This window comes from Mastigoproctus giganteus, chromosome 8, assembly GCF_048544385.1.
Source record: "Mastigoproctus giganteus isolate SK-2022 chromosome 8, ASM4854438v1, whole genome shotgun sequence".
Classification (NCBI taxonomy): domain Eukaryota; kingdom Metazoa; phylum Arthropoda; class Arachnida; order Uropygi; family Thelyphonidae; genus Mastigoproctus; species Mastigoproctus giganteus.
Genome location: NC_143582.1, coordinates 192,455,163 through 193,509,934, shown reverse-complemented (window position 1 = coordinate 193,509,934; position 1,054,772 = coordinate 192,455,163). Strand labels below are relative to the sequence as shown.

The following is a 1,054,772-nucleotide window of genomic DNA, read 5'->3' as shown; positions in this document are numbered from 1 at the left end:
CTGGACCTTGCCTAGATGCTCAAGCAATTAACCTCTCATAATTCTACTAAATAAAATAAAAAGGAAAACTGAAGATACTGTATGACCATTTAAAAAATATTAGTGGGATAAGGTACATGCAGAGATTTTACTCTATTCTTCAAAAAATTAAATCAAATCACCAAGTAATGTCTCTCAGATGCCAAGTGACAGTCTGAGTGTTAAAACATATTGCACGTGGGGCTGACTCTAGTCTATTGCAGGACAGAATGCAAGTTAACTGTGTGAGCTAAAGTGTAAAATAACTGTTCAGGAGTGGTAATTAATAATTAGGTAAGTAATTCAGAATTTTTGATGTGTGCTTTTGTTTATGTTATATTTTATCTATTATATTTTTATTCAATAAAATAATAAAAATACATAACTATAATATGTAGTCACTTTGTTTTAAATTAATTATATAAATTTAGGGCTTCACAATTAAAAATAACTGCTATTCAGTTGTATTGAAATTATATGGAGTTGGGAAGACTAACTTGCATTTGTGTATATTTTTGAAGCTGTCAGGATTTAAACTGCCTAGTTAATGTGATGGTCTTATTGTGCTGGGGAACTGACTGCCTTCAAAATGCAGTGCCCTGGTAATTGTACTACTTTCAAAGAAATGGCATCATTAAATTGATCATTCATTTAAAAGATGAGACACTTCTATGAGAGTATTTCAGGACTTGCTGCTCTGTATAATTAAATTATTTCTTTTAAATAAATGGCAGATTAATCTTTGGTGACACCATATGTTTGAAAGTAGTGCAATACCATGGCAACTCAGGAAGGCAAAGTTTGCTATGCTGATAAGACCATGTTGCATTAACGAGGTTAACCCTAGACTGGTTGTGTTATTTCGTGTTGCATTATTGGTAGCATAAGATAATTTTTACTCCCGTGTGTAAAATCCTAAGAAAATCTTAGTTTTATTTACAGGTTTTAATTTCAAACTGGTTAGTAAAGTAAAGAACTTTATTTGTTAATAACAAAATTAAATTCACTTAGAACTTAAATGATTAAAATATTTTACACTTTTTTTCTTTGATTGGCTGTCATGCTATTCTTGCAATGTTGGTATGAGTCAAATATGAATAAAGTTCTTCTTGAAAATTTTAGTGTTCCTGAATTTTGGTTTTGTATTTCAAACGAATCTGTTTTCCCCACTAAATGTTCTACATTCGCCTTTAGCACCAAGTTTGTAGAATGGAACATTGCAGGTGATAATGAGGAAGTTGAAGGCACAGAAATAGGTGAAGGCCTGTTAGAGGCTGAAGATACATTGCTTTTCTTTTCTTTTTTGAAGGTTCACATTCAATAGCTCTTGTTTGCTCAACAAGTCTGTTCTGTGATTTAAGTTGTTGTCTTCTTCAAATAAAGGGATATAATCCAGATTATCAGATCTGGTATCATCTGATGAAGCTGCTTCTACATCCTTAAAATCAGACTCAAGTTCAGCTATGAGCCAATGAACCTCTAGGTTCTAAATATCTAAATAGGTCTAAATATCTTTCCAGTAGGCTTTTATGAAAGAAAAGTAAAAAATAATAATATAAATGGGGAATAGTTTAGTTATAAATGAGACTTTACATACTTTGCTAGCAATATAAAAAATTACGTACCCTCTGTGTCATGCCCAGGTAGCAATATGTAAAATTTACTTCCTACCCTTTCACTTTATATTAACAAATTAATGCTCATTGAACCCTGTTACATTTCATGACTGACTAACCATAGAAGGAACAAACTGGGGGAAGGGGTAAAATTACGTAAAGGAAAGAGGCGAGGGTAGTTTCTAAGAACCATGTGAGTAAGATTTATACATGCTACCAATCTAATGTTGAGTGCTGCTGGCTACATGAAAGGACAAGACAATCCTCTCAACTTCATATAATTGGCTGATCATTCCTTTATTAATGTTATTTGAGCACAGCAATCTACTGTGAAAGATGTATAAGTTTGTGTTTTCAGGAATGCATTGTCAGCTAAGAACCAGAGAGAGACAATGAAACTTGTTTGAGTTTGTCATTGCTTCATATCAATGAGTCTGTGATCTTCAATCATTGTGAATAGCAAGCGAATCTCATTACCTTCTTGCAAACTTGTGCAATGCCATAAAAGTAATTGCATATGGTATGCATTATAGGCACTCTCTATTCACTTTATAGAAAAGTATTGCAAGAATTTTCATGGCTGTGTATGAAATTTGCACCCCATCAGGTGAAGCATTTAAGGAGAGGGGACAAAAAATGACAACCCATTGTCTTTTCCATAATATTCTTATAGTATTGTATACAAAATTACCATCTCTGACACTATCTGCCGTGTGCTTAAATTTAAGAGCATGAGGTGTATACCTCCTGTATTTAGCATTAGCATAGGCATATGATGCAAGAAAGCAAGCTTATTCAGCATCAGCCAAAAAAAAACCACTCACATTTCACCCCTCCGTTCGTTCGAAATACCTGTCCAGTTGAGCTTTAAATTTGTTTAGGCTATCAACTTCAACAACAAGTGATGGAAGTCGGTTCCACCTACCAACCACCTGCTGGCCAAAGGCAAATTTCCGCACATCTATCCGACATCCGTCCTTCCTCAATTTGAATTTATGCCCTCTGAGGTGATTATTCTGAGCAAGATGAAGAATCCCATTGGCATTGAGCATGCTCAAACCATTCAAAGCCTTATACACCTCTATCAGATCACCTCGCCGGTGCCTAGTCTCCAGACGCTGTAATTTGCAAAACTTAAGCCTTTCTTCGTAAGAGCAACCCTTTGTTCCTTTCACTAATCTTGTTGCCCTTCTCTGTACCCGTTCTAGCAGCTCTACATCCTTCTTGAAATGAGGCCTCCAGACCTGTATACAGTACTCAAGATGTGGCCTAACCATTGCCTTATACAAGGGAATAATCACCTCCTTATCCCTGCTAGAAAAATTCCTGTATATCATTGACAAGACACTATGAGCTACTCTTGCAGCTCGTCTGCACTGCTCAGAGAACTTTATATCTGCCTGCACAATTACCCCCAGGTCCTTTTCATTCTCCACCACTGTCAGTGTAGTACCGCAGAGTTGATACGTTGCTCTGGGGTTACTGTTTCCCATATGTAGTACTTTACATTTGTCAATGTTAAACTTCATTTGCCACCTCTCAGCCCATCTGTTCAACCTTTCCAGATCCTGTTGCAGCAGCATAGCGTCAGTAGTGTCCTTAACAACCCTGCCAACCTTTGTATCATCTGCAAACTTGGACATTAAACTTGATATCCCATCATCAATATCATTCATAAACACCGAAAACAACAACGGACCCAACACTGAACCCTGAGGAACTCCACTAATAACATTAGTCCACGTTGAGCAGTGTCCATTGATTACCACTCTCTGTCTTCTGCCACTCAACCATCCCCTTATCCATAGCAGCAATTTGCCTCCAATGCCACACTGTTCCAATTTGTGCAGCAGTCTTCCATGTGCAACAGTATCAAAAGCCTTTCTAAGATCCAAATATATATATCAAAGTTATTCCCTGCATCCAGTTCTTTTGTGACTACATCATAGTATCCAATCAAATTGGTCAGGCAAGACCTGCCCTTAACAAAACCGTGCTGCGTCTGAGCTATAACTGAATTCTTGTCTAGACGATCCTGCAGTGCTTCTTTAACCAGTGCCTCCATTAATTTACCTGGAACAGAAGTTAAACTAACAGGTCTATAATTACTTGTGTCAGCCTTTGATCCTCCTTTGTGAATTGGGGTTACATTTGCACATCTCCAGTCTATGGGTACCTCCTCTGAGTCCAAAGAAGCTCTCATAATTATGGCTAGGGGTTTGCTTACTTCCTTTGCTGCCTCCTTTAATATAACTGGATAGATCCCATCCACCCCAGGTGCCTTTTTTATGTTTATCCTCAACAATCTCTCCTCCACTTTCCTCTCAGTTATTACAAAATCATCTAGCTCACTGCCAATGTTTACTTTACCTACATCATTCTCCTTCCTGAATAACTCCTCATGCGTGAATGTAGATGCAAAATACTCGTTTAGATTGTTAGCCACCTGAGCAGGATCCTCAACTGTTGAACCATCAATATCCAGTGGACCAATCTGATTCATCCCTTTCCTTCTCGAGTTTAAATACGTAAAGAACTCTTTTCTGTTTTTCTTTGCATCCTTTGCCAAGGATTTTTCGTAGTCTGCCTTTGCCTGCCTAATCTCCTTTGTGACTTGGTTACAGACCAACTTATATCTACCATAGGCTTCCATGTCACCCATTAATTTGTATGTATCCCATGCATTTTTCTTCTCTGCCACATGTCTCATTAGTTCATCTGACAACCATTTAGGCCTAAACCTTGAACAATATTTCTTAGTTGGTATGTAAAGCCTGGTAGCCTCCAGGATTAGTTCCTTGAATGCTTCCCATTTTGAGTTTGCTGTTGGTAACATCATCAGTTGGTCCCACTGTATAGAATTTAAATACTGTCTCAGACCATCATAGTCGCCTTTACGAAAACAAAAACCCTTCCCTTTACCTCTGATGGTAGTTACCTCCTTGAGTAAATCCCACTTCAACACACTGTGATCACTGCCACCTAGTGGTTCATTTATCTGCAGATTCTTAATGCATGAAGAATCACTACTGATAATCAGATCAAGAGTATTGCTCCCTCTTGTTGCCTCACGAACATGCTGATGTAGAAAACAATCATCCAATAAATTCACAAAAGCCTTGCTAGTGTGCGAGTGACCAACCCACAAATTCCAGTCATATCTGGGAAATTAAAATCCCCCATTATAAGACTCTCTGATTTACTGGCCCACTCTATTCCCTGTACAATATCTTATTATACTCATCAGAGTCATTAGGCCTATAGCACACTCCTACTCAATTTTGATTTCCCTATGCTTATGTGACACCAAACTGACTCGACACTGCCCTGTCCATCGATGTCGACTGGCTTCACTTCCTTGGACTTTGCTATTTCTTAATTAATAGCATAACCCCTCCTCCCTCCTGTCCTTTATTATCGGTCTCAAATATATTCCTTAAAAAATTATTTTAAGGAAACCACTAGGAAGGTAGGCACACCTCCTGCCTACCTTCCTAGCTCTGTTTTGATAATGAAATGCACTTAAACTTTAATTTAGATAATTTATATAATTAATAACTACATTATAATATTCCACCTACAATATTAATTAAATTGCGCTCACAAATGCAGTGTAGTGTGTTTCATTATCAGATTAGCAATTATTATTATTAGCCATATGGTGCAAGGAAGCCTGAGGCTTATGGTGCACCAGCCAAAAAAAATTTCTGAGTTACCGAGAGAGAGAGAGAGAGAGAGAGAGAGAGAGAGAGAGAGAGAGAGAGAGAGAGAGAGAGAGAGAGAGAGAGAGAGAGAGAGAGAGAGAGAGAGAGAGAGAGAGAGAGAGAGAGAGAGAGAGAGAGAGAGAGAGAGAGAGAGAGAGAGAGAGAGAGAGAGAGAGAGAGAGAGAGAGAGAGAGAGAGAGAGAGAGAGAGAGAGAGAGAGAGAGAGAGAGATTTGCTATCACAACTCATCAATGCTTGCTTCTGAGATGGCGAATTTAGCAAAATAGCCATGGGCATTGGAAATGGGCAGTGCACACTTTCTTTCTCATCTGAGTAGACATCATTACACTGTTTTAAGTAAATGTTAAATTTTGCTATCATCATTAATAAATTATAACTTTTGAAAGGAACTGTTCTTAGGTGTATAGAAATTATCATTTTCTTGTCAGTATTTTATCTGTATGTAAATTATTGCTAATGCCTTTGTACTTAGTAAACTAAAGAGCTCATTGTTAAAAAGCTTAAAAGGTCATTTTGATCAGATAAAATTAAAATACCTGAAGTGGATCCAAATTTTTATTTCCAATAAAATGAAAGATATATTTTCTGTTTTGAATGGTTATAAAATAATTTTTGTTCAAGAAATTAAATAAAAAAAATAAACTAAGGGCAAGAGTCAGTTGATGGTTGTTACATTGTATTTTAATTTATGCTACCAAAATTTATTTCAGTTGTTCAGCATGCAGTACAACTTTATTTTACTGTATATGCAAGCAATAGTGGAATATGCACTGCAGTTAATTGCATATTTAATCAGTTTGAGTGAAGGGTTTGTTTCTCAGAGCTCTGTGAGTTATGTTAATTCTGATGACTGAATTGTCATGTAGGAATATATGCAAGTCATCATATTGGTTTCTGACAGTGGTGACTAATTATTGTTATTCAGTGAAATTAGATTTATCAAACCTATATCTTATTAATATTTTTGTGAAATTTGCATTTTAAGGATGCAAGTAAAAAAATGCAATCTCTTTATAATTGAAAGTTATTTCCAAAGGGTAACTGTCTCAAATTTTCCATGTCATTTTTAAATTTTTCATTTAGTATCCACGTTTTGAAAAAGAAATGTGCCTAGGAAAGTTTGCAGTGGGGGGAGGGGAATTCCAAATTAGCCCAGAAGTGAATGAGAAGAAAGTGGTGAGCTGTTTCTCTATCACATATTGTTAATATGCCTGGTATCATATGATGGACATTATACTAGTAGATTTTTTTTTTTTTTTTTGTGTGTTAAGTATTATATAGATATTTTATGGTTACCATAATGTAATTTTTACATTATAAATTTGCTTGCAGTTTTATTTTTTTTAAATTACTTCATATATTTTTATCTTCCCCCATCACAAAAACATGCTTTATCTTCCCCCAGAGAAATTTCTGGCACTGCCCATGGAAATAGCTGTGAGATTAGTGGTGCCTTATTTTGGAGGCAATAATATTTCACAGTATGGAAGTACTCTTTATTTGGTATAGTGCCACACCAAAGCAGTTTATTATTATTATTATCTATATGGTGCAAGAAAGCCTGAGGCTTATGCTGCACCAGCCAAAAAAAAAAAAAAAAAATTCTGAAACAGACAGACAGAGTAGAAGGGAATCGCCAAGAAAGAGAAGAATGATGAAATCCAGCTCAGGACACTGGGTGTGCCAATCCCATTCTTGCCAGATGTGAGCCCCTGGGGTTGTTATAGTGGTGGATTACTGATACTTATGAGAGACCAGTTCTGTCATAGAAGTTTTTTTTTCTAACCAATTTTAGTTCATAAGTCTGGTATAGCAAAAGGATGTATGTCTTGCTATCAATTATTTTATGCTTTACTTACATGTAAAACTGCCAGGTGGGAAGGAGCAGCAGTGCGTAGCATACACTTCTTGATTAGACCGGGGTTCAAGCCCATCACCACCAAATACGGAGGATGTGGAAAGGTCAGGGAATGACCACCGCATATTCCCGGAGCAGTATGGCCTTAGTTGCTAATGCTCCTAAAAACCAAATAACAGCAACATGTAAAACTTTATTTTTGTATTTTATGTGAAATATAAAAATTAAAAAAAAAAAAAAAAGTATATTCATAGTGCAGTTTGCGTTGCAGTGACTCTGCATTTGAAATATCAGTACAGTATTATGACAGAAAATCAGTTTTTCCTAGCACACTTCAGTTTTGTAATTAGTCTAATACAGTGGTTCTCAAACTTTTTTATCAGCTGATCAATATCAATATACATTGCACAACATACATAGGAATTTTGCTAGCAGGGACAGGGAGGTGATTATCCTGTTATATAAGGCAATGGTCAGGCCACACCTAGAGTACTGTGTACAGGTTTGGAGACCTCATTTTAGGAAGGATGTAGAGTTGCTAGAATGAGTACAAAGAAGGGCAACAAGATTGGTGAGGGGAACAAAGGGGTGCTCTTACCAAGAAAGGCTTAAGTTCTGCAAATTACAGCACCTGGAGAGTAGGCACCTGCAATGTGATCTGATTGAGGTGTATAAGGCCTTGAATGGGTTGAGCAAGCTGAATGCTGATGGGGTGAAATGGGAGGTTTTTTTTTTTTTTTTTGGCTGATGCTGCATAAGCTTGCTTTCTTGCGTCGTATGCCTCTACTAATGCTAATACTTTGGTATATATTGCACAACAGACATTAGAAAACAACAGTTCTCAATAAATTTAGATTTGAAAATAGCTGCATAAAAAGAGCTTGTGGGCCGTAGATGGTTCATGAGCTGCACTTTGTGAACCCCTGGTCTAATATAAAAGAAGTTTTGTTTTTTCTTTTATTCATGCTACTTAAATACATCATAGTAATTCATACTTTTTATGCCACTTGTATATACTATAAAGAACTCTTAAAAAGCAGCGACAGCTTACGGTCAACCATAGATGTCATCAGAGCGATGCAGGTTGGTTGGATTGCAGAAACTTTGCGACTCGTTAGCTCAGTGAATGCATTGTTAGATTTGTCACATTTTTGTTGTACATTTCATGAATTAAACAAGAGCAGCATGAATCTTTATCAGCCTTTCTTCAGAGCTTAATAAATTTTCTTTATATTTTATTATATTTTCTTTAGGAAGAATTACCAGTTTATTTGTGTGTATTTGTTTTCTTGCTGTTGGTTATTGTTGGGTGTTAATCACTTAATCTACTCATTTATTAAACCAATATAATTTGATTTCAGCAGTAGTATCAGTATTTTGCCTTTTTTTAATAAGTTTTTCACATTCTTGATAATCAAAACTAAGTCAACTAATCTGAAAACAAAACATACCTATCGTTAATTTTCATCTTTTGTTTCTGATAAATTCTAAATTTGTATCATAAACTAAGTAATCTTTATAATTAGACATTTCTTAAACCTCATTTTCCTCAATAGGGAAAGTTTTACTGTGCTTGACTCTGTGTTACTGTAAACCAGTAGTAGCTTTAGGTTTAATTTTGGTGTAATCAAGATGGAATTTTAGAGCTACGTCTGATAATAGACAAACTGATTATAGAATATATGCAGTTTATAGACACAATACACAGATACTTTATGGCCTTAGTTTCTCTGATACAAAAAAAAAAAGAGAAAAAAAGTAATAATAAATAACTGGACAACCTACTGTTAAAAGTGCCTTACCAAGTTTTAAAAATTTCAGATGTTGGAATTTAATTGTGTGTTACAACTTACTCTAATGTAATTGCTGAGGGACATTTGGATGGTTACCATAGTTAAGCATTAATAAAGTTTCTATTTCTGTGTGCTTTAGTCATTAAAAAAGTTATAATTACCCTAGGCATGGCCTGTTATTTTAGATATGCTTTTGGCCCTGGGTACTCACGTGCTTGTGGTACCAGTGTGCATTGTGCCCTTATTACACCCCTTGAATTGGCTCCAAGGATTCAAACTAGCTAATTAAGTATCAGTTCTGTAGTCAGGATCATTTTAGAATAGTTTGTGAGAAAGTAATAAGATAAGCCAAGAATGCTGTGTGAGGAAGAATTTTATCAATCAGTATGATATATAGCCAATGCTTAATATTTTTTGCAAAAAAAATTTCCATTTTTTTTTTTTTTTTTTTTTCTAAAATTTTTTCCACGACTGTAATCTTCGATCTGAACAAAGTTTCAAAAACAACTGCTATTTCTCTTGTGGCCATAAGTGATTAAGTGGCCATAAGTCTAAAAGAACATTTGAATGTGAATATTGATGCAAAAAAAAAATTAGTTCATTAACTGCCTGTTTAGGGTGATCAGTGTTTTACTCCCTAGGTGACTTTATTACAGATTAATTTATACTTGTCATAGTATTCAACATCTCTTGACAATTTTAATTCATCCCATTAAACTCTTTTCTGTTATTAACTTCATCCTTTCAGTGATCATTCAGTGATGCTTAAAAGGTATAGAAAGATGAGTACTTCCTAAAATACTTTTAAAAATATTTGGCATTTGTACTTGTTAGTTTCACCAACCTTTCATTGAATAAAATTCAGATAATGCCCAAGGTTGTTATAATTTCCCTTTCAAAAATTAAAACCTTGTTTTTATGCTTAACTGTTGTTGTTAAGGGTAAAGGGCATGGTTAAGGGTTTTGATACTTTCTTTGAATGAAGTGGCAGCCATCAACATGAAAATCACAAACCTCTTCTCCCATAGCAAGAAGTTTGGCTAGGACAGATCCAAGGGGATGTTCATGTTGGAAGTGTTGTTTGTATTCAAAGGAATTAATTTCCTACATTTCATTCTGGACCATGCAACTATCAATGAGGAATGATACTTGCAAATTTTGAATTTCAATCTGCAAAAAACTTCATGAATGGTGGGCTGCCCAAAATTGGATATTGTTACGTTATAATGTGACAGTGCACTGCTCTTGTCATAAATGTATCGTACTTATGAGAAGAGCAGTGCACTGTTCCTCTCATAAGTACAATAAAAAATGTTCTTGTTTATACTCTGCCATGATCACCAGGTCAGTGGAGTTGACAATTAATTAATCTTTTTTTTTAAATTTTTTTTTTGTTTTTTTTTTTGGCTGATGCTGCATAAGCTTGCTTTCTTGCATCAAATGCCTCTACTAATGCTAAAAAAAAACAAAAAAAACAATACAAATGTTAATTGTATTTAGCAGTCACGGGCTTGAACCCCCGTCCACTCAAAGAACATGTGCTACTGCACTCACACTCCTGACCACTCGGCTATGTATGTGGCGCATTATAGCCTTAGTTGCTAATGCGTCAATAAAATCCAAACCAATCAACCAACTCAGCTATGTCAATACAGTTGCTTTGCAGCATCCACCATGCCCTGCAGCTTTTGTATTCCCATAAATGAAATAATGATTCAGGCCAGCACTTTAATGATGAAGGCAAAGTGACTATATCAGCTGCCACCAAACCAAAATTGTATTCCATAAATGTAGAAGGATTCAGGACTGCTTTCAAAAATTATATCATAGGTGGCAGAAGTATGAAACACTTGAATTTTGAGAGAGATTGTGTGTAATGTAGATAGTATTTTGCTCCAATAAAGATATTTTTGATTATTTTGAAACTTCAACTGATCACATAAAATGAGAGTGAGTGCTTATCACTAGGAATAGTTTAAACTATTTTCTGTTAAATGAATGAATTCACCACTGAATATATATATTTTTTAACTAAATGAATAAATGAACTTTTAACAAAATTTAAATGAACATTTTTAAATAAATAATTGTAAATTATTTATGCAAAAATGTTAAATAAGTTTGTTTTAAATATTGCTTCATCTTCAGCTGAACACTTGGGAATTTGTGATCTTGTATACTACACTGTGAGGTTGTATATTTAGTAAAACACTATTGACTATACATAATACAGTGAAGCACTTTTTTTAAGATGTAGGATATTGTATATGTAAGATATGTTAAGATATTGTTTTAACTGCTGAATTGTGAAACTAATTGGAAGCTAGATTTCTGGTACTAGAACTTTTGAATTACTTCCCTAATTTAACAGTTCAAAGCAGAGCCATGCCGAGGTTGATGTGAACGTGGCTCTTGCCTCAGGTTAAAAGCTGGAAGGGGTGCCAAAAGAAAGATTAAATAATTTTTGAAATGAATGACACAAATAAATCTGTTATATATTTATATTAAATACTGCTTATGAGAATAAAAATCACTTTAAACAGATTTTATTTTATTTTTATTTAAATGTGTACCAGAAGTGTATTTTAAATAAGTCATATTTTTGTTTTTTAAGTAATCTTTTTTTTTAATATTTTAGGGGAGGGTGCAATTTTTCATTCTTGCTTCAGGTACTAAAATGGCTTGGCACGGTCCTGGTTCAAAGTATAACTGATAGACCCACATAGTAACCAGTTACTTTCTTTTGATGGTAACCAAGGTATTCTGCTGTAATCAGATCTGGGTAAATTCAGTTGGTCTGTAAAATAACAATATCAGTAAATGAAAGGTTTGGCATTTGGGTAATAGTAATTCCTGGATTATCTTAAAGTATGTAATTGAAGGGTATGAAATACATAGGAATTATGGGTCTACTCAATTTACACTACACTGAATGGAAATTGAAATAAATGATTGTAGAAGCACTTATGAAAGAACACCATTGCTTGCTAAGATAATCTTGTCACAGTAAGATATGATGTTCTTTCTCAAGTACTTCTAAAATCATTTCTTTAAATGTCAGTGTAGTGTAGGGTAAATTGAGTAGACTAGATTAAATTACTTGGGAAGTGACAAATTAAAAAAAGTTCTGTTTATGTATAGTCTTGCATGACCACCAAGTCAGAGGAGTCCACAACTGATCACTTTGAATAAAATAACATTTTGAATTGTATATATAGCAGCCTTTTGGGCTCAAATCATGATCAAATCAAATACATGTGTGCTTACTCTAACCACTTGGCTGTGTCTTAGGAGTAATTGTGCAATATATATTTTTGCCAATTTAGTGATTGTCCAATTTTCAATACCTGTTACATAAACAACCTAAAGAAACATGAAGAGATGCGAGGTTTTCTCAACAGTGTTCTCACAACATGTGTTTTACACATGATGTCTGAATATTTCTCTTAAGACAATTGCATTATCATATTCCTTTGAAGGCATAGTGTGGTTCACTCTTCCATTTTTGGAGTGAAGATTTTTTCCCCCCCTCTTTCCTCTGTTTGGTTGTTATATCAGCTATTATTTATAATACCTGTAAATAGTTGCTTCTCAGCGATTTTCATTATACACTATATACTACTGTGTTCTCCCCAGAAAATTTTGTCAGCCAGGTGGCATTATGAAGTAGCTGGGTGGGGAAGTGTAATACTTTGCAATATTATAAAATTTTCTGTTATTTATAAATGTGACTTAAGCGATCCAGAGCAAAAATTAATTGCATAATTTAACATTATATGCTCCTGTCACATTGACCTCAATCATATATTATGTTTGAATTAATATTTATCGAGATCGGTGAGCAGTACGGTACGGTACTGCGAGAATTGCTTAAATTTTAGCTGAGCAGTCAGTTAAATTCACCGGGCAGTGCACCCATTCGATTGGTCCTGGGAAGATATACACTAAATCAGGAATGTATACTATGTACCTAATTAGAAATAGAAATAACCAAATTCAAATGTTTGGTTTCTGTACAGTCCCAGTTCTAGGTGGGTGCAAGAGGTACACTGCATATGGTGTAACACTAGAGCAGTCCTGTGCAGGTGAATAAATACAGTAAACCCCCGCTATTCGCGGGGGTTACGTTCCTGAGAAATGTTGCGAATACTGAGTTATGGTTCCCATAGTAATAAAGGGGTTCCGTTCCAAAGTATGAAATATATAAGGAAAACTAGTCTAAAATTTTGTCTATGTATGTATTATATGTACCTTCATAATTTGACTGTACATAGACAGTACATAGTGAAATGCAAGCATATGGCATCGAAATGAAAATAAGAAACAATTTAATATTAAATGTAATATTTATTAGAAATTTCAAACAAATCTTTCAAACTAGCGCCTTTGCTAGCAAAAAAACTTATCCCGCCAGTGCTATCACCAGTTTCGCTAAAGTGTTAATAAAGGAGTTTTGCCTTTTCACGAATGATGAGTGAACTTAACGGAATTTGAGTTCGGTCTTTTATCCACAGATTTAAAGCCTTTTCCGTTTTTTCTAATTAAACATCACAAGTTACAGAGCAAATTTTTGAAGCAATTAGCGCATTTTCACGGACACTACGGCGGATTTTTTCTTCTGATTTTTTGATTGATTGTACCATTGACTCATTGATTTTATAATGTTTTGCCACTGAGGAGACACTTTCACCATTAGAAATTTTGTCTAATAATTCAATTTTATTCGCTAATGTCATCACCTTCTTTGATATTTTCACGTTTCCCTTGTTATTCGTAGCCATATTTTTGTACAGGTAAAAAAGAACTTGTCCACAATAAAGTCACTTTCTTCCGTTAACACATTCGAAAAAGTCTGTTTTACACTGCAAAACGGTAGATTTATCACTTTTGTAAGCATATCAATTTATAAATTGATAAATTTATTCAATTTATAAGCATATAAATTAAAAGCAAACGACGAAACCTTCCATGACAAGCGCATAACACATACTGAACAAGGATTAGCGAGAAACATCCACGCTCCCGATTTTGTCACTCCTCTCCCCCCCACCCACTGAACGCTGTTTTGACCGGGAAAGATAATTTTAGCCACACCCATGTTTTTTTATGGCGGAGAATATTCACGGCGCTTTAAAATTCACATTTTTTTAGGTTTCATTTTATATTAAATCAGCAATTGTGAAACCGCGAATACAGATACCACGAATAGCAGGGGTTTACTGTATTTTAAGAAGTGGGAGTTTTGCCTGGCTGCCTTTTAGTGGATGGCTAGAGGCAAATTTTACTATAAACTGGGCGTGCTACCTCTGTGCATGGGGTTTTGCCCCTGGCCTTGAACTCTAGCTCTGGTTCTGTTTCCATGTAACATGGAAAGAGTCGCTATATCTAGATGTTATTCATAATGATACAGCTTGTTTTGGTATACTGGTAAAACTGTTTATTAACATATGTGGTACATGATTTAAAGGAGATGAAATGGTACAAATTACTATAAATGTATGGAGTCACTGAAACATAATGCATTAGGAAGGTTTTGAGTGAAACTTGTACCCTTTGTCAGCCTAGAAATAATAGACCTTTACAGCTGGCTAGAGAAACTTGAATGCAGATAAGCAATTGCATGGTGGCTTTAATTTTCAAATTTATATCTCTCGTGATTGTAGGATATTTCCTAGTTAACAAAGCAGATGTGATTGTAAAGTAATGATTTATTTTAAATAAATGTGTGAACTTGAATGTGTAGATGAGCAGTTCCTCTTTCAAAGTAGTCATCTTGAAGTACTGTACTTTTATTTCATTGATGTGTCTATTTATTTATTTATTTTTTTCATTGCTTTCATTAATAGTATAGTGAATTTACTTTCTTTACTACTTAATACTTGTTTGGAAGGATGTGGATTTTAATTCTATTGGAAACTCAAATTCCTAACTCCTTTTTTAGTTGGGGGCTGTTATTAGCCAATCTCAAATGGAGGGAGTATGACATTTTCTAAGTCATCAACAATCACGTAACTGCTCAAAACATTTTCAAACTTCAGAATCTCCATCACATTTTTGTAAAATATTCTTAGTGGTGGTAAATTGAGGGCAGATTTGATTTTTGAAATTGCTGAAAACTATTACCATATTTAAATATGGTAATAGTTTTCAGTCAAAACTGTTCCATAGAAAGTGTACTGTGAGGCGGAGCAATTGTCATCATGAAGCCCATTGTTTTTCCACAGTTCACCCCTTGTGCATTGTATAGTCCTTCACATCGCTTCAGAATTTAATTTTAAGGTGGTAAACCTTATTTGATGCTTAACTTTATGGAAGGAATTCTGCATGGTATTATTTATTTTTTTTAACATGCAGGCTTTCTTGGGCTTTTGGAGATATGGGTGTTGGATTTTTTTATTATTTTTATTTTTTTAAACCTGTGGATTATACTGGAAGACCAAATTTCCTCAATTGCCATTTTCTTCAAAAATGCATTTTGTCCAGTTTCCCTTGAGAGATCAGAACAAATGTAGTCCTTTTCTGTTTACTCCAAATGTATAACACAATCTGGAAGGAAACATTCTTCTTTTTCAAGATTTTCTTTCAGAATGAGTTTCTTTATATAAATTTAAATGTGTGGCCATCACTCCCTCCAGAATGTAATATCACTGTAATGAGACAATCTGCACACTCCTGATCTAGACCAATGAACTTCAACAAAACTGCTACACGCATTTTATCAATGTTGCTGTCGATCTGCATAATAGTGAACACTGGACATTAGATTTCCTTGTCAAATGAACCAGAGAAAACCTTATGCACTGAGCAAGTATGTGTTTAATATGATTTTAGCAGTTGATTTATTTTATCCTTTAATTCTGCATATTTTTTAGATATAATGGCAACAGTGATTTGTACAGCTTGGTTGGACATTATTTTAATAAATAAAATATCAGTAATACAAGGGGTGGGTGAGGGGGATGTTTATATCATTTATAATACAAAGAATTAAGGTAGAAGGCAATTTAGATATTAGTCTGACAATGCTTCAGGTGTAACTTGGGTTTTGAAGCCTTATAGTACTGCTTGAAGGTCTCACTAGGAAAATCCAGTGAAACTTTGTAGTAGTAGTAGTAGAAACAGAAAATTTTATATTCAAGATGGGCAAATATATTTGTTCCCATAAACATGTCATGCTAATGCTAATGTAGATTCATTTTCTGATTAAACTGATATACTGTATTTGAGAGTTGTTGTATTTTGCTTATTGATTGATAAATTAGTAGAGTGTATATCTTTCTCAGATGAAATTTTGGAAAGCAAAGTTTTGTTAATAGCTTAAATAACAAATGTGAGAAATAGAAAGCTGTATTTTTATTGATGTTTGCTATTGCTAATACAGTATTAAAAATAATGGGATAAATACTGGGTGAACTTTGCATTTTCTACATTTTGTTCTTATTTACCTCTGTTTCATAACTGCCTGATTGATGCTCATGAGTAATGTCAGGCTACTTGGCTGTTTGTGTTACTTTAGTCCCAATCCTTTTACTTCAGCGGCCAGTGATTTTCTGTTTTCATGATAATTAAAAATGCCAAAAGAATTCTTCTTTATCCAAGCTGAATAATTTAGTTAAACAGTTTGGTGGTGATGTGTTATCTACAAATGGCAGTGTTGTTTTTGTAGTTGCATGTGCGTGCAAAAGCAGAAAATTTCGGCAAGGAAGGCTTTGTTTCTCAAGACTTACAAACTCAAAAAAGCTGCAATTTGGAAGACTAGTGAGTAGCATGACCCTCAGACGATGGTCATACTGTGTTTTCTACTAACCAAGACTTAGAGGAAATAAAGAACATTGTCAAAATTATTGAAGTGCACTTTTGTTGAAACTGATGTGATTTCTGTAAATAACTTATTTTAAGTATGATCCAGTCACCTCAGTTTAAAAGTAGAAAGCACATTTTCTTTCTCTCTCTCTCTCTCATGAAACATGTTTTATCTGATAGGAGGCCACAGTTTTTGATGTTTCAAGAAAATTTTTGTTATGTGTAAAAAATGATAACAGTTATCTTCATTTATTCTTTAAGTTGCTGCAGGGGTATTTTGTTTATATAAGATTATTTTAATTTATTGACGTTTTGCTCAAAGTAAAGTCATAAATGCCTTTTCCCGAGTTTGGGCCAATTTTTTTATTCTTATTTTGCCTATTTTCCTGCTTTTTAATGGCCTTTTTAGCGACTGAACATCTAGGTTTTAGTTTTAACTGTCAGTGTAGAAGTATGTAAAATGTAACATTTTACAACTTCATTTTCACTTGAGAACATTTAATTTGTTTTTGCATAACCTTGAGGTATTTCCTATTAATATTTCAGGAATATGATTAAAACTGAAGAAAAGTGAAATTGAGATTTAAAAATTTATCATGGCAACTTACTCAGAAGGCCAGCAGAAAACTTACACAGAAGCTGATTTCCAGGAGCTGAAAAATAGATTAAAGGTACTGAATTCATTTGGCACTAAGTGAAAATTTCAGAACATGTCAGTGATTTATAATTAGATATTTTAGATGTTAAGATAAATTGCCCCCCCCCCCCCCCCATTTATTTTATCATTTGTGCAGGATCCAGAGTTAAAACAACTATAACAATAAGTGGATTGACCTTGAAGGGAAGAGTTGAGTTTGTGCACTTCCACCTGTGGGAAATTAGTGAGAATGACATTATTATTAAACATCAGATTATATACATTTTGTATGTGCATATTCAAGTGCACATTATGGCTGTTTTAATCATTAATCAGTAAATGAATATTGCCAGGAGCACTGAATATTTCATAATATTTTATAATTTTTTCGACATTAAACTTAGAAACATGAATTGAGTCATTAAAGACATTACAATAACATTAGTATGAGAAAAGGATTTATTTGGTATTGGCTGATATGTTAATGGTTTGCTTTAATTCTCCTGCCATCAGTGACTTATGAAAATACATTCTTTGAATGTATAATATAACAGTTCAGTTTTGCTTTAAAAACTTTACAGAATAAGTAGTTAGCACTTTCATTTAAAATGCCAAAAATCAAATCTGCTTCTAAATTTAGGGAATTGTGGATTGCCAATCATGGAAAACATTTCAATGTGGATGGCAGTTTTATCTTTTGTGTCTTTGTGAAAAGAATGTTTAATGCAGAAAAAAAGATTTCAGATCAATCAATTTGTGAAAAACAACATTGCACACTGTGTGGCCAAAAAAAGAAAATTTACTGGATCAGTGCTTTTAGTAGTAGTAGTAGTGGCATGTGATGCAAGAAAGCAAGCGTATGAGCTTATGAAGCATCAGCCAAAAAAAAATTACAAAACAATCCCCTCTAAATATTTGTCTAGTTCCTCCTTAAATTTATTTAACTTACCAACTTCCACAATGACAGATGGAAGTTTATTCCAGCAATTAACCACCCGCTGGCTAAAGGCAAATTTCTGCACATCTATTCTACATCTATCTTTTCTTAATTTGAATTTATGCCCCCTTAGGTTCGTAATCTGAACAAGTGGAAGGATCCCATCAGAATTCAGCATGCTCAATCCATTCAAGGCCTTATACACCTCAATCAGATCACCGTGCAGGTGCCTAGTCTCCAGCTGCTGCAATTTGCAGAATTTAAGTCTCTCTTGGTAAGAGGATCCTTTCATTCCCCTCACCAAGCTTGTTGCCCTTCTCTGTACACGCTCAAGCAAATCTACATCCTTCCTAAGATGAGGCCTCCAGACCTGTATGCAGTACTCAAGGTGTGGCCTGACCATTGCCTTATACAGAGGGACAATCACCTCCTTTTCCCTGCTAGCAAAATTCCTATATATCATTGACAAAACCCCATGACCTGCCCTGGCAGCCTGTCTGCATTGCTCAGAAAACTTCATATTTGACTGCACAATTACTCCCAGGTCTTTTTCATTTTCTACCTCCTTAAGTGTAGTACCACACAGTTGGTACGTTTCTCTGGGGTTACTTCTACCCATATACAGTACTTTGCATTTTTCAATGTTAAACTTCAGTTGCCACTTCTCAGCCCATCTGCTCAAATTTTCTAGATCCTGTTGCAGTAACACACTGCCATTACTGTCATTAACAACCCTGCCAATCTTTGTATCATCTGCAAACTTCGATACTAAGCCTGATTACCTTCATCAATATCATTGATAAATATACAAAACAACAGTGGACCCAACACCGAACCCTGTGGGACTCCGCTAATAACATTAGTCCACGAAGAGCAGCACCCATTGATAACCACCCTCTGTCTTCTCCCACTCAATCATCCTTTTATCCATTGTAGTAACCTACCCTTAATACCATTCTGCTCCAATTTGTACAGTAGTCTTCCATGTGCAGCAGTGTCAAAAGCTTTCCTGAAATCCAAGTATATAATATCAAAATTATTTTTTGCATGTAGTTCCTTTGTAACCACATCATAGTATCCAATCAAATTTGTCAGACAAGACGTTCCCTTAAAAAACCTATGCTGTGTCCGAATTATTGCCGCAGTCTTGTCTAGATGATCCTGCAATGCATCTTTAACCAGTGACTCCATTATTTTACCCGGAACAGAAGTTAAACTAACTGGTCTGTAATTACTCGTGTCACCATTCGGTCCCCCTTTGTGAATTGGGGACACATTTGCACATTTCCAGTATGTGGGGACCTCCCCTGAGTCCAAGGATGCTGTCATAATAATGCTAAGGGTTTGCTTACTTCCTTTGCCGCCTTCTTTAATATAACTGGATAGATCCCATCCACCCCAGGTGCCTTTCTTATGTTTAACTTCAACAATTTCTCCTCCACTTTGTTCTCAGTTATTACAAAATCATTAAGCATCCTGTTACAATTTGATAATCTTGTGGCATTTTCAAACTTTAATAACTCCTCATGTGTGAATGTAGATGCTAAATACTCATTCAGTTTGTTTGCTATCTGAGCAGGATCATCAACAGTCGAACCATCAATATCAAGTGGCCCAATCAGATTCACCCCCTTCCTTTTAGAGTTTATATAAGTTAAGAAATCCTTGCTGTTTTTCTTAGCATTCTTTGCCAAAGATTTCTCGTAATCTGCCTTCGCCTGCCTAACCCCCTTTGTGACTTGATTACAGACTAGCTTATATATATCATAGGCTTCTGTGTCGCCTGATAATTTATATGCATCCCATGCATTTTTCTTCTCTGCCACGCGTCTCATTAGTTCATTTGACAACCATTTAGGCCTAAACTTTGAACAATATTTCTTAATAGGTATGAAACATTTAGTAGCTTTCACTATTAATTCCTTGAATGCTTCCCACTTAGAATTTGCTGTTGGTAACATCATTAGTTGGTCCCACTGTACAGAATTTAAAAACTGTCTGAGACCACTATAGTCACCTTTATGGAATCAAAAACCCCTTCCTTTACCCCTGATGGTAATTATATCTTTGAGTAAATCCCACATCAGTACACTGTGATCACTGCCGCCACCTAATGGTTCCTTTATCTGCAAATTCTTAATACACGAATGATCACTGCTGATAACCAGATCAAGTGTATTACCCTCTCTGGTTGCCTCTCGAACATGCTGCTGCAGAAAACAATCATCCAATAAATCCACAAAAGTCTTACTAGTGTTGCGAGTGACCAACCCATAAGTTCCAGTGGCCTTACTCCAATATATGGTGCCCCCTTATAATTGGCTGTCAGAACGGGGGAAAGTAGTGATTGACAGGTTGTGATGTGACCCCGCCTACTGACTGCATCCCCTCTTCGTTTAACTCGGATGTCACTGGAGCGCTAATCACGAAATTTGTTGTGTATTCTTTCTTTTGAATGCTGGCTTCTACTGTGTACGGTGCTCAGCTGCTACTTGTTGCTTTGCTGCTAATTGCCTCGTAGTCCTGAGTTTGTGTCGTTATCCCGTTCCACTGATGAGGCGAGTTTAGTTTGATTTGTATTTCTGGTTTATTTTCACGTATCATTAACCTAGTATTGTGTCCGTTGCATTCTTTTCAAAAAAAAAAAAATTCTATGTTGCTGTTTTGTACTTATGCAAAAAGCAGTTTTATTTTTCGTTGCACGTGTTAATTGACTTTTGTTTCTGTTTAGCAAAAAAAAAGGTTAGGTTTTTACACGACTTCGGGAAGGATTCAAGCAAAAACCAGTCATTGGATGAAAAAAAAAAAAAAATAATGGGAGTTACGTTTTTAATTGTCTTTCATTTGTGTTTAGTGAAAACTGGTTAGGTTTTTACACGACTTCAGGAAGGATTCAAGCAAAAACCAGTCGTTGGACGAAAAAAAAATATATAATGGGAGTTACATTTTTAATTGTCTTTCATTTGTGTTTAATGAAAAATGGTTAGGTTTTTAGGTTACCTTTTTACGCGACTTCGGGAGTTATTTGCCGAAAATTGGTCGTTTACTGAATCTCGTTTTTTTTTTCATTTTGAAAAAGAAATTAGTGTGTTATTTTTACGTATGATTATTTTGGTTGCTGCTCTGAAAAAATTGCTGTATTTTCAGCTCCGCCATACTGTTATGTTGCGTGACATTCGCCACGTGCAGTTGTTGAGAAGAAGAGGGGGAATGCAGTAAGTGGGCGGAGTTACGAACCGCACGTAACTGCTTTCCCCCCCTTCTTCTCGACATGATTTTCAAAGGGGCACAGTGTTCTGGAGTTTTACCATTCCAGTCTATATATGGGAAGTTAAAATCAAGTTGTGTACCTTGAGAGATTAGAAAAGTGACTTTTGAAAGGATCCATATAATGTTTTGATAAGGAACAATATTCATTTCAATAAGTTAAACAGTTTAGTTTTCAAACAAAAAAAATTGTATGAATCAAAAAACTTTTCAAATCTATGTTTGGGAAAAATTATTTTAATGTTATTTATGATGGTGACGTTTGTAAAATTCATCTGGACGTTGTAGAAAAGTTCATCTGGATGTGTGCCATTCAAATTGCAGATTCTTGTAGCAATTATATTACATGTTTGGGAAATTGTATGGAGAACCTTCTCATCCACATTTATTTGTTTATCAGTCAAGGTTACTGGAAATGTAAATTACTCCACAATTGCAAGATTTGTGCAATGATTGTTTTCAGCTATTATGACCCTGTACTTTTCATTCAGTTAGTTCATTCTTTCACCTAGATTATACAAGTTAATGTAAGATTGCAAAGCATACCCATCCATGCTTTGCTGTTATATCAGGTCAGTGATAAAAATTCAGTCTTCTGGAATGTACATTGGCTGGTATCTCCCAATGACATTTTCATTGTATCATTCCCTTTGTGTTATTTGTTTTCTTTAAATTCCATTTCCATGGTGAGCCAGCCTATCTATTTTCAGATTATATTTGTTTTTTCTTTAGAATATAGCTGCTTTAGCAACCTATTCATTAAACATTCATATATTTATCTGCATATCTGGAAGTTGATATGCAGATAAATATATCTGCATATCCAGCTGCGCCTAAATAAATTTAAGGCGCAGTGGACAGGTATTTCGAACGAACAGAGGGGTGAAGTGAAAGGTGGTTTTTTTTTTTTTTTGGCTGATGCTGCATAGGCTTGCTTTCTTGCATCATATGCCTATGCTAATATTCTTTAAATATAGGTTATAGTGATTACCTCAAGTTATGGCAGCCTTTAGTCTTCCTAGGTATGACTTTATTCATTAATGTTTCATGCAATCATTGGATATTCATTCAACATGTATTAGTATAAACATTTTTTTTTAAATTATAATATTTTTATTTACAGTTTTCCTTTCATTTACTAAGGTAAAAATAAACTTTGATATTGTATTCCTTCATGTTTTCCCTTTTTTATAAATTGTTTATAAATTCTCAGATGGCTCTAATTTAATCATGATTTCCCTCTCTTTACAAGTTCTTCATAAAATTTCTCACTAAAAGTAATTAATTTAAATAACACTCTGTGACTGTGTTCTCATCATAACATTGCAACCTTGATAAATCTCACAAAACAAACATAATTAAAGAGTATAATGTATTTAAAACTGAGTAGAGTATACAAAAAGCAGATTTAAAGTCAGTAAAATTAAAATTCCATTTTATAACCTGGCAAACTATTTTATAGTGCAAAGATAATTCTTTATATCCCTCAGGTATTTGTTTATTAATAATTTGCATTTCTTATGTAGTTTACTACCATTTTTGACTTAATCAAGTTTCTTTAGTGAGTTACATGCATAAAATTCAAAAACTATTATCCAGTTGCATCCAAAAGTTTTCATACATTAGAATTTTTCCAATTATTGTTAAACATGAAATAAAATCTGTATTTCTATTATAAGTTTTCTTGTTTATAACGTTGTCGTGGCGCATTATAACCTAGTCATTTTTGTGCCGTAAAAAAACAAAATTAATCAATCACTGGTTTTTAACAAGTAATTTTCACAAGTATTATAACAATACTTCACCATTTTCAACCTGTTGTGGCATTAAAATAACCATTAACTCACCCCACTAGCTGGTGTATCCCTAAAAGTTGCATGTCTGAGTCTTCCATGTTACCATGGAAATGTTTGGAATAAAAGCAATAAATGATTTAAAATTGGGGTACTTCTTAATTATTCATTATCTTGAGAGTATAGTGGATATAAGAAGAAATAATATGATTTTTAATTATTTTGATTTTTCTATTTTTTTTATAAATTAACATTAAACCAGTATTAAAAATCATCACACTGGTTAGTAGATATTTTCATAAGTATATAAATGCACTAAGATATCTTATGAATAAAACTTGACAATAAGTCATAAGTTTTTCAGTATATTCCTGGTTAAAAAAAAATTTAAAAATTAAAGAATTTGAAAGCCAGATTTGCTTCTGTCACTTTCTCTAGCTTGATTGAATTTCTGTAATAAAGCACATAACATATGTGAATTGGACCCCAAATAAAACTTGCACTAAGATATCTTATGACAATAAATCTGCAAATGAAATTGATAACATTGTATGCTGATGTAATTATAAAAGTTTAGTATTTTGGACAGTAATGATGGCCAAATTCAGAATTGAAGTGCCAATGCCTTCAAAAATTTCGTGTCTTATCAGTGGCCCATTAGTGACGTCTGTATTTGGCATTCTAAGCTGTGCTAGATAGCTGAACACTGTCTTTAAAAGATTGGCAAGAAGACTTGCTAAAATAAAAATTCCACTTACACAATCAGATGTGCAGAATATAAAGTTCATTAACAACAGTCAGACCAAAAACTTGTAATATGAATTGTGTTATACACCAGAAAATTATAATCTGACCAACACACTTCAAATCAGAATAGTGACATGTAAGATATGTAATCAAAACCAAAAATAAATTTTTCTTAAGTAATTTTTCTGATCCACGATTGTCATTTTTATTAAACTCATGGTATTCTCAACAAATGCTTAAGCCTATTGCTATGGAAACATGTAGGCTTAAGTAGAATGCTTAATACTCAGATATATTTTTTTTATGGACATACTTCTCAAATTAGAACAAAATCAGGAATACAGATTAAAAGTCAGTATACTAAGACTAAGGAATATTAAAATTCATATTGACATTACTCTGATAGCCATTTTAATTTTAAAGCTTTTTTTTTATTTAATGCATGCCATGTTCTGTTGATAGGTTCACTTCTAAACAGACTAGGTCAGTATATTGACCTTTTATTTGTAGAAAAAAATTTAATAGCTGCTCATCAACATTAGCACTGTTGTACAACGTAATAGGTATTTGTATTTAAGCTCGGTTGGTATCTGTTTGCATTGCAATAACCGCATGAGCGTAACATGTATTATTTTAGAATCATGCACAGACTTAATGAGGATATTTTACTGTTTGCTTTGCTCTCAAAACTTGAGCAGTACTATGCCATTGGTTATGATGCATACATTTTAGATTATTACATGAGGCAGGTAGGAGACTAGGTAAGAATACCAGACATTCTTTAAGGAGTATATGTACTATTACTACTATTTTACATGGTTGCTACTTTTGTACTCTGCACTTTTTTTTAAAGTTATGTTGGGTATTATGCTCTTTTCCATCTTTAAGTTAAAATTGATATCTCCCCTGAAAACAAACTTTCCAGTGAATGGCAGATCTTGTGCCACTTTGGTGGAGGGGGGGGGAGGAGTAATATAAAAACTGGTTATAATATGAAGCTGTTTGTTTCCTATTTACATTTAGCAAATACAGTTACTGTATGTTACAATGTTTCAGGACCTTTTGTACTGTACATTTTTTTTTTTTTTTTTTTTTTTTTTAAAACTGTGTCAGGTATTGTGGTCTTTTTCATCTTTAAGTTAAAGTTGCCTAAATCCTCTGAAAAACTTTCCACTTTCCATTCAGTGGCAGATCATGTGCCACTTTGGTATGGGGATAATATAAAACTGATTATAATATGAAGCTGTTTTTTCCTTACTTACATTTATGTAAATGCAATTATTGTAGTATAATGTTCAGGGCTCCCCTGTGCTCTCTCTAAATCTACTGTTGTTTCCAATATGTCTGACTTTTCTTGGGATTTTATTTTTGTTTTATTGAAACAGATATGTTACTTTGTTTTAATAGATGATATGTAGAATGTTTGTGGTAGACTTAAAAACAAAATCTGACAAATCATTTTCATACATTTTTTTTGCTATCCACAGATCTGGTATCCCTAAGGTTATATATTGTTCAGTGGTTGTATACTTAAATTTTTATATATTTTTATCAAAATTTTGAAAATTTGGCATCAGTTTTTAATTTTTTGAAACTTTAAACCATTATACAACTTCATAAAAACTTATAAATACATTTCAAGTAGTTAAATTGTTTGCATTTTTCTCATATCCCATTAATTAGTTGAATTTCTCTGTGTTTATAAGTTTCTATTGTTATCTAAATATAATATAGAAAACGATTGCATGCTGTTTGTAAAAATATAAATGCACACCTAAGATAGTAAAATAAATGTGTTCTCTTAACATATACTTTTTGAACTTTATATTTATAGTTATGAAAATGCCACAGTTTTAATATCCAGTTTATTTTTGGAACTACAGCAGGGACTCTGACCCTTCAAGGTCAGTGTACTTTGCCAGCCCTCATGGTCAACTGAGATTGTTTGCACAAAATCAGTAACACACAGAAGAAAAATTTTAAACAGCAGAAAATGAAATTTTGTTTGTAGAAATCCATAGAAATAAAATATTGCTATAGGAAAGAGATTTTAAATTCTCTGGGAAGCTAAATAATTATTTTCCTCCCTGATTTTAGAATAGTGTGATGCTTCACCTCCTCCAATAAAAACTTAATAAAAAAGTAAAATATTAAATATACAGGAAAAAAGATAAGTGAAAGACAGTAGTTAATGTTTTATTTATCTTTTTTATGGGCTACTTTGTATATTTAAAAAAACACAGGAATTTGAGTGGTGGGAAAAGTCTCAAAAAATGAATAAAATAAGTAGCTATCCTTCTCTTGTCCTTGATTGTCATATGTAATTGGTTGGATATTCATTTTCTGCAGAATTCTGGTGATATACCAATAGGGTAGTCAGCCAAGTGTCATCCTGTGCAATTTCTTTTAGAGGGAGCATCCATAAAAAAAAAAGTACCTGCCTGCTAAACCTGCTAATTTGTATAAACTGCAATAGATCCTCTCGATTTGTGGGGGGAAATGGCAAATTCTTGAAGTTGTATGTGGACAGGCAGATTAAGGGCCTGTGAGAAAGGTGAGTTAGCTTCTCAGTTTTCAACATATTAATATGTGTATTTTATATGTATTGAGTGGTCATTGATTCTGCCTAGTAGAAATTTAGAAATTATCCAGTTGTAGAGGTTGCAGTACAGTATGATTAACTTTATGCACTTTGAAAACTCCAGTGAGAAAAGAAATTTTGTATCCTGTATTTGCTTGGTTGGGAAAGTTAGGCATTATTACAAATTTTGACAATAGTGTCCTATATGAGGAGGGGGGGTACCACCTTGGGCTCAAGGTAGTACCCCCATGTAATTAAGGATGAAAGTTAAATACATAAAGAAATACAAAACCTGGACAATTCTCATAACTTTGCTAGCTGTGGATCTGCACTGTCTGTTATTGGAAATATTATATGTATACAGCTGTAGCTGGCTGCAGATTCTGATTTTAGACATAAAAGAAAAATAATTACATTGGCAGACAACAGTTTGTTTTGGTAATTTACATGTAATCAGTGACATTATTTAATCGAATTCCTCTTCATCAAATCTAATTCCAGATTTTCTAACAGCAAATAATATTGTTTTTGGTCTTTATTGTCTGGAGACGCTTGTTCTTCCAGTGACAGTGAGAGATTAGATTCTTGCATTCTTTAGAAACAACTGTGTTTATCTAACAAGTTTACCTAAAGTTACTAATATCAGTTTTTTATCAAAATAAGATCATCAAAAACTTTTGTTTGTAATAAATTTTCCAAGAAGGGGAATTTACTAAAAACTCTAAATAACTGTTGTGACTGGTATTGGAACTATTGGTTCAGTCATCAGAATATATGTAGCCTCCATTAAAGACTATTTTGAGCAGTGAGTAAATATCAGAGTAAATACTGACATAAGTATTTTTTAATTTATGGATCACAGCATTGACCATAAAGAAAAATGGGTTAGAAACATTCAAAATTGCCCTCTTCATACGCATTTTGAAATATGGTTTTACCATCCACACTCTCTTGTTTGATTCAGAATTTCATGTCCACACTGGAGAATTAAAAAAATATACCAAATGTAGCAACATTTGTTGAAATATGATGTTTGCAAATTAAAATGGCAATAAATAACATTTGAGAGAGAGAGAGAGAGAGAGAGAGAGAGAGAGATAGATAGTTGTTTTATTTACATTAAAATATTTTAAACATGATGGAAATAATCACATATTTACATCTGCAGAGTGGCTCTAGTCATTTGAATGATGGAAATATTCTGAAGCTGTCATAATACATAAATCTAATATATATATGTATACTGAAAGCAAGGAATAAAAATGGTAATAACATGAAAACAGAACAATGCAGTAAACTGTGGAACCATAAAATTTAAAAAAACATATAAAAAGGCTTCAGCTGTTCCAAAAAATTATTATACAATCTAAATGGAATAAATTTAAGGCCATTGAAATGAAATATCACAAAATCTGGAGGTAAATTTGGCTACTTAGTATTATTAGAATCCATGGGAAATAATACAGCAAAGAAAAAGAAAGTAGAAAAGTCCATTTTTTTTGTATCATTACTAATGCAGTATTTATTTTTTGTATTTTTTTGCTAATAATAGCAAAAAATACAAAAAAAAAAGTTGGTAATGAAGAGTTAGCAATGGACACAGAATGTAGGTATAACCATGGATATTGAAATTTTGAAATTTAAAATGAATAATATGTAAAATGTAGCTGAAGATAAAAATGTCAGTTAAATAGAAATTTAGCTGGCTGCTGATGATATCAATCATAACTTGAACTGTGAAATATCACTGAAAATGAAAAATAACCCAACAGTATAAACCATATAAGTAATCCAAAATAAAACAAATTATTAAAAAAAAAAAAAACAGAGGGGAAGAAATAAAGTTTGTCTAATGACATAGTATACCAAAAATCAGACAACTAAGCACTCTCATAATTGTAGGGTGCAAGATAGACCTATAGATAAATATTTCTGTACATAATATAATCATAGGTTTTCAACATTTGTAGATTATAATAAAAGGGTTTTGCAAAGTAGTTCAATTAAAGCAAATTATACGAAAATGATTTATAAATTTCTTTTCTCATTTTTGAATTATCCAAGGTTTTTTTGGCACTAAAACTTTTTGTAGGCCTTTTGAGAGCATCATAAGCCTTGGACACTGCTGATTGTGCCAATGGATAATCTGGAACAGTAGGCACAAAGAACGTGATCCCTGATTATCTGAGTGGGGAAGCAACAAATGTAATACAGTTGACAATGAGTAAAGACTTGAATTTTTGTGTAACAGACAGTTCTTAACAATGTAGAGTGTAAACTACTAGAATAGCACATGATGTTTTATCTGCAATGTTTGGAAAGTTTGCTAATAAGAACAAAGAGGTAATTATTCCATTGTAATAATTATAATGGAATTATAATCCACGTCTTGAGTAAAAAAGTTCGTTATTAATATAAAGAAAGGCTTTAGTTTTGTGAGTTGTAAAGTATGGAGACCAGATATTTGTATGGTAACATGATTGATATGTTTGAGGCTTTGAAAGGCATTAGGAAGTCAAGTAATGGGGATATCTGTAGCATAGAATAAGAGGACATGCACTTAAATTAAAGAAGGATAGTTGTAGACTGATATGAAAATTCTCTTTTAGCCAAAATGTTAACTGTTGGAATAAATTAGAGGAAAATTTGAATGATACCTGGATGGAACTTTGTGTTAAGGCTGATACTGAATGAGTCTGGATTCCTTAGTGATTTTTCCTTTATTAATCTTAATGCTAATCAGCCAAACTCATGTTTGTAATATTATTCAGTTTCATTGATTTAATAATGCCATATTTAATACCATACCTAGAAATTTTTGAGAAGAGTGTAATTACTAGAATTTTTATACATACCGTAGGCCCTCAAATTAACGGACAAAAATTTCTGTCCTAAAGGAAAAATTTAGAACTTTTTTTTTATTCGTGAATAGAGCACACTAAAAGGTTGTCTGATTTAATCGAGTTAACTCGTAGTTGGCTGTCGTGAAGAATTTTCTATTACATACGCCAACTACGAGATAATTCACGATGCTTTTTTTACAACAATAAGTTTTTTTACGAGTTTTGGTGATGAATATATATTATAATTTGGGTTTTGAATAATTTAACATGCCTAACTCAAATTGGCGTCAGAGAGCAGTTTACCCAAATAAGCCTTTACAGTCAACGTGTTAATGACCTTCCATTGACTGGAAATCCTATCCATTGTTTTGCCGATGATAGCACATTGCATTCCACTTTCCATTTTGAAAAACCTTGCCCTGCTCAATCAGCTTCAACTTCTCGAATATCTGCTACCAATTCCTTAAATGCCAATCTCCAAGTAATTCTACAGTGGAGCAAAGACAACTTAGTTGATTTCATTCCTGTCGTATATCTCGCAAAAAGGATTCTTCTGCTCCTATGCTTATCTTTGGTGTCACTCTGATTTCTAAGCAAGATGATATATCTCTTTTGGGGATTACCCTGACTTCTAATCCCTCTTGGCACAAGCACATTACAAATATTGCTTCCTCTGCATCTAAAAAACTTGGTTTTCTCTTTCGCTCTCAGCGTTACTTTTCTTCCAATCAGTTGTTCACTCTGTACAAATCGCAAATTTGCCCTACCATGACCATGGAATATTGTTCCCACATCTGGGGCGGTGCCCCCAAAACCTCTCTCAGGCTTCTAGATTCCATTCAGAAGAGAGCAGTTAGGTTAATTAATGACTCATCTCTAACAGTCTTTCCACTTGCTGTCTCATAGACGTACTGTTTCTGCTGCATGCCTTTTTTACAGATACTTCCATGGGCACTGTTCTTCTGAATTGGCTTCTATAATTCCCGCTCTCTCTCTTTTAAAACAGTCCGAACATGTGCCGCCACCAGCCAATATCCATTTACTGTCCAACTTCAAACTCACAGAACCAACTTTTCATGGCCCCGGTGCCAAGCGAATCTTGAGGCCAAGCGATCTTCCCTGCGAATTCTACTGCGATTATATTAGAGAGATAAGCTTTTCACTTTGAGTTCACACGTTTTTCCTTCCGTTATTCAAATATATAATAAGAACTCTCTTTCTTAAAGCATAAGGAAGAAGTTTCAGAAAGGAAAATAACCCTTCTAAATTTTCTGTGTACTAACCTTCTATTTTACTTGCTTGGTCACTTGGTGGCACTACTCCTGCCTCCCTGTGGCGGGGCCAGATCTGGGTGAAAAGACATCACCCAGGATTAAAAGGAGTTGAAAATGGACCAAAAAACTAACAACACAAGATTGGAGAAAGTTAACTCCAATAAATGTGATGACTTACAGCTGAACATGTCTCAGGCTAAGAGAATGAAAATAAACAGCTCTCAGCCTACTGTCCCTTATTTTTTGGTGATACATTCGTTATCATCACAACCCGTTGGGAAATTATCCCCTTTCTTAGTTCAGAAGACTATAGAGTCCATGGTTGGATCACCAAAAATGATAAAACGATTACAATCAGGTGTCTCTTAGTAGAAACCTCATTAAGTCATCAATCGGAAAAATTGCTACAAATGAAAACTTTTGCAGGACTACCAGTTGAAATTACCCCACATAATTCCCTGAATACACCGAAAGGTGTTATTACCGAATGGGACCTTTTGACTGTTTCAGAGGAAGAACTACTGAGCGAACTAACAGAACAACAAGTGATTCATGTTAGGAGGATAATGATGAAGAAAGACAGAATTCTGATTCCAACCCGATCAGTAATTCTCACCTTTAACAATCCTTCTCTTCCCCATTCAGTTAAAGCAGGATATTTAAATTGCAAAATCCGACCAATATACCAAATCCAATAAGGTGTTACAACTGTCAGCGATACGGACACTCTCAGGCGACATGTCGCACTGATCTCATCTGTCCACTCTGTGGATCAAAAGACCACAATCAAGCAAACTGCACATCCGCTACACCACTCTGTCCCAATTGTCACGAAAATCATCCTGCTTTTTCAAAGACATGCAAAATGTGGGTATTGGGAAAGCAAATTCAAAAATACAAAGTAGAAAATAAAGTGTCTTATCCGGAAGCAAGAAAACAGATACTTGCAACCAAACCTTCACGTTCCTATGCTTCAGCAGTGAAACAACAGAAAACTATAGCCACTCAAACGGAGGTAGCAATACCTCTAAATCAAATTATAGACTGGAGTAAAGTAATATTGATGACAAAAACAGTTTCACAAGAAACATCCAGTACTAAAGAGCAGGATACTTCCTTGCCTAGAAAGTAGAAATCAGAAGTAACATCTTCAAAAACAAAACAAACATAGACCAAATGGATACTGATGAACAGAGAGAGAACGTACTAGAACTACACCCTGCAGAAGATATTGATACACCTCGTCCTAATTTTCTGAAGAAAGATAGATCCAAATATGATAAACGGAAAAACTCAAAAGCGCAGTCAGATTCAGCAAATCGTCCCGAGACCTAAATAATGCAACATATTATTATACAATGGAACTGTCGTGGTTTACGTGGAAAATTGGATGAAATAAAAGATATTATTCAGGAGTATAAACCGGCCTGCATTTGCCTTCAGGAGACCCATCTAACACCTCAATCTTCACCCACATTTCAAAATTATACCCTTTTCCGGAGAGACAGGAATGATAACAGAACTGCCAAAGGAGGAGTGGCAATTTTGGTGAATACTCATATACCAGCTAAGCAAACAACATTAAGAACCAACTTAGTAGCAGTAAGAATAGCCATCGGAATTTCTATCACAATCTCGTCCATTTATCTTCCACCAAATACCCCTCTCTCCAGATCGGAATTAAATGATCTTACTATGCAGCTCCAGCCTCCCTACTGCCTTATGGGAGATATGAATGCCCATCATCATTTGTTGGGGATCTATTCACACAGACAGTAGAGGTAACATAATCGAAACTTTCATAGATGATCAACAACTGAATTTACTGAATACCGGATCTCACACTTATATCAGTTTGGGTACAGGTATCACCTCTGCAATAGACTTAACAATATGTTCTCCATCAGTTTATCCTAGTATAGAATGGTTCATGTTGAATGATCCTTACAACAGTGATCATTTTCTGATAGTATGTTCCATACAGACAATCAACTCTTACAGAAGGAACCAGAACAGTATGGAATTTTAAAAAAGCTAATTAGAGTAAATATATGCAATTAATCAAACTGGATAAGCAATTAATAGAAACCCTGCCAATAGATGATGCTGTCTTATATATCAACGATCAACTGCTAGAAGCTTCCAAAGCTACAATACCTCAAATAAGTAAGGCAAGGCAGGCACGGTACAACTCTTGGTGGAATGCAGAATGTGCAACAGCAAAAACAAAACAAAATCGTGCATGGAATAGATTCCGTCAATATCCAACTACCGCCAATTTAATTGCATATAAAAAAGCCAAAGCTGAAGCGAGGAGAATTCAGAAAAAAGCAAAGAAAAAGTCTTGGATCGTGTTCGCTTCCTCACTTACTAGGAACTCGAATCCTGGTTTGGTGTGGAAAAAAATTCGGATTTTAAGTGGAAGATATCCAATCACACAATCTCCAATCTTCCATTGGAAAGGGCAGGATGTTTTTCAAACAAACCAGATATCAGAAATTTTGGCTGACTCTTTCGCTTCCATATCAGCAGTTACAAGCTACAGCACTGACTTTCAAAAATATAAAGAGCAAGCTGAACGGAGTAAATTGAATTTCTCTACCAAGATATCTCATTCCTATAATCTACCATTTCTAAAAGAGGAATTACTTACAACCATTACAAAATTACGTAATAGCGCACCAGGTCCCGATGGCATTTATTATACTATGATACAACACCTAAACTCTGATTGTCTGGAAATCCTACTAGCTCTATATAATAGAATTTTTCTGAACAACCTGTATCCATCCATATGGCGACATGCAATTGTCCTTGCATTTCCCAAACCTTGAAAAGATCCTTCCTATACATATAATTATCACCCAATTTCACTGACCAGCTGCTTAGGAAAAATCTTGAATGAATGGTGCATAATAGACTTATGTGGTTGCTGGAAAAAGAGAATGTTTTATCACCCCACAAATTTGGATTTAGGAAAAATAGATCAACACTTGACCTACATGTCAAAGTGGAAACAAATATTAGAAACTCATTTATAAGAAAGCAGCATATGGTGATGGTTAATCTAGATCTTGAAAAAGTCTTTGACACAACATGGAGATTCGGAATTCTACGAGATCTATTTCAATTAGGATACAGAGGACAACTTCCACAATTTATAGAAAAATTTCTTGCCGGCAGAACTTTTCAGGTATGATATAAAGGCTGTTTATCTACAATCTGTATACAACAGGAAGGGGTTCCCCAGGGCTCAGTATTAAGTGCAACCCTGTTTGCACTGCTGGTGAACAATATCACAAAGGTTATACCCCCACCATTGGAAATATATATGTATGCAGATGATTTTTCCATTTCATTTCAATCACAAAGCATGGACACAATTGAACGACAGCTGCAATTATCCATAAACAAAATAGAAGTATGGCCTCAAAATAATGGATATAGAATATCTGAGAAAAAATCAGTTGTTATACACTTCTGTAAAATGCGTGGTCTTCATCCTGAACCGGTCTTATACTTAAATAAAATTGCTCTACCTGTTGTTCAAAATTTCTCCTTTTTGGGCTTAACAATAGATAGAAAACTAAACTTTCATGAACATATACTAAGACTTCGAACTAGTTGCCTCTTAAAACTTAACATCTTGCGCACAGTATCTTCAATGGCCTGGGGAGCCGGCAGATCCACATTATTACTATTATATAAAACTTTGATTAGATCTCGTTTAGATTATGGATCTCCTGTATATGCTCTCCGCATAGCTCTAGGAGCATTTAGAACTTCACCAATCTACAGCTTGTATGCAGATGCTTCGGAACCCCCGCTGCATCTTCAACGAGATTATCTACTGTGCATGTATGCGGCAAAAATATACGGTTAACCATCACATCCAAATTGGTCCCTTATTCACAATCCACCATGGACGAGTAATTATGATTGCAAGCCAAATGAAAATAAACCAGTAGGACTGCGCCTCAGACACTTAGCTCAAGTTTGGGAAATACATTTCCAGCACATTTCTGCAGTAGATATAAACTCAGAACCTCCTTGGATTCCGACTGTTCCTTTATCCATATCACATCTTACAAACAGGAATAAAAAAGAGATCTCTCCAATCGTTATACAGAAGCTTCATGCACTGCACAGTTTTGAAAATAGAAACAGTTATCAGATTTACACGGATGGTTCAAAATCAAACAACTCAGTAGGTGCCGCAGTAGTTTTACCAGAATATATTATATCTGTCTCCTTGCCTCATGTTTGCAGTATTTTCACAGCAGAATTATATGCTATTAAACTAGCACTGGATGATATTACCCAGCATCAACTTCTACCTGCTCTAATCTATACTTGACTCCCTTAGTGCAGTAGCAGCTTTACAGAACAGCAAACATTCCTCAAATTCCTTGATTAAGCATATCAAAAAACAACTCAGAGTTTTGCATAAAGCAAGAAAACAAGTGTCTATCTGTTGGATTCCCAGCCATGCTGGAATTCTAGGAAATAATCATGCAGACCAAGCCGCAAAAAATCCAGATCTTAATATACAAGATAACTTTCAGTTTGTACCATTTACAGATTATAGGGATGTATTTCGTACCAAATATACTTCCATCTGGAAACAACTTTGGAGGGACCAATCGTGCAATAAACTTCGCAGAATAAAAAAGATCTATGTTTGTAGCGACTAGCTCACGTACAGATAGACAGGAGGAAGTTATATTAACAAGACTGCGCATTGGACATACCTTCCTCACTCACAAACATTTACTTTTAAGAGAAATCCACCACTCTGCTCTGTCTGTCAGATACAACTTACAGTAAGGCACATCCTGATTGATTGTCCATCCTATTCAGCCGTTCGAGCCACATCCTTCCAATCATTAGCAAACTTGCAAGCTCCTCTAACCCTCTCTCATGTACTTGGTGACAAAGCAAACCTAAGTGAACTCTTTATATATATTAAACATCTAGGAATAATAAATACACTCTGATATATCCATCCTAAATCATTAAAATGAACGTAATGACGCTGACAGACACATATTGGCCACAGTTGCCCTTGTGTCGTGAAACTTTCATACCAACAACAACCAACTTTTCATCTTCCTCGTTTATTCATTCAACTGCCGTTTTCTGGAACAACCTTCCTTCATGTGTATCTCCTGAAAATTACAGTCTACAGAAGTTCAAGTCTAATGTCAACAAATATCTTCTTTCGTCTTCTCAACCTTTAACCCGTGCACGGTACTATAGGTTCTAATACCTCTCGTGTTTGGGGTTTTCATTAAAAAAAATGTTCATCTGTCATTCTGTTTCTTTTTAAATATTTTTTTAATTTTAAGAGTGAAAAAAAAGTCTGCTTGCAAACATATGTTGATCCGAACAAAGTAGCCATTTTCATTGCATTTTCTTTTATTAGCGGAAAATCTTCAGTTGGGAAAGCCTTGTAGAATTCAAATAGTTTATTTTTGCAGTCTATATACTTATTTTTGAATCATATTTTGGCTTGGAGATCAATAATTTCAAGTTGCAATCTGGGATTGCAGTTTTCAGCCATAGAAGTAAATAGGTTCTCAAACAAAAACTAATGTTTTTTTCCATGGGATTTTATATCAGAAAATCGACTTTCAAACTTGTCAAAAAGTAATTGTAATAACGAAAGGCAATGATTCTTTGGAAATGAGTTTCTCCTTTAGCTCAGTACAACATTCATAGTGAACTAAATTGTCATGCTCAACTGGAATTTAAATAATAACAATTTATTCTGAAATGATTTGATGTCACCAAACAAATCAGACCAATTTTCCTTTCCCTTTAAATTAAGAGCATTTAAATGACTAGAAATGTATGTATGAATTGAAGCATTCCTAGAGGCAGAGACCTCTAGGAATGCTTCTGCAAGTGGAAATATGCTGGAATGTAGCTCATGACTACTACCCTCATTTGTTATTTACAGCCTTAACTCACAATCACACCTCATATTATAGGCATAATGTTGACATACTTTTGTATTTGTATCTACCATAGCAAAATTTTTGTCTAGCCTCATCAGTAGAATAATGTACCTTAATTTCCCCTCCCCAGTTTGATTAGTTGCTAATTATAAAGTGAATTTGCTGCTTATTTCTGTTATTATTTATTTCAGTTAATATATGAAGCTGATCCTGAACAGGTAAGATTAATAAGATAAATTATTCAATTTATAATAGTTTGTGCATGAGTAAGTTTGCTTTCATTAATTGTTAAATCAGTTATTAAATTTCACTCTTTAATATTTTTCTCTGATCTCTCCCACTTAAATCATTTTTACTGTTATATTACTAAGAATAACTAATACATTTGTAAAAGAAAACTTTATTTGAAAATTTCAAAAGTTATATTTTTTTATTTTTTAGCAAATAGTTAACATACTTTTGGAAGGTTAATTAACAATTTTCCTGACGGTCTTGTATCTGATAGGTATGGACTTTGGTACCAAGGGTCCTGAGCTGGATATTGTTATTTTTTCCTTTCTTAATGGTTCCTCTCCTCTTGTTCTTACTCCTTTATTTATTCCCCCCCCCCACACACACTGAAAATCTGTATCATAACTAGGGGTAGGTGTAACACCACTGACCCCCTAGTTACCATACCAGGCACAGGGAGCAGGGCCAGATAGCAGTGATCAAGTTTTCTGGTTGGCCAAACCCTATCTTCCCTGGATGTTGAGGGGAGTTAAAATCATAGTGTCAGAGTGCTCTCTGTGAGAGTGAAGGTTGCTATCAGTCTGTTGGTATAATGTAATCCCACAGTGGCTAAACCAGTTGAAGTGAATGTCAGCAAATCCCATGCCATGCAACCCATTGGGGTGAGCATGGGGTCAGCACAGGCAGTGGGGGAACAAACAGTTGGGTGCATCCCCTCCAACCACAGTCACATTTGGGGGACCCATCAGCCAGATAAGTACACAACACACTTGATTCATACATCTGTCATTAGATGAGTACACAGGCCTTTTTTTTTTTTTTTTCTATGTCTGATTCAGGGCTGCAACAAAGAGCATGTGTTCACTCTCACGTTTGCTCTGTTTCATACAACTACCTTGTTTATTAACTGGATCACAGCACTGTAAATGTGAACAGCACCTGCAATATATTTTTTTTCTCCCAGAGCACAAGCAGTCATTTGGCTATTGCACACAACAACCCCAACTATTTTATCCATAGTTATTACATTTCAAGAGGTATGAGATCTGGCAGTGGGAACTTGGCAGCAAGCTAAGATATCAGACCTGGCAGGGAGTTCATTAGTTCTCCTAGGTTGTTAACCATCAAAACCTAGTAAGCAGATGTAAAGGGAAGATAAGTGAGAAAAGGATAAGAAAGGTAGCTGGAATGTTAGGACAATGAATAAGGTGGGCAGATCTAGAGAACTTGAAACAGGAAATGGAATGAGGTAAAATAGATATTATGAGGTTGCATGAGACGAGATGGAAATAGAAAGTGTGGGCTTCTTTAGAAGTGATGGGGTAAAGATTATATATTCTGGAGGTAATGAGGGTAAAAAATGGAGTGGTTTTGATTAAGTAGGTATGTGACTCTTAGAGAACAGCAACTTATTCTCTAAGAGTTAAGCCCTTCCATTTTTGTGATATCACCGGGTAAAAAATAAAATGTTTAAAGCACGTTTTCTTGTGTATTCAGTGGTCTTGATTCAACAAAGTGCAACTGATTGATTCCCACATATGCAGCTGCTTTAAACACAAGGAATGATCTTGTTACAACATATGCTTGCATAACATGGGAACATAGATACATTGTATGTATTATGTTGTATTTATGTCAGTTTGGGAAACACCTTCAAGAACCAACAAACTGAAAAACTATTAGTTAATGTAGAATTAGAAATGTAGATGAATTAAAATCATTATCGACTGTACGAAAACAATTATCCAGTGTGTTTGTAAAAGTAAACGTGCATAGACTGGATAACATAGCATGAATATCGTTTTGAATGTAATTGCTGTGCATAAATAAATGAGAGTTTATATATGCTCAATTTTTCCTATGTTTTATTAATATTTTATGAATAAACAAGGAGTTACCTTTTATTCAGTCAGTAGGATTTCTTCTTAACCAACTCCTTATACAAATAAATTATAAAAAGATTCATTAAAATAATTAAAAATTTTAAAGTTTAAAATCTAAAATCTTAAAATTTAAAATCCATCACTAAAGGTTACACAGGGGTTTGATATTTCTGGGGTCGGGTTGGGGTACACCATTGTGATCCTGGGATGTTGGACTACCCATGTGTTGATAGTGAGGAATACATTGAGTTTTAAATTTTTTAATTATTTAAATATTATTTTAACAAATCATTTTGTAATTTATTTTTATAAAGAGAGTTGGTTAAGAATAAATCCTATTGACTGAATAAAAGGCAATTCCTTTTTTATTCCTAAAAGGGGAAAAATAAAGAAAAATATATTTTTTGAAAAAAACTATTTAATTAACTGTTACAAAATGTGAAATTCGACTCAGCTTGGGTATGCAAAACAGCATTATGGAGTTAACCAAACAAATTTTTAATAGGAACAGTCAGATTTTTATTTTTTATGCAAAAAGTTTTTATGCATTATATGCAGTTAAATGTTACAGTTTGTATTTGGGTAAAGGTGAATGAAGCAATAAACAGCTGACAAATTAGAATAGCAATGGGTAAAATACCTTTTAGGAGGTGAAGAAGATTTTAAGATTTTTATTATGTGGGAATAAAGAATCAGTTTAAGGAAAATGTTAGTAAAATGTCTGGTATGGAGTGTGGTACTTTATGGAGCAGGGAGATGGACACTGAGAATGGAAGATATTAAAAGATTGGAAAGCTTTGAGATGTGGGTATGAAAAAGATAACATAGATTGATAAAGTGAGAAATGAGGAGGCTAAGAAGGGTGGGTTAGAAGAGATGTTTGAAATAATCAGAAGGCAGAAGAGAAATTGGATTGTACCTGCATTGGAAGGTAAAGGGTTGGTGACAGTTATGATGGAGGAAAGAGGCCCAGAAATAGAGATTGTGAAAAACTATGATAGATGAATTAATAGGGGATGGTGAATATTGGGAAATGAAGATAGGAGATATGGAAAAGCACCTGAACCTTCCGTTGGCAGAACACTGATGATGAATTAGCTGTTATAATATAGAAAAAGACAAAAAAAAAAAATGGTAGTTTTTAATATAATGAAGTAGGCATAATCAAATGATTATTAATTGATTATTTCAGTAAACAAAAAATAATTTATTATTGTGATCATGAAATTGAAAAGAAAAAAGTTAAAGAAAAAAAAAGACTAAAGCTTAATTCTTGTGCGTGTGCGCGCACACACACACACCCATCCCTCTTATGGGCCTTTCATATGGTAGCACTACAAAGGTTCTGCTTCATTTACTGGTCATACATTTCATCATTCTTGACCACTTCAACTTTTTTATTTTGAACCCCAGAAGTGCCTGTTTGTCCATTGCTACTTTGTGTCCACTATGACAGTTTTGAAGTAGCACACAGAATTGAATCTATACCTGTACTTCTATAAAATTATTGGTTTGTGTGTTAAAATTAACTACACCTAGAATTACTGTGCAAACATGTAAATGTATTTTTATGTTTTTTGTATCTCACATAGTTGCCTACAGTTTTCTCAGGAATTTTGGGTAGTTGATTAATCTTTGCAATCTCCGACAACTACAGTAGACTCCTGATTAACCAGGGTGGTTGGGAAATTAATTTCCTCAGATAATCTGCAAAATAAGCAAAAAATCAGGATTATGAACAATGTGCATAAAAAAAAAAAATTGTATACATACATATGAGGAGTGATCATTTAATTCGCAGACTGGTGCAAGATTTTATTTTTACCGTGCAGACTTTCCATAACTGCTGTGAGAGGCACTCTTCCTGATTGGTACTGAGCAGACTCTGTCTGCACATGCCAGTATTTGCCAAGCTAATGTTATGTGAAGAGAATTTTTTAGTTGCTTGTCACTGACAATCGTTTTGAAGCAAGTATCATGTCAGACCTACAGATTGAACAGTGATATGTGATTTGTTATTGTGTCAGATGGGCCTTAAATGCATTAGAAACAGTTAAAGAGATGAATGAAGTGTATGGTATTGAGTTTCTTGGTAGGATGGCCGTATTTAAGTGTCATGAGCGATTCAATGAAGGCTGTGAATGTCCATTTCATACGGTAATGCTCACAGTATCGTGAAAGATCACCTGAAAATGTTGTAAGTCTGTGCCTGCTGGATTACACACAATTTGACTCCAGAACAAAAACGGCAAAGAGTAGACTTGTGCAAAGAAATGCTTGATCATTTTGAAACATAGGGTCAAAACGTCGTAAATCGAATTGTGACTTGTGATGAAACTTGGATTTTTTTGCTATGATCCAGAGACAAAACAATAGTCGTGAGGGGAAGCATTCTGATTCACCAAGACCTAAGCAATTTTGGGCTTCTCGTTTGGCTGTCGAACAAATGGTTCTTGTGTTTTTTGACATAAAAGGTATTCTTGTTGCATATAAAGTTCTTCTATTTTGTGCCTTGTGGAACAACTACGAATAAGGAAGTATACTCTGAAGTTCTCAGAGTCAAACTTCACACGCCATTTGTGAAAAATGTCAAGAACTTTCCGGTGTGATGTGTTTTCTCCCTCAAAACAATGCCAGGTCCCATACAGCTAGTATTGTGCAGTCAGTGATCACTGCCATAGGTGCCGAGGTTCTGCCACATTCCTCTTATTTACTGGACTTAGCCCCATGTGATTTCTTCCTGTTTCCACATATGAAGAAAGCTCTGAAAGACAAATGTTTCGTGTCTGACAATGATACTTGCATAGCCACAATGGAAGCATTTTGCAGCCATTTTGAAAAATGGCTTGCAAGAAGCATGTAATGCATGGGTACGACAATGGTGAAAGTGTACAAAGTTCAAGGGAGAGTATTTTGAGAAGGAGAAACCCACAGAAGATTCAGATGAGGACAATTAAGATAAGATCTTGCACCAGTCTGCGAATTAAATGATCACCCCATGTATATTCATATGTTCCATTATTTATTGAAAAAGGAAAGTAAAGAAGGTTGTTTCTTTGAATCACTGACCTTCCACGAATGGAAGGTCAGTGATTCGAAGAATGTAAATTATGCAACATCAGCAAGAACAATAAAATCTTGCTCTGTGTAGTCAAGCAGAGCCTCCACATGAGACAAAGCTGTACTATGTGAGATTTTATTTGTTGGCAGTAGATTTTCTTTAGTTTCCTCTGAGGCTTCATCTCTGTTTGGTTCTTCATTCATGACCTATATACTATTTCATCGTCACATAACATTTCTTGCCGACCGGGCTAGCCGGGTGGGTAAAGTGCCTGTCTGGCAACCCCCAAAGGTTGCGGGTTTGAATCCCGCCTCGGGCTTGGATCAGAGTAAATGCAAAAACTTTGGGAGGTGCATTATGGCCAAAGAAGCCGATGCACCAACAACTAACAAAAAAAAAAAAAAAAAAAAAAAAACCATTTCTTGGCAGATTAAATTTTATCTGAATTAAACCACTCAACAACTGCTCCTTCATCTAAAATTTGAAAACCTTCGGTCTGTCTTAAATCATATAATACAGTCGGAACTCTATATAACGAAGTTGATCGTTCCCTTGAAAAAAAATTCGTTATATAGAAATTTCGTTATAAAGAAATATGACCTTTGAACAATGAAAAATACTGTAAATTCAGAAATATAGTAAAAGATGGGATGAATTGGGAATGAATAAATTTTCTAATATTTTAAAACAATTTTTATTAATACATACATATTAAGGAATGACTATTTACATGATGCCCACAATTTATTAGTACACTTTTAAGAATTATGTCGTAAAATATTTGGTTATTTTTTTGTTGTACACTGGATTCTACTGTACACAGTTCATAAATATTTTGCATTTTTTTAAACGTTAAACACTCAGATATATTTTCTGGGGGGGGGGGCTGGTTCGGCCACCCAAGAACTGTGAGGACCCCTGCAGCTATCAAGGCAGTGGAGAACAGAATTCGTAGGAATCCCCTACAAAAACAGAAAATCATGTCCAGAGAAATGGGAATATCACCAAGATCGATGTCACACATAATCAGAAGTGATCTAGGGACAAGTATCTACCAAAGGAGAACAGGACAGTTCCTAACTCCAGCTCTGGAATGGAGGTGCAAAAGATCAGAGGCACTGCAGCATTGGTATGCGAATGGTAAGCATCGAAAGATACTCTTCACAGATGAAAAGATTTTTACTATTGAGAGAGTTACGACCATCAAAATGACAAGGTGTATGCCTATAGCTCTGCAGAGGCATGTCAGGCCGTTAAAAGGGTTGAAAGGAATCATCATCCAGCATTAGTGATGGTTTGGTGGGGAGTCTCCTATGAAGGTGTAACAAAGATGAATTTTTGTATTCAGGGGGTGAAAACCAGTGCAAGGGTATACCTGAATGATATTCTGGAGCCACATGTGAGACCTCTCAACAGACTCTTCAATGGTCAGCACTGGATCTTCCAACAGGACTCAGCACACAAGGCAAAGATCACCCAAACATGGTTGACAGAGAATGTGCCCGAGTTCATCAAGCATGATGAATGGCCTCCTGCCAGCTCAGATCTTAATCCACTTGATTACTGTTTATGGACTATTTTGTGGAAGGGGTGGTCTGTGGTAAAAGACATGCGTGACAGTATTTATGGTAGTACTGTGTATAATCAATTTTTTTTAAGACATTTAAATCAAATTTTTTTTCATTCCTGGTTAAGCCACAACCTAGTTGAACAACCCCTGGATAATCGAGAGTCTACTGTATTGAATAATTCCAAGTGGCACAAGAATTGAATCTTCCTATATGTTTATAAAAATTATTGGTTTGCATGTCCCTTCAGGCGACTTGTTCATTGGAACATATACCACAATTTTGTTGGAGCTACCACCAAATATTTGGCAAATGACTGTCATGTAATTTACATGCAGGATGTTAAACTAATAACTTATCCACCATACTGTAATGTATGCAGGTAAAATAACTTTAAATAAGTTTTAAAAATCATTACGTTGAATTTCAATTAATGTAAGGCAATAAACACACTATACTTTGTGGATGTAGGCAATTGAATAATTTTTTCGAAAATGTAGTAAGTGCAAGGAAGCCTATGGCTTATGCTGCACCAGCCAAAAAAAATGATAATAAAATAACAAAAAATACATAAAATAAAAAGAATAAAAACAAATTAATAATAATAAGAATAAAATTAAAAAAATAATAAATAATAAAAATAAGAGGAAATGGACAACCTATGCATTTCCTCCTCTCTTAGGTAATTATCCAGCTGACCTTTCAATTTCCCCAGACTGTCAGCCTTCTACCACCTATGTAGGTAACTTATTCCAGTAATTTATAACTCACTGGCTAAAATAAAACTTCCTGCAATCCAGTACAAACAACTCCCCCCCCCCATAACTTGAAATTATGGCCCCTAGTTCTAGAATCATTTATAACCGTAAATTTGACAACATCTAATTTGACAAGAACTTGACAAAATCTAAGTAAAATAGTACATTAAATCCATGTAATTCTCTGTATTTTTAATAATATTTTACTTATTTGATTTCAGCTGTTTATAGTAAGTGTTTCATAGGCCTACTTTTTGCTCTGTAATGTCTGAATAATTACTATTAATTGGTGGATTAGTTTATATTTTAAGATTCTTGAAACAGAATAATTTCACAGATTATGAAACTGCTAATCTTCTAGTAAAATATGGTTACTTTAAATTCTGAATATATGTGTTGATTGATATTTAATTAATTTTGTAGTATCAAAATGAATATTCTTTGAGGAGGTTCCTGAAAGCTTTCCAGACAGTTGACAATGCTTTTCAAGCAATTCTGAAGTGCAATAAATGGAGGAGAGAATATGGTGTGAACATTCTGTCAGCAGATGATCCAGCAGTCAAAAAGCATTTAGAAACCAAGAAAGCCTTAGTTCTCAGACACAGAGATTTCCAAGGAAGGTAATTTTCTGGATTATTTTTTTAAATTTCTAAATTCAAAATGTGTAAGTAAATTTCCTGTTTCAGTAGTGAGCTCTTCTAACTTTAAAAGTGTGAAGTTATACGCTAGAAAAAAAAAATGAATTGAAAAGTACAGTTGAAACCCATTATAATATGATGCTCAGTGTCAAAGAATCACATTACAATATAAGCGGGATTGCTTTAGAAAATTTTAGCCGCTTTTCGGCATTCAAACTTCATACATACTATCAAATTTTGCTTTTTTCCCCATGATAATCGCAATACTAAATCTAAGAAAAATCAGATCACACAAAGAATAATAATGGAAATAATATGCAATTGCATTGTTTCAATCTTTTATTTATGCACTGTACAATAACATGTTTCAAAAAAACAATATTCATGTTAAATATACATAAACATGATAAACACCTTTTGTCACAAAAACAAATCAATACTCACAAAACTGACTTTTTCACGTGGTTGTATTGACTGCTATGTTTGTGTTTTGAAATTAACAAATGGTCAAAAATTCGGGAGAAAAAGGAAAACAATGTATTTCGTGTTCTTTCAACTATTAAGTAGACATTTAGCGAACAAACTTTTGCACATTTTAGTTATTATTTTCAAATCCTTCATATTTAAAAAAAAAACTGTATCAAGGGTTGACTGCATCTCTTTGTTTCTTTTTAACAATTTCAATAAGGCATTTTAACTGTAAAATTAAAAGGATCTACCTTTTCTGTATCAAGAAATTTTAAGTCCAGTTTACAAACCAGCGAGTGCCTCCGCAATACAAGTCAAGTAAAGTTACAAGATGTTTATTATTGTTCTTACGGAAATCAAAGCAGCAAGTACCTCCATGATACAAGTCAGCATTAGTAGAGGCATAAGATGCAAGAAAGCAAGCTTATGCAGCATCAACCAAGAAAAAACCCCTCCCATTTAACCCCTCCGTTCGTTCCAAATGCCTGTCCAGCTCAGCCTTAAAATAAAGTAAAGCTATAAGATGTTTATTATTGTTCTTACGGAAATCAAAAGATAATGTGTATCACAGATTTGCATTAAACTGAAAATATCACCACATGTTCACAAGGAATCCAAAATGTTAATCTTCAGTTACTTAAAATGCTTTTCAACTGACAAAAATGGGAGCCATGGTTAGATTGCATTATGTGGAATTGCATTTTAACAGGTTTCAGATGTATTTTGCCATTATAGCAAAATACAGCCATACCAAAATACAAATACGAGTGTACTTTGTTTTACTTTGACGTTGCATTTTTTTTTTTCTGTATTCTGAAAATACTAGTTTATGTAGTATTGTGTGTGTGAACTTCATACTGTGTTAATGATATAAAATGGTAAAGAAGTATATAGAATAATTACCTTTATGGGAGAAGGGGGGAAGAGTGTGTATTAAATAATACTACTAGTATTATTTTGCATTGTGATTTGATTTTTTTTTGTGTGTATTATGCATTACATCTGTGCTGCATTTGTGTATATTAGAATACTCATTTTACCTAAAAATGAAAAGGATCAGAGGTGGGGATTCTGGAAAAGAATTTCATAATTCTGAAGAGATGACATAATAAAAATGGTCATATTTAGGACAAGAACTACCTTATCTGCCCATGTATTTTATATCCATAAACTGCATGTGTTCTCTGGTCATTTTGCCATTTGTGTTCTGGTCATTTTGCATGAAAAACCAGAGTTTCTAGGAAAATCCTTGCTATTTGCATCTGAGGCCAACTAATTCGTCCACAGTATGAAAAAAGCCCATAAATGTTTCTTGCATGATTGATGGAATTCGAACCAGGTCTTTTCCATCCAGTGTGTGGAGAACAGTAATTATAACCACTGTGTGCTATCTGTGTAGATGAAGATGACATATTGGATTTTTGTAGTAAAATGGAATGTGAGGAGTGATATAGAAACAGACAAGAAAAGTGGTTTCTGATTCTTTTTGCAGATTTTCTAGCAGTTATGGAAGAGTTAAGATGACAAAATGGGGACCACTCTTTTCAAATTATATTGTCAGACCTCATTATTGGAGTCCAAGCAAAGAGTGCTAAATCACTACAAGATTGTTTTCCTTCATTTTTTGATGCCCTACTCTTAAAAAACATACTGGTAAATGATATTTATGTAAAGACTCTAGAGGCTCAAAATATGGAAGAAACCATAAATCATTTTTCATTCAAATGATTGAATAAGAAATAGTATTAGTATTGGCCATATAGTATAAAAAAGCTCCCTCTTTTTTTTCTGCAGCCCCCTCCCAAAAAATGCTGCTTGCGTGTTGCATCTTTCCATAGATACTCATCCAGCAAGCCTTTGAATTTCTCTAAACCTTTGGCTTCAAAGTACCTATGGAAGGCAGCATATTTCAATGATTAGCATTAGTAGAGGCATATGATGCAAGAAAGCAAGCTTATACAGCATCAGCCAAAAAAAAAAAAAAAATTCCCATTTCACTTATCCATTCACTCCATGTTTGTCTAGTTCTGCTTTAAATTTTTTTAAGCTGTCAACTTCTACAACAGATGGAAGTTTGTTCCAGCAATCAACCACCTGCTGGCTAAAGGCAAATTTCTGTACATCTATTCTACAACTGTCATTCCTCAATTTGGATTGATGTTTTTCTCTCAGACAATTAATCTGGGCAAGAGGAAGAATCTCATCATCATTGAGCTTGCTCAAACCATTGAAGGCCTTATATACCTCAATCAGGTCACCTCACAGGTGCCTATCCTCCAGATGCTGCAATTTGCACAACTTAAGCTTTTCTTTGTAAGAGCTTTACATTACATTACAGGCCTCCAGACCTGTATACAGTATTCAAGGTGTGGCTTGACCATTGCCTTATACAAGAGGATAATCACCTCCTTATCCCTGCATATCATTGACAAGACACCATGAGCTACTCTCGCAGACTGTCTTCACTGCTCAGAAAACTTCATATCTGACTGCACATTACCTTCATGTCTTTTTCATTCTCCACTATGCTGAGTGTAGTTCCACCCAGTCGATATGTTACTCTGGGGTTGCTGTTACCCACATGTAGTACTTTATATTTGTCAATGTTAAACTTCAGTTGCCACCTCTCAGTCCATCTGCTCAATTTCTGTAGATCCTGTTGCAGTAGTGTACTGTCATTAACAACCCCGCCATTAACAACTGCTGGCTAAAGGAAAATTTCCTATAATCCAGTTTGTAACCCTTGCTGGCTTAAAATACTTTGAATTTTAACCTGCTCCCCTCTCAGTCCCCAGTTCTAGCCTCGCTTCTTGGCCTTTTGGCTAAGACCAAAGTGTAAGTTATGGAAGTTAATAACTTGAAATGTTACCATCATTAATTTTACTATCTGCTTATAAATTTCGATCTGATTCCATTTAAGGTACTTTGTTACCAAACTGTAGCCCACATATAGAAAGTTTCCTATGTATGCATCCTTGAGCCAATCTCATCAAGCACACTGCATGTCTTTGGACCTTTTTAAGAGCTTGAACTTTATTTTAGGTGCAGCCGCCATACCTGGATAGAGTATTTCAATTGTGGTCTCACAATTGCTTTATACAGTGGAATTAAGACATCCCTGCTTTTGAGATGAATCCTGTCCTGCTCTTTGAGCAGGACAGCATGGAGGCTTCCTTTCCACCTGTCTGCACTGCACAGAGAAATTTGTGTCTGTCTGGATTGTAATCTTTTCCTAAGTCCTTTTCTTTCACTTTTTATAATTCAGCATCCCCAAATGTATAAATTTGGGGTTATTTTCCATATGTAAAAACTTGCAGCATTAAAATGTGTTGCCACATATGACCATCCTTAAAGCCTGTCCAAGTTGTCCTGAAGGAATGTTTCTTGTTAATGGTCATTATCCATTCTCCTTCTTGTCATGTAGCTGTCCTGTAATCCATTTAAATATCTTACCCATGATCCCAATTTTTTCCAGATTATATCGCAATCTCTAATGGGTACTGGCATTAAGTGGCAAATGATGCATCAGCAAAAAAAAAAAAAAAAATCTTCGACATCACCTCTCCATCCCTTCCAGTAATTTGTGTAGTTCTTCCTTGAATTTATTCAAACTACCCACTTCCACAACAACAGATGGAAGTTTGTTCCAACAATCAACCACTTCCTGGCTGAAGCTTCTGCACATCTGTCCTGCAACCATCCTTCCTCAATTTGAATTAAGTTCCCCTCATGTATGGTTATATTTTATCAAACAAGATTTTCCCCCTCTACAAAGCCCTGCTGTTCCTTTGAGAAAGCTGTTTCTGTTAAGGTGACCCTATATTGCATTCTTTGTTGTTTCTTCCATGAGTTTTCTCTACTAGAAGCCAGGCTGACATTTGTATTAGTTAATAAGAGAAGAAAAATTCTAAAGCTTATTCAGATATTAGTATTGGCCATACAGTGCAAAGAAGCTAGGGGGGCAGTACAGCAGGCTTGTGAATTTCCAGAGCTGGCCCCAAAATTTGTGGGGACCTGTTCAAGAATTACTTGCCGGGTCCTATGCCAAACTCGTACAGGGTGTTTTTGTAATAGTGAATTTTTAATTTTTCAAATTTTACAGTAACTAAGAAATAATTAAATAATTTTATATTATACTGTGCAAAATTTTAAATACGAATAATATTTAATACATTAATCAACAATATTGTTTTCATCATTTGATCAAAACAATATTGTTGATTAATGTATTTGGTCCTGTTCAACAGAACCGGTTGAACATGCTTGTGGCCAGCACTGTGAATTTACTTAAACCACTGGCCTTGACTACCCATGGAGGCAACTTTCTTCCAGTGATTAACAACTCACAGGTCCAAAGGATATCTATCCAGTCTATAATAATACTCTTCCCCCCAGTTTGAATTTATGCCTCCTGTTCTTACATCATTTAATACAGTGATTATATTTATTTCTAAATCTCACAGTGCATACAATAAAACAATTATATGTAGTTTTATTTCTTATAAGTTATTTTCCCTTGTTTTTAGACCCGTGATCTATATTCCTGCAAGAAATCATAATGTCAATGAACGAAATCTGGATGAGCTTACCCGGTTTATTGTATTTATATTGGTAAGTTTCCCCTCCCCCCCTCATGCTGTTCATTTTGACACGTCAAAATCTTTTCTTTTAAGGGTAAGTGTATAGTAAGAATAGTAGAATCAGCTAAAGCTTTTATAAATATGTACAAAACTTTCCTCCTTTTCTTACCACAAGGGCTGATGTGTTTGAAAAGAATAAAATTAAAACAGAGTGGAACTAAAAGCATAAATTAAATGAATACAATTTAATAGAAATTTTGAATTCCCTGAAAAAGCACTTTTGTTTTTTTTTGGAAGGTTTCTTGTTGAAAAATTAAAGAATGTAAAGAATCAAGTTGACTTTTATGAGCATCATTTAGTCCAATGTTAGAAATGTCATTTTCTTTTGGACAAACTGATGCTGTTCATGAAAGTTACTGTTAGGATTCTTGGCTCTTTACATGCTTCATATGTTTTATTTTTCACTTTTCAGCAATGGTGCCTTTGTCAGGTGAAATAATTCGCTGATAACAGTATATTTAGTAAGATTGTTATATCAGAAATATCTAATTTTGTTCTGTTTTTAAGTGTGGGATCATTACGTAACATGTCTTGAGTGGCCTTCACAGCTTTTTGAGGGTGAACGTTTGTGTATAGTGATTTTATATTGAAGGAATATAATTTGTCATCGGGTTCTAATTTTATATTTTTGATTGACGAAAAGTATATTATAAAGACGTATAGTTGATTCTCCTATTAACAGAATTTCTTGAAGTTTAAAAGCATTTGCTATAAACTAGTTTAATTAAGGGTAAGTGTATATGGCATATAGATTAATTAGATGGTTATGGATATTCTTCAAGAGGTGATATCACAAAAAATTTTATCTCTCTTTTTCAGCAATGATGAACCTTCTAAAAAAATATTTCACTTTTTTTTAGTTCACTTTCCTGGAAGGAAAATTTCATTTAATTTTCATGGTTTTAGATCCACTGTCTTTTAATTTCACCTTTTCCAAATGCATCAAGCTTTACACTTAGAGGAAGAGGTAAGTTGCAAGCTGTAGTTGATTCTCCTATTAACAGAATTTCTTGAAACTTAAAAGCATTTGCTATAAATTAGTTTAATTAAGGGAATATCCATAACCATCTAATTAATCTATATGACATATAGGTTAATTAGATGGTTATGGATATTCTTCAAGAGATGATGTCACAAAAAATTTTATATCTATTAGTCCAGACTAAGAAGTGTAAAATATCAATATTCAGGTCACTTCATGAGGTCTTTGTGCAGAATTTGCCAAAGTATAGTTAGTGTTTCAACCAGTTCCTTTACTACCAAAGTTTTAAATCTTTATGCTCGTAGGCCTGTTAAGTGTATTCTCCAAGATGTGAACCTACCTTTCCACAGAGGAAGGTTTAGCTTTTCCTCTGTGGAAATGTTGTCTTTTTAGCATTAACAAAGGCACATGATGCAAGAAAGCAAGCTTATGTAGCATCAGCCAAAAAACCCCCCCTTATTTCATCCCTCCACTCGCTGCAAATGTTTGTCAAGTTTTGCCTTGAATCTATTTAAGCTATCAACTTCTACGACAGATGGAAGTTTGTTCCAGCAATCAACCATCTGGTGGCTAAAGGCAAACTTCCGCACATCTATCCTACAACTGTCTTTCCTCAATTTGAATTTATGCCCACTCAGGCGATTATTCTGAGCCAGAGGAAGAATCCCATCAGCATTGAGCATGCTCAAACCATTCAAGGCTTTATACACTGCAATCAGATCACCTCGCAGGTGCCTAGTCTCCAAATGTTTTCTGACAGCAGAACTGAGTAGAAGTTATTTTGTTTATGGGCCTGATAGAAATTTGCCAGCTTACTAAGAATCAGAGTTGAGAAAATCAATAAGGTTTATTTGAAGAGTTACATTCTTTACACAATTATAGCTTTACACAATTATAGATTATGAAAACCAGAAATATGATATTAGCATTCTACAGGGATATGATGCAAGAAAGCAAGCTTATACAGCATCAGCCAAAAAAAAAAAAAAAAAAAACTCTTCCCATTTCACCCATCCATTCACTCCAAATGTTTGTCTAGTTTTGCCTTGAATTTATTTAAGCTATCAAAACCCGCTGGCTAAAGGAAAATTTTGGCACATCTATTCTACAATTCTTTCCTCAGTTTGAGTTTATGTTCCCTCAGGCGATTAATCTGGGCAAGAGGAAGAATCTCATCAGCATTGTGTTGCTCAAACCATTCAAGGACTTATACATCTCAATCAGATCACCTTGCAAGTGCCTAGTCTCAGTGGTGAGCTGTGAATATTTTGACAATGGGCTTGCACTTTTGCTGACTTTTTGATGTGAAACATCCTTTTGGTGGGGGGGGGGTTCTTACCCAGTAAATCTGATTGGTCATGGAAGTGACGTCACCTGTGGTATCTGCCAGAGGTGCTTCCCGCGCTAAGACCACTAGTCTGTGTGGGAAACTCACTAGTAGTATGATTAGATTAGAGCATGTGATGCATTTTTTGTGACCAGTACGATATCTCGAGTTCCAACTTTTTGGAATTTTTTAATAGTATGACGTCAGAACCATGTGACTTCATATAGTGACGCGAAGTGTTTCACATAAAACCATCTACCGCACGTGCTTGGCAGACGTGCAACTTTTTTATTCCTTTTTTTTTTACAACTAGGAAAATATAATGGATAAATTTTTTTTTTTTCACGATAAAATTTTAATATTGCGAATAAAAAATAACAAAAATATTTCCCATATTACAAATAACGAATTATCACAAACATTCTAGAATATAAAAACAAATATTACATAAAAATCAAACTGTTCTAGAAAAGGTACACAAAAATCACAGATTACATGAAAAAAATATTGCACAAATATTCAAGAAAATTTTCTTCTAAAAATTGGCATATGAAATTTACTTCTTTATTAATATTGACATAACGATCTGGATAAAATTGAAGCAATGGCTTTCCATTTAGATGTATGGTCATCATAATCTGCAACGTGTTTAATTTTCAACATTATTCGTTCATTTATTCATTCATTCACACGATATTATTCATTACACTGAAAGCTCGCTCAGTTTCAGCACTGCTAATCGCAATGGTTTCAAAGATATTTCTGGCTTTCTTAATTGTAAAGCAATTTCACTTGATTTTAAAAATAAACTGTCTTCGACAAAATCTCTAAAATCATTAATTTTTTCAGAAAACAAATTTCATATTTTATCAGAAAACAAATTTCATATTTTATCAGAAAACAAATTTCATATTTTATCAGAAAACAAATTTCTTATTTGGTTTTCAGTCTTGCTACTGAGACGAAAGTTCTTTTAAATTCCACGATTTCCGGTAGTATATGTTTAAAAATTTTTTCAATGGTATGATTATTTTCTTTATTTAATTTAAAATCACCCTGTTGCATTAATAACTTATCCTTTAAAGATAAAACAATACATTTAATAACTTGTCATGAGGTAATTTTGCTGTTCTTACTTTCGATTTTGATTCCTTCAAATTCTTTCCACTTCAACATGCTCTCAATTTTAGCTTCATATTTTCCTTCAGAATTTTTTCAAATTAGCAATAGCATGGATAGTTCAAATACAGGCATACCTCGAATAACGAATAGGATGCGTTCCACGAAATTACTTCGTTAAGCGAAACTTCGTTTTCAGAGGTAAAAATACTATGGCCAGAATAGGGATACGTTCTTACGTAAAGAAAATGAAAAGCTTTTTTTTCGAACAAAGAAAAGTTTTATTAAATAAACATTCAACTTACATTCAAAGTGAAATCACATTTTAAAATATGAGTCTAAAGTTGATTGCTTATGCTTTTTTTCTCTTTCATTTAACAATTGCCTATACGGAGTTATTGCATTTAACACTGATCGCTTAACAATAAAACTTCTTCCTAAATCAGGATCATTTTCACTAAAAAAATTTAAACGTTTTCAATGTCATTTAAGCAGCTTTTTAAATCTTTGTTTGTTAACACTTTTTCGGCAGGAACTTCTTTAACTTCGTCTTCATTATCTTTGTCTTCGTTGCTAACAAGGTTTTCTAAATCTTCCACTGAAAAACCATCATCTTCTGCATTCAATAAATTTCTAACATCCTCTTCATCGACATTTTCGAAACCTATTGATTGAGCCATCTGGATAACTTCATTTCTAATTTCTTGGATGCTATTTTCTTCTTCTAGTACAACTTCTGACCATATTTTGCGCCAAACTCCATTTAAGCATTTCTTAGTGACTTCTTTCCAAGAACTGTCAATGTTTTCAATTGCCTTTTTAATGGTGTAGTTTTTCCAAAACGTTTTAACTCTCATTTCCTCTTTATCCTCTAGTTCAGTTAAATTGCTTAATGTTCGACGCAGATAATAAGCTTTAAATGATGCTATCACTCCCTGATCCAATGGTTGAATCAGAGAAGTTGTGTTTGCTGGAAGAAACACAACTTTGACAGGAATGCATGTGTCCAACGTGTTAAGATCAGTAGGATGTCCCGGAGCATTGGCTAACAACAAAAGAGCTTTTTCTTCAAAGTTGTTTTTTTGACAATACCGTTTTACTTCAGGACAAAAGTGGTTAACAAACCAATCAGTAAATAACTCCTTGGTAACCCACGCTTTTCTATTTGCTTTCCATATTACAGGTAAATTCATTTTTATGTTACCTTTTAACGCCCTCGGATTTTCTGAATGGTAAACTAATAACAATTTTAATTTATAATCGCCAGAGGCATTTGATCGAAAGAGTAACATTAAACGGTCTTTAGCTGCTTTGAACCCAGCAGCTGGTTTTTCTTCAATAGAAATGAAACTTTTTGTTGGTAGCCGTTTCCAGAACAAACCGCTTTCGTCAACACTGAACACCAAATTTGGTGGAAAATTTTCACGTTCAATTATTTCATTTAGTGTTTCTGAAAACTTATTTGCGGCTTCTCCTGTTAATTTTACACCATGAACCCTGGCCCGTTTTTTAAATTTCTCGAACCAACCACGAGAAGCCCAAAAGGTTTCCGTAATTTCGTCAGTTTGTTTAGATTTCAGGTGATTAAACTGGAATTTTTTTTATGTTAAATGAGGCTTGAAATTGCGGACTTCGTTATATCGAAGCTTCGTTATCAGAGGTAACGTTAACCAAGGTATGCCTGTAATTAATTTATCTGCTTTTGCCATAGTGAATCTGTAAAGCTTCTGAAATGTAAGAGAGCTCCTGCAGGATGTCGATTATTGGTGCCAAATGGTTAAGAAATTCCAGATTTAAAAGTCACTTTAATAATCCCGAATATTTAACTTCTGATTCAAAATGTTTGCACAATGCAAAATAATTCCCTTAACCTGCAATTACCATTGGCAAGCTACAAGCTGCTCTTCGTAGTCGAATATACGACCGATCTTTGTAGTTTCCACATCCAAGTTCTTTAGCAATCATCCTTAATTCGCGCTAGTTTTTTGGAGATTGGTAAGTTTTTTTTTTTTTTTTTTTAATTATTGCCTGTATGCCATTATATTTTAGAAAATTTTCTACACAGTGAAAGGCTCGACAAAGTTTTAAAATCTTCCAACATTTCATCTTCGTAAAGTTTATATAATATCTTAGTTGCCTCAATTCCCCCCCCTACGTTGTTACTGTCACTAGTTCTTTAAATACTGTGCAAAATATCGGAATCGCTCAGATATTCAGCTACTGTGACCATGTAAACATAGACAGGAGAAATTTACTGGAAGGTGTGGATCACTCACTTCTCTGAAAAACATATGCCTGTTTGTCAGAGTAAAGGGGAACCAGAGGCTATTATCCATGTCGGGAATTTTCTTAATCCTCTGACTGGCTATGGAAAGCATATTGACTAGCGCGACTTCTCGGAATGTGGCTGCATAAGTTTTACGGGCAGCACTACGTTGTGGAACGGTAATCGCTTTCACCTTTAATTCGCGCTTTCTGATTACCTAAAGCCCAGAGGTTAGAACAATGCATACAAAGTTGTCTCTCCTAATCTGTTTCGTTACATGAAAATTATTTTCGTTCTACGGAAACTACTGTATTTTAATTGTAATTACCAAGGGAATTTTAAAAAAATTGGATTGGTATAAAAAAGTTGGTTAAACAGAGGTCCGACTGTAATTAAATCAAAAATTAAGCAATTTTAAAATACATAACCGATCGATTGCACCATTAAAATGCTGGGAAGGGGGCCCCGCTTGCCCCACTGTAGTTTCGGCTTTGGATACTCAATAATTGCATTCAGGATTTCATTTGTAAAATAAATGATCGTCTCAACAATTTGCAAATTTTCAAAAAAAAAAAATAACAATGGGCTCTCGCGAGCCCACTATGGCTCACCACTGACTAGTCTCCAGACACAACTTAAGCTTTTCTTCATAAGAGCAACCCTTTGTTCCATTCACCAATCTTGTCCCTTCTCTGTACTCATTCCAGCAGCTCTACATCCTTCCTAAAATGGGGCCTCCAGACCTGTATACAGTACTCAAGGTGTGACCTGACCATTGCCTAGGGGATAATGACCTCCTTATCCCTGCTAGAAAAATTCCTGTATATCATTGATAAGATGCCACGTGCTACTCTTGCAGACTGTCTGTATTGCTCAGAAAACTTTGTATCTGACTGCACAGTTACCCTGGCGCCTCGGTGGGCAGGAGCAGCAGTGCGTAGCACACGCTTCTTGATTAGACCGGGGTTCGAGCCTGTGATCACCAAATACGGAGGATGCGGAAAGGTCAGGGAATGACCACCGCATATCCTCGGAGCAATATGGCCTTAGTTGCTAATGCTCCTAAAAACCAAATTAACAAACAACAACAAGCACAGTTACCACAGGTCTTCTTTATTCTCTACCATCTTGAGTGTAGTACCACACAGTTGATATGTTACTCTGGGGTTACTGCTACCCATATGCCGTACTTTATATTTGTCAACGTTAAACTTCAGCTGCCACCTCTCGGCCCATCTGCTCAACTTTTCTAGATCCTGTTGCAGTAGCTTAGTGTCATTAACAACCATTTTGTTGGCCATTGTAGAAGCTGTTACAAAGGCCAAATGAGAAGGTCCTGGAAATTGGGATAAAAGAGTCAAATAGATATATTCTCTAGACGATTTGGCATGACCAAGGTGCCCAAGCATGGATGTGATCACGAACTCAATTTGAATGGTATGGAAGTGAATGTTCAAGATTCAGATGTAAGCAACAAAAAATAGGAATTAAAAGATGGTTATTTTTTCTGATGATTATAATATTGCAATATTATAATAATCAGTAATAGCTTAAGATGAGTTATATAACAGCAGTTCGTTATTTTATTTTGAATTACAATTAAGAATTTAACATGCCCCAACAGGATGAATTATCTTTATATACAAAGGGTACTAGGAAAGTTTTGCAATACAGCTTTGTTTATTTAATTTTTTCAAAGTAATTTCCTCTACATTCAATACACCTCTCCATCCTCCAAAACCAATCTTTAAACCAGTTCTGCCAAGTTTCACTAGGGAGTAAAGCACACTCGTTGTCCCAAGCCTGTAGAAGGTCCTCATCACTGGAAAACCGCCTCCCTTTTAGCTTCATTTTCACATGCGGGAACAGTGCAAAGTCGCAGGGAGCAAGGTCTGGACTGTAGGGAGGGTGCTCGAGAAGTTTCAGTCCTGTCGTGGTCAAATATTCGGTGCAGGCTTTGGCGCGGTGAGCTGGAGCATTATCGTGATGGAGGTACCAGGTGTCCATTCTTGACGTTGGCCGCAGGTTCTTCATAGATCCAATGACTTTAGGCAGGCGTTCCACAATTCCACTTGATTTGAAAAATACAGCTATCATTTTCTTCTTTACAGATCGGGATTTTCTGACAATTACGGGTGTGTTGTCATCATCAAAGACCCAAACTTTGTTTTGAGCCTTGGTCGGCAGATCGTAATAGTACAGCCAAATCTCGTCACCTGTCACGGTGTTGTTCACATACCGAGATTGTCCCTTATCAAACTTTTTTAACATCTCCCGGCACCAAGTCACACGTCGTGTCATCTGCTCTTCAGTCAGTTGATGCGGCACCCAGAGAGAACAAAGTTTCTTCACGTGCAAATGATCTTGCAGAATCGAACGAATTGCTGGTGCATTTAGGCCCAAAGTATCCTCTATCTGTTGGTAGGTCACTCGCCTGTTTTCGTCAAGCATTTTCCTCACAGCAGTAACGTTTTCCTCCGTAACTGACGTTCGTGGCCTTCCCGGCCTCTCAGAATCCTCCAGAGTGAAATTTCCCCTTTGGAATTCTCTATACCACCTGAATATTGTTGTACGATGTGGACAATCATCATCTAGTGCAAGAGTCATTTCTTCTAAGCACTGGTCTATGGTTAAACCATGCACGAAATTTTACCGCAAAACTGTCCTTATTTCATTTCGTGACCACGATGCCATCGCAAGCACTTTACACTCTCACTACTAATGAATAACTGAGCCCATCGACTTGGCGCGGCAGCTACTATGCACGTATGAACATGTCTCAACATGCTGCATCCTGTGATTCATTGTTGCGTCATATTGCAAAACTTTCCTAGAACCCTTTGTATTTGTTATTGTAGGAAATGCTATACCAAATATAGCATTTCATAGTTTCTTAAAGAGCAGTGGTGAAAGCCGTGCTGTAATTTGTTTGTAGCTTGCACAGATGATTTCTAATCTGATGTATCCTTGTTGATAAAAAATTAGTCTTGCTTTTGGAATAAAATTTCAAATACATGAAGGATATCGTATATATACTCCTGGTAGTGGGAAAAAAAATTGTCTTTTTCCACAATTGCATTATAAAATGTGCATTTCTTCGTGATTCTAAAGCTTACTTTAACAATTAACAATTTGCAGTATCGATAAATCAACTGCAATAAAATAAAATAAAGTTGAATTTATTTTTAATTGTTTTCCTGTCCTTCATTTGTATTGTTTATATAATTACATACATTATGTAGTTTTTTACCTCTAAAAATTACAGTTCATGAAATGATTTCTGAGAAGCACATTTGCTTCTTAGAAATTACTAATTGTAGTTTTAATATATTGTTATATAATTCGAATTATTTCTATCACAGGAAGAGGCTTGTAAAAAGTGTTTTGAAGAGGTGATTGACAACCTTTGTATTATATTTGACTTAAAAGACTTTGGTTTAAGTTGCATGGACTATCAGCTAGTCAAGAACCTAATATGGCTTCTTAGTAAACATTATCCTGAGAGATTGGGGATTTGCCTTATTATCAACTCTCCAGCAATTTTTTGTGGGTGCTGGGCTATAATTAGACAATGGTAAGTATATTTTAATTTAATGAAACTGTTTCCGAATAATGTCTTATACGGGGTACTTTGTCTTTACTCAAAGGGAAATTATATTACAGTGTTAAATATCTGTTTTGTTAAAGTATTGATAATTTAAAAATTGTGTCTGAAACTTGTGTAGTTTTTTTTTTTTTTTTTTTTTTTAATGTGACGTGTAACAAAAAATAAGTTAATTAAATATATTCACTATTTTGAGGAAGTTTTTGCATGGATTTGTCACGAATTAAAATAAATGAACACTGAATGAATAAAATTAAATGAACTTTCGACAGATATCTTCAGCCAGTTAATTACCTGTAAGAGTTTCAGGAAGCAATAGAGTTGGTATGATTCACAATCAAAATTAATCAAGTGGATTGTTGGGAAATGAGGGCAGTGATTATAATTTAAAATTCTAGATGGATAAAAACTTGTAGGTAAGCTTAACATTAAGAAGTATAGTACTAGAAAAATTTTTTGTTCATACCAGATGATAACCAAAGATCCTAGTGCAAGAATATTAAAGTGTGTTTCTGATGTGAGATTTCAGTTTGCCATGTGCTGCTAAAGCTCAATTCATAATGAAAGGCTCTAGTGACTGGTGCCATAGTGTTGCCAAATCTAGATTGAGGTGCTACCAGCATAAAATGCATTTATAATCATTAGAAGAAATTTTATATTTTTATTGTAATAATATCAACCTGTATATTTTGTGTGTGTATGTTTTAATTATTAAACATAGAATCCAGTTTATTATATGAAAAGACTATATGGGAGTAGTAGTATTTTGATAGTAGGAGGGGGAAGTCAGTAAGTATACACTTACCTAGAAATATTTGAGTTAGGAATTTGATACTATGTGTATACAGCAAACCCTTGGTAATCCGGTTGCAGTTAATCCGGATCGAAATATGAAAAATTCTGTTCACAGTTGAGTACTTTGAAAGACAGGATTTAGGAAGACTGCACTCTGACTGTGGAGAGAGAGAGAGAGAGAGAGAGAGAGAGAGAGAGAGAGATGGAAGGAAGGAAGGAAGGAACATACATTACATTGTCTTGCTTTTTATTCAGTATTGTTGTTGACTCTGACGGATGTTATTGCTTCATATGCGTACTTTTTATACGTATATATGTACTTAAGTTAGCATATTTTATATAATTATGGGTTTTAGAGAATTGAAAAGTGGAATTAAAAGAAAGCACATTGCTTTAACTGTCATTAACAAGCTCAAAGTGATAGAACAACTTTAAAATGGTGTTCCTGGAAAAAAAATTGCAGAAGAATTTGGTGTTGGCCAACAGATTGTGTCAGATATTGAAAAAACAAAAAAGAATCTATAAAGGCATTTGCTTTAAAATTCTATGTGGAGAGTGATAAAAGGAGTGTTTCAAATAGACAGATCTTTAAAAAAAGCCAAAAGAAGTGTTGCTGGAATATGTGGAAGTGGTATTCATAGCAACGATTAATTGGTGTTGGCGTGCGACGCAAAGGCCACCTGATAAATGTATAAAAAGACAATACATTTATTCATCTATTTGATGGATAAGTGTGTTGTCTTTTTATAGTTTTTAAATAAAGGCTCTACAGTGATTTTTTTTTTTTTTTTTTTTTTTTTTAATTTATTTTCATCAGCACTTCCATTTTATAATTAATTATATTTTATTTATTAATGAGTATACAGATTAAAAGACAAAGCATTAAATGTTATATCATTCCTTTAAATTCTACTAAAATGGAATGCTGTTATGGACTTACATTTTATGCATCTGTTTTGAAATAATTGTGTAATTTAGTTTGCTGGAACTTATGACAGCATTTTTTCAGTAAATAATTCTTGATAGTGGTCAGGTGCAATAAATGAAGATGTTCACTATCACACCATGAATTGTTAAACTAACAGAGTAAGCTTATCTGCAAAAAGATCTAAACCTCCCAAACGCTTCCTAGTTCATTTCACACAAATATACATGGTCTCAATTCTAATCTCAACGATGTCTATTTCCACTTGCAGTCTGCCAAACCCCATGTAATTTTTCTGACAAAATCTCAGTTATCGGTTGATTCAAATACTGCTCATCTCAGTTGCCCAAATTATTCGCTGTATGATTCCTTTCGCCTCAAAGGTAGTACTTGTGCATATGTCTGTTCCAATATTCCCTGTCAGATAATTGGTAATTTGGAATCTCCTCTCTTTGATCTTCTATGGCTTAAAATCTCTCTACCTCATTGTGTCAAATTCATCTGCTGGTCTCTACTGTCTCCCAACTCCACTAATCGCTTGGAGCTCTTTGACTTCCTCTCTTTGCAACTTGACTTTCTCCAGTCCAACTTTCCTAAGTGAGGCGATTTTTCCCTGGCGATTTTAATGTTCACAACTTGCTGGCTTCCGTTTTCTAGTCACAACGACCCAGCTGGTCGAGATGCTGAGGCTTTTGCAATTTCTAACGACCTTGCACAGATTGTACATTTACCTACAAGAATACTGGACAATCCTAACCATACAGCCAACACGCTTGATCTTTTTCTCACAAACAACCCTTCTAAATACATGGTCGAAGTGAGTTGTCCTTTAGGTACCTCAGATCACAACTTGGTGATTGTCTCTTCTCCAATGGAGCCTTTATCTCATGGCCATTCCCAGCCTCGTATTGTTTGGCATTACAAGAATGCAAAATGGGATGACCTGCGAGATTTCTTTTCTTCATTTCCTTGGTCGGACTACTGTTTCAAAACTTCTGATGTCATTTGCTCCGATCGTGTCAGTGAAATTATTCTTGTAGGAATGGAATCCTTTATTCCAATTCCCACTTTAAAATCTCGTCCTTTATCTAAATCTTGGTTTTTCCAATAAATGTGCTAAGGCTGTTCAAAAGAAGAATGTTGCATATTGTAATTGGCTTGTTTTCAATTCTTCTGTTTCATTTTCTGCCTACATCAAAGCTCGCAACAATTGTAAAGCAGTCATTAATCAGTCCAAACTAGATTTTGAACAGGCTAACAGTAGAAAACTTGCTTCTTGCTGTAATGGTAGCCGAGCATTCTGATCTCTTGCCAATGCTATTGGCTGCAACTTTTGCCCATCTCTGCTCCCACCTCTGTCAAAACCAGATGGTTCTGTTGTCATTTCAGCCAAGGATAAATCTGACCTGCTAGCATCCCATTTTTCCCAACACACTCCATTCAATGCCTCCTGTGATCTTCTGTCAAAAGGATGTCAGAAGGATTTTGACGAATCTCAATGCTAAGAAAGCTCCAGGTCCTGATGGTATTTCTCCACTTGTTCTCAAAACCTGTGCTCTGAACATACTCCTGTTCTTTGCCACCTTTTCACTTTCTTATTCCAAAGGTGTTTTTCCTTCTGCTTAGAAATTTGCTCATATCCAGCCAGTTCCTAAAAAGGGTGACAATCCCTCCCATTGCAGTTACTTCTACCCTTTCTAAAGTAATGGAGAAAGCAATTAACCGTCAACTCTTAAACTACCTAGAAAACTGTCTGATCAACGATCGCCAGTATGGATTCCATCAGGGTTGATCCACTGGTGATATTCTGACTTATGTTACCCATTTATGGACAAATTCATTGGAAAAATTTGAAACACAAGCAGTTGCTCTTGACATCTCAAAGGCTTTCCATTGTGTTTGGCATAAAGGTCTTCTAAACAAGCTTCGATCTTATGGTTTGCCAACTGTTTTTTGTAATTGGTTATCCAGTTTTCTCTCTGATCGCTCACTGAGGGTGATGGTAGATGGCTCTGTCTTCTAACTTCTCCACCAATGCTTGTATCTCCCAAGGTTCAGTTCTTTCCCCCACTCTTTTCCTCTTGTATATTAATGACCTTCTTCCATTGACTGGAAATCCTATCCATAGTTTTGCTGATGATAGCACATTGCATTCCACTTTCCATTTTGAAAAACCTTGCCCTGCTCAATCAGCTTCAACTTCTTGAATATATGCTTCCAATTCCTTAAATGCTGATCTTCAGTGGGGCAAAGACAACTTAGTTGATTTCAATCCTTCTAATACTCAGTCTTGTGTTATCTCTTGCAAAAAGGATTCTTCTGCTCCTATGCTTATCTTTGGTGGCACTCCAATTTCTAGGCAAAATGATATCTCTTTTGGGGATTATCCTGACTTTTAATCTCTCTTGGCACAAGCACATTACAAATATTGTTTCCTCTGCATCTAAAAAACTTGGTTTTCTCTTTCACTCTTGGCATTACTTTTTTTCCAAACATCTTTTCACTCTACAAATCTCAAATCCACTCTACCCTGGAATATTGTTCCAACATCTGGGGCGGTGCCTCCGAAACCTCTCTCAAGCTTCTAGATTCCATTCAGAAGAGGGCAGTTAGGTTAATTAATGGCTCTTCTCTCCACTCTGTCTCATAGACGTACTGTTTCTGCTGCGTGCCTTTTGTACAGATACTTCCGTGGGCCATGTTCTTCTGAATTGGCTTTTATAATTCACACTCTTTCTTTCAAAACAGTCCAAACACGTGCCGCCAACATCAGTTTACTGTCCAACTTCAAACTCACAGAACCAACTTTCCATCTTCCTCGTTTATTCATTCAACTGCCGTTTGTGGAACAACCTTCCTTCATACGTATTTCCTGAAAATTACAGTCTATAAAAGTTCAAGTCTAATGTCAACAGATATCTTCTTTCGTCTTCTCAAACTCCAACCCAAGCATGGTACTAAATATTATAGGTTCTAATACCGCTTGTGTTTGGGGTTTATATAAAAAAACAAAAGACTCTGACTGTGCCATCACTTCATTAATGTTTTGAAGAACCTTGTTAATTTCTGGTGTTTTTTCCTTACATGAGTCATCCACATTATCTTCTGAGTCACTGGCCTTCTGTTTGTTGATTGACTTCCTACAGAGACTACGATTTCCTCCTTGCCCACGTAATGTGCATCCAGAGCTTCTGCAACCACTTCACTCCCAGCAGCCAGTTCATTTGCTCCAAGACTGCCACCAAGTACAGTAGGCCCCCGTTATAACGCGGTTCGCTTTACGCTGATTCGCTATAATGCTGTTCTTATATTATAACCCGTATCTGACTATAACGCTGTCACAGATCACTATAACGCTCTTTTACAGATTACATTTTTGACATATTAACGAAATCGTTTCATTTGATGGAGTCGATAGCTTGAAAATGAATATCAAAACAGCATTAAAACGTTTCCCACGCCGACTTGAGAAATTTTCCCACGCTCAGTGAAATTTTCTCGCACGCTAATTTAGTTTCAGTACAGTGACTTGTTACGTACTTCCGAGATCAACATTTTAAAAAATGATCAAGTATATTGCTTGTAATATTTGCGTTATATGCATTTATCCGAAGTTTAGACATCGTGCGTAACGGAAAGTTTACTTGAACATTGTATCGTAATTAATTCAACCAACGCAGTTACATTTTCGAAGAGCTAATAATGACTGAAAGGAATGAAAAAGCAACAACGTCTGGGCGCAGTACGAAGACTATAAATGTAAGAAAAAGACTGAATTTGAAAATTAAATTAGACGTTTTGAAGCGAATCGATTCCGGTCAACGACAAACGGATGTGTGCCATAATTTAGGACTTGCAACTTTAACTGTAAGAACAATTATAAAAAAATAAAGAATTAATTTTTGCAGCGGGAAAGATAGATAGCTGTTCCACTGCAAGCAACTAGGGCTAGGCCGGCTATTAGGATTGAAATGGAAAGACTTTAATTTTATTGAAGATAATATTCCAATGCAGAATTCAGTTAAGTTAAATATTAAAAAAAAAGTGAGAGAGAGAAAGAGATTAGCCAATATGATGATCTGAAGAAAACTCGCCTAAAAAAAAAAAAATGTGGAACCATTTAAAACTGGTAAGGGCTGGTTGATTAGATTTAAAATCCAGGGAGAATCCGCAAGTGCAGATCAAGGAGCCGAAACTTTCAAAAAAGAACTTGTTAAAATTATTGAAGAGGGGTATTATGTGTTATCCTTCTCAACAAGTTTTTAACATAGATGAAGCAGGACTTTTGTGGAAAAGTCCTGCTTCATCTATGTTAAAAAGAAGTTTCATATTGAAAGAAGAAAAAAACATGCCAGGTTTCAAAGCGGCGAAGGATCGGTTGACTTTATTGTTGGTTGTAACGCTGCAGGTGATTTAAAATTAATACCCCTTTTAGTTTATTTGGAAGAGGGCCAAAGTTCAACTCAAAATTTACACATTTTTCATGATTAAATTCATTATTTTAATTGGAATTTTAAATTTACTTTTGATATGCAAGTAGTTACCACATAATTATACGTATGCAATGCAGAATATTTTATATATGCAAATATTTGAATATTAAATATTTTGACCGACATTTGTGCATCTTTTCATTACTGTTTATTATTCATTAGGAAATATCCTATGGCACCGACCGCAGCTCATAAATACATATGTTACCTTATGGGAAAGCGGCGCTCGCTTAGCGCAGATTCACTTAGCGCTCTGTTTTTCCGGAACGAATGATCAGCGTTAAGCGGGGGTCACCTGTACATTACAAGCAGCTTTTGTTTCTTGTTCTAAAAATGCTGCTAATTCAAGATTAGTGATCACAACTTTTCCAATACATTTTTTCCAACAGTTTTCAGTTGCTGTTGAGCTTACTTACCCCCACACTAATTCGATGTATATAATACCTTTTGGTTTTAATGTTTCAGAAATTATAGAACTGGAATTGCTGAGTTCACAACACCAGCAAGTAGCTCGCCGACCGGGCTAGCCATGTGGGTAAAGTGCCTGCCTGGCAACCCAAAGGTCGCGGGTTCGATTCCCGCCTCGGGCTTGGATCAAAGTACTGCAAAAACCTTGGGAGGTGCACTATGGCCACAGAAGCCGATGCGCCAACAACTACCAAACCAAAAAAAAAAAGCAAGTAGCTCATCACATAGGCTGTGAAGGCCTACGTTGTGAGCTACGAATAAAACACTGGTGGCTGAATTAGTGCAGTTGTGTTCTTTGGCAAAAACACAACTGTCTTTCAATTTCAGGACATCAGCCAAAGGATGAGCTGGGCAGTAGTCCAACAGTAACAAGTCTTTTTCTTCAAGTTTTTTTGAAAGGCAAGTGGAATCTGACCAATGGAGCAAAATATCACTCGTTATCCAAGTGTTGGAGCTATTTTTATAAATCACAGGTAGACATTACATGTTGACGTGCTTAAAACACTGGGGACTTCAACTTTTACCGATGCACAATGGCTTTAGCTTGTGATTTCCAGTCTTGTTTGCACATAGTAATTCTCTCTGTTAGTTTCATGCCCACTTTGTTGGGTGCCTTTTTAATAACCAGTGACTGGTCGAGGTAAAATTAATACTACAGCATTATTTTATCACAGTCGTACAACTCTTCATCTGTGAATTCCCCATCTTGAATAACATCATGCAGAAATTCAGGAAATGCTTCTGCTGCTGCTGTAATGTCACCAATGCAGATTTGCCTACAAGATTAACCTGCAATATCCCATGACAAACCTATTTCCAAGGAAGCTTTAAATGTGTCCTCTCTCTATCAAGTAACTTATGAATTCCAGTGTCTGTGCTTTAAAAATTATCCCACTTATTGATACTCCTTCACTATGCTGCTGTAGAAACCACTTGTATAAGCATTGGTGCTCATCACTGTTTTCACAAAGTCTAGCTTTCTTTCTTTGGAGGCCTACCTCATCTTTAAGGGATCTATGGGTGAATGCGACTTTTCTTTCTCTTTCATCCAAGTGCAGATCATTCCTTCTGGAATTCCACACTTGCAAAATGTACTTCATTTTGTTTTGCCACTCTTAACTCTTTTGATAATCTTTTAACTTTTCTGCAACTGTATAATTTTTTTATTTTGGTGGCTATTACTTCATATTGCATGGGTTTACTTCTGGTTAAGACCCAAGCCTGAGTGTCCACAAGGTTAAGGGAAGTTTCAGCGAAAATTAATATTGGTGAAAAAGTATCCATTTTTAAGTTATAATGGTAGTGCTACTTGTGTAATGTACAATTACATAGTATAAAATTAAAGCTTGTTATGGAGACATCTATAACTAATGTCTCTCCAAAAATCAACTTAATTTTGCAGCTAGGAAGTTGGAAAATAGTGGAAATCATAGGTTAGGATATATATATAATGGCTAAAAACTCATATTTTGTAAGACAAAAAAAAGCACATGGTATTTAGCAAATAGTTTAAGATCTTTCAGTTAGTTGTGACTCCAATATGAATTGATTTGATCTTTTTTTTTTATATTTTCTCCCTTTTTATTTCAGGTTAAATGAAGTTACTGCTAGTAAAGTTGTGTTTGTGAACAGCGAAAAAGAACTGACAACACACATACATCCAGATATCTTGCCAGATAATGTTTAAAAAAACTCAGTTTTATGCAGCTTTTATGATGTTTCACAGTTCTACACCTGTGAAAATTTCCCTCTAAGCATGGACAATGTGTGTAATGCATGTATGTGATATATATATATTGTGGAAAGAAATTAGTTTCATACAGTGAAAGATATATTGTGTATGGGAATACTGTGAAGTTGCATTGCATGTTATTGTAAATTTTGTTGCAGTTTTAGAATTTGAAATTTTAGAGTACTTTAGAATAAGTCAATTTTTTTAAATTATTTTTTTCTGTGTCATCCTTAGATAGCAAGTACATTTTCAGAGGATACTGTAAAATCTGGTCTTGTCTGAAGATGTATTTACTTGAACATAAGTGCCATTAGTATAAACAATGGATATACTGAAGAAGAAAAAATTTCTTTAGGGTTATCCATTCAAACAATTAGGAAGTTTATTTTTAAATCCAGATTGTAGTACTGCACTGCTAAATTCAAAATTTGAACTCAGTTGCTCCATTGCTTATTATATTAATATTCATTTTCTATAATGCAACAGTGAAAATGCAAAATTTTTCAAATATTTTTGTGATGTTTTATTTTTGTGATATAACTTTATCTTTGGTATTTCCTAAATATGTTCAAAGAATTACAGCACAGTTGCAATGCACAGTATTCAAATGGAAGTTTTAATAATCTAATGGTGATCCAAAGGAAATTGAAATGCATTTATAAACTATAAATGTAGTGTATAGTGGTTGATGTTTAAAATTTTGTTTTATTTTTCTCTTTTATATGATAATGCAATCATGTTTATTGGTAAACTTTTTGTCATAAAAACTAACTGCTGGTTCTTTTTCTTATCTAAAAGAATCTGAGATAGTTGGCAAGGTTTTATTTTAGGTGCTCATTATAATGGAACAACTATGGTTTCAGATTAGTCACTCTGAAATGTTTGTGCTATATTGCAAAAATGTGGATCATCCTAGAAATGAAAATACCTTAATGTTATTTCATGTTTTTCTTACTCAGAAATATCTGGATTTATTGTACCAGGTATTAGCCTTTGTAAAGGAATTCATGATATGTGTCAATATACATATGCTTTTTTTGGCTTCTTCCAAGTAGTTCTCTTGGGCAGCTCTGCTCAAAGTTATTATCATCTGTTGTAGTTGAGAGCATTTCTGGAACTCTTACTAGTATCAACTTTAGTGTCTGCGTACTGACCTTCTTTCACAGATCCAAAATGCATCCCTTTCAGCAAAGTTCTTATATGTGGGAATAGAAATTGGATGGGCAAAATCAGGGGAGTAGGTAGGGTATTCTGTGTGAAGGAAATATTTTTCCAGCAGAAATTGTCTTGGCAATTTCTAAAAGAAAAACGGATCCTGCAGATAGACCATTCTCCCCTGATTCTTTTTGTTCAAGTATCAAAACTTTTTTGAAAGGGGAAATTTTGGCTCTGTGGAGAAGGTTCAGATATTTTAACTGAACTTGGCAGTTGTTTGGCAGATTCAATTTTAGCTTATAAGTTATTCCTAGAATTTTCTAGCCTGTATATGGATAATTTCAATAAAGGCAATTTGTAGTGGAAAATGTGGTTCTGTCCTCCCCTCTGAATTCTTGATGTTTAATGAAATAGTCAAATTGTAGGTTTTGTATTGAAGGAAAGACTTGCTCTTTCATTATGGAATTAAAACAATGATAACAGAATACAGCACACACATTTGCTTCATTGTAATCCTGTGTCACAGTATACAGACATGAAAGGATATACAAATTTAAATCTCACTGGAGAAGGAATTAGTAATCTTGTTATTTTAATTACATAGGGCAAGAATCATTCTTTTTATATGTTATCTTTCCCCATATAATTCCTTTATTGGCAAATCCTGAAAAAGCTTTCCTATATCTACTTATGCTCTAAGTCTCAGATAAATTGGATGATATTTTCTTTTCAGAATGATTCTGCATATTTCAGTCACTTTTTGTTTTATCTGCTTGCATATAAGAGACATTGTTACTGTCAATTCTGTCTGTGTAGCATTAAGGCGTTTTCCCTGAGTTTCCAAATTTTTTTTTTTTCCTTCCAGAGTTATTAAAGAATTTTAGATCAGAGAAAGTGTATACCTGTGCATTGCTAGGTAAACATTGTGGTTTAATTATTTTTTAGTAGGATGGGCAGTTTCTTTTGTAACAATGCATTTCATGATAAGTTGAAAATAATTCACAAATTCTGTAAATTGTTTCCCTTCCAAAGTTTTAATTTATACTTTGTTGGCTAATAATTCTAGGGTGGATGATCCACATTTTTAATTCAGAAAAGATATTTAGAAATTTGTTTTCTATCTCTGTAGAAAAGGTTATCTGTGGTTGTGAATCATGGCAGAAAAGGATTCACGTCTTTGAAGTAACTAAGAATTATAAAACTAAAACCATAAAGCTGTTGGGATATACCCTGCCCTTCCATTAATATCGGGGCACCTATATATCTACAAGTAGTCTTTATTTACAGGGAAACTAATAACATGCTGAAACCTTTAGCCTTTATGATAGCTTCTAGTTTCCGTTCTAGTTCCCTTGACCAGTTTTCTTTCTTTTTTTTTGTAAATGTCCAATATTTTTTCTTTCAGCATTCAAAGTGATGAGCAGTTTGGCTCAGTTCTTGGGTGGACTCTTGTCTCTCCTGTGTGCATGAGCACGCGTGCGCACACACACACACATACACAATGATGCAGTTCATCCCAGAGGTTCTCTATAGGATTGAGGTTAGGGTTCTGGGCCTTTCAATGTTCATGTCCTCAAACCAATCTGCCACAATGCAAGCGTATGATGTAGAGATTTGTCCTGCTGATATGGGTATGCCTCTGCCACTCCTAGGCATGACTGCAACTTGTCACTTCAAAACAGCTTTCCATTGGTTTACAGTCAAAGAATGGCAGGCCTTACACCAAGCTAGACAGTCTGGCATTGTTCAGAAAGATTAGTAGCTTATGGATGGCTACACAACCATGGTAACCCATATCATGCAGTATCCTGCATTGGTGCTGTTATGTGTCCCAGTTGTCTCACTGAGGGCATGTGTGTGTGTTGTTACATCAACCTGCATTCCAAGTCGATGATTGTAAGGCTCTCCTGTCACATTCGTTAGGTTTTCTGGGTTTGTGTTGGTTACAGCAGCAGAGCAGTCTGCTTCCATTTGCAGATCTTATCAATTATTGACCTAGGCATCTTCGGTGTTGATGAAATGTTATGTACAGGCTTCTTGCTTAAGTGGCACCCTATTATCATTTTACAGAGGAAGTCTTAACTCCATCAACCACAGTATCTTGCATCCTCGAAGACCTACGAGCATATTTATAGTTTTGTCTGTGTGCTTCTTGGGTAAGATGTCCTCAATTATCAACAGAGGAATGTATGGATATCAATGATAGGGCAATGTATATCTTGTTCAGTGAATGTTAATCTATGTTGCTGAAAAAAAAAATAATAATTTCACAAAATCTGTATGATTATAATTCTCAGTTGTTTTTTGATTTGGTGCATTATGGCCTAAGTTGACATTGTACCATTAAAAATAAAATCAATCAATCAGCTGGTGTTACTCCCAAACCTTGAATCCCTTTTTTCATCATTAATGCAATTTACTTATTAGACATTTGTCTCAGTGTATCAAAAATTAGTTTCTATTCACTGTTTGGAGTTGGTGTTTTAATAAATTATTTTAGAGCTTATGTCCATCTTTTGATATATGAAAAGAAAAATATTTGTACATATCATAAAACCATGACTGTATTTAAGGATGAGAGTAACCCATTATTGCATAAGAGTGTAAAATGTCATATTAATATATTCTTACTTTAGTAAAAGCTGCGTAGAATTCTGAATGCTAGAACAATGGAACAGTAATTATCTGTGTGTATATACATATATGGAAACAAAGCTGTTTCTAATGGAGGACCTGGACTGGCCATTAAATTGGAAGACTATGATAAATTGGCAAGTATATACAGTGTATTGAGATAATTGGCAATTATTGCAACGTTAAGAAATGGGGTGTAAACTTGGCCAAATACAGCCAGAGTTCACTTCTATGGGCCAGCCATTTTCTTAAACAGTAAAATTTATTATCTCTAAAACTACTTACCCCCCCCCCCCAGTTATGTGTATTGGTCTTCCACTGCCATTTTGTAAATAAGATTTATAAATCTCTGTAAGGTGGTAAAACTTTTTATATTTAGCAAATTGTCTAATCAGATATCTAACATTAGGTTATAAAACTCATAACTTGTCCTAAGTGTTGCAGATTTGGTAAATTTTTATTCTTAAGATAAATAATAATGTTCCATTGCCATCCAAGATTGTGTTTTTACTTTACATTGTTTTTGCTGCTTGAAGCACATTCATTTTGTGCTGGTTTGAGCTTCATAATACATATCATGACAGTGTTGTAATGTTCAATTTGTCACGAATTACAGTATTAAAGACTAATTCTGAGTCCATTTAATGTGTGGCCAGACAGTTTTTGAAAGAGAGGAAAAAAAAAAAAAAAAAAAAAAATATATATATATATAAAAATTAAATCTTTTATTAAATATTTACTGATTTGTACTCACTTTGCATATGTAGGCAAACTTTTGTATGTTGAACCTTTTTATAGCCACATAGTCTATTACAAGTTTGTTTCACTAATCCAACATAGTGCAAAAGATTTAACTCAGTAGTTGGTGGTGACCCAAATCATAACACATATGTATGGCACCTGACAGGCCCACCATTTTTTTTTTTTAATTTCTAAAAAGTATTTTTTAAAATTTTGTTTGTAGTATACTGCCTTATGTGAAAAAAATCATTAAAATTTTTATTAACTTAAAAAAAAAAAATGAAAACATGAAAATTCAAACTAATGTATACACATATATTACTGTGTTTTCCCAATTTCACTTACAGAACAACTAAGTAAAACTTTGTATTGACAACCCTTCAATATAAAAAGATATTTTAAAATCCATTGATGCTGCATGGTGTGAAGTTCCACATAACTGTATTCAAAGTTTGTGGCATAAGTTATGTCCAGATCTTAGCAAATCCTTAAAACGCTCTGATACTAGTGAAGATTATGCACAAACTAAAGAGAAATGCATGAAACTCACTAAAAAGATAGGGTTTGCTGAAGTGGAGGCAACTGATGTCAATTGTTTAATTGATTTGCATCATAAAGAATGGTCCATTGAAGATCTGTTTGCACTGGAGCAGCAATGAGCAAAAGCCTAGAGGTTAAAGAAGAACGGAGCCTGACAGTGAAAGGAATACTGAAAGCATTAAATGTTATAGATTAAGGCCTAAATCTGTTAGATTACCCTAATCTTGGACAAAGCTCTAAGGTGCAACATGCAAAGCAACTAACTCTGGATGCCTTTTTCAAGCATCCAAGGGAGCTGTTGTTATTTAAAAGCTATTGGCACAAGAGCAGCTTAGCCTATAATGCATCTAACCTAGGTAGGAGAGTTTCGTATATCAAAATTTTTTCACTTTCCTTCTTATTGTTTAGGACAGAACCAAGATTCTGCTTTATATTTGTGTAGCTTCTCTATAAATAGTATACTATTAATTTTGTTTTGAAAGTATCCAGTTAACTTAAGGAAGAAGAAAACTTCTGTAATATTTGGCTAGTCATCTAAAATTGTTTTAAGCATTAAGTTGTTTTGTGCATCATTATTGTTTGAAAGGCTCTTTGACATTCTGTGAAATTTTGGACAGTTCACCATGAAGTGAGGTATAGTCAGCGGAACTTGACCGTTTTGGCTTTTATGGGGGGGGATAAAGTGAACCCTCCACCTTCTAGGTTATCATAACACCCCCACCTATCTTGTTAACAAGGTTGTCCCAATCATGTTGTGGCACAGTTTTATATTTTGGTCAGTAGATGTAATTGTATTATCAATAAAAGGCAGAAGAAGCCAGACTATTTTGAATTAGCCCCCCCCAAACCTGATTTCATTAAATTGTTAGATTACCTTAAATTTATGATTTCACAAAATTAGGTGGAAAGATGCCCCAACAGTTAATAACCATTTGGTTAAAAGAAAATTTTCTTATATCCAGTCTACAGTTATTCCATAATTTAAGTTAGCTCATACTAATAGCTTGAGGGAAAACAAAGGTATGCCTGTTATTTGTCTGAGCCTTTAAATACCTCAAGCCCCATGCCAGAAGTGAAACAAAAAATTTGTCCCCTCCTAATGCAGCTGTCTCCTCTCAAGGCTTTGCTATCCACAAAAAGTGATATCTCTCTGCAGGAATACTTCTTTATATCGTATACCGCTTCCAACAAATCAACATATTGAAATGGTTCTTCAAATTTGTATTTGGGCAAAGCACCCTGTTGAGAAAATGTTGGATTGTGCAGTTACACTCAAGGATTTTCAGTACTGACGACCATGTGTTTGCTTCTCAAGTATGAAGATAATAAGGAATTACTATTACCCAAAGGTTCATTTCTTTTTAGACCAGCTGAATAATTTATCTAAGTCTTGTTGAAGTAGCATGCCTTGATTATTTTACTAGCCCCCTGAATTTTTGTTTAATTAGAAAACCTGACATCATTCTCTGATAATGTTGCTAACAAAAAGGACTCAGTTTTGGGTGATTCCATGTCAAGTGGCCTAATTCTGAAGATGGTCCCTGCTTGACCATCTTTAATTTTGTTTAAACAGGTTTCCAAAGAAGCTGTGCAAAAATTCAGTTCAAAATATTGTATGCTTGAGGCAACAGCACCTTTTTTTGTGGAGGTCACTTGCATTATGTGGAGCAAATCACAAAAAAATTTCAAAAGTTTTAAGTGTTGCACAACATTGAGAGGTAGTGCTCTGAAACTTAGTATACCTAGTTAACTTTTGGCAGAGAATGCAAAACATTTGGTGTCCAGGCTCAAAAACCTTCATTTTTTACAATGCGGTCTAAAACTGGCACAAAAAATGTCATGACAAATTTAAGCAAGACTTTTGAAAGTCATAACTTTGAAATAAAAACCTTTGGTACCTTCTTCTTTGGACATTCCATTTAACATCTGAATGAATTCAGCCTAACAGTGGGACACCTTCAATTCTCTTGTTTTTGCCATCATTGGAAAGAGCTGGTTTTAAGCAACAAGAATCATGGTTTTTCAGTTTTGTGTCTTGCCTAAAAAATGGCCTTAAACACGTTATATTTTCCACATAATATTTGCATACTTATTTGATGTTGAGTTTCACATCTCAATTTCACTATTGCATTTACCAGAGTGAAATTTTCTGCACTCTCTGCCCTTAAGTTTAAGAAGAAAGGATATATCACCAATGCGCAAAAAGATCTGTATTTTTTACAATGGGGGTGCAATGGCAAGAAAAGAAATTGCATGGGTTTCTTTAGTGCAAGTTCCCAACCCTGAAAAGTGGTCTTTATTCAGGATTCCAAGCATGAAGATGATGCTCTATTGGTTTCTAAGCTTGAAAGCAGTTATAACTGCAACAAAATTTATTTAAAACAATACAATTTGAAATAAGCAAATGAGTGTGAAGATATTGAATCACTGCTTTGTAACGGACTGGAATTTTTCATCGATGGTTGATATTACTACTTCAAGTTAGCTATATTGTCATCCCATTGTTGTTGTTTTTGGAGCTGGAACATTGGCAATAATTTGTTCAGGAATCTAGTAGACATCTTGTCTAGCAGGCCAGTGAAATGAGTGAGCTGCTCCATGAGGATGCATGAAATTTCACAAATATTTCCAATCCACCAATTATTGTCATAAATATAGGTAAGGTATTGGCCAGGTTGTAAATTAACAATTGGCACATATTGAATATTGGTTTCACTAGTCTGATCTACATGAGCTACAAGTGTGTCATTTGATACTCTACAAACACGAATGTCTTGCATCAATAGGAACAAAGTGATGATTTTCTCTTGTTCCAGCAATAGTATGACTGTCTATGAATCTTTTCTCTTGAAATGGCCTTACTTGCTCAATTTCCTCTTTAGAAACAAAACAGAATTTTATTCCAGTCACATGCTTGTCACAAAATTCAAACATGTTTTTTGGTGTCAGGATTTGGTTTTCAGTTGGACGTTGGAGACTTGCACGTGCTGCCAGTCGTTTTATTGTTCCACCAATTCCATCACATGGTGACTTGCCATGGCTAGTGCCAAAGAAATTCCATTCAGCACTGATATCAAAATCATTCTGATGACACAAATTAATAAAATTATTGAAATTCTTGTATTAAGCTGCAGCACCATCACTGAAGTAGTAAATGTGCCTGATTTCTGTCATGAAACTTTTCAAATATTCAATTAAGTTGGTTAGAAACACATGCACTGCACTTGTCATGTCAAAGGTAGTCACTGATTATGCAGAAACTTATATTCTGAAGTTCAACATCCTTGTAATAAATGACAAATGGATGCAATGTAGCCTGGTTATTCTCCCAGTGGAACCCTTGAAAAGCATCTTGCACAATAAATGAATAATTTTCTGCAAAATCCATCAAGATGACACGCAAGGTTAAATATCTTTGTACTTAACTCTTCAATAAAATCTTTTGTTGTTAATTGCTTTGTGTCCAGTGTAGCTCTGTCTGTGTGTATCCATTGCTTGAATTCAATATCTTCTGGTTCATTGTTTTCAAAAATATTCTCTAAAAGCTTTTTTAATTCATCTATTCCTGGACATTTTTCACACTGATGAAGCATACAATATTTTTACTCCAAAAGAGTTTTACCAATGAGAACGTATTCACATTCAACAGGACTCTTGCTGCTAGCATTAACTTGACATTTTGATGGATTGTGCATACACATACCGAATGTGTTACTGGTGCACAAACTTTTACAAACCACTTGGGTTGAAGTTCACAAAATTTAGAAAATCCAATGTCAGATCCATTTCTATCGTGATAAGTTATAAACATTTCCTTCAAGTTGCTGAGTAGTAGTCGCATTTGTATTTTTATTCCATCTGCATTTCTGGAAATGTAATCTTTCTTTCCAGGGCATATCTGACTAAATTCATCATCTTCAAAAAATTCCATCCCCTTTTGCTTTACTTGCTCAGAAAGCTTTTTTCTAGGTATGGCCATGATTCCTTCCTTCTGCTTTAAGTTTTCTTGACCATTCTTTCTGAGACACTAAACTCATCCATTGTTTTCTTTATGGACCAACTAACTGGAGCTATTTTTAATATTTGAAGTCTTTCTGAATGACTTGATACCATCAACTTTTCTTTCAATTCTTTCAGCAGCTCATTTAGATCCAAGCCACCAATAGATGCAATTTTACTGGCAATTACATCTTGTACTTGACTTGCCTTCCTTTTGGCATAGCCTTGTGAGTCTCTTAGCCATTCGCTGAAATTTCAGAGCAGAAATACCAATAGGCATCGAACTTGTGTTCAAGCTTTCAGTCACATGCATTTTGTCATCATGGTCTGATTCAGATGAAGTTGATGTTCCTGCTTTTTGGCTGTTAGACTTTTTTTCAGCATGATGGGCACAGCTTCTGGCCTGGTTTTATGTCTACCTTTGTTAGGTCTTTCAGGTAGTCTGCCATTGACAAATCAATTGGTTACAAACTTTTTTTCACTATATGATTTTTCTTCTGGAAAGGATTGCAATATGAATGCTGAAAAAATTTGAATTTTGTTAAAAGTAAAGCTTCATGATGTATATAAATTGTCTTCTTCACCCAGTTTTAATCCACAATGTCAACCTATCAGCTATTGTTCTTCAGATTCAAATTCTTTAAATAATTTTAACCCAGTTTTGTGTATATAGGATAGCACATGACATTTAGAATTATTCATATGACTGATGGTGCACGAGTCCAGCTTATCTGCAGCAAAAAAAACTTTAACTTTATTACAGTCAAACAATAAAAAACAGAGTAACAAAATAAACCAACTGTTCATCATGAAGATAAAACACATTAATAACAGCATGGTTCAAATATCAGCTATTTATGCTTTTTTTATGATTCTAAAATATTCCAGAGTTCTAGAATGTTCACCAGTGTTTTTTTTTTTTTTTTTTTTGGAATTCAAGAATATACTCTATTTCTAAATTATTCTAATTAGGCAGTATTAAGGAAGTGTTCCGCAACAAAAAAGATCTCACAAAAAATAACAATATGGCACATAAAACTACTTGATGTTTAGGCTTAATTTTAAGGCCTTAAGTGCAAAGACACAAAACAGATAAATTATGATCCTTGCAGTTGAAACTCTGCTCTTTCCAGTGGTTGTAAAAACAAGAGAATTGAAGGTGTCCCACATTAAGATATTTGTCCCTTCAGATAGGTCAAATTTTGAAGGAAAATATCCCAGCCAGAAAACAAGTATAAGAGTTGATATTTAGTTAGGCTGAATTAATGATTGAGGTGTATAAAGCCTTGAATGGAGCATGCTCAATGCTGAACAGATTCTTCCTCTTGCTCAGAATAATTGCCTGAGAGGGCATAAATTCAAATTGAGGAAAGACAGTTGTAGGATAGATGTGCGGAAATTTGCCTTTAGCCAGCGGGTGGTTGACTTCTGGAACAAACTTCCATCTGTCATAGAAGTTAATAGCTTAAACAGATTCAAGGCAGAACTAGACAAACATTTGGAGCGTATGGATGGGTGAAATGAGGAGGCGTGTTTCTTTTTTTTTTTTTGGCTGATGCTATATAAGCTTGCTTTCTTGCATCATGTGCCCTTGCTAATTACTAATGCAGTTGGTAAGTGGAATGTCCAAAGAAGAAGGTACCAAAGATTTTTATTTCAAAGTTATGACTTTCAAAATTCTTGCTTAAATTTGTTGTGACAAATTTTTGGTGCCAGTTTTAGACCGCATTGTAAAAAATGTGGTTTTTGAGACTGGACACCAAAATTTTTGCATTCTCTGCCAAAAGTTAACTAGGTATGCCAAATTTCAGAGTACTACCTTTCACCATTGTGCAACAGTAACACTTAAAACTTCGAGAATTTTTGTGATTTATTCTGCATAACATAAGTGACCTCTGCAAAAAATGTGCTGGTGCTTCAAGCAATACTATATTTCGAACTGAAATTTTGCACAGCTTCATTTGAAACCTGTTTAAACATCCACACCAAGTTTCAACAAAATTGAAGATGGTTGAGCAGGGACCCCTAGGCCTCTTGACATGGAATGACCCTTTTGAATCCTATGGAATTAGTCATGATCCTGGTCCACTCAGGACAATAAGCATTTAGATACCCACTCTTTTTTTTCATTGAAGTAACATGGCACAACCAGCATACTATTCCATTTTATACAAATAGCATTTGTGTGGGATTATCAAATTTCAAGTATACCTTCAAGGAACTAGTCCTTGAAGGTGATTCAGGATTTCTAGCATTCCACATGAAGGCCATTAGAAACTTGTTTCTAATTTTCTGTGAGGAAATTGCCATTGTGGTGATATACCGGAACTATTTCTGTCTTGCCAACAAAGGGCTAGATATGAAACAGCAGCAATGGGCAAATTATGACAATTCTATGTTAAAGAGGCAATGTGATGCAAGAAAGCAAGCGTATGAGCCATCAGCCAAAGAAAAAAAAATTTCACACCACCATTCCCTCTAAAAGTTTGTCCAGTTCCTCCCTGAATTTATTTAAGCTATCAACTTCCACAACTACAGATGGAAATTTGTTCCAGCAATTAAGGAAGTTTGTTCCATCCACTGGCTAAAGGCAAATTTCCACATCTGTATTCTCCAACTGTCTTTCCTTCATTTGAATTTATGCCCCCTTAGGTTCATAATCTGAGCAAGTGGAAGAATCCCATCAGAATTCAGTGTGCTCAACCCATTCAAGGCCTTATACACCTCAGTCAGATCACCTCTCAGGTGCCTAGTCACCAGCTGCTGCAATTTGCAAAAATTAAGCCTCTCTCTTGGTAAGAGAATCCCTTCATTCCCCTCACCAAACTGGTTTGCCCTTCTCTGTACATGCTCAAGCAAATCTACATCCTTACTAAAATGAGGCCTCCAGACCTGTACGTAGTACTCAAGATGTGGCCTGACCATTGCCTTATACAAAGGGATAATCACCTCCTTTTCCCTGCTAGCAAAATTCCTGTATATCACTGACAAAACCCCATAACCTGCTCTTGCAGCCTGTCTGCATTGCTCATAAAACTTCATATCTGACTGCACAATTACTCCCAGGTCTTTTTCATTTTTTACCACCCTAAGTGTAGTACCACACATTTGGTACGTTCCTCTGGGGTTAGTTCTACCCATATGCAGTACTTTGCATTTGTCAATGTTAAACTTCAGTTGCCACTTCTCAGCCCATCTGCTTAAATTTTCTAGATCCTGCTGCAGTAGCACACTTCCGTTACTGTCATTAACAACCCTATTCTTTGTGTCATCTGCAAACTTCGACACTAAGCCTGATATACCTTCATCAATATCACTGATAAATATACAAAACAACAGGGGGCCCAACAACGAACCCTCCCACTCAATCACCCTTTTATCCATTGTAGCAACTTACCCTTAATACCATTCTGCTCCAATTTGTACAATAGTATTCCATGTGCAGCAGTGTCAAAAGCTTTCCTGAAATCAAAGTATACGATATCAAAATTAATTTTTGCATCTAGTTCCTTTGTAACCACATCATAGTATCCAATTAAATTTGTCAGACAAGACTCCCTTAACAAACCCATGCTGTGTCTGAATTACTGATGCAGTCATGTCTGATGCACCTGAAAGAAACCCCATGACAGAGAGGGTAATGATTAGTTCATGATGGTATGAATCTCTTTTCTGAAAATTATGCATATTTTGGACAGCACAACTACTGGAAAAATAAATGTTCTCAATGCAGTGCCAGATCTAGGTATTCCGTGCAGTGGGAAGATATTTTTTATTTTTTCCCTCCCGCTTATTAAGGACATATATATATAATTTTTTTTGCATCATTGTTCTGTTGTTTTTGGTGTCCCTTAAAGAATGCTGCCCAGGACAAGGGCCCTGCTAGCCTGTATCTTAATCTGGCACTGCCCCAATACAATCAATCCCCCTTTTTAGAAAGAAATGTTCTGGGAGAACTGGGGACAATGCAAGCAAACTGTGATGCTTTTTTCAAGGAAGCCAGCATGTCATAGGATGATGATCAACCCAGTGGCCCATCTCCTCACTGCCAAGTTTGGGTTGCATCATGATGACTGTTAGCCTATTTATATATTTTTTTTGTCTTGGAGCATTTATGTTACAGTAATAAAATTGTTAATCTGTATTACTGTTGGAGTAACTGAATGAACCTCTATTAAAAGGTGTGGCTAGGAAGTTTTTTTCAGTTTCAGCAGTATTTTGATAGCTGGAAATAGAAAGGTCTGATTAAACTAAATCGGATGAGAAGGGAGAATGTTACTCTAAAGCAACTGCTCCCAACCTACTGAGATCTGCAGACTCCTACACATATATAAATACGTATTACTTGATACCCCTCTGAAAGTTTTGCAGACCCCAGTTTGGGAAACACTGCTCTAAAGTATATGTAAGAAACTACCTCACCAATCCTAAACATCAGAGGCAATGCATTCTTGGTGAGGCAATTCTGTCAGTTAAACAAATTCTTCAGATTCTCCTTAATCTGTTTCTGCCTTTCTTTTCCAAGGAATATTTTGGATCTTTGAATGAGTTCTAGTACACATAGGGCAGTAAATGAGTTAAAGAGAATGGCATGGAGCATTATTGGGTTAAGTAGCACTGTAATCTTAACTTCCAGATGAACAATGAAGCACTGGATGTAGCTCCTGATGCATGCCATCTCTCATGATTAGAGGCCCTCCATATAGCCATTGCAGGTTAATTGCTATGTTCATTGCATTAAGTTATATTCCATATAGCTATTAATCTTAATTCTAGGACCCACATATATCCTATTATGGCCATTGTACTGCATAGCGATGAGAGATGGTGGATAGATAACTGAATAAGTAGTTGGTGTGTACTGCATTGAGAGACTGATGGTTGAAGAATGTTGCCCTACATTAGCCTGCTTCTTCCTGCATCTGCCAGGCACAATGCACATGTTTTTTGTTTGTTTGTTATTTGGTTTTTAGGAGCATTAGCAACTAAGGCCATATTGCTCTGGGGATATGCAGTGGTCATTTCCTGACCTTTCCACATCCTCTGCATTTGGTGGTCACGGGCTCGAACCCCGGTCTAATCAAGAAGCGTGTGCTAAGCACTGCTGCTCCTACCCACCTGGCTACAGAGGCGCCTGCATGTTGTTGTATATCTGGTTGTAACTTCTGGGATATAAGAATAGTTGCTTCAGTTTCAGTTGAAAAATGCCTGTACATCTCAAAAGCTCCTTGTATGTCATTTATTTATTTTTTTTGCTGTTTTGAGTATATTTATTCTTATCACTTAATTTCTGTACTGCTTATTTTATTTGTTGTATTTTTAAATTAAATTATTTAATGTTAAAGTCAGCGACTGCAATATTTTTATCAATATGAATACATCTGATGCCTGCTCTCCTGTTATATTGCCTTCTTTTATCATTTTTTTAAAAAAAAAATTATTCTTATTGGCACACGTTGTATGAATAGTACGTTGCTAATTTCATTCTCTATTAATCACAGCTGATGTAAATTTGTACAAAAACCTTTCATTTCACCCCCCCACCCGCTAATTCTACTGACTTGGTTGTCATGCCGGAGTATCAACAGAATATTTATTTATTTTAAAGAGAGAAAATATCAATAATTTCTTATTTCTTGGTATAATGAATATTATAGAAATTATTCAAGGGGGCAAAAAAAAAGCAACAAAAAACCCAACTGAATTAGATTTAATTAACCAATATGATTTAGATCCTTTTTTAACCACACCCTTTTTCAAAATCAACTAAATGTGACAGTTTGAAATCTGAATATATATTTTCATTAATATAAGGTTCCACTGATAATTAATACTGCATGTAAGTGAAGATAGACAATTTCTTACTAACATGTAATTAGAAATAAAAGTAAATATTAAATAAAAATTAAAGTAAATACTTATTAAATGATATGTGGCCAATCTGATGAACATTTATAATTTAAGAAAAGTTCATTTATAGATCTGTATGGCTATTTTTTCATTTACTTTAGGTTTGGAAGCTTATATATGTTTAGTCTTTGACTAACCATCTGCAGTGTCAATATTTAATACAATGTATTTTTTTGAGATATACAATTAAATGGTTTATTTATTTTTTTATTATCACACTACAAATTACAAACCAGAAGCTAAAATTAAGAAAACTAATTCCAAGTAAATGAAGTCTACAACTGAATACACCAATTACATCACTCATTCAGCAGAATCGCTTTTTCACCACTTTGCTTATTGGAGGCTTGAAGTGGTGAAACCCATGTTTAGTCTCTAGAGCAAAGTTTCCGGCATCCCCCACCCCCCATACTTCTCCTTTAACCCATGCACGGTACTAAGTACTATAGGTTTTGATACCTTTCGTGTTTGGGGTTTTCATAAAAAAAAAAAAGTAATATTTATTTTAGTGAATTTAAAGGCTGAAATAAATCAAACAATGCAGCTTTACAGAGCACAGTTATTACTTTTTTAATTCAGAAAAGAATGGCATTTTATACTTTTAAATTTAAAATTTTAATACATTTAATATGAGGTTGGAGTACAATCTTGTTCCAAAACTGATGTACAGGCAATTGTTATGAAGATACGCTATAGATAAAGAATAACAATAATTTTTGCTTTCATCATCTAACATTTCTGATGGATTTTTTTTTTCTCCCAATTCTCTGTTACTCAAGTATGAACTTTTTGCTGATAAATATAATCCATGCGTGTGTGTTTATGTATGCATGTATATATACACACTGATGAAAGATGAGTTCCTACAACTAACAAAAAACAGTTATCAACTGTTATTAACAATGTTATTTTTACATAGCACCTATTTAACAGATATGTTTAAATTCTCTCATTGCAATCAACAAATTTAAGGAAGGGGAGATTGTAAGGATGCTCCACGAATTTGGAATATATCATTCAAAAATGGAACTGGGAAGCATATAACACAAAAGCCAACAAAAAATATTTACATGCCTCTATGGTAGAAATGATAACATTACAATTTTATGTTTTGTTTTCTTTTAATCATGCTGAATATATGTTTAAGCAGTACCAAAATTTTCACAATTACAGACAGAAACTCAGTAAATATTACTGATTTGCATCAAGAACAACTTTCCTAAAAGGATCAGTACCTTAACAATGTGCAAGGTATACTGGTAAAAATTTTATTTAGAGAAGGAAAAAGAAATCATAATAACATTGTTCATCAAGGTTTTAATATTACAGAACACATTTTGTAACAAGATTCCTATCTCCAACCAAACTGTACAATGAATGCAATTAACACTAAAATCAACTATCAGTAAGGAAAGTACTGTATTTGTTGGCTTATAAGATGTACTTTATTTCCTTAATATTATTTTCCTTATTACTTTATTACCTTAAAAAATTGCCGTGTTTTAGAAGCCAAAATTGGCAATACAGCACATGCACAAAACCGTGAGAGTTAATGATAGAAACGGGTTAAGTTTATGCACAAGAACTAGAATAGCTATCCCAGAGAATACCTGCTGGGTACGAACGGAAAATATTAGATTTCCATACATTTGTCCTTAACGCTAGAAAAAGAAGCAACTATGAACTTAGCCAAATCGGGAATATGGATGAAATTTCATTGTCATCCAAAAAAACCATAAATCTGAGAGAGCAAAAAAATCTATAACTATTAAAACCACCGGACATGAAAAGACACACTACACTGCAGTTTTAACTTGTAGTGATGGGACCAAACTTCTGCCAATGTTTATTTTTAAAAGAAAAACTTTATGGAAAGATAAACTGCCAAATGGTATACACGTACTTGTACAACTGAAGGGGTGGATAGATGAAGAATGTATCAAGGATTAGTTTGTAAAAGTTTGGTCCAAGCATCCTGGTGGATTACTGTGTAAAAATGTACTACTAGTATGGGATCAGTTTAGAGCACATAGGACTGAAAACATCAGACAACTGGCTGAAATGATGAACACAGCATTGACGGTAATTTCACCAACTCTGTATGTATACTGGGAAGCAATGGCTGTAACTTCCCAGATACATCTTTAGATGTCACCAGTAATAAGCCATTCAAAAATAACATGCAGGAGCAATGGAATAAATGGATGATAGAAGTGAACCATCCATCAATAGCACAAGTGTGTGAATGGGTGCTGCAGTCATGGCATGATGTAAGACTAAAATTGTGGTCAAGTCCTTTAAAAAATGTTGTATAAGTAATGCAATGGATGGCACTGAAGATCATTTATTGTATGAGAGTAACACTAGTGAAGAGGATAATGATCAAGTCAGTAATGAATCTGAAGTTGAACAATACTAAGAGTAATAATACTATACCTTTCTTTTTTGGGTTTTATTTTTACTGAATTTTAAATTTCCATTGTATTAACAATAATTTTTTTTTCAAAAGTTTTTTTCTTAAATTTACTGTCCCAAAATTATGGTGTGTCATCCATGCCACAGAATCTTATAAGCCAACAAATATGGTAATCGTATACCAATACAGCAGGTATCAACAACAACAAAAAAAAAAAACACTAACCAAATAAGTGTAAATTAATCTAAAATGTCTGAAAATCAAAAATTGTTCATACCAATACCAAAAAAAACACAAACTAACTTTATTAGTAACTTTTTTTTTTCACTTTTGAATGCTACTTTCCTTACTATTATTATAGTTTCTGAGGAGGAACAATTTTCTTTTCTGATATATCCCAGCTTCCAAGATAACTCTGTAGCTGCTGACATTATAAAGAAATCAAGTTGGGTAATTTGTTCTTATAAAATCCATCTTGTGGCACATTAAAAATTTATTTAATTTACATCAAGAAGTGACATCAAAATGTGGCTATAAAAAGAAAATATCCATTTTAAATCCATGTGCAATCATATTCAAAATCAATAACAACTACAATAAAAAAAAAAAAAAAAAAAAAAAAAGCAGTACATTCAAAACATTAACAGAATGATATACAGCAGGGGTGGCCAACAAGTTGATCACGGCTTTAATTTCTGTCGATCATATCACGACGAATTTTAAATATATATAAAAAATAGATTAGTCAAAATCTAAATATTATTATTATGCGCCCCAATGCATACGCTTCTTACAAATCTGGTGAACCACATGACTACTCTTGTCCCTGCACAGCTGCTAGGCTTGTCTAGTGAAAATTCACGCAGTTACGTTGTGGAGAGCAGTGTATGTGTCAAATTCTTATTTAGCTTACTTAATATTAATAACTGGACAGTACTTATACGTTAATTTAATACCCTTTGATTTAAAATGAATACTACGAAAAAGAGTAAAAGAATAATTTTCATCAAGAGTGGGAACTAGAATACTTTTTTTTAATGATAAAAGAAAAATGTCTAATTTGCAATGCTTAAAAGTGCTCTTCAAGATCAATTATCTCGAAATATTGCGAAAAAATTAGTAAAAATGTAAGCGAACAATTGCGTGCTCAATTGGCTAATTGTGTTTGTCCTATTCTTTACAACTAGATGAATCTACAGATGTCAGTGATACAGCTCAATTGCTCGTTTTTATCCGTATGGTTTTCGATGATTCTGTCACTAGACACGAATTGCTGGATATGGTTTTGTTAAAAGAATGAACTAGAGGTCTTGATATATTTAATGCATTCAAAAATTTTATTGAAAAAATTAAATTAACATTATTTAAGCTCGTGTCAATAACAACAGATGGAGCTAAAGCAATGACAGGGTATCTTAACGGATTCATCGCATTGTGCCAAAAGGATGACAAATTCCCAAATTTTTTTAGTTACCACTGTATCATCTACCAACAAGTGTTAGCCAGCAAAAGATTAAATACTAAAAGTATTATGGACATAGCTTTCAAAATCGTCAATTTCATCAGAGGACAATCTCTTCAAAGGAGACATTTCAAAATGCACCAGATTTGATATTACACACACATATGAGGTGGCTGAGTCGGAATAAGTTTCTACAAAGATTTCGAAATTTGCTGAATGAAATTTAAAAAAAAAAATTGCTGATCAAAGGGGAGATGATTATCAGCAGCTACAAGATATGGAGTGGTTGTGTGATCTGAATTTGTAAAAAATAAAAATGTGGGTGACATGATTAGTAGTGTTTCTGCATTGTTTCTGCATATAAATTTTTTTGGCAATGGCTAAGGATCTCAAAGAAAAAAAATTCTAACATTTTGCAAGTATGCAAGATAATTTGCAAAAATATTATTTATTACTATTATTAATATTATCCGTATGGTGCAAGGAAGCCTGAGGTTTATGCCAAAAAACCTCAGGTAGCTCAGGACCCTGGGTGTGCCAAGCAAATACTTACCAGATGTGAAATCCTGTTTATGAATTTAATAGTGAGAAATATGTTTCTGAAATTCAGAAAGTTGTGGATGATTTTGAAACCAGATTCAGTGATTTTAAAACAATTGAAGACATCGTTCAATACATTTTTATCCATTTAATAATGTCGACTTAGATATGAAAATATTGCTTGAAAATGAAATTATTACATTGCAAAACGATATCTTCCTAAAAGCCAGATCATCAGAAAATGACTTAGAAATATGTTTGCCGAGAGAAGTAACCAAATGTAAAAAAACGCAGTGAACTTTTAAATTCCTGTTTTGGTTCCACATATCTTTGTGAATCAGCTTTTTCGTATTTGAAACAAACGAAAAATCGCTCTAATCTTACAGACTTGCATACAGAAGATTCTTTATTGTCGGCCTTATAACAGTATATCCCCGATTTTGAAAGCTTGGCAGATGACACGAAGAAAGACACAAACTTCACATAAATTAAAAATTTAAATATATGTTAATTTAAAATAAGAATTCTGAATTGTATTTAATTTTAAAATGTATAAACAACAAATTTCAATATGTGTTGATTAACTCTTTTAACCACGTGCAATGAAATTCTTGAGATGGTAGATCGCGGCACATTTTGAATAAAAAAAAGTAGATGTACAGTAAATGTTGGTAAATGTGATATACAGTAAATGTTGGTTAATGTTATCACCAGTTATATTATAAAGCAGTGCTTCCCAAACTGTGCTCTGCAGATCCCAAGGGATCCACAAACATTTCCCAGAGGCTCTGTGGATAATTTCTATAATGGCTACTTTGAATTTTACTTATTTTTTAAGATAAAACCTAAGTATTGCTACAGACTGGATGTTGCACTCAATATGAGAATTCATATTGAGTGCATATTGATATGCACTATGAGATACGATTGATTGTATACTCAAATAGTGAGTTTATTATTCAGTTGTTTTTTGTTGGTCTGAAAAAGGTAGATTGTAAACATATAATAAATCAGTTCTGAGATATAAATTTTTAATTTTGGATACCTATTGTCCAGATACCCCATACTTAAGTGAGCTAGAATGTGAGGATATGCGGTTATTTTTGAGGCCAAAAGGGGTCTGCGAGCAAAAAAGTTTGGGAAACACTGTTGCTTTGTAACATATGTAAATTCTGTTGCTTTGTATGATCATACTGCAGTTTATTGTTATCACTTTTCATTTCGATTAGGAGAAATGTCTTCCAGAACACCTAAAATTGTGTATGTAAGAAATTTGTCAATTATTTACAACCCTGATCATGTCAAATAATGTTTATGACTTTGTCTCCCTTGGTGTGTGAAAGCGGTACCTTTTAACCCCTGCCATAGGTCTTTGGGGGGAGTGCAGGGAGGGGCAGCGAGGCTGGTAAAGGGAGCAGAACCTAAGCCTCTTGCCAAGAGAGACTCGGCACCCACGAGGTGATCTGAGTGAGGTGTATAAGGCCTTGAATGGTTTGAGCAGGCTCAATGCTGATGAGATACTTCCGCTTGCTCAGATTAAGAACCAGAGGGGCATAGATTCAAATTGAGGAAAGACAGTTGTAGAATAGATGTGCGGAAGTTTGCCTTTAGCCAGCGGGTAGTTGATTGCTGGAACAGACTTCCACCCATTGTGGAAGTTGATAGCTTAAATAAATTTTTTAAGGCTGAACTAGAAAAACATTTGGAGTGATGAAATTGGAAGATATATATATTTTTTTTTCTTTTTGGCTGATGCTGTATAAGCTTGCTTTCTTGCATCATATGCCTCAACTGCTAATGTCTGTAGCTTTCAAGAAAATTATGCTTTTGCTTTCAGGCTATACAGTTGGTTAGGTATTGGTATTAATTGCTGTCCAAATATGATTTCCCACAGTGCATATGTGCAGAACTGTAAGCACTTCCTGCCTACCATGAATAGACTTGTGCTCAGTTTGCAAAAGACATCCATCATGAATTGAACCATGATTTATTTTTTCTTAGAATAGAAATGTCGTGGAAATAGAGTATTAGAATTGGCATATGCTGCAAGAAAGCAAGTTTATATAGCATCAGCCAAAAAAACCCCTTCCCATTTCATCCATTCATTCACTCTAAAAGTTTGTCTAGTTCACCCTTGAATTTATTTAAGCTGCCAACTTCCACGACAGATGGAAGTTTATTCCAGCAATCAACCACCTGCTGGCTAAAGGCAAATTTCTGCACATCATTCTACAACTGTCTTTCTTTAATTTGAATTTATGTCCCCCCAGGTGTGGAACCTGAGCAAGAGGAAGAATCCCATCAGCACTGAGCTTGCTGAAACCATCCAAGGCCTTATACACCACAATCAGATCACCTCACAAGTGCCTAGTTTCCAGGTGCTGCAATTTGCAGAACTTAAGCCTATCTTGGTAACAGCAACTCTTTGTTCTACTCACTAATCTCGTTGCCCTTCTCTGTACTCGTTCTAGTAGCTCAACATCTTTCCTAAAATAAGGCCTCCAAAACTGTATGCAGTATTCAAGGTGTGGCCTGACCACACGTTGAATACTTCATAATCATCTCCTTATTCCTGATAGCAAAATTCCTACATATCATTGACAAGACCCCATCAGCTACTCTTGCCGCCTGTCTGTACTGCTCAGAAAACTTCATATCCGACTGCACAATTACCCCCAGGTCTTTTTCATTCTCCACTATCTTGATCGTTGTACCGCACAGTTGGTATGTTACTCTGGGTTTACTGCTATCCATATGCAGTACTTTGCATTTGTCAATGTTAAACTTCAGTTGCCATAGCACATCTGCTCAACTTTTCTAGATCCTGTTGCAGCAGTGTACTATTTTTATTGTCATTAACAACCCTACCAAACTTCGTATTGCCTGCAAACTTCGATATTAAGCCTGATATATACCTTCATCAATGTCACTGATAAATACAGAAAAACAATAGGCCCGACATGGACCCCTAGGGAACTCTAATAAAATTAGTCCACAAAGAGCAGTAGTCACTGATTACCACTCTGTCTTCTCCCACTCAACCATATTTGCCCTTAATGCCATACTGCTCCAACTGGTACAAAAATTTAAGTTTCAGTGAAAAGAAAAATTCAAAGTGCGCATTAGCATTAGCAGAGGCACATGATGCAAGAAAGCAAGCTTATGCAGCATAGCCAAAAAAAACACACCCCACTCCTATTTTACCCCTCCGTTCGTTCGAAATACCCATCCAGCTGAGGCTTAAATTTATTTAGGCTATCAACTTCCACAACAAGGGATGGAAGTCTGATCCACCAATCAACTACCCGCTGGCTAAAGGCAAAAGGTGCAGTCAGGGAGAAGCTGCATTAAAAATCAGTGTTTCACTGACTGTTTTGTGTAAACTTTTAATAATATAAAATCCCACCAATTAGGAGCGAATGAGAAGGATAATCTGAACAGGAAAAGAAAAAGATGTAGAAAGAATGAACTTGTGGAAGAAATTCTTCTGAGATGATTCACAAATGAACCATCTCAGAAGGATTAAAAACATGTTTCTATCACTGTAAGCATCTTATACAAAACGGTGAAAAAAATTGGAAATGAACTAGGTGTAAATGATTTTAAGCCTACATATGGCTGGCTAAGCAGGTGGAAGGAGAGATAACAATGTGTACAAAAAAAACTTCATGGAGAAAAACCAGACTGGGATACAGGTTCAGCACAAAAATGGGTGGGGAATGTTTTACCTAATTTATTGGAACAATTTAGTCCTGAATGTATTTTCAACACTGATGAAACTAGTGTTTATTTTAGAGCAATGGCAAGCATACATTATTATTCAGAAATGACATTCAACACCTGGAAAAAAGCAGAGTGACTACTCACACGCAATATGACAGGCACAATAAAAAAAAAAAAAAAAAAAGAAGCTTTTCTTAACTGGGAAAAGTAAACATCCACGTCTTCAGAGGGATAAAAAAACCTAATAGTTGAATTTTTTTTAACCTCGCGCCTATACTGATGGCACAACATAAGCGAATACAATATCCATAGTGCAACCTTCGGATCAAGGAATCAAAGGTATTTATAAACACCAGGATTGCAATGCAACTAAAAATCATTGCAGAAATTGAAGAAAGTGATGATGCCCAAGCTAAGGATACAGCAAAAAGAATTAACTTATTAAGTGCAGTGCATATGATGGCTAGTGCTTTGGATTTAATTTCTGAACAAAAACTTTTCATAAAGTAGGATTTATTCAGCCACGTGTCGTAATAAATATTGAAGAAAGTAATGCAGTGCCAAAAAGTATACTAGCAACTCATTTAATACTGCACAAAATTACGACAAGTGGGTAAAAATTGAAAACTACAAATTATTGCACAGGTTACAAGAACATATTGAAAATTTAACTGCTAAGGATTAAAAACAAAGATTGGAGAAATTTTTTAAACAGGTTAGTATTAGGCCTGACATAGCCAAGTGGTCAGGAGCGAGAGTGCATAGCATGCATTCCTTGAGTGGACCAGGGTTCAAGCCCCTGACTACTAAAATACGATAAATATTTGTATTGACGATTTATTGTAAACTCTACTGACTTGGTTTTTTATGTTTATAACGTTTTTATATTCTATTTTTTTGATTTCAACATTGAAATCACTGAAATCAGTTAGTATGTGTTTATATTGTAGTTATGTATGTAGAGTACTATATATACTGTACCGAATAAATAAAGATTTGTGATAAACAACTTTTTATATTTCACCAAAAAACAACAACAACAAAAAAAAAAAAAAAAAACCTCCGTTTAATGTTATCAAATTTAGAAAACCAAATGTGATCACAATAAATAATAAGCAGTACCCATTTCAGCATGTATGTATATTTTATTAGGTACACCCCTGCTGTGCACACAAATGGTTTTTCCCACAATGTTGCAAGTCACATGACCACAGTTGTGGATATAAATGCAGCAGAACAACCTTTCTAGTCAGTTGAGCATGCAAGAATGGGGAAAAGGAGTGATTTAACCGACTTCGAACGTGGCATGGTAGGTGCAAGACGTGCTGGACAAAGCATCTCTGAAACAGCAGTTCTCCTGAACTTTTCATGCACCACAGTTTCAAGGGTGTATCGAGAATGGTGCAACAAACAGAAAACATCCTCTCAACGGCACTCCTGTAGAAGAAAATCGCTTGTTGAGAGAGGTCAGAGGAGGAGGATGGCTAGAATTGTGCAAGCAAACAGATGGGCCACAATGTCACACATCACGTCAGAATACAACCCTGGTGCACAGAACAAAATATTACAACAGACAACTAGTTGCACTTTGTTGCGAATAGGCTACAACAGCTGACGGCCACATCGCGTACCTTTGTTATCAATGAAGAACAAGAGAGCACACCTCCTGTGGGCACAGCAACACCAGCACTGGATTATCAAGGATTGGAAAGTAGTTGCTTGGTTTGACGAGTCGAAGTTCCTGGTGCATGGAAGGCTCAGAATTTGGCGAAAACAACACGAATCCATGGACCCATCATGTCTGACAACTACTGTGCAAGGTGGTGGGGGCAGTGTTATGGTGTGGGGAATGTTTTCTTGGAACATGTTGGGTCCACTGATACCCATAGATTCATGTCTGATTCCACATCGTACCTAAACATCGTTGCTGACCAAGTGCATCCGTTCATGTTGACAATTTATCCTCAGTCATATTGGTTACTTCTAGCAGGATAATGCGGCAGTGCACAAAGACTGAATCACTATGGAATGGTTCCAGGAACATGACGATGACTTTTCTTTCTTGCAGCGGCCCGCTCAGTCTGTGGATCTCAATCCTATTGAACATCTTTGGGATGAGCTGGAAAGGGCTGTTCACTGCAGGCCTGCACCTCCATTGAATCTCAAGGAACTGCGTGACACCCCATGTCTGCATGGTACTCCATTCCATACTGACTATTGCTCATTAACTGTTCTGACTCAATGATCCACACAAGTCTACAGTGGACAATTTTTTATATGATTTTGCTGAGGCAGCTTGAGAGGAATATTGGTCTATAGCTATGGGGATTGGTTGGATATTTTCCAGGTTTTAGGAATGCCAAAACAGTAGAATGATGCCAAGAAGCTGGATAAACATTTTCTAGAAAAATACGGTTGTAAAAGACCAGGAGACGCAAAGCTTTGTCATCGAGATGTTGCAGCACGACGTAATAGATTCCATCTGGTCTGGCAGCGCCATTGTGGGATGTCTCAATGGCTTTCAAGAGTTCTGAATATTGGAGAGGTTTGTTATATGGCAGAAGGAGGGCAGTTTGGAAGTTAATAGAGTGCTGTTCTGCAGTGTTTCTAATTCTCTGGAAAGATGGAGTATAAGCTGCTGCCACTGAGATTTCAGCAAATGTGTTGCCCAAAGCATTTGCGATATCTAAAGGGCTAGATAGATCTCGCCCATTATAATGGGCGAGATCTATCTTCTCCAATCCTGTCCTACAGGACAGGATTGGAGAAGGTATGGTAGAAAACTTACCAGAAAGCGGTCTAATTTTTTTCCATATTTTGATGTCAGTGTTTTTGTTAATGCTTGATGCAAAATGGATCCAGGATTCTTTCTTGGCTTGCCTTTGACTTCTTATAATTTATTAGATTGGCTGTTGTTGGATTTTGCCAAAACAAATTCCAGGATTTATTTTTTGCTTTTATGCATTCCTCATTCCACCAATAATTATAATGCTTACAACTTGGGGGATTTGATAGTGGTATTGTGTCTTTAGCCACATTTAGGAGATGTGACGTGATGTATTCTGTGATGCCCATTGAAGTCCCCCTAACATACAGAGAGGCAGAGGTATCTGTATAAGGAGGTCTTCAAGATCTTTTAAACTGTAAGTATGGTTTGGCTGTAAGTAGATTGATACTAGTGTTATTGCAATATGGAGAGTTATATGTACAGCAACAACTTCTATTTCAGTTTGAAATGGAACATGTTTAGTTGGGATCTTTGAATTTATCAGGATTGCTACACCACCATGAGCAGCATTTGTTGTATTACGATCCCTTCGATAAAAGCAATATTTCTTTATTGAAGGAGAAATTTGCAATGTTAAGTAAATTTCCTGAAGACAAATGGCAACTGGAGAAAATCAATTAATTAGATCTTGGATATTGTCTGAATTGCAACGAAAGCCTCTGAAGTTACATTGTAAAATACAAGGCATTATTTGTGTTTAGTTGATGGAGCCGATTCTAACTGCTTTTTGAAGGTGACTGGTTTATGACATTCCAATTTTGTTATATTTTTTTTTTTTTGGAAAACTGGCCGACCAGTGTCCATTTCTTCTTCTTCGGCATGGATTTCTAAAATAGGATCTTCCTGTATAGATCTGCCATCTGTGTCCATGGTTGTGTCCTGAATATTTTTCATCGCATTTGAGTTTGTAATACAAGATGTGGTAGCGATCACTCGTGGAGGAGATACCGCTGGTATTGTATTATTTTCTTGGTCTGTGGTCTTGGATTGTTGCTTGCATATAGTTGGTTGTATCTCAGAGGACATTTCTAGCCCAAACAGAAATTGATTTATTAGTAGGGACTGTGACATCAGTTTGAACGGAGACTGCTTGATATTTTTTACAGCAGTTGCATAGGTAATATTTTGGTTTATAGTTGGTGCAACTAGTTTTCTTGCTTCATGGTAACTAACTTTGTTCTCAACCTTGTATTTTACTATTTTTTTCTCGGTTTTCTACTTTTCACATGTCTTGGAATATGCAGGATGGTAGCCTTTGCAATTTGGGCATGTCGTTTTTATAGCTGTACAGTCATTTTGTATATGGTCTGAGGACCCACAATTGGGGCAGACAGGAATTCCTCTACATACAGTTTGAGAATGCCCATACTTTTGGCATTTATAGCATCTTAAAGGGTTGGGAATGTATGGGCGAATGCGACAAAATAAATAACCTGCTTTTACAGAGGAAGGTAAGTTTGGCGTATTGAAGGTAAGAATAATATTTCTGGCAAGTGTCAGTTGATTATCTTTTTTAATCATTATTCTTTTCGCTTAAATTACATTCTGTCCCTGCAGTTCTTGGGTTATTTCTTTCTCGATGACATTTAATAAATCCCAACTCGATATGACACCCTTAGGTGAATTTAGGGTTGCGTGAGGAGATATTTTTACAGAAATTACAGCAAAGCCTGTTAGTTGTAGAAGCTTTTCAGAATGTCTTTGATTCATGGTTTCTGTAAGTAAGTCTCCTGATTGCAGTCTCTTCACCGTCTTGGGAGATCCTGCAATACCCTCCAGATGTTCTGTATAACAAAGGGAGACAATTTACTCATAAGCTGGTTACTGAGAGAGTAGAAGATTAAGAAAGATGGGCAGGGTTGCTCAATCCGATCAGTCTTCAATCTCTTTGGGTTGTCATTATTCATGTCAATATGGTCTGTATTTGCCATGTTTGCTCCTTTTTGTCATTGGCAAGAGGACTTTTCTGCCAAGGTTTCAGGCACTGCTCCTGTCTCCGCCACGGGCAGACAGGAGCAGTGCCGCAAGGAGGCCAAGCGGTTAGAAAGGTTAGTTGTTAGTAAAGAATGTAATATATATATAACAAAAAAGAAAGGTGAATTTCCTTTCTCTGTTCTTACAAGTGTAGAATTGATTTATGATAAATGAACTGCTGATAGAAAACAATATAACTTAAAAAGAACTTTTATCTCTGAGAAAGATCACTGTTTGATTCGCACTAGATACGCTTGACCTTGAATTCGCTTGGCACTTAGGGTCATATGAGGTTCTCTGAGAAGTTCAGACAGGTTGCCGTGACAGCGCATGAAGTTTTGTCAATGATATACAGGAAATTTGGCAGCAGGGATAAGGAGATAATTATCTCATTGTATAAGGCAATGGTTAGGCTACATCTTGAGTTCTGCATACAGGTTCACCCGAGAACAAGTAGAAAGTGCCTCACCAAGACTATCGACCAATAATCCAGGAAAAATGCATGTGCCAATGGCAGTTATCATGGGAAAATCAACCTAATAATAAACTTCGAAGTATCAAGCCAAACCTTGAGCGATGGCCTTCCAGCTTTAGTTCAATCCGACATCAGGAGGTAACATTGGCTCGTCTGCGAATAGGTCACACAAATATCACTCATGGTTATCTTTTAAGAGGAGAAATACCCCCTCAATGTCATCACTGCAATATAATGCTCTCAGTGAAACCCATTCTGGTTGAATGCACAAAATATACAAGAGAATGCCAGAATCTTTGCACTTCAGCCACAACAAAAGATCCTACACTTACTTCACTTTTAAACAATGAAACAAATGTCTCAAGCATATATAACTTTCTCAAGATGATTAAAGTATATCACGTCCTTTAGTTAGCTAAAAAAAAAAAAAAAAAAAAAAAAAAAAAAATTACTATCTGGTTCCTTTTTCCATTTTCTCTATTTGAGAAGAAATGGCACACTATGGTCATAGTTGCCGATGCACCCAATAAATCCCGAAACAAACAGCATACAGTCCTCACTTTAGGAAGTGATGTTGCAATGGGTGCAGAGAAGAGCAATGAGATTAGTGAAAGAACCAACGGGTACCATTACCAGGAATAGCTTAGGTACCTGCAAGGAGGTCTGATCAAGGTGTTTTAAGGTTTGGAACAGATTGAGTAAGCTCAATGCCAATGAAATCCTTCCTCTTGTTCAGACTGCACGAGAAAGCATAAATTCAAATTGAGGGAGGATAGTTGCAGGACAGACATATGTAAATATGATTTTAGCCAGTGGGTGTTGATTGTCAGAAAACAATTCCCATCTGGTGTCATAGAGGTGAGTAGTCTGAATAAATTCAAAGAACTAGACAAACTGTTAGAAGAGATGGACAGGTGATATGGAAAATGCTTTTTTTTTTTTTTTTTGTTGATGCTGTATAAGCTTGGTACCTTCTATGCCATCTTATTTTCTGTTATACAGTAAACCCCCGCTATTCGCGGTATCTGTATTCGCGGTTTCGCGTATTTGCGATCGCCGATTTAATATAAAATGAAACCTAAAAAAATGTGAACTTTAAAGCGCCGTGAATATTTTCCGCCATAAAAAACATGGGCGTGGCTAAAATTATCTTTCCCGGTCAAAACAGCGCTCAGTAGGTGGGGGGAGAGGGGAAACAAAAACGCGAGCGTGGATGTTTCTCGCTAATCCTTGTTCAGTATGTGTTATGCGTTTGTCATGGAAGGTTTCGTCGTTTGCTTTTAATTTATATGTTTATAAATTGAATAAATTTATCAATTTATAAATTGATATGCTTACAAAAATGATAAATCTACCGTTTTGCAGTGTAAAACAGACTTTTTCGAGTGTATTAACGGAAGAAAGTGACTTTATTGTGGACAAGTTCTTTCTAACCCCTACAAAAATATGGCTGCGAATAAAAAGAGAAATGTGAAAATATCAAAGGTGATGACATTAGCGAATAAAATTGAGTTATTAGACAAAATTTCTAATGGTGAAATTGTCTCCTCAGTGGCAAAACATAAAATCAATGAGTCAACGGTACGATCAATCAAGAAATTGGAAGAAAAAATCCGCCGTAGTGTCCGTGAAAACGCGCTAATTGCTTCAAAAATTTGCTCTGTAACTCGTGATGTTAAATTAGAAAAAATAGAAAAAGCTTTAAATCTATGGATAGAAGACCGAACTCAAAATAAAATTCCGTTAAGTTCACTCATCATTCGCGAAAAGGCAAAACTCCCTTATCAACACTTTAGCGAAACTAGTGATAGCACTGGCGTGATGGTTTTTTTTTTTTTTTGCTAGCAAGCAAAGGCGCTGGTTTGAAAGATTTGTTTGAAATTTCTAATAAATATTACATTTAATATTAAATTGTTTCTTATTTTCATTTCGATGTCATATGCTTGCATTTCACTATGTACTGTCTATGTACAGTCATATTATGAAGGTACATATAATACATACATAGACAAAATTTTAGACTAGTTTTTCTTATATATTTCATACTTTGGAACGGAACCCCTTTATTACTATGGGAGCCATAACTCAGTATTCGCGATTTCGGTATTCGCGACATTTCTCAGGAACGTAACCCCCGCTATTCGCGGGGGTTTACTGTATTTTTACTATTGGTAGTGGCAAATGATGCAAGAAATCAAACTGAGTGCTGAAGGATTAACAAATGGAACTTTCTCCATAATGTTCCAAACATACATTGGATATAACAGATTTTGATGATGATACATACAATACCAATGAATTTATCTAACTGACTATATATTTCTCAGAGATCCATTTTCTTTCATACTATATAATGAAATAAAAACTATATGTAATCAACAAGTTATGTACACTTCCTAATTTGTAAAGTTATACTCACAAGATGATTCCAGTGTACTATTTTCCACGATTTCAGTATCACCTGTAGTATCTGACACCTGAGAGTTTGAAGAGGTGTCTTCATTACTTTCCCTCTGTAAAGTGTCCTGTAATAGTAATAAAATTATTTGTACTAAAAAGAAAGCATTAGTTTCAATGGGAGACCGCAAAAATAGTTGGGATGTAGTTTAACATGTAGTCAGAGGACCTTTTGATCTGAAGACAGGATTCTGTAAGAATACTGAAACACCTGTGAACAATCTAGTGTAGTTATTGAGCTTTTAATTCAGTATGTTTCAATAAATCATATTTTGTTTTCCATTTTATGTGGTAAAAAAAAAAAAAAAAAAAAAAAAAAGTGTCCTTAAGTTTATATAATTTATCTCAGACTTCAGATTTTATAACATCAATTATATTTTATCATAAAAAAGGAGGGGGGCATTACAAAAACTAATTCAATAAAGAGTGTATTACCACAAAACAGTAATCATACCAAAGAAATTAGGAATAGAAATGAAACAATTCATCCCATTTGACACTGATGTGATATCAAATGACACGAGGTTGAGAATGTTCATGGGACAGAGGCAGCATTGGAGAAGCGGCCCTAACAAATTATTTGATGTGCCTGCAGGACAACTAACATTACTATGTACTCTGAAGGGTTGCTGATGAGAAAAAGAGATCAAGAATGTTACTTTGTGGTTATAATTGTTTAATACTGAAGTAAACAAATGAACAAATTATGAAAGTTTTGCAATACTATTACAGCTGAATGGTCGATCAGTAAGAAATAAAAAAACATGGCACGAGTAAATCTGTCTGTACAGTATAACTTATACGTGTTCAATTCCATATGCTACCACAAAATATGGTTACATTCTTGTACTCTTTATCTCAAACTCTTCTGAACTTATTTGACCGTTTCAGAGTATACACAGAAACTTAGCAGTGGTAGCATCTCCATTCACAGCAGAAGTTGACAGCTTGCTAACTTGCTTTCTTTATTTCTGGAAAATAAAAAATCTCAATGCTTTTTTTTTAGACGATGTCTTCATAATTTGACACAGTATTCCAAGTGCAATCTTGCCTCATACAGTGGATTAAGACCCAACTGCTGCAGATTATTTTTACACTGCTCAGAGAACTTCGTATCTGCTTGTACCATAACTCCCACATCCTTTTCTTCCTGTACTGCTTTTAATTCAACCCCACCAAGTGTATATAAATTATTTTGGGATTGCTAGTGTAAGATCTTGCATTCTGCTGCATTAAAATGCAACTGCCACTTTTCTGACGATCACCGAAGCTTGTCCAAGTCATCCTGAAGAAGCAACACTTGACACCAATTATCAAAGACTCGCCCAATCTTCACATCATGACCTCTACCTGCTTGTCAATGTTGTTTATGAAAATCAGAAACCAACAGTGGTCCAAGAACTGACCTTTGGGGAATTTCACTTCTGATGTTACACCAATCTGAAGAATATCCATTAATCACAAACCCTCTGCTTCCTGCCCTACTCTCCCTTGTGATCCCTTTTAGAATCTTACCCATGATTCCAACAGGTTTCAACTTATGCAGTAACCTCTTATAAGGGACTGACTCAAATGCCTTGCTAAAATCCAAATAAATTATGTCAAAATTATCTAGCTCATGAGTAACTGTGTCAAAATAGCTGAACATGTTAGTTAAACATGGTCTTCTCTTAACAGAACCATGTTGTGTGTCTCTCTGAATGCCATTTATATCTAAATGTCCCTGGACTGCACTTTTAATCATTACTTCTAAGATTTTCCATACCATGGAAGTCAGACAAACTGGTCGGACTTCAGTGGTAGCTGCCTTTATGTGTGTGATATGTTAGCACTTGTCCAGTATAAAGGAATCGCTCCCAAGTCCAATAATTCCCTCAAAATTAACCCAAATGGTTCCACTCTCTAGCTGCCTTCCACTTCAACTCCAAGAGCCTTCCTTGCCTTTAGGCTCGAAAGTTTTTCTAAAACCAATCAGCTATAATTTCAAAATCGCTAATTTCATATGTCTAAGCCTCGCTCGCACAGCCTCTCCTCACCATGTCTTCTGTCAATCAAGATCAACGTAAAGTACCTATTTAATTCATTAGCTGGGTAATCTAAGTCTTTCCTACACCCACTACCCACAGGTCTCATCTGATTATTCATTTTCTTCTTTGTATTCACATACATGTAAAACTCCTTGTTCTCAAAAGCTAAGTATGTGAAAGCACTGGCTAGGACAGATTTTAGAAAACAGGCTTTAGAAAATTGCCAGCGCTCATGGCTTGAAGCACTGCACATAGCCACCAATAACAGTACTTCACCCTATTATAGAATGTACTGTATTGCAGTGCGATAAGCACTGGCGATCATCATGTGTACGTAATTCTGCTTTACCAACACCAAACTCATGACACATGATCATGCCCAGTTGATTTGTGCTATTGCAACCATCAATATATACTGAAGTACACCATTCACAGACTAGCTGATGAAGAGGCACTTCGCTTCGAAAGCTACTATGTATTTTAACGTTTTTACCTTATTTTATTTCTGTTTTATCTTATGTATATATTATTTTCATTTTTATTTTAATAAATTTATTTTAACCAGTTAGTCGGTCATCGCAAGAAACTTTGATGATGATTTAATTTACATGTTAGCCACTGTAGAAAGTTGCAACTGATTGAAAGATACAGAGGAGAAATAAATACAAACATAATTTGCATAAGATAATAAATTATCTTATGCAAATTACATAACATAACAAAGAAAGGCAAGAGAATAATTGAAAATAGAAAGATAGATAGCAGAATACTTTGTGGAATACTTGTACTAGAGACACGGATTAAAGACAGATCTATTGGAGAAATACAATTCTCTGTTTATAAGCAGAAAAGACAGTAAAACAAATAAATTACTTTAAACATAAAAATATTGAAATGCACTTAAAAATGAAGAGATAATAACTGACTCAAAGGCAAATGAAACAATAAAAATATAACATGCATGGACAACTTTTCATTCCAATTTTTGTAGATTAAAGAAGTCAAATGAAAAAGACATGAAATGGTTGAATGCAAGGGTAATCCATAATGTAAATAATAAGGTTTAGAGGACACACAATGAGGTACTAAGGCCTGTAGCAAAATTTTATTCAAGAAAGGTGATGCAATAGAGATTGACTTAAAAATCAGTTATAGAAGTAGGAGAGGCACACTTGGAAAATGAAAAGAGGGAACAGGTCAAACTTTTTTACAACATAATTTGAAATCCAATCTAATCCAAAAAGCAGAATTATTCCCTTAAGGAATTAATTACCTGCTTAAACTTTTCTTTCGAGTCATCTGCAGAAGTAATGGGACACAATAGAGTTCATATAATTATTAAAATTACAATCAGACAATAATGAAGCAGATTTCACAATTTTATTCGCTTGTTCAGTTAAATCAAAGTTAAAGACAGCATCAGAACTGTTATCAGAAAATACCTTGTTCTCTTTCACACTCTTTCAGCCACCTAAATGTGAAAGAACTTGTTCAATGTGCTGCAATTTTTGGAATGTTGAAAAAAATCACCATCCCAGCATTCCAAAAAATTCATACATAATGGTTGAAAATTAAAAGTGGAATTCACTGCTAAAAGCAAACACTTTTGTGCTGACATGTAAATCAGAACAAATCTTAAAATTTTATAAAACGTTTATTCACGTACATAAACTCAACACAATCAAAAACAAACAAAACTGTGTGCCAAGTCTATAAATAAATGGCAGGCATTACTACAAAGCACTCAATCAATGTGCCAATACTGAGTAGTTATTAATTTCATGTGCTTTTACATTTACAGCACTCACTGGTTGGCCATCTAAGAATGACCACTTTTATGCATTATGGCACAACATTTCTAGTGCTGTTTCATGCATATACGTGTGTTGGGGGCAGCAAACATGTTAACAGCCTCACTAACAACATGTTCTCGGCGTGCACACTTCTTTGCAGTATTAAAATTAGCATAAGCCTAAGGAAATATGCAGTTTTTGTTCCTCTGACTAACCCTTCTGAAAATGTTCACTGTTTAATTACAATTAAGGTACAGGGTTTTATTTCAACAAGGTTTACTTTGTGATGAAGAAACACATAACTTTGAAGTTGTAACAAGAGAAATAAAAGAAAACCACTTTAAAACCCAGAACCAGGAATCTGATATTCAAATCACGAAAGAAATATCCCAGGGGAAAAAAAATCAAAACGTCACAGAGCCAAGGAAGTACTGATATATTTATCCAATGATAATATTGATATATTGTGAGTAAGCATGAATATGCTCATTCACAACATATTTCCTTAATAAACATAAGTGGACCTGGAAAAGAAACCTGAGTAAAAACCATACACACATATCCAGTGCAGAATTGGATATATGAGGTAACCAGAGAAGGTAATACTCTTGATCTAGTTATTAGCAGTGATCATTCGTGTATTAAGAATTTGCAGATAAAGGAACCACTAGGTGGCAGTGATCATAATATACTGATGTGGGATTTACTTAAAGATATAATTACCATTAGGGGTAAAGGAAAGGGTTTTTGCTTCCGTAAAGGTGACTACAGTGGTCTCAGACAGTTTTTAAATTCTGTACATTGGGACCAACTGATCTTGTTACAAACAGCAAATTCTAAGTGGGAAGCATTCAAGGAATTCCTCGTGGAAGCTACTAGATGTTTCATATCTATTAAGAAATATTGTTCAAGGTTTAGGCCTAAATGGTTGTCAAATGAATTAATGAGACCCGTTGCAGAGAAGAAAAATGCATAGGATGCATATAAATTATCAGGTGACACAGAAGCCAATGGCAGATATAAGCTAGTCTGTAATCACGTCAAAAGGAGATTAGGCAAGCGAAGGCAGATTACGAGAAATCTTTGGCAAAGTATGCTAAAAAAAACAGCAAGGATTTCTTTACTTATATAAACTCTAAAAGGAAGGGATGAATCAGATTGGTCCACTTGATATCGATGGTTCGACTGTTGATGATCCTGCTCAGATAGCAAACAAACTGAATGAGTATTTTGCATCTACATTCACACGAGGAATTATTAAGGAAGGAAAATGCCAGAAGGTTATCAAATTGTAGCAGGGTGCTTAATGATTTTGTAACAGCTGAGAGCAAAGTGGAGGAGAAATTGTTGAAGTTAAACAAAAGAAAGGCACCTGGGGTGGATGGGATCTATCCAGTTATATTACAGGAGGTGGCAAAGGAACTAAGCAAACCCTTAGTCATAATTATGAGAGCATCCTTGGATTCCGAGGAGGACCCCCACAGACTGAAGCTGTGCAAATGTATCCACCATTCACAAAAGGGAATCGAAGGGTGACACAAGTAATTACAGACCAGTTAGTTTAACTTCTGTTCCCGGTAAAATAATGGAGTCACTGGTTAAAGATGCATTGCAGGATCATCTAGACAAGACTGCAGCAATAATTCAGACACAGCATGGGTTTTTTTAAGGGAATCTTGTCTGACAAATTTGATTGGATACTATGATGTGGTTACAAAGGAACTGTATGCAAAAAATAATTTTGATATCATATACTTGGATTTCAGGAAAGCTTTTGACACTGCTGCACATGGACGACTACTGTACAAATTGGAGCAGAATGGTATTATGGGTAGGTTGCTACAATGGATAAAAGGATGGTTGAGTGGGAGAAGACAGGGGTGGTAATCAATGGAAGCTGCTCTGTGTGGACTAATGTTATTAGTGGAGTTCCACAGGGTTTGTTGTTGGGTCCTCTGTTGTTTTGTATATTTATCAATGATATTGATGAAGGTATATCAGGCTTAGTGTTGAAGTGTGCAGATGATACAAAGGTTGGCAGGGTTGTTAATGACAGTAATGGAAGTGTGCTACAGCAACAGGATCTAAAAAATTTCGGTAGATGGGCTGAGAAGTGGCAACTGAAGTTTAACATTGACAAATGCAAAGTACTGTATATGGGTAGAAAATGAAAAAGACCTGGGAGTAATTGTGCAGTCCAATACGAAGTTTTCTGAACAGTGCAGACAGGCTGCCAGAGTAGGTCATGGGGTCTTGTCAATGATATACAGGAATTTTGCGAGCAGGGATAAGGAGGTGATTATCCCTTTGTATAATGCAATGGTCAGGCCACGCCTTGAGTACTGCGTACAGGTCTGGAGGCCTCATTTTAGGAAGGATGTAGATTTGCTTGAGCATGTACAGAGAAGGGCAACAAGATTGATGAGGGGAATGAAGGGATGCTCTTACCAAGAGAGGCTTAAGTTCTGCAAATTGCAGCAGCTGGAGACTAGGCACCTGTGAAGTGATCTAATTGAGGTGTATAAGGCCTTAAATCGGTTGAGCACACTGAATTATGATGGAATTCTTTTACTTACTCAGATTACAAACCTAAGTCAACATAAATTCAAATTTAGAAAAGATAGTTGTAGAATAGATGTGCAGAAATTTGCCTTTAGCCAGCAGGTAGTTAATTGCTGGAACAAACTTTCATCTGTCATTGTGGAAGTTGATAGCTTAAATAAATTCAAGGAGGAACTGGACAAACATTTAGTGGGAATGGTTGTGTGATTTTTTTTTTTTTTTTTGGCTGATGCTACATAAGCTCATATGCTTGCTTTCTTGCATCACATGCCTCTATAACTAGTACAAAATGAGCTGACTGAAAGAATTTAACCTGATTTAATTCCATCACAACCTGCACTATATTTGTAAAAACATGTTCCAATCTAGTCAGTCTAGTGGGGGAAGGGGGATGGAATTTCCCCAAAGTCCTCAACTGCTCAGTCAAAGCAACAAGAAAGCTTTCAGAGGAATTAATACCTATATTAAAATAGCCATAGTTTTATTCATCAAACCACCAATAAAATCTCATCTTCAACACAGTACTGTGGAAATCCATCACACTAATTCATCAAATAATGCTATATTTACATGGGATGGCCAATAAACTACAATTATCAACAAAGTATCAATCAAATACCAGCTGCTTCAAAAAACAAAGAATTAGAGTAATAATGATTAAAACATTAAAATGTTAAATATTTATTTAAAGCAGTTAAAACTCCACCACCCACTCAATCTGATAAGGCTATATTTACCTCTGAAAATGCACTCAGTTTAGTAGGAATTTCATCCACTGACCTTTCATGAGAAGGCAAACTGCAAGCACCAGAAACCTAAAAGTGGTGGAAAACAAGAAAAAACACAATTAACCCAACAGCATACCATATTTTTATAAGAATATAATAAATACAGTGATGTAATTAAATCTGATAAACTTGCCAAGCTACAAACTGAATAACACTTTATGTTCTTGCAATTTTAGTGTTCATTGTATTTTTATTTTAAACTTTTTTTCTCTATGTATATACAGTTTCTTGAAAGAGAGATAACATAATTTTTGAATGTTACAAATCAAGAAAACATGTCAGAAACATTCTGCATGTTTCTGTGAGCCCTACTGACAGCATTAATTGTCCTACCCAGGAATTGAAACTCACACATTTTATTGACAACACTCTTGAAATTTCTCTATACACCACACAATTCATGGATAAAATTACTTCATTTTGAACCAGTGCATTTGGGACCTGATGATCTTTTTTTTTTTTTTTTTTTTTTAGGGTCAGGAAAATGACTTGTTCTGCAAAGTGCCATGTGTTGTACACCTGACTGATCTGTTGAGCCTGCCACTTCTGGTTGTATATAAGCTTATTGTTAACTATTAATATTTTGCTATTGCATATAGTGGTTCTACAATAAGCTTCCAGTTTTTACCATATCAAAAAAAGCACTCCTTATTATTGAATATAAAAAGTTGATTAACTACATCATCGATATCAATAATATAATGGCTAACTGATATTCTACAGCTGCTAGGCTTGTACATAATGTACAGTCTATACTCCTAGCCTCTTTTTTGGTGTCTTACAAACGTAGAAAACTTGTACCCACCAATTGGCTAACCAAGGAGTATATTATTATTTTATTTTTATTATTTTTTTAACTTTTTTATCTTTTTATTATTTTTATATACCACACAACTGGCTTAAACACTGGAGTATGCTCACAGAACTATGCTCAGGGTCCTACTATAGGAATGGGAATAGCAACCCCAAAATGCCCAAGCAAGATCTATTTGTGTCATCTTCCGTATTCTTTCCTACCTTTCTATATATTTTTATTTCTCTTGAGCCATTAGTGCAGAAAAGGAGCATCTCAGTTTATATCTGAGATGCTCCTTTTCTGCTATAAACAAAGTTTAGTGACTATTTAACACTACTTTGCAAGCTTTTAACTCCTTTCTATCCTGGGACCCATTACTTCACGTGTTTAATACCTATCCCCAATATATATTTGAAATTTAATTTAATTTAATCTAATTTAGTTTCTAACTGATGACATGCGGGGTAGTCAGTGTAATTTATTTTATTATATTTTTGATTATTTCCTTAACTTTCCAATTTCTTACACACAGAGGTCGCTATCTTATACCATAAATACTTCAGAACAGATTTACGCTATTCTTTTTATCACCCTCCACTGCAGTACAGACCTTCTCTATGATTATATACCTACTCAACCTCAGTAACTATCCTACTTCTTAATCTTTGCATTCTGCCCGTCGGGTCAGCCATGAAATATACGTACGCGATACGACTTATATTTAAATTTTAATCCTGATCTTCAATACTGAACCCCCACGTGTACCATGTGCTGTGTATATTTCATGTCAGAAACAGAAGCTGTACTTCTTGCCATGTTTTCCTTTGATTTCGGTGGCTGATTCCAGATGAAGGTGCTGAAATCATAGGACACATGGCATTAAGTATTTCTAATTACTTATTATTATCATCTTTCTCGTCTTTGTTCTCCGTAATTACAATTTCAGTTATGTTAGCACATTGACATTATCTACCTACCTTTATACTCTCCGCCTATATATATATATATAAACATATATGAAATTTGAGTAATAGAAATAGAAAAAGAGTATCAGAACAGAGAAATAGTAAAATTAAAATGATGGTGTAGCAAATTATTAATTACTGGATACATTGAATGGAACGTTAACTAGGGTTAGCTCCACTCAATATATCCTATCAATAATTGGCTGAGGCTATCTGTTTCTGTTGGCCATTTTGTCTAGGTTCAAATATACTGAGAATATAATTTCAATATAGTTTCAATGTTCTAATATATTACTGTGACATATGTTAAATTTAGCAGCAAACTGCCAGAATACCTGCTAGCCCAATAGATAGCAGTGAAAATTAATAATAAAAATAAAGGAAGTGAATCAAGAATAATAAAAGCGAGTACCAACTATTAATTAGTACAATTTATGTATGTAGTGAAAAGGAAAGGCTTATGCTAAAATTAAGGCGAATAGGGGGAGGAATAAGTAGTAGTGGCATGTGATGCAAGAAAGCAAGTGTATGAGCTTATGCAGCATCAGCCAAAAAAAAAAAAAAAAAAATCACACCATTCCCTCCAAATGCATGTCCAGTTCCTCCTTAAATTTATTTAACCTATCAACTTCCACAACAACAGATGGAAGTTTGTTCCAGCAATTAACCACCCACTGGCTAAAGGCAAATTTCCGCACATCTATTCTACATCTGTCTTTTCTTAATTTGAATTTATGCTCCCTTAGGTTCGTAATCTGAACAAGTGGAAGGATCCCATCAGAATTCAGTGTGCTCAATCCATTCAAGGCCTTATACACCTCAATCAGATCACCACGCAGGTGCCTAGTCTCCAGCTGCTGCAATTTGCAGAACTTAAGCCTCTCTTGGTAAGAGGATCCTTTCATTCCCCTCACCAATCTTGTTGCCCTTCTCTGTACATGCTCAAGCAAATCTACATCCTTCCTAAGATGAGGCCTCCAGACCTGTATGCAGTACTCAAGGTGTGGCCTGACCATTGCCTTATACAGAGAGACAATCACCTCCTTTTCCCTGCTAGCAAAATTCCTATATATCATTGACAAAACCCCATGACCTGCCCTAGCAGCCTGTCTGCATTGCTCAGAAAACTTCATATTTGACTGCCCAATTACTCCCAGGTCTTTTTCATTTTCTACCACCTAAGTGCAGTGCTACACAATTGGTACATTCCTCTGGGGTTACTTCTACCCATATACAGTACTTTGCATTTGTCAATGTTAAACTTCAGTTGCCACTTCTCAGCCCATCTGCCGAACTTTTCTAGATCCTGTTGCTGTAGCACACTTCCATTACTGTCATTAACAACCCTGCCAACCTTTGTATCATCTGCAGACTTCAACACTAAGCCTGACATACCTTCATCAATATCACTGATAAATATACAAAACAACAGAGGACCCAACACCGAACCTTGTGGGACTCCACTAATAACATTAGTCCACGAAGAGCAGCACCCATTAATTACCACCCTCTGTCTTCTCCCACTCAACCATCCTTTTATCCATTGTAGCAACTTACCCTTAATACCATTCTGCTCCAATTTGTACAATAGTCTTCCATGCTCAGACGTGTCAAAAGCTTTCCTGAAATCCAAATATATGATATCAAAATTATTTTTTGCATCCAGTTCCTTTGTAACCACATCATAATATCCTATCAAATTTGTCAGACAAGACTTTCCCTTAACAAACCCATGCTGTGTCTGAATTATTGCTGCACTCTTGGCCTAGATGATCCTGCAATGCATCTTTAACCAGTGACTCCATTATTTTACCCGGAACAGAAGCTAAACTAACCGGTCTGTAATTACTCGTGTCATCCTTCGATCCCCCTTTGTGAACTGGGGATATATTTGCACATATCCAGTCAGTGGGGACCTCCCTTGAGTCCAAGGATACTCTCATAATTATTGGCTAAGGGTTTGCTTAGTTGCTTTGCCGCCTCCTTTAATATAACTGGATAGATCCCATCCACCCCAGGTGCCTTTCTTATGTTTAACTTCAACAATTTCTCCTCCACTTTGCTCTCAGTTATTACAAAATCATTAAGCACCTTGCTACAATTTGATAACCTTCTGCCATTTTCAAACCTTAATAACTCCTCATGTGTGAATGTAGATGCAAAATACTCATTCAGTTTGTTTGCTATCTGAGCAGGATCATCAACAGTCGAACCATTGATATCACGTGGACCAATTTGATTCATCCCTTCCTTTCAGAGTTTATATAAGTAAAGAAATCCTTGCTGTTTTTCTTAGCATCTTTTGCCAAAGATTTCTTGTAATCTGCCTTCGCCTGCCTAACCTCCTTTGTGACCTTATTACAGACTAGCTTATATCTGCCATAGGCTTCTGAGTCGCTTGATAATTTATATGCATCCCATGCATTTTTCTTCTCTGTCATGAGTCTCATTAGTTCATTTGATAACCATTTAGGCCTAAACCTTGAACAATATTTCTTAATGGGTATGAAAGTTTTAGTAGCATCCACGATTAATTCCTTGAATGCTGCCCACTTAGAATTTACTGTTGGTAACATTGTCAGTTGATCCCACTGTACAGAATTTAAAAACTGTCTGAGACCACTGTACTCACCTTTACGGAAGCATAAACCCTTTCCTTTACCCCTGATGGTAATTATATCTTTAAGTAAATAGCATAGCAATAGACCTCAATTTCCATCGAATTGCTCCAATAAATTTTTAGGTATAAAAATTTAGAGTAAGAAAGCTGAAAGCAAAAGCATAAAAACAGCATATTATATAAATACTTCGAATTTACCAGGAACGTAACTGTACTTTTAGTAAGGATCTTGGTATTACAGTATGTTGTGAGTGATATTTGAAGTAAATTAGAAGTAATTTTAGAATAACTAGTGTACCATATTTCATAAATCCTATAATGAATAGAAATTACCTGATATAATAGAAGGTTTATGAATAAGATAAAATAATATATTAAATACCTGATAAAATAGAAGTTTTGTGAATAAGATAAAAATAATATTGAGTGGTATAACTGTCCCATCACATACAGAGGAAATTCTGTATGTGAAGCCTGTCTAGAGGCTATAAGCTGGCAGCCCCACCACTAGACTTACCCCGCGAAAGGCTGGTAACCTAACCGGGTGACATTCTAAATACTGGAAATAAGCTCAAGGTAAAAAAACTGGAAGGATCTCAAAATTTAAATGACCTAGGCAATGGATATAGGACTATGATTAAGGAACTTAAAGTAGCAACTTGGAATGTTAGGGGAATAAATCACAAATTAGATGAATTGATCATGGAACTAGAAAATAGAAATATTGACATAGCAGTCATTACTGAAACAAAAAAGAAGAACAAAGGATCCAAAGAAATAGGTAACTTCATAATGATACTCCGGCGCACCAAGTGAAATGTGGGCATCATCGGGAGTTGCTGTTATAATAAAGAAAGAATGAGAAAAAAAAATATTAGACTACTCTTGGATATCACCCAGAATATTGAAATTAAGACTAAAAATTCTATCTTATACAATAACAATCATTGGCATCTATGCATCAGTAGAAGGCAACATTGATGAAACCGCAGAATTTTATGACGAATTACAACAGATCATAGACCAAACTAACAAAAACGAGTATCTCATACTAGCAGGAGATTTTAATGCAAGGGTTGATGCTCAATCAGTAACAAATGTATAGGATCAGAAGGCAAACCCGTGGTCAACAATAATGGAAGATGCCTGATAGACTTCTGCATTTTTAATAAACTTAAAATTACAAATACTTTTTTCAGACACAAGAATATCCATAAATTCACATGGGAAGCTAGAAACACAAAGTCTATAATAGATTATATTATCATTAATGAAAATTTAAATGACAAAATTAGAGACACTAGAGTATTCAGAGGCAGTGAAACTGACAGTGATCACTACCTAGTAGAAAGCACTTTCAAAATAAAAAGAAATTATCTTAATAAAAAGAAGAAAATACCAACAAAAACTACTAAGAAATTAAAAATACATTTGTTGGAAGATGAAAGCACTAAATTCCTGTATGAAAGTCGATTGAAAAATAAACTCAAATCAGATGAAAGTGATAATGTTGAGGAAATCTGATCAAACATGAAAAAATCAATTCAGGGAGCTGCTGAAGAAAGTCTTGGATATAAACCTATAAAAAATAAAAGCTGGCTAAGAACTTGGAATGAAGAATTGAAACAAACAATCAATGAAAAAAAAAAAAAGACCTCTAAACTGTTCCTACAAACTAAAGACCTACATCTACACATAAAATATAAAAAGCTTAGAGCAGAAGTCAGAAAACTAACCAGAAGAATCCGATGAGGTGACTGGGATAAATTTGTTAAATCTTTAGAACGTGATATCACGGGCCCACAGAGAAGAGGTTTTAAAATTTTTAAGAAATTATAACTAGACAAATGATCAAATAAAAACCAACTCCATCTCCTAAGCAGAATGGAAGCAACACTATGGTATAACCCAGGCACGAGGCAATTGGAAGATGAATCTGTGGTAACCAAAGATGAAGAAAATATAACAATGGAAAAACTAGAGTTAATATTATAAAAATAAAAAAACCAAAAAAGCCCAGGCATAGACAATTTGAATGTAGAACTATTTAAATATGGGGACACCTTATTAAAAAACGCACTAATAAAATTATTTAATATCATAATAAAAAGATACCCAAAGATTGGGAAACAGGAATAGTCATCAATTTACACAAAAAAGGCTCCAGAAATAACCCTAACAACTACAGAGGGATAACACTGCTGTCAACTGCTGCAAAGCTATACTCTAATATACTTAAGAATAAACTTAATAAATACAGTGAACAATTCTTAGAAGAAGAACAATGTGGGTTCAGAAAAGGGAGAAGCACAATAGATATCATTTTCTCACTACAACAAATTTTGGAGAAAAGAAGAGAATTCAATCTACCAACATTTCGGCTGTTTACTGATTATGAAAAAGCATATGACAATATAAACCGGGAAAAACTTTGGCAGATTCTACGTGAAGAAAATATCCCAACCCAACTCCGGAAAATGACCCAAAGCTTATATAAAAACTCAAAAGTTTGTATAAAATATTCTAATGGCCAATTATCAGACCCAATTAACACCAATAAAGGAGTGAAACAAGGATGTGGATTATCACCAAATTTATTTAATATCTACATCAATAAAATTCTTAAAGAATGTAAACAAACAATTAATAACGGAATACAGTTGAACAACAGGAATAAAATCCGAACTATATTATATGCTGATGATCAAGTAATAATTGCAAAATCTGAAGATGAACTACAGATAGCAGCAAATGAACTTAATAAAATAGGTAAAAAGTACGAGATGAAAATCTCCACCTCAGAAACAAAATCAATGGGATTATGTGGAAAAAACATAGAAAGAGTCAAAATTGTTATTGACGATAAAATAATAGAACAAATATCTGACTTCACCTATTTGGGAAATTTAATATCAAATGAAGTGAAAGACATCCACATTAAACTACAAAAATATAATAAAATGAATGGAATGATTAAACGCCACTTCGGAAAACAAATGATAACTGAAACAAAATTACGACTGCACAACATTTCAAAACCAGCCCTCTTCTACAGCTGTGAGACTTGGGTCATAAATAAGAAAGATGCACACAAACTAGAAGCAGCACAAATGAGATTTTTAATACCATTATTAGGCTTTACAAGACTAGACCACCAAAGAAATTTAGATATCTGCGAGAAATTAAAAGTAGATAACATAGTAAATGACATAAAACGGTATCAGGAAAAATGGATCAGCCACATAGAAAGAATGAACCCAGACCGGATCCCAAAATTAGCCTTTAACTACAAACCTACAGGCAAGAGAGATGTTGGTCGACCAAGACAACGATGGCGAGATCAAGACCACCTCCAAGATCTACAACGAACAGGTCTTAAAAGACCTAGGCCGGACCAAGTTCATGACGATGATGATGAACATTAGTTTTTGGAAATAAGAATAAATCAGTACTTACTGAAATAGCAGATAAAATAGAAAATCAAATTAGTTTTCTGTCAAATGAATAATACCATCTTGCTGTGAACAACATAGCTAAAAGGATTTATAACTCAGTTTACTGCTTATATATGATGAAGAAAGACTGCAGCGCCCTCTCACTTTTGGTAATTATGGGACCAATTATATATTTAATTAACTTAACTGAAAATGTGGAAAAATGAACTAATTAAAACGAAATAATTAATTAAATTACCTATGATGTTAGAAAAAGGCTGAAAAAAGTAGAACTTGATATTAAAAACTGAAAAACTAAATAACTGACCATAACATATAATATTAGAAATTGTGCAAAATAAGAAAATGCAGTAAGATAAGACCAGGAAAGACAGCAGCGCCTGCTTATTATTGGTTACTTTAAGACCAAATTAAACAAATAAACAATTGTTTCCTTGGAAGATAATGATAGAAAATTGCTGGAATTGGTATAAAATGAAGATAGTTATAAACTGTGTAAAAACCAAGTAATAGTTATAAAATGTGTAAAAATTTTCCAACAACTGAAAGTGTTGGAAAATTACTGAGAATAAGTAGATAAACAGTACTGAACTAATAGCAGAAAATAACAGACAATATTATATAATAGTTATGGAAAGCAGAATTACAGAAAACAGCTGTTATTTTTTAACTCACTTTAAAATAAATTAGTGAATAATGCTAATAATTCAAAAAATTAATTACTGCCAGTAGAACAAATATAGGTACAACCTTTCTACAGTGTAAGCTATATGTAATATGCTCAAAGGCAAGTGCCTAATATATACATATGAACAGGCTCTCAGAATGACCTTGGCAAGAACAGAGAGAATAAATGACTGTCATATTTTATTTTTTTATGTACTTCTGATATAACTAATTTAGGGTTAATATTTCCGTGCCATTTATTAATTTCGATAATTATAGCCCTGTTAAGATATTTTGCTATGAACTTTTCTGGGAATTCATTCCTAATCAGTTTGGCTTTTAATTCTATTAGTGACTCTATAATACTTTTGATGTTATTACTTATTTTTTATTAATCCAAAACTCTGTGAAATAATAATGTTACTATGAATCCTTTTTTGCGATATTGGAATGCCAATGCGTTAAACTAATACCTTCAAAGTTAAAAGTTTTTACGTTTATCATGTACTCTGGTATACCATTTATTATCAATTTTATCTATATCTATATCTAGATATGTTGCAGCTGTAGTGCTATCTTTATTAGTACAGGCAGTTCCTGCTTTATGAGTTTTCACTTTACAGGTTCCCAGGTTTACGAGTTTTTTTTTCAAGTATCAACAAAATCGGAAAAAAAAAATAAAATAAAATAAAAAATAATATTAAACTTTCATAAATATCGCATTTCAAACCACACTTGTAGCTATACAATACAGTGTACCCCGCTTTACGATATTAATCCGTTCCAGAGACACCATTGCATTGTGAACCCAATAACACGTTTTTTGGTAATTCGTTCCAAGACCTTGGAAGTTGAAATTTTCGCTATATAACTCTCTAAAAGGTTGTTTTTAAAGTGTAAATTGTATTAGTTACCAATTGAAATCATTAAAATGCATTACACTTTTATTGTTATCATATGTTCTGTTATAAGAACCAATTTTGAATGGCTTTGCGATATTTTTCTAAAGCACATTCCTGGAGGTCACGATCATAAAACAATAAAAACAATTTGCACTTTCAGGTTTATTGGGCTTTTTTGTTAGTGCAATAAATTAAACCAGACTCAAACCAGAGCAGCAAAGCAAAGGGCTCAAGCTAATGGGAATGCTGTGGCCCAGGGGAGAACTGAGGGGGGCAGTTGTCCTCTGAATCACAGCCTTGTAAGATGCACTATTTGCTTGATGTTTGCGGAGCAGTCAAGTATGGGACATGATACTGCCATGGGGGATGTCTTTGTGTGTGTGCGATGCAAGGAGTGTAAGGAGATAAGGCGACAACTCAGCGTTGTTATGGGCCTATATGAGAGCTTGAAGGATAGGGTGGATGCCCTCGAAGGATTACAAGTGAGGGGCCCATCAAGCTCTCAGCTGCCCACACCAATGCCAGAGCTTGCACTTGGTCATCGCGGAACACAGCGGCAACCCCCAAAGCAGAATGCGCTGGTCCCAAAGGAACTAGTAGTTGTTGGTGACTCTATTGTCAGGGAAACGTGAAACATGCTTTGTAAAAAGGATAGGTGGAATAGGACCAGGGTATGTCTGCCAGGGGCAAAAGTTGATGACGTTGTAGAGCGGATATCATCTTTTAAGGGCACAAAAGGTGATATAGTTGTACACGTTGGCACTAATGACATTAAGAGTAGGAGACCGGCGGAATTACTTGACAAGTACAGGTCACTGATGAAAAAAAGCCGTGAATTAGGGTTGAAATTGAAAGTGTCTGCAATTCTGCCCAGACACGATAGGAGGGAGTATATGATGAGAGCCCTGTCAATCAATTTGGCCCTGGAAAGATTGTGCAGGGCTCAAGGGGTAGAATTTTTTTCAGCCTGGTCTGTACTTGTTAACAGGAGAGACTGCTTCTACAGGGATGGGATACACTTAAATAGAAAGGGTGCAAGAATGTTTGCTGATGCTATCGAGGCAATGTTAGGTGGGTCGGAAAACTGCTAGATTGGGGGGATACAAGGACTAATAGATTAACAGTAGCCACTGGCAGAGGTGAAAGTGATTCTTGCACTGCTTCTATTGGAATGAGCCGCAGCCTGGAAAATAAGATGCAGGATATTTCAGAGACTGCTGGGAATCATTGGGGTACAAGTAAACACATGGGTTGTGTTAGGGTAGCTAAGAAAAAGAACAGGTGCATGTATACTTGTGTGTACACCAATGCTAGGAGTTTAGTAAATAAATTTGATGAATTTGAGGTATTGCTCAAAACATCAAAGGCAGATATTGTGGGGATTTCAGAGACGTGGTGTCACACAGATATAAGAAATGCAGAACTGGAATTTGGGGGGTACAATGTCTACAGAAAGGATAGACAGGATAGGAAGGGAGGAGGGGTTATGCTATTAGTTAAAAAACACATAAAATCCAAGGAAGTGAAGCCAGTCGACATCGCTGGACAGTGCAGTGTCGAGTCAGTTTGGTGTGACATAAGCATTGGGAGATCAAAATTGAGAGTAGGAGTGTGCTATAGGCCTAATGACTCTGATGAGTATAATAAGAAACTGTTCGGAGAAATAGAGTGGGCCAGTAAATCAGAGTCTTATAATGGGGGATTTTAATTTCCCAGATATTGACTGGAATTTGGGGGCTGGTCACTCACACAGTAGCAAGGCTTTTGTGGATTTATTGGATGATTGTTTTCTACATCAGCATGTTCGGGAGGCAACTAGAGGGAGTAATACTCTTGATTTGATTATCAGTAGTGATTCTTCATGCATTAAGAATCTGCAGATAAATGAACCACTTGGTGGCAGTGATCACAGTGTGCTGAAGTGGGAGTTACTCAAAGAGGTAACTACCATTAGGGGTAAAGGGAAGGGGTATTGCTTTCGTAAAGGTGACTACAATGGACTGAGACAGTATTTAAATTCTATACAGTGGGATCAACTGATGATATTGCCAACAGCAAATTCAAAATGGGAAGCATTCAAAGAACTTATCGTGGAAGCTACTAGGCTTTACATACCAACTAAGAAATATTGTTCAAGGTTTAGGCCTAAATGGTTGTCAGATGAACTAATGAGGCATATGGCAGAGAAGAAAAATGCATGGGATACATACAAATTAACACGTGACACGGACGCCTATGATAGATACAAGTTGATCTGTAACCAAGTTACAAAGGAGGTTAGGCAGGCGAAGGCAGATTACGAGAGATCCTTGGCAAGGGATGCGAAGAAAAACAGCAAAGAGTTCTTTACTTATGTAAACTCTAGAAGGAAGGGGATGAATCAGATTGGTCCACTTGAGATCGATGGGTCAACTGTTGATGACCCTGCTCGGGTAGCTAACAAACTAAATGAATATTTTGCATCGACATTCACACATGAGGAGTTATTCAGCGAGGGGAATGCCAGAGGTGTATTCAATTCTAGCAGTAAGCTAGAGAATCTTGTAATAACTGAGAGCAAAGTGGAGGAGAAATTGTTGAAGATAAACACAAGAAAGGCACCTGGGGTGGATGGGATCTATCCAGTTATATTAAAGGAGGCAGCAAAGGAGGTAAGCAAACCCTTAGCCATAATTATGAGAGCTTCCTTGGACTTAGGGGAGGTACCCATTGACTGGAGATGTGCAAATGTGACCCCAATTCACAAAGGGGGATCAAAGGCTGACACAAGTAATTATAGACCTGTGAGTTTAACTTCTGTTCCCGGAAAATTAATGGAGGCACTGGTGAAAGAAGCACTGCAGGATCATCTAGACAAGACTTCAGTTATAGCTAGGACACAGCATGGTTTTGTTAAGGGGAAGTCTTGCCTGACCAATTTGATTGGATACTATGATGCAGTCACAAAAGAACTGGATGCAGGGAATAACTTTGATATTATATACTTGGATCTTAGAAAGGCTTTTGATACTGTTGCACATGGAAGACTGCTGCACAAATTGGAGCAGTGTGGCATTGGAGGCAAGTTGCTGCTATGGATAAAGGGGTGGTTGAGGGGGAGAAGACAGAGAGTGGTAATCAATGGACACTGCTCATCGTGGACTAATGTTATTAGTGGAGTCCCTCAGGGTTCAGTATTGGGGCCTTTATTGTTTTCTGTATTTATAAATGATATTGATGATGGTATATCAGGCTTAATGTCCAAGTTTGCAGACGATACGAAGGTTGGCAGGGTTGTCAAGGACACTACTGACACTATGCTGCTGCAACAGGATTTGGAAAGGTTGAGCAGATGGGCTTCGAGGTGGCAAATGAAGTTTAACATTGACAAATGTAAAGTACTACATATGGGAAACAGCAACCCCAGAGCAGCGTATCAACTCTGTGGTACTACACTGACAGTGGTAGAGAATGAAAGGGACCTGGGGGTGGTGGTGCAGGCAGATATGAAGTTCTCTGAGCAGTGCAGACGAGCTGCAAGAGTAGCTCATGGTGTATTGTCAATGATATATAGGAATTTTTCTAGCAGGGATAAGGAGGTGATTATTCCCTTGTATAAGGCAATGGTCAGGCCACACCTAGAGTACTGTATACAGGCCTGGAGGCCTCATTTCAGGAAGGATGTAGAGCTGCTGGAACGAGTACAGAGAAGGGCAACTAGATTGGTGAATGGGACAAAGGGGTTCTCTTACGAAGAAAGGCTTAAGTTTTGCAAATTACAGTGTCTGGAAACTAGGCACCAGCGGGGTGATCTGATAGAGGTGTACAAAGCCTTGAATGGTTTGAGCATGCTCAATGCTGATGGGACTCTTCCTCTAGCTCAGAAAAATCACCTGAGAGGGCATAAATTCAAATTGAGGAAAGACAGATGTAGGATAGATGTGCGGAAATTTGCCTTTAGCCAGCGGGTGGTTGGTGGGTGGAACAGACTTCCATCCCTTGTCGTGGAAGTTGATAGCCTAAATAAGTTTAAGGCTCAGCTGGACAGGTATTTCGAACGAACAGAGGGGTGAAGTGGAAGTGGTTATTTTTATTTATTTATGTTACTTTTTTTTTTTTTTTTTTTGGCTGATGCTGCATAAGCTTGCTTTCTTGCATCAAATGCCTCTACTAATGCTAATTATAAATGGGTTGTAAACTTAATGTTAGTGCATTTGCGAAAATACTGATAGCCGGAATTGTGTAGTTTTTTATGTTATTATGGTGAAATGTGTTTTCCCTTTACTGAAATCTTTAATCGTATAAAAAACATAAGTAAATTTTCAGAATCTTCTCTTCATTTTTTTTTAAGCTTCGTAAACTTGTTACTCCATGCAAATAGTGTTAGTTGCAATTTGTGCGTTCTGTTAAAAAATGCTTATGCATGCTATTGAAATTTATAAAGAAAAGAGAAGATTATCTTGGAAACAAACATCTCTTGAAGCATTTCTGAAGACGATGACTCTATATGCAACAAACCAACGAGTGCCGAGCCAATAATGAGTGATCAATGAGTGTGCATTTAGTCGATGATGATGGTGAAGAATAAACATTCTTTAACATTTGTAAGTCATAAATAATTTCTTTATTATTATAATTTGCTTGATTTTACAGGTTATGTTTTCATTTCTTTGGATAAATCAATCATTATTTAAACAAACGAAAGCTAACTAATTTCATTGTTGATAACATAACCCCTATTTTTAACAGTATGTCTATGGGAAATAAATTCCCGCTTTATGAGCTCGTGCTAGAAACGAATTAACTCGTAAAGTCGGGAACTATATGTACTTTCCAGTTGTAACTCCTGAGGATACTGCAGTGCGATATCTTTCTGAAAGTGGTGTTCATTTATTACAATAAGATCATCAATGTAGTGATATAGTATTAGAAACCTGTAGAAACAGTCTTGCTAACAGGCAAGACTGTTTCTACAGGGATGAGATACATTTAAATAGAAAAGGTGCAAGAATATTTGCTGATGCTATCAAGGCAGTGTTAGGTAGGTCGGAAAACTGCTTGCTAGAGGGGGGAGGGGGAATTTCCAGACTAAAAGATTAACAGTAGCCATCGCCAGAGGCAAAAGTGATTCTTGCACTGCTTGGACTGTAATGAGCAGCAGCCTAGAGAGCAAGTTGCTGGGGATTTCAAGAGCTGCGGGGAATCATCATGGAACAAGTAAATACATAGGCTGTGTTATGGTAACTAAGAGTAAGAACAGGTGCATGCATACTTGCATGTACGCCAGTGTTAGAAGTATAGTAAATAAATTTGATGAATTTGAAGTGCTGATCAAGACATTAAAGCAGATATTGTTGGGATATCAGAGACATGGTGTCAAACAGATATAAGCAGTGCAGAATTGGAATTTGGGAAGTACAATGTATAGAGTAAGGATAGACAGGATGGGAGGAGTGGGTTATGCTGTTAGTTAAGAAACACAAAATCTAAGGAAGTGCATCCAGTTGACATGGGTGGACAGCACAATGATGAGTCAGTTTGGTGTGACAAACACTCAGAAAGGGAAAATGAGAGTAGGAGTGTGTTATAGGACTAATGACTCTGATGACTACAACAAACAATTGTGCAGAGAAATAGAGTGGACCAGTAACTCAAAATATCATGTAATGGGGAATTTTAACTTTTGGATTGGTCACTCTCACGCTAGCACGACTTTTGTGGATTAATTGGCGGATTGTTTTCTACAGCAACATGTTCGAGGGGCAACCAGAGAAGGTAATACTCTTGATTTGATTATCAGATCAAGAGTATTACCCTGATGTGGGATTTACTTAAAGATGTAACTACCATAAAGGGTAAAGGGAAGGGTTTTTGTTTTTGTAAAGGTGACTACAGTGGTCTCAGGCGATTTTTAAATTCTAGACAGTGGGATCAACTGGTGATGTTAAAAACAGTGAATTCTAAATGGGAAGCCTTCAAGGAATTAATCTTGGAAGCTACTAGGCTTTTCATACCAACTAAGAGATGCTGTTCAAGATTTAGGCCTAAATAGATGTTCGGATGAACTAATGAGGCTTGTGGCAGAGAAGAAAAATGCGTGGGATGGCATATAAATTATCAGGTGACAGAGAAGCCTATGGCGGATATAAGCTAGTCTGCAATCAAGTCAGAAAGAAGGTTAGGCAAGCGAAGGCCATTACAAGAAATCCTTGGCAAAGGATGCAAAGAAAAACAACAGACTTCTTTAATTATGTAAACTTTAGAATGAAGGAAATGGATCAGATTGGTCCACTTGATGTTAGAAGTAAGCAAACCCTTAGCTATAATTATGAGAGCATCCTTAGATTCAGTGGAGGTTCCCATGGACTGGAGATGTGCAATTGTATCCTCAATTCACAAAGGGGGTTCAAAGAGTGACGTAAATAATTATAGACTTGTTAGTTTAACTTTGGTTCCGGGTAAAATAATGGAGTCACTGGTTAAAGAAGTGATGCAGGATCACCTAAACAAGACTGCAGTAATAGTTTAGACACAGCATGGATTTGTTAAGGGGGAAGTCTTGTCTGACAAATTTGATTGGATACTACGACGTGATCACAAAGGAACTGGATGCAAAAAATTATTTTGATATCATATACTTGGTTTTCAGTAAAGCTAAAAGTAAAGCTTTCAATACTGTAGCACATGGAAGACTGCTGTACAAATTGGAGCAGTATAGCATTAAGGGCAAGTTGCTGCAATGGATAAAGGGATGGTTGAGTGGGAGATGGCAGAGTGGTAATCAATGGACACCGCTCTTTGTGGACAAATATTATTAGTGGAGTTTCCCAGGGTTCAGTGTTGGGCCCATTGTTGTTTTCGGTATTTATTAATGATACTGATGAAGGAATATCAGGCATAATGTCCAAGTTTGCAGATGATGCAAAAGTTGGCAGGGTTGTTAATAGTAAAGACAGTATGCTACTGAAACAGGATCTAGAAAAGTTAGGTATGTGGGCTGAGAAGTGGCAGCTGAGTTTAATATTTTGACCAATGCAAAATACTGCATATGGGTAGCGTAACCCAAGAGAAATGTACCAACTGTGTGGTACTACACTCATGGAGGTGGAGAATGAAAAAGACCTGGGGTTCTGTGAGTTTGAAGATGTAAAGCAAAAGGACACTGTCTGCTTGTGGCATGTGTTTGGAGTGGTGTCGAAGGGAGAGAGCAGGAATTTCAGAAGCCAATTCAGAAGAAAGCGCCCATGGAAGTTTCTACAGAAAAGGTATGCAACAGAAAAAGAACACCTACGAGACAGAGAGTGGATAGCATTTTTAGCATTAGCATTAGTAGAGGCATTTGATGCAAGAAAGCAAGCTTATGCAGCATCAGCCAAAAAAAAAAAAAAAAAACCCATTTCCACTTCACCCCTCTGTTCGTTCAAAATACCTGTCCAGCTGAGCCTTAAACTTATTTAGGCTATCAACTTCCACGACAAGGGATGGAAGTCTGTTCCACCAACCAACCACTCGCTGGCTAAAGGCAAATTTCCGCACGTCTATTCTACATCTGTCTTTCCTCAATTTGAATTTATGCCCTCTCAGGTGATTATTCTGAGCGAGAGGAAGAATCCCATCAGCATTGAGCATGCTCAAACCATTCAAGACTTTATACACCTCTATCAGATCACCTCGCTGGTGCCTAGTCTCCAGACACTCTAATTTGCAAAACTTAAGCCTTTCTTCGTAAGAGCACCCCTTTGTTCCATTCACTAATCTTGTTGCCCTTCTCTGTACTCGTTCCAGCAGCTCTACATCCTTCTTGAAATGAGGCCTCCAGACCTGTATACAGTACTCTAGGTGTGGCCTGACCATTGCCTTATACAAGGGAATAATCACCTCCTTATCCCTGCTAGAAAAATTCCTATATATCATTGACAATACACCATGAGCTACTCTTGCAGCACGTCTGCACTGCTCAGAGAACTTCATATCTGCCTGCACAACCACCCCCAGGTCCCTTTCATTCTCTACCACTGTTAGTGTAGTACCACAGAGTTGATACGTTGCTCTGGGATTGCTGTTTCCCATGTGTAGTACTTTACATTTGTCAATGTTAAACTTCATTTGCCACCTCTCAGCCCATCTGCTCAACCTTTCCAGATCCTGTTGCAGCAGCATAGTGTCAGTAGTGTCCTTGACAACCCTGCCTACCTTTGTATCATCTGCAAACTTCGACATTAAGCTTGATATACCATCATCAATATCATTTATGAATACAGAAAACAATAATGGACCCAACACTGAGCCCTGAGGGACTCCACTAATAACATTAGTCTACGACGAGCAGTGTCCATTGATTACCACTCTCTGTCTTCTCCCCCTCAGCCACCCCTTTATCCACAGCAGCAATTTGCCTCCAATGTCACACTGCTCCAATTTGTGCAGCAGTCTTCCATGTGCAACAGTATCAAAAGCCTTTCTAAGATCCAAGTATATAATATCAAAGTTATTCCCTGCATCCAGTTCCTTTGTGACTGCATCATAGTATCCAATCAAATTGGTCAGGCAAGACTTCCCCTTAACAAAACCATGCTGTGTCTGAGCTATAACTGAAGTCTTGTCTAAATGATCCTGCAGTGCTTCTTTAACTAGTCCTCCATTAATTTTCCTGGAACAGAAGTTAAACTCACAGGTCTATAATTACTTGTGTCAGCCTTTGATCCTCCTTTGTGAATTGGGGTCACATTTGCACATCTCCAGTCTGTGGGTACTTCCCCTGAGTCCAAGGAAGCTCTCATAATTATGGCTAAGGGTTTGCTTACTTCCTTTGCTGCCTCCTTTAATATAACTGGATAGATCCCATCCACCCCAGGTGCCTTCCTTGTATTTATCTTCAACAATTTCTCCTCCACTTTACTCTCATTTATTACAAGATTCTCTAGCTTACTGCTAGAGTTGAATACACCTCTGGCTTTCCCTTCGCTAAATAACTCCTCATGTGTGAATGTGGATGCAAAATATTCATTTAGTTTGTTAGCTACCTGAGCAGGATCATCAACAGTTGACCCATCGATATCAAGTGGACCAATCTGATTCTTCCCCTTCCTTCTAGAGTTTACATAAGTAAAGAACTCTTTGCTGTTTTTCTTTGCATCCCTTGCCAAAGATTTCTCGTAATCTGCCTTCGCCTGCCTAACCTCCTTTGTAACTTGGTTACAGATCAACTTGTATCTATCATAGGCTTCTGTGTCGTGTTAATTTGTATGTATCCCATGCATGTTTCTTCTCTGCCATATGCCTCATCAGTTCATCTGACATCCATTTAGGCCTAAACCTTGAACAATATTTCTTAGTTGGTATGTAAAGCCTAGTAGCTTCCAAGATAAGTTCTTTGAATGCTTCCCATTTTGCATTTGCTGTTGGTAACATCATCAGTTGGTCCCACTGAATAGAATTTAAATACTGTCTCAGTCCATCATAGTTGCCTTTACGAAAGCAATAACCCTTCCCTTTACCCCTAATGGTAGTTACCTCTTTGAGTAAATCCCACTTCCGCACACTGTGATCACTGCCACCTAGTGGTTCATTTATCTGCAGATTCTTAATGCATGAAGAATCACTGCTGATAATCAAATCAAGAGTATCCCTCCCTCTAGTTGCCTCCCGCACATGCTGATGTAGAAAACAATCATCCAATAAATCCACAAAAGCCTTGCTAGTGTGTGAGTGACCAATTCACAAATTCCAGTCAATATCTGGGAAATTAAAATCTCCCATTATAAGACTCTCTGATTTACTGGCCCACTCTATTTTCCTGTACAGTTTCTTATTATACTCATCAGAGTCATTAGGCCTATAGCACACTCCTACTCTCAATTTTGATCTCCCAATGCTTATGTCACACCAAACTGACTCGACACTGCACTGTCCAGCAATGTCGACTGGCTTCACTTCCTTGGATTTTATGTATTTCTTAACTAATAGCATAACCCCTCCTCCCTTCCTATCCAGTCTATCCTTTCTGTAGACGTTGTACTCCCCAAATTCCAGTTCTGCATTCCTTATATCTGTGTGACACCACGTCTCTGATATCCCAACAATATCTGCCTTTGATGTTTTGAGCAATACCTCAAATTCATCAAATTTATTTACTAAACTCCTAGCATTGGTGTACACGCAAGTATACATGCACCTATTTCTATTCTTAGCTACTCTTACACAACCCATGTGTTTACTTGTATCGCAATGACTCCTGGCAGTCTCTGAAATATCCTGCATCTTGTTTTTCAGGCTTCTGCTCATTCCAATAGAAGCAGTGCAAGACATAGACTTTGTTATATATAGTCATTAATTAACCACCGACCGGGCTAGCTTGGTGGGTAAAGTGCTTGCCTGGCAACTCAAAGGTTGTGGGTTCGAATCCCACCTAAGGCTTGGATATTACGATGGAGCCATACTCTCCAGCTGAACCTCATGGCCAAAATACACGAAGGAAGCAGGAAAAAAACTGGTTCCTTCATGTATTGCTCACATCATACGATAAAAAAAAAAATAAATAAATAAAAATAACCTAACTGTCCTCTTGAATAGAGTCTAGCAGCTTGGGAGGGGTTTTGGGAGCACCACCCCAGGCATTAACATTAGCATTAGTTGAAGCAGATGATGCAAGAAATCAAGCTTATAGAGCATCAGCCAAAAAAAAAAAAAAAAACCCTTTCCTATTTCTCTCATCCAGTAACTCCAAATGTCTGTCTAGTTCAGCCTTAAATTTATTTGAGCTATCAACTTCTTTACTATAGTTCTCACTGGCGTACATGCAAGTATGCATGCACCTGTTCTTACTATTAGTTACTCTAACGCCGCCCATGTATTTACTTATTCTGTGATGAATCCCAGCAGCTCTTGAAATCCCCAGCAACTTGCTCTCCAGGCTGCAGCTTATTACAATATAAGCAGTGCAAGAATCACTTTCGCCTATGCTTGCGGCTACTGTTAATATTGTTGTGAATTCCCCCAAGCTAGCAGTTTTCCAACCCTGCCTTGAAAGCATCAGCAGCTATTCTTGCACCCTTTCTATTTAAGTGTATTCCATCCCTGTAGAAGCAGTCTCTCCTGTTAGCAAGCACAGAGCATGCTGAAAAAAATTCTACTCTATGAGCTTTGCACAATCTCTCCAGGGTCGAATTTATTGACAAGGATCTCATAATGTACTCCCTCCTATAGTGCCTGAGCAGAATTGCAGACACTTTTAAATTCAACCCTAGCCTGCGACGTTTTTTCAATGTTGATCTGTACTTTTTAAGAAAATCTGCAGATCTCTTACTCTTAAGGTCATTAGTGCCAATGTGTACAATAATGTCACCTTTTGTGCCCTTAAAAGATGATATTTGCTCTACAACATCATCAACGTTTGCCCCTGGCAGACATACCCTGGTCTTGTTCCACTTATCCTTTTTGCTTAATATATTCCCCATCTCCCTGACAATAGAGTCACCAACAATAATTAGTTCCCGGTGGACCAGCGCATTCTGCCTTGGTTGTTGTTGTTGTTGTTTGGTTTTTAGGAGCATTAGCAACTAAGGCCATATTGCTCCAGGATATGCGGTGGTCATTCCTTAACCTTTCCGCATCCTCCGTATTTGGTGGTGACGGGCTATTCTGCCTTGGAGATTGCCGCTGTGTTGTCTGACTGATGCACAAGAGTGAGCTCTGGCGTTGAGTTTGGCAGCTGAGAGCTTGATCGGATCCTCATATTAATTTTAAAATTAAAATTAAATTTTCTGTTTATACTCTGCGACGACCAAACGGTCAGAGGAGTTCACAAGATAGACAGAATACAAGAAACAGCACCATATTCAATAGTCACGGGCTTGAACATGAGTCACTCAAGGCACATGTACTTATGCACCTGCGAGCCTGACCACTAGGCTACAGTTGCCCTTTAATAAATTTTCTGTTTATACTCCGGGACGACCACATGGTCAGAGGAGTTCCCAAGGTAGAGAGAATACAAGAAACATCACCGCATTCAGCAGTCATGAGCTTGAACCCGGGTTACTCAAGTCATGTGTACTTATGCACCCATGCGCCTGAGGGTATCTACCCTATACCTCAAACTCTAATAGATGCACATCAGAACACAGTTGGTGCCTAATTTCACGGCAGTCTCTGCACCTAGCACACACAAAGACATCCTTCTTGGCTAGATCATGTCCTGTTCTAGACACAGTCAGCAAACATTTCACATTTTGTGCATTTTTCTAGACTGTGATGCATTGGTGAATCGCTCCCTTCGGTTCTCCCCCCAAGCCACAGCACTCTGTCTAATCTGTTATCGTTGCTCTAGTGCTGTAGTCTGGATCATGATTCTGTTTAAGTACAATTTAATTAACGATGAAATTTAATAAGATTAATAAATTTTACTGATTAACTGATAATACTATACAATACTATACTAAGCTAACAGATTTCTAATACAGTGCTATGTGTTTCACTATCTAGTTTTACGTTAAATCTTACGCTATCTAGTTCGGGATATGTTACGCTATTCCGTATCATATAACAATGGCGGAAATTTGTGAACAGTAAAAATCTACAGACACCAAGTACAGTAAACCCTCGCTATTCGCGGGGGTTACGTTCCTGAGAAATGTCGCGAATACCGAAAACGCGAATACTGAGTTATGGCTCCCATAGTAATAAAGGGGTTCCGTTCCAAAGTATGAAATATATAAGAAAAACTAGTCTAAAATTTTGTCTATGTATATATTATATGTACCTTCATAATATGACTGTACATGCCAGTACATAGTGAAATGCAAGCATATGGCATCGAAATGAAAATAAGAAACAATTTAATATTAAATGTAATATTTATTAGAAATTTCGAACAAATCTTTCAAATCAGCGCCTTTGCTAGCAAAAAAAAAAAACATCCCGCCAGTGCTATCACCAGTTTCGCTAAAGTGTTGATAAAGAAGTTTTGCCTTTTCACGAATGATGAGTGAACTTAACGGAATTTTATTTTGAATTCGGTCTTTTATCCACAGATTTAAAGCTTTTCCATTTTTTTAAATTTAACATCACGAGGTACAGAGCAAATTTTTGAAGCAATTAGCGCGGTTTCACGGACACTACGGCAGATTTTTTCTTCCGATTTCTTGATTGATCGTACTGTTGACTCATTGATTTTATAATGTTTTGCCACTGAGGAGACACTTTCACCATTAGAAATTTCGTCTAATAACTCAATTTTATTCGCTAATGTCATCACCTTTGATATTTTCACATTTCTCTTTTTATTCGCAGCCATATTTTTGTAGGGGTTAGAAAGAACTTGTCCACAATAAAGTCACTTTCTTCCGTTAATACACTCGAAAAAGTCTGTTTTACACTGCAAAACGGTAGAGTTATCATTTTTGTAAGCATATCAATTTATAAATTGATAAATTTATTCAATTTATAAACATATAAATTAAAATCAAACGACGAAACCTTCCATGACTAACACATACTGAACAAGGATTAGCGAGAAACATCCACGCTCCCGATTTTTTCACCCCTATCACCCACCCACTGAGCGCTGTTTTGACCGGGAAAGATAATTTTAGCCACGCCCATGTTTTTTATGGCGGAAAATATTCACGGCGTTTTAAAATTCACATTTTTTTAGGTTTCATTTTATATTAAATCGGCGATCGCGAATACGCGAAACCGCGAATACAGATACCGCGAATAGCGGGGGTTTACTGTATTAACTTTGAAAAATCGCTATCTAAATTCAAAATAAACCAAGGAGTTTGACTAGGACTATAAGCTACTTATAGAAAATAATTTAATATAACAATTAAGTCAATAAAATGGCTAAATATAATTAAAAACTTAGCGTTCGCCAGAGCTGCAAAATTTTGTCCAGCATGTGGATCAATATGGGAATAATATTCCGAGTACAATGGATATGAGATTTGTAAAGAGTGAACAGTTGTTTGGAAGAAAAGTAACACTGAGAGCAAAAGAGAAAACACAGTTTTTTAGATGTAGAGGAAGCAATATTTGTGATGTGCTTATGCCAAGAGAGAGATTAGAAGTCAGGGTAATCCCTAATAGTGATATGTGATCTGGTCTAGGAATCTGGGTGTCAATGAAGATAAGCATAGCAGCTTATTTTCATTGACACTTTTGCAAGATATAAGCAAGATATAACACAGACTGAGTTAGGACTGAAATCAAATACATTATCTCTGCCCTACTGGAGATTAGCATTTAGAGGAATCGGTGGCAGATATTCAAGGAGTTGGAACTGTTTATGCAGGGCAAGGTTTCTCAAACTGGAAGGTGAAATGCAATGTGCAATCAGCAAAACTATGGACTAGAATTTCCAGTCAATGGAAGAAGATTATTAACATACAAGAGGAAAAGTGGGATAAAGGGCTGAATCTTGAGTAACACCAGCATTAGTGAAGTTAGAAGACAGAGAGCCATCTACCGCCACCTGCAGTGAGCGGTTCAAGAGAAAACTGGATATCCAATTACTAAAAACAGTTGGCAAACCATAAGATGGAAGCTTATTTAGAAGATCTTTATGCCAATACACGATCAAAAATCCTTTGAAATGTCAAGAGCAACTGAGCAAATTCAATGGAAAAGTTTCACCAAACTTTTCCACTGATTTTGTTCATAGATGGATAATATAAGACAGTATATCACCAGTGGATCAACACTGATGGAATTCATACCGGCAATCATTGATCAGATGGAAGACAGTTTAGGAGTTGGCAGTTAATGGATTTCTCCATTAATTCAGAAAGAGTAGAAGTGCAATGGGATGGTAAGTGAAAAGGAAAGATTTGTCACCCTTTTTTTTAGGAATGCTGGATATGAGCGAACTTCCGAGCAGAACGAAAAAATCTATGCAAATCTGTAGTGTGTTTTCTGTAGCCTTAAAAAGGCTACAGAGAACAGGACTAAGCTCAACAGCACAGCTTTAAGGGAAAAGAGAAATACCATCAGGACTTAGTGCTTTCGTGGTATCAAAAGTGTTCAAAGTTCTTCTGACTTCCTTTTGATGGAAGACCACAGGAGGCATTGAATGGAGTGTACTGGGAATGGTAGGAGGTGGTTTACCAAGATCTTCAATACAAGAGCTAGAAGAAAAGCAGGCTGCTAGCAGGTCAGCTTTATCTTTCGCTGAAGTGATAATAGAACCATCCAGTTTTGAGAGAAGTGGGAGTAGAGATGGGCGAAAGTTGGAGCCAATAGCTTTGGCAATAGATATGAATGCTCGGCTACCATTTGGGCAAGAAGCAAGTTTTCTCCTCTTAGGGCTATACTAGATGGGCTCTTAAAGCACTGGAGCCTTTTACATATTGATTTGATTGTGAGCAGAAAGAGAAAATGACGATGGTGGATTCATCCAGCAAATTCAGATAGGTTAAAAACAGGACAGTTCTATATTATGTTTGAAATACATAGGGAATTTCCCAAGAAGTTTTTTTATTTTTTATTTTTATTTTACAGAAAGTAGATACAGAGTTTTGGTGAACTTCTAATGTTAATTAGTGAAAAACTTGCAAAATTTGATACTGTGATGCAGAAATCAATACAAACTACTGTTTCACAACAATAGACTTTGGTGCTTCCGGATGCGATGGTGATTCGAACATTCTTAAAAATTAAAATTTTGGAAGTTTGCTAATGAAACAATTTAATTTGCTGTTAAATAGAGCTCTTCCTGGTACAAATGAGCTGGCAATGCCATTTGTTTTTGTAAGGGCCGAAGTATTTGAACTGAATAAAAATTTAATATGACCATAACTGGTCAAAAAATTTGAGCAGTGAGCGAAGAATTGTCAATTATAGATTAACTCAAGCAAGGTGATTTGTAGAATGCATGTTTGGAATACTAAATCCCCATTCTGCTATCAACGTAATAAAAAATTATTGCCTATTGCATAATTCTGCGAGAAGGGATGGATATGTTTTTGAAGACACATTAACTTGGTGAGATGGAAGAGGGAATGGAAACGACATCAGTTGCAGGGCAGTCTTCAGGAGTGTCAATAAGGAATTCTTTTTCTATATATTTCAATAGTGTTGGCAACCTTTCATGGCAAAATACTAAAATATAATTACAATAAAATTTATCCTTTTTTTAAAAATAAGTATTAGTATTTAGTAGAAAATTAAATTCTGAAAAATAAGAAACTATGTACAATGAATTTGAATTAAGTGTATGTGGCAATGAAAAGATTTTTAAAATTATTTAATACTTTCCCTCATATATAATAAATTTCATTAAACCCTTTGTTAGTCCTCTGGGGTAATCCTTTAATGCCGTGTTGTACAAGGCAGGTCTCCTTTCCACCTCACAAATAAATTTCTTGGTGTCAAACCATCATCTTCTCCAAATAATAACAATCAAACGAATGAAGGATGAAGCCTAACCACCCCATGCACGGGAAGAATTTCTCCTCAGGCAATATAAACAGCAAGTCTCTGGCACTTTCAATGCCTTTGATGTCAATAGGTGTTGAAAGCTGTCATCGTCCAGTGTGGCATTGGAAGTGCCGTCTAGTTTGCATGCCTTTCCCCCTCTGCTTCCTGTAAAACCTGGGGTTTGAAGGCATTTCCAATGCCGTGCGTTAAGTGGCCATCTAGCATAGCCCTTAGCCTGTTTGAAATCTAGTTTGGACTGATTAATAACTACTGTACAATTGATGCAAGCTTTGGTGTAGGCAGAAAATGAACCCGGAGGTTTGGATAAAGCCAATTGCAATATGCAACATTCTTATCTTGATTAGCTTTAGTGCATTTATTGGAAAACCAAGATTTAGTTAAAGGACGAAATTTTAAGGTGGAGTGCAGAATAAAGGATTCCATCTCTACAAGAATAATTTCACTGACATGATCCCAGCAAATGTTGACAATCAGATTTCGAAACAGTAATCCAACAAGGAAAAGAAGAGAAGAAATCTTGCAGATCATCCCATTTTGCATTATTGTAATGCCAAACAACAAGAGGTAGAGAATGGCCATGAGAGAAAGGCTCCATTGGAGAATAGACCGTTACCAAGTTGTGATCTGAGGTGCCTACAGGGCCACTCATTTTGACTGTATACTTGGAAGTGATCAAGTGTGTGTTGGATGTGTGGTTAGGATTCTCTGGTATTCTGGTGGGTAAATGGACAATCTGTGCAAGGTCTTTAGTAATTGCAAAAGCCTCAGAGGTAATTTATTAGAATACAAAAAACGAATGGGTAATTGGCAGTATTTCCTTTATGGTGAGGCCTCTCCATAGCCAGGTGAGCAGTAGCAGCAGTGCGCAGCACACGTTTCTTGATTAGACCGGGGTTCGAGCCCGTGACCACCAAATACAGAAAGGTCAGAGAATGACCACCGCATATCCCTGGAGCAATATGGCCTTAGTTGCTAATGCTCCTAAAAAAAAAAAAAAAATGGTGGAAGGTATTATGCACTCTGGTTAAATCATTACAGTTCACAAGGCCAGATGCTGAGGCTTTTTTTACTAGAAAACGGAACACAGCTGGAGTTGTGGATGTTACAATCACAAAGGAAAATTACCTTGCTGTTAGAAAAGTGAGTGGCCTTATAAAAACAATAGTATTAATAGTTCTTCGAAACTTGACTTTCTCAGAGAGTCAAGTTTCAAAGAGAGGAAGTCAGAGTTCCAAGTGATTAGTGGAGTTAGTAGAATGATAGAGGCAACAGATGAATTTAACAAAATGGGGTAGAGAGATTTTAAGCGAAAAAAAATCAAAAAGATGAGCTTCCAAATTACTATATATCTCTGACAGGGAACATCAGAGCAGACATATACATAAGTACCACCTCTGAAGTGAAAGGAATTGTACAGTGAATCAACCGATAACTGGGATTCTGTCAGAAAAAGTATGTGGATCTTAGCAGACTGTAAGTGGAACTGAACATCAATGAGATTGGAAATGAGACCACGTATATTTGTGAAATAAACAAGGTAGTGTTTGGGCAGTTTAAGTCTTTTTGCAGCTAAGTTTGTTCTATTAGTTTGACTATTCAGGATGTATTCAATAATAAGGTGAGGACATGTATGAAGTAATGAAATTTTTTGATATAGCATACACACAGTAAGAATATACCCAACTCCTTGACATAACATGGCCTCGCCAAAGCCTCCTGCATACACACTATTCGGACTCCCTATAGTCACTATCTGGCAGAGTTGAGGTAGCAAGATTATATTCTGGTGATCCAGTAGCTCCTAAAGTTACCAATAGGTCAGTCCAGTTCAGCAGCCAGCCTGTGACTCCATTTTAGAGTTGTACCCTTGAAATGTAAGGAAGATTGGATCTCGCCATGATGCCCATCATAACCTCAAAAGACAGTCATATTGCATTATGGAAGAGACAGAAGAGAAAAGAATCTAGAGATGTTAGACACCAGTGAGAAAGGTAAACCAACTAAAAATAAAAAACATTTCTTCTGTTGTAAACACACAGTCAGTCCTCAAATAAAACGGTAGTTGTGTTTCTAGAAACACTCGTGCAATATAAATAACAGGCCGTATGGGAAAAATAGGGTTAGGTGCTGACCACCCAAGATTGAACATGCATTTGTAACCAAAACATTACCAAAGACAATAAATAACTGTAATAAAATATGTAAGTATTTTATTACGATTATTATATAATAAAATATTGCAAATGCTTTTGTGTTCTATCATAAGCAAATTTGTTCCTGATCTCTTCTTTGTTTGATCTTCTATCCGAACAGACAACAGACGTTCCATCTTTTCCACTTCTTTGTTCCTGCTATGAAAGTTGCTTTTCTTTTCCCTGAATTCTTTCTAATTATTCTCATTATTGCTTCATTTAAGTCTGTAGCATGCGCAATATCACATGTTCTTTCATTTCGTTCAAAGCATTTCACAATTTTGTATTTTTCCTCTATCAATATTGCTTTTCTTTTTCTCTCTGAACCTGTAGTATACCAGGATGCTTCCTTTTCACACTTTTTTCAAGTATTTTACTCACTTTTAGGGAATAAAGCACAAATACAATATAAAAAGAACAAAAATGAGGAGGCACGCTTGATACTCAAACAAAGCAGCATGCATGTAACAACTGAATAAACAATGCAGTAAAAGCATAAACACACTATCACCTCACACTAGCTCACATTTTGCTAAAGCACATTTCTGGAGGCCACTATCATAAAACAATAAAAATAATTTGCAGTTTCCGGTTTAGTGGACATTCCTGCTAGTGGAATCTGTTATAAATGGTAGTAAACTCGATCTAATTGCATTTGTGATAATACAAATAGCTGGAATTCCGTGGGTTTTTACATTATTATGAAATGTGTTTCTCCTTCTATGAAATCTTCAATCATATAAAAAAACATAAATAAATTTTCAGAATCCTCTCTTCATTCCTATTGTGTTGTGTTCAGTTGGAGTGATTCCCACATTCAACTGCCATTTCTTGTAAATACAAAGGAGAATAGTGCATAAGCAAATTCTGTTTGTGTTGTATACAACATCATTCCCCTATTTATAAATCATGTGTGATTGAATTTGTGTAGTGTAAACACGTGTTATACAAGGACTGACTGTACTTGTAAGTGGTAGAGATGTTGATTTTTAAAACTAGATATTTGTATTGTGATTTGATGTGTTGATCTTTTATAAAACGAGCTTCTGAGGGTACAACCCATTGAAATCTTGAATAAAATTTGAAAAATGAGAACAAACTTTATTGAAAAAAGAGAAGAATAAGTTTCTTTTGGAAAGATCTTTTCGGATGCCACAGGCATCCGAAAAGATCTTTCCAAAAGAAATTTTTATTCAATTTACAGGTGTATTATTGTGTTCCAATAAGTTACACTGCATTTCATTATCTGCATATGTTTCATTATATAGCTTATTAAGGACTAATTTAAGGTCTTACCACCACCATATTTGTAAAAAGACTGATTGTCAGTCTTTTTACAAGTATGGTGGTGGTAGTGGTAAGACCTTAAAGACCTGTGCAAATGTTGGCATAAAAACTGTGCTATGATAAATTTATATTAGTATTATTAATATGCATTACAAGCATTTAGGCTATCAAAATTTTACCAGTAATGCAATAAAATTATATTAAATTAAACACAAATGAATATTATACATGAGCAGATAACATTTAATTGCAAAAACATTAGTGCTACAAATTAGGCCATTTTGGTATTTCATTATCAGTGTTAGAAATAACACTAATAGAAATAAAATAATATATACATGTGTATGTAAAATATCTATGAGCATAAGTGAAATGAAACAGTTTTTTTTTTTTTAAATCGATAACTGGCCCTTTATTTTACAAAAAATCCATCGGTTTAGGTACTTACCGCACCTGTGCATTAGTTTTTATTTTTTTTATATACTTGCTCATGGGGGGTTACACCACCATTTGACAGTTCCTTCAATCTGTTGTTCATGTGGACCCAATGTCCTACCAGATCATTTTTACACCTTCCAAAACCATGATGGTGTATGTAGACAAGTGTCATACAGAAATCCATCTTGATGACATTGTCAATCAAGATAACAGATAGTCCTGAGTGAAGGTTAAACTCAGTTTTTCTTTGTTAATGATCTGCCTATTTGCATGAGTGTGGACATGACATATAGGTGTTAATATCTATCTTTTTCATAATCTGGGGAAGTTCTGCTGGAGAAAAGTACCTCTGCTGTAATAAACTGAATAGTAATCATGCTAACTTGGATGTATCCATCACTTTGAACACCATCCTGCTTGTACTACTGCTCCATCACTCTGCCTCCTGTCCAACAGAAGCATTGCTACCAAATCCCTAAATTTACACTCACCACAGTGCATGATTTAAATTTAGACAATTAAAATCTCATTTTCATTTGACATGCTCTTTGTGTGTGTGTGTGTGTGTGTGTGTGTGTGTGTGTGTGTGTGTGTGTGTGTGTGTGTGTGTGCGCGCACGCACGTTCATGCATGCATGGAAATACCTGTGCTTTTCCTTCAGACAATTCTTGTCCTAGTTCTTCAGCTCCATCATCAACATGGGCTGAATTGCTGCTACTTATGTTATTTTGTGCTGTACTACACCCTCCCACTATTCCATTTGCATTAGAAACTAGGCGATCCACAGTAGTTCCTACTTGACTTGATGTTTGATCTGCTTCTGCCAGATCTGTTTCTGTTTCAGCCTCCACCTCTGGTTCTGTTTCTCCTTCTGGATCACATTCATAGCTCATATCTTCTTCAGCTGTTTGAGCTCCACTTTGTAGAGGTCTAGAAAGAGGATAGAAGACATATGTATCGTCTCCTTCACATCCTACTGTTCCTCGTAAATTTTCTGGCCTTTGAAAAATAAAAATATATGAAGTTATATTAAGAAAATCACAGTTGAAATATAAAAAAATTTAATGTGTGGAAAGTAAAACAAATTCTGTTTCGTTTATTTCAAGAAACAAATTCTATATGACCAACAAAATGTAATACATTAATGGGCCATATCCAGCTCATGCATTTTATAGTTTATAGGATTTCTACTGCAATGAATAAATGCTGTAGTTTTAATACTTGAGATAAAATAAACTTCTTTCACCAAACGTTAGTCTGAGAAGCACCAATTTTAAACAAATAACATTACTGAAAGGCTATTCTGTTATTTGTTAAAAATATTGGCACAAGTTACAGGTCATATTAAATCACTGTAATGATGGAGCACTAGTTACATATTAGATTAAGGGATTATAGTAATCTTTTTAGCGCCTCTGTAGCCAGGTGGGCAGAAGCAGTAGTGTATAGCACACACTTCTTGATTAGAACGGGGTTCGAGCCTGTGACCACCAAATACAGAGGATGCGGAAGGTCAGGGAATGACCACCGCATATCCCCAGCCCGAATAAAGGGTGAGGGTTAGCTTCAGGAAGGGCATCCGGCCATAAAAATTGCATGCCAAAACAATAAAAATGCTGACCCCATATAATAATAGGAAAAGGCGAGGACAAAAAAAAAAAAAAAAAAAAAAGTAATATAGATTTGATTGGGTCATGACCCAATCAAAATACTCACATTACAGGAAACTCGAGCTAACCTGATAAAAGAATTTTTTAAAAAGTTAATTTTGTTTACATTTATGTTTCTTACGGGAAAAAATATAACAATTTACCTATAGCTTATTCCAAGGACTTCTTTCCATTCAGAATTTTTATTCAAACCAATCATTTATGATAAAATTAGAATTTAAAACCTACTATTAGCATTTGTAAGGCATATGCCAAGGGAAAAAAATTAAAAAAGTGGAAGAAATTATTTCTGAACTAACTTAATGTGAATTTCATTACTTTTGCAAAATTTCTGAACTTAATTAAGTTACCAAAATAACTTCCAACTAAAATTTTAAATTTGTAACTAGTCTACAGGGATGGGATACATTTAAAGAGAAGGGGAGCAAGGATATTTGTTATGCTATTGAAGCAGTATCAGGTGGGTCAGTAAACTGCTAGCTTGGGGGCACACACACCAATAAATTAACTACAGTGAGGAAAGTGATTCTTTCACTGCTTCTATTAGAAATTGCATCAGCCTAGAAAGAAAGGCATTGGGAATTTAAAGATCCCCTGTGGATCCTCATGGAATAAGTAAATCCATGGGCCATGTTAGGATAAATTTGATGAAATTGCAGTACTGAATTAGGTCATCAAATGCACATTAACATTAGTAGAGGCATTTGATGCAAGAAAGCAAGCTTATGCAGCATCAGCCAAAAAAAAAAAAAAAAAAAAAAACCACTTCCACTTCACCCCTCTGTTCGTTCAAAATACCTGTCCAGCTGAGCCTTAAACTTATTTAGGCTATCAACCTCCACCACAAGGGATGGAAGTCTGTTCCACCAACCAACCACCCGCTGGCTAAAGGCAAATTTCCGCACGTCTATCCTACATCTGTCTTTCCTCAATTTGAATTTATGCCCTCTCAGGTGATTTTTCTGAGCTAGAGGAAGAATCCCATCAGCATTGAGCATGCTTAAACCATTCAAGGCTTTATACACCTCTATCAGATCACCTCGCTGGTGCCTAGTCTCCAGACACTGTAATTTGCAAAACTTAAGCCTTTCTTCGTAAGAGCACCCCTTTGTTCCATTCACTAATCTTGTTGCCCTTCTCTGTACTCGTTCCAGCAGCTCTACATCCTTCTTGAAATGAGGCCTCCAGACCTGTATACAGAATTCTAGGTGTGGCCTGACCATCGCCTTATACAATGGAATAATCACCTCCTTATCCCTGCTGGAAAAATTCCTGTATATCATTGACAATACTCCATGAGCTACTCTTGCAGCACATCTGCACTGCTCAGAGAACTTCATATCTGCCTGCACAACCAATCCCAAGTCCCTTTCATTCTCTACCACTGTCAGTGTCGTACCACAGAGTTGATACGTTGCTCTGGGGTTGCTGTTTCCCATGTGTAGTACTTTACATTTGTCAATGTTAAACTTCATATGCCACCTCTCAGCCCATCTGCTCAACCTTTCCAGATCCTGTTGCAGCAGCATAGTGTCAGTAGTGTCCTTGACAACCCTGCCAACCTTTGTTATCGTCTGCAAACTTGGACATCAAGCCCGATATACCATCATCAATATCATTTATAAATACAGAAAACAATAATGGACCCAACACTGAGCCCTGAGGGACTCCACTAATAACATCAGTCCACGATGAGCAGTGTCCATTGATTACCACTCTCTGTCTTCTCCCCCTCAACCACCCCTTTATCCATAGCAGCAATTTGCCTCCAATGTCACACTGCTCCAATTTGTGTAGCAGTCTTCCATGTGCAACAGTATCAAAAGCCTTTCTAAGATCCAAGTATATAATATCAAAGTTATTCCCTGCATCCAGTTCTTTTGTGACTGCATCATAGTATCCAATCAAGTTGGTCAGGCAAGACTTCCCCTTAACAAAACCATGCTGTGTCTGAGCTATAACTGAAGTCTTGTCTAGATGATCCTGCAGTGCTTCTTTAACCAGGGCCTCCATTAATTTTCCAGGAACAGGTTAAACTAACAGGTCTATAATTACTTGTGTCGCCCTTTGACCCTCCTTTGTGAATTGGGGTCACTTTTGCACATCTCCAGTCCATGGGTACTTCCCCTGAGTCCAAGAAGCTCTCATAATTATGGCTAAGGGTTTGCTTACTTCCTTTGCTGCCTCCTTTAATATAACTGGATAGATCCCATCCACCCCAGGTGCCTTTCTTGTATTTATCTTCAACAATTTCTCCTCCACTTTACTCTCAGTTATTACAAGATTCTCTAGCTTACTGCCAGAGTTGAATACACCTCTGGCATTCCCCTCGCTGAATAACTCCTCATGTGTGAATGTCGATGTAAAATATTCATTCAGTTTGTTAGCTACCTGAGCAGGATCATCAACAGTTGACCCATTGATATCAAGTGGACCAATCTGATTCTTCCCCTTCCTTCTAGAGTTTACATAAGTAAAGAACTCTTTGCTGTTTTTCTTTGCATCCCTTGCCAAAGATTTCTCGTACTCTGCCTTCGCCTTCCTAACCTCCTTTGTAACTTGGTTACAGATCAACTTGTATCTATCATAGGCTTCTGTGTCACGTGTTAATTTGTATGTATCCCATGCATTTTTCTTCTCTGCTATATGTCTCATTAGTTCATCTGACATCCATTTAGGCCTAAACCTTGAACAATATTTCTTAGTTGGTATGTAAAGCCTAGTAGCTTCCAAGATAAGTTCTTTGAATGCTTCCCATTTTGAATTTGCTGTTGGTAACATCATCAGTTGGTCCCACTGTATAGAATTTAAATACTGTCTCAGTCCATCGTAGTCGCCTTTAAGAAAGCAATAACCCTTCCCTTTACCCCTAATGGTAGTTACCTCTTTGAGTAAATCCCACTTCAGCACACTGTGATCACTGCCACCTAGTGGTTCATTTACCTGCAGATTCTTAATGCATGAAGAATCACTACTGATAATCAGATCAAGAGTATTACTCCCTCTAGTTGCCTCCCGAACATGCTGATGTAGAAAACAATCATCCAATAAATCCACAAAAGCCTTGCTAGTGTGTGAGTGACCAGCTCCCAAATTCCAGTCAATATCTGGGATATTAAAATCTCCCATTATAAGACTCTCTGATTTACTGGCCCACTCTATTTCCCCATACAGTTTCTTATTATACTCATCAGAGTCATTAGGCCTATAGCACACTCCTACTCTCAATTTTGATCTCCCAATGCTTATGTCACACCAAACTGACTCGACACTGCACTGTCCAGCAATGTCGACTGGCTTCACTTCCTTGGATTTTATGTATTTCTTAACTAATAGTATAACCCCTCCTCCCTTCCTATCCTGTCTATCCTTTCTGTAGACATTGTACTCCCCAAATTCCAGTTCTGCATTTCTTATATCTGTGTGACACCACGTCTCTGAAATCCCCACAATATCTGCCTTTGATGTTTTGAGCAATACCTCAAATTCATCAAATTTATTTACTAAACTCCTAGCATTGGTGTACACGCAAGTATACATGCACCTGTTCTTTATCCCACATATATTGTAGAGATATCAGACATGCAGAGTCATAAGGAATGCAGTGTTTCAATATGGGGAGTGCAATATGCACAGAAAGGAGAAACGAGATGGATGGTTGGGGGATGTTATACTCTTCGTGAAGCATTTAAATCTAAGGCAGTGCATCCAGATGACATGAGTGGTAAATGCAATGTTGATTCAGTTCACTGTGACCTAAGCACTGGGAAAACAAAAATGAGAGTAGGAGTGTTATAAGCCTAATGATATTGATGAGCAAAACAAATAATACAGAGAAATTCGACAGAACAGTAAACCAAAATGTCTTTTAATGGCAGATTTTAACTTTCAAATATTGATTGGAATTTGTTGGTAACTCACACACCAAGACTTGTGGATTTATTGGCCAACTGTTTTCTACAACAGCATGTTACAGAAGGAACAACAGAAAGTAGTACTCTTGATCTGGTTACCAACAGCAATTCATACATTAAGAATCTGCGGGTAAAGGACCCACTGGGTGGCAGAGATTACAGAGTAGTGACATGAAATTTACATAAAGCCATAATTACCGTCAAAAATAAAATCTTTTGCTTTTATAAGGGTGACTGCTGTGGTCTTGAATAGTTTTTAAATTCTGTGCAGTGGGACAAACTGATCATGTTATCAAAGGCAAATTCTAAGTGGGAAGCATTCAAGGAAGTAATCATAAAAGCTACTACTTTTCATACCCACTAAGAAATACTGTTCAAGGCTTAGACCTAAATGCATGTTAGATGAACTGATGAGACTTGTTGCAGAGAAGAAAAATGCATGGGATGCATATAAATTATCAGGTGAAGCAGAGGCCTGTGGTACATAGAAATTAGTCTGTAATCCAGTCACAAAGAATGTTAGGTGGGCTAAGGCAGATTATGAGAAATCTCTGTTAAAGAAAGCAAAGACATCTATGCTTACATTAACAGTAGAAGGGAGGAACTGAAACACACTGGGCCACTTGATGTGAGTGGCATATCTGTTGATGACACCCTGCTCAGGTTGCTGACACTGATTAGGTATTTTGAATTCACACATGAAGAATTCTTTAGGGTAGGGGATACCAGAAGCTTATCAAACTCTAATGGAGAGCTAAATGAATTTGCTATAACTGAAAGGAAAGTGGAAGAGAAATTGTTCAAGGCTAGCAAAACAGGCATTCGGGTGGATGGAATCTATCCAATTATATTAAGGGAGACAGCAAATGAGGTAAGCAAACCCTTAGCCATAATTATGAGAGCATCCTTGGATTCAGGGGACTGTGGGCTGGAGGTGTACAAATGTATCCCAAATTAACAAAGAGGGATCAAAAAGTTAACATGAGTAATTACAGACTTGTAGCTTAATGTCAGTTCCAGAGAAAACAATGGAGTCACTGGTTAAAGAAGTAATGCAGGACCATCTAGACAGAAATGCAATTATACTGCAGTCAAAGCATGGATTTGTCAAGAGCAATCTTGTCTGACCAATCTGATTGGATACTATGATACAGTAAGAAAGGAACTGGATGCAAAAAATAATTTTGATATCATATTCTTGAATTTCAGGAAGGCTTTTGATACTGTTTCACATAAAAAAAAAAAAAAAACTGCTGTATGCACTGCAACAAAGTGGCATTAGGAATACATTACTACTATGGATAAAGGGATGGCCGGGTGGAAGAACACAGAGAGTCCTCAGGGTTCAGTGCTGGACCCATTGATTTATTTTGAATATTTATTAATAATATTGATGAGAGTATATTAGGGTGGTTAATCACAGTATTCAAGGTGAGCTACTGCAACAAGATTTAGAAAAATTAAGCCAGTGGGCTAAGAAATGGCAGTTGAAGTTTAACATTGACAAATGAAAGGTACTGCATATTGGGTACCAGTAATACTCAGATTAATGAACTGTGTAGTACTACACTCAGAGTAGTAAAAAATGAAAAATATCTGGGGATAATTGTGCAGTTGGATATGAAGTTAATGAGCACAGCAGACAGGCTGTCAGGACAGCTCATGGGGTTTGGTCAATGATATAGCAATTTTACAGTAATTATTGGAATAAGTTACCTACATGGGTGGTAGAGGCTGATAGTTTGGGGAAATTCAAAGATTGTCTATTTCCTTTTCTCTTATTAATTATTTATTTATTTGTATTTTATTATTATTATTATTTTTTTGGCTGGCGCAGCATAAGCCACAGGCTTCCTTGTACCATGTGGCCATTGCTAATAGTAATATACAGTAACTTTGCTAGCAAAGATAAGGAGGTGATTAATCTTTTGTACCAGGCCATGGTTAGGATGACAATACTTGAGTATGGAACATAGGTCTGGAGGCCTCACTTTAAGAAGGATGTAGATCTGCTGGAATGGATGCAGAGAACGGCAACGAGATTGGTGAAGGGAACAAAAGTGTGCTCTTACCAAGAAAGGCTTCAGTTATGTAAATTAATTTGATTGAAGTGTTTAAGGCTTTGAAAGTTTGGGCAGGCTGAATGCTGATGGCATTCTTCCTCTTGCTCAGACTACACACACAGATTGAGGAAAGATGGTTGCAGGAAAGATGTGTGGAAGTGGGAATAAATTCAAGAAAGAATTAGATAAATTATTGGAGGGGATGGACAGGTGATGTGGGAAGTTTTTTTTTTTTTTTTGGCTAATGCTCTATAATCTTGCTTTCTTCCATAATTTATCAACTACATTTAACTAATTAGTTTAATGAACTTTAAAAATTATATCAAGCTGGTATCTCTTTGGGACCTGTTTTCAAACTATATAACTAACAGAAAATGGGAAGGAAAAAAAGTAAATACAAATGGTTCATTCAAATTCTAATATCTATCATGTTTACAGTAAGCTGTAATTAAAAAGTTACACATTTTACCTTTATTAGAACTAAAAAAAAAAAAAAAAAAAAAAAAAAAAAAAAACACTTCTGCATTAAGGACAAAACTAGGAACTTAGTATCAGTATTGTTAGTTGCAAATGATACAAGGAAGCTTATAAAGTATCAGCTTTTGATCCACAAACTTCACCCATCCATACTCTCCAATAAATTGTTTTCATTCGATAGAAGTTTATTTCAACAATCAATCACCTGCTGGCTGAAGAAAAACTTCTGCACATCTTCCTTGCTCAATTTGAATTTATACGCCCTCACGTGTGTAGTCACAACAAGAGGGAGAATGCCATCACCATTTAGCTTACTCAATGCAACCAAGGCCTTAAACACCTCAATCAGATCTCCCCACAGGTGTTTAAGGCTTTTGAAAGTTTGGGCAAGCTGAATGCTGATGGCATTCTTCCTCTTATTCAGACTACACACACAGAATCTTGACACGTTGCAATTTGCATAAATTGCAGTGGTACCAAAGGAAAAACAAACCGAAAAAGGCAAATTTAAAAACAAATGAAGGCCCATAAAGAACTTTAAGAGCAAATGATGATATAAAATTGACCTCCAAAGAACAAACTGCCCCACTGTCACATGAGTCATAAGGAATATCACAGACTATTGGGAGGCAAGATATTAAGGAAAAGAGTAAAACTGAATTGGTGATCAATTTAAATAAGTTCCAAGTTCTCAAACTCCTTACAAACTCATTACTTCATGTAAGTTTTGTTGGTTTTCAGAAGCAGAAATGGACTAACCCATCTTACATGAAGGGTGAAAAGGGAGTTATGGAAGAATTTACAAGTGGGTTCATTGATTTTGAGATTAGTCTGGGTGATTTAGCAATTATCTCAGAGCTGATATTGGCATATAGACTTCTAATATATATAGAATTCTGTGGCCTGCAGGTAGATTCATTACTGGGTATAGTGGCTGAAATTGGAACTTCAATCCAGTCTTGTCTGACCAGTCTCTTCCAAAGAATAATTAGTTCCAAGTTTAGTCTTAAGTTAAGTTCAGAAATTTGTGAAAGTCAATGAAAATTACCACAGTTCAAAAAAAGATTCTTTTATCAGCTGCACTAACACAAGTTAGCACTTGTCCAGTCCAAGTAGATGAGAACATCTCTCTCTCTCTCTCTCTCTCTCTCTCTATATATATATATTATGTGAGGTAAAAGTTAGGCAGAAGTAATAATAATAAATAAATATGAATATGCAGCTATCATTAGAGGCAGCAAATGCACATCCTCCACATGAAGCTTAATTATATCTGATAATTAAAATAAATATGATATTTAAAATAAAAACATCAGCCAGTAGTACGGCAAAAATGCAGAGCGAAACGAAATGCAAAATAATATAAAATAAACAAACAAATAAGGGAAAGTAGAGATAATAGAACCAAAAGGTAGTCGATAATCCCCTGTATAATTTAGTCATTAAACCCAATTAATAAAAAGATGTAAATTTAAGATAATGCCAATTATATATAATTTAGCGGTACCCCCCTGAAGGTACCAGTTCCAAAAGACGTGAAATATCACCAAAAAGGGGTTAAAGAAACTACAAAAACTAAATTATCAAAAAGATAGACTGACCATTATGCCCCATATCGACAGAGGACCACGAGGCCAATAATGGTCATGGAATCGCTGCATTTCAATCGTCATACAAATCATCGCAAAGGCGGAAATATTGAAGAACCAAACCACCCTTCCATTCTCCGATAGATCAGCCAATGCAGAGGATTTGCATGGCAGTGGTCCTTATGCAGCGAAAAATAATCTATAGAACAGCCAACACTCTTGATCAGAGCCACACCACTGACATAATGCAAGCTTAACCAGCTTATATAATAGAAAGGAAAAGAATAGATGGCGGCACAGGCGCTGCTTATTTAGCATATCAACCCACTACTACCACTAATTTATATTATGGGAGGTAAAAGTTAGGCAAAAGTAATAATAATAAATAAATATGAATATGTAGCTATCATTAGAGGCAGCAAATGCACATCCTACACATGAAGCTTAATTATATCTGATAATTAAAATAAATATGATATTTAAAATAAAAACATCAGCCAGTAGTAGGGCAAAAATGCAGAGCGAAATGAAACGCAAAATAATATAAAATAAACAAATAAGGGAAAGTAGAGATAGTAGAACCAAAAGGTAGTTGATAATCCCCTGTATAATTTAGTCATTAAACCCAATTAATAAAAAGATGTAAATTTAAGATAATGCCAATTATATATAATTTAGCGGTACCCCCCTGAAGGTACCAGTTCCAAAAGACGTGAAATATCACCAAAAAGGGGTTAAAGAAACTACAAAAACTAAATTATCAAAAAGATAGACTGACCATTATGCCCCATATCGACAGAGGACCACAAGGCCAATAATGGTCATGGAATCGCTGCATTTCAATCATCATACAAATCATCGCAAAGGCGGAAATATCGAAGAACCAAACCACCCTTCCATTCTCCGATAGATCAGCCAATGCAGAGGATTTGCATGGCGGTGGTCCTTATGCAGCGAAAAATAATCTATAGAACAGCCAACACTCTTGATCAGAGCCACACCACTGACATAATGCAAGCTTAACCAGCTTATCTATCTTTTTGATAATTTAGTTTTTGTAGTTTCTTTAACCCCTTTTTGGTGATATTTCACGTCTTTTGGAACTGGTACCTTCAGGGGGGTACCGCTAAATTATATATAATTGGCATTATCTTAAATTTACATCTTTTTATTAATTGGGTTTAATGACTAAATTATACAGGGGATTATCGACTACCTTTTGGTTCTATTATCTCTACTTTCCCTTATTTGTTTGTTTATTTTATATTATTTTGCATTTCGTTTCGCTCTGCATTTTTGCCATACTACTGGCTGATGTTTTTATTTTAAATATCATATTTATTTTAATTATCAGATATATATATATATATATGAATTAATAGGTCTGTTAAAAAATGAAGATGGAAGCATAAATTACACAAAATGTTATAACTAACAGGAGAAGGATAGCAGAAAAGAAGCAGAAACACCCCCCCCCCAAAAGTATTGTAGGCATGAAAAAGAGAAAGAATGTGAAAATTCTATTTGTTATAATGAATTAAGCAAATTATAGGCCAAATTGAAAAGCCAATTAGAGAGAATGTAAAGCAAAAAATTATTAATTTTTTTTTTCATTTAAGGAGTGATATCCAGCATCAGATATGGGTGGGTAATTTTGGTTACAGGTAATAAAAAAAAAAGTAAAGCAAATATAAAATTCAAATCTATGTTAGTTAAAAGTAAAAATTAATACATGATCAGGTACTTCATCAGGGGACTACACCCAATCATGTATTAAGGACTGTGTTTCTATACTTGTCCATATCTGTGGAGGATAAGAAAATTAAAGAATAAAACTGAGTGAGATCAAAAGGGGGGGGGGTAAAGCAGTACAGTCAGTCCTATAGCACAATAGTTGTGTTCCTAGAAACCCTAGTGCAATGCAAAATCGTGCAATATAAACAACAGACCCTGTGGGAAAAATAGGGTTAGGTGCCGACCACCCAAGACTGAACACACATTTGTAACCAAAACATTACCAAACAATAAATAATCATAATAAAATATGTAAGTATTTTATTATGACTATTACGTAATAAAATATTGCTACTGCTTTTGCTTCTATCGTAAGCAAACTTGTTTTTTCTTTGATTTTCTATCCAAACAGATGACAGCCGTTCCATCTCTTCCAATTCTTTGTGTCTTAATCTAATGGATTTTAATTACACTTTGAGTTGTTCCTGCTATGAAAGATATTTTTATTTTCTCTGCATTCTTTGTAATTCATGGCGTTGCTTCATTCAGGTCTGTAGCACGTGCAATGTCACTTGGTTTTTCATTTTGCTCAAAGCGTTTCACAATTTCATATTTTTTTCTCTATCCCAGAGGCGGACTGGCCATAATCACACTGGCCTCCGGCCCACCGGGGTGTGATTTTGGTCATAAACCATAGTTTGAGGCCACTATAAATTTTTCCGGGTAAGAATTTTTACCCAGTCCGCCTCTGTTTATTGATATTGCTTTTCTTTTTCTCTCTGAATCTGCAGTGTCTTCACCAGGACGCTTCCTTTTTACACCTTTTAAGTATTTTACTAATTTTTAGGAAATAAAGCACAATTACAAAACGAGGAGGCACGCTCGATACACATAAACAAAGCTGGGGGCATGTAGCAACTGAATAAACAACACCGTAAAGGCAGAGATACACTATTAACACCTCACATTTCTAGGGGTTACTACCATAAAACAATAAAAATCCAGTTGCGTTTCTGCTAGTGGAATCTGTTATAAACTGGTAGTAAACTCGATCTAATTGCATTTGCGATAATACCGATAGCTGGAATTGTGATGGTTTTTACGTTATTATGGTGATGTGTGTTTTCCCCTTTACTGATATAAAAAACATAAATACATTTTCGGAATCTTCTCTTCATTCCTATTGTGTTGTGTTCGGTTGGGGTGATTCTGCGTTCGAATGCCATTTCTTGTAAACACAAAGGTGAATCGTGCATAAGCGGATTCGGTTCGTGTTATATAAGATATCGTTCCCCTATTTATAAATCGTGTATGATCGAATTCGTGTAGTATAAACACGTGTTATACGAGGACTGACTGTATTACTCTCACAAAATATGGACAAAGCAGTCCCACTATTAACAAAGCAGATACACTATTAACACCTCACATTTCTAGGGGTTACTACCATAAAACAATAAAAATCCAGTTGCGTTTCTGCTAGTGGAATCTGTTATAAACTGGTAGTAAACTCGATCTAATTGCATTTGCGATAATACCGATAGCTGGAATTGTGATGGTTTTTACGTTATTATGGTGATGTGTGTTTTCCCCTTTACTGATATAAAAAACATAAATACATTTTCGGAATCTTCTCTTCATTCCTATTGTGTTGTGTTCGGTTGGGGTGATTCTGCGTTCGAATGCCATTTCTTGTAAACACAAAGGTGAATCGTGCATAAGCGGATTCGGTTCGTGTTATATAAGATATCGTTCCCCTATTTATAAATCGTGTATGATCGAATTCGTGTAGTATAAACACGTGTTATACGAGGACTGACTGTATTACTCTCACAAAATATGGACAAAGCAGTCCCACTATTAACAAAGCAGATACACTATTAACACCTCACATTTCTAGGGGTTACTACCATAAAACAATAAAAATCCAGTTGCGTTTCTGCTAGTGGAATCTGTTATAAACTGGTAGTAAACTCGATCTAATTGCATTTGCGATAATACCGATAGCTGGAATTGTGATGGTTTTTACGTTATTATGGTGATGTGTGTTTTCCCCTTTACTGATATAAAAAACATAAATACATTTTCGGAATCTTCTCTTCATTCCTATTGTGTTGTGTTCGGTTGGGGTGATTCTGCGTTCGAATACCATTTCTTGTAAACACAAAGGTGAATCGTGCATAAGCGGATTCGGTTCGTGTTATATAAGATATCGTTCCCCTATTTATAAATCGTGTATGATCGAATTCGTGTAGTATAAACACGTGTTATACGAGGACTGACTGTATTACTCTCACAAAATATGGACAAAGCAGTCCCACTATTAACAAAGCAGATACACTATTAACACCTCACATTTCTAGGGGTTACTACCATAAAACAATAAAAATCCAGTTGCGTTTCTGCTAGTGGAATCTGTTATAAACTGGTAGTAAACTCGATCTAATTGCATTTGCGATAATACCGATAGCTGGAATTGTGATGGTTTTTACGTTATTATGGTGATGTGTGTTTTCCCCTTTACTGATATAAAAAACATAAATACATTTTCGGAATCTTCTCTTCATTCCTATTGTGTTGTGTTCGGTTGGGGTGATTCTGCGTTCGAATGCCATTTCTTGTAAACACAAAGGTGAATCGTGCATAAGCGGATTCGGTTCGTGTTATATAAGATATCGTTCCCCTATTTATAAATCGTGTATGATCGAATTCGTGTAGTATAAACACGTGTTATACGAGGACTGACTGTATTACTCTCACAAAATATGGACAAAGCAGTCCCACTATTAACAAAGCAGATACACTATTAACACCTCACATTTCTAGGGGTTACTACCATAAAACAATAAAAATCCAGTTGCGTTTCTGCTAGTGGAATCTGTTATAAACTGGTAGTAAACTCGATCTAATTGCATTTGCGATAATACCGATAGCTGGAATTGTGATGGTTTTTACGTTATTATGGTGATGTGTGTTTTCCCCTTTACTGATATAAAAAACATAAATACATTTTCGGAATCTTCTCTTCATTCCTATTGTGTTGTGTTCAGTTGGGGTGATTCTGCGTTCGAATGCCATTTCTTGTAAACACAAAGGTGAATCGTGCATAAGCGGATTCGGTTCGTGTTATATAAGATATCGTTCCCCTATTTATAAATCGTGTATGATCGAATTCGTGTAGTATAAACACGTGTTATACGAGGACTGACTGTATTACTCTCACAAAATATGGACAAAGCAGTCCCAACATCCATTATGTTACCTTTAATTTTATTTAAGTAAAAAAAAAAAAAAAAAAAAAAAAGAGGTTTACTGAAAATGTTATACTGTGGGTTAACGGTTTGTCAATTATTATAAATTAAGTTATTAATAAAAAGAAAAAACCACAGAGTGGTAGCAAGGACTCGCCATACCGCACATTGTAACATAACATAGCATGGTAAGCCCATGCTACGGCTCTGTTTTTTTTTTTTTTTTTTTTTTATAAAAACTATTAATTAACTTTTAATTTATAATTGGTAAACCATTACCCTACAGTATAACATTTTCAATAAACCTCAAGTGGTTTTTTTTTTCTTTTTTACTAATATAAATTTAAAGGAGACATAACATAGATGCCACAGTTACCTGTACATATATAAAAAACCCATAAAAATTCATTTAGATCATAATTAAATTAATCGGCCACACTACAAGGGTATATGTACAGAAATAATAATAAATATTATATTAATAAATTATATTAATATATGTTAAGTGGAAGATTAATTACAAGATTATGATATATTTGGATACACACAGCTACTTATGGATACACTGATCTACCATGTCCGGGGCCGTTACTAGCACGGATGGGAAATCGCACTCCCAGATAACCCGAGCACCAACTTTATATTCTTCAGTCATATACTGTTCACTTTCCCACAACTAAAATTCTCCACACGCTGGGCTATTAGTGTAATATGAAGGTAGGTGTGTCTATTTTTATCCTAATCACTTACCTAATTTCACCTCCTGTTAGCTAAACAGCTATACAATTGCCTATAACCATAAAACACAATGTGTATATAAAATACATTAGCATTAGTAGAGGCATACGTTGCAAAAAAGCAAACTTATGTAGCATCAGCCAAAAAAAAAAAAAAAAAATCCCTCCCATTTGTTCCAAATGCCTGTCTAGCTCAGCCTTAAATTTATTTTGCCTATTAGCTTTCACAACAAAAGATGGAAGCCTGTTCCACCAATCAACTACCCGCTGGCTAAAGGCAAATTTCTGCACATCTATTCTACAATTATCTTTCCTCAATTTGAAACTGTGCCGCCTCAAGTTCTTAGTCCGAGCAAGAGGAAGAATCCCATCAGTATTCAGCTTGCTCAACCAATTCAAGGCCTTATACACCTCAATCAGATCACCTCGCAGGTGCCTATTCTCCAGGAGCTGCAATTTGCAGAGCTTAAGTCTTTCTTGGTAAGAGCACCCCTTTGTCCCCCTCACAAATCTTGTTGCCCTTCTTTGTACTCATTCTAGCAACTCTACATCTTTCCTAAAATGAGGCCTCCAGACCAGTACACAGTACTCTAGGTGTGGCCTGACCACTGCCTTGTATAATGGGATAATCATCTCCCCATCCCTGCTAGTAAAATATACAGGCAACTCCTGTATAACACTATATACAGGCAACTCCCATATAACGGTACTAGATAAGTCGGTACTTCTACAACATGGTTTTGCTCTAACACATTTGATAAATTGTGGCAATCCTCGCACAACATGGTACTTATATAGCACAGTTTCACTCTAACACGGTTAGAGAATTTCAGCAAACCTTGCTATTACATTGGATGTAATTTTTCAACATTTTCATTCTTTTTTGTGAATCTCTGCAGTTCACTGGCTAATTATTATGCAAAAAAAAAAAAAAAAAAAAAAAATCAATGGGAAATCCCAATATTTTATTTTTTTGGGAAATCTCCATGTTAGATTCTGTGCTATTAAACCTGTGCTTATTTGAGACCATAAAAAATTGTGACTTTGAAGCATGCAGTTCATGACAAAGTTTTTGTAAGGTTATTTTGGTTTTTATTTGATCATTTATAAATTTTTTCAGGTATGTATTGCTAAACTTTGTTCTTAAGAACCGTATTGGAATAATTTCTTTGTTGTGAATTAAATTCCAAATTATGCCTAAGGAACTTAGGCATAATTTGGGTAGCCACCAATTTATTTCAAGAATGGTTTCTAAATTGTTTTGTGGCAGCTATTTAAAGCGGAAAAAATCTAGATTTAAAAGTTTTATTACTACTGGACAATGTACCAGGCCATCCAAAATGTAGAAGTAATGTTCCTACCAGCTAATACAACTTCTTTAATTCAGCAATTAGATCAAGGCATTATGTCTACCTTTAAAACTCATTACATCAGAAAATCTTTACAATAGATTTTTGAAAAAAATTTATTCCAAATCTATGGAAGTGATGGAGGCATGGAAACATTTCTCAGTTGTGGACTGTATCAGAATCATAGATTTATCGCTGAAAGAAGTAAAACTGTCAACACATGTGTGTTGGAAAAATGTATGGCCAGAGTCAGTTCATTCAGGAAATATGGTCAAACCGGCAGAAAATGGAATCAGTGCTAAGTCAGTACTTATCTGATATGGTAAAATGGAAACTTGATAAGTCGGTAGCAGGGGAAGGTTATACACAAGTTCAGTACGTTGTTCCACTGGAACAACATACTGAACTTGTGTATCTCCAACAATTTTATACATGACGGTAATACAGTGTATCAACAAACCAATGGAACACCCATGGGCAGCCCAGCCTCATGCATAGCTTCACTGCCCACGTCATTTCATTGTATTTCAAAAAACACACACCAAAATTTGTCTGCCGCTAGCATACCCATGCATAAATACACTGGTAACCCACTGACACAGTCTTTTCTGTCAGTCCGGCCTGTAGTGGTAAGTTCTTGTCATTTGGATTTTCCTTGCCTTTGTCTTTGCTTTTTCTACTTTCATAGCGTTCCACTTACTTCTGTAAGGTCATCTATGTTCTGTATGCAATACCTTATTAACACATTATGTAATTGCAAACTTGGTATAATTTTATTCAAATTTTATTAAAAATTTAAAATTGATATTACCACGTGGACTTTCGCCTGTGTACTTTGACATAGAGAGCATGTCGGAAACAGAAGTAAGAGCATTGCTGTCTTTTTCATGATTTTGGTGGATGACCTCTGGTCGTTTCTTCAAAAATTCATTTGGTTTACTTTTCAATTGTTACAATTATTTTTTCCGGTTCCTTTCTTCCCCCCTTCGTTCACAACGTATATCGCTCACAGGGTACACCGTATTTTCATTAGTTTATTTCTATGCATAAACATCCACTTACTGTATTTTATACTAATAATATTTTATATATATATATTTAGACAAATGTTATTATCAGTGTATTAGGTGAGGGTGTTGAACTGTCAAGTGTAATTACCATGGAAGAATTGAGAGCACATGTATGCCAAAAAACAGATTACCTGAAATAAAATGAAATTAACATAAGCATAATTAATGTAAGTACCTAAAGCTGTGGGTCCTGGGACTTGAACTACTTCTTTAAAAGTATTTTGTGTGATTATGCTTTGAATATCTTGAGTTGGGAAAGACTCCCAATGGTCATGCCACAATTACATTTGCATGCACAGTATTCCCTTTTAATGTGTTTATAACAGAATTCTATGATCACAAATAAGAGTAATTATAAATATAAAATTCTTAACTTACTCATTTTGACTTGAAAGTGAAAATGCATTCTGGTGATCAGTACCTTTTCTTTCTTCTCTGTAAGAATCATCTTTTTCCTACCATGAAAAAAAGTCTTAAAAACTAATTGAAAATGACAGCTTCTAAACCACAAAAATAATACTAATATTCTACAACTGACACACATTTTGACACAATACATTTTTTTTTTTTAAATCAAAATTCATATGCTTTACCTGTGTACACTTTTGACCATAAACTTTCTGCTCGAGCTGAAGATTGCATTGGGTATTTAATGCTGTATTAAGTATTAAAAGTAGTGATGGAAAATGATGAAAAAAGCAAGCCTATATAGCATCAGCTTGAACTCCTCTAATTTGTCTAGTTGCCCAAATTTATTCAAACTACTCACTTCTGAAACACAAGAAGGAAATTTTTATTAGTAGTGACTTTTTTTCTTGCAAATTATGCAAGAAAACAAGTTATAAAGCATCAGCCAAAAAAAAAAAAAAAAAAAACCCATACACTTCACCCCTCCTTGCCCTCTAAGAAGTTGTCTAGTTCTTCCTTGAATTAACTCATTCCATTCATTTCCACAATAACAGATAGATTTGTTTCAACAATCAACCATCCACACAATGATGGCAAATGTCCACACATCTATCATACAACCATCCTTCCTTAACTTGAATTTATGTCCTCTCATGTGCGCAATCTCAGAAAGGGGAAGAATGCCATCAACATTTAGTTTCCTCAATCCACTAAACACCTTAATCAAGGCCTTAAACACCTAAATCAGATCTCCCCACAGGTGCCTAGTCCCCACAACTGCAATCTGCAGAGCTGAAGCCTTTCTTGGTAAGAGCTGCCTTTTGTTCCCTTCACCAATCTCATTCTGTTCTCTGCATCCATTCCAACAGATCTACATCCTTCCTAAAGTGAGGCCTCTGGCCCTGTATACAGTACTCAAAATCACTGACAGAGTTCTTATCAATGGGTGCTGCTCGTAGTATTGGCATTAGCATTAGTAGAGGCATATGATGCAAGAAAGCAAGCATATGCACATCAGCCAAAAAAAAAAACACGCTCCCATTTCACCCCTCCGTTTGTTCCAAGTACCTGTCCAGCTCAGCCTTAAATTTAGTTAGACTATCAACTTCCACAACAAAGGATGGAAGTCTGTTCCACCAACCAACCACCCGCTAGCTAAAGGCAAACTTCCGCACATCTATCCTAGATCTGTCTTTCCTCAATTTGAATTTATGCCCTCTCAAATGATTATTCTGAGCAAGAGGAAGAACTCCATCAGCATTGAGCATGCTAAAACCATTCAAGGCTTTATAAACCTCAATCAGATCACCTTGCAGGTGCTTAGTCTCCAGACACTGTAATTTGCAAAATTTAAGCCTTTCTTCGTAAGAGCAACCCTTTGTTCCATTCACTAATCTTGTTGCTCTTCTCTGTACTCGTTCCAGCAGCTCTACATCCTTCTTAAAATGAGGCCTCCAGACCTGTCCACTACGGTATACAGTACTCAAGATGTGGCCTGACCATTTCCTTATATAAGGGGATAATCACCTCCTTATCATTGCTAGAAAAATTCTGTATATCACTGACAAGACACTATGAGCTACTCTTGCAGACCATCTGCACTGCTCAGAAAACTTCATATCTGCCTGCACAATTACCCCCAGGGTCCTTTTCATTCTCTACCACCCACTGTCAGTGTAGTACCACAGAGTTGATACGTCACTCTGGGATTGCTGCTTCCCATATGTAGTACTTTACATTTGTCAATGTTAAACTTTATTTGCCACCTCTTAGCCCATCTGCTCACTTTTCTAGATCCTGTTGCAGCAGTGTACTGTCATTAGTGTCCTTAACAACCCTGCCAACCTTTGTATCGTCTGCAAACTTGGAAATTAAGATTGATATACCATCATCAATATCATTTATAAATACAGAAAACAACAATGTACCCAATACTGAACCCTGAAGGACTCCACTAATAACATTAGTCCACGATGAGCAGTGTCCATTGATTACCACTCTGTCTTCCCTCACTCAATCATCCCTTTATCCATAGCAGCAATTTGCCTCCAATGCCACACTGCTCCAATTTGTGCAGCAGTCTTCCATGTGCAACAGTATCAAAAGCCTTTCTATGATCCAAATATATGATATCAAAGTTATTCCCCAGCATCCAGCTCCTTTGTGACACATCATAGTATCCAATCAAATTGGTCAGAGAAGACTTTCCCTTAACAAAACCATGCTGTGTCCGAGCTATAACTGAAGTCTTGTCTAGATGATCCTGCAGTGTTGCTTTAACCAGTGCCTCCATTAATTTTTCTGGAACAGAAGTTAAACTAACAGGTCTATAATTACTTGTGTTGCCCTTTGATCTTCCTTTGTGAATTGGGGTCACATTTGCACATCTCCAGTCCATGGGTACCTTCCCTGAGTCCAAAGAAGCTCTCATAATTATGGCTAAGGGTTTGCATACTTCCTTTGCTGCCTCCTTTAATATAACTGGATGGATCCCGTCCACCCTGAGTGCCTTTTTTATGTTTATCTTCAACAATTTCTCCTATCCACTTTCCTCTCAGTTATTACAAAATCATCCAGCTCACTTCCAGAGTTTAACTCACCTCTGGCATTGCCCTCCCTGAATAATTCCTCATGGGTGAATGTAGATGCAAAATACTCATTTAGTTTGTTAGCCACCTGAGCAGGATCCTCAACTGTTGAACCATCAATATCCAGTGGACCAATCTGATTCATCCCCTTCCTTCTAGAGTTTACATAGGTAAAGAACTCTTTGTTTTTCTTTGCATCCTTTGCCAAGGATTTCTCATAATCTGCCTTTGCCTGTCTAATCTCCTTTGTGACTTGGTTACAGACCGGCTTATATCTATCATAGGCTTCCATGTCACCCCTTAATTTATATGTATCCCATGCATTTTTCTTCTCTGCCACATGTCTCATTAATTCATCTGACAACCTTTTAGGCCTAAACCTTGAACAATATTTCTTAGTTGATATGTAAAGCCTAGTAGCTTCCAAGATAAATTCTTTGAATGCTTCCCATTTTGAATTTGCTGTTGGTAACATCATCAGTTGGTCCCACTGCATAGAATTTAAATACTGTCTCAGACCACCACAGTCACCTTTACGAAAGCAAAAACCCTTCCCTTTACCCCTGACGGTAGTTACCTCTTTGAGTAAATCCCACTTATGCACACTGTGATCACTACTACCTAGTGGTTCCTTTATCTGCAGATTCTTAATGCATGAAGAATCACTACTGATAATCAGATCAAGAGTATTACTTCCTCTAGTTGCCTCCCTAACATGCCGATGTAGAAAACAATCATCTAATAAATCCACAAAAGCCTTTCTAGTGTGTGAGTGACCAACCCACAAATTCCAGTCAATATCTGGGAAATTAAAATCCCCCATTATAAGACTCTCTGATTTACTGGCCCACTCTATTTCCCTGTACAGTTCCTTGTTATACTCATCAGAGTCATTAAGCCTATAACACACTCGTACTCTCAATTTTGATCTCCCAATGCTTATGTCACACCAAATTGACTTGACACTGCACTGTCCAGCGATGTTGACTGGTTTCACTTCCTTGGATTTTGTGTGTTTCTTAACTAATAGTATAACTCCTCCTCCCTTCCTATCTTGTCTATCCTTCCTGTATACATTGTACTTCTCAAATTCAAGTTCTGCATTCCTATATCTGTGTGACATCATGTCTCTGATATCGCAACAATATCTGCCTTTGATGTTCTGAGCAATACCTCAAATTCATCAAATTTATTTACCAAACTCCTAGCACTGGTGTACATGCACCTGTTCTTCCTATTCTCAGCTACCCTAACGCAACCCATGCGTTTACTTGTACCCCAATGACTTCCAGCAGGCTCTGAAATATCCTGCATCTTGTTTTCCAGGCTGCTGCTCATTCCAATAGAAGAAGTGCAAGAATCGCTTTCACCTCTGCCAGTGGCTACTGTTAATCTATTAGTCCTTATATCCCCCCAATCTAGCAGTTTTCCAACCCAGTTAGTATTAGTAATGGCCACACGGTGTAAGAAATCGTATGGCTTATGTTGCACCAGCCAAAAAAATAAAATAAAATAAATAATAATAAAATAAAAAAACAAAAAATAAATAAAATAATAAATAAAAAATAATAAGAGAAAAAGGAAACTGACAACCTATGCATTTCCCTCCTCCCATAGGTAATTCAAAGGTCAGCTAGATAATTATCTAGCTGACCTTTGAATTTCCCCAAATTGTCAGCCTCTACCACCCATGTAGGTAACTTATTCCAGTAATTTATAACTCGCTGGCTAAAATAAAACTTCCATCAATCCAGTCTAAACATCTCCCCCCTACCACCCGTATCTGGAAATTATGGCCCTTTGTTCTAGAATCATTTACAACAATGAAAATTTTGTCCTTATTCATTTTGCTTATGCCTCTCAGAGCCTTAAACACCTCAATCATGTCTCCTCTAAAGGTGCCTAGTTTCCAAGCTCTGCAACCTACATATTCAACCCTTATATAATGGGATTATGACATCCTTAACTCTACTTGCAATTGTTCGATAAATCATCGATAGGACACTGAGTCTTCCTTGTAACCAGTCTATAATTCTCGAAGAACTTCATGTCTGACTGTATCATAATACCCAAGTCCCTTTCCTCCACTACTGGCTTTAGTTCAACTCTGCCAAGTGTATAAGTTATTTTGGGGTTACTGTTCCCCAGGTGCAATGCCTTACACTTTACTGGATTAAAGCATAGCTGCATTTTTCTGACTATTCCTGAAGTCTATCTAGGTCACTCTGAAGAAGTGCTGCTTGGCAGTGATCATTAACTACTCTACCAATCTTTACATAATCTGCAAATTTAGACATTGCCCTCTATCCCTTCATTGATGTCATTTACGAAAATCAAAAACAACTTTGTGGACTAATGTTATTAATGGAGTCCCTCAAGGTTCAGTACTGAGCCCATTGTTTTCGATATTTATTAATGATACTGATGAAGGTATATCAGGCTTAATGTCTGTTTGCAGATGATACAAAGGTTGATACAGGGTGGTTAATGACAGTAATCAGGGTGAGCTACTGAAACAAGATCCAGGAAAATTAGGTCAATGGGCTGAGAAATGGCTGTTGAAGTTTAATATTGTCAAATGCAAGGTACTACATATGGGTAGCAATAACCCAAGGGTAACTTATCAACTTATGGTACTACTCAGGGAAGTGGTAAATGAAAAAGACCTGGGGGTAATTGTGCAGTCAGATATGAAATTCTGTGAATAGTGCAGACAGACTGCCAGGGCAGCTCATGGGGTTTTGTCAGTGATATACAGAAACTTTGCTAGCAGGGATAAGGAGGTGATTATCCCCTTGTACAAGGCCCTTAATCTAGGTATTACTGCTACCCATATGTGGTACCTTTCATTTGTTAATGTTAAACTTCAACTGCCATTTCTTAGCTAATTGGCTTAATTTTTCTAAATCTCGTTGCAGTAGCTCACCTTGGATACTGTGATTAACCATCCTGATATACTGTCATCAATATCATTAATAAATATTGAAAACAACAATGGACCCAGCACTGAACCCTGGGGTAATCCACTAATAACATTAGTCCACAAAGAGCAGTGCTCACTAATAAGCACTCTTGTCTTCTCCCACTCAACCATCCTTTTATCCGTAGCAGTAACTTGCCTTAATGCCACATTTTTCCAGTTTATACAAGTCTTTTATGTGGAACAGTATCAAAATCCTTTCTGAAATCTGAGTATATATCAAAATTATTTTTTTGCATCCAGTTTCTTGGTCACTGCACCATAGCAACCAATCAGCTTGGTAAGACAAGACCACCCCTTTAACAAATCCATGCTGTGACTGCAGTATAATTACATTTCTGTCTAGATGATTGTGCATTACTCTGTAACTACTGACTCCATTGTTTTTCTCTTTACAAAAGTTAAGCTAACGGGGATCTGTACTTACTCATGTCACCTTTTTGATCTCCCTTTGTTAATTGGGGATATTTTTGTACATCTCCAGTCCATAACTCCCTGAATCCAAGGATGCCCTCATTATTATGGCTAAAGGTTTGCTTGCCTCCTTTGCTGCCTCCCTTAATATAATTGGATAGATTCCAAAACCTATTTTGTTAGCTTGAACAATTTCTCTACCACTTTCCTTTCAGTTATTGCAAATTAATATAGATCCCCATTACAGTTTGATAATCTTCTGGCACCCCCTTCCCTAACAAATACCTCGTGTGAATGTAGATCCAAAATACCTATTCAATTTGTCAGCAACCTGAGCAGGGTAATCAACAGTTACCTCTCTGGCATCAAGTGGCCTAATGTGTTTCAATCACTCCCTTCTGCTGTTAATATAAGCACAGAAATCTTTGCTACTGTTCTTTGCATTCTTTATCAGAGATTTCTTATAATCTGATTAGCCTGACTAACCTGCTTTGTGACTGGATTACAGACTAATTTATATACATCCCATGCATTTTTCTTCTCTGCAACAAGTCTCATCAGTTCATCTGACATCCATTTAGGCCTAACAGTACTGCATTTCTTAGTGTGTATGTAAAAGTCTAGTAGTTTCTATGATTACTTCCCTCAATGCTTTTCATTTAGAATTTGCCTGTAACGTCATCATCAGTTGGTCCCACTGTAGTCACCCTTACAAAAGCAAAAGCCTTTACCCTTGACAACAGTTGTCTTTAATTAAATTCCACATTAGTACACTATGATCATTGCTATCCAGTGGGTCTTTAACTATAAATTCTTAATGCCAGTGGATAACCAGATCAAGAGTATTGCTTCCTCTTGTTGCCTCTCTAACATGCTGCTGTAGAAAATAGTCATCCAATAAATCTACAAAAGTGTTGTTACTCTATGAGTGACCAACACACAAATTCCAGTCAACATCTGGAAAGTTAAAATCCCCCATTATAAGAAATTCTGATTTACCGGTCCACTGTATTTCCCTGTATAGCTATTTGGTATACTCATCACAGTCATTAGGCCTATAGCACACTCCTACTCTTATTTTTGTTTTCCTAGCACTTATATCACATCAACTTGGCTCAACATTGAACTGGTCACCCATGGCAACTGGATGCACTGCCCTAGATTTAATATGCTTTTTAACCAGGAGCTCAATCCCCCACCCCTCCTGTACGAACTGTCCTTGTACTCCCCACATTCAAATTCAGCATTGAGTATGTCCGAGTGGCACCACATATCTGTTATCTATAATATCTGCATTTGATGACTTAATTAGTATTTCAAATTCATCAAATTTATTTACAATATCCTAGCATTAGTGCACATGCATGTTCTTACTCTTAGTTACCCTGACACAGTTCAAGTATTTACTTGTTTCATGATGACCTACAGCAGGGCTTGAAATCCCCGAGACCTTGCTTTACAGGCTGGCTGCTGCATGTTCCAATAATTTTTGTTCCAACAATCAACTACCCGCTGGCTAAAAGTAAATTTCTGCACATCTGTCTGCATGTATGTTATCTGAACAAGAGGAAGGATGCCATCAGCATTTGGCTTATGCAGTGCCTATAGAATTGTGCAGCTTTTTTTTTTTTTTTGGAGTATAAGTGTGGTTTAAAGAGTTGATATGTTTATAAAATATTATTGCAGGTATTGAAGAGACATACAAGATATTGGTGTTTGAAAATTTTGTCTTTGAACACTAATCGTGACACACATACAGCTTATAGCCTCATAGGCTTAGCATAGAGGATTTTCCTTTGTGAAAATTCCCAGTCTTTACATTGTCCCGTTGAGATAACATTACACAAAACGGAAACTTGATATCTCATTGCCTTGGAGATTTACTGATTTTGGGGTGGCCCTCTTTAGAGAGGAAACCTTTAAATATTTATGTGTCATCAAAAACTGTGGATATATCAGTATTTTATTACTTAGAACTCATATTTAAATTTTGTCCCATAGGTTAACATAGGTTAAAAGTCCCATAGGTTAACATGGGGCTATTTTTATAGAAACTTAAAGTGGCTGTAACCCTCTTAAATTTGTAGCTGAGGATCTTATTTTTAAAAATAAGAATCTGCTTGATATTACTTATTTTGTAAATATTTTTGTGGCATCCCCTGTCAAATAGGGGCTGAGATCTGAAAACCTACCTTGGTGAAATCTCCAACTCTTATCCGAATTTCATCCCGGGTGGGCTGAAGTGTCTATATAGACATATACTGATAAAACTGGAATTAAATGGTTGTTGTGGTCTCATTTGTTTTTCAACTCAACATAATGTGTGAAGAAGAATGAGATATTGCCTGGTCTCAGGAATTTGAAGCATATTCTTCCTCTGTTGACTTTGCAAAAAAAAAACAGGTGTCTCCTGAAACAGAAATTTTCCAGACACCAGTAAGGAAAAAAGGTAAGGAGGTCAAAGACCCATAAAACTGTTACAAAACAGGGAAAAGACAAACCCAAACTTAACAAAACAAAAATGGATACTTAAAACGATGAAGAAGACATGAATCACCCGTCTCTTGTTTATGGAAATCAAGCTGGCACAGCCGAGAATGGTGAGGGTTATGGAGTTCTTGATTCCACAGGTGGTGTAGGGGATAAAATAGTTAATGTTTGTAGTAGGGAGAATCAAAGGTTTTCTTTTATAGATGGTTTGAATCTCGGAGGATCATTAAATGCCTCGGAGGTGTATGTGACACTGGCTAAGATAAGAAGGGCTTTAGGAGAAATAATGAGTACAGTCAAGTAAAATAAAAAAATCTGCATCTAATAGAATTTATGGTCTCTGGGCTGACTTGTAGGCTGTGACCACAGTTTTGGTTGTGGACAATGAGTGTCTCAAGGTTTGAGCCAGGGATCTGGAGGACAGTGCTTGTCAGATAAATCAAATGTTAGATTGTCAGATCAAACTTCAGTCTTATGCAGAGGTAGTGCAGCAGGATCTCAAGTTGGTTGATCCTTCTGTCATCCAGGATAAACCAAGATTTAGACAGAGGACTGGCAGTACAAGTTTAGAATTTGATTATTCTAAGGCCGATTGAGGACTCTTCCTTGAGTATTAATCAGGATATAAAGCAGAAAGTGACTCAGGTTATGTGTCCACAAGGAGAAAATAAAAGGTATTCGTCTCCTTAGGAATAAGGGGATCCTTGTGGAGACCACCAATTCGGCAGATGCTAATTGGATCTCTTCTGCTGCAGCCTTGAAAGAGATAGGTCTTACAATAGAGAAACTTCAGCTATCTGATCCAACAGTGTTAATATATGGTGTTCCTCGTGAATATATAGGGTTTAATGTCAGGGTTTGCAGATGATGCAAGGGTGGGCAGGGTTGTTAACTACAGTATGCTACTCCAACTGGATCTAGATCTAGATGAGTTGGGAAAATGGGCTGAGAAGTGGCAACTGAAGTTTAACATTGACAAATGCAAAGTACTGCATATGGGTAGCAATAACCAAAGAGAAACGTACCAACTGTGTGGTACTACACTCAGGGAAGTGGAAAGTGAAAAAGACCTGGGGGTAACTGTGCAGTCAAATATGAAGTTTGCTGAGCAGTGCAGACGAGTTGCCAGGGCAGGTCATGGAGTCTTGTCAATGATACATAGGAATTTTGCTAGCAGAGACAGGGATGTGATTATCCTCTGTTATACAAGGCAATGGTCAGGCCACACCTAGTCTGGAGGCCTCAATTTAGGAAGGATGTAGAGTTGTTGCTAGAAAGACTACAAAAAAAGGGCAACAAGACTGGCGAGGGGAACAAAGGGGTGCTCTTACCAAGAAAGGCTTAAGTTCTGCAAAATGCAGCACCTGGAGAGTAGGCACCTGTGAGGAGATCTAATTGAGGTTATTGTTATTTGGTTTTTTTAGGAGCATTAGCAAATAAGGCCATATTGCTCCGGGGATATACGGTGGTCATGGGTTCGAACCCTGGTCTAATCAAGAAGCGTGTGCTACGCACTGCTGCTCCTGCCTACGGAGGTGCCCTGATTGAGGTGTATAAGGCCTTGAATGGGTTGAGCAAGCTGAATGCTGATGGGATTCTTCCTCTTGCTCAAACTAAGAACCTGAGGGGGCACAGTTTCAAATTGAGAAAAGATAGTTGTAGAATAGATGTGAGGAAATTTGCCTTTAGCCAGCGAGTAGTTGATTGGTGGAACAGGCTTCCATCTTTTGTTGTGGAAGCTAATAGACTAAATAAATTTAAGGCTGAGCTGGACAGGCATTTGGAACAAATGGAGGGGTGAAATGGAAGGTTTTTTTTTTTTTTTTTTGGCTGATGCTGCATAAGCTTGCTTTCTTGCATTATATGCCTCTACTAATGCTAATATGTTAAGGAGAATATACTTGCTCTGTTCATTAAAAACTTAAAAGATTTTGGATTCTCGCACGATGAAGTTAAAGACAAAGTGACTTTTAGATTTAGTTCTGGATCGGGTACAAAAGTGGTTAATTGGGTAGTCAGATTTAGTCCTCTTATGATGAGGTATATTCTGGAAAGTGATATAATCTATCTTGGATTCACATTACACAGGTTCCGTAAGCTTATGGCTGTAATAAGCAAATGTTTCAGTCGTTTGGAGTTTGGCCACTCGGCCCAATTCTGCTCCCACAAGGTAGTTTCTTGTGGACACTGTGCAGAGGGTGGTCATGTCTATGGAGATTGTCCACATAAAGAAGATTCTCCAAAATGTATCAACTGCATGGTAAAGATTATAATCATTCCATAAGGGATGCCAAGTGTCTTGAATATTTGAAAGTGGTAAAACTTATGGACAGCTGAACCAAACATGAGTGACAATGGTTCAAATTCGGCGACAGAGTTGGCCAGAAGGATTCAATTTTACGTAAAATTATATATGAGGGTATAAAAGTTCTTCAGATAAATGGTCAGAGCTAAACAGTGGCAATGAATGAGATTAGAATAACAGCATTAGAAAATAATTTTGATATTATTTGCATACAGGAACCTTTTCATTCTTTGCAGATAGGGGGTGGAGTGGGGCCCATAAAGTAATGGGATTTCCCACCTCAGCAAGAATTATTCATTCGCTTGACAAACTTCCAAAAAGTGCTATAGTTGTTTTAAATAATGATCTGGTTGTTATAAACATTACAGGTTTGTGCACGGACACTCTGACCTGTTAAATGATTTCAACACCTTTCACAAGTTTTTATATTGTGTCTGTCTGTCTGCCAACTGAAGACATACAATTGACTCTCCATCATTTGGACAATATATGTACTAATTTTGCTTCTAAAAATCTTATAATAACAGCGGATCTAAACGGTTTTACTGACCCTAGAGGACTGACACTTGAGGATTTAATTTTATCCTACAACTTAAATGTGCAAAACTTGCTCGACAAGACGTTCACTTTCTCTACCATGAATGGCGAATCCAACATAGACGTCACTGTTACCATGGTTAAAATAGATGAAATTCAACTGACTGGGATGTTATTCCAAGCCTAATAAATAGCGACCACCACGCTATTGTATTTGGTTTGAAGCGACAACAGCAATATAATGATTCACAGCCAGAAGATCTTAGTCGTTTTTCAATGACTTGCATTAAATGGAATAAATTCAAAGATTACCATCTCGGCATTTTCACTGCAGATGTTGTAGACAGTTTAAACGTTATGACGGCAATGAAGTTTAGAAATTTCGTCCAGACCCACCTGTATTTGGCAATGGAGCACTCAGCAAAAAGAAAGCAGACCAGACGAACTTCTGTTCCTTGGTGGTCTTCAGACTTAAGTAACCTGCAAAAGTAACCTGGAAAAACTATCAGAAGGCAATTGCCAACTCCAAAGAAAGGTGTTGGCAAAATTTTGTTAAGGATATTGGAAACAGAGCCGTGGGGTCTGGTTTACTGGATATCAAGGAACAAAATGGCTTGTGGGGATGTTTATAACACAATTAAAGATGGTCAAGAGACTCCAGACTGGATGTCTACGGTGGATTCCATAATTAACAAACTATTTCCCTGAACAAATGCAAATATGTCAAGATAATGAAATTTATGAAGGACCATCGGACACTGAACCCTTTACACTCCTGGAATTGGCTATTGCAGTGGCAAAGCTCAATGGCAAGTAATGCCCAAGTATTGACCTGATTGAGAATACAGTTTGTAAAAGTTTTGAAGTTTTCCCACACATTCTTTTAAATTTGATGAATAAGTGTTTACTAGAAGGAATATTTCCACATCAATGGAAAATAGCTCTATTCAAAATACTGCACAAGCTTGGGTTGGTTGGTTTGGTTTTTAATGGCGCATTGGCCACAAGCTTGGGAGATCAATGTTGGATCTGCAGGCCTACAGACCTATTTCACTTTTAGCCAACCTGGGGAAGTTATTTGAGCGAATGTTAGCCCAAAGAATCTTACAAATGCTATAAGAACGTCATTTATGCTCAGAAGCACAATATGGCTTCAAGAGAGGGCAGTGTTTGTGGACTTCAAGGGCGAGTTTGAACTTTATGGTGGGGAAGTGCCCTCAGGAGCTTGAGATCTGCAGACTGTGATGTGTATATCTACAGTGTTCTGCGATTGTACTTTAGTGATAGATATAAAGGTTGTGGCTAAACATCTTACAATTGGGCTCAGGTTTCCAGAGGATGCCCCCTCTGGAGGAGGTAAGACGTAGTGGTAACCAACATTTGATTTTTTTGGAGGAAGGCATTCCCAATAACCCAACGTTTAGATTTTTTAGAATTGGCATTTTCCAACAGGGACCAGAGGAAACTAAAGGTAAGTATTTATGCCTGCAGTTGAAGAATCACAGGTAAGTGTTTTTCTTGTTATAATGTTATCATATTTATACATTTCTGACCTGTTTGCGTTGCTTCGCGATCACCATATCGCTAGCAATTGTGGAGTAACCACCTACTATTTTGTCAAGGCTCAGAACTGTGGAAATAATAGAAATATTACTGAACTGTGGAAATAATAGAAATATTACTATTAGAAATGGTGAAATAGAGCTTATCTATCATAGAGAGAGAGAGTACATTAATATACTTTATTTGGGGATTTTACATGAAATTAAAATAATTTTCTTTGCTACAGAACTAGAAATTCCAGAAACTTCCATCCCCCACACAACTTTAAATGCCAATATCTCCAGTTATTTGGTGAATTTTAGCATAGCTTTAGTATCGCTAGATAGCTCGCAATGTCTTCTAACATCTTATAAGCTATTCAAGATGCATAAACTCCAAACAAACGCAAAAAAAGGCGCAAAAGTAAGCAAGACGCCGATTTAGAAACCGGAACTAAAAATGCACTAGAAACAGAAATCAATCGTGAAACACGGGGAAAACACCCCTGCAGGTGAAACTAATGATGAAATAGAAAACTGCCCACCTGGGCCTCTTAGTGCTAAGGGAAATAGTTATTTGTTATGTAATTTGGTTTTTAGGAGCATTAGCAACTAAGGCCATATTGCTCCGGGATATGCGGTGGTCATTCCCTGACCTTACCACATCCTCCATATTTGGTGGTGACGGGCTTGAACCCCGGTCTAATCAAGAAGCATGTGCTACGCACTGCTGCTCCTTCCCATACTAAGGGAAATAGAAAGCCAAAAACTCAAGAAGCAATTGAATGCATGAAATCCAGGGCAAAGAATTTGTAGAAAAGCTGGCCTCTATTGCAAACATAAAGGACCCAGTAAACCAAACAGTTGCTACCAAACTACATTTGGAAGACCTCATGGCTGCTAGCAGTACACTTACAAATAGTCCAATACTGGACGATATTGGAGAGCACAGTGAACAAACTGAATGTGGAAAACAAAGTGTTAAAAGCCAGACTCGAGGCTTTAAACTGGGAAAAGGAAGCATATAAAAGCATAAATGTACAAACTTATGTACAAGCTGATGGAGCTGTGCATAAGTTTACTGCTCTAATAAGGACTAAAAAGAAGGAATGTTGGCAGGCCTTGGTGGGGACATCCAGTAATGCCACAAACAAAGATCAGACTCAACCTAAAGAGATAATAGCAAGGACAAAAAAGACCAAACCCCCAAAAAGATGCAAATATAATAGTATTAGAGAAATCCTCTTTAAAAAGTAGTGAAGAAGTCAAAGAAACAGTATTAACTAAATTGAAACCTCACCTGAAGGAAGTGAAAGTTAATAGCTTTAGGAAAACCAGAAACAATGGTGTTCTGATTGAAGCAGCCACTAAAGAGGATATAGAAACTATACAGGGACATCCCGAAATCCAAAAACTAGGATTATAAGCTGAAAAGCCAAAGGGTAGAAACCCAAATATCATTATCTTTGACATGCCTAAGCCCACCCCCATGAGAGAGAGGTCATGATGGACTTTTATTATAAAAATTTCAGTGAGCAATTAACCTTAGATGAAATGGCTAAGGAATTCCAAATCAAACATGGAACAACAAATAAAACAATTGGCCAATTAAATGCCATTGTGGAACTTTCTCCAAAGGAATGGACAATCCTAAAAAATCAGCAGAGAATCCATGCTGGCTGGACCAGCCATAGATTCATGGAATATTTTCCAGTTACAAAATGTTACCACTGCCACAGATTTGGTCATACAGCCAGGCAATGCCAGCAAAAAGACCTGATCTGTGGCCACTGCAGTCACTCGCCATGACTATAAAAACTGTAACAGTAGAACCACACAACTTAAGTGTGCTACATATAAGTTGGCCAAAATAGACTTTCACCATAGTCTTAGGGACAATAATTTTCCCAGCTATCAAATAATGGTAAAACAGCTTAAATTGAGAACCAATTATGGGCCATAATTTAAATCAGACTTGTGACAGGGCTCTAAAGTTCATCCAATTAAATGCTCACAGAGCACATACAGTTGTGGATCAAATTAAGCTTAAAGCTCATCAGGGTAGGGTTCATAACAGAATCTTCACATGAAACCTCACTAACAGCAATAGTAATTAGAAATCCTTCTCTTACAGTTACAAAGGTTAACTGTATGTCCCATTAGCAGTTTGTGCACAAATAATTAGTCAAACAGGATCCTTTCATGTTGTATCCCTCTACTGTAGGCCAGGAGAGGATATAAATCCCAGCATTCATTATCTACAAAATGTACTGACAGTTCTTCCAAATTCTAAGATAGTCTCCATGGATGCCAACTGTCGGTCAAGCCTTTGGCACAGCCGTACAGTTGACAGACCAGGAACACATAATTAGCATTAGCATTAGTAGAGGCATATGATGCAAGAAAGCAAGCTTATGCAGCATCAGCCAAAACAAAAAAAAAAACCAAAACAAAAAAAACACTCCCATTTCACCCCTCCATTCATTCGAAATACCTGTCCAGCTGAGCCTTAAATTTATTTATGCTATCAACTTCCACAACAAGGGATGGAAGTCTGTTCCACCAACCAACTACCCAAATGGCCAACTCCTAACAGACTACCCTAGCCACTTCTATCCTACAGATAATAAATAGACTCCACAACATACTTACCTACAGTAGTACACTGTGGAAAAGTGATATAGATATATATCTTTGGCCACTGCTTCATATCTACCAAAATTACAGACTGGATGGTCCAAGAAGCTTGGACCACCTCAGATCACAGGGCTATAACTTTTACTTTTACCTTAAAGATACAATAAATAGACAGCCAGATACAGCTGCCTCAAGATATAATCAGATACAACTTAAAGAAAGCCAACTGGCAGACCTTCACAGATGAAATCCAAAACCAAATAGAACAGCAGCAGACTCAGATCCATAACAACTATAGACCAGATGAACACGACCTAAATGTCAAAATTATGCTTCAAAAAGCATCCAATCTAGCAATATCCAAAAGAAAAATGCTGTTTCCTGAACTTGATATACTCCAGCAAAGGGTGCACCAGGCCAGAAAACACTTCCAGAGAGCAAGGGCAACTTGGCCCCAGAATGAAGTTGATGCCCTGAGAGATTCTTTTGGGACTCTCAAACTCATATACTGCTCTAATAAGAAGGAATGTTGGCAGGCCTTAGTGGGGACATCCAGTAAAACCAACCCTTGGGGGTGTGGTCTGCAGGACTGTTACCAACAAACTGCCAAGAGGTCACATGGTGAACTCTACAATTAAGCAGATGGAACTGCAACTCACACTTGGGTGGACTCCCTAAATAACATATTAGATCATTTATTCTAGCCTGAGAAGCAGGGGTTAACCCAGGCTCAGAGTGACATAATGGCCAGTAACGTAAATTATGGCAATATGTCAATAGAACCACCCTTCACCATGGAAGAACTTCAAGCAGCACTCTTAAAAACCAAAAACAATAAGTGCCCCAGACCTGACTTAACTGAAATAGAAACCATTAAAAAGTTAGCAGAAATTTCTCCTGATACTCTACTGAACTGATTTAATCACTGCTTAGCTGAGGGTTTATTCCCACAAGCATGGAAGCTGGTTATAATCAGATTAATCTTAAAGAATCCAGGAAAAAATCATACTGAACCTAAATCGTAATAGACCTATAGCTTTTATTTCCTGTTCTAGGAAAAATAATGGAACACCTACTCCTCTATAGACTAAATTTATATTATACTGAAGCCAACCTAAATTCGAAACAGTAATTTGGTTTCAAGCAAGGATCCTCAACCAAGGATGCCATGCACTATATTCTAACAACAGTAAATAATAGTGATCAAAAGTTTTTTTTTTTTTTTTTTTTTGGTAGTTGTTGGCGCATCGGCTTCTGTGGCCATAATGCACCTCCCAAGGTTTTTTTTGCAGTACTTTGATCCAAGCCCGAGGCGGGATTCGAACCCGCGACCTTTGGATTGCCAGGCAGGCACTTTACCCACCCGGCTAGCCCGGTCGGCGTGATCAAAAGTACATGCTGGCAATATCTATTGACTTTGTTGGTGCATTTGACACCCTCTGGTGGCAAAGTATCCCCAGAAGACTCTACCAGACAAATGTACCAAAAAATCGATATCAATATATAAACACGTATCTTGGTAACAGATGTGTAGTAGTGCGCAAACAGTTCCAAGAAATAAAACTCCCAGTTACAAAAGGCTGCCCATAGGGTTTAGTACTAGGTCCATTCTTTTGGACCTGTGTGCTGGATGAATTCCTGACGACCTAGTCTTATGAAGGGTGGTGGAAGAAAGAGCAAATGTGGCACTCAAACAACTGCAGGAATGGGCATTTGCCCACATGCTCAAAATCTCGGCAGAAAAAACTAAGTGTATCCCACTGAAAGGAAATCTAAATATAAGACTACCACCAGTGATAAAAATGGGTGATACCTCAATTCATATGGTCCAAGAATTGAAATACTTAGGCATAATTCTAGACTCCAAATTAACATTCTATCCACACCTGTCATATTTGGGCAAAAAAGTTCAAAATTATGCCGGAATGATTGCCAGAATCAGCCAAGCCAATTGGAGTTTCAAGCACAGAACCCTGGCACTCATTTACAGAGCAGTGTTTTTACCTGTAATCTCCTATGGTGCTGGTGTATGGTTCCATCGTACAGCCATAGTCAGAAACAGAGCAAAATTAAATAGCATTCAAAGAACAATCTTATTAACAATAACTAGAGCATGTTGTACAGTTAGTATCCCGGCCCTGCAAGTTTTGACTGGTACCCTACAACTGCACCTTGAAATTGCAAAAAAAGGGCTATATTATAGACTTAAAAAAGGAATCCCCATGGGTTTCCTAGGCATAATCCCAAACCTTGCCAATGACATCAAGGCAGAGAAATGACAAATTGCCACATGACTACATCAGATATGGCAAACTGAATGGGAGCAACAGACCAAAGGTGCTACTACCAAAACATTTTTTCCACAAGTGGCTATGGTTAGCACAAAACCACTTAAGTGGTAGGCTCCAGGACTTTATACCACATTTCTATTGACAGGTCATGGGTCCCTTAAAGCTAAATTGCACTCTTTGGGACTGGCTGATGACCCCCCCACTGTACCTGTGGTGAAAGTGAGGACTGGGCACGTTCTATGACTGTGTAATCTATGAAAATCAACGCAGACAGTTACTCACAGAAACTGAACCCCTTCCTAGGGGCCAAGAACACCAATTCATCATGGAGGTCTTTTAAGTATGCTCAAAACATTTTTGAAATCTGCCGATACTTGCAGAGACAAGCTCTTCAACCAGTCCCTGTAGCAAATCAGTAGACCAAATATATAACCAGCCCATTTCCCTCCACATGCCCAGTGAATGACAAAATCTCTACATGTCTGAACATACCTTAATTGACTCAGAAATTACCGGATTTGACACCCTGCCTCTGGAAACTCCTTTGGCTCACTACCAGGGGACCACAGAGGTAGGAAAATAACCTAATGTGACTGATGGGAATAAAGGCAGGCTGGTCACAGCATACATCCAACCAAAATAGACTGAGTTCCCAAACTTGACAACACTCATGAAAAGGACTTTAAAGAGACTGGTACAGACATGCAGCTGGGGTTACCTGTGAGTTGGAAAAAAAACTAGTAAGCTGCAGTTTCTGAAGCATGCTAGTATGAATGTATAGCGAGTATGAATGAATGAGAACTGGAATGAATGTAAAGGTGAGAGTATGAAAGGTAATATTAGGAAGGGTGAGTGAACGATAATTTATGCCTCTGGGGATGAATTTGTGAGAAAGGGTGAGTGCTGAAAGATTAAACGTGGAAATTGAGTAAAATTAGCAAATGACTGTGGAGTCTCGAGTGAAATGGACTCTGTGAATGTAAGGGTGAAAATGTGTGCGCCTGGATGAGTGAATGAATATGAGAAATAGAGTGTGCACTGAATGTATAAATGTCGAAGGCAGAATGTAAAAGTGACAGGAAGTTTGTTTAAAAAAAAAAATTTTTTTTTTGTATTAGTATAATTGTTGTATAAATGCGTGTTTTTGTATTTTTGTTAAATTAGATATGTAGATAAATATTCTCCTAAATTTGATTATTTGTATGTCATTTAAACTGTGGGGGCTTTCTTTAAATTGTTTTTGTTTTGTCTTTAAAGCAATGGTGTTGAATTATTTTAAAAGCAATAATTAAACAAGCAGGAATGACAGCTTGGTGTCAATGAGAATGATGGATGAATAGGAAAAAAAAAGTGTAAAATGTAAAAACTATAAAATGTTGCCTTGAAATGTAGGGGGAAGGGGAAACTATAAAATATAAAATGTAAAAAAAAAAAAAAAAAAAAAAAAGGTGTGTGAGTGAATGATATAAATTGCATGTTCTATTCCAGTCTGTCCACCAGATGGCCATGGGAACCTTACGGACCCAAGGACATCTCATAAAAAAAAAAAAAAAAAAGTACCAATTAGATTACAGACTGATGTAATGTTGAATCTACAATTGATGGCGTTAACCCCTAGGGGCTACCTTGTATTTTAGGAACTATCTTGTCCATACTTTGCGAGAGCTATATTGCTTTCCCCTTTCAATCCCACAAATATGAGTACAGCCTGCAGGTGGTGATGAATCGACATGAAAAAATATAGGGCAAGCACATGCCATTTTAACAAAGAGTTTATTTTTTGCTTCACCCCCTTTCAACTTTCCATAGAGTAACTAGTAGGTCACTAAAAACATGTCAGTTTCTAATTTTTAATTTCACCCCCCTTCAAACTTTGAGGGTGTGGATGAAGCTATGGCATCTTGTGAAGAAGAAAAAGCATCCTGACTTTTGATACTCAAGCTGAGAGACAAAGAGAGAGAGAGAGTCAGAAGTAGAAAGGAATCACCAAGAAAGAGAAGAATGATGATATCCAGCTCAGGATCGTGGATATGCCAAGCCTCTACTCACCAGATGTGCCCCCTGGTGTTAAAGCGATATACCACAAATATTAGTTAACTTATTCCCTTTTTGTTTGTTTTACCTAATAGCAGAAAAGTCCTTGCAGTAACCCTTTGGTCATAATCGCCCTCCTCCATACACTGTGTGGAAAAGTTTGGGTTCAAATCCCATCACTGATGTCAGGAGCTCTCGTGGGCTTTATTGACACAATTGCTGAGTTAGTCAGTCTCAGACGAGGTTAGCAAGGTGGTTCCCCCATTTTCCCGGTATTTTTGAGCATCATCCAGCAAAACAGAAAAAACGTATCAGAGAACACATGCATTCACAGACATAATACAAATGGGTATATGAGTTTGTTCATTCAAATAAGCCTAATATGAAATATTTAATTATTTATCTGTTAATAGCGATTAGCCCCTCCCTCAGTACAGCCATTATTCTTCATAGCATGGACTCTACGAGGTGTCAATAGCACGCAATACAGAAATACTGGTCCAAGTTAATGTAACTGAGGTATAACCTTCATGCGTAAGCACACTGTGGGTGACCAACCAGGTGTTAACCAACATAAGCAGGGGTTGAGGTGTGGCACCCACACCACATGGAGGAATGCTGCCCTCTGTGTTACTAGGCAATACATGCTGTTGGCTGTTCCTAGCCAGCATGCTGTGGAATGCTGTCCCAGGTGTGACACAACCACCAGCATAGCACAGGTTAAATTGTTTGAGCCCTACACCCAAAAACTTAATAACATCAAACTGCATAACTAGTACACCTTTTTTGGCTGACCCCTATCTATAGAGAGTTTTTTTTTTTGGTTCTAGCCACTGAAATCTCAGGAAATTAGGTGGAGTAAATAACTATAATACTGGTGTATCTGGTCTACATCCATGGGGTGGAGTGTGGGCAACATTGGGTCCCATTAGGGACCCAGCAGCCAAATGATCAGAGGAACAACAGTACACAACACTACACACATACAAGATCCATTTGCCATTGAGTGTTCTGCTTCACACCTACAATGTATACTACATGGAAATGGAGGGAAACCCCTGGTGCCATTTGCCACTAAACACGCTCTACACACTGATGTATGCAGTTTGAAGTGTTGTCTCCCAGTCACAAACCAATTCAGATATTCTTAACTGGCCAAGCTGGTTGAGACAAAACGTTTGTGATTCGCTTCTTGATAGAAATATACAACTGTTTCAGCAATACAGATGGGTATTGTAATGCCTATATTACATGCGTTTCAACTGGTAAGGCTGTTGTTGAAAAGATGTTGCTCGGGAGGAAGCCGATAACTTCTGCCCAAGCGGTATATGACTCTACTTCCGAAATAGTTCTGTCAAAGAGTACAACTGTACGATCCTGAGTGCCAGAGCAGAGAGTGGAATTAGTTGCGCACGACATCTTTGTGGGTTGCATGAACATAGAGTAAGAAGCACACATTTGCCAGAAACTACAAAAACAGTTTCACAGTACAATCTGTATCATGTATTTACTGGTGTAATGGAATGGCTCAAGTCAACTTTATGTGCATTGTTATGATGAGCAATACACTGAATTAAATTTAATAAATCAAATATTTACTGAACAGACCTTCATTTCTTCAATAATTTTCTTCAATAATACATGCTAATTCCTTTGTTCATGCAATACCAATTTTAAGTATGGCAATTCAAGAATTTGGTTTCAGGTCCTGTTATCCAAAGTGCAGTAAGAATCCTACTACACTGCTGAGTTAAAACAGTAATGTGCTAATTAAAGCCCTCAGCCTGTTAGTAAAAATACTAGCTATAACATGACTTGTGGTTTTATTCTAGAGAACAGGCAGAAAAAAAAAAAACAGTCTTGTGTAGAGGCACTGATCTCTCAAATTGTGAGACTATCAAGGAGAGCACCCCTATTTTGCACTACTAATAAGTAACACTTTAAGGAGAGTAACACATATTACTTATTAGTAATGTGGCATCACCCCTCCACTCCCATAGTTGTTTTAATACTTATTGGTGCCTTGTTAGTGGGAGACTAGGCACTTCATCAGTGCAGCCTCTGACAATCCAGTGATGATTAACTCCTCTGACCATGTGGTTGTCCTGGAGTATAAACAGAAAATTTATTTAATTTTTATTTATTTAATTCTAAGATGAGTTGCAAAGGATCAATACTTCTAGATGCAGTCTTTCTTCAGCCTGTAAAAACATACTATAAAACATGGATGCAAGTCGTATGATAAACGTAGTTATGATAACAGTTATACACCGATGAGCCAAAACATCATGACCACCTACCTAATATGATGTTGGTCCTCCATGTGCAGAACAGCTTATACCTGGCGAGGCATGGATGCTACAAGATTTCTAAATGTGTCTTGTGGTATCTGGTACCAACAAGTAACCAGCAGATCCTTTAACTCCTGTAAGGACTGTGGTTGAGACACCACAGATCGGAGTTGCTGTTCCAACAAACCACAGATGCTCGATGGGATTGATGTCTGGGTAATTTGGAGGCCAGGACAATACCTGGAAGGCTTGGTCATGTTCTGCGAACCAGTCTCGAACAATCTGGGCGGTGTGGCACGGCACATTATCCTGCTGAAAGACGGCACCGCCAGAGGGGAAGACCATTGCCAGGAAAGGGTGTACCTGGTCAGCAATGATGTTTAGGTAGGTGGTAGATGTCAGAGTGCCTGGCACATGGATAACTGGACAAAGGGTATCCCTGCAGAACATCGCCGCCAACCAGCTTGTTTTCGTCCCACAGTGCATACAGGTGCCTTCACTTCCCCAGGTAAACAACACACATGCGTACCTGGCTGTCCACATGGTGCAACAGGAAATGTGATTCATTGGACCAGATGACCTTCTTTCAATCCCTCAAGGTCCAGGTTCTATGCTCACGTGCCCATTGTAGGCACTGTTGCTGGTGAACCGTGGTTAGCATGGGCACTTGGAGTGGCCTGCAGCTATGCAGCCCCATTTTCAGCAGGGTTCGATGTATTGTGTGTGTTGTGACACATTACTCCCATCACCAGCGAGTTGCACCACAGTCACCCTTCTGTTGCCACTTGCCATCCGGGACAGCCTTCGCTCACCTTGAGCATCGATGAGCCGTGTTCATCCAACACCCTGCTGGTGGTTCATGGGTTTCCCCTCCTCAGACCACTTTCGGTAGGTACTAACAACGACTGACCGTGAGCACCCCACCAGCCATGCGGTTTCGGATATGCTCTGACCCAGTCGTCTGGCCGTTACAATTTGGCAAACTCACTTAAGTCTGCTGCCTTTCCCATCTGAAAAACAAGAGTAACACTGATTAATGGAGCTCAGTTTCAGGTGTTTTCCATACCGTGTCCCGACACGCGTACACGCTGAAGTTCACCTGCAGTTGCTTAGATTTACATAATGAATCGCTGGTCGTAGTGTTTTGGCTCATTGCTGTATATATTATTAAGATAGACAATTCCACAATTGTACAGCACGTCAACCATGATTAATGATTCTTGTTTAACAACTGAAGGACATAACATCATGTGCCACCTTTTACATAAAAAACTGCAAAGGCAGGAAATGTTATTTAATTTCTAAAATTATTAGATATTTTTACCTCCTTACACAAAGTACAATTCAGATAATAGAATTCAACCTTAGTTGTGATATATGCTTCCTTGTGATACTTTAAGCATAGATCTTGTAAAAAGGCATGGCACAGGTATAAAACTAACTTCAGAGTAATAAAAATATAACTCCACACAATAAACTAATGAAATTATAGTTTACTGGTTCTTAAGTGTAGTACAATCTTACAAAATAAGTTCCAAATAGTCAGATAATCTTGCTCTAAATCTGATGTTTTGAAACCTCTTTTGGCTCCATTATAAAACTTAAGTATTAGTATTAGTAATGGCCACATGGTGCAAGAAAGCCTCTGGCTTATGCTGCACCAGCCAAAAAAAAAAAAAAAAAAAACCCCGAATAAAACAATGATAAAAAAAAATTAATAATTTATAAAAGAAAAGTAATTAAACCTATCATCCTATGCGTTTCCCTCACCCGAAAGTACTAACCAGATGACCTTTGAATTTCCCCAAACCAGCCTCTATCACCCATGTAGGCAACTTATTCCAGTAATTTATAACTTGCTGGCTAAAATAAAACTTCCTACAGTCCAATCTAAACATCTCCCCCCGTAACTTGAATTTATGTCCCCTAGTTCTAGCATCATTTATAATCTTGAAATTTTTGATGATTTTCACAGTCAACTATCCTATTTCAAGAAAGGAAAAAATAATTGGTTTCTGTGATGTGAAAAATTATTTTAAGAAGTTTATGTCACTGAAAATTAAATAATGGAATGAAATCATAATAATATAAAAAAAAAAAAAAAAAAAACGAGTTAATTTTCAAATAGGATTTATCTAAAATACTACACGGAATAATAAAAAAAAAAAGATAATACAGTTATCTTTGTTTCAACTGTGGTCCCAGATTGTTTAACTATTGTACTCTTTTACTTTCAGAAGTACTTTAACCTTAAAGATATTTATTGGCCAAATGCCTAAGAGTAGGAAGGAGTTTGTTTATGCATGGGTAATGCACACATCATTTCTACTACCAAGGTAATTTTGATGCATCATTTACTTAATCTTGGTGGATACCACCACCCAGATGGCACCGTTTTAAGGCTTTTCGGCTTCTCTTCAGTGGGTGGGTAGGTACCCATCGATGCAACAGTGTCACAATACAGTTATGAAGTATAACTCCACAATATGAGGGATGCCTGATGGTGTGTATGGTTTAATCTAAAAGATATTTCTTGATGCCTCTCAGAGCCTGAAACACCTCAATCAAATCTTCTCTAAGGTGTCTAGTTTCCAAACTCTGCAACCCACATATTCGAAGTCTTTCTTCACAAGGACGCCCTTTTGCTAATCTCACCAGGCGAGTTACCCACCTTTGCACCCTTTCAAGAAACTCAATGCCTTTCTTTAGGTGCGGTCTAACAAAAGCCTTATATAATGGGATTATCACGTCCCTATCTCTACTTGCAAAAGTTCGATAGATCATCTATAGGACACCATGGGCCTTCCTTGAAACCTGTTTACAATGCTCAGAGAATTTAATGTCTGACCTTATTCGTAACACCCAAATCCCTTTCCTCCAGTACTGGGTTTAGTTGAACTCCACCAAGTGAATAAGTTATTTTGGGATTACTGTTTCCCAGGTGTAATACCTTACACTTTGTTGGATTAAAGCATAGCTGCCATTTTTCTGATCATTCCTGAAGTCTATCTAGGTCTTTCTGAAGAAGCTCAGCTTGACAGTGATCATTAACTACTCTATCAATTTTAACATCATCTGCAAATTTAGACATCATGCCCTCTATCCCTTCATCGATGTCGTTTATGAAAATTAAAAATAACAGTGGTCCTAATACTGATCCTTGGGGAACCCCACTTCTTACATCAATCCAATCTGAGGAATAGCCATTTATCACAACCCTCTGCCTCCTGCCCTGAAGCTATCCTGATATCCATCTAAGGATTTTCCCAGTGATTCCGACCTGTTCCAGCTTATAAAGCAACCACTCATGTGGGACTGAGTCAAAAGCTTTGCTGAAATCTAAATAAACACTTTGCTGAAATCTAAATAAACAATGTTGAAATTATTCCCTAAATCCAGCTCATGAGTGACCCTTTCAAAATAGCAAACCAGATTTGTTAAACATGATTTTCCCTTTACAAAACCATGCTGAGTATCCTTGAGAATTTCAATTCTATCCAATTGATCCTGAATTCCACCCTTGAACATTGCTCCCATGATTTTCCCTACCACTGAAGTCAGACTGACAGGTCGATAATTTCCCACTTCACTCTTAGAACCACCCTTATGTATGAGAGGTACATTGGCACTTTTCCAATCCAACGGAATCTCCCCAGAGTCTAGTGATGCTCGCACAATTAGCTTCAATGGTTCAAGGCACTCACTTGCCGCCTCCCTTAAGATTATAGGGTATATTCCATCAACTCTAGGAGCCTTACTGGCCTGTAGGCTCGAAAGTGTTTTCATTAAATAATCTTGCGAAATTTCAATATCATTAATTACATATTTTTCAACTTCACTTCCACAATTTCCCATTGTCACAAAAGGTTTTTCTTCTGTAAATATCAATGCAAAATAATTGTTGAGTTCATCTGCAATGGCAGCTGGTGTATTTAATACTATCTCCTTTCCCTTACGTAAAGGTCTGATCTGTTTGTCCTCCTCTTCTTAGCATTTATATATGTGAAGAATTCCTTATCTCTCCTCTTTGCTCTGTTTGCTAGCAATTTCTCATAAACTGCCTTTGCCTGTCGAACCTTTTCAGTGGCTCTATTACAGATCATCTTGTAGCTGTTGTAGGCTTCAGTACTTTTTATTGCTCTAACTTTTCCATTCCACCTTTTTCTGCTCAAGTAATGTGGCAACTTCACTATTCATCCAACTTGGAACCCTCCTCTTGGAGTATTTTTTTAATGGTAAATGCGCATTCAAGGTGTCTGTGATTAATGTTTTAAAAGCATACCACAGTTCAATTGTATTCGTTCTCTGTGCAATATCTACCCAATTAATAGAGGCCATGTAACACCTTAAGGCATCGTAATTTCCTTTTCTGAAATTATAACCCATTCCTTTGCCTTTTACTACTGCTACCTCTCTCTTCATCATCCACCGTAGAACTCCGTGATCACTTCCTGCTACTGGTTCCCCTACTGTCAGCCCTGTTATTTCATCTGATTCATTGGTGATGATGAGGTCTAGGATATTCTTTTCTCTAGTACTTTCCCTGACATTTTGATACAAATAACATGTCATCTAGTGATTTAAAAATTTTGTTCCCCATGTTGAGTTTCCTGCCCATTTTCTCCAATCAATTACACGCAAATTGAAATCACCTATAATAAGACATTGACGCTTACTTGCCCATTCCATTTGTATGTAGAGGCTTTCGTCATAATCTTCACAATCACCTGGTCTGTAGATTACTCCTACTCGCATTATACCTTTGTTTCCAACTATCTCACACCATACAGATTCTATACATGTGAAACGTCTGAATCCGGGAAAGCTATCGTCGCACACAGGTTGCTTCTGATAAGAAGCATTACTTCACCACCCCTTCTATCTACCCTATCCTTCCTAAATGCATTATACAAGCCGTACTGAAACTCATCATGCCCTATTTCCGGGTGGCACCACGTTTCCGTAAGCCCTATTATGTCCGCGTTACTTGTTTTAACCAGCAGTTCGAATTCGCTCATTTTATTGACGACACTTCTAACATTACTATATAAACAATTAAGACTTACTGTTCTTGTATATTTAACAACCCTAACACAACCCTTGAAGTTTTTTAGGCTCTCTTCCCTGGCATTAGCTACCCGCTCACTTGAAACGTTTCTGCCCCCAGAACATCTAGATAATATGTTCTGGGGGCATAAAAATAACAACTTTCAAGAATTGATAACAACTCTTGAGGTATGTGCAAGAGTTACTTTGACCAATATTATCCCTAACTAGCAGTTTCCCTGAACCTCTTCCCTGGCATTAGCTACCCGCTCACTTGAAACGTTTCTGTCCCCAGAACATCTAGATAATATGTTCTGGGGGCATAAAAATAACAACTTTCAAGAATTGATAACAACTCTTGAGGTATGTGCAAGAGTTACTTTGACCAATATTATCCACACCCCTCCTAACTAGCAGTTTCCTGAACCTTTAAGGTATTCTCAATAATACTGGCAAAAACTTTTGCACCACCTTTGTTTAAGTGTATCCCGTCTCTACAAAACAAATTCCTTCTACCTACAAGTGTGGGCCAAGCTGATAGAAATTTCCCCCCAAAAGTCTTACAGAGTCCTTCAAGTCTTGAGTTAATCCACAAGGCTTTTAACATATAATCCCTCCTATCATGGCTGGGCAGAATTGCAGACACACAGACATTGTGGCCTAGCTTGTGGCATTTCCTCAGCATGGTTCTGTATTTTTCCAACAAATCGCCAGATCGTGAGGAGAGTAAAAGGAAAAGAAAGAAGGGATAATATAAATTTTAAAACAAGTTAGTAAAATACTTTAATCAAACATTTTAAACCTAGCAAAATTAGAGAAACTAAAATTATAAAATACAATTGAGTATTTTTAATAAAATAGTTGCAAATGATTTACTAATGTTAATAATAAATCAACATGAGAGAACCACAGCAAACTTCGGGGAACTTACTGGACAAACTCGTCTCCCATTACTGCAGTTTCTCCCTGCATTCTCAGTAAACAGATGGTGTGTGTTATCGGTAGTGGCAGTAGATTTCGATAACGATGTATTGATTAGTTTTTTCTCATTATTAAAAGCAGATTATTGGAGTTATTGTGGGTAATTCCTTCACAGCTGAAATTTACTTACAGGTACACCCTCCAAATTGCCCCAGTTTTAGGGTGTTTGTCCCCCCCTTCCTGCTGTTTTAAATTAGGAAAACGACTTCTACAGGCAGTGCATGTTATTGGTAGTGGCAGTAGAAGTCATTTTCCTATTTTAAAATAGTGAGGAGGAGGAAGATAAACACCCTAAGACTGAGGCAATCTGGGAGGTGTACCTGTAAGTAAATTTCAGCCCACTCACGAACTCCAATAATCTGCTTTGAATGAGAAAAAAACTAATCAATACATTATTATCAACTTCTACTGCACCAATAACATGTACCATCTGTTTACTGAGAATGCAGGGAGAAACTACAGTAGTGGGAAACGATTTTGTACGGTAAGTTTCCCAAAGTTTGCCGTGGTTCTTGTGTTGGGCTTTCTTTACCTTAGCCCCTTTTCCTTCTAATTATTAACAAAAATATGTCAAAGCTTGCTGAGATGATCTTGTCTTGTCTGCAACTGGTGCTTTCAAAGTTGCTGGATTTGTGAACTACAATGTGTGAAAGGATAAAAAAAATAGAATACAATTAAACATAACAGAATCATAACATATCTTGGCAGATGGAATTCTTTATTCTGTTTATTCTTCTTGTTTCTATTATACACAGATCAGACAAGATCATTTTGGCAAGGTTTGATGCAATAAACCAAAGTTTCCTTCAATCTCAATGCAGTGTATTGTAAATTAAGTAATATTATTACAATAATATCAGATATTTTACACACTTGAGCTACAGAGCAATCCTTTTTTCCTTTAAAAGGCACTGATATACATTCACAATTAGATGTCAGGTTCTCTTCTTTCTCATTTTTAAGTAACTGCTTTCCTGTAGCTAGCGTTACTTCACAGGACTGCATAAAGATAAACAAAAAGGAAAAGAGTAAGCAAAAAATTTAACATTTTAAAAGAAACACTACAACTACAGTATAGTTTTAGCAGAGATGTGTGAAAAAAACTTATTCATAATTGTGAACAAATTATTATTAATTCATAATAATGGTTGAGTGGGAGAAGAGAGAGTGGTTATCAATGAGCACTGCTCTTCTTGGACTAATATTATTACTGTAGTTCCCCAAAGTTCAGAGCTGTGCTCACCGTTGTTTTCAATAGTTATTAATAATACTCATTATGAAGGCATATTAGGCTTAATATCACAGTTTGCAGATACTATAAAGGTTGGCAGGATTAATGACAGTAATCAAGGTATGCTACTGCTACTGCAACTAGATTTTGAAAAATTAGATGGGCTGAAAAGTGGCAACTAAAGCTTAACACTGACAAATGAAAGGTATTGCATACGGGTAGCAGCAATCTCAGAATAACATACCAACCATGTGGTACCATACTCAAGGTAGTGAGAACAAAAAAGGGGGTAATTGTACAATCAGACATGAAGTTGTCTGAGCAGTGCAAATGGGCTGATAGGGCAGCTCACAGGTTTTGTCAAAGATATGCAGGCATAGGAAGATAATTATCCCGTTGTATAAGGCGATGGTTAGGCCACATCTGAAGTACTACATACAGGTCCAGAAGACTCATTTTAAGAAGGATGTTGATCTGTTGGAATGGTGTCGTAATTCTCACATGGGAAGAGGGGGGGAGAATGGATAAGGGTTCATTAGCCTCAAGCAGAAAAGAATGTGTAAGATTACTAAGTCCTATGTATTGCTGAGTATTAAAAACATGAGCTGCAAACAGCTAATTATTCAGGATTTTTGGATCTTTTCCTGGCTTCGTGAAGGCAAGGTAGATAGCCATATGCCAAGAGTCTGCAAACTGCTTTTCAAGACAGCGTCTCTTGTAGAAGGAATAGGTGATCCATAGATTTTATGAAAGATATTTAATCATATCATAATGGATGTCATCTCGCCTGAGAATACTTCTTGCCTGAAGGAGCAAAAACTCTAGGGAGGACTTTTTGCTGATATTTTAGCAAATTTTTCTCTTAGAGATTGGCAATTGCAGTCATTCTATGATTGATGGAAGGGCAACATATACTTTTGCAAATACTTTACATGATATACTTCACAGCATCAATGACTGAATCTTTGATGGGTGATATGGCTTCCCACTACATTGGGTGAATATCACAGGGAAGAGAGAGAGAGAGAGAGAGAACAATGACAATAAATGTATGGGCAGGTAAAAAGATTAGAGCCCAAATTTAGAAAGGCAAGATCTTTTTGAACATACTTTCTATAATTCGATCCCCACTGATGCTGTACTACTACATTTTATTACGTCCACCCAAATTTCCAAATACTACAGGGTAATTCAAAATCTGAACAACCCAAAATGAAAGACCTAATTTCTCTTTTTGGCAATTGCAGTCATTCTATGATTGATGGAAGGGCAACATATACTTTTGCAAATACTTTACATGATATACTTCACAGCATCAATGACTGAATCTTTGATGGGTGATATGGCTTCCCACTACATTGGGTGAATATCACAGGGAAGAGAGAGAGAGAGAGAGAGAACAATGACAATAAATGTATGGGCAGGTAAAAAGATTAGAGCCCAAATTTAGAAAGGCAAGATCTTTTTGAACATACTTTCTATAATTCGATCCCCACTGATGCTGTACTACTACATTTTATTACGTCCACCCAAATTTCCAAATACTACAGGGTAATTCAAAATCTGAACAACCCAAAATGAAAGACCTAATTTCTCTTTTTGGTAGCCATACACAATTCTTACAAAAGCACAAGTGGTGGCAACACTGTTTACCTCCAAGTGTAGAACAGTGGCTGTTAGGTTACATTCACCGAAACTCATCCATACTACTTTGTGATGAAGTCATCATGACATTCTCTTTAGGTGTTTAAAATCAAACAATACTCTCAATCAAAATTGTATGTGAATGTCAAAGCCAAATTTTGCCAGGTAGTGTTTTTAATATATAAAGAACTGGATTCTTTATATATTAAAATTCATTGTTAAGCAAAGAAAAACTTGAATTTATTGCTGTTGACCAAAAAATCACTGAGGGACTTGCATTGCAAACAGGTACATCCTATTCAAGTACACAAAATGCTGTTAAAAAGTTAGGTCTCCATCCCCATCATATCACCCTAGAGGCTCACACCTGTGAATATGGCTTGGCACACCCAGGGTTCTGAGCTGGATATCATCGTTCTTCTTTTTCTTGGTGTTTCCCTTCTACTTCTGACTCTTGTTTTCTCTCTCAGGGTAATTCAGAATTTTATTTTTGGTTGGTGCAGCAAAAGCTTCAGACTTCCTTGCACCATATGGCTAATAATAATAATAATAAAATACATCAACTTAAAGAGCATCATAAAGGAAAAACTGCATTATTATTATTGGTTTTGCACCTTTTATTTATTTGAATGGAATTCATATTGTGTCATCAACATTTTGGCTGTTGATGGCATTTTGCCATCAATAGTCAAAATGTTGATGACAATGTGAATTCCATTCAAATCAATAAAGGTGCAAAACCAATAATAATAATAATGCAGTTTTTTTTCTTTGAACTGTGCATACCATTCAAATACACTTTGTATAACTTAATTTCACCACCATAAACATTTTTTATTATTTCGTATGTGTCTGTTGCACATTTTCCAAGTTTATAGCAAAAAATTTGATATTCATTTATTGCTCCATTGCAAAATTGTGACATAGAACTTTAATGCTACCAAACTAAACTGGTTCTTACTTGCAATCTTTCAGCCTACTGAACAATCTTTGTACCACCATAATAATAATAATGTGTGTGTGCACGTGCGCACGCATACATGAATAAATTTTTTCCAGCCCCTTACAATATACAAGTTGCATGAGAACAATTTACACATTATAAATTTTGAAACACTTAAGTTCTGAATTTGCGTACAGTTGTTAAGAAATCAATATAGGTTTGTTTTAATGTACGAAGACACTCATATCTCTTAAATGTTAAGTATGTACAACACTATATAATTTCAATGGGATATAACACCATAGAAGTTAAAATAAAAAATCCATATGCTTCACTGCATTCACTTTTTGTGTGCATCATCATCATTCTGCTCTAAATGCAGAAAGGCTGAGTACTTGCTGATAATGTCAATAAAATAAGGACTCTAAACAGCATATGTTTTATGATTTTTTAAAAACTGGAGATTAGGTATTTGTAGGCAGGAAGTGTTTTTTTTTTTGGCCAAAACAGGCAAAAAACAGGTTTTTCAGAAAAAAAAACTTTTTTTTTTTTTGTAAAGTCCATACTACACTAAAAGTTCAATTTCACTGAAAAAATATGCATTTTATAAAGAAAAATATGCAAGTCTGCAAGTCAATAAAAATAAATTATACCTAATACCATTACAGTTTGCTTTTAAATATTAGCTTACCCAACATTTTTCTATCTGTGACTTTCTGTCTGATATCAAACTAATTACGAGTGTTCCAAGAAAGATACTGTAGCAGACTGCACCTCTTCAGAAATGTTGGGTCCAAGGTTTCTTTGTAGCAATGGCACTGCTTTTCAAACTTGACTGTTAAGAGCATTTTCAAAGCTGAACCAAAATGAGATCTGAATTCAATTTTTTCTCCGCCTGGTTGAATATTCACTGACACTCAGCACTGCTATGGGGAACTGTTAACATTCCGAGAATGATTTGGGATAATTTGTAAGTGTGATTGACAAGGAAGGTGGCCTTCACTAATTTAGTGACAGGGGTGATGTTTTGGTTCATATTTCTAGACTATTGGCAAGTGAGTTAGAAAAATAAGAAAAAATTCACAGAAGTTTATAAAAATTCTGATTTTAATGCAGTTCTTTTGTTTTCTCTACAAAAAATAGTAAAAGACAGAGAATCTCTATGGTACCACTATATTACAATGGTGAGATAGAGAAGGGATAAAACTGATTTAAAAAGACAGATCCTCCATCATAAATCCAAGACAGTTGGGAGCTGTGTAATCCATGCAAAAAGGTGACATTTCTCTTTGAGAGCTGTTGTTTATTTAGTAAATTTCATAACGTAATGTGAACTGCTCTTGTAAATTACAGCTACGTAAATTACAGCTAGGTGGTCCTAAACAGCTGATTTCTAAATTCCAGCTATGAACTATTAGCATATCCTGCCTGTAAACTGTACATCTGTTCTGTGAATCTGCAGAAGGGAAAAACCTGCAAAATATTTTAAAGATCCTTTCATCATCATCCATGGTATTTGAATTTAGACTTTTCCAAATAAACTGTGAGTAACAATTCATTATCCACTGAGGTCCAGACAATTCAGTGGGATGATATTTTTTCAAGTATCAGAAATGCAATTTTTACCAGTTCGTGTGTACTTGTTTCTCAACTCCCCAACCCACCCACCCACTCACACAAACATATACAAAGTGAGAATTATACATATGAAAATCAATGTAAATAAGTTTCTAAAGTTCTTACTTGATGATTAGTTTCTTTACTAACTTCAGTAGAAACATCACTTTTACAACACTTTTGTGATTTTTTGTATAAAGCAACCTCTTTAAAAAGAATATCTGTAATTTGTCCCAGTATTTCTTTTTCGCAGTCAACTATCCTATTTCAAGAAAGGAAAAAATAATTGGCTTCTGTGATGTGAAAAATTATTTTAAGAAGTTTATGTCACTGAAAATTAAATAATGGAATGAAATCATAATAATATTAAAAAAAAAAAAAAACAAAACAAAAAACAAACAAACTGAGTTAATTTTCAGATAGGATTTATCTAAAATACTACACAGAATAATAATAAAAAAGATAATACAGTTATCTTTATGTTTCAACTGTGGTCCCAGATTGTTTAACTATTGCACTCTTTTACTTTCAGAAGTACTTTAACCTTAAAGATATTTACTGGCCAAATGCCTAAGAGTATGAAGGAGTTTGTTTATGCATGGGTAATGCACACATCATTTCTACTACCAAGGTAATTTTAATGCATCATTTACTTATTCTTGGTGGATACCACCACCCAGATGGCACCATTTCAAGGCTTTTCGGCTTCTCTTCAGTGGGTGGGTGAGTAGGTACCCATCGATGCAATAGTGTCACAATACAGTTATGAAGTATAACTCTACAATATGAGGGATGCCTGATGGTGTGCATGGTTTAATCTAAAAGATATTTCTTGGCTAAATGCCTAAGAGTGTGAAGGAGTTTAATTATGCATGGGTAATGCACACACATCATTTCTACTACCTATGCATAAACAAATGTCTTTATACTCTAATTGTATCTCATATTGTGAATACAATATGAGATATAATTAAATGATGCATTAAAACTACCTTAGTAGTAGAAATGATGTGTGTGCATTACCCACGCATAAACAAGCTCCTTCATACTTTAACCTTTTCCAGAATAAATATATAAAACTTTGTTTTTGTGTGTGGGATCTGGGGAGTACATAGGTATAATTATATTTTTCAGTCATTTCACATAATGTCTGGTAAAGTGCAAATTGCCTTGAAATTTTATTTGTCTCCAACTAATAGATGATGGCAGCATAAAAACATCTTTGGAAGTCAAAATAAGAATCGCACCTGTCACTCACCGCTGTCTGTCCCCCCCCCCCAACAATTTTTTTAAAAATTTTAATTTGATTTTTTGTAATAAATTCACTTTAATGTTCAGCAATCAGGTCAAAACAAAACAGTTAACATTTAAAAGCATTTATGTACTACAAAGTTTTAATTTTTATAATTAAGAAATTCCAACTCTGTGGAATAATCCACAGAGCTGGCCAGTAGTGGAAAACTCACTACTGTGAGCCCACATTCATTTGGCAAATGAAAGGATTAAATGGCCGAGGGAATATTTTAATAAATTATGCATAGAAAAAATCATCACCATCTCCTCCTTACCTTTGTACAGGACCTTGCTTATTATTATAAGTAACATAAAAAAAAAATTTTTAAAGTCAATTCCTACTTAGGTCAACAAAGAAAAATTTTATTTTAGTTACTTTTTATTAAATAATTACAATTAATATAAATATGTATATACATATGACACAATCACGATATTAAGTGGCAAAATAGAAAGTGAATTTCCTTGCAATTTTCCATTTTCCTTTCTATATATGGTGTTGGACTGTTATTTTTATTCACATGTTTCATTTTCCATTTTGTTCCCTCCTTGACTCAGACTAGAACCCAGAATGAAAAAAGAATCTGAAAAAGAAATTTTTTTCCAGCAATCTACACGCTTTGCCACTGACGGTATTTATTCCTAAATTTATATCCTGCTAAATATCTTATATAAGAGAAATTTTTTTCTCCCATATAAAACTAAAATTAATTAATTAAATTTAATTAATGAATTAATATTTGAAAAAACTGTATTAACATCAAGTGTCATCCACTACAAGTTTAAAAAAATTTATTTGAACTTGAGTGGATGAATAAAAAGTATTTTATTAACGATTGAAAATTTGAACAAGATATATAAATACAAAGGGTACTAGGAAAGTTTTGCAATATGACGCAACAATGAATCACAGGAAGCTGCTTGTTGCTGCATGTTGAGACATGTTCATACGTGCATAGTAGCTGCCGCGCCAAGTCGATGGGCTCAGTTATTCATTAGTAGTGAGAGTGTAAAGTGCTTGTGATGGCATCGTGGTCACGAAATGAGATAAGGACAGTTTTCCGTATAATTTCGTGCGTGGTTTAACCATAGACCAGTGCTTAGAAGAAATGACTCTTGCACTAGATGATGATTGTCCACATCGTACAACGATATTCAGGTGGTATAGAGAATTCCAAAGGGGAAATTTCACTCTGGAGGATTCTGAGAGGCCGGGAAGGCCACGAACGTCAGTTACGGAGGGAAACGTTACTGCTGTGAGGAAAATGCTTGACGAAAACAGGCGAGTGACCTACCAACAGATAGAGGATACTTTGGGCCTAAATGCACCAGCAATTCGTTCGATTCTGCAAGATCATTTGCACGTGAAGAAACTTTGTTCTCTCTGGGTGCCGCATCAACTGACTGAAGAGCAGATGACACGACGTGTGACTTGGTGCCGGGAGATGTTAAAAAAGTTTGATAAGGGACAATCTCGGTATGTGAACAACATCGTGACAGGTGACGAGACTTGGCTGTACTATTACGATCTGCCGACCAAGGCTCAAAACAAAGTTTGGGTCTTTGATGATGACGACACACCCGTAATTGTCAGAAAATCCCGATCTGTAAAGAAGAAAATGATAGCTGTATTTTTCAAATCGAGTGGAATTGTGGAACGTGTCGTTTTGGACACGCAGAAGACAGTCACAGCTAAGTGGTATACTGAACAATGCCTGCCTAAAGTCATTGATCTATGAAGAACCTGCGGCCAAAGTCAAGAATGGACACCTGGTACCTCCATCACGAAAATGCTCCAGCTCACCGCGCCAAAGCCTGCACCGAATATTTGACCACGACAGACAGGATGAAACTTCTTGAGCACCCGCCCTACAGTCCAAACCTTGCTCCCTGCGACTTTGCACTGTTCCCGCATGTGAAAATGAAGCTAAAAGGGAGGCGGTTTTCCAGTGATGAGGACCTTCTACGGGCTTGGGACAACGAGTGTGCTTTACTCCCTAGTGAAACTTGGCAGAACTGGTTTAAAGATTGGTTTCGGAGGATGGAGAGGTGTATTGAATGTAGAGGAAATTACTTCGAAAAAATTAAATAAACAAAGCTGTATTGCAAAACTTTCCTAGTACCCTTTGTATATATAGGGAGAGTGTGAACTAATAGTAGGAATTGAATAAGATATAAAATTAGTAAAAAAAAAAAAAAAAAGAACCATAATGTTAAAGAAGCAAGCACTTGTGCAAAATGGAGATACATATATCTTTTTCAGGTAGAATTGTGATTTCAGTAACATCATAAATAGCATTTGGTTGGGTATTCTTTTGTTAATTAATAAATCAAGGGCATAGTGTCAGACAACGTTAACTACAAAATTGCATTTTTGTTTCGAGTAAACTCTAGTTTAACTCTATACAAATAACAATGCATATTATGTTATAGAAATGTATTTCTCTAGTAGTTTACAAGTTAGCTAAGATAGCCTCTGTAGCTGATCGGTTAGATGCAGGAGTGCAGTAGCACACGCTCTTTGAGTAGACCGGAGTTCAAATCTGTGACTGCTGAATACATTCAATCTGCCAACCTGCACCGGACCAGTGTGGCAGATTATGGTCCATTTCCCTTAAACATGAATTATTGAGGAGGCTTCCATCCTGCAGTGGATTGATATTGGCTGCAGTTTTTTTTATAAGCACATTTCCAGTAAACCAAGAAAATGTTGAGTGACTTTTTCTTGGTTAATTACAAAAACGTTTACTACAAAATGATTTTGTAGTTAACGTCTGAGACTAACCCTCGAAATTTAGGAACATCTCTGAAGATAGCTTATCTGTTTATTCTGCTTGTATTTAAATTTTCATGTGGTGCATTTTTAAATTAAAAGAAAGAAGACAAAAGTAAAAAAAATTAATTAAAATAAAATAAATAAAATTCTATCTTCCTGAAGTGCACTTCATTGAAATCACACAGTATGTGATGTCATGGCTTGTCTGTGTTTCCAACTAATAGCTCACAGTTTTTAATATATGGAAGCACAAAAATAACTTTGAAAATTGGATGAATATTTTGTACCTGTTAGTCTCAATTTTTGTAAACCCAAAAGACTGATTTGGGTTTAAAAAACAGAAATTCTCTGCAATCCACATTCGAAAATTGATAAAATCCAATTAAGTGATACATAAATAGTAATGGCAGTTATGTTTTAATGCAGCAAAATGCAAGGTCTCATAGTTGGGAAATAGTAATACCAAGATAACTTATACACTTCGTGCAATTGAATTCAAATCAGCAGAGGAAGAAAGGATTCAGGACTTATGATATGATTCGACATGAAGTTCTCCGAGCAGTGTACATAGGTAGTAAGGAAGGCACATAGTGTCTATTAATGATTTATTGAACATTTTCTTGTAGAGGAAGGGATATCATAATCCCACTGTGACTATGTGAATTCTTAAAACAGAGAGCAGAAATAATTGAATTAAAAAGTATAAGACCAGAGGTGGGCAATGTGCCTGATGAGATCAGAAACATGGACAATAGGCCAGGTGAGATGACCAAACGAGGAAAGACTTCAAATACGTAGGCTACAGAGCTTTAGAACAAACCTAGCTGAGGTGTATAAAGCTCTGACAGGAGAAAGTAAAATTAATGAGGGCAAAATTTTCATTAAGGTAATACCTTAGTAGATCAGATTTTTGTCAATAAACTCGATTTGATTTTTGTCATATCATTCTGGCATGGAAAATTGACTCTCATAGTTGACATGTTGATGAACTTTTTTATTTTATTTATTATTATTTTTTAATTAAATCCCCAAATATGAAAGGTATCAAAACCTTTTTCAAAAGTTAACAAAAGGTTTGTTTGTTTGTTTGGTTTTTAGGAGCATTAGCAACTAAGGCCATACTGCTCCGGGGATATGCGGTGGTCATTTCCTGACCTTTCAGCATCCTCCGTATTTGGTGGTCACGGGGTCGAATGCTGGTCTAATCAAGAAGCGTGTGCTACGCACTGCTGCTCCTGCCACATGGCTACGGAGGCGGCCTTATCAAAAGGTATCATGGTACTTAGTACCATGCATGAGTTGAAGGAGATAGGGGAGGGATGTCGGGAACTGCTCTGGAGAGTAAATGTGGGTTTCACCGCTTAAAGCCTCCAATAAGCAAAAGCAACATGATGGTATTACACTAGTTGATGAGAGTCATCTAACACCTAGTATTAGTTACAAAAAAGAAGTAAATTCTTAATTACAGCTGCTGCAAAAAACAGCTACTTCCATAGTCAGATGCACCAGTATTAAACTGACTACCAATACTGTGAAATCCCTTCTTGCAATTTGATCACATCTCTGTCAGCTACTCATAATGTCTCCCAAGAAAAGCCAGACAATTTGGTTTCTCAATTACAATTTTAATAATGGTGAAAATAAACTATGATGTTACGGTAGAGTTACACTGCCCAAACAGCAAAGTAACCTTTGACATAAATGTGTCATGCTGTCTAATGCCTTAAAAAAAAAAAAAAAAAGACAAATTGTGTACAAATATATACAAAAATATAAATTCACAAACACAATGAGTCATTTTAATATTTAAAAGGGAAACAAGACAATAAACACAACACAATGTAACAAAAGAAAAAAAAACCCCTTAACTTCACACAAAATAATAATCCTTTAATGGAAAAATGTCACACTTTAGAATCACTTTAAGATTTCGTCGACATCAAGAAAATCATAACATTCGTCTTCAATCAAAACCTACAATTAATACCTTATGAGGAACACCCTTTTGGTGTATAACTTCCTTCAAGTACTTTGCCATATTAGAAATTATTATTATTATTTTTTTTTTTCATATAGTCAGAGACAATACATCTCCACTCCTCCTGCAGCCTACTTTTCAGTTATTCTATTGAGCTGATATATCCTTATCTGACAATCAAGCTCTTTCCACAAATTTTCTATAAGATTCAAGTTGTGTGATTGAGGTAGTGTTTCCATTACTGAGGGACAGTTATAGAGTAGCTATTCATGAATAAAATAAGCCTTATGTTTATGAGGATCATAATTATAAAGCTTGTAGGATCGTTACCCCAGTAGAATTTAAATGTTTGTAATAGCCCAATTCTTCAATTTTTGCTCATGAAGTCAAACACCATAGTCAAAGGGTATAAAATCAAATATTAAGGTAACACCATAGAGATACATTCTAAGATTAATGGAGTTTTGTTTCATATGCAGTTCTATTCAGTGATTTTTGTTTGCACTGTATATTATGAATAAATATTTACATATCTATTATATTAACAAAATAACTTTTTTCCCCCTTTAAATATTACTATTAGGCATTAAAACTAGAAAATTTAATTTTGCTTAAATATTAAGACTTAAGATCATTACTAAATATAATACCACTTTTATACCGTGTGAAATTAATAATATAGCTTAAGTTATTCGCCTAAACTACTGTACATAAAGGAATGTTTCAAGTGTCTTACCGATACCCATCATCAGACCATGCTGTTGGGGAAGAAAATAGAAAGAGTTACAAATTTGAATACAAGTGCCAATATTACAATTACAATTTTCAAATAAACAATTCTAAATATGGATTATTGTTAGAATCGGATATTAAATTAGGTAAATACAAAGAGATTAAATTCTTTCCTCTGACAGACTCTTCTTGCCGATGCTCTCAAAAACCTGATGTGCATACAGGCAAGAGGCCTGCCAGCAGTTAATTTAAAGGTGAGGGATTAATTCCAATAGCCAATAGAATTGTGACAGGAATTTTATCCTCGATCCAGGGTTCTTGTGTAGTGGACTCCTGAGGTCACCTTTGCTTTCCTACTCTGGATATCAGGGTTGGTTTGCAGGCTGGTTCTGGTGGGGTGGTCTGGAGGGGGTTGTATGTGGGTTACTCCTCCGGACAGGTGGCTTATTTTGCTGAGTCTGTCAGCAGGTAAGAATTTAATCTGTTTGTATTTACCTAATTTAATATATGATTGTAACAATAATCCAAACTTAGAATTGTTTGTTTGCAAATCGTAATTGTAATATTGGTAATTGTATTCAAATTTGTAACCCTTTCTATTTTTGTTTCAACAACAGTACGGTCTGATGATGGGTACTGGTAAGATACCTGAAACGTTACCTTAATGTACAGTAGTTTAGGTGAATAGCTTAATAAACTATATTATTAATTTAACATGGTATAATATTTAGTAATAATCTTAATGGAAAACAATCACATAATGTCCTTCCCTAATGATATAAGATGACTTTATTATATTAATTTTAATTATTATATATATACAATTAAAACAAATTTTGAACAGTTCAAGATATAAAATTAAAATATATAAATGAAAAATGGTACTGTGTAAAGTAAATTTAACAGAACTGATTAATATCATTCAACAATTTCTTTTAGTTAGCAAGTCATTGATTACTGGAACAAGTTGTCTCTGTAGGTAGTTGATGCTGACAGTTTGAAGAAATTTAAAGGTCAACTGGATAGTTACCTACAGGAGGAGGGAAGTAAGTTCATATTTTGTATTTTCTTATTTTTATTTTATTTTTTGGCCAGCACAGCAAAAGCCTGTGGCTTCTTTGCACTATATATGGTATACCAATACTAACAAACAAACATCATATCAGATTGTGATATAAGAAAACATGGATAACTATATATATATACTACCATTAAATATTGACAAAGGTTAAATTATAATAAAATAAATGAATAAATAATTAATTAATTAAGCATTCATTAGAGGCAGCGACTCGCAATTCCTCCATATGAAGCCGAAATATATTTTAAATTAAATAAAATAAAACATAAGCCAGTAGTATGGCAAAAACTGTAGAGCGAAAATTAACATAAAAATAACCAAATAAACGAACGAACGGAAAAGAAGAATAAAAGTTAGACATAAATAATAGCCCAGAAACCCCTATATAATTTCGAACTTTAAATCCAATTAACTTAACGTATATAAAATTTAGAATAATGCCAATTACATGTTAATTTAGCAGTACCCCCCAGAGGTACCAGTTTCAAAAGACGTGAAATATCACCAAAAAGGGGTTGAAGGAACTACTAAAAGATAACAAAATCAGAATAAATTAAACTAAAATAAAATAGAATAGACTGACCATTATGCCCCATATCGACAGAGGACCACGAGGCCAATAATGGTCATGGAATCGCTGCATTTCAATCGCTATACAAATCGTCGCAATGGTGAAAAGATCGAAGTACCAAATCACCCTTCCTCGTCCGATTGATCCTCCAATGCAGAGGATTTGCATGGCGGTGGTCCTTATGCAGCAAAAAATAAAGGGTTTCTGGGCTATTATTTATGTCTAACTTTTATTCTTCTTTTCCGTTCGCTCGGTTATTTTTATGTTAATTTTCGCTCTACAGTTTTTGCCATACTACTGGCTTATGTTTTATTTAATTTAATTTAATATATATATATATATATATATATATATATCCAAGTATGTAAAGAGCAAATAGGATAGTTAATTTATATCTAATTTATAATATTATTATATTAGGTCCTTGAGGTTGTCACAGACATTCTCTCAGATATGCCAGACAAGCTGTTCTTGCTACCTGGGAGTCTAAAACGCTGATGGAACAGATATTCGGGTGACACTTAAGCCAAGTGGACCCAATTTCGGCGAAGTCCGGACGGTCTATGACAGCCAAATCCTCTGCTTGCACCTTCACGATGGTGGGACTGTTAGTAATCCTGGGTATAACCTCCATGCACAAGTACATGGTGGGTGACCACCCAGGTGTGAACTAACGTAAGCAGGGGTCGAGGTGTGGCGCCCACACCACATGGAGGAACGCCGCCCCTCTATGTTACCAGGCAGTACTAGGTGGTAGATGACTCTCATCAACCGGTGAAATACCACCACTTTGCTTATTGGAGGCTTGAAGTGGTGGAACCCATGTTTAGTCTCTAGAGCTAAGTTCCGGCCAACCCTTCCCTATCTCTTCCATCATGCAGTATGAATGATGATTTTTGAGGTTATGATGAATGTCGTGGCGAGATCCAATATTCCTTACATTTCGAGGGTACAGCTCTAAAACGGTGTTCGCAGGCCGGCCGCTAGATAGTACACCGGACCAAACCTATTGGTAACTCTCTAGGAGGCTTCTGGATCAGCTAGTGTATAATCTTGCTACCTCTACTCTGCCAGATAGTGACTGGAGGGGGTCCGAGTAGTGTGTATGCGGGGAGCATTGTCGAGGCCACGTTATGTCAAGGATCTGGGTATATTCTTACCACATGTATGCCATATCCAAAAATTTCATTACTTCATACAGCATGTCCCACCCACTTTTTCTTACTATTGAATACACCATGAATTGTCAAAATAATAGAGCAAGCTTATCTGCGAAAAGATCTAAACCTCCCAAGGACTTCCTAATTCATTTCACAAATATACGTGGTCTCAATTCCAATCTCAACGATGTCCATTTCCACTTGCAGTCTTCCAAACCCCATGTACTTTTTCGGACTGAATCTCAGTTATCAGTTGATTCAACTACTGCTCATCTCAGATGTCCAAATTATTTGCTGTATGATTCCTTTCGCCTCAAAGGTGGTACTTGTGCATATGTCCGTTCTGATATTCCCTGTCAGAGACTTGGCAATTTGGAATCTCCTCTCTTTGATCTTCTCTGGCTTAAAACCTCTCTACCTCATTGTGTCAAATTCATCTGTTGTGTCTACCATTCTCCCAACTCCACTAATCACTTGGAGCTCTTTGACTTCCTCTCTTTGCAACTTGACTTTCTCCAGTCCAACTTTCCTAACAGTGAGGTAATTTTCCTTGGTGATTTTAACGTTCACAACTCCAGCTGGCTTCCGTTTTCTAGTTACACTGACCCAGCAGGTCGAGATGCTGAGGCTTTTGCAATTACTAATGACCTAGCACAGATTGTTCATTTACCTACAAGAATACCGGACAATCCTAATCATACAGCCAATACGCTTGATCTTTTTCTCACAAACAACCCTTCTAAGTACAAGGTCGAAGTGAGAGGTCCTTTAGGCACTTCAGATCACAACTTGGTGATTGTCTCTTCTCCAATGGAACCTTTATCTCATGGCTATTCCCAACCTCAAGAGCAACTACTTGAAACACAAGTAGTTGCTCTTGACATCTCAAAGGTTTTTGATTGTGTTTGGCATAAAGGTCTTCTAAACAAGCTTCCATCTTATGGTTTGCCAACTGTTTTTAGTAATTGGTTATCCAGTTTTCTCTCTGATTGCTCACTGAGGGTGATGGTAGATGGCTCTCTGTCTTCTAACTTCTCCACTAATGCCCTGTGTCCCCCAAGGTTCAGTTCTTCCCCCACTCTTTTCCTTTTGTATATCAATGACCTTCTTCCATTGACTGGAAATCCTATCCATAGTTTTGCCGATGATAGCACATTGCATTCAACTTTCCATTTTGAGAAACCTTGTCCTGCTCAATCAGCTTCAAGTTCTCGAAAATCTGCTGCCAATTCCTTAAATGCCGATCTTCAGGTAATTCTCCAGTGGGGCAAAGACAACTTAGTTGATTTCAACCCTTCTAAAACTCAGTCTTGTCTTATATCTCGCAAAAAGGATTCTTCTGCTCCTATGCTTATCTTTAGTGACACTCCGATTTCTAGGCAAAATGATATATCTCTTTTGGGGATTACCCTGACTTCTAATCTCTCTTGGCACAAGCATATTACAAATATTGCTTCCTCTGCATCTAAAAAACTTGGTTTTCTCTTTCGCTCTCGGCGTTACTTTTCTTACAAACAGCTGCTCACTCTGTATAAATCGCAAATCCGCCCTGCCATGGAATATTGCCCCCAAAACCTCTCTCAGGCTTCTTGATTCCATTCAGAAGAGGGCAGTTAGGTTAATTAATGATTCATCTCTAACAGAATCTCTCCACTTGCTTTCTCATAGACGTACTGTTCCTGCTGCATGCCTCTTCTACAGGTACTTCCATGGGCACTGTTCTTCTGAATTGGCTTCTATGATTCCGCTCTGTCTTTCAAAACAGTCCGAACACGTGCCGCCACCAGCCAACATCCATTTACTGTCCAGCTTCAAACCCACAGAACCAACTTTTCATCTTCCTCATTTATTCATTCAACTGCCGTTTTCTGGAACAACCTTCCCTCATACGTATTTCCTGAAAATTACAATCTACAGAAGTTCAAGTCCAATGCCAACAAATATCTTCTTTCGTCTTTTCAACCTCCAACCCAAGCACGGTACTAAGTACTATAGGTTCCAATACCTCTCGTGTTTGGGGTTCTCTTAAAAAAAAAAAATAATAAATAAATAAATCGTCACAGATCCGATTAATGCCATCAAAAACGATTAAACATTACATCCGTCTGTATATTATTAGAGTTAAGTCAATGGTGGTAAGTTATAATGTATAAAATGATATGAAAGCTAGTAAGATAGCTTCTCAAGAAAAACCTATGTGGGTGCCTAATGTAATTTTCATTTCATATCATTTTATACATTATAACTTACCACCATTGACTTAACTCTAATATATATATATATATAAATAATAAAAAAAGCATTAAAAACAAAACTGACGTGCCAATACGTGAAAAAGTTGCTTTTACTGTATCATATTTCTGAATGAGTGATATTTCTTATAAATAAAATATACTTGAAAAAGTATGCCATTTGAACAGAATGTTTTTACTTTTGTAGAATACATAATTCTTCACTTTATTTATTCACTGATTTTAAATCAATATTTAAGTAAAATAAAGCAGCAGAAATTATTCATATTTATTACTAATTATATATATTAGAAAAATTTGTAGAATTTATTTATAAAAATGATTCTTTTGAAAAACTTTTGCAATATACGTTACAATGAAATGATTTGTGCACCACCAAGAAGTTTATTGCAACAGGATTTTACTATACTTGCATTTATTTGGCAATTCCATCTATGTGAAGAAGCTCTCTTCATAATCTTCTTAGTCTTCCAGTCTGTGGCATAACCCCCAACTTTCATTATTTTGTTTCTTACTATCATATACCACATAGACTCAATCCTAACATGCATTAGTTCTGAATCATTGATTGCTTGTTATGTACAGGCTATTTTTAACAGGTAAAATGCCCACCCCTCTCTCCACTTTAATCATTACTGTTAGCAATTTCTGAGTGACACCAAGTTTTCATTAGCCCTATCATGTCGGCGCCTCCGTAGCCAGGTGGGCAGGAGTGGCAGTGCGCAGCACACGCTTCTTGATTAGACCGGGGTTTGAGTCCGTGACCACCAAATACGGAGGATGCGGAAAGGTCAGGGAATGACCACCACATATCCCTGGAGCAATATGGCCTTAGCTGCTAATGCTCCTAAAAACCAAATAACAAACAACAAACCTATCATGTCAACATTGTTTTTTCTAATCAGAAGTTAAAATGCATTAATTTTATGGATAAAACTCGTGATATTGCTATAGGCAGTTCAAACTAAGTTTGTTGCCACTAACTTCCTGTTCATTTAATAAATTGTCACTCTTTACTCATCTTTCCAATATTAGTACTCTTTGGCTTTAGTGATCTCATACAATTAACCTCTCCCCCCAACTCCACCTAACAGTTTTCCTGAATATGTAAGGCTTTGTCAATAACCCTTTCAACACCACTGTTCAAATTAATTCAAACCTATATAAAACAGATTCCTTCCACACACTAGGGGGTGAACGAAGCTGATAAAAATCCCCCCCCCCGAACTGCAGACAAATATATTCAGACCTAACTTGTGGCATTTTTTTCTTATCCAACAGGTTGACAGTTTGTGTGCAATTAATATTGTTAGTTCCCACCTGAATAACATCCCCTGAAAACTGACAACCTGTTGGTAACATTGCTAATTCCTTTGGAAGCGAGTAGTCTGCATTTGACTGCTTCTCTCTCGAGATCTGAATCAAATGAACATCACCTGGCAGATCATTAGATACCCAAGTCCACAATGAGTTCCTTGTTTTATTTTCTCTAAGGCAAGTTTCTTCACACTAACTTAATTTCATAAAGTAATGCACCAATATTCATGTTAATTTACCATCAGTATAACACTTACATCTAGGATACAGAATTATGAGTTGAACTAGGGTTCTATAAGAGCGATGTTGGAATATATACACGACGCAAAGCTATAAAAGTAAGGAACTCAATTTTTCCTGCATCCATTCTTGTCTGGGTCATACAAACTAGTGTTGCAGCATTTTGATTCTATTTTGTATTAAACATTATTAAAATAAATATCATAAAAATATTGCAACATCTAATACAATATTAATCATAATATGAATGATGTACTTTTTAAAATAGCCTACACTACACTTTATAATACAGAACTACATACTAAAAAATTTAAAAAAAAAACTTGCCTATTTTAAGTGCAAGTTTATTTTATAACAGTCATAACTCCTATAGAACTAAAGAACTCAGGGGATTATTATTATTATTAGCTATATGGTGCAAGGAAGCCTGAGGCTTAGGCTGCACCAGCCAAAAAAAAAAAAAAAAAAAATTCCCGAGTTACCCTGAGAGAGAGAGAGAGAGAGAGAGAGAGAGAGAGAGAGAGAGAGAGAGAGAGAGAGAGAGAGAGAGAGAGAGAGAGAGAGAGTTATGTTGGCATCCTTCAGAAGCCAAGACAAGAATAGCTCCACTCACTGAGAATTCCACCCAAAGTGCACCTATGCACCTATATCTGATTTACCTACCATAGAGATTGGTAAATATGTCTGCTTGTTTCACCTAAGGCATAAAAATATAATTGATAAAACAGATATCTGACTAACCTTTTACTTGTAAATGCTCCAAGGCTTTGAAGAACTTGAATAATCTGAATACGGAACAAACGGGCTAGAGATGGCTGAGAAACAGTCTGAAGAGACTCTACAAATTTATTACATAGTTGTGCCTGAAATTCAGGGGTGCATTCTTCCTGCATGTGGTTATGAAGAAAAGGAACTAAACTAAGTATTATATGTTCTACCTGGTCCTCTGGAGATTCTGGCAAGTATTTTGTCATCATAGTACCATCCCGTTGAGCCAACTATCCATGCAATAAAAGAAAAACAGATTATTTTCATATATTTAAATTTCATTAGTATTAAACAATTTATTTTTGATACTACTGTATGTGTGATTTGCTTAATGTTCCCATCAATTAAATCTCTTGGTAGTCATGATGCAATTTTAATGATAAATTGAGTAATCAAACTATTCTTTCTGAAACTTAAGGTGTTGTCTATTATGCACCTTAAGTTTTAGGCATTTTGCAGCCCCCGCCGCCCAAAAAAGAAGAAAGAAAGAAAGAAAAATAAATAAATAAATAAAATAATAATAAAAAAAAAATAAAGGGCTGCATTGTAAATTAACTTCTTGGAAGGTTATTCATTTATTTTTAATTAAAATATCCCAAACATGAATGGTATTAGAACCTACAGTACTTAGTCCCATGCATGGGTGAAAGGCTGAGAAGACATAAGACACCTGTTGATTTTAGACAAGAATTTCTGTAAATTGTAATTTTAAAAAAATATATGAGAAGAAAGTTGTTAAAAAAACCAAAAAAAAAAAACCCCCCCAGAAATAGGAATGTTAACTTGGATAAGTTCACTGCTGATTGAATCCATCCTCTTGCTCAGAGTGCACACACAATGGGGAATAAATTCAAACTGAGGAAGAATGTTTGCAGTAGAGATGTGTGGAAATTTGCCTTCAGGCGATTGATTGTTGGAACAAACTCCCATCTGATGTTGTGGAGGTGGGTAGTTTGAATGAATTCAAGAACTAAACAAAGGGATGGACAGGTGATATGGGAAGTGTTGGCTTTTGATGTTAAAAATGTCTTTACCGGCATTATTTGGAAAAAAAGCGTTACATTATCTAGAAATTGTTATATAAAATTGTCATGAAACCCAATGTGCATGCATTGTACTTGATGTTAAAAATGTCTTTTCTTGGGTGCATGCATTGTACTTGTTGCGAGCAGTGACACAACAAGTACAATGCAAGTGATCACAGTGTGCTGAAGTGGGATTTACTCAAGGAGGTAACTACCATCAGAGGTAAAGGGAAGGGTTTTTGCTTTCGTAAAGGCGACTATGATAGTCTGAGACAGTATTTAAATTCTATACAGTGGGACCAACTGATGATGTTACCAACAGCAAATTCAAAATGGGAAGCATACAAGGAACTAATCTTGGAAGCTACCAGGCTTTACATACCAACCAAGAAATATTGTTCAAGGTTCAGGCCTAAATGGTTGTCAGATGAACTAATGAGACATATGGCAGAGAAGAAAAATGCATGGGATACATACAAATTAATGGGTGACATGGAAGCCTATGATAGATATAAGTTGGTCTATAACCAAGTCACAAAGGAGATTAGGCAGGCAAAGGCAGATTATGAGAAATCCTTGGCAAAGGACGCAAAGAAAAACAGAAAAGAGTTCTTTACCTATTTAAACTCAAGAAGGAAAGGGATGAATCAGATTGGTCCACTGGATGTTGATGGTTCAACAGTTGAGGATCCAGCTCAGGTGGCTAACAATCTAAACGAGTATTTTGCATCTACATTCACACATGAGGAGTTATTCAGGAAGGGGAATGTCGTAGGTGAAGTAAACATTGGCAGTGAGCTAGATTATTTTCTAATAACTGAGAGGAAAGTGGAGGAGAAATTGTTGAGGATAAACATAAAAAAGGCACCCGGGGTGGATGGGATCTATCCAGTTATATTAAAGGAGGCAGCAAAGGAAGTAAGCAAACCCCTAGCCATAATTATGAGAGCTTCTTTGGACTCAGGGGAGGTACCCATGGACTGGAGATGTGCAAATGTAACCCCAATTCAGAAAGGAGGATCAAAGGCTGACACAAGTAATTATAGACCTGTTAGTTTAACTTCGGTTCCAGGAAAATTAATGGAGGCACTGGTTAAAGAAGCACTGCAGGATCATCTGGACAAGAATTCAGTTATAGCTCAGACACAGCATGGTTTTGTTAAGGGCAGGTCTTGTCTGACCAATTTGATTGAATACTATGATGTAGTCACAAAAGAACTGGATGCAGGGAATAACTTTGATATTATATATTTGGATCTTAGAAAGGCTTTTGATACTGTTGCGCATGGAAGACTGCTGCACAAATTGGAGAAGTGTGGCATTGGAGGCAAATTGCTGCTATGGATAAAGGGATGGTTGAGTGGCAGAAGACAGAGAGTGGTAATCAATGGACACTGCTCAACGTGGACTAATGTTATTAGTGGAGTTCCTCAGGGTTCAGTGTTGGGTCCATTGTTGTTTTCTGTATTTATAAATATTGATGATGGTGTATCAGGCTTAATGTCCAAGTTTGCAGACGATACCAAGGTTGGCAGGGTTGTTAAGGACACTACTGATACTATGCTGCTGCAACAGGATCTGAAAAGGTTGAGCAGATCGGCCGAGAGGTGGCAAATGAAGTTTAACATTGACAAATGTAAAGTACTACATATGGGAAACAGTAACCCCAGATCAACGTATCAACTCTGTGGTACTACGCTGACAGTGGTAGAGAATGAAAAGGACCTGGGGGTAATTGTGCAGGCAGATATGAAGTTCTCTGAGCAGTGCAGACGAGCTGCAAGAGTAGCTCATGGTGTCTTGTCAATGATATACAGGAATTTTTCTAGCAGGGACAGGGATGTGATTATTCCCTTGTATAAGGCAATGGTTAGGCCACATCTTGAGTACTGTATACAGGTCTGGAGGCCTCATTTCAAGAAGGATGTAGAGCTGCTGGAATGAGTACAGAGAAGGGCAACAAGATTAGTGAATGGAACAAAGGGTTGCTCTTACGAAGAAAGGCTTAAGTTTTGCAAATTACAGAGCCTGGAGACTAGGCATCGGCGAGGTGATCTGATAGAGGTGTATAAGGCTTTGAATGGCTTGAGCATGCTCAATGCCGATGGGATTCTTCCTCTTGCTCAGAATAATCACCTGAGAGGGCATAAATTCAAACTGAGGAAGGACGGATGTGCGGAAATTTGTGCGGAAAAAGATGTGCAGAAATTTGCTTTTAGCCAGCAGGCAGTTGGTTTGTGGAATAGACTCCCATCGCTTGTTGTTGAAGTTGATAGCCTAAACAAATTTAAGGCTCAGCTGGACAGGTATTTCGAATGAACAGAGGGGTGAAGTGGGAGTAGTGGTTTTTTTTTTTTTTTTTTTTTTTTGGCTGATGCTGAATAAGCTTGCTTTCTTGCATTATATGCCTCTACTAATGCTAATGCTAATGTTATTATGTTATTAGATGTGCCAAAATCTACAGTCCAGTGTTCGAAGGAATATCACGAAAGAACCAAAAAAAAAAAAAAAACAAAAAAACTCAAGCTGAAATAATGAAGGAATATCATGAATGGAAGAATGGAAGAAAAGGAAATTAGAAATTCAAACTATTCCGAATCATAAAGAAATTCAACCACAGAGTTCTACTATGCCTGATACTTATCAGGAATCTAAAACTCTAGCAGAACGAATGAAGGAATATCATGCACGAAAAAAAGTGAAATTATAAATGGCTAATAATGAGATTCCTGATTACATCCCTATAGTGTCTACATGAGCTGACAGTGAGTTTGAAAAACTACAGTACAAAAACCCATTTGGATTTAGTTGTAATGTTTGTGATCGTTTATGATTTCAATTAGATTTGAAACCATTTCCAACAACTTCATATGAATTACTTCAAAATGAATTTCCTTTACAAGTGAGTACTTTCATGACGTGTAATACATGTCATACTTCATTAAAAGAGGGACGGATACAAACTATGGCCACGTCAAATGGATTTATATATCCAAAATATCCTACTGATTTGCCTCCACTGGATGTTGTAATTGAGCGTTTGATCTCACCACGATTACCCTTTATGTAAATTTGTTGTTTACATTATGAACACGGACAATACGGGATCATTGGACAAGTAATAAATGTACCAGTTAACGTAAATATGATGGTTCATCAATTACTTAGAGATGACGATTATGCCATTATGTGTGCAGAAGAAAATAGTGAAAATATGGTTATGGTATTTGATAAATTCTACAGCATAAAAGTGAGTGATAATTTCTTCGGGACGAATGATGATATTGAACAGGAATATTCAGATGAAATTGTAGAACCTGTCACCAACGATGATGAACTATTGTTAATTCAACAACAAATATTATTATGGTCTAAAGATAAATATTTATGTTTAGCACCGGTCAGAAATCATCTCCAACAAGTTTCATGTTTGATATACATGCAGAAGAACTTTCTTTTCCAGCTATATATTTGGGACATGCACGAAAATTTAAAAATGGATTGAAAATTACTCCCTTTTGATGGCATCGAGTGAAATTTGTAGATTTGATCATGGAGTAACTCCCCAACGTTTGTTGTATATGGCATTGAAAATTTTGCAAATGCGACTGCAGAAAATTTGCAAATTGCATTTAATCAGTAGAAATAACAGCTTATGTTACTCGTTCTATATTAGAATCGAATTTATAAAAAAGTCATTAGAGTCAACGTAAACGAGATGTGTTTGCCATGATTCGTCAATTAGGAAAACCTACAATGTTCTTGATGTTGAGTGTGTGTGAACAACATGGCCCGTATTACTATGTATGTTATACAAATTCAGATATAAACGAGAAATTACAACTAATGAAGTTATGGCTCTACCTTACATGGAAAGAGCCTACATTAATAAATGAAGACCCCATAACATGTGCCATATACTTTAATAAAATTGAGAGATTACTCAAAATTTTAAAATCGAAAACCTATAGTCCTTTTGGGAAATATTATGGTGTGAATTTCTTTAAATGCACTGAATTTCAACATCAAGGAAGTCCACATGCACATATACTATTATGGATGTACAATGGACCCTCTTCCCCATTAGAAGAAAAAGAAGGTAGGATGGAAGATGCACTCGAAATGATAGATGCATTATGTTCTATAGAGAAAACTTCAGATTATTCAAATTTACAGCAATATAAACATACTTTTTACCTGTTATAAAAATAATGCAAATTGATGTGAATGTATATTGATACCGATGGCCACAGATGACAATCGAAGGTCAGCTTATCCCAAAAAATATCGTAAAATGCATGACTCATTAGAATTGGATAATCATGTTAATTTCAAAGAATTCCTTAAATCAATTCAATTGAGGGCTGGTATCAAATGACCACGTATTTCTTAAATGCAAGATAGAAGAGAAATTTATGAATAATTACAATTCTTGGATTTTAGGAGTGCTCAAGTCTAATTTGGATTTACAATTTATCATAGAAGAATTTCAGGTGCAGCATATGTAGTTGAATATGTGAATAAAATTAACAGAGAAATAAGCAACCTGCAATGGAAAATTACAGAGCTACAAGAAGATATCCTGATATGGATATAACTGATCTAATACTAGCATTAAGTGTAGATGTATTGAATTCTGTGCAGATGGGTTCACAAGAGGCAGCTTGGTATTTATTATGATACCCAATGTCCGTGTCTTCAAGAGCGATTGAATATGTGCCAATGGCATGGCCACACAAGCGTCAGAAATTACGTAAATCAAAAGCTGAATTGGAGGAACAACAAGTTGATAGTGAGTCTTTGGATATACGAAAAGATAGTATTTTTGATAAATATAAAAAACGGGATGAAACCTTAAAAGATACAACTCTTGCACAATTTACTGCTCATTATCAAAAGGAAATGGGTGAAAAGACAATTTTATAAAATAATTCGGTATCAGAATTATAATGTCTTTATGAACATATATGCGAAATGGTAACTTTACACATACCATTTATCAATGAAATTTTGAATGAAAATAAATATTTTGAACATTATGAAACCAACAAAGAGATAATTACCTTGAGAGAGTTTGAATTTCATACTGATATTGAAAAGACGCAATTTGTAGGCAACTTTGTATCAAACGTGATGAAAACAGACTGGCAGTGGAAAAAAATGAATAATTTCTTAAATTAAAAGAAATTAATGATGATTTCTTTACTGACAAGAAAACTATTGATGAGAAGATGAGGATGGTGATGATGCATAATTATCATCTGTTTTCAGGAAGAGAGAGAATGTCTTATCATCTAAAGAATACTGTCGTTTGATGAGTAATACTAATAAAGAACAATGCACATTATTACTTGAAGCTATCTATCATTAAATTGATAATGATACATGAACTGATACAAGTATTTCTCACTGGACCTGCTGACTGTAGAAAGACATTTACTCTTAAATTATTGATGGAAAAGTATAATTGCTTTTGTAATATATCACATATCACAATGCATACGTTACTTGTGCCTCAACAGGCAACACCGCTGTGGCAATTCATGGTAGAACATTCTGCTTTTCGTATATGTCTATCAAATAATCTTCAACTTAGTAATGAAATTCTTCAAAAATTGAATTCAACATATATGCATTATTATAATCGATGAAGTTAGTATGATTAGTGCAGAACTATTATTGATTATAGATATGTGTTTAAAGCAGATAACTGGTGTTAATGAAATACCATTTGGAGGTATGAATAGATACTTCATTATAGATTTACGGCAATTGCCTTCAGTGCGTGCTATACCTATATATAGAACTCATTGATTGTTCTAGAATTATGGCATTCACTTCAATTTCATTAATTAGTAGAAGTTGTTCGACAGTCCGATAGTACATTTTCAAAAATTCTTACAAAAATAGGAAACGGAGAAGCATTATTACCAGATGACCTTAAAATTATAGAATTGAGATTTGTTACCAAAGAAGATGCTACTAATTTATGTTCGCAAGGGATTCGGCTATTTTTAAGAAATAGTGATGTAAATGCCTAGAATACAAATGCTTTAGTTGCAGATTAAACCCATGAAGTGGTTGCACAAGATTTATACCAAGGATATCATTCTGAAGAACGATTAGCAATTATGAGAAATAAAATTCATAAAATGCCAGTGACTGAAACTACAGGACTTCCATACATTAGCATTTTAGCATTAGCATTAGTAGAGGCATATGATGCAAGAAAGCAAGCTTATTCAGCATCAGCTAAAAAAAAAAAACACCACTACTCCCATTTCACCCCTCCTTTCGTTCGAAATACCTGTCCAGCTGAGCCTTAAATTTGTTTAGGCTATCAACTTCAACAACAAGCGATGGGAGTCTATTCCACAAACCAACTGCCCGCTGGCTAGAGGCAAATTTCCGCACATCTACCCGACATCCGTCCTTCCTCAATTTGAATTTATGCCCTCTCAGGTGATTATTCTGAGCAAGAGGAAGAATCCCATCGGCATTGAGCATGCTCAAGCCATTCAAAGTCTTATACACCTCTATCAGATCACCTCGCCGATGCCTAATCTCCAGGCTCTGTAATTTACAAAACTTAAGCCTTTCTTCGTAAGAGCCAACCCTTTGTTCCATTCACTAATCTTGTTGCCCTTCTCTGTACTCGTTCCAGCAGCTCTACATCCTTCTTGAAATGAGGCCTCCAGACCTGTATACAGTACTCAAGGTGTGGCCTGACCAATGCCTTATACAAGGGAATAATCACATCCCTGTCCCTGCTAGAAAAATTCCTGTATATCATTGACAAGACACCATGAGCTACTCTTGCAGCTTGTCTGCACTGTTCAGAAAACTTCATATCTGCCTGCACAACCACCCCCAGGTCCTTTTCATTCTCTACCACTGTCAGCGTAGTACCACAGAGTTGATACGTTGATCTGGGGTTACTGTTTCCCATATGTAGTACTTTACATTTGTCAATGTTAAACTTCATTTTCCACCTCTCAGCCCATCTGCTCAACCTTTCCAGATCCTGTTGCAGCAGCATAGTATCAGTAGTGTCCTTAACAACCCTGCCAACCTTGGTATCGTCTGCAAACTTGGACATTAAGCCTGATACACCATCATCAATATTTATAAATACAGAAAACAACAATGGACCCAACACTGAACCCTGAGGAACTCCACTAATAACATTAGTCCACGTTGAGCAGTGTCCATTGATTACCACTCTCTGTCTTCTGCCACTCAACCATCCCTTTATCCATAGCAGCAATTTGCCTCCAATGCCACACTTCTCCAATTTGTGCAGCAGTCTTCCATGCGCAACAGTATCAAAAGCCTTTCTAAGATCCAAATATATAATATCAAAGTTATTCCCTGCATCCAGTTCTTTTGTGACTACATCATAGTATTCAATCAAATTGGTCAGACAAGACCTGCCCTTAACAAAACCATGCTGTGTCTGAGGCTATAACTGAATTCTTGTCCAGATGATCCTGCAGTGCTTCTTTAACCAGTGCCTCCATTAATTTTCCTGGAACCGAAGTTAAACTAACAGGTCTATAATTACTTGTGTCAGCCTTTGATCCTCCTTTCTGAATTGGGGTTACATTTGCACATCTCCAGTCCATGGGTACCTTCCCTGAGTCCAAAGAAGCTCTCATAATTATGGCTAGGGGTTTGCTTACTTCCTTTGCTGCCTCCTTTAATATAACTGGATAGATCCCATCCACCCCGGGTGCCTTTTTTATGTTTATCCTCAACAATTTCTCCTCCACTTTCCTCTCAGTTATTAGAAAATAATCTAGCTCACTGCCAATGTTTACTTCACCTACGACATTCCCCTTCCTGAATAACTCCTCATGTGTGAATGTAGATGCAAAAATACTCGTTTAGATTGTTAGCCACCTGAGCTGGATCCTCAACTGTTGAACCATCAACATCCAGTGGACCAATCTGATTCATCCCTTTTCTTCTTGAGTTTAAATAGGTAAAGAACTCTTTTCTGTTTTTCTTTGCGTCCTTTGCCAAGGATTTCTCATAATCTGCCTTTGCCTGCCTAATCTCCTTTGTGACTTGGTTACAGACCAACTTATATCTATCATAGGCTTCCATGTCACCCATTAATTTGTATGTATCCCATGCATTTTTTTTCTCTGCCATATGTCTCATTAGTTCATCTGACAACCATTTAGGCCTGAACCTTGAACAATATTTCTTGGTTGGTATGTAAAGCCTGGTAGCTTCCAAGATTAGTTCCTTGAATGCTTCCCATTTTGAATTTGCTGTTGGTAACATCATCAGTTGGTCCCACTGTATAGAATTTAAATACTGTCTCAGACTATCATAGTCGCCTTTACGAAAGCAAAAACCCTTCCCTTTACCTCTGATGGTAGTTACCTCCTTGAGTAAATCCCACTTCAGCACACTGTGATCACTGCCACCCAGTGGTTCCTTTATCTGCAGATTCCTAATGCATGAAGAATCACTACTGATAATCAGATCAAGAGTATTACTCCCTCTAGTTGCTTCCCGAACATGCTGGTGTAGAAAACAATCATCCAATAAATCCACAAAAGCCTTGCTAGTGTGTGAGTGACCAACCCACAAATTCCAGTCAATATCTGGGAAATTAAAATCTCCCATTATAAGACTCTCTGATTTACTGGCCCATTCTATTTCCCTGTACAGTATCTTATTATACTCATCAGAGTCATTAGGCCTATAGCCCACTCCTACTCTCAATTTTGATTTACCTATGCTTATGTCACACCAGACTGACTCGACACTGCCCTGTCCATCAATGTCGACTGGCTTCACTTCCTTGGATTTTATGTGTTTTTTAACTAATAGCATAACCCCTCCTCCCCTCCTGTCCTGTCTATCCTTTCTATACACATTGTACTCCCCAAATTCCAGTTCTGCATTCCTTATATCTGTGTGACACCACGTCTTTGATATCCCAACAATATCTGCCTTTGATGTTTTGAGCAATACCTCAAATTCATCAAATTTATTTACTAAAACTCCTAGCATTGGTGTTCACGCAAGTATACATGCACCTGTTTCTATTCTTAGCTACCCTAACACAACCCATGTGTTTACTTGTACCGCAATGACTTCCAGCAGTCTCTGAAATATCCTACATCTTGTTTTTCAGGCTTCTGCTCATTCCAATAGAAGCAGTGCAAGAATCTCTTTCACCTCTGCCAGTGGCTACTGTTAATCCATTAGTCTTTGTCTCCCCCCAAGTTTTCCGACCCACCTAACACTGCCTCGATAGCATCAGCAAATATTCTTGCACCCTTTCTATTTAAGTGTATCCCATCCCTGTAGAAGCAATCTCTCCTGTTAACAAGTACATTCCAGGCTGAAAAAAATTTTACCTCTTGAGCCTTGCACAATCTTTCCAGGGCCGAATTGATCGACAAGGCTCTCATCATATACTCCCTCCTATCGTGTCTGGGCAGAATTGCAGACACTTTCAAATTCAACCCTACTTCACAGCTTTTTTTCAACAGTGACCTGTACTTGTTAAGGTAAGGTCACTTACGTTAAGTACAGGTCACTTACAGTGACCTGTACTTACATTCTACCATTATTGAAAGGAAAACTGTACACGATTACTACAAACATAGATGTGGTCGATGGATTGGTAAACAGTGCAAATGGTACTTTAGTATATTTTGAATTTAAGGACGATGAAACAGCTAAACGAGTATGGATGAAATTTCCTGAGTCAGAAATAGGACATAGCCTTCAATCTCATCATAAACAATGCGTAGACATACACAATTTCTTTTAGTATCTGTTTGTGCTTTGACTATACATAAATCTCAATGAGGGACCTTCGACAAAGTTGTATATAATTATAATAAAGATCATCAACAGCAACTTGTATACTTGGCGTTATCTCGAGTAACCTCATTGCAAGGTTTATATATTACAAATCCCCACCATGATTTCACATTTCACCATGGCAAAGCTACTAGTAATATAGAACTTCATGCTGAACTAGATCACTTGAAAAATAATAAGCTACTGTCTCTACAGGATGAACTGCAAGATTTCGTACAAAGTGGTATATCGTCAATGAACGTACAAGGTTTATGGGCCAATGTTCGAGATATCAAAACAGACACAATCGTGCAGCAATCCAAAATATTGATATTAAGTGAAACGTGGTTGGAAAATGAACATATATTACTTAAACCATTTCAATGTGTGGCTCAATTTAAAAGGTCAGATGTTCATTGTGGTGGTGTTGCAATATATCAATGTGAAGGCAGTAACCATTATATACCTGGTACATAATGGTTACTGCCTTCCATCTTTTATTATTTTTTCTTTTTATTTTTTTTGGCAGATGCTGTATAATCTTGCTTTCTTGCATCATTTCACTTGCTACAATTAATACTAATATTAAATCAGGAAGAGGAAAAGTTGGTCCTGTTTGACAATGAATGGGTGCTGACTGTTTGCAATGTGTGTTTAGACTAGTATGGAAGAGAATGGGGGAATAATTTAGAAAAACAGAGTTCATGGAAGTATCTATAGAAAAGGCATGCAGCAGAAACTGAGTGTACAAGACAGAGTGGAGAGACTTTGTTAACAGAGATGGCTCATTCATTAGCCTGACTGTCCTCTTTTGAATGGAATCAAGAAGATTGAGAGGTTTTGGGAGTGCATCACAAATGTGGGAACAGCATTTCATGGCAGATTTAAATCAGATTTTAGATTTGTAGAGAATGAGTAGTTGTTTAGAAGAAAAGTTACATTGAAAGCAAAAGAGAAAACTCAATTTTTTTAATGCAGAGGAAGCAATATTTATGATGTGCTTATGTCAAGAAAGATTAAAATCAGGATAATCCTAATAGAGAATGTGATCTTCTCTAGAAATCTGAATGTCATCAGGTACAAGCAGTGGACTCTTGAATATCCATACTTTTTAATCATTTTGCAAGTATGTATTTGCTCAGTGAAGTATGTATACAATTTTCTTAGCTGCTGTGCCAGCTGGCTATGGTGCTGCTTTCACATCAAAGGATCACCAAAGAGGTGTTGAAATCTGAAGTAATCACTAGTAGCCCCAAGGTTTATCAGTAATCAACATTTTGCTTACTGTCATCAGGTACAAGCAGTGGACTCTTGAATATCCATACTTTTTAATCATTTTGCAAGTATGTATTTGCTCAGTGAAGTATGTATACAATTTTCTTAGCTGCTGTGCCAGCTGGCTATGGTGCTGCTTTCACATCAAAGGATCACCAAAGAGGTGTTGAAATCTGAAGTAATCACTAGTAGCCCCAAGGTTTATCAGTAATCAACATTTTGCTTGTACCCACTGCTGACATCTGTGATGCTTCCAACTGGATTATATTTTGCCAACTACATATTTTGACCTCTCACCCTGTAGCATTTCAATCTCTACTCCAACTAACTAACCTTCAGTACAGAATACTAATGCACCTTTCCTGAACAGTTTTTCGTTTAATTAGTTGTCACCTCTAGCAACTAACTAGAGGTGACAACTAACGTGAATTGATGCCAGTCAACATCTGGCTGTGCACAACTGCCAACTCTCTGGAAAGAGCATTCAACTCAGACCACAATCCCATTGTGGTCTGTGCTCATTTACTACCTCCCAAACTTCACTATAAAGGAGGGTGCTGTGGTCGCAGAGGTGAACAGTTGCATTCGCACGATGCTCCACATGATGTACACAGCGGATGGTGATCGCAGGATGACTCAGCTGGATTGTGTATTTTCCTCAAGCATTTAACATGGATTGTCCCTTGATTCTTAAGGTAACCATAGATAGGGTGTCCATACGTCCATACGTTTTCCGGAATTCGTCCCAGTTTATGTGAAATTGTCCCGGCATCCTGAAATTTTTTTCTGGGATGCTTAAATGTCCTGGTTTCTTATCACGAACAATTTTGCACAAATTTATTTGTGCACAATAAAAAATTAGTAGGAGAGTTTGGAGCATTGTCTTCAATTGCATCGTCAGTCACAGCCTGTATGTCGCTTGTTCACCACCAGTTTGTGGCCACCTCACTATAAACTTTATAATAGTCAAAAAACTTAATACATATAATCGAGGAGGTGGTGTCTAGCATCGATTGGCAGGCCTTCATTTCTTGTGCATGCACGTGCGATGTTACGTGTTCAGTTTCATTTCACGTGACTTTTAGTTTAAGTTCAGTGATTTGGACATTCGGACGTGTGTTTTCTTCCTTTATTTTCTGTGCGTGGCTTGATCAGTTTATAGATAAAGATAAGCGAGTTTTTGTGTAAGTTTTTTAAATTAGTTTAAGCTGCATAATGAAAAAAAAAATAAAAATGCCTAAATGTAAATGTGTTTTCAAAGAGGACTTCCAGAAGAATGGAGTTTTATAAAAAAGGGAAGACACGAAAATGAGGCTGAATGCAGAATGTACTCATGTTTTATCAACATAAGTCAAGGTGCGAGATGTGATATCAAAGATCACGTTAATTTGAAAAAACACGCAATGAAATTTCAAGCAACTGCATCATCATCTAAATTGGAATACTTCTTTATCAAAGAAAATTCAAATGAACATGACAAGGTTGCCAACGCTGAACTTACGATGGCGTATCATTAATTAAACCTCATCAGTCGTTTAGAAGTGCTGATTGCTCCTCAAGCCTTTTTGGTCAACTTTTTGATGACGCAAAAATCGCACAAAATTTTTCTAGTGCATGAATGAAAACAATTGCACTAATAAAGAATATACTGGCTCCTTATTCACTTAACAAAGTTTTAAAAGATGTCAGTAGTACTGAATTCTTTGGCATTTCTGTCGATGCAAGCAACCATAAATCGGAGAAAGTATTTCCACTGTTATTGCATTATTTCAACGAGAAAAATGGTATGCGAGTTAAGCTTCTTAAAATGAATTGTTTATCTGATGAGACATCAGAAACTATCGCCAACTACACCCTTACTTCTCTGAAGGAAAATAATATCCCCAAAGAAAAGTGTTTGGAGCTGACAATACGAATGTTAATTTTGGAGGCATCAACAGAAGAGGCCAATGCAACGTATTTTCTCGACTCCAAAATTTAGTTAATTCCAATATCAAAGATGTCGGATGTATAGCGCACATATTTCATAATTCTGCTCAATCAGGAGCAGGAAGACTAGCAGTTAACGTGGAATTGATAGTTATAAAAATATTTTCTTACTTTCACACTTATACTGTTAAAACGGAATGTTTAAAGGAATTTTGTGCTACGGGTGATATAGAGTATAAAAAATTACTCTCTCACTCTAAAACTCGCTAGTTGTCATTATTTCCTGCCATTAAACGCATTTTTAAAATTTTCAAAGTTTTAAAATCTTTTTTTTTTTTATCTGAGGAAAAGCCTCCCATTTTTATTCAGAAATTTTTTAATCATCCATTGGGAGAAGCATATTTGTGGACTGCCCACAGCTTTCTCAGTTTCTTCAATAACAAGATACTAAAAATTGAAAAAGCAAACATAACTATTTTAGAGGTTAAAATTATTGTTGAAGAAACGATTGAGACGTTAGATAATAGAATATCTGATCAATTTCTGCCATTTGAGGCTAGAAAAATTATTCAGTGTGATACAAAAAACCAAAAAGTTCATTACAGGCATACCTCGGTTAACGTTACCTTTGATAACGAAGTCCGCAATTTCAAGCCCCATTTAACATAAAAAAATATTCCAATTTAAGGCCAACGCCCGACAGTCATGCGATTGGTGACTGACGGCGACTCGTTACGTATTCCCGAGTGCTCCCGAGCTGCGGGCATGTCTGTTATAACAGTTTTGCGCGTCAATCGCGTAATTTAGTTGTTGTTTACATGATTGACGTTGTTTCAGTGTGGCGCATTGCAATAATCGACGTAGGTTCTTTATAGCATTACATAACGTAGATTTTGTAAATTTTAATAGAAATATTTTTGTTTTAGTTAATTAAAATGTCAGAATCAAAGAAAAGAAAAGCAATTTCTTTGGAAACTAAACTAAATATCGTACGACGTGTTAAAAGCGGCGAAAGAAAATCCGATGTGGCACATTCTTTAGGATTAGCGCAATCAACTTTAACAACCATACTAAGTCAATCAGAAAAAATAAAACAGTCTGCTCAGAATTGTACAGATGTTACAGCGGCAAAATTAACTCGCTTAAGGAATCCAATTTTAGAAAAAATGGAGAAAATGTTAAGTTTGTGGATAGATGATATGTCACAACGTCATATGCCTTTAAGTCAAATGGTGATTCAAGAAAAAGCATTATTTTTGTTTAATCACCTGAAATCTAAACAAACTGAAGAAATTACGGAAAACTTTGGGGCTTCTCGTGGTTGGTTCGAGAAATTTAAAAAACGGGCCAGGATTCATAGTGTAAAATTAACAGGAGAAGCTGCAAGTGCAGATGTTGAAGCTGCAAATAAGTTTCCAGAAAAACTAAAGGAAATAATTGAACGTGAAAATTTTCCACCAAATTTGGTGTTCAATGTTGACGAAAGCGGTTTGTTCTGGAAACGGCTACCAACAAAAAGCTTCATTTCTATTGAAGAAAAATCAGCGGCTGGGTTTAAAGCAGCCAAAGACCGTTTAACGTTACTCTTTGGATCAAATGCCTCTGGTGATTATAAATTAAAATTGCTATTAGTTTACCATTCAGAAAATCCGAGGGCGTTAAAAGGTAACATAAAAATGAATTTACCTGTAATATGGAAAGCAAATAGAAAAGCGTGGGTTACCAAGGAGTTATTTACTGATTGGTTTGTTAACCACTTTTGTCCTGGAGTAAAACGGTATTGTCAAAAAAACAACTTTGAAGAAAAAGCTCTTTTGTTGTTAGACAATGCTCCGGGACATCCTACTGATCTTAACACGTTGGACACATGCATTCCTGTCAAAGTTGTGTTTCTTCCAGCAAACACAACTTCCCTGATTCAACCATTGGATCAGGGAGTAATAGCATCATTTAAAGCTTATTATCTCCGTCGAACTTTAAGCAATTTAACTGAACTAGAGGATAAAGTGGAAATGACAGTTAAAACTTTTTGGAAAAACTACACCATTAAAAACGCAATTGAAAACATTGATAGTTCTTGGAAAGAAGTCACTAAGAAATGCTTAAATGGAGTTTGGCGCAAAATATGGCCAGAAGTTGTACTAGAAGAAGAAAATAACATCCAAGAAATTAGAAATGAAGTTATCCAGATGGCTCAATCAATAGGTTTCGAAAATGTCGATGAAGAGGATGTTAGAAATTTATTGAATGCAGAAGATGATGGTTTTTCAGTGGAAGATTTAGAAAACCTTGTTAGCAACGAAGACAAAGATAATGAAGGCGAAGTTAAAGAAGTTCCTGCCGAAAAAGTTTTAACAACCAAAGATTTAAAAAGGTGCTTAAATGACATTGAAAACGTTTTAAATTTTTTTAGTGAAAATGATCCTGATTTAGGAAGAAGTGTTATAGTTAAGCGATGAGTGTTAAATGCAATAACTCCGTATAGGCAATTGTTAAATGAAAGAGAAAAAAAGCATAAACAATTAACTTTAACCTCATATTTTAAAATGTGATTTCACTTTGTATGTAAGTTGACTGTTTATTTAATAAAACTTTTCTTTGTTCGAAAAAAAGCTTTTCATTTTCTTTACGTAGGAACGTATCCCTATTCTGGCCATAGTATTTTTACCTCTGAAAACGAAGTTTCGCTTAACGAAGTAATTTCGTGGAACGCATCCTATTCGTTAATCGAGGTATGCCTGTAGTTTAAAAATGAAATCATAGATTTTTATTCAACGGCTAAAAATTATTTAGAAAATTGGTCGAAACCCCTAGAACAATTCCAGTTCTTAAACTGGATGCTAATGAAAAACATTCCGAAATGGGAGGATATAGCAAATTCTCTGGAATCATTTGAAAAAATTGAAATTAAGTTTGATGAAAATTTATTATATGATCAGTTTGGAGTTTTAAAAAAAATTGCCATAAACGAAATCGAAAATAATAAGGAATGGAATACATTGAGTTGTGTTGAAAAATGGACAACAATACTTAAAAAAAAAAAATACCCTGAACAAAAGAGAGAGTTTATTAGATTATGTTCATATTTATTTGCAATTCCAGGTCACAATGCCAGCTGCAAGTGAATATTTTCTTTAAATACAATGGACTGTTGAGTGTAATAGGTTAAAGATAAGCACAGTTAATGTAATTATTACCTGTGATTTTAATTTGAATGTAAGTACAAGCTCCAGAGCCCACTACATAGGGATACTATAATTTTAACAACCCTGTATATATATATATAGGCTCTAGTCACTGAATATATATATATACAGGGTGTCTCAAAAATACACGGCATAACTTCAGGAATGAGTTCCTCATATGTAGACAATAAAAATATTTTATATCAACATAGTTCCGGAAATGCTTGGTTCCCGAGTTATTAACCGGAATGCTTGGTTCCCGAGTTATTAACCGGAATGTCGTATCTCCCACAGGTGATTTCCTTCATCACAAGGTAATGACAGAATCTGGTGGTTTTCCATTCCGACCATGTACTCAAATCAGGAGCAAGCGGATATGCACTTTATGTACGGTTTGGCGCACGGCAATGCACTGGAGGCTCGTCGTTTGTACCACGACAGGTTCCCAGAACAAAGATGTCCAGACAGGAAAATATTTGAAGGTATCCATCGCCACCTTTGTGAACATGGGACCTTTACACCTTGTGCTGCCGACAAAGGACGACCAAGATCTGCGACTCCTGAAGTAGAGGGGTGGACCAATTTCCTGGCCTCAATGCTCACTTGATTTCTTTTTGTGGGGCCATTTAAAGTCATTGGTGTATTCGACTCCAGTAGCTGATGTGGAAACTCTTCACAATCGAATTGTGGCAGGTTGTGAGACAATACGAAACATGGCAGGAAATTGGCATTGTCTTCACGAGTCATCGATGTAAGGCTTGTATTCAGGCAGAAGGTGGACATTTTGAACAATTACTATAAGGTGATGTGAACAGTTAAGTGTCATAAACAGACCTTCAAAACTCGGAAACTAAGCATTTCCCAGACTATGTTGATATAAAATATTTTTATTGTCTACATATGAGGAACTCATTCCTGAAGTTATGCCGTGTATTTTTGAGACACCCTGTACATATATAAAAAAAAAATTTAGTGCTGGAAACTAGGTTAAGGCTGAATTGGAGTTTAAGTTAGGGTAGAGTTAAATTTAGACACTAAGATAGATAAGTTTAATATTTAGATTAAGAGCAAACACGATGATAGGGTAAGTTAGAGTAGGGAAGAAGACTGAAGGTTGGGTGAAACAGAAGTATGGGAACAATAGGGAAGGCAGCCCCAGAAATATTGGGGGGGGGGGGATAAGCCCCGACAGGGGAGGGGGAGCAAGGAATCTGTCTCCCCTCACCAGGGGAAAGGAAGTAAAGGGGGCACAACAGATTGCCAGATGGTGCTGGCAGCAGAGCTGCATGTTGTCGGGTGCAGAAGACACACATTTACTTCATTCATAATCTGCATTCTCACTCTACTTGCATTTTATAGTTTTTTTTCACTCACTCACTCATCTTTTTTTTTCGCACATGCTGGGGAGGGGGATGCAATGGTGAGTAATGTAAATTTAATACTAATGCAAAATAATTAAGCTAAGTAAGAATACAGAAGATTAAAACTAGGGTTAGTGTACTTAACTGTAGCACTTATGGTTTGTGTTCTTGCTCTCGCACATTCTTCTAGCTTTCATTTCATTTGTTCGACTCTTGCTTTCTGCATTGCACAGAAGAATAACAGTTGGAAGAACTGTTATTCTTCTGTGGTGCAGGCCTAATCGCAAGTTTTTTGCAGGCCAGGAGAGAATGCGGTGATAGTTTGTGTTGTTAGTATATATAAAGTAATGTGCGTTATTATTAACTTTGTATTCTTTCGGCCAATTACATTTGCTCTTTCACTGATTCCCATTCACCATAACACTCATTCACTCTCTCTCTCCCCCTCCCTCAATGCTCAGTCACACTCTCTCTCTCTTTCACTAAAACTGACATTTATTCATTTTTACCATAAATCTTAATTCACTCTTTCACTCAGTGCCCAGCACTTTCATATTCTGTCTTTAATTCTTCTCTCATTCTACATTGCATCTCCTTGCTACAAGCTTAATATTTTTCAGCTAATCTGCTTTCCAGGCTGCCTGTACATCTCCCTCCCATTCATGGTTATTTGGTATGGGTCCCCAGGTTCCTACACATGACAGGGCAGTCCTGGAGATTACCCATGTCAATCTGGTTTTGTTTGATTTTTTTTTTTTTTTTTTGATTTGGTAGTTGTTGGCGCATCGGCTTCTGTGGCCATATTGCACCTCCCAAGGTTTTTTGCAGTACTTTGATCCAAGCCCGAGGCGGGAATCGAACCCGCGACCTTTGGGTTGCCGGGCAGGTACTTTACCCACTCGGCTAGCCCGGTCGGCTCTGGTTTTGTCATGTCAGGTTTCTGTCAGGGTGCAGAATACTGCTATCCTGACAGTTTTTAAGTCATCGTCTGGGCATGGTGGGAGATGTAGGCAATTTTAACTATTGATTATTGTTTAATTACTGGGGGATTGAATTTCCCTTCTTTGGATAGCTCTGCGCATTTCGAATACTTTCTGTGTGAAGGCTGTAAAGGCTTTATAATTTTCCTTTTCTATGATGAATAGATGTTCTTCTCCCCTGGGAAGGGGGCCAATTTGTGGTATTAGCTGGGGATGTCATAAATTATACATTCATATAGAATGTGTGCCCAGTCTTCATTCTCACCACAAGCGCAGTTTGGGTCATCAGTTAGCCCCAAGAAGGTTAGTTTTGCCTTTAGGGAGCCATGATCTGTCATTATAAATGTTGTAAAAAGTCCAGGGACATATCACTTAGGTGGCTTAGGGCTAACCATTGCCGCCCATGGCGGAAACCTTTTGGAACCAGACCTCTGGTTTCCTGCTCTCAATTTGTTTGCCATAGCTTACGGAGTTTTGTGGCTATTCTTTTTCTTTCAGCCTTTATGGTGTTGGCTGTGTCAAGGGCTATCCCAAAAATCTGTGGGTGTGTCGTTTTTAAGTCTATAATATAAGTCTCTGAGCTATTTCCAGGTAAAAGTGGGAGAGCTCTGGCCAGCGCCTATAACTCAGGTGTGCAATATGCTCTGGTAATAGTGAGGAGTATTGTCCTTTGTATTTATTCTAATTTATTCCTGTTCTTTAATATGGCCGAGCGGGTGAACTATACACCGGCTCCATAGGTGATAACAGGTAGGAACATTGCATGGTATATGATTGCTAGGATCTTTCTTTTGAGCCCCAAGTCTGTTCGACTGATCCTGGGTTTATCACACCTGCATTATTTCTCACTTTCTTCTTCAAGTAGGTCAAATGGGGGGAAACAGTTAATTTTGAATTGAAGATTGCTCCAACATATTTTAGTTCTATTACCATTTTTATAGTAGTTCTGTTAATTTTGATTTGTGGATGTCTTGTTATGTCCCGAAATATGTCCAAATTTCCTTTTAGAAGTATTTGTATGGTTTTGTCAGGCGATATTTTAAGAATGTGTATTTGTGCCCACTCCTGTAGCTGCAAAATGGCAGCATTTGAGCTTTCCTCTATAACACTCGCTTGTTACCTTTTATAAGGAAATCATGTCATCTGCAAAGGCCAGACTTTCTGCTGAGCCAAGATCAAAGGCCAGGAATTCATCCAGATTAATGTTCCGGAAGAAAGTGCCAAGGATCAAACCCTGCGGCCAGCCTTTATTCACAGGGCGTGTCAATTCCTGGCACCTTGTGCATACTGAGACACTTCTGTCTGTGTGTTTTTTGTTTTTTTTTTGTTAGTTGTTGGTGCATCGGCTTCTGTGGCCATAATGCACCTCCCAAAGTTTTTGCATTTTACTCTGATCCAAGCCCGAGGTAGGATTCGAACCCGCGACCTTTGGGTTGCCAGGCAGGCATTTTACCCACCTGGCTAGCTCGGTCGGCACTTCTGTCTGTAAGGTAGCTGTTTATTACCTTATAGAGGTTTTGTGGGGCATTTGCCTGGTGGAGTCACCTAAGGACTCCTCTCACTAGGCCACCAGAGTGAGCGAAATGCCCCAGCTAAGTCAATAGAGACTGCCAGCACATATTTCTCCTCTGAGTTTTTAACTGTTGTCAGTAGGTGGTGCATGGCATCCTCTATGGAGTTGCCCTGCTTAAAACCATACCGATTGTTGGAATGCAAACCTGCTTCTGCGTAGTATTGAGCTAACCTGCTATATATTAGTCTTTCATGTATTTTCCCTAGTACAGGGAGTAGGGTTATTGGTCTATATGATTTGCAATCAGTAAGGGGTTTTTCTCAGGGTTTCTGAGAATTAATCTTAACAGTTTTTTTCCATATCTTCTCTCACAGTTATTATATATTGCTATTAATTTGTCTGGTGCTATTTTCGCTAATTTTTTGATAATCTCAACCTCTAATAGGTCAAAACCTGGACATTTATTGCTTTTGGTTTTAGATAGCATTAGCATTAATAGAGGCATATGATGCAAGAAAGCAAGCTTATGCAGCAATAGCCAAAAAAAAAAAAAAAAACCCCTCCCATTTCATCCCTCCATTTGTTCCAAATGCTTGTCCAGCTGAGCCTTAAATTTATTTAGGCTATCAACTTCCACAACAAAAGATGGAAGTCTGTTCCACCAATCAACTACCTACTGGCTAAAGGCAAATTCCCATCAGCATTCAGCTTGCTCAACCCAGTCAAGGCCTTATACACCTCGATCAGATCACCTCACAGGTGCCTACTCTCCAAGTGCTGCAATTTGCAGAAATTAAGCTTTCTTGTTAAGAGCACCCCTTTGTTCCCCTCACCAATCTTGTTGCCCTTCTCTGTACTTGTTCTAGCAGCTCTACATCCTTCCTAAAATGAGGCCTCCAGAACTGTACACAGTATTCTAGGTGTGGCCTGACCTTTGCCTTGTATAACGGGATAATCACTTCCTGTCCCTGCTAGCAAAATTCCTATATATCATTGACAATTCTCCATGACCTGCCCTGGCAGCTCGTCTGCACTGTTCAGTGAACTTCATATCTGACTGCACAATTACCCCCCCCAGGTCTTTTTCATTTTCCACTTCCCTGAGTGTAGTACCACACAGTTGGTATGTTTCTCTTTGGTTATTGCTACACATATGCAGTACTTTGCATTTGTCAATGTTAAACTTCAGTTGTCACTTCCCAGCCCATTTGCCCAACTTATCTAGATCCAGTTGGAGTAGCATACTGTCGTTAGCAATCCTGCCAACCTTTGTATCATCTGCAAATTTGGACATTAAATCTGATATACCTTCATCAATATCATTGATAAATATACAAAACAACAATGGGCCCAACACCGAACCCTGGGGAACTCCGCTAATAACATTTGTTCCACGAACAGCAGTGTCCATTGAGTACCATTCTCTGTTGTCTCCCACTCAACAATCCCTTTATCCATTGTAAAAACGTAATGCCATACCTCTCCAATTTGTACAGCAGTCTTCCATGTGCAACAGTATCAAAAGCCTTCCTGAAATCCAAGTATAAGATATCAAAATTATTTTTGGCATTCAGTTCCTTTGTGACCACATCATAGTATTCAATCAAATTGGTCAGAGAAGACCTCCCATAAACAAACCCATGCTGTGTTTTAACTATTACTGCAGTCTCGTCTAGATCCTGCAATGCTTCTCTAACCAGTGATTCCATTATTTTCCAAGGAACACAAGTTAAATTAACAGGTCTATAGTTACTTGTGTCACCCTTTGAACCCCCTTTGTGAATTGGTTATAGATTTTCACACCTCCAGTCCATGAGGAACTCCCCTGAGTCCAAGGAAGCTCTCAAAATTATGTTTAGGATTTGCTTACTTCCTTTGCTGCCTCTTTTAATATAACTGGATAGATCCTGTCCACCCCAGGTGCCTTTTTTATGTTTAACTTCAACAATTTTGCTTCCATTTTGCTCTCAGTTATTACAAAATTACTTAGCTGCCTGTTAGAGTTTGATAAACGTCTGGCACTCCCCTCATTGAATAATTCCTCATGAATGAATGTAGGTGCAAAATACTCATTCAATTTATCAGATACCTTAGCATGATCATCAATAGTCAACCCATCTATGTTGAGTGGTCCAATCTGATTCATCCCTTTCCTTCTAGAGTTTACATAAGTAAAGAACTCTTTGCTGTTTTTCTTTGCATTCTTTGCCAAGGATTTCTCAGAATGTGCCTTCGCCTGCCTAACCTCCTTTGTGACTTGATTACAGACTAGTTTATATCTGTCATAGGCTTCTGTGTCACCTGATACTTTACATGCATCCCATACATTTTTCTTCTCTGCCACGATCCTCATTAGTTCATCTGACATCCCTTTAAGCCTAAACCTTGAACAGTATTTCTTAGTTGGAATGAAAAGCCTAGTAGTCTCCAAAATTAGGTCCCTGAAGACTTCCCATTTAGAATTCAACATTGGTAATATCATCAGTTGATCCCACTGTACAGAATTTAAAAACTGTCTCAGACCCCTGTAGTCACCTTTACAAAAGCAAAAGCCCTTCCCTTTAGCCTTGATGGTAGTTACATCTTTAAGTAATTCCCACATCAGTGCAGTGTGTGTTGACATTTTTTTTTTCCCCGACGTGTGACACGCCTCTGATATCCCAACAATATCTGCCTTTGATATCTTGACTAGCACTTCAATCTCATCAAATTTATTAACTACACTCCTAGCATTGGTGTATATGTAAGTATACATTCACCTGTTTCTAATCTTAGTTACCCTAACACAGCCCATGTATTTATTTGTTCCACTATAACTCCCAGCAGTTCTGGAAATCTCTATTCATTGCCTTGATTTCCAGGCTGCTGCTCATTCTAATAGAAGAGCAAGAATCACTTTTGCCTCTGCCTGCAGCCACTGTTAACCTTTTAGTCTGTGTATCCCCCCCCGCAAAGCTAGCAGTTTTCCGACCCACCTAACATTGCCTCGATAGCATCAGCAAATATTCTTGCACCCTTTCTATTTAAGCGTACCCCATCCCTGTAGAAGCAGTCTCTCCTGTGAACAAGCACAGACCAGACTGAAAAAAATTCTACCCCTTGAGCCTTGCACAATCTCTCCAGGGCTGAATTGATCGACAAGGCTCTCATCATATACTCCCTCCTATCGTGTCTAGGCAGAATTGCACACTTTCACATTCAACCCTAACTTGCGACTTTTTTTTTCAACATTGACCTGTACTTGTTGAGTAAATCTGCAGATCTCTTACTCTTAATGTCATTACTTCCAACATGTACAATATCACCTTTTGTGCCCTTAAAAAAAGATATCTGCTCAAAGTCATCAACTTTTGTCCCATGGCAGACATACCCCGGTCCTGTTCCATCTATCCTTTTTACACAATATATTCCCCGTCTCCCTGACAGTAGAGTCACCAACAATAACTAGTTCCTTTGCGATCAGTACACTCTGCCTTGGCAATTGCCTTTGTGTTGCCTGATGCACTGGAGTGAGCTCCGCCGTTGAGGTGGGCAGCTGAGAGCTTGATGGGCCCCTCATATTAATTTCTTCGAGGGCATTAACCCTACATCTCAAGCTCTCATAAATGCCCATCAGAATGCTGAGTTGGCCCCTAATTTCTTGACACTCTAGACACCTAGCACACACACACAAAGGCATCCTCCTTGGCTAGCTCATGACCTGTTTTAGAAATTTCAGCAAACATTTCACATTGTGCACATTTTCTGAGACAGTGATGAGTAGGAGAATCGCACTCTTCATTTCTCCCGAGTCACAGCACTCTCACTAGTCTGTGATCTGTGCTTTGCGGCTCTAGTCTGGGTCATGATTTCCGTTTAAATACGAAATACAATTTAATTAACTATGAAATTTAATAAGATTAATAATATTTTTGATTAATAAATAAAACAATAATAAGCTAACAGATTCCTATTACGCTATCTAGTTTTATTTTATATCTTATGCTATCAGTTCGAGATGTATATACGTTACGCTATTTCTTATCGACTACAATATGGCGGCTAGTTCAACGATATTGGCACCAACACCAGGAGTCGTGACTTCCAAAAATCACTAGTTAAATTCAAAATAAGAAGCTAATGAATGCTATTAAACATATTTAATATCTCTGTAAAACACAATGTAGTATGTTAATTAATGAGGAATACGGTAAAAATTAAAAATACTTATTCCTTTACAGCAGCCAAAAATCCATTGACAAAGCTTATACAGCATCAGCCAAAAAAAAAAAAAAAAAAGAGGTTCAATAATGGGTGAGGGAATGGTCCCTTGTTCCAGTCTGAATACTGTCTGTCTAGGATGTTATTTACAGAATCTGCCCAACACAGGGTTGGGGTTCCATTTGGTTTGACAGTAGTTTCTAAGACATCTTCCTCTAGGCAGCTTGTTGGTCATTATTCTGTGGACAACTCCCCAGGGGTTATTGTTTCCACCAAGTGCCTCCACAATTCTTTTTTCTTCTCTTATGAGGTCTGTATACTGATTCCTGAGAGTTCTATAAGAATCTCTCAGTGCATTCACCTCGTTTTGTGGGTAAGATGTTCTGGCTCACTGAAAATTTCTCCTCATCTGGTGCACTCTTCTCCTGAGTATAGTCAGTTCAGGGTACTGCCAGGGGATTGCCCGCTTCCTTGGTTTTTTCTGCAAGATAGACAGGTTTGCTGTTTGTTAAAATGTTTGTCATAGTCAGTGCTTGCTTGTCCAGGCTAGAGCTGCCTGATCTAGACCACTCATTTTCCTGTTTTTGCAGCTCAGCCACTGTATATTCTGCAAAAATCTGCCAATTTGCCTTTTTAAGGTGATGGCTCTATGATCTGATGTGGTCCAGACTGGCTGGAAACATCAGTCTGTAATTTTATAAGCTACTGAATTGGTGACAAGAGTAACATCAGTGTCACTCTCCCACATGGTACTGCTAAAAGTTGGGAGATTATTTGGTTGGTTTATCGCTTGAAAGGGTGAAGTAGCTATATAGTCTGAAAGTATCTAGCCATTGTATGTGCCTGCTCTGTCTTCTGTATGACTATGCCATAAGGCTGACTGGCAGATGACATCAGCACACACACTATGATATTTTCAGGAAGTAGCAAGCCTACGGCTGCTTGTAGGTATTCAATAGTTGGATTTATATCTTCACCTGGTCTGGAATATAGTGAAATAATGTAAAACTGTCCTACAGCATTGGTGATATGGGCACACACTGCCACTGGGGAGCAGATGCAACCCACCTTTGTGACTGTAAGGTCAGTATTTTTAACTACTATTGCTGTAGAAGGGACATCTAAAGTATATTCTATTATTTCATAGCCTCTTGGATATCATTGAACCCTAGCCATGTGTGTGTGTAGGATTCTTGGGAATACCAAGATATCTATGTCATTTTCTTCTACTTTGATCTGACCTACAAGAGCTTTTGCTCTTTGAGCCTTCAATTGGATGAGGTTTAGAGCTCTAGTCACAGTTATGTTTTCGATCTGGCCCATAGTTTGTCCTAGATTGTACAAGTTTTACCATCTTATTTTAACAGAGGCATTTGTTATCTCTGATGCTATGTGCATAGCCAGTCTGCAGTGGCACCTTATAGGTAGCACATTTTAGCTGCTTATTTTTTAATTTGGCAGTTCTTGTAATTATGGCAAGTGATTGCATTGTGGCTACAGACAGGAGATTTCTGAGTGCAGTCTCTGGCAGTATGGTCATATTTATGACAGTTAAAGCACTTCTGTATGGGAAAGAATTCCCCAAATTTATGTCTGGTCCAGCCAGCATAGACTCATTGTTTTCCTTGTAGAATTTTTCCAAATTCTGGGTGACACTTCCATAATGATATGAATTGCCCATTTCTTTTGTTTTTTGTCCATCTTTTTTCGAAGAAATTCTTTGGCAAACTTGTTCAGTTCCATTATATTAATAAATTTTTTGTTGTAGAAAACCAACATAAGATGTCTTTCTAAAGTTGTCTCAGGGATATCAAATATAATGATGTTGAGGTTCCAGCCCCTTGGCTTTTCTATTTGCAGTCCCAATTTTACTACCTCTGGGTTGGTTTCAATCTTTTTAACATCCTCTTTATTTGTTACTTCAATTAAAACTCCACTATCTTTTATTTTTCTCATGTTATTCACTTTTATTTCTTTCAAATGAGGTTTTAGTTTTGTCATCATGACATATCTCTGACTGCCTTGCTGGATTTGTATGTAGTCAGGCTTAGCCATTATAATGATTTATAATGATTATGTTTGTTTCTTTTACCTTTGATATTTCCTTAGTCATACTGTTGGTTTGTTTACTTTGTAATGAATCTGCTTTTCTGGTCCTTGCTACTTGGGCATAAGTCAAAATATTTATTTCTTTATCATTATTCATCTCTTCAGTCACTGTTTCTACTTTTGCTTTCAATACCTTGTTTTCTGTTTTAAGTTCAACCCTCTCTATGTCCCAAAACAGCCCAGCAGTTCACTATCTGCAGTCTTGTTGCATATGTAATCCTACTGGTCTGTTTATGAAGGAACTCTCTTTCATTTCTTTTATGGGATCCTCTATTTGATTTTGAATTTTCCTCTCTGTTTTTGTTACCCCTGGCTCTAAATTATCATACTCCTTTTGATTTGTATTTTCTATCTGGTTTTTACCTTTTCAAGCTCTTTTTTTTTTTTTTTTTTTTTTTTTTACACTAAGGTGGCCAAGGGGGGCAAGCTTCTAAGTTGTCATTTGTAGTTCTTCATTGTTTGGGGTTCTTTCTGTAAGCACCTCTATCTCACAATCAGGCAGGTCCTTCAAGTCAGGACTGCAATCAATATTTTTTGATTTTTCAGTTTTTTCCCTTGAGTTTTGGTCTTTGCCAGTCATTTTGCTATTATTATAATGTTCTTTATACCCAGGGGTGTAATTTAAGGTGTTTTCTACAGTTGTAGACCTATTAAAAACCAAGATGCAATGTTTTCCCGGTCGCACACAAAGAAAAGTACTCTTGTACACAAATATATGTTTAACCTAAGCTGAAATTCAAATTTCCCCTCACAATTAACATGTAGCCAGCTATTTTAATCAAAAAATTTATCTCAATTTTTGGAATTTTTAGGTGTTGCAACATTGCAATCTGCAACAGTAGGAATGCTACCACTGATGCTGTAACAATGTACTGCATGTAAATGCATTCAAAAAACCAGCCGTGGTTTTTTTGTTTTCATCTGTACACAACTTGAAGAATTCAAGACCAAGATCCGTGGTTTTTGAAGCTGGAAAATCCAAGACATCCACACAGCCGTCGTTTACATCAAGCAAAGCTTCGTGCTCATGCGCCCGTTCAACATCGCGACTGCAGCGCCCTCTTTGAAGTTGAAAAATAAAAGGATGCTGACTGGTTGCACTGCATGTTCAGATCGATTTGGAAAACAGAGAGAAGGGATATAGAAGCCACTTCGAATAACAGCATCCATGGAAGTATCTATAGAAAAGGCATGCAGCAGAAACAGTGACCGAGGCAGAGAGACGGTTAGAAAACAGTCTTCAATTAACCTAACTTCCTCTGAATGGAATCTAAAAGCTTGAGGGAGTTTTGGTGGCACCGCCCCAAATGTGGGAACACCACTCCATGGTAGGGCAGATTTGTGATTTGTACAGGTGAACAGCTATATGGAAGAAAAATAATGCCAAAAAGAGAGAACCCAGTTTTTTAGATGCAGAGGAAACAATATTTGTGATGCGCTTATGTCAAGAGATTAAAAGTCAGCGTAATCTCCAATAGAGATATATGATGCTATTTATTGATTGATTGGGAGAAGACAGAGATTGGTAATCAATGGACACTGCTCTTCATGGACTAATGTTACTAGTGGAGTTCCCCAGGGACCTGTGTTGGGCCCATTGTTGTTTTCTGTATTTATCAATGATATTGCTAAAGGTATATCAGGTTTAATGTCCAAGTTTGCAGATGACACAAAGGTTGGTAGGGTTGTTAATGATGGTATGGATGGAACACTACTGCAACAGGATCTAGAAAAGTTGACAGATAGGCTGAGAGGTGGCAAATGAAGTTTAACATTGACAAATGCAAAGTATTGTATATGGGTAACAGTAACCCCAGAGTAACATACCAACTGCAGTACTAAACTCAGGGTAGTGGAGAACGAAAAAGACCAAGGGGTAATTGTGCAGTCAGATATGAAGTTTTCTGAGCAGTGCAGGCAGGCTGCAAGAGTAGCTCATTGGGTCTTCTCAGTATATAGGAATTTTGCTAGCAGGGATAAGGAGGTGATTATCCCCTTGTATAAGGCAATGGTCAGGCCACACCTTGAGTACTGCATACAGGTCTGGAGGCCTCATTTTGCTGAGCTACTAGAACAAGTACAGAGAAGGGCAACAAGATTAGTGAGTGGAACAAATGGTTGCTGTTACCAAGATAGGCTTAAATTCTGCAAATTGCAGCATCTGGAGACTAGGCACCTGTGAGGTGATCTGATTGAGGTGTATAAGGCTTGAACAGTTTGAGCAAGCTCAATGGTGATGGGATTCTTCCTCTTGCTCAGATTCTGCACCTGAGGGGACATAAATTAAAACTGAGGAAAGGCAGTTGTAGATAGATGTGTGGAAATTTGTCTTTAGACAGCAGGTGGTTGATTGCTAGAACAAACTTTCATCTATCGTGGAAGTTGAGAGCTTAAATAAATTCAAGGCTGAACTAGACAAACTTTTGGAGTGAATGGATGAAATGGGAAGTTTTTTTTTTTGGCTGATGCTATATAAGTTTGCTTTATTGCATCATGTGCTTCTACAAATGCTAATGAGCTTGCCTAAAAATCCGAGTGTCATTGAAGATAGAAGCAGAAGAATTTTTCTGCAAAATATAAGACAGGACTGAGTTTTAGAAGGATTGAAATCAACTAAAATATCTTTGCTCCACTAGAGAATTACTTGGAGATCAGCATTTAAGAAATTAGTAGTGGATATTCAAGAAATATAAGTTGTTTGTGCATGGCAAGGTTTTTCAAACTGGAAGGTGGAATGCAATGTGCTATCATCAGCAAAACTATGGGTAGGATTTCTCTTCAATGGAAGGTCACTAATATACAAGATGAAAAGAGTGGGAGAAAGAACTGAACCATGGGGAACAGCAGCATTAGTGGATAAGTTAGAAGACAGAAAGCCATCTATCATCACCCGCAGTGAGCAGTCAGAGAGAAAACTGGATACCCAATTAGGAAAAACAGTTGGCAAACCATAAGATGGAAGCTTATTTAGAAGACCTTTATGCCAAACACAATCAAAAGCCTTTGAAGTGTCAAGAGCAAATGCTTGAGTTTCACCAAACATTTCCATTGAATTTATCCATAGATGGATAACATAAGCCAGTATATTACCAGTGGATCGACATTGAAAGAATCAATACTGACAATCATTGATCAGATGGAACGTTTTTAGATAGTTTAGGAAGTGATGGTTAATAGATTTCTCCATTATTTTAGGAAGAGTAGAAGTAAGTGCTATGGGACGATTATTGGATGAAAGTGATGTCACCCTTTTAGGAATTGGGCAGATTTCACAGCAGAAAAGAAAACACCAGTGAAATAAAAAAGGTGATATAGAATAGGAGTAAGTTCAGGAGCACAGGTTTTGAGAACAAGTGGAGAAACACCATTGGGACACTGGCGCCTCCGTAGCCAGGTGGGAAGGAGCAGCAGCGCGCAGCACACGCTTCTTGATTAGACCGGAGTTCGAGCCCGTCACCACCAAATACGGAGGATGCAGAAAGGTCGGGGAATGACCACCGCATATCCCGGAGCAATGTGGCCTTAGTTGCAAATGCTCCAAAAAAGCAAATAACTAACTAACCATAGGGACATGGAGCTTTCTTGGCATCAAGGCTGTTCAAAATTCTTTTCGCATCCTTTTGACAGAAGACCAGTGTAGGCATTGAATGGAGTGTACTGGAAATGGTGTGTGTGTGGGGGGGGGGGGTAAGAGGTCTCAATACATGAATTAGGAGAAAAGTAGGATACTAGCAGGTCAGCTTTATCTTTAGCTGGGGTCGCGATAGAACCATCTGGTTTTGACAGATGTGGGAATAGAGATGGACAAAAGTTGCAGCCAATAGCTTTGGCAAGAGACAGAATGCTCGACTACCACTTGGACAAGAAACAAGTTTTCTACTCTTAGCCTATTCAAAATCTAGTTCGGTCTCATTAATAACTGCTTTGTTTGCAATTGTTGCATGCTTTCATGTAGGTAGAAAATGAATCTGGGGATTTGGATGCAAGCCAATTGCAATATGCAACATTCTTACCTTAAACAGCTTAGTACATTTATTGGAAAACCAAGGTTTAGATAAAGGATGATATTTTAAAAACCCAACCTGATGTAGTGAAGGTGATCACATTCTTTAAGAAAGCAGCTGATTGCAGTCACTGGATCCACATTTCTATCTGCCACATAGGGAATGACAGTATTCCTTGGTTTATAACCAAATGTCTGAATCTGTAAACACACATTGGATCCACTTATGGTAATTTTAACACAATTATCCACCAACTTCATTCCCCCATAGTGGAACAGCTATCTTGTGAGGTTTTGTTTGTTATTTGGATTTTAGGAGCATTAGCAACTAAGGCCATATTGCTCCGGGATATGCGGCGGTCATTCCCTGACCTTTCCGCATCCTCCGTATTTGGTGGTGATGGGCTCGAACCCCGGTCTAATCAAGAAGCATGTGCTACGCACTGCTGCTCCTTTCCACCAGGCTACGGAGGCGCCATCTTGTGAGGTAGCCAATAAATATGTTTTTTGACTGCATTTTATTTAACAATTTGTTAATTGACATGAAACAACATCTGTGTCACTTTTTAAGCATTAAGCTGTGTGACACAAAATTTATGTCACATTTAATAACATTGCTGTTTGAGCAGTGTGACTCTTTGTAGCACCATAGACAGCACATATTTTTTAATGGAAAACAAATGTATATCATCTGGCAGATGCAAATACAATTTTGGTTTGAATTTTGTTTTTGGTATATTTGTTACAGTGTATAATAACATTAAAAAAATAATAAAATAAAAAAATGATACCCATATGATTCTATTTTTTTTTACGTACAACAAGCAATTGACATGTTAGCAGTGTCCATCTCCCACATTGGGTAACACTACTAGTCTTATCTCAAATGCATATGTGCATTTGAGATGTGCTAAAACTGTTAAAAAAAGATGGTCCTTCTTCAAATTCCACCAATCTTCTCTTGCACCATCCTTCTGGGCTTCATTACTCACTTTCCCAAACTTATGCTTATTAATTTGCTTGCCATCACTAATTCAATCCTCTTTACTTTTGAAGAAAATACTGAGCTCACCATTAGACACTTCAATCTAGCTGATGTTTTTGATTCTGTTAAAATAGCTGCATCGGAAAAATTACTAGAATACCATTACCACATTAGAGAAGATTTGGTGTCCACAGGGGTATCATTTTAGTTGGACTTGTTTCATGATACTCATGTTACCTTTTGTTAATTTGAAACAATATACAGTCAGTCCTCGTATAGCACGATAGTTGTGTTCCTAGAAACCCTCGTGCAATATAAAACAACGGGCCCTATGGGAAAAATAGGGTTAAGTGACGGCCACCCAAGATTGAACACACATTTGTAACCAAAACATTACAAAACACAATAAATAATCGTAATAAAATACTTACGTATTTTATTACGACTATTATGTAATAAAATATTGCTAATGCTTTTGCTTCTATCGTAAGCAAACTTGTTTTTTGTTTGATTTTCTATCCAAACAGATGGCAGCGGTTCGATCTCTTCCAATTTTTTGTGTCTTAATCTAATGAATTTAAATTACACTTTGAGTTGTTCCTGCTATAAAAGTTGTTTTTATTTTCTCTGCATTCTTTGTAATTCTTGGCATTGCCTCATTTAGGTTTGTAGCACGTGCAATATCACACGGTCTTTCATTTCGCTCAAAGCGTTTCACAATTTCATATTTTTTTCTCTATCGACAGAGGCGGACTGGCCATAAGCCTTACCGGGGAAACCCCGGTGGGCCAGAGGCCGGTGTGATTTTGGCCATAAACCATAGTATGAGGCCACCGTAAATTTTCCCGGGTAAGAATTTTTGACCCAGTCCGCCTCTGTTTATCGATATTGCTTTTCTTTTTCTCTCTGAATCTGCAGTGTCTTCACCAGGACGCTTCCTTTTCACACCTTTTAATTAAGTATTTTACTCATTTTTAGGGAATAAAGCACAATTACAAAACGAGGAGGCACGCTTGATACACATAAACAAAGCTGCGCGTGTGTAGCAACTGAATAAACAACACCGTAAAGGCTGAGATACACTATTAACACTTCACATTTTACTAAAGCACATTTCTAGGGGTTACTACCATAAAACAATAAAAACAATTTCCATTTGCGTTTCTGCTAGTAGAATCTGTTATAAACTGGTAGTAAACTCGATCTAATTGCATTTGCGATTATACCGATAGCTGGAATTGTGTTGGTTTTTACGTTATTATGGTGAAATGTGTTTCCCCTTCACTGATATAAAACACATAAATACATTTTCAGAATCTTCTCTTCATTCCTATCGTGTTGCCTTCGGTTGGGGCGATTCCGCGTTCGACTGCCATTTCTTGTAAACACAAAGGCGAATCGTGTATAAGCGAATTCGGTTCGTGTTATATTAGATATCGTTCCCCTATTTGTAAATCGTGTATGATCGAATTCGTGTAGTGTAAACACGTTTTATACGAGGACTGACTGTACTAAGGAATTATAGCAATGTTTCTTTATTTGTATGCATCTCTTTAACCCTTTGATGGGTATGTGTACAGATGTTTTCAAGGTCATTTCATGTGTCCATATATGTGAACTGTTTAAAAATCATCAAATAGGGGTTATGATATCTGTATTTCCAAGAAATTGTAGGTGCAATTTATAATAGATGGCAGTAAGAAAACAGCTTTGAAAATCAGAAGGAAAAAACTTGTACTTGTTAGTCACAAGTGTCCAATTTGGATATACTGATGTCAAAACTGAATAAATTCTGATCTATAAGTTGATGAAACTGAATCATGTGATGTATAAATAGATGTAGGGATAGTGCTGCATTGAAAATGAAAAAGAATAAGTTATTTTTTCAAGATCTCATGCCTCAAGCTCTTTTTTTTTTAATTCTGATTTGATTTTTGAAAATAATTTCACTCTAACGTTGGACAATCAAGTCAACTAAGAACACATTAGTATTTAAAAAGTTATGTATAAATTGTTCACTTCAGAATTCTACAACGAAACTCACTTGTGAAAGAGTTAATACCAGCTGAGTTTAAATGAAATGCATGAAAACAAAAAACAAACAAAAATAAATACATAAATATAGGTAGAATATCACCTATAAAATTGAGAAAAATTCACAGTAAAACAATGGTGTTGAGCTCACTATGCTTTTTGGTATAACTCACTTTCAAATACTTTAAATACAAGTGCAAAGAACAGCAACACATGTGAATGAGGGCTTAACTCTGGTTGAGGGAAAATGATCTGCCTTAATCTCTCAGGCTTCTATACCCCATTCAAAACAGGACAATTAGTTCAATTAATGACCCACTTCTACTCTGTCTCATAGACATTCTGTTTCTGCTGCACGCCTTTTCGCACTGCACGCACTGCCACCATTCTTCCCAATTGGCTTCTACAATTCCTCCTCTCTCTCTTCTGAACCAGTCCAAACACATGCCACAACCAGTCGGCAATCCTTTCACTGTCCATCTTCAAACTCAGAGAACCAACTTTTCTTGTTCTTCATTTTTCCATTCGATTTCCATTTTATGGAACAACCTTCCTTCATATGTATTTTCTGAATATTACAATCTACAGAAATTCAAATCTAATATCAACAAGTGTAATCTTTCATCTTCTTAACCTTCAGCCCATACACGGTACTAAGTACAATAGGCTCTAATACCTTCTTGTGTTTGGAGTTTTTATTAAATTTTCCTAAGTCTATTATCACTCCTAATCACCAGTCACTCAAAATTACTATAAGTCTGCTGGCTGATAGGTTGTGGTGGTTACACAGACCAGTATACAATATATTTTTATCATTAGATAAAAATCATTTATTTTTTTAACTGTTTCTTGGTAAAATTAAAATAATTTAAAACATTTTAAAACAAATTTAAAACCAGGCTATCTTATTTTTATTATGAAATGATCTTAAACTTCTGCAAAATAATAAAAAGAAATCAAACAACATACTTACATCTGAATTTGCAACTACAGGAAATGATGACAGTGCTGCCTTAGCTGGGGCTTTTTTTTTCACTGCTCCAGTTGAAGCACCAGGTTTTTGTTGAAGACCAGACAACTGTGAATTACATGTACAACTTAATTTATAAAAACCACTGTAACGATAATGTTATCGAAAAATTCAGAGCTAATGTGCTTAAGAACAATTATGATTATATCCATATAATCATACAGGACATAAAAACATAGATGAATCCTTAATGCTATATTACTATATAATATCAGATATTTTTTGTGAAAGAAAGCAAATAAATCTCATACTTTGAGTGAAAGACTGAACAATACCTCTTAAAAAAGGAGATATATAATGCTGTTATTTGTAATTTCTGCCATTATTCAAATGGCTGCTTTATGTATTATGTTCTTGCAACTGATAGAAGTTAATTAATGTTTGCAGCACCTTATATTTCAGACACTTTAGATTTTTATTTCTTAAATTAATTGAAAACTGTATCCATGATTCTTTTTTGGCTTTTCTTCTAATTTGTCGTGCTTTTGCCTTAAGCCTTTTAAACTGAATTAGATTGTCGGTGGTTGGAAACTTACGGAACAGATTCCAGGCTTTATTTTTTTCCTTTTTCGCTATGGTACAAGCGTCATTCCAACAGTGTTTAAGGTTTCTGTGTTTGAAAGCAGAAGACCGTGGTATTGCTTTGGAAGCTACTGCTAGTATTTGTTTAGTAATGTGCTCAGTGACATAATCAATGGACCCTAGTCGTCTGCATTGTTTGAATTCTGCATATAAAGGGGAAATGATCACTGTTGTGCAGCTCATTTGAAACCGTTCAATCTATAATAGGAAGTAACTCAGGGGAACAAATAGATAAGTCAATTGCTGACATAGATCCCGTGGAGAGATGAGTGTAGGTGTTATGACCAGTGTTCAGCAATGTTAGGTTCAGTTGTCTATGAGCTTTTCTAGCAAGTGCCCTCTATTATCCATGTGAGCAGATCCTCATAGTGGATGATGTGCATTTAAGTCACCAAGAAGACAAATAGGAGATGGTATTTGTTTTACAAGATCTTCTAATTCTTTCAACGTGTAGATATTGTTAGGTGGAAGGTATAATGAGACTAGAGTTATTGTTTGTCCCATTGCTACACGAACTGCAACGGCTTCTAAGTGGTTTGAAGCGGAATGTTTCTTGCTGGAAATTTACTACAATCCACTAGAATTGCAACTCCTATGTGTGCTTGGCTTGAAGAAATTCTAGCTTTTCTATAGACTGTATAATGTTTAATTGAATAAGTTACCTGGGGATTTAAGTAAGTCTCTTGCAAGCAAATGGCTAAAGGATTATTTTGTGAGATCAAATCGTATATATCATCGGTATTACTGCATAAACCTCTGCAATTCCATTGTACAATGTGCTTCATTATTTGGTTTTAGAGAGGGAAGATGATTCTGTCTGTTTCTTGTAAGAAGCAGCAGTTTGTTTTGACGATCATGTAGTCTTATCCTTTCTTGGAAAATAAGGGCATTCTGTACTCCCTTCTACATCATCGGTTCCAGCACACGAACATCCAGTCTCTGTGTCATCTTCTCTATGAAGATCAAGGACTGTTTTTTCTTGTGCATTTACAGCTTTGCTGTCCATGCTGCTTGAATTTGGTTGTTGCAATTCAGTGGCACGTTGCCTTTGTGGCTTCCCTTGTACTTTATCGATTGATGTAATTTTAGATGGAACCGAGAGTGGGGTATTGTTTTTTTTTGTCAATTGAAACCAGTTTGTTGGCAGGCTGATTTGTTAATAGCAGATCGTGCCCATTCTGCAATGGATGTATTAGGTGGGATTGACACCTCTGTTTGGGTTGCAAAAGCTTGACAGTTTTGGGTAGCAGTAGCATAGCTGCGTTTTGGCATAGTTACCTTGACTTGCCTTCTTGCTTCTTGATATGATACTTTGTTTTCAATCTTAAATTTCTGTATCTTTTTTTTCCATTTTCCACAGATCACATGATTTTGAATAAGCTGAGTGATCTCTCTTACAATTTGGGCACTCTGGAGATTTTGCAGTACAATCTGTTTGAGAATGATTTTTCGAACCACAATTAGGACATGTAATTTCACCTCTGCATGTTGTTTGAGAATGACCGAATTTTTGGCATTTGAAACATCTTAAGAGATTTGAAATGTATGCATGGACTTGGCCGTGCAGATAGCCTGCTTTCACTGAGTTTGGTAAATTTGGTGTACTGAAAGTCAGTATGATATTTCGTGTAGGAACTAGTTTATTGTCCTTCCGGATCATGATTCGCCTTGCTTGTGTTACTTTTTGTTCTTGTAATTCCATAACCATCTCCTCTTCAGTGATGTTTAATAAATCCCACTCACTTATTACTCCTTTTGAGGAGTTCAGTGCATTATGTGGTGTGACTTTGATTGGGATTCCGCTTATAGTTGACAGTTTCAATAACAGTTCAGAGTGTCTTGCCTGCGTGGTTTCAATTAATAGATCTCCTGACTGGAGTCGTTTTACCATTTTTGGTGTTCCTGCTGAATTTTCAAGACATCTTTGAATGACAAAGGGAGACAATTTTCTTACTGGTTGAGTCAATAATGAATGCATTATCAGAAAATGCTGGGGGTTCTGATTTGCTAAAATCTGTTCTTATTCCTTTCGAGAGACTTAAGATCATGTTCCCTTCTACGGGTGTCAGTATGTTGAGAGCCTGTTGGCTCTAGTGGTGGATATTTGTTGCAATCCATTGTTGCTCCTTTTAGTCCCGGGAGAGGCTTCCTTCTCCCAGATTACCAACCCTGCCAAGTGGAGGCAGGAGTGGTGCCAACCAGTGACCAAGCGATCAGAACAGTATGTTGCTAGCGAAAGCGGCAAATTTGCAAGCGGATTTAGCAGTAACTTTGCAAGCGGTAGAGGGTTTAAGAAAGCACTAGTACTCGCAATAGGAAAAACGCTAGATAATCGCACTAGAAAGACTGCTTGGCACTTGGGGGCCGCATTCCCATAAGGTAACATATGTATTTGTGAGTTGCGGTCGGTGCCATAGGATATTTCCTAATCAATAATATAATAATATTTGTACATATAAAATATTCTGCATTACATATGTATATAATTATGTAGTAACTACTTATGTATCAAAATTAAACTTAAAATTCCAATTAACACCCCAAATTTAATTGACGAATTTAATCATGAAAAATGTATCAATTTTGGGTTGTACTTTTGTCCTCTTCCTGGTAAGTAAACTAAAAGGGGTTTTAATTTTAAAGCCCCCGCAACGTTACCACTCAACAATAAAGTCAACAGATCCTTCGCTGCTTTGAAACTGGCATGTTTTTTTCTTCTTTCAATATGGAACTTCTTTTAGGCATTCGTTTCCAAAGAGGTTCTGCTTCATCTATAATAAAAACTTGTTGAGAAGTATAACACATAATACCCCTCTTCAATAATTTTAACAAGTTCTTTTTTTGAAAGTTTCGGCTCTTTGATCTGCATTTGCGGCTTCTTCCTGGATTTTAAATCTATTCAACCAGCCTCTACTAGTTTTAAATGGTTCCACATTATTTTTTTTTTTAGGTGAATTTTCTTCAGATCATCATATAAGCTAATTCTCTCTCTCTCTCTCTCTTTTTTTTTATAATATTTAACTTAACTGAATTCTGCATTGGATTTTATCTTCAATAAAATTAGTTAAAGTCTCACCATTTCAATCCTACTAGCCGGCCTAGCCCTAGTTGCTTGCAGTGGAACAGCTGTCTTTCCCGCTGCTAAAATTAATTCTTTATTTTTTATAATTGTTCTTACAGTTATAACTTTCCAGTCCTAAATTATGGCACACATCTGCTCGTCATTGACCGGAATCGATTCGCTTCAAAACGTCTAATTTAATTTTCAAATTCAGTCTTTTTCTTACATTCGTAGTCTTCATACTGCATCCAGACGTTGTTGCTTTTTCACTCTTATCCACCATTATTAACTCTTTGAAAATGTAACTGCATTGGTTGCATTAATTATGATACAATGTTCAAGTAAACTGTCCGTTACGCACGATGTCTAATATTGTACTGAGTGATGACTAGACTTCGGATAAATGCATATAACGTAAATGTTATATGCAATATACTTGATCATTTTTTAAAATGCTGATCTTGGAACTATGTAACAAGTCACTGTACAGCAATTAAATTAGCATGCAGGGAAAATTTCACTGAGTGTGGGAAAATTTCTCAAGTCAGCGTGGGAAACGTTTTAATGCTGTTTTGCATTAAAACATTTTCAAGCTGTCGACTCCATCAAATGAAACGATTTCATTAAATATGTCAAAAATGCAATCTGTAAAAGAGCATTATAGTGATTTGTGACAGCGTTATAGCGAATCAGCATAAAGCGAACTGCATTATAATGAGGGCCTGCTGTATATGGATAGCCTATGTGATATGTATGAATAAAAGAAATAACTGCAGATATCTATTGGCTTGATTCTAATGAAATTTGGGATCGCTTGAGAAAACTTTCTGAAAGAGCAAAATATAAAATTTCATGAATATGCATCCGTTAGGAATCAAGTTATTACATGTGGACTGATGGAGAGACATGATGAAGACAATATGCACTTTGTGCATACAAGGTGTGACTATTAAATAACATGACTGCATGCACAGCCACTGCACATCAAGTGCCACCTGTGAAACAAAGGCACAGCAGTTTAACTTGAACCTTTCCCCTAGTTGTCTGCTAAGTCACATCCCAACACACTCATTCACTTTACAATGAGACAGGTTTACATTACTTTGTGTTTTTGCAGTTTTCTGGAAAAATGACAGACAAAAGAATCGAAAAACGAACCAACCTCAAATTTTTAACAAAACTAAAGAAAACAACAGAAAGTTATGAGTTGTTATACATCAAGTTTATGGGGAAGATACTATGTCAAGAGCTTGTGTGTTTAAATAGCACAGATTTTCAGAAGGGAGGGATAATGTGAAAGATGATGAATGACAAGGGTGTCTGGTATCCACGAAAACTGATGAAATGTGGGCAGGGCAAGGACGTTGATCAGAAGTGACTGTTGTTTAAGCATTAGAATGGTTACATCAGAACTCAAAACGGGGAAAAAAAAAAAAAAGTTAGACAACTTTTTAACTGAAAATGTAGGCATTTGTGACTTTTTTTCTCTCTCTTCCTTAAACTGATAAGAGTCTTAAGGGAACTCATTTTCAGTCCACTGAAGACAGAAAAAAAATGACTTAAGTATTAAAAGGACTTACAGAAATGTTTCTGTGCTTGGAAGAAATGTATGGAACAGTGTGTGCAAGCACAAGGCAATTATTCTGTAGGGGATAACTTGTAAGAAATTTGAAATAAATATTTCAATATATTTATTTTATTGCAACAGTCATTACTTAAAAGCCACACCTCATACATACTAATGCACATATATATATATATGAATAAGATATTGTCTCATAATTCCTTAGGTCCTGGTACAAACAAAACTTCAATTTTTCGTGACGTGATAAATCAAAGTGCAAGATTTCAATTACGTGAACATCAAGTGATTGTCGTGAAACTAATTCTCATTTAGAAAAGAGGAAAAGTAAGGAGAGAAAATAGCCAACGAAGAAACTGAAATGACACACTAAGAATAATATAATGAAACATTTACAAAGCACCAAACATATTCTTTCTAATTATTCTAATATTTTAATACAACTTTAAAATAACTTTTGGGGTAATAAACAAACTGTCAGTTTCTTCTTGTCATAAATTGGAAATGCTTTGTGGCATTTCCAATTTATTAGGCAACTACTACTAATACTACTACTACTTCTACCATTTTCTCATTAATTACAGTATCATTTAAATCAAAGAACATCCCTTTGAAACCAAGCACCACGAATAGCCATTGCCTAGAAAACTGAACTGAAGAGCAATTTTTTTTTTTTTTTTTTTTTTTTTGGCAGGGTGCCCCTCAGGCACCAACACTCCTGCTAATGGCAACTTCTCCCAAGGCATTTGGGGTGAAAATATATTCTGGGGGAACAGAGAGCAACTCTGGGGAAGAGTATCAAAGAAATACAAAGTGCTATAGCAAATAAACACTGAGTGAATTGTGCTATAATGGGAGGACAATTGTACAATGCCATTACAATAACTGACAAGGAATTTGGACATTGAACATCAATTAGCAATGCCATTTGGTTTACCTGTAAGGATTTTCAAATTTGGTTTTGATGTGTTTTGCAAAGACACAAATTTGGTTTAATTTTGATTTTAATGGTGCATCAGTTTCTGTGGGTACAGTGTGTCAATATTCATGGTGTTTACTCTTAGTAAGGAGCAAAGTACTGTAACTACAACATACATGTTTCTTTGCAGTTTATTGTGTAGTGTTAAAAAAAATGCATAACATAAAGTTAACTTCAAAACAACAGAAGTAATTAATTTAAAATGTAAAGATATGACTACTAAAATACTGTAGTAAAATTTAGTGTGAACTGAATTCAAATCCAAGTATGGTTTTTAAAGAACACTCTGCTTAAAAATGTTAAGAACTACCCAAGAAAAAAAAATACAGATCAACAGACAATGAAAGAATTAAAGAACTGTGCTGCAAATAGACTGTATATATCTGGCAACTTTCTTCCAGCTGACTGTTGATTTTGGCATGTCTTTTTTTTACCCGGACTAGTGGCACTGTTTAGTTGTTACATACTTTACAACACCTAGCTCAAGAAATTCCTATTGTTTGTGCTGCTCTTTCATAAATGGAAATAATGTTTAGTACAGGTTCTTAGATTTCTTTTTCCTCCTCAAAATAGGCTACTATATTCTCAACTTAATTTGAGTTGCTGACTGCCAGCTTTTTCCTCTCAACGAAACACAACCACTTCACATTTGGCATCTTAACTTTTACTTTTTGAGGAAGCAGGGTGGAGCTTAACTTAGTAATTCAATCAGGATATTTTTTGTAATAATTTTATTTTAAAATAAAATATAGATGAGTTAATCAACCATCTTTTCTGCAAAACAATGTAGTGTATTTCACATACAAGCATGCAAAATACACTAAGTTCAGACTTATCTTTTGCACATCAGTTGTCCACAATTCCCATTGCAGTGCGAAACTGCATTCTGCGGAAGGAAAACAATAAGTTAATCAAAATGAACTTTAGAGAATAAACTGAAATTTATTTATTTTTTACAATTTTCATGTGAGAAACGCCATTAAATCAGAGCCTTTTCAATTTCAACTTGGGAAACACAAAAAAGTCTGCTGGAGGGTGTCTAGGTACTACAACTTGCTTGTGAGCAAACACCTGTATGTTGATTACTGTGTGAGAAAGGGCACTGTCCTGCAACAGCTGCCAATCAGACTGTTCTAAATCTGGCCAATGCACTTGATTCCCACCAACAAACATTTCAATACCTCTAAGATGTAATCGCTGATAACAGTCCTTCCTTCAATCTGGAATAAATTCCACATGTATTATTCACCCCTACCCCCTGCCTTTTTTTTTTTAACAAAAACTATCAAATACATTAGCACCTATAGTTAGTTGGTAACATGCATGAGTTGAAGGTTGAGAAGATGAAAGAAGACACTTGTTCACATCAGAACGGGAAGGGATATTGTTCCAGAAAATGGAAGGTGAAGGGATAAATGAAAGAAGAAAAGTGGTTTATGTGAGTTTGAAATTGGACAGTAAATGCATGTTGACAGGTTGCAGCATGTGTGGTTTGGGGGGGGGGAGAGAGAAGAGAGAGAGAGAAGAGAGAGAGAGAGAGTGAATTATAGAATCCTATTCAGAACAGTGCCCATGGAAGGCATGACAAATTTGAGATTTGTAAGTAATAGTTGTTTAGAGTTTTTGTTTGTTTGTTTTAGAGTTTTATGGTTGCATTAGTGTTTAAAAGAAAAGCAACACCGAGAGTAAAATACAAAATCCATTTTTTTTAGATGCAAGAGTAAGCAATATTTGTGATATGCTTAATTCCAAGAGAGATTAGAAGCCAGGGAAATTCCCTAAAACAAGAGATTATGTACCTGAGTTCCATCGAAGATGAAACTCAGGTTTGTAGACAAGATAGGCACAGAAGAATTCTTTGTGAGATTTTTTTTTTTTTTTATGAAAACCCCTAACACAAGAGGTATTAGAACCTATAGTACTTAGTACTGTGCATGGGTTGGACATTGACAGGATGAAAGAAGTTATCTGTTGCCATTAGACTTGAACTTCTGTAGATTGTAATTATCAGGAAATACATATGAGGGAAGGTTGTTCCATAAAACAGAAGTTGAATGAATAAATGAGGAAGAAGAAAAGTTGGTTCTGTGAGTTTGAAGTTGGACATTAAAAGGATGTTGAATGGTAACGGCCTGTGTTTGAACTGCTTTGAAAAAGAGAGTAGGAATTATTTCTATAATTCAGAAGAACAGTGTCTATGGAAGTATCTATAGAAAAGGCATGCAGCAGAAACAGTACGTCTAGGAGACAGAGAGTGGAGAGACTCTGTTAGAGATGAGTCATTAATTAACCTAACTACCTTCCCCTCTTTTGAATGGAATCTAGAAGCCTGAGAGAGATTTCGGGAGAACTGCCCAAGAAGTGGGAACAATATTCCATGGTAGAATGGATTTGCAATTTGTACAGAGTACATAGCTGTTGGAAGAAAAGTAACGGTGAGAGTGAAAGAGAAAACCGTTTTTTAAATGCAGAGGAAGCAATATTTGTAATGTCCTTAAGCCAAGAGAGATTAGAAGGCAGGGTAATTCTCAATAGAGATATATCGAGTTGCCTAGAAATTGGAGTGTCATCGAATATAAGCATAGCAGCAGAAGAATCCTTTTTGGGAGATATAAGAAATGACCGAGTTTTAGATGGATTGAAATCAACTAAGTTATCTTTGCCCCACTGGAGAATTACCTGGAGATCGGCATTTAAGGAATTGGTAATGGATATTCGAGAAGTTGAAGCTGTTTGAGCAGGGAAAGGTTTCTGAAACTGGAAGGTGAAATGCAATGTGATATCATCAGCAAAACTATGGATAGGATTTCCAGACAATGGAAGAAGGTCATTAACATACAAGAGGAAAAGAGTGGGAGAAAGAACTGAACCTTAGAGGGAACACACTAGGGTTATTTGAGAAGTTAGAAGACAAGAGAGCCATCTACCATCACTTACAGTCAGTGGTCAGAGAGAAAACTGGATACCAAATTACAAAAAACAGTTGGCAATCCATATGGTGGAAGATTATTTAGAAGACCTTTATGCCAAACATAATTAAAAGCCTCTGAAGTGTCAAGAGCGACTGCTTGATTGTTCAAAATCCTTCTAATATCCTTATGACGGAAGACAACAGGAGGAATTGAATGGAGCATGATCATTAATACAAGAGTTGGAAGAAAAACAGGATGCTAAGCAGGTCAGCTTTATCTTTGGCTGAAGTGGCAATAGAACAATCTGGTTTTGACAGAGGTAGGAACAGAGATGGGCAAAAGTTGTGGCCAATAGTTGCAAGAGACCAGAATGCTCGGCTACCATTTGGACAAGAAGCAAGTTTTCTACTCTTAGCCTGTTCAAAATCTAGTTTGGACTGAAAGCTTTGTTGTAGGCAGAAAATGAAACTGAAGATTTGGAAACACACCAATTATGATATGTAACATTTTTCTTTTGAATGGCCTTAGCACATTTATTGGAAAACCAAGGTATAGATAAAGGACAAGATTTTAAGTTGGAGTGTGGAATAAAGAATTCCATCCCTACAAAAATAATTTCACTGACAAGATCTGAGCAAACGTTGACATCAGAAGTTTTGAAACAGTAATCTGACCAAGGAAAAGAAATCACACAGATCATCCCATTGTGCATTCTTGTAATGCCAAACAACACAAGGTTGGGAATAGTAGTGAGAAAAAGGCTCTATTGGAGAAGAGACCGTTACCAAGTTGTGATCTGAGGCACCTAGAGGACCACTCATCTCGACTGTTTTCTTTGACGGGCTGTTTGTGAGAAAAGATCATGCGTTTTCGTTGTGTGGTTAGGATTGTCTGGTATTCTGGTAGGAAAATGAACAATCTGTGTGAGGTAATTAGTAATTGCAAAAGCCTCAGCATCTTGACCATCAGGGTCCATGTGGTTAGAGAACAGAAGCCAGCTGCAGTTGTGAATATTAAAATTACCTCACTATTAGGAAAGTTAGACTGAAGGAAGTCGAATTTTAAAGAGAGGATGTCAGAGTTTTAAGTGATTAGTGGAGTTAGGAGAACAATAGAGACAACAGATGAATTTGACAGAATGTGGTAGGGAGATTTTAAGTCAGAGAAGATCAAAAAGAGGAGATTTCAAATTACCAAGTCTCTGACAGGGAATGTTGGAATGGACATAGGCACAATTACCACCTTTGAGGTGAAAGGAATCATACAGCAAATAATTGGGCAAATGAGATGAGCAGTGGTTGAATCAACCAATAACTGAGATTCTGTCAGAAAAAGTGCATGGGATTTGGCAGACTGTAAGTGGAAATGGACATTATTTAGATTAGAACTGAGACTGCATACATTTGTGAAATGAACAAGGAAGTGTTTGGGAGATTTCGATCTTTTCGCAGATAAGTTTTCTCTATTAGTTTGACAATTCATGATGTTTTCAGTAGTAAGAAAAAGTGGGGGATGGGCATTCTCTATGAAGTAATGAAATTTTTGGATATGGCATACATATGGTAAGAATATACCCAGATCCTTGACATAACATGGCCTCGACAATGCCCCCCCCCAACACACACACTATTTGGACTCCCTCCAGTCACTATCTAGCAGAGTAGAGAGCAAGATTATACACTAACTGATCTGGAAGCTTCCTAGGAGTTACCAATACGTTCAGTCCTTGTACCAACTAGTGGCCAGCATGTGAACACTGTTTTAGAGCTGTAACCTACAAATGTACGGAAGACGAGAGAATAAAGAGATGGGGAGGGTTTACCAGAGCTTTGCTCTGGAGACTAAACACGGGTTCCGCCACTTCAAGCCTCCAATAAGGAAAGTGGTGGTATTGCACTGGTTGATGAGAGTCATCTACCATCTAGTACTGCCTGGTAACACAGAGGGGGTGACATTCCTCCATGTGGTACGGGTGCCATGACCCCTGCTTATGCTGGTTTGCATATTTCAGGACTTGCACATTGGGGTTATACCCAGTGTTACTAACAGTCCCACCATCGTGAAGGTGAAGCAGAGGATTTGGCTGTCACAGCATTTTAGACTCTCAGATAGCAAGCACAGCAAGCAGAGAGATATAAGACAGGACAGGGTTTCAGAAGGATTGAACTTAACTAAGTTATCTTTGCTCAAATGCAGAAATACCAAGAGATCAGCATTTAAGGAATCGGTAGTGGATATTCGAGAAATTGAAGCTGTTTGTGCAGAGCAGGGTTTCTCAAACTTGAAGGCAAAATGCAAAGTGCCATCAACCGCAAAACTATGGATAGGATATTCAGTCAATGGAAGATCATTAATATACAAGACGAAAATATTGGGAGAAAGAAATGATGGGGAATAATAGCATTAATGGAGAAATTAGAAGACAGCCAGCTACTATCACCCATAATGAGTGGTCAGAAAGGCAACACAGGACAGAAGTAAACTTAGCAGCACAGATTTTGACAGGAGAAATGCCATGAGAAGCTTCCTTGGCATCAAGTTTCTTCAAAATTCTGCTGACGTCCTTTAATGGAAAAGCAAAGGAATCATTAAGTGGAGTTTATTTGGAATGGTAGGAGGTGCTTTACCAAACTGTCAATACAAGAGTTGGAAGAAAAGTAGGATGCTAGTAAACTGGCTTTATCTTTAGCCTCTTGCCAAAGCTATTTCCAACAGCTTTGGCAAGAGACCAAAATGTTCAACTACCATTTGGACAAGAATCAAGTTTTCTATTTTTAGCCTGTTCAGTCTAGTTTGACTTACTAACAGACTGCTTTACAATTATTGTGAGCTTTGGTGCAGGCAGAAAATGAACCTCCAGATATATATACAAGCCAATTGCGATATGCAATGTTCTTATCTTGAACAGCCTTGGTACACTTATTGGAAAACCAAGGTTTACATAAAGGGCAAGATTTAAAGGAGGAGTGTGGAATAATAGATTTCAAGAACAATTTTACTGAAATGAATTGAGAAAACACTGACATCAGAAGATTAAGAGATTTTACACCAGAGAAGCTAGAAAAGAGGAGATTCCAAATTACTAAAGTCTCTGATAGGGATTACCAGAGCAGACATATGCAGAAGCACCACCTTTGAAGCAAAAGGTATTGTACAGCAAATAATTAGGACAACTGAGATGTCAGAAAAAAAGTAATGGGGCCTTTTAGACTGTAATTGGAAATGGGCATAACTGAGATTAGAAATGATACATTATATTTGGGAAATGAACAAGGAAGTGTTTAGGAGTTTAGATCTTTATGCAGGCAAATCTGTTCTATTACTTTTATTAGTTCTGCTAGTTTGTAGTATTCATAATATATTCAGTAATTACGAAAAGGTGGGGTGACATGTATGAAGTAATGAAATTTTTGGATATGGCATACACTTGGCACCTCGATATAACGTGGCCTTAATAATGCATCCCACATACATGCTACTTGGGATCCCTCCAGTCACTATCTTGCAGAATAGAAACAGCCAGATTATACACAAGCTCATTCAGATGACTCCTAGACAGTTGCCAAAAGGTTTAGTATGGTGGACTATCTAGTGGCTGGCCTGTGAATACAGTTTTAGAGCTGTATCCTTGAAATGTAAGGAAGATTTATTTTGCCATGTTGCCCATCATAACTTCAAGCAACATTAATTTTACTGCATGATGGGATTTCTGGAGAAACTTTGCTCTGGAGACTAAACATAGGTTACACCACTTGAAACCTCCAATAAGCAGAGTGGGGGTATTGCACTGGATAAGAGTCATCTACTGCCTAGTACTGACAGGGTAGCACTGCTCTGTGTGGAATGGAAGACACACCTCGATTCCTGCTTACTTTGGTTGCCACTGGGTTGTTGCCTCTAGTATAATGCAGTATTTTGGGATCTTCATGGGGTTATAACTTGGGTTACAAACAATCCTATTATTGTGAAGGTGCAAGCAGAGGATTTGGTTGTAGGAGAATGAATGGACTTCACTGAAATCTGGCCCACTTTACTCAAGTGTCACCTGAATGTCAGTTCCATCAGCATTTTAGACTTCTATGTAGCAAGCCCTAGATTGTTATACCTGAAAGAATATCTGTGAAAAGCCTCAAGGACCAAGGAATGTGTTCAGCATGTTTTTGATATGCAATAATGAACCCTTTTTTGGTCTTGATAAGTTTTGTGATAGCTATTTTGCACTTTGTCTTTTGGTCTCAGGGTCATACTGATGCCAGTAATAATGCTGTTTAGGAAACCAGGTTTACTGTGAGTTGTTTGAACAAAATTTATGCACCCATAATGAAAATGGTGTGGAACAAACTTTGTGCAAATTTTTCTTTTCCCCAAGTCTGTGATAATTATGGACTTTGATTCCTTATTTGCATTTAACTCACTTGCTAGTAAACTGCACACTTTTTCCACCAATTCAGAGCTGTAGGTTGTTTTCAGTCATCCACTTCAAGGATTCTTTGCTACATCCTCTCTGCTCTTTAAAATACTTAAACCATCAAAATGTATGTGCTTAGGACAGAGCCTCAGTCTTATAAGGTGTTCATAACACTGTGTTTCAGTATGAATTTTCCCCCCACCTTTACACAAAACTTGATATTGAGCTACTGTTCCATTCTTTGGAACAGCAGATCAACATCAGGATCTTGCAATGATTAGTTTCTGATGGTTTTGTCAGACATGATGCACAAAGAACATCTGTACAAAAAAAAAAGCAACTTAAGGACAACTAGTTTGGATTGGTGGGCTGCTAAGATCACACTTCTATGCTCCTCTAAGACACTTTTCCCAGAGCAATATCTGCATTAAATTTTTTTTTTTTTTTTTAATTTAGTCTCATTAATTTTTTTACACACTGTCTATAACTGGTCCATTAATCCAAGGAAGGGCTTTGAAATTTACTAAAAATTTAAAAATGAATATTAAGCGTCCAATGAATGATTTCTGTGATTTTTAAAATGATATAACATTGTTTTTTTGTTTTTGGTAGACAGTGGTGAAAGTGACAAAGTCAATCTGGCAATTGCTCATAGATGAAAAACAAAATCTGTGCTGGGTATCAGTTTAAAGATATTTATATTTTACATTAAATAGGTTCCGTTTTACATCTGTCTCTAAGAAAGGGAAAGAAATCAAATGATATAAAATAAAGTAAAGAAAGGATCACTTTCAATGGCTGAGGTTATGCTGCCATTTAACTACTTTTCTTGGTGAAAAAGAATATCATTAGTTATGGAAAAATATGGTAAATCCAGATGTCTTAAAAATGCATCAGAAAAATTGCTATGGATGACAAGTATGATATTTGAAAATTATATTAGAAATTGTTTAATGATAAAATGAAACGCAAAGATTGGAATGTTTTACTATTTGTAGATGATGCCTCAGTATATAAAAATTTAATATCGCATTAGAGCATGTAAAAATTATCTAACTTCCACCTAACTGTACAAATGTGACTTAACCTTCAAATAAAGGAATAATGTAATTAAACCTTAGAAGGAAACAGCTATCATATATTTTAAACTGAATGGACAGCAACAACAGAATTACTGAGCCAGAATTGTTGAAGTCTATAGAGTTAAAACACAACACAAATTTTATGATAAGCTTTTCTTAGTCACACGTCAAGACTGAAACTATTCAAAAACATTTCCAAAGGCATGGGATTTCATTCTACCTAAACATTATGATGAAAGTATGCCAAATGAGAAAATATCTGATAACTGAGTTGAACTCTAGAATATTTGCAAGAATATTTGCTGATGCCATCGAGGCAGTGTTAGGTGGGTCGGAAAACTGCTAGCTTGGGGGGAGACAAAGACGAATAGATTAACAGTAGCCACTGGCAGAGGTGAAAGAGATTCTTGCACTGCTTCTATTGGAATGAGCAGAAGCCTGAAAAACAAGATGCAGGATATTTCAGAGAGTGCCAGGAGTCACTGCGGTACAAGTAAACACATGGGTTGTGTTAGGGTAGCTAAGAATAGAAATAGGCGCATGTATACTTGCGTGTACACCAATGCTAGGAGTTTAGTAAATAAATTTGATGAATTTGAGGTATTGCGCAAAACATCAAAGGCAGATATTGTTGGGATATCAGAGACGTGGTGTCACACAGATATAAGGAATGCAGAACTGGAATTTGGGGAATACAACATCTACAGAAAGGATAGACTGGATAGGAAGGGAGGAGGGGTTATGCTATTAGTTAAGAAATACATAAAATCCAAGGAAGTGAAGCCAGTGGACATCGCTGGACAGTGCAGTGTCGAGTCAGTTTGGTGTGACATAAGCATTGGGAGATGAAAATTGAGAGTAGGAGTGTACTATAGGCCTAATGACTCTGATGAGTATAATAAGAAACTGTACAGGGAAATAGAGTGGGCCAGTAAATCAGAGAGTCTTATAATGGGAGATTTTAATTTCCCAGATATTGACTGGAATTTGGGGACTGGTCACTCACACACTAGCAAGGCTTTTGTGGATTTATTGGATGATTGTTTTCTACATCAGCATGTTCGGGAGGCAACTACAGGGAGGAATCACTGCTGATAATCAAATCAAATCAAACTTGATTTGATTATCAGCAGTGATTCTTCATGCATTAAAAATCTGCAGGTAAATGAACCACTAGGTGGCAGTGATCACAGTGTGCTGAAGTGGGATTTACTCAAAGAGGTAACTACCATTAGGGGTAAAGGGAAGGGTTATTGCTTTTGTAAAGGCGACTACGATGGACTGAGACAGTATTTAAATTCTATACAGTGAGACCAACTGATGATGTTACCAACAGCAAATGCAAAATGGGAAGCATTCAAAGAACTTATCTTGGAAGCTACTAGGCTTTACATACCAACTAAGAAATATTGTTCAAGGTTTAGGCCTAAATGGATGTCAGATGAACCGATGAGACATATGGCAGAGAAGAAACATGCATGGGATACATACAAATTAACACATGATACAGAAGCCTATGATAGATACAAGTTGATCTGTAACCAAGTTACAAAGGAGGTTAGGCAGGCGAAGGTAGATTACGAGAAATCTTTGGCAAGGGATGCAAAGAAAAACAGCAAAGAGTTCTTTACTTATGTAAACTCTAGAAGGAAGGGGATGAATCAGATTGGTCCACTTCATATCGATGGGTCAACTGTTGATGATCCTGCTCAGGTAGCTAACAAACTAAATGAATATTTTGCATCGACATTCACACATGAGGAGTTATTTAGAAAGGGGAAAGCCAGAGGTGTATTCAACTCTAGCAGTAAGCTAGAGAATCTTGTAATAACTGAAAGTAAAGTGGAGAAATTGTTGAAGATAAACACAAGAAAGGCACCCGGGGTGGATGGGATCTATCCAGTTATATTAAAGGAGGCAGCAAAGGAAGTAAGCAAACCCTTAGCCATAATTATGAGAGCTTCCTTGGACTCAGGGGAAGTACCCACAGACTGGAGATGTGCAAATATGACCCCAATTCACAAAGGAGGATCAAAGGCTGACACAAGTAATTACAGACCTGTGAGTTTAACTTCTGTTCCAGGAAAATTAATGGAGGCACTAGTTAAAGAAGCACTGCAGGATCATTTAAACAAGACTTCAGTTATAGCTCGGACACAGCATGGTTTTGTTAAGGGGAAGTCTTGCCTGACCAATTTGATTGGATACTATGATGCAGTCACAAAGGAACTGGATGCAGGGAATAACTTTGATATTATATACTTGGATCTTAGAAAGGCTTTTGATACTGTTGCACATGGAAGACTGCTGCACAAATTGGAGCAGTGTGACATTGGAGGCAAATCGCTGCTGTGGATAAAGGGGTGGCTGAGGGGGAGAAGACAGAGAGTGGTAATCAATGGACACTGCTCGTCGTGGACTAATGTTATTAGTGGAGTCCCTCAGGGCTCAGTGTTGGGTCCATTAATGTTTTCTGTATTCATAAATGATATTGATGATGGTATATCAAGCTTAATGTCGAAGTTTGCAGATGATACAAAGGTTGGCAGGGTTGTCAAGGACACTACTGACACTATGCTACTGCAACAGGATCTGGAAAGGTTGAGCAGATGGGCTGAGAGGTGGCAAATGAAGTTTAACATTGACAAATGTAAAGTACTACATATGGGAAACAGCAACCCCAGAGCAACGTATCAACTCTGTGGTACTACACTGACAGTGGTAGAGAATGAAAGGGACCTGGGGGTGGTTGTGCAGGCAGATATGAAGTTTTCTGAACAGTGCAGATGGGCTGCAAGAGTAGCTCATGGTGTATTGTCGATGATATATAGGAATTTTTCTAGCAGGGATAAGGAGGTGATTATTCCATTGTATAAGGTAATGGTCAGACCACACTTAGAGTACTGTATACAGGTCCGGAGGCCTCATTTCAAGAAGGATGTAGAGATGCTGGAACGAGTACAGAGAAGGGCAACAAGATTAGTGAATGGAACAAAGGGGTGCTCTTACAAAGAAAGGCTTAAGTTTTGCAAATTACAGTGTCTGGAGACTAGGCACCAGCGAGGTGATCTGATAGAGGTGTATAAAGCCTTGAATGGTTTGAGCATGCTCAATGCTGATGGGATTCTTCCTCTAGCTCAGAATAATCACCTGAGAGGGCATAAATTCAAATTGAGGAAAGACAGATGTATGATAGACGTGCGGAAATTTGCCTTTAGCCAGCGGGTGGTTGGTTGGTGGAACAGACTTCCATCCCTTGTCGTGGAAGTTGATAGCCTAAATAAGTTTAAGGCTCAGCTGGACAGGTATTTTGAACGAACAGAGGGGTGAAGTGGAAGTGGTTTTTTTTTTTTTTTTTTTTTTTTTTGGCTGATGCTGCATAAGCTTGCTTTCTTGCATCAAATGCCTCTACTAATGCTAATGCTCTACAAGGAACTGCTTAGTTGCTCAGTAAACTTTGAAAATCATGAGGTTCTGTCAGGAATTTGCTAGCAAGGACAAAGAGGTGATTATCCCATTATATAAGGCAATGGTTAGGCCATGTCATGAGTACTGGAAGCTTCATTTAAAGAAAGATGTGGATATTTTGGAATGGGTGCATGGAGGAGCAAACAGATTAGTCAAAGAATACAACGGTGCACTCTTACCACGAAAGGCTTCAGTTCTGAAAAATTGCAGTGCTTGGAAACTAGGCACTTTCGAGGAGACTTGTTCAAAGTGTTTAAGTCAGCTCCACCAGCATATCTCCTGCTCCTACCCCATTGGTTCTAAATACCCCTTCTGCCTCAACTGCAGCACCCAATGCTCCAAACTTACCCTCAGCCCTGGACAAGACAGCTGAGGTAGGTCTTCCAGCCTCAAGAAGACTTGTCATTCCTGATTCTTATTCATCTTCAGTACCTGATGTCTCAAATGCAACCTCATCACATCAAGCTGTCACCATTTACCATGAGAGCCTCGCTGCATTCCTGAACCAGAAGTCCAAAAGATTCACCAGATCTGCTGCAAACTACATCCAGTAGTTGTGGGACAGTTTGGAGACAATTACCACTGCTCTCCTCATTGATAATGAAAGGTTGAAAACCGCCAATGAGGAGCTCAAATCTCGTACTAGCATCCTAGAAAAGGTCTTGGACACCATCTCCAAATACCCACCTGCTACACCAGACACCTCCAGAGCAGAGTATTAGCAAGCTGAGAGACCTTACAAATCTGTTCCTAGATCATATCATCCCCACTGTCCTCAATAGCGATGGTCCTCCCCTTCTTACCACCTCTCAGTCTTCCTGGCCCCTGCCAGCTGAGCCTAACCTCCAGAAGGAACAGAATATCCTTTTATTGAGAGAAACGGATGAGTTCAATCTCAAGACCAGTGGAGATGTCAAGGAATTGGTGCAAAATACACTTAAAAGTGATTTCAAGATGGTTAGAGTCAAGTCATTAAGAGCAATCTGCAATAAAGGAGTTTTACTTGAAATGGTCTTCAAGGACGATCTGGAATCTATATCAATTGCCCCAACTCTCCAAAATGCAGGAGTAACAGCAAACCCACCCAGGCAGACTAACCCCTCCATCCTAATATACAATGTCCAAAAAAAAATACTACTAACGAGGACTTCCTGGATGACCTATTCCACAAGAACCTCATGGGACGTGAATTCTCTTTTGAAGTTAAAAGCAAATTACCATTAGATTTACCACTAAAGCCAACTCCATCTCTGCTTCACATCAGGTAATCACACTCACCCCAAATCTCTTCAAGACTGTCATGTCCGGAATATCAACGAGCTTTAGACCAGGCAAGACTAAGGACTGCTAATGAATAAGCACCAAAAAGCCTCCTTCCAGTTTCCCAATCCCACAAATAGAACCTCCAGCCCTCAGCCTTCAATTTCCCTTGTGTCCTGCAGGCATCGCTATACCTCTACTAGTCAGTTAAAGGTCATGCAGATCAATGGACACCGGTCTAGGGCAGTAGCAGATGAAATTAGATGTGAAACAGAGGAAAACTCCACAGACATCATCTATCTCTGTACAGGAACCATGTTTCAAGACTTCAGACAGGAAACACTTCAAAGATTATAGGCTTCTCTATTCACCATGGGATCATCCAACCCACCCTGAATGACCCAAAAACCTGCATTATAGTAATGAATAAAGAGCTGGACATCCTAGTGATCCATGGCCTGTGCACGAAGTATGCAACCTGTATTCAGGTAACGCATGCCTCACTTTCATTTTATCTCATCTCTTTATACTGCCTGCCATCCCATGACATCCCATAACCGCATTGGATCCCTTAGGGTCCAATGCGGTTATCATCACCTCAGATGCAAATGCCAAATCCACTCTCCTGGCAGTTGCCAGTTCCGGACTCCAGAGGTCTTCTGCTTGAGGACCTGATCTCCATTCAGAACCTAACCATTCACAACAAACAAAGTCAATACACCACCTACTGCAGCGCTGCAGGAAAATCCAACATCGACATCACAGCCACCACCAATGACCTAAGAAACCTGATTTGCAGCTGGACCATCATTCCGGATTGGACCCTAAGTGATCATAGAGTGATATGTTTCCACATCAGCATGCACACACCTAACTGAGCACCTCATATTGGCCCCACTGGGTTTGTCAGGTTCTTGACTAAGGCCGTTGACTGGGCAGCCTTTGACTCTTCCATACAGAGAGATTTTCCAGACCTACACTCGATATCTGATAAGAGTGCAGCTGACCTGACAGACCTGCACCAGAGCTCACTCCAATTAGCTGCATATCGCTTGGCGAAGAAAAAGACCATAAAGTCTAAAACTTGTGCTTGATGGAACACAGAGCTAACTGTACTAAGGAAAGAGGCATACAGAGTGCGTAAGGAGTACCAGCGTCACAGTAATTGGACGTCCCAAGATGTTGAACAACTGCATGCCATTTACCTCACAGCGCCTTCGTAGCCAGGAGGGAAGGAGCAGCAGTGCATAGCGCACGCTTCTTGATTAGACTGGGGTTCGAGCCCGTGACCACCAAATACGGAGGATGAGGAAAGGTCAGGGAATGACCACCGCATATCCCCGGAGCAATATGGCCCTAGTTGCTAATGCTCCTAAAAACCAAATAACAAACAAACATCTATCTCGCTAAAAAGAACACCTTTACCAAAGCGGTTGCCAACAGGAAAAGACAAACCTGGCTGGACTTCGTCAAGGACTCAGGAAATTTTAACCCATGGGGACTCCTTTATAAAATTACAAATTATTACCAGGGGAAAGACATACATTCCAGATGTCTTTGGCTCAGTACAGCTTCGCGAACAGGAAACCATAACCTGGCACGATTCGATTAGTGCCATAATTGATGAACTTTTCCCACAGACGATCCAATGGAAGACCAACTTGAACATGCACATATCAGAAGAAATTCACTCTACACATCAACCTCACCTGATGAACCTTTTACATCCCAAGAACTGGAGACGGCAATGAACAGAATCAACCTGAATAAATGCCCTGGCATTGACCTTATTGAGTATGCATTCATACAAAGGGTGTTCAAACTGATACCAGAGCACCTACTTCTCCTTTTTTAACCACTGCCTTAGAGAATCTCTCTTCCCTGAGCCCTTGAAAGTTGCTCTTCTCTGACTCATTCCGAAGCCTAAAAACCACCAACAGAACCTTGGGCACTCCACCCCATTGCTCTCTTACCCAACCTTGGTAAAATTCTGGAATGACTCATAGCTATAAAAATTGTAAGCATATTTCAAGACAAAGGACTTATCTCTCCTTTGCAATATGGATTCACACAAGGTCGCTCCTGTGAGAATGCACTCTCAGAAATAATACTCCATCTGGAAATCTCCAAGACCAACTACGAACTGGCATGGTGGGTGAGCACTCTTGAGAGGCTGCACTTTGCTGATTGCCCACCACAACTTTATTGGTTAATCAGGAACTACTTCACTAACAGAACCGTTACAGTACAGGCAAGGCATAGGCAACTAACACAACCAATTTACAGAGGATGCTCACAGGGCTCCGTATTGGGCCCCTTAATTTGGAACCTGGTTCTTCAGGACTGGCTTTGCTGCAGCTTTGACAGTAGTAAGATCATTGCATTCGCAGACAATCTCACCATCATCTCCTTGGGCTGCTCTCAGCGAGCCCTTGAGACCACTGCAAACCAAGTTCTTGATGACCTGCCGACTGGACTCAAATCAATAAGCTCCGAATCAATCCAACAAAAACAAATATGATCTTTGGAGCCAAACGACCTTCAAACGTCTCCTCAGGTTAAAATCCAAGGCACGCAATTACCTCTTGTAACCCAAATCCTAGAGGTCATCTTTGACCATAGACTTACTTTCCTCCCTCACCTTCAGAATCTCAATATAAAAGTAAGAAACTTCTCAACCTCAATAGTAAGGATCTCCAGGAGTGACTGGGGCTCTCCAAGTGCACAATACTCCTTTACTACAAGGCGGTTTTCCTCCCCATAGTCACATTCACTGTAGGGACGTGGTTTCACCGGGCAATTAAGTGTAATATTAAAGAGAAGCTGAACTCTGTCCAACGGGGACTTCTCCTGGCCACCCATCAGATCTTCAGAAGTCTCCACAGCAGTAACACAAGTCATTGCAGGGGTTCTTCCACTGGACCTCTTTGTAGTTTATAGGGGACTATGCTACAGAATACAGAGGATTCCTGCAGCAATTCTAGGCATCCACCTTAACTTAGACATGGACATGAAAAGAGAGAAGCTGCACTGCTATAATGAGCTAGTTCATATATGGCAGATGCGATGGGACATAACCAACAAGGGACTAGTCATAAAAAACTTCATACCGGATGCTACCTTTGCAATGGCAAAATCTGTTACGAAATGATTTACTCTCACGATGGAAACCTCCTATCTAGTCACAGGACATGGGGCCCTCAATGAGAAACTGTTTCAATTCAGGCTTTCGGAGTCAGACCTTTGTTTCTGTGGAGCAAGCAAAGGAGAACTGGTCCCACATACTCTTCGACTGTGCAATATATAATGAATCCAGAGAAAAGCCAAGGAATGAAGTGGAACAGCTAATTCAAACAGCAAGTAATCTTGCAGCACTCCAGGCTTTTGCAAAAGAAGTTTTTGCTTGAAGGAAGAGGCTTATTCTGGGGGCAAACCCGGTTCTGGCCAGATCAATCAAGTCTGAAGATAAAATTGGACGATACTTAGAGTTTAAAAGTCTGTTTTTGATGTTAGAGTTCTTGATAGCCACAAGTGTAAGATATGGATGAGCTGCTAGTGTAAATTTTATGCATTTTTTTTTAAAATTAATTTATATATTTTATGTTTTTACGATGTTGTATTTATTTATTTTATGAAAGATGTAAAATATTCAGTTGAGAGTTGTTAGGCAGATTTGAACTTATGTTCTGGGTGCCGCCTTAATTTTTAATAAAAAAAAAAATAATAATAATAATAAAAATAAAAAGGCTTTAAATGGATTGAGTATGCTTCTATCTTTCTCAGACAATGCACACAAGGGGACATAAACTGAAAAAGGATGGCTGAAGGATAGACGTGTGAAAATTTGTTTTCAGCCAGAGGGTAATTGATTGTTGAAACAAACTACCATCTGGTGTTGTAAAAAAAAGATGAAACATAAGCAAAAATGCTACTTGTGTGTTGCATCTTCCCAAAGATATTGATCCAGCAAGTCTTTGAATTTCTCTAAACCTTTGGCTTCAAAGTACCTATGGAAGGCAGCATATTTCAATGTTTAGCATTAGTAGAGGCATATGATGCAAGAAAGAAAGCTTATACATCAGCCAAAAAAAAAAAACCTTCCCACTTCACCCATCCATTAACTCCAAATGTTTGTCTAGTTCTGTCTTGAATTTATTTAAGCTATCAATTTCTACAATGACAAGGTGTCAAGGTGTATTTGTTTCAATTGCGGTCTCCAGGGTTCCCCCTATATGCCGCTGTAGCATCTGAAAAGGTGAAGGCCAGCAAGTGTATGTATGTATGTAGGTGTGTAAGTATGTGTCTTGTTATGTTGAGTGCTGGCACTGGCGACTTTGCAGCCAGGGGGCAGGGGACACATGGTCCCCTGACTCCCAACCTTGGCCACGAGGAGGCATGCCAGGGTCCACTTTCTAGCTGATGGGGCTATCAGGCAAGCCTGGGAGCCCCAAGGAAAAGGAAGCGGGGATAAGAAGGGATGGGGAGGTTGGATAGAAGATAAGGGGAAAAGATTGACCTTCCATGAAATAGAAGAGAGAAGTTTACAATAGTGTATAGAGTGAAAAAAAAAAAAAATTATATATATATATATATATATATATATTTATATATATATTATATAATAAAAAATATATAAATAAATAAAATGTTAAAAAAATAAAAATAAATAAATAAAATAAAATACAGCAAAAAAAATAATAAAAAAATAAATAATAATAAAAAAAATCAATAAAAAAAGTACCTATATACAATGTCTACTATTAGCTAAGTGAGTACGATCACCACTCCTGGGGGCCAATCAGAAAACCAAAACTATAAATAACACTTCATTACATTAATTAACACATTTCAAAAGTATTACTATTAGTCCACAGCAACCAGACACTTGTCCAGTCATTGTACAGGACTCAACCACTTTGCCTCAACTTCCCCCTTCTTCTTCTCCCCCCCCTTTTTTACAATGACAAGGTATTCTTATATTGATTGAGGCCTCCAGGGTTACCCCTATATCTGCTGTAGCATCTGTAGGTTATTTATAGCCGGCAAGTGTGTGTGTGTGCGTGTTGTGATGGTTGTTGTTTACCGGCCCTGGAGTCTTAGCAGCCGGGAGGCAGGCACTCCAGGACCTATCTAAATTACACTAAGTGGGATTCCAACAAGTGGAATCCCGGTTATAATAAATAAGGAATGGGGAGGAGAAAGTGGGAGAAAAGAAAGTAGAAGAAGAAAAGAGAGCAAAACACTCTCTCAGGAAAAAGAAGAAATAGGAAAGAGGAAAACACTAGTTGGAAAATCTAACAAGCGAGAGAGCCTGAAGAGATAAAATTTTGAAGCCCGAAGGCTTGTAATTTTGAAAGAAAGATTCCCCTAGCCGGGAAGGAAGCCCAACCTGCACCTACAAGGGGAGAAAGAAAAGTCTCAAGAAAAGAACATGGGTAATGTACAAGTGGCTATTAGATGGCCACTTAAAAGAATAAATTAAGATAAACAATAAATACTTATGTCACCGATATGAAACATAAGCAGTAATCACATTAACAAATTACACTGCATAAGCAGAGAGTAAAATATACAATATTTACAAAATAAGTAATTAAAATCTTAGCTGAAAAACCAGTCAACCAAGAAATTAACAAAAATAGTCAACCAGAAAAAATGCAAAAACATATATACAAAACACAAAGAGACAATTAATTACAAGCAACAATAATCCAACAAACAGAACTCATCCAAGGCAAAGATATGCCAAAGGCAAAACCAATAAATACTGTACAAATAAATCAGTTAACCGAATCAAAAGCAATTCTAAATTTAAATCTAAGTATAACAAATCAAAATTAAAATAATAAGTTAAGTATTAAACAATAATTAATGAATATGCAGAGAAAATGTCTCTGCACAAAGTAATCCAATCTATATACATATGTACATAACTAGCAAGTGCAAAGCTGCTACACAAGCTGCGAAAAACAAAGCTGTCTCAAATAACAAGACACCGTATTAACAATAATGCATAGATAAGCATTAAAAAAGCATTAAAAAACAACCTGCAGGGCTGAACAAAAGCTAAAACTATACATTTCCACTGCAACTGGCAGTAGAAAAGAAAAATAATAGCAAGACTGGAGGAGGAGGAGAATAATGCCCTTAACCAGTCAGCCAACAAAGCAATTGGATCTGAGAGGGCGGGGAGAGGTCTATCCCACCCCTCAGAACCAAAAACCCATTTACAACAAAATGCTAGACCAAGAACTATATGGTACTAGCAAAAACCCAACTGATTGCAGCTGCAATCAGGCAGGAAGGAAAAATACAACAAATAATCAGCCCCTCAGGAAAACAAAATTAAATCGAAACACAAGCAGCAAGAGAAGCAGCCAGCAACTCCAGCAGTAAAACAGTCTAGAGAGGAAAATCATCTCACTCAACCAGAACAGCCAACAGAAGGTTGGATCTGAGGGAGCAGGGAGAGGTCCATCCCACTCCTCAGAGCCAAATAGACAACACAAGAAGAGAAAAACTGTCTCTTCAACATAATCATGAGCTAACTACGTAAGTAATGTACAATATAAACACTTAAGATTAACAACTGCTGATTCAAAAACACAATAAAATCAGTTACTCTCAATTTTTAGAGCAAACAGCAAATAAAACAAAAGCACCATGATATTAACAAGATAATTACAGTATTTACAAAATACATACAATTTAACACAGAAAATCATTTCAGGCAGCCCGGACAGAGTTCGAAGTGGGAGAGGGGAGGTCCAACTCTCCCACTTGGCCAGGTGAAACCTGAAACAAGTCTCCAGGAAAAGATGCAAAAACTCTGCGTCCAAAACACAAGGCAATTTAGGCAAGGAAGAAACTCCTCTCAGGAAAAAAAAAAAAAAAAAAAAAATGAATACAGTAATATATATAAATATTGAGAACAAAAATTTACAGACCAAATAACAAAATCAAGGGTTATTCCTTGATAAAGCCGCTCTTCTCCGGAAGACACTATTAGCAAAAGAAGAGAAGGCAGAAAGAGTCCACCGACCAAACCGGGTGCCAAAAATCATCTAAATTACATACATTCGTACACAGACAATTGTTGTAAATCTACATATAAATTACAATGTAGGACAATATGTTCAACCGTCTCCTCAGAGCCACAAGAGCAGAGAGGAGAAGCCCAAACCTATACACACAAGAATTATTTCCATGTGCCATGATTAAGAAAGTGTGAAATAATCCAAGTTGAAGACAGTTAAAATTTTTATCTTTAATGAAAACACGAGGAAAGAAAGAAAGCGTGTGTGACTCTGCCGAGAGAGGAATCATCCCAAGAGTGTTGCCACTCTTCCAAAGCAAGATTGGAAAGCCTGGCCAGATCAACATTTGTAGAGTTCTCATAATTATTAGCAAAATCTCCCATTGAGGCAGGAGAGCGAGATTTCCTATGGTAAGACAAGAAATGCAATATAATTTGCAGTAGACGACCATTAATAACAAGCAGGGCATCAGTAGAAACAGTTCTACATGCCCTGCAAGTATACAGAAGGAAGAACCATTGTGCCTGCAGAAGGTATTTTTGGACCACTGAATTAAGAATTCTGAAGCCCCAAGCGCTGGCACCATAGCAGACGATGGAGATGAAGAGACACTTGTAGTAAAGACCAAGAGAAGATAACTTAAGATTCCAGAGGGAACAGGCAAGACGCAACAGCCAGCCGGTAACAGAACGGATTTTCTGCCGAAGGTACTTACAATGGGGAATGAAAGATAAATGATCATCAATCACCACCCCAAGGTATTTATATTCACTTTCCAATTTAACAGCCTGGTCAAGAATTTTAACTACAGGGGACGATTACGATTCAGTAGGCCTTTCAGAAGAACATGTTTAGTTTTAGGGACTGAAATGGAGAGTTTATGGAGGGAACACCACATGTGAAGATCATCTAAGATGTGGTTTGCTTTAATTTCCAATTCAAGATGAGAATTCCCAGGGACAAGCAAGGCAAGATCGTCGGCATAGGCATTGTTGACAATATCATCATGAGGGGCATTTAGCCATCCATCAAGGACCATGAGAATTCCCAGGGACAAGCAAGGCAAGATCGTCGGCGTAGGCATTGTTGACAATATCATCATGAGGGGCATTTAGCCATCCATCAAGGACCACGTTCCAGCAAACAGGGACAAGAACGGATCCCTGAGGACAACCCCCTAGAAACTGGCCTTGTAACCGAGCAAAAACCCGAGGAGACCACAAGGCTTTTATTATCGAAATAACTAGAAATTAGTTTGTAGATAGGACAGGAGATCTCGGCCTCCTGAAACCTCGCCAGGACACTCTGCCACCATAAGGTGTCAAAGGCCCCTTTGAAGTCTACAAAGAGACCGAGAAAGTATTTAGGAGATGCTCGAACAGTGCCCAGGAGAAGATTAATTGCATCTGTAGTTGATTTACCTTGCGTGAAACCAAACTGGGAAGAACAAAGATTTTTTTGAGTTATAGTAACCCTTGAAATGTGAAACCAGAAGTTTTTCCAACAACTTGCTGAGAAAAGGAAGAAGGAAATTGGATGATGAGAAGAAGGAGAGTCAGCTGGATTGCCAGGACTCTTGAGAAGGATTTTTAAGTTGGCAGTTTTCCAGCGATCAGGGAAAACACCAAACCTAAGGCAAGAATTCATAAGGATAGAAATAAGGATAGGTTTGATGTTCCAGATTCTTTTAATCACAGAAACTTCCATGAGGTTCAGACCTGGACTTTTGCCATTAGTAAGGGTATTAATGGCAGAATCAATTTCTATATTAGTGAAGGGATCCTCAGAAGAAGAGCTTCAAACACAAGATGCTGTCATCTAAAAAGAGTTTGTTCATTGCACTCAGGAACCGAGATGTCCCGGAGAAGCAATTCATCCAAGATGGCATCAACAGATGCTGACCAAGTTAAAGTTTCAGTGGAATTTGGAACATGGATCGAAGTCTGAAGAACATGTGGATGGAGTTTAGAGGCGATGACTTTATAGGGTAAACCCCAAGGATCTGATTTAATAGTTCTTTCCACGAGATGAGCCCAAGCCTGCGCCTTCTCCTGTCTAATACTGTTAAAATATCTGCTGCGAGCTGCCTTATACAAGTCAGCAAGCCTGCTTACTTCAATTGGTGGCCTGTTATTTCTTTTAGCTCTATTAAGATTTCGCCTGGTGGTCCTAAGATCTCTTCTAAGAGAGGAAAGACCATCAGACCACCAAGGAACAGAATTGATTCGACGAGATTTTTTAAGAAAACTAAGGTCAGAGACCTCAGTAATAATTCCAGTTATCCTTTCTTCCAGGGAATTTGGATCCAATTCAGAAAGTTTTTTTTTTGGTAGTTGTTGGCACATAGGCTTCTGTGGCCATAATGCACCTCCCAACGTTTTTGTAGTACTTTGATCCAAGCCCGAAGCGGGAATCGAACCCGCGACCTTTGGGTTGCCAGGCAGGCACTTTACTCACCCGGCTAGCCCGGTCGGCAATTCAGAAAGATTACAGATGAAATCCTCATTAACCAAACTCAAAATATTAGAGTCGAAAATGCTCCAGTCAGAACCCTAGTTTTATAGCGAGAGAAATCATGATTAACTCAAGAGGAAGAAGGCCTAACAGTGGTGACCAGGTCAAAAGTGATAGGGTGATGGTCACTGCTCGACCAAGAAGTACGAACTGACCAATTATTTATACCGTAAGAAAAAGCACGATTTGAAAGTGTGATGTCAATGTAAGATTGACCCTGCAAGCTGGAAAAAGTTGGGGGATGGCCCCGGACATTATGGACAATTAAGTTTTTTGCAACGATGAAATCCTCAAGGAGATCACCCTTGGGGCTAGAAGTAGGGCTTCCCCAAAGGGGAGAAGAAGCATTAGAATCCGTCATAATGATTAACGGAAGACCAGAAAGTCTGGTTAACAAGAGTTCCAGGTAATTTAAGAACTGCTCAATAAGCTGTGAATACTGCGAACATCGCATGTACAAAGAGACGGCATAAATTCTGCCGAAGGAACCCTCAAGACAGGCGAAGCAGCAAACTTGGAGCACAGACTATTGATCTTAGTAACCGTGATCAGAGGGTACACGATGACCAGAGCAGCCAAAACCCTAGTCACCGCATTGCCTCCAACCCCAGAAGTATCAGGGATAAATTGAACTAACTGAGACTGAAAGGGCAAGCCCTTAATCACACCTTTATAGGAATATGGCTCCTGGAGAGCCAAAACAGAAAATTTATGTAAAGGAATTAAACTAGATACATCATTAACATATAAACTTCGCTGACAATTTAATTGAAGGAATTTTACACTTATATTTACAACTGTAGTATGGATACTATTCATAAGATGTCCTGAACCTCACCTAGTCTTGTACCCTGAGATATTCGGGACAGGAAATTTCCTTGTAAGAATGGTCAGCTTTGTGTTTCCTAATTTTACAGTTGGGATAAACTATGGGGGAAGATTTACTGGGGCAATCAGAAATTTGATGGCCCTGACAACCGCAGTGCCCACAGGTGTGTTCAGGTGACCTACAATTTTTAGATGAGTGGCCATAGCCCAGGCATTTGAAACACCTAGAAGATATTATGAAATCCTTAATACCATGGACTGACCACCCAATATAAATTCCATTATTATTTTGTAACAAAATATGCCTCATAGGGCCAGGGGCCTCAATCACCCAGTGCTGGCAGCCCTTCTGCTTGGCATTCATCTTAAATCGAAATTTAACTAGTTTCTTAAGGCCCTCAAGGGAATAATCCGTGCCAATGAAGTTCTTATCATGAAGAGATCCTGGATGAAATCATCTTCAGAAGTGTCTTTACCAATGTCGTAGATAACTACTGTAGGAATTTAATTTCTTTGGAGTGTCAAGAGAAAATTTTAAGTCTGAACTTCTGACATGATTGTAGGGAATCAAGGTTGGCTTTAGAAGCTGTTTCGATCACAATACCACGGTCCCGGACCTTGCGGACCACCTTAATTTTAATCTTTCTAAATTTGTCCCTGAATTGAGTAGTAATTTCCTTCTGTACTTCCTCACTAGTTTTTAAATCCAAAGATTCAGAAGCTCGAACGATGATTATGTGTTGTGGCTGAATTGGACGCTGAAAAGATTGGGCCGGGGCCCTAGATGCCACGCTGGCATAGGTATTGGAAGAGAAGCCAAAGGTGCACTGACAGAGGGAGCTGACCTCAAGGCACAAACATCCAGGTACTTGTGTTCCAAAACGTTAAAGATCTTAGTAACTTCAATCACAGTGGTTGCAGAAATATTAGGATCCGACTCCAAGACGCAAGTCAGCTGGTCGCTCAAACCAAAAACCGTGTCCACAGAAGTTTTCACAGTAGGGTGAGAGGGAGTAGAAGAAGTAGAACCTCTCTCATTAGAAAACATATCAGGGAAATCTTTACCAATGTCACTAATCATAACTATAGGATTCATATCATCTCTCAACTCTACAGGGCCAATAGACAGGTTAGGAGGAGAGGACAAAGTAGAGGTAGAGTCATATTCTTGTGCACTTGAAGAGCCCATTTTATTAGTAACTCAATGACGAATGACACTATAATAACCAAAGCTGGTACACTGAAAGGTATGGTAGAGAACAGTCCTCACACAAATTCAGTCAGATTCGCCCAATAGAACAGGAGTTTTGGACAACTCAAAACGTTACCACTAGGGAGTGCTGTAAAAATTCCAGAAATTAAGTATTCTCACAAAGACTGAGCTTAATCCGCCTAATATGGACGGAGATATGGGCGTTTAAAGCCAGAAATTTTTCAGCCCAAACCACCCACAAAGGAAATGGCTGTAACCCAGTCCCTAAAGCACCAAACCCCACCAAACTTCTTGGAGGAGGTCTCCTAGGGCAAGAGGAGACTATATACCAAGTGGCAAATAATAGGAACACCTAAACACAATTGAAAGTTTTACCAATATTCCGCACCTATATGTATGTACATGGAGAAAGGCAGCCATTATTAAAGAAGGTAACCATGATAACATAAAATATCAGCATATATATATAATATTGTAAGTAGAACGCGTAAAGTAGATTTAATTGGTTTAAGTCTAATGAAAATACGGTATACACTGGGAGCGATATATGGAATGAAAAAGAGGAAGAAATAGACAGGGAATAAAATAAAGATAAGAAGTGAAAAAGCGACCAAAATGAAATAACATTGCAGTGTCTTTCACAATTTCAGTGTCATCATCAGAGGTCATCCACCGAATTTATGAAAAAGACAGCAATGTTCTTGCTTCTGTTTCCGACATGATCTGTATGCTGATGTGCAGGTGTGCAGTTGTCACGTGATGTGAAGGTAAATTTTGATATGAATTTTGCATTAATAAATTTATAAGGAACTTGCCAATAAAAGTAGTTATATTATAACTACTTTTATAACTATGTAGTGCATGTAAGGTATGTAAGGTCATTCATGATCTGTATGCACTACGTATTATAACTACTTTTATTGGCACATCCCTTATAAATTTATTAATGCAAAATTCATATCAAAACTTACTTTCGGTGGATGACCTCTGATGATGACACTGAAATTGTGAAAGACACCGCAATGTTATTTCATTTTGGTCCTTTTTCACTTCTTATCTTTATTTTATTCTCCTGTCCATTTCTTCCTCTTTTCATTCCATATATCGCTCCCAGTGTATACAGTATTTTCATTAGACTTAAACCAATTAAATCTACTTTATGCGTTCTACTTACAATATTATATATATACACATTATGGCTGTAGGGTACGTTTTGCTATTGCAGTGTCCCTGATCCATAAGCTATATTACTATTTTACTACTATTATTATTATCCTTTTCGTACAGGCACTTCCCCTCTATATTAATTCCCCCCTAATATATATAAGTCCAGTACACTAAGTACAGGGCATCTAATACTTTGCCCCAAAGATACACTAAAATAGTTCACACAGTAAACCCACAAAATGTCTGTCACCACAAAAAGCAATAACCAATGTGTAATTCTATGAGCGTTTCATGAAATGGCGGCCTCCAGTGTAAGCAGCCATGTTTTTCAAGATGGCAGCCTTCAATTTTTACAAGTCCACCAAAGCAACCGATTGGCTGTCACTTTGGGGAAGAAGACATGGCTACTGAGTACATATTAAAACTAATATTGTAAGCAAAAGCTTAATAATTTCATTTCTCCTATACGGCTGGCAATAGGCAACAATAAAGTACATCAACAAAGTCCCCAAGCCTCCAACAGCCACCCAGAAGTTCCGGAATATTGTCCAAGACCCTGGACACCCCTATACAGGGGATCAAAGGCCACAGCAGCAAAAAATAGACCGTCAACGAAGGAAACAATGATAACTGGTGTCCATTTTTCAATGTTAATAAAAGGCAAAAATATCGAAAAAAATACGAAAACGTTTTTTGAAAAGCATAGCGCTAATCCTTCATTGACGGATGAAAGATTTTGATTGATTTGATTTGGTAGTTGTTGGCGCATCGGCTTCTGTGGCCATATTGCACCTCCCAAGGTTTTTTTGCAGTACTTTGATCCAAGCCCGAGGCAGGAATCGAACCCGCGACCTTTGGGTTGCCGGGCAGGTACTTTACCCACTCGGCTAGCCCGGTCGGCCCGGATGAAAGAAGGGTATCCCCAGACTCACCATAACTTCAGCAAACTGGGACACACAAATTTATAAGGGGGGGGATGGCCTAAAAACACTTATTTATAGATAAAATCCAGGAGACTAAAAACCGCACAACAGCACTGAAACCTAAAAATACAGTAATTCCTTTTTACAATGACAAGGACAGGTATTCTTGTATTGACTGCGGCCTCCAGGGTTACCCCTATATACCGCTGTAGCATCTGTACGTTATTTATAGTCGGCAAGTGTGTGTAAGTGTGTGTGTAAGTATATATGTGTGTTGTGATGGTTGTTGTTTGCTGGCCCTGGAGTCTTATTAGCCGGGAGGCAGGGAGCAAGCTACCTTTTACAATGACAGATGGAAGTTAGTTCCAGCAATCAACCACCCGCTGGTTAAAGGCAAATTTCCACACAAATTACAAACTATAAAAAATTTGTTTCAGCTGAGCTTACCATGGTCTTGTCAGAACCAGTGGGAATGGAGGTAGATTAGAACTGCCATTTTAACCAGCATAGAAAGCTAGAAATGGAAACAAGGCATTGGAATTTCCGATTCTTTCAGCATTTATTTACCACTGCATGACCAGCACATATCTGTTTGTTTGTTTTTTGAGTTTTGTTCTTTTACACTAAGTATATTTAAAGCTCAAACTACATTTTATATCATTACTAATGATTTCAGCATCCATCATCTATCTGATTTGTAAGTACTATAAATTTAAATAAATACAACTGGGGTGCAAATTTTAAGTCTAGCCTAGGGCACATGAAACCCTTGCACTGGCTTTGTTTTGGAGTGTGATAAACACTAGACACACTACTACAGCAATTAGCATTCCCTTTCTCTATACATACCTGAGCATCATGAAATGAATATTGTTCTTTAATATGCAATTGTGAATGCGCTGTCTGCACTTCTTTAGTCACATTTTCTGTTTGGCTTTCTACAAACTATAAAAAAAATGAAAGAGTGAAAATGGAAAAAATGAAAATTTCAATTACTCTATAACAATTAAGTAATAATCTTATTATCCACCTGAAAACAGTTAAATAAAAAAAGCACCAACAGAAATTTATTCATATTTTAATTTAGATACTCAAAGATGGATAATTAAATAAAAACAACTAAAATATACTATAGTTTACATAAATATATATATATATATATATATATATATATATATATACTGGCCTACCAAAATATTAGAGGCTGATATTCTGATATGCAAATACCTCCTGTTATAAATATAAGTGCAATACTCCAATAAGTAGTAATGTATTGAAATGGGTTCATCTTTAAGTAGAGTTGCATGTTTTCATTAATGCTTTACTAGTGGAAAAGCAGATAATATGGATGAGTTTATGAGCAGCATGATTGTTCACTCTTATACAGTGGAAGTATTCCTGAGGGCAACAATGGAGGTGTTATATGTATTTAATCAGATTGATTAAATTCTTCCCAAAATAAGAACAAATGGCTTCTTTCCCGTAATGCAATACCGAAAGTCAAACTAAAAAGCAAAACAAAGGCAATAACCATAAAATCATGGTCATTTTCAATACTGGAGAGAAAGTACCAGTATGCTGAACAACAGAAGCTAAAGACAATTAGAGTATTTAACAGTTCTGGTGCACTCCACAAGCTTCTCATGACTGAGTGAAATAAATACATCCTTTGCAGTGCATGATCTGTTTATGTGTTTCCTTTCTCCAATGATAATGAACACTGGGGCTATGAAAATACAAGATGCCTGAAAAAATCCTTTATTATCAGAAAAATCCATAACTTCTGATCTGATATGAAATAATAGATGTAGTTTTCACTACTACAAATAATAACTAAGAAGTCTGTTTCTCATGTGTTTCATAGATCACTGGTTCAAAGGTGGTCATCAAACAAAATGGATACTGCCGAAGATAAAGTGCAATGTTCTTTGTGACTTGCCCCCTAAAAATTTGGTGATTCAGGTTAAATATAATTATTATTTGATGTTTAGGAAGAATCCAACAAGTGTTCCAACCTTTTACACATGAATAAAAAAGTTAAAGGAAACTGGAAGTTTACTGCATGATAAAGGTTGCAGAGGGAATCGAATATCTGTTGAAGTTCAGAAGTATATTTGTAATGCATTCCACTGAATGCCCAAGAAAGTCAATTTGATGCACTTTACATAAATTTCAAATTTCGAAATGGTACACAATGTCTTTCATAAAAGGTTTAAATTATTTGCTTATAAAGTTCAAGTGATGCAACAGTTATTAACAACAGAAAGGCCAGAAAATGAACTGTTTACAACCATAGTGTGGTAGTTAAGTGAAAACAATAGTTCTTTTCTGATGAAGCAACTTTACACGTTTCAGGACATGTAAATCTGCACAATGTTCACATATGGTGATTCTGAGAATCCGTGAAAAAATGCGGTGCATGAAAAAATGCACGAGTCTTAGGGTCAATGTGTAGTGTGGGCTTCATCACGATCAGATTACTGGTCCATTTTCTCTCTCTGGAAATTAATTAATGGAACAAACTATCTTAACCTTTTAGATGATTGTGCTTCCACAACCAGAGAATGTCAGCTGAATTTTTTTTATTATTTTTTTTTTTCAATATGATGGTATCCCACTTCATTGGTATTCTCCTCTACATAATATTCTTGACGCCATTTTCCCAAATCACTGAATTAGTCATGGTGATACAACTAATTGTGAAAAAAAAGTTAATGCAAATATGCATCTGTTCAAAAGTTATGGAGTTTTCTAATAATAAAGATTTTTTTTGGACACCCTGTATGTAGGGTGGCCCAGCAAACCTTGTTTCATGTTCGTTAACACTAACAGACACAAATAGGTATAGAAGAAGCTTCATCCTTGGTTTTTCATGTTTCTTGTTTGGAGAGTGTGAATTTCATTGGAGATTAGGAGGATTTGTAAAGCCCTCTTCAATCAGAACTATAGTCAACAAATCTCAGGTTGCTTTTTTGAGTCTTTTGGTATGCACTGCACACTTAATTAGCTAATTAGCTCACGAACACACACTTTTACAGACACAATAACCTATACAGGGTGTTTCAAAAATGATGATCAATAATTTAAAGGTGAAAAGTACAAGGTCAAGTACAAGGTTTGTTTTAATTGCAGTCTCCAGGGTTCCCCCTATATACTGCAGTAGCATCTGAAAAGGCAAAAGGCCAAGTGTATATATTTAGGTGTGTTGTTATGTTGAGTGCCGGCACCTGGCGACTTCACAGCCAGGGGACAGGGGACACCTGGTTTCCTGCCCTCTGACTCCCAACCTTGGCCATGAGGTGCACCAGGGACTGCTTTTAAACTGAAACTCTTATTGGGGCTATCAACCAAGCCTGGGAGCCTCAAGGTGTTTAGGGAAAGGAAGTGGATATAAGAATGAGCAGTATGGGAATTGGAAGGGAAGGGAAGGGAAGGGAAAGTTGGATAGAAGATAGGGGGAAGAAGAAATAGACATTCAAAGAGAAACATTGCTGATGTTGTGACTTGTGAATTGCATTAGGATTTTCGTCGGACCAAATGTGACAGTTACGAAAATTAAAAATACCATCATGAGTAAACCCAGCTTCGTCAGTGAACAAAATGTTGTTTAAAAATTGGGGGTTCAGGACACACTGTTGTTGCATCAACTGGCAGAAGTTCACTCTGGGAGGGTAGTCTGTATTGCTGAGACCTTGTACACACTGGATATGGTAGGGGCACAGTAACTGGCGATGTAAAATTTACCACACACTGCTATGACCCAGCACACGCTATTGCATAGCAACCCTCCTTGTTGAAATTGCTGGATTTTGTTCTATTCTTTCTAACACCCTTTCCTCAGCATCAGGTGTTATGCTTCTGGGTCTACCTGCTCGTACTGCATGTGCGAAGCGCCCATGTTCTCTAAGGCGTTGATGTATCCTGATGAATATGCTGTCTTTGGTGGGGAAATGCTTCTTCGTACAAACATGCAGCCTCGAGTGCGCTGCCGTTGGCTTTACCATACATGAAGTGCATGTCCGCATACTCTTCGTTGCTGTAACTTCTTTCCATGTTGACTATCCTTTGACAAGTATGCCTGCTACGTCTCAGAGCATTGAGAGAGGGGAAAGGGAGAGAATGAGCATAACCTAAAAAAACAAGTCAGTGGTGGATCCCAACTAGAAATGTGCAATATCTCAAAAACGATTCACTTAAGGACTCATGTTTACTAGGCTTTTTTGCATATTGTAGTCTGTACAGTTCACCTTTAAATTATTGACCATCACTTTTGAAACACCCTGTATAAGCTGACATACCACACAAAGCAGGACCATAGTGGTCAATGAGTCAGGGAATCACCAAAACCACACCAAAGCAAATGGACTGGAGTGCAGTGACTGTACCTTCTATCCAGGCCTACAGTGGTGGTTTTCTGGTTTGCTATGTTGTCATAGCACATTTTCATCATCCATGATGGCTCTGCCAACTCTTGATTGTAGGACTACCAAAGTATCATCAAAAACCAGGTTCATCCTGCATCATTTATGTGTATACTTATCCAGATGGTAATGGAATATTCCATAAGAACAATTCCACTAAGCATAACACATACTGTGAAGAGCACTTAAAATATATACATCTTCCTTAATCTCAACATAGCCTCTGAACTTAGGGATCACTTGGAAAAAATAATCAGAAACTGACAACAGTCAGCAATGAATACAGGAAACCTTAAGAATATATTCTTACAGAAATGGGATAAGATTCAGGGATACCGGCAAACCACACCTTTTAAAATGAGGACCAATGACTGCTACTGCTAAAGAAAAATCAACTCGCTATTAACTACATTCCCTAATTGTTTGGTAGGATGGTGTGTGTGTGTGTGTGTGTGTGTGTGTGTGAGCAAAAAACAGGAAAAGGAGGTGTCAAAAGATAACCTGCAAATGTTTGAGGGCTGCACAGGTAATTTTCAAAAGAATATACAGACATCTTATTTTTTTTTCTGTTAAATAAAATTTACATATGTAATGAAATTATACTTTTTTTGAATCCAGCCATTTCAAAATCATGATTTAATTTAAAGTCCTTTTAGAGGTGGGTGTAGGATAAATGGGAAATTTTTGCAGATGCTGACCAAATGTAGAAATGAAACTTTAAAAAAAAAAGCCAGAAAGATAGTTATCACCCTATCTGTCAGTTCACAGTTCAATAAAAGAAATGCTAAATTTGAGGAAATACAAATTTTAAATGAAAATTTGCTTATACAGGTAACCCTCGTATAACACGGTAGTTAGGTTCCTATAAAATGCCGTGTTGTGCGAAATCGTGTTATATGGGACTAAGAAAAAGTACAAAAAGGGGGGGGGGGGTTACATTCCAAAAGCTAATAAAAATACACCATTTCATTAACAAAATGTTAACAAAACTAACATTAGTAAAATAATAAGAGGAGTTTTACTAATATTACTAATATTATTATCAACGTAGAACATATTGAGTAGTACAGCTCTGATTCATACTATCTAACAAAACTAACAAAAATACATCATTCTAGATTTCATGTATCTTCTCTCCTTAAAAAATCAGTAAACTGGGTTAGTTTGCTTTGCTTTATAAATCTTCATGAATTTCAATGTATGGAACTAAACATTTTTTGATGCTCCCTTTTGAATTTTGGGCTCCTTTCATTCAAGAATCTGCATTATAAAAAAAAAATTCTAATTGCTCGGCTAACTTTATGCCTTCCCATATGCTTTTTGGTGTAAAATTTGGAAGTTTAGAATCTTCATCGGCACTATCATCCTCTGATAGTGCCGATGATATTCGGATTTACCTCCAATGCCATTTCCACCATATCCACTTCGCCAGCCTCTTCTCTTTTTCTACCAGTAATTCTTGAATGTCTTCAGTAATAATATAATTTTTTATTTTTTAGGAGCATAGGTGACTAAGGCCATGTTACTCTGTGTATATTGTCTATAAATTGTGTGTCCTGAGGTCAATTTTCTTTAGCTGGACAAAAATGAACCTGTGTTTCAGGGAGAGAAAAAACTAGGCTACCCTCGCATAAGATCAACTATAACTCAGCCATGTTGTGAAAAAGACCCATAAAAATTTCTCCCGTCATCGAAGCGATTCAACCTCAGGTCTTTCCACCCGGTGCAGGGGAGGAGGGCGATTCTATCAATTGTGCTGCCCACGAGGGCTTCAGTAGTCATATTATCAAAACCTTCCCCTCTTACCAACTTAGCAAATTCTACTATTGCACCAGTTTGACCGTATTTCCTGAATGAACTGACTCTGGCCATACATTTTCCCACATGCATTTAACATTGATGGTTTTACTTCTTTCAGCAATAAAGCTATGGTTCTGATACAGTCCACAACTGAGAAATGTTTCCATGCGCCTCCATTACTTCTATAGATTCGGATTCAATTTTTTCCAAAATCCAGTGTATGGATGAATGAAAGAAGTTGTATTAACCTAGTACAACTGTGATTCAAGAGTGATTTATTATTTTTATTATTATTAGTATCCATTTATTTAGATGTTGTGCAGGTTGAAAAACCTAGACAATTCATGGGTGGAAGGGGGGGGGTCAGAATTCCTTCCAGTTGAGATCTGCTAACTACAGCCTCGACTGCACAGGAATTTAGAAATCCCTCCAGTCATCCATGGAAATCATTCAGATCTTTTCAAAATGAGTGACAGATAACGAGGTATCATGGCAACTAAACTGTAATGGACACTCCTCAAACCCAGCACGAGAAGTTGAGTTGCTATAGCACCTCCACTATGATAAACAAACATATTTGTGATTGCTACTTGTAGCAATGAAAAATTTGTGAAAATGAGTGGAAAACAAATGTAAATGCCCATTAACAGTACCTCTGGTGAGTATCAAACATATAATTTTATATTAAAATTGTTTTATATCATAATATATTATATTAATTATTTTATTTATATTATAAATTTGTAATAAAAAGAACCAAATGATACAATTTTTGAGAATTAATGATAAACAGATAGAAACGTATGCAATTCACAGCACAATTGCTTTAAAGTAAGCAAAGTGCAGGACACAATGAAGTCAGAAAGTGTTGTTGTCATTGTTGGAGTGGAGGTTTAATGGCAGAAGGGCTACTAGGGCTGAAATGCATGTTACTGTGTAATGATACAAAACGTGTTAAAGTAGGTATACAGATTTATCATTTGAAATAATCGAAAAATTCTGCTAAGTTGGCGGCATCTCCGATAATGTAACTTAGTGTAATGGCTCTTGTAGGTAAGACAGTAATCAGAAAGATGTGATTCTGGCAGCATGGTAGTAAGTACATTTAATAATAATGTGTCTTATAATAAGTGTGGAGTGACAGTGTAAGTAGTGTGAAGGATCCTTCCCTCACAGTAAAAATAGATGTGTTAAGTGACAATGTGCAGTTTTGCTCTGGACAGTACAACTGTTTCATGACTATTTAACCAGAAGCTGGATTTCCATAGTTGTGGAGCCCATTTTATTTTAAAGAGCTTATTGTGTGTTTGGGTATGCCATATTTGAGTCCACTGTTCAAAAATACCCATCATATGATTGGTTTATAATCAGTAAAAGGAATGTGAATGGAGTCTGTATCAGAGAGGTGTCTTGTTGCTTGATCCACACACTTGCTTCCCAGTATTTCAGAATGATTAGAATTCCAACAGAATTTTACTATCTGTTATTTTGATTGAGGAGAAACAGCAAAGATCTAATTTGTTTCAACAGGGGATGAGAAGGCTGGGAGTTATTTTGCAGTAGTCACCACACTTAAAAGTCTATATAGATTATGGTCCATAAACTGAAAAGATCTTGAAGGTTAAGGATATCTTAATTGCATACAGTTCAGCAATGGTGGCAAGATGGAGATTGTAGAGGTGGGGAGGATCACTGTAGCTCCAACAGATGTATCAGATTTTGAGCCATCTACTTGCAACTGTTGAATGGTTTTACTTGCCAGGGAGTGTTCCCACCTCCATCAGCAAGTAGCTAGGGTTCTAAGTCTTGATGGGTATTAGTAAGATACACATTCCACTGCTGCATTAGGTCTTGCAAACAGATTCCTGTAGGTTTGTTCTATAAATATTGACCCACTGTAGTCAAAGAGATAAGTCCAGATGGGTGATCGGGAGGACTACATATTTTTAATGCATAGTTAAGAAGCAGCACCATTCTCCTAAGATGTAATGCAGGTTCATGGGCATCTGTGACAAGGTGCTTCTTGCTGTGCTAATGAGAGTATGGTTCTGGGCCAATCTGCAATTGAAACAGCTGGAGGCACTGAGCTTCCGTCTGTGTTACTGATGACTGGTATTTCTGTCTTGCTGCTGCATGGGTTTGTTTTAGTATATTAAGCTTTACATGCTTCTGGGCAGGTGACTTTTTGCTCTACTTTATACTTTTGTATCTTTCTGCCCCCCCCCCCATTTCCCACATGAATTAGGATATGCTGAATGTTGTTGACCTTTACAATGGACAGCATGATATTTCTACAATCTGTTTGTGTATAGTCCTTGGATCTACTGTATCTCCGAAAAATACTGATTGGGAATGGCCATATTGTAGCATCTGATGAGTTGGGAATATAGGGTCATACTTAATAATTAAGGACACTGCTGGTAAAATTGGTGTGCCAAAAGTGAGGATTATATTCAAGTGGGAATAAGTTCACAACCTTTTCTGATCATTATTCATTTGGCTTGAATGACTTTTTGATCATGTTCTCAACTTTTATTACGATTTGTTGAACCATTCCAATTTCATTATAATCTGACAAATAGAAATCCAGCAAATTTTTATTTTATGTTTTCAATTATAATGAATGTTATCTTCCCTACATAAAACCATATATATGAGTGCTGTTCAATAAAGAATGATTTTTTTTCCCTTTCACAACATACATTTATTAATCATCCATATTTTGATGGTACTTTTCAAAGTAGTCCCCATTTGATGAAATGCACTTACTCTAAAGTTTCTGCCATTCTTCAAAAACATGGTGGAAGCCATTTTTGACACGTTTGATGTTTGAGAATCGGACCTGACATCTTTAAAATGTCTTCTTTAACATTAACTTTTTTTGGAAATAAAAAAAAAAAAAAAAAAAAACACAGGGTGCAAGGCAGATGAGGTGCACATATGACATTAATGCTGACTAAGTACTCAATAACAGTATGAGCAATGTGAGGACATCTCATTCTTGTGATGCAGCATCCACCCACCTGTGTCCAGTTGTAGTCGTTACCAACGAATGTGATCCCGCAAAGTGTGCAGTACAGTTCTGTAGTAAGGCCCTGTAAAAGTTATGACATGACACAACATGCTGGTAAACCTTGATGCCGATAACTTTTCTTGCAGAAGCCACAATTTTTGCTTTTTTCAGTGTTGGCGATGACACAGACTTCCAAACAGAGCTTTGTTGCTTACTCTCTGGGTTGGAATGATGAAGCCATGTCTTGTTGTCATTTGTTTTGGTTTTTAGGGGCATTAGCAACTAAGGCCATATTGCTCTGGGGATATGCGGTGGTCATTCCCTGACCTTTCTACATCCTCCATGTCTCATCTGCCATTATCACCTAATGCAGAACCTCACCATCTTTAGTAACCATCCATTGCAGCTCCTAACAAACCTCACGTGAAACTTGCTGTTGCTCAGATCCGAGTAGTCTTGGTATACAGCGTGCACAAACACGTGTCATATGCAAATAGTTGTGAAGAATATCGTGCATGATTCCTACTGATATTCTCAACATCTCTACTGGTTGCCTTACTGTTATAAGATGATCTCTCACAATTACAGAAGCAGCGTTTTTAAGGTTTCTGTAGTGATAGCAATTGTTGAAGCTCCAGGACTGTTGAACTTAACTGACCACCAAGGTCTGTGCATACAAGTCAACTGGAGAGTTGCTATGTGATGCAGCTTGGTTTGGTCTTAAATTCTGCAGCTCAGCTAGAAATAGCAAGCAGTATGGTTGCTCATGAAAAATTATGACCATTCTTTTTTGAACAGCCCTCACATATATATAAAAGCGCATTTCAATTATTAGTGGACTGACACCAAATTTTCAGCATACGTTTTGCTGATCCCTGCAGAGCTTTTAGGTTCAATTCCATAGCCCCCTCCCAAGTTTTCTCCATAAAGAAATCTAAATACATAAATGAAAGTATGTTTCAGATGTTCATGAGAAAGAAAAGGCAAATCAGGATAAAATTTAGTTGGTCTCTAGGAATCTTTCAGCTCAATTCTGATTCCATAGCTGCCCCAATACCCCTAAGTCCTATAGTAACATTGATATGAATTTGGGATAGCATACCTGATATGAGACTTTTGTAACAAATTATGTCAGTATGTTAAACCATTTCCTTCCTTCCTCATTAAAGAAGTAGTGCTACACAAATCACACTGCATGACTAGTGCAATAATAAGTAAACATTGCTTGAAAATTTCATAAACATTCAAATACAGCATAGGAGATTTTTAACCCCTGAGGTATTATTTGCTCAAGAAATATGATAAAGTGCCTCCATTAACAAATTTGTTTTCTTTTGTGAATTACTTCAAGTAACAGCCAGTTATCTACTAACTGTTGAAAATCATTTGAAAACTCCAAATTTCCATCTATATGAATTTCCCTTCCAAATCCATCCTGCTGTAACACAACTTCCTACAAACATCTACATCTCAGTAATACTCTTAAGCAAAGAAGAAATAGAAGAATATGATAAATATAATGATTTACCTCTGATTTCACTTCAGGAGGAGGGGGAGGAGGTGGTCTCAAGTTACTTGTTTCGTGAAAAACCATATCTCGCACTACACAAAGAGCTCGCTGCCTAAGAGAGTCCGATCCCAACTGCTGCAACTGTGTGAACAATTCCATTAGGAATTCAGGGTGCGATTCATTTTGTGTTACTAGTTTAGCCACTTCAGCATATATGGATTCTTGCACTGAATCACAAGGCAAATTACTATTCCTTTCACCTGCTTCACTGTAATTAGTTCAAATATAAATTTTATAAAAGATGAAGTGAATACTTAAGAAATGTAATCAGCAATAATTAGTTAAATTAGGTAGTATTTGGTATTAATTCACTGATCTAATCAATATTTAATCAACTTTAAACTTTCTACAAATGTATACTAATTATCTGTAATATCAATTGAAAGCAAAATTAACACCCAAAAAAGTGAATGGCCAAAGGTTTGCTGATGATCTATCAGGTCATGCATCCAAATCTCTGGTCATTCTCTTCTTTGTAACACCGAAATAGCAACAACAGCGGTTACAGACAAATTACGAATAAATACCACAATTGATATTTCCAAATTTAAACTATATGCAGTTTCCATTCTGAAATAAACAGATATTTGTATCTCACCTTTTAAGCACATTTAGTCTCTGTGAGACTAAATGTGCTTAAATCCTCTTTTAATACATCATTGAAATTTTTAAGTTCAAAACACAAAAACAATAATTACAGTTCAAACAGTACATAATTATCATTCACTTTCTGAAGATGATCTGAGTCTTCTTTGTCAGAGTGAGTGATTATTCTGGCACAAAGGTATACAGAGGTAGCTTCTGATTTATGTAGGGAATCTGTTCCTATGAATGGTGATGTATATCAAAATAATGTAATTTGGATGTGGTTTTTGCTTATCTACATTTATCTGTTATAAAGGGGAGATGCTTTCCCATTGTAATATTTTTGAACTCTCCAACTTAATTTAAGCTTCAGAACTATTTTTGAAAAATCAAAAATTAAAAAGAGCAATGTTAAAACAGGAAGCAATAAAAATACACAAATGTATTGCAGTGTGTATGTATAAACAATTATTATTTACATACTGTACTGGTCATACCAAATTATTCAATTTTAGGAAGCCAAGGATAGATTGTCTGAACAGAATTTAGCTTCTCTCTTGATACAGTTCATTACAAAAGATCACTAAATTCTCAAGTAAACCTGCTGCTCTGTTTCATGTTTGCCATATCAATTTTAACAAGGATAGCCTCTCTCAAACAAACTGCAAGTTTCAGATATCCTTTTTATGAGCTATTTTACTTTGGTCCTAGCTGCATTTCCTCTTCATACTGCACACTTACCCTCTCTTGCTCCAACTCAGTCAGATCCTCATTGGTCAGTTCAGCATCATGCAATTTGTGTCTCTTCCACGTTACTTATATCCACCTTGTTTCAGCCAATCCAATTTGCCAATTCCATAATCTTTAACTGAATTTTAGGGATACTGGCAAGCTCCTGGAGGGTATGAATGCATTCCAGCCATATATTCCACCTTACACTTTACATTGTTGCCCAAGTGACCTCTTTTCTTGATGATGCATTGTTATCGACATCTTAATAATTATCCCCTCCAGAACTACAAAACTAATGGTTAGGTCACACCATCTGTCAGTGACAGCTGTTGCATGGCCCACAGATATAATAAGCTTTGAATATCACTATCATTCCTAGTCCATTAGTTGCAACAAAGATGTCATATTCGTTGTCATGAAAAAAATGAATTGTATGTTGTCATTCAGGTCTTCAATGTTAACAGTGAAGATGGCCAGGCACTACGTAAAAAAAGGCAGCAAGGCTGTTGTTGAAATTCTGTTTGATAAAATATTTCTTAAGAAAGAGAAAAACCAAAAGTTTTTAAATTTAGAATTTAAAATTTTAAAATTAAAAAAGTTTATTGAAACAATGTAATTTAAAACAGCAAAAATCAGGGATAGAAGTTTTGTTTTTTCTGAGGAAATAGTGAGGAATGTGAGTTCCCATAAACCAAAAGAGTAGGTTCATCGGCATAAGTGACTCTTGAAGTATTAGAAATGGAATGAAGCAGCCATTTCCTGAATCCCAGACGAGTGGGCCAAGCAGTGAACCTTGAGGGCATCCTCATGAAACAGAATGGCAGATTTTTTTTGAGTACCTGAAATAATTTGTACTGAGTGACAACAAATATAGCAATTATGCATCTGAAAGTGCATCTGGAAACGTGGGAAAGGAGTTCGACCAGAGTTTCTTCAGTATCGTGGCTGACATGGAACCAAACTGTTATGATTTTAATGAGGTCTGTAAAAAGAGAGTCCAAGCAAAAAGCAATAAGATATTCTAAAGTTTTACCTAGATTTGAAAGTAAAGGAATTGGATGATAGGCCTTTGCAGTAGATGGAGAACCTGGTTTAGGGAGCAGGAAAATCCTGTTCAGTTAAGCACTTACTGAGAAGAACTACTAGGACGGAAGGAAACAGTTTGTGCATTCTATCAATAAAAGTGCTTTTTAAGTTATTTAAACCAGGAAAGTTTTCTGGAAACCAGATTTACAAAAAAAAAAAAAAAATATATATATATATAAAAAATAATAAAAAAATAACCCTATTATGTTAGGGGTCACCTGGAACGTAACTTTCAACTACCCTAGTGTATTGTATCTGTATATTGTGTGTTCTCTAGTCAAGTTGCCTGCTTTGCTGGATAGAAAACCTTGCTATCTATGCCTCAGCTGACTAACTCAGCCATGGAGTGAAAAAAAGTTCCATAAAAGTTCCTCATCATCAATAAGGTTCGAACCCACGCCTTTTCCACCTGGTATGGGAAGGATGGTGGTGATGATACCACTGTGCTACCCACACAGACTAAACCAGAATGACATGAAAATTTAGAACACTACTTAAGACTATTTGCTATGCATTTCAATTAATTTTCTTCTCAATATTTTGATGATTTTATCATTTGCTGAAATTGCTAACTTTTAATGTCTGACCAGTTCAGATCACACACAACGGATGCAAAAAAAGAATAGTTGTGAAATTAAATATGAACTTAGCTATAAGTCCAGAAGGGCCTTAGCTAATTGCAGCCATTGGACATCTCAATTAGCAAATGCTTTATAGCATTCCTGCACGAGGAGTGGACCAATTGGATGGAGGTACCAAATCAGGATTTGGCAGCAACAGGATGGTTGAAGCAACGTAGTGTAATAGGTGTGAAAATGGACAAAAAATTAATAAGAGTTAACGAAACACAAGAGTTTCAGAGTCTTTCAAGAAATGTGGAATCAGCGATACCCTTGATGGGAAGTGAAAGTTCAGATCATAATATTACTAATGACTAGCACGGTGGTAGTAGTAACTAAAAGGCTACTAGTGACGGTCGTGTTCCAAGCCGCTAAGTGGATTTTTCTTATTTATTGATTTGAAATTATTGTTTTTCTAAAACTTTTGATTTAAATTTAGTAGTATAACATTATTTTGTGATTTTTTGATTAATTTGGTGTATTTATTCTTTACTCGGCCTTGTAAAAGTATCGGTAAGGGTTTCCACGTGTTCGTAACTACCGCTACCGTTAGTAACTTTCCCGCCATTGTGATACCGTACTAGTTATACCGTAGGTTATATACCGTACTAGATAGCGTTAGTTGAACTTCGTTAGCAGTTAAATTGTACGTTTAAATAAATACATATAACGACTTAGATTACAAACGTAATATAATTAATAACATAACATAATTAATTATAAATTAATAGAATCATGACTCAGACCAGAGCAGCAAAGCAAAAGGCTCAAGCTAATGGAAGTGCTGTGGCTCAGAGCAGAACTGAGGGGGGCAGTTGTCCTCTGACTCACAGCCTTATAAAATGCACTGTTTGCTTGATGTTTGCAGAGCAATCGGGTACGGGACATGATACTGCCAAGGGGGATGTCTTTGTGTGTGCGCGATGCAAGGAGTGTATCGATATCAGGCAACAACTCGGTGTTCTTATGGGCCTATATGAGAGCTTGAAGGACAGGGTGGATGCCCTCGAAGAAACTAAATTGAGGGGCCCATCAAGCTCTCAGCTGCCCACATCAACGCCAGAGCTTGCACTTGGGCATCGCGTGACACAGAGACAACCCCCAAGGCAGAATGCGCTGGTCCCGAAGGAACTAGTAGTTGTTGGTGACTCTATTGTCAGGGAAACGGGGAACATGCTTTGTAAAAAAGATAGGTGGAACAGGACCAGGGTATGTCTGCCAGGGGCAAAGGTTGATGACGTTGTAGAGCGAATATCATCTTTTAAGGGCACACAAGGTGATATAGTTGTACACATTGGCACTAATAATATTAAGAGTAGGAGACCGGCAGAATTACTTAACAAGTACAGGTCACTGTTGAACAAAAGCCGAGAATTAGGGTTTAATTTGAAAGTGTCTGCAATTCTGTCCAGACACGATATGAGGGAGTATATGATGAGAGCCTTGTCGAACAATTCGGCCCTGGAAAGATTGTGCAAGGCTCAAGGGGTAGAATTTTTTTCAGCCTGGACTGTACTTGTTAACAGGAGAGATTGCTTCTACAGGGATGGGATACACTTAAATAGAAAGGGTGCAAGAATATTTGCTGATGCTATCGAGGCAGTGTTAGGTGGGTCGGAAAACTGCTAGCTTGGGGGGGAGACAAAGACCAATAGATTGACAGTAGCCACTGGCAGAGGTGAAAGAGATTCTTGCACTGCTTCTATTAGAATGAGCAGAAGCCTGAAAAACAAGATGCATGGTATTTCAGAGACTGCTGGGAGCCATTGCGGTACAAGTAAACACATGGGTTGTGTTAGGGTAGCTAAGAATAGAAACAGGTGCAGGTATACTTGCGTGTACACCAATGCTAGGAGTTTAGTAAATAAATTTGATGAATTTGAGGTATTGCTCAAAACATCGAAGGCAGATATTGTTGGGATATCAGAGACGTGGTGTCACACAGATATAAGGGATGCGGAACTGCAATTTGGGGAGTACAACGTCTACAGAAAGGATAGGAAGGGGGGAGGTGTTATGCTATTAGTTAAGAAACACATAAAAACCAAGGAAGTGAAGCCAGTCGACATCGCTGGACAGTGCAGTGTGGAGTCAGTTTGGTGTGACAAACATTGGGAGATCAAAATTGAGAGTAGGAGTGTGCTATAGGCCTAATGACTCTGATGAGTATAATAAGGAACTGTACAGGGAAATAGAGTGGGCCAGTAAATCATAGTGTCTTATAATGGGAGATTTTAATTTCCCAGATATTGACTGGATTTTGGGGGCTGGTTACTCACATACTAGCAGGGCTTTTGTGGATTTATTGGATGATTGTTTTCTACATCAGCATGTTCGGGAGGCAACTAGAGGGAGTAATACTCTTGATTTGATTATCAGCAGTGATTCTTCATGCATTAAGAATCTGCAGATAAATGAACCACTAGGTGGCAGTGATCACAGTGTGCTGAAGTGGGATTTACTCAAAGAGGTAACTACCATTAGGGGTAAAGGGAAGGGTTATTGCTTCCGTAAAGGCGACTACGATGGACTGAGACAGTATTTAAATTCTATACAGTGGGACCAACTGATGATGTTATCAACAGCAAATTCAAAATGGGAAGCATTCAAAGAACTTATCTTGGAAGCTACTAGGCTTTACATACCAACTAAGAAATATTGTTCAAGGTTTAGGCCAAAATGGATGTCAGATGAACTAATGAGGCATATGGCAGAGAAGAAAAATGCATGGGATACATACAAATTAACACATGACACAGAAGCCTATGATAGATACAAGTTGATATGCAACCAAGTTACAAAGGAGGTTAGGCAGGCGAAGGCAGATTACAAGAAATCCTTGGCAAGGGATGCAAGGAAAAACAGCAAAGAGTTCTTTACTTATGTAAACTCTAGAAGGAAGGGGATGAATCAGATTGGTCCACTTGATATTGATGGGTCAACTGTTGATGATCCTGCTCAGGTAGCTAACAAACTGAATGAATATTTTGCATCGACATTCACACATGAGGAGTTATTCAGCGAGGGGAATGCCATAGGTGTATTCAACTCTAGCAGCAAGCTACAGAATCTTGAAATAACTGGGAGTAAAGTGGAGGAGAAACTGTTGAAGATAAACACAAGAAAGGCACCCGGGGTGGATGGGATCTATCGAGTTATATTAAAGGAGGCAGCAAAGGAAGTAAGCAAACCCTTAGCCATAATTATGAGAGCTTCCTTGGACTCAGGGGAGGTACCCATAGACTGGAAATGTGCAAATGTGACCCCAATTCACAAAGGAGGATCAAAGGCTGACACAAGTAATTATAGACCTGTGAGCTTAACTTCTGTTCCAGGAAAATTAATGGAGGCACTGGTTAAAGAAGCACTGCAGGATCATTTAGACAAGACTTCAGTTATAGCTCAGACACAGCATGGTTTTGTTAAGGGGAAGTCTTGCCTGACCAACTTGATTGGATACTATGATGCAGTCACAAAAGAACTGGATGCAGGGAATAACTTTGATATTATATACTTGGATCTTAGAAAGGCTTTTGATACTGTTGCACATGGAAGACTGCTACACAAATTGGAGCAGTGTGACATTGGAGGCAAATTGCTGCTATGGATAAAGGGGTGGTTGAGGGGGAGAAGACAGAGAGTGGTAATCAATGGACACTGCTCATCGTGGACTGATGTTATTAGTGGAGTCCCTCAGGGCTCAGTGTTGGGTCCATTATTGTTTTCTGTATTTATAAATGATATTGATGATGGTATATCGGGCTTAATGTCCAAGTTTGCAGACGATACAAAGGTTGGCAGGGTTGTCAAGGACACTACTGACACTATGCTGCTGCAACAGGATCTGGAAAGGTTGAGCAGATGGGCTGAGAGGTGGCAAATGAAGTTTAACATTGACAAATGTAAAGTACTACACATGGGAAACAGCAACCCCAGAGCAACGTATCAACTCTGTGGTACAACACTGACAGTGGTAGAGAATGAAAGGGACTTGGGGGTGGTTGTGCAGGCAGATATGAAGTTCTCTGAGCAGTGCAGACGGGCTGCAAGAGTAGCTCATGGAGTATTGTCAATGATATACAGGAATTTTTCCAGCAGGGATAAGGAGGTGATTATTCCATTGTATAAGGCGATGGTCAGGCCACACCTAGAGTACTGTATACAGGTCCGGAGGCCTCATTTCAAGAAGGATGTAGAGCTGCTGGAACGAGTACAGAGAAGGGCAACAAGATTAGTGAATGGAACAAAGGGGTGCTCTTACGAAGAAAGGCTTAAGTTTTGCAAATTACAGTGTCTGGAGACTAGGCACCAGCGAGGTGATCTGATAGAGGTGTATAAAGCCTTGAATGGTTTAAGCATGCTCAATGCTGATGGGATTCTTCCTCTAGCTCAGAAAAATCACCTGAGAGGGCATAAATTCAAATTGAGGAAAGACAGATGTAGGATAGACGTGCGGAAATTTGCCTTTAGCCAGCGGGTGGTTGGTTGGTGGAACAGACTTCCATCCCTTGTGGTGGAGGTTGATAGCCTAAATAAGTTTAAGGCTCAGCTGGACAGGTATTTTGAACGAACAGAGGGGTGAAGTGGAAGTGGTTTTTTTTTTTTTTTTTTTGGCTGATGCTGCATAAGCTTGCTTTCTTGCATCAAATGCCTCTACTAATGTTAATGCTAATGCTAACTATAAATTTTGATGAATAAAAGTGTTATTCCATGCTGACATTTTGTTTCGAAGAACTTGTGAATCTGTTTTAAAATGTATGCAATAAAATATTTTTTCCAAGATTTGTCTGCTAAAATGTAGATAAGTTTTATGGTCTAGCATGACTTATCAGGAAAATATTGTATTTTAAAATTCACTCACCTAATTATCAGTAAAATTTTTTGAAACCCATATAGACCTACTGGACTGTTCAATTTTGTACTCACTCTGCAAAGTTATAGGTCTGCTACCTCTCTCTCTCTCTCTCTAGTTTATATTTTAGAATTTCCTCTGAACTTTTACTATCTTAGTATTCCTTCTATGTGTTCAATGAAGCTTATTTTATAAATGATCATTTTATTCAAAACTAATTCAGTTTTTAATGGTGGTTATTTTGAAATTTATACAGAAAAATATGCATTAAACACTACCTCAAGGAACCAGCAAAACTGCAGTGTTTAATAAAGGATACATGCTCAGTTTGATATTTTTCATTTGTTATAACCTTGAAAGATAAAGCAATTCTCTATAATGACCCAAAAATTTCCACCACTGTATCTTGTTTTTTTTTTTTTTTTTACCTTTTTTCTATTAAAATATTCTCATTTCAAAATGAATGCTAATTTATTGAAATCTGAATATTATAAAACACTATGCTAAGGGCAACACTGCTAAATATCTCAGCATTCCCAAGGGTACTGTTCACCATATTGAAAAATTGAAAAATACTGAAAGTTTATAGAGAAAGCTACTACACCAGATATGATCAGAGCACAAGAGATGAAGTAACTGGATTTTGAAAAGGTACTCTTGGAATGGCTAATGATGATGCATGCAAAAACATTCCTGTAGATGGAATGTTTTTTAAAAACCAAAGCTGAAATCATTTGTGCGCAGGATGAATATTGAAGATTAAGTCTTTGGATGGATGGCTCTAATAGTTGTCATGACTGTCTTCAAATAAAAAAAAAAGGTGTATAGTGAAAAGTGCATCTGTCAACATTGAAGCTATAAATATGGAAGAGGAATTATTTAAAAAAAAGTTTTGATATACGACCAGAATGACATCTTCGATGCTGAAAAAACTGGACTTTTAAGTTGCTACCAAATAAAATGCTTACTTAAAACAATGAATTACCATTCTCCTAGTGGCAAACATGTCTGGCACAGAGAAGCTTCCTAATTATTGGGAAAGCCCAGAAACCACATTGTACTGAGCACACTGAAAGGCATGGATGTCATCAAAAATCTGTGAAGAATGAATCAGAGACACAGATCACAAGATGAGGAGAATAGAAAAATTTTGCTGTTTGTGGGTAACTGTATTGCCAAGTGAATGGCCTGTGTGAAATCACTGTTGAGTACCTCCTACCTAATATGACAACTTGATCGGCCACTTAATCAAGGTGTAATCCAGTGCTCTGAAGAAAACTATCAAAGAATGCAATTAAACAAAAAATAAAATTGTACCTTGTCTCAAAAGCAAAACACAAATTGGCATGTTTCAGGCAATGTATTCATGTGTTTCAGGGGATGAGAATGGCAAAAAGTGATAGCCAACTGCTTCAAACGTGCTGGATTTGTCACCTTGAATGATACAACAAATGAAGCTTTGCATGCTTCTTCCTCTATTAATTGAAAAGAACATCCCATAATATTGAACAAATTTTTGAGGAGGTGCATCATCACCTAAACTTAGAGGGAAATGTGTTTTGGAGACCATGATGAAGTGGATGCAGACAATGTGTGTTTCAGGATGTGCATGAATAAGAAAAACCTACTGTGACGAGCAAGCAGTTTCACTGAGGGATGCTCAAATGCAGCATTACTGAAAAAATTAATTAACTGCTATCATGCACCTTCATAATTCTCTTTAAAAAAACTCTGAAATTATGTTTTGACAAATTATTTTATATTGATTGGTTTTGGTTGTTTTAAAGTCTTTTTGGTTTAAAGTCTAAAACTTTAAACCAATTCCAAACCAAAACAACCAAAACCTGTTGTAGTAAGTTTAATCTTACTACAACATGCAATCAGTGCAACATGTACACTCTTCATTTTCTTGTTTAACATTGCAGTAGATATTCCGAATTAGATTATACTACATTATATTAGTAGAATTACATTAAGTGTTCAAACTTTTTTTTGGTCTTTTGCTGATTTTATGAACTATCAATATAACATCCTTTCGATATAACAACCACTTCTGTCATTCTCCTTGGGGGTCACTATAAAGAGCTATGACTGTATATACATAACATAAAAAAGCATTTAAAAGTATGCAGATAAATATTAGCAAACAAATAATGTAAAGTATTGGAATACCATATCTACAAGATAACAGAAATTACCCAAGCTTGGAAGAACTAATATGAGGTTGACAAGAAGGACTGATATTTATACTTGCTGGAGCAGAAGTATTTGAAGTCACAGAACAAATATTATGAGCTGCCTGTTCTGATGTGCTTGATTGTGAAACCTGTTCTAAGGAAGTGCTAATATTTGGATAACCTGAACTTCTTCGGAGAGGATCAGATGCACTTCTTGTAGCTGAAAGAAAATGTAATAACTTGTATAAGTACTTTTCTTAAATTAACGAATAGACTTATAGCTAGTAGTTTCAGAACAAATTAAGCTGCAGGAAATATTCTGATAGATGAATGATGAAAGTAGTTACTGTTGTTAACTGTATCATTTACTCGTTAAAGAAACTAACTGTGTTTACTAGTCCAACAACTGGGATAAAATATCAGTATTTTAAAAACTGACAATCTGTAGAAATAATAATAAATAGTTTTTTCACCTTTTTTAACCGCATCTACATAACTTCTGCTGCATTTATTTTTAAATGACTTTTTCTTGATTTAGGAATAACAAATACACCTTAATGAGGATATGAAGTTTCAATATGAATTTTTTTGGATATATTGAATTATGAATTTATAGGTTTTATTATTATTATTTTTTTTTTTTTCCTTTCACAGTTTCTCTAAATCAATTTTTGACTAATTACAACTCTTACTATTATTACCCTTTTTTTTTTTTTGTATGTACCAGCATAAAAATAAAATATTTAAACAAAATGTAAGTGTGATCTATTGAATAAATACCAGTCCACAAGAGCAAAGAGTTTAAACTCGATATATACAAAATTACATAAATTTATAAATATATAAAATAAAAAATATTTAACTTTTTACAATGACAAAAAATGATTAATTTTATAATATTACAAAAGAAAGCTTTAAAAAATTATAACTCGGCCATTAAAATCATCAAAGCAAATGATCAAAAGCATTTCAGTAGGAGACTAACTCTGATATACCATATTTATTTATATATATAAGCTGTACCACCCACACAACTTAAATTGATGCAAGTTGTGCATGCAGCTTTAAGTGGTGGCTCTTGGATGGGGGATCATCACAGGACAGTATAGATAGTATAGGTACATAGTTCCCTGTTATCAACAAGAAATGATGCTTCAGCTTCCTTTTAAACATTACACTGACTCAATTTGAATCAATGCTTACCATCTGTGGAGTCCTAATGAAAATATTTCATACCTATTTTTTGGACGTTATCCAAAACTTTAAATTAATGTGTTTTAAGCAACACATGTAACTATATGGAGTAGCATTAAGCTTGCTCACTCTGAGTTGTTCTGATTTTTGTACTTTTGCATGCACTTTTTTTTTTTTACCATTGTTAGATTCATTGATGTATTTTTAACAAACCTGTAAATGAAAGATAGATCAGTGCTGTGGTACAAATTGTGAACAGACACTGATGAGTAAAATCTAAAGGACTGTGATGTGCTTATGATACCCATTTAAAAATAGTTTCCATGAGGCATGTGGAAACAAATGGCAACAAAGAAGATGCTAAGAATTTTGGATAAGATGAATGAAACATGCAATGCTGGCTGCTTAGGAAAGATGAATTTTATCTTTTATAATAGGAAAAAACATGTTTGAAAGCCTTGAATTTTCCACATACAAAGCTTTCAGAGGGCATAAGCCTGATGGGCGCCTCCGTAGCCAGGTGGGTAGGAGCAGCAGTGTGTAGCACACGCTTATTGATTAGACCAGGGTTCGAGCCTGTGACCACCAAATACGGAGGATGCAGAAAGGTCAGGGAATGACCACCGCATATCCCCGGAGCAATATGGCCTTAGTTGCTAATGCTCCTAAAAACCAAATAACATAACATAAGCCCGATATCCAGAAGTTAGGAATGTGTGGTTTGCGTTATTATAATTTTTTTTTTGTGCAAAGGGTAAAAAAAAAAAAATAAAATAAAAAAAGTAAAAAAGTAAGTGTTGTATCTATCAGTCAGAAAATCTGAAAACATTAGAAATCGCCAACTACAGTAGACTCTCGATTTTCCAGGATAGATGGAAAAAAAACAAATCCCGGATAATCCAAAAATACAGAAGTCCCCGACATACATAAGAGATACGTTCCAGGATTTCTTACTTCGTTGAGTTTTATGTAACTTGGGAATGACTAATAACATATTGCTATATTATTATTGACAAATCTGAATTCAGCGCAATACTTGTTAATGTTTGACCATTTTCATACATCCTTATTAGTTTAATTTTCTCATCTAAATCGATCGCTTTCCTTTTCTTGGTAGATTTACTAGTACTGCTGTCACTTATTCTCTTAGTCAGCACCATGATAAGTCAAAATGAAATTTTCTGTAAAGAACTTCACAGGGTTAAGAGGAAAATCATTATTATCACACAGTGTGAGCTCACATTTTGCTAAAGCAATTTCTGGAGGTCACTACCATAAAACAATAAAAACAATTTGCACTTTTCATATTATTGGGCTTTTCTGTTTGTGCATCTAATTATAAACGGGTAGTAAACTTGATCTTATTGCATTTGCAAGAATACCGATAGCTGGAATTCTGTGGGTTTTTACGTTATTATGGTGAATAGTGTCCCTTTCACTGAAATCTTCAGTTATATAAAAAAAAAAAAAAAAAAAAACCATTAATAAATTGTAAGAATCTTCTCTTCTCTCCTCTCCTATTTTTTTGCTTGTTACTCATTATCTCACTTGTGCAATTTGTGCATGCCGTGATCGTCGTTATTGATTGCTTATTTTATTTATTTATTATTTTGTTTGTTTTAAATTTTACTATCCTAAAAAAAAAAAAAAAAAAAAAATTGATTGATTGAAAAAAAAAAAAAAAAATCTTAAATCTGTAGTTGTGTAAGTTGGAGACTTACTGTATCGAAAAATGTTCAGCAACCTATGTAAAAAAAAAAAAAAAAAAAAACTTACCATGTACTACTCGCGTGTCCAATACAATGCTTCCCTTTATTTTTGCGATGTTGATTTTAAGTCTAATAGCTTTCCTGTATTTTTTACGATGTTGCGTATGGGTTGGTCACCAACATTATAATGGTCCATTAGAGATTTAGTGGATGCACTGTTTTAAATAATTTCAAGTTTTTGTTTAACTGAAAGCGAACAAAAAAAAAAAAAAAAAAAAATTGACATCCCCGACAAATAATGAAACAAAATGTCTTTTTGCGATACAACGGAACACACAATCAATGCAACGCACTAAAACAAACTAAACATTTGTTCTCTCTCTCTCTCTTTTTTTTTTGAGCAGTGGGTGTTAAGAAAGTGGGGGTTGCAAAATAATAGGTACACTAATCTCCCAATGACAACTTATAATTCCGCTTCTCGCTTATTTACGACTTGCAAAACATCTGCTTATACCTATTCTATTTATTATTTGAATTTTATGATTTCTGGTTGAATTTTTTTTTTGGAAACTTGAAGTGTCCCAGTTAATCCAATCCCAGTAAATCAAGAGTCTGCTGTATTTGGGTTTGCCAAACAGCATAATCAAAACAAATATTTTTTTTTTTTTATGAAAACCCCAAACACGAAAGGTATCAAAACCTATAGTACTTAGTAATGTGCATGGGTTGAAGGAGAAGTATGGGGGGAGGGGGATGCCGGAAACTTTGCTCTAGAGACTAAACATGGGTTTCACCACTTCAAGCCTCCAATAAGCAAAGTAGTGGTATTTCACCGGTTGATGAAAGTCATTGCAAAAGATTTATGTGATGAAGCAGACTTGCACTTCAACGAAAAACACTATTAGCACAAAGGTTTCCAGAAAATTTCTTCAAAAAAAGTTAATTTCCTACGGTGCTGTGTAAGAAGCATAAGTTGGTAAGTGTTTTTTACCCCCCCCCATTTAAAGACCATATAATTTTTCAGGAGCAGCTTATATTCAAGCAAATATGGTAATTTACTTAAATTACAAAGTCCCACATGAGTGGCTTATAAGAGAGGTGTCACATTGACAGTAGGCTGTTCCAGTGGATAAAGGAATGCTGAATTGATAGAAGGCAAAAAGTTGTTATAAAAGCTGGATTGTTATCCAGTTTCAATAATGGATAATAATCCAGTGTTATGAGTGGTATTCCTCAGAATTTTGTGCTTGGCCCTTTTTTATTCTAATTTATTTAATATTATTGTTGAGAGCATTTCAAGTTTCCTAGTGATCTGTCATAGCATAGCTGTTTGCTTTTTTCACTTGTTTTGAGAAAGAGAAAGCAAATGATTTCTCCAGTGAGTTAAACTAAGTTTTTCAGCCTGTGAACTTGTACAGACACAAACAAATCATATAAACTATAAGAACTGGAGCACTATGGCCTGAATAGCCCAAAGCATCAAAAATTCTCAAGAACAAAAAGTCGTCTTAAAATTTCTAATAATATTAAAGTGGACAGCACTGTTAACAACAATAACCAAGGGATAGTGCCACAACTAGGCTTATGAAATAATACAACTGGCTTAAAAAATTACAATTCAGCTTTAATGCTGACAAATGCCTGGTTCTCTATCTGGATCACATTAATCTTAAGCTAAATTATCAACTTGGAAGTAGTGCACCGAATGTTACTGAATATGAAAAAGGCTGGGGGGAGGTAATTGTAATAACACTACTATGACAGCATGGGGTACTGTAAATGGAAATTTTGTCAGCAGAAATAAACAGATAATTATCCTAATGTACAAATTAATGGCTAGATTACATCTTGAATATGGGGAACTTTCGTTATTTATTGACTCTGGCATCCTATCAGCATTATTTTCATTTAGGTTTTCTTTCACCAAACATTCTGATTAAACAATTGATTAAAATGCAATTACTGAGCAATACATAAAAAATGCACTTTCATTTGTTCTTTGTGCTTCATACCCAGTAGTTGCTGAGCTTTGGACATATTTTCTCTTTAAAGCCAATGTAGCTGACTTCAAATGGCCTTAAGCATATACTTAGTATTGTGCACCCCCATCTTATTCTTGTTCACATCTTTTGACCCGAAACTAAGGAAGTTGCATATTGTTAGATTTACCATCAATTTAAACATAAGGAACAAAAAAATGCATTGCATGTCATAGAATTAGCAATAAAATGACAGGGTATGAGACATTATATCACATCTACAGATTACATATATTCTATGGTTGGTTTGGCTGTTTTTGGTGGGGAGAGAGAGAGAGAGAGAGAGAGAGAGAATGTGGTACTGCTGCAAAAGAGTAAAAAAAGAGCAATTATGTTGACCACTGGCATAGAGAAACATTCCTACAGGGAGAGAATCCAGCTTTATAAGTTATAAAATATGGAAACCAAATACCTATTTGGGGAGCTGATAGAGATATTAGACTTTAAAAGATATTAAAGATTACTTTAATATCTTTTAAAGTAAACCTGAAAACAACTCCCAAAGATTTCTTTTGGCTGTTTAGGATATTTTTGTCTGGTAAGGAAGATGAATAAAAAAATTCTATAGTTTAAAAAGGTGAGTTTTAAAAATTCTTTAGTTTTAAACATTTTGTGTAAAAATGTATATGTAATAAAATGTACATACATTGATATTAATTCTGACCACCTAATTCTAAGCACATGATTTTAATTCAAGTTTAGGATTTTATACTCTGTGTATAAGTTGACCATAAAATTTTGATGATTTCTTAGTGCATTAAAAATATTGGACTAATTTAATTTTAATTAATCAATCAGAATTAAATGAATCCAATCAAATTAGACATTTTTTGTGCATATAATGGAAGTAATTTATAAAAGTTTTGTAATATTGTACATGTATTTGTGAACTTGGTCTAAATAACACATATGTCCCCCGAGTTAAATTTCATCACCACTATACTGAAATAGGTGGGCAGACAATGAACCAGTGATTGTTTTTCATAAATATCAAAAAAACAAAAAATGACCATACTACCATTTTCATAGTAAAAGCAACTGTCACCTGAATAAGAAGTCATGAGTGGGAAAAGAAAAGAACACCCCCCCCTCCCTCAGTAAGTGGTATCAGATCCATTACACTTGGTAGTTAAGAGAGATATCTTTTAAGTGTTGTCCTGTATCCACTGAATTCACGTAACAGAAATGTGCATACTTGACAACTAAGAGAAAAAAAAAAAGCTTGAGCCAGAATAGAAAAGTGAGTTCCGGCACTGACTCTGGAAGAAAAGTCTGAGTTTCACAGACTTTTCTTCTAAATTCATGATGACTAATGAAATTTAAAACTGTTTTTAAATTTCTTTGCTTTGCTTATTTTTATTTATTTATTTTTTGTTGTGCTAAATTACATGGTAATGGCTAAGGCATTCCATCTTTAGATTCCATGACTATTTGAAGTTACTGCAGTGTACCATGCCAACTTAAGTGAACTGACCACCAGCACAGTCACATTGTTCAACAAATTTGAAAGTAATCAAATTTATTTCACAAACACTTAGATATTTAAACTAATCCAACATTCTTTTAATGAAAAACAGAATATAATGCATATAAGATAATGATAGTTAGAAATAAACAAGCCCTGAAAATGTAAATGTGCCTGTCAAAACACGATTTTTTTTACCTAATGTAAACACATACTTATATGGTTGCTATACTTACACTAAATGTGAGCAGCAAAACCCTAAATTTTGCTAAGAATTGTAAGAAAATTAAACTTATAAGAAAACTAGACGACATGCACAATCAGTGGAAAACTTCTGAGTAAACTGGAAATGCTGGTAGGGATGAATGTGTCTCTCACTACACACTCCTAATTATGATGGATAGTTATTGTTATTCGAACCACACATCATATAGAATTTTAATGAAAGTATTATTTTTTCTTTCAATTTAAAGCTTAGAATTAATAGGAAACTTTCCTCCAGAGCTGAGTGATACCTTTCATCAAGTCTACAATTAAAAAATTAATTCACAACTAAAAAAAAAAAAAAAAAAAGCAAGCAATTTCCAACATCACATAAAAAAAAAAAACTAAGAGAGAGAGAGAGAGAGAGAGAGAGAGAGAGAGAGAGAGAGAGAGAGAGAGAGAGAGAGAGAGAGAGAGAGACTCCTTTATAAAAGGTTAAAAATAGGATAATATAGTTTTGGCCAAATCCGCAAAAAGTGCTGATTTTAGAATGCTGGATTTATGGTTTTACTGCATTCAAAGATCATAATCACAAGTATCCATGATGAACCATTCATGAAAACAAAATAAATGGAATCATTAACAATATGTAGATTAAGCTAAAATCCTCTAACCAATTTTACTGATAAGAATATTTAAAATTGTTATGCAATGTGAGAATTAACTGTGTAGAGTTCAATTCTTGTGCCACTTTTCTTTATCCATATTCTTGATTATTCCATATCATCTACTTGTCACTGACAATCAGAAACTAACTTTACTGAGATCAGTGCAATGAACACAATAAAAAGAATACTGAAACAATTGTATCAGTTTACTTTACATGTGATAATAATATTGCAGGATTAAAAAAAAAAAGTAAAGAATCACATTGTATGCATTTATAAATATTTATAAATTAGTAAAGGGAACTTCACTTTACCTGAGGTTAACTGATGTTTATTAAAATTTGGTTTTTTAGGTCTAGTCATAAGCTCTTGCAACTCAGGATTAGGAAGTGGTCTGTCAAACTGCCTGAACAATAATTACAAAAGAACTAAATATATAAATAAGAATCTAGAAAAGCAAAACTCATTTTGTAAAATAATTAAGGCACACACATACACTATTTTCAAGTATCCAAATGCTTTAAATAAAAAGAAATTCACCTGTGTAAATTTATTAATCTATTTCATCTTTTTTTCTTTTCTTTTCTTTTTTTTTTTTTTGTGATGGCACAACAAGAAAACAATCACTGAAGAAGTGGAGGAGAAAAAAACAAATCCACAAAACATGATACTTAGACTTCATTAAGCTTATAAAGATCCTTGAAAATTTACACAGGTGAAAAAAGCATGTTACACAATTTAGTTGTCTTCTTTGATCCAAATATTTTTTTATCGCAAGTATTTGGATAGACAATACAGATAATCTGCACAACATACTATTCAAATATTATTTTAGTCATTTTAAAGTACCTTAAACTGAACTGCTACAACAATTCAATATCTATGAAACAACATTCAATGTTATTAAAAAGAAAAGCAAAATACTTTCATTCCTGCAATGGATGACTTGAAAACTGTGCAAGCTTTTATTTCAAAAAACTTATCTTGACAAATAAAAGTGATAAAAGAAAAAATTTTTACATGTGGAATATTTTCATCTGCTTACTTGGATACTATAACAAAATGTAATGTTTTGGATTTTTCACTATGATGAGGTTTCAGTACTTGAATTCATTCCCTGCAAACCCTGTGTTTTGAAGCATTATTGCATACACATTCATGTACACATGGACACACTATTTAAGGAATTGTCCAAGTAAAGTTGTCATACTCTAAACTGCATGGACAGAGCCCCCCCTGAAACCAGGTAGTTTTCAGAAAAAATTTTAAGAAGCCCATGGAGTTGTGTTGGCTGTGTGAATGTTCCTGTGTCTTGCTGAAACTGCATATTATTCCTCGCCCTTCAGCAGTATGATAAAGTATATTATTACATGCTACTAGTTAACTGAGTGTTTCCTCAAGTAAATTGAACAATCTACAAGTCTTTCAGGAAGCTGTTTACAATATGCCAATCTAGTCTAAATGGGCATCTAAGCTGCTCGTTTAGTCTTGATATAATATTCACCACTGACACGAGAAAGTGGTAATTCCCCCCCCCTTCCTGCTTTTGGAAAAATGCAACCAATACTAGATTTATATTCATATCTAACTTTTATTGCACATTTAACTGGAAGTTTTCTTTCCCCACACCACTTGCCTTCTTGTGGTGTATGGAACACATCAACACAGGCAAGTGGTGTGTGTGGAAAGAAAACTACATTAATCACTATTCAATGTGAACTTGCTAACTGAGGCTAGCTTCTATCTGATAAGGGTTCAGTAAGGTCTGAAACGTGTAATTGCAGTGCCTTAGAAATGTGATGTTATTCAATTTAAAAAAATACTAGTGATTTCCGGCTGACCTGTAGATGATACAATTCCTAAAGTGAACATAAGCCCAAGCCTGAAAAACAGAAATATGGCCATTCTCCTTTACTAAACCATGAATTGTTCAAACAACAGTATAATCACAACTTTATTTAATAGATAACAGAGATAACAAGGCTCAATACGTTCAACATTATATGTCAATTAGTTAAGAAATGGAGGAATTACTTATGTCTCGTAGAACACTTCAGTGCTGATACTCTTCATTGTTGAATAACTATACAAATACTTTACATGTACTCCAAGATCCTTGTAGACAAAATCAATGATTCAATGCACCACAGAATCGGAGCCCCGCGGACCCCATGCCCACCCCAAAATACATTGAATCACCAACCCTAATCTTTCAGTGAGAGAATTTTTTTTTTATGTAAACCCCAAACACAAGAGGTATTAGAACCTATAGTACTTACTACCGTGCTTGGATTAAGATTGAGAAGAAGAAAGAAGATATTTGTTGAGATTGTGCACGAGAACGAGGGTAGCCTGTGCGGACGTACATTTCTGCCGCTCCTGGAACAGAGAAGTTTTTTCTGATTTATTTTCTGTTTTATTAGCTTAAATTGGCATATTAACTTATTTTCTAGAGTAGTTTTATATTCTTATTTACGATACTTAGATTAAAGTAACTTAGATAGAGATTTTGTAGGTATTACTTAGTATCGGAAAGGGTATCAAATCCACATGTTTACCGTTCGTAAATAGCCGCCATTGTTACGCGATAGAAAATATCTCAAAATAGATAGCATAAGCTTAATATAGTATAGTATAGTACATAATATTGTCAATTAATCAGATAATTAATCTTGTTGAACTTCATTGTCAATTAAATTGTACTTTTAACTATACATATAACGACCTGGGTTACATAACATAAATAATTAGTAAAAAAATAAATAATTAATACTTAACTTGATACGCAAGTTATATAAAGGGATTTCGTAGATAACACTCGATACTGAAACATAAATATAGCGTTATAACTGTGTTGAGATATAAGTTTAGGGTTTTAATTTTGTACTGAAATTGAAATTTTATTGAAATTAAATCGAAATCATGACTCTGACCAGAGCAGCAAAGCAAAAGGCTCAAGCTAATGGGAGTGCTGTGGCTCAGGGGAGAACTGGGGGGGGGGGGCAGTTGCCCTCTGAATCACAGCCTATTAAAATGCACTACTTGCATGATATTTGTGGACAGTCAGGTATGGGACATGATACTACCATGGGGGATGTCTTTGTGTGTGCGCGCGATGCAAGGAGTGTAAGGAAATCAGGCGACAACTCAGCATTGTTATGAGCCTATATGAGAGCTTGAAGGACAGGGTGGATGCCCTCGAAGGATTAAAAGTGAGGAGCCCATCAAGCTCTCAGCTGCCCACACCAATGCCAGAGCTTGCACTTGGTCATCGTGCAACACAGCGGCAGCCCCCAAGGCAGAATGCGCTGGTCCCAAAGGAACTAGTAGTTGTTGGTGACTCTATTGTCAGGGAAACGGGAAACATGCTTTGTAAAAAGGATAGGAGGAACAGGACCAGGGTATGTCTGCCAGGGGCAAAGGTTGATGACGTTGTAGAGCGGATATTATCTTTTAAGGGCACAAAAGGTGATATAGTTGTATACGTTGGCGCTAATGATATTAAGAGTAGGAGACCGGCGGAATTACTTAACAAGTACAGGTCACTGTTGAAAAAAAGCTGTGAAATAGGGTTGAATTTGAAAGTGTCTGCAATTCTGCCCAGACACGATAGGAGGGAGTATATGATGAGAGCCCTGTCGATCAATTCGGCCCTGGAAGGATTGTGCAAGGCTCAAGGGGTAGAATTTTTTTCAGCCTGGTCTGTACTTGTTAACAGGAGAGACTGCTTCTACAGGGATGGGATACACTTAAATAGAAAGGGTGCAAGAATGTTTGCTGATGCTATGGAGGCAGTGTTAGGTGGGTCGGAAAACTGCTCGATTGGGGGGATACAAGGACTAATAGATTAACAGTGGCCACTGGCAGAGGTGAAAGTGATTCTTGCGCTGCTTCTATTGGAATGAGCCGCAGCCTGGAAAATAAGATGCAGGATATTTCAGAGACTGCTGGGAATCATTGGGGTACAAATAAACACATAGGCTGTGTTAGGGTAGCTAAGAAAAAGAACAGGTGCATGTATACTTGCGTGTACACCAATGCTAGGAGTTTAGTAAATAAATTTGATGAATTTGAGGTATTGCTCAAAACATCAAAGGCAGATATTGTGGGGATTTCAGAGACGTGGTGTCACACAGATATAAGGAATGCAGAACTGGAATTTGGGGAGTACAATGTCTACAAAAAGGATAGACAGGGTAGGAAGGGAGGAGGGGTTATGCTATTAGTTAAGAAATACATAAAATCCAAGGAAGTGAAGCCAGTCGACATTGCTGGACAGTGCAGTGTCGAGTCAGTTTGGTGTGACATAAGCACTGGGAGATCGAAATTGAGAGTAGGAGTGTGCTATAGGCCTAATGATTCTGATGAGTATAATAAGAAACTGTACGGGGAAATAGAGTGGGCCAGCAAATCAGAGTCTTATAATGGGGGATTTTAATTTCCCAGATATTGACTGGAATTTGGGGGCTGGTCACTCACACACTAGCAAGGCTTTTGTGGATTTATTGGATGATTGTTTTCTACATCAGCATGTTCGGGAGGCAACTAGAGGGAGTAATACTTTTGATTTGATTATCAGTAGTGATTCTTCATGCATTAAGAATCTGCAGGTAAATGAACCACTAGGTGGCAGTGATCAGTGTGCTGAAGTGGGATTTACTCAAAGAAGTACTACCATTAGGGGAAAAGGGAAGGGTTATTGCTTTCGTAAAGGCGACTACGATGGACTGAGACAGTATTTAAATTCTATACAGTGGAACCAACTGATGATGTTACCAACAGCAAATTCAAAATGGGAAAGCACTCAAGGAACTTATCTTGGAAGCTACTAGGCTTTACATACCAACTAAGAAATATTGTTCAAGGTTTAGGCCTAAGTGGATGTTAGATGAATTAATGAGACATATGGCAGAGAAGAAAAATGCATGGGATACATACAAATTAACACACGACACAGAAGCCTATGATAGATACAAGTTGATCTGTAACCAAGTTACAAAGGAGGTTAGGCAGGCGAAGGCAGATTACGAGAAATCTTTGGCAAGGGATGCAAAGAAAAACAGCAAAGAGTTCTTTACTTATGTAAACTCTAGAAGGAAGGGGATGAATCACATTGGTCCACTTGATATCGATGGGTCAACTGTTGATGATCCTGCTCAGGTAGCTAACAAACTGAATGAATATTTTGCATCGACATTCACACATGAGGAGTTATTCAGCGAGGGGAATGCCAGAGGTGTATTCAACTCTGGCAGTAAGCTAGAGAATCTTATAATAACTGAGAGTAAAGTGGAGGAGAATTTGTTGAAGATAAATACAAGAAAGGCACCTGGGGTGGATGGGATCTATCCAGTTATATTAAAGGAGGGAGCAAAGGAAGTAAGCAAACCCTTAGCCATAATTATGAGAGCTTCTTGGACTCAGGGGAAGTACCCATGGACTGGAGATGTGCAAATCTGACCCCAATTCACAAAGGAGGATCAAAGGGCGATACAAGTAATTATAGACCTGTTAGTTTAACTTCTGTTCCTGGAAAATTAATGGAGGCACTGGTTAAAGAAGCACTGCAGGATCATCTAGACAAGACTTCAGTTATAGCTCGGACACAGCATGGTTTTGTTAAGGGGAAGTCTTGCATGACCAATTTGATTGGATACTATGATGCAGTCACAAAAGAACTGGATGCAGGGAATAACTTTGATATTATATACTTGGATCTTAGAAAGGCTTTCAATACTGTTGCACATGGAAGACTGCTGCACAAATTGGAGCAGTGTGGCATTGGAGGCAAATTGCTGCTATGGATAAGGGGATGGTTGAGGGGGAGAAGACAGAGAGTGGTAATCAATGGACACTGCTCATCGTGGACTAATGTTATTAGTGGAGTCCCTCAGGGTTCAGTATTGGGTCCTTTATTGTTTTCTGTATTTATAAATGATATTGATGATGGTATATCAAGCTTAATGTCCAAGTTTGCAGACGATACGAAGGTTGGCAGGGTTGTCAAGGACACTACTGACACTATGCTACTGCAACAGGATCTGGAAAGGTTGAGCAGATGGGCTGAGAGGTGGCAAATGAAGTTTAACATTGACAAATGTAAAGTAATACATATGGGAAACAGCAACCCCAGAGCAACGTATCAACTCTGTGGTACTACACTGACAGTGGTAGAGAATGAAAGGGACCTGGGGGTGGTTGTGCAGGCAGATATGAAGTTTTATGAACAGTGCAGACGGGCTCCAAGAGTAGCTCATGGTGTATTGTTGATATATAGGAATTTTTCTAGCAGGGATAAGGAGGTGATTATTCCATTGTATAAGGCAATGGTCAGACCACACCTAGAGTACTGTATACAGGTCCGGAGGCCTCATTTCAAGAAGGATGTAGAGATGCTGGAACGAGTACAGAGAAGGGCAACAAAATTAGTGAATGGAACAAAGAGGTGCTCTTACGAAGAAAGGCTTAAGTTTTGCAAATTACAGTGTCTGGAGACTAGGCACCGGCGAGGTGATCTGATAGAGGTGTATAAAGCCTTCAATGGTTTGAGCATGCTCAATGCTGATGGGATTCCTCCTCTTGCTCAGAATAATCACCTGAGAGGGCATAAATTCAAATTGAGAAAAGACGGATGTAGGATAGACGTGAGGAAATTTGCCTTTAGCCAGCGGGTGGTTGGTTGGTGGAATAGATTTCCATCCCTTGTCGTGGAAGTTGATAAACTAAATAAGTTTAAGGCTCAGCTGGACAGGTATTTCGAATGAACAGAGGGGTGAAGTGGAAGTTGTTATTTTTTATTTATTTATTTTTTTTTTTTTTTGGCTGATGCTGCATAAGCTTGCTTTCTTGAATCAAATGCCTCTACTAATGCTAATTGGACTTGAACTTCTGTAGACTGCAATTTTCAAGAAATTCGTATGAAGGAAGGTTGTTCCAGAAAACAGCAGTTGAATGAATAAATGAGGAAGATGAAAAGTTGGTTCTGTGAGTTTGAAGTTGGACAGTAAATGGATGTTGGCTGGTGGCGGTGTGTTCGGACTGTTTTGAAAGAGAGAGCGGGAATTATATATGCCAATTCAGAAGAACAGTGCCCATGAAAATATCAGTAGAAGAGGCATGCAGCAGAAACAGAACGTCTATGAGACAGTGAGTGGAGAGACTTTGCTAGAGATGGATCCTTCAATTAACCTAACTGCCCTCTTCTGAATGGAATCAAGAAGCCTGAGAGAGGTTTGGGGGCACCGTCCCAGATGTGGGAACAATAATCCATGGTAGGGTGGATTTGCAATTTGTACAGAGTGAACAGCTGTTTGGAAGAAAAGTAAAGCTGAGAGCGAAAGAGAAAACCAAGTTTTTTAGATGCAGAGGAAGCAATATTTGTAATGTGATTGTGCCAAGAGAGATTAGAAGTCAGGATAATCCTCAAAAGAGAAATATTATTTTGCCTAGAAATCGGAGTGTCACTAAAGATAAGAATAGGAGCAGAAGAATCCTTTTTGCAAGATATAAGACAAGACTGAGTTTTAGAAGGGTTGAAATCAACTAAGTTGTCTTTGCCCCACTGGAGAATTACCAGATCGGCATTTAAGGAATTGTTAGCAGATTTTTCAGATGTTGAAGCTGATTGAGCAGGACAAGGTTTCTCAAAATGGAATGCAATGTGCTATGATCGGCAAAACTATGGATAGGATTTCCAGTCAATGGAAGAAGGTCATTAATATACAAGAGGAAAAGAGTGGGGGAAAGAACTGAACCTTGGGGGACACCGGCATTAGTGGAGAAGTTAGAAGACAGAGAGCCATCTACCATCACCCTTAATGAGCGATCAGAGAGAAAACTGGATAACCAATTACTAAAAACAATTGGCAAACCATAAGATGGAAGCTTGTTTAGAAGACCTTTATGCCAAACACGATCGAAAGCCTTTGAGATGTCAAGAGCAACTACTTGTGTTTCACCGAACCTTTCCATTGAATTAGTCTATAAATGGGTAACATAAGCCAGAATATCACCAGTGGATCGACACTGTGGAATCCATACTGGCGATCGTTGATCAGATGGAAGGTTTCTAGGTAGTTTAAAATTTGGCGGTTAATTGATTTCTCCATTACTTTAGAAAGAGTAGAAGTAATTGCAATGGGACGATAATTGGATGGGGGGGATTTGTCACCCTTTTTTAGGAACTGGCTGGATATGAGCAAATTTCCAAGCAGAAGGAAAAACACCTTTGGAATAAGAAAGTGAAAAAAGCTGGCGAAGAATAGGAGTAATTTCAGGAGCACAGGTTTTGAGAACAAATGGAGAAATACCATCGGCATCTGGAGCTTTCTTAGCATCAAGATTCGTCAAAATTCTTCTGACATCCTTTTGATGGAGGCATTGAATGGAGCGTGTTGGGAATAGTGGGAGGTGTTTTACCAAGATTGTTAATGCTTGTGTTGAAAGAAAAATGGGATGCTAGCAGATCAGCTTTATCTTTGACTGAACTGACAACAGAACCATCTGGTTTGGACAGAGGTGGGAGCAGAGATGGGCAAAATTTGCCGCCAATAGCTTTGGCAAGAGACCAGAATGCTCGGCTACCATTAGGGCAAGAAGCAAGTTTTCTACTCTTAGCCTGTTCAAACTCTAGTTTGGACTGGTTAATAACTGCTTTACAATTGTTGCGAGCTTTGGTGTAGGCAGAAAATTAAACTGAAGAATTAGAAACAAGCCAATTACGATACGCGACATTCTTCTCTTGAACAGCCTTAGCACATTTCTTGGAAAACTAAGGTTTAGATAAAAGACGAGATTTTAAAGTGGAGTGTGGGATAAAGGATTCCATTCCTGCAAGAATAATTTCACTGACACGATCTGAGCAAACAGACATCAGAAGTTTTGAAACAGTAATCCGACCAAGGAAAAGAAGAAATGAAGTCTCGCAGTTCATCCCATTTTGCATTCTTGTAATGCCAAACAATACGAGGTTGGGAATAGCCATGAGATAAAGGTTCCACTGGAGAAGAGACAATCACCAAGTTGTGATCTGAAGTGCCTAAAGGACCTCTCACTTCGACCGTGTACTTAGAAGGGTTGTTTGTGAGAAAAAGATCAAGCGTATTGGCTGCATGATTTGGATTGTCCGGTATTCTTGTAGGTAATTAGGAATAATCTGTGCAAGATCATTAGTAATTGCAAAAGCCTCAGCATCTCAACCAGCTGGGTCGGTGTGACTAGAAAACGGAAGCCAGCTGGAGTTGCGAGCTGACATTAAAATCACCAAGGAAAATTACCTCACTGTTAGGAAAGTTGGACTGGAGAAAGTCAAGTTGCAAAGAGGGGAAGTCAAAGAGCTCCAAGTGATTAGTGGAGTTGGTTGTTTGTTATTTGGTTGTTTGGAGCATTAGCAACTAAGGCCATATTGCTCCGGGATATGCGGTGGTCATTCCCTGACCTTTCCGCATCCTCCGTATTTGGTGGTGACGGGCTCGAACCCCGGTCTAATCAAGAAGCATGTGCTGCGCACTGCTGCTCCTTCCCACTTGTCTACAGAGGTGCCAGTAGTGGAGTTGGGAGAATGGTAGAGACAACAGATAAATTTGACACAATGAGGTAGAGAGATTTTAAGCCAGAGAAGATCAAAGAGAGGAGATTCCAAATTGCCAAATCTCTGACAGCGAATATCAGAATGGACATATGCACAAGTACCACCTTTGAGGCGAAAAGAATCATACAGTGAATAATTTGGGCATCTGAGATGAGCAGTAGTTAAATCAACCGATAACTGAGATTCTGTCAGAAAAAGTACATGGGGTTTGGCAGACTGCAAGTGGAAATGGACATCATTGAGATTAGAATTGAGACCACGTATATTTGTGAAATGAATTAGGAAGTGCTTGGGAGGTTTAGATCTTTTCGCAGATAAGCTTGCTCTATTAGTTTGACAATTCATGGTGTATTCAATAGTAAGAAAACGTGGGTGGGACATGCTGTATGAAGTAATGAAATTTTTGGATATGGCGTACATGTGGTAAGAATATACCCAGATCCTTGACATAACGTGGCCTTGACAATGCTCCCCGCATACACACTACTCGGACTCCCTCCAGTCACTATCTGGCAGAGTAGAGGTAGCAAGATTATACACTAGCTGATCCGGAAGCCTCCTAGAGAGTTACCAATAGGTTCGGTCCGGTGTACTAACTAGCAGCCGGCCTGCAAACACCGTTTTAGAGCTGTACCCTTGAAATGTAAGGAATATTGGATCTTACCACGATGTTCATCATAACCTCAAAAGTCATCAATCATTCTGCATGATGGAAGAGATGGGGAAGGGTTGACTGGAACTTAGCTCTAGAGACTAAACATGGGTTCCACCACTTCAAGCCTCCAATAAGCAAAGTGGTGGTATTGCACCGGTTGATGAGAGTCATCTACCACCTAGTACTGCCTGGTAACATAGAGGGGCGGCGTTCCTCCATGTGGTGTGGGCACCACACCTCGACCCCTGCTTACGTTGGCTCACACCTGGATGGTCACCCACCATGTACTTGTGCATGGAGGTTATACCCAGGATTACTAACAGTCCCACCATCGTGAAGGTGCAAGCAGAGGATTTGGCTGTCACAGACCGTCCAGACTTCGCCGAAATTGGGTCCAATTGACTTGAGTGTTATCCGAATATCAGTTCCATCAGCGTTTTAGACTCACAGGTAGCAAGTACAGCTTGTCTGGCATATCTGAGAGAATGTCTGTGACAACCTCAAGATTGCAATCTGGACTGAAGAATGCAAATATCGCACCCATTTATAAGGGAGAAGCTAAGTCAGAAATGAGTAACTATACACTAGTGAGTATGACTTTTGCAATGGGTAAAATAATGGAATCGATGATTAAGGGATGCAATTCAGAAACATTTGATTAGAATGAATTCCTAAAGGATCACAGCAGTGTTGAGAACCTCTTTCCTCAATGACAATGATGCTCTCAAAAGATGCTCTCAAACAGAAAAGATGCTCTCAAAGTTTGCTGATGATTTAAAAGGTAGGTAGCATGGTTAACAATGCTGTGCTGCTTCAGAATGACATACTGGTTACACTTGTAGTATGAAAGATGGCAAATGAAGTTTATTTCGTGCTAAATGTCAGGTTCTTCATTTGATGAAAAGAAATTTGTGGGTACAGATTAGGGTGTATGGAATTAAATGTGGTTCAGAATGAGAACATTCAATGAGTTATGAAACAAGTAGATGAGAAATTTTTCTTGCAGTATAAGCAGGTGGCCAGAAAGGCTTGGGGCATCCATCAGTGATTAACAGAATGTTTTCCAGAAGGGAAAAGAATGCTATTCTTCTTTATAAACTTCATATGAATATTGTATTCAGGTCTAGAGGCCTTATTTAAAAAAAAAAGTGACAGAACTTTTCTGGCGAGTCCAAAGATGGCTAACTACATTCATTGGGAGTGTTAAGGGCTGTCCTTATAAGGAATGTCTCAGAAGATATAGACGGCTGAGCTTGGATACTAGATCCCTCGGGGATGACCTAATGGTGTCTTTAAAGACCTTAAAGAATTAAGTAGAATGAATAAGGGAGGTATCTACATGCTGGCAGGTCAAAGAAGAATAAGAATAAAGGGACACAAATATAAAATTCCAAGGAAGCAAAAAAACCACATGAAGTTCACCTTTGGGCAGCATGTTTTGCTTACTGGAATAATTTGCTTCCTCAGGTAGCTGAGTTAGAGTCTGACAAACTTCAAAGTGGAACTCTATTATGAACATAATTCATCTGTGTGAGATTTAGATCTTTATTACTAACAGAGTCTAAAATCACATGATTTGAAGATTTTTTCTCCTCCATTTCTTCAATGATTGTAATCCCACAGTCTGGTGTCACAAAAATACCAAAGAACCAATTGACAGATTCAGTTTGTAAGTTTGGAATTTATTTATCATATTGGAATCTATTTATCTATTGGAATCTAAAAATCATATGTTTTGCAGATGTTTTCTCCTCCGCTTCTTCAGGGATTGTAATCCTGCAGTTGCACTGTCACAAAAGTACCAAAGGACCACACTTATAAACTGTTTGCAAGTTTGGTCATTTAGTATTTTTGTGACAATGCAACTGCATGACTACAATCACTGAAGAAGCAGAGCAGAAAACATCTGAAAAACATGATTTTTTTGATTCTGTTAGTAATAAATAGATTCTAAACCCTATAAAAGCAAAATACATTTATTTCAAATAATTTGAAAAAGATAACCTGTGCACCATGCTGTTCAGACATTATAGTGTAACTGGACTTTTACAATTTACAAATTATTTTATTTATTTATTTTTTTTTTTGGCAGATGTAGAATAAGTTTGTTTCCTTGAATTATTTGGCCTGATTAATACTAGTACTAATTATTCTCAGAATTAATGGAAATTAGTTCTCATAATAATTACACAGCCAGGCTTTTCTTAGGGTGACTACAGGAAGGGGGGTTGAATTTCTCTTCCTCTTGCAACTGCGACATTGCACTTTTGCAGTTGTCTATGTGTATTGGAATTTCTGTTTGTAGGCCAATTTGCATGTTTGTGCAGGCTGGAAAACCCCCCATTCCCTCTAACTGCAATTAGCTAATTGTGGCCTCAATTGAAGAGGACATTAAAAATTCCTCCAGTCTTTGAGAGAACTGAACAGAGGTCTCTCTAAAAGAATGAAGTTATCTTGCTGATTATGCTGGCATGGAGAATTAGCAGATTTAAATTAAATTGAGATTATTTTTAAAAAAAATTACAACCAGAGGTTATTTAATCTTTCAGTTTATGATGCTTCTGCAATGAGTTTGTCTGATAATGCACAAGTTAATAGGTCTCACTAACATAATGCAGAACCACCATTCATACATCCATCTGGGTGTCATTAGCTCTGCATGTCATTATGACAGTACTTCAACCTAAAAGATCAAAACCTATTTTGTGGACACGACAATGAAAACAAATTTACATGAAAGAAAACACCAGATTTACAGTTCATTTATTATGTCTGGAATTTAGCATTAAAGAAATATGTAACTGCAGCTACCTATCACTATGCAGGACAGCTGTTCCATTTTCTGCATGAGAAGGTAGCAAATCTCGAGGACGATGGTTCCAAGAACTTCCCTCAGTGTTTCCTGCAGATTGCACTGACTGTCGGACTTGTGTACCACCAAGTGAGCTAACACTCTCATTGCTCTTGGAAGGTCCTGAAGAAGATAACAAATTTTGACGGGAATAGCTACGGAAGTTATCCCAAAAGTTATTTGCTCTTGTTCTTGGTGGAACCTAAATTCACAAAATTAAGAAAATTAATGATATAATTCTTCAAATATTTTGTTTTGAAAGCCATTGATATATATCTTGGCAAATCAAGGTGAATTAAAAATTAATGTCGTTTACTTTTATGAACTAAAAATTAAATGCAACTAATGATAACAATTATGGAGAATATCCAGGGAGAATATAATTATGGAGAATATCTATAAATTATTGACCACATTGCAAATTATTATATAACAAGAACTACAAGAGATATTGGCAAACAGTTTTTTCCCATTGGAAATGACAACTCAGAAAGTTAAAGTTAATAAGTTTCCACGTGGGCATCATTTGTAGCATGTAGGAGATCCAAACAGTTTACAATTACAAGCCAAGTGTTTTCTAGCATTTGAGACATCACGGAAGCAACTGCATCAGTGATTCACTCATGAAGTTCATCCGGATTTGCAAAAAAATATAGCATGGGACAGTTACAGAGCAATGGAAAATACAGAAGCCTACAACAGAGACAAGTTAATCTGTAACAGTTTCACAAATAAGGTCAGGGATGCTAATGCTGCATATGAAAAAGCATTGGCTAAAAGAGCAGAGAATGGAGACAAGGAATGAAAGAAGGTGGAATTTTCACTATTATAAAGAATTCCAGAATTAGGGGTCATAAATTCAAAATACAAGGGGTTGAGGTTTAGATTAAATTGTAGGACGTTATCTTTTACTTAGCGAGTCGTTGATTGCTCGAAAAAGTTGCCCTCACTGGTAGTTGAGGTTGACAGTTTGAATAAATTCAAAGGTCAACTGGATAGTTACCTGTATGAGGAGGGAAGCATATCATTTGAATTTTCTTGTCTGCTTTGTTTTTTTTTTTTTTTTTTTTTGCCAATGCAGCAAAATCCTGTGGCTTCCTTGCACTATATGGTGAATACTACTATTACTATAACCCCACAGAAGAGAAAGTCCAGTGGGGTTACATCCAGTGAGCGAGGGAACCAGCAAATTGATCCTATACATCTAATCCATCAGCCTGGAAAATGCTCATTTAGAATTTTATTGCAGTCAAAGCCCAATGAAGAGGAGTGTAATATTGCTGAAGCAATGTTTGATGTTCTGCCATCTTTAGACTTCGGGACGAGAGTATCCACATGCTAGTCTAAGAATTTTCGGCTCCAGGAAATGGATAGGTTTTTGAAAAATTTTTGCTGTTTTATTGACCTAATTGTCACATTAAATCATATTCTATAAGTAGCTTTACAGTCCTAGTCACACTCTTTAGTTTATTTTGAATTTAATATATGCAGAACGTATATTAAATATATGCAGAACATTTGATTGTTCAAAACTTGCTGCCATTGTTATAATATATTAGATCGTTATGGTATATAGTATAACATATATCTCGAACTTGATAGTGTAAGGTATAACATAAAACTAGATAGTGTAATGTGTATCACTGCATTTAGGAATCTGTTAGCATAGTGTAGTATTGTCAATTAATGAATTAAATTTATTAATCTTATTAATTGTCATCGGTAATCGATTTAATCATATTTAAACAGAAACAATGCCCCAGACTAGAGCAGAAAAACAATGGGCACAAAGTAGCAGGAGTGCTAAGGCTCGGGGAAGAATTAAAGGGGACAATTCTCCAACACATCACATCTAAAAAAAAAAAAAAACTACAACTTCTGAAATGTAAACTGATCTTTCTGGAACAGGACATGATCTAGCCAAGGAGGATGTCTTTGTGTGTGCTAGGTGCAAAAGTGTAAAGAAATTGAGTGCCAACTCAGCATTCTGATGGACGTCTATGAGAGTTTGAAGTATACAGTAGATGCCCTTGAAGGAATTAAAATGGGCAGCCCATCAAGTTCTCATCTACCCAACTCAATATCAGAGCTCACTCTTGGGCATCAGGCAACACAACGGCAATCTTCAAGCCAGAATGAGCTGGTCCCACAGGAGCTAGTTATTATCGGTGACTCAACTGTCAGGGAAATGGAAAATATACTGTGCAAGAAGGATAGGTGGTATAGGATCTGCTCTACAGTATCAACAGATTTTGCCCCTGGCAAAATCTGTTGATGCTGTAGAGCAAATATCATGTTTTAAGGGAACAAAGGGTGATATTGTTGTACATGTTGGCACTAATGACATTAAGAGTAGGAGATCTGCAGATTTCCTAAAGAAGTACAGATCAGTGTTTAAAAAATTCATGAGTTGGGACTGAAATTGAAAGTGTCTACAATTCTGGTCAGACAAGGTAGGAGGGAGTATAAGATGAAGGCTTTGTCAATCAATTTGGCCCAGGAGAGATTGTACAAGGCTCATGGAGTAGAATTTTTTCCAGCACAGTCTGTGCTTATTAACAGAGGAGATTGCTTCTACAGGGATGGGACACATTTAAATAGAAAGGGTGCAAGAATATTTGCTGATGCTATCGAGGCAGTCTTAGGTGGGTCGAAAAACTGCTAGCCTGGAGAGTATTCATAGACTAATAGATTAACAGTAGCCGCAAGCAGAGGTGAAAGTTATTCTTGCACTGCATCTATTGGAATGAGCAGCAGCCTGGAAAGCAAGTTGCTGGAGATTTCAAGAACTGCTGAGCATCATCATGGAACAAGTAAATACATGGGCTGTGTTAAGGTGAGTAAGAGTAAGAACAGGTGCATGTATACTTGCATGTACACCAATGCTAGAAGTATAGTAAATAAATTTCATGAATTCGAAGTGCTGGTCAAGACATCACAGGCAGATATTCTTGGGATATCAGAAACGTGGCAAACAGATATAAGGAATGCAGATTTGGAATTTGAAGAGTACAAAGTGTACAGAAAGGAGAAACAAGACGGGAAGGGAGAAGGGGTTATGCTGTTAGTTAAGAAACACATAAAATCTAAGGCATTGCATTCAGTTGATATGGGGGAAAGTGCAATGTTGAGTCAGTTTGTTGTGACATAAGCAGTAGGAAAACAAAAATTAGACTAGGAGTGTTTTATAGGCCTAATGACTGTGATGTGTGCAACAAACAAATGTACACAGAATAGAGTGAGCCATTAAATCAAATTTTCTTACAGTGGCGATTTCAATTTCCCAGATACTGACTGGAACTTGTGGTCATTTGCACACTAGCAAGACTTTTGGCCATTTATTTGATGATTATTTTCTACAGCAGCATGTTTGAGAGGCAAACAGAGGGAGTAATACTCTTGATCTGATTATCAGCAGTGATTATTCATGCATTAAGAATCTGCAGATAAAGGAACCACATGGTGACAGTGATCACAGTGTACTCATGTGGAATTTACTTAAAGATGTAACTACCATCAGGAATATAGGGAAGAGTTTCTGCTTTCATTAAGGTGACTACAGTGGTCTCAGACAGTTTTTAAATTCGATACAGTGAAACCAACTGATGATGTTACCAGTAGCAAATTCTGAATAAGAGGTATTCAAGGAATTAATCTTGAAAGCTACTAGACTTTTCATACCCACTAAGAAATACTGTTCAAGGCATAGACTTAAATGGATGTCAGATGAACTAGTGAGACTGGCTGAAGAGAAGAGAAGAAAAATGCATGGGATGCATATAAAGTATCAGGTGACACTGAAGCTTATAGTTGATATAAACTAGTCTGTAATCAAGTCACAAAGGAGGTTAGGCAAGCTGAGACAGATTATTAGAAATCTGTGGGAAAGGCTGCAAAGAAAAACAGCAGAGACTTCTTTACTTATGTAAATTCTAGAAGGAAGGAGATGAATCAGATCGGTCCACTTGCTGTCAATAGTTTGACTGTTGATGATCAACAAAATGAGTATTTGCATCGACATTCATGCGAGGAATTCAGTGGCAAAATGGAGGCCAGAAGTTTATCTAACTCTAAAAGTTAAATGATTTTGTAAAAACTGACAGTAAAGTGGAGGAGAAATTGTTGAAATTAAACATAAGAAAGGCACATGGGATGGATGGGATCTATCTAGTTATATTACAGGAATTACAGGAGGCAGCAAGAGAAGTAAGCAAATCCTTAGCCATAATTATGAGAGCATTCTTGGATTCAGGTGAGGTCTTCAGGACTGGAGATGTGCAAATGTATCCCCAATTTACAAAGGGGGAGACACAAGTAATTACAGACCTATTAGTTTAATTTCTGTTCAGGGGGAAATAATGGAGTCCCTGGTTAAAGAAGCATTGCAGGATCATCTAGCAAGACGGCAGTTATAGTTCAGACGCAGCATAGGTTTGTTAAGTTTAAGTCTTGTCTGACCGATTTGAATGAATACTATGATGTGGTCACAAAGGAACTGGATGCAAAAAATAATTTTGATGTCATATACTTGGATTTCAGGAAAGTTTTTAATACTGTTACACATAAAAGGCTGCTGTGCAAATTGGAGCAGTATGGCATTAAGGGAAAGGTGAGTGGGACAAGACAGTGGTAATCAAAGGACACTGCTCTTCATGGACTAATGTTATTAGTGGAGTCCGCCAGGGTTCGGTGTTAAGCCCATTGTTGTTTTCTATATTTATCATTGATATTGATGAAAGTAAATCAGGCTTAATATCTAAGTTTGCAGACGATATGAAGGTTGGCAAGGCTGTTAATGACAGTATGCTACTGCAACAGGATCTAGAAAAAAAAAAATAGGACAGATAGGCTTAGAGGTGGCAACTGGAGTTTAACATTAACAAATGTAAAATACTGCGTATGGGTAGCAGTAACTCCAGATTAACGTACCAATCTATGTGGGACTACACTCAGTGTAGTAGAGAATGAAAAAGACTTGGGAGTAATTGTGCAGTCAGATATGAAGTTTTCTGAGCAGTGCAAACAGGCTGTCAGAGAAGATCATGGGGTCTTGTCAATGATATAGAGGAATTTTGCTAGCAGGGATAAGGAGCCGATTATCCCTTTGTATAAGGCAATGGTCAGGCCACACCTTGAGTATGGCATACAGGTCTGGAGGCCTCAATTTAGGAAGGATGTAGAGTTGTTGGAACGAGTATAGAGAAGGGTAATGAGATTGGTGAGGGGAAGAAAGGGTTGCCTTTACCAAGAAAGGCTTAAGTTCTGCAAATTGCAGGTCTGGAGGCTAGGCACCTGTAAGGCGTATAAGGCCTTCAATGGTTTGAGCAAGCTTAGTGCTGATGGAATTCTTCCTCTTTCTTAGATTACGCACCTAAGAAGGCATAGATTTAAATGGAGAGGAAAGACAGTTGTAGAATAGCTGTGCGGAAATTTGCCTTTAGTCAGCGGGTGGTTGATCGATGGAACAAACTTCCATCTGCCGTTGTGGAAGTTGATAGCTTAAATAAATTCAAAGAACTGGAAAAACATTTGAAGCGAATGGATAGGTGAAATGGGAATTTTTTTTTGACTGATGCTGCATAAGCTTTCTTGGATCACTTACCTTTGCAGAATTGCAAAATGCTCTGGCATGTCAATGTCAGAGCATTTTGCAAAACAAATAAAAATTTGTCATTTTTATTTGTTTATATTATCCTTTGATATACTCTACATTTATAGTATTATTAATTTATTCAGTTTCATCAACTTCTGTATCCAAAATCCCAAACACTTCTTCAATTTCAACTTCTGTAAGCACACATTTCAAATCTCCATGTCAATTTTAAAAACTACTGTAAATATACAAATCCAGCTACTATCACTTGTAAACATAGTTGATAGATTATAGCAAGTCTTTGTAGATCAGGTATGTTGAACCTGCAGGCATGTTTTGGCTGGAATTCATCTCCACTCCTCCAAAACAAGCTCTGGTTGCTGCTTTGCAGCAACCAGAGCTTGTTTTGGACATGACCCTTGCTTCATAATGTACATGGAACACTGCCATGCTAATACAGACAGGGCCTGTCTTCAAAGTTTTAGGTTCTACTATCAACAGATGAGCTCTCAGACCACTTCCAAACTCCATGTTCAAGCCAGTATACCCTGACAGGAGGTCCTCCAGCATCCACATCGAAACTTGTCTTCTGGAATAAAACATCACATAATGAAACACTGTCACTCCATTTGCACCATCTATCACTGTTCTAAAGCCCATGAATGCTGAGAACAACGTCACTCCAAAACTGTTTCTCAGCAATATTTATGGTATTGGGCTTATGCCCAGCTGTCTTGTCACTGATAAAGGGTATACAGATCACTATACAAAGGGTACTAGGAAAGTTTTGCAATACAGCTTTGTTTATTTAATTTTTTCAAATTAATATCCTCTACATTCAATACACCTCTCCATCCTCCGAAACCAATCTTTAAACCAGTTCTGCCAAGTTTCACTAGGGAGTAAAGCACACTCGTTGTCCCAAGCCCGTAGAAGGTCCTCATCACTGGAAAACCGCCTCCCTCCCTTTTAGCTTCATTTTCACATGCGGGAACAGTGCAAAGTCACAGGGAGCAAGGTCTGGACTGTAGGGAGGGTGCTCAAGAAATTTCAGTCCTGTCGTGGTCAAATATTCGGTGCAGGCTTTGGCGCGGTGAGCTGGAGCATTTTCGTGATGGAGGTACCAAGTGTCCATTCTTGACTTTGGCCGCAGGTTCTTCATAGATCCAATGACTTTAGGCAGGCATTGTTCAGTATACCACTTAGCTGTGACTGTCTTCTGCGTGTCCAAAACGACACGTTCCACAATTCCACTCGATTTGAAAAATACAGCTATCATTTTCTTCTTTACAGATCGGGATTTTCTGACAATTATGGGTGTGTCGTCATCATCAAAGACCCAAACTTTGTTTTGAGCCTTGGTCGGCAGATCGTAATAGCACAGCGAAGTCTCGTCACCTGTCACGATGTTGTTCACATACCGAGATTGTCCCTTATCAAACTTTTTTAACATCTCCCGGCACCAAGTCACACGTCGTGTCATCTGCTCTTCAGTCAGTTGATGCGGCACCCAGAGAGAACAAAGTTTCTTCACGTGCAAATGATCTTGCAGAATCGAACGAATTGCTGGTGCATTTAGGCCCAAAGTATCCTCTATCTGTTGGTAGGTCACTCGCCTGTTTTCGTCAAGCATTTTCCTCACAGCAGTAACGTTTTCCTCCGTAACTGACGTTCGTGGCCTTCCTGGCCTCTCAGAATCCTCCAGAGTGAAATTTCCCCTTTGGAATTCTCTATACCACCTGAATATCGTTGTACAATGTGGACAATCATCATCTTGTGCAAGAGTCATTTCTTCTAAGCACTGGTCTATGGTTAAACCACGCACGAAATTATACCGCAAAACTGTCCTTATCTCATTTCGTGACCACGATGCCATCGCAAGCAATTTACACTCTCACTACTAATGAATAACTGAGCCCATCGACTTGGCGCGGCGGCTACTATGCACGTATGAACATGTCTCAACATGCAGCAACAAGCAGCTTCCTGTGATTCATTTTTGCGTCATATTGCAAAACTTTCCTAGTACCCTTTGTAGATGTTATTGTGCACTCTTGAATTTGATCAGTGATGCTTTTTTTCCTCCCCGTAACTATGCATAAAACACAAACATTCTTTTTATAGTTCATTGAACACATTACATGAGTTTGGAAGGCTGTCCAGATCCAACCCACCCCCCCCCCATAACACCTTTGGTCTTTCTTTGATCACTGAATAACATCTGATGCTATGGATTTTAGCAACTTCAGCCAAATCACAACAAAGTATATATAGAAAGGTTACTGATGTGGCATCCAACTGCCTATCCCAAGTTAAAATTCTAAGTTCCTATCCACCAACCATACTGGCTTCTAATGTACTACTGTTGCCATAGTGAGACCCACAAGATTTATATTTGTATGCCTTAGCTCAGTGGTTTTCAACCGGGGTGCTGCAACAACATTCCAGGGGTGCCACGTAATTTGGGTTTTAAGTTACTTAAACTTATTATTTTTTAATTTATATCTTTATTTCATTATAAAAAGGAATACAGTATCTTTTTAATTCTATGGTGATCTATAATTGACGTTTACTTAGTGCCTTTATATAAAGAATAAAATTATATACTGTATATATATAATTTGTATTAGGAAATGTAAATTTTTATAATTATATTATTATAATAAATAACATATATTTTTTAATATTATGTACACACACACACACACACACACACACACACACATACACAGAGAATCAGATCTAACAGGCAGAAAATTGAGTAGGGGTGCCGCAATATAAAATAAATTACTTAGGGGTGCTGTTATTAAAAAAAGGTTGAAAACCACTGCCTTAGCTGTCTGAGGGATTGCAGGCATAGTACACAATATTCGTTTTTTTTTGGCCATATAATGTATGTCACTACTTATGCATAAAGATGAGTATATATACAAATATAATATGTATATTAGCATTTAATACTATATATATGCTAATACTATGCATTAGTACATATCTCTACAGAAGACAGACTGTTCCTTACTATGCCTATGAGTATATTGCATACAAAATATGCAACATTTTGGAATATACCATTCCACCATGTTATGCTTGTTCTTAACCTTTTTTCGCTGTGAGTTAGCCAAATAGGTGTGGGCTTGGGGCAGTGAGGTTTCTGCTAGAGACTGGCCTGTCTGCAGAATGAGCTTGTTAGTGAAATTTTGTATATAAATGCTTTTTAAATATTATTTTGTTCTAATTTTGACTCAACAGCACAACATCAGCATGAAATTATCATTAAAATCAAATCAAAATAAAGAAAATAAAGTTTAAAAAAACTTGTCTACATATTTTTAATGCAATAATATCCTCTACACTTATTGTGACATTATTCAATTTAACCATTTTCTGGATCTGAATTCCAGAGAATTTCTTTTCTTTTGAACCTGACTCAGGAAAAGGGGTTATCAGGTACAGTGACCTCCTCCAGTTTTCAAACTGTTTTGGTGCTGCCACTTATTTTAATCTGTACCTAATTTTATTTGGAAATACAGGTAAGAAATGGCAGTACCTACTGGAAGACTGAAACAATTTACAAAAAGGAAACATTATGTGAAATGATCTTATAAATAAAGATGTATGTACCTTATAACACATGAAAAATATACATATGCACTACTGAAAGTATTAAGTCTGTATATATAGGATAATAGTGTGTATTATTAAATGGGTATAGTGGCTATTTTTGTATAATTTATATTGCTCTTAAAAAATATGGACTCTAAGAGCATAAAGAATGAGAAAAAATTTGGGGGGTAAAAATGAGAAAGAATTTTATATACAGAAAAAAGTATAAAAAGTTAAAAGAAGATAGATACCTTTTACTAATTGAACAGCAATGCTATTACACATATTTTTAATAAATTCAACATCTTTCAACTTGTATTAGATAAAAATAAAAACTTTTACTGGAGCATTGACACTTCTATTCTGAATACTATTAAATTTTCAGCAAATTTTTTTAAATGAAACCGAATGCACCTGATTATTGAGTGTCTCGGCTGCTACTCTTCCATCTTGACTAACAGATGGTGCAACATTTCTTGTAATCTGTGAACCTGAAGGGAGTGGACATGCTGGAGCATTGGAAACAGGATGTGAAGGACTGTGATTAAATGATGATGGCTGAGCAAATGGTCCAGAAAGGCCAGCAGGCTGGCTGCATGGAAACATAGGTGTATTTAACCAAGGTGTCATGAACCAAGGGCGAAATGTAAAATCGTCTGTACCTGAAGCCTGAGTATTTGGTGGAGATGCTTGGTGAGCAGTTCCATCAGAATCTGGACTCTGAAAAATAATGATTTTAAGTCATATAAAGATAACTTGAAGTAATCTGAAAGTTTACTATACAGTTCAAAGTAATTTGAAAGATTCCATTGCACTATATAGTTAAAATAAATTTATTCAAATACTGCATGAACTTTTTCTTAAAATTTCAGATAAAATAACATCTGTAAACTGAAAATATTTGCTTGAGTTTAAATATAATACATTTCCTGAAATCACAAAACTATAGCCAATGTTAATGACAAACACTGGTCCAATGAGTCCCGTTTTCGGTTATTTCGAGCAGACGGGAGGGTGCATATCTGGCGGAAACCTCATGAAGTTATGCACCCATCATGTTATTATTATTTGTTATTTTTTAGTTTTTAGGAGCATTAGCAACTAAGGCCATATTGCTCCGGGATATGCGATGGTCATTCCCTGACCTTTCTGCATCCTCCGTATTTGGTGGTGATGGGCTTGAACCCCGGTCTAATCAAGAAGCTTGTGCTATGCACTGCTGCTCCTTCCCACTTGCCTACGGAGGCGCCCACCCATCATGTCAACAAGGAACAGTTCAGGGCAGGTGGACGGTCGGTAATGGTCTTGGGCATGTTCAACTGCCCAAGTTTGGGGAGTACAACGTCTACAGAAAGGATAGACAGGATAGGAAGGGGGAAGGGGTTATGCTATTAGTTAAGAAACACATAAAAACCAAGGAAGTGAAGCCAGTCGACTTCGCTGGACAGTGCAGTGTTGAGTCAGTTTGGTGTGACATAAGCATTGGGAGATCAAAATTGAGAGTAGGAGTGTGCTATAGGCCTAATGACTCTGATGAGTATAATAAGGAACTGTACAGGGAAATAGAGTGGGCCAGTAAATCAGAGAGTCTTATAATGGGAGATTTTAATTTCCCAGATATTGACTGGAATTTGGGGGCTGGTTACTCACACACTAGCAGGGCTTTTGTGGATTTATTGGATGATTGTTTTCTACATCAGCATGTTCGGGAGGCAACTAGAGGGAGTAATACTCTTGATTTGATTATCAGCAGTGATTCTTCATGCATTAAGAATCTGCAGATAAATGAACCACTAGGTGGCAGTGATCACAGTGTGCTGAAGTGGGATTTACTCAAAGAGGTAACTACCATTAGGGGTAAAGGGAAGGGTTATTGTTTCCGTAAAGGCAACTACGATGGACTGAGACAGTATTTAAATTCTATACAGTGGGACCAACTGATGATGTTACCAACAGCAAATTCAAAATGGGAAGCATTCAAAGAACTTATCTTGGAAGCTACTAGGCTTTACATACCAACTAAGAAATATTGTTCAAGGTTTAGCCTATGATAGTTCAAGCCTATGATAGATACAAGTTGATATGCAACTAAGTTACAAAGGAGGTTAGGCAGGCGAAGGCAGATTACGAGAAATCCTTGGCAAGGGATGCAAAGAAAAACAGCAAAGAGTTCTTTACTTATGTAGACTCTAGAAGGAAGGGGATGAATCAGATTGGTCCACTTGATTTTTTTTTTTTTTTTTTGATTTGGTAGTTGTTGGCGCATCGGCTTCTGTGGCCATATTGCACCTCCCAAGGTTTTTGCAGTACTCTGATCCAAGCCCGAGGCGGGAATCGAACCCGCGACCTTTGGGTTGCCGGGCAGGTACTTTACCCACTCGGCTAGCCCGGTCGGCGTCCACTTGATATTGATGGGTCAACTGTTGATGATCCTGCTCAGGTAGCTAACAAACTAAATGAATATTTTGCATCGACATTCACACATGAGGAGTTATTCAGCAAGGGGAATGCCAGAGGTGTATTCAACTCTAGCAGTAAGCTACAGAATCTTGAAATAACTGGGAGTAAAGTGGAGGAGAAACTGTTGAAGATAAACACAAGAAAGGCACCCGGGGTGGATGGGATCTATCCAGTTATATTAAAGGAGGCAGCAAAGGAAGTAAGCAAACCCTTAGCCATAATTATGAGAGCTTCCTTGGACTCAGGGGAGGTACCCATAGACTGGAAATGTGCAAATGTGACACCAATTCACAAAGGAGGATCAAAAGCTGACACAAGTAATTATAGACCTGTGAGCTTAACTTCTGTTCCAGGAAAATTAATGGAGGCACTGGTTAAAGAAGCACTGCAGGATCATTTAGACAAGACTTCAGTTATAGCTCAGACACAGCATGGTTTTGTTACGGGGAAGTCTTGCCTGACCAACTTGATTGGATACTATGATGCAGTCACAAAAGAACTGGATGCAGGGAATAACTTTGATATTATATACTTGGATCTTAGAAAGGCTTTTGATACTGTTGCACAGGGAAGACTGCTACACAAATTGGAGCAGTGTGACATTGGAGGCAAATTGCTGCTATGGATAAAGGGGTGGTTGAGGGGGAGAAGACAGAGAGTGGAAATCAATGGACACTGCTCATCGCGGACTAATGTTATTAGTGGAGTCCCTCAGGGCTCGGTGTTGGGTCCATTATTGTTTTCTGTATTTATAAATGATATTGATGATGGTATATCAAGCTTAATGTCCAAGTTTGCAGACGATACAAAGGTTGGCAGGGTTGTCAAGGACACTACTGACACTATGCTGCTGCAACAGGATCTGGAAAGGTTGAGCAGATGGGCTGAGAGGTGGCAAATTAAGTTTAACATTGACAAATGTAAAGTACTACACATGGGAAACAGCAACCCCAGAGCAACGTATCAACTCTGTGGTACTACACTGACAGTGGTAGAGAATGAAATGGACTTGGGGGTGGTTGTGCAGGCAGATATGAAGTTCTCTGAGCAGTGCAGACGGGCTGCAAGAGTAGCTCATGGAGTATTGTCAATGATATACAGGAATTTTTCTAGCAGGCATAGGGATGTGATTATTCCCTTGTATAAGGCATTGGTCAGGCCACACCTTGAGTACTGTATACAGGTCTGGAGGCCTCATTTCAAGAAGGATGTAGAGCTGCTGGAATGAGTACAGAGAAGGGCAACAAGATTAGTGAATGGAACAAAGGGTTGCTCTTACGAAGAAAGGCTGAAGTTTTGGAAATTACAGAGTCTGGAGACTAGGCATCGGCGAGGTGATCTGATAGAGGTGTATAAGGCTTTGAATGGCTTGAGCATGCTCAATGCCGATGGGATTCTTCCTCTAGCTCAGAAAAATCACCTGAGAGGGCATAAATTCAAATTGAGGAAAGACAGATGTAGGATAGACGTGCGGAAATTTGCCTTTAGCCAGCGGGTGGTTGGTTGGTGGAACAGACTTCCATCCCTTGTGGTGGAGGTTGATAGCCTAAATAAGTTTAAGGCTCAGCTGGACAGGTATTTTGAACGAACAGAGGGGTGAAGTGGAAGTGGGTTTTTTTTTTTTTTTTTTTTTGGCTGATGCTGCATAAGCTTGCTTTCTTGCATCAAATGCCTCTACTAATGCTAATGCTAATCTGTTGTCCTTTGCCGCATCTAACAACCTGATCATCAGAAACAGCCATTTCCAGCCCCCTCAAAAACATCAACTTACATGGCGAAATCCATCTGGCAAAGACTCAGCAATCCTGGGCTACATTTTGATCAATGCCCGATTTCGCTCATCACTCATGGATGTCCGTGCCATGAGGGAACCTGATTTCGGATCTGATCACTACCTCATCCGGGCTAAGGTGCAGCTCAAACTACGACATGCAAAAAGGTCATCTCGGTCAGCCAAGCTGGACTGGAGGCAGCTAATGAATGCTGGCAACAAACAGGCATATCAGATCGCCCTATCCAACCGCTTTGAGACACTGGCCACGTCCGAGGATATAAATGAAGAAAAGCAGATCTCTGATGCCATCCTGGAATGTACCAAGCCCCTATGCCCACCTGCCCGACGCCAAACGCAACCATGGATATCAGACGAGTGCCTTGACCTCGTTGACAAACGGAAACAGGCAAAATTGGTCGACTTCGAACGGTACTGGCAGTTAAACCAAGAAGTCCGACAGAGGATGAAAGCGGAAAGAGAAGCATACTGGAACCAAGTGGTAGACGATCTTGAAGAAGTGGCATCCAAGCACGAGTACTGCACTCTCTACCACACCCTCAGACGTCTGAGTGGAAAGACCAAATTGACTAGTGACAACATCAAGAACGCTGATGGGACCTTTGTGCGATCACTGTCCGAACGCCTGCAACGGTGGAGTGAATTCTTTAAAGCACTGTATAATCACGACCCACCTCAGGGACCACCAATTGATCCCCCTGAGGTCTCCATGGTCGATGTCGAGCCTACAGTAGAAGAAGTGAAAGCAGCCATACAATCCCTAAAGAATGGCAGGGCACCAGAAGTGGACCAAGTCACCACAGAAACAATCAAAGTTGGGGGAGATGTACTGCTTCGCCGACTACACTCACCTCACTCCTCAAAACCATCTGGTGCACTGAACAAATTCTGCTAACATGGAGGAAAGCCATTATCGTGCCAATCCACAAGAAAGGTGATAACCGGGATTGCAAGAACTACCGTGGCATCAGTCTCCTTTCCATCATTGGAAAGGTCCTTATGAAGATCATCCAGTCAAGGCTGCAAAAACATTTCTAGCAAACCAGTCGAGAAGAACAGGCAGGATTTAGACCCGGGCGAGGATGCTGTGATCAAATCTTCGCCATCCGTCAGCTGATGGAGGAGAGGATCCGGTGTGGACAGCGAACCGTCATTGTTTTTATTGACTTTAAGTCTGCTTTTGACTGTGTCCACCGGCCCGCCTTATGGAAACTGCTAGAGGTCAAACATGTACCTCGAAAAGTCATCACACTCCTCCAAACTGCATACAGCGGTTTAACCAGCCAAGTGCACATCCAGAGCGATTTATCTGAGGAATTTACCATCCAAACTGGAGTTCGCCAAGGGGACGTGGCCTCCCCGTTGCTTTTCAACATCGTAGTCGACGCCATTATGAGGCAAGCATTCAGCAACAGACGGGGCATACAATATGGCAAGGATCACTACGTGACTGACTTGATGTTTGCTGACGATAGTGCTATCTTTGCTGGAACGATGCTGAAGCCACGGACATCCTCTATGACATTGCCTGCATTGCCCGGCCATACAGGTTGAAGATCAATGCTGATAAGACAAAGGCTCTGACAACAGATGGATCGCAAGCCACAATCTATCTCGAAGGCGTCCAGATCGAGCAAGTGCAGGACTTTAAATACCTTGGGTCGCTGGTCCAGGAGAAGAAAGTTGCATCTACCGTGGAGATCCACAGCAGAATTGGACAGGCGGCTACTGCGTTCGCCTCGCTCAAATGGTGCCTGTGGAAGAGGACCAACATTTCCTCAAAGACTAAAATCCGACTCTTCTGGACTTTGATCCTGACCAATCTCCTTTACGGATCGGAAACATGGATTTGTCTTAAGCTAGATTTAAACAAACTTGAGGTATTCCAAATGCGATGCCTGCGGCAGATCCTGGGCATCTCACTTCGCGACCGCATCACTAATGATACCATCCGCACCAGATGCCAACAGCAACCAACCATTGCCAACCAAATCCAGAAGCGAAGGCTTAGATGGTTTGGCCACGTATGTAGAATGGGTGCGAACAGAATACCATCCACACTCATTTGGAGACAACAACCCACCGAATGGAACATTCAACGGACCGCACCTAGGAAAATGTGGGCCAAACAAGTGGAAAATGACCCGAAGAGTCGACATCTCGACCTTAATCAGGCCAGGACTGACGCCATGAATCGTAAAGCATGGAAGAACATCACAGAGCAAGTCCGAAACCCTGCGGCACCTACAGCAGATCAAAGAAGAAGAAGAACTTGATGGCATAAAGTTCAGTAGTAAAGACACTGCATGATAAAGGTAGTGTGGCTGAAATTGTACATGAAGGAAAAACAGCCGCAGCACCCACCATACTATCAGTTTTCGTTCTGTCGGTATATATTTTACAGGCATGGGAGTTAAGAGTAGCATGAGCTGAGTGCAACTGTCTGATGTTATTGGGAGGTATGACATTCTTCCCCCATTGGAGAGAATGTGTATCATGGGAGGCAGAACATACATCCAAGGTGGAACAGGTGCAGTTGTGTTCTGAAAAATATCAGCTAAATCAATATTCCAACTCTGAATAAGATCTTTGATCCTGAGTGAGGCAGGTCAATTTTCATTTGGCTTATTCTCATAAAAAGTATCCCACCGAGTGTGATAAAGATACTCCCAACTGGGGTGCAATGGAAGACTGGATCTTAGAAGCGTAGAAAAGCAATAATGTTTTTCTATGAAGATGTAATGGAGGATCGTGGGCTTCAATATAAAGACTGCATGGGAGAAGTCCCAGAGCAGTCCTCGGGGCACTGTGCTGGGATGACATTTAGCCGATCTAATGTGCTTTTCCTAGCTGAGTCATATGTGGGAGAACCATAATCTAAGCATGAACGGATCAGCGATTTGTAGAGGTGAAGTAAGGAGAACCGATCAGCTCCCCATGACATGGATGAGACTGATCGAAGCTTGTTCAACTGTTTTAAACAAGTAGTTCTTAAAAAAGTGAAATATTCTTGGAAGTTAAGCTAACTATCTAATATCAGGCCCAGAAATCTGATGCTATTTACTACAGGTACCAGACTATTGTTTAGCTGTAATTCAGGATGGTGGTGGAGAGCACGTTTCTTACAAAAGAGAGTGGTGGTACACTTCTGTGCAGCTAGGCGATATCTGTTGCTTGTCATCCAGGATTCAATTCTGTTAATGGCAAGTTGGAGTTGAGGTTCAATGGTGTTCATGCTTTGCGACTGGCGAGGTCATCCGCGTACATATAAGCCTCCACGGTTTTGGGGATGTCTCTGGTTATGCTGTTGATTTGAATTGCAAATAACGTTGCGCTGAGTATAGATCCCTGTGGTACTCCTCCTTTCTGAATATGGGGTGTAGACAGTACGTTCTGATAACGGACCTGGAAAAGAGCGGTGGCGTAGGAAATTCGGAATTATCTGAGGGAGATGACCCCTTAGTCCTAGGTGATAAAGGTCCATAATAATACCATGTTGCCAGGTAGTATCAAATGCCTTTTCAATATCTAAATTGACTATGACTAGATGTTGCTTCATGACAAAAGCATTGTGAATATTCGATTCAGCTTTGATAAGGACATCAAGAGTGGATCTGTTCTTACGAAAGCCACTCTGATGATCGGTTAAAAGATTCTCTACTTCTAAGATCCAGGTAAGCCATTCTTTCAAAAATTTTCTCCATGCAGCTAGTGAGAGATATTGGCCTATAACTGTTAACCAAAGAAGGGTTTTTGCCTAGTTTTGGTATGGCAAGTATGAAAGAATGACGCCAGGAAAGCGGATAACCATTTTCTGAGAAGATTCGATTATAGAAGATCAGTAGGGTACATAAGTCCTCTTCAAGTAATTGTTTTAGCATGATGTAATGTATGTCATCTGAGCCGACAGCACTATTTGAAGATTTATTTAAGGATTCCTTGAGTTCTGTTATTTTAAACAGTTGATTGTATGGAAATGAGAGCCGTGTGGAGAAGTTAATTTTGCAGCGTTCTGCATCTGCCTTGGTGCGCTGAAAGGATATGGAGTAGGAAGCAGAAGCAGATATTGTAGAGAATAATTCTGCTAGCGCATTGGCAATTTCCTTAGGTGCCGATAGATCTTTCCCATTCTAACAGAGTATTGGAGAGGGTGGTCGAGTGAATTTTCCATTTAGCACTTTAATTCTTCTCCAAATGAGTCGTGGGTCAGTGTCTTTGGTGATAGTTGAGGCAAATGAGATCCAGGAGTCATGTTTGGCTTTTCTTCTAATCTGCCTTGCTTTGGCTTTAAGTCTTTTGTATTCTATTAGATTACTGGTTGTAGGAAACTTACGTAATTTCTTCCAAGCACGGTTTTTCTCATGCTTGGCATCATTATCTTAGCTGCATTTAATATCTGATTGGTAATTAGCATTAGTAGAGGCATATGATGCAAGAAAGCAAGCTTATTCAGCATTAGCCAAAAAAAAAAAAAAAAAAAAAGCACAACCACTACTCCCATCCATTTCACCCCTCCGTTCGTTCGAAATACCTGTCCAGCTGAGCCTTAAATTTGTATAGGCTATCAACTTCAACAACAAGTGATGGAAGTCTATTCCACAAACCAACTGCCCGCTGGCTAAAGGCAAATCTATCTGACAATCCATCCTTCCTCAATTTGAATTTATGCCCTCTCAGGTGATTATTCTGAGCAAGAGGAAGAATGCCATCGGCATTGAGCATGCTCAAGCCATTCAAAGCCTTATACACCTCTATCAGATCACCTCGCCGATGCCTAGTCTCCAGACTCTGTAATTTGCAAAACTTAAGCCTTTCTTCGTAAGAGCAACCCTTTGTTCCATTCACTAATCTTGTTGCCCTTCTCTGTACTCATTCCAGCAGCTCTACATCCTTCTTGAAATGAGGCCTCCAGACCTGTATACAGTACTCAAGGTGTGGCCTGACCAATGCCTTATACAAGGGAATAATCACATCCCTATGCCTGCTAGAAAAATTCCTGTATATCATTGACAAGACACCATGAGCTACTCTTGCAGCTCGTCTGCACTGCTCAGAGAACTTCATATCTGCCTGCACAATTACCCCCAGGTCCTTTTCATTCTCTACCACTGTCGGCGTAGTACCACAGAGTTGATACGTTGATCTGGGGTTACTGTTTCCCATATGTAGTACTTTACATATGTCAATGTTAAACTTCATTTGCCACCTCTCAGCCCATCTGCTCAACCTTTCCAGATCCTGTTGCAGCAGCATAGCATCAGTAGTGTCCTTAACAACCCTGCCAACCTTTGTATCGTCTGCAAACTTGGACATTAAGCTTGATATACCATCATCTATATCATTTATAAATACAGAAAACAACAATGGACCCAACACTATATCATTTATAAATACAGAAAACAACAATGGACTCAACACTGAACACTGAGGAACTCCACTAATAACATTAGTCCACGTTGAGCAGTGTCCATTGATTACCACTCTGTCTTCTGCCACTCAACCACCCCTTTATCCATAGCAGCAATTTGCCTCCAATGCCACACTGCTCCAATTTGTGCAGCAGTCTTCCATGCGCAACAGTATCAAAAGCCTTTCTACGATCCAAATATATAATATCAAAGTTATTCCCTGCATCCAGTTCTTTTGTGACTACATCATAGTATCCAATCAAATTGGTCAGACAAGACCTGCCCTTAACAAAACCATGCTGTGTCTGAGCTATAACGAAATTCTTGTCCAGATGATCCTGCAGTGTTTCTTTAACCAGTGCCTCCATTAATTTTCCTGGAACCGAAGTTAAACTAACAGGTCTATAATTACTTGTGTCAGCCTTTGATCCTCCTTTGTGAATTGGGGGTTACATTTGCACATCTCCAGTCTATGGGTACCTCCCCTGAGTCCAAAGAAGCTCTCATAATTATGGCCAGGGGTTTGCTTACTTCCTTTGCTGCCTCCTTTAATATAACTGGATAGATTCCATCCACCCCGGGTGCCTTTTTTATGTTTATCCTCAACAATTTCTCCTCCACTTTCCTCTCAGTTATTAGAAAATCATCTAGCTCACTGCCAATATTTACTTCACCTACGACATTCCCCTTCCTGAATAACTCCTCATGTGTGAATGTAGTTAGTTACGTCTTCAGTTGGATGTTGCTGAATATAACTCCTGTCTAACTGGACCTGGGTGGAGTAGCTCTTCCAGTTTGCCTTTTTGAACTTCCAGATGGATCGGCGCTCGAGATTCGCAGTTACCCGTGTTTATAATGAGCAAAGGATTGGAAAGTGGTCAGTTTAGTGGATAGTTTAGCACTGACCATGTCATGCTTGGAAGAATTGATGGTGAACAGATTGACAAGTCTATTGCAGAGACAGATCCTGTAGATAGGTGATTATTTATAAGTGGGAAAATCCAGAGTTTAGTATAGTTAGGTTGTTATTATTCATGAATGTTTCGATTAATTTGCCTCTTGTGTCAATCGCAGGTGACCCCCATAATGGATGGTGGCCATTGAAGTCACCAAAAAGGCAGATCAGAGATGGCAGTTGCATAACCAGATTATCAAGTTCTGTATTTGAAAATGGTTGAGAAGGGGAAATATATATAGAAGTTAGGGTAATTGATATACTGATTGAAATACATGCTGCCACAGCTTCTAGACTAGTTTGTAACTGAGTTTGACTGGACAATGTTTGATTTTATAAGCACAGCTACTCCTCCGCAAGCAGGAGACTCCAAAATCCTGTCTTTTCTATACATTGTATAGTTTGTAAATTTTGGTGAAGCTTGAGATGATGAGAAAGTTTCCTGTAGACATACTCCTATCGAATTATATTGAATTAGTAAATCTTTTAGGTGGTCAGAATTACTTATTAGTCCTCTGCAGTTGTTCAACTGTATGATATTAGACATCATTTAAGTTTAGTTGTGGTGGATTGGTCTGACTGTTTTTTAGAAGTGGAGCATTTGTCTTGCTTTATTTTATCTTTTTTCGGGAAATAATTGTTTTTAAAGTCTTAATTGTTTATATAGTAATGTTAGAAGTGTCGTCAATAAAATGAGTGAATTCGGACTGCTGGTTAAAACAAGTAATGTGGACATAATAGGGCTTACAAAGACGTGGTGCCACCCAGAAATTGGGGATAATCCGTTTCAGTACGGCTTGTATAAGGTATTTAGGAAGGATAGGGTAGATAGAAGGGGTGGTGGGGTAATGCTTCTTATCAGAAGCAGCCTGAGTGCAACGATAGCTTTCCCGGATTAAGACGTTTCACATGCTAGTATAGAATCTGTATGGTGTGAAATAGTTGGAAACAAAGGTATAATACCAGTAGGAGTAATCTACAGACCAGGTGATTGTGAAGATTATGACGAAAGCCTCTACATGCAAATGGAATGGGCAAGTAAGCGTCAATGTCTTTATTATGGGTGATTTCAATTTGCCTCTAATTGATTTCCTTCCCAATTTGCCTCTAATTGGGAAGGAAACTCGACATGGGGAACAAAATTTTTAAATCAACTAGATGACTGTTATTTGTATCAACATGTCAAGGAAAGTACCAGAGAAAAGAATATCCTAGACCCATCCATGAATCAGATGACATCACCCATGAATCAGATGACATAACAGGGCTGACAGTAGAGGAACCAGTAGCAGGAAGTGATCACGGAGTTCTATGGTGGATGATGATGAGAGAGGTAGCAGCAGTAAAAGGCAAAGGAATAGGTTTTAATTTCAGAAAAGGAAATTAAGATGCCTTAAGGTACTACATAGCCTCTATTAACTGGGTAGATATCGTGCAGAGAATGAATATATTTTAACTGTGGTATCCTTTTAAAACATTAATCACAGATGCTTTGAATGCGTATTTACCATTAAAAAAATACTCCACGAGGAGGGTTCCAAGTTGGATGAATAGTGAAGTTGCCACATTACTTGAGCAGAAAAAGGTGGCATGGAAGGGTTACAGAGCAATAAAAAGTACTGAAGCCTATAACAGCTACAAGATGATCTGTAATAGAGCCACAGAAAAGGTTAGACAGGCAAAGGCAGTTTATGAGAAATCACTAGCAAACAGAGCAAAGAGGGGGAAGGGGGGGATAAGGAATTCTTCACATATATAAATTCCAAGAAGAGCAGGACAAACCAGATTGGACCTTTTCGTAAGGGAAAGGAGATAGTATTAAATACACCAGCTGCCGTTGCAGATGAACTCAACAGTTATTTTGCATCGATATTTAAAATTAAAAACCTTTTGTGGCAATGGGAAATTGTGGGAGCGAAGTTGAAAAATATGTAATTAATGATATTGAAATTTCACAAGATTATTTAATGAAAAAACTTTCGAGCCTACAGGCCAGTAAGGCTCCTGGAGTTGATGGAATATACCCTATAATCTCAAGGGAGGCGGCAAGTGAGTGCATTGAGCCATTGAGACTAATTATGTGAGCATCACTAGACTCTGGGGAGATTCCGTTGGATTGGAAAAGTGCCAATGTATCTCCCATTCATAAGGGTGGTTCTAAGAGTGAAGTGGGAAATTATCGACCTGTCAATCTGACTTCAGTGGTAGGGAAAATCATGGAGGCAATGATCAAGGGTGGAATTCAGGATCATTTGGATCGAACTGAAATTCTCAAAGATACTCAGCATGGTTTTGTAAAGGGAAAATCATGTTTAACAAATCTGGTTCGCTATTTTGAAAGGGTCACTCATGAGCTGGATTTAGGGAATAATTTCGACATTGTTTATTTAGATTTAAGCATAGCTTTTGACTCAGTCCCACATGAGCGGTTGCTTTATAAGCTGGAACAGGTTGGAATCACTGGGAAAATCCTTAGATGGATATCGGGATGGCTTCAGGGCAGGAGGCAGAGGGTTGTGATAAATGGCTATTCTTCAGATTGGGTTGATGTAAGAAGTGGGGTTCCCCAAGGATCAGTATTAGGACCACCGTTGTTTTTAATTTTCATAAACGACATCGATGAAGGGATAGAGGGCATGATGTCTAAATTTGCAGATGATGTTAAAATTGATAGAGTAGTTAATGCTCACTGTCAAGCTGAGCTTCTTCAGAGAGACCTAGATTGACTTCAGGAATGGTCAGAAAAATGGCAGCTATGCTTTAATCCAACAAAGTGTAAGGTATTACACCTGGGAAACAGTAATCCCAAAATAACTTATTCCCTTGGTGGAGTTCAACTAAACCCAGTAATGGAGGAAAGGGACTTGGGTGTTACGATACGGTCAGACATGAAATTCTCTGAGCATTGTAAACAGGTTGCAAGGAAGGCCCATGGTGTCCTATTGATGATCTATCAAACTTTTGCAAGTAGAGATAGGGATGTGATAATCCCATTATATAGGGTGTTTCAGTTAAACGTTTCAGAACTTCTAAGAGGGGTAGGGTACATCCTGACAACTCGAAATCATATAGCAATGTGGGGTCGGAAATGCTTTCCTGAAGCGGTGTTGTACACAGAAACACCATAAAGAAAAGAGACCGTAAGTGAGAAATTGTTTTAATAATACATGAAAAGAAGCAAAAGGTACATGGATTAAAGTAAGTGTTCGAAGTTTCTTCCACGGGCTACAATGCACGCCTCACATCTCCGACGCATGGACATCCGAACATTCTGGAATACTCCAGGTGAATTTCTTCGGCAGCTACTGCGATTCTTGCAACCAGCTCCTCAGCATTGTCAACAGGGGTGTCATAAACTAGCGATTTCATATGACCCCAGAAATAAAAATCAAGACATGATAGGTCGGGTGACCGAGCAGGCCAACGCACGGGACCACCACGTCCGATCCACTGTTGACCAAATGTGACATCCAGGTAGTTACGAACATCTCCGCTATAATGGGCAGTGGCTCCATCGTGTTGGAACCACATTGTCTGTTGCGTCGATGCAGAAATCTGTTCATCTCTCAAAAGTTGTGGCAATACTTGCTGCAGAAAGATCAAGTAGATAGGTCCGGTTAGACGACATGGTAACAGGTAAGGTCTGATGAGGTGATCTCCCATAATACCGGCCCATACATTGACCGAAAATCGAATCTGTGCTGCACGACGTCGTAATTCTATGCGGGTTCTCGACCGCCCAGATATGGTCGTTATGCGTGTTGAAAATTCCTTCCCTTGTGAAGGATGCCTCATCGGAAAACAACACTTCAGCAGGAAAAAGGGGATTTGTAGCACATTTTCCAAGGTACCACTATGCGAAAGCAATACGAGGTGCATAATCCTCCGGTTGCTGTGTCTGGACACGCTGCACGTGAAACGGATGCATGTCTTGTTCTCGGAGAATCCTCCAGACGCTGCAATGGGAAACCCCGACTGCGTTTGCTAGACTTCGTGTACTCGTTCTTGGATTCCCCTGTACATGCTGCAGCACATTCTGTTCGACGGCTGGAGTCCGTGCTGTTCTTACCCTGTCCCTGTCAGCTCTTTCAAATGAACCTCTCTCAGCTAACCTCTGGTGCAGTCTTGCAAAGAAATTATGACTGGGAATACGCCTCGTCGGATATCGTTCCGCGTACAAACGCTGTGCGGCTGGCCCACTACAATTTGCAGCCCCGTACGCCAAATGCATATCGGCTAACTCTGCGTTCGTGTAATCATCCATCCTACTAACTTGGCGTTCTTGTTCAAGAAATTCGCCTGGAGTATTCCAGAATATTCGGATGTCCATGCGTCGGAGATGTGAGGCGTGCATTGTAGCCCGTGGAAGAAACTTCGAACACTTACTTTAATCCATGTACCTTTTGCTTCTTTTCATGTATTATTAAAACGATTTCTCACTTATGGTCTCTTTTCTTTATGGTGCTTCTGTGTACAACACCGCTTCAGGAAAGCATTTCCGACCCCACATTGCTATATGATTTCGAGTTGTCAGGATGTACCCTACCCCTCTTAGAAGTTCTGAAACTTCTAACTGAAACACCCTGTATAAGGCTTTTGTTAGACCACACTTGGCGCCTCCATAGCCAGGTGGGAAGGAGCAGCAGTGCGTAGCACACGCATCTTGATTAGACTGGGGTTCGAGCCCGTCACCACCAAATACGGAGGATGTGGGAAGGTCAGGGAATGACCACCGCATATCCTGGAGCAATATGGCCTTAGTTGCTAATGCTCCTAAAAACCAAATAACAAACAAACAACAAACAAACAGACCACACTTGGAATACTGTGTTCAAGTATGGAGACCGCACCCAAAGAAAGACATCGAGCTTCTTGAAAGGGTGCAAAGACGGGTAACTCGCCTGGTGAGATCGGCAAAAGGGCGTCCTTATGAAGAAAGACTTCGAATATGTGGGTTGCAGAGTTTGGAAACTAGACACCTTAGAGGAGATTTGATTGAGGTGATTAAAGCTCTGAGAGGCATCGGTAAAATGAATGAGGATGAAAATTTCAAGATTATAAATGATGGTATAACTAAGGGACATAAATTCAAGTTAGGGGGAAATGTTTAGATTGGACTGCAGGAAGTTTTATTTTAGCCAGTGAGTTATAAATTACTGGAATAAGTTGCCTACAGGGTGGTAGAGGCTGACATTTTGGGGAAATTCAAAGGTCATCTGGATAGTACCTTCGGGTCAGGGAAGCGCATAGGATGATAGGTTTAATTTCCTTTTCTTTTATTAATTATTATTATTTATTTATTATTTTTTTATCATTGTTTTATTCGGTTTTTTTTTTTTTTTTTTTTGGCTGGTGTAGCATAAGCCATAGGCTTTCTTTCACCATGTGGCCATTACTAATATTAATAGTAATATTAAAAATAGGGGCGTACAGAATCCGTGGTGTCATTTGCATGAAGTTCCAAAATGGCTCCCTATTATCTAAACCATAGGTTCCCAAACTTATTTGTCCTACTGCCCCCTTTTCAGAAAAAAAATTATTCAGCACCCCCCTGGAAATCTGCCTTCTTTAAGCAAACAAACAGAAAGATATAGTAAAAAATTTGCATTTTTTATGTATCTATATATCTACCTATGTCTTAAAACATAGTAAATGAAGATGTTGTAAATAAGACACCTTGAAGCTTGAAATTATAAAATTATTTATTAAAATCAACCATAGTAACATTCGCATTACCCACAGAAAATTAAGATAACGAAGGATAATATGAAAATAAAAATTACAAATAACATTAAAAATGATCCTAATGAGAAGGATGAACCTGGTGCGCTGCTATCAATGTATTAATCCTCGGCTCTATTTTTGTCAGCAGTATTCTTAAATCACCGCGATTCGCTATTTTCGGTCAGTTTCTTTTTTTTGTTAACAAATTTGTGACCGCACTAAACCCACGTTCCACTAAATATGATGAAGGAAATGCAATTAAAAACTTTTGTATTATAGCCCATAATCCAGGATAAACTGTAGGTATCTGCTTTTGCAGCCAGAATTGTTGTAGCCGTCTTTGAATTTAAATTTCAATTCTGCATTTGTTGTTACATCTATCAGTTCTTGTAATTTTGGAGATTCTTCTCTGTTTGTACTTGAAAAAGGATTCAGAACCCAATCGGGTATGTTCATTTTTAAAATATCTTCAAATCGTTGATTGAAGTCAGAATGGAGAGCATCCAAGTGCTGACAATAGGTAAGTAAGTCTTCATCATATTTTTCTACTGTTGATAAATTTGGAAACTGGCTGAATTCCCCTCGTCCTAAATTTTGTTTGTACAGAAGTTTTGCCACAAACGCAGAAATAACAGCTTTTGTTTTTATTAAATTCAGCTTATCGCCCTGAAGTTTTAGATTTGTTTCATTAAATTTGTTAAACAAGTCTGTCAAATAAGCTATGTCATTTTTGGAACCAATCAAGTTGGCTAGTAAAGCATCATCTTTGTTTTCTAGAAACTCTAGCACGGAGTTAAAGAGATTATAAAACCGATTCAAACAGGTACCTTTTAGTAGCCAACGAACTTCTGTATGAAGCAGCAAGTGATTGAATTCTTCATCGTTTTTAATACAAAGTTGTCTAAACAATCTGTCATGCAATGAATTGATTCTGATTTTGTTGATTGCTTTAATGACAATCTAATGACCCATGTAGGTGTTCACTCAGATTTTTGGCAACTAAATGTTGACGATGGATGACACAGTGTACAGTGAATGCATTTGGCACCGCCTTTTTTAAATATGCATGAAACCCCCTATAGCGCCCTATCATCGCTGGAGCACCATCAGTTGCAACTGACAAGATATTACTCGGGTATTTCTTTTCCTTTAAAAAACTCTTCCAATGCATGAAATATCAATTCTCCTTTAGTATCAGTTTTCAAATTTTTAGCAAATAATAATTCTTCGCAAATTTGTTCTTCTTTTGTGAATCACACGTATGCTAAAAGTAAGGCTTCATTTCCTGGCAAAGTTGACTCATCAAGTTGTATAGAGAACTGGGATGTTTTTAAATACTCACATAATGAGTCTTCAACATCTTGAGCCATTTCATCAATTCTTCTTTGCATTGTATTATTGCTCAAAGAAATTTTATTGATAACATCAGATGCTGGCATGTGCAGCATAGTGTGTATTACCTAACTTACAGCTGGTACAATTAGTTCTTCACCAATAGTATGTGGTTTTCCCATTTTAGCAATCAGTAACGAAATGTTGTAAGAAGCATGCAACCCATCGTCATCTTGTTTGGATGCTGTTGAAAAGAGTTTTACCAATGTCGGTTGTTTCAAACATTTTTCTTTAAGTGCTTGAAAATAAAATAAATCCTTATCTTTTTTATCAGCATGAACTTTTGTCAAATGTTCTTGTAGTCTTGAAGGTTTCATAGCTTCATTTGATAAAACTCTTTCGCAAATCAAACACATTGGTAATATATTGTTTGTAGGCGACTGAATAAAGCCATAGTTCAAATATTCAATACTATATTGTCTACATTTTTTCTTAGATTCGGCCATAATATTATCTGTAGAAAAAAATTATATAATTAATATTTTCCTAGTCGGAACCAAAATTCTTTGCAATAGTTGTGCTATACTGATTAGAAAGTGTCCATGACATCACTGTTTTTTGTGTAAGTCGGCAAAAGACAAACTAAAATACTAATGAAACTAATAAACGGGGTTTTGTTCTTTGCTCAGCATTAGATATATTTATTTGATATTAAATTGTCAAATATCCAACTAAATTTATCAAGAAATAATTAATTAAAAAAAATACATTAATATGCAATTAAGAATTGGTTAATAGTTTTTATTCAATTTTCTGTTATTTATATAATTGTTCCTTATTAACACATGCCTTATTTACAAATTAACACGGATGATTCAATAGACAGAAATAAATATTAATGGTTAACAGTTTTTTTATGATTTCACACCTCTAATTTCATTAATAATGCAATAAAAATATTTTATTATTAGTAAACACTAGAAGCCATAGAAACGTACAGTAGATATATAAGAAAATGTATAAAAATACTCGCATGTAAATTGCTGTTTTATCGAAACAACAATAATACAATTTGCTTTGTATGTGACCTGTAATCCGTAAATATGGAAGTTATTGAATATGAATTAAAATTTTTGAATTGAATACTATTACACTCGCACTATTGTTAACTGCTTGTCAAACAATTCAAAAACAATCTAAACTAGATTTCAAACACGACGCCTATTTATAGTATCGTATTCACAAGTCATTACACGCACATATTCTTGCTGATGTAAGCTGGACTCACCGACAATGCCCGACACACTCACCTACCTCTACTTGCTTGTTAAGACCTGTCGGCGGACTTGACCGCCGATCGGTTATAACTTGCATTTTGTGTGTTTACCTGGAAAATAATGTTACACTATGTTACACAACAGGTGAAACATGTATAAATAGTTTTTCTAAATTTTCTTATCTTCTCTTCCTTCTTTATGCTTTCACCGCCCTCTTATTTTTATTTAATGCCCCCCAAATGCACCCGAGGCTACTATCACCCCCCTTGATTGTTTCGCTGCCCCCTAGGGGGCGGTATCGCCCACTTTGGGAACCAGTGATCTAAAACGCTCATCTACTTCCATACTGTTAGTGGGAGTTTCCATTTGTTTTGAACCTGTGTCAGATTTCGTTTGCTCTGTATCATATGGGACTGATGGAGTATCACTAGGGATACTGATTGGCGTATTTGTAGCTTTGCTAGTGTTTTGAGGATTTTCTTTTTTTGAATTGGAAAGAGTAAATTTAAGCCAATTGATATTAAGCAGAATTGATACATCTGTTTGTGCTCCAGTAGATACATAGTTTCTAACACAAACAGCGTACGATCGACTGCTAGGCATGCTCAACATAACTTGCCTACGTGCCTCAGGAAACGTGACTTTATTTTCTATTTTATATTTTTGAATTTCTTTCCCTGTAATCCATAATTCGCAAGCTTTGGAAAAGGCAGGGTGACTTCACTTGCAGTTTGGATACGCAGGGGTTGCAGCTGAGCAATCAGCTTGAGTAAGCTCTTTAGATCCACAGATGGGACAGATGGTGTCACCTCTACATGCCTGCTGCGAATGACCATATTTCTGGCATTTGAAGCAATGAACGGGATTTGGAATATATGGTCTAATATGACAATTCAAATAGCTAGCTTTCATTGAGGATGGCAAGCCTGGAGAACTTAGTTAAAATGATGGTTCTAGTTGGAGTTAGATTTCCATCATTTTTGCACTCATGATTCTTTTTACACTTGTTACCTTTTGACTACTAAGTTAGCATTAGCCTTAGTAGAGGCATATGATGCAAGAAAGCAAGCTTATGCAGCATCAGCCAAAAAAAAAAAAAAAAACACCCTTTCACTTCACCCCTCTGTTCGTTCGAAATACCTGTCCAGCTGAGCCTTAAATTTATTTAGGCTATCAACTTCCACAACAAGGGATGGAAGTCTGTTCCACCAACCAACTACCCACTGGCTAAAGGCAAATTTCCGCACATCTATCCTACATCTGTCTTTCCTCAATTTGAATTTATGCCCTCTCAGGTTATTCTGAGCAAGAGGCAGTATCCCATCAGCATTGAGCATGCTCAAACCATTCAAGGCTTTGTACACCTCTATCAGATCACCTTGCTGGTACCTAGTCCCCAGACACTGTAATTTGCAAAACTTAAGCCTTTCTTCGTAAGAGCAACCCTTCGTTTCGTTCACTAACCTTGTTGCCCTTCTCTGTACTCGTTCCAGCAGCTCTACATCCTTCTTGAAACGAGGCCTCCAAACCTGTATACAGTACTCAAGGTGCGGCCTGACCATTGCCTTATACAAGGGAATAATCACCTCCCTATCCCTGCTAGAAAAATTCCTGTATATCATTGATAAGACACCATGAGATACTCTTGCAGCCCATCTGCACTGCTCAGAGAACTTCATATCTGCCTGCACAAAGTTTTTGGAGTAGTTCTTCTTTGGAGACTGTAATTAGGTCCCATTCACTGATCACACCTCTTTATGAATTTAAGGTTCCGTGGGGTTCTGATACTGTCAGCCACTCAAATGATGTTGTGTTTAACAGCCGCTCAGAATGTTTTGAGGTGGCTGTTTCAATCAGGAGGTCTCTGGATTGTAGTCACTTCATTTTTGGTGACCCTGCAATAGATTCTAAACACTTTTGTATCAAAAATGGTGATAACTTGCCTACAGGTTGGGCAGATAAAGAATGTACCATCAGGAAATTCAGTATATCATTTTGACACTCTGCTTCCCTTAGAAGCCATTTTGGTTGACCAGGGTCATGGTCAATGTCAGAAATTTATTGTCTTGAGCTCAATGGCTCTAAAGGTGGATAACTATTTGTATCCATGGTAGCTCCTTTTGGCCCTGGGGGTTTACCATTACCACCCAGGTTACCGGCCCCACCACGGGGGAGGCAGGAGCAGTGCAGCTTTGTGGCTAAGTGTAGAGGTTGGTACAGTTAGTAGGAGTACTAAATTAAAGAAAAAGGTACTTTCCTTCTTCTGGGCTCAATTCTTAGTGCTTTTAAGAAAGTGAAGTTACTCAATGAAAAAGTTTAATAAGTAAGGGAGAAAATAAAGGAGACCCTAGTCGCTTACCAAAAAACGCTCTTTAATCGCACGAGATTCGCTTGGCTACGGAAACACTTGGCACCCGGGGCCAAAGGAGGCAGCAAAAGAAGTAAGCAAACCCTTAGCCATAATTATGAGAGCTTCCTTGGACTCGGGAGGTACTCATGGACTGGAGATGTGCAAATGTAACTCCAATTCACAAAGGAGGATCAAAGGGCGACATAAGTAATTATAGACCTGTTAGATTAACTTCTGTTCTATGGAAATTAATGGAGGCACTGGTTAAAGAAGCACTGCAGGATCATCTAGACAAGACTTCAGTTATAGCTCGGACACAGCGTGGTTTTGTTAAGGGAAAGTCTTGTCTGACCAATTTGATTGGATACTATGATGTGGTCACAAAGGAAATGGATGCAAAGAATAATTTTGATATCATATATTTGGATCTTAGAAAGGCTTTTGATACTGATGCACATGGAAGACTGCTGTACAAATTGGAGAGGTATGGCATTAAGAGTAAGTTGCTACAATGGATAAAGGGATGGGTGAGTGGGAGACGACAGAGAGTGGTAATCAATGGACACTGCTCTTTGTGGACAAATGTTGCTAGTGGAGTTCTCCAGGGTTCAGTGTTGGACCTATTGTTGTTTTGTATATTTATCACTGATATTGATGAAGGTATACCACGTTTAATGTCTAAGTTTGTAGATGATACAAAGATTGGCAAGGTTGTTAACGACAGTAAAGACAGTATGCTACTCCAACTGGATCTAGATAAGTTGGGGAAATGGGCTGAGAAGTGGCAACCGAAGTTTAACATTGACAAATGCAAAGTACCGCATATGGGTAGCAATAACTGAAGAGAAACGTACCAACTCTGTGGTATTACACTCAGGGAAGTGGAGAGTGAAAAAGACCTGGGGGTAATTGTGCAGTCAAATATGAAGTTGCTGAGCAGTGCAGACGCAGGTCATGGTGTCTTGTGAATGATATATAGGAATTTTGCTGGCAGGGACAGGGAGGTGATTATCCTGTTATGCAAGGCAATGGTCAAGCTGCACCTAGAGTACTGTGTACAGGTCTGGAGGCCTAATTTTCGGAAGGATGTGGAGTTGCTAGAACAAGTACAAAGAAGGGCAACAGGATATTCTTCAGGGGAACAAAGGGGTGCTCTTACCAAGAAAGGCTTAAGTTCTGCAAATTGCAGCATCTGGAAAGTAGGCACCTGCGAAGTGATCTGATTGAGGTGTATAAGGCCTTGAATGGGTTGAGCATGCTGAATGCTGATGGGATTCTTCCTCTTGCTCAGACTAAGAACCTGAGGGGGGCCACAGTTTCAAATTGAGGAATGATAGTTGTAGAATAAATGTGCGGAAATTTGCCTTTAACCAGCAGGTAATTGATTGGTGGAACAGGCTTCCATCTTTTGTTGTGAAAGCTAATAGTCTAAATAAATTTAAGGATGAGCTGGACAGGCATTTGGAACGAATGAAGGGGTGAAATGGGAGAGAATTTTTTTGGCTGATGCTGCATAAGCTTGCTTTCTTGCATCATATGCCTCTACTGATGCTAATGCTAAGTAGTGAATATACAAAATTCCCTCAGAATTCCAAAAAATGGTGGCCATTATCTTGCAAGCTGAAGGTTGTGTCCGAAAATTTTTTTTTTTTTTTTTTGGTGGGGGAGAACCCTTGTGCTTCCATTGCATTGATTCTTGCTTGGTCTTGGGATCTCAGTGAAGAACACATGTTTTATCACCCATAACAGGTGTAAGTTTCAAGATCCATTCTATAAAGCTCTGAATTCTCCTCACAACACTGTACTCTGAATTGCTTCTACACAGTGGTCAGAAATTTGGGGACCCACTTTGCACTGACCTTAGACATCCTCAAATGTTCACGGAGGATGGTTATAATTTTCCCTCAGATCTGTCACTTTCCCTAGAGATCTGGGACACCTTTAAACATCTGTCATTTAGCACAAGGGTTTCCAGAGCTTGGCACATTTATGGAGTGGTCACTGTCACAGGTCTTCCTGGATGCATATCATCTTTGATGGACTCTACTCCACTTGAATTGTTTTGACCAGAATTTCACCTGGTACTCTAGATGTGTACTGTTGTCATAGATAGCCACCATCCTTTGATGAATGGCCTTTGGCCCATTTCCTTCTTTGGCAAGAAATCTGATGACTGAACAATGCTCCAATTTCAGCAAAGTCCATAATTTGATACAGGTGTCTTCCTTCTTTCTGTTACAGCAGCACAACCTAAAAACATAGTGGGACCAAAATTAATGATTCAAGTTGAGATATGTAGGAACATGAAAAATCATGAATCATTGAAATATAACTACGGGAAGTACCTTAGGTAGATAATTTATTGAATGTGCCTCATACGTTCAAAGACCTCTTCTTTAAGAAATTTACATAATCTTGATTATAATATATGACAGGCTGACCACCACAGGCTCTTTGCAAATTTTACATAAAAGAACTATGTATCTTAGGTGACATATAAAAATTGAGTTTGAACAATATTTTATGAACAGCCTTAACTTACAAATAAAAACGTACATTATTTTCAAATACAGTTAGAACCTACTTGCTGAAAGCATCTTTGCAAATGCTGGATTTCCAATTGTTGTAAGTACAGCATATGGTAACACTGGATGAGGCTAAGTAAAAGTTGCTGCTGCTGTTGAAGATGCTGCGTATGTTGTTGTAGCATATCAGGAAGAGTTGAATGAGATGTTCGAGTTGGTACTAAAAAAAATTATTTATTGGTGAGCATAAATTTCTATAAATTGTTAATATCAAATTAAAGGAATACAATTACTAAAGGACATTATAAAATGCTTAAAAATACATATGATGTTCCCAACATAACTCATGTGTTGGGAAGAAATTTTAGTTTATTAAAACATACTTGAAGGTATAAAAAGCCTTGGTCCTCTAGTACTCTTTAGTTTACTAAAATTTTACAGGCTAATGTTTCAAGTCCTCAACAGAATCCTTTTAGGCTATCTTTCAGGTCCTTCAACTTGACTAGGCCACCTTTCTTTGGGCACTGGAGAGCTCAGAGTTCTTAATAATACAGAATAGGCACATCCAAATGCATCAAGGTACATAGCATGAAAATGTATGTATGAGATAGGATCAAACAGTTCAGGGACCATATTGTTCCATTTCAGACAGTTTCTACCTGCCACAACTGGTTCAATGACCCAGCTAGACACAGTAATGCATGAATCACCCCTTGATCTGCAATCAGTCTGAATTAATGTACACTGAATATAAGGTATTTTGTGCTTTGTTGCTGATTTTACTGAACAGTGAATTTATATCAAACTTTGTTTCAAATTAAGGGAAAGTGCGACAAAAAATGACAATGTTAAAAACAGATTTTGAGGATGCAGTGTATTGTTTGAAGACTTTTCAGCAGTTCAAAAAGTTTATAAAGGGATATTATTCCATTGAAGATAATACTCATTCTGACTACTCTCTAACTTCAAACAGCAAAGTTGGTGACACTGGTATTTCTTATGGGACATGTCAATCAATTTAACACAAGATTTGGGAAAACAATATATTTCAGCCAAGTTTGTGCACTGCATCCTTACTGATGAGCACAAAGAGCACTGAGTTGTCACACATTTACGTGCATGCCATCGATTCACTCCTCCTGACCTATACTTTGTTTCTTCCATCATTAGTTATGACAAAATCATGAGTGTATGGCTATGACCAGGCAACAAAGGCCCAGTCCTCCCGATGGAAGAGTCTTCTCTCAGACTCAAAAAAAAAGACATTAACCAAATGTGAAGATTGCACTTGTATTTTTTTTTAATCATGGCGCACTGTTCATTATGAATTTGCCTCACGTGGTTAAAAGGTCAACCCGGAACACTACAAAACAGTTCTACAGTGATTGCACAATTGCTATTTGGAGAAAGTGGCCAGAAATGTGAGCTTCAGGAAATTGGCACTTGCATCATGGCAACATCCTTGCACATTTGGCACTTCCCATTCTAGAATTTCTTATAAAGCATTCCATTACTGTGGTCTACTATCTACATACTTCACCAGATTTAGCTCCCAGCGATTTTCCCCCTCCAAACTTAAACTCCCTTGAAAGGTCACATACTTGCAAACAACCAAAGAAATTATTCAGAACATGATATTGGAACTATTAGCAATTTCAACAGAAGCCTATCAAGAATGCTTCTTTGTTTTTCAGAATTCTTTAAGGTGTCTCAGTAACTGTGGCTATAGTGCACCATGTGTATGGTGGAAGATACAATGACAAGTTTTACCCAAGGATTTTAGTGATGTTTTTCTTAGAGAATATGGGAGTCATAGTGATACATGCAAGTATACATGCACCTGTTACTGCTCCTAGCCATCCTAACACAGCCCATGTATTTACTTGTTTCACTATGACTCCCATATTCTCTAAGAAAAACATCACTAAAATCCTTGGGTAAAACTTTATTAACAAATTTATTAACTATACTCCTAATGCTAGGAGTATAGTTAATAAATTTGATAAGCTTGAAGTGCTAGTCAAGACATCAAAGGTATTGTTGGGATATCAGAGATGAGGTGTCACACAGATATAGGCAGTGCAGAGTTGGAATTTGAGGAGTACAATGTGTATAGGAAGGATAGACAGGATAGGAAGGGAGGAGGGGTTATGCTGTTAGTTAAGAAAGTGTTAACCATTTATTTTCAACTTTAATATTGACAACCAAGGACGAAGACGTGTACTTCTACTTCCTTGCACATATTTTAACTTCTGTTTTTTAAAAAACCCCAACTTACTCCCAATTTAAATTAAAATTATCATCCACCCTGTTCAAACATTAATTTCAGATTATTAAAAAAGGTGAGTACCATAGTAAATTAAGCTATGCTATCATATTAAGTCAATTATAAATGGTATTTTAAGAAATCTACAATTATCGAATTGTTAGTTAAGAAACGCATAAAATCTAAGGAAGTGCATCCAACTAATGTTGGTGGACAATGTAGTGTTGAGTCTGTTTGGTGTGAAATAAGCAGAAAGTAAAAATGAGAGTAGGTGTGTGTTATAGGCCTAATGAATGTGATGAGTATAATGAGCAATTGTGCAGAGAAATAGAGTGGGCCAGTAAATCAGAATGTCTTATAATGGGAGATTTTAACTTTCCAGATATTGACTGGAACTTGTGGGTTGGTCACTCGCACACTAGCAAGACTTTTGTGGATTTATTGGATGACTGTTTTCTACAGCAACATGTTCGAAAGGTAACCAGAGGGAGTAATACTCTTGATCTGATTATCAGTAGTTATTTCTTCATGCATTAAGAATCTGTAGATAAAGGAACCACTAGCATTAGCATAGGCATTTAATGCAAGAAAGCAAGCTTATGCAGCATCAGCCAAAAAAAAAAAAAAAACATTGCAATCACTGTCGCCCAGTGATCGCAATGTATTGATGTGGAAATTATTTAAAGATGTAACTACCATCAAGGCTAAAGGGAAGGGCTTTTGCTTTCGTAAAGGTGACTACAGAGGTCTCAGACAGTTTTTAAATTCTCTACAGTGTGATCAACTGATGATGTTACCAACAGTGAATTCTAAACGGGAAGCCTTCCGGGACTTTATTTTGGAAGCTACTAGGCTTTTCATTCCAACTAAGAAATACTGTTCAAGGTTTAGGCCTAAATGGATGTCAGATGAATTAATCAGGCTAGTGGCAGAGAAAAAGAATGTATGGGATGCATATAAAGTATCAGGCGATACAGAAGCCTATGGCAGGTATAAACTAGTCTGTAATCAAGTCACAAAGAAGGTTAGGCAGGCGAAGGTAGATTATGAGAAATCTTTGGCAAAGGATGCAAAGAAAAACAGCAAGGAGTTATTTACTTATGTAAACTCTAGAAGGAAAGGGATGAATCAGATTGGACCACTTAACATAGATGGGTTTACTATTGATGATCATGCCCAGGTAGCTGATAAACTGAATGAGTATTTTGCATCTACATTCACACATCAGGAGTTATTCAATGAGGTGAGTGCCAGAAGTATATAAAACGTTAACAGGGAGCTAAGTGATTTTGTAAAAACTGACAGCAAAGTGGAGGAGAAATTGTTGAAGTTAAACATAAGGAAGGCACCTGGGGTGGATGGGATCTATCCAGTTATATTAAAGGAGGCAGCAAAGAAAGTAAGCAAACCCTTGGCAATAATTATGAGAGCTTTCTTGAACTCAGGGGAGGTCCCCATGGACTGGAGGTGTGCAAATGTATCACCAATTCACAAAGGAGGTTCAAAAAGGTGACACAAGTAACTACAGACATGTTAGTTTAACTTGTGTTCCGGGGAAAATAATGGAATCACTGGTTAAAGAAGCATTGCAGGATCATCTAGACAAGACTGCAGTAATAGTTAAGACACAGCATGGGTTTGTCAAAGGGAGGTCTTGTCTGACCAATTTGATTGCTTATTATGATGTGGTTACAAAGGAACTGAATGCCAAAAAAAATTTTGATATCATATAGTTGGATTTCAGGAAAGCTTTTGATACTGTTGCACATGGAAGACTGCTACACAAATTGGAGAGGTATGGCATCAAGGGTAAGCTGCTACAATGGATAAAGGGATGGTCGAGTGGGAAACAACAGAGAGTGGTAATCAATGGACACTCCTCTTCGTGGACAAATGTTATTAGTGGAGTTCCCCAGGTTTTGGTGTTGGGCCCATTGTTGTTTTGTATATTTATCAATGATATTGATGAAGGTATATCAGGTTTAATGTCCAAGTTTGCAGATGATACAAAGGTTGGCAGGGTTGTTAACGACAGTATATTACTCCAACTGGATCTAAATAAGTTGGGAAAATGGGCTGAGAAGTGGCAACTGGAGTTTAATATTGACAAATGCAAAGTACTGCATATGGGTAGCAATAACTGAAGAGAAACGTACCAACTGGGTGGTACTACACTTAGGGAAGTGGAAAGTGAAAAAGACCAAATATGAAGGTAATTTGCAGCCAAATATGAAGTTCACTGAGCAGTGCAGATGGCCTGCCAGGACAGGTCATGGAGTTTTGTCAATGATATATAGGAATTTTGCTAGCAGGGACAGGGAGGCGATAATCCCATTATACAGGGCAATGGTCATCAGAGTACTGTGTACAGGTCTGGAAGCCTCATTTTAGGAAGGATATAGAGTTGCTAGAATGAGTACAAGGAAGGCCAATAAGATTGGTGAGGGGAACAAATCGGTGCTCTTACCAAGAAAGGCTTAAGTTCTGCAAATTGCAGCGCCTGGAGAGTAGGCACCTCTGAGGTGATCTGATTGATGTGTATAAGGCCTTGAATGGGTTTAGCAAGCTGAATGCTGATGGGAATCCTCCTCTTGCTCAGACTAAGAACCTGAGGGGACACAGTTTCAAATTGAGGAAAGAGTTGTAGAATAGATGTGTGGAAATTTGCCTTTAGCCAGTGGGTAGTTGATTAGTGAAGAGGTTTCCATCTTTTGTTGTGGAAGCTAATAGCCTAAATAAATTTAAGGCTGAGTTGGGCAGGCATTTGGAACGAATGGAGGGATGAAATGGGAGGGGTTTTTTTTTTTCTGGTTGATGCTGCATAAGCTTGCTTTCTTGCATCGTAGGCCTCTACTAATGCTAATATGGTACATACTTAGGTGACAGTTCATGTTGTTTGAAATGTCACCTAAGATTGACATCATGAGTGTTATTACTGATGCTCAGGTGGAGGTAGGACCATCTGTGGTTCTTATGAATATCCAGGAGTCTACACAGATGTGCTTGATGCCATGAACCTCCTTAGTGTAACTGAGGAGGTTCGCGGCCTCTTAGCAGATAGACATGAGCAGTATTTATGTGCCTAATTCCTAGTTGTGTAATTATAACCCTCTTGCCTGTTTTTTTTTGAAGCAAGACGATCTTGGTTGTAAAACTGGTTTAATATGCTTTGGTTTGCTATTTCTTTGATCTTCCCAAATTAGTTGCCATGGTGTGAGAAATTGCACCTAGTTATTTGAGCATAGTCTTGGTAAGGTATTTTTTTTGTCTACTGGCAAGTTGGGTGTGTAATTGATTTAGTGGCATTATCTCCCAATACACTGCCTGGGATTCCTATGTGTAGGACTCCCAGGCAGTATTCAGCAAAAGTGTTGTATATATCTCTACCTTGTTCTGTGAGGATAGTTAGTAAATGTAGGATATCACAAAGGGCTGGATGAGGAGCATCCAAGGAGTTCTTCAATGCTTGCTCAGGCAGTCAGTAAATATCATACTTTTCAGTCTATTAGAAGACTATGTATTCTCTGACCATTTATATTTCTGAAAGTTCTGCAGTGTATATACTGCATTCATTTAGTTGTGCTAATGTGATATTTGGTAAAACTGTAGCTATTCCCACTATGGTGTCACTTTTTTACCTATCTGTGTATACTGGAACATAACTGGAATATTCAGCTTTTATGGTGGCATGCAACTGTAAGATGTTCTCATTGGGTATTAATTCTATCCAGTCTTGAAGCTGAAGGTCATTTTTTGGTGGAAATGTGCTACAAAGTGATGAGGGAAGCTTTGGAGGGGTTGCAATTCTTTGTAATGTGATATTCCAGTTTGATAAAAGTTCCTTGAGTTGCACACAAGCTGAGCAAATGACAGACAGGTGGTTGTGGTACAAAATTTTCCACTGTAGCAAAAATAATATTGGTTGGTTAGGGTTTTCAGATAGTGAATAAACCATATATATCACATCAGCTGTTATCTCCTAATGGAGAGTGATGTGCCAGTTAGTGCACTTCAGCATATAAACTATAAATTAGAGAAGTATGAAAGGCTCCTAATGTGATATGTATAGTGCTGTACAATGCTGGGCTCAGCAGAGTCACAGCTTGGTATTCCACAGTGAGTTTGGACCTAATCAGAACTCTGTATAAACAAAGTAGCACTAAATGATCAGCAATCACATGGTTCCTGCGAGAACTCAGGATATTTAGCTCTTTTAAGCAACTGGTTCTCAATTTATTGGAAATTTATCTTATGGTCAAAAATGACACCTAGGAAATGAATGCAGGTTTGAACAAGTATTGGGGTACCCATCTAATATTAAATCTGGGTTGAGATGAAGTCTATGTTGCCAAAAGAAATGAATATTTGTTTTTTGTGCAGAAAGTTGAAAACACTGATTTTCACCCCAGTACTTTGTTGATGGTGCCTTGAAGATGCTCTCTATAGTTCTTATATTTTAGTAGTGACAGGAAATGCCGAGATCATCAACAAACAGCGTGATGTCCACTGTGTTTGGAAGCTACTCTACTAGTGCACTGCAATGACGAACAAGGTAGGGATACTGATCTAAATACTGTCTCTTCCTGCAAAAATACTTTGGACATTGCACTTTTAATGCACACTTCAAATGCCTGCTTTTACATGAAGGTTTGTATCAAAACATGTAGGTGGCCATGCAATCCATGGCAATGCAATTCACAAAGGCTCGCATAACTCTAAGTGGTTGTTATTCTTGTTTGGATTTGGAGCATTGGCGACTAAGGCCAAGTTGCTCCATATATATTGTCATAAAAATCAACCTAGGAGTAAATTGCATGTACTCCTAGGTTGATTTTTTTTGTTTGCTGGATGAAAAACTCAAGTTTCCAGGAGAAATAACCATCTACCCTTGCCTGAGACTGACTAACTCAACCATGTTATGAAAAAGACCCATAAAAATTCCTCCCATCATCAGTGGGATTCAAACTCAGGTCTTTTCCACTCAGTGTGGGGAGGATGGTGATCTTACCAAGTGAGATACTACCCATGAGGGCACAATAAGTGTTATCATAGGCTTTACTAATCTCAACACAGTCTGCAACCTGTTGTTCCAATTGAAGGAAAGTATTTCTAATGTAATTTTCTAACTTTACCAAGATGTCTAGCACTGATCTGTTTTTCCTCGCTCCATTCTGGGTTATGCAGATGATGTCATAATTTTTTAGATACCATGTAAGTCAATAGTTAATCATTTTCCAAAATAATTTAACAGACAGCTGGTTAATGAATAGGTCTGCAATTGCCTGGATTGGCAGGGTCATTCTAGCTTCCAGGAAAGCTAGAATGATAGTGTGGTGCCATTGCTCCAGAAAGGAATTTTATGGATAGATTTTATTGTACAGGATCAGGAGTGACTGTAATGATATTGCACTCAGTTGTTTGAACATCATGTAATGGATGTTGTCTGCTCCCACAGTGCTGTTTCTAGATGCCGATAGTGCTTGACAGTGCTCATGCATTGTGAATGGTTGGTTATATTTTTCATCTGCTTTTGAGGAGAAATTTAATTTATGCTTTTCTGTTACTGTTTTATGATTGTGGAAAACTGGTAGATATGATTAGTGCTAAGACCTGGGCAAAGGTTTTCTCAAGTGCATTTGCAATTTTCTGTGGTTCTGTAATACTGTGCCCCTTTTATGTTATAATTGGCAAAGTGGTATCATGGTATCTGCCATTGATTCTGCTGATTGCTTTGCTGATTTTTTGGGATGGCACTGTATGTTTCATCATTGAGGCAAAGCATCCAGGAGGCTTTTTGGCTGGAGTGCCTAACATACCTTGCTTTTGTGCAAGTCCACTTGCACTGAGTTGTTTGTTGTTTGTTTGCTATTTGGTTTTTAGGAGCATTAGCAACTAAGGCCATATTGCTCCAGGAATATGCGGTGGTCATTCCCTTGACCTTTCCGCATCCTCCGTATTTGGTGGTGACGGGCTTGAACCTTGGTCTAATCAAGAAGCGTGTGCTACGCACTGCTGCTCCTTCCCACCTGGCTATGGAGGCGCCCTTGTAGGGAGTAAATTATGAGCCAGTTAAAGGTAAACTGAATTATCCAAGCTATAAAGCATAATAAAACCCATATCCTACTCACTGGGACTGTTTACTAATTTCAAGTTACCAGATATTTTGAAGTTTTAGTGCAAGATTCAGTTTTCAGAACATGCTAATACATTATTAGTCCAGCTAAATTAAAAATATTATCTGATATTTCAAAAAACATACAAAGGTATATAGATGAGTTACTCACAAACAGAAGGTGAAACAAGTGAACAAGAAAGAAGTCGACTGGATAATACTTGCTGCTCCTGAAGTACTGACTGGAAAAGTGTATTCATTAGTTCTAACTGCTGCTGAAATTGAAGCTGTGGCTGTGCAAATTTATTCCAACTGATACCAGATGAAAAATCTTGTAATGGTGAAGTCTGCTGACCATCTTCTTGCTCTGCAGCAGAATCACTAGCCAAATTCTTAAAAGAAATTTGATTTAACTGTAAGGTGTGACTTATAACATCAATTTACAAACAGACAGACATAAAAAAAACAGAATGAATATTTGTTTTGCTATTAAGTATGAGAGGGAGGAGGGGAACAACTTATTCAATTTTAACATGATGCACTACTAGAAATTCCATCTTATATACTATGTGATTTTACTATTCTGGTTAGACCTCATTCATTTGAATTTAATGGAGCTGAAATATGTACAAGTTTAAATGGAAATTTAATCCTGCCAATTTAATATTTCTTATTCAATTTTTTTTTTTTTTTTTACCATTTTAAACTCCTACATACAATTATAATGAGTGGGCAATAATTTTTTCAACTCCTACATTTTAATTAAGATATCCTATAAAGCAAGTTTATAATAAATAAATAAAAATGATTGATTTAATCAAAACCCAGTTGTTGAAATCCAAACTTTTTAAAAAATTCTGGGAAGAAATAGGATCAGAATATACAGATTTGCTGCTCAAAAGTTAAGGGAGATGAAGTTACATGAAAAAGATGTTATATGGTTTCTATCCATATGGTTAGAAACTCTTTATAGTGAGCCTCTTTTTAATGTGCCAACACAGTATAATGTCCTATGTGATTGGTCCCAGCCAATTTCTCATTAACCTAATGCTATTTTACATTCAGTATAACAACCTTGAAAATAAAAAGATTTCTCTATAATGACCATAAATTTCTACCTCTTAATCTGAATTTTCACTTTCTTATTACAATATTTGCATTTAAAAAAGACAATGTTTCAAATATATTGGGTAACTGCAGCCTGACTGTGAGAAATCATTTTTTTTTTTAGATTTCCCATGCTCTTTTCTCACAGAGTGGTAATCAAATGAACACCAGCTAGAGGTCAGTTACAGTGCAGGTTTACTGGTATGGCTCCAAGAAAGCAAACAGCTTTGCTAATCACAGAAAATTAGGATTCTGCAAACTGTAATAATAGTGTGCATTCTAAGACCAACTTTGCCAAACAGTTCCGCATTCCTAAGAACACTCTGTTCATCATTCTGAAAGATTGGAAAAAGATTAAGTTTAGAGAAATTTGCCGTTACATCGGGTAGAATTTGAGCAAAAAAAGGCAAATTATCTGGATCTTTAAAAGGTAATTTTGGAATGGCTAATGATGGGTGCAAAAAAAGTTCCCATAGATGGTAACCTTTTAAAAGCTAAGGCTCAATCATTTGCGCATCAAATGGATATTGAAGAATTTAATAGTTCAGTGGATGGTTCCAGAAATTTAAGACTCTTCGCGCCGTATTTCAAAAAAAGTGTGTGGTAAAAGTGCAGCCATAGACAGTGATGTTACAAAGGAATGGAAGGAAAATTGTTTAAAAAATGTTTTACTGATATACAACCACCACAATGACATCTTCAATTCTGATGAAACTGTACTCTTTTTTTAAAAATTTTCTACTGGACAAAACATTTAAAGGTGAGAAATGTAGTGGCTGAAAAAAAAGGCCAAACAACAGATTACTGTTCTCCTAACAGCAAACATGACTGGCAGAGAGAAGCTTCTTCCTTTAATCATTGGGAAAGCCCAGAAGCCTCAATGCTTTAAAGGTTTGAGACATGGATAACATCACAAATCTAAGAATGGATCAGAGATTTAGATCACAGGATGAGTGAGAATAGAAAAATTTTGTTGTTTGTGGATAACTGCACTCCTCACTGTCAAGTAAATAACCTACGTGCAATCACTGTCAAGTAACTAGCACCAAATGTGATGTCAGTTCTTCAGCCACTTAATCAAGGTGTAATCCAGTTTTTTTAAGAAAAACTATCGAAGAATGCTATTAAATAAAATTGTGCTTTGCTTTGAAAGCAAATTCAATGCAAAATCAACATCCTACAGGCAATGTATTTTGTGTTTAAGAATGGAATGAAGCTGATGAAAAATTGATTGCCAACTGCTTCAAATATGCAGGATTTATCACCTTGAATGATGCAACATGTGAAGTTCCACATGCTCCTTCTTCTATTAATTTAATACTGTAGTACATATTATAAATAAGATTATACTACATTGTATTAGTAGAATTGCATTAAATATTCAAGCTTTTATTTGTTTTGTTGGGGATTTTATGAAAGATTGATATAACGTCCTTCCAATATAATAACCGTTTTTCTCATTCCCCTGAAGGGTCATTATATAGAGTTCTGACAGTATATTGTAATGTATAGGCACTCTACTTATGTACAAACGATTTACATATAACTCGTAGATAAGCACAAAGCCTTTAAAAAATAATAAAAATACCGTATATTGAAAATATATCAACAGTTTTGAACCACGCATGAGAAATGCCAAAATCACCTGCTGCTGTGCACAGTGGACCACCACTTTACGATATTAATCCATTCCAGAGACACCATCGAATCGTGAAATTATTGTAATGTGAACCCAATAACACAGTTTTTTGGTAATTTGTCGAAGACTTCAGAAGTTGAAATTTTTGCTATATAACTAAGCTATTTATCTCTAAAAGGTCATTTTTATGGAAATTGTATTAGTTTTATATAAATTTATGTCAAATAGGCACAACACAAAAAATCACTTTTAACTGAAGGATGCAAAAACAAAACACGTGGCCAACATGTTTACATGTTGCTACTGGCTGACAGGAAGGACTACGTGGTCTGGTAGGAGACAATCGTAAGCCCTGAAATCAGCAGATGCTGGAAAATGTTCACTAAAATCAGCTGTTTTTAGAATCAAATTAATATATGAATTCAGAAATGAAATGCGCTATTTTGTAAAAGAAAATAATTACTTATAAAGACTTACGTTCATTTCCTTGTTAAGTTTTCTTACTTAAACGACTTTGGGGGGAGGGGAGGCTAAATTAGACACGTACAACCTGCATTCCATTTTTTCACAAAGTGTGGCCCATGGTCACGTCACTGATATAGCTTAATTCCCTGGCTGCTAGTTGAGATGATACACCACTGTCCTCCGTAGCCGAGTGGTCAGGAGCGGGAGTGCAGTAGCACACACTCTTTGAGTAGACCGGGGTTCAAGCCCCTGACTGCTGAATACGGTCGATCTGCCAACCAGCACTGGACCAGCGTGGCAGATTATGGTCCATTTCCCTCAGCATGAATTGTTGAGTAGGCTTCCATCCTGCAGTGGGTTGATAATGGCTGCACTTTACCTTTTTACCACTGTCTACCAGTTGTCTGGAGAGGTCTGAGTTCAATTTCTATCGAAGGCTGAAGCAATTTTTAAGGTTGTCTTCAATCGAGACTGTAGTTAGCCAACCCCAGGCAGAGTAGTAAGGCTTCTTGTAAGTTATTCTGGGTTTTTCAGCCAGCATGTTTAAATTGGCCCTGGGAACACACTTCTACAGACGTTTTGGTCCCTCAGGGTTGTCACAGACATTCTTCCAGGTATGATACACTAGCACTTCCTACTTGAGTCTCAAATACTGATGAAACTGATGTTCAGGTCTCATTTGCAAGTCAGGTGGACTGAATTTTGGTGAAATCCAATCATTCTGTGATAACCAAATCCTCTGCCTGCACCTTCACATTGTTGGAATGGCTAATAACATTAGATATATTCCCCCTCCCATAAGCAAAGCATGAAACACTGTATCTAGTATACTATGGTTGAACCAAACATAAGCAGAGGTTGAGGTACAATGCCCACACCATAAGAGGAATACTGATGCTCTGTGTCACCAGGCAATACTAGGCATTAGTTGCTTCTCATCGTCAAGTGCAACACCACCACTTTGCTTATCGGAGACTTAGTGTTGAAACCTGTTTAGTCTCCAGAGCAAAGTTCCAGCGACCCCCCACCTTGTTTTCCATCGTGTATCTTGACTAATGTATTATGAGCCTCATGAAGAGATCCAACATTCCTTACATTTAGAGAAGGATACAGTTCTAAAACAGTATTTGGAGGCTTGCTGTTACAGTCTACCAAACCAAACCTGGTAACTCTACAGGAGGTGTATTGGAGAGAGTATGAGTAGTGTGTATGTGGGGAGCATTGTTGAAGCCATGTTTATGCAGAGGAGATAGGCATATTCTTCCTATATGTACGTCATATAAAAAAATTTCCTTAATTCATACATCACGTTCTACCTACCCCACTTTTAATTTATCTACTGAATGCAACATGAATTGTCAAATAAAAGAACCTTATCTGCAAAAAGATCTAAACTCAAAAACTTCCACATTCACTTTAAAAACACAGCAGCCAACTTTTTACTTTTTGGGCAAAAAAAAAAGAAGTGTTTTGTAAGTATCAGTGCTTCCCAAAAAAATAGGAGGAAAAGGAGATTTTTCAGAAAAATAGGAGATTTTTTTGAAGTACACACTACAAGACAAATTAAATGTCACTGTGGTATACATGTTTATACTAAAATACAGCCAGAGGCTTGTTTACCAGCATAGTATGTTTTTAAACATTAAACTACTTAAGACTTCTGTCTGTAGATTTCTGTTTAAAATTCTATTAGACTTCAATTCTTATTTATTTAGACTACACTAAAATTCTATTAGACTTCAAATGACTTTGATTGCTTCAAGAAAAGATACTGTTGCAGAATTTGTCCTCTTCAGAAATGTCGAGAGTCAAAGTTATTTATAACAACGGCCCTGCTGTATAGACTTGTTTGGCAGGAGCATTTGCAAAGCTTCACCCGAAAGACAAGATCTGAACTCAGTTTTTGTTTTTCTAACCTGGCTGAATATTCATTTACACTCAACACTGCTATGAGCCCTTTTCACAATGTGGCCGAGTTAGTCAGTCTCAGGAAAGGGTACCATGGTTCCTCCCCAAGAAACTCAGGTTTTCATTCAGCAAACAGAAAATCAATCACAGAATACTCAATTTACAGACAATATACACAGAACAACATGGCCTTAGTCACAGATGCTCCTAAAACCCTACAAAAACAACAGCTAAGCACAACATGGGATAATACTATATTTCAAACTTCCTTGTGCACTCAGTTCTCCAACAAGAACCACTGTACAACAACCCTTCAAAATAGTTTAGTAGGTTCTCACACTGAAACTGACACAACTGATGCTGCAAAAAATATCTACTGCTTTGTCTATTTTTTTAATCTTTAATGACAACAAGAAGTACTGGAAACTAGTCCACAAAAATTTTCAAATTTCAAAATGATGCACTGTCAATTGATGAAATTTGTGCTACCTCGGCATTTTATAAAACAATTTTTTAATGGGAACTTGTGAATTATGTAGTATCATGGTGCTATGAAGTACTTACTCACTGAGCTTCTCTTGTTTTAGACTCTTCATGACCTTTGCAATAAAAATGCCTGAAAGTCAGAATCATTCCATCTGGTTTAGTCTGCTATGGTAATTAATTTGTAAAATTGAGAGTGGAAGATTTGAAAACTGTTGGAAAAACAAATTTGCACATAATCTTCAATATATATCTAGGAATAATAACCTCAGTAAATGTGATGTGAGGTACATTGGATTGAAGAGCTGTGTTTGGATTTTCAAACTTTTACATAATATTTAAAAGAAATAAAGTTGGTTCGCCACTGTTTTACCAATCTAATTACATATTTAACCGAAGACAGACTACACATAAATACACGCTTCAAAATCTCTTTGTACTTCAGTGGCATGCACCAACTGAAAACTGATTAAACTTATCTTTCTAGATAGCAGTAAATTTACAAGTATTCATCAACTTTCACAATAAAGCATGCAATAAAGCAATTCCCTTTCTGAAATTTAATAAGATGACAAGGGCAGCCTATTACCACCAAGTACCCAATTTCCTCTTAATACTTTTGATACTTCAGTTTTAGGTCTACATATTAGACCTTAAAACTGAAGTAGCAAGACTACCATAACAGGTGCCGCATTATCAACGGTAAGTGCTACACAGTTTTTTGAAGCAATCCTATACGTTTTCAGCTTGATTGGCAGATCTTTAGTGTTGTACCCAGTAGAGTTACCTTCACAATACTGGAAGAAAGGTGCTTCCAATTTGAAAAAAAATTTTTTTTTAAAATTACAAAAGGTCACCACAATGGGATAGCTTTTGTCTGATTTCTGTCATTGCAGAAATTGAAAATGGTCCAATTTTCACAGCCATCAACTACTCTCATTTTTCTATCTGTGCAATTTCCCTTAATAATGCCTGTTTTTTTCATCCATAATCATATTTTTTTTGCTATTTCACTATTAAGAAACATTTCTCAACAATGAGCTTTTATGATCAGTACAAGTCAAAGGAATATTACATTCAATGACATAAAGATGCAAATGAACATTCATCATGTACGACATCATCACCATTAAAATGCAACATCTATTTTTGCACTTCTTTCTATTACACTACATGCTGTTATTATGCTAATTTCTTTGCAATTTTGTCTGATTACACTGCATTTTCCACTATTTGAAATTGAAAAATTACATCTACATACAAGTACAAAAGGCAAATGTGTTACCTTTTTCAGATTTTACAATATGTGGAAAAACCTTGTCTTTCAAAATTTCATATAGTATTTCTTTGACATCTTACTGAAAGGTATTGTTAATTAGCTTTGCACTACACAAGGATGATAAAATGACTGCACATAACAGAACTTATTCTGCGTTTCTGTTTTGCAATCTAGACTACCACAGCACGAGGCCAATTTGTTAAGAAAAATATGCAGAAATTTGCAAAAAAAAAAAAAAAAAAAAAACCAATTTTAACATTGTTTCATTTTTTTGTTGCACAAAAAAAATGGAGAAAAGGAGAGTTTTTACAAACTGATGGAGAAACTCTTTATTAGTAACTACAAGCAACCCCCATATAACACGGTACTTCTACAACACGGTTTCGCTCTAACGTGATTGATAAATTGCGGCAATCCTCACACCAACATGGTACTTATATAACAGGGTTTTGCTCTAACACAGTTAGAGAATTTCAATAAACCTTGCATAATAGGGTATTTTTGAGTTTTTGTGTGGGGAAAACCCTGTATTATGTTGGATTCAACATTTCCACTCTTTTTGAATCCGCTGTTGACTCGCTAGTCAAAAAAAAATTTACTGAGAAATATCTGTATTTTATTTTGTTGGAAAATCCCTGTGTTAGGTTCTGTGCTATTGAACTTTTGGAAAAATCTAGATTTCAAAGTTTTATTATTATTGGATAGCACATCAGGCCATCCAAACGTTGAAGTTATGTTCCTACCACCACAGCTGTACTAGGGTAATACAACTTCTTTTATTCAGCCATTAAATCAAGGCATTATATCCACCTTTAAAACTCATTACATCAGAAAATCGTTACAATGGACTTTGGAAAAAACTGATTCTGAATCTATTGAAGTAATGGAGGCATGGAAACATTTCTCAATTGTGGACTGTATCAGAATCAGCTTTATCGCTGAAAGAAGTAAAACCGTCAATGTTAAATGTGTATGGAAATATGTATGGCCAGAGTAGTTCATTCAGGAAATATGGTTGAGTTTGAAGAAAATGGAATCGGTGCGATAGTGGAACTTTCTACATCAGTAGGAGGGGAAGGTTTTATGATATGACTACTGAAGCCCTCGTGGGTAGCACAGTTCACAGAATCGCCCTCCTCCCCCACACCAAGTGGAAAAGTGAATTTGAAACCCGTCGATGATGGGAGGTATTTTTATGGGTCTTTTTCACAATGTGGCTGAGTTAGTCAGGCTCAGGCGAAATTAGCATGGTTTTTTCCTTCCACAAACTCGCATCCAGCAAAACAGAAAATCGACCTCAGGACACACGCAATTTATAGACAATATACACAGAATAACATGACCTTAGTCGCCTATGCTCCTAAAAAAATAAAAAAGGTATGATTACTGAAGACATTCAAGAATTACTGGTAGAAAAAGAGGCTGGCGAAGTGGATTTGGTGGAAATGGCACTGGAGGTAAAACCAATTCAATTCAGAGGTTGATAGCGCAGATGAAAATTCTAAACTTCCAAATGTTACACTAAAAAGCATATAGGAAGGCATAAAGTTAGCCAAGCAATTAGAATCTAATTTTTTGAATACAGATTCTTGAATGAAAGGAGCCTAAAGTTCAAAAGGGAGCTTCAAAAATGCTTAGTTCCATACGATGAAATTCACAAAAAGAACCCAGATTACTGATTTTTTTTAAAGAGGGCAGAAGATACACAAAATCTGGAATGGAGTATTTTTGTTAGTTTTTTTTTAACATTTTGTTAATGAAATAGTGTACTTTTGTTAGCTTTTGGAATGTAACCCCCCCCCTTTTTGTACTGTTTCTTAGTCCCATATAATACGATTTCGCACAACACGACATTTTATAGGAACCTAACTACCGTGTTACGAAGGTTACCTGTATATTGTAATAGTTACATGGAGACGGATCAAATCCAATAAAAAAAACATAAGGATTCATTCTTGTAAATCTGGAGTTGACAGCTATACACAAATATAAATATATGTGGTCTCAGCGATATCCATTTCTACCTACAATCTGCCAGTCCTCACTCTTTTTTGACAGAGTCCTAATTAACAGTTGCCTTGACTATTACTCGTTTGAGTTGCTCCAACTATTCCCTCTATGAGTACAGTGAAACTTCTAACGGACACCTCTCGTTAACGGACATCTCTCTACAACGGACATTTTCAAATTCCCCAACTCACCTCCATTGGTTTTAACGTGTTTTCAGCTTGTCTAGCGGACATTCTCTGTAACGGACGCGGACAGGCAAACTGCACTGTTTCGTTTAGATTAGCACTTAATTTGATCTCCCCATAACGGACAGCAGGCGAGCTCACGGCCCTTTTTCGAGGAACTTTTCTTCCACGTATTGCCTAAATCGTGTGTTTATTTTCTATTTCCAATTCTCTGAATTTTATCAAGGTTTACGTCGCGGTTCTAAACCCTTTTTCAAGAATTTTAAGGCACGTGTAAAACTTCTGATGAATTCGGTGTGTGCAGGGGGGGGGGGAATTTGGTCGGCCTTTCGTCTTTTCAGTTTCAGTTTTGTTCAGTGTCGTGTGAAGTGCACAATGTCTTCTCGTAAACATTTAACTTTAAAAGATAAAGTCGAATTCATTAATGTGTATGATCGGCAAACAAATAGTGTTCGCAATCTCGCTGCAAAATTCAAAATCGGGAAGACGCAGGTAAGCGACATCCTAAAGAAAAAAAATGAACTGCTCAAACAATTTTGGCAACACGGAAATGATCAGGTTCAAAAATCATTCCCGAAAATTGTTGGACTTCAAATTTGTCGCGCACGTGCTAAAAAAATTCCCATTAATGGGCCTATTATTAGGGAAAAGGCTTTGGAGGTTGCGAAATCTATGGGAGTAAATGAGTTCAAAGCTTCTGTGGGATGGCTAGACAAGTTCAAAACTCGGCATAAAATTTCTTGGAAAACCGTAAGTGGTGAAGGTGGATCTGTTGATACTGGGGTTGTAACAGAGTGGACCATCAAATTGGAAGATTTATGTCGTGATTTTGAAGCTAAGGATATTTACAACTGTGACGAAACAGGGTTGTTTTTTAAAGCTCTTCCTGAAAAAACAATGAGTCTAAAAAACCAAAAGTGCCAGGGCGGAAAAATTTCTAAGGAACGCTTGACTGTACTATTGTGTACAAATATGCTGGGAGACTTTGAACAACCTCTTGTTATAGGAAAACCACAAAATCCTCGTTTCAAGGGCATAAAGTTGAATCTTTTGAATGTTGACTGGAAGTCTAATAAAAAAGCGTGGATGACACGAGATATCATGAGCGAATGGATAAGTCACTTTAACCAAAACATGATTCGTCAAAACAGAAAAATTATTCTTTTCATGGATAATGCTGCATCTCACCCGCACATTGAATTGTCCAACATTCAAATCGTTTTTCTGCCACCAAACACATCTGCGGAGTGTCAGCCCTTGGATCAAGGGATAATAAAAAATTTTAAACTTCACTACAGAAAACGTGTTTTAAGACATCTCATTGCAAACATGAACGATGTAACATGTGCGAGTGACCTTGCAAAGAAAATCAGCATCCTAGATGTGATTCAATGGATTTCCTCTTCAGTAAACGCAATTAGAAAACAAACTGTCGTGAACTGTTTTGTAAAGTCTGGCTTCTCAAACGCAAAAATTGAAGTTGTGAACAGCAATGTGGAGCACCAAGAAGAACAAGAATTTCAACATCTATTGATAATGTACGATACTTCAGCTACAAGTGACCCTGGCTACAAAGATATAGACTCGAACCTCACTACTGAAGATGGTGCTCTAGATATCAACGACATTATCATCGATATTTTTCTAGAAGTTCCTCATGAAGATGAAGAAATGGAAGGAGGTCATTCTGTCGAAGAAACATATTAACGACGAACCACCGATGAAAATAGAAGAAGCGCTCATACAAATCAATCGTTTAAAAATGTTTTTCGCTGCTGAAGAAGATACTGCAGGACTTTCGATGGTTTCTTCACTCCAAACAAATGTTGAAAACAAAATTATCAGCCGGAAGAAGGTGCAGAAGAAAATAAGTGATTACTGTATGTATTTTTCTTAAGATAAAGTCACAATATGCATAGCACAATTGTATGTATATTATTTACAAAAATATTGTGCAAAATCTGTATATAATTTAATTTAATTTTACATTAAACGTTTAACAATTTTACTTTATATCTTGTGTATGTAATTGTGTATTATTTACAAAAATATTGTTCAAAATCTGTATATATTTTAATTTAATTTTACATTAAACGTTTAACGATTTTTCTTTCTTTCTTTTTTTTTTTTTTCTCCCTCAGACTTCTTGTTAGCGGACACTTCTCTCTAACGGACACATTTTCGTTCCCCATGGCTGTCCGTTAAAGGGAAGTTTCACTGTACTTTCACTTCAAAGACAGTACTTGTGCATATGACCACTCTGATATTCTTTGTCAGTTATTTCCTATCTTGGAATTTTCTCTGGTTAAAATCTCTCTGCCCCATTCTGTCAAATTCATCTATTGCTTTTATCATTCTCCCAACTACACTAATAACATGGAATTGTTTGGCTTCTTTTCTTTTCAACTCAACTCTCTCCAATCTAATTTTCCTAACATTGATGCAATTTTCCTTGGTGATTTTAATGTTCACAACTCCAGTTGGCTTCCCAGCTGGTTGAAATGCAGAGGCTTCTGCAGTTACTAATGATTTCACACAGTTTGTTCATTTACCTATCAGAATACCAGACAATCCTAATCACACCCCAACACTTGATATTTTTTTCTCAAAAACAACCCTTCAAAGTACACATTTAATGTTATTGGCCTTCCAGACACTTCCAATCACAACTTGCTGATGGTCTCTTCAAGCTCTCTCTCTCGGCAATTCTTACCGTACAATACAATATGGCCTTGTATTGTTTGTCATTATAAGAATGCAAAATGGGGCTCTGCATACGATTTCTATACTTATTTTCCTTGGTTGGATTAATATTTTAAATGCTCTGATCCTAATGTCAATTACCTTATTCTTATAGGGAAGAAATCGTTCATTCTGCACTCTACCCTAAAATCTCAACCCTTATCTAAACCTCTGTTTCCCAAACGACGTGTTTCACTGACACAATTTGACAGTAATCCAAAAAGGAAAAGAACAGAACTGTTGCACATCAGCATCCCATTTTGCATTCCTCTAATGCCAAACAAAATGAGGCTGAGGGGGGCAAGCTCCATTGGAGAAGAGACCATAACCAAGTTGTCATTTGAGGTGCTGCAGGACCACTAACATTGACTGTTGCTTCGTAGAATTTTTTGTAAGAAATAGATCAAGACTCTTGGGTGTGTGGTTATGATTGTCTGGTATTCTGGTAGGTGAATAAACAAGCTGAGTTGAGGTCACTAGTAACTGCAAAAGCCTCAACATCTTATCCAGCTGGTTCTGTGCAACTGGAAAACTAAAGCCAACTGGAAGTGTGAACATTAAAATCATCAAGAAAAATTATCTCAGTTAGGAAAGTCAGATTGGAGAAAGTTGAGTTTTAAAGAAAGGACGTCAAAAAGTTCAGTGATTAGTGGAAATGGTAGAACAGATGAATGCAACAGGAGAATCTTATGGAACGGGGTAGAGATATTTTAAGCCAGAGGAGATCAAAAAGAGAATATTCCAAATTAGGAAGTCTCTAACATGACTATTAGAACAATATATGTACAATTACTGCCTTTTAAGTAAAAGGAATCGTAAAGCAAATAATTAGGAAAATTCAGATGAGTAGTAGTAGTTGAAGCAAACGATAATTGAGATTCCCTAGTAAAAGTAAGTGGGGCTAAGACTGTAGGTGGAAATGGACTTCATTGAGATTGGAAGTGAGATCACATATATTTATGAAATGAACGAAGAAGTTTTTGAGAGTGTTAAATCTTTTTTCAGATAAGTGTGTTCTATTAGTTTGACTATTCATGATGCATTCAGAAGTGGGGGGGGGGCATGTATGCATTAAAATATACCCTACTAATATTACCCAGCTCCCTGATGAAAGCACACTATATTCCACCTTTTACAGTTTTAAATTCTGGAATATCCATCATCAATACCTCAAATACTGATCTCCAGGTAATTCTCCAATGGAGTAATGAAACATAGTTAACTACAATCCTTTTAAAACTCAGTCCTGTTTTATTACAAAAAAATGTCTACTAAACATGATACTCAGATTTCTATACAACATCGCATATCTCTATTAGGGATTACCCTGACTTCTAATCTTTCTTGGAATAAGCATATCACAAATACTGCTTCTTCTGAATCAGAAAAAACTGGGTTTTCTTTTTTGTTCTCAGAATTTCTTTTTTCTAAACATCTACATACAAATATCAAATGTGCCCTATCATGGAGTATTGCTCCTACATCTGGTATGGTATCCCCAAAACCTTTTTCAAGCTTCTTGATTCCATTCAAAAAGAGGGCAGTTGGGTTAATGACCCATCTCTTACAAAGTGCCTTCAGTATCTGTCTCATTAGTGTTCAGTTTCTGCTGCATGCCATTTTTATATATGGCATCTATAATTATATTTTCTCCAAACCAGTCCAAACGTGCTACGAGCCAGTGCCACTCACTATTCAACTCCAAACTTGTAGAAACAGCTCTTCCTATACCTCCTCGTTCATTCCTATTATAATGATATTTTTTGGAACAATCTTTCTTCACATGTAAGATCCTGAAAACTGCAATCTACATAAATTAAAATCTACTAAGTACCTTCTGTCTTCTTGGTCTTCACCCCATACTTGGTACTGAGCACTATAGGTTATAATGCCTTTCATGTTTTGGATATTCATACAAAAAACAGACATGCACAGATATCAGTACACTCTTGGGGAGGGGGCTGTTAAAATAATAATAATACCCTATCCCGAAGGACACAACCAAATCCAGTAATTTTTATGAGGGTATGAAACACCACATTCAATTTGATTGGGCTTGAACTTCAGCAACATATCATGTGTGAGTCTTATTGTAGCTCCTGCTATGGTGGGAACATAAGGTTTAGTGAAGATGATCAAAGATAATGTAGCAAGAGTTGGAAACTACTCACCAATGAGATATTATTAATTCTTCCACCAAAATCTCAGTGATGAGTTATTGAAGGTTTCAAGTGTTATGCCTGTTGTTATCAAGGTAGTCAATTTCACCTGATCTAAAGGTCTTGAGCAGTTTCAAAAAATGCTGAATGTTCTGGGAACAGAATTTGGGGAAGATGTTTATTATTCTAACAATAATTAAGCTGTGGGGCAAAATGCTGAAGTTCAAACTGGAATTCAAACTTTCATGAAACTGAACACAAATCCAATTCACCAAGCTTTAGCTAACTTTAGTATGACTGAGGCCTTCCATATGGTGTGGAAAGGACTGGTTCAAATCTTGATGGTAGGAATTTTAATATCTCCTCCCATGCTGTGGCATGGTTTTATCTCCTGGAAACTTGGGTTTTTGTCCAGCAAACATGCAGATCGACTAAAGACTATACACAATCACAGACAATATATCAATGTCTTATGGCTTTAGTTAACTTTACTAAATATACACACTTGTGTCTTGTCAACAGTACATATTTCTGTGAGCAAGTGTTTTCAAGGATGAAAAATGTTAAGCGTGGTGAAACATTCTGTATCTTGCACATGTCTGACAGGGTTCTGTATCACCAATGGCCATTTTATGAATCCACTAGAAGTTATTACACCACTGACATAGAATAACTTCTTTGTGAAAAGTAGTGTCAAATTTCACAGTGACTTTTAAAAATTTCCATTTTTAGTAATATTTCTTCTCTCTCTCTCTCTCTCTCTCTCTCTCTCTCTCTCTCTTATTGCTTTCTTATGATGTTTTTGCTCAATATTTAATAATATTACAAAAACCATGTAATAATGCAGCATCATGTAATAACTGTGAACTGTGTTGGAATTTTGTATTTAACTGTTAAATGCAAAAAAAAAAAAACATAATAATAATAATAAATAATTAATTAAACTGTAAATATAAACAAGTGATTCAAAAAAAAATCCTGATTTGAAAATTGCATAATCAGTGGTAAATAATGGTGTTGCCCATGCCACCTTTGATCTTCAGCATTTTCATTTATTTTAGCCCCTAACCAAATATGATTGGATCTCCTCTAATTTATACATTTTGAATTTTCCTCCAAAAGGTGAGAAACCAAAAATTTTTCTTTGGGATGAAAGTTAACACATTCATCAAAAAACTTGACCTGTGGTTAGAAGGGATGAATAAAGAATGAAATCACATGTTTATGAGGGTGAATATTTCTTACTGGATAATGAAATTATTGAACTTTCTCTTGTTGCTGTAAGGTTTAGATCACTGGAAAATATATAATAGTTTTGAAATAATTTAAATCATTTCAACTAATTTAGAGATCCCTTTGAACTGCAAACTTTATTAGTGAAAATGGGTGAACACAAAAATTTGATTAATCCAATTATTCTTCTTTGAGACTCAAGTCTAACAGTTAATCTTTGTTTTATTTCTGGCTGATTATACAAGACTAGTCTTCTTTAAGTGAGAAAGTATCTCTTCTATGGTCTAAAATTTTACAAAATATATTTATTTTAAATTTCTTTGTGTAGAATTTCAAATTGTAAAATTACTGCTTGAAGTGGAGCTTATAATTTGTAATACTTCCTAATGTCCTTGACTTTAGGTACATGTTTTAAGATTTTATTATTATCTGATAGCAATGCTAATATTGTATATGATATCCGATTAGTGTCGCCCATTATCAAATTTTTAATTTCAATTACACACAGAGAGAGAAGTTAAATGTTATTAGCTATATTATTCTTAATCTTGTGAGATTATATATTAATATTACACACTTAATATTTATTAAATGCTTTACCTCCTGATGTACTCCATCACAAGACTGCTGAAGTCTACTATTACCGGCTGTGCGATGAAAATTCTTCCTTGACGCCCACTGATTGAGTGCTCCTTTTATAGTATGATTTATGCAAGCAAAATAGCACACAAATACAATAAATAATAAATATATGGGCAATAATTTTACACTTATGAACACAAAATGTCAAAGATATCATAGATTTCAAAGCAAAGTATATAATGAAGAAATTAAACAATATATGAGAGAGAAATGGCAAGCTTACCATACACAACATTTACCATTTTTAATATCCTTGGCAATACATATTGCATATCCTGTATATATATATATATATATATATATACGTAAGGAGGAAAAAAATACGTGGTAAGCTCCTGTTATGACACTCTGCTGCTTTTAACACTTTTCCTTTGGGACTCATCGTTAGTTCCCTAACCTGTCATGCACTTTTTAATATCTGTATCACTCTTTAAAATGCTTTCTCACTTATTGCTTTTTAAAGGTCCCAAGGTAGAATAAAGTTGGATTTATCTTCGCTCCTTTCGTTTTTGGAAAAGGGATGATAGAGACTAAACTCTAGGAATTTATGGTGCCGATGACATTTAATACTAATCATACATATCAAAGGCCCCCGTAGCCGAGTGGTCAGGAGTGGGAGTGCAGTAGCACATGCTCTTTGAGTTTGTTGTTGTTTGTTGTTTGTTTGTTAGGAGCATTAGCAACTAAGGCCATATTGCTCCGGGATATGCGGTGGTCATTCACTGACCTTTCCGCATCCTCCGTATTTGGTGGTGATGGGCTCGAACCCCGGTCTAATCAAGAAGCGTATGCTACGCACTGCTGCTCCTTCCCACCTGGCTAAGGAGGCGCCCTCTTTGAGCAGACTGGGGTTCAAGCCCCTAACTACTAAATACGGTCGATCTGCCAACCCGCACTGGACCAGCGTGGCAGATTATGGTCCATTTCCCTCAGCATGAATTGTTGAGGAGGCTTCCATCCTGAAGTGGGTTGACAATGGCTGCAGTTTACCTTTTTTACCATACATATCAATTATCATACAGTATTTAACTTAAAGCTCTGAAGGTAGAAGTGCTGACCTTTACAACTCAGTGTCTAGTCAGTCTTTTTTGTAAGCATGTTCAACATAGCATCAAGTAATTTCATTACTGACAGCATTATTATAATTATCATAATATAGTATTGATATACATTATGTTAATACTACATTTACATTTATTGTGTTTATAATACCCAAGGTATAATAAAATATTTTCAACAGAATGTAAAAAAAAAAAAAAAAAAAAACTATGGAGGTGCCAAAAAAAGCAATTAGCTCTCAAAAGGGCTGGTGGGGGGTTGAGTCTTTTATAATGCTATATAGAAAGTTTACTGCATAAAGAAATGTAATAAGCATGTAATGCAAAAAAAATGTAACATATTAGACAGCGATATTTATATTTTAAAATATAAAATCAATACCAACAATAAACTATTAAGTACCCTATAATGGGTAGATCCTGGTCAAACAATAGCTAGTCACCTTAGCACATTAGGTTGCACTTCATTGGGGGGGGATATGTTCTTCTTTGCTGTCAAGTGTATTTTGGATCTGCATTATATTATGAAGTGACTAATGGTAAGAGCTCCTTGGATGGGCCAAAAATTTGTCCCACTAATAGGATCCAAGTGCATAGCACCTTCCATAGTGACAACCAATGAATGTCTGCTAACATCTTGTTCAAATAAATTCTGCCACACTTTGCTGCACTTTTATATGCCAATTTTTGCTTTTAATCCTTAAAACTTTTTCCCTCACATTAAAATGATAATTCAGTACAACATTTAGTGTAATCAAAAATATAACAAAATTAGCACAAGTTGAATTCAATTACTAATTCTGAAGCTTTTTTTTTTTGCTGATGGACTGTTTATGTATATACAGTGGATTCCGGTTATTTGGGCCACCGGTTAATCGGGGCAGCCGTTTATTTGGGGCAAATCTTAAAAAACAGAAACCAATCGAGAAAATAGCCAGGGTTTACTTCGCTTAATTGGGACAAAATGCCGTTTAATCGGGGCAGGAGACCACAGCACTGGAGATTACCCTACGATTGTCTCCGACCGTACCACATAGTTAGGTCGGATTTCTGGAGGTCACAACCATAAAACAATAAAAACAATTAGCGGTCACATGTTTATTGGGCTTTTGTGTTAGTGAAATCTGTCAAACTGATAGTAAACTCGATCTTATTGAATTTGCGATAATACCGACAGCTGGAATTCTGTTGGTTATGGTAAAATGTGTTTACACTCCCATGAAATCTTCAATCATATAAAAAAATAATTTTCATAATCTTCTCTTCATTCCTATTTTTAAAGTTTCGTAATTTGTTACTCCGTTCTCACTTGCGCATATCGTGTTACTTGCAATTTGTGTGTGCGGTGTTCTTTGTTATTGATTGCTTATCTTTTTACTGTTTTAAATTTTAAACCCCACCCACAAATGACAGTGAACAGAAATGTCAACTAGTTTAGTTAGTATGTACATATTACAGTACGTATTAATTCTTCCGATTATATCGTATATTCTTCTGAATTTCACATATCATTTAATTTTTTAATTGGTAAGGTAATAAAGGGTAAATTTGTGCTTAATCTTTAATTTTATAGCATGTGGATAATATTCCTCCTATTTTTGCTAATTAGAATCGCTGTTTAATAGAATTAAAATTCAATTCACAAACGTGATCACAATGACTGGCGCTTATTATACATCGTATAGTGAACGGTACTTTACAATGGTGATTCCATCGTAACGTGATTTGATTGAACAGTGAACCAATTGTAAAGGGGGGGGAGTACATTGTATTTTTAACTATTTACGAGAAACTTCGGATAATTGGGGCAGCCGCTTAATCGGGCCAAAATGCACTAGTCCCGATGTGTCCCAATTAACCGGAATGGACTGTATACGTGGAAGAGCTTAAAATCATGATAAAATGAGGCATGTTTCCAGTTTGTTTTTTGTATGTTTTCTTCAATTTGAGCATTTTTTTTTATTTGCTTAACAAAATATATAAAAAAGTAACTTCAGATACAAAATTCATAATCACTTTTTGTGAAATGTTGCTGGGATCCTGTAAAGTGGCACACAAGGGGAGGTGGCCATATGATTTATTCAAAAAAGGGGAAAATGTACAGGATGTACATTTTCCCCTTTATTGAATCTTTTTGTCATTTTTTTAAAACTTTCATATTTTTCTTAAAGCAAAAATCTATAACTGTATTTACAATTTGGGCTAACACAGTACAGTTCATAATTTATGGAAAAAAAACAAAGAAAAAAAGATTCTTTTGTTGTAAATCAATAAAAATTCAGAACAGAAATAATTAATAATAAAATAAAGGCAAGCAAAATAAAATAAAATGATGATTATGAGGCAAATTACTGATATCAGGTTACATTGAATGATATGTTAATTATTTGCTTATTTATAGGGTACAGCACATTAAACCAATTCAGGCTATCTGTCTTTTGGCCTCATGGCTCACCAGGTATACTTTTATACTGAATACCTTTATTCTAAATTCTTATGCTAAAATCTTGTCTTACATCTTCTTTACTGGACTAAAGGGTAACTTTGAATGCTTTTATTAAGCTTAACACACTCTTATTAAATTCATTTGGCCTTAGGGCTCTCTTCGAAAGCTTTTATTGTATAGTATTATATTTTAAACACTGTTCAAATTCCTTATCTTACCTACTGTTATACAGACCGATGTAATGTTTAATTAGCATCAGCAGAGGCATATGATGCAAGAAAGCAAGCTTATGACTTCCACTTCACCCCTCCGTTCGTTCGAAATACCTGTCCAGCTGAGCGTTAAATTTATTTAGGCTATCAACTTCCACAACAAAGGATCGAAGTCTGTTCCACCAACCAACTACCCACTGGCTAAAGGCAAATTTCCGCACGTCTATCCTACATCTGTCTTTCCTCAATTTGAATTTATGCCCCCTCAGGTGATTATTCTGAGCAAGAGGAAGAATCCCATCAGCATTCAGCATGCTCAAACCATTCAAGGCTTTATGCACCTCTATCAGATCACCTTGCCGGTGCCTAGTCTCCAGACACTGTAATTTGCAAAACTTAAGCCTTTCTTCGTAAGAGCAACCCTTTGTTCATTCACTAATCTTGTTGCCCCTCTCTGTACTCGTTCTAGCAGCTCTACATCCTTCTTGAAATGAGGCCTCCAGGCCTGTATACAGTACTCAAGGTGTGGTCTGACCACTGCCTTATACAAGGGAATAATCTCCTTATCCCTGCTAGAAAAATTCCTGTATATCATTGACAAGACACCATGAGCTACTCTTGCAGCCCATCTGCACTGCTCAGAGAACTTCATATCCGCCTGCACAATTACCCCCAGGTACTTTTCATTCTCTACCATTGTCAGTGTAGTACCACAGAGTTGATATGTTGCTCTGGGGTTGCTGTTTCCCATATGTAGTACTTTACATTTGTCAATGTTAAACTTCATTTGCCACCTCTCAGCCCATCTGCTCAACTTTTCTAGATCCTGTTGCAGCAACGTACTGTCATTAGTGTCCTTAACAACCCTGCAACCTTCGTAACGTTTGCAAACTTGGACATAAACTTGATATACCATCATCAATATTATTTATAAATACAGAAAACAATAATGGACCCAACACTGAACCCTGAGGAACTCCACTAATAACATTAGTCCACGATGAGCAGTGTCCATCGATTACCACTCTCTGTCTTCTCACCCTCAACTACCCCTTTATCCATAGCAGCAATTTGCCTCCAATGCCACACTGCTCCAATTTGTGCAGCAGTCTTCCATGTGCAACAGTATCAAAAGCCTTTCTAAGATCCAAGTATATAATATCAAAGTTATTCCCTGCATCCATTTCTTTTGTGACTGCATCATAGTATCCAATCAAATTGGTCAGGAAAGACTTCCCCTTAACAAAACAACGCTGTGTCTGAGCTATAACTAAAGTCTTGTCTAGATCCTCCTTTGATCCTCCTTTGTGAATTGGGGTCACATTTGCACATCTCCAGTCTATGGGTACCTCCCCTGAGTCCAAGGAAGCTCTCATAATTATGGCTAAGGATTTGCTTACTTCCTTTGCTGCCTCCTTTAATATAACTGGATAGATCCCATCCACCCCAGGTGCCTTTCTTGTGTTTATCTTCAACAATTTCTCCTGCACTTTACTCTCAGTTATTACAAGATTATCTTGCTTACTGCAAGAGTTGAATACACTTCTGGCATTCCCCTCGCTGATTAACTCCTCATGTGTGAATGTCGATGCAAAATATTCATTTAGTTTGTTAGCTACCTGAGCAGGATCATCAACAGTTGAACCATCGATATCAAGTGGACCAATCTGATTCATCCCCTTCCTTCTAGAGTTTACATAAGTAAAGAACTCTTTGCTGTTTTTCTTTGCATCCCTTGCCAAAGATTTCTCGTAATCTGCCTTTGCCTGCCTAACCTCCTTTGTAACTTGGTTACAGATCAACTTGTATCTATCATAGGCTTCTGTGTCAATTGTTAATTTACATGTATCCCATGCATTTTTCTTCTCTGGCATATGTCTCATTAGTTCATCTGACATCCATTTAGGCCTAAACCTTGAACAATATTTCTTAGTTGGTATGTAAAGCCTAGTAGCCTCCAAGATAAATTCTTTGAATGCTTCCCATTTCGAATTTTCTATTGGTAACATCATCAGTTGGTCCCACTGTATAGAGTTTAAATACTGTCTCAGACCACCGTAGTCGCCTTTACGAAAGCAATAACCCTTCCCTTTACTCCTGATGGTAGTTACCTCTTTGAGTAAATCCCACTTCAACACACTGTGATCACTGCCACCTAGTGGTTCCTCTATCTGCAGATTCTTAATGCATGAAGAATCACTACTGATAATCAAATCAAGAGTATTATTCCCTCTAGCTGCCTCCCTAACATGCTGATGAAGAAAACAATCATCCAATAAATCCACAAAAGCCTTGCTAGTGTGTGAGTGACCAACCCACAAATTCCAGTCAATATCTGGGAAATTAAAATCCCCCATTATAAGACTCTCTGATTTACTGGCCCACTCTATTTTCCTGTCAAGTTTCTTATTATACTCATCAGAGTCATTAGGCCTAGAGCACACTCCTACTCTCAATTTTGATCTCCCAATCCTTATGTCACACCAAACTGACTCGACACTGCACTGTCCAGTGATGTGATGTCGACTGGCTTCACTTCCTGGGATTTTATGTGTTTCTTAGCTAATAGCATAACCCCTCCTCCCTTCCTATCTTGTCTATCCTTTCTGTAGATGTTGTACTCCCCAAATTCCAGTTCTGCATTTCTTATATCTGTGTGACACCACATCTCTGATATCCCAACAATATCCGCCTTTGATGCTTTGAGCAATACCTCAAATTCATCAAATTTATTTACCAAACTCCTAGCATTGGTGTACACGCAAGTATACATACGCCTGTTTCTATTCTTAGCTACCCTAACACAACCCATGTGTTTACTTGTACCGCAATGACTCCCAGTAGTCTCTGAAATATCCTGCATCTTGTTTTTCAGGCTTCCGCTCATTCCAATAGAAGCAGTGCAAGAATCACTTTCACCTCTGCCAGTGGCTACTGTTAATCTAATAGTCCTTGTATCCCTCCAAGCTAGGAGTTTTCCGACCCACCTAACACTGCCTCGATAGCATCAGCAAATTTTCTTGCATCCTTTCTATTTAAGTGCATCCCATCCCTGTAGATGCTGTCTCTCCTGTTAACAAGTACAGACCAGGCTGAAAAAAATTCTACCCCTTGAGCCTCGCACAATCTTTCCAGTGCTTAATTGATCGACAAGGCTCTCATCATATACTCCCTCCTATTGTGTCTGTGCAGAATTGCAGACACTTTCAAATTCAACCCTAATTCACGGCTTTTTTTCAACAGTGACCTGTACTTGATAAGTAATTCTTCCGGTCTCCTACTCTTAATATCATTAGTGCCAACTTGTACAACTATATCACCTTTTGTGCCCTTAAAAGATTATATCTGCTCTACAACATCATCAACCTTTGCCCCTGGCAGACATACCCTGGTCCTGTTCCACCTATCCTTTTTACAAAGATTTTCCCCGTTTCCCTGACAATAGAGTCACAAACAACTACTAGTTCCTGTAGGACCAACACATTCTGCCTTGGGGGTTGCTGCTGTGTTGCGTGATGACCAAGTGCAAGCTCTGCCGTTGATGTGGGCAGCTGAGAGCTTTATGAGCCTCTCAATTTAGATCCTTCGAGGGCATCCACCCTGTCCTTCAAGCTCTCATATAGGCCCATAACAATGCTGAGTTGTTGCCTGATTTCGTTACACTCCTTGCATTGCTCACATCAAGACATCCCCCATGGCAATATGTCCCATACCCGATTGCTCCAAACATCATGCAAGTAGTGCATTTTAAAAGGCTGTGATTCAGAGGGCAACTGCCCCCCTCAAGTCTCCTCTGAGCCGCAGCACTCCCATTAGCTCGAGCCTTTTGCTTTGCTGCTCTGGTCTGAGTCATGATTTCGATTTAATTTCAATAAAATTTCAATTTCAGTACAAAATTATAACCCTAAACTTGTATCCCAACACAGTTATAATGCTATATATATTTTTAAGTAACAAGTATTATCTACGAGTTCCGCTTATATAACTTCCGTATCAAGTTATGTATTAATTAATTATGTTACATTTGTAATCTAAGTCGTTATATGTATTTATAGTTAAAAGTACAATTTAATTGACAAAGAAGTTTAACAAAATTAATAGATTTTACTGATTAATTGACAATATCATATTATATACTATACTAACGCTATCTAGTTCGGGATATAATGTTGTATCGTATAATAATGGCGGCAAGTTACGAACGGTAAATCTACGGACACTTAAGTATTAATTAATTTCCAATCTCGCTGTCTCAATTCAGAATAAACTAACGATCCTGACTAGGTCTATAAGCTACTTATAGAAAATAATTTGATGTAACAATTGGTCAATAAAGCGGATAAATATGGCTAAAAAACTTCTCAATCAGCGGAGCTGCAACTTGTAACATGTGGATTTGATACCCTTACTGATACTTTTATGCAATTACAAGGCAGAGTAAAGAATAAATACACCAGATTAATCAGAAAATCACAAAATAATGCTATACTACTAAATTTAAATCAAAAGTTTTAGAAAAACAATAATTTCAAATCAATAAATAAGAAAATCCACTTAGCGGCTTTGAACACGTCTGGCTCCCACTAATCAATAATTTGATGGTATTAATCTGATCTGGGACTCTTTTCCTACTTTTTCATTCAAACATTTTTCTGTTTACCTTTTATTATAACTTATTACAAAGTGGTCTAAATATATATATATATATATTAATATAAAAAAATATAAAAAATATATGCACTTGTAAATTCACTATAAAGAATTCACTAAAAATTCACTATAAAGAATATATTCACAAATATATTCACGGTCCTTGAGGTTGTCACAGACATTCTCTCAGATATGCCAGACAAGTTGTTCTTGCTACCTGGGAGTCTAAAACGCTGATGGAACTGATATTCGGGTGACACTTAAGTCAAGTGGACCCAATTTTGGTGAAGTCCAGACGGTCTATGACAGCCAAATCCTCTGCTTGCACCTTCACGATGGTGGGACTGTTAGTAATCCTGGGTATAACCTCCATGCACAAGTACATGGTGGGTGACCACCTAGGTGTGAACCAACGTAAGCAGGGGTCGAGGTGTGGGCGCCCACACCACATGGAGGAACGCCGGCGCTCTATGTTACCAGGCAGTACTAGGTGGTAGATGACTCTCATCAACCGGTGAAATACCAACACTTTGCTTATTGGAGGCTTGAAGTGGTGGAATCCATGTTTAGTCTCTAGAGCTAAGTTCCAGCCAACCCTTCCCTATCTCTTCCATCATGCAGTATGATTGATGATTTTTGAGGTTATGATGAACGTCGTGGCGAGATCCAATATTCCTTACATTTCGAGGGTACAGCTCTAAAATGGTGTTCGCAGGCCGGCCGCTAGATAGTACACCGGACCAAACCTATTGGTAACTCTCTAGGAGGCTTCCGGATCAGCTAGTGTATAATCTTGCTACCTCTACTCTGCCAGATAGTGACTGGAGGGAGTCCGAGTAGTGTGTATGCGGGGAGCATTGTCGAGGCCACGTTATGTCAAGGATCTGGGTATATTCTTACCACATGTACGCCATATCCAAAAATTTCATTACTTCATACAGCATGTCCCACCCACTTTTTCTTACTATTGAATACACCATGAATTGTCAAAATAATAGAGCAAGCTTATCTGCGAAAAGATCTAAACCTCCCAAGGACTTCCTAATTCATTTCACAAATATACGTGGTCTCAATTCCAATCTCAACGATGACCATTTTCACTTGCAGTATGCCAAACCCCATGTACTTTTTCTGACTGAATCTCAGTTATCAGTTGATTCAACTACTTCTCATCTCAGATGTCCAAATTATTTGCTGTATGATTCCTTTCGCCTCAAAGGTGGTACTTGTGCATATGTCCATTCTGATATTCCCTGTCAGAGACTTGGCAATTTGGAATCTCCTCTCTTTGATCTTCTCTGGCTTAAAATCTCTCTACCTCATTGTGTCAAATTCATCTGTTGTCTCTACCGTTCTCCCAACTCCACTAATCATTTGGAGCTCTTTGACCTTCCTCTCTTTGCAACTTGACTTTCTCCAGTCTAACTTTCCTAACAGTGAGGTAATTTTCCTTGGTGATTTTAACGTTCACAACTCCAGCTGGCTTCCATTTTCTAGTCACACCGACCCAGCAGGTCGAGATGCTGAGGCTTTTGCAATTACTAATGACCTAGCACAGATTGTTCATTTACCTACAAGAATACCGGACAATCCTAATCATACAGCCAATACGCTTGATCTTTTTCTCACAAACAACCCTTCTAAGTACAAGGTCGAAGTGAGAGGTCCTTTAGGCACTTCAGATCACAACTTGGTGATTGTCTCTTCTCCAATGGAACCTTTATCTCATGGCTATTCCCAACCTCGTATTGTTTGGCATTACAAGAATGCAAAATGGGATGACCTGCGAGACTTCTTTTCTTCTTTTCCTTGGTCGGATTACTGTTTCAAAACTTCTGATGTCTGTTTGCTCAGATCGTGTCAGTGAAATTATTCTTGCAGGAATGGAATCCTTTATCCCACACTCCACTTTAAAATCTCGTCCTTTATCTAAACCTTGGTTTTCCAATAAATGTGCTAAGGCTGTCCAAGAGAAGAATGTTGCATATCGTAATTGGCTTGTTTCTAATTCTTCAGTTTCATTTTCTGCCTACACCAAAGCTCGCAACAATTGTAAAGCAGTTATTAATCAGTCCAAACTAGAGTTTGAACAGGCTAAGAGTAGAAAACTTGCTTCTTGCCCTAATGGTAGCCGAGCATTCTGGTCTCTTGCCAAAGCTATTGGCCACAACTTTTGCCCATCTCTGCTCCCACCTCTGTCCAAACCAGATGGTTCTGTTGTCACTTCACCAAGGATAAAGCTGAGCTGCTAGCATCCCATTTTTCTTCCAACTCATGTATTAATGATCTTGGTAAAACACCTCCCACCATTCCCAACACGCTCCATTCAATGCCACCTGTGGTCTTCCGTCAAAAGGATGTCAGAAGGATTTTGATGAATCTTGATGCTAAGAAAGCTCCAGGTCCTGATGGTATTTCTCCACTTGTTCTCAAAACTTGTGCTCCTGAACTTACTCCTATTCTTTGCCGCCTTTTTTCACTTTCTTATTCCAAAGGTGTTTTTCCTTCTGCTTGGAAATTTGCTCATATCCAGCCAGTTCCTAAAAAGGGTGACAAATCCCTCCCATCCAATTATCGTCCTATTGCAATTACTCGCCAACTCTTAAACTACCTAGAAACCTTCCGTCTGATCAACGATCGCCAGTATGGATTCCGTCAGTGTCGATCCACTGGTGATATTCTGGCTTATGTTACCCATTTATGGACTAATTCAATGGAAAGGTTCGGTGAAACACAAGTCGTTGCTCTTGACATCTCAAAGGCTTTTGATCGTTTGGCAAAAAGGTCTTCTAAACAAGCTTCCATCTTATGGTTTGCCAACTGTTTTTAGTAATTGGTTATCCAGTTTTCTCTCTGATCGCTCACTGAGGGTGATGGTAGATGACTCTCTGTCTTCTAACTTCTCCACTAATGCTGGTGTCCCCCAAGGTTCAGTTCTTTCCCCCACTCTTTTCCTCTTGTATATCAATGACCTTCTTCCATTGACTGGAAATCCTTTCCATAGTTTTGCCGATGATAGCACATTGCATTCAACTTTCCATTTTGAGAAACCTTGTCCTGCTCAATCAGCTTGAACTTCTCGAAAATCTGCTACCAATTCCTTAAATGCCGATCTTCAGGTAATTCTCCAGTGGGGCAAAGACAACTTAGTTGATTTCAACCCTTCTAAAACTGAGTCTTGTCTTATATCTCGCAAAAAGGATTCTTCTGCTCCTATGCTTAACTTTAGTGACACGCCGATTTCTAGGCAAAATGATATATCTCTTTTGGGGATTACCCTGACTTCTAATCTCTCTTGGCACAAGCACATTACAAATATTGCTTCCTCTGCATCTAAAAAACTTGGTTTTCTCTTTCGCTCTTGGCGTTACTTTTCTTCCAAACAGCTGCTCACTCTGTATAAATCGCAAATCCGCCCTGCCCTGGAATATTGTTCCCACATCTGGGGTGGTGCCCCCAAAACCTCTCTCAGGCTTCTTGATTCCATTCAGAAGAGGGCAGTTAGGTTAATTAATGATTCATCTCTAACAGAGTCTCTCCACTCGCTTTCTCATAGACGCACTGTTTCTGCTGCTTGCCTCTTTTACAGATACTTCCATGGGCACTGTTCTTCTATAATTCCCGCTCTCTCTTTCAAAACAGTCCGAACACGTGCCGCCAACATCCATTTACTGTCCTACTTCAAACCCACAGAACCAACTTTTCATCTTCCTCATTTATTCATTCAACTGCCGTTTTCTGGAACAACCTTCCTTCATACGTATTTCCTGAAAATTACAATCTACAGAAGTTCAAGTCCAATGTCAACAAATATCTTCTTTCATCTTCTCAACCTCCAACCCAAGCACGGTACTAAGTACTATAGGTTCTAATACCTCTCGTGTTTGGGGTTCACATAAAAAAAAAAAAAAAAAAAAAAAAAAAATTATGTAAAAAACGATAAAAATACAGGTCAGGACAGATTAATGCCATCAGAGATTATTAAACATTACATTTGCCTGAGAAAATACACATATTTATTTAATTCGATATATATAGCTTAAAATGGAGGTTTGGGTTTTATTGGCGCATCAGCAACCAAGGCTATAATGACTTAAAATGGAGGTGAATAACCACATAAACCAACAAAAGGAACCTATCAGTCTCTATATATATAGCAAAGTCATACAAAATACAAATCATAATAATTCCATATTTACAAAAAACAAAATCTAGAAAACACCAAATATTAACAGTTTTATTGAATTAAGCTTACATTGAAAGGCACGTCATCAGGGTGCTAGCACCTCTCAATATATGCCATCAATAACAACATAAGCTATCTGTTTCTGCTAGTTATATGCTAGCCTAACCATATTATGATATACTAAATATAGTATAAATAATAGTATTAAGTTTAAATTAGGTTAAGCAAAGTAGCATTATTTGAGTTGATATAAGGTCATATTATTATAAGTTATCTGAAATTACGTTATATGAAAAATAACGGCAGACTGGCAAAAATAACTGCTGGCCCTACAGATAGCCAAAATCTTAAACATTATTAAAATATATACAAAAGTGTTTCTGTTACTTAAGCAAAATGCACAAGTGAAAAGCAAAGCAAAGGCATAGGCCAAAACTAGGCGAAAGGAATAGGCTACAAGGATATAAATAGCACTTCAATCTCCCTCAAATTGCTGTAATAGATTTTGAGACATAAGATATAACAGTTAGATAGTATATAGATAAAGGCAAAGACAGCAAACTACTTCGGAAAATTACCGGGGTTGTAAAGCCCCGTCCCTCAGCTGGGTTCCTGGTAATTCTTTGTGTAAAGAAGCATGTACAAATATAATTAAAATTTAATGCATTATATTTAGAATTAAGGTTAAAATTAAAAGACATAATTTAAATTGCCTGTATCAAGCACTGCAAGACCATCTTAAAGAACAAAGCAATCTTTACCAATGCATGAGAGCTTACAAAAAATGTGGATAGATCCAAGCTGCTGCAGGAAATGAAAGGAATTTTTAAAGCTCCCTCTACTGTCAAATTAGATTATGGATGACATATCCTCACAATTAAAAACATTATGGACAACAGCGATCTGCGAACAAAATCAAATGCCAGTTGGGGAAAAAATTAGCTACATAAACTAGACAGGAAATGAAATATAAACAACAGAAACCAATGTTGAAAATGAAACATAAACCAGAAATTAATTCTAAATATCAATACAAAATATAAAATAAAAATAAATTCCTTCCCACAGATCAACAGTTCTACGGGAAATGCCTAATATGAACTTATATACATAAGCTAAAAGAAGACATCTCATTAGTATTTTACCCAACTTTCTAACCACAGTATGAAGGCTAATATTTTCATACCATAATTTCATAGCAATAAAAACAGCTCTACATAGATGCTTAAATATAAATTCAAGAGGAAAACCATATTTTCTAAGCTTATTAATAAATTTTTTAAGTGAAACTAAAATATTTTAGAGACTATTGCATATTCTAATTAATCTTAATCCTTGCGATAAAATTATATTACTATGAATTCTATGAGAGATGTTTGAATTCCAATGCGCGAGGTTAACAGTTTCATATTTAAAATCTCTACGTTTGTTGTATAATTTCGTTACTACCTTCTCATTAGTAATTTCCATATCTATATCTAGAAATGTGGCTGCCAACATACTCTATTTATTTGTATACCCAAGCTCCAATTTTGTAGGATAAAAAATTGCCATTTTCTGTAAAAAATTAGGCTCATTAATAGCGGATAAGGTCATCAATATATCTACTATTGTACTTTTATTAAATTTACTTTCATAGTGATGTAAATACAGATTAGATACAGGTAAATACTAATCTCTATTTAAATCACCATGAAAGTAAATTTAATAAAAGTACAATACTTTATAGATATACTGATGACCTTATTGCTATTAATGAGCCTAATTTTTTTACAGGAAATGGCGATTTTTTTATCATATGGAATTGGAGCTTGGGTGTACAAATAGAGTATGTTGGCAGCCACGTTTCTAGATATAGATATGGAAATTACTAATGAGAAGGTAGTAAGCAAACCCTTAGCCATAATTATGAGAGCTTGCTTGGACTCAGGGGAGGTACCCATAGACTGGAAATGTGAAAATGTGACCCCAATTCACAAAGGAGGATCAAAGGCTGACACAAGTAATTATAGACCTGTGAGCTTAATCCAGGAAAATTAATGGAGGCACTGGTTAAAGAAGCACTGCAGGATCATTTAGACAAGACTTCAGTTATAGCTCAGACACAGCATGGTTTTGTTAAGGGGAAGTCTTGCCTGACCAACTTGATTGGATACTATGATGCAGTCACAAAAGAACTGGATGCAGGGAATAACTTTGATATTATATACTTGGATCTTAGAAAGGCTTTTGATACTGTTGCACATGGAAGACTGCTACACAAATTGGAGCAGTGTGACATTCGAGGCAAATTGCTGATATGGATAAAGGGGTGGTTGAGGGGGAGAAGACAGAGAGTGGTAATCAATGGACACTGCTCATCGTGGACTGATGTTATTAGTGGAGTCCCTCAGGGCTCAGTGTTGGGTCCATTATTGTTTTCTGTATTTATAAATGATATTGATGATGGTATATCGGGCTTAATGTCCAAGTTTGCAGACGATACAAAGGTTGGCAGGGTTGTCAAGGACACTACTGACACTATGCTGCTGCAACAGGATCTGGAAAGGTTGAGCAGATGGGCTGAGATGTGGCAAATGAAGTTTAACATTGACAAATGTAAAGTACTACACATGGGAAACAGCAACCCCAGAGCAACGTATCAACTCTGTGGTACTACACTGACAGTGGTAGAGAATGAAAGGGACTTGGGGGTGGTTGTGCAGGCAGATATGAAGTTCTCTGAGCAGTGCAGACGGGCTGCAAGAGTAGCTCATGGAGTATTGTCAATGATATATAGGAATTTTTCCAGCAGGGATAAGGAGGTGATTATTCCATTGTATAAGGCAATGGTCAGGCCACACCTAGAGTACTGTATACAGGTCTGGAGGCCTCATTTCAAGAAGGATGTAGAGCTGCTGGAACGAGTACAGAGAAGGGCAACAAGATTAGTGAATGGAACAAAGGGGTGCTCTTACGAAGAAAGGCTTAAGTTTTGCAAATTACAGTGTCTGGAGACTAGGCACCAGCGAGGTGATCTGATAGAGGTGTATAAAGACTTGAATGGTTTAAGCATGCTCAATGCTGATGGAATTCTTCCTCTAGCTCAGAAAAATCACCTGAGAGGGCATAAATTCAAATTGAGGAAAGACAGATGTAGGATAGACGTGCGGAAATTTGCCTTTAGCCAGCGGGTGGTTGGTTGGTGGAACAGACTTCCATCCCTTGTGGTGGAGGTTGATAGCCTAAATAAGTTTAAGGCTCAGCTGGACAGGTATTTTGAACGAACAGTGGGGTGAAGTGGAAGTGGGTTTTTTTTTTTTTTTTTTTTGGCTGATGCTGCATAAGCTTGCTTTCTTGCATCAAATGCCTCTACTAATGCTAATGTAATGAAATTATACGACAAACGTAGAGATTTTAAATTTGAGACTGTTATGTTAACCTCACGCATTGGCAATAAAACATCTCCCATAGAATTCATAATAATATAATTTAATCGCAAGGATTAACATTAATTAGAATATGCAACGGCTTAAAGAATTTATTAATAAGCTTAGAAAATATGGTTTCCTTCTTAAATTTATATTTAAGCATCTATGTAGAGCTGTTTTTATTGCTATGAAATTATGGCATGAAAATATTAGCTCTCATACTGTGGTTAGAAAGTTGGGGAAATACTAATGAGATGTCTTCTTTTAGCTTATGTATATAAGTACTTATTAGGCATTTCCCGTAGAACTGTTGATCTGTGTCTTACACTCTGAAAAAGTTGTACCCATAATTGTTCTATGGGAAGGAATTAATTTCTGGTTTATGTTTCTTTTTCAACATTGGTTTCCGTTGCTTATGTTTCATTTCCCGTCTGGTTTATGTAGCTAATCCCCCCCCACCCCCAAGCATTTGATTTTGTTCAGAGGTCGCTGTTGTCCATAATGTTTTTAATTGGTGGATACGTGATCTGTAATCTAATTTGACAGTAGAGGGAGCTTTGAAAATTCCTTTCATTTCCAGCAGCAGCTTGGGTCTATCCATGTTTTTTTGTAAGCTCTGATGCATTGGTAAAGATTGCTTTGTTCTTTAAGATGGTCTTATACAGGCAATTTCAATTATTGTCTTTTAATTTTAACCTTAATTCTAAATATAATGAGTTAAATTTTAATTATATTTGTACATGCTTCTTTACACAAAGAATTACCAGGAACCCTGCTAAGGGACAGGGCTTTACATCCCCGGTAATTTTCCGATGTAGTTTGCTGTCTTTGTCAACATACTACCTAACTCTTATATCTTATGTCTCAAAATCTATTAGAGCAATTCGAGGGAGATTGAGGTGCTATTTCTATCCTTGTAGCCTATTCCTTTGCTTTGCTTTTCACTTGTGCATTTTGCTTAAGAAACAGAAACACTTGTGTATATATTTTAATAATGTTTAAGTTTTTGGCTATCTGTAGAGCTAGCAGTTATTTTTGCCAGTCTGCTGTTATTTTTCATATAACGTAATTTCAGATAACTTATAATAATGACTTTATATCAACTCAAATAATGCTACTTTGCTTAACCTAATTTAAACGTAATGCTATGATTAATACTATATTTAGTATATCATAATATGATTAGGCTGGCATATAACTAGCAGAAACAGATTGCTTAACGTTGTTATTGATGGCATATACTGAGAGGCACTAGCCGCATGATGAAGTGCTTTTGATGTAAGCCTAATTTAATAATAACTGTTAATATTTGGTATTTTTCTGTATTTTGTTTTTTAGATTTTGTAAATATGGAATCATTATGATTTGTGTGTGTGTGTGTGTGTGTGTGTGGGGTACATTCAAAAATTTCCTGGAAATTTACTATAAAAATTGGAGTGAACAGTTAGGCTTACTCAACTAATTACCTTCAAAGTACCTCCCTTCTGTGTGCGCACATAGATTTTTTAGATTTTGTAAATATGGAATCATTATGATTTGTGTGTGTGTGTGTGTGTGTGTGTGTGTGTGTGTGTGGGGTACATTCAAAAATTTCCTGGAAATTTACTATAAAAATTGGAGTGAACAGTTAGGCTTACTCAACTAATTACCTTCAAAGTACCTTCCTTCTGTGTGCGCACATACACATATTTACACCACTGGTCTTTGCAAGCCTTGAAACATTCTTTAAATGTGCCATTTGGATGATTCTACTTTGGTCTCGGGGTTGTAGGCAAACACCCAACTCTCATCTCCAGTGACTATTTTCCTTAGGAAGCTCAGATTCTATGTAGATTTTTCGAACAAATCACCTTTAATGGCTTTCCCACAGTCCATATGATCATCCGACGGCAAGCATGATACAAACTTTGCATACATGTGATTCATCTGTAAACCTTGCATTGGATTGTGTGTACTGAGCCTACAGACCAGGGGTTCTTAACCTGGTGCTCGTGAACACCATTATGCTCTTTAAAAAATAAATTTTGCACGACTGATCCTAAAATGAGTGCTTGCAAGCACCTTTGCTTAAGCTAAAAAAAAATTATATACAAATCTTTGTATTTAAAAAAGGTGCTTTCTATTTCTCAACTTTCTGCAATGTTCTACAAAAATTTATACCAATCTTCACTAGAAAATCCTTTCTTTCATTAGTGATTGGAGGAAAATTATATATTTCACGATGTTTTTAGCTCAAAAACGTAAAGGTTTGACATTTTGATGGTATTCTTAATTTTTTCTTATTAATTATTGTTAATTTGACATTTATTTAGTAAGAAAACTTTTTACAAAATACTTTGTTGAGAGTACGATCATTGTTGCCCTAGTATTTCTACAGACCAAGAATACTGTCTCATGCAATTCTCAGTTGCACTGCTGCAATAAGTACCGTATATGTAGAGTGCTGACTTTAAAGGTGATGAAAGTGTTATAGTAGGAAATATTTTGATTTTGTGTGCAAATGCTTAACTGTATTTTCTTTTAACAGATTTAATTAAAATTACTACTCTTTCAAAATGGATAAGGTTTAAAAAGAAACTGAAACAAACATGGTAAGGAAAAAAATAATGCATTAACACAACCTTGGCAGTCATCTGGTTTAGACCTACACGTTTCAAATGCAAAGGAACAAAAAATTAAAAAGTATGCATTTCAAGTCCTCTTGGGAATATGATTATTTGGTAGATAATAGTAGTGTAATATTGGTGCATTTTGCTTATGTCAGGTGCATTTGGGTGGCTATCAGAAGTTAGATTGTGAAGGACATTACCAAACATGCCATAGGAATTTTCATGACGCTTTTCCCAAATTTAGTGATATTAGAAAAGCTAAACTTCAAGAAGAAAAAAAGAAACTTGAAAGACAGAAAAATATTTTAAATTTAGGTCAAGCTAATAGTAGTAAAGTGTTAGCGAATGAAGTTTCATTTATTTTATCAAATATAATTGCAAAGAATTCATTGCCTTACAATAGTGGTGAAATAATAAAATCTTGTGTAGTGTCATCATTAGAAGTGCTTGCTAGTGGCTTACCAGAAAAACAGAAAGCTACCTTGATTAGCTCCACCAAAATATGTATGTATAATGTTTTTAATGTACATATTCTGTATTCTGTTATCTGTCTATTCGATTATCCATCATGGTCTCGGTCCCATACCCTGACGGACAATTGAAGATCTACTGTACATACCACACAAAATACTTTTGTCTGGCTTTTACAGAGTAATGTATACTTCACAAGAGTACTTATGACGCAGTTTTGGGAAAACACCGGTGACACCCCCTCCCCAAACACTATGTCCATTTTTAAACCAATTAAACCACTTGTAAACTGCTGTTTCTTCAAGTCATCTCCGTAAACTTCCTGTAATGCTTGCAGCATCTCTGTAGCAGTTTTCCCAAGTTTAAAGAAGAACTTGATGTTAGTAACCTGTTCAAAGATGCAACATTCTGCAATCAGTCAGCTGTGACAAGCCAGTTCCCCTTTGGCATGCATGCATGCATGCCAAGATCAATGCCCCATGAAACCTTATGGCCATAGCACAAACCATTTAAATATCAGCAGCATAAGATTATGGAACTCTTCAAATGTACTACAACAATTGCAGGCCTTATTCATCATCACCACCATAGACAAAGCTGCCAACAATTACAGTTTTATATGCAAAAAATTATATACTACCACAGTGCTAAACGAACTGAACCACAGTTCTACCTACATACTTGAAACCACAAACAGCACCACTATCAGGAAAAAATTATTAGCTATGCATAAAAAATTAAAATTTAATAACCCAAACACTAACTTTCCATTTGTCTACTGCATACCTAAATTCCACAAAACACCTATCAGCTTCAGATTTATTACATCGTGCAGGAATAGTTATGCTAAAACCCCACATAAAAAACTGGCCTATCTACTAAGTATCATCTTCAACAGCATTGATAACCCCAGAGTTATCCGAAATAATAACCCTATTCTAGAATTTCTAAAGCACAATAAACATACCACTGAACATATCAGCACCTATGACTTTAAAAATCTCTTTACTAGCATTCCGCACGATAGTTTAAAACATGTACTCGACCACTATTTCACAGAATATAATAGCCTTTTACCATGCAAGCTGCAATATTGGAACGACTTGACAAATATGTGCATATTCAAAAGTTACATCTACAATGGCACCAACTTATATAAACAAAAAACTGGAATTGCCATGGGAGCCTGTAGTTCTAGCCTGGTGGCAAATCTGTACCTTCATCACTTCGAAGTTAATATTAATAAAGATATAACCTTTTACAGATATATCGACGACTTAATCGTCTTCAACCATCCCAACTTTCTCACTGATTCTGGAGATGTCTACCCATCGGAATTAGAAATAGTGGCCACCAACATAGATAGCACCAAAACTGCCAATTACCTGGATATTGATATACATTTCAACAATAATAAGTTAGACACCTTCGTTTACGACAAACGTAACACGTTTGGCTTTAACACCATCAGCCTTACAAACTGGCATTCTAATATCTCTATAAGAATTCAAAAAAATTTAATATTGTCACAAAGTATGAGATTAGTCAAAATATGCAATAGCGCTGGCTATATAATTAGCACTCTTACAGACTTTAAACATAAATTATCTGTGAATGGATTCCCAAAACGCTTCATAAATATAAACCTACATACTGCTATGTTGATAGCTCTAAAAAAATACCACAATAATCTTGACCACCACCATATTATAACTACTGTTTTGAGAAAGTAACTCTTCCTCCACTGGATTATATCAGATTGACGGTTTATACAGAGCCTGTATATATGTACATAACTAGGCACTGCCTTAGAAGCATATTTAATACAGCTTACACTCATTGAAAAAGTTGTACCTGTATTTGCTTCTAAGGTAGTAATCAATTCTTAGCTTCCTTCTTGCCTCACTCTTCTTTCATTTTTCATGAGAACCTTTACTACTAGCCTAACATACTGTTGGCCCACGGGCTATCTTGGTTTAAACTATAATATATAATTTTAGCATCCAACCTTTTGCCAGTAAGAGGGCGCTGGCACCATATACTATACCTATATATTTTAACACGTACGCCACAACGTGGTTTTTTCCCGCGTCTCGTCATTGTGGTAAGTTTGCCTTACACGTTACACTACGCCGTAAGTAATCAGGAACTGGCCATTCCTTTCTTCTTCATTCAAGATTATATTTGATTCTTACTTTCCAAATTGGCTTTTAATTCTATTACAATACCAGGTTCTCTTACTAGAAGGGACGGGAAGTTACGCTCCCGGTATGTTCCGACGTAAATTTGCCTTACTACTATTCCTTCACTTTATCTATATGCTATCTTTTTCTACATTTCATACCTCAAGAACTATTAGAGCAATTCGAGGGGGATTGAGGTACTATTACTTTTCTATCACCTAATCTCCGTTCTCCTTATTTAGCAATAGCTGACTATCTTTTGTTATCCAATAACATGTTATATAGTATTATTGGTTCTTTACTATCACCATTATTTGCTTTTTACTTTGATTTCGTTGTCTGGGCTATCGGTCGGGCTAAAGTCATCTAGCTTGTTAACCACCTTAATTCGTTTACCCCTCTAACTATTTATCTTCTATCCACTACTATATTCTAGTTTAATCTTAACTTAACGTAGTTGTCACCTTACAGATATCCATATGATATCTATTGACCATTCGTCAGGAATAATAGGCAGATGATGACAGAAACTGATAGCTCGCCAATTGTAGGAGGACACATTGTAAGGGTTAGCCCTCGATAAAGTCCTTTGCAATGTGTCCAACCTATCTTTACTACAATTGGCTTGACATAGTGATTTAGTAATTATCCTTATATATATATGTTTCATTTTTGCATGTAACCATTGTTTCCCTACCAGGTTATTACCATGGACCAGAGACAGCTATGACAGCTATCACAGCACTTAGTTACCACCTGCTCATTCACATTATGTTCATAGATATTAAGACTGATGTAATGTTTTATCTAGACACTGATGGCATTAATCAGCTCTTCTCTCCCTTGTCAGGTTCTTTGTTTAGGTTTTCACTGATTGTATCACCATTATAATTAATTATCTTACGTTTATAACTGTTAACTATTTGCCATATCCACTATATATATATATATATATATTAGTCGATTTTATTTAATTAAATGGTATTTATCTGTAGGGAATTAGGTGTATATGGACCAGGCTACCAAGTTAGCAAATGTAGTTTTAGCTTGGGAGACCAATAAACGGTATATTAATGAAATGGTAATAAAAATAATATGATGCTAAATATACACCTAATTCCCTACAGATAAATACCATTTAACTAAATAAAATCGAACAATATAATTTCATGCACGTATAATATCTAATTGCCCATATACAATAGCATTAACGTTGCACAACTGACAAATACCTAATACTATAAACTTTACCAGATATCATTATGATAATCTTCAATAAGAACACAATATATATATATATATATATATATATATATATATATTTATATATAAACTTAAGTGAGAATAATAATTAAAAAAAATAAATAAAAATGCCAGCAGCATGGCAAGACAGAAGAGCAAAAATTGTGAAATTATACGTAACAATCAAACCAACAGGGAGGGAAGACAATAAAATTATCGAAGATAATTTAGAAAGTCTAAATACAAAAATAATAAAATATAATCAATTAAATTTTGAATAGCCAATTAAATGAAATTTAACGGCACCCCCACTGACGGGCACCAGGTCCAAATTTATGTGAAATATCACGAGCAGAGATGTGAACTACAATAAAATAAAATAAAACAAAAACAGAAATAGACTGACCATTATGCCCCATCTCAACAGAGGACCATAAGGCCAATAATGGTAAGGGAATCGCTGCATTTCGATCGAAAGATCAGTCCATCATCCGATCCCCAGATCGAACCACCAATGCAGAGGACTTGAATAGCGGTGGTCCTGATGCAGCGAAAATTAAAAATAGGACAGATACAAGCAATCAAATGCAAAGCCACACCACTGACAAAAGTAATCTTAACCAGATTATATAGGCAAAACATGAACTATGGATATATTATCTGGTTAAGATTAGCATAAAATTTCTGGTTAAGATTAGCTTAAGATTAAGATATAATCTGGTTAAGATTACTTTTGTCAATGGTGTTTGCATTTGAGGGCTTGTATATGTCCTATTTTTAATTTTCGCTGTATCAGGACCACTGCTATTCAAGTCCTCTGCATTGGCGGTTTAATCTGGGGATCGGATGGTGGACTGATCTTTGATCGATTCGCCTTTGCGGTGATTTGTCTAGTGATCAAAATGCAGCAATTCCCTGTGGTCCTCTGTTGAGATGGGGCATAATGGTCAGTCTTTCTGTTTTTGTTTTATTTTATTGTAGTGGTTCACATCTCTGCTCGTGATATTTCACATAAATTTGGACCTGGTGCCTATCAGAGGGGGAACCGTTAAATTTCATTTAATTGGCTATTCAAAATTTAATTGATTATATTTTATTATCTTTGTATTTAGACTTTCTAAATTATCTTAGAGAGTTTCTGCTACAATAATTTTATTCTCTTCCCTCTCTGTTGGTTTGATTGTTACGTATAATTTCACAATTTTCGCTCTTATGTCTTGCCATGCTGCTGGCATTTTTATTTATTTTTTAATTATTATTCTCACTTGAGTTTATATCTCAAGCGTCATGTAGAGGAAAATGCTTTTTGCTGCCTCTGATGTATGCTTTACCCCTTTTTTATGTAAGATTCAGTTTTCAATTATTTCAAACATTATTCAAATATAATTATATATATATATATATATATATACACACACACAGTAAACCCCCGCTATTCGCGGGGGTTACGTTCCTGAGAAATGTCGTGAATACCGAAAACGCGAATACTGAGTTATGGCTCCCACAGTAATAAAGGGGTTCCATTCCATTCCAAAGTATGAAATATATAAGAAAAACTAGTCTAAAATTTTGTCTATGTATGTATTATATGTACCTTCATAATATGACTATGTACATAGACAGTACATAGTGAAATGCAAGCATATGGCATCGAAATGAAAATAAGAAACAATTTAATATTAAATGTAATATTTATTAGAAATTTCAAACAAATCTTTCAAACCAGCGTCTTTGCTAGCGAAAAAACCTATCCCGCCAGTGCTAGCACCAGTTTCGCTAAAGTGTTGATAAAGGAGTTTTGCCTTTTCACGAATGATGAGTGAACTTAACGGAATTTTATTTTGAGTTCGGTCTTCTATCCACAGATTTAAAGCTTTTCCATTTTTTCTAATTTAACATCACGAGTTACAGAGCAAATTTTTCAAGCAATTAACGCGTTTTCACGGACACTGCGGCGGATTTTTTCTTCCGATTTTTTGACTGATTGTACCGTTGACTCATTGATTTTATGTTTTGCCACTGAGGAGACACTTTCACCATTAGAAATTTTATCTAATAACTCAATTTTATTTGCTAATGTCATCACCTTCTTTGATATTTTCACATTTCTCTTGTTATTCGTAGCCATATTTTTGTAGAGGGTTAGAAAGAACTTGTCCACAATAAAGTCACTTTCTTCCGTTAACACACTCGAAAAAGTCTGTTTTACACTGGAAAACGGTAGATTTATCACCTTTGTAAGCATATCAATTTATAAATTGATAAATTTATTCAATTTATAAGCGTATAAATTAAAAACAAACGACGAAACCTCCCATGGCAAGCGCATAACACATACTGAACAAGGATTAGCGAGAAACATCCACGCTCGCGATTTTGTCACCCCCCACCCACCGAGCGCTGTTTTGACCAGGAAAGATAATTTTAGCCACACCCATGTTTTTTTATGGCGGAAAATGTTCACGGCGCTTTAAAATTCACATTTTTTAGGTTTCATTTTATATTAAATCGGCGATTGCGAATACCCGAAACCGCAAATACAGATACCGCGAATAGCGGGGGTTTACTGTATATATATATATATATATATATATATATATATATATAGAGAGAGAGAGAGGGAGAGATATCAAGTCAAGAGAAATCAAATAGGCTGCTATGACAGCTCATGGGGTTCTATAAGTGATATACAGGATCATCCCAAGCAGGGACAAGGAGGCAATTATGCCATTGTATAATGCAATGATAAAGTCATAAGTTAAGTAATGCCTACAGGTCTGGAAACCACATTTCAGGAAGGACGTGGATCTATTGGAAGGGGTGTGGAGAAGAGCAATAAGAATAGTAAGGGGGGGGGACACAAAAGGATACTCTTAGAAACACCTGCAGGGAGAGCTGACTGAAGTATTTAAAGCCTTAAATGGATCGAGTAAACTAACTGCTGATGGAATTCTTACACTTGCTTTGAATAAGGGAACATAAATTGAAATTGTAAAAAAAACAGGGGGGGGGGATGGTTGTAGGATAGATGTGTGAAAATTTACTTTCAATCAGAGAGTCATAATATTAAATGCATCAGTTAGCTCCCTCAAAACAGGCATATTAAATTTCCTCTGTGATACAATAAAAGGAGGTTAATTAAATAATTAATTAGTCATATAAATATCAAAGCAGAATGGATGAAAATTTACCACGTCTTGAAAGTTGTTTGAGTATCCATATTTTTATTATGAAGATTTCATAGATAGTTGTAATTATTTAAATCAGCTAAAACTGCAGCCTGGAATGTGATTTATACTTCTAGATGCAATGATTTACTATTTTATAATCTTTCTATTATCCTTATACTTATGATGAAAAACTAATAACTGGGCATTGGATTAAAAATAGGCAAAATATACAGTGAAATACACAAAAACTTGCACACAAAAATGCTATTTTATATGCAATAACATTTTAGATTTATTATCATTATTATAATGCACTTATTATTAAAGATTTATTTATTAACCTATTTACAATTTCTTTGTATTTAATTGATTTAAAAGTAATAAACTATTAAATGAAAAGAATAAAATTTTAGAATAAATTTTGGAATAACCTCCATTACAGTAAACATCAAAATTTTTCAAAGTGGGCCATCATAAATCTGTGGCATTAATCATCCAAAACCATTTTATAAGCAGAGAACGATCTTTTTACAATGATGGAAGTGACTGGACTAAACTTAGAAATGGCCTTCGAAGCCTCTATTTGAAATGGAAGTTTCTGCTTATTTCAATAATAAAGTCACCAATTTACCTTAAAATATGAAATCTGGAGTTTGTTTTTAAAACATTATCAAATTTATTTCTTAAATCTCTCATATGTCTCTAGAGGTGGTTGAAATTTCTAGTTGAACTTTCTCTACCTCTTCAATTGCATTGCTCAAAGAAAGTCCCTAAGTTTCAAGTTCAGTTACTGAATTAGGTAAAATTGGTTTGGAGACTCATTTTCTTGGTTACTTACTCTATAACTGAACAGCAAATATTTTCTAACCAAATAATTGACAAGAATTGCCTTAGCAATACATGAGCTGTGGACCCCTATGCACTGGATATGGGAAGGTTAGCCAACTCAGCTGAAGTTGCAGGTGAATTGAACACATACTTGGCATCTGGCTTTACTGAAGAAAGACCCCCCCCCTTCATGCTGAGAAGAGGTTGTGCAAGTGAGGCTGGGTCATATGAAATTAGTGATTCTGAAATTAAGATGACTGTTTATTAGAAAAACTTTTAAGCTTAAAGGCAAGTAAGGCACCTGGAGTTGATGGCATATAGCCAGTAATTTTGAGGAGGCCGCCAGGGAGTGTATAGAACCATTGAAGTTAATTATGAGGACTTGGGAAAAATTCCTTTGGATTGGAGAAATGCCAACGTATCATCAATACATAAAGGTAGTTTTAAGAGTAAAGCCGGTAACTGCAGACTGGTTAGTTTGACTCCATTATTTATGAAAAATTTTAGAAGAGGCTGTGCAAGTGAGGCTGGGTCATATGAAATTAGGCAATGATTAAGAGTGCAATTTTGAGACATTTAGATAGACATGGCATTCTGAAGAACACACAACATGGCTTTGTTAATGGAAAATCATGTTTAACTAACTTAGCCTATTTTGACACAGTTACTCATGAGTTAGATGTAGGGAACAATTTCAACATAGTTTATTTGGATTTTAGAAAAGCATTTTACTTGGGCCCTCATGAGAGGTTACTGTATAAGCTTGTATAGGTTGGAATTACTTGTAAGAGCTAAGATGGATTGCTGGATAGCTGCAGAACAGAAGGCAGACGGATGTTATCAATGAATATTCTTCAAGTTGGTGTAACATCAGGAGTGGGGTCCTTCAAGGATCGGTTCTTGGACCACTGTTGTTTCTCATTTTCAAAAATGACATTGACAAAGGGATAAAAAGCATGATGTCAAAAGTTGCATAAGGCAAAGATTGGGAGAATCGTTAATGATCAATGCTAAGCAGCACTCCTTCAGTATAACTTGAACAGACTTCAAAGATGGTCAGAGAAGTGGCAGTTATGTTTTAATGGTGCTAAATGCAATGTCTTACACTTGGGGAATAGGAACCCACAAATAAATTATACACTAGGTGGGGTCGAATTAAAAGTAGTGGAGAAGGAAAGGGATCTGGGATTTACAATACAGGCAGATATGAAGTTTACTGAACAGTGTAAACAGGCAGCCAGGAAAGCTCAGTGTCCTACCAATGATTTATTGAATTTTAACCTGTAAAGACAGGGAGGTCTTATTCCCACTGTATAAGGCACTTGTAAAACTACATTCAGAATACTGCGTTCTGTTCAAGTACGGAAACCTTATCTGAAAGAGAAAAGACAGGCAACTCAAATGGTGAGATCGGCAAAATGGGACCGTACAAGGAAAGACTGATTATGTGAGCTACATTCATTTTACTAATCCCTTTGAGGTGCCTGGTTGGCAACCAGGCACCTCAAAGGGATTAGTAAAATGAATGAAGGTGGAATTTTCACTGTTATAGAGAATTCCAGAACTCGGGGGCATAAATTCAAATTACAGGGGAAGAGATTTAGACTAGACTGTAGAAAGTTTTCTTTTAGCCAGCAAGTCATTGATTGTTGGAACAGGTTGCCTTTGCAGGTAATGAAGGTTGACAGTTTGAATAAATTCAAAGGTTAACTAGATAATTCAAAGGTTAACTAGATAATTACCTATGTGAGGAGGGAAGCAATTAATTTGTATTTTCTTATACACTCTTCCCTCTTCAGCCAGTCCACTGAAAGCCTGTGACTTCCTTGCTATATGGCTATTAATATTACTATTTGGAAGAAGGAAAGAAGATAATTTCTGGTGTCAATACTATAAAGATACTATACTATAAAGTATAGTATCTTTATGCTATACTATATAGATATGGTCTGCCAAATGTTTTTGAAAATTCTTTTTCTTCATTCCCATCTCAGTTTTTTCCTTCAAAATATGGGAGATGTAAGTCATGAGTAAGAGAAACAGTTTTATCAGAACATATCCAATGGAAATCATAGATATGCTTTGATAAAACTAAGGTACCACTTTCCCAATAATCTCCAATCACGGTTATACTGCCACGATTGGAGATTACTGTTGGTTTCTTAAAAGGAACAGCAAATGGACTACAAGAAAAACTCTGAGTGGCAAATATTTCCAAGGAATAGAATGTATGTAGTACATTATATGTATGATTGAAGTATTTTAAAATGAATTAAGGCTCATTTTTTAGATAGCATATGCATTGTTATCTATTTGAATTCATCACTCAGTTACTAAATTTGTAATTCAATTAGGTTCAGAATTTGTAATTCTTCATTAAGTTACTAAACTTTCAATATATCTTTCAAAGGAGATGTGATAGAGACAATTTTGGTATTTTTGGAATCAGTGGAACAATTTCCATTAGAATCTGCAACCTTCGTTTAGAAAGAATGAAAAAAAAAAAAAAAAAAAAAAATCTTTTTTGTTGACAAGTGTTATTAATAAATATTACAAGTAAAATATATGAAAAATTGTGTCATCTTTGTATGCATATTTTTATTGCCAATACTTTGGTAGATAGCCTTGATTATTTAAACTGTCTGAGTGTAAACTATTTTAGAGATACTATGGCAAATCACTTCTAGATGAAGTGATTTACCATAGTATCTCTAAAAAATGAATACACATTTTCATCATAAATATTTAATCAAGTTTTTAAAGTTGAACTTAAAAATTTTTTTGTCTTTGATTAGCATGTTTTGCTGATAAAAGTATCAGTTAAAAATGAATAGTTAAAATAAAAATTAAGTGATTTTCACAACATAAAAGTGTAAACATGGTATCTCGATTTTTGGCATTCAAACAATAAAAAGCAATTTTAAAGTGGTACTGGAAATCCAAAAACAATTATGAACTTCAAAGACAGTGAAGATGTTAATTTTCCACAAAACCACGAACAGAGAACAATTTCTCGGGGGAGAACTGAGGGGGGGCGATTCTCCAATGCATCAGAGCCTAAAAAAATGTGCGACTTGTGAAATGTTTGCCAAACTCTCTGGAACGGAACATGATATTGCCATGGGGGATGTCTTTGTGTGTGCACGATGTAAAGAAATCAGGCGACAACTCAGCGTTGTTATGGGCCTATATGAGAGTTTGAAGGACAGGGTGGATGCCCTCGAAAGATCTAAATTGAGGGGCCCATCAAGCTCTCAGCTACCCACATCAAAGCCAGAGCTTGCACTTCGTCATCACGCAACACAGCGGCAAACACCAAAGCAGAATGCGCTGGTCCCACAGGAACTAGAAGTTTTTGGTGACTCTATTGTCAGGGAAATGGGAAACATGCTTTGTAAAAAGGATAGGTGGAACAGGACCAGGGTATGTCTGGCAGGGGCAAAGGTTGATGACGTTGTAGAGCGGATATCATCTTTTACGGGCACAAAAGGTGATATAGTTGTACACATTGGCACTAATGATATTAGGAATAGGAAACCGGCAGAATTACTTAACAAGTACAGGTCACTGTTGAACAAAGGCCGAGAATTAGGGTTGAATTTGAAAGTGTCTGCAATTCTGCCCAGACACGATAGAAGGGAGTATACGATGAAAGCCTTGTCGATCAATTCGGCCCTGGAAAGAATGTGCAAGGCTCAAGGGGTAGAATTTTTTTCAGCCTGGACTGTACTTGTTAACAGGAGAGACTGCTTCTATAGGGATGGGATACACTTAAATAGAAAGGGTGCAAGAATATTTGCTGATGCTATCGAGGCAGTGTTAGGTGGGTCGGAAAACTCATAACTTGGGGGGGGGGGATACAAGGACTAATAGTTTAACAGTAGCCGTAGGCAGAGGTGAAGGTGATTCTTGCACAACTTCTATTAGAATAAGTAGCGACCTGGAGCGTGGGGTGTTGGGGGTTTCAGGGACGGATGGCAGTTATCCTGAAATAGGTGGGTATATGGGATGTGTTAGGGTAACTAGGAATAGGAGTAGGAGCATGTATGCTTGCATGTATACCAATGCTAGAAGTATAGTAAATAAATTTGATGAATTTGAAGTGTTGGTCAAGACATCAAAGGCAGATACTGTTGGGATAGCAGAGACGTGGCACCTCCGTAGCAAGGTGGGAAGGAGCAGCAGTGCGTAGCACACGATTCTTGATTAGACCGGGGTTCGAGCCCATCACCACCAAATACAGAGGATGCGGAAAGGTCAGGGAATGACCACCGCATATCCCGGAGCAATATGGCCTTAGTTGTTAATGCTCCTAAAAAGAAAATAACAACAACAACAACAGCAGCAGCAGGGACGTGGTGTCACACAGATATAAGGAATGCTGAACTTGAACTGGAATTTGGGGAGTACAATGTGTACAGAAAGGATAGACAGGATAGAAAGGGAGGAGGTGTTATGCTGTTAATTAAGAAAAACAAAATCAAAAGAAGTGCATCCAGTTGATATAGTTGAACATTGCACTGTTGAGTCAGTTTAGTGTGACATAAGCACTGCGAAAGCAAAAATAAGAGTAGGAGTGTGTTATAGGCCTAATGACTCGAATGAGTACAATGAACAATTGTACAGAAAAAGAGTGGGCTAGTAAATCAGAATGTCTTATAATGGGAGATTTTAACTTCCCAGATATTGACTGGAACTTGTGGGTTGGGCACTCACACACTAGTCAGACTTTTGTGGATTTACTGGATGATTGTTTTCTGAAGCAGCATGTTCGAGAGGCAACCAGAGAAAGTAATACTATTGATCTGGTTATCAGCAGTGATCATTCGTGTATTAGGAATTTGCAGATAAAGGAACCACTAGGTGGCAGTGATCAGTGTACTGATGTGGGATTTACTTAAAGATTTAATTACCATCAGGGGTAAAGGAAAGGGTTTTTGCTTCCATAAAGGTGAGTACAGTGGTCTCCGACAGTTTTTAAATTCTGTACAGTGGGATCAAGTGACGATGTTACCAACAGTAAATTCTAAGTGGGAAGCATTCAAGGAATTAATTGTGGATGCTACTAAAAGTTCCATACCTATTAAGAGATATTGTTCAAGGTTTAGGCCTAAATGGTTATCTAATGAAGTAATGAGACGCGTAACAGAGAAGAAAAATGCATGGGATGCATATAAATTATCAAGCGACTCAGAAGCCTATGGCAGATATAAGCTAGTCTGTAATCAGGTCACAAAGGAGGTTAGGCAGGCGAAGGCAGATTACGAGAAATTCTTGGCAAAAGATGCTAAGAAAAACAGCAAGGATTTCTTTACTTATATAAACTCTAAAAGGAAGGGGATGAATCTGATTGGTCCACTTTACATCGATGGTTTGACTGTTGATGATCCTGCTCAGATAGCAAACAAATTGAATGAGTATTTTGCATCTACATTCACACATGAGGAATTATTAAGGTTTGAAAATGGCAGAAGGTTATCAAATTGTAGCAGGATACTTAATGATTTTCTAATAACTGAAAGCAAAGTGGAGGAAAAATTGTTGAAGTTAAACATAAGAAAAGCACCTGAGGCGGATGGGATCTATCCAGTTATATTAAAGAAGGCAGCAAAGTAACTAAACAAACTCTTAGCCATAATTAAGAGAGCATCCTTGGACTCAGGGGAGGTTCCCACGGACTGGAGATGTGCAAATGTATCCCCAATTCACAAAGGGGGATCGAAAGGTGACAAGAGTAATTACAGACCAGTTAGTTTAACTTCTGTTCCGGGTAAAATAATGGAGTCACTGGTTAAAGATGCATTGCAGGATCATCTAGACAAGACTGCAGTAATAATTCAGACACAGCATGGGTTTGTTAAGGGAAAGTCTTGTCTGACAAATTTGATAGGATATTATGATGTGGTTACAAAGGAACTGGATGAAAAAAATAATTTTGATATCATATATTTGGATTTCAGGAAAGCTTTTGACACTGTTACGCATGGAAGACTATTGTACAAATTGGAGCAGAATGATATTAAGGGTAAGTTGCTACAATGGATAAAAGGATGGTTAAGTGGGAGAAGACAGAAGGTGATAATCAATGGGTGCTGCTCTTCGTGGACTAATGTTATTAGTGGAGTCCCAGAGGGTTCGGTGTTAGGTCCACTGTTGTTTTGTATATTTATCAATGATATTGATGAAGGTATATCAAGATTAATGTCGAAGTTTGCAGATGATACAAAGGTTGGCAGGGTTGTTAATGACAGTAATGGCAGTGTGCTACTGCAACAGGATCTAGATAATTTGGGCAGATGGGCTAAGAAGTGGCAACTGAAGTTTAACATTGACAAATGCAAAGTACTGCATATAGGTAGAAGTAACCCCGAGAAACGTACCAACTGTGTAGCACTACACTTAAGGTGGTAGAAAATGAAAAAGACCTGGGAGTAATTGTGCAGTCAGATATGAAGTTTTCTGAGCATTGCAAACAGGCTGCCAGGGCAGGTCATGGGGTTTTGTCAATGATATATAGGAATTTTGCTAGCAGGGAGAAGGAGGTGATTGTCCCTCTGTATAAGGCAATGGTCAGGCCACGCCTTGAGTACTGCGTACAGGTCTGGAGGCCTCATTTTAGGAAGGATGTATATTTACTTGAGCATGTACAGAGAAGGGCAACAAGGTTGTTGAGGGGAATGAAGGGATCCTCTTACCAAGAGAGGCTGAAGTTCTATAAATTGCAGTAGCTGGAGACTAGGCACCTGCGCGGTGATCTGATTGAGGTGTATAAGGCCTTGAATGGATTGAGCACGCTGAATTCTGATGGGATCCTTCCACTTGTTCAGAATACGAACCTAAGGGGGCACAAATTCAAATTAAGAAAAGACAGATGTAGAACAGATGTGCAGAAATTTGCCTTCAGCCAGTGGGTGATTAATTGCTGGAACAAACTTCCATCTGTCGTTGTGGAAGTTGACAAGTTAAATAAATTTAAGGAGGAACTGGACAGGCATTTGGAGGGAATGGTTTGATTTTTTTTTTTTTTTTTGGCTGATGCTGCATAAGCTCATACACTTGTTTTCTTGCATCACATGCCACTACTACTATTTCACAATAAATATTGAGAAGCATGGTACTGTAATTTTGAAGCAGTGATGAGTGTAAATGATATTTCGAGATACCTGCAACAACTGTAATGTGATATGAAAATATTTGTTGCCTACATTCATAACTGAAGGAAATGTTAAATTTCAGTTAGAGGTTAGTGAAAATAAAGATGTAATTCTTTTCCCGTCCAAGTTCACAGAACCCCTGAAATCTATCCACGGACCTCAGGTTAATATCCCTGATCTAGACTGTAAAGATATTACTAGTCTGTGAAGCCTGCCCATTTCACAATATTCACAGGGAACCTTGCAGATCACTTGGAATGTTAGTCAAGAAACTATTATAAAATTAACTGCCAAAATGGCAAGTCTGGGTAAGGAAGTGATAAAATTTTGTGAAGGATATTGATGAAAAATTAGTATTAATTGTTAACATTACTGATTTCAATATTTTTTTGCTGTAAATTTTTCAATGCTTAATAAAAAAAAAAATTTTTAAAGTACTTTGTAGTGTGTCATTTTTTTTATATAAAACTTACATTGTCATAGCTAATTTCAAAAAAATTAATGAATACTGCTGTCATATGCTGTGATTCTAAACTTTTAGGCAGGAGTGTATATATGTATGTACAGTAAACATTAAATAAATAATAAAACTATATCATGTTGTATATAGTAGTAATAGGCATCTTGTCAAGTTAGGGAGAGGCTTATAAGACTGAACTTAGAGTTCACAAATCAAATTTCTGGTGTCAAAAATACATATAAAATCTCCATCCACAGAGAAATAAACTTGTATACCACAAAATTTTCCAAACACTATTAATGGCAAAGAATCAAAATATGAACCCAAGAGTTAATATCACAAAATAATTGTTAAAAAATGAATATTCAGTTTAGATATTAAATTTACCTTTGTAATCTTGCTGAAAACCAATTCTGTTATCTCTTCTGCCACCCGGAGCACTAACGGAATGGTCAGTATAAGTTTGTTCTCCTGAATAAAGCTGCTGTGTTGATGTAAATCTATCCTGAGCTTGCATATTTTCTCTCTGAGCTTCATTTGTACTTCCTGAACAAAAAAAATCAAGTAATCAAATTGTTCTTAATATTTTACACTAAAAGTTTTATAAAAATGCACTACCCTATAGCAGTATCACTTTATTAGCTCAAGAAAGGTATCCACATGAAATGAAACAAAAAAAGCAGGACAGCCCATATAAGCACAGAGGGCAAACAAAGCAATCATCAGTGAAGATTGCAGAAAAAAATTATCCACTCAAGTAAAAATCTACAACAGAAATTAAGAAGTAAAAAAGTTTTGCCTTACTATATTCGTACCCAACATACAAATGTTAATGATTTATTGTATATAATTCTTATATTTTTTTGGTCTAAGCAGGAAAAGCTCTATATTAATAATGTATAAACATTCTCTTACCAAATAAATACATAGTTATGTTTCTGTATAAGAGAGGATTCGTCACAGGGTGTTTCCAGATTAACAAAAAAAAAAAAAGAAAAAAAAAAAAAAGTCGTTTAAAATTATCATAAATCTTCATATAAAAGAAAATTGACTTAATCATGATTGTGACTTTGGTATAATGAACTATTCTATAGCAGAAATTGTTGTCATAACAGCATGAAAATGAATTCTGAGAAAGTATACAATGCCTATAAAATTCAATACAGCTTATTTTAAGAACTTCTCTATAACGAGCTTTAATAAATACCACAATGTAAGGTACAATGAAATAAATGGGAGTCCAGTCGAAATATAATTTATTGTATTAAATGACAACAGTTAGTTTTTATATTATACAAAGTTCAAAGGACAGTCATATGTTATTGCCAAATTATTTTTAGCTTCTTTGGTGGAAGTAAAAAAAACAGGAAAGAAACCCAGAATACCGAAAGAAGACACACATAATACATAACAACTATGTAGTAATAACAAGATTTAACCACGAGAGTAAATGGGCCTGTTGTACTGGAATCCATTATATATAAGAAGATAATTACATATATCCAGTAAAATCTAACTTTAATTATAATAAAACATTAAATACAAATAGTTTGAAGCTTTCAAGGTTGAACGTGCCTCTTTGTCAGCAATTGGAAACTTCCATTTGCTGAGGAACAGGCACGTTCAGCCTCGAAAGCTTCAAACTATTTGTATTTAATGTTTTATTAAAATTAAAGTTAGGTTTTACTGGATATATGTAATTATCTTCTTAAGATTTAACCATTTAGCAGGAACACACAAAGAACCATAACAGCAAGCACATGGTGCCTTTACTTCAATCAATTTATTGCAGGGGGGCAGGCAAGAAATAGTTTAAAATAAGAAACTTTAAAAATTTCATCTTATTATCACATTATATTGTATAATAAGATCCAAAAACATTACTTAAAAAATTTTGATAACAATTTCTGCTATCAAAAAAACCTTATCTAATGTATAGCTAAATTTCAGGGGATGCAAATGGCTGAAAAAAAACAAAAAAAAAACCAAACTCCATGTAAAGTTACCAAAGCAAAAGGTGTTTTTGACATACATGGTGCTATAAAGAATTTTTTTATGGCTAAACTTTTACAATTAAAAAATAATTAATGATGGTGATTGAAACTGAATAGCAAACTATAGGAATACTATTTCCTCCAGTATGATATTCACTATACTAAAACTTTCCACTTTTATCCTTTATAAACTTCTCTTCTCTTGACCTGCTTTTTAGAGTAATTCAACAGAATTACTGTAAAAGGGACAGTTAGCATCCTTTCTATCCTTTGTTCTTTTCCTTTCCCCTACTTACTTTTTGCCTTCCTTATCCTTTAGTTTATTTCCCTTCCTTATACCATATACGCTACTTTAACTACCTTTCTTTCAACTTAGATATTCCAAAACCATTTTTTGGAAAATGAGCTTTACATTTTTATAAGCATTTTGTTCTCTGTCAGTAATATTCAGCATCATTATCTCAACTCTGTTCTTTGCCTTATTTGCTACTGGTTACCTTTTATCCATCTTCACATACTAAACATGTACAGGTAACCCTCATATAACACTGTAGTTTGGTTTCTACAAAATCTTGTGTAATGCAAAACCATGTTATTATTATTATTAATAGCCATATGGTGCAAGGAAGCCGGGGGCTTATGCTGCACCAGGAAAAAAAAAAAAAAAAATTACTGAGTTACACAGAGAGAGAGAGAGAGAGACAAAGGTAGAAGGAATCACCAAGAAAGAGAAGAATCATGATATCCATACAGGACTAAGTACAAAAGGGGGGGGGGGGGGTTAGGTTCCAAAAGCTAACAAAAATAACATCTGAAAATTTGTTTTTTATATGATTGAAGATTTCAGTGAAGGGGAAACACATTTCACCATAACGTGAAAACAATTTCGGTACTATAGGAAATGTAAGAAGATAGAGTTTACTACCAGTTTATAATTGATTACACTAACAGAAAAAAACAATAAACTGGAAACTGAAAATTGTTTTTATTGTTTTATGGTAATGACCTCCAGAAATGTGCTTTAGGAAAATATTACAAAGGTGATAACAACTAGTGAGTCAACAGTGGGGATTCACAAAAAGGAAGGGAAACACTGAAAATTACATCTAACATAAAGGATTTCCCAGTATGAAAGTTCAAAAATACCATGCTATGCGAGATTTCGTGCAATTCTAAAACCATGTTATACAGGGGTTGCCTGTATATTGGTCCACTGCATACTGGTTGTCTCCTTCACTAGAATTTACCTGTTGTCAAATTAAACAAAATATTATATATTTTAAAAATTCACAAAATTTATTTGAAAATTTAGCATTAGTAGACGCATACAATACAAGAAAGCAAGCTTATGCAGCATCAGCCAAAAAAAAAAAAAAAAAAAAAACCGCACCCACTTCACCCCTCCGTTCGTTACACATACCTGTCCAGCTCAGCCTTAAATTTATTTAGGCTATCAATTTCCACAACAAAGGATGGAAGTGTGTTATACCAACCAACTACCCACTGGTAGTTGGTTGGTGTCTTTCCTCAATTTGAATTTATGCCCTCTCAGGTGATATTCTGAGAAAGAGAAAGAATCCCATCAGCATTGAGCATGCTCAAACCATACAAGGCTTTATACACCTCAATCAGATCACCTCGCAGGTGCTCAGTCTCCAGACACTATAATTTGCAAAACTTTAGCCTTTCTTCGTAACAGCAACCCTTTATTCCATTCACTAATCTTGTTGCACTTCTCTGTACTCGTTCCGACAGCTCTACATCCTTCTTAAAATGAGGCCTCCATACCTGTAAACAGTACTCAAGGTGTGGCCTGATCATTGCCTTATACAAGGGGATAATCACCTCCTTATCCCTGCTAGAAAAATTCCTGTATGTCATTGACAAGACACTATGAGCTACTCTTGCAGACCATCTGCACTACTCAGAAAACTTCATATCTGCCTGCACAATTACTCCCAGGTCCTTTTCGTTCTCTACCACTGTCAGTGTAGTACCACAGAGTTGATACGTCATTCTGGGGTTACTGCTTCCCATATGTAGTACTTTACATTTGTCAATGTTAAACTCATTTGCCACCTCTCAGCCCATCTGCTCAACTTTTCTAGATCCTGTTGCAGCAGCATACTGTCATTAGTGTCCTTAACAACCCTGCCAACCTTTGTGTCGTCTGCAAACTTGGACATTAAGCTTGATATACCATCATCAATATTATTTATAAATACAGAAAACAATGGACCCAACACTGAACCCTGAGGGACTCCACTAATAACATTAGTCCACGATTTGCAGTGTCCATTGATTACCACTATCTGTCTTCTCCAACTCAACCATCCCTTTATCCATAGCAGCAATTTGCCTCCAATGCCACACTGCTCCAGTTTGTTCAGCAGTCTTCCTTGTGCAACAGTATCAAAAGCCTTTCTAAGATCCAAATATATGATATCAAAGTTATTCCCTGTATCCAGTTCCTTTGTGACCACATCATAGTACCCAATCAAATTGGTAAGACAGGACTTTCCTTTAACAAAACCATGCTGTGTCTGAGCTATAACTGAAGTCTTGTCTAGATGATCCTGCAGTACTTCTATAACCAGTGCCTCCATTAATTTTCCTGGAACAGAAGTTAGACTAACAAGTCTATGATTACTTGTGTCACCCTTTTATCCTCCTTTGTGAATTGGGGTTACATTTGCACATCTCCAGTTCATGGGTACCTCCCATGAGTCCAAAGAAGTTCTCATAATTATGCCTAAGGGTTTGCTTACTTCCTTTGCTGCCTCCTTTAATATAACTGGATAGATCCCATCCACTTCGGGTACCTTTTTTTTATGTTTATCTTCAACAATTTCTCCTCCACTTTCCTCTCAGTTATTACAAAATCATCTAGCTCACTGCCAGAGTTGAACTCACCTCTGGCATTCCCCTCCCTGAATAACTCTTCATGGGTGAACGTAGATGCAAAATACTCATTTAGTTTGTTAGCCACCTGAGCAGGATAATCAACAGTTGAACTATCAGTATCCAGGGGAGCAATCTAATTCATTCCTTTCCTTCTAGAGTTTACACAAGAAGAGAACTCTTTGTTTTTCTTTGCATCCTTTGCCAAAGATTTCTCATAATCTGCCTTTGACTGCCTAATCTCCTTTGTGACTTAGTTGCACACTCCAGCTTATATCTATCATATCCATTTAGGCCTAAACCTTAAACAATATTTCTCAGTTGGTATGTAAAGCCTAGTAGCCTCCAAGATAAATTCTATGAATGCTTCCCATTTTGAATTTGCTGTTGGTAACATCATCAGTTGGTCCCACCGTATAGAATTTAAATACTGTCTCAGACTACCGTAGTCGCCTTTACGAAAGCAAAAACCCTTCCAGTTACCTCTTTAAGTAAATCCCACTTCAGCAAACTGTGAGCACTACCACCTAGTGGTTCCTTTATCTGCAGATTCTTAATGGATGAAGAATCACTACTGATAATCAGATCAAGAGTATTACTCCCTCTAGTTGCTTCCCGAACATGCTGATGTAGAAAACAATCATCCAATAAATCCACAAAAGCCGTACTAGTGTGTGAGTGACCAACCCACAAATTCTAGTGAATATCTGGGAAATTAAAATCCCCCATTACAAGATTCTCTGATTTACTGGCCCACTCTATTACCCTGTACAGTTTCTTATTATACTCATCAGAGTCACTAGGCCTATAACACACTCCTACTCTCAATTTTGATCTCCCAATCCCTATGTCACACCAAACTGACTCGACACTGCACTGTCCATTGATTTCGACTGGGTTCACTTCCTTAGATTTTTTGTTTCTTAACTAATAGCATAACCCCTCCTCCCTTCCTATCCTTCCTGTACACATTGTAATACCCAAATTCCAGTTCTGCATTCCTTATATCTGTGTGACACGTCTCTGATATCCCAACAATGTCTGCCTTTGATGTTTGAGCAATACCTCAAATTCATCAAGTTTATTTATCAAACTCCTAGCATTGGTGTACATGCCAGTATACATGCACCTGTTCCTATTCTTAGCTAACCTAACACAACCCATGTGTTTACTTGTACCACAATGACTCCCAGGAGTCTCTGAAATACCCTGTATCTTGTTTTCCAGGCTGCTGCTCATTCCAATAGAAGCAGTGCAAGAATCACTTTCACCTCTGCCAGTGGCTACTGTTAATCTATTAGTCCTTGTATCCCCCCCCAGAGCTAGCAGTTTTCCACCCCACCTAACACTGCCTTGATAGCATCAGCAAATATTCTTGCACTCTTTCTATTTAAGTGTATCCCATCCCTGTAGAAGCAGTCTCTCCTGTTAACAAGTACAGACCAGACTGAAAAAAATTCTACCCCTTGAGCCTTGCACAATCTTTCCAGATCCGAATTGATTGACAAGGCTCTCATCACATACTCCTTCCTATCGTGTCTGGGCAGAATTGCAGACACTTTCAAATTCAACCCTAATTCACGGCTTTTTTCCAACAGTGACCTTCAAGTAATTCCGCTGGTCTCCTACTCTTAATATCATTAGTACCAACATGTGCAACAATATCACCTTTTGTGCCCTTAAAAGATGATATCCGCTCTACAACATCATCAACCTTTGCCCCTGGCAGACATACCCTGTTCCTGTTCCACCTATCCTTTTTACATAGCATGTTCCAAGTTTCCTGACAATAGAGTCATCAACAACTACTAGTTCCTGTGGGACAAGCGCATTCTGACTTGGGGGTTGCTGCTGTGTTGCGTGATGATCAAGTGCAAGCTCTGGCGTTGATGTGGGCAGCTGACAGCTTGATGGGCCCCTCAATTTAGATCCTTCGAGGGCATCCACTGTCCTTCAAGCTTTCATATAAGCCCATAACAACGCTGAGTTGTCGCCTGATTTCCTCACACTCCTTACATTGCACACACACAAAGACATTCCCCTTGGCAATATCATGTCCCATATCCGATTGCTCCAAACATCATGCAAGTAGTGCATTTTAAAAGGCTGTGATTCAGAGGGCAACTGCCCCCTCAGTTCTCCCCTGAGCCACAGCACTCCATTTAGCTTGAGCCTTTTGCTTTGCTGCTCTGGTCTGTCATGATTTCGATTCAATTTCAATAAAATTTCAATTTCAGTACAAAATTATAACCCTAAACTTGTATCCCAACACAACTGTAACACTATATATATTTTTCAGTATCGAGTATTATCTTCGAGTTTCGTTATATAACTTCCATATCAAGTTATGTATTAATCAATTATGTTACGTTTGTAAAATCTAAGTCGTTATATGTATTTAGTTAAAAAGTACAATTTAATCAACAATGAAGTTTAACAAGATTAATAAATTTTACTGATTAATTGATAATATTATATACTATACTAAGCTAACGCTATCTAAGTTCGGGATATAACGTAACGTATAACAATGGCGTTAATTTTCGAGCGGTAAATCTACGGACACTTAAGTATTAATTAACTTCCAAAATCTCGCTGTCTCAATTCAGAATAAACCAAGGATCTTGACTAGATCTATAAGCTACTTATAGAAAATAATTTAATATAACAATTAGTCAATAAAGGGGCTAAATATAGCTATAAAACTTCCCGTTTGCCGGCTCTGCAAAACGTGTAAAACACATGGATTGGATACCCTTACCGATACTTAGTAATAACCTATAAAATCTCTATCTAAGTTAAAATATAATCTAAGTATCGTAACTAAGAATATAAAGCTACTCTAGAAAATAAGTTAATAAAAGCCAATTTAAGTTAATAAAACAGAAAAAACTTCTCTATTTTCCGGAGCCATAAAAACTTTTGTTCCCAAAAAATAATTTATACTGTATATTCTAGTTTAACGTCTACTGATATATTTACGTATGGTACATAGCATTAGGACCATTATCTTTGCCAATGCAATCCCTAAATTTCTGTTTACATTAATAAATGTAATGAGGGGACATAAATTCAAATTAAGGAAAGATAGTTGTAGAATAGATGTGCAGAAATTTGCCTTTAGCCGGCGGGTGGTTAATTGCTGGAACAAACTTCCATTTGTCGTTGTAGAAGTTGGCAGCTTAAATAAATTCAAGGCAGAACTAGACAAACATTTGGAGTGAATGGACGGGTGAAATGGAAAGTTTTTTTTTTTTTTCTTTTGGTTGATACTGTATAAGCTTGCGTTCTTACATCATATGCCTCTACTAATGCTAATGTAAAAGAAATTAAAATGCTGAAGTAATAAGCTGAAATGTTCATTTTGCAGGATGTCAACCTAGAAGCAAAAGGGAAAGGAAAGTGAAGTGAAGTATAATAGGCTGAAATAATAGGAAGATATGAAAAGCTGAAGTAATATAAAAAATACTAATGATTTGATTAATTCAATGATATAACACATTTAAAATGATAATGATTATACACAATTTTTTTAATAATGCACAAAACTAATTACCAGCACTGAAATAAATCCAGATACAGTTAGTCCTCGTATAACACATGTTTACATTTCACAAATCTGATCATACATGATTTATAAATAAGGGAAAGATGCCACATATAACACAAACCAGATTCGCTTATGCACGATTCAGCTTTGCATTTACAAGAAATGACAGATGAACACAGCGGAATCACAACAGCTGAGCGCAACACTTACTGCATTGTTTACTCAGTTTCTACGTGTGTGCTGCTTTGTTTGTGGGTATCAAATGGGCCTCCTCATTTTTGTTCTTTTTATATTATAATTGTGCTTTATTCTCTAAAAATGAGTAAAATACTTGAAAACGATGTGAAAAAGGAAGCATGCTAGTGAAGACATTGCAGGTTCAGAGACAAAAAAAAAAGGGGGAGCCTAAGATAAAGAAAGCCAACATGAGAACCACAGCAAACTATGGGAAACTTACCAGACAAACTGATCTGCCGCTACTGCAGTTTCTCTCTGCATTCTTGATAAACAGATGGCAGTGTTGTCAGTAGTGGCAGTAGAAGTTGAGAATGATATATTGATTGACATGTAGGTGTGACAGACAAAGTTAGGAAACCTTATTTCCTAACAACCTTTAAAGTTAGGTTAGGAAATAATCTAACCTAACTGCTGAGAACAATTAGAAAGAATGCAGAGAAAATAAAGCAACTTTTATAGCATTTTAGCATTAGCATTAGTAGAGGCATTTGATGCAAGAAAGCAAGCTTATGCAGCATCAGCCAAAAAAAAAAAAAAAAAACCCACTTCTACTTCACCCCTCTGTTCGTTCAAAATACCTGTCCAGCTGAGCCTTAAACTTATTTAGGCTATCAACCTCCACCACAAGGGATGGAAGTCTGTTCCACCAACCAACCACCCGCTGGCTAAAGGCAAATTTCCGCACGTCTATCCTACATCTGTCTTTCCTCAATTTGAATTTATGCCCTCTCAGGTGATTTTTCTGAGCTAGAGGAAGAATCCCATCAGCATTGAGCATGCTTAAACCATTCAAGGCTTTATACACCTCTATCAGATCACCTCGCTGGTGCCTAGTCTCCAGACACTGTACTTTGCAAAACTTAAGCCTTTCTTCGTAAGAGCACCCCTTTGTTCCATTCACTAATCTTGTTGCCCTTCTCTGTACTCGTTCCAGCAGCTCTACATCCTTCTTGAAATGAGGCCTCCAGACCTGTATACAGTACTCTAGGTGTGGCCTGACCATTGCCTTATACAATGGAATAATCACCTCCTTATCCCTGCTGGAAAAATTCCTGTATATCATTGACAATACTCCATGAGCTACTCTTGCAGCCCGTCTGCACTGCTCAGAGAACTTCATATCTGCCTGCACAACCACCCCCAAGTCCCTTTCATTCTCTACCACTGTCAGTGTAGTACCACAGAGTTGATACGTTGCTCTGGGGTTGCTGTTTCCCATGTGTAGTACTTTACATTTGTCAATGTTAAACTTCATTTGCCACCTCTCAGCCCATCTGCTCAACCTTTCCAGATCCTGTTGCAGCAGCATAGTGTCAGTAGTGTCCTTGACAACCCTGCCAACCTTTGTATCGTCTGCAAACTTGGATATTAAACTTGATATACCATCATCAATATCATTTATAAATACAGAAAACAATAATGGACCCAACACTGAGCCCTGAGGGACTCCACTAATAACATTAGTCCACGATGAGCAGTGTCCATTGATTAGGAACATGTCCATAGCAGGAACAACTCAAAGCGTAACAAAAGATATTAGATCAAGACAAAAGAATTGGAAGAGATGGAATGTCTGTTACCTGTTTGGATAGAAGATCAAACAAAGAAAAGATCAGGAACAGGTTTGCTTAAGATAAAAGCAAAAACATTAGCAATATTTTATTATGATTATTTATTGCGCTTGGTAATGTTTTGGTTACAAATGTATATTCAATCTTGGGTGGTTGGCACCTAACCCTATTTTCCCCATAAGGCCTGTTATTTATATTGCATGAGGGTTTATAGGCACACAACTGTGTGTTATATGAGGACTGATTGTACATAAGAATTCTGTGTAATATTTGCTATTATTTGATTAATATGCAAATAATAATAAGCAATTCTATGGTAAGGTCTGGGATGAAAATTAATTAATAGAATATCAATGCTGGGAAAGAATAAAAGAAAATTAAAGTGAAATGGAACATCTTAGCACCAGGGGACCACAAATACAATAATCCACTGGGGCCATAACATTTCATACATTTCTGAAGATGCAAGCAGGTCAAAATAGAAAAGTAAGAAAATAAAACAAAACACTATAAATTTAGAATTTTTTTATCTTACTAAATGGGAAAATTAATAGTGATTCTCAATTGGGCAGGCATGCCCCACTTTGGGGTGGAAGTATAAGGGATTCTCAAGGGGGCATTTGTAGTTTGAAAAAGCATATTCGGTATCACAATATGTATCACAAGACTGCAGCAATAATTCAGACACAGCATGGGTTTGTTAAGGGAAAGTCTTGTCTGACAAATTTGATAAGATATGATGTGGTTACAAAGGAACTGGATGCAAAAAATAATTTTGATATCATATATTTGGATTTCAGGAAAGCTTTTGACACTGTTGCGTATGAAAGACTATTGTACAAATTGGAGCAGAATGGTATTAAGGATAAGTTGCTACAATGGATAAAAGGATGGTTAAGTGGGAGAGAGAGTTAAGTGGTAATCAATGGGTGCTGCTCTTCGTGGACTAATGTCATTAGTGGAGTCCCACAGGGTTCGGTGTTGGGTCCACTGTTGTTTTGTATATTTATCAATGATATTGATGAAGGTATATCAGGCTTAATGTCGAAGTTTCCAGATGATACAAAGGTTGGCAGGGTTGTTAATGACAGTAATGGCAGTGTGCTACTGCAACAGGATCTAGATAATTTGGGCAGATGGGCTAAGAAGTGGCAACTGAAGTTTAACCTTGACAAATGCAAAGTACTGCATATGGGTAGAAGTAACCCCAGAGAAACGTACCAACTGTGTGGTACTACACTTAAGGTGGTAGAAAATGAAAAAGACCTGGGAGTAATTGTGCAGGTAGATATGAAGTTTTCTGAGCAATGCAAACAGGCTGCCAGGGCAGGTCATGGGGTTTTTTCAATGATATATAGGAATTTTGCTAGCAGGGAAAAGGAGGTGATTATCCCTCTGTATAAGGCAATGGTCAGGCCACGCCTTGAGTACTGCGTACAGGTCTGGAGGCCTCATTTTAGGAAAGATGTAGATTTACTTGAGCGTGTACAGATAAGGGCAACAAGATTGGTGAGGGGAATGAAGGGATCCTCTTACCAAGAGAGGCTTAAGTTCTGCAAATTGCAGTGGCTGGAGACTAGGCACCTGCGCGGTGATCTGATTGAGGTATATAAGGCCTTGAATGGGTTGAGCACGCTGAATTCTGATGGGATCCTTCCACTTGTTCAGATTACGAGCCTAAGGGGGCATAAATTCAAATTAAGAAAAGACAGATGTAGAATAGATGGGCGGAAATTTGCCTTTAGCCAACGGGTGGTTAATTGCTGGAACAAACTTCCATCTACCGCTGTGGAAGTTGATAGGTTGAATAAATTTAAGGAGGAACTGGACAGGCATTTGGAGGGAATGGTGTGATTTTTTTTTTTTTTTGGCTGATGTTGCATAAGCTCATACACATGCTTTCTTGCATCACATGTACTACTATTACTACTACTATTACAAAATATATTTTTAATTTGTATATTATTTTTTTAATTGGAAAACCACAGAAATACAGTAGACTCTTGATAATACAAACTTAGTTTATACAAATCGCTCATTTATATGATGCAAATATCATTCCCCTGGGAGAGAATAGACTTTTCTATGTAAATTTATTCATTTATTAGAAAATTAGGTTAATATGTCTTACAAAGTCCGTTTTCACCACTGAAATAATGTTATTTTGCATGTTTAATACAAAGCACCACACTGCTGTCATATTATTTCCCCTATTATTGACTGTGATGTCCCAATTTCGTATTTCCCATAAAACAGCACTGATTATTAGAATTTACTCTTATGTATACAAAACATTCTGAAAAATATCATTAGAGTTAGTTCTAATTCTCAACCCAGGTTTAAAGAATCTTTTGTCTTATTACAGAAATAATGACAGCTTTAACAGCATCACCTATGATGAAGTAATGTGCACATGCGCTACTATAGTGCCAATGATATGAAGTACAACATCCAAGAATACCCAGTTAGTTGCATTCTGATGGAGACAAATAAAAAAAAATTGGATGAGTGTTATATTAAGTATGGCTTTATGTATATTGCAAAAGACTTACTGCAACTCCTCAGTGCATTGTATACCTAAAAACGCTCAGCAATGATGCCATATTACCTTCTTGACATTTGAACCAAAACCTTCCAAATCTAGCAAAAAAACTAGCAGTTTTTTTTCTGCCAAGAAAGATTCCTTGCAGAATACGAGATTGGACAGATTTTCAGTTATTACTGAAACATACTTTCAGGAACCTGCGAAGACTGTGAAAGCTTTGTATGAAATAGCTTTTTTAATTGCAAAGCAAAGGAAACCTCATACCATTGGAGATCTCTCGTAAAGCCTTGCATTCTGCCCGCTGCCAAAATTTTAATTTAGAGAAAATTGAGAAAAAATTACAGAATATTTCCCTGTCCGATTCTCAGTGATGTGTCAAATTCATAAATTAACTGAGGATGTCAAACTTCAAGCTCTGAAAGAAATCAAGTCATTGTCCTTTTTTGATATTAGTTGTGATGAATCTACTGATGTAGGAAATTGGGCACACCTATGCATAAGTTCCTATATTTCATGTATGATAGGTAGCCCACAATACTGTGGAAATAGAAACGTTTTCTCGCACCTTGGAAACGAAACCATTACTAAGATATCTTTGAAGCTATTTCAAAATTTTTTTAAATGATTAACTGGATTGGCAAGAACTGAACTCATGATCACGTTCTTTGGCAAAAAATTAAAGAAATAAAAAACTAATCTGTTTTCGGGATGCACTTTGTCATTCACAGTCAAGTGTTGGCTTCTAAAACTCTTCCCAGTAATATGCGTGGAGATCTCAACCTCTGCATCAAGGTAGTGAATTATGTCAAAAACAGTGCATTAAACTCAAGATTATTTTCTTTGCTTTGTGAAGATTTGAACGCTGACCACAAAGCTCTTCTGTTCTATACTGAGATTTGTTGGTTATTGAAGGGAAATATGCTTAGTCGGGTTCATGAGTTGAAGAAAGTAATCATTCTATTTTTGGAATATCAAGGTACAGACCAACTGTTTCAAGCCTTCAATAAATGAAAGCTTTCAAATGAGCTTGGCATATTTGGCAGACGTATTTGAAGTTTTGAACATATTAAATCTGAAGCTGCACGAGACAAATACCACCACATGGCTCATTTTGATGTATTTCAGGCATTTATAGCGAAAATTGAATTATAGATTCAGCGTGTTGGTGCTAAAAATGTTACTTCGTTTTTTCGACTTGATGAAACTCTCAAAGACAAGGCTCCTGAAAATGATTTCCAAGAAAAAATAAAATCTCATTTAGTTTGTCTTCAGAATGAATTCCAACGATATTTTCCTGATGTTGTGATTGAAAATCTTCTTTTCTCACAGATGTTCAATCTTTGCTAGAAGATATCTACGAGGAGCTTTTTGGAACTCAAGTTTAATTCTATTGCCAAAGATAACTTAAAAAAAAAAAAATGCATTGGAGAATTTTTGGGTAAAATATCTCTCTATTTATCCCAAACCAAACAAGCTTAGTATGTGCTTATCTCATTTTTATCAGCATACATTTGAGAAGCTGGAAACATCACAACAGACTTGACACTGAAAGTGACCTACATTTTGTTTTATGTTCCACAGCATCCAATGTACAAAAGCTTATGGCAAACAAGGAAGTCCAATGCTCACATTAATAACAGTATGTATGTTTGCAAATATATAAATATGAAATAAATTTTTTTTACATATTAACAGTTGATTTCATTTGCTTTTAGTTCCTATAATGATAATATTAGGGAAATGAGACTTTTAATGTTAGTTGAAAAGGGGGGGGGGGGGTCATGGATTCAAAAAATTTGAGAAACATTGCTCTAATATTTTCATTAAGGTAGAAAAAAAATATCATACTAGCACAAATAATTAGATATACAAAAAATCTGTAATAATGAAGTTCTTTTTAATAATGCCATAAATAAGCTTCTAAGCAAATTACTTGAAAAAAAATTCCCTCCCTATTTTATTTGTACTAAAGCACAAAAACTCTCCAAATTAATTCAATGTTAAGTTTGGTTTTTGAATTACTTAGATGGGTTAAGTTATAGTTGACACTTTGTACACTTGTACAGCAATACCTCACTTAGCATGGCTCCAAACAGCACGGGTTTCACTATAACACGGTTTTCAATTAAGTTTATGTTGAAAATTACTGTACATATTAAAACTCATTCAATAGCCTAGACCATAGGTTCCCAAACTTTTTCGGGCCACTGCCCACTTTGCAAGACAAATTTTGTAACAGCCCCCATTATAACAGTTTTCCCGCATTCAAGCCGTTTGATATTTTCAACGTAAATAGCAACTAATGATACATTACTGCTTATGCCATTAAATTATTGAAAAAGTAGTGGCCAATATGTGCTTCATCTTGAACACAGTTATTGCTATACCAATTTTGATGAAACATAGCCCATATGTAAAGATTGTAAAGTGTATGCTCGAATAACATTATGCACAGTTTCATACAATGGTTTAAATATGAAAATTCGGAATACATATTAAGAGATTGCAAATGCATTAATAAGAATCTTATTGTAATAATTAAAACACCATTATATATATTACAAAATTGTTTATTTCAAACTTATAAAGTAAAAATACAAAGCAAAAATAACAAATTAATGTGAAGTTTCATACAATGGTTTAAATATGAAAATTCGGAATACATATTAGGAGATTATATTACATTAGTAAAAATCTTATTGTAATAATTAAAACACCATCAAATGGTATTAGAAAATTGTTTATTTCGAACTTACAAAGTAAAAATACAAAGAAAAAATAACAAATTAATGTGAAGGATGAGCCTGATGCATTTTTAAAAGTTTGTTAATATTGGGTTCAACTTTCGTTAAAAACAGTCGTAAATCACCACGCTCAGTTATATGCAATCAGTTCCTTTTCTTAGATAGTAAATTTGCTACAGCACTAAACCCACGCTCAGCCAAATAAGGAGATGGAAATGCAATTAAAAATTTCTTCACTATTTCCCATAATCCAGGGTACAGTGTCGGTATTGATTTCTGAAGCCAGAACTTTTGGTATCCACTTTTGAATTTTATTTTTAGTTTTTCATTTGTTGTGAGTTCTATGAGTTCCTCTTCTAAATTTGATGATCCTGCTGTGTTTACATGTGAGAAAGGATCTAGAACCCAATTTGGTATATTCATGTTTAGAATATCCTTGAATCGCTCATTAAAATCAGCATGAAGAACCTCCAAGTGTTGGCAGTATGTAAGTAAATCTTCCTTTTTGAGAGACACTGCTGATAAATTTGAAAAGTGGCTATATTCCCATCAGCCTAGATTCCACTTGAACAGAAGAAGTTTCCCCACAAAAGCGGCAATAACGTTTTTTGTTTTAATAAAAATCCAATTCATCACCTTGTAATTGTAGATTGACTTCATTAAATATTTTATATACGTCTGTCAAATAAGCAATGTCATTTTTGGATGTAATCAGGTTGGCCCGCAATTCGTCGTCTCTGTTTTCTAGGAACTCTAGTACTGAATCAAACAAATTGTGAAATCGATTCAGACAAATACCTTTTGAAAGCCAACGAACTTCTGTGTGAAGCAGCAAATGATTGAAATCTTCATCGTTTTCACTACAGAATTGGCTAAACAATCTGTCACTCAATGAATTGCTTCTAATTTTATTGACTGCTCTAATAACGTAATGGAGCGACGTATGCAGGCGTTCACTTAAATTCTTCGCAACCAAATGTTGACGATGAAGAACACAATGTATAGCAAGTACATTTGGTACTGCTTATTTCAAATGCGCTATGAAACCCTTGTGGCACCCTGTCATTGCTGGAGCACCATCAGTAGCAACAGACAAAATATTACGAATTGGAATGTCTTTCTCTTGAAAAAACTTATTCATGGTATTAAATATAGATTCTCCCTTTGTATCTGGCTTCCAAATTTTTCGCAAATAATAATTCTTGACAAACTTTTTCTTCTTTTATGAATCATACGTATGTAAGAGTAGTGCTTCATTATTTGGGAGAGTTGATTCATCGAGTTGAATGCAAAATTGGTATGTCTTCAAATAATCACACAATGATTTTTCAACGTCTTCAGCCATTTCATCGATTCTTCTTTGCACTGAATTATTGCTCAAAGGAATTTTCCTGATATCTGATGCTGGCTTATGAAGCACAGTGTTTATTACTTCTTTTACTGCCGGCAAGATTAATTCCTCACCAATTGTGTGTGGTTTTCCCACTTTTGCGATTAATAATGAAATATTATAAGAAGCTTGTAATCCATCATTATCTTGTTTACTGGACGACGCAAAAAGTTTTGATGTAGTTGGATGTTTAAAATATTTTTCTTCTAGTACTTGAAAATAGGACAAATCTTTATCCTTTTCATCAGCATGCATTTTAGTCAAATGCTCTTGTAGCCTAGAAGGCTTCGTTGCTTCATTTGAAAATACTTTTTGGCAAATCAAGCACATAGCTAATAATTGGTTTGTAGGAGACTGAATAAAACCATATTTCAAATACTCAATACTGTACTGTCGACATTTCTTCTTAGATTCAGACATAATGAAGTAATAAAATTTGCAACAATATTCACAAAATAAAAGATTTAATTTACACTTTATATGATTCCACTTATATATCACACTTTCAACTGATGATTGTTGGCAAAGCACACGAAAAATAATGAAACTTATTCCTAAACAGAAAAATGTACGATCACATATCAATCCATGAATTATTACATCGGGCAAAACAGCCTTGGAAGCTTTGAAGATGAAACGCGCTATGGCATTAGTTTAAAATTCATACTTAATCTGTCTCAAACGAATCAACAGATGTGGAGATATAATTGACTGGTCAAGCTTACGTCATTAGCATTACAGTTGTTGCTACTGTTTCGCTTTATTGCTTCTTATGTCAACTCACAATAGCTCACGTTGTCACATTTCAAAGGCCCTAGGCTAATTAGGGTGGATTTAGAAAAATAACAGAAAAAGGCCTAAAAAAATACACACTTGATGTCACATTCTTGTCATTTGTGTGAAATTCAATAGAAGGTTTTGAAAACTGAAGTGGGAAAATCAAAGAAAACAGTTCTGGCTTCACCTATAGCAAATTTCAGCTGTGTCCATTGAGTAAAAATTATAGAATTTATTAGATGACTTTTGAACTGGGTCCACTGGAGATAAAAATATGGATAAGGAGCCACCGACCCCTAGACCGCCTGAACGCCCCCCAATTGCTTCTGAACCCACTATCGCCCCCCCCCCCCAAGGCTTCAGCGCCCACTGGGGGCGGTACTGCCCACTTTGGGAACCTATGGCCTAGACACACATACTCTACATATATGCTGCATTGTTGTAGCCTAGGTATGCATACATATATGCTGCGGTGCCAACTCTATTGTCTCATGTGCACGCACCAATAGCTCCCATCAGGCAGTCAGCGGCAGCATGCAAGTGTTCAGTATTCTTAATTCCATCCTGAGGAGACGACATGATAGCTTTTCAAGCTTTTCATAACTTCATTTCATAATTTTGTTTTACCCCTTTAAATACGATCAAAAATATATTTGCATATTGGCTAGAAATCACTGCCAACAACATGCATTCTGCTTTGCAGCATGTTTTGCCCCATTCGGCAAATGATTTCACTGGTTCTGAATCGCAAATTCAGACAATTACCGAAGACACTCTGATCAGTAAAGACTTGGGATTCAAAACTGGACACTGCCAATTTACGTAACTGCACTGACTCACGTGCAAATGACTCAGATGATGCAACTCTCCTTGAAATTGATAAGTAAACTGCATATGAAGAAAAGGAAAACGATTCTGAAGTGGCACCAAAAGAATTTTCAACAGAAGAATTGGAGAAAGTTTTTTTGGGGATTGACATGGCCTGTGAGGCGATTACGAATGGAGGTCCGGACGTTGAACATAGCATCAAGATGCGGAAAATTTTACAAGATGGGATTCAATGCTACAAAGACTTGTGCACCGAGAAAAAGAAGAGACAACTTCAGACTTTTTTTTTATTGAAATACCGAAATAAACAATAAAGCTTTTTTCTCATCTCTCACGATGTTTCCTTTTCATTAATACAATTTTTGTAATATTTTTAAATTCAAATCCTTTTAATTGGCTATCAAGTGCAAATTGTTTATAGATTTATTATAATTTGCTTATAGACTATTTCTCTGGTATGCATTCAATTAAAACCCATTATAATTATACCTCAATCAGCATGGTTTCACATAACACGGAACAGTTTTGGTACCAATTATCAGTGCTATGTGGGGTTTTGCTGTATATATTAAAATTGTAGTTGGTCTACCCATGGACAGCCATTCTCACTGCATGATTTTTATTAACTGAAGAATTTTAGTGGTTTTTGACCATCCATGAATATATTTTCTGTTCTATTTTATTAGTCAGCTCATTTAATTTTCTGTATTTATTAATTTATTTACAGTATTTATAATTTATTGATTTAATTATATAATTTTTCCACACTACTTTTATGAGAGTGCCAGTAGCAAAATTTCTAGAAATTTCAGTCATCAAATGCAGTAAGATACATTTTCCTGAGAGGTCGGTACCTCCTTTTTATCATAATGTATATACAAGGGGCATTTGAAAAGTTCATGGCCTGAGTATGCAGCATTTATTCAAGGAGTCGGGTAACATGTTACTTTTCAACATAGTCCCCCTTTGGAGTTAATACACTTTTGTCAATTATGCCGCAATGCATTGATTCCAGCTGCAAGAAAGTTTTCTCTTGGGCCTCCAGAATGCATTCACTGCAGCAATGGTGTCACTGTTAGTGGAAAATGGATGCCAACCAGGTATTTTTTCAAATTAGGAAACAGATGAAAGTCTGATGGTGCTATATTTGGTGAATATTGGGGAGGAGCCAAGATTTAAAAGCTGCACTGCATGAGTGCAGCCATAGCAATGACAGACTTGCGAGAAGATGTGTTGTCCTGGAGGGAACGACTCCTGTGCTCGGTTTTCTTCAGCATTTGTCTTTGATGTTTTCATGCAAACGCCTCACCAGGTCTGCATAATATGCCCTTGTGATAACTGTCTGGCCTTTCTGAAGGTAAAAAGTAAAAACTAGTAAAACTTCAACAGCATCCCAAAAAACCAATTCCATTACCTTGTTAGCAGAAGGAATCAACTTGGCTTTCTTTGGAGGTGGGGAGAAAAGCTGTGTTTCCACTGTTTGAACTGCTCCTTTGTGTCTGGCTGAAAGTGATGGATCCAAGTCTCATCCATGGTCACAAACCTTGCAAGGAAATTTGCTATAATTACCTTAAAATGATGGAAATGTTCACTTGACGAAGCACTTGCATTTCTGATCTGCTTCCAATGGGTTACAAAGTCAATAACTTTGGAACCCATTGTGCTGACACCTTTTTCACAGTGAAAACCTTTGTAATGTGATAACGCTTTCAGATAAGGTGCCCAAGACACTGGCAATGTAGAAAATATCACTTGTTGGCCATTCATCACGAAATTATGCACTTCTGGAGTGATGGATGTTGCAGGTCTTCTACAGCTTGGGTCATCTTCCAAGGTCTCCCTTCCATCATTTAAATTCTGCTGCTCTTTTCTTGACTAGGAAGGGGAATCCTCCCCAATGTTGTAACCATATTCTCACGAATTGCCTTTGATGTTAATCCTTTTTTTCCAAATAGTGGATGACTGCATAGTAACTGATTTTGTTCATCTTTCCTCATTCACACAACTTTATTGAGTTCGGTACCTGTAATCAAAATAAATCGGTCAACTACTGAGTGGCAGGCACTCGGGATGAAGGGTCCGTAGTCACAAATAGTCGTTAGTGTAGTATCTCAAATAGGGAGCTTTATGGTAACTGAAAAAAGTTTCTAGTACCCTGGCTTTGTCTTAAACTGAGGAACTAACGAAAATGTTGTCTATTTGAGACTTTCCAGTTGTTGTGAATGACAAGGGTGGGAGAAGCGACTCTGGCTTCTTCCTGGAGAAGCGATTAAAGTCTTGGAGGAGAAGCAACTGGCAGGTGAGGGCCGTGCAAGACTCAGTGCAGGCACCTTCCCACCACTGCCACCTCAACACTGGCTCTCTGAGTACCTCCTTGCTGGGACAACTCCAGCTTTGAAAATTGTTAAAAAATACTTCTCGTTGCAAAATTTATAAATGATCTTTATAGAATTATTAAATAACTATTTAGCAACCTTTCTGTCCCAAAAAGGAGAGTTACTTAGTACAAAGAAGCACACTATCGAAGTGCAATTAAAAATTGGCTTTTTAATTTTATTTAACACAAAAAGTAAATGATAGATTTCAATCAGAATAGTTTTTCCTTGATAAGCACCAAATAACGCATAGCTACCGGTTTTTTTTTGATAATTTTGGGTTCCAGAAGGTCCAGGTCCAGAGCATCTATTTCCCTTTATTAGGGTTGCTGCATTGCCGATCTCTTCAATGGTGAAAGGGTGCTCTTTTGTTGCCGTTTGGCGAGTCTCGTTGGCCTTGGAAACTCGGGTCTGTTCTGCTGTCATTATTTGTATCTCTGGATGAAAGGCAGCACCAAGGATATTGTTGATGATGTGTTCCCAAGTCATAGTCATGTATCCTTGGGGCATTTTAGTGGCTTCAACTACTTCCCCTCTGGGGAGTTTGTTGGTGACGAGCTTGTATAGAAGTCCCCAAGGGTCCTTGTTTTCAGTGGTGGATACCAGGCACTCCAAGGATTGGTTTTTGCTTTCTCTAATTTGTGCTGTATAGGCATTTCTCGCCTCTTTGTAGCTCTGTCGTAGTGTTTCAATTTCCGCCACCAGCTGGGAGCACCCCTGGCTCACTGGAAAGACTTTTTTCTTTCCTGTGCCTCCTTCCTGAGTCACTGCAGGTTTTGATTCCACCAGGGCACTGTCCTCGGTGTCGGATTCTCCTTCCTGATGGCTGTGTCGCTGGCTTGTTTTATGATTTCCGTTGTTTTAATTTTAAGGATTCTTGGGTCCTCAATACGTTGGAGTTCTCTGTCATTGTTGTTGTATGCTATTCCGTAGGGTGGTCTGGAAGAGTTCCTAGTCTGCCTTTGCTATGGCATATCTATGGGTGGTTTGTCTCTTCACAGGTACTGTGGCCAGTGAACGTAATGGCGCAATGATCAGATGTTGTCTGGGGCCTCATGGATGGTCCAACTGGAAATGTTGTTGGCAGCATTCCTCGTTGCCATGGTGACGTCTATGGTGGCCTCCCATAATGTACTGCAGAATGTAGGCAGATTCTTGGGTAAGTTTAGTACAGTTAATGTTGAGGTTGCCAGGAACTCTTCCAACCTGGTACTGTTTCTGGTACCCTGTCTATCTGGGGTATGGCTGTGCCACATTGGCGACCGGCACTTAACATCTGCTCCCATGATGATTTTTGCATTTGGGAGCATATCGCTAGCCAGGTTTAGGTGCCTTACTGCGAAGTCGATATCCTCACCCAGACAGCAGTAAAGGGCTATGACATAAAACGCTCCCGAGGCCATGGTGAGCTGGGCACATGTGGCCCAAGATGTGCATAGCTGAGTGATTTTGGTCACTGTTATATCTGGGTTTCATACCAAGGTCGCTGCCTATGGGGTGTCATCCCCCATTTGGACTACTTTGATGCTATGGGATAGGCCCTGTCAACCTTCATATGTACATATGGTTCTTGTAGTATTACTACATCAATGTTTTCTTCTTCCACCTCCTTGCAGATTTGGTCAGCAGATTTGGCTCTATGTGCATTTATCTGCATGAATTTAACCTCTGTGATGTTATATTTTTTAGGACGTGTTTCCATAGTTGAGTCTTGATTGGAATAAACTCTGTTTTGAGGTATGTAGGACATTGACCATCTCTGATTGAGTGTGTGCTATCTAACTTTAAACTCTTACAGTTTGCAGAGGTTGGATCGGTGTTTTTGTTTGGGCAGTCATAGAAGGCGTGAACTTTTGCCGAACAATGCCCACACATGGGGATTGTTTGAGTGCATGTGTGGATTGTATGCCCAAATTTGCAGTACCTGTAACATTTGGGCACAGTCACATGCTCCCGAAAGCAGTGACTGCCCCAGTTAACATAGATTCTGTTCTGGGTGCTTAAAGCCCTCCACGCCATGGGCGCGAGCTCAACAACTCAGTTCTGGCAGCTTCCATCCCTTGATTTGGTTATATACTTGGGCGTCACTAGGTCTTCCTTATTCCTGTCCGGAAATATGGCCTGTAGATTTCTTTGAAATAGCTCCTCTGATAGTCGATCCGGAGTAAGGTCTTTGGACAGGTTGTATTTTATGATTGAAGGGCCTCGTTTTTTGGGCGCAACAGTGGTTAGTCCTAGTTCAGGTATTTTTGGATTTTTTATTATTCTTTGTGCTTCCTCTCTTGTTTCCGTTTCTATCAGTAGTCCGACGTTCCTTGTTTTCCTTTATTCTTGTTGTCTTAAATTCTTTGTTTAGGTTAGTCATTATTTGGGATTTGAGTTGTTCACTGGACTGTTTGTCATTGGGTTTTGTTGGTCGTAGGACCAACAAGTGTGATTGTTTAGGTAGGGCCTTTTTTTCCGGGTTTGGGTGTTTTGCCGGCCACTATCGAGTCACTTGCTGGTGTCCTCGACGCTTGTGCATATGATGGAGTGCACTGTAGCATTTGCTTGTCTCCATCTGTGTTTTGTGCTTCCAATATTGCCTCTGCCTTCTGTAGTTGGCTGAATGTGTTCATTAAGATGGCTTCGAGTTTATTCCATTGGTGTAGGAATTCTGCTCGTAGTAGGGATGTTATTCTGCTGCTGTTTTCCTTCATCAGATTTTCTAAGGCTGTTCATAGCTAATGTGATTTTTAGATTTTTAGCTCCACATAGCGATGGAAATAGAGGGGGGCACGAAAATTACATTTTCCTGTCTGGTGCCGCCATTTTTAATTTAAAAAATATTTTAAACCTACTCGCTGAGCTCTTTCCAACAGTGTATAATAAGCAATAGGTCATCAACAACAATTTTTGTCACTCCCCCATATTTTACCCCCACTTTCTCAGACAAATTTTTGTCAACAATGATCAATATGGCATTATGTTGGCCCACATGATGTACAAACCATGCAAAATTTCAAGTCAACAGGTTGAGTGGTTCCAGAGATACAATGATGTGACAGACGGATGGACAGACAGACAGACAGACAGACAACCTAGTGACATTATAAGGGTGCTTCGTTAAACTACGGACCCTAAAAAGGCTTTACTGAAAGTGCATAAAACTTGGTGGGTTACAATTTGAAGTGTTATACATTAAGTACAAAAATTTCTAACACTACACCACTAACCTTTCATATTCAGGCCATGAACTTTAGAAATGTCCTCGCATTTCATGGAGTATGAAATAATTTGCTCAAGCCTGTAAGTTCTTTTTTCTTTCTTTTTTCTGATTTTTATATTGCAAAATTGAGCTTTTTGCATAGATTTGATCTATTTTCATTACTTAAATGTTTTACATTTAGGTGATGAAGACATTTTTAATACAGATGAAACAGGTTTGTACTACAGGGATACCCCAGACCACTGCATGACTTTCTAAAATTCCTTGGGTCTGCAAGAAAGAAGATGAAAGACAGGATTACAGTTCTTTTAACATGCAACATGACAGGAACAATCAAGATGAAGACGTTAGTTATAGGCAAGAGTTTTGAAGATGTTTGAAGATTGCCTAGATGTTTTGAAGGAGTAAAACAGCTGCCTGTTGAATATACCAACAACGGCAACTCTTGGATGACAGCTTCTTTATTTGAAGATTACTTCATAAATGGGATTTACAATTGGATAAGAAAAACAAAACACTTGCATTGGTTCTAAACAACTGTCCAGCTCATCCAAAGTTGACTTTCAAAAACATTGAATTAGTTTTTCCACCTTCAAATATTATATCACTGATTCAACCTCTCGACCAAGGAATAATAAAAATCTTTCAGACCTTTTATAGATCGGATATGGGGTGAAGAATCATCCAGTCTATAGATGAAGGTTTGGGAACATCATCCAATATCACAAAGCAGATAACAGTTCTAAATGCACTTCATATGACAATGAGTGCCTGGAATCAAGTTTCTGAAATCTGCATTAGCAATGTTTCAAAAAAATGTGGATTAATTATTCATGATAATCAACTAACCACAATATTGATCATGTTGAAAAGCTTGAAGACGTGGGGGAACAGGAGTTTAATGACTGGGTAGACATAGATGGTGATCTACAAGTTACTACAGCTTTAACAGATGAAGAAACTGCCCAGTCTGTTACTGATAATTTCACCAAGAAGGAGGAGGAGGAGGAAAATGAAGATGAACCCGAATGAACTGCAGTAACAAAACGGCAAACTTGTGAACCTATAGCCGTCCTGAGGAGAGCATCGGAAGAAACTGGTGAAAATAATCGTGAATACACTGTTATACAATATTGAAAAATCTATAAATAGACTTTGTAGTGATAATTTAAAGCAATCTAAAATAAGTGACTATTTTAAATTATAATCATATTACAAAGTGTTATGTTTAATATGTATGTTAATTAAGCTATGTACGTAATATAAATTTATTTTTATTTTGCTAACCTGTGTATAATATTCTGCCAATTTTCACTTATAATCAAATTGGTAATAAACCTTTTGGTAATAAAGTTCAAATTTGTGCTTTATATCTTTATTTTTATAGATTCTGGATAATATTTGTCGATTTTCACTTATTAGAATCAAAATTTGATTTGCAAACATGATCACTATAACCACCAGTAACCGCATATAACCAACTTTTGGGTTCTTCAGTTGTAATAATAAGACTACAGTAAACCCTCGCTATTTGCGGTCGCTGATTTAATATAAAATGAAAATGTGAATTTTTTAAAGTGCCGTGAACATTTTCCGACATAAAAAAACATGGGCGCAGCTAAAATCATCTTTCTCAGTCAAAACGGCGCTCTGTGGGTGGGGGGAGAGGGGTGACAAAATCGCGAGCATGGATGTTTCCTACTAATCCTTGTTCAGTATTTGCGATATGCACTTGTCATGGAAAGTTTCGTGGTTTGTTTTTAATTTATATGCTTATATATTGAATAAATTTATCAATTTATAAATTGATATGCTTACAAAAGTGAAAAATCTGTTTTGCAGTGTTAGTATAAACAGACTTTTTCGAGTGTGTTAATGGTAAAAGAAAGTGACTTTATTGTGGACAAGTTCTTTTTTAACCCCTATAAAAATATGGCTACGAACAACAAGGGAACTGTGAAAAGATCAAAGAAGGTGATGACATTAACGAGTAAAATTGAGTTATTAGACAAAATTTATAATGGTGAAAGTGTCTTGTCCATGGAAAAACATTATAAAATCAATGAGTCAATGGTACGATCAATCAAGAAATCGGAAGAAAAAATCTGCCACAGTGTCCATGAAAACAGGCTAATTGCTTCAAAAATTTGCTCTGTAACTCGTGATGTTAACTGTATTAGAAAAAATGGGAAAAGCTTTAAATCTGTGGATAGAAGACTGAACTCAAAATAAAATTCCGTTAAGTTCACTCATCATTCGTGAAAAAGCAAAACACCTTTATCAACACTAGCTAAACTGGTGATAACACTGGCGGGATAAGTTTTTTTAACTAGCAAAGGCGCTGGTTTGAAAGATTTGTTTGAAATTTCTAATAAATATTACATTTAATATTAAATTGTTTCTTATTTTCGTTTCGATGCTTTATGCTTGTATTTCACTATGTACTGTCTATGTACATAGTCATATTATGAAGGTACATATAATACATACATAGACAAAATTTTAGACTAGTTTTTCTTATTTATTTCATACTTTGGAACTTTTATTAGTATGGGAGCCATAACTCAGTATTCGTGGCATTTCTCAGGAACGTAACCCCCGCGAATATCGGGGGTTTACTGTACTATGTAGTTGAAATTTTGCAGTTTCATCTACTATCTACAAGAAATTTCTGTTGTATGATGGTTTTTTTTATCTAGCTCTCTTGCATAGTTAGTGTGGAGGTATAACTTGAATTGACTTTGCCTTCCATTTCATTTTAGGTATACAATTGGCTGTGTTTGAAATATACCTTGTATATACAGTGAATTCCAGTTATTTGGGACACATTGGGACTAGTGCATTTTGGCCCGATTAAGCGGCTGCCCCACGTAAATAGTTAAAAATACGGTGGATCCCCGCTTTACGATTGATTCTCTGTACAATCAAATCATGTTACGATGGATTTACCCTAGCAAAGTACCGTCCACCATACAATGTGTAGCAAGCGCCAGTCATTGTGATCATGTTTGTGAATTGAATTTTAATTCTATTAAACAGCGATTCTAATAAGCGAAAATAGGAGAAATGCTATCCACAGGCTATAAAAGTAAAGATTTATTAAGCACAAATTGACACTTTATTACCTTATGAATTAAAAAAGTAAATGATATGTGAAAATCAGAACATTTTCCACAGGTTAGCAAAATAAAAATAAATATACACTTACGTGTATAGCTTAATTAATACATAGTGAAATATGTACATACTAACTAGTTGATATTTCTGTTCACTGACATTTGGGGGAGGGGTTAAAATTTAAAACAGTAAAAAAGATAAGCAATCAATAACAAAGAGCACTGCCCACACAAATTGTAACTAACATGATATGTGCAAGTGAGAATGGAGTAACAAGTTAAGAAGTTTAAAAAATAGGAATGATGGGAAGATTCCGAAAATGTATTTGTTTTCTATATAATTAAAGATTTCATGGAAGGGGAAACAGATTCCGAAAATATTTTTTTTTTCTATATGATTAAAGATTTCATGGAAGGGGAAACACATTTCACCATAATAATGTCAAAACCCACAGAATTCCAGCTGTTGGTATTAATGCAAATTCAATAAGATCGTGTTTACTATCCATTTATAATAGATTGCACTAAAAGAAAAGTCCAATAAACTGGAAACTACTAATTGTTTTATGGTTGTGACCTCAAAATCTGACCTAATCAGGTGGTATGGTTGGAGAAAATCATAGGGTAATTTCGAATGCTGCGGTCTTCTGCCCCAACTAAACGGCATTTTGTCCCAATTAAGTGGAGAAAACTCTGTTTTCTTCGCTTAATTGGGACAATAAATGGTGCTATTTTCTTGATTAGGTTCTGTTCTTTAAGATTTGTCCCAAATAAATGGCTGCCCCGATTAACTGGTGGCCCAAATAACCAGAATCCATTGTATTTCCAACTTTAATTCAATTAATATTCTTCCTTCTTAATGGGCATTTAAGTGTTTTGGAATTGTTATTTTATTTTCAACTTCTAAATTCGATTGATAATTTTCTTTGCTATTGAGGAAAATATTTTGGCATTTTTAATTATAATTAGAAATGCCAAAATTTAAATAATTTTATATAATTATATACGGGCTTTTTGGTATATATCTATTTAGTTTATCTAATACTTTCCAAATTTATAAGGTAGATGCCCTCAAAGGAATTAAAATCTATCCAACTCAATGACAGAGCTCACTCTTGTGTATCAGACAACACAGCAGCAATCTTCAAAGCAGAATGCGCTGGTCCCACAAGAACTAGTTATTGTCAGTGACTCTACTGTCAGGAAAATGGAAAATACGTGCAAAGATAGGTGGAACAGAATCAAGGTATGTCTGCCAGAGGCAAAAGTAGATGATACTGTAAAGAAGATATCATCTTTTAAGAGTATAAAAGGTGATTTTTTTTTTTTTTTTTTTGTTAGTTGTTGGCGCATCGGCTTCTGTGGCCATAATGCACCTCCCAAAGTTTTTGCATTTTACTCTGATCCAAGCCTGAGGCGGGATTCAAACCCGCGACCATTGGGTTGCCAGGCAGGTACTTGACCCACCTGGCTGGCCCAGTCGGCTAAAAGGTGATATTGTTGTACATGTTGACACTAATCATATTAAGAGTAGGAGATCTGAGGATTACTTAACAAGTACAGGGCAATGTAATGAGTTAGGATTGAATTTGAAAGTGTCTGCAATTCTCGACAATCACAATAGGAGGGAGTATACGTTGAGACTCTTATCAATCAATTCGTCCCTGTAGAGAATGTGCAAGGCTCATGGGGTAGAATTTTTCTTAGAGTGGTCTGTGCATATTAACAGGAGAGACTGTTTTACAGGGGTAGGATATATTTAAATAGAAGGGATGCAACAATATTTACTGATGCTATCGAGGCAGTGATAGGTGGGTTGGAAAACTGCTATCTTGGAGGGATATACAGACTTATAGTTTAACTAGAGACACAGGCAGAGGTGAAAGTGATTCTTGCATTGCTGCTCACAAAGAAGGTAGTAGTAGTAGTGGCATGTGATGCAAGAAAGCAAGTGTATGAGCTTATGCAGCATCAGCCAAAAAAAAAAAAAAAAAAAAAATCACACCATTCCCTCCAAATGCCTGTCCAGTTCCTCCTTAAATTTATTTAACCTGTCAACTTCCACAACGACAGATGGAAGTTTGTTCCAGCAATTAACCACCCGCTGGCTAAAGGCAAATTTCCGCACATCTATTCTACATCTGTCTTTTCTTAATTTGAATTTATGCCCCCTTAGGTTCGTAATCTGAACAAGTGGAAGGATCCCATCAGAATTCAGCATGCTCAACCCAATTCAAGGCCTTATATACCTCAATCAGATCACCGCGCAGGTGCCTAGTCTCCAGCCACTGCAATTTGCAGAACTTAAGCCTCTCTTGGTAAGAGGATCCCTTCATTCCCCTCACCAATCTTGTTGCCCTTCTCTGTACACGCTCAAGTAAATCTACATCTTTCCTAAAATGAGCCCTCCAGACCTGTACGCAGTACTCAAGGCGTGGCCTGACCATTGCCTTATACAGAGGGACAATCACCTCCTTCTCCCTGCTAGCAAAATTCCTATATATCATTGAAAAAACCCCATGACCTGCCCTGGCAGCCTGTCTGCATTGCTCAGAAAACTTCATATCTGACTGCACAATTACTCCCAGGTCTTTTTCATTTTCTACCATCTTAAGTGTATTACAACACAGTTGGTACATTTCCCTGGGGTTACTTCTACCCATATGCAGTACTTTGCATTTGTCAAGATTAAACTTCAGTTGCCACTTCTTAGCCCATCTGCCCAAATTATCTAGATCCTGTTGCAGAGCAAACTGCCATTACTGTCATTAACAACCCTGCCAACCTTTGTATCATCTCCAAACTTCGACATTAAGCCTGATATACCTTCATCAATATCACTGATAAATATACAAAACAACAGTGGACCTAACACCGAACCCTCTGGGACTCCACTAATAACATTAGTCCATGAAGAGCAGCATCCATTGATTACCACCCTCTAGCTTCTCCCAATTAACCATCCTTTTATCCATTGTAGCAACTTACCCTTAATACCATTCTGCTCCAATTTGTACAATAGTCTTCCATGCACAACAGTGTCAAAAGCTTTACTGAAATCCAAATATATGATATCAAAACTATTTTTTTGCATCCAGTTCCTTTGTAACCACATCATAATTTCCTATCAAATTTGTCAGACAAGACTTTCCCTTAACAAACCAATGCTGTGTCTGAATTATTGCTGCAGTCTTGTCTAGATGATCCTGCAATGCATCTTTAACCAGTCACTCCATTATTTTACCCGGAACAGAAGTTAAACTAACTGGTCTGTAATTACTCGTGTCACCTTCCGATCCCTCTTTGTGAATTGGGGATACATTTGCACATCTCCAGTCCGTGTGAACCTCCCGAGTCCAAGGATGCTCTCTTAATTACAACTAAGGGTTTGCTTAGTTACTTTGCCGCCTCCTTTAATATAACTGGATAGATCCCATCCACCCCAGGTGCTTTTATTATGTTTAACTTCAACAATTTCTCCTCCACTTTGCTTTTATTAGAAAATCATTAAGTATCCTGCTACAATTTGATAACCTTCTGCCATTTTCAAACCTTAATAATTCCTCATGTGTGAATGTAGATGCAAAATACTCATTCAGTTTGTTTGCTATCTGAGCAGGATCATCAACAGTCGAACCATCGATGTCAAGTGGATTAATCAGATTCATCCCCTTCCTTTTAGAGTTTATATACATAAAGAAATCCTTGCTGTTTTTCTTAGCATCTTTTGCCAAGGATTTCTCATAATCGGCCTTCGCCTGCCTAACCTCCTTTGTGACCTGATTACAGACTAGCTTATATCTGCTATAGGCTTCTGAGTCGCTTGATAATTTATATGCATCCCATGCATTTTTCTTCTCTCTTACAAGTCTCATTAGTTTATTAGATAACCATTTAGGCCTAAACCTTGAACAATATTTCTTAATAGGTATGGAACTTTTAGTAGAATCCACGATTAATTCCTTGAATGCTTCCCACTTAGAATTTACTGTTGGTAACATCGTCAGGTGATCCCACTGTACAGAATTTAAAAACCGTCTGAGACCACTGCACTCACCTTTACGGAAGCAAAAACCCTTTCCTTTACCCCTGATGGTAATTAAATCTTTAAGTAAATCCCACATCAGTATACTGTGATCACTGCCACCTAGTGGTTCCTTTATCTGCAAATTCTTAATACATGAATGATCACTGCTGATAACCAGATCAAGAGTATTACTTTCTGTGGTTGCCTCTCGAACACATGCTGCTGCAAAAAACAATCATCCGATAAATCCACAAAAGTCTGACTAGTGTGTGAGTGACCAACCCCCAAGTTCCAGTCAATATCTGGGAAGTTAAAATCCCCCATTATAAGACATTCCGATTTACTAGCCCACTCTATTTCTCTGTTAGGCAGGCGAAGGCAGATTATGAGAAATCTTTGGCAAAAGATGCTAAGAAAAACAGGAAGGATTTGTTTACTTATATAAACTCTAAAAGGAAGGGGATGAATCTGATTGGTCCACTTGATATCGATGGTTCGACTGTTGATGATCCTGCTCAGATAGCAAACAAACTGAATGAGTATTTTGCATCTACATTCACACATGAGGAGTTATTAAGGTTTGAAAATGGCAGAAGGTTATCAAATTGTAGCAGGGTGCTTAATGATTTTGTAATAACTGAGAGCAAAGTGGAGGAGAAATTGTTGAAGTTAAACATAAGAAACGCACCTGGGGTGGATGGGATCTATCCAGTTATATTAAAGGAAGCAGCAAAGCAACTAAGCAAACCCTTAGCCATAATTATGAGAGCATCCTTGGATTCAGGGGAGGTCCCCACGGACTGGAGATGTGCAAATGTATCCCCAATTCATAAAGGGGGATCGAAGAGTGACACGAGTAATTACAGACCAGTTAGTTTAACTTCTGTTCCGGGTAAAATAATGGAGTCACTGGTTAAAGATGCATTGCAGGATCATCTAGACAAGACTGCAGCAATAATTCAGACACAGCATCGGTTTGTTAAGTCTTCTCTGACAAATTTGATAGGATATTATGATGCGGTTACAAAGGAACTGGATGCAAAAAATAATTTTGATATCATATATTTGGATTTCAGGAAAGCTTTTGAAACTGATGCGCGTGGGAGACTATTGTACAAATTGGAGCAGAATGGTATTAAGGGTAAGTTGCTACAATGGATAAAAGGATGGTTATGTGGGAGAAGATAGAGGGTGGTAATCAATGGATGCTGCTCTTCGTGGACTAATGTTATTAGTGGAGTTCCACGGGGTTCGGTGTTGGGTCCACTGTTGTTTTGTATATTTATCAATGATATTGATGAAGGTATATCAGGCTTAGTGTCGAAGTTTGCAGATGATACAAAGGTTGGCAGGGTTGTTAATGACAGTAATGGCAGTGTGCTACTGCAACAGGATCTAGATAATTTGGGCAGATGGGCTAAGAAGTGGCAACTGAAGTTTAAACTTGACAAATGCAAAGTACTGCATATGGGTAGAAGTAACCCCAGAGAAACATACCAACTGTGTGGTACTACACTTAAGGTGGTAGAAAATGAAAAAGACGTGGGAGTAATTGTGCAGGCAGATATGAAGTTTTCTGAGCAATGCAGACAGGCTGTCAGGGCAGGTCATGGGGTTTTGTCAATGATATATAGGAATTTTGCTAGAAGGGAAAAGGAGGTGATTGTCCCTCTGCATAAGGCAATGGTCAGGCCACGCCTTGAGTACTGCATACAGGTCTGGAGGCCTCATTTTAGGAAGGATGTAGATTTGCTTGAGCGCGTACAGAGAATGGCAACAAGATTGGCAAGGGGAATGAAGGGATCCTCTTACCAAGAGAGGCTTAAGTTCCGCAAATTGCAGTGGCTGGAGACTAGGCACCTGCGCGGTGATCTGATTGAGGTGTATAAGGCCTTGAATGGGTTGAGCACGCTGAATTCTGATGGGATCCTTCCACTTGTTCAGATTATGAACCTAAGGGGACATAAATTCAAATTAAGAAAAGACAGATGTAGAATAGATGTGCGGAAATTTGTCTTTAGCCAGCGGGTGGTTAATTGCTGGAACAAACGTCCATCTGTCGTTGTGGAAGTTGATAGGTTAAATAAATTTAAGGAGGAACTGGAGAGGAATTTGGAAGGAATGGTGTGTGATATTTTTTTTTTTGGCTGATGATGCATAAGCTCATACACTTGCTTTCTTGCATCACATGCCACTACTACTACTAGTACAAGCAGCAGCCTGGGAAGCAAGGAGTCTGGGATTTCAAGGCCCTGTTGTTGTTGTCATTTGGTTTTTAGGAGCATTAGAAACTAAGGCCATATTGCTCCGCGGATATGTGGTGGTAATTCCCTGACCTTTCTGCATCCACCGTATTTGCTGGTCACGGCTCGAACCCCGGTCTAATCAAGAAGTGTGTGCTACGCACTGCTGCTCCTGCCCACCTGGCTACGGAGGCGCCATTTCAGGCCCTGCTGTGGGTCATGGAACAAATGAATCATGGACATCACAGAACATCATGGAATAAATGAATCATGGACATCACAGAACATCATGGAATAAATGAATCATGGACATCACAGAACATCATGGAATAAATGAATCATGGACATCATGGAACAAATGAATACATGGGCTGTGTTAGAGTAACTTAGAATAAGAACAGGTGCATGTACACTAATGTTAGGAGCACTGTAAATAAATTTGATGAATTTGAAGTAATAATTAAGTCATCAAATGCAGACACTTTGAATATGGTCAATACAATGTACACAGTAAGGACAGGCAAGACAGGAGAGGTGGAGGGGCCATGCTCTTAATTAAGAATATTAAATCTAAGGCAGTGCATCCAGTTGTCTTGGATGACAAGTGCAATGTTGAATCAGTTTGGTGTGATATAAGCACTGGGAAAACAAAATTGGGAGTAGAAGTGTGTTATAGGCCCAATGACTATGACAGGTATACTTAACAGCTGTACAGGGAAATATAGTGGGCTAGCAAATCAGAATGTCTCATAATGGGCAATTTTAACTTTCCAAATGTTGACTGGAATTTGTGGGTTGGTCACTCACAGACTAGCATGACTTCTGTGGATTTCTTGGATGGCTGTGTTCTATTGCAGCACGCTAGAGAAGCAACAAGAGGAAGCAATACTCTTGACCTGGTTTTCAGCAGTGATTCTTCATGCATTAAGAATCTGCAGGTAAAAGACACACTGGCTGGCAGCAATCACAGTGTACCAATATGGAATTTAATTAAAGACATAACTAGTCAAGGGTAAAAGGAAAGGCTTTTGCTTTCATAAGGGTGACTACAGAGGTCTCAAACAGTTTTTAAATTGTGTGCAGTAGGACCAACTGATGATGTTACCAACAGGAAATTCTAAACAGGAAGTAATCAAAGAGGCTACTATGCTTTTCATACCAACAAAGAAATACTGTTCAAGGCTTAGACCTAAATGGACGTCAGATGAACTATTGAGACACACGGCAGAAAAGAAAAGTGCATGGGATGCATATAAATTATCAGGTGATACAGAAGCCTATGGTAGATATAAATTAGTGAGTAATCAAGTCACAAAGGAGTTTAGGTAAGCTAAGGCAGAGTATGAGGTATCTTTGTCAAAGAATGCAAAGAAAAACAGCAAAGACTTCTTTGCTTTTATTAACAGTAGAAAGAAGGGATTGAATCACATTGGGCCATTTGATGTCTATGGATTATCTGTTGATAACCCTCTCAGTTTGCAGAAAAACTGAATAGGTATTTTGCATCTACATTCACGCATGAGAATAAAAAAAATAAACAGATAAAATAACTAAATTAAAAGTAACGTAAAAAACAAACCAATGAAGAAAAAATTAATAGGATTTATTGGGTAATCATGTTTTTTTTTTTTTTTTTTTTTGTTCCTTGTCAAACATCAATCTGCAAAAATAAGTAAAAAAGTAAACAAGCATAAACTCATTGCATTTTAAATAATTCATTTTTTCTTCATACAAGAATTTTTTATTTTAAATGAAAATTGCACAACTCAGTCAACATCACTGAAAACAAAACTTCTTTCCTGTAAGTGCTGTGAATAGTGAAAACAACAAAACTCTATAAACTATAAAGCTGACAAACACACTGCAAGTATAAGTCATTAAGTCCAATGAGAGCTCGTCGGAATCACATATTCAGATTTTGGAAAAAATTTTATTGCATATCTCGTTTGAATTGAAAAATTCTGAAGTATCAAAATACAGTTGCATGAAATATTTTCCTTTTCCAAAGAGCTCATGGTTAATCTTTTCTGTAAACAGTCCTATTTATGTGTGTGTGTGTGGGGGGGGGGGAATTAATTCCACATAGCCAAAGTAAAATTTCACAACTGTAAGCAGATATTTCTTTGGATGTACTCAAACACTAGGCATTTTCTATTTTTTGTCTACCACTCTCTTGTTGTTTTAAAGTAATATCATGCTAGACACCAGTTCATGTAGTATGATTAGCAAAAACGAGCTTAGCAGAGAAAAAGAAAACGAGAAATATTATCTTTTTTTGCACGGATTACAAGTATTTTTTCCCCATATTGACTAAATTACTATGTTAGGCTAACTATTCATAAATAGTCTACACAAAGAAACTAAAAGATTATCATTTTAAATGAAAATTACAAAAATTCTGCAGTGCTAGTATTAGACTAAAAATTTCTCAATTAACTAATACCAACATGTGCTTTGAACTTGTGTGGATACCACAAACCTAATTAAATTGAAACAGTTGTGTTTCACTCCCTTGAACTTTGATTTAATGAGGTTTTACTGTAAAACTGATTAATAAACTTTTTCTTTTAGGCACTGTGTCAAAATGAAAGAAAAAATGCTAGTTAACCATATGACATATTTCAAACAGATTTTATTGTGTTGAGATGGGGTTATACAGAAAAATAAAAATATATTTCTGTACATAAGTGCAAAAATTAACACCTGCACAAATAACTTACATAATTTGGTAGCATTTCTGGATCTGTATGGGATGCTGTCATCAGAACAGAGTGAACAGCTATGAACAACTGAAGGTCAATCTGAATGGGCTAGGTGTTAAGGCTTGCACTTATTTACACAAATGCATTCTTGTTATCAGAATTAAATTATAATTCAGATGGTTTAATAGTGTTTTTCTTTTATTTTAATAAGATATCCTAAATAACCAGGGGTGCATTTATTACAGTATATCAATTTTTTTCATTTTTAGTTTTGGAAATTTGAGCTGTCTAAGGTTTAACTGGTTTGCTACCAAATGATTTTACTGAATTACACCTATCTCCTAGGAGCTTTTCAGATATTTTTGCTTTTTTCAATGATGCAATGACCTAATCTGACAAAGTTTAGCTTAGGTGCTGAAGTTAAACAGATACAAACGAACACTGTATCTGGATGCATGAGCAAATGGTTTCCCATTACAAGCAAACAATTGCATAGAAAAGGAAGTATTTCCTGTCTGTATAATTTTTGGGGAACCAAGTAAGTGTGTAACATGAATGAGTGCTTAGACAATAAAGAAACTTTTTAATGATACCTTCTTCCTCCTCTTCCTCCTGTTCTTCTAAACTTTCAACAGGTTCTTCAACTTCATCTTCAAGGTTATCTTGTGTGCTGGAACCTCCCCATGTAGCAGCAACTGTTGTATCTGGAGCTAGAACACTACTGGAACCTTCAAGGGGTTCAGAATTTACAGATGATCCACTCTGACTTCTTGTATCTTGATTTCTTGAATAGCTTTGCTGTTTGCTCTGATCCCGACCAAGTAAATCTGCCAGAAGTGCCTTCTGTTGACGTAATTCATCACGGAGTGATAAACTTTGATTTAATTCTGCATTAAGAGCTGACATGGATTCAACTACCCTGCTTTCCGCAGAATGCTCAGTAGCCATTACAGGGACTGTATTTCCCCGAGTTTTACGCGCAAGGTTTATAGATAAACTGTTTACATCTTTTTTTGAATTAGCCAGTTCTCTATTTTGAAGTTGTGTACTGTCTACTCGAGATGACTGTATTTGTGATTCTATAGCTGCAACATTGTGCCTTGTAAGAAGTAAATTATCCTGCCTTGGTCGTTCTCGTGAAGTTGGATGTTCAGCATCTGAAGATGTACTAAACAGAGTATCAGGACGAGAAGAATGAGAACATTTCTGGAGACTGTCACCCTCACCACTAGAACGAATATATTCAATATTCTTTTGTGAAGCTACAAGCTGCTGCTGTTGTAATTTTGTTAACTGTTCTTGCATTGCAACAAGTCTTTTTTTTTCATTCATCAAACGTTCAAGTTCACCCTCTTGTTGTAACATCTTTTCTTCCACTTCATCCAATCTGTAAAATTAAAGAAATTTTAATTATGTCATGCATTCATTTAAAGTGTAAATATCAGCAATGCCACATTTATTATTATTGGCTAAATTAAAATTTCATACAAAAAAGGGGGAATTTGATATTTAAAATGCACAAAAAAAATTTAAGTCAACATTTTTGACATGTTTTCTACAGCAGAATTCTAATTAGGTTAATAAAGAAAAACACTAGGTGGAAAAGGCAAATGCTTATTGTACTATGGGGGAAATTTAAAACAATTTGCATTGTGACCTTAACAGTTAAGGTCCCACTGCACAGTGGTGTATTGCCTCTACATTTTGAAAAACCTCTCTACCTAAAATCAGATAACTAAAGCCCTGATTGAGAAGGTCCTTAAGACGTCCTCCAGTATCAAACAGGATTTGAATCCAGACCTTTCTAAACCTAATAACAAGTGACAAAACTATTATAATGTCGTGGAGGACACTGCACTGTACGCTAACCACAACTTAATGATAACCAAAAATATTATACAGGGTGATTTTTAATTCAAACCATTTTTAAATGCCTCTAGATGTGTACCTGAAAGTGGTATTCTTTAACAATAACATGCAACTCATAACACACACAAAACATGTCTATTCTGTTCAAAGATAGTTTATTTTTCATTAAAAAATTTACTGAATAATTAAGTTCACTTGGCAATTTTACTGCACCATACTTTTTGTACTTCAACTACAGAATAACTTTTGTCAACTTTTGTGATAAGTGAATGTGCAAATCGGCACTACTATTCCATGTGACATAAACTGCATTGATTAGTTTAGCAAAAAATAACAAGAGCATTTATAAAATATATGGCTGCTAACTTTTCTGGTTATACAAGTATTTTTCCTATTTTCCAGAAAGTTTATCTTTCATCCATATTTTAGCCACTCCCATGCCAAAAAACATATGTATTACGTTTAATTTATCGAGGAAGACTTCAAAGCCACAACAGGTGGTTCTGCAAATAGGCTAAATGGAAAATACTATTCATTATAAGATATTATAAGATATTATATTATAAATATTATAAGATTTCAGTTTCTCTGTCTTGGACAACAGTAAAGTCTGCAGATTTTGTACAGTTTGTTTGGCTGTACATGGTTAATTCTCCTAATTATGTGCTTTTAAAAATAATTTTGAAAATCAATTCTCAACCTGTCTGAGGATTCATTTTTTTCTGCAAGTACTGCTTTCTTTAAATTTAGTAGCGACTGCAGTGAGGAATTATTCCATTTTATTTTATTCACTAGATACCACTTAATGATCTACATCATTAAATTAAATTGTACATTATCAGTACTATATTTTTGGCTTAACAAAAATATAGTACTGATAATGATTTGTATCCCAAATGTGATCACTTAATTTCATCTCTTTTTTTGGAAATGGGTGGGAGGGAGATGAATTCTATATACATAATCCATTATAAAACTCGTAAATAAAATTTCTTAAAAATTCAAACTCAAAAACGGTGAAATTCAGAATGACGAAAGTGGTAATAATATTGATCTACTTTTTCCTGACATGAATTTAATTCATTCTAGGGTGCATAACTATAGTTCAGACTGTTTTTAAATTTCTATATTATACTTAAAGCAGCCTAACGATTACTTTAGCAAAGTTCCAAATTTACTTACTACTTTCCTGTTTACGTATAAGTTCTCATTTGTATGTACGTGATTACAGGACCTGCTATAATTTGTGGAAATTATACAAAGTATATAACTGTAATTAAAGTTAGGAAATTCCAAGTCACAAAGGAGATTAGGCAGGCAAAGGCGGATTATGAGAAATCTTTGACAAAGGATGCAAAGAAAAACAGCAAAGAGTTCTTTACCTATGTAAATTCTAGAAGGAAAGGGATGAATCAGATTGGTCCACTGGATATTGACAGTTCTACTGTTGACGATCCTGCTCAGGTGGCTAACAAACTAAATGAGTATTTTGCATCTACATTCACACATGAGGAGTTATTCAGGGAGGGGAATGCCAGAGGTGAGTTAAACTCTGGTGAGCTAGATAATCTTGTAATAACTGAGAGTAAAGTGGAGGAGAAATTGTTGAAGATAAACACAAGAAAGGCACCTGGGGTGGATGGGATCTATCCAGTTATATTAAAGGAGGCAGCAAAGTAAGCAAACCCTTAGCCATAATTATGAGAGCTTCTTTGGACTCAGGGGAGGTACCCATGGACTGGAGATGTGCAAATGTGACCCCAATTCACAAAGGATGATCAAAGGGCAACACAAGTAATTATAGACCTGTGAGTTTAACTTGTGTTCCGGGGAAAATAATGGAATCACTGGTTAAAGAAGCACTGCAGGATCATCTAGACAAGACTTCAGTTATAGCTCGGACACAGCATGGTTTTGTTAAGGTCAAGTCTTGCCTGACCAATTTAATTGGATACTATAATGTGGTCACAAAGGAACTGGATGAAGGGAATAACTTTGATATCATATATTTGAATCTTAGAAAGGCTTTTGATACTATTACACATGGAAGACTGCTGAACAAATTGGAGCAGTGTGGCATTGGAGGCAAATTGCTGCTATGGATAAAGGGATGGTTGAGGGGGAGAAGACAGAGTGGTAATCAATGGACACTGCTCATCGTGGACTAATGTCATTAGTGGAGTCCCTCAGGGTTCAGTGTTGGGTCCATTGTTGTTTTCTGTATTTATAAATGATATTGATGATGGTATATCAAGCTTAATGTCCAAGTTTGCAGATGATACGAAGGTTGGCAGGGTTGTTAAGGATACTAATGATAGTACGCTGCTGCAAAAGGATCTAGAAAAGTTGAGCAGATGGGCTGAGAGGTGGCAAATGAAATTTAACATTGACAAATATAAAGTACTACATATGGGAAGCAGTAACCCCAGAATGACGTATCAACTCTGTGGTACTATACTGACATTGGTAGAGAACGAAAAGGACCTGGGGATAATTGTGCAGGCAGATATAAAGTTTTCTGAGCAGTGCAGATGGTCTGCAAGAGTAGCTCATGGTGTCTTGTCAGTGATATACAGGAATTTTTCTAGCAGGGATAAGGAGGTGATTATCCCCTTGTATAAGGCAATGATCAGGCCACACCTTGAGTACTGTATACAGGTCTGGAGACCTCATTTTAAGAAGGATGTAGAGCTGTTGGAACAAGTACAGAGAAGGGCAACAAGATTAGTGAATGGAACAAAGGGATGCTCTTACGAAGAAAGGCTTAAGTTTTGCAAATTACAGTGTCTGGAGACTAGGCACCTGCAAGGTGATCTGATTGAGGTGTATAAAACCTTGAATGGTTTGAGCATACTCAATGCTGACGGGATTCTTCCTCTTGCTCAGAATAATCACCTGAGAGGGCATAAATTCAAATTGAGGAAAGACAGATGTAGGATAGATGTGTGGAAGTTTGCCTTTAGCCAGTGGGTAGTTGGTTGGTGGAACAGACTTCGATCCTTTGTTGTGGAAGTTGATAGCCTAAATAAATTTAATTCTGAGCTGGACAGGTATCTGGAATGAAAGGAGGGGTGAAATGGGAGCGTTTTTTTTTTTTTTTTGGGTGATGCTGCATAAGATTGCTTTCTTGCATCATATGCCTCTACTAATGATAATGTTAAGAGGCAGATATGAAATTCTTAGTACAGTGCAGTCGGGTGTCAGGGAGCAGTACTGTCAATGGTTTATCGAACAATTTCTTGTAGAGATAAAAATTAGATAAACGACACCCACATAAGGAGAGACTGTATATTTAGGATACAGAGCTTGGTAACTGCGTACAACACAGCAGATAAAATTGAGGTTTAGAAGGTTTTAAGAGGGAAGAGTAAAATGCATGAAGGGTAAAGTTTTTATGGTATTAAATTATGCTTGAACTAGGGTGTATAAATGTAAACTAAGGATGAAGAATAACACCAGTCTGCATTTTAAGAAAAGTTTTGTTATTTTTATAGGAACATACATTGGTGTTCAAAGAAGTGCATCACCCCATAAAACTGTCGTCTGAATAACGTAAGTATATGGCAATATTTCTCATGGATTGCATCAGATAAGATTGACACACGTAGGTGATGACATAATATTGCATCAGCTGTTACTTTCAGCTATATAAGCACGCTCTGCAAGAGTTTCAGTCATTCCTTGCTTGTGTCATGATGGTGAGTTATGTGCAGTTGATGCCAAGAAGAAAGAGTGCTATTGTTGCTTTACATGAGGAAGGATGTTCTTCCCGTCATACTGCTTATAGAGTGTCTTGTAATCAGTCAACAATGAGTAGATTTCTTTCCAAACTCAAGAATACTGGTTCTGCTGATAGGAAAAAAGGAACCGGACACAAACAAGTTTCTATGACAAAACAGGACCGCGTTTTGAAGCGCTTAAACCTTAAAAACCATAAAACTTCTTTGTCTGACTGAAAAGAGAATGGGAAGAAAATACAGGAGTGGTAGTAACAATCAGAAGAAGTCTCTTTAAAAATGGACTTGTAGCCTGTCATCCTAAGAAGAAACCCCTTCTCACACAAAAAATGAAAAAGGCCTGATTAATTTGGTGTAGGGAGCATGTCAATTGGACCCCCGAGCAGTGGAAGTCAGTAATTTTCTCGGATGAGAATAAATTTAATCTGCATGGCTCTGACTGATGGCAGACAAACGATTCGCAGTAGACATGGCGAAGAATACCATCCAGACTGTATGGTGTCTACAGTGAAATTCCCTACCAGCCAAATGATTTGGGGGTACATTTCGTATTGTAGGTCATCTGCAGTTTATAAAAGGTTGCATAAATGCCAATGGATACCTGGCTATATTAGAAGGGAAATTTCTGCCAACCATTAGAGACCATTTCAACCTGTCAAGTAACTGCATCTTTCAGGACAACTCTGCTCCTTGTCATCGGGCGAAAAGTGTAAGTAGACACTTCTGTAGTTCCTTTAGCTTCATTTCTGCATTAGATGTTCGACAATAATGTGTTTACATTTGTTAGAGGTGAAAAAATGGTTGGAAGAAAGGTCCATTACAACTCTTAGCTGGCCAGGAAACAGCCCAGCCGGACCTGAATCCTATAGAGAACTGTTGGCATCGTGTGGAATCTGCAGTTGCCAGAAAGAAACCAAAGCCCTTCATGAATTTCTGGAAGCCATAATTTGTGTTTGGAACCAAGAACAATCAGTTGATTATCTTCAGAAATTGACCTTGTCTATGCCTTGACGATGTGCTGCTGTCATCAGGGCCGGTCCAACTAAATATTAGTTTGTACCTGGTGAACTTTTCATTTTGTTTTCCTTTTAAAATGATAAACTGAAGCAAATTGAGGGCTTCTGATAACATTTCAGCCATAATTGTTGTGTTTACCAAAACTGCTGTATAAAGGTTGCAAATGCTCATTTTGGAATATTTTGAGAGCACCTGTCAAATATTACTTAGTTTTGCCTTAACTATTAATTAAATATCTTTTTTTTATATTTATATTTGTGATGTCAGTAATTAACGTAATGCACCATCGTGAAAAAGGGTTAAAAATGTGAAATTCCTAGGTGATGCACTTTCTTTGAACACCAGTGTATGTAAAAACAGAAATATCAAAGGCTATGCCTTTCTCCCAATCATAAGCGGTTGCAAATTTCTCATACACTACACTGGATTGTGTGTGTTTTAAGACAGGCAGCTAGTTTTGATGGCTGTTCCTGTTTTTCAGTACCCAGAAGTAGTCGGCCATCATACTGTCATTCCATACCCCTTGGTAACTTTTTTTTCCATTTCTTTTATACCCAGCTAGAATTTTTCCACCTGCTCTTCACTTAAACTCCCTAAAAAAATGTCTAGGAAATAGTTGACACAAGAGTACAAGATGTGTACCTTAAGACTCATATTGCAGCCTAGATTTATGAACTCCTCCAGTATATCATTCATGATTGTCTCATAATCTGGATGTTTATAGTTTAACAAAACATTACCGACTACATTTTTAATGCCAGTCCAAGCATTTCTTTCAAGTTGGTTCATGGATTCTTCAAACAAAGTCTTGCAACAACTTGCAAATCTGAGGTCCAACAAAAATAATTCCTGCTTAATTTTTTTTTTTTTTTTGTAAGTAAGCGATGGAAATGTAGTACAAATTTAATTGAAATAACTTTCTTCTTTATTCTGCAATTAGATGAACTGTTTCAGTAAACTTAGTTCTATATGTAGAGGAGATAACAGTACTTTATTTCTATCTACTAGTGGCTCATCTTCTTCTTCTTTAATCTTCTCTTGAATCTGGTATCAGAGACTGTATTGGTGGCTTTCCTTTCTCAATATTCATTTCTTGTTTGACTATTGAATGGAAGACTATTGTACAAATTGGAGCAGAATGGTATTAAGGGTAAGTTGCTACAATGGATAAAAGGATGGTTAAGTGCGAGAAGACAGAGGGTGGTAATCAATGGGTGCTGCTCTTCTTGGACTAATGTTATTAGTGGAGTCCCAAAGGGTTCGGTGTTGGGTCCACTGTTGTTTTGTATATTTATCAATGATATTGATGAAGGTATATCAGGCTTAATGTCGAAGTCTGCAGATGATACAAAGGTTGGCAGGGTTGTTAATGACAGTAATGGCAGTGTGCTACTGCAACAGGATCTAGATAATTTGGGCAGATGGGCTAAGAAGTGGCAACTGAAGTTTAACCTTGACAAATGCAAAGTACTGCATATGGGTAGAAGTAACCCCAGAGAAACGTACCAACTGTGTGGTACTACACTTAAGGTGGTAGAAAATGAAAAAGACCTGAGAGTAATTGTGCAGGCAGATATGAAGTTTTCTGAGCAATGCAGACAGGCTGCCAAGGCAGGTCATGGGGTTTTGTCAATGATATATAGGAATTTTGCTAGCAGGGAAAAGGAGGTGATTATCCCTCTGTATAAGGCAATGGTCAGGCCACGCCTTGAGTACAGGTCTGGAGGCCTCATTTTAGAAAGGGTGTAGATTTACTTGAGCGTGTACAGAGAAGGGCAACAAGATTGGTGAGGGGAATGAAGGGATCCTCTTATCAAGAGAGGCTTAAGTTCTGCAAATTGCAGTGGCTGGAGACTAGGCACCTGCGCGGTGATCTGATTGAGGTGTATAAGACCTTGAATGGGTTCAGCACGGTGAATTCTGATGGGATCCTTCCACCTGTTCAGATTACGAACCTAAGGGGGCATAAATTCAAATTAAGAATAGATGTGCGGAAATTTGCCTTTAGCCAGCGGGTGGTTAATTGCTGGAACCAACTTCCATCTGTCGTTGTGGAAGTTGATAGGTTGAATAAATTTAAGGAGGAACTGGACAGGCATTTGGAGGGAATGGTGTGATTTTTTTTTTTTTGGCTGATGCTGCATAAGATCATACATTTGCTTTCTTGCATCACATGCCACTGCCACTACTACTACTATTCCATTCTCGCAGAAAGCAAGGCATTTTTGTGTAACCAAGTTGTTTGCCCAGCAGCAGACCAATAACTTTAAAATCAGATCCTGAATCTGACATTTGTCAGATTTAGGATATGATGGCATATTTTCAAGAACAATGGTGAAGGTGGTATCAATAGTCCAGAGTATTAGCTTTACAGCTGAAGTAATGTTGTTGGGTACACTATACTCTGCTACTTGTTCTTCTCATTATAACCTGCTATATTTATGAAACAAAAGAAGCAATCAATAATTTAAATGCAGGGTTCCCTCCATACCATGGGAATGGCAAACATCATAGTTTTCTAGTGACAAATGGGCTTGGAGTACTGGGGTCCATAGTTTAATAATTTTCAAATAGATATTTACAGTATACCCAGTATAAAAATAAAATATAAGTACAAATTCAGTAGCTTTCGGAACTCGTGTCCCTTTATCAACTGACAAATTTGAATACATTACAAGCAAAGTGTGGCACGTTACTCATTCGTCATTGTTGTAGCACGGACGTGTGCTGCCTTGCGCCAGTGATCATCCATCAATAAAACGGTTGTCTCTAGGATGGGATGTATACGCATGCCTTTCTGGCGATTTAATGCCTTAGGGTTGTTTATTATGTTTAGTGACTCTAGCCATAGGCGGTGGCGAAAGTGTCGCGCGTGGTCCACTATCTCAAAGTCGCGCTTGGGGTCAAGATCGTGGTTGGTAGCCCAAAAATGTTCTGCAAGCACGGATTGGTCAGTTTCGGCAAGCCGGATTGCTCTGTCGTGTTCCGTGAGGCGATCCTGGAGACGTCTCGATGTCTCACCTACGTAGCAACTGTTACAGGCCCTACAGGTGATACGGTACATTACATTGCTGCGTAAGACAGGTGTGACAGGGGTCTTCACACTGGAGACAAGTGAACGTAGGTTCCTACCTGGTAATTGCACACATCTGATGTTGTAACTTCTCAGGATCTTCGAGATACGTCCTGACACTCCTGGATAGTACGGAATGTAGGCGGATGATATGCCGACTTGCTTCGGAGGTCTTGGGTTGGAAGTAAGTTCTTGTGCCTGTAACAAGCATCTGTTTAGTACATGGGATGGATAACCGCATCTGGTTAGGTCCACCTTCACACGGGAGATCTCGTTACGTCTAATTGTGTCGGTGCTGGAATGGCTCCAGGCCCTGGAGAACAGGGTGCGGGCAGTGCTATTGAGATGGCTTGGAGCGTGGCCGGACCCGTAGTTGGTGAATTGACCACACCACATGGGTTTGCGGTATACTGAGGTCTCTAGATGTGGGCCTACGCGATGCACTAGCACGTCCAGAAACGGGAGCGAACCGTCCACCTCTGATTCTACGGTAAACTTGATGAAATTGGATAGAGAGTTGAGGTATTCTAGTAGTACCGTTTCAGAACCACGTGGTATTATGGTAAAAATATCGTCGACATATCTACACCACGTTGTAATAGGTGTAGGTGGGTTCTGGTGTATCTGCTTCTCCAGATCTTCCATGGCGATGTTAGCTACTACGGAACTGACAGGGGCACCCATAGCAGTGCCATGTACTTGTTTGTAGAGTGAGCAATTACCAGGTAGGAACCTACGTTCACTTGTCTCCAGTGTGAAGACCCCTGTCACACCTGTCTTACGCAGCAATGTAGTGTACCGTATCACCTGTAGGGCCTGTAACAGTTGCTACGTAGGTGAGACATCGAGACGTCTCCAGGATCGCCTCACGGAACACGACAGAGCAATCCGGCTTGCCGAAACTGACCAGTCCGCGCTTGCAGAACATTTTTGGGCTACCAACCACGATCTTGACCCCAAACGCGACTTTGAGATAGTGGACCACGCGCGACACTTTCGCCACCGCCTATGGCTAGAGTCACTAAACATAATAAACAACCCTAAGGCATTAAATCGCCAGAAAGGCATGCGTATACATCCCATCCTAGAGACAACCGTTTTATTGATGGATGATCACTGGCGCAAGGCAGCACACGTCCGTGCTACAACAATGACGAATGAGTAACGTGCCACACTTTGCTTGTAATGTATTCAAATTTGTCAGTTGATAAAGGGACACGAGTTCCGAAAGCTACTGAATTTGTACTTATATTTTATTTTTATACTGGGTATACTGTAAATATCTATTTGAAAATTATTAAACTATGGACCCCAGTACTCCAGGCCCATTTGTCACTATTCGATCACTTTATGGCCATAATACCTACAACGATTGTGCACAGTTGCAAAAGTGCTTCCTCTCAATAGCTCGCTACAGGCAACATTTACGCTTCGCACACAGATGCAAAAGCAATCGAATTATACCTAAAGGGTTCCGATACAAAGTCCCGTTCCACAACTCTCATATGGATCGTGCCTGCTTTAACTTCAGCCTACGCACATTAAATTTATGGATATCCCATCTCCACCGTGAAATCAGGAACGCTGACTACAACAAGTCCAGACTGTTACAACATCTACAAGGTAAGGTCTCGCCTATTGTATTTACAAACCTTATACATACCATCTGCCATCGGGCTAGTCAGACCTCGGATACCTACCGTTTACGCCAACAGCGCAAGTTCATAAACTTGAGCATAGAAACTAACTCCTTAAAGACGAACAGTCGTTCAGACGACACAACTTCTTTCATCTTGAATCTAAGTAACAAACAACTGTCCAACGAGCAGCTGAGTGTTTTATCAAACGGTATGAAATTCGCCGTTATACCATCGAAACCTCCCATCACACAGCTCGCTATGGGTATAGAAGCCAGTATTACCAACCTTCCCGAAGAAACTGCCAACGAGATCCGATTCAAGACTGCCGCAGTCCTCCGCAACACTCGAAAAACGTGCTCAAACCTCAACCACCGCCAACGTGCCGCCCTGTCATCTATAAGAAAAGACAACTCCATCGTTGTACTTCCTGCGGATAAAGGGCGCCGGACTGTTGTGCTGGACCGATCAGCCTACCGAGAGAAAGCCTTGGCCCTATTACTCGATCCTAACGTATATGAACCTCTACCTGATCCTCCCGTTAAAGTCTTGAAACGTCTGGAAGCAAATGTTAATAAACTTGTCCACGCATGGCTTAAAGATAAGAAGATCCCGACCGCGACTCACCATCTTCTGCGTGCTACTGGCTGCCAACTACCGCAATTCTACGGATTACCAAAGATCCATAAACCGGGTATTCCTCTCAGACCTATAGTGTCTTGCTGCAGTGCCCCAACGTATGAACTGTCCAAACACATCGCGAGCCTCCTCTCGCCTCTTATAGGTAATACATCTCACACCGTTAAAAACAGCAGTGAATTCATTAACATCATTAAGGACATTTCAATCCCTGATAACTCTGTCATGGCATCATTTGACGTGGTTTCTTTATTCACTTCGATTCCCGTCCAACAGGCCGTACACTGCGCCAGAAGGCTCCTTGAGAGCGACTTAAGCCTCCAATCCAGGACGTCACTATCCACTGATGACATCTGTACCGCCCTCAACCTATGCCTCTCTAGCAGCATCTTCACCTTTGAAGACTCACTCTACAAACAAGTACATGGCACTGCTATGGGTGCCCCTGTCAGTTCCGTAGTAGCTAACATCGCCATGGAAGATCTGGAGAAGCAGATACACCAGAACCCACCTACACCTATTACAACGTGGTGTAGATATGTCGACGATATTTTTACCATAATACCACGTGGTTCTGAAACGGTACTACTAGAATACCTCAACTCTCTATCCAATTTCATCAAGTTTACCGTAGAATCAGAGGTGGACGGTTCGCTCCCGTTTCTGGACGTGCTAGTGCATCGCGTAGGCCCACATCTAGAGACCTCAGTATACCGCAAACCCATGTGGTGCGGTCAATTCACCAACTACGGGTCCGGCCACGCTCCAAGCCATCTCAATAGCACTGCCCGCACCCTGTTCTCCAGGGCCTGGAGCCATTCCAGCACCGACACAATTAGACGTAACGAGATCTCCCGTGTGAAGGCGGACCTAACCAGATGCGGTTATCCATCCCATGTACTAAACAGATGCTTGTTACAGGCACAAGAACTTACTTCCAACCCAAGACCTCCGAAGCAAGTCGGCATATCATCCGCCTACATTCCGTACTATCCAGGAGTGTCAGGACGTATCTCGAAGATCCTGAGAAGTTACAACATCAAATGTGTGCAATTACCAGGTAGGAACCTACGTTCACTTGTCTCCAGTGTGAAGACCCCTGTCACACCTGTCTTACGCAGCAATGTAGTGTACCGTATCACCTGTAGGGCCTGTAACAGTTGCTACGTAGGTGAGACATCGAGACGTCTCCAGGATCGCCTCACAGAACACGACAGAGCAATCCGGCTTGCCGAAACTGACCAGTCCGCGCTTGCAGAACATTTTTGGGCTACCAACCACGATCTTGACCCCAAGCGCGACTTTGAGATAGTGGACCACGCGCGACACTTTCGCCACCACCTATGGCTAGAGTCACTAAACATAATAAACAACCCTAAGGCATTAAATCGCCAGAAAGGCATGCGTATACATCCCATCCTAGAGACAACCGTTTTATTGATGGATGATCACTGGCGCAAGGCAGCACACGTCCGTGCCACAACAATGACGAATGAGTAACGTGCCACACTTTGCTTGTAATGTATTCAAATTTGTCAGTTGATAAAGGGACACGAGTTCCGAAAGCTACTGAATTTGTACTTATATTTTATTTTTATACTGGGTATACTGTAAATATCTATTTGAAAATTATTAAATCATAGTTTTCTTTTTACATTTCCACAATTGCAAGCCCCTCCACTCTTAGGATTCCCCCACAAAGTATGGTACATTTCGTTGGGGGAAGGGGCAAACGTTTATCTCAGTTTCCTAATTTAATTAAAAAATATGCAGCATATACATTTTTCACAAATGATGTTATAATCTGCCTTTGTTTTGCCCCAACAGAGTTACCACAAATGTAACAAAATATATTTGAATTGTTCACACAGCCACAAGTTGCCAATGTGAAAGACACAAAACACAAAAATCACATTAGAAGCAGATTCTAGTTAGCATTACTGCACTAACCACAGAATGTGGAAGAAACACTTCGCAAGTTTATATAGATACCTGACTTGTAGGTCTTAACATGTCCGGACACATATATATCTACCTTCACAAAGATAGATAGATATATATGTGTCCATAGTATGTACATAGAATGTATATGTAAGAAACCAATTCTTTCTGTTTGTGAAAAAGCTGATAGGTAAAAATGGTTTAGATTTTAGAATTAACAGTACAAGTATGCCCAGAAACACCATGAATTTTGGAAACATCAAAATCTATGCAAACCAGTAAAATGAACTGGATTGTAGGAACCTTCCCTTTGGTCAATGAACTGTTAATCACTGGAACAAGTTGCTTCTATGGATACTTGAAACTGACAAGAGAGAAAAATGCACACGGGGAAAAATAACTGACAAGAGAGAAAAATGCACATGAGAAAAATACATACTATATATGTATATTTTATATTAGTATAAACTAATATTAGTATTAGTAATGCCAAATGATGCAAGATAGCAAACATATACAGCATCAGCCAAAAACATACCAACTTCCCATATCACCAGTCCCCTCTAACAGTTTGCCCAATCTTCCTTGAATTTGGTCAAACTACCCACCTATAAAACATCAGATGGGAATTTGTTCCAATGACCAATATATCCTGCAGGATGAAGGAAAATATACCGACAGAAAAATGTTTCCCCCCTACACTTGCTGGTGCAACCAAAGGCTCTGGCTTCTTGCACTGCATGGATAATACCACATATTGAAAAATACTCCAGTATGTTCCGTCTTTATTTTACATGGTGTCATAAGTTATATTAGCATTAGCAAGGGGCACATGATACAAAGGGTACTAGGAAAGTTTTGCAATACAGCTTTGTTTATTTAATTTTTTCAAAGTAATTTCCTCTACATTCAATACACCTCTCCATCCTCCGAAACCAATCTTTAAACCAGTTCTGCCAAGTTTCACTAGGGAGTAAAGCATATTCGTTGTCCCAAGCCCGTAGAAGGTCCTCATTACTGGAAAACCGCCTCCCTTTTAGCTTCATTTTCACATGCGGGAACAGTGCAAAGTCGCAGGGGGCAAGGTCTGGACTGTAGGGAGGGTGCTCGAGAAGTTTCAGTTCTGTCGTGGTCAAATATTCGGTGCAGGCTTTGGCGCGGTGAGCTGGAGCATTTTCGTGATGGAGGTACCAGGTGTCCATTCTTGACTTTGGCCGCAGGTTCTTCATAGATCCAATGACTTTAGGCAGGCATTGTTCAGTATACCACTTAGCTGTGACTGTCTTCTGCGTGTCCAAAACGACACGTTCCACAATTCCACTCGATTTGAAAAATACAGCTATCATTTTCTTCTTTACAGATCGGGATTTTCTGACAATTACGGGTGTGTCGTCATCATCAAAGACCCAAACTTTGTTTTGAGCCTTGGTCGGCAGATCGTAATAGTACAGCCAAGTCTCGTCACCTGTCACGATGTTGTTCACATACCGAGATTGTCTCTTATCAAACTTTTTTAACATCTCCAGGCACCAAGTCACACGTCGTGTCATCTGCTCTTCAGTCAGTTGATGCGGCACCCAAAGAGAACAAAGTTTCTTCACGTGCAAATGATCTTGCAGAATCGAACGAATTGCTGGTGCATTTAGGCCCAAAGTATCCTCTATCTGTTGGTAGGTCACTCGCCTGTTTTCGTCAAGCATTTTCCTCACAGCAGTAACGTTTTCCTACGTAACTGACGTTCGTGGCCTTCCCGGCCTCTCAGAATCCTCCAGAGTGAAATTTCCCCTTTGGAATTCTCTATACCATCTGAATATCATTGTACGATGTGGACAATCATCATCTAGTGCAAGAGTCATTTCTACTAAGCACTGGTCTATGGTTAAACCACGCACGAAATTATACCGCAAAACTGTTCTTATCTCATTTCGTGACCACGATGCCATTGCAAGCACTTTACACTCTCACTACTAATGAATAACTGAGCCCATCGACTTGGCGCGGAGCTACTATGCACGTATGAACATGTCTCAACATGCAGCAACAAGCAGCTTCCTGTGATTCATTGTTGCATCATATTGCAAAACTTTCCTAGTACCCTTTGTACAAGAAAGCAAACTTATATGGCATCAGCCAAAAAAACACACACACACACACCCTTCTCATTTCACTCTTCCACCTGCTCCAAATGTTTGTTTAGTTCTGCCTTGAATCTGTTTAAGCTATCAACTTCTACAATGGCAGATGGAAGTTTGTTCCAGCAATCAACCACCTGCTGGCAAAAGGCAAGCTTCTGCACACCTCTCCTACAATAGTCTTTCCTCAATTTGAATTTATGCCCTCTCAGGTGATTATTCTGAGCAAGAGGAAAAATTCCATCAGCTCTGAGCATGCTCAAACCATTCAAGGCTTTATACACCTCAATCAGATCATCTCGCAGGTGCCTAGTCTCCAGACACTGTAATTTGCAAAACTTAAACCTTTCTTTGTAAGAGCAACCCTTTATTTCATTCATTGATTTTTGATTTGGTAGTTGTTGGCGCATCGGCGTCTGTGGCCATATTGCACGTCCCAAGGTTTTTGTAGTACTTTGATCCAAGCCCGAGGCGGGAATCGAATCCGCAACCTTTGGGTTGCCGGGCAAGTACTTTACCCACTCGGCTAGCCCGGTCGGCTTTTCATTCATTAATCTTGTTGCCCTTCTCTGTACTCGTTCCAACAGCTCTACATCCTTCTTAAACTGAGGCCTCCAGACGTGTAAACAGTACTCAAGGTGTGGCCTGACCATTGCCTTATACAAGGGGATAATCACCTCCTTAGCCCTGCTAGAAAATTCCTGTATATCATTGACAAGCCACCATTGGCTACTCTTGCAGACTTGTCTGCACTGCTCAGAAAACTTCATATCTGCCTGCACAATTACCTTCAGGTCCTTATCACTCTTTACCTCTGTCGGTGTGGTACCACACAGTTGATATGTTACACTGGAGTTACTGCTTCCCATATGCAGTACTTTACATTTGTCAATGTTAAACTTCAGTTACCACCTCTCAGCCCATCTACTCAACTTTTCTAGATCCTGTTGCAGCAGCGTACTGTCATTAGTGTCATTAACAACCCTGCTGACCTGTGTATTGTCTGCAAACTTGAACATTAAGCTTGATATACCATCATCAATATCATTTATAAATACAGTAAACAACAATGGATCCATCACTGAACACTGGGGAACTCTACTAATAACATTAGCCCATGAAGAGCAGTGTCCATTGATTATCACTCTGTCTTCTTCCACTCAACCATCCCTTTATCCATAGCAGCAATTTGCCTCCAATGCCACACTGCTCCAATTTGTTCAGCAGTCTTCCATGTGCAACAGAATCAAAAACCTTTCTAAGATCCAAATATATGATATCAAAATTATTCTTTGCATCCAGTTCCTTTGTGACCACATCATAGTATCCAATCAAATCGGTCAGGCAAGACTTTCCCTTAACAAAACCCTGCTGTGTGCGAGCTATAACTGAAGTCTTGTCTAGATGATCCTGCAATGCTTCTTTAACCAGTGCCTCGATTAATTTCCCTGCAACAGAAGTAAAACTAACAGGTCTGTAATTAGCTATGTCTCCCTTTGATCTTCCTTTGTGGATTTATGTCAACATTTGCACATTTCCAGTCCATAGGTACCTCCCTTGAGTCCAAGGAAGCTGTCATAATTATGGCTAATGGTTTACTTACTTTCTTTGCTGACCCCTTTAATATAACTGGATAAATTCCATCCACCCCAGGTGCCTTTCTTGTGTTTATCTTCAACAATTTCTCCTCCACTTTACTCTCAGTTATTACAAGATTATCTAGCTTACTGCCAGAGTTCAATACATCTCTGGCATCCCCCTCGCTGAATGAATGTGTAAATGTAAAATATTCATTTAATTTGTTAGCTATCTGAGCAGGAGCATCAATAGTTGAACAATCGATATCAAGTGGACCAATCTGATTCATCCCATTCCTTCTAGAGTTTACATAAGTAAAGAACTCTTTGCTGTTTTTCTTTGCATCCTTTGCCAAAGATTTCTCATAATCTACCTTCACCCACCTAACCTCCTTTGTAACTTGGTTACAGAACAGCTTATATCTATCATAGGCTTCTGTGTCACCTGTTAATTTAAATGTATCCTACGCATTTTTCTTCTCTGCCACATGGCTAATTAGTTCATTTGACATCCATTTAAGCCTAAATCTTGAATAATATTTCTTAGTTGGTATGAAAAGCCTAGTAGCTCGGAAGATTATTTCTTTGAATGCTTCCCATTTTGAATTTGCTGTTGGTAATATCATCAGTTGGCCCCACCGTATAGAATTTAAATACTGTCTCAGACCACCGTGGTCACCTTTACGAAAGCAAAAACCCTTCCCTTTACCCGATGGTAGTTACCTCTTTGAGTAAATCCCACTTCAGTACACTGTGATCACTGCCACCTAGTGGTTCCTTTATCTGCAGATTCTTAATGCATGAAGAATCACTACTGATAATCAGATCAAGAGTATTACTCTCTGTAGTTGCCTCAAGAACATGCTGCTGTAGAAAACAATCATCCAATAAATCCGCAAAAGCCTTGCTAGTGTGTGAATGACCAACCCACAAATTCCGGTAAATCTCTGGAAAATTAAAATCCCCCATTATAAGACACTCTGATTTACTGGCCCACTATTTCTCTGCACATTGCTCATTATACTCATCAGATTCATTAGGCCTATAACACACACCTACTCTCATTTTTCCTCTTTCAGTGTTTATGTCACACCAAACAGACTCAACATTGCATTGCCCACCAACATCAGTTGGATCCTCTTCCTTAGATTTTGTGTGTTTCTTAACCAACAGCATAACCCCCTTCCCTTCCTGCCCTGTCCGTCCTTTCTGTACACACTGTACTCCCCAAATTCCAATTCTGCACTGCTTATGTCTGTGTGACACCGTGTCTCTGATATGCCAACAATATCTGCCTTTGATGTCTTGACTAGCACTTCAACTCATGAAATTTATTACCTATGCTCCTAGTATTAGTGTACACAGAAGTATACTTACATCTTTTTTTTTTTTTTTTTTTAGCAATAAATAGACTCATATACCAACAATGAAAATATAAGTATTTTACTGTAACTAAAATATTTACAAATAAAATAAAATAAATATTTACAAAAACTGCTATTATATTAAATTAAATTATGTACATTGTAAAAAACATTAAAACTATGATGAAATCCTTGCAATAAAATACACTAAAGTAAATGATTAAAAACGATAAAAATCTGGAGCTTTCGGAAGCATCGGGTTCCTTCCTCAGCAGTAACAAAACTTCCTGCAGCACGTCCTTATATAACAGGCTCACGGTACTTATACAAGTGGTTCAGTCGGCGCATGGTCTGACTGGAAGCGGAAACAGTTCGGGAATGTGTCAAGCAAAACCGTTCATCCGTACTTAGGACGATAGTTTCAAACAGAGGACGCATACCTCTGTCCCTATTCATAATATTGTGGTCGGATGAACAGATTCGTAGGCTCTCGAGCCATTTACGGTTCCAGAACCCATGCGCTCGATCCACAATAACCGCATCCTCTGGGGAGATTTGATGCTGCTTCTCCCAAAAATGTTTGGCCACAGCAGACTTATTGTAATCAGCGGTTTTTATAGCATTTGCATGTTCCCCCAGACGATCTTTGAGTCGTCGTTTTGTCTCGCCCACATAACATTCCCCACAATCCGGGCATTTTATCCTGTATACTACTCAGGTCCTTTGCTATTGGGTCTTTTACCCGAGACAACACTGTGTGCAACCTCCGCCTGGGAAGCTGCACACAGCGTGTTTTATAACCCTGCAAAACTCTAGCAAGATGTTCAGTAAGGCCCGGATAGTAAGGATATGCGGTAGCCACAGGAACAAACGGTTCCTGACGGTTGGACTCTATTTCTCTACTAAATCTGTCTATGATCCTCTGGGGGTATCCGCATTTTCTAAGGTCTGTTGTGACTCGTCTAATTTCACATTCTTTGTCCTCAGAGGTGGTGCAGTGTGACCCTGCTCTATCTAGTAGAGCTTTCACTACACTATTCTTATGCTGCCCAGCTTGTGCTGAACTATAATGGGTATACTGTCCTCTGCACATAGGTTTTTTTTAAACACTGAAGTTTTAAGCCTAGGGCCTATCCTAGAGACCAGTACATCCAAGAATGGAAGGGTAACTCCTGTCTCCACCTCTGAGGTAAATTGTATAAATTGGGAGAAGCTATTAAGCCAATGGAGTGCATCATCTTCTCTCTCCCCTTCTGGACCACGGTGAAGGTATCATCAGCATACCTTTTCCATTTCTTTATGGGAAACTGACATCCACTAAAAACCCTATCCTCTAACTCCTCCATGGCCAAATTGGCCACGTGGTGCTAATGGGAGATCCCATGGCTGTACCGTGAACCCGTTTGTACATAACACCTTGGTACACCATAGTGGTGCTGGCCAGACAAAGTTCCACACCAGAACAAATATCCTCTACATTTAAAAGTGATCTATTACCCAAAGCTTTTCTAACACAATATATTCCATGTTTAATTGGAATGCATGTGAATAGTGACACCACATCAAAAGAAATCATGCTCTCGTTTTCATTTACAATCAAATCTTTCATAAAACTCACAAATTCTTTACTGTCTGTTATGACATAGTTGGACTGGCCCGCTATAGGCGAAATCAATTTAGCCAAATACCCTGAGAAAGCAGATTTTTATCGATTTTAATCTGGTTTATTTTAGTGTATTTTATCGCAAAGATTTCATCATAGTTTTAATGTTTTTTACAATGTACATAATTTAATTTAATATAATAGCAGTTTTTGTAAATATTTATTTTATTTTATTTGTAAATATTTTAGTTACAGTAAAATACTTATATTTTCATGGTTGGTGTATGAGTCTATTTATCGCTAAAATATGAATTTGACAAACCTCAGAGGCCTTTTTCAGGATATTGTTAGCAGCTATGGCCAATTTGTAGTGCAACACGACCGACAATTTCAAAAGTATTGTATAAAAGAGGCAAGACAGAAACAGCACCAAGGTTTGCGCACCTATATAAAACACATGGACTTATACCATATGGCTTTAGAGTCAAAACACCATTTCAGGATGACCGATTTTTCGGTTATCAAAGGAAGGTCATGAATATTTGGATCCGTAAGTTACATGAGGAGTTAAGAGACACTAGGAGGCAAATAGGTATGTACCTGGATGTTATTAGTAGTAGTGTATCTTCCGGTCATTTGGCTCTCATTAGAAGATTAGTTTTGGATAAAGTTATTAGGATAGCGGACTCTTATAGACAGAGGCAGATTATGAAGTTTAATAGGTTGTTGGAGAAGGTACAGTACAACATAATGATAGAAGTACTCATTTTGTTTACAATTTGAGTAATAGGCAACTTACTGAAGAGCAAGAGGGATTTTTAAATTTAGGTCCTAAGTTTACGCTTGTACCTCCCAAACCTCCCATTGCGGAGATAGCAATGGGTATTGAACGGGACATCAGCAAGCTATCGGAGGCCCTAGCTAATGAGATCCGGGTGAAATCTGCCGTTATTTTGAGCCAGGTAAAGAAAGTATCTCCGAATTTTAGCTTTAGTCAAAAAAAAAGCCTTGAATGAACTGAGAAAAGACGATGGAATTGTGGTTTTACCTGCGGTCAAGGGCAGATCGACGGTTGTCCTAAACAAAGAAGACTATCACAATAAAGCAATGGACCTTTTACAGAACCATAATACGTATAAAGTTACTCAGAGAAACCCATTGGTTGGTCTAGAGCGGTGCGTTAATAAACTGGTACAGGCTTGGTTAAAGGCAGAGAAGATTTCCAGGGAGACCTTTTGGTTCTTACATGCTACTGGATGTCAACTCCCTAGGTTTTATGGACTTCCAAAAACTCATAAGACAGAAGTCCCACTCAGACCTATTGTATCATTTATAGGAAGCCCCACATATGCTTTGCCAGGGTATTTGGCTACATTGATTTCGCCTATAGCGGGCCAGTCCAACTATGTCATAAAAGACAGTAAAGAATTTGTGAGTTTTGTGAAAGATTTGATTGTAAATGAAAACGAGAGCATGATTTCTTTTGATGTGGTGTCACTATTCACGTGCATTCCAATTAAACATGGAATATATTGTGTTAGAAAAGCTTTGAGTAATGATGTCTCTTTGGGCAATAGATCACTTTTAAATGTAGAGGATATTTGTTCTGGTGTGGAACTTTGTCTGGCCAGCACCACTATGGTGTACCAAGGTGTTATGTACAAACAGGTTCACGGTACAGCCATGGGATCTCCCATTAGCACCACGTGGCCAATTTGGCCATGGAGGAGTTAGAGGATAGGGTTTTTAGTGGATGTCAGTTTCCCATAAAGAAATGGAAAAGGTATGCTGATGATACCTTCACCGTGGTCCAGAAGGGGAGAGAGAAGATGATGCACTCCATTGGCTTAATAGCTTCTCCCAATTTATACAATTTACCTCAGAGGTGGAGACAGGAGTTACCCTTCCATTCTTGGATGTACTGGTCTCTAGGATAGGCCCTAGGCTTAAAACTTCAGTGTTTAAAAAAAACCTATGTGCAGAGGACAGTATACCCATTATAGTTCAGCACAAGCTGGGCAGCATAAGAATAGTGTAGTGAAAGCTCTACTAGATAGAGCAGGGTCACACTGCACCACCTCTGAGGACAAAGAATGTGAAATTAGACGAGTCACAACAGACCTTAGAAAATGCGGATACCCCCAGAGGATCATAGACAGATTTAGTAGAGAAATAGAGTCCAACCGTCAGGAACCGTTTGTTCCTGTGGCTACCGCATACATTCCTTACTATCCGGGCCTTACTGAACATCTTGCTAGAGTTTTGCAGGGTTATAAAACATGCTGTGTGCAGCTTCCTGGGCGGAGGTTGCACACAGTATTGTCTCAGGTAAAAGACCCAATAGCAAAGGACCTGAGTAGTGGAGTAGTATACAGGATAAAATGCCCGGATTGTGGGGAATGTTATGTGGGCGAGACAGAACGACGACTCAAAGATCATCTGGGGGAACATGCAAATGCTATAAAAACCACTGATTACAATAAGTCTGCTGTGGCCGAACATTTTTGGGAGAAGCAGCATCAAATCTCCCCAGAGGATGCGGTTATTGTGGATCGAACGCATGGGTTCTGGAACCGTAAATGGCTCTCGAGAGCCTACGAATCTGTTCATCCGACCACAATATTATGAATAGGGACAGAGGTATGCATCCTCTGAAACTATCGTCCTAAGTACGGATGAACGGTTTTGCTTGACATATTCCTGAGCTGTTTCCGCTTCCAGTTCAGACCATGCGCCGACTGAACCATGTCTATAATTACCGTGAGCCTGTTATATAAGGACATGCTGCAGGAAGTTTTGTTACTGCTGAGGAAGGAAGCCAATGCTTCCGAAAGCTCCAGATTTTTATCATTTTTAATCCGGTTTATTTTAGTGTATTTTATTGCAAGGATTTCATCACAGTTTTAATGTTTTTTACAATGTACATAATTTAATTTAATATAATAGCAGTTTTTGTAAATATTTATTTTATTTTATTTGTAAATATTTTAGTTACAGTAAAATACTTATATTTTCATGGTTGGTGTATGAGTCTATTTATTGCTAAAATATGAATTTGCCCAACCTCAGAGGACTTTTTCAGGATATACTTACATCTGTTTCTATTCTTAGTTATCCTAACACAGCCAATGTATTTACTTGTTTCACTATGACTCCCAGCAGTCCTGGAAATCCCCATTGCCTTGCTTTCCAGTAAAAGTAAAAGTAAAGTGCAGCCATTATCAACCCACTGCAGGGTGGAAGCCTCCTCAACAATTCATGCTGAGGGAAATGGACCATAATCTGCCACGCTGGTCCAGTGCGGGTTGGCAGATCGACCGTATTCAGCAGTCAGGGGCTTGAACCCCGGTCTACTCAAAGAGCGTGTGCTACTGCACTCCCGCTCCTGCCCACTCGGCTACGGAAGATCGACTTGCTTTCCAGGCTGCTTTCCAGGTCGATTGCTTTCCAGGCTGCTGCTCAATTGCATTTCAATAGAAGCAGTACAAGAATCATTTTTACCCCTGCCAGCAGCTACTGTTAATCTATTAGTCCGTGTATTCCCCAAAACTAGCAGTTTTCCGACCCAACTAACTCTGCTTCGATAGCGTCAGCAAATATTCTTGCACCCTTTCTATTTAAGTGTATCCCATCCCTGTAGAAGCAGTCTCTCCTGGTTTGGTTTTTTTTTTTTTTAGGAGTATTAGCAACTTAGGCCATATTGCTTTGGGATATGCGGTGGTCATTCCCTGACCTTTCCGCATCCTCCGTATTTGGTGGTCACGGGCTCGAACCCCAGTCTAATCAAGAAGTGTGTGCTACGCACTGCTGCAGTCTCTCCTGTTAACAAGCATAGACCAGGCTGAAAAAATTCTACTCCATATTGATGTGCAGTATGCATTATTTGCTTTCCACCTCTGAAATCCTCAGCATTAGATATTCAAGGTAGTACATTAAAATGATATTTATTTATCACCAAAGCTTGCACTAAAGTGTATATCACAGTTCTTATTAAAATGTACTTTTGGCAAAATGTTTCATACCTTGTCTTCTGAATTCTACTGCTGAAAGTTGATTTGTACTAAAACTTTTCAGGCTTCTGATTTCTAAATATTGCCAGATATGAAAATAACTTCGCCTGAACTAAATATTTATTACAACAGTTCTATACTAAGTGACTTTCTTTCACGTACCTCTACTTCCATAATTCAGTTTCACACTGTAGAAAAATACAAATAATAAATGGGCTCAGTACATGTGATACACATTCCCTTTAGCAGTCGGTTATTCAACACCATAACTTCAACTCTACACATTAGTTAAACACAACTGAACAGTTTACTGTTGAGTTGTGTTTAGGTCTATGTACACAAGGTAAGTACACCATTGACAATGTATGCAGTGCCTTTCTGGTCTTGAAACAAAAAATTTCTCACTTCTAGGACTTCCATAAATGATATGCAATTGAGTAAGGGTAGAATATGACAGTCCTTAACACCATTGGTAATATGGGGCTTTTCAACTTCTAATTTAGTCAGCTCATGTTGCCTTTTAATTGAAAGGTCTCTAAGTAAGCAACAGGATTATCATGTTAGTTCACTTGATATGTTTGCAAAATAACTGTCCATAAGTCACAATGATAACAATGAGAAATAAACAGAACTCTATAATGTATAATATGTGAAAATTTATTAAATACTATGTATTAAATAAATTGGCCAGCTATTTCAAACCCTTAATAGCATTTGTGGGTTCTCCATCAATAGCAAATACAAATTATAAAGACAATGTTCTTAGGGGTTTAAAATGTATGACTAATTCATTTAATATATAGCATTCGAATAAATTTCCTTTTTATAATAGAGAGTGAGCACAATATGATCAGTATCGTTTTGCATGGAAGCACAATACTATCTAGTCTTGAAAAAAATAAGCACTTCTTTGTGAATAAATTTGTATTTTATTTCCTATTTATATTTCTTAACCAGTGCTTCTTTTCTTTCTAATTTTTTTATGTCTGAAGAGCTGACTATGTTTATTTATTATGTCTATTATACTTTGTGCTCGGTCCAAAGAACAGAACACAATCATAAAGGCAATGTTATTATGGATTCAAAATGTGTGACTTAATATACAGTATTCAAATAAATTAGCCAGATATTTTAAACCCTTAATAACAGCTGTGGATTCATATCAATGCAACTACAATTGAAAGGTTATATGTATATAATGTAATATTTCAGGTTTCATTATAGTTTCTCAACAATACACTTCCAATGTACATAACCCCATGTAACAATGTTATGAAATTTTGTTTTTTTGAAAATTCTTCCAAATAATCACCTTACTACTTTTCAAAAAATTTCCTCAGTTAGAATGACTGACAACATACTCAATTATTCAATAAACTTACCTTGCCATTTCTCTCTGCCTTCTGTGTGACACAGAATTATGGTCCTCATTGACATCATTCCTAATGGCATTGTGGGAAAGGCTAGGCTGTTCATGTTTGTTCTCCGAATCATCATCAGCTACTGCTGCCTCTTCACTTTCTAAAGAAGCCAACAGTTGTAAATATTCTAAAGAAAGTGTATGGTCATTTTGTTTGGACTGCTGGACTGCAGCCATCAAGCCTCGTACTTTTTGTAATTTTTCTTTGGCATCCTGTAATTGTCTAAAATGAAAATAATCAACTAAAAATTTATGCATAACACATCGATATTAAGGCTATTTAAAGCTATTTTCTTCATTTTTTTTTTTTTTTTTCCAAGCTCAAATACACTATGTTATCAAAATTATTCAGTTGACAACACATACGATCATGAGCCGAAACATAATGACCACCTACCTAACAGCATGCTGGGCTGCCTCTTAGCATGTTAACTGCTTCCATCTGGGATGGAATCAACTCAGCAAGTCCATGGAAGGTGTCCTCGGGTAACCCAGACTAGCTGGACAGAAGGACATCCTGTAGTTTGACAATAGCACGAAGTACCGGTGCTGCATTCCACTCCATCACACAAATGTTCAATGGGATTGGTGAATCTGGTGGCCACAGGAGTGCAAGAAATGCTTGGACATGATTCTTGAAACATTCCTGCATAATGCAGGTCTTGTCTTGTCGAAAAAGTTTAATGCAACTTGGATACACAGTCACCAAGTATGGTAAAACTTGGTTCAAAACAATGCTGAGGTAGGGTGTGATGATGATGGTTATTCAGTGATATCCTTGAAAATATGCCCCAAACCATGATACCATCACAGCCAATCTGTTTTCATTCAACTGTGCAGACTGCTTGCAACTGCTCACCTGCTCGTTGAATATGCACCGTCCACTGGCATGATGGACTGGAACCTTGATTCATCCTTTTCCAGTCATCCAATGTCCAGGAATGGTGCTTCCATGCACACTGCAGGCATAGGTATCAATGATAGGTAGTCAAACATGGACACATGAACAGATCGCCTGCTCCATAGGCCTATTTGAACAGCATCCGATGGATGTCGTGCTCAGAAACATTTCTTTGTGCACCTGGTTGTAGTCTGCTGTTAACTGGTGATTGTGAGCCATCTGTTGTCCCAGACAACTTGTACCAACTGCCGTTAGCCTTCAGTGTCAACCAGTAGTGGTCTCCCTGTCCCAGCCTGCTGGGTGGTTGTGTGTCACTCTTTGGACCATTCCCACCACACCTTCACTATGGCAGCCAACAGTGCCTGTAGTTACTGAGATGCTGATCCCAGCCTTCCTAGCACTGCAAATCATTCCATGTTCAAACCCTGCCAGGTCCATCCCTTTACTCATTGCATAGGCTTTGTACTGATGAACTGACAGGTGCTCCTCATGCTTTGCTTTGATTTGATTTGATTTGATTTGGTTTTTTATGGCGCATTGGGCTCCTCATGCTTTTCACTACACATGCTGTGCTAGTCAGTAATGTCATTCCTAGGTGCTGTGGGATGCATCCAATTGAGGCAACAGGAGTGGTCATAATGTTTTGGCTCATAAGTGTATGTCTACCACCAACCTTAATAAGGAGTCCTTATTAATAAATTTGATTATTAATTATTAAAAAGATATGCATTTACCACATATGGATTCATAAAATAAAATTTCACTTCTGCCTGTTTTATGTTCTTTTTGAGGTTTTTGGTGAAATGGCTATAGTGGAGTAGGATAGTGATGTTTATTTGAATTAGTTTAATGAAGAGACTTTCCTTATTGTGTTATATTAGGTCCTAGCTTTGTCTCCATTAGTCAGATAAATTTATTTAAAACTTTATTTTCATTGACTAGCTTAGTTACATCTATTAATCAATAATGGTACCCTTTTATAGAAGGTACACATTAGAAATCAGAATTTTTAATAACTCATATAAAGAATAAATACATTAAAAAGATAGCACCTAGGTGCACACACTTCTAAAGTTCTCGTATTATGAACACAAAATTGAAGTCTCTATGTTTCAGGGAGTTAAGGTACTAACACACACAATTTTACACAAGGTAATAACTGTAATAACATAAGCCCAATTCTTCTAAGTTTAAAAAATTAAAGTTTGTATAGTAACAAAAAAAAAAAAAAAAAGGAAAAATTAGTGGATCATGGTACAATCTTTTGGACAAATCACCATATCATTATGCATTGTGCCAGAATAACAGCAGACATTCAGAGACTGATGTGCAGTTGTAAATTACAAAGTTCTCCAAAACTACAAGCAGAGAACATGCAAACAATTCAGGACAACGTAGTAGGTGTGTTGCATTCGTGAACTTGCACACGCAAAAGACAACACATCTTGATTATTGCAGTTCGGCATCTGAAAATATCATCTTGGTTGAATTTGCTTAAGTCTTCCACTTGGAGAATCATGAGGAAACGACAAGGGATGATCACAATATCAAGTTGTAGCATAGCTTGGTGGATCATAAATTGTCATCAGCAGGTTGTGGAATTGGTTTCAAGAAATCCAAACTGTTTAGTATGAGTATTAGTATTAGCAATGGCTGCATGGTGCAAGGAAGCATATGGCCTATGCTGCACCAGCCAAAAATAAAAATAAAATAAGAATAAAATAAAAAATAAATTAAAATAACAAAAAATAAATAAAATAATAATAAGAAGAAAAATTTTAAAAAATAATTGATAAGAGAAAAGGAAATAGACAACCTACACATTTCCCTCCTCCCATAGGTAATAATCCAGCTAACCTTTGAATTTCCCCAAACTGTCAGCCTCTACCATCCATGTAGGTAACTTATTCCAGTAATTTATAACTCATTGGCTAAAATAAAACTTCCTGCAATCCAGTCTAAATATGTTCCCCCATAACTTGAAATAATGGCCCCTTCTTCCAGAATCAGTTATAACAGTGAAAATTTTGTCCTCATTCATTTTGCTTATGCCTCTCAGAGCAGGCGACTCTGTAGCCAGGTGGGAAGGAGCAGCAGTGCGTAGCACACGCTTCTCGATTAGACCGGAGTTCGATCGAGCCCATCACCACCAAATACCAATGACCACCGCATATCCCGGAGCAATATGGACTTAGTTGCTAATGCTCCTAAAAAAAAAAAAAAAAAATAGCCTCTCAGAGCTTTAAACACCTCAATCAAGTCTCCTCTAAGGTGCCTAGTTTCCAAGCTTTGCAACCCACATATTCAAAGTCTTTCTTCATATGGATGCCCTTTTGCCAATCTCACCAGGCGAGTTACCCATCTTTGCACCCTTTCAAGAAGCTCGATGTTTTTCTTTAGGTGCAGTCTCCATTCTTGAACACAGTATTCCAAGTGGGGTCTAACAATAGCCTTATATAATGGGATTATGATGTCCTTCTCTTTACTAGCAATTGTTGGATAAATCATCAACAGGAAACCATGGGCATTCCTTGTAACCAGTCTACAATGTTCGAGACCTTCATGTCTGAACATTATGGGCTTTAGCTCAATTCCACCAAGTGTATAAGTTATTTTGGGGTTAATGTTCCCTACACTTACTTGGATTAAAGCATAGCTACCAGTTTTCTGACCATCCCTGAAGTCTATCTAGGTCACTCTGAAGATGCTCTGCTTGGTGGTGATCATTAACCAATCTTTACATCATCTGCAAATTTAGACAGTGCCCTCTATCCTTTCATTGATGTCATTTATGAAAATCAAAAACAACAGTGGTCCTAATACTGATCCTTGGGGAACCCCACTTCTTACATCAACTCAATCTGAGGAATAATCATTTATCACAATCCTCTGCCTCCTTCCCTGAAGCCATCCAGCTATCTATCTAAGGATTTTCCCTGTGATTCTAACCTGTTCCAGCTTATAATGTAACCGTTCACGTGGGACTGAGTCAAATCCAAATATTTCTGAAATCCAAATAAACAATGTTGAAATTATTCCCTAAGACCAGCTCTTGAGTAACCCTGTCAAAATAGTTAACCAGATTAGTTAAACATGATTAAATTATCCTGAATTCCACCCTTGATCATTGTCTCGATGATTTTCCCTACTACTGAAGTTAGATTTACCGGCCGGTAATTTCCCACTTAGAACCGCCCTTATGTATTGGAGACACATTAGCACTTTTCCAATCCAGTGGAATCACTCCCAAGTCCAGAGATACTCTCATAATTAGCTTTAATGGTTCAATGCACTCACTTGCCACCTCCCTTACAATTATAGTGTATATGCCATCAAATCCAGGAGCCATACTGGCTTGTAGGCTTGAAAGTTTTTTCATTAAATAAACATGTGAAATTTCATTTTCAATTCACTCCCACAATTTCTCATTGACGTAAAGGGTTTTTCTTCTGTAAATGTTGATGCAAAATAACTGTTGAGTTTATCTGCAACTTCAGTTGGGGTATCTAATACTAACCCACGTCCATTACATAAGCATCCGATCTGCTTTGTCCTTCTCTGCTTTGCATTTATATATGTGAAGAATTCCTTATCCCCACTCTTGGCTCTCTTTGTCAGCAATTTCTCAAAATCTGCCTTTGCCAGCCTAACCTTTTCTGTGACACTATTACAGATCAATTTGTAGCTGTTATAAGCTTTGGTACTTTTTATTGCTCTGTAACTTTTCCATGCCATCTTTTTCTGCTCAAGTAATCTGGCAACTTCATTATTCATCCAACTTGGAATCATCCTCGTGAAGTATTTTTTTAATGGTATATAAGCATTCACGGTTTCTGTGATTAATGTTTTAAAGGTATACTACAATTCAATTGTATTCACTCTCTGTGAGATATCTTCCCAGTTAAAAGAGGCCATGTATATCTCAATCCATAATGATTTCCTTTCCTGAAATTATAATCCATACATTTGTCTTTAACTACTGCTACCTCTCTCTTCATCGTCCACCGTAGAACTCCGTGATCACTTCCTGCTACTGGTTCCTGTACTGTCAGTCCTATTATGTCATCTGGTTCATGGGTGGATGATGAGATCTAGAGTATTTTTTCCTCTGGTACTTTCCCTGACATGTTGATACAAATAGCGATCATCTACAATAAACCCCCACTAATTGCGGGGTTTACGTTCCTGAGAAATGCCGCAAATACCGAAAACGTGAATACTGAGTTATGGCTCCCACTGTAATAAAAGGGTTCCATTCCAAAGTATGAAATATATAAGAAAAACTAGTCTAAAATTTTTTTCTATGTATGTATTATGTGTACCTACGCAATATAACTATGTACATATACAAACGTAGACAGTACATAGTGAAATACAAACATAAAGCATCGAAATGAAAACAAGAAACAATTTAATATTAAATGTAATATTTATTAGAAATTTCAAACAAATCTTTCAAACCAGCGCCTTTGCTAGCTAAAAAACTTATCCCGCCAGTGCTATCACCAGTTTCGCTAAAGTGTTGATAAAGGTGTTTTGCCTTTTCATGAATGATAAGTGAACTTAATGTAATTTTATTTTGAGTTCGGTCTTCTATCCACAGATTTAAAGCTTTTTCCATTTTTTCTAATTTAACATCACGAATTACAGAGCAAATTTTTTAAGCAATTACGCATTTTCACAGACACTACAGCGGATTTTTCCTTCTGATTTCTTGATTGATCGTACTGTTGACTCATTGATTTTATAATGTTTTGCCACTGACGAGACACTTTTACCATTAAAAATTTTGTCTAAAAACTCAATTTTGGCCGACCAGGCTAGCCGGGTCGGTAAAGTGCCTACCTGGCAACCCAAAGGTCGCGGGTTCAATTCCTGCCTCGGGCTTGGATCAAAGTACTGCAAAAACCTTGGGAGGTGCATTATGGCCACAGAAGCCTATGTGCCAACAACTACCAAAAAAAAAAAAAAAAACCCTCAATTTTATTCACTAATGTCATCACCTTTGATCTTTTCACAATTCCCTTGTTATTTGTAGCCATATTTTTGCAGGAGTTAGAAAAGAACGTGTCCACAATAAAGTCACATTCTTTTAACCATTAACATATTCGAAAAAATCTGTTTACCCTAACACACTGCAAAACGGTAGATTTTTTTACTTTTATAAGCATATAAATTAAAAGCAAATGACAAAACCTTTCATGACAAGTGCATAGCACATACTGAACAAGGATTAGCATGAAACATCCACGCTCGCTATTTTGTCATGCCTCTCCCACCCACCCACCTGTTTTGACTGGAAGAGATGATTTTAGCCACGCCCATGTTTTTTATGGTGGAAAATGTTCACAACACTTTAAAATTCACATTTTTTTGGGTTTCATTTGATATTAAATCAGCGACTGCGAATAGTGGGGGTTTACTGTACTTAATTTAAAAATTTAGTCTCCCCTGTGGAGTTTCCTTCCCATTTGCTCCAATCAATTAGAGGTAAATTAAAATCACCCATAATAAGGTATTCACTTATTATTTATTATTATTATTATAATTAGCCATATGGTGCAAGGAAGCCTGAGGCTTTTGGCAGCTTTTGATAAGCACGATCCCATCACCCCTTCTATTTTCCCTATCCTTCCTAAATACATTATACATACCGTATTGAAACTCATCATCCTCTATCTTCAGGTTGTACCATGTTTTCATAAGCCCTATTATGTCAGCGTTACTTGTCCCAACCAGAAGTTCGAATTCACTCATTTTATTGACGACACTTCTGACATTACCTTATAAACAATTAAGACAGTGTTCTCATATAATTAACTATGCTGACACACCCGCTAAAGTTATTTAAGTTGCTTCCCTGGCATTAACTGCCCGCTCATTTGAAACATTTCTGCCCTCAGTACATCTTGCTAATATGTTCTGTTGCGGTAACAAACAAGAACTCGAAGTATGTGCAGGTGTTAGTTTGACCAATATTATCAGGTAAACATGTCTATATAACCCTTGCCCACCCCCCCCACAAACTAGCAGTTTCCCCTGAACCTCAATAATACTGCCAAAAACTCTTGCACCACCTTTGTTTAAATGTATCTCGTCTCTACAAAGCAGATTCTTTCTACTTACAAGTGCGGGCCAAGCTAAAAAATTTCTCCCCAAAAGCCTTGCAGAGTCCTTCAAGTCTTGAGTTAATCCACAAGACTTTCAAGCATATAACCCCTCCTCTCGTGCCTGGGCAGAATTGTAGACACAAACATTGTGACCTAACTCGCGGCATTTCTTCAGCATGGTCTTATATTTGTCTAACAAATCGTCAGATCGTGTATGCTTAATGTCATTAGTCCCCATATGAATAATAATATTCTCTTTACCCCCCTTAAAACCTGATAGTCAGTTGGTGACATCATTAATAGTTGCACCCCCAGCAGACATACCCTGGTTCTAGTCCACCTATCCTTATTACAAAAAAATTTCCGGTTTCCCTGACAATGGAGTCTCCTAATAAAACTAAGTTATTTTGAACTAGAGTAGTTTTCACTTGGTTATTCTGTTCTGGGGCCCAAATCAGGAGTGCATCACTTAGTTGAGTCCTTGTTGAGCTCCCAGTTACATTATTCTCAAGAGCAACCACCCGTTTTTTCAGTGACTCAAATTGTTCTAGCAATATACCAAATTTTAACTTAAGATCGGTGCACTCCTTACAATGGTGACAAAGAAAAGAATCTCCAAGTGAGCTAGGATTATCCACTAGGTCGACCTTGGAATACATGCCACGGGTTCTGCAAAGGATAAAATCATGACTTTCCTGGAAATTGCCATCGGCTATTTCCATATGAGTCATGGTACCCTCTGATGAAATGTTCAAGGTGGATCTTGAAAAAGCAAGATCTCCATTAATTACTCCATTAATTTTATAATTGTTATTATAAAATTAACTAATTATGAATAAAAGAAACTTTCAAAAAATTATATTTATAATATTAAAAAATATCACAGGAAAAAACTTATCAAAATAAACTTTATAACATACAAATAACCTCTGAAATTCTGCTTTAATCCCCCTCTTATCTATACAGTAAACCCTCAATTTAACGGACTAATAGGGGAGAAGGGGTGTCAGTTAATGCTGAAAGTCTGTTAAATTGAATGTAACCTGGATGGGGAGCATTTTTTATTGTTCTTAATGTAAAAAAAAAAAAAAGCTTTAATACAATATACAGTACTGTACAATATAAAATTATGTTGCAATTTGGCCTTTGATTTACGGATAGCAGAAACTTTTTTTTTATGCCAAATTTAACATACTGAGACTCCTTGTTCTAATTTCTCAATTAGCTCTAATTTCTGTGCCACATTTAAGTTCACATACTTTCTTTTAACTCTTCTATCACTTGATGCCATTTTAAATTGTAAGGATTGCAAAATTAAAGTCACAACTCAGAAATCACAGAAACACTCTGTATACAACCTGACCGCATGATAGCTTGAGGCAGACTGAGACCAAAACGATGCGCATGCGTTGTACTTGTTGCGTGCAGTGAACAACAAGTGCAGTGATGCAGCAAGTACAACACATGTGCCCAAGAAAACTCAATTGTACAACTGACAAGTATAACTGAGCAGTGACACGCTATGTTATACTGTTATATCAGCATAATGATTAATACGCGAGTGACTGTGCCAAAATCTACAGCTCAGCATTCGAAGGAATATCATGAAAGAAAGAAGGGGAAGTTGGACAGAAATGTTAATCCAGATGAAATTCAACAAGTGTTTCGTTAAGCCTGGGAGTTCTCAAACTGCACCCAAAAAACTCACTGAAATAATGAAGGAATATCGTGAACGGAAGAAAAGGAAATTAGAAATTCAAACTATTCCGAATCATAATGAAATTCAACCACTATGCCTGATACTTATCAGGAATTTATAACACCAGCAGAATGAATGAAGCAATATCGTGAATGAAAAAAAGCAAAATTAGAAATGGCTAATAATGAGATTCCTGATTACATCCCTATAGTGTCTACACGAACTGACAGCGAGTTTGAAAAACTAGGTACAAAAACTTTTTTTTTATTTATTTATTTATTTTTTTTTTTTTTATGTGAACCCCAAACACGAGAGGTACTAGAACCTATAGTACTTAGTACCGTGCTTGGGTTGTAGGTTGAGAAGACGAAAGAAGATATTTGTTGACATTGGACTTGAACTTCTGTAGATTGTAATTTTCAGGAAATACGTATGAAGAAAGGTTGTTCCAGAAAACGGCAGTTGAATGAATAAATGAGGAAGATGAAAAGTTGGTTCTGTGGGTTTGAAGTTTGACAGTAAATGGATGTTGGCTGGTAGCGGCACGTGTTCGGACTGTTTTGAAAGAGAGAGCAGGAATTATAGAAGCCAATTCAGAAGAACAGTGCCCATGGAAGTATCTGTTGGAGAGGCATGCAGCAGAAACAGTACGTCTATGAGAAAGCGAGTGGAGAGACTCTGTTAGAGATGAATCATTAATTAACCTAACTGCTCTCTTCTGAATGGAATCAAGAAGCCTGAGAGAGGTTTAGGGGGCACCACCCCAGATGTGGGAACAATAATCCATGGCAGGGCGGATTTGCGATTTATACAGAGTGAGCAGCTGTTTGGGAGAAAAGTAACGCCGAGAGCGAAAGAGAAAACCAAGTTTTTTAGATGCAGAGGAAGCAATATTTGTAATGTGCTTGTGCCAAGAGAGATTAGAAGTTAGGGTAATCCCCAAAAGAGATATATCATTTTGCCTAGAAATCGGAGTGTCACTAAAGATAAGCATAGGAGCAGAAGAATCCTTTTTGTGAGATATAAGACAAGACTGAGTTTTAGAAGGGTTGAAATCAACTAAGTTGTCTTTGCCCAACTGGAGAATTACCTGAAGATCGGCATTTAAGAAATTGGTAGCAGATTTTCGAGAAGTTGAAGCTGATTGAGCAGGACAAGGTTTCTCAAAATGGAAAGTGGAATGCAATGTGCTATCATCGGCAAAACTATGGATAGGATTTCCAGTCAATGGAAGAAGGTCATTAATATACAAGAGGAAAAGAGTGGGGGAAAGAACTGAACCTTGGAGGACACCGGCATTGGTGGAGAAGTTAGAAGACAGAGAGCCATCTACCATCACCCTCAGTGAGCAATCAGAGAGAAAACTGGATAACCAATTACTAAAAACAGTTGGAAAACCATAAGATGGAAGCTTGCTTAGAAGACCTTTACACCAAACACGATCAAAAGCCTTTGAGATGTCAAGAGCAACTACTTGTGTTTCACCGAACCTTTCCATTGAATTAGTCCATAAATGGGTAACATAAGCCAGAATATCACCAGTGGATCGACACTGACGGAATTTGGATTCAGTTGTAATGGTTATCATTTATGGTTTCAATTAGATTTGAAACCATATCCAACAACTTCATATGAATTACTTCAAAATGAATTTCATTTACAAGAAGTGAGTACTTTCATGACATGTAATACTTCATTAAAAGAGGGACGGATACAAACTATGGCCACGTCAAATGGATTTATACATCCAACATATCCTACTCATTTGCCTCCATTGGATGTTGTAACTGAGCGTTTGATATTACACGATTACCCTTTATGCAAATTTGTTGTTTACGTTATGAACATGGACAATATGGGACCATTGGACAAGTAATAAATGTACCAGTTAACGTAAATATGATGGTTCATCAATTACCTAGAGAATTATATGAAAATTATGCCATTAATATACATATAAAACGAAGACACATACATAAATCATCATATCTACAAGGTTGTGTGCAGAAGAAAATAGTGACAATATGGTTATGATATTTGATAAATCCATCTTTGTATAAATTCTACAGCATAAAAGTCAGTGACAATTTCTTGGGGATGAATGATGACAGTGAACAGGAACATTCAGATGAAATTGTGGAAACTGTCAACAGTGATGATGCGCTATTGTTAATTCAACAACAAACATTATTATGGTCTGAAGATAAATGTTTATTTATAACACCAGGTATTTACACATTTCTAAATGAATATTTAGAAATCATCTCCAACAAGTTTCATATTTGATATACATGCAGAAGAACTTTCTTTTCCAGCTATATATTTGGGACATGCACGAAAATTTAAAAATGGATAGAAAATTACTCCCTTTATGATGGCATCGAGTGAAATTCATAGATCTGATCATCATGGAGTAACTCCCCAACATTTGCTATATATATGGCAATGAAAATTTTGCGAATGCGTACCGCATAAAATTTTCAAATTACAAATTTTCTCGTTCTATATTGGAATCAAAAGAATTTATAAACAAGTCATTAGAGTCTAACTTGGCATTTCTAAAATCACTTCCCAATTCAGTATATTATTGGAGTCACAGGGTAAACGAGATGTGTTTGCCATGATTCGTCAATTAGGAAAACCTACAATGTTCTTGACGTTGAGTGCGTGTGACACATAGTAATACGGGCATGGCCCATATTTCTATGTATGTTATACAAATTTAGATATAAATGAGAAATTACAACTAATGAAGTTATGGATCTACCTTACATGGAAAGAGCTACATTAATAAATGAAGACCCCGTTAACATCATGTGCCATATATTTTAATAAAATTGTTGAGAGTATACTCAAAATTTTAAAATCAAAAATCTAGTCCTTTAGGGAAATATTATGTTGTGAATTTCTTTAAACGCATTAAATTTCAACATCAAGGATGTCCACATGAACATATATTATTATGAATGAACAATGCACCCTCTGCACCATTAGAAGAAAAAGGTGGGATGGAAGAAACAATCCAAATGATAGATGTATTATGTTCTATAGAGAAAACTTAAGATTATTCAAATTTACAGCAACATAAACATACTTTTACCTGTTATAAAAATAATAACGCAAACCGACGCAAATGTCGATTTGAAGCACCTTTTTGGCCAATGTCACAAACTCGTATATTGATACCAATGGCCACAGATGACAATCGAAGATTAGCTTATCGCAAAAAATATCGTAAAATGCCCGACTCATTAGAATTAGATAATCATGTTAATTTCGAAGAATTCCTTAAATCAAATCAATGCCAATCAGAAGAAGAATATCTAAATATTTTGAGGGCTGGTATCAAACGGCCACGTGTATTTCATAAACGAAAGATAGAAGATAAATTTATGAATAATTACAATCCTTGGATTTTAGGAGTGCTCAAGTCTAATTCAGATTTACAATTTATCATAGAAGAATATACATGTGCAGCATATACAGTTGAATATGAGAATAAAATTAACAGAGGAATAAGCAACCTGCAACAGAAAATTACAGAGCTACAAGAAGAATATCCTAATATGGATATAACTGATCTAGATATATATTGAATTCTGTGGAGATGAGTTCACAGGCAGCTTGGTATTTATTACGATACCAAATGTCCGTGTCTTCAAGAGCAATTGAATACATGCCAACGGTATGGCCACACGAGTGTCAGAAATTAAGTAAATCAAAAGCTGAATTGGAGGAACAATTCAAATGGAAAGATAGTATTTTTGATAAATATGAAAAACGGGGCAAAACATTAAAAGATATAACTCTTGCACAATTTACTGCTCATTATCGAAAAGGAAATGGGGGATGGGTGAAAAGATAATTTCCTAAAATAATTCTGTATTGGAATTATAATACGTCTTCATGAATATATATGCGAAATGTTAACTTTACACTTAATTTTAGTTTCATAATGAGTTCCTGCAGTAAAGACGTTTTTAACGGCGGCCGCTGTGACATTATCTGTGACACTATCAGTCTCAGAGTAGAGCAACAGCAGCAACTCATAAATGTACCTGGTACATAATTACATAATTGTTTTGCTTTTCTCTGAATTCTCCTTGCTTCAGCTTTAGCTTTTTTATATGCAATCAAATTGACTGTAGTTGGATATTTCTGAAATTCATTCCATGCACGATTTTGGTTTGTTTTTGTGATCGCACACCCTATATTCCACCAAGGGTTGTACTCTGTTTTGCCTTACTCATTTGAGGTATTGTTGCTTTTGAAGCTTCTAATAATTGGTTATTGATATATATGACAGCATTATCTATTAGCAGGGTTTCTAATAATTGCTTATCTAGAACTAGTAGGATACCATATAACTCTGAGATATAAGTACTGCATTAGATGAATATTTGGTCTTCATGAATAGCAAATATGGTATTTACTATTATCACAATAAAAGGAAAGACAGATTAACACAGTTTCCATTAATGCATATACTAATGAAGTGAAGAAAAGTTCAGAAGCATATGTACACATGTTGGCTGGCACCTGGTAGATGTTTTTACCAGACTGATAAAACAATGGCAAACCTTCAGAAATTCTCTTTACCCTTTTCATGAGTGAGTTTACTGAACATGTGTGGGCTCCAGATAATGAATTTCTGATAGCAGCAGTATTTATGCAGTGAGTTTTTCATAGAAATCTGAAGTTTCGCAAATATGAATACTTTATATATATATATAAATGCATTTAAATATTAATATTTTCTATTTCTGACTTGATTATCAAGCATTACAGTAAAATATAAACTCAGAATAAAAAGTCCCAAAAAACTTCTTTTTTTTTTTTTTTTGATGTAATAATATTCTGTACACTTATTTATCAGGAGGATATAACTGCATCATTACTTGATTCAATTTTATCTATTTCTAGATTGTAATTCCAAAATATTGAGGTCCAGAAGATGATAAAACTTTTAACTAGATAACATTTAGTCAACTTACTGCTGCAATTTCAACATTTGTAAGTCAAAACTGAATAACTGAATGTGTGGTCTCCATTTTGAAAATTGAAAGAATTTTTCCTTGCTGCCATCTATTGTAAACTGTGTCTACAATGACACAAGTAATGTACAGAGATGGGACCATGTACTGGAAAAATTAAGATTATTCCTGCATTAACATACTGCAGCAACTTTTAAAATTAGATCTGTGTACTTGCTCCCAGGAGCAAGTACACATGAAAAACAGATCTATACACTTGCTTGTGAAGAGGGTTTAAAAAAAAAAGTTACCAAATTGAAAAGTATAACAGGCAATCGTGATCCAAAGGGAGTTTAAAAAAAAAAAAAAAATTAACAAATCATGTTCAAGGGGGAGAACTTTTCAATTGCAAACAATACTAAACAGTCCAAGCAAGATAGTAATTCTAAGTAGGTTAAGGTTATCCTTGTATGTGCAGAAACTCTGTGTTCCTCTCTTCTAGCTTAAATAAAGTATTTACTTCTGAGAATTCAAATAACTGTTAAATTAAGTGTGTCGCATCCATTTACTGATGTCATTACTCCTTGATATATTGATGAATCTGATGTATAAATCTGATAGACAAACAATTGCTAAATCTTCAACTTCCATTTTTCAAGTTGGCCACCATAGCAGACTAAATCAGAAAGATGATTCTGGCTTAAATCAGGTCTGGCCCAAAATCCCGATGGCCAGAATCCTGACAGCCGAAAATCTTGACAGCCCAGAATTCCGCAGTATCTATTATATTGTAAAAATGTATGAATAATTCTATATATTTATTAGTTTTTTAGTAAATAAAAATTTACCTTATTAAATTAATTTTGTATAGAAATAATATAAAAAAATTACAAAAATTTTAACGACAAATGCCTCTTTCAATTTGAAGATCATGTTTTCTGTTACAAAAACAAACAGTTTTAAAATATAATCAGTAAATAAAAATGACATAATCAGTTTACTTTATTATACTGCATTTAATTGGTAATTTTTCTAGTCGAATTTTGGTATTTGTATAGAGCATTTGAGCAATAATTATAGGTAATAGCGATTGAAATGCCAAATATAAAAAACTTGAAATAAGAATACTTTCAGAATATGAAAATTTAGAGTACTATATTTGGCAGCTGCATAACATTTGTCATAAATATCATTAGCATAACTAAAATTGTAATTATACAGGTATTTATTTATTTGTTATTAGCTGTACTTTCATGAATTTCTTTGACAAGTACATTAGGCATAACTATGGGCGCCGGCAGGATATTTTGAAAGGAGTAACAGCAAAAAATATCCCATTTTCTTCTTATTATTATTATAATACTTAAGATTATTATAATACTTAAATGTTTGATTATAATTTCTATGATTTTTGCAAATTTTAATCTGATTTTGTTATTATTAAACTGTGATTATTGTCAGTAATGCAGTTTTTGTAAACTGATTGTATACCGTTAGTGCGCGCACGCGCACACACACACACACACAGTCTATAAATGGTGGGAACACTTTCAATAATTTATTGCACATGGATTAAGAGAGATACCATTTACTTATTTATACCATGTGCAAAAGAAAACATGAAAGTTTAGCAGTTGTTACTGCTGTGGTTTTTGTAAACTGATTGTATCATTAGTGTATATACAGTAGACTCCCAGTTAACCAGCACCCGTGGGGATTGGTAGATGCTGGATAACTGTAGTTTCTGGTTGCTTGAGTTAGTATTAAAAAATACTTGACTATTATACTAGCCCAATACTTAGAAAATTAAGACAAACAGACAAATTTTACTAAAGAAACTGCTTTATTATAGAAACCGCTTTTTGAATACAGTAACTTACAAAAACACACACTCAAAACTGTTGCAGTAGGTAGAAAATTTACTGGGTAGACATCACATGAGGATAGTCAGGATATGCTGATGTAGCTGGGACAGGATCAGGAGGGTCTGTAGATGGTTTTGGATCTGCATCAGTAGATGATGTGCTGTCAAACTTGCTTTCAGCATTCTTCAAAAATGAATGAATATAAACTTGCTTTGAGGTCTTATGTCTCTCAGACAAAGTCAAGTTATGCATGATGTGGAGCTGCATAAGATGCTGAGAAGTGAAGAAGGGTTGCTGTTCTGCAAAAGCTATTAAAGTTCAAATGCTGCAGTAGCTCTCTGCCAGGATACTTTTCCCACCTGACACACATAATCATCGCTTTCTTCCTCCTCTGCAACTTTCATTTTTCCATGATTCACAACAGCTTCTATAATGTCTTCTGTATTCAGTGTATGAGTTACTGGTATATCTTCATCCACAACAAGCCAGTCATCGACTTCATCTTGCGGAAAATTCATTTCGTCAACTAACTCACAGATTTCATCATAAAGAGTGCTATTGACAGCTGCACTATTGCCTGGAAACTCCTCAAATTCGATGGAGAAGGACTTCTCAAATATCACAGCTGGCCACAACTTTCTCCAACATTTCCATGTTTCATTTCTCACAGAGTCACAAGCACAACTGATAGTGTAGATAGCATCTTTGGGGTTATGTTTCTTATGAAAATCCAGAATTATCCCGTTAAAATTAGTCATTTTCTGCATGAAGTTGCACCTGTAAAACGTTTTTATGTTTTGCATCACTCCCTGATCCATTGGTTGGATCAGACTTGTGACGTTAGCTGGGAGATAACACACGAAAATTTTGCCATTAACTAGCTCTTCAGCAGGAGGATGTACACGACAGTTATCCAAGTTATCATAAATTTTCTTTAACACTAGGGACAAACGAATAATGAAACCACTTGGTAAAGATTCCTGCATCCATCCAACTGTTACTCTGTGCATGATAATGTACGGGAAGGTTACTTACGGCTTTAAATCACCTTGGTTTAGAAAATTTGCCAACCACACACAGCTTTACCTTATGATTTCCTGATGCATTTGCACAAACGAGCACAGTTACACGCTCTTTATTTTGCTTAAACCCATGAGCTACCTTCTCATTACCACCAGACAAAGTAGAATTAGGCAGACACTTCCACATTAGTCCTGTCTCATCTGCATTATAAATCTGTTCTGGGGTCAAGTCATTTTTTTCACTATTTCAGTAAACACCTCACGAAATGAAGCTGCAGCCTGAAAATCAGCTGATTTCTGCTCCCCTGACAAATTCCTGCTCCTTATGGATGCCGTGTCGAACCTTCAATCGAGTAAGCCAGCCACTTGAAAATGAACACTTACCTTCAGTTTTCATTTTCTCATGAAATTCTTTCGCTTTTTCTTGCAACACGGGTCCAGAAATGCAACCACCCTCAGATCTTTTCAGCGAAAACCACTCATACAGGGCCTGGTCAAGCACTTCCATTCTCGGTGTATGAAGGGTATGATGTTTCTCTACACTCTTGTCACTCTCCAACTTGGCATAAAACTCCTTTATTTTCTGAGACTGAGCCTTAATGTCATAGACCATTGATGAGCAAGCATTAAATTCTTCTATGAGCATTGCACGACTTTCATCTTTCTCAAGCCTCTTGCATATTTCCATCTTCTGCTTGAGGGTAAGCACTATACGTTTACGCTTACTTGCTACCTGTTTTGGCATACTAGGGATTGAAAGAGAACACAGAATTTGAATAACAATAAATCAACCAGTATATTTACACAGTGAATTTACAAAGGAGTGAGAGACAAACATGTGACGAGGGACGTGCGTATGTGTACTCACAGTGCAAAGCGGCGCACCAAGTTTGAATCATTTTATCTAGAAATTAATATGAATCATTTTAATTTTTCAACTACCTATTATTTCCAAGATTTTTTGCTGGTTTCTTGAATTCCAGTTAACGGAGAGTCTACTGTGTATATGTATATATATGAAATAAAATATTAAGGATAATAGAAAATAATAGAAAAAGTAAATCAATCAAATAATAATATTTTCAGGGACTTTAATAAAACGCAAAAAAAAAAAAAAAAAAAAAAAAATTATTTTCGCTTTTTACCCACAATCTAGATGACTACAACTGGGGCCAACCACCCAGACTGAAGGCGACAAGAGACAAGAGGTTCTCTGTTTCTGTAATGATCAATATATGCTAAGTAATTTAAATTACTCAGCATATAAATTACAGTAAATTATATGTATTACAGTAAGGATTACAGTAAATTATATCCAGAAGAACTTGTATTAGAAAAAACTAATAGTTCCGATACTATAGCAAATTACCTGGATCTTCATATAGAAATATTCCATAATAATATAGACGTAAACGTATATAATAAAAGAGACGCATTTAATTTCAACGTAGTCAGCCTTACAAACTGGAGATCTAATATATCAAAATCAGCGCATGCTAATATCATTTTATCGCAATATCTGAGGATTGCTTATATTTGCAATAATAATAAAAACTGTTCAGCAAACATAACAGCATTGTACAACAAGTTGATTAATAATAATTTCCCTATCGCTTACCTGAAATATCACTTCAGGAAAGCGATAAGCATAATTAATTTAAAAAATTTGTTTTCTGAACCCATTGTTTCAATATAATTTTCAATATAATTGTCATATTTAGTGCCATGTATATATGTAAATAGGATATACTTTGCATTCTCGGTGTCTTACGGCGTAGAGAACGTGTACCCACCGGCTTGCAAATTACAGTGTATCTTTTTTTTTTTTTTTTTTTTTATATACATATAGTTAAATTCATTTAAATTTACTTAAGTTCACGCTGCAGTAACATGCAAATTCAGCTCAGGGTCCTACTATAGGAACGGGTTTGCGATCCCGGGCATACCCGAGCCACAACTTATATCTTGTAATGTCTTTAAGCTGTCCTACACTCTTTATTTTTATTTCTCCGAAATTATTAGGACAATACGAGGACATAGGAGAAACTATTTCTTATCTATACCACTATTTTTCGCCTTTGTGGAGTTCAGGTTCTATTATTCCTACTCCTTTAGTTTTTCTTCTTACTATCTGCATGTTTCTCTTTGCGTTAACTTAAATTTGATTGGCTATTTGATCAGCTAATTGATTAATTATTTATTTATTTTTACCGTATCCATCACATAGGGGGCACCACATTATTTTGACGACTATTACATTATGTCCTGGATACAGTAAATATGTAGTGTGTATTATATATTTAACCTTTTTTTAATCATTAAATTACGTTCTCTGTCGGGTCAACGATGATTAATATATGCTTACATTTACATTTTACTTATATTTTCTTACTTTTGATTCTAATATTTCTAAAATTTCTTAACTTCCTATATTGGTTTATATTTGGTTTAGATTTAAATTACTTAGCATATATTAATCATTACAGAAACAGAGAACCTCTTGTCTCTTGTCGCTTTTTGCCTTCAGTTTGGGTGGTTGGCCCCAGTTGAAGTCATCTAGATTGTGGGTAAAAAGCGTTAATAATTTTTTTGCGTTTTCTTATGTCCCTGAAAGTATTATTATTTGATTGATTTACTTTTTCTATTATTTTCTATTATCCTTAATATTTTATATACATTATGGGTGTATTGCATGATTGCTTGCAACTGCATTGACCCATAAATATTAGTTACAGTTACTGTCGTTATAACTATTAACTTTCTTTTTTATCACTAATATAAATATATATATATGTATATAAACAATAGGGATTAATATAAAATTTATTAGCCAGATCAGATTAATGCCATACTGCAAGCTGTATACTGTTGTGTTCATATACATGTTCAGCATCTGTATAGTACTTATTGTGCTTTTACTATAATAACTAGATTATAGACTGATGTAATATATAGTACTTATTGTGCTTTTACTATAATAACCCCCCCCCCACACACACAGTCTATAAATGGTGGGAACACTTTCAATAATTTATTCCACATGGATTAAGAGAGATACCATTTACTTATTTATACCATGTGCAAAAGAAAACATGAAAGTTTAGCAGTTGTTACTGTCGAGGCATGTAGTTCCATCATTCACCGCGAGTTGGTATTACCTATCGTATCTCCGTAGGATAGCTCAGTTACAGTGTAATTGGGCTATCCTACCTCGATATGCTTTGGCAATGATTGATGCCTCAAGTTCAGGAAGATAGTGATGATTTTATTTACCAGCAAGATGGGGCCATTCCCCACTTCCATAATGATGTTCCGGCCTATCTTAACACCAATCTACACAAGCACTGGATTGGATGTGCTGTAGAAAGGGACGAATGTTTCTTGAAATGGCTCCCAAGATCACCGGACTTAACATTGTGTGATTTCTTCTTGTTGGGCTTCATAAAGGATCGCGTTTATGTACCACCTTTGCCCCGTGACATCCAGGAACTAAAGCAGAGAATTGAAGAAGCTATCACCATGGTCACACAGGACATAGTATGTCCAGAGTTCGATTACTGTGTGCACATTTGCTGTGTTACACATGGTTTCCACATTGAATTGTTGTGAAGTGATGCAATGTAAAAAAAACTTTTGACATTTTCTCTTTCACAAGGTGTGTATATGACACTGATATCTGTCCTAGTCTTGGTGCAATCAATCACTCAAAGTATTCCCATAATTTATAAACACACACTGTATAAGTTGTGTTGTTTATATATTAATGTGACAAAATATTAACATTATCATATACTTTTAGCATAACTGCAATGTACATGTTCCATGTGTTCAAATAAAATTTTAATGTTTTTAGTGGCTGTTTTGATTATATGAAAAACATTTTTTATTGCAAAAACAGTTTCTGAGACTATAATTTTGGTTTTTTTTTAAAATCCTGATCGGTATGTCAGGATTTTGGCCATTAGGAGATTCCTAATGGCCAAAATCCCAACATACTGATCAGAATTTAGGATAGCTGTCAAGATTTAGGGTGGCACCAGACTTAGTCATATGCAGCTATACTACTACAGTCATGGACAATCTAAAACAAACGAAGATTCTGTGCTTTTGCTTAGTGAGGAAATTTATTTTTCATGTGACTATATGGTGCACAAGTTCCCACTAAAAATGTTCTTAGAAATGCTGAGGTAGTACAAATGTCATCACCTGTAATATAATGAGCAATTGTGCAGAGAAATAGAGTGGGCCAGTAAATAAGAGTGTCTTATAATGGGGGATTTTAATTTCCCGGATTTTGATTGGAATCTGTGGGTTGGTCACTCACACACTAGCAAGGCTTTTGTGGATTTATTGGATGATTGTTTTCTACAGCAGCATGTTCGGGAGGCGACCAGACAGAGTAATACTCTTGATCTGATTATCAGTAGTGATTCTTCATGCATCAGGAATTTGCAGATAAATGAACCACTAGGTGGCAGTGATCACAGTGCGTTGAAGTGGGATTTACTCAAAGAGGTAACTACCATCAAGGGTAAAGGGAAGGGTTTTTGCTTTCATAAAAGTGACTACAATGGTTTAAGACAGTATTTAAATTCTATATGGTGGAACCAACTGATGATGTTACCAACAGCAAATTCAAAATGGGAAGCATTCAAAGAATTAATCTTGGAAGCTACTAGGCTTTTCATACCAACAAAGAAATATTGTTCAAGATTTAGGCCTAAATGGATGTCAGATGAACTAATTAGACATGTGACAGAGAAGAAAAATGCAGGGGATACATATAAATTAACATGTGACACAAGAAGCCTATGATAGATATAAGCTGGTCTGTAACCAAGTTACAAAGGAGGTTAGGCAGGTGAAGGCAGATTATGAGAAATCTTTGGCAAAGGATGCAAAGAAAAACAGCAAAGAGTTCTTTACTTATGTAAACTCTAGAAGGAAGGGGATGAATCAGATTGGTCCACTTGATATTGATAGTTCAACTGTTGATGATCCTGCTCAGGTAGCTAACAAACTAAATGAATATTTTGCATTTAAATTTACACATGAGGAGTTATTCAGGGAGGGGAATGCCAGAGGTGTATTCAACTCTGGCAGTAAGCTAGATAATCTTGTAATAACTGAGAGTAAAGTGGAGGAGAAATTGTTGAAGATAAACACAAGAAAGGCACCTGGGGTGGATTTATTTATTTATTTATTTTTTTTTTAGGAGCATTAGCAACTAAGGCCATATTGCTCTGGGATATGCGGTGGTCATTCCCTGACCTTTACGCATCCTCCGTATTTGGTGGTGACGGGTTCGAACCCCGGTCTAATCAAGAAGCGTGTGCTATGCACTGCTGCTCCTTCCCACCTGGCTACGGAGTCGCCCCTGGGGTGGATGGGATCCAGTAATATTAAAGGAGGCAGCAAAGAAAGTAAGCAAATCCTTAGCCATAATTATGAGAGCTTTCTTGGACTCAGGGGAGGTACCCATAGACTGGAGATGTGCAAATGTGATCCCAATTCACAAAGGAGGATCAAAGGCTGACACAAGTAATTATAGACCTGTGAGTTTAACTTCTGTTCCAGGGAAATTAATGGAGGCACTGGTTAAAGAAGCATTGCAGGATCATCTAGAGAAGACTGCAGTTATAGCTCGGACACAGCATGGGTTTGTTAAGAAGTCTTGCCTGACTAATTTGACTGGATACTATGATGTAGTTACAAAGGAACTGGATGCAAAGAATAACTTTGATATCATATATTTGGATTTTAGAAAAGCCTTTGATCCTGTTGCACAGGGCAGACTGCTGCACAAATTGGAGCAGTGTGGCATTGGAGGCAAATTGCTGCTATGGATAAAGGGATGGTTGAGTGGGAAAAGACAGTGAGTGGTGATCAATGGACACTGCTCTTCGGGGACAAATGTTATTAGTGGAGTCCCTCAGGATTCAGTGTTGGGTCCATTGTTGTTTTCTGTATTTATAAATGATATTGATGATGGTACATCAGGCTTAATGTCCAAGTTTGAAGACGATATACGAAGGTTGGCAGGGTTGTTAATGACCCTAATGACAGTACACTGCTGCAACAGGATCTAGAAAAGTTGAGCAGATGGACTGAGAGGTGGCAAATGAACTTTAATATTGACAAATGTAAAGTACTACATATGGGAAGCAGTAATCCCAGAGTAATGTATCAACTCTGTGGTACCACACTGACAGTGGTAGAGAATGAAAAGGACCTGGGGGTAATTGTGCAGGCAGATATGAAGTTTTCTGAGTAGTGCGGACAGTCTGCAAGAGTAGCTCATGGTGTCTTCTCAATGATATACAGGAATTTTTCTAGCAGGGATAAGGAGGTGATTATCCCCTTGTATAAGGCAGTGGTCAGGCCACACCTTGAGTACTGTATACAGGTCTGGAGGCCTCATTTTAAGAAGGATGTAGAGCTGTTGGAACGAGTACAGAGAAGGGCAACAAGATTAGTGAATGGAACAAAGGGTTGCTCTTACAAAGAAAGGCTTAAATTTTGCAAATTACAGTGTCTGGAGACTAGGCACCTGCGAGGTGATCTGATTGATGTGTATAAAGCCTTGAATGGTTTGAGCATGCTCAATGCGGATGGGATCCTTCCTCTTGCTCAGAATAATCGCCTGAGAGGGCATAAATTCAAATTGGGGAAAGACTGTTGTAGGATACATGTGCAGAACTTTGCCTTTAGCCAACGGGTGGTTGATTGCTGGAACAAACTTCCATCTGTCGTTGTAGAAGTTGATAGCTTAAACAGATTTAAGGCAGAACTTGACAAACATTGAGCGAGTGGATGGGTGAAATGAGGTTTTTTTTTTTTTTTTTTTTTTGGCTGATGCTATATAATCTTGCTTTCTTGCATCATGTGCCTTTGCTAATGCTAACTGGCAGTGCATCATTTTCAAATTTAAAAATTTATGCAGACAAGGTTCCAGTCTTCTCAGTTACACTGAAGATAAAGAAATGGATGAAGCAATGAATGTTTTACAGAATCAGTTCCATCAATTTCAATGTAAATATCTAGCAGAAGCTACTGGTAGAAAATAAAAAATACTTGGATGGAGAACCAAGAATTATAGAAGGAAATGTGAAATACAGGGTTGTTAAAATTAAAGTATCCCTATGTAGAGGGCTCTGGAGCGAGTTCTAAAGCTCGTACTGAAGATAAATTAAACGTCGCAGGAAAATGTGCTATTAGTGAAGCTGTACTACCAGAACAGCAACAATGCAGCTGCAGCTATCAGAGAATTCTGGCATCAGAAGTGTATAAAGCATGGACCTATGACTGTTTGTGCTGTCTGCAAAATGATTGTGAAATTTGAAGCGACAGGATATCTTGGTGTAGTAGTAGTGGCATGTGATGCAAGAAAGCATGTGTATGAGCTTATGCAGCATCAGCCAAAAAAAAAAACACACCATTCCCTCCAAATGCCTGTCCAGTTCCTCCTTTAAATTTATTCAACCTATCAACTTCCACAACGACAGATGGAAGTTTGTTCCAGCAATTAACCACCCGCTGGCTAAAGGCAAATTTCCGCACATCTATTCTACATCTGTTTTTTTCTTAATTTGAATTTATGCCCCTTAGGTTCGTAATCTGAACAAGTGAAAGGATCCCATCAGAATTCAGCGTGCTGGACCCATTCAAGGCCTTATACACCTCAATCAGATCACCGTGCAGGTGCCTAGTCTCCAGCCACTGCAATTTGCAGAACTTAAGCCTCTCTTGGTAAGAGGATCCCTTCATTCCCCTCACTAATCTTGTTGGCCTTCTCTGCACACGCTCAAGTAAATCTACATCTTTCCTAAAATGAGGCCTCCAGACCTGTATGCCTCAAGGCGTGGCCTGACCATTGCCTTATACAGAGGGATAATCACCTCCTTTTCCCTGCTAGCAAAATTCCTATATATCATTGACAAAACCCCATGGCCTGCCCTGGCAGCCTGTCTGCACTGCTCAGAAAACTTCATATCTTCCTGCACAATTACTCCCAGGTCTTTTTCATTTTCTACCACCTTAAGTGTAGTACCAAACAGTTGGTACATTTATTTTGGGTTACTGCTACCCATATGCAGTACTTTGCATTTGTCAATGTTAAACTTCAGTTGCCACTTCTTAGCCCATCTGCCCAAATTATCTAGATCCTGTTGCAGTAGCACACTGCCATTAACAATCCTGCCAACCTTTGTATCATCTGCAAACTTCAACACTAAGCCTGATATACCTTCATCAATATCATTGATAAATATACAAAACAACAGTGGACCCAACACCGAACCATTTGGGACTCCACTAATAACATTAGTCCACGAATAGCAAGCACCCATTGATTACCACCCTCTGTCTTCTCCCACTTAACGATCCTTTTATCCATTGTAGCAACTTACCCTTAATACCATTCTGCTCCAATTTGTACAATAGTCTTCCATGCACAACAGTGTCAAAAGCTTTCCTGAAATCCAAATATATGATATCAAAATTATTTTTTGCATCCAGTTCCTTTGTAACCACATCATAATATCCTATCAAATTTGTCAGACAAGACTTTCCCTTAACAAACCCATGCTGTGTCTGAATTATTGCTGCAGTCTTGTCTAGATGATCCTGCAATGCATCTTTAACCAGTGACTCCATTATTTTACCCGGAACAGAAGTTAAACTAACTGGTCTACCTGGTGTTCAACCAGGTAGAGGAAGAAAACGAGTGGACTCCTCTCAAGTTGAAGATGTGGTTATGGCTGTCGTAGATTTATCAAGTCAATCTCCATGTGGCAGCACAAGTGTGCCAGCTGTTTCTCATGAGGTGGACGTGCCGTATTCTACTCTAAGGCTAGTAATGCGTGAGGTGTTGCGGTACTATCCTTACAAGATGCACATGCTACAGCAGCTAAAGCATGGTGATGCAGATATTCATTTCACATATGCACTTTAGTTTCTGACGTGAATGACAGTCAATATCACTTGGGCATGGAACATCCTTTGGGGTGATGAAGCCCACTTCTGCTTAAATGGACAAGTGAGTAAGCACAACTGTCGCATTTGAGCAACAGAAAACCCTCAAGTCCAAGAGGTCCCGTTGCATTCTCCAAAAGTGACAGTGTGGTGTGGATTTACAGCCACATTCATGATTGGGCCATATATATTTTTTGAACAGGTAACACCGATTGGACCCCACACCTGTTCTGTCACTGGACAGTGATATTATGAAATGTTGGCAAATTTCGCAATACCAGAGCTACAACAACGTGGTTGCCTTCAGGATACCATATTCATGCATGATGGTGTGCCACCCCACATCCACCATTGTGTCCAAAGATTGCCAAGGGAACACTTTACAGACGAACAGATCATCAGCCGTTGTTTTCAGACATCTTGGCCACCCCGATCACCAAACCTCATCCCATGCAATTTCTGGTTGTGGGGTTTTTTGAAGAACCAGGTGTATCGTGAAGGATGTCAAACTCTGGCAGATCTGAAGGACAGCATTAGACGTCGTGTGCTGGCTATTTCAGATGACATGTTAAGTTCTGCTGCAGAAAATGCTGTTCTTTGAAGGGAAACTGTCGTTGACCAAAAATGGAGGACACATTGAACAATTATAGTGCTGTTCAAGTGATTTGTTTTGAGCCACAGTGCCATATAGTGACAAATTTTGTAACTAATTTTTACCCCAATAAATGGCAAGCGCATTCTTTATTGTACCTGTTGTCCAAATTTCTCTTCAGTAGGAGCCTTAGAATTCGCTCCAGAGCCCTCTACATAGGGATACTTTAATTTTAACAACTCTTTATAATAAAATTATTAGTAGGGAGGGTCCATTATTACATGGTTATTTAGCTTATGGAATGAACTAAATAAGTGATACTAATCTACTATGTGAAAGGTGTTAAGTTTTTGCAGTTAAAATGAATACTTCTCAATAGAAACATTTAAACAGTTTGGTGACATACTGAGAGTTCACTGTTTCCATCATCAGGCCTACAGAGATAAGAGCCAAAATTAGAAGTTAATTATAATAAATATAATCATACTGACTATTTATATATACATAAAATTACAAAAAATAAGATTAATATGACAAATATGCAGAAATTATTGGGTTGCTCTTATGGGGGAAGAGGGTTAAATGGAGATAACTTACATTACCTATATTAAATTAAATAATAAAACAAATTTTCTGTTTGTAGTCTGAGAGGACCGCATGGTCAGACAATTTCACAAGTGAAATACAAAAAAAGCACCATATTTAGTAGTAATGTGGCTTGAACCAGTCACACAAAGCACATGCACTTATGTACTATTGCAGTTAGCCACTTGGCTATGGCAACCTACTTATAAGACTGAAGGGATGGGTAACTAGTTGGACCTATAAAAATGTAAATGCAAAATGGCAAGTGATAGTACAGTTAATAACTTCCTTGAACTATAAACTGAAAATTATTGTGAAGAAATAGCACCAAATTTTTTTGTTAATTATATAAAGAAATTTTATGCTAAGCGAGTGTTAAAAAAAAACAAAAAAACACCATTAAAATAATTTTATATCTATAAAATAAATTTAATATAGGTTACTGAATAAACATTCAACCTCACAGAAATAATATTGTGATGGAGCAAATTAACAACTACTTACCTATGTTAATTAAATCTAAAAGGCAATAAATGAGCTGGTAAATAAGGTTTTAATTTCTGATAATTAAAGTAGAATTTAAACTGTATACCAGTGCTTTGTACACTCTTTCAAAGCTGACACACACTGTGTGTGAGATTTCTGAACGACATAACCAGGGTAAAGGGAAGGAGTCTTGCTTTCATAAGGGTGACTACAGTGGTCTCAGGCAGTTTTTCGATTCTATGCAGTGGGACCAACTGATAATCCAACTGAAGTATTCACAGAAGTAATCATAGAAGCTAACAGGCTTTTCAAACCAACTAGGAAATACTGTTCAAAGTTTAGACATTAGCATTAGTAGAGGCATATGATGCAAGAAAGCAAGCTTATGCAGCATCAGCCAAAATAAAATAATAATAAAAAAAATAAATAAAAAAACCACTTCCATTTCACCCCTCCGTTCGTTCGAAATACCTGTCCAGCTGAGCCTTAAATTTATTTAGGCTATCAACTTCCACAACAAGGGATGGAAGTCTGTTCCACCAACCAACTATCCGCTGGCTAAAGGCAAATTTCCGCACATCTATCCTACGTCTGTCTTTCCTCAATCTGAATTTATGCCCTCTCAGGTGTTCATTCTGAGCAAGAAGAAGAATCCCATTGGCATTGAGCATGCTCAAACCATTCAAGGCTTTATATACCTCTATCAGATCACCTCACCGGTGCCTAGTCTCCAGACACTGTAATTTGTAAAACTTCAGCCTTTCTTCGTAAGGGCAACCCTTTGTTCCATTTCACTAATCTTGTTGCCCTTCTCTGTACTCATTCCAGCAGCTCTACATCCTTCTTGAAATGAGGCCACCAGACCTGTATACAGTACTCAAGGTGTGGCCTGACCATTGCCTTATGCAACGGGATAATCACCCCCTTATCCCTGCTAGAAAAATTCCTATATATCATTGACAATACACCATGACTAAATGAGCTACTATTGCAACCTGTCTGCACTGCTCAGAGAACTTCATATCTGCCTGCACAATTACCCTCAGGTCCTTTTCATTCTCTACCACTGTCAGTGTAGTACCACAGAGTTCATATGTTGCTCTGGGGTTGCTGTTTCCCATATGTAGTACTTTACATTTGTCAATGTTAAACTTAATTTGCCACCTCTCAGCCCATTTGCTCAACCTTTCCAGATCCTGTTACAGCAGCATAACATCAGTAGTGTCCTTAACAACCCTGCCAACCTTTGTATCGTCTGCAAACCTGGACATTAAGCTTGATATACCATCATCAATATCATTTATAAATACAGAAAACAACAATAGACCCAACACTGAACCCTGAGGGACACCACTGATAACATTAGTCCACAATGAGCAGTGTCCGTTGATTACCACTCTGTCTTCTCCCTCAACCGTCCCTTTATCCATAGCAGCAATTTGCCTCCAATGCCACACTGCTCCAATTTGTGCAGCAGTCTTCCATATGCAACAATATCAACAGCGTGTCTAAGATCCAAATATATGATATCAAAGTTATTCCCTGCATCTCGTTCCTTTCTGACCACATCATAGTATCCAATCAAATTGGTCAGGCAAGACTTTCCCTTAACAAAACCATGCTGTTTCCGAGCTATAACTCAAGTCTTGTCTAGATGATCCTGCAGTGCTTCTTTAATCAGTGCCTCCATTAATTTTCCTGGAACAGAAGTTAAACTCACAGGTCTATAATTACTTGTGTCAGTCTTTGATCCTCCTTTGTGAATTGGGGTCACATTTGCACATCTCCAGTTTATGGGTACCTCCCCTGAGTTCAAGGAAGCTCTCATAATTATGGCTAAGAGTTTGCTTACTTCCTTTGCTGCCTCCTTTAATATAACTGGATCCCATCCACCCCAGGTGCCTTTCTTGTGTTTATTTTCAACAATTTCTCCTCCACTTTACTATCAGTTATTACAAGATTATCTAGCTTACTGCCAGAGTTGAATACACTTCTGGCATTCCTCTCCCTGAATAACTCCTCATGTGTGAATGTCAATGCAAAATATTCATTTAGTTTGTTAGCTACCTGAGCAGGATCATCAACAGTAGAACCATCGATATCAAGTGGACTAATCTGATTCATTCCCTTCCTTCTAGAGTTTACATAAGTAAAGAACTCTTTGCCGTTTTTCTTTGCATCTTTTGCCAAAAATTTCTCGTAATCTGCCTTCGCCTGCCTAACCTCCTTTGTAACTTGGTTACAGACCAGCTTATATCTATCATAGGCCTCTTGTGTCACATGTTAATTTATATGTATCCCATGCATTTTTCTTCTCTGCAATATGTCTCATTAGTTCATCTGCCATCCGTTTAGGCCTAAACCTTGAACAATATTTCTTAGTTGGTATGTAAAGCCTAGCAGCTTCCAAGATAAGTTCTTTGAATGCTTCCCATTTTGAATTTGCTGTTGGTAACATCATCAGTTGGTCCCACTGTATAGAATTGAAATACTATCTCAGACCATTGTAGTCGCCTTTACGAAAGCAAAAACCCTTACCCTTCCCTTTACCCCTGATGGTAGTTACCTCTTTGAGTAAATTCCACTTCAGCACACTGTGATCACTGCCACCTAGTGGTTCCTTTATCTGCAGATTCTTAATGCATGAAGAATCACTACTGATAATCAGATCAAGAGTATTACTCCCTCTAATTGCCTCCCAAACATGCTGATGTAGAAAACAATCATCCAATAAATCCACAAAAGCCTTGCTAGTGTGTGAGTGACCAACCCACAAATTCCAGTCAATATCTGGGAAATTAAAATCCCCTATTATAACACACTCTGATTTTCTGGTCCACTCTATTTGCCTATACAGTTTCTTATTTAGGGAAGGGGATGAAAATTACATAAATGAATTATTTAGAGAAGGGAGTGAAAATTACATAAATGGATGTCAGATAAATGGAGGGGACGTGTGACAGAGAAGAAAATGTATGGGATGCATATAAATTATTAAGTGATAGGGAGGCCTAAGATAGATATAAATTATTCTGTAATGAAATTCAGAAGAAGGTTAGGCAAGCTAAGGAAGATTATATGAAGTCTCTAACAAAAAATGCAAAGTAAAGTAGCAAAAACTTCTTTATCCATATTAAAAATAGAAGGAAGGGGTTTAGAAGCAATTTATTTTATTTTGTGGCACCCCTACTCAATTTTCTGCCTGTTAGATCCGATTCTCTACGTATATACGTATCTAATATTAAAAAATATGTTATGTAATAGTTATTATAATAATATACTTATAAAGAAAATTACAATTCGTGATACAAATTATATATACTTATATAATAATTTTATTCTTTATATAGAGGTACTAAATAAACAATTATACGAGATCACAAAATTAAAAAGATACTGTACACCTTTTTATAATGAAATAAATATATAAATAAAAAAAAAAAAGAAGTTAATGTAACTTAGAGCCAAATTACGTGGCACCACTGGAATGTTGTGGCAGCACCCTAGGGTGCCGAGGCACCCCGTTGAAAACCACTGGTTTAACTGTTGGTGATTCGGCTCAGGTTGTTGACAAACTGGATAGGCATTTTGCATCTATTCATGCAAGAAGAATTATTTAGGGAAGGGGATGATAGAAGTTTATCAAAATTAACAGGAAGCTAAATGATTTTGTGATAAATGAAAGAGAAGTAGAAGAGACATTGTTGACGCTAAACATAAATCTCGGGTAGATTGGATCTATCCAATTATATTAAAGGAGGAAGCAAAGGAGGTAAGCAGACCCTTAGCCATAATTATGAGAGCTTCCTTGGATTCAGGGGAAGTCACTGTAAACTGGAGATGTACGAATGTATCTGATGGCCTCAACAATTCACAAAGTGGGATCAAAAGGTAATACGAATAATTACAGCCCTGTTTGCTTAACCTCTTTTTCCAGGGAAAATAATGCAGTCGTTGATTAAAGAAGTGATGTAGAACCACCTGACAGGAATGCAGATATAATGTACTCACAGCATGTATTTGTTAAGTGGTGATCTTGTCTGATCAGATGATATAGTAACTAAGGAACTGGATGCAAAAAAGTAACTTTGACATCATATACTCAGATTTCAGAAAGGCTTTTGATACCGTTGCACTGCACATAAAAGCATGCTGTGCAAACTGACACAGCGTGGCACATGAAGAGTTACTGCTATGGATAAAGGGATGGTTGAATGGGAAAAGACAGAGAGTTGTTATTAATGGACACTGCCCTTTGTGGACTAATGCTATCAGCGGAGTTCCCCGGGTTTCAGTAGTGGATCCGTTGTTTTCTATATTTATTGTTGTTGTTGTTTGGTTTTTAGGAGCATTAGCAACTAAGGCCATATTGCTCCGGAAATATGCGGTGGTCATTCCCTGACCTTTCTGCATACTCCGTATTTGGTGGTGACGGGCTCGAACCCCGGTCTAATCAAGAAGCGTGTGCTACGAACTGCTGCTTCTTCCCACCTGGCTACGGAGGCGCCTCTATATTTATTAACCATACTTTTATTGCCTCCCCCATAACCGTAATTTTCAATCTCACTTGAAAATTGCCCCCCACTGAGAGAAACTGATAATTTCCATAATTTCTACTCAATTTAAAAAATTGAAACTCTCAGTATACATAAACAGAAGTATATTCTTTGATTTCCTACCTTTGGCGTTCAGCAAAAACTATTAATTCATTCGAAAACAGCAAAAATGTGCGACCATATATCAATTTATGAAATTACGAGAGCAAAAAATGACGGCAGACATGTTTTATCTTGTTACGCGTTACTGCATTAGTCAAACTTCCTGCTTCATTTGTCTACAACGAATCACCAGACGCGGAGATATAATTGACTGGTCAAGCTTACGTCATTAGCGTTACCATAGTGATCCAAGGAGAAAATAAAAAAGTAAACAACTTTAGTGGAAAACAAACAGTTGAGCATCATTACTTGAGAACAATATTTTGCATGGCACTTTCACAACATTTTTCTTTACTGCTTTTCGTAATGGTTGTACCAAAGAATTGCAATCAATTGTTTTTGAAAAACTAAAATATCGCATTTCCTTTCTTCAATGTGTATTGTATCTACTAACAAAAATTCAAGGAAATTCATTTATTATACACCACAGCGGAAATGGAAGAAAAAAAAAAAGTGCCGTAAAACTGACCACTACAATGCGCATTTCATAAAAAAAAAGTTCACTTTATTGTAATTGTTTTTAGAGGACTAAATGGGAACAGCAGTTTCATGGATGTATATTTGATCATCTTATGAAATTTCAAAAAAAAATTTCTATTCATAGTTGCGTTATAAATTTTGAAAACTGATGTCGAAGGAACTTCGCATGCATCTCACCTGGTGTGCAAACGAAAAAAATACGCTACAAGTAACGCATTGTTTTCACAATCCATTACTCGTCTCGTAGTAACAGATTAGGAAATTGTAATTGTTACTGAATACTTCGATATTTCCTTGATATGCATTTGATACCATCAAAAAATTTCGAGGGAAAAATTGAATTTTCATTATCACACACACGCCCCAAAAATTCACCATAAAGTGTCATGCGTTTGGATGCCTGAATTTCATTCTGAGCTGCAAATGTAATTTCACTTCTCTTGCACTAACAGAGTAGCTGTTTGCCAAAAGAAGGAAAACAGGGTTCATTTTCCTGAAATTTCCAGTTCCTTTCCTTTCACTTGGGGGAAAAAAACCCTTAGGGTAGATTGTCAAAGGTCCAGAGCTGTAACTACTTTGAAGTGGTTACAGTCCCTAACTTGGCAATGTTATTATGAATGAAATCCTGATCTTGGGCAATTTTATAAAAATAGTGTAATTATTATTTCTAAGTAAACAATACATTATATTATTATGATATCAAAGCAATTTATCAATACACAATCTTTCATGAATAAGGTTTGTGTGCAGTGTATTCTTGTCCTGTGCAATTGAATTTCAATATTGCAAGTGAAAGTCTTGTTCTGCAGGTATGGTTGTTTCCTGTTTTGCCTTACTGAGTTTGAACTGAAAAGGCAAGGCTTTCGAAGATCTGATTATGTTCACTTTTTTTAATGTAGTACTTAATTTGTCTCTTGTTTATGAAATTATAATAGCTGTAATTTATTGATATTTTATGCAAATAAGAAAAAAAATAAGTGAATTCCTGTTGTCATATTTTTAACACAGTAAAACCAAAGGAAGTTCAAATAATTATTTTTATTCGTATCATGATATTTTCATAGTTTTAAATTAATAAAAAAATATTATGAATTCTCAAGAACATAATAATTTTTGCAACTTTTCTAATTAGTTTCATCACAGATGCTGAAGTAGTAATGACTGTTTCATCCCAGATGCCGAAGTAATAATGACTATTTCATCACAGATGCCGAAGTTGTAATGACTATTTCATCACAGATGCCGAAGCTGTAATGAATGTTTCATCAAGATGCTGAAGTAATAATGACTATTTCATCACAGATGCCGAATAATGACTATTTCATCACAGATGCCGAATAATGACTATTTCATCACAGATGCTGAAGTAATAATAACTATTTCATCACAGATGCCGAAGTTATAATGAATGTTTCATCACAGATGCTGAAGTTCTCATAAGTCTATATCATCAAAGATGCCGAAGTTCTCATAAGTGCTAACTTCAACTGATGAAAGAATAAAAGTAATAGAAATGATTGTAGGGAAATCTACAATTCCAGATTCTGTGGACTGTTATTAGATGCATAGGAACTGATAAATCGGCAAAAACCGTTGATGACGCTAAGTTTTGAGAAAGTGAACATATCATCACAGCAACACACACTGAAAGCGTGACTATATCGAAAAGAATGGTCACCAAATGAAGAAAAACTGCTGGCCTCCAAAATATTCACACAGCCCAGAACATTATATGTTGGTGCCTCTGTAGCCAGGAGCAGTGTGTAGCACACGCTTCTCGATTAGACCGGGATTCGAGCCCGTGACCACCAAATACGGAGGATGCGGAAAGGTCAGAGGCTGACCACCGCATATCCCCGGAGCAATATGGCCTTAGTTGCTAATGCTCCTAAAAACCAAATAACAACATTATATGTCATCTGTCAGGTACGAAGGCTGCAGCAAGAACGCCAATCACTAGAAGATTGTCCTTTCGATAATGTAATGTTAATCCATATAGTGATTTATACCAGATGTTAGAAGAACAGATGACAATGAAATTAGCTTTCTAACAAACTTTTTTTAGGATTGTATCATTCAGGAAGTTAAAACTTGGAAAATATGTGGAATAATAATGGTTGGTTAGAAGTGACAGACTCAAAAGACAAAGAAACAGACCGATTATCATGTATTTACAAATTTTTTTTGCTTTTATTTTTAGATAGATTCCAAAGAAATTACATTGCATTGGAATAGCCTGAAGATGAACAGCTAGTTTCGTTCGACGATAAACTTTCTTTTTTTTCCGCCAAATACATACCAGTAAAATAGCAAAATATGAACTGCATACTACATTATGCAAATATGATGATTCAATACACACTGAATATGGAGATTTATGTAGGAAGACAAAAGCCAAAAAACTTTTCAAACATGTCTGGATGTGATGAATCAGCTTGTTTGCCCTATTGAAGAAACTAATCATAATATGCTCCTATAACGCTTGATTCTAGCATTCTGTCTTTGACTACTAAAATGTTACGAGGAAACACTGTTTATTGGTTCACTAAAAAAAAAAAAGAGAACACCCAGATGAATATCACAAAAAACAGAAATGTGGTCCTACACAACCCACTTTGACTGCTCTATAGATAGCAACAGTGGTGACAGTAGAAAGACAGAAATTGCGCAATATGAACTAATGTGGAATAGATCCATAGGATGAAATGTGAAAAACCGAATATGACCAATGGCGTTTTTTTTAGGATTCTTGATATTTCAGGAATCAATGCCATAAACATCCTGTACAGCAAATATCCAGAAGTGAAAAATACACATGGAGAGCTTCTCATAGAGATTGGCATCAAGTGAAATCACACAACTCTAAAAAAGAGTTGCCATTTGGCCTCTGCCAAAACCACTTCATGTAAAAGCTGCGCAACTATAGTTGCATCCAACTAAAAGATTTCGGGGCCTTCTTAAGTAGTGGTGCACCAGGAAGAAAGAATAAAAGCCTTCTGCAACATGTTATTCAAACTAACCTGCAAGAAACACACCACCTCTGAAACAAATGTCTCATAAGAAGTGACCTGCAAAAAATGCTGTAGTAGTGACATATATATAAAAATTAAAATTACGGCATATATTTTATACTGTTTTATATTAGCATATATATATATATATAAGCAAAAACTATGTATGCTAATATAAAACAGTATAAAATATATGCCGTAATTTTAATTTTTATTCATCACTACTTTCAACATATTCTGTAGGTATCTTCTTAGAACATGGTTTACAGATAGTTTCCGTGTGTTCCTTACAAACAGGTTGTAAACATACTTTGCAGAAATACCTTGTTTTACGGTCTTTCTTCCAGGGGCATTGATAACATCTTCGTTTATCAGGTGGACACCGTCAGGAAGGTCCAGGAATTTCTTCCTTGGGATCACAACTTAGTTTTGCAGCTTTCGCACGACGAGATTTTGAAAGCGTTACCGTGTTTAGATTCACTAAATGTTTGCCAATGTCTGCGAGAAACTCGCTTCGATGGTGTTTTACTTCTGGATTATTGTTACGGAAAATAGTCCAGGCATTTATTCCAGCAATGTCTAAAATCCTAAAGAAAAGTACCATTGGCCACCTCCTGGTTTTTTGAGAAGTAGTGTACATTCCACAAATTTGATCAATTAGATCAACTCCACCTTTAGCATTAGCATTAGTAGAGGCATTTGATGCAAGAAAGCAAGCTTATGCAGCATCAGCCAAAAAAAAAAAAAAAACCCCACTTCCACTTCACCCCTCTGTTCGTTCAAAATACCTGTCCAGCTGAGCCTTAAACTTATTTAGGCTATCAACCTCCACCACAAGGGATGGAAGTCTGTTCCACCAACCAACCACCCGCAGGCTAAAGGCAAATTTCCTCACGTCTATCCTACATCTGTCTTTCCTCAATTTGAATTTATGCCCTCTCAGGTGATTTTTCTGAGCTAGAGGAAGAATCCCATCAGCATTGAGCATGCTTAAACCATTCAAGGCTTTATACACCTCTATCAGATCACCTCGCTGGTGCCTAGTCTCCAGACACTGTAATTTGCAAAACTTAAGCCTTTCTTCGTAAGAGCACCCCTTTGTTCCATTCACTAATCTTGTTGCCCTTCTCTGTACTCGTTCCAGCAGCTCTACATCCTTCTTGAAATGAGGCCTCCAGACCTGTATACAGTACTCTAGGTATGGCCTGACCATCGCCTTATACAATGGAATAATCACCTCCTTATCCCTGCTGGAAAAATTCCTGTATATCATTGACAATACTCCATGAGCTACTCTTGCAGCCCGTCTGCACTGCTCAGAGAACTTTCATATCTGCCTGCACAACCACCCCCAAGTCCCTTTCATTCTCTACCACTGTCAGTGTAGTACCACAGAGTTGATACGTTGCTCTGGGGTTGCTGTTTCCCATGTGTAGTACTTTACATTTGTCAATGTTAAACTTCATTTGCCACCTCTCAGCCCATCTGCTCAACCTTTCCAGATCCTGTTGCAGCAGCATAGTGTCAGTAGTGTCCTTGACAATCCTGCCAACCTTTGTATCGTCTGCAAACTTGGACATTAAGCCCGATATACCATCATCAATATCATTTATAAATACAGAAAACAATAATGGACCCAACACTGAGCCCTGAGGGACTCCACTAATAACATCAGTCCACGATGAGCAGTGTCCATTGATTACCACTCTGTCTTCTCCCCCTCAACCACCCCTTTATCCATAGCAGCAATTTGCCTCCAATGTCACACTGCTCCAATTTGTGTAGCAGTCTTCCATGTGCAACAGTATCAAAAGCCTTTCTAAGATCCAAGTATATAATATCAAAGTTATTCCCTGCATCCAGTTCTTTTGTGACTGCATCAGAGTATCCAATCAAGTTGGTCAAGCAAGACCTCCCCTTAACAAAACCATGCTGTGTCTGAGCTATAACTGAAGTCTTGTCTAAATGATCCTGCAGTGCTTCTTTAACCAGTGCCTCCATTAATTTTCCTGGAACAGAAGTTAAGCTCACAGGTCTATAATTACTTGTGTCAGCCTTTGATCCTCCTTTGTGAATTGGGGTCACATTTGCACATTTCCAGTCTATGGGTACCTCCCCTGAGTTCAAGGAAGCTCTCATAATTATGGCTAAGGGTTTGCTTACTTCCTTTGCTGCCTCCTTTAATATAACTGGATAGATCCCATCCACCCCCGGGTGCCTTTCTTGTGTTTATCTTCAACAGTTTCTCCTCCACTTTACTCCCAGTTATTTCAAGATTCTGTAGCTTACTGCTAGAGTTGAATACACCTCTGGCATTCCCCTCGCTGAATAACTCCTCATGTGTGAATGTCGATGCAAAATATTCATTTAGTTTGTTAGCTACCTGAGCAGGATCATCAACACTTGACCCATCAATATCAAGTGGACCAATCTGATTCATCCCCTTCCTTCTAGAGTTTACATAAGTAAAGAACTCTTTGCTGTTTTCCTTTGCATCCCTTGCCAAGGATTTCTCGTAATCTGCCTTCGCCTGCCTAACCTCCTTTGTAACTTGGTTGCATATCAACTTGTATCTATCATAGGCTTCTGTGTCATGTGTTAATTTGTATGTATCCCATGCATTTTTCTTCTCTGCCATATGCCTCATTAGTTCATCTGACATCCATTTTGGCCTAAACCTTGAACAATATTTCTTAGTTGGTATGTAAAGCCTAGTAGCTTCCAAGATAAGTTCTTTGAATGCTTCCCATTTTGAATTTGCTGTTGGTAACATCATCGGTTGGTCCCACTGTATAGAATTTAAATACTGTCTCAGTCCATCGTAGTCGCCTTTACGGAAGCAATAACCCTTCCCTTTACCCCTAATGGTAGTTACCTCTTTGAGTAAATCCCACTTCAGCACACTGTGATCACTGCCACCTAGTGGTTCATTTATCTGCAGATTCTTAATGCATGAAGAATCACTGCTGATAATCAAATCAAGAGTATTACTCCCTCTAGTTGCCTCCCGAACATGCTGATGTAGAAAACAATCATCCAATAAATCCACAAAAGTCCTGCTAGTGTGTGAGTAACCAGCCCCCAAATTCCAGTCAATATCTGGGAAATTAAAATCTCCCATTATAAGACACTCTGATTTACTGGCCCACTCTATTTCCCTGTACAGTTCCTTATTATACTCATCAGAGTCATTAGGCCTATAGCACACTCCTACTCTCAATTTTGATCTCCCAATGTTTATGTCGCACCAAACTGACTCCACACGGCACTGTCCAGCGATGTCGACTGGCTTCACTTCCTTGGTTTTTATGTGTTTCTTAACTAATAGCATAACCCCTCCTCCCTTCCTATCCTGTCTATCCTTTCTGTAGACGTTGTACTCCCCAAATTGCAGTTCTGCATCCCTTATATCTGTGTGACACCAAGTCTCTGATATCCCAATAATATCTGCCTTCGATGTTTTGAGCAATACCTCAAATTCATCAAATTTATTTACTAAACTCCTAGCATTGGTGTACATGCAAGTATACCTGCACCTGTTTCTATTCTTAGCTACCCTAACACAACCCATGTGTTTACTTGTACCGCAATGGCTCCCAGCAGTCTCTGAAATACCATGCATCTTGTTTTTCAGGCTTCTGCTCATTCTAATAGAAGCAGTGCAAGAATCTCTTTCACCTCTGCCAGTGGCTACTGTCAATCTATTGGTCTTTGTCTTCCCCCAAGCTAGCAGTTTTCCGACCCACCTAACACTGCCTCGATAGCATCAGCAAATATTCTTGCACCCTTTCTATTTAAGTGTATCCCATCCCTGTAGAAGAAGCAATCTCTCCTGTTAACAAGTACAGTCCAGGCTGAAAAAAATTCACCTTTGGTCATATTATAAAACGTAATAATTTCTGGCTTTCTTCTGTTGCCACTGTCAGGATCTATAGCATTGTCGTGATGCTTAGTCGATATTAGGACCACGTTTTTGTTTTTTTTTTGGGAACATAGGACACAATCGTGGTCTGATCTTGGAACCCAAACAAACTACTAGTTGGCTCGCATCCCTTCACATTGAAAAATTCAACGGGTAGTTCACGTTTATTTTTCCGAAGTGTGCCAACAAAAGTAATGTTTTTTGCTCGTAATTTAGAAGCCAAAGGCACACTAGACAACCAATTGTCTGCCGTCATATTACGATTGGTTCCTTCGATTGGGCGAACAAGCCGCATCGCCACATCGAGGGATGAATTTGAAAGGGCATATGGCCCAGGAGGTTGTTTCCCCAGATAAACTTCCATATTCAACGCATAATTCATCTTCGCATCAGCTAATGTAAATATTTTCAATCCATATTCTGCTGGCTTATTTGGCATGTACTGGTGGAATAAACATTTACCTCTGAATGCCACTAACTGTTCGTCTAAAGTGACATATTCCGAAAGTGTGTAAAATCTCTGGCATCTGTCCAAAAACATGGAAAAAAATTCCTGAAATGCTGCAAATCGGTCCGTTTGTTTTCTAAGGGGTCTGTCATTCAAGGTATCGAACCTTATGACCCAAAGATGGAACGAAAACCTCTTGTGGGACATAACGGCCGATAGCAACTCGGATATGCCGCAGTTAGTCTCCCTGCACCATTCAATCCTGATAGGATTAAAACTCCAATTAGAGCTCTCATTTCATTGTTATCTGTTCTTCTAGCATCCTTCTCCCTTGAGAAGGTGGAGGCAATACGTGAAATGAATTCATTAGTATATTTTACTATATGGGTTATCATTTCATTATCGAAAAATAATAAAAAACAATCAGCTGGTGATTTTGCGTGCTTACCTGCGGCCTTCACATCTGGCAAGTGTGTAATAATGTTACATCGAGCTGTGTGAATGTTTTCACGAGGGGCAACTTTCCTCCACAGAGTGTGTCTATCCTTCCCGATATAAGCTTCCATGTCTTCTTCCTGGTTTGTGCCAGCTGCGTCTTCATAATTTTGAATCATCTTTTATAAGAACGTTGGATGCGAGATGTGATGGCAATGCAAGTTTGAAATCAAGTGAATAACCAGAGGGTTGCCACGAACCCACCCACAAAGTTCTTGCATTGCGCAGAACAAGAAATCTGGAAAAATTGCTTGAGGATAAAAAAAGATTAGCAACACTTTCTCTACAAGAAAGGGTTTCACGTTGCACAAAAAAAAAAAAAAAAAAATATATATATATATATATATATATATATATATATACCACAAAGTGTTTCACGTTGCACAAAAAAAAAAATATATATATATATATATATATATATATATATATATATATATACCACAAAGTGTTTCACGTTGCACAAAAAAAAAAAAAAAAAATATATATATATATATATATATATATACACACACACACCACAAGGAACTCTCAGGTCACTAAAACACTTTGTATTTCTTGAGCTCACTTGCAATATTTCCAGAGGGAATATTCATTAGTACATGTTGATTGGACCACAAAGAACTTTCCCAATTTGGTGTGTGTGTGTGTATATATATATAGAAGCTGAATATAAATTTCAAATATCACTGTATAGCTTGTCCCTGGATGCAAACGACTACGGTAACTTTCGACTGACTGGAAGTTTTTGCCTTTTACAGATATATTTTATTGGTTTTTGCTGTAAAATCAAACAGTCCTTTGTTGTTCCAAGTAATTCCGTATGTTCTGAGTACGGAAATGGCTTTTCCTTTCAATTGTGTAAAAACTCTAATTTTCATCATCTGAACTCAACTTAGAAGACAAAAAGGATGGTAAATTTATATTCCGGACAACCACAAAGTCGGGGGATATTGAAGAAAGGAATGATATTTTTGTTTTTCAATACAGATAATCAAGCTTTTTTTTTTTTATTTATTTATTTTATTTATTTTTTTTTTTGCATTTTTACTTTCTAACAATATTTGGCTTTATGCAAATTTCTGCTTGAACATTTTCTGTTCCTAACGTGTACTTGTCAATTACCCTTTTGAAATAGTGACAAGTGAATTGCATTATACATTTCAAACATCGCTGTATAGCTGTTCTTGAATAAAAATGACTACGGTTACTTTCCTTTGAGTGACTGCCTTGTACAGATGTTTTATTGTGGACACTTCCTTCCAGGCAGGAAAACATCAGTAGTTGTCCTTTTATTGTACCTAAAGTAATTCGTTATGTTGGCGGAAACCATTTTTGCTCCTAACTGAAGTAACACTTTCGAATTTTGCCCAAGTCGATTTTCTGCACATATTGAAAATTAGAAGGGCAGTAAAAGAGTTGATAATTGGTGCCATTGGGGGGCAGCATTCAGATGAACAAATTTTCTGTTTATACTCCGGGATGACCACACGGTCAGAGTTCCCGAAAGAGAGAGAGAGAGAGAGAGAATACAAGAAACCGCATGGCATTTAGCAGTCACGGACTTGATTGTGTGAAATTGCTCGCCATAAACCACAGCAAAACAAGAAAAGTGATGGGGAGAAAATTTGTTTTTCTTTTTATTACAGCTCTGAACTGCAGATAACCGTGGATTTATTCGTCTTCTGTACTAAAACAGAATTTCTCCCTTTGCGATGACATCACAAAGCGTAACAAGCAAATATTTTCTAACCGATACTTTTTGAGCAGCCGTTAGTCACAATCTGTTAGCTTTGTATTGTTAGAAATCTTGCATTTTTGTGAAGAATACACGTTTCAAGAAACAACCATTATTCGTAGCGTATGATTTTTTTTTCCTTTCCTTCGATGCACAAGTTTTCGAAGTTTATAACGCAGCTATAAATAGACATATTTTCTCGAAATTTCGTTAGAAGATCAAACCCAGAAAACTGCTGTTCCGATATTGTTTACTAAAATCAATTACAATAAAGCAAACGTTTTTTTATCAAAATGCTTATCAGTTTTACACCAGTTTTTCCTGTTTCCAACTTGAATTTCCTTGATTTTCTGTTCATAGGAGCAATACACGTTGAAGAAAGGAAATACGATCTGTTCGTGCTTCAATAAACAGTTTCGATAAAGCGAAAGAGTTGCTACTGTTTCGCTTTATCGACTAACAGTAGCTCGCCCGTGTCTTTTTTTATTTTCTTAGCGTCCGAAGTAGCCGTGCAGAGACATAAAACGCCGTTTGGCCCTCTCTCGATGTAGCTGTATCTAGGAAGTGTGACGTAACCACTGGCTTCTTTCTCACACCTTGCTCCACGAAAACAATTTCGCTCTGTAAACAGAAACTCCCGCTCCAAAACAAACAAACAAATCAGGTATCAGGTTTCATAAGCCATAGGTTAATTCGGGTGGGGTTAGAAAAATAACAGAAAAAGGCCTAAAAAATTAGGCACTTGATGTTACATTTTTGTCATTTGTGCGGAATTCAATAGAAATTTTTGAAAATTGAAGTTGGAAAATCAAAGAAAACAGTTCTGGCTTCACCTATAGCGGATTTCAGCTGTGTCCATTGAGTAAAAATTATATAATTTATTAGTTGACCTTTGAACTGGGTCCACCAAACCCGAGGAGATAAAAATACAGTTAATTAATAATGCTCATGAAGGTGTATCGGGCTTAATGTCTAAGTTTGAAGATGATATAAAGGTTTGCAGGGTAGTTAATAAAAATAATGACGGTAAGCTACTACAATAAGATCTAGAAAAATCAGGTAGATGAGCTGACAGCCTTAACAAATTCAAGGTACTGAATATGGGAGCAGCAATCCCAGATTAATGTACCAACTTGTGGTATTGCATTCAGCATAATATGAAAAATACCTGGTGGTAATTGCACAGTTTGATATGAAATTTTCTAGTAAGCAGGTTCCTGATTATCAACGATAAACAGGAACCTTACTAGCAGGGACAAGGAGATAATCATCCCACAATATAAGGCAATGGTTAGGTCACATCTTCAGTACTGCATACAGGTCTGGAGTCCTCATTTTGGGAAGAATGCAGATCTGCTGGAATGGATGCAAAGAAGAGCACTGAAATTGGTGAAGGGAATGAAAAGGTGGTCTTACCAAGAAATCTTCAAGTCTGCAAACTGCAGCATCTGGAGACTAGGCACCTGTCAGGTGATGTGATTGAGGTGTTTAAGGCTTTGAATGGATTGAGCAAGCTCAATACTGATGACATTCTTCCTCTTGCTCAGACTACACACATAAATTCAAATTGAGGAAGGATGGTTGTAGGACAGATGTGCAGAAGTTTTTCCCCCAGCTAGTGGGTGGTTGATAGTTGGGAAAAATGGAGTCTGGGTTCGAGGTTAGCCTGTGCGGACGAAGCTCCTTGAAGCTCTTGGAACAGAGAAGTTTTTCCTGATTTATTTTCTGATTTATTAGCTTAAATTGTCAAATTAATTTATTTTCTAGAGTAGCTTTATATTCCTAGTTACGATACTTAGTTTAAAGTTTAACTTAGACAGAGATTTTGTAGGTATTACTTAGTATCGGTAACGGTATCAAATCCAAGTGTTGCAAATTGAACGAGAGGTCTTTTTTTTTTAACCAAATTAGTCGATTTATTAACCAATTGTTATATCAAATTATCTTCTATAAGTAGATTATAGACCTAGTCAGGATCCTTAGTTTATTCTAAATTGAGATAGCGAGATTTGGAAGCAAATCAATACTTACGAGTCCGTAGAAGTACCGTTCGAGAATTCTCGCCATTTTTACACGATAGCATAAGCTTAGTGTAGTATAGTGCATATTATAATATTGTCAATTAATCAGTAAATCTATTAATCTTGATAAACTTTATTGTCAATTAAATTGTATTTTTAACTCTATATATATATATATAACGACTTAATCGTAACAAATAATTAATACATAACTATAGTGGTACACGTGATACGGAAGTTGTATAAAGGGAACTCGTAGAAAACACTAGATACCAAAAAAAAAAAAATATATATATATATAACATAACTGTTTTGGGATATAACTTAAGGATTTAATTTTTGTTTTGAAATTTTATTGAATTAAATCGGAATCATGACTCTGACCAGAGCAGCAAAGCAAAAGGCTCAAGCTAATGGGAGTGCTGTGGTTCAGGGGAGAACTGAAGGGGGCAGTTGCCTTCTGAATCACAGTCTTTTAAAATGCACTGTTTGCTTGATGTTTGCGGAGCAGTCGGGTACGGGACATGATACTGCCAAGGGGGATGTCTTTGTGTGTGCACGATGTAAGGAAATCAGGCGACAACTCAGCGTTGTTATGGGCTTTTATGAGAGCTTGAAGGACAGGGTGGATGCCCTCGAAGGAAATAAATTGAGGGGCCCATCAAGCTCTCAGCTGCCCACATCAACGCCAGAGCTTGCACTTGGTCATCAGGCAACACAGAGGCAGCCCCCTAGGCAGAATGCGCTGGTCCCAAAGGAATTAGTAGTTGTTGGTGACTCTATTGTCAGGGAAACGGGGAACATGCTTTGTAAAAAGGATAGGTGGAATAGGACCAGGGTATGTCTGCCAGGGGCAAAGGTTGATGACGTTGTAGAGCGGATATCATCTTTTAAGGGCACAAAAGGTGATATAGTTGTACACGTTGGCACTAATGATATTAAGAGTAGGAGACTGGCGGAATTACTTAGCAAGTACAGGTCACTGTTGAAAAAAAGCCGTGAATTAGGGTTGAATTTGAAAGTGTCTGCAATTCTGCCCAGACACGATAGGAGGGAGTATATGATGAGAGCCTTGTCGATCAATTCGGCCCTGGAGGGATTGTGCAAGGCTCAAGGGGTAGAATTTTTTTCAGCCTGGACTGTACTTGTTAACAGGAGAGATTGCTTCTACAGGGATGGGATACACTTAAATAGAAAGGGTGCAAGAATTTTTGCTGATGCTGTCGAGGCAGTGTTAGGTGGGTCGGAAAACTGCTAGTTGGGGGGGATACAAGGACTAATAGATTAACAGTAGCCACTGGCAGAGGTGGAAGTGATTCTTGCACTGCTTCTATTGAAATGAGCAGAAGCCTGAAAAACAAGATGCAGGATATTTCAGAGACTGCTGGGAGTCATTGCGGTACAAGTAAACACATGGGTTGTGTTAGGGTAGCTAAGAATAGAAACAGGTGCATGTATACCTGCGTGTACACCAATGCTAGGAGTTTGGTAAATAAATTTGATGAATTTGAGGTATTGCTCAAAACATCAAAGGCAAATATTGTTGGGATATCAGAGACGTGGTGTCACACAGATATAAGTAATGCAGAACTGGAATTTGGGAATACAATGTGTATGGAAAGGATAGACAGGACAGGAGGGGAGGAGGGGTTATGCTATTAATTAAGAAACACAAAGTCCAAGGAAATGAAGCCAGTTGACATCGATGGACAGGGCAGTGTCGAGTCAGTTTGGTGTGACATAAGCATAGGGAAATCAAAATTGAGAGTAGGAGTGTGCTATAGGCCTAATGACTCTGATGAGTATAATAAGATATTGTACAAGGAAATAGAGTGGGCCAGTAAATCAGAGAGTCTTATAATGGGGGATTTTAATTTCCCAGATATTGAATGGAATTTGTGGGTTGGTCACTCACACACTAGCAAGGCTTTTGTGGATTTATTGGATGATTGTTTTCTACATCAGCATGTTCGTGAGGCAACAAGAGGGAGCAATACTCTTGATCTGATTATCAGTAGTGATTCTTCATGCATTAAGAATCTGCAGGTAAATGAACCACTAGGTGGCAGTGATCACAGTGTGTTGAAGTGGGATTTATTCAAGGAGGTAACTACCATCAGAGGTAAAGGGAAGGGTTATTGTTTTCGTAAAGGCGACTATGATGGTCTGAGACAGTATTTAAATTCTATACAGTGGGACCAACTGATGATGTTACCAACAGCAAACTTAAAATGGGAGGCATTCAAGGAACTAATCTTGGAGGCTACCAGGCTTTACATACAAACTAAGAAATATTGTTCAAGGTTTAGGCCTAAATGGTTGTCAGATGAACTAATGAGACATGTGGCAGAGAAGAAAAATGCATGGGATACATACAAATTAATGGGTGACATGGAAGCCTATGATAGATATAAGTTGGTCTGTAACCAAGTCACAAAGGAGATTAGGCAGGCAAAGGCAGACTACGAAAAATCCTTGGCAAAGGATGCAAAGAAAAACAGAAAAGAGTTCTTTACATATTTAAACTCAAGAAGGAAAGGGATGAATCAGATTGGTCCACTGGATATTGATGGTTCAACAGTTGAGGATCCTGCTCAGGTGGCTAACAATTTAAACGAGTATTTTGCATCTGCATTCACGCATGAGGAGTTATTCAGGAAGGAGAATGATGTAGGTAAAGTAAACATTGGCAGTGAGCTGGATGATTTTGTAATAACTGAGAGGAAAGTGGAGGAGAGATTGTTGAGGATAAACATAAAAAAGGCACCTGGGGTGGATGGGATCTATCCAGTTACATTAAAGGAGGCAGCAAAGGAAGTAAGCAAGCCCCTAGCCATAATTATGAGAGCTTCTTTGGACTCAGGGGAGGTACCCATAGACTGGAGATGTGCAAATGTAACCCCAATTCACAAAGGAGGATCAAAGGCTGACACAAGTAATTATAGACCTGTTAGTTTAACTTCTGTTCCAGGTAAATTAATGGAGGCACTGGTTAAAGAAGCACTGCAGGATCATCTAGACAAGAATTCAGTTATAGCTCAGACGCAGCATGGTTTTGTTAAGGGCAGGTCTTGCCTGACCAATTTGATTGGATACTATGATGTAGTCACAAAAGAACTGGATGCAGGGAATATCTTTGATATTATATATTTGGATCTTAGAAAGGCTTTTGATACTGTTGCACATGGAAGACTGCTGCACAAATTGGAGCAGTGTGGCATTGGAGGCAAATTGCTGCTATGGATAAGGGGATGGTTGAGTGGCAGAAGACAGAGAGTGGTAATCAATGGACACTGCTCAACGTGGACTAATGTTATTAGTGGAGTTCCTCAGGGTTCAGTGTTGGGTCCGTTGTTGTTTTCGGTGTTTATGAATGATATTGATGATGGGATATCAAGTTTAAAGTCCAAGTTTGCAGATGATACAAAGGTTGGCAGGGTTGTTAAGGACAATACTGACGCTATGCTGCTGCAACAGGATCTGGAAAGGTTGAACAGATGGGCTGAGAGGTGGCAAATGAAGTTTAACATTGACAAATGTAAAGTACTACATATGGGAAACAGTAACCCCAGAGCAACGTATCAACTCTGCGGTACTACACTGACAGTGGTGGAGAATGAAAAGGACCTGGGGGTAATTGTGCAGGCAGATATGAAGTTCTCTGAGCAGTGCAGACGAGCTGCAAGAGTAGCTCATAGTGTCTTGTCAATGATAAAGAGGAATTTTTCTAGCAGGGATAAGGAGGTGATTATTCCCTTGTATAAGGCAATGGTTAGGCCACAGAGAAGGGCAACAGGATTAGTGAATGGAACAAAGGGTTGCTCTTACGAAGAAAGGCTTAAGTTTTGAAAATTACAGAGTCTGGAGACTAGGCACCGGAGAGGTGATCTGATAGAGGTGTATAAGGCTTTGAATGGTTTGAGCATGCTCAATGCCAATGGGATTCTTCATCTTGCTCAGAATAATCAGCTCAGAGGGCATAAATTCAAATTGAGGAAGGACGGATGTCGGATAGATGTGCGGAAATTTGCCTTTGGCCAGCGGGTGGTTGGTTGGTGGAACCGACTTCCATCACTTGTTGTTGAAGTTGATAGCCTAAACAAATTTAAAGCTCAACTGGACAGGTATTTCGAACGAACGGAGGGGTGAAATGGGAGTGGTGTGTGTTTTTTTTTTTTTTTTTTTGGCTGATGCTGAATAAGCTTGCTTTCTTGCATCATATGCCTCTACTAATGCTAATGCTAATGCTAAAAACTTCTGTGGAAGTGGGTAGTTTGAATAAATTAAAGTGAAGAATTAGAAAAGTTATTGCAGGGGATGGACAGGCAATTCTTGCTACTACTAATACTAATTCAGATCCAAAAGTTTATGAAGCTGAAAAGTTATACAGAAACAGATGTAGGAAAGGATGTAAAAACAAGAATATTAAAATAAATAATAATAAATAAAATAATGACAATTTAATTTTTTAAATCATATTTTAGATTTTTCTTTTTCCTGGTTTGATTTCTAACTATAATTTTACTATAATGATAGTTAATCAAGTCAAAATGTGAAAGAAATTATGTTTAAAAGCATTTTTACAAAACTTCATGAAGAAACAGAGCCAATCTGATCGGAAAACTCGCTATAAGGACCCACACTTTTAGACAACTCACTTACGAAAGGATGAATAAGATTGTACTGTGCTATAAATATATTTTGAAAACCACACCTCATTTTTTCTTGTATTCGTGGATCACTATCCCAGGAGGATGAATTAACAGTTAGAGAAGCTGGAGCAGCAGCCACAGCAGCTACAGCAGACACATTGTCGGTATCTTCATTAGCTCTACCTTCAGCTTCGTAATGTCTTCGAGCAGGAAAACCAGTATCTTGTTCTTTATGAATGTTATCTTTTTTGGCTTGAGATAGCTGTTTTGGATGGTGCACTACATCTGTTCTATCCTGCAAACTAAAAATAATTTCTCTTTTAAAGAAGCAAAGAATACTTGGTCACTTATTAAATATTTTTAAAGACAATACTTAAACTAACAGATATTTATTTAGAGTATACCTAGTATAAAATAAAATAAAATAAAATATTTTATTTTATTTTATTCTGGAAATATTTTATTTTATTTTATTTTATTTTATTTTATTTTATACTGGGTATACTCTAAATAAATATCTGTTAAACTATGGACCCCAGTACTCCAGGCCCATTTGTCACTAATACTTAAACTACTTTATCTAAAGATACATATTTCAAAATACAAAGAAATATGTTATATCAGTGAATTAGTTCCACAATTTTAAATTCAAATATTAGAGATATATAAGACATATATTTCATGAGGCATAATATACGCAATTAATTTCTGTACAGATGAAAGCAAACATATTTCTATTTTAGTTGTACATTAAACTCTCTACATAGAATTTTCACGGGAATACAAGTTTGGTACTCACATATATTTATGCATATTCATAAAAATGGGTCAGTATGGGTAAACAGGTCTTTCGGGGTAGTGTACCAGATTCCACTCTAATGTGGGGACTTGCATGGGTTCACTCTTCTCTGTAATCTCTGATTACAGTGGTGATTTTCTGAAATCAGGAGAAATGTTTGCATTGTGTATGGCATGTATCCAGAGTTCACTGTAGCTAGACAAATGAGACTTCTTTGTGTGTGGATGTGGAAATTGAGTGAAATTTGGAATTTTGAGGAATGAAATTGAATGCCTGAAGTAATAAATGAAATATATCCTGTGCACGCACTGGCCGTGGTTGCTGTCAGCCTCAACAATGTAAAGTACTCAGCTGTTCAATTCAACATTACAGCCTAACCTTGTATCTGGCTGTACAGTGAGATTACCAAGATCAAAACATGCTGATAATACAGGAAGTATTCATTCTTGGTGACTTATTTTCAGAGAAACAGGGATTATATTATGCAATAAGGATAAGTGGATGTTTGCCAGGGGCCAAAGTTAGTGATGCTGTAGAATAATTCGAGCGGCCAACAAAAAATAATTTTGTCATACCTCTACAATGAAAATATGTGATTCTGGAAGACTGCTGTAAAAATTGGAGCGGTATGGCATTAAGGGTAAGTTGCTACAATGGATAAAGGGATGGTTGAGTGGGAGACGACAGAGAGTGGTAATCAATGGACAGTGCTCTTTGTGGAGTTCCCCAGGTTTCGGTGCTGGGCCCATTGTTGTTTTGTGTATTCATCAATCATACTGATGAAGGTATATCAGGCTTAATGTCCAAGTTTGCAGATGATACAAAGGTTGACAGGGTTGTTAACGACAGTAAAGACAGTATGCTACTCCAACTGGATCTAGACAAGTTGGACAAATGGGCTGAGAGTGGCAAATGAATGCAAAAGTACCGTATATCGGCAGCAATAACCCAAGATAAACGTACCAACTGTGTACTACGCTCAGGGAAGTGGAAAGTGAAAAAGACTTGGGGGGGGGTAATTGTGAAGTCAGATATGAAGTTTGCTGAGCAGTGTAGATGGGCTACCAGGGCAGGTCATGGAGTCTTGTCAATGATATATAGGAATTTTGCTACCAGGGACAGGGAGATGATTATCCCGTTGTACATGGCAATGGTCAGACCACACCTTGAGTACTGCGTACAGGTCTGGAGGCCTCATTTTAGGAAGGATGTAGAGTTGCTAGAATGAGTATAAAGAAGGGCAACAAGATTGGTGAGGGGAACAAAGGGGAGCTCTTACCAAGAAATTCTTAAGTTCTGCAAATTGCAGTGCCTTAGGCACATGTGAGGTGATCTGATTGAGGTGTACAAGGCCTTGAATGGGTTGAGCAAGCTGAATGCTGATGGGATTCTTCCTCTTGCTCAGATTAAGAACCTGAGGGGGCATAGATTCAAATTGAAGAAAGACAGTTGTAGAACAGATGTGGGAAAATTTGCCTTTAGCCAGCAGGTAGTTGATTGGTGGAACAGACTTCCATCTTTTGTTGTGGAAGTTGATAGCCTAAATAAATTTAAGGCTGAGCTGGACAGGCATTTGGAATGAATGGAGGGGCGAAATGGGAGGGGTTTTGTTTTTGGCTGATGCTGCATAAGCTTGCTTTCTTGCATTGTATGCCTCTGCTAATGCTAAATAAATGCTTTGATTCTGAAAATCACCATAAAAAGTCTATCACGTCTACATCAAAAGATGTACCAACATTTAATGTTAAAATAAAGGGATATATACGTATAATTTGAGGGGCTGTTTATGTCTGGAGAATAGATTTACAACCCTGAGATGTCACGATCAGTTAATGCTTGGAAAACCTTGGCACAGCCTACAAAAATCCTCACCAAAAACACTAAGTTTGCTCTCTTCAAATTGTAAATTGTTGCATCAGAATTTGAACCTAAGAACCATAGGTAGACGCTTTGATTATCACAAGAAATCCGAGGCCAGAATCAATTTCTAAAATTAAGACAATTAGCTTATATCCGTTAAAATAAATCAGTATGTCATACATTACTGGCTAGATAATGTGAAATTGGCATATTTTGGTAAAACGTAACTCCCTCTATATTTAATAACTGTGACATGATGTGAAACTATCATGGTGATTTTCGGAATCTATGCATAAAAATCAGTTAAAAAAAGAAATTTAAGTTGTTGGAGGTAAAAATCATGTTGGCTAGTGTTATCATTCTTTTAAGAATGCAAATACAGTGGAACTTCTCTATTACGAACTTCTATTTAACGAATTTCCCTATATTACGAATTTTTTCGCAAAACATTGCACCTAGAAATGAAATTACATGTAAAATTAACCCCATATAACGAATTTTTAAAAAAATTAGTAAAAGCATTATTGAAGATTTTCAATCATTTACTGCTAAACAGCCGCTCAAATATACTGCCTCCTTCCTTCCAAAACTGCGCATTATGTGGAATTAAATAATCATCCTTTTAGTGAACACTTGTGGCCATTGATGTGCGTAGGAGGGTCTTTGTTTCATTTTTGTTACCGTTATTAAACCAAATGGGTTTTCTTAAAAGTGGTCGTAAACTTTACAATAAATAGGGTAGATTTGTAAATTGATGTTGGCTCAGGGGAAAGCGAAATTCACTGCGGTAAACCTTTAGCATGCTGCGGCGGCAATACATAGAATGCTATCATATTCGGTTTTTAGTAACGCCTACTGAGCGACATTTGCTTCTCACCTCAACTGTACCATGTGACCTTCATGTCAATCATTATATGATATGACCGTTCTCGCCTAACTGGACCCCCAGTAGATGGTTTCATGAATTTTTTTTTTTTTCCCCCCTGTTCGTCATCAATCACATAGGCTATATACTCTTGTATTTTTCTGAAAAGTAACATACAGCATATGTTAATCATAAATTTTCATTTGTGTAATGAAAGCAGAATAAAAGAAATTCACAAAGTCGTATATTTCTTCAAAGGGAGTGATACTGTTGAATTGGCAAGCAAACGTCATTGAGTAGGCGGTACAGTACTAACAATTCACTATATGGCCAGCACAGCGAAGTTTGTGGTGTATGTATCGGCAAGAGCTGCAGTCCAGTAATTTTTATAATTGCGAAAACAATGTTGAAGAGAAAGTGTTTAAGTATTAATGATAAAGCAAAGATTGTTATGATATTGACCAGGGTTTTAAGAAAAAAGATGTTGCGGAGAAATATGGCATATCTGCAAGCAGTTTATCTACGATTTTTAAAAAATCGAGAATCAATTTTAAATGCAATTGAAGGAGGAGCAGACAAGAAGCGAATTAAGTTGTGTATATACGAAGATGTTGATAAAGCTGTTCTAAAAGGGGTGCAAATGATACGTGGAAAGAATATCCCAATATCGGGCCTAATAATTAAGCAACAAGCTCTGAAATTTGCATAGTCCCTTGGACATACAGAATTTAATGCGAGCACTGTGTGGCTAGATAAATTTAAGAAGCGCCACAGAACTGTGGAAAAGGTTATTTGTGGAGAAAGTGTTAATGTAAGCGAAGAAGACTGCAACAGTTGGAGGAACAATACCTTTAGAAGATTTTGGAAGAATATGAGTTTAAGGATGTTTCTAATGCTGACGAAATGGGTTTATTCTTTAAATGTTTACCGAATAGAACACTTGCTTTTAAGGATGATAAATGTTTTGGCGGAAAACAAAGCAAAGAAAGAATCACTGTGCTAGTTGGAGCAAATATGACAGGAAGTGAAAAATTACGACTTTTGGTCGTCGGAATATCAAAAAACCCAAGATGTTTTAGAGGCACAAAATCTTTGGAAGTTGACTACACCTTTAATAAAAAAAGCATGGATGACAAGTGATATTTTTGAAGAATGGATAATAAAACTAGACAAGCGTATAACAAAAGAAAAAAGGAAAATCGTGTTGGTAACTGACAACTGTCCGGCAGTACATCCTGCCAAACTTAAAAGTGCGAAGTTTGGCACTTTAAATGTAACGTCAAAACTCTAGCCAATGGACCAAGGCATTATTAAAAATTTTAAATTTCATTATCGAAAGAGAATAATAATGAAGATTGTCAATGCATTATTAGAAAATAGAAACTTGAAGGTTACAATTAACATTAGAGATTGCATCTTTGAACTGGCAAAAGTTTGGCCAAACGATCTCACTGAATACATCATCATCAGCCATTTTCAATCCACTGCAGGATGAAGGCCTCTCCAGCAACTTTCCAGTTCCTTCTGTTTTGAGCACTGGCCATCCATTTACTACTCAAAAACTCATGAATTTCATCTATCCATCTCCACCTTTGTCTTCCAGGTTTTCTTCTAGCTCCTCTTGGGTACCATTCTGTTATTTTCTTAGTCCATCTGTCATCATGTCTTCGAGCTATGTGTCCTGCCCAAGACCATTTTAGTTCTTTAGTTTTGATAAGAATGTCCTTTACTTGAGTTTGCTGCCTAATCCATGTGTTTCTCTTCTTATCTAACAGTCTGATTCCCAATATAATTCGTTCCATTCTTCACTGTGTAGTTCTTAGCTTTTCTTCCATTCTTTTGGTGAGTGCCCAAGTTTCACTTCCATAAGTCATGGTGGGGAGTATACATTGATTCATTATTTTACGTTTCAGACAAACTGGGATATTGCTCTTCAGTATGTGACTATATTTCCTGAATGCTATCCATCCAGAATTTATTCTTCTCTTGACTTCCAGCCATTTATCATTATTACAGCTAATAACCATTCCCAGATAAGTATATGACTCCACTTTTCAATTACTGCTCCTTCAATCATTATTTCCCTTTCCATGGCATACTTGTTCATCATTACTTTTGTTTTAGCCATATTCATCTTTAGTCCAAAATCCTTACTAACTGTGCATAACTGATTAAGATTTTCCTCTAATTCTTTGGGATCGTGGCTTATGACCACAATGTCATCTGCAAATCGTAAATGGTTTAGGTACTCTCCGTTCACATCGACTCCTTTCTGCAACCAGTCTAATCTTCTGAAAGCTTCCTCAAGGGCAGCAGTAAACAACTTCGGAGATATTGTGTCTCCTTGTCGAACTCCTTTCTCGATTTTAAATTTGCTACTGTCTTTGTCTAGTCTAATAAAGGATGTAGCACTCTCATATATTTTCTTCAAAATCATAATATATGGAGTATCTATGCCTTGTCTTTCCAGTGCCCGAAACATTGCCTTATGCTGTATGGAGTCAAATGCCTTTTCATAATCCACAAATGCCAGGCATAATGGTGTTTTATATTCATTTGCTTTCTCCATTAGCTGTGATATTACGTGAAGGTGATCCATAGTTGAGAATCCTGTCCTAAAGCCAGCTTGCTCTTTCGGTTGATTCTCATCAAGTATTCTTTCTAATCTGTTAGTAATGACCCTTGTGAACAACTTGTAGATGTTGGATAACAAGCTAATTGGTCTATAATTTCCAATTTCTGATTTATCTCATTTCTTATGCAGCAAAACTATGATTGCATTATTCCACTGCTTAGGCGTCACACCTTTTCTAATGCACTTTGTGAAGAGCCTTGCCAGTTTTTGTGTTATGTCTCTTCCTCCCAATTTTAACAACTCTACAGTAACTTCATCTTCCCCCGGGGCTTTCCGATTCTTCATTTTCTTCAATGCATGTTATACCTCATCAGGAAGAATATTGGGTATGTCGTATGTGTTGCTACTTTGCAATCCATCTTCCCCACTGCTGGTATCATTCCCTCGCTCCTTGTATAATTCTCTATAGTAGTCTTCTGCTATTTGAATTATGCCTTTTCTGCTGTTTATAAGTACACCATCGCTATTCTTTAGTTTCAGTATCATTTGTCTTTCTGTATTACTGCTCATGGCTGCTGATTTAAATCCTTTGTTTTCCCTTAATGCTTGTTCTACTTTTCTTTTGTTAAATCTTCTTATGTCCTCTCTGAGTCTCTTTCTAATGGCTTTGCATAACTCAGTATACTCAATTTTCTCCCTGTCAGTGTTTTTCTTGCTCTTCATTTTTCGTCTTCAGTTCATCATGACAAGTGTTTCTTGACGAATTTTTTCTTCTTTGGATTTCTGTTTCCCTATAGGTTTCTTGGGCTTTATCACTTTCAGAAAGTTGTAATATTCCTCGTCAATATCTTGGTCCTCAGCAGTCTGCAGAAGCTCAAACTTGTTTTTAAGTTCCAGTACATACTGCTTTTTCTCCTCCTCTGTTATCTCAAAGACCTTTGTATTATTTACTCGAGTCAGTTTTTTCCTTTCCTTTCCTACATCTATATCAAGTGTACATCTTACCATTCTGTGATCACTTCCAACATTTACCATATTCAGGACGGTAACATCATTCACAATATATCTTCTGTTAGTGAGGATGAAGTCGATTTCATTAGTTGTTAATCCATTTGGACTCTTCCATGTCCACTTTCTGTTCACCCTTTTCTTGAAAAAAGTGTTCATTACTGACATTCCTTGAGATTCTGCAAATTCCACAAGTCTTTCACCTCTTTTATTTCTTTCACCAATTCCAAAATTTCCTATAGTTCCTCTTTCTGCGCTGTTTTGCCTTTTTCCAACCTTAGCATTGAAGTCCCCCATAATAATAGTGTAGTGGGTTTTCTGCTCATCTAGAAGACTCTCAATTTCAGTGTACATTTCTTCAACCTCTTCATCATCATGGCTCGATGTTGGTGCATAAATCATTATAATCTTTAGCTTGTACCTCTTAGAAATCTTGAGTATTAGTCTTGACACCCTTGGTGATGTACTTTTGAATTCCAAAATGTTGTTTTTAAAATCTTTATGGACCAGAAACCCAACTCCACCTTCACTCCTTTCACTGTTTCCATTGGTGTACAGCAGATTTCCACTTGATAAACTTATAAGTGATTCATTTCTTCTTCTTGTTTCAGCCAAACCGATGATATTCCAATTCACATTTTCTAATTCCTTTTCCAGCTCTAATATCCTGTCTTCACCGATGAGTGATCGTACGTTATAACAGGCCAAGTTCAATTTCCATGCATGGCAGCCTGGTCGTACCCAGAGATTCTTAGCACCCTCTGCTTCCACTCTGATTCTCTCGCTGCCGTAAGAGGGAGAGTGAAAGCTGCTGGGGACTGAGGGCCATTTGTATTGTTGTGCTCTCATTGCTGGAGGGTTTGGTCTTTTCCTCTTCACGCTGACCAGGCGTCTTGAAGAGAACCACTCTACACGTTCGTTGCCACCTAAGTGACGTAACAGGGCTTACCATCGAGAAGGTGTGCATGAGTGGATTTTAGGGAGGCAGGCCAACCGGACTTCTCCTAAATCTTCTGTAATAGAGAGATATTGGATCCATCAGTGTTTTAGGCTGAGTGTCTGATAACACACAGGATACCTGTTCCCCTCTAAGCCCCTCACTGAATACACTATTCAAAATTGTTTTTCGAAAGCGGGATTTGCACTGAATACAGAAGTCGAACAATGACTGGACAAACTGCCCCTTTCACAACTGAAAAACTTTTGGACATTATTAGAATCGTCTGGAAACATCGAAAATGAAATAACAATGGATAGTTATGTTTATGTAAATCACAGCAGAACATCCAAATAAAGATGAAATACTGCTGAACAGTATTAAACGCGACCATGATCACGAAGAAATTAACGATGACGCTGAAGAGACGCATCAGAACAACCCATAGAAAAGCCAACTTGCGAAGAAATGATTAACGCTTTTAAAACGGTTCGTATGGATCTAGTTTTGTGAAAATGTTCCTGATAATGTTTTTAATGTTCTGAACAAATGTGAGGTATTTTTGAGAATCAGGCAACTTTTTAATTGTACTGTGCAAACGAAAATTACAGATTTTTTTAATTTGTGATATTTATCGGTGAAAATTGTGTAAACGTAATTTAAATAAGTGTTTTTGAAATAAAATACATTAAAAATAAATGTAGATTCGTTTTAATTTTCTAATTAGATAACAATTTCTAATAAAAAAGATATTCTCTGTATAACGAAATTTCTCTATAAAGAATTTTTTTCGCCGGATTTATCGAATTCGTTATAGGGAAGTTCGACTGTAGTTATATTGTTATACATGAAGGTACTAATAATATTAAGGATAGACAATTTGAGGCTTTATTTCATAACTATGATGTTCAGAAAAAACAAAGATATAGGTTAAATGCCAAAGTGTGTGGAATTTTGCTCAATATGATGGGAAGGAGTTAATGACAATGATTCTTATCAATCAAGGGACTGGCAAGACTGTACAAGGCTTCTAAATTCATCAAACTGATAAAGTAGTAGTTAAGTAATAATAAGAATATCAGAAAAATGGTATCACTCTGATATAGGAGATTCAGAATATGAATATAATGAGTACAATGTTCTTTGAAAGAAAAATTATGAAGGGAGAAGACATTATATTTGTTAAGAAGCAAACAGTACAACCCAAAAGGCACAAGTTGTCAGTACACTGTGCATTTTTCAGAGCCATTATTGTCTCTTCTTTTCCAATCTGTTCAATTTCACTAACGGTGCTAGTTATTTTATTTTTATTTTCTGCTATTGGGGAAACAAGTATGACATCATTACTGTGGAATATTACATTTATTTTTGCATTTCTTTCTGTACACTGCATGCTGTTCTTATGCTTATTTGTTTTCAAATTTCTGATTACATCATTTCCTGTCATTTCACAACTGAAAAATCGCAGTAACTTTGTATCACACAAATAGCATTAGGAAAGGCACATGATGCAAGAAAGCAGGCTTATATAGCATCAGCCAAAAAACAGAGAAAAAGAAGAAAAAAAAACTCATTCCAAATGTTTGTCTAGTTCTGCCTTGAATCTATTTAAGCTATCAACTTCTACAATGACAGATGGAAGTTTGTTCCAGCAATCAACCACCAGCTCGCTAAAGGCAAACTTCCGCACATCTATCCTACAACTGTCTTTCCTCAATTTGCTAAAATTAGGAGAATACAATGAAATGGTCGACATTACAGAAAACAAGCCTTGTGTTTCTCTTTAGCTTTCCTCGTAAGAAAACAGCAGTAATCTTCCATCATGGCTGTATCCCAGTAACCATATACCGCTTTTCCATCGTGGATATATCCTGATGAAAGCATTCCCTTGTTTGTCACTTAGATTTCACACATTCAAAGGAAAAAACTGAAATGAGAATGGAAAAAAAAAAAAGAATTTTCAAATACATTCAGTAGCCGTATTTTATAGCATTTTCAGTAAAGTTTACATCACAGATTAGTAATTATCTTCTTTCCTTCTTCCAAGAAATCACTGCACAACTATTTTAAACAATTATCAAGCTACTAGTTCAGTATCCTGGAACTTTGTTTCAAATATATCATCTTTGAGGAGTTCTTTCATATGAAGTCAAAATAAAAATTCCTTCTATTGCACCCACTATGCAACTTGGGAAATACTCAGCAGAATCAAATTCCTTCTTCATCCAGAAGCCCCTAAAAAATTCTTCACTAATCTAAGGTTTATATGCAAAGGTGAAATAAACTTTTTTGGTTTAACCAGTAGAATATACAGTCAGACCCCTGGCAACCTGATGATATGAACTTCTCTTAGAAAACATATCAAACCAACCATGACTCGCAACAAAGGTGGTTTCCGCATCATCGCTCTTCTTAAGATCCTCAAAAATAGTAGTTTGACACAAAGTCATTGAAAATAGTAGGACAACTATTGAGATGTTGCTCAAAAGATCAAAGGCAGATATTGTTGGGATATCAGAGATGTAGTGTCACACAGATATAAAGAATGTAGAAATGGAATTTGGGGAGTACAATGTGTACAGGAAGGACAGACAGGATAGGAAGGGAGGAGAAGTTATGCTATTAGTTAAGAAACACATAAAATCCATGGAAATGCAGCTAGTCATCATCACTGGACAGTGCAGTGTCGAGTCAGTTTGGTGTGACATAAGCATTGGGAAATCAAAATTGAGAGTAGGAGTGTGTTATAGGCCTAATGACTCTGATGAGTATAATAAGAAACTGTACACGGAAATAGAGTGGGCCAGTAAATCAGAGAGTCTTATAATGGGGGATTTTAATTTCCTGGATATTGATGGGAATTTGTGGGTTGGTCACTCACACACTAGAAAGGCTTTTGGGGATTTATTGGATGATTGTTTTCTACATCAGCATGTTTGGGAAGCAACTAGAGGGAGATCTGATCATCAGTAGTGATTCTTCATGCATTAAGAATCTGCAGATAAATGAACCACTAGGTGGCAGTGATCACAGTGTGCTGAAGTAGGATTTACTCAAAGAGGTACCTACCATCAGGAGTAAAGGGAAGGGTTTTTGCTTTCGTAAAGGCGACTACGGTGGTCTGAGACAGTATTTAAATTCAATACAGTGGGACCAACTGATAATATTACCAACAGCAAATTCAAAATGGGAGGCATTCAAAGAATTTATCTTGGAAGCTACTAAGTTTTACATACCACCTAAGAAATATTGTTCAAGGTTTAGGCGTAAATGGATGTCAGATGAAATAATGAGACATATTGCAGAGAAGAAAAATGCATGGGATACATATAAATTAATGGGTGACATGGAAGAATATGATAGATATAAGCTGGTCTGTAACCAAGTCACAAAGGAGATTAGGCAGGCAAAGGCAGATTATAAGAAATCTTTGGATGCAAAGAAAAACAGCAAAAAGTTCTTTACCTATGTAAACTCTAGAAGGAAAGGGATGAATCAGATTGGTCCACTGGATATTGATGGTTCAACTGCTGATGATCCTACTCAGGTGGCTAACAAACTAAATGAGTATGTTGCATCGACATTCACACATGAGGAGTTATTCGGGGAGGGGAATGCCAGAGGTGAATCACTCTGGCAGTGAGCTAGATGATTTTGTAATAACTGAGAGAAAGGTGGAGGAGAAATTGTTGAAGATAAACATAAAAAAGGCACCCGGGGTGGATGGTATCTATCCAGTTATATTAAAGGAGGCAGCAAAGGAAGTAAGCAAACCCTTAGCCATAATTATGAGAGTTTCCTTGAACTCAGGGGAGGTACCCATGGACTGCAGTTGTGCAAATGTGATCCAAATTCACAAAGGAGGATCAAAGGGCGACACAAGTAATTATAGACCTGTTAGTTTAACTTCTGTTCGAGGAAAATTAATGGAGGCACTGGTTAAAGAAACACTGCAGGATCATTTAGACAAGACTTGAGTTATAGCTCGGAAACAGCATGGTTTTGTTAAGGGAAAGTCTTGTCTGACCAATTTGATTGGATACTATGATGTGGTCAGAAAGGAACGAGATGCAGGGAATAACTTTGATATCATATATTTGGATCTTAGACACGCTGTTGATATTGTTGCATATGGAAGACTGCTGCACAAATTGGAGCAGGGTGGCATTGGAGGCAAATTGCTGCTATGGATAAAGGGACGGTTGAGGGAGAAGACAGAGTGGTAATGAACGGACACTGCTCATTGTGGACTAATGTTATCAGTGGTGTCCCTCAGGGTTCAGTGTTGGGTCCATTGTTGTTTTCTGTATTTATAAATGATATTGATGATGGTATATCAAACTTAATGTCCAAATTTGCAGATGATACAAAGGTTGGCAGGGTTGTTAAGGACACTACTGATGTTATGCTGCTGTAACAGGATCTGGAAAGGTTGAGCAAATCGGCTGAGAGGTGGAAAATGAAGTTTAACATTGACAAATGTAAAGTACTACATATGGGAAGCAGTAACCCCAGAATAACTTATTGACTCTGTGTTACAACACTGACAGTGGTAGAGAATGAAAAGGACGTGAGGGAAATTGTGCAGGCAGATATGAAGTTTTTTGAGCAGTGCAGACAGTCTGCAAGAGTAGCTCATGGTGTCTTGTCAATGATATACAGGAATTTTTCTAGCAGGGATAAGGAGGTGATTATCCCCTTGTATAAGGCAATGGTCAAGCCACACCTTGAATACTGTCTGGAGGACTCATTTTAAGAAGGTTGGAACAAGTACAGAGAAGGGCAACAAGATTAGTGAATAGAACAAAGGGTTGCTCTTACGAAGAAAGGCTTAAGTTTTACAAATTACAGTGTCTGGAGACTAGGCACCTGCGACGTGATCTGATTGAGGTGTATAAAGCCTTGAATGGTTTGAGCATGCTCAATGCTGATGGGATTCTTCCTCTTGCTCAGAATAATCACCTGAGAGGACATAAATTCAAATTGAGGAAAAACAGTTGTAGGATAGATGTGCGGAAGTTTGCCTTTAGCCAGCGGGTAGTTGGTTGGTGGAACTGACTTCCGTCCTTTGTTGTAGAAGTTGATAGCCTAAATAAGTTTAGGGCTGAGCTGGACAGGTATTTGGAACGAACGGAAGGGTGAAATGGATGTGTTTTTTTTTTTTTTTTTTTTTGGCTGATGCTGCACAAGCTTGCTTTCTTTCATCATATGCCTCTACTAATGCTAATGTAAACTTCACCACAATAGCCCGACATGTGTAATAACAAATATTACATACAAAATACAAACAAAAGCTCTCAAACAAAACCGAACTGACTGTACAATCCAGAAAGAAAAGTACGAAAGGATGTAGAGACGAAGGGCTAGAGTGTAATTCTCCAAAGAAATAATCGATAGGACACAGTCCACGTGGCTTGAACGTTGTGGGGTTTTCTCTGAAGTGCTTTGATGTAGTTCACCTGTCTGAAACACATGTTGAATATTTCTTTAGAATTTTTAAAGCAGAAAATGAAATGTTAACTAGTTATTTACCTAGATTTTAGTTACGCTGCAGGTTATTATCCAACATAGTTTGTATGGCAATGAAAATAAAAACTTAATACTTATTGTTAATTCATTCGACTTCACTCTTAAAAATTATACAAAAAAACATATTTACGATTTTACCAAAAAAATTTAAGTCCGAAGTTATGTAACTCGGGCTTACTTAAGTAGGGGACTAACTGTAATTTTATGGAATATTTACTAATTTTAATCCTTTCTTTACAATTTTTATATGTACATAAAAATTTTTATTCTCGATCTTAAAATTAAAAGGAAAAAAAAAAAAAAAGTATTGTAAAGTGTTTTGTAATTTTTTTTTTTTTATAATTTATTTCAACGTTTATTATTAGATTTTTAAATATTTATTTTAAAATTGATCTTTATTATAAAACTAGATTATTTATTGTATTATGGAATGTAAAATTTAACAATATTTCTATAATTCAATTTTCATTTATTGACCAATGAATTATTTTTATAAACAAATTATTATTTTATTAAAATTCATAGATTTATATTTCTTTTCTTTATTTTACTGTTATTATTTTAAATTACTTTTTTTTTTGTATAGATCAATGGTTAAAAACGGGAAGTTTTAATAAAAGAAAATCAAAGGATGATACAGTGCCTAAAGATAAAAGTAATAAAAAAGAAAAGATAGTGGAATTGGAAATTAGACACTCAACAGATGCAAACATAACTGTACAACAAGAAGTAGCATGGCCAAATGTAGGGAATCAGTCCCAGTATTCTGAGTTTAAAAATAAATATATATGGCTTAAAAGTTCAAATGGTAAACTTGGAAGCAGTATTTGTTCTAGCATTAAAAGCCTAGGCACTTCAAAAAAAGAAAGGGTATGAATTTCTGAAGAATGGAGTAACCATTTAATCGAAGCACGTGGAAAAGATCGATGCAGTAAGCTGTCTAATCTTCGGAGTAAAATTAAGAACACTAATTCCAAAGGTCACAAAATAGCTGAAAATATACTTAAAGGAGGACCAAAAAAAAACATTTAGAGGAAAATGTGAACACAGTGGTTATTTCAGTAGAAGAACCCACTACAAAAATTTTTAGAACTGCTTACTATGTAGTGAAGAAAAATCGACCATTTTCTGATCGTGAAGATCTTATTAAATTACAAAATATAAATGGTCTAGATCTTTGTTCTATTTTTTACTCTCAGTATTCTGCAACAAATACAATAAATCATATTGCGAAAGAAACGAGGGAACAAATGATTTCCCGAATTGTTTCCTTAAATTCAAAATTAAGTATACTCATTGATGAATCTGCAAGCTTAAGCAACAAATCTACATTGATAATTTATCTAAAAGCATATATAGAGGGAGAAAATCCATAATGTGTTTCTTGATTTATGTGAGTAAGAATCGCAAGATTCTGAGTACACTGAAAAAAAAAAAAAAAAAAAACCTTTTGCACACTTTAAAAATCCACGGCTTAGACGAAGACTATAAAAAAAAAAAAAAATTAATTGCGATTGCTACTGATGGAGTCAGTGTTATGACAGGAAAACATTCTGGTGTAGTAGCTCGACTTCAACAAAGATATCCAAACATTTTACTTGGCATTGCCTTAATCATATATTAGAATTGGTTGTGTCAGATGTCATTAATGACATTTTTTTTTATTTGGTAGTTTTTGGCGCATCGGCTTCTGTGGCCATAATGCACCTCCCAAGGTTTTTGCAGTACTTTGATCCAAGCACGAGGCGGGATTCGAACCCGTGACATTTGGGTTGCTAGGCAGGCACTTTACCATCCCGCTAGCCCGGTTGGCATTAATGACATAAGTGGAATAAATCATTTGAAAACATTTTGGGGAAAACTATACATTTTATACGGCCAGTCTCCTAAAAATTGTCAGGTTCTTAAAAATGTTTGTTACAAATTTAGGAATAAAATTTAAGAAAACTGGATGAATTCTTGGAGTAAACTGGATTTCGAGCAGTTTCAGAACAGTGAAAACCATATGAATCTTTGCATTGCCATTTTAAAAAGTCATCTGTTGATCCAAATTTAAAATCTACTTACACAGGCTTATTGAAAAGATTTCAAAGTCCTAAATTCGTTTTAGATTTAGGACTTATGCATGACATTCTTCAAGAATTGTCTATTTTGTCGTTAGAACTTCAATCTTAAACAACGTCGCTACCAAAAGCTGAACATCTAATAAATAGAACCAGCCGAATTTTAGAAAGTTTCAAAGATCATCCTAATAAAAAATTCAATTAGCATTAAAAGCAAATGATGATTTATTATTCAAAGATATACCTTTAATTCATTATTACAAAATCATGCCTATTAATTACAAAGAGTTCAAAGTGTGATTGATAAAATGAAATTAAGACTTTGTTCAAATAGTGAGAATAAACAACTTAAAGATATTTCTGTGCTAGATCCAATAAATGTAAAAACAGAAGATGTGCATTAAGGAGAAGCATACATATATATATATATATATATATATATTATTCTTTAGTAATATGATAATTTATGTTGTATTTTACTTTTAATATACTTTTATAGTGGTTTTCCTTAAATTATTTCTAGATTTTTCTGTTGTCCCGGTAGCTGTTTTAGCAATGCCCGGGTACGAACAGAGTACATATTATTATTTTATCTTTCTATTGTGGTTTATTGTGTTTATTTTCTTAATTACGGGTGTTTTCTACTGGGCATTTAAGATAACCGAGTTTAGGCTAGCTTAAAGACCAGTAATGTATTAACCATAATACCTATGAGTAGAAAACACCCGTAATTAAGAAAATAAACACAATAAACCACAATAGAAAGATAAAATAATATATATATATATATATATATATTTTTTTTTTATGTAAACCCCAAACACGAGAGGTATTAGAACCTATAGTACTTAGTACCGTGCTTGGGTTGGAGGTTGAGAAGACGAAAGAAGATATTTGTTGACATTGGACTTGAACTTCTGTAGACTGTAATTTGCAGGAAATATGTATGAGGGAAGGTTGTTCCAGAAAATGGCTGTTGAATGAATAAACGAGGAAGATGAAAAGTTGGTTCTGTGAGTTTGAAGTTGGACAGTATATGGATGTTGGCTGGTGGTGGCACGTGTTCGGACTGTTTTGAAAGAGAGAGTGGGAATTATAGAAGCCAATTCAGAAGAACGGTGCCCATGGAAGTATCTGTAGAAGAGGCATGCAGCAGAAACAGAACGTCTATGAGACAGCAGGTGGAGACTCTGTTAGAGATGAATCATTAAATAACCTAACTGCCCTCTTCTGAATAGAATCGAGAAGCCTGAGAGAGGTTTAGGGGGCACCACCCCAGATGTGGGAACAATATTCCATGGCAGGGCGGATTTGCGATTTATACAGAGTGAGCAGCTGTTTGGAAGAAAAGTAATGCCGAGAGCGAAAGAGAAAACCAAGTTTTTTAGATGCAGAGGAAACAATATTTGTAATGTGCTTGTGCCAAGAGAGATTAGAAGTCAGGGTAATCCCCAAAAGAGATATATCATTTTGCCTAGAAATCGGAGTGTCACTAAAGATAAGCATAGAAGCAGAAGAATCCTTTTTGCGAGATATAAGACAAGACTGAGTTTTAGAAAGGTTGAAATCAACTAAGTTTTCTTTGCCTAACTGGAGAATTACCTGAAGATCGGCATTTAAGGAATTGGTAGCAGATTTTCGAGAAGTTGAAGCTGATTGAGAAGGACAAGGTTTCTCAAAATGGAAAGTGGAATGCAATGTGCTATCATCGGCAAAACTATGGATAGGATTTCCAGTCAATGGAAGAAGGTCATTAATATACAAGAGGAAAAGAGTGGGGGAAAGAACTGAACCTTGGGGGACGCTGGCATTAGTGGAGAAGTTAGAAGACAGAGAGCCATCTACCATCACTCTCAGTGAGCGATCACAGAGAAAACTGGATAACCAATTACTAAAAACAGTTGGCAAACCATAAGATGGAAGCTTGTTTAGAAGACCTTTATGCCAAACACGATCGAAGGCCTTTGAGATGTCAAGAACAACTTCTTGTGTTTCACCGAACCTTTCCATTGAATTGTCCATAAATGGGTAACATAACCCAGAACATCACCAGTGGATCGACACTGACGGAATCCATACTGGCGATCGTTGATCAGATGGAAGGTTTCTAGGTAGTTTAAGAGTTGGCAGTTAATTGATTTCTCCATTACTTTAGAAAGAGTAGAAGTAATTGCAATAGGACGATAATTGGATGGGAGGAATTTGTCACCCTTTTTAGGAACTGGCTGGATATGAGCAAATTTCCAAGCAGAAGGAAAAACACCTTTGGAATAAGAAAGTGAAAAAAGGCGGCAAAGAATAGGAGTGAGTTCAGGAGCACAGGTTTTGAGAACAAGTGGAGAAATACCATCTGGACCTGGAGCTTTCTTAGCATCAAGATTCGTCAAAATCCTTCTGACATCCTTTTGACGGAAGACCACAGGAGGCATTGAATGGAGCGTGTTGGGAATGGTGGGAGGTGTTTTACCAAGATCATTAATACATGAGTTGGAAGAAAAATGGGATGCTAGCAGCTCAGCTTTATCCTTGGTGAAGTGACAACAGAACCATCTGGTTTGGACAGAGGTGGGAGCAGAGATGGGCAAAAGTTGCAGCCAATAGCTTTGGCAAGAGACCAGAATGCTCGGCTATCATTAGGGCAAGAAGCAAGTTTTCTACTCTTAGCCTGTTCAAACTCTAGTTTGGACTGATTAATAACTGCTTTACAATTGTTGTGAGCTTTGGTGTAGGCGGAAAATGAAACTGGAGAATTAGCAACAAGCCAATTACGATATGCAACATTCTTCTCTTGAACAGCCTTAGCACATTTATTGGAAAACCAAGATTTAGATAAAGGATGAGATTTTAAAGTGGAGTGTGGGATAAAGGATTCCATTCCTGCAAGAATAATTTCACTGACACAATCTGAGCAAACGTTGACATCAGAAGTTTTGAAACAGTAATCCGACCAAGGAAAAGAAGAAAAGAAGTCTCGTAGGTCATCCCATTTTGCATTCTTGTAATGCCAAACAACACGAGGTTGGGAATAGCCATGAAATAAAGGTTCCACTGTAGAAGAGACAATCACCAAGACAATCACTAAAGGACCTCTCACTTCGACCGTGTACTTAGAAGGGTTGTTTGTGAGAAAAAGATCAAGCGTATTGGCTGTATGATTAGGATTGTCCGGTATTCTTGTAGGTAAATGAACAATCTGTGCAAGGTCATTAGTAATTGCAAAAGCCTCAGCATCTTGACCAGCTGGGTCGGTGTGACTAGAAAACGGAAGCCAGCTGGAGTTGTGAACATTAAAATCACCAAGGAAGATTCCTCACTGTTAGGAAAGTTGGACTGGAGAAAGTCAAGTTGCAAAGAGAGGAAGTCAAAGAGCTCCAAGTGATTAGTGGAGTTGGGAGAACGGTAGAGACAACAGATTAATTTGACACAATAAGGTAGAGGGATTTTAAACCAGAGAAGATCAAAGAGAGGAGATTCCAAACTGCCAAGTCTCTGACAGGGAATATCAGAACGGACATATGCACAAGTACCACCTTTGAGGCGAAAGGAATCATACAGCAAATAATTTGGGCATCTGAGATGAGCAGTAGTTGAATCAACCGATAACTGAGATTCTGTCAGAAAAGGTACATGGGGTTTGGCAGACTGCAAGTGGAAATGGACATCGTTAAGATTAGAATTGAGACCACGTATATTTGTGAAATGAATTAGGAAGTGCTTGGGAGGTTTACATCTTTTCGCAGATAAGCTTGCTCTATTAGTTTGACAATTCATGGTGTATTCAATAGTAAGAAAAAGTGGGTGGGACATGCTATATGAAGTAATGAAATTTTTGGATATGGCGTACACATGGTAAGAATATACCCAGATCCTTGACATAACGTGGCCTCGACAATGCTCCCCGCATACACACTACTCTGACTCCCTCCAGTCACTATCTGGCAGAGTAGAGGTAGCAAGATTATACACTAGCTGATCCGGAAGCCTCCTAGAGAGTTACCAATAGGTTCGGTCCAGTGTACTAACTAGCGGCCGGCCTGCGAACACTGTTTTAGAGCTGTACCCTCGAAATATAAGGAATATTGGATCTCGCCATGATGTTCATCATAACCTCAAAAGTCGTCAATTATACTGCATGATGGAAGAGATAGGGAAGGGTTGACCGGAACTTAGCTCTAGAGACTAAACATGGATTCCACTACTTCAAGCCTCCAATAAGCAAAGTGGTGGTATTGCACCGGTTGATGAGAGTCATCTACCACCATATAAAAAAGGATCTCTCATCACTTTAACCTAGATGAAATACAGGCAATTCAAGGACTGAGAGACTACATTGAAAACATTCAGTTTATGGCAGAAAATTTAAAAACTGTTTTTGAAACAATTGTAATGTTGCCTTGCTCAACACCTGAGTGTGAGAGAGGTTATAGTTTAATGAATAATATTACCACAGATTTAAAGGCATCATTGCTAATTTCAAATGTGGCTAGTCTCATGTTTATTAATTCTAATGGCCTATTGCACAATTCACTCCAAAAAAATACGTTCGATTGTGGTTAATAAATCATCGTTCGGCCACTGACTTAAGATCAAGAGTTTTCTCTGATGAAAAAGAAACTGAAAATGCATCACGCAAGGTTTTGTGGAATATTTTTAAATAATAATAAAAATATAAACATCTATGCAGTCAATTCTTAACAAATACGAATTTTTAAAATTATATTAATTCAGTATATTTCCATATAATAAATAACTTTATACCTAAATGTTAATTCATTACTATTTACCTAACAAATTTTGGCTTCCTTGTGATTTAATTTTTACTCTAAGCGATTTTTCAATGTAGTATTCCACTGGCAAATCTCAGGGAATGTTGTTCTTGGGAAAGATAAGTTAAGAGACAAAGTAGTATATTTTCGTACTAGGAAAGTGGAAACTTTTACCACTTCTCAACAGCAAGTATAACAAACATTACTGGACATGCCGCAATGTTGTATAGTTCGATGTTGATTGCCAAGTGACGCACTAAAATTTTATTTCATTGACTATCAGAAGTTTTTCATATGCTGATTACCATAATATAATATTATATTAAAAAATTGCTTGTTTTATTCTATGTGACCAAAGTGAATTCAATTAATAAGCCTGATGTGCACATCAGGCTTATTAATTTGCTTTTTGTAACCTAGAACCAAGGAGTTCTGTTTGCTCTTTAAATAAGTTTAAATCATAGACCAAGTCATTCAGTTCTTCTTGCTTAATTCTTAATTAATTATTTTTCTGGTTGCTAGTCCAAATCTGTTGAATGGGATGTCCAGCAATGTCTGCAACACAAAAATTCTCACAATATTCATCAAATGATTTCTTCATCCCATTATTTTGGCAGATCTGGTATCACCAGGTTTTCATTATGTGGAACAGGCTTTATTGCAGGTAATAAGTTAGGATATCTGATGTTGGGTTTGCTTTTTATGGATATCTCTGATATTTTTGTCATGCCTAAAGAGCAATTGTCAATGTGGTTGTTTGGTTCTTGCCACAACACAGGAACAGCAAAGGGCATACTTTTAACTTTTCTTAGCCACACCCTCAGATGTGTGATGCAGATAATACAGCCCATATCTGGAGTCCAAGTTTTGTCCTGGTCATCAATATTTTAACAAAGTGCAAAGAATATGCATATTTAGTAATACTATAGATTTTCTTCTTCAAGTTGTTAATAAACTGTCCACACATGTAGCAGAAATTGTCAGGGTGATTTGGACAATTCCTTTTCTTCTGCTTAAATATTTTAATACAGTGCTAAGCAAAACAGAAAAGAAATAAACAATATGCAACAGATATGAAAATAAACTCTACACATACTATCACACAATAGCTGTCTTTCTGTTACTAAGAGAGGTGTGAGCAGACAGACATTGCTGAACATGTTATGTTCAGCTGTGTCTATCCCTCCCCAACATTGCAGCCATCCATGAGCACATGCAAACATTATTATTTGCAGGTAATGCAACAGTTCAGCGTCATATCTACTTCCATAGTTAAGTATAGATAATATGGATGAACAAAAAAATCTGTGTAGAAATTGTGATGTGATATGAAATTTTAATTATTTTCAAAATCAATGCATAAAAATTGACTGCAAACAGCTGATGTACTAGTGAAGGTAAAAATCATATTGGCCAGTGTTATTAGAAATAATGAGCAAATGAAGTTGGTATTTTTATTTGGCTGATGCTGTATAAGCTTGCTTCCTTGCATCAATTTGCATTACTAATATTAAACTACAAATGTCAAATGGTAAGTATTCAGGTAATCCTAGAAGCTACTAAGTTTTTTATATCAACTAAGAAGTACTGTTCAAGGTTTACACCAAAACTGATATTAGCTAAAGTGGCAGAGAAGAAAAATGCATGGAATTATTATGCATAACCTGGTCTCCAATCAAGTTACATGGGGAGGATAGATATGCTAAAGGCAATTATGAGAAGTCTCTGTCTAAGAGTACAAAGAATTCTTTGCTTATGACTGGAGGGAAAAGGATGGACCATCCTGGTTCACTTGTTATGAATGGCAAAAGATTGGTGAAGCTATAGATGCAAATATTTATAGATTTGTAGATGCAAATATTTATTCCACTTATAAATAAGTGGAATAAATATTTGCATCTACATTCACAAGCAAGGAATGTTTTTAGAAATGGTGATACCAGAAGTCTAATACTGGTTGGGAAAGTTAAATCAAGATTTTACAATAAATGAAAGGAATTTGTAAGACAAATTGTCGCTGATGGAACCTATCCAATTAGATTAAAAGCAACCTCAGAAGAGTTAATTAACCTGTTAGTTATAAGAATGATAGTGTGAATATGCATGCAAGTGAAGCACAAATATAGATTCCCAAAACAAGATTTAAAGTCAGAAAATTCTGATTTACCTTCCAGTTATTTTACTTTAACTTTTTTACTTTAAGTTACTAAAATTTCAACACTCCACACATGATTTGATGATTGTTGCCCTCCTCGCCCGAAACAAAACATAGAGAAGACAGCAGCAATCTTCCACAGAAAACAGTTCTGGCAATGAATTGCACCCTTAAATCTAATAGCAAAATTCAAGTATTTCTTTAAATATATAGGGAAACTGTTCTAACGTGATGGTCTGGGCTCCCTACAGACACATGTTTTTAGGGAGCCTAAATGCTAAGTTTCAATACATTTTTAAGGTATCTGAAATTTATGAGTAACAAAATGACAAAACTCAAATGCATATTTTGATTAATTAACTTTTTTCAGTTTAGCAAAATAAACTTACAGCTGGTGTTTGATTTGTACATTTAAAACATTAACCACAGCCATTCTAAATATTACAAAACTAGCAGTGGCCACCAGTATACTTCTAAATTTTATAGTAAGCTTTAAAACCAGAAACAGATAACACAAATTTTTAATGATACACCAATTAACCTTTGAATTCAAATGGTTCATTAAAATATGAGCACTGCAATATACTTTGGAAATCATCCAACAAACTGTAGTGGGTAGTGACCGAGAATCCTCTGCAATTGCTACCTTGTGATTTTCATGTTGTTACTGGTAAAAAAAAAAAAAAAAAATCTTATTTTCAGAGGACTTACCCTCATATATAAATATTCAGTACTTTACTTGAATCCAAGAGTTTTAACCACAAATTCATCAAGGACATGGATTTGAAAAAGAAAGGAACAATTGTGACAAATATAAGATGCAAAAAACAAGCATGTAAGGCATCCTGGTTATAGGTAGAACACGTGAATAAGTAACTGAGAACTCTGCTATCATATTATTATGTGCATGATATTTATATATTTTACCAAATGCCAAAATGTTATTTTACCTGGGACAATCACAGTTTACCATTTGAGAATCCTCTTCAAGTCCAGAATTAGGCTCAGTACCATTTACAGAAGGACCAGAATTATTTAGCATAGATCTTAGTTCCCTTATTGTTTCTTTCATTTGTTCCAATTTCCTACAAAAAAAAAAAAAAAAAGTAATAAATTCAAGAATACCAAACAGTGATGCATTTCAGAAAGGTATAATAATACATATATAATTCTAAAAAAACAATTATATATAAAAGCATGCCCAGCTTTTTTTTTTTTAATGCAGCTGCTAATTTAAGTCTGTAATTAATTTTTCTTTATTACAATTTTCTGTGCAAAATAAAAAATACATTACCCAGATAGTCACCCGAGACAAGGGTTACATTCCCGAAACCTCCATGTATATTTTTACATAAGTTGAATCTTAAAAACAAATTGTTTAGGAATTCATTTTTTAGCAAAAAATCACTAAAAGAACATGAAAATATAAAAAATTAATATTTGTTTCTGCTCATACGTGTATGAATCTGTCTAGCTAAACATATGCAATGTAAATTTCATTTGCTTAGCAAGTCAGAAGATTCTTCTCTTAACTTTTTGGCCCTTCTCAAGAGACATATCAAGAGTAGATTGGGTGGTCGACCTCTTTCTCAGAGAGATTTAGCTGGACAAGTCAGCATAGATACAGCAACTGAAGCTTTCAAACCTCTAGGTGTTGGGATCCATTGATTCAATTTTGACCAGAACCTCAAGCTAGTCCCTTCACTGCAAATTTCATTACCTCGGCAGGAGGAAAATCTTCTACTTGATTTTCTTCCTCTGCTTTCCTGGGCACTTCAAATTTAATCAAATCTTCATTAGAAAGTTCCTTGTTGTGATGACTTTTGAGAAGCTCCATAATATCCTCTTCCTCCACCTTGAGCTACAGTTGCTGTGCCAACTGCACTGCACATACACATGTGAATTGCCTCTTCCATGTCAGATAATCCCTTGGAGTCATAAACAAGTTAAGGACAGAGTTTCTTCTAAATGTCACTCATCATTGTCAACTTTACCTGATTTGGTAATACAATTTGTGTAAAGATATGTTTTGTTGTCTAAAGATGTCTTGATAAATGTGTATAGTGGATCTCCCCTCCCCCACTGCCTCAAGAAATAAGGAAGGAATGAGTTTTAGAAAGATTGAAGTTAACTAGATATTATTATATTAGGACTGCAGGGGGTATATACAGTGTGCTGCCAATTTATTAGGTACACCTACCTAGTAGCATGTTGAGCCTCCTTTAGCCTTCAAAACAGCTTGAATTCATCTAGGCATGGATTGAACAAGATGCTGAAAACATACAAGAATGGAGTACCATGCAGACATGAGTGTGTCACGCAGTTCCTTGAGATTCAACGGAGGTGTAGGCCTGCAGCGAACAGCCCTTTCCAGGTCATCCCAAAGATGTTCAATAGGAGATTGAGATCCAGGGACTGAGCAGGTCACTGCAGCAAAGAAAAGTCATTGTCATGTTCCTGGAATCATTCCATAGTGATTCGGGCTTTGTGCATGGGCACATTCATGCTCTTTGCATTTCTTTTTCTTCTGAATAGATGCAAACATTAGAAATCACAAATGCTCTACCATGGAATACTATTCCAAGATCTGGAGTGATGCCTTCAAAATTCTCTCTAATTCCTAGACTGCAAAAGAAAGTAGTCAGGAATATAAATACCTCTTTTACAAAATCACTCTTCTCTATCACACAGATGGTCAATTTCTGCTATATGCTTTTCTATAGGCATGGTTCTACTGAATTATTAACTGTAATCTTTGTATATCTTTTTTTCCAAACAGTCCTCACATGTGCATCAGGTAATCACTATCCATTCACAATTACACCAAACTAGTTAAACTACCTCTCCTTTATTTTTACAATTTCAGTTTTTAAAACTACCTTCTTTCTTCTTATGAATATTTTTCACCATCTGTCTTCTCAATCCTCAACACATACACAGTACTCGAGCACTATAGGTTCCAACAACCATTCATGTTTGGGAGTTACCACAAATCTGTATACTGATGGGTGCAGGTCACTACAATATCACAAATCCATTCATTATTTTCTTCTATACTATCCTATTTCTTTTTGGATTTTAGCTATAGACAGAGTAATCCCTTATGTTGAAATTCAATATCAATTGGAATATCAAAGACACATGGTTTTACCTTTCAACATGCTGATATTACTGTTGCTTTAAATTTATTAATTAAATTAAAATGGCATAATCATTTACATATATAAGGTCTCATAATTTTCCTTACATTCCCATGTAAGTAAAACTGATTATATGAATATTATATCAATTCTTCAATGAATACCTCTGTCCATTGTCTAAAACAATATTTCTGCAAATCAGATGGAGATTTCCAAGACTGTGGTTTATTCTATTTCTGAATATTAATCTTCATTTCATAAAGAAGGTTAATGTTTGGAACCATCTTCTCTATATCATCATATTAAAACTGTCATTTTTATAATCATAAAGTAAACTGTCAATTTTTTGTTTGATGAAATTACTACTTTTAGGAAAGAATCTAAGCAGAAAATAACACATTGATACCTCATCACCATCTTGGATGGATGAAACTGGTCAACTGAAAAAGACTATAGTATAGTAACCATTTCATAAAGAAGGTTAATGTTTGGAACCATCTTCTCTATATCATCATATTAAAACTGTCATTTTTATAATTATAAAGTAAACTGTCAATTTTTTGTTTGATGAAATTACTACTTTTAGGAAAGAATCTAAGCAGAAAATAACACATTGATACCTCATCACCATCTTGGATGGATGAAACTGGTCAACTGAAAAAGACTATAGTATAGTAACCATGCAATGGACTAACCTCAACATTAGCGAAATTTCCAATGGCACATAAATGCCGAACATTACACTTTATCTATTCTACTTTATTAAGATTCTTAGCAAAGCTTATGAGGTGAGTACTAAGATAATAAGCTTTGCTAAGAATCTTAATAGATAATCAACAGTACTTCAAGCTTTCAGCTGTAAAATTGGTCTCTATTCTACTTTCTAACTGATACTATTCAAAGGTCTTAAATCACACTAGGCAGCAATCTGATCATAACCACTATACAGTAAATTTCATTATCACATCATTAATAATATTTTAGTGTCTTAATTTTAATATGACTATTTCTGAGGTTACAGCAGTTTTTATGGCACTTCTACATTTACAAGGATTTTAGATTTTATTTCACTTTCACCTAATTTAAAACCCAGTTCCAAAAACTGATTAAAAAAACACCAGTGACTTTATTATGTACTACACTACTGGACCACCTCTTATCCAGAAAGCTTGGGACCAAAGGCTTTCTGAATTCTGAGAGTTTCTGAAGTTCAGGTCCTCGGCAAGAGAAGATAGAACACTAGTGCCATAAATAATTAAAAACATTATTGAAAATAATGTTTTTAATGTGTTTTGATGTTCATTCTAATAAGCAATTTAATTTTATATTACAAAATTCTAAACATTAATCATTATATCTTGCTTCATGTTGAATAATTAGAGCCAGAATTACCACTCTTGTCATCAGATCAGGACATTTTTTAAAAAAAAAAAAGTCCTGTACAGTTAATGTATTTCATACATTTAAGCTTATTAGTAGTAGTAGTGGCAGTTATTTAAGGAGCAAACTAATAAGCATTACCAAAAAACCCTACCAAACCTAAAAACTACGCTACCCACTTCATCTGTCCATCCCAACTAATAATGTCTAATTCTTCCTTAAATTTATTCAAACTACCCCCACTTCCACAACACCAGAGGAAGTTTGTCCTAACAATCAATTTCCCTTTGGCTGAAAGCAAATTTTCGAACATCTATCTGCAACCAGCCTTCCTACCCCCTCCCTTATGTTTATGTCCCCAAATGTGCATTATCTGAGAAACAGAATTTTTTTTTTATGAAAACCCCAAACACGAGAGGCATTAGAACCTACAGTACTTAATACCATGCATGGGTTGGAGAATGAGAAGACTAAAGCAGATATTTTTTGACATTATACTTGAACTTCTGTAGATTGTAATTTTCAGGAATAATGTATGAAGGCAGATTGTTCCAGAAAATGAAAGTTGAATGAATAAATAAGGAAAAAGAAAAGTTGTTTCTGTGGATTTGAAGTTGGACAGTAAAAGGATGTTGACCGGTTGCGGCACGTGGTCAGACTGCTTTGGAAAAGAGAGCGGGAATTATAGAAGCCAATTCAGAAGAAGAGTGCCCATGGAAGTATCTACAGAAAATGCATGCAACAGAAACAGAACATATATAAGATTGTTTGTTTGTTGTTTGTTATTTAGCAGCATTAGCAACTAAGGTCATATTGCTCCAGGAATATGTGGTAGTCATTCCCTGACCTCTCCGCATCCTCCATATTTGGTGGTCACGGGCTCGAACCCCAGTCTAATCAAGAAGTGTGTGCTACGCACTGCTGCTCTGGCCCACCTGGCTACGGAGGCACCTGAACATATATAAGAGACAGAGTGGAGAGACTGTTAGAGATGAGTTATTAAGTAATCTAACTACCCTCTTTTGAATGGAATCTAGAAGCCTACTTTTCGCACTTCTGGGGAAGTGCGAAAAGTAGGGCAGATTTGCAATTTGTAAAGAGCGAACAGCTGTTTGGAAGAAAAGTAATGCTGGTAGCAAAACAGAAAACCCAGATTTTTTGATGCAGAGGAAGAAATATTTGTAATGTGTTTATGCCAAGAGAGAGATTAGAATTCAGGGTAATCCCCAATAGAGATATATGATCTTGCCTAGAAATTGGAGTGTTGTTGAACATAAACATAGGAGCAGAAGAATCCTTTTTGCGAGATGTAAGACAGGACTGAGTTTTAGAAGGATTAAAATCAAAGAAGTTATCTTTGACCCAGTGGAGAATTAACTGGAGATCAGCATTTGAGGAATTGTTAGTGGATATTTGAGAAGTTTTAGTATCGGTAAGGGTATCCACGTGTTGGACAAGATTTTGCAGCCCTGGCAAACACTAAGTGTTTAATTATATTTAGTCATTTTATTGACTTAATTGTTATGTTAAATTATTTTCTATAAGTAGCTTATAGTCCTAGTCAAGTTCCTTGGTTTATTTTGAATTTAGATAGCAATTTTGAAGGTTAATACTTAGTATCCCAAGATTTTACCCTTCATAACTTGTCGCCATTGTTGTCGTTATTTGGTTTTTAGGAGCATTGGCAACTAAGGCCATATTGCTCTGGGGATATGCAGTGGTCATTCCCTGACCTTTCCACATCCTCCGTATTTGGTGGTCATGGGCTCGAACCCCGGTCTAATCAAGAAGCGTGTGCTACGCACTGCTGCTCCTGCCCACCACCTGGCTACGGAGGCACCCGGGGTGAACGGGATCTATCCAGTTAAATTAAAGGAGGCAGCAAAAGTAAACAAACCCTTAGCCATAATTATGAGAGCTTCCTTGGACTCAGGAGGTCCCCATGAACTGAAGGTGTGAAAATGTACCACCAATTCACAAAGGAGGTTCAAAAGGTGACACAAGTAACTACAGATCTGTTAGTTTAACTTGTGGTTCAGGAAAATTAATGGAGGCACTGGTTAAAGAAGCACTGCAGGATCATCTAGACAAGACTTCAGTTATAGCTCGGACACAGCATGGTTTTGTTAAGGGAAAGTCTTGCCTGACCAATTTGATTGGATACTATGATGTGGTCACAAAGGAACTGGATGCAGGGAATAACTTTGATATCATATATTTGGATCATAGAAAGGCTTTTAATACTATTGCACATGGAAGACTGCTGTAAAAATTGGAGCGGTATGGCATTAAGGGCAAGTTGCTGCAATGGATAAAGGGATGGTTGGGTGGGAGATGGCAGAGAGTGGTAATAAATGGACACTGCTCTACATGGACTAATGTTATTAGTAAAGTCCACCAGGGTTTGGTGCTAGGCTCATTGCTGTTTTGTGTATTTATTAATGATATTGATGAAGGTATATCAGGCTTAATGTCCAAGTTCGCAGATGATAGAAAGGTTGGCAGGGTTGTTAATGATAGTAAAGGCAGTAAGAAAATAAACACAAGAAAGGCACCCGGGGTGGATGGGATCTATCCAGTTGTATTAAAGGAGGCAGCAAAGGAAGTAAGCAAACCCTTAGCCATAATTATGAGAGCTTCCTTGGACTCAGGGGAGGTACCCACAGACTGGAGATGTGCAAATGTCACCCCAATTCACAAAGGAGGATCAAAGGCTGACACAAGTAATTATAGACCTGTGAGTTTAACTTCTGTTCCAGGAAAATTAATGGAGGCACTAGTTAAAGAAGCACTGCAGGATCATTTACACAAGACTTCAGCTATAGCTCAGACACAGCATGGTTTTGTTAAGGGGAAGTCATGCCTGACCAATTTGATTGGATACTATGATGCAGTCACAAAGGAACTGGATGCAGGGAATAACTTTGATATTATATACTTGGATCTTAGAAAGGCTTTTGATACTGTTGCACATGGAAGACTGCTGCACAAATTGGAGCAGTGTGGCATTGGAGGCAAATTGCTGCTATGGATAAAGGGGTGGTTGAGGGGGAGAAGACAGAGAGTGGTAATCAATGGACACTGCTCATCGTGGACTGATGTTGTTAGTGGAGTCCCTCAGGGCTGGGTCCATTATTGTTTTCTGTATTTATAAATGATATTGATGATGGTATATCGGGCTTAATGTCCAAGTTTGCAGACGATACAAAGGTTGGCAGGGTTGTCAAGGACACTACTGACACTTTGTTTTTTTTTTTGGCTGATGTTGCATAAGCTTGCTTTCTTGCATCAAATGCCTCTACTAATGCTAATGCTACTGCAATAGGATCTAGAAAAGTTAGGCAGATGGGCTGAGAAGTGGCAACTGAAGTTTAATATTGACAAATGCAAAGTACTGCATATGGGTAGCAGTAACCCAAGAGAAAGGTACCAACTGCGTGGTACTACACTCAGGGAAGTGGAGAATGAAAATGACCTGGGGGTAACTGTGCAGTCAGATGTGAAGTTCTCTGAGCCTTGAATGGTTTGAGCAGACTCAATGCTGATGGAATTACTTCCGCTTGCTCAGATTAAGAACCTGAAGGTGCATAAATTCAAATTGAGGAAAGACAGTTGTAGAATTGATGTGCAGAAGTTTGCCTTTAGCCAGCGGGTAGTTGATTGCTGGAACAGACTTCCGTCTGTTGTTGTGGAAGTTGAAAGCTTAAATAAATTTAAGGCTGAACTAGATAAACATAGGGAGCGACTGGATGGGTGAAATGGAAAGGGTTTTTTTTTGGATGATACTCTATAAGCTTGCTTTCTTGCATCATTTGCCTCAACTAATGCTAATGTTAAATGCTAAATTTAAGCCGTTTGTGCAGGGCAATGTTTCTGAAACTGGAATGCAATGTGTTATCATCAGCAAAACTATGGATAGGATTTCCGGGCAATGAAAGAATTCCGGGCAATTAATATACAAGAAGAAAAGAATGGAAAAAGAACTGAACCTGAGGAACTCCATCATTAGTGGAAGTTAGAAGACAGTGTGCAGCCAGAGAGAAAACTGGATATCCAATTACAAAGCACAGTTGACAAACCCCAAGATGGAAGCTTACTTAGAAAACCTTTATGCCAAATATGATCAAAAGCCTTTGAAATGTCAACAGCAAATGCTTGTGTTTCCCATTTTCCATTGAATTTGTCCACAGATGGATAACCTAAGCCAGTATACCTTCAGTGGATTGACACTGACAAAATCCATATTGGCGATCGTTGATCAGATGAAAGGTTTCTAGATAGTTTAAGAGTTAGCAGCCAAATGATTTCCCCATTACTTTAAAAAGAGTAGAAGTAACTGCAATGGGACGATAATTGGATGGGAGGGATTTGTCACCCTTTTATCACTTAAGTCACTCTGAGAAAGATTAAGAATACCATCATCATTAAGTTTAGTCATTCCATTTAAAGCCTTAAACATTTCAAGCAGGTCTCCTTGCAAGTGCCTATTTCCAAGTATTGCAATTTGCAGAACCAAAGAACTCTATGCAGTATTCAAGAAGTGGCCTAACCACTGCCTTATGCAATTGGATAATCACCTCTTTGTCCCTACTGGCATTACCCAAAACCCTGCTGTTATAGCAGCCTGTGTACACAGCTCAGAATTTAATGTTGCACCATGATTATTCTTTTGCAAAATTTAATTATAATAGGCACTTGAGCTGAGAAGTGGCACTTGAGGTTTAACACTATTAAATGTAAGGTACTGCATATGGGCAACAATCCCATAATAAAAAACCAATTCGGTGGTACCACACTCAAGGTGTCGAATGAAGAAAGCCTACACGTAACTGCAGTCTGAGATGAAGTTCTCTGAACAGTACAGACAGGTGCCTTTGTTTCGAATAACAGCAAGTGTGCGGTCAATCACTTGCAGTGGATTCTATAAGGTATTTTAGTGTGTTTTGGCCTAATTTTAACCATTCTTCCATCAAAATATCATGCAGCTGTGACAACAGATGCACGTTACCAACAGCAATTTCTAAATGGGAGAAATTCAAGGATGTAAGCACAGAATTTACTGAGAGAGATACTGTTTAAAGTTTAAGCCTAAATGGATATCATATGAACCGATGAGATTAGTCACAGAGAATAAAAATGTAGGGTTTGATTATATATTAGCAGGGAACACAGAAACCTGCAGTAAATACAAACTAGTCTGCAATCTTGGCTAACAATGACCAAAAAAAAAAAAAAAAAAAGTAGTAAAGAATTCCTTGCTTATGTTATTACTAGAAACAAAGGAATGAACCAGATTGGCCCACTAGATATGAAAGGAATAATCACTGATGATCCTGTTCAGGTTGCTGACAAAATAAATACATATTTTGCATCTACATTCACCCACAAATTTTTAGAGATGGAAACACCTTAAGTACATGAAGTTATAATTGGGAGCTAAATGGTTTTGTGATAACCAAAAAGAAATTAGGAGAGAAACTGCTGAAGCTAAAAGTAAAAAGGGATCTGGGACTGATAGGATCTATTCAATTATATTAAAAGCAGCAGCAAGAGAGGTAAGCAAACTTTTAGCCATAATTATGAGAGCATCCTTGGATTCCAGGTCCTTATGGACTGGATATGTGTGAATGTTTCTCCTATTCAAAAAGGGAATCAAGAGTGAGGTGAGCTAAGCTTGACTTCTGCAATTCATGGAAAATAATGAAGACAATGATTAGAGAAATATTGCAGAATCATCTTTCCAGTAATAGAATTATATGGAAATCACAGCATGGGTTTCTTGAGGTGGATCCTCTCTGACCAATCTGATTAGCTACTATAATGAAGGCGCCTCCGCAGCCAGGAGGGAAGGAGCAGCAGTGCGTAGCACACGCTTCTTGATTAGACTGGGGTTTGAGCCCGTCACCATCAAATACGGAGGATGCGGAAAGGTCAGGGAATGACCACCGTATATTCCCGGAGCAATATGGCCTTAGTTGCTAATGCTCCTAAAAACCAAATAACAAACAAACACTATAATGCAATAACAAACTGCATACAATATTTTGCTTTCAGCAAGAGAGTTTGTCTTTTTTTTTTTTTTTTTTTTTTTTTGTCTGATGCCGTATAAGCTTGCTTCCTTGAATGATTTGCCACTATCAATGCTAACAGTAAATACTAAAATATAGGGTATATAAATTTTAAGAATAAGAAACAAACCTTTGTTTTTCTCTGGTATCAATTGTTTCCAAAATCTGTTGAGCATCTCTTACTGTTTCAACAGTGGTAGATTGAAACTCAGCAACTGGAACAGCAGTAGACGTTCCAGAATTGGTAGCTGCAAAGAATATGAACTTACAAAGAAGCCAGTTTCAAAATGCTTCACATATTTCTTAAATTCACAATTGTTTCTGTAATGAATAAATGCTACTTAACATCACAAATATTGTCACTTCACAAAAATGCATAAAACCTAACACACACACACACACACACACACACACACACACACACACACACACACACACACCGCATTTCACCTATCCATTTGCTCCAGAGGTTTGCTAGTTCTTCCTTGAATTTGTTTAAGCTATCAACTTCAACAATTATGGATGGAAGTTTGTTCCAGCAATCAACTGACTGCTGCCTAAAAGCAAATTTCTGCACATCTATTCTGCAATTGTCTTTCCTCAATTTGGATTTATGGCCCCTCGGGTGTATAATCTGAGCAAGAGAAAGAATCCGATCAGCACTGAGCTTGCTGAAACTATTCAAGACATTATACACCTCAATAAGATCACCTTGCAGGTGTCTAGTCTCCAGATGCTGCAATCTGCAGAACTTAAGCCCATCTTAGTAACAGCAACCCTTTGTTCCTCTCACTAATCTCTTTGCACTTCTCTGTACTCATCCAGCAACTCTACTTCCTTCCTAAAATGAGGCCTCCAGACCTGCATAGAGTACTGAACGTGTGGTCGGACCACTGCCTTATACAAGGGGATAATCACCTCCTTATCCATGCTAGCAAAATTCCTGTATATCATTGACAAGAGCATATGAGTTGCTCTGACAGCCTGTCTGCACTACTCAGAAAACTTCTTATCTGACTGCACAATTACCCCCATGTCTTTTCTATTCTTCAGTACCCTCAGTGTAGTACCGTACAATTGGTACATTACTGTGGGGTTGCTGCTACTCAAATGCAGTACTTTGCATTTGTCAATGTTAAACTTTGGATGCCATATCTCAGCCCAACTTTTCTAGATCTTGTTGCAGTAGCATACTATCATTAATGTCATTAACAACCCTGCCAACCTTTGTATCATCTGCAAACTTGGACATCAAGCATGATATGCCTTCATCAATATCACTGATATAGAAAACAACAACAGTGCCAACATTGAATGAATGTTATTAGGGGGGTTCCACTAATAACATTAGCCCACGAAGAGCAATGTCCACCAATTACCACTCTGTCTTCTTCCACTCGACCATCCCTTTATCTATAGCAGCAGCTTACCGGTAATGCCACACTGCTCCAATTTGTACAGCGGTATTTCATGTGCAAAAATAAAACCTTTTAAAACTGGGGAACACAGAGCTATGCATAAAATGGTCAACATATGTACTTATTGTATTAATCATACTTCAACTCTCTAAATGTTAAAGTGAAACATGAAATGTTTCATACTATTTATCTTTCAGACTAGAGAATTTGGTGTTAAGCACCTCTAGCCAGTGCACAGCATGAAGTTCAGTAATCATGAATAAGAATTGTGATTCAGCAGACTAAAAGGGAGAAAAGATTCTGTGTGCCATTTTCATCATAAAATAGATAGCACTAATTTCACCTTTTATTCATCAGTAATTCAGTAATTTGTCTGTTGCTGAGGGCCTAAACAGGACATCATGTGGCGTGGCATGACATAAAGGCAGAACATGTAGTTTTGAGAAACAAAAAAGTAAAAGTGGAAAATTTAACAAGAAGTGCAAAGTGAGAGTGACATGCCATTTCTGTGGCAAACTAGCATTAGCAGGGCTTATGATGCAAGAAAGCAAGCTTGTATCGCATCAGCCAAAAAAAAAAAAAAAAAAAAAAAACACCTTCCTATTTCACCCATCCTTGTGGATAAAAAGGAAAAATTGAATCAAACCTTCTCATAACAATCTCCCTATCTAACCCTACATGGTTATCAGATATACATTAAACCAGTGGTTTCCGACCTTTTTTTTAATAACAGTACCCCTAAGTAATTATTTATTTTGTTTTGCGATATATATATATATATATATATATATACAGGGTGTCTCAAAAATATTGGTACAAACATTTAGGGGAGGTAGGTAACATCTAAAGGAATGTGAATTGCATAGGAACCCATAACCGGAAACGTCACTGTAAGTCGGTACACGGCGCTGTTCATCAGTTCGTGAGAGGGAAAATTTCTGGTTTACTCATTCAAGCAGTAGTCGCCACATGAAGAGCATGCATCGATATACGAACTGTGAGCTGGCAGACATGCACCTAGGGTATGGATTAGCAGAGGGCCCACACCATCACTTCGCAATAAATGTGTGGGCAGGTATGGTCGGTGACTGCTTAGTCGGCCCATACCTGTTACCATCCTGCATGAACTCTGCTAAATATTGGATCTTTCTTGAACAAGGTCTACCAGGATTACTTGATGATGTTCCAGCAAATATGAGATGCAACATTTGGTTTCAACATGACGGGGTGCCTGCCCATTATGGACGGTGTGTTCGTGACCATTTGAACAGGCGTTTTGGGTGTCGATGGATTGGCCGTGGTGGATGCCTGGCCCCCATGCTCACCTGATTTATCGAACCTTGATTTCTTTCTGTGGGGTGGCCCTCAAATCTATCGTGTATGAATCGCCTGTGGAGACGGAAATGGATCTCGTGGCGAGACTCGTCTGCGCTGCTGCTACTGTCAAAGAAACTCCAGGTGTGTTCGACTGTGTACGCCAATCCATGCTGCATCGGTGTCACGCATGCATCGCGTCTCATGGTGGAACCTTCAAGCATCTGTTGTAACATCCAACTTGTACTCCATTGTTAATATTATGTCAAATAAATGTTTGCCACTAATTACTGTCTTGTGCCTCTGCTACTACTTTCCCACGACGTTTCCGGTTATGGGTTCCTGTGCGATTCACATTAATTTAGATGTTACCTACCTCCCCTAAATGTTTGTACCAATATTTTTGAGACACCCTGTATTATAATTTTATTCTTTAGATAGAGGTACTAAATAAACATCAATTATAAATCACCACAAAATTAAAAGATACCGCAATACCGTACACCTTTTTATAATGAAATATAAATATATAAATTTGAAAAAAAAATAATAAAAAATAATAAATAAATAATAAGTTTAAGTAACTTAAACCCAAATTGCATGGCACTCCAGTTGAAAACCACTAAATTAAACGACAAATCATAAATGTCCATTTTTATAATGAGTCGTGCTACTTTGTGCACCATGTAGGACAGTATGGTACATGTGTGATAGGCAACATGGGTTAATAAACCTTTGTGCATACATAAGATAATGCAAGCTAGCTGCAGTGGTGAAAGGGGTTGTGGTCTGCAGAACAATGCCTGTTAATGTCTTTGATTCCATAATAGTGGTGGGATTTTCTGTAGGTTGATTGCTCCCAATAACCAAATATAGAGACATGGCTTGTGGAAGCCATGCCTCCCTCCTTGGCCAGCCAAACCCCTGGTTTTCAACACAATATTAATAAGATCAGAGCCAAACTAGTCATTTTTAATGGCACATAAATGGAATAAGCTTAAACCTCAAGCACTATAGCAGTTATTGCCTAGTAAACCTCCCAAATACTTCCTAGTTCATTTCACAAATATACGTGGTCTCATTCTAATCTCAACGATGTCCATTTCCACTTGCAGTCTTCCAAACCCCGTGTACTTTTTCTGACAGAATCTCAGTTATCAGTTGATTCAAATACTGCTCATCTCATTGCCCAAATTATTTGCTGTATGATTCCTTTCGTCTCAAAGGTGGTACATGTGCATATGTCCATTCTGATATTCCCTGTCAGAGACTTGGTAATTTGGAATCTCTTCTTTTCGATCTTCTCTAGCTTAAAATCGCTTTACCTCATTGTGTCAAATTCATCTGTCGTCTCTACCATTCTCTCCAACTCCACTAATCACTTGGGGCTCTTGACTTCCTCTCTCTGCAACTTGACTTTCTCCAGTCCAACTTTCCTAACAGTGAGGTAATTTTTCTTGGTGATTTTAATGTTCAAAACTCCAGCTGGCTTCCATTTTCTAGTCACACAGATTGTCCATTTACCTACAAGAATACCAGACAATCCTAACTATAGAGCCAACACGCTTGACTTTTTCTCACAAACAACCCTTTTAAGTACAGTCGAAGTGAGTGGTCCTTTAGGCACCTCAGATCACAAGTTGATGATTGTCTCTTCTCCAATGGAGCCTTAATCTCATGGCTGTTCCCAACCTTGTGTTGTTTGGCATTACAAGAATGCAAAATGGGATGACTTACGAGATTTATTTTCTTCTTTTCCTTGGTTGAATTACTGTTTTGAAACTTCTGATGTCAACATTTGCTCAGATCAAGTCAGTGAAATTATTCTTGTAAGAATGGAATCCTTTATCCCACACTCCACTTTAAAATCTCATCCTTTATCTAAAACTTGGTTTTCCAATAAATGTGCTAAGGCTGTTCACAAGAGAAGAATGTTGCATATGGTAATGGGCTTGTTTCCTTGTTTCCAATTCTTCAGTTTCATTTTCTGCCTACACCAAAGCTCGCAACAATTGTAAAGCAGTTATTAATTATGGTTTGCCAACTGTTTTTTGTAATTGGTTTTCCAGTTTTCTTTTTGATCGCTTGATGATAGATGGCTCTCTGTCTTCTAACTCCTCCACTAATGCTAGTGTCCCTCAAGGTTCAGTTCTTTCCCCCACTCTTTTCCTCTTGTATATTAATGACTTTCTTCCATTGACTGGTAAAATCCTATCCATAGTTTTGCCAATAATAGCACATTGCATTCCACTTTCCATTTTGAGAAACCTTGCCCTGCTCAATCATCTTCAACTTCTCAAATATCCGCTACCAATTCCTTAAATGCCGATCTCCAGGTAATTCTCCAGTGGGGCAAAGACAACTTAGTTGATTCCAATCCTTCTGCCCCTACGCTTATCTTTGGTGACACTCCGATTTCTAGGCAAAATGATATATCTCTTTTGGGGATTACCCTGACTTCTAATCTCTCTTGGCACAAGCACATTACAAATATTGCTTCCTCTGCATCTAAAAAACTTGGTTTTCTCTTTCGCTCTCGGCATTAGTTTTCTTCCAAACAGCTGTTCACTCTGTACAAATCGCAAACCTGCCCTACCATGGAATATTATTCCCACATCTGGGACGGTGCCCCCAAAACCTCTCTCAAGCTTCTAGATTCCATTCAGAAGAGGGCAGTTAGGTTAATTAATGACTCATCTCTAACATGGTCTCTCCACTCACTGTCTCATAGACGTACTGTTTCTGCTGATTGCCTCTTCTACAGATATTTCCATGGGCACTGGTCTTCTGAATTGGCTTCTATAATTCCTGCTCTCTCTTTCAAAACAGTCCGAACACACGCCACCACCAGCCAACATCCATTTACTGTCCCACTGCAAACTCACAGAACGAACTTTTCACCTTTCTTGTTTATTCATTCAACTGCCGTTTTCTGGAACAACCTTCCTTCATATGTATTTCCTGAAAATTACAGTCTACAGAAGTCGAAGTCTGTCAAGAAATATCTTTTTTCGTCTTCTCAATCTCCAAACCAAGCACGGTACTAATTACTATAGGTTCTGATACCTCTTGTGTTTGGGGTTTTCATAAAAAAAAAAAAAAAAAACAACTAAATATTACATATGGAAAACAATTTCTTAACACACGCAAATATAGCTGCATTCTAGAGATGATGCCATCAGCCTATGATTAAGCTGAAGTTAGTTCTATTTCATATATATCAAGAAAAGGGAGGCACTAACTACTATTTTAACAAATTTATATACCACAATGTCCACAAGGCACATACCATTTTTTGAAACTTCCCTAAGAGTTGAAAGTTCTCGCATTATCTGATCCATTTGTTGCTTCTTTTCATTAAGCTCTAGTAGCTTATTTTCTAACTTTTGACGATGCCATTCTACAGATGCGGTACATCTTTCTTCATCTTCTTCCTCTTCATTGATACTGCCATCTTCAACCATAACAGACTCGACCTAATTATGAAATATTTTTATCTTTAAAGTTTGAATCACTATATTTGAAAAATGAATGTTACTTACTCTTAATTAGAAATAATATTCAAATTATATTCAGGATTGCATTCTAGTGGTGATGCAATGTTTTTTTTTCCTCCTAGATTAACCAGCCACAAATTTGTTTATTTGGCAAAAATGAACTTCTGCTTACATAACCATAAAACATATGCACTAATCACTGCTGAATTAGATTTTTAAGTTCATAACTTCTGAATTAATTCCTTGTATGTATATCTCCATTACTGTTGTACAAAATCAGTGATGCATTCACCCCCCCCCCCATTTACTCCAGTTTAAACGTGCTTTCAGAATTATGCAATGTGCGATGCCCACCAGTCCCCTTGTATTTTTTACAGGCGTGCCTATTGATTATAACAGATGAGTATTTGCACTTTAAGGTAATCTGTTATACACAGCAAACAAACTAAGTGAAAAAAGGTTGTGAAAGTTTATGTGAAAGGAAAAAGGAGCGAGGGTAAGAGACCATGGATCAACAAGCAAATATCAAGAAGTATGAAGATAAGCCATCATGGATTAACAAGCATCAAGAAGCATGAATGTGAAAGGAAGTTGAATAAGGAATTAGTACGAGCACCTTGTGATACTGTGGGACCAGCTTAAAAAACAGTGGCAGTACGTCCAGTAAAATGACAGTTGGATGGCCACAGGAATGAAAGCAACAGGAAGGTTAAAGAAGAATTGGAACTGAATATCCCGTGACACATTTATTCTTGTGAAATACTTATCATTAGAATAGAGCTTAGGATTGTGTAAGAAATATTTATAACACATATGTAATCGATATTAATTTTTATACTTAACTATGGAATCAATATATTCATTCTGGCTACATAAGTTTGGCTGAAATTATGTGTTGTGCCCCGATCTCCTTTTAGTTTGACTTCCGAGGACTTTTTTTTCTCACATCCCGAAAGGGAATTTCATAATGTGAGGAGAGCTCAAGTTAGAAACAAATACTGTTCTTCACACCCCTTTCCACTCATTAGCAGTAGCTTGCATGGTCAGATTAGATTTTTCAGAGAATTTTGATAAGTACTCTCATTACACAGTCCAAGTGGTCAAGTGAAGGAGGGCATTAGCACACAAATTTGAGTGGACTTTTGCTATACGTGGTTAAAAATCGTATTCATCACTGAAATGATTAATTGTAAACTCCTCTGACTTAGTGGCGGTGCCAGCGTATAAACAGAACATTACATCACAAGTATCACTGCCTTTGTTTTATTCAGCCTCACAAACATAAGAAAGTACTGTCTAGTGAAGGCAAAGGATATCTTTGGATATCAATTTTAGTGCATGGTATTAACCTGAAGGCCTTAATAAACTTTTCTTAATTTTCTTTTTTAAACTTTTCTTAATAAACTTAATAAACTTTTGTGTAATACAGTATTCTATTGTTTATATTTAATAGGGATTTGGTTGTTTGTCATAGCCTGTATGAAATTATAGGAAGATAAATGAAAAATAGTATGATCACAGTTGTGTGAATATGTAACTTAATTTCACTGAACCTGTTTAAAAATCGGGTGCTACATGCTAATTGCATGTTATTCACCCAGTTGGATAACCAGTCAGAAATCTTCAGTGTGTGATCGCATCAGTTGTTTGTTTTTGATTTTTTAGGAGCATTAGCAACTAAGGCCATATTGCTCCGGGAATATGCGGTGGTCATTCCCTGACCTTTTCCGCATCCTCCGTATTTGGTGGTGAAGGGCTCGAACCCCGGTCTAACCAAGAAGCATCTGCTACGCACTGCTGCTCCTTCCCACCTGGCTATGGAGGCGCCGATCGCATCAGATTGATACAGTTAAGCAAAAATTTAATTTGATGTGTGCAAAATTATAAAACTTACAAGATATTAAACTGATGATGAAATTAGCAATGAGTGATTAACTAAATAGTAACTACCAAAGCTTACAAAGGATACTAAACTGATTATAAAATTACCAATGAATGATTAACTAAATAATGATAACTATCAAAGCTTACAAAGGATACTAAACTGATTATAAAATTACCAATGAATGATTAACTAAATAATGATAACTATCAAAGCTTACAAAGGATATAAACTGATGATCAAACTAGCTTTGAATGATTAATTAAGTAGAGCAACTTTCATATATCCATGTGAAATATCTGGTTTTGTGCATATCTGATATATTTTTCAAATCCAGATTTGAATTCACATATCCACATATCTATAAATATTTAAATTATTAGTGTTCACCCAGCCTCAGTGCTATTACACATCATACCAACTGGTAGCCAAGTATGACAAATGTGTTATTTTTATTTGTAATATATTTGTTTATTTGCTGTAATATCTAATCCATATATGGTGAATGTGAATCATAATACAGTGCTAATGTTCAAGGTAAAATTTATGCCTATACAAGTTTACAACTGTCCAGGGCCCAGTCCATAATTTGGCAGGCCAATGACTGTGAAGTTAATTACATTTATCATTTGGAAGAGAGAGAGAAAAATAAAAAAATAAAAAAAACTTTTTTTTTAAATAAAAAATTGTTACAAGCATTGGTTGAATTTTTTCCCCCTGTGCTTCTTCTGTAGAACCATATGCAGATATTTTGTCTACAGGAAGTATTAAGGGGGGCATGTCAAGCTAGTGCAGATGAGAAGTCTTTGACTAAGAATGTGAAGAAAAGTGACAAATAATTCTTTGCTTCTGTCGACACTACAAAAAAAAAAAAAAAAAAAAGAAAAAAAAAAAAGATGAACCACATTGAACTACTGAAAATGAATGGCATAATTATTGAGGATCCTGTTCGGATGGCTAACTGAATAAATATTTTGCATCTACATTCATGTATGAAGAATGTTTTTAGCAATGAGGATACTAAAGTATACTAAGTTATAACTGGCTGCTAAGGCACTCTGAAATCACCCATAATAAGACATGCACCCTGGCTCATCCAGCCAGCAAGCTACCTCCCTTAAAACTAGATGTTGCCATCAAACCCAGGAGTCTTTTTTTGCTTTTAGGCTTGAATGTTTTTCTAATAAATAAACTTCTGTAATTTCAGTATACGATTGTTATGCAGGTGAAAAGAACATTTCTACTATCCTACTTCTATTGCTTATTCTCGTCTTTTTTTTTATTTAAAATACTCCTTTTCCCTTCCCATCCTCAATTTAATATTTCACCCTTATACCATTTGCTTGTTGTTATCAGGACCAATCCTAAACAGAATATCTAGTGTTCTATGTAATACATACTGCCATGCAGTTTGGTTCAACATTTCAGACAGGTAATATAAGATGCACACTGCATAAAGACTTAAATGTTTACACATACAAAATCCAGACAGTACAGACATTGAAAGATCGTGATTACATTAATCACTCAAATTTATTTCATCAGCTAGTGACTGTTATGGACAAGAACAAACACTTTATTCACAGCCTGATAAGGTGCTGATGAAGCACATGTTCATCTTTCTTATTATTCTTACTAGCCACATAATGCAAGGAAGCCTGAGGCTTATGCTGCCCCAGCTATAAATTTCCAAGTTAACCTGAGAGAGAGAGAGAGAGAGAGAGAGAGAGAGAGAGAGAGAGAGAGAGAAAGGGAATCACCAAGAAAGAGAAGAATTATGATATCCAGTTCAAGCCCATACTCACTAGATGTGAGCTTCTGTATTTGTTAATAGGCAAACTTTTCAGTACTAGTGAGGTGAAAATTTTCATCTACTGCACCATGAACCCTCAAGCGAACCAAGGTTAGAGAATGGTGTGCAACATCATCATTCAGCATTACTCACCCTTACTCATTTGAAGACGACAATGAAAATGCAACAACTGTGGCAGCAACATGTGCCGCCAACTGAGAAGATGATTATTAACTCTCAAGTTAATAATGAAAGGCAGTGAGAAAGCTGTTTCCCAATCATATCATATCCAGGAATGAAAAGATTTCTTGGCCAGTGATTATTTTTCTCCCCATACACTACTGCTGAGCTTAAACTCACAGTTCAAGAATAGATAATCAGAATCCTTGTGAAAATGCTGTACCATTTTTAAAGGGCAATATGCACTAATATTGGAGGAGTATCTGCACTGAGAGCAAGGTCAAGCTTGAAAATGTTGTCTCTAAAAAATAAAATGCTTTGTTCTGTACTTGAAGTTGATATGTTTCCTGAATAAAACATCTCAATGAGTTTTTGACTTTTCACTATCATCCTTTACACTAGAAATAACAACATTAGATAGAGCACCACACTTTTCACTGGTGGGAAGTGCTCCCAATCGTTGCAGTAACTCACAACCTAGTAATAAATAATTCATGAAATGAGAGATGTTGAAAGGTTCAAAAAAAATTTTCAGATTAAAGGTATTAATTTCTCTTGGCCTCAATTAGCCTAAATAAGAATTTCTATTTCTATAACAGGACTTGCATTTATTTTTCATATATGCATGAAAAATTTGAGTGACCAGTGTTTTGGAAAAAATTTCTTTTCAAAGGCACTATTAACTCAATTAAGACCTTTCCAACAGTTGTATTACCTTGCAATCTGATAGATCGATGCCATTAAAAGACATATCTATTTTTTACTATTCTAATTTTCTTTATAAAAAGTAAACACTAGTCCTGTTATAGAAATAAACTTCCCTTCATTAAAATTTATTAAGTTTATGTATTGTTTCATTCTTTTAAAGGAGGACACGTACACCCACTTTAAATGTAGATTTTATATAGAATTTTCATGTAATTTGGTAGTTTTGCATGGAATTTCAATTTCTATCTGACATGCATTTTAAATTAAGAGTCAGGGGTAATTACATAATTAATTTAGAATTGAATCTAATTTACAGATATTCCAATCATATATTAGTCTGAAGTTAAGTTCAGTACAAATCAAGTAACCAAACTGTATTTGAACCGAAAATACTTGAGGGTGATTGGGGGCATTGTACAACTTAAGTGTCTCCATACACTAAAATTTATAAATAATTTCATATGATAACTGTTTTCCCTTCAACACATTAAATAAGAACCACATTACGTCCTTTCTATACTATATTATAAATAAAATAATACTAAATTGAATGGAAAAGCCAATATTTAAAATAAGAAAAGAGACTGTTGCCTTATACAATGGGATAATCAGCTCCTTTCCTGGTAGCAGAATTCCTACATATTATTGACAGAACCCCCATGAGCTGTCCTAGCAACTGTCTGCACTGTTCAGTGAACATCGTATTGGACTGCACAATTATCCCTAGATCTTTTTTAATCTCCACCACCTTGTGGTATCACCCAACTAGTATGTTATTCTGGGATTACTGCTACCCATATTTATCGTACCTTGCATGTATTGATGTTAAACCTCAACTGTAACTTCTCAATCCATTTGCCTAATCTTATGCCTTGCTGCTGTAATATGAATTTATTCCTGTCATTGACCACCCTAATAACCTTAGCATTAGCATTAGCAGAGGCATATGATGCAAGAAAGCAAGCTTATTCAGCATCAGCCAAAAAAAAAAAAAAAAAAAAAAAACCGCTCCCATTTCACCCCTCCGTTCGTTCGAAATACCTGTCCAGTTGAGCTTTAAATTTGTTTAGGCTATCAACTTCAACAACAAGTGATGGAAGTCGGTTCCAACAACCAACCACCCGCTGGCCAAAGGCAAATTTCCACACATCTATCCGACATCCGTCCTTCCTCAATTTGAATTTATGCCCTCTGAGGTGATTATTCTGAGAAAGATGAAGAATCCCATTGGCATTGAGCATGATCAAACCATTCAAAGCCTTATACACCTCTATCAGATCACCTCGCCGGTGCCTAGTCTCCAGACTCTGTAATTTGCAAAACTTAAGCCTTTCTTCGTAAGAGCAACCCTTTGTTCCATTTACTAATCTTGTTGCCCTTCTCTGTACCCGTTCAAGCAGCTCTACATCCTTCTTGAAATGAGGCCTCCAGACCTGTATACAGTACTCAAGATGTGGCCTTACCATTGCCTTATACAAGGGAATAATCACCTCCTTATCCCTGCTAGAAAAATTCCTCTTTATCATTGACAAGACACCATGAGCTACTCTTGCAGCTCGTCTGCACTGCTCAGAGAACTTCATATCTGCCTGCACAATTACCCCCAGGTCCTTTTCATTCTCCACCACTGTCAGTGTAGTACCGCAGAGTTGATACGTTGCTCTGGGGTTACTGTTTCCCATATGCAGCACTTTACATTTGTCGATGTTAAACCTCATTTGCCACCTCTCAGCCCATCTGTTCAACCTTTCCAGATCCTGTTGCAGCAGCATAGCGTCAGTATTGTCCTTAACGACCCTGCCAACCTTTGTATCATCTGCAAACTTGGACATTAAACTTGATATCCCATCATCAATATCATTCATAAACACCGAAAACAACGGACCCAACACTGAACCTTGAGGAACTCCACTAATAACATTAGTCCACGTTGAGCAGTGTCCATTGATTACCACTCTCTGTCTTCTGCCACTCAACCATCCCCTTATCCATAGCAGCAATTTGCCTCCAATGCCACACTGCTCCAATTTGTGCAGCAGTCTTCCATGTGCAACAGTATCAAAAGCCTTTCTAAGATCCAAATATATAATATCAAAGTTATTCCCTGCATCCAGTTCTTTTGTGACTACATCATAGTATCCAATCAAATTGGTCAGGCAAGACCTGCCCTTAACAAAACCATGCTGCGTCTGAGCTATAACTGAATTCTTGTCTAGATGATCCTGCAGTGCTTCTTTAACCAGTGCCTCCATTAATTTACCTGGAACAGAAGTTAAACTAACAGGTCTATAATTACTTGTGTCAGCCTTTGATCCTCCTTTGTGAATTGGGGTTACATTTGCACATCTCCAGTCTATGGGTACCTCCCCTGAGTCCAAAGAAGCTCTCATAATTATGGCTAGGGGTTTGCATACTTCCTTTGCTGCCTCCTTTAATATAACTGGATAGATCCCATCCACCCCAGGTGCCTTTTTTATGTTTATCCTCAACAATCTCTCCTCCACTTTCCTCTCAGTTATTACAAAATCATCCAGCTCACTGACAATGTTTACTTTACCTACATCATTCTCCTTCCTGAATAACTCCTCATGCGGGAATGTAGATGCAAAATATTCGTTTAGATTGTTAGCCACCTGAGCAGGATCCTCAACTGTTGAACCATCAATATCCAGTGGACCAATCTGATTCATCCCTTTCCTTTTCGAGTTCAAGTATGTAAAGAACTCTTTTCTGTTTTTCTTTGCATCCTTTGCCAAGGATTTTTCATAGTCTGCCTTTGCCTGCCTAATCTCCTTTGTGACTTGGTTACAGACCAACTTATATCTATCATAGGCTTCCATGTCACCCATTAATTTGTATGTATCCCATGCATTTTTCTTCTCTGCCACATGTCTCATTAGTTCATCTGACAACCATTTAGGCCTAAACCTTGAACAATATTTCTTAGTTGGTATGTAAAGCCTGGTAGCCTCGAAGATTAGTTCCTTGAATGCTTCCCATTTTGAGTTTGCTGTTGGTAACATCATCAGTTGGTCCCACTGTATAGAATTTAAATACTGTCTCAGACCATCATAGTCGCCTTTACGAAAACAAAAACCCTTCCCTTTACCTCTGATGGTAGTTACCTCCTTGAGTAAATCCCACTTCAACACACTGTGATCACTGCCACCTAGTGGTTCATTTATCTGCAGGTTCTTAATGGATGAAGAATCACTACTGATAATCAGATCAAGAGTATTGCTCCCTCTTGTTGCCTCACGAACATGCTGATGTAGAAAACAATCATCCAATAAATCCACAAAAGCCTTGCTAGTGTGCGAGTGACCAACCCACAAATTCCAGTCAATATCTGGGAAATTAAAGTCCCCCATTATAAGACTCTCTGATTTACTGGCCCACTCTATTTCCCTGTACAAAATCTTATTATACTCATCAGAGTCATTAGGCCTATAGCACACTCCTACTCTCAATTTTGATTTCCCTATGCTTATGTCACACCAAACTGACTCGACGCTGCCCTGTCCATCGATGTCGACTGGCTTCACTTCCTTGGACTTTATGTGTTTCTTAATTAATAGCATAACCCCTCCTCCCCTCCTGTCCTGTCTATCCTTTCTATACACATTGTATTCCCCAAATTCCAGTTCCGCATTACTTATATCTGTGTGACACCACGTCTCTGATATCCCAACAATATCTGCCTTTGATGTTTTGAGCAATACCTCAAATTCATCAAATTTATTTACCAAACTCCTAGCATTGGTGTACACGCAGGTATACATGCACCTGTTTCTATTCTTAGCTACCCTAACACAACCCATGTGTTTACCTGTACCGCAATGACTACCAGCAGTCTCTGAAATATCCTGCATTTTGTTTTTCAGACTTCTGCTCATTTCAATAGAAGCAGTGCAAGAATCACTTCCACCTCTGCCACTGGCTACTGTTAATCTATTAGTCCTTGTATCCCCCCCAACTAGCAGTTTTCCGACCCACCTAACACTGCCTCGACAGCATCAGCAAAAATTCTTGCACCCTTTCTATTTAAGTGTATCCCATCCCTGTAGAAGCAATCTCTCCTGTTAACAAGTACAGTCCAGGCTGAAAAAAATTCTACCCCTTGAGCCTTGCACAATCCCTCCAGGGCCGAATTGATCGACAAGGCTCTCATCATATACTCCCTCCTATCGTGTCTGGGCAGAATTGCAGACACTTTCAAGTTCAACCCTAATTCACGGCTTTTTTTCAACAGTGACCTGTACTTGCTAAGTAATTCCGCCGGTCTCCTACTCTTAATATCATTAGTGCCAACGTGTACAACTATATCACCTTTTGTGCCCTTAAAAGATGATATCCGCTCTACAACGTCATCAACCTTTGCCCCTGGCAGACATACCCTGGTCCTATTCCACCTATCCTTTTTACAAAGGATGTTCCCCGTTTCCCTGACAATAGAGTCACCAACAACTACTAGTTCCTGTGGGACCAGCGCATTCTGCCTAGGGGGCTGCTTCTGTGTTGCCTGATGACCAAGTGCAAGCTCTGGCATTGATGTGGGCAGCTGAGAGCTTGATGGGCCCCTCAATTTATTTCCTTCGAGGGCATCCACCCTGTCCTTCAAGCTCTCATAAAGGCCCATAACAACGCTGAGTTGTCGCCTGATTTCCTTGCACTCCTTACATCGTGAACACACAAAGACAACCCCCTTGGCAGTATCATATCCCGTACCCGACTGCTCCGCAAACATCAAGCAAACAGTGCATTTTAATAGACTGTGATTCAGAGGGCAACTGCCCCCCTCAGTTCTCCCCTGAACCACAGCACTCCCATTAGCTTGAGCCTTTTGCTTTGCTGCTCTGGTCAGAGTCATGATTCCGATTTAATTCAATAAAATTCAAAACAAAAATTAAATCCTTAAGTTATATCCCAAAACAGTTATGTTATATATATATTTTTTTCGGTATCTAGTGTTTTCTACGAGTTCCCTTTATACAACTTCCGTATCACGTGTACCACTATAGTTATGTATTAATTATTTGTTAGATTAAGTCGTTATATATATATATATATATAGAGTTAAAAGTACAATTTAATTGACAATAAAGTTTATCAAGATTAATAGATTTACTGATTAATTGACAATATTATATTATGCACTATACGACACTAAGCTTATGCTATCGTGTAAAAATGGCGGGAATTCACGAACGGTATTTCTACGGACTCGTAAGTATTGATTAGCTTCCAAATCTCGCTATCTCAATTTAGAATAAACTAAGGATCCTGACTAGCTCTATAATCTACTTATAGAAGATAATTTGATATAACAGTTGGTTAATAAATCGACTAAATTTGGTTAAAAAAAAATTTGGTTTGTGACACGTGGATTTGATACCGTTACCGATACTAAGTAATATCTACAAAATCTCTGTCTAAGTTAAACTTTAAACTAAGTATGTAACTAGGAATATAAAGCTACTCTACAAAATAAGTTAATATGACAATTTAAACTAATAAAGCAGAAAATAAATCAGGAAAAACTTCTCTGTTTGAAGAGCTTTAAGTAGCAATGGCCGCACAGGCTAACCTCGCACCCAGATTGTCTCAGATGATACAAAGGTGCGAGGCTAACCTCGCACCTTTGTATCATCTACAGACTTAGACATTATACTTCATAGATCTTCAATAATAAAAACTGAAAACAGTAAAGGGGCCCAGCTCTCAACTGAGAGACTCCAATAACAACATTGATCCAGGAAGAGCAGTGCTCATTAATAACCATCCTCTGTCTTCTGCTACTTAACTACCCCCTTTATCCACAGCAGTAACTTGCCAATAATTCCACACTGCTCCAATTTGTACAGCAGACTTTCACATGGAACAGTGTCAAAAGCTTTGATGGAATCTAAGTATATGACGTAAAAATTATTTTTTGTATCCGTTTCCTTTGTTACTGCTTCATAGTAACTAATTAAAATGGTCAAACAAGATCTACTTTAATAAATAAATAGTGTTATTTCAATGTAATTCCATTCCTGTCAAGATGATTCTACAATATTTCTTTATACACTGACTCCATTATTTTCCCTGGCATAGTCATGCTTACAGGTCTGTTATTACTTACTTTGCTCTTTGATCCCCCCTTTCCCTTTGTGAATAGGAGACATTTGCACATATCCAATCTTTGGGGGACATCCTCTGAATCAAAAGATGCTCTTATAGTTATGGGAGGTTTGCTTACCTCTTCTGTTGCTTCTTTTAATATAACTGGATCAATTCCATCACTCAGGTGCCTTATTTATGTTTTAGCTTCAACAATTTTATTCTGCTTATTTTCAGTTATCACAAAATCATTTTGCTCCCAGTTATATTTTTTAGCATTTTATACCACCCAAGAGACACTGTTCAAGGTTTAAGGCTTAAGTGGATTTCAGATAAATTGATAAGACTAATCGCAAAGAAGAAAAATGCATGGGATGTTTATAAATGAAAAGAGGGCACAGAAACGTATGGAAAGTACAAACAAGTTAATGCAGGGTGTTAAATTTCAGGAATGTTATAATGTTTTATATGTATATATATAAAGCAGAAATCAACAACACTTATGTAAAACCTGAACGCATCATGTTTCTGCACATCAGCCATATTCCCATTCATTCCTCCAATTGGTCCATGGCAAAAAAAATTTTAATATCCAGTGCTTCAGCTACATATGGTATAAGGATAACCAGTGTGTTAGGTATGAAAAAATAAAATAAAATAAAATAAAATAAAATAAAATAAAATAAATAAATAAATAATAATATCCATACTTCTACTGTCTGATCTCAATGAAAATTTGGAAAACCCAATAAATGATTCCAAACAATTATCTAAATAAAAATTTCATGAAATCTATTCATTGGGAGGAGAGTTATTAAATGTAGACAGATGGACAAAAAAATAATAAGTGCTGAATTGCTATTGGTCTGACTTTTATGAAATTTGGGATTACTCTACACATCTCTCTAACAGAGCTTAGAATAAAATTTAATGAATATCCATCCACCAGGAGTCGAGTTAATACATGTGGACAAAGAAATAATAATTGCCATATTTCTCTTGGATTCATTTTATTTAAATATAATGATGGCTTGATATATTCTTCTAAAAGAGCCAAATATAAAACTTTATGAAAATTATTCCAATGGGAGTAGAGTTATTAAATGCAGATGGATGCACATGGTGAAGATAATAAGCACATCACACACACATACCTAGTGTGCAATTAAATTATTAAGGGGGGGGCATGTCAAGCTAGTGCAGATGAGAAGTCTTTGACTACGAATGTGAAGAAAAGTGACAAATAATTCTTTGCTTCTGTCGACACTACAAAAAAAAAAAAAAAAAAAAAAGATGAACCACATTGAACTACTGGAAATGAATGGCATAATTATTGAGGATCCTGTTCGGATGGCTAACTGAATAAATATTTTGCATCTACATTCATGCATGAAGAATGTTTTTAGCAATGAGGATACTAAAGTATACTAAGTTATAACTGGCTGCTAAGGCACTCTGAAATCACCCATAATAAGACATGCACCCTGGCTCATCCAGCCAGCAAGCTACCTCCCTTAAAACTAGATGTTGCCATCAACCCCAGGAGTCTTTTTTTGCTTTTAGGCTTGAATGTTTTTCTAATAAATAAACTTCTGTAATTTCAGTATACGATTGTTATGCAGGTGAAACGAACATTCCTACTATCCTACTTCTATTGCTTTTTCTCGTCTTTATTTATTTAAAATACTCCTTTTCCCTTCCCATCCTCAATTTAATATTTCACCCTTATACCATTTGCTTGTTCCAAATTTATTTTTAAAATACATTGATTTCTCATCTATACAGAATTAAATCCTACACTAAATTCCACATATTTATATTAAACATATTGATATTAACCATTTTTATCCCAACTCGATGCTTATATTAAACATATTGATATTAACCATTTTTATCCCAACTCGATGCTTATATTAAACATATTGATATTAACCATTTTTATCCCAACTTGATGCTTGTATAAAACAAATTGATATTAACCATTTTTATCCCAACTCAATGCTTATATTAAACATATTGATATTAGCCATTTTTAATAAAACTCAATACCTATTTTTACTAAATAAATTACACTGCATTGGGACTACCATGTCCATACTGTATTAGAAAGTGCTAATTTCATATCATTCCTTTTTGGCCTTTCATTTTTCTTCTACTACTATTGACAACTATAGTAACACAGTTCCTGATACATGGTCAGGAACTGTGTGATCATGGTAGGCCCCTGATGAAATACCTGATCATGTATTAATATTTATTTCAGCTGACATCAGATCAAGCAATTTTTGCATTACCTATTTTACTAAAATTGTTCCCCCCATATCTGATGACAGCTATACCATTTTCATTTTATTTTTATTTGCATTTTATTAATATTTTCTTGTACTAATTTTACTTTACAGTTTGCTCACTTTATATTGGCTTGGTGATTCAGCCCATAATTTACTTAATTCATCATAACCTCTAGGACATTAACATTCTTTCACCTTTCACTAATCTACTACTCTGATTTTTCTACTTTCCTCACCCTGATAGTTACTGGCACCTTGTGTAACTTTCACATCCATTTATACATACTTTATTTAATTTAATATTAATACAAATTATATACAGAGAGAGAGAGACAGACAGACAGAGAGAGAGAGAGAGAGAGAGAGAGAGAGAGAGAGATATATATATATATATATTGTTATAGGCCATCAGATGCAAGGAAACTAACCTTTTTCTGGGAAAAAAAAAAAAAAAAAAAAAAAATATATATATATATATATATATATATATATATATATATATATATTTTTTTTTTTTTTTTTTTTTTTTCCCAGAAAAAGGTTAGTTTCCTTGCATCTGATGGCCTATAACAATATTAATTTCAGGGTAATGCCAAGTTTCTGTTGGCATTAGCTGTTTAACTAGGAGCTAAAACTTATTCGTTTTATTGACAAAGCTCCTAGTAATCACTGCAGACAGTTTAGACTATGAGTTCCTTTGTAGTTTACTACCCTAATACATCCTAGTTTTGAGATGGAGAGAGATTAGTACATTTAAGTGGTGATTTCTATAGTTTTCTGGAAATAAAATAAAAATGGAAAAGCTAAGGGATACTTTTTGTATCAAAGAATGAAATTTATAAAAAAATAACTTACTCGTTTTGTTTTAATGTTCAGTTCTTGAAGCTTCTGTATCTGACTATGCAAATCTTCTAAATTAATTCCAATACAATTATTGGCTACAGTCTCGCCAATGTCATCTTGCCATTCAAATGGTACATTCAGATTTCTTTTTTCCTGATTGGTTGGTGGTGATTTCCTTTTATTTTGTGGAGGAGGAGATTTCCAGCTTCCTTGGGCTTCTAAATATAAACCTTCCCCATCAGTATCACCATTTTGTACCAAATCTTCAGTGCCAAGAGAATGTGCTGACCTATCTGATGTTGCATACTGCCATTCTTGGGGTCGGAAACCTGACCATTCTCCATCTTGATGACCTGCGGGAGGCCCATCTTTGAGCAACTGCTCTATAAAAGGTTAAAAATAACATTTCATGCTTTTATTTAGTATACAGATGCAAAGTACATTTAATATATATATATATATATATATATATATTTTTTTTTTTTTAAATTAGAAGATTAACCCAGCAGCAGGCATGCAGCTGGAGTCATTTCACCCATTTAATCACTGAAATTTCTATAAGAATTATGTTTCTGTGAATTTTAATGTGTGCCCTGCATGGCCTTCGATTTAAATTTGCACTCTCAGAAATTCCAATGATTTATTATTTTCAATAGAAAATAATATTCATAAAGGATATCTGTTTCTACTATATACATTCACTTATTTTAGGGTGGATATAAGGAGTTATTTATAAATTGGGTGTTGCTCTTAAAATTCAAAACCCCAATACCCCCTTCTCCCATGATGATAAAGAACACCCAATTTATATATATCTTATGCATCATCAATAAGTAAACAAATATCAAAATTTACCAGAAAGCACAACATAACCATATTTCCAGGAGTCTAAACACTAAAAATCCTCTTAAGAAGCCCTTCTAATTCTTCCAAATCTAGTACTCTTGCAATCAAGAAAAATAAGGGAAGAAGCTCATGAAAATCTCCATTTACACTGTCCAATGATGCCTACATTAGACAGAGTAAGTTGATATCATTTATGACAGTCAAAGAACAGAAATCTGACATAGCAGACAGGTTCAATAATAGGAGATTATATAAAGAGACATTTATGATTCTGGCAATATAAAACAACATAAATTGAAACAAAGGGATAATATGATAAATCCTGAAACAATTAATAAGAATCCCAGCAAAAACAGTACTAAACAGACAAAGCCCAGTTAATAACCTGAGGAGATTCCAAAAGAATAGCCCAGAGACAATCTAGAGCCTGACCGTGGAAACCTTTGTCTTCCTGCTTAATTAATCCTACTTAAACTCAGCCAAAGAAATAAGTGATGTTTGTTTGTTGTTTGGTTTTTAGGAGCATTAGCAACTAAGGCCATATTGCTCCGTGAATATGCGGTGGTCATTCCTGACCTTTCCGCATCCTCCGTATCTGGTGGTGACGGGCACAAACCCCGGTCTAATCAAGAAGCGTGTGCTAAGCACTGCTGCTCCTTCCCACCTGGCTACAGAGGCGCCGAAATAAGTGATACCAACATGCATAAGTAATTAGTCAAGCATATATGGCTGTAATCATATATAGTTTGTCCATTTAATCCTTTTGTGTTTTTTGTGATGGTGTAACAGCAAGATTACAAGTATCAACTATTAGTACTAACTGATTGGTATTAACTTATTATAGTATTAACTTTAATAAATATTAAAGTTAATACTATACTATTACCCCCAGGTCCTTTTCATTCTCTACCAATGTCAGTGTAGTACCACAGAGATGATACATTACTCGGGGGTTACTGCTTCCCATATGTAGTACATCTAAACCTCTTTTTATGCGAATTTTTTTTTACGCGAATTGGGATATTAAAAATAATTTTTTTAAGTGATTTTTATTCACTTTTACATGACCTTCATGATTTTTTCCTAACTTAGACTTCTAAAGTCTAAGTTAGGAAAAAATCCGTAATTCAAGAAAATTCTGAGAATTTTGTAGAATGCATTCTCGTTTCAATTAAGAAAATTCTAAATTCCCTGAATTACGTAACTGACTGTGCATAAACAAAAAAAAAAACAGCAGTTGTTTGCAGTTTGAATTTGGTTTCTCGTATCAACTTAGAAAATTCTTACGAATTTCATTTATTGGGAATTCCCCAAATTACATAACCGACTGTGCATAAAAAAGCAGTTCTTAGCAGTTTGAATTTGGTGTTGAGTAGACAACACAGTTACCGCATTTTTTGCATTTGCATTTTTTAAGTGAAATCAAAATAAAAATCGCGTTATAAAATTTTGCCAAGAAATAATAAATGGTAAGCTACATTGCATGTAATTTTCAAACTTTCATTTCATTAACCAAAGATTTTAATCCAGCCTTCACATGATGTTGCTGATAAACAAAAAAATAAGGAAAGCTGTTTCCTTGGATATAAAAATTCAAATTTTAGATCGTCTTCAAACTGGGGAAGGTGCAACGGCTGTGGGTAAGCATTTTGGAGTCCGTGACTCAACTATCAGATCTATAAAGAAAAATGAAGAGGCTATTAGGAAAGCGGTATGTTCTGGTACAAAATCAAGTGCGAAATTATCATCATACACAAGAGATGTTGTTCTAGAAAAGGCCGAAAAGGCTTTAATGATGTGGATAGAAGATAATCTACAAAAAAGAATGCCAGTTGACGGAAATTCCATCAAGCAATCAGCATTGAGATTTTATGAACAGATTAAAAAACTGCAGCCAGTTACTTCATCTCAATCGAGGAAAAAATATGAATTTCATGCAAGCAATGGTTGGCTGGCTAAGTTTATTAAAGACATGCTCTTCATAATATAAAAATTAAAGGTGAAACAGCTTCTGCTGATGAAATGCTAAAGCATTTCCACAAAAACTTGCAAAAATAATTGAAGATGGAGGTTACACTCATGAACAAGTTTGGAATATGGATGAAACTGGCCTTTTCTGGAAAAAAAATGCCAAACAGAACTTACGTATCAAAAATGCAAAAAACTGTTAGTGGGTTCAAAGCAGCAAAGGATTGCATAACACTCCTATTTTGTTCAAACGCTTTAGGAGATCGGATGTTAAAACCACTGCTCATGAATTGATCATTAAGACCATGGCCAATGAAAGGCGTAGATTTTCAAAAATTGCCAGTTCATTGGATGGCCAACAAAAAAGCTTGGGTGACTTGATATTTTCATCACTGAGTGGTTCCACAAACATTTTGTGCCAGAAGTTAGACGCTATTTGAATGACAAGTGTCTCGAATTTAAAGTGCTTTTGATTCTTGATAATGTGCCCGGTCATCCTGCCATAGAACACCCAAATGTGCAATTTTGTTTTCTGCCGCTCAATACCACATCATTGCTACAACCTCTAGATCAGGGTATAATTGCGACTTTTAAAACATTATGTCAGACGAACATTTCAGTTCGTTTTGAACAAGCTAAAATGATGTTTGTTTGTTTGGTTGAGTTTTATTGGCGCATCAGCAACTATGGCTATAATGCGCCAGCTAAAATGATGATGAAACACTGTCAGTGGATGTGGGGAAAAAATTTTCAATTATGGATTGTATTGATTAGGTTCGATTTTCGTTATGTGAATTGAGACCAGAAATTATGAATGAATGCTCGAATGTGTTAAAGAGAATGATCCTGTTCCCTTCAATCATACTGCAGAATTCCCAATATAATAGTTTGGCATGTGAAATTGGCGGAGGATTCGATGATCTTACGTCGGCAGATATCGAAGAATTGTTAATTGATAAACCTCTTAGCGACGACGAAATAGTGGAGATTGTTTCTGAGACTCCTGAAAGTGAAGAAGTTAATGATAATGATCAAGATAATCCTACTTTTACTGCTGATATAATTAAAGAAGGTCTTAAACTGGCCAGTAATTTAGGTAATTATTTTGCCCAACATGATCCAAATGAAGAACGTGCTGGGAAGTTTTCATGTGAGCTTAAGTTGTTAAATGTCTTCATACAGAGAATTATATCGTGACTTTTCTAAAGCATCAACACAGCGATTAATAACTGAGTTCATGCCTAAAACTACTGAAACAACCAGTGGTACTTTTGTTCAAGACACGACAAAAAGAATTCCACAAACTGAGGCGGAAGTTGATGACAATAATACCATATCTAGTAGATCTAGTGATATTACAGTCTCACGAAAATGAAAGCTTTCACATTTATTGTCAGAAACTGATAGTGAATAAAATAATTTTTTTATAGAATCCTTAGCAAACAACTGAAATGAATATGTTATTTTTTTAAAGTAATTAAAATTCATTATATGTATGTATGTTCTTCATGAAATGTAAATAAAAATCTTATAATCCTAATGAATTTAATGTTTGTTTTTTTTCATTATTTTGCTTATATTTCAGGTTTGGAACCAATCTTCACTTTTTCTATGCAGTCAGTAGTTCTTTTTATGCGTAATTTTTAGGAACATATCTATCGCGTAAAAAGAGGTTTAGGTGTACTTTACATTTGTCAACGTTAAACTTAATTTGCCAACGTGTCAGCCCATCTGCTCAACTTTTCTAGATCCTGTTGCAGCAGTGTACTGTCATTAGAGTCCTTAAAAACCCTGCCAATCTTCATATCGTCTGCAAATTTGGACATTAAGCTTGATATATACCATCATCAATATCATTTACAAATAAAAAAACAACAATGGACCTAACACTACTAATAACATCCTGCAGTGTTCTTTAACCAGTGCCTCCATTAATTTTCCTGGAACAGAAGTTAAACTAACAGGTCTATAATTACTTGTGTCGCCCTTTGATCCTCCTTTGTGAATTGGGGTCACATTTGCACATCTCCACTCCATGGGTCCAAGGAAGCTCTCATAATTATGGCTAAGGGTTTGCTTACTTCCTTTGCTGCCTCCTTTAATATAACTGGATAGATCCCATCCACCCCGGGCGCCTTTTTTATGTTTATCTTCAACAATTTCTCCTCCAATTCCTCTCAGTTATTATAAAAATCATCTAGCTCACTGCCAGAGTTTAATTCACCTCTGGCATTCCCCTCTCTGAATAACTCCTCATGTGTGAATGTAGATGCAAAATATTCATTTAGTTTGTTAACCACCTGAGCAGGATCATCAACAGTTGAACCATCAATATCCAGTGAACCAATCTGATTCATCCATTTCCTTCTAGATTTTACATAGTAAAGAACTCTTTGCTGTTTTTCTTTGCATCCTTTGCCAAAGATTTCTCATAATCTGCCTTTGCCTGCCTAATCTCCTTTGTGACTTGGTTACAGACCAGCTTATATCTATCATAGGCTTCCATGTCACCCATTAATTTATATGTATCCCATGCATTTTTTTTCTCTGCCATATGTTTCATTAGTTCGTCTGACATCCATTTAGGCCTAAACCTTGAACAATATTTCTTAATTAGTACGTAAAGCCTGGTAGCTTCCAAGATAAATTCTTTGAATGCCTCCCATTTTGAATTTGCTGTTGGAAACATCAGTTGGTCCCACCGTATAGAAGTTAAATACTGTCTCAGACCACAGTAATCGCCTTTACGAAAGCAAAAACCCTTCCCTTTACCCGATGGTAGTTACCTCTTTGAGTAAATCCCACTTCAGTACACTGTGATCACTGCCACCTAGTGGTTCCTTTATCTGCAGATTCTTAATGCATGAAGAATCACTACTGATAATCAGATCAGGAGTATTACTCCCTCTAGTTGCCTCCCGAACATGCAGATGTAGAAAACAATCATCCAATAAATCCACAAAAGCCTTGCTAGTGTGTGAGTGACCAACCCACAAATTCTAGTCAATATCCGGAAAATTAAAATCCCCCATTATACTCTATTTCCTTCTACATTCTATTTCATTACACTCTATTTCCTTCTACAGTTTCTTATTATACTCATCAGAGTCATTAGGCCTATAACACACTCCTACTCTCAAGTTTTGATCTCCCAATGCTTATGTCACACCAAACTGACTCCACACTGCACTGTCCAGCAATGTCGACTGGCTTCACTTCCTTGGATTTTATGTTTCTTAACTAATAGCATGTACAAGAAAGTCACGTTATATATGGAATCAGCAGGCATTTGCTTATATCCACGGTTTCAGCCATCCACGGTAGGTCTTGGAACGTATCCCCTGTGGATACGAGGGTCTTACTGTATGTGCAAACGTTAATGCAGATGTCGACATTCACTTCAAGTAGAAATTGAGGAAATTAAGAACAATAATATAAAGAAAGAGCAGAGAACTTCAGTAACTTCTTCAAACAGGGTAATAATATCAGCCATTATGGATTTCAAATAATCATGTTTCAGAATGGCCTGTTCATGAAAGCAAACTGAGAAAGACCAACAGACAAGAACCAATTGCTCAAATTCGGAAGACACCTTGTAAAATCTGAAAGAACACAAACAAGAGAAAATGAAAAAAAAAAATAAAGAAAACCAAATGGATGATCAAACTGAGAAGCAAGGTAGGGTAAAGCAATAAAAAAAACTCAAAATTTTAAAATAAATTAAATACAATTAAAAATGAAAATTATAAATTAAAAAATGAAATAGAACACTGATACTCCAAACAGGAAGCACAACTATGTAGCAGAAGATGAAGTAACTGCAGCAGGAATAATGCAAATATTCTCTCACACACGCTCACTGAAAGGCAAATGTCAACCTTTGCTTCAAGCAGAAATGAGAAAAATTATAAAAGATAAAATACCACCTTGCAAAATCTGAAACTCAGAGGGAAAAGAAAAAAAATTAATTTAAACAAAACAAGGTGGATGAACAACTGAAAAACAAGGCAGAGAAAAGCTGTACAATTAGAATTAAACAAACAAGGGTGGGAATTGGAAAGACTAAATTAAGACAGGGCCACAAAAATTAAGACGGGCAAACATAAAAAAAAAAAAGAAAAAAAAAAAAAAAAAAAAAGACTAAAGAGAAACGGTAAAAAATCAAAATATATTAAAATAGAAATCCAATACTCACAAAGGTATCAACTGTGTAGGATCTTGCACTTTTTTTTTTTTTTTACGAAAACCCCAAACATGAAAGTATTAGACCCTACAGTACTTAGTACTATGTGTGGGTTAAAGGCTGAGAAGATGATACCTGTTGACATAAGACCTAGGGGAGAAATTGGAAGAGAGAGAAAGTCATCTACCATTACCTACAGTGAGCGGCCAGGTTGAAAACTGGATACCCGATTACAAAAGACAGTTAGTTGGTAATCCATAAGATAAAAGTTTATTTACAAGAACTTTATACCAAACATGATCAAAAGCCTTTGAAATGTCAAGAGCAATTACTTGAGTATCATCAAAAAACTTTTCCATTGAATTTATCCACAGATAGGTAACATAAGCCAGTAATATCACCAGTTGATCAACACTAATGGAATCCACAGTGACAATCGAATGATCGGATGGAAGATTTCAAGATAGTTTAGGAGTTGATAGTTAATAGATTTCTCCATTTCTTTAGAAAGAGTAGAAGTGCAATGGAATGATAATTGGACGAGAGGGATTTGTCACTCTTTTTAAGAACTGGCTGGATATGAGCAAATTTCCAAGCAGAAGGGAAAACACCGGTGGAATAAGAAAATGTAAAAAAAGCAACAGAGGTGTAAGCTCAGGAGTACAGGTGTTGAGAAGAAGTGAAGATATAACATTCAGACCTGGTGCTTTCTTGGCATCAAGACTGTTCATTTTGACAGATGACCACTGGAAACACTGAATGAAGTCTAATGGGAATGGTAGAAGGTGGTTTACTAAGATCAATACATGAGTTAGAAGAAAAGTAGGATGCTAGCAGGTCAAGCTTCATCTTTAGATAAGATGGCTATAGAAACATCCAGTTTTGACAGAGGTGGGAAAAGAGATGGGCAAAAGTTGCAGACAAAAGCTTTGGCAAGAGACAAGGATTCTTGACTACCATTTAGGCAAGAAGCAAGTTTTCTATGCTTAGTCTGATCAAAATCTAATTTGGACTGATTAATAACTGTTTTAAAGTTGTTGTGTAAGCAGAAAATGAACTTGGAGATGTGGATGCAAGTCATTTGTGATATGCCACATTATCTTGAACAGCCTTAGCATTTATTGCAAAACCACAGTTTACATAAATGACGAGATTTAGATGGAATGCAAAATAAAAGATATCATGCTTATAAGAATAATTTCACTGACATGATCTGAGCAAATATTGACATTAGAAAATTAAAAATAGTAATCCAATCAAAGAAAAGAACAGACATCTCGATCAATCCCATTTTGCATTCTTGCAATCTTGTAATGGCCAAGAGAGAAAGGCTCCATTGGAGAAAAGACTATTGCCAAGTTTTGTTTTGAGGTGCCTAGAGGACCATTCTCCTCAATGGCGTACTTGGAAGGCTGGTTTGTGAGAGAAAGATCAAGAGTGTTGGCTGTGTAGTTAGGACTGTCTGGTATTCCAGCAGGTAAATGAAAATTCTGTGCAAAGTCAGTAATTGCAAAAGCCTCAGCATTTCGACCAGCTGGTTCTGTGTGACTAGAAATCTGAAGCCAGCTTGAGTTGTGAACATTAAAATCTCCAAAGAAAATTACCTCCCTGGTAGGAAAGTTGGACTGAAGAAAGTTGACCCTCAAATTAAAAAAAAAATGAGAGTTCGAAGTGATTAGCGGAATTGGGAGATCAACAGAGGGAACAAATGAATTTTACAGAACGGAACAATAATTGGTATTCTGCCAGAAAAATAAAGTGGGGGTTGGTACACTAAGTGGAACTGAACATCACTGAGTTGGAAGCGAGATTATGTATATTTTGGAAATGAATGAGTAAGTGTTTGAGAGGTTTAGATCTTTTTCACAGATAAGTTTGTTCTATCAGTTTGGCTATTCATGATGAATTCAGTAATAGAGAAAAGGTGGGGGGAACATATGAAGTCAAGAAATTTTTGGATATTGCATACACACAGAAAGAATATATGCCCAGCTCCTTGACATAATGTGGCTCCCACAATGACCCTGTATACACACTACTTGGACTCCCTCCAGTCACATCTAGAGGAGTAGAGGCAGCAAGATTTTAAACTAGCTGACCTGGATGCTCCTAGAGAGTTACCAATTGGTTCAGTCTGGTGGACTATCTAGCAGCTGTCCTGTGAGCACCAAATAGAGTTGTATCCTCAAAATGTAAGGAAGATTGAATCTCACCATGCTACCCCAAAAGACATCAATCATATGCATGATGGAAGAGATGAGGGATTGCTGGAGCTTTGCTCTGGAAACTAAATATGAGTTTCACCACTTCCGGTCTCTAATAAGATAAGTGGTGGTATTGCACTGTTTGATGAGAGTTATGTACCATCTAGTATTGCCCAGTAATACAGAGAAACAGCATTCTTCCATGTACTATGGGTGTAACACCTTGCACTCTGCTTACATTGGTTGTCACCTGGGTAGCCACTCCAATATACTAGGTACCATATTTCAGGATGTGCAGACAGGAGGTTATACTGAAGATTACTAATGATCCCACCATCATGAAGGTGCAAGAAGATATGTTTGTTACAGAACGATTGGACTTTGCCAAAATTCAGTTTATATCACTTAAGTGTCAACTGAATATCAGTTCCATCAGCATTTTAGACTCTCAGGTAGCAAGCTCTAGCTTGTCATACCTGAGAGAATCTGTGACCAAGCTTCAAGGTGGTGCAACACTAGTTGACTTGTCAGTCTTTAAAAGTATGTTATATTATAACATTATAGTATGGTATAAAATATAGTAAAACACATCTGTTCTGAAATGTTCAAATTAACTCAAGCATACTTAAAAATGATTATACATCAGGGAAGGTACAATTGGTATGTATACTGAAGTTCTGATGGTATGGTGGATATAAAGAGTGGAAGTAAAAAAAGATATGTGAGGAAGGAAGTACATAATTTGTGGGCAAAAAAAAAAAAAAAAAAAAAAAAGTAAACAGAAATTATGTGCTTCCCCCCATACAGGTGAAGAGGGAAGTGCATAATTTGTCTATTTTCCAGTTGATCTTTTAATTTCTTCAAACTGTTACCCTTGGCTACCTGCAGGGTCATGTTCAGTAATCAACAACTCGCTGGCTGAAAAAAGTAAACTTCCTACAATCTAGTCTAAACCTCCTTCCTGTAATTTGAATTTATGGCTCCTAACTCTGGAATTCTTTATAACAGTGAAAATTTTGCCTCCATTCATTTTACTAGACCCTCTCAAAGCCATATAAACCTCAATCAGGTTACCAACCTTTGTAGTCCACATAATCGAGGTCTTCCTTGTGATTGCTCTTTTGCCAATCTTACCACAAAGTTGCCCATTTTGGGGCCCTTTCATCGTGAAGTTCAATGTCTTTTTTTAGATGAAGTCTCCATACATGTACTCAGTAGTCCAAGAGTGGTATTGCCTCATACAGCTGGATGTTCAATGTTGTTTTTAAGCTGTCGCTATACTTGTACACAGTATTCCAAGAGCAGTATTGCCTTAAACAGCGTGATTACGACCTACGTCTCCAGAGACTATTCAATAAACCATTGGCTTTCCTGGCTGCCTATTTGCACTGCTCAAAAAATTTCACATCCACTTGTATTATAATTCCCAGATTCCTTTCTTCCGCTACTATTTTTAATTCAACCCCACCAAATATATTGTATAGTGTTATTTCTAATGTGGCTAAGAAGGTTCCCCCCCAACTCCTTGTCAAAAAATGTGATGAATACAAAACTCTGTAAAGGTCAAATTTCTGTAGGTTAGTGAGTGTTTGGTGTAGTATTGGTGTGGGGTTGTGTTGTTCATCTGGCCACTTAGCCTTAGGGCATGTGTTTTCATACAGAAACCTCTAGTTTACTGTCCAGCACCACGAGGGGGTGGGCTGGGCAGTAGACAGTATGAAAGCATTGGTGGGGTAAACCCAGTGGTAGCCAAAGCTACAGACAGGGAGAGCCCAGTAAAAAAAAAAAAAAAAAAGGTTAGAAGGTGGTAGTGGGGAAAAAGGAAGTGGAAGGCGGTAAAAGTGGTAAGAAAAGAGAGAAAGGCAGTAGTGAAGTGCAGCCTGAGTGAAAGGGGAGACAGAAGGGGGACCCCAGGTCAGGATGACCATCCTGCTCTGGGGTGGGATTGACAGATGGCAGTGTGGTTACCCACTAAGTGAAAGGGGGAGGGAGCCACCCAGGTTAGGGGGAGTGAGAGAGCAACCCAAATGGTAGGAGTGAAGGTTCATAGGGAAAGGGAACCCTATGTTGGAGCACCTGTTTTCTGCTCATTCCTGCACTGGTCACAGGAGTTAAGTCCAACTGACCAGTGCCTGCATCTCACACCGTGCCAGCTAAGTAGCTACAACATGGTGCCCACCAATAATTCCGGGGGGGGGGGGGGGGGGGGAGGAAACAGGCAATTCTTCCACTCAAAATCTTCATTCACTCACTGCTCTCATTCTGGTTTTATAGTTTTTTTTCTTACATTTTCTGTTAAGTTATATGGGTTTTTTATATTTATATATATCACTTGTCCATCTTCTTTCTTGGGGGGAATGCAATGGTGTGTTGCGTAACTTAATATACAAAGACATAATACTAATGAAGTACATCAAGTAAGCTAAGACTAGAGGCTAGTAAATTCCTAACTATAACATTGTGTGGTTTGTGTTCTTTCTCTCACATTCATTCTTCTAGCTTTCATTTCATTTTCTCAGCTCTTTCTTCCTGCATCACAATCTCTGGGCACCTCAACTTACTATTATTCTTCTGTTGAGGTGCAGGCCTTGTTGCAATTTTTGCCGACCAGAGGAGAATGCAGTGGGTGTGTTTGTGTATAGTATTAGAATAGATTTTGTGTTAGTATAAACTATGGTGAGTTATTATTAAATATGTGTTCATACAGCCAACATTTATTCCTTCACTCACTCCCATTGACCATAACCCTCATTCACTCTCTCTCTCTCTCTCTCTCTCTCTCTCTCTCGCTCCACTGCTGGGCCACTCTCTTTCACAAAAACTAGCATTTATTCCCTTTTACAGTAATTCCTATTTCACTCTATCATTCAGTGCCCAGCCCATTCATTCAGTCTTTCACACTGTCATTCATTTTTTCATTCTGCATTGCATTCATCCCCTTGCTGATAGCTTACTAATATTTTTCAACTCCGCCCATAATAAGACCTTACGTTCTGCTATATAAAAGTATAGCTGCCTCTTTTCTGACATCCTTGAAGCTTGTTAAGTCATCTTGAAGGAGTGCTGCTTGGTACCGATCATTAATGACTCTCCCAATCTTTACACCATCTACAAATTTTGGCATCATGCCCTCTATCCCTTCATCAATGTCATTTATGAAAATCAAACATCAGTGGTCCAAGAACCAATTCTTGAGGGGACCCCACACTTCTGACATTAAACCAATCTGAAGAATATCCATTAATCATAACCTACTGCCTTCTACCTACAGCCACCCTGTTATCCTCCTTAGAATTACCAGTAATCCCAACATTTTTCAGCTTATACAGTAATTTCTCATGAGGGACTGAGTCTAATGCCTCGCTAAAATCCAAATAAACTATGTTGAAATTATTCCTTATATATAGCTCATGGGAAACTGTGTCAAAATAGCCTAACCAGATTAGTTACACGATCTTCCCTTAACAAAACCATATAAAGATAATACGCTTCTGGAAATGGCACAAAGACGGGGATGTCTGGTCAGATTGACAAAGGGACATCCATACAAGGAGAGAATTCTAATATATACACTACAAAGCTTAGTGAATAGTTATTAGAAGGGATCTGATTGAGATTTATGACACTGTGAGGGAATATGCAGAGTTAGTAAGGATTTCGGACTAAAGATGAATATGGTTAAAACAAAAGTAATGAGGAAAAAGTATGCCACAGAAAGGGATATAATCATTGAAAGAGCAGGTGGATTCATATACTTATCTTGGACAGGTCATTAGTTGTGATAATGATAAATGGCTGGAAGTCAAGAGACGAATAAATTTCGGATGGATAGCCTTCAGGAAATAGTCACATACTGAGGAGCAATATCCCAATTTGTCTGAAACATAAAATAATGAACCAGTATATACTCTCCTCCACATAACGGAAGTGAAACTTGGGCACTCACAAAAATATTGTTAGAGAAGCTGAAAACTACACGGTGAAGAATGGAATAAATTATATTAGGAATCAGACTGTTGGATAAAAAGAGAAACACATGGATTAGGCAGCACTCTCAAGGAAAGGACATTCTTATCAAAACTAAAGAACTGAAATGTACTTGGATAGGATGCATAACTTGAAGACATGACAGAGGACTAAGAAAATAACAAAATGGCATCCAAGAGGAGCTAAAAGAAAACCTGGAAGACAATGGAAAGGGACAGATGAAATCTGAGAGTTTATGGACAGTAAATGGGTGGCCATTGCACAAAATAGAAGGAACTGGAAAGTTTTGTAGAGGCCTTCATCTTGCAGCGGATTGAAAATGGCTGATGATGATGATTGATATGAGGGAATATAGTAAAATAAAGGCAAATTTTCATGATTAATTCTTGGTTTGGTGTCATTAGGTATTAAAACAGTAAAACAAAGGAGGAAGAGTTATACAGTGGATTGTTGTTGTTGTTATTTGGTTTTTAGGAGCATTAGCAACTAAGGCCATATTGCTCCGGGGATATGCGGTGGTCATTCCCTGACCTTTCCGCCTCCTCCGTATTTGGTGGATCACGGGCTCGAACCATGGTCTAATCAAGAAGCGTGTGCTATGCACTGCTGCTCCTGCCCACCTGGCTACGGAGGCGCCCATACAGTGGATTGTAGAAATTTTTGTTTTAGCCAACAATTTCTTTCATTGAAAGAAGATGCCACCATGGATAGTTGAGGCGGACAGCTTGGGGAAAGTTCAAAGCCAGCTGATAATAAAAGAAGGAGAAACAGTTAAGCATTTTTTTCCCCACCTTCCTTAATACTACATGATAAAAGGTATGAGGGGAGGGATGGAAAAATGTGCATTTCTATTTATATATATTATTTCTGAAGACCATTCAGCAGACAAAGTATGATTGTATAGTTAAAAATTCGAGAATTATTCTAATATGCAGTGATTGATACTGTCTATACTTTTTCACATCTTTAAAAACCATAAGTTTAATTCGTCAACATCTGGTTTTTCCTTGCTGCCTCAGTTTTAAAAATATGTATTCCAAAAGTTTTTTTTTTTTTTTTTTTAAATCAACAACACTAAAAATTCAGTAGTGATTTCTGATTAAAGAAGAAACATAGTAAAGTGAAAAACAAAAAGAAATTTGATATTATATAAGCTATCAATTGAAGCTTATAATATATAATGAATATGCTAACATTTCATGAGGTTAGATAGTGTAACACTACTACATTTACTGCTACTGATAATATTTAGCAGAAGTAGTGCTGTGGGCACCCTCTTTCTGCCAACAAAGAAGCACATATTCAACTCTCACTAGAAAACATTTGTGTGCATTTTTGAGTTCACAACTTTCAGGAGTTTTCATTCAGACTGCTGCCTACATATATCTCTCTTGATGTGCAAAAACATCAGGCACAAAACATATGTTCCGTCTGCAAATGTACATGTGAAGATATTTGATTTTAGGCTGCCTATAATACTCCTATATATATAAAAAATCCCCATTGTGAGCAGTGATATCTAATGGTCTTTAGGGAATTGAAAATATTACCATGAAAAGCTCTTGCTTCAGCTAATTTGTCTTCTGCCTTCTTCTGTAAAGAGAGCAATGCTGCTTGCTGCTGCTTCAAAGCTGTTAACTATTATAAAAAAGAAAAGAAAAATTCATACCTTCCAAAACACTGCCTTAATTCTATTTAAACAAAATCCAAAATTTAAATCAGATGATCCAAGTTCATATCAATCAAAAAAATATCATTTCATTTCTTTAATTTCTAATTACAGCAGACTCTCGATTTACCGGGATCGATTTAACCGGGACACTTCAAGACTCCAAATTTAAAAAATAAATAAAATAAATCAACTAGAAATCATAAAATTCAAGTAATAACTAGAATAGGTATAAACAGACAGATGTTTTGCAAGTCGTAAATAAGTGAAAAGCAGGGCATTATAAAGTTGTCATTGGGAGATTATTATCTTGCAACCCCCACTGTCTTCACACCCGACGCTAAAAAAAAAAAAAAAAGAGAGAGAAGAAATGTTTAGTTTGTTTTAGTGCATCGCTTCGATTGTTCTGTTTCATCGCACTGCAAAGAGAAAAATTTTTCGTTGTTTATGTCAGGAATAGCGAAAATTATTTTTTTTTGTTTAGAAATCGCAAAAATGATGGGTAAACGCAAACGAGTTGCGCTTTCAATTAAACAAAAACTTGAAATTATTCAAAAGTTTGAAAACGGTGCGTCCGTTAAATCTCTAACGAACCATTATAATGTTGGTGACCAAACCATACGCGACATCGTAAAAATAAAGGGTTTGTTTGTTTGTTATTTGGTTTTTAGGAGCATTAACAACTAAGGCCATATTGCTCCGGGGATATGTGGTGGTCATTCCCTGATCTTTCCGCATCCTCCGTATTTGGTGGTCATGGGCTCGAACCCCGGTCTAATCAAGAAGCATGTGCTACGCATTGCTGCTCCTGCCCACCTGGCTACGGAGGCGCCAAAAAAATAAAGGGAAGTTATTAGATTTAAATCAACATCGAAAAATTAAGGGAAGCACTGTATTGGACACGCTAGTAGTGCTCAGTAAGTTTTTTATCTATTGGCATATTTTTTACGTAGGTTGACGAACATTTTTGGATATACTATACTGTAGTAAGTTCCCGACTTACGTAACTTCGAACTTACGTTAATTTTTTTCACTCAATTTTTTTTATTTTTTAGGATTGTAAAATTTAAAACAGAATAATAATAAGCAATCAATAAAGACGATCACGGCATGCACAAATTGCACAAGCGGGATATGGAGTCACAAGCTTAAAAATAGGAATGAAGAAAAGATTTTTAAAATTTATTTAGGTTTTTTTTTATATGGCTGAAGATTTGAGTGAAGGGGACACACATTTTACCATGATAACGTAAAATCCCACAGAATTCCAGCTATCAGTATTATCATAAATGCCATACGATCGAGTTTACTACCCGTCTATAATGAATTGCAGTAACAGAAAAGCCCAATAACCCGGAATGTGCAAATTGTTTTTGTTTTATCGTAGTGACCTCCAGAAAGGTGTTTTAGTAAAATGTGAGCTCGCGTGGAGTGATAAGTGAGTTTTCGCCTTAACCCTGTGAAATTCTTTACATAAAATTTCATTCTGACTGTTATCATGGTGCTGACTAAGAGAAATAAGTGACAGCGCTACTAGTAAATCTATCAAAAAAAAAAAAAAAAGGAAAGCGATCAATTTGGATGAGAAAATTAAAATAAGGATATTTGAAAATGGTCAACATGAACAAGTATCGCGCAGAATTTAGATTTGTCAGTGTCAACAGTGAACACAATAATAAAGGAAAAAGACAGAATACAAGAAGTGGTGAAGGGATCGGCAACAAAGAAGTCAACTATGATAACCAAGGCTACGAAATACATATCAGTTTTTATTGTACAATTTCTTCCTTTAATGTTTTCTTTTCACATGTGCCACTCCAACAACTTCACCGCTGTCCCCAGATAAAGTTTTTAATTGAAATAATTAAAAATATATAACCATTTTTCTTCATTCTTCTGAGGATATTATGTGGTTTTTGTAATTTTGGCATATCATGGATATATATAGGAGCAGTATTTTATTAGTCATTCCCTAGTTACATAAAACTCGACTTACATAAGAAGTCCTGGAATGTATGTCGGGGACTTATTGTATTTTTGGATTAAGCGGGAAATTGATTATCCGGGATTTTTATTTTACCATCTATCCCAGAAAATCGAGAGTCTACTGTAAAATTAATAATTTTATTAATTATTATTAATCAAAAGAAAGAGTGATAAAATAAATACTGTCTCACACACTTCTTTACAAATGATTAAATCTGAGCAGAGCCTCAAAACTTGATTGTAGCCATATTTTTTAATACTTTGGAAGCATTAAAAAAGTAACTACTTTAGACTTGTGCAGTGGTATCCAACCCTGTCCCATACAGAAGCCATATTCAAAGTTAAGTTATATTTGTTTTGCAGGCTGCACTGTGTGATTCAAGAAATATTAGTGTGTTGCATTTTCCATATCTTGTTACTTGTAAAAGGAAGTTTCTAATTTCATGTTACTGCTTTTTATTTTAAAACTATATATAAAAAATGAAAATTCCAAATACTCTGTCAGTAATTTATTTTTTAGATTTTATTAAAATTATAAAAATATCACCTCCTTTTGTTTTTTTTAAAAAATACCTTACTTTTCTTTTAAATGCTCACATTCGAAAATTTTGGTGTGGCCACCCTAATTGCTTGAGTTAAATCCAATACAGCCTTTATGGGATCATATGTTATTCTGTTTTTTTTTAAATATTTACAGTAACCCCCACTATTCGCGGGGGTTACGTTCCTGAGAAATGCCGTGAATACCGAAAACGCGAATACTGAGTTATGGCTCCCATAGTAATAAAGGGGTTCCGTTCCAAAGTATGAAATATATAAGAAAAACTAGTCTAAAATTTTGTCTCTGTATGTATTATATGTACCTTCATAATATGACTATGTACATAGACAGTACATAGTGAAATGTAAGCATATGGCATCGAAATATATATAAGAAACAATTAAATGTAATATTTATTAGAAATTTCAAACAAATCTTTCAAACCAGCGCCTTTGCTAGCAAAAAAAACTTATCCCGCCAGTGCTATCACCAGTTTCGCTAAAGTGTTGATAAAGGAGTTTTGCCTTTTCACGAATGATGAGTGAACTTAATGGAATTTTATTTTGAATTCTATCCACAGATTTAAAGCTTTTTCTAATTTAACATCACGAGTTACAGAGAAAATTTTTGAAGCAATTAGCGCGTTTTCACGGACAGTACGGCGGATTTTTTTGTCCGATCTATAATATGTATTATATTGATTTTATAATGCTTTGTCACTGAGGAGACATTTTCACCATTAGAAATTTTATCTAATAACTCAATTTTATTTGCTAGTCATCACCTTCTTTGATCTTTTCACATTTCTCTTGTTATTCGTAGCCATATTTTTTGTACGGGTTAGAAAGAACTTGTCTACAATAAAGTCACTTTCTTCCATTAACACACTCGAAAAAGTCTGTTTTACACAGCAAAATGGTAGATTTATCACTTTTGGAAGCATATCAATTTATAAATTGATAAATTTGTTCAATTTATAAGCATATAAATTAAAAGCAAACGACGAAACCTTCAATGACAAGCGCATAACACATACTGAACAAGGATTAGCGAGAAACATCCACGCTCGCGATTTTTTCACCCCTCTCCCCCCACCCACTGAGCACTGTTTTGACCGGGAAAGATAATTTTAGCCACGCCCATGTTTTTTTTTATGACGGAAAATGTTCATGCGCTTTAAAATTCACATTTTTTTAGGTTTCATTTTATATTATATCAGCGACCGCGAATACAGATACTGCGAATAGCGGGGGTTTACTGTATTTGATTTCATGTGTGAAAAAAAAAATTTTTCTCACAAACATATGTTGATCCAAACAAATACTTCAACACTGCAAAATATGTGTTTGTGGAGTCCAGGATAATTCCTTTAAACAGTTTCCATAAATACATTTATATCAATAACATAGTCACCTCAGTTAACAGAATCCAGAAATACCTTAATCTGGATGGTCTCCCCATCCTGAAAATGAAGTTCGCCCTTTTGCTTTTGACCACTGAAATTTCTTTGGACATTTTATTATGGTCACTATTGCTATGCTCCTGCACTGTCTTATTTTTGATGCAAATTTGGTCTTTCTAAATCAAGAGATAGCATAAGGAAAAATAGTCTTAACACTCCCCTTATCACTGGTGTGCTGATATAAATAGGTTATCCAACTGGTTCAAAAAACCTGATTCAATATTGCTATTCCAGTTTTTAGGCCTACCACAACAGAGGCATTATCAATATTAAGTACTACACAGCTTAGTATCTCATCAGATTTTTTCAAAAGAAGATGCCCAATGTTATACCCTGTAGAGTTACCATCCAATGCTGGCACTGAGAGCAATCTACTTTCGATTTTGTGTTTTATTATTACTATTATTGACTGTTATTGTTATTTTTTGTTATTTGGTTTTTTTTTTTTTTTTTTAGGAGCATTAGCAACTAAGGCCATATTGCTCCGGGGATATGTGGTGGTCATTCTCTGACCTTTCCGCATCCTCCGTATTTGGTGGTCATGGGCATTATTATTGACAGGAAAGGTCACCACAACTGAATACGGCTTGGAATCATTTTTTTACCAATCAGAAATAGCACATTCTTCAGAGCCATCGCTACCTCTTCTTTCCTTTTGTGCATTTTCAATAAAAGTGCCTTTTGATTTTGTTCTTCTACAACTGTATTTTTTGTTTTTTTCATTATCATTGAATTCTGACTGGCCCCCCCTCCATGATTTGCACAACTCAGAAGACATGTTCTATGATAAATAATGTGAATAAACATCTGGCACATGACAGTATCATCATAACTGTGAAATGCTATATCTATTTCTACATTTCTTTCTATTTGGTGCACATTCTTATTTGTTTGAAAATGTCCGATTCTCACCAGTTGAAATTGAAAAATCACATCTATATAGAGCATACAAAGCAAAAGTGTTACCTTTCCCAGATTTACAATAAGTAGAAAATTTTGCATATATTTCGTCTGAAATTGTATGTATTTCTTTGAAATCTTACTAAACAACATTAATTACTCTCATGCCACAAGTATGATGAAATGTTGCGGTCACACATTAAAAGAGAATGACACTCTTTCTCATGCTCCAAATTCCACACTTCATGCAATGTACTATATAGACTAATACATCTAATAGAAATTCATTAACTAAAATAAGCACCAATTCACAGAACTTTTAAAAATTCCAAACTTAACATAGTTCTTATTAAACATCTTTCATAAGTCTTAATAATGTTACCATATTAATCCCAATAGTGAAGTATTTTTGTGAGATCTAGAAGGAATCAAAACATTTTTGTGTGTTTTGTTTTTTCTTACTATCTTTGTGAGATTGAGAAGAGGTAAAAACAAGTCCAAAAGATGGATTCTCCATCACAAATCCACAGTTGGCAGCTATGTATTCTGCATGTGTAATCTCAAATTTTAGTTACAGTTGTGTCCTGTATATTCAGGAAATTTTAATGTTAAGTATAAAAACCAATTCCCTATGTGGAAGGAAAAAAAAAAAAAAAACCACTGATTTGTTCAACGAGATATAAATTATGTAAGAGGATGTTAACTTGTAATATATATCAAATCAACAAAATAAATACCTTCCACATGTTTCAAAGTCCAGTGATAAGGAATTCCTCCTGTGTGAATGTAGATGCAAAATAGACATTCATTCTGCCAGAAACTTGTACAGGATCACCAACATTTGAAACATAGGTATCAATTGAACAAATCTGATTCAACCCCTTCTAGTGTTTACATAACTAAAGAACACTTTGCTGTTTTTCTTTGCATCCTTTGCCAAAGATTTCTTGTAATCTGCCTTCACTTTCCTAACCTCCTTTGTGATTTCATTACAGACTAACTTATATCTACCACAGTCTTCCGTGTTGCCTGATAATTTACATGTGTCCCATGCATTTTTCTTCTCTGCTACAAGTCTCATTAGTTCATCTGACATCCATTTAAGCCTAAACCTTGAACAGCATTTCTTAGTTGGTATGAAAAGCCTGGTAGCTTCCAAGATTACTTCCCTGAATGCTTCCCATTCAGAATTTGCTGTTGGTAACATCATCAGTTGGTCCCATTATATAGAATTTAAAAACTGTCTGAGACCAATATAGTCACCCTTATGAAAGCAAAAACCCTTCCCTTTACCTTTGATAGTAGTTACATCTTTAAGTAAATCCCCATTAGTAACACTGTGATCGCTGCCACCTAGTGGTTCCTTTATCTGCATTTTCTTAATGCATGGATAATAACTGCTGATAATCAGATCCAGAGTATTACTCCCTCGGGTTTCCTCTTGAACATGCTGCTGTAGAAAACAATCATCCAATAAATCCACAAAAGTCTTGATAGTGTGTGAGTGACCAATCCACGAGTTCCAGTCAATATCTGGGAAGTTAAAATCTCCCATTATAAGACATTCTGACTTACTGGCCCACTAATTCTCTGTACAGGTGTTCATTGTATTCATCAGAGTCATTAGGCCTATAACACACTTCTACTCTCATTTTTCCTTTCCCAGTGCTCATGTCACACCAAACTGACTCAACATTGCACTGTCCACCCATGTCAACTGGATGCACTGCCTTAGATTTTGTGTTTCTTAATTAACAGCATAACACCTCCTCCCTTCCTATCCTTTCTGTGCACATTGTACTCCCCAAATTCCAATTCTGCATTCCTTATACCTGTTTGACACCATGTCTCTGATATTCCAACAATATCTGCCTTCGACGTCTTGACCAGCACTTCAAATTCATCAAATTTATTTACTATACTTCTAGTGTTGGTGTACACACAAGTATACATGTACCTGTTCATATTCTTAGCTACCCTAACAAAGTCCATGTACATTTCATTATACTTGTTCTATGATGACTCCTAGCAGTCCTTGAAATCCTGCGCACCGCTCTTTCCAGGCTGCTGCTCATTCCAATAGAAGTCCAAAAACACTTTCACCTCTGCCTGCGGCTACTTTTAATCTATTAGTCTGTGAATCCTCCCACTCTAGCAGTTTTCCAACCTACCTAACACTGCCTCAATAGCATCAGCAAAATATTCTTGCATCCTTTCTATTTAAGTGTATCCCATCCCTGTAAAAATCCCTCTCTTGTTAACAAGCACAGACCACACTGAGAAAAACCACTCCATGAGTCTTGAACAATCACAGCAGGGCTGAATTGATTGACAAGGTTCTCATCATATATTCCCTCCTATAGTGTCTGGGCAGAATTGCAGACACTTTCAAATTTAACCGTAACTCACTTTTTTTTTTCAACATTGACCTGTACTTGTTAAGTAAGTCAGCTGTTGTTGTCGTTGTTGTTATTTGGTTTTTAGGAGCATTAGCAACTAAGGCCATATTGCTCCGGGGATATGCGGTGGTCATTCCCTGACCTTTCTGCATCCTCGGTATTTGGTGGTCACAGGTTCTTCGAACCCAAGTCTAATCAAGAAGCATATGTTACGCACTGCTGCCTGCCCACCTGGCTACGGAGGCACCAGTAAGTCAGCAGATCTAGTCTTAATGTCATTAGTGCCAACATGTACAACAATATCACCCTTTGTGCCCTTAAAAGATGATATCTGCTCTCAACATTTTGCCCCTGACAGACATACCCTGGTCCTATTCCACCGATCTTTTTTGAATAATATATTTCCTATCTCTCTGACACCTGACAACAGATGTCACTGACAATAACTAGCTCCTGCAGGACCAGCGCATTCTGCCTTGAATATTGCCGCTGCTGTGCCTGATGCACAGGAGTGAGCTCTGGCGTTGAGTTGGGCAGTTGAGAGCTTGATGGGCACCACATTTTAATTCCTTGAAGGGCTTTTACCATACTCTTCCCACTCTCATATACAGCCAACAGAATGCCGAGTTGATGCCTAATTTCTTCACACTTCCTGCACTTAGCACAAGACATCCTCCTTGGCTAGATCACGTCCTGTTTCAGAAAGGTCTGCAAACAATTACTGAAATGGTTGTTTGCAAAATCAAGAAAAGGGTCACTGTTGGTATCATTGATGTGAGAAATACTGTTGCAATGAGAGGCATGACCAGGTGATAACTGGAGAGTGTCTGGTAAGCATACATATGGAAATGCCTTGAAGAAGTTCAGCCATGTGGAGGTAAAGTCTGATTTTTTTTCATTAGAAGTATTTACAGAAAGGGATCTGAAAAGACAACTTGTCTGACATGCTCATCAGTTCACTACCAGTCTCATCACATTTACACCTGGCAATTCTCATCGTATTTACTGCTTGACAGTTTAAATGAGATGAACTAAATGGATGTGTCTCAAAACAATACCATGTTCTCTGTGACAGTATAATAAGTTTGCAACCTGTCATTCACATGGAAAGGTTTGGTTTAAAATACCACTGGAGAATGGAAAAATTCTTAAAGGCTCTTCAAATGAACCACACACAAACATACTTAGAGAGAGAAATAAGATAGGATAAAGACCATATGAACAAGCAATATCATAAGTGGTGCCATATGAAAAAGGTAGCTGATGCACCCATAACAACCAGCAAACTAACCAAAAACTTCACAGGTCACCTAACTTCATTAGCATAGTTCATGAAATTACACTAACTGCTGACCTACTTCTTTAATAATATGACATTTGAATAATTTTATATGTTGATTTAATCTCTGGATATGCCTTTTATGTTATTATTTTTTTCCAATGTACATATTTTACACCACAAATTGAAGAATTTTGCATTTTTCAAAAAGTGAAAAAATTTTTGTACACTATGCAGTGTAGTGACAAAATATAGACATTCCTAATTCATGCATATATATTCTACCCACATTCTTTAAATAGCTTATGATAATTTAAATATATCAGTTTTGCTGAGAAGGGAGTCCAGTTTTTTACTAGATCCCAAAATTATCTGAAGTCCAGTAAGAGCCGACATTTTGTTTCTAATATTTGTTTCCAATAATATTAAAAACTTAAGTGTAAAATATGATTTTATGCTTATAGGTTTTTTTTTTTTTTTTTTATCATTGATACTGAAAGTCATTTTACCATTGGTAATGAGTGATACCTTATATTAAATTTTGATAGTACCTTCTTTTGTGATTCCATCATTTTTTTCATAAGCTGAGTCTGGCGATCAGATGTTTCCTCTTCACTAGTCTAAAATAAATACATAACAAAAATAAGTATATAATAATATCTTAATCATGCAAGAAAGAAAGAAATTATACTTTAGAGCAACCCAAACTGCCCCATCAAAATTGCTTAAAAGGTAGTCCTTATTAGATTTCTTCTAGTGTTCCTTAAATGGCCTCACCCTGATTCAAAAATGATCAAAGTATACTTAGCAAAATTTTTGAGGGTGATGTTGCAAATGAAAATATGTTACTGTAAATGACAACATACAAGAATCACGCTTTTTATAAAATATAACTCACAGAAATGGCTGATAACATGCCAAAAAATGTCAGTTTGACTCATTCTTTGTGAATTGTCTGATCCATAAAATAGATTAACTATGTGATTTACAATCCTATCACAAACACAACAAGGTAAACAACCTACATTTCAGCTGCTGGTATTCTACAAAGCATAGTTGCAAGCACACAAAATAAGTACAATGGAAATTTTAGTGTGCAATGTACTATAGTCTATACTTCATGTAAGCAAGAGTGTGATATATACAGATGTATTTTTTATGATAGCCCTGAAAGTTTTTTTTTGATAAATTTCTTTTATCACTTTGACTTTTGAAAAGCTGAAGAGGTGGTAATTATGAGCAGGAGGGAAGCAGGATTTGGCCTGTTTAGGATTTCTTTCATCACAAGTTCTTTTCCTTGAATTCATTAATTTTTTTTCTTTTAAAACATCTTTTGGAGCATGAACTGAATTTAAGACAAGTCAGTGATATTAATTAGTATCACTCACTCATCACTGATTGTTTGTTGTAACTATGACAGGTGCTCATATGACTTTTCTCACCATTTTTAACTTCTTTAAATAGACTTGTCACAGGTTGCTATTTTTCTACCAGCCTACTTAAACATTTACTCAAAAACAGACATTTACCCACATATGCATTAAAATCTTTACTTCAGTGTATGCATTAATTGAAATTATTTCAATGTATCTCTTCTTTTAGTCCTTTTTCTAAGTAGCAATAAATATCCAACAAATATTCATCCACTTTTACAGGAAAGGCATGCAGCCCGCCATTTTCACCATACAAAGTAATCAGATGACAAAGACAGCCTATTAGTATCAAGTGCTCAGTTCCTCTTCGTTCTCCTCCTTTAATACCCTTGCTACTCCAGTTTTAAGGCCTATTATAACAGGGATATTATTAATACTAAGTTCAAAACAGTAATTTAATAGAATCCCACATACTTTCAAGTTATTCAGAAAAAAGAAGCTCAATACTGTACCCTGAAAATTCATCCTCCAATGATGGCACCACGAGCAAGCTGCTTTTTTTTTATATAGCTTGGAATCATTCTAATTAACTATCAAAAAATGGCCCATTTTTCAGACCATCACTACCTCTTCTTTTTTTCCCTCTGTGCAACTTCACTAACAATAACCTGCTGTTTATGTTTTTTCATAACTTTTTTTTTTTTTTTTTTTTTAATTTTTTTTGCTATTTCACCAACAGGAAACATTTCTGACCCCCGCCCCCTCCTGTGATCAGGAACTTGGGAAGATTTTTTTCTTCAATTTCGGGCTTATACAGAAATCCTAATATACAATTAAAAACACTCTGACACTATGTTGGGGCTTTCTAGAAGTTTATTTAAAATTACTGCATGAAAAATACAGAACAAGATAAACCATAATATAGAATGCCTAGTGAAAATATACTTCTAGGAACTCCACAATATCATGCCAAAGTTTTTCAAGTACTCGTACAGAACTTTGTATGTTCCTAGCTGTAGATTCTCAATATCATCATATATCACATTTGAGTATAGTAAAATACAGTAGGGGCTTGACTTATGATGACATCGTCATCCGATATTCTCAGGAACCGATATACCATCCATACGGTCTTTTATTTTAAGGACCGATGATATTTGCAGGTACCGATGGCTTTTCGACATAGATGGAACGATACGGGGTGGAAATTTTCAGACGCGTGCCGCACGGAACATCACTCGTACAATTGTTCTAAACCAATCAGCGTCTTTGTTATTGAAAAACAACATTATCGTTAAATGTGTGGTGTGCGGTACATCACTCATATGAGTCTTTCGGATCTATGGCGATCTGAAACTTCAAGCTCCATCAACCAGTAGCAGTGCTGTGTGTTTTGAAGACCTTAAAGCCAGCAGAGGCTGGTTCGAGCACTTCAAAAAAAAAAAGGGCGAATATCAAATTGTTGAAAGGCATCAGGAGGCATCCAGTACTGATAATAAAGCAGCCGAGACCTTTAAAATTGAGTTCCAAGCATTAGTTTATAAAGAGGGTTATCTTCCCCAGCAGGTTTTTAACATTTATGAAATCGGCCTCTTCTGGAAGCGAATGCCCAGGAACACGTACATCACTAAGGGTGAGGCTAGTTTACCTGAGCATAAGCCTATGAAAGATAGGTTCACTCTTATGTTGGGTGCCAATGCCCCTTGAGATTTTAAGCTGAAACCTTTGCTTGTGTATCATTCTAATGCCCCCCATAGTATTTAAACAACAAAAAGTCGACAAATGCATGCTGGGACTGTTTTGGCACAGTAACAAGAAGGCGTGGGTTACAGGATATATCTTCAATGAATGGGAGCTTGAAGTTTTCTGTCCTTCAGCAAAGAGTTATCTTGAGAAAAATAAGCTTCCTGTGAAGGCACTGCTCCTGCTGGATAATGCGCCAGGCTATGATCCCAACCTTGTTCAATCTCTTCAGGTACAATTTGACTTTGTTCAAGTCAAATTTTTGCCACCCAACACCACTCCTCTTCTTCAACCAAACCAGCAAGTCATTACAAACGTAAATAAAATCAACACCACGAATATGTTCAAAGTTGCTTTGCAGCGGCCTCTGGTGAAAATGCTCTCGCCCTCAAAGATTTTTGGAGGTCAAAGTTCAACATGCTAGACTGAGTGAGGCTGACTAAGTTCTTGGAATGATGTTTCCACCAGGTGCTTAAATTCAGCCTGGAAAAGATCTGGCCTTTAATTATTCATAACCTTGACAGATTTGAAGATGGTGCTTTGACAAATGATATTGTCACCCTTGGTAAATCAATGGGTCTGTAGGTTGGCAAAGAGGATGTGGAGGATCTTATGCTCATGGGTGTGAGCTAACAACAGAGGAGCTACAAGAGTTGGAGAAAATTACGGAGAGTGACACTGGGGTTCAGGAAGCTACAAAAAAGTCGTCAAAATCACTCCATTTGGACAGTTTCTTTGCTAGTAGCAACAAAAGACTGAAAAGACACATGATGCTTGATACAGTCCCACCACCACTAACGTCACCACTGATTTCATCAGCTCTGCATTTCAAGTCTTTTTTTTCCCCAAGTTTCTTCTAAGTTTTTTTTTTTTTTTTTTTAAGATGTTTCATGACTATTTATTAAGTAATTGTTATTAAAAAAACTCATTTTTAATGTAAAAATGAAGTATAATATACAAGAAATACCTATTTTATGTGTTGCTGGGGAGCAAATTACAGGAAATTAATGTATTATTGGTTTTAACTTACAATATTTTCAACATACAATGGGTTTTGTGGAAAGAATTACCGTCAGATGTTGGGGCCCCACTGTATATGATGGTAAAATACTTACTTATAGATTTGTTTCTAATGAATTTCATATACTGGAACTATATAAAAAACAACAGTATATACGCTAGCTCTTCCAGAAAGTAGAGAACAGTCCAGTCCTAACAAAATGTAAGTGAAGCAGTAGGCCTTAAAACAACTGATAGTGATAAGACTACAATACTTATAGTTAAACATGGAAAACTAACAGACAGGAGAGTTCTTTCATGATTGGAACATTCCGAGAATAAAATAAACTATGAATTAACTAAAATTTTCAGTTAAAAATTGATGCCAATTAAAACAATATACCCCATTTGTTGTTTCTCTTCCAGAGTCTTGTGATAGTGCAAGACTTCCTGGAGCAGACACCAAAGAATTTAATGGCCCTTCTGAAATATTATCTGCTGCAAGGGTAGCTTCTTCACAAGGAGCCTGTAAAATTAAAAATTAAAATTTAGTCATATTGACAAAATGTCTAGCAAAATATTTGAAAATACAACTGATTATTTACTACAAATTCTCTCTCGTGGAACCTAACCCTCAAGGGATTTTTGATACTTAATACCATATGGAAATGATGGTAGTAAAGTACAAGATAATGCTTACTGTAAAAAGATTATGCAACAATCCTGGTAATGGTAACATTAGCATTAGTAGAGGCATTTGATGTAAGAAAGCAAGCTTATGCAGCATCAGCCAAAAAAAAAAAAAAACCCCCACTTCCACTTCACCCCTCTGTTCGTTCAAAATACCTGTCCAGCTGAGCCTTAAACTTATTTAGGCTATCAACCTCCACCACAAGGGATGGACGTCTGTTCCACCAACCAACCACCCGCTGGCTAAAGGCAAATTTCCTCACGTCTATCCTACATCTGTCTTTCCTCAATTTGAATTTATGCCCTCTCAGGTGATTTTTCTGAGCTAGAGGAAGAATCCCATCAGCATTTAGCATGCTTAAACCATTCAAGGCTTTGTACACCTCTATCAGATCACCTCGCTGGTGCCTAGTTTCCAGACACTGTAACTTGCAAAACTTAAGCCTTTCTTCGTAAGAGCACCCCTTTGTTCCATTCACTAATCTTGTTGCCCTTCTCTGTACTCGTTCCAGCAGCTCTACATCCTTCTTGAAATGAGGCCTCCAGACCTGTAATACAGTACTCTAGGTGTGGCCTGACCATTGCCTTATACAATGGAATAATCACCTCCTTATCCCTGCTGGAAAAATTCCTGTATATCATTGACAATACTCCATGAGCTACTCTTGCAGCCTGTCTGCACTGCTCAGAGAACTTCATATCTGCCTGCACAACCACCCCCAAGTCCCTCTCATTCTCTACCACTGTCAGTGTAATACCACAGAGTTGATACGTTGCTCTGGGGTTGCTGTTTCCCATGTGTAGTACTTTACATTTGTCAATGTTAAACTTCATTTGCCACCTCTCAGCCCATCTGCTTAACCTTTCCAGATCCTGTTGCAGCAGCATAGTGTCAGTAGTGTCCTTGACAACCCTGCCAACCTTTGTATCGTCTGCAAACTTGGACATTAAGCCCGATATACCATCATCAATATCATTTATAAATACAGAAAACAATAATGGACCCAGCCCTGAGGGACTCCACTAACAACATCAGTCCACGATGAGCAGTGTCCATTGATTACCACTCTCTGTCTTCTCCCCCTCAACCACCCCTTTATCCATAGCAGCAATTTGCCTCCAATGTCACACTGCTCCGATTTGTGTAGCAGTCTTCCATGTGCAACAGTATCAAAAGCCTTTCTAAGATCCAAGTATATAATATCAAAGTTATTCCCTGCATCCAGTTCTTTTGTGACTGCATCATAGTATTCAATCAAGTTGGTCAGGCAAGACTTCCCCTTACCAAAACCATGCTGTGTCTGAGCTATAACTGAAGTCTTGTCTAAATGATCCTGCAGTGCTTCTTTAACCAGTGCCTCCATTAATTTTCCTGGAACAGAAGTTAAGCTCACAGGTCTATAATTACTTGTGTCAGCCTTTGATCCTCCTTTGTGAATTGGGGTCACATTTGCACATTTCCAGTCTATGGGTACCTCCCCTGAGTCCAAGGAAGCTCTCATAATTATGGCTAACGGTTTGCTTACTTCCTTTGCTGCCTCCTTTAATATAACTGGATAGATCCCATCCACCCCGGGTGCCTTTCTTGTGTTTATCTTCAACAGTTTCTCCTCCACTTTACTCCCAGTTATTTCAAGATTCTGTAGCTTACTGCTAAAGTTGAATACACCTCTGGCATTCCCCTTGCTGAATAACTCCTCATGTGTGAATGTCGATGCAAAATATTCATTTAGTTTGTTAGCTACCTGAGCAGGATCATCAACAGTTGACCCATCAATATCAAGTGGACCAATCTGACCAATCATCCCCTTCCTTCTAGAGTTAACATAAGTAAAGAACTCTTTGCTGTTTTTCTTTGCATCCCTTGCCAAGGATTTCTCGTAATCTGCCTTTGCCTGCCTAACCTCCTTTGTAACTTGGTTGCATATCAACTTGTATCTACCATAGGCTTCTGTGTCATGTGTTAATTTGTAAGTATCCCATGCATTTTTCTTCTCTGCCATATGCCTCATTAGTTCATCTGACATCCATTTTGGCCTAAACCTTGAACAATATTTCTTAGTTGGTATGTAAAGCCTAGTAGCTTCCAAGATAAGTTCTTTGAATGCTTCCCATTTTGAATTTGCTGTTGGTAACATCACCAGTTGGTCCCACTGTATAGAATTTAAACACTGTCTCAGTCCATCGTAGTCGCCTTTACGGAAGCAATAACCCTTCCCTTTACCCCTAATGGTAGTTACCTCTTTGAGTAAATCCCACTTCAGCACACTGTGATCACTGCCACCTAGTGGTTCGTTTATCTGCAGATTCTTAATGCATGAAGAATCACTGCTGATAATCAAATCAAGAGTATTACTCCCTCTAGTTGCCTCCCGAACATGCTGATGTAGAAAACAGTCATCCAATAAATCCACAAAAGCCCTGCTAGTGTGTGAGTAACCAGCCCCCAAATTCCAGTCAATATCTGGGAAATTAAAATCTCCCATTATAAGACTCTCTGATTTACTGGCCCACTCTATTTCCCTGTACAGTTCCTTATTATACTCATCAGAGTCATTAGGCCTATAGCACACTCCTACTCTCAATTTTGATCTCCCAATGCTTATGTCACACCAAACTGACTCAACACTGCACTGTCCGGCGATGTCGACTGGCTTCACTTCCTTGGTTTTTATGTGTTTCTTAACTAATAGCATAACCCCTCCCCCCTTCCTATCCTGTCTATCCTTTCTGTAGACGTTGTACTCCCCAAATTGCAGTTCTGCATCCCTTATATCTGTGTGACACCACGTCTCTGATATCCCAACAATATCTGCCTTTGATGTTTTGAGCAATACCTCAAATTCATCAAATTTATTTACTAAACTGCTAGCATTGGTGTACACACAAGTATACCTGCACCTGTTTCTATTCTTAGCTACCCTAACACAACCCATGTGTTTACTTGTACCGCAATGGCTCCCAGCAGTCTCTGAAATACCATGCATCTTGTTTTCCAGGCTTCTGCTCATTCTAATAGAAGCAGTGCAAGAATCTCTTTCACCTCTGCCAGTGGCTACTGTCAATCTATTGGTCTTTGTCTCCCCCCAAGCTAGCAGTTTTCCGACCCACCTAACACTGCCTCGATAGCATCAGCAAATATTCTTGCACCCTTTCTATTTAAGTGTATCCCATCCCTGTAGAAGCAATCTCTCCTGTTAACAAGTACAGTCCAGGCTGAAAAAAATTCTACCCCTTGAGCCTTGCACAATCTTTCCAGGGCCGAATTGATCGACAAGGCTCTCATCATATACTCCCTCCTATCGTGTCTGGGCAGAATTCCAGACACTCAAATTCAACCCTAATTCTCGGCTTTTGTTCGACAGTGACCTGTACTTGTTAAGTAATTCTGCCGGTCTCCTACTCTTAATATTATTAGTGCCAACGTGTACAACTATATCACCTTTTGTGCCCTTAAAAGATGATATTCGCTCTACAACGTCATCAACCTTTGCCCCTGGCAGACATACCCTGGTCCTGTTCCACCTATCTTTTTTACAAAGCATGTTCCCCGTTTCCCTGACAATAGAGTCACCAACAACTACTAGTTCCTTCGGGACCAGCGCATTCTGCCTTGGGGGTTGTCTCTGTGTCACGCGATGCCCAAGTGCAAGCTCTGGCGTTGATGTGGGCAGCTGAGAGCTTGATGGGCCCCTCAATTTAGTTTCTTCGAGGGCATCCACCCTGTCCTTCAAGCTCTCATATAGGCCCACAAGAACGCCGAGTTGTTGCTTGATATCGATACACTCCTTGCATCGCGCACACACAAAGACATCCCCCTTGGCAGTATCATGTCCCGTACCCGATTGCTCTGCAAACATCAAGCAAACAGTGCATTTTATAAGGCTGTGAGTCAGAGGACAACTGCCCCCCCTCAGTTCTGCTCTGAGCCACAGCACTTCCATTAGCTTGAGCCTTTTGCTTTGCCGCTCTGGTCTGAGTCATGATTCTATTAATTTATTAATTGTAACATCAAGTTTGTAACAGTCAATTTTGTAACAGAAGTTTGTAACATCAATTACAGTGTACTACTTACCATAGGAAAATTTATTACAGCTGGCAAAGTAGCATATTTGTTGATGTGATTCAAACTCATGTTATAATTGGATGGTTCATCTGCAACTTACATCTCTCTCTTCGGTTAATTTAAATTCCTGACTGATAGCTACTCTCATTCGAGCAAATGCTTTTGCTAATAGTAGTAGTAGTAGTGGCATGTGATGCAAGAAAGCAAATGTATGAGCTTATGCAGCATCAGCCAAAAAAAATAATAATAATAATAAAATAAAAAAAAATCACACCATTCCCTCCAAATGCCTGTCCAGTTCCTCCTTAAATTTATTCAACCTATCAACTTCCACAACGACAGATGGAAGTTTGTTCCAGCAATTAACCACCCGCTGGCTAAAGGCAAATTTCCGCACATCTATTCTACATCTGTCTTTTCTTAATTTGAATTTATGCCCCCTTAGGTTCGTAATCTGAACAAGTGGAAGGATCCCATCAGAATTCAGCGTGCTCAACCCATTCAAGGCCTTATATACCTCAATCAGATCACAGCGCAGGTGCCTAGTCTCCAGCCACTGCAATTTGCAGAACTTAAGCCTCTCTTGGTAAGAGGATCCCTTCATTCCCCTCACCAATCTTGTTACCCTTCTCTGTACATGATCAAGTAAATCTACATCCTTCCTAAAATGAGGCCTCCAGACCTGTACGCAGTACTCAAGGCGTGGCCTGACCATTGCCTTATACAGAGGGATAATCACCTACTTTTCCCTGCTGGCAAAATTCCTATATATCATTGACAAAACCCCATGACCTGCCCTGGCAGCCTGTCTGCATTGCTCAGAGAACTTCATATCTGACTGCACAATTACTCCCAGGTCTTTTTCATTTCCTACCACCTTAAGTGTAGTACCACACAGTTGGTACGTTTCTCTGGGGTTACTTCTACCCATATGCAGTACTTTGCATTTGTCAAGGTTAAACTTCAGTTGCCACTTTTTAGCCCATCTACCCAAATTATCTAGATCCTGTTGCAGTAGCACACTGTCATTACTGTCATTAACAACCCTGCCAACCTTTGTATCATCTGCAAACTTCGACATTAAGCCTGATATACCTTCATCAATATCATTGATAAATATACAAAACAACAGTGGACCTAACACCGAACCCTTTGGGACTCCACTAATAACATTACTCCAAGAAGAGCAGCACCCATTGATTACCACCCTCTGTCTTCTTGCACTTAACCATCCTTTTATCCATTGTAGCAACTTGCCCTTAATACCATTCTGCTCCAATTTGTACAATAGTCTTCCATGCGCAACAGTGTCAAAAGCTTTCCTGAAATCCAAATATATGATTTCAAAATTATTTTTTGCATCCAGTTCCTTTGTAACCACATCATAATATCCTATCAAATTTGTCAGGCAAGACTTTCCCTTAACAAACCGATGCTGTGTCTGAATTATTGCTGCAGTCTTGTCTAGATGATCCTGCAATGCATCGTTAACCAGCAACTCCATTATTTTACCCGGAACAGAAGTTAAACTAACTGGTCTGTAATTACTCGTGTCACCCTTTGATCCCCCTTTGTGAATTGGGGATACATTTGCACATCTCCAGTCCGTGGGAAACTCCTCTATCCCTCCTTTAATGGGATAGATCCCATCCACCCCAGGTGCTTTTCTTACGTTTAACTTCAACAATTTCTCTTCCACTTTGCTCTCAGTTATTACAAGATCATTAAGCACCCTGCTACAATTTGATAACCTTCTGCCATTTTCAAACCTTAATAATTCCTCACGTGTGAATGTACATGCAAAATACTCATTCAGTTTGTTTGCTATCTGAGCAGGATCATCAACAGTCGAACGATCGATATCAAGTGGGCCAATCAGATTCATCCCCTTCCTATTAGAGTTTATATAAGTAAAGAAACCCTTGCTGTTTTTCTTAGCATCTTTTGCCAAGGATTTCTCGAAATCTGCCTTCGCCTGCCGAACCTCCTTTGTGACCTGATTACAGATTAACTTATATCTGCCATAGGCTTCTGAGTCGCTTGATAATTTATATGCATCCCATGCATTTTTCTTCTCTGTTACGAGTCTCATTAGTTCATTTGACAACCATTTAGGCCTAAACCTTGAACAATATTTCTTAATAGGTATGAAACTTTTAGTAGCTTCCACGATTAATTCCTTGAATGCTTCCCAATTAGAATTTACTGTTGGTAACATCGTCAGTTGATCCCACTGTGCAGAATTTAAAAACTGTCGGAGACCACTGTATTCACCTTTACGGAAGCAAAAACCCTTTCCTTTACCCCTGATGGTAATTAAATCTTTAAGTAAATCCCACGTCAGTACACTGTGATCACTGCCACCTAGTGGTTCCTTTATCTGCAAATTCTTAATACACGAATGATCACTGCTGATAACCAGATCAAGAGTAATACTTTCTTTGGTTGCCTCTCGAACATGCTGCTGCAGAAAACAATCATCCAATAAATCCACAAAAGTCTGACTAGTGTGTGAGTGCCCAACCCACAAGTTCCAGTCAATATCTGGGAAGTTAAAATCCCCCATTATAAGACATTCCGATTTACTAGCCCACTCTATTTCTCTGTACAATTGTTCATTGTACTCATTCGAGTCATTAGGCCTATAACACACGCCTACTCTAATTTTTGCTTTCGCAGTGCTTATGTCACACCAAACTGACTCAACAGTGCACTGTTCATCTATATCAACTGGATGCACTTCTTTTGATTTTATGTTTTTCTTTATTAACGGCATAACACCTCCTCCCTTCCTATCCTGTCTATCCTTTCTGTACACATTGTACTCCCCAAATTCCAGTTCAGCATTCCTTATATCTGTGTGACACCACGTCTCTGATATCCCAACAATATCCGCCTTTGATATCTTGACCAACACTTCAAATTCATCAAATTTATTTACTATACTTCTAGCATTGGTATACATGCAAGTATACATGCACCTATTCCTATTCCCAGCCACTCTAACACATCCCATATACCCACATGTTTCACGATAACTGACATCCGTCCCTAAAACCCCCAACACCCCTCTCTCCAGGTCGCTACTTATTCTAATAGAAGTTGTGCAAGAATCACCTTTACCTCTGCCTACGGCTACTGTTAAACTATTAGTCCTTGTATCCCCCAAGCTATTAGGTGGGTTTTCCGACCCGACCCACCTAACACTGCCTCGATAGCATCAGCAAATATTCTTGCACCCTTTCTATTTAAGTGTATCCCATCCCTGTAGAAGCAGTCTGTCCTGTTAACAAGTACAGTCCAGGCTGAAAAAAATTCTACCCCTTGAGCCTTGCACAATCTTTCCAGGGCTGAATTGATCGACAAGGCTCTCATCATATACTCCCCCCTATCGTGTCTGGGCAGAATTGCAGACACTTTCAAATTCAACCCTAATTCTCGGCTTTTTTCCATCAGTGACCTGTACTTGTTAAGTAATTCTGCCAGTCTCCTACTCTTAATATCATTAGTGCCAGCGTGTACAACTATATCACCTTTTGTGCCCTTAAAAGATGATATCTGCTCTACAACGTCATCAACCTTTGCCCCTGGCAGACATACCCTGGTCCTGTTCCAGCTATCCTTTCTACAAAGGATGTTTCCCATTTCCCTGACAATAGAGTCACCAACAACTACTAGTTCCTTTGGGACCAGCGCAATCTGCCTTGGGGTTTGCCGCTGTGTTGCGTGATTACCAACTGCAAGCTCTGGCGTTGATGTGGGCAGCTGAGAACCTGATGGGCCCCTCAATTTAGATCTTTCGAGGGCATCCACCCTGTCCTTCAAACTCTCATATAGGCCCTTAACAACACTGAGTTGTCGCCTGATTTCCTTACACTCCTTACATCGCGCACACACAAAGACATCCCCCATGGCAATATCACGTTCTGTTCCAGATAGTTCGGCAAACATTTCACTAGTTGCGCATTTTTTTAGGCTGTAATGCGTTGGAGAATCGCCCCCCTCAGTTCTACCCCAAGTCACAGCACTCTTGCCACTTTGTGTCCGTTGCTTTGCTGCTCTAGTTTGGGGCATGATATTTTAAATTAATAAGATCAATAAATTAAATTAAATTAAATGTCAATACTACGCTATCTAATAGAAATTTAAGACTTTTTGTGTAAGACCTTCTATTTTGCTGCATTAAAATGCTGCTGCCACTTTTTTGACAATCCTTGAAACTGCAGAAATAATTCAGACACAGCATGAGTTTGTTAAGGGAAAGCCTTGTCTGAAAAATTGGATTGGATATTATGATGTGGTTACAAAGGAACTGGATGCAAAAAATAATTTTGATATCATATACTTGGGTTTCAGGAAAGCTTTTGACACTGTTGCACATGGAAGACTACTGCACAAATTAGAGCACAGTGGTATTATGGGTAAGTTCTACAATGGATAAAAGGATGGTTGAGTGGCAGAAACAGAGGGTGGTAATCAATGGGCGCTGCTCTTTGTGGACTAATGTTATTAGTGGAGTCCCACAGGGTTCGGTGTTGGGTCCACTGTTGTTTTGTATATTTATCAATGCTACTGATGAAGGTATATCAGGCTTAGTGTTGAAGTTTGCAGATGATACAAAGGTTGGCAGGGTTGTATGACAGTAATGGCAGTGTGCTAATGCAACAGGATCTAGAAAATTTGGGAAGATGGGCTGAGAAGTGGCAACTGAAGTTTAACACTGACAAATGCAAAGTACTGCATATGGGTAGAAGTAACCCCAGAGGAACGTACCAACTGTGTGGTACTACACTTAGGGTGGTAGAAAATGAAAAAGACCTGGGAGTAATTGTGAAGTCAGATATGAAGTTTTCTGAACAATGCAGGAAGGCTGCAAGAGTAGGTCATGGGGTTTTGTCAATGGTATACAAGAATTTTGCTAGCAGGGAAAAGGAGGTGATTGTCCCTCTGTATAAGGCAATGGTAAGGCCACGCCTTGAGTACTGCATATTGTAATAGTCTGGAGGTCTCATTTTAGGAAGGATGTAGATTTACTTAAGCATGTACAGAGAAGGGCAACAAGATTGGTGAGAGGAATGAAGGGATCCTCTTCATTCCCCTAGGGATACTGGGCACCTGCGAGGTAATGTGATTGAGGTGTATAAGGCATTGAATGGGTTGAGCATGCTGAATTCTGACGGGATTCTTCCACTTGTTCAGATTAAGAACCTAAGGGGGCATAAATTCAAATTGAGGAAAGACAGCTGTAGAATAGATGTGCGGAAATTTGCCTTTAGCCAGCGGGTGGTTAATTGTTGGAACAAACTTCCATCTATCGTGGAAGTTGATAGGTTAAATAAATTTAAGGAGGAACTGTACAAACATTTAGAGGGAATGGTTGTGTGAATTTTTTTTTTGGCTGATGCTACATAAGCTCATACGCTTGCTTTCTCGCATCACACGCCACTATTACTATTACTTATCGAAGTCGTTCTGAAGCAGCACTGCTTGGTACTGATTATCCATTCTCTTAACTTTCAACACCATCTGTAAATCGATATCACAACCTTTATATTTTCATCAACGTTCATATCTTCATCTTTATATCTTCATCTGAAAATCAGAAACAGCTGTGGTTCCAGAACCAATCCTTGGGGACCTCACTTCTAATGTCAGACCAATCTGATGAATAACCATTAATTAAGTCCCCTGCATCCCGCCCTGTAATCCATCTTAGAATCTTACCTGTGATCCCAATACAATCCAGCTTATACAATGACCGATCATGTGGCACTAGAATCCAAATAGCGTCAAACATTTTCTTACATCCAGCTTATGAGTAACTGGATTAACCAAAATAGCTAACCAGATTAGTTACACATTATTTTCCCTTAACAAAAAATCATATTGTAGTCTTCAGAATTCCATTTTTATTTAAATATCCCTATATTGCACTCTTTATCACTGCCTCCCATGATTTTTGACAGACTGGGCTGTAATTACCTGTTTCATGGATTTGTTGTACATTGGCACTTTACCAATGCAGAGTAATTCCTCATAAATCTAATAATGCCCACATAATTAAGCTGGTTCAATGCCTCCAATAATTTGTAATTTCAATATTTCTAATTTCATATGGCTCATCCTCACTTGCACATTCTCTGCTCACTACGAAGGAGCTCTCATCTGTAACAATTGCATTGATCTTTACAGAAAAAATTCTCAATATATAGTGATAGGCGTCTTTAAAATGAACTGTGATGTTGTAATAACAATACTTTGATAACTTTTTTCTTATTACACACCTAGCTTAATATAGGAGTTGAAGGGCAATCTTCCACTCACAGATATCATGATATACTAAGAATGAAAGAACATGCTATGTGTGAATTATGATTTATTTAATGGTTTCTACATTCAGTCTGTATGCAAAAAAACAAACTGATGGGGTTTTTTTTTGTGTGTACAGGCTGAATAACAATAAATAAAAGTAAACTACACTAGAAAAACCCATCAAAAATCAAAAAACTAAAAAAACGAAGAAGAAATAAAAAAGAGGTAAATGGGACAGTATTCTCTCCCAGACTCCACTTACCTTTCTTCTACAAACTAGAAGCCTGATCTATTCAAATACAGCATAAGTGCAAACAACAACAAAAAAAGATGGCAGATTTACTGTCCCTCCTTTACTCCTGGATTGCTTTCTTCTCTGATTTTAGTTACCATCATAAGAAATACTTCTGACCCCAATCTCCTTGGATCCTCCACCTTATTACTCTTCTCTCACATCCTCCCACATTCAGGGTTACTTCTACCTGACCAGGAGATCCCAGAGAATTCAAGACAGACCTGCCAGACCAAAGTATTTTTGTTTTTTAGGCAGTCTCCAGGGTTCTCCATATACGCAGCAGTTTCATCTATAAGGCATGTGCAAAGCCGGTGGCATGTGAGAGTGTGGGTGATTCTGTTGAATACTGGGTACCGGCACCTTGCAACTTTGCAGCCAGGGGGCAGGGACCAGTGTCACACCTCTTGATGCCTCTTAGCCACATGGAGGCATGCCAGGGACTGTACACCAGACTCTTATTGGAGCTTTCAGGGATTACCTGAAAACCCCAACGGTACTTTTGAGGATTAAACCAGGAATAAGTGGGAGAAGCAGGGAAGAGAGGGAGGGCAAGGGAAAAGAAGGATAGAAAGTTGAGGAGAAGGAAGAGACTTCCCCGGAAAATGAAAATTAGATGCTTAGGAAAGGTAACAGAAAAGACGACTGGCAATCCAACCCAGTTAAACAAGCCTTAAACCACCCGTTCCTAAACCCAAAGCATGTAATTTATGATTAACACTCCCGTGTCCTGTCAGTAAGAATAAGGTGTTGAATCCAGGAGAGAACCAATTAGTTTGCTTACTACTTTCAAAGAAGTGGGGGAAATACTTATAAGTCACTCTCCCCAAAGGGGCAGAAGACTATTCTGTCTGCCAAGCTTGTAAACATTCATTTTTAATACGAGGCATCTAGTTTTTCAGATACATTTAGGTCAATAACATAATTGTCTATACTAGGTAGTATGTTTTTGCATCGAAAGTAAAGTAAATAATTACAGCTAACAGCAAGATGCCAAACCAAGTACCATCTATTCAATCCCCAGTTAACCCACATAGATTACTGCTCATTAAAAACAGACAAGCCAGAGCCAATCAACAACAGCACAACTTTCTCTTGAGGCTGCGACAGTGCAGTCTGTCTTACTCAAAGTAATCTTGACTCAAAGTAAATGTTATTGATGGGCATATACATCTCTGAAAGATATCTGGCTCAGCCCAATCACACTCTTCTACTTTTGTAGCCATCACAAAGTTGCTCATGAAGGCAAATACTTTTTGTGCATTTCTTTCCCAGTCTAAAAAATTCAAAAATCTGCTGCTGAAGGCTATAAAACTTTGGCCAAAATATATAGTATTCTACCCTCATTTACCTTTTTTCTATTCTTTGTGTTTTTTCACTGACATTTATTTTTGTTATTTATTATTTGGCATGTATGCAAAAAGCAGCAACTGCTGTTCAATAAATCATTTATAACTTGTGCAGAGCAGTGTTCTTTCATTCTTAGTATAACAATAAACTTAATAAAAATTACTTGGAATGCATCAAGGAATAATTGCACATTATGTAAAAAATATGGATGTTTGAAGAAATTTAACATGAATTTTGAACTTGGCATTAGAAACACATGGTATTTAATTTAAGAAGAAAATTCACACTGTTGTCCAGTATATTAAAAGTCAGTGCTTTTTTTGTAAAAAAATAGGTGCTGGTACTCATTCTTTGCTATCAAGAAAAATTCCGTGCTGGCACGGGTGACATGCAGTGGGTGTCAGCCATGCCAGCTGCTTCCGTCTGTTAAGGATCACGTGACACTGGGCGGAGTCAGCACCCGTCAATCACGGCCATATCGCTAGCAGTTGGTACGCTATATCTGATACTGAATCTCGACCATTAATTTTATTAAGCATAAATTTATTATACAAGTATATTAAAAATAAGTTAAAGGTGAGTCTTATTTAATAAATAAAAAATAATAAGTAAAATATAAAAATACGGTAAGTACCAAGTAAAAAAATAAGTAAAAATAATTTCATAATGAAGTTTTGGTCGAGATTCAGAAACAGGTACCCCTTCCAGACTGCTAGCGATACGGCCGTAATTGACGGGTGCTGACTCCGCCCACTGTCACGTGATCTCCTTAATAGATGGAAGCAGCTGGCATGGCTGACACCGACTGCGTGCCAGGCGTGTCACCCGTGCTGGCACGCTGTAAAAAAAGTGCCGGTACGCCATACCGTTGCGTACCGTCACAAAAAAAGCCCTGTTAAAAGTTATTATTATTTTTTTTAAATAGCCTTCATACCATACCTATAATATACTATAAGAGCTGTTTAAAATGCTAGGAACTGCGTAAAACTATTAAGTACTCAGTATTCCTCTTTGAAGAAAACTCTTAGGAAGTATCGCAGAAATTGTTACAGTCAAAGAATTTTTATATTAAGAACAAAAATACTGAAAATGTTACTTAAATACTAGGAATTTAATCTTATCAAGTATTATTAAGTTATTGTGCTAAAACTGCATTTTTATTTGACTGACCATTTCTTATTCTTAAACATACATCAAGCTATATGCTATATTCTTCAAAAATCTCTGAAGCCATGCACACTGAATATAAATTATATAAAAATAAAAAAATGAATTCAAAAAATATAGTTTGAGAAAACAGAAACATTAGAATAGAAAGGAGGAATATTCCAATTGTTATTTCTATTAAGCCAGTAAATAAGCCAGTCGTTTTTTAATGTGGTAAAATAGAAATAATGAAATGGGAATGTTCCTTTTATTCTATATATAAGATTCATGCAATTTTCACTTCACTTGCTTTCACCAATCTTTAATTTTACAATTTGCAGCTTAAACACTATAGTGCTACCTTACCAGCATCTGCTGTAATAACTCTACATATTCTTGTTCTTCATGATGAAGCTGATTTAACATATTTTCAAGTTTATTCATCTGCTCTCTAGCAACCTATTATTAAATAAGTCATCATTAACTACTGCACATCATAAATAGTACTTTTTTTAAAAAGTGTAAATGAAAGATAGAAAGAAGAAACATTTTATACACACAGCGTAATTCATAAGTACGTTACCACTGTAATGGTGAAAAACATTAATAAAAAAACACTATAAACTGTATTTTTTTTTATTCATACTTACTTTTACAAAATTACCCAGAAAATTTTAAAAAAGGCAAAAAATAAATAAATAAAATAAATAAGAAACAACAAGAAGTAATAATCTGAAATAAAATAAAAAAAAAGCTTCCATAAGAGTGGTAACACACTTACAAATCACCCTATATTACAAAATAATACACTCAAATCATATCCAATATAATAATTTTATTTTCAGGTAGAGAAACTGCTTAAAACTAATACAAAGGACAGTTTGAGACATTCATTTTTGTTAGTTACAGTGTTATTCTACTGGAAGTTTTTTTTTTAGAAGTTAGTGCAGATACTTAGTACAGCGTCAAATTCTGACACTGCAAAAAGGGAAGGAGACTTCCTTAACCCTTCAGTAGTTGCAAGGATGACAACAGTCATCCGTGGAATTTTAAATTGGTGCCAATAAATGGTAATTGCACATGCAGCTGGGCAGTTCTCAATATCTTCCTATCTTAAGCTAATTTATTGTTTCTGTGTGAATCAAGGTCAGCTGGCAGTTAGTTTTCTGAGTAATTTACACACAAATTGGCATGGAGTCATCCACATGACTAATCGTCACGTTACAATTCTACTCTCCGTTTCATATTGCTGCATTCTGGTTCACTGTTAATCCCCAGTTATTTTATTCTGTCCTTGTTATGATTTCAATTTTTGCTTAGATTTTAGGGTGCAGTGAACACTCGTTTGCACTTATTTTATTTGTGTAAGTAGATTTTGTCATGTTGTGTTCTAGAAGAATTAGAGTAGGAGATTTTAGTGTTGGGAGTGAAGCACGATTGTTACAGTGGCTAAATGAGCATGTGTGGGTGTATATATATACAGCACCAATGAATATTCTGTATATTTACTGTAATAAAATATTATTTCTCAAAAAATATATTTCTTCAAAATATATAGTACACGTATCATGGAAACCAATATCTTGTTTCAGTGTTTAACATGAAATACTAATAAATATTCTGTTAGTACTGAACATCAAATGAAATTTCATCTGACGAAATTTCTATAAATAGTAATCTATTGATTGACAAAATAATCATAATTAATATAAATATTCAATATTTCCATTATCATTGATAAAATATTCACCATCAATGCACAGCTCAATTCAGCATCAATGCTAAGGCTTTTCATACCGATTAAGAAATACTGTTCAAGGTTTATGCCTAAACGGATGTCAGATGAACTAATGAGACTCGTGGCAGAAAAGGAAAATGCATGGATGCATAAAAATTATCAGGCAACAAAGAAGCCTATTGTAGATATAAGCTAGTCTGTAATCAAGTCACAAATGAGGTTACGCAAGTGAATACAGATTATGAGAAATCTTTGGCAAAGGATGCTAAGAAAAATAGCAAGAACTTCTTTACTTATATAAACTCTAGAAGGAAGGGATGAATCAGATTGGTCCACTTGATATTGATGGTTTGACTGTTGATGATCCTGCTCAGGTGGCTGACAAAATGAATGAGTATTTTGCATCTACATTCACACATGAGGAGTTATTCAGGGAGGAGAATGCTAGAAGTTTATCAAACTCTGGCAGGGAGCTAGATTTTGCAATAACTGAGAGCAAAGTGGATGAGAAATTGTTGAAGATAAACATAAGAAAGGCACCTGGGGTGGGTTGGATCTATCCAGTTATATTAAAGGAAGTAAGCAAACACTCAGCCATAATTATGAAAGCTTCCTTGGACTCACAGGACGTCTCCACAGACTGGAGATGTGCAAATGTGTCACCAATTCACGAAGGAGGATCAAAGGGTGACACGAGTAATTACAGACCTGTTAGTTTAACTTATGTTCCGGGGAAAATAATGGAGTCACTGGTTAAAGAAGCACTACAGGATCATCTAGACAAGACTGCAGTAATAATTCAGACACAGCATGGGTTTGTTAAGGGAAAGTCTTGTCTGACAAATTTGATTGGATACTATGATGTGGTCACAAAGGAAATGAATTCAAAAAATAATTTTGATATCATATACCTGGATTTCAGGAAAGCTTTTGATACTGTTGCGCATGGAAGATTACTGTACAAATTGGAGCAGTATGGCATTAAGGGCAAGTTGCTACAATGGATAAAAGGGTGGCTAAGTGGGAGAAGGCAGAGAGTGGTAATCAATCGATGCTGCTCTTCATGGACTAATGTTATTAATGGTATTATCTCCCAGGGCTCGGTGTTCGACCCACTGCTGTTTTATATATTTATCGATGATACTGATGAAGGTGTATATCAGGCTTAATGTCCAAGTTTGTTATTTTTCTTCTCAAAATCTTGAGAAGCAGATTTTATTAAACTCTGAATTTTTTTCCCGTTCTCTATGTTTTTGAACTCGTTCTTTTGTCGACATGGTGGCTTTGAAGCTTTTATTCTTGCATACGTCTCTCGATTTCGCTCAGCTCGAGTTTTAGCCATCTTCGAAATACTCTTATGGGTTGTTAACTGAAATTAGATTTGGCATTTTCACAATTCAGTAGTTAGCGAAATCCATTTGTAGTCTAGTATGATGTCATAACCAAAAACTACTGCAAGAAGTGATTGTTGTTTGTTCAAGTGATTGTTTTATTGTTGCATTCTTCAATCAAACTGTTTCAATTTTTAAACGGTTTGTTTGAAACTTACACTACATAGAAAGTTGATGATGATCAAAATCTTGAGAAGCAGATTTTATTAAAGTCTGCATTTTTTTTGTTCTCCGTATTTTTGAACTTGTTCCTTTTTGACATGAGAGGCTTCTTTGGCGGCTTTGAAGCTTTTATTCTTGCAATACCTGCTGATTACTCTATTGAATCAACATTAGTGACTGAGTTAGTGTCATTTAGGAAGTGACATCATTTTCGTATCTTAGTATGAACTAACTCTACTGAATCAACTACTTACCCTACCAAATCAACAATAGTGACTGAGTTAGCATTGTTAACGCCATTTAAGAAGTGACGTCAGTTGCGTCATTTCAGTTAAAAAATTTCATTATCAATCAACTGCATCACTTCTGTTACAATAAGAAAATTTCATTACCAATTGATTTTACTTTAGTGCTGCCATAGATGTTTTCACATCAAAAGGTGTGATTTTCATTGACAGCATGGAAAGCTAATTCCGATATACCTGCCCTAGATGCACGTACTGAAGCTAAATGTTGTTTCATCATCACATTCATCGTACACCATGTTGACCCTTGATAAGATGCATCATATTCCCCACATGAAATGTATACTGTCATTTATCTGTGTCGAAAATTATGAAAGTATTGATCGATTGCTTAGTTTGGTATGTAATTTTCGAATGGGTCTAGACAATTTTAAATTCTGTATCTCTGAAAAGTCTGTTAAGTTTGTGCCATTGTTCATGTACGGAATGGAAATAAAGTATTTCTTGGTATTATTGCTATTGATAAAGTTCTCCCTTGTAGCTTATTTTTAGCTTGTACTTTAATCTGGTTAATGAAAGAAAGAGGATAGCCTCTATTTAAAAATATATCCTCTTTCATTAACCGAATTAAAGTACAAGCTAAAAATAAGTTACAAGTGAGAACTTTAGTCAATAGCAATAATACCAAGAAATACTTTATTTCCATTCTGTACATTGAACAATGGCACAAACTTAACAGACTTTTCAGATACACAGAATTTAAAACTGTATCTAGACCCATTTGAAAATTACATACTGAATTAAGCAATCAATCAGTACTTTCATAATTTTTGACACAGATAAACGACATAATATACATTTCATATAGGGAATGTGATTCATCTTATCAAGGGTGGACATGGTGTACGATGAATGTTGAGAGTGAAACAACATTTAGCTTTGGTACATGCATTTATGGCAGGTGCATCGGAATTAGCTTTCCATGCCTGGTGTCAACGAAAATCACATCTTTTTATTTGACGAGTCCAAAATACTTAGGATACAGCGAAACTACACTAAATTATTAATCGCTGTAACTCTGAAAATCAAATTACACGAGAATTCTATTAATGTACGTCGCCCATTTCTCATATTGAATTCGTGGTCATTTGCATGCATGTGCCAAGATATTAAATAATCTCAATTTTTTTAGAAATTCTCACTAACTTACTTCATGCTACTGTGACCAAGACAGACTGTCGAAAAGTCCCCCATCTGCTTTAGGAAGGAAGTTGTTCAAAATTGGTTTATTTTAACTAATTTAATGATTTTAACTTTTATACACAGCAATTATTTTAATGATTTTATTATTAGACTTTTTTTTTTTTTTTTTGGTAGTTGTTGGCGCATAGGCTTCTGTGGCCATAATGCACCTCCAAAGGTTTTTGCAGTACTTTGATCCAAGCCCGAGGCGGGAATCAAACCCACGACCTTTGGGTTGCCAGGCAGGCACTTTACCCACCCGGCTAGCCCGGTCGGCATTATTAGACATAATGCCTTCTGGCACCCAGAGTTGTGTGTTGGTGGAACCTATCTATCAAGCACGGATATATCGGACCATTCATGTCTTTGAGGGAAGGAAGCCATTAAGGAATAATTTTACGTCTGATTGAATTCAGGAGTGTGTCATGTTGAAGTAATCTACAAAAAAGCATTCAGGTAAATTCCTCTTTATTTCTACATATTAATGTACAAATGTAGAACTCATTGAGCATCATAGCTCTGTTTTTTATTTACCTTCCAGAAGATCTAGATAAATTAAGTAGATGAGGTGGAAAATGGCAAATGAAGTTTAATAGTGATAAATTTGAGGGTAATACTGCATTTGGGTAACAGTAATCTCAGAATAGAATACCATTTGGGTCGCACCAAACTCAAAGCAGTTCAGAAGGAAAAAGACCTAGGGATGATTAAGCAGTCTGATATGAAATACTCTGAGCAGTATAAACAGGCGACCAGAACAACTCATGGTCATAATCATCCCATTGTATAAGGCAATGGTTAGGCCACATCTGAAACACTGCACACAGGTGTGGAATACTAATTTTAGGAAGGACATAGATCTCTTGGAAAGCATTCAGAAAAGATTAACAAGATTAGTTGGAGGGGGCATAAAAAGGTAGTAATAAGAAGATTTGGGTTCTGTGAACAGCACCAGACATCTGCATGGTGACCTGATTAAAGTGTATAAGGCTTTAGGAGGATAAGCAAACTAAATTCTGAAGGCATCTTACTCTTTTGCAGTAAAAACACAAATGGGAAGGAGGCATAAATTTTTAAGTGGAAAAGAATGATTGCAGAGCAGATGTGCAAAACTTTACGTTCAGCCAAAGGATGATCAACTGCTGGAATAAACTTTCACCTAGTGTTGTGGAGGTGAATACTTTGAGTAAATTTAATGAAGGTTTGGACAAATTATTGGAAGGGATGGAAAATGAAGTTTCTGGGTTTTTTTTTTTTTTTTTGGCTGGTGCTATATTCAAAATTTTGGTTATAATTAATAACTAAAAACTGCAATAATACGAAATGAATTCAAATAAAATAGATCATATTTAACAAATTTGTAAAATATCATTATTTAAAACATAACTTACAGGTTCATCAGTCTTTTCTAAATTTTTCATGAGTAAAGTAACTTGCTTAATGCACTTCCTAAGCTGCATCAGCCGTTCAACTATTAAATTTGTGTCAGGCTAAAAAAAAACAAAAGAAAAGAATAAACCTTTAAAGCACACAATACAGAAGTTTCATATATTTTAATCAGCCTGTTTATTTTAATATTTTTCCAGAGTATTAAAATGAACAGGTTTAAATAAAACAGTTTTTCTTTCTGAATTGGATGGGAGAAATCTTAACTTCCCAGCTAATTCTACAAGTATTATAATGTCCTTAGAACAGAGACTATTCTACAAGTTTTACTATGTCTTTTTTTTTTTTTTTTTTTTTTTTTTTAATTGTGCTAATTGTAATAATACTAGTGCCACAAAACAACAGATTGCATTTTGGACCAGATATTGCTAGACCTCTGTACAAATAACAGAAGTTAGATCCACAGTTATCTGTGAATTTACTGATGAATTAAATTGTTAACACTAATGTGATGGGCAGCCAGAATCTAATGCTTCCTAATTTATATTTCATACAATTTACAAGATACATATGAAATTTACACCTTAGTCTCAATATTGATAAAGAGTTAATTTTCAATGTTCTTCGTGTCTTTCTGAACAGTTTCTTTCAGAACTGAACCACAGCATGTATTCCTTACAAAAATCTCTACTTAATGTTCAGTCACTGATGCATAGTATTCTTCAGTGTCTTCATCTCATAGCAACGTTCTATAGTCCTTCCTTCAAAGACTAAAAGAGATAATTTCAATTATGTCCAGACTACAGGAGAGTGAAACATCCAGGTCCATCCAAATTTCTATGATGACCTCAGTAAGCACATACACTTCTGTGGAAGTCGGCATTATTATGGAGGAGGAACACTTCAGACATTTCTTGCAGGATAAATCTGTCAAACAAGAATGTTCAACATTTGTAATGTGTTCACACAGCTATTGTAGTTACTGCTACAGTAATTTTCACAAAAGGGTCAGTCTCAGTGGGTGACATTATATCAGTACTACACTGATATATCATCAGCCATCAACATGGTCAAACTAGATATGGAAACACATGAAGGGTGAAGTTAGAAGTGGTCACATAATTGAATTGTATTTGTTTCAGATAACTAAAAAATTCTGAAAGACATGCATCGTCTATCTCCAGAATAGCAAGGGATCATGCAAATTAGGGATAAAGATAATATAAATTCTTTATTGTCACATATCATCATAGGGGATGATGTGTAACAAGAAATTCTCATCTTCGCTATCATAATGGTGTATTAATATTTCTGGCATCCAATGAAGTTTGGAATAGTCAAACTCCTCAATAATGACCATCATGCTGCCTTTAACTTTAGGCTCTCTGTGTATAAAATCACTGGCAAAACAGATGCAGTTATTGCAGCAGTAGAGAGGCAACCACTCTAATAGCCTGCTGTGCAGGCTTTCTTCTCCTGCACTACTCACATTCCCACTTCATTAACCCTTTGTAGTCCAGGATTATTTCTGCAGTATTTCTGTTCTGGTCTAGTAAAAAATAAATAAATACTGAATATGAGCTCTCTCTCTTCAAACGTTATTTATTTTAAAGTTTACATGAGTTATTTCATAAAAGTGATTTAATAAAACATAAAAAAAAGTTTCAGACATTTTAAATATTTGTTATATGATTTTAGTGTGTGGTATTTCTTAAAACATTCACAAGAATGCAATCCTAGTTTTATGGAGCATGTCTCATAATATCAAATTGTTTTGTTTTCTTCTACCTCTAACCCTTCTGTCACTACATACTGCACAGACTTTCTTCTTATTTGAATTTTCTTGTTTCGCCACAAAATGAGGACAGCCACTCAATCTCTCTTTGGCATCTGAACTTGGCCTTTTTCTAGAAAGGACATTCTTATTTCAGACATCTACTACTACCTGAACAAGCAACTTCTTTTGAAACTGCTTGTAACAAAGGTTTTTTAAGGGGTGGACTTGCCACCAATATGAAGCTGTTCACAATTGAGACTTTTAATAGCCAGAAAACAACTTTCTCTACATTTCATTGATTTCCGAATGAATGAATAACTCACACAATAATGGTCAGCTGTCTACTGCTCGCATATTTTTTGTATATTCATAAATGGCAACTGGTTTTTAAATCTGTAAGATTTCCCTTCCTTTTACCTTTCTTGTGGTGACCACAGTTTGGGTATCATAGAAAGTAGAAAACACAGGCACAGTTCTTTCGTCTTTTCGTGCCAACACTTAAAACTTTATCCTCTTTTCAGAAACCAATGATTCTGTGTTTTTCAATTTTCTTTGTCGTCTGGATTTCTAACAGTAAACCCTTCCTGTTTCCTATAACAGTGCCTGTTTGGTGTATATTCAATTAATATAATTCTTTTGCTAGTTGAATACCAGTGTAAAATCAGTCAGTGAACAAATGAAATCCACTACTCTCAGTACTCTGAAGAAGTTTTTGGATGAAATGAAGCACATTCATTGAGGTGAAAGTCAAGTCCGACCTTATCAAGCTGTCTCAGTAGCAGCCTTTCCAAAATATGGCACAATAACTGAGACATAACCTGTTTCTCAGTCAGCTAAAACATACTGGGAAAGACCCCACTTTATTGGCTTTTGACAGTTATAACATTCAGATGAAATTCTACCCTTAAAACCAATAGTACTTTCATCTAATGCAATATTTCTTGCCTAGAACAAAATGTTCACAAAATTTTTCAGGATGATCAACAATATTCTTCACTTTCAATCTCAGACTTTGATTTCTTTGGTTTGCCTTCTTGTTGGTGGGCAAACATGTAGCATACAAATATCTGCAGAAATCTCTTCCTGCTAAAAACATTCTTAAAAAACTCGGATTTCATCTGTTTATTCTTCAGACTTCTATTCAGACCAGTATTCCTTTATAGAAGTTTTTTTCATTTAGTCCCACATTAACAATCACATTAAAAAAAGCCTTTACCGTAGTTAATTTATTGAAACTAAAACCCAATCGTAACATATTGGACAATAAGTAACTTATTTGAAAGAGTTGGCATAATTATTTGTTTCATTCAAAATTTCCTCAAAGAATCAGAAAAAAAAAAAAAAAAAAACAGCTGAAAATATTCAAGTTCAAATGTTGAAATACTTGAACAAAATCCACATTTCAAACCAGAAAGGGGAAATGTTTGAATGAAACATCATTTACCTTGCTTGGTCTACAGTTTTACAAACCAGCATTGGCTGACAGGTCAACATCAATTTCTTCATCACTCCTCCATAATTGGGATCAAAAATAACATCAATCTTGCTATCGGACAAAAGTAAATCAAATTCTGAATTGGAAAGTTCTAACAGTTTTCCAATTTCTTCATCAGAAAGGCCTTTACAAGATGTTGAAGCCATGACTAAACACTGTTTCTGGCAGACAGTAAATACACAGTGACCAAACACTAAAAATGAAGAAAAACTACAGCCACTGGCTGTTAACAATTAAATGTAAATGTTCGATTAGTTTGTCAAATTGTTTATATGAAGTATAAATAGAAGGTAGTTTAATGATTACACCAGAAGAGTGGGAAAACGTTATATAAATGGCAAAACAGAAAGGTACATCTGACATGACATTGGACTGGAAAAAAAATTTTATGAGAAATTTTAAATTTTATGTGCTCCAATGTAAAATTTATTTTAGATTTTACATTGGAGCACAAAGGATTAATGTATGTTGCCCATTGCTGAATTGTACTCACATTCACAGTTCAATCACAATATATTTATGGCAATCGTTTGTGTATACATATCAGGTTCTCACCTCCAGCAACTAAAATTCCTCTCACTGCCTATTGTAATCTATTGCTATGATTACTGAAACTGCAAAATCAACATGAATATTCCAGTAATGCACACAATACATGGCAATAACTTAACTCTATATCACTCATGTATGGCAATAACTTAAGAGTTGGGGGGGGGGGGGGTTTAGGCATTACTTTCTGATTGACCTTGTATTTTTTTTCAAATTAAAGCTGTAATACTAAATTACTTGTGAAATAGCTGAAATACCACCTGGTTGAAAGTGATTGAAACTTTGCTTTGCAGAGAAACTAATATCAATGTATTTTATTTAAAACAAATGCTAAATAAACCTAGTCTGTACTCTGAAGTCCTATTTAGACTTAAAATAAACATCAAACACTATTTCTGATCTATAACTGTAATAACCTTAAAAAATTCTAACAAAAAAAGAGAAATGATTATCAACTGGGCCAACTAATCGATAGAGTGTAAAAACATATTATGGCTCTGTGGATAAAAGGTTTATCCTGCACATCTGCTGACTAGTTCTTTGCTTTAATACTTTCCTAAAAAACTTTCCTTTGACTGAAATGTAATCTATCTCCTCTCCTCCATAATATTCACCATCAATGCAAGAGCTAGAGAAAAGTAAGAAAACATTTATGCCTATGATAATGAAGAAAGTCATTTAGAAATAAATGTTAAAATGAAAGATAAAATATATTTGAATAAAATAAAAATCTCCAAAAGAGTATACAAACCATTCTGGATTGTCAAAAATAAAACCCAAAGACGATGAAGGACACTGGGAACTGAAACCAGAATTTTCAGAAATTGTCTTCTTTTGCCAATTTATGAATTGAAAGCAAGAAAAGAGAAAAAAATGATTTTATAAAATGGAAGGTCTTCATGGATATTTGATCCCATGCTACCACGATCTATGTGAAGAAATAAACAAGACTGAGATATCATGTATATGACATTAAACTGGAATAAGAACATTAAATAGTGGGATACCATTACATTTGGGATGTTTTAACAGAGGAGTCATAATTCTCAAGTGTGCTAGTAGATGTTTTATAATCACATAAGTTGTCTCTATATAGAGGAAAAGAATGTTCACAATGGGCACTTAGTTTGTGAATAATCTGAAGACAGAAGCTATTAAGACAATAATAGGCTCACTTCTTATAATTTGTGGGTGTAGTGTACTTTCAATATATTTATACTGGCAACCTTCCTGATAACACCAGTCTGCATTTTAAGAAATATTCTGTTATGTTTTGTTGCTGATAAGAAACCTCAACCATTTTAAATGGAAATTTTGAAAATTAGCAAAAATTTGCTCACATTGGAATTAAAAAAAAAAAAAAAAAGAATTTTTTTTGCATTTTTGGTAAAACCAAATTTATTTTTGGTTTATTTTTCATTTTTACAAATTTTATGAATAGATTATTTTTTAAATAAAAATTAACAATAAAAATAGGTAAAAACAGAAATATCAAAGGCTATATGCCTGTGTAAAGCACAGCTGGTTGCAAACTGTATTTCTTATCCACTAGACTAGGGAATTAAACTTACATCTTTTTGACTTTTGAGTAACCAGTTTCAGTGGCTCTTTCTCTTTTTGGCATCCAGGAGTAATCAAATTTATTTAATAAATTCCTAGGACTGGTGTACATACAAGCATATATGCACCCGTTCTTATTCTTAACTACCTTCACACAGCCCATGTAATTACTTATTCCACGATGACTCCCAGCAGTCTCTGAGTTTCTTACTCGCCTATCCCAGAAAGCAACATTTTTTTTTTTTTTTTTTTTGTGTAACAAAGTTGTTGGCCCAGTAGCAGATCAATAACTTTAAAATCTCCACACACTAACTTTTCATAGTTTTATTAAGTGTGCTGAATGAACTACTTGCATACTTGTTTCCATTATGAAGGAGAACCTCTTTAATGAGTCAATAAATAGCATCTACTCCGTTGGCTGGTAGAAAATCCAATAAAGTTCATAACTGCAGGAATGCTGCTACAATATATCAATCGAGCCTTGTTCGGAAAAATGATGAACCAATTCTTTTTCGTATCTTTACCACAAAAAGCCTGTTCCTGGGAGGAGCAGATTCTTGCAGACCCCTCGGATAGAGTTGAAATCTCTCGTGAGATAAGAGTTCACTTTGTGTAAATAGCTGTGCTCCAGAGTTGTGAATTTTTCATCACAACAGTTTATATAATCCTCCAGATCACTAAAGTCAGATTCAGGGAACTGATGGTATATGTTTGAGAATAACTGGTGGAGGTGGTACCAGTAGTTCAAGTCCATGGGGACTTGAACTACTGTTTACTTTAGGAACAGCAGAAGCTGGTGGACGACAGGGCAGATCTTCACTGATCTTCTGCTAGATGTGTTTTAGGATGTGTTTGGAAGCTACAGCAAAAAGAAAAATTTGTATTTTAAGATTGTTTTGGACAATGCAACAAGTCACCCTCCAAACCTTGCTGAACTGACACCAAACATTAAAATCCTGTTTTTAACCCCCTAACACATCTCTTATCCAGCCACTTGACCAAGGAGTATGTTGTTGTTGTTTGGTTTTTAGGAGCATTAGCAACTAAGGCCATATTGCTACGAGGATATGCGGTGGTCATTCCCTGACCTTTCCACATCCTCCGTATTTGGTGGTCACAGGCTCAAACCCCAGTCTAATCAAGAAGCGTGTGCTACTCACTGCCACTCCTGCCCATCTGGCTACGGAGGTGCCACCAAGGAGTAATTGCTACTTTTAAGAACTATTACACAAGATGCACATTTAAGATTTCGATAGCAGTAACAGAGGGCAAAAATGCACCAAAAGTTATGGACTTCTGGAAGCGATTCAACATAATTGTGGAAGATTGGAACAAAGTGACAAAAGAATGCTTGAATGGTTTGGCAGCCTCTTTTACCAGATTTTATTAGAGATTTTAAAGACTTTGATCCTGTAAAGGAGCTTCCTAAATTAAAAGCACATTGTGTTGCCCTCGCAAAGCAGGTTGGCATTGAGGAATTGGAGGAAGAAGACAGAAGAGTTGCTCGTTCCATGAAGAACTTTCAACTGAAGAACTGAAACAACTTGTTGCTGGAGGGCAGATGGAAGGTGGGCAAGACAATGAAGATGAATATTTACAAGCCACCATAATTACAATGCAGAAAGAAGCAGAAGAGCACTTCGTACAATTCAATCTTCTTTGCAACCATATAAACAGCTGCTTTGTGAAAGAAGGAAGATAGCAAAACAACAGAAACTAGATGTCTTTTTTATGAAAACACCCAAGAAAGAGACAGAAAATGTGACACAGCCCTGTAGTTCTGGTGTGACCACATTTCATCCAAAGCCCTCATCTGCATCTCCTCCAATCTCCCAGTTCCGATAATGACAACCTGCTGCCACTTTCCCCAGAATTCTGCTGCTTCAACCCTTTCCCTGAAGCTGTCTTCGTTTATTTTTAAGGTACGAACCTAAATTTAAATGATCAAATTATTATTAATTTTACATTTTTCAACTGTGTAAGCATTTTATTACAATTATTTATTGTGTTTGGCAATGTCTTGGTTACAAATGTTTGTTCAATCTTGGGTAATTGGCACCTAATGCTATTTTTCCCATGAGGCCCATTATTTATATTGTACAAAGGTTTCTAGGAACACAATTATTGTGTTATACAAGAACTGACTGTACATGGAATACATATTTAAGAAAACAATTCTTACTGTTTGTAAAAATGCTGCTCATCATAGGTAAAATGGATTGGATTTTTAGAGTTGGCATTAAAAGTACACCCAGAAACACCCTCAATTTTGGAAACATCAGAATCTATGCAGACCATATTATTAAATTTCCATATTTGGAAATTGAATAATATGAATAATAATGTGGGGTCTATTATGGCTGATGGTTCACATATTTGTGACCCATCAGCCATAATACACCCCACATATTTTCAGCTTTGCAATATGGAATATACAAATATACAAAAAGAACATTAATGAGATCTGTATCACAATATCATCTTTTGCAGAGGGCAAGTGAGCTGACTAAGAAAAGTTGGAGCAACACAGAAGTCTGTCTGTTTTTCTAGAACTAGGATAGAGAATATTAAATTAGACTGAAATGACTATGTTACACTGCTTAGTATCTGAAATTAGCAGTTAGTATCTGAAATTAAACTAGTCTGATATTTACTTTTAACATAGTTTTATAAGTGAAATTTTTAATACTGATCAAAATCAATCTCCATCTCCTAACAATATTAAAGCATGCTTTATTAATAATACAGGTAGTTCTCGACTTTGAGTTAATTCATTCCTAGTGCACGCTCGTAAAGCGGGAATTCATTTCCCGTAGATATAATGTTAAAAATAGGGGTTACATTATCAACAATGAAATTAGTTAGCTAATTAGTTTATGTTTAAACAATGATTGATTTATCCAAAGAAATGTAAATGTAGCCTGTAAATTCAAGCAAATTATAATAGAGAAATTATTTACGACTTACAAATGTTAAAGAATGTTTATTCTTCATCATCATCGACTAAATGCACACTTGTTGATCACTCATTATTGGCTCGGCACTCGTTGGTTTGTTACACGGGGAGTTGTCTTCTTCAGAAATTTTTCAAGAGGCATTTGTTTCCAAGATAATCTCTTTTAATTATAAATTTCACAATTGTATGCATAAGCATTTTTAACGGCATACACAAATTACAACTAGCACGATTCATGTGGAGTAACAAGTTTACAATGCTTAAAAAAAAAAAAAGAATGAAGAAAAGGTTCTGAAAATTTGTTTTTTATACGATTGAAGATTTCAGTAAAGAGAAACACATTTCACCATAATAAAGTAAAAAACCACAAATTCCAGCTATTGGTATATTCGTAAATGCAAGAAGATTGAGTTTACTATCCATTTGTAATTTCTTGCAGTAACAGAAAAGCCCAATAAACCGGAAAGTGCAAACTGTTTTTATTGTTTTATGGTGGTGACTTCCAGAAATGTGCTTTAAAAAAATATCACAAAGGCGTTTAATGATTCTTATAATGGAACGTATGATAACGATAAAAGTGTAGTGCATTTTAATGATTTGAATTGGTAACTAATACAATTTACAAACCAAGCTCATGACTTTTTATATGGCCTTAAGGTCACGCTCGTGACCTTAAAAATGACATTTTAAAGAGATAAATAGCTTAGTTATACAGCGAAAATTTCAACTTCAGAGAACTTGAAACAAATTATCAAAAAACAGTGTTATTGGGTTCACATTACGATATTTTAATGATACGATGGTGTCTCTGGAACTGATTAATATCGTAAAGTGGGGTACACTGTATTGTATAGCTACGCAAGTGGTTTGGAATGCGGTATTTATAAATGTTTAACATTCATTTTTCTGCAATTATTGTTCATATTTTCGATTTTGTTGATACTTGGGAAAAAAAACTCGTAAACCCGAGAACTCGTAAAGCGAGAACTGCTTGTACTGGGGTATTCCGGAACAACGAGGGACTTAATAAACACAAAAATTATCATGTTATTATACAAATTAATGATAATGCAAATGTACCCAATGTTTCAGAAAAACTACCATTTGAAACAAAAATACTTGAATATGAGTAAGGTGTCTCTTTAAAGTTGGAAGTCAGATGTGAGCTTCTGATATTAAGTGTAAATGGAAAATATGGTATGGTGAAGACATTTTTTTCATTTTAGTTTAAACAGATAAAATACAATGAGGTTAGAGATTTTCTGATGATTGGAAACCTGAAGCACTAAATAATATGCAACTTGAAAAGAAATAGTAGAACCCAGGGATGGCTAACTCATGGCATGCATGCCACTTGTGGCCTGTGCAGCTCTTGTTAGTGAACTGCCGCCAGATATGAAATAAATGATTGTAAAAATTAACATAACATAAAGTACCAGACATTTTATTTTTTTTTGATAACAAATTATACAACCAGTTTGAATAATTAGCACTGAAGCTATACGCATACAGCAAAGCTTTCCAAAGTAGGGGTCACATCACGTCCTAAAGGGTGTCGTACATTTTATCAGCAGTTTTAATTTTGATTTCCTTTCATATATTTGATTGATTAAAATATTTAAAAAATTATCACATTTGTTTCTTCACAAGCTTCATACTTGGAAGTCTGTTACTAAAGATACATTCTTTCTCTTTGAAAGTTAAAAACTGACCTCTCAATTTAAAAATAGCCTTGGTTAAGGGGCATATGCTTAGCCAAGTGATCCCCCCCCTAACTTCTGTTTACATATTTTTGGTCCACAACAAAGAAAGTTGCATACTACTGAATTTATCATCAACTTAAAGATAAGAACCACAAAGGATGGGGTCGTGAATAATTACAAAATTCTGTTGGTGTTAAAAAAAGTTTTGAAAGCACTGATGTGCAGTTTAAATGCCACTTTTATTTCCAGGAATTATGGAAACCTAATTTAATGGCTCATATTTAATATCTTTTGATATTATTATTAAAGCACTAATTTTTTTTAAGAAGTAAGTGGGGTGCTAGTAAATTTCACACAACAATGACTCTGTAGGGGAGAGTATTTCATTTGTTAACATATATTAAATTTATTTTATAAATGTAGTCTTCTAATTTTTTTTTATTAAAACCACTTAGCATAAAATTCCTTTACATAATTAGCAAAAACATTTGGTGGCTGTAGGTCAGTTCGGGAGGGATGGTTGATCTGGTAGCTTCTGGATTTTCTCTTATGTGGCATGTAATGCACATTTCCAATGTAATATTGTGACATGGTACAGGGAAAGGTTGGCCATCCCCAATATAACCTATGTATTTACAGTACTCACTTTCACACAGTGATAATGGTGGGGGTGGGGGGATTTTGGTAAGAAACTGAGTAAGAAATTTGGTAATAGATTATAATATAATATCGCCTAGAATAATGTGCAATATAATTATTGCACATTATTCTAGATTGTCAAAAACAAATTGAATATTGGGAACTATAACAAACAGCTTTTGAAGATTATCTTCTGACAATGTTCGAACTAAACAGGAATAGAGTTCTCTCTGCAACTTCAGGTTTATTAACCTTTTAATATTACATTCCAAATAGCAATATCCACTATATAATGCTCAAATTCTGATAAAAAAAAATATCAAGTGCATGATGTCTCAATCATGTCTACTTTCCTTATGCAGTGCTTCTCCTTTCTTGCTTTTAATTAATTTATTTTAATTTCCCTCATCATTTGAACCTTTCTTCATTGGCACAGTTCAAAAGTGAGTGCTGTAAATATGTGAGTTATGCTATTTCTTTGTAAGTTGATTAATATTTGGTATCTGAGGGTTTCTGACCATCAGAAAACTGAAATAATTAGAAGTAAAAATAGAAATTTAAATAACCTTATGGTATAATTTGAGAGAATTTATCGATCTCTGATAATAGACATACTTGTGAATGAATTACTAGTTGTTGTTATTTGGTTTTTAGGAGCATTAGCAACTAAGGCCATATTGCTCCGGGATATGCGGTCGTCATTCCCTGACCTTTCCGCATCCTCCGTATTTGGTGGTGACGGGCTCGAACCCCGGTCTAATCAAGAAGCCTGTGCTACGCACTGCTGCTCCTTCCCACCTGGCTACGGAGGCGCCTTGAATTACTAGTAATGTATTATTATATTGTAAGTATTACATTATAAGTATTGTATTGGTATGGTTATTTCTGGCGCAAGGGCTACTTAGGCCATATTGCGCCTATAAAAGAGATGAGGATTACACGGTGTCTGTAAAAACAGTTAGAAACAATTATACAGATGTATCCGTTTTAAGAAGCAGAAAAATTCTGGGAGATTTGCATCATTACCTATGAGCTGTCGGAGTGTCAAAGGTTCTTGAAGATTTTGGAAATTAGTGAATGAGGCTTTTCGGGCATCAGTATATAAGGTACATTCAACGAGAATGTGCTTTATTGTGAGAACAGAGTTGCAGTGCGTACACTGCGGAGGATCGTTTCCTGTAAGAAGAAAAATATGGTGAGCTTTTTTTTTTTTTTTTTTTTTTGATTTGGTAGTTGTTGGCGCATCGGCTTCTGTGGCCATATTGCACCTCCCAAGGTTTTTGCAGTACTTTGATCCAAGTCCGAGGCGGGAATCGAACCCGCGACCTTTGGGTTGTCAGGTAGGTACTTTACCCACTCGGCTAGCCCGGTCGGCATGGGTGAGCTGACTGTGCCCGATTCATGCTCTAGTCAGGATGACTTCTTCCTTTCTGTTTACACAAAAACTGAAACCCATAACTGTGGTTCAGGTTTTATTTCACAGAGCTTGTTATTCGGTTGAGATTGCCATAGAAGTGTCCATTGTTCCTTACATGTATTTCTTATATGGGATCTGTAGTCCATATATGGAACATAGTAATCTGGTGATGCTATGTTGGATGAATGTTTAGCTGCATAGTCTGCTTTTCCATTCCCTGATATCCCAGTGTAGGCTGGGATCCAGCAAAAGATGACTACTTGCTGGTGATCATGGATATGCATCAGCTGAGATTTTATAGATTTTATTAAGGGATGCATTACTGAGGAGAAATTTTGCAAGGCTAAGATTGAACTATGTCAGTATATATTACACTTTTTCGGATGGACAGATGGAGAATGTTTTCTAAGGCAAGCTTGATAGCACATAATTCAGCTGTATAACTGTTGCATTCAGTGGGAAGTGAAACAGATAGTGTTAAAGGGAAAGACAGCTGCAGCACTGACTACTACCAGACTTTGATCCATCAGTGTATACTTGCGTAAAATTTGGGTAATTTTGTGTGTGAGCAGTATGCAGTTGCTGTATATTGGTATTTGCAAGCAAATGTTTTCCCCAGTTTAGGAAATAGCTGTCACAGGATGGTTTAATAAAAGACCATGGAGGATTTTGTCCAGATGTATATTCCAAGTCTGTGATAATTCCTGTAATTTGAGGCCAGTAGGTCGAACTGCTCTAGGTTTATTTCTGTAGTACATTGTGAACTGTGGATCGTTAAGTATTGGCTAATTGGGGTGAGAAGAATTTTGGCTGCACAGTTCAGAAGTAACATCTTTCTCCTGAAGCTGAGCGGAGGTTCATGGGCTTCGATATAAAGACTTTACACTGGCGATGTTCTATAAGCGCCTACAGCAATTCTGAGGGCAGAATGTTAAATAGGGGCAAGACGTGCTAGTACGCTTTCCCTAGCAGAATCATACACCGGGGCGCCATAATCGAGGCGAGATCTGATTAGGGCTCTGTACAAGTGAAGTAAGGTGTACTGATCTGCACCTCGTGATGTAGAAGAGATGATTCTTAATAAGTTAATTTTTTTCTGGCAAGCAGTCCTTAGATGTGTGATATATTCTGAGAAGTTCAGTTTATTATCAAAAATTAGACCAAGGAGACGAATGCTATTCATCACTGTGATGGGATGATTTGTTAGTTATACCTCTGGATCTGGATGCATCTTTCGTTTATTACAAAAGTGAATGACTCTAGACTTCTGATAGGATAATCGGTAACCATTCTGTGTCATCCATAGCTCAATATTATTTATAGATGTTTGCAGCTGCCTTTCGATAAAGCTCATGTTTTGGGAGCTGCAAGAGACAGTCAGATCATCAGCATAGAGGTAAGAATTTACAGCTTTTGGAATATTTTTTGTCATCTGATTTATTCTAACTGCAAATAAGGTTGCACTGAGTACAGAGCCCTGCGGGACTCCTCCTTCTTGTATGTATGTTTGTGAAAGGACTTGCCGATAGCGAACTTGAAAGGTCCTGTGTTGTAGGAAATTCTGTATGAAATACGGTCAGTGTCCTCTCAGGTCCAGGGAATGAAGATCTCTCAGGATACCAAACTGCCAAGTGGTGTCAAAGGCCTTCTCTATATCGAGATATACCATTACTAGATGTTTATTTTGGATAAACACATTCCTGATGTTTGTTTCTGCTTTGATCATGAGATCTAGAGATGATCGGTGTTTTCAGAAACCAAACTGATTGTCAGAGATAATATTTTGGGAATCAAGATACCACGTTAGTTGACGGTGTATCATTTTTTCTATGGTTTTACTTAAGCAGCTTGTGAGCGAAATGGGTCTGTAATTGTTCGGAATAGAATGATCTTTCCCTGGTTTGGGTATTGCCAGTACAAAAGCATGATGCCAGAAGCTGGGGAAGGAATGCTCCATAAATATGCGATTGTAGAAGGTCAGTAGCGAAGATAATGATTTATTGTCAAGATGTTGTAGCATTACGTAGTATATTCCATCCGGGCCAGCAGCACTGTTCTTAGTGGCGGATAAAGCTTCTTGAAATTCTATCAAAGTAAGTGGTGTATTGTATTGGAAAGAGGATGTAATTCTAAATTTCGGATGGGATTTTTCCGCTAAAGCTTTAATCTTTTAAAATGATGGATCATGCCGTAGAATCAGACAACTGTCAAAATACCGTCCCTAGGGCAGGAGTAGATAGTTCCTGCCCATTCATGGTGAAAAGTGGGGACGACAAAGGGGGAAATTTACCATTTAATTGTCTTATTTTCCTCCAAATAATTCTTACATCGGAATTTTTATTAATTGTAGTTGCAAACCCAAGAGTCTCTTTTTGCTTTCTTCCTAATATGACGAGCTTTAGCTCTAATTTTCTTGTAATTTATAAGATTAGTGGTGGTAGGATGTTTGCGGAATAAATTCCATGCACAGTTTTTTTCTTTTTTTATATTCTTACAGTCCTTGTTCCACCAATAATTTCTGGTTCTACGAGTGCTTAACTTTGACTGTGGGATGGCAGTGGATGCAGCTGCTAGAATCTGTTTTGTAATATGGTCGGCAACTGTGTCAATTGGATGAGATTTGATGATCTGATTGTCGAAGGATACGTTAGTGGTGTACTTTGCCCAATCTGCCTTGGAAAATTTCCATTTTGTGTGAGTTTCTGAAGGTATGGAGTGTGACGTTTCAATTTTACATATTATAGGGTAGTGGTCACTGCTGAGTGGATCATCCAGAGCTGTCCACTGGATACTACGGAAAAGGATTGGAGAGCAGATAGAGAGATCTATTGAAGAGACTGTTCCTGTTGGGAGGTGGAGGTAAGTTGGTGAACCAGTATTTAATATGGTTAAATTTCGTCTGTCAATAAGCATTTCAGTGATTTTTCCTCATCTGTCTGTATTGGAAGAACCCCCACAATGGATGGTGTCCATTGAAGTCACCCAATAAACAAAAGGTTTTGGCAACTACCGAATGAGATCTTCAAGTTCACGTATGGTACAAGAGCGACTGGGTGGCAGGTAGATTGAAGCAAGTGTTAGGGTAACACCAATTGCTATTCACGTGGCAATAATTTCAACAGTAGTTTGCAACTGAATGCATTTGCAGGGTACTCTTCCATCTATAAGTATGGCTACCCCTCCGTGAGCATTATTAGTAGCAGGTTTGTCTTGCCGAAAGAGAGTTGTAATTTTTTTTATCAAAGTAGACACCTGAGGTGTTAAATATGTCTCTTGTAAAAAATTAAGACTATAAATATTACTAACGATCAGTAAAATTCAAGTAAAGCTGAGAATCAAAGTGTTAACAGCCAAAGAGCTAAGCCTACCACATTACTTCTCAACAGCTATTATAAGTATTAATGTATTACTAATACTAGTAAATGAATAATAGTAAAGTCAACTAATACTTTTCTTATTCTAGACTTGGTTTATAAGCTTTTTACAGAAAGTACTGAGTTGATACAGAAAGTATTGGGTTAATTAACAGCGGCACAAAAGAGAGAACTCACTGTGAAGATGGAGGGTGTGCCATACTCAGAGAGAGAGACAGCATCTATCCATTTCAACAGGGAAGTGTCATTTATTTTAAGTAGTAAAATACCACAGCAATTTGTTGTGAAGGCAGAGTGCTCCATGTCATTAGACAAAAAGCTTTTGTTTCTTCTCTATTCTAATACTATACAAACCTTAGTTTATCTGAAGTAGTGCAATACCAAGGTGGCATGTTCTCCTATAAAAAATCTATGTTCACTACAAAAAAAAAAAAAAAAAATAATAATAAAATAAAATAAAAAAATGTTTGTAAAATAATAAGAAGTTTACCTCAATCTGATATGTAGAACACTTCTGTGTGATACTCTCCAGAAATTAAAACAAAAACAATTAAAAAATCAAATCTTACATTACAGTAAAAAATAATTAAAAATCAAGTAAAAAATTAATTTAATAAAAAATTGCAAAATGATTTTCCTTCCTGAAGCTGACAACGCTTTTCGACCGTATGTCGTGATCACAGGAATGAAAATTACCAAATAGGGGTGAGCATGAAACTTAAATAGGGGATTAATTTGTCTTCGTGCATATGCTTTTGCAGACCATGAATCAGAGATTAGATATGACCGGTGAACATTAACAGAATTCTCATGTAATTTTATTTTGACAGTTTCTGCAATTAATAGTCTCATATAATTACGTTGGACACTAAGTATTTTGGCCTCGTTAAATAAAGTATGTTTTTCGTTAACAGCATGAAAGGCTAATTCTGAGGCTGCTGAACGAGAAGCACAAACTGAGGCCGCGTCTTGATTAACACGAAAATTCAAAGGAAACTGCACAGAACCTTGATAAGACGAGTCACAATCACTGCAAGAAAAGTTGTATACCAAGGTCATTTATGTGTTGCAAACAAGGAAAGGATGGAGCAATTGTTCAGTATAATGTGTAATTTCCATATTGGCCTGGCCACAATTTTAAATTCTGTATCTTTAAAGAATCTGTTAAGCTGTTTGTGCAACTGTTCAACATATGGGACAGAAATAGTATTTTTTGCTATTACTATTGTTTGTTGGTGTAGTTTTTTGTATCCTATCCTTAGCTTGTACCCTAATTCAGTTTATTGTAGCAGATTCTTAAACAGGGGTAATTCCTGTTTAAGAATCTGCTGGTTAATATTTGTATTTCTGCACCCAAAGCAGATTTCAATGTGGAATATTTATAAGCATTGAGAAATTTATTAAAGATAATAGATCTTTTGTAGGCAAACAGGTGATAGCTGTTATAATGCAGGAGCATACAGGTGTTTGTAGGTTTACGATAGATATTAAATTGGATTTTATTTGAGCCCCAAGTATGCATGAAATTTTGAAAATTTAATAACTTAGTATCTGTATTCTCCCTTTCCAATGTAAAATTGAGTTTAGAATGAATATTATTAAACAAATGTAAAATATCTTGGATAGTGCTACTATCAGTAATAACTAGAACATCGTCTAAATACCTCCCATAGTATGTGATACAGGGTAGAAAAGGCGTCAAATGTATACACTCAATCATTGAGAGATAGATCTCCGATATTAAGCCACTCAGGCTCAATCCCATTGGCAAATCAAAAATTTGTTTGTATACTTTGTCTCGAAAGGTGATATAATTGGCTTCAACTTAAGAGTTTAATTAAATGAAAATTTTCCTTAATAGAAAGCTTCATATAATTAATCAGTATCGAGTTATTATTTAACATATCCCAAAGAATATCTAATGTGTATTCAATGTTTACATTTGTATATAACGAGGCAACATCTAATGAGAATAAATTATCATTATCGCCAAGTCTTTAATCTCTAAGGTTATTAAAATAAATCTACAATCTTTAAGGTTATTAAATAATTTATCATAGTTCTTAATCCCAAATTGTATTGCCTATCTAAAAGGCTTTATAATACTATATACATGTGTGGTCAAGGATGAAAATGCCAAGTTTCTGTAGGAAACAATAGGCTGAATGGGAAATCCGGTCTTGTGTAACTTTACCTGACCAAAAAGTGCAGGAATATTGTATGTTCTGGCCTTCAATTTCTTTAATTGAGCCATAGTAATGTAGTAATTTTTTCAATACGGGGTTAACATTTTATTGACCAAATTGGTAAATAGTGCCGGGTCTACTTCAAGATAAGTGGAGGTATCTGATACAACTGAATCTAACTTATTAATATAATCAGGTTTATCGAGTATTACCACTATATGTCCTTTATCTGCTCTCTGAATAATAATGTATTCAATTTAGGAAGTTGCGTTTCTCTTGTGTTATTCACCACTCAGTTAACTTGTTGAATAAATATTTTTGTGGAACATTATAAGTCCAAATTCAATATCATTTATGCACTGTTTTTTTAGATAGTTTCTGAGGTGGTAAATTATAATTTAATCCTTTGAATAAAAGTGAAATCTGGTCCTGCGATAGTGTATACGAGGAAAGATTTGTAATCTGTCGATATGTTGGTTCACTGAATGTTGGGCAAGGGGGTGTTCGCAAACTAGCTGAAGTATTCTGCAGTAGCACGTGTGTATAGGGGGTTGGGGTAATCACCCATCTCATATGCACTTGGTCGCAAGCTTGCAACAATGTGTTTGAACTCGTATGAATGTGCATTGACACTCCCGATAATGTATTCAATTTGTTAACATGTCTGTTTTTTATTTCTGAGGCCTGTGTTCATGTCGCAAATCTATGGTGGTCTTCAATACAGACTAATTGTTAGGACGTAGATAATTTTTTAATTTGTCGCAAAATTTCCTAACCTGGGAAAGGTATTTTTGTTTATTAGAATGCCGGTCTGTATCTGGCCATATCAAATCTCCAATTCATGGTCTTTTACATGGATGCGTGAAAACAAATAATCCCTATTTAAGTTTCATGCTCACCCCTATTCGGTAATTTTCATTCCTGTGATTACGATATACAGTCGAAAAGAGTTGTCAGCTTCAGGAAGGAAAATCGTTTTGCAATTTTTCGTTAAATTAATTTTTTACTTAATTGTGTCAAATTGATTTTTAATTGTGTTCAATTGATTTTTAATTATGTTTTACTGTAATAAAAGATTTTTGATTTTTTAATTGTTTTCGTTTTAATTTCTGGAGAGTATCATACAGATGTGTTCTACATATCAGATTGAGGTAAACTTCTCTTATTCTTTTAAAAACATTGAGATCAATGTAGAACGTATGGAGCATTACAGCTCTGGTTCATACTATAAAAAATAAAATAAATAAACCACCCTTTTGTTTAAAAAGAGTCACCATATCTATTGACAAAATCGTGATATTGGAACACCAAATTCCTTAAAAGATGGTGACATAAAACCAAAGGATATCAGTCTCGGAATCAAAGCATGGATATTAAATTAATCCCTGACAAAATTTCAAATAAATTAAATCAGAATATGCCTTTACTGTATTATATGAGTATACAGTTGCCAGGTATTGTACTATATATGGTATATTCCTGTTTGAAAAGAATATTTAACAGTAACCCAAATGCCTAGTTCTTGACCACATTTAAATCTTCAGAAATGTCATACCACTTTCTTGGTATTATCTTCCTTATAAAGTCTGCTATTTTCACTATCCATTACTACTCTCCTCGAATGATTATCTGTAAATCTAGCTACTTGATGCCGCTGGTTAACAGTGTTTCCTCTTTCCATATTAGTCTGCTCTATGTTATCAGATACTGCCTGAAAAAAAAAAATAACACAATATAATAAATAAATAAAAATGTGTGTGTGTGTGTGTGTGGAAGTTAAGATATTTTTTAAATAATGATAAATTAGAATACACTATGCAGAAAAAGACCAATTATCTGACATTATCCAGAAATGCTCATGCAACTGGCATTTTTGAAAAACATATTAAACAAATTAGGCATGTACGCAGGGCATTACATTTTAGGTGCATCTGATTTTTTCCCCCTTAAATTAACTGATCTTTTCTTTTTCTGTGATTAGTAGACTTAAAATATAGTTATCTTCTAATCAAATAATTCCTAAGATAACTTTACAGAACACTTAATGAAACTGTATGGTTTTATGTTCTCTAAACAGCTATTCAGTTTAATTACTTGTCCCCATATATTTTTTTTAAGTCTCTTCTCTTCCTATACACATGTGCAAGCGTATGCACACACACACATGCATCCAGCACTTCTGTAAATGCCCTCTTACATCCTAACATGCCATCTTAAAATGCATATATTTGACACCCTTCCAAAACTGTGTACATAAAAATTCAAGTAAACGTAAGAAACCCATGTGCTGCCATGCATGTTACTCCTTTTCTTGCTAGCATCATTTCAGTTCACGGTTGTCCATGAATGCTTGTTGCATATTTTGATTTATATATTTTGTGTATTAAAAAAATATATACCAGGTGGTTATAAAATAACTTCCCTATTCAGGAGACCAGTGTCAAAATGATTAGGTGTAAGCTATGTTGGTGTCTAATGGCTCCTGGGATTTCTCCCATCTCTGCAGGTGTACATTGTATCGGGCCAGAGATTTGAAGGTGCTGAGGATCATGTGCAGCATATTGTGTTGTGCCCTTTGTTCTTCCGGTCTATTAGCCACCAAGCACCTAGTGGGTTGGTGGCTAATAGACCACACCATGCCACGGGGAGGCTTACCGGGTGTACCACTGATGCTAGAGTACTCTGGCAGATCCTGCCACCTACTTTCCTGGGATTTCAGTGGCTAGGACCAGATTTGAGAATGAGATGATAGCTGTTTCTTGAGGCCTAATAGGTTGGGCAATAATTTTGATGTATTTAGATTTAGACCTGTGGGGCATGAGGGAAAAAAAAAAAAAAACGTGTAAGAGAAAAATAAGGGGAGAGGCAGAAGGCTGGAGGGTAGGAAACAGAAGGTAGGGGCCAACAGGAAATATGGCCCCTGCAGACAGTGTGACATGCCCAATGCCTCACCAGAGGGAAGACTGGGGTGGGACGAAAACCACCCTATGCAAAAAAAAAAAAAAAAAAAAGAGAGAAAGATACACTGCGAGTGCAGGGTAGGTACGGCCAGCACGGCCAGTCAGTAGGAGCCGATAGCTTGGTGGAAATCAGAATGGAGGCTCCAGTGGCTTGAGTGCTGCTATGGTGGATGGGTCATGTTTAGGAAGGTCTAGTCCGGGTGTCGTCATTGGGATTCTGTTCGGTGAGTCTGTGTCGCATCCAGACTGAAGGCTGGTCCAGTAGTCCATGATAATGAATAGTGGGGAGGTCAAAACTGGGAGTCCAAGGCAGGGACCGATATTATCTTGGGAGTCCAAGATAACATCGGTCCCTGGACTGATGTTAGGTCTCTTCTTGAAGAGATGTCACGTCCAGTGGGGAGTAGTTGGGCCAGGAGTCAGAGATGAGGAATATGTCAGGGTATGTGAGGACCCTGTCTTTGATTGTACCGCTTGTGTTGTCCCATCCAAGTGGGGAGATCAGTTGATTGCTCAAAATGTGAGGGGTCAAATTTGGGTTCTGTACTCCAGATGGTTTGTTGGTCAAGTCTTGTGTAAGTTTGGTCCAAGGCATTAGCATCCAAGGCTCAGCGATGTGCAGCAACAACTGGCAGCCATGGTTGTTTTGACCTATTGATTTGGATGCTATAGTGTTGGTAGCGCTTTCTGCCTGATGAACAGGTCCATTGCAAATTGAGTGAGGGCTCGGTAAGTTTCTTCATTCTGTAGGGTGAGGTGTCCTTGGTTTTGGTAGTTGAAGTGTAGTTTCGTTATTAGGATCCTGAAGTCCTCATAGATTTCACAGCTGTGGGCAAGGTGCTCCCACGTCTGATCCTCTCCACAGTGGCAGCAGGGTGAGTCTGTAATTCCAAAGTTATGTAGTCTTTTTCTGGAAGGAGCCATGTCCAGTGAGGAGGTAGGCAACATAGAGTCCAGGTGAAAACCAGCCAGGTGTGAGGGGGTAAGAGGCCCTGACATCTGGGAGGAATCTTTTGGTGACAGCACCTTTAGTTGAGGTCTGCCATCTTCCTTGCCAGGTGTCCGTTAAATGTTCATCAAGCCTCTTCTTTTCAGTGTTTTTATTATTTGCTGGGTCAGTGGTGAAACCGGTACAGGTAACTGCTCTTCCCTTGGCCAATTGATAGAGCAACCCATGAAACAATCTCCAGGTCCAGGTTTGTTTGTTTGTTTGTTTGGTTTTTTTTTGCCGCATTACCCAGGTCCAGGGGAAGGGTTCCAGTGAGGAGCTGGAGTGCATGGGTGCTCACAGTGCGACAGGCACGTGAGGACAGGAGGAGAAGAGAGCACTGGATAGTTCCTAGGCACATTCTGTTTACAACTGTATTGGCCTCCTTGTACCAGACTCCAGAGGCATAGGTGATAACGGGGATGAAAACTGCCTTAAAGAAGAGGGAGGGCGTTCTCTTCTTCAGGCCCCAGTCCTTCCGGGCAACCCTTGAGACTTGGGCAGCATACTTCCTGATCTTAATCCTGAGTTGGTCTAGATGAGGGGTGAAGGAAAGGTTTTTATCTAAGATCAAACCTAGATAATTAAGCTGTTTTTAGTTTGACTGTAACACCTTTGACCTTGATTTGGGGTGGTCTTCGCAGATCAAGGGTACCTTTTAGTAGGATCGAATTGGTTTTCTCAGGCAAGCTCTTTACGTTGTTATGCTCTGCCCAAGCCTGGCCTGAAGGGTAGAGATGGCCTAGTTGGCAGTCGCTTCCAGTTGGGCTCTGTTATCGGCAGAAAAGAGCATGACCAGGTCATCTGCATAGGCCTGGGTCTGTACATTGTTGAGTTTGGTGTTCAAGAAATCATCCAGCACCAGATTCCAGAGAAGAGGCCTCAGGACAGACCCCTCAGGGAATCCCCAAAGACTGGTCTGGAGACACTGCAGTAGGGAGCGGACACAATACAACTCGCCAGTCCTGGAGGTAGGTCTGGATGCATCTGTTTTCTGGGACTTGCACCGTCCGGAGCCTGCCCAGAACGTTGGGCCACCAGAGGAAGTCGAAGGCACCAGCAAAGTCGATGGAGATCAGTAGAAAGTATTTGGAGCTGCAGTTGGTAGCAGCTTCAAAGATTGTTTCCAGTGCATCTACCGTGGAGCGTCCTTTAAGGAAACTGTACTGGTTAGGCAAGGAGAGACCAGCGTCATTGTAGTGGGTTTCTATTCTATGGGAGATCATCCGTTCGAGAAGTTTGCTGAAGACTGGAAGCAGTGCAATGGGCCGGTAAGATTGTGGTAGATCATGTGGTTTGGTTGCAAATCTTCAATATAAGTCTAATGTTGCAGTCCTCCACTGTGGGAAGACAGTGGTGGAGACAGTGGTGTTTAAGAGGTTGAGTATGGAAGTGTTGTTCAATGTTGCTCAATACAGAAATTGTTCAATGCTTTTTGAACAATTTCTGGATCGAGCATTTCTCTGCCGGAGCCTTCTTTTATCTGATTCTAGATACAGCTAAGTTGAGCTCGGATGGGGTGAAGAGTTCTTCAATTGCAGTTGTGCGATATGTTTCATTTTCCATGCAGAGCTGTGGCTGTTCCGTTGTGTGTGAATCAACAGGCTGCTGGAACGCAGCATCTAGAATATTGTTGACAGTGTCTTACCACGATCTAGTGTAAAGTCTGTTGGTAATTTTGTGGTTGATACGTCGCCACCTCTGGGAGCTTGTTGGTGGTCACATTGAACACGACCCCCCAGGGGTCGGTGTTCCCTTCAGTGGTTACCAGGGCTTCCCATTTCCCACGAGCACCTTTTATTTTATTGTTGTGGTGTACTGGTTCCTGGTCACTCAATATTGCTGCAGTAAAGCCTCTGTTTCTTCTAGAGGCCATGTTCTCCTTGCACACTGATAGCGTTTTCATTGGTACATGACTTTGCATCTAAAAGTTCAGGAGACCACCAGGGGACAGCAATTCACCAGGTGTGAATTTTTTCTTTTGATTGCATTATTTGCAGCATTAGTGACGACTGCGTAATTGCGCATTGATGCCGGTCTGGGCTGAGACTGCTAGGATTGAAGTGTTGGCTGCGCTGATCAGTTCCTCCTTAAAAAGGTTCCAGTCAGCTTTATTCAGTGTATATATATTCTTGTTGAGTTCGGTTGGTTGGGTGACTAGTGAATGGTGTAGTTGGAAGGTCAGTACCCTGTGGTCAGAGTGATCCAGTCCTCATGGACTGTCCAGGTTGTAAGGTGCTGGGCAATGGAGCTAGAGGCTAAGGTCACATCTATGGTAGATTCCCACAGGATACAGGAGAAAGTTGGCAAGCAGTTAGGTTTGTTTAGAATGACCAGGCTGCTGTTAGTCAAAAAAAAAAGCCAGAACGGTAAAAGATAGTGCTGTGAAAACCAGTGGGTACATCATTTAAGGTATGGGAAGCGATTTGTTGAAGAAAAAAATGAGTTCAAATATTCACCACCAGGAGAAATTGGCACCGTAAACATGAGATGGAATACTTAACTTAGGATTAGATTTTAATAACAGAACTTAGAAATCTACAGATATTGCTATATGTGCTTTCCTTCACTTGAGATGATATTCTGAAAACGGAGGACTGCGTGCAACACAATTTTGCATAGCATCTCATTGGGGATGTTGGCTACAAGCTGTTTAATGCTTGCTTTCAAATCAACAAGTATTTGTATGCCACCATGGTAAAACTCTGGCTTTCAGGTATCCCTATAGCCAGAAATCACAGAGATTGAGATCTGTGATTGGGCTGACCAGAACTGCGGAAAGTCTCTAGAAATGATGCGATCATTTCCAAATGTTGAACGGAGCAGTTCTTTCACTGTCGACCAACATGGGGAGGGGCACCATCTTGCATGAACACTATAGTCTCCAAGCGTTGCCTTTCTTGCAGAATGGGAATAATGTGATCTCTTAGAAGAGAGCAGTACCTTGCACTAATTACTGTACACCTTACGGGGCCATGAGGTGTAGACTCTTCAAAAAAAAATTGTCCGATAAATTCTGCTGTGAATCCACACCATAGTGTAACAAATGGACTTTGTAGTGGTCTTTCGTGCACAGCAGATGGATGAGAAGTTTCCCATATTTGGCAGTTTTGTGCATTTACAGCCCCATGAAGAGTGAAATGTGCCTCATCAGACCACAAAATCATTTGAGCACATGTATTGTCAAGTTCCATACGAGTCAGAAATCGTAAAGCAAAGTCTATTCATTGTAGTTGATCACAAGACTTTAGTTCTTGCACTACATGACTCTTGTATGGGGAACCAGCGTAAAATTATTCGAAGCACTTTACGTACAGTAGACCAAGGAAGGTTCAAGTCCCATGACACACCTCTGGCACTACTGACTGGTAGTGTTTTGCATTCTGACCCCTGCAACCGCCACTCCATCCACTACCTCTGTTCCGATACATGGTTGTCCCCCGCCCGGAATTACACCTAACTCCCCATCCAGTTGCTTCAAATTTCTTTATTAGTTTACGAAGCCCCACTGATGTCAAAGGTCCTTTACGCAAACCTTTAAGTTTCTAATATTCACGTAGTGCTGCATTAGCGTTACTATTATTCTAGAAGAACAGTTTTACTAAAAGAGCATGTTCCTTTTTTGTAAGAGCCATAATGGTTATTGACGGTGGCATTGGCCTTTCTGCTTTTATCTAACAGGATGTCATTTGTGTAGCGTAATTTTACCCTGTGGTGGAAATTTGAACTAATTTATTTCCTTTTACAAATCGCTTCACCATACCTAAATGACATACCTGCCGATTTCACAGCGCTAACTCTAACCGTTTTGACTGCTAGGGACTCCTGAATAGGGAAACTTATTTTATAACCACCAGGAAATGATGGTGTTTCAAAAATGATGGTCAATAATTTAAAGGTGAACTGTACAGATTACAATATGCAAAAAAAAGCTAGTAAACATGGGTCCTTGAGTGAATCATTTTCAAGATATTGCACATTTCTAGTTGAGATCCACCACTGACTTGTTTGTTTAGGTTGCTATGCTCATTCTCTCCCTTTCCTCCTCTCTCAATGCTCTGAGAAGTAGCAGGCATACTTGTCAAAGGATAGTCAACATGGAAAGAAGTTACAGCAACGAAGAGTATATGGACATGCACTTCATGTATGGTAAAGCCAACGGCAGTGCACTGGAGGCTGCACGTTTGTACCAAGAAACATTTCCCCGCCAAGGCAGCCCAACAGGTGCACATTCATCGGGGTACATCAACAGCTTAGAGAATATGGGCGCTTTACATATGGAGTATGAACATTTAGGCCCAGAAGCATAACACCTGATGTTGAGGAAAGGGTGTTAGAAAGAATAGAAAAAATCCAGGAATTTCGACAAGGAGGGTTGCTCTGCAAGAGCGTGTACTGTGGTCATAGCAATGTGTGCGTGGTGAATTTTACATTGCCAATTACTGTACCCCTACCATATCCAGCATTTCCTGAACCCCCAATTTTTAAACAACATTTGTTCAGTGACAAAGCTGGGTTTACTCGTGATGGTATTTTTAATTTTCATAACTGTCACATTTGGCATGACGAAAATCCTAATGCAATTCACGAGTCACGACATCAGCAACATTTCTCATTGAATGTCTGGGCAGTACTACTAGGACACCGTCTAATTGACCACACTTTCTGCCAAACAGGCTAACACGAGAGCTGTACCTTCAGAATGTTCTTCCAGACCTCCTTGATGATGATAATGTTCCGCTTCAGCAAAGCTAGAACACGTGGTTTATGCACGATGGTGCATCGACACATTTTGCTCGAGTTGTGACTCGGTATCTAACTAGAAAATATGGTCAACAGTGGATAGGTAGAGGTGGGCCTGTAATGTGGCCTCCAGATCACTAGACTTAATCCTATGGATTTTTGTATCTGGGGTCAAGTAAAAAGCTTGGTGTACACTTCTGACGTTAACACAGTTGAGGAATTGCAACGTCAGTTGAAGGAGCCTTCAGAAAATCAGAAATGACCCATGAATGCTTGAGAGGATTCACAACTCAATGCAGAGAAGACTACAAAGCTGCATACGGACACAAGGACAGCATTTTGAACATCTTTTGTAACATCTGTAAAATGCTGTGATGTTGAAACCAAAAATTAAAAATGTATTATCTTATGTTTAATAAAACCACCGTTAGCAAAGGATTCACAGCTTTTTGTTAAACTAGTGCTTCATAGTCAGTGGCAGATCTTAACAGAAAATGTGCATTATCTTGAAAACGGTTCATTTGCAGCTTGATGTTCACTGGATTTTTTTTGCTTATTTTAATTTGTACTTTTCACCTTTAAATTATTGACCAACATTTTGAAACCCCTGTATACATAATCTTACTACCGATACTATAAAGGCATGGCTGCTACAAGATTTCTAAATGTGTTTTGTGGTATCTGGTACCAACACGTAACCAGCAGATCCTTTACCTCCTGTAAGGTCCGTGGTTGAGATGCCGCAGATCAGAGTTGCTATTCCAACACAAACTACAGATGCTTGATAGGATTGATGTCTGGGGAATTTGGAAGCCAGGGCAATACCTGGAAGTTCTCTTCACATTCCACAAACTAGTCTCAGACAATCCGGGTGGTGTGGCATGCCGCACTATCCTGCTGAAAGATGGTACCGCCAGAGGGGAAGACCATTGCCATGAAAGGGTGTACCTGGTCAGCAATGATGTTTAGGTAGGTGGTAGACATCAGAGTGTACAGCACATGGATGATTGGACCCAGGGTATCCCAGCAGAACATCACCCAAAGCATGACACCACCACTGACTTGTTTTTATCCCACGGTGCATCCGGGTGCCATTACTTCCACAGGTAAATGATGCATGTGTACCCGGGCGTCTATATGGTGAAACAGGAAATGTGATTCATTGGACCAGAGGACCTTCTTCCAATCACCCAAGGTCAAGTTTCGATGCTCGCGTGCCCATTGTAGGCACTGTCACGAGTGAACCATAGTTAGCACGGGCACTCAGAGTGGCCTGCGACTACGCAGCCCCATTTTCAGCAGGATTCGATGTACCGTGTCTTGTGACACATTACTCCTGTCACCAGCATTCCAATTACCGGCGAGTTGCACCACAGTCACCCTTTTGTTGCCACGTACCATCCGGGAGAGCCTTCGCTCACCTCAAGCATCGATGAGCTGTGGTCGTCCAACATCTCGCCAGTGGTTCATGGATTTTCCCTCCTCGGACCACTTTTGTAGGTACTAACCATGGCTGACCATGAGCACCCCTCCAGCCTGGGTCAGAGCATATCGTTTCAGATATGCTCTGACCAGTCATCTGGCCATTACAATTTGGCTTTTGTCAAACTCACTGAAGTCTGCTATGTTTCCCATCGGAAGAACAAGAGTAACTAACACTGATTAACGGAGCTCAGTATCAGGTGTTTTTTTCACACACTTGTTCTAACCAGCGCAGTAGTTCACCTGTAGTTGCTTCGATTTGCATAACGACTCGCTGGTCATATGTTTTGGTTCATCGATGTACTCCCTAAATATCTGAAACTATACACTTCTATCTTCTTTCCCTCAATAAAGATGTCAATCCCTTCCTCTCCCTCCTTTTTTGTCATTCTCATTGCCCTACTCTTAGCTTCACTAAACTTTAAATTGCATCTCTTTGCCTCCACTACCAAGCTTACCACCTGCTCCTGTACCTCTTATCCATCCTCATAAATCAACAAACCATCAGCAAACATCATCACTTTCATTTTTTCTGTCCCAATCCTTTTCTCCACAAAGAAAAGGATTTGGACAGTAAAAAGCCCATTAATAATTTCAAGCAAGCCTATGTTTCCAAAAGTGATTTTTGTCAGTCTCTCTGTATAAACTTTTAGTACTTTCTTTATCAACAACCTTCTAACTCTGTTTCTTTAACACTTCCCGTATGCTATCTCCCTATGCTATCATATAACTTTTCAATATCCAAAAAAGCCATCTTTTATCCATCATTTGTCTCTCAACAAAAATTAGATCTGCAGTGGATCTACCTTTTCTAAAGCCACTCTACTCTTCCCTCATCCTACTTTCAACCTTTTCTCGTAATCTTCTCTCCACTATTCTTTTGTAAAATTTTCCTATGTGACTAGTCAGGATGATCCCTCTGTAATTGTTCCTTGAGGCTGTCATAGACGTTCTCTCGGACATGTCAAGCTGGGCTTGCTACCTGGAAGTCTAAAACACTGAACTAATATTCAGGTGACTCTCAAGTGAAGTGGACCAAATTTCAGTTTAGACTGGTCGTTCTGTGGCAGCCAAATCTTCTGCTTGCACCTTCATGGAGGCAGGCCTGTTAGTAAACATGGGTATAACCTCCAAGTGCAAAGTACTGAAACATGGCACCCAGTATACTGGAGGTGGGCACCCAGTATACTGGAGGTGACCACCCATGTGTGAACCAACGTAAGCAGGGGTCAAGGTGTGGCACCGACACCACATAGAGGAATGCCATTCTTGTGTTAACAGGCAATCTAGGTTGTATATATAACCCTCATCAACCAGTACAATACCACCACTTTGCTTATTGGAAGCTTGAAGTGGTGGATCCTGTGTATAGTCTCCAGAGCAAAGCTCTGGTAACATCCCCATCTCTTCCATCATGCAGTATGATTAACATCATGACGAGAACCAATCTTCCTTACATTTCGAGGGTACAACTCTAAAACAGTTTTAGAGCTGTACCGGCTGCTAGATAGTCCAAGGGACAAGCCTATTGGTAACACTCTAGGAGGCTTCTGGATCAGCTAGTGTATAATCCCACTGCCTCTATTCTACCAGACAGTGACTGAAGGGAGTCCGATTAGTGTGCATGTGAGGGGCATTGTCGAGGCCACATTATGTCAAGGAGCAGGGTATATTCTTGCCATGTGTACACCATAATCCAAAAATTTCATTACTTCATACAACATGTACTCCCACCTTTTCTTACCACTGAATACATCATGAATAGTTAAACTAATAGAACAAAGTTATCTGAGAAACGATCTAAACCTCCCAAACACTTCCCTGTTCATTTCACAAATAAATGCGGTCTCAGTTCCAATCTCAATGGTGTCCCTTTCCACTTACAATCTGCCAAACTCTGTGTACTTTATCTGACAGAAACCCAATTATTGATTGATTCAGGCACTGCTCATTTCAGTTGTTCTAATTATTCACTGTACAATTCCTTTTGCTTTAAATGTGGTATTTGTGCATATGTCCGCTATGATATTACCTGTCTGAGACTTAGTAATTGGAATTTCCTCTCTTCAACCTCCTCTGGCTTAAAATCTCTCTAACAACTCTGTCAAAATCATCTGTATCATTCTCCCAACTCTAATCAATTGGAACTTGACTTTCGCCGGTCCAACTTTTCTAAACAGCGAGGTAATTTTCCTTGGTGATTTTAATGTTCACAATTCCAGCTGGCTTCCATTTTCTAGTCACACAAACCCACTGGACGAGAGGCTGAGGCGTTTGCAATTACTAATGACTTTATACACAGATTGTTCATTTACTCACCAGAATACCAGACAATCCTAACCACACAGTCAACACACTTGATCTTTTTCTCACAAGCAACCCTTCTAAGTACACGGTCGAAGTCAGTGGTCCTCTGGGCACCTCAGATCGCAACTTGGTGATGGTCTCTTCCCCAAAGGAGTCGTTGTCTAGTGGCAATTCTCAACCTCGTGTTGTTTTACCATCACAAGAATGCAAATCTGATGATCTGCGAGATTTCTTTCAACTTTTCCATGGTCGGATAACTATTTCAAATCTTCTGTTTGATGCCAGTGTTTGCTCAGATCGTCTTATCTTGTCTTCCTTCACGGATTAGGCGATCCGCCTGTTCCAATCTCAAAGAGGTCTGTCCATCTTTTCTTCGGTCTTCCTCTGTCTCTTTTACCTTTTGCTCTATATGTGTAAGCTAATTTAGGAAATCTATTATCTTCCATTCTTTCTACACGTTCTTTCCATCTTTGTCTATATTCTATAATTTTTTCATTAACTGAATAAATCTAATTCCTTTCTAATATTTAAGTTTGGTATTTTATCTAATTTTGTACATCCTTTAACATATCTTAAAAATTTCATTTCTGCAGCTTGTATTCTATTAATGTCGCTTTGTTTCGGTATCCATGTTTCAGAACCGTAAAGAAGTGTTGGTATTGCCATTACTTTGTAAAATTTCAATTGTGTTTCTTTCCTTGTTTTCTTAGCCAGAGTTCTTTTTACTGTTCCAAATATATTTTGAAATTTTGCCAATTTCTGGTTCATACCTTCTTCGACATCATACGTTATATCACATCCTAGATATTTAAAATGTTTTACTTGTTCTAATATTTTATTGTCTAACTATTTTTGTTCTCACCGTATATTTCCCTTAAAAGCCATTGTTCTAGTTTCCATTGTTGATATTTTAACTTTATATTCTTCTGTTATTTGGTTTAATTTAAATACTGCTCTTTATAAATTATCTTCCCTATCTTGAATAATTACTTGATCATCTGCAAATAACAGTGTAATAATCCTATTCTTTGTATTTAAATATATCCCTGCATTAATTTCCTCTTTCCATTTGCATTTCATATCCTCGATATACAGGGTGTTTCAGTTAAACGTTTCAGAACTTCTAAGAGGGGTAGGGTACATCCTGACAACTCGAAATCATATAGCAATGTGGGGTCGGAAATGCTTTCCTGAAGCGGTGTTGTACACAGAAGCACCATAAAGAAAAGAGACCGTAAGTGAGAAATCGTTTTAATAATACATGAAAAGAAGCAAAAGGTACATGAATTAAAGTAAGTGTTCGAAGTTTCTTCCACGGGCTACAATGCACGCCTCACATCTCCGACGCATGGACATCCGAACATTCTGGAATACTCCAGGCGAATTTCGAATTTCTTCGGCAGCTACTGCGATTCTTGCAACCAGCTCCTCAGCATTGTCAACAGGGGTGTCATAAACTAGCGATTTCATATGACCCCAGAAATAAAAATCAAGACATGATAGGTCGGGTGACCGAGCAGGCCAACGCACGGGACCACCACGTCCGATCCACTGTTGACCAAATGTGACATCCAGGTAGTTACGAACATCTCCGCTATAATGGGGAGGGGCTCCATCGTGTTGGAACCACATTGTCTGTTGCGTCGATGCAGAAATCTGTTCATCTCTCAAAAGTTGTGGCAATACTTGCTGCAGAAAGATCCAGTAGATAGGTCCGGTTAGACGACACGGTAACAGGTAAGGTCCGATGAGGTGATCTCCCATAATACCGGCCCATACATTGACCGAAAATCGAATCTGTGCTGCACAACGTCGTATTGCATGCGGGTTCTCGACCGCCCAGATATGGTCGTTATGCGTGTTGAAAATTCCTTCCCTTGTGAAGGATGCCTCATCGGAAAACAACACTTCAGCAGGAAAAAGGGGATTTGTAGCACATTTTCCAAGGTACCACTGTGCGAAAGCAATACGAGGTTGAAGAAACTTCGAACACTTACTTTAATCCATGTACCTTTTGCTTCTTTTCATGTATTATTAAAACGATTTCTCACTTACGGTCTCTTTTCTTTTTATGGTGCTTCTGTGTACAACACCGCTTCAGGAAAGCATTTCCGACCCCACATTGCTATATGATTTCGAGTTGTCAGGATGTACCCTACCCCTCTTAGAAGTTCTGAAACATTTAACTGAAACACCCTGTATATGTTAAACAATGTTGGTGACAAGCTACACCCCTGTCTAACTCCTTGATTTATTATGCTTTCTTCTGTTAATTTATTACCTGTATCTATTACTATTTTTGTTCCTTTATATAAACTATTTTTGTAAGATGCTTTGGGTATCCTTTATTACTCAATATGTCCCATAGTTTTCATCTATTTACTCGATCAAATGCTTTTTCATAATCTATAAATGCTAAATGTGTTTCTAAATTAAACTCTTTTCGTTTTTCTTTTATTATTTGTTTTAATACAAACATTATCTGTACATGATCTTCCTTTTCTGAATCCTTCCTGTTCTATTAATATTTCATCAGAGATAATTTTAATGCTATTATTTATTATTTTGCTATACATTTTATATACTGTTTTAATATGCTAATCCCTCTATAATGCTTTGTATCATTTCTATTTTCTATTTTCTTTATATTGTTCCCAACATTTATTAAATAAATTTAGTATCCTATCTTTTAAAAAACTTCCTCCATACTTGATCAGTTCTGCATTTATACCATCCATTCCCACTGCTTTTCTATTTTCTATAGCTTTCAATGCCTTTTCCAATTCTTCCTTCGTTATCAGATCTATATCACTAACTGGGTCTAACTGTATCTCTTCTATTTGATATGTTGGGTCTTTCCACAATTCTTCATAACATTTTTTCCATTGTTCTTCCTTTATTATATTTATTCTTGAAGTGTCTTTCTCTGTGCTATTCAAGTGTTTCATAATTTTATATGCCAAATTTTGTCTTCCATGAACATCATGTTCTGTTGTACTTATAAATCTATCCCATGACTTTGCTTTAGCCTTCCTTATTAAAGCTTTAGTTTTATTACATTCTTGTTTATATATTTCTACATTCTCCCTTGTCCTGTTTTGTATATATTTATGATATTTATCTTGTTTGTCTTGTACTGCTTTAGCTATTTCTTCACTCCATATCTTTACCCCCCCTCTTCTTATAGTTTTTCCTGAATTGTCCTAGTGTCTCTTTTGCTATCTTTTGAATTACATTTTGTATATTATTCCATTCTTCTTCTATTTGTTCTCTCTCTGATGTTTTACTTATTTCGTCTTTAAACCTTTTTTCATATAAATTTTGTATACTTTCTTGTTTGTTTGTTGTTTGGTTTTTAGGAGCATTAGCAATTAAGGTCATATTGCTCCGGGATATGCAGTGGTCATTCCCTGACCTTTCCGCATCCTCCATATTTGGTGGTGACGGGCTCGAACCCCGGTCTAATCAAGAAGCATGTGCTACGCACTGCTGCTCCTTCTCACCTGGCTATGGAGGTGCCTGTATACTTTCTTCTTGAAGTAGATATACTTTGTAACCTAACTCCTCCTTCCTCTGTTTAATAGCTTTTCTCTTCTTCCATTTAGCCCATAACTATATTTTTGAAGCCACTAAAAATGATCTGAATTAATATCATATCCTCTAAACACCTTAGTGTCAGCTCAGATTGTGTCAGTGAAATAATTTTTGAAGGGATGAAATCCTTTATTCCACACTCTGCCATAAAACCTGGTACTTTATCTTAACCTTGGTTTTCCAATTAATGTGCTAAGGCTGTTCAAGATAAGAATGTTGCATATTGCAATTGGATTGTAGCCAAATCTCCAGTTTCATTTCTTGCCTACACCAAAGCTCACAACTATTGTAAAGCAATTATGAATCAGTTTAAACTAGATTTCAAACAGGCTAAGGATATAAAACTTGCTTCTTGACCAAAGGTTAGTGGAGCATTCTTGTCTCTTGCCAAAGCTACTGGTCACAACTTTTGCCTATTTCTATTCCCACCTCTGTCTAAACTGGACAGTTCTATTCCCACTTCAGCCAAAGATAAAGCTGACCTCCTAGCATCCTACTTTATTTCTAACTCATGTATTGATTTTCTTGGTAAATCACCTTCTACCATTCCTAGAACACTCCATTCAATGCCTCCTATGGTCTTCCATCAAAAGGATATCAGAAGAATGTTGAACAGTCTCGAAGCCAAGAAAGTGCCAGGTCCTGATGATATTTCTCCACTCATTCTCAAAACCTGTGCTCCTAAGCTTAGTCCTGTTCTGTGCTGCCTTTTTCACTTTCTTATTCTGCAGGCATTTCCCCTTCTGCTTGGAAATTTGCTCATATCCAGCCAGTTCCTAAAAAAGAGTGACAATTCCCTCCCATCCAATTATCGTCCCATTGCACTTATTTCTACTCTTTCTAAAGTAATAGAGAAATCAATTAACCGCTAACTCAAGAAATCATCAAGAAATGTTCCATCTGATCAACAATTGCTAGTATGGATTCCATCAGTGTTGATCCACTGGATATATTCTGGCTTTATGTTACCCACCTATGGACAAATTCAGAGGAAAGGTTTGGTGAAACTGAAGCAGATGCTCTTGACAATTCAAAAGCTTTTGATTGTATTTGGCATAAAGGTCTTCTAAATAAACTTCCATTTTATGGTTTCCAACTGTTTTTTTTGTAATTGGGTATCCAGTTTTCTCTCAGGCCACAACTGCAAGTGGTGGTAGATGCTATCTGTGTTCTAATTTCTACATTAATGCAGGTTCCCCACGGTTTTGTTTTTTCTCTCACTTTTCCTATTGGAAAAGGATATCGAGACTGGAAATTCTATCCAGTTTTGCTGATGATAGTACATTGCATTGCACCTTTCAGTTTGAGAAACTTTGCCCTGCCCAAACAGTTTCAACTTCTCAAATACCCACTACCAATTCCTTAAATGCTGATCTTCGAGTAATTCTGCAGTGGGGCAAAGATAACTTAATTGATTTCATCCCTTCTAAAACTGAGTCCTGCTTATTAATCTTGCAAAAAAGGATTCTTCTGCTCCTAGAAATCAGAGTTTGTTTGTTATATGGTTTTTAGGAGCATTAGCAACTAAGGCCATATTGCTCTGGGATATGCGGTGGTCATTCCCTGACCTTTCCACATCCTCCGTATTTGGTGGTGACAGGCTCGAACCCCGGTCTAATCAAGAAGCGTGTGCTACGCACTGCTGCTCCTTCCCACCTGGCTACGGAGGTGCCGAGAAATCAGAGTGTTATCTTCGATGACACTCTGATTTCTAGGCAAGATCATATATATCTATTAGGGATTACCCTGACTTTTAATCTCCCCTGGCATAAGAATATCACAAATATTGCTGCTTCTGCATCTAAAAAACTTGGTTTTCTTTTTCACTATCGACGTTACCTTTCTTCCAAACAGTTGTTCACCTTGTACAAATCGTAAATCTGCCCTACCATGGAATATTGTTCCCACATATGGGGCAGTGCCTCTAAAACCTCTCTCAGGCTTCTAGATTCCATTCAAAAGAGAGCAGTTAAATTAATTAATTAAAGACCAATCTCTAACAGTCTCTCTCTACTCTGTCTCACAGACGTTCTTGTTTCTGTTGTATGCCTTTTCTATAGATTCTTCCATGGGCACTTCTCCTGAATTGGCTTCTATAATTCCCACTCTCTCTACCAAACCAGTCCAAACACATGCTGCAATTAGTCTGCATCCTTTTACTGTCCAATTTCAAACTCACAGAACCAACTTTTCTTCTTTCTCATTTATTCCTTCAACTTCCGTTTTTTGGAATACCTCCCTTCATACGTATTTCCTGAAAATTACAATCTACAGAAATTCAAGTACGATGTCAACAGGCACCAATCAATTCTCTTTTCTAGTCTCTCGATATCCTTTCCTCCTACCATACTACTTTCATTACTCTGTGTATCCATTGCAGTTCTGCTTGGACAGCATATCTTATCATTTTTATTGTCACTTCATCAAACCCTGGCAATTTACCTCCTTTCATCCTTTCCATTGCTGCCACCACTTTACTTCTTGATATCGCTCTATTTCTCCAACCTCTTCTTCCATTGTTTCTTCTTTTCTCTTACATTCAATAGCCTCTTAAAAAAATTCCTTCCACTTTCTCCTTATTTCTTCATCTGTAATTATTCTTCCCATCTCACTATATAGGTAATATTGTTGCTCCCTATCCCTCCCATCCTTCACTAATCCATATAACATCTTTTCCCCATTATTAACATCCCATATATCTTGTGACCAACTGTCCAACCATTTCCTCTTCTCTTCTTTAACTATTCTCTTTGAATCCCTTTTTTTGCTATTTTGTATTCTCTCTCTCTCTGACTCATCTGTTAAGCTTTTACATCTCTTTCTAAAGGTCCTATTCTTCCAGAGTGGTCTGCTTTGCTCTCTCATTACCCCACTATGTCTGTTTCCATCTCACACCACTTGTCCTCCCACACACTTCTATTGCACTAGCAACCAGAGAATTTTTAAATCCTTCCCACACCTCCCCTACTCCTTGTACTTTATTCTCAGGCTTCAATTTTTCTATCTTTTCTATATGCATTTTTTTTTAAATCCTGGTTTTTCAGCATCCATATCTCATTCCTCCTCTCTTGTTTTATTTTATCTCTCTCTCTCTCATTGATACTAGCACCCCTATAAGTAGTCTATGATCACTTTCCATAGCTACTCTTGATAGTACCTTAATATCCTTCACTCTCACCCATAGGTCACTTCTAATCAATATGTAGTTAATTATAAACTTATGCTTCCCATCACAGCTATACTTCATATAACTGTTACTTTCCTGCTTTTAGAACCACCCATTCCCAATTCTTATTCTATTCCTCATGCATAAGTTCAACATTCTTTTCCCTTTACCAAACTTGACCAAAACTTTTTTATATCCTCTTCCATCTATACCAAATTGCACATTAAAATCCCCCATAACAATTTGATTTTCTTCCTTTAAATACTCCTCCATCTCTTCAAAACATTACCTTTTTCTTACTTTCACATCCTGTTTGTGGTGCATGCAGAATGTTGATCCGTTTTTGTCCTACCATCACCTTGATCCCTACCAAGCTGTCATTTATTTTGTTAACCTCCACAACTTTCTCCCTCCATTCTGGGTTCAATATTATAACCACTCTGTTTTTCTCTTTCTCTCTCTCTCTCTTCATTTTCTGACCACAAAAGCTTATAATCCTGTCCTAAGTCCTTTTGTCCTTTGCCCCTCCACTTCACTTCACTCAATCTCAACACATCATCTCCCCCTCCACCATTACATCTACTAACTCTTCCTCCTTCCCATTTATGTAACTAGTACATACTCAAGCTTGGTTTGGGTACGTACATTTGTGAACTTCATTACTTTACTGCTTGCCAGTACATCATCTATTGAAATACTGAATGTGAATCAGACATTTAATTATCACTACAAAGTTTCAATGTCTCACATATCCAGCAAGTTGTCCCACTTGCTGGATACATGAAATACGCAAGCCAAATTTGAGAGAAAACACTCACACTACATTCAATTTTCTGGCTTTACTGCCATGGAAGAAAGTTGCCTCGCCAGTGACAGAGCTAGGGATTACAGCTCTTTAGAAATGACTGTTATCTACAAGTTGACCTAAAATATCTAATGTCGTTTTAAATTGAATAATGTCACCCAGTAGGCAAATCTACTATTTATTAAAAACTTGAAGGCACCATTGTGACCAGTTCTGAATTATATGGTTCCATCATCAAACAACAGATCATGTTACTGACCTCAGTTACTGACCTTGTGCAGAATGGTAAACAAACGTATCAAATTTAAATCAGACGTTTTCCTCAAACTATTTCAATACCTGTATTAACAAATGATTAACTCAAATATTTCACATCAACTGAAATGCATGCATACACAAATAAAGAGTTTTAAATAAATACAAAATGGGGAAAGAAATCAACTACTCACGTTGCAAAAAACAAAGTTCTTAAACTTTAAAATATGATGTTGTGCAGTTAGATAGCTGAATTCTATTGCAAATTTTTAGCAAGACAATCACAAACTTTCATTGAAAGGCTTAAAATGTGGTACACTAAATTATATTACTATACTACACATTCACTGACTATTTACAGCATCCATCTGTTTAGTCTTATTATACTAACCTCTTCTAGATCACTACAAGTCATATTCTTTTTCAATGTTCCTGCATAAGCTTGTTCATTATGCCAAGAAGCAGTAGTGAATTTTGATCGAGGAAATGTAATGGGAGCAAGTGGATGACTAGAATTACGTGCTGCACAAGGAGACGATCGAGGAGAAGGTGAACTCTCAGTGGAAACAACTTTCCTTACTTTTTCTTTGTTACGTTGTTTTTTAGCTGGCCTTGATCTTAATCCAAGCTCCTAAAGATGCAAGTATTCAAGGAAAAACTTAATATTAACAACTATTACTTGTAATTGTAATAATGATTAAAGTAATAAACTAAAATGACTGGTCACTTTAAGGTGACATGGATAACACTTTAAGGTAACAAATGATTAACCCAATGAAGTAGAATCTGCTTCGTTGAATCTGCAGAATCTGAAATTAGAAAAGCAGAATCTGCATTAGAATTAAATTTTAATACCTCACAAATAGAGTTTTAGTTATGAAAGCTTGCTTTCTTTGGATATGAGTTCACAGGACTATTAAATCCTCAATGCACAAGTAATAATAGATTAAGAATTGAATAAAGTAAATGGAAAGTGCCTTTTTTTTAGCTGTTTTGTATGAAAAAAGCAGTTTGCCAAGCTGAATTCAATACCTTTCAAGGAAAATTTTGACAATGGTTCAAGCCTTTGTTAAGATTCAAAATGACTGTTCTCACATATAACTACAAATTTTAATATTAGTATTTAATATTAGATTACAACTCACAGAGTTGTAAAACTTCTCCAGCATGCAACTCACAATTGTCTCATAATTTGAGTGTTTATTTACTGTTTCCCAAAAAAACTGCATAATAAATTTTTAAAGCCAGTCCAGGAATCTGTTTGGTTCATGGATTCTTTGAATACAGAGTCCAACAGCGCTTTCAGATTCAAGGTCCAACAAAAATTCCTGCTTTGATGTTTTTTTATATAAATAAGTAATGGAATTTAGTGCGAACATATCTGAAACATTTTCCTTCTATACTCAGAGCTTGTGAAAACTGTTTCATTAAACCGAAATTTATATGCAGAGGAGATAAGAGAATTTTGTTTCAATCTACTAGTAGCTAATGTTTAATCTTCTTTTGGACCTGATGTCAGACACTATCTTGGTGGCCAATATTTACTTTTCCCAATGTTTCACTTTTTGTTCAACTATCCCACTCTCACAGAAAGCAAGGTATTTTTGTATAACCAAGTTGTTGGCCAAGTCGTAGACCAACTTTAAAATCACCATACAATAGCCAATCATGATCCTTGTACTGAATTTTTTCCAAAAGAAGCTTAGCATTTTTGTAGTTTCAAGTATGCTAGGAATGTATGCATACATATTTCCATTGTGAAGAAAAACTCCTCTGAGGTTTTGTTTTGAAGAGTCAATAAATAGCCTTCACTCTGTAGGTGGGTAGAAAATTCCAAAAAGTTCATAAACTGTAGGAATGTTGTTAAAAAATATCACACAGCCTTCTTCAGAAAAATGAGAAACAATTCTGGGAACATATGTCTATATCATGAAAGGAATGTTCCTGGAGCCAAAGATTCCTGAATTTCAGTCTTGGCTCTAAAAGTTCTGCAGATCCTTTGGATATATTTAAATCTTTCACAAGATCATCAAGTTCATATTGTGTAAACAGCTATGGTTCAGCACTGCAAATTTCTTCATCATAATAGTTTATATCATCCTCTAGGTCACAAACATCAGATTTGGGATCTGGTGGCATATGTTCAAGAATAACTGGTGGAGATGGTACAAGTATTTCGGGTTCATGGGGGTAGTCATCTATTTTTACTGGCTTTATAGCTGAAGTAATGCTGTTGGGGTACACTATACTCTGCTTATTCTTTTTATTATAACTTGCTACATTTATAGAACAAAAGAAGTAGTCATTAATATGACTGAGGTTCCCTCTACAGCAGTGTTTCCCAAACTGGGTTCCGTGGACCCCTGGAAGCCCATAGACCAGTTCTAGGGAGTCCTCGAAATGTACCATCTGGAACTGCTCAAATTATTCATTACATGTATAGCAAATTAATAAATAAGATTATTATTATACACTGAGTGATCACCGAATTATGACCACCTACATAATTCTTCGTAGGTCCTCCTTTTTCCCTCTGTACAGCAGCTATCCGACTTGGCATTGATTCAACAAGATGTCGGAAGCGTTTATGAGGTACGGCCAACCAAGCTGTGTGTAACAGCAATGCAGGTATGGAGGTGTTTGGTGTATCCAGACACCTGATATGACTTTCCATAGTGTCCCACCAGTGCTCTATGGGATTGATATCAGTGGAGTTCAGAGGCCAATCGATATGCTGGAAGTCAGAACTGTGTTCCTCAAACCATTCCTGCACATCAAGTGCCCGATGGCTCGGTGCATTGTCATCTTGGAAGACACCATCGCCATTCAGGAAAAAGTGTAACATAGCAGGGTGTACACAGTCAGCAAGCAGTTGACAATAGCAGAGACCAGTGATATGTTGTTCCACACACACAAGGGGGTCCAAATTTCTGCCAGTGAAACATGCTCTACACCATACAACTGCCTCCGCTGGCCTGCACTTTTAATACCACGCATGATGGATCAAGAGCCTCATGTTGTTAACGCCAAATCCGTACACGACCATCCATGGTGTGGAGTAAATAATGTGACTCATTCAACCAGCACACCTTCTTCCAGTCTTCCATCCAACTTGCATGCTCTTTGCACCAGGCGAGTCCTTTTACGCCGATGAACCTTGGTTAGGAGAGTATGCTGGAAGGGTCGTGTGCTGGTATAGCTCATACGTGTGAGCATGCAATGCATGGTCATGGCAAATATTGTTCCGGGTTGGCCCATTTTGTATTGGGTAGTCAATTCTTGAACAGTGCTGCCCCTGTTCGAGTTGTCGGACCCAGCATTCACCTCTAACTTCAACCTTTCGCTGACCTTTGCAGTTTTGCTGTCAGCTTGTTGTTTGACCATTTTGATGCCAGTCCTATTACACTTTACCTATGGCGGCTCTCGAACACTCTACCAGTTCAGCCATTTGGGATATCGAGGTCCCACAATGTGTCCTTTATCAAAGCCCGATAAATCCTTCGTTTTACCCATCATGCTTGGAATTTTACTACCTACTGAACCACTGATACCTTATCTATGCTACGTAGGTCGACCAACTGCGTACTCTCATACCTCACGTGGTCAACAGGTCGCATTCACTTTTCATAAGGGTGGTCATAATTTAGTGATTACTCAATGTATATTTATATAAAAATAAGAATGAAGAATAAAGTAAATTGTTTAAACATAAAACTTTGAAACATAAGACTATATATATATATATATATTTTTTTTTTTCTGAACACTGCTTTTAAGCCAATGTTCTATATTTGTTTTGAACAATATTGCCCTTATGCGGCGCTAATGCTACTGTAGGATGAACAATTAAACATACGTGCATTGATATATTAGATCAAGATTCCGATAGATTTTGGTTTGCGAATGGTGGGGATTTTTTTTTTTTTTTTTGTTTTGGCGGGAAGTATTACCGGTAATTAAGGCCTAACTAACTGGCTAGCTGTAGTTGTACTAGCAGCTGTTGAATCGCCTATAGTTCCAAGTTAACTACAGCAGGCCCCCGTTATAACGCGGTTCACTTTACGCTGATTCGCTATAACGCTGTTCTTATATTATAACCCGTATCTGACTATAACGCTGTCACAGATCACTATAACGCTCTTTTACAGATTACATTTTTGACATATTAACGAAATCGTTTCATTTGATAGAGTCGATAGCTTGAAAATGAATAGCAAAACAGCATTAAAACGTTTCCCACGCCGACTTGAGAAATTTTCCCACGCTCAGTGAAATTTTCTCGCACGCTAATTTAGTTTCAGTACAGTGACTTGTTACGTAGTTCCGAGATCAACATTTTAAAAAATGATCAAGTATATTGCTTGTAATATTTGCGTTATATGCATTTATCCGAAGTATAGTCATCACTCAGTAGAGTATTAGACATTGTGCGTAACGGAAAGTTTACTTGAACATTGTATCGTAATTAATTCAACCAACGCAGTTACATTTTCGAAGAGTTAATAATGGCCGATAAGGATGAAAAAGCAACAACGTCTGAGCGCAGTACGAAGACTATAAATGTAAGAAAAAGACTGAATTTGAAAATTAAATTAGACGTTTTGAAGCGAATCGATTCCGGTCAACGACAAGTGGATGTGTGCCATAATTTAGGACTTGCAACTTTAACTGTAAGAACAATTATAAAAAAATAAAGAATTAATTTTTGCAGCGGGAAAGATAGCTGTTCCACTGCAAGCAACTAGGACGGCTATTAGGATTGAAATGGAAAGACTTCTAATTTTATTGAAGATAATATTCCAATGCAGAATTCAGTTAAGTTAAATATTAAAAAAACGAGAGAGAGAGAAAGAGATTAGCCAATATGATGATCTGAAGAAAACTCGCCTAAAAAAAAAAAAAAAAAAATGTGGAACCATTTAAAACTGGTAAGGGCTGGTTGAACAGATTTAAAATCCAGGGAGAAGCCGCAAGTGCAGATCAAAGAGCCGAAACTTTCAAAAAAGAACTTGTTAAAATTATTGAAGAGGGATATTATGTGTTAAACTTCTCAACAAGTTTTTAACATAGCTGAAGCAGGACTTTTGTGGAAACGAATGGCTAAAAGAAGTTTCATATTGAAAGAAGAAAAAAACACGCCAGGTTTCAAAGCGGCGAAGGATCGGTTGACTTTATTGTTGGGTGGTAACGCTGCGGGCCATTTAAAATTAATACCCCTTTTAGTTTATTTGGAAGAGGGCCAAAGTTCAACTCAAAATCCACACATTTTTCATGATTAAATTCATTATTTTAATTGGAATTTTAAATTTACTTTTGATACGCAAGTAGTTACCACATAATTATATGGTAGTTATTATGTAATGCAGAATATTTTATATGTGCAAATATTTGAATATTAAATATTTTGACCGACATTTGTGCATCTTTTCATTACTGTTTATTATTCATTAGGAAATATCCTATGGCACCGACCGCAGCTCATAAATACATATGTTACCTTATGGGAAAGCGGTGCTCGCTTAGCGCGGATTCACTTAGCGCTCTGTTTTTCCGTAACGAATGATCAGCGTTAAGCGGGGGTCACCTGTATTAACATGGGATTAATAAAAATATAAAATAGGAGGGTGACTTTCTTTTACATGGCCGAGTCTCTGCTACTTCCTCGGGGGCTTTGAGCAGATAAGATAGCCATACTAAACAACATGAGGTCTGCTGACGAGGCTACTAGTGACGGTCGTGTTCCAAGCCGCTAAGTGGATTTTTCTTATTTATTGATTTGAAATTATTGTTTTTCTAAAACTTTTGATTTAAATTTAGTAGTATAACATTATTTTGTGATTTTTTGATTAATTTGGTGTATTTATTCTTTACTCGGCCTTGTAAAAGTATCGGTAAGGGTTTCCACGTGTTCGTAACTACCGCTACCGTTAGTAACTTTCCCGCCATTGTGATACCGTACTAGATAGCGTTAGTTGAACTTCGTTAGCAGTTAAATTGTACGTTTAAATAAATACATATAACGACTTAGATTACAACGTAATATAATTAATAACATAACATAATTAATTAATAAATTAATAGAATCATGACTCAGACCAGAGCAGCAAAGCAAAAGGCTCAAGCTAATGGAAGTGCTGTGGCTCAGAGCAGAACTGAGGGGGGCAGTTGTCCTTTGACTCACAGCCTTATAAAATGCACTGTTTGCTTGATGTTTGCAGAGCAATCGGGTACGGGACATGATACTGCCAAGGGGGATGTCTTTGTGTGTGCGCGATGCAAGGAGTGTATCGATATCAGGCAACAACTCGGCGTTCTTATGGGCCTATATGAGAGCTTGAAGGACAGGGTGCATGCCCTCGAAGAAACTAAATTGAGGGGCCCATCAAGCTCTCAGCTGCCCACATCAACGCCAGAGCTTGCACTTGGGCATCGCGTGACACAGAGACAACCCCCAAGGCAGAATGCGCTGGTCCCGAAGGAACTAGTAGTTGTTGGTGACTCTATTGTCAGGGAAACGGGGAACATGCTTTGTAAAAAAGATAGGTGGAACAGGACCAGGGTATGTCTGCCAGGGGCAAAGGTTGATGACATTGTAGAGCGAATATCATCTTTTAAGGGCACAAAAGGTGATATAGTTGTACACGTTGGCACTAATAATATTAAGAGTAGGAGACCAGCAGAATTACTTAACAAGTACAGGTCACTGTTGAACAAAAGCCGAGAATTAGGGTTGAATTTGAAAGTGTCTGCAATTCTGCCCAGACACGATAGGAGGGAGTATATGATGAGAGCCTTGTCGATCAATTTGGCCCTGGAAAGATTGTGCAAGGCTCAAGGGGTAGAATTTTTTTCAGCCTGGACTGTACTTGTTAACAGGAGAGATTGCTTCTACAGGGATGGGATACACTTAAATAGAAAGGGTGCAAGAATATTTGCTGATGCTATCGAGGCAGTGTTAGGTGGGTCGGAAAACTGCTAGCTTGGGGGGGGAAGACAAAGACCAATAGATTGACAGTAGCCACTGGCAGAGGTGAAAGAGATTCTTGCACTGCTTCTATTAGAATGAGCAGAAGCCTGAAAAACAAGATGCATGGTATTTCAGAGACTGCTGGGAGCCATTGCGGTACAAGTAAACACATGGGTTGTGTTAGGGTAGCTAAGAATAGAAACAGGTGCAGATATACTTGCGTGTACACCAATGCTAGGAGTTTAGTAAATAAATTTGACGAATTTGAGGTATTGCTCAAAACATCGAAGGCAGATATTGTTGGGATATCAGAGACGTGGTGTCACACAGATATAAGGGATGCGGAACTGCAATTTGGGGAGTACAACGTCTACAGAAAGGATAGACAGGATAGGAAGGGGGGAGGTGTTATGCTATTAGTTAAGAAACACATAAAAACCAAGGAAGTGAAGCCAGTCGACATCGCTGGACAGTGCAGTGTGGAGTCAGTTTGGTGTGACATAAACATTGGGAGATCAAAATTGAGAGTAGGAGTGTGCTATAGGCCTAATGACTCTGATGAGTATAATAAGGAACTGTACAGGGAAATAGAGTGGGCCAGTAAATCAGAGTGTCTTATAATGGGAGATTTTAATTTCCCAGATATTGACTGGATATTGGGGGCTGGTTACTCACACACTAGCAGGGCTTTTGTGGATTTATTGGATGATTGTTTTCTACATCAGCATGTTCGGGAGGCAACTAGAGGGAGTAATACTCTTGATTTGATTATCAGCAGTAATTCTTCATGCATTAAGAATCTGCAGATAAATGAACCACTAGGTGGCAGTGATCACAGTGTGCTGAAGTGGGATTTACTCAAAGAGGTAACTACCATTAGGGGTAAAGGGAAGGGTTATTGCTTCCGTAAAGGCGACTACGATGGACTGAGACAGTATTTAAATTCTATACAGTGGGACCAACTGATGATGTTACCAACAGCAAATTCAAAATGGGAAGCATTCAAAGAACGTATCTTGGAAGCTACTAGGCTTTACATACCAACTAAGAAATATTGTTCAAGGTTTAGGCCAAAATGGATGTCAGATGAACTAATCAGGCATATGGCAGAGAAGAAAAATGCATGGGATACATACAAATTAACACATGACAGAGAAGCCTATGATAGATACAAGTTGATATGCAACCAAGTTACAAAGGAGGTTAGGCAGGCGAAGGCAGATTACGAGAAATCCTTGGCAAGGGATGCAAAGAAAAACAGCAAAGAGTTCTTTACTTATATAAACTCTAGAAGGAAGGGGATGAATCAGATTGGTCCACTTGATATTGATGGGTCAAGTGTTGATGATCCTGCTCAGGTAGCTAACAAACTAAATGAATATTTTGCATCGACATTCACACATGAGGAGTTATTCAGCGAGGGGAATGCCAGAGGTGTATTCAACTCTAGCAGTAAGCTACAGAATCTTGAAATAACTGGGAGTAAAGTGGAGGAGAAACTGTTGAAGATAAACACAAGAAAGGCACCCGGGGTGGATGGGATCTATCCAGTTATATTAAAGGAGGCAGCAAAGGAAGTAAGCAAACCCTTAGCCATAATTATGAGAGCTTCCTTGGACTCAGGGGAGGTACCCATAGACTGGAAATGTGCAAATGTGACCCCAATTCACAAAGGAGGATCAAAGGCTGACACAAGTAATTATAGACCTGTGAGCTTAACTTCTGTTCCAGGAAAATTAATGGAGGCACTGGTTAAAGAAGCACTGCAGGATCATTTAGACAAGAATTCAGTTATAGCTCAGACACAGCATGGTTTTGTTAAGGGGAAGTCTTGCCTGACCAACTTGATTGGATACTATGATGCAGTCACAAAAGAACTGGATGCAGGGAATAACTTTGATATTATATACTTGGATCTTAGAAAGACTTTTGATACTGTTGCACATGGAAGACTGCTACACAAATTGGAGCAGTGTGACATTGGAGGCAAATTGCTGCTATGGATAAAGGGGTGGTTGAGGGGGAGAAGACAGAGTGGTAATCAATGGACACTGCTCATCGTGGACTGATGTTGTTAGTGGAGTCCCTCAGGGCTCAGTGTTGGGTCCATTATTGTTTTCTGTATTTATAAATGATATTGATGATGGTATATCGGGCTTAATGTCCAAGTTTGCAGGCGATACAAAGGTTGGCAGGGTTGTCAAGAACACTACTGACACTATGCTGCTGCAACAGGATCTGGAAAGGTTGAGCAGATGGGATGAGAGGTGGCAAATGAAGTTTAACATTGACAAATGTAAAATACTACACATGGGAAACAGCAACCCCAGAGCAACGTATCAACTCTGTGGTACAACACTGATAGTGGTAGAGAATGAAAGGGACTTGGGGGTGGTTGTGCAGGCAGATATGAAGTTCTCTGAGCAGTGCAGACGGGCTGCAAGAGTAGCTCATGGAGTATTGTCAATGATATACAGGAATTTTTCCAGCAGGGATAAGGAAGTGATTATTCCACTGTATAAGGCGATGGTCAGGCCACACCTAGAGTACTGTATACAGGTCTGGAGGCCTCATTTCAAGAAGGATGTAGAGCTGCTGGAACGAGTACAGAGAAGGGCAACAAGATTAGTGAATGGAACAAAGGGGTGCTCTTACGAAGAAAGGCTTAAGTTTTGCAAATTACAGTGTCTGGAGACTAGGCAACAGCGAGGTGATCTGATAGAGGTGTATAAAGCCTTGAATGGTTTAAGCATGCTCAATGCTGATGGGATTCTTCCTCTAGCCCAGAAAAATCACCTGAGAGGGCATAAATTCAAATTGAGGAAAGACAGATGTAGGATAGACGTGCGGAAATTTGCCTTTAGCCAGCGGGTGGTTGGTTGGTGGAACAGACTTCCATCCCTTGTGGTGGAGGTTGATAGCCTAAATAAATTTAAGACTGAGCTGGACAGGTATTTAGAATGAATGGAGGGATGAAATGGGAGTTTTTTTTTTTTTTTTTTTGGCTCATGCTGCATAAGCTTGCTTTCTTGTATCATATGCCTCTACTAATGCTAATGCCAATATACATGGAATGTGCATCTAAGAAAACAATTCTTACTGTTTGTAAAAAATCTGCATGTGATAGATAAAGATGGTTTGGATTTTTTTTTTGAATTAGCAGTAGAAGTATGCCCAGAAATTTTGGAAACATGAAAAATCTATGTAGATCAGTGTTATTAAAAGGGATAAGAATCTTACAAAAAGTATAAACTAGTGAGCAAACCAAGTTACTCAGGATGGGGGGTGAGATATGCTAAAGCTGATTATGTGAGTTCCTTGGACAAGAGTATAAAGAAAAGCAGCAAGGAATTTTGTATATGTTAACAGTGGAAGAAAAGGGATGAATCACATTGCTCTGCTGGATATGAATAGTATAACTATGGATGGTCCTTTACAGACTGCTGATAAACTGAATGAATCTTTTGCATCAACATTCAGACTGTAAGAATTTTTAGGAAACTGAGTCAGAAGTCTATCTAATGACCGGGAGTTAAACAAATTTATAATAACAAAGTAAAATGGAAAATAAATTGCTACAGCTAAAAGTAAACAAAACAGGTTGATAAAAATCTATCCAACTGTATTAAAATAAGCTGTAAAAGATGTAGGCAAAGATGTAGACCATCCTTAGATTTAGGAGAAATACCTGCTGATTGGAGAGTGAAAATGTATCTCCTATTCACAAGGGTGGCTCAAAGGGTGAAGTGGGCAACCACAGACTTGTAAGTTTAACCTCTGTGCCAAGGAATATAATGGACTCACTAGTTACATAATGCAAGGTCATCTTGACAGGAATATAACCATAAGGCAAACACAGCATGGGTTTGTTAAAGGGAGATCATGTCTCACCATTCTGATTGGTAGTTCGATTGTGACTACGAGGTTGTCACAATGGAACTTGGATGCAAAGAATAATTTTGACATTGTATACTTTTCAGCAGAGCCTTTGACATTGTACTACAAGTACAAGTGCTGTATAAATTGGAGCAATGTTGTATTAAAGGCAAATTACTAATGCTGATAAAGGGGTAGTTAGGTAGTAGGAAACAAACAGTGGTTATAAATGGCCATTGCTTGCCTTGACATGGGCTAATGTGATTGGCTACTACGAGGTTGTCACAATGGAACTGAATGCAAAGAATAATTTTGATAATGTATACTTTTGGATTTCAGCAAAGCCTTGGAGACTGTACCACATATATGACTGCTGTATAAATTGGAGAAATGTTGTATTAGGGGCAAGTTACTACTAAGGCTAAAGGGATGGTTAAGTGGTAGGAGACAAACAGTGGTTATAAATGGCCATTGCTTGTCATGGGCTAATATGATGAGTGGAGTTCCACAAGAGCTGGTACTGTTTTTAATGTTTATTAATGTTATTGATAAGGCATTTCAAGTTTAATAGTGATAAATGCAAGGTACTACATTTGGGTAGCAGTAATCCTGGAAGAGAATACCTTTTGGGTGGCAACAAACTCTGAACGGTGAAGACAGGCTTCCAAGACAGCACATGGGGGGTTTGTCAATAATATATAGGAATTCTGCCTGGAGGGATAAGGAGGGGGATTATACCATTGTATAAAGGCAACAATTAGATTACATTTTAAGCACCAAACACTGGTCAGGAATCTTGACCATTTGCACCCGTTCAACGTGTTTGAACAGGTGCAAAGAAGGAAATTGAGATTAGCAAGGGGATTAAAAGTGTACTCTAACCAAGAGAGGCTTCAGTTTTGCAATTTGCAGCATCTAGAAACTAGGCACCTACAAAGAGATATGATTTAGGCATTAAAGACCTTGAATGGATTGAGTAAGCTAAATGCTAATAGCACCCTTCCACAGAAACACAAAGGAGGGGACAAATTTAAATTGAGGGAGGTTGGTTACAGGATAGGTGTAAGGAAATTAGCATTAGCCAGTAGGTTTCCAGTGAAACAAAATTCCATCTGGTGATATGGAATTTTGTTCCACTAGTGGGTAGTTTGAATAAGATTAAGCAGGGAATTAGGCAAATTATTAGAGGGGTCAGAAAGATGTGGAAAGGTGAGTTTTTTTTTTTTTTTGGCTGATGCTGTGTTAGCTATCTTGTTTTTTCCTTGCATCATTTATTAATACTAATATAAACTCAAAACAATTGATAAGGAAAAAGACCTAGGAGTAATTATACAGCCTGAAATGAAATTTTCTGAATAATGTAAACAGACTGTTAAAACAGCTTACAGTGGTTCTCAAACTTTTTGGTCTCAAGACCCCTTTACACTCTTAAAAATTATTGAGGACTGCAAAGTCTTATTATGAAAATAGTTTTAACCTCACAGACCCCTGAAAGCATCTTGGAGACCACCAGGGGTCTGCAGACCACACTTTGAGAACTGCTGGCATACAGTATTCCAGTGGTCTCCAAAGTTGGGTGCGCGAGATAATCCGCAATAAATCAATATTTATTAATTATGAAAACTTTAGTTTTTCGAAATGTATTTGAAAATAAAAATTATAAATGTTTTCTTTAATACTTCAGTATACGGCTTTGTTTGATTGCAAGATATACGGCAATAATTAAAAATATATTTAAGCACATTGTTCCCACTAAAAAGTGCTGTTGATTTGCTTTATACCACTTTGCACTTTAATTTCAATTTTGTTTTGTTTTATTGTCGAATTATATTGTGATATTTTCAAATTATGTGTGATTTTATATATGTGATTCTAGATATAATGCATACCATGTAAATTATTTATAAATAAAACAAGTAGCATTACATTACATTTACTACACTTGTTACATTAATGATTTCATATCAGTTTGAACTTCAATTTAATTTTATTTTGTATTTTTTTACTTGTGATCTTTTAAAATTATATGTGATTTTAGATATAATGCCTTCCATGTAAATAATTCATAAATAAAAAATATATATTAAACTTATATATTTAATTTTTTATTACGGGGTGAGGACTAGTAATTTTAAGTAAAAAAAGGGTGCACGACCAAAAAAGTTTGGAGACCACTGCAGTATTCTATCAATGATACAGGAACTTTGCCAGTGGGGACAAAGAGGTTATCATCCCATTGTACAAGGCAATGTTTAGGTCGCATCTGAAATACTGCAATAAGTTTGGAAACCTCATTTCACGAAGGACATAGATCTGGTGGAAAGGGTGCAGAGAAGAGCAACAGGATTGATTAGTAGGGGGAATAAAAGGGTATTCTTAACAGGGAAGATTGGATTTCTGTAAGTTGCAGTCTCTGGAAACTAAGCATCTGCATAGTGACCTTGAGCATGGTGGGGGGGGGTTCAAAAAGATTTGTATTCACCAAGAAGATAGAAGGTTGAAACAAACACCATGTATTACACTTTTTCAACATAGTCACCAGACAAATGACACATTTTTGCCACTTCTCAATACACTTCCACAGGCCAGTTTTGTAGAAGTCCTCTGACTGTCCTTCAAACCATGACTCGGCAGCAGAAATCACCTCATCAGCAGCAAAGTGTTTTACACAAAGAAAGTGCTTCGGGGCAAGAAAGAAATTGAAGGGTGCAAGGTTGGGAGCATAAGCAGGATGCAGCATGTGAGGAATGTGGAGGGGTGTTATTGTAGAGCAGACGCACACCTTTTGACAGCTTTCCCCATCTTTTTTCTTTTAAAACAGCAGGTAACTTTATGAGGAAGTTTATACTTCATCATCACAGTACAGCCCTTGTGAAGGTAATCTGTTAGTATAACACCATGCTGATCCCAAAAAAACTGATAGCATCACCTTGCCAGCACTTAGTTGCACCCTTTATTTAGTTTTAGAATCACAGTGATGAATCCAAGTTTCATCCATGGTAACTAGCTGTAAAAAACTCCTCTTGCTTTTTCTTGCACATCAACAACATTTCATGTACACATTTTGCCCTTCCCTTCTTTTGGTAAGGGATCAGAGGTGTAGGAACCCCTCTAGTGTTACTAGATAAGTTCCTACACCACTTTACTCATTTGCAACTGTTGTTGGATGATGTTCCCCACAGACTCTACAGTAATTTGGAGCACTGCAGCTAGTTCTTTGACACTAATACAGCAATCTTCCAGGATTAATTCCTCAATTTTTGCAACACTCTTCTGTTACAGCAGTTGCTGGGCTTCCTTGGACTTCTTAATCATGCACTGAGGTTCTCCCACACTTGAATTGTTTATACCAATGTGCAACAACACTGTACCTGAGAAGTCTTTTCCATAAACAGTGACCATTTCTTCATGGATTGTTTTGGGTGTTTTCCCTTACAGAAAGAGGAACCGAATCATTGATCTGTATTCCACTTTATCCATTGTGACACCTCACTTCATTCAGTGCTGAAAAGATAAAAAAAAAAATTGTCAGATCAAAACCAAAATTTGTATTGTTGCTATAGAGATTTCAAGGTATCAAACAAAAAAAAAAAAAAAAAACTTTTTTTATCACAACTACTTCTACGTGAATAGAAATCTTTTTTGAATCCCCCTTGTATAAGGCTTAAAAGTCTTAAGTAAGCTAAATGCTGATGGTATCTTTTCCTTTTTTCAGTTACAGTTGCAGATTAGATGCGCAGAAACTTACATCCAGCCAAAGGGTAATCAATGGTTGGAATAATCTTCCACCTAGTGTTGTGGAAATGGATAACCAGTGTAAGTTTAAGGATAGTTTGGAAAAATTATTTGGAAGGCATGGGAAAAATGAAGGGTTTTTTTTTTTTTTGGCTGGGCCATCACATACTAATACTAACAATGAAAAACAAGATAATTTTCAACAGCCTTAGTAGAACAAACTTTTCAATATCACAGAACATTAGCCGATATTTCTAATTAAAACTAAAGTTCTGATTGCAGCTTCTACACATAAAATGAACACTGAATATGGTTTCAAAGTAATTTGAACACAATGTATCTTGAGTCTGCAATAAAACTCAAACTAAATGAAATAAAAATTCTTTGTGAATTTTATAGCATATGAAGATGGTCTTGCTTACAAAGCCCAAATCAAAACACGATTCAACTGTTACCAGCAAAATATAATAGAGTAACAGTAAAGTTCCCAATGAAGTTGCAAAGTCCTCTAGCCATAGTATCCACACAGAATATAAATGGAAATTTAGTACTCCAAGAATAAAGTTATCTGAATTCAGTTCAGAATAGGAATTTTCTTCAAAATATCACTGATAACAATCAGAAATCCTTCACTTCTATTCAGTTCATCAGTTATTTCCATCATATCCAATCACAAAAGTAAAATATATAGTAATATAGTCGTTTTGTAATACATCCTGAAATTACACCATAAGGGGAAAAATTCACTCCATACTATGGAGAATATAATCACATTTTTTTTTTTTTTTTCAGCAAAATTTTCTATAAGACTTGCATCTATTTTTAAAAGAACAAGCTAATACATGAAAGAACCCAAAAAAAAAATTCTCTCATTGATCTCTCAGGTTGTGAGAGCGCTGCTTATCTGTTAACTAGAGAGATGCCAAGACTGTTCCATTTGTCTAGTAGGAGGAGAGACATTACACAAAAAGAGCTAAGCTCACTGTCATATGCATCACATATGCAAGTGACTGGCATTGTAAAAATGTACATATGGATGAACCAGCATCCGTGTGAAAGAGAAAAAATACCTGGGTGTTGTTTTGTATGTTATTTATTTTACACTGAGTGGTCACTTTATTAAGTAATAGCAAGGTTTCCCTTTAGTCCTCAAAATGCCTACATTTGTCATAGCATGGACTCAATAAGGTGTTCAAGGCATGCAGCATTAATGCTAGGCTGTCTTGACTCTGAAGAGCTCATTCCACCTCATTCCATATGTGCTTATGCATCTATTGACATCTGGTAACTGAGAGAGCCACTGCAGTAAGCTGAACATACCATGTTACATGGCCAGAATTGAGCAGAACTGGTTTCAGGTATATTCCTTAATTCTTCACATTCTGTCCATCTGACATGTTGCATTATGCTGTTAGAAGAATCTAGTTGAAGATGGATACACTGAAACCACAAAGAGATGTGCTTCGTTAGAAACAATTTTCAGATAAACTGTAGCATTCAAATGTTGCTCCACTGCTATCAAGGGGCCCAACGTGCACTATGAAAACACTCCCCATTACACTATCACTACCAGCTTGCAATGTTGGGTGTTCCTAGCATTCCATGGACTTGTGCTGTTTTTGCCATATTCTAGTTCTCTCATTAGCATGAAACAGCAGGAACAGGATTCAGCAGACCGGGTGAAATTTTTCCAACCCTACACTGTCCAGTGTTGGAATTCCTTAGCCTACTGTAAGCATACTTTCTTGTACTTGCTGTCAGAAGTGGAACAGGTTCAGACATCAGCTGCAATACCCCATACAAGACAAGGTATGACGAGTTGAGCATTCTGAAATCTCTCTTTGGTTGCCATTGTTGTACTAAAGTTATTTGATTGACCATAACCTTTCCAATACTCTGTATAAGTCTTTTTGTCAGCCTCTGTTGGCCCTATGTATAACAAGGACTGCTGTTGGCAAGATGCCATTTGGTTATTGAACCCTCTTGATATACTAAAGACAGTCATATGTGAAAATCCAAGCAAGTTGCAGTTTCCAATATACTCATACTGGCATGACTAGCATTGGCTATCATGCCATGTTAAAAGTCACTTCAAGTTTTATCCTTGTTCATTCTCACAGTGAATTGCACATATACAGCATCTCTATGTATTTACCTACTCGCTTTATATGCCATACACATGCTACTGTTATTAAAGGAGTGCACCATTTCATGACAAGTGTACCTAATGAAGTGGCCACTCAGCATACTTCATCATTATGAAATGAGATGTTTTTTGAATTAGCTATATGAAGTTAGGACTTAAAAAAAAAAAAAAAAGAAAGAAAATGCTAATGCACTTTAACATTATTGAAATTGGGAGGAAGGTCGTGTCCTTTCATGTGTTTTTCCATGACCAGAAGGATTTACACTGTTTAAATTAAATCTGATTTAAATCCTGTCTAGTTAATGCAGTCATCTTCTCACAACAAAATAAGCTTTGCTTTCATAATGAGTTTCCCTGGTACTGCACTGCACTATTTTCACACAAATGGCATCACCAAAGGATAAATATCAGCCATTTATTATAAAAATGAGACACTGCTATGGCTTCCTCTTTTGGACTTGTCCATGCCAAATATAATCTCTTACCAATGCTCTTTGAAAGTAGTACAATACCTGAGAAACTCATGATTAAGATAAAGTTTGTTCTGCTGTAAGTGATAAGGCATTTAAAATTCTGAGTCACAAAAACACAGCTTCACATATAACTAGAATAAAAGTGCTTGCATTAAATACTGAAATCAACATTTGTAAGAGCTCTAAAAGTTTAGTGTTCAGGGAATGCATCATGTCAGCCTAATACCAAGAGCCAGGAGACAAAAAAAAAAAAAAAAAAAAAAAAAAAAACAACTCTTTTTCGTTCTCAATATGGGAGTAAGAAAGTTTTTCTAGTGCTCAATCATCCATGAGTAGTTAATCTCACAATTCCTGTAATTAAAAACTCACTGGCTAAAGAAGTTAATACAATGAACCTTTACTTCCCTATTTCATATAATGGGACCAGTTGATTTGGTCACATGCAGAGGGCTCCAGGGGCTATCTTATGTGGGTGAGATACAGAAAGGGAAACCTTGTAAGCTAATTTTTAAATATTTTCAGCAAAATATTATATTGTGTTGACTTAAAACATTCTAATTATAAAAACAAAAAATGTAATAAGAAATCATCAATGTTGGCATTTTTCTATTGAAATTCATGTTTATAAAACAACAAACAAATTAATAAACCAATAAAATACTAATACACTAATAAAACAATACAAACTATAACTTTATAGTTAACTTTAATCAAGTTTCTCTGGTTTTTTTTTTTTTTTTTTGTTAATAAATTATGCATCACTGTCTTTTTTTGCACACATCAAACCTGTTCACTAAATACCAGCTTTCACACATCTTGTATTAAATGCACATGCTATATCATAAAGAAATGTTTCAATATGAATTTGTGCATGAATAAAATACAGTATTATTGATAACTTCTGCTTTGAAATTTTAACTACTTATTATATTATCTGTTTGCAGTCATTTTATTAAATTAATTAATGTTAAAAAACAAAACTGCATTTTAACAATGTTACACACATACACAGAGTAAATTAAATCACTACCAACATGCTGAAATATATGATATGAAAATGACTGGATGTTGGTTTATTAATGAATGAACACTACCTACATATAAAAACTGATTTGATTTCCTCAGTAAATTTGCAATCTGATGAAGAAAAATATAACTACAGAAATAAATAAAAACTCTTCTTTTCTGTATTTGATCTGCTAGTAATTTATATTATGCCTCATCTCACCTGACTCAAAAAATAATCACAAAAGGAAAAATATTAAATTTAAAGTAAAACACAATCATAAAAATTTAATATTTCCAATTTAATTCCCTATCAATAACTGCTTTACTAGGAACTTAAGTACTTTATTTTTTGAAAAAAATTAAAAATGACTTTCTTTGGCCAGAATAAACTTACCTATCAAGAAGGAAGAAAAAGACAGTTTGTATGATATAAAACACACTCCAAGGATATCACTGTTTGCATAGCCTATTAAAATTGCAAACAATCACCTATGCCTTGTGCATCAACCCCAACATAAGTTAAATGTGCAACACTTCCTAAACTTGTTGCTGCCAAGTCACTACTTTTCCTGGCCTCTTTCAAATACTATAAATAGACTCACTTACTCACTCTCTTCATGTAATTCAGAATAAATACCAACATTACTGATATGCCTATCATTTTATGATTTAATCAAAAACATTTGTTTGTATATACAGCAAAATGCTAAATATACTGCTTCAATTAATCAAAATATTGGTGATCTCAAATCTGTAGTTAAATTAATAGTACCAACACAAAACTCTTAAATATCAATTTCTTTATAAGTTATCCAAATACAAATCTAAAAATTTAGTTTGTTACCTATCAAAAACAACAGAAAAAAAATTTTGGCAAAAACAAACGTTCATTCTTTTAGGCAACAATTTCTGTTAATATATGTATTTTTCATCAGATGAAATGAATGCAAAAGTCAATATTACAAATTATTTGAGAGAGAATGTATGAATCTTTTTAAAAAAAAAAAAAAAAAAAAAAGAATTACAGGAAGTAAAAAAATTAAGTAAAACAAAAAAAAAGTTATTTACATTGTAATTACAAAGATCAACAATATTAATTAGTGAGGTCATCCCTGTTTTAGGCAAATCAAGGAAGAAATCTTTATTGTACAGTAAAGATACAATAATGTGCCCGCCACAGCCAGGAGCTTGACAACGATATAGGGTAATGTAAAAATATGTACAGTATAACAAATCAGTATATCAAGTTAACTTGGAATGTGTTCTTTATAAACATTCCCTGTAATCAAACCCACTTTACTGGGTAAGTGACATAAACAGACAAAGTTTCTATGAATAAGTTATAATTATTTTTTGACAAAACAAATAATGTGAATAATATAAAGTAAAATAATAAACATTTTCATATTCAATGTGCCAAGTATAAAAATTTTTATATATATATTTATTGAGTCATGACAATGAACGCTACTGATTATAATGTTCACCATCAACTACTGTATTTTTAGTAAAAAAAAAATTCATACATAAAACATGGATATGTTATAAACATAAAACTGATTTTATATGAGGAAATTCTAATGATATTAATTCCTCGAGATCAGTTATTAATGAGAGCATTTATAAATAAAAAAAATGGTAGTAGTAAAAAGCTTACCAAATTGTTTGGAAGTAGCATCCAATGGTTTTCATCAAAATCGTCACCATGCTGATTAACTTGATTGCTTGGTGGACGTATACCTCTTGGTGGAATATTTTGGCCACCTGAAGCCATACTATCCTATAAACAAAACTCAGAAATTTCAAATATTAACAAAAGCTATTCCTACAAATGATAAAAACATACATGGAGGATAAAGTATACTCATATCCATAAATAAAAATAAAAATGAAATTATGTGTATATACTTTATCCACATAATTGTTTCTTAGATATTTAGAAAATTTAATATAGGTTTATCAATGGTAATAGGTGTTGCTATTTGGCATTTTTGTCTACAGAAATATTACTTCAGACAGCAATATTATAGATTTTTCTTATCCTAAAATTAAAAGGAAATGCATCTTTTTCATGCAAGATGGCTTCAGCACATTATTCCCTCAACATCACAAATTTACTATATGAAAAAAATTATCAACGAAATGGAATGGATAGAATGGACCTATTGAGTGGCAGCCCAGGTTACCAGATTTAGCCCTGCAGATTTTTCCTGTGAAAATATATAAAGGGCCATGCATATTCCCGGAAACAATGTATACCAGAGTGAACCAAAAAACAATGATATAACCGAAGAATATGCCAAAATTGATCATATGCTAAACTGTCTTACAAAACTGTGCCAAAAATTTTTAATTTCAAGCACTGCAGCTAAAGGATGCCATTTTCAAGATTAACATTAAACTCCATGAGAAATGACAGTCCAGGTCCCAGCCTTCATAGATTAATAGGCACAGCACCAGACTGCTGTCATCTGATGTTCATTCATATATCCCCAGGGGCTCACATCTGGTGAGTATGAGCTTGGCACACCCAGAGTCCTGAGCTGGATATCATCATTCTTCTCTTTCTTGGTGATTCCCTTTTACTTTTGTCTCTCTCTCTCTCTCTCTCTCTCTCTCTCTCTCTCAGGTAACTGAGAAATTTTTTTTTGGCTGGTGCAGCATAAGCCTCAGGCTTCTTTGCACCATGTAGCTAATAATAATGAGCTGTGTGAGATGGCAGATGCTTTTGTATCATGCAGACACTTCAAATAGGCAACCATCGAAATATGAATATGATTTTACACTACAGTTACATGAAGGTATTTAATATATATATATATATATATACACACACACACACACACACACACACACACATGCACAGAACTGTATATTTTTATTGTTACTTGTTAGGTTGGAGGGATTCACGGACTAATAGATTAACAGTAGCCAAAGGCAGAGGTGGAAATGATTCTTGCACTGCTTCTATTGGAATGAGCAGCAGCCTGCAAAGCCAGTGGCTGGGGATTTCAGGAATTGCAAATCCCCAGATCAAACAAGTAAATACATGGGCTGTGTTAGAGTAACTAAGAGTAAGAACAGGTGCATGTATACTTACATGTACACCAATGCTAGAAGTATAGTAAATAAATTTGATGCATTTGAAGTGCTGGTTAAGACATCCAAGGCAAATATAATGCTAATTACAAAAAAAGCTGGAGCAAAAGCCCATTAAAAAAGAAAAAAATAATCTTGGATGTGCTTCAACTCCTGTAGTCAATAAAAATACAGATGACCATATGATATAGAATAAAATAAAACTTAATGGTCAATCCTTAGCCACATCAACTCAAATAATACAAAGATACAATTGAGAATTAACAAATACAGACAAAATTGCAAATGCACTAAGTGAAACCTTTGCACAGTCATCAGCTACATCTTCATATCTGCAACCTTTGCAAAAGTCTAAATCCCTAATTGAAAAATTTTATTAAAACTCAATTAATATAATTTTAATATAAACTCAATTTTATTCCTACTCGACATTTTGACAATCAGCCATTCGCTGCAGGTGAGTTGTTCGGGATAGATTGACAAAATGCTGCAGGTCCACGCCATCAAATGATTCCAAAATTTGGTAAGAAATATTCATACACATTCTTCTATTTCTGTACAACAGAATCTATACAGATAACTGCGGTCCAACTGCTTGGGACAATGCCATTGTCCTTGCTTCCCCAAACCAGAAAAAACCATATGAATCCAAATCATTATCATCCAATTGTCCTAACAAGCTGCATAAGAAAAACACTTGAAAAAATGATTAGCAACAGACTATCTTGATTTTTGGATACCCAAAACTTAAGTATCCATCACTATGGTTTTTGGAAAGCCAGATCAACTCTGAACCTCTTGATCAAAGCAGAAACTAATATTTGAAATGCTTTCCTTCATAATGAACATCTTTTAATGATATGCCTTAACATAAAGAAGGCATTTGATACAACCTGGAGATCTGTAATCAAGTCACAAAGAAGGTTAGGCAAACAAAAGCAAATTATCAAAAATTCTTGGCAAAGGATGCAAAGAAAAACAGTAAAGACTTCTTTACTTATATGAACTCAAAAAGAAAGGGGATGAATCAGATTGGTCCATTTGATATCAATGGTTTGACTGTAGATGATCATTCTCAGATAGCTGCCAAACTAAATGAGTATTTTGCATCTACATTCACACATGAGGAGTTTTTCAAGGAGGAGAGGGCCAGATGTTTATCAAACTCTAACAGGGAGTTAAATGATTGTGCAATAACTGAGAACAAAGTGGAGGAGAAATTGTTGAAATTAAACATAAGAAAAGCACCTGGGGTGGATGGGATCTTCTTCTTCTTCAAGAGGAGTGTTTCCATTTACAATGGGTTTCCTCAGCCTACAAGTTATTTCTTGTCAGGAATTTTTTTCCGCCATAAAGTGCGGTTCAAGGTGTCTTGGTCGGTTAAGCCTCGGGCTGTCATGCACTCCCGTACTCCATCCATCCATGTCCTCCTAGGTCTTCCTCTTCTCCTTCTTCCAGGAGGTATCCATTCCAGGATAGCCTTTGGATATCTGTTTTCTTGCATCCGTTTTACATGTCCATACCATGTTAGATGCTTTTCTTTGATGGTGTCAATAATAGTATTTCTCACTTCCATTTTTTCCCTAATGTCTTCATTCTGTTTTCTGTCTCTTCTAGAAGTTCCTGCTGAGCGTCTCCAAAAATCCATTTCTGTGGAGAGCAATTTGTTTTCCGCTCACCTATTCAATGTCCAGGTTTCCACCCATACAATAGAAGACTTTGTACAATCGTTTGAAATATGTTTCTGTTTTATTTAGGATATTTTTGCTCCACAGAACAGAGTTTAACATGCCGATAGCCTTTCTGCCGTCTGTAATTCTCTTATTGATCTCTGCTTGGGGTGACCCATCACTTTGTAAGATTGATCCCAGATATTTGAATTTATTGACTTGTTTGATTTTAAAACCTGCAATATTTAGAACGTGTCCTGGCCCTGAAGACAACATTTCAGTCTTGCTAAAATTGATTTTTAGACCCCATTGTTTATATTCCTCAAACAACTGACGACATGCATACTTTGCATCTTCAAAGTCTTGTGCTATCACCACCTGATCATCTGCAAAAAGTAAATTGTGAATATAGGTGTTCTTATTAATCGGCAATCCCATTTTATTACATTTTTTTTTACCAGGATCTTAGGCAGATGTCAATATAAATTTTGAAAAGTGTTGGCGACATGCAACAACCTTGTAATAAGCCTTTTGAAGTGTGGAATTCAGGTGACAAAGCTGATCCCACTTTAATTCTGCATCTATTATTCTGTAAATTGCCTTAATAATGTTAATCAGTTGTCCATCAATATTTGCCTCTTTCAGTGCTTCCCATAAGAGTTTTCTTGGAACACTGTCATATGCCTTTTCAAGGTCAATGAAAATCATAAATATTTTTTTTCCTTTTGATTGGCATTTTTCAAGGATCTGTCGTTGAGCTGAAAAACCACTTTGTTCTTCTGATACCTCGATTCGGGCTTCTAAATGGTTCCTGATCCATTTTCCAAGGATCTTTAACAGCGGGTTCAGGACGCATATTCCTCTGTAATTTGAATAGCTTTTCCAATTGCCCTTCTTATAAATTGATGTAATATATCCTGTTATCATTTCTTTCGGTATTTCTTCTCCTCTCAGTATACTATCCAGTTATATTAAAGGAGGCAGCAAAGAAAGTAAGCAAACCCTTAGCCATAATTATGAGAGGATCCTTGGACTCGGAAAAGTCCCCAAGGACTGGAGATGTGCAAATGTATCTCCAATTCACAAAGGGAGGCAAAGGCTGACAAGTAATTACAGATCTGTTAGTTTGACTTCTGTTCCAGGGAAAATAATGGAGTCACTGGTTAAAGAAGCATTGCAGGATCATCTAGACAAGACAGCAGTAATAATTCAAACACAGCATGGGTTTGTCAAGAGGAAGTCTTGTGTGACCAATTTGACTGGATATTATGATGTGGTCACAAATGAACTGGATGTAAAAGATAATAATTTTGATATCATATACTTGGATTTCAGGAAAGCTTTTGATACTGTTGCACATGGAAGACTACTGTACAAATTGGAGCAGTATGGCATTAAGGGCAAGTTGCTACAATGGATAAAAGGATGGTTGAGTGGGAGAAGGCAAAGAGTGATCAATGGGTACTGCTCTACGTAGACTAATGTTATTAGTGGTGTCCCTCAGGGTTTGGTTTTGGGCACATTGTTGTTTTGTATATTTATCAATGATATTGATGAAGGTATATCAAGCTTAATGTCAAAGTTTGCAGATGGTACAAAGGTTGGCAGGGTTGTTAATAACAGTAATGATAGTATGCTGATATAACAGGATCTAAAGATCTAAACCTCCCAAGGACTTCCTAATTCATTTCACAAATATACGTGGTCTCAATTCTAATCTCAACGATGTCCATTTCCACTTGCAGTCTTCCAAACCCCATGTACTTTTTCTGACTGAATCTCAGTTATCAGTTGATTCAACTACTGCTCATCTCAGATGTCCAAATTATTTGCTGTATGATTGATTCCTTTCGCCTCAAAGGTGGTACTTGTACATATGTCCGTTCTGATATTCCCTGTCAGAGACTTGGCAATTTGGAATCTCCTCTCTTTGATCTTCTCTGGCTTAAACTCTCTCTACCTCATTGTGTAAAATTCATTTGTTGTCTCTACCGTTCTCCCAACTCCACTGATCACTTGGAGCTCTTTGACTTCCTCTCTTTGCAACTTGACTTTCTCCAGTCCAACTTTCCTAACAATGAGGTAATTTTCCTTGGTGATTTTAACGTTCACAACCCCAGCTGGCTTCCGTTTTCTAGTCACACCGACCCAGCAGGTCGAGATGCTGAGGCTTTTGCAATTATTAATGACCTAGCACAGATTGTTCATTTACCTACAAGAATACCGGACAATCCTAATCATACAGCCAATACGCTTGATCTTTTTCTCACAAACAACCCTTCTAAGTACAAGGTTGAAGTGAGAGGTCCTTTAGGCACTTCAGATCACAACTTGGTGATCGTCTCTTCTCCAATGGAACCTTTATCTCATGGCTATTCCCAACCTCGTATTGTTTGGCATTACAAGAATGCAAAATGGGATGACCTGCAAGACTTCTTTTCTTCTTTTCCTTGGTCTGATTACTGTTTCAAAACTTCTGATGTCAACGTTTGCTCAGATCGTGTCAGTGAAATTATTCTTGCAGGAATGGAATCCTTTATCCCACACTCCACTTTAAAATCTCGTCCTTTATCTAAACCTTGGTTTTCCAATAAATGTGCTAAGGCTGTCCAAGAGAAGAACGTTGCATATCGTAATTGGCTTGTTTCTAATTCTTCAGTTTCATTTTCTGCCTACACCAAAGCTCGCAACAATTGTAAAGCAGTTATTAATCAGTCCAAACTAGAGTTTGAACAGGCTAAGAGTAGAAAACTTGCTTCTTGCCCTAATGGTAGCCGAGCATTCTGGTCTCTTGCCAAAGCTATTGGCCGCAACTTTTGCCCATCTCTGCTCCCACCTCTGTCCAAACCAGATGGTTCTGTTGTCACTTCAGCCAAGGATAAAGCTGACCTGCTAGCATCCCATTTTTCTTCGAGCTCATGTATTAATGATCTTGGTAAAACACCTCCCACCATTCCTAACACGCTCCATTCAATGCCTCCTGTGGTCTTCCGTCAAAAGGATATCAGAAGGATTTTGACGAATCTTGATGCTAAGAAAGCTCCAGGTCCCGATGGTATTTCTCCACTTGTTCTCAAAACCTGTGCTCCTGAACTTACTCCTATTCTTTGCCGCCTTTTTTCACTTTCTTATTCCAAAGGTGTTTTTCCTTCTGTTTGGAAATTTGCTCATATCCAGCCAGTTCCTAAAAAGGGTGACAAATCCCTCCCATCCAATTATCGTCCCATTGCAATTACTTCTACTCTTTCTAAAGTAATGGAGAAATCAATTAACTGCCAGCACTTAAACTACCTAGAAACCTTCCGTCTGATCAACGATCGCCAGTATGGATTCCGTCAGTGCCGATCCACTGGTGATATTCTGGCTTATGTTACCCATTTATGGACTAATTCAATGGAAAGGTTCGGTGAAACACAAGTAGTTGCTCTTGACATCTCAAAGGCTTTTGATCGTGTTTGGCATAAAGGTCTTCTAAACAAGCTTCCATCTTATGGTTTGCCAACTGTTTTTAGTAATTGGTTATCCAGTTTTCTCTCTGATCGCTCACTGAGGGTGATGGTAGATGGCTCTCTGTCTTCTAACTTCTCCACTAATGCCGGTGTCCCCCAAGGTTCAGTTCTTTCCCCCACTCTTTTCCTCTTGTATATCAATGACCTTCTTCCATTGACTGGAAATCCTATCCATAGTTTTGCCGATGATAGCGCATTGCATTCAACTTTCCATTTTGAGAAACCTTGTCCAGCTCAATCAGCTTCAAGCTCTCGAAAATCTGCTGCCAATTCCTTAAATGCCGATCTTCAGGTAATTCTCCAGTGGGGCAAAGACAACTTAGTTGATTTCAAACCTTCTAAAACTCAATCTTGTCTTATATCTCGCAAAAAGGATTCTTCTGCTCCTATGCTTATCTTTAGTGACACTCCGATTTCTAGGCAAAATGATATATCTCTTTTGGGGATTACCCTGACTTCTAATCTCTCTTGGCACAAGTACATTACAAATATTGCTTCCTCTGCATCTAAAAAACTTGGTTTTCTCTTTCGCTCTCGGCGTTACTTTTCTCCCAAACAGCTGCTCACTCTGTATAAATCGCAAATCCGCCCTGCCATGGAATATTGTTCCCACATCTGGGGTGGTGCCCCCAAAACCTCTCTCAGGCTTCTTGATTCCATTCAGAAGAGGGCAGTTAGGTTAATTAATGATTCACCTCTAACAGAGTCTCTCCACTCGCTTTCTCATAGACGCACTGTTTCTGCTGCATGCCTCTTCTACAGATACTTCCATGGGCACTGTTCTTCTGAATTGGCTTCTATAATTCCCGCTCTCTCTTTCAAAACAGTCCGAACACGTGCCGCCACCAGCCAACATCCATTTACTGTCCAACTTCAAACCCACAGAACCAACTTTTCATCTTCCTCATTTATTCATTCAACTGCCGTTTTCTGGAACAACCTTCCTTCATACGTATTTCCTGAAAATTACAATCTACAGAAGTTCAAGTCCAATATCAACAACTATCTTCTTTCGTTTTCTCAACCTCCAACCCAAGCACGGTACTAAGTACTATAGGTTATAATACCTCTCGTGTTTGGGGTTCTCATAAAAAAAAAAAAAAAATCTGGAAAAGTTGGGTAGATGGGCTGAGAAGTGGCAATTGAAGTTTAACATTAGCAAATGCAAAGTACTGCATATGGGTAGCTGTTGTTGTTGTTGTTTGGTTTTTAGGAGCATTAGCAGCTTAGGCCATATTGCTCCGGGATATGCGGTGGTCATTCCCTGACCTTTCCGCATCATCCGTATTTGGTGGTGACGGGCTCGAACCCCGGTCTAATCAAGAAGCGTGTGCTATGCACTGCTGCTCCTTCCCACCTGGCTACGGAGGCGCCTGCATATGGGTAGCAGTAACCCCAGAGAAATGTATCAACTGTGGTATTACACTCAGGGTAGTGAAGAAGGAAAGAGACCTGGGGATAATTGTGCAGTCAGATATGAAGTTTTCTGAGCAGTGCAGACAGGTGGCCAGAGTAGGTCATGGGGTCTTGTCAATGATATATAGGAATTTTGCGAGCAGGGATAAGAAGGTGATTATCACCTTGTATAAGGCAATGGTCAGGGTGAATTTATTTAAGCTGTCAACTTCTGCAACAACAGATGGAAGTTTGTTCCAGCAATCAACTACCCGCTGGCTAAAGGCAAATTTCTGCACATCTATTCTACAACTGTCTCTCCTCAATTTGAATTTAAGTCCCCTCAGGCGATTAATCTGGGCAAGAGGAAGAATCCCATCAGCATTAAGCATACTCAAACCATTCAAGGCCTTATACACTTCAATCAGATCACCTTGCAGGTGCCTAGTCTCCAGACACAGCAATTTGCAAAACTTAGGCCTTTCTTTGTAAGAGCAACCCTTTGTTCTATTCACTAATCTTGTTGGCCTTCTCTGTACTCATTCCAGCAGCTCTACATCCTTCCTAAAATGAGGCCTCCAGACCTGTATACATTACTCAAGGTGTGGCCTGACCATTGCCTTATACAAGGGGATAATCACCTTTTCCCTGTTAGAAAAATTCCTGTATACTGACAAGACACCATGAGCTACTCTTGCAGACTGTCTGCACGGCTCAGAGGCTTAGTAATTTGGAATATCCTCTTTTCAATCTTCTCTGGCTAAAAATCTCTCTACCCCAACTCTGTCAAATTCATCTGTTGCCTCTACCATTCTCCCAACTCCAATAATCACTTGGAACTCACTGAAATTTGACTTTCTCCAGTCCAACTTTCAGAACAGTGAACAAATTTTCCTTGGCGATTTTAATGTTCACAACTCCAGTTTCTGTTTTCTGGCTTTGTTTTCTAGTCACACAGACCTGGCTGGTTGCTGAGGCTATTGAAATTACTAATGACCCCACACAGATTGTTTATTTACCTACCAGAAAACCAGATAATCCTAATTACACAGCCAACATGCTTGATCTTTTTCTCAGAGACAACCCTTCTAAGTACAGGGCTGAGGTGAGTGGTCTGCTGGGAACTTCATATCACAACTCAGTGATAGTCTTCTCTAATGGAGTCTTTCTCTCGTTGCCATTCTCAACCTTGTGTTGTTTGGCATTATATGAAATGTGATGATGTTTCAGATTTCTTTCCTTCTTTTCCTTGTTGGATTATTGTTTCAAATCTTCTGACATCAACATTTGCTCAGTCGTGTCAGTGAAATTATTCTTGTAGGGATGAAATCCTTTATTCCATACCCCATCTAAAAATCTTGTCCTTTATCTAAACCTTGGTTTTCCAATAAACATGCTAAGGCTGTTCAAGATAAGAATGTTGCATATTGCAATCGGCTTGTATCCAAATCTCCAGGTTCATTTTCTGCCTACACCTAATCTCAAAACAATTGTAAAGCAGTTATTAATCAGTCAAAAATAGATTTCAAACAAGCTAAGAGTAGAAAATTTGCTTCTTATCCAAATAGTAGTTGAACATTCTGGTCTCTTGCCAAAACTGCTGGCCACAACTTTTGCTCGTCTCTATTCCCACCTCTACCAAAACCAGATTGTTCTATTGCCATTCAGCCAAAGATAAAGCTGACCTACTAGCATCCTACTTTTCTTCCAACTTGTGTGTTGATGAGTTTGGTAAACCACCTCCTATCATTCCCAGTACACTTCATTTAAAGCCTCCAGTGGTCATCCATCAAAAGAATGTTGGAAGAATTTTGAACAATCTTGATGCTAAGAAAGTTCCATGTCCTGATGGTATTTCTCCACCTGTTCTATTCAGCTTACTCCTGTTGTGTGTTGCCTTTTTTACTTTCTCATATTGCTGATATCCAACAAGTTCCTAAAAAGGATGACAAATCCCTCCCTCTTAATTATTGTCCCATTCCACTTACTTCTACTCTTTCTAAAGTAATGGAGAAATCAATTAACCACCAACTTTTAAACTGTCTAGAAACCTTCCATTTGACCAATGATTGCCATAATGGATTCTGGTAGTGTTCATCCACTGGTGAAATACTTGCTTATGTTGCCCATCTATGAACAAATTCAATGGAAAAGTTTGGTGAAAGTCAAGCAGTTGCACTTGACATTTCAAAGGCTTTGATCATATCTGGAATAATAAAGGTCTTATAAAATTCCATCTTATGGTTTGTCAACAGTTTTTTGTAATTGGGTATTCAGTTTTCTCTCTGACCGCTCACTGCAGGTGATGTAGATGGCTGTCTTCTAACTTCTCCACTCATTCAGGTGTTCCTCAAGGTCCAGTTCTTTCTCCCGTTCTTTTATTGTTGTATATTAATGACCTTCTTTCATTTACAGGAAATCCCATCCATAGTTCTGTTGATGAGAGCACATTATATTCCACCTTTCAGTTTGACAAACCTTGCCCTGCACAAACAGCTTCAACTTCTAGAATATTCACTATCAGTTCATTAAATGCTGATCTCTAGGTAATTCTCCAGTGGGGCAAAGATAAGCTAGTTGATTTCAATCCTTCTAAAAGTCAGTCTTGTGTTATAGCTCGCAAAAAGGATTATTCTGCTCCTATGCTTATCTTTGATGACACCGTGATTTCCAGACAAAATCACATATCTTAATTGGGGATTATTCCGACTTCTAATCTCTACTGGCATAAGCACATTACAAATATGCTTCATCTGCATCTAAAAAACTGGGTTTTTTTTTTTTTTCTCTTTCTTGGTGTTATTTTTCTTCCAAAGAGCTGTTCACTCTGTACAAATTGCAAACACACCCTACAATGAAATATTGTTCCTACATCTGGGACAGTGCCCACATAATCCTAATATCTGGCAAAATGGTCTACTCATTATGCCATTTTATGGAGCTATTGGAGGATCGGTCAACAACTCTAGTGAAAAGTTACCAACTAACTCTCAATCATGATTCTCATCCAAATCCATCATTTAACCTGCCACCTAAGACATCTGTTTGCAAACATCTTTCTAACACATATGTCCATCTCAGCATTTTTCTTCAAAATGTAAGAGGCATAAAAAATAAACTGTCTACACTTATTTCATTATTGGTTGAAGAATCTCATGACATCATATATTTAGTTGAAACGTGGATGCAGGAATCATTGCAGGATGTTTTCCTACTGCTGAAGAATCTCAGTTACATGCCATACATGACATCAAGAATTAATCATAGAGGTGGTTGGACAGCAATAATTTTAAAATCCAATATTATAGTTTTGAACATGTACAACTCGAATACCTTTTTTGAAGAAATTTCCCTACTAATCCAAGTTAAAGATTCTCTGCTTAAAATTTATAATATTTATATTCTGCCTGGACCTACTGATGACATCATTAATGAAGTAATAACCTGGATCACTACTGTTCTTAAGCCTCAAACTAACATCATTATAATGAGAGACTTTAACCTTCTCCTGCCCAAATATAATTTACAAATGAAGTTGCTGTCCGACTCATGTTTAGTTCTAGGAGCTAAAAAAATCAACATCCCTGCTACAAGAGGTAATCAAGTGCTTGATCTTGCATACTCTAATTTTCCACTGAAAGGAAAATTTAGCAGCAATATTACATTTAAATCTGACCACAAAAATATAAAATTGCAAGCAGCAATCTGCTGCAGAAATCCTCGCCCCCCCCCTCTGGAAATCACCAAAAGAATAACATCAATTAAATTCCTTCAGAAAGAAAAGTTTTTGCAGCTAATAAAATACTACCCATGGTATTCTCTCAAAAATATTCCTATACATGATGCCAACTTTCTTCTTATAAAATGGCTGAATCAACTGAAAACAGTCGCCATCCAAACTTGTTAGAATATCCTCTAACTCCAAACCTTGGTTCAAATCCCACCCGAAACCATACTTTAAAAGTAAGCAAAAATACCACAGACAGTGGAAGAAATATGGCACTTCATCAGCACACATAAAATATAAAAAGAGCAGAGCATTGTTTCAACTGAAAAAATACGGTCATACAAAAATTATGTTATGTCCATGCTAAAGCACAATAAAAGAGCACTTTCTACAAAAACAACAGCTACCTTACAGCAAGATCTAGTTTTCAAATGGATAAGATGCAATATGGAAACAAGCAATTTTGACATCTGCACTGAAGGTATACAAAACAGATTTATAGAATTCAATTCTTATGAACAAGCAGATAGCATGCAACATATGTCTCCAGGTCAAGCCCTGCTAATTAACCAACTTGTGAACAAGAATACAGTTCAGCGTGCAGTTAACCAATTATGCCTTGATAGTAGTGCAGGACCTGACAGCATCCTTAGTTTTACTATTAGATTGTCCAGCACATACATCATTGATTCGTTAGTGCATATTATTTCCAGGTGCGTTTCACAACCATTCCTTCCAAGACAATGGAAAATTTTCAGGATTACACTAATTCCTAAAAAAGTTTGCAGTAATAATCATACCGGCCATCGACCAATTGTTGTTTTGTCAATAATTACTAAAATTATTGAAAAAATCATGCTTCCATATCTTTAACATGCAATCTTTGCTAATGCACCTGTCAACATGCATTTTGGTCCTAGAGGGCGCTCCACAACAACTAGCCTGGCTGACACCATTGTGCACATCTGAACTGTGTTTCAAGATAAGGCACAATGCGATGTATTTTACTTAGACATCATGGTTGCTTTTGACAACACAGATCTCAAAAAAGCTTTTGAAATACTAAAAAATCATTTTCTCGTTGACACAATGATTATTTTCTATCTTCAGTATAGCCTAAATTGTAATTTCTCCTCTTCCCCACAAGTACTACAATACTGTCACAATCTCAACAGGAATTCCTCAAGGAGGCGTTCTCTCCAGTACTAATTTTCAGCATCTCTTCAACCACTTCTACAAGAAAATCCAAATCTACTGGCATATGCAGATGATTTAAAATTATTTATAATCTCCAAAGCCAGTGATGATATTCGCAAAGTTATCAATGAAGCAAATTTACAGATTTGTGAAATCATCAAGTATCTGAAATATCTCAATCTGACTATAAATGCAAGCAAATCTGCTCAAATTACTTATTCCCTTCAGAAACAACCCAACCATATAGAAATAAAAATTGCAGATGTCCCAATCCCAAATGTTTATGCTCACAAAGACCTTGGAGTAGTTTTTGATAAAAATCTCTCCTTTAATGCTCACTGTTTATATGTTGCAATATATAAAATTCTTTATAAAATTCAAAAAGCAAAATGGTTAATCAAACAAGAAACAGCAGCAATTCAAGACAGAAAAACAATCATTACGCATGTTCAAAGATGCATCTTTCCCATTCTGTAAAATGCTTCCAAAATCTGGTCTGGTGCTCCTCAAGTAACCGTCAAGAAATTCCTTGCCCTAGAATACTGGGTTCTTAGATGGCTCAATAGTAAGCTTCGTTTTCCTCATACAATATCCAGGCAACAGTTTTATGAAAACTTAAAAAACAAAGCCTCTGCAACAGATGATCAACGAGTCTGGAATCATACTTCTTGCAAAGCTAATTACTTCTGCATGCGATTTGCCAAACTTAGCCTTGTCGATCAATTCGACCCTGGAAAGATTGTGCAAGGCTCAAGGGGTAGAATTTTTTTCAGCCTGGACTGTACTTGTTAACAGGAGAGATTGCTTCTACAGGGATGGGATACACTTAAATAGAAAGGGTGCAAGAATATTTGCTGATGCTATCGAGGCAGTGTTAGGTGGGTCGGAAAACTGCTAGCTGGGGGGGAGACAAAGACCAATAGATTGACAGTAGCCACTGGCAGAGGTGAAAGAGATTCTTGCACTGCTTCTATTAGAATGGGCAGAAGCCTGAAAAACAAGATGCATGATATTTCAGAGACTGCTGGGAGCCATTGCGGTACAAGTAAACACATGAGTTGTGTTAGGGTAGCTAAGAATAGAAACAGGTGCAGGTATACTTGCGTGTACACCAATGCCAGGAGTTTAGTAAATAAATTTGATGAATGTGAGGTATTGCTCAAAACATCAAAGGCAGATATTGTTGGGATATCAGAGACGTGGTGTCACACAGATATAAGGGATGCAGAACTGCAATTTGGGGAGTACAACGTCTACAGAAAGGATAGACAGGATAGGAAGGGGGGAGGGGTTATGCTATTAGTTAAGAAACACATAAAAACCAAGGAAGTGAAGCCAGTCGACATCGCTGGACAGTGCAGTGTTGAGTCAGTTTGGTGTGACATAAGCATTGGGAGATCAAAATTGAGAGTAGGAGTGTGCTATAGGCCTAATGACTCTGATGAGTATAATAAGAAACTGTACAGGGAAATAGAGTGGGCCAGTAAATCAGAGAGTCTTATAATGGGAGATTTTAATTTCCCAGATATTGACTGGAATTTGGGGGCTGGTCACTCACACACTAGCAGGGCTTTTGTGGATTTATTGGATGATTGTTTTCTACATCAGCATGTTCGGGAGGCAACTAGAGGAAGTAAAACTCTTGATTTGATTATCAGCAGTGATTCTTCATGCATTAAGAATCTGCAGATACAGGAACCACTAGGTGGCAGTGATCACAGTGTGCTGAAGTGGGATTTACTCAAAGAGGTAACTACCATTAGGGGTAAAGGGAAGGGTTATTGCTTCCGTAAAGGCGACTACGATGGACTGAGACAGTATTTAAATTCTATACAGTGGGACCAACTGATGATGTTACCAACAGCAAATTCAAAATGGGAAGCATTCAAAGAACTTATCTTGGAAGCTACTAGGCTTTACATACTAACTAAGAAATATTGTTCAAGGTTTAGGCCAAAATGGATGTCAGATGAACTAATCAGGCATATGGCAGAGAAGAAAAATGCATGGGATACTTACAAATTAACACATGACACAGAAGCCTATGATAGATACAAGTTGATATGCAACCAAGTTACAAAGGAGGTTTGGCAGGCGAAGGCAGATTACGAGAAATCCTTGGCAAGGGATGCAAAGAAAAACAGCAAAGAGTTCTTTACTTATGTAAACTCTAGAAGGAAGGGGATGAATCAGATTGGTCCACTTGATATTGATGGGTCAACTGTTGATGATTCTGCTCAGGTAGCTAACAAACTAAATGAATATTTTGCATCGACATTCACACATGAGGAGTTATTCAGCGAGGGGAATGCCAGAGGTGTATTCAACTCTAGCAGTAAGCTACAGAATCTTGAAATAACTGGGAGTAAAGTGGAGGAGAAACTGTTGAAGATAAACACAAGAAAGGCACCCGGGGTGGATGGGATCTATCCAGTTATATTAAAGGAGGCAGCAAAGGAAGTAAGCAAACCCTTAGCCATAATTATGAGAGCTTCCTTGGACTCAGGGGAGGTACCCATAGACTGGAAATGTGCAAATTTGACCCCAATTCACAAAGGAGGATAAAAGGCTGACACAAGTAATTATAGACCTGTGAGTTTAACTTCTGTTCCAGGAAAATTAATGGAGGCACTGGTTAAAGAAGCACTGCAGGATCATTTAGACAAGACTTCAGTTATAGCTCGGACACAGCATGGTTTTGTTAAGGGGAAGTCTTGCCTGACCAATTTGATTGGATACTATGATGCAGTCACAAAAGAACTGGATGCAGGGAATAGCTTTGATATTATATACTTGGATCTTAGAAAGGCTTTTGATACTGTTGTACATGGAAGACTGCTATACAAATTGGAGCAGTGTGACATTGGAGGCAAATTGCTGCTATGGATAAAGGGGTGGTTGAGGGAGAGAAGACAGAGGGTGGTAATCAATGGACACTGCTCATCGTGGACTAATGTTATTAGTGGAGTCCCTCAGGGCTCAGTGTTGGGTCCATTATTGTTTTCTGTATTTATAAATGATATTGATGATGGTATATCAATCTTAATGTCGAAGTTTGCAGACGATACGAAGGTTGACAGGGTTGTCAAGGACACTACTGACACTATGCTGCTGCAACAGGATCTGGAAAGGTTGAGCAGATGGGCTGAGAGGTGGCAAATGAAGTTTAACATTGACAAATGTAAAGTACTACACATGGGAAACAGCAACCCCAGAGCAACATATCAACTCTGTGGTACTACACTGACAGTGGTAGAGAATGAAAGGGACTTGGGGGTGGTTGTGCAGGCAGATATGAAGTTCTCTGAGCAGTGCAGATGGGCTGCAAGAGTAGCTCATGGAGTATTGTCAATGATATACAGGAATTTTTCCAGCAGGGATAAGGAGGTGATTATTCCCTTGTATAAGGCAATGGTCAGGCCACACCTAGAGTACTGTATACAGGTCTGGAGGCCTCATTTCAAGAAGGATGTAGAGCTGCTGGAACGAGTACAGAGAAGGGCAACAAGATTAGTGAATGGAACAAAGAGGTGCTCTTACGAAGAAAGGCTTAAGTTTTGCAAATTACAGTGTCTGGTTTTTTTTTTTTTTTTTTTTTTAGGAGCATTAGCAACTAAGGCCATATTGCTCCGGGATATGCGGTGGTCATTCCCTGACCTTTCCGCATCCTCCATATTTGGTGGTGACGGGCTCGAACCCCGGTCTAATCAAGAAGCGTGTGCTACGCACTGCTGCTCCTTCCCACCTGGCTACGGAGGCGCCTTACAGTGTCTGGAGACTAGGCACCAGCGAGGTGATCTGATAGAGGTGTATAAAGCCTTGAATGGTTTGAGCATGCTGAATGCTGATGGGATTCTTCCTCTAACTCAGGAAAATCACCTGAGAAGGCATAAATTCAAATTGAGGAAAGACAGATGTAGGATAGACGTGCGGAAATTTGCCTTTAGCCAGCGGGTGGTTGGTTGGTAGAACAGACTTCCATCCCTTGTAGTGGAGGTTGATAGCCTAAATAAGTTTAAGGCTCAGCTGGACAGGTATTTGGAACGAACAGAGGGGTGAAGTGGAAGTGGGTTTTTTTTTTTTTTTTTTTTGGCTGATGCTGCATAAGCTTGCTTTCTTGCATCAAATGCCTCTACTAATGCTAATGCTAAGCCAACATAATAGTTGCTCCCAACAGGGAAAATTCAAGAAACCTACAATTCAAATCCAACCTCTCCAGGCTCAAACAAATGGACAGAATGTTCCCGAATGCATCCCTTCACCTCATAAAGCATCAAAACATTAATTGCAACAGGTTACTCAACTCTGAAGCCTACAGAAGTCAGATATCCGATAAAATGAACAAAAATAAGAACAGAAGCCTGCCTCCAGCCCAATAACTGCAACTGAAAGCCAAATGTCCTGTTCTGCAAATTATTGTTAAATTCATAAGTATAATTCCTAGTCATTGTTAATGTTTATATGACATCTGCTATGTATTCAATTATTTTATGTTAAATCCTTTGTATTATTATCTGCCCCTAGCCGTGTGCTGTGATGGGCTTGCTGTATTTGCAAAACCTCACTCAGGCTTCTAGATTCCATTAAAAATAGGGCAGTGAGGTTAATTTATGCTTCGTCTTTAACAAAGTCTCTCCACAAAACAAAATATTAAATTACATAAAATATGTATAGTCCCGAAAGTTCTGTGTTAAAAATGGATCGCATTCTTTCCACTGTGGTTTTTCCCTTGGAAAAAGAAACCAAAAGGTTTAGTTCTTGATATGCTTGTTTGACATGCACAGACATGCACTTAAGCATTGTCTAAGATGAATAATGATTAAATTTTGACAAACAACAGTAGTTTTCAGAGAGTAATTACTAGAGATTTTCAGTTTCTCTGTCCTGTATCAATTAGACAAAAAAAATATATACAAAGGGTACTAGGAAAGTTTTGCAATATGACGCAACAATGAATCACAGGAAGCTGCTTGTTGCTGCATGTTGAGACATGTTCATACGTGCATAGTAGCCGCCGCGCCAAGTCGATGGGCTCAGTTATTCATTAGTAGTGAGAGTGTAAAGTGTTTGCGATGGCATCGTGGTCACGAAATGAGATAAGGACAGTTTTGCGGTATAATTTCGTGCGTGGTTTAACCATAGACCAGTGCTTAGAAGAAATGACTCTTGCACTAGATGATGATTGTCCACATCGTACAACGATATTCAGGTGGTATAGAGAATTCCAAAGGGGAAATTTCACTCTGGAGGATTCTGAGAGGCCGGGAAGGCCACGAACGTCAGTTACGGAGGAAAACGTTACTGCTGTGAGGAAAATGCTTGACGAAAACAGGCGAGTGACCTACCAACAGATAGAGGATACTTTGGGCCTAAATGCACCAGCAATTCGTTCGATTCTGCAAGATCATTTGCACGTGAAGAAACTTTGTTCTCTCTGGGTGCTGCATCAACTGACTGAAGAGCAGATGACATGACGTGTGACTTGGTGCCGGGAGATGTTAAAAAGGTTTGATAAGGGACAATCTCGGTATGTGAACAACATCGTGACAGGTGACGAGACTTGGCTGTACTATTACGATCTGCCGACCAAGGCTCAAAACAAAGTTTGGGTCTTTGATGATGACGACACACCCGTAATTGTCAGAAAATCCCGATCTGTAAAGAAGAAAATGATAGCTGTATTTTTCAAATCGAGTGGAATTGTGGAACGTGTCGTTTTGGACACGCAGAAGACAGTCACAGCTAAGTGGTATACTGAACAATGCCTGCCTAAAGTCATTGGATCTATGAAGAACCTGCGGCCAAAGTCAAGAATGGACACCTGGCACCTCCATCACGAAAATGCTCCAGCTCACCGCGTCAAAGCCTGCACCGAATATTTGACCACGACAGGACTGAAACTTCTCGAGCACCCTCCCTACAGTCCAGACCTTGCTCCCTGCGACTTTGCACTGTTCCCGCATGTGAAAATGAAGCTAAAAGGGAGGCGGTTTTCCAGTGATGAGGACCTTCTATGGGCTTGGGACAACGAGTGTACTTTACTCCCTAGTGAAACTTGGCAGAACTGGTTTAAAGATTGGTTTCGGAGGATGGAGAGGTGTATTGAATGTAGAGGAAATTACTTTGAAAAAATTAAATAAACAAAGCTGTATTGCAAAACTTTCCTAGTACCCTTTGTATATATCAATGAAACACTGATTGCACATGGGATACTGCCTAAACTAACCATTTAGTTCTGAGCAGGGAGGGGAACCAGTTACTGCATATTGAGTTATAAATTTTTATAAACAATAACACTGTGACATTCTTTTTTGAATGAAATCACATTTACAATGGCAAAAACTATTGTGCAGTTCTTTCCAATTATGCTAAAGTACTATAATTAATATTCTCTTTTGTTTGTAACTTAAAGCAGTACATCTTTGGAGGGGGGGGGGGTAGAACCAATAGTCTGATCCAAAATATAAACCAGCCATATTACACTATTTTCTATGGAAAGTGATTCTAAGATTGGTTTTTGCTTACAAAGAATTTTAGCAATACCTTAATTCTTAACTAACCTGTTTAAAAAAAAAATTGTTTTACCCAAGCATTTAACCACAAAGCTATGGCAGCCATTAAAATACGTGTTCGATATAGTACGAAGAATTTTAGCAATACCTTAATTCTTAACTTAATCTGTTTAAAAAAAAAATTGTTTTACCCAAGCATTTAACCACTAAGATATGGCAGCCATTAAAATACGTGCCCTATAATTATGTGGCTGAGTTGCACCTTATTAGTATTTAGTACTGTATTACTATTCATAATGCAATGATTCAAGAAAGCAAGCTTATAAAGCATCAGCCAAAAAAAGAAAGAAAGAAAGGAAGAAAAACAACCATCACACTTCACCTATCCATACCCTCTATAAATGTGTCTACTTCTTCCTTGAATTTATTCAAACCACCCAATTCAACAACAGGTGGAAGTTTATTCCAACAGTCAACTACCTACTGGCTGAAGGCAAACTTCCGCACATCTACCCTGAAATCATCCTCACTTTGAATTTATTAACCCTCATGTGTGGTCTCATCAAGAGGAAGAATACCATCGACATTTTGCTTATGCAATCCACTCAGGGCTTTAAATACCTAATCAGATCTCGCAGCTGGTGCCTAGTATCAAGATATTGTAACTGGCAGAACTGGTGCCTCCGTAGCCAGGTGGGAAGGAGCAGCAGTGCGTAGCACACGCTTCTTGATTAGACCGGGGTTCGAGCCCGTCACCACCAAATACGAAGGACGCGGAAAGGTCAGGGAATGACCACCGCATATCCCGGAGCAATATGGCCTTAGTTGCTAATGCTCCTAAAAACCAAAATAACAACAACAACTGGCAGAACTGAACACTTCAATTCACATTGTAAATGTGAATTGAAGTGTGTAGTTGGCAGTCTGGAGGCTTCACTTTAGGTGATTGGTCAGAGAAAACTGCCCTTTAACAAATCCATGCTGTGACTGCAGTTTAACTGCATTATTTTCACTGGAACAGAAGTTAAGCTAAAGGATCTATAAATTACTTACATCACTCCTCAATCCCTTTTTTTTTAATTGGGTATACATTCGCACATCTCTGGTCCATGCAGACGTTTTTTTTTGATTGGTAGTTGTTGGCGCATCGGCTTCTGTGGCCATATTGCACCTCCCAAGGTTTTTGCAGTACTTTGATCCAAGCCCGAGGCGGGAATCGAACCCGTGACCTTTGGGTTGCCGGGCAGGTACTTTACCCACTCGGCTAGCCCGGTCGGCCCATGCAGACGTCCCTGAATCCAAGGATGCTCTCATAATTATGGCTAAGGGTTCGATATATTACATCCACACCACACACAACTTTTATGTTCAGCTTCAAAAATTTCTCTTCCACTTTCCTTTTAGTTATTACAAAACCAGTTAAGAGTTTTAGAAATTTCTGACACCCACTTCCTTAAATAATTCCTCAGGTGTGAATGTAGATACAAAATACCTATTCAGTTTGTCAGCAATGTGAGCAAGGCCACCAACAGTTAACCCACTGACATCAATTGGCCTAATGTGATTCAACCCTTTCCTTCTACTGTTATATAACCACAGAAGTCTTTGCTGCTGCTCGTTGCATTCTTTGCCAGAGAGAGTTCTCATAATCGGCCTTAGCTTGCCTAACATCCTTTGTGATTTGATTACAGACTAATTTATATATACCACAGGCTTCTGTATCACCTGATAATTTATATGCATACTATGCATTTTTCTTCTCTGCCACAAGTCTCATTACTTCAGCTGACATCCATTTAGGTTTAAGCTATGAACAGTACTTCTTAGTTGGTATGAAAAGCCTAGCGGCTTCTATGATTACCACCCTGACTGCTTCCCAATTAGAATTTGTTGTTGGTAATATCATCAGTTAATGTCACTGCATAGAATTCAAAAAGTGTCCGAGACCACTGTAGTCACCCTTATAAAAACCAAAAGCCTTTCCCATTACCCTTGGCAGTAGTTATGTCTTTAATTAAATTCCACATTAGTACACTGTGTTCACTGCCACCCAACAGGTCTTTTACCTGCAGATTCTTAATGCATGAAGAATCACTACTGATAACCAGATCAAGAGTACTGTTTCCTCTTGTTGCCTCTCTAACATGCTGCTGTAGAAAACAGTCATTCAATAAATGTACAAAAGACCTGCTATTGTGTGAGTGACTAGCCCACAAATTCCAGTCAGCATATGGAAAGTTAAAATCCTTAATTATAAGACATTCTGATTTACTAGCCCACTATTTCTCTGTATTAGCTGTTTGGTATACTCATCACAGTCAACAGGCTAATAGCACATGCCTACTCTCAGTTTTGTTATTCCAAGTACTTATGTTACACCAAACTAACTCAACATCATATTGGTCACCCATGTCAACTGCTATTTTTTTTGGTTTTTAGGAGCATTAGCAACTAAGGCCATATTGCTCCGAGAATATGCGGTGGTCATTCCCTGACCTTTCCGCATCCTCCGTATTTGGTGGTGACGGGCTCGAACCCCGGTCTAATCAAGAAGCGTGTGCTACGCACTGCTGCTCCTTCCCACCTGGCTACGGAGGCGCCCCCCCATGTCAACTGCATGCACTGCCTTAGATTTAATATGCTTCCTAACTAAGAGCAAAACCCCTCCACCCCTCCTGTCCAGTCTACCCTTCCTGTGTACAATGTACTCCCCATATTCAAATTCAACATCACTTATGTCTCAGTGGCACCATGTATCTGATATCCACACAATGTCTGCTTTTGATGACTTATTCAGCAATTCAAATTCATCAAATTATTTTGAAAAAACTCCTACCATTAGTGCACATGTTCTTACTCTTAGTTACCCTAACACAGCCTATGTATTTACTGGTTCCATGATGATCCAAAGCAGGGCTTGAAATCCCCACCACCCTGATTTCTAAGTTGCTACATATTCCAATAGAAGCAGTGCAAGAATCACTTTCACCTCTGCCTGCAGCTCTAGTTAATCTGTTAGTCTGTGAATTGCCCCCCCCCAAGCTAGCAGTTTTCCAACCCACCTAACACTGCTTTAAATAGCATCAGCAAATATTCTTGCACCCTTTCCATTTAAGTGTATCCCATCCCTGTAGAAGAAATCTCTCCTGTTAACAAGCACATGTCTGCAAAGTAATTTTGTATGTTACTGGCGGTTTCCAGGGTTTCCCCTATGTCCGCATTAACAAGCACAGACCATGCTGAGAATAATTCTACCCCGTGAGCCTTAGACAATCTCTCCATGGCCAAGCTGATTGACAAAGCTCTCAATATAGGCCGCCGTAGCCTAGTGGTCAGGCACACGGGTGCATAAGTACATGTGCCTTGAGTGACCGGGGTTCAAGCCCGTGATTACTGAATACGGTGCTGTTTCTTGTATTCTGCCTATCTTGTGAACTCCTCTGACCGTTTGGTCGTCCCGGAGTATAAACAGAATATTTATTTATGTACTCATCATCTGGGTAGAATTGCAGACACTTTCAAATTTCAACTTTTTCCCAACATTGCCCTGTACTCATTATGTAGGTCCTCAGATCTGCTCTTAATACTATTAGTGTAACATAATACAGCAATATCACCTTTTGTGTCCTTAAAAGATGATATCTGCTCTATGTCATGTACTTTTGTTCCTGGCAGATATACCCTGGTCCTATTCCATCTGTCCTTCTTGCACAATATATTTCCTATTTCCCTGACAATAGAATCACTGACAACAACTACCTTCTGTAGGGCCAGCATATTCGATCCTTGAGATTGCTGCTGTGTTGCCTGATGCACAAGTGTAAGCTCTGGTGTTGAGCTGCGCTGGTTTCCACAATATTAAAGTATGCAGTGAAGTTCCAGTGCCGATTCTGCAGCTGCAGAGAAATTTTGTGATGTGTTGGAAAAAATTATTGATGAAGGCAACGGCTATTCAACTTAGCAAATTTTTAACGTTGACGAGACTGCTCTGTATTGGAAAAAAATGCCGGATCGAACATACATTGCCAAAGAGGAAAATACAATGCTAGGTTTCAAGGCCACAAAAGATAGGGCCGCACTCTTGCTTGGGGCTAATGCAGTGGGAGATTACAGATTAAAACCATTGCTTGTGTACCATTCTGGAAATCCTTGTGCATTTAAGGGCATCAATAAAGCCACCCTACCCATGCATTTCCGATCGAATCAGAGAGCATGGATAACAATATCTCTCTTTGAGAATTGGTTTAAATGCTGCTTTAATCGCAAGGTTGAAAAATATTGTAAAGACAACGACATTACTTTCACTTCTATTAGGTAATGTTCCTGGACATCCTACACATCTAGATGATTTCAATTCGAATGTGAGAGTCATATTTCTACCGCCAAACACAACTTCACTCATCCAACCTATGGATCAGGGTGTTATTTTGAATTTAAAAGCATACTATTTATGCACAACATTTGCTCAGGCACTGTCTGCAGTAGACAATGTGAAAAATTTTCACATTGAGAGACTTTTGGAAATTAATAAGGTCTGGGTGGAATTTACCAAAAGTTGTTTAAATGGTGCATGGAAGAAAATATGGCTACAGCACATAAAAGGCTACGAAGGATTTGAAAAAGACGAATCATATGAAGAGGTTACAGATAAAATTGTAAAGGTTGCACGACCGCTTCTAAATATCCACAACCTTCAACCTCCACAGTGACATACTAATTAGTTGAAGACATCGATTCCAGCAACGATGCTTGAGAGATAAAACTTACTAACGTTATGCCTGTCTCCTCTTTTTTTTTGTGATTTTTATAATTTTGAAATTTTTTTTAAATTGCACGCTTTTCTAATTATTCCTGCACATCAGATAAAAAAATTGAATAAATACAATAAATAATTCTATTTACATGTTCTTTGAACATTTCTTTTTTGATTCAATCAATTCAGTGAACAGTTGCACATGCTGCAGAAGCATGGGGGAAATTCCTCGACTTACGTAAAATCCGATTTACGTAGCATTCCGCGGAACGCAACCCTTGCATAAATCGCGGAGTTCCTGTACTTGGATCTTTAGGAAAGCTTTTGATACTGTTGCACATGGAAGACTACTGTACAAATTGGAGCAGTATGGCATTAAAGGCAAAATGCTGCTGCTATGCATAAAGGGCTGGTTGAGTAGGAGAAGAGAGAGAGAGTGGTAATCAATGGACACTGCTCTTCGTGGACTAATGTTATTAGTGGAGTCCTCCAGGGTTCAGTGTTGGTTCCACTGTTTTTTTTTCTGTATTTATTAAATGATATTGATGAAGGTATATCAGACTTAATGTCTAAGTTTGCTGATGTTACGAAGGTTGGCAGGGTTGCTAATGGCACTAATGACAGTACGCTAGAAATGTTGAGCAGATGGGCTGAGAGGTGGCAACTGAAGTTTAACATTGACAAATGTAAGGTACCTCATATGGGTAGCAGTAACCCCAGAGTAACATATCAACTGGGTGGTACTACACTTAAGGTGATAGAAAATGAAAAGGACTCAAGGTGAATTGTGCAGTCAGATATGAAGTTTTCTGAGCAGTGCAGACAGTCTGCAAGGGTAGGTCATGGTGTCTTGTCAATGATATACAGGAATTTTTCTAGCAGGGATAAGGAGGTGATTATCCCCTTGTATAAGGCAATGGTCAGGCCACACCTTGAGTACTGTATACAGATCTGGAGGCCTCATTTTAGGAAGGATGTAAAGCTGCTGGAACAAGTACAGAGAAGGGCAACAAGATTAGTGAATGGAATCAAGAGTTGCTCTTACAAAGAAAGGCTTAAGATTTGCAAATTGAAGAAAGATAGTTGTAGAATAGATGTGCAGAAGTTTGCCTTTAGCCAGTGTGTGGTTGATTGCTGGAACAAACCATCTGTTGTTATAGAAGCTGACAGCTTAAATAAATTCAAGGCAGAACTACACAAACATTTGGAGCAAATAGATGGGTGAAATGGGAAGGTTTTTTTGCTTGCTTTCTTGCATCATATGCCTCTAATGGTAATATGGTATATTGAAAGATGTACATGATTGGTTTGAGAGGTTATATTCTGCTCCTAATACAAAACTTCTTAAGCTGCAGAACATCAAGTCAAATACAAAAGCACACATTCACACATGTTTTTGGGGCCCAACAAGGCATGGTTCTCGGTGATACTCTGTTTGCCATAAGAACAAACTCTTAAAAAACACATACCAGATACAGTGAAAATGTACCTGTATGCATACAATCTTACCATCTCCTATCACTCGCAATACATGTCCATGATTGAAACACTACTTCAGGGCACAGTAAATAAATTAGAAATTTTGACTATGAACAACTGGTACAAAATCTCAAAACAAAAAACAACCACAATAAACTTTTGGGGCACTAACATTTTATTTGTGATGCATGTAACAGCATCAACTAATATTGACAGGACACAATATGATCATTCAGTATGACAAGATTTGCATTTGAAGTTTGGGAACGAGACTAGGTATGAAGACATGGACTTCTGGAGCTGCTGCAAATGGATAAGTTTTCTTTGAAATTTTATCGTATTTTTTATTAATTAACATATTAATTTGTGTTTTACAAATAGATTTAATAGGCCTAGTAGCATTTGTTAGCTTATTCTTTAAATTAGCTAATGATTTTGTACAACACGCTACTCATAACATGATCGTATTGGTGTTTCGGCAGGAATTTAGTATTATTGTTAGTATTAGCAATGGCCACATGGTGAAAGGAAGCCAATGGCTTATGCTGCACCAGCCAAAAAATAAAATAAAATAAAAAATAAAATAAATAAATAATAATAATAATAAAATAACAAAAAAATAAAATAAGAATAAAATAATAATAATAATAAAATAACAAAAAAATAAAATAAGAATAAAATAATAATAATAATAAGAAAATTTAAAAAATATATATATATATAATAATAATTAATAAATAAGAGAAAAGGAAATGGACAACCTAAGCGTTTCCCTCCTCCCGTAGGTAATTATCCAGCTGACCTTTGAATTTCCCCAAACTGTCAGCCTCTACCACCCATGTAGGTAACTTATTCCAGTAATTTATAACTCGCTGGCTATAATAAATCTTCCTGCTCTCCAGTCTAAACATCTCCCACTGTAACTTGAAATTATGGCCCCTAGTTCTAGAATCATTTATAACCGTGAAAATTTCATCTTAGAGGCATTTTGCTTATGCCTCTCAGAGCCATAAACACCTCAATCAAGTCTCCTCTAAGGTGCCTAGCTTCCTAGTTCTGCAACACACATATTTGAAGTCTTTCTTCATATGGACACCCTTTTGACCATCTCACCAGATGATTTACCCATTTCTGGACCTTTTCAAGAAGCACAATGTATTTCTTTAGGTGCAGTCTCCATACCTGAACACAGTATTCCAAGTGTGGTCTAACAATAGCCTTATAGAGTGGGATTATGACATCCTTATCTCTACTAGCAATTGTTCAATAAATCATCGATAGGACACCATGGCCCTTCCTTGCACCCTGTCTACAATGCTCAGAGAACGTCACGTCTGACCATATCTTAACACCCAAGTCCCTTTCTTCCACTACCAGCTTTAGTTCAATTCCACCAAGTGAATAAGTTATTTTGGGGTTACTGTTCCTCAGGTGCAATACCTTACACTTTGCTGGATTAAAGCGTAGCTGCCATTTTTCTGACTATCCATGAAGTCTATTGTAAGCTTAAGCTTACAAGGCAATGGTAAATTTGCCTTAAGCTTATAAGAAAATTTTGGAAATAAAAAAATAAAAAAAATAAAAAATTTTGCGGGGAACGTTCGACTTACCTAGGGGAGGTATGGTCAAAATTCAGGGAATCATGGGTAAAAATGGGATATATAAGGACTGGTTCAGTAGCATTAAGTTAGTTGTAGAGAGAAGGAGTTCCATGAGAGTAATAGTTGGGAAACAGCGAGAATACTGTTGGACGAGAGGATTTGCTGGTGTAAGGGCATGAGTCGTTCGGAGTTAACAAGTTTGGAAGCAGCAAATAAGCTAGTAATCGAGGAAAGTCATGTTTGGAAATGGTAATTAGTTACGGTTTGCAACTAGTAGTTTCAAGTGTTATTAAAGTTAAAATAAGTGGGCAGTTAATAAGTAATGTGCCACTTCAAAGTGAGTTTGATAGAGGAGAGTTTAATCTGATGTGGAAACCATTAAAGAAAGTGCTAGAAGATAAAGGAACTGGTCCAAAAGGTCAGAAAAATGAAAATAATTGTAAGTACAAAGGGTACTAGGAAAGTTTTGCAATATGACGCAACAATGAATCACAGGAAGCTGCTTGTTGCTGCATGTTGAGACATGTTCATACGTGCATAGTAGCCGCCGCGCCAAGTCGATGGGCTCAGTTATTCATTAGTAGTGAGAGTGTAAAGTGCTTGCGATGGCATCGTGGTCACGAAATGAGATAAGGACAGTTTTGCGGTATAATTTCGTGCGTGGTTTAACCATAGACCAGTGCTTAGAAGAAATGACTCTTGCACTAGATGATGATTGTCCACATCGTACAACGATATTCAGGTGGTATAGAGAATTCCAAAGGGGAAATTTCACTCTGGAGGATTCTGAGAGGCCGGGAAGGCCACGAACGTCAGTTACGGAGGAAAACGTTACTGCTGTGAGGAAAATGCTTGACGAAAACAGGCGAGTGACCTACCAACAGATAGAGGATACTTTGGGCCTAAATGCACCAGCAATTCGTTCGATTCTGCAAGATCATTTGCACGTGAAGAAACTTTGTTCTCTCTGGGTGCCGCATCAACTGACTGAAGAGCAGATGACACGACGTGTGACTTGGTGCCGGGAGATGTTAAAAAAGTTTGATAAGGGACAATCTCGGTATGTGAACAACATCGTGACAGGTGACGAGACTTGGCTGTACTATTACGATCTGCCGACCAAGGCTCAAAACAAAGTTTGGGTCTTTGATGATGACGACACACCCGTAATTGTCAGAAAATCCCGATCTGTAAAGAAGAAAATGATAGCTGTATTTTTCAAATCGAGTGGAATTGTGGAACGTGTCGTTTTGGACACGCAGAAGACAGTCACAGCTAAGTGGTATACTGAACAATGCCTGCCTAAAGTCATTGGATCTATGAAGAACCTGCGGCCAAAGTCAAGAATGGACACCTGGTACCTCCATCACGATAATGCTGCAGCTCACAGCGCCAAAGCCTGCACCGAATATTTGACCACGACAGGACTGAAACTTCTCGAGCACCCTCCCTACAGTCCAGACCTTGCTCCCTGCGACTTTGCACTGTTCCCGCATGTGAAAATGAAGCTAAAAGGGAGGCGGTTTTCCAGTGATGAGGACCTTCTACGGGCTTGGGACAACGAGTGTGCTTTACTCCCTAGTGAAACTTGGCAGAACTGGTTTAAAGATTGGTTTCGGAGGATGGAGAGGTGTATTGAATGTAGAGGAAATTACTTTGAAAAAATTAAATAAACAAAGCTGTATTGCAAAACTTTCCTAGTACCCTTTGTACTGTTTCGTATTATTATTTCTAGTCAAGAGAATAATCCAAAAAGGGGAAGAAAGGCATTCTGAAATCCTAACTGTGATATTTTGAACTAGCCTAAGGAATAACTGGATAAACAAATTGGATATTGTAAAGGAACTCTTGTTTCAATTTAGTAACAAGATATGCTGAATGAACTTATTATTTTGGTTTATCCCAGTGAGGAATGTTTGTAATATGAAGAGTTTTGCTGATCAATTTTGTAAACCTTTAAGTCAATTTCTATAATTAAACATGTTAAACTTTTTAAGTGTGTTTGTCAATTGCCTCACTCAATTCCTAGCTAAAAATGCAATTAAACCTGAAATCTTGTAGAAGCAGTCAGAGAGGCCCAAGGATAACTTGATAGTTTCCATAAATAAAATTAAAGTAGGGTTTAGCTTAGTAGCCAAGGGTATAGGGTTAATAATAAAAAACCAAAGAATTTACACCTACAATTGGCGAGGTAAAGTATAAAACTATATCCTTACGATTGACGAGCCAACCAGTTAGCAAGTCAATGCAATAAGAACTAATAAGGTAAAAGGTAACGCCTACACTATCTAGGTCATTCTGAAGTTCTGCTTGGCAGCGATCATTAACTACCCTACCAATCTTTACATCATCTGCAAATTTAGACATCACGCCCTCTACCCATTTGTCATTTATGAAAATCAAAAACAACAGTGGTCCTGATACTGATCCTTGGGGAACCCCGCTTTTTACATCAATCCAATCTGAGAAATAACCATTTATCACAATCCTCTGCCTTCTGCCCTGAAGCCATCCTGCTATCCAGCTTATAAGATACTGTGTAACACTGAGTCAAATGCTTTGCTGAAATCCAAATACACAATGTCGAAATTATTCCCAAAGTTCAGCTCTTGAGTGACCCTCTCAAAATAGCTAACCAGATTAGTTAAACATGATTTTCCCTTTACAAAACCATGCTGAGTATCCTTCAGAATTCCATTTCAATCTAAATGATCCTGAATTCCACCTTGTTCACTGCCTCCGTGATTTTCCCTACTACCGAAGTTAGACTGACTGGCCGGTAATTTCCCACTTTACTCTTACAACCGCCCTTATGTATTGGAGATACACTGGAACTTTTCCAATCCATGGAATCACTCCTGAGTCCAGTGATGCTCTCATAATTAGCCTTAATGGTTCAATGCACTCACTTGCCACTTCCCTTAAGTTTATAGGGTATATGCCATCAACCGCAGGAGCCTTACTGGCTTGTAGGCTTGAGGGTTTTTTCATTAAATAATCATGTGAAATTTCAACGTCATTAATTACATTTTTTTCAAATTCACTTCCATAATTTCTTATTGACATAAAGGGTTTTTCCTCTGTAAATATTTATGCAAAGTAACTGTTGAGGTCATCTGCAACTTCAGCTGGGGTATCTAATACTATCCCACATCCATTACATAAGGGTCCAATCTGGTTTGTTCTTTTCTTCTTTGCATTTATATATGTGAAAAATTCCTTATCCCCCTCTTTGCCCTTTTTGCCAGCAATTTCTCATAATCTACCTTTGCCAGCCTAACCTTTTCTGTGGCACTATTACAGATCAATTTGTAGCTATAGCCTTCGGTACTTTTTATTGCTCTGTAACTTTTTCATGCCGTCTTTTTCTGCTCAAGTAATCTAGCAACTTCATTATTCATCCAACTTGGAATCCTCTCGTGGAGTATTTTTTAAATGGTATATATGCATTCAAGGCTTCTGTGATTAATGTTTTCAAGGTATAGCATAGTTCAATTGTATTCGCTCTCTGTGAGATACCTACCCAGTTAATAGAAGCCATGTAGCGTCTTAGGCCATCGTAATCTACCTTTGCCAGGATTACGTAGATTACGTAATCTACGTAATCCTTTCCTAAAATTATAATCCATTCCTTAACTACCGCTACCTCTCTCTTCATCATCCACTGCAGAAATCAGTGATCACTTCGTGCTACTGATTCCTGTACTGTCAACCCTATTATGCAATCTGGTTCACGAATGATGATGAGGTCTAGAGTACTCTTTTCCTTAGTACTTTCCCTGACATGTTGATACAAATAGCAATCATCTAGTTGATTTTAAATTTTTGTCCCTCATGTGGAGTTTCCCTCCCATTTGCTCCAATCAATAAGATGCAAATTAAAATCACCCATAATAAGACATTTACGCTTACTTGCCCATTCTATTTGCATGTAGAGGCTCTCATCATATTCTTAACAATCACCTGACCCTGTAGATTACTCCCACTCTAATTATATCTTTGCTTCCAACTATCTCACACCATACAGATTCTATATTAGCATGCGAACATCTGAATCTGGAAAAGCTTTCATCGTGCTCAGGCTGCTTTTGATAAGAAGCATGACCCCCATCACTTCTATCTTCCCTATCCTTCCTAAATACAATATACATACCATACTGAAACTCGTCATCCCTTATCTCCAGGTGGCCCCACATTTCTGTAAGCTCTATTATGTCGGCATTACTTATCTTAACGAGCAGTTCGAATTCACTCATTTTATTGATGACACTTCAGACATTAAAGTATAAACAATTCAGACAGTGTTCTTGTCTAGTTAACTACCCTGACACATCCCTTAAAGTTATTTAAGCTTGCTTCCCCAGTATTAGCTGCCCACTCATTTGAAATGTTTCTGCCCTCAGAACATCTTAACAATATGTTTTGTTGCAGTAACAAACAAGAACTCTTGAGGTATGTGCAAGTGTTAATTTGACAAATATTTTCAGATAAATGCATATCTATATTACCCTTGTCCCCCCCCAAACTAGCAGTTTCCCTGCACCTTTAATGTATTCTAAATAATACTGGCAAAAACCCTTGTACCACCTTTGTTTAAATGTATCCCGTCTCTACAAAACAGATTCTTTCTACCTACAAGTGTGGCCAAGCTGATAGAAATTTCCCCCCAAAAGCCTTGCAGAGTCCAAGTCTTGAGTTAATCCACAAAGCTTTTAGCATACAATCTCTCCTATCATGCCTGGGCAGAATTGCAGACACATATACATTGTGACCTACCTTGTGGCATTTCTACAACATGGTCCTATATTTGTCTAACAAATCATCAGATCATGTATGCTTTATGTCATTAGTTCCCACATGAATAATAATATTCTCTTTGCCCCCTTAAAATCTGACAATCTGTTGGTGACATCATTAAGATTTGCTCCCAACAGACATATGGTTCTAGTCCACCTATCCTTATTACAAAAAATATTTCCCATTTCCTTGACAACAGAGTCCCCTAATAAAACTAAGTCCTTTTGAAGTAGTTTGCACCTGGTTATTCTGTTCTGGGTCCAGAATCGGGAGTGCATCACTTGGCATGTTGCTAGAGTCTTGAATCCCTGCCTAGCTCCAGGTTACATTATTCTTGAAGGCAAGCACCCGTTTTTTCAGTGACTCAAATTGTTCTAGCAATGCACCAAATTATAACTTAAGATCAGTGCACTCCTTACAATGGTGACAAAGATGAGAATCTCCAAGTGAGCTAAGATTATCTACTAGGTCAACCTTGGAATACATGCCACAGGTTCTGCAAGGGATAAAATCATGACTTACCCAGGAATCGCCATGGCTATTTCCGTATGAGTCACGATACCCTCTGATGAAGTGTTCAAGGCAGATCTTGTAATAACCATTATAAAATTTTCTAATTATTAATAAAAGAAACTTTCAAACAATTACGTTTATAATATTTTAAAAAATCAAACTATTAAAAGAAAGGGAAAAAAAAAACTTATTAAAATAAACTACAATATACGAAATCTTTGAAATTCTGCTCTACTTCTGTAATCCTACTGTAATCCCCTCTTATCTATACTTCTTTACTGTATCTATGAAGAGCTCCATCTAATATGCACGTCTGCTTGCCACGAATGCCACCAGTTTACAAAATATTGTAGTGTAACCAATAGGGCAGAAGAATAGTAGGATTTTAATTGTAATAAATAAGTATTTTGAAGGTTTTAATCAGTTTTTGGGCATATATCCTTTGTATTTAGCTAATAATTTAACTAATTTAACGTTGTGATCGTTAAGATATAGTGTAACTTGAGAGCATATATCTCGAACTTGTTAGCTAAGCTATAACGTAAAACTATATAGTGGAATACCTACTGCTGCATTAGCTTAGTATACTATTGTATAGTATAGTAGAGTTAATTAATCAATTAAATTTATTAATAAAAGAATTAATTTTCATTGTTAATTAATTACATAGTATTTAAACAGAAATCTTGCCACAGATTAGAGCAGCAAAGCAATAAGCACAAATTAGCAGGAGTACTGTGGCTCGAGGAGAACCGAAAGGGTGATTCTTCAACGCATCACAGCCTAAAAAAACGTGCAACTTGTGAAATGTTTGCGGACTTCTGGAACAGAATATGATCTAGCCAAGGAGGATGTCTTTGTGTGTACTAGGTGCAAAGAGTGTGAAGAAATTAGACACCACTGATCGTTCTGATGGGCATTTGAACAACAGGGTAGATGCCCCCAAAGCAATTGAAATGGAGGGCCCAAGTGGAGCGCTTAAGTGCCCAACTCAGTGCCACAGCTTGCTTGTGCATCAGGCAACACAGTGGCAACCTTCAGGGCAGAATGCAATGCTTCCACAGAAGCTAATTATTGTCGGTGACTCTATTGTCCAGGAGATGGGAAATATATTGTGCAAAAAAAAGATAAGTGGAATTGAACCAGGGTGTCTGCGGGAGGAAAAAGTTGATGACATTGTAGAGCAGATATCGTTCAAGGGCACAAAGGGTGATATTGTTGTACATGTTGGCACAAATGACATTAACAGTAAGAGATCTGCAGAATTATTTAACAAATACAAGTCAATGTTGAAAAAAATTCGCCGGTTAGGGTTAAATTTGAAAGGGTCTGCAATTCTGCCCAGACATGATAGGAGTGAGTATATGATGAGAGCCTTCTCAATCAATTCGGCCCTGGAAAGATTGTGCAAGGCTCATTGGGTAGAATTTTTTTCAGCATGGTCTGTGCTTGCTAACAGGACAGACTGCTTCTACAGTAATGGAATACGCTTAAATAGAAATGGTGTAAGAATATTTGCTGATGCTTTTGAGGCAGCATAAGATGAGTCAGAAAACTGCTAGCTTGGGGGGATTCACAAACAAGATTAACAGTAGCCGCAGACAGAGGTGAAAGCGATTCTTGCACTGCTTCTATTGTAATGAGCAGCAGCCTAGAAAGCAAGTTACTGGGGATTTCAAGAGCAGTTGGGAGTCATCATGCAACAAGTAAACACATGGGTTGTGTTAGATTAACTAAGTGTAAGAACAGATGCATGATTACTTCCATGTACACCAATGATAGAAGTATAATAGATAAATTTGATGAATTGGAGGTGCTGATGAAGACATTGAAAGCGGATATTGTTGGGAAAGCAGAAAAGTGGCATCACACAGAGATAAGGAATGCAGAATTGGAAGTTGGAGAGTACAATGTGTACAGAAAGGATACACAGGATAGGAAGGGAGGAGGAGTTATGCTGTTAGTTAAGAAACAAGAAATCTAAGCAAGTGCATTCAGTTAACATGGGTGGACATCGCAATGTCTTTTTTTTTTTTTTTTTTTTTATGAAAACCCTAAAGAGGAGAGGTATTAGAACCTATAGTACTTAGTACTGTGCTTGGGTTGAAGGCTGAGAAGACGAAAGATATTTGTTGATATTAGACTTGAAATTCTGTAGACTGTAATTTTCAGGAAATACGTATGAAGGAAGGTTGTTCCAGAAAATGACAGTTGAATGAATAAACGAGGAAGATGAAAAGTTGGTTCTATGAGTTTGAAGTTAGACAATAAATGGATGTTGGCAGCATGTGTTCAGACTGTTTTGAAAGAGAGAGCGGGTATTATAGAAGCCAATTCAGAAGAACAGTGTCCATGGAAGTATCTGTAGAAAAGGCATGCAGCAGAAACAGTACATCTGTGAGACAGCAAGTGGAGACTGTTAGAAATGAGTCATTAATTAACTTAACTGCCTCTTCTGAATAGAATCTAGAAGCCTGAGAGAGGTTTTGGGGTCACCACCCCAGTTGTGGGAACAATATTCCATGGTAGGGTGGATTTGCAATTTGTACAGAGTGAACAGCTATTTGGAAGAAAAGTAAAGGTGAGAGCAAAAGAGAAAACCAAGTTTTTTAGATGCAGAGGAAGCAATATTTGTAATGTGCTTGTGCCAAGAGAGATTAGAAGTCAGGGTAATCCCCAAAAGAGATATATCATCTTGATTAGAAATCGGAGTGTCACTAAAGATAAGCATAGGAGCAGAAGAATCCTTTTTGCGAGATATAAGACAAGACTGAGTTTTAGAAGGGTTGAAATCAACTAAGTTGTCTTTGCCCCACTGGAGAATTACCTGGAGATCGGCATTTATGGAATTGGTAGCGGATATTCGAGAAGTTGAAGCTGATTGAGCTGGGTAAGGTTTCTCAAAATGGCAAGTGGAATGTAATGTGCTATCACTGGCAAAACTATGGATAGGATTTCCAGTCAATGGAAGGTCATTAATATACAAGAGGAAAAGAGTGGGGAAAAAAACTGAACCTTGGGGGACACAAGCATTAGTGGAGAAGTTCGAAAACAGAGAGCCATCTACCATCCCCCTCAGTGAGCGATCAGAGAGAAAACTGGATAACCAATTACAAAAAACAGTTGGTAAACCATAAGATGGAAGCTTGTTTAGAACACCTTTATGCCAAACATGATCGAAAGCCTTTGAGATGTCAAGAGCAACTGTTTGTGTTTCACTGAACTTTTCCATTAAATTTGTCCATAAATGGGTAACATAAGCCAGAATATCACCAGTGGATCGACACTGACGGAATCTGTACTGGCGATCATTGATCAGATGGACTGATTAAGAATTCCTTATCCTCACACTTTGCTCACAATTTCTCATAATCTGCCTTTTCCAGCCTGTTTCTGTGACACTATTACAGATCACTTTGTAACTGCTACAAGCTTCAGTACTTTTTATTGCTCTGTAACTTTTCCATGCCGTCTTTTTCTGCTCAAGTAATCTGGCAATTTCATTATGCATCCAACTTGGAATCCTACTCGTAGAGTATTTTTTAATGGTATATACACATTCAAAGCTGTTGGGATTAATGTTTACTTAAGGTATACAATAATTCAGCCGACCGAGCTAGCCAGGCAGGTAAAGTGCCTGCCTGGCAACCCAAAGGTCGCAGGTTTGATTCCCGTCTCGGGCTTGGATCACAGTAAAATGCAAAAACTTTGGGAGGTGCAATATGGCCATAGAAGGTGATGTGCCAACAACTAACAAAAAAAAAAAAAAAAAACAATAATTCAATTGGATTTGCTCTCTGTGCAATATCTACCCAATTAATAGAGGCCATGTAGCATCTCAATCCGTCATAATTTCCTTTCCTGAAATTATAACCCATTCCTTTACCTTATGCTACCTCTCTCTCTCTTCATCGTCCATTGTTTAACTCCGTGATCACTTCCTGCTACTGGTTCCTGTACTGTCAGCCCTATTATGTCATCTGGTTCATGGGTGATGATGAGGTTTAGAATACTCTTTTCCCTAGTTCTTTCCCTGACATGTTAATACAAATAAAAATCATCTAGTTGATTTAAAAATTTTGTCTGCTATGTGGAGTTTCCTATCCATTTGCTCCAATCAACTAGAGGCAAATTAAAATCACTCATAATAAGACATTGACTCTTACTTGCCCATTCCATTTGTATGTAGATGCTCTCATCATAATCTTCACAATCACCTGGCCTATAGATTACTCCCACTCTCATTATACCTTTGCTTCCAACTATCTCACACCATACAGATTCTATACTGGCATGTGAAATGTCTGAATCTAGGAAAGCTTTCATTGAGCTCAGACTGCCTTTGATAAGAAGCATGACACCATCACCCCACTTCTATCTTTCCTATCCTTCCTGAATACATTGTACATGCTGTACTGAAACTCATCAGTCTCTATCTCCAGGTGGCACCATTTCCGTAAGCCCTATTATGTCAGCCTTATTATATTTGGAGAGGAGACTGGTTTGAAATGAGACTTTCTGCTTTGGTTGTTGAAGAATAGCTGCATAGGAATACTTAAGTGTAGTTAATGGAACTTGCTTTTTTGCTTCTAGGTAGTAACCATGTTCAGTTTTATACTTTTGGATCTTGTTTAGGACTAGAAAGCCAAGCAGTTGAAAGAGTTATTTGGTTAGTAAAATATATATTTAGTAATAAAAAGAGGGCGTTGACTCTCTTTAAAAATTACAGCTGTGAATTACAGGTTCCGAAAAAGCGATGTGTTTGCCTTTTTATTTACCTAATTGTTATTTTATATTGTACTTTATACCTACGTATAAGTAGGTATAATAGTTATTATAGTTATTGTTATGTTTAGTTATATTATAGTTATTGTTCTTATAGTTATTGTTATGCTGGTTATTTTTATTTTAGATAAAGAGTTTTTGTAGATTACTACTTAATATACATAAAACCGTTATTTTGTTTGAATCTTGCAGCCATTGTTTTTGTATAGAATAGTAGGGAATTCAAATTTTTAATTGTGGTAACTAGGCAGCTCTAACGTATAATTATATAGCGTAATATGCATCACTGCATTTAGGATTCTATTAGATAGCGTAGTGGTGACAATTAATTAATTAAATTTATTGATCTTATTAATTTAAAATATCATGCCCCAGACTAGAGCAGCAAAGCAACAGGCACAAAGTGGCAGGAGTGCTGTGACTCGGGGGAGAACTGAGGGGGGCAATTCTCCAACACATCACAGCCCAAAAAAAATGTGCAAATTGTGAAATGTTTACCGAACTCTCTGGAACAGAACATGATCTAGCCAAGGAGGATGTCTTTGTGTGTGCCAGGTGCAGAGAGTGTCTAGAAATTAGGCATCAACTCAGCGTTCTACTGGGTGTCTACGATAGCTTGAGGTGTAGGGTAGATACCCTCAAAGAAATTAATGAGCGGCCCGTCAAGCTCTCACCTGCCCAACTCGACGCCAGAACTCACTCCTGGGTATCAGACAACACAGCGGCAATCTCCAAGGCAGAATGCCCTGGTCCCAAAGAAACTAGTTATGGTTGGCGACTCTACTGTCAGGGAGAGGGGGAATATATTGTGTAAAAAGGATAGATGGAACAGGACGAGGGTATGTCTGCCAGAGGCAAAAGATGAAGTTGTAAAGCATATATCATCTTTTTAAGGGCACAAAAGGTGATATTTTTGTACACGTTGGCACCAATGACATTAAGAGTAGGAAATCTGCAGATTTACTTAACAAGTACAGGTCAATGTTGCAAAAAAGTTGAGAGTCAGGGTTAAATTTGAAAGTGTCTGCAATTCTGCCCAGACAGGATAGGAGGGAATACGTGATAAGAGCCTTGTCAATCAATTCGGCCCTGGAAGGAATGTGCAAGGCTCAAGGGGTAGAATTTTTTTCAGCGTGGTCTGTGCTTGTTCACAGGAGAGACTGCTTATACAGGGGTGGGATACACTTAAATAGAAAGGGTGCAAGAATATTTGCTGATGCTATTGAGGCAGTGTTAGGTGGGTCGAAAAACTGCTAGCTTGGGGGGATTCACAGACTAAAAGGTTAAAAGTAGCCGCAGGCAGAGGTGAAGGTGATTCTTGCACAACTTCTATTAGAATAAGTAGCGACCTGGAGCGAATGGTGCTGGGGGTTTCAGGGACTGATGGCAGTCATCATGAAACAGGTGGGTATATGGCATGTGTCAGGGTAACTAGGAACAGGAATAGGTGCATGTATGCTTGCATGTATACCAATGCTAGAAGTACAGTAAATAAATTTGATGAATTTGAAGTGTTGGTCAAGACATCAAAGGCGGATATTGTTGGGATATCAAAGACGTGGTGTCACACAGATATTAGGAATGCAGAATTGGAATTTGCAGAAGACGATGTGTACAGAAAGGATAGACAGGATAGGAAGAGAGGAGGGGTTATCCTGTTAATTAAGAAAAACATAATCTAAGGAAGTGCATCCAGTTGACATCGATGGCCAGTGCAATGTTGAGTCAGTTTGGTGTGACATAAGCACTGGGAAAGCAAAAATAAGAGTAGGAGTGTGCTATAGTCCTAATGACTCGAATGAGTACAACAAACAATTGTACAGAGAAATAGAGTGGGCTAGTAAATCAGAATGTCTTATAATGGGGGATTTTAACTTCCCACATATTGACTGGAACTTGTGGATTGGTCACTCACACACTAGTAAAACTTTCGTGGATTTATTGGATGATTGTTTTTTTGCATCAGCATGTTCGAGAGGCAACCAGAAAGGGTAATACGCTTGATCTGGTTATCAGCAGTGATCATTCTTGTATTAAGAATTTGCAGATAAAGGAACCACTAGGTTGCAGTGATCATAGTGTACTTATGTGGGATTTACTTAAAGATATAATTACCATCAGGGGTAAAGGAAAGGGATTTTGCTTCCGTAAAGGTGAGTACAGTGGTCTCCGACAGTTTTTAAATTCTGTACAGTGGGTTCAACTGATGATGTTACCAATAGTAAATTCTAAGTGGGAAGCATTCAAGGAATTAATCGTGGATGCTACTAAAAGTTTCATACCTATTAAGAAATACTGTTCAAGGCCTAAATGGTTATCAAATGAACTAATGAGACTCGTGATAGAGAAGAAAAATGCATGGGATGCATATAAATTATCAAGCGACTCAAAAGCCTATGGCAGATATAAGCTAGTCTGTAATCAGGTCACAAAATAGGTTAGGCAGGCAAAGGCAGATTAATCTTTGGCAAAAGATGCTAAGAAAAACAGCAAGGATTTCTTTACTTATATAAACTCTAAAAGGAAGGGGATGAATCTGATTGGTCCACTTGATATCGATGGTTCGACTGTTGATGATCCTGCTCAGATTGCAAACAAACTGAATGAGTATTTTGCATCTACATTCACACGTGAGGAATCATTACAGTTTGAAAATGGAAGAAGGTTATCAAATTGTAGCAGTGTGCTTAATGATTTTGTAATAACTGAGAGCAAAGTGGAGGAGAAATTGTTGAAGTTAAACATAAGAAAGGCACCTGGGGCGGATGGGATCTATCCAGTTATATTAAAGGAGGCGGCAAAGCAACTAAGCAAACCCTTAGCCATAATCATGAGAGCATCCTTGGACTCAGGGGAGGTCCCCACGGACTGGCGATGTGCAAATGTATTCCCAATTCACAAAGGGGGATCGAAGGGTGACACGAGTAATTACAGACCAGTTAGTTTAACTTCTGTTACGGGTAAAATAATGGATCACTGGTTAAAGATGCATTGCAGGATCATCTAGACAAGACTGCAGCAATAATTCAGACACAGCATGGGTTTGTTAAGGGAAAGTCTTGTCTGACAAATTTGATAGGATATTATGATGTGGTTACAAATAAACTGGATGCAAAAAATTATTTTGATATCATATATTTGGATTTCAGGAAAGCTTTTGACACTATTGCGTGTGGAAGACTATTGTACAAATTGGAGCAGAATGGTATTAAGGGTAAATTGCTACAATGGATAAAAGGATGGTTGAGTGGGAGAAGACAGAGGGTGGTAATTAATAGGTGCTGCTCTTCGTGGACTAATGTTATTAGAGGAGTCCCACAGGGTTCAGTGTTGGGTCCTCTGTTGTTTTGTATATTTATCAATGATATTGATGAAGGTATATCAGGCTTAGTGTCGAAGTTTGCAGATGATACAAAGGTTGACAGGGTTGTTAATGACAGTAATGGCAGTGTGCTACTGCAACAGGATCTAGAAAATTTGGGCAGATGGGCTAAAAAGTGGCAACTGAAGTTTAACCTTGACAAATGCAAAGTACTGCATATGGGTAGAAGTAACCCCAGAGAAATGTACCAACTGTGTGGTACTACACTTAAGGTGGTAAAAAATGAAAAAGACCTGGGAATAACTGTGCAGTCAGATATGAAGTTTTCTGAGCAATGCAGACAGGCTGTCAGGGCAGGTCATGGGGTTTTGTCAATGATATATAGGAATTTTGCTAGCAGGGAAAAGGAGGTAACTGTCCCTCTGTATAAGGCAATGGTCAGGATTTGCCTTGAGTACTGCGTACAGGTCTGGAGGCTTCATTTTAGGAAGGATGTCGATTTGCTTGAGCGTGTACAGAGAAGGGCAATGAAGGTATCCTCTTAGCAAGAAAGGCTTAAATTCTGCAAATTGCAGTGGCTGGAGACTAGGCACTTGCGCAGTGATCTGATTGAGGTGTAAAAGGCTTTGAATGGGTTGAGCATGCTGAATTCTGATGGGATCCTTCCACTTGTTCAGATTACGAACCTAAGAGGGCATAAATTCAAATTAAGAAAAGACAGATGTAGAATAAATGTGCAGAAATTTGCCTTTAGCCAGCGGGTGGTTAATTACTGGAACAAACTTCCATCTCTCGTTGTGGAAGTTGAGAGGTTAAATAAATTTAAGGAGGAACTGGACAGGCATTTGGAGGGAATGGTGTGATTTTTTTTTTTTTTTTTTTGGCTGATGCTGCATAAGCTCATACACTTGCTTTCTTGCATCACATGCCACTACTACTACTACTATAGAAAGAGAAAGGTATATTTCCTTTCTGTGTTATAACTTGAAACTTTAACTATTTTTTTTTTTTTTTTTTTTTTGTTAGTTGTTGGTGCATCGGCTTATGTGGCCATAATGCACCTCCCAAAGTTTTTGCATTTTACTCTGATCCAAGCCCGAGGCAGGATTCAAACCCGCGACCTTTGGGTTGCCAGACAGGCAATTTACCCACCTGACTAGCCCGGTGGTGAAACTTTAACTATAGAATTACTACAATTGAAAGATAATATAAACTTAAAAAACCAGATTAGTTAATCTGGCCAAGGCTGAAGGGGATATCATGCATACATTAGCATTAGTAGAGGCATTTGATGCAAGAAAGCAAGCTTATGCAGCATCAGCCAAAAAAAAAAAAAAACCCACTTCCACTTCACCCCTCTGTTTGTTCAAAATACCTGTCCAGCTGAGCCTTAAACTTATTTAGGCTATCAACCTCCACCACAAGGGATGGAAGTCTGTTCCACCAACCAACCACCCGCTGGCTAAAGGCAAATTTCCGCACGTCTATCCTACATCTGTCTTTCCTCAATTTGAATTTATGCCCTCTCAGGTGATTTTTCTGAGCTAGAGGAAGAATCCCATCAGCATTGGGCATGCTTAAACCATTCAAGGCTTTATACACCTCTATCAGATCACCTCGCTGGTGCCTAGTCTCCAGACACTGTACTTTGCAAAACTTAAGCCTTTCTTCGTAAGAGCACCCCTTTGTTCCATTCACTAATCTTGTTGCCCTTCTCTGTACTCGTTCCAGCAGCTCTACATCCTTCTTGAAATGAGGCCTCCAGACCTGTATACAGTACTCTAGGTGTGACCTGACCATTGCCTTATACAATGGAATAATCACCTCCTTATCCCTGCTGGAAAAATTCCTGTATATCATTGACAATACTCCATGAGCTACTCTTGCGCCTGTCTTCACTGCTCAGAGAACTTCATATCTGCCTGCACAACCACCCCCAAGTCCCTTTCATTCTCTACCACTGTCAGTGTAGTACCACAGAGTTGATACGTTGCTCTGGGGTTGCTGTTTCCCATGTGTAGTACTTTACATTTATCAATGTTAAACTTCATTTGCCACCTCTCAAGCCCATCTGCTCAACCTTTCCAGATCCTGTTGCAGCAGCATAGTGTCAGTAGTGTCCTTGACAACCCTGCCAACCTTTGTATCGTCTGCAAACTTGGACATTAAGCCCGATATACCATCATCAATATCATTTATAAATACAGAAAACAATAATGGACCCAACACTGAGCCCTGAGGGACTCCACTAATAACATCAGTCCACGATGAGCAGTGTCCATTGATTACCACTCTCTGTCTTCTCCCCCTCAACCACCCCTTTATCCATAGCAGCAATTTGCCTCCAATGTCACACTGCTCCAATTTGTGTAGCAGCCTTCCATGTGCAACAGTATCAAAAGGCTTTCTAAGATCCAAGTATATAATATCAAAGTTATTCCCTGCATCCAGTTCTTTTGTGACTGCATCATAGTATCCAATCAAGTTGGTCAGGCAAGACTTCCCCTTAACAAAACAATGCTGTGTCTGAGCTATAACTGAAGTCTTGTCTAAATGATCCTGCAGTGCTTCTTTAACCAGTGCCTCCATTAATTTTCCTGGAACAGAAGTTAAGCTCACAGGTCTATAATTACTTGTGTCAGCCTTTGATCCTCCTTTGTGAATTGGGGTCACATTTGCACATTTCCAGTCTATGGGTACCTCCCCTGAGTCCAAGGAAGCTCTCATAATTATGGCTAAGGGTTTGCTTACTTCCTTTGCTGCCTCCTTTAATATAACTGGATAGATCCCATCCACCCCGGGTGCCTTTCTTGTGTTTATCTTCAACAGTTTCTCCTCCACTTTACTCCCAGTTATTTCAAGATTCTGTAGCTTACTGCTAGAGTTGAATACACCTCTGGCATTCCCCTCGCTGAATAACTCCTCATGTGTGAATGTCGATGCAAAATATTCATTTAGTTTGTTAGCTACCTGAGCAGGATCATCAACACTTGACCCATCAATATCAAGTGGACCAATCTGATTCATCCCCTTCCTTCTAGAGTTTACATAAGTAAAGAACTCTTTGCTGTTTTTCTTTGCATCCCTTGCCAAGGATTTCTCGTAATCTGCCTTCGCCTGCCTAACCTCCTTTGTAACTTGGTTGCATATCAACTTGTATCTATCATAGGCTTCTGTGTCATGTGTTAATTTGTATGTATCCCATGCATTTTTCTTCTCTGCCATATGCCTCATTAGTTCATCTGACATCCATTTTGGCCTAAACCTTGAACAATATTTCTTAGTTGGTATGTAAAGCCTAGTAGCTTCCAAGATAAGTTCTTTGAATGCTTCCCATTTTGAATTTGCTGTTGGTAACATCATCAGTTGGTCCCACTGTATAGAATTTAAATACTGTCTCAGTCCATCGTAGTCGCCTTTACGGAAGCAATAACCCTTCCCTTTACCCCTAATGGTAGTTACCTCTTTGAGTAAATCCCACTTCAGCACACTGTGATCACTGCCACCTAGTGTTTCATTTATCTGCAGATTCTTAATGCATGAAGAATCACTGCTGATAATCAAATCAAGAGTATTACTCCCTCTAGTTGCCTCCCGAACATGCTGATGTAGAAAACAATCATCCAATAAATCCACAAAAGTCCTGCTAGTGTGTGAGTAACCAGCCCCCAAATTCCAGTCAATATCTGGGAAATTAAAATCTCCCATTATAAGACACTGATTTACTGGCCCACTCTATTTCCCTGTACAGTTCCTTATTATACTCATCAGAGTCATTAGGCCTATAGCACACTCCTACTCTCAATTTTGATCTCCCAATGTTTATGTCACACCAAACTGACTCCACACTGCACTGTCCGGCGATGTCGACTGGCTTCACTTCCTTGGTTTTTATGTGTTTCTTAACTAATAGCATAACCCCTCCCCCCTTCCTATCCTGTCTATCCTTTCTGTAGACGTTGTACTCCCCAAATTGCAGTTCTGCATCCCTTATATCTGTGTGACACCACGTCTCTGATATCCCAACAATATCTGCCTTTGATGTTTTGAGCAATACCTCAAATTCATCAAATTTATTTACTAAACTCCTAGCATTGGTGTACACGCAAGTATACCTGCACCTGTTTCTATTCTTAGCTACCCTAACACAACCCATGTGTTTACTTGTACCGCAATGGCTCCCGGCAGTCTCTGAAATACCATGCATCTTGTTTTTCAGGCTTCTGCTCATTCTAATAGAAGCAGTGCAAGAATCTCTTTCACCTCTGCCAGTGGCTACTGTCAATCTATTGGTCTTTGTTTAAAAGGTTTCAAATGTCTTTATACTGCAATTACCTAATTGAAATCACTCATTTAGTTATGTACATAAATTTTTCTTTAAATTTATTTAAAATAACATATTGAGTTAACGAATATTTGGGAATTGTCTTTTCCCAAATAGGGACAAACTGCATTGGCATGCATGGTGTAATAGTATATGCAAATGCATATACTACATAGTGTATGTACTATATGCACTGCCGACCGGGCTAGCCGGGTGGGTAAAGTACCTGCCTGGCAACCCAAAGGTCGCAGGTTCGATTCATGCCTCGGGCTTGGATCAAAGTACTGCTTGTTTGTTTGTTTGTTATTTGGTTTTTAGGAGCATTAGCAACTAAGGCCATATTGCTCCGGGATATGCGGTGGTCATTCCCTGACCTTTCCGCATCCTCCGTATTTGGTGGTGACGGGCTCGAACCCCGGTCTAATCAAGAAGCGTGTGCTACGCACTGCTGCTCCTTCCCACCTGGCTACGGAGGCGCCTCAAAGTACTGCAAAAACCTTGGGAGGTGCATTATGGCCCCAGAAGCCTATTCGCCAACAACTACTAAAAAAAAAAAAAAAAAAACTATATGCATTTGAGTTGACCATGGTTTATGGCGACATGGCCACTAAATACAGTTATTGATAATATCCTTATTAATAAAAAAAATAAAAAAATACAAGTTGTAAGCTCTTGTGACTTGTGCGGTAATGCTGTAACTTAACAGAACAGAACATTTAATAACTAATAAAAAATACAGTATAGTTCAAGTATATAAAAAACACTATGTACTGCATTTAGGGCAATAGCCTTCGATTAAGTAGAAGTTAACTAAAGCATAAGTTAGTGCTAGAGCATCATTATTATTAGCCATATAGTGCAAAGCCTGAGGCTTTTGCTGCACTAGCCAAAAACAAATTTCTGAGTTACCGTGTGTGTGTGTGATGAGAGAGAGTGAAAAGTAGAAAGAGAAGAATGATGATATCCAGCTCAGGACCCTGGGTGTGCCAAGCCCATACTCATCAAATGTGAACCCCCTGGGGTTTAATGTCTATACGTAGCCAACTGCTAAGTAGTTGAGAAATGGCATCATTTAAGTTATATCTCATATTGTGAATACCTTCATAACGAGTTATTGCACTACTTCGAATAAGTAACGCTTCACCAATGGAGAAGACTACTATTACTTATTCTTAACAGTGCCATCTGGGTAGTGGCAGCTACCACCACCCAGATGGCACTGTTTCAGAGCTTGCTGGCTCCTTATCAGTGGGTGGGCAGGTACCCTGATGTTGCAATGATGACAACCCAGTTGCAAAGTATAACTTCACAATATGAGAGATGTCTGATGGTGTACAAGTAATTAAGATTACATAATGCATTTAGAGCAATAGCCTCGGGTTATGTTACATAGAAGTTAACTGATGTATAAACTAGTGTTAGAGCATCATGTCTATACATAGAAATGGTATCATTTAAGTATTTCTTTGAATCTTCCCAGAAATATTTATCATCAAATATTTAATTTAAGGGCAATTATTTTACTTCAAAAATAGATTTGCTGAAAGAAAATAAATAGTAATGCACAACAATGCCAAGATATTGGAGTGCAAATGTTTTGAATGGTCTTTATGAACTTATTAATGAATTAGACTGATGAAATTTCTTATTTCGGAATCAGTAATTGTTGTTGTCTCTATTATGCTGCATATGATATCAAAGAATATTTTTGCTAACCATGATGAATACTTTCTGGAAAGCAACTCATAACTATATGATAGAGCTGCATAAAATTTCATCTATCCACATAAGTCAGCTGAGCATATGTACTGAGCAGTGCAGACAGTCTGCAAGAGTAGCTCATGGTGTCTCGTCAATGATATACAGGAATTTTTCTAGCAGGGATAAGGAGGTGGTTATCCCCTTGTATAAGGCAATGGTCAGGCCACACCTTCAGTACTGTATACAGGTCTAAAGGCCTCATTTTAGGAAGGATGTACAGCTGCTGAAATGAATACAGAGAAGGGCAACAAGATTAATGAATGGAACAAAGGGTTGCTCTTACGAAGAAAGGCTTAAGATTTGCAAATTACAGTGTCTGGTAACTAGGCACCTGCAAGGTGATCTGACTGAAGTGTATAAGGCCTTGAATGTTTTGAGAAAGCTCAATGCTGATGGGATTCTTTCTCTTGCCCAGATTAATCGCCTGAGGGACATAAATTCAAATTGAGGAAAGAGTTGTAGAACAGATGTGCGGAAATATGCCTTTAGCCAGCACGTAGTTGTTCCAGCAAGCAATAGTTGATTGCTGGAACAAACTTCCATCTGTCGTAGAAGTTGACAGCTTAAATAAATTCAAGGCAGAACTAGACAAACATTTGGAGCAAATGGATGGGTGAAATGGGAAGGTATAAGCTTCCTTTCTTGCATCATATGCCTCTACTAATGCTAATACTACAGATGTATGATTGTCAGAAGACATATCATGACTTAAAAAACCACGACAATATTTTTTTGTAATAAGCTCTTTAACTAGTGAAAGCTGATTAAATATTTTCATAAAATAAAAAAAAAAAAATGATATGCCAGAAAGACATTAAAAAATATATACATGCACCTGTTGAGAAGTTTCTGTTCATGATTATGTAACTTTAATTTTTTTTTTTTCATGCACGTATGTTTTCCTCTATCTGTTTACAAGTAAATTTCACTTTCATATAATAGGAAAGGTACAATTTTGTAGTATTTATGATTACAGACCTTTTGATTAAAAAAAAATTTAAATGCTTTGTTTCTTGCTACAATAGAAAAAGTACATACTTACTGGGAAATTAGTTTTTTGTGACTAATTGAAATAGGAAGGGTAATCTGTGATATATTAAAATAGCTAAAATTAAAAGGCAACAATTATGGCTAAAATGCTATTTGAATTTTGCCTTTTTAAGAGCATCCTCAAAATCAAAAGGAAGAAAAGAAGCAAGCAAACACAGCCATATTTATGAGAGCATCCTTCAATTCAAGAGAGGTCCCCACAGACTGGAGATGTACAAATGTATCCCTAATTCACAAAGGGGGATTAAAGGGAGATTCCATGTCAAGTGGCCTAATTTTGAAGATGGTCCCTGCTCGACCATCTTCGATTTTGTTGAAACTTTGTGTAATATTTAAAGAGGTTTCCAAAGAGTGCAAAAATTCAGTTCAAAATATAGTTTGCTTGAGGTACCAGCACCTTTTTTTGTGGAGGTCACTTGTGTTATGCAGAGCAAATCACAAAAAATTTTCAAAGTTTTAACCATTACTGTTGCACAACATTGAGAGGTAGTGCTCTGAAACTTGGTATACCTAGTTAACTTTTGGCAGAGAATGCAAAACTTTTGGTGTCCAGGCTCAAAAACCTGCAAATTTTTACAATGCAGTCTAAAACTGGCAACAAAAATTTGTCGTGACAAATTTAAGCAAGATTTTTGAAAGTCATAACTTTGAAATAAAAACCTTTGGTACCTTCTTTGGGCATTCCATTTAACATCTGCATGAATTCAGCCTAACTAAATATGAGCTCTTATACTGGTTTGCTGGCTGAGATATTTTCCTTCAAAGATTGACTCAAAATTTGACCTATCTTTAGGGACAAATATCTTAATGTGGAACACCTTCATACGCAGCTGGTGCCTGGCACAAAAAGGCCAGTACAGCTGCAAACCTAAGAATACTTGATTCCATACATAGAATCATGCTACTCACTGCTACTCGCGGCTGCAGCACAGTGAGCACACATGCTCTGCAAGTCATCGCTGGAACCCTCCCCTTAGACCTAGAGGTGGCGAGGAGAGGCATCCACCACGAGCTCACTACAGGCAATGCTTGTACACACCTTGACTTCAACGGAGATCCAGGAAATAACCGCATTGCAGAAAAAAGAAGACTCCAGACCCACTTGTTGCAGGCGTGGCAGGCACGATGGGATGTCTCGATCAAAGGTCGAATAACAAAGAAGTTCTTTCCAAATGTAGATAGATTCCAACCTAAATTACCAACCTGGTATGCACCTGGTCTGTTTGTGACATACCTACTCACAGGATATGGTGCCTTAAATGCCAAACTAACAACTCTGGGAATAACTGAAAATCCAAATTGTACTTGTGGCGATCCAGAAACTTGGTCGCACCTAATATTTGACTGCCACCAATACAATGACATCCACTGCCAGCTGGTGACAAGACTACAACATTTACCGAAGGACCAGGAGCAATTCATCCTGGACGATAAAGAACCATATATGGCATTCACTGAATTTGCACAGAAACTGTTTAACAGATGCAGAGCCACACTGGCCCAACAAGCAAATAACAACACAACTGGAAACTAAATAGAGTGACAAATGCAGAAAGACCCGCAGACCAAAACAGTAGAGGAGGAACAAGAAACAAAAGGCAACAAAGAATGGAACAAGCAACATAATGACAATATAAAATGGGACAAGCTACTATTCCCACAACAAATTCCATATCTCCAACAAGAATAAAAAGACATGGTCTACAACTCTGTGAGTGACTGAACCCTGAATCTTCAAAAGGGCCACAAGGACCTGAACCATACAGCTTCGCTGCCATCAAACCTCGTTGAGGATCAGAATCGAGCACCTGACTTGATTCCTTTCCAACCCTACCACGGCGGGGAGGAGACACCTTGTCTCTCCCCCCCTTTCCTCTCTGGTGAGGCATGGGCATGCCTCACTGACCAACTGGGGACACCTCTTCTATCGCTCCCATACTTCTATCTTTACCACCAGTCTTCTGTCTCCCCTCCTACTCTATCTATATACAATGCGAACGCCACACGCACTAAATTTAACAACACTGAAAATAACCTTTGCCCAGTCTCGGCCTATCCATCTACGTAACATCAAACCACCCAAGTGGTGTGTACGGGCATACAAAGACAAGCAAAATGAGTATATACATGTGTATATACACATACATATTATTAATTTTTTTTTTTTGGTCCTAGCCGCCGAAATCTCAGGAAACTAAGCGGCAGGACCTGCCAGAGTAACTAAGTCTACTGGGTTCCTAGTCTGCCTCCACAGGGCAAAGGTGGGGCAACGTTGGGGTCCAGTGGCTAAATGACCAGATGAACAACGGTACACAACATTACACACGTACAATACCCACACACTTTTAAATCTCTGGCATTCCCAGAAAACTGGTACACCCACAATGAAAGCAACGTGGAGATGGGGGAAACCCGTGGTGCCACATGACATCAATATATCTTACACCTTCAATTCTCTTTTTTGCCACCATTGGAAAGAACAGATTTTAAGCAAGAAGAATCATGATTTTTCAGTTTTGTGTCTTGCTACTTAAGGCCTAAAAAATGGCCTTAAACATTTCATATTTCCCACATAATATTTGCTATTATAATTTTTGCATAATATGTAATTATATATTTATTAATTATTAAATTAATAATAATAATAATTATTATTGATTAAATATTATTAATAATATTTGCATAATATTCCACATAATAAATAAGGTTAAATCTTTGTACTCAACTCTTCAATAAAATCTTCTGTTGTTAATTGCATTGTGTCCAGTGTATCTCTGTCAGTGTGTATTCATTGCTTGAATTAAATATTGTTTTCAAAAATATTCTCTAGAAACTTTTTTAATTCATCTATTCCTGGACATTTTTCACAATGATGAAGCATACAATCTTTTGACTCCAAAAGAGTTTTACCAATGAGAACCTTGTAATCATATTCACCAGGACTTGCTGCTAGCATTAACTTGACATTTTGATGGATTGTGCATACACATACAGAATGTGTTCCTGGTGCACCAATCATGACACACCACTTGGGTCAAAGTTCACAAAATTTAGGAAATCCAATGTCAGATCCATTTCTATCTTGATAAGTTATAAATATTTCCTTCAAGTTGCTGAGTAGTAGTCACATTTGCATTTTTATTCCATCTGCATTTCTAATGGCAATGTAATCTTTCTTTCCAGGGTATATCCAACTAAATTCACCATCTTCAAAAAATTCCATCACCTTTTGCTTTACTTGCTCAAAGCTTTTTTCCTTGCTTTTTCCCAGGTATGGCCATGATTCCTTCTTCTGCTTTAAGTTTTCTAGCTTTCTTGACCTTTCTGAGACACTAAACTCTTCCATTGTTTTCTTTATGGACCAACTAACTGGAGCTAGTGTTAATATTTGAAGTATTTCTGAATGACTTGATACCATCAACTTTTCTTTGAATTCTTTCAGCAGCTCATTGTAATCTAAGCAAATTCCACACTGATGACATGCACTTGGCTCCATGATGTCATTTGGATCCAAGCTACCAATAGATGCAATTACATCTTGTACTTGATTTGCCTTCCTTTTGGCATAGCCTCGTGAGTCTCTTAGCCATTCGCTGAAATTTCAGGGAAGAAATACCAATAGCCATGAAACTTGTGTTCAAGCTTTCAGTCACATGCATTTTGTCATCATGGTCTGATCCAGATGTTCCTGTTGCTGCTTTTCGGCACAATGGGCACAGCTTCTGGCCTGGTTTTATGTCTACCTTTCTGAGGTCTTTCAGGTAGTCTGCCATTGATAAATCAAAAGTTTACAACTTGGTTGTAAACTTTTTTTTTCACCATATAATTTTTCTTCTGGAAAGGATTCAAATTTTATCAAAAGCAAAGCTATGTAGACAAATTGTGTCTTCTTCACCCAGTTTTAATCCACAACATCAACCTATCAGCTGTTGTTCTTCAAATTCAAATTCTTTAAATAATTTTAACCCAGTTTTGTGTGTATAGGACAGCACATGACATTTAGAATTATCCATATGACTGATGGTGCAAGAGTCCAGCTTATCTCCAGCAAAATCTTCTGATTCCATGGCTTTCATGGCTGACTAATAAGTGGATGTTTCTGCAAGCAATGAAAACTTAATTAACTTTATTACAGTCAAACAATAAAAAAAATAAAGGAACAAAATAAACAAACTGTTCATCATGAAGATAAAACACATTAATAACAGCATGGTTCAAATATTAGTTATTTATACTTTTCTTGTATGATTCTAGAATATTCCAGTTCTAGAATGTTCATCAGTTTTTTTTGGAATTCAAGCATGTTCTGGAATTCTACAATGTTCCAGAATTCTAGAATATTCTATAATACTTGGGTATTCTTCTAGAATATTCCAGAATTCTAGAATATACTCTCTAGATTATTCTAAACATTAAGCAGGATTAAGGAAGTGTTCTGCAACAAAAAAATCTCACAAAATAACACTACAGCACATAAAACTACTTGATGTTTAGGCTTAATTTTAAGGCCTTAAGTGCAAAGAAAAACAGATAAACATGACCCTTGTAGCTGAACCTATGCTCTTTCCACTAATGGCAAAAACAAGAGAATTGAAGGTGTCTCACATTAAGATATTTGCCCCTTAAGATAGGTCAAATTTGACTTCCAATTTTGAGTCAATCTTTGAAGGAAAATATCTCAGCCAGAAAACAAGTATAAGAGCTGATATTTAGTTATGCTGAATTCATGCTTTTGGTAAGTGGAATGTCCTAAGAAGAAGGTACCAAAAGCTTGTATTTCAAAGTTATGACTTTCAAAAGTCTTACTTAAATATGTTGCGACAAATTTTTGGTGCCAGTTTTAGACTGCATTGTAAAAAATGTGAAGGTTTTTGAGCCTGGTCACTAAAAGTTTTGCATCCTCTGCCAAAAGTTAACTAGCTATACCAAGTTTTAGAGCACTTAAGTGTTACTGTTGTGCAACAGTAACACTTAAAACTGAAAATTTTTTGATTTATTCCACATAACACAAGTGACCTCCACAAAAAAAGTGCTGGTGCCTCAAGCATACTATATTTTGAACTGAAATTTTGCACAGCTTCATTTGAAACCTGTTTAAATATCCACACCAAGTTTCAACAAAATTAAAGATGGTTGAGCAGGGACCACTAGACCAATTGACATGACCAAGAGTGACACGAATAATTACAGACCTGTTAGTTTAACTTCTGTTCTAAGGAAAATAATGAAGTTACTGGTAAAAGAAGCACTGCAGGATCATCTAGACAACACTTTGGTTATAGTTCGGACACAGCATGGGTTTGTTATGGGGAAATCTTGCCTGACCAATTTCATTGGATAGTATGATGTGGTCACAAAGGAACTGGATGCAAAAAAAAAAAAAAAATTTTGATATCAGATACTTGGATTTCTGGAAAGCTTTTGATACTGTTGCACATAGAAGACTGCTATACAAATTGGAGCAGTACAGCATTAAGGGCAAGTTGCTGCTATGGATAAAGGGATAGTTGAGTGTGAGAAGAGAGAGTGGTAATCAATGAACACTGCTCTTCGTGGACTAATGTTATTAGTGAAGTCCCTCAGGGTTTGGTGTTGGGACTGTTCTTGTTTTCCATATTTATCAATTATATTGATGAGAATATACTAGAATTCGTGTCCAAGTTTGCAGATAACACAAAGGGTGGCAGGGTTGTTAATGACAGTAATGATGGTAAGCTACTGCAACAGGATCTAGAAAAGTTGGACAGATGGGCTGAGAGGTGGCAACTGAAGTTTAACACTGCAATTGCAAAGTACTGCATATGAGTAGCAGTAACCCCAGATTAGCTGTGCAGTACTACACTCAAGGTAGTGGAGAATGAAAAAAAAAAACCTGGGGGTAATTGTGCAGTCAGATATGAAGTTTTCTGAGCAGTGCAGACAGGCAGTCAGAGCAGCTGATGTCAATGATATATATGAACTTTGCTAGCAGGGATAAGGAGGTGATTATCCCTGTATAAATGTATAAATTATGGTCGGGTACTGCATACAGGACTTGAGGACCCATTTTAGGAAGGATGTAGAGCTGTTGGAATGAGTACAGAGAAGGGCAATGAGATTGGTAAGGGAACAAAGGGGGTGATCTTACCAATAAAGGCTAAAGTTTTGCAATTTGCAGCATCTGGAGACTATGCACCTGCAAGGTGATCTGACTGAGGTGTACTAGGCTTTGAATGGTCTGAGAAGTTCAATGCTGGTGGGATTCTTCCTCTTGCTCAGATTATACACTTGAGAGGCCCCAGGTGCAATTCAATTTTGAGGCCCCCCCTCTAAATATTTTCGGTACCGCTACATTCTATGCGCACGTTTTTACTATAGCACACGGTCTAGATTTGGTGTTGCGGTTTTAATCATTTTGGTTGCGCAATTCTTTCATACATATTTTAACTAATGTTTAAATGAAAAAAATGGCACAACTAAGCATTAATGATAATATGTATTCTACTTCAGATTCACTTAGTTCGCATAGATATTTCATATAATATGTAGGGATATTCGCACAAGAGTTTACTTACTGCTCATATTAAATTATAGTTTTATTCAGTAACGGTAATAATGATGAGTGTTAAAAATGAAACAATTTTTTTTTTTTTGAGACCTGAGATTTGATGCCCCCTCTATTTAAGAGGCCCCAGGCGTGCGCCTATGCGGAAATCCGCCACTGCTTGAGGGGGCACAAACTCAAACTGAGTCAAGCCAGTTGAAGAATAGATGTGTGCAAATTTGCCTTTAGCCAGTGAGTGGTTGATTGCTGGAACAAACTTCCATCTGTCATTGCGGAAGTTCATAGCTTAAATAGATTCAAAGAAGAACTGGATAAACTTTTGAAGCGAATGGATAGGTGAAATGGAATTTTATTTTATTTATTTATTTTTTTTTTTGCTGATGGTGTATAAGTTTGCTTTCTTGCATCATATGCCACTACTGATGCTAATCAGCTGATAACATGATTATGTTTAATATATTTGTTTCAGGGTCTAACTTTCTAGTTAGCTGTGATTAAACTCAGACACACTACAAACTGTAGTGATTGCTATTGGTGGGAAGGGGTTGTGCCAAGGTCCAAAAAAGCATGATCGGTACCTGTTAGTACAAGAGCAGTCCAAATGCTTTTAGGAGGGCAGTATACACTCTTGCTGAAGTTGGGGGGGGGAAGCAAATCCCTCTCCTAATTGTGCTACTACTACATTTTCCTGTATAATCTTTAAAATTACATAAAGGGGAAAAGAAAACTTAGCCTATTCTTGTATCAAGTGTAGGCTGAGGTTTGAATCCAAATCCTGTACAGCACTCTAAAGTTAAACAGTAGACAAAACTGATCAGTGAAAATTGATAGACTACAATATTTTAAGGTAAACATCAGATAGAAATTGTGATAGCAAAATAAAAGCAAACAGTGAATACAATAAGGTAAAGTCTTTAAGCTATATAAAACAGCCTCTTCCTCATTAAACATATGAATAACAATCAGATGGGCAGAGAAGTGGCAACTGAAGTTTAACATTAACAAATGCAAAGTACTGCATATGGGTAGAAGTAACCCCAGAGGAATGTACCAACTGTGTGGTACTATACTTAGGGTGGTAGAAAATGAAAAAGACCTGGGAGTGGTTGTGCAGTCAGATATGAAGAAGTTTTCTGAGCAATACAGACAGGTTGCCAGAGTAAGTCATGGGGTATTGTCAATGATATACGGGAATTTTTCTAGCAAGGAAAAGGAGGGGATTATCGCTTTGTATAAGGCAATGGTCAGGCCACACCTTGAGTACTGTGTACAGGTCTGGAGGCCTCATTTTAAGATGGATGTAGAGTTGCTTGAGCATGTACAGAGAAGGGCAACAAAATTGGTGAGGGGAATGAAGGGTTCTTCTTAACAAGAAAGGCTTAAGAAAGTCTCCAGCTGCTGCAAACTCTGCAGCAACTGGAAACTAGGCACCTGTGAGGTGATGTGATTGAGGTATAAAAGGCCTTGAATGAGTTGGCACACTGAATTTTGATGGGATTCTGCTTGCTCAGATTACGAACCTGAGGGGGCATACATTCAAATTGAGGAGACAGTTGTAGAATAGATGTGCAGAAATTTGCCTTTAGTCAGTGGGTGGCTAATTGTTGGATCAAACTTCCAACTGTTGTTGTGGAAGTCAATGGCTTAAATAAATTCGAGAAACTGGACAAACTTTTAGAGGGAATGGTTGTGTGAAATTTTTTTTTTTTTTGACTGATGCTACATAAGCTCATAGGTTTGCTTTCTTGCATCACATACCGCTATTACTACTGGCGATTATCGTTTAAACACCAAATCAAATGCACGATAAGATAGGCGCCTCTGTAGCCAGGCGGGCAGGAGCAGCAGTGCGTAGCACACGCTTCTTGATTAGACCGGGGTTCGAGCCCGTGACCACCAAATACGGAGGAAGCGGAAAGGTCAGGGAATGACCACCGCATATCCCCGGAGCAATATGGCCTTAGTTGCTAATGCTCCTAAAAACCAAATAACAACAACAGCACGATAAGATATAAATATATACATAACTCTCGTTCGCTTAACAAATACAATCGCAGAAATAATTAATCAATTCAGTGGCTCCATTTATATGCAGATATTAATTAACAAATATTTCTGTAAACATAACAGCAACGTCTGTCCCACTCTTTCCTCCTTAGTTTGCATTAATGATAATCATTTTTATCGTTTAAGAAATTATTTAATAACTAACCTCATTTTACACATTAAATATTTTGTAATAATTTACTAATGATGATAGGGTGGAAGAAATCATAACGTTTTCCTTATGAAATACTTGTCAGTCAAATCAGAACAATCAAAACCGAATTCGTCTGCAAGCAATCTCCTCACGTTAGTTTTTCTCATTAGACACATGAAACAGCTAATTACTTACCTACTACTTCCGAATATAAGCTCTAAGTTTCTCTTAAAATAAAGTTTCAAATAATTGTTTATTTCGTCAGTCTTCATAAACTTCATATGTGTATAAAAGCTATTTTATCACATTACGCTGCCTGTCAAAAATAAGAAAAAATACACATCGTACAAAAACCACGTAATACAGAACGTTACGCGCTATAACTATGGTTTTCTAAATAAACCAAGTTCCAGCAGCGCCACTTGTTGGAGAACAAAAGCGAAAAGCGAAATTCATGTTTAACCGAGTAGTATTACCGACACACTTCGTAATAACACTAGTGTTACGAGACATCCAATTTTGAAAATTAAAAATCAAGACCCATAGAAACAAATATAAAAATAAAGAAGTCTAAGTCTAATAAAGAAGTCTAAGAAAATCTTGCAACTTTGTCTTGTCTTGTCTTCACAGTTTATCATTAGGCTTCAGAAAGCCTATTAACAGCTCTCAAGATGAGGATGGTTTCTCCATCTTCAAACCTTCTTAGTTTATCCAAGGTTAATAATCTAGAGCTTGTCGTACAAATCAATTTTTAATCGTTCTCTTGCAACTTTAATTATAGGTAAAAAAATAAATAATAATAATAATAATAAGACCACCTCAGGGGCTCACATCTGGTGAGTATGGGCTTGGCAAACACAGGGTCCTGAGCTGGATACCATCATTCTTCTCTTTCTTGCTTTCTTGGTGATTCCCTTCTCTCTCTCTCTCTCTCTCTCTCTCTCTCTCTCTCTCTCTCTCTCTCTCTCTCTCTCTCTCTCTCTCTCAGGGTAATGCGGGAATTTTTTTTTTTTTTGGTTGGTGCAGCATAAGCCTCAGGCTGCCTTGCACCATACGGCTAATAATAATATGCAACAAGTAACGACAATTCCGATCATCGTGCCAACCGCAGGTATGTTGCCAAAGACCCTACATAACAGCCTAACAGCAATAGGTCTCCCAGCGAACACCTACAAAGAACTCCAGAAAGTCGCAATCCTGAACACCTGTAGGACTGTCAGAGAGTTCCTCGACCAACAGTAACATCAGACATAACAACAACCAAACAACCACCTTGTGTACTTGGTAGCAATACCCGTCATGAGGTGAAACCGCCAATCATGGAGAAATGATATGAGCAGCAGCGTTAATTATTATTATTATTATTATTATTATTATTATTACGCAACAATGGATGGAGGGTGATAGAACAGTAAGCTCTTGTTTAGATCACCTTATAACAAATATAAAGTTGAAGTATGCTAATTCTTACATACTATTAAATCAATTTTCAGATCAGAACATGTATACTAATAGTAGATATGTACTCAAAACAACATCCATGTGAAGATATAAAATTAACAAATGTTACGAAGAAAAATTATTTATCAACAGGTAAACTGAAACAGAACATAGATAACATGTTAATACAAGAGCAAGTATCTTACACAATAAATGTAAATGTATTTTTAAATAAGATAATACAAATTAGAAACAATTCGAGGTTTAATACAGAGAGAAAAGTAAATCACTCAGCTTGCAACATAAATTCTAGGAGTAGCAGGATTAAGCTTAAGAAACCTTGGATGACTAACGAAATAGAAGAATTAATGGTACAAAGGGATAAATACTTCAGGCAGTATAGAAATTGTCCATCAAAGATGGAACATTATCACAATTATAAAACACTCAGAAATAAATTGACAGGTATGATTAGAAAACAAAAAATACATTACAATCAACTTTTTATTACAAGGAAGAAATGATCAAGGGGAAATCAAATTAAAACACTATTAGAACAGATTTCTGGTACAAACAAACAATATGAGGCTGCATATAGGTTTGCCAAAGCCGTATTAGATCTCAAAAGATATTATATTCATAATTGCAAAAATTCCTTTAATCAACAAGATAGTCTTCCACAGATAGTAAACTCTTGTGTAATCTTAACTCCACAATATACAGAGATTATTAAGATTATAGAACAGTTAAAGGACAAGAAATCTTACGGACTGGACTGTATTACAGTAACTGAAGTAAAGAGAAATAAAGAACAGTTCTCTGTTCACTTGGTGGAGCTCATTGCACGGATGTTACAGTAGAGAAGCTGTCCTACAAATTTACTTGAGGGCACTGATTCTCTTTAAAAATTACAGCTGTGAATTACAGGCTCCGAAAAAGCGATAAGTGTTTGCCTTTTTATTTAATTAATTGTTATTTTATATTGTACTTTATACGTAGTCTTATTATTATTATTATTATTATTATTATTAATAACCATATGGTGCAACTGCTGCACCAGGAAAAAAACAGTTCCCAAGTTACCCTGAGAGAGAGAGAGAGAGAAGTAGAAGGGAATCACCAAGAAAGAGAACAATGATGTCCAGCTCGGGACCCTGGATGTGCCAAGACCATACTCACCAGATGTGAGTCCCCGGGGTTATAGTTATAGTTACGCTGATTATTTTTATTTTTAATTTAGATAAAGAGTTTTTGTAGATTACTACTTAATATACGTTAAATCGTTATTTCGTTCGAATTTTGCAGCCATTGTTTTTGTATAGAGTAGTAGGAATTCAAATTTTTAATTGTGGTAACTACATAGCTCTAACATATAATTATACAGCGTAATACGCATCACTGCATTTAGTATTCTATTAGATAGCGTAGTATTGACAATTAATTAATTTATTTATTGATCTTATTAATTTAAAATATCATGCCCCAGACTAGAGCAGCAAAGCAAGGGGCACAAAGTGGCAGGAGTGCTGTGACTCGGGGGAGAACTGAAGGGGCGATCCTCCAACGCATCACAGCCTAAAAAAACGTGCAATTTGTGAAATGTTTGCCGAACTCTCTGGAACAGAACATGATCTAGCCAAGGAGGATGTCTTTGTGGTTGCCAGGTGCAGAGAGTGTCTAGAAATTAGGCATCAACTCGGCGTTCTACTGGGCGTCTATGAGAGCTTGAGGTGAGGGTAGATGTCCTCGAAGCAGTGGCGGATTACCCATTAAGGCAATGAGGAACGTGCTTAGGGGCCCCAGGCTTTGGGGGGCCCCAAGCCAACACATTTTCCTATAGTGTTCTAAAATAGATTAATGTTTTCAGTAAACATCATAAAAATCTTGATTAATTTAAGCGAAAATTTAAGCAAAAAATTCAAAAGTACAAAATTTCATTTATTTGCCACCTAATTTTTATTTATTTTTTTATTCTTTTTTTTATTATTATTTTTTTGGGGGCCCCGAAATATAATTTGCCTAGGGCCCCCAATTATCCTTAATCCGCCACTGCCTCGAAGAAAATATGAGGGCCCCGTCAAGCTCTCAGCTGCCCGACTGAACGCCAGAGCTCACTCCTGGGCATCAGGCAACACAGCGGCAATCTCCAAGGCAGAATGCGCTGGTCCCAAAGGAACTAGTTATTGTTGGTGACTATTGTCAGGGAGACGGGGAATATATTGTGTAAAAAGGGTTTGTCTGCCAGGGGCAAAAGTTGATGACGTTGTAAAGCATATATCATCTTTTAAGGACACAAAAGGTGGCATTTGGAGGGAATGGTCGGATTTTTTTTTTTTTTTTTTTTTGGCTGATGCTGCATAATCTCATACACTTGCTTTCCTGCATCACATGCCACTAATACTACTACTACTATTGTTGTACACGTATCAGGGTGCTTAATGTCGTTGGCACCAATGACATTAAATGTAAGGGATCTGCAGATTTACTTAACAAGTACAGGTCAATGATCCAAAAAAGTCGTGAGCCAGGGTTAAATTTAAAAGTGTCTGTAATCCTGCCCACACACGATAGGAGGGAGTACATGGTGAGAGCCTTGTCAATCAATTCGGCCCTGGAGGGAATGTGCAAGGCTCAAGGGGTAGAATTTTTTCAGCATGGTCTGTGCTTGTTAATAGGAGAGACTGCTTCTACAGGGGCGGGATACACTTAAATAGAAAGGGTGCAAGAATATTTGCTGATGCTATCGAGGCAGTGTTAGGTGGGTCGGAAAACTGCTAGCTTAGCCGCAGGCAGAGGTGAAAGTGATTCTTGCAAAACTTCTATTAGAATAAGTAGCGACCTGGAGCGAAGGGTGCTGGGAGTTTCAGGGACTGATGGCAGACATCGTGAAACAGGTGGGTATATGGGATATGTTACGGTAACTAATAATAAGGATATGTACATGTATACTTGCATGTATACCAATGCTAGAAGTACAGTAAATAAATTTGATGAATTTGAAGTGTTGATCAAGACATCAAAGACGGATATTGTTGGGATAGCAGAGACGTTGTGTCACATTGATATTAGGAATGCAGAATTGGAATTTGGGGAGTACAATTTGTAAAGAAAGGACAGACAGGACAGTATGGGAGGAGGTGTCATGCTGTTAATTAAGAAAAATATAAAATCAAAAGAAGTGCATCCAGTTGATATAGATGAACAGTGCACTGTTGAGTCAGTTTGGTGTGACATAAGCACTGCGAAAGCAAAAATAAAAATAGGAGAGTGTGATAGGCCTAATGAGTACAATGAACAATTGTACAGAGAAATAGAGTGGGCTAGTAAATCAGAATGTCTTATAATGGGGGATTTTAACTTCCCAGATATTGACTGGAACTTGTGCGTCGGTCACTCACACACTAGTAAGACATTTGTGGATTTATTGGATGATTGTTTTCTGCAGCAGCATGTTCGAGCGGCAACCAGACAGAGTAATACTCTTGATCTGGTTATAAGCAGTGATCATTCGTATATTAAGAATTTGCAGATAAAGGAACCACTAGGTGGCAGTGCTCACAGTGTAATGATGTGTGATTTACTTAAAGATATAATTACCATCAGGGGTAAAGGAAAGGGTTTTTGCTTCCGTAAAGGAGAGTACAGTGGTCTCAGTTTTTAAATTCGGTACAGTGGGATCAACTGATGATGTTACCAACAGTAAATTCTAAGTGGGAAGCATTCAAGGAATTAATCGTGGAAGCTACTAAAATTTCATACCTATTAAGAAATATTGTTCAAGGTTTAGGGCTAAATGGTTGTCAAATGAAATAATGAGACTCGTGATAGAGAAGAAAAATGCATGGGATGCATATAAATTATCAAGCGACTCAGAAGCCTATGGCAGATATAAACTAGTCTGTAATCAGGTCACAAAGTAGGTTAGGCAGGCGAAGGCAGATTACGAGAAATCTTTGGCAAAGGATGCTAAGAAAAACAGCAAGGGTTTCTTTACTTGTATAAACTCTAAAAGGAAGGGGATGATCTGATTGGTCCACTTGATATCGATGGTTCGACTGTTGATGATCCTGCTCGGATAGCAAACAAACAATGAGTATTTTGCATCTACATTCACACATGAGGAGTTATTAAGGTTTGAAAATGGCAGAAGGTTATCAAATTGTAGCAAGGTGCTTTATGATTTTGTAATAACTGAGAGCAAAGTGGAGGAGAAATTGTTGAAGTTAAACATAAGAAAGGCACCTGGGGTGGATGGGATCTATCCAGTTATATTAAAAGATGCGGCAAAGCAACTAAGCAAACCCTTAGCCATAATTATGAGAGCATCCTTGGACTCAGGGGAGGTCCACACGGACTGGAGATGTGCAAATGTATTCCCAATCCACAAAGGGGGATCGAAGGGTGACACGAGTAATTACAGACCAGTTAGTTTAACTTCTGTTCCGGGTAAAATATTGGAGTCACTGGTTAAAGATGCATTGACGGATCATCTAGATAAGACTGCAGCAATATTTCAGACACAGCATGGGTTTGTTAAGAGAAAGTTTTGTCTGACAAATTTGATAGGACATTATGATATGGTTACAAAGGAACTGGATGCAAAAAATAATTTTGATATCATATATTTGGATTTCAGGAAAGCTTTTGACACTGTTGCGCTTGGAAGACTATTGTACAAATTGGAGCAGAATGGTATTAAGGGTAATTTGCTACAATGGATAAAAGGATGGTTGAATGGGAGAAGACAGAGGGTGGTAATCAATGGGTGCTGCTCTTCGTGGACTAATGTTATTAGTGGAGTCCCACAGAGTTCGGTGTTGGGTCCACTGTTGTTTTGTATATTTATCAATGATATTGATGAAGGTATATCAGGCTTAGTGTAGAAGTTTGCAGATGATACAAAGGTTGACAGGGTTGTTAATGACAGTAATGGCAGTGTGGTACTGCAACAGGATCTAGAAAATTTGGGCAGATGGGCTAAGGAGTGGCAACTGAAGTTTAACCTTGACAAATGCAAAGTACTGCATATGGGTAGAAGTAAACCCATAGAAAATGTACCAACTGTGTGGTACTACACTTAAGGTGGTAGAAAATGAAAAAGACCTGGGAGTAATTGTGCAATCAGATATGAAGTTTTCTTAGCAATGCAGACAGGCTGCCAGGGCAGGTCATGGGGTTTTATCAATGATATATAGGAATTTTTCTAGCAGGGAAAAGGAGGTGATTGTCCCTCTGTATAAGGCAATTGTCAGACCACGCCTTGAGGTCTGGAGGCTTCATTTTAGGAAGGATATAAATTTGCTTGATCGTGTACAGAGAAGGGCAACAAGATCGGTGAGGGGAATGAAGGCATCCTCTTACCAAGAAAGGCTTAAGTTCTGCAAATTGCAGTGGCTGGAGACTAGGCCCGTACGCGGTGATCTGATTGAAGTATATAAGGCCTAAGTGTATAATAGGTTGAGCACGCTGAATTCTGATGGGATCCTTTCACTTGTTCAGATTACGAACCTAAGGCGGCATAAATTCAAATTAAGAAAAGAGAGATGTAGAACAGATGTGCGGAAATTTTCCTTTAGCCAGCGGGTGGTTAATTGCTGGACCAAACTTCCATCTGTCGTTGAAGTGATAGGTTAAATAAATTTAAGGCGGAACTGGACGGGCATTTGGAAGTAATGGTGTGATTTTTTTTTTTTTTTTTTTTGGCTGAAGCTGCATAAGCTCAATTCCTATATATTTGTAAAAAGCTTAATTCATATATATAAAAAGGGATCACCAGATGACTTTCGCAATTATAGACCAATAACAATACAATCAGTTATAAATAAGATAATAGAAAATTATATTTTTTCCATATAAGCAAATATTTACATCAATATGGACTGTTAAACAACTTTCTATTCTCATATCAGAAGGGCAAAAGCACAGAGACATTATTCGAGTATTTAGTAGACTCTTTTAACTTACATTTAAACAACAATAACTTCATAATGATTTTATTTATAAATTTGGCCAAAGAATACGACTTAATTGATATCCCAATATTGCAACAAAAATTACTGAAATATGGCATAAGGGGAAGAATTAATCAACTCTTAGCATGTTATTTAATCAAAAGAAAAATAATAGTTAAAGTAGAAAATACAAAGGGAAAATCATATAATGTAAAGAGAAGAGTACCTTAGGGCACTGATGCATGGCCAATCGTGTTCAGCATCTATATAAATGACATATTCGAAGTAGTAAAGAACTCCTTTATAAAAATTTATGCAGATGATATAATCTTATATACAATTGGAAAGAACCTGACTAAAATAGCTAAAGATTTATAGCAGGATGTAATACATTTACAAACTTGGTTGCCTGATAAGAAATTAGCACTCAGCTTTGAAAAAACAAAATTTTTGGTAATTAGACTTCCTAATCGAATCTTGGACATTCATCCCTGTATTAAATTACACAAACATGAATGCCTACATGATCAGAATTTCCAGAATTGCAAATGCCAATCTGTGGAGGAAGTTTCAAATCATTGTTACCTTGGGTTATGGATTGACTACAGTCCAAGTTGAGCAATGCATAGAACAAACTTGTACAAAAAAAAATAGATTTTATATGTACTTTTCTTACTACATTAAGAATAAGTTAAATCTTAGAACAAAAGGTACCTTATATTATGCATTAGTGGACTCCCAACTCAATTATTTAGTAAATGTATTGACACGAGCAAATATAACTGAAATAAGAGTAATAAACAACTTAATTAACAGGATTTTGAAACTTTGAATTTTGACACTCTCTTGGGATGACCTGAATAAGAGAAGGCAATTTTTGTTGAAATATGAAATACTTTATCCGGTTCAAAAACTGAAGTTAAATTTAATCTTCAAAAATCTTAACACTATTTTTGAAGAGTCGAATCTGCAAAGGAATGTCTCACATAATTTAAGGAACCCAAAAGCAATTGTTTTGCCTCACCCTAGGGTACTAAATAGATTTGGAGATAGGCACACAATGAATATAATAAACAACTTGTTGGCTAGTGTAGATTTCAGGCTCAGGAGAAGTTATTCTAGCTCCAAATTAAAATTCTTAACAAGAAAATTTTTGATACTCAATGATACAGTAGATTAGAATTGCTATCTCTGTTTGCAGTGTGTATGCGCTATGTGTTGTGATTTCATTATCTTTTCTGTTAGATACAAATTTGTATGCAAAAACTGTTGTAAATGAAGAATTACAACTTGTTGTCAAGAAATTTACTTTTCTTAACAAGTTCATTTATTGTAAACAGATTCTCCTGATAAAAATAAATTGTATTGTATTATTATTATTGTTGTTGTTGCTCTTATATTATTTCTCCCTGATCGGGGGTTCCACTCCGTGACGGATACTGCTACCAAGTACATAGGGTGGTTGTAATATCTGGTGTTACTGTCGGTCGAGGAAATCTCTGATTATCCTACAGGTGTTCAGAATTTCGACTTTATGGAGTTCCTTGTAGGTGTTCTCTGGTAGACCTATTACTGCTAGGCTGCTACGTAGAGTCTTTGGTACCATACCGGTGGTTGACACGATCTTGCATATGCCATATCTCCTTGATCTCATGTCTCAGGATCGTGTACTTCCTAATTTTTTCCTCATGGGTTTTCTGGACGTTGCTAGTGTTCGGAACCGCTATGTCGATCAGGTAGTTAGCGTTTTCCATCTTATCCACAAGGGTTATGTCCGGTCTGTTGTGAGGGATGGTCTTATCCTTTATTATGGTGCAATCCCAGTACAGCTTGCCGGTTCGGGTCTCTTGTACTGCCTTGGGTTCGTACTTATAGATTGGTATACTTTCTTTATTAATATTATTATCATTATTATTGTATTGTATTGTATTGTATTATTGTATTATAAATTGTATTGTATTATTGTATTATAAATTGTATGTATTGTATTGCATTGTATTATTATTATTATTATATTTGTATTGTATTATTATTATTATTATATTTGTATTGTATTATTATTATTATTATATTTGTATTGTATTATTATTATATTAATATAATAATATTATTATTATTATTATTATATTTTTATTATTATAATTATTATAATTAATATTCTTACTAGCGGTGCCCATCACTAGTAATGTCCAGAAAACCCATCAGGAAAAAATTAGGAAGTACACGGACCTGAGACATGAAGTCAAGGAGAGGTGGCATATGCAAGAAGTATCGACCATCCCGATTATCGTGTGAATCACCGGTATGCAGCCAAAGACCCTACATAACAGCTTAGCAGCAATAGAGCTCCCAGCGAACACGTACAAGGAACTCCAGAAAGTCGCAATCCTGAACACCTGTAGGATAGTCAGAGATTTCCTCGACCACCAGTAGCACCAGACATTACAACCACCCTTTATACTTGGTAGCATTACTCGTATCGGAGTGGAATCCTCCAATCAGGGAGAAATAATATAAGAGCAACAATAATAATAATTCCATCCTAATATCAGCAATGATATTAGGTTGGAATTTAGTCTGGACAAATGCAAGATCCACGGATGGCGTCAGGGAAAATTAGTCAACCGAAACTACCAGCTGCAGACTGGTAAACAGATTGAAGCCATGTTAGAGGCCTACAAATACTTGGGGATGATGTAGGCCCAGCAGTTACAGCACAAGGAAATTATGACCTGCCTGATTGAAAAATACCATCAGAGACTCAGAAGCCTGCTGTGTTCCCTGCAAGAGGGAACACAGTTAAGGCCATAAACACCTATGCAGTCGCAGTGCAACTATATGCAGTCCCAGTGCATAAACAACTTTGCAGTCCCTAACATACTACTACGGGGTCATACATTGGACTAACATCGAGTTGGAGGATATCATGAGAAAGACAAGGTCAATGATGACCAAGAGCCGCCAACACCACCCGAAATCTGCCGTGGAGGGACTGACAATTTTCCCGGAAGAAGGAGGAAGGGGCCAGATAGACCTCATTGAGCACCAGAAGACAGCGATAGTTAACCTGAAGGATTACTTCCAGAAATACACAGCAGCATTCCACCAGGCCATAAGGAAAATAGACAGGCGGTATACCCCATTCAACCTAAGCGAGGAGTCCCTCCCCAACCAGGAGGTACAAACGAAGGTAGAAAGATGGGCAGAGAAGACATTCCCTGGCAGACACTACATTGATCTCCATCAAGATCACATAGATAAAATTACTTCCAATGCATGGCTCACGAGCGGGACGCTCTTCCTCGAGACTGAAGGATTGATGCTCGCCATTCAAGACCAGCTAATCAACAATAGGAACTATAGAAAATACATCGCCAAGGATCCCGGAGTGTGCGATGACACATGTCGACGATGCTATTTGGCCTCAGAAACGATTAAACACATCACTGCGGGATGCAAGGTGATCACCCAGACTGAGTACACTCATAGACACGATATACCAGTTGGTCGAAGAAAGTGTACCGTACTACAAGTACGAACCCCAGGCAGTACTAGAGACCTCAACCCACAAGCTGTACTGGGAAAGCGCCATAATAACGGATAGGACAATGCTGCACAACAGACTGGACATAACGGTTGTGGATAAGAAGGAAAAGGCTACCTATCTCACTGACAAAGCGATACTCAACACCGACAACCTGCAGAAAACCCATGGGGAAAAAATCAGGAAGTACACGAACCTAAGACAGGAGATCAAAGAGATGTGGCATATGCAATAAGTAACGACCATCCCGATCATCGTCTCAACTACAGGTATGGTGCCAAGGACCCTTCATAACAGCCTAACAGCAATAGGTCTCCCAGCGAACACGTACAAGGAACTCCAGAAAGTCGCAATCCTGAACACCTGTAGGATAGTCAGAGAGTTCGTCGACCAACAATAACACCAGACATAGCAACAACCATCCTGTGTACATGGTAACAATAGCTGTCACAAGGTGGAATCTCCAATCAGGGCGAAATAATATAATAATAATAATGTTTTTGAACTGAGAACTAACAAATCTGCAGGACTGACAACTTTGCAACTACTTTTGATAGTAAATAGCATTTAAGTAGGTTTAAGCAGTTGCTTTATCGCTAATATCAGATCAATCGTTGTGAACATTATAATATTTTACTTCATCTTTAGTTTTTGTTTTCTTAATAAAAGACATTGACAATTTAAGGAGGCGCACTAAACTATTATATTAGGCCACCCGAATAATTAAATTCATGTGCCATGCTGTGTGTCTTATGTATGTTAATTGTGTGAGTTCTATGGTGGATTTGTCTGTTTTGCTGAAAGAAAACCCCCGATTCTGGGGGAAAAACCTTGCTATCTACGCCTGAGACCGACTAACTCAGCCACAGAGTGAAAAAAGCTCATTAAAATTCTTTGCGTCATCGACGGAATTCCAACCCGGGCATTTTTCCACCCGGTGTGGGGAGGACGGTGACGATACCACTGTGCTAGCCGCTCAGACTAAGAAGGCGCACGGTGTAGAATGTGTTTAGTTTCAAACTAAACAGACTAAGACTCAGACTAAGAAGGCGCTCTATCACCTGTAGAGATATCACCAGTGGTGGAATCCAAGCGGTTCGCACCGATTCGAGCGAACCTGTTCCTAGAATTTCCTGAGTTCGCCGAATCGGTCCCTAAAGGCTGTTTCACACCGAACGCCATGCGAGCTACGCTACTTTTGGTTTATGTTTGGATTTTATTTTTTTAGGAAAAGGGGAGTAAGGTGATAGAGAATCGGTTTTTAAAATTTTTGATTCCCACCCCTGGATATCACACACAGAAGGCAAATACGTAGAATATTAAATTAAATTATTATATTAGGGTTACCCGTAAATTATTACATTAACCCGTATTCGTGTCTGTAAATTGCGTGTGTTCTCTGGTCGAGTTGCCGGTTCTGCTTTACGAAAAAACCCGTTTGTGGGGGAAAAACCTTGCTAACTATGCCTGAGACCGACTAATTCAGCCACGGTGTGAATATACGTAAAATATGTTAAGGTATATTGTTGTCATGCGGCCCCAGGGGTTTCCCCCATCTCCGCGTTGCTTTCTTTGTGGGTGACCAGTTTCCTGGGAATGCCAGAGGTTTAAAAGTGTGTGGGTATTGTACCTGTGTAATGTCGTGTACCGTTGTTCATCTGGTCATTTAGCCGCTGGACCCCTGCTGGAGCCCAGCGTTGCCCCACCTTCGCCCCGTGGAGGCAGACCAGGAAACACCAGTAGACTAAGATTTACTCTGGCAGGTCCTGCCGCTTAATTTCCTGAGATTTCGGCAGCTAGGACCTTAAAAAAAAAAAAAAAAAAAAAACTTATGTACACATATATGCATCCATGCAATCGTAATTACTTTGGATGTTTGCCTACAGCACGTGTGCATGCATTCATATGGCAGGAGTAGGCCATTGCGTAGGATAATTAGGCCGAGACTGGGCGAAGATTATTTTTCGGCTAGATTAAATTTAGTGTGTAGGGCGCTCGCGTTGTGTATAGAGTGGGGGAGGGGAGGAAGAAGGTTGGGGGAAAAGGCAGAAGTATGGGGGACACAGAAGAGATTCCCCCAGGTGGTCAGTGAGGCATGCCCATGCCTCACCAGAAGGAAAGGTGGGGTAGCAGGGGCGAGGCGACTGGTCATCTCGTCCTCCTGCCAGGAAGGGGTATTAAAGGAGAGCCAGGCTAGTGCTTGGCTCAGGCCGCCAGAACAGCTGCTATTCGTCCTTCATTCAGATTTTTTGTCTATCTTCATGGTTGCTTAGTAGTCCATCTTTGGTGTTATGCACATTTTGGCTTCTAGCCATTATGTGGCTAATGTGCATTCAGGTCCCGTCTTCTTCTGTACAGGGCTTCAGCGAACTTTGAGAAGGCAATATATTCCTGTCTCCCGTCCAGGAGGTGTTGTTCTCTATCTCTGGGCAAAAAAGTGATCCGAGTGATGAGTTGGCAGCGGAGGTCATCATAAAGCTGGCATTCATGCATCAGGTGGTGCCAGCTCTCCAGCTCTCCACAGCAGCAAGTAGGGTCATCTGTAATGCCCAGGGCTGTAAGTTTAGCCTTAAAGGCACCATGTCCTGTTAGCAGGAAGGTCGCGTGGAGTCCCGGCGTGAACCATGCTGGAGCCATTGGATAGAGTTTTCCAACGTTGGGGAAGAATCGTTTGGTGACTTCTCCCTTTGGGGAATTCTCCTATCTGGTTTGCCAGGTTTGCATGAGATGATTTGCAAGTCTCTTTTTCTCAGTCAAACGATTTGTGGTAGGATCTGCGTCGAAGCCGGCGAAGGTGCAGGCTCTTCCCTTGGAGAGTTCATATAATACTCCACATTTAGCTACTTCGAGGTCTAAAGGTAGGGTTCCCGCCAGCACCTGCAGCGCGTGGGTGCTAACTGTTCTGCAGGCCCGGGTTATAGCGAGCAGCATGGCTCTATGGATAGAGTCGAGGATTCTGCGATCTACAGCCATGGTGACTTTGGGGTACCAAGCTCCGGAAGCATAGGTAGCTATCGGCAGGAAGGCGGCTTTGTAAAACAGCTTGAGGGTCTTCTTTTTTCAATCCCCAATCCCTTTTTGCGACTCTCTATAAATAATAACCAGAGAATTCGGGAACGCACATACAGCATTAAGAAAATATAGCACGAGGAGGGTACCAACCGCAGAACAGGTGAGGCTGAAAAAAAAGAATGATTATGAGAAATCGGTAAAATCAGAACAAAGAGCGGGAACAATCAATTTTTCACTTATGTGAGTGGATACAAAGAAGAAAAGAATGAACTAAACTGAACCCTAATATATTCGGGAAATTCTTCGAAACCCCAGTTTCTGTTGTTAATCAATTGAACAGGTTCTGCGCATTGAGATTCAAAGACGAAAGAACCTTCATGGTAGGAGAAGCTGTGCGAGTGAGTCTAGGAAGCAAGAAATTCGAGATGTTCAAATAACAGAAAAGGCTGCTGCTTATCAGAAAAAACTTTTGAGCCTATAGGCGAGTAAAGCTACTGAAGTTGACAGCATATACCATGCAATTTTGAGGAAGGCAGCAAAAGAGTGCGAAGATCATTTAGATCAGTGGCTTCAAAACTGTAGTCCACATATCCCAGGTGACCCGTGGATAATTTCTGTAATGGTGAGTCAGAATTCTTGTATGCTCAAATAGTGACAGTTTCTTGTTCAGTTATTTGTGTCAATTTGAAAAAGGTAGATTGTACACATAATAAATCAAAAATATATTTCTTGGCTAAATGCCTAAGAGTATGTAGGAGTTTAATTATGCATGGGTAATGCACTCACATAATTTCTACTACCAAGGTAGTTTTAATTATATCTCATATTGTGAATACCTTCACAACGAATTGCCATGGTATTGCGCTACCTCTAATAAGTAACGCTTCACCTATGGAGAATATTATTGTTACTTATTCTCGGCGGATACTACCACCCAGAAGGCACCGTTTCAAGGCTTTTTAGCCCCTCTTCGGTGGGTGGGGAGGTACCCTGTTGTTGCAATAGTGACATAACAATAGTCTTCTCCATAGCTGAAGCGTTACTTATTCAAGGTAGTGCAATACCATAGCAACTCGTTTTGAAGGTATTCACAATATGAGATATGAGGGGTTTCCGAAAAGTAAGGTAACATATTTTTTCTCTCGATGATGTTTAATGATACGAAGTTGAAATTACACACCAAGAAATAAGTGAACATGCACTACTTCTCCACAAAGTCTCCAGTTTTATTGATGCACTTGTCCCAATGATGGATCAACTTATCAATACCAGTACTGAAGAAGTCTGTGCCCACACGCAGTGACCAACATCGCACCGCCTGATGAACTTCCTCATCCCTAGTGAAACGCTTTCCTGAAAGATGTTTTTTCAGAGGGCCGAACAAATGGAAGTCTGAAGGCGCTAAGTCTGGGCTGTAGGGGGGATGTGACAGAGATCCCAACGACTGCGGCGCAACCACTCTCGAGTGGTGTGGGGTTACGTTGTCGTGCAACAAAATCACGCTGCTTGTCAGGAGTCCTGGTCGTTTGCGTCGAATGCTGGCTTTCAGTTTTTCCAACGGTGCACAGTAAAGCTGTGCATTTATTGTTCTTCCCTTCGGCAAGAAATCCACCAACGGAACGCTTTCGTGATTCCAGAACACTGTGACCATGGCGTTTCGAACACTGTGAACAGTTTTGAATTTTTTGCGCACAGGAGATTGTGGATGTTTCTAGGTCATGGAGTCTTGTTTGCCCTCCGGAGTAAAATGATGAACCCATGTTTCGTCTGCTGTGGCTACGCGAGCGAGAAAATCCTCTCCTTCGTCGCTGTGTCGCAACAGGTTCTCCAGATATATCCCCATGCGTTTTGCTTTGTCCTGCTCTGACAATTGTCGGGCAACCAGCGGCAGCACACCTTTCGAAAGACAAGGACATCGTGAACAATTTCATGAACAGTCGACTTACTCACGTTCACTATTTGTGCAATTTCAAGCAGTTTCACTCGCCTGTTTTTGAGAATGGTGCCCTTAATGAGTGAAATGTTGTCTTCTGTCTTGCTCGACGAAGACCTGCCCACCTAATGTCAATCTTCAATGTCAACACGGCCCGCTTTAAATTCACTGCACCAAAAATACACCTGCTTCTTTGTCATCACCTTTTCGCCATACACAGCAGCAACCGGCTCACGGTGAATATCATTTGGTGAAGACCCTTTTGCTTGCAAAAAAGCGAATAACTTCACGAATAATGTCATTCAAATTGGGGAAAGACGGTTGTAGGATAGATGTGCGGAAGTTTGCCTTTAGCCAGCAGGTGGTTGATTGCTGGAACAAACTTCCATCTGTTGTTCTAGAAGTTGACAGCTTAAATAGATTTAAAGCAGAACTTGACAAATATTTAGAGCGAGTGGATGGGTGAAATAATGGTGTTTTTTTTTTTTTTTTTTTTCTGGCTGGTGCTATATAAGTTTGCTTTTTTGCATCATGTGCCTTTGCTAATGCTTAAAAGATATCCCTAACCCCTGTTTTGGATCACTCTCGTACGGTAGGCGCCATTTTGCAACTAGAATCTGCTGTGAGGGGACAGTACTGCAACACTGCATTGGTGGTCTTTTTGAACGTTATTAACGGGTCTATTTGTCCACTGCGTTTCATCTCATTCCCTTTCACCATTATTTAGAAAAAAAAAATGTGTTACCTTACTTTTTTGGAAACCCCTCGTATAATTAAAACTACCTTTGTAGTAGAAATGATGTGCATTACCCATGCATAATTAAACTCCTTCATGCAATAAATCAGTTCTAAGATATAAATGGAACGAGTACAGAGAAGGGCAACGAGATTGATGAGCGAAAAAAGGCTTCAGTTCTGCAAATTGCTGCTTCTGGAAACTAAACACTTGCGAGGTGATCTGAATGGAGTGTTTAAGGATTTGAATGGCTTGAGAACGCTCAATGCTGATAGGGTTCTTTGTGTTGCTCAGACCACACACACACACACACACAAACACAAAAGAGGCAGATAATTTCAAATTGAGGAAGGACGGCTGTGGAATAGACGTGCCGAAGTTTGCCTTTAGCCAGCGGGTGGCTGATTGCTGGAACAAACTTCCATCTGCTGTGGAAGTTGATAGCGTAAATAAATTTAAGCGAGAACTAAACAAACTATTGGAAGGAATGAATAGGTAAAATGGAACGGTCTTTTTTTTTTTTTATGTATTTTTTTTATTTTTATTTTTTTTTATTAATGTTGTATAATCTTTCTTTCTTACATCATTTGCCACTGCTTAAGCTAATGCTAAAAGTTGCTTTCAACCTTTGAGTAACTGATTTTAAAAACAACTGCAATCTGCTGTTGTGGAAGAGCGTAGTTTGAATAAACTGAAGAAAGGTTTAGGCAAATTTTTCGAGATATATACAGATTGGAGTTTTTTTATTTTTTATTTTTGGCTAATGCTGACAGGGTTGCTTCCTTGCAATCTTTGCAACTTTTGTTACTAATAATAACACAGTGCAGTTTTATAAAGTGAAAATCATAAATAGCCAACTTGATTAGATATTTTCACAGTCACTCTAAAATAGTATCCTCTATGAGTTTGATGTATAAAACAATTTTGACATTCGTTATTTGGAATTTATCAAAGCATTTAACTCACGCTTGCACGAGAGGCTACTATTTAACAAGCAACATATTAGGATCACAGGGAAGTTCCACAAATAGATCACCAGGTGGCTGCAGGGCAGGAGACAATGGTTGGGATGAATAGTTACTCTTCAGGTTGGACTGACGTAGAAACTGTACGAGGAGAGGATCGGTACTGGGACCACTTTTGTCTCTGAATTTTATATATTTCATCGACGAAAGTATACAAATCTGATATCAGAATTTGCAGATGATATGAAGGTTGTAAGCAGTGGCATATCCAGGTATCATCACAAATGGGGGAGGGCATGGCGACCATCCAGGTATCATCATAATGGGGGGGGGAAGGAATGGCGACCATAAATTTTCAGTTTCTGTTTATACTCGGGGACGACCAAAATGGTCAGAGGATTTCACAAGATGGTTGTTGTTATTTGGTTTTTAGGAGCATTAGCAACTAAGGCCATATTGCTCCGGGGATATGCGCGGTGGTCATTCCCTGACCTTTCTGCATCCTCCATATTTGGTGGCTCACGGGCTCGAACCCCGGTCTAATCAAGAAGCGTGTGCTACGCACTGCTGCTCCTGCCCACCTGGCTACAGAGGCACCTCACAAGATAGACAGAATACAAATAACAGCACTGTATTTAGCGGTTACGGGCTTGAACCCGGTCACTCAAGGCACATGTACTTATGCATCCGTGTGCCTGACCACTCGGCTATGGCGGCATTCAAGTATCATCGTAATGGGGGGAAAGCATGGTGACCAAGTTTTTGAGTTTTGGTGTGCAAACATCTTTGGCGACACCTACGGTAGTAAAATAATTTTTTCACGATTTTGCGAGGTTATGTAGCGGAAATGACATCAATGATGACGTCATTTAATTTCATTTCCGTTATATAACAAAGAAAAACAGAGTCCGGACAGGAAATCACGCAAAGGATCATGGGAGGTGATGTTCAATGTCCTCAGAGCTAGCATAAACCAGCTGGTTGCGGAAAAACTCCTGGTTTATAATTCGGGGCATACCACTTATGTGGGTGTGAGCTAACTATTGCCACCCGTGGCAGAATCCTTTACCAGTAACCAGAGAAATGGATATCTTGAGGGCAGTGATCTTGGATGTGCTCAGAGCTGGCATAAAGCAGCTCTGAGCTCTGTGCACATCCGAGATCTTTATATTACATGCGCTTCAGCCTTACCAGTTTATTTTTTTTATTATTATTATTGTTGTTGCTCTTATATTATTTCTCCCTGATTGGGGGATTCCACTCCGTGGCAGGTACTGCTACCAAGTACACAGGGTGGTTGTAATGTCTGGTATTACTGTCGGTCGAGGAACTCTCCGACTATCCTACAGTTGTTCAGGATTGCGACTTTCTGCAGTTCCTTGTTGGTGTTTGGGACACCTATTGCTGCTAAGCTGCTATTGTAGAGTCTTTGGTACCATACCAGTTGTTGACACGATGATTGGGATGGTTGATACTTCTTGCATATGCCACATCTTCTTGACCTCATGTCTCAGGTTCGTGTACTTCCTAATTTTTAACTCATGGGTTTTCTGGACATTGCTAGTGTTCGGCACCGCTATGTCAATCAGGTAGGTAGCGTTTTCCATCTTGTCCAGAAGAGTTATGTCCGGTCTGTTGTGCGGGATGGTCTTATCCGTTATTATGGCGCGGTCCCAGTACAGCTTGTGGATTCGGGTCTCTAGTACTGCCTGGGGTTCGTACTTGTAGTATGGTACACTTTCTTTGGTCAACTGGTATTTCCTGGCTAGCCTCTGATGTATTATCCTGGCTACTTTGAAGTGCCTATGAGTATACTCAATCTGAGTGATCACGTTGCACCCTGCGGTGATTTGTTGGATCCTTTCGGAGGCCAGGTGGCATCGTCGACATATGTCATCTGACATTCCGGGCTCCTTTGCGATGTGTTTTCTATAGTTTCTGATGTTGATTACCTGGTCTTGAATGGCCATCATGAATCCTTCAGTCTTGGGGAAGAGCGTCCCGCTTGGAACCATGCATTGGAAGCAATGTTATCGATGTGATCTTGATGGAGGTCATTGTAATGTCTGCCATGGAGTGTCTTCTTTGCCCATCTTTCTAACTTCGTTTCTTGTACCATCTGGGCGGGAAGGGTTTTCTCGCTTAGGTTGAGTGTGGTATACCACTTATCTATCTTCCTTATGGCCTGGTGAAGTGGTGCTGTGTTGTTCTCGAAGTAATCCTTCAGGTTACCTATCGCTGTTTTCTGTTGTTCTATCAGGTCTATCAAGCCCCTTCCTCCCTCTTTCCGAGGTATTGCTATTCTCTCCACTGCTGATTTCGGGTGGTGTTGGTGACTCTTGGTCATCATTGTTCATGTCTTTCACATGATATGTTAGTCCAATCTATGACCCCTAATGTGTATGTTAATACTGCAGCTGCATAGGTGTTTATGGCTTTAACTGTATTCCCTCCGTTCAATTTTGCTTTCAGCAGGCTTCTTAATCTGTAATGATATTTTTCGTTCAGGCACTTCTTGATTTCCTTGTGTTGTAACTGCTCACCCTGCATCATTATTATTTGTAGGTCTCTCCTTCTGTCATTGCTTCGATCTCTTTACCAGTCAGCATATGGTTGTTTCGGCCAACTAATTTTCCATGGTGCAGTGTGTGTGTCTTGCATTTTTCTAGACAAAATTCCATCCTGATGTTCTTGCTGAATTCTTCGGTAATCCGGAGTAGTTGCTGGAGTTGCTTCTCGGTTGCCGCGTAAAGCTTGATGTCATCCATGTACATCATGTGGGTGAGGGTATTCAGGTTCTTTCTTTCTTCTTTGAGGTTATGTCCATACTTGCTGCCGTTGAGCATGGTGGATAATGGGTTGAGTGCTAGACAGAACCATAGCGGGCTCATAGCATCTCCCTGAAAGGTTCCTCTTCTAATGGGGATTGGCCTGGTTGTGATGTTCTCGACGTTAATTGTGGTACTCCATTTCGCCATTGTTGCTCCTAGGAAGTTTGTCACTATCGGATTGACCTTGAAGATCTTCAGGGTCTCTATTAGCCAGCTATGAGGTACGGAGTCGAACGCTTTTCGGTAATCGATGCAGGCCGTGTATATGTTGCGGCGCTTTTTGGAGGCTTGCTCCATAACTGCGGCATCTCTGGTTAATTTATCCTTTGCTTGCATCCTTTCTGCTGTTTGGCCATTATGTTCTGACTCTCTAAGTGGTCTGATATCGTCTTAGTTATGCAGCTGGTCAGGATCTTGTACATTATTATTATTATTATTATATTATATCTCTCTGATGGGGGGGGGGGGTTCCTCTCCGTGTCGGATACTGCTAACGAGTACACAGGGTGGTTGTAATGTCTGGTGTTACTGTCATTCAAGGAATTCTCTAACTATCCTACAGGTGTTCAGGATTGCGACTTATTATTGGCCTTGTGGTGCACGGAAGCCCGAGGCTCATGCTGCACCAGACAAAAAAAAAAAAAATTTTGAATTACCCTGAAAGAGAGAGAGAGGAAGTAGTAGGGAATCACAAAGAAAGAGAACAATGACGATATCCAGTTCAAGACCCTGGAGTTAATTTTTGAAGCACATGTAATGTAGTCGTTACAGTACCAGTTTGTATTACTGAAGCGATTGTATATTTCCATCAAGAGGCAAATCATAAACGTTTTTCTGTAACCAACTTGGCCGGCGAAGAATATTTGAGTCTGTTCGCGATTGGGAGATAACACACTTCAAATTACATGTGCGGGTAGAATCTTTTGCTTGTCATTGGTCATTCTCATTGATCTGAGTCCGTTGAGCGTGGCGAGCTTTAAATCCTCATTCATCTCGTTGTTTGGATGATTGTAAAATTTTCGAAAGGGTTATTCTCGCAGTCGCGTTATAAGGCTATGGAGATCATTACCGCATGCTTCAGCAGGGTCTTCGTTGTCCTGACACATCGTCTTACATATTTCAATCGTTTTGCGAATGCCCAAGTCCGATTCATACAATTTACGATCTAATGTGAGCCCTTCATTGTCGTCATATATTATGACATATTTCATCTCTCTTTCCTCATTGCGAAATGGAATGTGCACTTTTGCCATCTCTCGCTTGTACTCGTTGAGATCCTGATTCAAGTCATAATTTCGATAGCATATTGTGCGTGGATACTGTCGTTTCTTGCTGCTCTCATAGCGCTACATCATGTATGTGTAATTTTAGACAAAGCATGATAGCGTAACATGGCCCAACATGATAGTATGATTGTAACAATGTAAATACTTGTATTGTGGCAATCAAATTATTCAACAAATGGGTAATTAGGCTATTGGAATATGTTCCACAGTGGTTTTTATGGCCATCATTCTTCAAATGGAGATTAAGACGTTCAACTCTTATTATTACACAAGTTGCAATGTGTATAACAAGATTTCCGGGCAAGTTTAATCATTAATATTAATGTTTCAGAAAATGCCTATGACTTATATGATTGACTAATTGTTTATATGCTAGGACAACAATCTCGTGCCCTCAAGACCTATTCTGCAACATGGAGAAGAGATTCGCAACATCGAATTGACGTTGTGTTATTCATTCTGAAATCCTCCTATAAGTTAGACCTTAGACCTAAAACTTGTGCTATGGATAACGTGTAGCAAGAGAATAGCTAAGACGCAAGAATGATTAAACAAAACATAGTTTGTTTCTAACATGTGTACATATAAAACTCATGTAAATTGATAATTATACTAAGATTCCATCTCTTATCAAAAGGAATAAATTGAAGAACTAAACATGTTAGACTAATGGTACTTGTGAACAAACATGTCAGCGTTCTTCATATGGTCTTCAGTTGGCACTGCCCTTACTCTCAGAGCCAACACTCATGCTTTAGTTTGAGTATCTGGGTGTATATGCAGGTGTACTGTAAGGACTTACTATGTAACAGTCATAACTTACGATATTACATTAATGCAAATGGACCTTCCCGAGTCTTATACTCTAATTTATAAGGTGTTGTGAGATTGATGCTACCTTAGAGAATAAAGAGTCAGGCATGATCGTTTGACACTTTCATTCATGTTTAAGCTATCGTGTCGTAAAGTTAGGGTGAGACTTATCAGAATAATCTTTGCTTTATTCAGGAACAGGAGTCAGCAGCAAAAGATTCTCAAGAAGTTTTCCGACGAGGTAGCCTGAAGAAAAGAGAAGTCCCTCGCACACGACAAGACCCTCTTTCGTCTCTGATCTGAATATATATATATATATATATATATATATTCCCCTTTTAGACTTTCCAATGCTTCTATTGGTTAAACGCTAATTTCGTGGGGAAATGAAAATCCCAGGGACTGCTATTTTGGACACCATATATATATACAGTGAAAATGGAACTTATGATGAGAAAGATGAACCTCAAATCTGTATGGGGTGGAATTTCCATACTGTCCAGCGGTAGTCACTAGATTGAAAATCCGTTACTCAACACAAGGAATTTCCAGACAACAATCACCCCGTAGTTATAAGGTTCAGATTTCACCCTAAAGTGTGCTTCTTAATTAACATTACTCTCCTTTCCCAGACGAAGATCATTTAATTTCTTATCGTTTTCTGAATATTATATCCACGATTTTCGTCAGATTCGATCGTGTAACGATCTCTTGCTGTGCATCAACCAGACTCATAAAGGTGGAACAGTATTTCAACTGCTGTCTTTCCCTAGCGCGGCGTAAACGAACGTACGCTCGAAAAAAGGAGGAGCGCCCTTATACACAGAGTGAGTATCACACTGTAAGTATAGTAGTGATAACAAGTATAAGATGACTTGGCGAAGTAACAGCCCTCAAAGGCAAATGTGAAGTAAAAATTAGGACATTTTCACAACTAACTCTTCGAAACGTTGATTCGGTAGAGTAAGCAGTGGCCTGTGCATAAAATATTACATCGTTCTTACTAAATATTTCGGACTGAAGTATGATGCTAATATCGCTAACATTGATTCGGTAGAGTAAGTGGCGGGCGTGAGCATAAAACGTTACATTGTTCAGTTCTAGCTGTTCGAAATTTAGTAGGTGTCGTCAAAGATGTTTGCGCATTAAACCTCTTTAGTGAGTACAGGGTACATACGCGGGTTTTTTTTATTATTTTATATAGGCATGCGAAAAACATATCGTAATCTCTCGTGGGTAGATAAGAGACTAAATATAATTGTTTCGACTGATATTTATTCAAACTCTTGAAAAAACAATACAGGAACCACCTGGCCGTTTATTTTTTATTTATTTTTAATAATGCTCTCGCTGGTAGCAGTGGACAGTGAAGTATTCAGGTATCATTGTAAGGGGGAGCATGGCGACCAGACTTTTAAGTCTTTTTTTTTTTAGAACGCTTCCTGCGTTCTTTTTCTTAATTTCTAATTTTTGGTTAAGGGAGAATATCCCCCTCTGCCCACCCCTGAATACGGTAGTGGATATAAGTGGGTAAAAGAGCCTGGGTCCGAATCCTGTGAATGGCGCAAACAATTTTATAGACTTTTTTTTTTTTTTTTTCTTCATAACGTGGCTGACTTAATCAATCTTGGGGAAGCTAACACGGTTTGCTTTCTCTTGGAAACTGAATTTTTTTGTTCAGAAAAATAGGAAATCGTCCATAGAATACATGCAATTTTTAGACACAATACACCTTATAGCCTCAGTTCCTTCTCTTAAGACATAAACATAGCACCGGGTGGAAAAGACTAAATTCGAACTCTGCCAATGATGCGACGAAATTTTATTGGTCTTTTTGACAACGTGGCTGAGTCAGTCGGTCTTAGGCAAGGGTAGCACGGTTTTTCTCCAGTAAACTCGACTTTTCATTCAGCAATAGTCAAATCGACCACGATTTGCTGATCGATTTGACAGACAAATCGATCAGCAAATATATATATATATATATATATATGGTTCAATTTGGTCAACGTTGTTGATTCACCTAAAAATTCTACAATAACAACAACAACGCAAATAATCTATCTGGCGAGGCACACACACGCGATTGACGTGCATAGTTTTCCTTGGTGAGCTTGAACTGCGAGCAAATGCTTCATGATGTATGACGTCATGCCACCTTCACAATGTGTACTGCATTTCGTAGTTAGAAGAGTTCATTGTGGGAGCAACAGTGTTTTTATCAAGGGGGCGCTAACTTACAATCCGATCAAATACAAATAAAATATAAGGAACGCTAACTTTGATTTATGGAATTTTTTGCTTTCTAATTTGTTTGTTATTCTCAAAAGTTAATGAGGATATATATATAAAATTTTAAACATGAACGTCAGTATTTAAGAGTAGTCAAAGTTTTTGTGCATTAATGTATTTTTGATAACTTCAGTTTTTCATATCCACATTGGACTTCTCATTGTGATTGTTAGGAGTCGAAATAATGTCTGGAAATTACTATTTTGTTATTGTGGGCCATTATGATAATCCAATATTTGAAATGGAATTCTCGCCTACCAGCAGGACTGATTCCAAGGTTTGAAAATTATAAATATATATTTGAACGTAATTGTACACACACACAAAAAAAAAACCCAGTTATTAGAAGAAATGCCACTGTATAATCTTAGGCATTTATTTCGTAATAAACTGACCTGATCCGTTATTTAGGAGACTATCTGTTTTTCGACTAATATTAGTATTATCATTAGCATTAGTAGAGGCATAACCCCGGGGGCCTCACATCTGGTGAGTATGGGCTTGGCACAACCAGGGTCCTGAGCTGGATATCATCATTCTTCTCTTTCTTGGTGATTCCCTTCTACTTTTCACTCTCTCTCTCTCTCTCCCTCCCTCCTTCTCCCAGGGTTACTCGGGAACTTTTTTTTTTCCTGGTGCAGCATAAGCCTCAGGCTTCCTTTCATCATATGGGACGCCTCTCTAACCAGGAGCAGTAGTGCGTAGCACACGCTTCTTGATTAGACCGGGGTTCGAGCCCGTGAGCCACCAAATATGGAGGATGCAGAAAGGTCAGGGAATGACCACCGCGCATATCCCCGGAGCAATATGGCCTTAGTTGCTAATGCTCCTAAAAACCAAATAACAACAACAGCATCATATGGATAATAATAATAATAATAATAATATGATGCAAGAAAGCAAGCTTATGCAGCATCAGCCAAAAAAAAAAAAAAAAAAAACACCCACATCATGCTTCTGTTTGTTCCAAATACCTGTCCAGCTCAGCCTTAAATATTTCCTCACTCTCTTGAAAAAACGATGCAGGAACCACATGAGCTCTTATTTGTTATTTATTATTTTTTTTAAAATAAAATTTAACTTGTAGAGTTCTTTAAAAATCATATTACTTTATGAAATGTCTACAAAAGTAAGCTTAAGTACCGAAAGTGAATTGTGCATACTAAAAAATAAATTTAAAAGTTCAGATTGGCAACTGCCTTACATTTCGAAGCTGTTTTGCTGACAGACCACTGTACATTATCCTCAATAAATTGTCAGTCACCAATTTGCTAAAAATTATGGTAGTGACGTCGTATTACAAGGAGTGGTGTTAAAGCAGTGCAATTCTATATTTCAGATGCAATATCTCAAGTCAGGGTTTGCCCTTGCAGAGGCCATGCGGTTACAGTGAGTGCAATGCCCCAAATCCCAGCTAAGGACTCCTGCTTATTGTACTCTCCCCCCCCCCCCACAATGTTCACAGGCAGGGGCATATTCTGGGGTGAGGCAGATGGGGCATATGCCCCTTACTATGCATATAAGTGTACCTAGGTCTATTAAAAAAAAAAAAAAAACACTCAAAAACCTGGTCATCATGGCCCCCCCCCCCATGATGATACTTGGATATGATGTAGAAAACAGGTACTCCCAAAATTCTTTGCATGTTTTGGGAGATGGAGAGGAAGGCTCTCAGAAAGGTGACGTTTTTTTTAGTGACTCTTGCTACTTGAGTAATCGCATTGGTCAACATTCATCATATGAGCTTTAATATTGCCAAAGTTAAAAGCTTGTTCTCTATATTATGTTTATCCCGAAGAGAGTTTAGTTTTTTCTCTTTCCTATTTTATTTTTCTTGAAATATGGCAAGATTTTTTTCGTTATTATCATCTCACTGTCTTAGAAAATGGTAGTTTTTTTTAATGTTAATAATTCTTATCACTAATGAGTAGTGTTCTTTGCTGTTCAGGAGGTGAGAACAGAATAACCTGCCTCTGCATTGTTTTGACGTTTTTAACTAATAGTTGTTTTTAACCCAGTTTTTTATGCTGATTTCAGAAATGTTATTTGTTTTTTTCTATCATGTGCCGTATTGTCACAGATCTCTTCATGAGTTGTATTATTAAATGTATTAAGTTAGGAGAAAATGCTGGGAATTTGTAAACTAAATCTTCACATGTTGGCAACACTGTCTTCAGTTATTTGTTTCTTGACCTTGAGAGTTCCATGTAGCAGTGTTTATCAGTGTGAGCTCAGTTTATTTTTGAAGTTATCATTAGCATTAGCATTAGTATAGGCATATGATGCAAGAAAGCAAGCTTATTCAGCATCAGCCAAAAAAAAAAAAAAAAAAACAACCACTACTCCCATTTCACCCCTCCGTTCGTTCGAAATACCTGTCCAGCTGAGCCTTAAATTTATTTAGGCTATCAACTTCAACAACAAGCGATGGGAGTCTATTCCACAAACCAACTGCCCGCTGGCTAAAAGCAAATTTCCGCACATCTATCCGACATCCGTCCTTCCTCAATTTGAATTTATGCCCTCTCAGGTGATTATTCTGAGCAAGAGGAAGAATCCCATCGGCATTGAGCATGCTCAAGCCATTCAAAGCCTTATACACCTCTATCAGATCACCTCGCCGATGCCTAGTCTCCAGGCTCTGTAATTTGCAAAACTTAAGCCTTTCTTCGTAAGAGCAACCCTTTGTTCCATTCACTAATCTTGTTGCCCTTCTCTGTACTCGTTCGAGCAGCTCTACATCCTTCTTGAAATGAGGCCTCCAGACCTGTATACAGTACTCAAGGTGTGGCCTGACCAATGCCTTATACAAGGGAATAATCACATCCTTATCCCTGCTAGAAAAATTCCTGTATATCATTGACAAGACACCATGAGCTACTCTTGCAGCTCGTCTGCACTGCTCAGAGAACTTCATATCTGCCTGCACAATTACCCCCAGGTCCTTTTCATTCTCTACCACTGTCAGCGTAGTACCACAGAGTTATTATTATTATTATTATTAGCCATATGGTACAAGGAAGCCTGAGGCTTATGCTGCACCAGCCAAAAAAAAAAAAAAAAAAAAAAAATCCCGAGTTACCCCCTGTGTGTGTGTGTGTGAGAGAGAGAGAGAGAGAGAGAGAGAGAGAGAGAGAGAGAGAGAGAGAGGCATCACCAAGAAAGAGAAGAATGATGATATCCAGCTCAGGACCCTGGGTTTGCCAAGCCCATACTCACCAGATGTGAGCCCCCGGGGTTAAATTGATACGTTGATCTGGGGTTACTGTTTCCCATATGTAGTACTTTACATTTGTCAATGTTAAACTTCATTTGCCACCTCTCAGCCCATCTGCTCAACCTTTCCAGATCCTGTTGCAGCAGCATAGTATCAGTAGTGTCCTTAACAACCCTGCCAACCTTGGTATCGTCTGCAAACTTGGACATTAAGCCTGATACACCATCATCAATATCATTTATAAATACAGAAAACAACAATGGACCCAACACTGAACCCTGAGGAACTCCACTAATAACATTAGTCCACGTTGAGCAGTGTCCATTGATTACCACTCTCTGTCTTCTGCCACTCAACCATCCCTTTATCCATAGCAGCAATTTGCCTCCAATGCCACACTTCTCCAATTTGTGCAGCAGTCTTCCATGCGCAACAGTATCAAAAGCCTTTCTAAGATCCAAATATATAATATCAAAGTTATTCCCTGCATCCAGTTCTTTTGTGACTACATCATAGTATCCAATCAAATTGGTCAGACAAGACCCGCCCTTAACAAAACCATGCTGTGTCTGAGCTATAACTGAATTCTTGTCCAGATGATCCTGCAGTGCTTCTTTAACCAGTGCCTCCATTAATTTTCCTGGAACTGAAGTTAAACTAACAGGTCTATAATTACTTGTGTCAGCCTTTGATCCTCCTTTGTGAATTGGGGTTACATTTGCACATCTCCAGTCCATGGGTACCTCCCCTGAGTCCAAAGAAGCTCTCATAATTATGGCTAGGGGTTTGCTTACTTCCTTTGCTGCCTCCTTTAATATAACTGGATAGATCCCATCCACCCCTGGTGCCTTTTTTATGTTTATCCTCAGCAATTTCTCCTCCACTTTCCTCTCAGTTATTAGAAAATAATCTAGCTCACTGCCAATGTTTACTTCACCTACGACATTCCCCTTCCTGAATAACTCCTCATGTGTGAATGTAGATGCAAAATACTCATTTAGATTGTTAGCCACCTGAGCAGGATCCTCAACTGTTGAACCATCAACATCCAGTGGACCAATCTGATTCATCCCTTTCCTTCTTGAGTTTAAATAGGTAAAGAACTCTTTTCTGTTTTTCTTTGCGTCCTTTGCCAAGGATTTCTCATAATCTGCCTTTGCCTGCCTAATCTCCTTTGTGACTTGGTTACAGACCAACTTATATCTATCATAGGCTTCCATGTCACCCATTAATTTGTATGTATCCCATGCATTTTTCTTCTCTGCCATATGTCTCATTAGTTCATCTGACAACCATTTAGGCCTGAACCTTGAACAATATTTCTTGGTTAGTATGTAAAGCCTGGTAGCTTCCAAGATTAGTTCCTTGAATGCTTCCCATTTTGAATTTGCTGTTGGTAACATCATCAGTTGGTCCCACTGTATAGAATTTAAATACTGTCTCAGACCATCATAGTCGCCTTTATGAAAGCAAAAACCCTTCCCTTTGCCTCTGATGGTAGTTACCTCCTTGAGTAAATCCCACTTCAGCACACTGTGATCACTGCCACCCAGTGGTTCCTTTATCTGCAGATTCCTAATGCATGAAGAATCACTACTGATAATCAGATCAAGAGTATTACTCCCTCTAGTTGCCTCCCGAACATGCTGGTGTAGAAAACAATCATCCAATAAATCCACAAAAGCCCTGCTAGTGTGTGAGTGACCAACCCACAAATTCCAGTCAATATCTGGGAAATTAAAATCCCCCATTATAAGACTCTCTGATTTACTGGCCCATTCTATTTCCCTGTACAGTATCTTATTATACTCATCAGAGTCATTAGGCCTATAGCACACTCCTACTCTCAATTTTGATTTACCTATGTAATCATGTCAGACTTGTGCTGAAAAGTGAATAAAATGTCTTTATGTAAGTGTTTGAATAACCCAAACTTATTTTGTTATATTTGTGGAAGTTATGTAGTGCTCAAGTAAAGACAAGATATTACAGAATTTGTAAAAATGTGTATTGTGCTTATTTTGGAGTGAACAAGGTGACCAAGATAAATAATGGGTTCCACATGCATTGAGATTGTGGGAAAATGGTAAAAGAAGACTATGCCATTTGCAATTCCCATGATTTTTGGGGGCTATAAATCACTGTGATGACTTAATTTTTGTGTAGTTAATGTAGAGGGATATAATGCAAAGAGTAAGAAGAGTACTGTGCATTGTAATATTCTATCTGCCATTAGACCAGTCCCACATGGAGATAACCTGCTGATTCCATGCCCTCCATTTATATTGTAGAATGAAGCAGCAGAGAGTGCTGAAAGTCTGAAGATAAAACTGAAGTTTACATGCCTAGAGACATTGAGTCCAGTCCTCAACTGTTTTCACAGCATGAACTTAATGATCCGGTAAGAGATTTAAATTTATCAAAGGAATGTGCAGAATTTCTTGGTTCTAGACTTAAGTCAAAAAATCTTCTAGCACATGGGATGTTTTTCTCATGGTTCAGACACAGAGAATGACAAATAGTCCCCTACTTTTCTGAGGACGTTTCTATGGTGTTTAGCAGTAACATAAATGACTTAATGAACTATTTAGGAATTAGTTACAATCCTGTGGAATGGAGACATTTTGTTGACTTTGAGACTCAAAGAGGAGTCTCAAAGGCATGTTGCTCCACAATGGAAATAAATAGGGTCAATTTCAGTAGCTCACTATGTGCATTTGAAAGAAACATGAAGTTGCTAATGAATATTAAGTATGAAGAACATGGTTGGTTGGTTAGTGTGTTGACTTCAAAGTGATAGGCATGTTACTTGGACAGCAACATGCCTATCACGTTATCTGTCTATACAAAAATGCCTTCTTTTTGTGTGAGTGGGATGGTCGGGCAAGGAGTAAGGCCTATAATAACATGCAGCTGAGACAAGAGGTACATCAAAAATAAAACAAATAAATGAAATTGTAAAAAAGAAAATAACTAACAAAAAAAAAAAAAAAACTAATAAATAAACTTAAAAATGAGGAAATCAGGAGAAACATAAGTAAAATACAATCTATTAATGAATATATATATATATATATATATATATATATATAAAATAGGAAAAACATAGAATGGAAAATGACAGGTGGACAGAAATATTAAAGAGCTGGGGATCCATAGGCAAATGATGTAGAGGAAACCAAAAATAAGATGGAAAGATGATCTATCTGAAACCCAACTAACAATATGCTTAATTGGAAACAAAGAAGATTATTTAACATTGAACCACATTGACCAAGTGAATAACTATATACATGAATAAAGGATATTATATTATACAGTTAAAATGAATTTATGTGATTTAATTTTTAATCTAATAGAGCTATAGGTTTAGAAAGAGTATTCTGATTTGCAGAACCTCTCTTGATTAAAGGAATAGGTTAGGTGGAAGAGAACGTACGGAAGAGTACATTGAAGTGGTTCCATTGCCAGTGATTTATTGCAGTTTGGGGGGGGCTTCACTTTTTCTTTTGGTGAAATCAGCATTTTTTTGACTTCAGCTGGATGATGAGATGATGATAATCACTATTCAATTTACAAATGACTTCATCTTTGGTGATTTGTTTAGAATATAATATAAATTCAGAAAGCTTTTTTTTTTTCTAAAATTTACAAAAGTGTTCTGAATTTATAACCTGTAATGCAGTTCCTGCATACCTATAATGTTCTAAGTGAAATAAAAAATAATTGCTAATTATTTTCTTAATTCTGTTGTTGAATTTTCACTGTAAATGTTCTTATTCCTTTCTAAAATTTATATTCCAATCTTTTTTATTGCTACCTTTACTGAATAGCAGTGTCTTGTCTTTTTTGGCAGCAGTAAAAAAAAAATAAGAATTTTAATTTTCAAATTTTTCATTTAATAAAATAAAAATTACATTTCATAGGTATTGCAATCCATTAGTAAAAGGTCAAGGATTAGTATACTCTCAGCAGAATCAGAGTACATTCAGATCCTACTTTACTTTGTTTCAATTTGTGCTGTTGACAAAGTCGTATTGTTAAACAATCAAAGCCAAAATTTTGCTTTGAGGAATTAAATTCTGCATTTGTGTTTTTGTTGTCTGTTTGGGGATTCCCCTGTTTCGTTATTTTTCTGCTACACTGTTCAAGGGTGGCTTGTCTAGATTAGGAATAAGCCACTACATTAGTAATAGCCAGTCAACTAGCACACATAATGTGATAGACTGTAAACAACTGTGTAATAGACTGTGACATTTTCAAATCGCCAAATGATTAAAAGTGGCTTTACTTAACTTATACTGAGACATGGCTTTATCACTCATTGGTTTAATTTTTACCCATAAATTTAGTGTGTACTGTCAATATTTAGAATAAGTATAAAACTTTATTTTATGGTTCTCTCTTCTTACATCAAATGTACATAAAATTTGTTAGATTTATAAGCACGAGTATGATTACATTGTGTTATTTCTGTTTTATGTTTTTATTTATTTATTTCGTATGATGTGATCAATACACGAAGGAACCAGTTTTTTCTTGCTTCCTTCGTGTATTGTGGCCGGGATATCCAACAAACCGGTTGGTTCGGCACCATCGTGATATCCAACCCGAGGCGGGAATCGAACCTGCAACCTTTGGGTTGCCAAGCAGGCACTTTACCTATCCAGCTAGCCCGGTCAGCTAGTTATTTTTATGATTAGTTATGAATGAAAACATATATCTGCTGAGTGTATTACTAAAATATTGAAGAAAACTATTACACTAGAGATAAAATCATATACTATACTTGGATTTCAGGACATCTTTTAATACTACTGCACATAAAAATAAAAAAAACAGCTATATAAATTAGAGCAGTGTGGCATTAAGAACAAGTTACAGTTATGGATAAAGGGATGGTTGAGTGGGAGAAGACAGAGTGGTTATTAATGGACACTGCTCTAAATTTGTTTTTTAAGTAACTTAAACCAAAATTACATGGCACCTCAAGAATGTTGTTGCGGTACCCCGGTTGAAAACCACTGAACTAAAACTTATATCACCAAAACGTAGAAATCTGCACCAGGATTTAGAACTGGAAAAGATAAGACTTTTTTTCTTTTAGTTGGTAATATGAAGGGGAATTTTAAATTTAAACCTCTTCTTCTGAGCTTCTACCACTCAGAAAACCTAGAACTATGAAGAATGGCTGTTTAAAAGGATTGACTTTCTGTCTGCTGAGAGCAAACAAAAAAGCTTGGATTACAGCAGTTTTTATTTAAAGACTGGGTTTTGACTTGATATTCATGAAATGAAATAATATTCATGCTCTAATGAGAACTTAGACTTTAAGACACTAATTCTATTAGATAATGTTACTGTTTAATTTAGTAATTTATAAGAAAATGTAAAATTTGTTTTTGCCTCTTAATATCACATCATTGATCCAGCCAATGGATCAAGGAGTAATTTCAGCTTTTAAAAGTTATCACCTCTGACATACATTTAAACAGCTTCTTAAAGCTACTGGACAAGATAAGTCAATTATGCCGAAGTTTTGAAAACATTCAGCATGAATGCTATAAAAATATTTCAGACTCATGGAAGAAGATAATGTTCATGTGTGAATGGTGTTTAGCACAAAATATAGCCAGAATGTGTGCACAAATGAGGATTAATTTACAGTTTCTTAAAATATTATTTCTTGAAAATTGTAGTGTCAGTCTTTGATATTTCAGTAGTTTCTAATGGAAAACTATTTCAGTTTGTGTCGTGTTTTTTTAATAAGAACACAATTCCAATACAAAGTGTGATCTGAATGTAAACCAAAAACTTTTTTCAGAAATAAAAAAGTGAATTTGTGGTCTGTTGGACCAAGTGCTATCATTACTGGGTTAAAGATGTAGAAAAAGAATTCGATATCATTCGGAGGGGGCTCACATCTGGTGAGTATGGGCTTGGCACACCCAGGCTCCAGGATATCATCATTCTTCTCTTTCTTGGTGACTCTCTCTCTCTCTCAGTGAAAAACTGTATATTTCAGTTTGCACAGAAATCGAATTTTCATATTAATACATAAATACAAAAGATAAACATTAAAAATTAAATAATTAATAACATAATCGAAAATTAATGATAAATTATATCCACTTTACTATATTTCTGAATGTGTGGTTTATTAAAATTTTATATAGTATGTACTATACTATATATAGTATGTACTGTATTTCTTATAATTAAAAATATACTTTCAAAACAATATCTGTACAAATAGTTTAGTCTGCAGCTACAGTCCTTGAGGCCTTTATTCTCCATCAAAACACATGTACCTTCTCAGCAGACTTCAATTTGCATTTTTCAGGAACTGTTTTAAGGTACAAGAAGCAAATGGAAGGGATCCAGATCTTGTAAGATGTGGTTGTAGCAAAACAGCGGTTCAGCTTATCAGAATGAAAAGAATATGTATATATTTTCCTTCCCAGCCTCCACAAACTGACTGAGCATTCATGCATGAACAGAACATAGATACTGCATTTTTCAGCAGCTTTTTCAAATATCGCAGAATGTTTTTGACTCTATTTTTTTTAAAGAAAATGTTGGTTATTCTTTTTGGTGATGGATATATATGTATGCTTCATTCTGTATAGGCAATTTAAAACATTATCAGTGCTTTTACATTGGCATCAATATATACATATATATAATTTTTTATTTTATTTTATTACAGAATGATCATCGACAGTTAAACCAGTTCATAGCCCATGCCTCGTTAGACCTGGTAGATGAACATATGTGGTCATCAAACAATATGTATGTAAAAATGGTAGATAAATTTAACGAATGGAATGTCTCAGCATTTGTCACTGCAAGTCATATCCTTTTAATTATTAGTATTGCAAGGTCTAGCTCAATTTTTTTTTTTTTTTTTCCCACAATCATTGTTGTCTAGCTCAATGTAAAATGAGAACTATTAAAGAATTGAAAGATGAATGCCAAAAAATGGCTGTTGAATTGTATGTAGTTATGTATAGCAGTTATATACAAAGTGTTACAGTTTGTATACATTGGTGCAAACCAGTGTAGGCGTCTCCGTAGCCAGGTGGGAAGGAGCAGCAGCAGTGCGTAGCACACTCTTCTTGATTAGACTGGGGTTCGAGCCCGTCACCACCAAATACGGAGGATGCGGAAAGGTCAGGGAATGACCACCGCATATCCCGGGGCAATATGGCCTTAGTTGCTAATGCTCCTAAAAACCAAATAACAAACAACAAGCAAACCAGTGTAAGGAGTGGTCGAGTTGTGGCACCCACAGAGGAATGCCACCCCTCTGTATTACCAGGTAATACTAGGTGGTAGATGACTCTTATCAACCGGTGCAATACCACCAGTTTGCTTATTGGAAGCTTGAAGTGGTGGCACCACGTTTAGTCTCCAGAGCAAAGTTCTGGAAATCTCCATCTCTTCCATCATACAGTGTGATTGATGTCTTTTGAGGTTATGATGGACATCATGGTGCGATCCAATCTTCCTTACATTTCGAGGGTACAGTTCTAAAACTGTGTTCGCAGGGTGTTCACTGGACAAAATCTACTAGTCACTCTTTGAGAGCTCTCGGATAAGCTAGTGCAGAAAAAGTTTGAGAACTTCTGCACTAGCAGAGGTTCTCAAACTTGTTCGGTTCACGGTGCCCTTAGTGTCTCAGTAATATTTTCATAGCACCCCTAGGCCAAAAGAAATACCTGACAGTTCCATTTATTAAGTAGTTAGGTCTAAACAATTTAATAAGTAATGTTGAAACCGTGAACTATCCTGAGCTGGTAGTTCACGGGTTGTCTGACAGATGTTGAATATCGCTGTTTCCCTTGAATATTTAAATTATCCCACTGTGCGTCGTGGCGCACAGTTTGGGAACCACTGAACTAGTGTATAATCTTGCTGTCTCTGTTCTGCTAGAGAGTGACTAGAGGAGTCAGAGTAGTGTGTGTGTGTGTGTCCGCGCGCGCGCGCATCCAGGGGGTGTTGTCGAGGCAGTGTTATGTCAAGGAGCTGAGTATATTCTTACTATGTGTAGACCATATCCAAAACGTTCATCACTTCATACAATATGTCCTTGCTACGTTTTCTTGCTTATGAATACATGTTGAATTGGCAAACTAATAGAACAAACTTAGCTGTGAAAAGATCTAAACCTCCCAAAGACTTCCTCATTCATTTTACAAATATGTGGTCTCAGATCTAATCTCAGTGAAGTCCATTTCCACTTAGTCTGCCAAACCCCTTGTACTTTTACTGATGGAATCCCAGTTATCGGTTGATTCAACTACTGCTCATCTCTGTTGTTCAAATTATTCACTGTACTATTCTTTTGCTTCAAAGATGGTACTTATGCATATGTCCATTCTGATATTCCCCGTTAGAGACTTAGTAATTTGGAATCTCCTCTTTGATCTAATCTAGCTTAAAATCTCTCTACCACATTCTGTCAAATTCATCTGTTGCTTCTATCATTCTCCCAAATTCACAGAACCAACTAATCGCATAGAACTCTTTGACTTCTTCTCTTTAAAACTTGAATTTCACCAGTCCAACTTTCCTAACACTAATGTAATTTTCCTTGGTGATTTTAATGTTCACAACTCTAGCTGGGTTCCATTTTCTTGTCACATGAACCCAGTTGGTCGCAATGCTCAGGCTTTTGCAATTACTAATGACTTCACACAAATTGTTCATTTACCTCCCAGAATACCAGTCAATCCTAATCACATAGCCTACACACTTGATCTTTTTCTCACAAACAACCATTATAAGTACACTGTCGAGATGAGTGGTCCTCCAGGCACCTCAGATCACAACTTGGTGATGGTCTCTTCTCCAATGGAGCCTTTCTCTTATGGCCAATCTCAACCTCCTGTTTGGCATCACAAGAATGCAAAATGGAATGATCTGCGAGATTTCTTTTAAACTTTCCCCTGGTCAGATTACTGTTTCAAATCTTCTGTCTAGTGTCAATGTTGGGCTCAGATCGTGTCAGTGAAATTACTTTTGAAGGGATGAAATCTTTTATTCCACACCCCACCTTAAAATCTTGTTCTTTATGTTAACCTTGGTTTTCAAAAGTGCTAAGGCTGTTCAAGAGAAGAATGTTGCATATCATAATTGGCTTGTTTCCATATCTTCAGGTTAATTTTCTGCCTACGCCACAGCTCGCAACAATTGTAAAGCAGTTATTAATCAGTTCAAACTACATTTCGAACAGGCTAAGAGTAGAAAACTTGCTTCTTGTCCAAATAACTTGCTTCTTGCCCTTATGGTAGCCGAGCATTCTGGTCTCTTGCCAAAGCTATTGGCCGCAACTTTTGCCTATCTCTGCTCCCACCTCTGTCCAAACCAGATGGTTCTGTTGTCACTTCAGCCAAGGATAAAGCTGACCTGCTAGCATCCCATTTTTCTTCCAGCTCATGTATTAATGATCTTGGTAAAACACCTCCCACCATTCCCAACACACTCCATTCAATGCCTCCTGTGGTCTTCCATCAAAAGGATATCAGAAGGATTTTGATGAATCTCGATGCTAAGAAAGCTCCAGGTCCTGATGGTATTTCTCCACTTGTTCTCAAAACCTGTGCTCCTGAACTTACTCCTATTCTTTGCCGCCTTTTTTCACTTTCTTATTCTAAAGGTGTTTTTCCTTCTGCTTGGAAATTTGCTCATATCCAGCCAGTTCCTAAAAAGGGTGACAAATCCCTCCCATCCAATTATCGTCCCATTGCAATTACGTCTACTCTTTATAAAGTAATTGAGAAATTAATTAACCGCCAACTCTTAAACTACCTAGAAACCTTCCATCTGATCAACGATCACCAGTATGGATTCCGTCAGTATCGATCCACTGGTGATATTCTGGCTTATGTTACCCATTTATGGACTAATTCAATGGAAAGGTTTGGTGAAACACAAGTAGTTGCTCTTGACATCTCAAAGGCTTTTGATCGTGTTTGGCATAAAGGTCTTCTAAACAAGCTTCCATCTTATGGTTTGCCAACTGTTTTTAGTAGTTGGTTATCCAGTTTTCTCTCTGATCGCTCACTGAGGGTGATGGTTGATGGCTCTCTGTCTTCTAACTTTTCCACTAATGCCGGTGTCCCCCAAGGTTCAGTTCTTTCCCCCACTCTTTTCCTCTTGTATATCAATGACCTTCTTCCATTGACTGGAAATCCTATCCATAGTTTTGCCAATGATAGCACATTGCATTCAACTTTCCATTTTGAGAAACCTTGTCCTGCTCAATCAGCTTCAACTTCTCGAAAATCTGCTACCAATTCCTTAAATGCCGATCTTCAGGTAATTCTCCAGTGGGGCAAAGACAACTTAGTTGATTTCAACCCTTCTAAAACTCAGTCTTGTCTTATATCTCGCAAAAAGGATTCTTCTGCTCCTATGCTTATCTTTAGTGACACTCCAATTTCTAGGCAAAAGGATATATCTCTTTTGGGGATTACCCTGACTTCTAATCTCTCTTGGCACAAGCACATTACAAATATTGCTTCCTCTGCATCTAAAAAACTTGGTTTTCTCTTTCGCTCTCGGCGTTACTTTTCTTCCAAACAGCTGCTCACTCTATATAAATTGCAAATCCGCCCTGCAATGGAATATTGTTCCCACATCTGGGGTTGTGCTCCCAAAACCTCTCTCAGGCTTCTTGATTCCATTCAGTAGAGGGCAGTTAGGTTAATTAATGATTCATCTCTAACAGAGTCTCTCCACTCGCTATCTCATAGATGCACTGTTTCTGCTGCATGCCTCTTCTACAGATACTTCCATGGGCACTGTTCTTCTGAATTGGCTTCTATAATTCCCGCTGTCTCTTTCAAAACAGTCCGAACACGTGCCGCCACCAGCCAACATACATTTACTGTCCAACTTCAAACCCACAGAACCAACTTTTCATCTTCCTCATTTATTCATTCAACTGCCGTTTTCTGGAACAACCTTCCTTCATACGTATTTCCTGAAAATTACAATCTACAGAAGTTCAAGTCCAATGTCAACAAATATCTTCTTTCGTTTTCTCAGTCTCCAACCCAGCACGGTACTAAGTACTATAGGTTCTAATACCTCTCGTGTTTGGGATTCACATAAAAAAAAAAAAAAAAAAAAATGGTAGTTGAGCATTCTGGTGTCTTGCCAAACCTATTGGCTGAAACTTCTGTCCTCACTGCTGTCAAAACCAGATGATTCTGTTGCCACTTCAGCCAAAGATAAAGCTGACCTGCTAGCATCCTAATTTTCTTCCAACTCTTGTATTGATTATCTTGGTAAACCACCTCCTACCATTCCCATTACACTCCATTGAATGCCTCCTGTGGTCTTCTGTCAAAAGGATGTAAGAAGGATTTTGACGAATCATGATGCTAAGATAGCTCCGGGTCCTGATGGTATTTCCCCACTTGTTCTCAAAACCTCTTCTCCTGAACTTACTCCTGTTCTGTGTCACCTTTTTTTACTTTCTTATTCCAAAGGTGTTTTGTCATCTGCTTGGAAATTATTCAACCAGTTCCTAAAAAAAGGGTGACCAATCTCTCCCATCCAGTTATTGTCCAATTACACTTACTTCTAGTCTTTCTAAAGTAATGAGAAATCAATTAACTGCCAACCCTTAAACCATCTAGAAACCATCCATCTGATCAATGGTTGCCAGTATGGATTCCATCAGTGATCCACTGGCTTATGTTACCCATCTGTGGACAGATTCACTGGAAATTCAAAGACTTCTTTTTTACTGTTTTAAATTTTACAACCCCCCTCCCAAAAAAAGTCACTGAACAGAAATAGCAGCTAGTTAGTATGTACGTATATAGTACATATTAATTAAGCTATGTACGTAAGCATAAATTTATTTTTTTGCTAACTTGTGGAAAATATTCTTCCAATTTATTTTCACGTATCATTTAATTTTGTTAATTGGTAGTGTAATAAAGTATAAATTTGTGATCTTTACTTTTATAGCCTGTGGATAATAATCCTCCTATTCTTGCTTATTAGAATCGCCATTTAATAGAACTAAAATTCAATTTGCAGATGTGATCGTAATGACTGGCGCTTACCACATATCATATAGTGAGTGGTATTTTATTATGGTGAGTCCATCATAAAGTGATTTGATCGTGTAGTGAACCAATCGTAAAGCGGGGTCCACTATATTTGATGTTAAAATTAATTTCTGCATCCAGTTCCTTTGTTACTGAGTCATAGTAGCTAATAAGATTGGTCAGACAAGACATCTTCTAAAATTCTTGCTGTGATTTACATATAGCTGTATTCCTGTTAAAATAATCTTGCATTATTTCATTAATTGGTGACTTCATTATTTTCTGTGGAATAGAGGTCAAACTTACAGATCTGTAAGTACTCACTTTGCCCTTTTGTGAATAGGAGACATTTGCACGTCTCCAATCTGTAGGGATCTCGCCTGAATCGAAAGGTATTGTTGTAATTATGGCCAAAATTCTGCTTTTAATGGATAGCTCCCATTGGCTCTAGGTGTTTAGTTTACTTTTAGCTTCAAAAATTTCTATTCCAGTTATAACTTGGTATACCTCCTAGTATTCTCATCCTTAAAAACTTCTTCACGAGTGATATTTATTTAGTTTTTCAGCAACCTGAACAGAATCATCAATAGTTTATACCATTCTAAAAAAAAAAAAAAAAAGTATCAAAAGAAAAAGTTATCAAAAGTTGTGAATTATCACCATTCATATATAGTGGGCCAATGTGATTCATCCCTTTTCTTCTAGTGTTGACATAAGCAAAGAATTCTTTGCTACTTTTCTTTGCATTCTCAACAAAAGGCTTCACATAATCTATCTTCTCTTGCCTGTCCCTTTTATTGACTTGATTGCAGACTAGTTTTTACATAGTGTAGATTTCTGTGTGTTCTGATAATTTATAATCATTGCATTTTTATTCTCTGCCACTAGTCTCATATATTCATCTGACACCTATTTAGGTCTGAAACTTGAAGAGTGTCACTTTGTTGGTATAAAATGCTTACTAACTTCTACAATTGCTTCCTTGAATGCTTTCATTTAGAATTTACAGTTGGTAACATAATTAATTGTTCCCAATGAAAAGAATTTAAAAACTAAGGCCACTGTAGTCACCTTTATATAAGCAAGATTCCTTTCCTTTATCCTTGATAGTGGTCATATCTTTAAGGAGATCCCACATGAATATATTATGATCACTGATACTTTATGTGGAGATTCTTAACGCACGAAGTCCCTGCTAATAAGCAGATAATTGAGTATTGCTTTTTCTTGTTTCCTAATGTACTGCTTGCTGTTGAAAACAGTCATCCAATTAATCTACAAAAATCTTGCTACTTTATGATTGACCAACCCACAAGTTCCAATCAGTATCTGAAAGTTACTGATTGGAACCCCATTATAAGACATTCTGATTTACTGGCCAGTCTAGTAGTTGTTCATCGTACTTCTCACAATCATTTGGCTTATAACACTCCTTTGTTTTCCCACTGTGTTGTTACATCAAACTGACTCCTCAACAGTGCACTGGCTGCCTATGTCAACTGGGTGCAACTGCCTTAGGTTCTATGTACTTCTGAACCAAGAGCATAACTCAACCACTCCTATTATGTCCATCCCTCCTATATTTGTTGTACTGCCCATATTCAAATTCAGTATCTATTATGTCTAAGTGGCACCTTGTTTCTGATTTCCCTACAGTGTTCACATTTCATGACTTAATCAGTACTTAAGTACTTAAAATTCATTATGCACCTGTGTTTGCTCTTAGTAACCCTAATGTAGCTCATGTATTTGCTTGTCCCATTAGGACTCTCCCTCTTAGCAAGCCTTTTAAGTCTCCACACTTTGCTTTCCAGGCTACTGTATTTCTCATTAGAAGCAGTGCAAGGATCACTTTCACTTCTGCTTGCAACTTCTGTCACTTTATTAGTCTGCATATTCTCACCATATGCCAGTTTTCTGATCTGCCTAACACTGTCTTGATATCATCAATAAATATTCTTTCACCCCTTCTATTTAAGTGTATCCCATCCCTCTAAAAACAGTCTTTCCTGCTAACAAGCATAGTCCATGCTGAAAAAAAAAATTCAATCCCATGCAACTTGCAGTCTCTTCAGGAACAAATTGATTGACAATGTTCTCATCATGTACTCTCTTTCCGATTATGTCTGGATACAATTGCAGACACTCAAATTTAATCTTAAATTGTGACTTTCCTCAACATTGCCCTGTACCTGCTAAGTAACTTCTCAGGTCTCCTCTTGATAATATAATAGGTACCAACAGTGCTTTTTTTGTAAAAAAAAAAAATAGGTGCCGGTACTCATTCTTTGCTATCAGCAAAAATTGAAAATTAAAAGGATACGAAAAGTACTCTAAAATTTTTTTCCCCCCTGATATTGTTACTTTAGTAGCAATGTTTTTAGAATAAGAACAAGAAATTAAGTATATTAACACAGTTTATTAAGCATAAATTTATTATTCAAGTATATAAAAAAAAATAAGTAAAATGTAAAATAAGTAAAAATAATTTCATAATAAAGTTTTTATAGAATATTCCAAATTTTTATTAAGTTCTCATCCGACACCCTATGCTGACTTCTTTCCCTCCTCTTTGTGTGTTGGTTGCTGAATGATGTTTCCAAAGCAGCCACAAATTGACATATTTTTTTCTGAATCGCAGTGGGTCAACAGTTTTAAGAAACAGTAGTGAAGAAGTGAAGCTGTTTTTGTCATCAACGAAGCGCTGGTTGGAGTGGTGATTCATTTGTGAAAATCCTCGTTCACATTCACTCGGTGAAACTGGTATCGTACTCAGAACGTTCGTCAAATGCTTCAATTCTTCGGAAACCTTCTTATCAATTATGTATCCCTGAAATCCACAAATTGCATTTAACTCTAATTGACAATTTTTTAACTTCATTTTCACCAAATGCCAATAATTCATGTTTAGAAGGATTAATACCTTCGTTGTCCTTCTCTCTTCATTGGTATTGTCGCTAGTTCTTAAATTTCAATATTTTCTTTTCTTTTTTCTTTTTTTTGAAACTGTCCAAAATATCGGTGTCATTTGGATATTCAGGTACTGTGACCATGTAAACAGAGATAGGAGAAAATGTGGATAACGCACTTCCGCAAAACAACAGATGATTATTTGTCGGGTAAAAGAAAATCCCTTTTCTAATTCTCAAACGGTGTGCTTACAGTTGATTTACAAAGGTGTTCAACTTACGGCCTGTGAGGAAAGTGAACTAAAACAGCATTTTAAATTTTGTTAATTATCAAAAACATTTTCTAATTAAATGTTTTGTTCAGTAAATTGTACTTAATAAAATTTTTGAATATTTTCAGTTTTACTTTTACATGCAACAAGATATTGAAAATGTAACATACTAAAGAAATCTAACTTTGAATTTTTTTTGAATATGGCCCCTGTACGGGTAAAGGTTGGACACTGCTGCAAAGTAGTGGTGTCCAACCTTTGGTGGACCAGAGCCCATTGAGAATACCCCTTGATCTGTTCACTGTTGTTCAGTGTGACTTCTCTGTATGTGGGCCAGATGGTTAGATAGATTTTGCCAGGTACCACTAAGTTATAAAATGCTAATCCCTTTAGCTCTCTTAATTCGCGCAGCAGCACTAATTGCCTGTAGGCCAGAAATGCAAACAGTGTGTACTGAGTTAATTCACTCCCAATCCGTTCGCTATGCGAAATTTTCTTTGCTCAATGGAAACTACAGTATTTTAAATGTAACTTCCATGGGAATTCAAAATAATTAAACAGAGGTCCAACTGAGTAATTTAGAATTATAAAAATGGTTATACAGTTTTATATAGAAAATATCTTACAATAGACAGTAAAAAATGCAAATTAAGTTAAATAATTTTAAGCTTATTTGAATAGTAGGTAAACATGTGAATAAACTTGTGTAATATAAATTTCAAAGTGCATTGCATCCAAATGTCACGAGTCACAATTGATAAAGATGCCGGTGCACCGTACCATTGTGTACCTTCTCAAAAAAAGCACTGGGTATCAATGTGTGCAACAATATCACCTTTTGTGACCTTAAAAGATAACTGCTCTATGATGTCATCAACATTAGCCCTCCAGACATAATCTGGTCATACTCCACATCTCCTTTTTGCACAATATATTTTGTTTCATAATACACTGGTATTCAAAGAAAGTGCATCACCCCTTAAAATTGTAATTGTCATCCAAATAACGTAAGTATATGGCAATATTTCTTACAGATTGCATCAGATAAGATTGATATGCATAGGTGAAGTAATATTGCATCAGCTGTTACTTTCAGTTATATAAGCACACTCTGTAAGAGTTGCAGTCATTCCTTGCTTGTGTCAAGATGGCAAGTTATGTGCAGTTGATGCCACGAAGAAAGCGTGCTATTGTTGCTTTATGTGAGGAAGGATGTTCTTTCCGTCATATTGCTTAGTGTCTTTTAATCAGTCGACAGTGAGTAGATTTCTTTCCAAACTCAAGAATACTGGTTCTGTTGATAGGGAAAAAAGGAACCGGATGCAAACGAGTTCTCTATGCCAAAACAGGACCACGTTTTGAAGCACTTATGCCTTAAAAACTGTAAAGCTTCTTAGTATGAGCTGAAAAGAGAATGGGAAGAACATATAGGAGTGGTAGAAAGTGCAGTAACAGTCAGAAGACTCCTCTTCAAAAATGGACTTGTAGCCCGTTGTCCTAAGAAGAAGCCCCTCCTCACACCAAAAATGAAAAAGGCCCGATTAATTTGGTGTAAGGAGCATGTCAAATGGACCCCCAAGCAGTGGAAGTCAGTTATTTTCTCGGATGAGAAGAAATTCAACTTGCATGGCTCTGATGGGAGACAAACAAAATTCCCTACCAGCCAAACGATATGGGTGTGCATTTTGTAACGTGGAGTAGGTCACCTGCAGTTTATAAAAGGTTCCGTAAATGCCAATGGATATCTGGCTATATTGGAAGGCAAATTGCTGCTAACCATTAGAGACCATTTCAGCCTACCAAGTAACCACATCTTTTAGGATGACTTTGCTCCTTGTCATCGGACGAAAAGTGTAAGTAGGTAATCTGTAGTTACTTTAGCTTCATTTCTGCATTAGAGGTTTGACAGTAATGTGTTTGCATTTGTTACAGGTGAAAAAATGGTTGGAAGAATGTTCCATTACAATTCTTAGCTGTCCAGGAAACAGCCCAGACCTGAATCCTCTAGAGTACTGTTGGCATCGTGTGGAATCTGCAGTTGCCAGAAAGAAACCAAAGACCCTTCGTGAACTTCAGGAAGCTATAATTTGTGTTTGGAACCACAAACTATCAGTTGATTATCTTCAGAAATTGATCTTGTCAATGCCTCTATGGTGTGCTGCTGTCATCAGGGCCAGAGGTGGTTCAACTAAATATTAGTGTGCACCTGATGAACTTTTCATTTTGTTTTCCATTTAAAATAATAAACTGAAGCAAATTTGAGGGCTTCTGATAACATTTCAGCCATAATTGTCTTGTTTACTAAAACTGTTGTATAAAGGTTGTAAATGCTTATTTTGGAATATTTTGAGAGCACCTGTCAAATATTACTTAGCTTTAACTTAACTATTAATAAATATCTTTTGTTCATATTTCTATTTGTGATGCTAGTGATTAATGTAACATACCATCGCAAAAAATGTGAAATTCCTAGGTGATGCACTTTCTTTGAACACCAGTACACTGTCACTGATTGCAGTTATTCCCTGTGGAATTGGAGGTCTCTGTGATAGAAGTTGCATTTGGCTCAGTTGTGGACTGAAGTGTTCAGCTGGGATGCTGAGTGTATGATGGGTCCCTTATTTCAGTCTTTGAAGGCAGCACATAAGGCTATTAGAATGCTGAATTTGTGCTTAATCTCCTTGTGCACTTTACAACAAACAAAAATATCCCCTTTGGCTGTATCATAAATTAGCTTTTTCAAAGAGGCAAGTATTACACATAATATTACATTGGGGATTAAGGCTACAGCATGTCGCTGCATAGTGCTGAAGCTTTTCATTGCAGGTTAGTTTTTGAAATAATTTTGAGGTTTTTATTATAATATACTACACTGTAGTTAATATGTAGTTTGAATTCCTATAGTCATGTAGGTTAGTTTTTATTCTGTATTTAGATAAGTATTTGGAAAGCTACAGCTTAATATTCAGATAGCCTTTGCTATCAATATTTTAGCAGGAATTTTGTAACTTTCGTTGGGTAGCTTAAATTTAATTTCACTAGTGGTTAAAAGTTTTGTCAGCAGTATAAGTTCTGTAATAGTCTGTTAATTTAAATTCCGCAGTATCTTGTAATTTTAAATTTGTAAAGCATTTGGAAAGCCACAGCTTAATATTCAGTTAGCCTTTATTATTCATATTTTGGCAGGAATTTCGTTTCGTTCGGTAGCTTAATTTTAACTTCTTTAGTGATTTAAGTTTTGTCAGCAGTTTAATTTCTGCAATATTTTGTTAACATAAATTCGGTAATATATTGTAAATTTAAATTTCGTAAACTTTGGAAAGTTCAAATTTTATTTTGATTATGGTTGCTACAAGGTTTACAATACAAAGTCTGAGGGTATTGATGGAAATGCCTGCAGGCATTTCCACTGTTAGTCTCGACTTTGTTGTTTGTATAGCCTGTGGCATATATTCTAATAGGCTGGTGTGGTAGACAGACCTAGCTCATTTGGAAATTCTTTTCTTTGCAACTGATGTAAGGAGTGTACTTATCTCGAATTACAACTTGGTGCATTACAAGAAGAATTTGAGTCGCTGAAGAAATGAGTGCTTGCCCTAGAAACAAATGTAACTCTGAGCTTGTCAGGAACTCAAGTATCCCCTGACCTGCCAAGTGATGCACCCCTGATTTGGATCTCAGAAAAGAATAGTCAAGTGCAGAATGGTGTAGTCGAAGGTAATCTAGTTTTATTGGGAGAATCTATTGTCAGGGAAACGGGTAACATTTTTTGTAATCAAGATAGGTGGTCCAAAACCAGATTGCATTTGCCAGGAGCAACAATTGATGATGTTACCAAGAGATAGTCAGGTTTTAAGGGAGGTAAGAGCTTTTGCTGAGTCTGAAGTTACATCTGCCAGGAGAATCTGTGTGGTGTGAATGTCTTATAATGGGTGACTTTAATCTGCCCCAGATTGAGTGGAATAAGTGGGAGGAAACTCATGATGGGGAAAAATTTTTTAAATAAACTTGATGATTATTATTTGTACCAGCATGTTAGAGAAAGTATTAGGGGCAAAAATATTCTTGACCTCATCATTACTAATGAAACAGATGGTATCACGGCTTAAAGTACAGGAACCATTGTCGGGAAGTGCTCATGCAGTTGTTGGTTGGAAGGTGAAAAAAAGATGTTGCAGTAGTTAAAGGTAAAGGCATGGGTTTTAACTTCAGAACAGGGGACATTGACTGTTTAAGGCATTATATGGCATCTGTGAATTGGATGGATTGCAGAAGGATGGCAAATACATTTGAATTATGAATTATAGAAAACTTTTAAATCAAAAATCACAGAAGCCATGAAGGACACATACCTTTAAGAAAATATTGCAGGAGGAGGATTCTGAAATGGATAACTGGGGAGCTGGCTGGTCAAATAGAGCAGAAAAAGATAGCATGGGACAGTTACAGAGTGATGAAAAGTACTGAAGCCTACAACAGGTACAAGCTGATCTGTAATAGTATCACAAATAAGGTCAGGAATGCCACAAGTCAGGAGGTCAGGGAGGGGACAATTAATTTTTCATGGTGAAAATACAACAAAGAAGAAAGCTAATCAGATTGGATCCTTGTGCACTAGGTGTAGGAAAGGCTTAGATAACCCAGCTGATGAATTAAATAAGTACTTTGCATTGGTACTGACAAAGACTCTTCATGCTGAGAAGAGGCCGTGCGAGTGAGGCTAAGCTTTATGAAATTAATGGTGTCGTAATTACATATGATTGTATATTAAAAAATCATTTGAGCATAAAGGCAAGAAAGGCTGTCGGAGTTGATAGCATATACCCTATAGTTTTGAGGGAGAGCACAAAGGAGTGCATTGAACCATTGAGGTTCATTATGAGGGCAATCTTTGGATTGGAGAAGCACCAATGTATTGCCAGTACATAATACCAGTTCTAGGAGAGGATGGTAACTACAGACTGGTTAGTTTGACTTGAGTGGTATGAAAAATCTTAGAGGCAATGATTAAGAGTGTAATCCAGGGACATTTAGATAGATATGGCATTCTTAAGGATGCCATATCTATCTAAATGAGAACAATTTCAACATAGTTTATTTGGATTTTAGCAAAGCATTTGACTTGGTCCCTCATGAGAGGTTACTGTATAAGCTTGAACAGTTTGGGATTACTGGTGAGATTCTGCAGAAGGCAGAGGGTTGTGATTAATGGATATTCTTCAGATTGGTGTAACGTCAGGAGTGGGGTCCCTCAAGCATCGGTTCTTGGACCACTTGTTCCTCATTTTCATAAAGGACATCAAAGAGGTAGAAGGCATGAGGTCAAAATGTTCAGATGATGTAAAAATCTGTAGAGTTGTTAATGATCAGTGCCAAGCAGCACTCCTTCAGGATTACTTGAACAGACTTCAGAGATGGTCAGAGAAGTGGCAACTATATTTTAATGCTGCTAAATGTAAGGTATTATACTTGGGGAATAGTAACTAACAAATAAATTATACACTTGGTGAGGTTGAATTAAAAATAGTGGAGGAGGAAAGGAATCTGAGAGTTACAATATGGGTGGATACAAAGTTTTCTAAACAGTGTAAACAGGCAGCCAGGAAAGCCCACGGTGTCTTCTTATCAGTGATTTATTGAACACTATATTGTAGAGATAGGGAGGTCGTAATCCTACTGTATAAGGCAGTACCACTTTTGGAATACTGTATTCAAGTATGGAGACCTCATCTGAAAAAAGATAATAAGCTTCTTGAAAGGGTCCAAAGACAAGCAACTTGGATGGTGAGATTGTCAGAAGGATGACTGTATGAGGAAAGACTGATTATGTGGGCTACAGAGCTTGGCAACAAGGCACCTCAGAGGGTTTTTTTTTGTTAGTTGTTGGCTCATTGGCTTCTGTGGCCATAATGCACCACCCAAAGTTTTTGGACTACTCTGATCCAAGCCCGAGGTGGGATTCGAACCCGCAACCTTTGGGTTGCCAGGTAGGTACTTTACCCACCCGGCTAGCCCGGTCGGCACATCAGAGGTGACCTAATTGAAATTTATAAGGCTCTGAGAGGGAATTCTCATTGTTCTAAATAATTCCAGAAGTAGGGGTTATAAACTCAAATTACAGGGCTTGCAGTTTAGATTAGATTGTAGGAAGTTTTCTTTTAGCCAGTGGGTCTTCGATTACTGGAACAAGCTGCCCTCGCCGGTAGTTGAGGCTGACAGTTTGAATAAATTCAAAGGTCAAATAGATAGTGGCGTTACCTGTGTGAGGTGGGAAGCATATAATTTCTATTTTCTTATCTACTTGAGTTTTTTTTTTTTTTTTTTTTTTGCCAGTACAGCAAAAGACTGTGGCTTCCTTGCACTATATAGCAAATACTATTAATGTAATCCTGATTATTAGGAAAGCTGTTCTGACTTGAGACGTGATTTATTCTAAATATAATTTTAAAATAACACATGAAACCAAGAGATATGAATAGAATAATGCCACACTAATCCCAGCTTATCTGATTGCAGTATGATCTGCACTATTTTAAGTTATGTTATGTAGTACTGTTATGTTATAAAATCATATTTGCTATAAATTTATAAATAAATAAATTTTCTGTTTATACTACGGCATGACAACCAAGTCAGTAGAGTTTACAATAAATCGTCAATACAAATATTTATCGTATTTAGTAGTCATGGGCTTGAACCCCGGTCCACTCAAGGAGCACGTGCTATGCACTCTCGCTCCTGACCACTGGGCTACATCAGGCCTATAGTGTACTTTCTGGACTTAATAGAAACATTTCTATCATATGTAATTATAAGTATAATATTAATTATACTTTTAAGGAATTGCATAGAAAAATATTAAGTATCTTTATATTATTCTTACATAGATACAATAACAATGGCAACAGAATTCATCTTTAGCTTCCTTTTTAAGCAATTTCAAAGGCTAAGTAAAGAACAAATTAATTTTTATCAGATCAATGCATATATCTGCACTGCTAATTTTAAAAAAAATATATAACAAAACCCCAATCATTTTAAAGTAAATAAAACATTCCACGCAGAAGCTCTCAACAAGCTACATTATCACCACTTACTGACTTAGTTTCACTCTCTTTACATTTTGCTATTACCCTCCTGTCACTGTTTTGGAAAAACATTGGGATAGTTAGTCCTTTCAGGAAAAGGACCAACTGTTCCATTGTTCCTAACCACGTAATAACAAACATTGACTTCTAAAACATTGACTACCACCTTGCTTCTTAGACAGGCTAATCTATTTGGATTACTTTTTTGACCAGTAACATACATTACTGAACTGAAACTAGCCCTTCATTTAACTTCACCCAACACACAAAAATTAGCCCCATCATACAAGAACAATTTTAGTTATTCTTGTGCTGAGTGCAATGCCCATTCACAGAACTCCATGGAATAATCTGGATCATCTTCACACAGTGCCTTAAGAATTTAATTTGTAAGGCAGAGCAACTTTTTTTTTGTTGTTTTTTTTTCTCTGAGAAGATCTATGACTTCTTCAGGATTAATGATTACATCATAGTATATATTCAAAAGAATTAATCCCTCCAGCCTTTCGTCCCCCATACGGTTTCTTAAATAACTTTTTAAACGATTTAAGTTTGAATTAGATCTTTCAACTGTCGCAGTGGATACTGGTAAAGTGGCAAATATTTTCAGTAACTGATATATATTTGGATATATATCTTTATTACATATTGCCAAGGATTCTATGGCGGTCACAGTATTTTGTAATTTTTCAGCACATTCCTTCTGCCAAAGGTTATATTCAGAAATTAACATATTTTCATTAACAAAGTTATCGCTATTTAAAAGGTCATCTGCATAAACGAAAATAGTTTTTGTAAATTTTGAACATAGATATCTTCAATAACATTACTTTTTGGAAGGAGACACCTAAAGGAAGATAAAACAACCTTATGTGTTAAAAAACGAGACTCGATCTGATTTAAGAAATTATCTAAAAACAGCACAAAAGTCGAGATCTGATAATAGTCCTCTGCATTATGGCATGGTATATAACAGTGGTTGGTGTGATGACCTGTAATTCATGGTACCTTCAAACTTATTTGACAATTTTTACATAAACCTTGAACTTCTAAAAAAAAGATACTTGTTTGTCAGCATCTGATCTCATTTCTTATAGTACTATCTTTAACAAATTAGCCTGATCAATTGCTTTCTTTAGATTGATATTAATGGTTTGTAAGTGTTTACTCAAGCCAATACTATTGCTTGAATACTTTTTTAATAATATATAAAGCAACCAAAAAATTACCATTCTGGATGGAATTGAGAAATAATTGTGCATTTGTTGCTGTATCTTTATGTTCTCTGAGCTTATTACTGTTAATGCTGCAAACGTTGGTTCTAACAATTCAATGAACATAATTACAGATTCGTGTCTGTCCACCCATCTAGTGGGGCACTTTTATTGAGATACTTTTTCTTGGAATTCAGACAATTCTTCTATCTGGTTTTCTAATACCATCTGCCTCTTTGGATACTGAAAGAATGCGTAAACTTTTTGAATGATTCCCATGCAGTTTCGGATATCTTGTAAATCACATGAATCCAAAATTGCTAAATTTAAGCAATGATATACACAATGCGTGTAAAGTGCTTTTGGGTTTAATTCTTGTATATGAACCTGGATGCCATTTATTCTGCCACTCATTGCCCCAGTGCAGTCATATCCTTGTCCGTGGATATATTTTTTATATCTAGCCCAAATTTTTCAAGTTAATTATTTCTTTTGCTATATTTTTACCAGTTGCAAAATTTAGAGGGGCAAATGAAAGAAAATTTTCTTTTCGTCTCTTTATTTTTGTTTCGCCTCTACGAAGACTAAACAAAATTTGTTTCGTCTACATATCTGACACAAAGCGACATTTGTTGAAATGTCTGTAGTTTCATCAGCTAACACAGAAAAATATTTAGCTTTCTTCACTTTGTTCACAATCTGTTTCTGAATTATAGAACCACAACATTCAATTATTTTGTTCTGGATGCCCGCACTAGTGTATAATGAATTTTTACCAGCAGGTTCTGTGAGTTTGAAGCTGGACAGTAAATGCATGTTGGCTGGTGACGGCATGTGTTCAGACTGTGTAATGATTTTCTAAAACAGTGTCCCCCGGCGTCAGCTTGTTCCCTTAACAAAGCTTGAAGTTTCCTTCATTGTAGTTTACAGCTTCTGATAAGTTAATGGGCCCACTGTCTTGATGACCTCTTAACAGTATTCCTTGCTTTCCACAAAGTAGAATCGTTTTAATTATTGGTACCAGTCTTTTCTGATTTTCCATTATTTTTTTCGTATTTTGCTTTATCCAGCAATTTTTGTATAGATAAACATTTGCCACTTAGAACTTGGTGTAAATCATTAGCTTCATGTAAGGATATTTCATGATAGTGTGTAGTAGTAGTATGCAACTTAATCTCCAGTGGCATGTTTCCACTTATTATACCCAGTTTTCACTAAATGTCCAACCTGTTGAGTCTGATTATGACCTACATTTGTACTAGAAAACAGAACACAATATTTACAATATGCAGAAATTTCTATTTTTGAATAGGCTAACCAGTTGTATTTTCTCAACCAATAAAATTGAAAACGTCAAACTTTACTTTTTGATTGGTAGATCCAGAAAATTTATAGTTAGAATCAGGAACCCAAACACTACCAAAAGTCTTGATTAAATCCACGATAAACATTTTTTTTTGTCTTTAAGTAGCACAATGTCATTAACTTCACACTTTTCATTGATTTGAACTTCAATTTCCTCTGTATTTACTGACTTCGTATCCTGGACCTCAACAGAATTTTGATGCTCAGATGTACCATCATCACTCATTTTGAATTTTTTTGCCACAAATTGCAACATTGAACTTTGTTTTCGTTTTTCCATTTTATCTAAAAAAAAAAAAAGAAAAAACCTCAAGTCAAGCGAAATTTTATATAGAGGTCCTCAAATTCGAGGCAAGCATGAGGATCTCAAAAACAGAAATAGATGCAAGGTCGGTTAAATTGGTGTAAATTGTGTAACTGGGGGCCTAATTCATTGAAAAATAAATTTTTTTTTTGTTTTTGAGAATTTCGAAAAAATGTAAAATTTTGAATTTTTGCTTTTAACTTCTGAGGAAGATGTGTTTTTAGTTTTTCTGTCGAATAAAAATTGTGCCACTGCACAATTTTTATTCGACAGAAAAACTAATAATTTAATCCTCTACTAAACTTTTTTTTTTTATTCATTTTTCAACAGATCATTATTAGGCCACAATTACGCAACATTGCCCCTATTTAACTGACTTTGTATCTCTTACATGCAGTTTGCTAGATCCCCAAGCTTAGCACCAAGTTTGGAATTGTAACTGTATGTACAAAGAAAAAAGCAAAATATGATGTGGAACATTTACTTTTAATGAAAAAAACTTATCTTTTATATTGAGTAATTTAGTCAATAAACGTATGCTGGTAAATTAAAGCCTAACAAAAGCAACTGTGAGAATCAACGAAATGAAATCTAAATTTTTTACAAATACATGTACTCAATATAAACTTTATACACCAATTTAAAATTGTTTCTATTTTTTGCCTCTTGCAATTAAATTTATCCAAGCGCAGATTATAAATTTTCATAGAAACACAAATTGTAACTACAACAAAGAAACACATACAAACAAAAGCTGTAAATCGCACTGATGTCACTTTACAACTAAGCCGAAAATATTGTTAGGTATTAGCCTACTTATTACGCATATTTCAAGTTGAACCAGCTGAACAAAAGCGGCGAAAGTCAGATGCGTGGTGACAAGAGTATGTAGAGCTCGAGCTGATAACTTTGGGACATGTTGATCTTTTGTTTCTGTGGTGTTGTCAAATAGTAATTAAACTGAAATTGGAATAGTGTTTTGAAATATGGAAAATAGTAGTACAAAGTAAAAATATCAGAGTAGAGTATAGGCTCGGAGGGGACTGCAGCCCCATACTGGTTATGCTACTGCATCATTACAGAGACTAATTTGCATTTCAATAGTTACCGTATTCCCCCATGTATAAGACACACACCCTTTTTCGAAAAATTTGGGGTCTAAAAACTGGGTGCATCTTATACAGTGGTTGTAGATTTTTTTTTACTTGCATTTCCCGCTTTTTCGCGCTTGTTGTCTTTGCGCTCGTTTCGCACTTGTTACCAGTATATTAGGTTACGTTTTGCCACGTTCTGCCCAGAAATGACTCAGAAAAGATTTTTGTACAGTGCTGAATTCAAGTTAAAAGTGATCCAGTTTGCAAAAGTGAATGGAAATCGTTCTGCTGAACGTAAGTTTGGTCCTCCTCCAACTGAGAAAACAATCCGAGACTGGCTACGGGAAGAAGAAACCCTACTGAAAACACCACGGCAGAAGAAGGTCATGAGAGGCAAGTCAGCAAAATGGCCTGATTTAGAGAGGGAATTGAAGATATGGATTGAAGAGCAAAGGGCAATTGGAATTCCTGTGTCCACAAAGATGGTTCAGCAATGAGGCAAGAAGAATTGCTGATGAAAAAGAAGTTACTGATTTAAAAGGAGGACACAATTGGTGCTTCAGGTTCATTAAACGGAATGGACTAAGCATGCATACACGCACCAGACTTGCCCAAAAGATGCCTGAAAGCTATGAGCAGAAGGTCCTTGAATTTCATCATTTTGTCATTCAATGTCGGAAGACACATCAGTTTGAGTTGGGACAGATTGCAAATATGGACGAAGTCCCCCTTCAATTTGATGTCCGAAGTAACAGAACTGTTGATAAGAAGGGGGTGAAAACTGTAACTGTGAAGACAAGTGGACATGAAAAGAGCCATTATACAGTTGTTCTAGCTTGTTGTGCCAACGGAACCAAGCTGCCTCCTATGCTGATTTTCAAACGCAAAACAATGCCAAAAGAAGACATTCATGACAAGGGTTGGATGGATCAGGATGGGATGAAGATCTGGTTTGAGAAAGTTTGGAGCAGGAGACCAGGTGGGCTCTTACGCAAACCTGCCCTACTGGTGCTTGATCAGTTCAGGGCACACAACAAAAAACACAAAGATTGCTGCAGAGCAAAAAACAAAACTTGCCGTCATACCTGGAGGCTTGACATCCCAGCTCCAACCGCTGATGTCAGCATTAACAAACTCTTCAAAGCTGCTATGAGAGACGAATGGAACCAATGGATGAAGTCTTCTGGGGACAATTTGACACCAGCAGGAAGAGTAAAGAAACCAACTATAGGAGAAGTTTGTACCTAGGTGAAAAGATCCTGGGATAATATCAAGATTGAGATCGTTGTCAAGTCATTTAAGAAGTGTGGCATTTCAAATGCCATCGATGGAACTGAGGACGAGGCAATATATGAAGACTGATTCGTCATCAGACACAGATGAGGACAAGCTAATGGATGGGAGTTTTGACAGTGATGAGGAGTTGTATGAATTTTATGATGAATAAAACTTGAATTCAATAACTTTATGTAATACATTTTTTTTTCAAATTTCGGGCCCCCAAATTAAGGTGCGTCTTATACATGGGGAAATACGGTATTTTAAAATGAACATCAGAAATTAACTTCTGATCTTAGATTTATTATTTAATTTTTATATGAATACTGGTTTGTGTTATCTTGCTCATAGTGGAGATAACAGTAGTAATTTTACCTTAACAATAGAAAGGATGAGGTTCCTCATGTTACATGACATAAAAAATGATGATGGAATAAAGAATTTTTTCACAGAGATGTATGAAGTATATGTTAAGGTAAGTAAAAGTATTTAGAATTGTGTAGTTAATAGTATATGCATATATTATACAGTTATTGTATATATTAATTCATTATTAATGTAGAACTATGTATTTATTATAGGGTAGAACCTCTGTTGCAACACATGAACATAAATCATGTCCACACATGGTAAATTTGTGAATGATGAAGTAACCTCTTAATTACTTAGTGATTTTTGAAGCTGCTACTCCCATGGCCTGAATTATTTTTTGCAAAAAGTTACTTTTTCTGAAAACATAAGGAATATAATACAAAAATTGTGTGTGATACATATATGGATCATATTTTATTAATTTTGGAAATTTTTTTTATTATTTTTAAAAAAATATTTTTCAATATTTTATATATCTCTTGCCATAATTTCAGAGAAATGTGGGGAATTCAGAAGCAATTATTTTACCAGTATGCTTTCAGAGACTGTATCTTATTATGCACCATAAGCAAAGCAATAAAACATAATTTCCAAAGCAAAAGTTTCTTTCCACTGTTCTAACGAGTGCAAGATTTTAGTTGCATTTTCAGTTATGCCAATAGTGTGAGAGTTTTTATTTGACTACTAATTTTGTAACTTCTGTAAACATTTGAAAAAAGAATACTTTCAGATTGCTACATTCATCAGGAAATACTGTTTCCCTAATTCCTGTTGTCAAAATTATATATTTAAGGATCAAATTCATCCTATGTCATTTCATTTTGTAAGTTATCAGCCTATTTCTTTGTAGCCACCCTTTCCCCCATTTTCTCTGTCAGAATCAGAACTAACTAGCCTCAACATGCTAGAGTTCCTGATCACTGTTAATTCCTATTTCATCAAATGAAATATTTTCAGAATTTTTTTCCAATATTCACAATTTTTGTATACTTCTGACAGTGAGACATGACAGACTTTTAGTAGCAATAAAACTGCAACTTGCCTAATCTGTTATTGTCGATTGCTTATAAGTCATAGTGCAGTAACTGTTTGGAGCCACGTGATATCTTCCCATTTTGTAAACAAAAAAAAAAACACTTCTGTTTCTGATATTTGTAGTTGACAGTTTATTTGAAAGGCAACAGATATGGCACATATCCGGAAAGTTTTATTAGCCATACTATTCTTGATTGCAGTACATAGCCCATTTGAATTTAAGGCTTATGTATGGTAAAGTGCGGGCCATTAGTGACAAATATTGTGCCTGACTATAATGAAGCACAGTACCTAAAGGGTTAAGGGTCTATTGAAAAGGGATGTGAGGGATATCCAGCTAGTAGGATGTCATTGATACATTTTAAGACACACAGGTGTTGCCTGATAAATAACATATGAAGAGATTTTTGTATGAAATATGCTTGAACTACATTATGTATACTGAAATATAAAATAAAATGTGATGTAATTTATTTACAATAGTTTTGCATACAATAAATGAAATATTTAATAAAAAAAAAGGTTAGTTATAATCTTTATTTTTTGTATTTTTATTAAAATGAACACAAATGATCATGATATTGGAACAAAAGTTATTTGAGTGCAGATAGGTCCTGGGGAGAACACTGCAGTAAAAAATTAAGATATACAGTAAGTGCCAGTTATAGTGATCACTGGTTATTAGAATCGCCTGCTTTATAGAATCAAATTTCAAAGATCTGATTCAAATTGATAAAATGCACTACACGTTCATCGTTTATTAGAATCACATCTTCGGTTATAAGAATCAATTTTGAATGCCTCTGTGATTTTCTAAAGCATATTTTTAGAGGTAACAACCATAAAACAATTTGCAGTTTTCAGTTTATTTGGGCTTTTTTGTTTTTATAATCTGTTATAAACGGATAGTAAACTTGATCTTGTTGCATTGGCGATAATACTGATATTGGAATTGTGTTTTTACGTTATTATGGTGAAATGTTTTCCCCTTCACTGAAATCTTCAATCATGTAAAAAAACAAAATTTCAGAATCTGCTCTTCATTCCCATATCTAAACTTGTAAACTTTTTACTCCATAAAATGCTGCACATGTTGTCAGTTTCAATTTGTGCGTGCCGTGTGCTTTGTTATTGATTGAGCTTATATATATTTTTTTTTACTGTGTTTTAAATTTTACTCCCAAAAAAAAAAACAAAAAAAACAAAAAAAAGTCAGCAAATAGAATGAATTTGAGTGTCTGGAATGAGGTTTCTGGAACCTGCATTAGCAACTGTTTCAATAAATGTGAATTAATTATTCATGATGGCCAACTAAGTCACGATACTGATCATGTTAAAACACCTAATGACATGGACAAGCAGGAATTTAATAATTGGGTGGACACATAGATGATTTACAACTTTAACAGATGAAGAAATTGCCCAGTCTGTTACTGATAATTTTGCTAAGAGGAGGAAAATGAGGATGAACCCAAAAGAATTCCGGTTACAAAACAGCAAAATGAGGAGAGCACTAGAAGAAACTGGTGCAAGTGATTGTCAATATAGACTGTTATACAATATTGAAAAATGTATAAATAGATTTTGTAGTAATAATTTAAAGCAATCTAAAATAAGTGACTACTGTATTTTAAATTATAATCATATTACAAAGTGTCATGCTAAATTAATTAAGCTATGTACTTACGTAAGTATAAATTACTTTTTATTTTGCTAACCTAATATTGATCTGATTTTCACATATTTAATGTAATAAAGTGTAATTTTGTGCTTTATATCTTTATAGCCTGTGGATAACATTTGTTGGTTTTCGCTTATTAGAATCACTGTTTATTAGAATCAAAATTCGATTTGCAAACATGTCACTAACCTGGCACTTACTGTATGTGGAAGCTTATTATTATATATTTATAACTTTTTTTTATTTTATTTTTTTTTTTATGATCATTCCATCATCCCTGGAATGATATATGGCTAATAACATCAATTTTATGTAATAAATCTATTCTACCATAAAAGATGCACTACCCACTGTTATTTGTGGAGTCACTATATCAGCTGCTCTGATGATTGAATATAAAGTTTATTCTTTTTTTGAACAATCCTTGTATTAGTCACTCTTCCTTTCAGAAAGAATTGTTGGCAAAGCTAGTATGTGATATGAAAAGGACAGAAAGAAAATTATTTCTGTGATGTTGTGTACCAGTTTTTGAGACCCAGGGTCAAACGTATTTTAGACTTAAGCTTCATTATTTTAAATTATCTCCCTTCCCATAGGAATTATATGAATATTGTCAAGAGTCAGTAAATTTATAAATGTGTCCTGGGACCAGAAAACTTCCAGAATATGCTGTCTAGTAAGTGGGGATATCCTGAGAAAGGGAAGTTGGGGGGGTTGGGAATGACAAACCATGAGTATTTGCTGCTGCATCTTTTGAATGAACAAACTACAGTCTCTTTCTAGAATATGCCAAGAAGAGTTGGGGTATGAGTATATCAAATATGTTGAAGCAATGAGCAGTTAAATATTGAATATTTGATTGCTTTTAAACTTTGAATTGCATTACTTAATTTATTTAACTGCTTTTGAAAACATTTTTGGTTTAGTAGTAGTGGCATGTGATGCAAGAAAGCAAGTGTATGAGCTTATGCAGCATCAGCCAAAAAAAAAAAAAAAAAAAAAATCACACCATTCCCTCCAAATGCCTGTCCAGTTTCTCCTTAAATTTATTCAACCTATCAACTTCCACGACAGATGGAAGTTTGTTCCAGCAATTAACCACCCGCTGGCTAAAGGCAAATTTCCACACATCTATTCTACATCTGTCTTTTCTTAATTTGAATTTATGCCCCCTTAGGTTCGTAATCTGAACAAGTGGAAGGATCTCCATCAGAATTCAGTGTGCTCAACCCATTCAAGGCCTTATACATCTCAATCAGATCACCGTGCAGGTGCCTAGTCTCCAGCCACTGCAATTTGCAGAAACTTAAGCCTCTCTTGGTAAGAGGATCCCTTTATTCCCCTCACCAATCTTGTTGCCCCTTCTCTGTACACGCTCAAGCAAATTGACATCCTTCCTAAAATGAGTCCTCCAGACCTGTACGCAGTACTCAAGCGTGATCTGACCATTGCCTTATACAGAGGGACAATCACCTCCTTTTCCCTGCTAGCAAAATTCCTATATATCATTGACAAAACCCCATGACCTGCCCTGGCAGCCTGTCTGCATTGCTCAGAAAACTTCATATCTGACTGCACAATTACTCCCAGGTCTTTTTCATTTTCTACCACCTTAAGTGTAGTACCACACAGTTGGTACGTTTCTCTGGGGTTACTTCTACGTACCCATATGCAGTACTTTGCATTTGTCAAGGTTAAACTTCAGTTGCCACTTCTTAGCCCATCTGCTCAAATTATCTAGATCCTGTTGCAGTAGCACACTGTCATTACTGTCATTAACAACCCTGCCAACCTTTGTATCATCTGCAAACTTCGACACTAAGCCTGATATACCTTCATCAATATCATTGATAAATATACAAAACAACAGTGGACCCAACACCGAACCCTGTGGGACTCCACTAATAACATTAGTCCACGAATAGCAAGCACCCATTGATTACCACCCTCTGTCTTCTCCCACTTAACGATCCTTTTATCCATTGTAGCAACTTACCCTTAATAACATTCTGTTCCAATTTGTACAATAGTCTTCCATGCACAACAGTGTCAAAAGCTTTCCTGAAATCCAAATATATGATATCAAAATTATTTTTTGCATCCAGTTCCTTTGTAACCACATCATAATAACCAATCAAATTTGTCAGACAAGACTTTCCCTTAACAAACCCATGCAGTGTCTTAATTACGGCTGCAGTCTTGTCCAGATGATCCTGCAATGCATCTTTAACCAGTGACTCCATTATTTTACCTGGAACAGAAGTTAAACTAACTGGTTTGTAATTACTGCATATAACCAATAATATACCTTTAGTCTCGTTTTTCCAGTTTGCAACTGTAGAAAACTAAAATGTTTTGTGGCTCTTGATTTGAGCAAGGTAATAGAGGTCTAATTTTTTCTTAACTTAATAGTAAAAATGAGAATTAATGAGTAGAATTTTTTTGTTTTTTTAATAGTCCTACATTTATAACTTGTACTGAGAGGTGCAGCTTAAATAACTATTTCTTTTGTATTTATAGCAGTAAAAAAAAGTGTTGTGTGTGTACATATATATATATATATAAGCTTTATTTTCAGCATGCCTTGAATCCTTTTTATGACCATAATACACAGATAAAGTCACCAGCCTTTGAAAGGAAAGCTCAGTTTTTTGGTAGAAAGTATCTCACAGGATGAATCTGCTATTGCATAGTAAGCACTTAAGTCTATTGAATAAAATATTTTATTGTAATTTGAGCAACTATAATAAATATTAATAACATGTTACATCCAGCTTTGCTTATTGTTTCTTCTTCCTATAAAATATATGTTTAAAATTAGAATTTTACTAAATAAACACACAATCTAATTACTAATAAAATAAATTAAAAGTATTTAACCATTTTTTAAGACTATTTATATATATCATTATTGACTGAAAAGTGAAAATCCAAACCTTATAAAATCACATGCTCTTCTGGAATAATTTTACTGACACGATCTGAAAAAACACTGCAATCTGAAAATTTAAAACTAATTCAACCAAGGAAAAGAATAATAGAAATCTAACAGATCATCTCATTTCACATTTTTGTAATGCCAAACAACACAAGGCTAAAAATGACCACGTGAGAAAGAGGGGGGTCCATTGGAGAAGAGACCATCGCCAAGTTAAAATCTGAGGTCCCTAGAGGATCATTAACACTAACTATACTTTGAAGAGTTGTCTGTGGGGTAAAAAAAAAAAAATCAATAGTTGTTTGGGTGTTTTTTTTTTTTTTTTTTTTTTTTGTAGTTATTGGCCCATCGACTTCTGTGGCCATAATGCACCTTCCAAGGTTTTTGCAGTACTTTGATCCAAGCCCGAGGCGTGATTCGAACCCGCGACTTTTGGGTTGCCAGGCAGGTGCTTTACCCACCCGGCTAGCCCGGTCGGCTTGTTTGGGTGTATGGTTTGGATTGCCTGGTATTCTGAAAAGTAAATGAACAAGCTGAGCGAGGTCATTAGTAAATTTGAAAAGCTTCGGCATCTCATCCAGTTTGTTCTGTGCAACTAGAAAACTGAAGCCAATTGGATTTGGGAACATAAAATTGCCAAGGAAAGTTAGATTGGAGAAAGTAGGGTTTCAAAGAAAAGAAGTCAGAGTCATTAGTGGAAGTTAGAAGAACAATAGAAGCAGCAGATGAATCTGGTGGAATGGAGTATAGAGATTTTAAGCCCGATGACATCAAAATGAGGATATTCCAAATTAGGAAGCCTATATCAGAGCAGACACATGCACAAATACTGCCTGTGAAATTAAAGGAATGATAAAGTGAATAATCAGGGAAACTGATACGAGTGGTGGAATCCCAATTATTGGTTGCTTCAACTGATACATCTAGTGTAGGTGAAAATAGATTTCATTCAAAACTGGAATTAGGACCACGTACACCCTGCCTAAAAGTTTGAAATCACATTTCATTTTTCATAAAATTTCGAAGTTTTTATTAAAATAAGTACCAACTTGTTTACCAATTTTTACTAGAATATTTTATATTATGTATAAAAATCAAAAGACATTATTTAAGAAATTTCTAGAATATTACAGAAAGGTGTAGAAGATTCCTGAATAAGGTAGAAAGTGGGAGTATTGTTTCAATATTATTGAAGATCATATATGATTCTAGAGTGTGTTCCTATAATACAGTCGGTCCTCGTATAACATGTGTTTACATTACACGAATTCGATCATACACGATTTATAAATAGGGGAACGTTATCTTATATAACACGAACCGAATTCGCTTATGCACGATTCGCCTTTGTGTTTACAAGAAATGGCAGTCGAACGCGGAATCACCCCAACCGAACGCAACACGATAGGAATGAAGAGAAGATTCTGAAAATGTATTTATGTGTTCTATATCAGTGAAGGGGAAACACATTTCACCATAATAACGTAAAAACCAACATAATTCCAGCTATCGATATAATCGCAAATGCAATTAGATGGAGTTTACTACCAGTTTATTACAGATTCCACTAGCAGAAACAAAACTGGAAATTGTTTTTATTGTTTTATGGTAGTAACCCCCAGAAATGTGCTTTAGTAAAATGTGCGGTGTTAATAGTGTATCTCGGCCTTTACGGTGTTGTTTATTCAGTTGCTACCCGCGCGCAGCTTTGTTTATGTGTATCAAGCGTGCCTCCTCATTTTGTAATTGTGCTTTATTCTCTAAAAATTAGTAAAATACTTAAAAGGTGTGAAAAGGAAGCGTCCTGGTGAAGACACTGCAGATTCAGAGAAAAAAAAAAAAAAAAAAAAAAGCAATATCGATAAACAAAGGCGGACTGGGTAAAAAATTCTTACCCGGGAAAATTTATAGTGGCCTCATACTACGGTTTATGGCCAAAATCACACCGGCCTCCGGCCCACCGGGATTTCCCGGGTAAGGTTTATGGCCAGTCCGCCTCTGTCGATAGAGAAAAAAATATGAAATTGTGAAACGCTTTGAGCGAAATGAAAGACCGTGTGATATTGCACGTGCTGCAGACCTAAATGAGGCAACGCCGAGAATTACAAAGAATGCGGAGAAAATAAAAACAACTTTCATAGCAGGAACAACTCAAAGTGTAATTAAAATCCATTAGATTAAGACACAAGAATTGGAAGGGATGAAACGGCTGTCATCTGTTTGGATAGAAAATCAAACAAAAAACAAGTTTGCTTGCGATAGAAGCAAAAGCATTAGCAATATTTTATTACGTAATAGTCGTAATAAAATACGTAAGCATTTTATTACGACTTACGTATTATAATTTATACTTACGTATTATAAAATACGTAAGTATTTTATTATGACTATTTTATTTAAAATAATAATTTTTTACAAATAAAATACGTATTTTATTCGTAAAAATACTAAAAATACTTTATTTATTATATTATAATAAAAAATATATATTTTTATTACGTATTTTAATCGTTATTAAAATTACCCGATTATTTATTGTGTTTGGTAATGTTTTGGTTCCAAATGTGTGTTCAATCTTGGGTGGTCGGCACCTAACCCCACTTTTCCCATAGGGCCTGTTGTTTATATTGCACGATTTTGCTTTGCACGAGAGTTTCTAGGAACACAACTATCGTGCTATACGAGGACAGACTGTACATACAGTAGTGAGAGTTGTAACCTATGAAATCAATCGCCCGTCATTCAGAAATAGTTTGGTGTAAGTTTTGTATATTTTGATAAACATGGCAAGAAATAAGTGTTGAAAACAAAAGTGCTATTATAACTCTGCATAAAGAAAGCTATACCATGAGAAGTATTGGCAAAAAACTGTTTCATTTAAAGGGCAAACCATGATCAGGACGATAGATCATAACAACATAAGCACAAGATAAGACATTGGGTTCAAATGCAATTGACCGCTTGCTGCATCTTAAATCTGAGAAAAGTTCAACAGGAATGAGAAGCTCTCGTATGTACATCCATTGTAAAACTGTCTTAAACAAGCAGGACATCATGGTCGTGTGGCCGAAAATTCTTATTAAAACAGAAAAAGAAAAATATACTGTGGATGGATGAATCCAAATATAGTTTATGCAAGACAACTGAAAATATAATGGTGCCACATTGTTTAGTTTCTTTCTGCGGAGTGACTGACATTTTCAGAATTGAAAGAATTCTAAAAGAAGGCTATAAAAACATTCTTGAACATAATGCAATATGTTCTGGACTTAAACTTTGTGAATGAAATCTTATTTTACAATAAGACAATGACCTGAAGCATAGCTCTATGATGTGCAGAGACTTTCTAGCAACTAAACCAAGAGGGGATATTGCAAATTCCATTTGCATGACTTAAATTCAATAGAGCTTTTATGGGATCATCTAGACCAGGGGTGACCAACTGAATTTGTGATGAGATCTACCATCTCAAGAATTTCATTGCACAAGGTTAATAATAAAGTTAATCAACACATATTGAAAAATGTTGTTTATAAATTTTAAAATTAAATGGAATTCAGAATTCTTATTTTAAATTCATGTAAAGTTTGTGTCTTCATGTCATCTGCCATGCTTTCAAAATTGGGGATATACTGTGATATACTGTGATAAGGCCAACCATAAAGAATCTTCTGTATGCAAGTCCGTAAGAGTAGAGCGGTTCTTCACCTTTTTTTGTTTCAAATACGAAAAGGCCGATCCGCATAGATATGTGGAACCAAAACAGGAATTTAAAAGTTCACTGCATTTTTTTACATTTGGGTACTTTTCTCAGCAAACATATTTCCAAAAGTCTTTTTCTGATGACCTGGCTTTTAGGAAGATATCGTTTCGCAATGTAATAATTTCATTTTCAAGTAATATTTTCTCTATGTAAAAAATCTCAACGGTTTTTTCTGCAATTTGTTTCGTATCTAAGTCGAGATTAAATGGATAAGAAATGTATTGAACAATGTATCTGCTGATAATGACCTTGCATATTTGCAAAATGATCGAATTTTTTTTCTTTGAGATCCTTAGCCATTGCCAAAAATTGATATTTATATGCAGAAATACTACTAATCATGTCACTTAATTTACTGGTAAAATCTGCCAAAAAAGCCAGATCACACAACCACTCCATATCTTGTAGCTGCTTATAATCATCACCCCTTTGATCAACAATTTTTTTTTAAAAATTTCATTCAGCAAATTTCGAAATCTCTGTAGAAACTTACTCCGACTCGGCCATCTCACATCTGATTCATTTTCATAGAGTTGCATTTTGAAAAGTCTCCTTCGAAGAGATTGTCCTCTGATGGAATTCACAATTTAGAAAGCTATGTCCATAACACTTTTAGTATTTAATCTTTTGCTGGGCAACACTTGTTGGTGGACATTACAGTGGTAACTCAAAAAAAGCTGATAATTCATCATCCTTTTGGCACAATGCGATTCGCTAAGATGCCCCGTCATTGTTTTAGCTCCATCTCTTGTTACTGATACGAGCTTAAATGGTGGTAATTTATTTATTTTTTTCAATAAAATTTTTGAATGCGTTAAATGTATCAAGACCTCTAGTGTTTTTCTTTTAACAAAACCATACCCAGCAGTTCTTCTCTATTGGCAGAATCATCGAAACCCAGACGAATAAAAACGAGCAATTGAGCTGTATCACTGATGTCTTTAGATTCATCCAGTTGTAAAGCAAAGTACACAAAATTAGCAATATGAGCATGCAACTGTTCGCTCACATTTTTACTCATTTTTTCGATGCATCGCATCACAGTATTTCGAGATAGTTGCAGATCTTGAAGAGCACTTTTAATTTCATTTTTTTTTTTTTTTTTTTTTTTAATTTTCAAAAAGAGAATCTGTTATTTCTAAAATATGTCTTTGATGAACTGACCATCAGAAAATGGTTTATTTTTTCTCAAGAAGATGAATCACTTTAAATGATGCAATAGTTACTGCTTTAGATTGTAAATTAGGTGTCGCGAAGAAATTTTATTGTGTGAATAATCTGGATTTAAGTTCTTTTAATTTATTTTTTCTAAGGTCATTATTAGGCGGAAAATCCGATTAGTATTTACCATGGATTGCAGCTGAATTTCCTTTTTTGGATATGGCCATTGAAGCATTGCAAATCAAACAACGTTTTTCTTTTATCATTACAAAAAAGTATTCTAGTTCCCACCCTTGATGAAAATGATACGTTTTACTCTTTTTCATAGTATTCATTTTAAGTCAAATATTAAAGTAACGTATAAGTACTGTCCGGTTATTAATATTAAGTAAGCTAAATAAGGATTTGATGCATACACTATGCTCTCCACAACGAAACTGCGTGAATTTTCACTAAACGAGTGCACTGGCTGTGCGGCAACAAGAGTAGTCACGTGGTTCAATGGATTTGTAATAAGTGTATGCTGTGGGGCACATAATAATAATAACATTTAGATTTTGGCTAATATCTTTTTTATACATATTTAAAATTAGGCGCTGGTTTGAAAGATTTGTTTGAAATTTCTAATAAATATTACATTTAATATTAAATTGTTTCTTATTTTCATTTCGATGCCATATGCTTGCATTTCACTATATACTGTCTATGTACATAGTCATATTATGAAGGTACATATAATACATACATAGACTAGTTTTTCTTGTATATTTCATACTTTGGAACAGAGAACCCCTTTATTACTATGGGAGCCATAACTCAGTATTTGCGTTATTTCTCAGGAACGTAACCCCCGCTATTCGCGGGGGTTTACCGTAATCACCACACGACTGAATGCACTTATCACACCATTCTAAAAGTTTCGGTCAGTGAAGTGAAGTGAAGTGAAAGAGATATGTTCAGTTCAGTGATTACATTTTTCTTTGTTCTCAACATCCTGAAATCTCTTTCCTTTGAGGGTACTCACCTCCAGTGGCAATACAGTGGAGGAAATTAGGATTGCCTTGATTGAGAATTCTGGATGAAGTCTTTGCATGATGATACTCTACTGCTTCTTGCACATCCCATGAGGCTGCATGGCATAATTTTTGCACAGGCCTTCCTTTTCCCCAAATCTTCATGCAGAATTTGATAAATCATCTCCCTATTCATATCCAACTCATCAGCTATCATTCTGAGAGTCAAACAACTATCTCTTGCCAAAATTTTATGAAAACTGTTGCAGTTCTGACCTCATTTCAAGAATTTGAATGCCCACTTTTTGGGTCATTGCAAACATCCTCATGCCAGTCTGAACCTCTTATACTATTCAAACACATTGGTAAAACTTAATGTTTCATCACTATAAACAGTTCTTTAAACATTTATGGTTCTGTTGCAGTTATCAGAATTAGCAACAGAATTCGTTGATATTCGTTCGTTGCTGCATTGCAAAATTGTGACATGGAATGTTAATGCTGCCTACCAATGAAACTGGTTGTTACTTGTAACCTGTCAGCCTAGTGGACAATTAATGTACCACCATCCATTGGAGGAAGTTTGAACTGCAACATACCACTTCTATTTATTTTCAAACTCAAGCATGACTGCAACAGCACCAGTCCACAAACTTTATTGCCACACCTCATATAATGAACAATGGTGGGAAGTGACCCTTATCTCGCCCTTGTACCTATTGCCCATCCCCATTCTCTACTTTTTAACTACATCTTCAAACAATTCCCATATCCTCAGTATCTCCATCCACTTTTTCTGGTTTATCCCATCAAATGATTGTTACAAATCCACAAAAAATGGTAATTAATTTTTGGTATTTGTAAGTTAAAAGGTCATGAGATTATCTATGACTATTTATAGACAAGATTAACAATTCAATGATATCGAAGTTTTTGGGCCCTGTGAAATATCAGGCTGATATACGCATTCATCAATCACTTTAAGCAAACCTCTTTTCCCCTAACACAGCAACTTTCATCCCTTTATATTTGACAAATTCAGTGTTCATTCATGTACATTATTTTAATAAAGATTATATAGGATAACCTTTATTATTAAAAAAAAAAAAAAAAAAAAAAAAAACATTTGAAAAGTACATTTATATTTAGTATCCATTTTCCTTTAAATATCCATCTAAAAAAAAAAAAAAAAAATTATCACACAGACTGCTATGTTCCAACATAAGTTATTGTGTATTGCAATAAAGGTTTCCTTTTAAAGAAACTTGATGCTGGGGCTTCATAAAGAAATTATTTAACTTTTGGCATTGTTTCTTACTCTACTGTATAATTTTTTTTTTTCCACATATTGTATATTAATGCTACTTTTCCCTCAGTGTAAGGCACACACTATACAGTACTATGTACAGTAAATAATAGTATTTTTTTTTTAAATTTGATTATGATATGACCACTTAAATTTTGACATTCTCAGATTTGACAAGGATCAGGTCAAAGCATTGCCCCCACTAAAATATATTCTAGTTCAGAAGCTGCAATACAACTATGGCAAGCACTATATATAATTATATTATGCTTAAAGCACATATAAGAATGAAGCACAAGAAATTAACATACTTTTTCTTTGGGGGTTTTCCTATCCGAGTATTTTCCATACCTGGTGACATTGTGTCTGATACTGCAACTGATGGAATTCCTTGAGAAATATCAATGTCTCCAGCTGAATGTAATGGAGAATCGCCAACATTGATCACCTCATCTAGATCTAAATTAGGTGTTTTACCCCTAGTGAAAAATATCAGACAGTTATTCATTAAATTTACACACTTAATATTTGATTTGAATAGATAATTCATTCTGAATTTTGAATTAAATATAAATCAACAACAAGTTCACATTTTTGATTCCCCCTTCCCCAAATTAAAAGTACTGAAGGCAGTCTTTGATGTTTTTATTTTAAAAAAATATCAAAATTACAATCTTTTTTATATTTTTATTTAGCATAAGTCAAATTGTTGAGGCATAGCTCAACACATCTAGCCAACTCTGCTCTAGATTTTTCACTTGAATCTGCCTCCCCTTGGTGCTCCATCTCACCATCATACTGGAGTTGTTGCCATGGGGTTTCCCCATCTTTCTTTTCCCAAAAAAATAGCAAAATCAGAATTTAAAAAAAAACTTGTTGAAAGAATATGACCGTGATAGTTTGTCATAATTGTTCAGATAGCTATTTAAAAAAAAAATAATAATAATAATAAACCACTAACAAACACAGGTTTGAAAACCTGCTGTAATGTAATTGAAAATTCCAACATTACAGCCCATGGATGACACCCTCTCTCAATTTATAAAGCAGTAAAGATTAATAAAATAATTAAATTTATTAAAAACGAGCATAATTAAAGAATGTTTCCAAGAAAATAAATTGCATGTTTTTAAATCATACATGCACTGCTTACAAAAGACCGGTGAGACAGGTACAGGGACATGTTATGAATGTCAAAAAAAGTTCGGTTTTTTTCCATTCATTTTTTTCCCCCATCCATTCTTTAAATATGGTAAAAAACAATTTTTTTTAAAAATTGTTAGTGCAAGTTTACAAGTACCATCAAAGTGATTTGTATACTGATAGTTTGCTTTCTTGCATCTTTGCTAATACTAATTAAGAGAACTGATTTGAAATACTTTATAAAAACTAGCAAGTATACTTGGGCACAAATCATAAAAAACAAATTTCAGCATTACTTGATATTAACAGGGAACCTAAACCACACAATAGACCTTCTGCTCAACACATGCCGTACTTTATTCTAAAGATGAGCAGTGCCGTCTAACATATTGCAAACTTGACTGAAATCTAGAAGTATCATTAACTTTCTGGAAAAGCATGAAGCATATAATTTCCATAAAATTTGGCAGGTGTGAAAATATATAATTGTACATGAGCATTTTCTGTAAGAATAAAAAGTCAGTGAGTCAGGGTTAAGTTCAAGTTTGGTAAGACATCGTTTTCAATAAAGATGACCCTTTCAAAGTCGCTGCAAGAATTAATTTTGTTGGGAGCAATGAAGGAAGTGTTATCCAATCACAGCAAGTTCTATCCAGAAATGGTCAGTGCATCTGACTAGTATGTTCTCTTTTATTGTTCTGGAAGAGAAAAATTGATTCATCTTTAGTTTAAAGAGGTATGGGTATTAAATCAGTCAAATAGTGAGCAAGCTGACATTCTTGGAACAGACAACTGGGGCAAACAGTTCTTCCTGCATTAAAATTTTTTGCATGAAAAACAACTGCAATAAAATAGTGGTGGTGCCACCAGCAATCCATTCAGTTAAAAAATGAAAGGTGACAATTTATCAACAGGAGAAAGCTGAAATTACACAGAGTGACCACCTACCTAATACTTTGTAGGTCCTCCTTTTGCCCTCAGTACGGAAGCTATCCGATGTGACATTGATTCAAAAAGATGTCAGAAGCATTCAGGAGGTATGGCCAACCAAGCTGTGTGTAATGTGGTCAGGTATGGAGGTGATTGGTGTATCCAGACACCTGATATACCTTTCAATAGTATCCCACAAGTGCTCTATGGGATAGATATCGGGGGTGTTCAGAGGCCAATCGATATGCTGGAAGTCAGAACTGTGTTCCTCAAACCATTCCTACACAACAAGTGCCCGATGGCTCAGTGCACTGTCATCTTGGAAGACATCATTGCCATTCGGGAAAAAGTGTAACATAGTGGGGTGTACACAGTCAGCAAGCAGTTGACGATAGCAGAGACCAGTGATATGTTGTTCCACATACACCAGGGGTCCAAGTTCCTGCCAGTGAAACAACTGCTTCCACTGGCCTGCACTTTTGATACCATGCATGATGGATGAAGAGCCTCATGTTGTTGGTGCCAAATCCATAGACGACCATCCACGGTGTGGAATAAATGTGACTCATCTGACCAGCACACCTTCCAGTCTTCTAACATCCAACTTGCATGCTCTTTGTACCAGGCAAGTCTTTTAAGCCGATGAACCTTAGTTAGGAGAGGATGCTGTAGGGGTCGTCTGCTGGTATAGCCCATACATGCGAGCGTGTGATGCATGGTCATGGCAGATATTGTTTCGGGTTGGCCCATGTTGCATTGGGTAGTCAACTCTTCAACAATGCTGCACCTGTATGAGTCATTGGACCTGGCACTCACCTCTCGCTGACCTTTGCAGTTTTGCTGCTGGGTCATTGTTTGACCATTTTCATGCCAGTCCTGGTACACTTTAACCACAGCGGCTCTTGAACACCCCACCAGTTCAGCTGTTTGGGAAATTGAGGCACCAGCTCGTCGAGCCCCCACAATCTGTCCTTTATCAAAGTCCAATAAATCCTTCCTTTAGCCATCATGCTCAGAATTTTACTACCTACTGAACCACTGACATCTTACCCTTATCTATGCTACATAGGTCGACTAACTCCGTACTCTTGTACCCCACGTGGTCAACGGGTCGCATTCAATTGCATTTATAGGGGTGGTCATAATTCAGTGATCACTCAGTGTATATTCCTTTATAAATTCTAACTGAGCAAGGTTTTTAAAACCACTGTCAACGTTTTAATACAATTAAATTAATTCTAGAATAAGTATTACTTAATTACTTACTGCATGAAATTTTCCTTCTTTACACCTTGACCAGGTGGCCACTTCATGGCATCCTCATCTTTTAATGTGGCAGTTGTATCAGCTTCCATATTTTGCAAGGCACCTTGTAGCTCTTCCAAGTGTAATGGTATTTGTGCTTGTTCTTGAACTGTTTCTTCAGTCTCTTCCATTACTGGAAACTGAATATCTGAGACTGGTTCCTCTTTTACTCTGTCACAAAAAATAATCATAAGTAAGATGATTAAAGTTTTAAGAAATTCATTAAATTGTATCAATGAACAAAAAATTAAAAAAAAAAATAATAATTCATAATTATTATATTATTTTCCTGGAGACTAAATATGGTTTTCTTCAATTCAAACCTTCACTAAGCAAACTGATGGTATTGTACCAAATGATGAGATAATTTACTACCTGGTATTGCCTACTTACCTTTATTTCCTACTGGCACAGAGGATTGGCCATTTCTGTGTGATGCCTATTCAGTGTTACTTGGGTGTGAACCAAGTTTACTTTGGTTCACACTTGGCAGTTACCTCCAGCACCACCTTTGGGCAGACTCTCTATTCCAACAAACTAGTTGGAATAGAGAGTCTGACAAAGTTCAATGCAGAATTGAATATTTAACTTTTTTTTTTCTTAGCAATGGGCAAACTGCAATCAATTTTTTTTTTGACTGATACAGAATAAATTTGTGCTGTTGTATTATTTGGTCCAATTAATACTATTTTTAGAACTTGCATATGGCATGGTCACTAGAGTGGAGGGCAGATATTAAAAGTTACTAAAAATCCCACCAAATGTGAAGGAGCAGCAGATTTGGTTGTTGCAGATCAATCAACAACCAAAATGGCTAAAATGCGATGCACTTCACTCACAAGTGGGACCTGAATATCAGCTCCATCAGAATTTTAAACTCTCAGGTAGCCTTAGCTTTCATCACTGGAAGATTGACAATAAACCTCCTTCAGGGAGTGAATACTGGTAAGCAGACTCATTATATAAGATTGCCAGAATGTTCCCTTTGTTATAAGGGAACATTCTGACAGGTTTAGACATTGGGTGTATGTTAGCAAGCTTAGATAAAGGAACATTCTAGATATGCATTTGCCAAGAAGGTGGTTGAGTTTTTTTTTTTTGTGTGTTTGTGAGCATTATGTAAGAAATGTTAGCCAATTTTTTTGCCAGAGCCAGATATGGGTGACATTTTCCAAGTTTGGCTGGTATATTTTCTTTTTATATTCCAACAGATGTTAGCAGGCTAGCAATTTTTGGTGTTGACACATTTGTCAATTTTTTTTGGCAGTGAGGAGTTCCTAAAGTTTTTGCTTCACCCATTTTTCAAGTTGTTTTTTAGGATTTTCAAGTTTGGAATATACATTTTCATCACTTAGATTGTGAATCTTTGAGTCATCATAGTTAGCCTAGTCTAAAATGATTACTCCAGAATTTTTGTTTGCATTGTTGAGATGAGCAGCACCAAATTTTTTAGCAATCTGAAATTGTGTTGTATATATCTCAGTACAATTGGTCTTCTTGGTGTGCCATAATATATTAAATGCAAGACTTTTAGTTTGTGGGCCTGTAACCATCAGCAGCAGGCTCTCTTTCCAGGTGGTCCAACATGTTGAGTAGTGGTGGTGGTGATTTGTTAGGCATGGGTGCAATTTGTAACCCTTTCATCAGCCTGCTAACCTCAGCAGTAGAGAGCTTCCATCCTTCCTTCTATTGTGATTGATTGCAGATCAGTTTTCTTAAAGCTTGGCTGGCTGGAGTTAAGTATCCTGACAATTTTCAGGCAGCTTGGTGTTGAGTTGGAGAATGGCTTGCTATCCTATCGATTTCATGCTGGCCTGAAAAAGGTCAGTCAAATATTTCCTAAGTCTACTACTATGGTTAAGAAACTGGTCTAAGTTTTTCCACTTGCATGTCCTACATTTCATGTAGGTCTTGTTGGGGGGGGGGGGGGGGGGGGAGTACTAACATCAAACCTGCTCAGGTTGTGCTTGAATGCTTTTGGCCAAGATCAGCTTGAATCTGATAATCCTGAACTAGAGCAATAGAGATCATTGTGAAAGAGGATACTTTTCATGGCAGATTTTGAATTTTCTGCCCTTTCTTTCTACGCATACACGTGTAAGCTCTGGCATGATAATATTGATATTCTTATTTTATGGAGCCACAGCAAAGATATTTTGATTGGATTTTTTTCAACACTTACAGGATTCCAGCAGAGCCTTTCTCCTGGAATTGGAATAAGATAATTTCATCCCCTTCCTGGATGTACTTATTAACACGAACACCATCTTCTCCACCATATACCACAAACCTATTGACACAGGAGTATTCTTAACTTTTGCTTCAGTCATCTCATTTCTATAAAAGCAGGCATCATCTAAGAATCTGCAGTCCTTAGAACACGAGATTAGATGCACAAAACTTCTGCTTCAAAAAATAAGCTATTAATAACTGATTGAAAGAACCACAAAGGAAAATATACCAATTTAAGGCAGATATGCAAGAGGACCAGTCAAGATGGAATAAGATGGCTAACTAGATAGGATAAGATCACTAGGCTAGCCAACAAGTAAAAGAGGCAAGGTACAGGTTCAGTGAAATAGGAAGCTAAAACAACACCTCACAGCCATTCCTTCCCTAGCCCCAGGACTGGAAACCAAGGTTACAACTTTAACTTAAAATCTCAAAAAAATTCTTGTAATAAAATGACACTAGAAGAGGAGAGCCTGTATGAAAGCTTTAAAGATCCTTTTCAACCTGTCCAACGTAAATAGAAATGGCCTACAAGGTCACCTTCCAGTGCAAAAATGACCTGTCGGCCATCACAGGAAATCAAATGCCAAAATGAGGAAGCATGCAGACCACATGAGGCATAACACAGCCGCCAATGATATAGCATTCCACAGCAGCTTTGAAGGCCACAGCTTCAACTTAAAAGCTTCCAAAGTCTTTGCAAGAGAGAAGAGACTTGCTTTCAAAATCCTCTCCAACCCTTCCAATATAAACAGAAATGAGCTGAACACACCTCCCTCCCTTCTTTTCAGCCTTCCCTGCCATTTCCATTCCCCTTGCTCCAGATTCTGGTTATACAGTAAATCCTTATTAATCCGGATTAGTGAAGCAAAAGATAAAAAAAAAAAAAACTTAGTACACAAATAAATGGAAAATTTAATGATATAGGCAGTGCTGATGAAAATAAAAAATACCACTGTAGAGCTTTTATTTAAAAACTATAATAAGACAATACATTTATCCATCGATTGATGGATAAATGTATTGTCTTTTTATACATTTATCAGGTGGTGCTGGCGTCGCATGCCAATGCAACTTGATCGGCGCCTCCATAGCCAGGTGGGCAGGAGCAGCAGTGCATACCACACGCTTCTTGATTAGACTGGGGTTCGAGCCTGTGACCACCAAATACGGAGGATGCAGAAAGGTCAGGGAATGACCACCGCATATCCCCGGAGCAATATGGCCTTGGTTGCTAATGCTCCTAAAAACCAAACAACAACAGCAACTTGATCATTACTGGGAATACTACTTAAATACAACATCTTTCAGCAACACTTCTTTTGGCTTTTTTAATGCTGTATATTTGATACACTGCTTTTATCACTCCCCACATCGAATTTTAAAGGAAATGTCTTTATAGATTCTTTTTAATATCTGACACAGCCTGTTGGCCAATACCAAATTCTTCAGCAATTATTTTTTTCCAGGAACATCATTTTCAAGTTGCTCTATCACTTTGGGCTTGTTAATGATAGTTAAACTAAAGTGTTTTCTTTTTATTTCACTTTTTAATTCTTTATAACCCATAATTATATAAAATATGTTAACTTATGCACATGTATACATATTAAGAAGAGTGCAAATGAAGTGATATAAGCAATAACATCTATTCGACTCGGTCAACAATGATACTGAACAACACGCAAGACAATGTAATGTATGTTGCACTTGCAAAGAGTTACTCATCAGACTTCCTAAATCCTGTGTGTCTTTCAAAGTACTCAACTGTGAACAGAATTTTTCATATTTCGGTCAGGATTATCTGACATTCGGATTAACTGTAACTGGATTAGCAAGGGTTTATTGTACTTCTTTTCAGATCCAGTGACACCAGTCCTAGATCTGGCACCTGCAGCAAAGGGATCCCTTCCAAGTGGAATGCACAGATCTACTAGAATAGCAGAGAAATGGAGGCTCCACATGAGGGAAAACGGGCTTCACCTAACAAATTTTATAGTGTGACCCTGAAACAAAATGAGCAGTCTGATTGGATAATAACTTTTGTTTGTCTCACAGCAGTTCCCATTCTATGTTGTTCTCTCCTCAGTTAAGGCTCCAGTACTCGGAGAACTGCAAATGCTGCAAATAATTTCATAGTTTTTTAACCGATATATATATTAAATAACTAATGTAATAAGTTATAAATGCAAACATTACAGGTGACCCCTGCTTAACACTGATAATTCGTTCTGGAAAAAGAGCGCTAAGTGAATCCGCACTAAGCGAGTGCCGCATTCCCATAATGTAACATATGTATTGTTGAGTTGCAGTCGGTGCCATAGAATATTTTCTAATCAATAATAAATGGTAGTGAAAAGATGAACAAATGTCGGTCAAAATATTTAATATTCAAATATTTGTACATATAAAATATTCTGCATTACACACGTATATAATTATGTGGTAACTACTTACATATCAAAATTAAACTTAAAATTCCAATTAAAATCATGAATTTAATTGATCTAAATTGATTTAATTTAATCATGAAAAATGTGTCGATTTTGAGTTGAACTTTGGCCCTCTTCCAAATAAACTAAAAGGGGTATTAATTTTAAATCCCCCACAGTGTTACCATCTAACAATAAAGTCAACCAATCCTTCACTGCTTTGAAACCTGGCATGTTTTTTCCTTCTTTCAATATGAAACTTATTTTAGGCAAAGTCCTGCATCATCTATGTTAAAAACTTGTTGAGAAGTATAACACATAATACTCCTCTTCAATAATTTTAACAAGTTCTTTTTTGAAAGTTTAAGCTCCTTGATCTACACTTGAGGCTTCTCCCTGGATTTTAAATCTATTCAACCAACCCTTACCAGTTTTAAATGGTTCCACATTTTTATTATTTTTTTTTTTTTGGTGAGTTTTCTTCAGATCATATTGGCTAATTTCTTTCTCTCTCTTTTTTTTTTTTTTTTTTTATAATATTTAACTTAACTGAATTCTGCATTGGATATTATCTTCGATAAAATTAGTTAACGTCTTTCCATTTCAATCCTAATAGCCGGCCTAGCCCTAGTTCCTTGCAGTGGAACAGCTATCTTTCCTGCTGCTAAAATTAATTCTTTATATTTTTATAATTGTTCTTACAGTTAAACTTGAAAGTCCTAAATTATGGCACACATCCGCTTGTCGTTGACCGGAACTGATTCGCTTCAAAATGTCTAATTTAATTTTCGCTTTTTCATTCTTATCGGTCATTATTAAGTCTTCGAAAATGTAACTGCGTTTTGCATTAATTACGATACAATGTTTGAGTAAACTGTCCGTTACGCACAATGTCTAATACTGTACTGAGTGATGACTAGACTTCGGATAAATGCATATAACGCAAATATTACAAGCAATATACTTGATATTTTTTAAAAATGTTGATCTCAGAACTACGTAACAGGTCACTGTACTGCATTAAATTAGTGTGCGAGAAAATTTCACTGAGCATGGAAAAATTTCTCAAGTTGGCGTGGGAAACGTTTTAATGCTGTTTTGCTATTCATTTTCAAGCTATCGACTCCATCAAATGAAAAGATTTCGTTAAATATGCCAAAAATGCAATCTGTAAAAGAGTGTTATCGTGATCTGTGACAGCATTATAGTCAGATATGGGTTATAATATAAAAACAGCGTTATAGTGAATCAGTGTAAAGTGAACCACATTATAATGGGGGCCTGCTGTATTTTAATTTCAAGTGCCACTGAAGAAGTCTTCATGATAGGGGGTCATGAACATGGCTACAGGCATCAACTACAAGTTGAGTATTCAAACTAGTCACTGTATAACTATGTTGAAACATTTTTACAAGGGAAATAAAAACATTTAGGAAAAAAATAGTTTAGGAAAATGAAACAGAAAATCAAACAAAAATGAAAATATAAAAGTAAAAATATAAATCTCTTTTTTAAACACCATAGCCCCAAACTTGTGGCTTCTTCTGGTTTAGGAAACTTTCATCTTAACTCCTAAGACACAGGCACTGATAACAACAGAACTTCAGGAGTGATAAGTAGTGAAGTTTTCAGGGATTTCTGAATATGGGATTGTACTGCTTGACCATTTTGCTTCATTTAAGGACTACTTTATCCTAACAAAGTCTAAAATAAATTGGAGACAATTTATTTTGTGTCTCCAATTTATTTTAATGTATTAATGTATACTGCACAGAATCTAGTTAATTCAAAGTTCAAGGTATCGAAATATGTACATTTTTATTTAAATGTATGTATTTTGGTACATTTAAATTTAAAATTTACAAACATGTTCTGAACTTGTACATTCAAAATTTACTAGTTCAGAACATGTTGCTATTAATTAAGAAATTTTTTTTATTCAGGTACTCTTATTAACATTATGTAGAATTTTCATGATTCTCATATAAAACATTATACATTAGTGAAAAAATTCAGTAAGTTTCTCATATTTGATAAGATTGCCAAGTTTAATTTTTGCTGCCATTACTAGTAAAACAGTTTGATGTGTACAAGATGTATAATTAAAATAAGGATTGTGTTGTTTATTATGTATAATTTTACAAACCTGCTGAGAGAAAGAATCCATCCCTTGGGATATTACTGTTGTTTAATGTTTGTAATCCATACAAAAAGGTAACATTTGCATTACTGCTTTCTGTACACTTCATAATCATGTTTTCTCTTTTATCCTAGGTAAATATTTGACACTGTTAACTGTAATCATTTTGCAACCCATGATCACAGTGGACTGAAAAAATTTGCCATGAAACATGGCCACAACATGTGCAGAGGGAGAATGGAAGAAATGAAGAACACCCAAATTTTGCACATAAAATAGATCCAATCAAAATTAAGTGTTTTATTATATAATAAATTAATCCATTGATTGTTTGTCACTCAACTATTATTTGATAAACATGTAGGCATAACAATGGTAGATTCCCCCAAGGAACCTGTAATAGGAAACTAACTTGCCATCGTGTTTAGTGGCATCTCATATTCAGATATTACCAAATTTTATATCTTTTTTACTTGGTTTGGCAAAGCGGTATTGAAAAAAGAGAGAAACTCCAGAAGCAGCTTCATCTTCCTTAAATAGTAACTTAATTTATGCCCATGAAAAATAGAATTAATTCTGCACAACAAAGATAAAATTTCACAACTGTAATCAAAAGTACAGTTTTACAGTTGTATCTACATACTGAGTATTTTCTCTCTGACCTGCTCTGAAGTAACATGAAATTACTACTCAGCAGTTCACACGAGTACTCTGTGTAATTACAAGAATAGTTCAGTTATGCTACTAAGTTTAATGAATGAGCAGCAATGCTAGCCTGACGTAGCCCAGTGGTCAGGAGTGAGAGTGCATAGCACGCGTTCCTTGAGTGGACTGGGGTTCACGCCCGTGACTACTAAATACGATAAATATTTGTTTTGACAATTTATTGTAAACTCTACTGACTTGGTTGTCGTGCCGGAGTATAAACAGAAAAAAAAAAAATTATTTATTTATTTAGAAGAGAGAAATGTCATTGTCAAAATTAAACAGTAAATAATATCCCAAAATATGGATACTCTCTTTCTTTAGAAAGAGAGTATCCATATTTTATGTAAAACTAAACAATAAAAATAATGGCAGCAAAAATGCAATTTGGCAATATTTGTTATTACATGTAAGAAATTTAAAAGGATTTAACATTCCTCATTTGTGATTCTTAAAGAATAATTATTTTTTTTTTAGATCCTCCAGTTGCAAAAGTATTGTTTCTCTGAAGCATATTCAGTCATTCTCTTTCAAATTGAGCATGTATGGGCAGTGAATTGAAGATGCACAGCACTTGCGTTGGGAAATCACATGTTTTTGTATCATTAGCGATCAGTTTTTTTTCCTGCAGTGTACGTAAAATGGATTACGCGTGCACCCATAATGTAAATTATAGTTACATGAATTCTCAGTGATTCTACCCAATTACTGGGAACGAATAGAAATATAAAATTTAAAGGTTCTATATACTTATAATGATATCATATGCAGTACACTAATAAATTTTTACTATCTCCATTTTTGTTATAATGATGTTTGCCAGCAGTTGTTTTTGAATTATGCAAGCTAGGAGACTCAATTCAGACTGAATTTTCTAATAATGCACACTAAAATTCATATAAAAATCCTATACTGTTGGTTGAGAAAAAGTAGTGATCACAAAATACATTACATTTCAAATTACCTGATATACTGTAATATCTCCTACCATCTCCTGGTATCAGAAGGTAACATTCAATTTTATATGTACAAATAATATTAGAAAGAGTAAGGGGCCCCACACTGAATCCTGTGGAATCCCACTCATAACATTAGTCTGTGAAGGGCAGTGGCCATTTATAACTATTTATAAATAGTCAGTGCTTTTTGTAGACTAATATTTACAGACTCTGCAGTAATTCATATTTGACAAGAGAACTTAAACATGAATTATTGCAAATAAAAAACATTGCTCTCTACATAGCTACTTAACATACATGTATTTTATGAACATTTTCATTATGAAATATAATAAAATATAAAAAAGATAACGCACTTTATAATTTTAGCATCTTCAGGGGGCTTTACTTCAGGAATTCGAAGCTTCTCATATTCTTCAGTTAGCTGTTGACATGTTCTTAATATATGATTATGATAGCCTACTATTCTATTCTGATAAAAGTGATGTAATGCAGTGACACTACCAAGTCCAATTTCATGGAATACCTGCTCCATTGCATCCTGAAATATTGAAAAATACATTAATGAAGACAGACAGACAGAGCAAAGAAAATTTTCTAGTGAAATTTAATTTGATCACATGATGAAATATCAGTTATTTAGAAACATCTAGATTAAATGAAGAGCTTTTGAATAATTCAAACATACAGAACAACATTAATTTTGGCCAGGTAATAGTCACTGATCTTTTGACTTTACCAACATCAAAAGAGGTACATTGGTTTCTCTCTCCAGCCAGAATGGCATTCTGAAACATAAGGTGTCTGTGTCTTGGGTTTTTTTTTTTTTTTTTTTTTTTAAGCATTAGGCTACAGTGGGCTCTACTGTAGTGTCATAGACAATTTTTTTAGATAAAATTAGTCTAGATGGCCATCAGACCCAATATGATTTGGATTTTTTTTTTTTTTTTTTTGGATTGGGCACAGAGTATTTGACTTTTTTTTTTTTTAAATTTTTTCCAATAGTTAATACTGTATTATGACAACTTTATCTTCTCTAACAACTATGGTGTGTACTTTGATAATAGTAAAGTATGGTTTTCACTGTCTGAAAATATCCGATACCCACCATGTGCTTTTATGTTTTCTTTGCTATAAACTCTTTGTGTTACTGATGAAAAGTTGATTGTGGGAAGTGTACAAATCCACGTTAGTGAGAGAATCTGTTATTTGATTTCTTCTTTATATGGCCAACTTTTATAATTTTAACATGTTTAAATACAATTTCTTAATATTTGTTTTGTTTTGTTTGAATAAAAATATAATTTTCATCACTTTACAATTTTATTTTACTTTTTGTAAAATCAATGGAAATTTATATCAATTTTTTTTAAGCATTAAATAGACAAGCAAGGTAACATTAAATAGATGCTCTATTTAAAATGAAAAGGAAAAATAGGATTTTTGTGTCAAAAAAAAAAAAAAAAAAAGTAGTTTTTACATTTTTTGAAAATGAAAAATATTTACAATTACTTACCACAAAGCCAGTATTTCCAGTTAGTGCTTCCTTATCAACTGCAAATCTTAAAAGTCGGCAAATCCGAAGATTATGTTCATGAGTAATGTCTGTAAACGTATCCAATACAGTTTCTGTACTTGCTGTGGAAATTAAATTATATTAAAATGTTCTTGTTTTAATAAAAAATGAAAAAAATGCTTATATAAAATTTATCCTTTATCTGTAAGTTTTTACAGTGTGTAAAAACGTAAGATACATTAGGGACATTTCAATAGAGAGATCTTAAATTTTTAATAGAAACCAAGAAAAAAAAAAATCTCTCCTTGAAAGGTGCTATGAATTATGACCAGGTGGAAAGAGTGGTTTTAGAGCACAAAAGAGCTATAATAAATAAATAAAAAAAGGGGAGTAGGAATTCAAAAAATGACCACCACACATTTGCCAGTGGGTTTGAATAAATAACTGTCATTTTTATTATACAAAACAGTTACAACTTTCCATGTCTACCCATATTCATTATCTTTAATTTAATTAATTTTTTGAAAGCCAGTTTTTAATCAATTGGGATAAAAAAAAAAAGAAACTGTAAATATAATATTTTTTCATTTTTTTCCAGTTTGTTAACTTATGTTATGTCTAACACCAATATATTAGTCAAAAAACACTACACAGAATTTTATTCCAATAATAAATTATTCTCTGGATAGCAACAGATTTCTGCACCTCTGTCTGGAACCATCCTTTATAAAATTTAAATTTAATGTCCCTTTGTTTGGGTCATCAGAGAAAGAGTAATGATGCCATCAGCATTTTGTTTATGTAACCTTTTAAAGCCTTATACACTTGAACCACCACACAGGTGCCAAGTTTCCAGATGCTGCAATTTATGGAATTCAAATTTTCCTTGATAAGGATACCCTTTTGTGTCTCCAATTAATCTTTTTACTCTTTTCTGCACCCCTTCCTACAGATCTATATCCATCTTAAAATGAAATTTCCAAATCATATGCAGTATTCAAGATGTGGCCTAACCATCACTTTATACAATTGGATAATCACCTACTTCCCATCTATTACTCCATACTTTCTTCCATTTCTTGTCCCCTCCTTTTCCTTGGAGCCTACCAGTATCAACAGCAATGTTACTGATGTTCAGTAATATCAGCAAAATTCAATTTTAATGTTTAGCATTGATAAACTATCAAGTGGATTCTATAAATATTATTCAAAGAAAAATAATTCATTCTAGAATTGTTAATACATCTATATATAATCACTTGTTCTTGTTTTAATAATAAAAAAATTGTGTTTTGTTGTCTCATTTATTTGGTTATTCTATGGTGATAAGATATGGTATGCAGAAGTTATTAAATGTAGTACAGTTGATGAATTCATAAATACCTGATCCTGTAATTATAGGGAAAACTTTTATCATCACTTATTCAAGTAAAGTCCATAATATATATATACAAATGGCATAGTCCTTTGAGAGGATGCCTATTTTCTGAAAATTGGAGGTCTTTGCTGGAAAAATGCTGATTAGAATAAAGGAATAATTATTTAGTTTTTAAATATTGTTTTCCCAATAAAATTAAGTGTAAATATTGGTAGGTTCACCAATTTCAGTTAATCACTAAAATAAGCATTGGCAAACACACATAAATAAAAAAAATATCACACATAAATACATACTATCAAAGCCTGCATGAGCACATATTGCTGCAATCGATTTTCTAAGTAGCTGGCGAACTATCTGAAATCCCAATTCAGGAGGTGCTTTTCCTCTTCCCAATACAAAATCACTGAAAACAATGAAGGTTCGAGTCAGTTTTCTTATGTGATTATCTACTGGGTAAACAGTTTCAAATCTTCATGGAATACTAACCTTGCACATAGCAGTAAATTATCAAATACCAAATGATACATATATAGAAGTGTTTACCTCGACTTGTTGTTGAGGTAAACATTTTACAGCCAAGTTTGATACACAGATGAACAGATCTGTGAATGTCCCAACCATAATAAATGCAGTTTTCATATCTATGATTTTAAAAATTGTTTTTCTTTTTTTGAATCAATCAGTATATCTGAACTTGCACTGGTATTATCATTTGTGTGACAAGTTTTCAAAAGTGAAAAGTTTAAGTGACAAGGTTTTCAGGGATGAAAATCACAAAATAAATTCTGGAGATGAAAAAGGACAAAATACACACTTGAAAAAAATGGGACATCTCCAGGATCCATTTATAAAAGCCAAAGTGATGTGATGTTTACTGCCTGTCTTTTCTAGGGCACCTTAATATTAGCAAAGCTAATATAATTTCATAAAAGATCTGCAATTTTATTTTTAGTTTAAGTAAAATTATAAATCATTTCACTGTAGGAACAAATCATAATCCAGGCACAATTATCATCCTTTATATAGGAAAATGTTAACTATGGGAACCCAAATATCAAACTACATTTACATTTAAAAAATACCAGATAACCAATCCTATTCTTACTATGTATACACCATATCCAAAAATTTCATGACTTCATACAACATGCCCCCACCTTTTCATATTAATCATGCATCAAACTAAGAGAACAATCTTATCTGTGAAAAGATCCAAACACTTCCTTGTTCATTTCAGAAATATTCAGAAATACACGTGGTTTTAGTTCCAATTTCAATGATGTCCATTTGCACTTAGGCTACTAAGCCCTACTTACTTTTTCTTACAGAATCCGATGAAGCCACTGCTCAACTCAGTTGTCCTATTATTCACTGCATGTTTCCTTTTGCTTCAAAAGTGGTACTTATGCATACGTCCACTCTGATATTCCCTATCAGAGGCTTAGTAATTTGAAATCTCTTTTCAATCTCTGGTGTAAAATCCCTCTACCCCACTATCAAATTAAACTGTTGCCTCTTTGACTTTCTCCAGTCCAAATTTCCTAGCAGTAAATTAATTTTCCTTTGTGATTTTAATGTTCACAGCTTCATCTGGCTTCGATTTTCTAGTCATATGGACCCTGGTTAAGATGCTGAGGTGTTTGAGGCAATTACTAATGACCTCACAGAGACTGTTCATTTACCTACCAGAATACCAGACAATCTTAATTACACAGTGAACACTCTTGATCTTTTCTCACATTTAACCCTTTCAAGTACATAATCAAGGTCAGTTGTCCTCTCGACACCTCAGATCACAACTTGGTGATGGTCCCTTCTCCAATGGAGCCTTTCTCTTGTAGCTATTCTCAACATTATTGCATTCTTGTAATGCCAAATAATCTCATGGATTATTTGGCATTACAAGAATGCAAAATAGGATGATCTGTAAGATTTCTATTTTTCTTTACCTTGGTTGGATTACTGTTTTAAATCTTCTGCTGTCAGTGTTTACTCAAACTGTGTCAGTGAAATTATTGTTGGTATGAAAACCTTTATTCCACACTCCACCTTAAAATATTGTCCTTTATTTAGATAAGGGACAATATTTTAAGGTTTACATTTATTTGAAAACCTTGGTTTTCAAATAAATGTGCTAAGGCTACTCAAGATAAGAATGTTGCATATTGCAGCTGGCTTGCATCCAAATCTCCACGTTCATTTTTTGCCTACACCAAATCTCATTTTTGGACTGAATAATAACCTCTTTACAATTGTAAAGAGGTTATTAATCAGTCCAAACTAGATTTTGAACAGGCCAAGAGTAGAAAACTTGCTTCTTGTCCAAATGGTTGAGCATTCTGGTCTCTTGCAAAACTATTGGCTGAAACCTTTGATCATCTCTGTTAAAATCCAATAGTTCTGTTGCAGCTAAGATAAAGCTGACCTGTTAGCATTCTCCTTTTCTTTTAACTATAGTACTGATGATCTTGGTAAAATATCTCTTACCATTCCCAGTACATTCCATTCAATGCCTTCTGTGGTCTTTGACCTAAAAGAAAGTCAGAAGAATTTTGAACAGTCTTGATGCTAAGAAAGGGGCAGGTCCTGGTAATATTTCTTCACTTTTTTTCAAAACATGTGCTCCTGAATTTACTCCTGTTCTGTATCACCTTTTTACACTTATTCCATTAGTGTTTTTCCTTCTACATGGAAATATGCTCATATCCAACCAGTTTCTAAAAAGATTAACAAATCTCTCACATAAGATTATTGTCCCATTACACTTACTTCTATTCCTTCTAAAGTAAAGAAGAAATCCATTACCCACAAACTCCACTACCTATCTTGACACCTTCCATCTGATCAATGATTGCCCATATGGATTCTGCCAGTGTCAATCCACTGAAGATATACTGGCTTATGTTAGCCATCTATGAACAAATTCAATGGAAAAGTCTGGTGAAACACAAGCAGTTGCTCTTGACATTTCAAAGGCTTTTGATTGTGTTTGACATAAAAGTCTTCTAAATAAGCTTCCATCTTATGGTTTGCCAATGGTTTTTTGTAATCAGGCATCCAGTTTTCTTTCTGACCACTCACTGCTGATGGACAGTAGATGGCTTCTCCACTAATGCTGGTGTTGCCTGAGGTTAGTCCTTTCTCCCAGTCTTTTCCTCCTGTGTGTTAATGACCTTCCATTGACTACAAATCCTATCCATAATTTTGCTGATGATAGCACATTACATGCCATGCCATCTTCCAGTTTGAGAAAGCTTGCCCTGCACAAACAGCTTCAACTTCTCAAACATCCACTGCCAATTCCTTTAAATGCTGATCTCCAGGTAATTCTTTAGTGGGGCAGAGATAACTTAGTTAATTTCATCATTCTAAAAATGAGTCCTGTCTTATCTCTCACACAAAAGAATTTGTCTGCTCCTATTATCTTTGACAATGCTCAGATTTCTAGACAAGATCACATATCTCTATTAGGGATTACCCTGATTTCTAATCTCTTTTGGCATAAGCACATAACAAATATCATTTCCTGCACATCACATTTTTGGTGATGGCCCCTTAACCTCTTTCAGGATTCTGAACTTGATTCAAAAGTGGACAGTAGGTTAATTAATGACCCATCTCTTACAAAGTCTTTCCATTCTCTGTCTCATAGATGATCTGCTTCTGTTACATGCCTCTTCTATAGATACTTCCACAGGCACTGTTCTTCTGAATTGGCTTCTATAATTCCCCCATCTTGCTCTTCCAAACACATGCCACAACTAGTTTGCATTCTTTTACTGTCCAACTTCAAACTCGCAAACCAACTTTTCTTTCTCATTTATTCCTTCCACTTCTGTTTTCTGGAACAACTTCCCTTCATTGGAAAACAGGCCTTGAGCTTCAGGTTGCATATCACAAAACTTTCTAGCAACGACAAACAAACTGACTTAAAATAAATAAATAATATCTACATAAAATACTAAAACAGAGATAAAATATTCTGCTCTACCGACCCCAGACAAGTGAGGCATGATCATGCTCAGGTGACTTTTGCTGTTGTAACCAACATATATATATATATATATTTATACTGCAATGCACCATTCACCAACTAAACTGATGAAGAGGCACTTTGTCTCGAAAGCTACTGTATATTTTATTGCTTTTATTATTTTATATTTTATATTTATAGTATTTATAGTATATTTTATTATTATCTCTGTTTTAACATTTTATGTAGATATTATTTATTTATTTTAATAAATATATTTTAAGTCAGTTTGCTGGTCTTCGCTAGAAAGTTTAGAAAGTTTTGTGGTGGTGAACTTCCCTTCACATGTATTTCCAGAAAATTAAAGTCTAATGTCAACAAGTATCTTCTTTCATCTCCTCAACCTTAAACTTATGCACTACTAAGTACCATAGATTCAAATATCTGTCGTGTTTGGAGTTTCCATAAAAAAAAAAAAAAAAAAAAAACAAACAAACTTAACTATTAATCATATTCTTCACTAGATCCTATTTTGTTTAATTTTCTCTTTTATAAGAAGTTCCAAACAAGTCAAGCTGTAATCAGCTGCTACTTGTAGAATCACTTTCGGTGTATAGATTTCCATTGAAATTTGCCCTTCTGTGTCCAATGTGTGTTCAAAGAAACATTGACATGATGTTAAGCAATTTAGAAAAAGAAAAGCCTTTATGACTGTCTCCAGGAAACCCAAGTTTTTCATACTGCAAATATGACCAAAGAATACATGCTGTTACAGACACAGTATATTAGCTCTTTGTGGCTTAGTCACTTTAGTGCTTAATACATACTACCAGCTTTTGAGTATTGCATTATTTGATCATTTTTTAAAGAATGGTACGCATTCATCTCAGCAGCACTGAGCACTCATCTCACAGCATTTGATGTTTGGATTCAGGCATTGCAATGGCTTGGCACGTCCTGTTTGCAGTGGTGAGGCTACAATAACACCAGGTCTGCCACCATGCAGGTACTCAAAACTTCAGACAACCTGATGGTTGGTTCGGTATGGTTGTTAAAAGAACATATAGTAGAGTGAGGTTATTTGAGTATCTTGTGGGGGTGGGTGCAGAATTTGTAGTTCCACTTCTGCAATTTTGCTTGTTTCTTTATTTTAAACCAGCCTTTATATCAGCATGACCACCACTTAAAAATACCATGCATTTTGTGCATTTAACTTCATATAGGCCTGACTTAGCTGAGTGGTCAGGAGCGGGAGTGCAATAGCACGCACTCTTCGAGTGGACTATAGTTCAAGCCAGTGTGACTGCTAAATATGATTAATGATTACATTTGTGGTTTATTGTAAACTCCTCTAACCTGGTATGACCACCAGGTTAGAGGAGTTTACAATAAACCACAAATGTAAATCATTAATCATATTTAGTATAAACTATGATTAATAAACATTTTTTAATGACAGAGTATAAACTTTTTTTTTTTAAATCAATGTGATCTTTTTTTGTTAAATAACTATTCTTTTCAATATTTTTCTTTATAAACATTTTTATACATAGACATTTTACTGAATGAGAAGAAAAAATATTTCACACACTGTTTAACAATAATAATACAAGACTTCTGCTTGCTTAATTATTTAAGGTACAAAAACAGTAGGACGTGAGTAAACAGAACAGAACATATACATTTTATATATTTATGCTTTATTACGTTTTCACATTTTAACATTGTTAGATGAAAAAGGTGTGAGTATTGCTATTTATTACAATAATGTTAATTGCAATGCTAAATTAACAAAATTATATAACATTAATTTTACCATTTAGTTCATAAAAATAGATTTATGTGAAAATCAGAACAAAACAGCATTCCCAAAACTTTTTTTTTTGAGACACTAGGACATTACACCCAAAATCAGAACATCTGGTAGCCCTACTATTGTGAAAATATCGAGGCATAAAAAACTAGGCCAGATAAGTTTTAATTTCCATCTTCTATAATACAGGTCTAGAGGATATAATTTCTATGAAGAAATTAACTTTTTAAAACAACTTGGATATTAGAGCTTTGTTGTTATGGAATTAATAAAGCCACCTACACCAGAAAGGTGTTTTTTTTTATATAAGTTTATGTAGTTTATTGCACTTTTAGCAGTAAACCATCTACAGTAAAAAGTAGTTAATGTAATTCTCATATTAACAATCTTTTAGTTTCATTGTGGTAGAAATTTGCGGATAGATGGTTAATACACTAATTTAATCAGAATGAGAAAGATAATTGTGACATGGAGAAATAGTTAATATTTAATAGTTAATATTTAATAGTTAATAGTTAATAGTTAATGTGATAACAAGGCTGCTAAGTTTCATTTTTGCTACCATAACAATCATGCAGATTTATGTATACGAGCTGTACATGAAAACAAGTTCTGTGTTATCACACAGAGAGAGAAAGAGAGAGATATAACATCTTGGGATATTATTTACTGTTTGATACTTATAATCCATACAAAAAAGGGTGGCATTTCTTGCTTCTTTGTGTTATTGTTTTCAGTAAACTTTGTAATTAACCTGCCTGAGAGTGTATATGGTTTTTGTAATGCCAGCAGGTGCGTGGGGACTTAGACAATCCCCAAAAATCTACACTAATTATTTTTAATGAAATTTTTAAATATCAGCTGTCAGAACAACTGTGATACGGCAGCATAGAAAGATTCAACATTCATTTTTACAAAAAAAAAAAAAAAAGTGCCAAGAATACTGTTTAAGTTGAAAATATAAAATTTATGGATGAGATAGTTATTTTTTTATAAATAATCATTACATTTTATTTTTAATAAAATGACTACAGCAATCTTTCAATGGAATGCTTTGTGAAGGAGGAGCTGTTATATAAATAAACAAAGCAAAAAAAAGTTTTTCTATGTTTATATAAACTTCCTTGCTCCCTGAGACCTGCGAAGGCCTATCAGAAGGTCCAGTAACATTCAGTGCCTAGCCCTGAAGTTTACCACTTAAAATAACAGTTGCTGCTGTGTTATTATAAGTGGTAAGCTGCTGTGTTGGTGAACATTTATAGTTGCTGATTTTTATAGGCCTCATCAAGTGATTAGCATAATGCTATCAGTAAATATCCTACAAATAAACTTCACAATACCACTTGTAATTTCTTTTGTTTTCGTCTTAATGCTTTGTTTGACTTTGTATTAGGTAAATATGATTCAGGCTGGAGGCACCATGACTAATTTATAAAGGCGATCAATAATAATTCTCTTTATTTTATTTCTCTTTATATTACTTTACTGATTGAACTGTGGCTTTAGAAGGTAAGTTCAGTGATACAAATAAACTCAAAGCTGTCCTGGAAAGATGAATCAGTGATAAATTTTACATGTACTGTTTGGAAATTGAACACAAGCTTACTCTACATAACATTAGTGTGTGTTTCAAAGTTTTGTTTTGAAAGTTCTCAAAATAAAAAAAGAAAAGCTAGCTGCACTGGACTTACTAAAATGGGGAAAGATGCGAACGGAGGTGTCTCCACACAGGTGTGGGGAAATGCACGCTTGGGGATGGATAAAAGATGAAGCTAACCTATGGCAAGCAACAAGTAACTTTGATGCCAGTGAAGGTCTTCAGAAAAAGTAACTAAAGACAGCAAGCGACAGCCCACGGGACATGGCTGTGTTCATATGGTTCACACAAGAACATGCAGAAGGAATTCCTGAAATTATCAGGAATCAAGCTGAAAAACTGAAGAAAGACTTAGACAACTAGCATGGAGTACAAGTATACAAGAAAGAATTCAAAGCGAGCAAGAGCTGACTCAGCTAATGGAAAAAGAGACAGAATTTGCCAAGTTGCAATTTCGAGTGAAATTCGACCTGCAGACATGAAGACTGCTGATGACTATCCATCACAATTAAAGGTTATCATACAAGAAGGGGGCTAATATTCCAGAACAAATTTATAGTTGGAACAAAACAGGACTTTGTCATTGCATGCTTCCCAACAAGACACTAGCTTGTAAATCCGACAAACAAAAGGCACAGGGCTTTATAAAGTGATGATGGACAGGATGACATGTGTCCCTGTTTTATGTCAATAAAACAGGGACACACAAAGTCAAACGACTGTGCATAGGAAAATCAAGGGTACCAAGGTGTTTCCACCACAAAAAACATGTAGGCATTAAAGTTTTCGTACTGCCACAGTAAGACTGCCTTGATGACAGCAGAGGTTTTTGCAGAAATGGGTTCATAAACTTTTTGTGCCATTTTTGTGTGCTCATTTAAGAAAGAACAATATGGAACCAAAAGCACTTTTGCTGCTGGACAACTGTCTTGTCCACCCTCCTGCAGAAAACATAAGCCATGACAGTAAAATAAAGGTGAGCTATTTGCCAAAGAATACAACCTCAAAGATCCAACCTTTGGATCAAGCCATTATATCGACCTTCAAAATGCACCTACAGGAAAATTTAATCAAACAAATAATTGATAAGGAAGTATCCATAACAGAATGCCTGAAGAAGCTTACACTGGTTATTTTTATTTTTAGGAGCATTAGCAACTAAGACCATATTGCTCTGGGATATGTGGTGGTCATTCCCTGACCTTTTCGCATCCTCCATATTTGGTGGTGACGGGCTCGAACCCCGGTCTAATCAAGAAGCGTGTGCTACGCACTGCTGCTCCTTCCCACCTGGCTACGGAGGCGCCACTGGTTAGTGTTTTTGACTTTGCAGAGAAAGCACAGGGAACCATATCGCCATCTACAATTGAAAAGTGTTGGGAGCAAGGTTTGTGTGATGAATTTGCAATTGCACCTGACTCAGAGGAAGAGTTTGAGGAGCTTACTCAAGAGGATATTAATAAGGTTAATCTTCAGGTGTTTATTGACTTTTTTTTTTTTTTTTTTTTTTTAAATTGATAATGATACAGTGCAAGTATTTTTGAATTTTACATGTGTGGGCTTGGTGTGTGAATATTTGTTCTTAACAATAAAATCACAAAAAAATTGAGTGAAATCTTTATTTCTAGCACCCAAAAAATGTATATGATTACGACATCTTTTTTATTTATTTTTGCTCATTCACGTGTAATGATCATTATTAGCATTAGTTGAGGCATATGATGCAAGAAAGCAAGCTTATATATAGCATCAGCCAAAAAAAAAACCTATTTCACTCATCTGGTCACTCCAAATGTTTGTCTAGCTCAGCCTTAAATTTATTTAAGCTATCAACTTCCACAATAACAGATGGAATTCTGTTCCAGCGGTCAACTATTTTCCTCAATTTGAATCTATGCAAGCGGAAGTATCCCATCAGCATTGAGCCTGCTCAAACCATTCAAGGCCTTATACACCTCAATCAGATCACCTTGCAAGTGCCTAGTCTCCAGATGCTGAAACTTGCAGAACTTAAGCCTCTCTTGGTAAGAGCACCCCTTTGTTCCTCTTACCTTCTCTGTACTCTTTCTAGCAACTCTACATCCTTCCTAAAATGAGGCCTCCAGACCTGTACACAGTTTTCAAGGGTGGCCTGACCATTGCCTTATACAAGGGGATAATCACCTCCTTGTCTCTGCTAGCAAAATTCCTATATATCATTGACAAAACTTCATGACTTGCTCTGGCAGCCCATCTGCACTGCTCAGAGAACTTCATTGTGCAGTCTATTAGATTGTGCAATCTAATAGACTGCACAATTACACCCAGGTCTTTTTTATTCTCCACCTCCCTGAGTGTAGTACCACACAGTTGGTACGTTTCTTTTGGGTTGCTGCTACCCATATGCAGTACCTTGCATTTGTCAATGTCAAACTTCAGTTGCCACTTCTCAGCCCATCTGCCTAACTTTTCTAGATACTTTTGCACTAGCATACTGTCTTTACTGTCATTAACAACCCTGCCAACCTTTGTATCATCTGCAAACTTGGACATTTATCAATGATATCAATATACCTTCATCGATATCATTAATAAATACACAAAACAACAATGGGCCCAGCACTGAACCCTGGGGGACTCCACTAATAACATTAGCCTATGTAGAGCAGTGTCCATTTATTACCACTCTCTCTCTCTCCCATCCCTTTATCCATTGCAGCAACTTGCCCTTGATGCCATACTGCTACAATTTGTAAAGCAGTTTTCCATGTGCAAGAGTATCAAAAGCTTTCCTGAAATCCAAGTATACGATATCAGAATTATTTTTTGCATCCAGTTCTTTGTGACCACATCCTAGTATCCAATCAAATTGGTCAGCCAAGACTTCCCCTTAACAAACCCATGCTGTGTCTGAACTATTACTGCAGTCTTGTCTGCATGATCCTGCATGACTTCTTTAACCTGTGCACCTTCTATAATTATTTGTGTCACCCTTTGAAACTCCTTTGTGAATTGGAGAAACATTTGCACATCTCCAGTCCATGGGAACCTCCCCTTAATCTAAGGATGCGTTCATAATTATGGCTAAGAGTTTGCTAACTTCCTTTGCTGCTTCCTTCAATATAACTGGATAGATTCCATCCACCTCAGGCATGCCTGTAATTATTTGTAGTTATGTCCTTTAGGTTGTAGGTTTCTAACCGCCAATAAAATGCAGACTGACATCATGGCCCAAATTTTTTGACCCAAACTCTGCATTATATTGGGTCTACAGTGTATATGGTTTATTGATTTGTAGGATTTTGATTAGGTTAAATTACTGAGTATAATGAAAAGGACAGAACTGGACTAGGACAGAAGAATGACAAAACGTAATAGGAATAGGACATTGTAATGCTTAAAGTGTAGAAACAGGAAGAGGTGTGAGGTGGATATGTCTGTCTCCAGCTTCATTTAATTGAGTGTAAAAGAAATTTTATTTTATTTAATGTGTAAAAGAAATGGTTAAAGAGGCATTTGGCAGAGAAATATGGACAAGGAAGAATTGTATGGGGTGAAGATGAAGTGAAAGGTTATTGAGTATGTTAAGATTTGTAGGCAGAAGGAATCTGTTTTATAGAGATGATATTCATTTAAACAAAGGTGGTGCAAGGATTTTTGCCAGTATCGTTGAGGATACCCCAAGGGTTCAGGAAAAATGCTAGTTAAGGGAGAAGGGTAATTTAGATCTGCATTTATCTGATGATGTGGGTCAAAGTAATGCTTGCACTCACCTCATGAATTCTTGTTTGCTGCCACAACAGCTGATGTTGATAAGAGATTCTGAGGGTAGCAATATTTCAAATGAAAGGGAAGATAAAGCTTGGGATACAACCTAAATAACTTCAAGGGGTGTGTCAGGGTAGTAAACTATAGAAAATTACTTAGTCTCAACTGCATCTGCAGTAATGTCTGGAGCGTTGTCAATAAAATGGCTGAATTTGAACTGCTGGTTAGGACAACTAATGCTGATATAATAAGGCTAATAGAAATGTGGTGCCACCCAGAAATTGGCGATGATGAGTTCCACTATGATCTGTATAATGCATTTAGGAAAGATAAGCAAGGTAGACTTCTGGGAGGGCTTACTGGTGGAACCTTGTTCAAAAGGCTAAGACCCACCCTCGGTTATAATGCCAGAAGAAGAAGACAAGGTAGATGGGGTGGAGAGGTCATGTTTCTTATCAAAAGCAGCCTGAGTGCAAAAAGAGCTTTTGCTGAGTCTGAAGTTATGTCTGCCAGCATAGAATCTGTGTAGTGTGATTTAATTGGTGGCAAAGGAACAACGAGAGCAGGAGTAATCCACAGACCAGAATATTGTGAAGAATATGATGAAAGTCTTTACATGCAGATGGAATGGGCAAGCAAGCATGAATTTCTCATTATGGGTGACTCTAATCTGCCCCAGGTTGATTGGAATAAGTGGGAGTGAACTCACCATGGGGAAAAACTTTTCTAAATAAACTAGATGATTATTATTTGTACTCCTTCAGGATGACTTGAATAGACTTCAAAGATGGTCAGAGAAGTGGCAGCTATGTTTTAATGCTGCTAAATGCAAGGTCCTGGGAAATAGCAACCCACAAATAAATTATACACTTGGTGGGGTTGAATTACAAACACTGGAGGAGGAAAGGGATCTGGGAGTTACAACACGGGTAGATATGAAGTTTTCTGAACAGGAAATGCCATATATCTGCCCATATTGTAAACATGCAGCCAGAATAGTCCATGGTGTCAATGATTTATTGAATGTTATCCTGTAGAGATAGGAGGTCATAACCCACTGCATAAGGTGATTGTAAGACCACATTTTGAATACTGTGTTCAAGTATGGAGACCTCATCTGAAAAAAAGACATTGAGCTTCTTGAAAAGGTCTAAAGACTGGCAACTCGAATGGTGAGATCAGCAGAAGGACGACTGTATGAGGAAAGACTCCGATTATGTGGGCTACAGAGCTTGGCAACCATGCACCTCAGAGGTGACCTGATTCAGGTTTATAAGCTCTGAGAGGGATTAGTAAAACGAATGAAGGTGGAATTCTCACTGTTATAAAGAACTCTAACACTAGGGATTATAAATTCAAATTACAGGGGTTTTGCCATTTCATACTTTCAAATTTGATGAGAGCAACTGAGTACTTTACTGAAGTATGTACCACAACTCTTCATTTTTTCTCTCTGGTCTTGGCCTTTACAGTTTTTTAGAGCAGAAGAACCATTTTTATAATAATAAATAAGGGTAACATATTCTTCAATTGTTAATGTCATTTTGGAGTGACTAGGCATAGTGTTCATCCAATTTATCACCCAGATTTCTTTATTTATAAGTGTCTCTTACATAACATTTGAATTTCAAATTTCTACATGATAATTAGTTGATATCAACCAAAAAAAAAAAAAAATTCAAATTCATCATGGAAAGTTATTTTGTGCTCATCCAATAAATTGCAATACCGAATTAATTCCTACTATTAGATCTATGAACATTTCTATAAACAAAAAGGTGAGAAACAGATCAAAACCCTTTTTGATCTTAACTAATGTGCTGCAATTCCTTACTTTTGTAATGCTTGTGACTGCATAAAAATTGACAGTTTGAGTTTCTGGGGATTGCATGGAGTACCATTTACAACTTAATCGGCACCTCCGTAGCCAGGTGGGAAGGAGCAGCAGTGCGTAGCACACGCTTCTTGATCAGACCGGGGTTCGAGCCCTTCACCACCAAATACGGAGGATGCGGAAAGTTCAGGGAATGACCACCGCATACCCTGGAGCAATATGGCCTTAGTTGCTAATGCTCCTAAAAAAAAAAAACAAATAACAATAACTTAATTAACTACCGGTTACATTTTCATTTGTCTTAGATATCACACATTGTCAAGTTTGATAATCAGGATATGCAAAACTTGCTGGAAGCAGTTCTGTTTTCTCATCAAAAACTTTTTTATTCTATTTAAAGATACTTTGCATGTGTAAGCAGTGGTTATTCTGTTTAAAGAAGTAAGTATACAATTTCTCTCAACTTCAGTTAAAAATGGTTCTGATCCTATTTTCAGAAAAGCAAGCTCAATGTATAACAACACAATGAAAGTAGAGATGTCTTAAGTGGTTTATGCACTTGAGACACCCATAGCAACCACACACAAACCACCACAGCATTTCCCCTATCCTACATGAAACCATGCTACAGATATTAAAAAAAGTACCGTTGTGAATAACTAAGCTGTTATAAATTTCTGCATGTGCAATTATAGAAACATATCTGCTTCTCAAAATGCAATGGTAATAAGGATAATGTTACAATAATTAAGCATAACTTAAGATGCAACTTGAGTCTAATTTTCTGTGGTATAAAACTGATATGCTGGAGTCCTGCAACAGGCTTCAGTCAATATTTGGGGACTTGAAGCACATAAATTTTGTCTCAAGCCCAGTAATTTCCTGTAATGGAGCTTAGCAAGGGTTCATAGATGAAAGCATTCTTTAGATATATCATTATGTTAACCTGAACAGTTTGCTTTAAATATATATTTTAATAATAAACATACTGTTCAAGTATTATCTGGAAATAATACATTCCATTCCAATCTAATCAAAATCAAAACTAACTAGGACTAATTTTTACAAGAACACCCTATGTTTCTATATCTGACTTTGTTAGTTGAGAACTACTATTTAAAATTGTACATATGTATGTCTTTATGTGCATATTTGTACATACACACTAATATGGTTAGTTTATATCCACTATAATACAAGAAAATGACAAGTTACTGGTGTTTCTCTGTATTAACCATTTCATTAAGTACTAATAAAAGTTTTATTAGTTTAATATTCTATAAATATTTAATTTTAAAAGAAAATAAGCTTTAATTTCATTATTTTACCTTTTCCAGTCTTTCCCACTAATATCTCCAGGCCACCTATGTTTTAAAATACATTCAGGAAGTTCTGGAATGAGTGGAGCTGGTTGAAAATTTGAAAGAACATCTGCTTCACCTTTCTTTAAAGAAAAAAAGTTTAGAAATAAAACTACACCACAGCTACATATTAACAAATAAAAAAATAAAAAACAAAAAAAACTATCAGAAAACCGTGAAATCAGTTTTTTTTTTTTTTTAAGATGTATGTAAACAAACCAATTCCTAAAAATTATATTTATATTTTCATTTTAGGATCAAAAGTTACAGGACTGTATTTGTTAAAAATATCTAAACATTGAACATATAATAATTAAAAAAAAAAAAAAAAAAAAAAACTTTATTTTATTACAAAATAAAATAATGTATTTTTATGCTTTGCTACTCCAAATTCTATTAAATTAAATGGTTTCTTCTGCAAATCCTCCTATTAATATGTACTGAACATATAATAGAGGAAGAAAGTAATGTCAACATTTAATTGATGATGATTTGCTGTTTTATAGCATATTGACAACCTAGGCATTAATTAGCAATGACATGCTTAAGTATTTACCACTATATTGCTCTAGCAAAAATCAAGCTCATGTTAAACTTTGGTTCCAATAAACTGGACTTTACAGTCTGTGTACTAAAATGTAAAATACTGTGCTTTACTGTATGTATATGTGTATTTAAGTATAAAATACAGTGTGTTCATTTTATTTAAGGTATTTGTAATAAAACAATGCAATTCTAAAAATTAATTTTTATTTCTATTATTCTTTTGTTTTTTGGCACCTCCGTAGCCAGGTGGGCAGAAGTAGCAGTGCATGCCACACGCTTCTTGATTAGACCGGGGTTTGAGCCCGTGACCACCAAATATGGAGGATGCGGAAAGGTCAGGGATTGACCACCGCATATCCCCGGAACAATATGGCCTTAGTTGCTAATGCTCCTAAAAACCAAATAACAACAACAACTTTTGTTTTTTTTCTAATACTCATCCTCCTACTTCACAATCTCCCAAAATTACTGCCTATTTTGTAATGAGGATGTTCTCCACTTTGGAAAACACTTCAGAATTGATCAAAAATAATTTGTATACACATTATGCATTTTTTTCTTAGAATAAAAGGTAAGGAACTAGTTCCAACTTTATTTTAATCCAAATGACAAACTGCTTAAAATACCTGATATATTAAAATGAGCAAAACAAATTGTTTCTTTTATTTTGTAGTTTTATCAGATTTTTCAAATTGGGGCATATCCTCATTCGGCAGTTAAGCAGAAATTTGCAAAAACCATCACTTTTCCTGATATTTAATGGTAAAAAATTATATAATACAATAAATTTGATAATTTCCTTAACTATTAACTATAACCCTCGATTCATTTATAAACCATAAAAAAAATATATATAAAGTATGGGTGCCTAGACACGCCAAGTAAATAACACTTTCCTAATACAGCACTTACTGAATTTTCAAGCTGCTGTTGTAATGACTGGTACAGAGTGCGAATCTTTTTTGCATGCTGTATAAGTCTAATGGTGTGAAGAGTAATACTATCCACAGAACAAGCTTCTGGTGGTAACCTACAAAAATGTTATGTTAGCTTTGATTTCAAAAAATAAACTCTTACAAGGAATTTAAAAAATTGTTTATATAGCATTTGATATATTACATACACAGAATGTAACTTAAGATTATAAACTACATCTTATCCAGCAAGCTTATACAGGGGACATTAAATATAGAAAAGCTTGATCATTTTAATATTTACGACAATTCAAAGCATTGCTTTCCAAATTTATCTCATCAAATACTACTTTCAGGAACTGTTTGGCAATTTTTTCATTTTAGTTTTTGTTTGAATGTAAAAGTCCATCCAGTGATCAACTGAAGAAAAATGTTGGACAGCATTATCAAAGACTGTTTCTTTTACATCACTGCAGTACAGTACATGTCAAAAACTCAGATTCACACAAAATGAGTCCCAAATTTGGTAGTCTTATTTGCCTAATTTTATTGCAAGGCATATTTTAATTCTATTTATTGCTAAAAACTTTCAACATTAAGCTGATACTAATATCTGGCACTATTTGTGTGTGTGTGTGTGTGTGTGTGTGTGTGAGATTAAAATAATTAGTACTTTATGTGAAGCTTTACCTGTCCACTCTTCAAAACTGTAGGCAAAAATAAGTTCATTTTTAAAAGGTACTTCATCAAATTACTAGCCATATATTTCTATTAAATTTTTAATGAGCTCATTGAAAAGTACAGCTATAAATACTAAACTTTGAAGAATCAAGGACACTCAGGAAATGTATTACATGACAGAAAAAGGACATACGTAGTTGAATTTTAAATATGTGGTCACATTTAATTTAATTTGAATAATATTGAGAAATGTAATTTATCTCAATTCTGATCACATAAGACCTAGTGGTCATATGATCTTGTTCTTCTGAATTTTTTCTGCTTTAGCCATAATATGCCAGTTCTTATGGTAATTTAGTTTGTAGGGAAGTGTGTGTATCCACAGGCCAATTATGAACAAACACAAATAGCAAAGGTACATGATGCAAGAAAGCAAGCTTATCATCAGCCAAAAAAAACAGAAGAAGAAAAAAAAACAAACCCTCATTTCACCCATCCACTCGCTCCAAATGTTTGTCAAATTCTGCCTTGAATCTATTTAAGCTATCAACTTCTACAATGACAGATGGAAGTTTGTTCCAGCAATCAACCACCCGCTGGCTAAAGGCAAACTTCTGCACATCTATCCTACAACAGTCTTTCCTCAATTTGAATTTATGTCCTCTCAAGCGATTATTCTGAGCAAGAGGAAGGCTTCCATCAGCAGCAGCATTGAGCATACTCAAACCATTCAAGACTTTATTTACTTCCTTTGCCACCTCCTTTAATATAACTGGATAGATTCCATCCACCCCAGGTGCCTTTCTTATGTTTATCTTCAACAATTTCTCCTCCACTTTACTCTCAGTTATTACAAGATTATCTAGCTTACTCCAGAGTTTAATGCACCTCTGGCATTCCCCTCCCTGAATAACTCCTCATGTGTGAATGTAGATGCAAAATATTCATTTAGTTTGTTAGCTACCTGAGCAGGATCATCAACAGTTGAACCATCAACATCAAGTGGACCAATCTGATTCATCCCCTTCCTTCTAGAGTTTACATAAGTAAAGAACTCTTTACTGTTTTTCTTTGCATCCTTTGCCAAAGATTTCTCATAATCTGCCTTTGCCTACCTAACCTCCTTAGTGACTTGGAATTGTATACACCTGAAAAAATACTATTTTACAAGTTAACTAAGAAACTTGCCTTCTTTTTTTGGGAGACTTAATTTAAAAAATGCTGCCATACATGTTCATTCAAGTTGAGAACATGTATGGCAGTATACAAATAAAACTTTGAAAAATAAATCTTTGGCAATTGCCCAAAATCCATTCAAAGCAGGTTCCATAGCCACAGCTCCATCAAATATCCAAGCAATGAATTAATTGCAATGCTCTATGAATTAATTAAATTGCAATACAATAAAGGTAAATAATATCAGCAGCTGTTTTCTAACATAAATGAAAGAGAGAAATCTCTCAGCCTTCAATACTAATAGGTGATGCTGGTTTAATCTGGCATAATTTTGCAGATTTGAAACATTCCATTTGATGCTTTATTTCAGCTAGAAAAGCATTTGTAACAAACTCAACTATAGTATTCTTCTAATTATAACATCAAAATCTAGAATTAACTGTTGATTATTTTTACGTAACATGGAAATAAACAGCATTTATTAACTTCTTGAAAATCAGTCTGTCCTACTTTGTTTTCTTGTTATAAATGGATAAATGAATTCTTGCTTGTTCATTTTCACTTCACCAGAAACTGGCAAAGCAACTGAAACTGTTATATACATAAATGAACTTTGGTATTTTTCTTTCTCTCTACCAGACAAATGGCAATTCCATTGTATCTTTCTCTCTTTCTCTTTCTCTCTACCAGATATCTTTCTCTCTACCAGACAAATGGCAATTCCAACAATAAAGTCTGCTTGTCTTTGCACTTCATAAGCTTTGCTATCCCATCATAATTAGCAATTTGAAAATAATGAGTGAAATTGCTTTTATGTTTGGTAGGTTTTTAGGTTTAGTAGAATCAGTGCTGGTCTAACTCCAGCTATCAGGTTTTTACCCTTCAAAATATGAAAAGAATGCTGATTCTCTTTCAAAAATAAAATTTAAAAAGAAATTAATGCACAAGTTATAACTGTCCATTGTACTTTGTATTATTATTGACACAAATATTTAGCAACTGAGTGTCATGCAGTAGAAATAGAAATCTACTTCAAGAATTGTGACTGAAAGCTGCTTTTCTTTTAAATTTCTTTAGAGTTTTTTATAAGATAATACAGCAGCTTCCACTTTTTGTGAATAGACTTTTTCCTTAAAAGGGTCCTTGAATCCTTTTCCTCCAACATTCCAAGCCAGCTCACAAATTATTTATTAAATCATTATTTAATAAATAATTTACTCACATTATTTATTAAATCATTATGAATTTAATATAATTATTATTAAATTATTAACAATCATCACAACAGCTAATACATATTTTCATAAGCATATAAATGCAAACTGAGATATTTTAAGATAAAAGTCATAAGTTTTCATTATACACTTTGTTTAAAAGAATTTTTTTTTAAAATTTAAAGGATCTGAGAGCCAGATTTGCTCTTTTCGATTTCCCATGCTAGATTGAATTTTCACAATCAAGAGCATAATATATGTAAATCAAATCGCAAATAAAGGTCAATAAATATGCAAATTAAATCACAATAATATTGTATGCTGATATAATTATAAAGATTTATTATTTTATTTTTTAGTATTTGTAGACAATAACAACCACATGCAGAATTGGAAGTACCAATGCATTTGGAAATTTCATATCATATCATATCAGAGACCCATTAATGACTGCTGCATTTGGTGTGCTAAACTGTGTTAGCTGAACACTAGTACTAAAAAAATGGCAAGAAAACTTATAAAAATTAAAATACAAATTCCATTTACATAATTCAGATGTGACAGAATGTAAAGTCTGCTAACAACAGAAACAAAACAACAGTTGACAAAAAACTTGTAGCATATATTCCAATTATGTTATCCACCAGAAAATTATAATTCAACTAATACACTTCAAACTAAAACAATTACAACTAAAATACAAAACCAATGACAAAAATAAAATTAATATTAGACATCTATGTCTCCCTAGAAGCAGTTTTTCTGATCTGTAATGTTCATTTTGCATGCAACCTTTATGTTCTCAACAAATGATTAAGCCTACTGTAACATGAACCAGCATAGACATACACAGAATGCCTAATATAAACAGATCTGAATTTTTACAGATATTTTTCAAATTCCAACAAAATAAGGGATGCAAATCAAAGTCAAAAATATATTGAAGGAATATTAAAATTCATATTTACATATGAATTTTAATATTCATATTCTGAATATGAATATTCATATTCTCTAACAGACAATTTAAACTTTTTTGTTTTTTGGCAAGTAGTAGTGGCATGTGATGCAAGAAAGCAAGCATATGAGCTTAAGGGCTCACATCTTGTGAATATGGGCTTGGCACACCCAAGGTCCAGAGCTAGATATCATCATTCTTCTCTTTCTTGGCGATTCCCTTCTACTTCTGACTCTTGCTCTCTCTGTCTCGCTCTCGCTCAGGGAATTTATTTTGGCTGGTGCAGCATAAGTCTCAGGCTTCCTTGCACCATTTGGCTAATAATAGTAATAATAATAATGTAGCATCAGCCAAATTTACACAACCATTCCCTCTAAAAATTTCTCCATATCCTCCTTGAATTTATTTAAGCTATCAACTTCCATAAGAACAGATGGAAGTTTGTTCCAGCAATCAACTACCTGCTGGCTAAAGGCAAATACTGGCACATCTATTCTACAACTGTCTTTCCTCAATTTGAATTTATGCCCCCTTAGGTTTGTAATCTGATCAAGTGGAAAAATCCCATCAGAATTCAGCATGCTCAACTCATTACACACCTCAATCAGATCACCTCGCAGCTGCCTAGTCTCCACCACTGTAATTGCAATTTGCAGAACTTAAGCCTTTCTTGGTAACAGACCCATTCGTTCCCCTCACCAATCTTGTTGCCCTTCTTTGTACATGCTCAAGCAACTCTACATCCTTCCTAAAATGAGGTCCCCAGACCTGTACGCAGTACTCAAGGGATGACCTGACCACTGCCTTATACAAACGGATAATCACCTCATTTTCCCTACTAGCAAAATTCCTGTATATCATTGAGAAGCCCTCATGACCTGCTCTGGCAGCTTGTCTGCATTGCTCAGAAAACTTCATATCTGACTACACAATTACTCCCAGGTCTTTTTCAGTTTCTAACACCCTAAGTGTACTACCACACAGTTGGTATGTTTCTCTGGCGTTACTTCTACCTATATGCAGTACAGGGACTCCCCAGCTTATGTAATACTCGACTAATGTAAATTTGACTTTATGAGTTTTTGCTGGCTAGTGAAAACTTAAAAAAATCGTGGAAACATATTTTGCATCCAGTAGGAATAAATGGAGGTCCTGTGAAAATATTATAATGTAACGTGAAAATATCATAATTGGTAATTCATTCCAAGACCTCGGAAGTTGAAATTTTCACTATATAACTAAGCTATTTATCTCTCTAATAGGTCATTTTTATAATGGAAATTGCACTACACTTTCATCGTTACCATATGTTCTGTTATAAGAATCAATTTTGAACGCCCTTGTGATATTTTTCTAAAACACATTTCTGGAGGTCACTACCATAAAACAATAAAAACAATTTGCACTTTCTGGTTTATTGGGCTTTTCTGTTTGGGCAATCTATTATAAATGGGTAGTAAACTCGATCTTATTGCATTTGCAATAATACAGATAACTGGAATTCTGTGGGTTTTTATGTTATGGTATAATACATTGGTGAAATGAGTTCGCCTTCACTGAAATCTTCAATCATATAAAAAACATAAATAAATTTTCAGAATCTTCTCTTCACTCCTATTTATTTATTACAATGGTGAAGGGAAAGGGACCAATGAAAAGTGCAAGTGCTGGCAGTGCTAGGAAACAAAACAAAATTGATTTAGAAATAAAGATGATTAATTAAGAAGTATGAAGCAGGACAAAGTTTGTCATCTATTGCACAGAATTAGGTCTCGTGCTTTAACAGTGAATGCTATTTTAAGGGACAGTGTGTGTATAAAAGAACATGTTAAAGGATCAACACATTTAAGATCAACAGTGAACACAAAAAACTATTAATAATATGGATGGAAAATCAGATTCAGAAGCAAGTGCCCCCGGGTCCAATGGCCATTCAAGCAAAAGCAAGAAGTATTTATGAAGATATTAAGGATAAGTACAGCAAACCCCAAGTCAAGTTCGTAGCAAGCACCGGGTGGTTTAATAGGTTCATGCATCACACTGGTTTCCAAAACATTAAAGTATGCGATGAAGTCGCCAGTGCCAATTCTGCAGCTGTAGAGAAATTTTGTGATGTATTAGAAAAAAACCCATTCTAAATCTCCACAGCCTTCAACTTCCGCACTGGCATGCTTATCAGCTGGAGAGTTAATTCTGGCAATGATGCTTGAAAAGTAAAACCTGCTGATGTTATGCCTGTGTCCTCTCTTTTTGTAATCTTTCCTGTGCATGAGATAAAAAAATTGAATAAATAATTCTATTTACATGTTCATCGAACATTTCTTTTTTGCTTCAATAAAATTCTGTGTGCATAGTTGTGAGTGCTGCATAAGCATTTAGGGAAATTCCAACTTATGTAAAATTCGACTTGTGTAGAGTTCTGCGGAATGCAAACCTTACGTAAGTCAGGGAGTGGTTGTACTTTGCATTTGTCAATGTTAAACTTCAGTTGCCACTTCTCAGCCCATCTATCGAACCTTTCTAGATTCTGTTGCAATAGCACACTGCCATTACTCTCATTAACAACCCTGCCAACCTTTGTATCAACTGCATACTTGGACATTAAGCGTGATATATCTTCATCAATATCATTGATATATATACAAAACAACAGTGGGCCCAACACCGAACCCTGGGGGACTCCACTAATTAATAACATTAGTCCACAAAGAGCAGTGTCCATTGATTACCACTCTCTGTTATCTCCCACTCAACCACCCTTTTATCCATTGTAGCAACTTGCCCTCAATACCATACTGCTCCAATTTGTACAGTAGTCTTCCATGCACAATAGTATCAAAAGCTTTCCTGAAATCCAAGTATATGATATCAAAATTATTTTTTTGCATCCAGTTCCTTTGTAACCACATCATAATATCCAATCAAATATGTCAGACAAGACTTTTCCTTAACAAACCCATGCTGTGTCTGAATTATTACTGTAATCTTGTCTAGATAATCCTGCAATGCTTCTTTAACCAACAGGTCTGTAATTACTTGTGTCACCTTTTGATCCCTCTTTGTGAATTGGGGATACATTTCCACATCTCCAGTCCGTGGGAGACTTCTCCTGAGTCCAAGGATGCTCATAATTATGGCTAAGTGCTTACTTCCTTTGCCATTGCCTTTAATATAACTGGATAGATCCCATCCACCCAAGGTGCCTTTCCTCTTGAACTTCAACAATTTCTTCTCCACTTTGCTCTCAGTTATTACAAAATCATTAAGCTCCCTGTTAGCGTTTAATAAGCTTCTGTCCATTTCCCTAAAGAATTCCTCATATGTGAATGTAGATACAAAATACTCATTCAATTTGTCAGCTATCTGAGCAGGATCATCAACGTGCCATGCAATATCGCTGGATTAAAGCCAGATTTAACACACAAAGTTGCTTTATACAATTTCCGAATGTATTAGTATTCATGTTTTGAAATATGATGAAATGTGAGAACAATAACAGACTGTTGTATATGAGCGAACAGTTTATTGTATGGAGGTAAAAGATGAGACATGTCTGAACAAATTATGCTTTGTTACAGTGTGCTCTATTGTCTCAACCTTTAGCAATGAACATAATCTGGATACTTTCTGAACAGACCTAGTATACTCTGTATAGCTATTTCATATATTAGAATTTCTCTATAGCTATGCCTACAGACAAACAAAGCTAAATACTTGGAGGTGAATAAAATAAGGAATAAAAACATCTCTCTGTTATAAATTATTACATCAAAAGATATTATGTATTCTATCAATATTACTTACTCTTGAGGTGCTAATATTTTGGCTGGAGTTGGCTGATAGAGTTCAGCTCCCTCTACTTCCACTGGTCGGGGTTTTGTAATCTGCTCTCGTTCAATAGCAGCAATTCCAGATTCTGTGTCTTGAATTAGAGGCAAGTCACCCCAATGTGACTGTAGCATTTTTTAATATGAACTAAAAAATAAATTGTAAGAGGTAAAATAAATTAAAATTCATTTATTAAGCAAATCAAAAGTTAATAGTATTATTAGTGGCAAATGATGTAAGGAAGCAAGTTTATATGACATCAGCCAAAATTAAAAAAAAAAAAACAAAAAAAACCTTACCTATCCATCCTCTCTAATAATTATTTTAATGCTTTCTTAAATTTATTCAAACTATCTATTTCTGCAATACCAGATGAAAGTTGATTCCAGCAATCAATTACTCTGGCTGAAGGCAAATTTTTGCACATCTGTTCTGCAGCCATTTTTCAATTTAAGTTTATATCCTCCTTACATGTGTCTGAGAAAGAATAAGAATGTCATCAACATTCAGTTTACTCATTTAATCAGGTCTCCTCATGGGTGTCTGTTTCCAAGCACTACCTCTTGTGTCCCTAATATTGTTGCTTTTCTCTGCACCCATTCCAACAGTTCCACATCCTTTTTAAAATGAGACCCAGACCATGCAGTACTCAATGAGATAACTACCTCCTTATCCTTACTGGCAAAATTTCTCTATATCATTGAGAGGATGTCTCCTCACGGAATGTCCTATCAGCCCGTCTGCACCGCTCAGAGAACTTTATATTGGACTGTACAATTACCTCTAGGTCTCTTTCATTCTCCACTACCTTGCATGTGGTACTACCCAGTTGGCATGTTACTGAGATTATTGCTGCTCATATTTGTATTTATCAATGTTAAACTTTTAATTGCCGCTTTGCAGACCAATTTACCTAATTTTTCTAGGTCTTGTTGCACATAATATGCCTTTATTCCTGTCATTAACTACTTTACCTTTTCCTTTATATAAAAGTTACCAACCTTTATATCATCTGCAAACATAGAAAGTAAGCTTGATATGACTTCATCAATATTGTTAATAAATACTGAAATGGCTCCTACTCAATACATAGTTCAACTCTGTTGATATTAGTTCTGCTTTTATTTTATACATATGAAGTGCATTTATAAAGTCATGCCCATTAACATGTTTATTGTTTGCTGGAATGTAAACCTGCTTCAAAACAAACTGCAATTTTTGTGCCTCAATGCAAATATTCAACCATTTAACTGCTGTCAATAAATGTGTTATAAAAGGAAAAGCACATGAAATGAACAACTGAGCAATGTCAACACTGACTGTATCATGGGATACTGCATTATGATTGTGATTTTACTTAGCATCAATCACACTGTCTAGAGAGCACTATAAAAGCTGTATACTTGGTTTATGTTTTTCATATGTTCTTTGCTTATATTGAATTATTTTATCTAGTTTAGTATTTTCCACAGAAGAAAATGTAAAATTTGTTGAAGATTATTCCTGCTGAATTTTAATTCTTTAGTTTGTGAAAAAACGCATCATCCTTAGTGTGTATCTACTGATAAAATTTTGTGTAGTAATAGTAATGGAGGCATGTGATACAAGAAAGCAAGAACATGAGCTTATGTAGCATCAGCCGGAAAAAAAAAAAAATTTCATACATCCATTCCCTCTAAAACTTTGTCTAGTCCCTCCTTGAATTTATTTAAGCTATCAACTTCCAAAATTTTACCATAAAGGGTTTCATAATGGATCCACAGCCTGAGACATCAGGACTTGAAAAGGAACAGAGATGGACAACACACTGAAGCTGGGATGGATAATTTAAATCAGATTTTTATAATATATCATCGGACACTGAAATGAATCTGATTTAGATGCATCTGCTGATGTCAGAAACAGATGCATCTGATTTAGATGCATCTTGGAGTCACTGCCGCTTGGAGTGATGATTGTTCACAGACAAAATCCATTTACTAAAACACAGTGCCTACTTGTTTCAATTCCCCACAGAAACACCCAGGATACAAATAAAGGGCCCTTGTAAATATAAGTGGCAGTAAAAGTGAAAATTTGTATCTAATTGTAAAAATCATTATTGAAAACTACACCTACAAATTTTACCCGTGTATATTTTTTTACAAGTTGAGATATTAACTTTTTGGTTCTTTTAATTTATGTTGTAGTTAGTATCAGTACCAGAAATGATACAAGAAAGCAAGCTAATACAGTATTAGCCATAAAAAAAAACAAAAAAACTTCCCACATTACCTGTCCATTCCCTCCAATAATTTGTATAGTTCTTCCTTGAATTTATTCAAACTATCCATTACCAACTGGAAGTTGGAATGTTTAGTTTGTTTGATGGAAGTTTGTTCTAGCAATCAACTAATGCTGGCTGAAGGCAAACTCTTCACATCTATTCTATAACCATCCTCAGTTTGAATTTATGTCCCCTCATATGTGTATTCTGAGCAGGACAAAGAATACCATCAGCATTGAGCTTGCTCAATCCATTCAAAGATGTAAACACCTCAATCATATCATCTTGCAGGTGCCTAGTCTCTAAATGCTGCAATTTGCAGAACTGAAGCCTTTCTTGATAAGACCACCCTTTTGTTCCCCTCACCAATCTCGCTGTCCTTCTCTGCACCCATTCCAGCAGTTCTACATCCTTCCTAAAATGAGGCCTCCAGACCTGTATATAGAACTCAAAATGTGGACTAACCATGGCCATGTGCAAAGTGATAATCACCTCCATATCCCTATTAACAAAGTTCCTGTATATCATTAACAAAACCCCATGAGCTTTCCTGGCAGCTTGTCTGCACTGCTCAGAGAACTTCATATTTGACTGCATGATTATCTGCAGGTCTTTTTCATTTTCCACTATGCTGAGTGTAGTACCAAAAAAGGTGGTAAGTTAATCTGGAATTAGTGCTAATCATATATAGTACCTTGCATATGTGAATGTTAAACTTCAACTGCTGTTTCTCAACCCATTGGCAGCTTAATATTTCTATATATTTTAGCAGTAGCTTAGCTTGATTACTGTCCCACTTAACCATTCACTTATTCACAGCAGTAACTTGCACTTAATGCCACAATGCTCCAATTTATATAGCAGTCTTTTATGTGCAATTGTATCAAAAGCTTTGTATATGATATCAAAATTATTTTTTGCAGCTGGTTTCTTTGTTACTGCATCATAGTATCCAATCAAATTGGTCATACAAGGTTGTTCCATAACAAATCCATGCTGTGACTGAAGTATAACTGCATTTCTGTCTAGATGGCCATGCATTACTTCTTTCACCAGTGACTCCATTATTTTCCCTGGAACAGAAATTTAGCTAACAGAATTAATTTTTTTGTTGTTGTAATCTTATTAGCATTAGTAGAGGCATACGATGCAAGAAAGCAAGCTTATACAGCATTAGCCAAAAAAAAAAAAAAAAAAAAAATCATTCCACACATCCATTCAGTCTAAAAGTTTGTCTAGTTCTTCCGTGAATTTCTTTAAGCTATCAACTTCTACAATCACAGATGGAAGCTTGTTCCAGCAATCAGCTACCCTCTGGTTAAAAGCAAATTTCCGCACAGTTATTCTACAACTGTCTTTTCTAAATTTAAATTTAAGCCCCCGCAGGTTCATAATCTAAGCAAGAAAAAAAATCCCATCAGCATTGAGCCTGCTCAACCCATTTAAGGCCTTATACACCTCAGTCAGATCACCTAGCAGGTGCTTAGTCTCCAGATGCTGCAATTTGCAAAACTTAAGCCTTCTTGGTAAGAGAACCCTTCATTTCCCTCACCAATCTTGTTGCCCTTTTCTGTACTCGTTCTAGCAACTCTACATCCTTCCTAAAATGAAGCCTCCAGACATGTATGCAGTACTCAAGGCCGTGGCCTGACCATTGACTTATACAAAGGGATAATCACCTCCTTATCTTTCCTTTTTTCTTTTTTTGTTAGTTGTTGGCGCATCGGCTTCTGTGGCCATAATGCACCTTCCAAAGTTTTTGCATTTTACTCTGATCCAAGCCCGAGGCGGGATTCGAGCCCGCGACCTTTGGGTTGCCAGGCAGGCACTTTACCCACCTGGCTAGCTCGGTCGGCTCACCTCCTTATCCCTGCTAGCAAAATTCCTGTATATCATTGACAAGACCCCATGACCTGCTATGGCTGCACTGCTCAGAAAACTTTATATCTGACTGCACAATTACCCCCAGCTGTTTTTTATTCTCTATTACCCTGATGCAACACAATACACGCAAGTGAGATACGGAGTAAAAATTTAAGATACAGGAATGAAGAGATTCTGAACATTTACGATTTTATTTTACTGTACTGTAGTTATGGTAGTGTTCTTCATCTTTTAGAAGGAAGCAGAAATTTTTAACAATTCAAATCGAAGATTGGGATTTTAAATAGACTTTCAAAGGATGATAGCAGGTCTTCATTAGCAAAATTTTATGAGGTTGGAAAGTCAACTATAACAGAAATTATAAACAACAAGGAAAATTTTTTTTTAAAGTTCACATCAAAATTTGATTCAGATGGTGGTGCAAGAAAAAAAAAAACAAAAAAAAAACAATGAGAACAGCTAATGACCCATTCCTCGAAGATGCTGTTTGTTGTTGTAGTTGGGTTTTGGGAGCATCAGCAACTAAGACCATATTGCTCTGTATATACTATCCGTAAATTGCATGTGTTCTCTAATCGATTTTCTGCTTTGCTGGAAGAAAAACCTGAGTTTCCTGGAGTAAAACCATGCTGCCTTCAGCTGAGACCGACTAACTCAGCCACGTTGTTAATAAGGCCCATAAAAATTCCTCACATCATCAACGGGACTCGAACTCTGGTCTTTTCCATCTGGGGTGGGGAGGATGGTGATTCTACTAACTGTGCTACCCATAAGATCTAGGTACGAGCAACAAACTGAATCCTGTCCAACTCAATTACTGTTGCTGAAAAGAGTGAGAGATCTGGCAGCAAAGAAACAAAGTTCAAAAATGGTGCAGCAAAAAATAAGTAATTATTTTCACTAAAGGTTCATACATATGTGTTTTTGTGGCTGAAAGTTACATATGTTTTGTTACCTATGAATAAAAATATGTAAATACAAATTTGTTTTTATTTATAAACTTACTAAACCTTTTTTTTTTTAGTCTCCAGAACAGTATTTTTGATAAGTTCAAAAATCCAAACTACCCCCGGTCCCAATTAGTTTGAATTATCAATGCTTTTCGGTACATGATATTAAAATTATTTTTTGCATCCAGTTCTTTTGTGACACACATCATAGTATCAAATCAAACTGGTCAGACAAGGCTTCCCCTTAACAAACCCACGCTGTGTCTGAATTATTACTGCAGTCTTGTCTAGATGATCCTGCAATGCTTCCTTAACCAGTGACTCCATTATTTTCACCAGAACAGCAGTTAAACTAACAGGTCTGAAATTACTCGTGTTATTCTTTGATCCTCCTTTGTGAATTGGGGATATATTTGCACATCTCCAGTCATGGGAATCTTCCCTGAGTCCAATGATGCTCTCATAATTATGGCTAAGGATTTGCTTACTTCCTTTGCTGCCACCTTTAATATAATTGGATAGATCCCATCCACTGAAGGTGCTTTGTTAAGTTTAACTTCAACTCCACTCTGCTCTCAGTTATTACAAAATTATTTAGCTCCCTGCTAGAGTTTAATAAGCTTCTATCCTCCACTTCCCTACAGAATTGCTCAGTTGTGAATGTATATGCAAAATACTCATTTAGTTTGTCAGCTATCTGAGCAGGATCATCAACAGTCAAACCATCTATATCAAGTGGACCAACCTGGTTCATCCCCTTCCTTCTAGAGTTTATATAAGTAAAGAAGTCTTTTGCTGTTTTTATTTGCATCCTTTGCCAAAGATTTCTTGTAATCTGCCTTCGCTTGCTTAACCTCCTTTGTGACTTGATTACAGACTAGCTAATGTCTACCATAGGCTTCTGTTTTTTGCCTGATAATTTATATGTATCCCGTGCATTTTTTCTTCTCTGCCACAAGTCTCATTAGTTCATCTGACATCCATTTAGGCCTAAACCTTGAACATTATTTCTTAGTTGGTATGAAAAGCCTAATAGCTTCCAAGTTTAATTCCTTGAATGTTTCCCATTTAGAATTTGCTATTGGTAACACCATCAGTTGGTCTCAGTGTATAGACTTTAAAAAATCTCTGAGGCTACTGTAGTCACCTTTACAAAAGCAAAACCCCTTTACCCCTGATGGTAGTTAAGTCTTTATGTAAATCCCACATTCAGTACACTGTGATCACTGCTACCTAGTGGTTTCTTTATCTACAAATTCTTAATGTATGAATAATCACTGCTGATAATCAGATCAAGAGTATTACTTCCTCTGGTTGCCTCTCGAACATGCTGCTGTAGAAAACAATCATCCAATAAATCCACAAAAGTCTTGCCAGTGTGCAAGTGACCAACTGACAAATTCCAGTCGACATCTGGGAAGTTAAAATCTTCCATTACAAGACATTTTGATTTACTGGCCCACTCTATTTCTCTGTAGAACTGTTTGCTGTACTCATCAGTGTCATTAGGCCTATAACACACTCCTACACTCATTTTTGCTTTCCCAGTGCTTATTGTCACACCAAACTGACTAAACACTGCACTGTCCATTTATGTCAACTTGATGCACTTCCTTAGATTTCATGTGTTTCTTAACCAACAGCATAACCCCTTCCTGTCCTGTCTCTCCTTTCTGTACACATTGTACTCTTCAAATTCCAAATCTGCATTCCTTATATCTGTGTGACGCCATGTCTCCGATATCCCAACAATGTCTTGTGATGTCTTGACCAGTACTTCAAATTCATCAAATTTATTACTATACTTCTAGCATTGGTGTACATGCAAGTATACATGCACCTGTTCTTACTCCTAGTTACCTTAACACAGCCCATGCATTTACTTGTTCCATGATGATGCTCATTCCAATAGAAGCGGTACAAGAATCACTTTCACCTCTGCTTGTGACTACTGTTAATCTGTTAGTCTGCGTCTTTAGTCTTTTATTACAAACTACACTTACAAATGAAATTTTCATGTTTCAAAAGTACAACTTTTACCTGTGCATTTTTTTTACATGTTGAAACAGACATTAAACACGAATAACCTTTTAGACAAACTTCGGTTTGTCTAAAAAATTCAACTATGTAATAATGATGGAAATGCATTAACTAATCTCATAGTTTGAGGCTTTCTGCTATAAAATATTATTCTAAGAAGCACACCTTTTGGCATCTCTCATATTGCATAAATAACTCACAACTGGGTTGTCACATCTTAATACTTCTTGGCATCTATCCACTCACTTGATGAGAAGCCAAATAGCTTTGAAAGTGTGCTGTGGTGGTACTCAACTTAAAATAAATAACAGTACTTTGCTCTAATGGAGAAGCATTACTTATTTGAAGTATTAGGAGGGCAACTTGTGAAGGATTTCACAATATGAGATGTTACAATAATAACGCCAATGTACAAACTCAAGTTTTTAGACAACTAAAAAATTCAACTATGTAGTAATGATGCAAATGCACTATTGTCAGGGATGTTAATTTTTTTGTTGTAAATTAATGTTGTTTTTATGTCCCATCAAGTCAGTGTCAATTTCTGGTGACTCTGGAAAAGTGCTGTCCATTTCCTCTCTATCTTACATTTTATTCCACAGCTCTTACAAAGATATCCCAAATTACAAAGATATTACAAAGAGGTCTTTGAATCATTCTATTAACCATCATTTCCACTGTGAGAGATGCATATCTTCTTCTTCAGATATGGGTGTCTGCACACATCAAATACCTGAGGTATGACAGCTTTTGTCTATTTATCATGGTCTCAAGGGAACAGACAGGCTTTATTTGGTCCAGGACTGAATGACTGGTTTTTCCTCATTGTTCAGTGTATCCCAAGCAGCTTTCTATGGATCCATAACTCAAAGTCAATTTTCCTCTTTCTCCCATCAAATTTTTAACCACAGCATTACAGGAAAAACCAAAGCTGATAATAATCCAAACTTAGTTAAAAATTTTGGCTAGATGCATCACTGCTTTGCTGCCCAGAGTTGTCTTCCTTAATTTATCCAGTGCATTATCCATTGGTATATATATCCTGGAACTAAAGTGAAACAAAACTGCCTAGCACCTCCAATTGATTTTCATCAATACAAAACCCACAGCTCTTTCTAAATGGCATCACCTTTTTCTTTTTGATGTTTAACACGAGTCTAGACATTGCAGTCTCCTGTTTGACTTTCTTAAAAAGCTTTATCATTTCTTTACTTTCAGCCAATAAGATGGGATAATCTGCATATCTCAAATTGTTTATCTTGATTCCAGTTACTTCTTAATCCTATCTAGCCATTTTTATAATGCACTTGCTATATAAGCTAAAGAAGGACAGAGATAAGATGCATTCTTACCTATCCCTCACTGATACTAAACCATTCTGCTGCACCAAATTTTGTCCACTTTAGCCTCTATCTCTATGTAAAGCCTTTGCATAGGGATTAGAATTTCTTGCACACTTATTTTCCATAATACATTCCAGAGGCTGGCATGGTTCATGCAGTTGAACACCTTACTATGAAACATAAGTTTATTGTGAAAGATAAGTACACCTTTTGATAGTCCCTTTTTCACTCCTTCATCCATCTTAATCTTTTTTAAATAATGATACCACCTGCAAACTGCCTTCTGCACTTAAACTATGACTGTAAGGTCCCTGAGGCAAAATTTACATGAGTTTTTTAAATAGATGTAATTATGTATTTACATGAGTTAACAAAAATAAGTATATTTATTTTTCTTATTCTGCAGCAGCCTTGAGACTCTAGAAAAACTGCCAAGCCACACACTCTCTCTCTGAAATATACCACACCCCAATGGTGGAGAATGAACTGTTTCAGTGCAATAACATATAACCTGAACCACTGCCACAGAAATCATGGCATGCTAATATGTGAAGCATTTATGAACTATACCAAATGAAAAACAGGGACTGCTGGTACCAAGTTGGGAGGGCTCTCTTTGTCTCCATCCACAAGAGTACATCTACTGGGTTGTTCCACAACTACTGTTGTGAAGTAAGCATGGAATAACAAAATGAAAGCAAGTGAGGGTTGGGTGTCTTGGATGTACAGAAAAAGAGAAAGGCAGAATATTTAATGTTGCCAATGACAGTGGAGACCCTCAAGCAGTCAAGACCAAATTTAGTATTAAAATAGCTTCATGATTTTTGGCAGATGTTACATAAGCAATGCTTATGTAATATCTGCAAAAATTAAAAAAAAAAATAAATGTCTCCTATAGTTTTATATAGTTTATCTGTACATTCGAACGTCTTCCCTCTTTAAATCTACATAAGCTCTCTCACTCTACAAAGCTAGATAACTTGTTCCAATAGTTGGTTATAAAATCATTAAAAGGAAAATTTTCTTGCATTGTCTTTCCTTAATTTGAATCTTATGTCTCCTTGTTTGCACCATCAGAGAAAAAGAAAATATGGCCCATCATTAAGTTTGCTCAAGCCTTTTAATGACTTAAAAAGGTTGAGAAAATGTGGCCACCAAGCTTGGGATTAATAACAGATATCCAAGTCAACAGGTCTGGCTAATCCTACTAGGAGCCTAATAAGATTAGCTAGATGATGAAGGGATAATAATATCTGAAACAGTTATCTGGGTAATGGCAGGCATTACAAATAAACTGCAAAATCTCTCCTTAGGTGGCAATGCCATTTATTCAAAGTAAGTACAAGATCAAGGCAACTTGTGATAACTTACTTCACAATATAAGATGTCTCATATTGTGAAGTATAACAAGTCATGATTTTGCAGTAAATAATTTTCTTTTAACTGTAGCTAAATTAGTGTACTACTGATGTTAGATTTGTATGTATACACCAATCAAACATCAATGTATTCATGTATATTGACATTATATAAATTATACTTAAAATCATAAAAATGCTAAAATCAAAAGGAGTCAGTTAGTGATTGGTAGGGAATTTTTATTACTATTCTCAGTCTAAGTTATGAAACATAATTAAATACAACTGGGGCAGTGCCCCTGTAACCTCCCACAGGCTTCTAGAAGTACTATAAGTTCTAATACTTTTCGTGTTTGGGGCTTTCATAAAAATAAATAAATAATAATAATTAAAATGTTCCTGGATTGCATTTAAAAAATAATGTTGGCACCAAGTATTCCACAATGTCAACCCAAAGTCACCCTGAGGCTTGCTATAGGGAGTCAAACAATTCTGTTTCTGGTGCAAACATTTCCTAACCCCCCTCCATCCCAATCCTGTTCTGTGATTCAATTTGTCTTGTGACACTTTCTAGATCTCTCAAATATTAGGAAAAGTTTATGTGCCAATGTTTAGTTTTATATATACAATGAACTCCCAATATAACACTCCTGCTTATAGTGCTTTCCCACTTTTAAGCTCTTTTTCTTGTGGTCCTATGGTTAACCCATGGACTAATGAAGTTCCAAACATTATAATGTTTACAGCACTCCTGTTTAAAAAGTTTTCCTACTCATATCACTTTTTTAAGCATCCAAGAAGGAATTAACCCAAGCATAGCCCTCCTCCTCATGATTTTTGGTTCTGGGAAAGGATTATAGAAGATAAATTCTAGAAATAATAATTTATAGTACCATTTGTTTTACTTCACAAAAATTATTTCTGGTGTAGGTGTCATTAATTTCACATTTTAACTCAAAGGTCCAAAGATAGAATTGGCTGCTCGGAACAATTCAGTGTCTAGCTATTTATCATTGCATTTGCATGCTCTCCACAGCTTTATTCTTTTTTTTTTTAATTAAACACTTTTTCTGCTTTCCTTGCTGGTACAGTAATTGATGTCTTTTCCACCTATAGTGTGTGTGTGTGTGTGTGTGTATATTCAATGTGGCATCAATAAATTTCATTAATAATAACATTATATGTCAATATTACATGCATCATGTTTATAATACTCAAAAAGTATGTTTAATTTAACCTAATGAAATCTTTAAAATTTTTCAATCTTTTTAACACATCTGCAAGCAGGAAAAGGACTATTCTTCCTCTAATCATGCAGGGTCACTTAGAACCACATGGCTACATTTGAAAAATAGGCATAAATCTCCCTTTAAAAATTACACACATTGCCAGTCTATCGCCTCCGATAATTTGTCTAGTTCCTCAAATTTATTCAAATTACTTGCTTCCACAACACCAGAAGTTTGTACCAACAGTCAACTACCCACTGGCTGAAAGCTTTACCATTGTTGGTGCACTGCAAACAAAATCAAACCAAAACTGTCTGAAAGAATTTCTGCATATCCAAATCCTTCAATTTAAATTTACATCTGTTTAAATTTATTATAAGACACTATGATTTACTGACTGACTCTATTTGTCTGTATAGCTGTTTGTTCTACTCATCGCAGTCATTTGGCCTATGATACAGTCCTACTCTCATATTTGTTTTCCCAGTTCTTATGTCACACCAAACTGACTCAACATTGCAATGGCAATGGCCATCTCCATCAACTGGATAAATTGTCTTAGATTTTATGTACGTCTTAACTAAGATCATAACTCTCCCCCCATCCTGGCTGTCCTTTCTGTATATAATGTACTCCCCCATATTCAAATTCTGCATTCCTTACATTTGAGTGGCACCATGTCTCCAATCATTTTACAATGTCCATGTTTGATGACTTAATTGGTACTTAAAATATGTTTACTAAACACCTAGGATTAGTGTATGTGGAGGTATACATGCACCTGTTTTTACTCTTAGTAGCCCTGATATGTATTTGCTCGTTCCATGAGGACCACTAGCAGGCCTTGTAATCCCAGGTTGCTTTCCAGGTTGCAGCACGTCCCAACAGAAACAGTGAAAGAATCACATCTCTACCTATGGCTACTGTTAATCTGTTAGTCTGCGTCTCCTTAAGCTAGCAGTTTTCTGACTCGCCTAACACTGTCTTAATAGGGTATCAGCAAATATTCTTGCACCCTTCTATTTAAGTGTATCCCATCCCTGTAAAAAGACTTTCTGAGAAAACTTCTACCATATGAGCCTTACAGTTTCTTCAGGGTAAAACAGATTAACAAAGCTCTCTCGTACTCCCTCCTATCACGTTTGGGAAGAATTGCAGACACTTTCAATTTTAATCCTAACTCATGATTTGTAAAAGAGTTGTAAAAGAATAGCTGGGCCTTATGCTCATTAACCCTTTGCTCAGCACATTTATGATGAATGTTCAATAAAGTGACAAGTTCAAAAATAAAAATATTTATTAAAGTGACATCAACATGAATTTTGGTATTCCTTCATTACTCATTTGACTTTCTATCTGTATATCATTCTTTTGTTATAAAAGAAGTTGCCATAAAAAATAAAAGGAAAGTTTTTGTTAGGCTTTGCATATAATTATCAAGTGCTCTAAAGCAGGAATTTAAAATTAGTGGCATGTGTAACATCCAATAAAAGACTAGAGCTAATGTAACCTTTGATCTGAAACAAGCAAATGGAAATACTCAATAGCATCAGAGATTATTTACATCTCCAATTACTGAAGTGCATAGGAGTTTCAATTATTTGTTTCTTCCAAGTTTAACTCAACAACAAAGAAAGTACCATTCAAATGCAGGTGTTAAAAAACATGTTATGGAAAGCACATGTGTAAAATGCATTAGGGAGAAATTTTATTATAAAAAAAATAAACTTAAAATACTAATTTTCAATATAAAAAACATGGATTTTTCACAGTTGTGTTCATAACAGATTGAAAATAAATGTGGCCTCAAAAAGTGAACAATTTTGAATTATTTTATGTCTTTATTCCAAGCATAATAGTGGAAAAAGTCCATCAACGTGCCTGCTAATGTTAATATGTCTGGTAATGGATTAGTATTTGGAAATAACACCAAAGTTATGAATGACAATTAAGCATTCAGAGCAACATGTGTGATAACTTCTGATCTGTCAGGGAGTTACTATGTAACTCTCTTTTGGCCTCAACAGAATTATATCCTTAAGGAAGTAGTCAATAAATAGTCTGGTATTATGAGTTCAGTCATTTGTGATTAACAAAAATCTTACAAAAACACACAGGTGTATTGTGTTGTGATCACTTGTACTGTGCATCATTCAATCAGGATTTTTATAACAATTTTCTTAAATAAATACATTTTTGTAAGCGAATAAGTATGTAAATGGAAAAGGATAACTTTCCAGTCCATGTTTTTTCAGACAAAGTTACGTGTATTAATAATGGTTATGTGAATAAGTATAATAATACTACACTATTAGGAAACAAAAAAATAGCTCATAGTTGTCACAACAGACAGTTTACTATTTGATATTTATTATTAAAAGCAGGTAATAACTGATGGATATTGAGAATTGGATACTACCAGTGGAATTACTAACACAAGTCATAGATGCATCCATAACTTTTGGGGCGGTGGAGGACACAGCAGCTAATAAGATCAGTGAGAAAATATTAGAGCAATGCAATTACTGATGACCAGAGCTATTTCAAGATGGAAACAACCGTATTCTGGCAGTAACTCGTGGCAGACTTACATAACCAGCAGTTTTATTTTTATAACTATAAATTATTTTAATTACTCAATACCATACTATAATCTGCTATAAAGCAATATTATTTACTCCAAAGTGTGAATAAACACACTACCACAGCGCAAATATAATTCTACCATCATATTGTTAGAACAGCTAGCTGCAATCAGCTTGCAAACCAAGTGTGGAGACCTACATTCAATGGTATTTACATTGGCACTCAGAAGTCCAGGCATACAGTGTTACCAGAGCCACATAGTTCAATGGGTTCAGTGGTTACGAGGAAGTTTGCAATTCAGTAGCTTAGCGAATGCATTGGTACACATTTTGCATTTTGTTGTGCCCTTGCATTGACAAGACAAATGCTGAATTATGTGAGCACAGCAGCTTTAAAAATATAATCTGATTTCAGATTTAAAAATTTTACCCATAACAACAATTACAAGTAATGATTTTTAAAACCAGAAAGTGTCAAAAATCAAAACATAAGTTGCACCACCACTTTCCACCGTAACCGAGTGGTCAGGTTCGCGGGTGCATAAGTACACATGCCTCGAGTGACAGGGGTTCAAGCCTGTGACTGCTAAATACGATGCTGTTTCTTGTATTCTGTCTATCTTGTGAACTCCTCTAAATAAAATTTATTTATTTTTCTTATACTGAGCCATCCCTATCACATCCAGGCATCAGCTCTCAGGGATGGCAGGGATCTTTTTTTGTGTAGTGAAGAGGGGCAGCACTTTCTCATTTGATATGATCACATTAGTGAACATTATCATTTCTACAAATACTCATTACTAACAGGTACTAAAACATTAAAAAATAATAATAAATAACCATAATGAATATGGATGACTGCACTATGGTGTTGTGATTAGCTGTCAGCACTGAAGTCAACTATAGTACAGGAGAACCACAAAAATCTGGAACTTTCCTGACTGTACATTATTGCTACTATGTATTTGCAATTGTATAAAATCATTCATTTCACAAGATATTCAATATTAGTTCACAGTATAATATTTAATAGCACAATAATATGTATTTAGTTTTTAAGGCAATTCGATCGCTGAAATCACATCACATTATTTATACCTCAGATTAAAATTACTGGACGATCACAATACCCATACTGGAGGCAGCATTTTGAACCCATCACTTTTATATCAGGAACAGACTGGCCTAAGCAACCAGGTGGCAATTGCCACCTGGGCCAATAATATTTGCACAGTGCTACAAAACATTTGCACAGTGCTAACATTTGCACATCACTACAAAAAAAAAAAAAAAAAAAAAAATGTTGTGAGCTGCTGAGGCCAACTATAGCCAGTCTGCTCTTGTTTCTTAGACAAGTACATTACCCACTGGACCAATCCAGCAGTATGGATTAACAGTTTGGCTTGCTGGCACTATCATTCTGTGCAGATTACAAGGATCAATGCTACTGTATTATCTAATAAAAATAAGGAATTATCCAGTAGCGTAGCTACCCTTTTATAGGCCTGGAGGCAAAGAACATGTTCGGGCCCCTACTTAATTAATGAAAATTGCAAAAACAGGAGACAGCCATAGACGCCAGGCCCCTAAAGGGCCCAGGCCCGGAGGCAATTACCTTGCCTGCCTACATAGTAGCTATGCCACTGGAATTATCCCCAAATATTTGTGGTATATACATGGCCTTAAAAAAAAAAAAAAAATTGAATTTTCAAAAATCCAAAACGTACTACATCCCCAAGAATGCTGAATTTATGAGTTTAAAAAAAAAAAAAAACACCATTTTCTTTTTGATGCTGTCCAGAGAAATGACTAAAGATGTTAAAACCAAAAAAAACCTATTGACAAGCATATGGAATCATTCTAACCCTCACCTTTCTTTTTAGCTCTAATGACTTGCTCTCTCTCTCTCCACCCAGTAGAATTTCCCAAAACCAACAAAAGTAAGTTTTCTCTTAGTTTCTCTATTAAGACTCAACTGATAATTTTCTGTTTGTGTACATTCGGAACAAAACAAACAAAAAAAAAAAAAAACACCTTTAAAACACATTCCTTTGCAGTGATAATGAATTTTAGTATTTCTTCATTATAATTTTGATCTGCATCATTAATTACATTAAAATTTTAAAAATACGACTGAAAAAAACAAAAGAAGAAAATCACATCTCTCCTGATAGTCTATGCCAGCGGTTCCCAAACTATTGAGATCTACCGACCGCTTCAAAATAAAAAAAAAAGTTTGCGGTCCCCTATATATAATATATGCATATATTATATATTATATATATGGTCGATCACCATTTCGCGAACCTCCTGGAACTGGTATACGGACCCCCCAGGGGTCCGCGGACCACAGTTCGGGAAACACTGGTCTATGCAGTAATATTTATTTTTTTTCCATGGGTGACTTCATTAAAAATTATTTAAAACAAATTATGACAAACAAACAATCTCTTCTTTTAAATTATTCTCTCGCTTCCCCTCCACAAAAGGTATATCGAGTGATAATACAGCACTTGCTGCTATTTTTTGATCCAGTCTGCTATTATTGACACTTTTGTATTAATTTTTTTTTTCATAATTGTATCTCTTATAATTATATCCATTTTTCTTACCTTAGCATTATCTACTTAATGTGGGGAGGAGGGGAAGAGAAAGAGAGAATTACAGATTGAAAACAATTCGATGGCCATACTTAGGAAATGATATCAATGATTATATTCATTTGCTAAAGTGAAGTTTCGAGTGAAATATAAATATGGCAAATGATAAATAAATTGCACATAACTCTTCTTATCAGTATCGAATCCAGACCTATATATGTTTTCAAAAAAAAAAAAAAATAATAATAATAATAAATAAAATAAAATAAATAAATAGGACTTACCTCCGGAGATCACAACTACCCGGATTCAACACTTATTCTTATTTACGTTCCGAATGCTGTTTATAGACACTAATCAGTTGTGGGCATTTTACCGAGAGCTAGAAACATCACACGACAACACACGCTGAATTGGACTCCTTCAAATTTAATATTTTTAATTTCACAGTAGAGAAGTGTTCTTCACTTTAACAACTTTACATGCAATGTTCATTTATTTTTCTAAATTTCAGTTTTCACAACTCTAAGCAATAGTGGATTCCTCATTTTATTTTTCAATAAGTTCGATAATGACATCGAAAGTTATAAATTCTTAAAATGGTATTTTTGTAAAGCGAAATGCAGCACCATTTCCTCTATCATTTAATAACTAGTCATAATTTCTCAAAAATCGCTTGTATAATATAACAGCTGAAACAATAGAAAAATACAGTGGAATCACACTATTACTTTCACTCACACCACCTATCTGGAACAGTAGTACACTATGTCTAAAAAAAAATAATTTCAGGAAATTCAAAAATTCGGATACGGACACTTTTTATCTTGTTTAGTGGGCAAATCTTCTTGCATTTCTTTTTTTATTTAAGCTTTATTTGTTTGATTACTTTATTTTCTCTCAAAAGAACTTAGTATATGAAACATCGGTATATTATTAACTTTTTATACATTAAAATAATTTTCCTCCTAATGATATTTATTTAGCCAATGGGAGAAGAGAAATGCCGGTTACGTGATATACGTACCAAATACAAAAATACGTACCGGAAGCTTGTTTTACTGTTGTAAAACAAACTTCTCTTTAATCGTGGTACCGTGCTATTTTCATCTCACATAACCACGCGGTACCATTCTTGATTTCCATATGTCACGTATTTATTTAAATAAACTAAATGCAACAAGGCATAATATTTTAAGATTCTATATCTATATAATATCGGTGTAGATATACCATAGACAACTCTTAAAGAAAAATTACGATCGCAGTGCGAAAGGCACCAACCGATGAAAAGCCAACTAGCTTTGAAACGGTGCCGTCTGGGTGGTGGTGCCCACCGAGAATAAATGACAATAGTTTTCTCTATTAGTCGAGATAGCGTAAATAAATAATAATAAAAAAAAAAAAAAAACTCAGGGGGTCACTTCTGGTGAGTATGGGCTTGGCACACCCAGGATCCTGAACTGAATATCATCGTTCTTCTTTCTCTCTCTCTCTCTTAGGGTCAGAAATTTTTTTTTGGCTGGTGCAGCATAAACCTCAGGCTTCCTTGCACCATATAGCTAATAATATCTATATAGTTCTGCATTCCTGTAAGGAATGCAGAACTGAAATTTGGGGAGTACAATGTGTACAGAAAGGATATACAGGACAGGAATGGAGGAGGGGTTATGCTATTAGTTAAGAAACACATAAAATCCAAGGAAGTGAAGCCAGTCGACATCGCTGGACAGTGCAGTGTCCAGTCAGTTTGGTGTGACATAAGCATTGGGAGAACAAAATTGAGAGTAGGAGTGCGACATAGGCCTAATGATTCTGATGAGTATAATAAGAAACTGTACAGAGAAATAGAGTGGGCCAATAAATCAGAGAGTCTTATAATGGGGGATTTTAATTTCCCAGATATTGACTGGAATTTGTGGGTTGGTTACTCACACACAAGCAGGGCTTTTGTGGATTTATTGGATGATTGTTTTCTACATCAGCATGTTCGGGAGGCAACTAGAGGGCGTAATACTCTTGATCTGATTATGAGTAGTGATTCTTCATGCATTAAGAATCTGCAGATAAAGGAACCACTAGGTGGCAGTGATTACAGTGTGCTGAAGTGGGATTTACTCAAAGAGGTAACTACCATCAGGTAAAGGAAAGGGTTTTTTCTTTCATAAAGGCGACTACGATGGCCTGGAGACAGTATTTATGCTGCCGTAGTCTAGTGGTCAGGCGCGCGGGTACATAAGCACGTGCCTTCAGTGACCGGGGTTCAAGCCCGTGACTGCTTTATACGGTGCTGTTTCTTGTATTCAATCTATCTTGCGAACTCCTCTGACCGTTTCGTCGTCCCGGAGTATAAACAGAAAATTTATTTATTTATTTAAATTCTATACAGTGGGACCAACTGATGATGTTTACCAACAGCAAATTCAAAATTGAAAGCATTCAAAGAATTTATCTTGGAAACTACTAGGCTTTACATACCAACTAAGAAATATTGTTCAAGGTTTGGGCCTAAATGGATACCAGATGAACTAATGACACATATGGGAGAGAAGAAAAATGCATGGGATACATATAAATTAATGGGTGACATGGAAGCCTATGACAGATATAAGCTGATCTGTAACCAAGTCACAAAGGAGATTAGGCAGGCAAAGGCAGATTATGAGAAATCCTTGGCAAAGGATGCAGAGAAAAACAGAAAAGAGTTCTTTACCTATGTAGACTCTAGAAGGAAAGGGATTAATCAGATTGGTCCACTGGATATTGATGCAGTTGAGGATCCTGCTCTGGTGGCTAACAAACTAAATCAATATTTTGCATCTACATTCACACATGAGGAGTTATACAGGAAGGGGAATGCCAGAGATGAAGTAAATTCAGGCAGTGAGCTAGATGATTTTGTAATAACTGAGAGGAAAGTGGAGAAGAAATATAAAAAATGCACCCGGGGTCGATGGGATCTATCAACTTATATTAAAGGAGGCAGCAAAGGAAGTAAGCAAACCCTTAGCGATAATTATGAGAACTTCTTTGGACTCAGGGGAGGTACCCATAGACTGGAAATGTGCAAATGTGACCCCAATTCACAAAGGAGGATCAAAGGCTGACACAAGTAATTATAGACCTGTGAGTTTAACTTCTGTTTCAGGAAATTTAATGGAGGCACTGGTTAAAGAAGCACTGCAGGATCATCTAGACAAGTCTTCAGTTATAGTTCGGACACAGCATTGTTTTGTTAAGGGAAAGTCTTGCCTGATCAATTTGATTGGATACTATGATGCAGTCATAAAAGAACTGGATGCAGGGAATAACTCTGATATTATATATTTAGATCTTAGAAAGGCTTTTGATACTACTGCACATGGAAGACTGCTGCACAAATTGGAGCAGTGTGACATTGGAGGCAAATTGCTGCTATGGATAAAGGGGTGGTTGAGGGGGAGAAGACAGAGAGTGGTAATCAATGGACACTGCTCATCGTGGACTAATGTTATTTGTGGAGTCTCTCAGGGTTCTGTGTTGGGTCCATTACTGTTTTGTGTATTTATAAATGATATTGATGATGGTATATCGAGCTTAATGTCCAAGTTTGCAGACGATATAAAGTTTGGCAGGGTTGTTAAGGACACTAATGACGTTATGCTGCGGCAAGAGGATCTGGAAAGGTTGAGCAGATGGACTGAGAGGGGGCAAATGAAGTTTAACATTGACAAATGTAAAGTACTACATATGGGAAACAGTAACCCCAGAGCAACGTATCAACTCTGTGGTAATACACTGATGCAGTGGTACAGAATGAAAAGGACCTGGGGGTTATTGTGCAGGCAGATACGAAGTACTCTGAGCAGTGCAGACGGGTTGGAAGAGTAGCTCATGGTCTTGTCAATGATATACAGGAATTTTTCTAGCAGGGATAAAGAGGTTATCATTCCCTTCTATAAGGCAATGGTCAGGCCACACCTTGAGTACTTTATACAGGTCTGGAGGCCTCATTTTAAGAAGGATACAGAGCTGCTGGAACGAGTACAGAGAAGGGCAACAAGATTAGTGAATGGAACAAAGGTTGCTCCCACAAAAAAATGCTTACGTTTTGGAAATTAGTGTTTGGAGACTAGGCACCGGCGAGGTGATCTGATAGAGGTGTATAAAGCCTTGAATGGTTTGAGCATGCTCAATGCCGATGGGATTCTTCCTCTTGCTTAGAATAATCACCTGAGAGGGCATAAATTCAAATTGAGGAAAGACAGATGTAGGATTGATGTGCGGAAATTTGCCTTTAGCCAGCGGGTAGTTGGTTGGTGGAACAAACTTTCATTCCTTGTTGTGGAAGATGATAGCCTAAATAAATTTAAGGCTCAGCTGGACAGGTATTTCGAACGAACGGAAGGGTGAAATGGGAGTGGGGTTTTTTTTTTTTTTTTTTGGCTGATGCTGCATTATCTTGCTTTCTTGCATCATATGCCTCTACTAATGTTAATGCTATTCATAATAATATAGCATTTTGTTGAGCTGTCTGGCGTCACCCCTAAGAACTACCACTGGACATAGGCCAAAGATAAACAGGTCCATCTCCATAGGTGGATGATGTCGCAAAGAAATAATCATACTGCATCGAGTTTGGCGCAGGATCAAGTCATTCGTGTTCAAGTCATTACAAGAACCCTTAGGCAGAGTGTTCGGTTCAAAAAATCAGACACGGTCTCCCGAAGAAGACAGTGGAGCAAGTTGCGCTGTCCACAGTATGGCTACCACAAGAGAAGGGAAAGTCCATCCAGCCCCACCAACTGGAAGTGCTTCCTGCACAACTGCACTAGTGACCACCCAGGAAGGAAGAAAACGCCACCGCATGAAGTGGAGAATCGAAATTAATACGTACATCATGCAAACATACTACGAAATAACGAAGCTAGAGACCGATATGACAACTTACAGGGTGAGACTACATACCAAGTGACTGGAACGATTCCCGGATATTCAGGTCACCGAACATCGAATAACGGAACATTGTCACGAAGAACCTGATAGCTCCTGCAATCTTGGAAAAATCAAGCAGGACGTGAGCGATCAACTACAAAGGATAAGAAATACGGAACCAGAGGAGGAAGAACATACCACCACCGAACCAGAGCAAGGAGAAATACAACCCACAGCAGCTGAAGTGGAAACAGACGAGGTCATATCCAGAATAGAAGACGAATGGAAGAAGGCCCTAACAGAATTCGAAGGAATGGACCCCACAAAGACCCACGTGATACCGAAGCAGAGGCAGAATAGAACCTTGTGGAGAGTAACAGACCACCTGAATCGGCACATAATACCGCAGTACCTCGACAGCAATGGTGCAACACTAGGGGCCATCCACACATCCGTGTATTGTGCTGCGGTTGCAGCCACGAGGATTAATGGAAGAGAAGCGAGAGACAAAGCAGAAGAAGAATCGAAAACAGAAGGAACCACCAGCTTCGGAAAGAAGACTTCAGCAGATAGAAGAATTAAGAGTCAAGATAGGTCAATTGACCCAGTACCAACGGGGCAATTGGAGTAAGAAATTAATTGGAAAAGTGAAGAGCATCCTCAAGAGAGACAGCGTCCACATTATTATTATTATGTCTAAGGTGGCACCTAGACTTCCGTCTATCTCCACCTGATTAAGTTGACTTTGTGCAGAACCTCTGCAAAATAGACCTGTATGGAAGGTCTCTTCGCCATCAGGGAGAAGCTGTCACCTGCACAGCCGCTCCCCGTTGGCGAATAGACCCTAATGGCCGCCCATATTCACTTGGTGCTGGGCCTGGTCTTCTATTTTAAGTGCCTCATGCACAAAAATCCCGCACCCACCGGAAGTAGTGCTATACCGGTGGGTGCCAGCATTCCCGCTCCCAGGCTGCCCACACCTGAGAGCCAGCAAAAAAAAAAAAAAAAAAAAAAAGAAAAATAAATAAAAAAAATACATATATACACACACAATATAAACAAAATAAAAGGAAAAAAAAAAAAAAAAAAAAAACACACAAATAATCAAAATGTATATAACCAAATCTTAATTAGTAATCATTAGATTATTCCAGTGTCTTCTCAGTTGAAAAACAGTTACACAGAACTCTTGCAGTGCTTGAAATTTATCCTGATTAGCAATAAGGTCACTTTCACAGCCTCTAACTAAATTACCAATCTTCACTTTTAGCCTTTCTCTATGTTCAACATACAAACTACAATCATATAATAAATGACTCCAAGTCTCAGGTTGACCGCAAGTGCATAAAGGAGAGCTGACTAGACCAAAGTAATGTAGTTTAAAATTCAATGAGCCATGGCCAGTTAAAATAAACGATGTTACCATAGAAGGAAAAAACCATTTGTTATTACTATCATAAGTAAATTTAACTGTTGGAATAAACAATCTAGTCACCTCCCCAGTTGCACTAAGATCCCATCTCTGTTGCCACATACCAATCAACTGTGTTAGAACATTTTTCTTAGCTTTAGCTATCTCTATAGTGACATCAAATGTGATATTCATGAAAGAAACCACAATGCCTTTTTTTTAAGTAATAACAAAGGGCCCGATACACAATGTACAAGTCTAGAGGCAAATGCCAGGCCAAAACCTGCATAGCATTCGTTGAGACTGTTCTGCACAAACTAGAAATAACATAAAGCATTGAGCGCTGAATCGATAACAATTTCTATTTAAATTTAACGTTAGTAACTCTGAAGTACCACACTGATGCTCCGTACGTAACTATGGGTAAGAAGACTGCCTTGTAGTATAAATTTAAAACTTTCCTTTTCAACCCCCAATCTGACCGTGTTAATCGAATTATTGCTGCACTAATTTTTTTAATTTTTTCGTGTAAGTAATTTAAATGTGGGAAAAACGATAATCTATCATCAATTCTTATACCTAGATATTTCACCTCAGATACTAGGGGAATCTGCCTCCCCTTAATTAAAGCTTTTGGCGGTCGCGCATAATTTAGTTTCCCCTTAAGAAGCATCATAACACTTTTAGTTGTAGATATCAACAGTTTGTGCAGATCAGCCCACGACACTAGACTTTCTAATACCTGGGCCACTCTTATTTCAAGCACAGCCCTGGATTTACCAGTAATACATAAAACCAAATCATCTGCATAAGCAATCTTATGCAGATTTTCAATTGATTGTTCTAGCCATAAATTAAGTACTAAGTTCCAAAAAAGTGGGCCCAATACAGACCCCTGAGGACACCCTCTCGAAAGATTCCTATTAAACTGTAGATGCTTAGCTTTCAGTATAATTTTCCTACAATATAAATAACTCTCTATCGTCCTATACAATAAGTCTGGACATTGCATACCCCTTAATGCAGACAGAATACTCTCATGCCACACCATGTCAAAAGCTACAGTAAAATCTATAAAGATGGCTAACACATACTTATCCTCTGCCTGGTTGGTGAAATTCATGAGATCATTAATGGCATCCTCCGTAGAATGCCCTCTCTTGAAACCATACTGATAAGGCAGGGTCAAACCATTTTTATCCATGACTTGGTTCAATCTTAAAAATAACAATCTTTCAAAAACTTTGCCAAGATTGGCCAATAACGAAATTGGTCTATACCCTCTTGGGTCATTTGGTTTTTTACCCGGCTTAACTAACAGCTTGATCAAACCAACTTTCCAGATCCCAGGAAAGGTACCTTGAAGTAAGCATTTATTATACAAGTTTAACAAGATGTTAGGATAAAGCTCAATCATTTTAAGAACAGCGATATTCTCTACTAAATCGATTCCTGGGGCTTTGGAAATGTTAATTTTCTTAGAAACGGCTCTCAATTCCTCTAAAGTAAATAAGCTAATATCAACAGACCCAAGGTATGTTACATTAGAGTCCTTGATGCCTTCTTGCTCTGTTGTCTCCCCCCCTTCTTCCTCATGAGGAAACAACTCCGATGTTATTGCCTGCACTGTTGTAATCCAATCAGTTGTTTCCACTCCATTGACGATTACGGTATTCATTATCTCTCCAGGTCTTACTTTATTCATACTTAGTTTATAAATTAATTCCCAAGGATCTGTATTGCCCACACTAGTAACTAGATTTCTCCAAGCCTTTAATTTACTCTCATAAATAGCCCTATAATAAATTTTCTTTTTATTCCTATAACATGCATGATAAAATTGAGCCTCATTCAGCCCCCACCGCCTATACCTCTGATATGCCTTCCTACATAAAAATACTTCTTTCCTTAACCTGGATAATTCCGCATTCCACCAATTAACAACTCGCCTCTTAACTCGTTGTCTTCTTGAGGCACAACTGAGGGCTCTAAGCAATGAAGACTGAACGAAAGCAGCATACTCACATGCATTTAAAAAATTCAAATTAACCATATTGTCTCCAGAAAAATCTAAAGCCACTGACCGTGCAAAACTAGACCAGTTAATCTTCTTATAAGTAAATCTAGTTAATTCAAAATTATCAAAATCTAAAGAAGTATTTAAATCAGCCAAATTAATATGAAAAACCAAAGATCTATGATCACTATTCGTATAGTCCGTTTTCACAAGCCAATGACAGATTCGTCTGGATAACCCCTGAGTAACTATAGTCAAATCAATATTCGACCTGCCATGAACATTATTAAAAGTATAAGGCTGACCTGATATATTGACTACACACAAATTATTCATTAAAATAAAGTCCTCCATTAAGCGACCTCTCTGATCAGTCATGGCGCTAAACCATAAGTTAGACTTTGCATTGGAATCCAATGCAATAATTAAATTACTACAACCAATTTCACTGAAAACAGTTTCCATATAATGGATAGAATTAACAATTTCGTGACTTGGAGGACAATAAAGAGATATTAAATTAAAAGTCAACCTAGGAGTACTAATGTTCACACATGTTGAGTTCTGACTACACAGCCCAGAGAGGACAGTTACCTGCAATAACTTATTAAAGACCACAATTGCTGTTTTAGGTTTCACATCAACTACACTTATAACTCTGGCATCAGCAGGAAAACCAACAATTTTATGTCCATGTGCAAAGGAACCAACATACGGCTCCTGCATACACAAAATGTCAACACTTTCTTGCACGGCCACCATTCTAATTTCATCAGTAACCGCACGACATCTTTGGGCGTTGAGTTGAACCAACTTAAGCACACTACCTTCATAGACAGCGTCCACAGCAAACATAGGACAAAAAATCAGAGAATAGGAGAGTACTTGGACACATTGAAGCAGAACCTCCTTGCACTCAGTAAGAGAGTACGCCAATACAAAGAGAGCTCCCAGAGGAAAATAAACAACTGAATCATCGATGAGGACCTAAGAGGCTTCTACAGGAATCTCGGAGAAGGCGGTAAAGAAGGGAACGGACCACCCAACAAGATGATTGAGGTGTTCTGGGGAAACATATGGAGCAGGGAAGTAAGACATAACAGCCGAGCCACCTAGCTAGAACTAGAATGCAAGAAAACAAAGGACGTACAAGAAATCAGAGGGCAGGAGATTCGGAAAGAAGAAGTAAAACAGACAATCAAGAACTCTCACAACTGGTGAACTCCAGGAATAGACAATGTCCACAATTACTGGTACAAGAAGCTCATTTGCACACACAAGCACCTGGCACAGCAGTTCACCCGTATGATAAGGCACCCAGAGACAATCCCGAAGTTTCTCACTCAAGGAATCACATATCTGAAGCCTAAAGATAAAGATATAAGAAACCCAGCAAAATATAAGCCAATCACCTGCCTCCCAACAATGTACAAGATCCTGACCAGCTGCATAACCAGGAAGATACCAGACTACTTGGAGAGCCAGAACATAATGGCCAAACAGCAGAAAGGATGCAAGCAGTTGAGCAAAGGATGTAAGTACCAATTAAGCATAGATGTCGCGGTTATGGAGCAAGCCTACAAGAAGCTCCGCAACATGTACGCAGCCTACATCGATTACCGCAAGCTCTTCGACTCCGTGTCTCATAGCTGGCTAATAGAGGCGCTGAACATCTACAAAGTCAATCGGATAGTGACAAACTTCCTAGGAGAAACTGGCGAAATGGAGTAGCACCATTAAGGTCGAAAACATCACAACCAGGCCAATCCCCATCAGGAGGGGAATCTTTCAGATGCCCCGAGCCCACTGTGGTTCTGTCTAGCACTTAAGCCGCTATCTACCATGCTCAACGGTAGCAAGTACGGATATAACCTTAAAGAAGGAAGAAAGGACCTGTACATCCTCACCCACCTGATGTACATGGATGATATCAAGCTATACGCGGCAACCGAAAAGCATCTCCAGGAACTACTCCAGATCACCGAAGAACTCAGCAATGATATTAGGATGGAATTTGGTCTAGACAAATGCACGACATACGGACTGCACAAGGGAAAATTAGTCAACCGACTCTACCAGCTACTGATTGGTAAAGAAATCGAAGCTATGACAGGAATAGAGACCTACAAATACAAAGGGATGATGTACATAGGGATGATGCAGGCTGAGCAGTTAGAACACAAGGAAATCAAGAAGTGCCTGACCGAAAAATATCATTACAGACTAAGAAGCCTGCTGAAAGCAAAGCTGAACGGAAGGAACACAGTTAAAGCCATAAACCCTATGCAGTCCCATTGCTGACATACTCCTTCTGGGTCATAGATTGGACTAAAACCGTGCTGGAGGATATCATGAAAAAGACAAGGACAATGATGACCAAGACCCACGAACACCACCTGAAATCTGCCGTGGAGAGACTGACAATTTCCTGGAAAGGAGGAGGAAGGGCGTAATAGACCTTATTGAGCAACAGAAGACAGCGATAGTTAAACTGAAGGATTACTTCCAGAAACACACAGCAGCACTCCACCAGGCCATAAAGAAGATAAACAAGTGGTATACCCCACTCAACCTAACGAGGAGTCTTCACCCAACCAGGAGGCACAAACGAAGCTAGAAAGATGGACAAAGAAGACACTACAATGATCTCCAAGATCATATAAATAAAATTGCTTCCAATTCATGGCTCACGAGCGGGACGCTCTTCCCCGAGACTGAAGGATTCATGCTCACCATCCAAGACCAGGTAATCAACACCAGGAACTATAGAAAATACATCGCCAAGAAGCCCGAAGTGTTCTATGACACATGTCGACGATGCCACCTGGCCTGAGAAACGATCCAACACCATCACCGCGGGATGCAAGGTAATCAGTCAGACTGAGTACGCTCGTAGACACTACCAGGTAGCCAGGATAATAAATCAGAAGCTACAAAGGAAATACAGTTGAACGAAGACAGTGTACCGTACTACAAGTACAAACTCCAGGCAGTACTAGAGACACCAACCCACAAGCTGTACTGGGACCGAGTGATAATAACGGATAGGACAATCCCGCACAACAGACTGGACATAACCCTTGTGAACAAGAAGGAAAAGGCTGCCTATCTGATCGACATATCGGTACCCAACACTGGCAACCTGCAGAAAACCCATGGGGAAAAAATCAGGAAGTACACGAATATAATACAGGAGATCAAAGACATATGCAACAAGTAACGACCATCCCGATCATCGTATGAACCACAGGTATGGTGCCAAAGACCCTACATAAGAGCCTAGCAGCAATAGGTCTCCCAGCAAACACTTACAAGGAACTCTAGAAAGTGGCAATCCTGAACACCTGTAGGATAGTTAGAGTTCGGCAATCAACAGTAAAACCCAGGCATAACACAACCACCCCCATGTACTTGTTAGCAGTACTAATCACGAGGTGGAATCCCCAATCAGGGATAAATAATATAAGAGCAATAATAATAATACGTGGTAACTCGTTGTGAAGGATGAGCACAATATGAGATACAAATGAAATGATGCTTTTCACACTCCGATCGTAGTTTTTCTTTAAGAGTTGTGTATGGTTTGTTTGTTTGTTTGTTTTGCTTTGTTTTAATTTGATTGGCGCATCAGCTACTACGGCTATAATGTGCCAAGACCATGTCATTTATAAAAAAATTTAAACTTTCAGTGACCTAATTAGTTAGGTCACTATGTCAAGTGTTCCCATAAAATACGGATTCTACTTTGGATTATCAATTCCCTGGACTGTGACGACCATTTCAGTGGATGCAGCATCGCTTTCTCTACCTGCAGGTAAAATTTTATCTTTTATTTGATGTGGGAAGGCCATTTTACAAGCAAGTGAAATATATCGTCGTATCTTCCCTATGGAAACCCACGTGGTCGCCGTAGAGATAGTGTCACTGAGGCAGTGAAACCTGTAAACTGTGAAACTGGCTGGGAACGGAGTTCTCCCAGGAAACTTTTAAACTGGTCACCTCACATACAACGTCTTTATTTTAGATCCTAGCAGTTTATTTTACCTTTTACCATGTTTATCGCCAGTCTCCTTTGTTCGCCACCATATTGTTTCACTTAGCGAACCTACGTTTTTCGAGTTGGCATTAAGAAGCTTCCTGCTAATTGGCTATAAATTCTAGCTGTTTTGAACAACTTCAAAAAATAATAATAATAATAATAAATAAATGAGTAATAATTATAATACATGGATAAATAATAATAGGTGAATAATAATAAATAATTGATAATAAATAAAATAGTAATAATAAACAAAAATAAAATTAAAGAAAATATGTCAAAAATCGAATCTCAAACGGGAAACAGTACTCCCGTAGTTGTGCTATTGCGCCCTTCATGCAGAGCACGGCACACCTCAAGCAACCAGGAACTACTTGAAAACACCTGCCCAAACTCAGCTCTGATTAAACAGCTCAACAAACAACCAGCTAAGTTAGGCACTGATGTTTCCTCGCAACGGGATCCAAATAATAGCAATATTATTATTGATGAGGAGGTCGCGGGTGTGGACACCAATATGAATAACCCCACCCCTCCAGCTGAGCGAAAACGGCTAAAACCCAAAAAAAAGGTCAAGAAATCCACTAAAACCTGTTCTCCTTCAGCTACTCTCTGGGAGAACCTAGAAGAAGAACTGAACTCCATGCAGTCCTCACTAGATAAGGATTGCTCTCACTTGGAGAAAATTATGATCCTCAGGTCCATGATGGAATGCTGCCTTCGCTTTGAAGGAAGTAGAGTAACCAAGGCAGCTGCCCAAAAAGTTACAGGCTGCTGGGGTACCCTCGAGAAAATGTTACATGACCTAATACTACAGAATGAACAACTAATTGCAATCAATGAACAACTGAGGGAAACAAATTATACTTTGACAAAGGCCCTCAGCAGTCCAGCTTGGACCAGCCATAGCACTCAGAACTCTTTCCTCCCAGATCTGACAGCACAATCAAACCGCCAGACACGACCAGCACTTCTCCCTACACCTATCCCAGAATCAACCTATGCTGCTATGGTACAGCGGCCAAAAATTAATGCCCATCCTCCCAATCACACTGACTGCCACCTTATGGACAGTGAACCGAATATCACAGTTAATGATTATCACCAGACCAAGAACCGGGAACCAAGTGAAATGCCACAGCGCCCCCGGTCCTATTCAGATGCGCAGAGGATCCAACCAATGGCAGATAAGCTATTTGCCCCTCCCAACACCAGACAGAATAGAGAACAAAACCTAGTCATCCTTCGTGCGACCCAAGAGGGTTGCTTTACTTCAAGCGAGGCTGTCAAGGAGGTTGTTACTACCAACTTGAAACCTCAAATGAAAACCATAAAAATTAAAAGCCTCAGAAAAATCCGTAATTCTGGAATCATCATTGAGACTGCTTCCAAAAAAGATGCAGAAAACATTATTCAAATCCCACAGATAAATGAACTGGGTCTTAGCGCTGAGATACCCAAACCAAAAGGCCCATCAATTGTAATCTTCGATGTCGAAAAAGGAATTTCCAAAGATGACCTCCTTGAGGAAATATATGACAGGAACCTTGCTGATCATATCACTAGACATGAAATTCAAAGTGAACTTAAAGTCAAGTACTCCACCAAATCCAGATCGGGTACTTGTTGCAACTGGGTAGTCGAACTCTCCCCGAAGATATGGCAAATATTATTCCAACAACAACGAATATTTATTGGCTGGAGCTCTTGCCGGTTCAAGGAGCACATACCTACCATCAAGTGCTTTAAATGTCTCCGATTTGGACACACATTCCATGTCTGTGCCCGACAAGACTTCACCTGTGGCCACTGTGCTGAACGCGGACACACCTACAACAATTGTCCAAACAAACATCGAGCCCCTAACTGCGCCAATTGCAAAGCAGCAAAAATGGATCCCAATCACTCCGTCCGGGATGTCAAATGTCCAATCTATTTAAGGGTATTGAGAACCATCCATAACAAAACCGACTATGGCTGTACACCATAATCGCCATTCCACCAACGTCCTCAAAATTCTCCAACTGAATGCCCAAAGAGCTAGAAATGTTGTCGAACAAATTAGAATAAAAATGGATGAAGAAGAAATTGATATCCTTTGCGTTCAAGAGCCCTACACCCACAAGGGACGGGTACAGGGCTACCCTCGCGCTTATAGGATCATTGAGACAACCACAGATACTCCATGGGCAGCCATCATTATTAGGAATACAACAATTACAGTCACAAAGATCGACTCCTTATGCACCCCCTTTGGTGTTTGTGCACACATTATCTGCCAACAAGGCTCTCTGCACGTAGTCTCGTTGTACTGCCGACCACGAACTGATATCGCAACATATATTGAATATCTCCAGTCAGTCATAACCCTCTTACCTTCCAGCAAAATCCTAGTAACGATGGATGCCAATTGTAGATCTCGCTTGTGGCATAGCCGTGTGGATGGCCACATAGTTTCCCAGAATGGACAGCAATTAGAAGATTTCCTTTCATCTTCCCCATTTGAAGTCCTTAACAAACCACATCACCTTTCTACCTTCAGCAATACCCTGTGGGAAAGCAACATTGACGTTACGCTCGCCACACGGTCCATAGCACAAAAGTTCTCATCATGGATGGTTCATGAGGCCTGGACCACCTCAGACCACAGGGCCATCTCCTTCCATCTATCTAGACAACTTGATAGTACTCCTCCCACCTACCACGATATCATCAGATACTCCACCGAAACAGCTGACTGGAATGCCTTCAAGGACAATATAAAATCAAAGCTACAAATGGATACATCCCAACTAAACCATCTTGATCCACAGGAGCACCTCTCCCTCCTAACAAGCACACTCCAACAAGCATGTGAGAGAACTATGAAAAAACGTCAGAAGCACCTAAAGGCTGTCCCTTGGTGGTCTAGAAAACCTAAGGCGGCAAGTCCACACTGCCCGAAAAGCCTTCCAGAGAGCGAGGCACTCCTGGCCTCCTGCTGAGGTCCAGGCTCTACGGGAAGCATATAGAAGATATCGTAACGACTACACAAGCCTCATTCGGCAGAAAAAGAAAGTGTCTTGGCAGAACCTTGTGACAACCACTGGTAACGCAGATCCTTGGGGGGTCGTTTATCGCATTGTTATGAACAAGCTGCCCAGGGGAGAGATGTTAAATGCAACCCTGGCTCCTGATGGCAATCCAACACACACATGGGCTGAATCCATGAATAATATTCTGAATGCCCTACTTCAGACAGATGAGAGTCTCCTCAATGATGAACAAAAGCAAATTAAACAAGACAACCAGGCCTTCTCCAACAATAAAATAGAACCTCCTTTCACCTCTGAGGAAATGAACAAAGCACTTGACAGAACAAAAATGAATAAATGCCCTGGTCATGATAATATTGAGGTTGAGGTCATCAAGAAAGCAGCAACACATCTCCCAAACCACCTATTAGCACTATTCAACAAATGCCTTGCGAAAGGAATTTTCCCTGATTCTTGGAAACAGGCAGTGCTTCGACTCATCCTAAAAGGTCCAGATAAAGATCCTACTCTACCCAAATCTTACCGCCCCATTGCTCTTCTCCCGGTCTTGGGAAAGGTAATGGAGCGGCTGCTTCAATCCAGATTATCCACCTACTACCAGACAGCCAACTTAGACTCTCCAAAGCAGTATGGCTTTAAGCCAGGATGCTCCACTGAAGATGCTATGAACAATCTGCTCAACACAGCAAACTCAACCACAGAAAAATATCTACTGGCTATTTCCATTGACTTTGCTGGTGCCTTCGATTCCATCTGGTGGCCCAGCATTGTCAGGAGATTACGTCAAATCAATATTCCACTCAACCTCTACCGCTGTCTCCAGAACTACCTCTTCAACCGCTCAGTCACTGTTCAAACAAATTTTCAGAAAACCTCCCGACCAGTTGTTAGAGGGTGTCCACAGGGCTCGGTTCTTGGGCCCTACTTCTGGAACTTGATACTAGATGAATTTCTTCTTATGGATTTGGGTCCTGTGGACTGCATGGCCTATGCAGATGACCTCATCCTCCTTATCAAAGCTGATTCTAGAACTCAGCTTGAGCAAATTGCCTCCCCTGCCTTAACGATCCTCCAAAATTGGGCAAACAACCACAAGTTAGTCATCTCTGGGGAAAAAACGAAGACAATCCTCCTCAAAGGATCCTTGGACATAAGAAGACCACCCCAAATTAAAATCTCTGGGCAGACATTGCAACTCAAAACAGAACTAAAATATCTAGGAGTAACCTTTGACTCCCGATTAACATTCTTACCTCATCTTAATTACCTCTCCAATAAAATACGTCGTTATACTGCCATGATCGTAAGAATTAGCAGAGCAGACTGGGGTTTGAAGAGGAGGACTCTCATGCTACTTTATAAAACCATCTTCTTACCAGCTGTGTGCTATGGTGCAGCCATATGGTTCCCTCGTGCCATCATTGCACGTAATAAAGCAAAGCTACATACAATTCAACGCAATATCCTACTCACTGTGACTAGAGCATGCCGCACAGTCAGTAATCCTGCCCTGCAGGTCTTAGCAGGCACTCTTCCTCTGGACCTGGAGGTTATTCGTCGCGGCCTTGCATACCGCATAAAGAGAGGAATTGCCACCACCATTCTGGATATAACACTCGATCTAGCTAATGATCCAAAAAACGAAATGAAACAGATTTACACTAAGCTCTTCCAGCATTGGCAAAGATCTTGGGAGCAAACAACCAAAGGTGAAACAACTAAAAGATTTCTTCCACAAGTTATGATAACTGCACCAAAACCTCCTCCGTGGTACTCACCAGGCCTTCACGTCTCGTTCTTCCTCACTGGTCATGGATCGTTTCGGGCCAAGCTGCATGCCCTGGGTCTCACCGATTCTCCTCTCTGCACATGCGGTGACAATGAAGACTGGATTCACCTCATGTATAATTGCCCTCTTTATGATTTACCCAGAAGTCTCCTAATTACCAAAACTGGAAATATACCCAGTGGGCAGGAACACCTCTACATAATTGACGAAACCAACTACAAAGCCTTCACTACTTTTGCCCAGACTGTATTTGAAATGCGTCAAATTCACCTACAGCAAACTGTTCAACGCACCCCCATCTTATAATGAACCCAAAACTCAATTCACAGAACATATCCTGAATGGAATCAAAGAAAACACAAACAGAATATTGATCTTTGTCATGACCTAACAGGAATCTCTCGACGTTCACAAAGGAAGCTATCTGACAAACCCACGAACCCAAAAAGGACTTTTCTACAATAGCCACAAGAACTCCAAGCAATCCTTGAGTTTCATGAATCCATGTGCCTCCTCTCATCCCCTAAGAGAAGATTATCCAAGTCCCAGTGTGGGACACTGCCCATTGCCTACAAGTCACCCTTGGATGAAGAAGATTAAATTGTTGACCCTGGGCCCCCTGCCCATTGTGGGACCCACTCACTTGCTGGCACCTCTTCTCTTCAAGGTGTATGACAATATCTGATTTTCCTACTTGTGCAGGAACTCATATAAATACTCCTCTGGGAGTGGGGCTGGCATTTGACTTTCAAATGCAGGATCATGCTATTAGGCAATCTGACTTTGTGGGTCACTTGACCTCACAACCTTTTCTCTTCTTCCTGAGGTAGGGTGGGCTCCCCCCAGGGGGGAGCCCACCCTACCTCACCCTCTCTCTTCTGCTTACCTTCTTTCTTCTCCTCAATCTCTCACCCCTTCTCCTATTTCAAAAAAAAAAAAAAAAAAAAATTTTTTTTTTTTATTTATTTTTTTATTTTTATTTATTTTATTTTATTTATTTATTTTATTTTTTTATTATTATTATTATTTTTTTTTATTAATTTTTTTTATTTTTTTTTATTATTATTATTTTTATTTTTTTATATTATTTATTATTATTCTTTTTTATTTTATTTTATTATTATTTTTTTTTTTTTTTCTCGGCCCTCCCTGGGAAGCTCAGGCTAACCCCAGGGTCGGCCAGCCAGAGTTCTCTTTCCACATACCTGGTCCGGCTCCCAGTGCCAGTGACGGTAACTAGCAGTCTGTGGTGTTCCACAGACCCTAGGCTAAGCGGCCAGATGAACAACATAACCCGCACTAAGCAAACATGAACATACACTAACATATGATATCTGGCCTTGACAGTACTGTACTGTCTTACTTCACAAGAGATTCAAATGCGGAGTTGTGCGAAAGCACCGGTGCCGCTTGTCAAAAAACACTATGTCACTATGTCACTATGTCAAGAGGATATGGCTTCTGTCAGGTAGCTTAGGCAACCCTGGCAGAGGCAGCCAGAGTATAATGGGCAGCCTGGCTCACCTCCTAGTGGTTGTGGCGGGCAACGTGGAGTCCCAGTAGGGGCCCCGCGGCCAAGCAGCCAGACACAACAACAGAACAAAGCACAATACTACATTACCAGACATTACACTTTTTTTCTGGCTGTGCAGTAGTTCTGCATTTCATCACAGAGTACATATGGTGCAGATGTGGGAAACCACCGGTGGCGCCTGAACCTAAATACTATGCCACTATGCCACTATGTCAAGAGGTATAACAAATATATAAAAGAAAAATTTAAATTTTATAAACGAGCAAAAATATTTATTGATTTTAAAAATCTAAAAATAGCAGACACATTGTCATTGTCGGATAAAATCTGACTGACTGTATACGGCTCAGTCAGATGATTAAAAGCAGTAAAACGGATATTACTAAAATCTGGACAATCAATTAAAATGTGTCTCATAATTAAAACTGTGCCACAGGACACACACATAGGAGGGTCATCAGCCCTCAGCAAAAACGAATGAGTTAAATGACTGTGTCCTATGCGGGTCCGGGCAAGAACAACTTCCTCCTTACGATTCCTGCGCAGACTAGACTGCCACGGTTCAATTACAGGCTTTATACGATATAGTTTATTTCCAGTCTGTCTATTCCACGAGTCCTGCCATTGGGAGAGTATGTTTTGGTGTATTATTTCCCTGTAGTCTGTATAGGGGACTGACAGGCAGCGGTTATTATTGGGAATTGCTGATTTGGCTGCGGCGTCAGCCAAATCATTTCCCCTAATCCCAATGTGGCTGGGAATCCAGCAGAAGCGGATATCATAATCACGAACACGGAGGAAGTGAATCTTCTGCTGAATACTAGACAGAACTGGATGAAGATTATATCTCACAGATATTAAAGCCTGTAACATGCTGAGAGAGTCGGAATATAAAATGAACCGTTTGTATTGGCATTCACTAATGTGATCCAAGGCTAACTCTATAGCGTGCAGCTCTGCTTTAAATATACTGCATTCAGAGGGAATCTGCTCCAATGTAGAGCTGTCTGTAAAGACGGCAGCAGATCCCACATATGATTCCGACTTCGAACCGTCTGTGTAGACTGGCGCGAAGTCGGAATATTCAGTTCGGTGTGCTGAATGAAGTTGCAGGTAGACAGATGATGGAGTGTCCGACTTTGCCCAATTTCTAAGAGACAAGTCACATGCCGGGACATGAGCATGCCAGGGTGGAAATGGTTGCTTTGGTGTTTGGGCAACCTTGTCTACCTTGTTATTAAGTTCTTTGAGTAGCTCTTGGAGACGAATACCAAAAGGACGATTGGCAGTCTTACGGGTATTATATAAATTTTCCCATCGTGGCTCAAAAACGAATGGCCATGTAAGATTGTCTGGCAGGGATTTCAGTTTTAAAGCGTAATTTAAAGACAACTGCTTACGTCGAAGCGATAACGGTGGTTCGTTTGCTTCAACGTATAAGCTCTGGACAGGAGATGTGCGATATGCTCCAGTAGCAATACGTAGGGCCTGATGATGGACGGGGTCCAGCCATCGAAGGACACTGTCTCTGGCTGAGGAATATACTTGGGACCCATAATCTAGTTTGGATCGCAGAAGTGCACGGTAAAGCCGAAGAAGGGTGCATCGGTCTGCTCCCCAAGATGTAGAGGAGAGCGAGCGGAGAATATTAAGCCCACGTGTGCACTTTGTTCGGAGCTGACGGATATGATCCAAAAAGGTCAGCTTTTTGTCAAATCTGAGTCCCAAGACTTTTGTGTCCTCTGCTACTGGAATAGCATTTTGTCCAAGCCTTAATTCAGGTTCAGGATGAAGATTACGCTTACGACAAAAGTGTACACAAACGGTCTTCTCCGGCGAGAACCTGAAGCCATTAGCAAGTGCCCAGGAATTCAGACTATCAATGGCTTTCTGCAGTTGTCTTTCAATAACCCTCATGTTGCATGACTGACAAAAAATGCTAAAGTCATCAACATAGAGGGCACTGCTTACAGTTGGAGGAAGTTGTTCTGTGATGGAATTTATTTTGATGGCGAAAAGCGTGACACTTAATACTGATCCTTGGCTGAAGGAAGGAGAGAGTGAGGATCCCACGCGAACTTGGAAAGATCGATTGGCTACAAAGTTTTTAATAAAAATTGGGAGTTTCCCCCTAAGACCAAGGCTATGTAGATCTTTTAAGATGCCAAATCTCCAAGTTGTGTCATACGCTTTGTCCACGTCAAAGAACACCGACACCAAGTGTTCGCGTTTTAGGAAAGTATCCCGGATGGATGCTTCCAATCTAATAAGATGGTCCAAAGTGGACCGGTTCCTTCGGAAGCCGCATTGAATGTTGGAGAGGTTATTTGATTCTAGATACCATATTAAACGGGAATTAACCATTTCTCTCCATGATTTTGCACAGACAGCTAGTTAGAGCAACAGGACGATAATGATTCCGGAAACTGCCCTTCAATAAGGATTCTGTTATACAGAAGGAGCAGACAATCCATAGATTTTGGTGAAAGATGTTTAATCATTTCATAATGGATGCCATCTGGTCCAACAGCACTTGCTTTGGAAAGAGTGAGGGCTCTTTTCAGTTCCTCTATAGTGAATGCCCCGTTGTAGGGATAGAGGCCCTTGGACTTAAAATTAAGTGCTTGTTTTTCCAGTTTATGTTTCAGGACCAGGAACTCTGGGGAATACAAGAATGTTGCAGAGATGCTAGAGAATGTTTCCCCAAGAGCATTGGCTATTGCAGTTGGATCTGCAATAGTGCATCCATTATAATCTAGGATTGAAGAAGGGTGGGATGTATATTTTCCCTTCATTTTCCGGATTTTGTCCCAGACTACCTTAGAGTTGGTAGACTGGTTAATAGATGATGTAAAACGGATCCACGATTCCTTTTGACTCTGACAACGGATGTAGCGTGCTTTGGCTCGCGCACGTTTGAAGGCTATAAGGTTGTTCATGGTAGGATATCGGCGAAATATCCCCCACGCTTTGTTTTGAGCCTTTTTTGCTGTTGTGCATTGTGAATTCCACCAAGGTTTGGGAAATGGTGGAAACCGGGCAGATGTTTTTGGGATAGCATTCGCAGCTGCTTGGACAATGATTTCTGTGATGTACTTTACTGCGTCATAGATAGGCTCCCGACTGACTACTGAGGTCAAAATTTGCCTGATGTCGGAAGGCATTCCAGTCACCCTGATCAAACTTCCACCGTGGTAACCTAAAAGGAAGATATGGTCTCCCACTGTGTAACAAGGTTATCACAGAGAAGTGATCGCTTCCGTATGGATTCTCCTCCACTTCCCAATTGAGTGAAGGGAGTAGAGAAGGGGAGCAGATAGAGAGGTCAATGGCAGAAAAAGTACGGGTAGGCATGTGGAAGAAGGTGTTTGTTCCAGTATTTAGAAGGGAAAGGTCATTGTCATTGAGCATACGCTCTATGACTCGTCCCCTTCCGTTGATGTTAGCACTACCCTACAGGGTGTTATGTCCATTCATATCCCCGAGAAGTAAGTAAGGGGGAGGCAACTGCGTTACAAGATCATCAAGGTCTTCCTTGAGGATGTCAGTCCCAGGTGGCAAATAAAGAGAGCAGACTGTTAATATAAATCCCACCGTAAGGCGAATTGCAACAGCTTCCATGCTAGTTGTAATTAGCAAGGGCTGAACTGAGGTCTGATTGCCGACAAGGATAGCCACTCCTCCATGAGCAGAGCCATCCGCAATTCTATCTTTTAGAAAAATTGTGATGTTGTGCATGGTGGGATCGTCATTTGCCTTTAGATATGTCTCCTGCAAGAAAAAGCAAACTGGCTTGTGCTTTTGCAGGAGGGCCTTGATGTCATCAATATTTTGCCGGAATCCACAATTCCATTGTAGGAATTTAGCCATTATTTTGGCCTGGTGGGTCCATCAGGCGGCTTCCGAAGTGCTGAGGGCTTACTTTTATGTCTTGGGTTTATCATTTTTGGGGAAGAATGGACGCTGTCCCTTGTTCATTTCTTCCTCCGTAAAGAGTTCCAAGGCTGAATATTCGGGTACTTCCTTCTGCTCGACATCCATGTTTTCTTGGGTACTAGGGGGGACTTCCCCTTTCTTATTCTTTTCTTTCATAATTACCTTTGTTACTTGTGGAGCATTAGGAGGGATTGATATAGGAGTGGCAGCTGATTGGTTTCTCTGTGCAGGTTTTTGAGAACTTAAAAGATAACGCGCGATGGGAGTGAGACTCCTTTGGAGGAATGGCCATGTCCGTCTGAGTTCCAACGGAACATCTCCCTGTTACCTTCCGAGCGTAGGTAGGTTTGTTGATATGCAGGGGTTTCACCGATTTCCTTGCCTCCTGGTATGATATATTTAGCTCTGCCTTCGGCCGTTGAATTTCTTTTTCTTCTTTTCACCTCTGGCATGCTCGTGAGTAGGCCGGGTGTTCGCCTTCACAGTTAATACAGGTGGGTTTTGAGGCTAAACATGCTGTTGTTTCGTGGTCCTTTGCACCGCATCGAGCGCATGCAAGGACTCCACGGCAGGCCATTTGAGAATGTCCATACTTCTGGCATTTAAAACACCGTAAAGGGTTAGGAACGTTTTGGAAACCGTTTGGAACGGGTTAGGAAAGGGTTGAACAAAAGCCGAGAATTAGGATTGAATTTGAAAGTGTCTGCAATTCTGCCCAGACACGATAGGAGGGAGTATATGATGAGAGCCTTGTCGATCAATTCGGCCCAGGAAAGATTGTGCAAGGCTCAAGGGGTAGAATTTTTTTCAGCCTGGACTGTACTTGTTAACAGGAGAGATTGCTTCTACAGGGATGGGATACACTTAAATAGAAAGGGTGCAAGAATATTTGCTGATGCTATCGAGGCAGTGTTAGGTGGGTCGGAAAACTGCTAGCTTGGGGGGAGACAAAGACCAATAGATTGACAGTAGCCACTGGCAGAGGTGAAAGAGATTCTTGCACTGCTTCTATTAGAATGAGCAGAAGCCTGAAAAACAAGATGCATGGTATTTCAGAGACTGCTGGGAGCCATTGCGGTACAAGTAAACACATGGGTTGTGTTAGGGTAGCTAAGAATAGAAACAGGTGCAGGTATACTTGCGTGTAAACCAATGCTAGGAGTTTAGTAAATAAATTTGATGAATTTGAGGTATTGCTCAAAACATCAAAGGCAGATATTGTTGGGATATCAGAGACGTGGTGTCACACAGATATAAGGGATGCAGAACTGCAATTTGGGGAGTACACCTTCTACAGAAAGGATAGACAGGATAGGAAGGGGGGAGGGGTTATGCTATTAGTTAAGAAACACATAAAAACCAAGGAATTGAAGCCAGTCGACATCGCTGGACAGTGCAGTGTCGAGTCAGTTTGGTGTGACATAAGCATTGGGAGATCAAAATTGAGAGTAGGAGTGTGCTATAGGCCTAATGACTCTGATGAGTATAATAAGGAACTGTACAGGGAAATAGAGTGGGCCAGTAAATCAGAGAGTCTTATAATGGGAGATTTTAATTTCCCAGATATTGACTGGAATTTGGGGGCTGGTTACTCACGCATTAGCAGGGCTTTTGTGGATTTATTGGATGAATGTTTTCTACATCAGCATGTTCGGGAGGCAACTAGAGGAAGTAATACTCTTGATTTGATTATCAGCAGTGATTCTTCATGCATTAAGAATCTGCAGATAAATGAACCACTAGGTGGCAGTGATCACAGTTTGCTGAAGTGGCATTTACTCAAAGAGGTAACTACCATTCGGGGTAAAGGGAAGGGTTATTGCTTCCGTAAAGGCGACTACGATGGACTGAGACAGTATTTAAATTCTATACAGTGGGACCAACTGATGATGTTATCAACAGCAAATTCAAAATGGGAAGCATTCAAAGAACTTATCTTGGAAGCTACTAGCCTTTACATACCAACTAAGAAATATTGTTCAAGGTTTAGGCCAAAATGGATGTCAGATGAACTAATGAGGCATATGGCAGAGAAGAAAATGCATGGGATACTTACAAATTAACACATGACACAGAAGCCTATGATAGATACAAGTTGATATGCAACCAAGTAACAAAGGAGGTTAGGCAGGCGAAGGCAGATTACGAGAAATCCTTGGCAAGGGATGCAAAGAAAAACAGCAAAGAGTTCTTTACTTATGTAAACTCTAGAAGGAAGGGGATGAATCAGATTGGTCCACTTGATATTGATGGGTCAACTGTTGATGATCCTGCTCAGGTAGCTAACAAACTAAATGAATATTTTGCATCGACATTCACACATGAGGAGTTATTCAGCAAGGGGAATGCCAGAGGTGTATTCAACTCTAGCAGTAAGCTACAGAATCTTGAAATAACTGGGAGTAAAGTGGAGTTGAAACTGTTGAAGATAAACACAAGATAGGCACCCGGGGTGGATGGGATCTATCCAGTTATATTGAAGGAGGCAGCAAAGGAAGTAAGCAAACCCTTAACCATAATTATGAGAGCTTCCTTGGACTCAGGGGAGGTACCCATAGACTGGAAATGTGCAAATGTGACCCCAATTCACAAAGGAGGATCAAAGGCTGACACAAGTAATTATAGACCTGTGAGCTTAACTTCTGTTCCAGGAAAATTAATGGAGGCACTGGTTAAAGAAGCACTGCAGGATCATTTAGACAAGACTTCAGTTATAGCTCAGACACAGCATGGTTTTGTTAAGGGGAAGTCTTGCCTGACCAACTTGATTGGATACTATGATGCAGTCACAAAAGAACTGGATGCAGGGAATAACTTTGATATTATATACTTGGATCTTAGAAAGGCTTTTGATACTGTTGCACATGGAAGACTGCTACACAAATTGGAGCAGTGTGACATTGGAGGCAAATTGCTGCTATGGATAAAGGGGTGGTTGAGGGGGAGAAGACAGAGAGTGGTAATCAATGGACACTGCTCATCGTGGACTAATGTTATTAGTGGATTCCCTCAGGGCTCAGTGTTGGGTCCATTATTGTTTTCTGTATTTATAAATGATATTGATGATGGTATATCAAGCTTAATGTCCAAGTTTGCAGACGATACAAAGGTTGGCAGGGTTGTCAAGGACACTACTGACACTATGCTGCTGCAACAGGATCTGGAAAGGTTGAGCAGATGGGCTGAGAGGTGGCAAATGAAGTTTAACATTGACAAATGTAAAGTACTACACATGGGAAACAGCAACCCCTGAGCAACGTATCAACTCTGTGGTACTACACTGACAGTGGTAGAGAATGAAAAGGACCTGGGGGTAATTGTGCAGGCAGATATGAAGTTCTCTGAGCAGTGCAGACGAGCTGCAAGTGTAGCTCATGATGTCTTGTCAATGATATACAGGAATTTTTCTAGCAGGGACAGGGATGTGATTATTCCCTTGTATAAGGCATTGGTCAGGCCACACCTTGAGTACTGTATACAGGTCTGGAGGCCTCATTTCAAGAAGGATGTAGAGCTGCTGGAACGAGTACAGAGAAGGGCAACAAGATTAGTGAATGGAACAAAGGGTTGCTTTTACGAAGAAAGGCTTAAGTTTTGCAAATTACAGAGCCTGGAGACTAGGCATCGGCGAGGTGATCTGATAGAGGTGGATAAGGCTTTGCATGGCTTGAGCATGCTCAATGCCGATGGGATTCTTCCTCTTGCTCAGAATAATCACCTGAGAGGGCGTAAATTCAAATTGAGGAAGGACTGATGTCGGTTAGATGTGCGGAAATTTGCCTTTAGCCAGCGGGCAGTTGGTTTGTTGAATAGACTCCCATCGCTTGTTGTTGAAGTTGATAGCCTAAAGAAATTTAAGGCTCAGCTGGACAGGTACTTCGAACGAACGGAGGGGTGAAATGGGAGTAGTGGTTGTTTTTTTTTTTTTTTTTTTTGGCTGATGCTGAATAAGCTTGCTTTCTTGCATCATATGCCTCTACTAATTCTAATGCTAATACCCCAGGTGCCTTTCTTATGTTTAACTTCAACAGTTTCTCTTCCACTTTGCTCTCAGTTATTACAAAATCATTAAGTATCCTGCTACAATTTGATAACCTTCTGCCATTTTCAAACCTTAATAATTCCTCACGTGTGAATGCAGATGCAAAATACTCATTCAGTTTGTTTGCTATCTGAGCAGGATCATCAACAGTCGAACCATCGATGTCAAGTGGACAAATCAGATTTATCCCCTTCCTTTTAGAGTTTATATAAGTAAAGAAATCCTTGCTGTTTTTCTTAGCATCTTTTGCCAAGGATTTCTCGTAATCTGCCTTCGCCTGCCTAACCTCCTTTGTGACCTGATTACAGATTAACTTATATCTGCCATAGGCTTCTGAGTCGCTTGATAATTTATATGCATTCCATGCATTTTTCTTCTCTGTTACGAGTCTCATTAGTTCATTAGTAAACCATTTAGGCCTAAACCTTGAACAATATTTCTTAATAGGTATGAAACTTTTATTAGCATCCACGATTAATTCCTTGAATGCTTCCCACTTAGAATTTACTGTTGGTAACATCGTCAGTTGATCCCACAGTCAGAAACAATGCAGTGATTGACAGCTGCCACTCACTGCTTTCCATGCCCACATGTAACACATCAAAGCCTAAATGAACATAAAGAGAAACTACAATACGTTATTAAAATAAGCGAAATTTTGAAATATAAGTCCGTTTTTTAATTAACTATCTTCCGAAGTTTCGTAAAAATCGAATCTTTGGTTTAAATATCTTTTTACAGCTGATTTTAAATAGGGATCTCTTTTTTTTTTCGCTATAAAACAGCACTGAGGAGGGGAATGAAAAGCCTAACTAAAATGTTAGCACCTTACCGCGCTGAGGAGGCTTGAGTATCCCGATGACCCAGAGAGCTATGCTGGCGGTAGCTAGACTATCGGTAGGGCCACCCCTACTGAACAACTGAAGTTTAACCTTGACAAATGCGAAGTACTACATATGGGTAGAAGTAACCCCAGAGAAACGTACCAACTGTGTGGTACTACACTTAAGGTGGTAGAAAATGAAAAAGACCTGGGAGTAGTTGTGCAGGCAGATATGAAGTTTTCTGAGCAATGCAGACAGGCTGCCAGGGCAGGTCATGGGGTTTTGTCAATGATATATAGGAATTTTGCTAGCAGGGAAAAGGAGGTGATTATCCCTCTGTATAAGGCAATGGTCAGGCCACGCCTTGAGTACTGCATACAGGTCTAGAGGCCTCATTTTAGGAAGGATGTAGATTTGCTTGAGCGCGTACAGAGAAGGGCAACAAGATTGGTGAGGGGAATAAAGGGATCCTCTTACCAAGAGAGGCTTAAGTTCTGCAAATTGCAGTGGCTGGAGACTAGGCACCTGCGTGGTGATCTGATTGAGGTGTATAAGGCCTTGAATGGGTTGAGCACGCTGAATTCTGATGGGATCCTTCCACTTGTTCAGATTACGAACCTAAGGGGGCATAAATTCAAATTAAGAAAGGACAGATGTAAAACAGATGTGCGGAAATTTGCCTTTAGCCAGCGGGTGGTTAATTGCTGGAACAAACTTCCATCTGGCGTTGTGGAAGTTTATAGGTTGAATAAATTTAAGGAGGAACTGGACAGGCATTTGGAGAGAATGGTGTGATTTTTTTTTTTTTTTTTTTTTGTTGGCTGATGCTGCATAAGCTCATACATTTGCTTTCTTGCATCACATGCCACTACTACTACTACCCTAGCCAGACAGGTCAAAGGGTAGAGATCAGACGAAGAGTTACATACTGGTCCTCCAGATTGGGGGTTGTTTGAGAGGCCAGTTCCCTCCCCGTGTAAAAAAAAAAAAAATCAAAGCTCAAAGAGGAAAACCCGACAGACAAAGGGATGTGACTCGAACTGGAAACAGGAAACGAAAAGGAATAACGGACATTTTAAATATTGCAACATCGAACATAAGAGGAGGGTTAGGATATAAAGAAGTCGAACTACTTAAACATTTAAAACAGAAGAAAGTAAATATAGCAGTAATAACAGAAACAAAGAAAAATTAAAAGGTACGAAAGATTATGATTCTTATACAATGATATGCAGTGTAGTATCAAAAGGAAAGAGCTAGTGGAGGGTTAGCAATATTAATAGATTGGAAATGGAAAACCAAAATACAGAGCTACACATTTATAAATAATTTGTAAAATAATAAGAGGAGTTTACCTCAATATTGTACGTAGAACACTTCCGTATGATACCCTCTAGAAATTAAAACGAAAAAATCGAAAACTTACATTAGAGTAAAAAATAAATTAAAAACCAATTTAACACAATTAAAAATAAATTTAACGCAATTAAAAAGAATCTAAACGAAAATATTCAAAACGATTTTCCTTCCTGAAACTGCCAACGCTTTTCGACTGTATGTCGTCATCACAGGAATGAAAATTACCGAATAGGGTTGAACCTGAAACTTAAATAGTGATTATTTGTCTTTGCGCATAGAGGTCCACGCAATGGAGATCAAATGTGGCCGCCGAACATTAACAGAATTCTCGTGTAATTTAATTTCTACGGTATCTGCAATTAATAGTCGCGTATAATTACACTGAACATTAAGTATTTTGGCCTCATTAAATAAAAAAGTATGTTTTTCATTAATGGCATGAAAGGCTAATTCTGACGCTGCTGAACGAGAAGCACGAACTGAGGCGTCATGTTGATTTACACGAATATTCAGAGAAAATCGTATCGCAATTAACATCCATTTAATTGTGTTAAATTGGTTTTTAATTATTTTTACACTAATATAAGTTTCGATTTTTGCATTTTAATTTGTGGAGAGTATCATACTGGAACTTAAGAACAAGTTTGAGCTTCTGCAGACTGCTCAGGACCAAGATATCGACGAGGAATATTATAACTTTCTGAAAGTGATAAAGCCCAAGAAACCTATAGGGAAACAGAAATCCAAAGAAGAAAAAATTAGTCAAGAAACACTTGTCATGATGAACCAAAGACGACAAATGAAGAGCAAGAAAAACATTGACAGGGAGAAAATTGAGTATACTGAGTTATGCAAAGCCATTAGAAAGAGACTCAGAGAGGACATAAGATTTACCACAAGAAAAGTAGAACAAACATTAAGGGAAAACAAAGGATTTATATCAGCAGCCATGAGCAGTAATACAGAAAGACAAATGATACTGAAACTGAAAAATAGCGATGGTATACTTATAAACAGCAGAGAAGGCATAATTCAAATAGCAGAAGACTACTATAGAGAATTATACAAGGAGCGAGGGAATGATACCAAAAGTGGGGAAGATGGAGTGCAAAGTAGCAACACATACGACATACCCGATATTCTTCCTGATGAGGTAGAACATGCATTGAAGAAAATGAAGAATCGGAAAGCCCCGGGGGAAGATGAAGTTACTGTAGAGTTGTTAAAATTGGGAGGAAGAGACATAACACAAAAACTGGCAAGGCTCTTCACAAAGTGCATTAGAAAAGGTGTGGTGCCTAAGCAGTGGAATAATGCAATCATAGTTTTGCTGCATAAGAAAGGAGATAAATCAGAAATTGGAAATTATAGACCAATTAGCTTGTTATCCCACTTCTACAAGTTGTTCACAAGGGTCATTACTAACAGATTAGAAAGAATACTTGATGAGAATCAACCAAAAGAGCAAGCTGGCTTTAGGACAGGATTCTCAACTATGGATCACCTTCATGTAATATCACAGCTAATGGAGAAAGCAAATGAATACAAAACACCATTATGCCTGGCATTTGTGGATTATGAAAAGGCATTTGACTCCATACAGCATAAGGCAATGTTTCGGGCACTGGAAAGACAAGGCATAGATACTCCATATATTATGATTTTGAAGAAAATATATGAGAGTGCTACATCCTTTATTAGACTAGACAAAGACAGTAGCAAATTTAAAATCGAGAAAGGAGTTCGACAAGGAGACACAATATCTCCGAAGCTGTTTATTGCTGCCCTTGAGGAAGCTTTCAGAAGATTAGACTGGTCGCAGAAAGGAGTCAATGTGAACGGAGAGTACCTAAACCATTTACGATTTGCAGATGACATTGTGGTCATAAGCCACGATCCCAAAGAATTAGAGGAAAATCTTAATCAGTTATGCACAGTTAGTAAGGATTTTAGACTAAAGATGAATATGGCTAAAACAAAAGTAATGATGAACAAGTATGCCACGGAAAGGGAAATAATGATTGAAGGAGCAGTAATTGAAAAGGTGGAGTCATACTTATCTGGGACAAGTTATTAGCTGTAATAATGATACATGGCTGGAAGTCAAGAGAAGAATAAATTTTGGATGGATAGCATTCAGGAAATATAGTCACATACTGAAGAGCAATATCCCAGTTTGTCTGAAACGTAAAATAATGAATCAATGTATACTCCCCACCACGACTTATGGAAGTGAAACTTGGGCACTCACCAAAAGAATGGAAGAGACGCTAACAACTACACAGCGAAGAATGGAACGAATTATATTGGGAATCAGACTGTTAGATAAGAAGAGAAACACATGGATTAGGCAGCAAACTCAAGTAAAGGACATTCTTATCAAAACTAAAGAACTAAAATGGTCTTGGGCAGGACACGTAGCTCGAAGACATGATGACAGATGGACTAAGAAAATAACAGAATGCTACCCAAGAGGAGCTAGAAGAAAACCTGGAAGACAAAGGCGGAGATGGATAGACGAAATTCACGAGTTTTTGAGTAGTAAATGGATGGCCAGTGCTCAAAACAGAAGGAACTGGAAAGTTGCTGGAGAGGCCTTCATCCTGCAGTGGATTGAAAATGGCTGATGATGATGATGATGATCATACGGAAGTGTTCTACGTACTATATATTGAGGTAAACTCCTCTTATTATTTTACAAATATTAATATCAACGTAGAACATATTGAGTATTACAGCTCTGATTCACGCTATTTATAAATAATAGAATAATAACAGTAAGATTTAAATTAGACAGAGGTTATTTATATACATAAATATAAACATTCCATTTATATACATAAATAACCTGTTATTTATGGAAATAACATAATCGGAATTTATGCCCCAGAAGATGGAAAAGAGGAAGAAACAGATAAATTTTATGTAGAGTTACAAAAAGAACTAGATAAGGATATAAAAAAGGACCATGTAGTTATTTTGGGAGATTATAATGTTCGGGTAGGGAATAATCCAATAAAAAATATTATGGAATGTTAAGGAGAAAATAAAGTAAATGGAAATAGATACAAATTAAGAGATTTTGCAACATTTAATAATTTAAAGATAACATACATATTTTAGAAAATGTAATATACATAAATATACATGGTCGGCAAGAGGTACACAATCAATAATAGACTATGTAATAGTAAATAAAAAATTAGCAAAACAATGTCGAGATACTAGGGTGTTTAGAGGATATGATATTAATTCAGATACTTTTTTAGTGGCTTCAAAAATAGAGTTATGGGCTAAATGGGAGAAAAGAAAAGCTATTAAATTGGGGATTTGGTTTGGTTTGAGTTTTATTGGCGCATCAGCAGCTAAAGCTATAATGCGCCAGATACCGGTCATATGTAAAAAAATTAAAACATTCAGTGACCTAAGTAGTTAGGCCACCATGTCCAGATGTATAATAACAAAGATATAAAAAATAAACCAATAAAGAAGTAAACAATAACATAAATGTTAAATACAATTAAAAACTTTTATTGATTTAAAATAGCTAAAAACAGCAGACACGTTGTCATTGTCGGATAAAATCTGACTGAGTGTATACGGCTCAGTCAGATGGTTAAAAGCGGTAGAACGAGTGCTGCTAAAATCTGAACAGTCAATTAAAAGGTGTCTGATCGTTAAAACTGTGCCACAGGACACACACATAGGAGGGTCATCAGCCCTCAGCAAGAACGAATGTGTCAAATGACTATGTCCTATGCGGGTCCGGGCAAGAACAACTTCCTCCTTACGATTCCTGCGCAGACTAGACTGCCACGGTTCAATTACAGGCTTTATACAATATAGTTTATTCGCAGTCAGTCTATTCCACGAATCCTGCCATTGGGAATGTAACTTTTGATGTACTATTTGCCTGTAGTCTGTATAAGGGACTAACAGGCAGCAGTTATTATTGGGAATTGCTGATTTGGCTGCGGCATCAGCCAAATCATTTCCCCTAATCCCAATGTGGCCGGGAATCCAGCAGAAGCGGATATCATATTCGCGTTCATGGAGAACGTGAAACTTCTGCTGAATGCTAGACAGAACTGGATGAGGATTATATCTCACAGATATTAAAGCCTGTAACATGCTAAGAGAGTCGGAATATAAAATGAACCGTTGGTATTGGCATTCACTAATGTGATCCAAGGCTAACTCTACAGCGTGCAGCTCTGCAGTAAATATGCTGCATTCAGAGGGAATCTGCTCTGATATAGTGCTGTCTGTAAAGACAGCAGCAGATCCCACATATAATTCTGACTTCGAACCGTCTGTGTAGACTGGCGCGAAGTCGGAATATTCAGTTCGGTGTGCTGAATGAAGCTGCAGGTAGACAGACGATGGAGTGTCCGACTTTGCCCAGTTTCTAAGCGACAAGTCGCATGCCGGGACACGAGCATGCCAGGGTGGAAGCGGTTCCTTTGATGTTTGGGCAACCTTGTCTACCTTGATATTGAGTTCGTTGAGTAGCACTTGGACACGAATGCCAAAAGGACGATTGGCGGTCTTTCGAGTATTGTATAAATTTTCCCATCGCGGCTCAAAAACGAATGGCCATGTAGGATGGTCTGGCAGGGATTTCAGTTTTAAAGCATAATTTAAGGACAACTGCTTACGTCGAAGCGATAACGGTGGTTCGTTTGCTTCGACGTATAAGCTCTGGACAGGAGATGTGCGATATGCTCCAGTAGCAATACGTAGGGCCTGATGATGGACGGGGTCCAGCCATCGCAGGACACTGTCTCTGGCTGAGGAATATACCTGGGACCCAGAATCTACTTTGGATCGCACAAGTGCACGGTAAAGCCGAAGAAGGGTGCATCTGTCTGCTCCCCAAGATGTAGAGGAGAGCGAGCTGAGAATATTAAGCCCGCGTGTGCACTTTGTGCGGAGTTGACGAATATGATCCAAGAAGGTCAGTTTTTTTATCGAATATGAGTCCCAAGTATTTTGTGTTCACTGCTACTGGAATTGCATTTTGTCCGAGCCTTAATTCAGGTTCAGGATGAAGATTACGCTTGCGACAAAAGTGTACGCAAACGGTCTTCTCCGGCGAGAACCTGAAGCCATTAGCAAGTGCCCAGACATTCAGATTATCAATGGCTTTCTGCAGTTGTCTTTCAATAACCCTCATGTTGCACGACTGGCAAAAAATGCTAAAGTCATCAACACAGAGGGCACTGTTTACAGTTGGAGGAAGTTGTTCTGTGATGGAATTTATTTTTATGGCAAAAAGCGTGACACTTAATACTGATCCTTGTGGTACTCCCTCCTCTTGGCTAAAGGAGCGAGAGAGTGAGGATCCCACACGAACTTGGAACGATCGGTTGGCTAAAAAGTTTTGAATAAAAAAGGGCAGATGCCCTCTTAGGCCTAGGCTATGTAAATCTTTTAAAATGCCAAATCTCCAAGTTGTGTCATACGCTTTCTCCATGTCAAAGAACACCGACACCAAGTGTTCGCGTTTTAGGAAAGCATCGCGGATGGATGCTTCCAATCTAATAAGATGGTCCAAAGTGGACCGGTTCCTTCGGAAGCCGCACTGGATGCTGGAGAGAAGATCATTTGATTCTAAATACCATATTAAACGAGAATTGACCGTTCTCTCCAGGATTTTGCACAGACAGCTAGTCAGAGCAATAGGACGATAATTGGTGGTAACCTTTAGATCCTTTCCTGGCTTAGGAAAGGCAAGAACGATTGCCTTTCGCCAGGAATCAGGAAACTGCCCCTCAGTAAAGATTCTGTTATACAGAAGGAGCAGACAATCCATAGATTTTGGTGAAAGATGTTTAATCATTTCATGATGGATGCCATCTGGCCCAACAGCACTTGCTTTGGAAAGAGCGAGGGCTCTTTTCAGTTCCTCTATAGTGAATGCCCCGTTGTAGGGATAGAGGCCCTTGGTCTTAAAATAAAGTGCTTGCCTTTCCAGTTTATGTTTAAGGACCAGGAACTCTGGGGAATACGAAGATGTTGCAGAGATCTTAGAGAATGTTTCCCCAAGAGCATTGGCTATTGCAGTTGGATCTGCAATAGTGCATCCATTATAATCTAGGATTGAATAAGGGTGAGATGTATATTTTCCCTTCATTTTCCGGATTTTATCCCAGACTACCTTAGAGTTGGTAGACTGGTTAATAGATGATGTAAAACGGATCCACGATTCCTTTTGACTCTGACGGTGGATATATCGTGCTTTGGCTCGTGCACGTTTAAAGGTTATAAGGTTGGTCGTGGTGGGATATCAGCGGAATATCCCCCACGCTTTGTTTTGAGCCTTTTTTGCTGCTGTGCATTGTGAATTCCACCAAGGTTTAGGAAATGGTGGAAACCGGGCAGATGTTTTTGGAACAGCATTCGCAGCTGCTTGGACAATATTTTCTGTGATGTACTTAACTGCATCATTGATAGACTCTTGACTGACTGTGCTAAGATCAAAATTTGCCTGATGTTGGAAGGCAGTCCAGTCAGCCTGATCAATCTTCCACCGTGGTAGCCTAAAGGGAAGACATGGTCTCCCACTGTGTAACAAGGTTATCACGGGGAAGTGATCGCTTCCGTATGGATTCTCCTCCACCTCCCAAGTGAGTGAAGGGAGTAGAGAAGGGGAGCAGATAGAGAGATCAATGGCAGAAAAAGTACGGGTAGGCATGTGGAAGAAGGTGTTTGTTCCAGTATTTAGAAGGGAAAGGTCATTGTCATTGAGCATACGCTCTATGACTCGTCCCCTTCCGTTGATGTTAGCACTACCCCACAGGGTGTTATGTCCATTCATATCCCCGAGAAGTAAGAAAGGGGGAGGCAACTGCGTTAGAAGATCATCAAGGTCTGCCTGGCAGATGTCAGTCCCAGGTGGCAAATAGATAGAGCACACAGTTAATAAAAATCCCACTGAAAGGCGAATTGCGACAGCCTCTATGCTAGTTGTAATTAGCAAGGGCTGCACTGGGGTCTGGTTACCCACAAGGATAGCCACTCCCCCATGTACAGAGCCATGCGCAATTCTATCCTTTCGAAAAACTGTGATGTTGTGCATGGTGGGATCATCATTTGCCTTTAGATATGTTTCCTGCAAGCAAAAGCAAACTGGCTCGTGCTTTTGCAGGAGGGCCTTGATATCATCAATACTTCGCCGGAATCCACGACAATTCCATTGTAGGAACTTAGCCATTATTTTGGCTTGGTGGGTCCATCGGGCGGCTTCCGAGGTGCTGAGGGCTTACTTTTATCAGTCTTGGATTTATCTTATTTGGGGAAGAAAGGGCGCTGTCCCATGTCCATTTCCTCCTCCGCAAAGAGTTCCAAGACTGACTCTTCGGGTACCTCCTTCTGCTCGACATCCATCTTTTCTTGGGTTATAGGGGGAACTTCCCCTTTCTTATTCTTATCTTTCATAACTACCTTTGTAATTTGTGGAGCATTATGAGGTACCGATATAGGAGTGGCAGCTGATTGGTCCTTCTGTGCAGGTTTTTGTGAACTTAAGAGATAACGCGCGATGGGAGTGAAAGACTCCTTTGGAGGAATGGTCATGTCCGTCTGAGTTCCGACGGAACATCTCCCTGCTACCTTCTGGGCGTAGGTAGGTTTATTGATATTTAGGGGTTTGACCGATTTCCTTGCCTCCTGGTATGATATATTTAGCTCTGCCTTCAGCCATTGAATTTCTTTTTCTTCTTTCCACCTCTGGCATGCTCGTGAATAGGCCGGGTGTTCGCCTTCACAGTTAATACAGGTGGGTTTTGCGGCTGAACATGCTGTTGTTTCGTGGTCCTTTGCACCGCATCGAGCGCATGCAAGAACTCCACGGCAGGCCATTTGAGAATGTCCATACTTCTGGCATTTAAAACACCGTAAAGGGTTCGTAACGTATGGACGTACTGAACAGTTGATGTATCCAGCTTTAATCTCATCAGGAGGTTTAGGAGTGTTAAAAGTCAGGATAACGCTCCTGGTTTTAACTATTTTTCCATCCCTTTGCGCAGTAATTCTCTTGACGGCAATAACTCCCTGGGGTTTTAATTCGGAGCAGATTTCCTCCTCGGTTACGTCGAGAAGGTCCCACTCCGAAATGACACCTCTCGATGAATTGAGTGTTCTGTGTGGTGTCACAGTTATAGGTATTCCTCCGATTGATGTTGTTCGGAGAAGATGTTCGGATTGCCTGTCATTTTTAGTTTCAATTAAGAGGTCTCCAGAACGGAGCCTCTTAACTGATTTGGGAGAACCTGCTAACCCATCTAACCCTTTTTGAATGAAAAAGGGCAACATTTTACCAATCGGTTTTTCACCGGTTGAGTGCATGATTAGGAACCTTGGGACTGGCCCTGATGGTAATTCGGTTCGCTGCCTCTTATTAGCAATAATGCTATCTGATTCTCTGTCTAAATTTTCAGATAGGGACCGGGTTGGGGCCCCTGAAGGAGTAAGTTTCTCAGGATTCATAGAGGTTTTTTATTTGTTCAGTGCCCGGGCTCCCCACCCACCACGGAGCCCAAAGGGACGCCCACTACCCGGCATGCAATAAATGCGCTCGGGAGTGGGACGCCAGGGCTACCCAGACACTATACCCGCACCGCCGCCAGCCTGAATCCTGTCCCTCGGACCATGAGGGTAGGGGCGTGGCATTGACACGGTTGACCCTCGCAGGCGAGCCTACTAGCCGGGCCTTCCAGGACCACCCGTCTTGTCGAAGCAGGGGCCAAAGTGGTGTATTGAAGCTGGGTCCCTCAACCACCAGGATCCCCCTTTCCGAATTTCCACGGGTCGCAGCGCACGGCAAACACGCCGGATTCCATTGATGTAAGCCCGGAACCTAGGCTTTGGATCCCAGTGATGCTAGTCTGGAAGTCCAGCAGCGTCACTGGGAGGTCCCCTCACCACGTACAGGTGCCCACGTCGAGGGGTTAAATAGGGGAAGGAGGAGTTGGGTTATAAAGTATATCTACTTCAAGAAGAAAGTATACAAAATTTATATGAAAAAAAAAAAGGATTAAAGACAAAATAAGTAAAACACTGGAGAGAGAACAAATAGAAGAAGAATTGAATAATATACGAAATATAATTCAAAAGATAGCAAAAGAGACACTAGGACAATTCAGGAAAAACTATAAGAAAGGGGGGGAGGGTAAAGATATGGAATGAAGAAATAGCTAAAGCAGTACAAGATAAACCCCTTAAATATACACAAAACAGGACAAGTGAGAATGAAGAAATATATAAACAAGAACACAATAAAACTAAAGATGTAATAAGGAAGGCTAAAGCAGCGTCATGGGATAGATTTATAAGTACAATAGAACATGATGTTCATGGAAGACAAAATTTGGCATATAAAATGAAACATTTGAATAGCACAGAGAAAGACACTTCAAGAATAAATATAATACAGGAAGAACAGTGGAAAAAACATTATGAACAACTGTGGAAAGACCCAACATATCAAGCAGAAGAGGTACAGTTAGACCCAGTTAGTGAAATAGATCTGATAACGAAGGAAGAATTGAAAAAGGCATTGAAAGCTACAAAAAATAGGAAAGCAGTAGGAATGGATGGTATAAATGCAGAACTGATCAAGTATGGAGGAAGTTTTTTAAAAGACAGGATACTAAATTTATTTAATAAATGTTGGGAACAATATAAAATACCGGAAGAATGGAAGATAGCAAAAATTATTTCACTATTTAAAAAAGGAAATAGATATGATACAAAGAATTATATATGATATGATACATAGAGGGATTAGCATACTAAATACAGTATATAAAATGTATAGCAAAATAATAAATAATAGAATTAAAGTTATCTCTGATGGAATATTAATTGAACAGACAGGATTCAGAAAAGGAAGATCATGTATAGATAATATATTTATATTAAAACAAATAATAGAAAAATGAAAAGAGTTTAATTTAGAAACACATTTAGCATTTATAGATTATGAAAAAGCATTTGATCGAGTAAACAGACGAAAACTATGGGACATATTGAGTAATAAAGGATACCCAAAGCATCTTACAAAAATAATACAGAGTTTATATCAAGGAACAAAAATAGTAATAGATACAGGTAACAAATTAACAGAAGAAAGTATAATAAATCAAGGAGTTAGAAAGGGATGTAGCTTGTCACCAATGCTATTTAACACATATATCAAGGATATATGTAAATGGATAGAAGAAATTAATAGTATATTAATACAAAGAATAGGATTAATACACTGTTATTTGCAGATGATCAAGTAATTATTCAAGATAGTGAAGATAATTTACAAAGAACAGTATTTAAATTAAACCAAATAACAGAAGAATATAAAGTTAAAATATCAACGATGAAAACTAGAACAATGGCTTTTAAGTCGAAAAATACGGTGAGAACAAAAATAGTTATAGACAATAAAATATTAGAACAAGTAAAAACATTTTAAATATCTAGGATGTGATGTAACATATGATGTCGAAGAAGATATGAACCAGAAATTGGCGAAATTTCAAAATATATGTGGAACAATAAAAAGAACTCTGTCTAAGAAAACAAGGAAAGAAACACAATTGAAATTTTACAAAGTAATGGTAATACCAACCCTTCTTTACGGTTCTGAAACATGGATACCGAAACAAAGAGATATTCATAGAATACAAGCTGCAAAAATGAAATTTTTAAGATATGTTAAAGGATGTACAAAATTAGATAAAATACTAAACGAAAATATTAGAAAAGAATTAAAGATTTACTCAATTAATGGAAAAATTATAGAATATAGACAAAGATGGAAAAAACATGTAGAAAGAATGGAAGATAATAGATTCCCTAAATTAGCTTAAACATATAGAGTAAAAGGAAAAAGAGATAGAGGAAGACCGAAGAAAAGATGGGCAGACCTCTTCGGGATCGGAACAGGCGGATCGCCTAATCCATGAAGGAAGATATAAGAACTAAGATTCCAGATAGCGAGGGTCGGGCATAATCTTTGGTTTTAATATCCGTTGCCGCTGTTTTTAAATAGGGAAGTTGTTTTCTGCGATAAAACAGCGGTAAGGAGAGGGTTAAACACCCTAACTATGAATACAGATAGCGAGGGCTAGGCATAATCTTTGAATAGAATATCCGTTACCGCTGTTTTTAAATAGGGAACTCATTTCCGCTACAAAAACAGCGGTATGGTGGGGGGTAAACACCCTAACCAAAACTGCAGATAGCGACGGCTGGGCATAATCTTTGGACAGAATATTCGTTATCGCTGTTTTTAAATAGGGAACTACTTTTTCACTACAAAAACAGCGGTATGATGGGGATAAACATCGCATTGACATTTCGCATTCACTCGATCCATTGGAAGTGTAGTGTACCAAAGCCAATTATGCCCAAGATAGTGCTATTTGATGTGGAGAAAGGTGTAAAGAAAGAAGAGTTGTTAAAAGAGATATGGACAAGAAATCTGAAAGACCTAGGTATAAGTGAAAAGAACAGTGAAGAGGGAATTGATGTATTATCTATTCAAAAGTCAAAAGATACCAGTACAGAGAATTGGATATTACAATTTTCCATAAGTGTTTGGAAGAAGATATGTAACAAGAAAAGGTTGCTGGTGGGTTGGTCTGCGTGTCGATTTAAAGAAATTTTCCCAGTTACGCAGTGTTATAAATGTTTGATGTACGGCCATGTAGCGAAATACTGCAAAAAGGAAAAGTGTTGTGGTTATTGTGGAGGAGTTGGACACACCTTTAAAGACTGTGCAAATAAAAATAAGCAGCCATGTTGTTGTAATTGTACAAGAAATCAAGCGGAAGCAGGTCATGAAGCTGTGAGTAAGACATGTCCTGAATATAATAAAGCTCTCGAAATATATAAGCGAAAGATTAATTATGGGTAAAAAATTAAAAATTATACAATTGAATGCCCAGAGAGCTAAAAGTGTGGCCTCTCAGATGAATTTTCTTATGGAGAAAGATAATATTGCTGTTGCTTTATTACAGGAGCCGTATGCTGTTCAGAGTCAGGTGAGATGCTATCCACAGAGTTATAGAGTGTTATCTGAAGGGGAGTCACCAAATGCAGCTATTGTAGTAAGAGCACCAGATATAGTCATAACTAAGATTTTAATGCTATGTAATAAGAATGCTGTGTGCTGTGAACTACAAGGTGAATTTGGAAAGATTTACCTAGTGACTCTCTATTGTCAGCATTCTGGTAGTATCGAGCCTGACATTGAATATTTAGAAAAATTGGATCGGCTTATTGGGACACAAAAAGTAATAGTTGCAATGGATTCAAACTCCAACTCTCCGTTATGGGGAGGACAGAATTCGGATGATCGAGGCACGTTATTAGAAGAGTTTATATCGGCTTCAGGAATGGAGCTGTTAAATACTCAAGGACATGGTCCAACTTATTCTACAGTTCATGGCTGCTCTTATATTGATCTTACGCTTGCAACGGGTGCGGTGAGGAATTGTGTACATGATTGGAAGGTTGTAGAAAACTATACCACAAGTGACCACAATGCTATCTTTTTTGCAGTGGATAGTCAAAATCAAGTAAGAATTTGGAATGACCTGGAAAGGTTTTCAGTAAAGACTGCTGCATGGCCAAGGTTTAAATTGAAGTATTTGGACATGGTGTCGAATGTGTGCTGGGAGGATTTGTCCGCAGATCAATATGTTGATGTTTTAACAAAAATTATATTAGAAGCTTGTAAATATAGTATGCGATTAAAATGTATACCAAGTAGACCAGTTTTCTGGTGGAATTCAGATTTGTCCGATCTAAGAAAAGAAGTAAATAAATTAAGGCACTTATGCCAAAAGCATAGAAGGCGTGGAAATTTTGATGTCTTGGGAAATTATGTTTTGGTATACCAAGAGAAAAGAAGGGAGTATGTTAATAAGATAAATAGATCTAAGAATTTCCATTGGAAGAAATATGTAGAAGAGCAAGGATCCCGTGACCCATGGGGGACAATTTACAAAATTTTAAAACCTAAAGTTTTTAACATATGCACTACAATAGATGATGGCACTCAGACTTTGAATTGGCAAGATAGCATAAGTAAAATATTGAGTGAGCTCTTCCCAAGTATAGAAGAAGATATAGATATGTCCAATAAAACTAAAGAGAATGAAGAATATATAATAGAAAGTGAAGAAAGTAAATTTACGTATCAGGAAGTGGAGTCTGCTGTATTTCGGGCTAAGGACGGTAAGTCGCCGGGCTTGGACAGGGTAGAAGTAGTTGTGTTGAAGGAAGCATTTATGCTGACTCCACAAATATACATGGACTTGTACAATAGATGTGTAAAGGAGGGTGTTTTCCCTGAGGTCTGGAAAACTGCACACGTGAGACTGCTAATAAAAAGTACAGATCGCCTTTTAAATGAAACAGGAGCATACCGACCAATTGCTTTGCTCTCGGTTCTGGGGAAGGTCTATGAAAGACTGTGCGTGAATAGACTAAACACATTATATGAAGAAAAGTCTATGTCCTCAGAAAACCAATATGGTTTTAAACAAGGGAAAGGTACGGAGGATGCAGTCTTTAGATTGACCAGAATTGTGGAGCGGAGTGATGCGAGATATGTTCTAGGGATCTTTGTAGACTTTCGTGGTGCGTTTGAGACTTTGGTGGGAAAGTGTATTGTCTAGAATAAGAAGAATGGGGTGTACAAGGACCATGTATAAAGTAATGCAAAGCTACTTTAACAATAGATGCATCCTTGTTAAAACAAGATATGAACAAATAAAACAAGGCATGCATCGCGGTTGCCCTCAGGGCTCGGTGATGGGCCCCTTTGCCTGGAGTATAGTATTTGATACCTTTCTTGAAAATGAGCTGGAAGGTGTTCAGTATGTTGCATATGCAGATGACCTAGCAATTTTGGTTCATGGAGATACACGTTCACAGATTGAAGCAAGAGCACAAGTGGCTCTATGCTCTCTGAGTGAGTGGAGTATTGAGAACAAACTTGAGATATCTCTTGGAAAGACTATGCAGATGCTCTTGAAAGGTAGGCTGAGCATGAACCGACCTCCCACCTTGCGGCTGAACGAGGGATCGGTTCGATATGCGAAAGTGGTGAAGTATCTGGGCCTCCAGTTAGAAGAACGATTATTTTTCACAGAACATGTGAAATATTTGAAAAATAAGATAAGACTCTTGTACGCCAAGCTTAGAAGAGTAGTAAGAGCTGATTGGGGCATAAAAGGTAGATCTTTAAATCTACTATATAAATGTCTTTTTGTCCCAATAGTAACATATGCAGCTGGAGCTTGGGTACATAGAGTAGAAACAGTGATGGTCCAGAAACACCTTGTCCAAGCTCAAAGATTTGCATTGTTGGGCATAACAAGAGCATGTCGGACTGTTTCTTCCGAGGCATTGCAGGTGGTTGCAGGGAGGATGCCGGCTTACTATGAGGTTCTCTTAAAAGGGCTATTGTATTACACGAAAAACAATATAAGAAAAGTCATTATGAATATAAGAACATGTCCAGAAAATGACTACGTGTATACAAGAAATGATGTAAGAACCGAAAGAGCAAGAATTCTAAGGGATATCAATAACCAATGGCAAGAGTCCTGGCAAGACTCAGAAAAAGGTAGACAGACCTACTTGTTTCTACCGAGTGTAGAGGCAGTAGATACAAAGAGGAAACCTTGGTTACAGTTTGGGCTCAATGCAACATTCCTAATAACAGGTCATGGACTAAAATTTAAATTATCAGAGCTGGGTCTGCATGAATCTGGATTGTGCACATGCGGGAACCCTGAAACAGCTGAGCACATAATGCTAGATTGTGTCCAATATACAGACACTAGAGCTTTTTTAGAAAGGAATATAGGATTTTTAAGGAAAGAGACACTCATGACAATGTTTGATAATAGTGTGAATTTTAAGTATTTTAATGATTACGTGAATGAAGTTTTTAGAAGACGTAAGCTACTAGATAGTAGAAGCTCGCCTCCCCGAGGCAGGGGCGGTAACTGTTCTGATTAGGAAAGTCAAGACTAGAAATTACTAAAGACTTTTGCTTCTCAGAACAGGTTAAGAGCAAAGTAGCTAAATGATTGAAATAGATAATTTTAAATGTTTTTAAAATGTTTTTAATAACAGAACCCCATAAAGATTTTGACCTAATTAGTTATGATGAACCTAGACACGGATGTGCTTAGGCACCGGTCACCGGTAGTGGTAGGCTCAAGGAGTTTCAAATGGATCCATTGGGACTGAAAAAGGAAAAAGGGAAAATAACACGTGACGGCAATAGAGCACACGGCAGCAGAGAGTAATATATGTAAATGGCACAATGAAAGCAGAAAACACCTAACAAGACAAGCAAAAGGTAGCACAAAATATACTAACAGCACCAGGAAAAAATGGCGACAAAAAAACCAAACGCACACATGCAAATGATAACCTCGTACTTCCCTCTAAACCAAACTAAATTCACAATGAAACAACAGAAGTAAAAATTACGCATTCACAATAATCACCCAAACACAGAACTCGACTCTACTATATATCTCGCTCACTGCGCAGAGAAAACTTGTACCCAAATTTTGGAGTATAGCATGACAATTAATTAAATTTATTGGTATTATTAATTTTAAATATCATGCACCAGACCAGAGCAGTAAAGAAACAGGCACAAAGTGGGAGAACTGAGGGCGGCGATTCCCCAATGCATCGCAGCCTAAAGAAATGTACAACTAGTGAAATGTTTGCCGAACTCTCTGGAACAGAACGATATTGCCAAGGTGGATGTCTTTGTGAGTGCCAGGTGCAGAGTGTCTAAAAATTAGGCGTCAACTCGTTCTGATGGGCGTCTATGAGAGCTCGAGTTGTAGGGTAGATGCCCTCAAAGAAATTAATGAGGGGCCTGTCAAGCTCTCAGCTGCCCAACTCAATGCCAGAGCTCACTCTTGGGCACAGGAGTTAGTTATTGTTGGTAACTCTATTGTCAGATTGGTAATATATTATGTAAAAAGGATAGATGGAATAGCACCAGGATGTCTGCTAGGGGCAAAAGTTTTTATTATTATTATTATTATTAATAGCCATATGGTGCAAGGAAGCCTGAGCCTTATGCTGCACCAGGAAAAAAAAATTCCCAAGTTACCGAGAGAGAGAGAGAGAGAGAGTCAAAAGTAGAAGGGAATCACCAAGAAAGAGAAGGATGATGATATCCAGCTCAGGACCCTGGGTGTGCCAAGCCCATACTTACCAGATGTGAGCCCCTGGGGTTAATTTGATCTTGTAGAGCAGTTATCATCTTTTAAGGGCACAAAGGGTGATATTGTTGTACATGTTGGCACCAATGACATTAAGAGTAGGAGATCTGCAGATTTTCTTAACAAGTACAAGTCGATGTTGAAAAAAAGTCGTGAGTTAGGGTTAAATTTGAAAGTGTCTGCAATTTTGCATAGACACAATAGGAGGGAGCATATGATGAGAGCCTTGCCAATCAATTCGGCCTTGGAGGGACTGTGCAAGGCTCATGGGTAGAATTTTTTTCAGCTTAAGAGGAGAGACTGCTTCAACAAGGATGGCATAACAAATAGAAAGGGTGCAACATTTTTGCTGATTTTATCGAGGCAGCGTTAGGTAGGTCGGAAAACTAGTTTGGTTGGAATTCACGGACTAAAAGTTTAAAAGTAGCCGCATGCAGAGGTGAAGGCGATTCTTGCACTACTTCTATTAGAATGAGCAGCGACGTGGAGCGAGGGGTGCTGGGGTTTTCAGGGAATAATGGCAGTCATCATGCAACAAATAAATACACGGGATTTATTAGGATTACTAAGAATAAGTGCATGTATACTTGTATGTACACCAATGCTAGAATTACAGTAAATAAATTTGATGAACTTGAAGTGCTGGTCAAGACATCAAAGACGGATATTGTTGGGATATCAGAGAAATGGTGTCACACATATTAGGAATGCAGAATTTGAATTTGGGGAGTACAATGTGTACAGAAAGGATAGGAAGGGAGGAGGGGTTATGCTGATAATCAAGAAAAACAAAGGAAGTGCATCCAGTTGATGTTGGTGGACAATGCAATGTTGAGTCAGTTTGGTGTGACATAAGCACAGGGAAAGCAAAAATAGCAGTAGGAGTGTGTTATAGGCTTAATGACTCGAATGAGTACAACGAACAGTTATACAGAGAAATACAGTGGGTTAGTAAATCAGAATATCTTATAATGGGGGATTTTAACTTCCCAGATATTAACTGGAATTTTTGAGTTGGTCACTCACACACTAGCAAGACTTTTGTGAATTTATTGGATGATTTTCTGCAGCAGCATGTTCGAGAGAGTAATACTCTTGATCTGGTTATCAGCAATGGTCATTCGTGTATTAAGAATTTGCAGATAAAGGATCCACTAGGTGTCATGATCACAGTGTACTGATGTGGGATTTACTTAAAGATATAATAGTAATACTCTTGATCTGGTTATCAGCAATGGTCATTCGTGTATTAAGAATTTGCAGATAAAGGATCCACTAGGTGTCATGATCACAGTGTACTGATGTGGGATTTACTTAAAGATATAATTACCATCATTGGTAAAGGAAAGGATTTTTGCTACTTTAAAGGTGACTACAGCGGTCTCCGATAGTTTTTAAATTCTGTACAGTAGGATCAACTGACGATGTTACCAACAGCAAATTCGAAGTGGGAAGTATTCAAGGTTGATCATGGAAGCTACTAGAATTTTCATACCTGTTAAGAAATATTGTACAAGGTTTAGGCCTAAATGGTTGTCAAATGAACTAATGACTCGTGGTAGAGAAGAAAAATGCATGGAATGCATATAAATTGTCAGGTGACACAGAAGCCCATGGCAAATATAAGCTAGTCTGTAATCAAGAACAAAGGAGATTAGGCAAGAAAAGGCAGATTACGAGAAATCTTTGGCAAAGGATGCTAAGAAAAACAGCAAGGATTTCTTTACTTATATAAACTCTAAAAGGAAGAAGGTGAATCAGATTGGACCATTTGATATCAGTGGTTCGACGGTTGATGATCCTGCTCAAACAGCAAACAAAATGAACGAGAATTTTGCATCTACATTCACACGAGGAGTTATTAACGAAGAAAAATGTGAGTTTATTAAATTATAAGAGGGTACATAATGATTTTGTAATTATTGAGAGTAAAGTGGAGAACTTGTTGAAGATAAACATAAGAAAGGGACATGGGATCTATCCAGTTATATTAAAAGAGATGGCAGAGGAACTAAGCAAACCCTTAGCCATAATTATGAGAGCTTCCTTGGACTCAGGGAAAGCCCCCAGACTGGACACAGGCAAATCGATCCCCAATTCAGAAAGTGGGGATCGAAGGGTGACACGAGTAATTACAGACCAGTTAGTTTAGCTTCTGTTCCAGGTAAAATAATGGTCATTGGTAAAAGATGCACTGCAGGATCATCTAGACAAGATTGCTATAATAATTCAGACACAGCATGGGTTTGTTAAGGGAAAGTCTTGTCTGACAAATCTGATTGGTTATTATGATGTGGTTACAAAGGAAGTGGATGCAAAAAATAATTTTGATATCATATATTTGGATTTCAGGAAAGCTTTTGACACTGTTGCACATGGAAGACTATTGTACAAATTGGAGCAGAATGGTATTAAGGGTAAGTTGCTACAGTGGATAAAAGGATGGTTAAGTGGGAGAAGACAGAGGGTGGTAATCAATGGACGCTGCTCTTCTTGGACTGTTATTAGTGGAGTCGCACAGGGTTCGGTGTTGGGCCCACTGTTGTTTTGTATATTTATCAATGATATTGATGAAGGTATATCAGGCTTATTGTTGAAGTTTGCAGATGATGATGTTATTTGGTTTTTAGGAGCATTAGCAACTAAGGCCATATTGCTCTGCGATGATGATGCAAAGGTTGGCAAGGTTGTTAATGACAGTAAAGGCAGTGTGCTACTGCAACAGGATCTAAAAATTTGGGTAGATTGGCTGAGACGTGGCAACTGAAGTTTAACATTGGCAAATACAAAGTACTGCATATGGGTAGAAGTAACTGCAGAGGAACGTCCCAACTGTGTGGTACACCTAGGGTGGTTGAAAATGAAAAAGACCTGGGAGTAATTCTGCAGCTAGATATGAAGTTTTATGAGCAATGCAACCAGTCTGCAAGAGCAGGTCATGGGGTTTTGTCAGTGATATACAGGAATTTTGCTAGTAGGGAAAAGGAGGTGTTTATCCCTTGTATAGGGCAATGGTCAGTGAGTACTACGTTCAGGTGTGGAGGCTTCATTTTAGGAAGGATGTAGATTTGCTTGAGTGTGTACAGAGAAGAGCAACAAGATTGGTGAGGGGAATAAAGGGATTGTCTTACCAAAGGAGGCTGAAGTTCTGCAAATTGCAGCTTCTTGAGACTAGGCACCTGCAAGGTGATCTGATTGAAGTGTATAAGGCCTTGAATGGGTTGAGCACGCTGAATTCTTATGGGATTCTTCCACTTGCTCAAATTACGAACCTAAGGGGGCATAAATTCAAATTGAGGAAAGACAGTTGTAGAATAGGTGTGCAGAAATTTGCCTTTAGCCAGCGGGTGGTTAATTGCTGGAAAACTTCCATCTGTCGTGAAAGTTGATAGCTTAAATAAATTCAAGTAGGCAGTGGACAAACATTTAGAGGGAATGGTTGTGTGAATTTTTTTTATTTTTTTGGCTATTGCTATATAAGCTCATACGCTTGCTTTCTTGCATCATATGCCTCTATTACTATTTTATAGTGTAACTGCTATTATTTATTACCGAAAAACAAGATGTGAATGTTTTTATATTTTTCTACACAATTTTTGTAATAAAATTAGAAATTTCAGTAATTTATCGTACTTATTTGTGTATTATTCTTTACTGTTGTCGGTGTCCCCCCTGTAGCTTGGTTCTGACGGTGCAGGTGGCCCAGGTTTGACTCTGGTGGGGGCCCAAATTTATGAAATCATCACGTGAAATGAGGAGCTAATTGTGAAAGGGCAGCGGACCTTGGTCACAAAACACGGCGACAAAAGTCGATTAGCTGACCATCTCTCAAAGTCTGTTGCAACAGAGTCTAATTCAGTACTCTTCTTTATATTCCGCAGTTTTACGTTTGTGTTTAAACAGATTGGTAAAAATAGTTTTTTTTTTTCTGATGCAAGTTTTTATTTGCATCATTTTATTTTGGCCTCTGGTATCGCAAGAATTTAGCGCCTCGGGCTCCTGGAAGTGTAAGGACAGCCCTGAGTGTCCATTATTAACTACTCCCACTCAACTATTCCTTTACTCAGGGCAGTAACTTGCTCTTAATGCCACACTCCTCCTGAACTATATATGTAAATTACATGTATTTGAGATCGGATTGCTTGTTTTTTTACCAGCAGAGAAACTCAGTTGTATGTTATCCGTTCCGTATGGTTGAATCTGTCTCTACAGGAGGAATCGGTATTCTTCCGTGTGGTCAGATTCTTCTGTTTAGGTTGCATGGGTTTTTCTGGTTTAGAAATTGACAAACCTATATTTATGGAGGAACTAAAGAAATTATTAGAGGCATTGGGCAGGTGATATGGGAAGAGGGTTTTTTTTTTTTTATGCTAACACTACTAACTTGCTTCTCACTTCATTTGGTGCTACTGCTAATGCTAAAAAACTGATCAAGGAATACTCGCTATTACAGACAATACAATGGAGCCTCAATGACTTAAGTTTTCCTAACGTTTTACACGCATACCAATACCACAGCCATCGCTTGTTTATTGAAAGAAAAATTCGTGTTTCCCCAGGAGGCTCGAGACACTAAATTTGCCACAAAGAAAAGCTCATAAAAATTTTGATTTCCATTTTATTTACTTATTTGAAAAAGTTATGATATAACAGGCTGTTAAGAAACTATTCTTCCTTCTTTAATGCAATTCAAAATAAAGTTAAATGGTGCACCTTAAAAATCTAAAGGGAAGTGAGACCCTGAGATACACGAAAGTAAAAACATACAGTATAATCTCTAACAGAACATTTATGATATAGCTACAATTAAAATACACTTACTCCGCAATATTTACAATTATTAAGTAAATATCGAGGAGTAAGTGTTTTTTTAATTATAGTTATATCTTAATGGAATTAAACGTCAAAGGTAAAAAAAAGGTAAAGTGCAGCCATTATCAACCCACTGCAGGATGGAAGCCTCCTCAACAATTCATGCTGAGGGAAATGGACCATAATCTGCCACGCTGGTCCAGTGCGGGTTGGCAGATCGACCGTATTCAGCAGTCAGGAGCTGGAACCCTGGTCTACTCAAAGAGCGTGTGCTACTGCACTCCCGCTCCTGACGACTCGTTTAAAACAGAACAGTTATGATCTATTTTATTATTCAAGCCTAAAAATATGTCTCTTATCATACTTTTATTTACCTTATTTAATCGGTATTTACAGGTAACAGACCGATTAAGTAAGATAAGTTTGTGCAGGAGGATGGTATCGTCATCCCCACATGGGGTGGAAAAATCGAGTGTTCGAATCCCGGCAATGACACGAGGAACTTTCATGGGCCTTTTTCACTCCGTGTCTGAGTTAGTCGGTCTCAGGCGTAGACAGCAAGGTTTCGACCCCAGAAAAACTGTGGGTTTTCGCCCAGCAAAGCAGGCAAATCGACCAGAGAACACATGCAATTTACAGAAACAATACACATGAGTAGTTTAAAGTAACTTTTCAAGTGACCCTAATATTATAGTTTTTACCTTACTTAATCGAAATAGTCAACTTTTGATTATCAACAAGTTAGTTAGTGAAATACTATCTATGAAACAGCTCTCCCAGAAAAGTAAGGTTATGTGCATGTTATAATGCAACTAAAGCTGAGAAGTCAGTATATTGCCTCTATTAACTGCTTGTATTTTTGGTTTCCTCGATGAAACCATGCAGCTCTCACCTGGCTAACTCAGCCAAGTTGTGCAAAGCCCATAAAAATTTCTTACATCATTGACAGTAGATGACGAAAACACTGAGTTACAGAAAGAAAATTACCAGGCAACCCTTTTCTTTGCCCTTACCCGAGACTGACTACTGAGCCATGCAGTGAAAAAAACAGGCAAAAAAAATTCATGTCACAGAAGGGTTTCCAAATGAGGCCTTTGCCACCTACTTTGGGAAGAATGATTTGATTATAGTTTATTATAATAGTATTAGATTATAGATTACTAGTGATACTTGTAAGGTCTATTCCCAAAATACAGTAGCATGTGTGTCTCATAAAAGACCGAGTAAATGGGCCAGGGTATAAACACGAACTCAAAACTTCCTGTAAATAAAAATCCAGCACCTCTCAATTCCCGTGGGTGTAGGATTTTTAATTTACTAGATGTAACTTGAATAAATAATTAGAATGACTAAGTATGAAAAAAAGAGAAGAATTAATGCTCTCTTTGAAGTGAAAGGCAATTCTACCTCTTATATAGACAGCAATGTCTAAGCATAGTTAAAATACAAAAAGTAAAATGCAGAGCTCAATGGAATGAAGTGGAAAAATAGCAAAAACTATTGTTATTGTAGGGTGAGCCTCAAAATGGCTGCTAGGGTTGTGTATATCCAATTGTTAAAAAGAAAACTAAAAATAACGATCATGTGACATATATTCCAACCCAATTCAGGTATGGTTGGTTGATTTTAGTCTTAGGCACATTTAGCAACTTAAGACATATTGCCTGTGTATGTCTGTAAATTACTTGTGTTCTGTGGTCGAACCATGCTACCTTGCCTGAGACAGACTAATTTAGCCATATTGTGAAAAAAGACCCATAAAAATTCCTTGTGTCAACGACAGGATTCTAACTCGATTCTTTTCCACCTATTGTGAGGAGGACGTGGTATACCAACTGCTCTACCGAGAGCCCAAATTCAAGTAAGTGAACTGGGGTAAAGTCAACAATGATTGCACATAGTGACTGAAATGTATTTGAGCAGATAGTTAAGGGCAGTCTACTAACAAATGATAAACATTTAGTTGCACAAGACAAGTTGTGCATTGGGAAGAGTTAGCATATGTTAGTAGGTACAGGTGAGTGAGAAGTGGTCTGGTTTGCTCTGTCAGAAGTTGGTGCACTAGTGTTGGGTCCCATTCTATCCAATATTTTTTTTAACTGGGTAACTTCCCCAGATCAGCAATGAGTTATAAAATGCTTTACAGTCAGAATACAGTACTTGATAAGACTGTGAAGTTCTAGTATAACCCCAGGGGCTCACATCTGGTCAGTATGGGCTTGGCACACTCAGGGTCCTGAGCTGGATATCATCATTCTTCTCTTTCTTGTTGATTCCCTTCTACTTTTGACTCTCTCTCTCTCGCTCAGGGTAACTGGGGAATTTTTTTTTTTTTTTTTTTTTGCTGGTGCAGCATAAGCCTCAGGCTTCCTTGCACCATGCAGCTAATAATAATACATGGTATTTTTGGCTGCAAGTCCACATGAACTGTCACTTCCTGCTCTCTCATAGAATGACTTGGAAGTGACAGAGGTGGAATGGATGAAAGTGACTATGATACAAACATGGACAATGGTGATATCATGGATCTTAAATAATTTTAGATATGCAAGAGTTAGTGAGCAGGACCAGTATAACTGTAAATCAATATAATGCTAATAAAATCAAATTTTATTGTACCCTTGTTTCGAAATCCAAATACTATAACACACCATTTTCCTATGGTGAGTGCCTGACTTCCTGCCATGACGTACATAATGTACCTTGTCATTATTTATCAGCTATGATACATTCAAAATAATCGTTAAAAACTGTAATATGAAATATGCAAAATAAAAAAGTAGTGTAGCCAACAAATTATTTTTCATTTTGTTTAATCAGATTCATGCTTGTGCCATGCAAAATTTTTAAGTGTGAATTCTAGTACTGAATCAGGTTGTGGCCCAATACTCCTCTCTTCTAAAACTAATATGGAAACCATACTCAAGGAAGAAGGGACACAAATACAGCTAGTGTTTCAAGAATGATTGATACTATTCTTGAGGTGAGCTGTTGTGGAAAACACAACAGTAATAAACAAAATTTGTTTATATTATGGAATGACCACAGAGGAGTCCACAAGATAGACAAGAAACCTCATATTGAGTAATCATGCAGGCTTGAACCACAGTCACTCAAACCATGTGTAGATGTGCAGCCTAGCGCCTGAACACTCGGCTAATTACGATCCTTCCACACTGTGGGAAAGAACTGGGTTCAAATTCCAGTCAATGATAAGAGGAACTTTTAGCTGGCTATTTTTGTTAGACCATGACTGCACTGGTCTCGAATGAAGGCAGCAAAGCTTTCTCGTGATATCTCAAATTTTTTGTCCAACAGAAAAAAAAAAAGAAAAAAAGGAAACACCAAGTTTAGGCTACAGATAGTGTTGAAGTACCTAATGGAAACTGACAGTGGATATACCGTTTATTATTCAAGTAATTTTAATATGCAACTGTTTTTATCCTTGAGTTTATAGTGCCATAGTTGGCACAATACACTGTAGTCAGATTAGGCATCATTATTAAGTGCTAAAGCAACTATGGCAGTATGCTATGTTTGTGATTGTATTCTTTGGTTGTTAATGTGAAAACATTATTTTTATTAGCCGTTTTCACATGGCTTGCTGGATGAAAGATTCAACTTTCTGGACAAAAACAGACAGCCCTCACTTCAGAAAAGCCTCAGCCATGCACTATACTATATATCAAAACAATTAAAGAAACTCATACAAACAAGTGTCTGGAAATGCTTCCATTCTTAATAACTTTTGTGTGCTTGAAAAGTAAATGAAAATGCTTTTAATCTAAAACATTGCAATGGAACTCTGCCTGGAGTATTTCTGGCATGATGGTACACTTGCCCATTTCAGCACAGCAATGCATGACCATCTGATTGTGATGTACCAGGAGAAATGGCCTGGTATGGAAGTGATAGTTCTGTGCCATGAAATGCCAGTAGTCCTCATCCCTCATGTTTACGATGCTGGTAATTTAAATTGGATTTCACTGGGATTTCTGAACATGTGGCAGTCAATGTCAAGTAGTTGTGTTGCCAAATTTAAACAGCTTCTGTGATTGAAAACAGGCTACTTAAACACCTGCATTAAATAGCTAAGAACTCTTTAAAACAAAAAAAAAAAAAAAAAAAACTTAATTCTATGCTGTACAGAGATAAAATTATAGTTCACTGGATTTTTTAGTACAGCACATTACTACAAAATAAATTCAACCAAATAACTTGTCCTAAACTGGACATTAAAGTAATGTTTGAGTGGTCTGTTGAGGTCAGTACCTTTAGAAGCAAGTGTCTTAGTGAGGTAGATCAAAATATCCACTAGGTTTCATGTTTAATGAACAGAGATTAGCATTAATAGAAGCATACGATGCAAGAAAGCAAGTTTATGCAGCATCAGCCAGAAGGGGAAAAAAAAACAAAAACCCCACTCCTATTTCACCCCTTCGTTCGTTCCAAATACCTGTCCAGCTCAGCCTTAAAATTTATTTAGGCTGTCAACTTCCACAACAAAAAATAGAAGTCTGTTCCATCAATCAACTATCTGCTGGCTAAAGGCAAACTTCCACACATCTATCCTACAACTGTCTTTCGCCAAATTGAATTTATGCCCTCTCAGGTGATTATTCTGAGCAAGAGGAAGAATCCCATCAGCATCGAGCATGCTCAAACCATTCAAGGTAATCTACAAAACTTAATCCTTTCTTTGTAAAAGCAACCTTTCGTTCCATTCACTAATCTTGTTGCCCTTCTCTGTACTCGTTCCAACAGCTCTACATCCTTCTTAAAATGAGGCCTCCAGACCTGTATACAGTACTCAAGGTGTGGCCTGACCATTGCCTTATACAAGGGGATAATCACCTCTTTATCCCTGCTAGAAAAATTCCTGTATATCATTGACAAGCCACCATGGGCTACTCTTGCAGACCTGTCTGCACTGCTCAGAAAACCTCATATCTGCCTGCACAGTTACCCCCAGGTCCTTTTCATTCTCTACCACTGTCAGTGCAGTACCACAGAGTTGATACGTTATGCTGGGGTTACTGCTTCCCATATGTAGTACTTGACAATTGTCAATGTTAAACTTCATTTGCCACCTCTCAGCCCATCTGCTCAACTTTTCTAGATCCTGTTGCAGCAGTATACTGTCATTAGTACCGCACCCTCTGAGTACCGTACTGTCTTTGAGTACCGCACTCTCTACCGCACCCTCAGATGTCTGAGTGGAAAGACCAAATTGACTAGTGACAACATCAAGAATGCTGATGGGACCTTCGTGCGATCACCATCCGAACGCCTGCAACGGTGGAGTGAATTCTTCAAAGCTTTGTATAATCACGACCCACCTCAGGGACCGCCAGCAACAGCACTCTTGATCGACCCCCCTGAGGTCTCCATGGTCGATGTTGAGCCTACAGTAGAAGAAGTGAAAGTAGCCATACAATCCCTGAAGCATGGCAGGGCACCAGGAGTGGACCAAGTCACCACAGAAGCGATCAAAGCCGGGGGAGATGTACTGCTTCGCCGACTACACTCACTCCTCAAAACCATCTGGTGCACTGAACAAATTCCGTTAACATGGAGGAAAGCCATTATCGTACCGATCCACAAGAAAGGTGATAACCGGGACTGCAAGAACTACCGTGGCATCAGCCTCCTTTCCATCATCGGAAAGGTCTTTATGAAGATCATCCAGTCAAGACTGCAAAAACATCGCGAGCAAACCAGTCGAGAAGAACAGGCAGGATTTAGACCCGGGCGAGGATGCTGTGATCAAATCTTTGCCATTCGTCAGCTGATGGAGGAGAGGATCCGGTGTGGACAGCGAACTGTCATTGTTTTCATTGACTTTAAGTCTGCTTTCGACTGTGTCCACCGGCCTGCCCCTTATGGAAACTACTAGAGGTTGAACATGTACCTCGAAAAGTCATCACACTCCTTCAAACTGCATACAACGGTTTAACCAGCCAGGTGCACATCCAGAACGATTTATCAGAGGAATTTACCATCCAAACTGGAGTCCGCCAAGGGGATGTAGCCTCCCCGTTGCTTTTCAACATCGTGGTTGACGCCATTATGAGGCAAGCATTCAGAAACAGACAGGGCATACAATATGACAAGGATCACTATGTGACTGACCTGATGTTTGCTGATGATAGTGCTATCCTTGCCGGTAACGACGCTGAAGCCACGGACATCCTCTACGACATTGCCCGCATTGCCCGGCCATACGGTTTGAAGATCAATGCTGGTAAGACAAAGGCCCTGACAACAGATGGGTCGCAAGCCACCATCTATCTTGAAGGCGTCCAGATCGAGCAAGTGCAGGACTTTAAATATCTTGGGTCGCTGGTCCAGGAGAAGAAAGTTGCATCCACCATGGAAATCCACAGCAGAATTGGACAGGCGGCCACTGCGTTCGCCTCGCTCAAATGGTGTCTGTGGAAGAGGACCAACATTTCCACAAAGACTAAAATCCGACTCTTCCGGACTTTGATCCTGCCCATTCTTCTTTACGGATCGGAAATATGGATTTGTCTCAAGTTAGATTTGAACAAACTTGAGGTATTCCAAATGCGATGCCTGCGCAGATCTTGGGCATCTCTCTTCGCGACCGCATCACTAATGATACCATCCGCGCCAGATGCCAACAGCAACCAACCATTGCCGACCAAATCCAGAAGCGAAGGCTCAGATGGTTTGGCCACGTATGTAGAATGGGCACGAACAGAATACCATCCACACTCCTTTGGAGACAACGACCCACCCAATGGAGCATCCAACGGACTGCGCCTAGGAAAACGTGGGCCAAGCAAGTGGAAGATGACTTGAAGAGCCGACGTCTCGACCTTAACCAGGCCAGGACTGAAGCCATGGATCGTAAGGTATGGAAGAACATCACAGAGCAAGTCCGAAACCCTGCGGCACCTACAGCAGCATACTGGTTGCGTGGCCAACCGCCTCCCCCAGCTGCCAGCTAAGGACCAAAGAAGAAGAAGAAGAAGTGTCCTTTACAACCCTGCCAACCTTCGTATTGTCTGCTAACTTGGACATTAAACCTGATATACCATCATCAATATCATTTATAAATACAGAAAACAACAATGGACCCAACACTGAACCCTGAAGAACTCCACTAATAACATTAGTCCACGAAGAGCAGTATCCATTGATTACCACTCTGTCTTCTCCCACTCAACCATCCCTTTATCCATAGCAGCAATTTGCCTCCAATGCCACACTGCTCCAATTTGTGCAGCAGTCTTCCATGTGCAACAGTATCAAAAGCCTTTCTAAGATCCAAATATATGATAAAGTTATTCCCTGCATCCAGTTCCTTTGTGACCACATCATAGTATCGAATCAAATTGGTCAGACAAGACTTCCCCTTAACAAAACCATGCTGTGTCCGAGCTATAACTGAAGTCTTGTCTAGATGATCCTGCAGTGTTTCTTTAACCAGTGCCTCCATTAATTTCCCTGGAACAGAAGTTAAACTAACAGGTCTATAATTACTTTGTCACCCTTTGTTCCTCCTTTGTGATATTCTTTCACATGATTATTTTACCTCTTACAACTGTGAGACAGTATGAGAGGTCATAAGTTCAGGAGCTCATAGCAGTAGCTATTTTGAGGAAAAAAGTTCAAGTTGTGGAACTTCAGAATTGGACACATTTTGCTTGAATTTTAAAATAAAAAATGATTATGGAGTTTTCAATGGTAAAAGAATAATAAAAAATACATGATCATGTACCTATATGAACAAACATTTTACTATAATGTTTATTCATATAGCTTTATATGTCTATTTTTATTTTTACCATTGAAAACTCCACGGTCATTTTTCAAAATTAGCTGTAGCTCTGTAGCATTTTTTAATAATTAAGCTGTAATTATTTAGAATAGAATGTTTTTGAATGATTACATAATTTTTTAAACTTTTCAATGGTAAAGGTTTAAGTGATCAAATTCAAAACAGAGCTGCAGAACAAAACATCAAAAACTACTTGTATTAAACTGGATCCAAATAAGAATATATGATATGCTACAGATTAAAGTCTTGCTATGGTAACACTTGAAAATATAATCTTATCTTCTGTCTTGAGAAACAGATTAGGCAAGGCCGCAATCAAAATTTAGCAAACCAAATCAGAAGTGGAAGAATATTCATTATCATAACTAAGGTTTTTCTAATTAAGTCAGAAAAGCAAGGAACACGCAGAAAAAAAGGAGGAAGCTAAAGTCCCCAGCATAAGCTCAATGGAGCGAATTCAAACTGAAAAAATTTCTTTACCAAGGGTATGCATACTGACAATTTAGAACAATGATGTAATTATCACTGATTGCAAATATCACTGATTTCTTTTCTGAATAATGAGGGACTGCACAGTTTCTTTCATAAATTTAATTTTGAGAACAGATAGAGTTTACATTCCATTGCTAAACTAGGGCTGGCACAATTTGTGACAAGCATCCCACTTGTCGCAGGTTGGCCATAGTATGCCTACCAATGTAAGAAAAAAAACAACTGTTTGAAAAATCAGAAATGAAAATAAACAAACAGATCAGTAACAGTTCCTTCCCAATTCCAACTTTTATTATCAGAAATTATGAATTGGATTTTAACTTGAGTGATGCTTATGATTCATATTTAAAGCCTTTTGGTGTTTAGAGCAGTTAAGCAGATAGGAATATTAGTAAGTGCCTTGACATCATTTCTGTAAGTTCAGACACTTATCCATTAACCCATTTTAAACTGATTTCATCAGGGTAAAACTGTTTTCACCATTTTTGTTATTTCAAATGTTTAATAAAAATTCCTTTATGCAGTTAGCAAAAACATTAGCTGGTGACAGGCTGGGATCAGCATTATTTTCTTTTTGTTATTCTACTTTCTATGTAATGTTAGCTCATAATTAAATATTATCATGCAAGTTTTTACACAGGCCTAAAATTTCCTCATTTAAATAAATCATATTAATTTAGTTTATATACAAGGTGTCTCAAAAATATTGGTACAAACGTTTAGGGAAGGTAGGTAACATCTAAAGGAATGTGAATCACATAGGAACCCATAACCAGAAACATCACGGGAAAGTAGTAGCAGAGGCACAAGAAGCAGAAATGACACAAGACAGTAATTAGTGGAAAACATTTATTTGACATAATATTAACAATGGAGTACAAGATGGATGCATTTCCTGATGTTACAACAGATGTTCGAAGGTTCCACCATGAGATGCGATGCATGAGTGATACCGACACAGCATGGATTGGGGGACACGGTCGAACAAACCTGGAGTTTCTTTGACAGTAGCAGCAGCGCAGACGAGTCTCGCCACGAGATCCATTTCCGTCTCTACAGGTGATTCATACACGATAGATTTGAGGGCCCCACAGAAAGAAATCAAGGCTCAATAATGGGGGCCACGCAACTGGTCCACCACGGCCAATCCATCGACACCCAAAACGCCTGTTCAAATGGTCACGAACACACCTTCCATAATGGGCGGGCGCCCCGTCATGTTGAAACCAAACGTTGCGTCTCACATTTGCTGGAACATCGTCAAGTAACCCTGGTAGAACTTGTTCAAGAAAGATTGATATTTAGCAGAGTTCATGCGGGATGGTAACAGGTATGGGCTGACTAAGCAGTCACCGACCATACTTGCCCACACATTTATTACGAAGCGAAGTTGTGTCGCATGGGGGCGCACACCGTGTGGGTTGTCGTGAGCCCACACATGAGCATTGAGCTGATTGAATAAACCTCATCCGTGAATAAAACATAGGATGGAAAATTCAAGTCTTGAACACATTCTTGGAGAAACGACTGTGCAAAAGCCACACGTGCAGGATGATCTTGGGGGAGCAGTAACTGAACCCTTTGGAGATGAAAGGGGTGTAAGGAATTGCCGTGACAGACACGCATGCTGGTAGTAGGATTATTCTGGACGGCATTCAACACACTTTCTTTCATGGCGGGAGTTCGCGTCGAACGTGGTCTGCCCGCACTACTCCTGTTACCTCTAAATGACCCATAATCGCACAAATTTTGATGCACACGTGCAAACAAACGGTGGTCCGGTACATGTCTGTCTGGGAAGTGTTCTCCATAAATTTGTTGAGCAGCTCGTCCATTGCCCTCTGCTAATTCATACACTAGGTGCATGTCTGCCAGCTCACAGTTCGTATATCGATGCATGCTCTTCGTGCGGCGACTACTTCTTGAATGAGTAAACCAGAAATTTTTCCTCTCGCGAACTGATGAACAGCGCAGTCTACCGACTTACGGTGACGTTTCCGGTTATGGATTCACATTCCTTTAGAATGTGAACCGGATTCACATTCTAAAGGAATGTGAATCCGGTTTGAACACCTACCTCCCCTAAATGTTTGTACCAATATTTTTGAGACACCTTGTATATAAACACTGTCAGTCTCGCTGATAATTTGATTATCATCAAATTATCAGAGACTGACCAATCAACAATGCCCAGTAATGTTATATTATCTTATTTGCAAACATCAGAACAATTTAAATGGAAACTACTTAAGCTGCTATGCAATGTTTGGCCAAAAATTGGATGTACAAAATTTTGTTTGTGTGGTTGTGCCAGAATGGCATTTATATATCCATTTTAGAATATTGGCTTTAATAGCCAGTACACTAAAATGGATATACAAATATTGACAAAAACTGATGCTTTCCATCTTTAATTTGGAATGAAAAGATCCATAGTTCCAAATTATTCAGCTACCTGTCAAACAGGTTAAATTTCGTGTGGTATGGTTGTTTATTGGCACATTAGCTGCTATGGCTATAGTGCACCTGTTAAATTTTGTAGTCCAAACAGCGAGACTGACCAATCAACAATGCACACACTCGTTAAGCGTCATATATTTATTGCATACGCTTAAACTTGCAATATACTAGCAGAGACAAGGTAAGAATTTATCTTATTTCTATAAATAACTGTAAACTAAAGTAGAGGTTTCTGATACTTTTAACTGAGGACCTTCCTCTTCAACAAATGGAGGAATTTCTAATCTCTTCAACTGAGGCAGCAGCTAGCCAATTTCAGGAAGGAGTAGGGTTTGCCCTGCTCCCTTGCAAATCAGCCTGTGAACATACATTTGAAGAGACAGACACCATACACTATATTGATATAAGTGACAAGCTCAGTTGCCATTAAAATAATGTCCCCGGCACCACCCAGGCAGGACTTCCTGATTTCATGAGTTTGCATTCATATCTTTCTATCATCTAATTATCAGATCACTTCCCAAACAGGAAGCAGCTTTTGCATATGGCAGGGCCTCAGTTATGTGCTCAAGTTTGAGCTACTGGCTGAAAATAAGTTTGCCTTTAGCCTGGAAATATGGTAACTTATTGTCATTCAACTAATTTTCATTACATTTACGAGCAATCATGAAACCTTTTGTTGGAACTGAATAATGAATAATGAAGAACTTGTAAATAATAATCAAAACCAAGAGGGGCAATAATAAAGACTAATTTTATGATAAGCATACTTTTTTGGTATTGTACACATCAGTGAATTCTGTTGAAACTAGTCTCCTATGTGGTTTAACCAACAATGCTGAAGTTGCTGAATACTTTTCTAAAACTTCTCTTTTGAAATGTTTTCATAATATTCATCACATTCTCTTCATTATCACCAATTCTGTCATATCTTTTCCCTTTCATTGAGCTTTTCAATTACAGGAAGAAATCATTGGGGGGGGCAAGGAATCAGTGATCAACTTTATTTTATCGAAGCCTACTTCATTGGTCTTGTGAGTTCGCTGGATGTCCGCTTTGTGCAATTACCACCACTGATGACCCCCCCCCCCCAGAGCTTTAAATTAGATAATCCCATTCCAACATATTTGGTTCAATATTAGAATTATCCCCATTATCAATTTCCCTTTTACAATGTTATACTACATCTAATTTTATATAAATTTGCTATTAGCTATTTGTTAAAAAAAAGTAAAATAAAATAAAAAAATGAGATTTAGAACCCAAAGGGTAGAATAGAGAGAGAGAGAAAAAAAAAAAAAAAAAAAAAAAAAAACACGAACACTTTCCACTCTAAGTAGACTGATCTGATTCATGCACGACTATTGGTAATGCATAATGAAACATTTCAGAATATGCTTCCCAAAATAACATGCTAGTCATCCAATAGATACTGCAGAATAATGCCATGTTTGTTATCTCGTGGCCTGGCTTTATAAGCACAGGCTACAAATTTGTTCTAATCTGATCTGATAAACAACACAAAAACATCAAACAATGTTCCTTTAAATGAGAATTTCTAATGTCCATTATTCCATACCTGAAATGGCTGGAAATGCTTGCTCAAAAACAAAACTCTCTATCTCTTCATATAGCTGTATGATTAATAATACAACCTGAAAAAAAAAAAACCATAGAATAGAACCAATGATATTCAATCCCTCAACCAATATGAGAATGCTTGTTATGATCTTAGTTTTCATTCTGTCCAGTGTACATACTTAGATAATCTAAACTAGGATGGAACAAATTAATAATTCAAAATTAACTAACTAATTTAGAATTATTAATGAATTATTAAAATATTCTGAGTTTTGAATTATTAAAATTAATTAATTATTATAAATAAGCATATTTATAAAATAGATTTTTAATTTTGATACTTCTAGACTCAAACTTTTTCCAGGATGGCTTTTTCAATTTCTCGTTTTTCTCTAGTTCTCAGTGATTATTATGATAAACCAAGAAAACATTCAACCCAAGTCCACCACAACTAAAAACAACTGAAGCTGAATTTTTTTTTTTTTTTCGTAAAGACCTTCTACCTCCAAAAACCTCCACCTCAACCCCCAACAAATGACTAATTAAATGTTATGCTATGCTAACAAAATATACAGTATATTTCCGTAACCAAATTTATCACATTAAAAGAACAAGTAAGAAAATTTTATTGAAAATTAACATTGGAAAAATAATTGCCCCCCAACTCAACATTATACATTTTTTGAATATTTAATGAAACAAACATCACAGAACTTTGAATCCAGTGATAAATCATTAAGGAACTGAATTATCAAATATTACTTATTGTCATAAAAATTACTATTAAGAAAAAAAAAATTATAATTCTGAAAATACTTTTACATTTCTTATAACATGTATGAAACTTGGCTGTAAATGTATTTATACTAGTGTTCAGTCCTATATGTGATTTAGTATCTGTCATATCACAACAATCTACAAAATAATAAAAGCAATTTTTAAAACAAAATTTATTAATTTCTTTATTTGAACAGTGTATTTATGACTATGTACATTGCTTAACTTCTCATTTGAATTTTTATCAAATATAATGTTTCTTGCTCTGTTTATTACAGCGGTGTCTGTGATTGAAATGTAGCTGTTAAAAAAAGCAATTTTAATTTAAATAGCCAACAATACAAAATGTACAAATTTATTAAGTACATTTTAATAACTTTTTTTTTTTTTTTTCGTTTGAACAGGAAAGACTGAGATGATGAAGAAGTGAGAAGTCAAAGTTAAGTTTACTAGTTTTAATCTGTTGAACAATTTACAAATTCCATGATAAAAACTTAGACTGCTGATTGCGTACAGTATTAGTTCTTATAAAGCGAAGAAAGAATTAACCTATTAGGCATGATAGTAATGAATTTTGAAATACTTTTCAAATGCATTTTACAGCCAATATGTCACATGAAAAAATGAATAAGGAGTGATCTATTAAAAAAGTACCCTACGTAAGCCAAATTTTTTGGCAAACTAATAATTTAGTTGGTGTAAACCATTAAGAGCAGATATATCTCACTTTACGTTTCCTATTTTGCATCATACTTCATGATTAAGGCATTAACAACTTTCTACAACTTTATGTCAAGTATATTACCCGGAATGAAGGTTTCTCTATAATGTAAGAATTGTTACAAGTTATGAGTGAACAATTTATATAAAAGGGACTTTGTCCCTGGATGGACTGGTATAAACAAAAACTCTGAATATAGGCTTTCTTTTTCTGTACAGAAATTTACAGTACAACTTATTATGGACATGTGGGTTGATACACAGAATGCATACAAGGAAATGTCCCACTTGGCAGGGGAAGGAGTTAGTCCCATTTTTTCAAAATAAGGCTGAACATCTCTTTTGATAAACTAATGTAACAACAGTTCCTTCTTACCAACACATTACATTAGTTCCCCCTCTCACCTACTGGAAAATGTGCATCAGCATTGCTATACAATGCTGTGATAAACCTAGAGGATTTGGGTATGAAAGCCACATAAATGACTTATTTTACAGAAAAAAAAAAAAAATATATATAACAAATACAATAAATCATTCTTTGCTGTCTTTGGCATAAAGACAAGCAACGGTATCAAACCGGAACATTATTGTTCTAACAAAACATATCCACAAAAGTATAATATAAAACTCTTACATTAATAACCAGATGTGCATATTAATAAATGTCTCAAAGTATGAAAACTAGTATTTCCCCCTCCCCCATTCTCTCTCTCCCTCTCTCTCTCTTCTCCCCCCCCCCTCTATGGAATTTCTTCAGTGATGAATATTAACAATAAATTTATTACTAGAACTTTCTCCCAGAAGGCAACCCAAGTTATATTACATTTTCTGGAACCTGATTAATATACATAAATCTATGACTACATTTTTCCTTCTACCTATATCCAAGACTTTCCAACAATAAGTAAAGAACAATATGACTGCTAATGTGATCCTACTTATAACATATATAATTCTTTAAATTTATCTATTATATATATATATATACTAGATATGTGCATAAGTGTAAAAAAATGATCTACATAATTTATTCTTTGCATGGCTAGAAGACATTTTGCTTATTTTCTGGTATTGCAACAAATGTTTGTACTCTTGATGAATCGCAAATGTTTAACAGTGTATATTTATATAATATACTCTCATCTCTAACCAACCATAACTTACAACAAAAAACGTTACATAGTTCCGTGAGAATAAAATTATCTCACACACCTAACAATGCCAACTCTATGTGCATTCAGTAAAAAGCTTTAGACCAATATCTTATCAGCAATAAGAGATAGGCAATGATTTATCCACAGTTCAGTACATTTGAAAGCACAAGAAAAGAGCAGAAAAGTTTAGAAATCAAATTTCTGAAATATCCTTTTATACCTATTTAAGACAAGAAAATGTAGATAAATACAGCAGGTGGCATTTCTAGGTGAGAGATATTTATGCATCTGTTATGTATTTGCATGTGTTTTGCTGTGTGCATTTAAATTACCCCTATTTGCAAAACCCTTTCCACACGTTTCGCATTTGAAGGGTTTTTCACCGGTATGTACACTCATGTGCCGTTTCACAGTAGACTTCTGTGAGAACCTTTTACCACAAATTTCACATGCAAATGGCTTTTCACCTGTATGCGTGCGCATGTGAATTTTAATGCGCTCCTTGTCTGCAAAACGTTTCCCACAAACCTCACATGGAAAGGGACGTTCACCGGTATGTGATCTCATATGACGTGTTAGTGAAGTCTTCTGAGAAAAGTGATGCCCACATAAGCTACAAGTAAATGGTTTTTCTCCTGAATGGGATCTCATATGTAACTGGAATACATTTTTAGAGGCAAGATGTTTACCACAAACAGTACACTGAAAAGGCTTTGATGGATCACCAGATGGTAAAGGTTGGGGGAGGACTTGAGATGAACTTCCTTGGGACTGTGTAAGATGCACATTACAAGGATTTCCATTCTTGCAAGTTACATAACTTAGCTTTTTTTCAATTGTTCCTTTATCCTTTGTTGCTAATGCTGATGCTGTTGTGACAGTAGAAGGGGTGGTGTTGCCTGCAAATGTAATTATAGAAGCTTGAGAAGGCACTGGGCTGGCTAAGGATTGTGGTGATGGTGGTGATGATACTACTGTTGTAGGTACCATTGGTATTCCCATTGATGCTATAGTGGGTAGGCGTATTGTTGCCAAATTGGGCAGGGTGGCACCCATATTTAATACACTGGTGGTAGGAAAACCGGAGGCACTCACTGCACTTGTCAGTTCTCCTGGTTCTTGTTTGATTGTTACTGCAGTTATGTGAGGAGTTGAATCAGGAGACCGTACCCCTAATAACGTACTGGCCAATGAAGCACCAATTTCTCGTTTGACTAGTGGAGAAAATCCTGATACCACAGTAAATGGTGGTAAGGGACCAGAACATGTAGTCCCTGGCTCTTGTTTAATAACTAAAGGCAGCTCATTTGATTTTAGCAAACCAGAAAATACACTAGATGGAGATGTTGCCTGTGGGGATGATAGAGTTTCTCCAGCTGGTGTTTTTATAGTTGAAACAGCATTAGGCAATGGTGGTGAAAGAATGTTAGGTAAAAGAATTGGAGGGACAGCTGGAATTGGTGGTGATACTAAACCTGACTGGACAGAAGACAAAAGTGACACGGGTGTTCCAGTTATTCTAGATGATGACGTACTGGGTAGACAGGATGGCACAGTTATTGAAATGGATGAGGATAGGCTAGACTGTAGTGAAGCAAGGGAACTACCTGCTAATGTGGACAAAAATGATGGCAAAGCCACAGGTGTCAAATTTGGCAATGGAGATGACACTACTGTTAAGGCAGTCGTTATTGGTAAAACTGAGGTAACTGTGGTAGATTGGTCTTCTGGTTCAGATTTTATTACAGTAACTGTGCTGGATGTAGGTAAATTGGATGTAGATGTCATTAATTCACCTTTCATAGATGAACTTATGTTAAGAGGTGAAGATGATTCCATAGATTCTTCAATGGATGGCCTAATACCCGAGGACTGCTGTTCTATTGATAGTAATGGTGGCATTGCTTTTGTGCTCATAACTGATGTTATAACACCACCTTTAATATGCTGTACAGTTGGCTTAAGTCTTTTCAGTGGTGGCTCAGTTGTTAAAAGCTGTTGGATCACACTGGCAGCAACAGATGAAGAGGTAACTACAGATACAGATGATGAATCAGAATTTCCCAAGAGCCCAGATGCTGTTACTTTTTTCCTGTGAGTGTCCTTTGGTATTTCATTATTGTGTGAAAGCGGTAGTGCAAATGCTATGGTGTTTTTTCCAGGGACTGCAATATACTGTCTTTTAATACCCGATATTAGACTTTCAGAGGATATTCCAGTTTGCTGCTGTGTTAATTCATCTTCAATATCAGATCTTTCTGAGGAAGAATCCAACAAGGAACTTTCTGCTGTTGATTTAAAGACAGAGGAGTTCTCTATTTGATGATGGGTAATCAGATTCTGCATTGTGGAATCAGCAATGATATCTGATGTTCTATTATGGTCCAGGGTAGGAGATGCAAGTTGCTGTGTTATACTAGTGCTATCTAGTTGATGTTCAATATTCAGGTGTTGCATCTGCTCATTTTCTGGTGATGTTTCAAGGGCTTTATCCACACTTGTATCACAAGAGGCAGTATCAATACTAGATGTTGACATTATAACATTTGTCTCAATTGCAGATACTGGAATGAAATGATGCTCATTGTTTCTATCTGATCCTTCAGTTACATTATCATCTTGTAGTTCTTCAGTATAATGAAAACAAGAATGGGGAGTTTCAATATTATTAACATTAGTAAGTGAAATGGAATTTGATGTTAATGCATATGTTGTATTGAGAGGTGTGTCAGTCCTATTCTGCGACATGAGAACTCTGATCTTATGAACTTCTACCTGAGTACTTGAAGCACCAATATTAACAGATTCTGTTGTACATGTTGGAAAAGTGTCAATAGATACACTTGTAGATGAAAGAGGAAGAGGTATATTATTCCCTGGTTCTAAGTGAGGTTCACTGATATTTGAGAGATCAGTTCTTTTAGTAATGGTTTCTGGTCCCAGTGTGGATGTCATCACAGAAGAGGATGGTTTTAAAGAAATGCGTTCCATAGCATTTCGATCTTCAGATGATGATGAAACCATTTGAGATGAATGAGGCACACCTATGGATTCTGAATCCATTAATTCTGTACATGATGTGTCAAGTTCTGCTGAAGATACCTGAAGTGATGGACTAGCCATGGTCTCAACTGTTAATGAGTCACAAGGGGCTCTAATAAGTGCAGATTGTTGAATACTGCTTAGAGTTGACAGTGCTGCAAAAGAGTTAGAATTAGGCAAAAGTGGTGATAAACTTAATCCAATGTTCAAATTATTTGATGGAAAGCCATCAAATCGTCCTTTGGCTGCAGCTGAGGAGGAGGAGGAACGAATTATTGTAGATACTGGAGGCAGTCCAATTCCAGAAGGCATCTCATACATACTATTGACTGACGGTGATAAACATATATTTTCGGATTTTATTTCAGTGCTAGAGGCATCTATATCTAGATGTGAGCTTCCAACTGAAGACAGCTGTGATGTTTCTGAGGGATCCAACTGATATTCAGACATAGTTGAAACCGATCCAGTTGAATTTAATTCTTGTTGCTCTTGAAGCAAATTCTGCATATCCATGGGTTCTTGTGAACTAGAAACTGATGCCTGATCAAGTGATGACAGATTTTGAACAAGACCGGTTCTACTTATGTTGCTACTGACAACCATATCAGAACTTTCAGGGTGATGAAATGATGCAGAGGTACACAAGATATCAGCTTCAATATTTCTTTGATCACACAGGAAGGACCTTTGTGAATCAACATCCTCCATCACTTCTAAATGCTGACTGCTTGTGTTATTATGAATAACTTGCTGTTCTTGCAAAGATATACCTTCTTCAGATGCTAAGGAGTGTACTGATAAATTTGGTACTAAAGAACTATCTACTAACACTCTATCAGTGTCACTTATAGAACTTGAAGATATCCCACTGGAAGTTGAGTCTGGATGCTGACCCATTGCTGAATGTACAAATGATTTATCAACTAGGTTGGATGATAATTCTGAATGTGATAAAGATGGTGCAAGATGATGAGCTTCTGTTAGAGAAGTACGTTCAACACTAGTGGAGACAGTATTACTGCAGATAGATAACACAGGAAGGTTCGTAGATGAGGAAATATTAATGCTACTCTCATGATCCCATGCAGTAGGAATGCGGTCAGTAGCAATGGAGCCCACTATGGGCACAGACACCACAGTGGGCTCCTCTTGATCACTAGTACTTGTCTCCGATGTTGATACTGAACAGTCACTCATTCTGCCAGATCATCTGTTATAGAATTTTTTTCTGGCGCTTGTAGCAAAATTATCCTATTGAATTATAACTTCACCTTTCACCTAGAAAGAAATAACAAAATAAATATAAAATTTACAAAAGTTACAACAGGATAATTAACAGCTGGAGACAGGAAATAGTTATTTCTTTTTTCATTAATAAATGCTAATTTCTATATTAATAGTTAGGCAAAATTTTACAGCCTTATTTGTAGAGTTTGGTGTGCAGCCAATTCTGTTGTAGAAGTTTTTAATTGAAATAGTGAAAAGAAAACTTCGCTGAATAAAAAATAAAGGTTGAATTTAATAAAAGATGGTAACTCCCTTAATTTATCTACCCCTCAAGTATTATTTTCAAAGGAACAGGAAAACCACATTTCAGATTTCCACAGCTCCTTCTAGGTGGCAAAGCTGCATCAATCAGGTAACCCAAAAAAAGACAAAACACTCCAATCATCCACTGGCAGGATAAACTCTTTAATCCAACAGTAGCCTTCTGCTAGATCATGTGCTTGATAGAAGACCAGATACACCCATTTCTGTTTTGTTTGAATGTTTTTTTTCTGTTTCCTCTGTATTATACAAAAATTTTAATTTCAGTCCTGGTGTACCCATTCCATGCAACTATAAATCTCAGTATTATTTATAACTTGCACAGCAGTGATATTCAACCTTTTTACCTATTCAATCTATGTTTCTCTTGAAACATTTTTGAAGGCCAATATACCACCTAGTATACCAAAGGATGAAAGTTAAAATATAGATGACAAAAGCATCATCATCTGCAACACCACAGTAGTTTGCAAAATTTGGCATGAAAGCATATTATGTTATGATAAAACAGCAACGTGTGAACTTACGGACATATGTAATTCACCACTCAGCAGAGGTCCTAGACCTTAATATAGTGTATAGTCATGCATGGGAGTCAAGCAACAACAGCAAGCTCTCAATGCTGTTACCCAGTGTTTGGGAGCTCTGGTTGAATTCAAGCATATTTTTCTAGGAAACCAATTCGTAACTTGAGTAAGGTTCTGGGAGGTGGCTGGCCACTCAAAATTTGTCTCCACAGAGCATCCTGTACATCAGCGTTTACCAAACTGTTTTCCGTGAAAAATTGTAATTAATAATTAAAAAATAAAATAAATTTTGCATATTTGTAGCATACACAACTTTTGTATCATTATAATTTTTAACTTTATTTTTTTTCGGTTATTAATATACTGGCATAGACTAATGATTAAATAGACCATGGAATACTATTTTGGCGGGCTTTTGCATAGAGAAGTATGCATACAGGTAATGATAACTACGAAAAATTAGCAATGTAGTGATCTAATATGCCATTTGTACGTGATTTAGCCTGGAGTACACAGATTGAAGGAGAGGGGAAGTGAACCGATATCATAACTAAACTCACTTCCTTGTATAAATTTTTTTTGATAATTATTAGTATTCAGAAATATTATTATTAAAATAAATGACCATGGATTTGTGGTTGACAAAAAAAAAACTTTAAAATGAGAAGCAAGTACTTCTATTAGTGCAACTGTGGTTGATGAAAATGAACACAATACTGTCACACTTCAAAGTGAGGATGAACAATTGCAGCCTTTTCCCCCAAAAATCTTCAAGTGAAAAAACAGGAACCAACTAATAAAAGACCAAAACAAAAGTATGATGACAGTTATTTGAATTTTGGCTTTACATGGGTTGTAAATAAAGACGCTCCTGATGCACAGTGCGTCGTATGTAATAAAATATTAGCAAAAGTTCTTTGGCTTCTGCTAAACTTGTGTTTCGTAAGTGTTCTGTGACTAAAAAAGTTTGGGAAACACTGCAGTACGTAATCAACGGGATTCGGGTCTGAAGACCTCAGGGGTCATTCCATTTAGGAAATATTCATGCTTTGAAGAAAATTCTCATTCAGTTTCATCATTACACCCCACAGTTCTTTTCTTGAATATATGCAATTCTGCAGTTTTTTTTGTACTATTTATAAAGCGTATTCTGTCCACTCTTTGCTGTTATACATTCCCCAGACCTCCTGGCTAAATGGAAATTTAATGGTACATTTCAATGCAATCAGGGTGAGAGCTTTAATGGATCTATGTCAAAAGTAGTGATTCTCATCCAATCCACGAAAGTTAAATTTGGACTCATCAGAGATTACAGTTTCCACTACTCAACTGTAAAATTACACTGAACAATAAATTTTGGGTCATATCTTGTTATGGGCATGAAAGTAAGTTTACTTTAGAGATTTTTGGGTGCTAAACACAGAAATAGTGCTTAAAATAGCAAATTGGCTCTTGTTTTTGAAAAAAGTAGTTTTTTATATTTATACAAGGTATTTTTTATTTAAATGGCAGCTAGATGTAGCTACGAACATATTTGTATTAAACACGGGACCTTTTCACCTTTTGCTTATATTCAGCTTTGAGGAGCATCCCTTTTCACCATCCAAATCAGCTAAAATGGCAGTACTCCATTTGCCTTTGTTTCATCACTGTGAAGTCTTGATGGAAGCACTCACCACGTTTGTTGCTGATGGCACCACAGTTTGGTGGGAAGAAATCCAGGTGTGAGTGAAAGAAATGCATTTTCAATGACATGTTGCATCCCAGTTTTTCGTAAGAAGTAATGAGATCTTCCACAAGCTGCAGACTTTAGAAAATTGGTCGAAACATTTCGAAAGGCTTTCCACATTCATTTCTCACTATCATTAAGGTCACATTCGAACTGATCATCTTTGAAAAGTTGCCTTATTTGTGGACCAATGAAAACGCCTGCTTTAATCTTCTCTTTACTAAGTCTTGGGAATTTCTCTTGCAAGTATGTGAATGCAGGACTGTTCACTTCCAAAGCCTTCACGTAATTTTTTATGAGCACCAGCTTGATGTGGAGTGGTTGTTATTTGTTATTTGGTTTTTAGGAGCATTAGCAACTAAGGTCATATTGCTCCGGGATATGCGGTGGTCATTCCCTGACCTTTCCGCATCCTCCGTATTTGGTGGTGACAGGCTCGAACCCCGGTCTAATCAAGAAGCGTGCGCTACGCACTGCTGCTCTTTCCCACCTGGCTACGGAGGCGCCTGTGGAGTGGTGGAAGCAAGTTTATTTGGGTCTACCAGAGATTCAAATGCTATGTTCTTCATTCCAGGTGTTAATGATTTTCATTGACGCCAACCCTCTTCTCGTTGTGCATATCCTTGGCAATACGATCCCACTCACAGAGAAAGCAACAATACTTAATGTAACCCTTTTGTAATTCTATATAAAATAGCAATTACCTTTAAATCACCACATATCTGCTACTCATACTTCTGATAGTGTTGGCATTCGAGTGTTCACTATAATGAGAAGCAACACTTCTCATTATAGTGTTGGCATTCGAGGTGAGCGGACGCGCTTCGTCAGGGCTCCTCAGTTAAGTGGACTGGATTACTGTTGATTATTGCTTTAAATATTTGATTTAGATATTGTTGAATTATTTTGTTATAGGTTTTCCCATAACAGTTTGATTTTTATAATATTATAGATATCATTTTTTAAAGTTAATTTTCATTGATATTTAGCTAATTTTATAATGGTAATTACGAGATCTGCCTTAAACACGTCACAGAGTATTGTGACTCACATGGAAATAGCTGATGGCAATTTATGGGTGAGTCATGATTTAATCCGTTGCGGAACCTGTGGAATGTTTTCCCAGGCCGACCTGGTGACGGGGATTCTTTTCTTTGTGATCGATGTAAGAAGTGCACCGATCTTTAAATTACAATTTGGTGCACTGATGGAACAATTTAGAAACTGAAAAAAAATGGGTACTTGCCCTTGAGAATAATGCATCTGGGAACTCATCAGGGGCTTCAAGACTCCAGCAATCTATCAAGTGATGCACACCCGGTTCGGGCTTCAAAACAGAAAAACCAAGTGCAAACTACTCTTGTTCAAAAGGACTTTGTTTTATTAGGAGACTCCATTGTCAGGGAAACGGGGAATATTTTTTGTAATAAGGATAGGTGGAGTAGAACCAGGGTATGTCTGCCGGGAGAAACTATTAATGATGTCACCAACAGATTGTCAGATTTTAAGGGGGGTAAAGAGAATATTATTATTCATGTGGGGACTAATGACATTAAACGTACACGATCTGACAATTTGTTGGAAAAATACAGGACCATGCTGAGGAAATGCCGTGAGCTAGGCCCAGACACGATAGGAGGGACTATATGTTAAAAGCCTTGTGGATTAACTCAAGACTTGAAGGACTCTGCAAGGCTTTAGGGGGGAAATTTCTATCAGCATGGCCCACACTTGTAGGTAGAAGGAATTTGTTTTGTAGAGACGGGATACACTTAAACAAAGGTGGTGCAAAAGTTTTTGCCAGTATTATTGAGGATACCTTAAAGGTTCAGGGAAACTGCTAGTTAGGGGGGGATGTGGGTAATACTGACACGTGTTTATCTGATAATATTGGTCAAAGTAACTCTTGCACATACCTCAAGAGTTCTTATCTGTTACCCCAACTGGACATATTATCTAGATGTTCTGGGGGCAGAAACATTTCAAGTGAGTGGGTAGCTAAAGGCAGTGAAGCGAGCCTAAAAAATTCAAGGGTTGTGTTAGGGTTGTTAAATATACAAGAACAGTAAGTCTTAATTGTTTATATAGTAATGTTAGAAGTGTCGTCAATAAAATGAGCGAATTTGAACTGCTGGTTAAAACAAGTAATGCGGACATAATGGGGCTTACGGAGACGTGGTGCCACCCGGAAATTGGGGATGATGAGTTTCAGTATGGCTTGTATAATGTATTTAGGAAGGATAGGGTAGATAGAAGGGGTGGTGGGGTAATGCTTCTTATCAGAAGCAGCCTGAGTGCGACGATAGCTTTCCCGGATTCAGACGTTTCACTTGCTAGTATAGAATCTGTATGGTGTGAGATAGTTGGAAACAAAGGTATAAAGCGAGTAGGAGTAATCTACAGACCAGGTGATTGTGAAGATTATGATGAAAGCCTCTACCTGCAAATGGAATGGGCAAGTAAGCGTCAATGTCTTATTATGGGTGATTTCAATTTGCCTCTAATTGATTGGAGTAAATGGGAAGGAAATTCGACATGGGGAACAAAATTTTTAAATCAACTAGATGACTGTTATTTGTATCAACATGTCAGGGAAATTACTCGAGAAAAGAATATCCTAGACCTCATCATCACCCATGAATCAGATGACATAACAGGGCTGACAGCAGAGGAACCAGTAGCAGGAAGTGATCACGGAGTTCTACGGTGGATGATGATGAGAGAGGTTGTTGTTGTTATTTGGTTTTTTAGGAGCATTAGCAACTAAGGCCATATTGTTCCGGGATATGCGGTGGTCATTCCCTGACCTTTCCACATCCTCCGTATTTGGTGGTGATGGGCTCGAACCCCGGTCTAATCAAGAAGCATGTGCTATGCACTGCTGCTGCTGCTGCTCCTTCCCACCTGGCTACGGAGGCGCTGATGAGAGAGGTAGCAGTAGTAAAAGGCAAAGGAATGGGTTTTAATTTCAGAAAAGGAAATTACAATGCCTTAAGGTACTACATGGCCTCTATTAACTGGGTAGATATCGCACAGAGAATTAATACAATTGAACTGTGGTATGCTTTTAAAACATTAATCACAGATGCCTTGAATGCGTATTTACCATTAAAAAAAATACTCCAGGAGGGTTCCAAGTTGGATGAATAGTGAAGTTGCCACATTACTTGAGCAGAAAAAGGTGGCATGGAAAGGTTACAGAGCAATAAAAAGTACTGAAGCCTATAACAGCTACAAGATGATCTGTAATAGAGTCACAGAAAAGGTTTGACAGGCAAAGGCAGTTTAGGAGAAATCACTAGCAAACAGAGCAAAGGGGGGGGGGGGTAAGGAATTCTTCACATATATAAATGCCAAGAAGAGCAGGATAAACCAGATCGGACATTTCGTAAGGGAAAGGGGATAGTATTAAATACACCAGCTGCCGTTGCAGATGAACTCAACAGTTATTTTACATCAATATTTACAAATGAAAAACCTTTTGTGGCAATGGGAAATTGTGGGAGCGAAGTTGAAAAATATGTAATTAATGATATTGAAATTTTGCAAGATTATTTAATGAAAAAACTTTCGAGCCTACAGGCCAGTAAGGCTCCTGGAGTTGATGGAATATACCCTATAATCTTAAGGGAGGCGGCAAGTGAGTTCATTGAACCATTGAGGCTAATTATGCGAGCATCACTAGACTCTGGGAAGATTCCGTTGGATTGGAAAAGTGCCAATGTATCTCCCATACATTTTTTTTTTGGTAGTTGTTGGTGCATAGGTTTCTGTGGCCTTATATAATGCACCTCCCAAGGTTTTTGCAGTACTTTGATCCAAGCCCGAGGCAGGAATCGAACCCGCGACCTTTGGGTTGCCAGGCAGGCACTTTACCCACCCGGCTAGCCCGGTCGGCCTCCCATACATAAGGGTGGCTCTAAGAGTGAAGTGGGAAATTATCGACCTGTCAGTCTGACTTCTGTGGTAGGGAAAATCATGGCGGCAATGATCAAGAGTGGAATTCAGGATCATTTGGATAGAATTGAAATTCTCAAGGATAATCAGCATGGTTTTGTAAAGGGAAAATCATGGTTAACAAATCTGGTTCGCTATTTTGAAAGGGTCACTCACGAGCTGGATTTAGAATAATTTCAACATTGTTTATATTTAGATTTCAGCAAGATTATACACTAGCTGATCCGGAAGCCTCCTAGAGAGTTACCAATAGGTTCGGTCCGGTGTACTAACTAGCGGCCGGCCTGCGAACACCGTTTTAGAGCTGTACCCTTGAAATGTAAGGAATATTGGATCTCACCATGATGTTCATCTTAACCTCAAAAGTTATCAATCATACTGCATGATGGAAGAGATGGGGAAGGGTTGACCAGAACGTAGTTCTAGAGACTAAACATGGGTTCACCACTTCAAGCCTCCAATAAGCAAAGTGGTGGCATTGCACCGGTTGATGAGAGTCATCTACCACCTAGTACTGCCTGGTAACATAGAGGGGTGGCATTCCTCCATGTGGTGTGGGCGCCACACCTCGACCCCTGCTTACGTTGGTTCACACCTGGGTGGTCACCCACCATGCACTTGTGCATTGAAGTCATACCCAGGATTACTAACAGTCCCACCATCATGAAGGTGCAAGCAGAGGATTTGGTTGTCACAGACCGTCCGGACTTCGCCGAAATTGGGTCAACTTGACTTGAGTGTCACCCGAATATCAGTTCCATCAGCGTTTTAGACTCACAGGTAGCAAGTATAGCTTGTCTGGCATATCTGAGAGAAGAAAAGAAGACAACCTCAAGGACCAATAACAGAGAATATACAGAGAGAGAGAGAGAGAATCGGATCTAACAGGCAGAAAATTGAGTAGGGGTGTCGCAAAATAAAATAAATTACTTAGGGGTGCTGTTATTAAAAAGGACACTAGGACATCCAGGACACCTGTTCCTGGATGTCCTAGTGCATCGCATAGGCCCACGTCTAGAGACTTCGATATACTGCAAACCCACATGGTGCGGACAATTTGCTAACTACAGATCCGGTCACGCACCCAGTCATCTCAACAGCACTGCCCGCACCCTATTCTCCAGGGCTTGGAGCCATTCCAGCACTGATGCAATTAGATGTAACGAGATTTCCCGTGTGAAGGCAGACCTAACCAAATGTGGTTATCCATCCCATGTGCTAAACAAGTGCCTATTACAGGCAGAAGAACTCGCATCCCAGCCAAGTTATTGTTATTGTTAGTTATTTTGGTTTTTAGGAGAATTAGCAACTAAGGCCATATTGCTCCGGGATATGCGGTGGTCATTCCCTGACCTTTCCGCATCCTCCGTATTTGGTGGTGATGGGCTCGAACCCCGGTCTAATCAAGAAGCGTGTGTTATGCACTGCTGCTCCTTCCCACCTGGCTACAGAGGCACCTCCCACCCAAGACCACCGAACCAAGACGGTATACCGTACCGTCTGCCTACATTCCCTATTATCCAGGCATGTCAGGACGGATCTCAAAAATTCACAACATCGAATGCGTACAGTTACCCTGCAGAAACCTACGTTCACTTGTCTCCAGTGTGAGGACCCCTGTCACATCTCTCTTATGCAGCAATGTAATATATCACACCACCTGTAGAGACTCTGAGAGCTGCTACATAGGAGAGACATTAAGATGTCTTCAAGATCGCCTTATGGAGCATGACAGAGCAATCCAGCTTGCCAAAACTGACTAATCCGCAGTCGCAGAACATTTTTGGGCCACCAACCACGATCTTGATCTCAAAGGGAATTCGAAATAGTAGACCACTCACGACACTTTCGCCACCGCCTATGGCTAGAGGCACTTAATATATTAAACAATCCAAAGGCCATAAACCGCTGCAAAGGCACACGTCTGCACCCCATCCTAGAGACAACCATTTTAATGCTGGATAAACACTGGAGTAAAAAACAGCGCACATCCATGCAACAACAATAGGAAATGAATAATGTGCCTCACTCTCAACTCATTGCACTTATCTGTTGTATTCAAATCATATTATCAGTTGAAAAAGAGACTTGTCAGTCTTGAAAGCTTCTGCCATTGTATATTTTATTGTATTATATTAAACTGGGTTATCATTGTATATTTTTCCACAACCATGGAAAAATATAACATTGCAACACGGAAGCAGGTTGCAATTTGAAAATTACACATGCTCCTACCTACCTACCTTCCAAGTAGTCAACATCTCAAGATGTCGAATACTCAACTAAATAATGCATTTCATTTCTCATCTTTCATATGCCAAAACAAATCTTTCAAAACAAAAAAAAAAAGCAACAAAGACTGCCCTATTAAAAAAAAAAAAGTAATTCAAAGCTTTGTATTTAGCTAGCTACACATAGAGTGGCAGGAAGCTTGACCAAATATATTTTGGTCTGTCATCTTTATTATGTTAAAAGAACAGTAAATGTTTTTAAGGCAATCCACATAAAACTCTAAATATATGAAGAACAAGTGGGAGAAAGAAAGCAAGTCATCTGGAGTTTAAAAAAACAAAGACAATTAAAAATTTTGTACAGAGTTGGCATCTGTCAAGTCTGATGCTACTCTTCAAACAAAAAGCCAAACAGTTACAAACATGGTGGTGGTAACCTGACATAAAAAATTGCTGGACAAATTGAGGCAATGTGGCATCAGGGGAAGTTACTACTATTGATCACAACCACAATGAGAATCCCACAATTTCCCCATAATTGCCAAACAAGTCAAAACTTTTTTAAATGAAAACCCCAAACATAAGAGGTGTTAGAACCCACAGTCCTTAGTACTGTGCAGGTGTAGAAAGTTGAGAAGATGAAATGAGATATTTGTTGACATCCGATATGAATTTCTATAGATTGCAATTTTTGGGGAATACGTATGAAGGAAGGTTGTTCCAGAAAACGGAAGTTGAATGAATAAATGAGGAAGAAGAAAAGTTGGTTCTGTGAGTTTGAAGTTGAACAGAAAAAGGATGTTGACTGGTTACAGCAAGTGTTCGGACTGCTTTGTAAGAGGGAGCAGGAATTATAGAAGACAATTCAGAAGAACAGAGCCCATGGAAATATCTGTAGAAATGGCATACAGCAGAAACAGATCTATGAGACAGAGACCGGAGAGACTCTCTCTGTTAGAGATGAGTCATAAATTAACCTAATTGCCCTTTTTGAATGGAATTTAGAAACCCGAAAGAGATTTTGGGGACACTGACGAAGATGTGGGAACAATATTCCATGGTAAGGCAGATTTGCGGTTTGTCCAGAGTGAATAGTTGTTTGGAATAAAAGTAACACTGACAGCAAAAGAGAAAACCCAATTTTTTAAATGCAGAGGAAGCAATATTTGTAATATGCTTATGCTAAGAGAGATTAGAAGTCAGGGATATCCCAAATAGAGATATTATGATCTTGCCATAAATCGGAGAGTAATCAAAGATAAGCATAGGAGCAGTAGAATCTTTTTTTGTGAGACATAAGAAGGATTGAGTTTTAAAAGGATTGAAATCCAACTAAGTTATCTTTGTTCCACTGGGGAATCACCTGGAGATCAGCATTTAAGGAATTCATTGTGGATATTCAAAAATTGAAGTTGTTTGGGCAGGGCAAGGTTTCTCAAACTGGAAGGTGGAATGCAATATGCTATCATCACCAAAACTATGGATAGCATTTCCGGTCAACGGAAGATCATTAATATACCAGAGGAAAAGATGGGAGAAAGAATTGAACCCTGGAAAATAGTGGAGAAGTAGAAGACAGAAGTAGAACCATTTACTATCACCCACAGTGAGCAGTCAAACAGAAAGCTGGATACCCAATTACCAAAACAGTTGGCAAAACATAAGATTGAAGCTTATTTAGACCTTTATGCCAAACATGATCAAAAGCCTTTGAATTGTCAAGAGCAACTGCTTGAGTTTCCCCAAACTTTTCCATTGAATTTGTCCATAGATGGGTAACATAAAACAGAATATCACCAATGGCTCGACACTTGGAATCCATACTGGCGATCGTTGATCAGATGGAAAGTTTCTAGATAGTTTAAGAGTTGGCAATTAATTGATTTCTCCACTACTTTAGAAAAAGTAGAAGTAATTGCAATGGGATGATAATTGAATGGGAGGAATTTGTCACACTTTTTAAGAACTGGATGGATATGAGCAAATTTCCAAGCAGAAGGAAAAACACCATTTGGAATAAGAAAATGAAAAAAGGTGGCAAAGAACAGGAGTAAGTTCAGGAGCATAGGTTTTGAGAACAAGTGAAGAAATACCATCAGGACCTGGAGTTATTATTTATTTGTTATTTGGTTTTTTTTTTTTTTAGGAGCATTAGCAACTAAGGCCATATTGCTCCGGGATATGCGGTGGTCATTCCCTGACCTTTCCGCATCCTCCGTATTTGGTGGTGACGGGCTCGAACCCCGGTCTAATCAAGAAGCGTGTGCTACGCACTGCTGCTCCTTCCCACCTGGCTACGGAGGCGCCTAACAGGACCTGGAGCTTTCTTGGCATTGAGATTCGTCAAAATCTTTCTGACATCCTTTTGACGGAAGACCACAGGAGGCACTGATGGAATGTACTGGAAATGACAGGAGGTGGTTTACCCAGATCATCAATACATGAGTTGGAAGAAAATTAAGATGTAGGCAGGTCAGCTTTACCTTTGGCTGAAGTTCCAATAGAACCATCTGGTTTTGACAGAGGTGAGAATAGAGAAGGGCAAAAGTTGCAGCCAGTAGCTTTGGCAAGAGACAAGAATGCTCAACTACCATTTGCACAATAAGCAAATTTTGTTGCTTATTGTGCAAATTATTGCGAGATTTGGACCTGGAGATTCAGAAACAAGCCCATTAAGAGTCAACATTATTCTCTTGAACAGCCTTAGCACATTTACTGGAAAAGCAAGGTGTGGGTAAAAGAGGAGATTTTAAAGTGCAGTGTGGAATAAATGATACCATCCTACATAATTTGCTTAGATGCTAATTTCACTGATATGGTCTAAGGAAATGTTGACATCAGATGATTTGATAAGGTAGTCCGACCAAGGAGAAGAAGAAACGAAATTTCACAGATCATATAAATGATCTGTGACCTCACAACCATGTGCACATCTGAGCATGCACAACTCATTTAGTATTTATTTTTATTCTATCTCTAACGTTTGTATTTTGTTAGTATTCTGTATGTGTTTATTCACTTGCTGAAGAAGAAGTTCGTTTACCCTGAAAGCTTGTTGTCTCTACTGGATGTGTTGTATTATTATTATTTCACAGATCATCCCATTTTGAATTTTTATAATGCTTGTTTGTTTGTTTTAGGGTTTTATGGCGCATTAGCATCTAAGGCTATAATGCGCCAAGTCAAAAGGATGTAGAATATAAAACTATAATATTAAAATTATTTGTATATTATTGTAAAATAATATACGATATAAATCGTTCATATAGCATAAAACGATAAAAATATTTTAAATAGAATTATTTAGATTAATAAGTTGTAAAAACTTAAAAATAGCTGACACGTTGTCATTGTCCGATAAAACCTGTCTGAGTGTATAAGGTTCAGACAGATGGCTAAAACATAAACGGCGGTCATTATAAAAGGACGGACATTCAATTAAAATATGACGGACTGTTAAAATGGTGTCACAATTTCTGCACATAGGACGATCGTCTGCCCTCAGCAAATAGCAGTGTGTCAAGTGACAATGTCCTATGCGGAGTCGAGATAGAACAACTTCCTCTTTTCGGTTCCTGCGCAGACTAGACTGCCAATGTTCAATTACAGGCTTAATCTCATATAACTTGTTTGTAATCTGTCCATGCCATGAGTGTTGCCATTGGGATACCAGTTTCTTTCGAATTACCGACCTGTAGTCTGTATAGGGGACTAACAGGCAAGAGTTAAATAGGTTTGCTGATTTGGCTGCAGTGTCTGCCAAATCATTTCCTGAGATCCCAATGTGGCCTGGGATCCAGCAGAAACGAACATCAAATCGAGATTGTACAAGGAAGTGCAGCTTCTGCTGTATCCAAGTGAGGACAGGATGAGGGTTGAACCTCATCGATGATAAAGCCTGCAATGAACTCAGAGAATCGGTATATATAATATATTTTTTGTGGTGGGTGGTTCGTATGCGATCTAAGGCTAGCTCAACCGCATGCAGCTCTGCAGTGAACACACTGCATTCGTTGGAGATCTGCTCAGATACCGTGGTATCTGGGAAAACAGCTGCAGATCCAACAGACATTTCTGACCTCGAGCCATCTGTGTAGATGGGCAAGAAGTCAGCATGTTCAGAGCGATCAGCTAAAAAGAGCTGCAGGTAGACGGTGGACGAAGTATTGTCCTTTCTCCAGTTGTTCAGGGAGAAGTTGCAGTTTGGGACTCGAGCATGCCAGGGTGGAAAAGGTTGCCCTGGTGATGGGGCAACATTGTCTAATGTGATGTTCAAATCGTTGAGAAGCCTTTGGATACGAATACCGAATGGTTGATTGGCAGTCTGGCGAATGTTATACAGATTTTCCCAACGTGGCTCAAAAACGGTTGTCCACGTCGGATGGTCTGGCAGGGATTTCAGTTTCAAAGCATACTGTAGAGACAACTGTTTCCTGCGAAGCGATAACGAGGGCTCATTCGCTTCGACATAGAGGCTATGGACAGGAGAAGTTCGAAATGCTCCTGTGGCAATACGGATAGCCTGATGGTGGATGGGATCCAGCCATCGGAGTACGCTGAGTCTAGAGGATGCGTATACCTGGCACCCGTAATCTAACTTAGATCGTACGAGTGCACGATAGAGGCGCAAAAGGGTACATCGGTCAGCGCCCCAGGAATGTGAGGAGATTGCACGTAGGATGTTCAAACCTCTCGTGCACTTCGCACGTAGTTGACGGATGTGTTCCAGAAAGGTCAGCTTTTTATCGAATATAAGCCCCAAAAATCTAGCCTGAGGTACTACTGGGATTGCATTTTGTCCAAGCCTCAGTTCAGGTTCAGGGTGAAGATTGCGCTTTCTGCAAAAATGCATGCAGACAGTCTTTTGTGCAGAGAACCTGAACCCATTATTCGTTGCCCATGAGTTCAAATGGTCAATGGTACGTTGCAGTTGCCTCTCAATTACCCTCATGTTGCAGGAATGACAGAATATGCTAAAATCATCAACATAGAGGGCACAGTTTACAGTTGGAGGAAGTTGTTCTGTGACGGAATTCACTTTAATGGCAAAAAGCGTAACACTTAAAACGGATCCTTGAGGTACTCCCTCCTCTTGGATAAAAGAGCGAGAGAGAGTAGATCCTACACGGACTTGGAAAGATCGGTGACATAAAAAGTTTTTAATAAAATTGGGGAGATTACCTCTAAGGCCGATGCTGTAGAGGTCTTTTAAAATTCCAAATCTCCAAGTTGTGTCATAAGCTTTTTCCATATCGAAGAACACTGACACCAGGTGTTCTCGTTTTAAAAAGGCATCTCGAATGGAAGTTTCGAGCCTGATTAAGTGGTCCAAAGTTGACCTATTCCTACGGAAGCCGCACTGAAATCTGGAGAGAAACCCATTAGCCTCCAAATACCAGATAAGGCGGGCATTGACCATTCTCTCCAGAATTTTGCACAGACAGCTAGTCAGAGCAATAGGACGGTAGTTCGTTGGGATTTTGGGATCCTTTCCTGGTTTAGGAAAGGCAAGCACGATTGCCTTATGCCAGGAATCCGGAAACTGCTCTTCTTGAAATATTCTGTTATATAGAAAAAGCAGTTGGTCCATGGATTTTGCAGACAGATGTTTGATCATATCATAATGGATAAGATCTGGTCCGGCAGCACTTGCCTTGGTAAGAGTTAGAGCTGTTTCTAACTCTTCCGTGGTAAAGGGCCCGTTATAGGGATGAGACCTTCTTGATGTAAAGTTTATTGGCTGTTTTTCACATTTATCTTTCCAGACCAGAAATTCTGAGGAGTAAGCAGATGTTGACGAGATGGCAGAAAAGGTCTCCCCAAGCGCATTGGCTATTGCAGTTGGATCTGCAATAACGCATCCATTATACTCCAGGACCGATGAAGGGTGCGATGTATATTTACCCTTCATTTTCCGGATTTTGTCCCATATAGCTTTACTGCTGGTTGACTGGGTAATGGTGGATGTAAAGCGGACCCACGATTCCTTTTGGCTCTGACGACGAATATATCGCGCTTTCGCGCGTGCACGTTTGAAGGCTAAGAGATTGGCTGTGGTAGGATATCGTCGGAATATCCCCCAAGCTTTATTTTGTGCCTTTTTTGCTGCTGTGCATTCAGTATTCCACCAAGGTTTTGGAAATGGTGGAAACCGGTTAGATGTTTTCGGAATTGTAGCTGCAGCTGCATGGACAATTCTTTCTGTGATGTACGCCACTGCATCATTGATAGGCTCCCGACTGACTGTACTGATGTTAAAGTCTACCAGGTGTTGAAAGGTGTTCCAGTCAGCCTGATCAATCTTCCATCGCGGTAACCTAAAAGGTGAGCATGGCATCCCTTTAAGTAGGCTGGTTATCACGGGGAAGTGATCACTTCCATAAAGATTCTCCTCTACCTCCCAGTTGATTGAAGGAAGGAGAGAGGGGGAGCATATAGACAGGTCGATAGCAGAGAACGTACGGGTAGGCATGTGGAAAAAGGTGTTACTTCCCACATTTAGGAGGGATAGGTCATTGTCATTGAGCATATTCTCTATGACACGTCCCCTTCTGTTAACATTTGCACTACCCCACAGGGTGTTATGTCCATTAAAATCGCCCAGGAGTAATACAGGAGTAGGCAGCTGCACAATGAGATCATCAAGGTCCGTCTGGGAGATATCAGCCCCAGGTGGTAAATAAACTGAGCAGACTGTTATTAAAAAACCTACCGTAAGGCGAACCGCTACCGCTTCTATGTTGGTGGTAAGCGCAATAGTTTGATATGGGGTATGGTTGCCCAGAATTATAGCAACACCCCCATGAGCAGGTCCATCCTGAGTTCTGTCTTTTCGAATGATAGTGGTGTTATGAAGCGAAGCGTTTTCAATTGCCTTCAGGTATGTCTCTTGTAAGCAAAAGCAGACTGGCTCATGTTTTTGCAGAAGGGCCTTGATGTCATCATTGTTTCGCCGGAATCCACGACAGTTCCACTGTAGGAATTTAGCCATTATTTTGGCTTGGTGGGTCCATCAGGCGGCTTCCGAGGTGCTGAGGGCTTACCTTTTTCAGTCCTGGATTTATCCTTCCTGGGGAAGTACGGACGCTGTCCAGTGTCCATTTCCTCCTCAGCAAAGAGCTCCAAGACTGAGTCTTCTTGTACCTCCTTCCGCTCTACATCCATGTTTTCTTGGGTTGTAGGTGGTATTTCACCTTTCTTATTCTTTTCTTTCGTGATTGCTTTTGTTATTTGTGGAGCATTAGGAGGTAGAACACCTCCCTGCTACCTTCTGGGCGTAGGTAGGTTTTTTGATGTTGAGAGGTTTCACTGCTTTCCTTGCCTCCTGATACGATATGTTTAGCTCTGCCTTCAGCCGTTGAATTTCTTTTTCTTCTTTCCACCTCTGGCATGCTCGTGAATAGGCTGGATGTTCGCCTTCACAATTAATACAGGTGGGTTTTGCGGCTGAACATGCTGTTGTTTCGTGGTCCTTTGCGCCACATCGAGCGCATGCAAGGACTCCGCGGCAGGCCATTTGAGAATGTCCATATTTCTGGCATTTAAAACACCGTAAAGGGTTTGGAACATATGGACGCACTGGACAGTTGATGTAGCCAGCTTTAATCTCATCAGGAGGTTTGGGACAGTTAAAAGTCAGGATAACACTCCTGGTTTTAACAAGTTTCCCATCCCTACGCGCACTAATTCTCTTGACGGCTATAACTCCCTGAGGTTTCAGTTCCAAGCAGATTTCCTCCTCGGTTACGTCGAGAAGGTCCCATTCCGAAATGACACCTCTCGATGAGTTTAGTGTTCTATGTGGTGTTACTGTTATGGGTATTCCTCCGATTGATGTTGCACGGAGTAGCTGCTCAGATTGCCTGTCAGTTTTGGTTTCGATTAAGAGGTCTCCAGAACGGAGCCTCTTAACTGACTTGGGTGAACCTGCTAACCCATCTAACCCTTTCTGTATGAAGAAGGGCGACATTTTGCCAATCGGTTTTTCTGTGGTAGAATGAATTATTAAAAATCTTGGAACAGGCCCTGATGATATTTCTGTTCGCTGCCTCTTTGTAGCAATAATGCTATCTGCTTCACTGTCTAAATTTTCAGATAGGGACCGGGTTGGGGCCCCTGAAGGAGTAAGTTTCTCAGGATTCATATAGTTTTTTAAATTGTTCAGTGCCCGGGCTCCCCACCCACCACGGAGCCCAAAGGGACGCCCACTACCCGGCATGCAATAAATGCGCTCGGGAGTGGGACGCCAGGGTTACCCAGACACTATACCCGCACCGCCGCCAGCCTGAATCCTGTCCCTCGGACCATGAGGGTAGGGGCGTGGCATTGTCACGGTTGACCCTCGCAGGCGAGCCTACTAGCCGATTGATCCTAGCCGGGCCTTCCAGGACCACCCGTCTTGTCGAAGCAGGGGCCAAAGTGGTGTATTGAAGCTGGGCCCCTCAACCACCAGGATCCCCCTTTCCGAATTTCCACGGGTCGCAGCGCACGGCAAACACGCCGGATTCCATTGATGTAAGCCTGGAACCTGGGCTGTGGGCGTTGGATCCCAGTGATGCTAGTCTGGAAGTCCAGCAGCGTCACTGGGAGGTCCCCTCACCACGTACAGGTGCCCACGTCGAGGGGTTTTATAATGCCAAACAACAAGAGGGTGAGAATGTTACCAGGCAATAGTAGGTAGTAGATGACTCGTAGAAGTGGTGGAACCCATGTTTAGTCTCCAGAGAAAAGCTCTGGTAAACCTCTACCCCATCTCTTCCAGTCATGCAGTATGATTGATGTCTTTTTAGGTTATGGTGGACATCCTGAAGAGACCCAATCTTCTTTTTGCCAAATAACACGAGGTTGAAATTTGGCCGAGGATGTTGTAGACATGCTCTCAGATATGTCAAGCTGTGCTTGCTACTTTTCCTTGGTTTTTCCAATAAATGTGCTAAGGCTGTTCAAGAGAAGAATTTTGCATATCATAATTCACTTGTTTCCAAATCTTCAGTTTCAGTTTCTGCCTAAACAAAAACTTGTGACAATTGTAAAGCAGTTTTGAACAGTCTAAGAGTAGAAAACTTGCTCCTTGTCCAAATGGTAGCCGAGCATTCTGGTCTCTTGCCAAAGCAATTCGGTACAACTTTTGCCCATCTATATTCCCATCTCTGTCAAAACCAGATGGTTCTACAGCCACTTCAGCCAAGGATAAAGCTGACCTGCTAGCATCCTATTTTATTTCCAACTCATGTATTAATGATCATGGTAAACAACTCCATTCAGTGCCTCCTGGGGTCTTCTGTCAAAAGGATGTCAGAAGGATTCTGACATATCTTGATACTAAGAAAGCTCCAGGTCCTGATGGTATTTTTCCACTTGTTCTCAAAACCTGTGCTCTTGAACTTACTCCTGTTCTGTGTCACTTTTTTCATTTTCTTATTCCAAATGGTGTTTTTCCTTCTGCTTGGAAATTTGCTCATATACATCCAGTTCTTAAAAAGTGTGACAAATTTCTCCTGTCTAATTATCGCCCATTGCAATTACTTCTACGTTTTCTGAAGTAATGGAAAAATCAATTAATTGACAACTCAAACTATCTAGAAACTTTCCATCTGATCAACGATCGCCAGTATGGATTCCAACAGTGTCGATCCACTGGTGATATTCTGGCTTATGTTACCCATCTATGGACAAATTCAATGGAAAAGTTTGGTGAAACTCAAACAGTTGCTTTTGACAGTTTGAAGGCTTTTGATCGTGTTTGGCATAAAGGTCTTCTAAATAATCTTCCATCGTATAGTTTGCCAACTGTTTTTTGTAATTGGGTATCCAGTTTTCTCTCTGACTGCTCACTGCAGGTGATGGTAGATGGCTCTCTTTCTAACTTCTCCACTAATGCTGGTGTTCCACAAGTTCAGTTCTTTCTCCCACTCTTTTCCTCTTGTATATTAATAACCTTCTTCCATTGACCGGAAATCTTATCCATAGTTTTTCTGATGACAGCACATTGCATTTCACCTTCCAGTTTGAGAAACCTTGCCCTGCACAAACAACTCCAACTTCTTGAATATCCACAATGAATTCCTTAAATGCTGATCTCCAGGTGAGATCAGCATTTAAGGAATTCCTCAGCGGAACAAAGGTAATTTAGTTGGATTTCGATTCTTCTAAAACTCAGTCCTGTCTTATATCTTGCAAAAAGGATTCTTTTGGTCCTATGCTTATCTTCAATTACTGTAAGATTTCTAGGCAAGGTCATAATATCTCAATTGGGGATTATCCTGACTTCTAATCTCTCTTGGCATAAGCACATTACAAATACAAATTGCAAATCTGCCCTATCATGGAATACTGTTCTCACATCTGGGGCAGTGCCCCCAAAACCTCTCTCAGGCTTCTAGATTCCATTCAAAAGAGGGCAGTTAGGTTAATTAATGACTCATCTCTAACAGAGTTTCTCCACTCTATATCTCATAGCTATTCTGTTTCTGCTGCATGCTTTTTCTATAGATACTTCCATGGGCACTGTTCTCATGAATTGGTTTCTATAATTCATGCTCTCTATTCCAATGCAAGCTAAACATGTGCTCCAACCAGTCAACATCCTTTTACTGCCTAACTTCAAACTCACAGAACCAACTTTTCTTCTTCCTTGTTTATTCATTCAACTTCCGTTTTCTGGAAAAACTTTCTTTCATCTTCTCAACCTCCAACCCATACATGGTACTAAGTACTATTGGTTCTAATACCTCTTGTGTTTGGGCTTTTCATTAAAAAAATGCCCATGAGAGAAAGGCGCCACTGGAGAAGAGACCATCACCACAAGTTGTGATCTGAGGTGTCTAGAGGACCACTTATCTCAACGTGTACTTAGAAGGGTTGTTTGTGAGAAAAAGATCAAGTGTGTTGGCTGTGCAGTTAGGATTGTCTGGTATTCTGGTAGGTAAATGAACACTCTGTAATTGCAAAAGCCTCAGCATTTAGACCAGCTGGAGTTTTGAACATTAAAATCAACAAGGAAAATTACCCCACTGTTTAGGGAAGTTGGACTGGAGAAAGTCAAGTTTCAAAGAGAGGAAGTCAGAATGCCAAGTGATTAGTGGAGTTGGGAGAACGATAGAGGCAACAGATGAATTTGACAATGTGGTATAGAGATATTAAGCAGAGAAAGTCGAAAAGAGGAGATTCCAAATTATTGTCTTTGACAAACAATATCAGAATGGACATATGCTCAAGTACCACCTTTGAAGTGAAAGGAAACATGCAACGAATAATTCAAACAAGTGAGATGAAGTGGTTGAATCAACCGATAACTGAGATTACATCAAAAAAAGTACATGTGGTTTGGCGGACTGTAAGTGGAAATGGACATCATTGAGATTAGAAATGAGACCATGTATATTTATAAAATAAATGAGGAAGTGTTTGGGAGGTTCAGACCTTTTCATACATAAGTTTGTTCTATTATTTTGACAATTCATGCTGTATTCAGAAGTAAAAAAAGATGGCAAGGACATGCTGTACGAAGTAATGAAAAGTTTTGGATATGGCATACACATGGCAAGAATATACCCAGCTCCTTGACATAACGTGGCCTCGACAATGTATACACTACTCGGACTCCCTCCAGTCACCTGGCAGAGTAGATTAGGCAGGGGGATTAGACACTAGCTGATCCAGAAGCCTACAAGAGAGTCGTGAATAGGTTTGGTCCAGTGTAATAACTAGCAGCTGGCCTGTGAACACCATTTTAGAGCTGTACCCTCGAAACATAAGGAAGATTGGATCTTGCCATAATGTCTATCATAACCTCAAAAGACATCAACCATATTGCATGATGGAAGAGGGTTTACTGGAGCTTTGCTCTGGAGACTAAACACGGATTCCACCACTTTAAGCCTCCAATAAGCAAAGTGGTGGTATTGCGCAGGTTGATGAGAGTCATCTACCACCTAGTATGTCTGGTAAAAGAAGAGAGAGAGGTGGCATTCCTCCGTGTGTTGTGGGCACCTCGACCCCTGCTTACGTTGGTTTGCACCAGTATGGTGACCCATAGTGTGCTAGGTGCCATATTGCAGGACTTGCACATTGGGATTATACCCCAAGGTTACTAACCATCCCCCCATCCTGAAGGCGCAAGCAGAGGATTTGGATGCCACAGACCAATCGAACTTTGCAGAAATTAGCTCCACCTGACTTGAGAGTTATCCGAATGTCAGTTCCATTAGCGGTTTATAATCCTAGGTAGCAAGCATAGCTTGACATATCTGAAAGAATGTCTGTGGCAGCCTCAAGGACCCAAGTATGTATAAGTGACCTGTCGTTTTCTATCTTGTAGCTAGGATCCAGTAAATTCTTCTTTTAAACAAGGCTTCAGGAGATCTCAAATGGATTTGGTTAGTAAGTTCCTCACTGAGTCATGCAATTATTGATGACTGAAAAATGTGGCACTTCGTGAAAAAAATTATATGAACACTACAGGCTCTTATACATCATAATATTAGTATGCACTTATGGGATACACATAAATGACGCAAAAATATGACCCCTTCACCCATCACCAAATTACTCACATTAGGGGCAAAGGCAGATGACATTGTAACCAGATATCATCTTTTAAGGGCACCAAAGGTAATACTGTTGTATACACCGGCACTAATGACATTAAGTGTGGGAGATCTGCAGACTTACTTAGCAAGTACAGGTCAATTTGTAAAAAAAAAAAAAAAAAAATCACGACTTAGGGTTAAATTTGAAAGTATCTGCATTTCTGCCCGAAACATGATTCAATTCGGCCCATGGAACAGAATTTTTCTCAGCATGGTCTGTGCTTGTTAACAGGAGAGATTGTTTTTATAGGGATGGGATACACTTAAATAAAAGGGGGGCAAGAATATTTGCTGATGCTATCGAGGCAGTGTTAGGTGGGTTGGAAAACTGCTAGCTTGGGGGGGATTCACAGACTAATAGATTAACAGTAGCCGCAAGCAAAGGTGAAAGCGATTCTTGAACTGCTTCTACTGGAATGAGCAAAGTGCTGGGGATTTACAGGACTGCTGGGAGTTATCATGAAACAAGTAAATACACGGGCTGCGTTAGGATAACTAAGAATATGAATAGGTGCATGTATACCAATACCAGAAGTATAGTAAATAAATTTGATGAATTTGAGGTGCTAGTGAAGACATCAAAGGTGGATATTGTTGGGATATCAGAGAAGTGGTGTCACACAGAGATACGGAATGCAGAATTGGAATTTGGGCAGTACAGTGTTTACAGAAAGGACAGACAGGATAGAAAGGGAGGAGGGACCATGCTGTTAGTTAAGAAACACAAAAATCTAAGGAAGTACATCCAGCTGTACTGTTGAGTCATTTTAGTGTGACATAAGCACTGGGAAAGCAAAATTGAGAGTAGGACTGTGCTATAGGCATAATGACTCTGATGAGTACAATGAACTAATGCACTGTACAGAGAAATAGAGTAGGCCAATAACTCAGATTGTCTTATAGTGGGAGATTTTAACTTCCCAGATATTGACTGGAACTTGTGAGTTGGTCACTTGCACACCAGTAAGGCTTTTGCGGATTTATTGGATGATTGTTTGCTACAGCAGCATGTTCAAGGCAACTAGAGGCAGTAATACTCTTGATCTGATTATCAGCAGTGTTTTTCATACATTAAGAATCTGCAGATAAAGGAACCACTAGGTGTCAGTGACCACAGTGTGCTGATGTGGAATTTACTTAAAGATGCAACTACCATCAGGGGTAAAGGGAAGGGATTTTGCTTTCATAGAGGTGACTACAGTGGTCTCAGACAGTTTTTAAATTCTATACAATGAGATAAACTGATGATGTTACCAACAGCAAATTGTAAATGGGAAGCATTCACGGAAGTAATCTTGGAAGCTACTAGGCTTTTTTCCCAACTAAGAAATTCTGTTCAAGGTTTAGGCCTAAATGGATGGCAGATGAACTTGTTGTTTGTTTGTTATTTGGTTTTTAGGAGCATTAGCAACTAAGGCCATATTGCTCCGGGGATATGCGGTGGTCATTCCTTGACCTTTCTGCACATCTCCGTATTTGGTGGTCACGGGCTCGAACCCCGTTCTAATCAAGCACGGGGTTCAAGCTACGCACTGCTACTCCTGCCCACGGAGGTGCAAGGCAGATGAACTAATGAGACTCGTGGCAGAAAAGGAAAATGCATAGGATGTATATAAATCAGAGGTTCCCAACCTTTCTCGGTTCACGGTGCCCTTAGTGTCCTAGTAATTTTTTTCAGGGCATACCTAGGCCAAAAGAAATACTTAACACAGTGGTTTTCGACCTTTTAATATATACATATATAATAATTTTATTCTTTACATAGAGGTACTAAATAAAGATCAATTATAGATCACCACAAAATTAAAAAGATACGGTACAATGGATATTGTACCGTACCCTTTATGTTATACCCTTTTATAATGAAATAAATATATAAATTTCAAAATAATAATAATAACTTTAAGTAACTTAAACCCAAATTACATGGCACCCCAAGAATGTTGATGTGGCACCCTGGTTGAAAACCACTGATATAAATTATCAGGTGACACAGAGGCCTATGGCAGATATAAGCTAGTCTGTAATCAAGTCACAAAGGAGGTTAGGCAAGCAAAGGCAGATTATGAGAAATCTTTGGCAAAGGAGGCAAAGAAAAACAGCAAAGACTTCTTATGTAAACTCTAAAGTTTACTTATGTAAACTCTAGAAGGAAGGGGAAGGGGAAGAATCAGATTGGTTCAACTGATATCAACAGTCCGATTTTTGTTGAAACTGCCGACAAACTGAACGAGTATTTTGCATCTACATTCACACATCAGGAAGTCTGTAGGGAAATGGAGGCCAGAAGCTTATCAAACTCTAGCAGGCAGCTAAATGATTTTGTAATAACTGAGAGCAAAGTGGAGGAGAAATCATTGAAATTGAACAAAAAAAAGGCACCTGGGGTGGATGGGATCTATCCATATGTTATATTAAATGAGGCAGCAAAGGAAGTAAGCAAACCCTTAACCATAATTAGGAGCACTTCCATGGACTGGAGATGTGCAAATGACTCCCCAATTCACAAAGGGTGACACGAGTGATTACAGACCTGTTAGTTTAACTTCTGTTCCAGGGAAAATAATGTAGTTACTGGTTAAAGAAGCACTGCAGAATCATCCAGACAAGACTTCAGTCACTTCCGACACAACATGGATTTGTTAAGGGGAAGTCTTGTGTGGCAAATTTGATTGGATCCTATAATGTGGTCACAAAGGATTTCGCTACAAAAAATAATTTTAATATCATATACTTGGATTTTAGAAAAGCTTTTGATATTGTTCTAAATGGAAGGCTACTGTACAAATTGGAGCAGTATGGCATTAAGGGCAAGTTGCTGCAATGGATAAAAGGATGGTTGAGAGGGGAAGAAGACAATGTCGGATAGAGTGGTAATCAATGGTCACTGCTCTTCGTGTATTTATCTGCTTTTCTGTATTTATCAGTGATACTGATGAAGATATATCAGGGGTAATGTCTAAGTTTGCAGGCGATATGAAGGTTGGCAGGGTTGTTAATGGCAGTAATGATAGTATACTAATGCAACAGGATCTAGAAAAGTTGAGCAGATGGGCTGAGATTTGGCAACTGAAGTTTAACATTGGCACATGTAAAGTACTGCATATGGGTAGCAGTAACCGCAGAATAATATACCAACTGTATGGTACTACACTCAGTGTAGTAGAGAATGAAAAGGAATGAAAAGAGAATGGGTGTAATTGTGCAGTCATATATGAAGTTTTTTGAGCAGTGCAGACAGGATGCAAGAGTAGCTCATGGTATATTGTCAATGATATACAGAAATTTCTCTAGCAGGGATAAGGAGGTGATTGTCCCCTTGTATATGGCAATGGCCAGGCCACAACTTTAGTACTGCATACAGGTCGCGACGCCTCATTTTAGGAAGGAAGGATGTAGAGCTGCTGGAATGAGTATAGAGAAGGGCAACGAGATTGGTGAGTGGAACAAAGGGTTGCTGTTACCAAGAAAGACTTAAGTTCTGCAATTTGCAGCATCTGGAGACTAGGCACCTGCGAGGTGATCTAATTGAAGTGTATAGGGCCTTGAATGGTTCGAGCAAGCTCAATGCTGATGGGATTCTTCCTCTTGCTCAGATTAGTCACCTGAGGGGACATAAATTCAAACTGAAGAAAGACAGATGTGCAGCAATTTGTCTTTAGCTAGCAGGTAGTTGATAGTTGGAACAAACTTCCATCTGTCATGGTGGAGGTCAAAAGCTTAAATAAGTTCAAGGCAGAACTGGACTAGCATTTGGAGTGAATGGATGGGTGAAATGGGAGGTTTTTTTTTTTTTTGTCTGATGCTATATAAGCTTGCTTTCTTGCATCATATGCCTCTACTAATGCTAATTAGAGAAAACTAATGACACCACTGAATTCAGTGCACAAAATATATATACAAAACAGTTAAATATAAACAAATGTTTTTGTTGAATACCTAAAATGCTTTAATAAGTTTACAGCTATAATACATATCTATTTAAGGCTTTAAATGGTTTGAATAAACTAAATGCTGATGGAATCTTTACTCTTTCTTGGACAACAAACATAAGGGGACATAAATTTAAATTGAAAAATGATGGTTGCATGATAGATGTTTGAAAATTTGCATTCAGCTAGGGAGTGAGTGATTGTTGGAACAAACTTCTACCTGGTGTTGTGGAAGTGGGTTGTTTGAATAAAAAATAAGGAAGAATTAGACAAATTATTACAGGGAATGCAAAGATGAGGTGGGGCAGGGTTTATTTTGGCTGATGCTGTATAAGCTTGCTTCCTTACATTATTTGTCCGCACTAGTACTATCAACTTTGATTCTCTTCATGATTTCACTAATACTATATACTGCAGAATGAAGCACTGTTGCGTGTAAGATCCAAAAACCTTTGTTTCATCATTTATTATACTGAGAAGAAAATTTAATGTGAATAATTTTTACAATAAAATTGTGCTCTTTTTGATTTCCAGCTTTATGATTACACACTTTTGAAACTAAAAATATTGACCATATAAACAATTAACCAAACCAGTCTTCATTACATACCTTGTAAATCCAATGTTACCAGATCAGGGATGACTAACGGTGATATTAAAAAAATCTTTACTGCTTTTGGGTCACATGTTTTTACCATTGTAGAGCTGACAGGGGAAAGAAAAAAATTACACTTTATTACTAAAATTCTAAGTATAAATTTTATTTCCTTCCAGGGATTACTATCCTTTAAAAAATTAATCTTAAATTTCTAGGGCACAATGTTGAATATATACAAGCTTATTTTTTATTATCACACAATTTCATAACATAAGTTAACAGTATAAAAAAAAATTATAAAGTTCATGATCCTAGTGGGCTGCTTATTTATTTTTTGTTTTGCTAAGATATTTCGGTGTACCGTGTTTGTAAATTGCCTGCATTCTGTGGTCAATTTGCTGGTTTACGGATGAAAAACCTGAGTTTCCAAGGACTGTAAACCCTTGCCCCGAGACTGAATAACTCAGCCATGTTTTGTGGGGAGTAGAGGGATGCGTCCAGTCATGGCAGAATTTGAACCCAGGTCTTTTTCGCATTTTGTGCAAAAACAGTGATTAATGGCTGCAGCAATTAATCACTGTTAATAGGAGAAAGCCTTCTAATTTTTATGCTAATGTTGAAGTTATTATATTAAAACTCGCCAATTAATAATGAAATGTCAATTACCAATGAATCAATAGTAATATTTTAATTTTTATGCATTTTAGGCTAATTCCTAATTAATATGGTGAAGTCTCACAGACCACTACAGTGTTTTAGCATCTGATGCTTGCAAGCTTGTTAAAAAATGTTTTGGTACAATACGAATATACACTCAGTGATCACTAAACTTGCACAAAGTAGCAGGTGTGCTGTGGCTCGAGGGAGAACCGAATGGGACGATTCTCCAATGCATCACAGCCTAAAAAAAATGTGCAACTTGTGAAATGTTTGCAGACTTTTCTGGAACAGGACATGATCTAGCCAAGGAGGATGTCTTTGTGTACTAGGTGCAGAGTGTGTCACGAAATTAGGCACCAACTTAGTGTTCTGATAGGTCTCTGAGTTTGAATAGTAGGGTAGATGCCCTCAAAGGAATTAAAATGAGGGTCCCATCAAGCTCTCAGCTGCCCAACTCAACGTCAGAGCTCGCTCTTGTGCATCAGGCAACACAGCAGCAATTTTCAAGGCAGAATGTGCTGGTCCTACAGGAGCTAGTTACTGTTGGTGACACTATTGTCAGGGAGATGGGAAATATATTGTGCAAAAAGGATAGGTTCCACCTATCCTTTTTGCACAATAGGACTAGAGTATGTCTCCAAGGGCAAAAGTTGATGATGTTGTAGAGCAGATATCTTTTAAGGGCACAAAGGATGATATTGTTGTACATGTTAGCACTAATGACATTAATGCCATACTGATCCAATTTGTTCAGTAGTCTTCCATGTGCAACAGTTTTTTTTTTTTTTTTAGTTGTTGGTGCATTGGCTTCTGTGGCCATAATGCACCTCCCAAAGTTTTTGCATTTCACTCTGATCCAAGCCCGAGGCGGAATTCGAACCCGTGACCTTTGGGTTGCCAGGCAGGCACTTTACCCACCTGGCTAGCCCGGTCAGCATGTGCAACAGTATCAAAAGCTTTCCTGAAATTCAAGTATATGATGATAAAATTATTTTTTGCATCCAGAGCCTTTGTAACCACATCATAGTATCCAATCAAATTAGTGAAACAAGACTTCTCCTTAACAAACCCATGCTGTGTGTGAACTATAACTGCAGTCTTGTTTAGATGATCCTGCAGGGCATGGGCACTGGCAGGATATTTTGCAAGGTGGTGCATGCGAGAATAAATTTTTCGTTCACGAAATTTTTGAATACATGCAATATCTTATGTTTCAATAAATTGATGAAAATATTAAAAATTGTGTATTACTTCAAAATCCAAAGGTGGATTTTGAAGTAATACACAAAGGTTTCTGTCTCCTCCCCTCCTTGCCAACCCCACTCTTCTCTCTGGTGGGGCATGGGCATGCCCCATTGATTCCACCTGGGGTTATCTTCCCTATTGACCCCATTCTTCTGTCTTTATCCCTCCAATCTTCATTCTCCCTACCCAACTCCATCTGTATGCAAGTGAATGCCTCACACGCCAAAAATAACCGTATCTAAATTACGCTGTTTGCCCACCATTTTGGCTTTTCCAATTCTAGTGTAATATCCCCATACAATTTTTTTTTTTTTTTAAAGCTCCTAGCCACTGAAATCTCAGAAAACTAGGTGGCAGGACCTGCCAGAGTGCAAATTTAAACTAGTGGTTACCTGATCTGCCTCCACGGGGCAAAGTGCGGGCAACGTTGGGCCTCAGCTGGGGTCCAGCGGCTAAATGGCCAGAAGAACAACGGTACATAACATAACACACTCACGTGACCCACACACTTTTAAATCTCTGGCCTTCCCAGTGAACTGGTACACTCACAATGAAAGCAACGTGGAGATGGGGGAAACCCCTGGTGCCGTTAGACACTTAACACACTTTGCACTTTCTCCAAGAATCATCTAAACAAAAATGACTGGCCATCCCGAGTACTTGAGATGTGGCTATCCCACTGAGAGAGAGAGAAACGAGAATGAGGTGATGTGGTCACAATCAGTGTTTTTATTGGATGAATAATTTTCGTAATATACTGCTCTGTACAGTAGTAGATCGATTTCTATTGGATACTTGGAATTTGCATGGCAGGATGCCTATTATATAAGATATTTGCCGAAGGCAAATATCTTATATAATAAGGAATGTGGCATACAAATTCTGTCCAGCAATGTAGTACAGGCCAAAAAATGCAAGGGAGCCAGACTACTCTTTCCACTGTCAGAAGGATTCAGTTACCCTTTAAATTTCCCAGGCTGCCAACCTCAACCACTTAGTAAGGCAGTTTATTCTAATGGCACAGGTTCCAACACAGCTGTTTTGCCAAAAGTAGTTCTTCCCAAAAAGCAGGAGGTCTTTTAAAGTCTGCATTGCACTAGAAATTAAATTTAACTGAAAAATATAGATTTCATATTAAAATACAGCCAAAGGATTGTTTACCAGTAGAGTATGCATTTCAACATTAGCTTTACCTAACAGTTTTCTGTATGTGGATTTCTGATTGAATTGTCTGTTAGATAAACCGAATACAAGTGCTTCAGAAAAAATAATAATAATATAAAATAAAAAAAATAAAAAATAATGTAGCAAACTTTACACCTCTTCAGAAGTGTTGAGTTAAATATTCGTTTATAGCAACAGCACTGCTGTTTTGACCTGGCAGTCAAAAGAATTTCCAAAATGTGAATTCAGGATTTTTCCCCCCAACTGGTTCAATATTCTCTGACACAGCATTGTGCTACCACAAATTATTCAAAATACCAAGAATGGCTTGGAATAACTTGTTACATGTCATGTTTCCTTGTGCATTTGTCTGTTCCCTGACCAAGCCCCATTGTGTATTAATTATTTCTTCTTTCATTATAGCATCTGCAAAATATCTATTTCTTTACCTTTCAACAATAATGAGAAGTACTGGAAACTTTTATTTTTTGCTAAATCAATTCATTTCAATTTATACTCAGTCATCACTGAATTGTGATCACCCGATCTGTAATGGATTATGCCGCATATCTCACAGATAAAATGGCAAACAGCACTTCACATGCTACAGCACTGGTAATTTGTATCTAGTCATGCAAGTCAAAGTGATAAAATAGCAGTTATGGGATGTAGTAAAGATATCATGGAGTTTCAAAAGTGCACAATTGTGGGAACTCATGAGCCGGGTGCTTCCACATTGGAAATGGCATGTCTTGTGGGTTGCTCATGGCCCACTGTGGTTAAGGTGTACAAAAAATGGTGTTGAACAGGTCAAACCATCTCCTGCTGAGAGAACTGTAAAGGATTATGTAAAGTGGATAACTATGGTGAGCAAAGGGTGTAGTGAATTGAACAGACTCGATGACAGGTCAATGTGTGACAGTTGACATTGCAATACAATATGGGGAATGCAAGAACAATATCCCAAATGACAAAGTACCACATACTCAGACATTTTGGGTTCGACAGCATATGACTCAAGAAACAGCCTCTCCTCACCATTGATCACAGTTGATGGCAAATGCTGTGGTGTCAACAATACACTGGTTGGACACTGAAGGACTGGAAACAGGAGTGCTGGTCAGATAAGTCCAAATACCTGGGCGCAACATGCCAACAGATTCCTTTGTATGTGGTGCAAAGCATTAGCATTAGTAAAGGCATATCATGCAAGAAAGCAAGCTTATACAGCATCAGCCAAAAAAAAAAAAAAACCCTTCTCATTTCACCAATCCACTTGCACCAAATGTTTGATGTTTGTCTGGTTCTGCCTTGAATCTATTTAAGCTATCAACTTCTACAACGACAGATGGAAGTGTGTTCAAGCAATCAACCACCCGCTGGATAAAGGCAAACTTAAGCACATGTATCCTACAACTGTCTTTCCTCAATTTGAATTTATGCCCTCTCAGGCAATTATTCTGAGCAAGAGGAAGAATCCCATCAGCACTGAACATGCTCAAACCATTCAAGGCCATATACATCTCAATCAGATCACCTCGCAGGTGCTTAGTCTCCAGAAACTAATTTGAAAAACTTAAAAGCCATTCTACGTAACAGCATCCCTTTGTTCCATTCACTAATTTTGTTGCTATTCTCTGTACTCATTCCAGCAGCTCTACATCAATAAGAGTCCATGGAGCCATCATACATGGTGCTCACTATCCTGGCAGGTGGCAGTGGTTGTTTAATATGGAGCATCCTTTGCTGGCAAGAACTAGATCTCCTTGTGTATACGGACCAACATTTCACTGGTGAGGTCTACTGGCAGCTCTTGGGAGACCATGTGCATCCTGCCATGTTGCATTTATTCCCAGACAGATACAGGATCTTCCAAGACGATAATGCACTGTGTCATTGGGCCTGCACTTTGCACTAATGGTTCAAGGAACATAGTGAAGATATCACCCATCTTGATTGGCCTCCAAATTCATATGACCATAATTCAACTTAATACCTGTGAGATGTTCTGGAAGGAAAAGTGAGACGTACAGAGATCCAATGGTCATATATTCCGGCACTGTAGGAAGCCCAGCAGGCAGCATGGCTGTAGATAGATGCTTATGGATGTGTTCAGACATCTAGTGGAGTCAGTGCCTAAGTGACTAGTGTGTTATCCGTGTGAACAGCGACCCAACACAGTATTAGGCAGACGGTCACAATTTAGTGATCACTAAGCGTAGTTCAAAAACTTGTTTTCCAAGGAGTATTATTGGATAACAAATTAGTTCTTAAAATATATTTATATTTAAATTGAGGTTAAATAATATTTAATTTAATGCATCCAGTAAACCAGCTGAGAAACTTGCTATCTATGAATTCTATTTCAGTATCTGACATTCAGTTGCCATAACATGCTTTGGCCTTTAGAATTGAAGATAGAAAGACAACTAGCTGCCAAAGCTCAGCAATTTATCAAATTTATTCATAAAGCTATACAGCTTCTGCTACAAGCAAAAAAATAATACTATTTATATTTTAATATAATATAAAAAAAAAAAGTTCAGTAAGTGTGCTGTTGACCATTATATAGCTGCCAACTCTCTGGATTTATGAAGGAAAAGGAGAATCCTGTAGAACCAGATGAGCTGTCCTACCAGCCTTTCTATATTGCTCAGAGAACTTCATGCTGCACTATGCATTACTTCCAAGTCTCTTCATCCTCCAACTCTTGAGTGTGGTACCACCCAACTGGTATACTGGCACCTCCGTAGCCAGGAGCAGCAGAGCGTAGCACACACACACACTTCTTCATTAGACCGGGGTTTGAGTCCATGACTACCAAATATGGAGGATGCGGAAAGGTCAGGGAATGACCACCGCATATCCCCGGAGCAATATGGCCTTACTTGCTAATGCTCCTAAAAACCAAATAACTAACTAACTAACTGGTATATTATTCTGGGATAATTGCAGTACCTTGCATTTATCAATGTCGATTGTTATTAGTAAAGCCAAATGGCAAAAAATAAAATATCGATAAATAAATAAAATAATAATTAAACAATATTCACACTATTCTCATTCTGATAAGGTAACCATCTAATTCCACTTTAGACTAAGTAGCCTCCTTATGTAAATCTCATCTGTCTAATTTTTTCTGGTCTTGTAGCAATGGTACACCTTGATTCTTGTCAGTAACCAATCTTTTTATCATTTACAAACCTAGACAAGTTTGATATGCCTTCATAAATGAGGAGTAAGGGACCCAACAGCAAACCATAAGGGACTTCACTAATAACATTAGCCCAAGAAGAACAGTGCCCATTTATAACAATTCTCTGTCTTTTGCCACTGAACATTTCCTTCCATAGCAGCAACTTGCTCCCTAATGCCATACTGCTCTATTTTGTACAGTTTTCATATGAAAGTGTCAAAAGCTTTTCTGAAATCTAAGTACATGACGTCAAAATTATTTTTTGCATTTAGTTCCTTTGTTACTGCATCATAGTAGTTAATCAGATTGCTCAGACAAAATTTCCCCCCAACAAATCCATGCTGTGATTTCCATATAACTGCATTCCTGTCAAGAAAATCCTTCTGAAACGCTTCTTTAACTACTGACTCAATTATTTACGCTAGAACAGAAGTTAAGCTTACAGGTCTATAATTACTCACTATTCGTTTGATTCCCCCCTTATTTATGAATAAAAGAAACATTTTCACATTTCCAATTTGCAGATACACCCCCTGAATCCAAGGATGCGCTCATAATTAGGGCTAAACATTTGCTTAGCTCTTTTGCTGCTGCTTTTAATATAAAGCCTTACATAGATTTCATCAGCCCCAGGTGCCTTATTTGCTCTTAGCTTCAACAATTTATTTCCACTTTCTTCTCAGTTATAATAATAAAATCAGCCGCTCTGATCTCTAAAAACTTCCTCACATGTGAATGTAGATGCAAATATATTTATTCAATTTCTCAGTAATCTGAACAGGATCATCAATAGTTATGATATCCATATCTAGTGGGTCTTCTAATAGGTAAATAAACAAGTTGTGCAAGCTCATTACTAATCACAAATACCCCAGTATCTCTACCAACTTGGCCCATGCCTCTAAAGCCAGCTGTGACTGACGTCACTGTTATAAAAATTAGACCAGAGAAAGTTAAGTGTCAAATAAAGAAAGTGAAAAAGTTCTAAGTGGTGTAGAACTAGGAAACAATAGATGAATGTGATAGAATGCAGTAAAGAGAGTTCAAGCCAGAGGAGAACATAGAGTGATTCCAGATCAGAAGTCTCTGACAAGGAATATCAGAGTGTATGATTAGTATTAGTATTAATAGTGGCAAATGATGCAAGAAAGCAAGCTTATGAAGCATCAGCCAAAAAAAAAAAAATCCATTTCACATACCCATTCTCTCCGACCAAACTTCCGCACTTTTATTCTACAACCATCCTTCCTCAATTTGAATGTATTCCCCCCCTCCTGTATACAGTCTGAGCAATAGGAAGAATCCCATCAGAACCTCACTGAGTTTGCTCAAGCCATCCAAAGCCTTACACACTCAATTGGATAGCCTCACAGGTGCCTAGTTTCCAGATGCTGCAATTTGCAGAAGTGAAGCCTTTCTTGATAAGAGTATCCCCCTTTGTGCCACACAGCAATCTTCTTGCCCTTCTCTGCACCGATTCCAGCAGATCTGCATCCTTCCTAAAATGAGACCTCCAGACCTGTATACATACAGAACTCAAAATGTGGCCTAACCATGGCCTTGTGCAAAGTGATAATCACCTCCTTATCCCTGCTATCAAAGTTCTTGTATATCATTAACAAAACCCACATGAGCTGTCCTGGCAACCTGTCTGCACTGCCAAGAGAACTTTTGACTGCACAATTATTCCCAGGTCTTTTTCATTTTCTACTGTACTACACAGTTGGTATGTTAATCTGGGATTACTGCTACCCATTTGTCAATGTCCATTAATAATCACTCTTCCTTCTCTCATTCAACCATCCCTTTATCCATAGTAGTAACTTTCCTTAATCCCACACTAATCCAAATGCACCTCTTGTTATTGACTTGTACAACATAATTTTAACATCCTCTTCTCCTAGATGCAAAGGTACAGTAAAGACACAGTGTGCCTTTCTGGCCACATGCTTGCAATGCATATTAGCCTTCATGTTTGATTGTATCAAAACACCAGTCTCTTTCCTCATTTACACCCTTTGGTTCTATCCCATATAGTGTAAAAGTTATTCACAGGTTACTATTTCCCAAAAGTAGAACCTTACCATTTGGCAGCATTAAAGCATAACTGTAATTTCTCCAACAATCCAAGATGCATGTCCAAATCATTCCGAAGAAGCCTCGGCCAAGCTTTCATTACTAATCAACCTCCTGACTTTTATATCATCTGCAAATGTCAACACTGTAACCTTTATTCCCTCATGAATGTCATTCAATAAGAGAAACAATAATGGCCCTAGCACCAAACCTTAAGCACCCTACTCATAACTCTGGCCCACTCTGAAGAATGACTATTAATAACAATTCCCTGCCTCCTGTCATTCAATTATGTCTCAATTCAACCCAGGATCTTGCATGTAATCCCAATACACTCCATTTTGTAGGGCAACTTCCATTTAGGGTAATCCATTTAGGATATTATACTTTTCAAGGTGATCTTTTAATGCATCTCTTTGACCACAGAACTCATGACCCTCCCTGCCATTGAGGTTAAACTTACTGGACTATGGTTACTCATTTGAATGTCCCCCACTCCCCTGCATGTTGGTGAGATGTTAGCAGTTCTCCAATCCAATAGGGATTACTCCTTGAATTTAACGATTACCTCATAATTAAACCTAAAGGTGTGGCACATTCCTCCAGACACTTTTAATATGACCAGGACAATACTGTGAGTACATAGGGCCTTTACCCATTTTTTCACTCAGAACTGTTAGGCTCTCTTCTATAATATCAACATCACATATCCAATAGTACTCAGGTATATTAGCACAATATTCCTTACTCCAAAAGAGATTTTCTACTGAAAGTATCTGTTAAGTTCACCATGCTGGATTATTGATTGTGATATTTCCATTACACAAGGATTTAAGGCAGATTCAATTTTCATATGTACTTACAGCTGTTTCTTACATAGAGGATAATTCCAACCACATACAATAAATACAAGAATCACATTCCACATCCAAAATAATTAAAAAAAAAAAAAAAAAATCCCACAAACAAGGCAAAAATGCCAAACCCTATTATATACATTGCTGCTATTATTGCATACAATATACAACAGTATGCTGTAAAAAATAAAAACCCATTACCATATAATGGGTGCAACAATAAGTTATGAGCCTTATATATTTAAGGAAGGACGATTCTAACAAAAACTACAATAGGCCTTAACGTAGTAGTAGTAGTGGCATGTGATGAAAAAAAAAAAAAAAAAATCACACCATTCCCTCCAAATGCCTGTCCATTTCCTCCTTAAATTTATTCAACCTATCAACTTCCACAACAACAGATGGAAATTTGTTCCAGCAATTAACCACCCGCTGGCTAAAGGCAAATTTCTGCACATTTATTCTACATCTGTCTTTTCTTAATTTGAATTTATGCCCCCTTAGGTTCGTAATCTGAACAAGTGGAAGGATCCCATCAGAATTCAGCGTGCTCAACCCATTCAAGGCCTTATAAACCTCAATCAGATCACCGCGCAGGTGCCTAGTCTCCAGCCACTGCAATTTGCAGAACTTAAGCCTCTCTTGGTAAGAGGATCCCTTCATTCCCCTCACAAATCTTGTTGCCCTTCTCTGTACACGCTCAAGCAAATCTACATCCTTCCTAAAATGAGGCCTCCAGACCTGTATGCAGTACTCAAGGCGTGGCCTGACCATTGCCTCGTGTCACCCTTTGATCCCCCTTTGTGAATTGGGGATATATTTGCACATCTCCAGTCCGTGGGAACCTCCCCTGAGTCCAAGGATGCTCTCATAATTATGGCTAAGGGTTTGCTTAGTTGCTTTGCCGTCTCCTTTAATATAACTGGATAGATCCCATCCACCCCAGGTGCTTTTCTTATGTTTAACTTCAACAATTTCTCCTCCACTTTGCTTTCAGTTATTACAAAATCATTAAGTATCCTGCTATAATTTGATAACCTTAATAATTCCTCATGTGTGAATGTAGATGCAAAATACTCATTCAGTTTGTTTGCTATCTGAGCAGGATCATCAACAGTCGAAACATCCCATCGATGTCAAGTGGACCAATCAGATTCATCCCCTTCCTTTTAGAGTTTATATAAGTAAAGAAATCCTTGCTTTTTTTCTTAGCATTTTTTGCCAAGGATTTCTCGTAATCTGCCTTCGCCTGCCTAACCTCCTTTGTGACCTGATTACAGACTAGCTTATATCTGACATAGGCTTCTGAGTCGCTTGATAATTTATATGCATCCCATGCATTTTTCTTCTCTGTTACAAGTCTCATTAGTTCATTAGATAACCATTTAGGCCTAAACCTTGAACAATATTTCTTAATAGGTATGAAACTTTTAGTAGCATCCATGATTAATTCCTTGAATGCTTCCCACTTAGAATTTACTGTTGGTAACATCGTCAGTTTATCCCACTGTACAGAATTTAAAAACTGTCGGAGACCACTGTCTCTAACAGTTTTTAATACGTGGCTTCTACAGGGCAACTTTATCTGTCACTTTCTGATGCATTTCATTCTGTATTAGAAATAATTATGCAGGGACTGAATTAGTCTACCGATAGTTACCAAAACAAAGCCCTATGCTATTTCTTTATGTTATAAAAATGAATAATCATATTAAGAACAGAAAATTACTATAAAATTTTGTGTAAAGCTAGGGAAATTCTATAATTGAGAATCTACTACGAAGATAATTGAAATGTTAAATCAAGTTTGCGGTAATAATCTTAAGAGTTGTCATTCTGTGCCAGCCATATTGGACCTATTACCTAGATTCTCATCAGTGAGTAAATAAGTTTTCTTATTTTGGATTTTACAGGCCTGACTTTGAGAATAATTAATTTCATAAACTGAGTGAAACATTAAGATGAATGAACACATTTAAAGTTATAAAACACACTTAGAGGGCAGCATACAGTCAATACTTATTTAACATTATTTTGCTATGTTGTTGTTAACTCATCAGGATGGCATATTGGCTTAATGTTACAATATTTATTATTATGATGGACTTAGGCTAGCACATGTCACAAAGCAGTTCTGCAAGCAACATAACAGTCTGCAGAATAAAGACTCCTGATTCCAAAACAAAGATTTATGATCAGTTTAAAAGGATCAAAGAAGGCAAGAATGACAATGCAAGGCAGTCAATGATAATGCACAAGGCAAACATCCAAAAACTTGTAAAATTGATGAATACATTCAAAGAGTAAATGATTTGATTCTTAAGACAGATCGTTAACTTTACACTGAGCTAAATAAACAAGATCCATTTCAATGGAACAAATCAAAATGAGGAAAGTTTCCATGAAGGTAGATGCAAGAATTTTGTTCTGAGTCAAGAAAAAAATACACACACACACAAAAAAAACTGCAACTTGTTATGATCTTTCAAGCAGTTTTGAACTGCTTGAAAGATCATAACTACTATCTCCTGCAGAAAACTATAAATAACAAAACATGGGTGTTTCAGTATGACCCACAAATAGCATTAGCAGTGGCAAATGATGCAAGGAAGCAAGCTTATATAGCATCAGCCTATGGGGAAGGGGGGGGGAAACACTTCCCACTTCACCTATTCCCTCCAATAGTTCATCTAGTTCTTCCTTGAATTTATTTAAGCTATCAACTTACACAACAACAACAGATGGAAGTTTATTCCAGCAATCAACTACCCACTGGCAAAAGTACACACAAATATTCTGCAACTGCCCTTCCTCAATTTGAATTTATGTCCCCTCATGTGCGTAGACTAAGCAACAGGAAGAATCCCATCAGCATTGAACTTGCTCAACCCATTCAAAGCCTTAAACACCTAATCAGATGCCTAGTCTCCAGACACTGCAATTTGGTGAATTGAAGCCTTACTTGGTAAAAGCATCCCCTTGTTTCCTGTACAAATCTCGCTGCCCTTCTCTGTACTCATTCTAGCAGCTCTACATCATTCCTAAAATGAGGCCTCCACACCTGTATGCAGTACTCAAGATGTGGACTGACCACTGCTTTATACAGTGAGATAATCACCTCCTTATCCTTGCTAGCAAAATTCCTGTATATCATTGACAAAACACCAAAAGCTGTTCTGGCAGCCTGTCTGCACTGTTCAGAAAAGACATCCAACTGCACAATTATCCCCAAGTCTTTTTCATTTTCCACTACCCTGAGTGTAAAACTGCACAGTTGGTATATTACTCTGCAGTTCCAGCTACCCATATGCATTACTTTGCACTTGTCATTGCAAAACTTCAATTATCATTTCTCAGCCCATCCGTCTAACTTTTATAGATTCTGTTGCAGTAGCATACCATCATTCCTGTCATTAACCACCCTGCCAACTGTTGTATCATCTACAAACTTGGACATTAAGCTTGATATGCCTTTGTCAATATCATTGATAAATACAGAAAACAACAATGGGCCCAACACGGAACCCTGAAGGACTCCACTGATAATATCAAGATTTCTTCTAATAAATCCATGCTGTATCTGAAGTATAACTGCACCCTTTTCTAGATGATCCAGCATTACTTCTTTTAACAGTGACTGTACAATTTTCCCTGAAACAGAAGTTAAAACTAACACGTAATTACAGATCTGTAATTTCGAGTGTCACTCTTTGATACCACTTGCAAATGGTTGGGGATCGGTGGGGACCTCCCTTGAATCCAAAGAGACCCTCAATAATTATGGCTAAGGGTTTACTTACTTCCTTCACTGCCCCACTTCCTAATTTAATTGGATTGATCTGATCTAACCCAGGCACCTTTCTTATGCTTAACTTCAACAATTTCTCTTCCACTTTCCTCTTAGTTAGTACAAAATCATTCAGTTCTCTGTTAGAGTTTAATAAACTTCTGGTGTTCCTTCCCTAAAGAATTCCTCATGTGTGAATGTAGATGCAAAATACTCATTCAGTTTGTCAGCAACCTGAGCATGATCATCAACAATCAAACCATCAATAACAAGTGGACAGATTTGATTCACCCACTTCCTTCTAGTGTTTACATAAGTAAAGAAGTCTTTGCTGTTCTTCTTTGCATCCTTTGCCAAAGATTTCTTGTAATTTGCCTTTGCTTGCCTAATCTCCTCTGTGACTTGATTACTGGCTAGTTTATATCTACCAAGACTTCTGTGTTGCCTGAAAATTTATATGCATCCTATGCATTTTAATTCTCTGCTACAAGTCCCATCAGTTGATCTGACATCCATTTATGCATATACCTTGAAGAGCATTTTTTAGTTGCCATGAAAAGCCTCAGGGAAAATCACAGCTTCTATGATGAATTCCTTGAATGCTTCCCATTTAGAATTTGTTGATGGTAACATCATCAGTTGTTCTCACTCTAGTTACTTTTATGGAAGCAAAAGCCCTTCCCTTTACCCTTGATGGTAGTTACATCTTTAAGTAAATCCCACATCAGTACACTGAGATCACAGCAACCAAGTGGTTCTTTTTTTCTGGAGATTTTTAATGCATGAATAATCACTGCTGATAATCAGATCAACAGTATTAACTCCCTCTGGTTGCCTCTCTAACATACTGCTGTAGAAAACAGTCAGTTTCTAGCTTCATTTCTTGTGCTGCCTGGGTTCCCCGCCCAGGCAGCACAAGAAATGAAGCTAGAAAGATGGGCAAAGAAGACACTGCAATGACCTCCACCAATATCACATTGATAATATTCCTTCCAATACATGCCTCACAAGCAGGATGCTCTTCCCCGAGACTGAAGGATTCATGCTGGCTATCCAAGATCAGGTAATCAACACCAGAAACTATAGAAAATACATAGCAAAGGAGCCCGGAATGTCAGATGACACATGTCAATGATGCCAACTGGCCTCAGAAACGATCCAACACATCACCGCAGGGTGCAAGGTAATCACCCAGACTGAGTACATTCATAGACACAACCAGGTAGTGAGGATAATACATCAGAAGCTAGTGAGGAAATACCAGTTGACCAAAGAAAGTGTACCATACTACAAATACGAACCCCAGGCAATACTAGAGACCCCAACCCACAAGCTGTACTGGGACTACGCCATAATAACAGATAGGTCCATCCCACACAAGAGACCAGACATAAATCTTGTAGATAAGATGGAAAAGGCTATCTTCCTGATTGACATAGCAGTGCCCAACACTAGCAATGTCCAGAAAACCCATGAGAAAAAAATTAGGAAGTACACAAACCTGAGACATGAGGCCAAGGAGATGTGGCATATGCAAAAAGTAACAACCAGCTCGATCATTGTGTCAACCACCGGTATGGTGGTTGACACAATGCAGCCTAGCAGCAATAGGTCTCCTAGAGAACACCTACAAGGAACTCCAGAAAGTCGCAATCCTGAACACCTGTAGGATAGTCAGAGTTCCTCAACCAACAGTAACACCAGACATTACAACCTGGTAATGTCTGGTGTTACTGTGTACTTGGAAGCAATACCCGTCACGAGGTGTAACCCCCAAGCAGCGAGAAATAATATAAAAGCAATAATAATATGGCCATAGTGCACCACTAACCTTTGAATTTTCCCAAACTGTCAGCCTCAACCACCAGTGTAGGTAACCTATTCCAGTAATTTATAACTCACATTCCACACTCCACCTTTATTCTTTTATCTAAACCTTGGTTTTCCGATAAATGTGGTAATGCTATACAAGATAAGAATGTTGCATATTGCAATTAATTCTCCATTAACACTGGTGTTCCCCAAGGTTCAGTTTTTTCTCCCATACTTTTACTCTTGTATACCTTCTTCAAGTGATCAGAAATCCTACCATAGTTTTGCTGATGATAGCACTTCGCATTCCACCTTCCAGCTTTAGAAACCTTGCCCTGCACGAATAGCTTCAACTTCTTGAATATCCATTACCAATTCCTGAAATGCTGATTTCCAGGTAATTCTCCAATGGGGCAAAGACAACTTAGTTGACTTCAATCCTTCTAAAACTCAGTCCTGTCTTTTATCCCGCAAAAAGGATTCTTCTGTTCCTATGCTTATCTTTGATGACACCCTGATTTCTAGGCAAGATCATATATTTATATTGGGGATTATCCTGACTTCTATTCTCTCTTGGCATAAGCACATTACTTCTTCTGTATCTAAAAAACTGAGTTTTCTCTTTTGCTCTCAGCATTACTTTTCTTCCAAACAGCTTTCCTCTGTACAAATTGCAAATTGTCCTACAATGGAATACCGTTTCCACATCTGGGGCAGTGTCCCCAAACCACTCTCAGGCTTATAAATTCCATTCAAAAGAGGGCAGCAAGGTTAATTAATGACTCATCTCTAACAAAGTTTCTCCACTCTGTCTCACAGAACAGCTGTTTTGTTTTTGCTGCCTGCCTTTTCTATAGATACTTCTACGGGCACTGTTCTTCTGAATTGGCTTCTATAATTCCCGCTCTCTCTTCCGAACCAATCCGAACATGTTCAACATCCCTTTACTGTCCAACTTCTCTTCTTCCTCATTTATTCATTCAGTTTCCGTTTTCTGTAACAACCTTCCTTCATACATATTTCCCAAAAATTACAATCCATAGAAATTCAAGTCTAATGTCAACAAGTATCTTCTTTCATCTTCTCAACCTTCAGCCCATGCATGGTACTAAGTACTATAGGTTCTAATACCTCTTGTGCTTGGGGTTCTCAAATAAAAAAAAAAAAAAAAAAAAAAAAAGAAATAGTGCAAAATCAGTTCAAGCACTGCTTGAGCATATGGCCAACCCTAGAATTAAATCTAGCAATTCAAGTGGTTTTTTGGGCTCACCGACTTTTATAAAAATAGTTGGAAACTGGATTGAACTTCATGAAGATGCAAAACACTGGAGAGGAGCAGCAGTAGTAGCAGCTTCATTTTTTTTTGCTGGAGTTTGTTGTGTTTATATCTAATATATTTATAGTTTATTCCCTTGTTTGTAACTTTGAATAAGTTAACTCATATTGTACCAACTTAAAATAGACAACTATTTTCATATAAAGTGATTATTTCTGCTGTCTATTTTACAGATCAGAATTTATTGTGGCAAAAAATTTATTGTGGAATCTTTGTGGCAATTTTTTATTTGCATAAGAGGCAGTTTTATTTACTTAATAAAAAATATGAACAAACCATTTCATGCTACTGTATGTATCTGCAAATGATATGAACTTACTGGTTTAAAAAATAGAGCAGTTCATGAACGATGTGTACAATAAATTCAGGCAGGGTGAACTGCGAATTAGCCAAATGTATAGCTGGGAATGTGCGAAATCCTGCATTTACCATAACAGACTTAACAGTTGTACCTTATGTTTATTTGTTCCTGAAACAGTGATAGTTTTCTGATAAACGTATGCTCAGATCTAAAATACAATATTTATCTTTGTGGCATATATATATCAATTAGCACTGATTTAACATCATAAAATTAAAATGCCACAAACATTAATAATTTGTTTAAATTCAAGAGACATGACATCCCACAAATTAGTATAATTATTGTAAGAATATTTCTGAATTGCATATATGCTAATGAGTAAGGAAACATTTTGTAAATAGCTGAATATTATTATCAATCCCTTAGTGTTATTAGTTACAGAGGACCCAAAGTGATAACATTAAGCTGAATCTAGTTCAAGGATATATTATTATTATTTTAGAATACTGTAACATAAGCTTTATACTTCTCTACAGAAATCAACTTTTATTACACTCAAGTATCAGAGGGATGTCCCATATGTCCTAAGCCTAGTCAGGATGAGATGTTTATACATTCATGAAATTGATAAAACACCACCAACAATATCTATTAATTCATCATGGATGACTTCCAAGACCATGGACTTGCCAAATATAACAGTTCAATGAACTGTAAGACAGTATCCTGAACAAATTCTGATTAGCTGCAATGTGCTAGGGAAATTTTTCTACCTGTTTGTAGTAGACTCAGAGGAATTCCTGTATTTCATAAAAGTGGACAAAACTAATTTTTAAATGCAGATTTCTAAAATAAATTCTTTCTTTGCTTTTTTCTATTAGAAAAACCATTAACAACACCATCACAGTTCATATTGCAAGTAAGTCAGTGCTGGAATAACCCTTCTGGAAATAACTTCAAAACCAAATTTATTGAAAGGCTTTTGAATTTATTTAAAATTAAAAAATTACATTTAACACAAGATCATTTTATTATGTTTGATAAATAATGCAGTGAGTCCTAGGAATGAATAGTTCCTAGGGCTTACAAACACCAAAAGACAACCCTGGGTGCACCACTTTCAACCCAAATCTAAACAGTCTAAAGAGGAAATATCCCACCAAAGATGGTCAAATCTGTTCCTTCTGCTGAGAGTCATAGAATTGGCCTTTTGGAATTCTTAGTATGCTGGTATTTCCTCCAAAATGACAAACTATTACTGGAGCATATTATTCCAATCTCATAATTCAAATGTGAGATGAAATCAAGAAAAAGCCAGAGAAATTGGCAAAAAATGGGTGTGTTTCTCCAGGAAATGTACCAAGTCCAGGAAATGTATTTGGTCCTTGAGGTTGTCACAGACATTCTCTCAGACATGCCAGACAAGCTGTACTTGCTACCTGGGAGTCTAAAACGCTGATGGAACTGATATTCGGGTGACACTCAAGTCAAGTGGACCCAATTTCGGCGAAGTCCGGACGGTCTGTGACAGCCAAATCCTCTGCTTGCACCTTCACGACGGTGGGACTGTTAGTAATCCTGGGTATAACCTCCATGCACAAGTACATGGTGGGTGACCACCCAGGTGTGAACCAACGTAAGCAGGGGTCAAGCAGGGGCCCACACCACATGGAGGAACGCCGCCCCTCTATGTTACCAGGCAGTACTAGGTGGTAGATGACTCTCATCAACCGGTGAAATACCACCACTTTGCTTATTGGAGGCTTGAAGTGGTGGAACCCATGTTTAGTCTCTAGAGCTAATTTCCGGTCAACCCTTCCCTATCTCTTCCATCATGCAGTATGATTGATGACTTTTGAGGTTATGATGAACGTCGTGGCGAGATCCAATATTCCTTACATTTCGAGGGTACAGCTCTAAAACGGTGTTCGCAGGCCGGCCGCTAGTTAGTACACCGGACCGAACCTATTGGTAACTCTCTAGGAGGCTTCCGGATCAGCTAGTGTATAATCTTGCTACTTCTACTCTGCCAGATAGTGACTGGAGGGAGTCCGAGTAGTGTGTATGCGGGGAGCATTGTTGAGGCCACGTTAAGTCAAGGATCTGGGTATATTCTTACCACATGTACTCCATATCCAAAAATTTCATTACTTCATACAGCATGTCCCACCCACTTTTTCTTACTATTGAATACACCACGAATTGTCAAACTAATAGAGCAAGCTTATCTGCGAAAAGATCTAAACCTCCCAAGGACTTCCTAATTCATTTCACAAATATACATGGTCTCAATTCTAATCTCAACGATGTCCATTTCCACTTGCAGTCTGCCAAACCCCATGTACTTTTTCTGACAGAATCTCAGTTATCGGTTGATTCAACTACTGCTCATCTAAGATGCCCAAATTATTCGCTGAATGATTCCTTTTGCCTCAAAGGTGGTACTTGTGCATATGTCCATTCTGATATTCCCTGTCAGAGACTTGGCAATTTGGAATCTCCTCTCTTTGATCTTCTCTGGCTTAAAATCTCTCTACCTCATTGTGTCAAATTCATCTGTTGTCTCTACCGTTCTCCCAACTCCACTAATCACTTGGAGCTCTTTGACTTCCTCTCTTTGCAACTTGACTTTCTCCAGTCCAACTTTCCTAACAGTGAGATAATTTTCCTTGGTGATTTTAATGTTCACAACTCCAGCTGGCTTCCGTTTTCTAGTCGCACCGACCCAGCAGGTTGAGATGCTGAGGCTTTTGCAATTACTAATGACCTAGCACAGATTGTTCATTTACCTATAAGAATACTGGACAATCCTAATCATACAGCCAATACGCTTGATCTTTTTCTCACAAACAACTCTTCTAAGTACACGGTCGAAGTGAGAGGTCCTTTAGGCACTTCAGATCACAACTTGGTGATTGTCTCTTCTCCAATGAAACCTTTATCTCATGGCTATTCCCAACCTCGTGTTGTTTGGCATTACAAGAATGCAAAATGGGATGACCTGCGAGACTTCTTTTCCTTGGTCAGATTACTGTTTCAAAACTTCTGATGTCAACGTTTGCTCAGATCGTGTCAGTGAAATTATTCTTGCAGGAATGGAATCCTTTATCCCACACTCCACTTTAAAATCTCGTCCTTTATCTAAACCTTGGTTTTCCAATAAATGTGCTAAGGCTGTCCAAGAGAAGAACGTTGCATATCGTAATTGGCTTGTTTCTAATTCTTCAGTTTCATTTTCTGCCTACACCAAAGCTCGCAACAACTGTAAAGCAGTTATTAATCAGTCCAAACTAGAGTTTGAACAGGCTAGGAGTAGAAAACTTGCTTCTTGCCATAATGGTAGCAGAGCATTCTGTTCTCTTGCCAAAGCTATTGGCCGCAACTTTTGCCCATCTCTGCCCAAACCAGATGGTTCTGTTGTCACTTCAGCCAAGGATAAAGCTGACCTGCTAGTATGCCATTTTTCTTCCAGCTCATGTATTAATGATCTTGGTAAAAACCTCCCACCATTCCCAACACGCTCCATTCAATGCCTCCTGTGGTTGTCCGTAAAAAGGATATTAGAAGGATTTTGATGAATCTTGATGCTAAGAAAGCTCCAGGTCCCGATGGTATTTCTCCACTTGTTCTCAAAACCTGTGATCCTAAACTTACTCCTATTCTTTGCCACCTTTTTTCACTTTCTTATTCCAAAGGTATTTTTCCTTCTGATTGGAAATTTGCTCAAATCCAGCCAGTTCCTAAAAAGGGTGACAAATCCCTCCCATCCAATTATCGCCCCACTGCAATTACTTCTACTCTTTCTAAAGTAATGGAGAAATCAATTAACCGCCAACTCTTAAACTACCTAGAAAGCTTCCGTCTGATCAACGATCGCCAGTATGGATTCCATCAGTGTCGATCCACTGGTGATATTCTGGCTTATGTTACCCATTTATGGACTAATTCAATGGAAAGGTTCGGTGAAACACAAGTAGTTTCTCTTGACATCTCAAAGGCTTTTGATCGTGTTTGGCATAAAGGTCTTCTAAACAAGCTTCCATCTTATGGTTTACCAACTGTTTTTAGTAATTGGTTATCCAGTTTTCTCTCTGATCGCTCACTGAGCGTGATGGTAGATGGCTCTCTGTCTTCTAACTTCTTCACAAATGCCAGTGTCCTCCAAGGTTCAGTTCTTTCCCCCACTCTTTTCCTCTTGTATATTAATGACCTTCTTCCATTGACTGGAAGTCCTATCCATAGTTTTGCCGATGATAGCACATTGCATTCCACTTTCCATTGTAAGAAACCTTGTTCTGCTCAATCAGCTTCAACTTCTCGAAAATCTGCTACCAATCCTTAAATGCCGATTTCCAGGTAATTCTCCAGTGGGGCAAAGACAACTTAGTTGATTTCAACCCTTCTAAAACTCAGTCTTGTCTTATATCTAGCAAAAAGGATTCTTCTGCTCCTATGCTTATCTTTGGTGGCACTCCGATTTCTAGGCAAAATGATATATCTCTTTTGGGGATTACCCTGACTTCTAATCTCTCTTGGCACAAGCACATTACAAATATTGCTTCCTCTGCATCTAAAAAACTTGGTTTTCTCTTTCGCTCTCAGCGTTACTTTTCTTCCAAACAGATGTTCACTCTGTACAAATCACAAATCCGCCCTACCATGGAATTTTGTTCCCACATTTGGGGTGATGCCCCCAAAACCTCTCTCAGGCTTCTTGATTCTGTTCAGAAGAGGGCAGTTAGGTTAATTAATGATTCATCTCTAACAGAGTCTCTCCACTCGCTTTCTCATAGACGCACTGTTTCTGCTGCATGCCTCTTCTACAGATACTTCCATGGGCACTGTTCTTCTGGAGTGGCTTCTATAATTCCCGCTCTCTCTTTCAAAACAGTCTGAACACATGCTGCCACCAGCCAACATCCATTTACTGTCCAACTTCAAACCCACAGAACCAACTTTTCATCTTCCTCATTTATTCATTCAACTGCCGTTTTCTGGAACAACCTTCCTTCATACGTATTTCCTGAAAATTACAATCTACAGAAGTTCAAGTCCAATGTCAACAAATATCTTCTTTCGTCTTCTCAACCTTCAACCCAAGCACGGTACTAAGTACTATAGGTTCTAATACCTCTCGTGTTTGGGGTTCACATAAAAAAAAAAAAAAAAAAAGGTCACTCACTGCTGACACGACTGCAATCTACAAGTGCATATTTCAGTTATTTCAGCATCCCCCTTATTCACTTTATTTGGTACCCTTTGACTTTCATGTGTTTCCTAATCGTACAAAAAAAAAAAAAAAAATAAATAAATAAATAAAAAAATAAAAAAGCATCCATTTTGTCACCAATGAAAAGGCTATTGCAGCTATGGGTGGGCAGTTAAACTTGACAAAGCATTCTCTAAAGCTGGGATAAAATTACTTCAGCACTATTGGGCCAAGTGTGTGTGTGGAGCTACACTGAGACTATGCTGAGAAGTTAGCAACCTAGAAGTGATCCACAAAGTAGGTACCCTCTTGGTTAGGCTTAGCACTATAGGACATCCCTGTATATTTTTTTCCCAATACCTAAATGGAACCACACATGGCTAATGTAATTAGAAGCATACTGTTGAGTCTGCCAATAATGCCTAGTAAGTAGAGGGGCATAGAACATAACAAATCTGAAATCTGCAATTCCTTAGCCTTACCTTTAACTTGTATTTAAAATATCTGATAAAGCTGCTTCGATCTGATGCCTTGCTATCACACTCATCATTTGAGGCTAAAATCAGATGACATTAAAATTCCAAATAATTTTTGGTTAATAGCATGTCTCTGAAAGGAAAACAATTCTGTTCAGCAGCCTTAGCAATTGAAAATCAGAAGACTTAACTAACAGCAACATTTTCACTGAAAAATAGAAAGAAAAAAAAAAAAAAAAAAACTGCCAAAGTGCTATTAAAAGAATAGCAATCATAAATCATACAGTAAAAATAAAAGAATAAACTTTTATTCTAAACTAAAATTTCATTCTAAACTTAACTGGAAGGAATAATTTATAGCTGGAGCTAACAATAAGTTTTTCAAAAAACTGGTAGTACTATTTCACTTAATTATAAAAGTGATTGTTCTCAAGAAATCTGCATTGCAAATATCAAAAGTGCTGGTCTAAAATAATACAATTTAGAACATCCCCAGTGTGTTCAAAACTATTGCAATTCCTCTCTATATAACAAGGATTGGTGAGAGGAACAAAGGGGTGTGCGTACAAAGAAAGGTTTAAATTCTGCAAGTTGCAGCATCTGGAGACTAGGCACCTGCAAGGTGATCTGATAGAGGTGTATAAGGCCTTGAATGGTTTGAGCAGGCTCAATGCTGACGGGATACTTCTGCTTGCTCAGACTAAGAACCTGAGGGGGCATAGATTCAAATTGAGGAAAGACAGTTGTGGAATAGATGTGCGGAAGTTTGCCCTTAGCCAGCGGGTAGTTGATTGCTGGAGCAGACTTCCATCTGTTGTTGTGGAAGTTGATAGCTTAAATAAATTTAAGGCTGAACTAGACAAACATTTGGAGTGGCCGGATGTGCGAAATGGGAAAGTTTTTTTTTTGGCTGATGCTGTATAAGCTTGCTTTCATGCATCATATGCCTCAACTAATGCTAATTTCACATCTTAAAATGGATGGTAGTCATGAAATCATATTAGCATTAATATGATAATGTCCAAAGGATTCAAAGGGAAGCAGACTTATTCTGCAAAATATAAAAAAATTAAAAAAGGTACACATTGAATTTGGCAATATTCAAGTTAAGCCTTGAATAGTGCCAAACCCTCGCCAAGCTTGGAGATAATTTGTTCCATTTATCTGAAACATGCTGTTTTAGATTTTTATATTTTTACATGTGTTCTATAGCTCTTGTGTTGCCTATCAGTGAGAAAGTACCTTTGTCTCATTTGTTTCACTGATTCCCACAAAGGCCTTGGACATCTCAATCAGATCTTACTTTAAGATCTCTAAATTGCCAAGCTTTGCAGACCACACACTTTTAGTTCTCCTTAACAATCTCCTTAATAATCTAGTTGCCCTTCTTTAAATCCTCTCTAGAAGTTGTGTTGTTTTTTTTTTTGTAGATGCAGCATCTAGCCCTAAATAAAATATTCCAACATCAACAATAATAATCATCCTTCAACCCTACTTGCAAAGGTTTAATAAATTACTGATAGGATGGCATGTAATCCTCTTGCCGTCTCATTACACTGTATGAAAACTTCATTTTTGGTATTGCAGAAGTCTTTCTCATCCTGAACTACCTTAGTCTCAGCCATAATTATATAAAAACGAATAAAGAAAAAAAACCACATTTAAAACATAAATATGGTTCATGTTGTAAATTGTGAGTCAAATTCATGTTTTAAAGACAATTATTTTCTTCACTTGATTTTTTTTTTAGAGAAGTCCTTGACAATATTTCCTTTTTTTTTTTATCAAGCTTTTTGAAAAATAAACTTTTTGTTCTCAACCTACTCAAAACTTTTTTTCCTCACAGTTTATCGAGAGTACTTAGCAAAATAAATTTTATCTCAAAAAAATTTAAACTTGTTAAGCTCATTTCAAGGCAATTCTTGTGTGACAAACACTGAGAAAAACAAAGACAAGAATGGGAGTCAGTTACATGTTAAATGACTATAAAGAGTATAACAAACAACTAAACAAACAAATAGAATACGTCAATGGATCAGAATGTTATTTTTAACTTTTCAGACAGTGAATGGAACTCAGTAGCACAACATTTCTCGATTTCCTGGATGTCTATTTTCTACCACAAAGAGTTAGTGAGGCAATAAAAGAAGGCAATAATCTTGATATGGTTATCAGCAATTCATCACATATTCAGAATCTTCAAGTAAAGGAACCTTTAGGTGAAAGGGATTGCAGTGTATCAATGTGGGATTTATTCAAAGAAATAACTACTGTCAAGGACGGAAAGAAGGATTTCGTTTACAGAAAAGTGATTATAATGGGCTGAAACATTTTTTATATTCTTTTCAGGGTGATGAACTAATGTTAACAAATATAAATGCCAAACGAGAAGTGTTCAAGTAATTATAGAGATCACTAAAATGTTTTATACCAACTAGGAGATATTATTCATGGTTAGACCAAAATGGATGTCAAATGAACAATAAGGAGCTTAATAACAAAAGAAGAATGTGTAGGATGATTATAAATTGTTAGGAATAAGTTTTACTTATCCTTGACAATTTATAGTACAAACCTATTTAAGAATAGTCTATACTGCCCAAGAAATACGTAACTCAAGCTAAGGTGAAGAGTCTTTGGCTCAGAGTGCAAAGAAAAATAAGGCAGAAATCTCCGTATATATATTAATGCTAAAAGGAAAGTGATGAATCATATGGTACACTGGATTAGAATGGCACAACTGTAATGACATGAAATGAAATTGTCTCCTTGAAAATGATTTAATGATGCTCAGCAGTCTGAAACCTCTGTTTGAATATTTCATACAAACAAACTGATATCTCACATTAAATTAATTATAATTTTTCTTGTACTATTCATCGATGTTTGTATAAAAATATATGCATAATAATATAATGTAACAGGGGTGTCCAACTTAATTTGTGATGAGATCTACTTTTTTTCTTCAAAATTTGCAGTGATCTACCATCTCATGGATTTCATTGCACATGTTTAATAAAGTTAATCAACACATATTGAAAAACATTGTTTATAAATTTTAAAATTAAATACACTTTTAATTAAATACACTTTAAATACACGTATTTAAATTTTTAATTTATGTGAAGTTTGTGTCTTTATGTCATCTGCCAAACTTTCAAAATCGGGATATACTGTGATAAGGCCAACCGTAAAGAATCTTCTGTATGCAAGTCTGTAAGAGTAGAGCAATTCTTCGTCTTTGTTTCAAATGCAAAAAGGCCGATTCACATAGATATGTGGAACCAAAACAGGAATTAAAAAGTTCACTGCATTTTTTTACATTTGGGTACTTTTTTCAGCAAACATATTTCCAAAAGTCTTTTTTGATGATCTGGCTTTTAGAAAGATATTGTTTCGCAATGTAACAATTTCATTTTCAAGTAATATTTTCTCCATGTGAAAAATCTTAGAGATTTTTTCTGTAATTTGTTTCGTTGTATCTAAGTTGACATTAAATGGATAAGAAATATATTGAACAATGTCTTCAATTGTTTTAAAATCACTGAATCTGGTTTCAAAATCATCCACAACTTTCTCAATTTCAGAAACATAAAACATATTTCTCAGTATTAAATTCAAAAACAGGATATTTTTGCAAATGACCTTGCATCTTTGCAAAATGATTGAATTTTTAAAACCAGATGACACAACCACTCCATATCTTGTAGCTGCCGATAATCATCTCCCTTCTGATCAACAAATTTTTTCATTTCATTCAGCAAATTTTGAAATCTCTGTAGAAACTTACTCCAACTCAGCCACCTCACATCTGTGTGTGATATCAGATCTGGTTCATTTTTATCAAGTCGCATTTTGAAAAATCTCCTTTGAAGAGATTGTTCTCTGATGGAATTCACAATTTTGAAAGCTATGTCCAATAACACTTTTAGTATTTAAGTATTTAATCTTTTGCTGGCTAACACATGTTAGCCAGTAAAATATGATACAGTACTGTGGTAACTCAAAAAATCTGGGAATTCATCATCCTTTTGGCACAATGTGATGAATCTGTTAAGATTCTCCGTCATTGCTTTAGCTCCACCTGTTGTTATTGATACGAGCTTAAATAGTGGTAATTTATTGTTTTCAATAAAATTTTTGAATGTGTTATATATATATATATCAAGACCTCTAGTGTTTTTCTTTTAACGAAACAATACCGAGCAATTCTTCTCTGGTGGTAGAATCATCGAAACGCAGACGAATAAAAATGAGCAATTGAGCTGTATAACTGACGTACACAAAATTAGCAATATGAGCATGCAATTGTTCGCTCACATTTTTACTCATTTTTTCGATGCGTCGCATCACAGTATTTTGAGATAATTGCAGATCTTGAAGAGCACTTTTAATTTCATTTTTTTCTTAAAATTTTCAAAAAGAGAATCTGTTATTTCTAAAAATACGTCTTTGATGAACTGACCATCAGAAAATGGTTTGTATTTTTTTCAAGATGACTCTTTAAATGATGCAATAGTTACTGCTTTAGATTGTAAATTAGGTGTCATGAAGAAATTTTGTTGTGCAAATAATCTGAATTTAAGTTCTTTTAATTTATTTTTTCTAAGGTCATTATTAGGCGGAAAATCCGATTAGTATTTACCATGGATTGCATTAAAGTGCCTTTCTAAATTTCCTTTTTTGGATATGGCCATGGAAGCATTGCAAATCAAACAACAACATTTTTCTTTTATCATTACAAAAAAGTATTCTAGTTCCCACCCTTGATGAAAATGATACGTTTTACTCTTTTTTGTAATATTCATTTTAAGTCAAATACAGGGTTATTCAAAATAAAGTCCGGGGTTTCAAACAATTCCTGTACTGAAACCCCGGACTTCATTTTGAATAGCCCTGTATTAAAGTAACGTATAAGTACTGTCCAGTTATTAATATTAAGTAAGCTAAATAAGGATTCGACGCATACACTATGCTCTCCACAACGAAACTGCGTGAATTTTCACTAAACAAGCTCACTGGTTGCATGGCAACAAGAGTAGTCACGTGGTTCAACGGATTTGTAATAAGCGTATGCTGTGGGGCACATAATAATAATAGCATTTAGATTTTGACTAACCTGGTTTTTTTTATATATTTAAAATTCGTCTTGATCAACCAAAATTAAAGCTGCGATCGACTTTAATTTTGGTTGATATATAACCCTCATATATAATATAATATAATATAATATAATATAATATAATAATATAATAATATACAGTAATCACTAAAAGTACAAGAAATATTATAATTAATTTAATGTGAGATATATATATATACAGTGGGCCCAACATCTGATGGCAATCCGTTCCACAAAACCCATTGTATGTTGAAAACATAAGTTGAAACCAATAATACATTGATTTCCTGTAATTCGTTCCCCAACAACACATAAAATAGGTATTTCTTGCATATTATACTTAATTTTATTTAAAAATGAGTTTTTTTTAATAAAGATTACTAAATAAATAGTCATAACACATCTTAAAATAAAAAAACAAACAAAAAACAGACGAAGTGCAGAGCTGATGAAATCAATGGTGGCATGGTGGTGGGACTATATCAAGTGTCAAGCATCTTTTCAGTCTTTTGTTGCTACTGGATCCTACTTTTGTTGCTCCTAAGGCAAAGAAACTGTCCAAATGGACTGATTTTGACAATTTTGTGTAGTTTCCTGAAGTCATGTCACTCTCCGTAATTTTCTCCAACTCTTGTAGCTCCTTTGCTGTTAGCTCACACCCATGAGTGTCAATAAGGTCCTCCAAATCCTCTTCGCCAACCTCCAGACCCATTGATTTACCAAGAGTGACAATATCATTTTTCAATGCACCATCATCTTCAAATCCATCAACATTATGAATAATTAAAGGCCAGATCTTTTTCCAGGCTGAATTTAAGCACCTGGTGGAAACATCATTCCAGGAACTTACAATAAGCTTCACACAGTCCAGCATGTTGAACTTTGACCTCCAAAAATCTTTGAGGGTGAGAGCATTTTCATCAGAGGCCGCTGCAAAGCAACTTGCAAACATTTTCATGGTGTAGATTTTCTTTAAGTTTACAATCACTTGCTGGTTTGGTTGAAGAAGAGGAGTGGTGTTGGGTGGCAAAAATCTGACTTGAACAAAGTCAAATTGTACCTGAAGAGATTGAACAAGGTTGGGATCATGGCCTGGCGTATTATTCAGCAGGAGCAGTGCCTTCACAGGAAGCTTATTTTTCTCAAGATAACTCTTCACTGAAGAGCAGAAAATTTCAAGCTCCCATTCATTGAAGACATCCTGTAACCCAGGCCTTCTTGTTACTGTGCCAAAACACTTCTAGCATGCATTTGTTAACTTTTTGTTGTTCAAATACTATGGGGATATTAGAGTGATACAACAAGCAAAGGCTTCAGCTTAAAATCTCAAGAGGCATTGGCACCTGACAGAAGAGTGAGCCTATCTTTCATAGGCTTATGCCCAGGTAAACTAGCCTCATCCTTAGTGATGTACGTATTTCTGGGCATTCGCTTCCAGAAGAGGCCGATTTCGTAAATGTTAAAAACCTGCTGGGGAAGATAACTCTCTTGATCAACTAACTCTTGGAATTTGATTTTAAAGGTCTCAGCTGCTTTACTATCAGTACTGGATGCCTCCCCATGCCTTTCAACACTTTTGATATTCGCCCTTTTTTTTTTGAAGTGCTTGAACCAGCCTCTGCTGGCTTTAGTCTTCAAAGCGCAGAGCACTGCCACTGGTTGACGGAGCTTGAAGTTTCATATCATCATAGATCTGAAACAATCGTACAAGTGATGTTCCGTGCACCACACACTGAACGATAATGTTGTTTTTCAATAACAAAGACTAACTGGTTGAAAACAATCGTACAAGTGATGATCATTTTTTGTTCGAACATGTGCCACATGTCTGAAAATTTCCACCCATGTATCGTTCCAGCTAAATCAAAAAGCCATCGGTACCTGCAAATATCATCGGTCCTTAAAATAAAAGATCATATGGATGGTATATTGGATGTCGATGTCATCGTAAGTCGAGGCACTACTGTATACCGTATTATTTTGTTAAATATATATACTAGTTTATGGAGAAGATTATCGTAAAAACATACCTAGATAAATCAATGGAGAAAGCTTAAGTTACATATGCACAAAGTATAATATACAAAAACTTATCACTGTATACCTACAATTTGGGTGACTTCCTCCAGGATCAGTTACCCAAATTGAAAGGAAAAACAACGATAAGGGGTTCTCTGTTTGTAAAGAACAATATGCACTATGGCAAAATCAATTTTGAGGTTATATAACAAATAATAAAATTTTTAGGATTATATAAAATATAATAGAAATCAAGAAATTTCGAATTTATACAATGCATTGTACACGATCACACAGGGGTTACCATTTTCCAATTCTCACTAGAGGGCCACACACACACACACAACTCCATTTCTTTTTTGGCTACAGTAAGATGCACACATGGTTCTTTTGATTGGACATGGTAAGTCTGCTTTTACCACACGCTTTATTCTTGCTTTAGTTTTTAACTTTATATCCTTCGTTTTCTGTCAGGTCAACAATGGTCAATGATGATATTTATAACATAAAACTAATTTACTGTTATCAAATATTTTTGTTTATACTATTTTTCAGAATAAAAGTATGATGGTAGGTTTACTGCTTACAGGCAATTTTTTTCAATTAATTAGTTGCAATTAAGTTGTTTAAAGTTTAAACAAACTTGGTGCAATAGTAAAACAAAAGAATTCTATGTCTCAAAAATTGTGTGTATATGTGTATATATACAGGGTGATTCACTACCAGTGCGACAAACTTGCAGGAGGTGTAGGGGGCACAAAGACAAATCGGAATCGCATAGCATTGCAGGGTCTGAAATGCCTTCGTCATGTGGTAGAGGACGTTGAACGGGATGTCGCGTGAACAGCGATCACGCTGGAAGTCAGCATTTGCGAACCGGTTCCCCAGGCAGTAGGATGGACGAGTATTCAAACGTTGAACTGGCCGACATGCACCACACTTATGGAGCTGCGGACTGTAATGGGCGCACCGCTCTGCGCTTGTACCAGGAACGTTTCCCGCACAGGCGTGCTCCTCATCGTATGATGAGAAGGTTACGTGAGACTGGTTGTTTTACGAGAGGTACCATGAATCGAGAGCGAACGACGAGGCTGCCAGACAATGAGGAGAATGTCCTACGTCTTGCAGAAGGCAATCCGAGTACGAGTACTCGAGCGATAGGCCAAAGATTGGGTATTTCCCAATCCACTGTATGGAGGATACTGTCAACAAACCAAATGGGTTCATACCATCTGCAACGCGTCCAATCATTAGAGCCTGCGGATTATCCACTCCGGACGACTTTTGCTACTTGGTTTCTTCAACAGAAACAGTTCGCAAATGCTGACTTCCAGCGGGATCGCTGTTCACGTGACCTCCCGTTCAATGTCCTTTACCGCATGGCGAAGGCATTTCGGACCCTGCAATGCTATGTCATTCCGATTCGTCTTTGTGCCCTCTACACCTCCTGCAAGTTTGTCACACTGGTAGTGAATCACCCTGTATATATATATATATATATATATATATATAGGCCTGACGTAACCAAGTGGTTAGGAGCATGAGTGCAGTAGGTCCATGACTGCTAAATATGATTAACGTTTGTATTGATGATTTATTGTAAACTCCACTGACCTGGTGGTTGTGCTGGAGTATGAACAAGAACATTTATATATATATATATATATATATATATATATATATATATATATATATATATATATATATATATGAGTTAAGTTAATAATGGTAAGAGTTTTTTTTTTTTTTTTTAAAACGGATTTTTACAGAAACGGATAGCTCGTTAATTATGGTTGATACATTGTAAGGGTTAGCCCTCGAAAAAGTCCCTTGCAATGTATCTTATTGCCATAACTAACATTTTAATGGTATTTTTATATATATTTATTGCTTATGTCATGGCATAGATTGATTTTTTCCAGGTCACGTTGGGTACCCGCTATGGTTTATGGTTTACCTGATAAGCTAGTATATCATATTTTACTTTAAAAAAAAAAAAAAAAAAAACTCTTACCATTATTAACTTAACTCATATTCATACAGACCGATGTAATGTTTAATCGTCCTAGATGGCATTAATTGGTTATGTTACTACTTAATATTTATTATAATATTTATATTTATTATAACATTTAATATTTGCTTTGTTATACTTGGATATATATATATATATATATATATTATTTATTTATTTTTTTTTGAAAAGGAATACTTTCCAAAAAAAAGTGTAGAAAACATTAGTTTAGAAGACTTTCGCTAAACACGGGCTTAGAAATGCGACTGCTTGAGTTTCGGCACACTTTTCCATCAAATTTGACCAAAGATGAGTGACAAATGCCAAAATATCACAGTGGATTGACACTGATGGAATCCATATTGGCTATTAACTGATTAGATGGAAGGTTTCAAGATACTTTAACAGTTTGTAGTTGATGAATTCCCCATTACTTTGTAAACAGAAGAAGCAAGTGCAATGGGGTGATAACTGGACAGGAGGGATTTGTCATCCTTTTTTAGGAATTGTCTGGATATGAGAAAATTTCCATGCAAAAGGAAAAACATCATCATAATGATAAAGAGTAAAACGGTGAAACAAAATAGGAGCACAGCTTTCCAGAACAAGTGGAAAAATACTATCGGGATAGGAACTTTCCTGTCATCAAGACTGCTCAAAATTCTAGCATCCTTCTGTCAGAAGACCATGGGAAGCATTCGGTGAAGTGGAGTTAGTGTGGAAGGTGATTTAACAAGATTGTTGATACAAGAGTTAGAAGAAAAGCAGAACAATGGTAAGTTGGCTTTATCTTTAGCTGAATACGACAGAAATCTGGTTGTAAAAGAGGTGGAAGTACAGATGGAGAGAAGTTATAGCTGATAGCTTTAGAAAGAGCCAAAGCTATCAGCTTTGGCTCTTTCCAAAAGCCATAACTTCTGTCCAAACATTCTGGTAATAGTTTTGGCAAGAGCCAAAACTATTACCAGAATGCTCGACTACCATTTGGACAAAGAAGCCAATTTTCTACTCTTAGAGCCTGTTCAAAATATAGTTTGGATTGATTATTAACTGTTTTACAATCACTGCATGTTTTAGTGTATGTAAAATATTAAGCTGGATTGCATTCTTGGACATCTTAGCACATTTATTGGAAAATCAAGGTTTAGATAGAAGATGAGATTTGGGGGTGGAACATGGAATAAAGGCTTTCATCTCTATAAATTAATTTCCTTGACATAATTTGAGCAGAGGTGGATCAGAAGATTTAAAACACTAAACAAACGAAGAAAAAGCAGAATAGAAATCAAGAATATCATCTCATTTTTCATTCTTGTAATAGTAACAAAAATGAGGGAACAAATGGCCATAAAAGAGAGGCTCCATTATAGAAGAGACCATCACCAAATTGTGATCTGAGATGCCTAGAGAACCAAAACCAATAACTGACTGTATATTTTAAAGGTTGTTGGTGATGAAAAGACCAAGAGCACTGGGTATGTAGTTAGGATTGTCTAGTAGGTAAACAAACAAGCTGTCATTAATAATCACAAAAATCCTTACTACCTTGACCAGCTTGGTCTGTGTAAGCAGAATATTACCAAAGCCAACTGGAATTGTGAACATTAATGTTGCTAAGGAACATTACTCCTCCTAGGAAAGTTAGATTGGAGAAAGCCAAGTTGCAAATAAAGGAAGTCACAAAATGTTCGGAATGATTTGTATAGCTGTGAGATCAACTGGGGCAATTTTCTGCAATCAGATATGAAGTTTTCTGAGCAGTGCTGATAAGCTACTAGGAACAGCTCATGAGATTTTGTCAATGACATACAGGAAATTTGTTAGCAGGATTAAGGAGGTGATTATCCCATTTTATAAGGCAATGGTCAGGTCACATCTTGAGTACTTCATATAGATCAGGAGGCCTCATTTTAGGAAGGATGTAGAGCTGCTGGAATGGGTGCAGAGAAGGGCAATAAGACTGGTGAGGGGAACAAAGTAGTGCTCTTACCAAGAATGGCTTCAGTTCTACATATTGCAGTCTGGAGACTATGCACTTGCAAGGTGATCAGATTGAGGTGTTTAAAGTTTTGAATGGATCGAACAGGCTCAATGCTGATAGGTTTTTGCAGTACTTTGATCCAAGCCCGAGGCGGGAATCGAACCCGCGACCATGCTAATAGGATTCTTCCTCTTGCTCAGACTAGTCATTTGGGAGGGGGGGGGGCATAAATTCAAAACTAAAGTTATGATTGCAGAATAAATTTTGGAAGTTTGACTTCTGCTAGCAGGTGGTTGATTGTTGGAACAAATTCACCACACAACACAGTGGTAACCCCCAAGGCAGAATGAACTAGTCTCACAGGAACTAGTAGTTGTTGGTGACTCTATTGTCAGGAAAATGGGGAACATGCTTTGTAAAAAGGATAGGTGGAACAGGACCAGGGTATGTCTGTCAGGGGCAAAGGTTGATGACGTTGTAGAGCGGATATCATCTTTTAAGGGCACAAAAGGTGATTATTATTATTATTATTAATAGCCATATGGTGCAAGGAAGCCTGAGGCTTATGCTGCACCAGCCAAAAAAAATTTCTAAGTTACCCTGTGTGTGTGTGTGTGTGTGTGTGTGTGTGTGTGTGTGTGTGTGTGTGTGTGTGTGTGTGTGTGTGTGTGTGTGTGTGTGTGTGTGAGAGAGAGAGAGAGAGAGAGAGAGAGAGAGAGAGAGAGAGAGAGAGAGAGAGAGAAGTAGAAGGAAATCACCAAGAAAGAGAAGAATGATGATATCCAGCTGAGGACCCTGGGTGTGCCAAGCCCATACTCACCAGATGTGAGCCCCTGGGGTTAGATGTGAGCCCCTGGGTTTATAGTTGTACACGTTGGCACTAATGATACTAAGAGTAGGAGACCGGCAGAATTACTTAACAAGTACAGGTCACTGTTGAAAAAAAGCCGTGAATTAGAGTTGAATTTGAAAGTGTCTGCAATTCTGTCCAGACACGATAGGAGGGAGTATATGATGAGAGCCTTATCGATCAATTCGGCCCTGGAAAGATTGTGCAAGGCTCAAGGGGTATAATATATTTCCAGCCTGGTCTGTACTTGTTAACAGGAGAGACTGCTTCTACAGGGATGGGATACACTTAAATAGAAAAGGTGCAAGAATATTTGCTGATGCTATCGAGGCAGTGTTAGGTGGGTCGGAAAACTGCTAGTTTGGGGGGATACAAGGACTAATAGATTAACAGTAGCCACTGGCAGAGATGAAAGTGATTCTTGCACCGCTTCTATTGGAATGAGTAACAGCCTGGAAAACAAGATGCAGGATATTTCAGAGACTGCTGGGAGTCATTGCGGTACAAGTAAACACATGGGTTGTGTTAGGGTAGCTAAGAATAGGAACAGGTGCATATATACTTGCGTGTACACCAATGCTAGGCGTTTGGTAAATAATTTTGATGAATTTGAGGTATTGCTCAAAACATCAAAGGCAGATATTGTTGGGATATCAGAGACGTGGTGTCAGACAAATATAAGGAATGCAGAACTGGAATTTGGGGAGTACAATGTGTATAGAAAGGATAGACAGGATAGAAAGGGAGGAGGGGTTATGCTATTAGTTAAGAAACACAAAATCCAAGGAAGTGAAGCCAGACGACATCGCTGGACAGTGCAGTATCGAGTCAGTTTGGTGTGACATAAGCATCGGGAGATCAAAACTGAGAATAGGAGTGTGCTATAGGCCTAATGACTCTGATGAGTATAATAAGAAACTGTACAGGGAAATAGAGTGGGCCAGTAAATCAGAGAGTCTTATAATGGGGGATTTTAATTTCCCAGATATTGACTGGAATTTGTGGGTTGGTCACTCACACACTAGCAAGGCTTTTGTGGATTTATTGGATGATTGTTTTCCACATCAGCATGTTTGGGAGGCAACTAGAGGGAGTAATACTCTTGATTTGATTATCAGTAGTGATTCTTCATGCATTAAGAATCTGCAGATAAAGGAACCACTAGGTGGCAGTGATCACAATGTGCTGAAGTAGGATTTACTCAAAGAGGTAACTACCATCAGCGGTAAAGGGAAGGGTTTTTGCTTTCATAAAGGCGACTATGATGGTCTGAGACAGTATTTAAATTCTATACAGTGGGGCCAACTGATGATGATGTTACCAACAGCAAATTCAAAATGGGAAGCATTCAAAGAACTTATCTTGGAAGATATTAGGCGTTACATGCCAGCTAAGAAATATTGTTCAAGGTTTAGGCCTAAACTGATGTCAGATGAACTAATGAGACATACGGCAGAGAAGAAAAATGCATGGGATACATATAAATTAACATGTGACACAGAAGCCTATGATAGATATAAGCCGGTCTGTAACCAAGTTACAAAGGAGGTTAGGCAGGCGAAGGCAGATTACGAGAAATCTTTGGCAAAGGATGCAAAGAAAAACAGCAAAGAGTTCTTTACTTATGTAAACTCTAGAAGGAAGGGGATGAATCAGATTGGTCCACTTGATATCGATGGTTCAACTGTTGATGATCCTGCTCAGGTAGCTAACAAACTAAATGAATATTTTGCATCGATATTCACACATGAGTAGTTATTCAGTGAGAGGAATGCCAGAGGTGTATTCAACTGGCAGTAAGCTAGATAATCTTGTAATAACTGAGAGTAAAGTGGAGGAGAAATTGTTGAAGATAAACACAAGAAAGGCACCTGGGGTGGATGGGGGTCTATCCAGTTATATTAATTCATAATGCAAATTATATATACTTATATAACAATTTTATTCTTTATATAGCGGTACTACATAAAGATCAATTATAGATCACCACAAAATTAAAAAGATACCGTACCTTTTTATAATGAAATAAACATAAATTTTTAAAAAGAGTAACTTAAACCCAAATTATGTGGCACCTCTGGAATGTTGTTGTGGCACCCCAGTTGAAAACCACTGCAGCAAGCAGTAATCCCAGAATAGAATACCAAATGTGTGGTACTGCACTCAAGGTAACGGGAAAGAAAAAGACCTGTTGGGGGAGTAATTCTACAGTCTGGTATGAAGTTTTCTCAACAGTGCAGACAGGGTGATGGGACAACTCATGGGATTTTGTCAATGATATACATAATTTTTTCCTGAAGATAAGGAAGTGGTTGTTCCATTGTATAAGACAAGGGTTAGGCGATATCTTGACTGCTTACAGATATGGATACCTCATTGGAGGAAGGATGTGGATCTATTGAGATGGGTGTAGAGAAATGCAACAAGATTAGCCAAGGACAAAACATATCACCTTAATCTTACCTTCTGCATATTGCAGTATCTAGAAACTAGGCACCTGTAAAGAGACTTGATTGAGGTTTTTAAGGACTTAAATGGCCGTCATCCAATTAAGGATGCAAACGGCATCCTTACTTGGATGATGCACATAAGGGGACATAAATTAAACCTGAAAAAGGATAGTTGTGTGGAGAAGGGTTCCATGTGAACAGCAGTTGAACATGGGTCAGTCGGTCCTAAGGGATAGGAGAAATCCGTTCCGAAGCAGGATAGTTGTAAGTTAGGTGTGTGAAAATTTTCTTTTGGACAGAGGGAGAGAGATTGTTAGAACAATCTTTCGTCTTGTGTTGAGTTGGGTAATTTGAATAAAAATGAGGGAAGAATTAGACAAATCACTAGAGAGGATGGGCAGATAAGGATGATATGATTTTTTTTTTTTTTTTTGGCTGATGCTTCCTTACATCATTTGTCACTACTTCAAGCCTCCAATAAGCAAAGTTGTCGTACTGGACTGAGTGATGAGAGTTGTCTACCACCTAGTATTGTCTGGAGACACAAAGGATTAGCCATTCCTTTGTGTAATATGGATACCACACCTTGACCCCCTGCTTATGTTGGTTCATACCTGGGTGGGTACCTCCAGTTTACTGGGTACACTGTTCCTGATCCTACATACGGGAGTAGTATCTGTATCAGGAATTACATCCATTAATGGATGTAATACGTGATAAAGCATCATACAGCATCACAATACAGAGAAAATAGTGATGTTACTGGTGGATTTCTATTGTCTCTTCACCATCATGTTAGTTAGTTAGTTTTGTTTTTGATCCAGTGTGTGTACGTGTGATATACTAATTCTCTTTTATATACATATTTAGATCTTTGTACATATATACAGTGTTTCTAAACTAGAGACAAAATTGTAGTAGTTCTATGTGATAAAAAAAACAAAATTAAAAAGGTTTGTACAAGTATTTGTCTGAATGACAGAGCTATGGCTGTTTGAATAGCTTAAAGCAGAGTTTCCCAAACTTTTTTTAGTCATGGAACACTTTTCACCTCACAATATATTTACGGAATACTTATATAGTTATGGAACACTTACGAAACACAAGCCGACTGGGCTAGCCAGGTGGGTAAAGTGCCTGCCTGGCAACCCAAAGGTCGCGGGTTCGAATCCCGCCTCGGGATTGGATAACAGTAAAATGCAAAAAAAACCTTTGGGAGGTGCATTATGGCCATGGAAGCTGATGCGCCAACAACTAACAAAAAAAAAAAAAAAAAAACGCAAGTTTAGCGGAAGCCAAAGAACTGTTTGCTAATATTTTATTACATACGACGCACTGTGCATCAGGGGCATCTTTATTTACAACACATGTAAAGCCAAAATTCAAATAACTGTCATCATACTTTTGTTTTGGTCTTTTATTAGTTGGTTCCTGTTTTTTCACTTCGGATTTTTGGAGAACAAAAGGCTGCGATTGTTCATCCTCACTTTGAAGTGTGACAATATCGTGTTCGTTTTCATCGACCACAGTTGCAATACTAGAATTACTTGCTTTCCTTTTAAAGTTCCTTTTTTCAACCACAAATCCATGGTAATTTATTTTAATAATAATATTTTGAAATACTGATAATTATCAAAAAAAAATTTATACAAGGAAGTGAGTTTAATTATGATATCAGTTCACCTCCCCCTCTCCTTTAACCCGTGTACTTCAGGCTAAATTGCATACGAATGGCACATTAGATCACTACATTGCTACTTTTCTGTAGATGTCATTACCTCTACGCAAACTTCTCTATGCAAAAGCCCTCCAAAATAAAGTGTTCTATGGTCTATTTGATCATTAGGCTATGCCAGTATATTAATAACCGAAAAAAAATTATGTTAAAAATTATAATGGTACAAAAGTGGTGGTACACTACAAATGCAAAATTTATTTATTTTATTATTATTTTTTAAATTATTAATTACGATTTTTCACGGAACACTTGTTCACATCTCACAGAACATTAGTGTTCCGCGGAACGCAGTTTGGGGAAACACTGGCTTAAAGAATGGTTAAAAACAAGTAAGAACAAGTTAGGTAATGTAATCAGTCTTACATTTCAGGCACATTCAAATTTTTTTCTTAAATTAATCAAAATTTTTTTTTTTCCCCATTTTCTGTGATTAATATAAGTGAAAAGTAAATATGGTTACCTCCTTATCAATTTCTTCAGATTATAACTTCATAAACATTTAATAAAAACATATAGTTTTTAAGGTCTGTAAACATAACTGTTCAGTTTAATTATTTTTATTACTGTATAAATCCCTGGCATTGAGTCTGTGATGGGTATATTGTATATCACTTTTGTATACAATAAAGATTACACACACACACACATATATATATATTGCATTCCAGTTAATTGGGGCACCGGTTAATCGGGGCAGCCACTTATTTGGGACAAATTATGAAGAACAGAAACAAAATAAATATTTAGTCTGAATTTGTTCCGCTTATTTGGGCCAACTTGCCGCTTAATTGGGGCAATGAAGGTTGTGATTGAACAATAAACTATATTTAGATGGCGCGCACAAACATCTAAATATATTTTATTGAACAATAAACTAATTTAGATGGTTCATAACAAAGAGATCATGCGGGCAGCAGCCGAGTCATTTATTGCGAAGTCATGCTGTACAGTGGTTGTTTTACATTTGTTCTATGTCCTGGCAATCAGATTCTGAAGAAATTTTGCTTGCAGTTGTTTACGATCACACTAGGTACATATGTATACATCTTGTGGGTTAGAATAGATTAAAAACTGTACCAAACAGTGCACTGATTTTGGTTTCCCCCCCCCCTTTTTTTTCAGTACATTTAAGACCCCTGTCAAGATGCCACGTAAAGATTTGTTGCTTTCTGAAAAAATCGCTATTCTTGACAAGATAAAAAGTCAACCTCCTAACATCAGTCATCGTCAGCTAGCGGATATAATAAAGGTGCCAAAATCTACAATTTCACGACTGCTACAGCAACAAGAAAAACTTAGAGAGGAGTGGACAATGTGTGTGGATTTAAAGAAAACATCTCAAAGATGCTTTGAATCAATGGTTTTCCACTGTATCTAAACGAGGAGTGCGTGTAAGCGGCCCTATGCCAAAAACCAAGTCAGAAGAGTTGGCCAAAAAAGTAAATAGGTCACGTAAATTTCAAAGTGACGGATGGTTGGTTGTCTCGATGGAAGTGTAGACATGACATTAGTTACAAAAAAGCACATGCCGCGAATGACAGTGCTAATGCTACGAGTGTTGAGCAATGGAAATCTAAAAAACTGCCAGAGTTGCTTAAAAAATTTGGTGGGGATGACATTTACAATGCCGATGAAACAGGTCTGCATTATCGTGCTACGCCAGATGGCTCCCTCAGCTATCAACACATAACACTGTCCAGTTCAAAGAAAGCAATGGATCGTGTAAGTGTTGTGCTGCTCAAACAAGTCAGGAAATGATAAACTCAAACTTTTGGTTATTGGTAAAAGTACCAAACCTCGTTGTTTCAAGGGGCTTACAATAGGCAGTTTGCCAGTTTCGTATTATGCCAATAAGAAGGCATGGATGGCCACATATATTTTTACGCAATGGCTAATGAACTGGGACGCAGAACTGCAATGGAAGTCCAGAAAAATTCTGTTGATACTGGACAACTTCACCGCACACTCTAATGTAGCTGGTTTAAAAAATATTGAACTGGAATTTTTACCCCCTAACACCACGTCCTGATACAGCCTATGGACGTGGGAATTATAAAAAATTTGAAGACCTATTATCGCGGAAAGGTGGTTAATCACATCCTTGAAGCAATTGAGGAAAATCTGCTGACATCATCTTCGAAATAAACGGAGGTTAGTGCAAAAGTTTCAATGTTAAAAGCTGTACAATTTATCGCCGATAGCTGGCGAGAAATAAGCAGCAAAACAATTTGGAATTGTTTTGCTAAATGTGGTTTCACGACTAATTGTGATTCAGATGCAATAAGCTGTACAGAAAATGAAATGGCTTTGGAACTGCAACAGTCCAAAATTGTGAAGAATTTTTAACAATTGACGATAACCTTCAATGCCACGATGAAAATGAAGATTATGAGGAAACAATTATTGAACAAATTGCGGCAAAACACTCAGAAACACCAAAAGACCAAGGAAATTATTACGATGATATACCTAAGCGAGTGACTAACCAGGATGCCAGGAAATGTATCGCTGAATCGAGATGTTATTTTATGCAGGAAGGCAATGAAGGCAGTCCTTTATCAGCATTAGACACCTGCGCCGACTTTGTTCAATTGCAGTCCATAAAGAGAACACGTCAGGGTACACTTCATAATTTTTTCAAAGTAAGAACCCTTAAGTAATGTGTAACCTTTGCTTGAGATGGACATTATTCTGTGATTTGATTTGATTTTGATTGTTGGCGCATCGGCTTCTGTGGCCATATTGCACCTCCCAAGGTTTTTGCAGTACTTTGATCCAAGCCCGAGGCGGGAATCGAACCCGCGACCTTTGGGTTGCCGGGCAGGTACTTTACCCACTCGGCTAGCCCGGTCGGCCTTATTCTGTACTGTATCTTCATTTTACATATGTACATTATATGTACATACGTACATTTTGTTTGCTTTTAGCTTTAGTTATTTTTAAATAAATGTTTGTATCAATATAACTTAAATACAGTGTGCTTTCTTTAAATACCACATTCCCTTTATTTTATTCATACCTTTTTGCCTTCATTAGAATGTGCTTTTCAGCTCATTAAAATTTCACTTAATTGGGCCAAAGTGATCTGTCCCGATGTGTCCCAATTAACCAGAATCGACTGTATATATATACAAAGGGTACTAGGAAAGTTTTGCAATATGACGCAACAATGAATCACAGGAAGCTGCTTTTTGCTGCATGTTGAGACATGTTCATACGTGCATAGTAGCTGCCGCGCCAAGTCGATGGGCTCAGTTATTCATTAGTAGTGAGAGTGTAAAGTGCTTGCGATGGCATCGTGGTCACGAAATGAGATAAGGACAGTTTTGCGGTATAATTTCGTGCGTGGTTTAACCATAGACTAGTGCTTAGAAGAAATGATTCTTGCACTAGATGATGATTGTCCACATCGTACAATGATATTCAGGTGGTATAGAGAATTCCAACGAACGTCAGTTACGGAGGAAAACGTTACTGCTGTGAGGAAAATGTTTGACGAAAACAGGCGAGTGACCTACCAACAGATAAATGATACTTTGGGCCTAAATGCACCAGCAATTCGTTCGATTCTGCAAGATCATTTGCACGTGAAGAAACTTTGTTCTCTCTGGGTGCCGCATCAACTGACTGAAGAGCAGATGACACGACGTGTGACTTGGTGCCGGGAGATGTTAAAAAAGTTTGATAAGGGACAATCTCGGTATGTGAACAACATCGTGACAGGTGACGAGACTTGGCTGTACTATTACGATCTGCCGACCAAGGCTCAAAACAAAGTTTGGGTCTTTGATGATGACGACACACCCGTAATTGTCAGAAAATCCCGATCTGTAAAGAAGAAAATGATAGCTGTATTTTTTAAATCGAGTGGAATTGTGGAACGTGTCGTTTTGGACACGCAGAAGACAGTCACAGCTAAGTGGTATACTGAACAATGCCTGCCTAAAGTCATTGGATCTATGAAGAACCTGCGGCCAAAGTCAAGAATGGACACCTGGTACCTCCGTCACGAAAATGCTCCAGCTCACCGTGCCAAAGCCTGCACCGAATATTTGACCACGACAATACTGAAACTTCTCGAGCACCCTCCCTACAGCCCAGACCTTGCTCCCTGCGACTTTGCACTGTTCCCGCATGTGAAAATGAAGCTAAAAGGGAGGCGGTTTTCCAGTGATGAGGACCTTCTACGGGCTTGGGACAACGAGTGTGCTTTACTCCCTAGTGAAACTTGGCAGAACTGGTTTAAAGATTGGTTTCGGAGGATGGAGAGGTGTATTGAATGTAGAGGAAATTACTTTGAAAAAATTAAATAAACAAAGCTGTATTGCAAAACTTTCCTAGTACCCTTTGTATATATATATATATATATATATATATATATATAATACTTATTACTCTTCTCCCATATCCTTTTTTAAGTCTCTTTTCCCTCTTTATATATGTATCTCTTCATAAGTGATGCCACATTCATGAGTCTCACACAACAATAAATGAAGAGTATGCACAGACTGTCTAAAGATAACAAAACTACATTTAAACTATGAATTTCTTTTTTCCATACAAGTTGTATGGAATAAATAATAATTGCAGGATTTCTTTGTCAATTTTATTAAAATTTCAAATGGCTCAACAATTCTTTCTAAAAGAACTAAATATAAAATTTCATGAAAATCTCCACTGAGAGTCAAGTTGTTACATGCAGACAAATGGACATGGAAAGGCAATAGGCACGTACGTACGTAAGTGTGTGTGTGTGTGTGTGTACACACACAAATGTGCCTAATAAGCAGACATATACAGGGTGATTCAGGAGGAATAGTAAATATTTTGAGAGGTTATAGTATCGATTATTCTGAGTAAAAAAAGTTAATATAAACATGTGTCCAATTCTCAATGGATACAAAGATACAGCTGCTGGCGCGCAGAAAGCCATTATGAGAGGTATTAAAGAATGATAATGACTTATTGTTTGTATTTATTGACTTTTTGAATGATACAAAACATTGACAGATTTTTTATAATTCACAATAAGTGTCCAAAAATCCAACCACCAACCTCAATGCACTTTGCAACTTTTGTGGTAATATGGCATGTTGTTCTGAGGTCATCTTGGTGTTCCTTTTTGAGGGCAGCAGTACCCAAAATGCGAGTGAGCAATTCGTCCCTTGTATTTACTTTTTCTTTGTATACTGCTCTTTTCATCCATCCCCATAAACAAAAATCTAACAGGGGTGAGGTCTGGAGACCTTGGTGGCCAATGAACGTTACCACCACAGCCAATCCATTGTTCAGGGAAAGTTCGATTTAGATATTGTATCACCAGATGGGTATAATGTGCAGGAGCTTTGTCATGCTGAAAGTACATACCAATCTTTGTAGCCAAGGAAACATCCTCCAATAGTAGTGGAAGTTTGTTTTGAAGAAATTCTAAGTAAATGGGCCCTGTAAGATGATTTTGTAACACAACAGGCTCAATCAACTGAATGTCGATGATACTGCACTAAATTTTTACAGAGAAGCAATGTAGAAAATTTGTTTCTACAGCGGCATGTGGATTTTTGTCTGACCACCTATGAGAGTTATGGGTGAAAGTAGCTTCATTGCTGAACAGTATTAATGGAATTAATCAGCGATTAGCATTTACCCACTGACAAAATTCCAATCACTGGGCGTCGTCTCCTGGTTGAAGGTGTTGCACCCGCAATATTAGCCATACTCTTTTCTATTGAACACCAATACGCGTAGAAATTCTTCATGTGCTAATAGTAGGACTATGTTCAACCTACTGAAGAATGTGTTCTATTTCATCCACATTTTGTTGATTTGCACAGTCAGAAGAAATATGAGTGCTGGGAACTATACCAGTCTCATGCAGTCTTGTGTAAACACTAGTAAACTCTCTTGAATTCAGTATTCTGCGGTTAGAAAACTGTCAATGGTATTCTCTACAAGTAGCAGTAGCACTTTTACCACAAAAACCGTTGACAAACACCATATCAGCAATGTCAGATTATAACTGCTTCTAAGTCACATCTGATTCAGGGAGCTGTGTGTGCCAGTTTCAAAAAGCTGTGTCTCCATATCCATTGAGAATTGGACACATGTTTATATGAACTTTTTTACTCGGAATAATCAATACTATAACCTCCCAAAATATTTACTATTCTCCTGAATCATCTTATATATCTACACTAGTTAGAAATTCTACAGGCAAATGATGGTCACTCATAAGCTGCCCTCTTCTTTCTCATTCTGTATGCCAGCAATTCTCAAAGGGTGTGCCGTGAAATTTTGGATGTTATATTATAGCAAATAAAGAAAATTTATAAATAATTTTGTTTAATATAAATTTTATATAAAACAAAACTATTTTGCTATAGCAAAATATTAAACTATTTTGTTTTATATAAAACAAAACTATTGTGGTAGCTATAGCTACCACATACTATTTATAGTGTAGGTATAGTATTTGCAAATTAGTTGTCCACTGTTTTTTAATGCAGCTCCATGTTTAGGACAACAGGAATTTGAAGAACCCATTTTTAGTTACACTTCAGGAATGATTATTTAGTTATGTTTGTAGGAAATTATGCTTCACAGCTGGATCCTGGTTGTAACTACCAATTAGTTTTTAAAAGGAAATAGAAGAGAAAAATGTTCAATGTTTTGTGATATTTATTTTCACTAGTTTAAAGAGAAAATTAAATGGCTTACGATCAAAGATTTGAGTAATTAATGAGAAACATGGGCTTTTTATTTCTTATGCAAAAGTTCTATTCACAGATGAATAGAACTTTTGTGTAAGAAACACATCTGCATTTCCTGTTCAACCGAGAGAAGTTTCTCACATTGCTTGTTCTTTATGTTTGTTAGTGCCAAAAAACCCAGCTTGCATGGGCAGGTGGTTGAATTTGTTGTTATTTGGTTTTTAGGAGCATTAGCAACTAAGGCCATATTGCTCAGGGATATGCGGTGGTCATTCCTTGACCTTTCCGCATCCTCCGTATTTGGTAGTGACGGGCTCGAACCCCGGTCTAATCAAGAAGCGTGTGCTACGCACTGCTGCTCCTTCCCACCTGGCTACGGAGGCGCCACAGGTGGTTGAAAAGGGCAAGAGATTACTTAATGCTTCTTCTGCTATTGCTGGGTGCTTCCCACTTTGCCAATATCCAAAACTTTAGTAGTGATAGTTCACCATATTTCGGTTGCAGCATGCAATCCACCTGAAGTTCTGCAAGTTGTTCTTGTTTCTCTATAGGTTGGTGGGTTGTGGCATCAGGTGCACAGCATAAGGATTGCACACCCAGTCATACTCATAAATAGCAAGGGAGAAAAAGCACAATTTCATTTTATCCTCAAGGGCCTCAGCCCTTGAGGATAAAATGTTGTTAATTTCCTATGCAGATCTGCTTCACAAGTAAGAGGAAACATTTGAAGCAGCTTCTTTTCCACTTATGATTTCCAGATTTCCACACCCTTGAAGTCAGCACATTTTCTTCTTTCCACTGAATATTTTCATTTAGGATATTTAAATGGATGAAAATATCAGCCAAATAAGCAAGCTTTGTGCACCACTCATCATTTAACTGAGCAGCAAAATCCAGATTTTCAAGGGTAAATATATTTAACAGCTCATTTCTCAGTTCGTAAAAGCTCATAAAAACCATACCTTGGATAACCAGCAAATATCAGTATGAAGGAACAAGGTGTCATAGCAAGATCCTGCTTCTTAGCACATTTGTTTGAGAAGTCTTAAAGCCCTTGACTTTATGCAGTTGACTATTTTAACAACTGAGCCCAGAACACTTTTAAGTTTGGCTGGAATAGTCTTTATTACCAGAGTTTCATGCTGTATGGAACAACGCAGAAAGTCTTGTTTTACTCTTGAAACAAATCATTTTAATCTTCCAGTCATTGCAGGTACACCAACTGTGCAAACAGACAGTTTTTATAAGACAGACCATTTTTCTTGAAGGTGCTGGAGAGAGAATTATATATACATCTAATCCTATTGATACTGAAAGTCACTCAGTACACAAAAAAAAATTGTTCAATAATTGAATCTTCCTCAACAAATCTGTTGTAACTCAATAATTGATATTTTTGACTTATGATCAGTTGATTCATCAAGCTGTAGTGTAAATATTCAGCCATCACTCACCTTTTGATGATATATCCTCTGAATATCAGAAAACATTCATCAATCTGCTGAGAAATAGTATTATTTGACAATGGAACCACAGATATTTCTTTCTCAGTGCCCTCACCTATTCTTTACAGACAGGTAAAACTACAATCTCAGCTATAGCATGAGACTGCGTTTTCATACTATTATTTCAGCAACTTCACAGCTGGCCAATTGTGCTTTTTCTGTAATGCTTGCTCTCTTTTTTTTTTACTTCTTATGACATCAAATGGCTAAAACAGTTATCTTTAACTAATAAATGGCCATGTTTAGTATTCAAATGTCGTTTCAGTTTACTGAGAACCATGCACTCATTGCTAAGTTTTTTTTTCCACAGACCATACATTTGGGAATAAGGCAGTTTTCAGGTCCACTGCATGTAAATCCAAAGTATAAATAACTATCTTGGTACTTAAGGACTGCACAGAGGAACTGTACGTCCTGTACAGATTGTATGAAACACACCTGCAATCAGTTTGTTCTCACTTTTGTTATTGCTGCTTTCTGCCACTGACTCACCATTCATCTTTTCCGTTTCATCAAAACTTATACATATTAAATTTAATAACTTTTAATTAATTTTAAAATTGTACTGAAAAAAGCAAAATAAACAAAACTTGCCTATTACACATATGAACTCACAAAGAACTCAAAACAGATGCTCTTATTTAAGGGGAACTGTGCATATAAGAGTCTCCATAGTGCAGCCAACTTAATATGTTCAGTGTGCTGCAATTATTCATGGCAAAGAATATTGTGTTGTGAGCAAAAATAGTTTGAGAACCACTGCTGTGTACTTTTCACCCGTATAATTCATGGTACTGATTGCTTATGGAAACAGTTTCTTAGACCAATAGTTTGTTGATGATATGGGGATGGATTGAAGCATGAATGAATCATAGAAAGCTAGTGAATCATCCTGATCTGCCCACAAAAACTCTTTCTACTACATTAAAACAATTGTTCATACTTTTTACTTTTTTATTATTATTTTTTAACATTAAAAACTCCATGGCCATTTTCTGAAATTCAAACAGCCAAAGTTCTGCATCCGTTCAAAATCAGGCTTGTTTAGATGGAATATTTTTTAACACTTTGTTACTTGTTTTGGTATATAAAGCTATCCTTATAATTTTGTTGGTGTAATTTACCCCAATAAAATTGAAATAAATAAATACCAAGAAACACCCTGTATATATATTATACATTCATGACTATGACTGATAAAGAGTTAAGATGATGATGAGTTAGTTCTGGCTGATCATCTCAGGGTTGTAGGCAGAGAAATTCCTTGTAAGAGTGGGGGAGGGGTTGAGATGTCACTGTTCTGTTACAGGAAACTGTAGATGATGAATTCATTTGGTAGAATATTTAAAAAGCTGAAGTGGGGAGGTGCATCGTTACTGAAATTTTTAGATAGGTTAGTATGCAACTCCAGGGTTCAACAAAATCAAATTTTATTCTTCTATGTGAATGATGGAGAGGATAGCACCATGCTATATAAAGATGGTCTTTTTCTGCTGTTTTTCCTTGCTACACTACTAAGTCTATTGAAGGGAAAGGAAAAGATTTTTAAATAAAAAAGAAGCTGGCAGAAAACAGAGAAAAACCAATAAAAATTAGCTAATATCACTGTTTCTGTGTAGTCCACAGGCCATTACTGCTCAAGTAAACCAACTTCTAGCCTAAAATTTAGGATCCATTAAATACAGGACTTTAAAACTAGAAACTTTTTTGCCTATAATCCCAGGAGTTGAAGCAAATTTTGCTATCACGTCAAAAAGCATGCGAGCTCACTGATTTATCATGTAAATATTTCATTAAGACTACTAAATTCAGAAGGGCAAAAAAAATAACTGAAACATATATCAGCTTAAAATTATTAGAACTGCAATAAATACTAAATTCAATAAGTTTCCTAATAAGAAAGTGTCTTATATCTTCGAATAAGAAAAAAAAAAAAAGAAAGAAAAGTGCCTGTGCTATAAACATACATTTACAGAGCTTATCAGTAATTCTATGTTTTTTCTTCTCAATGTGTTATTTTTTTTCCTCTTAATTCTTCACTTCATAATTTTTTTCACATTAGTTAATTAAATTTTAACTATTTACTTTTCTCCACACTTCTTTTTTACTCTAACAAATGACTGTTAACTCTTAGTTAGGCATGGAAAAATTTGAAATTCTTGTGTGAATGAAAAATTTGAAAGCACAGCATGAAACTTTTTTATGTCACCTATATTTTCAATCTTTTCTGAACACAACTGTGAAAAATACAGGTCCTATATTAAAAACATATTTTTAATTAATTTTTTGAAAATTAAAACTCCCTTTAGACCTGTCGGCAAGTGAATTGAAATTTAAAAACTGCACGCTTCAGTGAAAGCTTTGATTAGATGCCAGTTGTCAGTAACAGGAGCACTTATTGCATGAAACATGAAGCTTGCGAATGAAAACCTGATTCCAGATGATGCATCAATGTCACAAAACCAAAGAGCATACTATCAATAACTGAACATGATATATTGTCGGCAACATGCCAAAACCATGAATGTGCAAATTTGGCACTTTTTACCTAAATGCATTCTTAAGGTTGTTTCTTGGTCAACTACACCTGCCAAAGACTTGTATGTGTATTTCCAGGCCAAGTGGTTGAAAATGTTATATGCATTTTCACTTATCTGTGAAAAAAAAAACACTTCTCACCATGCAGATTCATGAATGTGGCACTTTCGTTAGTTTGGCATGGCAAATACTGACAGAGCAATTCAAGAAAGTACCACTTTCGGGTTTTTGCATGTACAGTAGGGTGAGGGAAGGCCAGCTCGTGCATGTTGTTACATGTATAGTTTGGTTTGTCTCAGTTTGCCAATCAGTATTACTGTTTAGTTATCCTTTGTAACATCTAATTTTTTCAGTCAAAAGTAAAATTTGGAATAATGAGTACAAAAATGCAAAAAATTCTTGCACTGCGTTCCTCACTTCAAATGGAATTTGATTTGGAAGATGAAGATTGTGATCACTTGAATGACTTTGAAGTCTCAGACAATGATAAAAATTACGTGCCCTCCGATGATGATAGTGACTCATTATGGCTTCGATGTGCATGTACTTTTTAAAATTTATCCCCAGTTTAAAAACTGTTTGACACATTTTTGGAGCCAGGCCAATCAAAAATGGAGTGTGCTTTAATGTGCTCTAAATTTGAGAGGAAAGCCAAGTATGTACCCATGTATGTCCCTGAAAGATGAGCCCAAACAATTAGAGGCGCAAGATTAAAACCTACACCATTCTATGTAAATATCATGCAATGCGATGATTTTATTTTTCTCGACAAACAACTTAAAGGCACTGTTCCTTGGAGAAAAGTCTGCTGCCTTGAATTCCAAAAAGGACAGGATGGGCATGTCGCAATGTTTTACAAAACAAACTACAAAGATGAATTTATAACAGTAAATCTAAAGAGACCTAAAGGAAGATCCAGCAATAAGCAACTTAACTTTCCCCAAGTCTATAATGAGGAACTTTGTATATCTCAAACAAAGCCTAAAGATTTAATGAAAATGTGCCAAGATTTTACAATACTGAAGGAGTATCACAAATTCTATTTAAAATTAAAAGCATCAGTAGAAATAAGGGATATTACCAGCACCAGATTTACATCAAGAATCTGAAGATATTGAAAACTAATTTATACCAACTTGTATGTTATTGTAATTAAACCTGTGTTATTAATATAGTGTTCATTTATTTATATGTTATTCTGACCTCAGTTTATTAATAAATTATTCATTTCTGACCAATAAAAATGTGTTCAAAAATTTTTTTTCACCTTTTCAATTCTTTATGAATCTGACAAACCTTCAAACTTCACAGTTCCAAAACCACGAGTGCTTTTTTTAGCTACAATGGCAATCTTAAATTACCAATATGGAATAAAAACAGCATCTTTCGAAGGTACTTATAAAACAACATTTAGTTAAATAACTTAAAAACTTGATTTTTCTAAAGTCAAAGTATCTTTAAATGCGTTTTTCTCAAAACTATCTTCTTGCAGATTTGTGGTTTTGGCGTGGGATCAACAATATGTCAATGAACACATGAATATAATTAGTTTATCTTAATCATGAATTTTTCCTAATTGTGAGATAATTAACAGACATTTCTGGAATTTTCTGCAGAGACTTCAAAGAAAACATTTTCAAAAACAGCTAGCTATTAGATGTTTCAGCTGTGGATGGTGTAGATGGAGTACAATGCTGAAATACTATCAGGGTTGATTCACCCCAATGCAACTGATTCTGGGTTAAAGGAGTAAATAGATTTGTTAAAGCAATCTTCTTTAAATGATGATATAGTATTTTTGGTTTTTATTTCAATTCACTATTATTACAAAAGGTTAACTATTTTTATGAAGTTTATATAAGCACACTATTTAATATTTAAACTTAAGTTGCCACCACAAGTGGTTGAGGCTGACAGCTTGGGGAAATTCAAAGCTCGGCTGGACAAATAGGTAGTTTATTAGGAAATTCAAAGCTCAAAAGGAAGTCAAATAGGTAGTTTATTTTTTAGACAATGCAGAAAAAGCCCAGGAAAAGAAAAATATTAAGAAAAAAAGCTTATCTGTACTTATCTGCAGAAAAAGCTTATCTGCATAGCTAATAATAATATGCTTAATAAACTATAATAAATCGCAATACTAATGCTTATAAGCCAAGCAAGTAATGGCATCTATATTTTTTATACTTAGTTAAAGTGTGCAAAACATTCCTCATCCTACAACCATAGCTCTTCCACCCACTCATAGGCACAATATTCATAGCACTCTATAATTTGGCACATTGTACCCTTGTGTATGTTTTTCTTTAAATCAAATTTTGTGTATTTGCCGGATGAAAAATCAACGAATAGCATAAACTGGGGTATAATAGAAGAATGCGTTTAGAAAAAAAAAATACGTCACAAGGACTTTCAGGCGAAAAGAAATAGAATAAATTATGTAAACCACTTAAAAAGATCATTTCAAACTAAAAAAAAAATTTTTTTAACTTTTTGATTAATGACATTTAAATAGATGACCAAATTTTTCCTTTAACTGGTTACCCTAAGTGGCATTTAAATAGATGCCAATGATAGAAAAATTGGCATCTATGAACCAATTAAAGGAAAATTCTGATTTTTTACTTTGCACAGTTTTAAGGTGAATAAACTGGAATTATTAATAACAGCAAACTGTGTTGTTATAAAAATAATTTATATATCAGCCAAGCTAATTTTTTTTAAAAATATCATTCAAAAAGAATCAAATTCTGTTGCTGTTTCTTAAATCTCCTTTATATTAAGTTCTTAAATTATTCTGTTCCAGGAAGTCTGGGAATAAACTTCCGAAAAGAGGTAATTCATAAATTGTAACAAATTATTTTTCATTTTTGTGTACTCTTGGATTTTAAAAAAAAATTTCAACAAAGTATTAAATTATAAAAATATTTCATGGTGGAGCAGCAAACATTCATCATCCTAGTCACATCAAACGTACTTTACCAAAGTGTCACTTATTTAAAAAAAAAAAAAAAAAAAAAAAGCGGGTATCGTGTTTTGTGCAGAAGCAAAATACCAATACTGTATACAGTATTACTACTGTGAAGAGAACCAGTCTGAGTAGGATGAAAAACAAGTACTTCAATTATTTTATAAAATGAATCAGATGCAAGTTTCTTGTATAATCCACAATAGAAAGTAAATTATACCATCGCGCAGAATTTCTTCAGATAATATGCCAGCAATGTCATTCGCGAGGATACACACGTTAAAAAAGATAAAAAAAAAAATAATAATAAAAAAAAAAACAGCCAAGAAACAGCGACTCTCAAGCTGATAAATACCTCATAAAATCATTCACAAGGAAAAATTCTTTATCATTATTGATTTTTAAACTGCTTAAAATATTTACACGAGTTGTTAAAAAAACAACTATTGCAAAAAATTAACAAATATGTTAAATGCAATAGTTCAGGATAACCAGTAAAAAAATTGCATCTCAGGTATTACTGAGAACATCAGATTTAATATTGGTGCACTGAAGTTAATACATCAATTTCACAACAGTTACGGGTATTTACAACTAAGCAAGGGATACAAGATGCATTTTGTGTTGCTATTCAGTTTTATATCTCATAGGATAAATCCATCTAGTCAAAACAAAAAATTATTCACAAAAATAGGTGTGAAAATGACGATGCAAACAGTAGTTATCCAATTTAATGAAAACGATCATTAAATTTTATTCCCACATATTTTTGGATATATTGTCTTGGGGCATTTATTTAATTTCGACAAATTGCTTTGAAATCGAACATTTCTGAGTTCAGCAGTAACATAAAAAATATTAGCTTACCCAAAATAATTAACTATTTACTTCTTGTTGACACATTTTCAGAAATTCACATATCTCGAAAGGAGCCATAAGTAATGGCACCCGGATGTCGCGTTTACGGCGTACGTAGCGCTACCTTCTGAAATATGTGTTTAAAATCTAAAATATACAATTTTGAAATGATGTTATGAAGGTTGAACTAATTTCATTTTGCAAGGCATAAATACTTTTGATTTTAATGATAACGTAATTAATATAGTAAATATATGATCATTCATCAGTTTCTTTCTCCATTACGGAGGCTGGTGGTAGGCAAACACTTTTCCCAACCTCAGCTTCAGAATAAAATTTCCTCCACGCTCCATTCGTCCAGACCTTTCTATGAATGTTGCCATTGCGGCCGACTGGTGGGCTTTGAAGTAAATTCATAAAAGTACTTAAAATTTTGAAAATTACTGTAAAATATTTTCCGTATGCATATAAAATGTTAAGAATTTTATTACATATACAGGGTGATTCAGGAGGAATAGTAAATATTCTGGAAGGATATAATATCGATTATTCTGAGTAAAAAAGTTCATATAAACATATGTCCAATTCTCAATGGATACAGAGATACAGCTGTTTGAAACTGGCGCGCACAGCTTCCCCAATTAGATTTGACCAAGTTGCAGTTATAACCTGACGCTGTTTGGTGTTAGAAGTGTTGTTAAGAATGCAGCACATCTTCACACATGCTGAATATGCCGATATGGTGTTTATCTACGGTTTTTGTGGTGGAAGTGCTACTGCTGTTTGTAGAGAATATCGTCGATGGTTGCCTAACAGCCAGAGGCGGATTTAACGGCGGGCGCACCGGGCGCGCGCCCTGGGCCCCGACTACTGAAGGGCCCACGCAAAACCCCAACAAATTAGTTGAACATATTAGTTCAAAACTTTGTGATTATTATTATGCTATTATTAATTATATTATACATATATTATATTCAAATTTTATTGGAAATAAAACATTAATAGTACATAATATTTTTTATTTATTTTAAAAAATGGTTAACATGTATTTTTATTTTCCCTGTCTCTCTCCTTTTTTTAAGGGGCCCAATATTTTCTTCTGCGCCCGGGGCCTCAACCGACCTTAATCTGCTCCTGCTAACAGCAGACTTTACACCAAACTGCGTGAGACTGGTACAGTTCCCAGCACTTATATTTCTTCCGAACTTGCAAATGAACAAAATGTGAATGAAGTAGAACACATTCTTCAGTCGATAGAACGTAGTCATACTATTAGTACACGAAGAATTTCTACGCGTATCGGTGTTCCACAGAATGGCAAACGTTATGTGAGCACGGCTTGTATCCATTTCACATATAGCGGCTTGTATCCAGCGATTAAAATTTTGTCAGTGGGTAAATGCTAATCGCCGATTAATTCCATTAATACTGTTCAGCGATGGAGCTACTTTCACCCGTAATTCTCATAGGTGGTCAGACGAAAATCCACATGCCACCATAGAAACAAATTTTAAGCATCGCTTCTCTATAAACGCGTAATGCGGTATCATCGACAATCAGTTGATTGGGCCAGTTGTGTTACAAAATCGTCTTACAGGGCCCGTTTACCTAGAATTTATGCAAAACGAACTTCCCCTGCTATTGGAGGATGTTCCCTTGGCTATAAGGATTGGTATGTACTTTCAGTATTACGGAGCTCCTGCACATTAACTCGTCTGGTGAAACAAGATCTAAATCGAACTTTCCCCTAAACGATGGATCGGCCGCGGCGGTTCCATTCATTGGCTACCAAGGTTAGATTTTTGTTTGTGGCGATGGCTGAAAAGTGCAGTGTACAAAGAAGAGTTGAATACAAGAGACGGATTGCTCACTCGCATTTTGGGTACTGCTGCCCTCAGAAAGGAACGCCAAGACGACTTCAGAAGAACAACACATCATATTACCACAAGAGTTGCAAAGTGTATTGAGGTTGGCGGTGGGATTTTCGAACATTTATTGTGGCCCGTAAAAAAAAAAATTGTCAATTATTTGTGTTTTGTATCATTCAAAAAGTCAATAAATACAAACAATAAGTCACTGTGATTCTATGATACCTCTCATAATGGCTTTGTGCGTGCCAGTTTCAATCAGCTGTATCGTATCTCCGTATCCACTGAGAATTGGACACATGTTTATATGAAAGTTTTTACTCAGAATAATCGATACTATAAACTCCCAAAATATTTACTGTTCCTCCTGAATCATCTTGTATATATATATATATATATATATATATCTTGAATTTCTAGAAAGTTGAATTTCTGTAGATCGTAATTTTTAGGAAATACGTGTGAATGTAAGTTATTCTGGAAAACAGAAGCTGAAGGAATAAATGAGGAAGAAGAAAAGTTGGTTCTGTAAGTTTGAAGTAGTGCGGTAAATGGATGTTGACTGGTTGCAGCACGTGTTTAGACTGGTTTGGAAGAGAGAAGGGGGAATTATAGAGTCCAATTCAGAAGAACAGTGCTCATGGAAGTCTCTATAGAAAAGGCATGTAGAAAAAAACAGGACGCCTATGAGACAGAGAGTGGAGAGACTTTACAAGAACTGAGTCATTAAATAACCTAAATGCCCGCTTTTGAATGGGTCTAGAAGCCTGAGAGAGGCTATGGCGAACACTGTCCTAGATGTGGGAACGATATCCTATTGTAGGGTGGATTTGAGATTTGTACAGTGTGAGCAGCTGTTTAGACGAAAGGTAGCGACGAAACGAAAGATAAAACCAAGTTGTTCAGATGCAGCAGAAGCAGTATTTATGATGTGCTATGCTAAGAGAAATTAGAAATCAAGGTAATCCATAAAACAGATATGTGGTATTGTCTAGAAATAGGAGTGTAATCGAAGATAAGCGTAGAAGTAGAAGAATCATTTTTGCGAGATATAAGACAGAACTGAGTATTAGAAAGATTGAAATTAACTAAGTTATCTTTTCTCCATTATTGAATTACCTGAAGATCAGCATTTAAGGAATCGGTGGTGAATATTCGACATAATGAGGCTCTTGTGTAAGACAAGGTTTTGCAAACTATAAGATAGAATGTAGTTTGCCATCATCTGCAAAACTATAGATAGGATTTCTAGTCAATGGAAAGAGATAATTAGTATACAAGACGAAAACAGTTGTAAAAAGGAGTGGACCTTGGGGGCATCAGCATTAGTGGAGACGTTAGACTACAGAGATCTGTCCATTACCCACAGTGAGGGGGTCAGACAGAAAACGGAATATACAAACTACAGCAGGCAGTCCATAAGATGGAAGCTTATTTCGAAGACATTTATGCCAAACAAGACCAAAAACTTTGAAATGTCAAGGAAATTGATGCGTCTGTTAAATGCGGTCTTCATCATCAACCCATTATAAACTTTTGTGATGACTTCGTGATAGTAATTCTATATTGTAAATAAACAATAACTCGGCAATTTAAGAAAAAATTGATCAAATTCATAACCGCATGAGAAGTTATAACTGGGCAAACTAATTCACCTTGATAAATTTGAGGTGCTGATGAGGACATCAAATGCTGATGTTGTTCGGATTTCAGATACATGGCGTCACACAGAGATAAGGAATGCAGAATTGGAATTTGGTATAATGGGTACAGAAAGGATAGAGAAGATAGGAAAGGAGGAGGGGTTATGCTCTTAGTTAAGAAACACATAAAATCTAAGGAAGTGCAGCCAGTTGATGGAATCTATCCAGTTATATTAAAGAAAGCAGCAAAGCAAGTAAGCAAACCCTTAGACACAATTATAAAAGCTTCCTTAGACTCAAAGGGTGGTCCCCATGGACTGGATATGTGCAAATGTGTCCCCAGCTCACAAAGGGGATCAAAGAGTGACATGAGCAGTTACAGACCCGTTAGTCTAACTTCTGTTTCAGGGAAAATAATTGAGTTACTGGGTTAAGAAAGTGATGCAGGGTAATCTAGATAAGACTGGAGTTATAGCTCAGGCGCAGGCTGGGTTTGTTAAGGGAAAGTCTTGTCTGAAAAATTTCATTGGATACTATGATGTGGGCACAAAAAGAACTGGAAGCAAAAAATAATTTTGACATCATATACTTGGATTTTAGGAAAGTTTTTGATAATGTGGCACATGGAACACTTCTGTACAAATTGGAAAGGTATGGCGTTAAGGGTAAGTTGTTACAATGGATAAAGGGATGGTTAAGTGGGAGACGACAGAGAGTCGTCTCTGTCGTCATGGACACTGCTCTTCGTGGACGAATGTTATTAGTGGAGTTCCACAAGGTTCAGTGTTGGGCCCATTGTTGTTTTGTGTATTCATCAATGATAGTGATGATGGTATATCAGGAATAATGTCCAAGTTTACATATGATAGAAAGGTTGGCAGAGTTGTTAACGACAGTACAGACAGTATGCTACTCCAAATGGATCTAGATAAGTTCGGCAATGGGCTGAGAAGTAGCAACTGAAGTTTAACATTGAAAAATGCAAAGTACTGCATATGGATAGCAATAACCCAGGAGAAACGTACCAACTGTGTGGTACTACAATCAGGGAAGTGGAAAGTGAAGAAGACCTGGGGTAATTGTGCAGTCAAATATGAAGTTCGCTGAGCAGTGCAAAGGGGCTGACAGGGCAGGTCATGTAGTCTTGTCAATGATATATAGGAATTTTCCTAGCAGGGACAGGGAGCTAATTATCCCATTGTACAAGGCAATGGTAAGGCCACACCTAGAGAACTGTTTGCAGGTCTGGAGTCCTCATTTTAGGTAGGATGTAGAGTTGCTAGAACGAGTACAAAGAATAGCAACAAGATTGGTGAGGGGATCAAAGGAGTGCTCTTACCAAGAAAGGCTTAAGTTATGCAAATTGCAGCGCCTGGAGAGGAGGCACCTGCGAGGTGATCTGATTGAGGTGTATAAAGCCTTGAATGGGTTGAGCAAGCTGAATGCTGTTGGGATTCTTCCTCTTGCTCCGATTAAGAACCTGAGGGGGCACAGATTCAAATTGAGGAAAGACAGTTGTAGAATAGATGTGCGGAAATTTGCCTTTAGCCAGCGGATGGTTGATTGGTGTTACAGACTTCCATCTTTTGTTGTGGATAGCAGAAATAAATTTAAGGCTGGGCTGGACAGGAATTTGGAACGATTGGGGGGGGGAGGTGTTTTTTTTTTTTTTTTGCTGATGCTGCATAAGGTTGCTTTCTTGCATCATATGCCTCTACTAGTGATAATGCTAACTCGGCTACGGAGTGAAAAAAACGCATAAAACTTCCTCGCTTCATTGATAGGATTAGAACCATAACTTTTTCCACTCGATATGGAGTGTGATTATAGCCACTGTGCTACACACGCAGAATAGAGACCTATGAAAATTTAAAAATAGTTCGAGAAGTTGCTACATGTCATTCAAAGAATTTCGGTATTTTTTCAGTATATTGCAAAATTTGAAAAGGGTCCCTTGTCCTTCAAGTATAATCCTCGTTCTGGCTGTCCTTCAACTTCAAAATCCAATGATTCAATTGATCATGTTCGAGATGTGATCAGGAGGCATCGAAATTTAACTATCCGCGAATTAATTTTAACACACGGTTTGGGAAAACGATCCGGCATTTTTCACAACGTGGCTGAGTTTTTCGGTCTTAGGCGGGGTATCATGGTTTTTTCTCTCGCCAATTCCTCATGTTTGTCGTTCAGAAAACAGGCAAATCGACCACAAAACGCAATTCATAGAGATAATATATATACCCCGCAAGATTCAGTGTTGGGCATCTTGTGCATCTAAGTTGCTGATGCTCCTATAATAACAACAACACGAATACACGAATATAGGCAGGGAATCGTGGGCATGTGGTTACCCGGAAATAAAGGCCCACTCCTCTCAGTGAAAGTCTCTGTGTTTTCCAACGCCTAACAAAGCAAGACAAACTTGATCCAATGTGCCAATCATGCTTATCGTGCTTTCGGTGAGAGGGCGTTTTCTATTTTGAATTTGTCCGTCGTAGTTAAACAGTGAACCAAGATGTTGTTATAGGCTTTTAGGGGCATCGCCAACTAAGGCCATATTGCGCCATATATGTCTATAAATTGCATGTGTTTTGTGGTCGATTTCTGTTTATTGGATGAAAAACCCCAATTTCCCAAAGGTAAAAACTATGCTACCCTCGTCTGAAACCGACTAACTCAACCACGTTGTGAAAAAATCCATAAAAATTCCTCGCGTCATTGACGAGATTCAAACTCAGGTCTTTCCCACCAGTGGGGGAAGAACGGTGATTATACCAGCTGAGCTACCCACGAGAGCATTGAACCAGTAACAATGCAAAACAGTTTTACTGCGATTATGCGATGCTGTTCGGAGATAAAGGCCAAAAAGTGGTCTTCGGGGAAAAAAATAAAAAAGAAACTATTTAAAAACATTTCATTAAGGTCACCTGCAAAGTTATTTCAGCTGCCCATGTGCATTGTGTATTTAAATTGCGCGTGTTCGCTGCTCGATTTGTCTGTTTTGCTGGATGAAAAACCCCAGCTTCTGGGGAAAACACCTTACTATCTACGCCTGAGATAGACCAACTCAGCAACGGAGAGGAAAAGAGCCCATAAAACTTACTGGCGTCAGACGGGATTCGAACCCGGGCATTTTCCACCTGATGTGGGGAGGACGGCGAGGATACCATTGTGCTACACACGCAGACATGGGATGGGCTTCCGGAATTGGAGTTTGTATTATGACAATGCCCCTGTACACTGGGTTCATTTTTGAATAGCTCTCGTGGGAGGCACAGTTGGTAGAATCGCCGTCCTCCGCACACCCGTTGAGAAAGATCTGAGCTCAAATCCCATCGATGACTTGAGAAATTTTTATGGTTTCTTTTCACAACGGTTTTTCTCCAAGAAAGTCGGGTTTTTCCTCCAGCAAACAGCAAATGACCACAGAACACACACAATATACAGACATTATACAGGGTGTCTCAAAAATATTAGTACAAACGTTTAGGGGAAGTAGGTAACATCTAAAGGAATGTGAATCGCATAGGAACCCATAACCGGAAACGTCACTGTAAGTCGGTACACAGCGCTTTTCATCAGTTCGCGAGAGGGAAAATTTCTGGTTTACTCATTCAAGCAGTAGTCGTCGCACGAAGAGCATGCATCGATATACGAATTGTGAGCTGACAGACATGCACCTAGTGTATGGATTAGCAGAGGGCAATGGACGAGCCGCTCAACGAATTTATGGAGAACGCTTCCCAGACAGACATGTACTGGACCACTGTTTGTTTGCGGGTGTGCATCAAAATTTGTGCGATTATTGGTCAGTTAGGGGTAACAGGAGTAGTGCGGGCAGACCACGTTCGACGCGAACTACCGCCATGGAAGAAAGTGTGTTGAATGCTATCCAGAATTATCCTACTACCAGCACACGTGCCGTTGTCTCTGCCTTGGGAGTGTCTCGTTGCAGTGTACAGCGTGTCTGGCACCACGATTCCTTACACCCCTTTCATCTCCAAAGGGTTCAGTTACTGCTCCCCCAAGATCATCCTGCACGTGTGGCTTTTGCGCAGTGGTTTCTCCAAGAATGTGTTCAAGACTTGAATTTTCCAGCCTATATTTTGTTCACGGATGAGGCTTATTTCACTCGGGAAGGCTTATTCAATCAGCACAATGCTCATGTGTGGGCTCACGACAACCCACACGGGGTGCGCCCCCATGCGGCACAACATCGCTTCGTAATAAATGTGTGGGCAGGTATGGTCGGTGACTGCTTAGTCGGCCCATGCCTGTTACCGTCCCGCATGAACTCCGCTAAATATTGGATCTTTCTTGAACAAGTTCTACCAGGGTTACGTGACGTGTTCCAGCAAATGTGAGATGCAACATTTGGTTTCAACATGACGGGGCGCCTGCCCATTATAGAAGGCGTGTTCGTGACCATTTGAACAGGCGTTTTGGGCGTCGATGGATTGGCCGTGGTGGACCCGTAGCCTAGCCCCCACGCTCACCTGATTTATTGAGCCTTGATTTCTTTCTGTGGGGGCCCTCAAATCTATTGTGTATGAATCGCCTGTGGAGACGGAAATGGATCTCGTGGCGAGACTCGTCTGCGCTGCTGCTACTGTCAAAGAAACTCCAGATGTGTTCGACCGTGTCCGCCAATCCATGCTGCGTCGGTGTCACGCATGCATCGCGTCTCATGGTGGAACCTTCGAGCATCTGTTTAACATCATGAAATGCGTCCATCTCGTACTCCATTGTTAATATTATGTCAAATAAATGTTTGCCACTAATTACTGTCTTGTGTCATTTCTGCTTCTTGTGCCTCTGCTACTACTTTCCCGTGACGTTTCCGGTTATGGGTTCCTATGCGATTCACATTCCTTTAGATGTTACCTACCTCCCCTAAACGTTTGTACCAATATTTTTGAGACACCCTGTATATGGAACAATATGGCTTAAGTTGCCTATGCGCCTAAACGTACAGCAACTAACCAACCTTTCTTGAATAGAAATTCTGGACTTTCAATTTATTTAATAGAATAGAAATTGCTTTCATGAATAAAAATTCAAGCATTTCTTGCAAATCATTCCATCAGCCATACTCGTCGACTTTAAACTCCCTCTGTGTGTGTATATGTGTTTATATACATTATTTTTATATATGAATAAATATATTTATTCATGTAGGCGTTCCTTTTACTATATTATATATATATATTATTGTTTATTTTATATATATATATGTTCGCCTACCGTTATTTATTTAGGTTAATTTTGTGTTACCTTGGGCTACTGACGGCAGAGAGGTGTCCAGGCATCTTAAGTTAAGCTAGAATAAAGTGAAACAACTGACATAGACACAATTATATTTGCAATTTGTTTAATATAAAAATTCCAAGCATGAGATTATACGATATTGTTACAGATAATAAAGTTTAACTTTCCTGTGTTCTTTTAACTTCACAAGCAAGTTATTTATGACATATAAACCCCCTTTTCTTTTTCTTTGCTACGCTTACTACGCTTTTACAATAAATCCAATTCTCAGCAAGGGGTTCTTGCTACTTATAACCATGGGTTCAGTGATATTCCATGGGTCCAATGAGGCAACCATGAGTCCAGTGATATTCCTCTGCTTGATAATGATGTGCCCAGAGATGCACTTGCAACCATCTTAATCACAAGACACGACCTTATATCTGCAATTAATCAATTGCCTGCAACTGGTACTGCAGGGATTGACGAAGTTCCACAGTTTATAATAAAATGTTTGAGTCCATGTCTAATTGATCCACTCTTAACAATTTTCAATAACATATTAAAAGGAGAATTTTTTCCTCCAGCTTGGAATGTGTACTCCGTCAAGCCACTCCCAAAGGTCTCCCAGCCAACTGAAGCCAAGCACTTTAGACCCATCTCTCGCTCCTCGTGTTTACTGAAGCTGCTTGAGAAAATAGTACTGAAAACGCTTACCACACACATCCTCCCTCACAGGCCACATCAAATTCATTATGCGTTGCAGGACAGATCAACAAATAGCAATCTGCTTATGACCACAAATGCCATCCATGGATCGTTTGAGGAGAAAGAAGAAATTGCTATCACATACCTGGATCTACAAGCGTTAGATAGTGTCAACATCCCTGCCTTGCTCAAGTTCCTTCAAAATTTCTATCATATCACAGGCCAAATATTGAAGTTTCTGACATCTATTCTTCAGAATAGAACCATCAAAGTGTCCATAGGAAAGCAGACGTATACTAGGCAAATACAAGCAGGCGTGCCACAAGGGGGGGGGGGATCCTGTTTGGAATTCTTTTCACAGCCATAATTTGATGAATTTGAGGCATTGCTCAAAACATCAAAGGCAGATATTGTTGGGATATCAGAGACGTGGTGTCACACAGATATAAGGGATGCAGAACTGCAATTTGGGGAGTACAACGTCTACAGAAAGAATAGACAGGATAGGAAGGGGGGGAGGGGTTATGCTATTAGTTAAGAAACACATAAAAACCAAGGAAGTGAAGCTAGTCGACATCGCTGGACAGTGCAGTGTTGAGTCAGTTTGGTGTGACATAAGCATTGGGAGATCAAAATTGAGAGTAGGAGTGTGCTATAGGCCTAATGACTCTGATGAGTATAATAAGGAACTGTACAGGAAAATAGAGTGGGCCAGTAAATCAGAGAGTCTTATAATGGGAGATTTTAATTTCCCAGATATTGACTGGAATTTGGGGGCTGGTTACTCACACACTAGCAGGGCTTTTGTGGATTTATTGGATGATTGTTTTCTACATCAGTATGTTCGGGAGGCAACTAGAGGGAGTAATACTCTTGATTTGATTATCAGCAGTGATTCTTCATGCATTAAGAATCTGCAGATAAAGGAACCACTAGGTGGCAGTGATCACAGTGTGCTGAAGTGGGATATACTCAAAGAGGTAACTACCATTAGGGTTAAAGGGAAGAGTTATTGCTTCCGTAAAGGCGACTACGATGGACTGAGACAGTATTTGAATTCTATACAGTGGGACCAACTGATGATGTTACCAACAGCAAATTCAAAATGGGAAGCATTCAAAGAACTTATCTTGGAAGCTACTAGGCTTTACATACCAACTAAGAAATATTGTTCAAGGTTTAGGCCAAAATGGATGTCAGATGAACTAATGAGGCATATGGCAGAGAAGAAAAATGCATGGGATACTTACAAATTAACACATGACACAGAAGCCTATGATAGATACAAGTTGATATGCAACCAAGTTACAAAGGAGGTTAGGAAGGTGAAGGCAGATTACGAGAAATCCTTGGCAAGGGATGCAAAGAAAAACAGCAAAGAGTTCTTTACTTATGTAAACTCTAGAAGGAAGGTGATGAATCAAATTGGTCCACTTGATATTGATGGGTCAACTGTTGATGATCCTGCTCAGGTAGCTAACAAACTAAATGAATATTTTGCATCGACATTCACGCATGAGGAGTTATTCAGCGAGGGGAATGCCAGAGGTGTATTCAACTCTAGCAGTAAGCTACAGAATCTTGAAATAACTGGGAGTAAAGTAAAGGAGAAACTGTTGAAGATAAACACAAGAAAGGCACCCGGGGTGGACGGGATCTATCCAGTTATATTAAAGGAGGCAGCAAAGGAAGCAAGCAAACCCTTAGCCATAATTATGAGAGCTTCCTTGGACTCAGGGGAGGTACCCATAGACTGGAAATGTGCAAATGTGACCCCAATTCACAAAGGAGGATCAAAGGCTGACACAAGTAATTATAGACCTGTGAGCTTAACTTCTGTTCCAGGAAAATTAATGCAGGCACTGGTTAAAGAAGCACTGCAGGATCATTTAGACAAGACCTCAGTTATAGCTCAGACACAGCATGGTTTTGTTAAGGGGAAGTCTTGCCTGACTAACCTGATTGGATATTATGATGCAGTCACAAAAGAATTGGATGCAGGGAATAACTTTGATATTATATACTTGGATCTTAGAAAGGCTTTTGATACTGTTGCACATGGAAGACTGCTACACAAATTGGAGCAGTGTGACATTGGAGAAAAATTGCTGCTATGGATAAAGGGGTGGTTGAGGGGGAGAAGACAGAGAGTGGTAATCAATGGACACTGCTCATCGTGGACTAATGTTATTAGTGGAGTCCCTCAGGGCTCAGTGTTGGGTCCATTATTGTTTTCTGTATTTATAAATGATATTGATGATGGTATATCAAGCTTAATGTCTAAGTTTGCAGACGATACAAAGGTTGGCAGGGATGTCAAGGACTCTACTGACACTATGCTGCTGCTACAGAATCTGGAAAGGTAGAGCAGATGGGCTGAGAGGTGGCAAATGAAGTTTAACATTGACAAATGTAAAGTACTACATATGGGAAACAGCAATCCCAGAGCAACGTATCAACTCTGTGGTACTACACTGACTGTGGTAGAGAATGAAAGGGACTTGGGGGTGGTTGTGCAGGCAGATATGAAGTTCTCTGAGCAGTGCAGACGGGCTGCAAAATTAGCTCATGGAGTATTGTCAATGATATACAGGAATTTTTCCAGCAGGGATAAGGAGGTGATTATTCCATTGTATAAGGCAATGGTCAGGCCACACCTAGAGTACTGTATACAGGTCTGGAGGCCTCATTTCAAGAAGGATGTAGAGCTGCTGGAACGAGTACAGAGAAGGGCAACAAGATTAGTGAATGGAACAAAGTGGTGCTCTTACGAAGAAAGGCTTAAGTTTTGCAAATTACAGTGTCTGGAGACTAGGCACCAGCGAGGTGATCTGATAGAGGTGTATAAAGCCTCGAATGGTTTAAACATGCTCAATGCTGATGGGATTCTTCCTCTAGCTCAGAAAAATCACCTGAGAGGGCATAAATTCAAATTGAGGAAAGACAGATATAGGATAGACGTGCGGAAATTTGCCTTTAGCCAGCGGGTGGTTGGTTGGTGGAACAGACTTCCATCCCTGGTGGTGGAGGTTGATAGCCTAAATAAGTTTAAGGCTCAGCTGGACAGGTATTTTGAACGAACAGAGGGGTGAAGTGGAAGTGGATTTTTTTTTTTTTTTTTTTGGCTGATACTGCATAAGCTTGCTTTCTTGCATCAAATGTCTCTACTAATGCTAATGCTAATGCTAATAAAAATAAAAAAATAAATAACCCGCTAGTACACAACAGACCAGATATATCATTATATGCGGATGACTTGAAGCTCTCAACAAAAATAAAATCAACCGATAAAGCAATAGACACAACAGCAACCATCAACAAGACTTTATCAGAAATAAAGCAGTACCTCATGAGATTTGACCTGCAAGTCAATCCTGCAAAATCCGCCATCATGGTCTTCTCACTGAAACCCACACCAACAATAATTCAATCTGCGATAGACGGAGTCTTGGTCCCCTGCGTCGAAAAGCCGAAAGACCTGGGTGTGACCTTTGATCGAAAATTAAGATTCGATCATCACATTAAAGAACTCTGTGCAAAATTCAACAGGAAACGGTGAATTGCCAAGCAGCACTTGTTACATATTCATAATACCAATCAGATAAGAACGTATAGGTACGTTGAGGGTCTGACGGCTCCGGGGATTTCTCCCATCTCCGCCTATGTTTTATGTATCGAGTGACAGTACCCTGTCTATGCCAGAGGTTTAAAAATAATTCATGGGTCATGTGGTATGTAGTTTGTTGTGCCCATTGTTCATCCGGCCTGTTGGCCGCCGGGCCCCCAGTGGGACCCGGCGTTACCATACCTAGCGACGGGGACGCCGGTCGGGTGTACCAAGAGATTAATTATACTCTGGCAGGTCCCGCCACTTACTTTCCTGGGATTTTGGTGACTAGGACCTAAAACAATTGTTGGAGTTATCGCTGTTGATTTAAGTAAAATTGCATTTAGAAAGTGCTGCGTGGGGTTTTACGCGGAAAGAACTATTTCTAGAAAGCCTAAAAGGTCGGGCAAAATTTGATGTGATTTAAATTTGGACATGTGGGGCACTCGCTGTACAAGAGAAAGTAATGGGAGGGAGGATGTAGACGGAGGGATGAAATAGGAAGAAGAGGGGTCAGATAGAAAGGTAATCCCCCATTTTCAGTGGGGCATGCCCATGCCCCACAACAGTGAAAATGTGGGGAGGCGAGGAGAGGAGAAGAGCAAATAGCCCCCTCCCCCTCCCCGAAAGGGAAAAAAACCCGCACAAGGGAGTGCAGTTTTGGGTCGACAGTAGGCCATCCAAATCATCCTAAAGTCTTGTCTTCCTGTGGTATGGTGAGTTTTCGCCTTTGGTATATTTCTGTTATGGTTTTTCTTCTAGAAAACAGATCCTGGGCATATTGACTGAATGCCTTGTAGTCCTCTTGAGTGTCTAACAGTCTGGGTTCTTGGTTGTCTGGGATATATTGGATTTCCGTTATTAGGCTAGTCTTAGGTCGTCATACAAATCGCACTCAAACATTAAGTGTCTCCAGGACTCCGGGTAGCCACAGGGACAGTCCGCGTTATTTATGATGCCAAGTTGGTGAAGTTTAACTTTAAACGGGCCGTGTCCTGTAAGGAGGAAGGTTGCATTTCGACCAGGGTGAAACCACGCTGCCGCCTTAGGGTACAGCTTGGTGACAGTGGGGAGGAATCTTCTGGTCACTGCACCTTTTTCTGTGTTGCTCCATCTGCTCTGCCAAATCTGGACGAGGTGGTCGGTGATTCTTCTTTTCTCATCGTTGCGGTCATTAGTGATGTCAGTGGTGAGGTCATACATTGTAGCCGATGTGTTTCTGGCAAGATGGTAGAGCAGACCACAGCGGGTAGCTTCGAGATCCAGGGGCAGAACTCCTACCAGGGCTTGGAGGGCAGCCGTTCTAGTTACTCTCGACATGGAAAGGAGGATGGTCCTCTGAATGGTTTCGAGGAAGCGTTTATTCACTACTAGTGCCGCCCTCGCGTACCAGACAGGGGAGCCATATGTGATGGCAGGGATGAAGAGAGCTTTGTAGTACAGAGACAGGGTAGTGCGTCTGAGTCCCCAGTCCCTGCGAGTGACTCTAGCAACGAGGGCTGCGTATCTTCTTATCTTTTGTTTAATATATTCTAGGTATGGCTTGAAAATTAATTTTCTATCCAGGATTATTCCTAGGTATTTAATCTGTTTGCACAGCTTAACTGTTTTGTTCTCAATCTTAATTTGTGGTGGTCTCCTTAAGTCTAGCGAACCTTTAAGCAGCACCGATTTTGTCTTGTCGGGTGCTAGTTTGAGCAAGTGTAGCTTCGTCCAATCTAGCAGCTTTTGCAGGGCATCATTTGCTTGCATTTCTAAGGAGGATCTGCTGTCAGCCTCGATGGTCAAGACCAAGTCATCTGCATAGGATTGGGCCTCCACACCAACCAGATCCATGGCGAGGAATTCGTCTAAGACAAAGTTTCAGAGGAGCGGCCCCTGGACGATCTTCGGAGGTATACTGTATAGGGTAGAGTTGTGGGGCTCGGCCGCAGACACAACAATCAAACCATTGACCGCCGCGGAATACTGGCTCCTGAAGTGGGCTACCTGGAAGTGCCATCTCCCACCACAACTTCACACAACACCGATGGCCAAAGCCATCGGTGTTGTGTGAATTTAACCAGATTAGCAGCCTTAATGAATGAAAGAAGACTAATCTTCACCATCAAAATGATCGCTGGAAGAATCTCAGCACCCAACATTTGGGACACCGTGTGCTGGAGAATTCCTCAACCATCACCCCGCTCCACTCCCAAGCTTCTTGCTCTTCCGTAGAGGTTACATTTTAAAGATCGGTTCCTCCCTTATCAGAAGCTCCATCTAGCTCAGTCTTTGGACGCCGACCTGTGCAAAACCGTCGATGACAAAAAGTACAGACGTCGCATCCTGGATCTGCACGTGTGTTCCACAACCATCAACTGATGTGAAATCGCTCCGGCTCGGCAAGAATTTCAGGGAAACTTGAATTCTAGAAAGCTGTCATGTGTTATTTTAATTTATTTTATTATTGTAATCTGATGTATTATTGTTATTATATTTTATTTTTAACTAAATTCAATCTGCTGTTTATTTATCTTATTATGTATTTATTACATTTCCAGCGAGATGATATCTCTGCCACTTGTTAACCCCTGGCTTGGTGCCATGAAGGGTTTGTAAAGGTAGGGTACCTGCGTGTACCTAGGAACCTTACAATAAAGATCATATTTATTTAGACATTTTTCTTCTAGAAATCAGATAAAATTCCCTTTTTTATTACACTTGTTAATTGAGTCTTTTCTTAGCAGGAACACATAGTGCCTTTTTCTTTAATTCTTAAATTAAGGTTTAGTTCTTCTTCTCAGGACAAACTTTAGGACTAGACATAGTATGAATAAAGTGTACTTACAGTACTTTTTCCCATGAACAGGTTGGGCCAATTCCTTTATCAAAGGACGATTTTGCCATCGTAAAATGAGTGACCGAGACGTTCAATTTTGCAATATGAATTTCATTATTTATTTATTCATGGTTAATTTACGTTTATTTATGGGGGTATGAGAAAATATTTATTTTCCTTCAGGTGCAGTAATAGCTAGTTACGACTCTACTTATTTACAGTTCGAAAAAAGTTGAATACCACAGTACACGAGTGTTCTAAAATTCTCAGACCATTACGAAATAACAGGTCTCTCTCTCTCTCTCTCTCTCTCTCCTTCCTTCCCCCCTCCCCCCAAATAAAGAGGAATGTCAGGTAATCTCATAAAAGCCCAACAGCTGTCGGTTGCACATATCCGCAGCCCCTGATTTATTGCATCTGCAACTTCCGGTCTCGCTCATTTGTGACCATTACTTGCAATATATATATAGGATTGCTAGGCGGTTTCTTTAAAAATACTAGACACCGACAAGATAAGAGTAGCCAAAAACAAAAACCCTCATTGGAAAAGACAGCTTATAATTATAGAAGTCTATTTCGCGGGCCGATTTGCATGTTAACAGGCCAAAAAAACCCGGAAAAACTAATGGGTTAAACAGTAAGCTACGCCTTCCACCTGAGATCAGGTGGATTACAGCCTCGAATGAAGAAGACTCTAAAAAGTCCTAACGTTGGCCATTGGAATCGAATCCAGACCTCGACGAACAGGTAATAAAGGGTAATGTGTCGACTCGGCTGCCACGGTGAGTTGTTGGAAAATATTAATCTAAAATATCATGGAACTAAACTGAAAGTTTATTCAAAGTAATAATCTACAACTTTAATTTAACAGATTTCATTGTGTAGCTTTGACTAATTTTTTTTAAAGAGAAAACATTTTTCATATCCAAACAGTTGAGAGGTATATTAAAGAAAAAAAAATGCAATCATTAACAGCAACAAGGATTACAAAATCTACAGCTTGTAGAATTGTCTGAATTTGTTTACAGTAAGTAAGCTCAAAAACCGGACTGTTCGGTTTAAAAACCTAGCAACCCTACTCGTAAATGCAATTTTAATGCCCACAGCTGAATGTGGGCATTAAAATTTTTCTTTAATGCCCACATTAAATTTGGTAAAGAGTTTTCTTAAAAACATTAAGAAAACTCTTTACCAAGAGTTTTCTTAATTTTTTTGAAAGGTCCAGGTTACGTGTCCATTCCTTGCAGACTATCTGCATCCCTTCATGGTCATGGTGCATCCACAGGGCAGTGAACTCTCCTTTTTAGATAAAAAAAAGTTTATCTAAAGAGGAACGATTACTATGGCCAAGGCTGAAATTGGGGGGGGAGGAAGCAAATGGACGCTGTTCTCTAGGTTCAGAACTATTATGATCGTTTATACCAGAGACAGCTAACCTTTTTTAAGTAGGCGGTCAAAACAGATAAAATGTTGATGGCCGCGAGCAGTATGTGTTCTGTCAGAAAACGAACCGCACGACCTTATCGCTTATCATTACGCTGAGTGGCCCAACTTTCGCCCGGATAAGGGCAGTCACATGGCAAGGCATTGAGTCCACTAGTTGAAAAAAGCATTCCACAGGTATTTCCATTCATGCTTGCTCCACAGCTGACCATAATTCCGTCGCATTCCTGGGTGGAGCAGCTAAAGCTCGAACGGACCTTTCCACAGCATTCCCAAAATGCTTCACAGGGTTCATATCCGGTGAAAGGGAAGCAATTCCATGGTGGTAAAATCTGCGGAATGCTCTTCGAACCATGCTCAAGTCACCACGGCTCTGTGGGGAGGCGAATTTCCTGCTGGAAGAGTCCACTGCCCTGTGGGTGCACGATGACCATGAAGGAATGCAGTTGGTCTGCAAAGAATGGACACGTAACCTGGACCTTTCAGAGATGCTTCTAGACGTACCAAAGGTCCCAACGTGTGCCAGTTGAACACGCCCCAGACCATTACCGACCGTCCACCTGCCTGAACAGTTCCTTGTTTACATGACGAGTTTATAGATTTCCACCAGATACGCACCCTCTCGTCTGCTCGAAATAATTGGAAACGGGACTCATCGGACCAGGAGAACCCTCTCCAATCATCCAAGGTACAGTGCTGATGTTGTTTCGCCCAATTGAGGGGTAGAATCCTGTGTCGTCCATATGCAATGGGACTCTGGTGGGTCGGCTACTCCCATAACCTATTGTGGCTAATGACCGCCTAATGGTCTTGGTGGAGACAGTTCTGGCACCTCTCTCGTTGAAGTCGGCTTTGATTTGTGCCACTGTCGCTCTCCGGTTGGCTGAAACAATGCGAGACAGACGTCGACGGCCACGTTCATCCACCACCTTTCTCCTCTAACAGCGCTGTCCACGATGAGATGTTATTCCGGAAACGGCGTATTCCCGATACACTATTGATACTGTCGAACGGGGATAGTGCAATTTCTGTACCACCTCCACGATAGTGAGCCATGCGTTGGGCACCCACTATCATTCCTCTTTCAAAGTCGGTTAACTCACGACGTTTATTTACTGACATCGAATTACCGTCTATGTGAATACAGTGATGCGGTATACCTATATACCTGCCAAGCGGTGGATTCTTCCACTAGCGAAATGGGTGACAGCGTCTCGTTGCCCAGGAACCAGGTATCCGATAAATTCTGTCCTTTCAGTGTATATCCTAATTATTAATTATTTTATTTCTAAAATTTTTTTTCGAAATAAAATTTAATTAGAAACAAAATTATTTACCGTTAAATTATTTTTTATATTTAATAAAAGTAATTTTTTAATAATTAAAGAAGAACATCCAACAAATATTACGTAATTTGAATACTTATTACAGTACTGTACATGGTTAAATAATATTGCTAAATACTAACGAAGACACAAAACATTAGAAAAACTAAACTGTAGTCATAGTTTTCAATCATCAAAAATCATGCATATATGGCTACGAATATTTTATTTTTCTGACTTAATTCAATTAATTTTTCCGTATACATTTTTACTATTTTTTTACAAAATTGAAGATTAATTCGAAAATTTTTCGATTTCCTCCCATTCTATATCTACGACACATGCATCTAGAGCAAACAATCACGTAATATCCTTCAGTCAGTCAACTATGTCAGCAGGTGTGTGTCACAATCACCTCAATATCCCTTCCCTCCCACCCCTCCCACTTCGACAACAGTACATTAGATGTTCCTGTTTGTATGCAGAATGTAAATACGTATCGATGCTGTCCTTTTATCATTCGACTTTTAATACATTCCGAATACTGGATCAGAACATTCGGAAGAACTTGAAGCAGCTGATTTGATTCCAGAAATAAAAAAATGTAATAATTTTAGCAATTATTAAGTCATGAAGTCCATGCTATGCACAGAAACTCTAAAGAACTGCAACTATTAATTGCAGTTTATATTATTATTATTAATAGTTTTATGGTGATGTTGATTACCTTTGCTTCGCAGGGCCTTACAAAGGTACTTGGTGTCCCGGATGCAAAATGGGTTAAGGGGCCTCGTTTATTTATGTTGAGACTTTGATGATTCCCTCTATTTGGGTCCCCTAGATAGGGGGCCTGGTGCGGCGCATCCAATGCATCCCCCATTTTCACGGCACTGCTGCTTCTCATCATCAAAATGTCACTCAATATATGTTATTTTATTAAAACAGAACCTGCCCTTCTTCATCAGTCATCCTGTTTTTATCCACTACGGTTTTATGCCATGAGCTGTAGCTTGTAAGGCCAAAAAGGTATGGAAGATGAGAGAGGAGTGGAATGGAGCGCTCTGTTGATTTTCTGCATTTGAGGCCTTATGCTCCTATACTCCCTCCATAATAAAATAAAATAAAATAAAATAAAAGAGGATCAGAGAGAAGGAAGCACACTTGATTTGAACATCTTTGTTTATGCTACAATACAGATAAGGAGAAAGAATTCACATTGAAACATCCTTTTATATTGCAATGTAGATCACATCATCAGAAGACATAATTATTAGTAAAAAGTAAAAAAAAAAAAAAAAAGGTAGATAGGCTTAGTATTTACTTTAAAAAAAGAGCTTTCCTGGCCTTTTTTTTGTGAAAAATTTCGAATCACAGCATGAAAATTAACTGTTCTGGCAATGTTTGATTCAACACTTAGCCTGGCCAAATCAACAAGATGTTCCTGAGACATTGTAGACCTTATATAATTCTTAATCAGCTTGAGTTTGCTAAATAACCTCTCTGCAGAAGCTACTGTTGCTGGAATTGTTAATAGTATTCTTAAGCTAACACAATCATTTGGAAATAGGTCACCAAGTCTGTACTCTGAACTTGTTGAACTTGTTAACAAGATCTGTTGAACTTGTTAACAAGTTCAACAGATCTAATGGCGGCTTTAACTGTGCATTTACAAAATTTGCTTTATGTACTGAGGGTAAATGTTGCATTTCTTTTCCAAAATCATCATCGTAAGGTCAGCAGGATATTGCTCTGATAAAGATAAAGCCTTTCTCTCCACATCATTTTCAGACATGGTGAGATATTTTCACAAGAAATCAAATTTTTCTGCCAACTGCTTAACAGCATTGAAGCGGACAGTTAATCCTGCTATAACATTGTCTACCAAAACGTAAAACACACTTTCTGAAGTAGGCCTCTTCTGGCGTATCATCTGTGTCATCCATTTCCTCCAAGTTAGCATCAGGTGTGCTGTCATCATGCGGCCTTGCTCTCTTGCGCCTAACTCCACCACATCTACAGGAGAGTTTTATTTCTATCTTTAGGTTTGACGCAACCATATTGGCTTCATTCCACATGCATTTCCAGTTGTTTCGAAGTTTTGTCAGATATGTGTGGAGAGTTTCTATGTTTGCTACTTCAACATCCAGTGTGGCTTCTCTAGTTTGGATGACCTTGTTGCAAATATCTATGCCAGCTAATATTTTGTACAACACAACAGACATTAACACACATGCAAAAGATGTCACATATAATAAAACTCCGTGTACTTCATTCCTTGTTTTGGCCGTCAAATTTAGTTCTAGGAGATCTTCCAGCGCTAATTTAATGCCAGGCAAGTGAGCTGCAAAAGGCTTTACACATTCAACACGATCTGACCATCTTTTTTTCAGACATACCATGAAGAGAACAACCAATGCGGTTTTTTAGTAATTCCCACCGCTTAGGACTGGAACTGAACAGGTGGTACACAGTTTGAATTGTTCCGAAAAAGGTTATTGCTTTAGGTATACATTCAGCAGCATCATTTCCACATAAGTTGAGTGTGTGACAACCACAAGGTGAAAAAATTGCTATTGAGCATTATTCTTGTATTTTTACTTGTGCGCCGTTGTATTTTCCAGCCATATTTGCCCAATTATCGTCGGCTTGAGCTCTACAGACACTGAGAAGAATAGCATGTTCTTTCAATGCATCAGTTATCAACTGAGCAATTTCTTCCCCTACTTTGTTGCTAAAATCTGCAAATTTGAGAAATCTTTCTTGGATCTCATACTGCGTTTCTTTTAATAAAAGTACGTATCTCAAAATAAAAGTTGTTTGTTCAATATGGGAGGAATCTGGTGTGGCATCTACTATTACTGCAAATTATTTTGCAGATTGCCTCTCCAGCAAAACGTGTTGTTTCACAAGATTCGAGCATTCTGCAATAAATTCGTTTTGTGAGTCAGGGGACAGATAATGAACTTGAAGCAGCTCACTCCTTTTCTGTGACTCATGCTTTTCTATTGAGTGTTGTTGTCTTCCTGCTGGACAGATTGTATTGCAATAATTGTTTTCCTTCTTGTAAATAGTTGAGTTTCAAAGTTGGTAAAAGCTACAAACTCTTCTTGTGCATTCAGGAGTCGGGATTCTTGGTTAATTGGATTGTACTGAATGTTTGTAATGAGGCTCGCTCTTATGTCATCATAATTTTCACATTCATACATGATATGAGTCCATGATTCGGGTTCTCCGCAAGTACAATTTCTATCTTCTGTTATGCCTAGCATGTTTAGCTTTTCCTTAAACGGACCATGACCCGTTAGTAGATACGTAGCGTTAAGTCCCGGGAAAAACCACGGTGGGGCTTTCGGGTGCATTTTTGTCACCAGTGGAAGAAATTTATGGGCTATTGATCCTTTGGCGGTTTCATTCCACCTTCTTTGCCAAGTTTCTGTTAGGAATTCATCTATCCTTTTTTGTTCCCTCTTTCAACCACTAGTTACGTCAAGGGTTATGACACAGGTTGTAATTGGGATCGCTTTTTTGTGAAAATACACTAGTCCCGCGCGAGCGACTTCCAGGTCAAGGGGTAGTGCACCTGCAATGACCTGGAGCGCCGCCGTACTAACTGTGCTACTCGCCCTACCGGAAAAAACCGAAATGGTTTTTTCCGGTGCTAGTTTTAGGTTATTTAGTTTAACCCAATCCTATAGGATTTGCAGCGCTCCATTTGCTTGTTTTTCAAGGTTGGCTCTTGAATCAGCTGCTTTGATTAAAAGTAAATCATCGGCAAAGGCCTGGGACTCAATTCCCCAAATTCCCCCAGGTCCCCTCGCCCTCTTCACCTATTATTCCCACTTCCTTGGGGGGAGGGGACATTTTTTGTTCCTTCTCCTCCACCCCCAAACTTCTACTCTGGTGGGGCATGGGCATGCCCCACTGAAAACTGGGGCTATCTACTCTATTGGCTCCATATTTCTGTCTTTTCCCCCCAATCTTCAGTCTCCCTCCCCTCTCTACCTTCATCATAGCGAAAGCCCCACACGTCAAAAACTTAATATGATAAAATTACCTTACGCCCAAAACTCGGCCTAGCAAACCAAAGCGACATTACCCCAGCGCAGATTTTTTATTTACTTATATATATATATATATATTTTTTTTTTTATTTGTTTTTTATTATTATTATTATTATTATTTATTATTATTTTTTTTTATTTTATTTTATTTTATTATTTTTTTTTTTAAGGTCCTAGCCGCCGAAATCCCAGGAAATTAAGCGGCAGGACCTGCCAGAGTGAATCTACAGCTACTGGGTTCCTGGTCTGCCTCCACGGGGCGTAAGTGGGACAACGTTGGGCCTCAATAGGGGTCCAACGGCTAAATGACCAGATGAACAACGGTACAGAACACAACACATGAACAATTCCCACACACTTTTAAATCTCTGGCATTTCCCAGTGAACTGGTTCACCACAATGAAAGCAACGCGGAGATGGGGGAAACCCCTGGTGCCGTAAGACAACAACACACACACTTACACTTACACTTACACACACTTCCCCCAGGTCCTTGCAGAGAAAGTCATCGAGGACAAAGTTCCATAGGAGTGCCCCCAGAACAGAACCCTAGGGGCAGCCCCTGCGAACTGCACGCGATAGGCTGGAACAGGGCGCAAGGATCTGCACTTCACTGTCAGTGAGATAGGACTTAACACAGTCAAATAGATTTTTTGGAAGGGCTGCAGCACGAAGCCTCGCCAGGACGCTCGGCTACCAAAGGGTGTCGAACGCCCCAGCCAAGTGCACCGCGATCACCAGGAAGTACTTGATGGTACATTGTGCAGCTCTGTTAAGGAGATCCCGGATCGCATCAATAGTAGAGGTTCCAGATTTGAACCCATATTGTTTTCAGTTGCTAAGGTTTGCTTCCCTATAGTGCTGTTCAATTCTCTTGTGTAGTAGTCTTTCCAGGATTTTGCTCACCGTCGATAGCAACGAAATTGGTCTGTAGGATGCAGGCAGCTCTGGCAATTTTGTTAGGCATTTTGATATCAATTTTAAGATGGCTTTTTTCCCTTGTGTTGGAAAGTCACCTTGCTCCAGGCAGCTATTGTACAGTCGTAGTAAAAGTTGTGGGACACATTCAGCAGTCTTTTTAGTCATCTCTGGGTCAATCAGATCTAAACCTGTGCATTTTTTGTTTTTTGTTCTGCCCGACGCTTCTTGGAGCTCCTCAAGAAAAAACGGCGGTTCTTTGCGGGTGTTTATGTAACTTTCATTTGCGTGACAAAACTCCTCGTGCTCCAGTGTCAGTTCTGTTGGCGGTTCCACGAATATTGCTGCAAGAATATTTGCAACTCAGTTTCTCCACGTTGTGGTCAATGAGCCTCGTGGCGTTTTTGTTGCCACCATAACTCCCCCTTCACCTTTAAACTCTACCCCCCCGGGGAAACGATTCTCTCGTCGCCCCCCTCATTTCTACTCTGGTGGGGCATGGGCATGCCACACTGAAACTTGGGGCTCTCTTCCCTATTGGCTCCATACTTCTGTCTTTCTCCCCCCAGTATTCAGCCTCCCCTCTCTATCTTCACGCTAGCGAAGCCCCACACACCTAAATTTAAATACATCCAAAATATCTCCACCCACGTTCACGTTCTGGCCCAACTCAAGTGACGTCAACCCCACGATTGACTTTGGCACATGAATGCACGTTGTGTGTACATATATGTGCTTGTATACATGCATATATGCATGCAATATAAATACAATATAATTTTTTTTAATCTTTCTTATTATTATTTTTTTATTTATCTTTTTTTATTATTATTTTATTTCTTTATTTATTTACTTTTTTTTTTTTTTTTAGGTCCTAGCCACTGAAATCTCAGGAAATTAGGTGGCAGGACCTGCCAGAGTAACTTAAGTCTACTAGGTTCCTGGTCTGCCTCCACGGGGCGAAGGTGGGGCAACGTTGAGCCTCAGCAGGGGTACAGCGGCTAAACGACCAGATGAACAACGGTACACGGCACTACACATATACAATATCCACACACTTTTAAATCTCTGGCATTTCCAGTGAACTGGTACACCCACAATGAAAGTAACGCGGAGATGGGGGAAACCCCTGGTGCCGTTAGACATCAATACACTTTACACTTACACTTTCCTTAGCCTTATAGGAATTATAACAAACCCCAAGATCCCTACACTGGGCCTCACAGCGGAGGCCCCGAAGGGAAAAAGGCCCTCGGTGGTTATCTTCAACATAGACAAGGATTTGACCCCTGAACTCCTGATGGAGCAGATCTACAGGAAGAATCTAAAAATTGCACTCCCAGACCGGGATGTGAAAGTGCTGGTTTTCCCAAAATACAAAACCAGAGTAAATAACAGTGGCAACTGTAAATGGGTCATAGAGCTTGCTCCTGAGGCTTGGCGAATCCTAGGAACACAGAGTACCATCTATGTGGAGTGGAGCCATCATAGGTATAGGGAGCATGTGGCAGTAATAATGTGCTATAGGTGCTTCAAGTATGGCCACACCTCCCATACCTGCAACCAGAAAGAAGCTACGTTCGGCCACTGCTCAGAGAAAGGGCATGAATTTAAAAACTGCTGAAACAAGGAGAAAGATCCCATATGCGTCATTTGCAAATCCCTGAGGCTGGCCCACACACACTCCATACGGGATTCAAAATGCCCAACGTACCAAAAAGTAAAGAGTGTATTCCAACAACGAATTGATTATGGGTGCACACCATAAGAAATATAACTACGGAGTTCTAAAGATACACCAGATCAATGGGCAGCGTGCCAGGGCAGTGGTTGACCAGGTGCGCCACAAGGCCGATGAACAAAATGCCGACATCATCCTTATCAAGGAGCCCAGTACACACACAAAGCAGGTCAGGGGACTCTCAACAAGTTATAAAATTATCCAGAGTGATAAGGATACCCCATGGGCAGCAGTCGTAGTGAGAAATCCGGAAATAGCGGCAACAAAATTACCACAGCTCTGTACATCCTGGGCCGCCTGTGCCCATATAATCAGCTCAATTGTAAACTGCAGCTCCCCTGTTTGGCACAGTGCCATACCGGACCGCCGCGGAACCAGAAATGGACAAAGGCTGGACTAATTCCTGGCAAATTCAATCCTCACAGTCAAAAACCAACCCTTTAACCTGCCAACATTCTGCAAAACCTTGTGAGAAGCCACGATTGATATCACCCTGACCACAAGGAATATTGAAGCCCACGTAACCATTTGGACAGTGCAAAATGCCTGCACCACATCGAATCACCGTACAATAACTTACCAAATCGATCAATGACAAAAATAACTACAAACAGACAGTTGGGAAACAGATTCGCAATCCAAAAGGCAGACTGGGAACTCTTCAGAGTACAACTGACAAGCAAGGCGCAAAAAACGCTGGAGGAACTGGCCAGACAGGCGGTGGACAGTGAGATGAAAAACCCAGATACACTCCACGAGAAAATCACAAGTATCATAACTGAAGCAACAGAGACAGCGATGAAGAGCAAAACTCCCCTCAGTCGGGGACATGCCCTGGTGCACTCCAGAATTGCAAAGATTGAGAAAACAGAGCCAGATAAAGCGACAACAATTCCAAAGAGCAAGGAGAACATGGCCACCAACAGAGGTAGCAGTACTATGGCAACAATACAAAGAGGTGCGAAACACCTATACAGAAAAAATTAAAAAGAACAAGCGAGCCTCTTGGGAAAACCTGGTCTCCAAGACAGGGAACGAGAACCCCTGGGGCGTGGTGTATAAAATCACCACAAACAAGCTCCCCAGGGGAGTGGCATCCACTGTAACGAGGATGCCCAATGGAAGCCTGACTAAAACGTGGGAGGAATCTATCACCAATATCCTTAGTGCTATCATCCATGAACCACCATATATCCTTAATGAACAACAAAAGGTAATATTCCAGGCAAACAAAACGTATAGAACCCAAGAAATAGAACTGCCCTTCACAGTCGATGAATTACAGGGTGCCAGAGATGGTCAAAAAAGCCGTGGAATATATACCGAACGTGATACTTAATCTCCTCAACCGATGCCTAGAAACTGGGAAATTCCCAACAAGTTGGACACCTAAAACTTATCTTAAAAAACCAAACAAAACCTCCGGACCAACCGGCCTCATATCGTCCCACCTTCTCTGCCAAAGGTCTAGGAGGTGGGTCTGTAGCCTAATTTTTTCGTATTTTAGGTTGCCCACCGGGTTAGTCGTGTATCCTTGGTGGGTAGCGGCCACTCCCCTGGCCAGCAAAAATAGTAGCACTGCCCGAACTGCCTCCAGTTCCAGAGGGAGCGTTCCATCAAGTACCTGCGATGCTGAGGTATTTACCGTGCTGCAGGCGCGCGGTGTTGATAGCAGCATGGTCCTTTGGGTCATTTCTAGTCTTTTGTTGACTACCAGTGTCGTTTTTAGATACCACACCGCTGCTGCATAGGTGATTGCAGGCAGGAAGGTTGTTTTATAGTAAAGTATCAGTGTGTTTTTTTCTTGAGTCCCCAATCTTTCCTTGTGATTCTGGTTACCAGTCCAGAGTATCCTCTGATTTTTCTTCTGATGTATTTCAGATGCGGCTGGAACGTCAGATTTTTATCTAGGATAACGCCCAGATACTTCAGTTGGCTCACAAATTTGATTGTTATATTGTTGATTTTAATTTGCGGGGGGCGTCCTAGTTCCAGAGTCCCCTTTAGGAGGATCGATGAGGTCTTGTCTGAGGTTATTTTCAGCTGGTTCTTTGATGCCCATTGCTGCAGCCGCTGCAGTGCCTGATTTGCCAGAGTCTCCAATTGGGCCCTGGACTCCGCCTCTACCGTCAATGTCAAGTCGTCCGCGAAGGCGTGTGCTGCCACAGAACCCAGGTCTGTCGTCAGGAATTCATCGAGGACCATTGTCCACAGGACCGGCCCGAGCACCAATCCATGCAGACATCCTCTGTGCACCTCTTGTTATTTTTTGATAGTGTACGTTGATTTCCACCCTTCTTTGCGTTAAAAAGCTTTCAATTACTTTGTAGAGGTTAAGAGGCACCTCAGCCTCCCTCAACCTTGCCAGGACGCTTGGCCACCAAAGTGAATCAAACGCCCCAGCAAAGTCAACAGAGATGAGAAGCAGATACTATCGTCTACAATCCTGGAATATCCTTAGCAAGTTTCCCAGTGCGTCCACAGTTGAGGATCCTGGTCTGAAGCCATACACTATTTGGCATGTAGGCCTGCCGCTTCATAGTGTTTTATAACTCTCACATGGAGTAATCTTTCAAACAATTTGCTTGCCACTGGGAGCAGTGCGATGGGTCGATATGAATCTGGAAATTCTGGATTTTTGGTAGGATTTTTCAGTATTAGTTTTAAATTTGCTGTTTTCCATGCAGTTGGGAAATGTCCTGTTTTCAAGCATCTATTGTATAGTGTGATGAGTAGGTGCGGCTTGTATTCCACGGTTTTCTTGAGTATTTCAGGCTCAATAAGATGAAGGCCCGGGAATTTTCTATTACTGACCCTACTAGCGGCCACACTGAGTTCATCCAGGGTGAAAGGGGGCTTAATCGCCTGGTTTCTGTAGTTATCGTTTCTGTCGCATGTCTGTTGCTGACCTGGCATAGTTAACATATTTGGTTTTTGATATATTGTGTAGAGTATGTTATTCATCGACTGCTCCCAGGTTGTGGTGAGATCTCCCTGCCGAGTCCTAGTGGTAGCAATCACCTCCCCCTAGGCAGTCTATTGGTTGTTACTTTGTAGACAATTCCCCAGGGGCATTGTTCCCTGCTGTGGAGACCAAGGACTCCCAAGAGCGTCTTTTACTTGTCTTTATGGCGTCAGTGTACCGGTTTCTTATTTGTCTATATATTTGCCTCAGGCTTCAACCTCATTTTCTGGCCATGTTCTTCGGGCCCTCTGGAAGTCCTTCCTGCTCTTGTTCATTTGTCGCCGGAGCATGGCAATGTCCCGGGTCCACCAGGGGACTGCGCCCAGCCGGGGGTGTTTCTTCCTGATAGTTTGGTTGCTGATGTCTATAATCAATTTAGTAGTTGCCTTCTGCAGTTCGTTCGGATTATTCTGTGGATCTAGGAACGGAGGTTTGTTGTTAACCGCTGTAGTTAGTAGCTCTTTGTATTGGGGCCAATCTGCCTTGGCAACTGCGTATTTGTGGGGTGTTTGTATATTTTCTGTTGTTCTTGGAAGCGTTCTTGTTACTTTGCAGGTGATGACCCGATGGTCTGAGGTGGTCCAAGCGTCTTCCACTCTCCAGTCCGTCACGTGGTTCGCCAGGTTCCTAGTTGCTAGGGTGATATCGATGGTCGCCTTCCAGAGGGTGTTGCAGAATGTTGGCAGCTGGTGCGGTTGGTTCAGTACAACAAATTGGGATCCTATCAGATAATTTTCGAGTTGCTGCCCATTTGTTGTTCCTCTTCTGTCGGCAGTAGCGCTGTGCCATAGTGGAGAGCGACAGTTTACATCCGCTCCTATAATTATTTTTTCATTTGGTAGTGTTTTGGAGACGGCGCAGATAGTTGATTGTGGTCTCAATTTCCTGTTCTGGCCTGCTGTAAAGGGCCACTACATATAGGGAGCCTAGTGCTGTAATGAGCTGAGCACAGGCAGCCCAGGTCGTGCACAGTTGAGTTACTTTTGTTGCAGTGATTTTGGTGTTCCTGACTAGGACCGCTGCCCATGGGGTGTCCTCCTCCGTGTGGACGGCCTTATATTGCAGCGGATACCCCACCACCCGCTTTGCGTGAACGTACGGCTCCTGCAATATGATTATGTCGGTGTCTTCCTCATCGGCCCTGACCCGGATTTGGTCTGCCACTGTTTTGGCTCGTTGCGCGTTAGTCTGGATTATCTTAATCATTGCTATATTATACTCTTTATTTCTTGTCCCCATAATCGATTCTATTTTGATATATGCTTTTGGCTTTAAAGTAGACTGGGCACTTCGGGTCCTTGATTGAATGCGCGTGTTCTATTTTCATTGCCTTACAGTTTGCGCAGGTGGCTTCCTTGTCTTTGTGTGGACAGTCTTTAAAGGCGTGTCCCTTCTCTGTGCAATGTCCACAAGTTGGAACTGTCTGGGTGCAGACATGCGTAGTGTGTCCGAAATTGCAGCATCTAAAGCATTTCGGAACCACCACTCGCTCCCGGAATCGGTAGCTGCCCCACTCAATATATACCCTTGTTCTGTCCTTTAAGACTTGCCACGCTTCCGGTATAAGCTCCACGCTCCAGTTGTTGTTTATTCCTCCTCTCGCCTTTATATGAAACTTTGTGTTTATTACTTCGTGTTTTTCTTTGTCTGGTATTTCCCTTTGCAGATTCCTGAGGTAGAGCTCTTCGGCCAGCTGGGCGGCTGTGACTTCTGGATTGACGTCATAGATTATTATTGCCGGTCCCTTCTTTTTGGGCGGCCAGGCCGTTAATCCGAGAGCGTCTATTTTGGGGTTTTCTATGATACTTTGTATTTCTTGTCTAGTTTCGGTTTCAATTACTAGTCCTACGTCTCTCGTTTTCCGTATTCCTTTTATTCTTGTATTTTTAAGGTCTTCCCTCATATTACTAATTACTTTTGTTTTTAATTCCTCACTAGAGGGGATCTTGCCAGTCTCCTTTGGTCGGAGTATCACCAGGTTTCGTGTTGGCAACAGTGTTTTCCTCTTCTGGTGCGTCTCTGTGGTTGGTTGGGTTTCCGTTGCTATTGGGATCCTCAGCGCTTCCGAATATGTCGAGGCGTGCTGTGTCGTTTGTTTTTCCCCGCATTCTTTATATGCTTGTAGCCGTGCGTTAGCTTTCTGGCTTTCTACATACGTGTCATGGAGGATCGTCTCCATTTTGTGAAATATGGTCACTATTTGCGACCTCAGTCCTGTGAATACCCGATCGGGATTGTCCTTAAAGATATGTTCTAGGGCCGTTTTCAATACGAGGGTTTTCTCATAGACTGTACCCTCGGGCAGCGTGTGGTCCAGGTCGGCTCCCGCTGTTTATCGTCATTTACATCTCTTTGGGGCGCAGCTAGTTCCGGTTGTTCCCTTGCTTCCGCTGTGCACTCTTATTGTACGTGTGCTGTGCCCCTGTACCATTTTGGCGGTCTGGGTGCTCAGTGTTCTTATTGCTTTGATCTAGCGTTTATTATAGTGATCATAGAGCTTTCCACAAGAGATTTCTTGTTTTACTGTGCAGTGACTACTGCTAACTGGTAGGCCTTACTTCCACGCAGTCCGCGGTGGGCGGCCAGGCGAGTCCTGGTCGGCTAAGTAGGCCTTGATCGGCGGGCACTGTCGGTCAGGAAGGCCGACAATTATAATAATAATTTCTTGAGAGAGCCACGACAGCTGTTTCAGGCCCGCATTTGCCTCACATCCTCATTTGGAAATGCTGTTTGAAGAAGAGCTTGATGTTGGTACAATATCCACATCATTCTTCAACCAAAGTTGATCACACGCGGAACAGAAATCATTATTCAGGAATATACGTTTAAAGGTGGATGCTTCTGTGTTTCTTAAAATCCTGTTGCTGCTTCTGCTGTGTTCAGCGATTTGAGGGAGCCCTTCTGGCACTCGGTTTTCGCTTCTTTTTTCGCTTTTCGTTTACGACTGTTATTATTATTATTATTATTAACAGCTACAAAACAGCAAACAACGTGCCTGAGGGTGCAGCTACAAAGAATTATTACATAGCTTCAAAAAGCTTGGAGTATACATTTCCCAAAGTAAAGAAAAAAGTATATGTACAGATAAAATAAACTAAATAAATAAAAGGACTCATCCGTCCTATTTAAGTGAACAGGCAGAGCACTGGTATTTCTTCACACACAATCAGAGTCTTAGAACTTAAAAGAAGAGTCTATTTTAAGTCAGGTACCGGATGAGGTTAGCAATTTCAGTTGCCTCTTGAAGTGTCCGGGGGTACCAAATATCTCAATATTTGCTTTGTTCATTGATCTTGCAGTCCTGTTGTAGAAGTTGTAGTATCCATAATTTGTTCTCGCATAGGATGGTTTCAGCAGTGGATGGTTTCTTAGCGCTCTTGTCGGAGCGTTGAAATTTATTTGTGAGACGAGATGAGGGCAATTCAGGGTACCATTTAATAGTTGGTTAAGAAGGAGTAAATCGGCTTTATCTCTTCTTTTTTCCAGCGTTTCGAGTCCAAAGAATACACACCACTCTTGGTGTGTATTCTTTGGACTTCGAAGTCTCTTCGTATGCGCTTCGAAGACTGCGCTTCACTGCGCTTCGAAGACTCTTCGTATTTTTCCTTTGCTGAAAATCTCCCATGACTCCTTCCAAATTCAATTCTAACTTTTTGGGGGTTTGATCTTCTCCAGTTTATTTTTCAACTCCATCGCAGGCTGTAATTTCTTCCGCTGTCGAAATATCTTATCTCTCTCCTTTGTACTCAATGGAGGTGGATTCAGTGGTCGCATTGCACGTAAACGTGCTCTTTACACCGAACAACGCTCACTGCTGTAGACACCTGTTTTACGATTGGTCACTATACGATCAAATAACTTTACGATGGACACAACAAAACACCGTTCTCTATTTGATACGTATTAAGCGCCAGTCATTGTGATCACGTTTGCGAATTGAAATATAATTCTATTAACGGCGATTCTAAAAAGCGAAACTAGGAGGAATATTATCCACAAGCTATAAAAGTAAAGATATAAAGCACAGATTTACACCTTATTTACCAATTAACAAAATTAAATGATACGTGAAAATTGGAAGAATATTGTCCACAGATTTTGAAAAGAAACAAAAGACAATTACAGAGAGCATCCCCAGATAGTCACCCTCGAATTACTAAAATAAATTTAACCGTGTTTAATTTCGGTGATGCCAGAGGAACTGGGGCATTTAGCCCAGTACAATAGTTGGTTGTTCAGAATGCCTGTAATGCCTTTACTTATTTCAACGGTCGCAGTTTCCTTGTATTTTTTTATTTATTACATGAACGCAAGTTACTCCCCCTCCTGAAAACTGCCTGTAATCCGCCTAAAAAAGTTTCAAATCAAAAAGATCATTAACGTTCCTCGACGATTTTCGAACTGGGACTCCCACCAGGCGGGGACAGGACGACCACGATACAACAGTGCTACCGCGAAGAGAAACGAAAGTGCATTTTTTCATCATAGTGAAAATATTTTGTTATCTTTGTGATCATGAAGCTTTTCAGAACATATCTGCTAAGTATGGTCGCTGGGAATATTGTTTGTTAATTCTATGGAACTGTCCGTTCTACATTGGGAAGTTGACTGTGAATTTGCAACTGTTCTTCCGTGTTGTCTTTCAGCCCTGGTTCTTCTTATTCATTTGAGTGTGTTTATTTCGTCAGAATATTCGTCAAACATTAAACAAATCAAAAACATAAACTAGAATATAATTCAAAGAGCATGTGCACAACAATCTTAACAAGTACGGAATTTATTCATCTGTCACGTTCATCTTCTTCCCACGCCGGAAAACTAACCACTCCGATCTGTTTCCCTCAGCACACAGGGGCAGTTTTCATGGTCGGAAAATGGTTTTGAAAAGTGAGGCCCTCGTCCCACTTTTTAAGTGTCATTGAATTTAGTCAGTTTGTTTACAGAAAGCTGATAGCCTTTTAATGCATACATCTGATTCCTCATTTTAATTCTGTCCTTTTAGTTTCTCTCTCTCTCTCTTTAAGACACACACACACATTATACCAGCGCTCGCGTTAAATTTCTCTGCAACATATTACGATCATAATTTTTGCTGGCAGTGACCGTCACAACATCCTCTTTTCTCTTCGACAAAACAAAGCATTGCTGAGTCGGCGATGAGATTAATGCGAAGATTTCTACGCAGGTCTGAAACATTTAAGGACTACTCAGGTTTTCACCTGTCCCTTCTTATAGGAATGTCTTGGATATGAAAAAAGCATACCAAAGGAACCTCGTGAGGTACAGAAATGAAGGAAACAACACCGACAAAACAAGGGGAACAAAACATATACAGGGACTTTATATGTTATATGTGCTGCCAAAGATGGAAGAGAGGGAAGACGTGGTCCTCAGTAGGAGATATGGCCACCCCTAACATCGATGCAGGCTGTGCACTGCCTCTCCATACATTAGAACAATGTTGTTGATTGGTTCTTGCGGTAACATCGTCTATTCTTCTGTCAGCGTCATCTTCAGCTGGTTAACATTTTCTGCTGGGTGTGGACGTACCGCTAGGCGTCTCCCCCAGCGCGTCCCATATGTGTTCGATGGGATTTAGATCGATTAAACGGGCAGGCCAATCCATACGAACAATTTCCTCACTTTCCAAAAGCATATTAACAGCTGCAGTGCGATGGGGTGTGGCGTTATCATCCATAAACACGAAATCGGGGCCAATAGCACCTCGCAACAGACGCACATGAGGAAGGATTACCTCAGTACAGTAGCATGCACCGTTTAGAGTCCGCCTTCCATTATCTGGAGTTGTGTACGTCCATCCAAGATAGCGCCTCCCCAGACGAGAACACCTCCACTCCCATTTCGCTCTCTTTCAGTGATGTTTTTTAGGTAATACCGTGTGCCAACCTCTCGCCAGATTAGTTGACATCCAGAATCACTGCTGAGATTGAATCTACTCTCATCAGTAAAGAATACCTTAAGTAAAGATTTTGTGGTTGTGACCTTTAGAAATAGTATTGGTCCTTATGTTTTGCACATCAGTGTATAAACCAAATAGTTGAAACTTTCACTAGCAACCAATTACGTCAAACTATACACTCTGCTGAACTGCCATCTATCGTCAAACTATACACTCTGCTGAACGGCCATCTATCTAAACGAGTATTTTGCATCTACTAAACGAGTATAATCATACTAAATCTAATTCTAAATCTAAGTATAATCATCATACTAAACGAGTATTTTGCATCTACATTCACACATGAGGAGTTATTCAGGAAGGGGAATGTCGTATGTGAAGTAAACATTGGCAGTGAGCTAGATGATTTTCTAATAACTGAGAGGATAAATGAACCACTGGGTGGCAGTGATCACAGTGTGCTGAAGTGGGATTTACTCAAGGAGGTAACTACCATCAGAGGTAAAGGGAAGGGTTTTTGCTTTCGTAAAGGCGACTATGATGGTCTGAGACAGTATTTAAATTCTATACAGTGGGACCAACTGATGATGTTACCAACAGCAAATTCAAAATGGGAAGCATTCAAGGAACTAATCTTGGAAGCTACCAGGCTTTACATACCAACCAAGAAATATTGTTCAAGGTTCAGGCCTAAATGGTTGTCAGATGAACTAATGAGACATATGGCAGAGAAGAAAAATGCATGGGATACATACAAATTAATGGGTGACGTGGAAGCCTATGATAGATATAAGTTGGTCTGTAACCAAGTCACAAAGGAGATTAGGCAGGCAAAGGCAGATTATGAGAAATCCTTGGCAAAGGATGCAAAGAAAAACAACAAAGAGTTCTTTACCTATGTAAACTCTAGACGGAAAGGCATGAATCAGATTGGTGCACTGCATATTGATGGTTCAACAGTTGAGGATCCTGCTCAGGTGGCTAACAAACTTAACGAGTTTTTGCATACATTCACACATGAGGAGTTATTCAGGAAGGGGAATGTAGTAGGTGAAGTAAACATTGGCAGTGAGCTAGATGATTTTCTAATAACTGAGAGGAAAGTGGAGGAGAAATTGTTGAGGATAAACATAAAAAAGGCACCCGGGGTGGATGGGATCTATCCAGTTATATTAAAGGAGGCAGCAAAGGAAGTAAGCAAACCCCTAGCCATAATTATGAGAGCTTCTTTGGACTCAGGGGAGGTACCCATGGACTGGAGATGTGCAAATGTAACCCCAATTCACAAAGGAGGATCAAAGGCTGACACAAGTAATTATAGACCTGTTAGTTTAACTTCGGTTTCAGGAAAATTAATGGAGGCACTGGTTAAAGAAGCACTGCAGGATCATCTGGACAAGAATTCAGTTATAGCTCAGACACAGCATGGGTTTGTTAAGGGCAGGTCTTGTCTGACCAATTTGATTGGATACTATGATGTAGTCACAAAAGAACTGGATGCAGGGAATAACTTTGATATTATATATTTGGATCTTAGAAAGGCTTTTGATACTGTTGCGCATGGAAGACTGCTGCACAAATTGGAGAAGTGTGGCATTCGAGGCAAATTGCTGCTATGGATAAAGGTATGGTTGAGTGGCAGAAGACAGAGAGTGGTAATCAATGGACACTGCTCAACGTGGACTAATGTTATTAGTGGAGTTCCTCAGGGTTCAGTGTTGGGTCCATTGTTGTTTTCTGTATTTATAAATGATATTGATGATGGTGTATCAGGCTTAATGTCCAAGTTTGCAGACGATACAAAGGTTGGCAGGGTTGTTAAGGACACTACTGATACTATGCTGCTGCAACAGGATCTGGAAAGGTTGAGCAGATGGGCTGAGAGGTGGCAAATGAAGTTTAACATTGACAAATGTAAAGTACTACATATGGGAAACAGTAACCCCAGATCAACGTATCAACTCTGTGGTACTACGCTGACAGTGGTAGAGAATGAAAAGGACCTGGGGGTAATTGTGCAGGCAGATATGAAGTTCTCTGAGCAGTGCAGACGAGCTGCAAGAGTAGCTCATGGTGTCTTGTCAATGATATACAGGAATTTTTCTAGCAGGGACAGGGATGTGATTATTCCCTTGTATAAGGCATTGGTCAGGCCACACCTTGAGTACTGTATACAGGTCTGGAGGCCTCATATCAAGAAGGATGTAGAGCTGTTGGAACGAGTACAGAGAAGGGCATAGTGGCATAGTGGCATAGTGTTTTGTGAAAGGTGCCACCTGTGGTTTCCCACATCTGCACCATGGTACTTTGTGAAGAAATACAGAATCTCTGTAAAAGCCAGAAAAAGTGTAATGTCTGGTTTCTGTCAGAGTAGTGTTATGTTTTGTTGTTGTGTCTCTGGCTGCTTGGCCGCAGAGCCCCTAGTGGGACCCCACGTTGCCCGCCACCACCACTGGGAGGTGAGCCAGGCTGCCCATTATACTCTGGCTGGCCTTTGCCAGGGTTGCCTAAGCTTCCTGACAAAGGTCAAGTGAAAAAAAAAAAAAAATAAAATAAATAAATAAATAAATAAAATAAAATAAAATAAAATAAAATAAAAATAATAATAACAAAATAAAAAAAAAAATTAAAAAAATAATAAATAATAAATAAATAAATAAAAATAAAAATAAAAATAATAAATAAATAAAAATAATAATAAAAAATTAAAAAAAAATAATAAAAATAAATAAATAAAAAAAAAAAATAAAAAAAAAAAAATAAAAAAATAAAAAAAAAAATAAAAATAAATAAAAAAAAAAAATATAATAATAAAAAATAAAAAGTGGGGGGGGAGGAAAACAGAGCAGGAGTACGAGTTAGAAGGAACAGAAAGAGGGAAAGGAGGACGGACTGAAGTTAAGGAGCAGTCCGCTCTTTGTGAGGTGAAAATAGGGATCTGGGGGTGGGAGTTAAAGTAGCAGGGGACAGGTGCCCCTGCATGATCACCAGAGGCCAATGGACTCTGTATCCCGCACTCAGGAGTTCTCCAGAGTGCCACCAATCCCGCACCAGAACGGTGCCGGCTGATCCTACCCTATAAGGGGTTTGCAGCAGTATCCCGCACTCGATGAGTGCCAGCAGTCCCGCACCAGAATGGTACCAGCAGTGTTCCTACCCTTAAAGGATTTGCAAGTTGTCAAGGCGGTGTCCTCTAGCGGAGGAGGAGCTAACCCACGCCAGTCTGATTCAGGCCTTGGGCAGCATGATCCAATGTTGTTCTCATTTCAGCAATCTTGGCTAGCCTCAGTGCGAAGATTTCCTGCGCATACACAGTTAGTGCCCTGTATGTGTTTTCATCGAGCAGCAGCGAGGACTCTTGGTTTCGTGGATTCCTTTGAATTGCGGTAGCAAACTTGATTCTACTGTTGTCATAGGCAGGGCACTCATACATGAGATGCCCCCAGGACTCTTCTTCTCCACAATGGCACCGCGGGTCTCTTTCAATCCCCATAGCTGTGAGTTTCTGACGGAAGGGGCCGTGTCCAGTGATGATAAACGTCATGTGCAGACCAGGTGAGAACCATGGAGGGGGCTCTGGGTGAGTATGGTTTATAGTTGGGAGGAATCGCCTCGTGATGTCTCCTTTCTGTGTGGTTTCCCAGCTCTGTTGCCATATCGTTTGTAGGTGTTGGGTGATTCTCCTCTTCTCTATCTTGGGGTCATTTGCAAGATCCAGCTGGAGATTTACTATTTCAGCTGGTGTTCCTTTCCTAAGGTGGTAATATAGGCCTCGCCTGACTACTTCTAGGTAGAGTGGCTGACAACCTGTTAGAACTTGCAAGGCAGGGGTGCTAACAGTGCGGCACGCCCTACTAATTGATAGCAGCATGAACCTTTGAATTGTATCCAGCTTCTGTTTGTTTTTTGATAGTGTAGCTTGTCTATACCAGGTGGAGGCACCATAGCAGACAATCGGGACATATACTGCTTTGTATATGAGGGTCAGAGCTTTGTGCTTCAGGCCCCAGTCGGCTCTGCTCACCCTCCTGATCATGGCGGCATACTTCCGGATTTTGGTGGCTAGATATTTCAGGTGGTTATGGAAATTAAGACCTGAGTCAATGTAAATACCTAAGTATTTAACCTCTGTGTACAGTCGGATGGGGGTGAAGTTTAATTTCATCGTAGGTGGTCTTCTAATTTGTAGTCTGCCCTTTAGGAGAATGGATTTTGTTTTTTCTGCCGAGATGGTAAGGTTGTGCAAGGCTGCCCAGTTCTGGAGCTTCACAAGCGCCGCATTTGCAATAATTTCCAAGGACGACCTAGTGTCCGCACGCACCAACAGGACAAGGTCGTCCGCAAAGGCCAAGGGCTCAGCCCCCCCAAGGTCCAAGCCCAGGAACTCGTCCAAGACAATAGACCAGAGGAACGGGCCAAGCACAGAGCCCTGCGGACATCCCCGGTGGATGAATCTGGTAACTGTCTGATATTTGTTAGTAACTCGTACTTTTCTGTTGGTTAGATAAGACTTCAAACTGTTATATAGATTTTTAGAAACATTTGAGTGCCGAAGTCTCCGAAGAACGCTGGGCCACCACAGGCGGTCGAAAGCTCCAGCAAAGTCCACCAATATAGCAAGAGAGTACTTGAAAGCTGAGTGCGTTGCTTGGGTGATTAGATTGTTGACAGCGTCTTCAGTGCTGCAGCCTTTTTTAAAGCCATATTGTTTTTCTGAGGAGAGTTGGTGTTCCTCATAGCAGGCAGAAAGTCTAAACAAGAGTAGACGCTCCAGTAGTTTGGCCATCACGGAGAGTAAGGCAATCGGGCGATATGAGGCTGGGTTCTGTGGTGACTTGTCCGAGTTTTTCAGAATTAGTTTTAAGGTTGCAGTCTTCCATGAAGCTGGGAAGGTGCCCTCTGCCAGGCACTTATTCTGTAGGCTTAGAAGTATAGCTGGGCAGGCCTCAGCGAATTTTTTGAGAACTTCTACTTCCAGCAGGTCTGCACCTGGTGTTTTTCCATCTTTCATCTTGTTAATTGCCACGTCCATCTCAAAGCTGGTGAACGGGGGCTCCACCGTTGCTGTGTGGTATTCTAAATTCTGGTTGATAATTTCTTGTTGCTGTTGCGTCAAAGGTGCCTCTTCAACAGGGTAAATGGTATCAAGAATGTTATTTATAGTATCCTCCCAGGTATAGGTGGAAGTACCGTCTATTTTCAGTGTTGTATCAAGCACCTCACCACGTGGTAATTTATTAGTTACAATTTTGAAAACGATGCCCCATGGGTTCTCATTTCCGGAGATAGACACCAGAGTTTGCCACGATTGCTTTTTGTTTTTGCGAATTTCTTTAGTATATTCATTTCTGACTGTGCGGTAAGCTTCCCTGGCTGCCGTAATCTCTTGGGAGGACATCGTCGCCCTTGCCCGCTGGAACATTTTCCTAACAGAGAAGGGCAACAAGATTAGTGAATGGAACAAAGGGTTGCTCTTACGAAGAAAGGCTTAAGTTTTGCAAATTACAGAGCCTGGAGACTAGGCATCGCCGAGGTGATCTGATAGAGGTGTACAAGGCTTTGAATGGCTTGAGCATGCTCAATGCCGATGGGATTCTTCCTCTTGCTCAGAATAATCACCTGAGAGGGCATAAATTCAAATTGAGGAAGGACGGATGTCGGATAGATGTGCGGAAATTCGCCTTTAGCCAGCGGGCAGTTGGTTTGTGGAATAGACTTCCATCGCTTGTTGTGGAAGTTGATAGCCTAAACAAATTTAAGGCTCAGCTGGACAGGTATTTCGAACGAATTGAGGGGTGAAATGGGAGTAGTGGTTGTTTTTTTTTTTTTTTTTTTGGCTGATGCTGAATAAGCTTGCTTTTTTGCATCATATGCCTCCACTAATGCTAATGCTAAATGCTAATGCTATCGTATATCATGAAAAGTACAAATTTTGTTTCCATTTAAAATATTCTTGGTTGATTTTGAATCATTTTCAGCACGATGTCAGATTTTTTAATAACTCTAGTTTTTAATTTTAAATCTTAAACGCGGTTCATCAGAACACAAAAAATCGCAGTTAATCGCTGATACGCGGATTATGGGATTAACTGTGAATGCGAAAAGCAAAGATGCACGTGAAAAGAAAATATTTCTCGCTAAAACGATTGACAGATGCGGAAGAGTGAAAAATGTGGACAATTGACGCGTCACAAGTGGGTTCAATCATCGAGGACATTCTAAATGTTTATGAAATCGTGCGTTAAATTGTTTGTTCATTCACTGCGCATGGTCAGCTTCTATTAATCTTTGGGTTTCGTTGTAAATCTCAAATATAGTTTTCAAACGACACGTTGGACATATTTATGAAAAAAGAACTGTGACACAATAATTGATTCTCAAATTTATTTGTACACACGGATACATTACAGAGTTGACAACCTGTGGAATATTTACAAAAGAAGGGTGAATTCACCCTCAGGCAGTATTTACATTCAGCACAAACTGCACTTCTTCCGTAATATTTTCTAGTTGTTAAACCACAAGTATTAATAACAGAACTTTTATTCCAATCTACATTTAGACATTTCTTAAGATGGATTACGTCAATCACAAGTCCTGCCCATAATAATTAAATTAAAGGAAGGGCTCCCTACAGAAGGCAGGACTAAAAACGCCCCTTTGTCTTTGGGGTCATTTCCATAGTGGCAGCTACACTTTATTCTCGAAGTTTCCTTCACACAAGTCCTGCCCATAGTAAATAAAGGAAGGGCTCCCTAGAGAGGGAGCCCACTTAAAGAGGGCAGGACTTGAAAACGCATCTTTGTCTTTAAGGTCATTTTCATAGTGGCAGCGACACTTCATTCTCGAAACACCAATCATCAAGGAATACAACTTGATTGACAACGTTTTTTGGAGTCAGAGATTCTCGAGGCGTTCGTTGAGGTAGCAGAATATGTAATCAGCAAGGAATACAGCTTGAGTGACATTTTTCGGAGTCAGAAATTCTCTAGGCATTCGTTGAGGCCTTCATTGAGGAGTTCGTTGAGGTAGCAGAATACGTCATCATCAAGGAATACAGCTTGAGTGACATTTTTCGGAGTCTGAAATTCTCTAGGCGTTCGTTGAGGCGTTAATTGAGGAGTTCGTTGAGGTAGCAGAATACGTCGTCTTCAAGGAATACAGCTTGAGTGACATTTTTTGGAGTCAGAAATTCTCGAGGCGTTCGTTGAGGCCTTCATTGAGGAGTTCGTTGAGGTAGCAGAATACGTCGTCTTCAAGGAATACAGCTTGAGTGACACTTTTCGGAGTCAGAAATTCTCGAGGCGTTCGTTGAGGCCTTCATTGAGGAGTTCGTTGAGGTAGCAGAATACGTCGTCTTCAAGGAATACAGCTTGAGTGACATTTTTCGGAGTCAGAAATTCTCGAGGCGTTCGTTGAGGCCTTCATTGAGGAGTTGGTTGAGGCGTTCGTTGAGGTAGCAAACAGTTCCTTGAGGTATTTGTGAAGGTATATATTTGTGAAGGTATAGGTTATGATTTACACAAAGGCAGCGACACTGCATTCTCACAAGGTTTCCATTTTGGCTTCATTCCGTTTTTTTTTTTGTGCATAAGTAGGAGTCATTTGAAGTGATTAAAAATGTTAAAATAAAAACTATATAACTTGTACTGTTTGTCTTGAGAATTTTGGTAGTTAGAATAAACATGGGAGCACGCAGGAAAGATGCTCAATTGTATTAAAAGAATTTTGAGTAGCGTGCTCCCGCCGAAATCCGGAATATAACTTCCAACTTTTTTTCTCTATTTTTTTTAAAAAGCAGTGTATGACACTACCCTGATGCTTTCCCCTTTCATCATTTGAACTATTCGCACTTTGTCGTGCGGAAATCTGTAATGGAAATTATCAGAATTAAATTTGTTTGAAATTAATCAACACCATAAGAATTTGCATTAATCACAAGTTGTGAATCACAAACTGCTTCCTCACAAATAGCAAAATTCGGTTCAAGAAAATTAATTGCCACCACAGATTCGATTACGTTTCTTACTTCTAATTAGGCTTAGCCTTTCCTTGTGCGTGCGTTCACCGTGTTTGCTCAGTTCTTGTGATGTCTTTGAATATAACCGCAAACTTTAAATTCTTTGGTGCAGAATATCTTAGAATAGCTTCTGCGTGTACTTTATTTCAAAGTAATGTGTAAGTGCAGTGTACTTTGTATGTTCCAAGATCTATACGTGATTTATATTTGAGATAAAACTGATTGGACAGAAATACTGCAAACACCACCTCCAAACCTCGTGTGGGTTTACTGTTGGATTTTGGGTTTACTGTTGTTATTATAGGAAGCAAATTTCTGGTAACTTCTCCTTTTCAAGAATGTGCCATCTAATTTCCTGAGATTTCAGTGGCAAGGACCTAAAAAAAAAAGAAATCCGCTACAGATAGGGGTGAGCCAAAACAAAAGGAGTACTTTTTGGGTGATTTTATGCTATTCAGTTTTTGGGAGTAGGGCTCAAGCAATTTCCAGTTGATACGGACGCTAGTTGTAAGTTGGAGAAGGGGAGCGAGACTGAAGACTGGGGGGATAGATAGAGAAACGGGTCCATAGAGAGGATGACCCTAAGTCAGTAGAGCAGGCCCATGCCCACCAGAGTGAAAAGGAGGGGCGGTAATGGAGAGGAGCCCAGGGGTAACCTCCCCCTCCCGCCGAGGAGTGGGAGGATTATCTTGGATTTTAGTGGCAAACCTTAGCCGGAACTCGTCATATTTATGGCAATCATACATCACATAATCCCACGTTTCTTCAGCCCCGCAATGACACAGTGGATGCCTACGGATGTTAGCTTCCCTTTAAAGGGTCCGTGGCCTGTCAATAGAAACGTAGTATGGAGGCCTGGTGAGTACTAGGGAGGGAGGCTTTGGACTGATGAGGTTCACAGAGGGAATGAACTTTTTGGTTATTAATCCTTTGTTGGTGGCGTCTCATGTCTCTTTCCAGGTCCTGTACATAACTTCAGAGATTCTTAAAATATACGAAGATTTCAGATGCCTCCTCCTGACCAGGATACATTACCTTCTTAAAAACCAAGAACAGCACATCTCGAAAGAGAAGAAGGCTAGGTCGCCTTTGCGCGCTATGCACTGGATTTATTCGCACGACGGATGACCCTAACATGTATGTGGTCTCTATCTGGATCATCGTCTAAACCAAGAGAAGACAACCACCTATGTTCTGGGAATAAATGCAGAGGCCTACCAGCAAATTAGACCACCACCAAACCTGAGAAGATCCAGCATAGGACAACGATAGCTGCATTAATCGGTCAACTTCGTTCTGAGGACTCAGTCACAGGACATTATAACCTGCTTTCGAGGATGTGTCCATCACTCCAGTGCTGAAACCTTTCTGCCCTTGCTCAGATGAGTGTCCTGCAATACAAAAGGACTTCTTCCCGAAAAAACGTTACTTGCTAACACCCTGTTGTAAATATATTTTCTTTGTTAATTTGTCATTTAGGTACTGCAGGCTTTAATCGTGTTGTTTAATTGGTCACGTTATGTCCTGTTATTTTTCTCTCATCTTTGTTTATTGTCATCTTATTCCTTTCGTGTTAAGTCCTGGCTTGTAGCCGTCGAGGGTGTTGTGTACAGGAATGTGCCTTTTGTTTACAATAAAGAATTCTCTTTCATTCTAATCTCTTTGGATTACTGCATCACCTTTTAAAATCTCCTAACCATTATTTCAATAAAATAGATTTATAAGCATTTGGCTCTCACCGATACTTACCCTGCGTCTAATAAGATATGCAGCCCCTTCTTTTCTTTCTTATCTCTCCGGATATGTTCCAAGAGTTCTTGTGAGCTTCTAATACGGTGGACTTCTAATGTAAATAGGTAAGTCGTTTGGGGATTGAGGGGATCGTTATCGCATTTCTCCACTTTTACATATTTGTAGACGCTAAATTTTCCATCACCGTAGTAGTCCAATTCAAAATCCCTTGATTCTTTTGGATAGAAGCAGGGCAAAACCCCTAAAAAATAAAAGCGAATGCAGAAATAAGTACAGTTTTAAGTTGAGCAGTTAAACGGTAATGGTCGATTCTTAAAAAGGGTTCAAAATGAAACCACTTTCAATTTAGCTACCGAAAGGTATTCTTGTTATAGTAACGAAACGTGAAGAAGAAGAGCAAAAAGTGAAACGTATTCAATCTTATACCCGTTTAGGCGAAATTAGTTTTATCTTGTTCCGTTGTACGTTCAGTGGAAAGTGCGATTGTTGGAACAGATGAACAAATCAATTAAGAAACGAAAGAATTGTTTTTTTAAACCGTAAGAAACAATTCATTGTATTTGGATTGTGTTCGTCCCAATATTTGTGCTTCATTATTACACAGGGCGATCATGTTTGCTTCTTTAGACACAAAAATGAGGGTTTACGAGTGGTTCAAATCGGAGAAGATTTCAAGGTCTACACATTGGCAGTTACATCCCTCTCAGAACCATTGTCTCCTGTTGCAATTTACAAACATACGAGCTATAAAAACACATTTAAAGGTAAAATAAATTACCCCATTGGACTTACCTTCCCAAAGGTCGGAGTGACGGCTGAATTAAAAATAAATAAATATAAACCACTGGACATAAGATGAAGCTAAACAAGTCCACCTCCATAGATGGATGATGTCGCAGAGAAATATTATTCATACTGCATCGAGTGTGGCGCAGGATAAAGTCACTTGTGTTCAGGCCTTAGGCAGAGGGATCGGTTCGAAAAGTTTGAGAATATCTCCCGAGGAAGACAGTGGAGCAAGTGGAGGGGTCCGCCGTATGGCTGCAGAAACTAGAAATCAGAGAATAGGAGAATACCTGAACCCACTAAAGCAGAACCTCCTGTAACGCATCAAGAGAGTACACCGATAAAAAGAGAGTTCCTAGTGGAAAATAAAGAACCGAATCTTCGATGAGGACCAAAGAGCCTTCTACAGGAAACTGGTTGAAGATGAGAAACCAGGAAATGGATCAACCGAGAAGAAGACCATTGAGGAGTTCTGGGGAAATATCGGGAGCAGGAAAGTAAGATATAACTGTAGGGCACCATGGATAGAAGTAGAACGGGAGAAAAACCAAGAACATACAAGAGATAAGAGAAGGGAAGATTGGAGGAGAAGTAAAACAGTCGACCAGGTACACTCACAACCGGCTAACCCCAGGAATTGGTAACATCCACAACTACTGGTATAAGCAGCTCACCTCCACACACAAGCATCTAGCAGAGCAGTTCACTCAAATGATAAGGTACCCGGAGACAATCCTGAAGTTTCTCACTGAAGGAGTCACATATCTGAAGCCTAAAGACGAAGATACAAGAAACCCGACGAAATACAGGTCAATCACCTGCCTCCCAACAATGTACAAGATCCTGACCAGCTGCATAACCAAGAAGATATCAGACCATTAAAGAGTCAGAACATAATGGTCGAACAGCAGAAAGGATGCAAGCGGAGGTACAAAGGATGCAAGAAACAATTAACCATAGATTCCGCTGTTATGCGACAAGCATACAAGAAGCACCGCAACCTGTACACGGCCTAAATCGATTACCGCAAAGCCTTCGACTCCGTACCTCATATCTTGCTAATAGAGTCCCTGAAGATTACAAGGTCAATCCGAAAATAAAGAACTGATAAGTGACAATTTTCCTTGGAGCAACAATGGCGAAATGTAGTACCACCATTAAGGTCGAGAACATCACAACCAAGCCAATCCCCATTAGAAGAGGAATCTTTCAGGGAAATTCTCTCAGCCCACTGTGGTTCTGTCTAGCACTCAACCCGCTATCAACCATGCTAAATGGCAGCAAGTATGGACATAACCTCAAAGAAGGAAGAAAGAAACTGAACACCCTCACCCACCTGATGTTCATGGATGACATCAAGCTCTAGCGAAAACCGAGAAGCAACTTCAGAAACTACTCATGATTACCGAAGAATACAATAAGGACATCAGGATGGAATTTGGTCTAGACAAATGCAAGACCCAAACAGTGCACCAGGGAAAATCAGTTTGCCGAAACCAGCAACTGCAGACTGTTAAAGAGATCGAAGCTATCACAGAAGGAGAAATCTACAAATAGCTGGCAATGATGCAGGCTCAGCAGTTATAGCAGAAGGAAATCAAGAAGTGCCTGACCGAAAAATATCATCAGAGACTCAGAAGCCTGCTGAAAGCAAAATTGAACGGAGGGAACACAGTTAAAGCCACGAACACCTATGCAGCTCCAGTACAAACGTACACCTTCGGGGTTATAGACTGGACTAACACCGAACTAGAAGATATTATGTGAAAGACAAGGACAATAATGACCAGCCGCTGAGAACACCACTCGAAGTGAGCAGTGGAGAGACTAACAATAGCTCGGAAAGAGGGAGGAAGGGGCCTGATAGAGCAACAGAAAACAGCGATAGTTAACGTGAAGGATTACTTTGAGAACAACACAGCAACACTTCACCAGGCCATAAGGAAAATAGACAAGTGGTATACCCGACTCAACCTAAGCGAGGAAACCCTTCCCGCCCAGACGGTACGAGAAACGAAGTTAGAAAGATGGGAAAAGGAGACACTCCATAGCAGACACTACAATGATCTCAATCAAGATCACATCGATAACATTGCTTCCAATGCATGGCTCACGAGCAGGACGCTCTTCCCCGAGACTGAAGGATTCATGTTGGCCATCCAAGACCAGGTAATCAACACCAGAAGGTATAAGAAATACATCGCAAAGGATCCCGAATGTCAGAAGACACATGTCGTCGATGCCAATTGACCTCAGAAACGATCCAACACATCACCGCGAGGTGCAAGGTGATCATCCAGACTGAGTACACTCATAGACACAACCAGGTAGCCAGGATAATACATCAGAAGCTAACGAGGAAATACCACTTGAGCATAGAAAGTGTACCATACTACAAGTACGAACCCCAGCCAGTACTAGAGACCCGAACCCACAAGCTGTACTGGGACCGCGCCATAATAACGGATAATTGATACTGTTGCACATGGAAGACTGCTGCACAATTTGGAGCAGTGTAACATTGTAAGTTTTGCTGCTATGGATAAAGGAGTGGTTGAGGGGGAGAAGACAGAGAGTGGTAATCAATGGACACTGCTCATCGTGGACTAATGTTATTAGTGGAGTCCCTCAGGGCTCAGTGTTGGGTCCATTATTATTTTCTGTATTTATAAATGATATTGATGATGGTATATCAAGCTTAATGTCCAAGTTTGCAGACGATACAAAGGTTGGCAGGGTTGTCAAGGACACTACTGACACTATGCTTCTGCAACAGGATCTGGAAAGGTTGAGCAGATGGGCTGAGAGGTGGCAAATGAAGTTTAACATTGACAAATGTAAAATACTACACATGGGAAACAGCAACCCCAGAGCAACGTATCAACTCTGTCGTACTACATTGACAGTAGTAGAGAATGAAAGGGACCTGGGGGTGGTTGTGCAGGCAGATATGAAGTTCTCTGACAGTGCAGACGGGCTGCATGAGTAGCTCAAAGAGTATTGTCAATGATATACAGGAATTTTTCCAGCAGGGATAAGAAGGTGATTATTCCCTTGTATAAGGCAATGGTCTGGCCACACCTAGAGTACTGTATCAGGTCTGGAGGCCTCATTTCAAGAAGGATGTAGAGCTGCTGGAACGAGTACAGAGAAGGGCAACAAGATTAGTGAATGGAACAAAGGGGTGCTCTTACGAAGAAAGGCTTAAGTTTTGCAAATTACAGACTCTGGAGACTAGGCACCGGCGAGGTGATCTGATAGAGGTGTATAAAGCCTTGAATGGTTTAAGCATGCTGAATGCTGATGGGATTCTTCCTCTAGCTCAGAAAAATCACCTGAGAGGGCATAAATTCAAATTGAGGAAAGACAGATGTAGGATAGACGTGCGAAAATTTGCCTTTAGCCAGCGGGTGGTTGGTTGGTGGAACAGACTTCCATCCCTTGTAGTGGAGGTTAATAGGCTAAATAAGTTTAAGGCTCAGCTGGACAGGTATTTTGAACAAACAGAGGGGTGAAGTGGAAGTTGGTTTCTTTCTTTTTTTTTTTTTTTTTTTTTTTTTTTTGGCTGATGCTGCATAAGCTTGCTTTCTTGCATCAAATGCCTCTACTAATGCTAATGCTAATAACACCATCGGACACAACAGACCGAACATAACCCTTGTAGACAAGATGGAAAAGGCTACCTATCTGATTGACATAGCGGTGCCCAACACTAGCCATGTCCAGAAAACCGATGAGATAAAAATCAGGAAGTACACGAACCTGAGAGAGGAGATCAAAGAGATGTGGCATATGGAACAAGTGACGATCATTCCGATCATCGTGTCAACAACCAGTATGGTACCAAAGACTCTACATAGCAGCCTAGCAGGAATAGGTCTCCCAGAGAACACCTACAAGGAACTCCAGAAAGTCTCAACCCAGAACACCTCTACGATAGTCAGAGATTTCCTCGACCAACAGTATTTAATTTCTCTTTAGCCAGCTGGTGGTTGAAAGTTGCAATGAACAGCTACTAATGATGTCCCTCACATGCCTCTACTAATGCTAACAATAACCGCAAATTTCATCCTCTATATTCTCCTTGGAAAATGATTAAGTGGTGCAGAACATCGTATCAGTGTTGGGCGAAGCGAAACGGGTTGTGGTCTGAAGAGTCAAATGCCTTTAACAGGTGGATGTAAATAACATTTGCCCAGTTTCTTCCATCGATTGAGAAGCAAAAGAGAGTTTCGGGTCAATCGCCCCCCATGAAAGACGAAAACCGAACAGATCATGCGATAACTTGGTGTTTATAAACGATGACGATTCTTTCTGGATAATTGAATCTAATATCTTAGCTGTTTACAAGTGTTATTGAACTGAAGTCATCAGATTTTTTGATAAATTTAGAAATTTGTTTCTGTACCGTGGCAAGCAGTGTGCACTAGTTTTGGTGAAATATCGATACACACCAGATATTTGCAGGAGTGTCTCGTGCACATTACTTGCCACGTTCAACTTCACTTAAATGTCAGGTAGATGTACGTCAGGTAAAAAACGTCAGGTAGATGTACGTAATAAAGTGTCCACATCGTGTATACACCGTTTCTAAGGGAGTTGTTCAAAACTTAGTAGCACCACGACTGCTAAAAAAGCTTTGGCCACTGAGTACACCCTCTGTCACCTTTCGGAAGAAATCAGTCTCAACGATTCTTATCGATAATATGGGAAAGGGGGAGGCCAATACTTTCCTATTGCCTTAACGCCCTCGAAGCACATACCACATAAACTTTGATTATTTTAAACTACCGCACTGGATAATTTACAGCGTGCTGGTTACTACTTAACATAAATGCCACGTGCTACCACTCGTTTCTGGAGAAGTGCACTGCCATTTAAAACAAAAATATCACCACACCTATCTTTTTTATTTTTATTTTATTTACTTTTTTTTTTTAGGTCCTAGCCACTGAAATCTCAGGAAAGTAAGCGGCAGGACCTGCCAGAGTAACTTAAGTGTACTGGGTTCCTGGTCTGCATCCACGCGGCGAAGGTAGGGCAACGTTGAGCCTCAGCATGGGTCCAGCGGCTAAACGACCAGATGAACAACGGTACATGACACTACACATATACAATATCCATACACTTTTAAATCTCTGGCATTTCCAGTGAACTGGTACACCCACAATGAAAACTACGCGAAAATGGGGGGAACCCCTGGCGCCGTCTGACACTAAATACACCTTACACCTTACCCCTAACAGTGGGTATGTCCTCTATTTTCCCATTCCTTCGTCCACGTGGGCATAGTCGGTAAGAACACCGTCCTTCCCACACCCGGGGCTAAAGATCAGAGTTCGAATTCCTTCAATGACGACAAAATGTTTTATGGGTATTTTCACAACGTGGCTGAGTTAGTCGGTTTCAGGCGAGTGTAGTCTGATTTTTTCTCCCGTAAATTCGAGTTTTTCGTTCAGAAAACAAAACATTGACTCAGAACCCGAAATTTAGAGACAAATATTATGGAGCAACAAGGCCTTAGTTGCCGATGCTGCTAAAACACTACAACAACCAAATTTTTCCGTCTTGGACAAAACCGAACTATTCTATTAGGATCGCCCGGTAATTTCAAACAGATATTCCCATTTATTTGGGTATGAAAAGTACGTGTTCCCCGGTTGATTTGCCTGTTTTTCTGGACGAAAAAACCCGTTTCTGGGAAAAACAATGCTTAATTCCACTATCTGTGGGCCCAGCACGGATAGTGGAATTAAGTGACACTTATCACTTAACCGAGAATCCCGCTGGCGCCGGATCTGAATGGAAGCCCCGGAGATATGTGACGATCCGTTACCAAATCTAGTTTCGGCAAGGGCTGTGGCATAGTATGATATTTAAAACCATTTCACTTCCATAGAAACTGAATAACATTGTTCTTGACAGAGTCACGGCAGCTGTTACAGGCCAACATTTGGAAATGCTGTTTGAAGAAGAGTTCGATGTCGAGCTGCTACAATATTCATATCATTCTTCAACCAAAGCTGATCACACTCGGAACAGAAATGTACTTGTTAACAGGAGTTAACAAGTGTACTTGTACTTGTTAACAGGAGAGATTGCTCATGTACTTGTTAACAGGAGAGATTGCTTCTACAGGGATGGGATACACTTAAATAGAAAGGGTGCAAGAATATTTGCTGATGCTATCGAGGCAGTGTTAGGTGGGTCGGAAAACTGCTAGCTTGGGGGGAGACAAAGACTAATGGATTAACAGTAGCCACTGGCAGAGGTGAAAGAGATTATTGCACTGCTTCTATTGAAATGAGCAGAAGCCTGAAAAACAAGATGCAGGATAATTCAGAGACTGCTGGAAGTCATTGTGATACAAGTAAACACATGGGTTGTGTTAGGGTAGCCAAGAATAGAAACAGGTGCAGGTATACTTGCGTATACACCAATGCTAGGAGTTTGGTAAATAAATTTGATGAATTTGAGGTATTGCTCAAAACATCAAAGGCAGATATTGTTGGGATATCAGAGACGTGGTGTCACACAGATATAAGTAATGCAGAACTGGAATTTGGGGAGTACAATGTGTATAGAAAGGATAGACAGGACAGGAGTGGAGGAGGGGTTATGCTATTAGTTAAAAAACACATAAAATCCAAGGAAGTGAAGCCAGTCGACATTGATGGACAGGGCAGTGTCGAGTCAGTTTGGTGTGACATAAGCATAGGTAAATCAAAATTGAGAGTAGGAGTGTGCTATAGGCCTAATGACTCTGATCAGTATAATAAGATATTGTACAGGGAAATACAGTGGGCCAGTAAATCAGAGAGTCTTATAATGGGGGATTTTAATTTCCCAGATATTGACTGGAATTTGTGGGTTGGTCACTCGCACACTAGCAGGGCTTTTGTGGATTTATTGGATGATTGTTTTCTACACCAGCATGTTAGGGAGGCAACTAGAGGGAGTAATACTCTTGATCTGATTATCAGTAGTGATTCTTCATGCATTAGGAATCTGCAAATAAAGGAACCACTGGGTGGCAGTGATCACAGTGTGCTGAAGTGGGATTTACTCAAGGAGGTAACTACCATCAGAGGCAAAGGGAAGGGGTTTTTGCTTTCGTAAAGGCGACTATGATGGTCTGAGACAGTATTTAAATTCTATACAGTGGGACCAACTGATGATGTTACCAACAGCAAATTCAAAATGGGAAGCATTCAAGGAACTAATCTTGGAAGCTACCAGGCTTTACATACCAACCAAGAAATATTGTTCAAGGTTCAGGCCTAAATGGTTGTCAGATGAACTAATGAGACATATGGCAGAGAAGAAAAATGCATGGGATACATACAAATTAATGGGTGACGTGGAAGCCTATGATAGATATAAGTTGGTCTGTAACCAAGTCACAAAGGAGATTAGGCAGGCAAAGGCAGATTATGAGAAATCCTTGGCAAAGGATGCAAAGAAAAACAGAAAAGAGTTCTATACCTATTTAAACTCAAGAAGGAAAGGGATGAATCAGATTGGTCCACTGGATGTTGATGGTTCAACAGTTGAGGATCCTGCTCAGGTGGCTAACAATCTAAACGAGTATTTTGCATCTACATTCACACATGAGGAGTTATTCAGGAAGGGGAATGTCGTAGGTGAAGTAAACATTGGCAGTGAGCTAGATTATTTTCTAATAACTGAGAGGAAAGTGGAGGAGAAATTGCTGAGGATAAACATAAAAAAGGCACCAGGGGTGGATGGGATCTATCCAGTTATATTAAAGGAGGCAGCAAAGGAAGTAAGCAAACCCCTAGCCATAATTATGAGAGCTTCTTTGGACTCAGGGGAGGTACCCATGGACTGGAGATGTGCAAATGTAACCCCAATTCACAAAGGAGGATCAAAGGCTGACACAAGTAATTATAGACCTGTTAGTTTAACTTCGGTTCCAGGAAAAATTAATGGAGACACTGGTTAAAGAAGCACTGCAGGATCATCTGGACAAGAATTCAGTTATAGCTCAGACGCAGCATGGTTTTGTTAAGGGCAGGTCTTGTCTGACCAATTTGATTGGATACTATGATGTAGTCACAAAAGAACTGGATGCAGGGAATAACTTTGATATTATATATTTAGATCTTAGAAAGGCTTTTGATACTGATGCACATGGAAGACTGCTGCACAAATTGGAGCAGTGTGGCATTGGAGGCAAATTGCTGCTATGGATAAGGGGATGGTTGAGTGGCAGAAGACAGAGAGTGGTAATCAATGGACACTGCTCAACGTGGACTAATGTTATTAGTGGAGTTCCTCAGGGTTCAGTGTTGGGTCCATTGTTGTTTTCTGTATTTATAAATGATATTGATGATGGTGTATCAGGCTTAATGTCCAAGTTTGCAGACGATACCAAGGTTGGCAGGGTTGTTAAGGACACTACTGATACTATGCTGCTGCAACAGGATCTGGAAAGGTTGAGCAGATGGGCTGAGAGGTGGCAAATGAAGTTTAACATTGACAAATGTAAAGTACTACATATGGGAAACAGTAACCCCAGATCACCGTATCAACTCTGTGGTACTACGCTGACAGTGGTAGAGAATGAAAAGGACCTGGGGGTAATTGTGCAGGCAGATATGAAGTTCTCTGAGCAGTGCAGACGAGCTGCAAGAGTAGCTCATGGTGTCTTGTCAATGATATACAGGAATTTTTCTAGCAGGGATAAGGATGTGATTATTCCCTTGTATAAGGCATTGGTCAGGCCACACCTTGAGTACTGTATACAGGTCTGGAGGCCTCATTTCAAGAAGGATGTAGAGCTGCTCGAACGAGTACAGAGAAGGGCAACAAGATTAGTGAATGGAACAAAGGGTTGCTCTTACGAAGAAAGGCTTAAGTTTTGCAAATTACAGAGCCTGGAGACTAGGCATCGGCGAGGTGATCTGATAGAGGTGTATAAAGCCTTGAATGGTTTGAGCATGCTCAATGCTGATGGGATTCTTCCTCTTGCTCAGAATAATCACCTGAGAGGGCATAAATTCAAATTGAGGAAGGACGGATGTCGGATAGATGTGCGGAAATTTGCCTTTAGCCAGCGGGCAGTTGGTTTGTGGAATAGACTCCCATCGCTGGTTGTTGAAGTTGATAGCCTAAATAAATTTAAGGCTCAGCTGGACAGGTATTTCGAACGAACGGAGGGGTGAAATGGGAGTAGTGGTGGTTTTTTTTTTTTTTGGCTGATGCTGAATAAGCTTGCTTTCTTGCATCATATGCCTCTACTAATGCTAATGCTATTTAAATTCTTTTAATATAAAAATCAAAAATATTATTTTTGTGATTCATCTGATATGCATTGTATAGAAGTAGCCTAAACTATCAAACTAAACTAATAACATTTTTCTTGACAGAGTCACGGCAGCTGTTACAGGCCAACATTTGGAAATGCTGTTTGAAGAAGAGTTCGATGTCGAGCTGCTACAATATTCATATCATTCTTCAACCAAAGCTGATCACACTCGGAACAGAAATCATTATTCAGGAATATACGTTTAAAGGTGGATGCTTCTGGGTTTCTTAAAATGCGGTTCCTGCTGTTGCTGTGTATTAGGTGTTGAACAATTCCAGGGAGTACTTCACAACAAAACAGCGTTCTCTATTCGATACGTATTAAGTGCCAGTCATTGTGATCACGTTTGCGAATTGAATTTTAATTCTATTAACGGCGCTTCTAATAAGCGAAACTAGAAGGAATATTATTCCTCCTAGAACCACCCTAAAGAAGTTCACATCAAAAAACACTTTGACGTTCCTCGCTTCAGCGAC

At 37.4% G+C, this 1,054,772-nt stretch overlaps 5 protein-coding genes across 10 annotated transcripts in view; 2 read left to right on the top strand and 3 right to left on the bottom strand.

Moving 5' to 3' along the window:
- Positions 1 to 67,837, top strand: part of LOC150082126 (uncharacterized) — a 79,404-nt gene extending 11,567 nt beyond the window's left edge. For both annotated transcript variants that reach the window (XM_090379995.1, XM_090379996.1), the window contains exons 2-7: positions 17,360 to 17,484; positions 37,044 to 37,070; positions 44,777 to 44,973; positions 49,986 to 50,070; positions 59,156 to 59,367; positions 67,669 to 67,837. In XM_090379995.1, the coding sequence (XP_090236121.1) occupies positions 17,410 to 17,484; positions 37,044 to 37,070; positions 44,777 to 44,973; positions 49,986 to 50,070; positions 59,156 to 59,367; positions 67,669 to 67,765 (693 nt within the window). In that variant the 5' untranslated portion in view covers positions 17,360 to 17,409 and the 3' untranslated portion in view covers positions 67,766 to 67,837. The remainder of the gene's footprint in view (positions 1 to 17,359; positions 17,485 to 37,043; positions 37,071 to 44,776; positions 44,974 to 49,985; positions 50,071 to 59,155; positions 59,368 to 67,668) is intronic.
- Positions 67,838 to 83,383: 15,546 nt separating this feature from the next.
- Positions 83,384 to 728,914, bottom strand: LOC150082125 (uncharacterized). 3 transcript variants are annotated; one of them, XM_090379113.1, is made up of 35 exons: positions 728,809 to 728,914; positions 672,033 to 672,155; positions 652,562 to 652,801; positions 633,426 to 633,581; positions 614,220 to 614,318; positions 608,417 to 608,509; positions 594,598 to 594,720; positions 590,631 to 590,699; positions 581,394 to 581,481; positions 566,668 to 567,038; positions 552,650 to 552,836; positions 546,759 to 546,876; positions 536,991 to 537,125; positions 513,546 to 513,785; positions 464,758 to 465,018; positions 439,370 to 440,163; positions 402,956 to 403,114; positions 368,448 to 368,539; positions 352,810 to 353,029; positions 344,319 to 344,479; positions 320,851 to 321,156; positions 311,198 to 311,439; positions 298,457 to 298,548; positions 290,885 to 291,083; positions 280,770 to 281,019; positions 270,857 to 270,952; positions 236,935 to 237,039; positions 201,505 to 201,761; positions 187,490 to 187,625; positions 182,802 to 182,927; positions 153,764 to 153,840; positions 136,176 to 136,530; positions 105,744 to 105,821; positions 98,587 to 98,692; positions 83,384 to 85,736 (listed from the first exon to the last, which is right to left on the bottom strand). In XM_090379113.1, exons 2-35 carry the CDS (start codon positions 672,147 to 672,149, stop codon positions 85,726 to 85,728), a joined length of 6,159 nt encoding a protein of 2,052 aa, XP_090235239.1. In that variant the 5' UTR covers positions 672,150 to 672,155; positions 728,809 to 728,914; the 3' UTR covers positions 83,384 to 85,725. The 3 variants fall into 3 exon arrangements, with proteins under 3 accessions (XP_090235239.1, XP_090235240.1, XP_090235241.1); XM_090379114.1 differs by having other exon boundaries at positions 136,176 to 136,461; XM_090379115.1 differs by lacking the exons at positions 672,033 to 672,155; positions 728,809 to 728,914 and adding an exon at positions 670,770 to 670,895.
- A 24,509-nt stretch (positions 728,915 to 753,423) lies between these two features.
- LOC150082124 (trafficking protein particle complex subunit 2-like) lies at positions 753,424 to 809,044 on the top strand. The gene is made up of 5 exons (XM_090379994.1): positions 753,424 to 753,693; positions 763,343 to 763,484; positions 784,615 to 784,703; positions 789,895 to 790,008; positions 808,862 to 809,044. Exons 1-4 carry the CDS (start codon positions 753,601 to 753,603, stop codon positions 789,991 to 789,993), a joined length of 423 nt encoding a protein of 140 aa, XP_090236120.1. The 5' UTR covers positions 753,424 to 753,600; the 3' UTR covers positions 789,994 to 790,008; positions 808,862 to 809,044.
- LOC150082123 (STAGA complex 65 subunit gamma-like) lies at positions 781,729 to 852,651 on the bottom strand. 2 transcript variants are annotated; one of them, XM_090379993.1, is made up of 10 exons: positions 852,422 to 852,651; positions 835,859 to 836,029; positions 828,024 to 828,141; positions 826,533 to 826,648; positions 812,534 to 812,643; positions 810,860 to 810,981; positions 809,700 to 809,884; positions 800,837 to 801,046; positions 797,809 to 797,976; positions 781,729 to 781,837 (listed from the first exon to the last, which is right to left on the bottom strand). In XM_090379993.1, exons 2-10 carry the CDS (start codon positions 836,014 to 836,016, stop codon positions 781,834 to 781,836), a joined length of 1,191 nt encoding a protein of 396 aa, XP_090236119.1. In that variant the 5' UTR covers positions 836,017 to 836,029; positions 852,422 to 852,651; the 3' UTR covers positions 781,729 to 781,833. The 2 variants fall into 2 exon arrangements, with proteins under 2 accessions (XP_090236119.1, XP_090236118.1); XM_090379992.1 differs by lacking the exon at positions 781,729 to 781,837 and adding an exon at positions 790,080 to 790,112.
- Positions 852,652 to 917,128: 64,477 nt separating this feature from the next.
- On the bottom strand, positions 917,129 to 1,000,233 carry LOC150082122 (uncharacterized). Of its 2 annotated transcripts, XM_090379111.1 has the most exons (4): positions 1,000,150 to 1,000,233; positions 969,400 to 969,526; positions 947,284 to 947,378; positions 917,129 to 921,437 (listed from the first exon to the last, which is right to left on the bottom strand). In XM_090379111.1, the coding sequence occupies exon 4, from the start codon at positions 921,354 to 921,356 to the stop codon at positions 917,406 to 917,408; it is 3,951 nt and encodes a 1,316-aa protein (XP_090235237.1). In that variant the 5' UTR covers positions 921,357 to 921,437; positions 947,284 to 947,378; positions 969,400 to 969,526; positions 1,000,150 to 1,000,233; the 3' UTR covers positions 917,129 to 917,405. The 2 variants fall into 2 exon arrangements, with proteins under 2 accessions (XP_090235237.1, XP_090235238.1); XM_090379112.1 differs by lacking the exon at positions 969,400 to 969,526 and having other exon boundaries at positions 1,000,150 to 1,000,208.
- Positions 1,000,234 to 1,054,772: the final 54,539 nt, after the last annotated feature.

What these genes read in the sequence shown, in the direction of transcription:
- LOC150082125 (XM_090379113.1), bottom strand. Translation starts at nt 672,149, where the DNA reads ATGGCTTCAGGTGGCCAAAATATTCCACCAAGAGGTATACGTCCACCA. An exon ending in CGAATACAAGAAAAAATGAG is followed by an intron (nt 465,019 to 513,545) that starts GTGTGGTTTTCA and finishes TTTTCATTTTAG; the next exon opens with ACAATTACAGGATGCCAAAG. An exon ending in TGTCTGAAGGAAAAGCACAG is followed by an intron (nt 105,822 to 136,175) that starts GTATTTCCATGC and finishes CACCACTTTTAG; the next exon opens with GTTTCTGGTGCTTGCAGTTT.
- LOC150082124 (XM_090379994.1), top strand. Translation starts at nt 753,601, where the DNA reads ATGTCTGGAAATTACTATTTTGTTATTGTGGGCCATTATGATAATCCA. An exon ending in CCAGCAGGACTGATTCCAAG is followed by an intron (nt 753,694 to 763,342) that starts GTTTGAAAATTA and finishes ATTTTATTACAG; the next exon opens with AATGATCATCGACAGTTAAA. An exon ending in CTCAGCATTTGTCACTGCAA is followed by an intron (nt 763,485 to 784,614) that starts GTCATATCCTTT and finishes CCTTAACAATAG; the next exon opens with AAAGGATGAGGTTCCTCATG.
- LOC150082123 (XM_090379992.1), bottom strand. Translation starts at nt 836,016, where the DNA reads ATGCTACAGTCACATTGGGGTGACTTGCCTCTAATTCAAGACACAGAA. An exon ending in AACAGCAGCTTGAAAATTCA is followed by an intron (nt 826,649 to 828,023) that starts GTAAGTGCTGTA and finishes TTTTCTTTAAAG; the next exon opens with AAAGGTGAAGCAGATGTTCT. An exon ending in GAAGATGCTAAAATTATAAA is followed by an intron (nt 801,047 to 809,699) that starts GTGCGTTATCTT and finishes TTTTTGTGACAG; the next exon opens with AGTAAAAGAGGAACCAGTCT.
- LOC150082122 (XM_090379111.1), bottom strand. Translation starts at nt 921,356, where the DNA reads ATGAGTGACTGTTCAGTATCAACATCGGAGACAAGTACTAGTGATCAA.